At 37.6% G+C, this 1153433-nt stretch overlaps 3 protein-coding genes across 3 annotated transcripts; all 3 read left to right on the top strand.

Moving 5' to 3' along the window:
- Positions 1–377507: 377507 nt before the first annotated feature.
- Positions 377508–852094, top strand: LOC117063885 (netrin receptor DCC-like). The gene is made up of 3 exons (XM_033177697.1): positions 377508–378215; positions 809301–809621; positions 851823–852094. The coding sequence occupies exons 1-3, from the start codon at positions 378125–378127 to the stop codon at positions 851852–851854; spliced, it is 444 nt and encodes a 147-aa protein (XP_033033588.1). The 5' UTR covers positions 377508–378124; the 3' UTR covers positions 851855–852094.
- Positions 852095–956104: 104010 nt separating this feature from the next.
- LOC117064232 (netrin receptor DCC-like) lies at positions 956105–984902 on the top strand. The gene is made up of 5 exons (XM_033178498.1): positions 956105–956177; positions 964969–965253; positions 982209–982359; positions 983739–983875; positions 984811–984902. Exons 1-5 carry the CDS (start codon positions 956105–956107, stop codon positions 984900–984902), a joined length of 738 nt encoding a protein of 245 aa, XP_033034389.1.
- A 152214-nt stretch (positions 984903–1137116) lies between these two features.
- On the top strand, positions 1137117–1140553 carry LOC117063887 (netrin receptor DCC-like). Its single transcript, XM_033177699.1, has 2 exons — positions 1137117–1137384; positions 1140338–1140553. Exons 1-2 carry the CDS (start codon positions 1137181–1137183, stop codon positions 1140494–1140496), a joined length of 363 nt encoding a protein of 120 aa, XP_033033590.1. The 5' UTR covers positions 1137117–1137180; the 3' UTR covers positions 1140497–1140553.
- Positions 1140554–1153433: the final 12880 nt, after the last annotated feature.

The raw sequence follows: 1153433 nt of genomic DNA, 5'->3' as shown, positions 1-1153433 counted from the left end.
TAAGTGTACGGTTCAGTGGCATTAAGTACATTCACATTGATTTGCAACCATTACCACCATCCATCTCCAGAACGTTTTTATCATTTCTATGAAATTCTGTACCCATTAAATAGGAACTCCCTATTACCGCACTCCTCAATCCTTGGTAACATTTATTCTACTGTCTCTATGAATCTACATATTCTAGCTACTTCAAATGAAATCATATTATTTGTCCTTTTATGTGTGGTTTATTTCAGGTAGTGTAATGTTTTGAAGTTACATCCATGTTGTAGCATGTATCAGCATTGCACTCCGTATTAAAGTGGAATAATATTTCTTTTTTATTATTATTATACTTTAAGTTCTAGGGTACATGTGCATAACGTGCAGGTTTGTTACATATGTATACTTGTGCCATGTTGGTGTGCTGTACCCATCAACTCATCAGCACCCCTCAATTCATCATTTATATCATGTATAACTCCCAATGCAATCCCTCCCCCCTCCCCCCTCCCCATGATAGACCCCAGTGTGTGATGTTCCCCTTCCCGAGTCCAAGTGATCTCATTGTTCAGTTCCCACCTATGAGTGAGAACATGCGGTGTTTGGTTTTCTGTTCTTGTGATAGTTTGCTAAGAATGATGGTTTCTAGCTGCATCCATGTCCCTACAAAGGATGCAAACTCATCCTTTTTTATGGCTGCATAGTATTCCATGGTGTATATGTGCCACATTTTCTTAATCCAGTCTGTCACAGATGGACATTTGGGTTGATTCCAAGTCTTTGCTATTGTGAATAGTGCTGCAATAAACATACATATGCATGTGTCTTTATAGCAGCATGATTTATAATCCTTTGGGTATATACCCAGTAGTGGGATGGCTGGGTCATATGGTACATCTAGTTCTAGATCCTTGAGGAATCGCCATACAGTTTTCCATAATGGTTGAACTAGTTTACAATCCCACCAATGGTGTAAAAGTGTTCCTATTTCTCCACATCCTCTCCAGCACCTGTTGTTGCCTGACTTTTTAATGATTGCCATTCTAACTGGTGTGAGATGGTATCTCATTGTGGTTTTGATTCGCATTTCTCTGATGGCCAGTGATGATGAGCATTTTTTCATGTGTCTGTTGGCTGTATGAATGTCTTCTTTTGAGAAATGTCTGTTCATATCCTTTCCCCACTTTTTGATGGGGTTGTTTGATTTTTTCTTGTAAATTTGTTTGAGTTCTTTGTAGATTCTGAATATTAGCCCTTTGTCAGATGAGTAGATTGCAAAAATTTTCTCCCAATCTGTAGGTTGCCTGTTCACTCCGATGGTAGTTTCTTTTGCTGTGCAGAAGCTCTTTAGTTTAATTAGATCCCATTTGTCAATTTTGGCTTTTGCTGCCGTTGCTTTTGGTGTTTTAGATATGAAGTCCTTGCCCATGCCTATGTCCTGAATGGTACTACCTAGGTTTTCTTCTAGGGTTTTTATGGTATTAGGTCTAACATTTAAGTCTCTAATCCATCTTGAATTAATTTTCATATAAGGAGTAAGGAAAGGATCCAGTTTCAGCTTTCTACTTATGGCTAGCCAATTTTCCCAGCACCATTTATTAAATAGGGAGTCCTTTCCCCATTTCTTGTTTCTCTCAGGTTTGTGAAAGATCAGATGGCTGTAGATGTGTGGTATTATTTCTGAGGATTCTGTTCTGTTCCATTGGTCTATATCTCTGTTTTGGTACCAGTACCATGCTGTTTTGGTTACTGTGGACTTGTAGTATAGTTTGAAGTCAGGTAGCGTGATGCCTCCAGCTTTGTTCTTTTGACTTAGGATTGTCTTGGCAATGCGGGCTCTTTTTTGGTTCCATATGTACTTTAAAGCCATTTTTTCCAGTTCTGTGAAGAAACTCATTGGTAGCTTGATGGGGATGGCATTGAATCTATAAATAACCTTGGGCAGTATGGCCATTTTCACGATATTGATTCTTCCTATCCATGAGCATGGTATGTTCTTCCATTTGTTAGTGTCCTCTTTGATTTCACTGAGCAGTGGTTTGTAGTTCTCCTTGAAGAGGTCCTTGACATCCCTTGCAAGTTGGATTCCTAGGTATTTTATTCTCTTTGAAGCAATTGTGAATGGAAGTTCATTCCTGATTTGGCTCTCTGTTTGTCTGTTACTGGTGTATAATAATGCTTGTGATTTTTGCACATTGATTTTGTATCCTGAGACTTTGCTGAAGTTGATTATCAGCTTAAGGAGATTTTGGGCTGAGACAATGGGGTTTTCTAAATATACCATCATGTCATCTGCAAACAGGGACAATTTGACTTCTTCTTTTCCTAACTGGATACCCTTGATTTCTTTCTCTTGCCTGATTGCCCTAGCCAGAACTTCCAACACTATGTTGAATAGGAGTGGTGAGAGAGGGCATCCCTGTCTTGTGCCAGTTTTCAAAGGGAATTTTTCCAGTTTTTGCCCATTCAGTGTGATATTGGCTGTGGGTTTGTCATAAATAGCTCTTATTATTTTGAGGTACGTTCCATCAATACCGAATTTATTGAGTAGAATAATATTTCATTGTACATAGACCACATTTTGTTTATCCATTCAGTTGTTGGACATTGGGGTTGTTTCCACCTTTTGATGATTGTGGATAATGTTGCTCTGAACATGGATGTACAAATATTTTTTCAAATCCCTGCTTTTAATTCTTTTGGGTCACCTTTTGTGTTTAAACTAGGTTCTAGCACAATGATTATTTCAGTGATGTAGAAAAATGAAGGAATGATTTATTGAATAAATGATAAAGAAACCTTTTTCAAGCACCATATAATGTATATTTTTTCAAATTTCCATTTCTTCCCACATTTCTTTTTTGCCCTTTTCTAACCTCAAACCACCAACAAAAAAGATACACAATGTTGAAAATTTAGATTTTATGTAAATATAAATGTCATAGTTTTCTGTTCTAAATTTTTTCAGAAATTCATAATTTCTAATTAAAAGAAGGTGGGACATTCCTGGAATCTTCAGGAAGATGATTGTTCAGAGTGACTCAAAATAAGGAGAGGAGCCAGAGAATGTATGGAAGCTGCATCCCAACCAGAGATCCAGATTTCAGGAAGCCAAAAGAGTTGCTAGGTTCCACTTGTCTAGGGCCACAACAATGAAGCCAAGAACATAGAGAGTCAGGCATTTGTGATAACATGGTTTTGAGCAAGAGTCAACCATGAGGGAGAGCAAGAGAGTCCAAATAAACTGCAGTAAAAGGTACCATGTAAGCTGGGCGCAGAGGTGCATACCTGGAATCCCAGTACTTTGGGAGGCCGAGACCAGTGGATCACACAAGGTCAGGAGTTCAAGACCAGCTTGGCCAACAGTGTGAAACCCCATCTCTACTAAAAATACCAAAATTAGCTGGGCGTGGTGGCACAGGAGAATTTCTTGAACCTGGAAATGTGTCACCACTGCACTCCAGCCTGGAAGATGGTGCGAGACTCTGTCTCAAAAAAAAAAAAAAAAAAAAAAGTGCCATGTAGTTGGGTGCTGTGGCTAACCAAGTGCAAGCCTTGTGGTGGTCTATGGAATCTATATGCAGGATCCTTTCCTGTCTCCACTGTACAATCTGGCCATCTAAGAAAAAAGGCTGAGAAGGTAGAACAAGTCTATTGAGTTGTCTTAAAGCTGTGGCACTTTGCCAGGGCTCTTCCTGTCCTCCCTCTTCCTAGGGGACATTTGGGAATGCAGTTGCTATAATGGGGTTGGGGATTTCCATTAGCATAGTAGGTAGAGGCTACAGATGCTAAATATTTTTGAATGCACATAACAGCCCCCGAATCTAAAAACTAACTCAAAACATGAATAGTCCTGGGGTTGAGAAACCTTTTCTGAAAAAAGTTCCTCACTTTACAGAAAGATGAAGTGACTTATCCAAGACCCCACTGCCAGTCAGAACTACAGATGGCATACCTTGACCCCAAGCCAGGTGCTTTTGTCACTGATATTCCCAGTGTGGGCTTTGGAGCTTGATTATTCCCAAAGTACTTGTATGAACCTGAATAGAGTGAGCTACTTTTTTTTTTTTTTTTTTTTTTTAAAGAAGGTCAGCATATAGCACTTTCTCTGCTAAATATATAAACTATGCAACCCAATAATTGCTTTCTCTTCTACTTTCATAGGAAATTTTCTCAGAAATAATACGTTGATATTTGCCAAGTGCTTTGGGCTCCTTTTGAAAGAGGTGTTAAAAACTTCTCTAAATTATTTTTATCACCTCTATAAAATTTAAAAGCAAAGTATCATTCCTTGTCAAAAGCAGACTTTACCTTGATTTTCTTCAATTATAACCTCTGATTAGCTATTGAAACTCTCTGATTACAGGCTGACATTGTACAATCCTAGGCATCATACTAGTTAAATCTATGAAATAATTTATTGTTGCCTGACAAGACTGTGAACTATTCTTGTGGTTTGTAACGGAGCTTCAAAATCACGTAAAAGATTTTCTGCTAAAACTCTCCTTGTTTCAAATATGAGGTCAATGCTAAGGCTTTGTATATTGATTAATACTGTCAATTTGATTTATTAACTTCCTAATTACTAGGAAAGATTTCTAAGAGTTTAGCAGTCTTCATGAGAAACTATCACACTAGAAGGAAACTTGAGAAGTCTTCATCATTTCTATACCTGCTTTCAAGAAGGACCACAACGTGATGAAGTCCAATTTCTCCCACCATCACTCCCCTATGAATATCCTTTCACTTTTCTTGGATGATCCAATTTAACACACTTTTTAAGTGTCCTCCATCATGACAGTCCATTTTCCTCTCTAAATAGAAGAAGGGAGGAGCAAAATAAAGAACTGAGCTATCTTGGAAGTTAGTAACATTGGACCACAGGTGACCTTTGTCCTAATCTCTGGCCCAAAGGTGACTATATTACTGATAAGGGTTCAATTACAAGGCATCTGCATGCTCAGGCAATTTGATTTTAGAGGATCTCTGAGGAAAAAATGGTCAATAAGGCCATCTTACCTCTGTCAACTGTGAAGTGCACAGATCATTACCAGAGAGGAATTGCTTCTCCTTCTGAAGGCCCCTTGGGCCCACTTAGCCAGATTTGTACCTCAGTGTGCTCCTACTGCAGCTGCAGCTTCCCCAGGTATTAGGCCAACAGGAGCAGCAGACTCCAGGTTGTAAGGTTAGCACCCAGGGAATTTTTTTTTTTTTTTTTTAATTGCATTTACACAGGAAGCTAGCTTGGGGTTTTATTTAGATTGTGTGCTTATCAAGGAATGGCTTGGGAAGGCCACTGGTGATTATAGAGGGGCTAAGATCTTCCAAATCACTTTTTGATTCAGCTACTATTTGAATTTGCAACTGAGATCTGCTAAAATAGGAGAGAGAGCAGAGTCTGGACATCAGGGTTGGAGCGCTGCAGTATTAGAAGCTATTCTCACACTGGGGCCTATGATATAAATGATGAATTGATGGGTGCTGACGAGTTGATGGGTGCAGCACACCAACATGGCATAAGTATACATATGTAACAAACCTGCACGTTATGCACATGTACCCTAGAACTTAAAGTATAATAATAATAATAAAAAAAGAAGCTATTCTCATTGCAAGTTGTTATAAACCATAGATGATTAATCCAGGGCTATATTTATTATAATTCTCTGAGCTCTAAGCTTTCTGTTGGCCTTTTTTTCTTCTTCCCAATTCCTCAACTTGGACATTCCTTATGATCCTGGCTATCACTCTGCTGCATTCTTCTTACATTCACCCTTAGAGATGTCGTTCATTAGCTACAAAATCTCAGATCAGGTGACCCCAAATCTATATCCTTCCATCTGCCTACTTGCACAGCCCCAGCCTGGAGTTCCCAGTTGCCTGGTTGAGTACATCACCTGCATGCTGTCCTGACATCTGAACGTGTCTGAAGCCACAGTCATTGGCTTATTCTCCAAATCATCACTTTTTCTGGCTTTCCCCCTTTTTCCTCCCAGTAGGGGTCTCTATCTTCCACCCTCTGATCTGAAGCCTGAGGTGTCTTGTATTCTGTCATTTATTTGCTCCCTAAATCTAGTTTTATTGACTTTTTCCTTCCAGAACCCATTAATCTGATCCTTTCTCAATTCTACTCCCTCTCTCTGGCTCTTACTACTTGATACCATGTATGACTAGAGCTTCTGTGCCTGACTAGTCTCATGCTCTTTCTTCTCATTTAATCCACCTGAGAATGATGAAAATGTTTCTAAAATGCCACATCAGAGGATTTTTTTCTAGTAAATAGTCAACATATATTTATTGAGTGTCCTCTACATGCTAGCAGGCACCATGCTATATGCCTGTTATAGAATGATTTTAAAAAAGACAATGTTTCTGCCTTCATGGATTTTAGTGTATAAGGTAGAAGAACACAATTAAACTTAAAATAAGAAGAAACTTATCAGTAATAATTTTAATTTAGTAAGTGCTATAAGAAAATAAAAACACATTAGAATGGCAGAATAAATGGGACCTAAGGTGGTGGCAACTAAGGAAGGACCTAAAAGTTAAGGAGAGCCCAGTTGTGATCTAGAGCTTCATTTCTTTCCATAAAGTTGAGCTAAAATTTCCTATCTAAAATAAAGGCACTATTTTTTAGACTTTTTCATTGCTCCCTTTATAAACCCCATATGTCAATTCAAGTAGCCCATATGTTATTGCTGAATTCTGTTTTGCACATTCTTGTCTATATATCTTTATCATGAATTTCTTTTTGTGAATCTCTGTTGCCCGCCTCCATCTCTTTCTATTAAGATCATGCCTACATTTCAATGGAGAACTCAAATATACCTATTTCATAAAACATTTATTGGTAACCATAGCTGGAAACCATCTCTTCATTTTCTGGACTGCCATCAAATTATTAGTTTTGCATTTCCCTTGTAGCATTTATCTTATGCTCCAGTACACAGTAAATATTTGAATGTATGCTTTACTCCCCTGTGAAATTTTGCATAGATTACATTATATTTCTTTGTCCTCTGAGATTGTCTAGTGCAGTTTCTTAATCTACATAAGCATTCAATAATCATTCATTGAATTAATAAATAAACTATCTTTAAAGAGCATATCAATCAGAATCACATCCAGTGACTGGCACAGGAAAGGGATGTGTTCTACTGTTGCATACATTCCTAGCACTTTGCACATTGCCAAACAAATAAGAGGTGTTCAATACATGTTTGTCTAACTAATGGTCTAAAAGTCCTAGAATACACAGAATGTCAACAGCAAGGAGTAGACTGATCCTCGTGTTTGCTAATTCTTGGGTTCTCTTGAGTAGAGGCTGAGAGTTTGCCAACCACAGAACATCTCCAATAAATCCACTTATTTTTGGCCTGGCTATTTCCATAATGTTGGTATAAACTGGATGCTGCAAGTGTGTGGTGCCTTCCTTGTCATTGGTAATCACTTTGTCTGCTGAATACTACAAAACATTTGGGAGAGTATTTACCCTTTTGTGAAAATCACGCATGGAAACATAGTATCATCTCAATGCTTCAAAGTTTTGACTTAGTGACACAGCCAAACCCTTTCTTCCACAACTGTGTTCTTTCTTTTCTTCAAAGTCAAGCTGGATAAAATAAACCCCACAGATGCTGTTCTGAGTGTATGTTCATCAGCATAGACAGCATATGGGGGGAGCAAGAGAAAAAAATAGGCAGCATCACAACAGCCTGTTGGAGGGACTAACAACAACCAGTGGAAGTGTCTCCACAGGGCCGTGTCTCCATAGGGCTGTGTCTCCAAAGGACTGTGTCTCCAAAGGACTGTGTCTCCAAAGGACTGTGTCTCCAAAGGGCTGTATCTCCATAGGGCTCTATCTCAATAGGGCTGAAACGTGAGACCTTAAGACATGAAAAGGTTTAGTATAAAGTTAGTTCAGCAGGTGAAAAGTTATAGGAGCCAAAAATGCCCATTCCGCATTCCTGGGGAACAAACAACAAAAGCAACAGCAACAACTAAAGGATAGAAGGAAAGAAAGGGAGAAAGGAGAGAGGAAGGAAGGAAAGGAGGAAGGAAGGAAGGAAGAGAAGGAGGGAGGGAAGGAGGGAGGGAGGGGAGGAGGAAGGGAGAAAGAAAGGGTAAGAAAGAGGGAGGGAAAACGTCTTTTATTTGATTCTCATGTATAGTAACTAGAGCATGAAAGACACTCCCCAGTTAAATTAGCCAAGATTGTAGTCCTCATTATTATGGGAGAAAATTGAGCCATTAAAATAATTATTCTAAAATGCATATGTTGATGATAATAAGATATGTTTTATTGCCTCTCTCTTTCAGGTTATTGAAATCCCTTAAGAACCATTATCTTATTAAGTCTTATTATATGGTTATAAGGTTGGAGTTGGGAAAATTATTCCTTCTTTGCAGTCTAGCAGATAAGGAAAGAGAGTTGTGTGAGTTGTCCCAACCACTCAGCAACAAAAATTAACGGGAGAAATTGTACTGGGGTTCAAAGGTGTCCGTTCTTGAGCTAATAAATTTCCCCTTTGTAGTCTATCTTGATTTATGGGTAGCTATTGGCTGACATATTTGAATAAATACAAAGTGCCTCATTTAAGAGTTTTTGTAGCTTTGCTTATTTCTTTGTTTCTAAGAATTAAAACAATAACAAAACAAAGCTAAACAAAGGAATGACAACAACAACAACAAACCATTTTGTCTCAAATAAACCAAAATCTTGCATATAAAGGTATAAGCCAGGTAGATTATTACTCTTGAAAATCCTTATATTAGAGGCACAATTATTTCCCCCAAGGAGAAGGTTTCCCTTAAACCCCAAGAGGCAATGCATTCTGACTTGTAAGCATTTCTTCTCTTTGTCTATCATGATCCCTTTATTTTTCCCCATTGGGAGGACAGATGCTGACTGAATTTGGTGACTTGGACCATTGACATGTTCTGTGCCTTCATTTCACTTCCCTTTTCTTCATTATATTCCTGTAGACATAAAGCATTATGCTCTTTGTGGCTACCTCTTTCTCTTGGCCTTATTAGAAAACTCTTCCAGGGGTGTCGACTGCTTGAAGTAATTGAATTAATCAATTACACTCTGGTTCTACATTTTCAGGGTTAAAGACATGTTGATTTGACATCGAAAACTCTGAAAGCCTTTCCGTTCACATCAGAATCTCTTCTCTATCAAGTGAAATTTTTGCACTTGGGTTTCCTTCCTCACTTTTCCCTCTTGAGGCTATTAACACGTAGATAGTGTCTTTTGTAGATAAAATCACTCCTGACTATCACCGTCTCTTTCCCACCTGCAATCCTAATCTTTCATTTTTGATGTCACAACCATCTTCAAAGTAACAACCTGACATATTATAACCACTTGACATGCTTGAAAAAGATGGAATATATTTTTAGCTGCCTAATTTTATACAGTCTTTGGAGAAATAAGCCTGCTATGTAGATAGTTTATTTCTATTCTCAATTGATGATAGAAGAGTAAGGAAAAGACATTTTTCAAGTGGTTTCTCTTTAATGACTGTATAATTTTAGGACTTCAAAGTTTTTATGAAAATATATAATAGAATGGGTCCTCAAAATGCTAAAATTCTTAGGAAATACTAGAAGAAATGCTATAATAAAAGGCATGTTGGTAAGAGAGACAATGAAAGATGAAGCATTTGAGGTTGTTAGATGTGGAAGATATAATATTGTGCTTTCAGAGAATTGTCGTTCTTTTGAGCTCTCTTGTACTTTTTACAATTCAACTGTATCCACCTGCTATCCATGGCCTACAGACACCATTTCCTCTCTGCAACTTTCTGGGTTCCATATCCATGTTTCTAAGCAAACTGCTTTTTTGACACAGAGCCTCACTCTGTTGCCCAGGCTGGAGTACAGTGGTGCAATCCTAGCTCACTGCAACCTCTGTCTCCAGGGTTCAAGTGATTCTCATGCCTCAGCCTCCCAAGTAGCGGGCATTACAGGTGTGTGCCAGTACACCAGGCTAATTTTTTATACTTTTAGTAGGGATGGGATTTCACTATGTTGGCCAGGCTGGTCTTGAAATCCTGGCCTCAAGTGAATCACCCACCTCAGCTTCCCAGCAAACCCCTTTCTAACACCTTCCCTGGTCTTGTTCTTTCGGATCTCACTGTTTTCTCCTTTGTTGATGGTTTTTGTAAATCTTGGTCTAAAGTCACCTATCAATTCCCCACCACGCAGAGGCAGTGCCCTTTGAAACTCAATGTAGAGCCCTGTGGAACCACCTGTAAGAGGCTTCCCATGTAGAAGAGTAACCCATACCTTGTGGCTGGACCACCCTGTGTCTCTTAATCTCTTGTCCCGGCTTCTACTTCTCCCTAGTTATCAGTGCATTCCTCATCCAAAATGTCAGCAGAAACAGGAAAATTGTGAATCCTAAACTCATATTCATTTTAGATGTTTTCTTTATTCTTAAACAAATTTCACAAATGGGATTCTCTCTTTCCTTCTCCTGTTATTGTATTTATTTATTGATCTTATTGGAGACTTAAGGAATCAGTGTCTCGGTTTACATGTGACCATCCACATGGAGTCATTTAGAATCACTTTGGGGATCTCAGTCTGTGGGTCAGTAGGCTGTTACTATACCTCCAGTGAAGGCTGGAAGTATACTTCACCTGAGAGCAGGTTATCCAGGTGAAGACAAGAGGTCCAAAGTGAGAAAAGGTAACATAACCAAAGTTCAAGAGGCCTGTGGAAGTAGCCTGAGAATGTACCAGGTAATGAAGCAAAATATGCGCCTTAGAAACAGAGCATGAGCTTTCAAGTCAGAGAGACCTGTATTCAGGGCTTACTAACTGTGCTTGATGATTTACTACCTGTGCAGGTAACATAACATAGGGTCCCTGAATCCTACCTGTCCGAATCTTTTGGAAAACAAAACTTTTTTAACATAGATTTTAAGCCAAAGATCATAATCTCTAATATATGTGCTTTAAGTATAAAGTAAATAAAAAATATATTTTAATCAACTCTGGGTAATTCTAACAGTAAGCCCTACATTTGGATATGCATTTGGGGTATTCAGGGATATACATTTGGGAAGCACTAACTTTACCTCTCTAAGCTTTGTTTTTAAATGGACATAATATTCACCATACCATGGGAATATTATCACTATTAAATGACATAATGCATGTAAAGTGCTTTGCATAATGCCTCTAATATGAAAGATGCTATGAATGGTGGTTGGGATTGAAACCATCATTCACTGAGCATCTTTCATATTAGAGGCATTATGCAAAGACAAATAGGTCCTAAATAAAGGCCGATGCAACTGGTAGGCTGAGGCCAGAAAACATTCTTAGCTAGCAACTGATAGTTGTATTTTTGTTTCTGTTCTATTTTTATTCTGAAAGAATTTAAGCAAATCATTGTCCTTTGGGTCCATAAAAATCACATCCCTTTGTGTTTAAGGTTCATGTGTTCTCTGGTTAACTCCTTCCTGCCTTTAGTTCCCTCAGGCACCCACAGCTAAAAATTTTTAAAATTTCAGAGGTAACAAGTAATGTCACCCCTAGTCATCCCCCTACCCCAAGTAGCCTTTAGGTCTCAGCACCCCTTATGTCTACGGAAACCAAAATTCACTGCATTCTGCTTTGACCTTCACTTTATGGTCCTCCTGGTTATCCCATTTTCTTTTCAGGCTCAAACACACACACTTAACAGGACTTATAAAATCTGGAAGCAGAGCACATCACCAGAAAATGATCTGTTGATGACCAAAGTGTTATGTGTGTACATGTGATGTGATGTGTGTGTGTGTGTGTGTGTGTGTGTGTGTCTGCACATGCTGATTCAAGATCATTGCATTTCTGGCCATTTCTCAGGAGCATCTCATGAATGGAAAGGTTGAAAGGTTGTCTAGAAACTTGCTATATCCTCCCAACATGATGGACTGCCTGGCTAGTTGAGGCTGATTTCTGCGGTCCAAGTGGTGTCAGCAGTCTGTCACCATGAGCTAGATACTGCCTATATATTTTATATACATCTTTCCATTAATTAGTTAGTTGTTGGTTGATCTTAGTTTCCTGAGATTCAGTTTAAACAATACTTTGCTGCAAAAGAAAATCATTATGCATAGATCCTCATCCTGAATAGGCAGATGGCTGGAATTGGTTTCTGATGTTCTAAAATCACTTTGTTTTGAGTTACTTGGCCTATAAAAGTTTCTGTTTTTAATTTTATAACAGGATAGCATTTTCCCAAAGAATGTGTATTCTCCCTTGTTTTTCAGATCAGAAAATGTAAAAACAGTAGATGGGACAGTTTGGCTATATACAAATGAATTTGCTTTAAAATTAAAACTGAATACAGAGGATGATAATTGCATAATGGACTAAGTATGGCTTACTTAGTAAATTTATCTTTCCTTGGATTATGCAGAGTCATTAGATGCAGGGAAGATCATTTCAGTGGGACACAGATGGCAGTTACATATCTTTCTTGATTGGAAGGGGGACAGGAAAAAAATATTAGGAACAAACTACTTTGCATATACTACCAAAAAAACTTCCCAAAATGTTTTTTTATATCATACTGTATAAATTTCTTCAGTGGGCTGAGTCCAAACTCTAAACTGAGATACAATCTTCCACTCAAGTCTCAAATTCTATTGCAGCCAGTATGAACCATTTGACCCAGACCTGTGCACCCACCATGCCCTGAATACATGACACACCTTCTTTCCTCTGGAACTTTATTTCTTCTCAGTCTTTAGGGCTTATTCACAAATTACCCCCTATCCATAGCAATTTCTACCTATTTTGGGAGATTGGAGAGGGCAATTATCACTTTTTAATTATATGTTTCTTACACAATTGATTTTGCTACCTGGGATTGTCAGTTATGTGCTATAAGCTTTTTGAGGATAAAACTATTTTTGTCATCTTTGTATCTCTGATAGCATCTAATATATAGCACAATTCTCTACAAACAGTTGTTTGATTACTAGAACTCTCTATTAAAACAAAAGAGAAGACCTCCCCTGCTTCTGCCGATTAACCCCAGGTCACATTATTGTGGACCAAGTTTCCCACTATTAGACATTATAGCATGGTTTCCAAGAACATTTCTCTGCACTCCTGCAGTTATTTTGCAAAGCTATATTATCTCAACAAGGGAGTTGATCCAGTGGTTTTGGGCTACTATTTTAAACAGTCATTAATTGAAGAGTGAAGTATTCTGCTCACCTATGCTTGTATAGGGAACTATAAATATATGCACAGTTGTGTAATTATCTCCACCAACACTGTCTTTCAAAATGGCTAATTATCACAAACATATAAAATGCAAATTCTATCTCTAGATGCTATTCAAAAGGAACCATGCAGGTACTGTAATTCTATTGAAAATATCAACTGTGATTTCATTTGCTCAAAAGTATAGTGCCTGGCATGTTACTTTCCTAGGAACTTGTGATTCTAGCTTGAACTCCAAGACCCCAAAGATTAGACCTATAACTTTAATAATGAATTCCTGCTTTGAACATTAATTTCCAGTAGCTGAATTTCCTGACCAAGAACCCCAATCTTCCCATGAGTGTGTTCCCATTCCTATTACATTCATTGCTTCAGAGCATTGGATCTGACCACTAGTTGTGTGACATATGAAAAATTACTTACCCTCTGTTTCCTCTTCTGTAAAACAAGGATAATAGCAAATTCACATGGTTGTGGTGAGAATTAAATAATGTAATATGTGTAAGGCACATGTTATAGATGTTCAATAAATGTTCTCCTCCTGATTCCTATTTCTATTCTGCCTATTATTTAACCTATTGGGCTCGATATGCTAGACTCCCTTGCTGTCCTTTTACTCCTGCTTCTAGATCAAGTAGAAGGGTTAGAGGAAATCTTTCACTAAGCAAATGCAGCATATCATTTCAAATAGTGATGATTAGTTTTTCAATGATTGGTTAAGGAATTGTAATGCTTTCTTATGCAAAAGACCAACAAGGTCATTTTGAAAAGAAAGCACATCATTGTACCTAGAGCATAGAACCCAAGGTGTTGAGGAGATTATAAGGTAAGGCTGGAAAGCCAAACAAAAATCAGATTATTTGGAGTTTGGAGGACCATGCTAAGAAGCTGCATTTCTCAAGATTCTGTGACGGATTTATTTTCTTTTTTCTCTGTGGCCTTTCTTCTTTGGAGGATTTACTCTCTTGCAATATGTCAAATACTGTCTCCATGATATACAAGTTGAACCAAACTTACTAAGGAATTCCAGAGATGCATTTCCATCTGCTTCATGTATATGCCAAGAATTGGACTCCTTACCATCAACTCCTTCTCTAGGCTTTTCTGTTCTCCATCCTCCCAGTTGCTGAAGCCCTACCCTGAATCTTCCTATCGTTCAACATTTATTCTTTAAGAAAACTATTTATTTTCAATTTCTGCAGACATCGTACTGGAAATTCACAAAGGGACAGATAGTATAATTGCTGCCCTCATATGGCTTATGTTTTATTTGGAAAATTTTACAGAAAATCATACTTTATGGTTTTTCCTTTTTTTTTTTTTTTTTAATGCTCCTTCTCATCTTTGTTGCTTCTGTCTTATCTCTCCAACTTTTAAGTTTTGGAGTATCCTAGAACTTGGTTTATGGATCTCTTATCTGACTCTGAAATTTATGTGAGCAGCTTAGATCCCTGCTCTGAGTTCTAGACTAGCAAAAACAAGTTTCTCCTTGGAAGTCTCATGGGCATCTTGTTGATGATCACTTTTCTGAGGGTTTGAAAATGTGCCACACAGGCACTGACACTCATTCCCCAAAAGTGGAAATCCCTTTCCTTTAAAGTAGACCAAAGTTAGTGACTCACTTCTAATTAATATATTGCAGTGGAAGTAATGAATAGAAAAGGTAATAAGCTTAATAAGCTTTGACCTGGCTGTACCTTTCTTAGGACACATGTTGTAGAAGTCCTGAGTTGACGTGAAAGATGTCTGGCCACCATGAAGCTGCCACACTGTAGAGACTGTATGGAAAGACACACAGTTTTAGAGTGGTTTGCGACTTTTCAGCATCAACTGCCAGACATGTGAGCAAGACTTAGGTGACTCTAGCCCCCTGCCTTCAAGCCATTCTAGGTGATACTAAATGTGGCAGAGATAAATTAGTCCCCATGAGCCCTGTCCAAACCACAGATTCAAGCTCAATACCGATGGGATAATTGTTATAAGCCACTAACTTTTGAGGTGACTTTGCAATTTTCTTCTCTGAAACAATGTCCAAAATGAAGGTCCACCTTCATACCTGCTTATTGTGCTTTCTTTTCACCTCTATTAAAACTAAGTTTTTCCTCCCACACACTGACATCAAACATTTGTTAACCTTTATTTCTCTCATTCTTCCATACTCTACTTCTGGTCAGTCAAAATATTTTATTATCCTAAAGCTCCATAAATTGCCAGAATTCGACTACTTCTAACTACCCACACTGCCATGAAGACCTCATCATCTTTGATATGGATTATGAAGGTAGTTTTTTGGTAGATTTCTTATGTTAATAACCCCAATTATGTACCCTCCCCTGTCCCCATGTCCTTCACATGTGGCTTTTTGCTACTACTGTCTTCTAGAGGTGGTGTTCTCTTCTCTTTGATTTTGAGCTCAGTCATGTGTTGCTTTGACAAATGTGAGGCAAGTAGAGAAATCTTATCTATTTTTACTTGTCCTATTGCTTCTATGTAATTGCCTTAAGTGCAAGCTGGGGCTATCTTATTTTGCTGGAGAATTAAGATATGTGGTGTAAAGTCAAATCACTCTAGGTATCCAGATGGAGTTCATTCTCAATTAGCAGAGCTGCCTAGCAGACCTGCAGCTGACCACAGACGTGCATGAGCTTCGTCAAGACCAGGAGACCTGCTCAGCTGACTCACACGTTCATGAGCATTTGCTTACTGTTTTAAGCTGCTGTGTTTTGTGGTTGTTTGTTATGTGACATTTTGGTGGCAATGACTAACTTATGCAGACATTGATCCTAGGAATAAGCTGTTACCTTAACAGAAACATAAAATATGTGTCATTGGTTTCAACTCTGGAAATGGGCAGGAATCCGAAAAAATGTCAAGGAAACTGGAATAATTGGAGCCATTGCTATATAGTTGTGAAATATTTGAGAAAACAGTCTCCTGTGGTAACTTGGAAAATGGAAAATAAAATGAATGATCTTTTGGATTTGGACAAAGAGTTCTCCAGGCAAAATTAAAAGTGGGAGCTGGCTTTTACTAGCTATGAAAGATATATTGCTTTAAGGAAGAGATGAATTCTACAAAGACTGTCTAGGTTGAAAGCAGAATTCAAAGGGAATATCAACACCAAGTGCCTAGAATAGTGCTAGGCACTCAGCCAGTGCTCAATAAATATTTGTGGAAGAAATCAATTATTTACTTATAATTTCAATAAATTATAAGAAATATAGAGCTTCATGACAGTCTATAGGATAAAAGAAATCATCTCCTTAACCCACTCCCAGGGCCTAATTTAAATTCGCATGGGCCAGGCACAGTGGCTCACGCCTATAATCCCACTACTTCGAGAGGCTGAGGGGGGTGGATCACCTCATATCAGGAGTTCAAGACCATCCTGGCCAACATAGTGAAACCCTATCTCAAAAAAAAAAAAAAAAAAAAAAAAAAAAAAGCCAGGTGTGGTGGTGCACACCTGTGGTTCCAGCTACTCAGGAGGCTGAGGCTTGAGAATTGCTTGAACACAGGAGGCAGAGGTTGCAATGAACTGAAACTGTGCCACTGCACTCTAGGTGACAAAGAAAGCCTCCATCTCAAAAAACAAAAAACAAAAAATAAAAACAAAAAACAAAATTAGCATGGAGGTTGCTAGGAGCCTTAACTCATCCCCATTAGAACACAATGTTGCCCTGACATGAACCTTCATTGCAGACTTTTCAATTATTGTAAGGTTCGATCCTTTCCTGAAATTGTCTACATAATGCAGCTTTTAAAACTATATACATGATATTTTTTGCTCATATAGTTCCTTTTAGGTCATATTTGTCATTCACATCATCATATCTGATTTTTAAACATCTTTCCAAGCAGCCATTAGAACCCCCAAATAAAAAAAAGACCTCAAAATAATGACTGATGAGCTCTTGGTATAAATGAATAATTTTCATCTATTGTGTGTGATTCACAGAACGGAGTTTCTGGCTAGACACTGACCATCATAAACAGTTATTCACTTAGAGTTTGGCTATTATTTTTCCACATTTTAAGTTAGTCTCAGATTTTCCTTCCTTCTGTTTGTTTTCTTCTTCCTCTTTCCAATTTACTAACAATTTGAATTCTATTCTTGTTTCCAAAACATTGTTTCCTCCTTAACTGCTAGGTATCTTCTGTACTTTTGATGAGCCTGTCCTCTTGCAGAGGACATTAAGCAGCAGCACTGGGCCCAGGACTGACCCCTGCCAGCATTGGCTAATATGTCCCTCAGGTTGGTCATAATTTAACAGGGGATACTCTGAGTCTTCCCTGGGGCCAAAAGGTAACTGTGGAATGAGTATCTTCCTAGTTCTTCAAATACACATTTATTTAGGGAAGAACAATTTTAACAAGCTTGGTCCCTAGAGATGCTGTTTGAAAACTGCTTAATATGTGGATTTTACATTGGGCAGAAAGCTTTTGCAAGTGAACCTAATGCTAGTGGAAACCCACCTACTGAGAAGCCTTCCTGGTTTGCAAAAGAAACCCTTAGCTTCAAGGCATCTCTCTAATTTATACACAGTACTCCTACAGCTTCAATTGTGGGGGTTCACTCTCAGACTTGTCTCACAACATCAAATTTCTCTACCAGGTGAACCCATACATAAGATATACTTGTTACACTCTCAATCTATTTAAGAAAAATTCCCATGAGAACTGGAGTCAGAGGTCAGTAGGGAGCCCCTGAATTTAAGGTGTGGGGATATCATTATCTATCAAACTTTAACACACAAACAGAACAACATGGCAGAGGGCATAGTTCCCTTTAGCACAGCCACCATGGTAGACTTGATGCCTGTCCTGAGATTGATTTTATTTTAAATCTCTTTCTCTCTAGTATTTTCTTTTTAAATGTCAAAGGTGATACTTGCATATGGCAAAAATTTCACTGCATAATGAAAAGCAAATGTCTCTCTCACCTCCAACCTTCAGTTCCTTCTCCAGAGAAAAATGCTGTTGAGCTTCTTACATACCTTCCAGAAACTCTACATGAATATGCAAGCACATTGCCTATTTTAACAATCCAAAGGAGAGAAAACTATTCCCACAACTCTGAAACTTGCCTTTATCCTTCAAAATCTTGACATTATTTCCTTAATTAGACTGTAGAAATAAACTTTATACTCAATATTGGCTATCCAGTTGTTTCACTGGCTACATGTAACGCATTTTATGTAGCCGGGCTTCTACTGATGGACATAGACATTGTTCTAGTCTTTTGCCTCTAGAAGAAGAATGTTAAAGGAATCAGGCCATGTGTGTTGGCTCACACCTGAAATTCCAGCACTTTAGGAGGCTGAGGTGGGAGGATCACTGAGGCCAGGAGTTCCAGACCAGCCTGGGCAACAAAACAAGATCCTATCTCTCTAAACAAAATTAAAATTTAACCAGGCATGGTGGCACACAACTGTAGTCCCAGCTACTCAAGGTGCTGAGGTGGGACGATGGCTTGAACCCAACTCCAGGAGTTTGAGGCTGCAGTGAGCTGTGGTTGCACCATTGTACTCCGGCCTGGATGACAGAGGAAGATTCTCTTTCTAAGAGAAAATGAATAAAAGAAGGCTAGTATGGGATTAGCATAGACAGTGTTTGGAGTCGAAGCTGGATAAGAGGGCAGGCCAGGCCCAGTGGCTCACGTCTGTAATCCCAACACTTCGGGAGACCAAGGTGAGAGGAGATTCCTTGAGGAGTTCGAGACCACCCTGGGCAAAGTAACAAGACCTGTCTCTATTAAATAAATAAATAATAATTTAAAAATCTTTATACTTTCATATTTGCACACATATAATACTATATAGCTCTAAGAAATTCATATCAGAAATTCCCATGATATAAAATCACAAATGCATTTAATAAATTGCTAGGTGCTGTTGAGAGATTGCAGCAATAAATACTTTTCCCCAAATTTATGAAACTATGAGTCCTCATGGTTTCAGCAACACTATGTACTATTAGATTTTCTATATTTGCCAATATGATTGATGAAAATAGTATTTTAGCTTTATAGTTGATTAGTCAGTTTGAATAATCTAATTTTACCTATAATCATTAGATTTACGGTGAATGGGGATTTACAGGTAAATGAGGATGATAATAATACTAAGCTCAAAAGGTTTCTGTAAGGCTTAAATAAATTAATACAAATAAAGCATTTAAGTCAGTCCCTGCCACAGCATATGCAACTTGGAGGATAATGACTACTTATTGTTGTTACTTTGTTATATGCTTATACACAGTTCATTTTTTTTTCTGCATATGGCTAGTCTAATTGTAAACTTTGGTCATTTTTTCTATTAGGTTATTTTTATTTTTAATACTGACACTGTTTTAATAACTATGTATGAAGAAAATTAACACTTTGTTATTTTAATTTCAGATATTTTCCTCAGTCATGTATTTTCAACTATGTTTGTGATATTTTCTTATTCAAGCATTTTAAGTTTTTGTGTGGATAAATCCATTAATCTTTTCTTTACAGTTTCTGAGTTTTGTGTTTTCCTGAAAAGGCCAATCTTCTCTATGTTTGTAAAACTATTCTCCCAGATTTCATTTATGCATAGCAAATCTGATTTTTAGAAATAGCCAATGCTTAGTTACAGAACACACACACACACACACACACACATATATTCTGTATATATATATAAACCCACATTAACAATAGTCATCTATGGTACTACTGTATTATAGTATTGTATAATAACATAATAATATAAAGGTGAAATACTTAGAAATAAAGTCAACAATGTGTGTGCAAAGTTTATAAGAGTAAAACTTTAGCTACTCCTGAAAGGCACAAAAGTAGAATTAGACACTTAAAAAATTCTTATTCTTGGATAGGACTTACTCAGGATCATAAAAATATACATTCACCTTAAATTAATATATAAATTTAACATGAACCCAATAAAACACTATTCTTCCTTCTTTCTAGACAAGCTGATTCTAAAGTTCATTTGGAAAAATAAGTGCATCAGAATAGCTGGAGAAAGAACCCTGAACAAAGAGTTCCAGTGAGCTATTACCACATACTAGGAAGTCTACTAGAAAGTCTATTCTATAAAAACTAGTGTGATATTTGCCAATGATTAGAAAAAAGAACCAATGGACTAGAACACAAGGTCCAAAGCAAGTTAACAGCTTTCTGTAGAAATTTGCTCTGTGATAAATGTAGTACCAAATATCATTGGAGAAAAGGTTGGACCTTGAATAAATGGCACTAGAACAACAGGGTCACCATCTAAGTAAAAACATCACACTATATATCAAACTCCAAGTGGATCAGAGGTCTGAAAGTTAGAAAATGAAGATTAAAACTACTAGAAGAAAACATAAGTGAATGTATAAACTTTGGAGTGTTTCATGTTTCCAGCTATGATTCAAAATCCAGATGCAAAAAGAAAAATGATAAACTTTATTAAATAAAATTTCTTACCAAAAAGAGCCATAAGTTAAAAGAAAATGTATTCAATTTATATTGCAAATGTCCATAACTCTAATAAAGAACTGTCAAAAGTTAAGAAGAAAGAGACTAAACCCAATAGAATAATGAATAGAATACATAAATCAATAGTTCACAGAAAGTAAGAAAGGCAAATAGCTTTAAAAATATGAAAAAAATCAAATCTTTCTTATGAGAAAAGAAAAATCAGAACCACACAATGAGACATCATCAGACTGACTCAAATCAAACAGAAGATTGACAAAACAAACATTCCATTGGTACAGCTGTAGAGAAACAGGTACTCTCACACTTTGCTTGTAGAAATTCAAAATAGTACAATTACTAAAGAGGGAAATTTGGCACTATCTTACATAATTGCTTATGCCTTTACTCTTAAATGACTAAATCCCACTTCTTCAAATCCACCCTGTAGATATACCTGCATAAAAACAGGACAAAGCAATTACCACAGAAAACATGAACAAGGTTATTAATTGGAAAATTCTTTGTAATGTAAAGAGATTGATAATAAATATATATCAATGGAATTGGTTAAATAAAAAAATGTAGATCAAAGTACAGTTGAATACTATACAACCTTTAACAAGAGTGACAAACAGCTACCCCATGAGCTGATATAAAGAGGATTCTAAGTTATTTTATCAACTGAAGAAAGCAATATTATTGTTATTTTATATAAGAAAGAGGAGGAAATAATCATACATATTTCCAGGAAAGACAAAGGAGAAACTAATAAACACATTTACTAAAAAGAGAACAGAAGAGCTAGTGAGTTGAATTCACCATTTTATGTGGTTATGGGTTTTGAACAATGTAAATGTTCACAAATTTCAAACCAAAATAAAGGAAAAAATCCTAAGATTAAACCAAAGGACCTATTTATATAAAATTGATAACATAATCACTCAGAGAAAAGCATGTGTTATTCACAATAGTAAATACATGGCATCAACCTAAATGCTGATCAATGACAGACTGGAAAAAGAAAATGTGTTACATATACACCATGGAATACTATGCAGCCACAAAAATGAACGAGATCATGCCTTTTGTGGGAACATGGATGGAGCTGGAAGCTATTATCCTTTGCAAACTAAGCAGGAACAAAAAACCAAGTACCACAAGTTCTCACTTATAAGTGTGAGCTAAATGATAAGAACTTATGAATACAAAAAGGGAAACAACAGCTGAGATCTACTTGAGAGTGGAAGGTTGGAGAAGGGAGAAGAGCAGAAAAGATAACTATTGGATTCTGAGCTTAATACCTGGGTGATGAAATAATATGTACAGCGAACCCCTGTGACACGTGTTTACCTATGTAACAAACCCATTTACCCACAAAATTAAGATAAAAAAGAAAAAAGAGGGTTTAAGTGATTTTTGAACCCCAATCTCTGACTGTACATAATGGGGAATATTTGAACAGCACACAACAAGAATTGCATAGAAATCTTAAATTCACACAATAGTTTTATTATTAATAGTAATGTTAATAGTTCTGATTTAGTAATATTAATAGTGCTATTTTAAAAAATTAGGCTGTATCATTGTAGGATGAAGGAAATAGGTAAATATATTAGTGTTATTAGGAAGCAAGATTTTCAGTGCAAAAAAAATGTGATAATAAAATAAAAGTAATAACTCCTTTAATGATAAATTTAACTGGAAATATGAATGCAAATTCATAATTTTTCAGATATTATTTTCCCACTCTACCCCCGAAAAGGCCTGGAAGCAAAATACCCAGAATCAATGAGTGAATCAGCATCCTGACTTATTTCTAATACCATTGCCCACTTAAATAAAAGAGCTTTTTGGAAAATTGACTGATTTCAGATATTCTAGTTATCTACTGCTATGAAATAAACCACTCTAAAACTGAGTGGTTTACAAAACAAAAGCATCCATATTGCTTATGAATCTGTAACTTGGTCTGGACTTGGCAGGAACAATTCATTTCCACTCCAATCAATGTCATTGGGGGCAGCTCATCGCCTGGAAACGGGACTCACTTGAAGTCTCACTCATATGTCTGGCAACTGATTCTAAGAAGACCCAAATAGCTGGGGGTGGGAAGACCTGAGGTTTTCCTTATCTCCATGTGGTCTCTGCCCTTGGTGGTTTCAGGATAAGAAGGCTTCTTACATGTTGGCTCAGGACTCAAGACATATGTCTCAAGAAAGAGAAAGCCAGACATCAGCTGTATCTCCTTTTGTGATCAAGTTTTGGAAGTCACACAGCATTACTTCTGCAGCATTCTCTTTGTTAGAAGTGAGTCTCTAAGACCAACTATATTCCGTGGGAAGGGTAGTAGAATCCTCTTTTTGATGGCAGTAATGTCAAAGAATTTGTGGACATGTTTTTAAAACACAGGTCTATAGAAAACTACAATGTGAGCCGAGACCCCTAATTATACTGAAAATTAAGAAAGTTCTCAAAGATTAATGTAGATATGTAAAAAAAAAAAAGGCTCAAGAACATGCTTAAGTATGCTCCTATTGGTCAAATTCAGGACAACTTAAGCATCATAGTGAATAATCAGTATAATCATTTGTAACACATGGAGTTGACATGGTGGCTCATGCCTGTAATCCCAGCACTTTGGGATGCTGAGGCAGGTGGATGACTTGAGCTGAGGAGTTCGAGACCTGCAACGACAACGTGACAAGATCCCATCTCTACTAAAAACACAAAAATTAGCGAGGCATGGTGGCATGTGCCTGTAGTCTCGGCTGCTTGGGAAGCTGAGGTAGGAGGATGGCTTGAGCCCAGGAGGCAGAGGTTGCAGTGAGCCGAGGTTGCACCACTGCATTCCAGGATAAGTGACAGAGTGAGACACTGACTCAAAAAAAAAAAAAAGGAACACAGGAATAATAAACATTTGAGTAGGAGAGATTCAAAAGGTAAGGGAGGGGTAGCAAAAGCTCTCCTTTAGATTAACGGTGGTTAATACACTTAGAAAGAAACTAAACATCACAATTTTGGAAATTCCGATGTTAAGACTGGTTCAGGCAAGGGACAAACATGGATGCTGAACTATTAGTTGAAAGTTTGTTGGGAAGCAGCATTTTCACATTGTGCCAAAAAATGACACCCAAATATTATTTACTAATTGCAAAGGGAAGAATAGACCTTGACATAGAGATCTGATGGTTGCTATTTTAACTAGCTGATCACATTTGATATTGGCAATGGTAGGACACCTTGATCAACAACCTTTTAAGCCTCCTATTGTGATACCATATAATGTAGCAAGCATCTCCCATGACATATTCTTGTTTCCAATGATGAATCCAAATTCAATCAGGACTCTAGTTTTAATGTCTTGTTTACAGTAAAAGAAGACAGTAGAATAACAAATTTTTAAGAAAGCTAGAAGAAATAGACAAATCCTGAAGGTGGGACATCAATAACAAAACTGCCCTGGATTATTCAAAAGGTCAATATTGAAAAACAGGTGAGAGGCTATTGTTTAATCTATTGAAAATAATTAAAGAGCTATAAGCAAGTGAGATGCCTTAACACTGATAGAATTTTCGTTCAGGAAGAGAAGGTGAGAGAGAGAGAGGGAGTGACAACAAGCCATAATAGACATTATTAAAACAATTGGCAATATTTGCACATGAACAAAATGTTAAATTATACCATGAAATTATTAATTGTCTTGCATGATAATGGTAATATATTTTGAATAATACCTTTAGTCATAGGTGATTCAGGGAGAAATATTTAAGGAGAAGTGTGATATTTATAATTTGCTTTTGAATTACCCTAAGGACAAAATGTTTAATTCTCATTGAATATAGATGGAACCTATGTGGGTATTTGTTGCAAAACATTTGTATGAAAATATTTTATCAAAGAAAATTGAGGGATGATAATAATACACAATAGAGTTTAGGGAACAAAGTTACAACTTCTCCTTGATTAATCAAGGAGAAGTTGTAACTTTTCACAAAGGAATTCTATCAATTCTAAAATTCGTGGTCTGTTTTTTCTATAGGGGTTTCAAACTGCCCCTCGATGACCTGAAAGTGCCACAGAGGCATCCAAAGAAGCCAGGTGGGAGAATAACCAAGGGATTCATTGGCTTTCCATATCTTCTCTGTTTGTTTGCCTAAAACCATGTTTGAAAATCAATATATATTGGTACTGGTACCAAAACAGAGATATAGACCAATGGAACAGAACAGAGCCCTCAGAAATAATACCACACATTTACAACCATCTGATCTTTGACAAACCTGACAAAAACAAGAAATGGGGAAAGGATTCCCTATTTAATAAATGGTGCTGGGAAAACTGGCTAGCCATATGTAGAAAGCTGAAACTGGATCCCTTCCTTACACTTTATGCAAAAATTAATACAAGATGGATTAAAGACTTAAATGTTAGACCTAAAACCATAAAAACCCCTAAAACCATAAAGTACCATTCAGGACATAGGCATCGGCAAGGACTTCATGTCTAAAACACCAAAAGCAATGGCAACAAAAACCAAAATTGACAAATGGGATCTAATTAAACTAAAGAGCTTTTGCACAGCAAAAGAAACTACCATCAGAGTGAACAGGCAGCCTACAGAATGGGAGAAAATTTTTGCAATCTACTCATCTGACAAAGGGCTAATATCCAGAACCTACAAAGAACTCAAACAAATTTACAAGAAAAAACAAACAACCCCATCATAAAGTGGGCAAAGGATATGAACAGACATTTCTCAAAAGAAGACATTCATACAGCCAACAGACACATGAAAAAATGCTCATCATCACTGGCCATCAGAGAAATGCAAATCAAAACCACAATGAGATACCATCTCACACCAGTTAGAATGGCAATCATTAAAAAGTCAGGAAACAACAGGTGTTGGAGAGGATGTGGAGAAATAGGAACACTTTTACACTGTTGGTGGGACTGTAAACTAGTTCAACCATTGTGGAAGACAGTGTGTCGATTCCTCAAGGATCTAGAACTAGAAATACCGTTTGACCCAGCCATCCCGTTACTGGGTATATACTCAAAAGATTATAAATCATGCTGATATAAAGACACGTGCACACGTATGTTTATTGTGGCACTATTCACAATAGCAAAGACTTGGAATCAACCCCAATATCCATCAATGACAGACTGGATTAAGAAAATGTGGCACATATACACCATGGAATACTATGCAGCCATAAAATAGGATGAATTAATGTCCTTTGTAGGGACATGGATGCAGCTGGAAACCATCATTCTCAGCAAACTATCGCAAGAACAGAAAACCACATGTTCTCACTCATAGGTGGGAATTGAACAATGAGATCTCCTGGACACAGGAAGGGGAACATCACACACGGGGGCCGGTTGTGGGGTGGGGGGAGGGGGGAAGGATAGCATTAGGAGATATACCTAATGTAAATGACAAGTTAATGGGTGCAGCACACCAGCATGGCACATGTATACATATGTAACAAACCTGCACGTTGTGCACAGGTACCCTAGAACGTAAAGTATAATTAAAAAAAAAAAGAATATCAATGTATCAAACTCAATTAGATTTACAGGATTAATTAATCATATGACTTTCAAGTAGACTATAAAGTCTGTCCTCAAAGAAGAAAAACAAAAATGAGGCCGGGCGCGGTGGCTCAAGCCTGTAATCCCAGAACTTTGGGAGGCCGAGATGGGCGGATCACGAGGTCAGGAGATCGAGACCATCCTGGCTAACACAGTGAAACCCCGTGTCTAATAAAAACTATAAAAACCTAGCCGGGCGGGGTGGCAGGCGCCTGTAGTCCAGCTACTGGGGAGGCTGAGGCAGGAGAATGGCGTCAACCCGGGAGGCGGAGCTTGCAGTGAGCCGAGATGGCGCCACTGCACTCCAGCCTGGGCCACAGAGCGAGACTCCGTCTCAAAAAAAAAAACAACAAAAAAAAAGAAAAACAAAAATATATGGACAATACTTGCGTTATTGGGATAGCTGTAGTAGTTTAACAGGGTGAAAATTTTAGATATACCTATATAACTTAAACTACAATTAAAACTGTAAAACTGTGAGTATATATGTATATATACATATATATTTATAAAACACAGCAGAGTGATTTTTAAAAAAAAATTCATGATATTCATTAGTTACAATATACACTTGCAGAGACCATTTAAAAAGGGATGGAAATTGATTACTTCCAGGATGAGAGAAGGCTTTGGGGCTCTGGTGGTCTGAGATCATCAGTCCCTCCATTTGCTGCGCTTATATTCCTTTAAACAAATCCTGACTCTGAGTCAGTTCTATTCCAAGTAATAAAGAAAATAAATTTCAAATGGCACAAGATCAAAAGTACAAATTCATCCCAGGTGGTCTTTATTATATGCCAGGTCTCTGGCCAATAATGTGACTGCCAACATAAAGATGAATGAAACACAACTGACTGTTTCTTAGTCTCTTTTGATTTCAGACACTGGATCTCCCTGAGAGGAAATCAAATTATGTCTTTGGAAGTAATCTTTCTTTTAATATACATTTATCAATAGTTTCCTCTCTCACTTTCTGTCTTTTAAATGGTCATATTATATTGCATTTTTATATTAGATATGCAGGATTCATGTCTGAATTCAAAATCAGCATTACAGATAAAGATAATATTATTAAAAAGTGAGAATAATGATTGTGGTTTTGGTGGCAGAGGAGAAGGTCACATTGTTCAGAGAGGGGAAGAATAAAAAGTCTCATTAAGCCATCATTTTTGGGTAGAATTACCTTCCTGGATAGTGCAATGTATTTGTTTTCAAAAAACCTTTGATAATGGACATAAAGAACACACTTGAAAGTTAATGGATTCAATGACATAGTCCTACTACCTGTTCTATCCAACTTTTATTTGGGAAAAAATATGGATAGTTCAGCACAGATATGTTTTAATCTTTGTCCAATATGAGCTATTTTTTCTCAGGACTGTTCCATTTCCATAAGCTTCCTCAACTGTTCAAAGAAACTTTTGAGTTCACAAGGATTTTTTCCAACCCCAAATCCCTTAGCCAACTGGCAGAATTCAATCACAGTCTCTGTCTGTTCTAATGTTCTAGATGTCCTAGTTGATGTTAGCATTAGTAACATGAATAGCTATCATGTATACTGTGTTGCCAGTTTGTATTTTCCTATATAGCATCTTGTCTAGTTCTTACATTAAATTTGTAAGTTATAATATTGTTCTCTTTCCTACTTTGCAGATAATAAGGGAGACATTGTTGAAACAGAATTCTCTGCTTTTTACTTCACCAACTTTAGAACTTCCTATGATCTATTAACATTCCTTCTTGCAAAGCACTTGGAACCGTGCCTGACATAGAGTGCACTCCATGAATTCATATTGTTGATAAGTCTTTGCTTCTCAAATTGGGGGGCACACAACCTAGACCTAGGTGGGTACCCAGGGCACCCAATTCAGTGCATGTTATTGGATTATCAATTTCACTTCATATTAAATAATTCACGTATTATTTTTATTCATAAAATAGCTTTGAGTAAAACATAAGATTTTTATGAATTTAAAGATAACCTATGAGACATGAACAGACTTCCAGCCTTGCAGCATGCTAATTTGATCTACACCCCTGACTCTCTAAAGTATACAATCTGTTGGAGTCATTTTAGCAGGAAAATTGAAAAAAACCCACTGTAGGTGTTCTGCCATCTTATTCTAGGCTCTGGAGGACTCTGTTAAGCAGTGACTGGCATGGTCTGACTCAGCCAGCCATATCAGGCACCTTGACCTTGACCCAGTTCTTGAGAGATGCTGATGGGATAATGAAGGTATCTCAAGAAGTTCTCCTGTCTTTGAACATCTACCTCTTTAAAGAGCCTTACATTTTTTTACCATTAATTATACATTTTCAAAGCAAATTTCCAGGAACAAGTTATTTCAATTTGCTGATTTTATAGATTAGGAAGCCGAGAATCTAAGACGTAGAGATTTGCTCAAGGTCACATAAAAATATTAAAACAGAATCTCAGTGGATCTTCATTTCTTATTCCTGGCCCAGTGCTATTTCTTCTTTCTTTGTTTAATTGTCTGTCAGTAGAAAGCAATTATAGAATCTAGGAGGAAAACACCAAATACACTAAAAACCAAAGCAAAGAGAGGTCAAGATCAGAGCCATTAGAGTGGGATTATATAATGTCAATTTGGGGGAGTGAGACATGGAACACATGGAGATGTCCCAGTGAGAATTCCTTCCCTACCTCTGACAACCTCTGTCAACAGCTAGGGGGTCCAGCATTGCCAGAGGGGAGGTATTCCAGTGAATCTTGGGTATCAGTGACTATGATGATAAAGAAGGGTAATGCCAAGAGGAAGAGAGCCATCCAGAAAGGTGGAGAGGGAAAACCTAAACTTTCCACAACATTAACACAGGGTGGCAAACAACTTGTTCTCAAAGGAAAAAAAAAAAAAAAAAAAACCCCGCTACCCACCAACCCTACCTCTGTCTGTGAAGCTCTCCAGGACCTCAAACCCAATTCCTTCCTGGCTTCTTTGCAGAACTAAAGCAAACACAGCGAGCACAGTTTACCAGAAGCAGCCAATGATGCCCCAACGAGAAGTATCCCTGAACTTGCAATGCTGTCAGCAGAGAAAATGCTGATGTGATGTTTGAAACCAGAGTTCAGGAGAGAAAGCAATCAGGACAGAAAAGAAAAAAAAAAAAAAAATAGAAGTAGCAGTATTTCATGTGGATCCCTTTTAATGTCACCAAGCAAGGTCACTATGTTCCAGCATCAAACTGAGGTCAGTAATTAAAACTGACATCTAAGAATGACAATTTCCAAATCTCCCTAAAATGATTAAATAGTCCAAAGTGACCATCTATTCTATTCCTTGCTTCCAACTATCTGAAGTGAGTTGGTATGCTTTCATGGGAAGCCTACAGTCACAGGATCTATTACTAATAAAAGCAGCCATCTACAGTTTGCCCTGTGCCAGGCACTATTCTTGCACTTTTAATTATACTGTCTAGGTTAGTTGGGTTATTTGATCCTAACCACAAGCTTATAAGGTAGATGTTATTTCTAATATATAAACAAAAAGGTGAAGCTCAGGAAATATAAATATATCGCCCAAAGTTTTGTGGCTACTAAGTGGTGGGGCTGAGATTCCAGCTCCCAAGGTTGTGTTCTTAAATCTATACCCTGCAGGCAGAAGATTGGGCAACAGGGAATTTATGGGAACTAAACAGTTACATTCCCTGTCTTCACAGAGCTCACTGTTAAGCAACAAGGACAAGCAACTGACTACCTAGGTAAACCCAGTTCAGGTGGTAACTTCTTCGATGGGGGCATCAGGAGATCTAATGGGAACAACAGGCAAAGCCTTTACCCTGGGTAAGGGAGTCAGGGAAGGGTTCCTCTGCAGTAATGTTCGATTAGTCATCTGAGAGATGAACAAGAATTACTCAGTGATGAGGTGGGCTTCTACAGAGGAAACAGAAGGTACTACGACTTGCGGAGGAGAGAGACGAGCATTTTCAGGCAAATGAGGACATTTCAGTATGATAGGAGTGTGGAAGGTGAAAGGAAGGAGGAAAAATGCAAAACTGGGAAAGTACACAGGAAGCGAACCCCAAGGGGCTTTATGTTACTGTAACAAAGAGGAGCGGGAGGGGGTACTCTCTTTCCGGTTCTTTTTTTATTTTTATTTTTTATATAACAAATAGGCAGTGTTAGATGATTTTGCTTCCTTTTTTATCTAACATATGGAGATGCAATTGTTGACACATTTGTTCAGCATTGGTAAGCAATTTATCAGCTTATTGGCATTCTAGACTTTTGTTCTCATTCCAGTGTAGCCTTTGGAAAACTCTTGAAAGGGAAAAATGTTTTCTCTGGCCACATTGTTTCTCTTAATGATTATTTCTGCAGTATTAGGATCACCTCTTCCAGATTCTGCTTTAACCATAAGATCTCACAAAATAACTCGAATAGTTGCAATGGATTGATTTTCAAATTTGTAACCCAAGGAGGCAACACAGCTTGACGTGGGTAAGAGCAGAGTGCAGAAACAAACTGGATGTTCAGGTTATAACACTACCCAATGTCAAACCTTGTGCAAGTGGCTTAGCTCCTTTGTGCCTTAGTTTTATCGTCTATAAAATGAGGACTATAATAGCACCTACCTCTTAGGTATATAAAGATGACTGAAAGATTTATTATATATCAAGCACGTGAACAGTATCTGGCACATAACAAGTACTTAAAAAACTAGCTGTATTTTTCACAGCTAGACACGAGCTGCATTTGTCACAGATAGAGACTGTGATATAAGCAAAGTACTATGGGAATATAGAGAAAGGAGCAATTTATTGGGGGTAGAAAAGTGTTCAGGAAAAATATCACAGAAGATTTGAAATTTTACAAGTTTCTTTTGAAGAAAAGACAAAGATAATGCTATATTCTCTCACTCTAGCATTAAAGCAAGTAATTCTGTTTTTGGAGGAGCCATTTATTGCAACTGTCTTGAAAGATGATTGTATCATATAGGAGCGGTAACCTGGTCAACCTGTCACTAATGTAGCAAGCCTCAGGATAACATTTGTTTAAATCATGTCCTGAAAGTTGGTGAGTGCTCTCATTTTAAGAAAATATTATTTATAAAATCTAAACTTGAACAATAAGACACTGGCCACATTTTAGCAGAACTATTTACTTTATGAAATGATTTTTAGCAAGATTTTTTAAAATAACAAACTCTCCTTGAATATTAATTTACAACATCTGAATTTGTACCTTCCATTACACTGAAAAGACATGAATGTAAAATTTGAGATACTCAACAATGTGGCACTGAGCAACTGAATAACATTATTTCTTTCTTTCTTTTTTTTTGAGACAGAGTCTCGCTGTCACCCAGGTTGCAGTGCAGTAGCACAATCTTGGCTCACTGCAAGCTCCGCCTCCTGGATTCACACCATTCTCCTGCCTCAGCCTCCTGTGTAGCTGCGACTACAGGTGTGTGCCACCACGCCTGGCTAATTTTTTTGTATCATTAGTAGGGACAGGGTTTCACTGTGTTAGTCAGGATGGTCTCGATCTCCTGACCTCGTGGTCTGCCCACCTTGACCTCCCACAGTGAGGGGATTACAGGCGTGAGCCACCGTGCCCAGCCTTGAATAACATTATTTCTATTTTTTACAACAACTGTAAAATATATGATGTACATATTATTACCCATGTTTTACAGTTAAAGAAATAGAGACTCAGAGAAGTTGAGAAATTTGCCTTAGTTTACAAAACCAGTACACAAAAGAGCTTGGTTAAAGACTAGGTTCCAATGCCTATGCTCTTCCCTGCATTAGACAATGTTCAAACACATAGATTGAAACATTATCTAGTAGGAATTATCGTTTATTTGATTTCCTAATCTCTCCATTAAAAAAAAAAAAAAAAAAACCTTCAGGACATTAAATCAGAGGAGGTTTTCAGGTTCTAATTTGTTTTTGCCGAAGCCACCTTTCTACTTTTGGTTCTTCTCTTAGCTTTGGTTTCAACATAAAACCACCAGTTTAGCTTTCTGCCCTTAACCTAATTCAGCTTTCCACCTCACTTAACAAAACACCAGCTTGATGATAGAACAGTCTCCGCTTTCCAAAACATAAGCCAGTGAGTGGAAATTTTACTCAATAACCCAATCCCTTTAACTCTAATTAAGCCTATTTCAAGCCTCTGTCTAAATTTGGTACTGACAACTTAATTGGTTGTCCAAGGAAATAAGCGAGGAGAATGCTTTCCCTGACTAGGTTGCTCTAGGACTTCTTTCTACATTAGCAAGAAAGAAAAATCCCTGAAGTATAAACTATTCCTGGTGTAGTAGAAGTTTTCCACAATATTTTTAGTTTTTTTGAGGTCACTTTTGGAAATGAAATTTAGCTATTCTTAGGTTAATATCAATCATTTATTTTTCTTTATGGTTGATGTTGTTGCTGAACCTTTACCTTGAATTTATTTTACAAAGAATTATCTGAACTACTCCCCCAAAGAAATAATTCTCAAAATGTTGTCTAGTCATGTCACTTATTCCATATCAAGCTGTTCTCAGCCTGTTCAACTAAGATGGAATTACTCCACAGATTATCTAGAGTTGGATCCTGTCTTGCAAGTTTGATTAACGCGTTGCATGTTTCCTTTAGGAGGCAAACTACAGAAAAGCTGTGTGTGTGTGTGTATGTTTGTATGTAGGTGTGTGTGTGTGTGTATGTTTGTGTGTGTGTGTATGTTTGTGTGTGTATGTATGTTTGTGTGTGTGTGTGTGTGTGTGTATGTTTGTGTGTGTGTGTATGTTTGTGTGTGTATGTATGTTTGTGTGTGTGTGTGTGTGTGTGTGTGTGCGTGTGCATATATCTGTAATTTTTTTGGCCTCAGCCCAGGGGGTCAAGGGATCTATTTGGATCTCAGCAACACAAGTTTTCTAGGGAGGGATAAGGAGAATAATGGAGGCTGCAGAGAAAAGGCACCGCCTATATACCATTGGTGGGAATGCAAGTTAGTTCAGCCACTACAGAAAGCAGTTTGGAGATTCCTCAAAGAACTTAAAGCGGAATTACCATTTAACCCAGCAATACCATTACTGGGTTTATACCCAAAGGAAAACAAATCATTCTACCTAAAAGACACATGCACTTGTATGTTCAATACTGTGCTGTTTACAACAGCAAATATTGGATAAAGAAAATGTGATACATATATACCACAGAATACTATATGACTATAAAAAAGAATGAAATCATGATCTTTGCAGAAACATGGATGCAGTTGGAGGCCATAATCCTAAACAAATTAACACAGAATCAGAAAACCAAATACTGCATGCTCTCATTTATAAGTGAGAGCAAAACACTGAGCACACATAGACATAAATACAGGAACAATAGACACTGCAGACTACTAGATGGGGGAGGAAATAAGGGGAGTGTGGGTTGCAAAACTACCTATCAGGCACTGTGCTTATTATATGGGTGATGGGATCCATACCCAAAACCTCAGCATCATCCAGTATTCCCACATAACAAACCTCCACATGTACCTTCTGTATCTAGAATAAAAGTTGAAGTTAAAAAAGTAAAAATAATGAAACATCAGCTTCAGAACCTCTGCAAAGCTCCCAGGCTTGGTAAGTAATAACTATGAAATCCTTTGCCTCCTCCCTAAATTAGTCTTCCTAATGATGAAACTCATGGTGGGATCACTGACAAAGTTTAAAAGAAACGTTTCAGAACTAAAAGGGGCCTCAAAAATTACCTAATCCACTGGCCTACCTTTACTGATGAATTTACTTAGATGCAGGTAAAAGAATTGCCCAGGGTCATAGAGACAGTCAGAAAACCAGCTCTCTAACATTTAGTCTACTGCTGCACCACCAGAAGCTAGGTACCCTGCTGGTTTGTAATGGTCTATATGTGCTGTCAATTAGTATGCTGTTCTTCACTTCTTACAGTCAAGTATTGAGCCAGTGAGAGGTAAGAATTTATTTCATTTGGGAAAATGAAAGATTCTGCAAGGTAAGACAGTATCCTAGAGGTAGAATGCTCTCTTGCCTTTTAAACTTCCGATATGGTTGGGCATGGTGGCTCATACCTATAATTCCAGCACTTTGGAAAGTTGAGGCAGGAGGATCGCTTGAGACCAAGAGTTGGAGGCTGCAATGAGCAATGATCTTACCACTGCACTCCAGCCTGGGTGACACAGCAAGACCTTGTCTCAAAAGGAAAAATCCGAAACAAACAAAATAAAACATACACAAAAAATTCCAATATACTTACATTGAGTATTTAGTAGCTTTTACAATGTAATTTTATGAGGTTTTCATTTGAATGGAACATATAACACCTAAAAATGAGAACATTAATATGGTGGAGTAGAGATCAGGTTCTTTACATCCAGAAGCCTGCATGATAGGTCACAGGTAGCACCAAGATGTTTTCTTTCTGCTTGCTTCTGATTTGGAATCCATGTATCACATCCCATGCTTGAGAAATCTCTAGATTGTAAGTGATCTGTATTGTCTGGTTTAGGAGTTTAGGATTTCCCCCCTCATTTGGATCTGTGTTTCTTGCAGGAGAGCGATATTGGTATCATAGATACTGAACATGGCAGGCATGGAACAAGTGCAAGAGTCAGTGTTGGCTGTGGATCTTCCTAAGCAGGTTTCTCTGTCCTGTGAGTAGCTTGCACCTGTCAGTGCTGGGATCTTTATATTTGTTTTGTGCTGTCCCTGGTCAATTAAAAAATTGATCCAATATCCCAATTCCCCTTCCCATTGCTTCAGCCTGTCAGAGCTTCTAACATTTTTCTTTTTCTAAATTGCTGTGGCCAGGGGTTGGTTTTAACAAAACTATAATGTTGGACAACTCAGTCCTCACCTCTGTCTCCACCTTCTGTCTTCTTTCTCATGTCTGGCTCCCCCTGTCACATCTCTGCAGGAATGAGGTCTCCACTGAGATATAAGTTCATATCAGTGGACAAAGCATCATTTGTGCATTCAATTCGCATCCAACAAGTATTTGCTGAGCACTGTTCAAGACATTAGCTATTTGTCTAACAAATTCATAATTTCTGTCATAGGCTCATATTCTCTTATACAATTTCCACAATTTTTGCCAAGTCATCTAAAAAATAACCAACTTTGTATTTTTCATTGAAACTAATTTACTATTTACTTAAGTTAACATCAAAAATAGATTTTAGAATTTGTAATTTTCATCAAGAAGACAAACTAAGCACTGGCTGTTAACTCTGCTTCCACATCAAACCTAGGAAATGCTAGAAAATATATAGCTTGGGTGAATGTGGAGTTTCTCCTAACAAATGGTACAAAACTGTGAAAATACCTTAGGAGTCTTAAAGTCTCTGTGTGTCTTTTTAGGTGAAGGAAATAGCAACCTGGAGCAACCAACAGGGAGAGGATTGGAGTGGACGTTCCTAGGCACACTACTATGGTTTTGCTGTGACTCCACCCAAATCTCGAATTGTAGCTCCTGTAATTCCCATATGTCATAGGAGGGACACAGTAGGAGGTAATTGAATCATGGGGCTGGTATTTCCCATGCTGTTCTCATGATAGTGAATAAGTCTCATGAGATGTGATGGTTTTGTAAAGGGGAATTCCTCCGCACATGCTCTTTCTCTTGACTGCCACCATGCAAGATGTGTCTCTGCTTCTCATTTGCTTTCTGCCATTGTTATGAAGCCTCCTCAGCCATGTGGAACTGTGAGTCCCTTAAACCTCTTTCTCTTACAATTTACCCAGTCTCAGGTATGTCTTTATTGGTAGCATGAACAGACTAATACACACACCCTCACCTCCTTCTCTCAAGTTGTTCTAAGCAGCCCGGGCTAGAATACATGACCTGAGTGTAACTCCAGTACAGTAATGTAAAATTTGGTTGGCACTCAGCAAAACTTGAACTTCCCAGATCCCTAAAAAGAAAGAGATTAAAATGAACAACTACACACTGCCTTGAAGACCTACTCTGGTTTATTAGATTGGCCCCATCTGTAGTATGATTAGGAAGGCTATAATAAAAGCTAGACATAAATGAGTCTTGTCAAATCCAGCCAGAGCCCTGTTGGACTAGATAGCTGACTATTATGTTTATTCATCTAACAGATATTTACAGGATGGTTACTCGATAGCCAGGCATTGTTCTGAGTGCTGAAGATAGTATTAAACATCACAAAGTTCCCACCCACAGGACAAGTTAAAGCAGAAAAATAGCCAATAAATATGTAGTAATTGGATAACTTCCCGTGAGTGTTGTTCCCGACATTCTCCCCATATTCAAAAGAGAGCCTGGAATGATAGGACAATTGATATGACCAGAAGAAAGTGGAGGTGGCAAAGCAGATTATATCAGTAGGCAATCTACCTAGAGATATAGCTCCCCTTCCTCAAAATCACAGATATAACAAGCCTAGGGTTAGACTTCACGCTTCCCAGATTACAATAATTTAAGGGGGTTAACTCTGGAAAAGGAATACTGATATGGTAACAGTACACTTTTTTTAAGTCACTAAATATTTAATGAGTGTGACAACAATACAAGGCAACAACAACAAATATACTAGCGAAAGCAGAACTAACACAGCAGAAAGAATAGAAATTTTGAATAAGCATAACATATCCTTAGGGAAACATATTGCAAACGTGAACAAAGAACAGATGTTTATAAAAAGAAAACCAGTTGGAGATATTGGATGGGAAAAAATATAATTATTTAAATAAAGAATTCGACAGAGGAATGAAATAATAGAATAAATGCAAAGAGTTCGCTTATGGGTTGGAAAATCACGGAGATTTTCCCAACTAAGGAGATGTCATAAATAGGCAGAAATTTTTTTTAATGTAAGATGTATAGGAAATCAAATTAGAATGAACATTTTCATCTTATAGGAATCCTAGAAGGAAATACTTAAAAGACAGTGTAGGGGCCAGACGCAGTGGCTCACGCGTGTAATCCCAGCACTCTGGGAGGCCAAGGCAGGTGAATTATGAGGTCAGGAGATGGAGACCGTCCTGGCCAACATCCTGGCCCATCTCTACTGAAAATACAAAAGTTAGCTGGGCATGGAGGCGCACGCCTGTAGTCCCAGCTACTCAGGTGGCTGAGCTAGGAGAATTGCTTGAACCCAGGAGGTGGAGGTTGCAGTGAGCCGAGATAGCGCCATGGCACTCTAGCCTGGTGACAGAGGGAGATTCCATCTCAAAAGAAAAAAAAAAAAAAAAAGGCAGTGTAGGAAGATAATCTTTGAAGAAATAATGGATATTTTCCAGAACTAAAGAAAGCACATGACCTTAGATTGAAAACAGCTTCAGAGTGTAAAGCAGCTCACAATAAACAAACAAACAAATAAAAACACAAATCCAGATACACCAGAGTAAAATTTAACAATAAAGAACTTCCACAAAGAAAAAGCAAATAAAAGCCATTTCCCACAGTTGTGAGAAATGGCATCAAATTTCTCAAAAGCAGCAAGACAATGAGGTCATGCATTGTTGAGGTGCACTGGAAGGAACTGATTCTAGATAACTCAAAAAATATCTCATTTAAATCATACAGTGAAATAATTTTTTTTACCTTAACACCCATAGACCTCATCTGAATTATTTTTTAGAGTACATTGCTTGAAGAGAATATAAATTAGGCCACAAGGAAGCAATAATTATGGAAAACAGGAATAAATAAGGACACTAGTAAAGATTGTTTGTTTAAATAGTGATTAAAAGGAAATATACATCCACAATGCTTAATCTACAACTTAATGACCTATTAACACTGGTATGATGAATTGTAGTAGAGACCAAAGAGAAATAAAAGCCAAGGTTCTTAACATGTAAGAGAGGGAGACATAGGTATTAAATAAATTGAGACATTGCCCAGTAAAATAAAATTATATGCTTTAATAAGTGAATTATAGCCATCAGAGAAATGCAATGAAATACATAATTTTATACAAGCAATGGAAATAAAAGGAAAAGAGAGAGAGAGAGGAAGGAGGGAAGGAAAGAAAGAAAGAAAGAAGGAAGATTGATCCTATGTGTAAGAATTATACTTAGAAACAAATAAGGTAGTGGAAATAAATCCTAGTTTATTTTTATTATAATAAATAAAATGCATTAAAGTTACAGATTTTTAAAAACAGACTCATAAGATTTAAAAATCTAGCTTTCTTTTACTCTAAAGATAGAGAAAGGTTGAACATAAAGACTTGGAGAAAGAACTAGGAAGAAAATAAAGCTGGGATAGTTATACTTTTACTATCAAACAAAATCAAATAAAAAGTATACAAACAGATGTATATGTATGTGTACATATGTGTCAGAAATGTCATAGAACATAACTTAGTACATTGTATGTGATATAGAAGAGCTGGTTGTAATTATCTTTAATATTTTATTTAATATTAAAAGACAAATTATAGGCAAATTTCTTAGGTGTGTAACAGTCTACTGGATGATTTCAAATGATTTACTTAAACATTTTGCTATGAAGGAGGTGAAGCAAAACTCCTTACCTTTATGTATGGCCCACTCATGATGATTTTTTCCAGAGTACAGGATGGAAAATAAGAAAAAAATATAACTTTACAGTGGAGAATCCTGACAAACACTCTCAACCAGCTAATCCAGATTCCTATCAAAAGATGAAAATAGTACTCTACCCTTATGATCTTTTCCCTCCAAATCCATAATCCCAGTCCAATCATGAGAAAAACATCAAACAACTCCCAGCTGAGGAACATTCTACAAAATACCTGATTAGTACCTTTCAAAACTGTCAAGGTAATAAAAAATAATGAAAATCTAAGAAACCATCAAGCTGAGAGGAACCGGAGGGAACATGATGGCTAAACGTATGTGGTGTTCTGAAGAGAATTCTGGTACAGAAAATGGGACATTAGGTTAATTTTTTAAAAAAAGGAAATTTGAATAATGTATACACTTTAGTTAATAATGTGTCAATATTAGTTGATTAATTGTAACAAATGTACCATAGCACTTTAAGATGTTAACAATAGGGATACTGGTTGTAGGGTGTATTGGAACTCTGTATTATCTTCACAATGTTTCTATAAATCTAAACCATTCCTAATTTTTATTTTTTAAATGCTAGTTAACATATTTTTTTTTAAAAGAGTCATAGTTCTAAATGTATTAGCTAAATCTATAAAACTCAGAAGAAAACATACAAGTAAATCTTCATGGCCTTGGATTACACAATGATTTCTAGATGCAATGTCAAAAGTGCTAGTCACAAAAGAAAGCAAAAATCGATTAACCGCACCACAATTAAAGCTTGTATTACAACCAATGCATCAAGAAAGTGAAAATACAACTTACAGAATGGGAGAAAACATTGGCAAGTTTTACACCTGATAAGAGAATTACATCCAGAATATATATAGAGAACTTCTATAACTCGATAATAAAAAGATAAATAGCCCAATCAAAAAGTAGGCCAAGGATCTGATTAGACATTCCTTTAAAGAAGATATACAAAGGTCCAACATTTGTATCATTAGTCATTAGGAAAACACTTATCACAACCACAATGTGATAACTTGTCACACCCACTGAGTGGCTAAAATCAAATGTTCTCTAGGATGGGGAGAAATGAAAAAGAAAGTCTGTATGTTGTTGAAGGGATTGTAAATGGTACAGCTGCTTTGAAAACCAGTCTGGCAGTTCCTCAAAAGGTTAAACATAGAGTTACTATACGATCCAGCTATTCTATTCTTAAATGTATGCTCAAGAAAATGAAAACGCATGTTCACACAAAAATGTGGAAGGCTGGAAGCAGTGGCTCACACCTGTAATCCCAGCAATTTGGGAGGCCAAGGTGGGCAGATCACCTGAGGTCAGGAGTTCGAGACCAGCCTGGCCAACATGGTGAAATTCTGTCTCTACTAAAATTACAAAATGTAGCAAGGGATTGTCGTGTACACCTGTAATCCCAGCTACTCGGGAGGCTGAGGCAGGAGAATCACTGGAACCTGGGAGGCGGAGATTGCAGTGGGCAAGATCATGCCACTGCACTCCAGTCTGGGTGAGTGACCGAGACTCTGCTCAAAAAAAAAAAAAAAAAAAAGTGTACACAAAGGTTTCTAGCAGTATTATAGTATTATTCATGAGACCTAAAATACAGAAATAACCCAAATGTCCACCAGCTGATGAATGGATAAACAAAATGTGGCCATTACATAGAATGGTATATTGTTTGGCAATAAAAAGTGAAACACTGATTCATGCTGCAACATGGATGAACTTTGGAAACATTATCCTAAGTGGAATAAGTTACGCACAAAAGACCTCATATTGCATAATTCCATTTATATGAGTTGTCAAGAACTGGCAAATCCACAGATACTGAAAGCAGACTAGTGGTGGCCAAAGGCTAGAATTAGGAGGGATTGGGAAGTCACTGTTAAGGGGTATGAGTTGCTTTCTGGAGTAAAGAAAATATTCTAAGTTAAAGAATGCTGAGGTTTGCACAACTCTGTGAATAAATTGAAAACCACAGAACTGTATACTTTAAGGCATAAATATTAAGGTATGTAATTATATCCCCATTAAACCATTATTTATTTAATTTTTTAGAGAAAGCATTTAGAAAATTGAAGACCACACATATCATGTTTAATTGAGTAAACAGAGAACACATCTCTTCTTTGGCCCACATTAACCATTCTTCAAAACTAATTATGTATCAGGTTACAAAGGAATTTCAAGAAACTCAAAGAACACCACACACATTATGGTCTTTGACATAATGACACAAAATTAGAAATTAATAACAATAGAACACATGAACATTTCTATGCTTCTAAATATCCCATGGGCTGAAGAGAAAATCAAAAGTAGAATTGTAAACTATTACAGCTAAATAAAATAAAATAAAAGCTGTGTATTTTGAAATGTAGGATATGCTCCTAGAGGGTACCAAGAAGAAAATACATGTATAGCTTTGACCATAATTATCAGAAAACAAGAAAGGCTGGATATACATGAGGTAAATGTCCAGCTCATTACTCCAGAAAAATAGAAATAGGCCACATTTAAAAAGGCAAAAATAAATAAAAGAGTATAAATGAGGCCAGAAATCAATGAAGTAGAGAACAGAAATACAAGATAATTAAAAAGAAGTTTATTCTTTAACAAAACAAATAAACTTGTGTCTAAGCAGATCAAGATGAAAAGAAAAAAATATATAATAGGCAAATTAACAAAATGTGAAAATATGTATGTAAAATATAGCAAGTTGCATAAAGACACAAAATGTAGTGAACAATTATATGTTAACAGATTTGAAAACCTAATTAAAGAAATACATTTATAGCAAGACACAAAGTGTCAAAATTAGCATAAGAAGATAAAACATGAAAGAACAATGACCGTTCAAAAAATTGAAATGGTAATAAAGAATAAATGCACCCCTGACCTACACACACTTCTTCCTCATCCATCATACATTTTCTGGCTCAATTTTTGGCTACTACTTCTTCTCCTCCAGCCGACTTGCAGACTGCTGCTTGACTGCTCTCTTTAAATAGCAAATGAGATTGTGTCCTGCAAGCTTATGGTTCTGAACTGACTTCCTGTAGATTAATGGAAAAGTTCATAATATTTGATTTGCTGTTTGCCTCAATTGTTTTGAGGTATAGTTCTTTAATAGATCATGCTTTTTAACCTTTTCATGCCTTTTCCCATATTTTTCCTTTTCCCTGAAATAACTGTTTCAACCTTCTCGTCATCTCTCAAATTATTTCTTATCCCTTAGAACTCTTGCAATATACAACCCACCCCCAGTCTTATTGAGCTTCGCTCATTTTGCATTCTTGATGCAATCTACACATAAGTAAGTAGCATTTGCTCTCATAAATGTAAAACAGCATCGCTTGACATAAAGGGAAGGTAGGTGAAAAACTAGATATTTTTAACATTATATTTTAAACGGGTACTGTGGCTTGCTCTTGACTTTCCACTTGCTGTCTGTTCTCAGTTATTAAAACATATATTACCACAAGTGAGAGTGGTAAAAACTAGCACTAAACAGAGATTTTTCTCTTTGATATTATAGGAGGATAGAGAGAGAGAGAGTGAAAATTACAAATGGAATAATTTCCTGAATTTCACTGGAAATCATTTTATGTCCTATACATAGAAGCATAGAGATGTACCTAAGATATGGCTTCAACCTTCAGAGAGTTCATGCAAAATGCCACTTTTGCTATGACATTCTTCTTGTGTGGGACACTTCAGGATAAAACAAAACAAACAAAACAATGATATGAACCTACCCCCCCAAAAAATCCATCTACAATGGGAATATTTCAGCCTAGAAGGAACTAATTGAGGGAGAGAAAATAGGACTTTGTAGCTCCCTTTAATTTATACCCTGTAAACACGTAGTGGGATGCCTGCTCTTGAGTTTGGCAATGGCTGTTAATTCATGATCATGAATAGTGAGGCACCCTCTAAAGGCACCATGTGGGAATGAACTTGCTATAGTACGTTTAATCCTGGACAGAGATGAAAGAGGCTGATCTACCCAGGCAGGCATTGTTCTTATTTTCCTCCAGGACTTCATGCAAGTCTCTCTCAGGTTAAATACTTGCTGATTAGGGCTACCATGTCCAAAAATGGGGCTGTATTATTCTTTGATAGAAGAGAGAGATAATTTAAATATAAGCATGCAATACTTTTGAGATTCCCATGTTTCTTTTGATGATAAAATTAGATTTAAAGATATTGTTGAAATGCACATAATTTTCAGGTCAAAGCCCCTCCCAATGTTGTCATTTTTCAGGCATGATTATTCCCATTTTAAGTAATGGCAACTTTTGTGGAATGTCAGTTTTATAGAAATACCATACGTTAGTGAAATATAAATTTTTGGCAAAATAGTTCCTTGTAATTAAGTATCTCTTTAAAAGGAAATTTACTGAAACCTTTTATTTCTAAACAACCAAGGAATGAATGTAGGTAAGAAAACATTAAATCAGAGTTCCTGTCTTGGTAAATTATAAAATCTCAAAGTTAAAATAACCATAGAAGTCATGATACAGGAAGAAAGAGAAGGTGAATGACAATTGTAGAATAATTTCCATGGCCAAGCCCTTAAGCAGGATGAGGAAACAGAAGTCCAGAAAAAATTATTTAATGTCCAAGGTCAAGCAGATATATGTGGCAGAGCAGAATATAGGGTACAGATTTGCCTGTCTCCAATTATGTTTTCCAGTGCCACACTGCTAATTTCACCCAGGATGGTAACTTCTACTTTGGAATACAGTTTCTGTTCTCCCACTCACAAGCTGCATGGCCTTTGGATAAGTTTCCCACGTATATTTTACAAAATTCAGGTTTATTCAAGTATAATTTATAAGGTATCTAAAATATAATTCATCCATTCTAAGTTCAATGAATTCTGACACATTCATTCAGTCTTGTAATCACCACCACAAATCAGGTTATAGAATATTTCCATCTTTGCAAAGTGTTCACTCATGCTGCTTCAGTCCTGACAAGAGAGTAGAGTCCTATTCTTTCCTGCTATATACAAGTATTAATCCTGTAAGGGGCATAAGGAACAAATAAAGGGTGGTTAAAAAAATAGAAAGTGGTTTGGGACCTCAGGTCCACAGAAAGAACACAGCCCAGGGTATCCTGCCTTCCCTCACCCAGTGGAGCAAGGCTACCCAGACCCAGTGTTTTCCATCCCACAACCTAGCGAAAAGTATGTGGCTCAGGTAGGCATTATGTCTCCCCAGATTGAGCAAATCCACCTGACAGCATCAGAGGATAAGTAGAGAGAAGAAGAGAGGGGGGGGAGAGAAATGGAGGGAGAGAGAGAGAGAGGGAGACAGAAAGGCGGTGGAGGGGAGAGGTATGTGATCACACCAAGGAGCCCAAAATGGGAAGCCATTTGTCTCCATGGGTCAGAGATTCTACTCTGCCACCCCGAGGCAATGTAGCAAGAAAACAAAATGGAAAAAAGGGACTCCATCACATCAAACAGCTGATCTGAGATGTCCTTTTCTCTTTGTGGGTCCAAAGCTCTCCTAACCTGCTCAGACGATGGGCAGGTGATCAGAAACAAAAAGAGTCCTAGTCACAGCAAGTAGCACCAACAGGAGGCCTCTCTTCCCTGGGGAGCTGAGGCTCTTTCTCCTTTCAGTAGGTACCAGCAGAAGTACACAAGGGAACCAGCAATAGCCAGTGGCCTGGTCTGGAAGGCTTCTTTGCCCCCATGTGCAAGACTCTGCTCCTCTTTCCAGTGATACTACAGCAGCTACAGGGGCAATGGTAAAGAGATCCCACCACACCCATCTCCCACCAAGAGATACCTGGAGGTCTTACCTAGGGAAATCTGTTTTATCCCCTCAGGAAGCTCCAGCAATAACCAATGAGTCTTCCTATCAATACCAGATAGGCCAACGAGAACAAACCAATACTGCAAAGACTGTGAACATTAAACTGCCATAGGAATCATCACCCTCAAGATTAGGACAAGACCTCTATGCTCAAATTCAATATGGTTACTGTCTGCCAAAATAAAAGATTTAAATGAGACCCAAGTTCTCCTAACATAATAGACAAAATATCTAGGATGCAATAAATAATCACCAGTCCTACCAAGAACCAGGAATATGACAATTTAAATTTAAAAAGAAAATCAACTGATACCAAAACCAAGGTGAATCAGATGGTGGAAGCTTAATATGATTTTAAAGTAGGTGTCATAAGAAAACTTTAAAATTAATTATAAATTTTCTTGAAGCAAATGAAAAATAGGAAATCTCAGCAAAATAAAATTGAAGTTATAAAAAAATGGAAATGATAGAGCTGAGAAAATACAATAACAGAAATCATTACAGAAAACCCATGGATGGGATCAGTAGTAGTGGAGATGACAGGGGATAGAACTGTTGAACGTGAGGATGGATGAACAGAGACTTAGTGGCCTGTGTGACAATTGCATAAAATCCAACATTCATATTATTGGAGTCCGGAGAGGAGAGAGAGTGGTGCTGAGAGAATATTTAAAGAAATAATACCTGAAAATTTAAATGTTGTGAAAGACACAAACCTATAGATCTAAGAATCTGATAAAATCAAAGTAAGTCCAAAAAAATCCACACCAAATCAATTCTACCCTCACCTCATCCTTACACCTGTGTAAAGTCTTTTAGAATAGGGGGGTGATTACTAATAGATTAAAATGGTGGCTAACGACCTAGTGCTTGTTAGAAAAAACTCGAACATAGTATTTTCCTTTGCATAATGTTGATAGTTTTGCACCCCCTGCCTCCAGATAACCTTCCTGGCCTCATGAATAGCTACTCTACTCAACTGTATCTGTATCAGGTTTCCTTTCCTCTTACCTTCTTGCTGTTTTCTAAACTTCTCAAACGATTTCATGCTTTGATGCATCAGTATGTTTTATTGTTATGCTGTTTCCCTTTTTTGAACATCCTTCCTCACTTTTTACTTTATGGATCTCCACTTTATCTTTCAAAATTCAAATCTAGTCAACTTTCAGTATTTCTCTGTATCATTGCCCAATGCTGTTAAAGAGATTTATTTTTTCCTTGCTTTGTTGTGAAGTCACTTTCTGTGGGACTGTATTAAATCATTAGTAATTAGCCAGTTGCGGTATAGACATCTGCTTTGGAAGCAATACTCTTTTGCTTGAGTGTGAGTAGTTTCTCAAGAAATAAGACCTGTGTCTTATTTTTCTTTGTATTTCCTAAGACCTAATAATAACATTTTTTGTTGACCTGAATTTACCAAATGTGCATTTAATTGTTTTGCAATATCCAGAGATATTCTTTGAAATCTCAAACATACAATTATTTTCTTTATCACTTTAACACTTTATCAGTGTTGCAAGTTGTATGCTCTGGAAGCAGAGCAGATACTGAGAAGGCGTGTGCTGTGCAAAGTGTTTATTAGATCAATAACTTTGGAAGGAAGAGGGACGTGGAGCTGTGATGTAGTTCTAATAGAATCTTGGCTAGCCTCGTAGGGTTGCTTTTCAGAGCTTTCCCATGTGGGGCCGAAGACTCATGTTGAGTTGCTGGGTCTTTACACCCTCATCTCAGTCGGCATTTGGATGTGGGCTGTTTCCAGAGGGCATGACTTTGGATGAGGCAACTCTCTAAAGTAATTCATACAGTTGTTGACAGCTGGAAGCTATCTGTTATCAGTTAGGGTGACAATCTTACCTTGAAGGAAAGAGGGATCTGGATGGCACATCTTCAGGTCTACCACAACTAGAAACAGTAGCTAATATTTATTTTGTACCATGTACCAGAATACTGCAGAAAGATTTTATGTACATTATCTTATTAATTTTCAACTTCTCTTTTCAAAGAAGATATTATTATTATTCCCATTATACAGGTAGGACAGCAGATTAAGAGGAAATAATTGACTTGTCCGCAGTCATACAATGACTTTGTAGTATAGCTTAGATTTTTAACCCAGGCAGTCTTATTCGAAAGCCAAATACCATTTAACCACAATGGTATCCTGTGAGATCTACATTGTACACGACTACAACTCCTTGAAACTTTATAATCCACAAGCAGTGAAGAGTTTTCTATTAAAATAGAAAAAGAATGTCTATTTGCCTTCAAGTCTAAACATATGTGGACATATTTTGTTAAGCAGATACTTTTTGTTTGTTTGAGCCAGTGTGGTGTATTCTGATATGAGGAGAATTTCTTTTTTGGTCTTGGGCATATTCCATAGACTGACATGTCACTGGGCCAACATTTGAGGTGAGTCTTGAACTAGCCTTACCCGCCTACCATGTTTGTGTTAATGGAACGTACTGATTGAAGTTCTGAGAAGCTGTAGGAAGCCAGAGTGTGCCCATCAGCATTTGTAGGCTGTCCAATTTATAACCTTCTAGGGACTAAGATGAAAGTACAGTGGTCACAAAGTTGCTCTCAGCCAAAGAGCTTTTCAAGATTATAATTCACCTTTAGATTTCCATGCAGCTGTAGGTAACTGTCAATTAGCACTGATGAATTCAGTAGTGGACCTCATTTTCCCTCGGTTATCTTTTGACTGATTTATATTAAATGATCAAATAAACTTTGAACAGGTGTGATCTGAAAAAAAAACATCCTTTGCCTTCCCAATCTTATGTGTTTATGGACATGGTGATACTGTATATGTATGTTTTTTATTTTAGAGATTTTCAGTTTTTCTGTGCCTTATCTTTTCTCATGGATAGCTGGAATAAAATAGACTGTTCCAGTTATTATTAGAGGTGATAATTTGCAGTCTAAGTGTGTTGCTATGGATACCTAAGAACCCCCCCCACCCCCCGCAAAGATTCAGGCCTGGGAGTCAGGGCCTAATCCTGAGGTGCTTTTCAATAGCACCAGCTGTCCAGAGTCTGAAAGGCGTGGCAAATTACACCATTATTAGAGTGAAATGGTATGGCTAAGCTAATTATTTGTGGGCTTTAGACACAGGTGTTCATAAAAGGCTGAACGTGCACTCCTAATCAAGTCTGATTGGGCTAGAACAACAGCCCAGCATGGGACTATCAAAGAGTTGTTTATAGTGTCTTTCATTTAAATAATAAAAGAGGCCATTGTAGGCCTTCTGTTCAGCAGAGTTTTTAATGTTGCTCCGAGTTCCTCATTACAGGTAATCATATTTGGTGTCTCCCTTTGACTTCATCCAGTCATAGAAATCTGTTTTCTAATAATATTTTCCTTGATAGTCATACAACAATTTTAAATACATTAGCCATTCCATGACTATTTTTGGTTAATGCTACTTTTAGCAATGCAACATAACTTTACAGAATGGAAGATTAGAACTTTATCACAAAATCACAAATACTAAATCTGGGTACTACTCATCAATAAGACTTGTTAATTCCCCAAGTATTTCCATTTTATTATCAGTAACACTTTTTCAATAATTTTTGTGCTCATAATGCAGTAGCAAGTTTGGTTCAAAATATACCTTAAAATTTTTCTCTTGTTTAATAGTATTTGATTTATCTAATATTTGAATATCATCAGTTGCTAAAATGTACGTTTGATGAGAAACGTTACGTGGGTTCATTATGGTGTGATATTGTACTAAGAATGATTAAATACTCTTCTCAGCAAAGCAAATCTAAAGTTTTCAGTCTTTGCTTCTTTAAAAATAATGAATACTTTTTTTGATGTCCATACTTTATAAAGAAGTTTGCATTTAATAGTTACCAAACAACCATTAAACATCTAATATTTCATTTTCAAATAATAATGATGTAGTAGATTCATTACTCTGGCAATTTATAAGGAATTGACTTGTCTATTTTAGTTTTCCAAGTCTAATCCAGCCCATGAGTATTTTAGAAGTTGATATGATTGGTACTCCTATATAATAATGTTGAAATACCTGGTAGGTATTTTACTTTTTAAAAAATTCTACATCCTCATAAATGCCTGTAAATTTATAAAATGTGAAAACATGTTTCTTTAGAGAAGTAACCTCTGCTACCAGTATTGGATGAAGATATACTTACCCACTCTCTGTAGGGAGAGAGTGGTCTATTAAGAGAGACAGATGACCTCATAAATGTGTCTATGTACAGATCAATATGATGGCCTAATATGAGTGTAGATATACTCTTAGATGATTTTGGGAACTGAGTTTTGTCTCTGAGTCTATTCAGTCAAGGTATTCTTTCTCCTTGCAATTCTTCCATGTATGGGAGAAGGTAGTTTTCAGAGAATAATTATAAAGTTTTTAAGGACAGTAATTAGTAGCTTTTATCTTATGCAAAAGTATAAGACTTTCTAAATTATAGGTAGAAAGCAAATATGTTGCCTTCCTACCCAGATCTGTAAATATTGTGCACAGAAAAGAGGGCCCTCTGAAGTGACCTTGGCAATGAATACCTTGAAGCTGCAATAGTTGTGTGAATTAGCATTCAGTTAAATTTCAACAATTATCTACTGAACACCTACTGTGCTTGCAGGTCTGCCAGAGAAAGGACTGGAATTAGACACAGGTTGGTAGCCACCAATACTAGTGCTCTTTTCTTTTCTTCTAACAAAATATAATTTTGGCTGGTCATGGTGGGTCACACCTATAATCTCAACACTTTGGTAGGCTGAGGCGGGTGGATCACCTGAGGTCATGAGTTCGAGACCAGCCTGGCCAACATGGTGAAACCCCATCTCTAGTAAAAATACAAAAACAAAACAAAAAAATTTGGGCCAGGCATGGTGGCAGGCACCTGTAATCCCAGCTACTCAGGAGGCTGAGGCAGGAGAATCACTTGAACCCCCGGGAGGCAGAGGTTGCAGTGAGTCGAGATTGTGCCATTGTACTCCAGCCTGGGCGACAAGAGCAAAACCATCTCAAAAAATTTAAAAAATCTATAAAAATTATATATATATTTAGAACATAGATATTTATATATCTTATATATAACATAGGTATTTTTAACATATGTATATATTTTTTTCTGCTGCCATCTCTCATAACCCAGATATATAACTAGCCAATCATTTCTCGGGAACATAACCATATCTTGCCTTTTGTGATTCTGTGGTGGTGAAAAATGCCTGTTCATTTACTATGAAAGTAACATCTCTGGTGAAAAGAAATTCTAGATCTTTGATGATGATAGTGAGTTATTTGAGTATTGGTTAAGATTGGATAGGATATGCTGTGGTAGCAAACACTCCGAACTCTTAGGAGCTAAACATGGCCAGAGTTTATTTCTGCTTACCTTACATGTTATTTAAGGTGAGCAGGTGATTCTGCTCACTCTAGTCATAAGGGGCCTAGGCTGATAGATACTGCATCTTGACTCCTACTTCTATAATCTTTACAATAGAGGGAAACTAAATCATGGCTCTTAAAGTTTATGTCCTACTCACACAACTAATTTCTGCTCACATTTTATTAGCCCAGCACATCATATGGCCAAGCTTCAATCCAAAGGGCAGGATCAAGAAAGCAGAAAGCAGAGAAAATAGTTACTGAGCAGAAATAATGACAACTATGGCACCCTCTAAATCACTTTTTTTTTCTTTCTTTTTGGGACAGAGTCTCACTCAGTCACCCAGGCTGGAGTGCAGTGGCTCAATCTCAGCTCACTGCAGCCTCCGCCTCCCAGGTTCAAGCAATTCTCTTGCCTCAATCTCCTGAGTAGCTAAGACTATAGGCTCCCACCACCACGCCCAGCTAATTTATGTATTTTTAGTAGAGACGGGGTTTTGCCATGTTGGCCAGTCTGGTCAAGAGTGTAAAGAAAGTCGTGACCTCAAGTGATCCGCCCGTCTCAGCCTCCCAAAGTGCTGAGATTACAGGCATGAGCCACTGTGCCTGGCCCTGAATCACTTGTTGTAAGTGAACTCTTTACAAGCTAAACTGGCTCAAGGACTAGTTACCTAACTGGTACCTAATTAAAATGGAAACACATGAAAGTAATATAGGAGAAGAGATTGTATCAAGATATCAGACATGTATCTACCCTTTCTTCCATTTTGAAATCTCTCAGAATGACAGAAATATAGAAAAAAATATACTATATATGGAATGGGGGAAAGAGTCCCAAGAAAATTCTTAACATAAGTATTCATATTGGAAACAAAATGGTTTAAAATCAAGTGAGTTAAACTTTCAACTAAAGAAATAAGCAACTATGAAATACACAAAGAGCCTAAAGGAAAATAATTAGTAAAGGTGTTTAAATTAATAATAATGAAATAGAAAACATTAAATCAGTAAATTTGATCTGTTTAAAAAAATCTGGCCCATTTAATCATCAATAAAATAGAAAAATTACTAGTAAATTTGATCGTGTTACAAAGGAACACAAAACATGCAATATTAGATAAGAGAAAAAATATACACATAGTCATAAATACAGATATTGAGCAAATTTAAAGCTATGAGAAAATAATATGCACAACTCCATGCCTAAAAAATATTTACTTAAATTAATCTTGAAAAGTAGAAATATTAATGAGATAAACAACTATGGGAAAAAATGGAAAAGCTGTCAAAACCACCTAAAAAAAGTCACGAAGTCAAATTAGTTTTGTGGAAAAGTTGTGCCAAATTTCCATAATGAGAAAAATATCTTTGTTCTATGTACTATTGCAGAGCATAGAAAATGACTTAAAGCTACTAATTTTCCACAAGCCAGATGAGGAGCGTATACATCCACAGAGAGAAAAGAAACCTAAAACCAAATCTCATTTATTAAAAATGTGAAGTCAGGGACAATGACTCATGCCTGCAGTCTCAGCCACTCAGGAGGCTGAGATGGGAGAATCACCTGAGCCCTCAAAGTGGAAACCAGCCTGGGGAATATAGCAAGACCCTGTGTCAAAAACAGAAAAAAGAAAAATAAATCCAATGAAAAATATTAGCAAATGAATATTAGGATTGTATTAAAAGAGAATTACATTGGAATCAATTAGGGCTTAAGTAGAAATGCAAATTTGACTCACATCAAAAATAAATTGCTCACAAATGGGTTAAACAACAAATCTTGATAACATGCCAAATTAGAAAATTTGACATGTATATAGATTTTTAAAATGACTTAACATTGTAAGAGTATAAAAAAACTTTTTAAGGCTGATAAAGCAACTACCAATAAAACATAATAAACGTACTTAACGATGAAACAGTAATTTGACAAAAGTCATTAAGATGGTAACAGTGTCCACTGTCATTACTGTGAAACATGCTAAAGATTTGATTCAAGTAATAAAATGAGAAAATGAAATGGAATAATACAATGGAGATAGCCAGAAATAAATTATTTGTCTATTTGTCAATCCATCTACTTGATTAGAAAAACAATTTTAACCAAGGGAAAATTATACAAATTAACATTTGACAGGAAAGTAAAACATAAGAAAATTAAGAACAGAGGTGCTATATTAACTGAGGTCTTCCAGAGAAAATAGAATTAATAGGATCCTCTTTTTCTCTCATTTTAAGGAATTGGCTCACATGATTGTGGAAGCTGGTAAGTCCAAAATCTGCAAAGTATTTTGGCAGGCTAGAGACCCAGAGAGGAGCTTATGTTGAAGTTCAAGTCGAAGATAGTCTACTGGCAGAATTCTCTCTTCCTTAGGAAATGTCAGTCTTTTTCCATCAAGGCCTTCATCTGATTAGATGAGGCCCACCTATATATGGAGAGTAACTGAGCATTATTAAAATTTTGTGGGGGTTTTTCTTTTCCTAAGAAATTGAAAGAAGTTAAAATCTGGAAATTCGCTTAAGAAGGAAAAAGAAAACAACATACTTAACTTTACCTATAAGCAGAAATATAACAAACGAAACAGCGATTTGTTACTTTCTACCCATCAGAGTTGGCTAAATCTACAATTTTGATAATATTCAATGTAGACAATGATGTGAAGTTACTGGCACTCTCATCTACAGCTGGTTGGAGTAGAAATAAAGAATACACTTGGAGAGGGGATTTTACAATATCTATCATTTAAAGTATGCATACTTTCAGACCTAGCTATATCAAATTCTAAGGATTTAATCTGTACTGCAGAAGAAACTCTTGCCCATTTGTACCAGGACAGCCATTACTTCATCATTTGTAATAAGTAAAAATTGAAAGTGACCTAAACACCCACCAGTAGAAAAAGATACCTGTAAAAGTATATGTAATGAAAAAAGCAAATCACAGAAAAGTACACATAGTATACGTGGTATAAATATAGATGAATAATATCAAAGTACCCTGGGTTGTTGTTAAAATTTCATGCTTTATCTAGAAAGGGAAAATCGTGATTTGTACATGGTGGATCTTTAATACCCTCTTTATCTTCCCGGTCTTCAAATTCATCTTTGCCTCCGCTAAGTCAAGGCTTACACAGTTATAATTGCCTCATAACATTCCTCCTTGGGAAATTTTTATTGTAACAAGAAGGGATAGGAAAGGTATGTTCTCTACCAGTAGAATTTTAGAAATTAGCATTCAAGTGCAAGATGAAGGTAGGGGGAGGGTAAAGTAGGACCTTTCTTGATAACCCTGAAAACATATCCCCAGGCAGTAAACACTCCCGTACTTGGAAAGGTTAGTCCTGATTGAGGATGAGGGGCACAAGGTCAGAACCCATGGGGAACAGGAAACAGTTAAGAGAGGGTCTTTCTAACTAAGCTCAGCAGTGAAAATTTTAGCTGTTAGACACACACAGAGTAACTAGATAAAGAGTAGTTGAGGGGAGTCGTTATGGAGAATGGTAATTTTTCGGGTCTCGTAAGGGCATGAAGATAATAAGGACCTGGGTAAAAACAGCCAACACCTACATAGCAATGACTCTGAGTCAGATGCCAATCTGAGCACTCCACTTGTATTATTTCATTTAATCCTCACAAAAGTCTTCAACACAAGCACTGTTTATATAATCCCCATTTTACAAGTGAAGAAAGGGAAGTAATATCACTTAAATAAGTGTGTAACAGAGCAAGGACTTGAACCCACATATACTGGCTCCAAAGCATCTGCTCATTTAGCCACTGATGGAAATGGGAAGTCAGGAAACTTAGATGTGGTGTTAGTGGAATCTTTCAATATCTTTGCACTAAGGTTGTATGCTGATATGTGGGGGTAAAAAAAAAATACCTCTCAGGCGACAGGGATAGTCACTTGTGATTCCCTCAATATCCTACATCATTTCAGACCTCAGGACTTTTGCGGATGCTGGTTCTTCCTCCTTGCAAATACCTCCCCCTGTATTTTTTAACCCAATTAGAATATTCTTTTCTGTATGAAGCACTTTTGTTACCCAGTGTAATGCCTACATGACATAGATGCATTTCTACCTCACCTTAACTCTGCTTATCTTTAGGATACAGGATGCCTGAGGTCAAAATTTCCCACTTTTTGTGACTAAACTGGCTAGACTGGTGGGATCCAAGATGGTAGCTCAACCTCTGAAAAACCTCTAACTTCGTTATAATTTCCATGATAAATGACACTCCCACCAGCACCATGACAGTTGACACTCACCATGACAATGACCAGAAGAAACCGTAAAAAGACCAAAAGGAAAGCTGCACTCCAGTTTCAAGGAGTTCTCTGCCCATTACCAGAACAGACATGAATATTCCTCCCTTTGCTTTTAATGCCCAACCCCTTCATTAAAGCCCTATATCTGTGACTTCCTGGCTCTCACAAGCTGAGAAGTTGATTTGTGAGCCAAGCTCTTGCTTCCCAATTCCATGGCTATTGATTAAAGCCTATATTGCTTGACACTTCAGTTTTACATACTGTCTTCAGGGCACTAAATGGGGAAAGACCTCATTTTGGGTGACCTGCTTTAGCAGTAACACTTTCTCACTTTGCCTCTTCCTTTACAGACAATTATCCAAGCCCCATTGTATTACCAGCATACTTCCAGCCTGTGATTGATAAACAGTGCATTAATTCACTGCTGAGCCTGTCTTCCCACTGGGCTCCAATATCTGAGCTCCTTGAAGGCAGGAGGCTATACTGGTGAGTTAATCAGGCTCGTTCCCATAGTGAGAAGCAGAACCATACTATGCCTGGCTCAGATAATGGGGCTAATTACAAGAATACACAGAGCTGTAAGAAGAGAGAAAATACTCCCAGGAGCTTCCTATTGGCCATTTCACACTGGGCCAGTGTCTCCTCCCTGATGATAGTGCTTTACCAGTCTGACGATTCACTACCAGTCTGTCTCTCTTCTACTACACCTGATTTTTCTGATATTGACTCCCATTTTAAAATGCATATCACATGCAATTTTCCCAAGAGATTTAAATCAGTCACCATCCCGAACGATGAGCTATTGTTGACTATCATTCATGTACAATAACACCTCAGAGATCATTGGCCAGAGATCAGCTAGTCATGTTTATGTCAGACACTGATTCCTGTACCATCTGTGATGACCAAAGAAATGCAGTCATGTAATAATAACATGGTGGCTCATGGGTAATAGACCACCTGGATGAGTTCCACCAGAGGAAGGCTTAGCTATGGAAGCAATTAAGATCACCACGTCCTATGCAATTATTTAGTTATTTGTATGTTCATAGACTCTAACATAGTCCCTCTCAAACACCAGACACTAGATATACATTGATTGAATGTGAAAGAAAATGTTCTGAAATGACAAAAGAAATATCAAAGAGAGCAGAACACTAGTGGTCTTTCTGAATTATTTATTTATTCAATCATTTAGCAGTCATTTGTGAAATGTCTATTAGGTACAATAAATATCAGACAATGTGCTGGGTATGAGAGATGCAAAATTGAATAGGATGATATTTCAGACTTTGAGAATTTTAGTTTAATCAAAGAGACTGGAAAGCAAACCTACTATTGCAATGCAGTATTATAAAGTGATGTGGAGGATCGTCACTATATCCCAGCCTTGAGAAGTAGAGTCAGGAATAGTTTGCTCCCCCAAATCTCAAAAGGAATCAGGGTGAGGGAGTGGGAAGTGAAAATAATTTGAAAATATGCTTTAAGAGAGCTTATCACAGAAATCACTGAGTCAGGGAGCTGGAAGAGATTTTTAAAACATTTACATTAAACCAAATTACTTGTTTCTAATTACTCTCCCTTGAACAATGGCTATACATTAAGGAAACCTTCAAGTGAGCTGAAGCCAATCCAAGCACACTTATTGGAAAATGATCAAATAGCAGGATGTGAAGAATTAAGCTGTCTTTTCCCTCTCCCTTTTTTCAAGTTAGTTAACAGGACTTTGCTACTGATCTCCTCCTCTGCAGTTAGCGATCCATATGGTGTACACATACTGTAGACATTTAACCAAATTATCAGGTTGCTCTAGCTTTCTACCACTTTTATTTCATGGTTTCTAGATAGAAAGGCCTTGAGAAGGACATAGTATGTGCATCAGAGAAGCTTTAAATGAATAGGTTGTTTTTTCCATGCTTTATGTCTTCATATCACCTTCCTAGCTGAGAAGAATATTTTGAGTGGTTATTAGTAAATGGAGTTGATCTTCCTATGGCTGGGGCAAGATTCTCCTGTAGAAAGTTACTAAATGTTAGGGAAAAAAGGGGAATATGGAGATACCAAAGGCTTCTAAAATAGTGGGAAGATGGTGAGGTATTTGGAGCCATTTTCCATAACCAGAGAAAGTGCTAAGAATGTTTACCTCAGACAAGTTAAAGAGAGAAAGAGGTGGACGCATGCCTGAAGAACTAGAGCATACTGTGGGCTCCAAAACATAAATTGCCAGGGAGTGCTCAAGAAGGTAAAATGAGGACCAGGGGCAACAATTATAGCTATCTAATACTTGAATGATCTGCCCTTATAACAGTGGATTTCCTGTTTCTGGAATTATCAAGAAGACTCCAGAAAATTATAGGAGTAACTCTGAAATGCTGTAGGAGAGATTCCTGCATTGTCATGCATAAAGGCAGGTAAGAGTGAGGCTGGTGAGGTGGCCTGTTAGAGCCCCTTCCAAACACAAGATTCATCATTTGAGGTACAATTGAAAGCTTTGTCTTCCATGAGAATATCTCTCAGTATCTGGTCAAAATGCTTGAAATAGCCACATGTATTCATTTCGTTCGTGCAAATCCTGACTTGTTTCAAAAATTGTTTACTTCAGAAATTTCTATCCTTATTGAGTAGGGCATTACCGTCACTTCCTGAAGGTCTGGTTTAAAAGCAAACATGATTATAATATCTCTTTAATGATGTCATTTGACCCCTTACAATGACCTATGTGAAAGAAGTAGATGAGATATTATTCCTATTTTACAGATGAGGAAACTCATTTCAGAGAGACATTGCTACCTGGAGAAAGGAAATAGGGCCCATTAAGGTATCATGGCACATTAATATGAACACACGAATTTCCTCATCAGAGGAGCTGCAGGCTTGTGTTGGTCTATTGTGTTGGACAAACCACAAAATGGACTAACCCAAAAAAGCTGCTGGGATTGGACACAGGACCATCTTTATGGATATGAAAGATTGGAAGGCTTTGAAATCTAAGGTCTTGCTGAGGCAGCACAAGACCACTAAGTATTAATGATCAAAAACAAACATTACCTTCTTCCCAAATTTGTATAGGGAATTTTGAGAACTTACACAATAGGAGTATACTGTAATATTAATTTACATGCATTTTCTTATATATTAGGTTGATGCAAAACTAACTGAAGTAATTGTGTTTTTTGACAAATAACACTTAAAATAATCCTATGAGTATCATTATCTCCATTTGAAATGAAAACATTGGTTCATCAAGGGAAACCATTTTTAAAATAAAAGGACAAGCTACAAATTAGGAGAAGTTTGAAACCTATTGCTATACAGAGTATATAAGGATTCATAAATCAATTGGAAAAAGATAATACCTCCCTCCCCAAAAGTGTACATTTGAGATTCCTCCAGGAAAACTTGTTTATTAAGCAAATCTGAATGTATCAAACTTAAAGCTGCAAGGAAGAATGTCCCCTTTTCCAAGTCTTAGTGATCATTCAAAAGGAGGAAATTAGGAAAGGATGATTATAGGGTTCGATATCTGGGCTTAATGGTTTGGGTAAGTCTTTCAAAGCAAGAAAGTAGCTGGCATCAGGCAAAATTGATACAAAGTACTTTAGAACTGCTGAACATGATGGGCAAGGGTCTTAAGACAAGTTCTTTTAAGTAAACTATTGTCCTAATAAGAGAGCTATATTTTTTTCCATATAAGCAAACTGCTCAAGTAAATTGGTATGCAAGTAATATGGTTTGGGTGTGTATCCCTTTCAAATCTCATGTTGAAATGTGATTCCTGATGAATGCTGGAGATGGGGCCTGATGGGAGGTATTGGATCATGGGGGCAAATAGCTCACGAATAGCTTAGTGCCATCCTCTTGGTGATGAGTTTTTAGTTCGTTCACAAGAGATCTGGTTGTTTTAGCGTATGGGACTCATCTTCTCTCTTTCTTGCTCTCTTTCACCATGTGATACACTGGTTCTTCCTTCTCCTTTGGCCATGATTGGAAGCACCCTAAAGTCAGACCAGGAGCAGATGCTGGCATCTTGCATCTTGTACAGCCTGCAGAACTCTGAGGCAAAATAAACCTCTTTTTCAAATTAGTTACCTAGCCTCAGATATTCCTTTATAGCAACACAAAATGGACTAACAGCAAGAAATTCCCGATGCTAACAGTAAAATTATGGTGACCCAAGCCATCTCATTTTTTTATCTAAGAGCTATGTTGGGAGGTCTCAGGTTTAGTCCCCTTGTCACCACTCTTTGTAGTCATCTCCAACCTGAGCTCTCAGTTACTTGTTTTTCTATTATGCTTATTATTTTCCAGTTACTTTCAGTGGGGGAATCCATCATTATTGGGAACAGAAGTAAAACATTCATTATTTAATTTCCAGATATTTTGGGGTTTTTCCAGATATCAATTTCTACATTGATTTACTTGTGATTAAATAACAGAATTTATAGGACTATAGTCCTTTTAAATTTGTCGAGGTTAATGTTATGGTCCATGGACATGTTCCATGTATATTTGAAAAGATTGTTTATTCTGCTGTTGTTGAGTAGAATATAAATGAAATTAAATTGGTTTATAGTGTTGTTCAGATTTTCCATCTCTTTACTGATATTCTATCTATTGGTTCTGCCAATGATTGAGAGAGAAGTGTTGAAATTTTGTTATAATTGTGACATTTTATTTTATTTTATTTTTTTGAGACAGGGTCTTGCTCTGTTGCCCAAGCTAAAGTGCAGTGGCAAGATTTTGGCTTACTGAAACCTCCACCTTCCAGGCTCAACTGATCCTCCCACATCAGCTTCCCAAATAGGTGGGACCACAGGCACATGCCACCATGCCTGGTTAATTTTTGTATATTTTGTAGAGACGGAGTTTTGCCATGTTGCCTAGGCTGGTCTCAAATTCTTGAGCTCAAGTGATCCACCCACCTTGGTTTTCTGAAGTGCTGGGATTACAGATTTGAGCCACCCTGCCCAGTCATGATAATATACTTAGACTGCAATTAAAATATCCTATTTTGATTATAAATTATTTTATACAATTAATCGTTTACTTTTATGAGTTTTGCTTCATGTATTTTTAAGTTCTACTGCTAGATGCATACACATTTAATATTGTTGTGTCTTCTTGATAAATTAATCCCTTTGTGATTTTGTAATCATCCTACTCTCTGGTAATTAATATTCTTTGTTCTGAAGTTTACTTTGTCTTACATTAATTTAGCCATCTCTCTTCTGATTGTTTTCATATAATGCCTTTTTTCATGTTGATTTTAGCATTAACATATCCATTCTTTACAATAAAAGTTGGTATTTTATAGATGACAAATGGTTATGGTTTTTACCTTGCTTGACAATCTCTGTCTTTTACTTGCAGTATTTAAACAAGTTACATGTAATGTTATTTTTAGTATGATTGTATTTAAACCTACCATCTTGCTAGCTGTTTTATACTTGTCCCAAGTCTTCTTGGATCCTTTTCCTTCTTTTTCTGACTCTTGTGAATCAGTTATTTTTTCAGTGCTATCGTTCTGATAAGCTCACTGTATATACAGATGAGCAAATTCTTGTCCTTATAAAATCATTGTTTTTCCAAATTTGCAAGCTATTTGCCTGGATAAAGTAAAGGGCAAGAATTTTCTGAAGATAACAGTGAAGTTATTTATTTCAAGGAAGAATGTCCCTTTTCAGAGTCTGAGTAATAATTCAAAAGGAGGAAGTTAGGAAAGGATGATTATAGCGCTTTGATATCTGGGCTTGATGGTTTGGGTAGGTCTTTCAAAGCAAGAAAGTAGCTGGTATCAGGCAAAGTTTGATACATAGTCATTTAGAATTGCTAAACATGATGGACAAGGGTCTTGCAATCGTATCTTTCTTCATGAAGTTTACCCAGAGGAAACAATTACATTGTGTTGACACAGGTCATCTCAATTTTAGCCCCAATAACTAAGTATACTTTATCTACAGAGTAGGAAAAGAGATAAAGTATAGCATTACTACACACTTGAATATTATACAGTAACAAACATTAATATAGCAATATGAATTAACATGAAATTGATGAATCTGAAAAATAGTGAAGAGGGCGAGTTGTAAATGAATGCCTCCGGTATGAAATCACTCATTTACGAAAGCCTAAGTAGTAATACTACTAATGCAAACAGGAAAATGTTGAAAGCAAAATCCAGAAGAGTTCCGTGTCCCTTCTTTCACAAGGAAAAAGAGAAAGTTACGAACAGGGAGTGTTACCGTGAGAGCATCAATAGTGCTGTCCATTTATTAAGATCAGTGAGCTATTCATGGTTCTTCAATGTATATATGTTTAAATTCAATATACATTATATACTCTGATTTTTCAAAACACATTAAGAAGGCAAAAATGCTGACTTGTATAGTTCCCAAAACATAATCTGTCACCTTCTTTCCTTTTCTATTGAAGCATCAGCTGACATTCAATCATCAGGAGATCTGGGCATTTTCAAGTTGCCTCTATACTCCAGCCCTCAGTTTTATCTCTGCAAGATAAGAAGATAATGTTGTTAGGATCACTAAGGTATCTTACAGAAATAAAATCCTTTGATTTTTATTGGAACCTACTGAATGCATACTTCTTGGTTTCAATTAATTGCTGTGTTCTACTTACTTATTTGTGATCCTCAGACTTCAATTAAGTAGAATCTTAAATAGATTGGATATAATTTTCAGGTAGATGGTAGGAATAAAGGTCAAGAAACACCCCTTTGTTTAAGTAGGTAGGTGGAAATATGAACATGCTAACCTTTTATTCCAACAAAAAGCTGCCTGGATCTGAATATTTTGTATGTGTATAATTTTTGATATTCTTCATGGAAGATTTGCCTTCGTAAGGATTACAGGGTTCAAGATACTGGAAACTGGATTAACTCTCTTTTCTCTTTCAATTCAGGAATTAATTACACTTTGATTTCTCTCTGTGTGGTTAACATTAATAATTGACACTGGAGTGTTTTTCTATGATTTCCTATAAGCTAGCATTTGCCATCATGGAAGTATTAATACTATCACACCCACTAATCAAGGGCAGCCTGTGTGTTGTGTGAAATCATAAATACATAGCCGTGGGGACCTGGAAATAATTGCTAATGAACTTTAGTCCCTCTGACAGAGCACACAGCCTGGGACCTCTAGCCTGCCCCATTGTTTCCTTCATTCCCCTAATGTCAAACCCTAACCAAATACTCTGGAGTTTTCTCTCTTCCCGACCTTCTTTTCTGTTTGTTCCCCACCTCAGAATGCTCAGACTACAGCCACCAGACTGCTCCTTTCCTAAAGATTTGGATTTGCCAGCAAGGGAACTTAGAGGCGGGGATATTGCATCTGACTATAGCTTTAAGTCCCCAAAGAGGCAAGGTCCCCTGAGACACTCTTCAGATGCTAATATTCATACAAAGTGCACTGGCCCCAGCTGGCCTTCACCTGCAGCCCTGACAGGCAGGAGCCTTCAGAATGAGATCCTGGTTTCCATAAAAATAGGAAGGGCACACATGGTACATAACAGAGATCTAGCACAAGCTATAAAATTTATTTAAAGTCTGCTTCCAGACAGTTAAAACTAATTGCTATGAACACAAAGCTCAAGCAGGAGTGCCCCCTCCCCTTTATTTTTTGTAATTCACGTGTGATGGGGTGACTTGAATCTTCTGCTAATGGCTACACCTAAAATTAAACAATGCCGCTAAATTTAAGATGCCGCCATCGTTGTTAATATTCAAATATGTTTTAAGCACAGGAGAAAAGTGCTGCATGGTATGACAAATATTAATGGATCATTTAGAATTGTCCTTAGCTGTTTCCCTGGTTTTATGGGTGGTACCCAGTTGAAATGTAGCATTATCATTATGATTGCTAGTCTCCTGAATGCTTTTCTATTATTGCTGGCCATAGTTTGCAGCCTGTTCATCCTGTTTTTATAAAAGAAATTTGTAAGTGAAAAGCTACTTAATTCACCAACGTATTCCAGATTATAGTAAGCTAATACAAGCCAAGAGGACTCCCTCCTTCATCCTCATTTTTGGAACTAATTTAGAGATGAGCTATAAAATCCTTTTTATGTCCCTCCTTTCTTTTCATATGATATGGCATATAGGATATCAGTGAGGCAGGATATTAACTAAGCTCCCCTTAACCAGATCCGTTGTTTTAAGAATACAGTGATTTAAAGAAATGATTTCCATGCCTTTTTGATTTAGAGACTCTTGAAATTAAAAAAAAAAAGAAAGTATTCACTCAATATTTCAGATGCCTTTTTGTTCCCATTGTTTTATAATTTACACATGGATAATATAAATTCAGTAATATCTTAAAGTGAACATATATTTAGTTAATTGCAATTGCATCTTTATATATATTTGGGAATGATTATATGTATATGTGCAAGATGTTTATTAGGTCTCCAGATAGTGTTTGGTACATATGTGTATAGATTCCAGGATGCCTCTCAAAATCTTTATGGCCTTTTCAGGAGAATGGCGTAAACCCGGGAGGCGGAGCTTGCAGTGAGCTGAGATCCGGCCACTGCACTCCAGCCTGGGCGATAGAGCGAGACTCCACCTCAAAAAAAAAAAAAAAAAAAAAAATCTTTATGGCCTTTTTAGCAGGCCTCTCTCTCTTCTGATAAGGAACTGAGAATCTAGTGGGAGAAAACTCCATGTAAGAATTCAGCAGGCTGGGGTTTTGTCTGCTTTCAGTTGTTTGTGCCTTCTTGTCCTTCCATTCAACCTCTCCATACTTGTTTCTATGTTGTAAAATAAGGGTGACTTATATCTGCCATATTTACTGCATTGGTTATAGTGGAAATGATATTCAGTAATGAGAGCTAAATATATACTTGGAAAATATAAAACCACTATTCAGGATGCTGTGTCTACTTAATTAGTACTATACATTTTATACTTTGACAGAGATAAGATACTATGTATATTCTTATATTTAATTAGGTAAGAACAACTTTGAGATTCTTAAAAAAAAAAAAGAAAATATAATGTTAAAATCAGGAAGTGGATGAAATCTCAAAATGCCTTAGAAGTCGCAATGTTATTTTTTCCCCAAAATTAATCAGGCTTCACAATAAAGACAATTAGAACAAGAGGAGTTAAAACTTTTTTTCAATTTGCCAATATTGAAAATAAATATATTGTATATGTGCTTTTTACCGGGTGTAGCACTTGGTTCTCAGGACTGAGATAAACAGTTGCATGTTAAATCTGACTGTAAAATAGATAATCTGTATATCAAGTATTTCCTCTTCTTTTTTCTTTCTGTTCTTTTATTTTTCCTTCTTCTCATTTCTTCCAGGATTTTTCTTAGTGAACAGTTTGACATTTTCAAGAACATCTATAAAATTATAAGTATTAAATTTGGCTACCTACTGTTTGTACATCAAGATTTTATAAATTTCAAAATAATAATACTCTTGTTGATGTAGTTTAGGCTTGAGCTATTCATATTTTGGGGTTTTATATTATCATCATCTACTTGAAGGATGAATATGTGTGACTTTTCATGTGGAAATAAAATCATTCTCTTATTAACTTCAATTTTAGTAAGTAAATAGGGAAATAAATAAGAAAAGAGAAAATCCATATATTATAGTAAATTGGCTACAATGACTCTACTTTCTTAAATATCCCTTAAAATAATTTTGACATTAAAACTATCTTGAACCAAAAGTTCTATGTTTATGTACTTTCTTTATGTTATTTCTTATAGCAAATAGTCTACTGCAGAATACCACTATTAATCAGACTTCACTTTATGCAAAAAATAAGGGATTGTATAAGGATGTGGAAATAATTTTTAAAAATTTGTTGTTGGTAAATTAAAGGGCATTTCTCCATAGATTAAAATTGATCTTCAACAGCTCCTTGTCCTCGAAGCACTGTAGTTCTTCAGTGGGCAGTCTGCAACAGAAGGCAAACCACTATGCTTCTCTGTAATGTTAAAGTTGCCAACGATTTGGAGGAGAGATGAAAAAAAGTTAGAGGACTGAGTAGGTGGTGACTCAGCACTGGCATAAAGAAATGAATTTTGCTATGAATAAGTGTTAAATATCTGGTATCTATAGAAAATAATAATCTTTGCATAGAAGAAAGCGATAATAAGTTTTTTGGCATATTTTTCCAGAAGATAACACTTCTTCAGAAAATATATGGTTAAATTATAAAGATTACTTTCACTTCCAAGAATATAGAATAGACATTCTTTTCCATATTCCTCATGCTAAGTGCAATGAAAAATTCTGGACATTTTTACAGTGTAAGGCTGAAATTAAGATTCCATATTATCTGCCCTATTATATGAAACCAGGAAAGCAGTCCCCCTGTTCTCTCCAGATATGCCCCCATCCCCTCATGGGAAAGGCTCCTCACCCAGATAGTCTCCTTATCAGGAAGATCAGCTCTACCGCACCCAGTCCTCAAACTAATGGCCTTCACTCTCCTGCTGCCTGCAAACTTATTCTGACAAGCTAATCACATCTTCCCATGGGGACCACGGGGCACCTCAACTTCTTGCTACTACAAAGCCTGCCTTCCACAACCTTGGCTGGTTCACACTGTTCCCAAGCATGACTCCAGTGTGGCCCTGCATGCCATGTGGCACCCTACTACTCAGGGCGGCTGTGAGTGAGTATATGTGAGTCATGAATAGGTGTTGGTCTCAACTGTCAGGTGTCAAGTGTTTGGCCATCTCATACTATTTAGGATAAGGGATCCAAAGAGTGAATAGTGGGCAAGAAAAACATACACAGAAATTAAAAAAAAAAAAAAAAAAAGACCATCTAGGGAAGGTTGGAGTCAAGGAAAGATATGGTGAGATCCCTGTTTTGTTTTGTTTTTCTGCCTCATATAACTCAGAGTTAGAGCTGAGAAAGCCAGCAACTTGGGAATGCAATGGATGTTGACCAAAAAGCCCCAGCCACAGCCTTCTCTTTCTAGTCAAAGGACCAGGAAAGGGGCAGCCCAGTAAGAGGAAACAACATGTAGACAACAGATGGTCTAGTATGGCCAAGCGCTATAGGAAAATACTGTGGCACCACCCACACACATAGCAGTAAACTCTGAGTGGGGAGCCTAGACTTCCCCTCTCACCAGGTTGTAATGAAGTACACCAACTGGTCTGCCAGGGTGAGGGTAGAGGAGGCCAAGTGGAGAGCTGGGACTATCATTCCTGCTAGATGATAACAAGCCCCCACTCTTTTGGCAGTGTTGGGGAATTCAATGTGGTGATCCTGGATTTCACCCACCCCCATCCAGCAGTAAACAGGGAAATCTCCCCCTTCCAGACAGAGAGGTGGCAGTAGAGGCCTAAAGGAGAGGCAGAGCTGCAAACCCTACCCAATAGTACAAGAAACTTCTCCCACCCTAGGTGGCCAGTGGAGGCCCGGAGGGGAACCCAGACTTCTACTCACATCTGCCATCAGTGAGGAAGCAGCACTTCTTCCCTGCTGAAGTGATATCAGAGTAAACTTCTAAAACAGAAGTTTTAAATATGGAGTAGATTCTTATTTGCAAATTCAGGTTTCAATTTAAAAAACTTATTAAAACAACCAGAGAAACATCAACTTTAAAGAAAAATAACAATCAATAGATATCAATGCTGAGATGACAAGAGGTTGGCAAAGATTTTTATAGCAGCCATCATAAAATGCTCCATCAAGAACTCCATCATATTGAACATGCTCCATCATATTGAACATGCTGGAAACTAATGAAAAATAAAAAGGCTTGGCAGGCCGGGTGTGGTGATTCACTCCTGTAATCCCAGCACTTTGGGAGGCCGAGGCTGATGGGTTTGAGACTGATCTCCCATTCTCCTCAGCTGCAGAACCTGAATAATGGAGTTAAAGTAGAAATCAAAAGCCACAACAATATAACAAGAAAACTTCAAAGATTTAGAAAGTAAGCAACTCATCTAAATGATCCATGGGCCAAAAAGGAAGTCTTAAAAAATAGAAAATATATATTGAACTAAATTAAACTGCAACATCAATATTGTGAGGGCACAGATAAATCAGGGCTGAGATAAAAATATATAGCACTAAATGTCTACATAGGAAAGAGGGGAGGTTTCTAATAAAATAATCTGAGGATATACCCCAAAAACCTAAAATAAGGTGAATGAGGTAAATTCAAAGTAAGCAGAAGAAAGGAAAGAATAGGATAAGAGCAGAAATCAGTAAAATAAAAAAGCAGAAAGGCAATAGGGAAATTCACTGAAATAAAAGCTTGTTCTTTGAAAGATCAATAAAATTAGCAAACCTATAGCAGGACTGACAAAAATAAGAACAAAGAAACAAATTATCAGTATTAGAAATGAAACTGAGGATGTTTTCTATATACCTTGCAGACATCAAAAGGATAATAAGGAAATACTACAAACAACACTACACTACATATTTTGACAACTAAAGTAGGTCAATTTCTTGAAAAGCAAGCGCAAACTACCACCATTCATTTAATGTTACATAGAAAATTTGAATAGCACTACAAGTATTCAGGTAATTGAATTCATAATTAATAAATTTCCAAAAAATAAATCTGCAGTCCCAGATGTTTCCACTAGAAAATTGTACAAACCATTTAAAAAATCAACAGCAGTTCTACAAAATATCTACCAGAAAATGGAAGGAGAGTTACTTTCCAATTTATTTTATGAAGCTGATATTAAACTACATGAAGACAGTGCAAATAAAGAAAACTAGAGACCAGTATTTCTCATTGACTTGGAAAAACTCTCAACTAAATATTAGCAAACTGAATCCAACAGTATGGAAAAGTAATTATATGCCATGACCAAATAGGATTTATTCCAAGATGCAAGATTGGTTTAAGGTTTACAAATTAATATCATAATTCACCATATTACCAAACTAAAAAAGAAAATTCAATTAATTGATACAAACAAAAGGCATTTCAAAAAACTCAATACCCATTTTGATAAAAATTCTCATTAAACTAGAAACAGAGGGAAACTTCTTCAACCTGAAAGAAAACATCTACAAAAAACCTAAAGCTAACATGAAGAGTATCAAACATTAAGAGTAAATTTAAGAGTAAAAAATTGAATGCTTTTCTCTAAAACCAGGAATAAGGCAAAGTTGTCTGCTCTCATTACTTTCATTTAAAATAGTACTGGAAGTTCTAGCCATTGCAATAAGACAGGAAAAGAAAATCAAAATGATACAGGTTTGAAAGAAAAACAAAACAAAACAACTATCCTTATTGGCAAGTAACATGACGTTCTATATAGAAAATCCTAAGGTAAGCTTGTGTAACCCATTGCCTTCAGGCCAAATGTGGCCGAGGATGCCTTTGAATGTGGCCCAACACAAATTTGTAAACTTTATTAAAACATTATGAGATTTTTGTTGTGATATTTTGTTTTCTTTAGCTCATCAGTTATTGTTGGTGTCAGTGTATTTTATGTATGGCCCAAGACAATTCTTTTGCTTCAGATGTGGCCAAGGGAAGCCAAAAGGTTGAACATCCCTGTCCTAAGGAATCTAAATAGCAAAACAGCTAGGTGAGTACAGCAAGGTTACAGGATACAAGATAAAGGTACACAAATTAATCATATTTTCATATAACAGCAATGAGCATATACATACTAGAATTGAATATCATTTATAATCACTAAGAAATGACAAAAGAAAAGAAATACCCAGGTGTTCTTACAAAATATATATGGACATGTAAACTTAAAACTACAAATTGCTGATGAAAGAAGTCAAAGAAGAGTAAATAAATGGAGAGACATACTGTATTTATAGATTGGAAAATACAACATAGTAAAGCTGCCAGTTCTTCCCAAATTGACATGCAGGTTTTATATAATTGCTTTCAAAATCTCAGCAAGATTTTTGCATTATATAGAGAAAAATAAAATGTAGACGGAAAGCCAAGGAACTAAAATAGCTAAAATTATTTTGAAAAAGAAGAATCAAGTGAAATGAATCAGTCTCCATGATTTCAATACTTATGATACAACTAACTAATTAAGATAATTTGGTGGGATAGACAAATCATTGAAACAGAATATAGAATTCAGAAATAGACCCACACAAGTATTTCCAACTGATTTTTGACAAAGTTGCGAAAGCAATTTAGTGAAGGAAGGATAATGCATTTTCAATAAATGGCATTGGAACATTTAAACACTCATAAACAGATAAAGAATGACCTTAACATCCCACTAACCAAACACACAAAATGGATCACTAACTTTGAAATGACACTATAAAATTTCAAAACTATACATTAAAAAAATAGGAGAAAATCTTCAGAATCTAGAGCTAGGCAAAAAGTTCTTAGACTTGACACTGAAGGCACCACTCATAAAAAGAAAAATTGATAAATAGGACCAAATTAGCAACATTCGCTCTGAAAACATGCTATTCTAAACATGCAAAAAAGCTCAAGGCTGGAAGAAAATATTTTGCAAACTACTATCTAAAAAAAGAATGAATACTTGGATATATGAAGAAGTCTTAAATCTTGGTAGTAAAAGAACAACAACAATAACAAAAAATCAAATAATTCAACTAGAAAATGGACAAAATATGTGAAGAGACATATCATCAAAGAGGAAATACACATGACAAACAACCACAAAAAATGTATTTCATATATGTAACCATTAGGGAAATGCAAATTAAAACCACAATGAAACATCTATACATACTTATCAGAATGATGAAAATAAAAAATAGTAACAACTGACAATTTTAGTGAGAATGCAGAGAAACTGTATCACCCACCTACACATTGCTAGTGGGAATGTAAAATGATATAGCCACTCTAGAAAACAATTTTGCAGTTTCTTAATAAACTAAACATGCAATTACCATATGACCCAGTAAATACACCCCTGTATATTTATTCCAGAGACATACAAATCTGTGTTTATACACACACAGACCACACCTGAAAAAATATTCATAACTTTTTTTGTAATAGCCAGAAACTGGAAACAACTCAGTTGTCTGTCAATAAGTGAATGGCTAAACCACCTACTGCATATCCATACTATAAAATTCTACTCAACAACAAAAAGCAACACATTATTGATAAACACAATAACTTGGATGAATCTCCAGAAAATAATGATAAGCAAATCAGTCTCAAATAATTACATAAGGTATAATTCCATTTATATTAAATTTTTGAAGTGACAAAGTTATTGAAATGGAGGAGGTATCAGTGATTGCCAAGGATTAAAGACAGGGTGGAAGGGAGTAGAGCACAGAGAGGAGTGGATGTGACTGTAAAAGGGGAAGACAAAAGATCTTTCTTGTGATGGAAATGTTTTGTATCTGGACTACATTAATGTGGATATCCTGAATGTGATACTGTACTATACTTTTGTACTATAGTTTTGGAAGATGTTTATCATTGAGGGCAATATAGGAAAGGAGACTTGGGATCTCTCTATATGATTTCTTCCAACTACATATGAATATATGACTATCTCAAAATTAAAAGTTTATTATGAATATCTGACTGTATCCTCCCAGTTTGATCTACAATTTTTCCATAAGCTAATATGAGACTCCAAAAAGATTGATGTGAAAACTGTCAAAGGATCTTCATCATGTTATTTTCTAGGTGTGGGATTTTTTTTACAATCCATTTGTAGCTGTCTTGGTTAAATTTTTTAATTTTATGTTTATTTTGACACCTTAAAGTCAATGCTATCTTTCTCTTACACATAATATGTTCTTGATGAGTACAATGCTTCTATGAAATACTACATATTTGGAAAAAAACCAGCAGAGCTCCCACAGGCTGGGCAACCTTCACATTGGTATGATTCTCACTAGGAGGTAATGAGCTTCGTTTGAAACCATCCTGTAACACTATTAATAAACAGAAAGTTCAAAGGGATGGGACTTAAAACCCGTTCATCATATAAGTAAACAAAAATTGCATTTAAAACGGATCTATTTTTTGCCCATTAAGTGCACATAAGAGGTTCTGGTAGCTTTTGATTTATCACCTCACATTTTCAGACTTCCTTTTTCTTTAAATATATAGCAAGTTCAAATCCCAAATCGATATGCATGGTGGTGTACTAAATTTGAGGCGAGTGGCAAAAGGAAAAAATGTCATGAAATGCAATTTTATAATCTTTCATTGAATGGCAATCACACTAAAAGTCTTGAGATAACAAATACAAGGGTTTCTATCTTCTTTCTCCTCCAAAGCTTAGCACCGAGAGTTTCAAAGTCATTCACACAGGCAAGACCAGAAGCTTTCAGCACAGTTAACACCTCATGCCTCGATAATGTTGTTTATATTGGTTCGTTGGCCTGCATCTGACTAACTCAAACTTAACCTAATAATTCACCTCTTCCTCTAGGAAGTCTCCTTTAACTCTTCAAGAAGTAGATGCATTCTCTTTCTTTTGCTACTCCAGCATACATATGTCAGAGCATTTTATCATATTTAGTGAAAAATATCTCCAGTAGGCTATGCCTCTTACAAAGAGGAACTATTCTTTGTCCATTCCCCCTGTCCAACTGCTTTATACAGTGTGCTCAGTAAATGTGGTAGAATCAGGGCTATAGTGAAATTATTTCTCCAGTATAGTTTTCAGAAAAGTGAGAGCAGTTTATACAAGAAAAGTAAATAAGTTTATTTGAATGCTAGCATAGGGAATTCATTTTGAATTTAATGGACAGAAACAGATGTGGTTCACTGGATGGTTTTCGATGCCTGAACTTTCCTAACAGGGAGAGTGACTTTCACGTATTTATTACTATAAGATTGCAACTGCCTTGAGAAGAGAAGCACCACTGTTCCTGCGCATAGAATAAGCCCTCAAACAATGTATCTAGAATAAATGACTTACAAGGCCTGAAAAACACCACTGAAAGGTGACTCCCAGTGGGTGCAAGGCCACTCTCTAATCACATTTGTTCTGTCTCATCCTCTGTTGTGCTCTCTGTGAGTCAGGAACTGTGTAAACTACTTCATGTATATGAACATGTCAAATTCCCAAATAATTCTGTGAGACAGGTACTATTTTAAAGGTGATGAAACTGACACACAAAGAGGTTAGTAAATGAGTTCCAAGTCAAGGAAACTGTGAGTGGCAGAGTCACACCTGGAGCTCAGCAGCCTCATTCCATTGTCAGTGGTAGTAAATGTTACATTATGTAATCTAGGCCTAGTGATACAAAGAAAACTGGAGTCCCTGCATCAACTCCACTGGAGTTCCAGTCATTGGGGAAGAAATGAGCAGAAATAACAGAGAGAGAATAAGGGAAGTCTTCAGACTGTTATCTATGAAACTAGCAGGCTAACTTGATAGTTTGTAAATAGGGTAAATCTCACACCCTTCACAGTTCTTGACAAAGGGACCGCTTCCACTCATTCAGTTATTTATTCTTTACAAATAAAATAAAATCATGAGTGAAACACCATGGATTACACTACTGAGACTGTACAAGAAGGTACAAACACCATTTCTTAGTGTCATACTTAATAGCGACAGTAAGTCTACAAAGTAGATGATCAAAATGGCAACATAAGTTACCAATCCTGCAGGAACAAGATGAAAAGCCAATATAATAAAGCCATTTGCTTTCTTAGAAACAAACAAGCAAAAAACCAAAAATCAAACTATTCTGTTCTTTTCTATTAATCACAAAAATAAATTTTGAAAAATAGGGAATGGGACAACAAAAATGACTTTTAATCTCAGTACCTTGATAAAACCACTATTAACATTACAAAATATCTTTTGTGTGTGTGTGTGCGCTTATGGTGTATGTGTGTGTAAAGAGTTGATTAGAGAAATGGAATCACACTGAACATTTTTATCCTGCTTTTTCTATTTTGCAACTCATGGAAAAATATTTTACATATTTGTCTACAATATAATCTACCTACATAGTATTGTATCATATAGACGTATTTAGTTAACCAATTCTCTATTATTTAAAACTTTGATTATGTTTCTTCTCAATTATAACTAATGTAGGTTTTCTTAATTTTTAATTTTTGTGAGTACGTGGTAGGTATACATATTTATGGGATATATTAATGAGGTATTTTGACACAAAGTGCAAAATAATCACATCAGAGTAAATAGGGTATCCATCACCTCAAATATTTATCCTTTACGTTTCAAACAATACAATTTCATCTTTTTAGTTATTTAAATATGAACAATTAATTTTTTTACTATAGTCACCCTGTTCTGCTAGCAAATGCTAGGTCTTGTTTATCCTATTTTATTGTACCCATTAACCATTCCCTTCCCTCCACCTACTAACCCTTCCCAGCCTCCGGTAACCATCCTACTACTCTCCATCTCTATGAATTCAATTGTTTTAATTTTTAACTCCCACAGATATGTGAGAACATGCAATGTTTATTTTTCTGTGCCTCACTTATTTCACTTAACATAATGACTTTCAATTCCCTCCATACTGTTGCAAATGACAGAATTTCATTCCTTTTTATGGCTGAATGGTACTCCATTTTCTTTATCTATTCATCTGTTGAGAAACACTTAGGTTGCTTCCATATCTTGGCTGTCATGAATAGTGTTACAACAAACACAGGAGTGCAAATATCACTTTGATATTCTGATTTCCTTTCTTTTGGGTATACATCTAGTAATGGATTGCTGGATCATATGGTAGCTCTATTTTTAGTTTTTTGAGGAACCTCCAGACTGTTCTCCATAGTGGTTGTACTAATTTACGTTCCCACCAAAAGCATATGAGGGTCTCCTTTTCTCCACATCTTTGTCAACATTTGTTACTGCCTGTCTGTTGTATGACAGCCATTTTAACTGGGGTGGGATGATATTTCACTGTAGTTTTGATTTGCATTCCTCTGATGATCAATAATGTTGAATGCCTTTTTATATACCTCTTTTCCATTTGTATGTCTTCTTTTGAGAAATATCTCTTCAGATCTTTTGCCCATTTTAAAATCTGATTATTAGATTTTTTTTCCTATAGAGTTGTTTATCTTTCTCTGATTCTGTGAGTTGTCTTTTCACTTTGTTAATTGTTTCCTTTGCTGTGCAGAAGCTTTTTAACTTGGTGTGATTTCATTTGTCCATTTTTGTTTTGGGTGCCTATACCTATGGGGTATGTTTTCTTTTAGTGGTTTCATAGTTTGAGGTCTTAGCTTTAAGTCTTTAATCCATTTTGATTTTGTTTCTGTATACAGCAAGAGATAGGGGTCTGGTTTCATTCTTTTGCATATGTACATCCAGTTTTTCCAGCACAATTTATTGAAGAGACTGCTTTTTCCCCTGTGCATGTTCTTGGAACTTTTGTCAAAAATGAGTTCACTGTAGATGTATGTATTTGTTTATGGGTTATCTATTCTATGCCATTCATTTGTGTGTCTATTTTTACGCCAGTACCATGCTGTTTTGGTTGCTATAGCTCTGTAGAGTAATTTGCAGTCAGGTAATGTGATTTCTCAAGTTTTGTTACTTTTGCATAGGATGACTGTGGGTATTCTTGGTCTTTTCTGGTTCCATGTAAATGTTAAAATTGTATTTTCTACTTCTGTGAAGAATGTAATTGATATTTTGATAGGAATTGCATTAAATCTGTAACTTACTTTGGGAAGTATGGACATTTTAACAATATTGACTTTTCCAATTCATGAACATGAAGTATCTTTCCATTTTTTCGTCTCCTCTTCAATTTGTTGCATCAGTGTTTTATAGTTTTCATTGTAGAGATCTTTCATTTCTTTGGTTAATTCCCAGATATTTTATTTTATTTGTAGCTGTTATAAATGGGATTACTTTCTTGATTTCTCTTTTGGGTTGTTCACTGTTGGCAGGTGAAAATGCTACAGATTTTTGTATATCGATATTGTGTCCTACAACTGCACCGAATTTGTTATTCAGTTCGAATAGCTTTTTGGGGGAGTCTTTAGGTTTTTCCAACCATAAATCTTATCTGCCACCAAGGATAATTTGACTTTTTCCTTTACAATTTGGATGTCCTTTATTTCCTTCTCTTGTCAGGTTGCTCTAGCTAGGACTTCAGTAGTAAGTTGAGTAACAGTGGGGAAAGTGGCTTTCCTTGTCATGTACTAGATCTTAGAGAATTCAGCTTTCCATTTTTCCCTGTTCAGTATGATACTAGCTATGGGTCTGTCATGTATGACTTTTATTGTGTTGAGGTATGTTACTTCTATACAAAGCTTTTCCGTTTTTTTTTTTTTCATAAAGGAATGTTGAATTTTCTCAAATGCTTTTTCAGCAGCAGTTGAAAGTTCATATGATTTTTGTCCATCATTCTGTTGATATAATGTATCATATTGATTGATTTTGTATATGCTGGACCACTCTTGTATCCCTGGGATGAATCCCACTTGGTCATGATTAATGATTTTTTTAATGTGTTGTTGAATTTGGTTTGCTAGTATTAAGAATTTTTGCATCATTATTCATTGGTGATATTGGCCTAAGTTTACTTTTTTGATGTGTCTTTGTCTGGTTTTGGTAGCAGGGTAATACTGGCCTTGTAGAATGAGTTTGGAAGTATTTCCTCTACCTCTATATTTCAGAATACTTTGAGTAGGATTGATTTTTTAGTAGGATTGTTTTATAGAATTCAGCAGTGAAGCCATCAGGTCCTGGGCTTTTCTTTACTGGGAAAGTTTTAATTATAGCTTTTATTTTATTATTTATTATTAGTCTGTTTAGGTTTTGGATTTATCCATGGTTCAATCTTAGAGACTGCACATATCTAGAAATTTGTTTATTTTTTCTTAATTTTCCAGCTTACTGGTTATGTAGTTGCTTATAGTAGCCCACTAATGGGCTTTCAAATTTCTGCAAAACTAGTTATAATTTTTCACCTCTGATTTTATTAATTTTGGTCTTCTCTCCTTTTTATTAGTTTGGCTAAAGGTTTGCCAACTTTGTTAACTTTTCAGAAAACCAACTTTTTGTTTCATTGATCTTTTGTATTCTTTTCTTCATTTTAATTTCATTTCTTTCTGCTCTGATCTTTATTATTTCTTTTCTTCTACTAATATTGGATTTGATTTGATCTTACTTTTCTAGTTATTTAAGATACATCATCAGGTTGTTTATTTGAAGTATTTCTTCTCTTTTCATGAAGGCACTTACAGCTATAAACTTCCCTATTAGTACTACTTTTGCTATATCCCATAGAGTTTGGTATGTTGTGTGTCCATCATCGTCTGTTTCAATAAATTTTTTAACTTCCTTATTAATTTCTTTATTGACTCACTGGTCATTCAGGAGCATATTGTTTAATTTCTATGTATCTATGTATCATTTCCAAAATTCCTCTTGTTACTGATTTCTAGTTTTATTCCATTTTGGTAAGAGGAGGCACTTGATTTTTTAAAAATATTTTTGAATGTTTTAAGACTTGCTTTGTTACCTAACATATGGTATCTCCTTGAGAATGATCCATGTGCCGAGGAGAAGAATGTGCATTCTGCAGCTGTTGGATGAAATATTCTGAAAACATGTATTAGGTCTATTTGTTCCATAGCACAGATTAAATCTGATGTTTCTTTGTTGATTTTCTGTGTGAGAGATATGTACAATACTGAGAGTGGGATGTTGAGGTCTCCAGCTATTAATGTATTGGGGCCTATCTTGCTCTTTAGCTCTAATTTTTGCTTTAGATATCTGGGTGGTACAGTGCATATATATTTAACTTTTCAAAAAAATGCATATATGTTTACAATTGTTATATCCTTTTGCTGAATTGACCCCTTTTACCATTATATAGTGATCTTGACTCTTTTACAGTTTTTGTCTTGAAATCTATTTTGTCTGATGTAAGCATAGCTGCTAGTGTTCTTTTGTGGTTGCCATTAGCATGGTTTATCTTTTTCTATCCCTTTATTTTCAAACTATGTGTGCCTTTAGAGGGGAAGTATGTTTCTTGGAGGCAACAGTACAATGGATCTTATTTTTTTATTCACTCAGGCACTCTATGTCTTTTGATTGGAGAGTTTAGTTCATTTACATTCAATGTTATTATTGATAAGTAAGGAGTTCTGATTTTGTTGTTTTCTGGTTGTTTTGTTGTCTTCTTTTCCTTTTTTCCTTCCCTCCTGTCTTCTTTAGTAAAGGTGATTTTCTCTGGTGATGTGATTTAAGTACTTGCTTTTCATTTTCTGTGTATCCGCTGTATATTTTTTCATTTGAGGTTACCATGGGAATTGCAAATACTATCCTATAACCCATTATTCTAAGCTGATAACAATAGTTTGCATAAACAAACAAGTAAACAAGCAAAAAAAGAAAACTAATAAAAACTCTACATCTTAATTTTGTCTTCCTGCTTTTAAAATTTTGTTGTTTGTATTTATATCTTACTGTCCTGTCTATGTCTTGAAAAGTTGTTGTAGTTATTTTTTATTAGTTCACTGTTCAGTATTTCTATTTAAGAGTAGTTTACACACCACAGTTACAGTGTTATAATATTCTGTGTATTATTATAACTGTGTATTACACAGTTAAGTGTAATAATATTCTATTACCTGTGAATTTTGTACCTTCAGATGATTTCTTATTGGTCATTCTTTTCCTTCTGATTGAAGTGCTTCCTTTAGCATTTCTTGTAGGAAAGGTCTGATATTGATGAAATCCTTCAGCTTTTGTTTTACTTGGGAATCTTTATTCCTCCTTTATGCTTAAAGGATATTTTTACCAGATGTATATGTAAAAGTTTTCTTTTTAATGTAGACTTTAGTAATCTTACTTATGCTTTTGAAAATCAGTATTCTTTTTGATTGAAAACTTGTAGTTGTATATGTTCCTGCAGTACAATTTTATGTTTTGACACACACATATACCCCACACTCACATACACATACAATGTGGAATGATTAAATCAAATGAACTAACATATTCAGTACCTCACTTATTTTTGTGGAGAGATATTTTAAATTTGCTCTCTTAACTATTTTGAAATATACAATACATTATTTTTAACTAAGATCTCAAAAACTCATTCTTCCTGTTTAACTGAAACTTTGTACCTTTTGACCAACATCTCCCTATCCCCTCCTTCACCTGCTCCCTAGCCTCTGTTACCCACAATGTTACTCTCACATCTTTGCTCCTAGATTTGATTATTTCCCTAAAATAAATTACTGCAAATAAAACTGATGAGTCATAGATTATGCATATTGGATTTCCTTTATATATGCACAATTTAAATACCTTTTAGAAAGATTTTAAGAATTTGTACCTTATTCAACTTCATTTTCCTTATAAATGTTGGAATGTATTTTTAATGGGTGAAAATTGTAAAATCATTTTATTTGTGTTTAAGAAATATGGCTAAGAGGCTGTGAGCTTTATCTCTAAAGCAGGATAAATAATACTGCTCTTGTAGCAGTATTGGGGAAACATTCAAATAATGTATATAAGTTATAAACATGCCTAGCACAATGTATTTTCAAGTAAGTATTAGCTTTTGTTATTACAAGTATTAGTCTTTCATTACCAGTAAGATTGAGCATTTGACTATGTCTATTTAAAAACTTGTAGCTCTGCTTTAATTTTCTCTTTCTTATTGCATTGCAAAGTTTACCATTGTAACTTTAGTTACTTTAGCAAATCTTTCTGACACCTATATTTTGAGTATTTTTACCTGTTTTGTCCTCTGCCATTTAATGTTGTCTACAGTATTTTGCTTTTATATCCAGAAAGGTAGAAGTCAGTCTTGTTCTCCAAATATTTCCGGGTTTCTTTATTTTCCTGCCCCCTTTAAAGTTAAACACAGTTGTACCACTTGCTTTGATCAACATCCTGTGAGCAATAAAGACTGCGTCACTTCTGGGTAAATGCTTTAATGGCCAGTGCACAATATCCTGTCCTCTTCTGTACTGATCATGACAGCACGAATAGAGACTATGTTAGCCTAGTTCCCCAAGTGACTCAGATGAGTGGAGCCTTCCTACCCACAAAACAGGTAAACAAAATAAACTTCTCTTGTATTGAACTACTAAAATTTGAGGATTGTTTATTAGTGTAGCATAATGTACCATACCATTACTGATACAAGGATATTTTTGTTTGGCTTATTATTTTTTAATGTAGTCACATTTAGCCATCTTTCCCATAGAAGTACTGCTTTTGATGTTATGCTGAGAAAGTCCAGGAAGACAGTTCTGACCACTGGAGTGCCCAAACATGTGCTGCTGAATGGTCTTTTGAGATAGCAAATTATCTGTATATGAATGTTTTTAACCAGAAGTTATGACTGTATGTCAGGGATGCTGTGTAGTAATATATTTTATGTGTAATCAGAGTAGTTGACCTTTAAGTTTCCTTCTAGCTATTTGGATTTTACAATTAATATTGTAAAACATAGTTGCTACTCTCAGGGGAACTTGCAAGGTACCTCAATATTTGCAAAGACAAGGTGGAATCTGGGGAAAAGATTCTTCCATCTTTTTTCAAATAATCAATAATGAATATGTAGATAAAACAATGCCCAATTTGTACAATAGATGTAAATTTCCATGTATATTAAATCTCTGTGTATGTTAAAATTCTATGCTCTTCAGCATCTCTTCAATGATGTAATTTGGCCCAAAGGGTACAAAATGAAAAGTAATATATAAGTTGAACATATTTCCTATTGAGTCTACATTTTTGTTGTTGTTGATTGAGTTGTTCTGTACACCAAGCTAATAAGTGAAGACAGAGATGAGGGATGTGGAATCCTGCAGGATCCATGCAAGGGGATGATTCTTAAAACAGCATTAATTGGAGGGAGCAGTATTTCTCACCTGTTCTGACCAGGGTAGTGCTTTAAGAAGCTGGTGAAGGGAGTCGAGCAAGCTTTAAGCCTATGCACTGCCTCACATCAACGGTTTCCTTTATTCTCCATGCCGCCAAGTGACTCAAATATAGAGCAAGCTTTGCTATTCACATGGGTTCCCAGGATTTATTTCCACCTGTGCATCCCAGCCTCCTCCTTATATTTCCTATGGGTCTTGAATTTTTGGGGAGAAGACTCAATAGATGTAAAAGCAGAAAAAATAATTTGAAAACATATATTAAAATATTCTTCCAGGCCGGGCGCGGTGGCTCAAGCCTGTAATCCCACCACTTTGGGAGGCTGAGACGGGTGGATCATGAGGTCAGGAGATCGAGACCATCCTGGCTAACACGGTGAAACCCCATCTCTACTGAAAAATACAAAAAAATACTAGCTGGGCGTGGTGGTGGGCGCCTGTAGTCCCAGCTACTCGGGAGGCTGAGGCAGGAGAATGGCATAAACCTGGGAGGCGGAGCTTGCAGTGAGCTGAGATCCGGCCACAGTACTCCAGCCCGGGTGACAGAGCGAGACTCCACCTCAAAAAAAAAAAAAAAAAAAAAAAAAAAAAAAAAAAATATATATATATATATATATTCATCCAAACTGTGTATTTGGATTCTCTGAGGAAAACCACAAAATGATGAGCAATGAAGGAAACTATAACCTTATTAAATTTTGGTTGAGAAAATTTCTGCTACTGAGGATCTCACATATACTTTTGTAAATGATTTTTTTTTTCCTTCAGCATAGTAATGTTTTGTTCCCATCTCTATCAGATTTTTCACCCTTGGAACCCAAGTGTGTGTGTGTGTGTGTGAGTGTCTGTTGCTCAGAGAAGGTGTGTTGGGGCAGGAGAGAATTCCAGTATAATCCTATGGTACCACTGATATTGCAAGTATCTAAACTTGTTCTCAACAATGAAGATGAGTGGCTAATTTTATGTGTCCATTTCAAAATGCTAGGAGGAAACATCATGAAATAGATAACATTATTTTCTTCAACATCCACCTTGATTCCCTTCCCAGTGCAGTTTTTGAAGTTCAGGTATGCAGAAGGTCACTCACCTCTCCTCCCTCTCTCCTCCTCTCTTTTCATTATAGCCTCTCAACTGGGTTTAGCATTCCTCTACACAGAATTCCTTTGTTAATCTTCAGAAATTAAATCTCCTATGTTTTGTTGGTGTTTAGCCTTTAAATTCATCCTAACTTTTAGAGTAGCTGATGCCGTCCTTACTGCACAAAATAAATTGGATTGGTTATTGATTGGCTTTTTCCATTGTGGTCCAGAATTTGGCTTTCTGGGGTTGGTCTTAAATACATATTTCTACAGTATAGTTGTAGCAGTGTTTTATGAGGAGGAAATATTACATGTGGATTCAAACAGCCTCTTTCTCACAGAGGTTCTCTAGATTCTATTTTAATTGTGATTGATATATGGTTATGTAACCTTTAACTTTGAGACAATGGTGCTTGTTTTTCTACGTATTGTAGGGAATACATTTACTTGTCATATGCGTGCTATAGGAAATCAAATCTGAGTTCACATCAAACTTGCAAGTTAAATCAAGAGACTATAATTTCATTTCTTATTAACTCAACAGATGTAAAAACGAATCAGGTTCTCTTGAACTGAGGAAACAACACTTGTTTTCTCTCTTTCAAGTACAATAAAAGTTACTCTAAGTATCGATTCTAGCAATAACATTTTAAAAACTATAAGGAATCTTGACTTTGTCCTCAATGTAGTGGTTCATCTTCTAACTAACCTCCACTACTCATGGATTACAGTTTATTCTTCTTTGGAAGATGAAAGGGAAGGAAAATATTGAATTGTTTTCCTTGATAAATTTGTATTCTGATTTGGGAGATAATATTATGAAGTTTACATGTAATTGGGAATTAATTGGATGTGCAACAAATCAGAATAATAGCTTTTCATATATCTGTAATATCTATAGAACTAAGTTAATTTATATGTTCACTCATATTTTTTATGTCCTTGTTTTCATGGTTTAATTACTTAAGTTTAAAAGTGTACAAATTGTATTCGTTAAATATTTCCTTTAGATTGTAATCCTTTGAAATCAGCGATATCATTTTTTGCATTTTTTAATTTTCTTAAACAATTCTGTGACTATTCTAATACAGTGATAACAGAGGTACCAATTCTTATACATTTAATAAAGTTATGGCTACATTTTTATTACCTGGAGGCTATACAAAGACTAGGTAAAACATTGGATTATAAAAGGAGAAAAAACGCATCTAAGAGAAATAAACAAAAATAAATAAAACAATGTTTATTTAAATATATCTTTTATAAATCCAAAACCACTTGCTTTCATTTGCTTTTCTGAGAGGTAGTTGATGGCCTAACAATCTCCTTCTGATCCTTCCCCAGTATCCCAGCCTGTAAGAAATTTATACTCAAGCTGGAGACCTGGAAGTGCTGTGTTACACATGAAATAATACACTTATGTTGCTCATCATGGGCTCTACTTGAAAATGGCAAATTAGTTTTAAGAAATTTTTGTTTTAAAATAAATCATCTTACTTATTTCTTATGTTTTACAAGGTTTTGTTGTAGGTGCTTGAAGAATACAAAAATAAGGCACAGTCCATGTCATTAAGGATTAAAATTTAATTGAGAAACAAAATAGCCACAAATAATGATTTAACTAACAAAGTGCCAAATGAGGACTCTATGTGAGTTCATATGAAAAGATTATTAATGATACTGCTACTAATAAAGTTAACAAATATTTATATAGCACATATTATGTTTAAACACTATTCTGAATGCTTTACATGTGTTAATCCATACTAATTTTCACAGTAAATATACAAGGAAGGTACCTATTATGTTCGTTTAACAGTTGAGGAAATGGATACATGGAGAAGTTAAGTAACTTACACAAGGTAACACAGCTAGTAATATAGCTTGGAATTAAGACCAGAAAAGCAACATCGTAGAACATTAGAGAAGGGTATTCACAGAGTAAAGTGAATTGGAACACGAAGCATGTTAATCACCAGAAAGATATGGGATGAGATGCTCAAGTTTATGTGAATCAAAGTTTGAAAGTAAACATACGCAAAACTAGGAAGGGGCAGGAGCAAGACGGTGGAATAAAAGGCTCCATCAATCCTTCCCTCTCAAGGACACCAAATTAACAACTGCCTGCACAGACAAATCACCTTCGTAAGAATCAAAAATCAGGTGAGCGCGTATGCTACCTGGTTTTAACTTCATATTGCTGAGACATTGAAGAGATAGAAAAAACAGTCCAGAATTGCGAAGGCCACCTCTCCACACCCACAGCAGTGGCAGCGTGGTGTGAAGAGTGTCCCTGGGCACTGGGGAAGGAAGAAGAGTGTCCCAGGGCACTGGGGAAGGAAGAACACAGCAATTGTGAGGCATTGAACTCAGTGCTGTCCTGTTAGAGCAGGAAGAAAGACCAGACCAAACTCAGATGATGCCAACCCATGGAGGAAGCATTTTTTTTTTTTTTTTTTTTTTTTTTTTTTTTTTTTTTTTGAGACAGAGTCTCGCTCTGTCGCCCAGGCTGGAGTGCAGTGGCCAGATCTCAGCTCACTGCAAGCTCCGCCTCCCGGGTTCACGCCATTCTCCTGCCTCAGCCTCCCGAGTAGCTGGGACTACAGGCGCCCGCCATGTCGCCCGGCTAGTTTTTTGTATTTTTAGTAGAGACGGGGTTTCACCATGTTAGCCAGGATGGTCTCGATCTCCTGACCTCGTGATCCGCCCGTCTCGGCCTCCCAAAGTGCTGGGATTACAGGCTTGAGCCACCGCGCCCGGCCGGAGGAAGCATTTAAACAGCCCTAGCCAGAGGGGAACTGCTGATCCCTGGGGTTGGAACTTGAGTGCATGCAAACCTTACCACTGAGGACTACAGCGCTCTGTGTCTCCAAGTAAACTTGAACGGTAATCTAGGCCACAAGGACTGCAACTCTAAGGAGAGTCCTAGGGCTGAACTAGGCCCAGAGACAGTGCACTGGGTGGGCATGCACCATATTGAAACACCAGCTTGGACAGCCAAGGGAGTGCCAGCTTACCCCCACCCAAATCCCAGGCTGCACAGCTTGCAGCTCCAAAAGAGACCCCTTCCTTCCAGTTGAGAAAAGAAGAGGGAACAGTGAGGAGGACTTTGTCTTACATCTAGGATACCAGCTCAACCACAGTAGGATAGGACACTGGTCAGAGTCATGACCTGTTCCAGGCCCTAGCTCACATTTCTAGACACACCCTGGGCCGGAGGGATATGCAAAACTAGTTCAGATTTGCATGAGCTCAGATATTATATAAGGTGAACATTTAAGTAAGCATGAGGTGAATATATAATTTCTTTTCCAAACTGGGCCACTTTTAAGAGTGAAAGGAAGGGGCTGTTAACTGTGAGGCTTGGACAACAGGCACATCTGTGACTGTTCCATGCAAATGAGACCTGTGGTCACCCACATTATGTCCCTCACTCAGTCAGTAGAGGGACCCTCATAAATTGGTTCTGACAATGGAGATTATGTGATCAGGGCTAGCTTCCCCATATCAGGTTGTATGAAATGCAGGAGAGAAAAATAAACTTTAGTTCTGTACTCAGATTGGGCTCAATGTTTTCACTCCAGTGCAATTATCTTTGACACTATAACCTCCTGGACTTTGGATTTTGCCTTCTGAGAGCTGTTTTTCTTCCTTCACTTGTCTTGTATTAATGGACTTCTATGGACACAAACTGACCTGCTAGAACTTATGCAATTCGCATCGTCATTTGGGATATTTTAATGACTGCAGAACCTGACCTGTACTCTGTTTAACTTATGGAGCTTGTCAAGACTCTTCCGGCAGAGCCAAAATCCTGTCTTTTCTAGAATCCTAGCTACTCTTGCTAGATCTGGCTCTTTACCACCTATCAATGTGATGATCTTTCTTATACAGTGGAGTTATTGAACAAAAGTTGGAGTGGGTCCTGCATCAAGTAAGCATATTTTCTGCAGCTGGGGCATGGGGGTCAGAGAGAGGGTTATTAGTGGATTTTAAGAGGAAAAATGACGAGATGAAAATCAATGGAATTTCTCAGTAAATGTAAGTTAGACCACAATGAGAGACTGAGAACAGCAAAACCAGCCAGGAAGACTCATAATTATCTATAAATTAAGTAATAGATGTTTATTTCAAGGTGACAGCAGTGAGAATCCAAAGGAAAACACAGGTTGAAGAAGTATTGCAAAAGAAGAATCCTCGTGGTACAATAACTTTTCCAAACCTGAAATGTGACTTAGAGTTATTTGGATTCTGTGAATCAGTTAATAATCTTAATGTATTTTATGTTAGATTGGGCAAGGTAGAAAATGTTGTGTTTCTTCTTTGTCCTCTGACAGAGTACATATTATTATGTAATTTTCAATGTATTTCAACTATCTTTTATTCAGAAATACTTTCTCTAGAGCAAATAGTGCATTTGGCTTTTTATATGCAAGGTTTAGCTCGCTGGCTGGAACTGGCTGGCACAGGATGGTGTTAAGTGGTGACTTTGTGAGCATAGTTAGGTTGGAAGTATGTTTCCATGAATTTTCTTCTCTGTATGGCTTCAGGTTAGGATTAGCACAGGAGAGATTGGCGTCGTGATGTTTGGATGGTGGCAGTAAAGCAGCAGATACTTTTTATTCCTTGAAGACTGGCACATGAACAGTGGCAGCAATCACCTGTTAACAATCCGCTCGCCCACCTTGTAGTATGTGGCAGTTCGTGATAATCAGGTGCTGATGGAAGCGAGACTTTGAGGGTCCAAGAATATGGCATAGAATAACTTCGTGAAAGTAAGGAGTATTATAAGGCTAGTTGATTGCTCTCAAGTATGGTGCAGAACTTGTGGAAAGAAAATTTTAAGCCCAGAGCTTTGAATTCCCAGCTTAATATCTAGGAAGAATCCAGGAATCTCTAAGACTGCCCTAAAGGAAACCTTTATTTCTTATAACCTCATGGCTCAGATTGCTGAATGCTGAGTACAAAGTCTAAACCTGCACATAATAATTATTACACAAATTGAATTTTTAATTACACAGGATCTTTTATGTTAAAGTTAGGACATTTGTGTGGAAGGACTGGCATCCTAAAAACTGGATTCACATGTGAAGATTCTGATGAAGCTGATAGTCAGCTCCTAAATTGTACTGACCCTCTTTTACCAGTAGAAGCCACCTTTCTATTCCTGTCTGAAGAAATGAGCATTACCTTGCCTGAAGAACCAGAAATGGTCTTCCATTAGGTATGTTCCTTGCAAAGGACTGCTGTTCCTCTTCAAGTCCTGTATGTTGTAAACTGAAAAATAAAATTCCAAGGTCCCCCAACCCTCTGACAGGATCCCTCCTCTCGGCCAAGGGCATTTCTAAGTTAACCTGAAAAACTTGTTCAGGTCATGAGGTAAGGGGAGTTTGAACACGCCTCATTATACCTTCCTCCCTTTTGAAATTCAGAAAAAGCTGATTAGCATTAACATCAACACGGATCTTAAGTCTGGTAAGAAACATTTACAATCCATTCTCTCTGAAGCCTGCTACTTGGAGGCTTCATCTGCATGACAAAAGCTTATCATGACCCAGACATTTTTTCCTATTGATAATAGCTCATTCAACCAATTCCCAATCAGAAAAAAAATTAAATCTACCTATGACCAGGAAGCCCCTGCTTTGAGTTGTCCTGCCCTTCCAAGCTAAACCAATGTAAATCTTACATGTATTGATTGATGTATTATGTCTCCCTAAAAGATATAAAAGCAAGCTGTATCCTGACCACCTTGGGCACATGTCATCAGGATCTCCTGAGGCTATTTCATGGGTATGTCCTTAACCTTGGCAAAATAAGCTTTCTAAGTTGATTGAGACATTCTCAAATACTTTTGGGTTCATAATGTAAACCTTCCATTGCTTGTTGACTTATAACCAAATTCAAATCCTAGCAGTGCCTGAGAAGGTAAGACACAAAATGTGACCTATGAGTAGGTATAATATAGAGTAGAAGAATTGCAAAGTATTGCCAATGTATGTTGACAGCAGTCTGGGAGCAAGTACAGGAATGGATTCTAAGTGTGTTGGAGAAGGGTAGAAAGAGTAAAGCATTGTATTGGAATGAATTTGTTAATATGGCTTAACTAAGCAGTAATTCTAGGTTCAATGTTAGTTGAGTAACTAGGAGTCTCTCTAACAGTTTTCTCGGTGATTTGGTTGAAACCTGTATCCCAAAGCTTCCTATACAAAGTGAAGTTAAAATGCCAAAATGTTCTTGGCATATTTTAAAGGAAGACATTCAAAAGTTTAGGGAGCTCTGAAGGCTGTGATACATTTTGCAAGTCAGACTTACTTATCCATCCCTAATTACATTTCTGGAGGTCCAGAAGACAATTCTTAACAAAGCAATGATAGAAACATTTGTAAGGAGAGCATCTTTTAAGAGTTCTTTGATGGCTATTCTACATCAGCCAAGAATGACAGTGGGACCTGCTGCCATCAAACTGGCTCCCTGAATTAAATGGGGATGATAGATTGGGGGCTGGTGGTGGCCAAATGACAGGATATAATCATCAAAGACAAGGTGGATTTAGTAATGGTAACAGCCAGCAGACCCAAGAAGTAACCAGAATTGTCTGCCTACAGAGATCATTGTCATGGCTGAGTTGATCATAGTGTTTCTAGAACTGAAATAGATGAACAGCCTATTAGAGTTTTACTTGATTTATACAAATACAAAACTCTAACCCTGGAGAACACATGTCTAATATTATGTGTCATCTCAACAATGAATCCTGGGCTTTCAAAAAAAATTCTGGATTTAAGATGGGCCTGGTGGTTCCCACCTGTAATCCCAGCACTTTGGGAGGCCAAGGCGGGTGGATCACCTGAGGTCAGGAGTTTGAGACCAGCATGGTCAACATGGTGAAACCCCATCTCTACTAAAAATGCAAAAATTATCTGGGTGTGGTGGCAGGCATCTGTAATCCCAGCTACTCGGGAGGCTGAAAGCAGGAGAATTGCTTGAACTCAGGAGGCAGATGTTGCAGTAAGCTGACATCGCACCACTGCACTCCAACCTGGGCAAGAAAGTGAGACTCGGTCTCAAAAAAAATAATAATAATAAAATAAAAAATAAAATTGAATGATGGGGAGGTAAGGTTTCCTTAAGGAATGACCCTGCTAACAGTCCAAATTTAATCTTTAAATATACCTAGACTTCCTCAAAGGAACTTGAGGCCATTTATCAGTGGATTGTGCATCGACAAAGAGAAAATAAACAGCCTTTTTGGGGATAATGATATACATTTTTGGAACTGACACTTTCTTGGAGACCCAAAGTTTTAATGTGGTCCATAAATTAGAGAATAAAATTATGGTGTCCAGGAAATGGAGTTTTGAATTGAGTTCATTTCACAATGAGTCCAGTTGTTACTTCAAACACCTGCATTCATAGGCCTACTTTTGCAATGCATAGTTGAAATAAATATACTCAGAAAGTGGCAGAATCTATACAGTGTTTCCCTGACCCATGATATGAGGACAATTTTGGTAGTGTGTGGGCAGACATCGAAGGATTTTCCCCAAGACAACAATCACACCTGGTTATTCAATAAAATACTAATATAGGCATTGCCATGAATGGAATTTTTCAGATGAAATAACCATCCCAAATTAATTAACCTTAAGCGACAGAGAGAGTATTTGGGTGGGCCTCATTTAATTTCATGTCCCTTCAAAGCTGAGAGTTTCCTCCAGGTGATGGCAGAAGGTCAAGACAGAGAGATCTGAAGCAAGGAAGGAATTAGACACACCATTGCTGGTTTGAAGAATGAAGGGGAAACATGATGAATGAAGCAGGCAGGTTCTAGGAGGTAAAAGCAGCCGCTAGCTGACAGCCAACAAGGCAATGAGGACTTCAGTCCTACACCTATAGGATCTGAATTCTGTCAGTTACAAGAATGAGCCAGGAAGAGGACCCTGACCTCAAAATGAGAATGCAACACATTGATTTCACCACGAGCAGAGAACCCATCCATGCCATGCCAGACTAAAGAACTGGGAGCTAATAGTGTGTGCTGTTTTAAGCCACTAATCTTATGATAATTTGTTAAGCAGAATAAAAAATTAATATGGGTAGGAAAGTTCAAATGGAGGCCACTATAATTTTCTCTCTCTATCAGAATTATAAAATAATAATACTACAACATTCCTAAGGGAATTGTAGAATTGTCACCATCAAGGACTTGAACATTGCAAACGGTGATGATTCCTGAAACAACTTCATTCAATTAACTTTTTTGGCCTGTGATGAAAGCAGATGAATATTGAAGAAGGCCAGTAGACTATTATAAATTTAATGAGATAGCTCCAATTGTACCTGTTCATCCAGATGTGCTTTCATTGCTATGGCAGATGAACATAGCCCCTGGCCTCTGGTATGCAGCTATTTATCTGGCAAATGTTTTTATCCTCTGTACCTATTAGTCAAGACCATCAGAAGTAATTTTCTTTTCATTGGCAGAGCCAGCAATACACCTTTACTGTCTTCCTTCAGGGCTATATCAACTCTCTAATCCTATGTCAAAATAGAATCCACAAGGACCTTCCTCATCTCTGCAGACCACAAGATATCACAGGCTTCTCTTACATTGACTGTATCGTAAGTGTAACAAAATTTGTAGTTTTCTGATTGAGACGCTTAGAGAAAGGGAAATAAATTTCACAAAAATTCACTGCCACCTAGTATTCATTTCCTATTGTTGTTGTAACAAATTATGACAAACTTGGGGTCTCAAAACATAAATATGTTATCTCACTGTTCTGGAAGTCAGAAGTGCTACAATTAAGGTATTGTCAGGGCTGCATTTCTTTTGGAGGTTCTAGGGGAAAATATGTTTCTTTGTCTTTCCCAGCTTCAGGAAACTGACTGTGTTCGTTATCTCATGGTTTCTTCCTCCAGCTTCAAAGTCCACAGTACAGCATCTTCAAATACCTCTGTCTCTATCTCTCCCTGGCATTTGCTTCCATTATCATATCTCCTTCTCAGACTAGGACCCTTCTGTCTCGTTTTTAAAAGAATCCTTATGATTATATCAGGAACACCTGGATAATATAGTATAATGTCCCCACCTCAAGATAATAACATAATCATATCTGCAAAATTCTTTTCAACAGGTAAGGTAACATATTCACAGGTTTGGAGGACTAGAATGTGGACATCCTTGTGGGGGAGCATTAGTTTGTCTACCACGTACTTCAATACAATTTTTCAGGATCCTTTTATCTGAGGTAGTCTCCTTTCCAAAGTGAAAGGCAAGTTACTGCATCTGCCCTTTTCTACCAATAAGAAATATGCATAATAATTGATGGGCCTCTTTGTATTTTGGAGGAAACATGTATCTCATTTGTTCATTCTACTGCAACCATTTACTGAGAAATCTGAAAAGCCACCAGCTTTGAATTGAGTCCAGACAAGAAAAAGAAAGCTCTGTAATAGGTCCAGCCTGCCATGTAAGCTTCTCTGCTTCTTAGACTGTATGAGTCAACAGACCCAATGGCACTCGAAGTGTCAGATAGGGAAGGGAAGCCTTTGGAAGTCTCTTATATGGAAATCACATTGCAGATCCTCAGGATTTTGGGACACAACTATTCTAATCTCTACAGATAATGGTTATCATTTTGAGGAATTCCTTCTAGCTTTCAACTGGGCTCTTGGGATGACTGAACACTTGGCAATAGACCATAAAAATTCCATGTGACTTAAGATGTCCATTTTCAAATGGGTATTTTCTATACCACCATGCATAATGTAGGCATACGCAGAAGTACTTTATCACAAAATAGAAGAGGGATATACAATCTTGGGCTTAAGTAGATCCTGAAGGCACAGGTAAGCTGCATGAGTCAAGTGGAACAGATGCCCACATTTCATATTTATGCTGCATTTCCTCCTCCTCCTCTCAACATGCACCTATGGCCTCATGGGAATTTCTCTATGATGAATTGATTAAAGAAGAAAAAAGGACACTGGTGAGGCAAAATTCTTTCAGTAGGCATAACATCAAGCAGTGCACCTAAATTTTGCCTAGAATGAGACATTGCCAGAGGTATGAATCTACACTGATTCATACAACGTATCAAATTGGTTAGCTAGATGATCAGAGATTAAAAAGAAATTGAAATTGGAATTGGAATTGGTGACCAGAAAGCCTGAGTAACAGTTATGTTGATACACCTTTCCAAATTAGAATTTGTGAAGGTATTTGTGTCCTGTGTAAATGTTCACAAAAGAGCAGCTTCGGCAGAGGAGGATGTTTGTAATAACTGAGTAGAAAAGATAAGCTATTCTACGAACATAGTCAGTCTTTCTACCTAGCTTCCTCTGTCCTTACCTAATAGGCTCATGAACAAAATGGCCAACATGGCAGAGAAGATTATGCATGAGCTTTCATTTGTCTAAGCTGCTTTGGTTACAGTCTTTGCTGAGTGCTCAACCTGCCAACAACAGAGACCAACACTAGGCCCCTAATATGTTACCCTTCTCCTGGAGGCAGACAGATTACATTACACAATTTCCATAACCAAGAGGCAGTAATTTGTAATTACTAGAAAAGGCATTTACTCTGCATATAGATTTTTCTTCTGTTCCCTCAATGTTTCTGCCCAAACAATTCACAGATTTACAGAATGTCCCATTCATAAAATTGTATTCCAGAGTATTGCTTCTGATTAAGGAACTCATTTCGCATCACATGAAGTCCAACATGAAGAACCCATGCTTGCAGAATTCATCACTTACCATATTCTCCATTTCCCTGAAGCAGCAGGCCTAACAGAATGGTAGGAGGGTCTTCTGAAGACTCAGTTATGCTGCCGGTTGGTGAAAACACCATTCAGGGATGAAGTAACATCCTCCGGGATATAATTTTACTCTAAATCAGCATCTCATATATGGTCATGTTTCTCCCATAGTCAAAATTAATGGGTCTGGAACTAAGGGAAAGCAATAGCAGTGACTCCTCTCACTCTCATACCTTTGAATCAACAAGCATGTTTTCTTCTCTTCCCCACTGCATTGAGCTCTATTGGCATTAAAGTCTTAATTCCCAAAGGAGAAATGCATATAGCAAAAGGCACACAATGTCTCCAATAAACTGGAAGCTAAGAATATCACCTGGACACTTTGTTCTCCATATGCCAGTGAATCAACAACAAAGCAGGTTGCTATACTAGCTGTGGTGATTTATCTGAACATAAGGACAAATGTAATAATTACTACACAATAGTGATAATAAAGAACATGTCCAAATACAGGAAATTCTCTGCAATGTCTCTTAGTTCTCTCATACCCTCTAATCAAAGTCAATTAAAAATTACTACAATCCAATATAGGAAGGACTCCTAATAATCCAAGCCCTTAAGGAATGAGAGTTTCAATCACCCTACCGAGCAAGAAATTACAAGTGACTCAGGGCTGCTGAGGACAAAGGGAATATGAAATGAGTAGTAGAAGATCCTAAAAGCTGTACTTAACCATGTGCCCAGATACAGCAATGAGGATGAAAATATCTATGAGTATATCTTTCTTGTTTTGATATGAATATATTTTTATATTTCTATATTCTATATTTTTATATTCCTATAATCTGTATTTTGATATCTCCCTATTTTAGTTACAGCACATCAAAGGTGTGTAGGTGGTATGTCAGAATCAGACAAGGAATGAACATCACCTGCAAATGGACAAAGGGCTTTATATCCTCTTTTGGGGAAAGTAATGGCATATTTTCAGTTTTCTGAGGGATGGTTACAAAAAATTAGGTAAAGTATGATTTTCCTATTTTCTTTATTTGGAAGTTAAGTGTGATGAAAAGAGGAGCATGTGGATGCCAAGCTAATAAGGAGTGGATTCTTGTGGTTATGCATGCTTTCAAACTGGTTAATCTGGAACTACTTTTACATTTCCCTTCCTTGTCTGCTACTAGATTAGGTTTAGTCACAAGAGAAATGTGTTCAATATTTGCAAAGTGGACATGAAGCAGCAACCACTTTTGTGCCCTGAAGGCTGTTGTATGACACTGGGAGCAATGGCAACTCATGGGTTTTGCTACTAATCTGCTGGCTCACCTTATGTGTGTGCTGGATCACCCAGACTTGCAACTTGTCCAGCTCCTGGTATGTATCCTTCTTGAGCTCCTCAGAGTTCTGGGCTAGGTGTGTATGCGAACCCATAGTAAAAGGCATCAAGCTGTCCTGAAAATCATCCATTCATCCACATCACTACAGTGAGGGGCGGTGAGATATGGATATAAGTTCCAGGTGGTCCTCATGGATACGAGTTTGTCTGAACTGGTGAGTTCTTATTTAAGCTTCTTCTCCCCAACTTCCTTTCTCATTACTGACCTGGTTAGCCTATGGTGGCTTCAACCCAAAACTAAACTCAGAGGTGACAGGCTTGCATAGACTTCACCACTAACTCCCATTATAGCATAAAACATACTTTTTATAAGTCCTTTATATCATTCACAGAGTTTCTGCTTCTCTAATCAAACCCTGACTGCCACATTTTTATCAATGTTTAGTGAATGAATCAATAAAATATGACTGCAGAACTCCTAACCTGACTTTGAAGATAACACCTGTTATATTCCATCCAGAAAATGAAAACACAGGAAACGTACTGGGAAAGAGAATAAAGGTGTCAGTCAGAAACCACAGTGATTAGTCAGAACAAAGGGCCATACAGTGCATAAATGTGCACATGGAATTGAAACTTAGGAATGCTGAGATTCTCAGGGCCAATTGTAGGTCTGGAAAAAGAGTATCTTCGTCATTCCATGTTGAGTCAATGGGACTCAGAAGCAGGAAGAAGATACCACTGGCTACTAATGGGACACTTTGAGAAACAATAATGATGAAAACCTCAATAGATTAAGACATTTGAATATATTTAAATTCACAAGTACATGATAATACAGACAACAACAAGATATTGTTCACTACGGGAGAATGCTAGGAAACCAACTAATTACTTTGAAAATGTGATAAAAGGAAAATGGTTCAACATTTTAACCTGCCATTCCCATGTACTCTGTACTATTGGCTAACTAAATAACAGAATGGAAGGATAATTTTTTATGACAGTTTTTTGCTAATAAATGAAGAAAAAAATAATAGATTTAGAATATTACTTTTTTTAACCCCTAATGAATTAATACAAAGGCATTCGTGGTTAACAGCTGCTGACATTACAACAAGAGGGAACATCTTATTGAAACACACACCACCATTGATAAAATGTTCTAGCTAAAGGTAATTCATACCACTTTATGCCAACTACCAATAAAGAGTAAATAATTAGTAAGTGAATTAAAACTGCAGTGATTTTTATAAAATCTGTAAAAGTAAATTTATAAGAATTTATAAATTATAAATTTATTTTTAAAACTAATAGTGATTAAAAAACATAAAAATATATGGGAATGAACTCAGTAAAATAAAAAATCTAGAAAACTGTGTGGAACAAATGACCTAGTCAATTACTTCAACACATAAATTAAAAAAAAAAAAAGAAAAGGAAAGAAATTGAGCAATGAAGGGGAAACCTATAGATTAAAAGAGACAATGTAAAGTTACGAAAATCATTGATGGGTATACTTAAATCAGTAAATGTTATGGTGTGTTAATTGTACCTGTGTGTGTTTTTATAAAGAGAAACTTAGACATTATACTAATCAATGAATTGATCTTATTTTTATCTTGACCCAATCAAAAATTTGTTAGCCAAAATGGCTATTTAGGATACAATTAGAAATGTAAACATTTACAAGATATTTGATGTTATTAAGGAATTCTTAATTTTATTCTATGTGATAATAGTATTGTGGTCAGGTTAAAAAGAAAAATGAGGACTCCTTATCTTGTAGAGATGTGTATTGAAAAATGAAATGAAAACAAAAAATCTGATTTCTAAAATTTAAAGTCTATGTAGCTGTGTTTTGCAGCTCCAGAATATCATGGAGAAAGGGTGCAAAATGGCATTGATCTGTAAGAGGTTTCAGCAGGAAAGTTTCTTTTCTGGGGCTTAACAGGGGTGCTCAGATTTTTGCCTGAAATTTTACTAACACTCCAGTAGGAAAATGCAATTCTTGTTATGCTGGCTCAGTTTTGATGTCCCATGACCTCTGCCTGAAGGAACTAGTCCCACCTGGTAAATGCAAAGATCCACTGCAAGTTTTAAAAAGCATAATTTAAAAATATACACACATCACCCTAAATAGAGACATAGATCAAATATACATTAGGGAAAATAAATGTATGGTTCATTTAGAGTCATCTCATTTTCTCTTAGATACATTTTCCTAATTAGAATAATTGCTAGGCTATTTAGAGTCACTTAATTTTCACATTTTTTGAAATTTATTTTAAAAAGAATGCAAATTTTGTTAAGAGGCATTTATTCCCTAGAAGCTTAGAAAATGTATATATTTTAATGTACCTGGTGATGCATAATTGGAACTGCATAACTGACTGAATTTATATTAAAGAAGTAGGCAATTTTATAATCATTAATAATGGTTGTAGCTGTGCAGGCAAAGACAATGATATAGGTAATTGAATCTCATGCTTCAGAGCACAAAGTGATTGCTGTGAAGAAATCAGGGGAAAATGTCTTGCCCCATGTAGAGCATTATACATTTGAAGACTTAGGTAGAGAAGGATGAGGAAAGATCACCTTTTCCTGAGGTGTAAAGGATTTAGTGCAATGGAACATCTCATTGAGTAAAAGAATGGCATTGGTTCTACATTAAAATTCATCACAAGTTCCTTTCAATCTACACATTGTGTGGGACTATGGGTAAGGTCGTGTCAAACCTATGGTTATGTGAGTGAGTGACAGCTCTTTTCTGGCACATTGAACAGGAAAAAGGAACAGTGGTCTGAAAGGTACATTGAAAGAAAGGGAGGGAGGATAGGAGGTCAAGAAGTAGGGAAGGAAGAAAAAAGACCACCTTAGAAGTTACAGTACCAAACAAAACTAAGAAATAGGTTCTGAGCCAAAAGTGCTGGGATTGCCAAATAAAGAACCATTATTAGGCAAAACTTTGAATTTTCAAAGGAAGCTTTGACCTGTGGCAGCTCCTATGGAACCACACCTTGCCTTTGATTCCTTGCAGCAAGGCAGTTAATACATGCATTTCTAGAACATATGGCCATTCTTCCTTCTCAGAAAGCACAATAAATATACAAAGAGTTTACATGGATTTCATGCACTCAATGAACACTTTTGAAATGTACACTGATCCTGCATGCTGCAGGGTGGTAAAGTATGGAAAGATCACTCTCAGCTTCCCTCTGTGCCCTTGTTATTATTATTATTTTTTCCCATAGAAAGTGAGGAGCCTTTTTAGAAGTGTCTGTTCATATCCTTCACCCACTTTTTGATGGGGTTGTTTGTTTTTTTTCTTGTAAACTTGTTTAAGTTCCTTGTAGATTCTTGATATTAGCCCTTTGTTGGATGGATAGACTGCAAAATTTTTCTCCCATTCTGTAGGGTGCCTGTTCACTCTGATGATAGTTTCTTTTGCTGTGCAGAGGCTCTTTAGTTTAATTAGATCCCATTTGTCAATTTTGGCTTTTGTTGCCATTGCTTTGGTGTTTTAGTCATGAAGTCTTTGTCTATGTCCTGAATGGTATTGCCTAGATTTTCTTCTAGGGGTTTTATGGTTTTAGGTCTTATGTTTAAGTCTTTAATCCATCTTGAGTTAATTTTTGTACACGGTGTAAGGAAGGGGTCCAGTTTCTGTCTTCTGCATATGCAGACAACAAACATGAAAAAAAGCTCATCATCACTCTTCATTAGAGAAATGCAAATCAAAACCACAATGAGACACCATCTCACCAGTTAGAATGGCCATCATTAAAAAGTCAGGAAACAACAGATGCTGGAGAGGATGTGGAGAAATAGGAACACTTTTATACTGTTGGTCAGAGTGTAAATTAGTTCAAGCATTGTGGAAGACAGTGTGGCAGTTCCTCAAGTATCTAGAACCAGAAATACCATTTAACCCAGCAATCCCATTGCTGGGTATATACCCAAAGGATTATAAATCATTCTGCTATAAAGACACACGCACACGTATGTTTATTGCAGCACTGTTCACAATAGCAGAGACTTGGAACCAACCCAAACGCCCATCAATGATAGACTGGATAAAGAAAATGTGGCACATATACACCATGGAATACTAAACAGCCATAAAAACGATGAGTTCATGTCATTTGCAGGGACACGGATGAAACTGGAAACCATCATTCTCAGCAAACTAACAGAAGAACAGAAAACCAAACACCGCATGTTCGCACTCATAAGTGGGAGATGAACAATGAGAACACATAGACACAGGGAGGGGAACATCACACACTAAGGATTGTCGGGGGTGGGGGGCTAAGGGTGGCATAGCAATAGGTGAAATACCTAACGTAGATGATGCGTTGATGGGTGCAGCAAACCACCATGGCATGTGTATACCTATGTAACAAACCTGCACTTTCTGCACATGTATCCCAGAACTTAAAGTATAATATTAATACTAATAAAGTGAAGAGCCTTTCCAGTAGCAAGTCAACTTTAAACCACAAATCCAAAGCCAAGTTGTTACATCAGGTTTATTAATAATTATGCATTTTAATTCATCCACTTATCTGTGCCTTATTTCTTTTCATGGATTCTAACCTTGGGAGGGGAAAAAGGATACCCTAAATTCCCAATGTCTAGAAAAAATGATAATGATCAGTCTACTGTTCTCATTGAATCACTGTGCACCTCACAGTTTAGTTTTACAGACCATTCTTTGATCTCATAGCTCAGGCACCATACTCTCTGTGAAGTATGTTCTGGACCCCACACCTCACTTGGTTGGATTAAGGGGTTAAAACCTAAATTGAGTAAAAAACTTGAATTAGGTCTGAGATTCCTCTGGCTTCCTCTGTTTCTCTCTACTGCAGTACTTAGTGCATTCTATTAAAACTGACTGTTTACTTTTCTTATTTGTCACCCCTGCTAGAGAGTGAATTCCTTTCCAACAGAGACAAGTTTGCATATTTGTATTTTCAGCTTCTAATACAGTACTTGGCCTTCGGAGAGGATTTGCTGAATCAAAATGAATTTTTGAGGTCCGGCATGGTGGCTCACACCTGTAATCCCACCACTTTGGGAGGCCGAAGCAGGTGGATCACTTGAGGTCAGGAGTTCAGGACCACCCTGGATAACATGGTGAAACTCCATCTCTACTGAAAACACAAAAATTAGCCAGGCATGGTGGTGCGTGCTTATAGTCCCAGCTACTGGGGAGGCTGAGACAGAGGAATTGCTTGAACCCGGCAGGCAGAGGTTGCAGTGAGAAGAGATTACACCACTGCACTCCAGCCTGGGCAACAGAGGGAGACTCTGTCTCTAAATAAATAAATAAATAAAAGTTTTCATCTTAAACTTATTTGTCTAAAATCTGACTATCCACCATGTTTGATGTAATATCTGGATTTCATATGTTTGATGTTACATGCTGCTCACCAGAAAGAACTGCTAAATATGTTGTTCTTACCATATCAGAAAGCTGCAGAGGATATTCTCTCTTGTTTTTCTCTTTCTAAGAAAGAGGTTAAGGACACTTGGTGGCCCTAGAAGTCTCTGTGAGAATCATAATAATCTTAACCAGAAAGCTCCTTAGGCTTTGGTATTAATCGTCCGCCCGTGGGAATTCAGCCTTAGCCTCTGTTTGTCTTGGTCCCTTAGGCTGACGTCCTGGTGTAAGACGCTGGCTTATCATGATATCTTGTTAAAGGCATATTCTGTTCTTTTTCTTCTCCAAGGGGAGGGTAGTGGAAAGGGTCCTACATTATAAGGGGCATGCCTAACTAGATGTCAGATCAAATCCTTTAACTCTTGAGAATAGGATTATTCTTGAAGGGAATAAGATGCACTCTTTGATTCTTCATCTCTGAAATGATGGAGTTGAAACTAGAAATTGTTTACAGTTCCAAGATTTAAAAAATAAACAGTTTATTTCTCAGATGCCTTTCTTAACTTACTCAGTTCACATACGTCTCCTTTCTCTAAGTCCTAAAGCAGTTAATATTCCATACCCCACAATTTCTCAGTTGATTACATATATTGTTTGGTAATGCTCACTAATTGTCTCTTATATAAAAATCTTGTTACTGTAAATAGATTGTACAGTCTTTGAGTTTAGGAAAAACATCTTTTGTTTCCTCATATTCCCTACATATTAGTTCTTCCTTTTTCTCTTTTTCTCTGCACCTAAGTAACTGCCTAATCTCTTTGTTCTCTCCTCTAGATTTAACTGAGCAATGTTTAGAGTTCTTCATAGCTTACAAAACACTTTCTCCCATATTAGACATTTGGTTCTCATCTAAATCCTGGGAATTAAGCATTTAATTATCTTCATTTTTTTTTTTTAAGTTGAGAGTTTTTTCCCCTTATGTCTGTTTACCTTGTGAAATGATAGAGCTAGAACTGGAAGTAGAACTAGACTCTTTCCCTTTAAAGTTTTGTTCTTACTATTTATCTTGCTTTATGGTAAAAAGAAAAAGAAAAATAATATATAAGACATTGACATTCTTTACTATATATTAAAGTTTTGTGACTAAGTGGAAGTGGTGCTATAAAATCAGACAAGGGTTTTCATTGAAGACTTAAGCAATACTCAAGGAATGTATGATGCACTTAAGAGTATGGAGCAGAAGTTAGACACCATTCTCACCTTTAAGATGACACTCGTGGTACAGGACAATAGCACTTCAACCCACCACCAACATGATGTAAATGTGATCAGCTTTCCTTTATCTCAGGACTCCACTCTTTAGCACATAGTTGAGTAACATGGGAGAGGAGAAAAAGGCTTCTGAGCGACAAAAAATAACTTTCAAAAATTGCTGACCCTAAAGATCCTTTTTTTTTTCATAAAGTATTTTTTATGCCCTAACTCAGAGCCTACTTACTTACATTTAGCTTTGCCACACCTTTCATTACCTGGGGTTTCCTATCCCACAGCAGAATAGAAATAAGCGGGACAGTAAAACTATAGGAAGCACTGGTAGAAATCAGCATGGTGGTTAGTGGCAAGAATTGATTGCCTAACAGTAAAGAATAGGAGGAAAAAAATAAAGGTAATTTGTAACTCCCATAGTTCAGAATTTTTCACAAAATGCCAGCACTGTTAGAGCCCCATACATCTTTTATGGAGCTAAAGTTACTCACTCGTGCAATTCCGTATATATGAAGGTGGGCAATCCTATAGTTTCTGCTTCTATGGTGCTCACAATTTATTGTGGAGCAAAAAGTAAACAAATCAAGAATTACAAAAAAGTTAGGAAAAAATGGTTTTGTATAAGAAGAATGTAGTGTGATGAAGGCCCTGGGTGAATTTAACCCAGCTGGTGGAGAAGAGAGAAGGGAGGTGGGCAGGGAAATTGATAGCAGAGTGTGTTGTGAGGAAAGGAAACAATTAGGAGAAAGGTGGCAAAGGGGAGGCTCTAGCCAAACCATGATAGCAACAGCTTCTAATCTGTGTAAATAGCTAAGTAGGAATAAAAGGGGAAAGCAATGTAGGTGATACAACTCTTCTCAGTGTGTATCTCACTATTGTCTTCTAGAATTTGTCATTGTGGAATCTTTCAACCATGAGGAAGTAACTACATTAATAAACATTTGTATCATCTATAAAGACTCTGAAACAGAATAGGCCACCTGGGTAGTATAATTTTAAAAGTCTAATAGTAGTTTTGCCTGTCTGAAATATCAATGGTAATGCTTTCTTAAAACATTAAAAGTTTTTGTTCAGATTCATTATTATTTAGTAGGTTTAACATGTCCATCTAGAAATGGTAGTTAAGCCAAGCACTAAGGTGAAGAAATGGCTAGCAGGCAGGTGTTGGTTGGGATGTGTATGTGGGTGGCTGATGTTGTGGGGAAAGTTATCACTCAGGAAAGAAAAAGTGGTGATCCTTTATCAAGGATGTTACTAACTTCTCTTAGGACTTCTGACCAAATTAAGGACTTGGAGGTGGACCAGTAGGGAGCTAGGGGTGACAACAAAAAAGAAAGACCCAGAAAAGAGAAAAGTTGAAGGGTCAACATGAACCAGAACACATACAATAGGAGTATGTGTGCCTCTTTTGGGTGGGAATCCAGATGAATCCAAGGGACTGGAACTGAAACCACAGTCCATACCTCTTCCAGCACTTCACTATCACTGGTGAGAGTAAAGGGGCAGCCACAAGAACTAAAGAAAACAGTGAAGAGGGAGGCTTTGCAACCCTGTCCAACAAGTAGGTATTATCTCATTTATATGAGTTATTAGAAATGCCGGTCCTCTTGGTCATGTCTCATCGCCAAACTGTGCTCTCAGAAGGATCTGTGCATTCTGCCTTCCTGTGCTGCTTCTTCCTAACTTTTGAACTCCTTCCACTGTGCCTTCTGAAATTCAAAATCATAACTGGCAAAAATCCCACTCCCTCAGCCTCCTCTCTGAAATTTCTTTTACCCTAGTTTTCTAAGGAAGGGTTTCTCAACCTCAATGCTATTGACATTTTGGGTCAGATAATTCTTTGTTGTGGGTGGCTGTCCTGTGCTTTGTGGGATATTCCACAGTATCCCTGACCTATATCCACTAGATGCCAGTAGCTCTTCCACCCCAATTTGCCAAATGTCCTGGTAGAGGGAAGGCAGAGTGGTTTAAAATCACTCCCCACTGAAGACCGCTATACTAATAGCACTGGCCTGTGCCCAAGGACATATCTATTCTCAAAACCTTCTCAAGATATGACTGGTTTTGTTTCTTCTCTTGACTCTCCTACAATTGGGAATGAAATAGGGTAGGCAACCACTTTGCTACTTACTGTCACATCAGACCATTCTCCTTTCTTCTCTCCCTACTTCCCAAACATTTTAGCTTGAAATATCACGTCATCAGATTACATCATTCTCTACTTTTCATTTTGGTATTATCTTCTGATTTTATATTTTTCTCCCATCATTTTTTGATGTTTTTTCAGCTCCTGGATTCCTATATTAATTATTTTCAATTTTAGAACACATAAAAATGATTCTTCCAACACCCTGACCCTCAGTTTCTTGGATTCCTTTCCACCAATAAGCGTATCCCACATTCTACAGCAGCCTCTCTCTCCATGGACATATCCTAGACATTGTAGCTGTTAATACCTACAACTCCTCCCTCTGTGAGTTTAATTCCATGCTGCTTGTTCTAATCTTTCCAATCCATTCATTCAGCTTCACTGAATTAGTTCTGGCCCTCTGAGAAGCACACATAGAGATACAATTAGAAGTACAGGAGATCTACTTGGGAAAATGTCAATGAACAAAAACGGGAAGGAAAGTAGTTGATGTTGGGAGAACCTTCAGATGGCAGTGCAGGTCCTGTGGAGGAGAAAGGGAAGGACAAAAGCTAGGATAGGAGAAGTCTTTGATTGCAATGAAGTTTTAAGAAAGTTTTTGCAGATCTGATTGGGGATCCTTTAGCCAAAGTTGCCCATTGGAAACTCCTGCATCTTCCAGGAACGAGTCACCTTAATATCCCTCCTGCACTCAGTTATTGGTATGGACATAATTTTGGGACATTTGCCTTCACCAAAAACATAATGATAGATTTCAAAACTCACAGGCTGGCACCATTGGGTAACTATACTCCCTGTACTTGGAGATCTGAGGGGTGGCAGCTCATGGCCACCACAGATCCCTATACCAACAATCCTCATTATCCTTTTCTCCATCCCTACCTAGAAACTCTAATCCATTTGTCTACCCTCGTTAACTGTCTTTTGATGTTCCCTCTTCCTTCTAATCTAATTTAAATTACATGGTTAATAATTACACTACCTAGTTCTCAGCAAACTATTGCAAGAACAGAAAACCAAACACCACATGTTCTCACTCATAGGTGGGAATTGAACAATGAGATCACTTGGACACAGGAAGGAGAACATCACAACCAGGGCCTGTTGTGGAGTGGGTGGAGGGGGAAGGGGGGAAGGATAGCATTAGGGAATATACCTAATGTAAATGATGAGTTAATGGGTGCAGCACACCAACATGGCACATGTATACATATGTAACAAACCTGCACATTGTGCACATGTACCCTAGAACATAAAGTATAATTAAAAAAAAATAATTACACTAACTTCTTTGTATAACTCCCTTCTCCTCTCTATTCACTATTAAACTACAACTATAGTTAACACCAAATCTCTACCTATGTCTACTCCCATGCAATTGGATAAGGTTGGAGGAAAACACACACACACACACACACACACACACACACACAGAATTTCTCCTTCATCTTCACCTAGCTGATGACCTTGCTTCATATTTTCTTACTTTCCAAAGCAAATGGAAACACTCAGAAGAGAGCTTCTACAGACACCCACAACTATATCACTCCTTACCTACCTGTGTCATGTTCCTCTCTATCTTCAGCCCCTCTACTTGCTCTTTAATCTTCTCCTCTCTCTCCTGAAACACCATTTTTATCCTCTGCCCTGGAACATTCCCAACACCTTACAAAATTCTGTTATGTCTGTCTTTAAAAACCAAACAAAAATTATCTTTCATATCTACACAAATTCCCTTGATGATCTCGTCCAATCTCATGGCTTTATGTTTCATTGAAATACCACTGACTCCAAAACTTAAAGGTCTATTCCAGTCCTCTTCACTGCATTCCAGACTTGTTCAACCAGCAATTAGTTAATATCTCCACATGTGTGTCTAGTAGACATCTCACACTCAATAATGGCAGCAGTGAAGACTTCACCTGCTTTCCAGACACTTGCTCTCCTCCAGCTTAATTGATACAACCTTATCTTTCAAAGAAACCTGAGTTGTCTTTGAGTCTTCTTTACTCCCTATGTCTGAACTATCAGGAAATCCTTTTATCTCTATCTTCAAAATATCCACAATCCAACTACTTCTCAGCACCCTACTGAGACTACTCATGTTCCAACACCTCCATATATTATCCGGATTATTGCTGTAGCTTGCTAAATGGTCTGCCTGTTTCTATATTTGTTCATAGTCTATTCTCAACATGAAAATGTGATTTTTTTAAAAAAATTTAAATTTTATAACCTTCTCTTCAAACTATTGCAGTCACTTCTTAAGGCAGACAGAAAAAATCTAATGTCGTTGCAGGGGCCTACACTCCTTATATGACCTGCTGACCTCAAACACTCATTGCTTCCCTGGCCTCAAATCTCCCTTTTTATTCTACTGCAGCCATTTTGGTCTCTTTGTTATTCCTTGAACATGTCAAGGAATAATTTCCTCCTTAGGCCTTTGACTCTCCCAACTGCCTGATGCCTCATCTCTCAGATACCAACTTCCTTTAACTTTTTTTCTTTTTTGTTTTTTTGAGAGGGAGTTTCACTCTTGTTGCCCAGGCTGGAGTGCAGTGGCATGATCTCAGCTCACTGCAATCGCCATCTGCTGGGTTCAAGCGATTCTCCTGCCTCAGCCTCCCTAGTAGCTGGAATTACAGGCACCTGCCACCATGCCTGGCTGATTTTTGTATTTTTAGTAGAGACAGGGTTTCGCCATGTTGGCCAGGCTAGTCTTAAACTCCTGGCCTCAAGTGATCCGCCTGCCGTGGCCTCTCAAAGTGCTGGGATTACAGGTGTGAGCCACCACACCTGGCCCCCTCTTTCTTTAATTCATTGCTCAAATGTTACCTTTCGATGTAACCTACCAAGCCCCTCTTTTTAAAATTGTAGTCACCTCCTCCATCTGCCCAATTCTTCCTCATTTTGCTGTAGTTATTCTTTTTTTTCCTGTAGCACACATCACTATCTAATATGCTATATAACTTATTTATTATATTTATCATCTATTTTTTATCTCCTTCTAGCTAAAATGTAAACTCTATGCTAGTAGCCATCATCTTCACTGATATATCCCAAGCACTTTGAACATTACCCAGTAAAGAGTAGGATTTAATAAGTATTTGCTGAATTAACAATGAATGAATGAATGAATGATAAGCTGAATTTGGCAGACTTGTACATTTTGCCTCATTTCATGCCTCCCTCTGATGGTGGTGGCTGTAAATTAGGCATCTTTTATAGCTTGTCTTAAGGTTTTGTGAAAGCTTTAGTCATTCACATATTCATTGAGTATCAACTAAAGGTGTGGCATTGTTCTGATGAATATGAATAATTGAAAATAGAATAGTGCTAAGACTAAGCAAAACAAGCACATTTTTTTTCTCTATCTTCCCAGAGAAACAGTATCAACTCAGATGGCTAAAGAAGATAGATTTCTATCTGGAAGAAATTTGCTGATTTTAAACCACTCTTCATAGCTCTACAAATCTTTCACTTCATCATTCATTTGCTATTTATTGTAAGCCCACTATGGGCTAAGTATTTTGACTTTTGAGCAATCCTAACCTCAGGCTGCTGTTGGGATCAGGGCTAGAGACAGAGAGGAACAGATACATGATTTTCTCCTGGACATCCATATATGCCAGTGTGATTCATTCCACAACAAACAAAATTCATAGCACATGACAAAAAACCTATGTTCAACAGGCAAAAATACTCCTCTCCAAAAGACTATCTGGCAGGTACAAGCTTAAAGGTAAAAGAGCATAAGCCACATCTTTTGTCCAGATGCAATTTTGGGAGCTGCTCCCCTACCTTACGCCCCTGGAGGAAAACACTATAATATATCATCTGGTAATGATTTGGGTAGCCTGGTCCAACATTGTAAGTTATTTTGAAGTATGCTGTTTTAAGTTTGGTATGTTTGAAAGTGATTAGATAAGTTTAGTATATTGAGGTCAATGAATTATTAATTATACATTCTTTTTAAATGTTGTAAGAGCTATACCTACACCTTCACTCCCTCCACCCTACCTTCTCATACTCTTAAGTTGGTTGTTTAAAGTGTTACTTAATTGTTTGAAGTAATTGAAGTATAAAAATGCTCTTTATATTTTAAACTGATAAAAGCATTTTTGTCCTTTATAACCACTGGCTATAACTTTTCACTGAGGTTTTGCTTCACACCTAAATGTATAAATAAAAGAGGATTCCTTTGCTCCAAATAGAATGAGCCAGGGCAACTTTAGCAGATACACCAACTAAGGTTAACAATTCTGACTGATGTTCTAAGAAAAAATTCCTGCTGCTGTTGGTGTTAAATCAACTGGACATCAGTTTGCTGCCTGAAGGGTCAGGTGGCAGGAAACTGCACTTGTGTGAGTTGGCAAACCACAGGCAGCCAGGGGTCCCTGGGTCCAGCGTCAGGCCCTGGGCTATCAGTGGCAGGAGCTCTCTGGAAATTAAAACAAATAAACAAACTAAAACCTTCCTGGACACTTAACTACTGCAAAGAAGTCTTCCTCGTTTCTCTGCCCAACACACCAAGGGCTGTTTTCAATTTTTAGATTTGAATTTCAAAATCATGGGATAGAGAACAAGCATTGGCCAAAATGTACTTCTGTGTCAGGACCGTTTTTTGAGAACAGTCTCTGGCCTGGAGGCTAAGGAGAGCCACACAGGATCTTCTGGCACCTTTCTAAGCCTTGGCTTCCCAAGGCTCCTTCCCAAAACTCCTCCAAAGGATGCATACTGGTCAAGTGAAGCAATGAGTGCTGTGGTGTGCACTGAACATTAATATTTGTTTCCTGCTTGAAGAAAATGGTTGAAATTCTTCTAAAGCTAGTGGAAGGTAATCCTGAAAAAGGGTAGCATGAATTTACATTAAACAGTGGATGATTACATTTGCAAATAAGAGTGAAATGATCAGAGCTTTCATTGGGAATATGCCATAGGAGGTCAAAGGGCAATTACAAAGTTCTCTCTGAAGCTACAAAGAAGTCATTTCCCAGCTAGTTAGTCAACTAGTAGTCAAGAAGCAAGGAAAGAAAGAGAGCTAGTTGAGGCTTTGTTCCACATTTATTTTACTGCACAACCTGTTGTTGCTATTGACAACTTGGATCTGAAAGAAAATGGATGTGAAAGATTTGAACTTAGCTAGGAATGATCATGTTAATCCTCACTGCCCTAGAGAAACTGGCTTCACTGAATCTTGAATGTGTGGTCAGACCAAACTTCAGTTGTCATAGTAATGGAAACAGGATGATATATTGAAGACAACAACAGCTTTGGGGTTGAACTGCCCCAGGTTCATTTGTGGCTCCACTACTGTTGTCACCAAGTTCTTCTTTGAGCCTCAATCCTTAGCTGTACCATGGGTAATACAGTATCTGTTTTATAAATAATTGGAAGAATTAAATTTCTAAAAACATGGAAAACATGAAGAATAATGACTAGCAGTTGATAATCTCTCCAAAAAAGTAGCTTGTGGTGTTTTTAATATGGAGACAATGGTATAACTAATTCGAGCAATAAATAATGTTAAAAAAATTGTATTATTTTTTCACTGATATATTTCCCTTTGTCATTCTGAATTGGATCATAAAAATGGATTGATGATAGAAAGTAAAGGAATTATTTCCACATGGAGTAGTAGTTTTACACAGACACATGTAAAAGTACTCAATTCCCCCATATAATTGCCAATACTTGAGAGTATCAAACTTAAATTTTTCTATTTATTAGCCTTCAGGCATAAAAACAATACCTTATTGCTACAATTCATTCTAACTTGATAAGTAATGTGAAATAAGCCGCCCTTTTAAAGTGAAGGAAGAAAAAAATGACTCTGTTTAAATTAATCTGTGTTAATTAAAAGGAAACTCTGAAGTAAATTAGTTAAATTTAAGTATATTTTGCTGGTGAAGAATCTATGTTGTAAATTGCTTCTCTTTGGTGATAAGAAATGTCAAGGTTACAGACTATTTATGACTCAGAGAGCTAAACAGAGAATGTGCCTGATAAATAATGAGACCAAGAGAAAGTAAAACAGAAAAGTTGATTTTGTATAATTATAGTTGACAGATTTCTTGTGCGAGGGTTCTACTTTCAAACAATGTAAAGAGATAGAGTCTCTTGGTGTTCATGTTTTACTCTTTACGTGCTGTGAAACTTGTTTTTGAAAAGCTTTTTATGTTTCATGAAACATGCTTGAAAATTATGAAGTTATAAACTATAACTGGTATAAGCGCTAATACAATTTCATGAATGGGACTTCTTTAAAACTTTACCTATAACTAAAATTATAAAACTCAGTCACAATGTCTCCAAAGCTATGAAACATCAAAAGACTGCCTGTAGGCCATGTGTGATGGCTCATACCTGTTATCCCAGCACTTTGGGAGGCTGAGGCAGGCGGATCTTGAGGTCAGGAGTCCTGGCTAACACAGTGAAACCCCGTCTCGACTAAAAAATACAAAAAATCAGCTGGGCGTGGTGGCACTCGCCTGTAGTTTCACCTACTTGGGAGGCTGAGGCAGGACAATAGTTTGAACCCGGGAGGTGGAGGTTGCAGTGAGCCGAGATGGTACCACTGCACTCCAGCCTGGGTGACAGAGTGAGACTCCATCTCCAAAAAAAAAGCAACATAAAAAAACAGTGCCTGTAGTTTTAGATGACTTCCTTAATAAACCATCTTTCTTTTACGAAAATGTAATTATAAAGAAGATGCTTTCAAGAACATCAAAACTTAAACATAATATAAAATCTTGCCTAACTTTGAAACTAATGAGACTTAGCATCTTCTCAGGTCTTCATTGAATATCCCTCCTACGTAAAATTTTTGAATGTAGCCTTTACCTAAGTTGTCAGCTTTTTTCCTATTTGAATTGCATGAATTCTTTGTACTTTTCAATATTCATTATTTGTTGGCTGTATACATTGTAAATATCTTATTCCTCTATGTGACTCATTTTACTTTTGTTTACTATAACTTTCCTCAATCTAAAAGAGACCCTTTATAAAAACTTACAGCTACTGGCATATTTAATAGGAAAAAAATGCCCACTTTCCCTTTAAGATGGGAAAAAGGCAAAAATGTGTGCTCTCACCACTCTTAACATGTTTGAAATCCTAGTCAATGCAATAAATTAAGAAAAGTAATAAAAGATATATAGATTGAAATGAAATAAGTAAACTATCCCTATTCATAGACAACATGATTGTCTATATAAAATTACTATGGAAGCTACAAAAAATTATGGGATAAGTGATTATAGCAATGTTTCAGGATATAAGATCAACATACAAATATGAACTATATGTCTACATTATAGCAATAAACAGTTGGAAACTAAAACAAAAACAATTATACAATTCATAATAGCTTTAAAAATGTGAAATATTTAGGTAATAACAAAATATGTACATATTTTCATGCTGAAAATAACTAGATGATGCTGAAATAAATAAATAATAGCCTAGATAACTGGAGAGATATTTCACGTTCACACATTGGAAGTCTCAATATAGTAATGAGGTTATTTTTTTCCAAATTGATTTATAACTATAACAAAAGTTAAAATCAAACTCCCAGGAGTATATATTTTATAGAAAAATAATGCTGGTTCTAAATTTTATATGGAAAGTCAAATAAACTAGAATAAGCAAAAGGATTTTTACAAAGAATAAGATTGGAACTCACGCATACTCAGATATTAAGATTTATTATAAAGCTGTAGTGATAATCAATACAGGATTGCAGTGGTGAAAACACAGGCACACAGATAAATGGAACAGAAGAGAAAGTCCAGAAATAAACCTATGCATGCATGTTCAATTAGCTTTTGATAAAGGAACAAATGTAATTCAATGGAGAAAGTCATCTTTTCAATAAGCAGTGCTGGAATTATTGGACATCTATATGTAAAAAATAAATAACAAATTTCCATGTTATACAAAAATCAACTGAAAATGGATCATACACTGAAATGTAAAAATTCAACACTATACTGTTCTTAGAATAAAACTACGAGAAAGTTTTGGCAACCCTGAGCTAAGCAAAAAGTCCTTGGAAATAACACCAAAAGCATGGTCCGTTGAAAAATAGATGAATTATATTTTATCAAAATGAAAAACTTCTGCTCTGAAAAAGACACTGTTAAGATAATAAAAAGACACCCTGCAGACTGAGAGAAAATATTTGCAATTACATACCTGACCAAGAATTTGTATCCAATTTCAAATTTTCAAAACCCAACAGTAAGAAACCAAACAACCCAATACAAAGTTGAGCAAAAAATGTGAACAGACATTTCACCAAAGAAGATATTTAGAAGGCAAATAAACACAAGAAAACACAGTCTGTGTTATTAATGCTGTGGTGCACCTATACAAATGGATTTATTTTTAAGACAATACCAAGTGCTTACAAGGATGTAGAATAACTGGAACTTTCATACATTGCTGCTTTTAGGAATGCAAAATAGTACAGCTATTTTGGAAAATGGCTTAATAATTTCTTATAAAGCTAAGCATACACTTAGCCTATGATCCTACAATCCCATTCTTATTCACTCTAGAGGAATGGAAAATTTATCTTTAGTCAGAAAGGATACACAAAGCTTTGAGCAGCATCATTCAAAATCACCCAAAACTGGGAACAACCCAAATGTCCTACAGTGAAGGTTAACAGACTGTGGCTCAGCTGTATCATAGAATACTCTTCAGCATAAAAAGTCACGGGCTATAAATACATACAGCATGGATAATCTCAAAGGCATTATCTGGAGTGAAACAAGCAGTCCCAAACGTTTGCATATTGTATGATTCTACTTATATGACATTCTGGAAAAGAAAAACTTACAGAAGCATAGAAAAGATCATTGGTCACCAGGGGTTGAGGTGAGGAAGTATTTATGGCAAAGTGTATTAGGGTTCTCTAGAGGGACAGAACTAATAAGATAGATGTATATGAAGGGGAATTTATTAAGGAGTATTCACTCATGCAATCGCAAGGTGAAGTTCCATAATAGGCCATCTTCAAGCTGAGGAGCAAGGAAGCCAGTCCAAGTGTAAAAACATCAAAACTAGGGAAGCTGACTTCAGTCAGTGGCCAAAGGCTTGAGAGCCCCTGGCGGATCACTGGTGTTAAGCCCAAGAGTCCAAAAGCTGAAGAACTTGGAGTCTGATGTTCAAGGGCAGGAAGCATCCAGCATGGAAGAAAGATGAAGACCAGAAGACTCAGCAAGTCTAGTTCTTCCATGTTCTTCTGCCCACTTTGTTCTAGCTGCACTGGCAGCTGATTAGATGGTGTCCATCACACTGAAGGTGTATCTGCCTCTACCAGTCCACTGATTCAAATGTTAATCTCCTTTGGCAACACCCTCACAGACACAACCAGGAACAACACTTTGCATCCTTCAATCCAATCAAGTTGACACTCAGTATTAACCATCGCACAAAGGGACAGAAGGAGTACGATTTGGAGATTGATGAAATCATTCCATTCCTTATTGTGGTTGTATTTACTACATGAATATATCCATGTAGTAAAATTCTTAGAACTGTACATCCAAAGGAGTGAACGTTACTGTATGAAAATCTTAAAAATTTATTCAGTATTTCTTTTTTTTGAGACAGAGTCTCGCTCTGTTGCCCAGGCTGGAGTGCAGTGGCTGGATCTCAGCTCACTACAAGCTCCGCCTCTCAGGTTTACGCCATTCTCCTGCCTCAGCCTCCCAAGTAGCTGGGACTACAGGCGCCCGCCACCTCGCCCGGCTAGTTATTTGTACTTTTTTAGCAGAGACGGGGTTCCACCTTGTTAGCCAGAATGATCTCGATCTCCCGACCTCGTGATCCGCCCGTCTCGGCCTCCCAAAGTGCTGGGATTACAGGCTTGAGCCACCGCGCCTGGGCTTTATGTGTTTTCAGTAGTGAGACAAGCATTTCTTTGTGTTTTCAGTAGTGAGACAAGATCAGCATCAGGGAAATCCATCCTGTGGCATTAAGTCATGTTTTTATTGCTTTTGTAATAAGAAAATACTACACAATAAACGTTATTTTGTTTGTTTAAAAAGACAATTACATTGACAATACTTCGAGCTAAGAACCAAACATCCAGGTACAAAAGTGAGTTTGTATTGCTTAATAATTGCCAAACTTATAGGGACTAGCATACAGCTTGCAGAAAAGTTCTTAGTAAATACTCTTTATAACATTACTCAATAAATGTCAGTGTAAACACAGACCTACTGACAGTGGGAGAAGTGGGAAAAGCCAAAATCACAATGCAGAGCATACAGAATTTGCTTAAATAATCTATACCCATATAACAAGAGCAAACAAACAAACATCAAATCTCCTGCCTTTCATTTTTCTAATTCTCTTCTCTGAGTCAAAACCCTACTCACTGTTTAAGGGTCAGATCAGATTTTATTTCTTCCAAAAAAATCTTCCATACCCTCTCCACCTCACTTTGATTATTCTCTTATTTGAATGCTAACTTGCATTCTGACTTTGAAAGTAACCATATAGACCCTTGTAAAGCATACTCTGTCATGTATCTATGTCTTATCTCTCTAGAATAATTGAAAACCCATGGATGATAAAAATCTAATTGACTATGTTGTCATGGTTTTTCTGAATTCTTCTCAGTATCTACTTGTTACTAATGCACCTGGAGGGCATGACTGATGTCACCTCAGAGCTGACACTCTACAAAGGTACTCATGCCTCACTTGCAAGTTGTCAGGGAATGTGGCTTTGCTGAAACCAATGGGTTGGGTATATAAGAGGACAAAGTTGAGGTGGCCCCATGTTGGCCCTGAATCTCCCAGGATGGCATCAGGAACTTCTTAGGCAGCACCCAGGCCTCTAAAGTTTCATCATTAGTATAGCACAGGTACCCAGCATGGACACTTGCAGCATGAGAGAATGAGTACTTGCTCTTGTCATCCAGAATTTGTTCAGGAACCTCAGTTCATCCACAGAAAAACTCACTACTCGGACTCTACAGAATGAGAAAACAAAAAAAAGGAAGGCTTGTTTTACTCTAAATGAGAAAATGTTAGATTGCATTGGGTGCTTTCAAAAGAAATGTGTTAAGTCATTAATGGAGTTACTCATTTCCTTCAAGGAAAGAGTAACAGTGCAGTTTCCCTCTAAGTTTTGCTTTCTACTTCAGACAGCTCTCCTAATAAAAAGGCTTACTATCATCAAATTGATTTAATCAGTGGATTTAAATGGTGCTTGACATTGAACCTAGTGATTATGACTTTGGTGTATTTATGTGTTTAGCACATTTGCACGTGGTGCACTTATTAAACAGAGCAAATAATTTGCAACAGAGTCGGCTGAGTCTTTGCTAACTGAAAGAAGTATATAGCATTGTTTCCCCTCATCTGCTTTCTGAAGTGCGTTATTCTTTATAAGGCTTGGAGAATAAAGTTTTGCATTCATTTATGAGCTGAAGATAGGCTTGTTTCCATTAACTTCAAGCAACATTTCTTGTTCTTTCTTGTCATGAGAACTTTCGTTTTTGGAATTTTAAGATATTCCTGTTTCAGAAATGGACATGGCTCTGAACTCACTAAGGCTCCCATTAGGTAAAAAGAAAGAATGTGAGAGAGAGAGAGGGAGAGAGAAAGAGAAAGAGAGAGAGAGAGAAAAAGAGAGAGAGAGAGAGAAGTGGCTAGAACATAAGGTGCTCCTCTGATGCTATCTATAGTCACTCTTTAACTCCTACCTTTATAGGAAGCTATTCCTGGTCACACCAGCTTGAAATCACACACTATTAATGATCAGTGCCCTGCAATTTGATACTGCCTTATATTGCTTTATAGAGGTTGCTTTGAAATAGCTTTCAATGACTCAAATTTGGGTTTCTTTTTTCAAGGTTGAGGATATGCTGCTCACTTTTTCATGTGTCTCCCACAGACCCTGTTGCAGTGTAAGTCTTCAGTGGGTGCCCAGTAAATACTTAGGTTGCTAGCTTTTGAAAATGGCTTGTCAATTTTCCAACACTGGCACAAGCACAGATGGTAGTAGATGCTGAAAATACTAATTTCTCATCATTAGAAAATAAATATGGTGTTTTGTGCTTGACCAGGGAGGGGGGGCTGTCCTTTTGACCTATAGCATTTCACAGTTGTTTAAAATAGAACATAACTGCCACTTTTGACTCCATGAAATAGTGTACTTCCACTGACCTTATTGATTTTGCCTAGTTTTAAAGGTAATATAAGTAACTATGGAAGGTCCAATAATTTCTTCTCTTCCATAGCGTCAATATGTCTAATAGCTGCTTTCCTTAGCTGACTAGCACTGACTTCCCCAACACAACAAAGAGAGCAGAGATCTGTCTGAGAGGGTCCTGTTGGGAAGTGAACATCTGCAGAGGGTCTTGGCAGACCTCTGACAAGCATAAGACTTTACGTACTATCTGCCCCTTCTGCCTCTTCCTCTTGTTCTACCTCGTCATCTAGTAGCCATGTAACTGTGGCTTCTGCAAGTCCATCTTCAGCAGCAGCCCCTGTTCAGTGTTGCTTTCCTTGGAGGCGGCCTTTTCCTGCCTGGGCTGTAGTCTCATAAAATTTGGCACAGCACTGTAATCAGTTTGTCTTACCCTCTGAGGTAGTGCAGAGGTATCTCACTTTTCCTGAGGAAGTACTACTTATAAGTCCCTGAAGTCTCACAGTATTTAATGTAGGAGATGATGTAAAGGATTTAGTCTTATTTGAGAATCCTAATGATGGCAGGTGACCAGCTTTGGACTGTGCTGTGGACTAAATATTTGGGTCTCTTCCAAAATTCAGATGTTGAGGCCTTCAATCTCAATGTGGTGGGCTTTCAGTGGTCTGGCTTCTGAGGAATGAAGTTAAGGGGGGTAGAACCTCTATTATGGGATTGGTGTTCTTATAAAGCGATGAAGGAAGCAGGATTCTTTCTCTCTCCCATGTGAAGATACAGCAAGAAGGAAGCTATCTACAAACCAGGATGAGGGCTTTCACCAGGAAATGAATCAGCCAGCAACTTGATCTTGGTCTTCCCAGCCTCCAGAACTGTGAGAAATACATTTCATAATTTAAACTAGTCTATGGTATTTTTGTTATAGCAACCCAGAGTAACTGAGGCAGGCTACATTACTTTCTGGGACCCTTTAGGTATAGGAACTGATTATTTTGCTTAAAGTGTGGTTACCTATTAGTGATTTACTATCTACTGATAAAGTCACCCCTGCTGCTTTCTGCTCATCTTGGCCTTTCTATTTGAACAATGGTTTCCTAAACTGTTCTGTCTAAATATGATACCTGAAACTGGGGCAGCCATTGCGAGACCCTGATTACAGCCAGTCCTATGGCAATGCTGACACACAGAGCATGGCAGCATGAGATAATGTCCTAAAATATGAGAGAATTTGATGTCATCTTGTGCTGCAGTCAGCCAGCCTTGGAGCTCACCATACCTCTGGACTGCTTGATAGGTGAGAAAAGCAATTTTATATTGCTTATTCTATTTTTAATTGAGATATTGAGATATTCTATGACCTGAGGCTAAAAGCATCACTTACGCAGTTGCTTAAGTAAAGGCTGGTTATGAGAGCTTCTACATTTACCTACCACGAAGTGTTCTCATGAGAATCTGATGGAATTTGTTGATGGATAAATAGATATAGAAAATGTAGTATGTGTATGTACACACACTCACACACACACACATATGTTTTAGGCTGTCCTTGTGTTGCTATAAAGGAATACCTGAGGCTGGGTAATTTGTAAAGAAAAGAAGTTTAGCTCACAGTTTTATAGCCTGTATGAGCATGGTGCTAGCATCTGCTGGGCTTCTTGGGAGGCCTCAGGGAGATTTTACTCAAGGTGGAAGGCAAAGTGGGATCAGGGAGCAGGAATGTCACATGGCCAGAGCAGGAGCAAGAGGATGGAAGAGGTACCAAATACTATTTTTTTTTTTTTTTGAGACAGAGTCTCACTCTATCACCCAGGCTGGAGTGCAGTGGCGCAATCTCAGCTCACTGCAACCTCTGCCTTCCAGGTTCAAGCGAGTCTCCTGCCTCAGCCTCCTGAGTAGCTGGGATTACAGGCATGCAACACCACAAATTTTTGTATTTTTAGTAGAGACGGGGTTTCATCATGGTGTGCAGGCTGGTCTCAAACTCCTGACCTCAGGTGATCCACCTACCTCAGATTTCCAAAGTGCTGAGAATACAAGCATGAGCCACCATGCCCTGCTGGTACCAAATACTTTTAAAACAATCTGGTGAACTCACAGCAGAGGGCTCACTTATCACCAAAGGGACAGCCCAAGACATTCATGAGGGATCTGCCTCCATAATACAAACACCTCCCACCAGGACCCACCTCCAACACTGGAGACCATATTTCAATATGCTATTTTGAAGGGACACATATTCAAACCATATCATTTAAACACGCAGATATATACACACACAATGAAATATTGGTTAGCAATAATAGAAGAAGGAAATCTTTCCATTTGTGACAACATAGATAACTTTGGAGGACATTATTCTTAGTGAAATAAACCAGAAACAGAATGACAAATTTTGTATACTCTCACTTAAATATGGAATCTAAAAAAGCCAAATTCATAGCAGTAGAGAGTAGAATGGTGGTTGCCAGGGTCTATGAGAAGGGGAGAATGGGGAGATGTTGGTGAAAAGGCACAAAATTTCAGTCATGCAGGATATATAAGTCCTGGGGATACAGTAACAGTAATGTGACTATCACTAACAGAACTGTATTGTATACTTGAAATTTGCTACAATGGTAAATCTTAAGTGTTCTCACCACGAAAAGAGAAAATGATAACTATGTGAGGTGATGGACATGTTAATTCACTTGGTGATTATTTTACAATATATACGTATATCAAAATAGCAAATTGTGCGCATCACATATATACAAATTGTATTTGTTAATTATACCTCAATAAAACAAAAATATATATTCTTATAATTATTGGTCTGGACATGTGTGTGCTCAGGAATGGTACTAGGCAGTAGAGGTCCAATCTCTGCTCTAACCAAGTTTATAATCCCAGGGAAGAGACAATATTAAAGAAATAATTATGTGCATATTTTCTTTTAAATAATAACTACTTTGTAAACCTGCAGTGTAGACTGTTTGCATGATGGCATGAATACCTTCCAGCCTCAAAAAATAGATCTTGCTCTTGAAGGGCTTTGGGTTCCACATGTGACATAAAACATGTCCCGATGGTAAGCAGAAAGCTGGAGGGAACTTAGAAGGTTGGACCGAAAAAGGAGGCTTTACCTTGGGAAAGGGGGAGGGTCATGTTTATTTTGGAGATCCTTAGATATTCAGAACGTTTTAAAAAAATTTTGGGCCAAAATCTATCGCTGCATTTTTAGGTGCTGGCAGGTATCAAAAATGTAAAGTGATAGAATGTTAATTTTTAATAAATCCTCAGGAATAAATGTAATAGCTCATCTGTGAAGGATGACTGTGTTTCTTTCCCTTATGAAGAGACCTTGATAATATATTAATGAGCGGCATAATGCTTACCCTTCAAGGGTGACATGCTCCATATATATGCAAAAGCTACATCACCCCACACTGAACTTTGGATAATGTCCAAATGTCCTCCCCCTATCCTGGTGCTGTGTCTCTCATATCTGTTTGCTAGATACTTGCTCTGGCACTGCTTGGGCATAAATAATAACATCTGGAGGTTGAAGAATCTAACCATGTTCTGCTGATTGATCAATTAATCAATTTTTATTGATTACCAGAATGTTCTATTAATTCCATTATGATGTCTAAAGGAGAATCCATTGCAATTAAACAAAAAGACATTTGATAGTTTTTGTGGTAATTGAATTTGTAAATTTATTAGCTTTCAGTTGTTTACTTCCAATATAAATAATTAATATTTCATGTTACTCTTTTAAATGGGAAAATGCTTATGGGATCCTTTTAATTAAGGAGCAGGTATTGATTTGAAATGGAACTTCTAAAAGCCCTGAGTTTGTAATTGGATAATACCTGGGTTATCAAAGATGATGTATTCTGATTACTTTCATATTTCTCCAAAATCTCATTCCCTGACACAGAAGGCATAAGAATCTATGCTTAAATGTCAGCTGGGGAAGAATGCACTAATGTGCAAAGAAATCATTAAGTACCAGCTGAAATAATGTCCACTGCAGCAGTGAACATGAAATCTGCATTGTAGTCTCAAGACAGACAGGGATTCGCTAAGGTAAAGGCAGAGACAGTAAGAGAAGTCTTAGTGCTCAGGCAAAGAAGGAGGAAGGGGATGTTGAAGAGGCATGCAGAAAGGGAAAGCTGGTGTCCCTGTGCCTGGGCAGAGATTGCAGATATTGGAAGGCTTGGTTTGTTAACAATGGACAGAGGCTATTCTAACCTAAAGCAAGGAGAGGGCTAGGCCCAGACTTTAGAGGTCTTCTAATGTGGAACATGGAAGAAAATACTTCATCCTTCTATAATTTATGAGTGCCAATGACCCTAAGGTCATCACAGAATGGTGACAGGACTATGGGCCAAGTCGATCAGAACCCATTCATTTGGAAGAAACACGTGCAAGACCCAGAGAGTAGGGTCAGTCAATCAAGGAATGAGTGTCAGGGGCATGAGGCCAAGGCAAGAAAGGAAGGAAACTTCAGCACTGCACTTCAGTGGTAAGGAAATCAGGCAAGCAGCCATAGAAGGTTAACTCCTGGGCCAGGCACAGTGGCTCACGCCTGTAATTCCAGCCCTTTGAGAGGCTGAGGCAGGCAGATCACTGGAGGTCAAGAGTTCAAGATCAGTCTAGCCAACATGGTGAAATCCCATCTCTACTAAAAATACAAAACTTAGCTGGGCATGGTGGCAACTGCCTATAATCCCAGCTGCTAGGGAGGCTGAGACAGGAGAATCGCTTGAACCCAGGAGGCAGAGGTTGCAATGAGCCGAGATCTTTCCACTGCACTCCAGCCTGGGTGACAGAGCGAGACTCCATCTTAAAAAACAAAACAAAACAAAAAGCAACAACAAAAAGAAAACCAACAACAAAAAATAAAGTTAGTTCCTGAGGGGATGGACAGTACCAGAATTGTTAACTAAATATTCCCAGCACATAGAATAGTGCTTGATGTATTGCAAGTCCATGTGTTAATTTATGTGGATGAAGACCCCACTGAAGAAATAGGACATGGAGAGTGGGCAGAGGAGGGTATCCAAGTGAGTATACAGACAATACAACATGTAATGTGGCTTGTTTTTTGACTTTTCCACAATTATTATTATTTTTTTTGTACTGCTTAGAATCTGCCTTAAAGGACATTGCTTGATTTCTACCTGGATCATTCCATGAAATTCCATAACAAGAGAGAAAAGATTTAGGACACCTATGATGGTTTTACATATGCTATGGTATCTGATAATTTCTTATTTTAATAGTACATCAAGGGTGAGGGAAATGTACAGAATGAGAGAGGAGGAGAGCTTTGCGGTTTTGAAATGGCCACAATTACAGGGTGTGGGCTATGAATTAAGGAGAAATGCTGTTGCAGACTCTACCAGACTTTGTATGTTTGCTTTTAGGTCCAGCTCTATTTACCTTTAATATGAGGCCACATATGAAAACTATTTTAACATGTAGTTCAAGCACTACTTGTGATGTTTTTGTATTTTTATAAGGTAGTTTTATTCACAATAAAATGACCACTATTATAAGTCAGATTTTTTTTTGAGATGAGATCTTGCTCTGTTGTCCAGGCTGCAGTGCAGTGGCTCAATCACAGCTCACTGCAGGCTTGACCACCCAGGCCTAAGGGATTCTCCCATCTCAGCCTCCTAGGTAGCTGGGACCATAGGCACACACCACCACACCAGGCAACTTTTTAAATTACTGTTTGTAGAGATGAGGTCTTGCTATGTTGCTCAGGCTAGTCTTGAACTCCTGGGCTCAAGCAATCCTCCCACCTTGGCCTCCCAAATTGCTGAGATTACAGGCATAAGCCACTGTGCCTGGCCATTAAGTACATTCTTAAGCACAGTTCATTTTATTTTAAAATCCATCACTTACAGTACTTTCCTTTGGACAAGACAAAGTAAAATTCTTGTTAAGTTAAACTTCCTAGATTATGCAGATAATTGCTTTGATGTTTCAAGATCCTTCCAAACTTTAGAATTTGTCTTGTATATGTATAATTTTAGCAAATTGAAATGTAGTCATAAATCCCTTAATGACAGAGATATGTTCTAAGAAATGCATGCTTTAGTGATTTTGGCATTGTGTGCATATCACAGAGCACATAGATGGCAGAGCCTACTCCACACTGAGGCTATGTGGTGCACCCTGCTGCCCCCAGGCTACAAAACTATACAGCAACTCACCATACTGAATATTGCAGACAATGGTAACACAATGGTGAGCATCTGTGTATCTGAACATAGAAAAGGTACAGTACAAATACAGTATAATCAACTTAAAAAATGAAACACCTGTATAGTGCATTTACCATAAATGGAGCTTGCAAGATCGAAGGTTGTTCTGGGTGAAGAAGTGAGCACGTGGTGAGTGACTGTGAAAGTCTAACACATGACTGTATAGTACTGTAGACTATCAACACTGTACACTTAGGCTACACTAAACTTATTTTTTATTTATTTATTTATTTATTTATTTTTGAGACGGAGTCTTGCTCTGCCACCCAGGCTGGAGTGCAGTGGCCGGATCTCAGCTCACTGCAAGCTCCGCCTCCCGGGTTTACGCTATTCTCCTGCCTCAGCCTCCTGAGTAGCTGGGACTACAGGCGCCCGCCTCGTCGCCCAGCTAGTTTTTTGTATTTTTAAGTAGAGACAGGGTTTCACCGTATTGGCCAGGATGGTCTCGATTTCCTGACCTCGTGATCCGCCCATCTCGGCCTCCCAAAGTGCTGGGATTACAGGCTTGAGCCACCGCGCCCGGCCAACTAAACTTATTAAGTAATTGTGCTAAAACATTACAATGGCTACAAAGTCACTAGGTGATAGGAATTTTTCAGCTCCATTATAATCTTATGGGGCCACCATCATATATGTGATCCTTCATTGACTGAAATGTCATTTTGCCACTTGTGACTGTACTAAACACTAGAGAAGTAGTATAGAAAATTAGAACACACTGAAATGTCATGACTCCAGTTTTAGTCCTGTGTCATTAACTAGCTGGGTGATCTTGACCAGGAACTTCACCTTTCTGGGTCTTACTTTTATCACCAACTAAATTACAGAACTAAAGTAGATCATTTTTTAGATAATTTCCATCTCATTCTGACAGTCTACTGATAGCGTCTACAATAGCTTTGTCCAATAGAAAGACATTTGTGAGCCACACATACAACTTAAAATTACAAATGTACATGTAGCCATGTGAAAAAAAGTAAGAAGAAATAGGTGAAATTAATTTTAATAATACATTACTTAAATCAGTTTATCAAAAGTGCTATTTTTTCAACATTTGATTAATATAAAATTATGGAGTTATTTGACCTTTGTTTTATCATACTGAGTCTTTGAAATCAATGTATATTTTACACTTACAGCATATCTTAGTTCTACTTTTTCAGTACTCAGTAATCACCTGTGGCTAGTAGCTTTTGTATTGGACAACACAGAACTATAGTATTCAGCTAGAAAAAACTTCCATTAAATGGAAAGAAGACTTTCTTGGCAACATTTGTGACATATGAAAAGTTTTTTGTAGAGCAGAAGAGAAGCTACATTATCTATTAAAGTGATGAGTTTGGTTGAGTTGCCTGTTGCCTGGTGGCTTCAGCCATACCATAGAAGGAGCTAGAATTTACTCCCTTTGAGGTTATCTTTTGCTTATCTGTTGTCACCAGATCCCCAGCTATGGCTTGAGCTCTGCTATAGAGTTCTGTTTGCTTTTCTGTGGGTCTTTATCCAGACTATGGTCACCACTGTTCTAAAAGATTGCATGGCCTCAGCAGAGGAGTGTGCAGCAAGCAGGTGCTGACCCGCCCACCCTGGCCTCACCTCAAGGGTCTCTGCAGCTTATCCTTTTATTCTTAACTTATCCTCAGCAACACCAACATACGGCTGCTGTGTGTGTGTGTGTGCATTACACATCACTAATAGTGTGAACATGTCTTGAACAAATTAAACATAGTGGTGGGAAGTTGAAGGCAGAGGATACATAGGACTGTTTTCAAAATAAAAGAGGAAAGAAAACCAGGAATTTTCTCATGGTAGGGTTGCCAGATAAAGTGCAGAATGCTAAGTTAAGTGTGAATTTCAGACAAATAACGAACAATTTTTAGTGTAAACATGCCCCAAACATTGTGTTGGATATACTTACACTAAAAAATTTATTATTTATCTGAAATTCAAATTCAGCCAGGTATTCTTTTTTTCTTTTCTTTCTAAATCTGACAACCTTTCTTCATGGATCTCCTCAGTTCAGGTGTGATTGATTCTCAAAGTGACAGCCCTTCTTCTCAAACGTTCCACTGTTGATCTCATACCCTTCAGGAAAGCCTTTTTATGCTTTAGATCGGTCTTCTGCTCAGTCATTTCTTCCACTATTTTTTGGTGATAGCAATTCACTGCAGAACATTTTCTAGGGTCTAATATATTCACATAGAGGTCACAGGAGACCTCTAATGATACCTTTTATGGGCTTTGAAATTCAAAGTCCAATTGTGTTTGGGTGAGTACCTCTCCCAGTGTGAGTTCAATATATCACTGCTTCTTTCTGCCATCTTCCAGCCCCAAGACCTAATGTTCAGAGAGAAGTCTTTGAACAACACACACACACATGCATAACATACACACAAAGAACACTCCAAGCAGTAATTCTAAGATAATAAGAAAGGAAAAATGTGGCTTCCTAAATTAACATAGTCTGTAAAGATTTCACTTTCCAAATGAAGAAAGAACTTTTCTATTATTATGTGAAGCAGTTTTCACTTTTCTTTCTAAGCCACCAGCTTTCAAACTGCTCAGTGGTCAACTTGAATCAGAAAAAGAAGTCTGCCTACTGGTCTATCCGGACCAGGCCCCATAGGGTGCCTTCTCTAAAAACAGCATCTCCTTTCACGGCTGCTTCTTTCTCTCTCATCAGGACCTGCAACCACCTGCCTCAGACACACACATATACTGAGGAAGACAAAAAAGCTGCAGTTTTAAAGTAGCTCTTCTTTCTCTTTTTTGTCTTGGTACACAAGAAATTGTTGGTAATTTTGCTCCTAAGTAGAGGGTCTGAGTCAGGTTAGATTACCTTTGTATGAGATCCAGGACTAACTCTAGGCAAAACTGAGGAGTAAGGACAGCACTTTTTATCTCTCCTTTTAGACTCTTTTCATTCCTCTACATACTGACGCTACTTGCCTTCATGATTCTGGCCTCCCAGTACCCTCTGCTGTTCCATCACAACTAGTCTCTGATATGTTATTTACATACAGCCAAGTGTTACCAGATAAACATTCATAACAGGAGTTTGCAAACCTTATATCATGAATGCTTTTTGATAATCTGGTGAAGATGATCAACCTTTTTCCTAGAACCAGTGCCTACAGAAATGCGTGCACGTGTGTGTGTGTGTGTGTGTGTGTGTGTGTGTGTGTGGTGTAATGGAGTATTGTTATTTTTTCTTTTTAGAGATGGGGTCTTGCTCTGTTGCCCAGGGTGGAGTTTAGTGGCCTGATCATAGCTCACTGCAACCTCCAACTCCTGGACTCAAGCAATCCTCCTGCGGGGAGGATCCTCAAGCATCCCAAGTAGTTAGGATCACAGGCATGTGCCACCAAGCCCAGCTGATATTTATTTAATTAATTTATTTATTTGTAGTGACAAACTCTCATTATGTTGCCCAGGCTGGTCTTGAACTCCTGGCCTCAGGTGATCCTCATGCTTTAGCCTCCCAGTGTGCTGGGATTATAGGTGGAAGCTACTATTTGTGGCTATCAGGGATTATTGACATAGTATAATAATATTAAGAAATGGTAAGAACAAAAAATAGTAGATAAAGCAAGAGAATTACATTTTGCTCATTCCTGGCCTGTGCTTGAAAAGTGTGAGTTTCCCTGTAGAAGACCAAGGGGCTAAATCATACCATGAAACCCTGGTCTTATATGCATGTTTAAGCATGCCTTGCCTCACACATTCTGAGGCAGTTCAAGAAAAATCATTAAAGTTTGCTGGGCTTGTATGCATTACTGTATATATAACATTTCTGTTCTCTGTTCCTTACCACCAATTTGATTCTGGAGAAAAGCAAAATATAAAACGTCTATGAAGAAGAAAATAAGTTACCCCAAAGAAAGGCACCCCCACCAAGTTTTGGGAGGTGATAAAAACTTATAAAGGGAATAGTCTGTACATAGTAAATTGTACATATGTAATTTACATATGTAAATATACCTCAAATTAATTGTATACATGTAAATACACTTCTAAACCTCAGGTTGTATTTTGGTAGTATATGGTCAGGCCTTATTCTTTCTCTTTCAACATATTATTATAAAAAATGTCCAACCTATTGAAAAGTTTGTAGAATTTTAGAGTAAATGCCCATAAATTCACTACCTGTATCATTAACATTTTACTAGACTAATTGCATAGCTAACCATCTACTGATTCCTGTCTTTATACTTCCATTTATCTTAATTTTGATGTATTTTGAAGTTAGTTACAATTTAATACATTTCTTCTCAATTATATTACCATGAGTATCTTTATTGAAGTTTAATATTTATTTATTTTTTTTTCTTTTTAAAAGGATCCTTCTTTTGGTACATAGTTGGCATCAATCACTGACTCCCTGTTCATCCAAAAGTGTAGAGGCCAAGGTGATGTCAGCCATTCATGGCTCCGTGTGGACTTCTCTAGTGATAGACAATAACTCACTGACCATCAAACATTTGTTCCCCTTTCATTGATAGAGCTGTTGCTGGAAAGAAGTTGCCAAGTCAGAATCTACATTTCCCCTACCCTTTGCCTCCAGATGAGGCTATGTCACTAGATTTTGTCAATGGATTATAAACAAAAGAGTTGCATATCATTCCAGGCCTAGATGGTAAAGTAAGGAGTCTAGGGCACCCCAAACTCTCTTTTCATCATTTACTGACTGGAATTCAAGAGTCTCCAATATTTTGGCTTCCCTGGGCCATATTGTAAGAAGTAGAATTGTCTTGAGCAACACATAAAATACACTAATGATAGCCAATGAGCTTAAAATAAACACAAAAAAGTTTCAAAATGTTTTAAGAAAGTTTATGAATTTGTGTCGTACTGCATTCAAAGTCATCCTGGGTCACATGTGGCCCTGTGGGTCATGGGTTGGACAAGATTGGACTAGATGCTACCAGGGTGACCTTGAAGATGCTAGATTGTAGAAGACAAGACTTAGCTTGGGTTCTTGAGTCACTATTTGAAGCTGAGCCACCATTTGAAGATGAGACCGTGATTTAATTGAAAAATAAACTCTGTTTTGTTAGGCTGGAGAGATTAGGGGTGGATTGATATTGATGAAGTGCCAAACTGAAAGTAGTGTTTAGAATATGGCCCAGAATCAAGGCTAGTGTACTGGGAATGTGGACAGCTGAGCTGAGGTATTGGGTGGGTTAAGGGATATGGCATTAGGTAGAATATAATGGAGGAAGAATCATTTATTAAGTGTGCCTTTTTCTCTTTAACCTTCACATCCCCATGACTCCCTAACCTCTTTTCTCACTATTCTTCCTGACTCTATTCATCCTGATTGAAAAATCGTGTGACGTGTTTGACCTCCTGAAAGAGTAAGTTGCTAGTAGGTGACAGTCATGTTTCTTAAACCCATGATGGCATTCTTCCTCTTATGCTATGACTAACTCCTATCTCTGATTGTCACGGTTACAGTACCATGCCTATTTGGCATTCCTGCATCCTCATCCAAATGTTTGACAATGTGATATTCTGATCTAGCTTCCTGAGCTTCCATTTAGGTTTAGACATTATTGAAATATAGAGCTGTCCTTTTCCCCAATACTTCCTTCTCTGTGCGATATCTTTTCCCTGAAAGCTGGATATTTTCTCCTTCTATCATCATTTGTCAACAATCCTGCCAACTCTCAGTGGCATTCATGACCTTGTATGGATTTCACTGGGTTAAGTGCCTCAAGTTCATTTTGTTTATTACCCATACTTCTTTCATTGCTATAGTCACTCTGAAGATGTCAGATTTACCCTATGATTCTATTCTGTGTCATTTCCTTTTATAAATTACTTGGCATCTTCTCCATTGCTTCTTCCCCCCCCTCCTAATTTATACCTAATAACCTCCAAGGGCAGTATTTTATAGTGCAAGCTGGGCATTTCCCCCCTCTTCTCTCAATCTTCAATTGAAATCTCTCTTTATCCTGTTGGCAAGTCTCCTAGAAAATATAGTCTTCTCGGGTCCCATGAGATAAACTCTATTTCTTGCCAAGAGCATTTCATTTTTGGTGTCATAAGTCATGATCTAAAAAAGAAGAAAAAGCATATTATTTTCTTTGACACAGTTTCTATAGTCAGCTGTTCATGTCTCATAACCTCTAGTTGATTCTTAAGTCATGACCTTTAACTGGAAACAGAAATGGAAAGTTCGCCTTTAGCCTTAAGCAATTTTGGTTTTAGCATAATAATTTATGAAAACTAGAGAAACTTTTGACAACTTTTGATCCCACATAATTTATACAGGATACAGATATATGTTATAATTAGTTCAAAGAAATTATACCATGAATATATAGAAAGCATTTTACACAATGAATGACTATGAGGTATAGGTTCCAGTTGGATAAGAACTGAGGCTAGGATAGGCTGATTCGTGGAGTCAGTAAACTTCAATTTCTAGTAGTAGTCCACTTATGTATAGAGTTCCAGAACTCTCACTGAAAGATAATTTGAGCCTTATTAATATTTGGGCTTCAGATATGAACAACTAAGTTTAGTGAGCAAGAGGGAGTAGTGGTCATAAAAGCTAGATTGCAAGTGGATGATGTGTACAATTGACCCTCCATGAAGAAAAAGTCACCTGAACTAAGAAAGTTATTAGGTATGACAGTTCAGACTAAGCAACTAGGCTTGACTGTGGGAAGAGAACAGAAGGTAGTCACAAAACAATAGGTAGAACAGAAATTATTAGCTCACTTGTCTTAGAGGCACTTATGTGTCCAGGAGAGATGGGGACTTAAAGATAATACTAAAATAACCTTATTATTATGGGGCATACAAATTCCGTGGTTGTTTATAGAAGGGGATTTGCCTTTTGCATTACTATGTCAGCACCGAAGATCAAGGGATGGTGAAAATGTAGAGAGATCATAAATAGCAACAGCAAAACCAAAAACAGAACAACAACAAAAGCTATGTCAACCTCATTATGGGAACAAATAATTCTACTGCCATTAAATCTATAAGCAAAGGCGATGATGAACAATATCTGAGATGAATGGCAAAGAGCTCCCAGAGCAGAAGGAAAGCAGAGATTCTCATGTTTTAAAATGATTTGTTCTAATCAGGTACAGTAAGATGACAAACACAGAGATAACAGCCTTTGAAAGAAAAGCTTACTACTCACAGTTTCCAAGATGAGAAGATACATCATGCTACATAAGGCCATATGAGGAGGTACAGGCTTAGTCAGAGGGCATAAGGAGAAAGGGGGAAGCATGGGCGTGAGTCTTGATTACTATAGTGGTGAAAAATTGGTAGGTGGGGGTGTCTCCAACTGGGCAGAAAACAAAGCATAGATGTTGGGGTTTGTAGTTAGTAAAAAATGTAGTCTGTTAACATGGCCTTGTGACACTGTGTGCCAAAATGTCAATCACAGACTCCGAAAAATGATTATTATATGCACTAGTGATGCAGATTGTCTGACAAACCCTACTTTGGTGTCTTTGGAAAGAAATCAGAAAAGGAAGGAGCTGAGAAGATTTAGAAAAATCTTTCTTAGGGAAAACAGAGAGCCTCTTACTTTTAGGAAAGAGAACATTTTGCTTACACTTGGAAACGTGAATTAATGGAGATTTGATGAGGCTTCTCATTTAACAAAGACATTTTGCCAATCTTGGACTACTATTGGATCAGCTCCTACATTTTGAAAGTAGAAGCACCCTGGCACTAACTCAATAATATAAATGTTAAGGCATTTATCTTGAAAACACAGATGAAAGCAGGAAAAAAGAAAAGGATTTTCCTATAACTTGGTGAGCCTGCCAGAATATGCCAAAAGAGAAAGATGTTTTTTCCTTTCATCATGGGGTTAACCATTCTTGTAGGTGTCAATATTCTCTGAATATTCATAGATAGTTTAAATTAGTACAAATTGATACAAAATGAAGAATAATATATGAATAAAAATGTCCTGGGACTAGAAGAATAAACATCATAATAATGTCAAGTTAATGTAAAATGTTAACACAGTCAGGTTTTTTTAAATGGAGATAAGTTATTTATAAAGTTAAAATGGAATAATAAGCATCCAAGAGTAGTTATGGAAACAACAAAATAGAAAAATAATATGTAGATGCTAGCAATATCAAATATTAAAACATATTATAAAACCTCTATAATTAAAATGACATGATTTTAGCTTATGAACAGATGAAAAGCAAAGGGTACAGAATCAAAATTCTAGAAATAGACAAAATGTAAAATTTTTATGTCTAATAAATGTGACATCTCAAACCAATTGAGAAAATGTAGGCTTTTTAATACAAGATATTGGGAGAATTGGTAAGACATTTGAAAAAGATCTTTTTCTTACTTTATCCATACAGATAAGTTCCAAATGGCACAGTGATATTAATGTAAAAAAAGAATGAGGCTGGGTGCAGTGGCTCATGCCTGTAATCCCAGCACTTTGGGAGGCCAAGGTGGGCAGATCACAAGGTCAGGAGATCGAGATCATCCTGGCCAACATGGTGAAACCTCATTTCTATTAAAAATACAAAAATTAGCCTGGTGTGGTGGCACGTGCCTGTAGACCCAGCTACTCGGGAGGCTGAGGCAGGAGAATCACTTGAACCTGGGAGGCAGAGGTTGCAGTGAGCCAAGTTCGTGCCACTGTACTCTGGCGTGGCGACAGAGCAAGACTCTGTGTCAAAAAAAAAAAAAAAAAAAAAAAAAGAGAATGAAACCATACATGTCACCAGAAGAAAACATAGACCAATACCTTTATAAATTAGGAAATAGGAAGATTGGAAAAAGCCTAACCATGACTGTGAGAGCTACATTCTTGCTATAGGCCGTGTTCCCTGTCTTTTCCAGCTTTTTAGAAGCTGCTATGTTCCTTGGTTCATGCCATAAGCCTCTGAATTCTACTTCCCTGTTAACAAGTCCCATGGCTCTGACTTTTCCTGCTTTCATCTTATAAGGACCCTTGTGATTAAATTGAGCTCACCAGGATAACCTCCTCATTTCAATATCCTTAACTTATTCATATTGCAAAGTCCTTTTTGCTGTGTAAAGTAACTAACTCAAAAATTCTGAGACATGGGTGTCTTTAGGAGGTTACTATTCTGTCTACATAGTCTTTCCTCTGACTCCCAAAGATTCACAGCCATTCTGCATGTCAAATATTTTCATCCCATTCCAAGGTTCCCAAAAGTCTCTACCCATTAAAGCATGAACTCTACCCATTAAAGTATGAACATCAAAGTCCATACTTTCATCTAAATCTCATCATCTCAGAATCCCAGATCTCATGATCTCAATCAGGAAAGGGTGAAACTCTGGGTATGAGCTAGGGGCAAAATTTATCTTCCTCCGTAGACCTATATAAAACCAAAGAAGTTATCTGCTTCTAAAATACAATGGCAGAGGAAGGCAGGCATAGAGTAGCAGTTCCAGACATTTCCTTTCAAAAAGGGAGAAAATTGAAGGGAATAAGGAGACACTGTTCTTAGGTAATTTTGAAATATCACTGGGCAAACTCACATTAGGTTTCAAGGTCTTTGATTAATCCTCTGTGCTTTAACACTCTGCTCCCCGGGCTCAAAGCCCCACCCTTAGAGTCACTCCTTATTTTATATGAAGGGCAGCGTGTATTTTCCCCTGAGTTGTTTTATCAGCTTGTTTCCTGAATGTAGCAATTCCAGAAAGGGGGTTGACAGCCTTTTTTAATTGTGTCCTCTCTCTGTCCCTTTTGATCCAAGCTGGCAGTATTTCTGTTGGCATAAAATTCTCAAGTACTTTGTCTTCCACGTATGTCACAGGGGTTCACTTCATTAGAAGATAGGCTCCTCCATAGAGGTATCCTAGACAATCTCACCTGTATCGTGGCTTCTGTTGAGTTGACTTAGGGGTTCTGTGAGTAACAAGCCTAACTACAGATATATTCAACAAGATAGATGAATCTCAAATGCTTTATGGTGGGTGAAAGAAGCCAGGCTCATTTATATGACATCCTATAAAGGCAAAACTACAGGGATGGAGAACAGATTAGAGGTTGCCAAAGGCTGCAGTGGGGTGGAGGTGGGGAAGTTTGATTGAAAAAGGGAGCACAAGGTAATTTGCAGGGAACAGTGTTGATCATAAAGAACAACTGGGCTCCCAGCTAAATTCCACTCTCGAGCTTGGAATCTTGGCCCTAAGTGAAAGCAACTGACCCCATTTTTTCCACCCAAATGATTGCCTTTTTGGCTTACCCCACCCTGTATCCTGTCCCCATAAAAACAAGACCAGCTGGCAGAAAAAATAAGGAAGAAAAAAGAGCAACACAGCAAATCTGCTGAGCCTTGGGCTGAGCAGTGAGCAGAGAAGCAATTGAAGTTCAGGGTCCTTGTGTTTTCAGAGGGGAGCCCAGCTACAGACGGTTGGGCTTTAGAGAAAGAGCATCTTCTTCCTGCACCAACCCCTTTCCAGCTCCACTTCCACTGAGAGCCACTTTCACTGTTCAATAACTTCTTCTGAATTCATCAGTTTTCAAACAGTTTATGTGACCTGATTCTTTCTGGACTCCAAACAAGAACTCAGGTGTCAGAAAGGGCGGGTTCAGGAGGCTGACATCCTGACCCTTTATTGAGCTGTTAACACTTAGTCATCTACAGACTGCAAGCTGAGTAAAATGAGCCACTCCAGTTCCTGCCCAAAAAGGAGGTCAAGGTCAAGGGAGATATCCCATCTCATTCATGGAACTGTTTTGTATCTTGTCCTGGTGCTTATACAACTCTATGCATTTGTCAAAACTTATAGAGCAAGATCACAAAGAGTGATACTTACTTGATATAAATTAAAAATAAGTTATAAAACAATAGGAGACAGAAGAAGTAGAAGGGAAATGTAGACCTCATTAGATGACTTCACATTCTTGTGAAAGATCTAGAATGAAAGTGAATATAAGAGAAAAATAAGCTATTTCTCCCAGGAAAATACAATTTGTAATTACTCCTTTTCTTTCTCTACCTATTTCATGCTTTGTAAGGAAGGCAGATTCTATAGAGGAAGCCCAGCACCCATGTTAAAAGCATCCTATAATGAGCTCAGCTTTAAGGCTGAACTTTGATTTCTAATGCTTTAAAATAGAATTCAACAAAGGTAGGGTTTCACTCTCCATTTAAAGTGTACAGCATTTGCTGCCTTTTAATTCATTAATAATGGAATAATTTGGATACTACACTATAAGTTACTTGAGGATAGGATCTGGTTCTGCCTCACTTTGCTTTTCTCAAACTTCCTATCACAATCCCTTGCTAATACTGCAGGCCTTCCATAGAGCTACAGTGACTAAACACATCTGTCAACAAACATTCTCTCTTAGAAATGCAAATGCCCTACAGGCTTTGAGTTGTTTTGTCGTCGTTGTTAATACTGCCTTATATTTCTTATATTTTCTACAGTAAACATACATTACTTTTTTAATTAGAAAAAAGCAATAAAAATTATTTTGCAAATGCAAACACATCTGGGAGGGTTGCTTCAACCTTACTGCTTTTCTTGAAAGAATTGAGCTCTGCTGCACGGAGGGAGTGAATTTTGACTTGGAAAGGGTATAATAAGTCATTTGACAACAAGGACTACTTTTGGGATGGGGCTTAGAGAATCTGGAGAGCACCAGAGGTTTGATGGGAGGTGAGCAAAGATGCAGAAAGGGAGGTGGAGGGAACTGGTTAAGTCTGAAATACATGCAATATTGTCAAAGTTTTTTTTCTGATACCACGTTAATAATAATAGGAAGAAATAATTTTGCCTTTTTCTCTTTCATCCAGACTGACTTGATTCTTGAGAGCAGGAATCCAGAAAACCTCATATTTGCTAAATGTTTTTCACCCCAAAGTACAGAAGCTAATGTAGGTTGGTGGCAAAGTTCTTCAGATTAGCAGGGAAATTAGAAAAATAAAAACAGTGTAGACAGTTTTACATAGAGCTGTTTAGTCATTTAAAAATTTTTTGATATAATCTCCTCTCTAATTTTTATGTTAAAGTATTTTTTACTTTACAGAGAGATAATGATAGATGATCTCAATTATTCATTAAAGACTTTTCAAGTCCTTGAAATCTAAATCTGGGCTTTACTGCATTAGACTGTAAGCTCCATGATGGTAAAGAGTGAGTTTTAGTCTTTATCTCCTACTTTTATACCCTTGTGCCTTGCACTGTGTCCAGCACATAAAATGATATAAACCATTATATGTTGATTCTCTGACCATGGTAATTCAGCTACATTATGACCTGTTTGTATTTCTGAATTAGACTGGAATCTAATCCCATTGAATAACTCTTCAGGTTATGTATTCCAAGTTGACAGAAAGTTCCTAAACAATATGTTCTCTTGTTATAAATTCCAAACATAACTCTTTCATATCCCATTTGGTGTAATTCTGACAAAAATATACACTAGTTTGTTGACTTATTAGTAGTCTGACACCTTTCAACAAAATGGAAGCTTCTGTGAGTTTAATACAGAGCCTGGCACATAGAAAGTCTCAACTTTTTTTTGTTGAATGAATGAATGTGTTAACTCTATCATCTGCCCAGTGATGATGTCTTCGTTATATTATGCCCCATGGTGGTAGGCGCATCTGAAATTGTGTAATCACATTTTTAACCTTCCCTGCCACCATTCCATGTCATGTGCTACTGGGACATTAAACTGTCAGAGATGGTATCTGGGCTGAGTGTTAGAAAGATAGGTCTGAATTTTCCAGGAGTGAGTGTAAGGGATTGAAGGAGGAAGTATGGGAGGAAAAAGAAGGAACTGTGTACCAAATAGAACAGCACATTATTTCAGGCTCAGAATGACAGCATTTTTCTCTGTCTTGACATAGTCATACTTTTCCAGACACCCCTAAACAAAATAACTTACTGTGATTTCTTGTATTCATGTTGGCCTCTTAAGTGGACTAAATCCTTCAGGAGGTTGAAACCACTGTTATTTATCTTTGGTTTTATAGAATCTTACCCAAAGGGGTACCCAATGAATATTAATTAAATCAATGTCTAAGTGTAAAATCTTTCTAATAATAACAGTAAAGTATGTCTGTAGTACTTTATAGTTTACAAAGACTATTGTTAGATTCATAAAACTGTTGAGGTTGATAGAAGAGGTCCTTATCTCCATTTTTCTAGTAAGGAAACCGAAGTTCACAGAATTGAGCATAGTCCGAGATCATGAAACCAGTGTGATTAAGCTAAGACTTAAATCTAGGTCTCCTGATTTCAAAGCCAATGTTCTTGATACTCATCCATACATTCTTTTGTTCTTTCCTTCCATGAGTATTTATCAAATGGTACATTTTCCTTGATTCTTACATTTCCAAGCACAAGATAGGGTACACACAGAGAAGTTAAGAATTTTAATAGCTCTCAAAAGGACATACCAGGATGAGATCAGCAATGATATCCGGGGGTACCTGGAGCTAGTGAGGGGAACGAGCAGGCTGGGAAGTGAAAACTGTTAATAGCATAATTCTAAGTTGAGTAGGGAAGGTTTAGTCCCAGGGAAATCATTTTAGGCAAAGAAAAGGAGGAAAGAAAAGAATAGGGATAAATGCAATACACATTCTGGATACAATTTCTGAGTCCAATCTGTATGCACAGTCTGGATACAGATCTTTGTATGGAGGCAAGACTCAATACAAGGATGTGGACCATCTGGGGACAGAGCTGATCTTGAGCCAACAGTGAGTAGAAATGCTTTCTCAGAGCACCAGAGATCTTTCAGATGCGGTTGCAAACAGAGTCCTCATAAGGTTTTTTTCTTGCATGTATTTAGATATGCCATTGATTTGGGGATGACCTGTGTTTATTTCTACACTAAGTCTGCAAAGTAAATAATCAGTTTAGTTTGTGAAGGTTCTTGTAGCCCCTCTTTCCAAGAATCATGTATCAATAATGTCAGTGACAATATTCAGATTTTGTGCATCAAGTCAATGCGCCTAAATGCAGATTATTGAACAGCTTCTCCGTGTTGGCAATTCAGCAGGTATGCAGAGCGCCACACCCTGATGACCTGCTGCTAAAGTGTTTTCCATATTGAGAATTCAGCAGGAATACAGAGCACAACACCCTGAGGACCTGCTGCTAAAATGTTTATTGTTGTTTAGGTACAATTATTCCCCACATTCATAACATATTCTACTTTAAGGGCTGATTGTAAAATTCAATTTTAAGAACATATTAAATAAAAGTGTTACTCTTGGTTTTGCTTGAGTTTGAGGGAAAAAAACTAATATCAACACTAGACAAATGCCAGCATTGTGATATATAATTAAATTATGTATCACCCAAAGAGAAATCTGTTTTCTTTCCCTTTGACCCTCCAACTGAAATATGTGCAAATTTTGTTTTGTAGTTTCCATTCCATTTAGTGTCTGTAAATCTGTCCTAACCCATTTGCTTGCTCCCAAACTCCACACTCCATTTTCCTTTACTTGGGAGGAGGTCTCTTAATGACAGAATGGCAAACTGGGATCCCTAGACAATGTGTAATCAAGATGTGTGCTCAGCTCAGACTTCCACTATTTTTAACGCTATGTAAAGACATGTTCCTCTGATGAGTCAACATTATGATCCACTAATTGAAGCCTGAAAGCAGAATGAAATTAATGCCTTATAAGAACACAGTGTCAGGCCTGGACAGAGAGGGGTGTCACACAGTGTATGAATTTCATAATGCATCAGAGGGGCAAAAAATGACCAATTTCCATTAAAAAAAATCTCATCCCCTCAGAACTACAAAAACTGCCCTGACTAGACATCTTTTCCTTTCTAAATGCTTCATAAAACTGTGATGAAAAATGAAACATTTTTAGAAATCCCTAACCTCTGGAAAGACTAAGGTTGCCAAGCTTTTACCTAATAGCTTTGTCATTTTCAGCCTCTCCAGCTTCCTCTGCAAATGCATTTCCTTGTTGATGGAAAGCCTCCTGCCCTTGCCTATTAGTATTTATTTGGTTGATGTGGGATGGAAATTTCTATGACTGTTATCTTTTCCTAGATAGATCCTTAAACCCCATGTAATGGAAACTTTTAATAAAGCAGTGATTCTCTAGGTTTATTCATTCCTTCACTACCGCTGAGAATTCATTCTAGTGAATATTAATAATGGGTATATTTCATAATTATTAGGCTTGTTCAGTTAGAAAAAAGGCAATGAGAAGTACTGATTCAAATATAAAGGAGGAAACCGTTATATTTGAAGCAGTAGACTGGCTTGGTATAAAGGGTGTTTCAGGAAAAAACTCACTGATTTTTCTCTACTCTTACACCATAATGACAGTCAACACAGAAGACGTCTGTGACCCAATGTGAGGGATTTCTCCCACATAGCAAGTAGCAGACACCAGCTGGGTGTCCTCTAATTCAATTTCATCACTATCTACCTGAGGATAGCATCACATCTCACAAGGCGAGGGCTCAGTCCTCAAAACTGCCCCTGTCCCACATCAGTTCCAAGTCTCAGCCTCCACAACATCTGACTGACTGACTTCAAGTCGGGGTTCCTGTGATCCCCACTTGTGGTTTGACTAATTTGCTGGAGCAGTTCAAAGAATTCAGGAAACACTTACTTATGTTCACTTGGTTTATTATAAAGGATATTACAAATGATACAGATGAAGAACTCTCTAAGGTGAGGTATTAGAAAACAAGTGCAGGGCTTCCATGCCCTCCCTGGGTGCATCACCCTCCAGAAACCTCCACGTGTTTAGATATCCAGAAGCTCTCTGAACCCAGTTCTCCTGGGTTTTATGGAAGCTTCCTGACATCAGAAGACTCTCTCTGGAATGAGAATCTAAGATCCACAATTAGAAAGGTTGAGGAAGAATAGAATCCTGCCTTGGAGCAGGTAAGAGGAAGGAAGGAAAATGTCAGAGAGATTCTGTTTCCACTTCTAAGGCCTAACACAGCCAACTTTATAACAAAAGACTGTAACAAGGACTATGGGAGTTATAAGCCAAGAACCATGGACGAAACCAATACATGTACCATAGCACCACAAAGGGAAAAGGAAAAGTGAGACAAATGAAAGGAGACATTCAAGTCCTTCTGAGCACCTGCTGAAAGTATACTCTTTGAGGAGATGAGTACTTACCAGTACTAAAGGAGGTAGGCACATTGATGGGAAATGATTACAGAGCATGGTCAAGGTCTTTAAAAAACTTATGTAGCTGTTAGAATGATGAGAACAGAGAAAAATCAAAGATCCTGATTAGTTGTGTGTCTTGACCAGGTAGCCACACCCCTCAGTTCTCAGCTGTATACCAGATGATCTCTAAGAAGGTAACATTCTGACATTTTACTATGTTTTGTGAGTGTGCTGACTTCACATATATATAATTTTTTCCTGCTCCATTTGCTAAGTAAAATGGAAGTTACCTCTAGGTAAAACTGAAATGGCTGCTTTAGATCCTAAAAGACTATATGCTCCACTTAATTCAAATGAATAAGCACTTATTGAGTGTCTTCTATGCACCTGGCTAGTAGTATATTAAGGAGTCTAAGAGAATTCAGAAGAAAAATATAGCCCAATCTGTTTTGATTAAGAACTAACAATATAATTGTGATAAAACAGAAATAGTTGAAGAAGAGTGTGGGTTTCTAATAAGATTCTGAATTACATATTATGTAATCAAGCTACAATTAGTTCATCCACTGGAAATCTTTTTAGAGGTTCGTTGGCCATCCTTTAGGTTTATAGTAAAGGTGTTTCTTGACCACCATTTACTTAGCGAGTCAAAAGTGCTAAAACCTGAAGTCAAGGATCACAGGGAGAGTCATGGGTGGGCAAGACTGGGTTTCCCACAGTACCTAAAGTATTTTGAATACAGCCAATACATGTATTTATCTTATTGGTTAAACCCACTTTAACTTTCTTGTTTCATTTATCCTCAGTTCTGTGTCTGCCTCCCCTACCTCAGCCCCAGGTGAGGACATCTGTTAGAAATTCTACATTAAAACATAAGTAGTAACTTAATAACAGAAGTTCTGTCATTTAGCCTCAGATATATTCATCCAATTAGGGGTTCAACTTGTTCACACCATTGCTTGCATGTTATTTATAGAAACGATACTATTTGCAATACAAAAATTGCAAAGTAGAGAGGATGAGCTTGAATTTTTAAAGAGTGACTTATTTTTCTTAGAATTGCAATTGAATTAGTCCTTTAATTAATGTCAGAGATGCATAAGCATCTCCATGTGGAAAAAAATTGTGGAAATCTCTTTCAGAATGTAATTGGGGAAATCCTCAAGTCAGATGCTTAGGCTAAATCCTGGTTCTTAGAAAATGAACCAAAGAGGATGTAAAATTCTCTTTTTACCTGACACACTGAAAGTATCAGGTATGCTGGTGAGGGTGCGGGGGTGAGAGGGGATTAATACATATGATAACCTACTTCTGTCACTCTCCTATAAAACAAGACTGTCCTATGCCATGCAATAAAAATATCAGTGTGTGTGCAGAACACCCAAGAATTAAGAAAGGCTTCTCATACTAGCAATCGACACATCTCTTAGGAAATAGCCTATTCTAGTTGATCTGGAGTTGCCCGATGGGTTCTTCTTGCCTGCTGTACAGATAAAAACAATTCACAGAGACAGTAGTTTTGCAGTAGAGAAAGATTTTAATAATCATAGGGGAGTCAAGGAGAAGGTTGGAAGAAACTACTCAAATCAGCCTCCCTGAGAACTCAGAGGTTAGGGTTTCTATGGTTAATCTGCCAGGCAGGGAGCTAGGAAATGGGTGCTGATTTTTTGGGGTTAAAATCACAGGGGTATGAAAAACAGTCTTCACATGCTCAGTTAGCCTCTGGGTGGGGGGCCACAGGACTGACTGGTTCAATCATGAGTCATGGATCTGGGAGAAGTTAGTCTCTAGAATACAAAAGTCTGGTAAACATCTCAAAAAACCAATCTTAGATTTTATAATAGTGATATTAACTATAGGAGCAACTGCGGAAGTCACAAATCTTGTGATCTCTGGCCACATGACTCCTTAGCAGTAAGGGATTACAGAAAAGCAAGCTAAGGAACAAGAGCTGGTTATTGTTTAATATCTTAGCAGAATTCAGGTCTCTCCCATAATCCTAGTCTCCTGGCCTTTTGTGAGTCTTACAAAGATGATTTCAGTACCCAAAGAAGGAGGGTGTCAGTTTTAGGAAGGGGCTAGTATCATCCTTGATTCAAAGTTAAACTATAAACTAAATTCCTCCCATAGTTAGATTGCCCTACACCCACAAATGAAGGAAGCCAGCCAGCCTATGAGTCTAGAAGCAGGATGGAGTCAGCCATGCTCAGCTTCTCTTGCATCATAATCTTTGCAAAGGCAGCTTCAGAACTGGGGGAGCCACAAAGAAAGATTTTATAGATGAGTATTACAGGCAAGAGAGAGTAGTGACTGACCTGAGAGCAGTGTAACTGATTTGAGATACACTCTTATCCTCGCTGAATTTAGTTGGTCCTACTTGCTACCCTCAGCAGAGCAACTTTATGTGAATTTTTTTTCCACAAGAGATACTTTTAAGAAGACTAAGTCTATAAGTTGGACCAGACCATTGCAATTGTTTCTGGGCTGAATTTGAACTAAAAAACACAGAAAAAGTCATCAGTTATTCCTTAAACTAAAAGGACAATTAGATTCAGGGCTGGAGTCAACACCATTCCATGGAGATGCATGCAAGCATAAGTTTTGAGGGAGCAGGAAACACAGAAGTAGATGATGAACCTAATGTATACAGCAAGGGGCATATACACTAGTCAGTAACAAAGAACAAGAGTAAGAGATGGAGGGAGAGCACCCCTGACTCAGTTCCTAACTTTCTTGTTCTCAGTTTCAGGTCATGTGCAGCCTGGCTATACTTAAATTTGGGGTAATGTTGTCACTTGTTTTCAATAACCATATCCCATGACTTTGCTTTTGCTAGTCTGATTAGGTTATTGTCCTTGCAACCTAACTATTTGCCTAGAAAAAGACACAGTGAATTAGGAATAGGGTTAGAACTTAAAACTTCAACAAGGCCTCTACCCTCCAGGTCAGTGGGATGCCATTTTACCCATGGCATCCCACTGCCAGCTGACCAACCACAGTACCTAGGCTAATATTCTTTTATCCAAGGTTTTATTTGGTTGTTTCCTAGCACTTAGTAAATGCAATTTTGCAACGGAATTAAAAATCTCAAAACACACACACAAAAATGCAAAAAACAAACCCTGCAAAACCACACAAATTCCTAGAGGGCTTAAATGATTTCTATAAGAAGATAGTATCTGGACACTCATTTCCTCAAACATTAGGCTAATTTTTACTAGTTTCAAATCTTCTTAGGAGCAGTACTGCATTTTGTTACTCTGCTAAACTGCTGGGTGTGTTTTTTTAATCTATAAATTATTTAAACCTCTTATTATTGTTATTATTATTATTACTTGAGACACAGTCTCACTCTGTTGCCAGGCTGGAATACAGTGGCACGATCTCGAGTCACTTCAACCTCCACCTCCTGGGTTTAAGTGGTTCTCCTGCCTCAGACTCCCAAGTAGCTGGGACTACAGGCTCACACCATCACACCTGGATAATTTTTGTAGTTTTAGTAGAGACAGGGTTTCACCATGTTGGTCAAGCTGGTCTCAAACTCCTGGCCTCAAGTGACCCAACTGCCTCAGCCTCTCAAAATGCTGAGATTACAGGCATGAGCCACTGTGCCAGGCCAATAATTACTATTTTTTGGAAACACACTACTAAGTGAAAAAAAAAAAAAGCCCAGATTACAAGGAAGTATAGTATGTTCCCAAGTATCTTTTGTAGTTACCTTATTATCTTTACTGGTTCTCTTGTTTTATGTGTGTGTGTCTATTTGAATTACTACCAACGGTTACTAACTTTCAACCTGAAAAACTCCTTCAGTTTTTTTTTTTTTTTTTTTTGAAATGGAGTCTCTGTCACCCAGGCTGGAGTGCAATGGTGCAATCTAGACTCACTGTAACCTCTGCCTCCTGAGTTTAAGCAATTCTCCTGCCTCAGCCTCCAAAGTAGCTTGGATTAGAGGCGCCTGCCACCATGCCCAGCTAATTTCTGTATTTTTGAGTAGAGACAGAGTTTCATCACATTGTCAAGGCTGGTCTTGAACTCCTGATCTCAGGTGATCTGCCTGCCTCGGCCTCCCAAAGTGCTGGGATTACAGGTGTGAGCCACTTTACCCGGCCCAGTGTGTCTTATAAGGAAAGTCTGGTAAAAACAAAATGAAAAACAAACAAAAAAAAACTCTTCCCTCTGTGTATATTTATTTGACATGTCTTCATTTCACTATTATTTTTGAAAGATAGTTTTGCTGGATTAGTATTATTGGGTAAGAGGGTATTGTTTCGTTTTGTTTCTTTCGCCACCTAAATTGCTTCTAGCCTCCATTGTCTTCAGTGACAAATCAGTTGTTAAATATACTCAGATGCTTTTTATGGGAAAAATAGCTTTTTCTTGCAGCTTTCAATATTTTTCTCTTTGGCTTTCAGCATTTTATTATGATGTGTCGCAGAGTGGATCTGTTTGCATTTTGCTTACTTGGAGTTAAGCTTTTGGATGTGTAGATTAATTTCAGACTTTTTTTTTTGAAAATGTTTTCTACTCCTCTCTCTCTACCATCTCCTTCTAGTACTGCCAGTGCTTCTATGTTAGTGCACCAAATGGTGTTCCACATTTTTCTTAAGCTCCATTTCTTTTTCCTTTGTTCTATCTGTTCTTCAGATTGCATAATGTCTATCAATCTATCTTCAAGTTCTCAGTTATTTTCTTCTTCCAATTCAGATCTACTTCTTATCTATTTAACAATTATTTTTATTCAGTTACCGTACTTTTCAACTTAGAATTTCCATTTGGTTGTGTTTTATTTTTATAATTTTTATCTTTGTAGTGCTTTTTTCCATTTGGTGAAGAATTATCATACTTCTTTAAACATGTTTTCTTTTAGTTCATTGAGCATGTTGATTATAAATGCTTTAAAGTCCATGTCTGCTAAATTCATCATCTGGGCCCTCTTAAAGTCTGTTTTTATTGCCTATTTTTCCCCTGTGTATGGGTAACAGCTTAGTATTTCTCTAGAGTGAACATCACTCTGTGGTGTTGAAAACTCATTTTTGTTGAAAATTGGGCATTTTAGGTAATATTGTAACAACCTTAGATACTGATCCCTTTCTACTTGGAGTTTCTTTTTGTTTTTGTTCACTCATATTTTTGTGAGTTGACGGATATATTTTAGGGAAGTATATTTCCTACATTGCGTGAAGCCTCTGATGTCACCTTTTGGAAGGCATAGCCATGAGCATTCGGTCACCCTTGGATGATAGTTGTTTTAGCAGGTCTCTCTTTAACTGATACTTTCCATGATAATTCTCTTAATCCCTCTAACTCTATCAGTGTGACACCCTGCTATTAGGTTTCTGCTAATTTATGAACAGTTTTTCTATTGTCTTCAACAATGCTCTGTGTCATAAATTACTCCACAGTCTTATCCAGCTAAATTCAGAGGCCTTTTCAGGTCTGGGTTTTTAAAAAAATGCCAGTCTTTGAGATTTGTTCTGATCCCAGGAGGTCAGTTCTTAGCTGTCTCTTTCCCTGATTCTCTCTGGTAAACTGATCTATGCATTAGGTTATTGCTCTCATAAAGCTATCAACTTCTTAATTGTATACCACCAAAATCCAGCTTTTTTCTTGAGAGCATCCTTAGGTTTTAACTTCCCTATACCCTTTTCCAAATAAAGTCCATTTTTGGGGCAGAGACATTTACACCCCTCTTTATTCTCATGGACTTTTCTCCTGATCAAAATCTCTGAGCCACTCCTTAGATGGACGTAGGGACTGTGGCCTGCTTCTTGGGACACCCTGTTTTAGAAGGAGGGTGTTGGGTGGGGCCAGTAGCCTCTAGTCTGTTTTGTTTGCCTCTAATGGATGAAACTTCGACCCTATGAATGAACTAAAATGAGGCAATCAGGGCCTCAGTATTGTCTTCTGAGCCTGTTGTAATCCTTCTACTGTACGAATGAATGGTGGCTGGGTAGAAGAAGGGAGCCCCAACTTCTCAGCCACACTTGCCAGGAGCTTAGCTTCTGAAACTTGGAGGCAGTTGGAGGGGTGGTGAGAAATGTTGATTGTGTGCTTCTCCTAGGAGGCATTGTTTCGCTTGGTTAAAAGCTGAAGGGATCTGGAGCCTGATCTTCTGGGTCACACCAAACCAGAATGGAGCTTCTGTTATATTGAGCTGAAGAAGGAGAGTGGGTTTGCGACACAAGTATCACAGACACCACCTATTATTAGCAAAGATTTAATAGATTTTTGTCCATCAATGTTTACTTATTATCATAATTTACAGTCCAATTGTCATAACCAATTTATAATGATTTGTTCAAGAGTTTTTAAAATAATTTTTCACCTGTTATGGTTATTTTAATTGGGAGTGAGGTGCCAGGGCTCTTCACACTGCTATTCCAGAAGTAGGATTCCAGTGAGTTCCTTTTTAATATTTCACAGTTTCACATAATTTTCTATAATTTCTATCATGACTATGTATTACTTGCATTATCAGATACAATAAAGAAAAACAAGGTCAAATATTTCAGAAAAACATTAGTTTTCTAAAAATAGGGGAAAGTAATGTTTAGTAGATTTTCAGAGGTTATTTCTTTAATGAATAGAAAACAATCTTTTGTATTTGAAATTCCAATTGTTTTTCATACAAACAGGTGCATCCAATCAGCTTAAAGATGCATGAAAAGAATTGGTTCTCTTAAATATTCTCACTCTTCTTTTGCAATCAATTCTTATACCAAGACTTTGCAGCTTTGGGTCTTGCCCTTGTCTAACATAGAATGCAAGTTACTTTCTCCTTTCTATCTAGACTGAGAATTCTTGAGGTCTCCACAGTTTTCCTGCTCATGTTTGGACTTCATGGTATTCATCATACTGTTTACTTGAAATAATATTAATTTAGAATTGTTGTGTGCCAAAACTGTTAACATCCTGAGATTTTTACCCTATTTGTGAGCTAACAAGTTAGTGTGCCAAAGTTTCATACATACTTGTGGCAGAAGACACAAGACTCAGATGAAAGATAAAGAACATCTTACTACTCACAGCAATAGCTATAACCAGATTATTATCATTTTGCTTTGTTTCTCTGAGCCCCAGTTCCCACAGGGAAACACTGTGAGGCCAGGTGATTCTTATATGCCAATAGGTTGCATTATAGGAAAGGAACCCCGAGATTCTGGGAGTCAAGTCTTTCATAATGCACAATAATTCTGCCTAAACGTTGCACTAGAGAGAGATATTATAAACTGGACAGTAAATAAACCTGCTGTTTACTACTGAGGGAGAGTCTATCTCTGGCTACCAAAATTGTGTGCTATACAAACATCCTTAAAAAGGCAGTCCAGTACAAAGCTAGTCAGTAGTGCTTATACATGCAATATATACATAAATGTAAGAAACCAATGGAAAATTGCCTCCCAACAATGTTAATCGCTTAGGTCCAAAATTACCAAAATAACCTAGTTAGAAAGTAACAATGAGGAATGGAAATGTCATAAGAAAAAGTGTTTTATATAGGTGAAGTCTTCATATAACTGAAGCATATAGTTACAAATATCAAAAGTTGAAAAGATAAATATTTTTGATAAAACATGCCAAAAATATATAACAAATTCTTGTGTCATGTTAAACGCATGATGGAACCACTACAGACATTTATTAACATGCAGGCACAAAATAATAGTCATAACTTGTTCTGTAAGATCACTGTGCTCTGGGGAGATTATACTGGTAGTTGCAGAAAAGGCCCCCCTTCGAGCAAATGTGACAATGCTCTACAGTAGGAATTGGCTAACCATCTAGTCAGACACGGGTGATTAAATCCTCAGAGCCAGCAGGTGGATACACAATTATTTAGGAATCAAGCTCAGAACACTACTTCTAAGAGCAAAAGAATTCTAGGATCTTATACCCTGTTCATGGAGTGGTGGAAAGTATATTTTCAGTATGTCAGCCAATCTATATCTTAGCACTAATTTTAATAAAAGAAAATCAATGAATAACACCCATTAAGCTAAATACAATCAACTAATTTCACCATTGAAAAAACTATTTCTATCAATTAGCATGCTAAATAAAAAAACCTCCAGTGTGAATCAAAATAGTTTAAAAAGCATTGTAACTGCATCCTGTCATATTAAATGCTAGTAAGTGTATTCTTAATTAGGAAAAAAGTCTGCCTTAGGGTGTACAGTAATTATACTAGAAATGTATACTCACTGAGCTGGTATGCAGTATAAATTACAGGTCTCATCGTAACGGTTTACCATTGACCCATTTTTAGCTGAGATAAAGAGGCACAGAGAGGGTGGAAAATTTGCTTGGTCTCTCAAAGGTAGGAAATATCAGACCTAGTTCAGCATCCACTTTTGTTCGGTGCTAGGTTCTGCTGCATCTTTAAAATTTCCCTATATTCTGTCTCTACCAAGCAGTCGATTTTCATTCTTTACTTCTTTTATGGGTCTCCTTTCCCTGTTTCTATTAGTTAGCAAATTCAAATTTGCTGGGAGCTGAATATCTAGACAGATGTGTTCTTTGAACTGTTTGCTTTAAATTGCTGTCAATAAGACTGAATGAAAGAGTAGGGCCTGGGTTGGGTCTTGGGGGCTTGTGGTAGCTGCCTCTGGGATTCCTAAGGGCTGTGGAAATCTGTTCTCTCTGTAAGTGGGTTTGTGACTATGTTTAATTTTAAGGTTAACAAAAGGGAGAATGGGAGCAGGTGATGGTTGGGTTGTGCTTGATGACTCCAGCTCCATTCAGGAGCACGTTTCTGTGGTGACTGGCTGGTATTGTGTAAGGATGATTATTAATTCCAGCTATCAGCAGGGCTTGATTCAGATTAATCTCCATATGGCAGAGGGACACAAGAGATCTGAGCATAGCCCCCGATATACTTATCTGCACGCTGGCACAGAGCGTGTCAGTTTCTAATTCTTCTTTGGGAATATATCATTTGATTCATGTGTGAAAGATCAGTGAGGGAGGAGTATAAATCCCACTTTTGTTCGGCCTTCTGGGCAGTTCGAGCCTGCTAATTTCTGCAATATGCATGATGTACGGCAACCTCTCAGATTTACAGTCTCTCCTTCAGGTCAAAATTAAGCAGGCGACCATTTATTAACATTTCAAAGACAGACCCATGTTCTGGGTAGCACTACAAGTTTGGAGAATTTTCATGAGTGAAAAACCCTTCTGAATCTCTTTACCCAAGCTGTTGATTTGTGGGAATGCGTAAGCATACGTGATTGTTGAAGGATGTGTTTTTTTTGTCTGTCTCTCCTCGTATCTACATAGCTTATTATCTCTGGTCAAATGTTTCTTCATCTGACAGATATTCCCTGATCACACAGTATAAAATAGAAATCATTCTTATCCATGCACCTCTCTCTCACTTTCCTTTTATATTGTCTTTATATACTTTCACAGAATGTATTACCATCCCATATATACTTACATGCTGGTTAGCTGACTCCTTCACTTAGAATTTAAGTTCAGTGACAGCAAGAACTTTGTCTTGCTCCTGGCAACATCCTTACAGCCTAGAACAATTCCTGGCACACAGTAGGGATTCTATACATATTTGATAAAAGAAAATGAAATTAAATGTTTACAAAGTTACTTCTCCTGTCTCCAGTGACAATGGGGAAAATGTAGCTAATATCATTCAGCATTCAAAGTAAAGAACTTAAATGTGCACAATGCTGTTGGCAGAGAATATTTCATTTAACTGCCATTAGCCCTTGTCCTGGAATGACTTCATGCAATTGAATTGCAAATATTTCTGCCTTTACTTGGAAGAAACAGTAGAATTATGTGGTAGTAACTAAATGTTTTTTCTCCTGTTTTTTTTTTTTTTTTTTTAACATGCAATTACTATCTATAGAATAACTAGATTATTCTTTTTTTTTTTTTTTTTTTTTTTGAGACGGAGTCTCGCTCTGTCGCCCAGGCTGGAGTGCAGTGGCCGGATCTCAGCTCACTGCAAGCTCCGCCTCCCGGGTTTACGCCATTCTCTCGCCTCAGCCTCCCGAGTAGCTGGGACTACAGGCGCCCGCCATCTCGCCCGGCTAATTTTTTGTATATTTTAGTAGAGACGGGGTTTCACCGTGTTAGCCAGGATGGTCTCGATCTCCTGACCTCGTGATCCGCCCGTCTCGGCCTCCCAAAGTGCTGGGATTACAGGCTTGAGCCACCGCGCCCGGCCTAGATTATTCTTAATGACAAGACACAAATAATAAACATTTTGATTAAGACAAGTTGATGAAAGGCTAAAAGCTAATACAAAGTTGTTTTTTTTGTTGTTGTTGTTTTAGTTTTTGTTTTTGAGACGGAGTCTTGCTCTGTCACCCAGGCTGGAGTACAGTGGCGTGATTTTGGCTCACTGCAAACTCCGCCTCCCAGGTTCAAGCGATTGTCCTGCCTCAGCCTCCTAAGTAGCTGGGATTACAGGCACTTGCTCCCACACCTGGCTAATTTTTGTATTTTTAGTAGAGACTATGTTAGTCAGGCTGGTCTCGAACTCCTGACCTCATGATCCACCCACCTTGGCCTCCCAAAGTGCTGGGGTTATAGGAGTGAGCCACCACGCTTAGCCAAGTTTTTTTTAAAAAAAAACAAACATACATGGTTCCCTCAAATTAAGAAAATTGACTACATAACGAGAAAAAAAGCTTACTCAATGGCCCCCAAATGAAGCCTTATCAATGTTTATTAGTTGAAATCTGCCCACCCTAAAATTAATTATTCTATTATTTTTCTTTAAAGTTTAATTTAACTGGTAACCATAACGACACAACAAATCTTTCAGGGAAAAAGGTCATTATGAAAAAGACAGGTGAGGTTAACCCAGTAATGCTTAGAAATTGCTAATGTATATATTCAACAATATACTCCTTTCCAGAACCACCAGCCTTTATCGAGCAATTCCTTACACGTCTGCAGTAGAAGAGGAAACATTTTCACTTTCCAAAATTTTGGCACTGAATTCTAAAATCCAGCAAGACAATGGCTCCCAGGATTTCACATACTTCTTCATGATTTTCATCCATTCTGTGGTGAAGTGTGAAATGAGGTAAATATTTAGTCTGTCCACCAGACACCACTCTCAAAAGAGAGTATATACAACTTGGGCCACCCACACTTCAAAAGGCCATTATCAAAGGCTATTTCTGCACAGTCTTCTCAGCTGGTCATGTCTACCTATATCCCTTATGTATATTTTTGCTTTCAGTTGTAAAATTCTTGCCGCAGCTCTCATATCTCTTCCAATCTCCAACCTACCTATCTCTACCTCCCTTTTTATCTTTTTCCTTTTTTTAAAGAGATAAGGTCTCATTATGTTATCCAAGCTGATCTCGAACTCCTGGGCTCAAGTGATACTCTTTCCTCAACTTCTAGAGTATCTGGGACTAACTGTGCCCAGCTCCAATTCCCGTTTTTAAGGTCAAACTTAGTTCAGCCTCTTTTAGGAAACCCTGTCTGGCCACTTTAGCTGATGGGTCCAAGCCTTCACTGGCATATAAAACTATATGGTGATTATGATGATAATGATGATGGTGATGATAACAATAAACACTTATGAGACTCTTACAATGTGCCATAACAGCAGTTTAATTACATTATTTTACTTGACACTCCCATATCATATCAGGTAGATACTATCATTATTCATACTTTTGCAAATGAAGCTTAGAAGTATTTGTTAATGTTGGAAAACATCCACTAGATACAGGTGAAGACTATAGTCAAACCCAGTGAATTTACATAATGCAGAACTTCATTCCATGCTGCCTTACATAGGCATACCTCAGAGATATTGTTTGGTTCCAGGGTACCATAAAAGAGCAAATATTGCAATAAAGTAAGTGATATGGTTTGGCTGTGTTCCCACCCAAATCTCATCTTGAATTCCCATGTGTTGTGGGAGGGACCTGGTGGGAGGTAATTGAATCAGGAGGGCAGGTCTTTCCCATGCTGTTCTTGTGATGGTGAATACGTTTCATGAGATCTGATAGTTGTAAAAATGGGAGCCTCCCTGTACAAGCTCTCTTTGCCTGCTGTCATCCATGTAAGATGTGACTTGCTCCTCCTTGCCTTCCACCGTGATTATGAGGCCTCCCCAGCCACGTGGAAGTGTGAGTCCAGTTAAACCTCTTTCTTTTGTAAATTGCCCCATCTCGGGTATGTCTTTATCAGCAGCATGAAAACGGACGAATATAATAAGTCACAAAATTTTTTGGTTTCCTAGTATAAGTTACATGTATACTATATTACAGTCTATTAAGTATGCAATAGCACTTTATCTAAAAAAACCTGATGTATGTACCCTGATTTTAAAAAAGCTTTGTTACTAAAAAGTTTTAGCAATTGTCTGAGCCTTCAGCGAGTCATAATCTTTTTGCTGGTGAAGGCTCTTGCCTCAATGTTGATGGCTGCTGACTGATCAGGGCAGTGGTTGCTGAAGACTGGGGTGGCTGAGGTGACTTCTTAAAATAAGACAACAATGAATCTCGCTACATTGATTGACCCTTTCTTTCACAAAAAATTTGGCTGTAGCATACAATGGCTGTTTAATAGAATTTTATCCACAGTAGAACTTCTTTCGAAATTGGAATAAATTCTTTAAAGCCCTGCTTTATCATCTAAGTTTATACGATATTCTAAATCCTTTGTTGTCATTTCAGCAATGTTCACAGCATCTTCACCAGGAGTAGATTCTATCTCAAGAGACCACCTTTTTTTTTTTTTTTTGCTCATCCATAAGAAGCTACTCTTTATCCTTTCAAGCTTTATCATGAGATTGCAGCATTTCAGCCACATCTCCAGGTTCTACTTCTAATTGTAGTCTTACTATTTCTACCATATCTACAGTTACTTCCCCCACTTTTTTTTTTTTTTAATTATACTTTAAGTTCTGGGATACATGTGCAGAATGTGCAGGTTTGTTACATAAGTATACAAGTGCAATGGTGGTTTGCTGCACCCATCAACCCATCATCTACTTCAGGTATTTCTCCTAATGCCATCCCTCCCCTAGTCCCCTAACCCCTGACAGCCCCCAGTGTGTGATGTTCCCCTTCTTGTGTCCATGTGTTCTCCCACTTATGACAGAGAACATGTGGTGTTTGGTTTTCTGTTCTTGTGTTAGTTTGCTGAGAATGATGGTTTCTAGTTTCATCCATGTCTCTGCAAAGGACATGAACTCATCCTTCTTTATGGCTGCATAGTATTCCATGATGTATATGTGCCACATTTTCTTTATCCAGTCTATCATTGATGGGCATTTGGTTTGGTTCCAAGTCTTTGCTATTGTGAACAGTGCTGCAATAAACATACGTGTGCATGTATCTTTATAGTAGAATGGTTTATAATCCTTTGAGTATATACCCAGTAATGAGATTGCTGGGTCAAATGGTATTTCTAGTTCTAGATCCTTGAGGAATTGCCACACTGTCTTCCACAGTGGTTGAACTAATTTATACTCCCATCAACAGTGTAAAAGCGTTCCTTACACTCCACATCCTCTCCAGCATCAGTTGTTTCCTGACTTTTAATGATCACCATTCTAACTGGCGTGAGATAGTATCTCACTGAGGTTTTGATTTGCATTTCTCTAATGACCAGTGATGATAAACAACAAACATATGAAAATGTTTGTTGGCCACATGTCTTCTTTTGAGAAATGTCTGTTCATATCCTTTGCCCACTTTTTGACAGGGTTATTTTTTTCTTGTAAATTTGTTTCAGTTCTTTGTAGATTCTGGATATTAGCTCTTTGTCAGATGGATAGGTTGCAAAAAGTTTATCCCATTCTGTAGGTTGCCTGTTCACTCTGATGATAGTTTTTTTTTGCTGTGCAGAAGCTCTTTAGTTTAATTGTCAATTTCAGCTTTTGTTGCCATTGCTTTCAGTGTTTTAGTCATGAAGTCTTTGCCCATGCCTATGTCCTGAATGATATTGCCTAGGTTTTCTTCTGGGTTTTTATGGTTTTAGGTCTTACGTTTAAGTCTTTAATCCATCTTGAGTTAATTTTTGTATAAGGAGTAAGGAAGGGGTCCAGTTGCTGTTTTCTGCATATGGCTAGTCAGTTTTCCCAACATGATTTATTAAATAGAGAATCCTTTCCCCATTGCTTGTTTTTGTCAGATTTGTCAAAGATCACATGGTTGTAGATGTGTGGCATTATTTCTGAAGACTCTGTTCTGTTTCATTGGTCTCTGTATCTGTTTTGGTACCAGTACCATGTTGTTTTGGTTACTGTAGCCTTGTAGTATAGTTTGAGATCAGGTAGCATGATGCCTCCAGCTTTGTTCTTTTTGCTCAGGATTGTCTTGGCACTTAAGTCTTGAATCTCTCAAAGTCATCCATGAAGATTGGAATCAACTCCTGATAATGTTGACATTTTGACCTCTTCCCATGAATTTTGAGTGTTTTTAATGGCATCTAGAATGGTGAATTCTTTCCAGAAGATTTTCCATTTACTTTGCCCAGATCAATCAAATCAATTACTATCTATGGCAACTATAGCTACTATAGCTTTATGAAATGTATTTCTTTCTTTTTTTTTTTTTTTTTTTTGAGATGGAGTCTTGCTCTGTCGCCCAGGCTGGAGTGCAGTGGCCGGATCTCAGCTCACTGCAAGCTCCGCCTCCCGGGTTTACGCCATTCTCCTGCCTCAGCCTCCCAAGTAGCTGGGACTACAAGCGCCCGCCACCTCGCCCGGCTAGTTTTTTGTATTTTTTAGTAGAGACGGGGTTTCATGGTGTTAGCCAGGATGGTCTCGATCTCCTGACCTCGTGATCCGCCCGTCTCAGCCTCCCAAAGTGCTGGGATTACAGGCTTGAGCCACCGCGCCCGGCCCGAAATGTATTTCTTAAATAATAAAACTTGAAAATCAAAATTAGTCCCCAATCCATGGGCTACAAAATGGATGTTGTTTTATCAGGCATGAAAACATTAATCTCCTTGTACATCTGTATCACAGCTCTTAGGTGACTAGGTACATTGTCAGTGAAGGGTAACATTTTGAAAGGAATCTTTTTTTTTCAAGCAGTAGGTCTCAACAGTAGGCTTAAATATTCAGTAAACCATGCTGTAAACAGATGTGCTGCCATCTGGACTTTTTGTTCCATTTATAGAGCACAGGCAGAGGGCCCCAGGATCTTTGGAATGGTAAATGAGCATTGGTTTTAACTAAAACTCACCAGGAGCACTAGCCCCTAGCAAAAGAATTAGCTTGTCCATGGAAGCTTGGAAGCCAAGCATTGACTTCTCTTCTCTTGCAATGAAAGCCCTAGATAGCACCTGTTTCATGTATGTTGAAAATCTATTGTTTAGTGTAGCCACCTTTATCAATTATCTTAGCTAGATCTTCTGGATAACTTACTGCAGCTTCTACATCAGTGCTTCCTGCTTCACCTTGCACTTTTATATTATGGAGATCAAACCTCATGAATCAGCTTCTGCTAGCTTCAGACTTTCCTTCTTCCACTTGCTCACATCTCTACAGCTTCATAGAATTAAAGAGTGTTAGAGCCTAGATCTGGATTAGGCTTTGGCTTAAGGGAATGTTGGCTGGTTTGATCTGTTTAGACCACTAAAACTTTCTCCTTGTCAGCAATAAGGCTATCTTGCTTCCTTAACATTTGTGTGTTGATTGGAGTAGCACTTTTAATTTACTTCAAACACTTTTCCTTTGTATTCACAACTTGGCTAACTGTTTGGCTCAAGAGGCCAAGTTTTCAGCCTACTTTGGCTTCTGATGTGCCTTCCTCACTAAGCTTATTTAAAAAAAATAAGCATTTCTAGTTTTTGATTTAAAATGAGAGATGTATGAGTTCTCCTTTTGCTTGAACACTTAGAGGCCTTGTAGGCTTATTACTTGGCCTGGTTTCAATATTGTTATGTATTAATTGGTAGGCAGGCCAAAGGACAGGGAGAGAGATAGGGAAGGACTGGTGGTAGGGGCATTCAGAACACACACCTTTTTAAATTAAGTTTGACATCTTGTATGGGTGCAATTTGTGGTGCCTCGAAGCAGTTACGATAGTAATATCAAAGATCACTGATCACACATGAACATAACAGACATAGTAATAAGGAAAAGTTTGAAATATTGCAAACATTACCAAAATGTGACCCAGAGACATGAAGTGAGTACATGCTGTTGAAAAATGGCGTTGGTAAACTTGCTTAGCACAGGGTTACCGCAAACCTTCAATTATAAAAATCACAATATCTCTGAAGTACAACAAAGAAGCACAGTAAAACAATGTGTGCTTGTAGTTATTGTACCATGTGGTCATTTTGCCTGCCAAGCTAGATTGTAAGGACTTTTAAGGCAAGAGACTGATTATTTCTTTGCTATACTGCTCAAAGGTTTTGATGATCAAAAGTTTTGATGATCATCAAGTGGATTTTAGTAAATAGTTGACTAAATTGACACTGTGGTCTGAGACTATTATGTTTTTCAGAGTCCCAGAGGAAGAATAACTATCACATCTTGTTTCTCCTCTCCTTCTCTTTCTGTACTTGAGATTCTCTTGAGGCAGTTTCCTTATTAGCAGAAATGAGTGCTTGATTTACCCAAACCCAACATGAGACAGTGATTTCTCTTAGTGACTTAATGGTTAGGCTACATAATGCCTGTTCCTTTATCCATTTCTCATAAACACTATTTAAAAGAGGTTTGGTCTGCCATGAGGCTGATATGTATGCGATTGTCCATCAATCTCAGAATACTTGAGCTGAAAATGACTGACGGGAAAATCCAATTCATCCTCCACTTCTTACAGACAAGGAAACAGACTAGTTGGCCAAAGTAGCAACCACATTTCCCTATAATTGGTCCCTAACTCCTTCTTCTGCATTGTTCTTGAATCACTGCGAAAGACCAGGAGGGATACTGCCAGGGGCTTATCCTCTGACCCCCAAATGCAGAATCCTAAGCAAAACAAAATCAGCAAAGCAGGGTCATAGGTAACGCTCTTAGGTAACGGTCATAGGTAACTCTCTTGAGTTCAGAGAAGGCAGAAATCGCTTAATAGGATGGTCAGAAAAATCTTATTAGAAAAAGATATTATTGAAAGGCTTGGCATGATGGCTCATGCCTGTAATCCCAGCACTTTGGGAGGCTGAAGTGGGAGGACTGTTTGAGGCCAGGAATTGGACACCAGCCTGGGCAACATAGTGAGATCCTGTCTCTAAAAAAATAATACTAATACTTAAAGAAGATATAACTGAGTTGGAAATTGGAGTTGTGAAAGATTTTGACAAGGGTAATGATGGAACAGGGTTCCAGGCATGTGATGAACCCAAAGCTATGCTTAAGGAGCTATGAGATTATTTGGTTGGAGAGGACAACCTGTGGAGAGAGAAGAAAAACTCCCTATGTGGGAGAGCCATGCATCTAGAGAGCAAGCCTAAGGAACTTGGAAATGGAAGTTATGAAGGTTTTAAAGCATGAAGGTGGTACAAGAGGCATTTTGTGAAAATTAATCTAATTGTGGTTTGCAAGTTGGGCTTAAATGGGCAGAAACTGGAAGCAGGCCGAACAATTTAGAGGCTACTTCAGAGGCATGGTAGAGCCTGGTTACCTCAGAGTTCTCATATGTAATAATGAAATCAGTGATTATCTCATGACTCAGAGAAACAGAATTTAATTTCTGATCCATACCTTCTCTTCTGGGAAATGGAAAGAGGGATTTTTATGGGGGAGGTGTAGTAAACATGGAGATGCTTTGCTCAGATCCTGCTTCCAGGGAGGACTCATTGCTTACCTTGGGGAGTAAGTCCTCCAACTCTCAGCATGGTCAGGGCTGGCCTCAGAGACCCAGAGCTACTGTGCCTCAGGCCACAACTTCTTGTAAGACAGTGAGGCAGGGTATATGGCTTGGAAATCTCTGCCTGATGCCAATCATTCTGATGAACAACACATGCTCCAGGGCTCCCAGATGGAAGGGTTGACGCTTTCTAGAACCTGCCTTAAAGTTCAACTTTTCCCTATGCTCAATTCTGATTTTATCCCCTTCCATTCATAGCTGTTGATCTTTAACAAATATCTGCTCCACAATTCCATTATGGCGTCTGTTTCCAGAGACCTCAACTTCCAACAAGAGGGAAGGCAAGAACGAAGATTAGGAAAAGGCACTCCACAGCTGTGTGTGTGATATGAAGGTACATGTTCTCCTGCTTTCTACTTGCGAAGTATTTAGGGTTAACAAGCTGATTGGAAAGAGGGTTAAGGAAATTATTTCTGCTCTTCTCTAGCCCTTTTACAGAAATTATAAAACAATAATTTTCACATCAAAGAAGTGGTGGTGGGTGACAGGCTGTGCTGATAAATGTAAGAAAATGAGAGAGGGATGTATTAAAGCTTCTCCAAACCCTTGGCACTGCTGAGAACTTCTTTTCTGTCTTTCAGAATGCCAACATTTACTTTTTTTCCCAACTTTTATTTTAGAATCAGGGAGTATATGTGCAGGTTTATTACAAAGATACATCGTGTGATGCTGTGGTTTGGAGAATGACTGAACCTGTCACACAAGTAGTGAGCATTGTACTCAATAGGTAGTTTTTCAGCCTTCTCCCTCCTCCTTCTCTCCCCTATTAGTTCCTAATATCTATTATTCCCATGTTTATGTTAGTGTGTACCCCATGTGTAGCTCTCACTTATACATGAGAACATGAACTATTTACTTTCCTATTTCTGCATTAGTTAACTTAGGATAATGGCCTCTAGCTGTATCCATGTTGCAGCAAAGGACATGATTTCACTCATTTTTGTGGCTGCATGGTATTCCATGGGTGTATATGTACCACATTTTCTTTATCCTATCCATTGTATATGGACACTTGGTTGATTCCATGTTTTTGTTATTGTAAATAGTGCTGCAAGGAACATATGGGTGCATGTGCCCTTTTGGTAACATAATTTATTTTCCTTTGAGTATATACCCAGTAATGGGATTGCTGGGTGGAATGGTAGTTCAAGTCTTAGTTCTTAGAGGAATCAACATTTGCTTTTGTTATTATTTCCTGTAGAATAAGGATGGACTGGATTATGATGCTTCACATCAAACAATTCCCAAGTCCCAGTGATAAGAGTGATGGAAATTTACTTGTCTCATGTAACACAGGCTTATAGTTGGTATCCTTTGGAACTCTACTTTGCCCATGTTCTGCGACCTAGAATCTTGTACGGAAAACTTACAGTACCATTGGCTTCTTTACCTAGTCATTCTCTTTGCTGTCTCCCACGCTGGTGGCCATAGAGGAGGGAAAAAAGAGAGTTCCTGAAGGTCTCACATTCAAATTAAGTGTTTTAACTTGGAAATGGCACACATGACCTCTCACCAGTCAGAGGTCTCACGTGGCCTCACACAACTGCTTAGAAAGTACAGTCCTGGCCGGGCGCGGTGGCTTACACCTGTAATCCCAGCACTTTGGGAAGCTGAGGCAGGCAAATCACGAAGTCAGGATTCGAGACCAGCCTGGCCAACATGATGAAACCCATCTCTACTAAAAATACAAAAATTAGCCTGTTGTGGTGGTGGGAGCCTATAATCCCAGCTACTCAGGAGGCTGAGGCAGGAAAATTGCTTGAACCTGGGAGCAGAGGTTGCAGTGAGTCAGAATTGTGTCATTGCACTCCAGCCTGGGTGACAGAGCAAGACTCCGTCTTGGAAATAAACAAACAAAAAAGAAAGTACAGTCCTATTATAAGCCCAGAAAAGGAATGATCTAGAAATATTTGGTGAAGACCACAAATAACTAAAACAGTTTCATTTTATCTTTCTGTTTCTTTAATATCCTACTTCTGTTATTTTCCACTTGGCTACCTGAGCTGTAAGCCTGCCAGCACACTCACAGACACTGGGGAGGGCCTTTAAGACTTTCCAGAGATTGAAAATCATCGAGACTTCCTTCCCTGCCTATGACAGGGTTTTGTGTGTGGGACATTCTTTACAATATAAGATGGAGTTAAAGAAGACCATTTCCTTGCAGAATTGAGTTAGGCATTTGCATAGCAACACAAAATGGGAGGAGAGAGAGTGTTGTGGGGAGAAAAAGGTATAATGGAAATCCTATTTTGGTGTTCATTATAATGTCACTCCTACAGCAAAATTACCTTATATCCCTGACAGAGATTAAAGGTTTTACTCCTCCTGGTTATCAGTAACAACTCCTCTCATTAACTCTTCATCTCACCACCTACATAGCCATTTATCCAAATGTATATGTGAAATTAAAAATAAATAAAAGGACTAATCCATAAAGACTCACTGGAATAGGAAGGTAAGAGGATGGGATGGTAGAAATGCTAGACAAAATGAAAAATAATATTAAACCCATATTTCATGAGGCAAGGGAAAGAGATTTCTCATTAGTTCATCCATCTCATTATCTTCCCAGAAGAGATTTTAACGTTCACCTTCACAATGATGGTTTTTAAAGGCTCAGTTTTGTCTTGCTTAAATGTAGGTTCAAATATACAGAGAAAAATGCATGTTTTGTAGAAATGTTTACCTTTACCTGTGATGTTCATTCAAACTAGAGATTAGGGAAGTTTTTTCTTCAAAAACCAAAAATCTAATCTCCTTCATTATCACTGAGGGTAGAAAAATAGGGAAAATGCCTAAGTTGCAGTTAGAACGATCCAGGTTAGAGAAATGATGGCATTTCTCTTTTATTTTCTTTTGTTTTCATGGAGTTTCGCACGTTGCCCAGGCTGAAGTGCAATGGTGCGATCTTGGCTTACTGCAACTTCTGCCTCCCTGGTTCAATCAATTCTCCTGCCACAGCCTCCCGAGTAGTTGGGATTACAGGCATGTGCCACCATGATGGCTGGCTAATTTTGTCTATTTAGTAGAGACAGGGTTTCTCCATGTTGGTTAGGCTGATCTTGAACTCCCAATCTCAGGTGATCTACCTGCCTCGGCCTCCCAAAGTGCTGAGATTACAGGGATGAACCACAGCACCTGGCCTAAAATGAAGGCATTTTTTGAGTGAAAAGATTACTGTGCAATGAGTAGTTTATGATAACAGTAAGATAACTACCATTCATTGTGAGCTTCTGCTTACTATATTCCTAACACTGAGTTGAATACTTACACAAATTATTTATTTTTAAAATTTTTGTTTGTTTGTTTGAGACAGGGTCTGGCTCTGTCGCCCAGGCTGGAGTGCAGTGGTGTGATCTAGGCTTACTGCAACCTCTGCCTTCCAGGCTCAAGTGATTCTCCCATGTCAGATTCTCGAGTAGCTGGGACTTCAGGTGCACACCCCCACTTCAGGCTAATTTTTGTACATTTTTGTAGAGACAGATTTCACCATGTTGCCCAGACTGGTCTCAAACTCCTGAGTTCAAGCCTGCCTCAGCCTCCCAAAGTGCTAGGATTACAGGTGTGAGCCACTGCGCCTGGCATATAAAAATAATTTCTGATTTTCACAGTGACTCCAAAATTGGACATACATTAATATTCCAATGTCCAATAAAAAGACTCAGAAAAGTTGAGTAGCTTCTTCGAGCTACACAGACAAGAAAAGGCAGCAGAAACAAGATGTGATCCCAGGTCTGAGAAAATCTCAACCATCTATTGAAGCAGGTAGGATTTATTCTTTTTAATAGTGGTGATTATGATAATGATAGCAATAATAATGCCACTCAATAACAGTTATTAAGCATTTAATACATGCCAGTCTGTCTCATAAGCATTATTGAAGTATTAACTCAATAATCCTCAACAAATCCAGGGAGTGAGTGCTAATACACCATATCATAGATGTAGAACTTGATGAACAACTAAGAGAGGTTAAGGTAGTAGTGGGAATTGTTAGAAAGATAACCTGGGTTCACCTCAGTTAATCTTAACTACTGTCTGGGCACGCAGTGGCTCACGCCTGTAGCCCCTGCACTTTGGGAGGTCAAGGAGGGCAGATCATGAGGTCAGGAGATCGACACCATCCTGGCTAACACAGTGAAACCCCGTCTCTACTGAAAATACAAAAAATTAGCCCGGCGTGGTGGCACTCACCTGTAGTCCCAGCAACTTGGGAGTCTGAGGCAGGAGAATCACTTGAATGTGGGAGGCAGACGTTGCAGTGAACTGAGATCGTGCCACTGCACTCCAGCCTGGGTGACAGAGCAAGACTCTGTCTCAAAAGAAAAAAAAAAATCTGTACTGCATCAGAGGACATAAAATAAGGTGAGTTTATAGAATTACGATAGTCTCTACCCATTTTTTCCATACACTATCAATACTGTGACTTAAAGGACACCATGAAGAATGCTGGTTAGGCTTGTGAACTCTGGAGCTAGACTGTATTGAGTTCTAATCAGAGCTGAATAAACGTTAGGGAACATCCCTTTATTAGTTTTTTGTGTTTGCTTTAACAAATGACCACAAACTGAGTAGCTTAAAATAACAGAAATTTATTCTCTTGTCATTCTGGAGGCCCAAAGTTAAAAGTAAGAAGCCAGTAGGGCCATGCTCCTCCCTCTGAAGGTGCTTGAGAAGGATCTGTTCCAGGTCTTTCTTCCAGCTTCGGCTGGTTGCTCACAATCCTTAATGTTGCTTGGTTTGTAGACACATCACTTCAACCTCTGCCTCTGCCTTTACCTGGTGCTCTGTGTTTCTCCATTTCCAAATTTTCCCCTTTTTATAAGGACAGCAGTCCTGCTGGATTTAAGGCCACCATAATTAAGTATGACTTCATCTTAACTTGATTACGCCTGCAAAGACCCTACTTCCAAACAAAGTTACATTCACAGGTTCTGGGTGGATATGAATTTGGGAATTTGAGGAGGGGTACTACTCAACCCAATACAGTCTCTAAAGTTTTTGGTTTCTTTTTGAGACAGACTCTCATTCTGTTGCCCAGGCTGGAGTACAGTGGTGCGATCTCAGCTCACTGCAACCTCCACCTCTCGCTACCCACATTCAAGCGATTCTCCTGCCTCAGTCTCCCTGAGACTACAGGCATGTGCCACTACCCGCCTCAGCCTCCCAAAGTGTTGGGATTACAGGCATGAGCCACTACGCCTGGCCCCTAAAATTCTGTCTAACTTTTTGTCATGAGTAAAATGGAGAGAAAAATTACATATATGTCATTGGGTTGTTGTGAAATTTAACATGTACGGAGGACTAGGGCTCAGCACAGAGCAACTGTTATTCAAGTGTTAACTATTTTAATTGCATGACTAGTTTCTACTAGAAATTTGATAGGATCAGAAATTCTGTTAGGCTCGGTTCTATTAAAAGTAGGTATGTGCATTTTTTCCCCTAGCTATTGTATTTTCCTGTAAATTAATATCGCTGATGACTGAAACTTGTGTTTACAGAACTTGGTTTCATCACAGAAAGGCAGGCTTCAATCGTAATCAATGTAACAACAATTGTAAGATCAATGTACAAGTCATTCTTTATATGATGACATCAAAAATACTGAATTTTATTCTATGTCTTTTTGGAGGGAGTGTGTGCCCCCTTTCTTTTTCTTTATTTTATTGTCTTTCCTCTTTTCTCTGTGAAGATTTTGCACCTAGTGAGGTGGGTGCAAGATATCAAAGGGAACTATAGCTGCAGCCCAAGAACAATAAATTATCAGGCTCTAACAGCAAATGAGTGAATGCAGACAATTGTATCTGCTGCTATAAATGAAATAAGACTTCATTTTGGGGCTTGCTAGCCAGGCAGCCCTGAGACAAATTAATATAAGATTATTTGACAGTATGGAGGTTTATATGTTTTAAAAACAAATTCTGTAGTGAGCTAAGCTGCTGGTTCTGCTTAGTATTTCTTATTAAGCTTAATAAATGATATCACTTGATTGAATCAATGTTCAGTTTCAATTATAGCCTTTGAAACTTGAGAACTGGACGGTGTCTTAGAGTATGCAGGGCCACCCTCTTATTTTACCAATGAGGATATATTTATTCCTTGGGTTTGTAATGAGTTGTGACACATGAAATTCTTTCCTTCTTCCCAGGCCATCCCTCCTCAAACAATTCCATTCCATTCTTGAAGCTGCCAATTAGTGGTACCAAATATACATAGGTGTTTTTGAGAAAGCAAAAGTTTGGTTCAATAGAAAATGGAAGAGTCACAGAAAATGAAAACAACAAAAGACTTGCGCATTACTTATTGCCAGTGAAACCTGGAGAGAGTTTAAGGAAGCCAAACTCTATGGCACAGTGCAATTTCTGAGTGTTTAAGCGTAGCTAAACCTTGCTGAGCTGCAGTTCTTTTGGGTTTACATCAATTAGAATTTTCAAGATTAGAAAAATGGCTTTGCAAGCTCTAATTTTGCTCAAAGGTGACTTTATTTTCAATATTACTTTTGGCAGCACTTCGAAAAATACTTTTAAAGATTAATATTGCTTTGTGGTATTTGGGTTTTTAATAAATGCATATTTTGTTAGCATTCTCCTTAACTCTAGTCATGTGTGGGGAAGGTTTTGATTTGCTCATGAAGTTCTCACTAAGAATTTGCATTTACACTTGCATTCTACTTAGGCTCTGTCCTAAAAGAGATTATAATGCAGTTATGACAACTCAGGCTGACAGTCCTAGTAAAAATAATAGAGAATCATCATTTAGAGACTATAATAAAATGCTCTATCTTATTTCCCTCCTGAGGGCATGTGCTGTTTGCTTTTAGATGAGAAGATTGTGTTGGGCTATGGAACAGACACTCGGGTGTCAGTCACCATCTCAGTTGACCTCTGAGGTTCCTGCTGTCTTTATCCTTATCTCCCATGGGTCCATTAGGCTGCCGTTTCCTCACCTGTGAAATACAGAGCCTGGGCCCAGAGAACTTTGTCTCTTCTTGCTCTTATATTCAGAGTCCTTATCAGTTTCTGATGTAGGTGACCATAGCACAAATAGCTTGTGACACTCTGTGAGTCAGCTTCTTTGACTGAGCTAAAATCACTTCAAGCAAAACAAAGAAAAGAAGAAAAACAAACAAGTAAGTCTGCTTTGATGGAAGCAGCCTCATCTGGAGAGCCAGCTGCTGTGTGTCTCCCATTAGGGTGTATTACAAGGAAGAATTTACACTGTCTTTGCAATAAGCAGATCTGGATTAAATTTCTGGCTTTGCTACTTCCTGGGAGAGCCTCCTAATCTCTTTTGATTTCAGTTTCCTTAACTGTAAAATAGGAATAATATCTTCCCTACTATTTAGAAATTTTATGATGAGCTAGGGAGATTTGTCCTTGAAAGTTATTTGCAAGCTATATAGTGTTCTAAGCTATACTTTCTGCTGTAGAGATAGATATTCAGACCATGAAGATCCCATGTATCCTTTTAGGAAAGAACATCAAATTCCACTTGGCTCCATCCTCTTTGACACACAAAGTCTAGCTACCCTAGTATGCTACACAGCATTGAATACTACAAAATATCATAGGAAACCCTGAAAAGAAGAGGGACATTATGAACCTACACATCTGAAGTGCTCATGTGGCCTCTGGTCGCCCTCTAAGAAGTATTGTTCTTGACCATCTATAGTTGTTAGAAAGAAATTGTGGATCTTTCTCCTCCTGTTCTTGCTTATAAAGACTCTGGCACTTGTCTTTGCAGATACCTTTAGCTCTGGGATTTCATCTGGCTTAGGAGCTTTCCCTTAGCTCTTCTGTAAATGTCTGTAAAAATATCTATAACTTAATGTCTTACTCAATCATATAATAAAAACATTATTGAATGTAATTATGTTCTTGACATTATGTTTGTCTTGGGAGTACAGCTTTGAACTTGATAAACTCCTGGTCCCTGGGGATATTAAACATGTGAAAAAGCATCACTAGAAGTATCTAAGCTCTTCAGAACCTCTTGAGCCAGGTCTTAGCATATGTGAAAATAGATCATTCTTATTCCTTAAACGCACTTCTTAAACTCCTATTCTCTTGAAAAAAATGGAGGCTGGGGGCGGTGGCTCACGCCTGTAATCCCAGCACTTTGGGAGGCCAAGGCGGGCGGATCACGAGGTCAGGAGATCCAGACCATCCTGGCTAATACGGTGAAACCCTGTCTCTACTAAAAAATAGAAAAAAATTAACCTCTCTACTAAAAAATAGAAAAAAATTAGCTGGACGTGGTGGCGGGCGCCTGCAGTCCCAGCTACTCGGGAGACTGAGGCAGGAGAATGGCGTGAACCCGAGAGGTGGAGCTTGCAGTGAGCCGATATCGCACCACTGCACTCCAGCCTGGGCGGCAGAGCGAGACTCCGCCCCCCCCCCAAAAAAAAAAAAGGGAAAAATGGGGAAGTATAGCTTAGAACACTATATAGCTTGCAAATAACTTTCAAGGACAAATCTCCCTAGCTCATCATAAAATTTCTAAATAGTAGGGAAGATATTATTCCTATTTTACAGCTTGCTCTTTTATTCTACAGCAGGAAAATTTTTTAAATTTATTTATTCATTCATTCATTCATTCATTCATTCAATGGTAAAGTTCTTTTTTAATTATACTTTAAGTTCCAGGGTACTTGTAATGGGATGGCTGGGTCAAATGGTATTTCTAGTTCTAGATCCTTGAGGAATCACCACACTGTCTTCCACAATGGTTGAATTAGTTTACAGTCCCACCAATAGTGTAAAAGCGTTCCTATTTCTCCACATCCTCCCCAGCACCTGTTGTTTCCTGACTTTTTAATGATTGCCATTCTAACTGATGTGAGATGGTATCTCATTATGGTTTTGATTTGCATTTCTCTGATGGCCAGTGATGATGAGCATTTTTTCATGTGTCTGTTGGTTGCATAAATGTCTTCTTTTGAAAAGTGTCCGTTCATATCCTTTGCCCACTTTTTGATGGGGTTTTTTGATTTTTTTCTTGTAAATGTGTTTAAGTTCTTTGCCCTTTGTCAGATGGGTAGATTGTAAAAATTTTCTCCCATTCTGTAGGTTGCCTGTTCACTCTGATGGTAGTTTCTTTTGCTGTTCAGAAGCTCTTTACTTTAATTAGATCCCATTTGTCAATTTTGGCTTTTGTTGCCATTGCTTTTGGTGTTTTCGTCATGAAGTCTTTGCCCATGCCTAGGTCCTGAATGGTATTGCCTAGGTTTTCTTCTAAGGATTTTATGGTTTTAGGTCTAACATTTAAGTCTTTAATCCATCTTGAATTAATTTTTGCATAAGGTGTAAGGAAGGGATCCAGTTTCAGCTTTCTACATATGGCTAGTCAGTTTCCCCAGCACCATTTATTAAATAAAGAATCCTTTCTCCTTTTCTTGTTTTACCAGATTTGTCAAAGATCAGGTGTTTGTAGATGTGTGGTATTATTTCCGAGGGCTCTATTCTATTCCATTGGTCTATATCTCTGTTTTGGTACCAGTACCATGCTGTTTTGGTTACTGCAGCCTTCTAGTGTAGTTTGAAGTCAGGTAGCATGATGCCTCCAGCTTTGTTCTTTTGTCTTAGGATTTTCTTGGCAATGTGGGCTCTGTTTTGGTTCTACATGAACTTTAAAGTAGTTTTTTCCAATTCTGTGAAGAAAGTCATTGGTAGCTTGATAGGAATGGCATTGAATCTATAAATTGCCTTTGGCAGTATAGCCATTTTCACAATATTGATTCTTCCTATCCATGAGCATGGAATGTTCTTCCATTTGTTTGTGTCCTCTTTTATTTTGTTGAGAAGTAGTTTGTAGTTCTCCTTGAAGAGGTCCTTCACATTCCTTGTAAGTTGGATTCCTAGGTATTTTATTCTATTTGAAGCAATTGTGTACGGGAGTTTACTCATGATTTGGCTTTCTGTTTGTTTGTTATTGGTATATAGGAATGCTTGTGATTTTTGCACATTGATTTTGTATCCTACAGAAGGAACATTTTTTATGGAGACTCATAAAATAGCTATTTTTCAGAGATTGTGTAGCCAGCATAATTTAGAGACTTGGTTTACATTTATTCTCTTTGGAAATGATAAATTCAGGTGGCCCTAGAAGTGGTTAATTATAAAAACCAAAGAGAGGAAGCTGAGAAATAGAATTCTTTACATTCACCAGATAACATATGCTTAACTTGTTTCAATTTGTGAACATAACTTCTCTCTCTGTAGACTAACCTTGTCCAGGGATACTCTCTGGTGACCTTGTCCTATCCTTGGTTTTTAGGTGCCCCTGACAAATATTCTGTCAAAGTCAAGAGTGACACCTATAGAAAAGCTCTACTTCATAGCTGCAAATGAAATTAGAGCTACCCGCAACTTTGAGGAACAAAGTTGGGAGCTTAATGCAGTATAATTGCTGATTGTCAATGCTGATTAGCCTATTGGTGAGAGAATGAGTCAGCATCTGTCATACACTGCTAGCCTACAGGTGAGAAGACTATGAGTGCTGGCAGGAATGCTATGAATCTTATGTATCTGGATGGAATGGAAGTGACTCAGCCCAAATTAGGAAAGTAGCAGCCCAACACAGCTGCATTGCCTCAGCTAGCTGGACTCCTGAGTCAGCTCTAGTGTACTCAGTGTTAATTGGCATTGGAGGAACATCTTATTGAATCTGTGTCTCTCTTTCTCACTAGATTTATTAAAGCATAATGTACATACCATTAAATTCACATGTTTTAAGTGTACAATACAATGATTCTTAGCAAATTTACAGACTTTTACAACTGTCAACTCAAACCAGGTTAGAATGTTTTTATTACCCCAAGATCTCTTATGTTTGTTTTCAGTCAGTACTCAATCCCATCCCCAAGCTCAGAGAGCCACTAATCTACTCTCTATAGGTTTGCCTTATCTGAACATTTCATATAAATCGAATCACACATTATGTGTTTTTTTGTGTTTGACTTCTTTCACTTAGCATAATGTTTTTGAGGTCCACCTATTATGTGGCATATATTAGCAGCTTTTTACTTTTATATAAATGAATGGTATTCTACTGTATGGATTTATCACATTTGGTTTATTCATTTGTCCAGTGATAGACATTTACACTGTTTCTACTTTTGGATTATTAATGCTGTTGTTAATATTTGCATACATATTTCTGGCCCTACATTGTCAAATTAGAGTCTTCATAGTTGAGATTACTTTTGTGTTAGACACATTTTTTAGCTTTTAATGTCTAGAATTCATCCACATAAATGTATGTATTTGTGTATTATACATACATACATGAATCTACATAGATACTTGCACACCATATATACTTACTGTGTCTCTTTACTCTGAACTCATGAGCCATAAGTCCAGGGCACCTTACTTTGTTAATATCTATCTTTTCATTGCAGCTATTCTAGTGGATATAAAATGGTATCTCTATGCTTTGGGGTAGCAGGTGCCTGGTAACTAATGATATTAATGTGCTTATTAGCCATTTGTATATCTTCTTTGGAGAAATATCTACTAAAATTCATTGCCATTTCTTTTTAGTTCATCAGAGCTAACATTGCCAAATTTCAATAGAATTACTTTTCTTTTTATAATTGAGTTATAAGAGTTAAATATTCTAGATGTAAGTGCCTTATGAAATATATGATTTGCAAGTATTTTCTTTCATTCTGAGTTGTCTTTTCACTTTCTTGGTGGTATCCTTTTTATATTTTATTTTTCTGAGACAGTGTTTGGCTCTGTCAAACAGGCTGGAATACAATGGCACCATATCGGCTCACTGCAACCTCTGCTTCCCAGGTGCAAGAGATCCTCCCACCTCAGCCTCCCAAGTAACTGGCCCACAGGTGTGTGCCGCTATGCCTGGCCAATTTTTGTATTTTTGGTAGAGATGGGATTTTGCCATGTTTCACAAGCTGGTCTTGAACTCCTGGATTCAAGCAATCCTCCTGCCTCAGTCTCCCAAACTGTTGGTATTACAGGCATGAGCCACTGTGCCTGGCCTCTCTCAGTGGTATCTTTTGAGGCACAAAAATATTTAATACTGATGAAATCAAATTTATCTAACTTTTCTTTTGTTGTTTGTACTTTTGGTGTCATGTCTAGCAAACTATTGCCTAACCCATGGTTGTAAATATTCACTCCTGTATTTTCTCCTAAGAATTTTATATTTATAGCTTTTCTATAGGGTCTGTGAACCTTGAATTTATTTTTTTATATGGCATGAGGTGGGTAGTCAAATGTTTCAGATTTATGTTTTTGCATATGAATATTCAGTTGTACTGGCAACATTTGTTGATGAGACTATTCTTTTCCCATTAAATTACCTTGGTACCCTTATTAAAAATCAATGGACCATAAATGTAAAGGTTTATTTCTGAAATATTAATAATATCTCATTGAGTCATATGCCTATCATTTTGGCAGTACCACATTGTCTTGATTACTGTAGCATTATATAAGTTTTGAAACCAGAAAATGTGAGTTTTTCAACATTTTTTTAATAAAGTTTGCTTTGGCTATTCTTGGTGGCCCTTACATTGTTAAATGATATTTAAAAATCAACTTGTCAGTTTCCGCCAAAAAAAAATTCACCTCAGATAGGATTTTGGTAAGGATTGCATTGAATCTACAGATCAATTTGTGGAGTTTTGCCATCCTAACAATATTAAGTCCCTGATACATTAATATGTATATATTTCCATTTATTTAGGTCTTTATTAATTAATTTCAGTGATTACTTTATAGTTTTCAGAGTATAAGTTGGCAATTTCTTTGTTAAACTTATTTCTAAGTATTTTATTCTTTATGCTATTGTAAATAGAATTGGTTTCTTGTTTGTTTTTTTCTTTTTTGAGACAGAGTCTCCCTCTGTCACCCAGGCTGGAGTGCAGTGGTATGATCTCGGCTCACTGCAACCTCTGCCTCCTGGGCTTAAGCAATTGTCCTGCCTTAGCCTCCCAAGTAGCTGGGACTACAGGCATGTGCCACCATACTTGGCTCATTTTTGTGTTTTTAGTAGAGATGGGGTTTCACCATGTTGGCCAGCCTGGTCTCAAACTCCTGACCTCACATAGTCAGCCCCTGAAAGTGCTGGGATTACAAACGTGAGCCACCACACCCAGTCAAATTGTTTTCTTAATTATATTTTTAGATCATTCATTGCTGGATTGATCATTTAGATCGTTCATTACACAAATACATACAGTTATGTGGAAGAATTCTAGACATTAAAAGCTGAGGTTTGAGACCAGGAGTTTGGGACCAGCCTGGCCAACATGGCAAAACCCAGTTTCTAATAAAAGCACAAAAATTATCTGGGTGTGGTGCACATGTCTGTAGTCCAAGCTACTTGGGAGGTTGAGGCACAATACAATTAATTTTATATAGAAATACAGTTGATTTTGTATATTGAAATTGTACCCTGCAATTTTGGGGTAAAATGTTAATGATTGAAATGAATACCTAACCCTTTTAGCACTTTCAATATGTCATTCCGTTGCCTCCTGGCCTCCATTGTTTCTGGGGAGAAGTTAGCTGTTAATTTTATCAAGAATTTCCTTAGATGTGATGACTAATTTTTTTTCTTACTGCTTACAAAATATTTTCTTTGTCTTTTTCAGCATTTTTACTATAATGTGTCTAGATATAAATATCTTTGAATTTATTTTACTTGAAGTTTTTTTAACTTCAAATTTGGAATTTTTTCAGCTGTTATTTTATATATATACATTAATTTATATATATAATTATGTTATTTTATATATAAATTACTTTATATATATACACACACACATACACATATATGTATTTTAGGCTCTTTTCTCTCTCTTCTTTCTGGTTCTAACTTTATGTGTATGTTGATGTGCCTAATGATGTCCCACATTTCTCTGATGCTACATTTACTTTTCCTCATTTTTTCATTTCTATCTATTCTTCAGACTACATTATCTCTATCAATCTATTTCCAAGTTCTCTGATCCTTTTTTCTGCCACTTCAAATTTATTGTTTAGCCCATCTAGTCAATTTTTATTTCAGTTATTGTATTCTTTAACTCCAGGATGTTAATATTGTTTTCTTTTATATAAGTTCAATATCTTTATTGATAGTCTTTATTCAGTGAGACATTGTCGATTTACCTTCTTTTACCTATTGAAGCATGGTTTCCTCTAGTTCCTTGAAAATATTTATTATAGGCTAGGTGTGGTGGCTCACGCCTGTAATCCCAGCACTTTGGGAAGCCGAGGCTTGAGACCAGGAGTTTAGGACCAGCCTGGCCAACATGGCAAAACCCAGTTTCTAATAAAAGCACAAAAATTATCTGGGTGTGGTGTACATGTCTGTAGTCCAAGCTACTTAGGAGGCTGAGGCACAAGAATTGCTTGAATCCAGGAGCTGGAGGTTGCGGTGAGCTGATAGCATGGCACTGCACTCCAGCCTGGGTGACAGAGTGAGACTCTATCTCCAAAAAGAAAATAAGTATATAGCTGCTGTGAAGTCTTTGTATGTTAAGTAAATAATCTGAATTCTCTTAAAGGCCATTTCTGTTGTCTGCTTTTAATCCTGTGTATGGATCACACTTTCCCATTTCCACCAGAAATTGTAACTACATAGTTTTTTTCCTCCTATTCTTTTCCTCCTTCAAGGAAAAACAAACATACAAACAAACAAAAAACCTTAACTTTGTGAACATCACTTTAGTAAAGGTATGTGACAGAATATAGAACAAAAAAATCTAAAAGTCGGACTTATGTGTCCCAAAAGTTTTAATTTTTTTTTTAATTTAGAATATTTTGAATAAAATAGTTGGGAGCAGTGGAAGAAAGAAAGTGGTATTCCACGACTACTCCCAATCATTGTAGAAAAAGAATCACATGGGTGGAAAGGCAGAAGAGAGTAATGGTGGGAGTGATTAAAGAGAGAGAAATTGAGAACCTTTGAGAATGTGAGATCTGGGACCTGATTGCATAACAGGATGTTCATAAGGTGGTCTGAGGAGGAAGAACACCATCAGTGAGTGTAAAGAATGTGTTATCAGTGAAGGTGGACAGAGTCCTAGACAGTATGCAGAATTTTCTTTTCCCCAAGGTGGAGTAGAAGCTGCAGAAAGATACCTATGCTTCAGCCTGCCCTGGCCACAGCAGAGAGATGACAAGAGACTCGAAGGAGTTTTGTGGATAGGAACATGAACTATCTCAAAAGTGACCAGTGTATACCTATGGCTGAGGAATAAAAATGGGGAAATGTAGGTCTCAAAGTGTTCTTGCTTGTACAGATAACTCAAAGACAGAGGCACCACAGTATCCTATCCCTATATGAGCCCCTAAAACTTAGAAGCAACCATAGCATTCCTAAAGTATAAGGACTCTGAATAAAAATTAAGCTATAACATAGAACAATAACAGAAGAAAAAAAAATTGCACACGCAGCAGAACAATCAAGAAAACATGGAAAGGAAGAGTAATGAGAAGGGAAGAATTTTACCATAAATTAAAATGTGCTATAGCCCATATGTTAAAAACTGTGTAGTGTTGATAGAAGACTAGACAGACAAAACGATTGGATAAAAAAAGTCCAAAAAATAGATGTAATCACATATGGAAATCAAGTATGCAATAAGGCCAATCTCTGACTTGATAGATAAAATCATAGATTTTTGTAATAAGTGGTTTTGAGATAAGTGAACATTTATATTAAATACATCAAGATGGATCAATTTTTCATTTTAAACACTAGGATAAATTCCAAATGGATTAGGTATTTAAAGGTAAAAATATTAAACCATACAAGCAAAATGAGAAAACATGGTGTAATGGCTGAATTCTTTTATATACAGAGAAAGGCAAAATTCTTTTCTAATCATGAAAACAAAATACTCCATATACATAATAAAAAGAAAAATGACAAGATGGGGCATAGTATTTGTAATAGTATGGGCTGAAAGTTAACATCTTTAAAATATAAAGAACTATTAAAAATGAGAAAAATGTGCCAACAATTCAATTTTAAAAATAGGCAAAAATAGATCACACATATGTCACTGAAAATGAAATGAAAATTCTCTCACAAATGAAAATGTAACCAATCTCTCTCATAGTAATATAGAAATATAAATTTAGGATACAATAATTAATTTGTTTTTCTGATGAGGAATGCTGCCTCAGTATCTCATCACATTTTCAACACTCTTCTCATATAGCTCTTAACACAATATGACTTAGTGTTCACCAAGGTAGAGGTTTTAGAGAGGTTACTGCCACCACATACTCTCCACCATACCAAGAACCAGATTGTGTTTATTTGGTTTCACTCTAGTGCTCACCTGATTTGTGCCTTTAACTGATTAAAACCCCTATGTAAATGCTTAGTCTAATGATAAACATACACCCAGAAAAACAGCACCATTCCTTCTAGTGAAGGGATCCCATCACTAACTTTCTAGTGAGATACAGCAGAATATAGTGGGCAAACTCACATCTTTAGAGCGAGATCATTAAGGTTCACTTACTGGCTCTGCAATTTACAACTGCGCAACTTTGGGCAAGATATTTGTTCTCTCTGTGTTTCTATTTCCTTTAAATGATGATGTAAATGAAAATAGTAGCTTAGCTATAGGATTTTATGAAAACGAATGATTTATTAACATAAAATTCTTACAATAGTGCCAGCTTGTAGGTTTAAGTGCTAGATAAATATTTTACATTGTTATTAGTCAGGAAAATAGCACTTACTTTCAATCCAAAGAGACTGGGGAAAGATTGGGAAGATAATTAAAAATACATATATATTGGGTTTAGTGGAGGTAGATGTGGGGGCTCAATTTTTTCCATTTTTAACTGCTTGCCTCCCACGATAAGTTGTGCTGACAATATTTGTTGCATATTGAGGTAGCCAATCTTTTACTTTTCTTCTTGTCTAATGTCTCAACAACATTGATTTTCCCACAATATCCTTACTGATCTCATGAGCCTGGAATGACCAGTGAACATCAAGCCAGAGATTATCTTGAAAGACAGGCTTCCAGGCCTTCCAAAATTATGCAAATTTATACATCAAAGAAATTATTGAAGTGATTATGTTCAGCTTAGCATTTGCCACCTTGCTACAGAGCAATAGCTTCTGGACACCATATATTGACTGTATTTTAGGGGAAGATAGTGATCCTTATAGTCTACCAAGGAATGGCTGGAGGATGGGGCCTCAACTTCCCCAATCTTCCATCTCTTCAAATATGTTAATAATGGTAAGAATAATGACAATATCACTTGACATGAAAGACTAGTATTAATTTTACACAAAGTGTGAGTAAAGGTATACTCAGACTTTGTTATCTTTATTGATCTTCTATATAAAATATAAGCAAACTTAATCTGCTTCCTATGAAAACACAGTTTTAAGATGAATTTCCTGCCCTCTTACTGTCTCTGAGCCCCTTCTAGACTTGTCTTTACTGCAGAAAATCTGGAGTTGCCTACTGGCTGGACCCAGTGATGAATGAAAACTCTATAACAATTTGTTACAAGAGAAAGTTAAAAGTCTGTGGAAATTCTCTAGGACCTGGAATCCATCTCTATTCATATGTCTAACATTCCCACTGTATAAGTAACCTTTATTCCAGCATTACAAATATCAACTTGCCTTAAAGAAAAGGAATTAGTGTAATTCATTTTATTTTTAACAAATCCTAAAAGAAAACAGGAAGTAGCCCAGTTTGGAGGAAATGAAATAGTATTGAGATTTAGATCCATCTCGAACAACTGGGCTGAAAATGGATAGAGTTCCCTTAAAATATTTTATTAAATTAACAAAGAGGGCAATCTGAATCTAAATTCAAGGTTGTAGATTGCAAAAGCAGTACTAACACCACATGTCATGGAGGAAAGTCAGGCTGGACCATGTGTAGGGAACTGGCTAATCATAAAAGCGAATTTGGGCTGGGCGCAGTGGCTCACACCTGTAATTCCAACACTGGGAGGCCAAGGCGGGCGGATCACGAGGTCAAGAGATCGAGACCATCCTGGCCAACATGGTGGAACCCCGCCTCTACTAAAAATACAAAAATTAGCTGGGCATGGTGGCACATGCCTGTAGTCCCAGATACTTGGGAGGCTGAGACAGGAGAATCACTTGAACCCAGGAGGTGGAGGTTGCAGTGAACCAAGATCATGCCACTACACTCCAGCCTGGGAGGACAGAGCAAGACTCTGTCATAAAAAAAAAAAGAAAAGAAAAGAAAAAGAAAAAACCGATTTGGCGAAAGGAAACTCTTGTCCTTAGGAAATAGGACTCTGGGCAAGAATGCGCAGACTGATGATCGAGTGAGGAAACCAGTGACTGGAGAAACAGGAACCAACATTAGAGTGACCATGGCACTATGGAGAGGAGACTGAATCAGCCCTTTGTCACAAGGTGTCTGACTGAGAAAAGTTGACTCATTATCCATCAGGTAAACAACCAAAACGCTCTTTGCATTTCCCTTTCTAGGGACAAAATGGGACCCAGGGCCTGGAATACGAGGAATAGATTAAGTGAAGCTTATTTCTCAGTTTAGAGGTGTTAGAAGGATAGGAATCTATGCAGCCTTTACAGAAAGTCATTTCCCTAAACACCTGTGTTCCTCCCAGAGCTGCCTGAGAAGCAGTCCTGTGGAATGGAAAGTACCTGGCTCTGGAATGAGACACACCTGGGTCTGCATCCTGGTTCCGCCCTCTCTGCTTGTCCCATAGTATCCAGTTTCCTTCACCACTCAGTCACTGCATCATAGTCTAGGCGGTGCTGGTAATACAACTACTGTAGAGGATTATATTGGAAAATCTAAATGGAAAGTCTGGCACAACATAGGTTCTCAAAAATTAATAGCATTTATTTTGAACTCATTTGAAGGAAGTTCGATAATCTTTTTAAAATTTGTACTTCTCTTTTCCTTCAAGCAATTCAATAAGGTAAAATATGCCTTCATAATTTGGTAATCAATGCTTTAACAAAATGTAAAATGAATATATGTATTTATCTAATAATTTAGCCTTTAAGATTTTTTCCCCCAGAGATATGAGAAGATGTATGTACAAAAGTATTCTCTTCATCATTGTTTGTTACTGAAGAGAACTAGAACCAACTTAAATATTAGGGTTAAATTATGATATACTCATGAAATGAAACATCACAGTCTCTAAAATGAACAGAATAAGTCTTTATGAGCTGATTTTAAAACACAGCCAAGATATATGTATGATTCCATTTGTATAAAAAGAGCATATATGTATATGTTTGTATGTGTAACTATTTTATGGAATGCAAAATACATTTTATTTTAACTGCATTTAAATTTTAAATGTATTTAACATTTAGAGAATAGTATAAATATGTCAAAAGTTAGAAAGTGAGAAAATTTAATTTAAATACTTTGGTATTTGAATTATATTCTTGAATGTTCATTACTTCTATGATTTTAAAATAATGGTTAAAAATGGCTACCTAGGTTTTTTAATCCACAGATTTTTTAAATAAAGAGAAATTTGTGTTGGCTTGAGACATTAATGCAATAATATTTTTTTTACTGAATATTTCACTTTTTTATTTTCTTACATAACTGAAATATTTGAGGTGCACAAAAAAAGGGTGGGAAAAATACAATCCATGTACAACTTCAGGCCTAAAATTTGTAATCTTAACACTTGCCATCTTGGTTACAAACTCTCTTATTTATTTAAAATAAACAGAAAAACAAAGAAATAAAATAATATTACTATATTAGAGGCTCTACTTTTACTTTCTCCCCTTGCTATTTCCATTTCTCTTTTGGAATCGCTATCCTAAAGTGGTTTACTTCTTTCTCTTGCATGTGTTTTTGCCATTTAATCTTTAAGACAACACTTTAGCATAGGTATTATCATTACCACACTCAAGAAATATCCTATTTCCTTATATATGATTATTCTAGTGAGATGCAGAAGAGTATAGTGGGCAAACTCATAATATATACATAATATGTATGTACTTCCTTGTCTGTAATATATATGTATATATAAACTCTTCATATGTGGGTGCACATATAAGGAAATTGAGGCTTAGAAAGGTATAGTAATTGATACTACTCATGTGACTAGCAAATGATGAAGCTTGAATGCAAACCTAAGGCAATCCGGCTAAGGCTTCAAGTGTATCTCACTAAGAGTGATTACTTTTTAAATTGTGGGTAGATTTGTTTTATTCAGATCTTACTGTTATGAGTTAAATTGCATCCTTCAAAAGGGTATTCTTGAGTCTTTACACTCAGTACCTGTGAATATCACCTTACTTGGGAATGGAGTTTTCATAGATAAAATCAAATTAAGATGAGCTCATACTTTATTAGGATCAGCTCTAATTATGACTGGTGTCCTTATAAGAAAAGGAGAACAGACAGAGATAGACTAAGAAGGAAGAATGCCATGTGGAGATAGAGGCACTGATTGGAGTTATGCAGGCTCAAGGAAGAGATGTCAAGGCTTGCCAGCAAACACCAGACGCTAAAGGAAAGGCATGGAACAATTTCTTCCCTAGATCCTTCAGAAAGAACATGGCCTTGCCAACACCTGAATGTTGTGTTTCTAGCCTCCAGAACCGTGAGATAATATCTGTCTGTTGTTTTAAGACATCCAATTTGTGGTACTTTGTTATCACAGCCCTGGGTAACCAATCTATTGGTTTTGTTTTCACTCATTGAACAAATGTGTGTGGAGCAATTTAGGAAAACGGTTAAGTATATACCAAATATCTTATGTCTAGATCCTAAGACTTAGGGCAAGTTATTAACCTCTCTCTGCTTCAGCTTCCTCATTTCAAAATGACACTAATAATAGAACTCTCTTCATAGAATTTTTATGAGAATGGCATGAGTTATTATGTGTAAAGCATTTAGAACATGAACATAATATCATTAACATGTTGATGGTATACCAAGCACATATTAGGTGTTAAGGTCATCTTCATTAACATAAACTAATCTTTTATTAATAATCCATTTATTAAACAATTAAATATAATAATGCACAAGATGACTGTAAATTTTTTTGGATCAATTCTCTGCTCTAAATTTAAAGTGAAAGATTAAATACCAATAGAAGGAAAAAACTCAAAAGATATAGCTAGATATAGGAAAACAATATAAATATTTCTAATGCAAATAATGAATGAGGCTTAAATGAATATGAAATGGCATCTTCAAGTTTTGCTCCTGGAGACAAAGGGATCTAAGTGACAACATTTAAAATGAAATGAAAATGACTTTATGGGCTGGGCGCAGTTGCTCATGCCTGTAATCCCAGCACTTTGGGAGGCTGAGGCAGGCGAATCATGAGGTCAGGAGATCGAGACCATCCTGGCCAACATGGTGAAACACTGTCTCTACTAAAAATACAAAAATTAACTGGGCATGGTGGCACATGCCTGTAATCCCAGCTACTATGGAGGCTAAAGCAAGAGAATCACTTGAACCCGGGAGGTGGAGGTAGCAGTGAGCCGAAATCATGCCACTGCACTCCAGCCTGGCGACATAGCAAGACTCTGTACCCGCCCCCCCCAAAAAAAAGGGAAGAAAATATGACTTTATGACATATCAAAGGCAGTAATGAAACTGAAGAAAAACTTAGATTTAGATGTATAGCCTTAGTTATTTTTACTAAAAGAAATGTAAAAGACCGAAGATAAATAAGTAAAATCATTTATCTTACATTTCTTCAAAATAAACAAGATTGAAACAAGATATGGTTCAAAAGAAGCTGTACTAGCAAATAAACCCCAAAACACAATGGCTTGAGTAAGATAAGTGCTTATTTTTCTATCAAATCATAGTGATCTGGGTCAGGTAAGGCAGCTCTGCCATCTTTGCATTGGCTTTTATGTCTCAGTTCACAATGTCTGGCTGCCCCAGTTCTTGTCAATGCCTGATTAACAAGAGTGAAGAACAGGTCATGATTGACACATGCACTTTACTTTTGTATATATGATCTAATAGTACTCTTCATTATTTCTGCTCTGATGAACTGACCAGAACATAGTCACAAGACCTTACCAAGACTCAGGATTTTCTATTATTTGAAAAGGGAAGAATCGATGTTAAGGATGACTTGTAGTCTTTGTTTGAATCCAAAAAAGTGAAATGAATGAAATAATAAAAATAAAAGAATATTTTAGTGATATATAAAACAAGGAGACTGTAGAGATTATCAACAAAACAAAAAGATGGATGCTAAAAATAGATAAACTTAGCAAGAGTGATCAAAAGAGAAAAATATACAAAATATTAGAAAAGAGACACACATCTAAAAATCAGTGTAGTGTTTTTCAAATCCTAATGGAATTCTATTAGCAGTATTATACAAGTACATTAAAAATTTTTAAATAAAATTGAATATTTTCTTTTTTTTGTTTGTTTGAGACAGGGTCTTACTCTGTTGCCAGGCAACAGTGTCACGATCAAGGCTCAATGCAATCTTGAACTGCTAGACTCAAGTGATTGTCCCATTTCAATTTTCTGAGTAGCTAGGACAACAGGCACATGCCACCACGTGTGGCTAATTTTTAAAAACTTTTTGTAGAGACAGGGGTCTCGCTATGTTGCCTGGGCTGGTCTTGAAATCCTGGGCTCAAGCCATCTTCCTGTCTCAGCCTCAGAAAGTGCTGGGGTTACAGGTGTGAGCTACCATGCCCACTGAATGTTTTCTACTATATATTTAACTGATCTTAACCAAAGAAGAACATCAAAAAAACTAAATACACCAATAGCAATTAAAGGCATTGAATTAACAAATGATTTTTCTGAAAGACACTAGTCTAAGTTTAGACACTTCTATAAATTCATTTGCAAATCATTAAATAAAATTTCAGAATACAAGAACTTCTTAGAATAGCATTGACAATAAAATTTTCCAGCACAACTCAATCAACATATCTCATGCAATTTTATTTGAGCAGAGATGCAAAATTCTAACTAAAATACAAACAACTTGAATTAAATAGTGTGTAAATATCACCTAGTTGCCAAGGAAAGAATATGCCAGGAATGTCAGGATGGTTCAACATTAGAAAGTGTGTAACACAATATAAGCAATAATAGCTATCTTGAGCAAATCTAATGAGCATCTTTATAAATGAAGATATGACAAAATTCTTACACATAGATTTTTATTAATGTTGTATATCTTAAATGTGACTGAAAACATTGTGCTTAATAGCTAAATTTTTTTTTTGAAATGGTGTCTCTGTCACTCAGGCTGGAGTCCAGTGTCGTGATCTCGGCTCATGGGTTCAAGCGATTCTGCTACCTAAGCCTCCTGAGTTGCTAGGACTACAGGCATGCACCACTAAGCCCACCTAATTTTTGTATTTTTAGTAGAGATGGGGTTTCACCGTGTTGGCCAGGCTGGTCTCAAACTCCTGACCTCAAGTAATCCACCCACCTCGGCTTCCCAAAGTGCTGGGATTACAGGCGTTAGCCACCGCGCCCAGCCGTTAAAGCCTAAATTTTATTATCTTTTCTATAAAGGATGTACACATCTTTTATTAGCTTTGTTACCTTATCATGGTTATTGCTTATTCTGTATGGAATCTTATATTTCTTTACATTCTACACTTGATCTTAGCCAAAAGGCCGAGAAGCGATATTTCTTTGCATTCTCTAATAGTGTTATGGTGTGTGTGTGTGTGTGTACATATATAAACTCAACATTTTTAAGCAGTATTTATTTATTTATTTTTATTTAGTTTTTTTTTTTTTTTTTTAGAAATGGAGTCTTGCTATTAGATTGGTACAAAAGTAATGGCAAAACCACAATTACTTTTGCACCAACCTAATATGTTGGCCCAGGCTGGAGAGCACTGGTGATTTACAGGCACAATCATAGCATACTTATAGCCTTGAATTCCTGACCTTAGGTGATGCTCCCACCTAAGCCTCCTGGGTAGCTAGGATCACAGGTGCATGCCATCATGACAAGCTTACAGGTAAGCCTACTAGATTTTTATAGAGACAAAGAGATATTTAGTTCATTTTATAATTATTATACCTTTTATTTATTTTCCTTCTCTTATTGCATCAATTGGGTTTTTGAGAACAAGGGTTCTCACTATCCTCACTTTTACTCGACAATGTACTATGTAGCACTTCACAGAAAGCACACTTTGAATGACTGATGATCAAATAGAAGAATACTCTATTTCACTAATAATCAGGGTAATTCAAATTAAAGCCATAAAGAGATGCATTTACTTCCCATCAAACTGATGATAATTGAAAAATCTAACAATTCCAAGTGATGACAAAAGTGTAGAAAATCACAAATTGCTGACAGAGATATAAATTTGTACAGTCACTATTCTCAAAGTGTGGTCCCTGGACCATCAGAACCTGAGCACTTGTTAGAAATGCACATTCTCAGACTCCATCCTAGACCTACTAAATCAGAAACTCCTGGCACAGAGCCAGCGATCTGTGATTCCAAAGAATACTTAAGTGTGATAACTCTGACTTAAAGGAACACACTGATAAGCTATTTGACATTATCTGGCAAAGATGAAGTTATAACAATTTTACTTCTAAGTATAAACCCTAGAGAAACTCATATGCATCTATTAACAGAAACATGAAACAAATAATTCATGGCAGTATTATTTGTAGTAATATAAAGTTAGAAATTTGCAGCCGGGTGTGGTGGCTCACACCTGTAATTCCAGCACTTTGGGAGGCCGAGGTGGGCAGATCATCTGAGGTCTGGAGTTTGAGACTAGCCTGGCCAACATGATGAAATCCTATCTTTACTAAAAATACAAAAATTAGCCAGACATGGTGGCAGGTGCCTGTAATCCCAGCTACTCGGGAGGCTGAGGCAGGAGAATCGCTTGAACCTGGGAGGCGGATGTTGCAGCGAGTTGAGATCTGACCATTACACTCCAGCCTGGGCGACAAGAGCGAGACTTCATCTCAAAAAATTAATAAATAAATAATAAAGAAATAAAATCAGAAATTTGTTGTAAATGCCCTTCAATAGGAGAATTGAAGAATATTTCTGGTAAAAACATATCTCATTCTTCACCGCACAAAATCATTTGTTATTCCAAAAACAGACTTTGAAACATTTTAATTTATTTAGGAACCCAAATAAAACTCATGAAAGAACTTTGAAATCACTTAAATTAATAATCTGAGACATATTTAGTGAGAGAAATATATGCATGGAGAACCAGCAATAATTTTGTAAGTGATATCCTGAGGAAAGTCAATTATCTTTAAACATTCTCAGCATGAATATAACTAGAAAGTTTTACTTAAAAGGACAAGGACATCCTAAATCTATTTTACTCTTTGAAACTTAGTTTTAAAAAATTAAGAGTTTTATGTCTGTAGTAGTCAATAGAAGGGCAGTATCTATCTGGCTTAATTCATAGGAATATTAACCATCCTTAGAAAACTGTTTGGGGCAAATGATGATTCACTTTGTGTAGTTATTGGACAGGTCTGAACAGATTTCAGATTATCCATTATTAACCCTCACTAATAGAGGCCAAACTATTCCCACCTTCACATCTTCTGATCTTAAGCAACGTGTGTCCTGCCATCAGTCACAGTCGGAGGTAGACAGAGCAAGATGAACATCATCTGTTCTCTCTGCCATTTTCATCCATCACTGCCTTGGGGAATCCCATGGAGCCTAAGGAGGAGTTGTAAGTGGTGTAGAAAATGAACCCAGAATGAGAACTTAGGAAATATGTGTGCTTGCCCCAACTATGTTATAAAAATAATAGAATTTTAGAATGCTAGCATTAAAGGGACCTCATAGATCATGTTGTCCCATGCCATCACTTTAAAAATGAGATTCAGAGTGAGAAAGTGACTTGCCCAACACCATTCTCACACCATCAATTATTTATTAAGAAATAGATGGAATATAGTGACAAGTGTACTCAAATACAAATCCTAGACTCAGAATCTTGGCCACTCCACAGAGCAATGTGATTGTGTCTGGGGCCAACTAACAACCTCTTTCAGTTCACTCAGCTTTCAGCTCATTAAATGGGGATACTGTGTGTCCCTCCCTGCCCTTGTGATTATAGTGTGAGCAGAAAAACATATAGGAATTTGTCCACTTTTCCCTGCTTTGCTTTTGGTCATACCTTCTGTCACTTTGTCTTTTATTCCTCTGTTTCATTAATTTCATGTCTTAGAGAACTCTTATCATTGTCACCTTTTTAGAAGATCATAGGGAGCATTAAATCTAATTATAGATGACACCCTGTCCTATAAAATGTTAGACAAACATAAGAGGTAATGGGGAGTTTGTTTACCCACTGTTTGACGAACTGTTGCTTTCCCCACTAAGCCATTGTACCAAAATTGTGTGTGCATGTGTGTGTTTGTGTGTGTGCATGTGTGTGTGTATTGAAGGCAGACAAATCAGGGGCAGGTGAGGCATGCCTAAGATACATGAAGCACCCAGGCAAAGGCAATTTGAAAAACAACCTAACAAGAAGACAACAGAGAGGCTAGAGATGGAAGACAAACTTCCAATTCTGTAATTGGAACAAAAGTCACTTCTGACTAAACTGTTCTTAGATAAAAAACAAGCAAACAAAAATAGTACATAGATATGGATGATCCAGGCTACCTCTTTTACCCAACCCTAACTCCATTTAACATCTTCATGTATGATCCAGGAACAATTCACAGGCATCCTTCCTATGTCTTGATAGAATATTGTGGTTCTTGGAAACATAGCTGATGCAAGCCCTTACACATGCTGTGTACACAAATCACTTATCATTAATAGAAGTGGACTTCCAGTGAGCCTCTTTCATGGCCTCGCCACAGGTCTGCACTTCTCAGACTGGGATAGCACCTTTGGTGCTGAACTGGAATGTCAAAGCCACAGAATAAGTATTCATGAAGTGTTAATTTCATTTGAAAATTTAGGAAAGGGATATATTAAGTTATTTAACAATTTAAATTATTTGCATATAAAATGGACACATTCTAGTATAGAATGCAAAACCTATCTACTTTTGGGAAATGCAACTCCTGATCACACATTGCTGACTGACACAAAAATGTTGGTCGGGGGGTGGGAGTTCCTTTCAAAAGCCCCCATGTTGGCCTGAGTCATGATAGGAACTGTCAGCTCAGCACCAGCGAGGAACAGACTCCATCCAAAAGTGAGATGGCATCCCTAGCATGATTGTTGTTGCCACAATGATTTCTTGTCAAAATTAGTCACATCTACTGAAATTTGCTGAGTCATGAGAAAGGTACACAGAATTCTCTTTAATCATGGTGCTCTTAATTTCCCTTTCCATTTTACATTGAAATGTTTTACAAGAGTTCTGGGCTTATTTTGCTTACACAGTACACATGCCCACACATACACACACACAACTACAGAGAGAAACATTTCGATTTATTATTAAATATGTAAACCTCATGTAAGAAAACACTTCATGTATTTTTCTCATTTTCATATTTTAAAACTTTTAGGCCCTAGCTTATTTTACCTTGCTTTTTTACAATCATAATAACCTTTAAGATGAAAATTTCTGAATTCATGTTAATGCTCACAACTTCTAGGAAAAGTGCATATCTAGACACAGTCCAGTAAGTTTTTGATCAGTCCCATACAGTATGTTTGTATTTATTTGTTTTGGAGAGGGAGTCTTGCTCTGTTGCTCAGACTGGAGTACAATGGTGTGATCTTGGCTCAGTGCAACGTCCTCCTCCCAGATTTAAGCGATTCTCCTGCCTCAGCATTCTGAGTAGCTGGAATTACAGGTGCCTGCCACCATACCCGGGTCATTTTTTTTGTATTTTTAGTGGAGACGGGGTTTCACCATGTTGGCCTGACTGGTCTCGAACTCCTGACCTCAGGCAATCCACCTGCCTTGGCCTCTCAAAGTGCTGGGATTGCAGGTGTGAGCCACCGCGCCAGACCCCATACAATATTTTAAAAACAATTTTTAGGCTGGGTGCAGTGACTCACACCTGTAATCCCAGCACTTTGGGAGGCTGAGTCAGGTGAATCATTTGAGGTCAGGAGTTCAATACCAGCCTAGGCAACATAGTGAAACCCCATCTCTACAAAAAAATACAAAAATTAGATGGGGATGGTGGCACACAACTGTAATCCCAGCTACTCTGGAGGCTGAGGCAGGCTGAGAGAAGCGCCATTTCCATAGCTATTTCCACCTACGGTCTTCAAGGGTTGATGTGTGCATTAAATTCAGAAGCAAGGAAACACAGGAAAAAGCTTTTTCACAGACCACCAAATAAGCTTATTTTCCAAAATTACCATTTCCTTTTACTTCCTTTCTGCCTCTGCTCCCCCACTCAAATTATTTCCATTTCATAGTATCATGATTTATACTTAATGATTTAGATATTTGGGTGATAAAAGTCTTTCCTCTCTTTATGTATGTATTAACCTATGTAATATAATGGTAATAAAATTGATCGTGATAGAATTTATAATACAGTTTTCTTAGAGATAAAATTTCCCAGTCAAACAGTCTTATTTTCTTGGTTTTTTAGAAAAAGCTTTTTCACCAGTTTTCTTCCAGGAAAAAGAAAGGAAGAACATGTATATTAAAATGCCTAAAAAATATTGTGTAGAATCTTAGGTTTCTAAGTTAAAATAAATTGAGAATATATTCTTTTTAAAAATTTGTAAGGTTCAGAAACATAAAATTTAAAGAAGCATGAAAGTTTACTTGGGTGTGTATTCAGTTATAACTCAACTACCTGCTGCTAAATGCTGGTATAAATGCTTTCTTCATATAACTCTTTTCACTTTTATTTAACCTCACCCTCAACTCCAAGATTAATCCTTTCCCTTTTCCTTACCCACCTTAGAGGACTGGAGCAGCAAGAAAAGGGATAAAATTGGAGATACATGACAAAGCTAACGCAAATGATAAAATAATAAGAAAAATAAGAGCAGAGATAAAAAATGATAATGTACCATTAACTAAGAAGCAGAGAAAATTAACTTGTGTGTAGCTAAAGTCCAGAAGGAGAAAGGAAGCGGGAGTGGGTAAAAAGAAAAAAAAGAATGAGCCCTATGATAAGAACACAAAGAAAGGAAAGTTACTGCATTTGTTTGGATTTGATGTTACAGTGTCAAGCAGGTACAGAAATTAGTCATTTAGAAAGGCAACAGAAAAGAATAAACTTGGGAGGAAAAGCACATGAATATTCAAAAAGGTATTGAAAGTAATTTATTGCATGGGGTCTTGACTTTTATGCAATTCTCTTAATTTTCACTCAGAATTGTCAGTTTTTTTATTTTTAAATAATATTTATGAACTGAAAAACATTGTGTTTTATTTCTAATTTCTAGAGAGAAATAATTAATATTACTACCAGAATTCTCTTATTTATTGTTCTTTGAGGCCCAAGCAGAGGCAAAACCCTTTAAGGGCCTGCAACAGTTAGGAATTGCTGTGAAAGAATAAAAAAAAGAACAAACATTAAAAAACTTAGGGTCTGTGATGTTGTGTTTCTAGCATGTCAACTGAGCTGAGATTGAACTGTGTCTCCTCCTGCTGAAGAGGTGGAGGGGAGGTGAAGCCTGGTTCTTTCCGTGTTCTGAAGCTCGTGCAGAGCCTGTGGTGCTGTAACAGCACACCCATGTCATTGCTTATCTCCTGGCCTACCCTTGGTGGTACAGCAGCAGGACTGCAGCTCCTGTAGCTCACACTCTATCTCCTCCTCCAGCTCACAGTCTATTTCCTCCCCCAGCTTTCCTGATTCTGGGCCAGATAAGTGTTCAACATACCCCGGTCATCTAAGTTGGAGGCTTACGGAAGTAAGCAACCAAGGCAAGTTCCAGTTGGTCCTCACAGCTCACCTTCACAGGATCCAGTTTATCTTTGCTTTTTTCATTTTCATTTCATCTTCTCTCCCCAAGTGTGTGCTCTCTGGACGTTAGTCTCCAGCACCAGTTGCAGAAACCAAAACCTCACACAGAATGTACAATCAACTTTCACAACTGATTAAGGTCAGATTGCTAAAATACTCCTTCCTTCTTCCCTTCCCTTCCCTTCCCTTCCCTTCCCTTCCCTTCCCTTCCCTCCCTTCCCTTCCCTTCCCTTCCCTTCCCTTTTTCCTTTCTTCCTCCCATTCTATCTTCTATTTACTAAAATTTCTGCTGGTCTAACTGAATCCTAACTGATAAAGAATTTGGAAGTGGGAAGTTGTTACAGAGGAATGCTGATAACAAGAAGCTCTGAGAAAGATATATGTAGATAAACTAGGTAGGGAGAAAGTGTGCATTTATTTGCTTTCAAAGTGATTGCTCATGAAAGAGCAAGGAGGATCTTTGTAATCAATTGGGTAAGATGACTCATCCTGGCCAGGCGCGGTGGCTCATGCCTGTAATCCCAGCACTTTGGGAGGCCAAGGTGGGCGGATCAACTGAGGTTGAGAGTTCATGACCAGCCTGACCAATATAGAGAAACCGCATCTCTACTAAAAATATAAAATGAGCCAGGTCTGGTGGTGCACGCCTGTAGTCCCAGCTACTTGGGAGGCTGAGGCAGGAGAATCGCTTGAACCCAGGAGGCGGAGGTTGTAGTGAGCCAAGATTGCACCATTGCACTCCAGCCTGGGCAACAAGAGCAAAACTCTGTCTCAAAAAAAAAAAAAAAAAGGAAAAGGAAAAGAAAAAAGACTCATCCTATGAATATCAGTCAGCTTATTTGCCTAGTTACCTCATTCATTCCTTGGGCTTATGACAAAAATGGCAGCAGCAGTGGGGATAGAGGTTATGCATGGGCTCAGCAGCACAGAATTTCATTCACCAAGGCCAATCTGGCTGCATTCATTAAGTGTCCAATATGCCAATAGCAAATACCAACACAAAATAACTGTTCAGTGGCATTCTCTGGGTGGATTAACCAGCCACCTGGTGATGAGTTGATTATGTAGGACTACTTCCATCATGGAAAGGGCAGCATTTTATTCTCATTGACATAGACACTCTGGATATGAATTTTCCCTGTCTGCACATACTGCTTCTTCTAAAACCAACATCTCTGGACTTATGGAATACTTTATTTGCTGTGATGTTATTTTATACAGCATTGCTTCTGATCAGTGAACTCATTTAAAAGCCAATGAAGTCTGACAATGTACCATGCTCACATAAATCACTGGTCTCACCATGTGACTCATCACTCTGAAGCAGCCAGCCTTATAGAATGTTGGCATTGGGGTGGCTTGTTTCTTTTTTTCTTCTTTCTTTTCTTTTCTTTCTCTCTCTCTCTCTTTCTCTCTCTCTCTCTCTCTCTCTCTCTATTTCTTTCTTTCTTTCTTTTGACATAGTCTTACTCTGTTGCCCAGGCTGAAGTGCAGTGGTGCGATCTTGGCTCACTGCAACCTCCGCCTCCTGGGTTCAAGCCATTCTACTGCCTCAGCCTCCCGAATAGCTGGGACTATAGGGTCATGCCACCATGCCTGGCTAATTTTTTGTATTTTTAGTAGAGACAGGGTTTCACCGTGTTAGCCAGGATGGTCTCAATCTCCTAACCTCGTGACCCACCCACCTTGGCCTCCCAGAGTGCTGGGATTACAGGTGTGAGCCACCGCACCTGGCCAGGGTGGTTTTGGTCTCAGTAACAGTGCAAACTGAGATAGCAATATTTAGAAAGCCAGGAAATGCTATGTAAGGTATGTTACATGTTCTAAATCTGTGACCAATGTATAGTGCTATTTCTACCATAGACGAGATGGCTATGGCAATTGGGTCTTCTCACTATAATTCCCCTAGTGATAGATTAACAAACTTTTTGATTTCTTTCCCTGCAACCTTTGGCTCTGCTAGTCTAGAAAATAGTTCTCAAGTGAGGAATGCTTTTACCAAGATAAAACAATGGTTCATTTAAATAATGAAACTGGAAGTTGAAACTGTCCTCTGGACACTAGGCTCTTTGTATTAGTAATTAATAAGCAAAGAGGAGGGTTACTTATACTGGATGAGATAATTGATCCTGATTATCAAGGTGAAATTGGATTGCTACCTCACCATGAGGGTAAGCAGAACTGTAAAATACAAATGGTTTCCCTGGGGGGTGACTTTTACAATTACCCTGCCCTATGATTAAAGCTAATGGAAAACTAAACAACGCAATATGGTCACCAAGATTGCTAATCGTGCAGACTCTTCAGAAGGGTTTGGGTCACTTCACCACATAAGGTACCACAGCCAAATAAAATGCTTGTTTTAGGCAATGTGAATAAAAAATGAGTAGTGGAAGAAAGAACGTGGTAAAACATACAATGTATGACTATAGGATCAGTTTCATTTTATTATTTATTTATTTTTAATTTTTATTGATTGATTGGAACAAGAGTCTCATTCTCTTGCCCAGGCTGGAGTGCAGTGGCACAATCTCAGCTTACTGCAACCTTTGCTTCCTGGGTTCAAGCAATTCTCTTGCCTCAGCCTCCCGAGCAGTTGGGATTACAGGTGCCCGCCACCATGCCCGGCTAATTTTATATTTATTTTGTATTTTTAGCAGAGATGGAGTTTCACCATGTTGGCCAGGCTGGTCTCGAACTCCTGACCTCAGGCGATCTGCCCACCTTGGACTCCCATAGTGCTGGGATGACAGGCATGAGCCACCGTGCCTGGCCTTATTCAGAAGCAATTACCAATTTCAGAAACATGAGCAGTTTCTATGAAATTGGGTCGGGCTTGATTTTCCTTGGATGGGCTTGTTCATGCATCTGCGGTCAGTTGGAACCTGAGACTCTGCTCCATATGGTCATTCATCCTCTAGATGGCTAGTTCACCTTGTTCTCTTGGCAGTACCAAGATTCCAGGTTGAGTAAGAGAGGGACTGGAAAAATGCAGTGCTAAATTATGATTTCAGTCAGCACAAATTCGGAGCAGGTAGGGGATTACCCAGTTTCAAGACAAATGATGTGGATATACAGATGCCTGTCATGTCTGTTAATGCAGCTAGTCTACCACCAAACCCTCATGCTTTATAGAGTACCCTAGGATACTGACAAAAGGATAGCCCTAGCAGAAATTCTGAATGTTTTTAAGCCTTAATTCTTAAACCCCACCCTTCATCTACTTAGAACCTGCATCATTTTTCTTCCACTTTATTATTAGGGAGTCAATTTTTTGTGTCACCTGTACATTTCAAATTTCATGCACATTGTACACTTTATGATATCTGATACTTGGCTGCATTTTCCTGATGATTCCTGATGATGACAAGAGGAAGTTTAGAAAGTTTGGGGATACCCTATAATCTACATTAGTCTCCTCAAAGGCATTCTCCCATGCAATAAACGTATTATCTAAATAAATTTCGTGAGGATTCTAAGCAAATTTAGCTTCAAAGATGAATCCTATTTTTTCCCCATTTATCCAATTTGAATCATGTGAACTTGCCAACTTTCAATCTTTTCTCACCTACAAAAATGGCAATTTCATATAGTTCAACCCATAGATTATGAAAAAGTTTTGTTTTTTCCCTTTCAGCACAGTGTCCTGAAGATGTCTTCTGGCATTTACCACCACCTAAGGCCTCCTATCTTTACATATTTCTTTCAGAGGCAGGTCCCCTCCTGCCAGGCTTACTTAGTGGGCCACCTCTGACATTAGAAGGTTGAAACATTTCTATTAAATGAACGCTCAAAAGTAGGCAAGAGAAAGCTAGCAAGCAAAGAAAGCACTAAAGTCTCATTCTTTCTCCTGTGAAAATGTCAGTGCCTCCTAGAGGTCTACATTAATTTTATTTTTTAATTGGTGTTTGAACTATACTGAGATATTAATATTCTGATATTTAAGGCAATTTAACACGAAAATCTTCCTGTTGAGTAGTTTCTCTGTGTTGGTTAGCACCTTATGAACATCTTCCTTAATTTTTAAAATAGCATTTATAATTATGATTTGCCTAGCATTTCGGAAGTGGAATAGGTGAATGGGGATATGTGTGGAGGTATTATAAATTCCAGGAATGAGGTGGGCATAGTAGGAATGTGAAGTGTTACTTTTTCTTTTTGCCTCTCTCTCTCTCTCAGTTAAGAGAGGCTGAGATGTGGGATGTTATACTTGTATTGATGTGTAAAAACCAGTATATATTTTTAGTTCATCAGTATAAAAATAGTCATTGAATTATAATGTGTTTGAGCTGTGGAAGAATCTTCATGGTCTACCAGGTTGACTACCCAGGTTTACTGGAGTCTCCTTTCAACATCTTTCTGAGATGCGTACTCATTTAGCTGCATTTTGATTCTTCCCATGGTGGTTCCCACAACTCGAAGCAGTCCATTCTATTTGGGGCATATCTGATAATTAGTAGAATTCCTAAGTGAACCAAAATCTACTTCTCTGAAACTTTCATCCATTTATCTCATTTTTTTTTATTAGAACACTACTCAGAAAAATATTCAATTTCAGTTGCCTAACACAGAGTTAGGAATTGTGGGTTTTTTTGTAAGTGCCATCAGTTACAAAGCACTATAGGCAAATACGTGCTATTGATATTTCATATTTTATTTATTTATTTATTTATTTTATTTATTTATTTTTTTTTTGAGACGGAGTCTCGCTGTGTCACCCAGGCTGGAGTGCAGTGGCCGGATCTCAGCTCACTGCAAGTTCCACCTCCCGGGTTCATGCCATTCTCCTGCCTCAGCCTCCCCAGTAGCTGGGACTACAGGCGCCCGCCACCTCGCCCGGCTAGTTTTTTGCATTTTTTAGTAGAGACGGGGTTTCACTGTGTTAGCCAGGATGGTCTCGATTTCCTGACCTCATGATCCGCCCGTCTCGGCCTCCCAAAGTGCTGGGATTACAGGCTTGAGCCACCGCACCTGGCCGTTATTTCATATTTTAAAGTATTTGAAATCAGCTATTAGGTCAAGGGACTGAATAATTTGTTCAAAAATGACCTAAGCTTCTCCCTATAATTAAATAATTAGAGAAGCTTATCCAGATGTTAGTTATTCCTACTCAGTTGAAAGTAGATTTCTAGATTTCTTTTTCTAGAAGTGTAACTTATGTTTCACTTTTTCAAAGACAAATCAGGGGTGAATATGATTTTTACAATTAGGTCAATAAGTTTAGTTAAACATTAATCTAACCTTTGCATATTTTATATGATTTATCTTGCAAAAATATTATTTACATACAACTATTTATGATTTTTTATTAATAGAACTAGGTATACCTGTAACTAGATAATACTTTAGACGCTTCATTCTTTGTTATGACTAGCTTATTTACTTAGCAACCCATAGTTCTGTATGAGATAATATGCTAATCAATAAAGATTTGGATAAGGTAAGAATACATTGATTATATATATATATATGTATATATATATTCTTTCTGGGATGCATCTGAATATTAGTAGCTCTCATTCTGGGAGATCATTTCTTAATGTTTTATCTCATTTTCCATTATTTGTCCTCATAATCACATTCTAATGGTATTAGCCCCAAACTGCAGATCCAGAAATGGAGTGGCCTAGGAACAGAAAGACTAATTCATCAGCAGAAGCTCACAAAACCAGTGACTAGCTGCTGAGATCTGTTTGAGCCCATACCACTCTGCCTTCGGTCTTACTGGAAGTCAAAATGATCTGTATGACCTTGATCTTTCTGAGGTCATTCTGACAAAGTTCTTGTATTGCTGGTGTGCTCTCAGTTTTCTTGAAGCCCTTGAAGTCAAAGTGTTGCATTAACTTAGTTTATCCACAAGTGAAAGCCAGTGTTCCCATTTGTGGTATTTGGAAATAAGCCTCACTCCTTTGTGATGGCAGAAGACTGTCTAGAGCACTGACCTTGGCATCATGGTAGCATGGGCGGGTCTGTTGATGGAATGCTTGGAAGTCCCAGATACTGTTGGCCGCTTCAGGATGCTCAGTGTCCTCATGCCCCACCCCACCCCACCCCACAGCCTGCTCTGCGTCTCAAATATATTTCTCTCTTCACCCTCCTCTTGAGAAAAATACCTTGTGTCAATAAACACTTCTGGTGAATTGCTGTGGTTCCTATTAGTTCTTACTCAATCTGCTGCACTAATTCCCCTGATCTTATGCATTTCCAGAGTGATCTTTCAATGTCATTGCAGTGATCTTTAAAATAATCCAATCAGGCCACTTTCTGCTAAGGGAAAGGCTTTTCCCCCTTTCCATCCCCTAGAATTGGCTGTCTACAACTTACTAGACAAAATACAGATTCTTTATTTTTTTTATTTTTTTACTTTTTTATTATACTTTAAGTTCTAGGGTACATGTGCATAACGTTTATATCATGTATAACTCTCCAATGCAATCCCTCCCTCCTCCCCCCTCCCCATGATAGGCCCCAGTGTGTGATGTTCCCCTTCCCGAGTCCAAGTGATCTCATTGTTCATTCCCCCTATGAGTGAGAACATGCGGTGTTTGGTTTTCTCTCCTTGTGATAGTTTGCTAAGAATGATGGATTCCAGCTGCATCCATGTCCCTACAAAGGACGCAAACTCATCCTTTTTTATGGCTGCATAGTATTCCATGGTGTATATGTGCCACATTTTCTTAATCCATTCTGTCACAGATGGACATTTGGGTTGATTCCAAGTCTTTGCTATTGTGAATAGTGCCGCAATAAACATACGTGTGCATGTATCTTTGTAGTAGAGTAATTTATAATCCTTTGGGTATATACCCAGTAGTGGGATGGCTGGGTCATATGGTACATCTAGTTCTAGATCCTTGAGGAATCGCCATACTGTTTTCCATAATGGTTGAACTAGTTTACAATCCCACCAACAGTGTAAAAGTGTTCCTATTTCTCCACATCCTCTCCAACACCTGTTGTTTCCTGACTTCTTAATGATTGCCATTCTAACTGGTGTGAGATGGTATCTCATTGTGGTTTTGATTTGCATTTCCTGATGGCGAGTGATGATGAGCATTTTTTCATGTGTCTGTTGGCTGTATGGATGTCTTCTTTTGAGAAATGTCTGTTCATATCCTTTCCCCACTTTTGGATGGGGTTGTTTGTTTTTTTCTTGTATATTTTTTGAGTTCTTTGTAGATTCTGGATATTAGCCCTTTGTCAGATGAGTAGGTTGCAAAAATTTTCTCCCAATCTGTAGGTTGCCTGTTCACTCCGATGGTAGTTTCTTTCGCTGTGCAGAAGCTCTTTAGTTTAATGAGATCCCATTTGTCATTTTGGCTTTTGCTGCCATTGCTTTTGGTGTTTTAGACATAAGTCCTTGCCCATGCCTATGTCCTGAATGGTACTACCTAGATTTTCTTCTAGGGTTTTTATGGTAGTAGGTCTAACATTTAAGTCTCTAATCCATCTTGAATTAATCTTCGTATAAGGAGTAAGGAAAGGATCCAGTTTCAGCTTTCTACTTATGGCTAGCCAATTTTCCCAGCACCATTTATTAAATAGGGAATCCTTTCCCCATTTCTTGTTTTTGTCAGGTTTGTCAAAGATCAGATGGCTGTAGATGTGTGGTATTATTTCTGAGGACTCTGTTCTGTTCCATTGGTCTATATCTCTGTTGTGGTAAACAGTACCATGCTGTTTTGGTTACTGTAGCCTTGTAGTATAGTTTGAAGTCAGGTAGCGTGACGCCTCCAGCTTTGTCCTTTTGACTTAGGATTGTCTTGGCAATGCGGGCTCTTTTTGGTTCCATATGAACTTTAAAGCCGTTTTTTCCAATTCTGTGAAGAAACTCATTGGTAGCTTGATGGGGAGGCATTGAATCTATAAATAACCTTGGGCATATGGCCGTTTTCACGATATTGATTCTTCCTATCCATGAGCATGGTATGTTCTTCCATTTGTTAGTGTCCTCTTTGATTTCACTGAGCAGTGGTTTGTAGTTTTCCTTGAAGAGGTCCTTTACATCCCTTGTAAGCTGGATTCCTAGGTATTTTATTCTCTTTGAAGCAATTGTGAATGGAAGTTCATTCCTGATTTGGCTCTCTGCTTGTCTGTTACTGGTGTATAAGAATGCTTGTGATTTTTGCACATTAATTTTGTATCCTGACTTTGCTGAAGTTGCTTATCAGCTTAAGGAGATTTTGGGCTGAGACAATGGGGTTTTCTAATATACAATCATGTCATTTGCAAACAGGGACAATTTGACTTCTTCTTTTCCTAACTGGATACCCTTGATTTCTTTCTCTTGCCTGATTGCCCTAGCCAGAACTTCCAACACGATGTTGAATAGGAGTGGTGAGAGAGGGCATCCCTGTCTTGTGCCAGTTTTCAAAGGGAATTTTTCCAGTTTTTGCCCATTCAGTATGATATTAGCTGTGGTTTGTCATAAATAGCTCTTATTATTTTGAGGTACGTTCCATCAATACCGAATTTATTGAGCGTTTTTAGTATAAAGGGCTGTTGAATTTTGTCAAAAGCCTTTTCTGCATCTATTGAGGTAATCATGTGGTTCTTGTCTTTGGTTCTGTTTATATGCTGTTTTACGTTTATTGATTTGGGAATGTTGAACCAGCCTTGCATCCCAGGGATGAAGCCCACTTGATCATGGTGGATAAGCTTTTTGATGTGCTGCTGAATCCGGTTTGCCAGTATTTTATTGAGAATTTTTGCATCGATGTCATCAGGGATATTGGTCTAAAATTCTCTTTTTTTGTTGTGTCTCTGCCAGGCTTTGGTATCAGGATGATGTTGGCCTCATAAAATGAGTTAGGGAGGATTCCCTCTTTTTCTATGGATTGAATAGTTTCAGAAGGAATGGTACCAGCTCCTCCTTGTACCTCTGGTAGAATTCAGCTGTGAATCCATCTGGTCCTGGACTTTTTTTGGTGGGTAGGCTATTAATTGTTGCCTCAATTTCAGAGCCTGCTATTGGTCTATTCAGGGATTCAACTTCTTCCTGGTTTAGTCTTGGAGAGTGTAAGTGTCCAGGAAATTATCCATTTCTTCTAGATTTTCTAGTTGATTTGCGTAGAGGCATTTTTAGTATTCTCTGATGGTTGTTTGTATTTCTGTGGGGTCGGTGGTGATATCCCCTTTATCATTTTTATTGCGACTATTTGATTCCTCTCTCTTTTCTCTTTATTAGTCTTGCTAGCGGTCTGTCAATTTTGTTGGTCGTTTCAAAAAACCAGCTCCTGGATTCATTGATTTTTTGGAGGGTTTTTTGTGTCTCTATCTCCTTCAGTTCTGCTCTGATCTTAGTTATTTCTTGCCTTCTGCTAGCTTTTGAATGTGTTTCCTCTTGCTTCTCTAGTTCTATTAATTGTGATGTTAGAGTGTCAATTTTAGATCTCTCCTGCTTTCTCTTGTGGGCATTTAGTGCTATAAATTTCCCTCTACACACTGCTTTAAATGTGTCCCAGAGATTCTGGTATGTTGTATCTTTGTTCTCATTGGTTTCGAAGAACATCTTTATTTCTGCTTTCATTTCGTTATGTACCCAGTAGTCATTCAGGAGCAGGTTGTTCAGTTTCCATGTAGTTGAGAGGTTTTGATTGAGTTTCTTAGTCCTGAGTTCTAGTTTGATTGCACTGTGGTCTGAGAGACAGTTTGTTATAATTTCTGTTCTTTTACATTGCTGAGGAGTGCTTTACTTTCAATATGTGGTCAATTTTGGAGTAAGTGCGATGTGGTGCTGAGAAGAATGTATATTCTGTTGATTTGGGGTGGAGAGTTCTATAGATGTCTATTAGGTCTGCTTGGTGCAGAGATGATTCAATTCCTGGATATCCTTGTTAACTTTCTGTCTCGTTGATCTGTCTAATGTTGACAGTGGAGTGTTGAAGTCTCCCATTATTATTGTATGGGAGTCTAAGTCTCTTTGTAGGTCTCTAAGGACTTGCTTTATGAATCTGGGTGCTCCTGTATTGGGTGCATATATATTTAGGAGAGTTAGCTCTTCCTGTTGAATTGATCCCTTTACCATTATGTAATGGCCTTCTTTGTCTCTTTTGATCTTTGATGGTTTAAAGTCTGTTTTATCAGAGACTAGGATTGCAACCCCTGCTTTTTTTTGTTCTCCATTTGCTTGGTAGATCTTCCTCCATCCCTTTATTTTGAGCCTATGTATGTCTCTGCATGTGAGATGGGTCTCCTGAATACAGCAGACTGATGGGTCTTGACTCTTTATCCAGTTTGCCAGTCTGTGTCTTTTAATTGGAGCATTTAGTCCATTGACATTTAAGGTTAATATTGTTATGTGTGAACTTGATCCTGTCATTATGATATTAACTGGTTATTTTGCTCGTTAGTTGATGCAGTTTCTTCCTAGCCTCGATGGTCTTTACATTTTGGCATGTTTTTGCAATGGCTGGTACAGTTTTTCCTTTCCATGTTTAGGGCTTCCTTCAGGGTCTCTTGTAAGGCAGGCCTGGTGGTGACAAAATCTCTAAGCATTTGCTTATCTGTAAAGGATTTTATTTCTCCTTCACTGATGAACTTAGTTTGGCTGGATATGAAATTCTGGGTTGAAAATTCTTTTCTTTAGGAACGTTGAATATTGGCCCCCACTCTCTTCTGGCTTGTAAGTTTCTGCCGAGAGATCTGCTGTTAGTCTGATGGGCTTCCCTTTGTGGGTAACCCGACCTTTCTCTCTGGCTGCCCTTAAGATTTTTTCCTTCATTTCAACTTTGGTGAATCTGGCAATTATGTGTCTTGGAGTTGCTCTTCTCGAGGAGTATCTTTGTGGTGTCCTCTGTATTTTCTGAATTTGAATGTTGGCCTGCTCTACTAGGTTGGGAAAGTTCTCCTGGATGATATCCTGAAGAGTGTTTTCCAACTTGGTTCCATTTTCCCCCTCACTTTCAGGCACCCCAATCAGACGTAGATTTGGTCTTTTTACATAATCCCATACTTCTTGCAGGCTTTGTTCATTTCTTTTTCTTCTTTTCTCTTTTGGTTTCTCTTCTCGCTTCATTTCATTCATTTGATCCTCAATCGCTGATACTGTTTCTTCCAGTTGATCGAGTCGGTTACTGAAGCTTGTGCATTTGTCACGTATTTCTCGTGTCATGGTTTTCATCTCTGTCATTTCATTTATGATCTTCTCTGCATTAATTAGTCTAGCTGTCATTCTTCCACTTTTTTTTCAAGATTTTTAGTTTCTTTGCGCTGAGTACGTAATTCCTCCTTTAGCTCTGAGAAGTTTGATGGACTGAAGCCTTTTTCTCTCATCTCGTCAAAGTCATCTCTGACCAGCTTTCATCCATTGGTGGCGATGGACTGTGCTCCTTTGCAGGGGGAGATGCGCTCTTATTTTTTGAATTTCCAGCTTTTCTGCCCTGCTTCTTCCCCATCTTTGTGGTTTTATCTGTCTCTGGTCTTTGATGATGGTGAGGTACTGATGGGGTTTTGGTATAGGTGTCCTTCCTGTTTGATAGTTTTCCGTCTGACAGTCAGAAGGACTGTCTGTTGGTCTGTTGGAGATTGCTTGAGGTCCACTCCAGACCCTGTTTGCCTGGGTATCAGCAGCAGAGGTTGCCGAAGGTAGAATATTGCTGAACAGCAAGTGTACCTGTCTGATTCTTCCTTTGGAAGTTTCCTCTCAGGGATGACTCCACCCTGTGAAGTGTGGGGTGTCAGACTGCCCCTAGTGGGGGATGTCTCCCAGCTAGGCTACTCAGGGGTCAGGGACCCACCTGAGCAGGCAGTCTGTCCGTTCTCAGATCTCAACCTCCGCGTTGGGAGATCCGCGGCTCTCCCCAAAGCTGTCAGACAGAGTCATTCGCGTCTGCACCGGCCCCCGCTGCTTCCCCTATTGGACTTCAGCTGTGGGCTGTCCCCAGAGATGGAGTCTACAGAGACAGGCAGGCTTCCTTGAGCTGCTGTGAGCTCCACCCAGTTCGAGCTTCCCAGCGGCTTTGTTTACCTACTTAAGCCTCAGCAATGGCGGGCGCCCCTCCCCCAGCCTCGCTGCTGCCTTGCGTATAGATGGCTGCAGACGGCTGTGTTAGCAGTGAGGGAGGCTCCGTGGGCATGGGACCCTCCCGGCCAGGTATGGGATATATGCTCCTGGTGTGCCTGTTTCCTAAAAGCGCAGTATTGGGGTGGGAGTTACCCGATTTTCCAGGTGTTGTGTGTCTCAGTTCCCCTGGCTAGGAAAAGGGATTCCCTTCCCCCTTGCGCTTCCAGGTGAGGCGATGCCTCGCCCTGCTTCAGCTCACGCTGGTCAGGCTGCAGCAGCTGACCCGCACCGATTGTCCGGCACTCCCTAGAGAGATGACCCCAGTACCTCAGTTGAAAATGCAGAAATCACCGGTCTTCTGTGTCGCTCACGCTGGGAGTGGGAGACTGGAGCTGTTCCTATTTGGCCATCTTGCTCCGCCCCTTCGAGAGTCACAGATTCTTTATTTAGCACCACAAAGTTTTCAGTATTCTGACTTTAGCTCACCTTCTCAAGATTATCTTCTCTATAAAATCCTTTGATGTATCCTACACACCATCCACACTAAACTTGTCAAATCTCCTTTATTAGGTATTGTACTACTTTCCAAGGGCTGCTGTAACAATGCAGTATAAATCAGGCTACTTAAAACAACAGAAATCCAGAATCAGAATCACTGGGCTGAAATCAGGGTGTCAGAACGGCCACACTCTTTCTGGATGTGGGAATCTGTTCTTTGCCTCTTAAAGCCTCTGGTAGCTGCCAGCATTCTTTGGCTCATCACCTTATCACTCCTGTCTCTGCCTCAGTGGTCACAGTGCCTTTCATTTTGTCTGTATCAAATCTTCCTCTGCTTCCCTCTTATAAAGACATTTATGATTCCATTTATGGCCTACCTGAATACTCTGCCCATCTCAAATTCCCTAACTTAATCACATCTGCAGAGTCTTTGCCCTAGAAGAAAACACACATTCTGGAAATTAGGATGTGAACACATCTCTGGGGGCCATATTTAGCCTATCCACACTTACGTATTGCTCACTAGCCTGTTATCCCTAACATTAGCAGTTTAAAACAACAAACTATGTTATCCTGTGGGTCATGAATCTGAGTGTGTCTTAGTTGGGTCCTCTAGCTTGGAGTCTCTCCCATGGCCACAGTCCCGATAAGACTTGAGTAGAAAAGACTTACTTCCTGGTTCACTCCTGTGCTTTTTTCAGTGTTCAGTTCTGCATGGTTGTTGGACTGAGGTCCCAGGTCCTTACAAGCTGTTGGCTGGAAGCCTCTTGCAGCTCACTGCCACACAGATTGCTTCATTGAGCATCTCACATAATCGTGACTTGTTCATCAGCAAGTGAAGGGGCAAGAGAGAGTGCCAGCAGGACCGAAGTCACATCCATCACTTTTGCTTGCTCTATGTGTGAGAAGAAAGTCACTAGCTCCACCACACACTCAAGGACAGGGGATTACACAGAGACAACAAAATTGAAAAGCAAGCTCATTGACTCCATGTCAGGACATAGCTCCCCCAATATGTCATGCCCTTTTATGACTGCATGCCCATGCATAAGTTTTCTTTTTTTCTTTGAGATGGAGTCTCCGCTCTGTCGCCCAGGCTGGAGTGCAGTGGCGTGATCTTGGCTCACTGCAACCCCGCCTCCTCGGTTCAAGCAATTCTCCTGCCTCAGCCTCCTGAGTAGCTGGGAATACAGGCGCCCAACACCACCCCCAGATAATTTTTGTATTTTTAGTAGAGACGGGGTTTCACTGTGTTGGTCAGGCTGGTCTTGAAGCCCTGATCTCGTGATCCAGCCGCCTCGGTCTCCCAAAGTGCTGGGATTACAGGCGTGAGCCACCGCGCTTGGCCCCAAAACATATTTTATACCTTCGTGTCACCTGTAGGTGTTCACACATTTGACTCTCCCATTAAACTAGGGTTATTTGGGGCCAGGAGTTCTGTCATTTTCCTTCTGTGTTCTCAGTGCCTCTTGGACACAGCACTCTGCATACAGGAAATACTCAATAAGTGTTGTTCTGAATATTAGTTCTTTTTATAATTGCATAATTTGATGCTTATCTGATTGAAATGTGGTCATTGTACTTCATGTATTAACAGTGTGCCTTAAAGAATTTGACTTCATCTATTGTGCTCTGTTTATCTATTGTGCTCTAGCTGTGTTGCTTCAACTTCACTGTATGAATAAATCCCCTGGGGATTCATTTAAAATGTAAATTCTTATCCTCTAGGGCTGGGATGGAGCTCAAGATTAAAAATTTCTAGCATGTTCCAAGCTGGTGCCCATACTGTTTTTCCAGGGACTGCACTGAAAATAGTAAAACATAGAAAATAATGTAAAGGAAGGTATAGGAAGGGATAATTGAGATAACAATGAGAGGATTTTCTAATAGTAAGATATACATGAAAGGAGGATGGGGGTGTATGGGGGTGTGAGTTAATTAATGAGCTCTTTTTTTCTGGGCTAACTCATACATAGGCTGGGAGTCCAATTGTTAGGGATAATATAGACAGACTCAGGGGACACTTAGAATAAATTGGGATTTTTCCCATCAAAAAGTGGGCAAAGGATATGAACAGACACTTCGCAAAAGAAGACATTCATACAGCCAACAGACACATGAAAAAATGCTCATCATCACTAGCCATCAGAGAAATGCAAATCAAAACCACAATGAGATATCATCTCACACCAGTTAGAATGGCAATCATTAAAAAATCAGGAAACAACAGGTGCTGGAGAGGATGTGGAGAAATAGGAACAATTTTACACTATTGGTGGGACTGTAAACTAGTTCAACCATTGTGGAAAGCAGTGTGGCGATTCCTCAAGGATCTAGAACTAGAAATACCATTTGACCCAGCCATCCCATTACTGGGTATATACCCAAATGATTATAAATCATGCTGCTATAAAGACACATGCACACGTATGTTTATTGCGGCACTATTCACAATAGCAAAGACTTGGAATCAACCAAAATGTCTGTCAGTGACAGACTGGATTAAGAAAATATATACAAGAAAAAAACAAACAACCCCATCAAAAAGTGGGCAAAGGATATGAACAGACATTTCTCAAAAGAAGACATCCATACAGCCAACAGACACATGAAAAAATGCTCATCATCACTCGCCATCAGAGAAATGCAAATCAAAACCACAATGAGATACCATCTCACACCAGTTAGAATGGCAATCATTAAGAAGTCAGGAAACAACAGGTGTTGGAGAGGATGTGGAGAAATAGGAACACTTTTACACTGTTGGTGGGATTGTAAACTAGTTCAACCATTATGGAAAACAGTATGCCGATTCCTCAAGGATCTAGAACTAGATGTACCATATGACCCAGCCATCCCACTACTGGGTATATACCCAAAGGATTATAAATTACTCTACTACAAAGACACATGCACACGTATGTTTATTGCGGCACTATTCACAATAGCAAAGACTTGGAATCAACCCAAATGTCCATCTGTGACAGACTGGATTAAGAAAATGTGGCACATATACACCATGGAATACTATGCAGCCATAAAAAAGGATGAGTTTGCATCCTTTGTAGGGACATGGATGCAGCTGGAAACCATCATTCTTAGCAAACTATCACAAGAACAGAAAACCAAACACCGCATGTTCTCACTCATAGGTGGGAACTGAACAATAAGATCACTTGGACTCGGGAAGGGGAACATCACACGCTGGGGCCTATCATGGGGAGGGGGGAGGAGGGAGGGATTGCATTGGAGAGTTATACATGATATAAACGTTATGCACATGTACCCTAGAACTTAAAGTATAATAAAATAAAAAAAAAAAAAAGAAAATGTGGCACATATACACCATGGAATACTATGCAGCCATAAAAAAGGATGAGTTCATGTCCTTTGTAGGGACATGGATGCAGCTGGAAACCATCATTCTCAGCAAACTATCACAAGAATAGAAAACCAAACACTGCATGTTCTCACTCATAGGTGGGAATTGAACAATGAGATCACTTGGACACAGGAAGGGGAATATCACACATGAGGGCCTATTGTGGGGGAGGGGGAGGGATAGCATTAGGAGATATACTCGTGTAAATGACAAGTTAATGGGTGTAGCACACCAACATGGCACATGTAACAAACCTGCACATTGTGCACATGTACCCTAGAGCATGTATCTAGGGTACATGTATCATAATAATAAAAAAAAGAGAAAAAACAAAAGAATAAATTGTGATTTTCTCAACATGATCTATAGGGTGCTATGGTTTTATTCTAGTCCTTAGAACATCCATGAGCACCAAGGAAAACCTAAAATTTTAACTTCAGTTTTATATATTTTATCCCTCAAAACACCTTCAATTTTATATATTTTACCTATTGAAGTTCTGTGTAAGATTTAATTTTTTAAACAAATCCAGTTGCTTAAAAAAACGGGCGGATCACGAGGTCAGGAGATCGAGACCATCCTGGCTAACACGGTGAAACCCCGTCTCTACTAAAATATACAAAAAATTAGCCGGGCGAGATGGCGGGCGCCTGTAGTCCCAGCTACTCGGGAGGCTGAGGCGAGAGAATGGCGTAAACCCGGAGGCGGAGCTTGCAGTGAGCTGAGATCCGGCCACGGCACTCCAGCCTGGGCGACAGAGCGAGACTCCGTCTCAAAAAAAAAAAAAAAAAAAAAAAAAAAAAAAAAAAAAAAACACTCACAACACACACACCCAAAGTACAAATATGGCACTAGAAGAATTTCTCTGATTCTGTGAGCCCTGATCAGAGAACCATGGTCAAGTGGTAAAAAAAAAAAAAGATTCCTCAATGAACAACTTTTCAGTTTAACCTATGGAAGTTATTTTCAGTCTTCAAATTCTTGATTAAGTGCAGGGAAAACTCATGTTCCATTGTGTCCATTTGCAAAATGGCTCAATACCCTTCTGAGTAAGCAAACTGACTCACAGAGTCCCTGGACCATAGGACTATATCTTTATGTGTTTAGTTCGCAGGAGAAGTCTTCGGGGCTTCCTGCATCCCAACACCTGTTGGTTCTTATATTATAGACAACTTTAAAACCCAACCTGACACAGTGTCAGAAGGGCCACACTCTCTCTGGATGTGAGAATTTGTTCTTTGCCTCTTCAAGCCTCTGGTAAAGGAAAGGAACTGGAAGGTTTGAGTCCACAGATGTGGTTAAGGCTTAGCTCTACCAGAAATAACTCCATTAGTTTTGAGCATGTCCCTTGCCCTCTCTGGGCCTCAGTTTCCTCATGAGAGAATTGTTCTAGATCAAAAGTTGGCAAATGTTTTTGTTAAAGGGCAGGTAGTAAATATTTTAGTTTTTATGGACCATACAATCTCTACCACAAGTATTCAAGCCTGCCATAGCCACTATGTAACCAAAACCCATGTGGCTGCATTCCAATCAAAGTTTCTTTATAAAAACAGGTGGTTGGCTAGATTTAGTCTGTGGGTTATACTTTCTAAACTCTGTTCTACATGATCACTGGGCATCTGCCCAGCTCAGAAACTGTGATTTAAAATTAGATAGACTGTGGTAATTTTTCACTAAGTTATTAATAGGTTATACTGGCTTGAACTGCATTTGCTTTTGAATAAGGAACAGAATCTTAACTCAGGGGCTATGATTCTACAGAAGATTTTGAGACATCAGGGTCAGGCAGTAGCAGAGGTATTTTTTGATCCAGGGTCTTTGGAGGGCCTGACATTACGCCACAGTGGAAGTTACTTGCCCTGTCTATATGTAAGGCCAATCTGGTTACGCAGAGGGAGTCATTAGCATTTGGAAGTCTCTGATGAAGCCTTTCTGGGACTGCTCACTTGCCAGGACAGCTGAGAAACCACAATAGGAACAATGAATCCTGTTGTTGGGAACTGTAAATAATGAACTTACTGCAGTAGTTCTGCTTCATAGGGCCCAATACTGACTGCTATTCAATTGTAAATATCCCCTGTCTGCTGTTGTACTGGCGGACAGAGAGAGAGTCTGTGCTATATATTATGCTAAACATTCCCTGGAATCCAGCTGCAGGAAGAGAAGACAATGCAGGCAGCAAAACCATCCCATTAACTTACTGTACATCTGTTTCTGTCTCCTCATAATTCAAGGTGTTAAGACAGCCCACAACTTCCCTTTGAGATACATGAATATTTTTATAAGTATGGAACTCATATATGTGTGTACAAATGTATTGCTATTTGATTCTTTCAGTGGCACCTTCCTAGAGATGAAAGAGATTGACTTATGTCATTTATTTTTCCCTACAGTGTTGTTCCTTTTTCATTTGGTATTGTTTTTCTTTAACTGATACAAAGCCTTTCCCATGAAAAGCTATTAAATAGCTGGGGAGATATTTCAGGGAGCCTTAAATTAATACCCATTTTGCATCTGGTGCCTGGAGCTCTCACCAAGACCCTGGCTTGGGTTCTTGATCAAGTATAGGATTAATTATTTTCCTACATGTGATTTTTTATTTGCTAGTTTGCTAACTTGATTCCTGACCCACTTCTGCATTTTTTAACTTTGAGATTCTGAACTCTGAAGTGTGGTACTGTGGATACTGTCTGTTTCTGCCCTCATCCCTGAACTTAATTTTCAGGCACTTAGGATGTTTATTAAACTTTGATAACTTTTCTTGCTGGCCATCGGATAGAGCAGGAAAGTTGTTCAAAAAAGTACATTTACAGAGCTTCAAAGTTTAAAGGGCTCCTTGAAGTCATTAAGGATAATCCATTTTAATTTATAATGAAGGCTGTGGGTCCCAGAGACATTGCTCAATTGGCCAGAGCCATCCAGATGCCAACCAGATGTTAGTTTCCCTCCTGCTCCCAACCATCTTCCTTCCTGGGCAGTCCCCTCTGCTTCGAGTACATTTGGAGTAACAGTTTGTTTCCTTACATCCTGTCCTAACTCGGTTCCACCTTTAGATTATGAAATGGGAGGCTTTCCAAGATGCTGGGGTCCTTGGGGACTTTGTTAACATCATGCTCTCAACTGTTTAAAGTGCTATCAATTCAAGGAAGTGTTTGTGGCACTCTTTTCAATGTCCAGGTAAGGTATCAGTGACAACACTCATGCTATTAAAAAGCTTTTAGTCCTTCTGTCCGTGAATAATTTTTTATTGTCTTTTTTTGTTAATAAGCCTCAGTCTGAATACATATTGCTCAGGCATCTCTTATTTCAATTACCAAAAGTCCTTTTGAATCACCCCCTTTTAGGGCTTCTTCCAAATGCTCTTAGTTCACATTCATTCATGCAGAGCAATTGAGCTCTCATTTTGTTTTACCATACACTGAACAGCATGAATTTTTGTCCCAATAGTAGCCTATCAAACCATTTTGATAAAGCAGGCAATTCAATATGGAGAGAATTAGACAATTCTCTTACTATGTGAGGGAACTTGTGAGTCTAAGTATAGCATTATTTTCTCTCTCATTCTCTCATACCCAGAAAGCAGCCAGAGAATTTAGACTCAAATTTCAAACTTCCTTCATTTTTAACTCAATGTTTTGACTTGCTTGCTTGCTTTCACACTTTCCTTCCCTCTCTCCCTCCCTTCCTTCCTTCCATTTTTCTTTCTTTCTTCTTCCTTTCCTCCCTTCCTCCTTTCCTCCTCTCTTTCTCTCTCTCTCCTTCCTTCCTTCCTCCCTTCCATTTTTCTTTCTTTCTTCCTCCTTTCCTCCCTTCCTCCTTTCCTCCTCTCTTTCTCTCTCTCCTTCCTTCCTTCCTTCCTTCCTTCCTTTCCCTCCTCCTCCTCCCCCTCCCTCCTCCTCCTCCTCCTCCTCTCCTCCTCCTCCTCCTCCTCCTCCTCCTCCTCCTCCTCTCCTCCTCCTCCTTCTTCTTCTTCTTCTTCTTCCTCCTCTTTCTTTCTTTCTTTCTTTCTTTCTTTCTTTCTTTCTTTCTTTCTTTTTTGAGATCAGGGTCTCTTTCTTTTCTTTTCTTTTTGAGATGGTGGTCTTGCTTTGTTTCCCAGGCTGGTCTAAAACTCCTGGCCCCAGTCTATCCTCCTGCCTCAGCCACACAAAGTGCTGGGATTATAGGCAGGAGCCACGGCACCCAGCCTTGAATATTTTTAATAAATATAGACATTGGCTTTGGGGGACAGAAGGAAAATAATCTTTATTTCAGTTCTCTATAGTGCACGTATAGATTGTGTTAAATAATATATACTGAAGCATTCTTATGTTTTCTTCTCCTTAAGTGCTTCTCCAACTTATTCTGACCAAAAATCAAGTTACACAGAGGGCTCCTGAATCAGCTTAACCCCTTTTCACCAGCGGTTGCAGCAAAAATGACTTCTCAGGAGCTGTATTGCAGAGGTTATATTTAGTTGGATGCCAACCCCAGTTCTGCAAGCAACTTAGCTGCATGACTTTGGTTAAATCATTTTGCCTATTTGGATTGGAATTCAGTTTCTTGAAGGAGTACTTTGGTTGCAAGAAACAACAACAAAACAAAACAAAACAAAAACCAGAGCAACAGCAGTTTTATCAAATAAAGGTTATTCTTTCCTGTAGCAGGTTATCTGATCGTCAGCATCCTCAACTGTTGTTTCAGCGGCTCAATAGTGTGAGGACCAGCAACTCTGCAGTTCTTCTGGCCTCACCTTATTGTCTCAATACTCAAGCTATAGCTCCAGGCATTACGTCTGCATTTAGGGAAGGGGGAGAAGGTAGGGAAGCAGCTCTCTGCCTCTATCTCTTTCATCAGCAAAAGGAAAAGCCATCTCAGAAGCTCCCAGCAGACTTTCTCACTCATTTGACAGAATCACATCAATACCCCAATTGCAAGAGAGGCTGAGAAATTACATACTTAGCTGTTCTCATCTCTGTGGTAGAGGCAGGCAGAAGAAAGGGATTGTGATTAGGTTGAGTTAGTCAACCTACAGTGTCTAGCTTACCTTCCTCATATATAAAAGACAGAGGCTGTGCTAGGTGATCTTGTAGACCTTTCCCAGTTCCAAATGCATGTTAATCTCTGAATAGGGAGAAAACCTCAGTATGGAGTATCACTTTCATGTGTATGGCAATCCCTGGTTTCTATTCAAATCCTCTCCCCAGAAATACCTTCACTAATATTCTATGTACAGGTTGGAGAAAAGCTGATGCATTTCTCATATGGGTAGTACAATGTCATCCCAAGAAAAAAAACAGAGGGGGCCAGTATTCATAACATAATGCTGTTTTGACAGATCCAGGAAAAGAAAAACAAATATCAATTCACATGAAAATACTCCTAAGAGAGGTAACCCACATATTGATATTATATAATGTTTTTTGATTAAATTTGTATTGATGATTTCAGGTTTTAGAAAAAACTATAAAATCAAGATAAAAAGTATTTATTTTTAAAATTCCCTTTCAGTCCTCAGTCACATATAATTTTGCATGACTGCAATCTTACATGCAGACCATTCTGTGCCCTGAGTTTTCCACTTACCATTATCAGATTATTATTTTACAGAAAGTTGAGTCAGAGGAAATAGAAGGAGCAGGAATGATTGAAGAAAATCATCATAAAAGAGTGAACAGAGGGGGCAGGTGAATCCTGAGGTCTTAATGAGAAGCTTCACCCCTTCCTCAATGTGTCTCAGTTTGTGTGATTACAAAAATGGGGACATAAGAAGGCAAAATGAGCTATAGCTACATAGACTAGTAGGGTCTTCTTTAGCAATCCAAAATAGAGACTTGTGGTCCAATTACCTCTTGGATCTTCTTAAGCATTTGACGTAGGAAATAACGTCAACTCATTGAGCTCACTTCCATTTGGAGTCAGCAATTGCTTTTGTGAGAAATTGGTTTCATTGTATTCCTCCAGAAGGGCATGTTTGTTTATTGTAGACGTTAAGCACATCTCAAGGAGATGTGACTGTATGATTTAAGCACATCCCAAGAGCGCTCTGACAATCAATGTGTCCTCCAACACCAGCATCACACTCAAAAAGGCCTATGGGAACCAAGCAGAGAGCATGAATGTATGATTTTCTCAGTAGAAGACTAGAGAGTGGCAGAGTTAGTGTCAGCTGGAGTAATATGGTTTGGATTTGTGTCCTTGCCCAAATCTCATGTCGAATTGAAATCCCCAGTGTTGGAGGTGGGGCCTGGTGGGAGGTGATTGGATCATGGGGATGGTTTCTAATGGTTCAGCAACATCCCCCTAATGCTGTCTTGTGATAGAATTCTCACAAGATCTGGCTATTTAAAAGTGTGTGTCACCTCCCTCAACTCTTTCTTCCTCCTGCTCCTGCCATGTAAGATATGCTTGCTTCCCCTTTGCCTTCTGTCATGACTGTAAGTTCCCTGAGGCCTCCCCAGAAGCAAAAGTCTATACAACCCACAGAACTGTGAGGCGATTAAACCTCTTTTCCTTAAAAAGTACCCCAGTCTCAGGTATGTCTTTATAGCAGTGTGAGAATGGACTAACATAGAGAGAGTATCTAGGCCTTCTCAAATCTTGACTTCTTTAATATTGTTTGGATTTCTGCATCTTTGGGGCTCTCCTCAGTTTCACAAGAGTTGAAAACTTCAATTTTGAGTGTGTGACTTTCTTTATAAGCCATTGTGGTTTGCCTGGTTAGGTATATATTACACTGACAATTCTGATATTTTCTGTTTCCAGACAATGAACTGTGGGAAGTTAAGAAGTGGTAAGTTAAATATTTCAGGGATCAGTAATGCAATTTACTAAAGATATTTGGGTTTTCTTCCTTTTAAGCATATGATAATATTTTAATTTTTGGCTTCTTTGTGGTTGGTTGGGACAACATTATTCGTTTTGGTTTTTTTCTTTTCTAATGAGTTATAAGCCTATGTAATGAGTCTATGTTATGAGCCTATGTTATTTTCATGCTAAAGCATTTAGCTGTGGATTGTATATGTGAGAATTTTTAGAGCTCTCTTTTCTTCTGACACAAACAACCATCAATGTTCAAGGTGATCATTGCTCCATTAGTCTGTGTTAAAGAGTAACCACAAAGAATAGAACCCTTAGGGAAACTAATTAATAACATGCATGAGAAATATACTTTCACTACTAAGCCATCCAGTTTTGGGGAATATTTTTTACCATACCCAAACTTAGTCTATCTTCACTGATTAAAGCCTTCTTCTGAGATCTTTTTTCCTCAAGCCACAAAGAAAAAGTAAAATCGTGATTATCATGTGAGAAGTTCAAATATAGCATAGAAATATAGATTTACTCAAGAGAAAGGGAATTGAACTTGATCCTGCCTTCTCCCACTGGTAAGTTATGTGACCTGTGGCTTATTACTTAGTGTCCAAGGGTATCATCAATTTACAGAAGAAAGGCTAACAAGGGATAATGACACACCTTGCCTTTTATTTACCTGATTCTCAAGAAAATTAGTTCTCTGTCATCTTCAGAAGGTGATCAATTACCTTGATATTTAATTGATTTCAATTCTTATCCTTATTAAAAAGCTCAAATTGTCCCATGTAGAAGTCACTTCATATCAGCTCCTTGAAACTGTGTGCATCACCCTACTAGTGTCTTATATGTCCCATGCCCTCTGATGTCAAGATATTCTAGGCACAAGCCAGAAATCAGCTGTTTCTCTGTGAATCCTTAGTTTTCCTGTTGAGGAATGAATTTTAACACCAGAGTCCAGATTTGCTTTTCATACTGGCTTGGTCACATTTTTCTAAATTTTCAGTGGACAGAACTAGGTAAAAAATATGCATATATGATATATTGTGAGTTCATATGGGCATTTCCAATTCGAATTCAGAACTACAAGATTTTTACTTCTACGTTACTATTGGGAAATAATTCTCCATGGATCTCTCATGTTTCTGAAAATTTTGAATGCAGAGGTATTGACTATCTTTGTTCTATACTATTTTTTGAAGGATAGTTGTATAGTAAACAGACTTGAAAAATAAAGATAATATCTCCCTCTGGACAAAGGGTAGATTTGTTTACTCTTTGGTATAATAAACATATCTCTATCTAGGACAAGGGAAACTGTATTAGTCAGGGTTCTGCACAGAAAAATAGAATATATATAAAGGGATTCACTTTAAAGAATTGGCCCATGTGATTGAGGGATTGAGGGAATTGACTGAGGTCTAAAATGCATAGGGCAAGCCAGCAGTATGCTAGAAACTCAACAGGAGTTGATGTTGCAATCTTGAAGCAGAATTTCTCCTCCAGTTTTTATCTTAAGTTCTTTCATTGATTGAGTGGGGCCCATATACAATATAAAGCATAACCTCCTTTCCTGAAGGCCAGCTGATGACAGATGTTAATCATAGCTATAAAATACCTTCACAGCTCACTTAGATTACTGTTTGATTAAATCATCTGGTACTATATAGCCTAATCAAGATGACACATAAAACTAACCATTACAAGCAAGTTTGTTTGTAGCCTATTAGAAAAGATTCAGTTTCCCTAAACTCCAGGTTACTTAGCTGTGATGCAAACTCACAATTTAAGCTTCTCTGTATCACCCCTGTTGGTTTAGGGGGGCAAAGATGATGGATACAAACATAGTGCTCATGCTGTTTGCTGTGCATATGTAAAGTGTTAAATCCTTTTGTCTCTGACCCAGTAGTCTGTGTGTGCTGTCAGCATCCATGAAATTGCAGTAGGATCCTAGTATAGTAAATTTCCAGTAGGGTAAAATTGCAGAACTTTCACAGTTCTGGACAGTTACATCTATTTTTTTTCCTTCCATCCTGAGAATTTTAGTTCTCATATATAATAGATACATGAATTAGAATGTCCCCTAATTAATGATTTGCTTTATCCCAACTTGCACACTCAGAATAACAATACCAATGATACTACCCCTAATTGTAATTATGGAAAATAGTCACTTTTTAAGTATATCCTCATCCTCCTTTTGCATTTCTTATATTTCATTCTCTTCTTGTTTTCTTATGATTTTACTATATCTACTATGAAAAAAATAAAATAACTAAGGTGAAGCTTTCTAAGGTGGAGCCAGGAGATGGGGAGAAGTTGGCACTTACACCTGCTAATGGCCAGACCGCAGTGTGTCCCCATAGCCTTGGATAAACAACTGAAGTCAGTATCCATAGGCCTTCAACATTCCTCAACTGAAATACCCTCATTAACTAACCAATGAGAATGGCTGTGCAATGTAAGATCCCCATCTAGCCAATCAACTGCCCAAAAACAACTTTTTATGGAAATCCCCTCTACAAAATATCTCTTCTGTGCTTGCTTTTTCAGACACTATTCAGGGCTTCCCTGATTCAGTGTACCCAATATGCAATTGTTTGTTTCCCAAATAAATGCTATTTCCTTTGACCTCCATGTCATTGTTTTTTTTCAGTTAGCACTACATTTTCAGATCATATGGTAATTATATTATTTATTTAAACCTTGTTTAGCCTTAATATTAGGAGTAGCTATACATGCAATACTCACCACCAGTTTTTATATTGGTATTTCTAGGAATGTAGGGTGTCTGAAGTTTGTTCTCTGATGGATTCCTAGGAAGATCTTCTGGGGACAATAGGACAATGTTACATGAATTCTTGCATGCTAGTAACAGTCCTTTTATACTTGAATGGCAGTTTTTTTTATTACAAAATTCCTGTCTCAGATTTTCCTTCCTTGTATATCTAAAATACGATGTTCAATATTCTTCTGGCATAAAGCACCTGTAAAAATACCTGATGATAATCAAATATTGTTTGTCTTGTAGGTCACAAAACCTTTTTGTCTAGATGACAAGAAGATTTTTCTTTTTAAAGTTCAGGAATTTTATTAGGATATATCTTAGTTGGTAGTCTTAAGTATGTGGTGTGGTCTTTCAATGTTTTAAGTATTTTCTTACTTAATGGACAAGGACTTCATGTCTAAAACACCAAAAGTAATGGCGACAAAAGCAAAATTGACAAATGGGATCTAATTAAACTAAAGAGCTTCGCACAGCAAAAGGAACTATCATCAGAGTGAACAGGCAACCTACAGAATGGGAGAAAATTGTTGCAATCTACTCATCTGACAAAGGGCTAATATCCAGAATGTACAAAGAACTCAAACAAATTTACAAGAAAAAAACAACCCCATCAAAAAGTGGGTAAAGGATATGAACAGACGCTTCTCAAAAGAAGACATTTATGCAGTCAACAGACATGTGAAAAATGCTCATCATCACTAGCCATCAGAGAAATGCAAATCAAAACCACAATGAGATACCATCTCACACCAGTTAGAATGGAGATCATTAAAAAGTCAGGAAACAACAGGTGCTGGAGAGGATGTAGAGAAATAGGAACACTTTTACACTGTTGGTGGGACTGTAAACTAGTTCAACCATTGTGGAAGACAGTGTGGTGATTCCTCAAGGATCTAGAACCAGAAATACCATTTGACCCAGCCATCCCATTACTGATTATATGCCCAAAGGATAATAAATCATGCTGCTATAAAGACACATGCACACGTATGTTTACTGCACCACTATTCACAATAGCAAAGACCTGGAACCAACCCAAATGTGCATCAGTGACAGACTGGATTAAAAAAATTGGCACATATACACCATGGAATACTATGCAGACATAAGAAAGAGTGAGTTCCTGTCCTTTGTAGGGACATGGATGCATCTGGAAGCCATCATTCTCAGCAAACTATCACAACAACAGAAAACCAAACACCGCATATTCTCACTCATAGGTGGGAACTGAACAATGAGAACACTTGGACACAGGAAGGGGAACATCACACACCGGTGCCTGTTGTGTGGTGGGGGGAGCAGGAAGAGATAGCATTAGGAGATATACCTAATGTAAATGATGAGTTAATGGATGCAGCACACCAACATGGCACATGTATACATATGTAACAAACCTGCACGTTGTGCACATGTACCCTAGAACATAAAGTATAATTTAAAAAAAAAGAAAAAGAAAAAATATTGTTCTTGAACTATGGTTATTAATGTTTGTTGCTTTTTATTTTTGTTTTCTTCAGAAAACCCTATTATTTATAGGTTGGTTCTTTTTTGCTTATCTTTAATAATTGTCCATTTCTCTCAAATTCTTATTTTTTTATTTCTTCTTGATTTGTAAAATTTTCTTTCCTTTCATATTCTATGCCTCTAGGCATTATTTGTTGTTATTATTTTCTTTAGTGTTCCTTTTATTTTAGTCTTTCCTTCTATAATTTTTAAATCATGATTCTGTATTTATTTTGAATATTCTGATTCTGATTTGTGTTCTTTATGCTTTCTTTCATTTTTATATTACCCTAGCTAATACTCATTTTTTTTCTTTTACAGCTTTGACTCCCCTCCCCTCTGTGAGTATGTGTTTATGACATTGTTTTCTTGTCTTCAGGGATATTATTCTGTTCAATTTTCTCTCTCTCTTGTCTTCATAGAAACTTTGTAAAAAAACATTTTTTTTTATCCAAAAGTTTAAAATTTTTATTATTATTATTATTATACTTTAAGTTCTAGGGTACATGCACACAATGTGCAGGTTTGTTACATATGTATACATGTGCCATGTTGGTTTGCTGCACCCATTAACTCGTCATTTACATTAGGTATATCTCCTGATGCTATCCTTCCTCGCTCCCCTCCTCCCACAATAGGCCCCCGGTGTGTGATGTTCCCCTTCCTGTATCCAAGTGATCTCATTGTTCAGTTCCCACCTATGAGTGAGAACATGCGGTGTTGGTTTTCTCTTCTTGCAATAGTTTGCTGAGAATGATGGTTTCCAGCTGCATCCATGTCCCTACAAAGGACTCAAACTCATCTTTTTTTTATGGCTGCATAGTATTCCATGATATATATGTGCCATATTTTCTTTTTTTCTTTTTTTTTTTCAGTAAGTCATAGTTTTTATTAAATGCAAGTAAAATTTCTGATGGATGTACACATTACCATTGATTTCCATATATTTATTTATTTATTTATTGTTTATTATACTTTAAGTTCTAGGGTAACGTGCAGGTTTGTTACATATGTATACTTCTGCCATGTTGGTGTGCTGCACCCATCAACTCGTCAGCACCCATCAATTCATCATTTATATCAGGTATAACTCCCAATGCAATCCCTCCCCCCTGCCCCCTCCCCATGATAGGCCCCTGTGTGTGATGTTCCCGTTCCCCAGTCCAAGTGATGTCATTGTTCAGTTCCCACCTATGAGTGAGAACATGCGGTGTTTGGTTTTCTCTTCTTGTGATAGTTTGCTAAGAATGATGGTTTCCAGCTGCATCCATGTCCCTACAAAGGAAGCAAACTCATCCTTTTTTATGGCTGCATAGTATTCCATGGTGTATATGTGCCACATTTTCTTAATCCAGTCTGTCACAGATGGACATTTGGGTTGATTCCAAGTCTATGCTATCGTGAATAGTGCCTCAATAAACATACGTGTGCATGTGTCTTTATAGCAGCATGATTTATAATCCTTTGGGTATATACCCAGTAGTGGGATGGCTGGGTCATATGGTACATCTAGTTCTAGATCCTTGAGGAATCGCCATACTGTCTTCCACAATGGTTGAACTAGTTTACAATCCCACCAACAGTGTAAAAGTGTTCCTATTTCTCCACATCCTCTCCAGCACCTCTTGTTGCCTGACTTTTTAATGATTGCCATTCTAACTGGTGTGAGATGGTATCTCATTGTGGTTTTGATTTGCATTTCTTTGATGGCGAGTGATGATGAGCATTTTTTCATGTGTCTGTTGGCTGTATGAATGTCTTCTTTTGAGAAATGTCTGTTCATATCCTTTGCCCACTTTTTGATGGGGTTGTTTGTTTTTTTATTGTAAATTTGTTTGAGTTCTTTGTAGATTCTGGATATTAGCCAGATAAGTAGATTGCAACAATTTTCTCCCATTCTGTAGGTTGTCTGTTCACTCTGATGTTAGTTTCTTTTGCTGTGCAGAAGCTCTTTAGTTTAATTGGATCCCATTTGTCAATTTAGGCTTTTGCTGCCATTGCTTTTGGTGTTTTAGACATGAAGTCCTTGCCCATGCCTATGTCCTGAATGGTATTACCTAGGTTTTCTTCTAGGGTTTTTATGGTATTAGGTCTAACATTTAAGTCTCTAATCCATCTTGAATTAATTTCGTATAAGGAGCAAGGAAAGGATCCAGTTTCAGCTTTCTACTTATGGCTAGCCAATTTTCCCAGCACCATTTATTAAATAGGGAATCCTTTCCCCATTTCTTGTTTCTCTCAGGTTTGTCAAGATCAGATGGTAGTAGATGTGTGGTATTATTTCTGAGGACTCTGTTCTGTTCCATTGGTCTATATCTCTGTTTTGGTACCAGTACCATGCTGTTTTGGTTACTGTAGCCTTGAGTTCTAGTTTGATTGCCCTGTGGTCTGAGAGACAGTTTGTTATAATTTCTGTTCTTTTACATATGCTGAGGAGTGCTTTACTTCCAATTATGTGGTCAATTTTGGAATAAGTGCGATGTGGTGCTGAGAAGAATGTATATTCTGTTGATTTGGGGTGGAGAGTTCTATAGATGTCTATTAGGTCCGCTTGGTGCAGAGATGAGGTCAATTCCTGGATATCCTTGTTAACTTTCTGTCTCGTTGATCTGTCTAATGTTGACAGTGGAGTGTTGAAGTCTTCCATTATTATTGTATGGGAGTCTAAGTCTCTTTGTAAGTCTCTAAGGACTTGCTTTATGAATTTGGGTGCTCCTGTATTGGGTGCATATATATTTAGGAGAGTTAGCTCTTCCTGTTGAATTGATCCCTTTACCATTATGTAATGGCCTTCTTTGTCTCTTTTGATCTTTGATGGTTTAAAGTCTATTTTATCAGAGACTAGGATTGCAACCCCTGCTTTTTTTGTTCTCCATTTGCTTGGTAGATCTTCCTCCATCCCTTTATTTTGAGCCTATGTATGTCTCTGCATGTGAGATGGGTCTTCTGAATACAGCAGACTGATGGGTCTTGACTCTTTATCCAGTTTGCCAGTCTGTGTTTTTTAATTGGAGCATTTCTTCCATTAACATTTAAAGTTAATATTGTTATGTGTGAACTTGGTCCTGCCATTATGATCTTAACTGGTTATTTTGCTCGTTAGTTGATGCAGTTTCTTCCTAGCCTTGATGGTCTTTCCATTTTGGCATGTTTTTGCAATGGCTGGTACCGGTTGTTCCTTTCCATGTTTAGGGCTTCCTTCAGGGTCTCTTGTAAGGCAGGCCTGGTGGTGACAAAATCTCTAAGCATTTGCTTATCTGTAAAGGATTTTATTTCTCCTTCACTGATGAAACTTAGTTTGGCTGGATATGAAATTCTGGGTTGAAAATTCTTTTCTTTAAGAACGTTGAATATTGGCCCCCACTCTCTTCTGGCTTGTAGAGTTTCTGCCGAGAGGTCTGCTGTTAGTCTGATGGGCTTCCCTTTGTGGGTAACCCGACCATTCTCTCTGGCTGCCCTTAAGATTCTTTCCTTCATTTCAACTTTGGTGAATCTGGCAATTATGTGTCTTGGAGTTGCTCTTCTCGAGGAGTATCTTTGTGGCGTTCTCTGTATTTCCTGAATTTGAATGTTGGCCTGCCCTACTAGGTTGGGGAAATTCTCCTGGATGATATCCTGAAGAGTGTTTTCCAACTTGGTTCCATTTTCCCCTCACTTTCAGGCACCCCAATCAGACGTAGATTTGGTCTTTTTACATAATCCCATACTTCTTGCAGGCTTTGTTCATTGCTTTTTCTTCTTTTTTCTTTTGGTTTCTCTTCTTGCTTCATTTCATTCATTTGATCCTCAATCTCTCATACTCTTTCTTCCAGTTGATCGAGTCGGTTACTGAAACTTGTGGATTTGTCACGTATTTCTCGTGTCATGGTTTTCATCTCTGTCATTTCATTTATGACCTTCTCTGCATTAACTATTGTAGCTATCATTTCTTCCACTCTTTTTTCAAGATTTTTAGTTTCTTTGCACTGGGTACGTAATTCCTCCTTTAGCTCTGAGAAGTTTGATGGACTGAAGCCTTCTTCTCTCATCAAGTCAAAGTCATTCTCTGACTGCTTTGATCCATTGCTGGCGATGAGCTGCGCTCCTTTGCAGGGGGAGATGCACTCTTATTTTTTGAATTTCCAGCTTTTCTGCCCTGTTTCTTCCCCATCTTTGTGGTTTTATCTGCCTCTGGTCTTTGATGATGGTGACGTACTGATGGGGTTTTGGTATAGGTGTTCTTCCTGTTTCATAGTTTTCCTTCTAATAGTCAGGACCCTCAGCTGTAGGTCTGTTGGAGATTGCTTGAGGTCCACTCCAGACCCTGTTTGCCTGGGTATCAGCAGCAGAGGTTGCAGAAGATAGAATATTGCTGAACAGCAAGTGTACCTGTCTGATTCTTACTTTGGAAGCTTCCTCTAAGGGGTGTACTCCACCCTGTGAGGTGTGAGGTGTCAGACTGTCCCTAGTGAGGGATGTCTCCCAGTTAGGCTACTCAGGGGTCAGGGACCCACTTGAGCAGGCAGTCTGTCCATTCTCAGATCTCAACCTCCGTGTTGGGAGATCCACTGCTCTCTTCAAAGCTGTCAGACAGAGTTGTTCGGGTCTGCACAGGCCTCTGCTGCTTCCCCTTTTGTTGTTTAGCTGTGCCATGTCCCCAGAGGTGGAGTCTACAGAAACAGGCAAGTTTCCTTGAGCTGCTGTGAGGTCCACCCAGTTCGAGCCTCCCAGCGGCTTTGTTTACCTACTTAAGCCTCAGCAATGGCGGGCGCCCCTCCCCCAGCCTCGCTGCTGCCCTGCGTTTAATCGCAGACTGCTGTGCTAGCAATGAGGGAGTCTCCGTGGCTGTGGGACCCTCCCGGCCAGGTGTGAGTATAATCTCCTGGTGTGCTCGTTTGCTTAAAGCGCAGTATTGGGGTGGGAATTACCCGATTTTCCAGGTGTTGTGTGTCTCAGTTCCCCTGGCTAGGAAAAGGGATTCCCTTCCCCCTTGCGATTCCCAGGTGAGGCAATGCCTCGCCCTGCTTCAGCTCTCGCTGGTTGGGCTGCAGCAGCTGACCAGCACCAATTGTCCGGCACTCCCCAGTGAGATGACCCCAGTACCTCAGTTGAAAATGCAGAAATCACCGGTCTTCTGTGTCGCTCGCGCTGGGAGTTGGAGACCGGAGCTGTTCCTATTCGGCCATCTTGCTCCGCCCCTATCTAAAAAATTTGACCTGAAGACTTTTCTGATGTTCATCTTATTAACAGATTTTAGTTGTTCTAAAATTTAAGAAGTTCGATCAAGTCAGATAGCTCTTCTTCACAGAGCTTCTTCTATTGCTTTTGTGTAAAGTTTAAAGCTGTGTTTCTGAGATTTTCTGGTTCTGTTCTTTGCCTCCCCCTTCCCCTACACTTTTACTTGGATAGTCTCATGCCTCTCTATGCATTGGCCCAATCCTGCTCAATCTTTGTTCCTCTCACAGCAGTTATTTCTGAGTGCGTTGCAAGTTGGTTCCTTGAGCTCATTGTGCTCCAGCCTCTGTTCTTGCTGTGGACCTGTCTCATAGTTAATGCTATTGGAGTCCTTACATTTACCTGCCACACTTTTGAGTGAGGCCTGCTTCCTATTGGGGGTTCTCTTATTCTCAGGTTCATCACATAACCTGTTAGTTTCCTTGTTTTCTTCCACATCGATGCCAGTAGCATACAAAGCTTGTCCTATCAGCATTTTGTCCCCATATTGGCTTCATGCCCATACGGTGTCACCCAGCTTTGTTGAAAATGTTGGACATAGGGTTTTAGTTTTGCTCTCTAATTTGTCTGTTTTTATGTGGAGATTTAGGAAGACCGAAGACTGCACACCACAACTATCATCTTTCAGATTTCCCCATCTGTTTATTTTTCATTCAAACAGCTTTTTATTTATCAACTACCATTATATAAATGTCACAGATATAAAAGTGAATATGATGCTGTACCTTCTCTTAAGGAACTAGTGCAAGATTGAAAAAAAGCTTTGAATTCTGTAGCATTTTTTCTATAGTTTTAAAATTTAATTTCTTTTTGAGATGCAATATACATTTTGAAAAGTGCACATTTTGTAAGTGTACAGCTCAATGAATTCTCAAAAATCAAACAAACCCATATAGCCAATACCTATGTTAAGTAAGAGAATATTGTCAGTACTCTGTCTGCTTCCCTTTGCCCCTTCCTTTTCTCACCCCCCTATATGAGTAATCACTCAAAGCATAAATTAGCTTTGCTTTTTCTTTATATGTATGTAATCATACAATATGTACTTTGTGTCTTTCTTTACTCAACATAATATTTGTTTTTGTCATCATTATTGCTGTGTATAGCTATAGATTATTCTCATGCCCATACATTGTTCTCTTTGTGAATATATCACAATCTATCCATTTTACTGATTATTAGCATTTTCATATTCCAGCTTGGTGCTACTATGAATAGTGCTGCTATGAACATTCCAGTATACACATCTTTGTTGAGGATATTCCAATCCAAAGGTAGAACTGCTGAGTCAAAGTTAATGCATACATTCAGCTTCAATCAATGCTTTCAAATCCTTTTCAAAGAGCTTGTACTGCCAGTTGTATTTTCATTCAGTGCTGTGGAAGCAAGCAATGACCAAAACCGTCTTTGGGTAAAATTGTTCTGGGAATTTTTTTTTTTTTTTTTTGAGACGGAGTCTCGCTCTGTCGCCCAGGCTGGCGTGCAGTGGCGCGATCTCGGCTCACTGCAAGCTCCGCCTCCCGGGTTTACGCCATTCTCCTGCCTCAGCCTCCCAAGTAGCTGGGACTACAGGCACCCGCCACCTCACCCGGCTAGGTTTTTGTATTTTTTAGTAGAGACGGGGTTTCACCGTGTAGACCAGGATGGTCTCGATCTCCTGACCTCGTGATCCACCCGTCTCGGCCTCCCAAAGTGCTGGGATTACAGGCTTGAGCCACCGCGCCCGGCCTGTTCTGGGAATTTTTAAGAGTAGATTGGAAAAGAAAGACGTCAGAAATAAAGAGACTAGTCTGATCACTAAAGAAGAGAATTACAGATAAGAATAGATAAATGGATTAAAGGGAAAGGTGTGTATATGAGTCATTGTGTGATGGTATATTCTGCTAACTCCATAGGAAAGAGAAAAAATAATGACAGTTTGCATAAAAGTTTGATTGGGGTGAGGATGGTGAGTTCAGATAACTCCTATAAATACAGAGAGACCTCAGCCACTATTGAGATCTGAGAGTTGCAGCTCTATCTCTCTGCCTTATTTCCCATTTCTGCAAGTCCTGAACTGGTCCTACAGGCTTCCTGGAGCCATGTACATTGACAAATAAAGGATCACTTTTTTATATACATAACTCATAATGCAGTGATGCTAATAATACAGGGTCCCAATAATATAAAACACCCATTGAGAAGAATCTGCAATTACTGCTTTCAACTTCACACTACTGTATCATTTTTACTTTATGTCACACACAAAAGTTCTTTAAAGAAGTTAATCGAGATTGACAGCGCCTGGGATGCAGCTCTTCCCTCTGAGGCAAACAAGCGAACACCCACTTCTTTATGCCTAGGCAGTGCTACATCCGCCCAGATCCCTGCACTAAAAGACAACAGCTATAAATTGCAATGGCCTAGTTGCAGGACTTTTCCCCAGCCCACCCTCCTTTGTGACTAGGAAGGAAAGTATTCCCTGATGGCCTGAAGAAGGGCATATGACACCAGCAAACACTCTACATTATACAGAAGTCTCAATTGGGGGCTGAGCCTTCCTATTTTCTACAGTTTTCTTCAATCTTCTAGTACTGATGAAATTTGCATGTGAACAGACTCTTTGCCTCTTTTGGGCCCATCTGTTCCTGCTGTTAATTTTTCACCTGGAGTCCTAATTATAACTGACTCCAGACGGAAATGCCTGTGATGTCACCGTCAGGAGACTGGGGCTTCAGGTGGGAAATAAGGTGCTGGAGCAGATGGACATTGTCTGAGCAAAAGATCCTGATGTTTTGTAAATGTTCACTGCATAAGAATGAGAATGAGAGGAAATATTGAGAATGGAAGCAAGGAAAATAATTCCTAACTACACTGCTCCTTTTCTTCCCTCTTTTCAATCTTTCCACATGGTGCCAGTAGTACAGTTATAAGAGAGATTTGCCAGTATTAGAAGCATACATTTAGTAACCCTGGCTTCCCTAGGGTTCCATATAATGCAGTGGACACTCACTTGGCTTACAAGTTAACCGAGGAGTCTACTATGGCATTGGCATCCTAGGAGTAGCTAATGGAATATCTTGAAGACAGCTAATAGGAGGAAACTGTTACAAACTTTGTATAGTCCAAATCTCTCTCCACATTGTAAGCATGTCCATCATTCTTCTAGAGTCAGCCCTACTCTTATTGCATGATAAGTAATGGGATCATTGTCACAAGAGGCTGAATGGGAACATCTTCTCTTCCTCTAGTGGGTTTATATGACATGGAGTTTCAGCCAATCACCTCTCTAGAAAATTACCAGAAACATGCAGCTCCTGAAAATATGTGTGCTAAGAATAGACGAAATTCTTCATTGAAGATAAAACACATACCTAACAAATGCAGAAAAATGAAAAGAGTTTAGGATTAGATCCAAAATTTATAGCAAATATTGGAGGGAGATTAAGAATTCTAAACTAGTCACCAAACGGTAAAATCCCCAACTACCACTACTTAAGTCTTCCCTCTATACCTTCTTTTTTCTTTTCTATTTTTTCCCAACAAAATCTTGCTTGTATGACTACTTTGTTGACTCGATCAACTCACAAATCAATTACCTGACAGAGTAGGTCTGTCTAGGCCAGGAAAGACTAATTCAGGGCATCAAGTTAGTTTAAGCGGCCTTGTTTTCACTTTATTAAGGATCACATTTCCATTTCCAAGGGTAAAATTCTAAGCTGGGTTTTGTTTTCTTTTGTTTTTTACCTAAATGAGTGGGACTTGACACAGACACCCTGCCTCACAACAGCTGGGCTGTGCACAAGCAGGCATTACTGCCACCTCCTGCTCTCCAGAGATCCAGTGAGTGGAAACAACAAAGATCCTGTGTTTTTCTCTCCACTCCAGGCAGGGTTTGATGCTTACTCTGAAGGCAGGAAAAGCAAGCAAACATATTCAAACAACCTACAAGTTCTCAAGAAATCGGATCAAGTTTCTTGACCATCAGAGGAGAAATGGCCAATAATGGAATGGATCTCAACAAGTGAAAGTAAAGCAGCACTCACCAGATGAACAACCTTTGCCTTTGATTCTCCGGAAGGGTGGCCCTCAGGTCGTCCATCTTATGGGATCAGCTGGGCACAGGTCTGCTTCTTATTAAAGATGGTCAAAACCAGGGTAAGATTGCCTCTCACATGAAGAGTGAATGGTCATGTTAGGGCTTTGTTCTATCCTCCTGGACAGAGTATCCTTTTGAGACATATGCATAAAAGCCAGACACATTTCAAATATTGCATTGGAGTCTAAATTCAAATTGTCATGATGTTATCAAGTTACATTGGGCAGTTTTATATTTAAGAACTACTGGCTTCAACTACTAATAGGAAAAAACGGCATTTTCTTGTAAAATGACATTTGCTTCAGTGGCACCTAGACCCCAAGCAGCAGCTTATCTCAGGGATCTCTTACCAAGAAAATTCTGAAAAAAATGTGGATCTACAGGGAAAGGTTCAGAGTCCAGACAGGGATCAATAAACATAGGGAAGGAATCTTGAATGTAGGAGTAAAGAAGGAAAACCATCTTTGGATAAGAGATGAGGCAGCTTGTTTTTCATGGTGCATGGTGGCTAATGTCTTGCTTTCATAAGAGCTCTCAACTGACAAAGGGGAAAAAAAAAACTCTACGTATGTGGCCCAAGATTATATTTACACAAAATAGGAAGAAGACAGAAAATGAAATCCAGATAAGTTAATTTCAACATCAAGTTATTTTAACCAAGCCAGAGAGTAAAATCTTTACAAAGTTCCAGTAAACAGATATGTACCAATGAGATTCCTTTTCCACTGCCAATCTTGAGAGAATTGGATTTTCTTGCCAGTATATTTCCTTATATATATGACCACACCAATGATAGATTATTTTTTTCACATGATATCTCACCTCTCTTGCTCTTATGCCCCCTTTGAAGTATTAGAATGAAATAGTTTACATTTCAGGTTGAGAGTCAGAAAGAGAAGAGTAGTTTGGTTGAACTTAGACTGGCCTGAGACTTTATTTTTGCCAGAACTGCTTCTCAGAAAATGGGTACATTGGTTTCACTGTCTTGATTTGGAAGCCTTGACTTAGAGGAAACATTCCGATTTGTTTCATCTAAATTAGAGCAGGGGTTGGCCAGCCTCAGTCCACTGGCCAAATCAGCTGGTTGCCTGTTTTTAAGTAAAGTTTTATTGGAACACAGTCTTGCTTATTGTTTTTTATTACTATTATCTATGTTTGTTTTCATGCTACAATGGTAAAGTTCAGTAGTTGACCCATAGATCTTATTCTCTATATTTGTCCCTTTACAAAAAAGGTTTGCCAACCTAGAGGAGACTTCTTCAATATTTCATTAGAGAGTTGGTAAATTTTCCCATAAAGTCTCACCAAGGATCTAAAAAATGTCTAGCCATCTTTGAGTTTTCCTCTGTGACATGGCAGAAAAGATAAGTGTTTTGGGGGTTAGAAGATCTGAGTTCAAATGTCAGTTTCATCACTTACTGTTTTTATGATTATGACAAGTTTTAGGACTTCTCTCAGCTTCTCCTATATAACAGGTCTCAAAATGGTTGTTTCAAAACTCATTGTGAAGACCAAGGTCCTGACAAATTCTGGGCACTCAATATGTATTATTTCATCAGCCTTCCCATGTCACCATCCTTCGCCTGTCACCGTTTTCTTCCTGGACCACCTGAGGTGAAATTTTGGTAGACATTTGTTGCGGATTGTGTTATATAATTCTTCACTGAGGGAGCTGGAATAAATCCATTTGAAAGGGAATTTGCTCACCTTTGTTCTGGGGAGATCCCAGGGATTTAGGCAGACTGCTAATGCCTTTTACAAAGGATTCGCCTCAGTCATCATGTGCTAGATGTTGTCATAATTTCTTTTACAAAAGAACAAATCAATCTTGTTCCTCTCCATCCAGGGAAGGAAGGAAGGGGAAGGAAGGGGAAGGGGAAAGGGAAGGGGAAGGGAAGGGAAGGAACAGAGGGAGGAAGGAAGTAGAAAAGATAGAAAGAAAGAAAGAGACAAGGAAGGAAGGGAAAGAAGGAGAGAGAGAGAAAGAAGGAAAGAAGAGAGGGAGAAAGAAGAGTGTGGAAACGTCTGCATTAATCTGCTGATTGAAAAGAAGTATCAACACTATTTTGACCAAATTTGTCACCTCTTTTGGTGGGCATTTGAGTAGAAATCAGAGCAATGAATGTCTCTTAGATATCTGCATAATAATCCCAACCTAATGAATTTATTTCAGCAATTTTATATTTTGTAAATAACTGAGGATATTCTAGAAAGAGACACAAAACTGTTCACTTTATCCTGTATGATGGCCTTGAAGCATGTGCTGCAAGTGCTTCCATTTTCTTTTTGCAGAGGAGAAGGAGGAGCCAAAGCCTTATATGAATAAGTGAGGGAGCTGGTAAATTCATATAAGGGTGAAAGCTTGGGGAATAACGCCATCCTTATGTGGATAATCCTGACACACTATAGGACCTAAGATAATTTGCTTGTTCTCACTGAGTTTTGTCCTTTATTTTCTATTAGATTATCTCATTGACACTTTATACCACTTTCAGACATTTCTGTACTCCTGTAGAGTAAATCTCTATAGGAGTTTTTTGGCTGGGCGCAGTGGTTCACGCCTGTAATCCCAGCACTTTGGGAGGCCGAGATGGGTGGATCACGAGGTCGGGAGATCGAGAGCATCCTGCCTAACATGATGAAACCCCGTCTCTACTAAAAATACAAAAAATTAGCCAGGCGTGGTGGCGGGCGCCTGTAGTCTCAGCTACTCTGGAGGCTGAGGCAGGAGAATGGTATGAACCCTGGAGGTGGAGTTTGCAGTGAGCTGAGATCGTACCACTGCACTCCAGCCTGGGCTACAGAGCGAGATTATGTTTCAAAAAATAAATAAATAAACAAATAGATAAAAATAGGTAAATAAATCATTTTTGTTGTTGTTGTTGTTGTTTTGACAAAATCTTGCTGTGTTGCCCAGCCTGAAGAGCAGTTGTGCACTCTCAGCTCACTGTAACCTCTGCCTCCCAGGTTTAAGTGGGATAAATCAATTTTTAAAATGTGAAATGTGTAGTCCATTCACAACTGATGAGAGGGTCTAATTTATTTTGTGTTAAACTTGATTGTTAGGAATTCAAAATTTATTTTTCCACCATAAAATACTGTAAAGCATGGATAGGTTATTAACTTAAACCACCATTTTTATTTCTCTAGGGAATGCACATGAATATTAACATGTATTTAAAACTGTTTTCTCATGTATAAGGCTCTATTTCACTATCGGACACATCTAAGTTGCCCAGTTTCCATACTGTCAGTACTCAGCATAATTCCTGGCCTTTATACCAGGTGAGCAGAGGGAATAAGGGAAGTGGAGGTCACAGGGAGGCTGTGGTGGAAGTGGGGAGAGGAGGAGAGAAGGAGTCCTTCGCAACCACTGCTCAGGTGGGAGGGCTCAGATCCCATGTCTCATGCATCTTTTTCTCTGTGGGTGATGGAAAAGAGATTCTGAGCATCCCAAGTAAGAGTAGGAGGCATCCAGCAAACTCCGGCAATCTCTGTTGAGGTGAGGCTATGGAAGGGGAAGTGTCTGTCTGAAAGGAAGGTTGGTGAATTGTTCACTGAGCATCACGAGTCTTCTAATGATGTCTAAGTTCTGTGTCCTATTAATTGTTTTATCTTCAGCTCCTAACACAACGCCAAGAAAATAGTAAGCCTTTAATAAATGTTAAATTGTCTTGTGAGATTACCCTTGGAAGGTAAAAACAAGTCACTTTGGATAGGGTCTGGCTAAAATAATCCCACCCAAGTTTATATTTTACTTTCTCGAGGGCTGGAATCTTACAAATATTTACAGACCTTTACATACTGTGGTACACAAATAGCAGGAGTTGGAAGCATTGATGGAACAGAGCTGCGTTAGAACAGTTCACTGACAATAGACTAGAATAGAAACTGTGCTGCCCCAAACACTTTACTTATTAAAAACCACCATCCAAAAAGTAGTGGAACTGAGAAGAGCACACATTGTAGAATCCAAACAAACTAGACTTGAATTATGGCCCTGTGTGACGTGGCTAAGTTATTGTTTCCTCCAAGCCTCCATTCATTTATGTGTAAACATGGAAATACTTTTAGAAAGAGATTTAGTGCCACATTGGGTTGTGGTGAAGATTAAATGAGATAGAGGATGTAAAGTGCCTAATGCACAGTGAGAGCTGAATAAACGCTTATTTCCTATATCTCTCACTTTCGGAAAATGTTACGTGAAGGCAAAATGAAAGTATTTCCTCCAGACCCTGAGACCAGGAGACACCTGAGCGGGGAATCCATTTCAGAGCTCTTCTACCGTGTCTGAATGCCTCTGAAAGCTGATCAGAGTTATTACAGCTAATCAGGACAAGGGAGAGAGAGGCAAGGGAAGTGACAATCATGTGCCCCCCTGTGGGTCTGCGGCACCCACCGCGACTTCCACAGCCATTGTGTTTGTGCTCCAGGCGGTTCTATTATTAGTTTCTGCTGCTGTTTCTGCTCCAGCTGTGTGTCCATCAGGGTCCATTGCAGAATACCAATCTGTCCTCACATGGTACAAAAGCAGTGCAGCAGTCTTTACAAAATATTCCCAGAACCTGAGGCTCCAGAGAGCCTTGACCCTCAGCAGTCTCACTGCTTGGAAGACATTGTTCTGGAAGCTTCCAAGGTCTTCCTTATTATCTGCCTCTTATCAGTTGTACTTGCAGCTTGTCGCCCTGAACTAACTAGCCCCACAGCCAAACCTTTGACAAAACATTCTGGCTTTTGATGATATTATCTGTTTCCTCAGCAGAGAGAAGTCAGAGCCAGATATCTTTGACTTTGAGAGATTATGGTTTCATTCATCCTGGAAATACATACAAGGGTTATCTTTTATCCCCTGTCTTCAAGCCGTGGTCCTGAAGTCAGTATGTCATTACTTCGCCTGTCACCTGTGGCACAGTCTTTTTTATCAACTATGTAGTGTATGATGTCATGATATGCAACTGCCCTGTGCTTCTGATTTCTCTTCCCACATCTGAATTTCCTTTTTGCTAATCCACACCTCATGCAGTTTTGTGTTATTTTACCATCTTCACCCCCAACTTCCTTCTGTGGGAAATAGTTTGTGAACACCTGTTTGTGGTGTGTAGAGGGACTTGATGCTTTCAGGCTTTTTGCTATTCTAGAATATTTCATGTTCATAACATATAATCCTGGCCTGGATGGGGTGTGCACCCTTGTGGTTCTTAAATCACCAATGTGCTTGTGAGTTTCTCCTCCTCCTTCCTATCCTATAGTCACCTGAAAGAATTAGACAAAACACAGCTAATTAGCAAATATTAACTGACGATGTTCTGGTTGCTGGGAGTCAGCTGAACTGTGAGGAAACCAGAATAGAAGGAAAATATAAGGATGACAATTTTGTCTTCTCTATCAGACTAGAGCAAGATGGAGGAGAAAATATTCAAAGCAAATATGGGTACTGTTATATGCCAGGAACAGTCCTAAACTCCCTGTGCATGTGAACAGCTAAATCTTGCACTAACCGTTGAAGTCGGCAGATGAATGAGAGCACTGTAGCATTTTTTCACAAAGAGGATATACTTTGGAGACCAATGCCTGGATTCTAATACTGGCTCCTCTCCTAACTGTGAGGCCCTGAGAAATTTACTTAACCCCTCTGTGTCTAAGACTCCTCATTTACAAAATGAAGCAAATTATACCTACTTTGTATGTTTCCCTAAGAATTAAATGAGTTCATAAATATAAACTATGTAAAACAGATCCTAAGACATAATAAGCATTCATTAAGAATAAGCTATTAAAGTAGTTATGCATTAATAACTGTATTCTCACTCGCACAGCCTGGCCATGGCTATGGTATATTTCCCCAAGGACATGGCAGCCGGACTGTAGACCATCATAGTCCTATATCTATGTGTGCCTGGAGGTCACTGCCAGTTGCTTTCCTAGTGACTTCAAAAGAGCAGGTGACACTCCCACTTCTTGCCTTCATGCCTCAGTAACACTAATAGCATCTCACACTCTGTTCAGTGGCAAAGGTTTAGCACTTGTTTCAAGAGCATTTTGGCCTTTTGCATATTATTACTTTAAAGTCTTAAATCCCATCTGCTACTAGAAGCAAATTGAGAGCTAATTAAATGTAATTTTTCTGGAAAAAATCCGTTTGGTCTTTTCAGAGTGGGACAGATTGTATTTTATAAGTCTTTGCTGATAATTTCCCACTCCTCATTTATAGCTTTCACTAATTATTAACATAAGAAAAATACCCATGAAAGATCTCCTGAACAGATAAACACACCATGAAATAAAGTACATTTTCCAATTAGGAACATTATCTATCCTAGTGCTCACTGGGCAACAAACTTTAGAGGTAGTAAAAGAATGAGCCTGTCTCTGAATTTCTTGGCTGCTTGAATCATTAATAAACAAGTCAGTCATAACTTAATACATAATTGTTTGTGTTAAGATATCTTGTTCTTAATTGTAAGTTCATTGAAGTTATAGACCAAGCCATATATAGTTTCTCTCACCATGTCTGGCAAGCACTGGGGTAATCCTTTATCTGAAAAGCACATTATTTCCTCTTTAACCCCCATCTCAATAAGCAATTAATTAGAATTGTTCTGAAGACCCATATATTTGAACTGGCTCTACTAGGATGGCTAAGTGCCACCTCTTTATTCTTATTATACATGTTTCAGTTATATCAGCCTCCTCTCACTATCTTGAAAGCACTGGGAGTCCTTCTACCACAGGTCCTTGGAATTTACTATTCCCTCTGTCTCAATATTCTTACTTTATGCTTGCTCCTCTCATTTTTTTCATCTCCCCACTTAGCGCCTATGCATCCCTCCGATCCTTCCTTGACCCATTTGACCATGGCCTTTCACCCTCCTCATCTCCACCTCATCTAAGTCACAGTTCTTTGATATATACAATCACAGAATTGTCTTCAGTTCATTGAAGGTACTTTTCAGTGTTTGTAATTAAACTTTTATTAATGCAATTATTTAATTAATGACGTTCTCCTGAGTAAGGAAGAAACTCCATAAGAAGAGAAACTCTTTTTGCTCACCATTGCATCCTCGGCATTGGCACACAGGAGGGCTGCAATGTTGAATTAATTCTGAGTTAATTCTCAACAAACATTAGTTTTTTAGTGATTAAGGGTTTGTTTGTTATTAGATTTGCGAACTCAAAAAGTCTTCTAGAATAAGAACTGACTGTATAGTTTTACAATGGGGTATAAGTAGTTTCAGGCTGAAATGTTCGACATATGGATATGTCTGCTATGCAGTAGAGAGGCAAATAAAGAATAAGGGTAAGGTTGGAGGTTTCTCCCTGGTAGGTTATTCTGGTCCAGTGTACACATGAGCAGAAATATCAGGACTACTTGGTCTAGATAACAAACTAGGACTAGTATTGTGGAATACCCAGGGGTTGATCAGAGAAGAAATCCAGATGGTAGGAAAAATCTGGAATCTTGTTTAATGAACTCATTTATTTATTGTCAAAGTATTACGAGCTAGTCATCATACTAAAGACTGGAGATCAATAGACAAATGAATCCCTTCCTTAGAGTCCACAGGGTGGGAAGGTACAGTAGGAAGGTGAATATTTGTATCTTTTCAAAATTCATATGTTGAAATCCTAACCACCAAGATGGTATTTGGAGGTTGGGGTTTTTGAGAAATCATTTGGCCTTAAGGGTGGAACCCTCATGAATGAGTTCAGTGGCCTTAGAAAAGGGATGCCAGGGAGCTATTTTGCTCTCTTTCCACCAAGAGAGGATGCAGCAAGAAGTTCATAGTCTGCAGGTGGAAGCAGGCTTTCACCAGAACCCACCATGCTGGCATCCTCATCTCAGACTTTCAGCCTCTAGAATTGCAAGAAATAAGTTTCTATTATTTATAAGCTACCCAGTCTATGATACTTTGTTATAGCAGCCCAAACTGACTAACACAGGGGGGAAGAGAGAAAATAATTAATTAGAATGCAGTGTAGAAAATTGTGTGATGGAAATGCTATAGGAAAACAAAGTTTCACAGCCTGTAAGCTTTATAGAAGGCTTCTTTACGGAGATGACTCTGAGCTGATCCATGAGGCATCAGCAGGATTTAGGATCCAGGTGGTGGGCAGAGAGGAAGGACATTCCAAGTAATGAGCTGGGATATGAGGTCAAAGATTGAAAGTGCCCCATGTATTTGAGGAACTGGAAATCTCTTCTGGATGACAAAACTGCAGAGGGCAAAAAGCAAGGGGGAGAGGGCAGAACATATTAATAAGCAATAAGGCTTCAGTGAAGGACATGAACTTGATTGGGTAGGATTTAAGAAGTCATTGGGGGATGATCAATAGGTCTATCTGTGATCTAAGCTATGCTTAAAAAGTGGCTTTGTCATTAGAGTAGGTAATGGATAAACAAGGAGCTGAACTGACTTCACAAAGATTGTTTAAAAGGCGTAAATTATGAAAGTGACACATGGTCATGGTAGGACCTAGGAAAGTGCGTTTTAATTTCAGGAGAGGAGATGGACTTTAGGTATATTGAAGATGTAAAGTCAATATTGTTTGGCCATGCTAAATGTAGGAGGTAAAGAAAGAGGAGGGTTCTGAATTGGGCAATTTGGTAGATAGTAGTACCATTTACAAAGAGAGCAAGCAGCAGAAGAAAAGCAGATTTTGTTGTTTGGAAATAGATAAATTTATTTTAAATATGCTGAGGATTAATGAGGCTGTTTGCTGGCCGCATACACCCATTTCCTCCCAAATAAATGCCATGTTTTAGCTAGGCATGTCTCTGCTTGCTTGCAGCTGGATGTGACCATATAATTAGGTTCTGGCCAGTGGGATGCAAGAAGTTGAGTACTTCTCCAGCAGGTGTTCTTCTCCCTGTTTCTTATTTCCTAAATCTCATGGCCGGGAACATAGACAGGTTGGACAGACCTCTAATAACCATCTTAGACCATGAGGTAGAAGCTGCATATTGAGGATGGTGAAGCAATGAGAAAGTATCTTGGGCCCCTTTTCAGCCTTGGCATGCCCATGTGAAAAAAAAATAAACATTTATTTTATTTAAGCCTCTGAGAGTAAATTCAGTCATTTACAGCTGAATTTAATCCTGACTAATACTTTGGGTTTGAGGTGCCCAAGTCTGGACTCGAAGATGTCCAAAAGGCAGGTAGACATAGAAATCTGGAGCTCATGACAAAGGTCTGTGCTATTAATGAAAGTTTATACTCATCATCTTACTACCATCAGAGAGGTGAGGCCTTTCAAGGAGAGTGTGTAGGGTGAGAAGAGTGCTAAGGATGGAAACCTGGGGACCACAATAATTAAATCAATGAAGATAGGAAGAAGAACCTGTAAAGACAATTGAAAAAGAAATACCAAAGAGTTGGTGGGAAAACTAATTTAGAGTTAAGACAGTGATCTGGTTTGGCTGTGCCCCCATCAAAATCTCATCTTGAATTGTAGCTCCCACAATTCCCATGTGTCGTGGGAGGGACTCAGTGGGAGGTAAATGAATCAAGGAGGTGGGTCTTTCCTGTGCTGTTCTGGTGACAGTGAATAAGTCTCATGAGATCTGATGATTTTATAAGGAGGAATTTCCCTGCACAATCTCTCTCTCTCTCTCTCCTGCAGGTATGTAAGATGTTCCTTTTGCCTTCTGCCATAATTGTGAAACTTCCCTAGCCACGTAGAACTGTGAGTCTGTTAAACCTCTTTTTCTTTATGAATTACCCAGCCTCAGGTATATCTTTATCAGCAGCATGAAAGCAGATGAATACAGACAGGAATAACCAAGTTCTAAATGCTGCTGAGAAACTGGTGAAATAAACCAAGAACTTAAAAGTCCCAAGCAGTATAACATACTATTTGTATGTTATACTGTATTTGTATGTTATACTACAGTACAACAATGTACAGTATACTACAGTATAATGTACAATACACTCTGTTGCTTAGTTTGTGTAATAGGGATTAAAATATCTTCCTCGTATGGCTGCTATAAGATTTAAAGGAGAAAATGTGTGTAAGGTGCTTCGTATTGCACTTGGTACATAGTATGCCTTAGTAAATGATGTGTATTATTTTTCTAGAAGCCAAAATACTGTCATGTGAGGCTCTAAAACTTTTTGACTTTAAAAAGTTTATATCCCAAAAGGAAGTATCTTCAGTGATCTCTAGAACTTTTCTCTGCACAGTACAATCAATCCTCATGTATCCTTTTTTCTGTACCTGCAGGGTAAAGCTAATGTGTTTAATTCATCTGTGCTAATGATTGAATTTGTTTTCCCTCTCAAGTAACCTTTGCATTTTAACAGGGAGACCCTCAGTGCCTTAATAAAAATAAGTGACTAATGTAAGCATTGCAGCACCTGACAGGGCCAGAACCAGATGTGTCTGGGCAGGGGCCCCTCTCTCAGGTACTTTTACATCACTCCATACAGAAAGCCACTTAACCTACCTATAAATAAGGTTGACCTTGTTCTATGGAAGAATAAATCTGTGCAAATCAATACCAGCTCCTGTTGTTTTCATGCTTTACTCCCTGCCTTTTGGGTGGAGACACACAGTAGGCTCTATGCAAATGTTTGTAAAATGCATAGATTGAAGATGAAGGAGTGGGGAGGGGCGATTGAGAGGATCATTTCAAGAGGTCAAGAAAATGTCTGAGAAATGGCCATTCAAATTCAAAGATGGAGCGTGTAGCTAATTCAACACAATTTCCTGTCATTTTCTTTCATTTTGTCATTGTCCTACTGCATTTTAATTGACATTTGCTTTTTCTTAGTCTCTGACAAAGAACACAATGACTCCAACTAATCTTATCAGTTCAGAGTAAAAACAATAAGACAGCTTATCAATTAATATTGTGAATTAATACAGTGCCTGCTAGTGTGCTGATAGAATATCTGACCATGAAGTTAAAAATACTGTACAGTAGTATAAAATGAATTCTAGGTATGTAAGTTTTAAAAAGCCCTCCGATATCATCTAATTAGAAGGTATTTCTATATTTTAAAAACTCTCAGAGAATCTGAAAATTTGACTTAACCAGAAAAATGCACAGATGTACAAAATTCTACATATGGTTTTCAGGTGGTCATGGATTATTTGAATTGTATTAACAAACCTCCGAGAGGACCGCAGAGTCTCGTTTAATAACATTTCATCAAACCCAACCTCTTTATTTTATGGAAAAAGAACTGGGACCTAGAGAAGTTAAAGTCAGAAATCCAAAGTCACATATGACATGGAAGTCCTGGACTAGTACCCATGGCTCAAGACTTCCCTTCTATTAGCTCAAGTTCTTGGTAAATCCTAGTGAAGCTCACCATCTTATTAAACTAAGAGCAGTTTCTATTTAGTAAAATTCTGTGAAAGAAGATAACATACCATAGCTCCTAATCACTCAGGTAGGGATTGTAGAAAACAAACAATTCAGTTTCTGTTGTTTTCAAACTATTCTCCCCGTCTTTGAAGAGCACTGAATTTCTTCACCTCAAAGCATGCATTAAAATTTAATTTTGTCATCATTCTGCCCTCAAACAGGGTTCCAGTTCACCTTCCAATCACCATTAGTCGAGGTTATTCATTTTTCCAAAAGCGGAGAACAAGATTGCAGAAAACAACTTGATGTCCCATTTTAGGATCCAATAACCCTCACATTTGGAAATTTGATTACTACACTTTCAGAGGTATGTTTTACATTCAGAGTCGGACAACCCAACATGCTATGCAGTTTGAACTTAGTACGTTCTTCTCAAGCTTGTCTTGCATGCTTTAAACTTAGAAAAAGATTTTATTTTTACTGTTTCCCAAATTATATTGACTGGGAAAAGTTACATGTCATTTTATAGAGTTCTTAAAAGATGTTATTACCTTTTACTCAGTAATTTACTTTGTATTCACTATATTTGCGACATTGGAAAAATGTGGTACCCTGGAAAAATGTTTTGCAAACGTATCATGATTTGTGAGATACAAGTTTTGCTCTTCAATTCTGTGTAGTTGTTTTTGATGTGCTTAAACTAGTTCGTTTCTATTGAATAGATTTTTTTTCCCTATGACAATTGTAGATTTAATTTTTTTCTTGCTTTGTAGAGAATATTGCCCTGAGGTTTTGCACTTAGAAAATACGTATTGTGTGTGCCTACTATGTGCATAGCCCCATGCTGCACCAAGAACAAATTCTTGTTTCTGCACCTACTGCAATGATGAATGTACATCATTCAAGTGCACATTGGCTTTGAAAATACTACAAACATAAATATGCAAAAATCTGTGATAGTATATTTCAACTCAATAATGGCTTCTAGGAAGCTAAAAAATATAAATCTGTCTTGCCATGTCAGTAGAAAACCTATTTTCCCCCTGTTGACCCATGATTATCTCAAGAAGCTAAAGAGAGACCCATGGACCCCTCTCCCCACCACACACACACATACACTCTCTCTCTCTCTCTGTCTCTCTCTTTCTCTGTCTCACACACACACATAGTGGCTGCTAACTTGTCAACTCCATGGCATAGGAAACAACGTCACCCTGGAGAGCAGATAGTTTAAAAGAAAGCAAGATAAGACACTGGGAATCATGCAAAGATCACCTCTCAGCCATGAGTCTGACTGACCAGTGGCTATGGAGGCGCCATGTTGGGAGTGGAGGCTAAACACCAATATTCTACTGTAGGCTATGGGGAGCATGAATGGTGAGGAAAATGCACAAGAAAGTCTAGTTTGTGTTGTGCTGATGATGTACCAGGCATAAATGGATTCAGAGTTTGTATGGCCTGAAGCTTATATGATTACAGAGTCTATTTAAGGAAAAGAATACAAAACTGTTAATACAAGATTAAGTACAAAAGTGAATATTTATTTGGATGAGAAAAGAAATTACAACAAATTATAACCATATAAAAGCAAGTGCCACAAATATAAAAATCCAGAAAAATAACATAGTAACTTATTTTTCATGAATTTATTTAACTTCCAGCCTGTGTAGGGAAAACTCTTTCTAACCACGTTTTTCCTCTAGTCTCACACCACGACAATCAACACAGAACACTTCTGTGACCAAATATATGGGATTTTTTCCCCACATAGCAAGCAGCAGATACCAGCTAGTTGTCCTCTAATTCAGTTCTGACACTCACTACCCAGAGGTAGTTTCAAATCCCACAGGTTGAGGGCTCAGTCCCCTCCTATACACACGCCAGCCGCAAGTCCAGGCCTCCAGAGCTTCTGATTGACCAGCTACAAGTTGGGGTTCCTATGATCCCCTCTTTGGGTTTGATTAATTTGCTGGAGTGACTCATGGAACTCAGGGAAACACTTACCTTTACCAGTTTATTGTAAAGGTTATTGCCAAGGATACAGATGAAAAGCTGCATAGGGTGAGGTAATGGGGAAGGGGGTGGAGTTTCCATGCCCTCCCAGGGCCTGCCACCTTCCAGCAAATTCCAGGTGTTCAGCTATCAGGAAGCTCCCTGAACCTTGTCCTCTTGAGTTTTTATGGAAGTTTCAGGATGTCAGCATTCCTTTTCCCAGGGTACAGGGTGGGTCCCTCTCATGGGAGGGTCTTAAGGCCCACAATCAGAAAGACAGAAGAACATTAAAGTGAAAGGAGAGCAGAAGAAGCTTAGAGGCCTGCCCCTGAGGCCTAGCACATCCAACATTCTAACAAAAGACTGAGGGCTATGGAAGTTATAAGCCAGGAATCATGGAGGAAAACTAGTATATATATCAGAGCACCACATAGCCACACCTTTATAACCCTTTTTAAACTTATTTTTGTTGGCAGCATACTTTTCAGTCATACATATATATATATATATATATATACTTTAAGTTCTAGGGTACATGTGCACAACGTGCAGGTTTGTTATGTATGTATACATGTGCCATGTTGGTGTGCTACACCCATTAACTCGTCATTTACATTAGGTATATCTCCTAATGCTATCCCTCCCCACCCCCAAAATAGGACCAAGTGTGTGATGATCCACTTCCTGTGTCCAAGTGATCTCACTCTTCAATTTCCACCTATGAGTGAGAACATGAGGTATTTGGTTTTCTGTTCTTGCAATAGTTTGCTGAGAATGATGGTTTCCAGCTGCATCCATGTCCGTACAAAGGACACGAACCCATCCTTTTTTATGGCTGCATAGTATTCCATGGTGTACATGTACCACATTTTCTTAATCCAGTCTGTCACTGATGGACATTTGGGTTGATTCCAAGTCTTTGCTATTATGAATAGTGCCGCAATAAACATACGTGTGCATGTGTCTTTATAGGGGCATGACTTATAATCCTTTGGGTATATCCGCAGTAATGGGATGGCTGAATCAAATGGTATTTCTAGTTCTGGATCCTTGAGGAATCGCCACGCTGTTTTCCACAATGGTTGAACTAGTTTACAGTCCCACCAACAGTGTAAAAGTGTTCTTATTTTTCCACATCCTCTCCAGCACCTGTTGTTTCCTGATTTTTTTAATGATTGCCATTCTAACTGGTGTGAGATGGTATCTCATTGTGGTTTTGATTTGCATTTCTCTGATGGCGAGTGATGATGAGCATTTTTTCATGTGTCTGTTGGCTGTATGAATGTCTTCTTTTGCGAAGTGTCTGTTCATATCCTTTGCCCACTTTTTGATGGGGTTGTTTGTTTTTTTCTTGTAAATTTGATTGAGTTCTTTATAGGTTCTGGATATTAGCCCTTTGTCAGATGGGTAGATTGCAAAAATTTTCTTCCATTCTGTAGGTTGCGTGTTCATTCTGATGGTAGTTTCTTTTGCTGTGCAGAAGCTGTTTAGTTTAATTAGATCTCGTTTGTCAATTTTGGTTTTTGTTGTCATTGCTTTTGGTGTTTTAGACATGAAGTCCTTGCCCATGCCTATGTCCTGAATGGTATTATCTAGGTTTTCTTCAAGAGTTTTTATGGTTTTAGGTCTAATATTTTAGTCTCTAATCCATCTTGAATTAATTTTCATATAAGGTGTAAGGAAAGAATCCAGTTTCAACTTTCTACTTACAGCTAGCCAATTTTCCCAGCACCATTTATTAAATAGGGAATACTTTCCCCATTTCTTGGTTTTGTCAGGTTTGTCAAAGATCAGATGTCTGTAGATGTGTGGTATTATTTCTGAGGGCTCTGTTGTGTTCCATTGGTCTATATCTCTGTTTTGGTACCAGTACCATGCTGTTTTGGTTACTGTAGCCTTGTAGTATAGTTTGAAGTCAGGTAGCATGATGCCTCCAGCTTTGTTCTTTTGGCTTACAACTGTCTTGGCAATGCAGGCTCTTTTCTGGTTCCATATGAACTTTAAAGCAGTTTTTTCCAATTCTGGGAAGAAAGACATTGGTAGCTTAATTGGGATGGCATTGAATCTATAAATTACCTTGGGCAGTACGGCCATTTTCACAATATTGATTCTTCTTATCCATGAGTATGGTATGTTCTTCCATTTGTTAGTGTCCTCTTTTATTTCACTGATCAGTGGTTTGTAGTTCTCCTTGAAGAGGTCCTTTACATCCCTTGTAAGTTGGATTCCTAGGTATTTTATTCTCTCTGAAGCTATTGTGAATTGGAGTTCATTCATGATTTGGCTCTCTGTTTGTCTGTTACTGGTGTATAAGAATGCTTGTGATTTTTGCACATTGATTTTGTATCCTGAGACTTTGCTGAAGTTGCTTATCAGCTTAAGGAGATTTTGGGCTGAGACAATGGAGTTTTCCAAATATACAATCATGTCATCTGCAAACAGGGACAATTTGACTTCTTCTTTTCCTAACTGAATATCCTTTATACCTTTCCTTTGCCTGATTGCCCTAGCCAGAACTTCCAACACGATGTTGAATAGGAGTGGTGAGAGAGGGCATCCCTGTCTTGTGCCAGTTTTCAAAGGGAATGCTTCCAGTTTTTGCCCATTCAGTATGATATTGGCTGTGGGTTTGTCATAAATAGCTCTTATTATTTTGAGATATGTTCTGTTAATTGAGAGTTTTTAGCATGAAGGGCTGTTGAATTTTGTCAAAGGCCTTTTCTGCATCTATTGAGATAATCATGTGGTTTTTGTCTTTGGTTCTGTTTATATGTTGGATTACGTTTATTGATTTGTGTATGTTGAACCAGCCTTGCATCCCAGGGATGAAGCCCACTTGATCATGGTGGATAAGCTTTCTGATGTGCTGCTGGATTCAGTTTGCCAGTATTTTATTGAGGATTTTTGCATTGATGTTCATCAGGGATATTGGTCTAAAATTCTCTTTTTTTGTTGTGTCTCTGCCAGGCTTTGGTGTCAGGATGATGTTGGCCTCGTAAAATGAGTTAGGGAGGATTCCCTCTTTTTCTATTGATTGGAATAGTTTCAGAAAGAATGGCACCAGCTCCTCCTTGTACTTCTGGTAGAATTCAGCTGTGAATCTGTCTGGTCCTGGGCTTTTTTTTGGTTAGTAGGCTATTAATTATTGCCTTCATTTCAGAGCCTGCTATTGGTCTATTCAGGGATTCAACTTCTTTCTGGTTTAGTCTTGAGAAAGTGTTAAAGTGTCCAGGAAATTATCCATTTCTTCTAGGATTTCTAGTTTATTTGTGTAGAGGTGTTTATAGTATTCTCTGATGGTAGTTTGTATTTCTGTGGGGTCGGTGGTGATATCTCCTTTATCATTTTTTATTGTGTCAATTTGATTCTTCTCTCTTTGCTTCTTTATTAGTCTTGCTAGTGATCTATCAATTTTGTTGATCTTTTCAAAAAACAGCTCCAGGATTCATTGATTTTTTGTGTCTGTATCTCCTTCAGTTCTGCTCTGATGGTAGTTTGTGTTTCTGTGGGGTCGGTGGTGATATCCCCTTGATCATTTTTTATTGCGTCTATTTGATTCTTCTCTCTTTGCTTCTTTATTAGTCTTTCTGGCGGTCTGTCAATTTTGTTGATGTTTTCAAAAAACCAACTCCTGGATTCATTGATTTTTTGGAGGGTTTTTTGTGTCTCTATTCCCTTCAGTTCTGCTATGATCTTAGTTATTTCTTGCCTTCTGCTAGCTTTTGAATGTGTTTTCTCTTGTGTCTCTAGTTCTTTTAATTGTGATATTAGGGTGTCCATTTTAGATCTTTCCTGCTTTCTCTTGTGGGCATTTAGTGCTATAAATTTCCCTCTACACACTGCTTTAAATGTGTCCCAGAGATTCTGACATGCTGTATCTTTGTTCTCATTGGTTTCAAAGAACATCTTTATTTCTGCTTTCATTTCGTTATGTACCCAGTAGTCATTCAGGAGCAAGTTGTTCAGTTTCCATGTAGTTGAGCAGTTTTGATTGAGTTTCTTAGTCCTGAGTTCTAGTTTGATTGCACTGTGGTCTGAGAGACAGTTTGTTATAATTTCTGTTCTTTTACATTTGCTGAGGAGTGCTTTACTTCCAACTATGTAGTCAATTTTGGAATAAGTGCGATGTGGTGCTGAGAAGAATGTATATTCTGTTGATTTGGGGTGGAGAGTTCTGTAGATGTCTATTAGATCCACTTGTTGCAGAGTTGAGTTCAATTCCTGGATATCCTTGTTAACTTTCTGGCTCATTGATCTGTCTAATATTGACAGTGGGGTGTTAAAGTCTCCCATTATTATTGTATGGGAGTCTGAGTCTCTTTGTAAGTCTGTAAGGACTTGCTTTATGAATCTGGGTGCTCCTGTATTGGGTGCATATATATTTAGGAGAGTTAGCTCTTCCTGAGGAATTGATCCCTTTGCCATTATATAATGGCCTTCTTTGTCTCTTTTGATCTTTGATGGTTTTAAGTCTGTTTTATCAGAGACTAGGATTGCAACCCCTGCTTTCTTTTGTTTTCCATTTGCTTGGTAGATCTTCCTCCATCCCTTTATTTTGAGCCTATATGTGTCTCTGCATGTGAGATGGGTCTCCTGAATACAGCAGACTGATGGGTCTTGACTCTTTATCCAATTTGCCAGTCTATGTCTTTTAATTGTACCATTTAGTCCATTTATATTTAAGGTTAATATTGCTATGTGTTAATATTGCTAAGGTTAATATTGATCCCGTCATTATGATATTAGCTGGTTATTTTGCTTGCTAGTTGATGAAGTTTCTTCCTAGCATTGATGGACTTTATATTCTGACATGTTTTTGCAATGGCTGACACCTGTTTTTTCCTTCCATGTTTAGTGCTTCCTTCAGGATCTCTTGTAGGGCAGGCCTGGTGGTGACAAAATCTCTAAGCATTGCTTGTTTGTAAAGGATTTTATTTCTCCTTCACTTATGAAACTTAGTTTGGCTGGATATGAAATTTTGGGTTGAAAATTCTTTTCTTTAAGAATGTTGAATATTGGTCCCTACTCTCTTCTGGCTTGTAGAGTTTCTGCTGAGAGATCTGCTGTTAGTCTGATGGGCTTCCCTTTGTGGGTAACCTGACCTTTCTCTCTGGCTGCCCTTAACAGTTTTTCCTTCATTTCAACTTTGGTGAATCTGATAATTATGTGTCTTGGAGTTGCTCTTCTTGAGGAATATCTTTGTGGCATTCTCTGTATTTCCTGAATTTGAATGTTGGCCTGCCCTACTAGGTTGGGGAAGTTCTCCTGGATGATATCCTGAAGAGTGTTTTCCAACTTGGTTCCATCTTCCCCATCACTTTCAGGCACACCAATTGGACGTAGATTTGGTCTTTTCACATAATCACATATTTCTTGGAGGTTTCATTCATTTCTTTTTACTCTTTTCTCTACACTTCTCTTCTTGCTTCATTTCATTCATTTGATCTTCAATCGCTGATACTCTTTCTTCCAGTTGATTACTGAAGCTTGTGCATTTGTCGTGTAGTTCTTGTGTTCTAGTTTTCATCTCTATCAGTTCTTTTAAAGTCTTCTCTGCATTGATTATTCTAGTTATCCATTCATCCATTCTTTTTTCAAGGTTTAGTTTCTTTGCACTGGTTACATAGTTCCTTCTTTAGCTCTGAGAAGTTTGATCGACTGAAGCCTTCTTCTCTCAACTCGTCAAAGTTATTCTCCATCCAGCTTTGTTCATTGCTGGTGATGAGCTGCATTCCTTTGGAGGGGGAGATGCACTCTGATTTTTTGAATTTCCAGCTTTTCTGCACTGCTTTTTCCCCATCTTTGTGGTTTTATCTGCCTTTGGTCTTTGATGATGGTGATGTACTGTTGGGGTTTTGGTGTGGGTGTCCTGTCTGTTTGTTAGTTTTCCTTCTAACAGTCAGGACCCTCAGCTGTAGGTCTGTTGGAGTTTGTTTGAGGTCCACTCCAGACCCTGTTTGCCTGGGTATCAGCAGCGGAGGCTGCAGAAGATAGAACATTGCTGAACAGCGACTGTTGCTGTCTGATTCTTGCTCTGAAAGTTCATTTTGGGGTGTACCCCACCATGTGAGGTGTGAGGTGTTGGTCTGCACCTAGTGGGGGATGTCTCCCAGTTAGGCTACTCAAGGGTCAGGGACCCACTTGAGCAGGCAGTCTGTCTCTTCTCAGATCTCAACCTCCATGCTGGGAGATCCACTGCTCTCTTCAAAGCTGTCAGAGAGGGACGTTTACCTCTGCTGAGGTTTCTGCTGCTTTTTGTTCAGCTATGCCCTGTCCCCAGAGGAGGAGTCTGCAGAGGCAGGCAGGCCTCCTTGAGCTGTGGTGGGATCCACCCAATTTGAGCTTCCTGGTGGCTTTGTTTACCTACTTAAGCCTCAGCAATGGTGGGCGCCCCTCCCGCAGCCTCATTGCCACCTAGCAGTTAGATCTCAGACTGCTGTGCTAGCAATGAGGGAGGCTCCACGGGCATAGGACCCTCTGGGCCAGGTGTGGGATATAATCTCCTGGTGTGCCGTTTGCTAAGACCCTTGGTGAAACGCAGTATTAGGGTGAGAGTTACCTGATTTTCCAGGTTTCATGTGTTTCAATTTCCTCTGTCTAGGAAAAGGAATTCCCTTCCCTCTTGTGCTTCCCAGGTGAGGCAATGCCTCGCCCTGCTTCAGCTCTCGCTGGTTGGGCTGCACCTGTGGACCAGTGCCAACTGTCTGACATGCCCCAGGGAGATGAACCTGGTACCTCATTTGAAAATGCAGAAATCACCCATCTTCTGGGTCACTGATGCTGGGAGCTGGTGGCTGAAGCTGTTCCTATTCGACCATCTTGGGCACACCCTTGGCAGCATACTTTTCCATCACCTCTGCCTTTGAATGATTTTTCAGTATCAATTTCCATACATCATTCAGTAGAGTTTCACAAAGGAAACATAATTCAGTATTTCCTCAGTATTTTTTTCCTTACAATTTGTTTCTCATTAATAGTTTAGATTTTTTCCCCTCATTTTAATGACTTGTTATGAATTTAGGATTGTTGCCAAACTTGGGAAAGCCTCTGTCACATTTCCTTTAAAAATAAACTGTTATAGATAGACTTAGTGTTTATAGTGCTACTATCGGTTTGTAGAGCCTCAGAAATCCTAACAAATTCCATTCACACCAATTCCCATCAAAAAAAGAAACAAAGAAAAAAGAAAAAATCAGAAAGTCAGAAGTGTTTATAATTATGTGTTCTTTCTGTTTTCTGGTGTATTTCTAATAGAAGAGAACTTCTGTTTTGACTAGGTATCCATGGGAATTAAATCTTCCCATCACAATTTTATACAGCTGATGATTAGAAGAACTTTCCAGAAAAGCTTTTGGTCTCATAAATTTCAGGCTTTGTTTCTCCTTTATTCTGGTACTAGAACCTGTAAGACACCAGGACCTCTGGGCCTGCACCTTGGTGTCATGACCCCAGCTGAAGTGGCATTGTGGAAGTTAGAAATGTTCCTGGAAGCCATTCCCAGACGTGACAGATAGCAAATGCTTAATTATACATGGAAATGACCCTGAACCATATTAATAGACTTAACACACTTGAACCAAGTATATCCTCAACTTCTCTTAGATGTTCCAAAAAAATTGGAACCTCTGTCACAAGAGAAGTCCAATGTAAAGAAGAGAGGTTGGAGTAAAAAGGGACAGTGATCTTAATTGAGGTGTGATTAAAACATCTGACTTTTGCAAAATTTTAAAAGATATTACTGGGGCCCCTGCTCTAGCCCTGGAAAAGCCCAAGACTCAAGCCTCATCAGCTTCATAATTAAACTAGTTTTGATGTCAGAGGTTGTAATGTTTCAAATATTTTAGAATTCCAGCATCCTAGGGCTCAGACCTTCATCGTTTAAAAAAATTTTTTTTCATCATATTTATTCCCTCCTTTGATGATCTCCACCAAAATTTCTGGCTTTAAATGTATTTAAGATATATATATTAAGATGTTGTCCAAATTCTTTCTCACATTCTTTCTCCATTCCCTGGAGCTTGAGAATTAGATATTTAAGGGCTGGTTCAATCTCTCCCCTTAGAGTCTAAGAGACCTCTCTAACTCAACATCACCACAACTGAACTCCAGATCGTTCTTCTGAAATCTTCTCTTCTCACAGGATTCTCAGCTAGTGACAACTTTATCTTTTCCATTGTTCATACCAAAAATGTTAGAGTCCTCCTGCCTATCAGGAAATCTTGTGGCTTTAATTTCAAAATAAATATGAAACTTGATCATAGTTTACCCACACCGCTGCTACCACCTTGATTATAGACATCATCACCTCTCACTGACATCTCAACCAAAGTCTCCTAAAATGCCTGACCACTCCCACCTTTGGTGCTTTGTGGTGGTTTTCAACACAGTAGCTTTCACGCTGTAAATCAAGTCTTCTCACTCCTCTGCTCAAATCCGTTTCACTGTAGAAATCTGGGAGGGCACGGAAACTCCTACCCCTCCCCTGGTACCTCACCCTATGCAGCCTAGAAGGTGCTAGTGACCTGACCTCACACTGTCTGTCTGATGTCCTGTCACACCCTCTCCCCTTGCCAGAGCTGCAGCCACACTGGCTTCCAGGATGCTTGTCCAACACACCAGGTAGGACCTCAGGGCCCTTATCCCAGGATTTACTGGGCTTACTCCATTTCCTCCTTCAACTACTCCCTCACATCTCACCTTCTCAACAAGGAGGGCCAGGCTACCTACTAAATGCTACACTATGCCACCCACCCACCTAGCATTTGCATTACTTTTACCCTTCTTTACTTTACTGCACTCCTATGGCACTAGTCACTTGCTCATATACTATGTGTTTACTATGAATCATTTGATTGTTCACTGTCTTATCCCTGTCCTAGAATGCAAACAACGCAAGGACAGGGATCTTTGTGTTTTTCAATAGTGTGCCCCATGAGACTAGAAATTTATCTAATTCTAAAACACACAACAAAATAACCTGAAATAAAGAAAAGTGAAGCAGCATGAGAGGATCACAAAAGTAGTAGAGGTGGCATTTAAACCTAGATAGCCTCCAGAGCCTGCACCCATAGCCTGTGTGTAATATTGCCTCCTACTGCCTAGAGGGGAAAGGCAGCCAAGGGAGTGGAGAAGGGATATGGCCCTGGAGGCTGAATCGCCAGCTTCCCTGCATGCTCACTCTAGATTGCTAACCTCTGAGTTAAAGCCCAGTCAAACAGATAAATGTTTTGATATTAAGTTTGGTTTTAAATAAGTCACTTTACATATATGGAGTATGCTTATATTTTATAATCATTTTCCCAAAGAAATAATGATATTCTTCTCCTTTGTGGGGTAATTTTTTATACAGTAGTCACCCCTTATCCATGGTTTTGCTTTCTGGGGTTTCAGTTACCAGCAGTCAACTGCTACCAACTGTCCACAAATATTATATGGAAAATTCCAGAAATAACAGCTCATATGTTTTAAATTATGTGTTGTTCTGAGTAGCATGATAAAATCTCTCACTGTCCTACTCTGTACTTCCAGGGACATGAATCATCCCTTTATCTAGTGTGTCCATGTTATCTATACTACCCACCCTTTACTGTATAGGAAAAAACATAGTATATATAGGATTTGGTAGTATCTATACTTTCAAGCATCCACTGGGGGGCTTGGAACATACCCCTGAGGATAAGGGGGAGACTGTATTCCATTGGCCCCTTTGCAAGGCTTAACTAAGTTTACGACAATAAATATGATACACTGAGCTATCATTCTGTACTATCGAGAGACATGAAAATCACAACCATATTCCCAACCACATTATTAGAATAACATATGGTTTCAGAGGTCAAGATGGTTTGTATAATGAAAGAATTACCTGAACTCAGGTGGGGAATGCTACTGCTGAGGGAGATATTTTCTATCATCTGGGCATTGAAAGCTATTAAATATTTGTATAATGTGGCTCTTATATGTTTATTTAAGAAGTAAATTAAAATGTATAAAGATTATGACAATTCTTTGCCATGCCTTCATAATTTCTGAGCTTAGAGGCAGGCAACTATGTATTAATGGGGGAGAATTTTGCAGATGTGCAATGAGGCTGAGATGAGCCATTTCTTGAGCCTATAGCTTGGACAACCTACCTATCACTATACATGTGCACGCACACACACACACACACATATGCAAGAGTATATTTCTGACTCTTTCTAAAACCTTATATCTAACCTTCCTGCCTTCAGCTTTCCTTTACCCTCTCACTCTAACACATTGCCTTACTGTTATCTTCCAAGAGTCTGTACTGGAGCATGCCAGTTCTCTACTTAAAATTGTCCATAGCACCCCTTTACCTAGTATGGATCATCTTTTTCTATGGGGCAACCAAATTCAACCTGAGCAGACTTGATCTTTGCTCTGTCCCCCCCGTTACATTCTATTCCCTAATCACAATGCATTCCTCAAACACTCCATGCTTGGCCACACTTTTGTGTTATGGGTTCCTGCTGAAACTCCCTTTCATGTCTGCTCTGACTAGCCCAGTTACACCCAACTTTTACACTGAACGAGCTTTGGTGTTACTATTTCTGGGAAGCCTCTCTGGCCAAATCTCAGCCCCCACCAATTCCTGAAAACCTGCAAACACACACGCCCTTTGGAAATAATAGTTTTCTGTACTTTCACAGGACTTTTTTTATACAGGTGGTAAAATGTTTATTACATATGAACAATTAAGAGATTTGTGAATATATCTCCCTAGTGAATGCTAAAGTCTTTGAGTGCAGACTTCAGAATCTTTTCATTTTTCATGTGTTACACCAGCCAGCTTCCTGACCCACAGAAGCCATTTGATTCATTTAATTGTATTGAATTGCATCGGATGGAATTGGGTTACTGTGATGTGCTTGCCATGCTACTGCTCCGGTTAAAGGAGAGGTGAGCACTCAGTCATACTGACCTGATGGTATTTTGAGCCCTGAATTCAGATCTATATGTTACCACTTTCCAAAGGACATTAAGAAGATAATAAGGTTAGGAAAGTTTCAAATTCCTAGGGACAAAAAAGACAGCATCACTCTGAAAAAGAGAAGACGTTAGATGGTTTGAAGAAGTTGGATGCAATGCTGAGATGGGAAAAGGCAGAGAGAAGATGGGGGATATTACAAATGTGTATAATATAGAAAACTAATTAAATTGACTGCATATCTAAAGATTTGTGGAAGCAACTCTCATGTGGAAGCATGAGAAAGCAATATCCAAGTAATTTGTATCTTATTGTAAAAAATACATTTTAACATAACAGTTGCCTACAAAATAACAGGATTTCTCACAAAACTCTGAGTGCCCCATCTCTTCATATCGTCAATCTGAACTTGATAAAACATCAGTCCAGAGTTGCAGAAAAAATTATCATGCAAAGTGAATTGGATGACACTAAAATCCTCAAATAAAGAGTAATATACAAAAAAAAAAATGGTAAGAGTAGGGATTTTAGTACCTTTAAAGTTGTTTTGTTCTGTATTGTTGTTTTGTTGCTTTTAAAGTAGAGCAGGAAGTCTGCAGAGTTCTGGAGTTTAGAGAACTCTATTGCAGAGGCTTGCATTTTGGTAATTTCTCTATGTTCTGTCATGATTTGGAAAGTCTCCAAATGTCTCCAAGAACAGGAAAATCCCCTTTGGTATTTGTGGAGGTGAGTTAGCAGGTCTCTGTTTGTCTAGATTCCTCATAATAAAGATCAAAATCTGAATGTTGGTTTGGACACAGAAAATGTGAATGGAAAGTTCTCTAGGGTCCGTTTGTTCATTCACTCAGTTAGTTCGAGAAACATTCATGGAGCCCAGTTTTTGCCAAGCACTGGCTGAACGTTGGGGTACCAGAGTGTGCGCTGCAGACCCAGCACCTTCCTGCCTGAGCGTAATGGCCAGGGAGCAATTGTGCCAAAGCGAAGTATTTGCTAACCATAGCCATTCTGGGACTGCACGGCTAGTTCTCATGCTACAAGAAGAAAGGGTTGTGTTTCATTCATTTTTATATCACCTACATTGCTTTTAACCAACTGTCATTAGAATGATAATGGCACTTTTTACACATGGAGGTGTTTAATAAATAGCTGATGAAAGAGGAAAGGAGAGAGGGAGAAAGCAAGGTCTCTTGGTTATTACCTAAACCTCTAATCTGAATTGTAAAAAAAAAAAAAAAAAAAAAAATCACCATCTTCCCTACATGTTATATTCAAAAGTTTGTTACTGCAAACTCTAGGAATACTGAAACAAAAGCCAGTAGTAAGAAAAAAGAAAGTAAATAACAACAAAACAAAATAACTTCAAATCCCTGGCAAACTGCCTAAGCATGATTAGGCCATTAGAGCAGAGTACTCCCTGATGACGTAACCCCTCAACCTGTCTCCTCTACATAGACCTTTTCCTTAAATGACTTTGAAAGCACAGTCTCTTGGGTTTTGCATACCTAGAAGGCTTTAGGGATTAGATGAAGGTAAGCAGAATACATGTAACAGGACCATAATTATCTCTTTCCTTTATTCCCCCCTTCCCCCCATTCCTGTGGGGCTCTGGAAATGTCATTGTCCTTATTTACTGCAATGCAGTGAGTGTGGGATGAAGTCCCACCTGTGCCACGAAAATCCCTCAGCAGCTTGCAGCATTGGAGGATAGAGGATGGGAGGAAAGACTAAAAGACTTCTGTGGTATTGATTGATATAACAACTGCAACAACAAAACCCATGAGACCTTCCAACAAGTGCAGAAGGAGCAGCAAGGTGGGACTGATTCAGAAGGATTAGAGAAATGCAGGAGACCTGGTGCTTTGCTCTTCTCATTACAACCTGAATCACCCGGCACTTGGCAGAGAAAGCTCACCCCTCAGACTTATGCATCCAGTGTAGATGAGAAACTAGCATTTTCTTTACCCTTGTGTTTGTTTTTCTGTCAGATAACAATAGGGGTAGAAAAGAAGATTGTTGAGATTAGATGATTTTTTTTCTCACATATTTATTATCCTGTTCTGTCCCAATCATCTCAATATTCAAAAAGTAGACTTGGAGGAAGACTAGCATAAAGAAAAGAACAGCCAAGCTTCTGAGGGCTGTTGAATTTTTAATCCTCTAACATTTTTCTCCCCCTTCTGTATTTGTTGTCTATTTTCAAAGCCCTAAAGCAAAGGGATTGTCTAAACCCCATTGTTTGGCAGCCATTCAAAAAGCTTCATCTTGTAACATGACTGGGGAAAACCAGGAGTGAATTTTTAGACAAAAACTTAGGAGTCAGTAATGATATTTTTAAAAATCTCAATGTTTATCACTGAGGTGAGAAATTTAAGTGATAAAACTGATGGCTCAGTGATTAGAGCATCAGCAGCTCTGGGCTGGCGAATCCTGGTGCTCTTTATTCCTGTGGTCCTGTTCCAGTCCCCATGGCAGGAGATTGCTAATAATCTGGGCTTGGGATATACATCTGTGTCCCTCCAAGGTCGTGGTTCTCTTCTTTTAATCGGTTTCCTTCCTCAGCCTCAGAGTCTTCACCTGTGCTTTAATGCGACAGGATTTGCTGCTTTTCCTCAACTCGCTTAAGGCTCTTGTCCTCTGTAGGGGAGATGGCTTTAAGAAGGGGTCTGTGTCTTTCCAGCAAAGACTGCCCCTGTGCCATGACTGCTCCAGCAGGAAGCCTCCCCTCTTCTCATCTGCTGCTCCCAATCTTTCTCCTGAGCACCAGAAATTACCTTGAGAAGAAGTCTGAAAAGTAAGCGCAAATTCGTCATGAGTCAATTGCTATTAGGGCTCTACATTCTCACACTAGCCTACGTTTAGCCTTCAGCAACGTGTTTAAAACTGTGACCTATTGCTCCTTACCAGGGTGCATGGTGTCCAGAAGCATCTACTCCAGGTAAGAATGTGTTTGCATCTTATATCTTCATGGAGGCTTCTGCCTTGTCTTACATTTTGGGTGAGTTGGTTGCTCTGCAATCTCAGCTCTCTGATGGAATCAAGACAATTGCCCGTTTACAGATGGCCTTGTGTTTTGTTTTGTTTTTGGTTGTTAGTAAATGGGTCCATCAATCTTTTTTGCTTTCTACATTGTAAGTGGAAGACAGAAGTCAACTGATGTGTTTACTGAACTCAGTTTCAAGAGTTACATTTTAAAGACGTGCTTTCAAAATGCAGTTCATCCAGAGAAGAGAGATTAAGATTGTCCTGGAAGCCATGATAAAGATACTAGAAACATCTGAATTGAAGATGAGCAGTCTAAGGGGAGAACTCTCTTCAAATATTTTCAGGGCAGTTCTTCTTTGATGAGTTAATGGGTGCAGCACACCAACATGGCACAAGTATACATATGTAACAAACCTGCATGTTGTGCACATGTACCCTAGAACTTAAAGTATAATAATAATAATAATAATAATAAAACATTAAAGAAAAAAGATAAAGAATGTACAGCATAGTTTAGAGCCCTTAACCATTAAAGAGGGTTTGCTATGGTTTGAATGTGTCCCCAAAGCTCATGTGTTGAAAACTTAATCCGCATTGCAATGATGTTGAGATATAGAAACTTTAAGAGGTGATTACATCATGAGGACTCTGCCTTCATAAATAGATGAATGTCCTTTTGAGGGAGCGAGTTAGTTGTCATGGGCACAGGTTCTTGATAAAAGGATGAGTTAGGCCCCCTTCCTTTCTCTTTCTCTCTGGCACTGTCTTGCTCTTCCACCTTCTGCTATGAGATGACACAGCAAGAAGCTGCTCACCAGGTGTGTGCCCTTGATTTTGGACTGCTCCACTCACAGACCCATGAGACAAATAAATTTCTGTTCATTATAAATTACCCAGTTTGTGTTATTTTGTTATAGCCACACAAAACAGATTAAGATAAGGTTCCTTTTGGACAAAGTCCAAAAAGAACGTCGTAAATTATGGACAGTTAGTGTTAGAGATAGTTTCTGGCCAGACTGGAATCTTTATCATGATGCACAGAACTATACATTGAAATTGAAAATAAAGTAATAATGAATTACTCCAGCAAAAGTAATATAGACGTGTTGCCAAATAGTAACTTTAGTGATATTTTTAGAGTCCTAATTAAGAGATCCAAAAAGGCTAAAATCATTTGGTTCTGAGGACAGGAAAAGGAAGCATGCATCTTAGCTGAAGTAGGCCATGTGTGAATGTACACATAATGCTTTATGTATACATGTGAATGCATGCATAATGTGAGGTGAAGCACATGTGGGGCATATGGTTTTACACAGAAAAAATAAAAAAGCATTCTTTATTCTGCATTGTCTGTGGAAATCAGTGACTCCCAGTAAATAAGCTGGGGAGAAGGAGGCTATTTGGAGACAGGCCTCAAGGTGGAGAACTTCAGATGGTGGCAGAGCAGGGGTGAAGAGCACATCTTAGTGCTCTTAGTGACTTTTCTTAGTGACTGTGTTGTGTACTAACTCAAGGTTTCCCTGAAAAGAATGAAGTGATTCGCTGACATCTCTGTGTTTTCTATATGGAAATCACAGAGCCAGAAGCATAAATAGCATCAGGGATATCATACCTAGTCTTTGCCTCAGATATAATCTATGTTGCAAAATGAATTAATGAAAAAGACATTCCTTAAAATGTCATAAAGAAGACACTTTGAGCCAAATCAGTCTACACACAAAGGAACCTATGGCACAGGTGTGAAGTGAGCAACCCTTAGCACTAGGCCGCCTCATTTCCTATGGTTGCACCCTCTGTTTCCTTTTCTACATGTTCTCCCTTTTTCCTTTCTCTCCTCCATTATCTTCTTCTTGATAAAGGGCCAACCCTAACGTCTTATGTGGCTCCTGGCAATTCAATGCCTATCACTTGGGAATAATGTTGGGCTTACAAACAAATATTGATTTGGCAGATGTATTAGAGCTAAGAGAGGGTAAGTGACAGATCTTCTAGTGCAAGAGATTGTACCTTTTCAAAGCATGAGATTGATTCTGCTTGAAACAATGGATTTTAAAGTCTCTTGTGTTACATACTGTTTCAAGGCATAAAAATCAGCTAGGGTTAGCTAATGTGTACATTTTCCAGGCCTCTTGTTTCTCCTCCTGCTACTCTTATTTCCTGCATTTTGAGCAGTTCTCTGCTCTTCACATTTCCCCTAGGAGGGTCCCCAGAAGGTCCCCAAAATTGAAGCAGGGGAATGAAAGTGAAAATTGATCTAGTTTGCTACTTTTAGATCCTCTGGTAAGAATTTGACAGGAAAAAAATTCGAAGCTACCGATCAAAATCAGGTTACTGCAGTATAAGTAACACCAGTAGATTTTGTTTCTTATTTCCAAAACTTTCTTGAAAATGAATTGATCTTTACGACTACATTTTTTAGAAATAATATTTTTAAATTATTTTAAATCAACCTAGGTTTGAATTATAATTAATTTTTTTATCATTAATTCACTTAAAAGTATTTGTTGATTACCTAACATATGCCAAATACTACATTAAATTCTGGGACACATAGGAAAACAGTAAAATTCAATCTATGTTCTCATTTGGGCTCACTGTGAGAGGTAGTATGGAAACATTTTGCAGTGAGCCAAGATCGCACCACTGCACTCGAGCCTGGGCAACAGAGCGAGATTCCGTCTCAAACAAAAACAAACAAACAAACAAAGAGCTTAAGATATGATTCCTGCCTTCAAGAGGAAGTAGACTAGGAGAAGAGAGAGACTATATTGCAAAGAGAAAATAAGGGAGCTCTGGCCAAGAGCTGGAAATTATGTAACATCTTAGAAGTCCAGGAGATTAAGAAGGAGACTGAGTAAAATCTTACAGGATAAAAGAATATAGACAAGAGTAGAGGCAGAGTAAATGTTATTCTAGTGGATATGACAGCATATTTCTAATAAGTGCTGTGAACACACACACAATCAGAGGAAACTAAACTAGTACTGAGTATCTCTGATGTGATCAACACAAATTCAAAAGTTACAGGACATACATAAATACCTAAGTGATATGAGGCATAGTCATTTTCATGAAGTGCTTACCACTGTCGGCATTCCAAGAATAATATACATGAACCAATTAGAAAATAATTACATAATAGCAAGGGATTCGCTGCTACAGTATGGCCAGTTCTAATGTGCTATATGAATTACTGAGAGAGGGAGGTCAAGAAGGTTGGAGAAATTATAGAGGACTTCATAGAAGAGGTGAGACTTTAACGGGCACAGAAACTTTGGATGAAGCGTGGAGTGAAAGCATTTTGCATAAAGTCAAGAGCAGCAAACATATACCAATGAAGAGCAGTGTAAAATGACTCTGGGGCATTAGGCTGAGGACAGGCTATGGATGGCTTTGTGTGCCAGAAAGATCTGATGACACTGGGAAGATAGAACCTTTGAAAAGTGTTTGTTGGTGTAATTAATTGGATGGAAGGGATATTTTAGAATGACTTCCTCCTGTAAGTAGGACCACTGAAGAACCAGACAGACTTAAGGGGTTGAATCATCAAGGCCGCTGAGCTATAGGAATTACAAGGTTAGAATGATAGCAAGGGAGAAATACTTGTGGTCTAAAGGTGAGCAGTTGAAGTTTTGTGTGCCATGGAAATTATCCTATGCAGGGTCATTTCTGTCACTAACCATTTGAGTCAGTTATTGCCTGATTGAGCTAAGATATATTCTCCCCACTTATCTTGCAAATTCCAGCTAACAGAATCCTTTGCTGACTAGTTTCCATGCATTTTAGTCAATGTGAGAGATAGGTAGAGAACTGGCAAGAGGAAAAGGGAAAAGGGGAGAAACCAAGTTGTGTCTCATTCTTAGCTCTACGACAGAGGAAGGGAATTGCGTGCTCTCTATATATCTATATCACAAAATATCAAGGAATTGTTTTTTTTCTACCAATATCACTGTCTTCTTTGGTTTCTTTGGGTTCCTAGCTCCTGTAGGAAACCCAAACTGTGATTTGACATCTCCTCAGGTGGCTCTGGCTTCTTCTGGGTTCTGGAAACAACATTTCTCTCCTTTGGGTGATAGCAGCCTCTTGTTGTGGCCACTGCCTGGATTAATTAATAAGCTGTTTGCTTTCTCAGCTGTTTTTTACACCAGTGTGATCAAGTCCATATATGAATTTCCTGTTGTTTAAAATACATAGAGGTATCCTTATTTTCTGCAGTCTGATTGATATCCTATGTCACCATGGTTAAATAATTTAAAAATATTTCTGGCTCTGGTTTTTATATCATTAAAACTGAAGGCATTAACTAGTTGATTTGCAGTGTTTTTATAAATAATGGGAAACTCAGAATATAAGATGTCTATAAACTCAGAATATAACATATGTCTAACACTATCTCATATAAGTTTATCATTTTGTGATTTATTCATATAAAACCTTCTCATATGGTATGTGAAGCTGTTTTGAAAATTTGCGGGGGCGGAGCAAGATGGCCGAATAGGAACAGCTCCAGTCTCCAACTCCCAGCGCGAGCGACACAGAAGACTGGTGATTTCTGCATTTTCAACTGAGGTACTGGGGTCATCTCACTAGGGAGTGCCGGACAATCGGTGCTGGTCAGCTGCTGCAGCCTGACCAGCGAGAGCTGAAGCAGGGCGAGGCATCGCCTCACCTGGAAGCGCAAGGGGGAAGGAAATCCGTTTTCCTAGCCAGGGGAACTGAGACACACAACACCTGGAAAATCGGGTAACTACCACCCCAATACTGCGCTTTAAGGAAACAGGCACACCAGGAGAATATATCCCACACCTGGCCGGGAGGGTCCCACGCCCACGGAGCCTCCCTCACTGCTAACACAGCAGTCTGCGGCAATCTATCCACAAGGCAGCAGCGAGGCTGGGGGAGGGGCGCCCGCCATTGCTGAGGCTTAAGTAGGTAAACAAAGCCACTGGGAAGCTCGAACTGGGTGGAGCTCACAGCAGCTCAAGGAAGCCTGCCTGTCTCTGTAGACTCCATCTCTGGGGACAGCCCACAGCTGAAGTCCAATAGGGGAAGCAGTGGGGGCCGGTGCAGACACGAATGACTCTGTCTGACAGCTTTGGGGAGAGCCGCGGATCTCCCAACGCAGAGGTTGAGATCTGAGAACGGACAGACTGCCTGCTCAGGTGGGTCCCTGACCCCTGAGTAGCCTAGCTGGGAGACATCCCCCACTAGGGGCAGTCTGACACCCCATACCTCACAGGGTGGAGTCACCCCTGAGAGGAAACTTCCAAAGGAAGAATCAGACAGGTACACTCGCTGTTCAGCAATATTCTACCTTCAGCAACCTCTGCTGCTGATACCCAGGCAAACAGGGTCTGGAGTGGACCTCAAGCAATCTCCAACAGACCAACAGACAGTCCTTCTGACTGTCAGACGGAAAACTATCAAACAGGAAGGACAACTATACCAAAACCCCATCAGTACGTCACCATCATCAAAGACCAGAGACAGATAAAACCACAAAGATGGGGAAGAAGCAGGGCAGAAAAGCTGGAAATTCAAAAAATAAGAGCGCATCTCCCCCTGCAAAGGAGCACAGTCCATCGCCACCAATGGATGAAAGCTGGTCAGAGAATGACTTTGACGAGATGAGAGAAAAAGGCTTCAGTCCATCAAACTTCTCAGAGCTAAAGGAGGAATTACGTACTCAGCGCAAAGAAACTAAAAATCTTGAAAAAAAAGTGGAAGAATTGACAGCTAGACTAATTAATGCAGAGAAGATCATAAATGAAATGACAGAGATGAAAACCATGACACGAGAAACACGTGACAAATGCACAAGCTTCAGTAACCGACTCGATCAACTGGAAGAAAGAGTATCAGCGATTGAGGATCAAATGAATGAAATGAAGCGAGAAGAGAAACCAAAAGAGAAAAGAAGAAAAAGAAATGAACAAAGCCTGCAAGAAGTATGGGATTATGTAAAAAGACCAAATCTACGTCTGATTGGGGTGCCTGAAAGTGAGGGGGAAAATGGAACCAAGTTGGAAAACACTCTTCAGGATATCATCCAGGAGAACTTTCCCAACCTAGTAGGGCAGGCCAACATTCAAATTCAGGAAATACAGAGGACACCACAAAGATACTCCTCCAGAAGAGCAACTCCAAGACACATAATTGCCAGATTCACCAAAGTTGAAATGAAGGAAAAAATCTTAAGGGCAGCCAGAGAGAAAGGTCGGGTTACCCACAAAGGGAAGCCCATCAGACTAACAGCAGATCTCTCGGCAGAAACTTTACAAGCCAGAAGAGAGTGGGGCCAATATTCAACGTTCTTAAAGAAAAGAATTTTCAACCCAGAATTTCATATCCAGCCAAACTAAGTTTCATCAGTGAAGGAGAAATAAAATCCTTTACAGATAAGCAAATGCTTAGAGATTTTGTCACCACCAGGCCTGCCTTACAAGAGACCCTGAAGGAAGCCCTAAACATGGAAAGGAACAACTGTTACCAGCCATTGCAAAAACATGCCAAAATGTAAAGACCATCGAGGCTAGGAAGAAACTGCATCAACTAACGAGCAAAATAACCAGTTAATATCATAATGACAAGATCAAGTTCACACATAACAATATTAACCTTAAATGTCAATGGACTAAATGCTCCAATTAAAAGACACAGACTGGCAAACTGGATAAAGAGTCAAGACCCATCAGTCTGCTGTATTCAGGAGACCCATCTCACATGCAGAGACATACATAGGCTCAAAATAAAGGGATGGAGGAAGATCTACCAAGCAAATGGAGAACAAAAAAAAGCAGGGGTTGCAATCCTAGTCTCTGATAAAACAGACTTTAAACCATCAAAGATCAAAAGAGACAAAGAAGGCCATTACATAATGGTAAAGGGATCAATTCAACAGGAAGAGCTAACTCTCCTAAATATATATGCACCCAATACAGGAGCACCCAGATTCATAAAGCAAGTCCTTAGAGACCTACAAAGAGACTTAGACTCCCATACAATAATAATGGGAGACTTCAACACTCCACTGTCAACATTAGACAGATCAACGAGACAGAAAGTTAACAAAGATATCCAGGAATTGACCTCATCTCTGCACTAAGCGGACCTAATAGACATCTATAGAACTCTCCACCCCAAATCAACAGAATATACATTCTTCTCAGCACCACATCGCACTTATTCCAAAATTGACCACATAATTGAAAGTAAAGCACTCCTCAGCAAATGTAAAAGAACAGAAATTATAACAAACTGTCTCTCAGACCACAGTGCAATCAAACTAGAACTCAGGACTAAGAAACTCAATCAAAACCACTCAACTACGTGGAAACTGAACAACCTGCTCCTGAATGACTACTGGGTACATAACGAAATGAAAGCAGAAATAAAGATGTTCTTCGAAACCAATGAGAACAAAGATACAACATACCAGAATCTCTGGGACACATTTAAAGCAGTGTGTAGAGGGAAATTTATAGCACTAAATGCCCACAAGAGAAAGCAGGAGAGATCTAAAATGGACACTCTAACATCACAATTAAAAGAACTAGAGAGGCAAGAGCAAACGCATTCAAAAGCTAGCAGAAGGCAAGAAATAACTAAGATCAGAGCAGAACTGAAGGAGATAGAGACACAAAAAACCCTCCAAAAAATCAATGAATCCAGGAGTTGGTTTTTTGAAAAGATCAACAAAATTGACAGACTGCTAGCAAGACTAATAAAGAAGAAAAGAGAGAGGAATCAAATAGATGCAATAAAAAATGATAAAGGGGATATCACCACCGACCCCAAAGAAATACAAACAACCATGAGAGAATACTATAAATCCCTCTATGCAAATCAACTAGAAAATCTAGAAGAAATGGATAATTTCCTGGACACTTACACTCTCCCAAGACTAAACCAGGAAGAAGTTGAATCCCTGAATAGACCAATAGCAGGCTCTGAAATTGAGGCAACAATTAATAGCCTATCCACGAGAAAAAGTCCAGGACCAGATGGATTCACAGCTGAATTCTACCAGAGGTACAAGGAGGAGCTGGTACCATTCCTTCTGAAACTATTCCAATCAATAGAAAAAGAGGGAATCCTCCCTAACTCATTTTATGAGGCCAACATCATCCTGATACCAAAGCCTGGCAGAGACACAACAAAAAAAAGAGAATTTTAGACCAATATCCCTGATGAACATCGATGCAAAAATTCTCAATAAAATACTGGCAAACCGGATTCAGCAGCACATCAAAAAGCTTATCCATCATGATCAAGTGGGCTTCATCCCTGGGATGCAAGGCTGGTTCAACATTCGCAAATCAATAAACATAATCCAGCATATAAACAGAACCAAAGACAAGAACCACATGATTATCTCAATAGATGCAGAAAAGGCTTTTGACAAATTCAACAGCCCTTTATGCTAAAAACGCTCAATAAATTCGGTATTGATGGAACGTACCTCAAAATAATAAGAGCTATTTATGACAAACCTACAGCTAATATCATACTGAATGGGCAAAAACTGGAAAAATTCCCTTTGAAAACTGGCACAAGACAGGGATGCCCTCTCTCACCACTCCTATTCAACATAGTGTTGGAAGTTCTGGCTAGGGCAATCAGGCAAGAGAAAGAAATCAAGGGTATCCAGTTAGGAATAGAAGAAATCAAATTGTCCCTGTTTGCAGATGACATGATTGTATATTTAGAAAACCCCATCGTCTCAGCCCGAAATCTCCTTAAGCTGATAAGCAACTTCAGCGAAGTCTCAGGATACAAAATTAATGTGCAAAAATGACATGCATTCTTATACACCAGTAACAGACAAGCAGAGAGCCAAATCAGGAATGAACTTCCATTCACAATTGCTTCAAAGAGAATAAAATACCTAGGAATCCAGCTTACAAGGGATGTAAAGGACCTCTTCAAGGAGAACTACAAACCACTGCTCAGTGAAATAAAAGAGGACACAAACAAATGGAAGAACATACCATACTCATGGATAGGAAGAATCAATATCGTGAAAATGGCCATATTGCCCAAGGTTATTTACAGATTCAATGCCATCCCCATCAAGCTACCACTGAGTTTCTTCAGAGAATTGGAAAAAAACTGCTTTAAAGTTCATATGGAACCAAAAAGAGCCCACATTGCCAAGACAATCCTAAGTCAAAAGGACAAAGCTGGAGGCATCACGCTACCTGACTTCAAACTATACTACAAGGCTACAGTAACCAAAACAGCATGGTACTGGTACCAAAACAGAGATATAGATTAATGGAACAGAACAGAGTCCTCAGAAATAGTACCACACATCTACAGACATCTGATCTTTGACAAACCTGAGAGAAACAAGAAATGGGGAAAGGATTCCCTATTTAATAAATGGTGCTGGGAAAATTGGCTAGCCATAGGTAGAAAGCTGAAACTGGATCCTTTCCTTACCCCTTATACGAAGATCAATTCAAGATGGATTAGAGACTTAAATGTTAGACCTAATACCATAAAAACCCTAGAAGAAAATCTAGGTAGTACCATTCAGGACATAGGCATGGGCAAGGACTTCATGTCTAAAACACCAAAAGCAACAGCAGCAAAAGCCAAAATCGACAAATGGGATCTCATTAAACTAAAGAGCTTTTGCACAGCCAAAGAAACTACCATTAGAGTGAACAGGCAACCTACAGAATGGGAGAAAATTTTTGCAACCTACTCATCTGACAAAGGGCTAATATCCAGAATCTACAAAGAACTCAAACAAATATACAAGAAAAAAACAAACAACCCCATCAAAAAGTGGGAAAGGATATGAACAGACATTTCGCAAAAGAAGACATTCATACAGCCAACAGACACATGAAAAAATGCTCATCATCACTCGCCATTAGAGAAATGCAAATCAAAACCACAATGAGATACCATCTCACACCAGTTAGAATGGCAATCATTAAGAAGTCAGGAAACAACAGGTGTTGGAGAGGATGTGGAGAAATAGGAACACTTTTACACTGTTGGTGGGATTGTAAACTAGTTCAACCATTGTGGAAAACAGTATGGTAATTCCTCAAGGATCTAGAACTAGATGTACCATATGACCCAGCCATCCCACTACTGGGTATATACCTAAAGGATTATAAATTATTCTACTACAAAGACATATGCACACGTATGTTTATTGCGGCACTATTCACAATAGCAAAGACTTGGAATCAACCCAAATGTCCATCTGTGGCAGACTGGATTAAGAAAATGTGGCACATATACACCATGGAATACTATGCAGCCATAAAAAAGGATGAGTTCGCGTCCTTTGTAGGGACATGGATGCAGCTGGAAACCATCATTCTTAGCAAACTATCACAAGAAGAGAAAACCAAACACTGCATGTTCTCACTCATAGGTGGGAACTGAACAATGAGATCACTTGGACTCGGGAAAGGGAACATCACTCACTGGGGCCTATCATGGGGAGGGGGGAGGAGGGAGGGATTGCATTGGGGAGTTATACATGATATAAATGATGACTTGATGGGTGCTAACGAGTTGATGGGTGCAGCACACCAACATGGCATAAGTATACATATGTAACAAACCTGCACGTTATGCACATGTACCCTAGAACTTAAAGTATAATAAAAAATATAAAACTAAATAAAATAAAATAAAATAAAATGGAGAACAAAGAACAGGGAAGGTAAAAAAAAAAAAAAAAAAAAAAAACACACACACACACACACACACAAAAAAGAAAATTTGCAAAATTCAAGTTTTGAAAGAATCATCCAGTGCTTAAAGAACCTAAATGGTTGTGATTGACCCAACATAACTCAGTCCTTTTAAGGATCCAGACTGATAATCTGCTTGGAGATGCATGGAGAGTAAAGGAAGTGATAGAAGGGAGATTTCTCATGAGAAAGCCCAAAAGAGATCACAAGATGTGGCAATGCATTTAGCCCCAGAGACTGAGCATTGGGAGCAAAGAGGTCAACAAGCACAAAAAAGGAGAGGCGTCCTTTTACTTAGCACTTGCTAACACCCGCAGTGTCACATCCTTTATTTGAATTTCCATCTCTTTGGTGACTAAGTCACCCTATTACCTTGTAAGTATCTACTTCAATCCAAGACAGGCAATTTAGAATTTTTGTGATTTTCTAAGGATTAGCAGTGGAGTAGGCCTTGTTTGTTCCCAATTGAATGCTCAATTTTAGGGCCATAATTGGAAAGATTTCCAGTAATTTGTGGTAGTTGCATTTAGTAAAAGGAATGGAGGTGATTTTCGTTACTTTATTCTTTTGTTAGGCCTTTATAACCCACATTTGGCAGGAGTATGAGATAATCTCTGGCAGTATGCATCTTGAATAAGTTTGTTGTTTTTTTAATGTGATACAACTGCAGAGGAGGTTGAAAGTAGCCTGTCCTGCTACTTATTTATCCTCTTGGAATGATCAGTCATTACTGCTATTTATACTATAAGACAGAGACATTTTACTGTCAATGATGAATCAGTAAAAGTTAAATTTTGCTCAAAATGAACCAGTACATGTATATTTAAAGTCTGTGATTGAGTTAGGAAATAGTTGATGATTGGATCTGCTAAATCACCAAAAAAATGATGTCTTAAATGATTAATTTTTCCAAATATTGGGGTGTGCATGGTACAGATACTTGCAAAACCACAGCTTTTGCTTTCCATGGTTAAGATTAGAGACAGACATTTTGCTCCCATATAAAAAACAAAATGGGATAGAATTCTCAAAATCTACTAGATGATAATCAAAGTTGCATATGTGTCTATCTGCATAGACCTATGTATTATACAAACGGCCATCAAAAGTCTAGGTCAATGCAATGAAAAATTAATCTAGTTTAACACATAGATCAACTTTGATGTGACTAATATTCTAGGTTCTTCAGGAGATGCAAATAAAAAAGTGATTTATTTAATTTAATAAAAATTTTTAAAAAGTTTCTCCTGCTTCTTTCCCTAAGCATGCAGACCAATTGTTGATAGAAAAGTAACCAAATAAAAAGCTTAAAAAAAACTTTAGTTTTAGAAATAAACCATTGATTTTTGTTTGTTTGTTTGTTTGAGACAGCATCTTGCTCTGTTGCCTAGGCTGGAATGCAGTGGTACTCTCATGGCTCATTGCAGCCTCAACATCCTGGGTTCAGGTGATTCTTCCACTTCAACTTCCTGAGTAGCTGGGACCACAGCCACACTTTACCATACCTGGCTAATTTTTACAATTTTTTGCAGAGACAGGGTTTCGCCATGTTTTCTAGGCTGGTCTCAAACTCCTGGGCTCAAGCAATCTGCCCACCTCAGCTTAATTTTGAAGGAAATAAAAAACAAAGGCACCATCTAGTAACTTCTTATAGACACTATCTTTCTAAGTCAATGACACTAGAATCATGATGCCTAAATTATTGCCATGGCTGTGCTATTATGTGATAATAATTAATCTGACTTTTGTTTATCTATAAAATGTAAGAGTTGGATGAAGGTGGTGAAATACCTGGTATGTCAAGTTGCCAAAATCCTTCAGAATTGTGCATCTAAATTTTGATGAGTATGTGCATTTTCTTTTAATACAAATAATGGAAATTTGAGCTGGACAGGACATGTGACCCGCACAAAGTGGTACACAATGTACTGTGAGTAAAAGGCATGGTTTAATGTGAAGCCCAACATAGAATCTGTGTTTACTGAAACATGTGACTACTTTGCCTTTTTAACATTTCAAATTGCATGCTCAGGGTGGCAAACAACCTGATATAAATAGCTAACCAGTGATAAAGAGCAAGCAATAAATACAACTGTTGAAGATTTATTTCATTACTTTTTTCCCAAACGTGATTTTTAATATTTCTGTTCACTTTCCAATCCTTTCAAGCATATTTTCACAAATTCTAGAATTTCACCAGGGTAAAATGCCTTATACCCACTGTGCTAGGGGAATAGGAAGGTCTCTCTTAGTTTTTAAATTTGATGACAATATCTGAATCAAATACATATAAAATTTTCAACTTCTGTTCAGGATGCAAAAGAGTGCAAGACAGCATTGTTCCCATCCTAACAATGAGAAAAAGCTGAATAATGTCCTAAATCATGACTTTTTAAAAATCCATCATTGTCGAAATTGCAAAGCAGAAATTCCAAAGAGTAATATGCCCCTATAAAGATAAATGAGATAAAAGTCTTTTCTTTTTTCACCTGTGGCAGGGCAAATAAAGGAGATAGTTTTTATAAAATTATTTAAGTAGAAATTAACTAACATTTTTGTGAACTTTAAATGCTGAGACCAGGCTAGTGTATCAATTTAGAAATAGCTCTGACTTCCAGACACAAGGGAAATTTGCTTTCATTTGTAAGTTCTTATCTAGATTCTCCACCAGGTGCTCATGAGACAGATTTGGAGCCGACAAGGAAACTGGAGATATAGTGCAGGTGGCACACGTGTGCAGTCATTGACTGACTACAGCTGGGGACCAGACACAACATACTCCTGCTTCCCTGAACACATCTCTCATAGGGAAAAATGTCTTCACCAGTGAAGGAGGGAGATCAGACCCTGCAGCTCTGTGCTAAGGAAAAGATCTACTGCTTTTGCATAAAGGATAAAGGTACAGCCTCTGGAAGAAGAAAAGGAAAATCTCTCCAAGCCAAGTCCTGCACTCTTACAAAATAGAGGCCTCTATACAGAGAGAGATAGAAAATATTTCTTAGCTCCAGAGGTGCCAGAGAGACCAAGAAATACTGAGCAGAGCTTGGTGGACATGGGTGGAGGGAGGGGGTCAAGAAACAGTAACGCTGGGAAGTTTCCACTCCCTGAAGCCCAGACAGAGAATCTTTGCCTAAAACTTAAGCTTGACATGAGAACTGCCCCCTATGCTCACAATGGACCTAGGCCTCAGTAGCTATCAACAGAAGTATAAAAGCAGGAAAGGGAAAGAGCATAGAGAGAGACCTTCTTTAATGACACATGTATTCAGAGGTGGCTGAAACCAAGAGTGGAGGAGGAATGCTTATATACAATCTTCTGACACCCAAGACCTCCCATTAAGAAGTCGTTCACTGCAAGATGAATTTGAAAACTGTGGTGATCTGAAAGTAAGGATAGTGGCAATAAAACCTAAATGTAGCTCAGCTACTGGCTTACTTGACTTAGCTCCCAAAACTCATTAGCTAGTTAGGCCAGAGAGAAGATGTGTTCATTTTCAGAAAAGAAAAAAAAAAAGTTTACCTTGGTTTTTACTTTTCTTCTGCTCATGATGATAAGCAATCAATCAGGATTGTGACACACATATAAAACAAAGGAAAAAAGGAGTAACACAAGATGAGACAATAAATAATATCAGACTCACAGGTGACTTAGATGGTAGAACTGATATAAACTTTAGAATTGTTTTGATTACTATGTGAAATATCATTTAGTGGGAACATTGGATGACATATTTACACAAATAAGGAATATCAGAAAAGAAATGAAAGCTAAAAGAAATAGTAAAATGAGAGTTTTAGAATAATTTTGATATTGAACATAACAAAAATTTTAACAGACTTAGCACACTGAATAGATCATAAAAACAGATAACTTGAATACTGGGCTACATAGATTATCCAAAATGTGACAAAGAGAATAAAAGACAAAAAATTAAAACAAGAACAAAGCATCTGAGAGCTTTGGAACAATATTAAATAATTGGACATACATGTAATTGGAGTTTGAAAAGGAAAAGACAGAACCAAAGGGGCAGAAGAAACATTTAAATATATAATGACTAAGATTGTCCAAAATTAATTAAAGATAGAACACCATTCTTAGAAACTTAGAGAAAACACAAGTCAGATGTGTGCACATGTCCACACATATACACACATACACACAGTTCTAGAGTTATTATATTCAAACTGATAAAACCAAACTTAAAGATCTTGAAGGTGGCCAGAGGAGAAAAATAAAACAATGAGAAACAATGTAAGAATTACAACAGATTTTTTCATCTGAAACTATGGTAGCCAGAAGCTAATGGAGTAAAATCTTTAAAGTGCTAAAAGAAAAACAACCAAATCTGTCAACCTAGAATTCTATAACCATTGAAAATATTTTTCAATAGTTAACTCAAGTAAAAGAGACTTTCTCAGACCAATAAAACCTAAGAGATTTTATTTCCAACATTCTGCACTAAAATAAGTGTTAAAAGAGAATGCTCTTCAGAAAGAGACTATAATATCACATGGTAATTTGAATCTACACAAATAGCACAGAAAATGGTAGGAATGATAATTTTTATTTTTAATCTTTTCAAAAGTTAACTGTTTTAAAGCAGAAATGTGTAACATTGTGTTATGTGGTTATATGTTTAATACGTATGAATTCAACAGCACAAAATATGAAAGTATACTGTTATAATATTTTCATATATCTGAAGTTGTATAGTATTAATTGAAGATAGACTGTGATCAGTTTAAAATATATAATGTAAACCTTAGAACAAGTACAAAATTATGCTTCCAAAAGTAAAATTGTAAATAAACCGAAAGAAGGCAGGGAAAGAGGGAAAGGGAGACATACAGGACCATGAAAAAGCAACTAGCAAGAGCAAAGATTTAGATCCAAAAGTATCAACCATTGATTTAACTGCAAATAGTCAATCCCCACCAAAAAGGCAAAGATTGTCAGATTAGGCAGAAATGTAAGACCCCATTCTATTTCACAGACAAAAATTTTTTTGATGTAAAGACATAACTTGGTCCCCATAAAAGGATAGAAATAAGACATGCTTTGTAAACACTAAAGAGAAAAAGTGGAAGTATCTATTAATATTACACAAAGCAGCCTTAGAATAAGGACTATTATTAAAAATAAAGAAGAACAATATAAATAATAAATCCTATGGATAAATAATTAATATAAAATTATATCACAAAGATATCATTGTCATAAATATGTATGGACCCAACAAAAATGCTTCAAATACTTCAAAATACATAAGAAAAAAGCAACTAAAAAAATTGAGAAATATATAAGTATAGTTGGGAATTTCAGTTATGCAGTGACTGATAGAACAAATCGACAGAAAATCATTAAGAACATAAACAATCTGAACATGTTATGGAACAATTTTGATAGTTGGTATTTAAAAGACACTTTGCACAACAATGGCAGAATGTACATTCTTTTCAAATGCACAGGAAATATTCACCAAAATAGGCTATTTTCTGAGTCATAATTCAAATTTCATCAAGTAAAATGTAAATTTACATAGTGTTTTTTTTTTAAAAAAAAAAACACAAGGAAGGTGTTTTTTTTTAAAAAAGAAAAACACAATTAAGTTAAAGTATAAATAAGTAACAGAAAGATACTTATAAAGTCTCCACATATTTGAAAATTAAGCATTAAACTTCTACCTAGCCCATGGCTCAAAATAGAAATAAAATGTTGAATTGACTATATATAAAATACAGCATATGAAAATTTGTGGAATATAGTTTAAGCAATGCTTAGAGGAAAATTTTTATGCGTATTTAGAAATCTAGGAAAGTCTAAAATTGACAATGGGTAATATCCTAAGAAACTAAAAAAAAGTAAGGTAAATTCAAGGAAAGCAGAGAGAAAGAAAGAATAAAGATATTACCAGAAATCAATGAACTTTTAAACAGAATAAAAAGGTTTTTTTTTAAAAAAAATTTATTAAACCAAAATGCTGTTCTTTAAAAAGAATTTCTGAAGTTGATGAACCTGTAGCCAAACTGATCATGAAAAAAAGAGATACAATGTTACCAATATATGTAATAAAAGCAGAAACATTACACATTCTACAGATTAGTAACTACATATTAAAGAGATTTTGTGGAAATATTTATGTCATTGAATAAAATAAATATCATAACATAGATGAAAGTCAAATTACTTGAAAGGCACAAATTACCAAAGCTCAATCAAAAAGAAATATGTGGGCGGGCACGGTGGCCCACGCCTGTAATCCCAGCACTTTGCAAGGCCATGGCATGTGAATCACCTGAGGTCAGGAGTTTGAGATCAGCCTGGCTAACATGGTGAAACCCCATTTCTACTAAAAATGCAAAAATTTAGCCGGGCATGGTGGCGTGTACCTGTAACTCCAGCTCCTCGGAAGGCTGAGGCAGGAGAATCACTTGAACCCGGGAGGTGGAGGTTGCAGTGAGCTGAGATTGTGCCATTGCACTCCAGCTTGGGAAAAAATAGTTAAACTCCTTCTAAAAAAAAGAAAAAAATTGGTAACCTGAATCACTCTGGATCTATTATAAAAATATTTTTAAAACTCATCCACAAAAACAGATAAACATGCAAAAAAAAAAAAAAGTCCAGGCACAGATGGCTTCATAGGCAAATTCTAACAAACTTTTCAGAGAAAAGTCACATCATTTCTATACAAATTCTTCTGGAAGAGAAGGAAACATTCCTCAACTCTATATTTATGCTAGCATTATCCTGTTGTCAAAAAGTAAAAAATGTTATAAGAAAGAAAGTCTACAGACCAACATCCTTCATGAGCCTAGTTGCAAAGATCCTTTAAAAAATATTACCAATAAAATCCAGTAATATATAAAAAGATAATACACCTTGACCACATGGTGTTTATATACAAGGAATGCAAAATAGGTTCAAATTTTGAAAATCTGTCAATGAATTTCACCTGTATCAACAAAATAAACAAGAAAAAAGTAATCATCTTAATAGATGCATTTTAAAAATTGACAAAATTCAATAACACTTTACAACAATAGCTCTCAGCAACACACAAATAGAAAAGAATGTCTTCATTCCCTTAAAGGGTACCTTAAATGCCATATATGGCTAACATTCTATTATACAATAAAAGACTGAATGCTTTCCCTTTAAGATTGGGAACTAGGCAATGGTTCCTGCTATCTACACTTATATTCAACATTTGCTACAGGTTCTAGCTAGTGTGATAAGGCACCACCACCACCAACAACAAAAAGTCATGTGGAACAGCCAGAACCCTCATATATTGTGGTACAAGTATAAAATAGCCACTTTAGAAAATGTTTCAGTAGTTTAGTATGGATTTAATAAAGGCCAGGCATGGTGTCTCCAACCTGTAATTCCCAACAATTTGGGAGGCTGAGGCAGGAGGATTGCTTGAGCCCAGGAGTTTGAGGCCAGCTGGGCAACATAAGAAGACCCCATATCTACCACAAAAGAAAAAATTAAAAATTAGCTTGGCATGATGGCCTGTTCTTGGAGTCACAACTACTACAGAGGGTGAGGCAAAGAGGATCGCTTGAGCCCAGAAGTTCAAGGCTGCAGGGAGCTATGACTGCATCACTGTACTTCAACTGGGCAAGAGAGTGAGATTCCATCTCCTAAAAAAGAAACAAAAAGAATTTAATTATTTATTCAAAATCCAGCATTCCTACTCCTAGGTATTAATAAAAATAAAAAGTTACATGCATGTAAAGTCTATGCATGAATATCAGTAGCAGCTTTATCTATCAATACATACTACATATTTATTTACATTGTATATAATATAATTTACATTATTTATATAAAATACATATTATATTTTGTTATGTATAATGTAAATAAATATGTATTATGTATCGATAAAGTTGTATATTTATAGATATGTATAAAGCTGTAATTATCTTTATAAAGTTTTATCTATAGATATATATTATATATTAAGATATATTGTGTATAAAGGTGTAATGTATCTTTATAGGTAAAGCTTTATAGATACATAATATTTATTTATATATTACATATCTTATATATATATATATATAAATAATAAATATATAAACCCAAACCAGAAACAACTCAATTGTATTGCAGCCATACAATGGATTAAAAAGGAAAAAAATGAGTGAACTACTTACATATTTAACCTCATGGATTAATCTCAAATGTAGCCTGCTGAGTGATAAAAGCCAGAAACAAAAAGTGCTGATTATAGAATTTTTTTCCATGACAGTCCTACAAAGACAGTTTCATAAGGATGAATCAGTTGTTGCCGAGGTCTGGGGATAGGCTAAGAGGATTGTCTACAAAGAAGCAGGAACAAATTTTTTGGAAGATGAAAAATTCTACATCTTGACTTTGGTGGCTATCTCAATGCTGAATAAATGTGTGGAAACTCATTCTACTCTACACCTAAAATGAAAGAATTTTATAGTATTAAATTATTCTTCAATAAACCTGACTTTAAGAATATGTATTATGGATCATTTTATAAGAATATGTATTATGGATCATTTTAGTGAAAATGGCCATCCAAGGTAAAATATGACTACAGTTAAAGTATGCATAAATCATTTCATATGTACTCTGGGCAATAACTATCTATCTGTTGAATTTGGTTTGATAACCTGGTCGGGGGTTTGTGGGGGCAGGACAATAGCATTCTAGAGGCTCTGCCCAGGTACATTTTCCATGATGAAGGGTGCTTTGGTTATTTATTTGAGCATTAAATGATTGAAAGGTAAAATGTTATTCTGAGGCTTTGTGACTACGGTGCTAAATTGAACATGTGTGCTTATCTTTGCTCTCTTTCAAAACTCTAGTACCATGGTATTGAGTCATGAATTTTGTTTATTTTATTTTATTTTATTTATTTATTTAAAAAATCAAAAAGGAGAAACCCACCAAGACCAAGAAAATTATAGTGGGCAATAACAACATACTATAATAACCAGAAGGCAGACAACAAATTGTAACAGAAAACAGACATAAGGGAGCAGAAAACTAAGTGAATGGGGCAGAAACCCTAGAAGATGAATGCAGAAAGATTTAGGTGGCACAGGTACCTCTGACAGTGGTAAAGAAGAAGAAAAGCAAAACAGGAGGATGGGTGGAAAGTCTGCATAAGAAGTAGTTTAGTTTTCAAATCTCCTCTCTGATGCCCCACAGATGGGCACATGATTTTATCCAACATAGCAGAAGATTGAACATTTATTCCTTAGATAGAGTGAACCAGAGGACTGCTGAATATTAGACTGGGATAACATCCTGAAAATAGTGCATGCATACTCATCTTCCAGAATGCAAGCAGCCAGGATTATTTCCTTTCAGAAGGGGCAGTGCTCATTTTGTTCAACAGCAACACTGGTTGTTTGAATTGACACAAAGGAGACAGCTTTAAGAAGGTACACAGAAAAGAAGGCAACATATAGCAGAACAGCACTCTAGGGTAGTCCCATAACTTTTAGGCATGGCTTCAAAATTTCCTAGCCATTGCAGTCTTGGGAAATGCCTCCTCACAAAAAGACAAACTTGGGTAAGGCAAGGCCATCTCATCACAGGAAAACCATCAGTTCTTGGGTCCCTTCAGTTATCACATCTTATTAAGCGGTAGCTCCTTCAGGGCTACATGAGCAGTGCTCAGCTTCTGGTTCATCTGTAACTCATCATTCATTACCAGTTGTTACTCATTATAGTCCCAACAATAAGGCACTTGTGCTTGGTTTGATACATAGTTGTCTCAGCTGAATTCTCACCTATCCTGGGTAGAGTACATTGATAAATCCTTTAAGCTAGTATAACAAAATCTAAGCTCAAATCCTCGGTCATCCCTGAAGCTAGAAGAAGTGTCACAGTATTGTGAGACTGTTCTCCAAGGGTCAGGCTTCTACATGTTTCGTCAGTAGAGATATAGACTACTCCTCTGTCCAGATTATTGTTTCAAGGATAGTTAATAGTCTTTAAGCTAGTTATAGCGTCGCTCTCTTAAGCAAAAGGCAAACATTCTTTTGTTTTGTTTTTTCTTTCTTTTTTTTTTTAAATGGAGTTTCACTCTTGTTGCCCAGGCTGGAGTGCAATGGTGCAATATCTGTTCACTGTAACCTCTGCTTCCCGGTTTCAAGTGATTTTCCTGCCTCAGCCTCCAGAGTATCTGGGATTACAGGCATGCATCATCATGCCTAGCTAATTTTGTATTTTTAGTAGAGATGGGATTTCACCATGTTGGTCAGGCTGGTCTCAAACTCCTGACCTCAGGTGATCTGCCCACCTTGTGCCTGTAATTCTAGGCATTCTTTTTATCCAGTATAGCAAACATAATGTCTGCTTCTAGAGCAAAGGGTAGGCAAGCTTACCACATGCTATCAAGATTCTGGATTCCCTAAACTCAGAGCCCGTCTCCTATGACTCAACTCATAGTGTGTTCAAGCATCCATTTGATATAATCTCAACGACACTCAAAACTTCACTCTGTTTGGTGCTTAAACCTCAGAAACCATGCACCATAATCCTTTTGTTGTTATCTAGTGATAACAGTACAAGATCATTAAGCCAAATATTCATTCTGCTACTATTCTGAAATATTCATTCTGCCACTTTTCTCCTCTGATTCTTCCTGCCACTCCTGGCATCATTCATTTGAGTTTTTGGACCCATATTCAACTTTAAACAGATTCCTCCACTCTTCAAATTCCTTGTCTTAACGTACCTATCTTTTTCTCAAAGACCCTACTTCCCCTTTAGTATTCTGCAAAGATGACGCTTCATGTTCTTACGTCATATGTACTTTGAGTTTGGGGGATGGTCTTAGAATTTTGTAGCTACTTTCAGACCATAACTTTTCTAGAGTCATGCAATAATTTATTCCTCCCTTGTAACGTATGCCCCCCAGATATAGCATTGATTATCTGACTACCCGTTTGTCATTTGAAAGCCCCTTAGTTTAAAGCATTGAGAATTTTGGTTTGGGACCAGTTTTTCCTTTCATCCTCATCCCTGTTAGCATCAATGGCAGCACTAATACTCACATCACTCATGTAAACCCATCCAATAGTCTGACTGTACTCATTTGAGAATCTCCATCTATGCTATAGGTTAGTAGCCACTTCCATGGTCCAGTCCCATCCTGAATCTATCTCTGGAAAAATGCAACACACGTGGAATCATCTAAAAACATAACTACAATGTCTGGTGACAAAATTCTCCTGGATTTTTACTCTTTTATTTCTACTTCAATGTACACAGACTTTGTTGAGACCTCCCTTCCTATCCTCTATTTTCTTTCAGTTTCATTGTTCTCTCATGGTGTTACTTTGTTCCTCTTCCAATATATCCTCATGGTGCTTCAAATTATTGTTTGGATAGCATCTTCAGTGTCCTCTGGGCTACTGGACACAAGAGACTTTTTCCCCCTTTTGCCTTATAACATGCTACTATTATAATCATGGTAGTGTTTCACCATTTTTACCTGTTCCTTTGTCTTCTATAGGAAGCAAGCATCATGAGGCTTAGGGTTCTGTCCAATCTGGCTGTGAACACATATCCTCAGCACCTGGAACAGTTAAGAGTCCATATTAATGACTCAAGAAATACTTAGTAATCAAAGCAATGAAGCTGATTATAGAATGAAAGACCTTGGTTTATCCCAATAATTACTAGTCTGCAGACAGAGGTGCCAGAAGGAGGTTGATATGACTCAAAGAGCTATTCCTTCAGGATATAGATGATCCTCACAGAGAATTATAAACAGAAAGTGATCAGCTCTTAATTCAATATATCAATCATGAGCATGTGAATTTTTTTTTTTTTTTTTGTCCTTGGCTTCCTCCTTGGGAAAATCGAAGCAGTTAATTGAAGGTAAGTGGCATGATGAATTTCACCTGTCAGTTACAGATTAGAAACTTCAGTCTAGTTGTAAATTTATCGGCTAAAGTTTTTAGCCATACCACTGAACATTAAAATGTTTTCGTCCCCACTACCATAATATTCCAAATTTGGAAAAAATAAACAAAACATGCTTTTTTTTCTTAAATAGCATGTAAACCCTTTTTAAATTTTGACCTCAAATGCATATTCTTTACCAGTGGGTCAAGAACTAGAGAGGTGGGAGAAAGAGAGCTAGAAGTGAAATCAAAAGTTTTATCTCTTTCACTTTGTGTTGCTTTGGGCAAGTCTCTTTACCTCTCTCAATGTCAGTTGCCTAAATTATAAATAAAGACAAACCTTAACATGGTTTATAAATATCAGAAGATAACATGAGGCAAGAAATTTATAAACTGTAAACAAGTCATACAAAGATCAATTACATTTGTGAATTTAGCATTCAGTTAGCATTTCATTAGGGGGAAAAACAATGTATTACTGTAATATATTTGAATTACTGTGACATTACAGGAGACTCAGAAATGTTGACCTCTGTTGTCACAATAGACACAAATAGACATCTGTTAATTCAGATGTGGATTCCAAAAGATATATTCAAGGAAATAACAGCTTGTTTTCTCCCCTGAAATTTGTAAATTCCCTTCTATTTCATATTCTTCAAACCTTGCTATTATTATTTGATTGTGTTGAACATTTCTATGTACTTTCTTTCCTTTTTTATTCCAATGAATGTATAAATATTTTCTGGAAATCTAAACATTGTAACAAAAGTACAAATATATTGTTAACACCTTCTTACTCCTTGTCCCTATAAGTATATGACTAAAACTTTAAAAAGTTAGGCTTTTTTTTTTGTCTTTTTTTTTCTTCCTTTTTGTGAAGAACAGGGTCTCTTTATATTGTCCAGGCAGGTCTCAAATTCCTGGGCTCAAGCTATCCTCCCGCCTCTGCCTCCCTGAGAGCTGGGATTACAGCCACCGCGCTGTAGAGGTGAGCCACCGTGCCTGGCCTAAAAAGTTAAAGACAATTCAAATATTTAAATTCTACAGTTGATATGATTGATTTTAAAGAAAAATTATAAGTTTTGGATGGTTGAAGTAGCGTGAAGTTATGCTGAATCAAGAAGGATGAGTAAGAACCAGTTGGGATGTAGGCACTGAGTCTTAGTGTTTTTTTTTTTTATTTTGTAAAAGTTGGATCTTATGATTGCTTTTTTTCTTTCAACTCATATTATTTCTATGAATATCTTGTCTGGGAGAAAAGAGAAAATAAAATATTCCTGTAAGTGAAACAAAAGAAAAAAATCAAAGATGAGGTGGTGAGATTATACTTTCCATTATGGAGAAGATCTGGCTAAACTGAGGTGTTCTGTACAGGCACTGTGTGCTATATATTTCATACAACATGGTAGTTGACTATACCAATCCATTTTCCCCTTCTTCTTCATTAACAGAATTCTTGTTTTGCTGAGGGTAGCCATGTGCCCAGTTAAAACACTCCTCTCCTTATTAGACTCTGTTGAGGCCAGAAGTGGCCAAATGTCCTGGTGTGGCTAATAAAATATGAGGAAGTTACTAGGTTAGGCTTCCCAGGAAACGTTTAAAAAGATGGAGTCAGCAGATACGCACCTTCATCATTCCCTCTCTGTGATGTTTTGCTCTCCCCTCAATTTGGCAAAAGCGGTAAATCAGGACTGAGGTGAGACAACCATCTTGGCATCATGAGGACAGAAGTCAAAAAGAACAGTCATGCAAAACCCAGAAGGTACGTGAGCAAGGTAATATCCTGAATTATCTTACCAGCCCACACTGCCTGTCTCCATATGAGAGAAGAAAAAAATAAATAAATAAAAGCTTCTATGTTTCAAGCCACTGTATTAGGGTTTTCTATTGATTGTAGTTAACCATAATACTAACCAGAACACATATTTTACATCATTTAATAGTAGTAAAACATATGCTTTAAAGAGATTTCAAAGAACTTTTTTTATTATACTTTAAATTCTGGGATACATGTGCAGAACATGTAGGTTTGTCACATAGGCATACACGTGCCATGGTGGTTTGCTGCACCCATCAACCCGTCATCTACATTAATTATTTCTCCTAATGTTATCCCTCCCCTAGACCCCCACCCCCCAACAGGCCCCGGTGTGTGATGTTCCCCTGCCTGTGTCCATGTGTTCCCATTGTTCATCTCCCACTTATGAGTGAGAACATGTGGTGTTTGGTTTCCTGTTCCCGTGTTAGTTTGCTGAGTAGATGGTTTCCAGCTTCATCCATGTCCCTACAAAGGACATGAACTTATCCTTTTAAAATTGAAGTTCGGGGACGTTAAGTAGTTAATTAAGATCACATAGTTGGTAACGTAATAGAGTGGACCTTGAACTTCCAAATAGAGCTCATTGCCATTCATAGTACAGTAGACAGGTGAAGAGATAAAGATGGATGTTTAGAAAACACAGACAAGAAAGTCTCTTCCTTTTACTCAATGTTGTTTTAGAGATTCACAGCAACAGAGAAATTGGAGAATAACATTTTTTTCTCTTGATTCCTTTCCATGCCTGAAAAGACTGGCAGAAAAAATACTTCCCAGTTCTTATGTCCAAGAAAAAGGGAAGACTTGAACTCATCTGGCCTGGAAAACAGATATGGAAAGGTAAATACTCTTCTTCTGCCCTTCTCTTCCTCTTCTCCAGAAATTGGAGTGGATTGCAAAGACAAGCTAGCCTCAAATAGACAAAAAAAAAAAAAAAAAAAAAAAAAAAAGTATACTAGGTGCCTATGCAGAAATGAGTAAGGTTGAGGTTTGTGACTTTGCCACCAAGTCCTGAGAAAACGGGACTTAAAATTATACATAGAAATTCACCAGCAGTCTAAGACTTAGCACTTTAGCAAGTGATTCCATACCACATAATGGGGATAAACAAGATATTACCTGCACATGTGTGATAAACTTGAGTGCCTACAATTGATGAATTTCATATGTGAGCATCCGTGTGATCCCTGGTACACACCCTCTTGTGTATCTAGTTATCCGGGGATCTGAATAAACAAAGAACTACATTAGCTTTTGATTGTGCAATCAATCAGTTGAAGACATGGGAAAACATCCAGGGATGTTTGAAATCAAGGCTCTTTTCTTCCTCCTTTGGTTGCCTCTATGATTCTAATGTTTAATAAGAATTGAAGACTCCCTAAGGAAACAAACAGGAAGGTATTAACCTTCCTGTTAATGTACATGTGTACACATCTGTGACATGTGTCCAGATGATATTTTGCTATGCCAAACCCAGTTTTCTTTTTCTTCCTTTCATTTCCGTTTATTCAAGCAGGTATTATTGACCCAGGGTGGGGATATAGCACGAGGGAAAGTAGGGAGACTTTCAGGTTTTATTTTGAAAAGGCTAAGGCTGAAGGGTTTAACATTTCTGAATGTGGACAAAATATTTTGGCAAGAAGTGAGAGCAGAAAGATTTCCATGACAGTAGGTCCACTCCTTTGGGGTGTGGGGAGAGTAGAGTGATGGAAACAGAAAGGCCTGTGAGTCCTAGAGTGATAGAACAATACATCTTGATTACTGAGCAGAGTCAGGGGAAAAATCCCTAATTCCTGTATAATTCACTAAGGTAGAGAAACTTTGAAAAGGTCCCAGCAGAGAACTGGGTCAAGCTTTCCAATTGCATTAGAATTGCAATATCAGGCCGGGCGCGGTGGCTTGCGCCTGTAATCCCAGCACTTTGGGAGGCCGAGGCGGGCGGATCACGAGGTCAGGAGATCAAGACCATCCTGGCTAACATGGTGAAACCCCGTCTCTACTAAAAATACAAAAAATTAGCCGGGCATGGTGATGGGCACCTGTAGTCCCAGCTACTCGGGAGGCTGTGGCAGCAGAATGACATGAACCCAGGAGGCGGAGCTTGCAGTGAGCCGAGATCGCGCCACTGCACTCCAGCTTGGGCGACAGAGCGAGACTCCGTCTCAAAAAAAAAAAAAAAAAAAAAAAAAAAAAAAAAGAAGAAGAAGAAGAAGAAGAAGAAGAAGAAGAAGAAGAAGAAGAATTGCAATATCAGCATTCTCCACAACAAGTTACACTAACTGGAATTCTCTAGTCTCAGTAGCTATGTCTATGAACTAATGACAAGGAAACTGATTGGGTTCACTGTCCTTCCAGGAAATACTATGTATAGTTTCTAAAGATACAGGACAAACTGGGAAGCGAGGAAGACTCTACAAAAGATAGGAATTGTTTCTACACATCTTGGTAGGATGGAGATTGAAAATAGAAAATTTAAGTAGACATAGAGAAAAACGGAGTTATATACTTGAACCATTTGAGATGTAAACCCTGTTTTTATATTCCTATGGTTTCAGATGCCTATGATAGTCTGAGATAATTTTTAACATTCAGTTATTATTATGGAAGGATGTATATACAAGGCTATTGATGGTACCACTGTTAGTAAAAGCCAAAAACTAAAAATAACCCAAATGTTTACCAAGATGTGACTGATTGAATCAACGGTGGCATGTTCACTCAGTGAAATACTGTGCACCATAAAAAACACATGTACTGCTATGAATTGATCTTCAGAATATATTACTGAATGGAAAAGCAAAGGGAAGAAAGTATAGTGTGCTATCACTTACCCACTTACCCACACACACACACGCACACCTATATACTTATATTTGTTTATATTTTGAAAAAATTGATAAACCAAAATCACTTCTTGAGAAGGAAGAAAGAGGTTAAAGTGAATATTAATAAAATCAGGGTTCTCTGAATATGCTTGCTTTTTGTTGGTTCAACTTTTAAAATTATTTAAATATTTTATGTGACTTAAAAGCATAATTAATAAAATTTAAAAATATAAAGTAAAATAAAATAAATAAACCTATTTTTGTATCCAGTTGGTGCCAAACTGCAAAAAGAAACCAATCAAGGGATTTAAACATTTTGTAATTTGACTGTATTTCTAGTGTGGTATTTCCTGAGGACATATGAGAACTGGAAAAAATATCAAAGGCTTTTAAGTAATCATATTTTTGGTGATAGTGATATTTGTTGATATTTTCTATTGAAGGCTAGTGTCTAGGTATTGTGGGTAAAAACAAATGTGTGTTTGTGCTGATATAGGTAGTTTCCAGAATTTAAGTACCATAATAATACTTAATAAAATACATTGTATACCCCATCAGGATGATAAAGCACCAATTCATATTTTTTTGAAAACTGGTAGGAAAACCAAAACCAAAAACAACAACAAAAAAGGAAACCCTGTATTTAACCTATCTTTCTTTTACAAACTGTACATGAAGGTAATCAAATTCCTGATAAGCATTCTAGAAGTATTCTAGTCAATAAGCAAAGAAAGAATGATGGAATTGCAATATCAGCGTTCTACAACCTCCTGCTGAAAAAAATAGATCTAGAGAATGATCATCCACAGCTGCTGGTAGCACAAGGAGGTAACTAAATATTGTGTAACTCCAGATGGAAATATACAACAGTAACCTCTAAAAATTGCCAGCCAGCCAAAAAAGTCAATCCTGAATCAGAATAAGCCCCTAATTACTAACAATTTACAGACAATACAGAGAACAAAAAATATGTTAAATGACACCAAGATATTGCAATCAGTAAAACCTAAATTCTGAGAAACTAACAGGTTAAATGACCTGGTTTCTGGAAGAATAAATTAAAAGCCAAAAAAAAAAAAAAAAAAAAAAATGAAGAGGAGACCCTATGAAGTGAAAGAAACTGAAGGAACAAATCCAAGAAATAAAATGTACAGGACTTATTTGGATGCTAATTAGTAAAACTGTAAGAAACAGGTAACGAGACTATTGGAAGAAATTTTATAGTGGGCAATTGATTAATCCAAATAAGAAATTATTGCCATCTTTTTAGGTCGAGTAATGCCATTGAAGTAATGTTTAGAAACGCAGGAGTCCTTATATGACTGAGCTATATATTAAAATATTTATGACAAAATGATATAATATCATGGGCTGGATTCTAAATAATCTGATGTGGAAGGCCTGGGTAAAAAGTAGTACAGACACAGATTAATTATTTATCCACTGATATTACTGAAGGTAGATGATCAGATTCACTGTTAATTTATTCTCTTCCCTCCATTTTTTCAGGAATAATTTTACATGATTTAATGTTGGCAAGTTTAATCATTGCCATATTATACATTGTCACTCCTTCATTTGATACTATTTTTTTTTTTTTTTCACCTACATTCTGGTCTCTTTCTATTCACCCAAACACATACATATACACACAGACCAATACACCAAATACATCACTGATGTAGAAGAGTAGCTGGTAATGAATTTGATACCTTTAAAAGGGAAAATAAATTGTCTGGCAATCATAGCATTTACTTAATTCATTTATATTAAACTGTTACTTATACATTTTTTAAGTATAAGCTTCTAATATTATAGGTTTTATACAATAAACAAAACCAAATTGCCAAATGCGAACACAATTAAAAAGACATGAGCCTTAAAATTAATATATTTAACATAAATGTTTTTGAGGGGGCTAAACCAATTACTTCTCAGAACAGTATAGGTAATGCTAACTACAAAAACCTGGGTTTTGATTTCCAATTGCCTAGGCTACTACATACTCACAAAATGTGTTCATCTATAAACAAGTAAAACAATGTTTCATTTGTTTATTTAAACAAATAAAAGTTTACAGATGAACACATTTTGTGAATACACAGTAACCTAGGCAATTGGAGATCAAAACATTTGTAAAACTTTTATTTGTTCAGCACACTGTGAAATAATTTGGCCCTCACTTGGCTTAAGAGCATACTTTACATATCAAATGTGTTTCTGTGTTCTTCTCCTTAGTTTGTAATTATTAAAGGGTTTTTACCTGCTGCCAACCTGATGGTAAGGCTAAATGCAAATTAAAGCAATGGAATTATATGTTAATATTTGTTTAAGTGAATACACAAATGGTCGAGAATATGCTTACATCCACACACATTAAAATGAAAACACAAATTAAGAAATACATTAATATGAATTGTATGAACCCTTAAGGAGCTGCTTTACAGAATGCAGAACATCAAGATTGCAGATTGAGAATCAGTTGTGTGGGACTTGTAACTGGCAGTACCAATAATACCACCATGGAAGCAGGAAAAGAAAGAGGGAAAAGAGGTTGCACAAGAACACCATTTTTATTTCAAATATGCTGCTTTAATGTAGTCTCCACAGAACATCCACGTTTGACTTTTCCATGAAAAGTAAGTGGTAACCATGGGTGAAATTAATGGGGGAATGCATGAATGAATCTCCTAAGGACTTGTAGAACTTTATGAGTGATGAAGGTTGACAGGCATACAGCAAAGTGATCATATAGACCCATAATCCTGGTAAAATTTTTAATAGTTATCTCTTTTTATCTCCAGGTGTTCTACTTTCGACAATAAATAATATGATCAACTTTAAAATAAACATTCACACACAAATAATAAATTATTTTGAATTCCTGTTTTCAAAGCTATATGTGACATACATAGAGCCATACAGCCATCCCCTTGTTGCTAAATGCCAGGAGTTCTGCCAAAGTCCACCAGCTTGCTGCACAGAAAGCCAATCACTGTGACAAGTACCACCAGCTAAGAAAGGCTTTAATGCAAGTGACATCAGCAGGGAGACAGAGAGATAAGTCTCAAATCCATCTCCCAACTGACTAAAGTTAGGCATTTGTATAGTAGAGAAGGAAGGAAACTACATGCAGGAAAACAGGGATTAGGAAGGGGTAAGAAAGAAGAGTTGGTCAATAGGAAGCAGGTAGTTGGTTAGGCAATCATGATGGGTGAGGGGTCTGGTTTCCCAATTTTTGGATGCAATGATCTAGTAAGTTTCAGTTCTTTAATACTATCTGGGAGGCCTGATGGTCGGTTTCCTGAGAAAGGAACTCAGATAAGACAAATGTAAGTTTCTCAAGCTTTAAGACTGGGATGGTTGATTTCAACATTTATTGAAAAACCATAAACACCAGTTCTATGGGAAAATTGATGTGAAAATTTGACAGCTAGAGTTAATCATTCTCCCATAGAAAAGCTGACTGCTAGAGTTCATCAGTTAAGCTCTAAGGAATGTCCTTAACTGATGAACTTTAGCTGTCAGACTCAGAGCCCAGCTCATGTTTTGAAAAGCCAATGACAGAGCAAGGTGGTGGTGGCTGAAGCTGTAGTCTCCTCAGAGTCATCCCTGGGCCATAACCACTGGTTACTGGTGATTCAAGTTGGTGGTTCAAGAGCATAGCCATTTTACCCAGCCTGGGACTCCTCTGACAGAACTCATTCTCTCTGGCTGAATATGTCAGGTGTCCATCATACTCTGATCATTCCCCCTTTTCTAGTTCTCTCCCCTACCTAGGAAACTTTTTTGCACACCTAACTCTGTCTTAGGGAATGTTTCCCAGACAACGCAACCCCACAACCTGTAACACTTTCTTTTAAAAGTTATATTCATATATAAGCTGGAAATTTAGCAATATCAAACTATTTTAAATTTTCCCAGTTTACATCAAAAGCCAAGTTATAAAATGTGGCTTTCTTTAATGTTTCAATGGAATACGTTCCATGGGCATCTAGCCATGGACCAGAATGAAGGCACACAATAAAGGGAGCACATTCTCAAAGAGAAAAGGCCAATTAGAACTTGAAAACTCTCTGCTGAGAGAAACCTACCCTTGAAATCCATGTTGCTCCTGGGCAGACATGGACATGATCTTTGTCTCTTTTTCCTCTCTGCTTTGCTGCAAGAGAGAAAGGAAAGCATGGTCTTGAGCAGGGAATTTATAAGGGTAAATATAACCTTTGGTTTGATGCACAGTAAGCTGACAGTTAAAGGTGTATCATACTAGATAAATGTCAAAAGCCAAATAAAAGCTTTGATAATAAGCTGTCCAGAGGCTAAAATCCAGAACCCTTAAGCATGAGAGAAGGATTAGTCTTTTAACACAATTTTTAACCCTAACTGAAACTGTCCAAGGTGACTCAGAATGCTGTGATATTCTCAAACTCGGGGGTTGGAGGGTGGCAAGTGTGAAGAAAAGAGAGGGAAAACTGGAGTAGCTCAAGATAGAAAAGGTATCTAGTTGTACCAAGATTTTTATATTTATTTAGGTCTTCCTTTAAAATATAGTAAAGTGGGGCCAGTGACAGTGACTCATGCCTATAATTCCAACACTTTGGAAGGCTGAGGCCAGAGGATTTCTTCAGGTCAGGAGTTTGAGAAATCCTGGCAACATAGTGAGATACTGTTTCTACAAAAAATTTAAAAATTAACCAGGTGACAAGGAGTATGCTTGTGGTCCTCAGCTACCTGGAAGGCTGAGGCAGGAGAATCACTTTAGGGAGTTTGAGGCTGCGGTGAGCCATAATGGCATCACTTCACTCCAACCTGAGTGACAGAACAAGACCCTGTCTCTATGAAAAAAAGTCAGAAATCCGATACGTTTTCCTACAGACTGAACTTTGTCCCCCAGTAATACAAATGTTGAAATCTTAACACCCAGTTCCTCAGAATATGACTGTATTTGGAGATAGACTCTATCTATCCATTTGGAGATAGGTTCTTTAAAATGAGATCATTAGGGTGGGCTCTAACCCGTATGACTGATAGTTTTATAGAATTACAGAATTTTAGGCTGCAATAAGCATTGTTCATCAGTGAATTGCTTATTATGCAAAAACGATTAAAAACTGTTGATAAAATGTAAACATCGATCAATATAGGAATAGTTAAATAAATGATGGTAGATCCTTGCAGCAACATAATAAATGACAAAGCATATCTATATTCATGGGCTACATATATTCTATTTATAGTGTCTACAATAAATAAGATTTTGAAAACCCATGTAGGTCTACATTGCTAGCTCCAAGTTTGCTTTGTTGAATCTCCTTTTTCTGTTGTTTAGTAGGTACCTTAATAGGTTCTGGAGTGGATTCCAAAACTCCCTGACCTATTTTTATTATAAAAATCTCAGTCTAAAGCACATTAAAAACTCCAATCTCATGTCAGATTCAAAGAATCTCTCTTCTCTTTCAATAGCCAGACTGAAGGCTCTAGTGACCTGCAGTGGGGAGAGAATAGTGTTGGTTTCATTACTCCTCCCTTCCTCCCTCACCTTGAAGCCAAGAGTGGCCAGGGATCTGCTCTGGGAATCCTCCTCCTTTACTTTAGTTCTCTAGCTCCTTTGCAGTGTTGGACATGGGGCTAGGGAGGTCTCTACAGGGGAGTCTGGAGGCAGAAAGTCCAATGGAGAATATTTATTTCTAGCAAGAATAAATCATTTATTATATTGATGAAACTGAGGCAGAGGAGGGCGGAGTAGCATTCATGTGTTTATGCCACAAGTAAAAATCACACTCTGTTCTCTCTTCTACCCTCTGGTTTGTTCCCCTGATCACCTTTCACAGCACCTGACTTTGAAGATGCTTTAATAGTCTTAATGCTCATGATTAAAATTTATGAAGAAAAATTCAACTGTGGATATAAATATTTCCCACATACCAGCAACGGATAATTTTCTCCAAATGCTTATTTTGATTTCTGCTGGGTACAGTCCTCAGCTTATTCTTTTCATTGTTAGAATTAAATCTCTAAAGTAAAAACATTTTCTCTACTTGCAAATACTAGTAAGGGACTACCAGTCAGTCTGAAAAAAAAATCTACTTATATTTCAGGGTCATAGAATCTTGCAAGAAAAAAGGCTCTGTGGGTTTTGTTCATCCCAAAGAAGAAGGAAAACATGTGTTTAGTTTGCTCAGCGGGTCTTTGGATTACTAATCTGCCATGCTGTGCATTTGAGTAGGTAGACTTTGAGAGGGTAGGAACTCATTGAGAACTGACTAGAGTTTAAGAGCTCAACTCCTGCTGAATTAATCTTCGTATTGTGAGTTGTTTTCATCCTATTGGATTTGCTAGTGTCAGACTATGCAGCCCATTATTCAGACTAAACATCAACCAAATTTTTGTCTTGCCTCCTGAAGTCACCCACAGACATGACTTTGTGGGCAACTCCGCTGCTAAGATGATTGAATTATTAAAGGCAGTGTCTCGTGGATTTCAACTTGTCCCAGAAGTTATGTGCTCACAGAGTTATCCTAATGTGGGAAAGGCTTGCCCTACAATCCTATGACGTATCCTAATGTTTCTCAAGGACTTAGAGGGAAAAAAAAGCACGGGTTAGGTTGCATTGACCCACTCCCATGTGGCTTTGCTGGGCTTACAGAATGAATGCAAAAGAAAGGACTTTCAGAAATCGGAGTTTCTTCTGCATCTATGAAAGAACCCTATGGTCAAGAATAATGAAAGTTTAATATGTAATAGAGCTGAAAGCCTGGGCAGCCACTCCAGAGAATTACATAGACCCCTTATAAATCTGGAGACCTGAAATAATCAAGGGTTTCCTTTTGTGCCAGGAACATTCTTCCATTGTTTTCTTTCCTCACTGCCATCATCAGTAAGTTTAGGAAGCTCCCACTCTTCCAGTGAGTATTCTGGTCAGTCATCATTTTATCTATTTTTCAGGTGTGAGACTTTGAAAAGTAGCATATGACCTATACTACTACAGCCAAAGCAAGTCAGCGAATCAAACAAAGCATGTTTCTTGCTTGTCTTGATGGGTGTGCCTGTATGGGGAGACCCTAGATAAAGAGTACTAGGGGAGAGGATAGAAAAAGAGGCTAGCTTCTTATTATAAATATTTTATGCCCTAGTTCAGAGGTTCTGGACACTGATTACACATTCGTATCACCCAAAAAGTCTGATTCAATCATCTCCAGTGGAGTTTAAGCTTTGGTATTTTAAAATTATTTTCCAGGCCATTCTATATGCAACCAGAATTGAGAATGATTGGCAGCTGGAACAATCGAGTATAAGCTTGGAGTTGAGTGTGTGTGTATTTTAAAAATCACACATTAATTAATAATGGAACCTGCATAAACTTAACACATGTGTAGTAAGCTGACCAAAATAAAACAGTCCCTTTGTTTATAATTATATGGTGTTATTCTATTCACTCTTCTACAAAATAGAAGCTTGCTGAATTGTGAGCTCCTTGTTTTTATTATTCTCAATTTGAGTTATTCTTGGAAGCAGGATCTAGATCATTTAAAAGCACAGATCCTATCCTTAAATTTCTCAGAGTTAGACTCCCCCGTAAAATGTCTAAATATTTCAAAAGCTTTTCCCTGAAGGAGGTTTCAAGTTGAGTTTCTAAAGAAGTGAGAAACATAGATGGAATTGTAGGTTGAGGAAATTACATGTAAGTGGAACATTGGATACAGGAGAGTCAGGAGAAGAGAAAGTGGGGAGGAAAGGCAGAGCTAACATGCCACCCAGCTCTGTAAAGGAGTCTCAGCTCTTGGGAGGACACAGACAAGACCGAATGGTCTTTTTACTTTTAGAATGGATTTGAGATCATCAGTTTTAGAGCTGTCCACCTGTCCATTGTTTTGGGCACTCCTGTGACTCTACTCTACATAATGACTGTTTGGTTTGTCTAAATTTAGGCTTTAGGAAAATTCAGCAATATTTCTACAAAATTATTTCATGAAAGAATCATGAAATCCTTGCTGTTTCTTTAAATGAAATTATTAAAAACACTTTGTGTTCATCGTAACACATTAGGAAGGCATATAAATGTACAAAGAAGAAATTTAGTTATCTCAAACTCTACCACCCAAGATAATCATCATTAGTATTTTGTGTACTTTTTGGCCATGAGAAAGGCAAAAATCTTGCATTTTCCTTTTTCATTTACCATTTTTCTGATGGTAGCAGAGAGTTGGGGCACATGACTAACATCTTCTATGTATTGAATAAATGCAGTGAAGTTTTCTTCAATGACATCAGACCATTGACACCCACCAGGTAGCTTTCATCTCAATTTAACTTTTGTTTTCTTGCAGTATAGGCTTTGTATGTCTTCATTAGCAGTTTGGGCCATGAGGCTTTTCTTACTTTCTTAGATCAAAGAGGAAAAAGCAGATTTGCTCAGTTTTGCTCAAGTTCAAAAAAATGGAAAGAAATTTTAAATTAGACAAAAGAAAGATGCTAAATCCATCACACCAATGAGATTTGAATCTCCAGAGCAGCCAATGTGTGTGTGTGTGTGTGTGTAAAATTGTGGTGGTGGTGATAGCTAATAAAGTGTATTGTTAACCATAATCTCTAACTTTACAAAGCAATTATCATCAGCGTGGCATGATTTTCTTCCTCTTAACAACATGGAATTTCTGGACTTATTTAAGAATTGAAATTTATACTGAAAACATGAATGGATGTATTGATCTTGTGCCTGTGTTGCATTGATAGTTTGAGAAACAGGGCAAACATTCTATAAATCTAGATGCCTTCTGTTAATTTGAATGTCTGTAGGCAACGTTCTCAACTGTTTTCCCCCTTTTATGTCCTTCTCCGGTCTATCCTAACAAGTCTGCAATAATTCATGCTGCCTGTTAGATTGCAAGAACACGCAACACATTAATGGACCCTTCTTTTTCAGGGAAAAAAAGTCATACTTCTCAGAGACTGTCTCTGCCCCTAGTCCATGCTTTCTGACTTAGGCATTGTTTTTCAACCTACACACCATTGACATTTTGGTTGGAAACTTCTTTGCTGTGCAGGGCTGAGTAATGCATTTCAGGAGGTTTAGTGCCATCTCTGGCCCTCTATCCACTAGATACCAACAGCACTCGTCAAGTTGTGACAGCCAAGAATGTCTTCAGATGTTGCCAAATATCCCCAGGGAAACAAAACTTGCCCCCAGTTGAAAATGACTAACCTGATATTAGCACACACTGATTTTCTGTACCAATCCTCTCAGGTAACATATTTGCATTTGAGCTGATGATTGATTATTTGATTTCAAATCCTTAACATTAGGCTAGTGGTTCTTAGCATGGGAACTTTTGGAACCACAATCTGCATTTTAGAATCATAGACCTTCTAAAAACTAGTAGGGTCCAGTCCCATGTCCAGGAATTAGCTCTGGAATTGGGCCCAAGGAACATTTTTTTAACTCCCTAGGAAATTGTAAAGTGCAACAAGGGTGAACATGCTTCTTGAATGTATTACCAAGGATGTAGAGTTAAGCTAATGTTGCTCACATCACATAGTGGAAATAATCAGCCATTTTAAAAGCATCCTTAAGCAACTTTACTGATCTGACTAGTTCTTCTCTGGTGCTTTTATAAAGAGAGTATTATGCCATTTAATAGTCAACCTTGAGGTGTATTTTTAAAATATTCTTTATTTTCTGGCAACTAGCAAATGTCACATGGAATATCATTGGCTTACATTTTATTAGAGTACATAATAGGTTCTTCTAAGTAATGCTATTCTTACTTGATAAGAAAAACACTTTTAATACTTCAAACTAAAAACTTACAAAAATGTAATTATTAAGAAATATATTTTTAAATAAAATAAAATTTAAATTATACTGGTGTACATGTGGTATATGTGTGTGTGCCTATTGTTTCATAAATAGTAGCCATTAGTGATAAACAAATGTATACATCAAGCTACAGATGATACTTTCCCCTATGTAGTACTCTAAGAGGATTACACTTTAGAAAAGAAGACTAACCAAGGCCTGTGTATCTCTTTATGAACTCAAAAAACTACCATTGTTATACTGGGATATCTAATTAATATAGTGTATGTTCTGGGATTTTTGTCTGCGCAGCATATTTTTTCTTTTTTCTCTTGGAAATGATATGCAATTTTCTTTGAAACACATATTCCATTCTCCATGTTGCTGTGGATTGTCAAACACAGTGCTCTTTCCTCTCCTGCAGTAACAGGCATGGGTGTGGAACACAAGCTGAACTAATTGTAATAGGGAGTCACCTACAAAGAGATGTGTGATGAACCTACTAATCATAAAATGGAGCCAATTACAAGCCTCCCCTGGAATTTTCTGCAGTGGAAGATAAAATGTAGTTCTCAATTTCTCTTGGAACTTGAGCCAAAAATGCCTAAGTCTACAACTGTCAGCAACCACCTTTGCTGGTACATGGAGAGTGCCCACATGCATTAGACAGAATGGGACCAGCAGACATGGGATGTAAGAGTTAGTCATGGCATTTTCAAAGAAATATTTCAGAAAATAAACTGCCTCAAGAAGTGTGATTCAATGAAGGGAAACTGCTTTATCATAAATTTGCAGATTCCATGTATACAGATAGTATACCTGAATTTTAATCACAAGAAATGCCTATAGTCATTTTGGTTTCTGTTTTGTGGTTACTGTTTGTATGAAAGAAACGTAGTTCAGACCAAAGCTTCCTGAAATAAAATGAAGTTTTATTTTCGTTGTGAACAGTAAAGTAGGTGATAGCAATCTGTCTTTTCCTGTGATTTTGAATATGCTGTTATGGTGTGTCTACTTAAGTCAAAGGGGATCAGGCGTTTTGGATGTCACACTAACAAAGAATGGGTAGAGTTCCACTTTGTGTCATACCAGATTTAAAATAATTAGAATCATACTGTCATAGGACATTAGCAGTTTAAGGAAACTTGGAGAGCCTCTTGTGTTTTGAATCTAAACCTCATATGGGGTTGAGAAGGACACATGTCACTGTACAGAGATCAACTAAAGTAAATGGCATAGTGAATGACATGGTTTGGCTGTGTTGCCACCCAAATATCATCTTGAGTTGTAGTTCCCAATCTCATCTTGAATCTCATCTTGAATTGTAATCCCCATGTATTGTGGGAGGGACCTGGTGGAGGTAATTGAATCATAGGGGCGGTTTCCCCATGCTATTCTTGTGGTAGTGAGTAAGTTCTCATGAGATCTGATGGTTTCATAAGGGGCTTCCCCCTTCACTCAGTTCTCATTCTTCTCTCTTCTGCAGCTATGTGAAGAAGGACATATTTGCTTCCCTTGCTGCCATGACTGTAAGTTTCCTGAGGCCTCCCAGGCATGCGTAACTGTGAGTCATTGAAACCTTTCTCTATAAATTACCCAGTCTCGGATATGTCTTCATAGCAGTGTGAGAACGGACTAATACAGTGAAGTTTGCAATGACTTGATTAGTTTTTTTTTTTAATATACTAGAGTAGATTCAGAGTTAAAAGATCAACATTTTCATAACTGGTTGTCAGTTGATCCCACATCCCACATTCCTTACAAAGTGAGCACTTACCTGTTTACAAAGCAAATAGAAATATCTATCCCATCACAGAAACCCAGAAGAAAAATAAAATTCTCTTTGTAGACAGGGGAGCACAAATAACTACATTCCAGGCCAGTGTCTTCATAGCAATACATTTTGAGAGCTTAAGATGATTGGGTGATGAGCTCCTGGCTTGAAACACAAACTAGCCCCACTTAGATGCTCTCCCACTTCAGATGGTTCTTCTTCCAGAGCATCACTGTTCCTGACAATAAAATGCATTTAAAGGGAAATTTGTAGTTTTCTTTGCAATAGACCAGCTTTCTTCCCTTTCCTGCATTTAGATCTTATATAATTTCGATAACAGAAATCACGTTTTTTGGTATATACCACATAATTCTGAATGAAAGTTTTCACACAGTAAGCACTAATTATTTTGCTTGTTAACTTGAAAAAAGAAAATTACATCTAAACTATGTTAGCAATTAGAAAAAAAGATCAATGAAAAGAAGAATTTATAAATGTATCCAAACTTAACTCATTTGTCTTAAGTGATAAGGCAGAATGAAGATTCTCAATATTCTTGTTTAAAATCTTCTGAGTCTCAACAAGCAGTTGTGTGTAAACAAAATGAATGCTTCTCAACAATCAGTTGTGTGTAAATAAAATGAATGCTCCTTACTAGGAAGGGGAAAGCTTAGAGTGGGCAGTCAAGCTTATTAAAACGCATGGAAATGTGGTAAAAATGGTAAAATGGGACTTATAGGTGTAAAGTTTTTGCATTAATAGCTGTTTCAAATGTCACTAAACCAAATGATTTGTGTAAATATGATAACGTTCTTTCATAAATGGGAACCTCATTAAGACCAGCACAGCATCTTCTTAGCTGAGCTAAAACCACTTACCATCTACTTTATAAGTTGATTCAAATGATTTTCAACCTTTCAGGGAAATTGTTTTGCATCAGACAAATAAAAAGTCTGAAAACATGTCAATGAATCATTAGCAGTAGCATTTTCTTTTCAAAATATCAGACACATTTTCTATAAAAAAATATTTCCACAGCCAATTTATATATATGTATATAAGATAAAGCAATTGTATCTCATACATTTTACTTTATGTAGCTGTGTTCCTGAATCAGTGCTGTTTTAGTCAAATAGAATTAAATATCTTTTTCAAGGTTCGAAGACATCATGCCATCCAAATAGAGTAATCCTCTTTTTCCCAACCGAAACAAACTGTGTTGTAGAAATTTCACTCATGTTACACCCTTTTTTTTTGGGTCAGTGGGATAGGCCATCTGAAACTCAACTGAAAGCTTGGTGAATTTTCCTGTGGGGAGAGAGTAAAATATCATTGCACTGAACCTCTTCCAAACACATAGGAACTGTCACGCTATAGTAATGTGCTATAAAGGTCAGAAGAGAGCAATCACAAAATGAAGCACACAAGGATGGGGAAAAAATTGGTCTGGAAAGAGTCTTTCTTTTGCATAAGTGTGTTGCTTTTGGAGCGCAACAAAGACTAAAATCAAGACATTTTCTTTCACTCTGTATCTGGCTGGGTACGCTGTGGGGCCAGCACACAGTTTAAAAAAGAGAATTGACTAATGACAGCTATTGTGCCCACACCTGAATTGATTGATTGATTGAGAAGGAGTCTTACTCTGTCATGCTGGAGTGCCGTGGCATGATCTTGGCTCACTGCAGCCTCCACCTCCTGAGTTCAAGTGATTCTCCTGCTTCAGCCTCTAGAGTACCTGAGATTACAGGTGGACACCACCATGCCTTGCTAATTTTTGCCTTTTTATTAGAGATGGGGTTTCACCATGTTGACCAGACTGGTCTTGAACTTCTGACCTCAAGTAATCCTTCCACCTCGGCCTCCTAGAGTGCTGGGATTACAGGTGTGGGTCACCATGCCTGGCCCACACCTGACGTTTAGACTTCAGTACATGAATAGCCATCAGTCATCCATACTGGATACTGTTTGGTAATTGTTCATTACTTTTATTTAAAGCATATCTGGTATAAAGCATATCCCTGCTATACTAGAGAAGCTTATGGATTAAATCCCAAATTATGTAATCAAGTAGGTGTTTTTTAATTGTTTCATTTTATTTCATAAAAGCCAGGAGTTTGCAAATGCTAGGTGCACACAGCCTGTCTTGACCCACTCAACAGAGTCCATGGTCTCTTTCAGATTCCAGGGCATGAGCTCCAGAGACAGCATCCAGCCTGGGTCTACCATTTGTCTCTCCCATGTCCTGGCACGGGAGTTCACAGAATGAGGATTAGTATTGTAACTGTATCAGGACTGGAGTACACATTAAAGTGTATCATGTATATAAATCACTAAGCACTGTTTCTGATACATATTGAGCGCTCAAAAAACAATTCCTATAAATATGAGGATATTACAAAAGCACCTTCACTACTCACATTGCTGTTCACTCCCTGAAAGTTATCTGCATCCATTCCTGTCTACTTTGAGACCCATTAAAACTGGTGTTACATTCACCATTTGTAAGGGAAACAAAAAGACAGCAGGCTTTAGAGATAATGTGGAAATGCCTGAAAATATGTGAAGGTTAGTCTAATAATCAAGGAGTTTTTAAAGATTTTCCACTTTCTTTTCCCAGAAAATTCTGTAATCACAATATCTATATTTATAATTTAGTAATAGCTCCTGTATTGAATTATTGATGATATAACATTTTGACTTGTCATTTAAACTGAACACTTGAGACATGCGTGACATAGTGTAACTAGAAATTAATAGGACTGAAACTGAATTTGGACATCCCAATGCTGATTATCTTCCCTAAAGTGGTTGGGTTGGAAGTGCGGCAGAGACCCTCTAAAACTGCCACCAATAACTCATGTCCCCTCTCTCCATACTGCAGAGCTGTTACTTGTAACGGCTCAGGCAAGAACTGTTAGGTTGGTGCAGACGTAATTGCAGCTTTTGCCATTAAAAGTAATGACACTGACCTAATACTTTTCTCAGACTTTTTCACTTCTGAGTAGCAAGTTTCTCCAAATGGAGTGAGTGCAAGGAATGTGTATCAAATTCAGAACGAGGCTGAGAAGCAGCGAGTGGGTTATATACAGAGGACTGTGAGGTTCCAAGGATACCAGGGCTACAGGATGGAAGAAACTGTGTTCATGAATCACCCATGTGGAGAAGCCACCGGTTGACCAGAAATGCCTGCAGTAGTGTGTTGTGTAGCAATTAATAAACTTATTTTGTGTTGAGGCACTGAGATTTTGGAGTTTTGTTATGCCAGCTTATGCTTTTATAACTAATATAAAAAGTAATTCAGTTATCCCAATAATTTACTGTTTCAAATATTTTGAAACTCTTCTGGATTTGCTATCTGGGCTTTTCAAAGTCTCAGTGTAGAAAGTTTAAATGTAGAGGTTCTCAATGTATTATTAGAAATCAGTCTCATTAGGTAACCACACAGGTAATTCCAGAAAATGAAACCCTTAATAAAGTACAACATGGCTTCATGGTATCATGCTAGAAAATCTTATCATGTTGAACCACACTACTGCTCAGAAGACCTGATTTCTGATTCCAGTTCTGCTTCTTAACCTCTCTGAACCTTGCTACCCTCGTTGTGAAATGGAGATAAAAAATGTCTGCATTGATTACTCACCAGAATTGTTGTAAGATTCATATGAGGCAATGCATGAACAGTATTTACAAATTGGATAGGGCTATAGAACATAGTATAGCATTTAAGAGTCTTTGTAGTTAGATGAAATTGGCCCAATATCCAAGAGACTCTGTGAGTGGAACCCTGAAAGCAATGTACTTTGAGGTGCTAGTGACCTAGCACTGTGTCTGGCATGTGGTCACAGCTCATTGAACAGTAGCTACAATGACTATCATTTTGGCCTCCTAGGGTTAGGGCATCAACAGGAGTTACTAATTCAGATTAGAATCATACTGATCTAGATATCTACTCAGGTAGACAAACAGAGGAATCTTAGCCATTGACTGCAATGCAACTGCAGAAGGAAGCAGTGTGGGCAAACACAGGGAGAAATAATAAATTCTCCAGGAAGCTAATACAGTGTAGACTTGAAATAACCAAGAAGTTATGCTTAACTTATTTCAAAAATTAATAAGAGGGTGCTATTGTGAGCTTAGGATTTTCATTCCTGAATTTATGAAAGAAATATTAAGCATGAATCTTGAATTTCCTTTATTTCCCTTTATGAAAACTAGTAGTAATTTATGATTCAGTTGTATATAAACAACAGAATATGGCAGTGCACTTGTAAATTAGCCAATTAATTGGATCTTTGTAAACCACTGAGAATAATAATTTCAAGTTCACAACATTTGTTTCTGGCAAATATAAATATGTCCCTTGCACATAATGCAAATTTACTAATTGACTGATTATTTGGGGGTCCTGTCTTCAATGATCAAATTGTAAGTACTATTAATGTTTTTAGATCAAGGAACAGAATATTTGGGAAGACAATTTATAAAAATTGTAGCAGGAAGAAATGCAGGAGGCACAAGGCAGTGGTTCTCAGACCAGCAATGTGAGCATCACTGGGGAACTTACTAGAAATGCAAAACTTCAGACCTTTCTCCAGACCGGGTCTATGTATTTAACCAGAACGTTGAGTGGTTCTCATACAAACTAAAGTGAGAGAATTGCAGGCATGTGGATGGAGATGACTATAACTGGAGAAGAGACAGCTGGGAGTAGAGTGGTATAGGATGAGGTGGTAGAAATAGATTCAGATTTGAGGGGTGTGGGGCTTGAAGGTATTTCAAGCCAAATCAATATCCTAAGAGCAATGGGAAAACAGAATGGTTTAAGCATTAGGAATTTGAGTGTCACAGGAAGAAATTTGCATTTTAAAAAGATCATTCTAGTTATAGTATGAAGAGTGAATTAAAGGAGTCTAATGTAAATATTATAATGTCAGGAGTATAACAGGGTTGCACATTTATTTATACTGCAACTTGGAAGTGCAATGAAACCAAAGCTCCTTTATTTTACTTAAAATTGATCTGGTGGTCTTTGTGAAAATTTACCCACTTTGTAGCAGGGAGAAGAAAAATGTCAGCTAGTGATCATTTTACTACATTTTAACAATTTTTTTTTTTTTTTTTTTTGAGATGGAATCTCACTCTGTTGCCCAGGCTAGAGGGCAGTGGTGCATTCTCGGCTCACTGCAACCTCTGCCTCCCGGGTTCAAGCAATTCTCCCTGCCTCCGCTTCAGCCTCCTGAGTAGTTGGGATTACCAGCATCCGCCACCATGTCCAGCTAATTTTTGTACTTTTAGTAGAGACATGGTTTCACCATGTTGTTCAGGCTGTTCTGGAACTCCTGACCTCAGGTGATCCACCCACCTCAGCCATCCAAAGTGCTGGGATTACAGACGTGAAGCATTGCCCTGGCCTTACATTTTAATATTTGCCAGTTACTAAACCTTACAGTGTTTTAGAATTTACATCTTTAAAATGGGAAAAAGTTTATTTTTCTTCCTCACTGAAGTATTTTAATGATCCTATTAGATGAGAGATATAAACATGTTTTAGATCAAAATACTACTGTTATTTTATATTATTATTTCGTAAAAGAATACAAACCATTAATATTAATTCCTCTAATGTCCATATAACAGTAAATGCATTTTTTTATGTCTATGTTAATGTTATTCTCTATTTTAGGGTAAAAAATATAAGTTTTGATTTTACTTTAACTTACTTTTTAATCAAAGTTTTTAATTTTTATTTCCAAAAAGCAAGAAGATGACAAATTGTGGACATAGTATAGAAATATTTTTACAAAAGTCTTGGGTTTTTATGTTTTTTTTTTTTTTTAATGCCAGGCTACACTTTGAATGGTGAGTAAAATATCCATATGGCAATGTTAGCAAACATCCCTACTTGTTACAATGCATGATGGTATAATTTCCTAGTTACATTCAAATTCTTCTTTGTAAAAATAACTGTATTTAAAATTCTAAAACTACCTTTCAGTGAGCTACCTCATATAATCAGATGAATAATATGGAATATGGAATTGTATAATATTTATGTATCCTGCATGTTATCAGCAAATGAAGACAGCTGGAAGGCAAAAATTTAAAGAATTTCTGATATGGCGGAATTGGTCTCTGGAGCAGAAATGGCTTTCCGTAAAATTGTTAAGAGGGAAAATTTACATCTGGCTCCTCTCTTCAAATTTCTATTTTGCTGCTTCCTTCCCTGTGATTCTCCTCAGAACTGTCCCTCCCTTGAATATGTGGGAACTCATGTGTATACTTTCTCAGGACCTCTATCCATATTAACAATTTGATTTTTCAAAGGTTATGTTTATTCAAGATAACCTTGGAGCATCTTTTAGTACCAGCAAACAAAGAATTCCTCAAAAAAGAAAAAAAAAAAAGGTGATGGGAGTATGTCAAAAGGATACAGGAGCTGAAAGAGCTCCCAATGGACAAAATGAGAACAATTTGAGAAACAAAGTAAAGCGATACTGGATCATAACTCAAAGTTTAAAATAAATATTCATGATTCCAGGCCAATATAAATAAATGGTTAAATAAATAAATGTGGGAGAGTAAAGAAATTCCAATTGCAGAAGAATTCCTAATAGTTTATGTAGATACTCCACCCTTTAAAGGAGTGGAGCATGAGTCCCCACTCCTGAAGTGTGTGCTGGATATAGTGAGTTTCTTCCAGAGCATGGTACGCTATTGGGAGAAAAGATGAACTTTGCAGTGGAGGAATCTGACAAACAGTATCTCAACTGGGTGATCAAGATCAACATCAACAGCATTAAGTCATACTGATAGTAGGAATCTTTGATATGATCAGATGAGAATGGCGGTTTACCTCTGTGTTCTTCCTCTCAAAAGTCTATATCCCCAGTCTAATCATGACAAAAATGTTACACAAAGACAAACTTAGGGACATTCTACAAAATTCTTAACCAGTACTCCTCAAAGTTGTCAAGACTATAAAAACATAAGGAAAGTCTGAGAAATTGGCACAGTCAAGAGGGGGGTGTAAGGAGACATAATGACTAAATATTACACAGTATTTTGGATGAATCCTAGAACAGAAAATTCCCTTTTGGTGAAAGCCTAGAAAATCTTTATTTTATTTATTTATTTATTTTTGAGACAGAGTGTTGCTCTGTTGCCCAGACTGGAATGCAGTGGCACAGTCTTGGCTTACTACAACCTCTGCTTCCCAGGTTCAAATGATTCTCCTGCTTCAGCCTCCCAACTAGCTGGGACTACAGGCACGTGCCACCACACCTGGCTAATTTTTGTATTTTTAGTAGAGGCAGAGTTTCACCATGTTGGCCAGGCTGGTCTCAAATTCCTAGCCTCTAGTGATTCACCCACCTCCGTCTCCAAAGTTCTGGGGTTACAGGCTGTGAGGCACCACACCTAGCCGGGAAATCTTAAGGAAGTGTGGCTTTAGTAAACAATTATGTATCTATGCAAATCAATAAATGTAATCCAGCATATAAACAGAACCAAAGACAAAAACCACATGATTATCTCAATAGATGCAGAAAAGGCCTTTGACAAAATTCAACAGCCCTTCATGCTAAAATCTCTCAATAAATTCAGTGTTGATGGAACATATCTCAAAATAATAAGAGCTACTTATGACAAACCCACAGCCAATATCATATAGAATGGGCACAAACTGGAAGCATTCCCCTTGAAAACAGGAACAAGACAGGGATGCCCTCTCTCACCACTCCTATTCAACATAGTGTTGGAAGTTCTGGCCAGGACAATCAGGCAAGAGAAAGAAATAAAGGATATTCAATTAGGAAAAGGGGAAGTCAAATTGTCCCTGTTTGTAGATGACATGATTGTATATTTAGAAAACCCATTGTCTCAGCCCAAAATCTCCTTAAGCTGATAAGCAACTTCAGCAAAGTCTCAGGATACAAAATCAATGTGCAAAAATCACAAGCATTCTTATAGACCAATAACAGACAAACAGAGAGCCAAATCATGAGTGAATTCCCATTCACAATTGCTTCAAGGGAATAAAATACCTAGGAATCCAACTTACAAGGGATGTGAAGGACCTCTTCAAGGAGAACTACAAACCACTGCTCAATGAAATAAAAGAGGACACAAACAAATGGAAGAACATTCCATGCTCATGGGTAGGAAGAATCAATATCGTGAAAATAGCCATACTGCCCAAGGTAATTTACAGACTCAACGCCATCCCTATTAAGCTACCAATGACTTTCTTCACACAACTGGAAAAAGCTACTTTAAAGTTCATATGAAACCAAAACAGGGCCTGCATTGCCAAGACAGTCCTAAGGCAAAAGAACAAAGCTGGAGGCATCGTGCTACCTGACTTCAAACTATACTACAAGTCTACAGTAACCAGAACAGCATGGTACTGGTACTAAAACAGAGATATAGACCAATGGAACAGAACAGAGCCCTCAGAAATAATACCACACATCTACAACCATCTGATCTTTGACAAACCTGACAAAAACAAGAAATGGGGAAAGGATTCCCTATTTAATAAATGGTGCTGGGAAAATTGGCTAGCCCTAAGTAGAAAGCTGAGACTGGATCACTTCCTTACATCTTATACAAAAATTAATTCAAGATAGGGGCAGAGACTTAAATTTTAGCCCTAAAACCATAGAAACCCTAGAAGAAAACCTAGGCAATGCCATTCAGGATATAGGCATAGGCAAGTACTTGATGTCTAAAACACCAAAAGCAATGGCAACAAAAACCAAAGTTGACAAATAGGATCTAATTAAACTAAAGAGCTTCTGCACAGCAAAAGAAACTACCATCAGAGTGAACAGGCAACCTACAGAATGGGAGAAAATTGTTGCAATCTACTTATCTGACAAAAGGCTAATATCCAGAACCTACAAAGAACTCAAACAATTTTACAAGAAAAAACCCCACCAAAAAGTGGGCAAAGGATATGAACAGACACTTCTCAAAAGAATACATTTATGCAGCCAACAGACACAGGAAAAAATGCTCATCATCACTGGCCATCAGAGAAATGCAAATCAAAACCACAATGAGATACCATCTTACACCAGTTAGAATGGCAATCATTAAAAAGTCAGGAAACAACAGGTGCTGGAGAGGATGTGGGGAAATAGGAACACTTTTATACTGTTGGTGGGACTGTAAACTAGTTCAACCATTGTGGAAGACAGTGTGGTGATTCCTCAAGGATCTAGAACTAGAAATACCATTTGATCCAGCCATCCCATTACTGGGTATATACCCAAAGGATAATAAATCATGCTGCTATAAAGACACATGCACACGTATGTTTTTTTTTTTTTTTTTTTTGAGGCAGAGTCTGGCCTTGTCGCCCAGGCTGGAGTGCAGTGGCGCGATCTCGGCTCACTGCAAGCTCCGCCTCCCGGGTTCACGCCATTCTCCTGCCTCAGCCTCCTGAGTAGCCAGGACTACAGGCGCCCGCCACCGCGCCCGGCTAATTTTTTGTATTTTTGGTAGAGACGGGGTTTCACCATGGTCTCGATCACACGTATGTTTTTTGCAGCACTATTCACAATAGCAAAGACTCGGAACCAAGCCAAATGTCCGTCAATGACAGACTGAATTAAGAAAATGTGGCACATATACACCATGGAATATTATGCAGCCATCAAAAAGGTTGAGTTCGTGTCCTTTGTAGGGACATGGATGCAGCTGGAAACCATCATTCTCAGCAAACTATCACAAGAGCAGAAAACCAAACACTGTATGTTCTCACTCATAGGTGGGAATTGAACAATGAGATCACTCAGACACAGGAAGGGGAACATCACACACTGGGGCCTATTGTGGGGGGATAGGGGAGGGATAGCATTAGGAGATATACCTAAAGTAGATGACGTGTTAATGGGTGCAGCACACCAACATGGCACATATATACCTATGTAACAAACCTACACGTTGTGCACATCTACCCTAGAATATAAAGTATAAAAAAATTATGTATCAATATTGGTTCATTAATTGTAACAAATATACTAAAAATATAAGATGTTGATAATATGAGGCCGGGCGCGGTGGCTCAAGCCTGTAATCCCAGCACTTTGGGAGGCCGAGACGGGCGGATCACGAGGTCAGGAGATCGAGACCATCCTGGCTAACACGGTGAAACCCCGTCTCTACTTAAAAAAAAAAACTACAAAAAACTAGCTGGGCGAGGTGTCGGCGCCTGTAGTCCCAGCTACCCGGGAGGCTGAGGCAGGAGAATGGCGTAAACCCGGGAGGCGGAGCTTGCAGTGAGCTGAGATCCGGCCACAGCACTCCAGCCTGGGTGACAGAGCGAGACTCCGTCTCAAAAAAAAAAAAAAAAAAAAAAAGGATAATATGAAAAGTGGGTATGGGGTATAGGGGAGCTTTCTGTACTATCTTTACAATTTTTCTGTAACCCTCAAACTGTTCTAAACAGCACAGTTTACAAGTATTATTACAACATTCAAGAGCCTATATAAGGGAAGGATTCTTGATGATGACTTAAAACTGACATTGGCAAACCTTTTATTTCAAGGGTCTGATGGTAAATAATTTAGTCTTTGTGAGCAACATAAAGACATGTCTTCATTACAAATTGTTTATTTAGTTAGTTACAACCCTTTAGGAATGTAAAAAAATATTCCTAGCTATAGGGCCACACACAAACAAGCAGAGGCAGATGTATTAATAGCAAAAAGGCTATAGTTGCAGATCTCCCAATTTAAAATAACATGTAGAGAAGAGCTATTTACACATTACTTTATTATCCCTGCAGTGAACATGTAGATTTTCTTAGTGTCCAGCCACACTTTCTTCTTGTTCGGGTCCAAGAACTACTATTTTTTGTTAATCTTTTGTTTTTCTTGTTTTCTAAGACTTCTTATTTGCATTGGAGTTTTTTTTTTTTTTTTTTTGATTCACTCATATTCAACTAAACGATTTTTCTTATTTGTTTAATTTCAGCCATTGAAATACAGCCTTCTCTCACCTCTGCACTTAAATTCTTACTCTTGCCTCTTCTGGAAAGACCTCCCTTACATTTCTTTATTCAATCCATTCTTCAAGGCCAGACACTCCCCAAAATTTTTGTTTTCTTTTGCTTTCTAGCTTTACTGAGGTATGCTTGACAATTAAAAATTATATATATTTAATATATACAATATGATGTCTCAATATACCTACACATTTTGAAATTATTTCCATAATCAAACTAATTAGTCACATCAAATTAGCTTTTTTGTGTATAAGGAGAATACTTGTGATCTACTTTCTTACCAAATTTTAGTATATAATGCATTACTATTAATATAGTCACCATTTGGTACCTTAGGTCTCCAGAATACATTCATCTTATAACTAAAGTTTTGTACATTTAACCAACATCTATTTTTCCTCCCCACCAGCCCCTGGTAACTACCATCTTATTGTCTTTTTATAGGAATTTGACTTTTTTAGACTCCACGTGTAAGTGATATCATGCAGTATTTGTCTTTCTGTGTCTGGGTTATTTTACTTGGCAAAATGTTTTGCAGGTTAATCCCTGTTGTTGTAAATGGCAGAATTTCCTTCTTTTTAAAGGTTGAATAATATTCCATTGTGTGTATGTATATGTAGCACATTTCCTTTATGCATTTATCCATCCAGTGACACTTAGGTTGTTTAACATCTTGGCTACTGTGAATAGTGCTGCAATGAACCTGGGTGTGCTTTCTTCAGGATAGATACAAAGGAGAATTGGTGGATCATGTGATAGTTCTATTTTTCATTTCTGGAGGAACCTTCATATGGTTTTCCACAATAGCTATTCCAGTTTACATTCCCATCAATGGTGTATAAGGCTTCACTTTTTATGACATCCTCACCAACACTTGTTTTTTTTTTTTTTTTTTTTTTTTTTTTTTTTTTGAGACGGAGTCTTGCTCTGCCGCCCAGGCTGGAGTGCAGTGGCCGGGTCTCAGCTCACTGCAAGCTCCGCCTCCCGGGTTTACGCCATTCTCCTGCCTCAGCCTCCCAAGCAGCTGGGACTACAGGCGCCCGCCACGTCGCCCGGCTAGTTTTTTTTGTATTTTTTAGTAGAGACGGGGTTTCACCATGTTAGCCAGGATGGTCTCGATCTCCTGACCTCGTGATCCGCCCGTCTCGGCCTCCCAAAGTGCTGGGATTACAGGCTTGAGCCACCGCGCCCGGCCAACACTTGTTATCCTCTGGCTTTTTTGTGATAGCTATTATAACAGATGTGAGATGTTATCTCATTGTAGTTATAATTTGCATTTCCCTGATTATTAGTGATGCTGAGCACCTTTTCATATACCTGCTGGCCATGTGTATGTCTTCTTGGAAGAAGTATCTGTTCAGATTCTCAGCCCATTTTTAATTGGGTTATTTGTTTATTTCTGTTTTGCTATTGAGTTTTATGAGTTCCTAATATATATTTTGAATATTAACCTCTTCTTGGATATATGGTTTGTAAATATTTTTCCTAATTCGTAGGTTGCCTTTTCTTTTTGTTGTTTCCTTTGTTAAAGGTCCAATTTCATTCTTATTCATGTGGATATTCAGCTGTCCCAACAACATTTATTGAAGAGACATCTTTTCTCCATTGCATATTTTTAACACCTTTGTCAAAGACTAGTTGGTCATATATACGCAGGTTTATTTCTGGAATCCCTATTCTGTTTCATTGGACTATGTATCTGTTCTTCTTGCCAGAACTATACTATTTTGATTACTATAGCTTTGTAATATAATTTGAAATCAGGAAATCTCAAACTTTATTATTCTGTCTTAAGATTGCTTTAGCTATTTAGGGTCTTTTGTGGTCCCATATGAATTTTAAAATAGCTTTTTTCTCTGTTATTGAAAAATACCATTGGAATTTTGATAGAGATTATATTTAATCTGCAATCACTTTGGGAAGTATGAATATTTTAATAGTATTAGTTCTTCCAATCCATGAACACGAGGCATATTTCCATGCCTTTGTATCTTCTTCAATATCTTTCATCAGTGTTTTATAGTTTTGGTATACAGATCTCTCACCTCCTTGCTTAAATTTATTCCTGAGTTTTTTTATTTTTTAAATATTATTATAAATGTTATTGTTTTCTTATTTCTTTTTCAGATAGTCTGTTGTTAGTGTATAGAAGTAGAACTGGTTTTTATGTTGATTTTGGATTCTGCATATTTACTGAATTTGTTTATTCTAGTAAGTTTTTGTTTTGGTAGCATCTTTAAGGTTTTCTAAATCTATGTAAGGTCATATCTTCTGCAAATAGAGACAATTTAATTTATTTATAAGTTTGATGCATTTTTTCCTTGTCTAATTGCTCTGGATGAGACTTGCAGTGTAATATCAAATACGATTGGGAAGAGTGGCAAACAAATCAGCAAGAAAAAAACAAACAGTCCCATCAAAAAGTGGGCTAAGGACATGAATAGACAATTCTTAAAAGAAGATATACAAATGGCCAAGAAATATATGACAAAATGCTCAACATCACTAATGATCAGGGAAATGCCAATCAACCCCACGATGTGATACCGCCTCACTCCTGCAAGAATAGTCATAATCAAAACATCAAAAATGAGATGTTGGCATAGATGCAGTGATCAGGGAACACTTCTACATCTGGTGGAAATGTAAACTAGTACAACCACTATGGAAAACAGTGTGGAGATTCCTCAAAGAACTAAAAGTGCAACCTCCATTTGATCCAGGAATTCCGCTACTGGGCATCTACCTAGAGGAAAAGAAGTCATTATATAAAAAAATACTTGCACAGGCATGTTTATTGCAGCATAATTCACAATTGCAAAATCATGGAGCCAACCCAAATGCTCATCAATCAATGAGTGGATAAAGAAATTGTGATATATATACATATATATATACACATACACATATATATGCACACATACATATACAAATACACACACACACACACACACACACACACACACACAATGAAATACTATTCAGCCATGAAAATGAATGAATTAATGGCATTAGCAGTGACCTGGATGAAATTGGAGACTATTAGTCTAAGTGGCATAACTCAGGAATGGAAAACCAAACATTCTATGTTCTCACTGATATGTGGAAACTAAGCTGTGAGGGCACAAAGGCATAAAAAATCATATAGTCGGTTTTGGAGACTTGGGAGCAAGGATGGTAGTGGGGTGAGAGACAAAAGACTACAAATAGGGCTCCGTGTATACTGCTCAGGTGATGGGTGCACCAAAATCTCACAAATCACCACTAAAGAACATACTCATGTAACCAAACACCACCTGTTTCCCAATAACCTATGGAAAATTAAAAAAAAAAGAAGTGGCAAGAGTGGGCATTTTGGTCTTGTTTTTGATCTTAGAGGAAAAGCTTTCAGCTCTTCATGTTGAGTAGGACGTTTGCTCTCGGTTTGTCATATGTAATTTATTTTTTATTTTTATTTTTATTTATTTATTTATTTATTTATTTTTGAGGTAGAGTCTCGCTCTGTCGCCCGGACTGGAGTGCAGTGGCCAGATCTCAGCTCACTGCAAGCTCCGCCTCCCGGGTTTACGCCATTCTCCTGCCTCAGCCTCCCGAGTAGCTGGGACTACAGGCGCCCGCCACCTCGCCCGGCTAGTTTTTGTATTTTTAGTAGAGAGGGGGTTTCACCGTGTTAGCCAGGATGGTCTCGATCTCCTGACCTCGTGATCCACCCGTCTCGGCCTCCCAAAGTGCTGGGATTACAGGCTTGAGCCACCGCGCCCGGCCCATATGTAATTTTTATATTGTTGAGGTATATGATTTATTGAATGTTTGTATTATGAAAGCATGTTGAATTTTATCAAATGCTTTTTCTGCATCTATTGAAATGAATATATGATTTTTATCTTCATTCTGTTAGTGTGACATAATATAGTTATTGATTTCCATATATAGAACCATCCCTGCGTCCCAGGAATAAATTCCACTTGATCATCGTGTATGTCCTTTTAACATGCTATTGAATTTGTTTGCTAGTATTTTATTGAGGAGTGTTACATCTTCATCAGGGATATTATCATACTACCCTAAAATTTTCTTTTATTTTTGTAGTCTCCTTGTCTGGCCTTGGTGTCAGGGTCATGCTGGTCTCATAGAATGAGTTTGAAAGTGTTCCCTCCTCTTCAAATTGTTGGAATATTTTGAAAAATATTGGCGTTTCTTCTTTTAAAAATATTTTGTAGAAATAACCTGTGAATTAGCCGGGCGAGGTGGCGGGCGCCTGTAGTCCCAGCTACTTGGGAGGCTGAGGCAGGAGAATGGTGTGAACCCGGGAGGCGGAGCTTGCAGTGAGCTGAGATCCGGCCACTGCACTCCAGCCTGGGTGACAGAGCAAGACTCCGTCTCAAAAAAAAAAAAAGAAAAAAAGAAAAGAAATAACCTGTGAAGTCATTTGGTCCTAGGCTTTCTTGATTAGGTGATTCAATACCTTTACTAGTTATAAGTTTATTCAGATATTTTATTTCTTTGTACTGCCTCTCTTACACCCTACTTTTCAATTCAAGGGATATATAATGTCCCTATGCTAACCCTGGATTCCAGTCTCTCTCTAGTGATCCCCTTAGTTGTTCAGGAGTATATTTTAAGTTTCCACATATTTGTGAATTTTCCAACTTTCCTCCTCTTATTGGTTTCTAGTTTCACACAGTTATGTTGAGACAAGACACTTGATATGATCTCAATTTTCTGGAATTTGTTTAGACTTGTTTTGTGCCCTAAAATATCATCTATTATTTAACATCCAGCCCTGAATTATACCAGACAATTAAGAAATCATGTACTTGAAGTAAATGTTTTGCACCCTTCTTTTCTCAATCTCCAAAATCCTCTCCTTTGAGTTGCTTTTATTGACTTGTATTTTAATGTCTCACCATAAACGTAACTTTAGGGCAAGGGATCCAAGTTAAATTTGACACCATGTTATCTTGAAAGGGTTTAGTTAAGGGTGTTGTTAATCAAAATATACACTTGTATTAGAACTTAGAACAGTGGGGATAAAATCAAACTGTGTGTAGAGAAGAGCTCTAATTTTTCTGAATAACCGATTGGCTTTTATAAACAGAATATGGAGACCAATATGTGTATGTTTTCTTATTCACCACTAGAAAACTCATAGCCAGGTTTGCGACTCATCTCCAGAGACTGGTGTGTCCTAAACTGACTTGAGATTCTCTTATTTTTCCATCTTTATTTTCCTATTTCATTTTGCTTTTATTTAAATTTTATTTAATCTTCTTGTAATGTTGGTGTACTTGTAAGTCACCTAACATGTGTCTCAGACCAAGGCTGGCTATAAATAATTCAGAAGTCGTGACCAATGTGCTTAGAAAGATTTTATGTTGTTGTGGAGAGAGTGTGGGCTTTGGTATTACACATGTTAAATCAACTATTAGTTCTTTTTTTTTCTTTTTTTTTTTTTTTTTTTTTTGAGATGGAGTCTCACTCTGTCACCCAGGCTGGAGTGCAGTGGCGTGATCTCGGCTCAATGTATGCTCCGCCTCCCGGGTTCATGCCATTATCTCGCCTCAGCCTCCCGGGTAGCTAGGACCACAGGTGCCCACCACCATGCCCGGGTAATTTTGTGTATTTTTAGTAGAGATGGAGTTTCACCATGTTAGCCAGGATGGTCTTGATCTCCTGACCTCATGATCCGCCTGCCTCAGCCTCCCAAAGTGCTGGGATTACAGGCGTGAGCCACAGCGCCTGGCCTAGATCTTCTTCTTAGGAGTTCGGCGACCTCCTGCAGGTATCTTACCTTGATATGGAATCTTCAGAAGCGACATAACTGCTGATTAATCCCATTTTCTTTGTTTCTAATGCTATCTTTTTTGTAACTTTTGTGTGCATACAATATTTTCTAACACATCTGTCTATCCTTTCACTGGTAAAATAGTCTTGGACAACTTGCACTTGCAGATGAATATCAACAAGAGAAAAGATCAGGAGATCCAAATGAGATATATATATATATATGTTTTTGTTTTTTTAAATTTAACTTATTATTATTATTATTATTATTATTATTATTTTGAGATGGAGTCTTGCTCTTATTGCCCATGCTGGAGTGCAGTGGCACAGAATCGGCTCACTGCAACCTCCGCCTCCCGGGTTCAAGCGATTCTCCTGCCTCAGCTTCCCAAGTAGCTAGGATTACAGGCATGTGCCACCACACCTGGCTAATGTTGTATTTTTAGTAGAGACGGGGTTTCTCCATGCTGGTCAGACTGGTCTCGAACTCCTGACCTCAGGTGATCCGCCCGCCTTGGCCTCCCAAAGTGCTGGGATTACAAGCATGAGCCACCGGGCCCGGCTGAGAGCTGTATTTTCTAAGAAAACTAGGAATGAGCTTCAAAATTTTAAATTTGTATTGTGGTAAAGTATACATCTCTAAACCTTTAATTCCCTATTCCACATCAGCATTCATAACCTGCTCTGCTGCTTAATTTATAGTACTGATTTCACTGGTTTCCATCAGAAACATAAGGCAAAGCACTTAATATTTTGGCTGTCATCAACATTTTTCTCTATTAATACAAACAGGAGCACTCCTTATCAATGACTATAAATCAAAGAGATAGCGTCTGTCCTTACAAACAAACAAAGAAAAACTATCAGAGTTTAATAAGTCTCTTCTATCTAATGAATGAATTTACGATTTCAAAGAATAGTAAACCTGTCAGAGGGAATTAAATGATATGTTGCACCAGGAATAACTTCTGTGTCTGGCATTTGTGTTAGGCTGTTAGTAAGAGGAAAATAGAACATGTGGACCTTGATAATATACCTGTCTTTGATATTATTGTTAAGCTTGACTCTTCTGGTGATTAAAGTGGCAGGTAGTAAAATGTATCATGCAAACGTAAATGTGATATTTTTCTTCTATTTTAAGTTTCTCATAGAAAATGATTTTGTGATTTGTCTTTGAGCAGCACTTTATTTATAATCCTATTTGCAACTTGGAGAGATTTCACCTCAGAAAGCGAGTGAGCACACTGCTCTGGCTTTTGTGATTCTGAAAATGTCACTGCTGTCATTTGTCAAATATGCCTGAAATCTGCCGTTTCAATAATTGACATCTCCCACTCCTTTTGGATGAAACTTTTCACTCCCTTTTTTTTCTTTCAGAAGAAGAATTCTAAATAGAAAGCAGATATTTGACTCCTGATTTTACAACAGGAAGGAGAAATTAATTTCTTATGTAAAACTAAATAGTATTTATTTCAGTACAATACATTTGGGAAACTTTAGACTTAATTAATTTTAATTTTGCTTTGGGATGGAATGCCTTTTTTTGCATTCATAAAATGGATTATATTTCTTTATATTTGGCAGAAAATCTCATAGAGAAAGAGTTGTCTTCTCAAGCATATATATTTTTACCTGCTCCTCCATGGCTGATTCCTTCCTTTTCTTTTCATAAGCCTCATGAAAGGTTTTCCTTTTCTTTCTGCTTACTTGCTAAACTCCACAGGATCACAATTTTCTTTCCTGGGGCTGGGGATTTGCAAACCCTGCAGTCATGTCTTCAGATTTACAACCGACTGACCTGTCTGTCCTTTGGCTTCTGGCTTAATTCTCTGGTTCCAGGTTATACCACCTGAGAGATGTGGACAGCATCTCCTCACATTATGAGAGATGTGAGGATTAATTGATGTTTGCAGTACACATCAAAGCCCAGGGCTGCAAGATGCTTTATAAATTCGAAATACCCCTATTTGGATAGCAGGCTCTGTTACAAAAAACCTGCTAAACATAAGCCCTCCACTCTCTGGAGCTCCATGACCTTTCTCTCTAGCCTACTAAGTCCATAGCATCTCCCAGAGGGGTATTCTCTGCCTCTGCAGCCTGGATTTGCCTCTAACTTAATAAATGCAGCAACCCTGAAAAGCAAGTATAGAAAAAAAAAAGGGATTTATTTATTTAAGTAATGCTTGTTCACCTGGAACATAATAGCAGCTGGATTCCTGCTGAATCAAGAATCTATTTGTTCCAGCAGGTCACTCAATGTTGTTTATCAATTTTCATTCTCACTAACAGAACTAAGCTCCCAAACCATTTCAAATCAGTTTTCTCCCCTTCATTTTGGAGGCTTTCAATTGAAGGGATACATTTAGCATGGTCATAGCCTATTACTTACAAGAGGAATGGTGGCTTCTGCTTTGTCTGTGCCAAAGCTGAGCTTTCTAAGAGAGCATCTCCTACCCAAGATATCAACTATATCTTAGTGCAAAAACAGCTATTCCAAATGTACTTTTGGAAATGGCAGGTTTTAAATCAGGTATTTGCAGTTTCTGATATTAGAGTTACATGAATTATTTTGTATTGTTGTTAAATTTTTTTAAAGATGTCCTTGTTATGAACTATTTTAGTCTGGTGATTAAACCTAGATTTAAGATATGAAATCTTAATTATTTTTTGAAAAGTGTCTGTTCCTCAAATAAAGCCATTTGTTTTTACATTATTTCTCCAATAATGAATGTAGGTTCAACTTAACTCAAGCCTCATTTTTTGGCCTATTCTTCATAGGGCCACTGGCTCAGATAACTTACAATGTCATAACTAGCCTTGATTAACAGAGGTGCTCTCCTAACCAGAGATGGATAGTCTGGAGTTAACTTAGACTTAAAGGAAAAAAGAAAAGGTAGCCAGGTTTTCAATACTGAAGAATATTCTTTAAAAAAGCCTAGCCGGGCGCGGTGGCGGGCGCCTGTAGTCCCAGCTACTCGGAGGCTGAGGCGGGAGAATGGCGTGAACCCGGGAGGCGGAGCTTGTAGTGAGCTGAGATCCGGCCACTGCACTCCAGCCTGGGCGACAGAGCGAGACTCCGTCTCAAAAAAAAAAAATAAATAAAAATAAAAATAAAAATAAAAAAGCATGCAAGAGTTTGAATAAAACTGTGCTTCCAAAAGCCATGTAAGAGAGACAGTAGCTATGTGAATATTGGTGAAAATTCAGATAGAGTCGAACTCTGGAGGTTAGACAGATACTTAGCAGAGATGTGGGCCTGTAGACAGTACTGGGGATACCCAGAAACAAAAGTATCTGGTCCTATAATGACTATAACTACCATCTCTCTGTTCAACTATGTATAGAAAGCACCATGGTAAACACTATTGACATGTATTAACACATATCACATGTGATCAGTACCACATTTCTGTGAGGTGGGTGAAATTATTATCCTCATTACCCTGGCAAAAAAACAAAGCACAGAAAAGATATGTAATAATTTCAGGTTCACATATTAGTAAGTGGAGAGGAGAGGAGCCAACCCCAAGTAGTTCAATTCTAGAGCATTTCAAGCTCTTGAAGAAGCACAGGGTAGGGTGATTAACAGCATGTGCTGTGGAGTCACACAAAGTCTGTGTGACCTTGGGCAGGTTACTCAGCCTCTCTTTATCCACTTTTCTCATCTGTAAAATGGGATGATAATAGCACCCACTTCATAAGGTTATTGAGAGGATTAAATGAGATAACACCTACGAAACCTAAGAAGAGTTCTAAATCCATTGCAAGTGAGCAGCAAATGCTAGTTATTGCTAAATTGCAAGGAAAACAACAATACAGAAAAATCAAATACCAGTGGGCCAAAATAATTGAGCAGGAATATAAATCACTGAGGCATATGGAATAAGAGAAATGGGAGAGGACATCAGGAGCTATACTTTGTTGTTATTAATGTGTGTTTTGTACTCATAAAACCTGCCTACTTGAGTTCTTCCTGCTGGAGGTCATGCTGGAGTTCTGATAGTTTTACAGAGTTCAAAACAGAGTTTACACATTTATTAATTTTTCCTCCTGATGCCATACTAAAATGAGATTAAATTTCCAAAGGAGCTTAAATCCACAATAGTCATGAAAATAGAAGGGTGATAATCTGTGAATGAGAAATTTTATACAATTTCTGGAAGATTAAAAAATATGTGAAGTAATGATAATAGAATAAATAGAGGGGTTGGAGCCACAAGAAGAGACGTACTGTCCAAAATGGTAGTCACTCGTCACATGGGCCATTGAACTCCTGAAATGTGGCTGGTACAAATTGAGATGTACTTTAAGTAATTTAAAAAATACACATGAGATTTTAAAGGTTTAGTATTAAAATGTAAAATATCTCAATAGTTTTTATACTGATTGCACATTGAAATTATTTTTCAAATATTTTGGCAGAATAAAATATTATTAAAATCTATCTCAACTTATAAAACTTTTAAAATGCAGTTTCTAGAAAAAATTAAAATTATCCAAAAGGCTCTCATTTGTAGTATTTTCATTAGAGAATTATTCTCTTGTTTATATATGCAAAAAGGCTATCTAAGATCTCTCAGAGATTCTTGTGTGTGAGATACATGATCTAAAAGAGGAGAAAGGTGAGAAGGAGTTCATAATTGCGGATGTACTTAAAGTTTATCAAAGGAGAAGCTGGCCATTTTTCTCCATTTTCTATGCCTGAGATTAGGTTATCCAGAGCTAGCTTTGGATCCTGGGTGGATGGAGAAGCAGATATTCCTCTTCCAAAAAATGATGTTAGGGTGCAGAAGGCCAACTGATTAGAAAACAGGGCACCAAGATAAAGTTCTCTCTAACCTGGCATTTAGAGTTTTCCCAATATCATAGCTACTTCACAATGATTGTCCCCAATCAAAGTTGTCAATTGACTGGCCCTGCTGATGCACAGAGAGCCCTATTAGCTTTCCCATGCAATTGTTTAGTATAGAAATAAACAATCAAGGGCCACCAGATTTTTTAGGAAATTTGCTTAATGAAAGAGAATGATCAAGGCAGAGTAAAGTAACACTAGAGGAAGCAGACACATTGAAGATCAAAAGAAAGTAAATTAAAACAAAGCAATTCTACGTAGTCTCTTCAGGATGATTGAAGAATATATGACAGTCAAAAAGCAAGAAGATGCCTTTGTTAAAAGGCACAATTTGATGATGTACTATAGTTACATAAGACGTAACCAAAGGTAGAAACTAGGCAGGGGATACACAGGTGCCCCCTGTGCTGTCTTTGCCACTTCCTGTAACTCTATTGTGGTTTCAAAATAGTTAGAAGAAAAAAATCAGTTGGAAAAAAATAAGAAGCTCCTGGAAATTGAAAATAAGCATATTTAAAAAAAAATAAGTATATGAACCTTAGAAGATAAAAGTTGAGGAAATCTCTCAGGTCATAACATTGAATAAAAAAGGAGAAGTATAAATGTTTTTCATGGAGGAGGAGAATATTATTTTTTCAAACATTAAAATTATGTGTTTAGTCTCAATAGGGATAAGCATTGTTTTTGATTTTCAAGTTTTGGAGTTTACCTATAAAAAAATCACAAATTGGAAAGTATAATTTTCAGCCACAAGGGAGATAAAGTCATAGGGGCCACATTGATGACTTTGACTTCTCTTTACTTTTCTTCATGGAGTTTTACCAGCAGCTAGAGCTCTTATTTGGTTCTCTTATATTTCCTCTCTCTTTCTAGCTCGTGGTCTCTAGGTCTCTCCCTCCTCAGGTCTTCCTTGCATCCAAGTGTCAGCATGACCTGTAATTTTAGCTCTCTCTGAGAAGACCTAGAGTTGTTAGACTTGACCAGCTCTCTGTTGGGGCTTTGGGAGGTTGGGTGGCAGCATGGTCGATGGCATGGATGTATTTATTCTGGTTGTCTTTCTGGTTCAATTTTTTTTCTTTGATTGCATTATAAATATTTGCATCAAATCACACAAGACAAACTTGGGTAAGCAAATGGCCCAAGGACTCCTGACCAATCCACAACAGTTCTGCAATGATATTGATACAAGCAAATAATCAGGACTTGCTGTGCCTTTCTATATCTTTGTTTACTGGAAATTTGTTTTTTGTTTGTTTGTTTGTTTTGGCTAAAGTTAGAGTGGCTAGGTCATGATTAGAAATATCCATGATTATGGATATTTCTTGGTCCCTGACTCAATAAAATAATAAAATTTTTTGATAATATTCCAGTTTCCCTCAGCCCACTCTTATTTCTATCACCGGAGTAACTAATATCTGTAATTCCTGAATTAATACTTCTAGACCTACTATTGTTTATTGCCTCACCTACCCAGAGCTCTTTTTCTAACTCTATAACACCCTATATGATTGGAAAAAAAATATGTATGCATCAGTACTCACTTTTTATTCCATAGGTATAATATGAAGGTGATGCCAAGGGGGTCTAGATTTGGGGTAATCTAATGGACATGATGGTGATTTGCAAGTTATTTTATGATATTGTCAGAAGAACCCTCCTATCTGTCAAAGTCTGGGTTAGGGTTTTCAGACACCACCTTCCCGAGAAACGCAGCTTTCCTCTCAAGTCCTAATTCTAACCTGGTGGCTTTAAAAAGCCCAAGCAATATAACAGGGAAATGCATATATTCTTCTTTTTCATGAAATGTGGATGATTATGTAGTCTAATTGCCTCATTTCACAGACTAAAAACCTGAGGCCTAAAGAGAATAGGTGCTTTGCATTGGTTCCTGAGACCAGAATAGTAACTAGCATCTCAACCACATTCCTCTATACTCGATAACATATATAATTTCTTTTTTCACAGTGGCAATACATTTTGAATAAAAAAAAATAACTTAAACATTCATCCATTCCTCAAAAATTGGAAACGAGACTCTTTATTTCCAAAAACTGAATAAGGAAAACTCTAATCTTTTCTTTCTTTGTGTCACCAGATTAACCTGCCCAATATTCATCTCAATGGGAAAGTCTTCTTCGTTGACTTCTCTTTTCTCTGTAGACAAGAGATCTTGCCAGAGCCCACACTGTTTTCCCAACCTTCTTCTTTGTCTTAAACATGAAGCTTCCAAGAAATATTCTAAAAAATTACAATTCAAGAGGACGCCCCAAAGATTTTTAAAAAATCACGTATCACCAGACAATTCTGATACAAGAGGGTAGAGTATACTTTGAGCAATTTTGCAATAGACTCTGAGCTCTATCAAGGGCTAAATCTACTAAATCTTATTCACATAAGCACATAGGAATAAGCACAACATTTTTACAAGTAAAAATCAGTCATGTGACCAGGTAGGTGTTTTGACAATGGGACAGAATATTTTTTATCTGGAATGTATATTTTCATACATATAATAGACTCTCAATTAAAATTTATGGATTAAAAATTAGGCTAGGCTTTATCAACTAAATGGGAAGTAGCTTCTCTGTCCAGTTTCTGGGTAAATGAAGTCCAGATTTTGTGGGATTTGAAATACTGCCCCACTCCTAATTCTGAAACTCCTGATTCTGGTTTCTTTTCATCTATCAGGAAAGCACTCAGTTCTGAACGTTTACAACTACATTAACATTTTTCCTTTCTCTGGGAGATACAGAGTGGGAGAATGGGTGCTATGTCTGTTTTTCTTTTCACATATTTAACACAGAGTTTTCATTCAGAACCCCAAAGGGTTTGGAAAGGGGAGAGACATTGGAGCTAAAAAGACTAGGATATAAATTTCACTCCTTCCACATAGTGTGAACTTGGGAATCCCATATTCCTCTGTTAAAGTAATTCTATTCATCTTTGCAGTTGGCATAAGATGTAAGGAGATAAGATATTCTCTGGTACTCACAGAATGACATTTGCTCAAATAGATCAGTTTCATTCTCTTCTCTTCCTCCTGTTTCTCCATCATGTTGCTAAGTGTCCTCCATGAACTGTGAGTTATACTGACATTGTATGACAGATTAGATTTGTTTAACAAATGTAGATTATTTCTTCAATCATTGTTCATCTCTATAGTATTTGACCTTATGGAAAATGGAGTAAAAGTCCTAGTGAGTGGATATGGAAAGAAGGAAATATCTTTTGGAGGTAGAGATAATAGGTCTAAATGTTGGGGTTTGATATGTGACTTAGAGAAAAAGAAGAACCAAGAATTGCACCATGATTTTTGGATTAAGCAAGAAAGTAGGTATTGGAGCCACTTGGTGAGATGAGAAAACAGAAAGGGAAACAAAATTGAATCAAGGGTTATATTTTAGACATGCCAATTTTGAGATGCCCATTGTACAACAAAGTAAAGATCCCAAGTGGTGGTTAAATACATGCATTTTAAGTTCAAGGGGAGGGCACAGGGATAAACATATAAACTTGGCAACTGCAGACATAAAAACTATCTACAAAGCCACTGGATGGAATAAGATTACACTGGAATAAATAAAAATACAGAAAAAAAAAAGAAACCCTTTTATTCCAGTAGCAAACTCTGGTTATTCCAACAATTGACAGTAAAGTAATGGAAGAGGAATCAGCATAGAAGTGGATAAGGCAGATCAAGAGAGGTAGAAGGAAAACAAAGAGGGCATCAGGAATTCCCAATAATAAAATATTTCAAGAAGGAAAGAATTATCAAATATGTTGAGAGGATGTTGCATGTAGCAGCACAGAGCACAAGGATAACTGACAAAAACAATTTCCATTAAATTGTGGAAACAAAAAGACCACTGGGGTAAGTTGAAGAGAAAACGAGAATGTCATTGGTTACAGGATCTTTTGTCGGTGATGAGACCTCACAACATAAACACCAATTTGAGATGAAAGGATAGCCTTATTCTAGGCTTAATAATCTTTCTCAAACTTTGCTTCCTGTAAATGATGAAAAGGTTGTGTCACAGGTTATGAATGTCTGTGCCTTATATTTTCTGAAGACATTATCAAATAAATACAATCATCTGTTTTACCTTCTGCCTGATATCCATGTTTCACGATTCCAGCTTGATCTATAGAATACAAAGACTTGGCCAGCATTTCTGACATTCTGGTCAAAAGCCTTGAACTATGATGTTCCCTCTGGTGCTGGGAAAAATCTGACCACACTATTGCCACTACAGAAAGAAATTGAGAAGATGTGAAGTGAAAACCAATGCTGAACGACAAGTTAGGAAGAAGAGAGCCCAATTATATTTAAGCCTTCAGATCAGAGTCTTATTTCCGCAGAAAGAGAAAAGGAGATTGAATTTACACAAATCAACAAACTTTGAGTGGTCAAGAAATTGTCTCCTAACCTCAATGGTGGTCATCTCTGTTTTTACTTGTCTCTGTCTCTGATGCATGATTGGATTTTGTTTTATTACTATGAAAGAAGAGAGATGGAAAAGATACATTTTTCAGGCTATGATGGTTATTTATTTGTGGATTGAATTTTTCTTTTCAAGGAAATGAATAATTTATGGTTAAGACAGAATATAGAGCCTCTTGGATGTTTCTAATTCAAATGTTTAATATATTTCATACGCCCAAAACACAAAAGAAATGTATATCAAATAAGAACCAGAAAAAAGTTTATACCTTTTATATGTTCAGTCTTTCCTTGTTCTTGATTGGCTTGATATTTAGGAGAATCTCTTTCTACCTTTAGCATCAGTCACTTAGGACATTTCCCATTTTCCAAACATGTGTGACTGTCCTATCTTTAGCCGTCTGCTCATGTTGTCCTTATGGTGTAGCTTCTCCTTATCTCTTCTTCCTTTAAATTGTATTGAGACTTTATGGTTTTGCACATAATTTTTGAAAATATTCCAAATATGCCTGAAAATGATATATAATCTCCAGCTGTTGGGTACAATTTGAGGATATGTAAATGCACTATATATATATATGGTGTGTGTGTATGTACGTATATACACATACATAAATGTGTTGCTCAAATCTTCTATATTCTAACTTTGTTTACTTTATGGATTCTTGAGAGGGTTATTAAAATCTTCCACTAAAATGTTGGCTTTGACAATTTCTTCTCATAGTTATATCAATTTTTAATATATATGTTTTATGACTTTAGTACATGTATGGAAATTTTAAATTTTATACCTTATTTAGTTGAATGGAAGCTCTTATGAATATCCTGAGACCTTGTTTATTAGTAGTAATTTGTTTTGCTGGCAGGACAAATGTGATAGATGTTAATATAGCTGCACTAGACTTTTTGGGTGACATTTGCCTGGTATACATATTTTTAAAAATCTTGTTAGATGTCCCCTGTCCTTATGTTATAAATGACTTCAGTAATCTAACCTACCTGGAGAGATTAAACTTTTACCTTGTGGTTACTAATATATTTGGATTTATTTCTATGATCTAGAATACTCCTAAATACTCCTAAAGATGGGGATATTTCTCCTATTTTTCTTGTTTCTGAATGTATAACTTTTTTGTTATTTTTCTCCTTCCTTGTTTTATTCACACCACACTAGTCTATACAACAGATGCATCCCAAAAACTCAGTAGGTTAACACAATAGAAGTTTTTTGTTTGTTTTGCTTTTTAAATCACTCATGACAAGCCCCCAAAACAGATGCTCCTGGTTGGTAGACTATCTTCCAAGTGGTGATTTGGAGATTCTGCCTCCTTATATCTTTGATTCAAGGTTATCAGAGAAAGAAAAAAAGACAAAGATAATTGGGCATGGGAATAATTTATGAATCTAATCAGAAAGTAATCCATTACTTCCACATTGCATTGACCAAAGTAAAGCCCAGTGGCTACACTAAGTGTGAAAGAGCCTAGAAAATGTAATTTACCTGTGCATCTAGAAGTAATAATAAATACACTTGGTGAATATATAGCCAGTCTCAACCACACATGTCTCTCTCTTTTTTTTTTTTGTTAATTCCACCCCTCCCCTTATTCTAAATTTTCTTCTCTACTCATTTGAAAATCATATACTCTATTTCAACTATTTTACTTGTTATCCTAGTTTTTAACATACACATGTAGCTTCCCAACTCTTTAGGTGAACCAGTACATCCTCCCAAACAATACAATGATTTTAGAAGTTTTCAAACCCACTTACTTTTCATACCAATCACTGCTCAGTCAGGAAAAAGGAACCACCTGGTAATTTGAACAGAAAAAGTTTAATATAAGGAATAATTCACAGGAGACTGGAGTAAAGGGAATTAAATTGTAAGTATCAAGGAAGATTGTAAAGGATAAAGGAATTGGAGACATGTAGAACAGCCACTATCCCCAGGACTGGAAATAGAGCACCCAAGGAAATGTCCCCTCCCTCCCTGACTGAAACCTTGTAGGAGACAGTGTGGGGTAAGAAAAGTCACTGAGATGCCTCACTAGCAGGACTTGGGGAAGTCTGTCCTTTGGGGTGCTCTTCAGAGGGAGTTACCACATCTCAGAACTCCTTGCAAGTCACCCAGAGGGCTAAAGGGTATGCTGTGCCTAGGCAGGGCTACACTTCGGAACTCGCTACAAAGTCACCCCAGGGAGAGCTTCTGAAGGCAACTCATAGGTTGCTGCCTGGTGGTAGCATGCTATAGTGAGGTTATGGTGGTGCTGAGGGAAACAGGACAACACCAACCACCTCATGCAGAAGGAACCAGGATCTAGAGAAGCTACCTTTGTAGGAGCCAAGTGCTGAAGAAACTGCTCTGTTGATGCTGAGTGCAGGGGAAAACAGCAAACTGTAGAAAAATAGCAAGTAAGGCATACCAGAAAAAGGGAAAGTCCCTTTTTGTGTGTGTGTGTCCCTCCTGGCCTTTCTATTGACATGGCTTAACAGCATATCAGCTGGCAAAGCTCTTGTTCATTATCTTAGGACACACAAGAGTAAATTTGAATCAGAGAAGCAATATATCAATGACTGATACAAACCCATTCCTACTCGTATGTTATTTTTGCCCATTATTTTAATTCTCTTTAAGTCCACAAATTGAACAATTATGTTATGGTTGTGTAGGTCCTTTTTTTAGTTTTCCGAATGTTTTGGTATTTTTTTTAACCTGTATTTTTGGCTTTTCAGATCTTCTGGTGATAATTTTTCTTCTTCATAAAACATGTTATTTAAAATCTGTGAGGCTCTGCATCAATATATTGTTTTTATTTATCTAAAAAACTATTTCATGTTTATTCTTCAAATACTTATTTTTGTGTTCTCCCTTTTCTTCTGAGATTCTAATTACCATATATTACCCATATATTAAACCATAGATATTGTCAAACTGGGAGTTGTTTGCAAGAGAGGTTTTTTAATATTTCCCCCACCCTCAGTATCAGATTTTTCCTTTATGTACCTCACCTTAAGATCTCTGTCTTCTCTTGCCTCTTTCCCAGCAGTGAATTGCTGTGGCTTGTTATTCAACACTTGTTAAATTTGTGGTAGTAGTGGGTGGGGAAAGGTGAGCTTTGCTATTCTGATTCAGTCTTAGTGACTGTTTCAGCATGTATCCAGGTCTGGATGATGGGGACCCTCTTGGTGATGTTGCCCCATACTTAACTGTAACTCATCTCTAATGTTCTAGGAAGGGAAAAATCCTTTCCATATCCCAAGGGTAGAAGGTTTTCTGCTGCCCTGTCTGCAGTGGATCTTCACCTGCACCCTAAGAGAGAAAGTGTCTGTTGCCCTTTTCCAGTATCTTAAGGTATTTATTCCATGGAAAAAATAGAAAATGAGGATCTGGGTGGGGTTCCATGCCTTCTTCTCCCTTCCCACCACCACACTGGCTACTCTTTCCCTTCTCCAGGCTTGTACCATGAGCAAGGTTTTTCAGGGTGCCCCTAATCGTTCTGTTGAGTACTCAGTAAAGTCTGTGATCAGCCTATGAATATGTAAATTCCTTCCGGTCTCTGTAGCATCCAGGAATTCTGTATTCTCATGCTGGCCCACACTTGGCATTTACCAATTTACTTAAAATTTTTAACTGAACTCTTCTTACCAGGTTGAATAATATTCCAAGGCATCCAAATCAAGGAAGCAAGTCCTTGTGAAACAACCATTTCTCCTTGGAGGTACCTCTCTTTCCTTAGATGTTTGGTTAGCTGATTGTCCTGCAACACCTACTTTCTGGTAGCTTTGAGCAAAGTTGTGACTTTGCCATTGTCAGGTGAGTTTTATTAGTAGTGTACAAATGGGAGTGACATTCTTTTCCAGAATTCAACATAGTAAGTGGAAGACAAAAGTTCCAATTTCAGTCTTAAAAGATAGTTTTCTTGTGCATAGAATTTCAAGCTGAAATATTTTGATTTTAGTTATTTAAAGATATTATTCTATTGCTTATAGTTTCTAAGGTTATTGCTGAGAGGCTTGCTGTTAGTATAATTCTTATTATTTAAAGTGATCTTTCTTTTCCCTTTGATTGGTCCTTACAGTCTGATTTATGTCCCCCGAGTTATGTTGCAATCCTAAGTCCCAAGATGAAGGTAGGACCTTTAAGAGGTAGTCTAGGTCATGAGGGTGAAGGCTTATGGAATTAGTAACAAGGCCTGAGGGAGCTCCTTCTCCTTTTTCCACAACGTGAGGACATGACAAGAAGGAATTTTCTGTGAACCAGGAAGCAGGCCCTCACCAGACACCAAATCTGGACCATGGTCTTGGATTTCCCACCCTCAATAACTGTGAAAAGTAAACGTTTGTTGTTTATAGGCCACCCATTTTATGGTGTTTTGATTATAACCACCTGAATGGACTAAGATATCTCATAACCTTTTGCATTCTATAATTTTATTATCTGTCTACTTATGAATTAAATTTCATTTATCCTATGTGAGATATGTTGGGATTCCAGAATAATGTGTATTTGAAAAATTCCCATCCGTTATCTTTTTAAAATAAATATTATATGTTGCCTATTGTCTTTGCCTTGTAACTTATCTTTTATAAAATTTTTTTTTGTTGTTTTCATGTGTTTTCAGGGATTTTCATGTGTCTGTGGGGATTTCAGTAGATTTAACTTTCAGTTAAGTATTTTCTCTTTTGTTGCATCAGTTACTTGGTTGTTTAACCTATCCTACTAACTTGATACATAGAGACAGATAGAATTGTAGATATACAGGTAGTACTTGTACAGCCTGGATTGAAATTTCATTCCTCCTTGGTATAAGTTTGCATGTATCAGCCAATCCAGTCACCTGGGGGCCCTACTAACCCAGAATAAACTTAAACTAAATTTCCAGCTTCTAGTTTTAGGGGCCATTCAGAAAATGTGAATTCTAGCCCCAAGCTTGCTTGAAGGTAGGTTTGTAGCCGAGAATCCTTTTCCTGTTTCTTCTACTTTACTCAAAATCAAATAAAAAACACAAACATCCCAGTATTCCCTGAGGTATACCTTTTTTTCTGATTTTCATGCTGAGTGTGTTTTTCTGTAGGAAACCTACTTTATGCCAGTTATTTTTTAAGACAATCTTGCATCTTACTCGGCTCCAGGCTTGCGTGCCCTTCACTTTTCATTACTCAAGGCATCCTCAAGCATCATGGCACTAGGTCATCATTGATCACACAATAATGTCCACTTCAGCTTCACTGTCCTTTGTGTACTGATGCTTCCCTTGTTTTATGCTGTCATAGTATTCCTTTACTTTACCCCTAGTTCATCCATATATCAAAAAAATTTTTTTAAATATTTATTTGATGCTGAACTGAGAATGATTTCTCTAAACCTCTAGTTCCCCGAGACCAGTAAAAGAAGCCTTCTCCTTGCTGACTCAAAAAATTTTATTTATTGTTTCAGGGCCAGTTCAAATGCTACCACTTTTATGAATTTCACTCTGTCACCTCTGGTCAGAATTAGTTTTTCCTCAATCTGCCAAATGCTATATTTCTCCTAATTGTATCATTTGTAGTTTTTTTGCCTTATAGTAAAATCTGTGGTTGATATGTCAATATCCCCCTCTAAACAGACTGATTCTTAAAGTCAGGAAGCTGTGTTTCATCATCTTTCTTTTGACCTAGGGAATACCACACAATAAGTGGTTGATAAGTCTCAAATAAGTAAATGAATTAGTGGCGAAAATTGATTTAAAAACTTTCATAGATTTGGTATTAGCAGGTGAAACTCAAGGGATATTGAGCATCTAGTATACATGATGCATGTTGCCATGTGATAAGTAAAGAAATGATAGTACAGACCCCCTAATATTAGAAATTACCCTTTTATTCTCCAAGATGAAGTATGTGGAGTGGGGACATGTAAGATGTCCTTGTATAAGAAGAGGGTATAGAAAATATGGCTGTGATCAATAAAGCATGCATAATGGATTATAGAAGAAATAAGGATTCTGGGGGATCATCTCTCTATTATTGAGATTTATATAATCACACATATGATAATGTGTGCCAGGCATACCATTTCACCACACATTATTGACATAAGACTGGACTAGAAGATTTAAAGGTCATTCTTGTGTGTGAATATATGTGGGTTTGTGATTTTATAGGCCAATAAGTACTGTTACATTACTCTTATCTCAGCAATTAGAAAAAAATGTATAATAGAGAAAAGATAATTTTTGGCTTATAAGAGCTATATAGGAAATATATTTAATAGTGCATTATTAACAATGTGTATTAACATTGATCACATAGAGGCTAAACAGTACACTTACATATTATGAGGGTAGTGGGTAGTGAATCCAGGCATAGGCAGCGAAAATGTCCTCAATTATATTTTGCCTTTTACACACATTTCAATAATTTATTTCTAGAATTTCAAATATGTTCTTGTTTGTTATCTTCTTATTCATTGCTGAACAAACACTTGACTGGCATAAGCCCAGTGATTTTCTTGTTGATTTACCACTTTTGGCACTCAGAGTAATTTCCGTCCATGTCTCAACTATATTAGGTTTATGAGACCTACACTTCTTATATCAGCATTTTCATCTTCCATTTGTTTTTATAAAATAATGAAGACAGAAGGCAATAAAATATTCAAAACATACAGCATTGCTATACAAATATCCTGCCAAAAGTGTACTGCTGTTTGGCAGTCAGAAACTCTGTGTGTTACCTGAGCATTTCAGCTTATCAGCTATGTATGAAAGTACAAATTTACCATTTAAAACTTAGTTTGGGCTGTTGATATTATAATGTACAATTGAATGGATGGTATGAACGCAGGATGAATAAAAGTCAAGGACAATCTCTAGCTAAAACAATGTGCCTTAAGTCGTTTATTTGACTTGTGCATGAAGCAAAGACTGAGCCTCATATTTCTGGAACTACTAGTTTCTCTTTAGGAATATATCACATCTAAAGATTCTCTGGGCATCTAGGGAGGAAAGTACTCAAAACTACATGTCATGATTGACAAAATAATAATATTAGTTATAATAATGTATCAATAACATTGATACATGTGTTCATTTTATTATTTTTGTATATTTTACTATACTTATTTATTTATTTATTGTCTCCATTTTTAGGGGAGTATGTTGGAAATTTCCCATTTAAAAACATTAAAACATTGCAGCATTGCAAAACAGTAAGATTCTCCTCTTTACTTACAAAAGAAGTTTCTTCCCATTCTGCCTCAAGGATTTCTACCTAGGTAATGATTTCAGTCCATATATGTGTCCTTCTAAGCTTTTCTTTTCTTCCTGTGATCCCTTAGGTTTTCCATCTCTCAGGCTTTCACTGACTGAACCCAAGTCAACGTGACATTTTTGCATGGTAATTTTCTAGCTTTATTTCTAATTACCAAGTATTGAGGAATTTTCATTGTCAATAACCAATAGCAAAATTTTAAAAAATTACAAGTAGGCTTATTTGTGGATGTGAGGAGACTCCTGGTTCCTTGATTTTATAACAAATAAGTGACCACTGGACACCAGCAGTCAGAGAAACAGATGACCTTGGTCAGGTTTACTCTTTGCCCCTTTTGCCCTGGCCTTACATTTGACATGGTGAGGACTCTGTGACATAGCATGTATTTGTACTTATGGATACATTTATTTTTAGCCACTGCTCTACATAAATTATGCAGAGGAAATATGTGATCAGCTGAAGAGATCCTTAGACTATAAATAAAAGTAGTTGGGTTGTGGTTCCCGTTCTGTCATTAAACTGGTATGAGATTTGGGCAAGTTAAATTCTATCTTTGAATCTTAGTTTTCTCATCAGTAAAATAAGTATATAAGACTAAATCAGTGGTTTTTGATCTTGGAAGCATATTAGAATCCAGAGAGCTTAAAAATGTGAATACCTCTACAATTATCTCCATCCGATTTTTAATTTAAAAATTGGAAACATCTGAGGTTTACCCCACTAGGTATTCTGATTTCATTTGAGTGTGGTGGGTGTGGTCACCAATACTTTGGAAAAGCTCCCTTGATGATTCTAATATGCAGTCAACGCTGAGAACTGCTGTCAATGCTGAGAACTGCTGGACAATATGATTCCTAAGTCTTGTTCAGAAAGACAATGTAAGATAAATGTTTAAGAGAATAAACACTAGAATCACACTGAGGTAGGTTTGAATCCTAGCTCTCCCACCTCCAGGTTACCTAAGCGTGGGCAAATTTTAACTTCTTGAAGTCTCAGTTTCCTCATCTGTACAGTAAAGTTAATACTTTACTCAGTGGGTTGTTGTGAAGATTGAATACAATAATGGATATAAAGAAAATAGATCAGGACTTTGCCAATGGTAGGCATTCAATAAATGATGATGCCAAAGAGGATTCTTACTATGATGAAGCTAATAGAAAAATAAAAAAAATCCCTGAGTGTGGTTTTGGTCCAAGATTAGAAAGTAAAATAATAGAACAAAATAAAGAACCCGAAACAGCTGTCTGCATATCTTAAAACCCAGTCTATCCCATGTGTGCTTTCTGAATCACCAGCAACTATGCAGTAAATGGTGCTAGACCAAATGATTACCAAAAAGGAAAGAATAACAATAACAACAATGAAATTAAATTCCTATCTTCCGTGTTCATAAAAGTAGGTTTCAGAGATGAAAGACATAAATATGACAAAGCAACACTCAAAAACAAAAAAAAAAAACCACTTGAAAAAATAGGGACATATTGTTATGTCATTAGGACAGGAAGGAATCTATAAACATAGATAAATTATAAAGGACAAATTATAAGGGAAGGAATAAAAATACTGACTGCTATAAAATTCAACACTTCTATATTCCAAAAATACTACATAGCTGGAAGATAAGATGTTTATAATAGATAAGCAACAAAGATATAATAATCAGAATAAAAATCTACAAATCAAGAAAACAAATAATTTTAAAAATGGGCAAAGTTTAGGGATTCTTGGCCCATAAAAGTAGAAATAAGCAAATAAAAAGAGGTACAACCTTGCTATTTATCAGAGGATTGCAAATTAAAACAGAATGAGGTACAAATTCACATTCATTATATAGACAAATTTTAAAAATATACCAATTCTGGATATGGTTATGTCTACCTGTAGTCCCAGCTACCTGGGAGGCTGAGGTGTTAGGATCCCTTGAATCCAGAGTTTGAGAGTGCAGCGAGATAGGATGGCACCTCTGCACTCCAGCCTGGGCAACAGAGCGAGACCCAGTCTCTTCAAACAAACAAACAAACAAAAACAAAAAAAACCCTAGAAACTAACAATTCTATAAACTACAAATTGGAGATTCAAATTTCTATGACAACTTTATGAGAAACCCTAGCTTTTGTCTATAAGGGGACAAGATCAAGAATGATCCCAACAGTTTCTGAATAGACAAAAACTGGTACTAACTTCAATGTCATCAACAGGAGAATTGATGAATGAATTATGAGAACAATGCACAATAATGCTAATCAAGAATAAAAATTAATGGATATGGGTAAATTTTACAAATAATATTTTTAACAGAAAACATCATTCAGAAAGATATACATAGTATGTTACCAAAAATACTTTAAATAGTCCATTAATAACATATAAATTGTGGTCAAAAGAATACACACCAACTTCAGCTTAGTGGATAGCTGGGGGGAGAGGGAAAAAGGGATAGGTGAAGGTACACAGAAAGAATTTCAATTTCATTTTCTAATTTTTTTAAAGGCTCGAAGGACATGTAAAATATAAAGATGTGCTAATCTGGGATTGTGATCACAGGATTTTCAACTGTGTGTGTGTATATTTGGGTGTGTGTGTGTGTGTGTATGTATCTGTTTGTTCTTTCACCTTGCTGTCTTCATCTGCTATTGCTCAAAATCTTTGTATTGCTATTATTTTAAAATGTGATTGTTGTTTGCTCATACTGCCATAGACCCTGTGCTAAAACCTTTGCGTGTACCTTCTCATTTAGTTATCATGAGGAACTATCATTATCCCTTTAGACAAATGAAGAAAACAAAGCTCAGGGAAGTGATCACAGTGCTGTGACCGGTAGGTTGGCAGTAGGGCTCCGGAGCTCATATTATTAATCACCACATGTTGGAAAAGCTTGGAACTACCTGAGTGTGCAACCCAAATGTTTATCCTGTGAGCTCCCCTTCCTTTCTCAGTGGTGAGAAAAATGAAATAAATACTGTGAATGAGATGCACATGAGACTTTCATAGGAAGACTTAGATTTATCCTCAAGAGTAGAGAGAACAATGAAGCACAAAGGGCTTGAGACTTTCCAGGCAAGCTCCTGTCCTATTTTCCTTTACTCTTTATATCCTATGAATCCTACAAATATCCTATACTCTCTTTTCCAATTCCTCGCCTTCTTTCTCTCCATAAGAAGGTTTTCTTCACATATGGTAAAGGTTATGTTACAAGTGTTTGCAGAAGGGCAAGGAAACCGCTGTAGACCAAATCATGAAATTCTGTGTCTCATCTCAATGAGGTTGCACCATTAACAATTCAATCCATTAATCTGAGAAATACCATTTCTCCAGAAATGAAGATAAAATATAAGCAACTAAGTACCAAGAAAACTCACTTTCTATCCCTGGTATAAGAAGTGCAGGTCATGTATATGAGAAATATGATTAATTTTACTTTCTATTTCCAGTGACCACATTGTTCGTTTCAGTCCTAAATCAACAGATATTTGACTTTTGGATTTCAGGAACTCAGTAGTAATTGGCATTTTGGTCTGGTAAGACTGGAAATGTTTAACTACTTTGAATGATAGACATTTAAACTACCCAAAATGACATGTTCTAAAGAATAATCTCAGCTGGGCACAGTGGCTCATGCCTGTAATCCCAATGCTTCAGGAGGCCGAGGCAGGTGGATCACGAGGTCAGGCATTCGAGATCAGCCTGGCCAATATGGTGAAACCCTGTCTCTACTAAAAATACAAAATTTAGCTGGGTGTAGTAGCACGCACCTGTAGTCCCAGCTGCTGGGAAGGCTGAGGCAGGAGAATCACTTGAACCCGGGAGGCGGAGGTTGCAGTGAGCCGAGATCACATCATTACACTCCAACCTGGGGGACAGAGTGAGATTCCATCTTAAACAAACAAACAGACAAACAAAAGAATAATCTCAACTCCCGCCTTAGATTATACAAGTACTAGGTGTGAGATTAAAGAAAAGAAAGAAGAAAGGTTGGAACTTGAATTTCTTCTTCATTAACTAAGGCCCAAGGGACATTTTATGTCTTTTTCTTGGAAACTTTCCCTAAGCCTCAGTTCACAGTGGGGTCTTCCACAGTGGTGCCTTCCTGGCTGCTCTTCACCCTCCTATCCACTGTTCACCTTGGGATGGGCAGACACTTACATGAGCCATGGGCTTGGAAACAGAAACTTGGCTCAGAAAATAGCTGATTTCTTTCTTTCTTTCTTTCTTTTTTTTTTTTTTTTACCTTTTATTTTCAGTTTGGTGTACAAATACAGGTTTGTAACATAGGTAGATTTGTTGTGGGGATTTGTTGTGCAGATCGTTTTATCACCCAGATAGTAAGCCTGCTACCCATTAGTTATTTTCCCTGATTTCAAAACATACCCAGTTCAACCTTTCCTGTCTCTGTGTTTCAGAGCCAGCCTGTCCGGAAGACACATGGACATTAGTTTTGCCAGCCTGTCCAGAAGACACACAGACACTAATTTAGGAGGACCTACTTGTGTTAGAGAGGCCTGCCATTTTTCCAGGATTGTCTGTGACGATATGGTGAAGTCTGTCTAATTCAGTATGGGACTTTTAGCAACCAGAAACTATACTCTACAACCAGCTTTATCAGTAGTGAAGGTTGATATTTTCATCTCCATTTGTTTGTTTCTATTTTTTAAAATTTTCCAATTGGCTTGAAACTCAAGAGGAAAAGAAAGGGAGTAATTTATTGACCTCCCCCACCCCTTTTTGACATGCAATATAATGGGAGAGAAAAATAAGAAGGGACAAAAAGAAAAAGAGGGACAGTGAAAAATCTGCAGTACAGTCCTTCACTCAGTTCTGGAAGGAAGCTAAAAAGGAAAAGTTAAGGTAAAAAAAAAAAAAAATCTATGTTATTTTAAAACAGCTTATTGAAGGAAATAATAGTAACAGGAAGAATCAATAAAGTGCACAATGCAGAATAAAAAGCAATGAAGTCTGGGGTAAAGGCAAACACTATTGTATTCAACAGAAGGAATCATGGGACTAATAACAATTATGTACTTTTTATTACATGAACAAATAAAACGTTTCCAATTGAAGCCACTGATTTCAATACCTTGGAGTGCTTGAGAATCATAAAAAGCCTTCAGAATCTTTTTAAAAAGTCAATTCAATGCTTACAGTATATTATCAATATCAGTAAAGTATTACTTGCTGGAAAGTCACCCCAGAATTATAATATCAATTATGTCTTAGAAAGCATGTAAGCAGTATCCTCTCAGGAGCATTTCTGAAAGAATAATTTTTCTTTTTTAATTACTGGAGAGTCAGATCAGGACACTGGATGGAGCTCTTTTTACTCCCCACCTAATCCTAGGGCCAAAAGGGGAAGAACATTATTGAACTTCATCAACAATATCAACATGGTAGGAAAATACAAAGCAACTCTATGTATACAGAATAAATCTTAGCTTATTCCTCCTGCATCTAACCTGTAGTCCCCAAAGACCAGGATCTGGGAAGGCTAATGAGAAGAAACATTATTTGTTTATTTATTTTTTGAGACAGAGTTTCACTCTTGTTGCCGAGGCTAGAGTGCAATGGCACAATCTCGGCTCACCACAACCTCCACCTCCCAGGTTCAAGCGATTCTCCTGCCTCAGCCTCCAGAGTAGCTGGGATTACAGGTGTGGGCCACCACACCCAGCTAATTTTTTTTTAGTGCGACGTGATTTCTCCATGTTGGTCAGGCTGGTCTCGAACTCCTGACCTCAGGTGATTCTCCCACCTTGGTCTCCCAAAATGCTGGCATTGTAAGCGTGAGCCACCTCACCTGGCTGAGCCTGTATATGTTTATATTGCTTTTTGCTGACCAATTCTGCCTACAGCTACTTACTTCTTTTTTAAACTCCTTGTGAAAACTGTACATCTTCTGGGAACATGGCCCCCTACTATACATTTTTCTCTCCAATCTGTTTATCCTTATCACTTAATTGGCTTGAATCCCCTGACTGGGATTAGCTCTCACTTCCTATTTGTTTGTGTGGCAGCAGTTTGTTTACAGTGTCTTTACTCAGACAAGGCAAACGTTTAATGCAAGCAGGAACTTGTCCTGCCTTGGTTTTCTAGGTTGGAGTGTACCTCACTCCATCTGACCCCTGCAAAAATGCATTGTAATAAAGGGGTTCGAAAATTTGTCATTTGCCAATGTGTAGGAATCAAGGTCCAGAAGGAAAAACTGGTTTATGAGATGGTTGCCATTTTGTGAATATTATAAAAGACCATAGTATTTTATTGAAGGCAACAGAGCCTGGTAGCAGCAGAACATCAGGAAGGAGCGAGGAGATACCAGGAGGAGGGGAGAGTGCACTCAGAATTTTCTCTGCTTCATGTTTCCTGTGAGTAAAAGGATCCTTTTATTTATTTTTTTATCCCTGATGGATTCTTACTCATTCTCCAAGGCTCAGCTTAAACACCATCTCCTCTGTGGAGTTATTTTGTATGGACTCTTCCTCCTCTGCATTTCTTCTTTTTTCCCACCTCAGAAGAGGTCATGCCTTCATCCTCTAGCCTGTGGTAGTCACATGCACACCTCCCCCTGCTGGGAGCCTTGGAAGCAGAGATCATGCTTTATTTCTCTCTACTTTCCAAGATGATTGGGAACCCAGTAGATAGGCAATCCAGGCAGGAATGAACAAACTGATGAATGAGTAAGTGAGTGAAAAACACTAGCAAAATTTTGCCTTGGGTTGTTTGTGCACACACTGTCATCTAATTAAATGGTGCAGCAGGTAGTTCTTGCTAAATGATTTGCAGAAACTAGCCTTGGCAACTTTCTTCTTGCCCATCAAAACCTTGGAAATCACTTTATTCCCCTCTTGTTGATTCCATGCCTGAAATATTTCTCACCTCATTCCATTTCCCCTATACAAAGGTTTTCCATGCTCCTTCCTCATCCCTCTTCTTAGCATTCTACTTGGCAGCATGATTGTACCTGTTCATGATTCATTTCAGTTCCTTCTACCACCACCCTTCAAACAGCAGTTTTATACCAAGAGTAAAATGAATGTGTTTACAGAGATAACTTTACAATGCACTTGCTAACTGTTAGAGGCACATGATATATCACTATACGTTAAAATTATCTGAGATGTTAGGGATGTTAATAAAATAAATTGGAAAGAGATGTGCATGCAAGGCCCTTATCGTTCAAGATAACATCAGAAGCTCAAAAGCAGACTCCCCTGTGTAACTGAGGGGAACGTTTTACAAGATTAAAATGTTCCAAGCACTGTCGGCTCTGACAATGGCATTAAACAATTTTTCACAAGGGGTGGAAATAAAACCAGATCTAATAAGAAAGGTCCTTATGTGGCTGCATGATGAGAAGATGAAAGACGCAAGTATTGCAGGAAGGATGGCCCTGACAGGCAGGGGTGCCAGGCGATTCACAAAATCCTGCATGGGTGTAAGTTTCTGCCTGACACTTTAATAACAAAAATATCTCTTTTTAACTGGTGTTAGCTTATTTTTCCCTCTGGCCTTTGTGTTTCTATTTCTTACTGAAAGCAAATAACCCAATATCAACTCCTGATAATATGTGGTGGTTTTAACTTCAGCTCCTGAAGCTGAGTCTTGGGAACTAGTGAATAAGACATTTTTCTTCACGTTCTATTGTGAAAACATTCCTGGTATTTCTCTTATTTCCTGTGCCTTAGAAAACTCAGTAGGGTGCTGAATTTCAGTAGAGATACAAATGTACTTGCAAACTTGGCATTGATTCATCCTGATCTTTCCTGCAAAGAAAAGGAAAAATAGAGATTGTTTTTGCTCTACAGACTTCCCTAGAAGAGTTTGACTTCTAACACCTCTGATGGGTAGTCTAACTGGATTTAGAAGATTGTATGAATCTCTTTTGGAAACAATGAAAGGCACACAGAGGCCTAAGGGCAGTCACCACTTATTTATTTATAATACAGTTTATTTCAAAAAAATGTTAAGCCAATGCCTACTCCTGAGTCTACATCAATACTTTTGACACATTAAAAAAAAATAAGTCACAGATTTAATACATTCTCACTAAGTTTTCCTAATGATAAATTCAATGGTCTCATGCCTTCTTCCAAATTAAACAACCTAGTTTAGTCTCTTTTGTTTTCATGTATGATAATCTGCCTTGCGAATGCACCTGGTCCTTTAAATATCAATTTATATTTTTCCTGAAATGGAGGACACCTAATAATTATCTGGAATGAAATAGTGGATTGAATGGAAACTCTGCTCTCCACACCTTTGACAATTATACCATAGGCTCCTCATAAAGAAACCTCCAAATGTCAAAGCGTAGAAGAAAGAATGAGAACTTTCTTCAGTCCCTCATCTGTAATAAAGGAATATGATGGAATGCACAGAGAGAACGTCTGAATACAGCATTGGAAAGTGAAGAATTTGAATAGTATAGAGTAGATGACAGATGAGCATCTTTTTAAATTAACTGAATTAACCAAACTTAGTACAATATTAATAGCACTTTATGAGAAATAATTAAATATAGCAAAAATTGTGGTATTCCAATGAACTATTCTGAAAGACATACAAATGGAAAGCCTGAGTGTGAATATGCATACATGATAACTTGGAGAAAATGCCGAAGTTTGAGTTTTCCAATTCTTGACGTTGTTCTATTAACAATATTCATCAAAATATTGGTTTCACTCAGAGGAATTCAGACTGTGGCTTCAGAAGGAAACATTTCACCAGATATATATGCAACCAGTGGAAAGAAGAAAATATATTACTTCTCTTTCAATAACATGACATCTCTATTTTACCTTTCTACCTGGAGGGTGCAGATAGAGTCCAGAGGAAAATTATCTATTTCTGAATTTTTAGGAATGGTATTATCTAATTGTGAGCTACCTGGGGCTGGTGCTAGGGAGCACAGCGCCCACCTGCGGGCATGCGTGATTTGCCACTGCTCTGTGTGGGTGAATTTAATCAATACCTTTTACCTTCTCCCCAAAGACACTATCCCACTAAAATGTATGGGGTTGGGGAGGGGATGGTGGAGAAGGGTAGGAGAAGGGGTTCTGGATGTACACAAATCATTTGGAAAGGCAAACTATCTCTGTTTTGGAAAACAAAATTTTATGGACAGCTATGCCCATTTGTTTACATATTATCTGTGGCTGCTTTCACACAACAGGGTTGCATAGTTTTGACAGACAGTAGATTGCAGAAAAAAAACAAAGATATTCAATATGTGTCCCTTTACAGATAAAGTTTGCCAACCTCTGCTTTAAACTCATAGATTTACCTACAAGCCCATCTGGAGATTTTCAGAGATCCATTCAGCTAACCCTCCAGAATATCAGTGATGTTTCCTTTACACTTGTGATTGTACCTTCCTGCGTTTTCTAAAACTGAAGGGAATATTTATATTTTCAGTGTTATCAGAAGACACTAGAGTTTACATTTGTTAACTTGTGTATATAAACGGGTGAAAAATCAGAGAGGACCACAGGAAAGTTGCATTTTAAATAGCTTCCAATCGCTGAGCCATAGAGAGTGATACCATGATCCAGGCCAAAGAGTGAGTACTACTCCATAACAACCTCACCCCCAAACCAGGAGGTTTGAATCCAGGAACCATAGCCCCAGAGGCATTCTACTGCTGCCACTGCTGATAAACCCAGGTGTCACACCAAGAAGGATCACTTCCCAAATAGACAACAAAGACTTTGGTGGTACCTACCTGCAGAGGTTGGCAAAAGATACCACATGGGCCAGGTGTTCACAGCCTATCTTCTCCTCCATAAACAATGCAGGATGTTTTATGCTCACAGCAGAGTCATGACGCTAAGAGACTGAATGATTAAATGCCAGACTGCCAGCCAGAGTACATTTGTTTTCTGCTTGAAAAAGCCACTTTCATTTTGTATGACAGCTTTCTTAACTGCAACATAGCTCAGAAAATGACAGAGAGCGAATGAGAATAAGTGATTGTAAACTGGCAAACAACTATTTGCTACTATTTGAACTACCATTAAACTGTTCATTCAATTTCTACTCAGAAGCCATCAGTCAGCTGTGGAACCAGAATGTAAGCATTATTTATTTGGTGGCATTACAATGCCATCTAATCTTGGAGAAAATCGTTTAGACAAAAATCAGAGTATCCAAAAATTGCCTTGACTTTCAGTGTCAAAATACAATGCTTAACCATAGCTTCTTGCATTTCTGTATTCTTTCTCTCATTATTATTACTGAGATACTTGAATTCCATTCTCATTCCAATATCATGCCTTCAATAGTATCATTTTTCTCACTAGCTGCCTACGCAGGCCAGGAATTGTTAGCACAGAGCAAAGCTAAAGTTTGGTAAAATGTTCATGGGCTCCTCCTGGCTCCTATTTAGTATCATTCATTTCCTTTGGGAATATGCCCTTTCCTTTGGGAATATGCCCTTTATGTTTCCTAAGACAGCCTTGTTCTCCATTGAAGAACTAGAAAATGTAAAAATAGCGAGGTCAGCTACTAGGTTCTCTGCCTATTTTATTTAAACCACTTAATCTTAATGAGGTAGGTAGTCTGCCCTTGTTATAGACAAAAATGTTGAGGCTTATGTAGGTTAAGGGATTTGCCAAAAAGTTGGAGTTAGGCATCACGTCTGACTGACTCAAGTTCATCTTACCAAGTTGCTTCTCAAAGGAGGCTAGAGGTATTGCCTGTTCCATCAAAAGTAAAGAAATTTAAATACTCCAAAGGATTCAATATTTATTGTGTATATAGATATGAATTTGAAGTAATGAAATAAATCATTTTTCGGCAAATGTCAGAGTTAGAGTTCCATATGAGAGTGAATTCTTCATATGTGAATACTGGAAGATTATGTCCTTAGTCTAATGATATTGATCACATTGAAATCATGTTTTAGAACATTTTCTTTTTTTTTTTTTTTTTTTTTTTTGAGACGGAGTCTTGCTCTGCCACCCAGGCTGGAGTGCAGTGGCCGGATCTCAGCTCACTGCAAGCTCCGCCTCCCGGGTTTACGCCATTCTCCTGCCTCAGCCTCCCGAGTAGCTGGGACTACAGGCGCCCGCCTCGTCGCCCGGCTAGTTTTTTGTATTTTTAAGTGGAGACAGGGTTTCACCGTATTAGCCAGGATGGTCTCGATCTCCTGACCTCGTGATCCGCCCGTCTCGGCCTCCCAAAGTGCTGGGATTACAGGCTTGAGCCATTTTAGAACATTTTCTAAGACTGTCTTCACACGTAGAGTCACAGTTTTTTTGCTTTGGTTTTTGTCATTTGTTTGCTCATTTGTCTGCTTATTTTTAAAGTTAGCTATTTTTTTTTCTTAGCCTTTTATTCTCTCATAGTGAATTGGTGTTTGATAACAGCTGAATTAATTTGGAGTCAAGTTTAGTGTTAGTGAATAGATCAATTATTTAATATCAGTTTATGACTAAAAAGGGTTGATAATATGATGAATGGATATGAGTTAGTGCACCTCATAAAATGAAACATTTGAGTGTTTATAACACTGTCATAATGGATTCCCAAGGGTGTTAATTAGACAAAAAATAAACTTTCTGCAGGATATTCTGGCCATATGTATCAGGAATTTTACATGTTATACATGTTTTAGCACAACATTTCCATTTATAGAAACTTATGTTAAAGAAATAAAGATGTATGCTAAGATTTTTTTTAGGATATTCATCAGTACATTTTTTGAAAAGGTAAAAATAAAAATCAATATATCTAACAGGAGAATTAGTCAATTATTATACAACTATATAATAAAATATTATACCTTTATTTAAAACAATGTTATAATATGTAATGGTTCAATACATATACATAATATATTAAAATATTTTAAAAATTGAGTACAATATACTTCTTTTTTTATATCAATATTCTTTATGCATAAATACTATCCTTTAATATGTGAAGAGAAGTATGTATACCAAAAGGAAAAAATGATGTGTATGTGCCTTTTCTCTCCAAATTTTCTATAGCACATGTGTTAATTTTACAATACAAATATTTAAAAACCTATTTTAAAAACTTGATTTGGTCTATAGACATACTTTATAAATTTTACAGTGGTAGATTAACCACTTGCTTTAAATAATAGAAATACATCATAGCAGCTTTCAAAAATATAGCCTTCATAGACTGGAAGAAAATATTTGCAAAAGATACTTTTGATTAAAGACTATTACTCAACACACAAGAAGAACCCTTAAAACTCTACACTAAGAAAATAAACAACCTGTTGGAAAAAATGGTCAAAAGATCTGAATAGACAGACACCTCACCAGAGAAGATATACAGATGGCAAATAAGCATATAGAAAGATGTTCAACATCTCATATCATTAGGGAATTGCAAATTAAAACAATGGCAGAAATCTAAAACACTAACAACACCAAATGCTGGTGAAGATATGGAGCAACAGGAACTCTCATTGATAGCTGGTGGCAATGCAGAATGGTACAGCATTTGCAAGACATTTTGGAAGCATTTAGAATGCAGTTTAGCAGTTTGTTACAAAACTGAACTTTGCCCTATTCAATACAGCAATTGTTCTCCTTGATATTTACATAAGTGAATTGAAAACTATGTCCACACAAAAACCTACACATGAATGTTTATACTGTGCTGGCTTTATTCATAATTGTCAAAAGTTGGAAGCAAACAAGATGTCCTTCAGTAAGTTAATAAATAAACAAATTGTGATACATCCAGACAATGAAATACTATTCAGCACTAAAAAGAAATGAGCTATTAAGCCATGAAATGCAATGAAAAAAATTGACATGCATGTTACTAAATGAAAGAAGCCAATCTTGAAAGGCTATATACTATTAAATTTGTAATTCCAGCTGTATGACACTCTAAAACAGTCAAAACTTTGGAGATAGTAGAAAAGACCATTGGTTGCCAGGTGTTAAAAGAGCAGGAGGGATGAGTAGGCAGAGCACAGAGAACTTTTAGGCCAGTGAAAATGTTCTGTATGACATTGTAATCGAGCTAAATGAACTATGTTAGCAGTGGAAGTTATCAGAGTCATATGGCATCAAAATATGTTACCGGCAGTGAATCTGTATGGGTCTGCGGCAAGCCTCAATTCTTGCCACTTCAGAAGAATTTGAGGGGATTTAGGGAGAGGAGAGACCGAGGCAAGTTTTAGAGCAGGAGCAAAAGTTTATTAAAAAGCTTTTGAGCAGGAACAGAAGGAAGGAAAGTACACTTGGAAGAGGGCCAAGCAGGTGACTTGAAAGACAAGTGTGTGGTTTGACCTTTTGACTTGGGGTTTTATGTGTTGGCATAATTCCAGGGGTTTGCATCCCTTCTCCCCTCATTCTTCCCTGGAGTGGGCTGTCTGTAAGCATAGCGGGTTGCCAGCATTTTGGAGTGGCTGCATGCTGTGTGTTTACTGGAGCTGTACACATACTCATTTGAGGTGTTCTTCCTTTATCAGCTGAATGTCCCCAGAAGGTCATATACCAGTTAAACTCTGCCATTTTGCCTCTTAGTGTGCATGTGTGAGCCCACTCACCCCACTTCTGGGATAGCTTATTGGGAAGCTTCAGGTGTTTCTGTTTACTGGGAAACTGCCTTTCCCTGGCAGCAGTTGTGACCAATTATTATTTTAGTGAAACAACTAGCAACCGCCTGATCATCACCTGATAGTTACCTGACATTCCTGGTATGGGTGGGGTGAGAGGGTGGAGGAGCCCTCTTCTGCTCTGCTCATGTCTGACAGTTACCTCCTGTAACAATTATACATTTGTCAGACCCATAGATTATACAATACTAGTAGTAAATCCTTATTAAACCCTTATGTAAACTATAGTGTTTGGTTGATGATGTGTCAATGTAGGTTAATCACTTATAACAAATGTACCACTGTGGTTTGGGATGTCGATAGTGAGGGCAGCTATATATGTGTGGGAACAGGAAGCATATGGGAACGCTCTGTGCTTTTGCTTAATTTTACTGTAAATCTAAAGCTGCTCTTAAAAAAATCCAACTTCATTAATTTTTTAAACATAAACCCTAAACTGTTTATTTGCAGGAAGGTATAATCTCAAATGTAAAGAAAATGTTGCTGATATTCTGAAGCGTTAGCTGAATGGATCTCTGAAAATCTCCAGATGGGCTTGTAGGTAAATCTATGAGTTTAAAGCAGAGGTTGGCAAACTTTTTCTGTAAAGGGACACCCATTGAATATCTTTGTTTTTTTTGTTTGTTTGTTTGTTTTTTCTTTTTCTGCAATCTGCTGTCTCTCATAACTATGCAACTCTGTTTTGTGAAAGCAGCCATAGACAATATGTAAACAGGTGGGCATAGCTGTCCATAAAACTTTATTTTCCAAAACAGAGGTAGTTTGCAAATCACTGGTTGAAAGCCAGGGATGGGAATGCAGTATGGAAAGCATGAGTGAGTGTGTACCAAAGCTTTGAAAGGGGCGAGAGGAGTTCTGCTCACTGTGAGGCTGATGGGGAGCTGGAAGAAAAGATGGGTTCCTCGGGTCTCAAAAAAAGTTCTGTTAGGTTCTAGGAAATTTCAAAGAAGTCTTAGTTCTCTTGAATAATACCAACAGGTGTTCGATTTGTTTTCCAGGAACTGGAAATGAAATCCTTCAAAGAAAAATCAGAGGGTTGGGAAATGGTAAAAGGTAACTTAACCCTATTCTTGAACTTTCTCAGAGGGCAACTTGGAATAATAACGACAAGGAAAATACTGAATCACTAATTTCCCAGAATTCAGCTACCTCAAAATAGAATCTCCTATTGGTCTAATCATTGCCTAAATCAAAGCATTACTTTTTACCAAGGAGTTAGAGGAAATGAACCAGAGTCCTGCAGAAGTAGAAGAACATACTTAAAATGAAAAGTGAGATGTATTATGTGGCAGAAATACATAAGGTTTGCTGTTACTGGATGGAAGTTGACCTAATACTACCTCTCCAGTTTGTATAATACTTACTCAACTCTTTATAATTCTTTAAAAATGATTTGATAAAAATCCCATTCAGAGTATTATTACATTAGATGAGACATTAGTTTTCTTGTTAAACCTCAGAAATGTGCAACTAAATACCTTTAGGTATTTAGAACACTCTTAATTATATGTTTGAGATTTATTTTTTCAGTTTTATTACCAAACAAAAGTGTAAATTTAAAAAGATAAACTGGAACTATAAATATAGAAAAGATAAAACTCATACATGCTACATTCTCTACATGAGTAAATATCCTAGTTAAAAGTTAGATTCAATCACTATATATAAATCCAAAGATATCTACTGAAGCCAGAACTGGAATGACAATTAGAGATAAAGATTTGTCTAAATGTTCTGTCTTTAAATATTTTTATATTGTTGTGTATAATGGCCCTCTTATATTAATAAGAATCAAAATAGAATTCAACTCTTACCGGTAAGCCTGGTCAAATGTCCCCAGTCAAGGACATCTTCATGTCAGTACAAGCATGGATAAGATTCATTTTGTCCTTGCCCTGGCATAGCGTTTTTGATGAGTTCATGTTTCTTCAGGATCAGTGGGCTACAGTCGTGTAGTTATGACTATAACTCTGCTTGCCTAGCTAGCTAACTACTGTCATTTCTAAAATCAAAAGAGAAAGATGTCTATGTATGAGAATAGACTTGCCCTTCTGGATTTCAAGAATATGACAAATACGGGTTATTTAGTTAGCATTTTGAAAAGATTGTCAATATTCTACCTCATAATTAATGTAGATCTATGGTATATTAGTCCATTTTCACACTGCTGATAAATATATACCCGAGACTGGGAAGAAAAAGAGGTTTAATTGGACTTACAGTTCCACATGGCTGAGGAGGCTTCAGAATCATGGTGGGAGGTGAAAGGCACTTCTGATATGGCAGTGGCAAGATAAAATGAGAGAGATGCAAAGGCGGAAACCCCTGATAAACCCATCAGATCTCATGAGACTTATTCACTACCACGGGAGCAGTATAAGGGAAACCGTCCCCATGATTCAAATTATCTCCCACCAGGTCCTTCCCACAACACGTGGGAATTGTGGGAGTACAATTACGGATGAGATTTGGGTAGGGACACAGAGCCAAACTATATCATATGGCTCATATGGCCTCCCTATGGGACGTTATACAACTCTCTCATTACTCAATATTTACCAAGCATATACTATGTGCCAGACATTGTACTAGACATAATGTGACGAGCAAGACATGGTTTCCATTTCATGTGAGGCCTTTAAGACCCCCTGTGGAAACAGTAGTTCTGACCATTAGATAATCAGTGTCACTCTGCACAGCAAGAAGCAAGGGAGAAAATAATCCATTACTATACGCATTTAATTCTGAGAATCTGAGCTGTGGCATGATTTGGGCGCATTTCTGTAAGTAGATGGGATGCAACTGTTGAAAGAAGAATTTTAACTCCACAAAAATATTTCCATTCTACTATCTGCTTGATAATTTTTTAAAAAATAAAACAGGTACAATCAGAAAGGAGCCCATGTTTTAAAATAAAATGTATAACTCCATTAATATATTTGTGCATGTGTATGTGTGTATATGTATATGTGTACATCTATGTATATGTGTGTATATACACATTAGTCCACATAAACACACATATGAATATATATTTAGGGAATTATTAATGCTTTATATAATGGAAGAGATTAAAATATATGAATATATAAATAAAATGTATAAACAGAAAAATGAAAGAGTGGTCACAAAAATATTAATGATAATCTCAAAATTGTGGGATAGTATGTGACATTTTCTTTCATACTTTTATGTCGTTAGGATGTTTTACTATAAGCATGTGTTTATATATATATTATATATATTATATATAATATATATATATAATTAAACCTAAGTAAAACTGTTTATTGTGAAAAAAAGACCTGTGCAGCAATACTAACTACCTGGCTCTCACCATAAAATATAAACTCAAATTGACTGTCACTGAGATTTTTTTCAAGTATGCAGTGAAGAGAAACAGCATAATCGTTTGAAAAACATGCAATTTGTTCACTTCCAATGTCTTGTTTTAGCTCTGGACTCAACCAGACCACTCCAGAGCTGTGCACATGGGTTACCTTGCCTTATTTTTATCTTTCCCAGCCCCCAACTCTGACATTTTGACCTTATATTAAATGAAGCAAACAAAGAAAATTACTGAAAAACGTACACACCAAAGATTTGCAGCATAAAGGTGCATAAGGGAACCTTCTATTATACAAAATTAGGAAAAAAGCATTATTTCTCTTAGAATTTGGTATGCTTTATGAAGTATGTGAATTTTGACACTTGTGACATGTCCTATTTTGCTTTGACTGAAAGGAATCTTTTAGCACAGACATTTGTAATCTAAATCCAATTACAATATATCAGTATTTTTCAACCTTTCCCCCCCATTATTGCCTCCCTAGGGAGCCTTTTAAGGCATACTTTTCCTAGCCAATCATGGTTCCCCATGAAATTTTAATACTACAAATATACTATATATCTGTTTATGTATTGTATGTATATCTGTGCTCTATACATAAAGCATTAGATTTTTTGCACTCCCTCAAACATTAATTAACACCTCATCAAAAATACAAGCTATATAGTAATCGATGACTTACTGCCACTTATGTAGACATTTCTCTGTGTTAAGTTGCCATTCTATTTAATTTTCTCTGGTTCTCCATATGTATATCCATATACAGAAATGCACACAGAGATGTATAATCAAATATACTTGCTGAATACATTCTTGTAAAGAACTTCAAATTCACATAACCTGATATATCATTACATGTAAAATAAGGACATTAGCAAGATGGCAGAGTAGGAGATGTCAGCCTTCAATACCCCCCCAAAAAACAATCACACAGCTATCCATGAACAAAAAATATCCTTGGGTGGACTCAATAGTTCTTACAAAGGCACAAATAACATACATTCAAGGAAGAGCACCCTCTTCAATAGATGGTGCTGGAAAAATTGGGTATCCATATGCAGAATAATGAAACTGTACTGCTCTCTCTCACCATATTACATAATTAAGAGGAATTAAAGACTTAAATGTTAAACCCAAAACTATAAAACTATTAGAATAAAACATAAGAAAAACACTTTAGGACATTAGTCTACCCAAAGATCTTATGGGTAAGACCTCAAAAGCACAGACAAAAAAACCCAAAATAGACAAATGAGACTATATTAAACTAAAAAGTTTCTGCACAGCAAACGAAACAATCAGCAACCTGTTGAATGGGAGAAAATATCTGAAAGCTGTTCATCAGACAAAGAACTCATATCTATAATATACAAGAAACTCAAACAACTTGAGTAAAAAAATCAAATAGTCTGCCAGGCATAATGTCCCATGCCTATAATCCCAGCACTTTGGGAGGCTGAAGCAGGAGGATTGTTTGAGCCCAGGAGTTCAAGGTAAGCCTGGGCAATGTAGTGAAACCCTGTCTCTACAAACAAATAGAAAAAGTAGCCCATTGTGGTGCATGGCCTGGAGTCCCAGATATTCAGGAGGCTGAGGTGGAAGGGTCACTTGAGCCCAGCAGTTTGAGGATAGAGTGAGCTATGATGCTGCCGCTGTACTTCAACCATTTTAAGATACAGAGTGATATCCTGTATCTTTAATAATATTAATAATAATCATGACAAAACAATTCCACTAAAAAGCGGACAAAGGACATGAATAGACATTTCTCCAAAGAAAACATACAAATGGCCAACAGGTATGTGAATGAATACTCAACATCACTAATCATCAGAGAAATTCAAATCAAAGCCACAATGAGATATCATCATACCCCAGTTAGAATGGCAAGGAAGTAGAGAAAAGGAAACTCTTATACATTGTTGGTGTGAATATTGCTTTACTAGAGCCACTATGAAAAACAGTATGGAGATTTCTTTATAAACTAAAAATAGAACTGGTATATCCAGCAATCCCACTATTGGGTATTTACACAAAGGAAAAGAAACCAGTATATCAAAGGGGATACCTGCACTTCCATGTTTACTGCAGCACTATTTACAACAGCAACGAAATGGAATCAACCTAATATCCATTAACAAATGAATACATAGAGAAAATCTGGTATACATACAGCATAGAGTACTATTCAACCACATCAAGCGATGAAATCATGACATTTGCAGCAACATGGATGAAACCGAAGGTAATTATGTTAAGTGAAATAAGCCAGACACAGAAAGACAAATTTTGCATGTTCCCACTCATATGTGGGAGCCAAAATGTTGATCTCATGAAGGTGAGAGTAGAATGATAGATACCAATGGCTGGACAGAGTGTGTGGGCAGGAGGAGTGGATGAAGACAGGTTAGTCAATGGGCTATAAACATACAGTTACATAGAAGGTATAAATTCTAATGTCAATATCAGAGTAGGGTGACTATAGTTAGCAACAATGTAGTAATGTTAAATACTGGCCAGTTGCAATGGCTCATGCCTGTAATCCCAGCAGTTTGGGAGGCCAAGGTGGGAGGATCACTTGAGGCCAGGAGTTTGAGACCAACCAAGGCCAATGTAGTAAAACCCCATCTCTACCATCTCTACCAAAAAACAAAACAAAACAAAACAAAACAAAAAAAAAAACAGAAAAAAAAGGTAGCTGGGCATGATGGTGCATGCCTATGGTCCCAGCTACTCAGGAAGCTGAGGGAATTTGAGGGTGCAGTGAGCCATTATCATGCCACTGCAGTCCAGCCTGTATGACAGAGTGAGACCCTTTCTTTAAAACAAAAGAACAAAAGAAATGATAAACACCCAAGGTGATGTATAATTTGAAAACCCTGACTTGGCCGGGCGCGGTGGCTCAAGCCTGTAATCCCAGCACTTTGGGAGGCCGAGACGGGTGGATCACGAGGTCAGGAGATCGAGACCATCCTGGCTAACACAGTGAAACCCTGTCTCTACTAAAAATACAAAAAACTAGCCGGGCGAGGTGGCGGGCGCCTGTAGTCCCAGCTACTCCGGAGGCTGAGGCAGGAGAATGGCGTGAACCCGGGAGGCGGAGCTTGCAGTGAGCTGAGATCCGGCCACTGCACTCCAGCCCGGGCGACAGAGCAAGACTCCGTCTCAAAAAAAAAAAAGCCTGACTTGATCATTACACATTCTATGCACATAGCAAAATATCACATGTACTCCATAAATACGGAAAATATCATGTATCAATTAAATTTTAAAAATAATTTACAGAAACACAGAAGAGCAAAAAAGGAAGAGCACTTCACAGAGAGAATCACTGGGGAGACTTGTATACCTGCAATGTGTGTCAATGGCTAGGAACGTAAAAGAACAATAGAACTATATAAGCTATGGGGTGGGTGCCACTATGTGGTCTCCTGCAGCTACAGAGAACCCTGGGAGACTTTGACACTGAAGACTTCAATGGTTCCAGTGACAACCACTGCAGCATTCACAGAAGAGGACTCCATAGTGTTCGTTGACAATGACCACAGTGGACTCCTCTTTAGAGGTCAATGGCGCCAGTTGTCACTGAGGTAATCAACAGCCATCACCACCATAGGCCCCATGGAAATGGATTTGATGCTGCACACCCCTGCAGGACCTGCTATTGTATCACATCAGAACGCAAGCTACCACCTCCCCTGTGGCACAAGTCCACATGTACTCTGAACCCAGAGTCACAGCTGCTTTGAATGACCTTCATTCCAGAAACCAGCTCTGTAGCTACTCTACGTGTATACCTGTGCTTCATAACTTGCCTCTGAAAAACTCTGTGTATCTTAGTTTCTTCTCACGCTGCTATGAAGAAATACTGAGACTAGTTAATTTATAAAGGTAAGAGGTTTAATTGATTCACAGTTCTTCAGGGCTGGGGAGGCCTCAGGAAACTTATAATCATGGCAGAAGGGGAAACAAACACATCCTTCATCACATGGCAGCGGCAAGGAGAAGAATAATTGCCTGGCAAAGGGGAAAGCCCCTTATAAAAAGCATCAGATCTCATGAGAACTAACTTACTATCACAAGAAAAGGATAGAGGAAACCGCCATCCACCTGGTCCCTCCCACCACATGTCGGCATTATAGGAACTATCATTCAAGATGAAATTTGGGTGGGAACACAGCCAAACCATATCATCGTGCATACCTGCATCTCAGGCACTGAAGCAATCACCACTATAAGCTAGCTGGTGCCACAGAGAGCAAAGCAGCAGTCATTCTGAGTGCCTGTGCTTCAGACTCTAGTTTCTTGACTGTTTCATGAGTGCCTGTACATCAGACACCAGTGCCAAAACCACCAGAAGACTTTCTGCAAGCACCCAGCCACAAGAGGGATACCAAGGACCGTAACCTCCTCTGTGCAAGAAAGAGTGAAGAGGAGAATATTAAGAGCCTTAAGATTGGGGTCATAACTTAAGACCCCAACAGGTCTCACTGCTGCTGTGGTCATCTGCAGCCTAGGTCATGGAGGACCCTTGCAATCTTCACCAAAATTAATCTTAGCTGACATAACTACATGAAGACTATGCCATTGGGCCTTCCCAGGAGCTGGAACTACCACACCTCACCCAGCCAGTGCTTTCCTACTGATCCACAGATGTCCCCATCAAAACCAGTCCATGATTTCTGGAGCAGGTGACTCCTCCATCAAACATGCAGACATCAATCCAAATCTAAAAGACACACACACACACACACACACACACAAATCAAGAAAACATGACAAGAAAACATCAAGAAAAGTGAACCGCTCCTTCCCCAGTGCCTTGACTCAGGACTTCAGGAGACAAGAAGGTTGTAGAAACACAATGTGGTGGTGGACTATGCATAGCGTGTGGACTGGATGGGAGGAGAGGAAGTGAGAGGAGGCAGCTAAGAATAACTTCCACGTTCTTGCCCTGGGAGACTGGACAATGGGACTCCCATTTGCCATATCTGGAAATGTATACCAAGACCCCAGAGGTTGGGAGAGTGGGCATAAACATGAGCATTTTGTGTAACACACAGCTTGAGTTTGATTGTCCATAGAGCATTCAGAAAATATATTCAATTGACAGTAGGAAATAAGGATTTAGAGATCCAGGAGAGAGGTCTAGGTTGGTGAGGGGTATGTGAAAAATCATTCATTTGAAAGGTCTAAAATAAAGCAGTGGATGTTGAGGAACTCAGCTGATGAGATTCTGAATGCCAAGAAGGGTAATTGAATGGAATCCAGAGAATACCCAGTACTGAATGGGCAGAGGTGCCATGGATAAGGAGGAAAGCCTATGGTATTTTATCCTTTGCTCCTCTCCCACCCTTCCCACCAAGTCCCCAAAGCCCATTGTATCATTCTTATGCCTTTGCATCCTCATAGCTTAGTTCCCACATATCAGTGAGAACATCCAATGTTTGGTTTTCCATTCCTGAGTTACTTCACTTAGAATAATAGTCTCCAGTCTCATCCAGGTCACTGTGAATGCCATTAATTCATTTCCTTTTATGGCTGAGTAGCATTTCATTGTGTGTGTATATATATATACACATATATATATACACACACATATATATCCATTGTGTGTATATATATATATATATATATATATGCACACACACAATGGCACCAACCCAAATGTACATCAATCAAGTGAATAAACTGTGATATATATATACACAATGGATATATATATATGTCCATTATATATATATATACACACACACACAATTGATATGCATATATCCACTCTCTCTCTTTCTCTCTCTCTCTCTTCCTCTCTCTTTCTCTCTCTCTATATATAAATATCACAGTTGGATATATGGATATATATATATATATATATATATATATATATCCATTGTGTCATTATGTGTATATGTGTGTATATATATCCTGTGTGTGCGTGTGTGTGTGTGTGTGTGTGTGTGTATATATATATATATATATATATATAAAAATCACAGTTTCTTTATCCACTTGTTGATTGATGTACATTTAGATTGGTTCCACCATTTTATAGTTGTGAATTATGCTGCTAGAAGCATGCATGTGCAAGTATCTTTTTTGGATAATGACTTCTTTTCCTCTGGGTAGATATATACCCAGGTGTATAATGTATATCAGGTGTATAATGACTTCTTTTCCTCTGCGTAGATACGCAGTAGTGGAATTGCTGGATCAAATAGTAGTTCTACTTTTAACTCTACAGAATTTCCACACTGTTCTCCACAGTGGTTATACTAGTTTACATTTTTAAAAGGAGAACAGAAAGAGAAAAAAACAAAAAGCTTATTTAATAGAACAATGGCTAAAAATTTCCCAGAACTGGAGAGAGATATGGACATCCAGAAACTTAAAATGTGGTCACATACATAGATTCTGTCCACTTGAAAGAGGAAATTCACCAAGGGACATTAAAATAAAACTGTCAAAAATAAAAACAAACAATTGTGAAACAGAAGAGAAAAGAAGCTCTTCTCATACAAGAGAATACTGATTTCAGCAGATTTCTCAGCAGAAACCTTGCAGGCCAGGAGAGAGTGAGGTGACATATACAAGGTGCTGAAAGAAAAGAAACTGTCAACCAGGAATATTTTGCTCAAAATATCTGCTCTTCAGAAATGAAGGAGAGATAAAAACTTTCAGGCAAATAAAAACTGAGAGCACTCATCACCACTGGAATTGCCATAAAGAAATCCTAAAGGAATTTCTTCAAGCTGAAGCAAAATGATACAAATTAGTAACATGTAAACATATGAAAGTATAAAACTCACTGGTAAGGAAAATATATATTCAAATTCAGCATACCCTAATAATGTCTTGGTGATGTATAAATCACATAACTGTACTAAAAAGGCTAAAAACAAATTTATTGGAAAAACTATAGCTAAAATAATTACATAATAAATACACAATATAAAAATTGTAAATCGCAACATCAAAAACAGAAATGGGGGTAACGTAAAAGGATAGAGTTTTTATACATAATCAAAGTTATTTTATTAGCATAAAATAGACTGAAATATTTTTTGCAAGTCTCATGGTAACTATACAAAGCTGTAGTTATACACAGAAGATAAAGACAAAGGAATGAAAGCATACCAATATGGAAAAATATTCAAATCACAAAGAAAGATATAGCAAGAGATGAAGAAAAAAACCAAAATAACTACAAAGCAGCCAGAAAGCAATGAAGATAATGGAATTAGTAAGTTCTTACCTATCAGTCATTACTTTTAAAGTAAATTGATTAAATTCTCCAATCAAAGACAGAGTATCAGAATAGACAAAAACAAGACTCGACTATTTTCTGCCTACAAGAGAATTTCTTCAGCTTTAAAGACATGGATAGTCTGAAAGTGAAGGATGGAAGAAAGATATTCCTTGCCAATGGAAAGCAAAAGAGAACGGGGCAGCTACACTTATACTAAATATAATAGGCTTTAAGAAAAAAATATGAAAAGAAACAAAGAAGATTTATAATGTAAAGATTAAGGGTCCAATTCACCAAGAGAATATAACAATTTTAAATATATATGCACCTAAACTTGGAACATTTAAATATAATAAGCAAATATTAACAAATCTTAATGTAGAAATAGACACCAACACAATAACAGTAGGACACTTTAATATCTTACTTTCAGCAATAGATAGATTATCCAGATAGGAAATCAATAAGGAACCTTGGACTTGAATTACTTAATTACTTTAGACCAACACAACCTAATAAACATATATAGAACATTTAATCCAATGGCCGTAGAGTGCACATTTTTCTGAAGTGCATGCAGAAAATTCTCCAGGACTGATCATATGTTAGGTCACAAAACAAGTATTTAAAATTTTTAAACGTTAGAACATATCGAATATGTTTCCCAACCACAATGATATGAAACTAGAAGTCAATAATAGGAGGAAAGCTAGAAAATTTACAAGTAAGTGGAAATCAAACATCACACTCTTGAATAATTAATGGGTCAAAGAAGGAATCAAAAGACAAATTTAAAAAAATGTTGAGACACATGAAAATGGAAACACAACATATCAAAATATTTGGGATCTAGTCTTTATACTTCAAGGAACTAGAAAAATAAGAAAAAGCTAAGCCCAAAGCTAGCAGAAAAAATAAAATAACAAAGACCCAGAACAGAAGCAAAGGAAATACAGACATGAAAAGCAAGAGAAAAGATTAGCAAAACTAAGAGCTGGTTTTTTGAAAAGACGAACAAAATCTACAAAGCTTTAGACAGACTAAGAAAAAAAGAGAGAAAACTCAGATAAATCAAATCAGAGGAGACATTACAATTGATATTGCAGAAATAAAAATAATTATAAAAACTACTATTTGCAATTATAGCCAACAAATTGGATAATGTAGAAGAAATGAATAAATTCCTAAAAACACACACCCTGCCAAAATTGAATCAGGAAGAAATAGAAAATCTGAATAGACCTATAAGAATTCAGGAGATTGAATTAGTAATCAAATATCTTCCAACATAGAAAAGTCCAGGACTAGATCACTTCATGAGTAATTTCTCCAAATATTTAAAAAGAAATGCCAATCCTTCTCAAACTTTCCCAAAAAACTGAAGAAGAGGAAACACTTCCAAACTTATTTTACAAGGCCAATATTATCCTGACACCAAAAGCAGACAGGGGCACTATGAGAAAAAAAAAATTACAGGTCAATAATTCTACTGAATAGATGCAAACATCCTCAACAAAATATTAGCAAAACAAACTCAACAGCACATTAAGAGGATAATTCACCATAACCAGTGTGATACTTCCCTGATATGCAAGGATTTACCAGAACAATTAGGCAAAAAAAGAGAAAGAAAGAAAAGGTGTCCAAATGGGAAAATAAGTAAAATTGTCTCTGTTTGCAGATGACATGATTCTATATACAGAAAATACTAAAGCATCCACAAGAACATATTATCACAAATAAATTTAGTAAACTTGTAGGATACAAAATTAACATACAAAATGAGTTGCATTTCTATACATTAATAACCAAATATCTAAAAGAGAAATTAAGAAAGCAATACCATCTGCAGTAGCATCAAAAACAATAAAACGCTTAGGATAAATTTAACCAAGGAGGTGAAAGATCTGTATACTGAAAGTTGTAAGGCATTGATGAAAGAAGCTGAAGAAGACACAAATAAATGAAAACATATCGTTGTTTTGGGATTGATAGAAAAAAATATTTTAAAAATATCCATATTATCTGTGATGGTTAATACTGAATGTCAACTTGATTGGACTGAGGGATACAAAGTATTAATCCTGGGTGTGTCTGTGAGGGTGTTGCCAAAGGAGATTAACATTTGAATCAGTGGGCTGGGGAAGGTAGGCCCACCCTTAATCTGGTGGACACCATCGAATCAACTTCCAGTGAATATAAAGCAGGCAGACAAATGGGAAAAGGAGAGACTGGCCTAGTCTCCTAGCCTCCATCTTTCTCCATGCTGGATGCTTCCTGCCCTCGAACATCGGACTCTAGGTTCTTCAGTTTTGAGACTTGGTCTGGCTCTCCTTGCTCCTCAAGCTTGCAGACAGCCTATTGTGGGACCTTGTAACCATGTAAGTTAATAGTTAAGAAACTCGTATATATATATATATGTATATATATGTGTATATACATGTGTGTGTGTATATATATATATATATATATATGCGTGTGTATATATAGTTCTGTCCCTCTAGAGAACCCTAACTAATACACTGCCCAACGTGATCTACATATTCAATGCAGTCCCTATGAAAATTTCAATGCCAGTTTTCACAGAAATGAAAAGGAAATTTGGCCAGGCATGGTGGTTCACACCTGTAATCCCAGCACTTTGGGAGGCTGAGGTGGGAGTGTCACTTGAGGTACAGAGTTTGAGAAGAGCCTGGCCAACATGGTGAAACCCAATCTCTATTAAAAATATGAAAAATTAGTTGGGCGAGTTGTCACTCACCTGTAATCCCAGCTACTTGGGAGGCTGAGGTGGGAGAATCATTGAACCTGAGAGGTGGAGGTTGCAGTGAGCTGAGATCGTACCACCACACTCCAGTGTGAGCAACAGAATGAGACTCCATCTCAAAAAGAAAAAAAGAAAATTCTAAAATTCATATGGAACTACAAGACTCTATAAATACAAGCAATCTTGAGAAGAATAAAGCTGAAGGCATCATGCTTCATGCAACTGTATCACAAAGCTATAGTTATTAAAACAGGATCATGGCATAAAAATAGACATTTGAGCAATAGAACAGCATAGAGAGCACAGAAATCAAACTAAGAGTGCCAAGAATGCACAGTGACACAAGGATGGTCTCTTTAATAAATGGTGTTGGGAAAACTATACATCCACATGACAAAAAAGAAAAAGAAAAGAAACTGCACTCCTATATTATACCACATACAAAAATGAACCAGAAATAGATTGTAGACTTAAATGTAAGACCTAGTACTATAAAATGTGTAGAAGAAAACTTAGGGAAGACTCTTTAAGGTTGGTCTTGGCAGTGAATTTTTGGATATGACACCTGAAGCATGGCAATAAAAGTGAAGTAAACACTTGGGACAACTTCAAATGAAAAAGCTTCTGCCCAGCAAATGAAACTAGAGGACATTATGTTAAATGAAATAATCTGGATATTATTGTATTGTGTCACTTACACATGGAATCTTAAAAAAAAATAGTCGAACTCATAGAACCAGAGAGTAGAAAGGTGATTTCCAGGGACTGGGGGATGAAAGAATTGGGAAGATGTTGGTAAAAGGGTTAAAACTTTCAGTTATAAGATGAATATGTTCTGATGATCTAATGTACAGTCTGGTGACTACAGTTTATAACACTGTGTTAATTAGCTTGATATGTTTATGTGCCTATATAGTCATATATATATACTTTAAATGTATAAAATAATATTTGTCAATTTTACAATAGTACAGATTGAAGTCCCTCATTTTACTTTTTCAGCCAAAAGCTAAAGAAAAAAGTAAAATGAGAGACTATAATCAGTAGTATTCTTTACTGCAGACAAATTTTAGACAGGAACTAGAGAGATTCTTTAGGGATTAAGTTTTGATCATGCTGATTAAAGTAAAACTCTCCTAGAATGTGTTGATGTGAACTAGAGAAAAAAAGAAAAAGAACATGAAGACGGTTCATCTTGAGTATGCTTGTCCATTAGGAAATGTCTATCAACAATGAATGCCAGGAGGAAGAAAACATTATAAACCAGAGTATTACAAGCAGATTTTTCTGTCACAAGTGATTCTTTTTTTAATACATCTATTTATTCTAGTACATGTTGCTATTTTACCAAGATCCTCACTTTTTAAATTCCATTCTATTCCACCTCTCTAACAATTTTCACCACTCTTTTTCCAGACCTTTTGATGTCATCTATCTTGAAGGGATGCAGCCTAAAGCACATACAGTCCTCCAAAGAAAAAGTAATGCCATGTTACAAAACAAGTTTCCTATTTTGATGCACCTGGACACACAGAGGACTAAACTGTCTTTACGAGGGATGTGCACATTCATTTCAAGGCACAGGACACCACCATCAGACTTCCAGAAATTATTTAAAACCTAAGTTTTGGGTATGGACTGCTGTTGGAGCCGCATCTCTGAAAGACAATAAAAAATGAACTCCAGACACATGGACAGACCCAGAAGACTCCAAAGCAGGGACAATATTGCCTGATTCTAGCAAACAAACCCATAAAAATAAAACAGTGGGCACCAATTGTTTTAGAAAAGCCACCTATCTTCAAATGTGAGATTAAAAATGAGAATAAAAATTTGTTGAGAAGGATCTAATTCAGAATTTTCATGTTACATATTTGAACAACTTGAGTCTGATGCAACATCATGATGTAGGGAATGGGTGAGAAGTCATACTTGTGAAGTAGAAAGAAAAGAAAAACAAACAGAAAGTTGCACCAGAATTAGTGTGACAGTGGCTTTATTTCCTATCTGATTGTAAAGGAAAAATTAAGATATGCTAATTTATGATGCAGCCATATAACTTCGTAATGTAAAATTTAACAGAGTAAATGAGAGGAAATTGGAGAGCAACATTATAGGAGCAGTAAATACTTCTAAATAATCACAAATATTATAATGCTGTTGCATATTAGTTGGGAAAATTTAGGTGATTATTTAGGCTAAAACTGTATATATATATATATTTTAAATGTTATTTAACTGAGCCTCTTGTATGAGTTAAGTACTCTTCTAGATATTTCGGATACCTCAATTTCCAGTAAAAATATTCCTGTAGAAATCTTTAAATGTATATATTCTATAGGAATCTTTATATGGGAAATTGATGTATCCCAAGTTGCTGCTATAGAGTTTATATTTTAGTAATGGAAAAGGCAGACAGTAAATAATATGCAAAATAAAGTAGTGAAATTTAAAATATGCTAGAAGACTTTAAGTATTATTGAAAACAATGGAAAGATTGAATGGGGGCAAGAGGCATCAGTCCCTCTGGCTCAGCAGAGTTGGGGGACAATTTGCTATTTTCCGTAGAGTAATCAGTGTAGTCAGTAGTAATACTAGTGTTAGTCATCAGTAGGTCTCACTGATATGGGAAAATTTGAGCAAAAACTTTAAAGGAGATGAGGAAAAAAATTATGGAGATATTTGGGGAAATTGGATTTCTCAAGTAGAAGTTTTTACTAGTATGTGATCTCCTAAAATGGAGATATGCTGGGGTGTTCAAGGAGCAATTAGGGAGGGAGTGTGTCAATTGCAGAAGGAAGCAGGAGGAGATTCGTGGAGAGATTACATGGGGCTGGATCATGGTAGGTCTCACAAGCCAGGGAAAGGACCTTGGACTTTTCACATGACTGACAAGGGAGGCTATCTGGGGGCTTCGAGGAGGGAGTTTTATAATTTGATCTGTTTTGTCTGTGTTGAGACTATCAGGAGGTGGCAGAGTAGCTTAAAATATTAAGGAAATTAAATATTATCATCAGATTTGTTTCCTTGATCTGCTGCAACAAATTACCACTAACTGGGTATCTTCAAACAACATCAATTTATTCTTTCACAGTTCGGGAGGTCAGAAGTTGGAAATCAGGGTGCCACAGTGTTGATTCCTGCTGGAGGCTCTGAGGGAAACTGGTTCTATGCCTCCCTCCCACATTCTTGCGGCTGTAGGCAGCTCTTGGTATTTCCTGGCTTGCAGAAACATCACTCCACCTTCAGCTTCTGTTGTCACATGACCTTCCTTGTGTCTTCTCATGGTCTTCCCCACTGCATATGTCAAGTATCTCTCTCCTTTCTTTTATGGGGATGCCAGTTATTAAATGTAGGGCTCACTTTAAATCCAGGATGATCTCATTGCAAGACTTTTACTTTAATTACATCCGCAAAGACTCTATTTCCAAATAAGGTCACCTTCACAGGTACCTGGGGTTAGGATTTAGACCCATCTTTTTGAAGAATGCAACACTACATTCATATTTTATCCAGAAGGCTGACTTCTTAGTTTTGAGGCACAGTTATGTCATCTGGGACTCAGAATCTTTCTGCTTTTTTTTTTTTTTTTTCTTGTTGCCATCCTTAGTGTTCTGTTTCATCTTCAGTCTATCTTTGTAGCCTCAAGATGGCTGCAACTATTACTGATGTCTGATGCAGCTCTGCCAACATCCTTAAGAAAAAAAACAACTCTCCCTCCCTTGTGTTCTTCTTGATCCCATGAGGGCTGGAATTTGTTTGTGTCTTTTATTCACTGCAGTCTCCTCAGCACCCAGAGCAGTGGATGGTACTATCCACAGTGCTCAGCAAATATTAGTTGAATGAATTATTTTGCCAGGATTCTATAGCATGCCCATGCTTGCACCAAAGCAAAGTTTATGGGAATAGGTGTGAGGACTTTGAACAATCAATACTCCTAAGGCCTTAGCAACAAAGGGACAAAAGCTATGTTGTAGAGACAGAAAAAAAAAAAAAAAAAAAAAAAAAATCAGTCCAGTTAGAAAGGAAGAAATAGCAGTGGAAATGGTTATTGGATAACTTATTTCAATGTTTTACAAAAGAATGTGTCAAATAAGTTGTGGTATACAGAGAATTGATTATTTTCAGGTTTCTGATATGACTCAATGACACTTAAAAAGAAGTAAGTCATATGTAAATGTGATTCCTGACAGACTTTCAAGCATTCGTCACTGCCTACATTTCAGCGTGGACTCTCATCCTTCTTAATATCTTGTTTCGCATGAAATTCCTGCATAAATCCTCATGTCATGCCATCACCTTACATTGTACCTTTAGACAAAAACTATTTCCATAAAAGAACGATGTATTGACTTAATAAACTAGTTATAAACCATTAAATGATTTGGAAAAGATGACCAATTCTGTCAAAACCATGGGATCATCTTTTATGAGCAAAGATTGAAACCACAGTGATTTTTTCTGAAGTAATTCAGAAAAGTAATTAATCCCCTCAGTTTTTTTTCTAAGTGTTCTCCTATCAAGGATTACATAATATATTAATATCATGACATCATAACATCTATTTTCCAAATTAATGCCTCTGGGGTCCACACTATTTTCTTCAATATTCATGTCAAGATCAATCAACTACAAAGTAATTGCTATGAAATAGCTCTCAATATGAGTGTACCTTCCCATATGTGAATATAATTACAGTGTTTATTTTATATAATGCCTTATGTGCCTAGATGGATTTATTCAGACACTTGAAGACTTAATAACAACAAAAACTAACCATAGTCTATTGTATCAAAGGGCTGCAGAAGGAAATGAGGTGTAAAATAATATCTCTATGTGGTTAGCGAGTCACCCTTTCAGGATTATTGATTGTCCTGCTAAGTGGGCAATTAAAATGAAAACCAAAGAGCTAAATATCCTCATACAAACATACAGACACTTACTTGAAAATTTACAAAGCAAAGACATTAAAATACCTTCTATTCTTGAGCCTTGCCTTGAAGGTGAAATGGGATCCTGAAATTTGCTGTTTTTAGCTCATCAGAATTTATGGATGAATACTCACTACCCTGGGAGAGGAAAGCAATAGAGATTAGAAGCAATAAGATGAATATATTCAAATCCAAATCGTGCAGCCTAATGGCTTGCATCCCAGAGATTTTAAGGGATTGACTTCTTATTTCATTGCAACTATCACAGCTGAAGAATCGATGTTGGAATTGTGCAGTCCCTAAAGGCTGAAAAAATGGGAGTTTCTTAATTAAACAGTAGCCATGGAGGTGGGACTCATTAATATAGATCAGGAAATGATAGAAAATACCTGGAAAAGTAGTTGAGAAGGTCGAACAGAAATATCTAAATTTCTAAAAAGATTGTAAGTACCTGGGAATAGGCCATGCTGTTTTGTAAAGAACAGATGCTTCATATGAATCTGTGACAAGCTGGGGAAAACAGTAGATTTAAAAAGAAATTGTCATCCTGTTCTATATGACAAGTCATCTGTTTGGCGGGTATATAGCTCAGTGTCTGGACACATCCAGAGAGCAATCTTTCTGAAGGTGATCACACCTGTGAAAGAAGCTTCCTAGACTGAAAAATGTCATTAATTATATTGCTTTTGTTCTACCTGAATCACCACATCTTTTAGTAATGGCTTTTTTGTTTTTCTCAGAAGCACTAGTTTGATTATTTGGATGACAATGAGCCACCTGACTGAAACAATATTTACTGAATGAACCCTAGTCCTATGGAATGCTCTGATAAATGTTAGGGGAGGGATGAAGAAACACACCAACCTTCCTCAAGTCAGAGTTACTGAACTCTCACCATGCAAAAGCCTCTAAGCCAGATGCTGTGAGGAAAGGATGGCTTGGAATTATTAAAACAACATGGACTTTGGCCGCAATGTACACTTTAGAAGTTAAGATAACAAAGTTCTTTTCTTTAATAAACGATCGAACATCCACTCTGTGTCCCAAGGAATTCATGACCTGGCCATATGGTTTCTAACTATGAACAAAGACATGACTAGAATGTGCCAAGGAAAAATCTTAAAGAATAAGGTAGTAATTCAGTGGGTTATAAAAGAAGGGTGGAATTTCAACAGATTTAGGTAGGTGATTAGAGAATTCCAGGCAGCAGGAAAAGTATGAGCAGTGACTTAAAGGTGTTACTGTATAGGAAAAGCTAAGGGAACGAAGCCACAGACTTTGGCCAAAGACTAAGGAATGTGAAGGGGAATAAAAATGAGAAACTAAGAGATAAGCATATAAGTAATTTGAACTTAATTCTGGTAGCAAGAAGATACTTTTAAAAAATCAGAGAGGAGAGGCACAATCTTAGACATTGGAAATGCTAATCTAGTTTTTATGTTTAAAGTCCACTAAAAAGGAAGGCATTTTAGAAGCAAGATCAGTTTTAGGCCATTGATTCATGTTGAGCTAAGGAAAGAGTTTTGGTGGTGCCTGTAGAAATAACAGCAAAGAGATGAACAGCAGAGACTGTGAAAGTAATAACCAACAAAGAAGGGCTCGCTGCTAAATTATTTGACACTCACTTTAAGTGCAATAAGGTCTTGGAAAATTAATAAAAATAAGACAGTAGGACTGCTGTTTTTTTTTTAGCTTTTGTTTTATTTTATTTTATTTTTTATTATAGTTTGTAAGTTCTAGGGTACATGTGCACAACAGGAAGGTTTGTTACATAGGTATACATGTGCCATGTTGGTTTGCTGCACCCGTCAACTCATCATTTACATTAGGTATTTCTCCTACTGCTATCCCTCCCCCAGCCACTCACCCCCCAACAGGCCGTGTGTATGATGTTCCCTGCCCTGTGTCCAAGTGTTCTCATTGTTCAGCTCCCACCTATGAGTGAGAACATGTGGTGTTTGGTTTTCTGTCCTTGTGATAGTTTGCTTAGAATGATGATTTCCAGCTTCATCCATGTCCCTGCAAAGGACATGAACTCATCCTTTTGTGTGGCTGCATAGTATTCCATGGTGTACATGTGCCACATTTTCTTAATACAGTCTATCATTGATGGACATTTTGGTAGGTTCCAAGTCTTTGCTATTGTGAATAGTGCCACAATAAACATATGTGTGCGTGTGTCTTTATAGTAACATGATTTATAATCCTTTGGGTATATACCCAGTAATGAGATCACTGAGTCAAATGGTATTTCTAGTTCTAGATCCTTGAGGAATTGCCACACTGTCTTCCACAATGGTCGAACTAGTTTACACTCCCACCAACAGTGTAAAAGCATTCCTATTTCTCCACATCCTCTCTAGCATCTGTTGTTTCCTGACTTTTTAATGATTGCCGTTCTAACTGGCATGAGATGGTATTTCATTGTGGTTTTGACTTGCATTTCTCTGATGACCAGTGATGATGAGCATTTTTTCATAAGTTTCTTGGCTGCATAAATGTCTTTTGAGAAGTGCCTGTTTATATCCTTTGCCCACTTTTTGACAGGGTTGTTTGTTTATTTCTTGTAAATTTGTTTGAGTTCTTTGTAGGTTCTGGATATTAGCCCTTTGTCGGATGGGTAACTGCAAAGATTTTCTCCCATTCTGTAGATTGCCTGTTCACTCTGATGATAGTTTCTTTTGCTGTGCAGAAGCTCCTTAGTTTAATTAGATCCCATTTGTCTATTTTGGCTTTTGTTGCTGTTGCTTTTGGTGTTTTAGACATGAAGTCTTTGCCCATGCCTATGTCCTGAATGATATTATGTAGGTTTTCTTCTAGGGTTTTTATGGTGTTAGGTCTTACATTTAAGCCTTTAATCCATCTTGAGTTAATTTTGGTATAAGGTGTAAGGAAGGGATCCAGTTTCAGCTTTCTACATATGGCTAGCCAGTTTTCCCAGCACCATTTATTAAATAGGGAATCCTTTCCCCGTTGCTTGTTTTTGTCAGGTTTGTCAAAGATCAGATGGTTGTAGATGTGTGGTGTTATTTCTGAGGCCTCTGTTTTGTTTCATTGGTCTATATGTCTGTTTTGGTACCAGTACCATGCTGTTTTGGTTACTGTAGCCCTGTTGTATACTTTGAAGTCAGGTAGCATGATGCCTCCAGCTTTGACCGCTGTTATTTTTTAAAGCCCTTTTCACACTGACCTACAGTTTTATATCTTAAAGATTGAGTGTGAGAGTAGAACATTAATATAATGGTAGTAAGCATTATCCATTGACACAGCCCTGGTATATTCAGTTCAATTCCTCACATGTTACAGACGAATTGGTTTCTCCTCTATAACAGTTTTCTAGACGATTGAGATTCACATTGGTCTTACCAGTGTACCATGAGGTGCTTGAGGCTAGTGTCCTCAGAGTTGTCTGGCAAAAGAAGAGTCAAGTACTGTCAGGTTCCTGGCATTTTGCCTCCTTGCTAGTGGCTAATGAGTACACTAGGCCCTAGCAATGCAAGATCCTTTCATATAAAGAGCAATTGGTTGGCACAGATCATGGTTACAGCCCCAAAGCAGTTTTTAATAATATGAAGGTCAGTAAGTCAGCTAGTGTGGTCTGTATCCATCAGGTACCCTCCATGCCCTGGCCCACTCCATGACCACCTCCTTGATTGGAATCCCTGGAATTCACAGTTCTCTACATCCTTCTCCCATGCTCCCCAGCCTCACCACTTTTCCTATTCCCACGCCATATACTCCTGGTCTCAAAAGCCTAGGTCTCTCTGTCTCTCATATTGCCTCTCCTAGCACAAGGGAAAATCTCTCAGCTGGCCAATGGAGGCCAACTCATCCAGCAGTGAGAAATATATTAATAGCTTTCCTCAAGACTCAGTTTATAAAACCAAATAGCTTTTATTCTGTCCTGGTTGTGAGGATAATTCACCCTCTGTACCAGAATGTAAGAACGAGTCTAATGCAAAAATATAAAAGCAAAACAAGTTGAGTTTTGTACTAAAATAGTTTTAACTTCTTACCCTGTTACATTAGTGAGACTGTTTTCATAGAGATGTACAGATTGTAGAATGTTTTCATGCATGTTATCTCTCCTTTCATGCTTATAACAATCCTGAGTGCTATCATTCTCTTTTACCAGTTAAGAATCTGAGGCAGCAGGTATGACATGCTGGATATCACATAATTGGAAATGTATCAAAGTTAGCATGAGAACTTAAGGCTGATTTTCCAACTCTACTTGTTTAATATATTGCCTGTTGACAGGAGCACTGAAAAACATCTACAATGCCTTAGCTTACCTTTAATTTTATCATTCTATTTTTCTCATTGAGCAACAAAAGAAATTGGTAAAATGTGAGGAATTAATTACTTGAAGGATGTTTCCTTAATATCCATGTATTGTATATTTATGATGTTGCAGGCACTGTTTTTGATTCTATGGATACAAGGATCAAAAGGTCATAGTTCCTTCTTTTCTAGTACTAAATACCCAGAGAAGACAGCTGGTAACATCAATGATAAACTATCCCACAAAATACGTATTTAGTATCAGCCATTTAGAACAATGCTGGGTATTAAGCTCCTTTTCTTTCTATACTCCTTTCTTACAAATATTTGGTTCACTTGGGTGTTTTCTGTTTCTGTAGCCCATACCTCTCAACATGGTGGTTGTTATTATTTGACTAATTTCAATATTTTCACAAAATGTCTGTGGCCAGAGTCTTGCTACCTCTACACAACTGTATCTAAAGCAGAGGGGAGAATTTCCTTCCGATACGTCTAGCAGATTGCTTTTGATGTGTTGGGTCTTTGCCTGTGATCTGGCTGCAAGGGAAATAGGGGAAGCAAAGAACTTCCTCTATGAGCCCTTGCAGTGAAAGCAAGCCCTGCCAACCAGGACAAAGAGGGTGTGGTGAAGAATAAAGGCTACTGAGTAAATAACCGGTAGAGACTGCCACAGTCAATGACAGTAAAATTGCCATACTTAATTTTTGAATGTATTAATATAATTATTTTTATTGTTGGTGAGGTCTTGATATAATGTGATGAAAACTGAAAAGGGATACACCATTTATAGTACTCAGCTATCATGATGGTAGCTGATTATAATAAAATATATCTCTATTCTGCAAATAAAAAGTTATTACCTCTAATTCTTGGACCATGGACAATTCACATTTACTATTGTCATCACTGTGATCATCATCATTACTGTGAATCGTTCTCATCAAATAACATTCATTTAGTTCTCTGCTTACAAAAGATGCTGTATTATCTATGTTTCTCTTAAACATGTGGAAAATAATGCTTTTGGAGAAATTGGGATATTGGTAGGATAAATGAGCTTTTGCAGGTGTTTTCCATTGTATGCCATAGATGAGCTCCTGAAAAGTCAAGTATACATTGAAGGTTTGTAAATCAAATAAATTTTAAATGCACTAGAGAACTCAACATTTAAAAGAACATTGTAGTGAAGCTGTGTTGCAAGGACTCCATTTGAAACACAGGTATTCAGTCCCAGATTCAATAGTTTTGTAAACTTGTATTTTTCTAAGATAGGCTGTTCTTAAATTGATTATGTGCTTTATACTTTTTCAGGGGAAAGTCATTATCAATCCAAAATCGTCTTTATTAATGTGAATGTAATAACATCTAGTTATTTTCATTGCCACATTAGTAGAGAATTATTATTCTCATCATTATTCATTCTTTAAGAGAGATTTTATTTTTAAATCAGCCATTTTGGATAATTCAAATAATAAAATATAAAAAATGAGAAAATAAAAGCTCACACATCACATATATAGTGGTTTTGAAAAATATAGCTCAACAAATTTCATTTGTGCGAAACACACACATGTGTATACATGGAATTTCAGGACAAAAAAAATGGGAGGATAAAAGCAGGCCTGTTTCAGAGAAAGCAGATATGAGGGTCTTTTATTCTTCCAATAGCCCCTCTGATCTGCTGGGTTTCTTCCTGGGTTCTCTCTCTCCTGAGAGGGCATGTGTATGTCAGTTACTTCCAGAATTACTTACTGGAATACCTGATTCTGCCACCCATAAAGTAGGTAAACTTGGGTAACTACTTATCCTGTTTGTGCCTACATCTTCTTGTGAGATTGTAAATGGTGAATGATAATAGTCCCAACCTCAGAACATTGTAGAGGTTGAATAAATTAGTGCCTGTAGAGCACTTGGATCAGTGCCTAACCTGTCCTACCCTGTAGCAGCAGGCACCCAGGAAGCAGTATCCTCTATGGAGGCACCTTCATGGAATACCATGACATGGAAGTACATCTTATGACGTTCACTTAATCCCAAATCCTCGTTTTATCAATGGGTGGGCAGAGGCCCTAAGGGGAGAACAATTTTCCTGAGTGCAGGCAATGAGGAGGTAGCAGAAAGGATATATAGCTTTGGGCTCCGGAGGCCCACTAGAGAGAATTTCCCACTGGAGCCTGAGTTAACTCTAGAGGCCACGGATACTTTATTTCAGTGACCCAAAGGCAAGGGACACACTGAAGCTCCATTTAGAGCAGGATTTCTCAGTCACTGCACAGCTGACATTTTGGGCTAGATAATTTGTTGCTCTCCAGGGACTGTGATGTGTATTGGAGAATGCTTACCAGCACAGCTGGCCACTGGATGCCAATAGCACGAAAATGTCTTCGAATATTGTGGGATATCCCCTGGGGGACAAAATTGCCTGTATTTATAAATGCATTTTAGGAGTTTTAGCACAACAGAGCCAGAAAAGATGCTATCAGGAGTACACATGAGGGAATGGCCCCACAAGGAGGCTGAGGCCCCACAAAGAGTGGCCTCTGGGGACTTTGCCTAAGGTACAAATCTCACTCATGTTCTATACACAGACTTCCTCTGAGTCTGAACTAGAAGGGTCAAACTGTATTTAGTGTGCAAGCAACATATATATAAAATAACCGCTCATGAGAATAATGCAGACTTTCCCAAAATGGGTTTGAATTTCAGGCTCTGGATATTTAAAACAGGCACAACATTACTCATCAGAAGCATGGTATTATAGGTCATGTGAGTGAAAACCTTGGGATCTTCAGAATCAAACAAATGCAGTGCTCCTAATGTCTGTCTGCTGAGACATGACTAACTCCAGCTCTAGGAGTTCTGAGACTGCCAGAGATTGGCCCTCAGAAGGGAGGTTAATCCACACCTCCCTTCTCTTTTCATCCTTTTCCTGTCCCTTCATCATACCCAGAATCCTCTTGGTTAAACTCCATCTTGTGTTTTTAAAAGGAGTGGGGGAGCTTAAACTCAGTCCATGTAATATAACTATCAAAAAAAGGTGATAGATTATTTTCCATCAAATATTCTATTGTTAATACACTCCCATGTGTATATTTTCTTAATATTTTTAACAACACTCTTAATTTTGTGTAGCATATTTTAACTCACAAAGCCTCTTCACATATATTACTGCATTTGATTCTTACAACATATTTAAGGAAATGCAAATTCAAAGAGATTGAGTAATTTTACAAGATAACCCAACCAGTATAAATAGACATACTTCATTCCAGATTATTATAAGCAAAATTCACTTACTGTCCATATCATTATATTTCTTTTAAAATAATGGTCATGCGGGGGTTTATTTCAACTGTATTGCAGTTTTTTAGAACCACTTTGGAACTACCTTTGGAGACTGCCTGTAGAACTTAAAGCATGTTTTTTAAAATACCTTCAAAGGCTCTTATCTATCAAACTTTCAGGATGAATCCATTCTTTAAAAGAAAGTCAGGCTATTGATTAACTTAAATATAGCCTTAGAATGCTGAAATAATTTGTCTCTGAAAGCAATGGAGAAATAGGAACACTTTTACACTGTTGGTAGGACTGTAAACTAGTTCAACCATTGTGGAAAACAGTATGGCAATTCCTCAAGGATCTAGAACTAGAAATACCATTTGACCCAGCCATCCCATTACTGCGTATATACCCAAAGGATTATAAGTCATGCTGCTATAAAGACACATGCACATGTATGTTTATTACGGCACTATTCACAATAGCAAAGACTTAGAATCAACCCAAATGTCCATCAGTGACAGACTGTATTAAGAAAATGTGGCACATATACACAATGGAATACTACGTAGCCATAAAAAAGGATGAGTTTGTGTCCTTTGTAGGGACATGGATGCAGCCGGAAACCATCGTTCTCAGCAAACTATCGTAAGAACAGAAAACCAAACACCGCATGTTCTCACTCATAGGTGGGAACTGAACAATGAGATCACTTGGACTCAGGAAGGGAAACATCACACACCGGGAAGGGGGGAGATGGGAGGGATGGCACTGGGAGTTATATCTGATGTAAATGATGAGTTGATGGGTGCTGACGAGTTGATGGGTGCAGCACACCAACATGGCACAAGTACACATATGTAACAAACCTGCACGTTGTGCACACGTACCCTAAAACTTAAAGTATAATAAAAAAATTAAAAATATTTAGTAACATTTAGAACAGTCATTTTCAAACTATTTTAGTAGCAGTATAATTTATTTTCAGATAAAATCTTTAATGAATTACTAATATAAAGATAAGGAGGCCCCAGGTTTTGGGATTGATTTAAGATTAGTAAGGATCTATGCTCTGTCTCCAGATAGAGCTCCAATGATATGACAACCTTCAGAGTCAACATGCTGATACGAATACAGCAACAGGCTCAGAGACTCTAGGTTTGGCATCCTCTTGCTTTGGTACAACTGACTACTATACTGTGATGTGTGCATGTTCTGAGCCTTGCTTGGCATTTCACTGAGCAAAGCACTCTATGTTATAGTAGTTTTCCAGATTGTATAAGTTAAGCCAATTGAATTTGTGAAATTTAATTCAATGTGTTCATCATCAGGGATTTATTTACAAGTTCAAGTATGTATAAAGTGAAAGAAACGTTCTTCTGAAGTCTACAGAGAGATGCACAAGCTTGATAATACTAATCTGAAGTATGTAGTTTCAGTATTAATGTGTGATAACTAATATGTTTTAGTGTGTGTTTTGTGCAATATTTAAATTAAACTATCCCATCATTTTTAAAATCATAAATTTAAAAACTACTGAAGATTCTTCACAGAACTCTTAGGTTCCATAAATTAAATATTGCTGATTTAGTAAGACATAATTTAGGTGTGAAGTGGTAATGTGTTTATTTATTTATTTATTTTTAGTAAGTCACTTATTACTCTAGAGTCTCACCTTACCTCCTTTGCTTCTCTGGGATTTTTTCACCAGGGAAGCTCAAGGCTTTTGAAATACCTCAGTGAAGGTCTGATTAAGATCAGGTGCTTGTAAAACAAGGTATATCCTGACATTTCTTATTCAACTGGTAAATAGCACCTTAATTAGCCAACTGCAGCTACACTCTTTGCAGGGTAATAGGTGCATCTAAAATACATTAGCTGAACACTATTTTTGCAAGATACCAGCCTGGGAGCTACATAAGGGGGATGAGAACCATGTCTATCTCGCTAAGGCATTTATTCATCTAGTTGTGAAAGTCAAGGTTAATTTTCGGCATGTCTGGATTCCCTGTTTCAGAAATAATTACCATCTCAGGTGCTTTTTGATCAACCAGTAAACCAGTCCTTATTAAGCCTCCACTTAGGCACACTTACAAAAAATCATGAATGATTACAGAATCCGAAAAATGCAAAATTGCTAGAGATCATCTAATTCAGTTATTTCCAACCATTGACTAATGGCCCTGTAATAGGTTTCTTTTATAAAAGTACTGAGGAAGCTTGATGAAAGTATGGGTGCTCCGATGTCACCTCATGGACGTAATGATTCAGTTAAGTATGATAATATTCAGTAAGATAATGATTCAGTAAAGATGGGATAGAGCCCATGAATCTGCATTGTTAACATCTCCAGTGACTCTAATGGGCTACCCAGTTCTGAAATCACTGATAGAGTCTGTTCTCTTATTTTCTTTGTTTACCTTTAGTCATTATTTGGGGCCACCTTAGTATTCCTTTTTTAGGGCAGCCTTCCCAGATTTTCTGGAGTCCAGATAGCACACTCCTCTGTTTGGTTTCTTTGGTGCACCATACTGCCCATGTCTTAGGGCTTGTCATATTTAATTGCACTTGTGAGTACATTGGCTTTCCCCTCCACACGGAAAGTTCCGTAAAGTCCTGGAAGATCATGTTTAAGTTGTTGTGACATAGTAAGGGGGTCTTTTACCCCTGGTTCGTGGCACAGAACTTCTAAAACCCCTGTAACTCCTGAGTGATAGGGGTGACAGGAACATCTTTTGTTAAAATATTTCATCTGGATACCTTGTTCCCAACCTAAGAGCTTGTAAGACCCTTGGAGTCTCCAGAGTGAGAAGAGTGTCTTTTTCATGCAAATGAGATGGCTAATGGCTTCAGTTCTCTACAAAGCTTTACAATGAGGTCTGGTTACCAGAGGAACCAACCATGTGATTAGAGGGCTGGAACTTCAAACCACTCACCCCCTCAACCTCCAGGGAGATGAGGGTGGTTGAGATTGAGTCAATCACCAATGATCAATGATTTAATCAATCATGCCTACATCATGGAACCTGCATAAAACTCTTTAAAAGGGGATTTTGGAGAGCTCCTGGGATGCTGAACTTACGGCTGTGCTGGGAGGGTGATGCACCCCAACCCCATGAAGACAACGGTTCCTGCATTTAAGACCTTCGAAACTGTGCCCTAGGTACCTCTTCATCTGACTGTGCATCTGTATTCTTTTTAATAGCCTTGATCATCAATGGGTAAATATAAGTAAAGTGTTTTCGTGAGTTCTGTGAGCCTCATAGCAAATTATCAAATATGAGAAGGGATTGTGGGAAGCTCTGCTTTGTAGCCAAGTTGGCCAAAAATGTGGGTAATCTGGGGACCCACTATTTGAGATTGGCATCTGAAGTAGGGGGCAGTCTTGTGATACTGAGCCCTTAATCTGCAAGGTCTGCGTTAACTCTGGGTAGTTAATGTCAGAATTAAATTAAATTGTAGGACACCCAGTAGATGCTCACAGAAAATTGGAGAATTGCTTAGTGTGGAAAACTCACACATTTGTTGTCAGAACTGCTATGAATATACACACAGCATTTTTTTTTTAGCTGTTTGTAATCCTACCCCAAAATATTACATATGCCTCAAGCTAAGATGTCTTTTCCCTTAGAAGGTTATTTCTTATCCTGTATTTGGAGATACTAGGAGTCATTTATTCTATTACTTTATTATCAATAACAAAGCACCCTTCAGAAAAAAGTAGCTTTGTGTTGATCTCAATTCATAACAGTTATGTATGTTTACATGGGTCACCTAATGTAGTTTTATTTAAGATAAAAAAATTGGATGACTTTAGTAATTATTCTTCAGGATTATGACCCCAAGATTGCCAAGTATTTGAGGTCATCATAACAAGATTTTTAATGATCATTTTACAAAAATAGTACTGAAAGCAGTTAGGCTTTGAAAACACCAGTTCTACAACTATGGAAAGAATGGATAAATAAAATTGCCACATTTTGTGAAAATGGCAAGTTGTAGTTTGGAGTATAGATTCAAAATGGCTGTATCTCAATATAGTAGAAAGAGAAGGTGATGTATTCTGGAAAACTGTGGAACTCGTGACTAGGAAACAATTCCTGTGAAGAATGCAGATGCTGATGTTAAAAATGCATGTGTAACTGGCTGGGCGCGGTGTCTCATGCCTGTAATCCCAGCACTTTGGGAGGCTGAGGTGGGCAGATTACCTGAGGTCAGGAGTTTGAGACCAACCTGACCAACATAGAGAAACCCCATCTCTACTAAAAATACAAAATTAGCCGGGCGTGGTGGCGCATTCCTGTAATCCCAGCTACTCGGGAGGCTGAGACAGGAGAATCACTTGAACCCTGGAGGTGGAGGTTGCGGTGAGCCGAGATCATGCTATTGCACTCCAGCCTGGGCAACAAAGAGTGAAACTCTGCCTCAAAAAAATAAAAAAAAATAAATGCATGTGAAAATAGACACTAGGGACTACCAGAAGGAGGAGAGAGACTTGGGGATCTGGGCTGAAAATCACTTAAAACCTGGGTTTTATGTTCACTACCTGGGTGATGGGATTATTTGTATCCTAAACCTCAGTATCATACAATATTCCCACATAACAAACCTGCACATGTACCCCCTGAATTATAAAATAAAATAACGTTGGAGTGACAGTAAAAAAAATAATGCATGTGAAGAGGATAAGTACAACTGCTAAAACCTGAGAATAGAAAATAACTTTTCTAAATTAATATATTATGCGTACTTTATATGGTTTAAAATGTGCACATAAATCCAAATGAACCAATCATGTAAGTAGTATTTAACTATTCTATCAACATTCCTAAAAGTGATTTTCATATTCATATTAGCCAAAAAAAGTAGGGATTTTCTTATTGTAGAAATGCAGGATGGTATTATTTACAGAAATACCTTTTATTTAGGGGGTAAACACAGGTTGCTGTTTGTTGATGCAGTGAACTCTGCAACGACTGATACAGGATATGGGGCTGTAACATTGGCCCTCTGAGTGCTGTATTCAGACTGACTAATTCATCTCTCAGAACTGGGAAGATTGCCAAAAGACCCTTTGTGGTAAGTGGTAGTCAGAGTCCTAGCAGTTGTAAAGGCCTTCCTCATCCTGTGTGTATCCCATCTTGGTCACCATCACCCATGATATGAAAAAAAGAGGAACATTTCCCCATATCATGCATGATTCTATTGATTTCAAGAAGATCCAAATAAAATGGAATAAACAGAAAAGTTCTGGTAGCTCAAATAACTGAAAAGTCAAGGGAAATGATCACCTTCTGCCTCAACTTAATCAGAGGCTTGGAAAATGTTACTGAGACTCTTTCTATCTCTCTGTGATTTTCTCCCTCTATGTGAGACCCATTTTCAGACAGACTCTCTTCTCACATCGAAAGAAAGCGCAGCAGCTCTAGGCCTGAAATCTTCTCAGCTCAAATCCAAAAGGAACATCCTCATGCTCTGTTCAAGCATTCCAGCAAAATCTCAGTGCATCACACGGTTCCAGGTGGGTCATAGTCACATTCCTAACACACCTTCATGGCTGAGGAAACACCCAAAGAACATCCTGAGATGAGGAGGAAGAAGACTTGTTTCCACACTGAGAAATGAAAGTTCAGCAATCTGAAGAAGGATGAATGTATACAAGCAGTAAAAACAACAGATGCCACCACATTTTCATATTTTCCTGATTATCATAGTACTCCATGTTAATTATCATTCAGAAGAACAGGAAATAAACATAACACTCCTAGGTTCATTTCTCAGGAATATCCATGAGTACCATTTTGTCATTCTTTATCCTAATTTTTCTTTCTATTTGTGTTTTATACAATGGAAATCATAGTGTAAATGTAGATCTTGTATTTTCACTGATATTAAATAAGAATTTTAATATCACATGAATAATCTATTATAAACAATGTAAATGGCTGTATTCAAAAGCAATTTTTATGGTTAACTATTTATGTTATTTTTCAGATTCCTTAGTTTTACTGTTTACAGTCTAGATAGGGGACATGAAACACAGATGGAAGGTAAAAGTAGTCCAAGGGCAGAGATACAAACACTTGTGTTTATAATCTTCTTTACAGTCTGCAAGAATTGAGCCTTTAAGTATTTATTGAGAGAGGTTTTTTTTAAAAAACTTTTATTTAAGTTCAGGGGTACAAGTGCAGGTTTGTTACATAGGTAAACTTGTGTCACAGGGGTTTGTTGTACAGATTATTTCCTCACCCAGGTATTAAGCCTAGTATCCATTAGTTATTTTTCCTGATCCTCCCCTTCCTCCTAACCTCCATCCTCCAAAAGATCACACTGTGTGTGTTGTTCCCCTCTATGTGTTCATGTGTTCTCATCATTTGGCTCCCACTTAGAAGTGAGAACAAAAAGCATCATATTTTATGTAATCATTCCTATTTCTCTCTTGTGTGAGTCCCCCCGACCTATACCTAATCTCAGAAGTGGATTCCTATCTTCTGGTCCAGTCACATTCTCTTCCCAATATTTGGTGATGAGTGACCTCCACATATTGATTTGAACTGCACTGTGCCAAGTCTCAATGCCAAGACACAGCTTTGGCACAGGATGCTACACCAGAACTGTTCTTTCTGACTTGATCTATTCTTGGTTTATCAACTGTTTGCTGAGACAAGACTGAAAGACGGCTGGGCCACTGAATCACGGATCATAGGGCCTTCTCGTTCCAAAACTCCTGTGTGCAATGACAGTAGAGTCATTTCTTCAAAAAGTGTTAAAGAAAAACTTTAGCCAAATTAAATGTAAAGGAGTTTAATTGAGCAATGAATGATTTACGAGTCAGGCAGCCCCCAGAACCCCAGCAGATTCAGAGACTCCAGGGAGGCCTTGTGATCAGAACAAATTTATAGACAAAAAAAAAAAAAAGGGAGATAAGGAGTGGCACACTGAAATCAGAAGTGAGGTACAGAAACAACTGGATTGGTTCCAGCTCAGTGTTAGCCTTATTTGAAGACAATTTAAACACTCAGCAGTGTATGAGTGGTTGAAGTATGGCTGCTGGGATTGGCCAGGACTAGGCTATTGTTACAGATACATACTCCTAAACTGGATTTTCAATCTTATTCACCTGTTAAGTTAGGTTGCAATTCATCCACAAGGACTCAAATATAGAAGTATGGGGTCTTTCTCAGACCATATTTAGTTTGATTTAACAAGGTACATATTGAACTTCTATTACATGTCAATCATTATTACCACAGTTGGGAATATAATGGTGAGCAAAAAACCTATATTTTCATCATGTTCACACTCTAGTGAGAAAGACAGACATATAATTATGTAAAATTGCCATCTGTGATAAGTGCAATAAAGGAGAGGCACATGGAGATATAAGTGGTTATAATAGGGAATTTGATCTACAGTTTTTCTGAAGAACTAGCAAGTGAGTTGAGGTCTGAAGATGGGTTAGCAGTAACCAACAAAAGTGGTGGGGTAGATAAAAAAATTCAGGAACAGAAAATAATCCCTTGATTCCTTGACTCTCTTACTTAAGATTATACTTCTTTGGTACCTTCTGTAAGAAAAGAGGTTAGGAGAGGCTTACCTGAGAAAGTAATGTTTGAGCAAAGACCTAAAGAAGTTAAGAAGAAAGCCACTCTGCTCTTTGGCCAGGAATATTCCAGTGAGAAGAAATTTGTGCAAAGACCTTGAGGCGGGCAGGTCCCTGTGTGGCCAGGAACAACCAGAAGCCAGTGGCTGAAGGAGTGAACTGAGTGGGGACACATAGGAGTCAAATTCAGAGAGTGAAGGAGAGGGAGGAGCAGGTCTGTGGGTGTTTGTATTCATCATGGGGCACTGTAAAGAATTTTAGTTTTGAGTGAGATGAAATTGAACTTGAGGGAAATGAGTAAGATGTAGAACCACTGAAAGGTTTTGAGCAGAGTGATCTGATCTGGCTTACATTTAAAAAGAAATAGTCTGGCTATATTGAGAAGATATTGTATAGAGTACAAGTTGGAAGCACAGTGACTCTTGGAGCATATTTAAGTTCCCATTTTACAAAGGAAGAAATGGAGGCACAGAGATTTTAACTTGACTATAGTCATAAAGCACAGATAATTGATTTGAACTTAGGTTTAGCTGATCTTAAAGCCCCTGCCCTTTCTGCTATGTCAGAATTGACAGAATTGAGTGTGTGTGTGTGTGTGTGTGTGTATGTGTGCATGATATTAATTGGAAAAGTAGCATCATACAGTATATGATGCTTGAAATATTTTTCACTTTTTCATTTAAGATGTTATGAAGTCATGCCAACACATCCTTTTTCTATAGCACCATTTTTATGGCATACACCTTAGTCCATTGTATAGATGTTCAATCTTCAGATAACCTACCTCCTTTTGTTATTTTGAAATTATCATTAAAAATCTAAATAAATATTTGCATTGGGAATTCTTCCATCTTCTTCAGGAAAAAGGCCAAACATCCCAAGGAAAATATTTTAAAATGTATTTCCTGTTGATGAGAAGGTAATCTTTCATACATAAAAAAAAATGTAAACTCAATGACAGCATTGACCTTTTTATTTTAAAGTACTTAAAACAATTTCTAAAAGAATATATTTTCACACTTTGCGAAGTAAGCATGAAACTACACAAAATCACTAATTAATTAGATTTGGAGATGCAGTCAATATGTTCATGAGGAAAGGCAATATTTTGTGTAGAAACTAAAGTGCCTATATTTTAATATGTTAGTTTAAAAAATCAGTTGGCAAATGTTCTTGTTTCACCCTGTGGAACATTAGGTCTTAATGATTTTATTGGTTTGGTGATGACGATATTGTAAAGGTTTGAGTTCTCTCTTTTATAGAAGCCTGGGTGTTTCATTTCTTTCCGGGTGTCTTAGCTATTCCTTTTCCTATCCAATACAGTGCAGTCTTCTTGTCTAGGCTTTTCAAGTTTCCCTCGCCTCCTTTACTATCACACCTCAGAAAAATAGACTTGTCTCCTTATTTTTTCTTTTTTTTCATAAGTGTCTCAGTGCCATGGACTTGCGAGAACCCATGTTATATAAGAAAAAACATCACAAGTTTTCTTATGAATCAAAGCCAGCAGTTGGGCCTTCTGCAATGTTTCACATGGTAGAACTAGAAACAGGAAATTATTCAATTAAACCTCTGTGGTTCACCACTGTAGCAACAAATAGGCTATTTCAGAAGCAGTTTCCCAGCCTCAGAAGGAGAATTCCCCCAGTGCCGGGGAGTAGAGTGGTGCCAAAGTACCAATTTTCAAGAGTATTCAACTGCAAAAATGACACTTTTCTACTTGCAAAAGAACTTGCTTTGGCTGTTTTCTGAGACAGAAGGAAATCTCCTTTCCCATTTTGGAAATCAATAAGGCTTTTTTCTCCACTGCTATGGGTTATTATAAAAGAAACTACCCGTGTTTCTGGAGATAACTTTTAGAAGATGATTATTGAAACACTGCCAACTCTGTTCTCCTGTGGGCCAGGAGTTTGGGGACTGCTGGTTGGAAGGATGTGAAGACTATCCATTCAGGTTCCTAATGCTTGTATCTCCCAGACATTTCAACAAGTTTGCAATAGAGTATTTTGAGCGAACACCATCTAGAGCCCAGGATAAAGTTCCCTTACCATTTCTCATTGCAAGTCATTACCAGGACATTTTCAGGGCACTCTTGTTGAGTTGTTCATCTGGAATTTTTATAATAACTTATGACACAATTAAAGATACAGCCCATATCCAAGGAAGATATTGCTAGCTACAGAGAAGTGATGATGTCTCTCTGAGGAGCTGGTTCTCACGACAACCTCCCTTCCCTATATAAACTGGGGCAGCCTGACCAGCAGTGACAGGATTATAGTCATCTGTGGAGTAGTGCTTACTCAAGTATGAGCTCTTCTATTTTTTAAGTGTGTGATGTTGGACTGGCAATTTTAACTCTCTTAGTTTCAGGGTTCTCATCTGTGAATACAAATGAAAATACTTTACAAGGTTATTATGAGAATTAAAGAGATAACATATTTCAAGTGCCTGGCATACAGCCTGTTACATAATGGGCATATAAATGGTGGTAGCATGCTTCTCTTCTATTTTGTGTGAAATTCAGTCTATCCCCAGAGTGGTCACTAGGCATACATTCTCACCTCTTCTCTCTCCACTAACATGACCATAAAAAGCCATTTTCTTACTTTCTCTACTCAGGCCTACTTCCTCACAGAGTTGAGCTTTAACCACTTGCAATTATTTCCAAACCATTCAATATACATACAGATACACACACACACACACACAAACACACACACACACACACACACACACATAATATATATACACAGATACATGTATATTGAATGGTTTGGAAAGAGTTGCAAGTGGTTAAAGCAACTCTCTCTCTATACACACACACACACACACACACACATATACACATATATGTGCATCTGTATATGTCTCTATATGTACGCATTTATGTGTATATATGTCTCTCTATATAGAGAGATAGGTTTCTCTCTATAGAGAGAGAGGTTTCTGTATATACATAGAGAGAGGTCTGCATATTTAATGGTTTGGAAAGAGTTGCAAGTGGTTAAAGCAGCTCTCTCTATATTATATATAAAATCTATTATGATATAATAGACAGTGTTAGTGTACAATTAGTAACATGTAATATTAATACATTACATAATTAAATATATATTACATTGAACATGTACATTATATATTATATTTAATATAATATGTTACATTAAACTAAATAAATATATATAAGATACATTAATATATATTTACTAGGACTCATACTAATTTTAATTCTAAACTCAACCAGGAAGCACCCACATTTACAGGGCAATAAAGAAAGGAGAGGTAATTTAAAAAGCAAAGGGGGTGCATACAATTTTGAAATGAAGGCTCTCTCTGAGCAGGGAACCTCAGGGTATACTGTCTGGGGCAAAATAGAGAAGTATTTACCACCCTACCTTGGGTTCACCATCACCTCAAATGTGGCATAACATGATATTGGGTTTTTTTAGTGGATGCGACACATAAGTTTCTTCTATCAGATTTAAAGACAATCAAAATGTTCATGATTTTTCACACTCATTTAAAGTCAAACCTATTCTTTCCTAGTCCTTACTTGCTGAATTGGGATTTTTTTGTTCAGAATGGGTAGGTGTTTGGAGGAGTTACCTAGAATAGTCCTTTCCAAGTATTTTCATTCATTTAGAGATTTTAGATTAATTTCATCTCTCTATACTGATGAAATCTTTTTGAATTTTAATGGTGCTGACAAATATAATAGTTATTCCTTCTAGTTTTCTATCACTAACTAATTTATTCTGCATGTTAATATCTCCATGACAGATATCAATTTAAAAATATTTGCTGTGGGGTTGAGGGGAAGCAAAGCACTATGATACGTCACGGGAGAATAATCTTTTAACTGGGCATTAATTGACATTGACCAATTAATACACACTCTGGTAGTAGGGATTCACCATGCTTCATTATAGTTTGGATCATATTTAACTTAGGTATTTACAACAATACCATGAGTATATTACAAAACACTTGTAAAAATCCAGATATGATTTTTTTGTGTTAATTTTCAGTCATTTCAATCTGCAATAATTTATTCTAAGTCAACCCATGCTGGCTCCCAGTGGCCTTACATCCTTTCCTAAGTGTTTATAAATCATGTCTTAAATAATTAATTTTTATCTCCAGTCTGAGAGTGATTTCAAGCTCACTTGACTGTAGTTAGAAATAACTATGGTCTTCCCCTTAGGAAAAAAATCAAGGAAACTTGTCTACTTTTGAAAGGCACAAATGCCTCTCCTATTCTTAAAGATTAACAAAAGTGATTCAGTCATCTCTTTGGAAATACATATTTGAAGCAAGAAAGGTTGGGTATTTTTGGAATAAGCACTCTAGGACCCTTTTCTTGTTGGAGATTTTCCCCCTACCATGCCCTGCACAAATTACCCTCTTCTACATAGCTGATTTAATTTCAGACTCCAGAATTTTACATACCCATTATCACCTCAAACTCTGTGCTAGATTAATAGGCCCACGGAGTCTTACTATATTATCTCCAAGAGGTCATCCCTGAACACCTCATTCCCTGCTGTCTCTAAACTATTGCAGTATTTTGTTGTTGTTGCTGGGAGAGGCTATTACATAAATAGAGTTTTAAATCCTAGGTCAAAAGATATGCCTGTTGTCTTTGTTCAGATTGGAGGCTGCTTGAAAGGATGAACTCTTTCTTTTTCTTCCTTGCAACCATCATGTTCTCTTACATTGATAGTGGGCATTAAGAAAAACTTGCTGAGGAATGATAGTAATGAAGCCTTTCCTTCATAGTCATATGGCCACACACCCAGAATTGGATGTCCATTGACCAAAAATCAGTTGCAAAACTGGAATTGGACAAAATATCATAAATTTTAAAGTGGGAAAATGCACTTATTAAACAGAATCCTTGTTTTTAATTAGTTTAATTAGAATGCTTCATGTCATAAAATGCGAATATTCTGCTTAACCTGGATTAAATAATAAAATAATTAATTGACCCCTATAACTGAGAAATCCAAAGGCAGGGCTGGCTTTAGGTTAGATGGGTTATTCCAATGACCCAAACAATGTAACCAAAATCTCAGTTTCTTTCTGTTTCTTCACTTTGATTTTACAGTTTCAACTTCATTTTCAGGTTCTGCATTAGCTTTTTTGTTGCTGCTATAACAGATTACTACCAAATTTGTGGTTTAAAACAAACACAAATTTATTATCTTACAGTTCTGGAGATCAGAAGTCAGGAAATGGGTCTTTTACTTGTAAAATTGAAGTGTTCACAGGGCTGTGCTCCTTCTAGAGGGTCCAGGGGAGAGCCTGTTCCTCCAGCTTCTAGAAGCTGCTTGCATTCTGTGGCTTGTGGTCCCTCTTAAGCAATGGTATCACTCTGGCTTCTGCTCTCATTGTCATACATCCCTTTCTTCCTCTGCCTCTCTCTTTCATCTTTTAAGAATGCTTATGATTGTAATTCGTCTTCCCAGATAATCCAAGATAATCTCCCCATTGCAAACTCCATCTTTATCACATCACAAAGTCCCTTTTGCAATGTCAGGTGACGGTCTGGCCTAGTATTTTGATGTGGGCATTTTGGAGGGCTATTATCTTCCTTTCCACAGTCTTCCTTCTAGCCCTAAAAGATTTGCATTGATTTCCCATGAAAACTATTTTCATCCCTTCCCAGCTTCTCCAGAAGTTTCAATCCATCACAGCATCAACTCAGAGTCCAAAAAATCTCACATTGGCAGCTCAAGGGGCCAAATCACATCATCTAAATCATGTATGGGTAAGAATCTGGGTATGACCCATATTGGGGAAAAATTCCTCTTTTCTGTGGACCTGTGAAGCTAGAAAGCAAGTTATATGATCTCAAAATACAATGGTGTAACAGCATACAAAGCCAGCTACAAACCTTCCTCTCAAAAGGAAGAAAGCCAGAAGAAAATAAAAGGAATCCTTGGTCCCAAGAGATTTTGAAATCCAACTGGGCAAAAAATCATTAGTTTTCAAGTCTTGGGAACAATTATCTGTGGTTTATGTTTTCATCCTTTTGGCTTAGAGCTCTGCCCTCTGGGTTCATATTTCTGACCTTGTAATTATTTTTCTTTTATTCTTTTTCATAAGGGTAGTACATACTTGCAGCTGAGTACTCTTAGCCTTTTTCCTGCCTGTAGAATTTTCAAAATCTAGCAGCCTTCTTTCATTTTGTCCTCTTTGTCCCTTTGAGTCCAATCTGGCAGTGTTTCTGCTGATATAACAATCTCAGGAACCTTACTGTTGTCCCATGTATGTCTCTCCCAATCTAGCAGTGGTTCTGATGATATAACAATCTCAAGAACCTTGCTGGTCTTCCATGTATGTCTTGAGTATTTACTCTATTAGACAGGAGACTCTTCCATAGGCCTTTCCTGGACAACTTCTTCTTTACTCCTGGCTTCTGTTAAGACAGCTGAGAGGACCCGTGAGCCACATGCCTAATTTCCTCAAAAAACCCATTGCATGACTGAATATTCTGATCTTTTGAATTTTGTGAGGCATGAACAACACACTCTTTACTTTCTCTACAAAGTATGCATTCCTAACCACAAATTTCCTAATTTTAGTGTGATTTATAATCTGAATAGGCTGATAATTTCCCGAATCAAGTACTGGGTTTTTTGTTTTTTGTTTTTGTTTGTTTGTTTGTTTGTTTATAAGGAGTTTTTCCCTCAGTCTAACTCTTTATCATATTTTACTATAAGCAGCAAGGAGAAACCTGGTCACATCTTCAATACTTTGTTTGGAAATCTTAGCAAATATCCCAGTTTATCATTTGCAAGTTGTGCACTCCACATAGTAGTAAGAAATAATTGTGCTAATATTTTCGCCACTGTATAACAAGGACCTCATTTTGCATTTTTTTCTGAGACCTCATCATCAATGCCTTTAGTGTCCATGTTTTACCAACAGTCTATTCAAGGCAATCTAGGTTTTTTTCTGTTTCCCAATTCCAATGTCACCTGGACATTTTTAAATAGTGTTACAGCAGCATCTCACTCCAGGGTACCAAAATCAGTACTAGGTTTCTATTACTCTAGTAATCAACTGCCACAAATTTTATGACAGAAAACAACACAAACAACACAAATTTATTATCTTACAGTGAAATATTCAAATAAAGGTTTTGCAAAGTCGAAATCAATATATCAATAGGACTGTGTTCCTTATGCAAGCTCCAGTGAACGTCTTGTTTTTTCCCTTCTCCAGCTTTCAGAGGCTGCCTGCATTCCTTGGCTCATGAACCTTTCCAGTAATGGCATCACTCTGCCCTGACCTCTGCTTTTGCCCTCACATCCCTTCCTCCAACTCTGGCTTCCTGTCTCTCTCTTCCATTTTCTAAGGCCCCTGTGATTTCACTGGGCACATTGGGTCATCAAAGATATTCTCCTCATCTAGTGATCTTAACTTTATAACATCTGCAAATCCCATTTTTCATGTAAAGTCACACTTTCACAGGTTTTGGGGATTTGGATGTAGGTATTTTGGGGTAGGGGGTGGGTGGTATTTTTCTGCCTACCACAGGTTCTTCATGGGGATCTGATGGAAGCTGCACAATTTCTTTTAAATTAGTCCCTTCATTGAAACTCATACTCTGCCACAGTCTGATTGGCTGATGGGCTCAGTTTTGAATTGTTCATCATGAACAGAAAGACAGACTACTCTGCTTGACTAAAGTGACTCAGGATCCATTACCTCAATTTTGTAGTTGAGAAATGTGGAGCAGTGGTACCCTCAGAGCAAACTGTAAGACCTGTTATTACAATAAGTTAGAAGAGATTAGGAACAAGACAAGCAAGCAAATAAAAAACAAAAACAAGAAGCCCACAAATATCACCTAAAATATGCCACTTTACCCCACAATTGTAAATTAGCCCATATCAAATGACCACATCATATTTATATTTGTATAATCCATATAGCTAGCACACAGCCCAAAAGTCTAATACAATAATTGGCTTTCTTAAATGACTAAATGGTGAACTATTATATTGTCACATTCACGTGATTTGATCTGCAATGTAATAAAATTCATAGCTTTATAATACCTTTTGTCTAGATATTATTGTTTTTGCAAATATATTTCTCAAATATGTTTTAGAAAGTGTTGAAAGTCAGATCATGATATTGGGAGAACAAAAATAGATTCAGATAATTAATTTTCAGAATAAAAACAAGACAAGAATGCAGTTCCAAAATGAAGGTTCTGAAAGGAATTGTACACTTTTAATTTGTCTTATTTCCTTGGTCTAATCTCAGAAAATCAATGCTCCTGATACACCCCAACCCCTAATACACACATAACTAAGGGTATATGTGATTTGAAAAAAAAAAATGAAAGTATAGATTAATGGACCTTCTGAACTCAAAAGTGTGTCTGGACATCTGTATATTCTATCACCATATTAAATCTCAAAAGGGGTGTTTCAACATAAAACATCTTAAATACTATGTGAAGAGTATAACCTATGCTAAACTATTTCCCGTGGCCCCCATTTCTCTCCTGTTTCTGCTTGATCTTTTGATATTCTTTTTTTTTCCCCCTCCAGTAAGTGGCTATGTGGCAAGTGGGCCTGATACCTCTGAGAGTAGAGATGAGGAGACACAGTGTCTCTCAAGTATAAATCACTGAACGGCAAGTCAGAAAATATCAAAGCTGTTTCCAAGAGAATACTCTAAAATGAAACTGAGTCATCTAAGATGAAGGAAAGAGTATTGGGGAAGAGAGTACAAGCAACTTTCAGAAGCTAGCTGTGGAACCAAGTGAGTATCTAAGAGGAAGAGAAGTCAGTCAATGGTCTTTTGTAGAAGCTCATTGGTCAGTGGACTGATGGCTTGGACTACTTGGTACAGGGGTCAAGGGCCATAGTGAAGAGTAACTTGATCCCTAGAACTGCTATGTGAGGCTGAACAAGGTACCGTTAAGGAGATCTAAGTGGCATTTTATTTTCTGTTTCTGTATTAGTTTTCTGAGGATAATGCCTTCCATCTTCATCTGTATCCCTGCAAAGGACATGACTTCATTCCTTTTTATGGCTGCATAGTATTCTGTAGTGTTTATGTACCACATTTTCTTTATCTAGTCTATTATTGATGGGCATTTAGGATGATTCCATGTCTTTGCTATTATGAATAGTGCTGCAAAGAACATATGTGTGCATGTATCTTTATAATAGAATGATTTACATTCCCTTGGATATATGCCCAGTAATGAGATTGCTGGGTCAAATGGTATTTCTGCCTCTAAGTCTTTGAGGAATCACCACACTTTCTTCCACAATGTTCTCACTTATAAGTGGGAATTGAATGATGAGAACACATGGATATATGGCAAGGGAACAACACACACTGGGACCTGTCAGAGGGAGGGGTGGGGAGAGGGAAAACATCAAGAAGAATAGCTAATGGATGCTGAGCTTCATACCTAGGTGATGGGATGATCTGTGCAGCAAACCACCATGGCACACATTTACCCATGTAAAAAACCTGCATATCCTGCACATGTACCCATGAACTTAAAACAAATTTGAAGAAAAATCCAGATCTGAGCAGCACGGACCATTCTTGGGTTCCTGCCTTCCCCCCAACTTGTTGAGGACATCCTGTTACTGATGTGGGAAATACAGGACTTCATTCGTCTTAAGAAGAAGTTGCAACTCTTCCCTCATGCCTACTATCTTATGCAATGGTTCTTTACATCATTTTGGCAGGGAAGCAGGCTTGAACTCACCTTATACATCTACTGAAAGCTAAAGACTCCCTTCCCAGTAATAAAGAACGTGTTCACACAAGCCAATCATTTTTCATAAAATTTCAGGATATTCACAAACTTCCTGAATTTTGTTGGCAGAGACTTCCCTGGAAGATTAATGGACTGGGTTAAGAACCCTTGCTGTAGAACTCAGTCCTGAACCACCAGAGGCTTCACCTCAGCTAGCGGAAGTTTTGAGTGTTTCAAGAAATTTGGGGGTAACCAAAGAGTTTTATCCCACTTTAAAGAACCCATTCATGTAAGCTACTTTGGAAGGTTTTGCTTTAGTGATCACAGGCACTTCATATTTTAACTTTTCTGGGACAGGAAAGAATGGGCATGACTAGGGATCTAAAATACTGTTGTCCAGTTCCAGCATCATAGGAGTTTCCCTGATGATGATTTTATCCTGTATTTTTCATGCTTTCCCCCATGCCTGTCTTCTTAAATAGATATTCACATTCTCTCTGCTCACAGCCTGGGGAGCATGGGAGGGTAACAAGAACAGGTAGGGAACAATCTAGTGAGGAATGGTCTGAACCCGCCGCTGATCATCTCCTTAAACGATAGCACTTTTACCAGAATGACATTTCTATTCATTTTCCTTCCCGTCCAGATTCACTGGTTTGTAAGTTCACTTATTCAGCAAAAACGTATCAGCATGTGCAGAATTCCAAGTTCTATGCTAGCGTCTGTGAGGAGTTCAGAGATGGGTGGCATACAACCTCTTTCCTCTCAAAGGAGCTTAAGGTCCTGCAGTAGAGACAAGTTACACAAAGGAACTCAGCTTAAACAGTTTCCTGAAAGGGCTTTACTGTTCATCCTTCCTAAGTTTCCTGCTGTATGTGTGTGTGTGTGCGCGGCGCGCATGCCTGTGTATGGTTGCTTCACTTTATGTGCCAGGGACTGGAGAAATGTCTCTCTTGTTTTCCCAGAGCTCCCACTCCATTACGTGAACCATCATATTTGTCACCATACTTTATAATTATCCATTTAGCTTCTCTCCCAACGGATCACAAACCCCTTGAGGATACAGATTGAGTTTCACTAGATGTCCCAACTATTTCCTGGGAGCCAACAGAACACCTGGAACATGATAAGTGCTTTTAAATATGTTAAAGAAAACAAGAGAGAAGAGAGAACACAGACGACATTAAACGTCCTACAAAAGGAGGCCCCTGGCTATTATGTCAGGAAATAACTTCTGGCCTTTGTCCGCTGCGTGTTTCAGGATCTCGGTTTTCCACCCGTCCTAGAAGGGAGTTGGGTCAGGTGATCCTTTCCAAATGAAAAATTATATTTTAAATAATGCCAAGGGCAGAGAAGGAAGTAAACATCCTGGCCATCTGCTCCGCCTTAAACGCCCGCCTAGGTTTTACAGTCAAATACAAATAATTTCCTGAAGGCTGAGTGTCAAACACAGTCGCTGCAAAACCTCCAGACGCTCAGGATGTTCGCAGGCTCCATTGACAAAAGTGACTTCCCACGCTTTGCCCACAGAGGGCATCCCTGCGCATTGATACGTAGACCAGGCGAATGCAGCTGCTGGAAGCCTCCTGCGTCCGCTCTTTTTTCCCCAAGCCATAGTCTCTGTGCCCCCACCCTCTTCCCGTGGAATCTTTGCCTGATCCAGTTCGTTTCCCTCCGGTCTCCACATTTTCCCTTCCAGCCCTCCACTTCTCCGGATCAATGTGTAGTACGGTTCCAACTCCCAGCTCGCACACCGCTGGCGGACACCCCAGTAACAAGTGAGAGCGCTCCACCCCGCAGTCCCTCCACCCTGCCTCTCCTCCCTCGGTCCCCTCGGCTCTTGGAAGAAAAACCAGCAGCATCTCCAGCTCTCGCGTGGAATTGTCTCTTCAACTTTACCCAACCGACGACATGGAACCAGCCTCAACCTTTTAATGCACAGCCTGGCCACAGGATTGCCTTCCATCTCCTCTTGGTCCCTCCTGGATGTGGTTTATTGATGACTTGCGAGCCCCTCAAAGAGCTGTCTTCCCTCCTCTGGCTCCCTCCGTTTCCTTGAGTTAGTTTTCCAAGGTTTTGCCGGGGCTCGGGATCTCTTGGACCGAATGGAACTTTTTGCTGCCTGCTTTTGCTGCTGATTCTGTCAGTGGACAAGGAAAAAGGCTTCCAAGGCAGCAGAGGCACAGGGGAGGTGGAGAAAGAGGTGGAGGAAGAGGACGAGGAGGAGGAGGAGGAAGCCGAAGGGGCTCGGCGCGTGTGTGTGCATGTGTGCATGCGTGTGTGACTGCATGTGTGTGAGTGCTGTCGCTGCCCACGACCCCTGGCCTCGAAGGTGTTGGCTGAAATATGGAGAATAGTCTTGGATGTGTTTGGGTACCCAAGCTGGCTTTTGTACTCTTCGGAGCTTCCTTGCTCAGCGCGCATCTTCAAGTAACCGGTAAGTGATTCTTTCCTTTCTTCTCGTCGCACCCTCTTCCGTACCCCACTTCCTTTCTCATCTCATTTGGCGAGTAGTAGAATTGGGGTAGGGGATAGCAAGAGATTTGACGCTTGCGCTGCCCCCTCCTCCTGTTTCCTTACTGATAATAAAAGATAGAAGAGTTTTTTCTTCCCTGGGGGCGGATGATGGTGGGGGTGGGTGCTAGGGACGCCCCTTCGCTGTTTTAAAATCTGATGCTTCATACATTTTTGCTTCTGCAAATACTTGCGTTGGTTTGGAGAGCCGGCGGGCTGGGGCAGGTGGTGGGGATATCGTTGAAAAGAACTGGGTTGGATCCTTAAAGCCTCAGAAATCTACCAAGTGGGGAGGATTGGGGCAACAGAGGCAGGCGAGAAGGACGTGCAGGGGCTTTGAGGAAGTCTGCGCAGAATGTAGATGGTGGGGCTGAGTCGTTGGTGTGTGAATACATCTCCTTTTGGTTTGGATTTTTGGACTTGGTGATGGAGAATCGGGAAAGGGACAGCTAATATGTTTTGGTACTTCCAAGGAGGAGATCCTGGTACTGAAGGAGGCACAGAGTTGCCAAGGAGGAGGGGAGGCGTGTTTAATTTTGTTTTATTTTTTAACGGTGAATGTAGTTCGCAAGCTGAGTCTCCATATAGCTACAGGACACCTCCAAACTCCAAATGATTGATATTCCAGAGAACCGGCACCCTGGCCCTGGCACTTGCCAAGCTCAGTTTCTAATTAAAAATGGCAAAACTGTTTGGGGATTGGATCGGACTAGAGCAGGAGAAAGAGGGACCTGAAGGCTGATCAGGGCTGCTGTAATCTCCGAATACGGAGCTGGCGGCTTCGACGGCCAAAAGAATAGAGAAGAGCCAAATGACTCCTGATAAGGTCCACTTGTTTTGCGGGACCTCACCACAAGTGTCGATGGGCACTGGGGTACAGGGAGCGGGTCTGGCAAAGAAGGAGAGGAGAGCGGCTGGCAGAGCATTCAGATCCCTTCGGAAACGACCTTTTCCCAAATCTAAAGGAAAAAGAGGCTCAGGCAGAGACCGGGCGTTGAGTAGGAGCTCCCCAGTTCGTGCCTGGGAAATTAATAGGGAATGGCACAGAAATCGCGGCCAAGCCCCCAAGCTCCCCGGAGCCCGCAGCTCCGGCTTTCTTGTCTCTGCTAAGTGCTGCATGGCCAAGGGTTGCGAACGCGAGCGGAAAATGCGCCTCTCGCGGTCGCGAAGGATTCAGACAGTCAAGCGCCGAGGCAGCCCGAGGCTCCCCAAAGCCTGGCGCGGCCGCATGCAGGCAGGAATCTGCGCTTGCATTCGGACTCAGCTCCTCATCCTCCTTTGGCCCGAGACAGAGAGAGCAGGCAGGAGGGGTGTGTGTGTGTGTGTGTGTGTGTGCGCGCGCGCGCGCGCGCGCTCGTGTGATGAGCGCGTACCCGCATCCGCGCGCTTAGCCGCTGGTGCTCTCTCCCTCCCTCTAGGCTCTCGGGCACGGTCCCCTCCTTCCCGGGCTCTTCTCTCCCGGAGCTTTGTCCTCAACAATTACTCTCGCGAAAGGTGGGCGCGGGGGGGGGGGGGGGGGGGGGACGGGGAGCGCATCTCTGCAGTAATGAATAGATGTCTGTTTTAAATTCCCTCCTCGAGACCCTACAATGGTAGAGGCTGGTGCGAGGAGGACCCTCCTTCTGCCCAGAAGATTGACTTGGGCTTTCTATGGCAGTTTGGGAGACCGATGACGACGGGAAAGGGGAAGTTCAGGGGGCATCCCTCACTGGGTAGAAAGTCTGCCTAACAGCAGGACTGCTGGCCTGAAATGTGCTAGCTGAATGCACTGCATGAAGCAAGGTGTACAAAAATGAACAATGATGTCAATTACACGACAGTAGTTTAAAGCTATTTCTCAAGTGACTTTTGTCTGGCATAGGGTGGGGGTAGACTAATAGAGATAAATTTATGTACGTTTTATTAATGTCTAAGTTAATTAAATATTCTCTTTTCACTTGTTTATGTTTCTTGTCCAGAGAGTCAGGGCCATGTATTACTGCTTTATTTTAATTTCCTCCTCAACAGACAGATCTATGCTTGAAAAAGCAGATGTAAAGAAGGGATTCACACACACACACACACATACACATGGGTTATGTTGGTGGATAGGCTAATGGATCTAAATCTTTAAACTTATTTACACTTCTAAATCCGTACCTGTTATTTGCAAGTGAGTTGTGATGCAGTTTGCGCAGTTCGCAGGAAAGTGGATGGTGCACTTTTATGATATTGCCAATTCACATCACTCTGGCCTTTGCTCATTAATCTGAGTATCACTTCTTTCTCTTAGTAATAATTTCCCCTATTTAGGAACATGGTAGGAAACTTACAGTAAGAAAGCATAGTTCACTCTATAAAAGGACCAGTAGGAGGTGCCCTTAATAAGGCCAAGTGTCTAGTTCACTGGCGATGAGATTCCCATTCAGCAGGGTGTTTTAAAGACTGTTGATTGGTAACAAAGGATTATGGAGACTACCACAATAGCACTGGGCCCTTTCTCACTTTCTAGGTAAAGTCTGAAGCTGCTGTAGATTTGTATGAAACTGTGATGATTTAACAAAGGACAGCCCTGAACAGTGTCAGTGGAGAGTGAGGACTTGATGTTGGGGGAGGAGGATGGTGACTTTTTAGTTTACTTCTGTAAGATTTCATCTCCTTATATATTTGACATGAGCCACAGGCGCAGGAACCATATAAAGTCTCAGGGGATCTCAGGTAAGATAACAATTTTAGATGTTGGATGTTAATGAGTGAAAAATGAGGTATACATATTAATTAATTCTTCATCCATGTTTGGGTTCCATTGCATTGAAAAAAATCTGTGAGTGTTTATTGTAGTCTGGATATGCTGAAATCAGGCTGGTCCCTCTCCCTAGGCGACTTCTACTCATTCCCCCAACCAGAGCAGATCAGATGCCCCCATGTGGGTTTGCTTTTGAGTGGCGGGAGTATGGCAGAGCCTGAGGGCTCGGGGTAGGCTGGCCGTCCACTCCTTTTTGAGTGCCGCAGTATAAATCACCACTGACCTGTCAGTGTCCCTTTCCCCACACAGCAGCAGCTGCCCTCTGAGTTATAAAGTATGTGAAACGGCCACCATATATGTTATATGTGAATATATTAGGCTTAGGGCCTTTGCTTTAATGCTCTTAAAAGCTATCCTGGCTTGAGATGCTGATAGGCATTTATTTTTCTGGGAAGAGATTTATAACTTCTCAGTGTATATGACTTAAATTTATTCTCTGGCAAGTTAACCTGTCAGCAAACTTCTTTATTGTTTTCATTGAAGAGGAACAGCTTTAATCCTATCTAAATCCCTGAATGAAGCTCTGCTGAAAGTTTCTCCTGGAGTACAGAGTAGTTGCAGGCTGTAGTATGGTTTTCTAAACCAATGGGATGCTTGACAAGATATACGGGGAGGTGATTTTTTGGTGGGGAGGCGGGGATATTTTTATTTGTTTTTAGAGAGGGAAGTTGTGATACTGCATCTTCTAAAGGAATTCCAGCAACTCCGTTATCTCACAAGCATCTTTAATGAGAGGAAATGTTTCTCACTTCCAGTTTCATAAATCTAACGGCCTGGGATTCTTCAAATGCACGATATGCTCCTGGAATGTTTGCTGCTGCACATAGTAGGGTCATCTAGTATGATCACTGCCATTTGGAAATGAGCCCTGATTTAAATTTTGACTTCCAGACAAAACACTTTTCTGAACAGAATATTTCTTGGCATGGGGGACTGTGCCCTAAGATTACATTTTAAAGTAAGTGTTCTTACTATCTTTGGAGAAATTGCCATCCTAAACTTTGCATATGAAACTTCTTCTTCTTGATTCTACCAGTAAAGACAACTCTATTCAAAAAGAATGCAGTTGTTTTAGAGTATTTCTTTAAAATTAATATTCAATGTCCACATCCACACACAAAGAAGAAGGAGGATTTCTACCCCCTCATACCTCGTCCTTCAAATATATGACTTTGGTGTGAATTATGATAGCTCTAATCACATAAGGGCACTTGCGATTTCACTGGAGAATGAGTTCTTGCCTGATTACAGATCTTCCTACTTTCCATAGGAAGTTTCTGGCCCACACTGCTATCAGAAACTTGCACTAAATTGGGAACACATTGCTCTGTTTTGGTATTTGTTACCCAGTTGTATATTTTTGAAGGATTAATCTACCTGAGATAATAATCTCTTAGATGAACTATATACATAAATTTCAAGAAATCTTAGCTTTGTCTGAGGCCATAGAATAATGTCATAAACCCACGAAATTACTTCTTTAATTAACTAAAGATAAAAAGTCACTTGGTTCTGGAAAAGTACTGTACTCCTTAAGGAGGAATAGCAAATACTATGCACATTTACAATTCATAAAATGTAAACGTCAAGTCTTTTTCCCCCCTTTCCATTCCTTCCTTATAATGCTCTGGAGGAAAATTTAAGAGTTTCACGAGATGTCACAACAGTTATGTCTTAAGGAATCATAGCTTGGATTGACTGACTCATGACTGATAGACACTCAATTAAACATCAACACAATGTCCAGTGAATTTTTCGGCAGCCTGCTGTGGGCTGCTTGCTTCTTTCCAGCTTGTTTCTAAGGAATCGAAACTCTCATTTCTAAGAGGTGTGGCCTCAATACTGCCTCCCTTGATGCAGCCCAAGAAAGCCTTTCTCACTCTGAAACCAAGGCTGTGACCCACAGGCACCATGTTTAACATGCTGTGTTACACTTTGCAAGGTCACGGAGATTTGCCTTAAAAATAAATTTTTAAGTGTTCATGCATGCTGCTTTTGGTGGAGAGTTAAACTGTACTTTAAATACAGCTAAATAGTGTTGTTTTCTTAAGAGACTCTAACCTGTGGCCTCTCGGCCAATATTATTGAAGTTCTAGTGCTCACAATCTTTAAGAAGACACAGCAGTGAGCTCTACAAGATAATAGGTTATGCCAACCTAGTTATGCTATTTTTTCTCAAAATGGTGTTACCAGGTTAGAATAATAGAACTTTAACATTTTTCAAAGTTACTACTTTTCAGATTAAAATTTCTTAGTGGTATTGTAGTATCATAGTGTCAGTAGAATGGCACTGACCCAATGTATTTAAGATATTGCTCTTCAAAACAAGATCTCAAGGAAAGCCAATGTTAAACTTGTCAAAAAGAAAGGATGAGCAATCCAGATTATTTTCTCTGCAGGCCAATAAAAAATGTGCAAGATAGAATTACATGTTGCATATGCCAAATAGGTAATAGCAAAAAATAAAATGTAAATTATTATGCACCTTTATAATTGCAGCACTCAGGTAAATGAAACAAAATTTAGTACCACACTTTCTTTCTCTCATTCTAGAATGTTAATTCCTTATCTTATATTTCTCTGGTTTAACACCGTACTAACATGGAGAAATACAGGGTGCCTGACTGATGATCAAAATTATTGTAGTGCTCCAAAGTTATTTGACGAATTTTAGCCTGAGGTTTAACAACTAAACTCGTTTAATTCAACTATTAAATAAAAGTGTTTTCTTTGGTAGTTTAGAAATACCTGAGCTTTGTCCCAATGATGTGGTTTAGAAATACATAATAATGAGTAAGATTGAATATGTCTTCTTTTTCAATATCGATGGGAATTTGCCAGTGGTAATACCAATGCATATTGCTGTTTTATTAATAGTTCCAAACAACCATATTATTTGTAGCTTTTATTTCTTGGGGGAAAAAGTTCAAGTAGGAAACACACAAATCATTCCACATTTATTGATCATATTTTTAAAGCGATTCTTATGGCATGACTTGTGTAGGAATGTTTCTCTTTTCTAGTAAACTCCATGAGCCCAGTGCCTATAATCTACTTCTACTTCATGATATACTTTAGCTTAATTTCAATGATCCAAATTTTTTGACTTTTAGCTTGCTCATTCATTTCACCATTGCCCTTCAGGGAGGAAGCCCCTTTAAGACCATTTGTGATTATGATGAAACTTAACAGGAGTATTTATTGCAATTTGGAGATTTCTTCCTGGTTCATCCTTTAAATAGTAGTTCTTGCCTGAAGGTTACTCCTAAGAGTATCTAGGACAAACATGTTCCACTGAATTAACTGAATCTTCAGGATGTGATCTGATGAAAATACCAACTGGTTAGTGAGTTGTGTCCTGATAAGAGGGCTTGTCAAAACAACATTATTCTGGACCATCTACAATGTTCTTACATCTGCATTTACATTTTTATGAGAGAAAAAAGGAGTTAAGCAGTTAATATAAATGTTTTTAACTCAAATCACAACATTTTAAGATTTTACTTGTTTTTCTATGGTCTTTTAGAAATATTTCTCCACTCACTTAGCTGCCTCTTTAAAAGTATGTAGAACATAATTTAACCTGTTCTTAATAGATACATCACTATGACTTCATTATAGTATTATGTGATTTTATAGGGATAATTTTTGAAGGCATTGCATCATACAGAACTGTTTATTTTTCCCATCAATTGACCATGGACTATTACTCTTGTTGAGTTTCATCTCTGGGTATAAAATATATTTTGTCTACATCTTGTGTTCAGCTGAAACTCCTCCCTGTATAGAACTTCCTCAAAGCAATTCTCTCTTTTAGTTTTGATGCTAAGACATAGGGAATAAATTTTGTTGGGGTTGTGTTTAAAGTAGGAGAGGAGATTAGAAAACAGCAATTGAATCCTTCATTAGAGGAATATCTAATTAGTTTTAACTAATGATTCTGTAGCATCTGATATTAATTTGGATGTCATTTGTACTTTGTACAACGTATTTTTCCTTATTAAATGAGAATGTGGACTAGATCAATTCTAGTTACATTATTAGTTTCAACATTATATAATGTATTTAAATTATGAACTGTACTATATATATAGTGTTTGGTATAATTAATAATACAATTCATGAAAATGATAACAATAATCATAATGTAATCATAACAAATACCCATGTACCCACTAGCAGTTTTCTGATTTTTGTATTAATCCCTTGCCTTTTGTACAGTTTTTCCACATATGTATACATCTTTACAATGTTATTTTACTTTGGCTGTTCTTAACAGTAATAAAATAAATATCATGTATGTATTCTCTGACTTACATTTTTGCTGAAAGTTAAGTATTTGAGTTTCATCTATGTGGATTCATATTGCTGTATTTCAGTCACTTTCTCTGGTGTATAATACTTCATGATATTAATTAACCATAGCTTATCTAATCTACTCTTGATGGATTTTGAAATTCAGTTTTTTGCTATTGCTAGTAAAGTTGGCATGAACATTCTGGTGCAGGTCCACCAGCACAAATTTGCCACCATGTTTAGGGTGCATACCTAGGAGTGGAATTGCTGAGTCATAGAAGGATATCTTGACTTCCAGGAGGCAAACACATGCTGCAGTTATTGAAATCCCCACCAGGGGCAGATGAAAGCCTCTTTGCTTCATGCCTCTGCCAACACTTGGTATTTTCTGTGCTTAATTTGCCCTCATCTGGTAACTTCTCATTGTGGATTTAATTTGCATTTCCCTTTTTGCTTATAAGTCTGAACATTTTTTCCATTAATTTGTTAGCTATCTGTGATTTCAGCAAGACAGTTCTATGATTCTGTTTCTTCAACTGAGCAACCATTTGCTTTTAGACGTTAATATTATTGGTAGTTATTCTGTTTCTTCCACTAAGCAACCCTTTGCTTTTAGGCACAGATGTTATCAGTAGTCTAATATTCAGGAAGTCGTCACCTAATACTATACCATGTTGACTCTGGCCCAGGCTTTATTTAAGCACCTTCCCAAAATGTACACTGATTTTGAGTTGAAAAGAGATTCTTAGACACTGTAACATTATCGATTGCCCAGAGCAAGTCCTGCCATGTTAGTATCCTGCCTTATCCTTTTTATTGTGTCTTTATAGAGAATCATTTACAGGGAAGCAGGATGCTGGGATACCAGGCTTAATTTGAGGCTCATTATGAATCCCCTGAATGTAATGGAACTAAAGGATAACTGAATCACAGAGTAGCAATGGTAGATACCAAATCTGAGTAAAAAATCTTAATATGATCATTTGAATTTGAGTATATTTCCAACATGGTAAAATACATAGGCCCAATATCATTGTTACATTTATGGCATATATGACTGTGGGTTTCAAACAAACACATGTGCTTTGTGCACCAGCCCCCACCCCAATTTTAGTTTGGGTTTATAATTGTTTCGCCTGCTCCCATGAGACAGACTAATGAAGACCCCTGAATGAAATAAAGCCTCAGATGTACTTGCAGAGGCCTCTGTAGTGTATTGCCTTCTGTGCAGACTCATTAGAGATGTGAGCCAAGGCTGAGACATCTAAGCAAACCCTCTGCACCCAGAGTCCTCAATCTATTGTTCCTGCATCTTTTTTCAGCCTCATGGGATCCCAGAAGAATATAAATTAGAGAGAAAAATCTGCAAAGCTTTTCCTTTCATGTTTAATGTCTGGGCAGAGCTGTTCCCTGCAGGACAATTTCTGGTTATTTTCTCTTTCTGGTTTGAGGCATCTCCAGGGATGGTTTGGTGACTGTTTCCCTTGGGGAAGTTTTCAGCAGCATATCAGTTTTGCTGTTACAAATTTATTTTACAATTCATTTGAGATAGTCCTGTTCTAAATGTTCTTCCCATCACTCTTGTCATCTGGCTTTTGATTCCTGCGTACCCCTTTCAGTGACACTGCCTCTTTTGGGCTGAAATGTGTTAAATAATTCGAGCTATAAATCACTCTTGCCTCCCCATTTGGTCTTTACTTAACCAGACTATAAATATTTAGTTCATTTGATTTTTCCTCATACCTCTCCAGAAGCTTAATCATGTTTAGTCTTCTTACTTTAACTCCCTCTAGTTTGTTTATATCTTTCTTGTAATCAAGGGGCCTAACTCTAATGTGCTCTTCTAAGTAAGCTCTCCCAAGTCATACATTATAAAATATAAATTCAACATCATCTTTAGCTTATTGTACAGCCATAGACAAACACATGGTCTCTCAAAACTTGTGTTATCAGTTTTCAGATAGGACTATCAATGCCTGATAAAAGCATTGAGATATTAAAAGGACCAAATAAGATCACGTATTCATTGAAGATAATATAGTAGTTACTGAGCCTTTACCAAGGGTTACAAAGAGATGAATAAAAGGTTTAGATGTGTTTCTGCCCTGCAGGGGCTTTTCCTTCAGTGAAGGTGGCAGGCACACACAGAGATAGGTAGGATACAAGGCAGAACAAAGTACTCACTAAAAAGGGACACAAACAGTTCTGCTCTTCATGTGGTTCTTGTCATTGGTTCTGTTTATGTGATGGATTATGTTTATTGATTTGTATATGTTGAACCAGTCTTTCAGGGACATGGATAAAGCTGGAAACCATCATTCTCAGCAAACTAACACAGGAACAGAAAACCAAACATCGCATGTTCTCACTCATAAGTGGGAGCTGAACAGTGAGAATGCAGGGACACAGGGAGGGTAACATCATCACACACCGGAGCCTATCGGGGGGTGGGGGATAGAGGAGGGATAGCATTAGAAGAAATAAATGACAGGTTGATGGGTGCAGCAAAGCACCATGGCACAAATGTAACAAATCTGCACTTTCTGCACATGTATTCCAGAACTTAAATATAATTTTTAAAAACTCATAATATATTAATATAAATTAGCCAGATTGACTGACAGAGTCAATTCATTCATCCTTGTATCCTTAAATTGATTGGACCAAAAAAAAGGCAAGGGAGCTTAAAGAGTTGTCAATCATCTTAAACCAAAGTATTGGTATGGTAAGAATGAGGATATTACGGTTTTGCCTACAGATCTGGTAGCCTGTTGCTATGAAAACATCCCCAGACTCTCATGACCCTTTCTTCCCATTTTTCTTGAATGTTCCAGATGTTGTGTTAAGGTGATAATGGAGCTTAGAGCCCAGTGAGATAAACATGCTAATCAAATACTTATATTAACAAACCCACAATTCCAAATGAGATAAGACTTTAAGAAAGAAAATACTGTAGGGGAGGGCCTCAGACAGTAGATCAAAGACAGCTTCCATGAGAAAGTGTGACTGAGTTCACACCTGAAGAATGAGTTAAGAAGGGGATGTTTGAGAGGGGCAAAGGAGAGAATACCAAATGTTAAAAAGCGAGCTCAAAGACCCCACGGTGGGAGGAAAGATCGTGAATTCCAAGATAGGTGTACCCAGGTTCACGAGAGCTAAACATAAAAGTGGCTTAGCTAAGACTGGAGAAAACTTTGGGATTATCTCTCTCCAGTAGTAGCTACTTGTACTTTGGTAGATAATGGCTGAATAAATTCAAATGAGTTCTTATCAAGGTTCTTTCCTAATCTCAGTACAATGATTCAAAAATTTCAGCAAACTACATAGGCCACCTTTTCCTTGATTTTTCTATTAGATGTGAATTTATGAACCTATCTGTCCTATATGTTTAGAGATACTTTATGAGGTGTTACGGACATATGTATGCAACTGAGAGAGGGAGTTTGAAAAGTGTAGAGAGCTAGAAAAGTCGAAGGAATTATCATTTAACTTGGTAATAAGTCATTTCTCCTTTGAAAGCTATCACTGAACAGAGGGAAACAAAACTTCACCTTTTCTGTAAAAATAGAATTGCCATGGACATTTCTTGTTCCTGTGGCCTGCTTCAAAATGTGTGCCTGAATGTGTGTAGTAAACAAAAAAGAAAAACTGAACCTAATATTTTTTTGAATTTTTACAGATTATTTTCTCAATACGATCCTTTTCTATGCATTTTGTCTCCATTATTATTTCTTAAAAATGCGAATGAGTGTTCTCTTTGCTTTCAGTTACAGCTTGTTTAGAAGTCATTGAGCTTGCAACCTTTCTATGTCACCAGGCCTCGAACTACTGTACCACTTGAATCAACCTACGATCTGCCACTGGATGTTGCAAAGATTGTTGCTACACAGTCCTGTGGTCTTTGGTCTTGATAAGAGGAGGCATAGCCTAGGGGAAAAAGCATCCCAGCTATTGGGTTTGATTGAGATCCTTAAACTCACTGGACCTCGACTTTCCCACCTATAAAATGGACACAACATCAACCTCTGCTTCCCAATTCTAAATTGGAGATAAAAGTTACTCCAGTAATTAGCTATATAAAATATCTATTCCGATGCCTGACTTATAATAAGTATTTCATAAATGCTAGCTATTGTTAGTATTATCTTACTATGGGCTACATTTATTCTGAGATAATCCTTACAAATAGAAAATTTCACAGGCATAGGCCAGTCATTCTAGAACCCGCCTCAATTTTATTGTTGTGATTTTAAAGACTTAAAAATAAATTAAGATAGACTCCAATGGCAATTTTGAAATCAATCACGTCATGGTTTAGTGGGTCCTGGTCCCATGACTTTGCTTGATTTAGAGGCTCATAGGTCCAGCTAAGTTAGATCTGATACAGTGCAATACTGATCAAACTTGGCAGCCTATAACACACTTCCTGTGGATTCTCCATCCAAACCATCCTCCCCTATTAACTCTTCCCTGGTTGACCATCCATTTGCTACAGACCCATCATCTACTCAGTAGATGCACCTAGAAGCTAATACTTGCTTGGTTAACGTGTAGTACTAGATATAATTGATCCTGAGGGTCTTCTCTGGGGAGGAGTGGCTCTCATCTTAATTCTGTGTCAATGCCCAGCCCTTCTTCATACCAATTAATTTAGAGTCTTGGAGATGGGGCCCAGGCACATGTATTCTAAAATCTCCGATGGTGATTTCAGCATGCAGTCATGTTTGAGAATCAGTGTCCGAGGGTCTTTCTACTCAAAGTGTGCAGTCCAGGAATCAAGGCATTTGTATCACCTGGGAGCCTATAAGAAATGCAGAAACCTCAGGCCACACCCAGACATGCTCAATTAGAATCCCAAATGACTGAGGAACACTGCCTTAGATGATTGAAAGTGTCAGATAGGGAGGTGATCCTTGCCTCTATTCTTCACAATTGTAAGTAATCATCTAGTCACTGGGAAACTGCCCCTACCACACTAGTTTAGTCTTAGCTTGAAACATCTGTGGCATCCTTTGGCTTCAGGAGTTGGTCTTATAATGGCAAACTATGCCAACATCAAAGAGTCTTCTGGTTTGTGGTTTAGTGGCTAATATAATAAATGTGTCATGGAGACCATGACACATTTCATTTTCCTTGAGATTACAAGACCTTGAAAATGCTCTGTGTGTGTTCCATCTGCCTTTTCCCTTCTTTTCTCATCAATACTCAAGAAGGCACATTTTACAATGGTCTGCTGGTTTTCATTCTATATTTTCCCCTCCTTCAACTCTCTTTCCTTCTTAAAAATGCTTAGACCCAGGGAAAAAGAAAGACACTTGAAAGGGATATTGAGGCCCTGGGCCCTCCTTCTCCCTCTCTCCTCTGTGTCTCAAGTCTGTTGCTGAGAGCACACACACGCTCAAAGTGAGACCCTGATGGGGGTGACCCCATACTGAACCTTGCCTTTTGATTGGAAATGGTCTTCAGGGCATGAAACAGACCAAGTGCTCATTTGCCTGAGCCTCTGCAGCAGAGGAGAAGGGGTGTAACAGGGGTTTTTGAAGAAGAGCAAAGCTTTACAGGCAGAAAGCTCAGTTGAGGGTTTTGAAGCTTTTGCTCTGCACTGCCTGCTAACTGGCGTGCTCCAAATCAGAGTCTACAAGAAGAGAACATGGGGGCTCAGCTGCACAGATTGGATCAATTTGAATGAAAATCACTAGTGTTCCTCCTGGGGAGAGAAGTTTCTGCTTAGCTCGTGAACTGTAGGCCCTTCTCTGGTCCTGGTAGTAAATGAGTAGGGCTTTTGTGAAAGGTTACATGCTGCTGTTTTCTCTCCCTGCCTAGAGTAAAATTCTATTTATAGGGGGGTGAACTGCCTCTCAGCGAAACATGCATTTTATACACTATAGCTTAGGAAAGATAATTTAATAAATTTTTAAGACAAAATTAAGGGAAGAGAGAGAAGAAAATCCTAGGCAGAGAGAGTGGGACATACAGCAAGAAATAGGAGAAAGAGAAAGCGTCATTGCTCTGGACTTAGTTACTGAAGTAGCGATTGAGTGAGGGATCATTCTCATGTGCCTGGGACTGAGGAGTTTTACAGGAAGAAGGACTTTCAGTGCTAACAATAGGATAGTCTCAGGTAAACTGGAATGGTTCGTCACCCCTAATTTGGTACCTATCATGGGGAGGGGAGTAGAAAAAACCCTGAAAGATTTTCAGCAGGGAAATGGCATTTTAGATAACACACTGTTAGCCGTATGAAGAAACAATTAGAGAATGGTAGCAAGACCTATTATGAGGGAATGTTCTAATAGTCCAGGAAAGACGAGTATCTGATTGGAGGTTTAGAAGCAACTTGTATATTAGCCATGATATCTAGGTCATGGAGACCTTACTCTCTAATCTTTTGGCAAAGTCAAACTTGACATCCAAAACCAAAGGTTTTTTTAACCAACTCATTGGCCAAAGCACTGTCAGAGAACTCATTTTTGAATCAGTTTATCTTTTGGACATAATAGGATAATGTATTTATTGGAGAAGTCATGTCTAGTACTTCTGTGTTCCACTGTGTCTAGTACAGTGCTGAATACATATTAATTATTCAATACTTATTACCAAATTGTTTTTTATATAATGATTATTCTCAAATTTGCATGAAATCTGAAGTTTCTTTCTGCATGAGCTTCACAAAGTTCAGTTCAGCATATTATAAATTTCAGGGTTACTCAGTTTTTTACTTACCAAGAGGTTTATTCTGTTTTCTTTTTCTCTCTCCCCTTCTTTTGCCTGATTTTTCCTTTACATGCCATTATTAATAATTTTATTGGCAGCATTTCAGAGTGCTTGTGAGAAATTTAAAATTGAGGAAATTCTGGAAATAGCAAAATGTAAATGTATAAAGTCTATAGAATTTGCTATCTCTTTAAGCCCTGTTACAAATGCATATAGGGCATTTGTCAACTCGCATATATGAAAATGGAACAAGATAAAGTAGGTGAATAATTATTTCCTACATAATAATCCCAGGGATAGACTATGTTTGCCTTCAGAGAACCATTCCTAAAGACTTCGGTGAGTCAAAGCATTAAAGTGTTATTTTTGTAGAAGTCAGTAGAAGTCAAGACAAGATGATGGAGATTTTAAAAAAGCACATAGAATGAAAAGGACAAAATTTCTTGGGTTTCAAAGCACTAATCAGGCAGAAAAGGACCTCAGCAGGTGTTTGAGAAGACCCTTTTCTACTGATGAGGACTCGGGGGCCCAGAGAAGCTAGGTGAGTCTCTAAATCACAAATCTAAGAACAAGTTCCATGAAACATTATTATGCACACGTGGGTGCAAATCTTAGCTCTACCAAGATTTAGCTGTATGAATCTCGCTAAGATTCAGGGTCCTGATTTGTAAAATTTGGAAAGCCATTGCTGAATGGATGACATTTTTGAAAAACATTACACTCAAGGATTGTCACAGTCTTTGGCATATATCAAGCACTAAACTGTTTCTATTTTTATTTGTTCATTCAACAGATGTTTTTGAAGGTAATGTTTGATGTATCATATTTGTTAGCTCCTATGGTGTATTTAAACAGCGTATAAACACACTGCCTCTGTTATTAGTTAACAAAATGGTTGGAGGAATAAGACCTAGGCAGTTTAAATGTGTAAGAAAAAAAAAGATGAGGAGATCTGGCCACTGCACTCCAGCCCGGGCGACAGAGCAAGACTCCGTCTCAAAAAAAAAAAAAGAGTCTCCAACTCCCAGCGCGAGCGACACAGAAGACCGGTGATTTCTGCATTTTCAACTGAGGTACTGGGGTCATCTCTCTAGGGAGTGCCGGACAATCGGTGCTGGTCAGCTGCTGCAGCTTGACCAGCGTGAGCTGAAGCAGGGCGAGGCATCGCCTCACCTGGAAGTGCAAGGGGGAAGGGAATCCCTTTTCCTAGCCAGGGGAACTGAGACACACAACACCTGGAAAATTGGGTAACTCCCACCCCAATACTGCGCTTTAAGGAAACAGGCACACCAGGAGAATATATCCCACACCTGGCCAGGAGAGTCCCACGCCCACGGAGCCTCCCTCACTGCTAACACAGCCATCTGCGGTGATCTATCCGCAAGGCAGCAGCGAGGCTGGGGGAGGGGCGCCCGCCATTGCTGAGGCTTAAGTAGGTAAACAAAGCCGCTGGGAAGCTCGAACTGGGTGGAGCTCACAGCAGCTCAAGGAAGCCTGCCTGTCTCTGTAGACTCTACCTCTGCGGACAGCGCACAGCTGCAGTCCAGTAGGGGAAAGAGTGGGGGCCGGTGCAGACGCGAACGACTCTGTCTGACAGCTTTGGGGAGAGCCGTGGATCTCCTAACGCGGAGGTTGAGATCTGAGAATGGACAGACTGCCTGCTCAGGTGGGTCCCTGACCTCTGAGTAGCCTAGCTGGGAGACATCCCCACTAGGGGCAGTCTGACACCCCACACCTCACAGGGTGGAGTCACCCCTGAGAGGAAACTTCCAAAGAAAGAATCAGACAGGTACACTCGCTGTTCAGCAATATTCTATCTTCGACAACCTCTGCTGCTGATACCCAGGCAAACAGGGTCTGGAGTGGACCTCAAGCAATCTCCAACAGACCAACAGACAGTCCTTCTGACTGTCAGATGGAAAACTATCAAACAGGAAGGACACCTATACCAAAACCCCATCAGTACGTCACCAGCATCAAAGACCAGAGACAGATAAAACCACAAAGATGGGGAAGAAGCAGGGCAGAAAAGCTGGAAATTCAAAAAATAAGAGCGCATCTCCCCCTGCAAAGGAGCGCAGCCCATCGCCAGCAACGGATCAAAGCTGGTCAGAGAATGACTTTGACAAGATGAGAGAAGAAGGCTTCAGTCCATCAAACTTCTCAGAGCTAAAGGAGGAATTACGTACCCAGTGCAAAGAAACTAAAAATCTTGAAAAAAAAGTGGAAGAATTGACATCTAGACTAATTAATGCAGAGAAGATCATAAACGAAATGACAGAGATGAAAACCATGACACGAGAAATACGTGACAAATGCACAAGCTTCAGTAACCGACTCGATCAACTGGAAGAAAGAGTATCAGCGATTGAGGATCAAATGAATGAAATGAAGCGAGAAGAGAAACCAAAAGAAAAAAGAAGAAAAAGAAATGAACAAAGTCTGCAAGAAGTATGGGATTATGTAAAAAGACCCAATCTACGTCTGATTGGGGTGCCTGAAAGTGAGGGGGAAAATGGAACCAAGTTGGAAAACACTCTTCAGGATATCATCCAGGAGAACTTCCCCAACCTAGTAGGGCAGGCCAACATTCAAATTCAGGAAATACAGAGAACGCCACAAAGATACTCCTCCAGAAGAGCAACTCCAAGACACATAATTGCCAGATTCACCAAAGTTGAAATGAAGGAAAAAATCTTAAGGGCAGCCAGAGAGAAAGGTCGGGTTACCCACAAAGGGAAGCCCATCAGAATAACAGCAGACCTCTCGGCAGAAACTCTACAAGCCAGAAGAGAGTGGGGACCAATATTCAACGTTCTTAAAGAAAAGAATTTTAAACCCAGAATTTCATATCCAGCCAAACTAAGCTTCATCAGTGAAGGAGAAATAAAATCCTTTACAGATAAGCAAATGCTTAGAGATTTTGTCACCACCAGACCTGCCTTACAAGAGACCCCGAAGGAAGCCCTAAACATGGAAAGGAACAACCGGTACCAGCCATTGCAAAAACATGCCAAAATGTAAAGACCATCGAGGCTAGGAAGAAACTGCATCAACTAACGAGCAAAATAACCAGTTAATATCATAATGACAGGATCAAGTTCACACATAACAATATTAACCTTAAATGTCAATGGACTAAATGCTCCAATTAAAAGACACAGACTGGCAAACTGGATCAAGAGTCAAGACCCATCAGTCTGCTGTATTCAGGAGACCCATCTCACATGCAGAGACATACATAGGCTCAAAATAAAGGGATGGAGGAAGATCTACCAAGCAAATGGAGAACAAAAAAAAGCAGGGGTTGCAATCCTAGTCTCTGATAAAACAGACTTTAAACCATCAAAGATCAAAAGAGACAAAGAAGGCCATTACCTAATGGTAAAGGGATCAATTCAACAGGAAGAGCTAACTCTCCTAAATATATATGCACTCAATACAGGAGCACCCAGATTCATAAAGCAAGTCCTTAGAGACCTACAAAGAGACTTAGACTCCCATACAATAATAATGGGAGACTTCAACACTCCACTGTCAACATTAGACAGATCAACGAGACAGAAAGTTAACAAGGATATCCAGGAATTGAACTCAGCTCTGCACCAAGCGGACCTAATAGACATCTATAGAACTCTCCACCCCAAATCAACAGAATATACATTCTTCTCAGCACCACATCGCACTTATTCCAAAATTGACCACATAATTGGAAGTAAAGCACTCCTCAGCAAATGTACAAGAACAGAAATTATAGCAAACTGTCTCTCAGACCACAGTGCAATCAAACTAGAACTCAGGACTAAGAAACTCAATCCAAACCGCTCAACTACATGGAAACTGAACAACCTGCTCCTGAATGACTACTGGGTACATAACGAAATGAAAGCAGAAATAAAGATGTTCTTTGAAACCAATGAGAACAAAGATACAACATACCAGAATCTCTGGGACACATTTAAAGCAGTGTGTAGAGGGAAATTTATAGCACTAAATGCCCACAAGAGAAAGCAGGAGAGATCTAAAATTGACACTCTAACATCACAATTAAAAGAACTAGAGAGGCAAGAGCAAAAACATTCAAAAGCTAGCAGAAGGCAAGAAATAACTAAGATCAGAGAAGAACTGAAGGAGATAGAGACACAAAAAACCCTCCAAAAAATCAATGAATCCAGGAGTTGATTTTTTGAAAAGATCAACAAAATTGACAGACAGCTAGCTAGACTAATAAAGAAGAAAAGAGAGAGGAATCAAATAGACGCAATAAAAAATGATAAAGGGGATATCACCACCGACCCCACAGAAATACAAACAACCATCAGAGAATACTATAAATGCCTCTACGCAAATCAACTAGAAAATCTAGAAGAAATGGATAATTTCCTGGACACTTACACTCTCCCAAGACTAAACCAGGAAGAAGTTGAATCCCTGAATAGACCAATAGCAGGCTCTGAAATTGAGGCAACAATTAATAGCCTACCCACCAAAAAAAGTCCAGGACCAGATGGATTCACAGCTGAATTCTACCAGAGGTACAAGGAGGAGGTGGTACCATTCCTTCTGAAACTATTCCAATCAATAGAAAAAGAGGGAATCCTCCCTAACTCTTTTAATGAGGCCAACATCATCCTGATACCAAAGCCTGGCAGAGACACAACAAAAAAAGAGAATTTTAGACCAATATCCCTGATGAACATCGATGCAAAAATCCTCAATAAAATACTGGCAAACCGGATTCAGCAGCACATCAAAAAGCTTATCCACCATGATCAAGTGGGCTTCATCCCTGGGATGCAAGGCTGGTTCAACATTCGCAAATCAATAAACGTAATCCAGCATATAAACAGAACCAAAGACAAGAACCACATGATTATCTCAATAGATGCAGAAAAGGCTTTTGACAAAATTCAACAGCCCTTTATGCTAAAAACCCTCAATAAATTCTGTATTGATGGAACGTACCTCAAAATAATAAGAGCTATTTATGACAAACCCACAGCTAATATCATACTGAATGGGCAAAAACTGGAAAAATTCCCTTTGAAAACTGGCACAAGACAGGGATGCCCTCTCTCACCACTCCTATTCAACATCGTGTTGGAAGTTCTGGCTAGGGCAATCAGGCAAGAGAAAGAAATCAAGGGTATCCAGTTAGGAAAAGAAGAAGTCAAATTGTCCCTGTTTGCAGATGACATGATTGTATATTTAGAAAACCCCATTGTCTCAGCCCAAAATCTGCTTAAGCTGATAAGCAACTTCAGCGAAGTCTCAGGATACAAAATTAATGTGCAAAAATCACATGCATTCTTATACACCAGTAACAGACAAGCAGAGAGCCAAATCAGGAATGAACTTCCATTCACAATTGCTTCAAAGAGAATAAAATACCTAGGAATCCAGCTTACAAGGGATGTCAAGGACCTCTTCAAGGAGAACTACAAACCACTGCTCAGTGAAATCAAAGAGGACACAAAGAAATGGAAGAACATACCATGCTCATGGATAGGAAGAATCAATATCGTGAAAATGGCCATACTGCCCAAGGTTATTTATAGATTCAATGCCATCCCCATCAAGCTACCAATGAGTTTCTTCACAGAATTGGAAAAACGGCTTGAAAGTTCATATGGAACCAAAAAAGAGCCCGCATTGCCAAGACAATCCTAAGTCAAAAGGACAAAGCTGGAGGCGTCATGCTACCTGACTTCAAACTATACTACAAGGCTACAGTAACCAAAACAGCATGGTACTGGTACCACAACAGAGATATAGACCAATGGAACAGAACAGAGTCCTCAGAAATAATACCACACATCTACAGCCATCTGATCTTTGACAAACCTCAGAGAAACAAGAAATGGGGAAAGGATTCCCTATTTCATAAATGGTGCTGGGAAAATTGGCTAGCCATAAGTAGAAAGCTGAAACTGGATCCTTTCCTTACTCCTTATACGAAAATTAATTCAAGATGGATTAGAGACTTAAATGTTAGACCTAATACCATAAAAACCCTAGAAGAAAATCTAGGTAGTACCATTCAGGACATAGGCATGGGCAAGGACTTCATGTCTAAAACACCAAAAGCAACGGCAGCAAAAGCAAAAATTGACACATGGGATCTAATTAAACTAAAGAGCTTTTGCACAGCTAAAGAAACTACCATCAGAGTGAATAGGCAACCTACAGAATGGGAGAAAATTTTTGCAACCTACTCATCTGACAAAGGGCTAATATCCAGAATCTACAAAGAACTCAAACAAATATACAAGAAAAAAACAAACAACCCCATCAAAAAGTGGGGAAAGGATATGAACAGACATTTCTCAAAAGAAGACATCCATACAGCCAACAGATACATGAAAAAATGCTCATCATCACTCGCCATCAGAGAAATGCAAATCAAAACCACAATGAGATACCATCTCACACCAGTTAGAATGGCAATCATTAAGAAGTCAGGAAACAACAGGTGCTGGAGAAGATGTGGAGAAATAGGAACACTTTTACACTGTTGGTGGGATTGTAAACTAGTTCCACCATTATGGAAAACAGTATGACAATTCCTCAAGGATCTAGAACTGTCCATCTGTGACAGACTGGATTAAGAAAATGTGGCACATATACACCATGGAATACTATGCAGCCATAAAAGAGGATGAGTTTGCGTCCTTTGTAGGGACATGGATGCAGCTGGAAACCATCATTCTTAGCAAACTATCACAAGAAGAGAAAACCAAACACCGCATGTTCTCATTCATAGGTGGGAACTGGACAATGAGATCACTTGGACTCGGGAAGAGGAACATCACACACTGGGGCCTATCATGGGGAGGGGGGAGGAGGGAGGGATTGCATTGGGGAGTTATACATGATATAAACGTCATGCACATGTACCCTAGAACTTAAAGTATAATAAAAAAATAAATAAATAAATAAAATTAAAAAAAGAAAAAAAAAGATGAGTAGAATCACAAGGCAATATATTATTTGTATTATTAAGAACCAAATGAGTGAGAGGTGCAGTTAGAGGAGGGAAATAAAACATGATCAGAAAGCCTTCCAGAATGCAGAGGGATTGAGTCTGATAGGTAGGGTTATTGGAAGACCTTACCCGCATGGGACCTGACCCTGTGTGGACACTGTTCTTTACATGTTCAGGCTTTGGAAGACAAAGAAGAAGAAGAAATGATGGTGATACTTCACTGCATAGGGCTGTTCAGCCCAGGCAGCAGATCTCTTCACCAGCAATGACTTCCCTGGTCACTAGCATTTTCTCAAGCAGATTTATGATAAGGCTAGGAGAAAAAGGAAGAGAGATGTGACAAGGTCATCTGAGAAGTAACTTTGGTGGCATACATAATGTAATTTTAAAATAAAGAGGCTTTACCTGTAGGGCTTTTCCTAATAGTTTTAAGGAGGTCTCAGAAGCTCGGGGAAGGACAGATGCCATCACACACTGCATTTTGAACTTGGAAATCTAGTAGCTGAGAAAGCATATTTAGGCTCCTGCTCTACTGAAATAAGTCTGTGCTGGAAATTAATGTTTTCATCTTTTTTTCTTTCAGCCCAGCTTCAAAATGTATAGAAAACTTTGGTTCAGGATTCCAAAACCCTTTATTACTAATGCATAAACGGTATTAGCTAGTTCATCAAAGATCTTCTGTACATTTTGCGACCAAAAGGCAGGTAGCCCAGCTCAAAATTTTCAACTTAAATAGCTCTTCTTTTGTTCTTTCTTCCAAAGTACACAGTCATATGAGGTTATGATAATTAATAATTGATAAATTATTATGATGATATTGTTCCATGCTTATCTGAGACTTTCTCTCTTCCAATGGCTTTTGAATCTTTTATCTGTATTCATCTCTCAATGCCTCTATTAAGGGACAAAATGGTTAATTTATCTCATATGTGTTTTTTGTGAGGTTATGAGACTTATGGCCAGTTATTTGTTTAAGATCACACAGAAGTTACCTGTTCTGAATGGAAAACCTAAATCCTTTTTTTTTTTTTTTGAGTCAGAGTCTCATTCTGTCACTGAGGCTGGAGTGCAGTGATGTGATTTTAGCTTACTGCAACCTCTGCCCCCTGGATTCAAGCAATTCTCCTGCCTCAGCCTCCGGAGTAGCTGGGATTACAGGTGCCTCCCACCACATCTGGCTAATTTTTTGTATTTTTAGTAGAGACAGGGTTTCACCATGTTGGCCAGGCTGGTCTTGAACTCCTGATGTCAGGTGAAATGTCCACCTCGGCCTCCCAAAGTGCTGGGATTATACGTGTGAGCCACTGCTTCCGAATCTGGCTTAACCCTTGTACTCACCAGTACATATTGGACACTTTTCAAAAGCAGGACATTCTACTCTTTTGTCCCCCAAAATGCATGTACTAAAAAAATGCCACCTAGAGGCCGGGCGCGGTGGCTCAAGCCTGTAATCCCAGCACTTTGGGAGGCCGAGACGGGCGGATCACGAGGTCAGGAGATCGAGACCATCCTGGCTAACACAGTGAAACCCCGTCTCTACTAAAAATACAAAAACTAGCTGGGCAAGGTGGCGGGCGCCTGTAGTCCCAGCTACTCGGGAGGCTGAGGCAGGAGAATGGCGTAAACCCGGGAGGCGGAGCTTGCAGTGAGCTGAGATCCGGCCACTGCACTCCAGTCCGGGCGACAGAGCGAGACTCCGCCTCAAAAAAAAAAAAAAAAAAAAAAAAAAAATGCCACCTAGCACTCAGATCTTGATTCTAATACCGTTCTCCAATAAAAGAAACCAGAACTCCTCCGGGAAATAGCTTATGCAGAAAATATACAAGATAAAGCTGGAGCATCTTGGAATGCCAGAAAGGAAGAAATTTTTTAAAAAAATGAAAAACCCACAAGGATAGAGAATGTCAAAGGGACACAGAACCTAACTGAAAGAGCTCTCAATGGTCAAAGCTGCAACAATTTGAGCAAGAAAATCAATCAACTAGTTTCCTATTATAACCCAAAATATAAAATAAATATCCATGAGTACATACTGATATAAATAAATAATTGAATAAATAAAAGGAAGAGACTTAGATAAATCCCCTATGCAAAAGAATTCCGAATATATATACTACACTCTCAAAGAGTGGATAGAGTACAACCCATATCCTTTTAAGTGTCGGCTGTGCTTAGTGACTTCCTTCCGAAGAGTACAGTATATAAGGGGGAGAGGAGGAAGTTAACTACAGTAGAAAAAATCAGCTGAGGTAGGCGGATCACGAGGTCAGGAGATCGAGACCATCCTGGCTAACACAGTGAAACCCCGTCTCTACTAAAAATACAAAAAAAATTTAACTGGGCATGGTGGGGGGCACCTGTAGTCCCAGCTACTCGGGAGGCTGAGGCAGGAGAATGGCGTGAACCCAGGAGATGGAGCTTGCAGTGAGCCGAGATAGCACCACTGCACTCCAGCCTGGGCGATAGAGTGAGACTCCCTCTCAAAAAAAAAAAAAACAAAAAACAAAAAAAAACTGACAAACACTACCTCGACCAGGTGATCAAGGTCATCAGCAGCAGTGATAAGTCATGTTGATAGCATATACCCCCTGATATAATGTGATGAGGATGGCATTTTACCTCCGTGATCTTCCTTTTCCCGATCCATAACCCCAGTCTTACAATGAGAGAAAGAGTAGACAAATCCCGTTTGAGATTCTACAAACACCTGACCGTATTCCTCAAAATGATCTAAGTCTTCAAAAATAAAGAAAGTGTGTGAAACTGTCAGAAGGAAGAGGATACTAAGGAGGCTTAGGACAAACTGTGATGTGTTTACTTCAGTGGGATCCAGGAGCAGAAAAAGGACTTCAGGAAAAAATGAAATACATTCTAAAGTATGGACATTAGTTAATAATAATGTATCAATATTGATTCACTGATTTTTATAAATGTGCCATGTTAGTGTAAATTGTTAATAATGGGGAAACTTGGTGCGGGTTAAATCAGAACTTTGTATACTCTTCACCATGTATCTGTCAATCTAAAACAGCTCTAAAAAAAAAAAGTTTAACTGTAAAAAATATTCTCATGTTTGATAAGAGTGGGACACCAAGCAGAGCACTGATTCCACTAAACTTGTGTTTTCCTCTTTAAGGATCAGAATGGCACTCTTGTATGGTTATTCTGAGAATTACAGACGATGTTTCAGTAACCCTTAGTATCCCTGCATGTTTCTCAAAGTGTGATCACATCAACACCACTTGTGGGTGTTTTAAACTGCAAATATGCTGGCTTTGCCTCATACCTCCAGAATCAGAGTCCCTGGATGGACAATGAGGGGATAGGAAACAGCACTTTAACAAGCTCTCTAGGTGATTCTTATATACACTTCACTTGAAAACCACTTGGCTGTGCATTATCCCTAAAAATTAGTAATGGTGGCTCTCCACTTACTGAGATGGTCTTTGAGCTCAGGGGATGATCTGGACTCAGGTGAACTTGGGTTTAGATCCCAGGCCTACAACTTTCTAATTGACAGAACAAGGACAAGATATTCCGCCTCTTTTGTGCCTTTGTTTCTTCATCTGTAAAGTACGAAAACAACACTTAATTCAGAGAGTACTTATAAAATCATTTCAGAAAAGCATGTAAATTATTTACCATAGTACCATATTTACCATATCACCAATGCTCAACAGGCAGTGAGCAGTAGCATGACTCTACTGGTGTTCTATTAGCCTGGCTATACAAATCAACATGAACATAACCAAAATTACTCCTCATTGTTACTGATACTCTCCACCCTCTAAAACTGATCTTTGGCATCCTACGATGCTTTCCTTACATGTTTCTAGGAGTCCTAAGAGCTATGTCATAAACCAGTTATCATCTGCTAGGCACCTTCACATGTCTGGAAGTCTAGTATGCTTGCTGGCTTTCATGTCTCCAGGCAGCCATTGTCTCTTGCCAGCCATCCTGCTCCTCTGGTAGATTGCTGCTGCAGCATCAATGCTCTAGAACATTTCCAGTGCCCAAGCATCATTACTAAGTCTACTGACAAGAGTGTCCCAACGCTGATTCTCTCCCTGTTAAACTCTATCATACTGCTTGTGTCTTCTGTTTTATAAAATCCTCCATGACAACAATTCATTTAATTAGGACCTGTAACTTTTCTCTCCATAAGACTTAGATTCAGTAGGAGAAGGGCTGATCTGGGGACAGTTGTTGCATTTCCTATTCCCTGTCTTTAGCCTTTCTGTCTCCAAGCCACCAATGGAACTTCTTCCTTAAGTAGTATTTAAATCTCCCCTACATAAATGAGTTACTGCAGAGAGATGTCTATGTTTTTAGAACATACACCCTAGTCTGTTTCATTGGGATTGAGGTACACATGTGGTACAAAAATGTAAAATAATAATAATGGTTAATATTTGTGAAATTGTATGGTTTGAAGTGATATGGTAGATATTACTTATGAAATACTTATTACCCACCCATCTTTGTATTTAATACAGAAGAATATCCCATTTTAAGTAGCAATGTGCCAGCTCAAAGACTTGATTTATCAGACTCCCTTGCAGCTAGGGATAGTCAGGTGACAAGTTCTGGTGATTGGCATGGTAATCAGGACATTCCTGGGGATTTCAGAGTAAGCTTACTCTACTGTCCTAATCACCATCCCTTTCCTCCTTGTTGTTTCCTTTTTTCTCTGGAAGGTAGGAATGACGCCTGCAATTGAAGTAGTCATCCTGTGTTACATCATCTATTATGAACAATGAGAAGGAAATGAGGAGAAGCTTGAGTCCATGGTGACTTCCTTGGGGTGGCTATACTACCTTGGGGTTTTTTCTTTCTAGACTTCTTGTTATGCTACAAAGTAAACCTCTGTTTGATTTTAAAACACTGTAGTGGGGTTTCAGTCACAGGCAATACTCAGTTCAAACTGCTGTATGTTCCCATATTATTTTTTCCTCACAGTTAAACAGTGAGAGAGGAACTAATATTGTGTCCTTTTACAGATAGGAAAAGTGAGACACCAAAAAGTTGGCCAATTTTTCCATGCCTCCATGCTAGTAAATTGCAAACTTATGATTTAAATCCTACTCCATGGCACATGTCCTTAATTAAGTCTATTCTATAATTCCTAGACAAATAGATGTTGTAGCTATTACACTATTGTTGTTACTTTTATTGTTGTGAGTAATTATTACACTATTGCTTTTTATTTTTTTGCAAGTCATATTAACTCTTACAATGTTGTTTTATTTTTGTTATTGTTATTCTCCTCTCTAAATGAGGGATCTTTTTTTCTGTGAACCATTTATTAGACACTTCTAGATTATTGAGTATATAAATAAAAATTCAATTTTCTGTTAATCATTTTCAAATGTCACAGTTTTCACTAACAAGTTATAAGACAGCTTCATGCACTTTAATTTCCTCTGAAGAAGAAATCCACTGCCACCTTATAAAAGACTAACATTCCAAATACAGCTTTAGAATGCTAATGCCTTACCTTAACAAGCCAACTGAACTCTGTGATTCACATATGTGCTGCAATTTCTCTCCCATTGTAGTGTAAGGGAATTTCGCATAGTTTTGATGTATTGTGTAAATTAGGCCAACAAAGTGCTGTGCTATGTCTTCATTAAAATAGGAGATGGTAATAAAGCAACCATGTAGCATGGTCTTGCAGGCTTTGAGTTATGAACATTCAATAGTGTCTCCTTACTTGTGCTTAAGTTGGCATTTGTAAGCAGCATATAATCAATTAATCAATAACCCAATTTTCTCTTAAAGAGATGGTGCATCATTTAAAAATATCAGAAACTACTGTGTGATTTTATGAAAAGAGCCATTTCAGCAAAGAAACTTGTTTTAAAAACAGTGAAAGTCTTTTTTGGGGAGGACAATTTTGCTTAACTAAGCCAAAAGTGAAATTGGATACAAATGTTTAGTTCCTGAATCGTTTTATTGTTTGGCAATTATTGGAAAGGAAAGGACCAGTTTGGGATTGCTAGTAAGAATGCATTATTTTTACTCATGATTGGAGGTGTGTAAGTGGACCCATCTATGAATGCACAGTAAAAGTCAACTAATCCTCAAACTTCCAGTTTTAAACTCATCTATTCTATCCTATTACTTACCAGATTTAGAGTATACTAAGTTGCCTAATTTGTCTCACATGAGGTCACAGTAGCACCAAGTGATGCTTTCAGGGTGATGAAGCTGACAGTCATGTTGAGACAAAAACCTGGCCTTCTCAAACTTTAATATATATTTCTCTCCTTATCTTTATTGTAATATCTACCTAAAAAGACATATATGCTTATTATAAATATTCAAATATTACATAAATGTGTGAGTTTGAAAAGGAAATTGTTCCATAATCACATCACTTCATAGTAAACCATAATTTATTTGTTTTGTTCAGTCTTTTTTGTCTCTTTCTCTACCTGCCACACAATTACTGTGAAATTTGTGGAAAGTTAATGTTTTTTTTTTGTTGCATTAAGATACTGAGATGTGTTTTCTTTCTACCAAATAAGTAAAAAGGAATATCGTGGGGAAAAAAACCTCAAATATTTGCTTTGTTATTTAGACAACAAGACATAATTAAGATGAAAATGGTCTCTATAAAACAGATCACCTTTCACGAGAGGCACGTGCTAGGCACGCCTGTCTTCTAAAAACATTAGTTCCAATATCTCCAAAATGTTCAACTGCTCTCTTGAACCTTGCTTCTAAAGTGCAACCTGTGGGCCAGCCAACCTCCATATCACATGACAGCATATTAGAAATGCAGAAACTCAGGCTTCATCCTAAATTTACTGTATTCAAATCTACATTTTAACAAGATCCCCCGGTGATGGGTATGCAAGTCAAAGTTTGAGACATATCATTCTAGTAATAGCATGTTTCCTACTCAAATTGCTACCATATTCTAAGAGCTGTGAGTTACTCATGAATTAGCAATGATGTGCAGGGAAGGAACCAGTATCACCACAGCTCATTCACGTGGCTTCTAAATTTCCTCCAAAGGTGTGAGTGTTGTGCTCATTAAACAGTGTCAAGACCAGAATAACTGTCCAAGCGCTGGATTACATCTATTCTCTATGTTTAGGTCATGGCACACATTCTCATCCATACCTCTGAAGTCCCAAGGCACTAAAGACCACACTGATTGGAATAATTATGTGTTCTATTCGAGTAACTGGTTGTTAATTATGCATGACTTGATGTTATTTTGCTAATTCATATACACCAAATGAACCATGAGTTGCTTGAAGGAAAAGACCAGTCCCTGAGCTCCTTTCTTCAAGGATGGCAATCCTGTTTCCAGACATCTGGCCGTTCCCATGAATGAGTGAATGATGGTTATTAGGTATGTTAGCTCCATTTATCCAACCATTTGTGCTTTCCACAGATCCAGATTTGATGGTTATATCCCCCACCTGGAGCTGGGAAGTCATAGGACTTACTTGATAAATAGTCAACTTCTTTCTTGAATTTATGCCAAGACCTCATATATCTATCTCTTTGTGCCCTATGACCACCAGCATTGGTTGGTGGCCCAGTTAGAAACAAAAAGATCAGGGATAAGTGTAGGACCTATCCAATTTGCATCAAGTAATCTTTCATCAGTTCTTAAGGGGAAGATAAGGGAGCGTTATAAAATTGGAATGCTATAATAGATTTTATCTTGTAGCCTATAGGTTTATTTTTTTTTCCCTTAGCTTCTAAAATCTATGATTGAGTCTCTGTTTTGGGTTATTAGCTCCTCAAACCAAGAATATCAGAGGAACCTTAAAAAATAGAACTTTGGAATATTAAATATTGAAGAAGAAAAGCTGAATCATCCGCCTATAGGCAGGTTGAGAGTGGGAGCAGAATCAAACAAAACTCTTTGCTCTTTTAGCCACCTCCCCCGCTCCAACTCCCCTCCTCCTGCCATAAACCTAAAGAGCATTTACGTACTTGGGCTATAAACATCTTCCTTCCTTCCTTCCTTCCTTCCTTCCTTCCTTCCTTCCTTTTCTTTTTCTTTCTTTCATCTTTCTTTCTTTCTTTCTTTCTTTTCTTTCTTTCTTTCTTTCTGTCTCTCTCTCTCTCTCTTTCTTCTTTCTTTCTTCCTTCCTTCCTTCTTTCTTCCTTCCTTCTTCCTTCCTTCCTTCTTCCTTCCTTCTTCCTTCCTTCCTTCCTTCCTTCCTTCTTCCTTCCTTCCTTCTTCCTTCCTTCCTTCCTCCCTCCTCCTGCCCTCTTCCCCTCCCTTCCCTTCCCTCCCTTCCCTTCCCTTCCCTTCCCTTCCCTTCCCTTCCCTGCCCTTCCCTTCCCTGCCATTCCCTTTCCTTCCCTTCCCAATACAGACCTGAGCCACTGCATTCAGCCTATAAACACCCTTCTAGGGATATACTTTGTTGGTTTACCATCACATAAGAGACTCAGCTCTTCAAGAAGTCTGTATTCAGACCAGGTTCAGCTCAGACTAATTAATGAAATTATGTAATTGATTGGTTCTGTTTCTATTTCTAGGGCTCTTATATTTTGATATGAGAACATGGAAGTGCCAATCAGGTTCACGAGGTCACCCTTCAGAATCCCTCATTTCTCCTTTCTCTCCTATCATGTAGCTGATGAAGAATATAGCACACTTCCTTCCCCTAAGAGATTCACATTAGTTGTGTCTTGGACAAGAACCTCTCTTGCTCTTTGCTTCTGGTCACGTCTTCTTTGACTCAGAAGGCATTATCACTGGGGATGTATGTCAGGCAAAGATGCAGTTCTCAAAAAGTTTGAGAGCAAGGGATGCTATAGCCCATAAGGAAGGGTACAAGGCTCAAAAGGAGAACTAGGCTCTACTGGTCAATAAAAAAATATATATTTAAGCCATTTTCAGTGTTCAGCCAACAGGAAGCATTATGGATGTTCAAATTGCTGAAATATTAACATACTTACTCACTGGTTGGTAAATATTTGCTATCCAGGGTCTCTCTGCTTCCTCCATTCTGATTGGTGAGTAACTATGCCAATTAGCTCCTAAAAGTCCTTCTAAGATATCAACATTGGCTTTTTTTCTTAGTGACTTTGGAGGGCCAGATATACTCTCACCCAGTCCTGGGACACCCTGACACCCTTTAGCTCTTCAGTCTGCCATCTACACTGCACAACATGGCGCCCCATGGCCCAGGTGCCTTCTGTGCTTCTCTGGCTCCCTGAGACTGATGCCTAAGCAGGTTGGTGTTCCTTGAGTCACCCTCTCATGGCCATCAGTGAAAACTGCAGCTCCAAAAGAAGGCGAGATCAGGAGTCTCCACCACATTGATGCTTCAGTATGTTTGATATTTAAATACTATGCATCTTTTTTTTAACTCTGTTCTGTAGAGACAACACTAAATGTCTTTGTGACCTGAGAAATGTTCATAGAATAAATTGCGTATCATGTGATGATTGGTTCTATGATTCCTATAAAGATTTTTAAAACTTTTTTTTTTTTTGAGACTGAGTCTTGCTCTGTCGCCCAGGCTGGAGTGCAGTGGCCGGATCTCAGCTCACTGCAAGCTCCGCCTCCCGGGTTCACTCCATTCTCCTGCCTCAGCCTCCTGAGTAGCTGGGACTACAGGCGCCCGCCACCACGCCCGGCTAGTTTTTTGTACTTTTTAGTAGAGACGGGGTTTCACCGTGTTAGCCAGGATGGTCTCGATCTCCTGACCTCATGATCCGCCCGTCTCGGCCTCCCAAAGTGCTGGGATTACAGGCTTGAGCCACCGCGCCCGGCCGATTTTTAAAACTTTTATCATCTTATTTACCAAAGTAAATATGTTCAATGAAGAAAGCATTTAAACAGGTATGTAAAAAGTATAAATCACTCATCGTTACATGACTCAGAGTTAATTACTGTTAAAATTTTGATAAACATTGCATGTGTTTATTCTTAATAGCAAATAAATTATATTGCATATACTAGCATAACTTAAAAAACCTTAGCCATCTATTCGGAATGCAATTAAAAGGTAAAAGTTTTGTAAGAGTAGTTGGGAAGGAACTTAGAAATCTGCTAGATTCATCTTCTGGTGAGGAAAACATTTATTACATAAGAGTCCTCTGAAAGATCCTCTAGCTTCCTCCTTAATACCTCCAAGGGCAGGTTCCATGGCCTTATTATGCCTCTGCCTTAAATTATTTTTGCATTAATTATTCTTGAACTTTATGTTCTACTCTTCTCACCTGTTGCTTACTCATTGATCCTGGTTTTGCCCTTCTTAGTATGAGTGGAAGTGGGCCAGGAAGGGCAGGCTTAGAAGCAGTGAAGAGGTGGCATGGTGAAGTCAGTGGCCATTGTCTTTGATGAGCAAAACAGTCCTTGGTCATGAGACTGAATGAATGTTTTGGGTGATCCTTTTCACCTACTGCTCCCACTTTATTTTCTCTTCAGAGACTTATGTTGGGGGACTTACGCCTTTTTTGTCACACCAGAAAACTCTAAAGATGAATAAAGTTTTAAAGAAATAAATCACATTTACTAATGCCATGCTTTTGGCTGAACACAGTACATTTTATGAGACCAAACAAGGATGTGTTTGAAAATAGATTGAGTTGGAAAATATGTAGAGGTTTCTTCACTATCACATGGTATGTTTAAACTTGTCTCCTTGTCATCTTCCTTGCTCTCTGATCTTGAGAAGATTAATGAGATGGTGATGTTTAATGCTTGAATGTTTGGAAGAGGAGTGCTTTGCAAATGTCAAGGGTTAGTGTTATCCTTCGCAGCAGTGATTGACCATAAGACTGTTCTCGTTTTTGTATTTCATTAACTAATGCTCTCATTTATCAACTATGGAGGCAAGGGAGATATAGTAGTGCGCAACAGACAAGATCATTGATTACTGTTTAATGAAAAAGATAAACAACTAACACATGATTACTTATTAAAGGAATTAAAATTAAATTAAAATTGTGCTAATACCTCTGGAAAAAGGAATTCTCTTTTTCTCTATCTTAACACATCCAACAACGGGAATCTTGGGAGTACTAACACCAATTGCTTGGGTGGGGTTTATGGTCTGAGGTACGAGGGGAGAGTATGGCCGTGAAGGAAAGATTACTGAGCAAAGCTGAGTGGGGAGGAGGGATGCAGCAATGGGATGCTCAATTGGGTTGCAACTAAGTCCTCCTTCTCCACTGTAGTCAGATATTACTTACGCTGGGAGGACGTGCTAATTTTTCAACACTTACAGTATTGCTACAGATCAGTGATTAGCAGAATTATTCTATAAAGGGTCAGATAGTTAATATTTTAGGTTTCAAAGGTCACACAATCTCTGAGGCAGCTGCCCAACTTTACCATAGTAGCACAAAACAGCTATACATCAATAAATGAGTATGGCTTTGTTCCAATAAAGCATTATTTATAAAAATAGTCTGGTCTTAACCTGCAGTCCATAGTTTGCTGACCCCTGTTCTAGGCTCTTATCTCTTGATCACACACCTGTGTTTAGAACTTAAGGCATCACTTTATGGAATTGTTCTTAGAATATAGCTTCTTACAACTCTATATATTACTTAAATTTTATGCATTTTACAACCTTTGTAATGCTTATCATTTTTAGGTATATGAAGGAGAAGAGAGAGATTTTAGCATGTGCTTAATCTGTTTATGTTGACTCCTGACTTTCCTCCTATAAACGTCTATGTTTAAAATATTAATACTAATTATATAATAATGGGATCTCTGGGACACTGGGAGATTTTATCTAATCTCAACTTCTCTGAATATTTACTTTGAGTCCCTGTTGCCCGTGTCTTCCTGTTATTTATCGGCTTTTCTCAGCAGAACCAATCTTCTTTTTTTTTTTTTTTGAGACGGAGTCTTGCTCTGTCGCCCGAGCTGGAGTGCAGTGGCCAGATCTCAGCTCACTGCAAGCTCCACCTCCTGGGTTTACGCCATTCTCCTGCCTCAGCCTCCCAAGTAGCTGGGACAACAGGCGCCAGCCACCTCGCCCGGCTAGCTTTTTGTATTTTTTAGTAGAGACGGGGTTTCACTGTGTTAGCCAGGATGGTCTCGAACTTCTGACCTCGTGATCCGCCTGTCTCGGCCTCCCAAAATGCTGGGATTACAGGCTTGAGCCACCGCGCCCGGCCCCAATCTTCTTGTCTCAATACTGATGATGGTGTTTGTGTTCTGTCTTTGGCTGGTTTAGCTAATCTAGTCCCTAAGTATGGCTACTTCACCCAGTTAGCACAGGTTACCGCTAAGAACTTTGATGGGGTGCAGAGAATCTGAAGCAGTCCTTTGAGAACAAACAGGAAATTTGCTCTGAGGGAAGGAGTTGAAATTGGCTGTACATAGGCAAGTCTGCAAGTGTGATGCCGTACTGTGGGAATCATAGGTATTCTTTCTGCAACTGAGGCTCTTCCATGCTGCTCGGAGTCACAGAGGTATTGATCAGAAAGCCTTTGTACCTGCCTCCTTTTTGTTTGGAGGGGTTGTTCCAGTCCAGATAGTGACATCTGTGAACTCACTAATAAGCAAAGAGGCCATGGTAGTTGTGTGAACTTTGCAGGTTTTGGACCTTTTCCACTCAGAAAGACCCTGCTGTTTGAGACTGGGTTAAATCTGCTCTTTTCTAGAGGCATAGGAAAATAATTTATGATCACTTGTGCAGCTGTACACCCTGTGGCTAGAGTTGAATATACATATTTACCTTGAAGGAGTAATCATGAAGTGCAATCTGTTTCATTTCTAATGTGATGTTTTGAGTGTCTTGAACTATTTATCCCCATTTTTTTTTTTTTTTTCGTGAACATGTTCTTAATATTGTGGGGTCTGTGTTTCTTTATATTTCTTTTAGTATTGGTAAGTAGTTGTTTTGGGGGCTGGAGGCTATTTGGGATAAATGAATGGGGGACAAGAAGACAAATTAATTTTTAATCTCAAAGCATACCCTCTTGTGCTCTGGATGTTGCTCTTTCCACCCTGAGAAAAAAATAGCAGGTTTCAGTCTGTATTGTTAGCTCCCTATGCGTCATTCTGCAGGAAAAATGATGCTGTCACACTTAAGTGCCTCACATAGCGAGTACTGAGAAAGTACTATATTATCAAGTCGGAGTTTCTGAGACTTACAAGTGGTCCCTGACCAGTGCTGATGAGTGACTTTTCCTCACTGTTTTGGATATAATGACTGGGTTCTTAAGAATTAGACTACTTGCAAAGTGAAGAAGTTCTTTCTCCACAGCTCCCACCTCTTCACTGTCTGGAAGGCAGTATGAAAGGGCTGAAAAAACTCTAGTCTTTGTACAGGATCCTGGTACCTTCCTAGGTACCAGGGTTGCCCTGTGTTGCCCAGACATCATACCTTGCAAAATGAAGATAAGACTCCTAGTCCTGCTTATGTTCAAGGGAGGGCTGAGGATCAAATGAGATAATGTATGTATAAAGTGCTCAGAAAAGTATACATCATGATGCAAATAAAAGTTGTTGTTGATCCTCCACGTGGTGAGAAGGATCTGGCTCAGAGAGCACCAGTTCTGAGTGTGTTTCTACCTGTTGGAGCATCAGAGAGATTGAGAATGGCAAGTCTTTCTCTTAAGGTTACAAAGGTATTTCATGTGATTTCTTTGTACAAAAAACTGAGAAGAAAATTCCTTATCCCTTCAAGATTGAGTTTGGTGGTATCGATGAAGAGTCTTCTCAAAAACTAGAATAAAAACCCTAAGAATGTGTGCTAGGTGCTTCTAGATTCTGTTTAAATTTTACTTCTATAATTTTCTGTGGGTTTTTTTCTTTGCAAATGGGCTATTGCTCCCCATTTAAGTTCCTTCAATAGTTAGATTTTTATTTGCAAATTGGCTATTTCTCCCCACCTCAAGTCCTTCAATAGTGGGAATAATTTTTACAGAAACCTGACCATCAGTAATCTGGGGATGGCTGCACAGATTCAAAGAGAAGTGTCCATTTCTTACCATTTGTGTTGAGTGTACATGGGTGTAGGAGCAGATGGAAGAATGGGTGAATAATCGAAGAAGGCAGCCCCAGGGATCATTCTCATGATGTTACAATGATGTCACCGAACACTTTGCAAATGGAGGACATCACGGGGATTGGCCTTGAGACCTTTCTCTCTCTGCCTCTCTGCTTGTTACATTTATCTTTTTCTTTAATTGTCAGTACTGAAAAATATTATATAAACCAAATCTGTATTGAAATATCAGTGTGGTGTTTATAACTTAAAGGTGATGTTACTTTACTTGATCTTCATTGATGACACTATACAGAATTGGTCTGTAATCACGATACATCTCAGAGAAATTTGAATGCAATTATCAGAGTAAATGTAAAAAGTTTCTGCAATATACATGGGCAGGATTGCTACGTTTGAGTCAACCTGAATATGATTGGGAAAATGGATTCAAAGGATTGTGGCACTAACAGGGTCTGACTTAATTTCCCTCATCTTATCCAAATACATAGAGCTAATTGCAGAAAAGAAAATACTTCCAAATATGAAAATTCAGAAGTAATGGGTGATATTAAAACCAGTAATTAATTTACACTCCCACTAACAGTGTAAAAGCATTCCATTTTCTCTGCAACCTCAACAGCATCTGTTGTTTCTTGACTTTTTAATAACCACCATCCTGAATGGCATGAGATGGTATCTCATTGTAGAAGAGAGTCTGATGATTCCTCAAAGATCTAGAAAAAGAAATAACATTTGACTCAGCAATCCTGTTACTGGGTACGTACCCAAAGGAACATAAATCATTCTATTATAAAGATGCATACATGTGTATATTCATTGCAGAACTATTTACAATAACAAAGACATGGAATCAATGCAAATGTCCATCAATGATAGACTGGATGAAGGAAATGTGGTTCATATACACCATTGAATAAAAGGAACAAGATCTTGTATTTTTCAGGGACTAGGAAGGAGCTGGAAGTCATTATCCTCAGCAAAGTAATGCAGGAACAGAAAATCAAACACCACATGTTCTCACTTATAAGTGGGAACTGAATGATGAGAACACATGGACACATTGGGGGGAACAACACACACTCAGGCTTGTCAGCGGTGTGAGGGCAGGGAGAGCATCAGGAAGAACAGCTAATGGATGCTGGGCTTAATACCTAGGTGATGGGTTGATAGGTGCAGCACATCACCATGACACACATTTACCTATATAACAAACATGCACATTCTACACATGTACCCTGCAACTTCAAATAAAATTTGAAGAAAAAACAAGTAGGAATTAATTCAGAAAGCAATAATATTGAACAATAATTGAAGAAAAATCACCAAAGCATAAGATAAATTGTTAGATCATTTAAAAAATATTTTTTGATGGCGAAGAAAGGAATAAGATGGCAGAGTGTCTCAAGGAAATCATTGTATTTTTTTTTGAAATTTTTACACCAAATCACTTTTTGGACCAGCATTACCAGATGGAGAAAATGGAACACACTTCTGTAAATACAGAGAGCATCCTAGACATTGGTGGAAGTGGGAGTTCAGAAATCAATAGAACTTTGTCAAATGTGAACTCCATTACAAAGAGAACTCTTTGTCAGGGGACAGGCCACTTTCTCACTGGATGTCACTTTGTTAGGGGACTGGAGAGAACACTGGTAATGTTGAAAGGACCATCTTTTGACTGACTTAAAAAAAAAAAAAAACATACTAGTCTATCACTTCCTGAAACTGGTATTTTTATTTATATATTTTTATATCCCCAGCAGTTAGAGCAGTGCCTAGCTGCCACAAAATTTGTGTATGTTTTTGTAATATGAATGAATGAGTGGACACAATCTGGGAAATACCAAAGTGAAAATAGTGTTTCTGTCCAAATACTAAATTGGACAACTTTTATCAAATGCCTAAGCAGTAATTTGTATTTTGTGAGATATGTTTAAGTAAGGAAAAATCCTGGATACCTACTAAAATGTAATATTCTAGTTTTTTAGAGAGAGCGTTAGTGAATGTTTACTAAAAGGTTTGAGAATGAAAAGTGTTCGTTAGTTGTTTACTCTTTTAATTCCATTTTACCCTTTTTCACCTTCTTAAAGGCTTGAAGTTACTTAGCAGCCCCAGGAAGAAGGCTTTCTAACGAGACCTCCTTCCCCTCCTCCTTGCTTCTTTTCTGTGTGTGCAAAGCGATGAATGAAGTTCATTTGTCATGGAATCATGAAAAAATAGAATTGGTTTGGAAATGACCCTTTGAATGAATCTATCAGGTTTCTGTCTAGTTTATGCTAGTTTCCTCATAGCGTTACATTTTGGACCTAATGGAGTTTCAGGACTTAAGGAAGAATGCCTTCTTAAACTTTGCACCCTAGGTTCCTCTCTGGCCTCTGCCTAGTCCTGGCTGTGGGCGTTACCCAGGCAATACTTTGATAATAAAGAAGACCATGCTACAGAAGAAGGAGCTGTTTGACTGGAAAGTCCTCAACTGCGTTGTCTTACTTTCTGATCATGTCTTCCTTTTGATCAGCTAGTTTCTGTTCACCACATTGTGAACAAGGGAATGGAAAAATTACAGAATGTCAGAATATGTCAAACAAGTTCCCAAGTTCTGAGCCAGTGAGTACTGGGGTGAACAATGCTTTAGTTATACCCTCTCTTTTTGCTTCTGACTACAAAGGGCTGGATATCTAGCAAGCCACCAGAGAAATTTCTGAATGAGCCTTCTTTCTGTCCCAGAGTAGTAACCTCTGCATAATACTAGACCCTGTGTAGCTATAGTGCTGAAGAAATCCTCTGGGGATTGGCTGTGCAGTTGGAAAGTGTCAGTTTGGGGTTAGGGAGTTTATTCTCTCTTGCAAAACATATGTGCTGTGTTTGAGAGACCATGCATTGGATGCATTGGCTGGTTATGAGGGCAGTGTTCTAGGCTAACCTCTTCCACAAGGCACTCCCTGTATACTGGGAGTAGGGCTGGTTGAGTGTCTGTGATGACCTTTAGAGTTGACAGCAGCTATTACTTGTGGAGATTAGAGATATTTTCTAGTGATATATTATATAGTTGTATATACTACCTATTATATGGCAGTGACCCTGAATATATCTTTATGTATATACAGGTGTGCATGCAACAACACTTTTTGGCATTTAACATGAGTGTGAAACAATGTATTTGTATGATTTAGTTGTGAATAGATGTGAGCACAGATATTAATGTGCTTACTTCATCTGTTCCCTCACCAACTCTCTTTCTTACCTCCTAGCTTAGATATCAAAGTATTTTGATGATGCAAAGCCCAAGAAGCAATGTGGCTGATACACATGCACTGCATTTAATTTGTATAGTTTGGGGCAGCTTTGGGATCACTTAGAGGATGAAATAACAAAAACCTGAGATGATAAAAGAAGAGGCAACCATTGGAAACAATTTATTGTTTGGATGGAAAATGCAGTGCATTTTGCTAAAAACCTTTACTTAACACCATTATCTTGTTAGGGATGCAGGAGCCTCTATTCCCACACTAGGTTTGATTGTGTTGACAACACATCTGTGGCTTATAATCAATGACCTAGCTCTCAAGCGGTGAAGGTTTGTGTTTCAGAGAGAAAGATACAGTTTTTTTTTAAAAAAATGTAAACACATCCAGAAGAATAGTTTAATGGGAGAAGATGGTGAATTTAATAGAAGCATCAATCCCACTCACAAGGAGGAGTGAGGCAACTTAATGGCCATAAATTTTTTTTTCCAAAAAATGTGCATTTTCCCCCCATCCTCAAATATGACCCTTAATCTAATGTACCTTCTAGAGTGACCAACAATGAATCTGAGAGTGTGTGATGCAAGCCTCAAGGTCTCTATGTTCTATGCTGTTCGACTTTGAGGGGGCTTTCACAAATAAGTAGTGCCCACAAATCAGCAATTTTTCAGCTGCTTATTAAAAATAGTAGTGAGGCTGGAAACTATAGGTATGACTATATTCAGCATATCTACTTCTTCAGTGGAATAATTTTGCTATATATTTAAAATTGTGTAGTTCTTCTGTGACACGTATACCAGCAACTAGATTTTGCTTCATAACCCCACAAGGCTCTCCCCGTACATTGTGGGGGTGGGTGGGCATTCCCTTTTGACCTTTGGAGTTGATAATAGCCATTACATGTGAAGGTTAGAGCTCTCTCTCTCTCTCTTTCTTTTTCCTTTGCTTTTGAGGAAAGCTAACCACATTTGATTTCATCTTCTGAATAATGCTCTCAATGAATGTCCTCCTTCCATGTGGGCTTTTGTAGACTAAATGATACTAACACCTGAGTCATTGTTTACCTCAAACCTTATCCTCTGTTGCCCTGGATAGAACACAGGCTTTTGCAATAAGAAAACAATCACTTGGGATCAGTGAAGCATATTTGGTTGTATTATATGTATTTGTGTTTTGTTTTTTCTGAGATGGAGTCTCGCTCTGTCGCCCCGACTGGAGTGCAGTGGCACAATCTCGCCTCACTGCAAGCTCTGCCTCCCAGGTTCATGCCATTCTCCTGCCTCAGCCTCCCGAGTAGCTGGGACTACAGGTGTGTGCCACCACGCCTGGCTATTTTTTGTGTGTGTTTTTGTAGAGACAGGGTTTCACCGTATTAGCCAGGACGGTCTCAATCTCCCAACCTTATGATCCACCTGCCTCAGCCTCCCAAAGTGCTGGGATTACAGACATTGAGCCGCCTCACCCAGCCCATATTTTTTAATCTAGATTATCCTTTACAAACTTATAGAGTTCACTGAGTAGAACCTAAAGAGACTTAATACACTTTCTCAAATGGGTTTTTAGTTTTTACTGAGAATATCTATTACTGAGACTTTCTTATTTCCCTCACAATCCAAGCTGAAAGTTGTTGGACACTTTTATCTGAATTGTTTAAGTCAGAGCAACTCCTCCAGAATAGGCATGTCCAGTTCCAGTTTTAGCCCTTCAGTGCTTAGAAGTATTGGGAAGGAACTAGGTACTGATGTTGTGTACTTGAACTGAATATATACAGCTATAAATGCTACATATATATTCATGCATCTACACAAAGCGTTATTGATGAAAGGGCAAGACACAAGAGAGATCTAAGAACACAGATAGGGTCAACATTAGGATGGCTGGAATTGGTCTTTTGAAATCAAGGAAATGAGATAATTTGCCTGTAATGTAAACAAAAAACAGAAAACATACACTAACATAATATCAACTTTGAGCTGGCTATAATAAATTGTCTTTATTGAACAGCCTAAGACTCTACTGAACCCATTAGTCTTGAGTCAGAGCCAATCTTTTGATCTGGTCTAGAAAGATTAATACATGAAATGTCTTGTTACGTAAAATGTGTATTTCACACAGCAGATGAGGAATTTTGTATGAGAGAAGGGAAGTTGAAAGGTAGAAATAAATGTGTTATACTCTTTTTTTCTCTCCTCTTATTGATTTCTCAGCAATTGCTCTCTGTCCAATGGCATGTCACTGATGCAGGACACTGACTTGTCTACATGTCATTGCCATCCTTGGAATTAACAATCTGATACATGGCTGAAGGCTGAAGGAGCACGGTGGGACTTTTTTGATATTCTTGATCCCCCTTTGTGGTACATGGCTGCCTTTTGACCAAAGAATGTGTTAGGACTCTGATTAAAAATAAACCCAGAATTTAGTTATATATAGTCTTGAGTTCTATACACACAAAAAATTTGAAGTCAATGACTTTAGGATTGTGAATCTCCTTACTATGAAAGGAGTCAAGATATCAAAACTAATCAAGAAGAGGGCAAAAGTCTGAGTGGATGTGAACTTAAGAAAAGTGAAACTATAACACACACACACACACTCACATTAAAGATATGTGCAAGGTTAAAAGAATTAGCAAACCAAGTCTGCTCTATAATTTGTTATTAATAATATAATGAAATAATGAAATGCTAGTACTGGTTTAGCTCTTTGGAGACACTAATCATATCATACAGTTAATCTTTATTATTCATTATGAAATTTCAAATAACTCTTCAGAAACAAGATTGTAGGAACAATTCTTGACATGCTGCTCAGTGTTTAACACAGAAGTATCATGTCTCTGTGGGCCAACTATGGGAGTCTTGAACCTTCATTTGACATTCTTTTCCTGATTTGGAATGTGGCTTTGAGAAGTTTGTGCATGGAAGTCTTGTCTCACAATTTTAAATGGAAGTATAGTGGTCAGAAATCTAGTATCACAGCCTTTCCAGGATAATATTATACAAAGCAGTGTGAAGCACCCAATGGCTTAAATCAGGCAGTGTAGTTATGAGGCAGTGGAGACATCCTGTGAGTTCAGTGTTTCTGGGAAAACTAGGGAATACCTGGTCAGATCCTGACCCCAGCCTAGAAAAAGTTTATGCTATCAGGATAGTTGTTGGGATGCTAAAGTCACAGAGACAAATGGTAAAGACTGGTAGTGCTGTAGAATTTTAGAGAAACGTCAAGGTTTCCTAGCCCTTTAGAAGTAATCCGTGAGAAAATAACGCTACACGCTAGCCTGAAAGACCTAGATCCTGGAACCCACTAGGCTTTAATTCATGATTTGGGGCAAATTCTTCCCCTTCTTGTGCTTCCTTTCCGTTTTTTTTTTTTTTTTTTTTTTTTTGAGACGGAGTCTTGCTCTGCCACCCAGGCTGGAGTGCAGTGGCCGGATCTCAGCTCACTGCAAGCTCCGCCTCCCAGGTTTACGCCATTCTCCTGCCTCAGCCTCCCGGGTAGCTGGGACTACAGGCGCCCGCCTCGTCGCCCGGCTAGTTTTTTGTGTGTTTTTTTTTTAAGTAGAGACAGGGTTTCACCGTATTAGCCAGGATGGTCTCGATCTCCTGACCTCGTGATCCGCCCGTCTCGGCCTCCCAAAGTGCTGGGATTACAGGCTTGAGCCACCACGCCTGGCTGTTTCCTTTCCTTTATCTGTAAGAAGATGGCTTGGACTAAATCTATTCACTGTCATAGGGTGCTTTATATAAGATAACTCTGGATTGTAAGCCTTATCCTACATTTATATTTTGCTTAAAAAGAACATTGAGGTCCTCAATTGGAGGAACACTCTGTACAATGGCATGCCATACATACTCCAATTAGGAGGTGCAGAAAATAGCACTCTGGTGGCAAATATGAATAAATGAAGTAATCCTGACTCATGAAGAATGTTTGACTACCCAGTAAGTAGGCAAATTCTTCAGAATTTAATTGGAGGAGGAGGGAGGGTTTAGTTAATTTGTCTCTGAAGATTTCTGTTGTATAGTCAAGAATAGAAAGTATAGACTTGAATTTCTCAAAAATAATAGTATATTTCTATGTGTGTGTGTGTGTATGTGTGTGTACATGCACATGCACAAGTTTTCACTGACAACCTTCTTACAACAGAAGAAAGCATGCTCAAAACAAATAGAAATATCTTTAGTTTCTTAACATTCCAGGACTAACTCCCTGTCTCATCCTTTACACCGTGTATTTGTTTATTCGGGGATTTTTTCCACAATCATTTAGTGAATATCTACTGGGGCTAAAGATCCAGGCACTTTACATACATCATCTCTATTAATTATATATCTTGTCTCCTTCAGTACTTAGCACATACCTTGAATAGATAGATGCTCAGTTCATATTTATTAGAATAAATGAAGTAGTAGCAAAACAACATTCAAAGATGCAAATGTGTAAAAGCTGAGGAAGGGAAGAAGATGAGATGTAATGTGGTTAACATGAAGTCCATGCAAAGCCATCAGAACTGTGCCTGGAGTGCTCAGGTGGTCAGGTCAGCCCCTTCAGCAACAGCTACATCTGATGCCTGTCTCCCGTTGTTTCTATACAGGTATCATTAATAGAAGATAATCTCTTTCTTTAGGCATAAAACCCTTTTGAGAAAATCGCTGACTGTTCTTATTGCAATGCTCTTTGAGTGAGCAATTTCACTTAGAAAAATTGTATAAACAAGTGCTTGACTTCAACTTTTTTTTCTTATCTAATTGATCTAAATGTGAAGTTAAATTAGCTGCTGATGAATAGTTCCTATGCTGTTAAGATTTTGATTTTTCCAGAACAGAGGAACCAGCCTACATTACTATTCTGAGCACTTTTCATTTAAAACTTTAATGGATCACTTAGAAGCAAGGCCAGTTGGTCTTTTTCTAATGGTGACAAGTAAAGTGCACATCAGCTTGTTATCAGAGGAGTTCATTTACAAGGATTCTACAGGTTAATATTCCCTTAAGTAATTTTGCTCATGAATCTCCAAGAATGGCCATGTGCTGTCACATTGCTACTTTTTTCATTGTTAGTAAGCCCCTGAAAAAGCCAGAACAACCATGGTGATTTCACTGCTAGCATTTAGATATTGTTATCTTTCATCTTAAACTATGAGAATCTGACTTAAGTATTTCTCTTGTTTTAAATAATAGTGAAAACAGAGTCTTTGCCTCCCATTGCAACATTTATGTGTTTTTCTTATGGGAACTGAAAAAATAAAAAAAAAAACAACAGAAAAAAAACCCCAAACTATGAAGCCACCTTTTTTTTTTTTTTTTTTCTCTTCTTTTCTTGAGACAGAGTCTTACCCTGTTGCCCAGAATAAAGGAAAAAGTTCAGTGACACGATCTTGGCTCACTGCAGATTCTGCCTCCCGGGTTCAAGCAATTCTTGTCTCTCAGCCACCTGAGTTGCTGGGATTACATGCGTGCACCACCACTAATTTCTGTATTTTTAGTAGAGATAGGGTTTTGACATGTTGGCCAGACTGGTCTCACACTCCTGACCTCAAGTGATCTCCCTGCCTCGGTCTCCCAAAGTGCTAGGATTATAAGTGTGAGCCACCATGCCTGGCCAAGCCATTTCTCTTTTTTTTCTTGGTTTTCTGGGATTCCCCAAGACCTGATTTCAAGAATTCTGGAATCTGTATTTTCATGTAGCCTATTTGTGAAGGAACAATATTTGTTTAAAAAGGAATAGATTAACTATGGACTCCAGGTGAATTTAGGAGGATAGATCTAAGCTACTGGTGCTTATTTAAGAAAGTGAATGTCTTTACTTATTTTCGTAATTATCCCAATGGAAATAATTAACTGAATTTGGTTAGAAACTGAGAACACTACAAAGCAGGCGTCTAACTAATGGAGACAATCTCTAAAGAAAAAAAACTAGAATTTCACATTGAAAAGTGTGGGAAAATGACATAATGTCATAACGTAAGCATCCTTACATTGTAATCCAACAAGCCTTTGGTGAGCACCTTCTCTATATGCAGGAACTATAAGTAACATAAGACAAATATATACAGTGGACTTTACGCTTAAGGGAATATAATCTTGTTTGTGAGGCTAGATATATAGCCATAAACAACAGAATTATTTAAAATAGATATACTTTTTTTTGAGAGAGAGAGAGAAAATCTCATATTGTTGCACAGGCTGAAGTGCATTCGTACAATCATGGCTCACTGCAACCTCTACTTCCCAGGTTCAAGCGATCCCCTCACCTCAGCCTCCCAAGAAGCTGAGACTACAGATGCACACCACCACCATGCCCAGCTAACTTTTTGTATTTTTTGTAGATATGGGGTTTCGTCATGTAACCCAGGCTGTTCTGGAACTCCTGGGATCAAGCAGTCCTCCTGCCTCTCAGCCTCCCAAGGTGGTAGGATTACAGGTGTGAGCCACTGAGTCTGGCTTAAATATATATATACACTATTTTAATATAATCATGTTACTGTATGATTATTCTCTCAGCAATAGACTCCTTCTCCTCTTCAGAGAGAAAAATATTGAGTTTTGGTTTCTATGGCGAGAGTTTTGGGCACACGCTCTTGTTGTAGGAAAGGTACAGTATAGGTAAAAACCAGTTTATTTGGGAACAGAACAATGAATGAAATTTCTTAAAGCATCTTGTGCCTCATTATTAAAGCCATCAAATATTGCATAGCAAACCTTTCTCAGGTGCTATGGGAAATGTGATGTTTCATTTAAATGTTTCTTATTCCCAGACTCATTTAGCTTTATTTTCCCTCTGTCTCAGTTTTTCCTAGGCTGATTTGAGATGCAGTTGCTACAAATGATGTGACATTGCTACAAAAGCACAGATTTTTTTTTTTTTTTTTTTTTTTCCGAAAACAGGTTGGATACATGCCCATTACTTAGTGAGAAATCAAAGTATAGTAGAGAGAGTTGAGGCTTTGGCATCTAAAAGATCTGATTTTAAATCCAGGCTCTTCTGCTTATTAGCTCTGTGATCTTAGTATGGTTACTTAGCCTGGGGACTTTTGCCCAGTAAAATTATTTCCCTTGTAGAAAACACTTATACCGACGTATTTAATTTGTTCTGTTATTCAACAATCTCCTCTCCGCTGCCATGCTTGTTATGACTGTTTTCAGCTATAATTAATATTAGCAGTAATAGCCCTTTAATTCACTTTCCTAGCTGCAAAGAGTTTATTTAATATTTGTGCATCACTTAATGGCAGAAAGTCTTTCCAAAAATTTTTGTTATCTTTCTTCCACTGCTTGCAGTGTAGGGAATGAGCACTTACCAAAAGTTGAGAGTTATTTAGCTTCAGCTTAGTTATTAGGTACCTGGATAATTTAGGGACAGATTGAACAGTCTACAGCAACTTTGAAATCTGGTATTTTGCCTTGAAGTTCCGCCAGAAGTTAGGAATCTCTGTCTTGGACCCTCGACTTGAAACCTTCTTGAGGTCCTCACATTTATATAATGTCCCTGTCTTAATCTGTTTGTGCTGCTGTAACAGCATACCTGAGACTGGGTAATTTATAAGAATAGAAATTGATTTCTCATAGTTCTGGAGGCTGGGAAGTTCAAGAGCAAGGTACTGGTAGGTTTGATGACTGGTGAGGGTCTGGTCTGTTTGATTCCAAGAGGGTACCTTTTGCTGCATCCTCTGGAGGGGAGGAATATTGTTTCCACACATGGAAGAAGATGAAAAGGCAAAATGGACCTAAGCTAGTTCCCTCCAGCCCTTTCATAAGGCACTTATCCATTCATGATGGAGGATCCTTCATGACCTAGTCACTTCCCCAAAAGCCTTATCTCTTACTGTCACCACAATAAGGATTAAGTTTCAACATGTATTTTAGAGGAGCGACATTCAAACTATACCAGTCCTCTAGAATAAAGTTTCTACTCTGAGATAAATGAGGTATTATCCAAAACCATCTTGCAAATTAGCAAGATAATAAGATAATATATAATTAAATTTCCTTTTTGGTGATTCTTATTACACCATCTTGCCAGTTGAATCAAGTGTCTCTTCAGATTGAGCTTCTGGTACCCAAGCACCTACACAATTAGCAGGAAAAAAATTGCCAGATAGAACCCCCTTACAAGACAAATCTCTCCATTCTCCACATTTCTAAACTCCATTCTCCACTTTCTAAACATCAATGGTCATTTCAGATGGGCAGTTTGATTCAGTAGAAGAACACTGGATTTTGAGATTTAGCCATGAGTTTTATATCTGTCTCTGAATATCTTAGGTGATTTAAAAACTTTGTAGACTGTCCTTGGGCCTTAGTTCCCATACTTGTAAAATGAGGATGTTGAGTCGTGAAAACAGAAACAACTTGTAAGATCCATTCCAAATCTAAAACTGTATGAGTCAATTATGTATATAGTTTCTAGCACCCAATGTATTAAATAGTTCTGCTTGTTCTTTCTCACCTGACTGTATGGGGCTGGCCATTGTAGCATGGGGACTCTGCAGCAGAGAAGAAATGAAAGATTCTTCTTTAGTCTCTTTCAGCTAGGAGGAAATAATCTCTGTGCTTACCTAGACTTAAAGGAGCTGTTCTAAAGCTGCCATTAGGGAACATACTCAGATCAATTTTTTCAAAAAAAATTAACAAAGAACAACTTGACATTGTAACCTTTCTTAGCAGCTTGAATACAAGGTATTAATTAGACAAGGAAGAAAGGGGGCACTAATTATTTCTTTTTTTTTTTTTGAGACGGAGTCTCGCTCTGTCGCCCAGGCTGGAGTGCAGTGGCCGGATCTCAGCTCACTGCGAGCTCCGCCTCCCGGGTTTACGCCATTCTCCTGCCTCAGCCTCCCGAGTAGCTGGGACTACAGGCGCCCGCCACGTCGCCCGGCTAGTTTTTTGTATTTTTTAGTAGAGACGGGGTTTCACCGTGTTAGCCAGGATGGTCTCGATCTCCTGACCTCGTGATCCGCCCGTCTCGGCCTCCCAAAGTGCTGGGATTACAGGCTTGAGCCACCGCGCCCGGCCTAGGGGGCACTAATTATTTCTTAAGTGGAATAATTAGTGTTGCTGAATTTATAAATTAAAGGGCCTTATTAAGGAAAAAAAATCAAATCATGTTTGAACTATAGTGATATCACTGTGAAATTCTAAATTGATTTTTGAAGACAGTACTTTGATCCTATAGTAGATGAAAAATTCTGTTTTAAACCATCTGGATTTACTTAAGGGGCAGGTGATGTATGTAGTTGGTGCAGCATTTTAGAAAGAAAGGATAATTTTTTAGCGTCTAAGGTGCAATCTTGTTATGCTGAAAGAAAATCTTATCAAATAATACACTATTTCTAAGAATAGAGTATTTGGCCAGAAGGGTGATACATATTTCATTGGGCACAAGGTATGAATTCAACATCAAAGTAGTTCAAGTTGCAGAAGAGGAGCAGGAACAACATTGAGGAACCCAACCCAGCTAGACCTGGGCCTTCTATGCCTATGTTATGTACTCAATATAGCTATACCCTAGTCCTGCCCTTGACTCCATTACAGGGCTGACTTCACTTCCTGTGTCCCACCACTGAGGGGATTCAGACCTGGTTTGAGGTACCAGTGTCCCAACAAATTGGATCAATATTTGCAGATCCTCAACTCTGTATGTTCTGGCTTCAAGGTCTGCTTTCACTGGGGCTTCTGTTTCTTGTTCCTCTTCTCTTTTCTGCCCTAGCGAGCTCATTCTTAGGAGCTGCTGCTAATTATTGATCCTATTCTCATGTTATAAGACATTTTTAGCATATTCCACCCAAAATGCTAAAACATGACAGAATTGTACCTTGGAAATTTATAATAAGAATTTGGGGTTAAAGTTCAGAAATAAAATCATATTTGAAAGTCTTGGAAAAAAGCTATCTCCCTAGTCCATGCTTTGGAGAAACAAATAATGCTGCCTTTTAGTTCCTTAAGGAGTCACATGTCTTTGGATGAGGATCTAAGATTGACTCCCTAATAGCCAACCCAAAGAAGCTGCATGCTGCATGCATGTGTATTTTCATCTAACATACATTGAGTGGTGTTCTGTGCTAAGTGTACTTTCATATGTCTTAATATTCAGAGATGTAAAAATGAATAGGAAATATCTCTTGCTATTGTAGACCATGCAGTCAGTAGAGGAAACAGGCAAATAAAATCACAATAATTTATGTGCTATAATAAAATTATTTAGAAAACACCAAGAAACTCAGAATAGAACAGTGCCTTTCAAACTTCTTTTGACATATAATTGAAATAAAAGTTTTATAAAGCTATATTGACCGGAACTACATGCAGTGACTAATACTTTTTTATATTCTATTCTGTTTTTTATTTTAAAATAAAATAAATGCCTTAATGAGGAAAGTATTATAATCATATTTCCATTTTATAGAGAACATTTTTGTAAAACTTATAGGACAGGTTTTACTGAGATAAAACTGGAGTCAGAGAAACCATTTGTGGACTATTGAAAGTATTTGGGCTAGAAACTTTTGGAAGTGAACCAACATTCTGGTGTTGTAATGATGACATATTAGAGAGATATTTTGGAGACAGCCAACAATGACCAGTTTGACCTAGGAGATTATGGAAATTAAGAAATTGAGGATGATATCAGGGTTCTGCCTTGGGTCTGTGGGTAGATTGATGGTGACTTTAATGGAGATAGGAAACACAGGAGACAGAGTAAATTGAAGGGGAAGCAGATAGCTTGATTCCACTGTTACATAACTTGTACCTGTAATACTCAGGTGCCTGTGTAGGAGGCAATCCAGAGGTGCATATCACTTTGACTTCTAAGACTGTATTCTTCACTCTTATATTGTATGTCATTCATTATTTCATCAAAATAATATTACCATGTTTTAAAAATTATACACAAATAAAATTTAGATTATTCCATAGTATTCCATGATATAGGCATATTATAATTTATGTAATCATTTCTCTAGTTTTGCATTCATTTCAAATTCTTCACCATTACACATGATGCTAAGATGAATGTCTTTGTGCTAGATCCTTCTTACACCTGATACATCCCTTAAGATAGATTCTCAAAGACAAAATTCTTGAGTTAAGAGCATGAACGTACTAAAAGTTCGTGATAAATATCAGCAATCGTTTTCCAGAAATGCGGTACCAATGTTTACCGCTTAATCTAAATTTATAGGATTGTCCATCTTACCATATTTCATGCAAGAGAGAAGGTATTACGAGAAACAGACTGGTGAGAAATGTTATCATTTTTTAAATTGCATCTTTTATTATCAGAGGGATTAGTGTTTTATATTAATTATATTTTTATGTGATGGTTAGACAACTGTACTTCTGTGAATTATCTATTACATGATTTGCCAATCTTCCGTTTGTATCTTATTTATCTCATTGAATGTTATATGGTATAGCTTATTGTATATTATGTAGCATTTGTTTATATACATTAAGTATATTATTTTTGTTACATTAGTGTCAAATAGACTTTAGTCTTTTTTTGTTTTGAGACGGAGTCTCGTTCTGTCGCCCAGGCTGGAGTGCCGTGGTGCAATCTCGGCTCACCGCAAGCTCCTCCTCCCGGGTTCACGCCATTCTCCTGCCTCAGCCTCCCGTGCAGCTGGGACTACAGGCGCCCGCCACCACACCCAACTAATTTTTTTTTTGTATTTTTAGTAGAGACAGGGTTTCACCATGTTAGCCAGGATGGTCTCGATCTCCTGACCTTGTGATCCACCCGTCTCGGCCTCCCAAAGTGCTGGGATTACAGGCGTGAGCCACTGCGCCCGGCCGACTTTAGTCTTTTATGACTAGTCTTTTCTTTTTATTTATGTCATTTAAAAAATTTGGAGTTTTAATTTTTTATGAAGTAAACATCTATTACTTTATTATTTCTTTCATGAATTATTCAGATGTTATTTTTCTAAAACACCTTCCTTCATTTTCCTAGTTTCTGTGTGTTTCATACGATTATTGTAATTTTTCCTGTTTCTCTCTTCCATTTGGAGCTCCTGATGGTGTATGATATAACAGCATTTCAAAACCTCATCCTCCAAATCAGTCAATGGGCTTCTATACATTTACTACAGAAATTTTCATTGCATTGAATTTTTGTCTTGGCTTTTCTTTAGCTGGAACAGCACCAACTCATTCCTGTATCTGTATCTAAGCAAATTCATCTGTCAATTAGCACTTCCTCTAAGAATTACTTTTCTGATCACTTAAAATTCCCCTACCACAATCACTTATTTTCTTACTTAAAATTTTGTTTACATTATTTTTAATACATTAAAATATCATTTTAATTCTGTTTATTTCCTATGTGTCTTCTCAATTACATGTAAATTTCTTCTGACTAGAAACTGTATAGTCAACTTGTTTTTGAACTTCTCAATAGCAGCCCGACTCTGGGCACTCAAGGGAACATAGGATTCACTGAACTGAGGCTGAACGATGAATGTCACATAACCCCTGTAATCATTAGAGACCTCTGTGCACCAAGGAGTGACAGTTCATGCCGAACTTCCCTCAGAGGTGAGGGTGCAATCCTGGCATGCCTTTGCTAAAGCTCTTTGTGTGAATCATTTTTTTCCCCTTTATCTCAGCAGTAATTTAAATCTGCAGCAACACCTGAAACACATTCATGAATGAGTGATGTCAAACACGATGACATCGTCTCACCTGTAACCACATTCCTGTGGAGACCATTCTCTGCAGTGGGGAGGAAGAGTCCACAGTTCTCCAGGGGTAGTTAAAGATCACAAAAAAATTTCACAACAGAAATGAAGGTGACAAAAGCTTTTGTTGCTGTCCCTGGGGTGGCGTGGCAGGGTGAAGACCCTGTGTAGCAGGAGAGTTGACTGTTCAGAAAATACTCATAGGCTTGTTTTTAAAGTTACCAAGTCTTCTTTTTATGCCTACATTTGTATGCGTGATTCAGAAATGGACTTTGTTTCGTTTGGAAAGTTAGCAGAAATGCATGACAATTATAAACAAGACGAAAAGTGCATATTTGCATAGTCTACTCTGACAATTAAGCTATTTCATTGCATTCATATTTGACAAAGAGGCCTTTCACAATCCCCAAGGAAAAGAGTCCATTTTGGGGTAACATATACAAGCAGTAATAATGAAAAGAGAGATACAAACCAGTGTTTACAAAAACATGAAGAACTAATCTTAATTAACGGGTTCTTCAAATAATTAGTTTGTGGAATAGCTCTCTACATAATAATGAAACACATAACCAAAACTCAGAGTTCTTGAGAACCAGAAGTTTTTGTAGAAGCTCAGATGCCTTCTAGGATGATAAACAGTGCATAGAGCAAAGGAAAATTAAATGTGAATGGCTCATAACCATTGCATAAAATTCTCTGAAAAAGCAAATGTAGAGAATAAACAGGAATGCATTTGTCTGGGTGTTCCATTTTCTTATCTCGATAAAGTGGATGTGTTGTATGAAATAGCCAGCAAGTCTTCATTTTGAAATTACACACTTTTATTTTTATTTATTTATTTATTTTGGAGACAGAGTCTTGTTCTGTTACCCAGGCTGGAGTGCAGTGGCATGATCTCAGTTCACTGCAACCTCTGCCTCTGAGGTTTAAGCGATTCTCCTACCTCAGCCTCCCAAGTAGATGGGACTACAGGTTCCCACCGTGACATCCAGCTTATTTTTCTATGCCTGGGCCTCCCAAAGTGCTGGGGTTACAGGCGTGAGCTACTGCACCTGGCCTGAAATTACACATTTTTAGAGCAGCTATTTTATTCCTAGCTTCCAAATAAGATCCCATTCCAGGGGAACAGTTCCACAGTTTAAAAGCACTCAGAGGATGAAGTGATTCTATATAATCAATTGGTAGTGGTAGTAGTGTTAGCAGTAGTGTTAGCAGTAGTATCAGTAGTAGTAGTAGGAGTAGTAGGAGTAGTAGGAGTAGTAGTAGTAGTAATTAGTGGTATTTTTCAGGGAGGAATGTAAATTCCTTGAACTCGGAAAGTCAAATCTAAAGTCTAACCTAGCTAGACCGAATGAATGAATTATCTTTTTCTTTCAAGTAATTCCAGTCATCTGTAAAGTTTTTTTAAATGTAATTATTTTTGTGTAGTGCTTGGTTTAGTTGACAATTGTTTTCCTCTTTTAAAATTACCTCTTCACTTATTGCTTCTGCTAGCTATGATAGCCATCTTAGTAGTAGAAAAGAACATTTGTTTGGTGTATACTATGTCCCAGGAATCATGTGGAGCATGATATATAGATAACACACATGTGTATGCATATATATGTGTATGCTTATGCAGATATAGGTAGATTCTTATTCAATCCTCACCACAAACTTTTATGCTGTTTCTAGACATCTGGCATACAGTAAGAACTCAATATTAGCCAATATTAATAAAGTTATTTTCCCATTTCACAGGTGAGAAAACAGAGGCTCTGGGAGCCTACGTAACTTTTCCAGGGGGCAAAACAGCATCAATATCCAAATCTTTCTGAACCACTATTTCAGAACATTTCCCATCTGCCAGATTACTAAACAACAGTGATGGAGTTTTTAGAGTGTTCCCCCTATTCAAAAGACCTGTATTAAATTACAGTTTTAAGATCTTAACAAAGATATAGCTTTCATTTTTTGCCCTCAAACATGATTTTAAATTTAGACCTTGTGATGGAATGTCATTAGGGGATTTTGGTAATCCTCATATTAGTTTTTCAATCAGTAAATGATGTTTTTTCTTGAGTAATATTTCCCTAGTCATTTATTTTCATTCCTGTTCTGTTGGTCCAATAGGCCTTTTGTGAGTATAATGAGTTTTGAAAGAAATGGAGTGATATATTAATTAACCAAGCTAATTATCTTGCTGAGCCTTGATTTTTAAACTCCAAGGTGTGTACATTATTTCTGAAAATGTGTGTTGGGAGATCTTGGTTGAGATGGTTTAGGCAGAGGGAACGGCAGCCAAGTAATACACAGCAGGAGAAACAACTTTTGGTTTTAGAAATTGGGGAAAGAGATTGTTGGGAATTTAATTCCTGGTGCTGTTTTGTTTCCCATATATAATTTCTGATACATTACAACTGCACACATAGTTTGTACACATTACACAACATGTATCATGTATCAAAAATCACCTTTCACCATAAACTCAATGTCCTCATTGAAACTAACTCTCCAGTCTAGTACCTATCACAGATACCATTACAGAAGTAGCTCTGGTTTTTGATGCCATAAATTGTAGCTACTTAAAAGCCAGTAGTTTAACTCCAATTTGAAGAACAAAATGAAGCAGAAAGGGCAGAGTAGCTAAGGTGAGATGTATGATGTTTTATTTCATCAGTAGCAAATTACACCGAATTCAGCTGAAAATGTCTTTCTCATATTTTCTTAATAGCACTTTCAATTGAAATAGACATATAGAAGAAAGATTCTTAAATGGCAACAACTATTGATCATGTTCTTTGCTTCCTGTCTAATGTACTAAGCAGTGATTTAGTGCTTTGCAGGAGGTATGGCTCTGCCCTCCAGCAGCCTGTTTTCTATGAGACTTACTGAAGGTGTGCGAACACTGATGAGATCCTGGACATCAGGACCAAGTATGAATGGATCCTGTGGGAAGGGAGAGGAAAAAAAAAAAAAAAGGTAAATTACAGGAGACCAGAGAGGGAGTCTGGATGATGACATTTCCCAGCTCTTCAGTGCACAAGAATGGTACATTGTTTTCAGATGTATTGAAGCTGCAGCAGTCTCCTTCTGCAAGGCCTTGCGATGTGTTTGGACAGAGCTACCACCAGCAGCAGAGACATGAATTTCCTTTAAGATCTTTCCAATGCAAGGGAGGGCAAAGCCAAGCTGTTTTGTTTTGTTTTGTTTTTCCCTCCCTCCCTCTCTCCCTCTTGCCTCCCTCCCTCCCTCCCTCCCTTCTTTCCTTCCTTCCTTCCTTCCTTCCTTCCTTCCTTCCTTCCTTCCTTCCTTCCTTCCTTTCTTCCTTCCTTTCTTCCTTTCTTCCTTCTTTCCCTCTGTTCCTCCAGCTTTAATGAAGTATGATCTGAACAAACACTGTCTATATTTAAGAAGAAGAATGTGATGTTTCTATCTATAGTTTGTTCTGGCCTCATTCTTTGAGGCTTATTGCAATGCTCTCTACTCTTTCAAATATTCTGTTGCAATGAATGGGATTCTAATAGGTTACATCCAAAAGAACCCTTTTTCTCTTTACATTTTGTTTGCATATGAAAATAATACACATTTGTAAAAGTTTAGCCAATATCTAGTTTTGAAAGTGAAAAGTAAATGTTTTCCTTTGCTCCCCACCACCAATCATGTTCCACTGCCTAGAGTTGACCCTTGGCAACCCGGGAGGGTGTTCTTCAGGGGGCATTCAGTATGGCACACACATCTATGGGCATACCACTCATATCGTGGTCTATGTGAGGGGCTCTCCCTGGCACCAGGCAGGGCTCAGCCTGCATTGCTAGGCACGAAAGCCTAGAATAACATTAACATCTGTGGAGCCAGCAGGAGCTTTGGAGACTTCTGTCTTACTTCTGTCACCAACTTGCTTCATGATGTTATGTGTGCCATTTGACTTCCCTATTTTTTTCTGCTAATTGAGGCATTAGGAGAAGACAACTCTTCATGATTCTGAAGACATTGGAAAGGAAGATTTCTAAAGTCTTTCCAGGTCTAACATTCATAGATGTGCTGTGTATCTTTGTAGTAATTTGTTGCTTAGTAGCCACAGTCCATAAACCAGGCTGTTGACACATAGCTCTCCAGATTTCGTGATCTAACAAGAGAATTAATTTTTATTTATTATTTCAGTTCTTCCAAATTACTGTTTTCTGGTTACAAATTAAACTACTATTGCAGAAGCATTTTCCTTTATAAGTGTCACATGTTTTTTTTTTTTTTTTTTTTTTTTTTATGGAAATCTATACTGTAGTTTGCGTGGCTATTTCCAGTATTTATAGAATGTGTGGGTAAAAATCCCTTTAGTAAGAGTAGTTCAGCAAATATTTTATTTGAGCCATCAAGTTTCTGTCAGCTTTCTGCAGGTAAACTGGAGAGAGAAGGTGAGATGTATTCTCTGGACTTTTTTCCTTCCAGGGACTTCTCTTCTGCTTTCAGCAGCCTTCCCATGCACACGTGAAAATATGTAGGGAATGAGTGTATTTTGGAAATGAGTTATCCAGGCACGGTCAAGTCAAGCTGTGTGTTCTTAAGTGTATGATCCACATGGAAGTATAAATGATAGCTTCGGCTATAAATGTTCAAGTGCATTTGAGGCATTTTTGGGCAAAAGTGTCTCCACATAGTGGAAGCTTGGTAAGACCAATATGTATTAATAGCCAGAGATCGTTCAGGACTGAGGATAGCCATTCATCACAAACGATGTCATTTCCTGGGTGTTAGTTGTGTATTCTCTGCCCTGTGTGTATAGGGAAGAACGTGTGTATCCACCCTCCCTGGAACCACTCAGCTCTGGCTCTGTACACACAGGGTGAGCGCACCTGAAGAGTCACTCTGTACTTCCATTTCATCTTGTCGATGAGTTCATTTTTGTAGTGGCTTATAACCAGAAGCCAGTTTTGCACTCCCAGCATGTATTTGGCAATGTATGCAGACATTTTTGGTTGTCACACTGGGGAAGTCCTACCTGCCAAATAATATATAAGGTACACAATTAAATTTGAATTTTCAATAAACAGTAAATAATGTTTAGTATATCTCAACTATCACATGGGACATATTTCTACTAAGAAATAAGTCATAGTTTATCTAAAATTCAAATTTAGCTGGATGTCTTGGATTTTTATTGGCTCATTCTGACAATCCTATGTTAATAACGTGGTAGGTGGAGGCTATGGAGGTTGCTAAATGTTTTACAGAGCACAGGTCAATAAAGATTTATCTGACCCAACCTGTCAATAGTGATGAAGTTGAGAAATTCTGGATTATCGTAATACTTTATATGATAACACAGTGCATAGTCATGCAAAAAGCAATATGGATTTCTAGAGAAAACTGACGGCACTTATAAAAAAGGTACTTCTAAGGTAGGAGTTACATTTGCAACAAAGAAACAGAATAATTTAGCAGAAGCTAAATAATAAGTTAAAAGTCAATTATCTTGTTGGATCACTGAATCTTTGACGCTGTGTGCACCTCCCTGGGTCCTCCATCATTTGATTTATTTTATAAGGACAATGCGCCCCTTCCTTTCATGAAAGTCTGGCATACAGTGTATATCTAATTGATTATTGTGGATTGATTCAATGAATAAAAACAATTTCTTGGGTTGAGAAACTATTAAGTACCTTTCACACATATGGCTTCCAATTCAAACAAGGAGAGTCTTATGCCAATTTTTCATATAGGGAGACTGAGACTTACATTACAATATGCCAGAAATTATAGCACTAGTGCAGAGCAAAGGTGGGATTTGGTTAGAGGATGTTTCTTCCCTAAGGTTTCTATGCTTTCCCCACCAGAAACAGAAGGCCCAGGCAGCCAAAGATCTGTAATAGGGGAAATGTTGTTCTCTCTATGAGGATCGTGTGTCAGATCTTCAGGTTGTTGGCTCTCCCGCAGACATTTCTTCCATGACTATATTTCTGTTCTTTCCCCATTTCTCAGTAATGAAACAGTGACTACATATCCCTTTAGAGGTAGGTGGATCTATTTTCAAAGCTCTACCTACTGGAAGACATCCACTACCTTCTCATGCTGCTTCTGTCAATCATCTGGTGAGCACATCAGGATGGGCACAGAAGGGACAGCTGTGACAGTCTTGGGCTCCTGGGGAGCCTGGCAGAGGCTTACCCTGCCTACAGACACTCCAATTTAGTAGCAATCATTGGACATTTTTACCCTAATACATTTTAAAATAAAGAAGTTTGCACCGTTTATTTTAAATTTGTGGATAGGATTTCACACTCTAGTCATTTGCGTTTGCTGATGAGTGGAATAACTTCCACCTTTTATGCTGCTGTGCAATCTGAAGAAACCCAGGTTGGCAACTGCTCTTGTCACATGCAGGAGAGCACAGGGCTCCAAGGAGACTCATGGTCTCTTAGGATGAAGGAAAGAGAAGAAATGCAGCATCCTGAGTCCCGGGCAAGAGTTTTGTGGCCAAGCATCATGGTCACTTGTCACATTAGGCAAAATATTAGTTATTCCTCATATCCATCTTTTTTCGCAGCTCACCTAAGTCAGAAATTGTCTGTTATATTCATTATTACACTTCCCTCAGTATACTACACTGTCTTACACATAGCGAATATTGAGTGTATTCGCACTTGGAGTTTACACTGCGTATATTGCAGAAGTTTGTTCCTTCCATTACCAAAAGTCTTATCATCTTCTCACCTTTCACATCCATGTAAGAGTAGAACATCTTGTTACAGATTTTGTGTGTGCGTGTATGTGTGTATAATGTTATACACACTTTTAGACTTCTACATTCATGTATGCTATCATCTGGTTCTCAAACCAAAATTATAAAGTAATATTTCCATTTTGAAGATGAGGGAACAGAAACTCGGTATATAAACAGGCACATCCCCAAGCTGCAATAGTTTGTAAGTGGCAGGATCAACTTGGAATCTCTTGACTTTTTTCTAAGGGATTTTTCTTCTCTGCTTTGTAGGTCATGAACACTTAGAAGGACCCTCAAATGTTACTTCACCATTATGGATCTTAATATGTAAAACCAGAATGTATTTATTTATTTATTTATTTTTTTTTTTGAGGCAGTGTCTCGCTCGGTCGCCCGGACTGGAGTGCAGTGGCCGGATCTCAGCTCACTGCAAGCTCCGCCTCCCGGGTTCACGCCATTCTCCTGCCTCAGCCTCCCGAGCAGCTGGGACTACAGGCGCCCGCCACCTCGCCCAGCTAGTTTTTTGTATTTTTAGTAGAGACGGGGTTTCACCGTGTTAGCCAGGATGGTCTCGATCTCCTGACCTCGTGATCCGCCCGTCTCGGCCTCCCAAAGTGCTGGGATTACAGGCTTGAGCCACCGCGCCCGGCCGAATGTATGTTTTTTTAAGCCAACAAGCATATAGCTAGGCACAAAAGAGAGATCCAATTCTATTTTCCTCAAATTTCTGGTTTTGCATCCTCTAACTGAAACTTATAGTTTGAACAGATTCAAAGAAATTGTTTGACCAGAGGAAGGTGGTTTTAGCTTGAGAATAAGAGAACCAGAAGGAATTAAGAATTCATACTTGCTTTTCTTTCTGAGATGAAGACAGGCTACCTGGGTCTTTGTCCTGCTTTGAGCATTGATTGTCAGTGAATGTTATCATCCTGCCATATTCAGAGTGTCTCAAAGATTCAAAGACTGCCCTAGTTCAAGGGGACTTGGGGAAGGGAGCAGAATACTTGAGTTATTTACCAAGGACACTGGTCAAATTTTAATAGGAGTCATAATGCAACTGAACACCATATTATAATCAAGCAACTCTATTCTATTTGGGCATATCCCTGGATCTGTTGGGGGTAGAATGACTGAAAATATACTTAACCTACTTATGCCATCGTATGGATACGCTGCTTTTTCACCAAATCTTTGGAAGGTGTCTTGCAGATGCATGTCTGGGAGAAGTGTCACAGCCTGCACCACTGGGACAGCTAATGTCAGACACAAATCTGTGTATCAGCTTTAATGTGCCAATGTAGTGCTATGTGTCAACTATTCGACTCCCCAAATTCTTGGCATAAATGCCCATAAGTCAAAATCAAATCTGCTTTATGAGGCGCACAGATTGCCTGCCTGATAGAGCACACATGCTCATTCAGTTGCGTGTGAATAAGAACCCACTTGGTCTATTAATTACGCCTCAGAATCAACGTGAAGCTCGAGGTAAGTGGCTGGTAGAAGATGAATAGATGGCTCACAGAGTGAAGTATAGTAATTGTCTTGAGGTTCTTGATGGGCAATTTAGTAAACTGAAATATGGTATTGTTCAGCCTAATAACAGAAAATCCTCTATCTGTGCTGAAGGGTGGCAGTTGCATGAGTCACTCTCATGTTCAGTAAAACAAAAGGACAACTCAACCAATTAGAAAGCTTGGATGCTACATTGCCACATGCTAACGCTATTAATAGGATGACTGCACATAAGCTGTGACTGAAATTATATAGTCAAGTCTTCTAATGGCAGTTACCAATAGTGAGAAAGGGTAGTATATGTGTAATCTCAGTTCATATTTACTTGATGTACAATGCAAGTTGATGGAAGAAGAAACACCTATTTCTAATGGGCAGTGCATTTTATTTAAGGCACCATTATTCCTCGCTAATATCAGGGGTTTAAGAATGTGTGTGTAGGTGAGGGGAAACTTGTTGCAATCTCCTGCTGCTAATGCCTTTATCTGTGATCCCACACTCCACTTATGGGTGGTACATTATTTACTTTGGTGTGTTCCTGTCTACTCAAAAAATGTAATAAAGTTCATTTTGTTTTATAGAAAGAAAGACCAAGAAAATAAAATATGGAAAGACCATAAAGTTGACTTCCATCTTCCAATTTTTTTCAGGATTGGAATCAAACTATGCAATACCAATAGCATCCTTTTTCTGGCAAAAAGGAGGAAGAATATAATGTTATGTCCCTTTAGGATCTTCTTCCAATCTTACACGGATGTTATTTTTCTTTGCAAAGGAAGCTGTTTACCTTTCATTCATTTCTCTGTGGTGAAGCCAGGATCAGTACTAGGCTAAACTGAGAAGTGATGAAATTAGACTTTCCCCTCTGTTCTTCCTTGGAATGACCATCAGGGATTTCACTATGGGAATGAGATATGTGGCAGGCACTGACCACAGGTACACTCCCAATATCTGTGTAATCGAGGTTGAGTCATTTTCATTCTAAACCCCAATATCCTTAACTATGAAATGAAAGAATGACATGCCCATTCATAACAGAGGGTTATTGTATCAATGATTTCTGACTTGGACCATATGGAATCTCATGGAAAGCAGAGGGGATGATGCAGATGTAGTTTGAAGAAAGCGCATCAGATGGTTCTAACATGTACTTCCTCATCCTTGAATGACCTGTGTCAGTGGTTCTCGCAGTGTGGGACCAATGGGAGCTTGTAAAAATGCAAATCTTGAATCAGAAACTCTGAGGGTGAGACCTAGCAATCCCATATTTTAACCTCTGTATTATTTTTATTTTCATGAACAATCACAACAAAGTTTGAGGACCACTGGCCCAGATGTGGATCCAAGAATGTGGTCACCTAACCACCTGTGTCAGTATCACCAGGAGCTTGTTACAAATGAAAATTCCTGTACCCAAACCAAGTCCTACTAAATCATAATATCTGGAACTAAAGCCCAGGGATCAATGTTTTGACAAACTTCAGGAAATTCTAAAACCTGTTCATACTTACAACACGAAGTTAGTCTAGAACCACTGTTCTAGAAAAGTGGTTATTAAAACTAAGTGCACATTAAAATCACGTGTGGGAGTTTTTAAACAATACCAATGTCTGGGCCCCAACCATAGACCAATTACCTAGATTCTAATATCCAGTCTGGATTAAAAATTACTAGACTTGATTATCTTTAAGACCCCTTTCAGATTCAGATTCCATGATTTTCACAATTTTGTATTGTTTGCTAAATGCGTATTTTAATTCTCAATTCATAGCATGCTTTTCAATCCACACCATAGTTGATTTGTGTCACACAGTACCCTACCTACTGGTAAATTCATGATAGGCTGGTAAATTGTCATCGGCTGAATCCATCACCATTTACAATACTATAAGCTATAAACAACAGGTGCAGCCTGAGAAGCTCATCTCTAAAGCCGTACCTTCAGAAAACTTGGTCCAAATAGATCTTAACTCCTATACCCAAGGCATCCCCGTCTTTCTATTGCGGTGTTGAATGACACTAGCCTTCAGGTTTCACTTACTTCAATACTCTTTGCAACAGAATTAGGATGATAACGATGATGATTATTATTATCTTCGAGACAGAGTCTCACTCTGTTGCCCAGGCTGGAGTGCAGAAGTGCGATCAAAGCTCACTACAGCCTTGAACTCCTGGGCTCAAGGGATTCTCCCACCTTGGCCTCCAAGTAGCTAGGACTACATGTGTGCACTACCATACCTAGCTAATTTTTTAAAGTGTTTTTTTTTTTAGAGGTAAAGGTCTTGCTACAGTGCCCGGCCTGGTTCCCAACTCTTGGTCTCAAGTGATCCTCCTGCCTTGGCCTCCCAAATCATTGAGATTACAGGTGTGGGCCACCACACCCAACCTCAGATTTGTAATTATTTTCCTTGCTACTTCTAATTTTTTTAAAAGCATAAGTCAGTGGGCAGCAGGTTTTGGAGGTCAGACCCTTAGGAATTATTTCTTACAGCTTCCAGATCCCCGTCCTAATGATGAACACTTGTGCTTGGCTTAGTCAAATTGATACTGTTTCCCAGTAAACTCTGGTCTTCAAGGAAGCTGAAAGTAGAGGAGCTCTAGTAATACATGTTTTTAACCTGTGGTTTGGGCTTGAGCCAATGGCATCAAACACAGAGCAGTTAAAATGAGCTGTTGCAAGTGAAGGTTTATCTAAAAAATAGTTAATGAAAAACTTTGAGAGCTGCAGGGATGCGTGACAGATTGGCAACTCACTTTGAGAAACAGACTATTCCCCATTCCAAGTCCCAGACACACAGCCTGCGGGTAAGTCATCAGAAATAAGCGGGGAAACGGGACAGGGGAAAAACAGTACCCTGTAACATCTATCAACCATGCAAGCCAAAGCTACTGATGAAGTTAAATAGACAACAATCCTTAGTGTTTATTTTTTTTTTATTTTTTTTTTTAGCCTCCATTTTTATTTTTTTATTTTTTTATTTTTTTATTATACTTTAAGTTCTAGGGTACATGTGCATGACGTTTATATCATGTATAACTCCCCAATGCAATCCCTCCCTCCTCCCCCCTCCCCATGATAGGCCCCAGTGTGTGATGTTCCCGAGTGTTTATTTTCTGTTCAGTGAGATTGCCAACCTGAGCTTTCAGAGGACTAACACTACAATTAAAGGCAGGCAGGTTCAGGGGAACAGAGTGAAAGGTGGACCAAAACAGAGTATTTTGATGTTTAGATTGAAATCTACTATTGGCTAGGAAAGGGGTGTTTATTGTGTCTAAAGACAATAATACTATTATACATCCAGCAATTATGGTCACAGGGCCACTCAAACAAGTAGCGATTTGTTTTGGTTGGAGAGAAAGAACCAAGGTTTTGCTTGCAGTATTGCTGGGTATGTGGGTTTGGTTTTGTTGCAGTTTAGTGGGCTGTGGGCTTTTGCAGCCACCCTCAAAAGGATGAAGAAAATTTTAAACAGCATCATGGTTGGTAACAGGAGTCCTCTGATCCCTTCAGGAAAACCAAAGATACTCAGGCCAATAATTTAATCAGGAGAAGATTTATCAGTTTGAGTGACAGTTTTAAAGGCACAAATTCTCTGTGTGATTCTAAGCAGATATCGAGTCCAGTTGAGAAGCCAGTCAAACCGATAATTCTCGGGGTTCTCTGCCAGCTATTCTGAGTCTGAGATCTGCCTTCTTATTCTGGCAAATCAGAACCAATGTTATTCTCCCAGATTTGGGGCATCATATCTATTATGGGTCACGGCTCCCCCTGAAGTCAAAGGTCCTTCATTTCCATCATCTACCTGGATTCCTGCCTGGTTATCTACTCTTCTGTTGAATGCAACCTATTCTACAATCCAGAACTCAAACTATTCCACAACCCAGAGCTCTCTGGCCTCTCAGAGAATAGGTAAGATTTCTAAACCTTTCCACAGATTCACATAAGTCAGGATATACCTTTAGATAGAAAATGTTAAGCTTCAGGCCACCCTCCCTGCTGAGTTCTAATGAGAACTCAGAGGCCAGCTTTCAGTGCATTCTGAGGAAGGAAAACGGTTCTCCTCTGTTGGCCCAGGAAACACACTATCAAATGCAAGCACCAATACTGAGGCTGATGAGTTGTATGATTCCAGGCAAACTGTAAATCCTTCCTGGGGTTCTTTATGCATTTCCCTTTAAAGTAGAAAAGAAAATAAATGCCTCTCTATTCTGCATGCTATTTGGGCAATAAAGTGCTACTGATTTGTGAACTTCAATAATAATAAAATAACATTGGAAAAACCTGTACCACCACCCCCACCCCCGCCCTGAAAAGACTTCAAACATTTGATGAAGCTAGGGCTTCAAGCAAATTCGAGAAAAAAAAAAAATCAATAATTTGAGCTCCTCCCAATTTTCCTGACAATCAATTTTCTCATAGGATGCTTATTTCCAGCTTTACAATCTGCCAACTAGCTCCTCCAAACCTCATTTGTGACCCCTTTACAGGGGAAACCTAGAGGTTAATTAACAGATGATTGTTAGTTCCTGAAAGTCGCCCTATGATTTAGTCCCGAGGTGGCCTGAGCATGTCCATCCCTTGTTAGGAAAAGACTCTCTGGTTCAATATTAATTTCTGTAGCTTTCACAATTCTCATTGGGATTAACATTTAATCAACAGAGCAGTTTCCTTTTTATTTCATTATAGAAAAGCTTCAATAAAATAGAATGGTGCATTATGCTGTAATGAATGACAAACACTGGTAAATTTTCATTTAAAAATCAGTAAGTTGAAATAAGCAGTTGTTTCATAACGGTTGGGTCATCTCAATTTAATGAACAGTAACTAAAAACACATTAAATAAATGCCTGAAATGAAAAGGGAGGCATAGTTATTGTCCCACGAGGCTGTGTAATCCTCTAAGGGAGGGCCTATGTTGTGTTAATTTTTCCTTAGCTGATGCTTGAAGCAATACCAAGCATATAGTAGGTACTCAATAAATACTTGCCAGATTGAATACATTAATAAATGTTTCTGTGTATAGAAAGGTATTTTCCTTTAGAAAAAACATTACTTCATTTTGCTAATTGCGGCCACCTCTCAATGAATGGGGATGATCACAAGGGATTATATACACATCTTCTTTTCCTTTTATAAATGTTTATAGTAGCGACTCTCAAACTTGTGCTTGCATGAAAATTACGTGGGGAATGTGTAAAACAGTGATTTCTGGGCCCCACTACTGGAATTTCTGATTTAATATTCTGGGGAAGAGCTCCCAAAATACATACTTCTAAATTCCCAGGAGATCTGATGCTGCATTCTGGAGATCACACTGAGAATCACTGGCTTATAGCATCTATCTGTATGGCATTGGTGGCAATTTCCATTTATTCATGTACAGGTGAAATCTTCCCTAGAGCAGGTCCTCACACACAGAAAATACCTGGGGAACATTCGCTGACTGCACAGATAATTCCACCCTCATTGTGGGGAACGTAACACTATATTGCTGCTGTGTGCATAAATGGCTTTCATTCCTAGACTCCCATCAGCTATGAAAGAGAGCATAGCAGTTTTGCTGTTGGCCTTTTCTTTCATGTGATAAATTGCCATTAGAGTGCTACCCTAGGCATATATTAATTTCCTTGGGGATCTAACTTTGACTCTTCTGATGCCGCCCACAGTTGCTATAGCTGGGTGTATGACTCTTTGGCCCTTTCACACAGGGTGACTGTTACTGGAGTAATAATAGGAGCCATTGCCATTAGAGCCTGCCAGTGGTATGGACTCTGTGACTCTACCTTTGAAGTTGTATATTTTATTCCAATTAAACCTCTACATCTGTATTTGCTTTCATCTAGAAAACTGTTAATTGTAGGTGGCTCTGGATATATCTGATTGTGCTGGCCATGGAATATCTGTCCATCTCACGTAAAAAATGTGGGAAAATATTTTATTAGGAAAAGAATGGCCAAAATGGTTATGCGTTTTGATTGGGGTGTTTGATTTGTTTGCTTTTAAGTATTAGGGCTGGGCTTCAAGGCCTCATCAGCAGCTCTTCACCTTGTTTCCTTTCTGAGCAGTAGCATCAATTGCTATGTAACTCTTTAACTTAGGGATACATATGTTGGGGTAGTGCCTTAAATTTGAGGGTACGTATATTGGTAGTAGAATAGGATAGAGCTAATTTACTGATCCAGTTTTGTGGGTGGAGGATTTTACAACTTTGGTCCTATTACCAACATTTTCTTAGCAAATATTTTAAAGTTATGTTAAATAAGCCTGATATCTGGATATTTTCATTCAGATATCTTAGAGCTACGTACACCTACACATCTTTTCTCTCTTTTCAAATTTTGATGCATTCTTCAAGGAAAAGTTCATTCCACTCTCATTTGTAGGTTTTTTTCCCCAACATGAACTCTTAGGTGTTACTAACTCAATCATTCTTCTGGCACTCCATTACATACCATTTTGTGACATCCTTTGTATTGTAACTTTTTATGTGTATAAATTTTGTCTCCTCAATTAGATTGCACACTTTTTCAATCATCTCTCACTTTACTACATTATTATTCAACATCTACTATGTATAGTGCACCAAAATTGATGCTGGAAGAATACAGAGAGACAGCATATATGATCTTATATCTAGACTTTTCAATAATTTATGATTTAGCATTAAGGCCAAGCTGTGCACATACATACATGTACATAAAACAGCAACTTTCACTCACAACAGCACATGAGTTAGGAATGATATAAATAGGATCCATATAAGTCTGTTTTTCCACTGGGCTTACACATTGTTTTATAGACAAAGGCATGGAATGCCTATTTATTGTCTTCATATCTACATAAGGGATGTCCTTTTCTAATTAGGTTCGGTGTATATTGCTCAGGAGATGGGTGCACCAAAATCTCACAAATCACCACTAAAGAACTCAAGTAACCAAATACTACTCATTCCTCAAAAACCTACGGAAATAAATAAATAAATAAATAAATTGGCCGTTATGTCAAACCTCAGAAGTGCCATGAAAACATTAATTATTTTGACCTAATTTGAATATATTTAAATTTAAACACACTTGATACTGAAATCCATATTGATAAAAAATATAAACTGAGATAAGGCTCTTGACCAAGACAAGCATCTTTCATAGTAAGATGTCTTTAAATTAGCAATATCCTTTAATATTAGATTAAATACCCTTCACATATTTAAAATATGTAGTGTTTTTTGTTTCTTTTTTGGACAAAAGGAGGAGTTTGAGGAAAAAGTTGGTTATCAAGGACAGCTTTACTGATGACAATCTAACTTCCTCCTAACTCTAGTTGCCCCCAGATAAATTTCCAGCTTTGTCTAGTCAAGGCACTGTTTAATTTTTGTCTTTGTTCTACTGCCACCATTATAAGCAGAGAGGAAAATCTCCTTTTGTTATTTAAACAGGTTTCTATAATTTTCTATTGAAAGAGTGTAAAGGGGAGACTGATCATCATGAAGCCCAACATAATCTTCCCATTCCTTCTCCTTATTCTTCATCCTACCACATCCTTTACGATCCAGTGTTGCTGGTCTACTCATAACTCCCAAACACTGTATTTTTTTAGAGTCATGTCTGGCTCTTATTGCCTGTTGAATCTCTGCTTCATCCTCAAGGTGCACCTCAGCATCAAACTCTCTGAAAAGCCTTCCTAAATTTTTGAAACAGAGGTATTTGTTCTCACTTTTCTGTAATGTTATGATCACTTTATATGATTTCATTAATTATAGTGTTTTTCCATTATAAAGCAATTATTCACATGTCTGTTATGTTCATTGGACTGTAAGTTCCCTGAGAGTGAGAACCTGTTTTACTCTTATTAATATCGTTAGCATTTTCTAAGACAGTATCTCTTGCTCATAATTGGCTGGCCAACTATATATTTGTATAATTAATATATAAATGAATTTATCAAATAAATGAGTAGGTGCATGCCTAGCTCAAATGTAATAAGTTAGTGACTACCTCTTGGAAAATTGAATGGATAATAAATAAATACAATTATACCAAATGCCATTCTATGGAATTTCTTTTGATCATATTTTCATGTTGTGATAGAAATATGTTTGAAAGTAGCATATCCCATCAATAGCAATTCATAGCTCAACCTAAATGTGTGAAATTAATTTCAAAATATGTCTGCTTTTGTTCTGGCATTTTTCAAGCCGAATATGTAGCCAGTATGTTCATCCTGTCCAATTCATAAGGGTAGCAAAGAATATAAAATATGAAACTGCATTGTGCTATAAATGGTGATCTTGAAATCAATAGTATTGGCAGACACCAAAAAATGTGGATGATTTCTCTAGTACATTAAAATTTCCTAGACAAAACTTCCTATAAATAAAGTTGTATTTTAAAGAACCAGTTGAAAAGTCACAGTGTGTCATAAACTTATTAGTTAGAATGGCGATTATTAAAAAGTCGGGAAACAACAGATGCTGGAGAGGATGTGGAGAAATAGGAACACTTTTACACTGTTGGTGGGAGTGTAAATTAGTTCAACCATTTTGGAAGACAGTGTGGCAATTCCTCAAGGATCTAGAACCAGAAATACCATTTGACCCAGCAATCCCATTACTGGGTTTATACCCAAAGGATTATAAGTCATTCTACTATAAAGACATATGAACACATATGTTTATTGCAGCATTGTTCACAATAGCAAAGACTTGGAACCAACCCAAATGCCCATAAATGATAGACTAGATAAAGAAAATGTGGCACATATCCACCATGGAATACTATGAAGCCATAAAAAAGGATGAGTTCATGTCCTTTGCGGGGACATGGATGAAGCTGGAAAGCATCATTCTCAGTCAACTAACACAGGAACAGAAAACCAAACACCACATGTTCTCAATCATAAGTGGGAGTGAACAATGAGAACATATGGACACAGGGAGGGGAACATCACACACCAAGGCCTCTTCCAGCGGGGCGGGTACTAGGGGAGGGATGGCATTAGGAGAAATACCTAATGTAGATGATGTGTTAATAGGTGCAACAAATGACCATGGCATACTGTGTAAATGTGTATACCTATGTAACAAACCTGCGTGTTCCGCACATATATCTGAAAACTTAAATAATAATAATAATAATAATAATAATGCATGGAACTCAAAAGTGCATAAATTCTGCCGGCCCTTGAAACCCAGAAGAAAGGGTAACTATTTGGGACTGGTAAAGTTCATCAGAATGCCATCAATCATATGCTTTCCTAATGGGCATAACTCTGACCACACTCATCTAGGTATCACTATCTGAATTTGCATGGCATAGAACATAGCAGAATAACTTTCCATTTCTCCATCTCTACTGAGCTTTTATAGCATCCCACTAGTTACAACTTAACTTGGAACCTTGTAGTTTTATAATTGCCAGTATAAGGATAGAATAAAATTCATATTCTAACCATTTTCTGACACTAAACAAAATTGACCTTTAGAAAGTCAACAAGCAATGCAGAGAGACCACACCAAACTGTGACTTAAACATTTCTAGAAATTACTAACTTAATTGACTCAGTTACAGCTACGTTTAGAGCAAAGGATCAGTGAAAATGGCCCTGTCCTCGGCATTTGCCTTCTGTAGATTTTTCTCACGTGCATTCATTTATGTAGATTCAGTAATGGTAATTTGGTACTCTAATTCTGAATGCTGCTCTAAGTCCTAGAGCAGTGAATTATGTCTTTTCTTTCAAAAGTGAGATTTACTAGGAAAAGAACAAGCTTTTTTTCTGTTAGAAGTTCATTACATTCAATTTTAAGAAGGCTTAACAAAATGCTAAAGAGTTTTCCTAAAGTAATATTTCTGACATAGCTTTTCTGTCATAAATTTTTTGCCTATTTAATTCTCTACAAAAATGTAAAACTGTGTTTTTAATTATTTTCCTGATCAACTTTGTTACATTAATACAATGAACTGCCTTTTCTGGAAGAAAATTACAATTTATAACATACTTATAGCATGTAAAATTTCACTTAAGATGGTTGACTGTCTTAAGATGGTTGCAGCTGTCTTCTAGTAAGCAAGTGTATTACTTGTCAAGGGTTGCATGTACAATTCAGTGCCCATAGATATATCTAACTGATTGGGTTATACTTTAGAAATCCTTTTAGTTTTGAAGTTTTATTCTTTCATAGTAAGTGAAAGTAACTACCCGATATTAATGGTATATATGACAGAGTTAAACATTTACCTTGGTGGTAGTATAGTGTGACAACTCACTCTCTGATCAGTTTAAATGGATTTAAAACTGCATCTGGACTGGTTTGTTTTGTGTGATCAGAATATTTTACTCTATAAGCAAGAATGCATTTGAGTAAGTAATGTATAGATAAGGGCCTCTATCGCATGTTTTCAACTCCCTGAAGTCCACTATAATAGTTCATTTTACTCACTGTATTTATTCTCTTCATCTTCCTTTCTATTTTCTCCATCCTTTACGTGCCCCTGAAAAGTACCCATCAAGCTGTGACTTGAAAATGTCAAGGAATTATTATTCAACTCCTCTTCTAAAGATTGGCTTCACTTCCAAATCTCCCCACTAAAAGCTTTCTTTTTTTTATCTTCTCTCTGTCTGTCATTTATAAAATAAGTTGGTTTTTTAGATGTTGCATTTTAAATTTTGCAATGTGTAACTAATGAGACTATTTTCCTTATCTCCTTTAACACTCCTTTATATACTGTCCTTATGGACTAGAGTCATCATTAATTAGTTAACGTTTGTAGAATTTGTGGTAAAGAATTAGTGATAATAGGGAGAGTAGGGAAAACTTGAGTTGCTGGTTGGAGGAGGAATACTAATGAATGTTAATCCTGAATGCTCACATGGTGCCTTTTGTCTTCGATATAGTTGAAAGAGGCACTAATTAATTGTCATCCTATAGGATTATTATTAAAACAGTACCGTCAGTGTCCAAGTATGCCTGGAGCAAATACAGAAGCTTAGTCACTGTATAGACTAAGCTGAAGATGCATGTATTTTCTGTGCAGTGGGAATGACTAATACCAAATCATCAACTGGAAGGATTTGGCTAAGAAAACAGGTGCAATGGTAAAAGTTTTGAGGATGGGCAAAAAGCATTTGACTATTTTGAGAGTTTCAGGCAAAAGTTTTGCCTATAGTAAAGTTTTCTGTATGTTTTCTAGCAATTTTTAAGAAACATCTGTAAAAGTAAGCCTTCAAAAGAACGCTATGTGGTACCTACAAGATAGGCCAGATCTAGGTGACATATCTCAGATTGTCTTCTGTCTCCTTACAAAGGAAGCAGGGACAAGGGAAAGCTGAACAGCCCTTGATGCTCTCTAATTATTGTGGTGGTTCCAAGTCTTTCGCTGCCCATCATTCAGAAGGAGCCTACCCTGGGGCTTCTTGAGGGCCCAGACTCTTATTTAACACCCTGATTAACAGCCTAATTGTGTTTTGATTCATGGCTAGAGGGTTTACTAACATCCCTCCTACAGAGCCATTGGTCAGAAAACATGGGAATAAAAAATGCTGTTTCTTATCCATGAATCATCTCATATTCCCCACCATATTCTTTATATTGTTCACTAGATTCTGTGAAAGACTAATGCAGAGGAAATGAAAATGAAATTTCTTCAGGAAAGACCAACTAAGGAGGGAAGGAGGAGGCAATGCCTTAGGGCCTTTGTGTGTGTGTTCAAAGCATAACCATTCCCTAAATGATGCATTCGCTGCTAATTCAATAGCATATTTCACGCTTGAGAAGAGCCTCCTCAGCAGCACTTGATGCCAAAGCTAGTGCTCTTAAAAGCAGGCCTTCTTTAATGTATATTTGATGAGTGTATCATTCACTGAGAGATGAACAAATAATGATTTGGAATTCTCTGTGTCACTACACATTATGTAGAGCTTTAGTCATGGACAATTAGCAAGCATTAACCCTCCTGGTGATGTACATTGTATTTCATAGTTTCAAAATTGTCATTTTCTGGAAGAACAAAAGTATATTCCAACAGGTCATGTCTTTGGCTAGACAGAAGGTTCTGCCTGACTTTGAGGGGTAGGAGGTGGGATTCCTAAAGACAGCGGTACAATGATACATGGACTTATTAGGCAAAAAATATGGTGTCAGTTCATTATTAATATTTCCATGAACTCTAGAGACATCATTTATCATGTATTAAGGATGGAAATGATTATGTTCATAATGTAGAGCTTTAATGAATTGAAAATCTACAGACATCATTGAGCAACTCTTCCTTCCATAGGTCAGGCTGACTGTGCTTTTATCAAAGAGAATGTGTTAGTACCATGGAGAACAGTCATTCTTCTTAGCTGGCAAGCATCTGACACTCAACTTGAAAGACAACATAAAAGTAAAATGATGTATGCTGACTATGCGCCTTCCTCCTGCTGCATAGTGAACACTTCTGTAACATTAAACATGTTGAGTTTATGTTGCATAACTGAAGCTGGTAAAGAAAGAAATCTTTCCAAGAACACACAAGGTAAACCTGTATGCAGAAATAAGAAGAAAAGAGTGACTGGCCCTTATCCCTAGATTGGTAAAAATGGACAGATTTCTACTTTGCAGCCTGAAGTTACGAATGGAGTTTTCAGAGTAGGCCTACTAAGTCTATGACAGCATTATTGCTTACTTTGAACTCTGGATAATGGGCTCCAGATTCTTACATAGTCCAGGATTGATCCTCTGCAATCTCTGTGCCCTTCTGATTAAAATAAATATTCAAAGATGATTAAGGCCTAGCTAATCCTGTTACTTCTTACTGTCTCTCTGTTATAACTTGTATGCTTGTAAATTTTATGTGGAATCTTATAAAATTAAAACAAAACAAATGTTTTACAGTTTGGAGGGTACCCTAGAGGTTGATTCCTCAAAGCTCTTGAGATCATTAATAATAGTTATCCAGTGTAGAAATCCACGTAGGTAGATTTGCTATGATTTAAGACAGTCTGAATTAATGATTAATTGTTTTCCTTTTAATAAACCCATGTGTGAGTCTGTATGTATCTGTGTAGTTGCATTCTCTGCCATGTTTGTTTTGTATTTTCAACTGGATATTTTTGTTGAGATTCACACCGGTGCTTAAAAAATCATCATGTTGTTTTGTCTCTGAGTTCTACTAGATTTGTAAGTTTGATTACTGTAGTCTTTTCTAAATATCACTCTCCATAGTCTTTTACTGCAGGAACATTTGGTATCATAATTGTCACTCCTGCAACTAGGTGTTGGTTATTAACAACCACTTACTTTTGCTCCATGATTGCTGTCGTGTAAATTCCCAGGAAGTGGGGTCAGCCAATCCTGAGTCTATCCTACAGTCAGTGATGCTTATGGACAAGTATCAAGAGAAACTTTGTACCGTGGCATTGAAGGTGAAGAGCTCTTCTGAGGTAAATATGAGATAGTTTTACTAGAAACAATAAAACAAAAGATGAAAGATATGTTGAATAATATAAAACTAATACAAGATGAATGTGCATTTAGATATATTTTCAGTTGTCCAGGTCCAAAAGAGGTCTTGGTCTTCAAGACCCAACTCAAAATAAATTAATAACCCGGTCATATTCCAATTACTTCCTTGATATTGATTATCTGAATATCTCCAAACATTCACGCCCTTATATAAGGGCCTCTTAAAATTATTCTTTAATTGTTTCAACTTTGTATATTCTATTTCAATTAGATTTAAAAAAAAGCCAACTCTTTAGGATAGAAAATCCTTTTCTTCTGGTGTTCTTACATCTTCTTCCATCTATCTACACGATGCATCTTCAATATGAAGCTTGTTGAAGAAATGAATGAATGAATGAATGGTTAGGTTGGAAAGCAGAGATTTCAAAGTGTTCTCTAAAATCATAATACATTTATAGAAAAGTACATTCTCTATTTCTAATCTAGCAGTTTTTTTCTGTATACAGCTTCCCTCTTCAAATATTTTGTACCAAAATACCCATGGCCTACATTTCTGTGGAGGCCATATATGGAAAGCAATGAGATAAAAAAAAAAATTCCTTTAGTTATTTTGCCTCTTGCCTTACTCCATCTAATACTAGCCAGTTGATTTTCATTCTCTAAATTTAATTGGTTAATGTGGTTAAGACTTAAGTCTAACTGACTCAGGCAAATTTTTGTATCTACTTATAAATCTGTTGTTTTATGAGAAAATAAATGACAATAAGTCTTCTGTCTTATAAAAATATATTATTCATCCAATAAGCCTATGAAAAGTACAAAAACTTCTTAGGACTTATTATAAATCACATATCTATATGCCATATATGATATTCTAAAATAGTATATTAGTATGAGACTAGTTTAGAAAGTCTAGGTGTCAAAATCCAGATTTTTTTTTAGAATTGAAATGAGATTAGATTCAATGCCAGTTTTTTATATAAAAAAGTAGTTAGAAGACATTTTAATTTTTTTAAGTTTTTTTCATGGAGGAAAGTCTTTTTAAAATTTTTTATTAAACTTTCTTAAAGAATATCTACAATGACAAATGCTGAATTCAGGATGCATGAAGAATCATGAACAGAAATGATAAATTTTGAATTTCATTTTAGATATATGAGATATGTTTTTATGAGCCCCTATTGGCAATGACAATTCCTGATGTGGACTGTAAAACAACTGGGGCTTACAAATTAATTTATAAGTAATTACACCCCAGGTTTTTAGATATTTAATTCATATGCAAAAGTTTACTGCACATTGATGCAGTTTGGATGTACAGTTTGTTATTTTATATTCCTCTGAAGCATCAAGCATCTATAGCTCCAGAAAACTCTGGATTTACTAAGCATATGGTACTGGAAAAAATATAATTTTATGCCTTAAGCATTTTCAGCTTAACTCATCATTGTATTAACTACTAGATTTTATTTCATTTCTCAAATAGTTGTGCATTTTGTGATAGATTTGTAAACTATCATTAGGGAATCTTCACTGGAAACTTCTGAGTTATCTTTAAAGGGCAGACAAAATGATTTGTGGGGGTTTGGATAGTGCTATTTGTTTTTATTAGATTGAATTACAAGGCTCATGTTGTCCTTACGAGGTATATCTAAAAGCAGCTCACTTTTGTTCATTAAGGTCAAATGAACGTCTTGGGATATACCCCTACGGACAATCCTGAGTTCTCATCAGCACAAAGCACTTCTTGTTACAGAGAGAAATGTTTTGATTCATTATTTCAGGAAAGGATGCCAAGGAAAAAAGCAGCTGACTTACAACAGCAGTTTGCACATTTCCTGGGCTGTTGGAATGTATCATGTATTCCATTTACATTGCACCTACCTCAGGCACAGGATATCACTACATAAGAGCAAACAAACATGTTGGCAAGTAACAATATGGTGTATGTGGTTGTAGGTGAGGATGCTATCCAAAGGCAACTGATTCTGTTGTGATTCAGAGTAGACTGCAGACAATGCTAATCAGCCACAATTTATCATGATAACTTGTGTGTATCTAAACTCTTACCCATTGGTAGAGTGTCATATTGAACCATATGAAATTGCTGATATTCAACTGTTTTTTCTTAACTTATAAAACTGGAATTTTATGTAGTTTAATCGAATACTTTCACATTTATTATTCCCCTTCGGAAAGCTACCCTCCATGCTTGAAAGCACATTGGATTTAGAGCCAGTGGCCTGGGTCCATGTCCCAACTTACATGCCACTTACCTGCTGGGTGACCTTTACAAATCCATTAGAGATTGAACAGTGACATGTGAAAACAAAGAAAAATCTAATTCATGAACTATTTATCAGTTTTTTGACTAATAGTTACTGGATAGAGAGCCTTCTTCACAGGGGTGATATGAAGTTGCAGTACCATAATGTATTCAAAAAGGCTAACAATTCAAAGGTGAATAATTATTAACATCATGACATGTCATCAAGAGGAGATTGTCAGGTAGGAAGGGCAGGTATCATTATCCTTATTTTGCCATTGGAGAAACTGAAAGTAATAAAGGTGGCTGAGGTGACTCAGCAGGTCATCAATAGAATCTAAGACTTGTCACTGTTGCTCTTTTAAGGGTACCCTCTGATGGTGCTCTCAGTGTCACGTGAGTGTGAACACTGCTCTAACTGACCACAGCAGCATCACCAGGACATCCCCACCAGTGAAAATGCCCATCTCTGTAATGCCATATCACTGTTCTGCAAAGTCATGAAAATGTAGGATACCTGGCAATGAGTCTTTTCAAAATCTTTGTTTTTCCCCTTCAAAAACTGTACTAGGCCAGATGCTGTGACTCATGCCTGTCATTCCAGCACTTTGGGAGGCTGAGGCAGGAGGATTGCTTGAGTCTAGAAGTTTGAGACCACTCCGGGCAGCAAAATAAGATTCCATCTCTCTGAATAAATATATCAATAAAATAGTAGTTGGGCATGGCAGCACACACCTATAGTGCCAGCTACTTTGGAGGCTGAGGCAGTAAGAGGCCTTGAGCCCAGGAGTTTGAGGTCACAAGTGAACTATGATTGTGCCACTGCATTCCAGCCTGGGTTATAGAGAAAGACCTCATCTGTAAGGCAAAACAAAACAAAACAACAACAACAACAAAACTGTATGAAAAGTTTTGGTGTTTTTGTTCCCTCCACATAAAGAAAACCTTCACATTGCAACCGTGAGAGGCACCGTGTAGGGTGGTTGCTGTCATTCCTATTATATGACTGAGAAAACAGGCCCAGTGAAATCCAAAGTACCTGGTCTGAGATGTGGCAGGTAGGGATGAGCAGCTGTGAGGAAAGCTAGTTCCTTCCAGGTTGAAAGCCTGTACTTCTACTGCTAAAATGCTCTGTTCATTCACCTTGGGCCTGAAGCAGCTCACAACATAGTTAATTGGTTTGGGCAATGATGATGCCTATACATGAAACAAAACATTATTCAGTGGTAACATATGAAGCACATGGGCAAGATTAAAACTGAATACAGTGAGATCCAGAATATAATATTGGATGATAGAGCAAATACTCCCTTGGAGAAAGAATCCAGTGACTTTTTTATAGACACCTTTTAGAAAAATCTCACTACAGTATTAATCTGAGTCTACTTAAAGCACCTGACAACTATTTACAATGTAATATGACTGGTTCTAGGATAGTTTTTACCCGGGTAAAGTAAGTCATAAAGCCAGTTTACATTGGAATTCATATATAACATTCCACCTTGACCACCCACCCCCCTACTTCTTATCACTTTCCCTTTTTATTCTTAGCGGTAAACTTCCTGTATAAGATTTTGAAGTTACTACGGTTTGCATGCAGCATTCAAGGATTTCATATGAGGACTGCTTTAAGGCAGCTTGCTCGGATCTCTTCAGGATGACTTCCCAGTTAGTTCAGTTTCTCTCCCTGCACTCACACTGTGAACGAGCGTGGCATCTCTCAGGAAGACTCTGTAATGCTACCCCTTCTTCAGCTCTGAGTTGTTGGTCCTGGGTGAAGATCACTTGTTCCATTTTTGACCCAGATACAGGCTGTTGGAACCTGCATGGAAAGCTAAAGCAAGCTCTGCCGAAACCATCATTATCTGAGGCAACCAGAGCTTTCTGGACTCAAAAGTAAAACCTTGACTAACTTTGCTTTTCTGTTAATGAGAAAATTCTCCCAGCTACCTGGACATTTTCTTTCTCCTAAGATTTCATCTAGGGTGGGATCTGTCTTCTGGCCTGAGGCTACCTACTTCTGGCTAAGATAAGTAACTACTAGGAACTTTCCTCCTTTCATTTATTCATCATGAATAGTGAAGTACTTAAGATTGTGGATCGAGTGTCAGACTGCCTAGTTTTGAATCCAGGTTCTTCCACATATTAGTCAAGTGGCCTTAGGCAATTTTTTGGGCACAAGTGTCTCTGTCCACCAAATGGAGGTAATATCCTACCTACCTGATACAAATATAATGAGATGAAATAGATTGATAGATTAAAAATGCTTAAAACATTGGGCTTACCTGTCTCCAACCTCATTGTCAAGCCACAAACAATTCAACACTTATGCTGTGTCCATAACAGACCCCGGATATTCCATGCATCTTAGCCCATGTTCAAAGTGCCTCATTAGCTTGGAATTCCCTCTTACCACCTCCACTTATTAAAGTTTTATCCACATTTCAGGATTCTATTCAAATCCCACATCTTCCTTAAAGAACTTCCACCTTGTGCATACCTAACTGTTTTACCATTAATATAATAGCACTTATACTACAATGTATAATGACATTTATATATACCAAAATAAGTATACAAACATGTAATTATACTTAAAGGTACCTCAGTAAGTATTTATACATATGTGAGTGTATGTGTCTGTGTGTTTGTAAAGGCATGTATACACATGTATGTATGTATGTATGTACCTGTATATCTGTCTATATACCAATTGATTCGACAGTCATTCCTTACATGACTCTCATGGTTAATGTACCCTGTTACATGGAAGATATGAAGTAAATAAGACATATTTTCTGCCTATGAAGATTTAATATTATGGAAGGAAGATTTTTAGAAAAGCAATATATATTATACTATACTATAAAACTGACTTGAATGATATGCAAGAAATATCTAACATATACACACATATATACATATTTGTGTAGACATGTATTTATAAATGTGCAACTAAAATTTGATGAAACATCAGATTTCTAAGATAATTTCCAAAATTTCATTTTATTTCAGAACTGATAACTGCGATCAGTATTAAGTAACAAATTATTGCATTTCTACATATCCTAATTGAACCAAGGCTTGTGCCCCAAGATTGCTCAGACTTGCATACTCCAATGGTTCTAACTTTAAATTTAGAACTGTCTCCTTCTGATGGCATTGCCAGCTTTCTACTTCTAAGCTTTTCACATACCTTTGATAGACTTTGTTGACTGAAAATGTTCTTTGTAAACTTTGCCATGTGTGTCTACAGCAGAATCTTTTTTACTCTTTTGCATTTTACAGATAATAACTTCTTGTATCTTGGTCTGGGAACCATGTGGAATAAAAATTGTAACAAATAATTTTAGAAGACCTGATTCATCCAGGTTTAACTGAATAGGATTGTTACTATGCATTTATACACTGACAATTCAATTGATTAAGCTTACTTTTGATAAACTCTATAGGTTGACTTTAGATTGCATTATTTGACATTTATTAGCTCCATTGTTTTCAGTAGGTCTTAGCAAGGAAGTTGAGTTTGTTTAGAGTCATATATATATATTATATATATATATATTTACTGAAAGATCATTGCTTTGGTTTCTCTGTTTTAAAATAATATATCCACATTACCTAGATGATTAGTAAGAAAATTGGACGGAGTACATAGAAGTGTTTGTTAAATAGCTTACTCTAAAAAGTATGCAAACCTCATAGCTTTTAAGATGTTTTAAAAAAGTCTATACCAGAGAGAAAAAGGAAACAGCTAACAATTATTTCATTGCAAACTGGATCTTTTTTCTGTAGCTATGTCTAGATGATTCATACATTAATTAATAAAAATAGCATGTATAATATGATCATGTTTCATATGGTTACTTTTGCATCTATCTAATCTTTCTATGTTTCTATGTATCTATCAGCTATATAACCTCTCTTCTTCTGACTGTAAATATGTAGAGATAAATACTTGAAATTATTTTCACAAAATGATGATAAAAGTTATTTTGTGGTGGTTGAATATAGACCAATTATTTTTAACTCTATTAACCCTCTGTTCTGATAGTTTTTATTATTTGATATATAATAAACATGTTACATATTTTTATTATTTATTCTAAGAAAATTAGCATATTTATCTCTATGAGGTTTTTAATCCTTTTCAAAGGGGAAAAACAAGCAAACTTCTTTATAACATGCTAGTATTGAAGACAGAAATACTTTTGGGCTTGAGCATAAGTGAGCATCTAGTTTTGATGAGACTCTGAGAGAAATGTTTGTGAGTTTTGGTGTCTTTTCTCTTTAGAAAAATACTCCTTTATATAATAATTATGTACAAAGCACTGGGTACTTATGCATATGCATATATACTGTTTACTAGGAAGATGCTCTGCAAATAGAATGATTTGTCATTATGTACACGTGCATATCTATGCTTAAAAATAGCCATCTGTGTTTATCACACACCTTTCATCTATTAGATACATGAGGATATTGACAGTGTCTTTGATTTTAAGCCCTTTCCTTTACCTTGAAATGGAGTTGAAATGACTATTTATTTATTTATTTATTTATTGAGACAGAATTTAGCTCTTGTTGCCCAGGCTGGAGTGCAGTAGTGCTATCTTACCTCACTGCAACCTCCACCTCCTGAGTTCAAGCGATTCTCCTGCCTCAGCCCCCCAGGTAGCTGGGATTACAGGTGCCCACCACCATGCCTGGCTAATATATATATATGTATTGTGTTTTTACTAGAGATGGGGTTTCGCCATGTTGGACAGGCTGGTCTTGAACTCCTGACCTCGGGAGATCCACCCACCTCAGCCTCCCAAAGTACTGGGATTATAGGCATGAGGAAATGAGACTTTAATATGAATTCTCTTTTCCATGACTCAATGCTTTCTCTTGCTTTTAGCCCCTTCTGGTCCCCATCTGATTGACTTGCTATTAGTGAACATAGAACTGTTTCTGCATTCCAAGTCCTCAAATGGCCAGAGTAGATGGACCAGCTCTCTCTCTCTTTTATAATTTTCTCCTCTTATTATCGTTAGTGGGAGAACAGAGATGTGCATTAACTGCATAGGCAGCTGTGGAAAACAAGAAGAGGCCCAGTCCCCATGACATCTCCAATAAAGCCATGAGACTCATGCAAGGTGGAGAATATTTGTATGTTGTGGTCATAGGAACCTGAATGACTTATGAACAGTTGGGGAATTCTGTATTCATTTTTATTAACTTTAATTATAGGAGCACTACAAAATTTTCTCATTCTATATTGCGTGAAAAATGCAGAAGTTAATTGCTCCTGACATTTAATTGGTTTATGCTTCACTCTAAAACAATCTTGTACTGCAAGAGACAGGGAAAACTAGTTGGCATATTTCTGCAATTGCAGAGGATTATACACCAAGAAATTAGTCTTTTTGTTAGTTCTAGCAGTGAATTACAAATGCAGTTTCAGAAGTGTAGGGAGAGAAATAAAATCTGTGCGTCTACATTCTACATATGCTAAAAGACTGACAGGGGCTTCCCTGAATGCTTTGTATGACTTTGCCAGAGTGGCTGAGATTTTTTCATTATCATTGTACAATTGTACAGATTTAAAAGCAACATTTTTTTATACCTTTGTGAACATGTCAGGTTGTTTACCGTTTCTGTTACAAGCCATCTGGACCCTTCATAACCTTTTCACATATTTTTTCAAATATCATCTGGCATAAAAAGCATAAGGTACCTTGCTGTTACCAATTATAATACATGATGGAAGAAGTTGGATTTAGTGTAACATAGTGCCTCTGATTTCAAGAGTGGTGAGATGCTCTGGAAAGCATTCATCTCCTGTGATATGTTCTGAGCTTGAAGGGAGAAAATGATACATGAAGTACAAAAAGCCTATGCTAATTTCCATTTGATGCAATTATGGAGTAATGGTGCATATACAAACAGCAAGGCACTATGTAAGCATTATGGGATGAGTCATGATGAAGGTGGCAGGCACCTTGCCCTCAAGGAGTTTGTAATCTAGAGGAGGGAGGAGGCCTTACATGGTAACTAAATGCAAGGCTGGAAAGTGCATAAGGCTGAGAGAGTGCAGACGGAGAGAATTGCGAGAGCATGGAGAGGTGATTAGGGAGGCTGTACAATGCTGCCATATTATAAAAATAGAACTGAACTGGCAGTGGGGAACATCTTTTTGAAATGTGAAGCCTGACTTGAGAAGAAGCAGCAGGACCATAGTGCAGCTCCGTCTGTGTCATCTATCATTAATTCTTCCCTTTCAAGTTTTATAGGATCCCAGAAAATTGATTGAGGAAGATCTAAAAGAAAACAAATGGTCAAATTTTGTTATTTAGTTCAATTGCCCCAGGTCCTGAAAATTATTTTAAAACAAACAGATTGTCAAAGGCTAAGAACACTTATTAGAGCTATTTTTTTTTTTTTTTTTTTTTTTTTACTCATTAAAGACTTCAAAAGCTAGAAATCACAATTCTGCTAGGTTAAGGAAAAAGAGAAATCCTAATTTCCTCTGCCATTAGTTTTTTAATAAATCCAAAAATGCCTCTGATGTCTCTTGAGAATGTAACTCTTCTCCATTTTTACCTAGTAACAGTCATGTAATCTCATACATGAAATAAATAGATAAAATAATAAACACGAAAATGGCCTCTGTAGGCAAACAAGGTAGAGATCATTATACTAGTACAAGCAGTGTTTTTGAGGCTGGAGCAGGCAGGGTGGCTTTTCCCTCAGAAGTTACGTACATCCAAAAGGTTTGCAATGGCCAACTCAAATAAAAGGAAAGTTATGGTCAACTATCTGGGAAGGCATTTCCAAATGGTGCAAAGATGCCAGAAGCAGGAGGCAGGCCCAGGTTTTGGTTAGGGGAGATGGGGATAGAAGGTTGAGTCAAAGACCAAGGTGGTTTTCATCCTATATAGTCACAAGCAGTGGGTCTAACACATTCACAGGTGCAACCTCTTCCCTAGATCCTCCCCTGAGTTCAGAGTCACCCAATAGATCCTTGGAGCTGCTAGCCCATGTCATAAGCTCCAACACAAAAAGTCCTAGGATGACGACAATGTTGTATGTAGTAATTCTATTATTATCTAGTGAAAAATAGTATCCCAGATCCTGTTTCTTTTTTCTTTTTTTGTTTTCGAGATAGAGTCTCACCCTGTTACCCAGGCTGGAGTATAATGGCGCGATCTCGGCTCACTGCAACCTCTACCTCCTGGGTTCAAGTGATTCTCCTGCCTCAGCCTCCCCAGTAGCTGGGATTATAGGTGTGAGCCACCACACCAGGCTAATTTTTGTATTTTTAGTAGAGACAGGGTTTCACCATGTTGGCCAGACTGATCTCAAACTCCTGACCTCATGATCCACCCTCTTCAGCTTCCCAAAGTGCCGTGATGACAGGCGTGAGCCCCGGCGCCTGGTGGATTCTTCTTTGTGTTGCTTTTGCTGATCACTGGCCAGTCACATGCATAGAGGCAATGCTATTTGCCATCATGTTCAGGATGCAGCACAGGGTGTTGGAGTCCAGTGCATTTAGGAGCGTTCAGTTTCAGCTCTGCCACTTGAAGTTCATGGGGCTGAGTATGATGGCCCGCAAGATATTCAGAAAGCAGGTACTGGCAATGCACACACCTCTGCCCACTCTGTGAACATAGAAAACAAGTTTTCATCCAATGTCACTGAGGAAATATTTCAACTTCAAAGCAGCCATTGTCTGTAGGACTCCATTACGGAGTATAACCAAGGAATTGGCTACAGTCATGTGTTTGAGAATCAAATCTGTGGATCTTAATGTGCACCTGGTGAAATAAAGGAAACTAGAACATTAAAGAAGAAAGACATTTCCTAGGAATCCAACTATAATTTGAGATAAGAAGATCATTCCTATTGCCAAATACCTCAGGGCATTTGTCATTTTTCAATGACTTTTGTTTCCATTTAGAGTGAGAGAATCCTGCATAGAAACATGAAGTCTGCTTTAACCTGAAATTTGCTTGTCCAGTTATTGTTATTTCCAACTCCTTAATTTCTTATTAAAACCTATGTTTTCTTCCTCGGAATGTTTACTAGAAAAATAAAAATATATATGCGATTTATATTTTTTCATAAGAAAAACATATACATATCATATCAGAGTTTCATATATAACCATCCCATAAGTAACAATAATTTCATAAAGTAAGCAGTGTGTTATTCCCATTTTACAGGTGAGGAGAGCTTAGGTAAAGGAAGACTGAGTGACATTTCTAACGTCCCCTCCTTGGAAGAGGCAGAGCCAGGAGTTGACAATGTATTTAACCATTGTGTGTTTCAACTTCTGACAAAGTTGTATTTTTCCAAATATCCACATTATTGTTTGGTTTTGCATACCTTGTACATTTTTAAATAATGGTTGTGCATTTAGGAAAAACAAGACATCAAGATGAGGATATTGCATAGATTGGGGAATCGGGTCTCAAGGAAAGAGAGTCAAGAGGAATAGAGCAAGGCTCAGAGCTGGCACACAATTGAAGAAACTTGATCTCTAGACCCAAGGAAAGCCCTGTGATGTTGCTGTTCTGGAATGTCCAGACTGTGCTTACCAGGATGTAGTGGTTCCTTAGAAGCACAGTTCCAGGCAAGCCACGCCATCTTGATCTAACCAGTTGAGGATCTAGGAGAGCATTTTTTAAAGTATGGTCCACAGTCTCCTACACCAGAATACCGCAATGCTTGTTAAAAATGCCCATCTCCAGTCCTGACTGCACACCTTGGAATGGATTTCGGGGCACCTTCCTGGGGGTGACTCTTAATGATATGAAAGTTTGAGAAGCCCTCATTTAGATAATCAGAAGAAATGAACACATGGAAATCAATGACCCAGACAAGGCCAGAAATTTTACATGGGAAATCATGGGGCCAGATGGTAACAGTAGGAATTCAGGAGAAATAAAGATACATTTGAGCTAAGAGGTTGGAGCAGGTCTTGAAAGATATGAGAAATTTTACTCAGAGAAGAGGTAGGAACATTCTTGGTGGGAGAAAGGGCCTCAAATGAAGACCCTTGGAGGAAGTCAGCCTGGCATCATGGAAAAGGCCATGAGCGGAAATTAGGTTTAATGAGGATTGGGTTTAGAGGAGAGTGTTAGCATCTGGTGTGGGCAGAATAAATGTGATGGTGATGTTTAAAAGTGATTCAGGATTTAAAGACTTATTCAGATCAATTCACTTTCAGTGCTACAGGATTGCAAACCCAGAAATCAGTGAATTCAGGACCTTGGTATTGTTACTCTTGCTAAGTCATATTTTCACCTTATTGAATACATTCTCTTTAGTGCAACAGATACACATCTAATATTAGTGTTATGTAAAGTAGGGGGAAAACATAGAAAAGTTATTGAATTGTGCAGTTTCTGTGCCATGAATTTCATGTTCTTATGAACGCCTGTAACTTTTTAATTTAAATGCTAATGCAAATAGTCTGTAAAAGAGACAAGAGGAGAAAGCGCACATGCCTCTCAGAAACCACGTAGACAAGTAGACCGGGTGTCTGATGCGCAATTAAGATATGAAGGGCTGATGGTGGGTGACTGCCATTAGAGGTGTCAGGGATAAGGATGGCAGGTCCGACAACATTCCTAGTAACAGCTGCATATAGCTAACTATGAGGAGTGGCCCTTGTAGTGCCCTTCCTTTAGAAGCCCCTTATTCAAATGTGAGAACAACAGAGATTCCCAGAGTCCAAGGGCTGAAAGTTCCTTTTGTTTAATCCCTGTCCTGATCCCAGCCTTGCTGCTGCTGCTCCTGCCTGCCTCAGGCTCTTGGGGGATGGTGTCTTTCCAGCACAAGACGCCGCATCTGCTGCACTTTCTTGAAGCTCACTTCCACAGAGCACAGGGAATCAGGTGATCTTGGCACTTGAGCCTTCATTGAATTTGCTTTGAAAAGTTACCAAGTGGTTCTGGCATGAGAAACTTTCTTGACTAATTTCCCAGGTTGGTGGTCTCTTGTGTTTGCCAAGAACGGGAGAGAGAAAGAGGCCAACAGAATGGTTAATGTTTTGTTGTTGTTGTTTTGTGTTTGTTTGTTCTGTTTTGTTTTGTTAGTGATCTTTGTAGTATGTGTTTCTTTAGCTCTTACCTGCCCAATGGCCCCTGCAATCCTTATCTTGCCTTTATGTAAACCCCTAATGGCCCAAAGCCTCAATAGTGACCCCATGAGACCCTATCATTTCTAGTAGAGCCATGTGTTTCAGACCTTTCTGAAATATCTTCTTCTCATCACGTTTTAACAATGTTTTCCTAACACAAAATGTTTTCCTTTAAAGAAAACTGGAAAAGAGAGAAAAGCGAGAAAATGTTTACCAACATGTAGATAATATATTTGTTGTTTTAATCTTAATTTTTTTAAGGTTAAAAAAAGGGATTAACAAAAAGAAGAGTGAGTGAATTCATGAATAAATGAATGGACACAACTGACAAATAAATGTTTGATTTCGTCTCCTTAAGGCCCTGCTAAGTGATTGATTGGCAAATCTCAGAGAACAATTCACATCCAGATGTTTACAGCTAAAAATATCCTAATATATTTTCTCTGAGAGATACAGAAAGAATTCTTAGCCTTGTGATAATATTTGCAAGTCAGTGGAGTTCTTAGTCCCCTTAAAATCACATCAGGATTGTCCACTCTGTTTTATTGGCTTAAATGTCCATAACATGGCCCAGAGAAGAGCCCGTGACATTTATCTTCTGTATTCGATCCCACTTCATCTGCAAGATGGTAGTTGGGAAGACTGTAGATTTCCCCAGAGTAAGGAAGGCCGTACAAACTTGCAATGAATGTGCCTAGTAAGTTTTCTCACATTAATTCCTGGATGACACAAAAAAGGTTCATTACCAGATGTACAATGCACAGACAAGTGCTTTGTGAAGGTGGAAGAGAATAGCTAGGAGTCATGTAGAAGAAAAGAAGTGGCAATGGTGTGGGTTAAGAATTAGAGCAACATAGATATCCTATAAAATGGAATACATGAAGAAGGTGTAGGTGAACCCAAAGAAGGGTGCAAAGACACAAGAATGAGGAAGGTTGGTCAACAGCCACCTTTCTGCACTAACCTGTCTTCCAGTGCTTCTCTTCGCCACTGTTTGGAGGGCTTGCCCAGGTGGTGGCAAGACCTTCAATTTGAAGACCTGTGTTAGGTAGGACAGAATTGAGCCAAAGGATGAGCCACTTAGTGACATTAATTTATTCAACAAAGTGAGTCAGAAAATTGAAAGTTCATCTTGATCCTTTAACCTCCTTTCCTGGGACACATGGATTCATTCACTTATTTCATTAAATAATAAGTGTATGGTACTTACCATGTGCCATGTTCTGTATTAAAGCTTATGGGAAGAGCAAGGATAAATGTTGCTCTTCTGCCTGTAGGTGGCTAATAATCCTTCTTGAAAAAGGCAGAAATGCCCAAGAAACCTATGCAGGGCACTATTGGCTGTATACACAAGTGCAGAAAAACAATGATAGACAAGTCCTTCAGAGGTAGAGATATTTTCAAACTGGGGGATCTGCAAAGTCGTCAGAGTGGTGGGGTTTAAGCCTTGACTCTGGCAGTGGGAAGGAATTCTGACTGGGTCTGACCATTGGACCATGAAGTGTCTGAAGCACCTGCTTCCTATCCTCAAGAGGTGACTACCTCAGCTCAAGGCCTCTTGACTACACAGGCCTTCAAATCCCCACAGAAGAAGAAGTGGCTGAGACGAAGCCTGCTTTTCTCCTGTCAGAAAAAAAAAAAAAAAAAAAAAAAAAAAAGTTTCCATTCTGTCAGTAGGCATAGAAGGAATGAGAGAGCAAATTCTAGTCAAAAAAATGACAATTGGTTTCTGTTTACATATATGTACTGAGGGTTGTTTTCAAATGAAACTTCTGTAATCTATTCTCAGCTGTTGTGGTTTATGGTATTGATGAGTAAGAGCTTCTTTTAGAAGGAAAATAAATATAATGCACAGGAGGGATCTTGAAATGCATTTTGGGACTGAACCACTTTTCCTGAACATGTTTAACGTGTGACCTTTTCTAATCTTTAAAAGTAAGATAACTTTTTCAAGATTAATATGATGTGAGTTTAAAATAACTCTCTGGTAATGCTGTGTGCGAATGGCAGGAAATTTTTTCCAAGACCCTTTCCCTTCCATTTCAACAATGTTTGTAGCACCAAGAATTGTTTCTTGTTCATCTTTTCTACAGAAAGTCCAGGATATGGCTCAGTGGGTGGTGCGAGTTCAGTAGACTCTTGTTCTGGGCTCCTTTGTGGATATAGATGAACTTCTAAGTGTATGAAATTTGGTTTGCTTATTTTATCAATCTTCTAATTGGATTTGAGTTGCATTGGATCTCACTCTACAAATTTGCTTTAAAACTGAATATTATATTAAAACTTACCATGTATTAGGCACTCGTTGTGTGTCAGGTAGTATGCTAAGTATTGTATTGCTTAATTTCCACAATCACCCTTCGTGCTGGGAGTTATTAGTACCAGTTTGCAGATGATGCATTTGTCTGTTCCCCAGAGGAAGGGTCAGAACCAGCACCTTTCTAACTCTAAAGTTCAAGCTCACAACCAGTGAGCCATATTGCCTCACATACTCCTTCTCAGCCATATCCCTTCTTCCCTAAGGCACAAAGTTCATAGGGGAAGCAAAAGTACTAGAGGGGAAAAGCCATGGGTATTTTAGATATATTTAGTGCTTTTGTCAAAGAATGACTACACAGTGAAGTAGGGCATGGTTTTTCTCCCAATATTTCCTGAGTTAACTTATAGATGTTCTGAGCCACATAGAGCAATGCAGTGGTAGAGCTAAATCAGGCTTTGGCTTCTAATCCAGCCCTCCAACTAGGTAACAGGATCTGCCTAGATCCTAATTAAGAAACTGCCATATTTTTTCTAAATTGTGCAAAGCCCTTACTGAGTTACCTCTGCCAATTCACAATGGGAGAACTGATGGTTGGGGAAATTGGAAGTCCTGATACAGATTATCTGCATGGGATTCACACGAGGCCAGTCAGTGGGTAACTTCCTTCTATGTATCAAACCTAAGATTATTGCCAAAGTATCTTATTTATGTTATATTTCTTTCTATTTTTTCCCATTCATTTGTTATTATCTCTCCTGTTTTCCTTTTCCTTTTAATTTTATTTTTATTTATATAATTTCATGGGTGGGTACAAGTATAATTTTGTTGCATGCATAGATGGCATATTGGTCAAATCAGGGTTTTAGGGTATACATTGCGTGAATAATGTACATTGTACCTATTAAGTAATTTCTAATCATCCATTTTTTCCTACCATTTGACAGATAGTGCAGATAAGTCTAGATATTTGCTGTATTAGAAAGTTAAGAGGCTCCACTAGCTTAGACATAACATTTATAAACTATGTTACAAAATAATACATTGGCAAAACTCATGTAGTTCTGATGTTACTTGTCAATTTTCTAAGGAGATATTAATGAAACACATAGTTGGGTGTGGCTAAACTGGTGTCCCTCTTCCCTTTGTGCTTCTATCATCCTCAGATAGATCCCTGAGTGTCACGGGACTCTAAGTCTCATGATGATCCATGTCTCCTTGTGTTAGACTGATTCCCTACCTAAACCAGAGCTGATGCTCAACTTACAGAGTTTCAGTTGGTATCTGAGGTGATTTCAAGTTTGGTGCTATCATGCAGAGACATCTGGCCACAAGTATGCCATGTACTATCAGCAGGTTCTATGTCCCATTACACATGCATTTATACACTGGGAATGTTATAACTATACTGCACAGCCAGTAGAAAATTGGCAACCTCCATTGCCAATATCTGTAAAAATGCTTGCTTGTAACTCCAGTCAGCAGGGTTTTATAGACCTTCCTGAAGTTGAATAAGAGAAGAAAAGTAAAACATTTTGGGACTTGGAGGATTCTTCCAACCCTCATTCATTGGGATCCCAGGGAAAGAAAGCAAAGTCTTTGGAGGCAGACTGATTTTAAATTCCAACTCCACTCATAGCAATTATGTGACTTTGACTGTGGTGCATTAAATTCTCATACATAATAGGAAGATAATACCTACCTCCCATGGTTGTTGAAAGAATTGAATGAGTGTTTATTGCCTATGCACATACATTACAGTCAATAAATATAATATTCTCCATCATCTTTGTGTTTTCTAATTCCTGACATCAAATGTTACCCTGAACATTTGGCTCAAGATCTCACTCTTGTTATCTCAGTGAGGTTCTTCAACTCACAGAGAAGCACATAGCAATTCCTATTTCTAAGGCTCATCTTAGAGATCATTTAGGATTAGATTTGAGTTTATAGCTAAAATGTTGCAGTTTTGGAACAGCTTTCAACAAGCAGCCTGTACCAGCCTGATCAAAGCACTTGTGCATTATGATGGTGGTGAAAACTGTGTCCTCCACCCTATCATCTCCATGGCAATGAGAACATAATGAAGGTACCTGATTGTACATGAATCATTCCTTACTAAAGTCAGCTCTAGTGCCAGGATTTTTATTTATTTATTTTTTTGCATCATTTACTCCAACTTGACAGCTTGAGCTAAAGCTCTACCCCATTTGACATCTTTAAGAATCTTCCTTTTCCCATTGTAAACTTAAACATACGTGGTCATGCTGTAAGGACCCAGTGGGCACAAGAGTTATATCTAGAAAACTGTGTGATGACCAGTTTTACCTATACTGAAAAGGAGTCTATGTTTTCCCAGAAATAAACCCCCAAAGAAAGTGGACAGATTTTCAAACAAATCAATAACCACCCTAGCAACCACAAACAAAAAACCTACCAGGCAAATATCTGTTTAATAGGCCTGATATTGCCTAACACCCACTGAGAGTTCTGAGAAGAGAATTAATTCTGGTTGGTCTGCTTTATTTAGTCTTTGTAGAGGATACCTTGTTGCCAACATGTAAATAGGAGAGGATTTACAAACAGCATGGTCATTGGTCATTGTGTAATTTTATATTACTTTTTCAAATGGCATGTGGAATGTGGCATTATTTCTTTGTTATCAGAGACATTGAACTTGAAGATTAGTAACTATCTGTGATGATAATAACAAAAAAATCCATTTTGGTTAAAAGTAATAATAAAGATTCATTGAATACTTACAAGGTTTCAAGCAATATTCTTAATTCTTGGTATAGTTTATCTCCCAAATCCTTACAATATTTCTATGATGTAGGTGCTGTTTTTAATTTGCATTTTTATAGATAGGAAAACTGAGGTTTAAAACTTATATAACATGTTCAAGATCATAGAACAACTTAATGGTAAATGTTGTAATGTTAACTTACAACACACAGTGAAGTAAGTACTATAATCCAGATCCAATCTCCAAGTCTATATTCTTAGCCCTTTCACTAAGTATTTACTACTGGAAGGGAAATTAGAGATGACCTAATATCACCTCCTCATTGTAATGAAGAGAAAACTGAAGTCCAGAGAGCTGAAGTGACTTGTCCAAAGTCACACAGTTACCTAGTGCCAAATCCAGAATTAGAACTAAGATCTGCTAATGTTCATTAAGATCAATATATCCCTTTCCCCTACACTACATCCAGGGTTATTTCTCTCTGTTAACTCTCTGATCAGTTTTTGAGAATTCTTTTTAAATCTTTTAAGAGAAGGAAGCAAGAGAGGGAAAAAGGAGGATATGGAAGGACAGAAAGAGAAGAAAGAAAGTTGAAATTCAGATTTGGATCAGTTATAGCAAACAAAATGTCAGGTTTACACAGTGGAGGGTCTGAGCCTGAGCCCTTTGACACAGTCTCATGACAAAGCAGAGGGTGTGCGACTGCAGATATTGAAGACAAATACACTTCCAATCTAAAGGATCATCTGTTTTTAGGATGGTTCCTCTTGTAAGGAAAGATGTTGGCACTTATCAACTAGTACCTATAAGGCCCCCTGAAGGTGATTTTCTTACTCCCATCACAATAAATTCACTCTGTTTCAATCAGGGTGTGCAGGGTCCAAGGCCAAGTTCTTTTCCTCTTTTCAAAGTTCAGTGCCTTCTTCCTCATAGAAATCAGAGAATGAGGTAAACGTTTTCCTTCTTTTCTTTTTTTCTTTTCTTTTCTTCTTTTCTTTTCTTTTCTTTCCTTCCTTCCTTCCTTCCTTCTTTCTTTTCTTTTCTCCACTTTTCTCTTCCTTTCCTTTCCTTTCTTTTCTTCTTTTCTTTTCTTTCCTTTTCTTTTCTTTTCTTTTCTTTTCTTTTCTTTGGCACATCTTGTGAAACACTCAAAGTATTATCTCATGCAGCTGATCTGGAACCAAAATGCAAACACTCCACCAAAGTAGCTGTTGTTCAACAGTCACGTCTCTAGGACCAAATTGTCTTGGCTTCATGTCTTATGTCTTTATTCCACTTGGCCTGGCATTCTGAATGCTACTGTCCTTATCACTTTCTTTAAAAAATCTTCTTGCATTTCTGTTTTGTCTTCTCTCTCTGTAGTCCTTTCTTTCTCCTTTAGTTCTACGTCCACTAAAATTGCCTCTCTGCATGCACATCGATCAGCTTTCTAATTTCTTTCCCTGAGAATATGCATTGCTACCCTGCTTAATGGCAATTTGGTGAGCAGAATTATGTTTAATTCAAGCCATTTTCACCAACCTGTTCTTTGACTTCTTTACATGAAGCCTTCAGAGAGTGTGTCTACTCTGTTAGTACAAGAAAAGTAAAAAGACATGTCTGCCCTTGTGTCATAATAAGATTAAGTAAGAATGTAAAAAAGGCGTTTGTCCTAATTAAGAGGATACAACCTACATAGAAAGAAAGGTCTTAGGCAGACCTAAAGGGAGATGCATATGACTTGCAGAAGATTTGTGTTTTAATATGTGCCATCGAAACCCAGCAACAATAAATTGTACACCTGCTTTTAGAGTTTAATGGATAATTTAATGAAATGTGCTTTTAATTGAACCATTTACTGATATAAATTATTATTGTCATCATTAGCCGTATTGTTATCAAACTATTTCAGGATCTAAACTTGGTACTAGGCATTTTTTGTGAGACAGAGAAAACCATGAAAATTTATTATAATTTTTAAAATCTTTATTTCACTGAAATAAAGCACCAGACAAACAAACTAACAGGAGGCCCTGGCTCTTCAATCAGTAGGTATGTTATTAATCCAACTGTATTTTATCTAACCCCTGGAAACACTGGTGGGATGCAAAGCATATAATTAACACTGTGGCTAGTGAAGCTATTCATATGTATTTAATAGTAGTAATCGACTGCCTTTAAAATACCCAATGGCTGAACTTTTCATATTGCAGAACAGAAAAATATGCACATAGATGAATACTTTTATCCAGTCATTTCCTGCCGTCCCCAACTCCTACCCTCTCTTTGGCACTTTACTTCTGCTATCTAAACATCCCCATGCCTTTCTAAAACTTATGTACATTTATACAACACAAAAGTGACTAATTTTTACTGATATCCATAATTGTGTTTGAGGCCCATTTATTGAGTGTCTGTTAAGTACTAGGTACTGTGCTAAGCATTTTATGCACAGTATCTCATTTAGTCTATTCATCAACCTATATAGTACGTGTTACTATCACTAATTTACAATGAGAAAATTGAGGCTCAGGCAAGTTATATAAATTGCATTGAAGTACACAGCTGGTAGGTGACAAAGCTGAGATTCACACTGAGGCGTGTGTGAGTGTTTTGCTGCTAATAGATATTACCCTGGAATTTTCTGAAAAAAAAATATCTGCCACTTTTTACGATGCTAAAGCACTCTTTATGTTTGATGTTAGAATGATAAGAGCATATTAATGACTTTTCACCATCTAAGTTTTTTTTTTAACTTAATGTACTTGGCTGTGTGAACATTTTCTATGTAATCAAATGAATTTGTCATGGGCCCCTTTGAGTTTATTTGTTTCTGTATCTGAAAAACAAATAGCAACACAAGGCTCCTCCTACCTGTTTCAATCATCTAAGCCTAACCAAAAGCACAAAATGGCCATGTTCTCAAATCTCTCCTTTGAGAATATTCTCATTCCATCAAAATAACACTCATCCAAATGGAGCTCCATTATAACAAATCTTAATTTCTATCCAACTCAAAGCAACATTCCTTTACTACCAGTAACAGTCGTAGATATGTTGGAAATTCCAAAGTAATTAAAACCTGGCTCCTCCTTTTAAGAAGCTTATAGAGAAGGAAAAGCAGATTTTTCTCTAACAAGTCAAGAGGTGGGTAAGGTATTAGGGGTACAGAGGAATAATGGCTTTTGAGCTGGTCATGGGAGGATCAACAGGATTTGAGAGGTGGATAAGGTATAAGAATATTTAAAGTAGAAGAAATATACAGGCTGTACAGAACATAAAGCAGATTTTAGCAGAGAATAAAGTATGTGCAAAATATTTGTGGAAGAGAAGTTGTACTGAAAAGGTAAGCTAGGATCAAACTGAGCCTAAAGAGCTTTTAGAGTCCCCAAGAGACACCCAATCTACATTCTCTTGGTAGCAGAGAATCTAGGGAGGGTTTTAGACATGAGAGTAATAAGAATACATCTCTTAGAAGCATAACTCTGACAGCCAAGTGAAAGGCAAATGAAAATGAAGGGAAACTGAAGATGGCAGATTATCAGGAGGATGCTGCAATGGTTCAGGTAAATGAGGATGCATTTCTGGCCCAAAGCAACAGTGGTGAGGGAGAAAAAAGAGATGTGAATGTAACATACTTTTACAGTACAAGAAAAAATGCATTGGTTAATTGGATGTGAGGTGTAGAAATAAGGAAGAGTCAAGTATGACTCGGAGGTTCTTGCCTAAGGCAGCCAAGTAGCTGATGATTCTGTTTGATGGGGAAGAAAAAGTTTGGGATAGTGATGAGCCTGGTAGATGATGAATGTGCTTGGGTGTTTTGAGTTTGTAGTAGGAATCTATGGAGGATGATAGTAAAAATACCTATTAATTCCTATTTCTTACATATATGCAAATGACAAAGAGGAGCTGTGCAAAACCGCTGTGGAATAAGCCAGTTTATGTTTGTAGTGTCCTAGTTATATGGCATTTCCAGTAGGGAATTTCCAATTGAAGTGAAACACAGTTGTTTAGGAAGAAATAAATGCTGAAATACTGCACATAGTGAATTCATGGAAGGAGAAAACACTCTCAAATAATGTTTTTAACTAAGAAAATTCCAGGCAGCACCTAAAAACATGATTGCTTTCACTAGACACTTTAAATTACTTTCTATAAAACTTCTTGATCCTCTTTTAATGCCAAAATCTTTTGGAAGAATTTACAAACTTTATTTTTGGGTTCTCAGAATGAGTGGTTTAGGTTCACCCCACAAAACTGGAGGGATTAGCCCATCAAAAGATGAACACATATGGAAAGATACTTCCACTTGCCGTTAATACCCTTCACAGTGATCCTCAAAGTGCGATTCCTGGACCAGCAGTACCATCATCACCAGACAACTTGTTAGACATGTAAATTCTTGGACACTGACCCAAATATACTGAATCAAGAATGCTGGAGTTGGAACCCAGCAAGCTGCACTTTTACAAGTCCTCCAGGTGATTTGGAGGCTTGCTACATTTGTGAATCACTGCTCTAGTCCCGGAGGTAAAGATTTATGAAAAAAATATGAAAAGCAATAATAATAAAGAAAGGAAGAGAACTTTAAAAAAATCAGCATACACTTTCTTTTTGAACAAGTGAATGAACATTCATTCCTTGGGGGTGTAACAGTTATGCTCCTATCCCTTTCAATACAGCAGATATTTGTTGAGAATTCAATTAGTGCCAGGGACTATGCTGGGTGTAGCATATTCAAAAGGGGAAAAATTCTGTGGATTTTCTGTATTCTCAAAAGAAGAAGAAAAAATAAAGAAAAAATATTGTTCATCTTAAAGGTAAATAATACGTTGTGGTTTTGAAGAATTAGATGGGCTTGGCTGTTTATGGTTCCAATGCCAGATGAAATGCTCAGTGAACATCCCTGCAACAAGTACAGTGAAGGGTCATGGCTCCACTCAGCCTGGCCACACATCCTAAATTCCTAAGCCATAGATGTTCCAGAGACACCAGCTTTTTTTCACCAGGCATAGTCACCACTTATCAAGTGTCTCACCAATAAGCTTCATGGAACAGAAATGTCAAGTCCCATTTGATTCATCTTGCACTGCCCATTCTCTCTAAAGGGGATGGCTTTTAGGCCCTCCATCCATCTCGCCTGATGATCCCTTGGAGCTCAGCTGGAGAAATCATCCCTCAGACTCTGACACCTTTGAAACCCAAGAGCATTTTGGTAAAGCGTCAGAAATGTCAGAACTCCCTCTGCTGATTCTTATTCCTCCTATTTTATCTCTAGCACAGCACACCCTTTGCTGCACTGTTTGCCACTTTTATCTTCTCTTCCTGATGGCTTTTATATATTTTTTGGTCTTTTTCAAGCTTTGAAATCACTGCTGCTCCTTTTTGTCACCCCTCATCACTAGCTCCCTGAATTTCATTGACCATCACTTATCTCCACCGTGTTTCACGCATCTTGTTGGTTCTTTAATAATGCATGGTTCTCATGATCAGGAGTGGAGAGGCTCAGGTCTCAGGTTTGGCTACCAAAACTGGAGGTTTATCCTGCTGACTTGGGTCTTCTTTGATGTAAGAGGACATTTGCAGCTCAGCAGCAGATTGTTAGCTTCTTTGATGTGCTCTTCTTATTCTGATCTGATGTATGTTATGTTCCTTTTATGTTCAAGAGGGACCAAATAAAGGAATGTCCCTCCTGCTTCTCACATCTAATTTTTGCCTAAGCACCCTCTGTTGCTCTTCGTGCAAGGGAGTGGTTCTTTTGACAGTGTATAATATAATTTTATTAAAGAAAAACAAATAATATCAGACAGGATGAATGTCATCATTTATGAGGTCTTAGGCAGCTCTTTATCTCTCTCCTTTGCTTCATGTTGCATTTGCATAAATGGTTCTTTAATGCAAGGAGAATTGGCTGCAGATAAATACAAGTCAAACTTGAAAGGAATTTAATACTTGATAATCACTTGTGGACATTGTGATTAAATACACTATCACTCTTTAATGTTTAAGCTACATAGCCACAACTGAGTACTACGAGTGGATTTGTCTTGAAGCCTGCAGTGTGCAGGAGTTCCGCCTGAGCTCACCTGTGTCTTATACTGGTCCAGATATTGCCTTCTCTGGAGACTTGATAGAAGGAAATTGGCAAACGGTAATTCTGTCCTGTGCTTCCATCTTTCAGTTTCCCTCTGTACTCTAACATCTGGCCTTTCATGGGGACATAAGCAAATAAATAAAACAAAAAAGAATCTGAAGAGTGTCACAATTTTTTTTTATTTTTTACTAATCTTTATTAGAACATCAAATGAGATTATTCTTTTTAATGAAGTTTACAGATGATGTGAGCATTACGTTCATTTTTAATATCCCTGAAATTATTTAACCAGGTATTTGAGAGCTGTATATTTAGGAAACTAGAAAATCTATTAATTAGGGTTAATATGCAATCAGTAATATTTTAAAATTAAGCCCACTTGCGTTCATTGAAACCTTTGGGTAGAAGGAGTTCCAGTTTCAAAATCATGTTTGAATTTATTAATTTTTATTTGTTTATAGTACTCACATTGCTTTCATATCCTTCATTCATTTGAGTATCATTTGGGTGAGAAAGACAGGACAGTTATTATTAGTGCTATATTACAGATGAGGTAATGAAGGCTCAAAGATCAGTGTATTCTGGGACTACAGTTTTGACCTAATTCAATGCTCTTTATAGTACATTAAGTCCAATTTTGTACCTCTTGCAATACACAACAATTTGGCAAAAAATGAATTGTTTTTTATGTACAATAAAAATTGGTGAGTAATCATGACAAAAAAACATAATGGGAACCATGTATTAATTCTAACACATTAAGAGTATCTGTTTGTTGTAGTTGACAAAAAAACAAAGTTATAAAGATACTGTAGTATACATCAAGAGATTGTTGGTAATCTATTCTTTACATGTAACTCTGGATTTCCCTTTTTAAATCTGATTATTTCATTTTGACAATAATAATTAGCACTTTTATACATTGGCAGTCCTATTTTTGTCTTATTCAAAACTATGAATCAAGTAGGTTTCTTACTAATTTTAGGATTCATTGTTTAATAATGATTACATGCTGAGACTCAAGTGTTGTCTGGTTTCCCTGTGATATGAACCATAAGAGTTGAACCTAAGAATGGCAGTCTTAAGACCACAGTGGTTAAAAAAATCACACATATAGGGCCAGGGGACAAAAGTGCCATGAAAGCAGGAGTTCCTAATCAAATGTGTGGTGTAAAACCATTTCAATTATTGATTAGGAGACTTTCTTGCATAATCAGAGAATATTAAAAAATCCTTAGAAGGGGTTGAGTAGTTATATAATCCATATTCTGATCAATGTGTAAAAGTGTTTATTTCTCTAAAGCTGTAATCCTTGGATTTACCTATTAGTTAGCTGGCTATAATTAGATATACTTTACACGACTGGTTCTCAAAGGAGAAAAATGTTACTTTCCTGGGTACATTTGGCAATGTCTAGAGATATTTTTGGCCATCACAACTAGGGGTTGCCTCTGGCATATCATGGATAGAGGCGAAAGATGCTACTAAATATCCTACAACGCACATGGCAGCCCCCACACCTAAGGATTACCTGGCCCCAAATGTCAAGAGTGCCCAAAAATGTCAATAATGCCCACTTTGAGAAATATTGATTTAGATAAAATGTTAAATTGCTACAATTATCCACAAAATTCAACTTCCTACAAAACTATTTTGGAGAAAATATACTGATAAAACAGTGGTGATATGCTACATAAACTATTTTTGGTAATTAAATTTATTCTCTGTTTCACTTTTGCATATGTGTCAATGCTAATAAACCAGCAGTTTTTAATTTTTCTTTTTAAAAAAAAAAAAAAACAGAGACCCTTTGGAAATGCAAAATAATTTAGGGGACTTGGAACCATTTGGTTATTATTTGCTATTTCCTAGATATATCACTATAAATTTCTCTTTAAGATTATGCCCTTTTATTTATTAACACTGTACATACCAGACACCTAGTCACTGCCCCATACCTCCCCACATGCTTCCCTCTGGAGGCCTCCCTGATTCTGCAGTCTCGATAGCATTGTCTGTACCCCTAGACCATAGCATATATTCCTTATACCAGTAAATCTTTGTTGTACACATGTGTCCTGTAGATTGCAATGTTTGCTTTTAGTTTTACTTTTCTTGCCGGTAATCATAGTGCCTCACTAGGACTAGTGATTCGGTTATCTCATAGTTTTCCATTTGAATCTTAGGCTGTTTCCAGATTTGAGTTTGTCTCTCGCTCCTTCCCATGTGGGCCCTCACATTTTGGCCCCAAGAGGTCAGTAAAAGTGCTGATGCCTTTTCAATCCCTTCTCTAATCTGCTCACCTTCCTACCTGGATAACCTGTCAGGCCTTTGCCATTTATAATATTTATCCTTCAGCAGTTTTCCCCGCTCCCTTGTTGATTACTTTTCTGTACCAAGAAACTCCCAGTCCCTCTTGCCTCTGTGTGTGTGTGTGCACGTGTGCATGTGCTAAATAGATCTGTCTTCCTTCAACAGCTTCCCTTGTACCCCATTTAGCCTTTTTCTATTTCAGAATGGCCTTTTTCATGGGTGGGATATGTGGTAAGATCTCCAGATCTCCCCTCTGCCTGTCTGTGGCTACCTCCTCATCAGAGCCTCAGGTGGATGGGACCACATACACGCTAATGCTCTCTAATCTCTGCAGCTTTGTCACTTTCAGCACTGCTCAGATGCTCACCCAGCTCTGACTGGTTTCTCATCACTCTCTTGGAGGATTGGGCTGTCTTTCCCATTTATCACAACTGTGATAGTGACAGAAATCCACCTTCCTGGCCTTCCCTCCTGGGCCACCTGCTAGGCTGCAGCCACCCTTGAGATTGATATTTGCCATTTCTGCTGCCAGGTTTGTTCTGGCCTCTGTGGGCATGTTCACTAAGAGGCACATCAGTCTCGCTGCCCTGTGTTGGGGCAGGAAACTCCATTACAGACTCTCGGTTGATCACTCTTCTTTTGCCTCTTTCCTGCATCAGTTTCTCTCTGTGAATGACGGAGCACCTGCCCAGGGGGTGCTCTCAGGAAGTCCCATCTCCAATAAAACATACACAATCCTGCCCGCTGAACCAAACAGACCTTCTAAACGGTCAGATGACCCATGGCAACCATCTCCCCAACAGTACATTTTCTCTCTTCTTCCACTTCCCATTCAGCACAGAGTTCTCTGGAAACTCTGGGATGCCCATCACACACGGATCCCTCTGCCCCTCAGATCTTAGTTTTAATTCAGCCACTGATTCTCTCTTACCCACTCAGAGGGCTAGACCCGAAAAGAGAAAATACAAGCACTGTGTTTGAAATACCTGGGCATGAATGTCACAAAGTTCACCCAGACTAAGGAGAGAAGAAAAGAGCTAGGAGAAACCCCCAAGTAATATGTGTGACTAATATTTATAGTGGCTCTGGAAAGCCTGCTCCTATGTTTATTACTTAACTGAAAGAAATGATTCTGGTCATGTAGATTTTGAGACAGACATTAGTGGCAAACATTGTCATGGATGACTCCTGGATGCTAGGGAACAAAAGGGTCCTTTATGCAGTTGTTCTACACGACATTCTCCATTCTTGCCACTCAACATGCTGCTCATGCCTTGTGGCATTGGCATCACCCGGAGAGTTTGTTACATGTGCAATCCTGGGACCCACCTCACTGTCTCAGACCTACCAAGTTACCATCTACATTGTAACAAGATTTCCAGGGGCTTCCTATGTACATTAAAATATGGAATATTCTGCTCTTTCTTTTACTGCATTAAATTCTCAGAACTGGTTAGGCGTGGTGGCTCGCAACTGTAATTCCAGCACTTTAGGAGGCTGAAGTTTGTGGATCACTTGGGGCGAGGAGTTCGAGAACAGCCTGGCCAACATGATGAAACCCCGTCACTACTAAAAACTAAATATATATATATATATATATATATATATATATATATATATATATAAAATCATCTAGGCATGGTAGTACACACCAGTAGTCCCTGCTACTCGGGAGGCTGAGGAACAAGAATCACTTGAACCCAAGAGGCAGAGGTTGCAGTAAGCCAAGATCGTGCCACTGCAATCCAGCCTGGGTGATGGAGCAAGACTCTGTCTCAAAAAAACAAAAAAATTAAAATGAAATTATCAGAACAACCTTCTGAGAGAATTATTAAGTTTCCCATTTTACAGATGGAGAAACTGATCCTCTGAATGGTGAAGAAGTTTGCATAGTGTTACTGGAAATTGATCCCTCCTGTAAAGGCTAAATCATACTTTTCTTCTTTTAACTATGGACCACTACTGTATAGGTATTCACAATGAAGTAGGCATTACTTTTTAAAATATAATTTTAAACATTAGAAAGGAAAATGTTCCAGTCTCGTTAAGATGGCAAATTGCCAAATGGGAAAGACATCTCCTTGGGAGATAGGGCTCTGAAAGGTCCAGCTGAGCAGAGGCGTGAAGAGAGACTGCATCCTGCCTGACGTGGAGGGTTCAGGGTAGTTTATAGTCATGTGGCAGAAAGAGGACACACTGGGGCTCTCCACAGCCTGGCAGTCTTGACAATCCAAAGATGGTCACAGCAAGATAAATTATGTGTTAAGGAGATAATTACTATGGTCTTTCCTCTGAACAGCAGCTGGAAATAGGCTGGAACAGATGGAGCCAGAAATAGTGAAAAGGTTGAGGAGCAGCCTCAAAAGAGAGACAGATGTCCTCAAAGGACCAGTTTAAATAAGAAGAGCCTCTGGATGGTTAGAGGTAGAGGTGCATATTCTGCAAATAGGATTGTACAGGTCTTTTAATTCTACCTCTGACTAGAGTTTTATAGTTGTAAGAGGAAAGAAGAAAATGAATCAATGAGATTTATTTTAAAATTGTATTTTTGTTGACATATCACAAGGGATTGATTAACATGTTTTTTTATGCTTATCCCAATTGTCTCTTCCCAGGCAAAATTTAACCACTAGGTCTAGGCTATATTAAACAGGGACCACTGTCCATCTATATTCAAGAAGAGTTAAAATTTAGAACATCTTCTTCCTCTTTCCTTTACAGTGGCGGTAAATACTATAGTGCCTCCAGAAATCACTCAGCTTAAGAGCTTATCAGTTTGGATTTTCACCTGGTGAGCTTTGAATGGGTGTTTAGATGCCAAATTTTAAGCTTGACTATCCCTATTCACTCCTTTTCAAAAATATTAGTATTAAGAGCCAATGGAAAAATGAAGGCTTTCAGGTAGAGCAGCAACACAGATAGATTCACTGACTAGATGCCACTGTTATTGCTGCTAAACATCCTCAGTTTCAAAAAACAGATCCCAGCGGCCAGAGTTTCTTACTGATTTGTGGCTTGCTCCCCATCCTCCCATCCAATACACACAATTTTCACCACTCCACTGGGTTCTCAGCTGAGTTCTTGACACGTACAGTGTTGTTGATGGGCAATTGTAACTTTGAGATGTGCAAAAGTATTTTGAAAATCAAGGAATTCTGTCACTCTGGCTTTAATCAAGAACATCCTAAAGCACTGTTTCTCTATGTGATGTTTCAACAGATGTTATGTTGGGTTACTAAGAGTGCAGTAAAATGGAGAGTTTCAGTTCCATTGGCCCACCTGGAACCATGAAGGAGGTTTATTAATTTTTCACATTAACATAATATACTTAGCTCATCGACTATCTTCCCATTGGAAAAATCTGCAAAATTTCATCACTAATTGTTCCAAACAAAAGTTTTAAAATTACGTGAGAGTAGAATCTTTTAAAAGTTACATATGAACACTGATATAAACAAGAAACTCTTTAAAAAATCAATTCTCTATATAGATTGAGATATAAATTAAAATACATTTTTTCCACACCTAGAAAGAATGAGGCTACCATAATAAAGCAGTGCTATGTGTGTATTTGGCACTCAAGATTTTCAAGTGGCATCACTATTTCATTATTATCTTGCATACTCTACCAGGCACAGCAGACAATCTACTGCTAAAATTCCTTGAATTGTATTATGCAATAAGTGGGCTATGGGGTATATTTAGGTAAATTACTTATAGTCTTGACTGAATAGCAGAGAATGGAAGGGACCAGAAATTTCCACCTTTCTGAAGCTAGGAAGACTTGAAAAGATCAATCAAAGACGTGTGAATAGTGGCCAGACACTTTACATCTTCTTTTTAGCAAAGGGAATAATGAATTTTCTCTATACTTACTGAGTTCCTGTTTTTTTTTTTTTTTTTTTTTTTTTTTTTTTTTTTTTTTTTTTTTACCAGGTGGAGGAGCCAGATGGGAGAAAAAAGTTAAATTTGAAACTAATACACATTTTCCTCCAGGTTTGGTTTATGAAAGTGCAGCAGGAAAAAAGCACAGTTAACCTACCACTCTTAATATTTTGGAAGAAATGTAGTGTGTACATGTGTGTGTACTATGGTTTCCCTAATCACAGGAAAAATTACAGGTAATCTCTTAACTACAGTGATCTAGTAGTATGGGTTGAGAGTACATATCAATAAGAAAACTTAAGCTTAAAGTGAAGCATACTACCCAGACTGTGGGAACACATTAGCTGTATTTTAACTTTTGGCATGGAACCTGATTCCCTAATTTCGTATGGCTTCACACTCTAGTTTGTATATATATTAGGGTGAGAAATGGCCTTAGGGTGAGGCATATGAACCATTGCTGACCTTGCCTCTGTGCTCAGAGTTCCCTTATTAGTAACTCCAGAGATAAGATACTGAAGCGTCTTGCTAAAAAGTATGAAACGATTGACGTTGGGGGAGAGGCTTAGGTGTTGACATTTTAAGATAACAAGGTTTGTTGAAGTTTTGACATAGATTAATTCAACCTGTTAAATAGCAGACCTCTTAGGGACATGACTTAGGACAGGATCCTTTAACAGAGAGGGACATTTGTCATCTCTGTATCAGCAGAATCTAACAGAGCTATCAATAAATATTTACCTAGTGAATAAACATTTGTTTAGTTAATAAACAAACAGAGAGGATGGGCACTTCATTTACTATAATGTGGATATTATGCATTGCATGCCTGTATCAAGGTATCTTATGTACCTCATAAATATACACACCTACCATGTACCCACAAAAATTAAAAATAAAAAAAAATAAATTATGAAAAGGTATAAGGAAAGAAATGTGGCATAGCTGTTTTCCCAGGAAGGAAGGCACAACATGCAATGTCACCGGGACAAGTTTGCAGGTCAGGGCACGAGCAGTGTTGAGGAATCGGGGTTGGATTTAAGAGAGGAGAATGTGACAAAGAGGAGTAGAATAAGAACCAGAGTTTGCTCTTTCATGTGTGCTGTTTCCAGCCCTGCTAAGAGCAGAATTCTCAGTAGACCCCAATTTTAAGCACATACCCCTTACATCACAATGCCATTCATCAGGGCCAGTTACAAAGGATGGGATCTTCAAGAGAATTCCATCAGAGTAACCTGCCCTCTCACTTAAAAAAAAAGTCTCCTGAGAGAAAATTCGTGCTCACCTGCTTCAGAGTACAAATCCACAAGGATGGTTCTTAGAAGCCTGGAAAGACTCTCTTGAGTTTCTTTCTTTTTGTCATTTTTTTCTTTTTGTTTTTAATAAGTGAGTTCAATATTTATAGTACTTCCATAGCCATTTCTTTCAGGCGTGTGAAAGGGGCTGTTTGCCTGCCCACTGAGTGTGAATTATAGGGATGACATTTAATGGTTCAACTTCTTTTGCTCAGTGCCCTCAACAATTGAGAGATGAGTTGAAAGGGAGTGATATTGCATAGTAAACAGTAAATGCCTCACACAATGGGAACTCATCATTTTTATTTTATTTTATTTTTTAAACGTGAGGTTTGCAAAAATAGCATGTGGTCTATTGACATTATTCTAAATTGCACTGTTAGAAGAACATTAACTTTTTCATTTCACACTTTCTGATCCTTAAGCACCATTGCTGTATGGGGAAATCAGTCATTTTCTGATGATTCATGTGCAGATTTGTGCCAATCAGAATTGGCCATAATTATGCCAAGTCTCTTCTTGCAAGGAAGTTCATTGAGGGCGTAGAGAAAGGAAAGCAAAAGGAGAATCATCCTCTGTAAATGCTCTGTGTAAATTCACAAACCGTAAAGGTACAAGTAATTTCATAGTGCAATGGAAATCTATTTTGAATAGACTACATTGTTATAAACCACAGATACTGGTACAGCTATCTTGGGAATCACTTCATAGGGACTTAATGACAAACCTGTGGGTACATTTGTCTTTTACAAATTTGCCTTGAGGCTATGGACACAAGAAAATAGTCAATAATATCTTTCTGTGATTAATTTCCTATGAAAATCATTGAGAATTTGGAATCACTGATTTTTATCACAGATTCTAGAGTAGCTGAAGTTATGAGAGATGTTCATTTGTCTGAGACCATTTATTTTAAGAAACAGCAATTCTTCCAGCATGATATTGAATCAGGAATGAGAATAACAGGAGGCAGGAACTCCACAAAAATGGGATGAGTGGTTGAGATATTAGAAGTGAGAAACGTTTGTATTGATTTTTGCGTGAAAAAGAGTCCCGTGTCTGTTTTATTCTCCCCTGCTTCTCAAGGTTCCCTTTCCTCAAGGTCTATGAAGTGTTGTTATGGATTTGTTGTTATTTATTTTATTTTTACCTTATTTTTATTCTGAAGTACATTATTGTTTTAAATCCTATCACCATAAAAATAAAAGAGGCACACAATTATTTTCCTTTGAACATTCCTCTGCCTTTTCTCTCCTATTCAGAGAGCTTACTGCTGAATTTTTAAACACTAGCATTTTCATCTTCTTCAGCCCAACATAGTCATTTTGGGAAATCTGTGTCTATAGAGGTATTTTCTAGTGAGGTTTGATTTGATTACTGACCTTCTTTAACCGTAAAGGTACAAAAGAAAGTACTTCAAGCACCTAAGGGACTCTGCCAAGTAATGGCAAACAAAAGTTCAAGATGGGTCAGGTCCCACAAAGGAAATTAAATGTATTATTCTCACACAACAAGATTAGCAAATCATCCATAAACTCAGCCAGTCTTTTCTTCTTTTTATTCTAATGAGTTTAGTGTGCAATAATGATAGTACGGGCTTCATCAGAATTCTGCCAGTGAAGGGGAATTTGCAAACTCCGTTTGCAAATGAGATGTGCACCGTAAACCATAGTTATCCATCATAGAGAAGTAGCATGTGCCTGATAAAAGGCTGTTTGGGCTGAGTCAATCAAATGAGCATTATTAGAGCTTGGTATTATACTGTCCTTTAGATGACGGAGAAGGAATGTAATACAGTTATGGAATGTGATTTTTTTTATGCCTCTATCCCTTTTGGAAGACTAAACTCTATTCTAACATGAATATCTCAGAGTGACATTCATAATCTATGTTATAAAAAGAGACCTTCTCCAATTTCTCATCTGTCAAGAACAGTTAGAACTGTGTAGAGTTTTCATGATATAGCTAACACCATGAAGAAATGGTCCTCTAACTAAAATTACATCTCATACTTGTTGATTATTAATGAAAGGTGGACTGAGCACTTGTGTCAATTAAATGAAGACCAATGAAGATGATAACTTCTAATGTTCTTTGATCATGGTTAAAAATCATAATTATAACAATAAGATTTTGAGCTTACAGGTCATATAGACACCATCTGATTTAGTGGATTTCTAACTTTTATTTAGTATTGGAGCCCATTTTTCAACTAAATATCCTATGGCATCAGGAAATACAAAATGATCAAGGTGTAGGAGTTTTTCTTTAGAAAGAGGCAAAGGCTTTCTCACTCCTTCTTAGCTTTCCCCGGTTGCCCTCCTTGATGGACAACTCTGATATTTTGAAACATACTGATGTAACTCATTTTTCTAAAATTCACCGATTGAGAAAATAATAGGCAAAAACATTTGTAGATTTTAATAAGGCTGCAGGACTTACTAATTACAAAGCAAATATAAAGATCAAGACATCCTTACTTCTACACAGATACTTTCCCTACTGTTCAGAGCTCCAACATCATCTTGCTCTACATCAGGGGTCAGAAAGTCAATGTCTGCAGGGGCCAGGCAGTCATCAGGGCATCAGGGGTAAAGCAGGTGGTAAACTGCAAAGCTCATATACCCACATGAAGAGAACAGCTGTCAGAGTTTCAGGGGATGCTTCACATGAGGACAACAGGGTCCAAGATTCTGTCACTTTCTTTTTCTTTTCTTTTTCTTTTTTTTTTTAGCAAAAGTTGAAAAATCAGAACTTCAGTGTAACAATTATAATAATTAAATACTTTAAGTGACTAGTAATAACTACTATACTGATGAAACAAAACACATTTACAAGCCAAATTCAGCCAACACCACTAGTCACTATAAATACTGGTGTTGAGTTCAATATTATGATGTTGTTATAAGAAATATTAAAAACTCAGACACCCCTGTAATTAGATTCATTGGATGTGCCCAATAATTATTCTTATGAGCAATTCATAACAAGTCCTCATTAATTTTTTAAATAAATATTGAAGAGCCCCTAAGCACTAAGGCCTGCCATATAGAAAGGTCATATTCCCAGACCTTTGAGAACACATAATCTATTGAAGAGAGACAAGCACACAAGCGATATTTGCAAGAAGGTGAAATGAGCTAAAATAGAGGTGAAATTATGGTGTCATGGGATTACCAACAACAATAAAAAATATTTGCATAACTCTGCTCAGTAAAGACTTTCCTTGGGGAGTCATGAAGAATGCATAGGAATTTCCCAGACAGTTGAGAAAGGGGACATTCTAGACAGAAAGAACAACACACATATAAGAAAGGAGCAGAGGAAAAATCATGTCTTGATCAAGGAACTGCAAGTAATGAGGCATGGCTAGAGGGCATAGAGGATGGAGAGAAGGAAGAAGAGAGAGAGGCAGCTGGACATGTAGACAAAAGCTAGTCAATGAAATATAAAATATATGCTAACAAGTTAGGACTTCATTGTGTAGCTGTTGAGATGATATTTAAAGATTGTAAATGGGGTGAAGTCATCCCATTTTTATTCTAGAATGATGATTCAGATGACATGTATGAATTGGAGATAGAGAAGGGAGAAAGAACCAGTTATTGAAATAGCTAAGGTTATCCTTGATGAGGGCTGCAAAGGTATTGAGATTGGAGAAACGAAGGAGATACATTTGAGGCAGTAGAGTTTATAGAATCTAGCTGCTGACTGGCTGAAAGGAAAAAGAAAGTATTAAGGATAACAGATGCCCAGGATTTCTGTCTCGAGAACCTGGACTGACAGTGACCCGTTTAACCAAGAGGGAGACTGAGTGAAGTGGTAGGTGCTGGCTGCAGCCTAGAAAGGCTGTGGAGTAGGGCTACCTGCACCAGGTCTGGAAGGACTGTCAGAACAACTTGGTGTATCCAGTTCCCGGCCTGAGTAATTCACCTCTAAAATGAAGTGTTTCCCTAATTTCCTCTAGCACATTTCAAAAATAAACTAAAACATAATCTTGAAAATCCAGACATCTAAATTTGAGTGAAAAAAATACTAATCTTATTAGAAGTAGCCCACTCCTTGGAAGACTTCTATGCCAAGAATCTTAAAATCAGCTGGATTTTTTTTTTTTTAGCAAACACATTTAGTGATAAAAACAAACAATAGTAAAGCCAGTAAATGCCTGCCAAACATGACCGGTGTATTTCTCAGCTGGTTTAATGAGCACTGAGCTAGCAGGTCGAGACAAAAGCACACAAGAATCTCTTTTTCTCAATAATACAAATTTAACATATTTGGCATTTTATTTTGGATTTGAATATCGAATAGCTGACTTTAGTGTATAGCAGGAGGGAAAGGTTAAAAGATTTTTTTCCTCCTGCTTTGGCCTAGAGAAATATTAAACCACATTCTCCTGTGATCTATTGTTTAGAAATCTAATTGTTTTCTTCTCAAGAATGTATTAGGAGTAATCATCTCAAAATATCATTGAAACCCTTCAGGTAGGCCGTTAAACTCAGTGGCAGAGTGACCTGAGAGAGAGAGCACTTGACTGCCTATATTTTCAAATTAAAACAAATCCAAACCTCAAGTATGGTGAAAAGCAAATATAGTCATTCTGGTCAACAATTCAGCAATTACAGACACACAGTGGATCACTATATAATTCAAAAATCATGTGTCTCGGTGAGGTCTGTGGTTATTTTCTTTACCAGCTACTAATTTCTTTTAATTTACAAAAGCAATGCCTTTTTCGTTTTTAACAGTCTAATGGGTGTGGGACATGCAAGGTGGAAACAAATGCAGGAGCTGTTGAACATCCATAATAAGGGCATTATTAGGAAAATAAAAGGAGAGGGAAGAAAAAAATCAACCTGATAACTTTTAGTACAATCCCTGAATAGTAAATCCTTTTGAGAGAATTTACGGCTCTTGATAACTAGGAAGTGGCAGCACACTCCATTCAACATAAAAGTAATAGCAACTAATAATCATAATAATTTCCAATGAAAGCAGTGGTTACCATAGCCTCTGATTTAAAATGTAGGTTTTGGAACAGCAGGCATATTACCAGTGATATTCGATTTTCCAGAGGATTATCCATAAAGAATCCTGCAGCTGCACTTATTTACCTGTCTCTTCACAGTATCATTATGCAGACAGGGATACTGAGAAAAACACTGTAACAAAATTTAAGAGACTGCATAATTCTTTCTAAATACACCCACTTTATATATTCACATATATTGTGTGCTCTTCAAATGCAAATTTTAAATGTTGTTTATCTGTTACTTCTCTGCTTGGGTCTCTGTGTGTAGTTTTTCCTTAATGTAGTAATATATTCAGATGTTCAGTTTCTCTAACACAAGAACAGATTTTGAATATGTATGCTGGGGATTTTTCAATGAAATGAAAGGACAAAAGAGACCCAGACAAACTGATGCTTTCCTTGGGAATTAATTAGGATTCAGAGTAGCCCTCAAATATTTATACCAAACTCTTGAATTTTTAACAAGTGACCCCTGGTGTGGGACTCTAGCATTGCTGGTCTTTTGGGGGAAGGTAGCGTTCACAGATAGTAACTCTTGAATCTTCTAAATTTGAAGGATGGAGAAACCACAGCATGTAAACTCCTTACCAGCTTTTTAACTTCAAAATCTATTTTGCCTGTACCTGGCAGGTCATTGCTCATTTTAACCTCAATTAATAAGGAAAGAAGACAATAAATGTATAGGATGTTTGAAATTCTGTATATGCTTATCTACAAGCTACGTGATCCTCCAGGTCCAAAATGCCAAGCAAACTGTGAACACTGATAGAAGTATCACCATCTTTCTTCTTTTCCTGGCTTCAATAACTCCATCAGATTTTTCATTGACTTTGGCCTTGTGGATTTTGACCCTTCCATATAAATGCATTGGAATTGCTTTACTCTTCTGCAGATAATCCTAACAAATACTTTTATAGGGCTTCATCATGTGAGTGTGACATTACCATTCTACTTTGTGTTTGGGTTATTTGTATTCATGTATCATTGGTAATGTCATCTGGCATTCTCCTTCTAGCCACTACCTTTGGTATTGATGTTACTGTGACGATTTGCACATGAATGTCACAGAGTTATTTTGTGTGTGTATGTGTATTGCTGCCATTGAGATGAAGAGAGTGATGGAACCAACTCACCAGACCCTCTGAGACTCCTGGTCCTCTTAGTGGTTCCTTTTGAGGCAAGTTGAGCAGAACCTTGTCTCCAAATTTAAATCTTGGGTTTATATTAGATTTGGCATAATGCTCAGAGAGACATTTCGATTCAATTGATTGATTTTTATGCTACATTCTCAGGAGTACTGTTTGCCAGTTTTTATCCTCAGTCCTGTCTGAGCAGTTCTGAGAGAGTTATACTCTTCCACAGTAATATCCTCAGAGCAATTTTGAAACAATTCTCTTCTCCATATTCTTAGACATCAAAGACTTTAGTCCTCTTGTGAAAACACAATATTTATTACAGATAAAAGACATGAGGCACACCTTAGTCTGCCTAAGGGTTTCAAAAGAAGAAAATATGGCACCTTCATGATAAAGATAACCCCCATCTTAGTCGATAATACTCCCACTCTGCTAACCCTTTGATATTGTTATCAAACAATATCTTCAACAAGTAGCCAGTGCTAAAGATAGTGAGGTATCAGCAAGGTGTAAGATAGATTTTGCCTTCAATAAATCTTCAGCATTGTTAGGAAGACTGGGTATAAAATTTAAAATATTTCTGTAAATAAAGGTCAGCATGTGTTAAGCACCCACAGTGCAGTGGCAGATGACAGTTACTATACAGGTTGAGAAACATGGGACAGAAGTGCGACTGACCTTGGTAACTGGAACAGGCTTCACAGAGGGAGATGCTACTCTCTTGGATACCCAAGGATAGGCTGCCTCAACTTTACCAGAATGGAAATGTGTTAGTCTGTTCTCGAATTGCTGCAAAGCAACACCTGAGACTGGGTAATTTATAAAGTAAAGAGATTTAATAAGCTCACAGTTCTACAGGCTGTTCAGGAAGCATGATGGTATCAGCTCAGCTTCTGGGGAGGCCTCGGGAAGTTCACAATCATGGTGGAAGGCGAAGGGGGAGCAGGCATCTCACACAACCAGAGAAGCAGCGAGAGAGAGAGCGGGGAGGTGCCACACTCTTTTAAACAAGGAGATCTCATGAGAACTCACTCACTATTGAGAGGATAGTACCAGGGGGATTGCACTGAACCATTCATGAGAAATCCACCCCCATGATCCAATCAGCTCTCACAAGGCCCCAACTCCAACAATGGAGATTACATTCCAACATGAGATTTGGTGGGGACACAGAACCAAGCCATATCAGAAGAGTATTGGAGTCTGGAGAATGGTGAGATATTCTAGTCTAGGGGTCCACAATCCCAGGGCCACAAACTGGTACTGGTCTGTGGCCTGTTAGGAACTGGGCCACACAGCAGGAGGGGAGTGGCAGGTGAGTATTTCTGCCTGAGCTCCACCTCCTGTCAGATCAGCAGAGGCATTAGATTCTCATAGGAAAATGAACCCTATTGTGAACTGCACATGCGAGGGATCAAAGTTGCGTGCTCCTTATGAGAATCTAATTCCTGACAATATGAGGTGAAGCAGTTTCATCCCAAAAACATCCCCTGGCCCCTCCATGGAGAATTTGTCTTCCACGAATCTGGTCTCTCATGCCAAAAAGGTCAGAGACAGCTGCTCTAGTCCAACCTTGAAGATAGAATAATGTTTGTTTGGTGAATAGAACATACATTATGTTATTAGAGTAGAATGTTTATGAAAGGAAATAGTGGTAGATAAATTTATAGAGAATTTTTAATTACTGGCTAAGCACTTTGAATTTTTTCAGGGAAATGAGTGTCGTTGAAGACATTTAAAGACTTTTGAGAAGGGAAGTTTTCTAAGGTTTATCTGCCCAGAACTGATTAAAATGGTTAGGTAGGTGGGTGGTGGTGGAAGAGGGAGAGACAGATGGAAAAACACACTTTATTAGAGATTTACAAGTGAGATTCAAGTGCTCAGTTCAGTCTGGTAGCAGTAGAATTGAGCAGACATAATCTATATACAGTTTTTACTTAGTGGAGACCCAGGTCATTCTGAATGGAGTTAGTAACTCTTTGTGCTTTTACCTTCCCAGCTAATGGCCATACCTTTCACCCTATTTGTCCCCAGTGGCTTGCCAAATGTTTTAAAATGCATTTGGGAAATAGTTTCATGGGATGTAAGGTGAAGAAATTAACATTTGCTAGTTTCCTTCCTTAGAATAATAGTCTTAATATTAGAGCTTGTATTAGTTCATTCTCATGCTGCTGATAAAGACATACTCAAGACTGGGCAATTTACAAAAGAAAGAAATGTAATGGACTTACAGTTCCACCTGTCTGGGAAAGCCTCACAATCATGCCAGAAGGCAAGGAGGAGCAAGTCATACCTTACATGGATGACGACAGGCAAAAAAAGAGAGCCTGTGTCAGGAAGCTCTCCCTCATAAAACCATCAGATTTTGTGAGAATTATTCACTATCACGAGAACAGCACAGGAAAGACCTGCTCCCATGATTCAATTACCTCCCACTGTGTCCCTCCCACAACACATGGGAATTTAAGATGAGATTTGGGTGGAGACATAGAGAAAAACCATATCAGAGCCCTTTGCAAATCAGACAAAACTATGGAATCTCCCTTGGGGGAAAAAAATACACTTATAGACAAGATTGTGAATACAGTTTCAGGGATTTGCAGATACCCTGAAAGATGCATAGATGCAAACATGCTCCTTAGAGCAATGTTTGGTCCTTAATGATTTAGTGTAGGTGAATTCTGAGTTGCAGTTACAGTAAGTTCAGGTAGAAGTGATAACACTATAGCATTTGCTCATTCTGAGGAAAGGGAGATACCAATGAAAAGATGACACTTGGACTGGCAAAACTTTAAAGGAAGACCAGTTGGGAGTGAGGTTTTCTTTCCACTTAGTGACTTATTTGTCACTCTTGTACTTTGATATGGTTTGGGAGTGTGCCCACCCAAATCTTACCTTTAATTGTAGGCTCCATAATTCCCATGTTTCATGGGAGGGACACAGTGGGAGATAATTGAATCATGAGAGTGGGTCTTTTCTTGTGCTGTCCTCATGATAGTCAATAAGTCTCACGAGATCTGATGGTTTTATAAAGGGCAGTTCCCCTGCACATGCGCTCTTGCCTGCCACCATGTAAGACATCCCTTTGCTCCTCCTTCATCTTCTGCCATGATTGTGAGGCCTCCCCAGCAATGTGTAACTTTGAGTCCATTAAACCTCTTTTCTTTACAAATTACCCAGTCTTGGGTATGTCTTTATTAGCAGCATGAGAATAGACTAATACATACTCTGATATTAATCAAGTAAGAATTTAACTGAAGGGTTAGTTTACAATTGAGAAAATAAACTATTATGGAAGACAGAATAATTTCAGAAATAAGCCTGTCTCAAACAGAGACTTAAATGTAATGAAACTGCCTTTGGTCCATGTAATTTTCCTAAGTGATATTTCAGGAGTGTTCGCCAACAGCCACTTCATTTCATTATTTTTATGGTAACATAGGCAGGAAGTAACCAAGATTTGATTAAACTTGCTTATATGAATGGAAGAGAGGCTGAAAAGTTGGTCAGGGAATAATTGCTGCTTTCGTTAATAATTTAGTTGGATGGCTCCTTGATTCACACCTTTCCAGCTTATTCAGCAAATGCTTATTGAGCATCTACTATGTACCAGACTTTGACCCATAGACAAGGTAACCATCCATGTGGTTTGTTCTGGGAAGGTCCAGACTAATGGCTATTAATTCTATGCAATTATTCTTAGTATCATTTTTATTCTCAAAATTGTCCTGTTTTGAACAATAAATTATGTGGTTGTTCTAGCTTTAGGCTATTTGGAGAAATGCTATCTCTGCGAAAAGCTGTTTGGCCTGTCCAAACATTTTTTACTAAACAGTCCAAACTACATATGATTACCTGTAGTATTTGGAGTATAATACAAGCCTCAGGAAGATAGAACCTCATCCATTTTGTTCACCAAGATGTTTCCTGGGCCTACTTATTGTTCAAATGTAGTAGATACTCAATAAATACATTTTATAAATGGATGAACCATGTAAAACACTTCACTATTGGATAAAATGGCTACCACTATAGTTATCCAAGGGACTAAGAATGGACTATGCTCTGCAGGTCAAGCTTAACATGAAGAAAATTAACCCCCCAAAATCCAAAAGTCTATTAATAATTCAATAAAATTCTTTTATTATCTGATTGTATTTTAGAAATATTATTTGAATGTTTTATTTTGGTTTTGAAGTCAATTTCTTAAGTAAATGTAAAGATGTTAAAATGTTTGCCTTGGTTATTAAAGCTTAGGTTACCAGCTATTGTTGAAATAGCCATGTAGAACATTAGAATTTCACTGTGGGCATGTTGTGAGGCGGGGATTAAACATCCATAACTAAGCAAATTAGTGAGCACCAGACCCAAAGTACGTCTTTCATCCCTCCCTTCTTTCCATTTGCCAGGATGTTACAGTATATAGATATTATATTTTGCGGAGATGACCTAGGGTATATGAGCCGTATTCTTATTCTACACAGAAATCCATCAAGCTTGGTTATCTTGTTTCCCAGCCTCCAGAAGATTAGAAACAGAAAGTTAGAAAGAAAGCTGTTAGAGTCAAACAGATTTATGGTAATGGGAGAGATTACACAACCACCAAAAGGAGGCAAGGGATTCAAAAAGCATCATTTCTGAGGCCATTTGGGAAAGAGATAAAGAGCCTTGCAAGCCCAGTAGCCCAGAAAGTCTCACCGTGTTAAACCAGCTCACAGCAGTTGTCAGTAATGATGGCCTCAGGCAATCAGAAAAGGTTAAAGTAGGTTTATTGTGCTCTGTTCAATAAGAGGACATAGTTAATAATCCATTTCAGTGGAACTGGTGTTTTATTTAAGCTCTTTTGGTTGCAAGTAATAGGAAGACAAAAATACATCCTAAGAGAAGTGTGTGTGCATGTGTGTGTGTGTGTATGTGTGTGTGTACCTAAGGACTACAAATTGCAAGTAAACAGGTATAAGTGGTCAAGAACTAAGTCAGCCCGTAGGGCTGGATGCTGATTTTGTAGGTCCCTGGTGTCTTAGTTTACGTATCTCTGTTTCTTTCTGAGTCTGATTCCTTGTTGCAGCTAGGCATTACCTCTTTGGGCTCTTCTCTCTAGGCCTCTTTTTAGTTTGAACTTCTGCTTCTATCTTCTCTCTGGGTGATTCTGATAAAATTCCAAGAGAGAGAATGTAATATTTCCAGCTCATCTGTTCACGCTGGCAATGTCACGGCTTGTTGATTATCCTGTGTTTTACCTGCTCTGAATCAGTCCTTTCCCTGTCCCAGTTTGCAGATACAGGGAGCGAGTAGCTTTGGTTATCTGGCCTGATTCTGATAATCTACTAAGCAGAAGCTGCAGACAAGCTGTTTTCACAAGGACTCAACTAAAGGCATTGCAGATACATAAACAAATCCAAAAATAGATCAATGTTTTAAAGTTTTGAGATTTAGCTCAGTGAAGTTCAGTTATCTGAAAAATTTGCTTTAGGTAGAAATACATTCCATTATCATTCTACAAATAAAACCCTACTCTCTATACATTTCACATGAATTCAGAGTTCTAATAAAATATTAATAACTTTATTATGCATTATGTGTCTTTTTCCTCAAAATTATTCTGAAAGAACTTCTGTGTTCTTCCTATCCTATGTTACGCACCCATAAGCACATTTCCTTGATATCGTCCTTGATATTGGAGGGGTAGATGTAATTGATCCGTGGCCTCTACCATTTCTTCCTCTTCTCCTTATTCCCTGCCCAGACTTAGCCAAACAGTTGAAGATGCTTTTACATATGGAGAAGAGCATCACTGTTCCAACAATGGGTGAATGTGAGCTGCCATTGTTGCCAATACTGAGTTTTGCAATAAGTGCTCAGAACAGTGGTTCATGTAACAACATAGTACTTGCAGGCAATTATACTAGTGGTCCAGTACAATGAGGCTTAGCACATGTGTCACCCATTTACACACTTGGTTAAAGATATAGAATGAACTAAATAAATGTAGGTCAGAAATCTGTTTTCAAAAAAGAACCAGAAACAGAATGGCAATTCTTTTTTACCTCAAGAGTGAAGACTAGGCGGGACACACTTATAAAACATTAGTACAACTTGTACAGAGATCCTGATTGAGGCTACCAATTTAAGACATCTCAGGTAATTTTAATGACAAGACTAGATATAAAAACAGAACTAACATTTTGAAATAAACAACAATGGTGGCCCAATTTTGGGTCCAGCACTGGGCGTGCATGTGCACAGCAAATGTGCATGCGTTGGTGTGCATGTGTGCATAGGCACAGGCCACCCTCTCCTTGTCACAGTCATGCACAACCTCCCCTCTATCAGCAAAACATATAACTACCCCAAAATAAAAGAGCAGCTAAGCTTTTGTAGAACGTGACATATTATATCAGCATAGATTTCAGTATTTCAAATTATTCCCTGGAATTAATTCACTAAATAGCCCAGGCAGTCAAAGCACAGATCCATTAGGCTCAGTAGAACACATTCTTTAAATGTTAGTAACATACAATGAATATTTGATAAGTACATCATTAATAAACCTTGGAGTGACATAATTGATATGTGGATGTTTAATGACAATTCCAAATGATGTAGCACATGGCATCTACTCATCCCTCAATCATCACACAGGTTGCTCCTGTACCATGGGATGGGCACAATTGGAAAGGCAAAGTCTGATCTTCATTAGTGGCTACCCATAAAAGGTTTTCATTACAAGATAAATGATTATAACCTGGCTTTATTAATTAAGCATGCATTTCTGCAGACCAAAGTAATTGAATAAAATGGCCAGTAGCTTTAAACTACACAAAATCTTAACGACTCAAGAATAGATTCTACCTTGAGTCTGTGCCTTTAACCCTCTATTATTTGAGAATATATGGCAACTGAATTTAAAGTGCTGCCAAATACTGACTTAAATTTCACGTATAAGATTTGTTTTCCTCTAACATCTTGCTCTGTGACTGTCATGATAAACGGATTTGTCTTTCCTCTCATCTGATAACCTCAAATTCATCCTGCCCCTATTCTCAGCCTTGAGGAACATAACCCCAGAATATGTACAGGTTAACTGTAGAAGCATTTGGTGCTTGCAGAAATGAAATGACTTGCTGCATCCTGAAAGAGAATTAGTGGCTGAAGAACAGGTCACTAGAAATCCTTTATTCAGTTGTCACTGAATCACACCTAGGAAATGAACTAATCATCCATGCTCAAGTCCTTCTTTATTTTGGGGTCAGGAATGATGCTTCAAACATGATATATCCATGTGACAATTCCCTTTCTATCTCTGACTGCTTCAGTGAGAAAAATATGACTTCTTAGAATATCAATTTTAAAGTAAAAAAATACATACACCAGGGAAGACATTTTTTACTATAATATTTTTACATGTACAGTATTTTGGAACAAAAGAGCTCTAAAACAAATGCAATAAATTTTGCAAAATAATTATGTTTCTGATTGCTTGATACATAGGAGCTGGTGAAAGCAAAGATTAAAATTCATTTTTACTCAGTGAGAACACACATGACTTAGTGCCCACAAAAAAAAATCCCTCAGGATAACTTTTTCAAGTAGAGCAAAATGTATATGTATGATATGTTCTACCATGAAGTATCTACAATTAATTTTATAAGATCAGAGAATATTCTGCCACTGAGACAACTTTTTCTCCCCAATTCTGCTTTGAACTACTTTTTTTTGTATAATCACTACCAGAAATAATTACATTGTTAAATTAATTCCACTCCTATTGACTGTGGTCACTAAAGAGTCCATCAGCTCACTGTATTAACGTAAAATAGGAAGCTTGACCCTCACCTTGTCGAAAATACTTTTATTTGCAGTGTTTTTACTTGAATTTATTGGTAATTACTTTTATCCTTTATGAGTATGCTATTGATTCTTTTGCATGCCTTTCAGTGGAAGCATTAACAAACATTTAGCTTGGAAAGTGACATTTTAATTTCATTTCTAACATTTTTAAGGACCTTGACACTAACTCCCACCATAATATTTTCAATCCCATGAAGAATGAAACATTTCCATAGTTTATTGTCTACATTTCCATTGTAATGGCCAGGTGGCTGTTATTAGAGTAGCATGGCATACAACTTCTGTATGAACTAAGAATACACTATTCAAATGATTCATTTTGCATTAGTGCAATTGTTTCCAAGTGTGTTTCATCATGTTTTATTCATCCTAGTTTCTTCTTGTTGTAGCATTAATCCTTAAACTATATATTATGAATGTAATGTATATAGTAAAGTTAAAAATTACTTTTATGAAGTTATTAAATGTTGCCATAATTCTTATGTTTATTTTTAATCATTTTTAAACCTAAGATTACTAGCACAGATTTAGAGATAATTCTGATTTAATTTTATTTATTTATTTGTTTTGTTTTCAAATATGAGAACCTTCATCATCATGTTTCAATAAGTCTCCTGAAATAATAAATTCAAAGAGAATTTATTTTCTCTTATTTCAGCTGCGCTCTCTTTGCTACAGGTCTTTTATTTACATCATCTATTTTTCATCCCTGATTATTCAGAATCACCAGAGAACTGTCTTACTTCTGAACCATGAGGTTGTTATTCAAGACCTACTACTATGCGGAAGAATTCTTCTCTCTTCTTTGTCCCAACCAGATCCAACTCTGTCACTCACCAGCTACTTGACCTGGAACAATGGTTTCTGCATGTATAACATAGGAAAGCTTGTTGAGGACTCCATGATCCTCAGAGAATCAAATTTGGCCAGTGGCCTCTAATGCCATGTGTTATGGCAAGATTCAGGTACAAGTCAAAACCTTTAGAGGGGCAGTTAAGTCAGTTAAGCATGGCCTGGTTGGAATTCCAGTTTCTCTACTTAGTAGCACTTTGATCCTAGGCAACTTATTTAATTTCTATGTGCCAGTGTTTCCTCAACTGCAAAATGGGGTTATTAGTTATTATTCCATAGATTTTGTTATAAAAACCAAATATAGCAAGTACTGTATATCTGAGGTGCTAAAAACAGTGCTTGGTGCATGATAAGCATTCAATGAATGTTAGCAAAGGATTAAATGTCCCTAAGGAATAAAAAGATTATGGCACTCTCTATCCCTACCCTACATCTGTATGTAAGTCAAAATCAAAATTCTGATATTGCCATATGGTGACTTTTGGAAGCTTTAGTTGAAATATGAAACAAACAAACAAACAAACAAACAAAGGCTAACTTTTGGTTTTCCTGCCTTAGCTTTGCTGGTGCTCTAAGCCAGAACATCCTATAGCATGTGCTGCATTGTATCACGATATGAAAGAGAACTATCACTCCCTTCCTGGTCCTCTGTTGAAAACAGATTTCTGTTTTATATTTATTTAAATATATTATAGGTGTCCATTTATGAAAATAATATTATCTTAGGATGAAACTTTAAATATTTCTGGAAGTCTTATCCTTATGAATCAAGTTTCCATTTTACAGTAATTATTATTGCTACTGTTACTACTATAATTGTAGTTTCAAATAATAAATAGATATTATATTGCATTTGTCATCATATCACACAAACACGTATCCAGGTATATATTAATGAAATTCCCTCTTGCTTTCCTGAGTGTCTTGTTTTCTAGAGTAGTAATGATGGAAAGTAGCCTCTTTTCTGGCACACATTTAAGATGTAGTAAAGGTTATTCAAATGTCAGATATTTTAATGATAACTTTGTCAGTGTACCAATTTTATTATATGTTAGGTAACATGTTTATACAATATAGTTTAAATATATCTAATGATATTAAGGTTTAAAACAGAAATTTGACTTTCATATTTTATTTTTGGTAGGCCCAATGTATGACATGATTTTAAACCTATCCTTCTTTGAAGATATAAATATTTGGGCAAGTAAGAGGATATGGACGACAAATTGCTTAAAGCTAATGATGGTGTTTTGAATTACACATAGAATACCTGTGGAGAGACCCTAACTTGACTCAGGAGCTATCTGGTCTGACCCCTTATTTTGTAGCTAAGCCACTTCAAAAAATGTAAGTAATCGGCCACAAATCGCAAAGCTGGAAACGGAATTCCCTGTTTTTTGACAGCAAGTCTGAGGTCTTTCCAGTGTAAAGCACTGCTTCCCAAGGTACTATTTATCTAGGATTTTCATTTTTTGTACTTTTTTTTAAAAAATAGGATTTCCACTCTGATTTGTATTGAAGTGAATAGAATCCCTATTATACTTCACTTTATGGAAATGCAACACATGAAGAGCTTTTTGTACGAGCTTTTCATTTCTGGTTCTCTTTGTCACAAAAGGCTCTTCACTTTTGTAGCTGAAATCATTTGTAATTATGAATTGTGCTTTTAAAAAATTCATCAATGAAATCTTTGATTTTGAAATGAGGTGCCAGAAGAAAGGCAGAAGTGGGATGAGTGGAATTTAATGCAATATGATAGAGAAATAGAGAAATAACAAAGGAGAGGCATCTCACCTAGAGCAGTGTCTCATAAAGCAGCAGGAAAATGAAGATAATGCATTTGGTCATGTTTTGGAGTTTGCTATTCAGTGTTATTTGAGCTAGGAGTACACAGAAAATATCTTTATGTCACATATTATTTTTCATATATCAAATATATCTACTATACAAGATTTAGAGATAATGGGCACAGGGGGGGTCACCAACATAGTGATGGAAGACACACATTTTTTAAATACTTAGCTGTATTTAATTATTTTTTATTTTGTTGTCTTTAATTCTGACCTGCTATATGGGGTTTTATGTCAGTATCATAAATGTGCAAATATCTGTTAATAACATCCTTAAGGTATATGTTAGTAAACAGCCAAAGAAAGAGGACTGAATTAAGTATATGCTTAAGATGGTGAGAGTGAGAAGAAATTGAACAAATATTTTTAAATGTGGATTTCAATAAATGTACTTCCTTACACAATACCTGCAATTAATTACAACTAACATGACCTATTTCAGCAACTAACAGGTACATATGATCATATGCACTTGTTTAATATTACACTATCACTCAAATTCCCATTGACTTGGGAAATCCAAGTTATCCTCTCAAAGATCTAGCCCACCCCTGAGAGTCTCAACTAGTTAAAACAAACAAACAAACAAACAACAAACAGAAAAAACTCAGAGCAAAGTGGGTCTGTCCTGGCTCCAAAAGCTAATCTCTGAGAGTGCTGAAGTCTGATCTGTTCACTTCAACTACAGGCATGGGTGCAGCCACATGGTTTCACTGACTGAGACAAGCCCAGCATTGGCACACAGAAACCTATCCCTGATGTCCTTAGCGGTCCACATTTTGATCAAACCTCGGTACTCTCCACAGCAAGTCCCAGGGTTTTATTCTGCTTCATATCTCATGTTAGCAGAGATCCTAGTCCCAGTCACATGGCTGCAGGGGCTGCTCCTGGGGCATCTCCACCACCAGCCTGGTCCTGACAGCAGTTTCTCTCATGATCCTTCATCCTTTTGATTGAGCCAGGGTCACTGACCTCGTGTCTTTCATATACATTATTTCAGGAGACTCACTGTCCCCTCCTGACTGCGTTTCTTAGGGGTACCGGGTTCACTACTCTTATGTCGTTCAATCTTAAGCAGCAGAGGTTGGATTTCCTTCTTTACACAGCTATTAGGTTTTGTTATCAAAACATAACTTTCTTATCCCTTCTGAGCACTTTGAAAATCAAAGAAACAGAGAATGCTTATGAGTTCCTCTTTTACACCCTTTTTCTTTTTCTTCCCCCATCCTACTCCCAACAAGGGATTTCTTTTGACCCAAATTTGCGTAATTTAAGAATACAGCACCACAGATTCATTCAGAATAAAGAATATGTGCTTCGATGCAACAGCCTGACTATATTCCTTATCTAGAAGATGCTAGCATAAAAGTCTATATTACCTCTACTCAATGTTTAATATTTGCTGTAACAGCCATTGTGCTACATACAGTTTTTAAAAATTCTCTTTTAAGAAATAACAAAAAAACTCCTTTAGAGTTAGATAAGCCTAGTCAACTCTTATTTTTGAAAGTGAGGAGAGTTAAAAAATAAAAACATTGAATTGTCTTTTATTATTGGTTTTGACTAGAATAGTTATGTTGCTTGAGTCTTAAACATGGAAAGGGGAAGCTCAAACCTAACAATGTCTATACTGGGCCATGTGATTTGCACATCAATGAACTTGCTTTAAACTCTTAGCCCTGAAGCAGCCCATAAATTAGTTCTCTTTTTTGCCCTGTGGGTATGAAAGGTTCATAACATCAAAACCTTATGCCACCTTTTCTACCCACAAAATTCTCTGATAACTCTCACATTATCAACTTACCCTTCATACTAGATCGTTGTCATTTCTTTAGAATTTTTTTAACTTTTATTTTAGGTTCAGGGGTACATGTACAGGTTTGTCATATAAGTGAACTTGTTTCATGTGGGTTTGTTGTACAGATTATTTTGTCACCCAGGAACTAAGTCTAGTACCCAACAGTTACTTTTTTCTGATCCTCTTCCTCCTCCCACCTTCCACCCTCAAGTAGGTACCAGTGTCTGTTGTTTCCCTCTTTGTGTCCATATATTCTCATCATTTAGCTCCCATTTGTAAGTAAAAACATGCAGTATTCTTTTTGTTTGTTTGTTTGTTTGTTTTGAGACAAAGTCTCACTCTGTCGCCCAGGCTGGAGTGTAGTGGCCCGAACTCAGCTCACTGCAAGCTCCACCTCCCGGGTTTACATCATTCTCCTGCTTCAGCCTCCCAAGCAGCTGGGACTACTGGTGCCCACCACCACGCCCGGCTAATTTTTTTGTATTTTTTAGTAGAGATGGGGTTTCACCGTGTTAGCCAGGATTGTCTCGATCTCCTGATGTGATCCGCCCATCTCGGCCTCCCAAAGTGCTGGGATTACAGGCATGAGCCACGTCGCCTGTCCCAGTATTTGGTTTACTCTTCCTGCATTAGGTTGTTCACGATGACGGCCTCTAGCTCCATCCATGTTCCTGCAAAAGACATGATCTCATTCTTCTTTATGGCTGCATAATATTCATATATATGTGTGTGTGTGTTTGTGTGTATGTGTATATATGTATATATATGTATGTGTGTGTGTATATTTGTGTATATATACCACATTTTCTTTAGTCTACCATTGATGGACATTTAGGCCGATTCCATGTCTTTACTATTGTGAATAGTGCTGCAATGAACTTATGTGTGCATGTGTCTTTATGGTAGAACTTACTGTAGTTCTTTTACTTTATAAACTTTTTATTTTTTTAACTCTTTGTTTATAATAACACTTAGATTAAAGCACAAACACATTGTACAAAAGTATTTTTATTCCTTTGGATCTTTGTTCTATGAGCTTTTCTCTATTTTAAAAACTTTGTATTCCTTTATTTTTGTTTTTTTCTAGAAGAAGACACAAACACACACATTAGGCTAGGCCTACTCAAGGTCAGGGTCATTCATGCCCCTGTCTTTCACCTTCATATCTCTCCCCATTGGAAGGTCTTCAGGGTCAACAGTGGTCATGGAGCTGTCCTCTCCTGAGATAATAATATTATTTCTTTGGAAATACCTCCTGAAGGACTTACCTGAGGCTGTTTTCCAGTTAACTTTTCTTTCTTTTTTTTTTTTTTAACAAGTAGAAGGCGTGCACTCTAAAATAATGACAAAAGATATAATATAGTAAATATATAAACCAGTAATATAGTCATTTACTATCATTATCAAGTATTACATATTATACATAATTGTATGTGCTAGATTTTACATGACTGGAAGCACAATAGGTTTGTTTGCAACAGCATCACCACAAACACATGAGTAATACATTGTGCTATGACATTATGACAGCTACAACTTCACTAGGCCATAGGAATTTTTCAGTTCCACTATAACCTTGTGGGACCACTGTTGCATATGTCTGTGATTAGCTGAAATGTCATTATGCAAAGCATAGCTCAGGACTCAGCCTTGGACCTCTTCTCTACAAAGATTTATTATTGATGATCTCCTCCAGTATTGTGGCTTTAAATATACTTAAGATACTCTGATTTTTATCTCCAGCTCAGACCTCTCCCTCAAACTACTGTATTTTTTTCAACTGTGCACTGGAAAGTCTAATTGACATATCAAATGAAACCTGTCCAAAACCCAACACCTTATCTTCTTTCCTGGAACTGCTCCTCCTGCGACCTTCTCTGAGTTAGAGGAAACCCAATCCTTTCAATTGTTTCGGCCACAACTTTGGTACCATTCTTGACTCTTCTCTTTTTTTCACACTCTACATCTAATCCATTAGTAAATCCTTTGGCCACATCTTCAATTTATATCCAGAATTCAACTACTTGTCAGGATTTGTCCCACCAAGGCAGGAAATTATTGCCATAAGTACAGTAAGAGATGATGGTGTACTTACAGCAATAACCTCATATGTTGTCTCTTGGCTTCTACCTTTGGCTCACTACATCATACACAGCAGAGCGGACAGGGTTACCCTGTGAACCTTTATGCAAAGTCCCATCATTTCCTGGTTCAGAACCCTCCAATGACTTCCCACCTCAGTCAAAATAAACATCAAAGTCCTTCCAATGCCCTGAGGAAGTCATACAATCTATGCCCCCATTTTATCTCCCAGCCCACATCCTGTAATTCTCATCCTAGCTCATTCTGCTCATTTCACTGCCTCATTTCAGCCCCAGGACTAGGTACTTACTCTCTTTTTGCCCATAACGCCGCTTCCCCTCCTATTGCCTCACAGTGCAATATGCAACCTCTTTTAAGTCTTTGCTCAACTGTCACTTTCTCTGTGAGGCTGTCCCTGAGCTCCCTTTTCAAAACTATAATCCTCTCCCAGATACAATCTCTACCTTCCTTCCCTGATTTTTCTCCACAGGACTCACTACCATCTCATACATCGTCTGTTTGTTTATGTATTATTACTCCTTGCCTACTTCCCTACACTAAAATGTAAGCTCCATGACATAGGGATTTGTGTCAGTTTTGTTACTTGCTCCAGCCCAGGTGCCTGGAACAGTTGCTGGCACAGTGTGAGTACTCTGAATTATGTATTGAATGAACGAATGAATGAATTACAGAAATGTCCTCTCCAATTTCTCCTGGCCATTTCTGACAGTTCCTAACTGTAGCCCTGCAGAAGGCCCTGGGCTGCTTTTTCTTCTCTGCTGCCTGATAGTGGATCCATAGATTCTCAGGAAACCCAGGCCTGTCCACTGCGATGGCTGCCATGTTCTTTTATATGCTCAGCATGCAGTAATTGTAGGCATAGCATACTCACAGTAATAGCTGCATTTACTGGGTGTTAACTGTGCCCTAAGTGCTACATTAGGCTTTATATATATAATCTGTTTTAAATTGAGCCTCACAACCCAGGAACAAAAGTAGCAAGGTTTGGTTTCTTGCTCGTGTGATCCTTTCTTATTTTTGATTGTGACTTCATGAGTACCATATTATCGAGTAGCTTCCAGTTAAGCCACAGTGGCCTTTTCCTGCTGACTTTTTGAACTCTACCCTTCTCGACTGCACTGGACACCTCTCTGGAGTAGGTGATTGGGAACAATAAGACCAGAGATAAGGAGTCTAGAAGGATCATTTGGTCATGTTGGTTGATGCTGTGTTTAGGGACGTAACCATAATAATTGTAGGTATGTATTAAGCACATACTAAGAGTTAGAGGCTGTGCTAAGAACTGTATTATTTAATTATCTTATTTTTTATCTTTAATTTAATTATCTTATATTTAAATGCTATTCCTATCTCAGTGAAGGAAGTGAGGCTTAAGAAGGTAAAACAATTGGCTGAAGGACGTACAACTGACTAGTAAGTACTGCTTTTAGGATTTAGACCCTGGTCATTCAAACTCAGAGCCTTTGATCATAAGCACCATGGTCTTAGGTGGAAGTAACTGCGGGAGGATTAATTGGACTGGCATTTTTCAAATGCACACTCTGTTCCAGTCACTGTACTAGGTGCTAAGGATATAACAAAAACAGAGGAAGGACAGAGTCTTTTCTCATTAAGCCTGCTGTCTAGACCAGCTGGACAATATTCATTATGTAATCATAAGTAAAGATATAAACATTGATCACCTACATTTGTAAGTGTTTTAATATCTATAAATATGAGTCATCAGAAGCCTTGGGCATCTAATTTTGGAAGAGTGCCTTACAATCCTTCAGCATTATAGTCTTTATAGTGTCTCTTTACAATAGCTGATCAGGCTTGTGTGGTGGGTCATCTTCAGCACTCATACCTTTAATTTCTATTACATGATTAACATTTCATTGGTAACTTTGTATTTTTATGTGCATGTGTTTGGCTTGCTTCACCATACTGTATTATCAGCCTATTGAGTGCAAGGATGTTCTATTTATTTCCGTATTCCCCTAAGATTGTTAGTTCTTTTATCTTCAAATAGAATGTTCTCAGTATATGCTTACTAAATTCATCCTAGTTCAGGAAATACTTTCTTATATATACTCCTTTTGAATGGGAAGATGAAAATATCAGTGGGTAATTTATCAAAAGCCGTGTAGCTGGGGGTGGAATTAGAACACCCAAACATCAGTGCTTAGGATATAAAGTATGTGGTTTAGTTCCCTGCATCCTTAAGAAATATATTCAGATGTCAGCAGTAGATAAATGTTAATAGAATAGGTATATCTAAGCTCTCTGTATAAAGAGCTGTGTTTTAGAAAATTAGGCAAGCATATTCATTAGGTACTAAGGATTGGTGACTTGCCCATCAGATCTGCAGTGAGGATAGGGAGCAATGCAAAGTGGTGATTTTAAAATTTGCAATTATCTACTTTACACATTCAACAGGTGAAAATGTAGATTCCCCAGCATCACCAGGTGCTCAGAGCTGTACTGGCATTTCTGAAACTTTGAATGCAAAACATTCCTTTCAACTTCAGTTTGAAAGAGTAGGCAGCGAGAAATCACAGGAAGACTTTCTGCAGGCAGCTGGTACTACTTGTTATGTTTTGTTTTGTTTTGTTTTTTTCTCCCCCATGGGAAATTTCATTTATTATACTTACATTTGCCATGTAAAGCGACTTTTTCCAGGAGCAACAGAAAACCTGCCTGTGCCATAGCTGACATTTTTGGAGAGAACCATGGTAGAAGGAGAGTAATATCTGTACTGGTATCTCTCCTTCCTTCGTCAGTTCGGGTAGATATATAGAAATAGGTAGTTTTTTTTAAAAAGGCCAAACCAAAGATATTTGGTCTGAGCATTAATTTGTCAACAAGGTATTATTCTTTAGGGCTAGGGGGAACAATTGTCCCAGTTTTCCTAGGACAGAGAGGTGTTCTGGGACTGCCAGAGCTCTAAATTAACTACAGAAGTGATGGGTATGTCAGAAAAAGCTGGTCATGCTATTCAGGTAGCTCTTCTAAACTTTTAATAACTTCATTCTACTCATTAGGAGGGACCACCTGCCTAGTAAAGTACTAGAACTTGCTAATATTTAGAATTAATCTGCCTTTGAGGGGCAATGTATTCTCCAAAAGTTGGTGATGAGGTGGGGATTAACAAATATTGGGGAACTGGCATAAGTAACTCTCAGCCAAAGAATACATATTTATCTGTTGCTGAGTTTTTTTCTCCCCGTTTCTCTTGGGTAAATTTCCCCTTCAGGCATCAGAGCTGAAAGAACAGTGTCACAGCAAGTGTGCTCAGCTCACCATGGACCTTTATTTCCTGAGTCTCACAGTTATTATAGGCACAATAGCCACTTCATGCCATTGAATGCCTAAAGTTTTGTGGAGACTCCCTCAGGGACTTGGACTTGGGCTTCACAATAGATCCCCAAAGAGGCTTCAGCCCCTTGTCCTGACAAAGGAGCATCTGTTGAAGGCCTTTTGCCTGAAGTCATTCAATTCAGTGCTAGACCACTAGCTTGGCTCCTTTAAATAGCCATCTCCATTGTTCAAGGCATTTCTTGAAAGAGGAGTACACATGTTCTCTAACTTCCCTCCTTTAGTTAATGCTAAAAATGTCTGGCCTAGAGTCTGTCACTATAAGATGGGTCACAATTACAAGAGAAACCTTATCACTCTCTTAAATTTGTATAGCTCTTCCTGGCTTTCTCTGTACTTGCCACAAAAGTTATTTCTTCCAATTCTTATCCAGATATAGGGAAAACAGCTATGATTATACATCGTACTCATTGTATAAATGATAAAATGTGCTTATTTATCCAAGTCCATATGAGCTGGGTTATGATAAAAATTAGTTCAATGCTGGTTGATAAATTGGGTTATGATAAACTGGGTTATGATACAAATTAGTTCAATGCTGGTTAATAAATTACAAGAATGGATTATTGAATGGTGTTTTCTTACTATTTGATATTCAGGTGTTTTCATAGTTGAAGTGAATAAAAATAGTGCTTGAGAAGGCAGATGTGTGGCTTGTTGCAAGTCTCTCAGCTCCAAGCCTTTTATAGAACAATATTGCTTTATAGACCTTTTGTCTGGTCTAGTTCCATGCTCCTCAAAAAGGGATATGTGGCAGGGGACCATGAAGACACTGAAAAATATGTCGATGGTGGGTCTAACATAAAAAGAGTGGCGTTTCCTAATAACCGCATTATTGTTATGTTAAATCAACCAAGCACAGCTATGAAATAAAATGAAAGTTCACATAACATCGTAATGTAGCATGGGAAACTCAAAGAACATTTAGCCTTATAAGGGCCTCTCTGCTTACCCAGTCTACTTTCTCTCTTGTTTGGAGGTGGGGACTACTTCAGGGGAGATTTTTTTTAGGATACTTTAAAGGAACAGTTTAAGAATCATTGGTTCTAGTCTAATTCTGCCTCTTCCACTTGAATGCCACATTCTATACCTCTCAAAAGATGTCCTGATCTTGATTGAGCTCATAGTATTTATCTTGTCTGTAATAGCAATATTGGCTATTGGACCAAAATAAAATAATTCAGTGATGACTTTTCTTCTTTATAGCTTAGGGTGAAATGAGATTACATTTAATCTTCTGCAGGTTTCAAATTATAACACACTGTGTAGTTAACCTTCTGAGTTTCCATGATAAAAAGAAAATGTATCTAATGTTTACTGAATGTTCACTCTATGCCAAACACTTAGCTAAGCATTTCATATGCACTTGTTACAACTGCTATAATTTGCCTTTATTATTATCTAAATTTTGAAGATGAGCAAATCATAACCAACTTTCCCAGGATTACACAGGTAGTCAATGGCAGAACCGGGATTTCAAATCTAGGTAGCCTGAGTTTGAGCCCATGTTCCAAATCACTCTTTGTGTGGTTCTTCTTGCTGTAAAAGTTTATATATATGTATGTGTGTGTGTGTGTGTGTGTGTGTGTGTATGTGTGTATATATATATATATATATATATATATATATATACTTTAAGTTCTGGGATACATGTGCAGAATGTGCAGGTTTGTTACATAGGTACACATGTGCCCATGGTGGTTTGCTGCACCCATCAACCTGTCATCTACATTAGGTATTTATCCTAATGCTATCCCTCCCCTAGTCCCCCACCCCCAAACAGGCCCTGTTGTGAGATGTTCCCCTCCCTGTGTTCTCATTGTTCAGCTCCCACTTATGAGTGAGAAAATGGGCTGTTTGGTTTTCTATTCCTGTGTTAGTTTGTTGAGAATGAAGGTTTCCAGCTTCATCTATGTCCCTGCAAAGGACATGAACTCATCCTTTTTTTATGACTGCATAGTATTCCATGGTGTATGTGTGTCACAATTTCTTTATCCTGTCTATCCTTGATGGACATTTGGTTTGGTTCCAAGTCTTTGCTATGTTGAACAGTGCTGCAATAAACATATGTGTGCATGTGTCCTTATAGTAAAATGATTTATAATCCTTCGGGTATATACTCAATTATGAGATTACTGGATCATATGGTATTTCTGATTATAGATCCTTGAGTAATCACCATACTGTCTTCCACGATGGTTGAACTAATTTACACACCCACCAACAGTGTAAAAGCATTCCTCTCTCTCCACATTCTCTCCAGTATCTGTTGTTTCCTAACTTTTTAATAATCTTCATTCTAACTGGCATGAGATGGTATCTCACTCTGGTTTCGATTTGCATTTCTCTAATGACCAGTGATGATGAGCATTTTTTCATGTGTTCGTTGGCCATGTATATGTCTCTTTTGAGAAGTGTCTGTTCAGATCTTTTGTCCACTTTTTGATGGGATGTTTTCTTTTTTCTTGTAAACTTGTTTAAGTTCCTTGTAGATTCTGGATATTAGCCTTTGGCAAATGGATAGATTGCAACAGTTCCTATAGAGTGGTGTTTGACTGATGAGCCCTATTACTCTGATGGAAATTTTATGTGCATATACATTCACTGTAAATCAACTAAGTAACAGTTATGTTCATTCATTCAAGGGTTTTAGAACCCTAACTATGTGCCAGGTTGCAGGGGTACAGATATGAGGAAGAAAAGCTCTCTTAGAGCAGCTCATAGTCTAGTGGTACAAATGGACATATAAGCAAAGAATGAAACGATCAAATAATGTCAAGATAAAACAGAATACAGTGCAGGAATACTTTACCACGTGGACTTAGAATTTATATGGGGAATTGAGATGATGTAGTAACCACAAAAAATTGTCCATCAAAAGAGATTGATGTTGGTAGAGCACAAGGAGCAGAGATAAGGATGAAAGTAGCATAAGTCCCAAGTGAATCTTTCAAACTCACTAGATAATTTTACTGGGTTCTTTGGAAACATTTAATTGCTAATTCCTATTAGTTTCCCAAATCAATTTCATTGACCAACCTCATCCCATGCCTCCAAGCAAAACTTCAAGTTAACGGTAGCATTTGTTTCTCATTAATTTATTTGGTTTTCTTAATGGCCAATTTGAAGACTTATTAATAGTTAATATGTTTAGCAATGTAAACATTTGCATTAATAAAACAGATGCAAAATTACTGCCCCAGCCAACCACTGCCATGCTAAAGAGCCAGGAGACATAAACACTAGAAGAGTTGAATTGAGCTTATCCTCAGAGGACGAATAATGTCCTTCCAGATTGTCTGATTCTCACATGATTGCTGTCTACACATCTATTTCAAAACTCATAGGAGATGTTGCAACACTAAATTTGTTTTAATTTTTTTTTTCTTAAGATATAATTTTAAAACTGAAGTATGTTCTTGTTTAACTGCTCCTCCCCTTATTTCAGGAATAGACCTACAACCACAGGTAGTCTATGACTTTCTTATGTTTACCTTTGGACAACTGACATTTTTGTAAACTGGCAACAATAAGCTACCTAATATATGCTGAATTTAGACTTTTACTCATCATTGGAAAACCATTTATTTATTTATTTATTTGGAGACAGAGTCTCGCTCTATCATCTAGGCTGGAGTGCAGTGGCGCAAACTCAGCTCACTGTGAACTCTGCCTCCCAGGATCAGACAGTTCTCCTGCCTCAGCCTCCTGAGTGGCTGGGACTACAGGCATCTGTCAGCATGCATGATTAATTTTTTGTATTTTAGTAGAGATGATGTTTCACCATGTTACCCAGGGTAGTCTCAAAGTCCTGAGCTCAGGCCATCCGCTCACCTCAACGTCCTAAAATGCTAAGATTACAGCCAGGAACCACTGTGCCCTACTGGAAAACCATTTTCAAGCTGTCTCCTAATGGTGTTGCTATTAGCCAACAGTTTATTTTAGGCAGTATAACCCTCTTAGCCTATAGAAAGCCATTTATATATACTGTTTGAATATTTGAATATACTTATTTTATAAGAATGAGTGGAAAATGGGAGGCTAGTGCTTATACTAATGATAAAAAAGAAATGCAGTCTAATAAACATTGTTAATCACAGAAATAATTACATTTTACAAAAAAATTGTAAAATTTTAATTTTATTGGGTGCCCATCTGACTTAGGTTGGTATATTAATCAGGATATACTGTCGTAACAAATGCAATCTCAGTGAAGCTTTTTAATTGCTCAAGTTACAGTAAAATGTGAGTCAGTAAGTATCTCTCTTTGTTCCATCTAGTGATTCAGAGATCCAGGCATCTTTCTCCTAGTGGCCCTGCATTACTGGGGCCTCACAGTCCTCTAGCAAATCCCCTGCCTCCAGCTGCCAGATGAGTAAAACACCAGTTGGAGGAAGGAGAGCACACAGGAGATTTGAGGAGAAAGGCCTGGAAGTGGCCCACATCATTTTTGATTATATTCTTTGGACAGATTTTACTCACATGGCAGAAGTACATAGAAAGCGTAGCTTGGTCTTATGCTCAAGAGAGGTAATAAGAGGTAATACATGGAGTTTGTTGATTATAGGACATTGCCTCTGGCACAGTCAGTCAAATGTGTATTTGATTGTGAAGAAACAGATAAAAAGAATATTTAGAAATGTATAAAATGCTAGAAATAGATGGGAAAAATTATCTTTAAGAGGAGAATATAACCAGGGATTTAATGGACTTTGCCACTTTAGGAATAGTCCTGATTCTCCTCCCACTGCTCCCTGGCTCAGTTAGATGTAGGTTTATTATGAGCTTATGCAAATATGCATAAAAGAACATTTTTAGTAGGACAGGACTGTAAATGCCTCCCCTTTGGCAGAAATTGGGTTCCAGAGAATTTAAAGAAGAGATATACATTGTGAACATTTTCCCTGCAAGACCTAGAATGTACCTGACAGCATTCAGCTTTCTGGTTCAATATCCTAGATTATTCTGTGTGACTTTTAGATCTCTTGTAACGTTGAGGAAGGGATCTGAGTCTTTTCACTTAGTCTGTATACTCTGGGATCCATCAGATAAGTAGTCATGTCAGAGTAATGCCCACAGAGAGGCAGAAGTGGATTACAGAAGGATGACAGAAAACATTTTATTTGAGGGATTTCTAAGAATTCGGCCAATGGATGACTTTCAAATATGTAAGTTAGGAGACCCAGTGACTTCCTATACAAGTGTTCCCTTTTGTTTGCTAAATCTCCACACACAAAATAAACGTTCCCCAGTGGGAGACAAAGTATCACATTTTCTGAGAGGTTTAAAACAATATTAAGCTGTGAATCATCTGTTGATCTATTTAACACACTTAGTGTCCTAGAATTAAATGCTGAGGGCAGGGACTATAACCTTCAAATCAAATTTTGTATCACAAACACACTAAACATTAAAGAACTGCCCATTTGCAGTAACAGATAGGCGTAATCTGCTATAAGGCACTGATAAAGAAGAAACTCCACTAATGCTGACCTCGAAGTACTGAGGCAATCCTCAGTCTTCTTTTGGGGCAATAGATTATGTGAGTTCTAGTCTAACAACTATTCACACCCTGAGAATAGAATATCAACTCCTGGCTGGGCATGGTGGTTCATACCTGTAATGCCAGCACTTTGGGAGACTGAGGCAGAAGGATCACTTGAGGCAAGGAATTCAAGATTAGTCTAGGCAGCATAGCAAGGCCCCATCTCTACAAATAACAAAAATTTAGGAAGGCATGGTGATACACACCTGTAGTCTCAGTTGCTCAGGAGGCTGAGGTGGGAGGATTGCTTGAGCCCAGGAGGCCGAGGCTGCAGTGAATCTCCAGTCTGGGCAACAGAGCAAGACTGTTTCTCAAAAAAATATAAGTACATAAAACTCACTCGGCTGGCTGATTTCATCTTTGAAGTGCAAAAGAGAACACATGCAGACCTTCTTCATCAGTGTGTATCATTATGGAGGGTTATCATTTACGCTTCAGCATTTTGATTAGACTAAACAAATCATCTAAGAAAGATTACATTCTTTCAACCTAGGTAAATGTAAAGGAAAACAACAACAGAAATTACTCTTCTAAAGAAATTTATTTCAGCAGCACCTAACTCTGGGTTATGGCGATAACCTGAAATATATTTCTAAGCTGAAATCCCTGCATGAGGGACAAGAAATTATATAGAGCCAAAGGAAGCGAACCTGTAGTAAATATACATCAGAGTAATGACGAAGAATGCAGCTTTCACTCACAGGTACTTCTAAGTCCTGCAATCAGATAAGCCTTGCAGAGGCTTTTTTAATCATGGACAAGACTAATAAAGAATGGGCATTCTCAGTGGTTTTGGAATACTTTGTGTAACCTTGCTGAACCTTGAATTCTCATTATTGTTTCCCTCATAGAGAAATGTTTGGTATTCTGTCTTATGTGAAGGGTGGAAAACTGAAAAGGAGTCTCCAACACTGAAGTCAGTTTTCGCTGCTGAAGAATGACCTCATTGCTTCATGAGACTGCAAGAACGGAGGGCGGAATCTTTTCGAAGTCCTCCTGAAGTTGCACCGAGTGGCGTTACATAAAGTATCCTGGCATCTTTATTAACTATATTTTCATGCACACTATTTCCTAATTTCATGCTATGCTCCCTGGGTGCAACTTTGTACAAGAATGGATTTTGAGCAAGGTGTGATAGACTCACAGGGCTCTTCCAGTCCAGTGAAATGAGTCAGAAGTGAGCTTCCTTTTACCCTTAATAGACAAAACCTCCTACTGTCCTCTCCCCTTCCCCTTATGGTTTCTACTCCTGGGAGCCCCTGTCTCCCCCACAACCCAGCTTCCTTCCCTTTTCAGGCCCACCATCTGTGCTCACCTGACTTCTTTTATCCCATCAAAAGCAGTTAGTCTTAGCTCCTTTACTGTCAGTGATCTGCTTGACTGACCAAAGCTAATCTGATGGAGGAATATGCAGTGTTACTGTTGGAGTACATTTGTCTTTGCCATTTATTTCACTAATTCTTATTGCAGACTTACTCTGTGCTATTTTCAATGGGGTATCAAAATGAATAAGGAATAATTTATTTCCAAAATGCATTTTGTCCTCTAGAACTTAATATATGTTCTCTCTCTGTTAACACATTTGTATATCCAAGGCCCTTAAGGCCAGCAGCAGTGGCTCACGCCTGCTATCTCAGCTACTCCAGAGGCTGAGGCAGGATGATCACTTGAGACCAGGAGTTCAAGACCAGCTTGGACAACAAACGTAATTGTGTCTCTACAAAAACCATTTAAAAATTAGCTGGGTAAGGTGGCATGAGCCTATAGTCCCAGCTACTTGGGAGTCTATGAGGTGGGAGGATCACTTGAGCCAAGGAGTTAGAGGCTACAGTCACCTATGATTGTGCCACTATACTCCAGCCTGAGTGTCAGAGCAAGGCCTTGCCTCTAAAATAAAATAAAGACCCTTAATTTCATAGAGCCTTAAACAAAAGGAACAAAGAGTATTTCGAATTTCAGACAGAGCTAATATTTCTGAATTTTATTTAGGAAAGTTCATTACTGGTAGGCAAACAAGGGTTTGGAAAAACACAAAGTTTGTTTTCAAAATTACCTGTTGATTGAAATCCACTCAAGGTTTTTATTATTTTTGAAAGCTGATTTCTGCTTGCTCATGGTTTAGTGGAAAGGACACTGAACTAGGAGTCAAAACAGGCAGTCTCTGGTCTCTGCTGCCAAGTTTGTGGCTGCCAAAGCTCCCAGCCATTCATTCATTCTAAAACCTCACATCTTACAGGAAAAGCAGGACAAAGTGGCCTTCTATCTTGCTTCTCCAGTTAAAAATCTAGGATTCTAAACAATTGTTTGATGGCACTGGTCTCTCAAGTCAATTGGCATCTCCAATGATCTGTTACCTTCCTCCATTTCTAACTCAAGCTCACCATGTTAATCTGTTCTAGTGCTGCTAATAAAAACATACCAGAGACTGGGTAATTTACAAAGGAAAGAGGTTTAATTGACTCAAAGTTCTGCAGGACTGGGAAGGCCTCAGGAAACTTACAATCATAGTGGAAGGGGAAGCAAATACGTCCTTCTTCACATGGCAGGAAGAAGGAGCAGATTGAGTGCCCAGAGGGAAGCCCCTTATGAAACCATCAGATCTCGTAAGAACTAACTCACGATCATGAGAACAGGATAGGGGAAACTGCCCCCATGATTTGATTGTCTCCACCTGGTCCCTCCCATAACATGTGGGGATTATGGGAACTACAATTCAAGATGAGATTTGGGTTGGGACACAGCCAAAACATATTAGTCACTTTACTTTCACTCAAGACCTTTGTTTTATTCCTCAGCAGAGTCAATGATTGTGGTCCTAAACTCAATCCCTCCTATCAGTGACTCTTGAAATGGTGATAATGGAAACTTCACCAAAGCCCCTTCCACCTTCTTCTTCTGACATCCTCAGAAGCATCAGTGACCCTGAACTCCACTTATGGGTCACATTTTTTTTTTTTTTTTTACTGCTCCTTCTTCCAAGGCAAACTTTTTTTTTTTTTAATTAATCAAGTGATATAATGCTGCTGAAAACTGCAATGTCTGTAAGGTTTTTAAGGATAAATCATATTGAACCTTCAGAATGGCTGACAACTGAGCCCTACCTCAAGCTACAGGAACAACTTAAGCGGGAAAGAAATCTCTTCAGTTTTCCATACATAATTGTAATAGGCTTATCAGAGAGAGAGAGAGGGGGGAAGAAGAGGAAGAAGAAGAAGAGGAAGAAGAAGAAGAAGAGAAGAAGAAGAAGAAGAAGAAGAAGAAGAAGAAGAAGAAGAAGAAGAGGAGGAGGAGGAGGAGGAGGAGGAGGAGGAGGAGGAGGAGGAGGAGGAGGAGGAGAAAAGCAGTTCACACATGATTACCACACGGGTTTAAAGGTTGAGAGGAAGTGGGGGGGGAGAAGGAGACTGTCATTGGTGGCAGAGACATTAGAGGCCTTATAAGACTCATTAAAAGAGGGATAAAGGAAAAAAATCCAGGATTCCAAAATAGCCAACTTTTCATGCTTCCCCTCTGCCTTCTCCAAGTCTCATTTGCTGATTTCAAGCCTGTCAGAGGCATCAATTGAAGGCTTCAAGCTTGAAATTATAATGGATTTAAAATGGCAGGCCATGTAGTCTTTCTGCCTGATAATGAAAGCAGAAACTTCTGTCATGGACTGAACTCACTGAGGTTGTGACTTCATCTGTCCCTGCAACTGCAGGAGGCCACAGCCTCCATTCTGAACAGTGATTCCTGTAGAGTTGCAGGATTTTATAGGTGAGAAAATGGAGGACTAGAAAAGTAGAGAAAATTTTCCAAGATTATAGAACTTGTTAGAGACAGGCCCAGGAAAAGAATTCAGATCTCTTGCCCTCCATCTGGTTCCTTCTGTATCAGAATGGTTTTCTGTCTCAGAGAGCCCAGGGGAAAGACTTTCTCCTTTATGGAGAACAGTGAAATGGGTCCCCTAACACTGGTTATCTTTAGACCATTGTTTAGTGGACTTCACCATTTGATCTTTAAAATCTCATTCCCTAAATTGTCTAAAGTTTTGGAAAGTAAATCACTCCTCTGATAGTTTTTCTTTGGGGCTTCTTCAATTTGCGTAAGAAAACACAGATAAGTTATGTGAGCACTGATCATAATTTCAGTCATCATGATCTCAACTTCCTACCCCCACATTGACAAGTGAAGAGTCTGACATCTAATCATTGAAATTCTGAGTGGAAACCCAGGAAATGTTTCATCTATCTGCCTTTTACTTTCTTCATGTCTAGAGATAGATAATACTTAAGCAACTTTATAGGGATTTTTAAAGCTCTTTCTACTAACTTCCAGATGGAAAATAGAATGTTTTTTTATAAACACTCAAATTCAGTAGGCACTGTCAGAGTAAAGCTAATATGAAAATAACTACTTGTAAGAAAATAAACATGGAGCTCCAATAGTGGCAGAAAATAATGTGTACAATGTGGATAATAAATAATACCATTAAATTCTTGTATCATTCCCGCTTTCTGCCAAGATAAAAAATGTGATATTTATTGCTTGGCCCATAATTACTTTTATGCTTGAAACAGGAAGGAATGGAGTTGATGATACAGGAAGGTATTAGTCAAGTGTCTGTTTCTATGGGGATGGGGGATGGGGAGCATTTTTATTTAAAGGCAAAGTGAGTTCTTCTCATCAGCGTCTCCTTTCTACCAACCACCCAAGACAGAAAGGGTTTTTGCCATTTCAGCTATTAGAAGTGACTGATTCTCTGTCATACCTTTCTGAGCTGTGTGGTTGTGGTGAATATAAAAGAGGAAAGGGGGAAGGAGAGGGGGACCAATATTAAGGACAGGCATGAAGAACACGGGATAGATTATTAGCTTACAGTGATAACGATAAGTTTCTCAAAACAACGCTTTTTGCCTGGTTATATAGATTATTTGCTATTACCCCAGAAACTCAGATCTTGATTTCAATCAGGATTTCAAACTCCACCTGCTCCCATTCCAACTCTGCTCCATCTTCTTAACCTTATATGATTTGAAGAAAATCTTTTGGAATAATTTCACCAAGAAGATTAGTTCTTTTCCAGATAACAGCTGCATGCACTATTTTGGAAAGAACTTTGATACCATTTTCAAACATTTGAATCCTGAAACAACTGAAGCAAAGCTCCAGAGGTAGAAATAGCCAGCAGTCTCACTAAAATCAGCTTCTTTACCTACAGCACAGGCTCAATGAAAATCAAAATCTGTCCTCCGTGAATTTCAAGGCTAAAAATAAGGTACTTGTAGCTTCAGCACCTGAGGGCTTAAATCACATTTTATATTCCATAAATGTGGCCACATTGTCTCTTTTCCCTTTTGTTCTTTTTCATTTCTGACAGAAACCATTTTAAGTTTTATTTCAAATCACCTGGCTGTCGGCATAACGAACCTTAGATTTAGATTTGTGATTGTTTAGGGGCGTGTGTGTGTTTGTGTGGGCATTCGTGTGAGCGTTTAATTAAACGGATGTGAAATGCTGTCTGAGCCAAAGGCAGTAATTTTTCTTCTACTCATTTAATGTTGCGCAGATTATGGCAAGCTTTTTTTGTATAATCTGTCACATAATACCACTGCCTTTTAAGCATGCTGGTCTAGTCAAAGCATTCATTTAGATGGGAATAAAAGTTTAATTACTTTCTTTCACCTTTACACATTTGTTACAAATTAACGTGGTGTCTCTAAGACACTGCCTTGAATGAACAAGATTCCCATTCTAGTCTGGGGTCTGGTTCTAAGGAGCTGTGTATGACTGGATAAGACACTGTCTGCAATAGTCAGGATAGGCTAACTGCTACCAAAAAAAAATCTTGCAATTGGATTCTATTTCTTGTTCAAGTAAGACTTAAATTTGGATTGTGAGATGAGACACATACTACCTCTGACATAAGCAAGGAAATTTTGTTGGGCATCACTTATGAGTGCTTTGGTAAAACAATAGCGGAGTTAAGCTGAAAGTGTAGTATTAGAAGATTGGCTCCTCTATCTTAGTTGTATGCAACACAAATGCAATTTAATAGGGAGCTTATAAAGCAATGATATACAAGGCAGCTGGTGCAACACCAAGCCATGGGAAAGACCACCAGCATCTTGGCCTCAAAAACTGGAACCAGGCATTTGTGTGACATCAGGATTTTCATCCTCTGGCTGCTCCCTCTGCAGGACAGATTCATTTTCTCTCACTGTGGGTCAGCTTTTTCTACCATGTTATTATGTAGAGACATGGTAGTGATGGCTTGATTTATGTATCATCAATCTCCATCTTCTGGGAAAGAACGGACTTGAGTGTGGGAGCCGCCATTCCCTGCGTCATGCGAAGAGATTGGATTCTGATATGGTTGAGTGTGGTGCACCAAAGCCATCAACACTAGCCAAGACACAGCGTTGCCCTATAGTCACATAAGGGATGTTGTAGGAGGTATGTGAGTGGAAGGGAGGGTAGCATCGTTTTATTCTTTCCCATCTGAATTACCATCTTCCTGGCAGAATGCCAAAGGTAACCAGTGTGAAAATTGTCAGAATCAAAATGAAGTCACTTGTGTCAAACTCTGACAAAATAGGTTCAGAGAAGGCCATGAAGTGAGTGTTCTGCCTGGTAACAGGAACTTCTACAAGAAATGTTCCCAAACCATAGCTTTCTACAGAAGTCACACAAGGGCTGCAGGTCCCACAAGGACAGGCAGCTGCTTATGCAGAACACTCACTGGACACCCGGTCTCACAAATTCACTTCCAAACTGCAGGGTCCTAACCCTCACTCTAAGACCACAGGTTCTATTGAGCAACTCCTAATGCTCGACAATCACTACTCTCCAGCTCTTGCGAGACACTGTGAGCACCAATAAGTTTGATTTCAAAACAGCTTGCATAACCTCCTCTTTCCCCAATAAACCCTAATTTTTTACTTTGTTCTCCTGATATACCAGAGGCCATGCTAGTCTCTCTCTATATATGTATGTATATATGTGTATATGTGTGTGTGTGTGTGTGTATACATATATTTGAGACAGGGTCTTTCTCTGTCACCCAGGTGGGCAGTAGCACAAACGTGGCTCACTGCAGCCTCAAACTCCTGAGCTCAAGTGATCCTCCTGCCTCAGCTTCCTGTGTAGCTGGGACTACATGCATGCACCACCATACCCCACTAATTTTTTTATGTTTAGTAGAGATGAAGTCTCCTTTTATTACCCAGGCTGCTGTTGAACTTCTGGGCTCAAGCGATCCTCCTACCTTGGCCTCATAAAGTATTGGAATTACAAGAGTGAGCCACCATGCCCAGTCCCTGGTCTATATGTATGTCCTGGGTTACAGTCTTACTTTGTATATATTATTATTATTATTATTTTTTTTTTTTTTTTTTTTTTTTTGAGACGGAGTCTTGCTCTGTCACCCAGGCTGGAGTGCAGTGGCCGGATCTCAGCTCACTGCAAGCTTCGCCTCCCGGGTTCATGCCATTCTCCTGCCTCAGCCTCCCGAGTAGCTGGGACTACAGGCTTCCACCACCGCGCCTGGCTAATTTTTTGTATTTTTTAGTAGAGATGAGGTTTCACCGTGTTAGCCAGGATGGTCTCGATCCCCTGACCTCATGATCCGCCCGTCTCGGCCTCCCAAAGTGCTGGGATTACAGGTTTGAGCCACCGCGCCCGGCCTGTTATTTTTAAATGAAATGTTTTACTTAGAGATTCATTTTTATTTTTTATGTTGACACCAGTACCCTATGGTTGTGCCCTCAATAATTCCTCAATAGGAATTATCCTATACTATCAACATTACCTTTCTCTCTCTCTTATATCAAATGTGTCTTTTCTTTGACCTAGCTCCTCATATCTATGTTCTCTGCTAGGATAATCTGATAAATGAATCCCTGCTGAAGGGTTTATGAGTAGTTGTGATTTAAGGAGTTAATCTTCTCATGGGTGCATTTCACACAAGTCTCCAATGTCTTTAATTGTAAAGGAATGTTCAGTGTTTACTGGGCACTTATTACATGCAAAGATTAGGCTATTCTGTCATTTCTATAAGGAAATATCTGAGACTGGGTGAATTATAAAGAAAAAAGGCTTTATTGGCTCATGAGTCTGCAGGCTGTACAGGAAGCATGGTGTCAGCATCTGCTCAGCTTCTGGGGAAGCCTCAGGAAACTTACAATCCTGGCAGAAAGTCATGGGGGAGCAGGCACATACCATAGCCACAGCAGGAGCAGGAGATCTCATCAGGGGAGATGTCACACACTTTTAAATGACCAGATGTCAAGAAAACTCACTCATTATCATGAGGAGAGCATCAAAGGGATGGGGCTAAAACACTGATGAGAAATCCATCCCCATGATCCAGTCACTTCACACCAGGTCCCACCTCCAACATTGGGGATTACCATTCAACATGAGATTTGGGTGGGGACACAGATTCAAACCATATCAGGCATTGTGCTAGATGATAAGGGTAATACCATGTCAATTGAGAAATGGCTCTTCCGGCATGGGAATGAAACTTGTTGCCTCTGGCATTCAATTGCTAAAATGTTCACCTTTACCACCTGAGAGGTGTTATATTTGGACAAGTTAGTTACATATTTTAGAAAGGTGGGTATAATAGTAACTACCTCATAGAGTTGTTTGTGAAAGTTAAATGATATGTAGAGATATGTACAGTGCATATTAGTATAGCAACTGGCTCATTGTAAAGGGACATTGCTTCTTATCTTTTAAATACTTAAGCACATATAGATTTTCTCTTCTTAAAAGGATGAATTTAATCTATCTTTTTAAGCCATGTTTCTAAAGTGACCTTTTGTATTACTGCCTATTAGAAAAATCACTTACCTCCAAAGACACATTTCACTAGCTTGAAGAATTTAACTTAGCATTGTGGAAACATTTTGTTCATATTCCCTTGGTCTTTAATGTGAAATTTTCATCTGTAGCCTGTAGTTGGTTTATGAATGGTTTTGGGAATGTCTTTGGACAATTAAAGCCACTAGGACATCTATAAAATCTGTGTACCAGTGTCCCTGACTTCTCTCTCTCTCTCTTTCTCTCTCTCTCTCCCTCCCCCTCTTTCCCAATATCCCTTCCTCCATCCCTCCCTCCCTGTCTCCCTTCCTCTCACTTTCTAAGTTCTAAGTTCTATTTCAAGTGGTGCTCTTTTCCTTACACATTAATTCCAAAATTATGATTGTTAGCTAATCCATTCAAGTATAATTTGAGGACAAATGCAGACAACATTTTCTGTTAAATTTGATCTTTTCTGTACCAACATGGCTAGAATAAAAAGAAAATCAATAAGGAAAATGAAGACTTCCCACAGTAAATCTCAGAAGACAATTTATTTTTTTCTGTCTCTTGGGTTGTGAGCTCTGTTTTAACCATACTAAGAGAAGTATTTCACAGAGGACTTCTGCTCTCAGTCCCATGCTATTTTTTGATTGGTAGCAAACTATATCCTGACAGTGGACCCTCCTACTAGTCCTAAGTAAATGATAACATTTATAGAGCATCAATCCTATGTAACACCCTCTATATAGTTCTCTTCACAACACTGTCACATTTATTATTAACCCCTAAGATTCAGAATGATGAAGGAATTTGCACAAAGTTTCACAGTCAGTGAGTATAAGAACTGACATTTGGAACTGGGTTAGCTTAAATCTAAAGGACTTTCTCTTTCTCTTCTACCATTTTTACTATTCAAGATTATATTAGCCTAATATTCCAGAAAGAAAAAACAAACAAACTGCTAAATAATTCATTAAATAAGAACAGGGGATAGATCTACATACTTTGGTTATCTACTTATTTTTTACAATTTTTGACTTAAAGTGAAGATTATTTTCTTGTTTCTGGATGTTATTAAAGTGAGATAAGCAATAGAACTGTGAATGACCATGTATACCCCTTGAACATGCATTTTATTCAATGAGAAAGATCTTCTTATGAGGTCTGAGTTCTCACGTTTATAAGCAAACCTGTTCCTTAGAAGTGCGTTGGTAGAGAACCAGGGCGCTGGATCTATCAACACAGGTCTCCCATTGGGTTTCTCCCTGCCACTTTGTATAAAAACAGTGGTAAAATTAATAGCACCAATCTCATAAGCTTATAAGAAACAAATGAGTGAATGTATTTGCAGAGTAATTAGAACAGTACCTTGTTCCTAATAAATACTTATAAAATATTAACTGTTTCAATTATTAGAAATGCGAGAAAGGTGTCTTTGAGTTTTCTGGCTGAATTTGCCCTTTTGGTAGTCGTAGATCTAAAGGATCTATAGTTTTTGAAGCTGCAATAATTTAATGTTATTTGGATCTCTTCCCTGTCATCCAAATTAGCCAATTCACTATGGTATTTGAGATTTGAATGTACCCTCCCATTTTTTGTAAACAATCAAATTCTAAACTCTAGGCCTCTTTTTCATTTGCCTGTTTTGAGAAGTCCAAGTATTTAGGGACATCTCTTTAAAATTACTAAGAGTGATTTATTTCCCTTTCAAACATTTATTTCACAATGTACATCTTAGAGATTAAATGAAAAAATCTATTACTTTTAACAAAGATGTCCTTGAATACCTCATCTGCTCATTTCATTTATAATGGAGATAATTTTTATGTGTAAACTCAGGCACAACTAAAGAAAGCAAACATACTGAGGTTTAAATAGTTTACTTCATTTTTCATGCAAATTAATTTCTTCAAATTCTTAAACTTTCTTAGACTTAAACAGGTGTTGGTTCAACCCATGGGAGTGAAGTGTTGACACAAGAATGCAAATATTGTAGAGGTGCGTGCCAGCCTGGCACATGTGGCTGCAAGGCTGTATTCCTTTTCCTTTTGGGCTCACACAGTTGGCCACCTTCTGGCTGTCACCTGAAGTCCTGGGAGTGGTGCTTTCCACCTTACAACATTTGCTATTTAGTCTACCAAGGGTAGGTGAGACTGCAATTTTACCTGGCCAGGGAAACTTACATTCCCTCTATTGCTGTACTATCCGCCAACTCCCACCCTACTCACAGATTTACTCTGATTTTGAGGCAAAGACTCAACACCAAAAAATTGCATAGACACAACTTTCATCTTCTGATAGAGTATTTCCAGCAGATTTTTTTTTTTTAACCAAGGTTATGTGCATACATAAAGCATCTACTAGTTCTACAGGTTTGTTAAAACAGTCTGTCCAGATTCCCTTCCTGATGTTTTCTAAGAAATGCTGAGGCTAATGTTGGAACTCGAACAGTGATGACTTAGGTTCCAGATCTGGCTCTGACACTGTCTGTTGTGTACATTGCCTCAATGTCATCATCAGCAAAATGGGGATAATAACTCCCCATGAGATCGTTTTGAAGAAAAATAATGAGTAAATTATCAAAAAGATCTGAAATGTACTATCATGTATTACTAACATTATTTAACTTTAAATTTACATTTATTTTATTAAATATTAAATACATTATTAAATTATTAAAAAATATATTGTTACTTTCCAGAGGATCCATTTGATATTTCCTACCATATCACTAACATGCTTAGTGTTTTAGTCAACTTTCAGTGTTAGGGATTTAGTTTTATGAAAGAGGAGGCTTTTGCTCATTCCCCACTTTTGCCCTGCCATATCTACTCACCCACCCATATGCAACACATATTACCCACTCAGCTGCACACCACACAACCACTGGCACTTGCACACACACTCACTTCCACCCCTAATCCTCCTAATAGAGTTGTATCATAATTTTGATTAGAACAATACTCACTATTTACATTACTATGCCTCTGTACTAATATTTATTTACTTTTTCATTCTAAATTGTACTTGCTTAATTACCTATGTACCTCACCCCAAATTATCTGCCAGTTCCCTAAATCTCCTTTCGCAACATCAATTGTCACCAGGAAGGAGTCTATTAATGTCATAGTCTTAGCTCAGGCTAAAACAAATTACCAAATACTGTATGGTGTAAACAACAAACATGTACTTCTCTAAGTTCTCCTGTCTGGGAAGTCCAAGATCAAAGTGCTGGCAGATACAGTGTCTGATGAGGGCCGTTTCTGTTTTTGCAGATGGCCTTCTCCTTGTATCCTCACATGGTAGAAAGGGAGCAAGACTGCTCTCTGGGGTCCCTTTTATAAGGACACTAATTCCATTTATGAGCTTTCCACCTTCACAACTTAGTGACCTCTCAAAGGCTCTACCTCCTAATCCCATCACATTTGGGGTTAGAATTTCAATATATGAATTTTGGAACTACATAGATATTCAGTCCAAAACAGTCATCTTGAAGATTTATCTTCCAGAGCCAACTCCTAACTTACTGCAGTTATCATCTTGTGATCTCTCTTCACCTCCATCCGAATGATTCTCTTTACCCCTTTCCTATGTTGGATGTCTCATTTTCCATATCCCCTTGTATTAGGGCTACTGCCCTAGGGCTGCTGTAAGAGATTATGATAAGCTTGGTACTAAAAACCATTAAAATTTATTCATTTTCAGCCATGGAGACCAGCAGCCTCAAATGGAGGTGATAGCATGCTCTCCCCATGAAGGCTCTGGGGATAATCCTCATTTGCCTCTTCCAGCTTTTGGTGACTCCAGACATGCTGTGGCTTGCTGTTATATAACTCTAACTTCTGGCTCCCTCTTCCTATGATCTTCTCTCCTGTATCTCTGTGAAATCTGCCTCTGCCTTCCTCTAATGAGGACGTGTGTCATTGGATTTAGGGTAACCCCTAAATCCAGGATGACCTCATCGCAAGCCTCTTAATTACATATGCAATGACTCTTTTCCAAATAAGGTCACTTTCTCAGGTCTAGGGTGGACATAGCTGTTGGAGGGTCATGCAGCCCACTATATCTTTATCTTCTATTCTCGTTTTACATCTTCAGTTTGGTAGAACACTTTCTCCAGTAGCTGGAGAAAAATTTAGCTTCCACTTTTTTAATGAAAAAAATGCAAGGTAAATTTTCTGAAACATCACATGTCCAAAATGTCTTTATTCTGCTTATAAATATTATCAACAATTTATCTTGAAATAGACTTCTAGGTTAGAGATCATACTTCTTGAATGTTTTGAAGGCATTACATTCTTGTCTAGCTTAAACTAGTCTAAAGCAATTTTCATGTCATACCCTTCTTATGTTATCTTTTCCCTCTCTGGAGTCTTGTAAATTCTTTCTGCCTCAGTTCATCGGTGTTTTTAGAATCATGTAAGTGCTTTCAAACTAATTGTACTAAGCTTTTCCTGGGTTTCTCAATCTGGAAAATCATACTTTTCAGTTCTGTGAAATTTTTTTCAATTAATTTGTTGATGACTTTCTCTGTTGTTCTGGTCTCTCTTTCTGGAGCTCCTATGCTTCTAATATTGGGTTTTCTAGTATGGTTCTGCTTTTATAATCTTTTCTCATCTGTTTACTATTCTTTTATCTTTGTGAACTATTTTCTGAGAGATCTCTTAGGTTTGTTTTCTACCTATTTCTGCTACCATATGTTTTTAATATCTAAGAGCACTTTTTGTTCTCTGAATGTTCCATTTTTATAGCATTATGCTCTGGGAAAAAATAATACTGATTTTAATTTTATTTTGCTTTGACTTTTCTTCCCCACCTTAAACTTATGTGAATGGGCTAGGAAATAGGAATCAAAAAACCAACCTTGTGACCATGTACCTCCTGCAATGGGACAATTTCTTTTTGTTTAAAACTGCATTCTATTTTCACCATCCCGCTCAAAGGTGATTTATCAAGACCATCCTACTTAGTCTGCTCATTCTTGGAGTATGGTAGAACTTTGCCTGAGTCTCATTGAGTTTCAGGGCAGAGAGACATTTACTTTTGGTTTGTCATATCTCCTCTGGCCATGATTTTCCATTTTATTATATCTGTTTTGCCTGAAGGGAGAGGCGGAAACTGTCATAAGCCCCAATCCCTACTTCAGGAGGAACTCTATCATTCTTACTATTTTCCCATTCAGCATGCCTTGGTCAGCTTCTGATTTTGTACAGTTTAGTAGAAAAATCAATGAACTGTGAATCAGACACACGGAAATTGGTCAAATTCTGTTATTAATAATCTTTGAGGTTGGAGTGCAAGCTCCTCTAGGTCTCAGTTTTCCTCATCTGTAAGATGGAAGGAGTAGTACTAAACTGGAAGTGCCTGAGCTCAGCTAGGTACCAGTTCTTCTATAGAAGTGCCTAAACAGATTGCTACCAAGAGCAAAAAGAAATTGAGTGGCTTGCTGCACCTATCAAACCACCATGGCACAAGAATACCTATGTATCAAACCAGCATATGTCTCCCAGAACTTATAGTAAAATTTTTTAAAGAGGAAAAAAAAATAGAAATTGAGTGACTCTCACTTCCTTCTCTCTCCAGCCACAGAAGGACACTTTTATCCATTTCTACCTAAGGACCTAAAACCTTTGTTGTCTGATTGATACTTTTCTGGAGACCAGGCTTTCCTGTCCAAGAAAACTGTTTTAAAATTATCTGGTCTCAGTGGTTTCACTGTGCTGTCTCTAAATTCTGTGATTTGATATGATACTTTTGTCTTCTTGCCTTTAAGGCTTGGAGCATGAAGGACCCACATGATGACTGCTGATCCACAGCATTTATGAGTACACCAACAATCTCTTTCATAACATGACATGTGGTTTCTTCTGTAGTTCTGGAACTGGACTGTGTATGGTGCTGCAGAGTCTTGACAATCAGCTTAAATTAATAAAGAAATATGGTAACAGCCAGGAGGTCCCACACTGAAGGCTTCAAAAAGATTATAATGGTTCCAACAGCATAGAAATTGTTCTTAACTTCTTAAAAACCATAGTATACCTCAGCAGGCAGATACTTGCAGATTAATAATCACTTTATAGCACTGTTGGAGATCAGTTATCCATCATCGCAATATGGACTATATCGCTGGAGAGAATTTTAGGAGGTTTGAATGCAGAATGCACTGCAAATGCAGCACTAAGTTATTTCTTCCATCTTATGAAATGTATGTTTGTCTAGCAGATAAATTGTATCATTAGACATGTTTATGCACTGTCTGACTGTGTACTGGCATCAACAGCTTTTACCTACTCCCCACCCCAATTACAAAATACAGGAGAGCAAATAGCAACTCTTCTTGAGTACCAGGAGACCTGTTGTACAAGTATTATGACTGTTGCATTTGGCATATTTTATTATATTCCAGTGTAATTTCCAGAATAAATTAAGGTGTTAACAAATAACTAGAGTTCAAAGGGTAGAAAACATTGTTTCAATGACAGAAAGAGAATATAGTTAAACATGCAAAACAACGTCTTTTAAATTCAAAGAATAATTCAACAGTGGAATATGATCTGTGAAATAATAAAAAATAAAATAGATAATTTTTATTTGAAAAATTTTTTAGATTGTAAATGTCATATAATTTTATGATAAAAAGCAAGCATGCAAAAAGGAAAACAAAGACACTAGTATGTTGCTATCCTTTCCCAGCTGATATTTATTTATTTTATTTCATTTTATTTTTAGAGACAGGGTCTCATTCTGTCACCCAGGCTTGACAGCATTGGTGCAATCATAGCTCACTGTAACCTTGAACTCCTAGTCTCAAGAGAGTCTCCCACCACAGCCTCCTGAGTAGCGATATTTATTTTGTCACCTTATTTTTCAAGATGATAGATACAGTTTGGATCAGACTATTTTAAACTTTAGCAAGCATCAGTATCACCTGCAAGACTTACTAAAGCCAGATGAAGAGCATTTGGTGGTTCCTGATTCAGAACCCTGGCCAGGGTTTAGAATCAGGTCTTCAAGAGGGTCCAGTTTACAACATGATCCAGCTAATACCGTAATGTTTACTGACTAGTCATTTGAGTAGTAGGGATAGAGTTCAGGGATTTAGATTCCTGAATGGCTAGACCTGATAAACACCTTATATCCTCCAACTGATTTCACAAAATAGAAAGCAGCTTATTTATACCAACTAGTCAAATGAATTCATATTACTTGCTGTAACAGATTGTGTGATAGCAAAGAAACAAACGATCACTGAAGAGATTTGTTTCTCTTTTAATCAACAAAGATGGATAACCTATTATGCTGCCATACAAACCAGGAAGAACACTTATAGCCCAGGAAAATTTCTCCCTGGCTCATTTTCTTTCATCGCCATGTTTTACTCATCGTAAAGATAGAGTATGAACCATAAATCTGTGAGTCTTATATCTGTTAATTATTGACTAAGAGAAAGCTTTATGGCAAATGGTGGGTTTCAGCTTTAATAAATAATGGGGTTGATTCTGCCCAATGACAGATGTGTGTAATTCTCATTAAAATCAGTGGCAGCTACACAAGTGAATCAAAGCAAAATGGTGTCTTTTACAGAATGTTCTGATTTTGTAAATTATTCACTCTCTCTCAAACATATGAGACATATGCTATTGTTCTCTGTAGGGAATAAGAAAAAATCTTTTAGGCAGGATGTAGTTTCAAATTTTAGACTTAGAATGTGCAACTAAGAAAAGATATAAAATGTTTTTTACCCACAGTCTTTAAATAAAACTGAGTTAATAATCGTTTTTGAAGATGCTTCTAGATACTGTGGAATGGGAAGTGTTGAAAATGCTTCCAGTGCTGTGGACGGGGAGGATTGGCGGATGACTGTATAGATACCTGCTTGTCTCTGGATTTTCCAAATATCAGGTTAGTATAGCAGTCTTTGCCCAACTGTGGCAACAATCAATAGTATCACAACCAGTGACTAAGAAATATAAAGGACATCTCATTATTACAAAACACAGATGCAACCAGAAGGGCTCAAAGGTGTTAAAAATTAAGCAATGAGTTAGGAGACTGTTAAGCTGAACTCCGGTCTTTGTTCTGTCATTGAGATACTCAGTACCTAGAAGGGCTTCAGTTAACACATCTATAAAATAGAGAAAATACTATCTGCTCATTCTGCCTGCCTGGGATGCTGTAATTAACAATAATGAAAAACTGTTGAAATAATGAAAAGCGCTAAATTAATTAGAAGAATAAACATCAGAGGAAGTAGACTGGGCACGGTGGCTCATGTCTGTAATCCCAGCATTTTGGGAGGCTGAGGTGGGCAGACCACCTGAGGTCAGGAGTTCAAGACTAGCCTGGCCAACATGGTGAAACCCTCATCTCTACTAAATACAAAAATTAGCCAGGTGTGGTAGCTCATGGCCTGTAGTCCCAGCTACTGGGGAGGCTGAGGCACGAGAATCGCTTGAACCCAGGAGGCGGAGGTTGCAATGAGCTGAGATTGTGCCATTACACTCCAGCCTAGGCGATAGAGTGAGACTCCATCTCAAAAAAAAAAAAAAAAAAAATGTTGGAGGAAGCATGCTAATCCCCACTGCAGCAGCTCTTTGACAAATAAACCTGGACTCTCTGATTACCAGGATAATTGGAAAGTGTCTCCTTCAAGATATTCAATCTTTTGGTGCCTGAGATCTTTCCTAACCCACAGATTTAAGATGGCAAAGCATGTCATATGATCAATTGTCCCCATCCCAACCAAATGTTCCCCTAATTCTTGATCAGCAATGCAGCTGCATAGGTTTGGGAAGAAAGAGAAAGAAGCACTTTAAAAGGAAAGAAATGAAGGATGTTTTGTGTTTATTCTTGGTTGTTTCGTTCCACCACCATTTTGTTTTCCCAGAATTATTCCTCATTTTTTGCAGACTCTTCTTGATTAACTACGTTTCTTAAAATGCTCCAATAGTCTTTAATTATCTGCAGTTCCAAATATAAATTTTAACTGAAAATTGTTGATTAAATACAACTTAATAATTAAAAAAACTTTTTCAACTTTAATGAATTTATAGCACTTGAGAAGAATGTGGAAAAAAAGTAACTGGGTTTCTTCCTCCAATACTAATGTGCTTGGGTATACTATTAGGATACTGTCTGAGGTAGGAATGTATGATGAGGAAATAGAATATTCAGTGGCTTGAGCACTTGTGTTGGTGTAGGAAAACCTATAGGTAGAAAGGAGAGAGAAAATGCATAAATGAAACTGGATCTGACTGCTGCTTTGTCATTTCTCTAGAGATCTTCTTGTGAACATTGACTGCTGTTTAATCTGTAGGACCTTCCAAGCTTTTCTAAAATGCTGTAAAAGTCTCCCCCTGTAGACACCAATACCTGATTATTTAAATGCAACGTTTCAAGCTACATCGCAACCACCTGCCACATCTTGCTGTTTCTAGGCGGGAGGCATCTATAAGACAGTTTCATTAAAGCAAGAGACTTGGGATCAAATAAGTTCATTGTGTTCTCTGCATGACCTAAATGTGAAAAGAATATCCATCATAAATTTGATGTCAGAGATTTGGTTCCATATAGAGCAAATTTGGAAAAGAGGAGTTTTATAACATAACTTCAACAAACCACCTTTCCCTACCTCTTTCCCCTTCTTCTCTTTACTCATTTTCTTCATCAATTTTAGAGTTATGGTCCTTGTGGTATCATGATTAAAGTTTCCTGATACACACATAGATCTCCTCCTCTCTGTAAACTCTTTATTAAAATGTTTCTCAAACATTAATGTGAGCATGAATCCTCTATTCAGTGTGTACTGAATCTGAAATTGCAAATTCTGATTCAGTAGGTTTGAGGTGGGAAGAGAACCTGCATGCAAACTGGCTCCTAGATGATACTGGTGCTGCTGGTCCAGGAAAGTCAACTTTAGGAAAATTATAGATTTAGATTCCTACCAACTTTCTGTCTACATGATTGTCTCAAAAAGATCTGAAGTCAAAGATTCACATTCTAACCTGACATCAGTACAATTATGATTACACATTATGGAGGTTTTGCTGAATAATGAAGTATGATTTTGATAGTAAACCTAGAGGACTGAGAGATTGTTAAAGGCAAAGTGAAACCAAACACAGAGGGAGATAGAAATAAATGTTATATGCTGAGATCTCAAAAACGTGAGAAGTAAATCTTTCTGTTGAATTAGAAAGATTGATTCTCAATAGCCTGTGGCTTGGAGAGGGGAAGCAATAATTCCTGGCCTTGATTCTACTCTCTGCTGCCTGGGGACCTTTACTTTGTAGCTATTTTATCCACAGTGGACACATATTTTTGTTAAGTCCCCACACTATTTCAAATGCAAAAGAGGGTGCTTCCTACACGCTCCCCCAGGTGAAGATCAGATTCACCTGTCACCGTCCTAAACAAGACTCACAGAACATAGAAGCTGCACCTGGGAGTGAAATCTCTTTCATCTGAGTTTGCTAGGTTGACAAGTCTAAGACCCGACACCACTCATCACCCTGATCTGACTTCAGCTGAGCCCATTATCTTTAATTTTATATGCAGCTTCTACAGTAAATATGAAGTGGAATGTTCCTCTTTTTACAAACATTTATTGTGAGTAGCATAAACATTTTGACTCTGTATTTTTTGTAAGTTTTCTGATGCATACAATTAGTGTGGATATAAATCAAAATGATAGCAGTCCTTCTATGGTTTTTTGAAGTTCCCAGGAGAGCTGTTGGGGTCTTTAATTGCTTACTAATGTAAAAATATCATTGTTAGTAAAGCATAAATCACGGCAATTTTGCCCACTAGAGGCTAAAAGCAGCACAAGATGTGGTAATTAAGATATACTAATAGACCTGGCAATTTCTATAATAGGAGCTTTTAAGAAGGTATGAAAAGAATGTCATCTCTTATGCTACAGTTAGGCAACAAATAAAATAGGAAGTTTTCCTCTTGCAAAAGAGATCACCCTGCTTAAGAAACAATAGCCAGAAAGCAGGTAAGAAAGTGTTTTTTCTTTCTTATTCTCTTGTTTTCCTAGTCACATAGCAGCTTATGAGTATAACCTTAGTGTACGAATTCGCTTCATAAATTTTAAAGATGAGGAGGATCTTTGGAACCTAATTTATTTGTTTTCATGACTGGGAAACTGAGACTAAGACAAATAAAATAGCTGGTGTTAGCAAATTGGGAGCAGAGCTGGGACTAGACACCAGGCACTTGCTTCTCAGTGAAGGGCCCTCTCTGTTTTTTTAGTTTTGTATGTCACCAAAGACCTTCAAAAGTTTTCAAACCTTGAATATTATTTTTCCTAGTTTATACTCCCCTCCTTTTTCCGTGATGTTTGGTGTATCTCCTTTGAAGAATCCTTGAAGCTGGGCATCATTGGTAACATTTGGATTATATAGTAGGAAATTATTTGTTTTGGGGTACTAGGAACAGCAAAGACCCCACCTCTTTTGAGGGATAGGAAAAAGAATGTGTCTCCAGACCAAAGCTAAAGCTTACCTATGGCTTCTAAAGTGAAAGGAGAGTCTGTGTTAAATAAGGAGTTGTGCTTTTCAGACATGATGTTCAGGAGCTGTATGCAACAACAACAAAAACAATCGATTTCTTCTTTGACACAGGTTAAACCCAATTAGCATTAATTAGAATTAAATTCACACAGGAGGGGAGCCACATTGAAAAGGCAAGAAACTTCAATTCCATTTAACACCTCTTCACTCTTATATGGAGCCTTCCATCAAAGGCTCTCAAGATGTTTTCAGACCTAGAATGTTCTTTTCTTATTTTACTAAGTTTTTTCCTCTTTTCTCTCTATCTTACCCCATTTATTAATTGATCCATTAAGCTGGAACACCTGCAATATGTTGTATGTCATTCTCTGTACTAGGTAATAGGGATAGAAGACGTTCAAAACCTCTATTTTACCCTCCCTAATGGAATTTGCAGTCGAATGGAGGAGAAATACAGGAATCAAACATGCAAACAGGCACATACATAATTGCAAATTGTAGTGTGATACATAAAAGTAAGTCAGTTGCTTTATTTATGCAGTTACCTGGGCATAATATGTGAGCTAGGGAAGGATTATCTTAGGAGATAGAGAGAAGAGCATGTGAAAACATGTGAGTGATGAGCAAGGTCAGTGTGTTTATTTTATTTTTCAAAATAAAAATTTTTGAAAAATAGATTTCTCCAGATACTCCCAGAGAATGGATTATCATGGCGTGAGCTCAGAGATCATTGAAGAAGGTGTTTTAGTAGTGCTGGTGAAAGAGAGTAGTGGCCAGAATTTTGGTGGTGACAATGAAGACAGAAAAATGGATGGAGAGGAGATGTATTTTGTAGGTACAATTGATAGGACTTAGCTGAAACATTTGATGTATACAATATGGGAGAAGGGAAACTCAGGAATGCTTAGGAAGTTTACTTGAGTACCTGGTTAGTTTACAGTGTTGATGAGTATTAATTTAAGTATGGCCAGGGAAGAATGGGTTAGTGGAAACTGGGATGTTTGGGTTATACCTGAGTTACTTAGGTGATGATTCCTGTCTGGAGCACAGAGGAGTAGTCTTCTAGGGGTGCTGTGACATAAATTGAATAATAGACAGGATATGATGAGAGAAAAAAGATGTGTGCCTAATACCATGTCCTGGGGAAATCAGTGATTAGATGTTAGGGGAAGTATCAAGGGCCATGGACATAGCTTGAAGACCAGGAAAGAACTGTCGTTTACTTCAAGCGGGGGGAAGTAATTTCACAAATGAGAAGGTGGTGAAATATACAAATATTTCTGAGAGTTTAGCAACTCATCAGATTTAGCAACACAACATCTTGACTGCCTTGATAAGAAGCTTGGTGGGTAGTGGGGCTGGTGAACTTTTGCAAGAAAACATTAAGTAGATAATTCTTGAGAAGGAAACAGGGAAAGATAGTCACAACTGGAGATAGATGTAGAATTAAAATAGTTATTTTAAGAAAACCAGGGTACTTTACAATATTGATAGGAGTGGTCAATGAAGGCATGGGAGACATGATGGAGAGACAAGATCACTAAAGGAACAAGGTTCTTGCGAGAAAAAGATGACATGTGGAGTGAGTGACCTTAAATAGAAGCAGGGGTGGTTTCTTCATTGAGACAGGAGAGAGAAGAGGGATGTTTTTGCAGGTAGGTGTGAGTTTTGTTGGTAGGAAGATGAAATGATTTGAGTTTCATGATTTCTCCTCGTTGAAGTGTGAAAGGAGCTATAAGAAAAACAGGGAAGTGGATATGGGGAAAGTTTAACAGGAAGAAAAAACAGACATAATACTTTGACATAAGAACTGAGAAACTGAGACTTCCCCAACGAGAAAGTTGTGCTGCCACATAGTGTGTGTGATTTTCTCCAGAAATGTTCAGCTACTCAGGTGAGACTCATTGACGAAGGTACATGGTAGAGTATGTACACCCAGGATTTGGCTTTTGCCAAATGGATTTTTACATGGATTTCTGTAAAAGAAGAGAGGAACATGACAGTTGATGGTATTTGCAAAGTTGTCACTATCATAGCCAATGATACAATAGCAGACAGTCAGGGTTCACTTAAGACCATAACATGAAGGGGCATGTTGAGATAATGTTGAAGACATAGGCTCATTTGTTGCCTATCCAGTGGCAATTGCAGAGCACTCAGAAGAAGGGTATGAAAGGGGAAAAGAAAGGAGGGAGATATAGATAAATATATCAGATTAGAAGATAAACCAAACCGTAGCGGATGGGCAAGGAAAGTATGACTTCCAGCAAACGACTGAGATACACAAAAATCCTGATGGGTTTTTGGAGAAGGATGTGTACGTTTTCCAGAGTGTGATGGAAATTCCAGAAGGGCTGCTCCTCCCAGACTTCAGGGCTAGCATCTTATATTTACATGAGCTCACAGGAAAATTAGAGGATTGAATCTGGCAAGTATCATGACCATAGTCAAAGAAGTCTACAGGACGATTGTTTTGTAAACTCATCTTTTTTTCAATAAAAAGCACCAGTCCACAAAATACAAGAATTTTTTATTTTTTATTTTTTTTTGAGATGGAGTCTGGCTCTGTTGCCCAGGCTGGAGTGCAGTGGCCGGATCTCCGCTCACTGCAAGCTCCGCCTCCCGGGTTTACACCATTCTCCTGCCTCAGCCTCCTGAGTAGCTGGGACTACGGGCGCCCGCCACCTCGCCCGGCTAGTTTTTTGTATTTTTCAGTGGAGAAGGGGTTTCACCGTGTTAGCCAGGATGATCTCGATCTCCTGACCTCGTGATCCGCTCGTCTCAGCCTCCCAAAGTGCTAGGATTACAGGCTTGAGCCACCGCCCCCGGCTAAGAAAAATTTTAAAACTCAAAGAAACAATTGAATTCTCTTTTCTAGATTGACTTATATTCCTGGAAACTCTTCAAACAGAAAAGTGAAAGTTCTGATACTGTTATACTCATAATAGTTTATATTGGTGGTATTTGCATGGTAAATCATTTTCAACCCTCAAAATGCCCAAGTTTCTGTGTCCTTAATGCTTATTAAATCTGATAATATTCCGTTGGAATATTTGGTCAATTGGAATTTAATTATTGATATATTGGGGTTCATATATATTATTTTATTTGTTTTCTATTTGCCTCAATGATTTCGGTACTCCCATTTCATTTCATACCTTTTTAAAATTAATCATTTTATAACTTCAAGTTTTCTCCCTATTAACTTGTTAGTGACACATTCATTTATGATTTTTTTGTGGATACCTTAGAGATATCAACATGGGACTTTGATTTATTACAATCACATTCAAATTATTACTGTCAGTAATGGTAGAATCTGAGAATACTTTACTGCATTTACCCTTTTTTGTCCTCTGATATGTGTTATGTATTTTAATTCTAAATATACTTTAAAGGACATAAAACATTAATTTCCCTTGAAATATAATCACATATTTACTCTTTCTGTTTCTCATCATTCCATCTGGCATTTTCTTGTTTCCTTCTGCTTAAAGAACTGCTTTTAGAATTTCCTTCAGTGAGGTTTGTTAATAATATATTCTCTTGATTTCTGTTTTTGTTAAAATGGTTCATTTTGCCTTCACTTTTGATGGCTATTTTTGCTGGGTGTAGAATTCTAAGTTGGAACTTATTTTATTTGATTTTCCTCATTTCTGTTGAGAGGTCAACATTATTTCTCCTTTGAGAAAAATGCCTGTTTTCTCTGCTTTTAATATGGTTTTCTTGGTTTTTAGATTTTAGCAGTTTGACTATGATATGGTATGGTTTGTGATGTGTGTGTGTATGTGTGTGTGTGTCTGTGTGTGTGTGTGCATCTGTGCCTGTGTGCATAGGTGTGTGTTGGTGTTTATATTGCCTAGAGTTCACTTAGATTCTTGAATGTGAGAGTTGATGTCATTAATCAGTTTGGAAAGTCCTCAGCCATTGTGTCTTCAAATATTGCTTTTGCCGCATTTTCTTTCTCCTAATAGTATTCCAATTACCTGTATATTAGATATTTATACTGTATTCCAACATCTTTTTGGACTTTCTGATATTTTTCATTTTTAATTAATGACTGGGCTTTTTTATTGACTTCCTTCATTTTACTAATCCTGTTTTATGCAATGTCTAATTGTCTGATAAGCTTATATATTATGTTCTTAATGTTAGTTATTACATTTTAGAGCTCTAGCATTATCATTGGATTCTTTCTATAAGTTCCAGTTATCTGATGAAATTATTCATTCTTTGCATCTGTTTGCTCCAGCTTGCTTTTCTTGTATGTATTTGATAGACCCCTTGTCTTCTAATTAAAATACCCAGCTCACTGTGGATATGTCTGTGTGTGTGTTGTTTTTATTTTAAAAATTGCATGTTAGTCATATTATCCTGTGTCTTGTCATACCTAGTAATTTTTTTATTGAATTTATTTACTGTGTGTAAAAATTTAGATTATTGAGCATCCATTATCTTCCTTCACTCTTTTTCTCTGCTAGGAAGATAAAGTGGTAGCTCACCAACTTAACCCAATCAGGGACTGAGCTGAATCAAGGCTGGATTATACTTCTCTGATTTACCTTTGTTTCCAGGATGGAGTCCTCCATAGATGTCAACCAATAGCCTACTACATGATCAACTGGGCCCCCCGCTGTGATGGGTCTTGCACTTTAATCCTTGTGTCTGTCATCAAAGGATTGTCAGAAAACTCCGTTCTACTTCTCAGAGATTTTGTAATTAGCTTTTTATCCTCCATGTAGCTTGAGAATCTGGCATGTGTGTTGAGAAAACTGGCAGTGTTTTGGTTTTTGTTTCCCTCTTTTAAGTGGGATCCTGACAGCTCAAGTCTTTGTTTTTGTCTCTGTAGGGCCACACAAGTATTTCTTCCTGTTTCTCTATCCCCACCTGTAGTTTCTGCCCAAGTGAAGGTTGGATTGTTAAGTTCATTTCATGCACCAAGAATTGGCAAAGTCCCCGAGAGGAAAGCTTTTTTAGAATATCACCCCAGCTTTATGAAGTTGTTCCTTTCTCTGAAATCTTCACCCCTTAGTTCTCACTGCTTCAGCAAAAATCTGATTTCTTTAAACAAATTTTGGCGAGCATTTCGTGCTTTTCTAGTTCAACTTGGCAGAAACCATGGTTTGCTATCGGCTACTCCATCTTGCCCGAAACAGCAGAAATTTCCAACAATGTCATTTTATAAAGTAAATCATCCTAAGGGTGTTTCCCTTCAATTGAGTGAGCTTGAGAAACTGTAAAGTCTTTGAATTCCGGCTGCATTGATTGACTGCTTGATTGATTGATTGATTGATTGTAATTTGGAGTGTTGTGATGCATTGTTCTGAGACAATATTATTAGCAGCTAAGAATGCTGGGTTTGACATCAGGGAATTCTTTTTTTTTTTTTTTTTATACTTTAAGTTCTAGGGTACATGTGCATAACATGCAGGTTTGTTACATATGTATACTTGTGCCATGTTGGTGTACTGCACCCATCAACTCGTCAGCACCCCTCAATTCATCATTTATATCAGGTATAACTCCCAATGCAGTCCCTCCCCCCTCCTCCCTCCCCATGATAGGCCCCGGTGTGTGATGTTCCGCTTCCCGAGTCCAAGTGATCTCATTGTTCAGTTCCCACCTATGAGTGAGAACATGCGGTATTTGGTTTTCTGTTCTTGTGATAGTTTGCTAAGAATGATGGTTTCCAGCTGCATCCATGTCCCTACAAAGGATGCAAACTCATCCTTTTTTATGGCTGCATAATATTCCATGGTGTATATGTGCCACATTTTCTTAATCCAGTCTGTCACAGATGGACATTTGGATTGATTTCAAGTCTTTGCTATTGTGAATAGTGCCGCAATAAACATACATGTGCATGTGTCTTTACAGCAGCATGATTTATAATCCTTTGGGTATATACCCAGTAGTGGAATGGCTGGGTCATATGGTACATCTAGTTCTAGATCCTTGAGGAATCGTCATACTGTTTTCCATAATGGTTGAACTAGTTTACAATCCCACCAACAGTGTAAAAGTGTTCCTATTTCTCCACATCATCTCCAGCACCTGTTGTTGCCTGACTTTTTAATGATTGCCATTCCAACTGGTGTGAGATGGTATCTCATTGTGGTTTTGATTTGCATTTTTCTGATGGACAGTGATGATGAGCATTTTTTCATGTGTCTGTTGGCTGTATGAATGTCTTCTTTTGAGAAATGTCTGTTCATATCCTTTGCCCACTTTTTGATGGGGTTGTTTGTTTTTTTCTTGTAAATTTGTTTGAGTTCTTTGTAGATTCTGGATATTAGCCCTTTGTCAGATGACTAGATTGCAAAAATTATCTCCCATTCTGTAGGTTGCCTGTTCACTCTGATGGTAGTTTCTTTTGCTGTGCAGAAGCTCTTTAGTTTAGAGATCCCATTTGTCAATTTTGGCTTTTGCTGCCGTTGCTTTTGGTGTTTTAGACATGAAGTCCTTGCCCATGCCTATGTCCTGAATGGTACTACCTAGGTTTTCTTCTAGGGTTTTTATGGTATTAGGTCTAACATTTAAATCTCTAATCCATCTTGAATTAATTTTTGTATAAGGAGTAAAGAAAGGATCCAGTTTCAGCTTTCTACTTATGGCTAGCCAATTTTCCCAGCACCATTTATTAAATAGGGAATCCTTTCCCCATTTCTTGTTTCTCTCAGGTTTGTCAAGGTCAGATGGCTGTAGATGTGTGGTATTATTTCTGAGGACTCTGTTCTGTTCCATTGGTCTATATCTCTGTTTTGGTACCAGTACCATGCTGTTTTGGTTACTGTAGCCTTGTAGTATAGTTTGAAGTCAGGTAGCGTGATGCCTCCAGCTTTGTTCTTTTGACTTAGAATTGTCTTGGTAATGCGGGCTCTTTTTCGGTTCCATATGAACTTTAAAGCAGTTTTTTTCCAGTTCTGTGAAGAAACTCATTGGTAGCTTAATGAGGATGGCATTGAATCTATAAATAACCTTGGGCAGTATCGTCATTTTCACGATATTGATTCTTCCTATCCATGAGCACGGTATGTTCTTTCATTTGTTAGTGTCCTCTTTTATTTCACTGAGCAGTGGTTTGTAGTTCTCCTTGAAGAGGTCCTTTACATCCCTTGTAAGATGGATTCCTAGGTATTTTATTCTCTTTGAAGCAATTGTGAATGGAAGTTCATTCATGATTTGGCTCTCTGCTTGTCTGTTACTGGTATATAAGAATGCTTGTGATTTTTGCACATTAATTTTGTATCCTGAGACTTTGCTGAAGTTGCTTATCAGCTTAAGGAGATTTTGGGCTGATACAATGAGGTTTTCTAAATATACAATCATGTCATCTGCAAACAGGGACAATTTGACTTCTTCTTTTCCTAACTGGATACACTTGATTTCTTTCTCTTGCCTGATTGCCCTAGCCAGAACTTCCAACACTATGTTGAATAGGAGTGGTGAGAGAGGGCATCCCTGTCTTGTGCCAGTTTTCAAAGGGAATTTTTCCAGTTTTTGCCCATTCAGTATGGTACTGGCTGTGGGTTTGTCATAAATAGCTCTTATTATTTTGAGGTACATTCCATGAATACCGAATTTATTGAGCGTTTTTAGCATGAAGGGGTGTTGAATTTTTTCAAAAGCCTTTTCTGCATCTATTGAGATAATCATGTGTTTCCTGTCTTTGGTTCTGTTTATATGCTGGATTACGTTTATTGATTTGTGAATGTTGAACCAGCCTTGCATCCCAGGGATGAAGCCCACTTGATCATGGTGGATAAGCTTTTTGATGTGCTGCTGAATCCGGTTTGCCAGTATTTTACTGAGGATTTTTGCATCGATGTTCATCAGGGATATTGGTCTAAAATTTTCTTTTTTTGTTGTGTCTCTGCCATGCTTTGGTATCAGGATGATGTTGGCCTCATGAAAAGAGTTAGGGAGGATTCCCTCTTTTTCTATTGATTGGAATAGTTTCAGAAGGAATGGTACCAGCTCCTCTTTGTACCTCTGGTAGAATTCAGCTTTGAATCCATCTGGTCCTGGACTTTTTTTTGGTTGGTAGGCTATTAATTATTGCCTCAATTTCAGAGCCTGCTATTGGTCTATTCAGGGATTCAGCTTCTTCCTGGTTTAGTCTTGGAAGAGTGTAAGTGTCCAGGAAATTATCCATTTCTTCTAGATTTTCTAGTTGATTTGCATAGACGTGTTTATAGTATTCTCTGATGGTAGTTTGTATTTCTGTTGAGTCCGTGGTGATATCCCCTTTATCATTTTTTATTGCATCTATTTGATTCTTCTCTCTTTTCTTTTTTATTAGTCTTGCTAGCGGTCTGTCAATTTTGTTGATTTTTTCAAAAAACCAACTCCTGGATTCATTGATTTTTTGGAGGGTTTTTTGTGTCTCTATCTCCTTCAGTTCTGCTCTGATCTTAGTTATTTCTTGCCTTCTGCTAGCTTTTGAATGTGTTTGCTCTTGCTTCTCCAGTTCTTTTCATTGTGATGTTAGAGTGTCAATTTTAGATCTTTCCAGCTTTCTCTTGTGGGCATTTAGTGCTATAAATTTCCCTCTACACACTGCTTTAAATGTGTCCTAGAGATTCTGGTATGTTGTATCTTTGTTCTCATTGGTTTCAAAGAACATCTTTATTTCTGCCTTCATTTCATTATGTACCCAGTAGTCATTCAGGAGCAGGTTGTTCAGTTTCCATGTAGTTGAGCGGTTTTGATTGAGTTTCTTATTCCTGAGTTCTAGTTTGATTGCACTGTGGTCTGAGAGACAGTTTGTTATAATCTCTGTTCTTTTACATTTGCTGAGGAGTGCTTTACTTCCAATTATGTGGTCAATTTTGGAATAAGTGCGATGTGGTGCTGAGAAGAATGTATATTCTGTTGATTTGGGGTGGAGAGTTCCATAGATGTCTATTAGGTCCGCTTGGTGCAGAGCTGAGTTCAATTCCTGGATATCCTTGTTAACTTTCTGTCTCGTTGATCTGTCTAATGTTGACAGTGGAGTGTTGAAGTCTCCCATTATTATTGTATGGGAGTCTAAGTCTCTTTGTAAGTCTCTAAGGACTTGCTTTATGAATTTGGGTGCTCCTGTATTCGGTGCATATATATTTAGGATAGTTAGCTCTTCCTATTGAATTGATCCCTTTACCATTATGTAATGACCTTCTTTGTCTCTTTTGATCTTTGATGGTTTAAAGTCTATTTTATCAGAGACTAGGATTGCAACCCCTGCTTTTTTTTTGTTCTCCATTTGCTTGGTAGATCTTCCTCCATCCCTTTATTTTGAGCCTATGTATGTCTTTGCATGTGAGATGGGTCTCCTGAATACAGCAGACTGATGGGTCTTGACTCTTGATCCTGTTTGCCAGTCTGTGTCTTTTAATTGGAGCATTTAGTCCATTAACATTTAAGGTTAATATTGTTATGTGTGAACTTGATCCTGCCATTATGATATTAACTGGTTTTTTTGCTCATTAGTTGATGTAGTTTCTTCCTAGCCTTGATGGTATTTATATTTTGGCATGTTTTTGCAATGGCTGGTACCAGTTGTTCCTTTCCATGTTTAGGGCTTCCTTCAGGGTCTCTTGTAAGGCAGGCCTGGTGGTGACAAAATCTCTAAGCATTTGCTTATCTGTAAAGGATTTTATTTCTCCTTCACTGATGAAACTTAGTTTGGCTGGATATTAAATTCTGGGTTTAAAATTCTTTTCTTTAAGAATGTTGAATATTGGCCCCCACTCTCTTCTGGCTTGTAGAGTTTCTGCCAAGAGGTCTGCTGTTAGTCTGATGGGCTTCCCTTTGTGGGTAACCCGACCTTTCTCTCTGGCTACCCTTAAGATTTTTTCCTTCATTTCAACTTTGGTGAATCTGGCAATTATGTGTCTTGGAGTTGCTCTTCTCGAGGAGTATCTTTGTGGTGTTCTCTGTATTTCCTGAATTTGAATGTTGGCCTGCCCTACTAGGTTGGGGAAGTTCTCCTGGATGATATCCTGAAGAGTGTTTTCCAACTTGGTTCCATTTTCCCCCTCACTTTCAGGCACCCCAATCAGACGTAGATTTGGTCTTTTTTACATAATCCCATACTTCTTGCAGGCTTTGTTCATTTCTTTTTCTTCTTTTTGTCTTTTGGTTTCTCTTCTTGCTTCATTTCATTCATTTGATCCTCAATCGCTGATACTCTTTCTTCCAGTTGATCAAGTCAGTTACTGAAGCTTGTGGATTTGTCACATATTTCTCGTGTCATGGTTTTCATCTCTATCATTTCATTTATCACCTTCTCTGCATTAATTATTCTGGCTATCAATTCTTCCACTCTTTTTCCAAGATTTTTAGTTTCTTTGCGCTGGGTACGTAATTCCTCCTTTAGCTCTGAGAAGTTTGATGGACTGAAGCCTTCTTCTCTCATCTCATCAAAGTCATTCCCTGACCAGCTTTGATCCGTTGCTGGCGATGAGTTGCGCTCCTTTGCAGGGGGAGATGCACTCTTATTTTTTGAATTTCCAGCTTTTCTGCCCTGCTTCTTCCCCATCTTTGTGGTTTTATCTGCCTCTGGTCTTTGATGATGGTGACGTACTGATGGGATTTTGGTATAGGTGTTCTTCCTGTTTCATAGTTTTCCTTCTAATAGTCAGGACCCTCAGCTGTAGGTCTGTTGGAGATTGCTTGAGGTCCACTCCAGACCCTGTTTGCCTCGGTATCAGCAGCAGAGGTTGCAGAAGATAGAATATTGCTGAACAGCGAGTGTACCTGTCTGATTCTTACTTTGGGAGCTTCCTCTCAGGGGTGTACTCCACCCTGTGAGGTGTGGGGTGTCAGACTGCCCCTAGTGGGGGATGTCTCCCAGTTAGGCTACTCAGGGGTCAGGGACCCACTTGAGCAGGCAGTCTGTCCGTTCTCAGATCTCAACCTCCGTGTTGGGAGATCCACTGCTCTCTTCAAAGCTGTCAGACAGAGTTGTTCGGGTCTGCACAGGCCTCTGCTACTTTCCCTGTTGTTTTTTTAGATGCACCCTGTCCCCAGAGGTGGAGTCTACAGAGACAGGCAGGTTTCCTTGAGCTGCTGTGAGCTCCACCGAGTTCGAGCTTCCCAGCGGCTTTGTTTACCTACTTAAGCCTCAGCAATGGTGGGCGCCCCTCCCCCAGTCTCACTGCTGCCTTGTGGTTAGATTGCAGACTGCTGTGCTAGCAATGAGGGAGGCTCCGTGGCCGTGGGACCCTCCCGGCCAGGTGTAGGTATAATCTCCTGGTGTGCCCGTTTGCTTAAAGTGCAGTATTGGGGTGGGAATTACCCAATTTTCCAGGTGTTGTGTGTCTCAGTTCGCCTGGCTAGGAAAAGGGCTTCCCTTCCCCCTTGCGCTTCCCAGGTGAGGCAATGCCTCACCCTGCTTAGTCAACACATCAGAAAAGTTATTCAGGATAAAGCCTTAAAATGCCAGGTTTTACTTTTTGGTGAAAATGACATGTTGGACTGCTGCCTGATGAATTTAAACCTAGACAGTTGCACATGTATAGTTCACAAGTAGGGGAGCCTGTAGCTTGGGTCTCAGTTGCTCCTGGGGTGGTATTTGCACTTCATTTCGGGCCCTGTATATCTGATTTGACGACATCTGTTAAGGAGACAGTGGAGGGAAGACATGCATATGAAATCTCAGTGAATACAGCCTGCATTTCAATGATCTGAGGCTGCTGTTACCTTGTCATTTATTTTGTAGCCTTTGGGACTTTGACAGGCAATACCCAATCTGTTTCTCATCAGTTTAAATCTCAATATTTACTTTTATATGTTTTACTTTAAAATCTTTACAAAATAGAAGATTGTGCTTGTCCATATCATACAGAATTTGCTTCTTTCACCTAACAAAAAAAGATTTGAATAGAACATAATAAAGTAGAAAAGAGCCACTTTACATATAATGAAAAAAATTATGACCAGGCATGGTGTTTCACACCTGTAAATCACAGAACTTTGAGAAGTTAAGTCAGGAGGGTCCCTCAAGCCCAGAAGTTCACCACCAGCCTGGGCAACATGGCAATACCTCATCCCTTACAGAAAATTAAAAAAAAAAAATTAGCCAGGCCTGGTGGTGCACATCTGTAGTCCCAGATGCTCAGGAGGCTGAGGCAGGAGGAGCTCTTGAGCCCAGGAATTTGAGGCTGCAGGTAACTATGATGGTGCCACTGCTCTCCACCAGCCTGGGTGACAGAATGAGACCCTGTCTTTCTCTCTCTCTCTCTCTCTCTCTCTCTCTCTCTCCACACACACACAAACACACACACACACACACACACACACACATAAAGAGGAACAACATAAGTGTTTTTTTTTTTTTTAAAGAAAACAGAACTATTAACAAGCTATAAATGCTCAGTTTTGCTTGATACATTTTTCTTTCCACAGTGGTTTGCAACTGCCAACACCTAAACTGGAGGGTCTTTTTCTTTTTTATTCTAACAATCTCCTAACAAGCGATTTTTAAATTTTAGGGTGAATCCCAAGAGAATTACTATTAGTAGTAGGTGCTGCTTACGTAATTGACAAGATCATTAAGGCAGATATTCCTCTAAATGAAAGTCTAGATGTTATATAACATGGATCTTCAGACCTCCCTCATCAAGGGGTGGTCTATACACAGTAGCAGCAGCATCACGGGGAGCTTGATAGAAATGCACAGTCGAAAACTCCAACCCAGATATAAGGCAGCAGAATCTACATTGTAACAAGATCTCCAGGTGATCCATATGTGCATGAAGTTTTGAGAAGCTTACCAGTCTAGACCAGAGATTGACATATTTTTTGCTACAGAGGGTCAGATAGTAAACATTTTAGGTTTTATATGCTATTCAGCCTATCTTGCAATTACTCAGTTGTTATTGTGCAAATAGCACCAGAGACAATACAAAAAGGAATAAATGTGCTATGCTACAATAAAACTTTACTTATGGACATTGATATTTGAATTTTGTATATTTTTTACCTGTCACAAAATCTTCCTGTTTTCCTCAATTATTTAAAAATGTAAAAACCATTCTTAAAGGCCATACAAGAAGAGGTGGTGGACTAGATAGACCTAGTTTGCTGACTCCTAATCAAGATTCTATCATCTTCTTGACCTTGACCTTTCTTGGGTTGCTCCCTGCCCTTGGTGCCTGTCTTAGCCTGCTTGGGCTGCCACAAGAAAATGCCATAGACTCAGTGACTAAAATGATGAATATCAGCTGGGCATGGTGGCTCATGCCCGAAATCCCAGCACTTTGGGGGGGCCAAGGTGGGTGGATCACTTGAGGTCATGAATTTGAGACCAGCCTGGCCAACATGGTGAATACCTGTCTGTACTAAAAATACAAAAATTAGCCGTGCGTGGTGGCAGGAACCTGTAATCCCAGCTACTCAGGAGGCTGAGGTAGGAGAATCATTTGAGCCCAGGAGGCAGAAGTTGCAGTGAGCTGAGATCATGCCACTGCACTCCAGCCTGGGACACAGGGAGAAACACTGTCTCAAAAAAACAAAAAATAACATATAATAAAATAAAAAATGAATATCTATTTTCTCAGAGTTTTGGAGACCAGTAAGTCTCAGATTCAGGTGCCAGCATGGTCTGGTTCTGATTTCTTTTCCTGGCTTGAAAAGGTGGCCTTCTTGCTGTGTCCTCACAGGATATAGAGAGAAAACTCTGATGTCTCTTCCTCTTATAATAAGGCCACAAGATTTGTAGGATTGGAGACCCACTCTCGTGACCTGTTTAACCTTAATTACTTACATTACTTATGAAAGGACCTTATCTCCTGTTATCTTGAGAATTAGGGCTTTAACACGTGAGTTGGAGGGTGAGGAGGCCCAGCACAGTCCATAGCAGCGCTCACATCTTCTCTCTGACATCTTCTCTGACCATATCACCCGAAATCATTTTCCTGTCCATGATGTCCCATTGTCACTGTTAACTGCCTGTCATCTTTGCTGCTTAAATTTGGCCTTATATATTTATGACAGCACATTATTTTCCTTCACTGAAACTGCAAGCTCCCTGAGTGCAGAGGGTGCTGATCAAGGATCTAGGGATTCAAACAACTTCAAATGACTGGGTTGAGCTTAGAAGTTAGTGATTGACTGCTAGCATTGACACAGCCTGACTTTTTCTGCTCTTGAGTCTCCCAGTTGGCTGAATGATTACAGGTTCCTTACGCATCCTTTTGGGCTATTTTCTCATCTCTAAAATGGGGGGAAATGTGGATGTGAAGATACATCCAGCTTCTCTATGGAGGGATGAAAATTACTCATTAGAGGCCTGTTTTGAAGACCCAGTCCTCTGTAGAATCAGGCACTTGGAAGTGGTGGCCTTATCTTCACTGCTTCATCTACTTTTTTGATGCAATAATATCAACTACTCATTTCCTGATCTTCTGATGAAGTGTCCTTTCTTCCCTTCCATATGCTTTCTCCCATCATATTTCTATTTGGCAGCCATCATTAACATGAGGTCCTTGCTTAACAAAGATCTTTCAGTGCATTTTATTTACCTTTAATGTTTTAACATTATTCACTATCCATCTTAAATATTAGGTCACTGTGAGTTGATTCCCTAGAGAACCATTCTATTATTCCTCCCTTCTGTATATTTTCTAGTGTTTTTCCTAGCCCCTTTTTAATGACTACCCACATAGAGCTTCCTTCATTTGCTTTGGAAATGTTTGCATTAGTGACTCATGTTGCAAACAGATGGGGACTCGGGTAAGGTCCTCATAAATCATTCTCAAGGGTTATCTATGTCACAATCACAATTTAAAGCTTTAGGAGAGACTGAATGAATTAGGGATAAACCGTATATATCATCTCATATGCTTTGCAGGCCTTTGACTGAAGTCAGCATGGATTACCACCTTTCCCAGCCTCCATTCTTCGATACCCTTAATATGTTTAGTTGGGACCAGTGTCCTTGATTTCATTATAGTTTTAGACATACAGTGCTGTTCTGGAAACGTTATTTTCACTAGGCTTTTTTGCTCACACAAAGGAGAAGTGCAGGTGACAGGACACAAGTGTTCTTGATGTGTTGCAAACATTCGCCACAAAGTGGTTGCACCCTATATTTCCTGGTTGAGGTGAGCTCTTGTCAAATGCCTGCAAACAATGCACCTCAAGTCAGGGGAGCAAGGACATGTGTAAAGGATTCATGAATGGCAAATGAAGACTGAACAGAAACACTTTGAGCAGAGCTGTTTATTAGCATCCTGAAGGAGTGATCTCTTAGGAAGAAATTCACCTCTTGATATTTCATTCACTCTGGACTTATGTGGGGAAGCAGGCAGTCCTGTAGGATTTAATTTGGAATAAGTGAAAAAGAAACAATTAGAACCATTGTAATCCTTGTTGCAGGGAATGCCAAACAAGCTTCCTTTGTTGTACAATTATTTTGGCGCTGATAAGTATGTCTTTATGCCCTCTAGATTGTTGTCTTGGATATTTCTCTCCCTACCTTGTCTTTCCATGTGAAAACTTTAGATGAATACAATTTTCTATTAAAAATTAACTTGTGTCACTTGAAATTAGCATACATTAACATTTCCTTAAAACTAGAGCTCTGAAAAGCTTTTTCAAAATGTCTCTCTCATGAGTGTAAAATGATTTTTTAAATCCATTTTGACCTAGCCTTTTTGATTTTTAATTTCCTCAGCTGCAAAATGGGGATAAAATATTTACTCCCTAAGGTATTGAAATCCTTAAGCAATGTGTGCAAAGCATTTGCTCAAGTAATTGACACATGCACATATAAGATGGTCAATATTTTTTTCTTCATTATTATTTTGAATATTTGAAGTATGCACATTAAAATTATAGTAATGTCCACTGGTTATAAAATGCCACGGATTCCCTTAAATCACTGTGTAACATTGAGAGGAAGGAAAAAATCATCTCTTAGTGAGAGCATCTTTATTTGAAATCTTTGCACATTAGTAATTTTGTATTAGAGATTTTCCACATCAGTTTTTGTACAGCCAAGTGCATGGCTTTACACATTGTTATTGAAATGACAAGCAGCCGCCCTCTTATTCCTAAAGACTCTCAGCACACTTTTATTAAAGATGGCACAGGTATCTGGCACAGAATTGGAGTATAGTAAATCGTGCAAAAAATGGTATGCCAGAATCAATTTACTGCAGCCCCCCAATACAGTCACTTTCTCCTTACCGGTGTCCAGCATAAACCTCTATGCATGCCTTATATGCATGTACCACAAGTAACTAAATGCCTTTATGTTGTCTCTCTAAGCAGAAGTTTATGCCACAAAGGTAATGTGATAAATAGAGAATAACTAACAAGTTTCAGTCTTCCTGAATTGTATTCAGAAAAGGGGAAGAAGAGGGAATCACAGGATATCAGTGTTGGATCAGTGCTTGGTGATTGCTGTTGACTTTTCACCGATGAGGAAACTGAGTCACAGAGTATGGAAGTGGCATGTTGGAGAATGCTACCTGGTAATGAAAGAGTCAGAATTTAAGCCCATGTCTGTCACCTCTGAGGCCCCTTTCTCTTTTCTGTATAATAAATTGCTGTCAGAATTTCTGAGTGGATATTTTTTCTAATTAGTTGTTGCTTAAGGCACATATACTTTCTTCTCCTGTAGCACATGATAGAAAACAGACTAAGGTATCTTCATCTACTATGTGCCGTTTGCTTTGTATACAGTTTCTCATTATCTGTGGGCATTCCCTGGTATCCTGATTACATGGATAGTATAGTTACAAATTAAAAATGTTAATGCTGTCTCTCCAGGGCCCACAGTTCGTACATGAGAAGGGGACTTAAAACTTGTCTCAGATCCACTGATTCTTGGGGTAAAGTTAATGGATAAATAGAAGTTCTAAATATGAGAAGCTGTGAAATCCTGCCTTCCAGTTCTGCATTTTCATGCATAGTTAAAAGACATAGCACCTCAGAAACTTGAATTTATACTTCATAGTGTATATAAGTTGTATTATAGATATATATTCCAATGGAGAACTTCGTTCTAAGCCTTTTTGTTTTGGTAAATTAGAATTAAAGAAATTATAAACTGGAAAAGGAATAATAGAGTAAATAAAGAAAAAAATTCAATTAACCTCTGCAGAAACAAGAATATTGACTATATCTCAAAGATTATGAGTTATAAATAAGAATATCTTAACTATTTTTGTTTCCTTGGGATGGCTGTTCATTGCTACCACCCTTTCCCACAAACTATGCATCTTGAAATATCTTTGATTCTCAACATTATTTAGTATTTTTTCCAAATATGCACATTTTCAGGAAAGAGACGGGGTGATATCCTTTCCTGTTGGGTGGGACTCTATTTTAGATTTTCTGATTGTTATAATAAGATATACTGGGTCACTGAACATCTAGAATTGATCCTTCCATCCATTACACAGGAGTAAAGGATGCTTGCATCATGCCTATAGAAATAGCAGGGTTGCAAATAGCCAGTTCATTGCTGGTTCCAATTTGGAAGCTGACAAATACTTGCTTTATTGCCCTGCCACATGCGAAGTCTATCTTTCTGCCTACACAGCACAAGTCAGTAACCTACATAATTCTTCCAGGATATTCTAAAAGCCCTGAGGCGGGAGTTCATACTCTATATATTTGGTATTTGGAATCTCATATGGAAGTGCATTCAGTGATATCCTGGGAGAATTTCCAAATATACCAAAACTTTTTTTTTGCAGTTCTTCCAATTTGCATTATTTAACTTGTGCTGTCTTGCTAATATTTGCCTTTGTCATATATTTGTCATATTATACATTTGCAATTTAAAAATTTGATGCAGCAATACAAACGTATTTAAGCCGCTATGCTGCTCAGAGGGGCCTATTACATATCAGGAATCTGAAGAGTCAAATCAAATCACAGAGGATCTTCTTTTATACTCTTACTTATTTTACTGAGATTTTTCAACGTAAACAACCATAGCATCATCTTAAAGTCATATCTCTTTGATTCCAAAGTGAAAGACTCCATTGGTAAGACAATGAGGAGAAAAAGAGAATTAGAAGCTGATTGACTATACAAGTCATTGTTAAACTAGGACACTCTAGAGAGTAAAAGGGGGCTAGTAGTCATCACACTGCATGAGTTTTAGGCAAATTGGGACTCAGAGTCATCCTTGTTAGAGATGTGTTATGTTGCTGATCTGAACTGAGCTCTCAAAAAGAAGCCCAAGCAAAATAGTATATTTGTTGTGCTAAATCTAAGCCCCTCTCTACTCAAAAATCGTCAAAATACAATATATTTATACATAGATAAGTAAACATTTACCTATGAAAAAATACACAGTAGGAAAATCATGCAATTGTGCTCAGAGTTTATGTTCCTGAGTTCAGCATATTCCGTGTTCTCTGTAGTTCTGGTGACAGAATTCTCTCCTTGTTCCAGTCTGCTGAGATGACCATCAGTCCATCTCTTCTTGGCTTTGTCACTGCCCCATGGTAACATCCTCTGAGGTGGTCTTGTGCTCATCTGAATTTTAACTATCCAGTCCATTCCTCTTGATTGCAGGGTCCTCCATTATAACCAAGAGGACCCTCTTGGTTCCCCCAGGTTGGGTGTCTCATTTATGTCACTTATGGTCACTTGAAGAAGATATTTGGCTGCTTCCTGAGCCCTGATGGGATATTCAGTCTACTCAGGGAAACTATGTTAGATGTATCTACCTGACCATCCTACACAGGTGACTCTACTGCACCCTTCTCTGCCATGGGGAAATAGCTCTTTAGGGATATGTATGCCATAAATACTTCAAGTGGGAAGCAGAATAAAAACACCCTCTACTCTCAACATTATAAACATAAATGAAGCATTTCTGCCAGTAAGATCCCACCACTCCTTTCAGTCTTAGAGATACTAACCAGGATCTCACGGACTCTTCCTTGTTTCCCACTCCTCCCAACTTCCAGTTCAAAGAGGATGCATAAGGGAGGGGGGCTGGTGGGGATGATTGCTGGGTAGCCTGGATCATGTATTATCTTAATACTCTACCCTACATCTGTATCATAGCCTTCCCTCACCAATAAAAGTCAACAATTTGACAGATGTATTCTCTGTTTCTACTTTTAGCATCATGGAGGCCTCGAGTCTAGCAGTATCAATGGGAGAAGGTCACAGCAAAGTAAGAGAATGGGGATGGCAGGGAACATACTGGTAACTAGTGACTGGCTAGTACTTCCTGTCCTTCCACCCCTCTGAGTTTCTTGAGGGAGCAGGAAGCAAGTTCGTTCAGCTTTGAACGAAAGCTCGCAGCTCAGAAAAGACTGCACAGATTAGGGCCTCCTTAGACTGATGATAAACCATAGGTAAAGTACAGCGGCTCTGACGTCTTTCCTTTGAGTCATATTGGCTTGGTTAGGATCCCTGGACCCTGCCAGCTTGGGGTGACTGTATTTTATAGGTCAAAATTGATTGGAAGATAGAGCAAAATGAATTAAGTGATAGCCAGAAGTGGGATATCTCAAAACTATGAACAGTTTATCTGCTTGGGTGTTACCACACTCTCTCCTCCTGCTTCCCCCCCTCAACTTCGTCCCATTCTCTACCTTTGCACCCCCCGCAACCTCAGTGTAAAAGCCACCAACCTCAGCCTACTTCTCCAGCTCTCACAACTTAAATCCCATGCACTGTCCACAGCAATCTGACAATTCTTGTTTTGGAAAAACCATCAATGTCTATCTTGACATACAGTGAGTACCTATGAATAGCTACTGGATATCTCTCAAACTTTTTGTATATTTCAAAAAACATTTGAAATGATCCTAGAAATGCTCAGAATAAAGCACTCCTATTTGTTTTTCTTTCTAAAGACACAGCTGAAAGCCTCAAGAGTTTTAACAGAGCACCTATTAATAATTTCAGGGCAATTAGAAGGGAGGGGAAAGATCAGAGAATGTATCAACTTGCTGTAAGAGGCAAACATGAGCAAATTAAGTTTGTTGAAATTATCAGCAAACAGTTGGTTTCTGTCTGCCCCAACTGGATTTCAGCAGCATTTTACTCAGTTTCCACCTCATAATATTTTCATCTAATGCTCTATGCTTTTCAAATAATATTCATATATAATTTTATTTTTAGAAAATCCCGTGAGTTAAGGAAGATGATCCCTATTTCCACAATTTTACTCTCAAGGAAACTAAGACAGAGAGAGAAGGTAATAGAATTGCCCGGTTTACATGACTACAGAATAGTTAAGATTTCAATGCAGTTCTTCTCCTTTAGTCTCTGATTCTTCTCCAACACATTAATTTTTAGAAGAAAATATGTATTTAAAGAAAATATTGAATCTTCACTAAAGGGCACAAGAGAAGTTATATATATATACACACACACGTACATATATACATATATACATATATATACATATGCACAATAGCATGTATATATATACACACACAGTATCAGAGGAATTTAGATTATGTAATCACTTTCTAATTGCTAGAGCAATCAAAAAATTGTTGGCATCATAATTAAAGAAAACTGGTACAATCTGCCCTTTTCTTTAAGTCCACTCCATCTGAGAATTGAGTTAAAGCTGAAAAATGCCAAGACTTCTATTCTGCCTATCTTGTGGACATATTACATGCCATAGGAGGGGTTCACTTTGGAAATCAAAATTGTAAAAATAATAAAATGAAAATTAGAAGAATGGCTGCCCCTCATGGGCACATCTGATTCTATGAGAATATCATTGTTTTTATCAAAGAAATTCTGAAACAGCTGTAATATTTTTGAAATACTTGTTAGTGCATATCAGTTGTGCTACAAAAGGTCATTTATAAAAATCTGCAAATTTTATGGAAATATTTCCTTTGGTTGTGAGAAAACACATTTCCACATGTCACCATGTTCACAGAGCTGGCTGACAGGGTTAAGAAAAGTGTGAATGTATTAATGTGATCATAGCATCATCCTTTTATATTACCTATGCAATGCCATATTGCCTATGCAATGCCAAATTCCCATAGGAAAAGTATTAGGGTAATAGTTGTTTTCCTCTTTGTTTTACAGCTGGATATTTTAATTTTCTATAATTATAATTTGGTGGATAAATTATTTGCATAATTCCATACTATGTCATATATTTTTAAAAGGCTTATTGACAAAGCTAAAATTTGGAAATATTCAGCTGTAATAGAATACTTTTTTAATGTTCATGATTCAATATAAAATCCTTAATGTGATGCATAGGATTTAAAATCTATTAGATTTTTTAAAACTATTTAAGGTTGACCTGTGAAAACCCATATAAACACGAGTTATGATATAATAGGCTTTAGCTGGATGGAATTCAGTAATAAATAAAAGGTACAGAAACACCATTTAAAATGCATATCCATATAAATGGTTAGATTGTATTATTATATTGTCTTTGTAGATTCTGGTTGTATGTGCTCAGGACGAATAAAGCAGTATCTATTGTCTGATAAAAGAAAATTATTAAACCAAAGGTGTATGCCTATGTTACTTCAATATGAGTCACTATGATTAATGTTATATGATATTTTTCCTTAAAAATCTATTTTTATGTCTATAAATCCTCTCTTTCCTCACTCTGGAAATAGTGTCTTTCTACCAAGAAATAGATATTCAGCATTGCTATTAATGAAACTATGATTACTGATTATTGTTATTGTATCATCTCTACTGTCACTGCTGGTCATAGATATAATTATTTCTTCATTTCAGTAAAATGTTTGAAGAATGATTTTAACAATGTAGTATATGGAGAATTTAAAGTGACAGTTGTTATAGATATTATGTATTATCGATAGTGGTAAATTGATATTTTAAATAATCGCATTTAAAGTTCAAATTGGTGATGGATTCTATTGATTAAAGGGAGAAAGGTGGACCTTAAAAAGTTTCTAAAAAAGAGCTTTGGAATGAATCCAAAGATGACATATTGCAAAATGCAAAATGGGCACCAAATAGTTAAAAAAGGACTAAGAAAATGAGGCTGTTTGTTAACTCAAGATAAAATGCTAATCCTTCATAGTCTAATAGGAATCTCATATCCTTCACTATGAGTCTTATTCTCTGTTGAGCTTTAGTATTTGGTTCCCCCTTATTATTATTATTAATGTGAGCCAAACAGGTTGAACTAATTAATTTCTGTCAAATGAATCAAAGTCTGGTGAATAGGACTAAGATGTTATTTTTTCTAATCATTTCAAATTTCTCAGAGTCAAATATATTAACACGGTGCTTGTAAGTGTATTAGTATAAAACTGATTGCACTGAAGGTTGGTGTATAAAAAGCTTTGATCAGGAAGAGATGAATCATTTGCATTCTTAATATGTAAATCATAGATAAGAGATGGAATAGTATAATAGCTAAAACTAATCAGAAATAGTCCTGTAAGAAAACTTCCAACGAAACAGCAGTTTCTTTTGCTGAATTCAACAATTAACCTGTCCTTTGCCAAACTGTACATTTACATGAGAAGTAAAATATTGTATCTCCTGTGTTCCCAGAAAGGGCCACAAAAGTGAAACCAATCCAAGAAGTTTCTCTTTTGTCCGTTAATGTGTCCCCAGCTAGATCTTTTCTTTTGCTTTCTCAAATAGATCAAAATCTACCATTTCTAGAGTGATTGAATCCTTAGAGCATCTTTTGGTACCAAACTTTTTTTTTCTTTCCTGGTTTCCCACTGCTACTAGAAAAAAAATATAATAATTTCAGGCTGGGCACAGTGGCTTATGCCTGTAGTCCCAGCTCTTTGGGAGGCCGAGGCAGGTGGATCACCTGAGGTCAGGAGTTCAAGACTACCCTGACCAATATGGTGAAACCCCGTCTCAGGTAAAAATACAAAAATTAGCCGTGTGTGGTAGCAGGCAGCTGTGTTACCAGCTACTCTGGAGGCTGAGACAGGAGAATTGCTTGAACCCAGAAGCGGACATTGCAGTGAGCCGAGTTCACGCCACTGCACTCCAGTAGGGTAACAGAGCAAGACTCTGTCTCAAAAATATAATAACTATTACTATTATTTCACCCTAATCTATGAGAATCAGTATTTGTAAATGACCCTCCTCAATTAGAGAAGAAAGATGTCTGCTTTTCCGTTATGTCTAGTTCTGTTTAGGGCAGTGTTTCACCTGCTAACAGTTTGTGCTCAGTTGAGGATCTCCTTGTTTTAGTGTAGTTACAAATGTATTGGGTGGAGTAGAGAATCATCTTTATACATTTTATCATTAATACAAATGTACTTAATTCTCCACAAAAGCCGAGAAGATTCAGAGTTTGAATCTAAAGAAAGAAAACTAAATTCTTTCTATAGATACATATAATTTCAGATTACACAGCAAGCCTTTATATTAAATAGATGTTGAAGCACACCTATAATATTATTTTCAAATTTGTCACTGAGCCGCATAAAAGATATGAAAAAAGCTGGAGAAGTTTCAGAGAACAGTAACTCAATTGCCTGGGGCTGTAAAGTGATTCCACACGGCATTGACTTTAAAAGATTGGGGATTTATATTCAGGAAGTGTTCAGATTTAGAAATGATATAATTGAAAACTTTGAAAGCATTCCTAAAGAGGAAAAAAAGTTACTTAATCCTGGAATACTAGTGCAGGAAATTTCTTCTTAACATTTGAGAGAAGAAATATTCAAACAAATAAAATGCTACTTTACACATAAGTTATGAAAGAGACTTAACAAGGCAATGTTCTGATTTACACAATTTACAGATGAAAAAAAAGGCTAGAAGAGGGAAGAAGACAATGACAGAGTTCACATGTTGCTTGAGCAGAGATGCAGCCTATATTTGCACTGCCAAGCACGGTAGCCACTGGCCACGTCTGCCTGAAATGCAACTGGCGTGACTGAGAAGCGGGTCTTCAATTTTATTTCACTTTAATTAATTTTAATTTTATTTAAGAATTAACAGTTTAATTATTGGAAAGAAGTTTTTGAAGTAAGTTTGGAAGAACTTGAATATGTAAACCTATTTTTTCAACTGTAAATTTTATAAAATCTAAAAATAGATAAAATATTTCCAATGAAAATTTTGCATTCGAATTGAGAAGTGTTATAAATGTAAAAATATATAGTATGAACAACTAATTTATTTGTAATATGGTATTACTATTTTAGCTCATTGGTAAGTGTTTAATATTGATAGACTTTGAACTGATGCTATTTTGATAATTTAGGTTAAAATAAAACATTTTCAGTTAAAATAGATTAGTGAAAATATTTTCACTTGTTTCTCTTTACTTTTTTCATGTGGCAGCTCCAAAATTTAAAATTACTTCTGTGGCTGGTATTACATCTTATATTGCCACTGGACAGCACTGATCTGACCAGGAATTGATTTAAGTGATTACACCAATTAACAAAGTGTTTAGACAAGCCTATCCTAAGTTTACCCACAAAACTGAGGGAACATGCCCTTTTTGAGATGAATATCAGCCCACAGCCCACTGCCTTCTTTCATCTCTTCCAGAACCTCATGGCTACATAAACAAATGTCCTACAACAGCTGGTTCACTCCAATTTCTTCTCCTATCTGCATTGACTGTCACAGCCTGTACCCATTTACCTGAAGACAATTACTGTGATTTATGATCTAGTGGCCTTATGTTTCTCCAAATTACTTTGAAGGCAGCAAGACCTGAGATGCTACATCCCCACAGATTAACCAAGTTGCGCCTCTCTTGATTAAGTCTAGTCAGCATGAGCTGGGCACGGTGGCTCATGCCTGTAATCCCAGCACTTTGGAAGGCCGAGGCAGGTGGATCACCTGAGGTCAGGGGTTCGAAACCAGCCTGGCCAACATAGTGAAACCCTGTCTCTACTAAAAATACAAAAAAATTAGCTGGGCATGGTGGCAGACACCTGTTATCCCAGCTACTCTGGAGGCTGAGGCAGGAGAATCGCTTGAAACCAGGAAGCAGAGGTTGCAGTGAGCTGAGATCGCACCACTGCACCTGGGCAATGAGAGCGAAACTCTGTCCCCACTGCCGCCCCCAACACCAAAAAAAAAAAACAAACAAACAAAAAAAAGAAAACAAAAAAAAGTCTAGTTAGCATGACTGGGCTTCTGACTTAGGGCTACTCCTTGGTCCTTTCAGCTTAGCTTGTCTTGTAACTCAGGGCCCTTTGAAGACATAAACCCTTCTCTGAATGTGGCCTGTTGTCTAAAGTATGTGCATCATGTCATTCACTGGCTAGCACTCTCCCAATGGCTGGAAGTGGCCTTACTTCTCTGCATTCCAGCTGCGGGCTCAGGTCCTTATAGACATCAATGCCTGTAGGATCCGTGGCAGGCTGCGTGTCTCCTCTGCAGATTTGTGACCTTGGATTCCCCATGAAACTGCTTCCCTTGCCTGACTTAACTGATGCTGAAGACATTTGGGCTTAATAAACACTGGGTTGCCCCTTAGAGCTTGATGCTTTAATGCTCTGTTTTCCTGGAGAAAGCCTCCTTACCTATCACCCCACTCACTATGGTGCCCTTATTTCTACTCATTTCTAACTCTCATCCATCTTCCTTCTTGAGCCATAGAGAGTGAACTGAAGAAAACTCTAGTTAAGTCAGCTAATATCATGGATTGTTAACAATATACTTTTTGTGAAACATCTTTTTGTGTCCTTATCATAGGGAATGTACTCTACTAGAAATATCATCAGTCTTCCCTGGAATACTACTTCTGAGCGTGAAAGGGTCTTCCCAGAATATCTGAAGGTGCCCCACAGAGATAATCACTTACTGTATGTTTCTGTATGGTTAACTCAACTTCTCTCTTAAATGATCCCCGCGAGAGTTATCATTACAGTGTCCTGATTTACAAAACTTACAGATGAAAAAACGCTAGAAGAGGGAAGAAGACAGTGAAGGAGTTCACTTTCCTCACACAGCTGTAGGGTAAACTATAAACAACTAATTTGTCTCTTAAGTTTTTCAAGGTGAGTACAACAGACCAGGTCTTTAACAAGAGTCTAGAAGGATCAGGAGATCGAGACTATCCTGGCCAACATGGTGAAAGTCTGTCTCTACTAAAATACGACAAAATTAGCCACTTATGGTGGCGCATGCCTGTAGTCCCAGCTACTCAGAAAACTGAGGCAGGGGAATCACTTGAACTTGGGAGGCAGACATTGCAGTGAGTTGAGATCGCCCGACTGCACTCCAGCCTGGGTGACAGGGCAAGACTCCATCTCAAAAAACAAAACAAAACAAAAAACAAAAGCAAAAAACAGAAAAGTCTAGGAGACCTTAAAGCCTGGTTTGATATGGGAATTATGTAGATAAAAGCTCCAGAAAATAGTTTGAAAGAAGAGAAGAAAGACATTCTCTCATTTAGTATTAATGCATGCACCTCTTCCATGTGGAAAGGAAACAAGGTACACAAGTGTGCAGCAATGGCTTTCAAACTGGGGAGGGGTTGAGGTTGTACTCTCCAGGGACAGTTGGCTATTTCTACAGATATTTTTGAATAAGGACCTGGGGGACAGAGAAATCCTACTGGCATCTAATAGGTAGAGCAGAGAGTTACTGCTAAACCTCCTACAATGCACAGGACAGCCCCCATAATAAACAATCATCCAGCCCCAAATGTCAATAGCTCCAAGGCTAGGAATTCCCACGTTGAAGTTCACCTACATTTTAATCTCACAACATTTTAATCCCACATACAAATAGACTGAAGCTCACAGATATTAAATGATGTATTTAAAGTATTAGGACTAATTAGACATGCGATTGGACCAGAACACAGAGAGTTTTATTTTCAGGACTGGCTTTTTCATGCTAACATGCTGTCTCCTGTTATTCCCATGTTCTTCTGAATTTCTTAAGAACAGTTTCATGAAACTTTTCAAGTTTGATGGAGCTGTTGAAAGGGTGTGGCTGTGTTTATATGATGTGTAAAGCCTGCCTTTCCTGAAACTGAATAAATAACACAAAGACAGCTCCCATTTGACAATGCTGGCCATTAAGCAGGATACAGGAAGTCTAAGTTATTATTCTTACTTTACCTGAAAGAAGCTAATGATCTCAGTGAGCAGACAGAGTTCAGCATTATGAGAATGTGGGTAATAGATTAAGTACTTAGGACTCACCAACCCAACTATAAAAGAGTTGCACAATTGTATTGTTAGATTAGTTCATCTTAGCCTTGTGCAGTTGCCTCTACTATTCCTGTGGCCAAGTCCTCCATCTACATTTCCTCCTTAGCTGCTTTGTATCAAGAGAATTATTTAATCTTAGTGTAACTAACAAATTTGGCCATTACTTTATGCCTTCCTCTTCCACATAATCACATGATTACATCTTACTAGAAGGGCTGAGTTCAGTATCCTGGACAACTGCTTTTTAACTTCTCACCTACTGAAGTTCTTTCTTTTCTGGATTTAGCTAGCTTTTAGGCCATAAGAAAACATTTTTGGCTTTAAATTTTAATTAAATTTGATAATGGATGTTCTATTGGATTTTAATTTTTTCATGGTGACATGCACTCAAAATCCATTGTCATATTTCTTGAACACCTACTATGTGCCAGATAAAAATTATGAGCACTTAGTATTCAGTCATACATACCATAGGCAGAAGCCCTGTCTTGATGGAGCTTCCATTCTAGAGAAGGATACGGAGGATGAACTAGTAAATATATGGTAGAGCATCAAGGTATGATAAATGCTGGGGGAAAAAAGAAAGCAGTGTAAAGGGATAGGGATTGACAGTGGTTACTCTTTTGAATGAGATGGTCCACATCTCTTAGATGTGGTATCTGGAGGAAAAGTGCTAAGGATGATGAACAACAATATAAAAATCCCTGAAGCAGAATGTTTTTTATTCATTCAAGAAATATTAGGAAGAACTGTGTGGCCTCAGGGTGGAGTGAAGACATGAAGATGGCTTATACCACTGGAGAGGGAGCTAGGAGTAGAAAATACAGATCCCTATGGGCCTGTGATCCTGATCCTGTGATCCCTAAAAAGAACTGCTGTTGCTCCTCTGAGTTGCAAAACTACAGGTGGAACAAGTTGGGGGCAAAAAAACCAGTGAAGAGTCTGTTATGGTTCTCCTAGGAAGAAATGATAGTAGCTTGGAAAGAAGGGAAAGTAATAGACACTTTCCTTGTTTTATTTTTCTCTTTTCCTAAGGATGCTCATAATACAAACAACTTATATTTACCATTTGCTTTTGTATTTGGCAATGTACCATTCTAAACCATGAGACACAGCTTCCTGAGTTTCCATCCTGGATCCATCACTTGTTAGCAGCGTGATCTTAGATCTGTAAACTAACCTCTCTGCTTCTTTTCCTCCTCTGTAAAACGAAGTTAATACTGGTACCCACTTCAAAGGGCTGTGTGAGTTGAAATCTGTACAAAGCTCTTTGAATTATTATTGGCTTATGTTAAGCATTATGGTATTGTTATTATTATTATTACTATTATTATTATTATTATTATTCAAACAAATCTATGAGATTCGTATTTCTTTTCCTTCTGGAAAGCAGGTCAGTATTATTTAAAATAAATTTACTTTATAGATGAAGAAATTTAATCAACACCTAATAGATGGCTTACAATGCAAACCAAAGTCTTCTGGTACTAAAACTAGGTCCCTTTCCTCCATACTACATGGTGGTCAGGTTGTCAGATGCTACCCAAAGCTGTGTATGGGCCTGCACTCCTCAGTCTGCTGTTAAACATCTCAATCATGTTCAACAGGTGTCCACCAAAAGTTCTTTGAGGTTTGTTTCATTTCAATTAACAGAGAAGTGCTGCAGCAGGGATCAGGATGGTGAGAAGTAACCTAAAAGCCACAATTCCATCATACCATTTTTCCCCATTATTTTACCTTCACAATCTGTAGGTATCATCTGTTCCTATTGCTTTCTTTATTTTTGGCTGTCTCAGAGTAACTTATTACTTCCACAAGATAGTTTGGACTTTAAAAGCATTTTTAATCTTTAAAGAAATTTTTCTTAAGAGTTGCACTCTTGACAATATAGGGTAATCATTTAATTATTCTTTGATAAAATCCTCTCTCTATATATATATGTATGCATATATATAGTGCACATATGTATATATAGTGCATATATGTACACAAGTGCATATATGTGTATTCATGTATATGTGTGTATATGTATATGATATAGAGAGATATAAAGTTATATTTGGGAATTTACTGAAAGATTCAGGATTGCTGCTTAGACATGGTTTTTTTAACCTCAGGATTATTGGTATTTGAGGCCAGGTAATGCTTTCCTTTGAGGTGATATCTTGTGCATTGTAGGATGTTTAACAGCATCCCTGGCCTCTACCTTCTACTGGATACCAGTAACACAGATTCCCCCTCCCCCAATTCTCAAACAACCAAGAAATGTCTCCAGACATTGCCAAATATCCCCTATGGGGAATAAAAATTGCCTTCAGATGACAACCACTGGGTTAGAGACTTGAAAATGTGATTGGTTTTATTTGTATGCATGAGACTGTTGATTTGGCTCCTTAAAATGTGAGCTCTGTGCCTTTTTAAAAAAGTCTGTACTGCTTATTATCAAATGGGTATGTTATCAACTGAGTATAATTTTCCACATGCCTTTCAAATTTTCCAAGCATAAGAATAGAAATACAAATGTGATTGGCTCATTACCATTCAAATGGGAAATGAGAAGATCAAAGCTATATGAAATAAGTAGCTTGATCAAAAATAAGTGGAAATATTGCCATATTTAGATCTAAATTTTAGAGACATTGTACCCTATCAGTAAAAATGTTTGAACATGAACCCCTTATCTATGTATATTTATTAGAAAACAAATACTCAGTCTTTCCCAGCAATCAGAAGAGGAGAGAATATTCCCCAACTCATTCTATGAGGCTAGTATTGCCACCACACCAAATCCAGACAAATGCAGTAAATAAACACTACAGTTCAATATCTCTCATGGAATTATGTACAAAAATACTCAGTGAAGACAATGTGATATTAGCAGAAAGATAGGCATATGGAACAATGGAACAGAATGGGAGGCTCAGAAATAAACCCACATGAATATGCTCAACTAATTTTTGACAAAGGCTCAAAGCCAATTCAATGGAGAAAAGATAGCCTTTTCAACAAAGGGTGCTAGAGAGATTGTGTATACATAGCCAAATATGTAAGAAATAAAAAATTAACCTCCACCTATATCTTATACCTTATACAAAAATGAACATAAAAATAGACCATAGACCGCTGGGCACGGTGGCTCACGCCTGTAATCCCAGTACTTTAGGAGGCTGAGGTGGGTGGATCATGAGGTCAGGAGATCGAGACCATCCTGGCTAATACAGTGAAACCCCATCTCTACTAAAAACACAAAAAATTAGCTGGGCGTGGTGGTGGTCACCTGTAGTCCCAGCTACTCGTGAGGCTGAGGCAGGAGAATGGTGTGAACCCAGCAGGCAGAGCTTGCAGTAAGCCGACATCGCACCACTGCACTTTAGCCTGGGCGACAGAGCAAAACTCTGTCTCACACACACAAAAAAAGATCATAGACTTACAGGTAAAATGTAAAAGAATAAAAAGAAAAAAAATTTAGGATAAAGTCTCTGAGATCTAGGGCTAGGCCAAGAGTCCTCACACTCCAAAAGAACAATGCATAAAAGGAAAAATTGAGTCGCTGGATAACATCAAAATTAAAAACTGTTGCTTTGTAAAACACCCTTTGAAGAAGTTGAAAAGACAAGCTACAGACTGGGAGAAAATGTTTTCAAACCACATCTCTGATAGAGAATGAGTAGGTAGACTATATAAGGAACTCTCAAAACTAAGTAATAGAAAAAAAAATCCAGTTAGAAAATGGGCAAAAGAAATTAAGAGGATACCCAGATGGCAAGTCAACACATGAAAGATTTTTGGCATTATTAGTCATTGGGGAAATATGAATGGAAGTCACAATATAATGTCACTATACACCTAACAGAATAAAAAATAGTGATGACTCCAAATGCTTGTGAGGGTAAGGAAAAACTGGATCACCCCTACATTGCTGGTGGCATGTAAAATGGTACAGCCACTCTGGAAAACAGTTTGATAGGTTTTAAAAAAAAAAAAAAAAATTCAAATGTCATACAGCCTAGCAATTGTACTCCTGGGCATTTATTTCAGAGAAATGAAAACTCATATATATATATATATATATATATATATATATATATATATATATGTGTGTGTGTGTGTGTGTGTGTGTGTGTGTTTATATCAGTTTTATTTCTAACAGACAAATGTTTAAATAGGCTATGTGTTGTTCAGCAGGTAAGTGGTTAAGCAAATTGTGATTTGTATTGTGGAATACTACTCACCAATAAAAAGGAGAACTCTGAATATGATTGGTAGGCCATACCAAAGTCAATATTTGAGTGTGATACTTTATTATAGTTTGCCTAAATTTTACCGTTAAGAGAAACTGAACAAACTGTACTAGATCTTCTTTATAGTATTTCTTACAACTGCATGTGAATCTACAATTATTTAAACAAAAATACATTAAATAAAAATGAAAAAAGATAAGATAAAGGTGAAATAAACCATATTATGTAGTATTAATGATAATAGCTTAATACTGTCATATACTTCAAAGTCCATTAAATACCTGAAAAGGTCATTATTGCCGTATTAGATATAGCTTCATAGCTCAAATAGTCTTCTTAATAACCTTTATTTTTTTCCTGACTTCACATCAGATCTGATTATATTGTCATTTAAGAAGTTATCTTGTTAAGAATTCATTCTACAAAGATTGGAAATGTTATTCTTCTATGTTCCTATTTGCTTAGACCTGCATATTACAATAATTATTTTCCACCTGCCATTTATTTGCAGGAGTCTTTTTGAGGCACTTGTTCATTTTAAGAGGGATTTTTAACGTAAGATATTCTGTGTCTATGTAACCAGGCACATGTAAGCTACCAGACACTGCAGCATGCTGAAAACAGTAAACGAACCAGTAAGGGCTCCACTGGCTTCCCTTGGCATCTTAGGACTCTACACTCATTTCAGGAAGCTTTACATGTGGACCATAAGTGACACCCAACCTCTGACTTTCAATAGAGGAAGGGTGCCAGAAACCATCTGTGTTGTAAACATTAATAGAGTTAAGTGCCTTTCATATCTGTTCTAGATGAAATTATTATTAGAAAAAGAAGTTCAACATTTTCATCTTGAACACTAAATGATCTTTCTTGATAGCTCCAGTGGTATTTACCAGTTCAGAGACCACCAGTTTAAAGAATAAAGCCATGTGTGGATCAAAAAGACTTGATACACTGCATTGCAGGTAGAGAGGACCAGGCAGTGAGAAAACCAGCAAGGCGCTGAGTAGAATTTAGGTTAACTGGATACTACCAGCCTTCTGTATCTTGCTTACTATGACCCTTAAACCCAATTACTAGCTAATTGAGAAAGTCCTAGAAATGAAGACAGCATCACATCTAAACTCCCAAGTTTTGCCAGATAACAACTCCTTAGGTCCAATTTATCCTTTTCCTTTTTATTAAGTAAGTATTTTCTTAATGTATAACACACAGATGGAAAAGTGCATATGTCATAAATAAGCAGGTCAGTGAAATTACAGAAAGGAAAGCATTGGCATAAACGGTCCCCAGATCAAGATACAGAATGTTATTAGCACATGTAGGGCCCTCTTGTTCCTACTTTTCTAATTCTATTCTATGGAGAACCACTATCCTGACTTCCGATACCATAAATTAATGCTTATTTGGGGATTTTATTTTAAAGGGATTAGGAAATACATAGTGTTCTGGGTCTGGTTTTATCCATGCTGTTGATTATGCTTGTAGTTCATTCATTCTCATTGCTGCATATTATTCTTTTAAATTATTATACCACAATTGTTGATGAACATTTTTTCCTTGACTTTTGACTGTTACGATAGTGCTGTTAAGTACATTCTTACATTCTCCTCTATTCTTTTTTTTTTTTTTTTTTTTTTTTTTTTGAGACGGAGTCTCGCTCTGTCACCCACGTTGGAGTGCAGTGGCTGGATCTCAGCTCACTGCAAACTCTGCCTCCTGGGTTTAAGCCATTCTCCTGCCTCAGCCTCCCAGCATTCTCCTCTATTCTTATTCCAGATTGTGGCATTGTTTTCCTGTAAACTGTGGTACTAATCTCCCTAAAAATCTTTGATACCTTATATTGCGAAAAGAAAAAGCAATCCTCCTAGAAACAATTAGCTTTCTTTTCTATACAGTAATACAAATAATTCCTGACCATCTATAGAGTTTGAGTCCAAAGGCTATGACAGCAGGAGGCTGAGTAAACGTGGGATGTTGAATGAGCCCTCTAGGTCTGAGATTCCATAAGACAAAGTCATTGCCATGTGCTGGGAGGGGTCAGGGTAGAGTTTCGAAGGAAAGGTGGAACCGAGAGTTTGGACATTGCATATTGCAATATGTATTTACAAAGAAGAGTAGTGTGTTCAAAGCAAGGAAAAGGTAAAAAGGCATGCAATGAAAATATTATTGCTCAGGTTGAACAGATTAGAATAGGATAAACTATCAATTACTCCTTGTGTCTTTTCCTGTTTGATTCTCCAATTTACAGATAGGTAGTCATAGAATAACACTGAAATCCTTCTACCTTGGTGTATCTTGGAAAATAAAACAAAACTGTGCTAGTCTCCGAAAAGGGGCAGTGCAGAAAGTAGATCTGAATACACGTGAAATGAGCCGGCATGATGAATATTTGTCTGTTCTCACTTTCTCTTCTCTTGTTCTCGTGTGTATGTGCCCCCTTGCAAAGTAAACAGTGCTGGCAATTATTAAAACTATTCTTGGCCGGGCGCGGTGGCTCAAGCCTGTAATCCCAGCACTTTGGGAGGCTGAGACGCGCGGATCACGAGATCAGGAGATCGAGACCATCCTGGCTAACACGGTGAAACCCCGTCTCTACTAAAAATACAAAAAACTAGCCGGGCGAGGTGGCGGGCGCCTGTAGTCCCAGCTACTCGGGAGGCTGAGGCAGGAGAATGGCGTAAACCCGGAGGCGGAGCTTGCAGTGAGCTGAGATCTGGCCACTGCACTCCAGTCCGGGCGACAGAGCGAGACTCCGCCTCAAAAAAAAAAAAAAAAAAAAAAAAAAAAAAAAAAAAAAAAAAAAAAAAACTATTCTTTGCTCATAAACTGAGAATGTTTGAAAACAGAGGCAGAGAGACAGAAATGACTGGACCCCTATGGTGCATTTTTGTTTTATTTGCTTTTAAGAAAATATCTACCTGCCCCTACATACTGGGTTGAGGCTCCTTCTCTCCTTAGCTTTCTCTCAGACAGATTAATCACCTGTCTAAGCATTTGAGGTACTGATTAATTTGTGACCCTAAATGAAGGCCAGAGAATGCTAACCATGTCCCCTGAGTTGAAACAGTTTTCAGTAGGTGGATGAAAACCCATCTTGCTAATTATAGTTTTGGATAACAGATTAAAATATGTAGAAGGTTTCCTCCTTAGATGATTAGATCTTTCTGAATGACAACTTTTCTATTTATTAGCTCTGCATGCCTTAGAAAAAAATGTGCTTGTGTGGGAGAGCTCCAGAATGTACCTGCCAGATTGGGAGCAGACCTTGTATTCACTTGTGCCTTTCTGCAGCTCAGTTTACAGCTTTCTTAGGTTTCTGTGTTCTGTGCCTGGGTTTTGCTTATGAAGTAAGGTCTTGCATGCCTCAAGAAGTGGACTTTGTTAAGTGTGATCTGCTGTGCAGTGGGGACTTTTTTCTTTATATAAATTTTTAAAAAGAAACTGATGGGAGAAATAAGAGCCCCAGGGAACGGATGCTTATGTGCAGATTTTGCTGATATAGGAGAAGAAAAAATAACTGTGTTTTGAAAAGACATGTGCAATAGTTTAATCATTTCCACTAGCTTTGCTATTTAGGATAGCTGGATAAGTTGCAATGAGGGACAGGCAATGGTATGGGAGAAAGTAAGAGAGGGACAGGTAAAGCAAAGTTAAAAGAAAAGGATAGAAATGGAGAGAATTTGGTTATGTTTGCCTCTTTGTATTGAATCTTTTTGCTCTAAATCAGGGTTTTTGCACGTTTATAAAGTGGAGCCCAGGAGGGATCCACCTCAGCTGTTATCAGGCCATGACTATGAAATGTGAAACTGAGGATGGAAATAATAGGATGGCTGACATCTGGCTAATTGCCATTGCAATTGAAAGTTGACTGACAGTTGTGTGAAAATTGCTTGGAGATGAAGAACTTTCAATGAACCATGATGGACAGAAGTATCTGAGCAAAGAGATAGTGGGTGATGAAAGAGATGGCCTGGAGGACAGGGAGGAAACTGCCTGTCATATTCTCTCCTCTCTTGTATTCTCCTCCCATTGTATCTCAAGAGTAAAGCTTACTCAGTTAATGGCAAGTTATTTTCAAAGAGAAAACAGAAAACAGAGGTTTGCAAGTCTGGAGTTACATTAATTTCGCTAAATTTGCCTTCACCCAAAGACTACCGAAGCACCAGTCATCCAAGGGTCTCTTCCTAAACAAGTGCTTCCAAACTGCTCAGTACCCAAGCCCTCAAAACATGAGCCCCCAGTGCTGCCCTCCACAGTGACAACTCTGTGGTCCTCCTCCAAGCACCTAGTGCTGAGAAGTGACTTCGGAATTGTCAAGATATTTCCTGTGAATGGTCACTCCCAGAACAGGCTTGCTGAACCCTGTAGCACAAGTGGTTACTACTATAATCAATAAATCCAAGTTAACCTACCTAATCAACATTGTCTCCTTCATCTTTTACATTTTAATTTTGTATACATTTTAATTTTGGCTGTGTGGAAATCATTGGTGATCATTACATGGAGTAATATTAATGGTAGGGTTTTCTGGAGATGTCCAATATTGTGGATAATGGTCCTAAAGAAGAAATTTGCAGGGAGGCTTTGCTTTATGAAACCCTTCACACCACCCCTGACTTGTGAGGAGAGAAAAGCTGCCTACTGCCTGATCCAGTTCTTTTTATGTCCCTATAAATACAATCTTTCAGATTGGGTCTTAAATAATTTTTGTTATATTATGATGCATTTCTTTTAAGAATTTAGGCAATGATTTTTTTTTTAATTTAAAATTTCCTAATAATGTTAAGGGTCAGAGAATCAAACTATTCTTTCCATTTTATAACATTGGTTAAAAGTGCCTTACAATAACAGTTTGTGTTTTGCTGTTTTAGTTAGTGTTGTTTTCATGCATGAGTTACATTGCTGTGGTCAAAACTTGTAAAGAAACTTTTTGGCCTTATAAACAGTATTGGAAATTGTCGTATACTTTCCTAACAAGTAATTTTATTTTTTGTTTAATTATGCAAACTTAAGGGGACTGTTGAAGAAAAATAGTGTTTTTTTCGGGCCAAAAATATATATGGTGGTATATTTTAAGCCAAAAATTCTATTAAGGGAGTTCATTTTGTCTAGCAGACATTCTTATTCTTTTTCTTGCTTTGCACATGAACGTTCAGACTATGATGCTCAGGATTTGAAAAAACGCATACTTGAATTGTAAATTTTTTTGAGGTTTAACTAAGTTAATTTTTGTAATAAGAAGAAATTAATAAAATATTTTAGAAGAAACTTAAATTTATATGTCAACTTCTGGGTCAAAGAGATTCATTTGAGGTTCACATTAAAACTTCCATCATGTTCATTGAATAATTTTAAGGTTGTCTTAGTCATCTTGGGCTGCCATAACACAGCACCATGGACTGTTTGCTTTAAACCACAAAAATTTATTGTCTCAGTTCCAGAGGCTGGGAAGTCCAAGATCAAGACCTAGTACAGTTCAGTTTTCAGTGAGGGTTTTGTTTCTGGCTTGCAGATGGCCACCTTCTTACTGTGTGCCTACATGGCTCCATCACCAAATGCCATCGTTTTGGGAGTTAAGGGTTCAGTATATTTATGGCAGGGTGGGGCGGGGGATATCAACATTCGGTCCACAAAAAAGACCTTAGAACTCTGCTGATAAACTCTATATTTGTCTTCAGTTTGCGGAAGGCATACAGGAATCTGCGTTACACTAGTTCGAAGAGGTTATCACAATTTTAAAACTAAACTGGAAAATGTGAATGGTTTGCTCCATGGATTGTTTATTAATAAACAGCAACTTTCTCTTCTATATTGACTAAAGGTGACATAAAACTTAATAATGATTAGTAGCGGAGTTTCTATCCCTCATCCTACTACTGCCTCTCCAGCCAAAGCAAATTGCAGAGTTAAGATGGCACTCAATAAATATTTGTTGGAAGGATTAATGAATAAATGAATAATTTAGGCAAAATCTATCAAGTCTAAAAAAAAGTCCTCAATCTTATTCAGTAAATATTGTCTGCAAGCTGACTTTGAAAAAGAGCAAGAGAATAGAAATGCCCACATTTTAAAAAGGTGATGACTCAGTTGAAAACCTGAGAGATAGAATAACATGACTAAATAATCATATGGCAATAACAGATTAAGACATAGTTTTGGGTTACTCATGGATGATTACATGGTCTAGGGATAATCATCTATAGATACATCTATGGTAGTAGCTACATGTACATGGTTTTACCATTTCTATAGCATAATTTTTATTTGAATCAAAATAAAATAAAATTTTACAGATCTTTTGTCTAGATCTAGATTCCATGGAAATACTGGACATGCCCATCATTAGACACAATAACCATGTTGAGAGATGCCTCCTCTTGTTCTCTTCCAGGTGTAGTATCTTAGTGCTGTCCAAGGACTACACCAAATTCTCAATGAGACCCCCTGCTCCAGAACTGACAACAAAAATCTCTCCATTTTAGTTTTTCTAATTTCAGATTGCCAGATAAAATATAGGATACCCAGCTAAATTTTAGAAAACAAGTACTGCATATAGAATTATTTACTTATATCAAAAGTATCCTATTTTTATTTGCCAAATTGGCAACCTTTCTCTAAGCCTGTCCCAAGTGCTACTTTATCATTGCATTATAATTTTAACCACCCTTCAAAACACAGTCTATTTGAAAAAAAGGATTACACTCACATATAAATGTCTCATAGCTAGATTAATGTATAGTCATTAAACTAAGTATATTTATATATTTATATTTATCCAGAGGATCAGTCTTCTGGAGGTTAATTTTGAATAGAAATATTTTATAGTATTCCACCTCAACAGAGAATTGATACTTTCTTCTCAAGTTTGGATGGTTAAGAAGAGGTTGGGTGTGACATTCGTTGTGAATCTGTAAGAGTGGTAATTCTAGCACCACTGTTTCAGAACAGGACCTAGCTATAGAAAGCATGTGATAGTCATCGCCACAGGCTAAAATTATTCTGGTAACATTGGTATGAAATTATTGTTTGTTCTAATGGGCAGAAACATTTATCATTTTTATTTATTTACTGTCCTCTGAAATGTGGACAAAGAACACTGGGTTAGAAATAAGGAAACCTAGATCTTATTCCCAGATCTGCCATTGGTTTTTAGGTGGTCTCAAATGTACTGGGTCTGAGTTTCTCACTTAAAGATTCTACATGATTGCATCTCAACTTTATATAAGAAGCAGCTGAGGTGTCTAGGGGAACATGTAGATTTCTGGGTTTCCCATCAGACATTTTGATTCTGGCACCCTAGGAGTGGGCCAGGATGATGAATATTTTTAATAAGCACACAAGTTGATCAAATGCAAGTAGTTCTGTACCACAGGTTGGCAAACTTAGAGTAGGTGACCTCTCAGTCCCTTTCTATTTAGTTTTACAAATGTAGACATCTGTGATTCAAAGAAATAAACTTGTTTATCTAGAAGTGTATTCTCACTTTTTAGAAATAAATTGTTTATTTTAGAAAAATTCAAAAATATAGAAACATAAAAAAGCGTCCATTAGAAATTTAAATGTCTTATAACAATCCCACAAAATACACAAAAGCTAATTTCAAAAGCTGTATTAACTCTACATTGTGAATGCCTCTGGTTACTTGTTTATTGGGCAACTTAATCTAAAAAGGTTCTTTCATGAATTTTCATCAATTTTGCAACAAAGCCCTGTTGCAAATTGTGAATTATACATTAACATATGTTCATGTTAATTTATACACTGGTGACAGGTTTTTGGCATGGGATCAATAACTTACAATTATAATTTTTAAAGTTTGTTTATTAATACCATCAGGGACTTGGGATTATCATTTAGTTAATAATGTGTCATTTGAACCCAATTTTTTAAAAAGAGTAAGTTCTGCAGTTGTCTTAAGTCAGTATATTTGTCCAAGGAACAACAAATGAATCTGAAACTAACAAGATAAATGCTTCCTGCTCTTCTCAATTAATAACTTTTATAGCTCTGTAAGATTGCCTGATGTTGGTGTCTTGTCATCAGATGTAAATGCAGAGTGTTGTTACACCAAGTTTCTCTAGTATCTAAATAATTATAGGAAAGTCTATTTAGGTTACAATACTTAAAGATAAAAATTATAATTTCAACTAGCTGCTTCTGAAAATTTAATGTGATGCTTCATTTCTTTATGCATATTATTTAAGTTTAAGACAAAAAATTCCTAAAAAGAAATCAGAATAATCTTAAGAAGCTTCAATAGTATGTTTCTCTCTCTCTAGTATGCTTTTATTTAAGCACATTGGTTTGTAAATAAACCTTCTTTTGAAAAGCCCTGGTATACAAAAAATATTCTAACAAAACAAGTAAATTAGAAGTTGATTATTTGCAATGCTTCAAACATTTTCTACCTTAAAAATATGACTGTATGACTGCATTTCCCTTGAAGAAGCTCCTGTTTATTACACTGAAATGGGATTTGTCTCAAATAATTTTATGCCAACTTTTTGGAAGCATATTGTTATGTAAGTGGAAGTTCAGTTTTTCTATACACAGCAAGTATTTGATCAATCACTATTACTAATTTGTAGAGAGGTTTTAGCTGCCACATCTGATAATTATATTTCAATATTTATTTTGAAAAAATGAAGTTACTAAGAATAAATCAATTATAGGCTCACTTTATCCCTCTGGTGATGAACAGCGGAGCCAAAGGGAGAGCATGAGCTTTGAGTATGCCTGCTGTTCATCCTTATTAACATCTTCGCAGGTGCGCCTTGCTGGTGGTGGCAGAGGTAGGAAAGAAAAGAGCATATTTTTCTAATTAGCAGTTCTATATCAAATAGCATATGATGGAAGGCCAAGGGTAACTATTCCTATACCCACAATAGGAATTTTTAGGTTTTTAGATTTTTTAATTTATGATCATAGAAGGAATACAATTTTGAATAGCAAAGAGCTGATTTTAAATCTTGGTTCTCTCCATTGTTAATAGTGTCAAAGTATGCATCTTCTCTGAGATTTTGCTTCTTATCTTTAAAATAAACATGATAATGCTGTGTTTAGTGGGTTCTTATAAGGATAAACTAAAATTATCTTCATATATATATATATATATATATATATATTTACCCTTCTCTGGTATTTAGGAGGCAATTAATCAACATTTAAATGTGCATTTCCATCCACTCTGAAATAATGAAGCTGTCCCTGTGGTCCTGATTTGAAACCAAAGCTTTCTATGTCCCCTATAGCCACTAGGATATCTAGTTTATATAGTATCATTCTGCATCTGTTGGTAGGTTTCTTTACATTTGTTAGTAAACCTATGTGATCATCCAAACTAGTCTGGTAGAACCTTTAGCCCCTTTCATGCTCATCTTCCACCCTCTGCACCACCAGCCTCCCTACTCTACCCATCTGTAGCAGTCTGTCACAAGGATTGTCAAACTGTGACCTGTAGGCCAAATCCAGTCACTCACATGCTTTTGTAAATAAAAATTGATCTAGATATAGTCATTCCCATTCATTTACACCAAGTGGATGGCAGCTTTTGAACTGCAATGGTTGGGATGAGTAGTTGTAAGAAATCTGACCGCACAAAGCCTAAATTATTCACTATTTAGCCATTTGCAAAAAATGTCTGTAGACTCTGGTCTATTACCTAATAGAGTATAACTAGAGTTTTTAAATGTGGTTGATTAAAAATTAAATACTTGTTGACAATTAAGTGGAGAACAGAAAAATGCGAGCGTTCTTGTCATAAACATATCTTAACTCTCCTACTAAGAATGATGACAATAAGGACAGAAAAACAAAGTAATTTAAGAGAAATAATGGAAAGATGGAATCCAAAGATGATGAATCCTCCATTAAGTGCTATTGTACCTTATTTTAGTTATGTTATCTTTGTTAGCCTCAGTTTTCTTATCTGCCAAGTGAAAATAATAATTTCTGCTCGACCTAACACCCTAAGGTCCAAATGCACATTGCATAAACTAATGATATTCTTATGTTATGTAACCTTTATTTTCTTTATATAATTATAACTCCTAACCTAAATTTAGAATTCAAGATGCATTCATTCTTCTTTTCTAAAAGTATCTTAAAAAATGGTGGTTGTCCTTGTAGGAACAGCTAGGTGTGAGCTGAGTAAAGATAAAGAAGTATCTTTAGACAGTATTTTAGGATTTAGTAAACCTTATTTAACATGGAGCAAAATTTCTGGCAGGCCCAATGGACAGAAAGAAGGGAGAGTGTGTGTCAGAAAAAAAAGAAAGCAGAGCTTGGAGAAAGGGGAACTAAGGGGAGGAGACAGATGGCCAATGACCTTGCAATGAGAATATTGAGTATAGCAAATTATTAGCTGTTCAGTGTTTCCAACAAAATCAGTGACAGCAGCCCCTGATATATAGGCAATCAAAGGCAAGGTCTTCAGGCACTGCAAGGGGCTAGAAGACCTGGTAGCTGGTAAACAACAATTCAGAACATTTGATCTTTAAGAGACTTCTGAGGGCCGTGAAATGGGCACTGATCTAGAATGCAGAAGCCCTTAGATTTAAGGCCAGACATTTCTATCTCATGTCGTCATGAGTAAGTCTCAGTTTCTTCATTTGTAGATTTAGAATATCTTCCTTGTGTACTTCATGAGACTTCAAAGAATTTAATGAGGTAATTTGTGTAAACATGTTTTGAAAACTCTTCAATTATAGGCCCATATTATTATTTTATTGAGTATAATAGCTGAATAACCAGAGAAGGACATGGGCTTTTAGTCTATTTCTAGAAAAGTTGATAGATTTTCTGCCTGCACAGACACAGTTACACACACACATGTCCAGGCTTATTTCATAGATCCATCTGTTTAGGTGATATGGAAGTAGGGATATAGTAAAATACTCTCTCGGCAGGGCTTGGTGGCTCAAGCCTGTAATCCCAGCACTTTGGGAGGCCGAGACGGGCAGATCATGAAGTCAGGAGATTGAGACCATCCTCGCTAACACAGTGAAACCCTGTCTCTACTAAAAAAACACACACACACACATACACAAATTAGCCGGGTGTGGTGGTGGGCCCCTGTAGTCCCAGCTACTTTGGAGGCTGAGACAGGAGAATGGCGTGAACCTGGGAGGCAGAGCTTGCAGTGAGCAGAGATCGCGCCACTGCCCTCCAGCCTGGGTGACAGAGCAAGATTCTGTCTCAAAAAAAAAAAAAAAAAAAAAAAAAATGCTCTCTCTGTGTTAGTCTCATGGGTAGTTATTTTCCTCTCATCAGGTTACAGGTATCCACAGAAATCTTCAGAATACAATCTACAGGTGGTGTTTAAATATCCAAAGTCATATGCCAATGCTTTCTTATCCAGTGAGCAAAAAGAAAGCTCAACGGGAAGCTTTTTGTAAAACTGCTGCACAGGGATGACATTATTATTACAGGTGTGTAACCTAAAGCTTTTACTGGGTTCCATCTATCTGGATTAACAAAGAACCACATTACAAATGATTCTGTTCTCTCTGTGATAAAAGAAAAATTACTGAGAGGGGATATCACGTCATAAGACTAGAATACTAGGTTTAGAGCAATTTATTCTTCTTTTTTTCAACTATGAAGAAATGGTATCCACATACTGTATTCAGTCTATGGGCAATGTGATTAGAAAGAAACAAACATAGTCTTTTTTGAAACAAAGAGATGTTATGCATTAATACATGAAGTTGTGGTTCTTTTGCTATAATAAATGCATAGCTGGTGATTCCACCAATGAGCAATTGGTTGGAAATGTTTTATTGGTCATGATTTATGGATGACAAGGTCGAGTAATTGTTAAGCTTAATTGCACTTAAATGATGGATTTTTTCCTCAATTATTTATCTTTAGGGCATGGATCAAAGCAAATGTGTTAGAAAAATGCAGAGTTCAGTAGTTGCTAAATGAGCTTATTAATGTTTACATATGTAACAATTTAGGCCATTAATATGTATATGTTGGAATGAGATGACCATTGCATCTCTCAGTCTGCAGAAATTCCTGCACAAACTATCACAATTTTACTTTTGGATAAACACACAGCTGTTCTATTTCAATTACAAATTCAAGTTGTCCTGAGATTAATTTTGTTCTATTTGTGGCTGGTAAAAGTATTTTCAAGAAGAAAATGAAATTACTATACCTATTTGGCATGCACGAGGGCATTAGGTCAAGAGCATGTAGCCTCTGATGACTCTGGGGAGGGAGGGCAACTGGACAGATCCCCAAAGACTTGGCCTTATTTCCACAGAATGATTTTCTAGGCAGCCCATTTTACCTTTAATACAGTGGGTCAGCAAGGCAAATTTGCCTGCCTTTCCAAAGGCCAGAATGAAACACTGACTTTCTAAGCTTTAAAATATTCTTGTTGCCCTTTATTACAGCTAAATATGACATAGAATCTTGTTATGGACTTTACGGCTGAGGGCACACATGGTTTAAAATTCTCAGATAAGAATCCTTGTATAATGGATGGAGCATGAGTTAGGTTGACCTCCTGCAAAAAAAAAAAAAAAAAAAAAAAAACTTTCTTTTCCTTTCTTTTCTCTCATTTTCCCAATATCTCATTAGTTTTTCAATAAATACTTATTGCATGAGTTATAACATTCTTCAAAAACAAGGCTGATACATACGTACATATATATATTTTTTTTTCCAAGACATATTTTGAATATAATGTGTCAGATGCTTTTTGTTGCTAGGAACAGAAATTCACTCAGTTGAACTAAGAAATGAGAGATTTATTATAAATATACATATGAAAATAAGGAAGTAAGGAATTTTGACCATATTTCTGAGTTTTATAAAAGAGTGTAGAAAAATCTGCACTACTAGATTTCCAAGAAGAGCAGGTACACTGTTACTGCCAGGTTCTCAAAGACTGGAGCCTGGATTAAAAGCTGGACCTCAAGAACTGGGCAGACAGCCTTTTAAGATCCACCAGCCCTGGTGACCTGATTATCACATTACCCCTCAAGAGCAGGTCTTATCCTCACCCTAAGATTTCATCATTGGGGAGATAGCACAACTCTCCACACATCTGCTTGTCTGCTCTTATTGTAACTAACTTCTATGATGGGCATCTGTTGTCTGCTCCTACTGTAACTAACTTCTGTGATGGGGTTCTCCTGTCTTGTGGTTTCTGCTTTCTCACAGTTTTTGGTGCTTCATGGACTGTACTTACTGCATTAAGTCTACAACTGTTCAACTTTATGTTTCTGCACAAATTTCCTGAGATGAAAATATGACTGGTTTAGTTAGTCACCAATATTCCAGTTAGGCCACGAGTTATATAAATTTGCTACATTTGTGTTACATGCTCAATACTTATCAACTGACTGTCACCAAGTTGATACAAATGACAAACTGTATGCCCCCCTAGTGCTAATCTGTAGACAAGAGACTGGGGACATTCTAAGGCTCAACCTTTTGCTACAATGTGGTTTCTCAACTGACTGTGACAATTAGATGTAGGCCAGTATTCCAGTACTCATCTGTGTACCTGGTTTTCTAAGAGAAAAGAAGACATGGTTTCCTAAATGTTATTGCTATTCAATAGCAAAAAATAAGTATCTACAAAAATTAATTAGATATCGTGATTAGAACTGGTCTGTCATATTAAAGAAAGAGCAATCTCATTCCTATTGCTCCAGCATTTTAAGCAGCTGTTTACAGCAGTAATGAGCTGTTACTTCCTCAAGTTCTTCCAGGTTTTTCAAAATCCATTTAATTTTCCTTGGAGTTTTAGACTCTGTGCAATTATTACACTAACTCATGCCAAGGACTTGCAGATATAAGAATTATTCTTGATCATATAAGTCTTGCCCTTGAAGATGCATCCGCCTTGAGCTGCCTTCTTATCCACTTTCTTATCTCTCTTCTTCTGTGGATATGAAGATGATAATATCTGCTCCCGGAAGACATCTTATGATGTGATTCAAAGGAAGAAATGCATCTACTTCCTTTAACCCATTTGCATATCTGGAAAAAAGTGCCATGGTTAAGTCTTCTCTCCAATCAAATAGAATAGTCAAATCAAAAACCCTCAAAATTTTGAATGTAATTAAATGTTAATATATTTTGGTGAAATTATATGATATATATATGACATTATGAAATGTAAAAATAATGTAGTATATGTTTAGGCAATGGTAGTTTATATTTTCATGTGAATTGCTATGTTTCATTCTTGCCCCAACTCTGTTAAGTGGACAAGAGTCATCTCTCTTCAAGGAATGGTACATGTTTTACACACACACACACACACACACACACAAGATGAGGCATTTTTTGGATGTGGAGCTGTATGAGGCTGACAGCAGTTAAGTGATTTGTTCAAGTTCGTCACAAGAAAAACAGTAAGTTGCAGTGAAAGAACATAAGCTTTTGAGTGGGTCTGTCTGCGGGTTTAGCCCTACTTTTACGCTTTCAAGTTGCATAACTTTGTGATAGTTACTAAACATTTCTTAGGAAGTCTCAGTTTTCTAAGATGCAAAATGAGAATTGTTGCGGAGCTATAAGGAAAGCAGAGAATGCACATAAAACATACTTAGTAAAAGGTACATAGGAGGTGCTCGGTAGGTAAAACGAACTTTTGTCCTTTTCTTCAGTGTTCTTCCTACTCCATTGTACTTCAAGAATTAAAAATATCATTTTCTCAGGTAAAAGGAATGAGATTACCAAAAACTGCAGAAGATATGTCTTCATTATCTTTATCCCAAAGCATTTACTTGGCATCCAAAAACATATTCAGAACACTGTGCTAAGTAATGGGAAAGTCCTAAGACACCCAGAGATAGATGTTTCCTTACTCTCACAGTGGATGAAAAGTACTGAGTGGATGCCTATGTCAGCTTCTCACAGCATCAGTCTAAAGTATTTTAACAGGTTTTAGTGACCTCAAAATAGCAAGAAATACTTAAATATAAAAGTCCTAAATAGGTGATGGCAGATAGAGACAAACACTGAAATTTCAGCAAGAGATATTATAGATAAATAAGGACAACTTGGCCTCTAAACATCTTCTATTTACTGCACAGTTCCTATTAATTTCGGTATCGTTGGGGCACCCTTCTAGGCATTCACACATCTACTCTGAAGCAGGCATTGCTTATAAACAGCCTTCTGTCTGCTGAGCTGTTTCATGGGGAATTCCTTATCATCAGGGCTGCATTTCTACTGATGAGTCAAGCAAGCTACCTGGTGTATTATCAATTCCTTCAAACTTGCTCTGAGATGTGTGACACGTGTAGAAAATAAAAATCTAAGACATTGATCTACAAGGATGCTCTATTTGCTTGGCTCCAGAAGAAAAAGAATCCTCTAGAAATCCTAAAAAGCAGACTGGAAAAGGCTGAAGTTCTCTTCCACATTTGCCAAAACTTATTTAACACCATCTTTAACTAAAAGAAATATGATAGTCAAAAGACAAACCAATTTAAATATATTTGAAAGTAAGGCAATATATTCATTACAATATGGTTTGTATTTGACATTTAAAAATATCAAACTTCTTTGCCTAGAGAGATGTTTACTATTTCATAGTATCTTCCTTCTTAAAGTAGACAATTGAAATATGTTTCTCTCTCTCTCTCTCTCTCTCTCTCTCTCTCTCTGTGTGTGTGTGTGTGTGTGTGTGTGTGTGTGTGTGTGTGTCTGATCTATAGCCTGTCTGGCCTTCACAGTTTTAATGAGTTTTCCTTTATTTTTTTCTTAAACTCTTCTTGGCTGGTGAAAATTACTCAATACTGCTATCATAGACTATTTCAGCGACCTCCCTTGACATCCATGCTCCTACCTCCCTTTTGTAGTTTCTTCTGCTTCATTGTAACCTATTGCCATTACTTGCTCTGAGGCTGAGTATCTGTACTAATACCTCCTAACGTGTTCTGGAATAGTGAAGCATATTCTATATTCTATGTTCAAGCATATTTTTGACCTTAAAAACAAAAAAAGATAAAGAGAAGGAAATTGAATCTCCAGAACCAACCCACTATCTTATGCGACTATTGCCTTCTGTGAGCCAATCTCATTTCCATAACCACCTCCTCTCTTTCCTTTGCACAATGCAAAAGGTAGAGATTTCATGCAATTTTTATGACAGTGACTTAGCTCCCCTCACAGCCATCATCAAATCTATAGGTATATTGGAGTGGCTCCTGTGCTTTTGCATGCATTTTAAGGAATGTGTACAGAACTTAATCTAAATTCAAAAATGATGCTTATCCTTTAGATTCTTCTATTATAGGAATAAAATAGTTATGTTGGCACTTAGAGAAAAAAGTTCAATAAAAGCATCCTAGACATATACATTTTGCATGTGATTAATATGAGGACTTCTTATTAAAATTGTGTCTATTAAATCTCTCAAGAATTCCTTAATTTTGTTTATTTTTAATTTGTGGAAGCTGGATAGATCACATTTAAAATTTTACCAAAATAAGTTCAAGACTCAAGAACTCGATCCATTGTTGCCAATTATTCTGTGTATTATGTGTTCAAAATACAAACTAATATTAACACTAATTTGGATTCAAATGACCTTTCTACAAAAGGCAAATGACATTTTAAGACATATTCTGGGAGCTGGATCTTCTGTTTAGATGCTGCTAATAGGGAGACAACAGCTGAGAAATGTGCATCACCATTGACTGAAGGATATGTGTGTGGGAAGCCCTTTTTTCAAATGAGTAATTCATTGAAGTGTAAGGGAAGGAGGTTATTGTCCATAGAGTGGTACAAGAGAGAAGAGAGCTGTCTATAAACTATTTTTTTCTGAGGGCCTCTTGCTTTTTTTCTGAGGGCCACCTTCTCAAACATGATGACGAACTGACATGGGTGACTGAGATAAAATTCACATAAAATATATCCTTCTAAAGTAGACCATTCGGTGGTTTTTAGTGTATTCACCAAGTTTTGCAACCATCACTGCTATCTAATTGCAGAACATTTTCATCTCCCTCAAGAGAACACCATACGCATTAGTAGTCAGACTCATTCCCACCACCCCAGTCCCTCTTCTACTAATCTACTTTATGTCTTTACAGATTTGCCTATTCTGGACATTTTATGTGTGCAGGATTATAAAATATATGGCCTTTAAAATATTTGCTAGAAGTTTTTATTAAAATAATCATAGATTCAAATGTCACTGTAAAAATATTAGAGAGAGGTCATATGTACCCTTTACCCTGTTTCCCCCAATGGTATCATCTTATGTCACCATAGTACAATATTATAACCAGGATATTGACATTTGATACAACCTGTCAATCTTATTCAGATTTCCCCAGTTTTACTTGTACTTCTTTGTGTGTGTTGTGCAAGCCCATGAATTTAATTCTTTTTTTTTTTTTTTTTTTTGAGACGGAGTCTGGCTCTGTCACCCAGGCTGGAGTGCAGTGGCCGGATCTCATGAATTTAATTCTTAAGAACACTTACATGTGTAGGTTTGTGCATCCACCACTACAGTCAAGATATAGAAGAATTTCAACATCATAAAGATCCTAGTGTGTGGCCCTTTGATGTGCCTGCTTTCTACCATCCCTAGCCTCTTGCAACCACTAAACTGTTCTCCATTTCTAAACCTTTGTTTTTCAATGCTATATAAATGGAATCAAACATTATTTAATCTTACGGGATTAACTTTTTGTTTTTTTTTTTTTTTGCTTAGCATAATTTCCCAGAGACCATCAGGTGTTTACATGTATCAGTAGTTCATTCCTGTCTATTACTAAATAATAGTCTATGACAAATGCCACAGTTTGTTTAACTGGTCACCCACTGAACACATCTGGATGTTTTCAGATCTTTGGCTATTATGAATAAAGCTGCTGTGAGCATTTCCATACATTTGTGTGTGTGTGTGAATACAAGTTTTTATTTCTCTGGGATAAATGCCTAAGAATGCAATTACTGGGTGATTTGCTAATTGCATGTAAATTTCCTAAGAAATTACCACACTGTTTTCCAGGATGGCTATACCATTTTACATTCATATCAGCAGTATACAGGTGATCCAGTTCCTCTTCACCCTCACCAAGATTTCATGCTGTTACTTTTTTTTATTTTAGCTATTCTGATAAGTATGTAGTGAATATGTGGACTTTGTGACTGTCTTATTTCACCTAGCACAACATTTTCAAGGTTCAGCTATGTTGTTGTGTGCTTCAGTAGTTCGTTCCTTTTTGCCACCAAATAATGTCCTACTGTGTGGATATACCACATTTGGTTTACCTATTTGTGAATTAATGGAAAAATATGTTTAGTAGCAGGACAAATGTTTTCAATTTTTTTTGTATTAGAATATTATTTAAAGTCTAACTTCTATTATCAAAACTATGAGGCACTGTATTAGACATTTGATGTGTGTTTTCTGATAGAGGTTACATAACAACTCTAAGATCCAAGAATTGATGGGCAAACTGGAAACTCACATGTTAAATCAAGCTTTTGAAAAAATAATAAATTTATTAAGAATACTTATTTAACTTGACCAAGTCAATTTTGAAAACAATATTTGAATACCTCCATTTCCCTACAGACCCTAACATAAACTTCCTTACCTGTCATTAGATTAATTCACACATTTTGGCCATCTTGCCCTAATGAGAAATTTGCATTTCCCAGACCTGCCTTGTGGTCTAAGTCATCTTACAGATAAAGAAATTAAGATATATTCATTTATTGCACAGATATTTACTGAGAGACTAATGTACATTAGGCCTGAAGTAGGTGCTGTGATCCAGAAAGACTAACTTCGCTAAGGTCACAAATTTAGCAAAGCAATAATTTAATACTACATTGCAGATTGAGAGTAAAATTTTATTTTTAATACTTATTTTCTCTGGATCCTAATTAAAGCAATACAGGGAAATATTTTAAAGTACTTCATTAGGGATCTTTAATTTTTTTACATAAATGAACTATTAGGCATTATTTTGAAAACATAATTTCTACTTAGCTTGTCAAATGCATCCCATTATTTAATTTTAGAGGGAAAGAATCCAATAGCCAAACTACCTGGCATATTGGTTTCCCATTGTAAGTTTTGTCCAACCTTATTATGTATAGCTGGAATACAGATATTGAGCACAATGTATCATTAAGTCACTAATAAACTTCAGTTGCTCCTTTAACACTTTCCCCCATCCCCCACTGTCAATGAGTAATTTATCTCCAGCTGCAATATGCATAAGTTGTCTTTGAAAAGGAGGGACATGGCATTATCAGTCACTGCATGAACGAGTTATAGCCAGCTCCATCATGGAAAAGAGCAGATGATTACAATCAATAATCAATCAAAGAACCAGTGACAGTAATCGTACATCACTTTCCACTGTGGAATCTTCACTCAAAGCTTAGGAATGCAAAATCCACTTTCTGGGTATATTGGTACCTTGCCTTTGTACTGAATCTGCTCCTGGTTTGGAATAAGCCCGGAACATGGAGCACTTCTACTTGGACTTTCACCCTTTTGGAAAGGTTAGCAACAGTAGAGCCAAACTGAATGTGAGAGAAGAAAAGAACAGTTGTTCTAATCCTTGCCTGAGTCCTTATTACTCATTGTACCCCATTTTGTATACAGCTAAGTCTGCATTGGTTAAATCTTTGCAGAACTCTCTTGTTAATCAAGTGTATGCATTTTGTGAAACTTGTTGGCAGACATTTTATAACTAGACGTGGAAATCGTGTCCAGTAAAATATACTGTCCAATAAAAGGTATGATCTCCATAAAACCACAATTAATTTGGGAAAATTTTCTGGGAGGTTTATTGGAAAGCAAATGCTTTTGCAAAACACTAAAACAATTATTTAAGGGAAATAATATTTAAAAATACAAAAGCCATGCTATTTGAAATAAAAATAATATATTCTGAGGAAACGGATGCATGGGGATTTTCTAAACTCAGACATTCAACACCCATTTGCTTAGCACTCATTAAGCACTGGGAAAACATAGATCTCTGCCCTTAAGGAACAAAATATCTGTTATAAGAAAAAAGCCAATCACTGATTATATGGTGCAGAGTGCTCAAGGCTGTAAGAGAGTTTGTTCAAAGTGCTTTGGGAGCACAGAGGAGGAAATACAACAGCCTGATGGAGTCTGGAATATTCCATGAGAAGGTAGCTTTTACACTGAGAATGGAAGAAAAGCAGTGAAAGGTCAACAAAGTGTGTGGCTAGAAAGTAGAGGAAGGGTACGGGCTATTGGCAGGAGGAACAGTGGTATGTAGGGGAAAAGAGGAAATGGAAGCATGTGAGTATGTTGGAGCCAGATTATAAAAGGTCTTATATACCAGGCTCTCCTAGAGGGGAAGTGAATAGACCGACTTGGCACTTCAAGAACCACTTGATCCTGACCACAAACATGGAGAAAAGACAAAAATGGGAAGCTGCGGACAGATGGACTAAGTAGGCTGCTGCTCCTAAGTTAGGCATTTTGCTCAGTGTAACTTCCTAACTTCTTCCAATAAAAGGACTTCTAGAGATATGGGCTTCACTAGACATGTCTTTCCTCACAGATCCAAAGAAAAAATTACCAAATTGGGAGTAAGACACAGTTTTATCAGTATAAAAATTTTCAGTAAATCTAAATGTATCAATCATATGAGAACCTCAGTGTTTCTCAGGAAGAGGTGGCTTCCATCCCAGATCTCTAAACAGGGCTCTCAATCTTTAAGAGAGGCAAGGCAAAAGTTGCTATGTTTGATTTAATCACATACCTAAACCTTCCAAAATGAGTTTGGCAAAGCCCCAAATTCCATCCATCCCCTAGGACATGTCGCCCTTTTCTTCAAGCTAGCATGAATTTCCTTAAATTTTAATATTGAAGTTGCCCTTATTTGAAGGATCTTTTCAATGTTTTATGCAAGCAGCTTAATTCCTAAAAAGATTCTGATACATTTTTGCAAAGAAGTTTGGATCTTTTAAAATGATCTCTTTAAAGTTCTGTATTGTGGCCAAATATGTTCTTTTTGAGAACCAGTTTAGCTATTATTTTCTTCATGGAAGGTTTAGACTCAGTGCAGTGCCTTTCTGATTTTAATCATCCTTAAGGAAATAGAAGATGTTACTAAGAGGGTGCAGGGAGCTAGTGCTGTTAAAGTGGGGGGCTATTGGATTTGATTATTTTTGTACCGGAGGGTTTAATCGTGAACTCTGATTTTTCTTCACATGTTTGATGATGAAAATTATCTCTAGGCCGGGCACGGTGGCTCAAGCCTGTAATCTCAGCACTTTGGGAGGCCGAGACGGGCGGATCACGAGGTCAGAAGATCGAGACCATCCTGGCTAATACGGTGAAACCCTGTCTCTACTTAAAAATACAAAAAAAACTAGCCGGGCGACGAGGCGGGCGCCTGTGGTCCCAGCTACTCGGGAGGCTGAGGCAGGAGAATGACGTAAACCCGGGAGGCGGAGCTTGCCGTGAGCTGAGATCCGGCCACTGCACTCCAGCCTGGGTGGCAGAGCGAGACTCTGTCTCAAAAAAAAAAAACAAAAAAGAAAATTATCTCTAGGTCCTTATCTTATCATGGGAAAAACATCTCAAGTATAGAGGACAAACAGAAACTGAAAACAATAAGTTGCTGTGCTTTTGCTTCAGGAAATAAATAAATAAATGCAGTAATAAGTAAATAAATGGATAAAGTAATATTTAAAATCTTCTTTATGATATATTGAGACTTGGGCTGCAAAACATAAACAAGAAACTGTTGCAAAGAATTTTGAAATTATTAGCTTTCATAGGTTCTAAAATTAGGCTGTGGTGGGATGGGTTTTAGGAAATTAAGCTTTTTCAAAATGATGTTTTCCATTCAATGTTGGAAAGTAAACACAGCGCCTGTTGAGGCTGCTGCCTGGAGGCAAACACATAGTTAGCTGAAATCTTCCTGGATATAAATATCTCCTGGGATTTCTAACTTGGAGACTTACAATTACAGTCTAGGGGAGGCAGCTACAGTCCACAGCACGTACACATTTTTGGACCTCCTATAGCCAGCTTGTCTCAGATTCCAAGAGAAAATGGCATATGGCTTTTCACTGTCTGTCAATGCAGAGTATTTATCGACCATTGAGAGATTGTAATTATTTCTCATGCCACTTGTCTGAAGCCAGTCAATGATGTCCCCATGTTTTATATCTCCCTCATACCTTAAAGTCCTGTTTTGCCTCTCTGATCAAGTATAGCTGTTTTCCATGATTATTAGAATTTTCTGTCTTCTGCCCACACCTGCTGGATTATTTTTTCTTGCCTATAATTCAAATGTTACACTTTGTGTCTAGACTTTAGCTATGGCTACCTAACTGAACTTCCTACCCTGGATTCCACCTGTGCATAAACCATCACAAGGAGGATCTTTCTAAAACAGACCTAAACATTCCATTCCAGCACGTAAACAACTTTTGGATTTGGCACCTCATCCATCCTCAGCATGGCATCAGACCTCTACACCTGTATCCCAGTCTTCCTCCAAAGTCTCCCAGTAGTCTTGCCTGCTTACCTCCAACTACCATCGTACAACCTGGGGCTCTGAAATTTAATAACTTTCTGCTGCCTTTCTGCCTTCTTCACACTACTAAGTCAACCTCAACTTTCTAAAAAAATCCTTATCCTTTTAAAATCTATCTATTGTAACATTCTCTTTTCTCCTCCAACCCACTGCAATTTCTTATTTTTACTTCTCTGAACATCATAATATATTACTGTTACAATACGACAATACACGCACATAAACACACGAACACTTTCACTAATATCTATAAACTCTTTCCTGATGTAGCCTGTTCCAATTTTATTTCTGTCTTTTCTAGTCTGGCCACACTTTGTCTCTATTATTTAGTACATAATAAATCTTGCCTTATTATTTGGTAGGTTTTGTCTGTCTCCTTCCATTCCTCCTTGCCCCAGACTAGACACAGCTCAGAGTATCATGTTCCTTATCTTCCTATCTCCAGTAGCCCATTCACAGGGCCAGCCTTGCTATCCTAACACCTTTTTAGAGAGCTGCATCCCTACTACAGTGTCCTGCTTGTCTTAATATAATTTTCTCTCTAGGAGTTTCTTACAAACATGTTTTTTTCTTTTGATCTTGATTGCAAATTCTTTTGCAGCAGAAGTTATCTGTTCTCCTTTCGTATTTTCCCACAGAGCCATGCAAAATATCAGTCACAAAGTAGAATTTGAATACCGTGTATGAAATGAATGAAAAAGTGAATAATGTGTGGTGGATGACATGGCCTCAGTACTGAGGTTGGTTAGCTGATCTGAGGCTGATAGACATGTGAGTAAAAAAAATAAAATTAGCCTCTTGTTCTTTCCAGATGGAAAGGAGTCTGGTTGCAGCGATTGCATGTTAATCAGCAATTTGGGTTTGGATGTTTGTTAGAACATGAACTGGTGTTGGGATTTCATTCAGCCTTGTCTCTGAGTCAATGTATATTTTGAGTTTCTTCTTCAATTCAAGATTTTGTGGGGCTTAATTTAAACTGTAGTTAACTTGGAACCATAGAGAGATATTTTAAGATTTAATGAATTTCTAGGTAAAGTTCTCCAAGTTACTGAATGAAATACCCTCTGCCAAGATCTAAGAAGGAGTTCAAGGTAAATCTAGGAAAAAAAAAAATAAGCTTGATTCAAAATTTACAGGATATCTATTGTTCCGGGAGTCCTCAAACCCCCAGGCCATGGACCAGTATTGGTCCATGGCATGTTAACAACTGAGTCACACAGCAGAAGGTGAGCGCAGACCAGTGAACACTACCACCTGAGCTCCACCTCCTCTCAGATCAGTGGCAGTATTAGATTCTCATAGCAGTACAACCCCCATTGTGAATTGCACATGTGATGGATCCAGGTTGAGTGCATCTTATGAGAATCTAATGCCTGATGATCTGAAGTGGAACAGTTTCATCCTGAATCCATCCCCCCAACCCATCCCATGGAAAAATTGTCTTCCATGAAGCCAGTCCCTGGTACCAATTAGATATGGAACTGTGTGTTATACAACATGATGATGTAGTTAATAACAATGTATTCTGGAAAATTGCTTAGAGAGTAGACTTTAAGTATTCTCACCACAAAAACATGATGACTACACAAGATAATACATGTATGAGCTCAATTTAGCCATTCCACACATGCATACATATTTTAAAACATGTTGTACATTATAAATATGTATACATTTTATTTGTCAATTAAAAATAAACAGACCTGGCATGGTGGCTCATGCCTGTAATCCCAGCATGTTGGGAGGCCAAGGCAGGCAGATCATGAGGTCAGGAGATCGAGATCATCCTGGCTAACACAGTGAAACCCCATCTCTGCTAAAAATACAAAAAATTAGCCAGGCGTGGTGGTGGGCACCTGTAGTCCCAGCTACTTGGGAGACTGAGGCAGGAGAATGGCGTGAACCCCAGAGGAAGAGCTTGCAGTGAGCCGAGGTCATGCCACTGCACTCCAGCCTGGGCAACAGAGCGAGACTCCGTCTCAAAAATAAAATCAATCAATCAATCAGTCAATAAACAACCCCCACCCCCACCACACACACACAAAATTTAAGTATCCCTACGTAAAGGTCAGTGGGAAATCCTGCTAATTCCAGTAGAATTGGAATTCTGAAAGCTGTATTCATGTTTTTCTGGTTGTGCCATGTGATGTTCAGTGGCATTATCTTGATGCAGTAGAATGATTCCTAGATCATATCTCAATGTTGGATTTTTTTCATTTTCTTTAAATGTACCCTCTAGGGCGTTAATATCTCTCTGGATATTAAAACTTTATCATTGCTTGGCCTGGAGCAGTGTCTTATGCCCATAATACAAGCACCTTGGAAGACTAAGGCTAGATAATTGCTTAAGGCCAGGAATTAGAAACCATCCTAGGCAATATAGCAAGGCCTTATCTCTAAAAAAAAATTTTTAAATAATGATGTGCACCTGTAGTCCCAGCTACTTGGGAGACTAAGATGGGAGGATCACTTGAGCCCAAGAGTTTGAGGCTGCAGTGAGCTATGATAGCCCCAATGACAGAGTAAGACCCTGCCTCAAAAAAAAAAAAAAAAAAAAAATTTAAAAAAATTATTATTCCTTTTATTGATGTTGCTTTGTCTTTTGTTTAAACGTCATTAAGCATTTGGTCTTCAGTGTGGTTACTGTTCTTTCTCGAAAGAAATGCGTTATTCACAACAGGTATATTCAACTGCCTTTTATTAGATGGAAATAGATGTTCTGGGGCCTGAAACATGATATTGTATTACAATTAAATGGTGATAGCAAGAATATCAAGGATGAAAGCACTGTTTTATTGTCCTAAAAGTCTTTCCAAAGTCATGGTCCCATTTGATCCTCATAGCTATCCAGTAAGCTAAGTAAAACAGGTGACTGCCTCTACAGCTGAGAATAAGACGGCTCAGTCATTTCGCTTAACATACCCAGATAACATGGTATACAAGTGGATAAATCAAGAGGGGGAGCTGGAGCTTAATATTTCTAGTGCAGTGTTCCTCTTGCCATTCTTGGCCACCTCACTCATATTTTATCCTTGTTCAAGGACCAGATGGTCTTCTCCTTCTGCTCTATTGAGTAAAAGCAAGTGAGCTCAGAGCTGTGAAGACAATTTTAATTATATCTTCTCATTACCCTCAACACTGTTGATGATTCTCTTTAGTGCCAAAAAATAATAATAAACTTGAGTAGATTAAAATTTTTAACCTCTGTTTTCTATGATGAATGGAGATAGCATTCATAATTCTGAGAAGAGAAAAATCTCATTTCTACTTCCAGGTCCTCTGTGTCCTAGCACCATTACCTTTGGAAAGTCATTTTATTTCTTTGGGTGCTTATTCTTAGAACTGGAGTGTCAAAGGCATGCTCAGATTAGCACAAGCATCCTTTCTAATCTCAATATTTTATAAGGTTTGGGCATGAGTTTTGCCTTGTTCATGGAACAGAGTAGAGAACTTCCCCTGGCTTTAATCTTTCCTAAGAAGAAAGACTTGGCTTTTCATCCTTGATATTCTTGTTAAATGGTGTCAGTGGTTCTGAAGTTTATATGACCTGGTCCCTCTCCACTTTATAATGAATGAACCTATCGCTTTGGTCTTGTTTTGGGAAGGTCTTTATATGGCATCTAGACATGAGAAGAGTGCCTTAAAATAAAATATTTTATATATAAATATATAATCCTTTTAGAAGCAAAAGACTCAGACTATATAAAACATATAGACTATTATATAAAACATATAATATACATCTTAGCAATATGCTAACAGTATAATATATATAACAAATATATATTTATAATAGAGCTGTCCCTTTACATTTATGACACCATTACCTTTATACTTAAAATAAATCTATACCAGGACCTTTCTTGTTATATTCAATTAGCTCCTGAAGTAAAAATGCAACAAAATGTATGGTTTTTACTACAGAATAATCCACCTCTCATCTTGGATGCATTCTCTGAATTTGAAAATTTTAAAAAAATGTTTAATTCAATAGTAGCCACTCAAAAAATGTTGAAAAAAATAAATGAATGTAAATGTTCAACACAGGTGAGGTTGGAGTACATGACCATTTTAAGTTTGAATAAATTTTTAAAATGAAGTGTCAACAAAAGTAATTTAAATTAAGCCACAGAACCAAAATGTCTAGCTATACAGTTGGAGAATCATGTATGCTGTGATACCACAAATGCTATAGAATTTCTGTTTTTAAAAAACTATCAAACATTGTAATGAATTGAAGGAGTAAGGGGTAGTTCTTTGGAATTCTAGTCTAAAAGACCAAGTTGAAGAGCAGAGCTGGGTGCAGTGACTCACGCCTGTAATCCCAACACTTTGGAAGGCCTAGGTGGGCAGATCACTTGAGGTCAGGAGTTTGAAACCAGCCTGGCCAACATGGAGAAACCTTGTCTCTACTAAAACTACAAAAAAACTTAACTAGGTGTGGTTGTTGCACACCTGTAATCCCAGCTACTCGGGAGGCTGAGGCAGGAGAATCACTTGAACCGGGTAATAGGAGGTTGTAGTCAGCTGAGATAGCACCATTGCACTCTATCCTGGGTGACAAGGGTGAAATTCCATCTCAAAAAATAAAGCAACCAGGAACATGATTGCAGATTTTGTGTAGAAAGATGAGTTGAAGATGTTGTGAATGTTTATCCTGGAGAAGAAATAGAAAGATATGTTAAATGCTATTGAATATTTGAAGCTGTGCTTAACCTGCCCTTTAGTTCCATGAATTCAAACTAGAGGTTAAGATGAGAGATTTTTACCTCAGTATGAGAAGTAGTAGTTTCTCAGTCAGATCTATCAGGAGAGAGCCTGGGCTCCCTGCGGAGGCTGAGTTCCTTATCAAATAGAGGCTAGACAGAATGTTTAAGAGAAGTGCTGCCAAATAGAAAATAAGAATGTCAACAGAGAAAGATGTGTAGTTTTAAAATTTCTAATAACCATATTTAAAAGTAGAAGAAATAGATTATTTTAATTGCATTACTCTTCTATTCAACCCAATATATTTAAACTGTTATCATTTCAACATTAAATCAATATATAATTATTAATAGGAAGTTTTTACTTTTTTTATGCTAAGTCTTCAAAATTCAGGGTGTATCTTATACTTAACGGCTCATCTCAGTTTGGGCTAGCAATATTTCTAGTCCTCAATAGCTACTTGTGTCTGGTTCCTGCTGTACTGAGTACTGCAGTTTTAGAGTAAGCAAGAATAAAAACCAAACTTGAATTGCTGTAATTCAAGGAAGTATTCTTATTTGACTGTCACAGGGGAAGAATGAATATCCCTTTCCAAGTAAAGGCACTTTGTGGTCAAGAAACAGATTTGGGCTCATGGGATAGTTGTGAAACTCTTGGGGCTGTGGAGAAAAGGTGAAGACAAACCATCATAGATCATCTTTGTCCCATATACCACTCTTGTATGAAGTATAAAACAGAGGCCCCTCTGGACAGATAAAAACCAAAAAGGTGCTCCTGACCCTTCTCCCACACCAGGACAAAAACTTTAATGGAGAGCAGAGCTGGAATCCAGCCCCAGCCTTGCCCAATGAGCTGTGCGTCCTCTTGAGGCACTTCCTGGCATCTGTGTACCTGTGTACTATCAGAACCAGTTTCTGTAGCAGCTGCAAACTGCAGTCTTCAACAATGATAATTCAATTTTAATAGGTCACAGGTCTGTCTCAGAATGTGATAAATGCCATGAACCTCTTACAAAAGAAAAATTGTCAAAAATTCAAAAATCGTGAACACTTTGAAATCTACGGACCTGTGATTAACAAAACTGTCCACAATAGTAGCTGACTGTATTTTTTTGTAAAAGCTTTAATTTGACCCTGTTGTTTTGAGGGACAGGAGAACAGGAACAAAGAGAAAAATGTATGCTTATCTCTCCCATGCCTCAAATAGCTTCCATGAATGTGAATTGAATGATATTTGTTTTCCTTGCTTATTTTGCCAAGTCATTACTCCGTTTGAACTGTCTGATGATTTTTGTCCTGCTGTCATTGGCTCTTCCTGACATTCTCACCTTGTCATGCTGGGGGAAGAGCACCTGGTGATAACTAAATTGAAGCACTGAATATTTTGATACCAGTCAAGGAACAAGCCGGTCATTTGGTCTATTTTTAAAGTCATCCCCATTGGCATTTCCTCCCAGGTAGTTTTTTTGTTGTTTTTTGTTTTGTTTTGTTTTGTTTTTGTGGCACCACAAAACATTCCTTCCCTGCTGTCTGCCTCCTGCTGTGATCAGTGCTGATGATCACACAGGTTACATTTTATATCAAGAACAGTTGACTCAGTGTGCTGGGACTGTAGTTCACTCCTTCAGTTCTTGCTCTCCTCTGCTATTCCATGCATGTCAAGGCTTTAGAACAGTGAGCAGAAAGGAAACTTGGGGGATTTTAGCCACCTGTATAATAAGTCTACAGTATCATCTGGAAAACATAGATATAGGTAGATATAGATATAGATAGATAGATAGATAGATAGATAGATAGATATAGCTATTCTATGTTTTAAAAATACTCCCTTGGTTTGACTGAATGTTTTCTGGAAAAGTTAAGAGTTTGGCAACAGGTAGCAGGTTTCTCTTTCCACCTGAGTTATAACCATTATTCTCACCCATTAAACCTAATGAAGGTTAGATTATTGAGAGAAATACTGCACTGTATTATGCCTTTGTAATTGCCACTGCAGCTCAGCTTGGAGATGGAACAATTAAGAACGTTTTGAGAATGCTTAGAAGTTCAGAGGTGTGTGATAAATGAGTGAGAAGGAAAAAATATAGTTCTGAGAAACCAACAGCACATCCAATCTGCAGGGAAGATAAGATGCTCAATCAGATGGTGGAAGCAAGGACCTCTCTCATTCTGAGTCATTTTTATACCTTGGGGAAGAGTTGCTTTTGGGATTTAGTTTATCAGTGTATGTGAGATACTGGGTCAGACTTGACAGCTTCTCCCTGGGAATTGTGGGGAAGTACTGATCTGGAGGGCAATTCTTGAGATTACATCTGTGGAGGGATGCCTTCTTGTGTCAGGAAGTGCTGAGGAAAGCAGGTTTTTGCCTGCCCTGATGCTTTCCTGCAGTGCTCCCCAGAAGCTGGTAAGTGGAAAGATTCTCTTGGTTGGTCACTCCACAACTGTGAGCCAATAATAGTGTAACTTTTTTGAATGATGCTCACAGCCTCAAGCCAGTTCAGCTCTCTCAATGGTGGCTTCCCAGAACTTTTTTTATGGGAAAAACCAGGTGAAAGGTTCAGTATCACCATTAGGGAGATTGGTCCACTGGACAGTGTTTAATGAACATTGAAGAAAATAGTTCCCTTGTACCTGGGTAATAGCATAAATTTACATATACTGAGGCCCCAGAAAATTACCATAGGTTATTGTAATAAGGGTCGTCTTTGAAGAAGGGAATTTTTCTTAATTTACTTCTATAAACAGCTTCATGGGAAGATTATTCATATCTTGAGACCAGGGGTCATATATTTTCTCATTTTATATCTTAGCAGTAGACTGGCATGTGCCTTCTATAAGGGAGTGTTGAATTCAGGAATAGATAGTACTAACTGTTTGTTATTACTTACACATCCCTACCCATTTGGATACAGTTTCTTACTTCAATGGCCACTTGTTACACAACTTTTCCAATTTTATATTGGGTTAAATGTAGTCACAAGTGAAGAAATTAAATATGTACTACCAATGCCTGTCATTTAAATGTCAAATACATATTGCTTACTTAGCATGTCCATATATGGAATACTATATTAGGTCCTATGAAGAATTTCTAACAAAGCAAAACAAAATGATTCCTACCCTCATGCAGCTTGCACTGGATTCGAGGGGTGTCTTCCTATACATATATATGCATGGGTATGTGCGTACACACACACACACAGGAAATCCAGATAGCTGGAAAACTCTGAATTAATATAAAATAAGATCATGTTAGCAAAGTACACTGGAGATCTATAGTTGAAACAGAGAATAGGTGTGGTGTTGACAGGGATGTGTGGATGCCTGGGACTGTGTGGATCTGGAATCTGTAGAAGAGAACCCTATTGACAAAGAGAAGAGATCAAAGCCACGACAGTATACAGCAAAGAAGTAGAAACAAATAACATATTGTAGGGAGCAGCACAGCCTGGGTTGTCCAGAACTGATGAAGTAGATTTTTTTTGCCTCTCTCAGACAACACCTACTTGCCCCTGATAGTTCTTGATTAGAGAAGTTGATCAGAATGGGACTCACAGCCTAGCACGGTAACACGATGAAAGGATGTTACTGCTGGATAGAGCGTGGAAGGCATCTGGGCCTAGTCCCTCGTTTTGCAAACAGAAATGAAAGCCCAGAGAAGTTAAATAGAATGTGAACAATAATAAGGATAATAATCATCATCATCGTGCCTGGTAAATTGTAAAGCTGGTATTGGAACCCAGGTATCTTGAGACCTTGTAGTGAACTCTTTCTACCCTGTCATTCTATTTTTCAATTGGCACTTGGGTTGCTGCTTGGCCAATTCTCATGTTCTGTGAACCTATGAAGCAGATGGGAACTGCGTGTGGCTTGAGGAAAGAAAGCCAAAGAAAAATTGCTTCTACCAAATTGTGCACAATGGCTCCAATTTAGAAGTCTGTCAGAACATAGGCAGCTAATAGAGATATACTCAGAGGCTGTCTGGACCTTCCAAGTCACTGAAGGGAAAAGAACACACCGTCTGGAGTTAGGGGATTTGGTGTGAGATACTAACTAGTTGCCTTATGAGAATAATTTAAAGTTCCTCATCATTAAAATCATTAGGTAAACTTAGAATCCCTTTGAAATACTAATAAAATGTTGTTGAACTTACGCTGACGTGACTATAATCCTCAAGTCTTATCCAAGACATCTAATTGCAGGCGCAAGCTGATATTCTTGCCAAACTGGCAATCTGCTTTATGCACTTAACCATGTAGCATTATATTTTATTGGGACTTTTTAAAAAATTCTTGATCTCAAAAGTGAAAATGTTGTAAACTTGCCTTGATCATGGAACTATTGTAAATTGGGAGAAGGAGGAAAAGATGTTCATCAATTGTTGCTGGATATGCATTAATTTTAGTCAACTCATTCCACCCCCTCATTTATTTGAATGTGTACCTACATTCAATAGCTATTTAGTGAGTTTCTATTGGTAAAGATAAATTAGGCAGTGTGGGAGATAGATAGGTAAATTCTGCCCGCAGCATGTTCAAAGTTAAGGTGAACAAAGCCAGTTACATAAATAACTGTATACACCATGAGATGAGATGTTTAGACATTTGAAAGACTGGTGAACAAATACTCATAATTGAATGCTTTTTATAAGGCTTTATAGGGAAAATGAATGTTTAAAAGACCTGTTAGACATAGTAGGATTTCATTACACAAAAATAAAGGGGGAAGGGCATGTTAAGTTGAAGGAACAGCATGAGCAAAGGAACAAAGGCAGGGATATTAAAGGGGGGACCACAAATTACTAGGACAATTATTGGCACACATTTTTGGTAAAGGGCAGGATAGTAAATGTTATAGACTCTTCAGGTTATACCATCTCTCGAGTAACTACTCAACTTTGCCATGTAGCCCAAAAGCAACCATAGACAATCCATAAACAAAGATTCATGGCTATGTTCCAATTAATTACAAAACAGGCAGTAGGCTGGATTTGGCCCTCAGTCCAAAATTTGCTGATTTCTGTCCTCAGGTATGGAGAGAAAGAACAGGAGGAACAGGCTGGAAAGAAAGGCTGGATCAGAATATCTAAAACCTTCTATTAACCCTCCTAATTTTAACATCTTATTTGTTCACATAGCCTTTTCTTTACATTTTACAATGTTGGACTCAAATTTCCAATTAGTTGCCTTTTTAAAAAATAGGAATAGTTGCTTCATTGATTATACAGGCAACACTTTCTTAACCATCCTAAATGTAGGCCAATATTCCAAATAAGTTGTGAAAGGCACCCTGACTCAGGGGCTTGAATGTAAATAATTAATATGTGTTTCCCATCAAATATACCAGTGCTGGGGTAAACACCATCCTGCTTTTCCTGAGACTGTGGGGTTTTCCGGGAGAGAGGACTTCCAAGGCTAAAACAGGGACACTGCTGTGTAAACCAGTGTGCTTGGTCACCCTAATTAGTCAACATTAGCATCTCAAGTAGGCAGCAAGTGCCCACATCAGTTCTAGGCTGGTTGTATATCCAGTTAAAGTGGGCAATTGCTAAGCTAGCAATTGTTTCACAGAAATAACTTCTAGAAAGAGAGAGTGGATAAGCTATGTAAAGTGATTTTCAATTCAAAAACTGGGTTAGTGTAATGTAAGTCACAGCCAATACTGGCATCAGTGAAATCTCCCAGAACCCCAGCCTGGTCTTGGAAGATCCTGAGAAAGTGTTGGATGGCATTTCAGCAAAAATGTTTGCATTCAGATGGAATATTTGGGTCTCAAGTTCTGGAGTAATTTCCCATTTGTAGACAAAATGTAAATGATTTGATCAGTATTACCAATAAAGTATCTGCTTCGATATAATTACTCATTTCTATGAGATATTGAAGAAAATGTATGTTTAGACATTGAGATTCTAAAGAGTTTTGGGAAACATTCTTCACTGATTTGACTATACTTGGATCTAAATGTCCCTGCACTGCATTCTTCCTACACATATTTCCCTTTTTACTTTTAGAAGAAATCACTGCTGAGATACTGAAAAGTGATTAGAGGAAATGAAGATATTAAACACAATATGGGCAGGTTTCTGATATTGGACTCTGAATGCACTTTTCATGGTCTTTACAAATTTGAACCTTCAGTGATGGAAATTGACCTAGTATTTGATGCTCCTAATTGGATTTTGGAGAGAATATATAGATGAAAATTAATTCATGCCATGTTATACACTGTCAGTTCCTGCATTTAGCTTCTCATTCCTGATGGGATAACTAGAGACATCCTGTTTATACTGGAGATAGAGAAAATTCTGGCTTTGATACATTCCATTTAAAAAATTTTTCTCCCCTCTTCTAACCAGCTCCTTCTGTCACATGCAGTTGTTTTTCTCTTATCCCCATTTGTCTCCTGTCTGGGCACTTACCTTACAGGCACAGCCCAATTTTTTTGCTCATAAGCAGCTTTACTCCTCCGACTAATTTGTCTTTGTACCTCTTTCCTAAAGACCCAACAAAAGAAGTGCTCGTAACTTGTCCTCCACATAGTGAACCAATGTTTTTCTACCTTTTCCTGTAGCCTCATGCCTACCACCACTACTACAGTTAATAATAGAATACTCGAGTAATAAGGTAACCAACCGTGATCTAGGACATTCATTTTAGTTGTTAATTTCATCTTTGAGTAGTAGCATCTCCTATTTTATCAAACAGCCTTACTAACACAGAGTTTCATCTTTTGCCATATATGGCGTTATCTGATATTTAGAATATAAACTATGATTTTTATGGCTAACATTTATTTTATACTTTTTTTCTGTTCCAGGCACTGCTTTTTTTTTTCCTTTACAGAGATTATCTCATTTAATCTTTATAACTCTACATGTTATACAGAAGAATTTTAAATAATTTGCATAAGTACTCCCCTTTCTCAATGAGGTAGAGCATGACTCTGCACTCTTCAGTGTAGTGTTTACTTCCAAAGAGTAAACCTGTGGAAAGACCAAAAAAAAAAAAAAAAATAACTTTACAGTAGAGAGACAGGACACACATCACCTCAGCTAAGAGTTCAAGGTGGCTATTAATAGTAAAAGGTCATGTTGATACTATGTACCCTTAATAGGATGTGATGAGAATGACACTTTACCTCTGTGTTCTTTCTCTCTAAAAAAACATCGACCAAACATAATCATGAAAAAAATATCACAAAAACCCCGACTCAGAAACATTCTACAAAACACCTGACCAGTCCTCCTTAAAACTGTCAAGGTCATCACAAACCGGGAATGTCTGAGAAACTGTCACAGGCACAAGGCGCCTAAGGAAACATGGGGATTAAATGTAACGTGGTCTCCTGAAAAGAAAACAGATATTAAAAAAAATACTAAGGACATCTGAATAAAGTATGTTTTATTTTAAAACAATTTATCCATATTAGTTCTATATCTGTATGTGTTCTATTTGATGAGCGGTTTCTCATTTGGCATTCTTTGTTTTAGTGACTTATTTATCTAAGCCTATGGGCTTTGCTCTATAGAAGTCCAGGCAAAATCATTACTACCTTCTGTTTCTCTTACATGTATCAATACTGCCCCCTCCATACACGTACACCAAATCTATACAAGGCTCCAAGGTACATATCCTAATACAACAAGAGGAAAATATAAACTTTATCTGCAGCTTAAGCACTGGAATAGACAATACTGCTTAAGAGGATAGTTGAAATCCAGGATAGGCCACCAAAGCTGACTGTGCTGCCTCTTTCCATCTCTCTTCTATTAGGAATAGTAATTCATGCTGCAAAGTGTGTGACAGATGCACTATACTACTGTAAGATGTTACTAATGGGAGAAAATAGGTGTGGGGTATATGGGAACTCTGTACAATCTTCACAACTTTTCTGTACATCTAAAACTATTTTTAAATGTTTATTTTTTATTATTTTACTATTTTTAAAAGTTTATTTTTTGAAAAAGAATGATAATGATAACCTGGAATAAGAGGTACATGTGCAGAAGTTAGGGACAAATGTATTTGTATCTTTGTGAATAAAATGTTTCTACTTTTCAAATTCAGAAACAATCCTGCTGTCTACAGCATAAAAGAGGTCAAAGAAAAGAGTGTTTTAAAATTATACAACAAGCAGAGAATTTGGTCAGTGGCAAAAGTACTAGAACTGTGTGCCAATGATGGAGGTCATGGCAGAGTGGACATAATGGCCACTTGGCAGGCGTGTTCTCTTAATTGAAATGTCAGCCCTATTGGGTACGATCTATATAGGAGGGCTCAGAACAGAAAAGAAAAAGGTAGCAAGGTAGCATCATACTTCTGAAATATTAACAGTGGCAATGAACTTCAACTTGACAGTGAAATTGATAGTAAAGCATTTAGAAGAGGACACAACAAATGGAGAAGAACAAAGAAAACCTCGGTCATGCTCTACCATAGCTTGTTATAGTAATATGATTACCTTTGAAGGAATACTCACACTACAGGACATAAAGTTGTGCTAATAAAAATGGAAGAATCAACAAGATTAAAAGCATTTTCATTGATAAGACAATGATCCAGAAGTTCAAAAGAGGGAAAGATGTTCTACCTACATTTTTAGTAGTAACACTGCTAATTTTTATAAGCAGGCTTTGAATAATGAATGAGCTACTCAAATTCATGAAATGATAATACAGAATAACTTTTGAAAGGTCATGCATCCTCCCTTCTCATTATCACCCCTCACTCTCCTCTACACACACACACACACACACACACACACACACACACTTTGCAGCATGAATTATTTCTAGTCAGCTTTGGTGGCCTATCATGGATTTCAACTATCCCCATGAGCAACATTGTCTATCCCAATGGTTGAGCTGCAGATAAAGTTTATATCTTCCTCTTGTTGTATTGGAATATGTACACTGGAGTCTTGTGTGGATTTGGTGTGGGAGGTATTGATGCATGTAAGAGAAACAGAAGGTAGTAATGATTTTGCCTGGACTTTTAGATATCAAAGCCTACAGGCCTAGAGAAATAAATCATTGAAACAAAGAATTCCAAGTGAGAAACCACTCATCTAATAGTAGAACACATACAGATACAGGGCTTACAAAAAGTGGTGGATTGATAGGTAGGTACATGAAAACATGTACATGTGCTGAAAGTCAAAGGCAGGTAGATTCTACTTTTAACTTTACAAGAAGGAGACCCACAGGAATTAGGAGGATAAAGCAAAATGACCAGAGAAAGCATAGGCCATTTGAAGGACCTTGTTTCAAAGAAAAGGAATAGCTATCATGGGAAACCTTTTATGTGATTTTCGGTATCATTCAAAACTATTCTTGAGATATATGCATCCCAGGACCTGAGTTGAGGATATACTTTTTAAGGGAAGGTTGAATAGGGTGGAAACAATAAAAGTTTATTTGGATATGAGAAAAATGTGGCAGTAAATAAAGAACAATTTTTTTTAATGAAAAAGTTAAGCTGTTTATAAAGAAACATAATGGACAAGAAGTGTATATTTATCAAACTATAAGTCACAATTCATTTTTAAAAATTTGGGGACAGTAAAAGCATCTACCAAGATTCAGTGCAACTATTTGGATATTTACCTCATTGTCTACAAATTTTTTCTATGTGTTACTCATGCAATGAGTAATAAAGGCAGTTAATTAACTGGCTTAAGGCAAAAAAAAATTGTCTTCATTTATTTTAGTAATTAAGATAATTCTAGTTGACTTGAAATATCTAGAGAGTGATCTTAATTCTTTAATCTACACGCATAGATGTAGGCTACATGTAAAGAAATAAACAGGCTAAAGGAAAAAAGCAAAAGAGTGTTTCTCACACTTTTCACTAGTGATATATATAGAAGAAAGATAGCACATATACCAAAAAATATTTTCAACATAATGTCTATTTGTGCTTAAGCATTTAAGTGAAGAAAAACTATATGCAGTTTCACAAGATGCAGGTTACAGCATTATTGGGTTTAAAGGTTCAAAGGGAAATGTCTTTTTTAATTCAACATTAAGATTTTGACATATTTAGTTCATTCCAAAAGGGTGGAAATAATCTGATAGTAAAGTGTTAAATGTTCCAAATTTGAGTTTAGGTTTTTAAAATTCTCAGATCACTTCTGATTAGAGAAAAATGTGTGTGTATATATAGATGCACGTGTATGTGTGTGTATATATATATACTTATACAAATATATATACATATATATATACACACACACATACATATATGCTTTAAGCAGCTGATGGTGTAATACCAAGGGATGCCAGAGAGACAGCAGATTACTCACTTTTTCCTCTCTGCGTTTCCTCTCCAAGAACCAAAAGACTTTTTGACTTGAACATCATAGAACAAATATGTGTAAAGACATAGGCTAAGCAGGGACTGAAGCATTGGAGTGGGAGGGTGAAGTGGTATAAGTTTTGAAGCTGCCCTGAATGAGTTCAAGTCAGCTTGGCCAGGTGACACAAAGAGAATGGATCAATGAACCACTGCCAAACATGAATTCCTGTTCAACAAACATTTATTATGCACCTTCAAGAGGCAGGCACTGTGTGAATTTCTGAGAATACAAAGATGAATAAGTGAGGAACCCAGTCTTCCCAGTGTGAGTGCACACTCTGGGAAGGAAGCCAAAAATGATAGACAATAATGACAGTGTAAGGAGGGCAATTATAGAGCTCAGAGGGGGTATAGAGTAGGGTAGGGGAGGATTAATAGAAAGGATGCTGTTTGTGCTGGTTAAGGATGAATAGGAGTTTTCCATATGGACCAGATGTGAAAGCCATTTTGGAGGAAACAATATATGCAAAGTCATATAAAAACAGCACATGCAAAGGCATATAATGAAGACATAATGATATATGTCACACAGTGCCACATTACAAGTTGTCATGTGATAGTGACTTTAAGAAAGAGTACAGAGCCAGGAAGAAATAATGCTAGGTTCAATTCCCTCTCTGTAATACACCAGCTGTACCATTTGAAAAAGTTATTTACCTTCTAATTTTCAGTGTTCTTATCCATAAAATGGGGATAATAAGGGAGACTAGGTCAAAGATGGTTGTATTAAGTGAAACAAGTGCTCTGTAAATGTTAGCTGTTACTGTTATCAGGGTTAATTAGACATCGTTGGATCACAAAGTAGAGATGGCCTCAGGTTAAAGGAAAATGGCAGATATAAACTCTAAGGAAAGATAACTAGTGGGTTAGTAACTAAAGGAATGCCCAAAGGATGCAATTAATGAGACATTATCCATTTTCATGACATGCCACAGGTTTCCTGTTTATCTTGATTAACATTTCCATCAACCTGGGCGAATGCTTCTGAAATTCGTAGATGACATGAAGTTGCAGGGCTTTACTTGATTTGGAGTGACATTTTCCAGCTTCCAACTGATATTGATTGACTAGCTGAAAGAATTGTTGAAATCTGACAAGATGAGATTTAAATTTTAACATGAATAATACACAGTCCTGACTTTGACTTTACAAAAGATCAGTGACAGATCAGAAAAGGGCCTGTATTAGCAGAAATTGTGAAAAATAAATGATTGGGGATTTTGGTTGGTGCTGAACTTGGTGTTGTTCAACAATAACACAGAGCTAATGTGATTTAGATTATATTTAAAAAGGAAAGGCACACCTAGCATGATAGAGGCAATGATCTCATTTTTCTGTATTTTGGTCAGAAAACATCTTCCATGAAAGACTCTCAGAGACATTTACAGACCAATTAAACTAAATTCACAGGATCACTATCAGGATGGTAAAGGAACTTAATCCTCTCATTTAAGAAATGTGTATAAGATGTGAAAAGGAAGAGACTCAGGAGGACATAGTTTCTGCTCTTAAATACATGAAAAGTTGTCATGAAGAAAAGTAATTAACTAATTTGAATAGAATTGAAGGGTAGACTTAGGATGAATGAATGAAAGATAAAAGATAGAATTTAGGCTTGGCATAAGTGAATTTTAAGCTTACTTCTTTTGAGTTCAAAAGATTGAAGGTGGAAGGTGGGGGTTAGCTAATAAAGACTGGCAAGCATGGTCTCATTGTACCCGGTAAAAACTTTATGGAAGAAACTATTGTCAAGAGAGTATTGGGCTAGCTGGCTTTTAAAGTTTCCACCATACCTGAACATTTCTGAACCTGTGATAGTAGCTTTTGACAAAGAAAACTCACAGGCATAAGAGCAGTGTAGGTATTTTAAATATCATCTAAAAGTTAGTCCAAGAAAATTTGGACTAATATAAACCTGAAGGAAGACTAACAATGTGAAAATGATCATCCGTGGTTAAAACTTTTCTAGGGTCTTGTGCTGTGGAGAATTTCAGGCAAACGTTGAGTTCTAATTCAATTTGCTATGTATTAATGATTTGAAGAATGAATAGCATGGACATTAGAGTCAGTCGATGTTTCGAATACAGAATTATAAGAAGAAAGCAATGTACATTTTTTCTTTTGTTATACCAATAGAGCCCTATATGCTGAAAGAAAAATGAACTAGATAATCTATTCACTTCTGTTTTGCACATCTATATTTCTACAGTGGCAAAAGGAATATAGTGAAGACTAGAAGCATGGATATTTTGATATTGGCTATTAGCAATGCGCCCAGGAAGGAGAAGGACTCAGGTTTGCTTTTTAGTAGAGATATTGGTTTGGTAATTTCGTTCTAAGAAGACTGATTTTTTAAAATCTGTTATTATTTAATTATATCAAACTAAAGGATAGCATCTGATTTTGATTTATTTAACCTTAATGGAAAAGAACAAGTCATTACTTAAAGGATGTTATATAGCCTGTGTTATTTCTGGTATTTTTAGAAATCATTTATTCCTCTTCAAATTGATGTAATATAATTATTCATTAATAACTCTTCTTGATGTCTCTAGAGTTACCCATTACCCACAGTCATTATGCATCATTTTGTGAATGTTTGCTATAATACTGAGATATCTATAGTTCATTGAGTCATTACAATCATTGGTGTCTATCCTTTTAGTGAAGAATATACAATTATTTTGAATCAAATTGCATTGAAATACTTTCCAGGAACTATATAAGCTGCTCCTAAGTCCAGGGAGGAGAATAATACAGATATAGCCCCTAGATACCAATTCCTACACATTCTTCATAGAAATCACTACCTCGGCTGGAGTATACAATTCTTGTTGCTGAGGTGGTGCCCCAGAGGAGATTTGTTCATAACTTATGAGTCCAAAGTTGTAACACAAAACAACTTCCCATAGAATCATTACCATAACTATATTATACATTTAATGGTAGTTTATACTAGAACTCATTATAGATGGGTTCAGTAGCCATGAAAAGGTCTAAAAACCTAAAGACTACAAAGAATATGATTTCCTCTGGATAATGGTGAGGTAGGTTAGATAGAGTGGTCATAGCTTCCCTTAAAGTAGAACAAACTTGGTAAATAAATGGAGAGAACAAATCACATTCTGTACTCATGGTTAGAACATCCTGCAGCAAGGAGGTAGAAGAGCAGAAGGGACAATACCCAAATTCATGCAAGGTCAGAACTCATGATTAGTGTCCTTCATTTTCACAGTAAAAATCTCGCCCCTGGGTGGAAATTTGAGATGCTAATGAGACATGCAACGTATGTACGAGCATGTACAACAGTAGCACATGCACCCCCAGGAGAACACCCAGAACATGCTTAATGGCAACACTCCTTCCCTCCACCTCATGAATAACTGTGTAAGTTCCCATAAAGGGAGTTTCCCCAGTGTCAGTTGGTGCTGCCATCTCACCTTTGAGCAGCCTTCTCTGATCAGCCGTCAGAGTATATTTTCACTTAAAGAGAAATTATTTGTACTTTGGACTCACTCTCAAATCCTCTTGTGTGGCAGTCAAGAACCTGAACTGGCCCAATGACTATAACAACATTTTGAATATCAATCAACCACAGTGTATTTGTTAAAACAGGAATACAGACACTACTTCATAGATTGAAATATGCAGCATGATCAGGATAACTTTTTAAGTTAGAATCAGGTCAAACTTTTAAATCAATAGTTATTTTGTTTAAGTTAATCTAGTAAATTATACGCTGTGTAGATATTTACACATATTCACCCCATTTCTTAGAAAAACGCAAGTATAATCTTTCTTCAAGCATATCCAGTGTATGAAAAGAGTTTATAAAGTATGTTAGTGTATGGTTATTCATATCACAAGATGTTTTTAGTTACAAAAGGATAGAGCCTGGGATTTCTTTAAATGTTGCATCCCATTATGCATTTAAAACAGTACTTAGATTATCCAAACCTTCAGGAATAAATCTATTATGTAACGTAACAGATACATATATTACATTATTTGTGAAGTTTGGTGAAATTAGTTATTTGGTAGATGATTGACACAAGTCTGGCAGGAAACCAGCAGTGTGAAAACCAAGAATTTCTGATCCTTGGGGTTGTTATATAATAATCTGCTTCCATAAGAATACTTGTGATGAGTTATTTTTAATAATAATACTATTAATATACTACTTTCAAAATTAAAGTATAATTTTCTCAACTACATAGAAACTTCAGGAATAGTTTTTAAAAGTGAGAAGTCTGAATTCATTCATTCCACAAATTAAGTTTTCAAGACAAAATGTCCCTAATTCTTCTACCTAAAACCCATCTTTTTTTTTTTTTTTTTTTTTTTTTTTTTAATGTGAGACAGGGTCTCATTCTGTCACTCAGGCTGGAGTGCAGTGGTGTCATCCTGGTTCACTGCAATTTCTGCCTCCCAGATTGAAGCTATTCTCGTGCCTCAGCCCCCTGAGTAGCTGGGATTACAGGCACCCACCACCATGCCTGGCTAATTTTAGTATTTTTAGTAGAGACTGGTTTTAGCCATGTTGGCTAGACTTGTTTTGAACTCCTGGCCTCAAGTGATCCACCCTGCCTTGGCCTCCCAAAGTGCTGGGATTATAAGCATGAGCCACAGCAGAATTCAATATCAAATATTTTTATTCATTTTGTATTGCTTTATAAATAAGGTTGTGAGTATATTATATATAAATTTGTGTTCTTATGTTTTCCTTTAGAATTTTAATTAGTGAGCTTTTCATACTATATTAATACAAACTTTTAATAATTAGCATTTGAATAATCACACGATTTCTTCATGTAGACATGTGTTTAACAAAAATTTAATATTATTGAAAAATATTGGGAAAAACAATTTATTGAGAAAAAATAAAATTTTGTTAGTGTAAATAACACTTATTGATATTACTATTCATTATTATCATTTATGATAATACATTTGTTATTTGGAAAAATAATATTTTGCTACTATGAATAACACTATTTTAGCAGAGCTTTGTAGAACCATTAAGAATTTCTCTACACATATTGTCTAATTGCTTTACCTACTGTTTTCTACACGTACATATTATGTATTTATATGTTACATATGCACACATGTATTTTTCTTATTTACGAGTGAAAGATAGCTAGTATTCCTATCATTGGCAGTGAGATGAACATATTCCTCTCCAGATTGCATGTTTGCAGGATACTCTTTTCCTCTGTTTTGCAGTGTTCATATTGTGATTTAATACAAAATTCCTGGAAACATGGGGAGGTCAGTAGAATGGGTTTCATCACACCCATGTAGCAGGGTCTCCTATTATCCAAAGACAGGCATCAGGTCAGTGGAAGTGGGAGGAGAACCCAGGTCTCCTCAGTCCTGGTTTAGTTACATCTACCAGAATTTTAAATGAAAAATGAAAAGCAAAGAGTGCATTCATAAGCATCTGAGATGGAAAAGACATTTTCCAGTGATGAATAGGCTCATTATGTTCTCATAAATTAACTGGTGAACACATAGTTAGAAATATAGAATTTTAGAGCCAAAGGAAGCCTCAGCTAACCCAATCTCCCATCTGATAGACAAGGAAACTGGGGTTGGGACAGGTGATGTAGTTTGCTTACCGTCATCTCGTGAATAATTGGTGAATAATTGCAGAAGTAGGATTGTCTGGATTTCTAACTACTTGTTTTTCCACTACCCCAAACAAGCTACTGCTTTTGTTTTTCTTTCACCCAAATATTAATTTGCTTTATTATTTAGAGAGTTTTTGTTTTGTTTTGTTTTGTTGTTTTGAGACTGAATCTCACTCTATCATCCAGGCTGGAGGGCAATGGCACAACCTGGGCTCACTGCAACCTCCGCCTCCCAGGTTCCAGCAGCTCTCCTGCCTCAGCCTCCCGAGTAGCTAGGACTACAAACGTGTGCCACCACCCCTGGCTAAGTTTTTGTATTTTTAGTAGAGACTGGGTTTCACCATGTTAGCAAGGATGGTCTCGATCTCCTGACCTCATGATCTGCCCGCTTCGGCCTCCCAAAGTGCTGGGATTATGGGCATAAGCCACCATGCCTGGCCTAAAAGAGATTATTTTAAATATATCATTCCATCTCTATTAATTTATCTCCTGTTAAAAAGAGATTCTCTCTCCTTTTTCATGCCATAAATTATCCAGACAGCCACAAGGCTTAGCATGCAACACTGACATAATCAAAATCAAATTAGGTAATCAAAAATGAAAACCAAGGTACTGCAATATGAAATAATGTAAATCATGCACAGCAAACATATGTATAATAGAAATACCATGTTCCTGCCTGTTTCTCTAACCCACTACTTATTCAGTCACAAATAACTTATTCTTAGAAAACATGGAGGGCCCCAAATTTGATTTATTTTCCCATTCAAGTAAATTTTAAAAGGCTGCCAAAGCTTTCTACACGAATCTCAAATATCTTCCCATATTGTGGAGGAGAGAGAGAGAAAGAGAGAAAGGAGCTTATTATTTATGAAGCTAATCAGGCAGGCAGAGGAGGAGTTAGCTTTTAACTTTTTCATTTATTATTTCCTCAGAGTTAATATTTCATGGAAAAGCAAACTATAAACAATATATTTGGGAGCTTATACAGAAATGACTTACAGATTTTTTACATTGTAAATGAGTACCACTTATTGCATATATTCCATGTCCCACCATTCTTATTAGCAAGGTCGTTTAAATAACAAAGAAAAAGTTCCAACTCAGTAGTTATTTATTGGTTGAAGCCAAGGATCAGCAAACGTTTTCTATGAAAGGCAAGATAGTGAATTTTATATATTTCTGGCCATGGGAGCATGATCTCTGTTGCAACTACTCAGTCATGCCTCTGTCACAGGAAAGCAGCCATTAAAAGTATGTAAATAAATTGGTGTGGTTGTGTCACATTAAAACTTTATTTATGGACACTGAAATTTGGATTGTATATAATTCTGTGTATCATGAAACATTGTTTTTTCCATTTATTCAACTATTAAAATATGTAGTAAACCATTCTTATCTCACTGCTATACAGAAAGAGTCAGACTTGCCCTGGGGCCATAGTGTGCCGCTCTCTGGTTAAACTGAATACGCTCATTGCAAGGATTTTGGTATCTATGACTCCTCTCATAAACAAGTGAGCCTGTTTATGAACTAGTGAGCTCTCCTACATAGTCTCCCACTTCATCCTTCTGTAGAATAGAAAAACAAAAACTGAAGTAAAGCAAAAGACACCTCTTAAATACTCTTTGATCTTGATCCTTGTGGAGTAGTTATAGTTCCACCTAAAACCTATACACTAGTGCTTGATGCTTTCATCTTTTTAAGACAAACTGTTACTGTGCATGAACCCCGTTTGAAATGTATCATTTTCTGCCCTAGACATGTTTGTGTATATGTCTTTTATTTGGATGTGACAATGTGGTATGGTGTGTGAAATATGGCAATTACTGGATATGATATAAAGTATTTTCTTATTTTCTTAAACATAGTAATATAAACATTTTTTGAATTCAGATGCCTTAACAGAATGATTCAGATATTGCATTTTATATAATAAATTTTTGTATCACTTTTCTATACATTATAATTTTATCTATTCATGATGCTAGCCATTTGGATATTTGGAAGCATATGGAAGGTTGAATATTTCACTGTATATCCAGATGTTTGGTGTTATTCAAACCTATGATATATAGGAAAGAATATGCTGAGCTATCTTTATTCAAGATTTGTATTAATTTCTTTATTGCCCGTAAAAATGATGATTTACAAATGTATAGGTATTATAAAGGAGTTTGGTTAAATATATTTTATTGTTGTGAATGCTTAAATATGGTTTAGAATAAAATACCTATTCATATATTAGAAACATTGAATTTGTAATGCTAGAATTTTTATGATTTTATGTGTGTGTGTGTGTATGTGTATACAGGCAGGTATCAATATGTATATATGTGTGTGTATATATTTAACAGATATTTAAATACACACACATATATAAATATATATAGATCTTTACCTGCATGCACACACACATATATAGATTTATAAATCCATATAAATCTATATATGTGTGTGTATGTGTCTGTGCTATATATATATATATATATATGGCAGTTTTAGAATTGATCTCTGCCTGTTTCTTATTCATACTTTAGTTTATACATATTTTAAATATTATGAGTGTGCCCGAGAAAGCTAATGTGGAAACACTAAGTGAATGAAACTTTATTTTTTGAACTGGTAACCATTGTGAGGATCCCCTCACACGCTTACTCTAACAATCAATCCAGGGCTTTCTGCTCAAAAAAGAACTTCATCCTTAGAGCTATCATGAAATTGCATGGTGATATTCACTTCGTGGTGGGTTTCACATTAAATGAGAAAATGTGCGTGACCAGTACTTTGTAAATTGAAAAGTGCTATATGCCCATTAGCTGTTACGTATTCAACTTCACTGAAACTACTCAATCCATTTTTCTCCATCTTATTTCAGAAGCTATTTCTAAATCAGAGGATAAGTGTTTTTATCACTGGCTTTTCTTTTAGTAGCCCATGGATGCATTCAAATTTTATTCTTTCACAATTGTTAATTGAGAATGGTTTATTAAGTGTTTGCTGTCCTTAGCCCTACATTAAAGTGCTGTACAGAAGACAGAGACATAGCAAAGTAGAGATTCTCAGGAGACTGACATCTAGTTAGGGAAATAAAAACAATCTAGTTAGGGAAATAAACACATCAACAATGCATTGGTACAAAATGGGATGGTGTTGAGCACAAGTTCACTAAGCTCTCAGAGAGGGGATACTGAGTGTGGCAAAATCAGATTCACGGGTGAGTTAGGATTTTATCTTGGCCCTAAAGGAGGGGAAGAGTTTTGGAAAGTGTTATATGAATCGACATTCTTTAATTAATAATTTGGCACATTCTCCTGAAATGGTCTCTTGTTAAGGTAGCAAACATGAATTTTATATGCAGCTAAATGTCTAAGTCAGCCTTTCTGACAATCAACATTCATGGGTCCCAGATTCCTTATTTTATATATAAAGGGATTAGATGACTTGTATCAAACCACTGTTCTTACTTTATTTAGCCACACAGAGTTTAATTAAATGGAAAATACCAAATAGAAATGACCTTGCCAAGTTTCCAAGAAATGAAGAGTGGTCAATCATCATGTTAACTTTCAGTTTCCTTTTCACCTTTTTGTGAACAAAATAACAACATTCAGTTTTGCATCTCCAAACACTGTTGCCACATACTATGACTTGCATATTAGTATGATTGGGAGAAAATGAAGAGTTGAATATTTTCAGTTGTATGCAAAAATGGTGTAAGATTTATGTCTATCCGAACATATTAGAGAACAAAAAAAGAACAATTTTAATCATTTTCATTATTTTTTTATTTTTATTTTTTATTTTTGTAGGGACAGAGTCTTACCATCTTGCTTAGGCTGTTCTCAAACTCCTAGGCTTAAGCGATCCTTCGGCCTCATCCCTCAAAAGTGCTGGGATTACAGGTGTGAGCCACCGCGACTGGCGTTAATCATTTTATTGAAACAAAAGCAGAAAAATTGACTGCTGAAGTTAGCATCTGAAATGAATCCGTTAGAGATTTACATTAAACTTTAGGACAAAATTCTGATACTTGTTGACCAGCTCAAATATCAGTTCTTAAAAATGAAATTCATCATCTCTCAGGTAGAAGTAGTGATTTTCTTCACATCCTCAGTAACTGAAAAGTGTCTACACAATGGGAAAAGGAAGGAAGTCAAGATCGATTATCTAAAGCTGAGTCTATCTGGATAATCAAAGGTACACATAAATATTAGTTTTTTGATGGTGACTTTTACAATAAATATTAATTTCACTTTAATTACAGCCACACTGCTGTCAACTCATAAACATAGGTATTAGAAGAAATGAAACCCTCTTCAACTCTTGTCAGAATCTATAAGTATGAAAACATACACTGTGTTTTTTAAACACTAATTGACACCAGAGACAATTTGCCAAGTTCCTGCTCAGGCATTTCATTCAAATCTGAAGGAGGGAATGTGTCTAAATATTAGTATAAACTCTGCAGTGTCTTACATACTGCAGAGGAAACATTCCATCTTCAGCAGGCACACATAAGGATGGGAAAACTGACCTTTTGACATAAAGTTTTGGAATCTTCCAGGAACTTTAAGGTCAGTGATTTCCTAGTGACTATGCCTTGGTGACTATGCATTTTTGTGTTTGGATACAATTAAAAGGGCCACTTGTCATTAAATAGAGTATGCATGGCTTTTCTATATTGCTTCAAAAATTATTCAAGTAGATTTTTCTCTAGAACTATAGAACCCTATCTTTAAAATAGTCTCCTCAGGACTGTATTGTATTAGCACTTCCTATTTCCTGATGTCTTATTTAGTAGTTCCTATTTAGTACATCTAATTGACATCTGTTGTCTATCATTTTGCCAAAGCCAGGAATGCCCCTCAGTAGGGTTCTGTACCAGAATCTCTGAGTCTCACCCACTGTGCTCTAGTCAATTGACTTGCAAAGCAAAGCTTTGGGAATTCATGTAGAAAAGTAGATCACTGGTCCAACGCAGCATTCCTAATAGTAAAATGTATACAGAATCACGATGCTCGTTGTTACATTTCATGCCAATTTTCATCCAGTTCAAATTATGGCACTCATCTCTGTTTCTTGTGACCTGCTTTAAATTAAAGATGCTTACTAATGGTATAGATTCTATACCATTTTAAAGTTTTCTCCTTGGATTTTCTTGTTTTCCTCAAAGGATTCAGGGTTCCAAAAGTAAAAGATGACAAGAAATGTAGAAGAGGTCTATGAGAGAATAGATTCTCCATTTACATACATGTGCATATTATTTGCTTTATAGTTATTGTTCTAACTTTCAGAGAGATGAAATTATTTTGAAAGTAATTACTGGGCTGAGAATCCCTAGCTCTTCTTTAAGTTTGTTAAATGTGTGGTCCTCTTGTTCAGATTTAAAATTCTTAAACATGCATTAATAGTCTTCATGTTTTCCTCATGTTTTCAATTGTGACAGTAAAAAGTAATGTATACCTAATCTCTTGATTTTTGTCCTCTAGCTTTTGAAAGACATTTTGACAAATTATATGTGCATTTTAAATCGGTTTCTTCAAACAGAAATTTTAAGACTATGTAACTTCAGCAATAGAAGGAAACAACTCTTCCAAATTTATATGTCTCTTCTTTCATTGATCTTTGGGCCCAGGGTACAGGATACCTTATATTATAATATTTGGTGTGGGGGGGGGGTGGTAAAGTGCCTCTTTCAGCACTTGATGACAGTTGGAGAGTTGCTTAAGTAAAATTTACCTGTATACAAATACATAAAATTTCAAGGATTTCGTGGAACTCATGAAGACTATTCAAGACCGTGGAACCCAGTACGAGGAGCTCTTTGTAGTCTAGAGAGAATAAGAATCTCTGTACACGAGTGCAGATTGCTTAGGCAGCCTTATATGAAGATGGGTACCTAGAGTGTGCTGCTGGAGAGTAATACTGAGTTCAGTAGAAGCTAAGGAGCTGATGTCTCACACTGCTTGCAGAAGGGAAGCATGTTGAAATTAGAGGCAAATGTAAAATGTGTAAGGGACGAAGAAGGAGGTTTTGCTTGGGAAGAAGCTAGACCTAGTTGAACAAATTGTCTAGCTAGGTGGAGGAACTGCAGTATAAGACTTCTCTTCTAAGCTGGACCTCACTGGATTCTATGTACTTTTAAACATTTATGTTTTTTTCAAAAAAATAAAACCCTGTCTCTGTTCTATTTGAGAGTGGTTAAAAATGACAATGGGCCACATTTTCTTTATCCAGTCTATCACTGATGGGCATTTGGGTTGGTTCCAAATCTTTACTATTGTGAACAGTGCACAATAAACATATATGTGCATCTGTCTTTATAGTAGAATGATTTATAATCCTTCGGGTATATACCCAGTAATGGGATTGCTGAATCAAATGATATTTCTTGTTCTAGATCCTTGAGGAATTGCCACACTGTCTTCCACAATGGTTGGACTAATTTACACTCGCACCAACAGTGTAAAGGCCTTCCTATTTCTCAATATCCTCTCCAGCATCTGTTTTTTCCTGACTTTTTAATGATCACCATTCTAACTGGCGTGAGATGGTATCTCATTGTGGTTTTGATTTGCTTTTCTCTAATGACGAGTGATAATGAGCTCTTTTTCATATGTTTTTTGGCCACATAGATGTCTTCTTTTGAGAAGTGTCTGTTCATATCCTTCGCCCACTTTTTGATGGAGTTCTTTTTTTTTTTTTTTTCTTGTAAATTTGTTTAAGTTCTTTGTAGATTCTGGATATTAGTCCTTTGTCAGATGGATAGATTGCAAATATTTTCTCCCATTCTGTAGATTGCCTGTTCATTCTGATGATTGTTTCTTTTGTTATGAAGAAGCTCTTTAGTTTAATTAGATCCCATTTGTCAATTTTGGCTTTTGTTGCCATTGCTTTTGTTGTTTTAGTCATGAAGTCTTTGCCCATGCCTATGTCCTAAATGGTATTGCCTAGGTTTTCTTCTAGGGTTTGTATGGTTTTAGGTCTTATGTTTAAGTCTTAAATCCATCTTGAGTTAATATTTGTATAAGGTATAAGGAAAGGGTCCAGTTTCAGTTTTCTGCATATGGCTAGCCAGTTTTCCCAATACCTTTTATTAAATAGGGAATCCTTTCCCCATTGCTTGTTTTTTCAGGTTTGTCTAAGATCAGATGGTTGTAGATATGTGGCATTATACCATGGAATACTATGCAGCCGTGAAAAGGGATGAGTTCATATGCTTTGCAGGGACATGGATGAAGCTGGAAACCATAATTGTCAGCAAACTAGCAAAGGAACAGAAAACCAAACACCACATGTTCTCACTCATAAGTGGGAGTTGAACAATGAGAATACATGGACACAGAGAGGGGAACATCATCACATACCAGGGCCTATCTGAGGGTGGGAGGCTAGGGGAGGGATAGCATTAGGAGAAATACCTAATGTAGATGAGGGATTGGTGAGTGCAGCAAACCACCATGGCACATGTAGATCTATGTAACAAACCTGCACGTTCTGCATATGTATACCAGAACTTAAAGTATAATAAACAAAAGTTGAAATTTGGAGATTTAATGTAAACTGACCCAGGTCACATTGCAAGTCACAGATGGTGGTAGTTTTATACCAATTTTTATATAAACATATAATAAAAATTAAAATGTTAAATTTTAAAAAATGATATTGAGGCTACAGCAGCTTTTTGAGAAGCCTGGAGCTTCTCAAAAACAAACAAAGATCATGAGAAAACAAAATTCATGAGACTGAGGAAGGCCTAAAAAACAACCCCAGAGTCTTTGGGGTACAGCAAAGAAGGAGTTTGAAGCTATGAGCTCCCTGTGCAGGACAAAGTAAAATGGTTTATTTGGGCTTGCCATTAATACGTCGTAGAAATTTGGATTCAACCTAGCTTGGATACATTTGTCAGCTATGTGATGTACCATAAAAATGAATGATGTTATAAACAAGCCATATTATAAAACTTCGAGAATGCCTAAACCCATGTAATAGCATAGCAGCAAAGAGCAAGGACTTTTCATGCATTTGAATCCAGGAGCTACCTTTTATAGTGACATTAGGTTATTGTTAACTTTTATAAAATACCTAGGATGGTAATACTGAAATACTGATTGTTATTAAAATTATATTGGACCCTATGAAGCATTGATATCCAACTGTGTTTTAACACAAAATTATAATTTCATAAAGCTCAACTTAACATTCCTTGACAGAGCTAAGTTTTAATTATCATTCCAAACTTTATAGTTTGATATGGTAATTCAAATATTCATTAGATAGATAAATTTATTAAATTAATAGATACAAATTTTATCTCTTAATAAGACAGTTCTACCAAGTCACATCATCTTTAGTCATTATTATAAGTGCTGCCTTGTGTGAAAATGACCAGAATGGTAGAAAAATGTAGCATGGTGGGAACAGAATGGACCCTGGAGCCATACTGCCACGGCTCACATCCTGGCTCCATCATTTGCCAGCTGTATGACTTCAGGCTTAGCTTCTACTCAACTTCTCTGTGTCACAGGTTGCTCATCTTTAAAACAGATGTGAGGTCTCCAACTCCTGGTCTCTGAAATGGAAAGACAAATACCACAAGTTTTCACTTACAAATGGGAGTTAAATAATGTGTATGCATCAACACAGAGTATGGAATAATAGACAACAGAGACTCTAGAGCAGGGAAGAAAGGAGGATGGGTGATGAGAAATTACTTAGGTACAAATGTACATTATTTCCATGATGGGTACACTACAAGCCCAGACTTTACTACTAAGCAATATGACCATGCACTTGTACCCCTGAAGTGTATGCAAAATAAGCAGTATTGAGCTTAAAAAAAAAGAGAGAGAGAGAGGTGAGGGAATTCCTTTATCAGGATGGAGCAGTTCTGTATTTTGATTGTGATGATAGTTAATCAAATTCATACTTGGGATAAAATGTCACATAATTTTATATGCATGCACACACACACAGCACATACGAAACGGATGAAATCTGAGTAAAATCTGTAGTTTAGTTTGTCATATTGTGCAAATATCAATTTTTTGATTTTCATAATGGTTTGTTTGGCTAATGACAGTTCTTTAACTGGTTTAGTACTGGGAGTGCACTGAGTGACGGGTAGACAAGGTCTCACTGTATAGTTTTTCCAAGTTCTTTTGAGTTTGTATTTGAAAATAAAAAGTTAGAGAACTACACTTATCTTATGAGCCAGCAGTCCTACTCTTATTTTCCATAGAAAAATAAAAACATATGCTCTCACAGAAAAAGCTGCACAAATGTCTACAGCTGTTCTAATCATAATCACTCCAAACTAGAAACAACCAAGATATCTTTCAACAAATGAATGAGATGAATGGATAAACAAATGGATACATCCAATGTATTATTCTCATAAGCAACAACAACTAAAAAAAAAGATAAAAATGAAAAAATGACAACTCTTTACAGGGTTGTTAAATGAGTTTTTATATAGATATATGAAGTTCCTCTAATAGAGACCAACCTGCAATGTGTGCTTCATAAGTGCTTGCTATTATGATTTCTTCAAAAAAATAATTGATATTTCAGGATTCTAATAAATTTTTTTTATCCTAACTTGGACAAATTAAAGAGTATTTATAATTCTGTGAGTTTCATATGTTTACTATATGTCACTATATGTGTGAGCTTACATGCACACACCCACACTTCTCATTTAGATGTACCCATAGACAAAGCATAGGTGAGCTGCGAGAATTCAGCAGTGAACGTGCAAGATGTCGTCTCCGCAACTACAGAACTTTGACTCTAGAATGATATTTTTTTAAAATGCCTAAGTTTAAACTTTTCAAATTAGTGCTTAAAATTATTCCAATTCATTACGGTTTTTAAAAATTATGCTAATTATGGGATTGTCTTGTGCATTAGAAATACTATGATTTAAAAATATATTTGTTTGTATACATATCTCTCGTTGATTGAGATACAGGACTAACACCATACGTGCTTACTGCGCAAAGTCAGCTTTTATAATGGAGTTGTTATATTTTGAAGAACACGCTTTGAATCATTGATAAGTCTGTGTAATAAAAAGATATAACAGGATATACTGGACATTTGTTGCTAACTACATAGCCATCCAGCACTTTTCCATCAATCTGTACTGTGTGTGAAGTGCTGGGCTGGATAAAAGAGGAACACAAGGCATTTCAGCCCAAGCTATGGAGTAAGATACACCTGGGCCTATTTCCTGGTATTGTCACTTGCTAGGTGTATAGATTTGCACAAATTATTCAACTTGCACGCCCCTTCACTTCTTCCCTTATAAAGTGAGCACAGTATTAATGATCAACCTCACAGAGTTACCGTGAAGGAAAAACCTTGTCACGTGACCGGACACATCTAAGGTGCTCAATAAATGTTAGCTATCTTTATTGCTATGTATACTAAAATTACTTAAGGGAAACATGATTTAGAGATTTAATGATGAAGAAATAAAAAGTGGTGGAAATTACATACTCTCTACTCCTATATAGAAGCTTGTGTTGAAGGGAATCTCAGATATATTATAGGATACTTGCGTTAACTTCACAGGCAATATGGAGCTTCCTCAAGGGCTTCAAGTACCGTAAGGTTTCCGATGTTTACCTAGTGACTACTACAATTCCGGCATTATGCTAAAAGGGGAATAATATGAGAAAAATGTGTTGACTGAGTAAGGTGAGGTTGAGTTGATGTACCAGGGATAAGTAGATTAGCATTAACCATTTATGTTATAGCTAGAGAAAGAAATGTGAGCCATGAAAAACATAAAGGCAATGTGTATTACATATCACTGCTATGTGTATTTCCCAATATAAAGGGATTAAGTGCAACTTAAATTATATATATGTATACTCAAGATAAGTTAGCGAACACCCATTTGTTTATAATCTTAAAGTCAAAGTTGAATTCAAAGAAGAAAAATAAGAGGAAGAAAATAAACTGGATTAGGAGTCAAAATACTAGGATCCAATATGAGTAAACTAGTCGATCTCTTATTTAAGGTATCTAGCTCCCTCAGTTAAATATATAGACACATTGGACATTATTAATTCAATGTTATTTATTAAGCACATTTTACTTAAATAATTCAAACTGCAAGCTGCCTAGAGCTAGCAAATCTCTAATGGCCTGACAGATATTTTGAAGTAGCCATAATTAGACACATTCTACCTATTGGATTATCTGCTGTGGCTTGCTTGATGGCTTAAAAATGAACATTAAATGGCACTTAAATCAAAATTCCCAATGGCCTTCTTAGGTGGAAGCAGATGCTTCTCCCATTTATATAGAAATATTTAGACACAGGAAACAAAGGAGATGTATAATTTAAAATGTCAAGTTGATTTGACATGATTCTGGGTTTGTTGGTTTTGCAACAAATTTTAATGTTCAACAAGCTTTAAATAAATCATCTCTTGATATTTGAGGGAGGGAATGTACTATAAATGTATTGATTCCTTTTAGTAAAATGGTTTATGGGTTCATTAGCAATGATGCTGCAATAACAACAATTTTTAGGGAATGCCAAAAGTTAAAACAAACCTGTTAGCATAATTTTCACATTTGTAGAAACTGTTTTTGTGTCATATTATGATGTTTAGAATGGAATTAGAAACTTGAGCATAAGAAGCAGTGTGGTCTTATGATACTACATTCACTTTAATATGTGACATAAAATCGATGTTTTTAACAGATTTGGTAGACATGAGCTTGTGTTTTGGGGGCAATAATGATCATTATTTTGCTAAATTCCTTTCCTTTATTCTGTTTCTTTCTGTACTGTACAGTGCAGGAAGTCAGTCCTCAAAGGTTTGGTATCGTTTTATTATTTTTCTTTTTTCAGAGAATAAGACTAATTAGTTTTTCTAGTTGGCTGTGTTATGCTAGGAAGTTTTAGCTTCCTTTGGGGGTTATAATGTGGTCTATAGAATAAGGAAATCTATATGGATGAGTAATTTTGAAATGCACATTCTTTCCTTCTTTTGTTGATTTTTGACTTTGTTTTTATGCCACGATTAGTTATAAGGTGCACAAAACGTTTTTCTAGCTTGAGTAAAAAATGCATTTTATTTGAAAGGCACTAGAAAATCTGAGGAACATAAACCAGAGCTCTGCCAGGAACATGACTCAGCTCCCCAAACTCCAGTGTGTGGAGTCATAGTTGAAAATTCAAAATGTTCAGTTGGAGGAATCTGACAGAGAAAGAGAGAGAAGGAGTGGTGAGTATGAGGAGGGGTCAGAGAGTAGCCGTTATGGGTGGGGGAATCACCCTATATGTATTACAGGTAATTTCCAGAGAAAAGGGCAAGCATGGGTCATTGTTTCTATTGTTAATGGCCACCTGTTTTTATAGGCAGAAAACTATCCCAGTTGTCCCTCTTATTTCCCAGTATTCTTTCCCAGAGCAGCTTAAGAAAACTGATAGAACAAACCTTTTGACTAGTCTTACTCCTGAAAATGACATGTAACTTCACACTAGAATTCCATTGCAACACTGCAGCCTTCAATGGGCTTTGCACTACTTCCCAGTGTGCATGAGTCCTGATTCTGTGAGCCTCTTGTTCCCATTAGCGGTGCCCCCCTCATTACTACCTTACCTTTGTAGTCACAGGCACAAAACAGGTCAAGGCTGCTGAGATAGTGGAGGCTGGTGAGGTCTTGCTATCAGATTATATCAATACCAGAGACTCCGCTTCAACCCTGGGAGAGCATTCCATGTTGGAATCCCCTGGGAAAGTGGTTCGGTTCTGCTCTTTCAGTTGTTGGAAGCACTGACTTCAATATGTACATCAATCTTCCACAGTAGCAACATGCATGGCAACATACAAAGATTCCACAGGATTTTGGTATAATGATTAAGTGGCATGCGCTTATTGACTTTGCTGAGTGGTCAATCTAATGGCAAATCAAAACACGCATAGAATATATATATGGACATAGAACATATGCAACATATGTGTTGCGTGGAATATAATATGACTGAAGATAATAACAAAACTATTTTGGGAGGCCTTAACATTTTTAGCAGCATAAAAATAAATGTTTCGCCGGGCGCGGTGGCTCAAGCCTGTAATCCCAGCACTTTGGGAGGCCGAGACGGGCGGATCACGAGGTCAGGAGATCGAGACCATCCTGGCGAACACGGTGAAACTCTGTCTCTACTAAAAAATACAAAAAACTAGCCCGGCGAGGTGGCGGGCGCCTGTAGTCCCGGCTACCTGGGAGGCTGAGGCAGGAGAATGGCGTAAACCCGAGAGGCAGAGCTTGCAGTGAGCTGAGATCCGGCCACTGCACTCCAGCCTGGGCGACAGAGCGAGACTCCGCCTCAAAAAAAAAAAAAAAAAAAAAAAAGTAAATGTTTCGAACACCGAAGTCAAATCATATGTGTTCTGTGGAGAAAATTCCATAGAAATAATTCAGACTTTCTAGGCTTTTGCAGTCTAACTAGACACCCAGGGCCTGCTGGCAATAAACAGAGGCACTAAAGCAAAGCACAAGTGGGCAGCCGGATATAAATATCCCCTTGTCGACAGATACAGCGTGGGACATTGTGGACTATAGAATCAGGAAGCAGGGAAAGGAAAAATCGCTAGTCCTAAGTTTTTTTACTGCTCTGTCCCATTTTTTTTAAAAACCACTCTGTTTTTCCAACCCTGCCTAATCGAGATTTCAAGGCAGCTTGAGCCTGTCTTTCCCTGGTTCCTGAGGTCTGCACTGATGACAGCTGAAGCATGTTTCCTGACAGAATTCTGCCTCCTGGCACGGTAGACACAGACTCCGGGGACATACTGTGTCAGAGCTTCTAGAGCTCATGGAGTCCAGGCACCTGCAGTTGAGGGATGTGACTGTATTGTCGCCCATGGGCTTTGCTTTGAAGGCGTGCTAAGGGGGAGAGGGAGTGGGGACCTTCCCAGAGGCGCTGCCTCTGCTTCACCTCCCATTCTTGATGTGGGGATCTAGAGCATGGGCAGACCAAGACTCTTGTGTACCTTTCGAAAGGTCAGCGAGAAGAACAGGCTCTCTTCCTGGGAGTGATATAAGGTGGGGGAAGGGAGACTCCTTACATTAGGAATAATTGAATGTGGAGAATAATCCCTATTCCCTCAGGGTACATTTTAATAACGCAAGTGACTGATCCACTTAATGTCTGCCTGATTTGAACTGTACATTGCCTGGCTTTTCATTAATAATAAATCCACAGGTAAACAAATGCTTCATATTAAATGCCTCTTAAAAGTGTTTAGTGTCAACTGCCAGAAAACCTATTAAGCACCTTGGCCTAAGAAAGGCAAAATTGAACAGAAACTGTGCGTAATGTGATGGAAACACCTTTCCATTGTCTTGCAACAGGAAAGTTAGCATATACTCTTAGGATGCATTTTGGGAAAATTCCAAATAATGGCTTATTCTCTTAGTTATACAATAATAAAAATGTAATAAATCATGTATTTATTATAAATATATAAAACACTTGATTTATTATCAATAATGAAAATACATATTTAAATGTGTATTTAAACATACATTTAAAAATTATAAATGCATATGCTATATACTTCTCTATCCCATGGATATAATGAAGTTAGTGGGCAAGAAGGAGAGCTTTTATCCTTGTCTGTCCTCAGCCTTTAAGTTGCCTGAACTAAATTATCCTGCAGTTATTTCTTCTGCAGTAAAAAGAACCATGTAGACAGGTGTCAAGGATTTAACAATAAGTAAAATTTACTTAATGTATACATTTTTATTGTGTTCTCACACGAAATTAAAATGCAACTTTCCTTACCAGATGGCCTAAAAGTGTTCTAAAATCAGAAACTTAGATTTTAGTGTTCTTAGAATTTCATTTGTGGTATTTTCATTTCTGTTCATTCTCTTTTAATTACCAAGGGCTGAAATAACCTCTGGAGAGATCATCTGCTGTCTCTTTCTATTTCACTGGTTGAACAAGTCCACTGACTACATCTAAGATCAGATAATTTGCTGAATTTGGAAAGGACCATAAAGATTGTCTTGAGCCCTGCACCCTTTTTTAACTGGATGAAGAAATTAAGTAACTCTATTAAGTGACTTGTAGCAGATCAAGTTAGTATCAGTAGTTTCTAGATTATAGATGTCCAGATTCCCAGTCCCAGACTGTTCTCTCTTAGGATGACCACCTCTTATCATTTTTCCAGAGATTTTTCCCAGTTTCAGCACTGAAAGTTCCACATTCCAGGAAATCCCTTTGTCCCAGGCAAGCAAGACAATTGTTGCCCTGCCACCATACTTCCCATGGGTCCTACATGCTCTGCCTATTCTCCTTCTGCTTCTGATTTCTAAGTAGGCTATCCTGGTATTTAACCACATGCATAGCTAGAAAATTCATTCTTAAGTCTGACACACATCTGTATAATTGCCTCCACTTCATCTTTTGTAGTCTATAGCACGTCAATCATTCATGCATTTGTTCATTCAGCAAATATTTGAATTTCCAAAATGTTGTTTAACATTTTTAAATCATTTTGTTAAATCATTTAAAAAACGTAAAAGTATATTGATTATATGCTTCCCAGTTTTTGATCTCCTGTGAAATGTCAAGCCTTTCTTTTCAACTCATTGTTATTTTGGCTAACCATTTATGAGGAATAGATGAGTGTGGAAGCCTGTATTTATGAATGGGGGTGTGTATGAAATAAAAGTGCATACTTTGGCATTGAGGACAAAACAAAATTTGATATGAGAGAATTCATAACAGCTGTGAGAATTCTAAGTCATCATCAATAATAGCAATATCTCTTTCCAGCAACACACTTTTTCCTTAAGGCCACTGAAGCATAATATTATAACCTTCTTCATAAAGCTGGTAGATGGAGCTATGGAATAGTTCTTTAGGACTAAATGTAGAAAACTCCAGAATTTCGGAAGTGAATTATAAAGCCAGACTGATTTAAGTGTAAGAAGAAATTTCACTTGAATAAATTCTACTTGCTGAGTCATTGCAATCATAAATTTAATGTAGTTTGAAACCACAAAACTTTTACAGTTTTAGGCCATGAAAGTAAAGAATAAATTCCCCTAAACAACTTTGTTGCTTTCCTTCTTTCTGGTTATAGTCCACTGTTGAAGTTACTCTTTGTCCCTTTCTTTCAACATGGTATATGAATGTTTTTGTTGCCTCATACATCAACTAGTAATAAAGGTGAGCTCACTGTGAGAACAGGGTCCAATAACTTGTCATATGTGAATAGGCTTCCATACAAGTAAAACAAATTTAATACCTGTTTAGAAATGCAAAGTCATAGACCTTCTGGATGTAGGTGCACTGTATTTCAATGAATTTAGGTACACTGTACTTTAAATGAGTTTGAGCTACCTGTGAGCTTGAGCAAGTCATTGAAACTCTCTGAGGCTCAGATTTTTGGTCACTAGGATGAAAAACAGCATCTGCCTCATGGGATTATTATAAGGATTAAGAGTCATAGCTAATCATGACATCTGGAATTTAGCAGCCCATTTCTGTTACTTCTTTTTGTTGTTGCTGATGTCATTAAGATGTGAGTAGCTCAAGGCTTTACTGAGTTATATTTTTCTGGACCAATTGTATTTTATACCACATACCAGAACCATCTTCCCTGTGTATCCATTCTGTAGAAAACCCGAGAACTTCTTGAAAGCTTTGCGCATTTAAAATTAGTAAATTACTAAAATATACATACTCTATGCTTGTACTAAAGAGGCAAACCTAAGTGATACTGAGAGAAAGTGCTAATGGCTAGATGTGCATCATACTCAGAAAGAAGAGATGGTGTAGGATGTTTATTACTCACGTTATTCACTGCATTTATGTGGTCAGGAAGGTTCTAGAAATAAAATGTTCTATTTTGTACCCAATTCTTAATGTGTTAGTGTATCAGCTGGACAGAAATTTTCTTATTCTTTCTTAAGATCAGTTATAGGTCTGGAAGTCACTAAACATGATTTCCTACTGTTCTTTGACTATTTGAGTTAGTTTCTTAGTTGTTTTTTTCCTACACTATGAGTGTGATTTTTAGAAGGATAGTGATAATAATAGTAAGTACCTTTAAAAAAGGAAGGCAATTTATGTCTCCATAGTTATTTCATGTGATCATCACAACTGCTCCATAAAATAGAAATTTCATTGTAATTTATTGTTTTAGGTATAGCTTAGGAATATAAAAATAAAGCTGTATCTGCCCCATCTACTTGAGTCAATACACTCTTTGCCCTCAGTAAGTAAGTAACCTCATTGAGGAAAGGTGCTAATGTAGTGGAACAATTGCAGACAGAATGTTTCTAGCAATAAACACATGCCAAAACCAATAAAGCAGGCATCTGGGCTTTTCATTCAGATGGATAAGTGAAGGAAGATCTCTCCCCAGACTTCTTTATCCTGAAGAGGAGATTGTTACATTGTCTTCAGTTTACAAGTTTGACAACTGGGTCTTTCATGGTTCTTTAAGATTTTTGTGGCCTGTGGTTTTAAAATATCAGTCAGTTATCTTCATGGTAGGCAAATTTTGTGGAAAAGAAAAAATATACTGGAAAAAGAAATCAAGTTTCCTGTACTAGAAACCATTACAGAATGTTCCTACAGAGAAGAAATGGCAAGTGCATGGATGTCCGCAAACCAGCAACAAAGTGTGAAACTGGGAATAGCTCTGTACTAGAGTTAGCTATCTTCCAGTCTAGCAATTTCCATAGCCCTGCTGTAATTGACTAGGGGGATTATGGACAAACGAAGCTGCCTGGCCTTTTATTTTTTATTGTGACCAAGAGTATACATGTAGAATAATTATAAAGAGGGCACCTAGGCGGTCCATTCTGATCAGAAACGGGAATGTTGCCAGCTCTCAGAACTTAGTGTTTGCTTCCTCCAACCTCATGTTTTACTACCTCTGATTCATTCCTAAAGAAAATAAAGTAGTTTCATCTATTTTTGTAAGTGTGCTTTATGCATCCTTCCTTGTGCCTCCTTCAATGAGCGTTATATTTGTGAACTCTACACACATTTTCATGTGTAGTTTTATTTTATTTTTCTTATTGTATAATATTCCATTTTATAAGCATATTGTAATTTATCAACATATTCAATATTTGGGTGTTTTCAACTTATGGCTGTTACAAACAGTACAGCTCTGAACATTTTCTAGCATAAATCAAGATGCACTTAGACAGAATCAACTTCAGTTATACTTACGAGACACATTGCTGTTGTTCAGAATATGTGTATCTTCCTATTTATATTTCCACTAACAGCAAATGGCAATTCCTATTTCTGTACATCCTTGCAGTCACCTGCATTGTCAGACATTTTAATTTTTGCCAATCTGATGGAAGGGTAATGATATGTCAAGGTGACTTTTAATTTGCATTTACTAATCACTAATCAGCTTGATTACCTTTTCATATGCTTATCAATTACAGGGATTTCTGCTTTCCATGGTATCTTTTCAAGTATCATAGCTATCTTTCCATTGGATGAGCAGAATTACTTTTAAAAAATGAAATAAAATGCCACTTGAGTATTTCTGTGCTAACGTTTGCAATAGAAAGTTCAAGCAGAATCCCAAAGTTGAATTCTTAAGTTGATGGTTCAATAGTTATTTTTAACTGTCATATAATTGAAAACCTTTATTCCCTTCAAATTTCTTTTTCTTTTCTAGATAAAGTCTTGACAGTTCTTTTTTCTTATCTTCTTATTCATCCCCCTTCCCCACTTAGATGAAGTAATGCAAGGCTTGTAATTTAGAGCTTAGAGCAATCTCTAAGGAAAGAAAAATGCAGGAAGATTGCCCTTGGCCTTAGGCTTTAGAGAATCTTCCATTTTGCATTGGAAATAGGCATATTCTTGGCAGAGATTGCTATTGTTTCAACCTTTTCTGATGCCACCTAATGGGAGGCTAGGAAAGGGAACCTTCAAGAGATGCCAGGCTTAATATTAAAGACAAGTAGTTGGACAGCGATTGAGTGAGCATAAGGAACATAATGACAGGTAAGGAGAGAGGAGATGATTTCACCTACCCGTGCTAAAAATGGCTTTGGAATGATTTATATGCCATCAACTCATTACAGCCGTAACTATCACCAAGGATCACCAAGGCAACGAGGATTATTCTTCACACACATCCCTCAGGCTTTATCTCCATCTTCTAAAGCAATTTTGCTATTCCTTCCAACCTGATTATTTACACATGGATGGCAGTACTTAGATGGGGCAAAATGGATGTGCTATTGCCATCCACCCATGTCCAGATTTAACCTTAGACAGTCATACATCTCTTATGCAGACAACAAAAACTGTACTATTTTATGCTTATTTAGAGCTATTATGGCAGAAATACAGAAAATATGGTATTCCTTGAATTCAAACTTGGAGTCAGAGATTCAATTTTAATTCTTACCAGTTAAGTTCTTATATTTTGCCCGCATGTATCATGAGCAGAGGGAGTCAAACGTACCCTGCATGAGACAATTTCAGGAGCTGATGACACATTTTATGGATTTAAGTTTCCATAACCCTTGATAGACATTTAGGTGTTTTTAATTTGAAGTTTTTGTTGTTTGTGTGTACTTGTATGAAATTTTTGTCCTCTATAATTCTTAGTATCCATGATGTCCAGCATTACTTTTTGTTTTATTTTCTTTTTAGCATCCTTTGTTTTTTCACTTTCTTTATTTTTCAGAGGTCTAAGACACTTGCCTTATGGAACTATCTTCTGAAAGCACACTAAAAGAAAATTACTTAAAAGTATATTCCAAAACAAAATTAGAGGCCAGGCACGGTGGCTCACACTTATAACCCCAGCACTTCGGGAGGCCGAGGCAGGCGGATCACAAGGTTGAGATTGAGACCATTCTGGCCAACATGGTGAAACACCGTCTCTACTGAAAACACAAAAACAATTAGCCTGTAGTCCCAGCTCCTTTTGAGGCTGAGGCAGAAGAATGGCTTGAACCCGGGAAGTGGAGGTTGCAGTGAGCTGAGATCGTGCCACTGCACTCCAGTCTGGCAACAGAGCGAGACTCCGTCTCAAAAAATAACAAATAAAAAATAAATAGAAAAGAAATAAGGTTATCAAGCAACCGAACTTTAGGTAATTTAAGCAACCATTTATACATTTTCAAATTATCTTATAATATGTGATAAGATAAATTCACATATTTAAGGCCAACACTTCCTCTTAGTCTTTACTCACATCCTTAAAATAAGAATAAACTGATTTTTTGATAAAGTAGTTGTCATCATTATTTTGTAAGCTGAAATGAAATGTTCTCATTTACTGCCATGAGTATTTCCAGTTGGTTTCCCATTGTTTGAGTCATCATTTTTGCTTGGGAGATTTCTTTATAAAGATAAATATATACAAAGCGTTATAAGAAGGCTCCTTTGGAATATGGAACTAGAAAGTTACAGTGTATCATAGCTGGGATGGTCTTAGAATTCACCTTCTAACTCTTATTTCAAATATGATTTGCCCTGAATAGCATAGCATAATACGCAATAGGGCAAAGACTAGAACAGTCTTTTTTAAAATTCTTCCTCCTAGAATAGTAATAATAGTGATCAATCTTTTATTGTGTAGTTTATAAGTGTGTGTGTGTGCGCTTCTGCATTTGTAATCCCCACACCTCTGTTGGGTTAAGCTGAACAGATAAGAGCTGTATCTTATAAACCAAGAAACCAAGGATCAAGGTTAAGAACATAGTTTGAACTTGAATCTTCAATCTACATGCACTTCTGCACTGCCTTTGTGTGTTAATCTTATTTTAAGGAGTGTTAGGATGGACCTATCTGGAATTGTCATGAGTCAAAAATGTAAATTAAAAACCTGGAAGCAATTGAATTAAAAAGGTATAACTGATTTTAGAAAAGGCAAAAAGAGGAGGTTGCCAGTAGTTTCATTTGAAGAGAAATTATGTCAAAATCACTAACTCAGTACATAGAATCATTCTAGAAAATTGTACTGGATCAAGAAAGAATGGAAAGTTATGGAAAAATTTAAACACATCCCAGGAAAGAAGAATAGATTAATAAGAGCACATATGCTAATGTATTGAACATATGCTTTTACAACTGGGAAGTTGCTGTTCACCTTTCTTTCAGGGAGGGAATGCCAGGATAATTTTATTCTAGATAAATCATGACCCCCACTCTTAGCCTCTGTGCTGCAGGTTGGGCTCAATTTCCACTCAAGGGTGGACCATGTGACTGGTCTAAACTTATCACAATATCTTGTTTTCCTGACTCTATGATTGATTCAAGGATGACCTTAAGATCCAATCAGAATCAAAGACAAAATGAAACTTTTGTTTTGTTTTATTTTGTTTTGAGACAGAGTCTCACTGTCGCCCAGCCTGGAGTGCAGTGGCGCGATCTTGGCTCACTGCAGCCTTGACCTCACAATGAGACATTTTTCGAGACTTCTGGATAAGAGACTTATTACTGAAAGGAGATAATGCTGACATCTTGTGTCTCTGCAGAGAAGATCAGACTGGGAATGTTGCAGTTTCAGGTGAAGAGATAAGGAGCAAGAGAAACCTCACCACAGGCACCCAGTTTTACTCCCTGAATTAAGCCATAGCTGAAACCATCTCTACTGCAGTATTTATAAATTACACAGACAAATAAATTATTTTTTGCTTAAGGAAGTTTTCTGGGCACTTGGAAATGAAAGATTTATCATATCACATAGCTTAGAAAGACTACTGATGCCTGGAAGACAAAGACCAACATTGAGTTGGGTTGCGTACACCAGCTAGAGCAGCACTGTTATTGATGTTGTTGTCTAGCTAAGGTTTCGTTTTAAGTGACATGAGGAATATCTGTTTTCATTCTCTCAGCAACTCTGAGGCAAGTACAATGACTATCCCCATTTTTCAGACGAGGACACTAAGCCCTGCCTTTTAACCACTGTGGTATTCACACTAGAACCAGGTTTCCAAGATTAACTATCAGTAATCTTTTGAATTATATTCAGGGCTTTTTACATACTCCAGATTTTTCCTTCAAGTATCTTTTCAATGTGTTCAATTCTGTAGCTTCTATCAATTCAGCCACTGATCTGCTCTTCTGTGCCCTCTCCAGCTGAAAAGAGTATCTCTCTGTCCTCTAGACTCATTCAGCAATTTAGCCATCAATTATAACTTACATACAGATTTAGACATAAATATAAATAGATAAATACATGAATAAATATATAGTTATACACACATATCTATCTATCTATCTATCATCTATCTATCTAAATTTGTAGTTTCTCTTATGTTTTAAGAGTGAGTCTTGGTACCAGAAAACATAGATTGACATCACTGCTTCATAAAGTCTAGTTGTATGGCCTTAGGCAAACTATTTAAACTGTCGCATAAGAAATGCACTCAAAATAATACCCAAGCCACGATATTGCTGGGAAGATTAGATAATTTGAGAAAGAACTTTACAACCTGCAAAATTCTATATAAGAGATTACTATATTTATTTTTACTCCCCATAGCACTGAAGCTCTAGATGTAGTTAGAGTTCAATAAATATTTGTGGAATTGGATTCAATTCAGGAGTGAGTGACAGCCTATATAAGTAAGAAAAGAGATAAGAAACTCTTGTTGGCTCTAATGACGTCCCACCTTCCCATCTATACATGTCACTTTTTCTTTTTTGCTTCTTTCTTTCTACTGTTTACCCTTCATGCTCTATGTTATATACCTCTGATTTCTTCACCCCTTCATTTTTTAGCATGCTGGGGTGACTTTCTAGACTAACAGGCTAGTGATCTTGAGTTAAACTTTGCAAATTATTTATTCACGATCACAATATGCTCAAATTGTCTTTTGAAGTTGCACTAACCATTTTCTGATTGACAGGGTAGGTGCCTTTGCCAAGTACTCCAATGGCCAGAAATTAATCACCAGACTTAGGATGATGAACTAACTACTGGTGGTCATGAATGCAGTTAACATACACTAGAAAACAATATACAAACCAAGGGACTTCATTCCATTATCTTCTACCACATGCAACTTTTTACGATTCCTTTTACAGTCCATCAGAATAATGCAGTATAAATCGTCTGCTAGACAAGGCATCTACAAAGCTCTATTAATTCATCATAAATACACACATGTGATTAGGCACATAGCATGGTTATCATTTCTGAACTCTAAATATATTACGTTTAACTGTTGTTCTTCAGTCCAGTTCCCCCATGTACAAATTTGCATAGTCTTCCAAAGGTAGCTAATTAATGAAGGACAGTTTTAGTATTTGCCGAGTATTGCCATTTATGTATTGTCAGAAAATGTGCCCCTACCCCTGACTTCCCCTTTAATGGGGGAATGGTTTTCAGTTTGGCATGCACAATATCTCTCATGCTGATGTAGAAAGTAGATGAATTATGAGGCTTAATGGCATTTAGCATCTTTAATCTCCCTACTCACAGTTCTGCTGGTTATTTAGCTAGGGGAGTTCTTGTGGAAATATGCAGCATCTTGATTTATAGTAGCAAACCAATAAGCAAATGTACCTGTGTTTGAAGTGACGATGCCATTGAAGTTTTGGTCACCAGCTCTAAAGCTTCAAATCAGAGAAAAGGGTTGTGCTTGGAATATTACCTCTTTACATTTTTACTTTCTAATTCTCTATCACTTTGTGGGAACTAGATAAAAGATGACTAGGGACAGGGCCATTACTTTCTTTGATGGCTTTAATATATCAAAAGGGGGCGGGCTTTCGTGTAAAGCTCCTCAAATGGGGACATTCTCTTTTATAGCTAGCCACCAGCTGTGAAATTGACACTAGTCAGGACATCAGTGAAGAAGAGGAAATTTTAGGCGTGGCCCTGGGAAAAAAGGGAAAAGAAGAAAATGGCAACTTTTTTCCTGAGGTCTTTGACAATTTAATAACATCTCTTTCATGGTGAGACACATGAGCCATTTGTGCCATGGCTCCAGGAAAAATAGTCAAGTCCAATGTACATGTTTCTAAACACAAGCTTTGAGAATATAATCAACACGGCAATAATTATAGAGTACCTGAGAGACAGAAAATTCAAATAGGGACCTCTTGCTATATTGGCTTTCTCTAATATCATTTTTAAAATGATACTGAAGCAGTATCTTTGATAAATCAACAACTATAATAAGATCTGATATTTTGGTAAGCTCTATGAGGACATGATTTTTTTTTTTTTATCTATTTTGTTCTCTTTTGTCACTTCAGTGCCTATAAAAGCTAGCATAAGATAGGTACTCTGTAAATATTTATTTATCAATTTGCAATAAAAAATACGGGAGAGAAGTATTTCATTTCAACTCTTTCCTTCTGAAAAGCACAAAGGCTTTGGAGGAAAATACCCAGAAATAAATCTGTCTTTTTTATATCAAGAATTCTTCAAGAAGTTGTCACAAAGTATGAGAAATTAACTGAAATGAATTTTACTGAAATGCATTTTTATTTTTACTTTTATACTTTTCTTATAAAATGTAAAGAGTTATACAAACTTAGAAGACTATATCTTTCTGTTTATCTATATTATTTTAATATCCATCCTTCTCAAATGACAAATTGCATTATGACCTATTACTAAATATTTCCTGAATAATTACTTTTTTTTTTTTTTTTTGAGACGGAGTCTCGCTCTGCCGCCCAGGCTGGAGTGCAGTGGCCGGATCTCAGCTCACTGCAAGCTCCGCCTCCTGGGTTTAAGCCATTCTCCCCCCTCAGCCTCCCGAGCAGCTGGGACTACAGGCTCTCGCCACGTCGCCCGGCTAGTTTTTTGTATTTTTTGGTAGAGACGGGGTTTCACCGTGTTAGCCAGGATGGTCTCGATCTCCTGACCTCGTGATCCGCCCGTCTCGGCCTCCCAAAGTGCTGGGATTACAGGCTTGAGCCACCGCGCCTGGCCTAATTAGCTTTTCTTGGCAAAGTTTATTGCTGTTCAGTTTGATTTAACATGTATATTTCACTTTATACTTTAAATGATAATTTAGAATTATCATTGGGCAAGTTATTGGCTCAAGAGATATATCTGCCTCAGCCGCCTGAGGAGCTGGGACTACAGGCACGCAGCTCATGTGCCACCATGCCCAGATAGTTTTTTGTTTTTTGTTTTTTGTTTTTTTTGGAGAGACATGGTCTCACTTGTTGCCTAGACTGCTCTTGAGTTCCTGGCTTCAAGCGATCCTCCCACTTCAGCTTTCCAAAGTGTTAGGATTACCGACATGAGCCACTGCACCCAGCCTAAAACACTACTTTAGGCAGTAATCTGCCTCACTTAATCACCCAATGCTATGGCATAAACCTTGGGCATATGGCTCTAGTCACATTCCTTTAGGAATATTCTCAGTTGCACTTAGTACCAGAACACAATAATTACTAAACATTTAGAACTTCATTGGAGAGTAGGTATGTGCCTTTTCCAGAAAATGTCTTGAGTAGCTAACATATCACTAAGACGGTATTTTTTACAAAACACACGCTCAGTGGGAAGGTGTTCACTTTATTCTCGAATGCTTAAAGAATGCATTGAAACTCAGCTTTATAAATGTGGCTTAACTATGCACTTCTTGGAAACCAACATGGAAAACAAACTTGCCAGATGAGGAGTGTTTGCTTTGGGAAGACAGTGGAATGAGGAGTCAAGACTGTGGTGTAGCCATGCCCCGAAGCTAAACATTACATAGCCAGATAGAAAACATCTTTTCCTTCACTTTCAGAAACAAATTATCACCCATAACATTTTTGTAGAAAAAGAGAACTCACATACATAAGACAGATTTAGAAGCAAGTTGAAATAGTCAAAGGAAGCTTCTGTTCATAGCAGTAAAAATAATGAACAATTATACAAGTTAAACTTTTGTTTATATTTCCACTGGAATGGCTAATAGTTTCTTAGTTTAAAGGAAATCTTTAGATTGGTTTCGAGTCAGGAAAAGGCTGACCAAAGGTAAGCCCCCAACGTGAAATGTTAGACAAATTAATGTGAGCACTTCAGAATTCTTTATTTGGTGGACATAAATGTCAAAGTTGAAGGCAGTTCTTCCATTCTCCCTAACTCAATAATTAAAGTCAATAATAGATATGAAAGCAAACCTAATACAATTCCCTAAGTATCCTACTCTTCTTCAGAATTTACCAGCGTTAGGGTGGTTAAATTAGAATACCAACACTGTCACACCTGAATAATCCAACATTAACAATAATAATGTTTAACAAATTCAATCATTTTCTTCCAATTTTCACTTATAGTCTTGATTATAATGTTTTCATTTTGATATAAAAATATCTTAGTTTTATTATGATTTATATTTCTGTTCTCAGTAGAGGATGGCAATAAGCTTAAATTTCACATAGTTGCTCCTGTATTCCATGCATGCTCTGCTTTTCCTTACCACCCTTGTAGAGTAGTAGACTGATTTCATCTTGACAGACCAGGTCAATCACCTCACGCAACACTGCAATTCCCTTCTTAGTCTGTTGATTTAAAGGTAGGAGGAGCCCAAAGTGTCCAGATGGCAATCTTAACTTCCAGTTAAATGGAATCGTTGTTGTGTCTCCTGGTGGCAGCGTTCCTTCTGCTGGAACCTCTAGGCCAGCAGAAGGTAATGTTGCCGGAACAGGAAGCAAAAACTTTGCTAATGGAGCACTAGGGGTGATGGTGAGTGGTGCCACTTCTACTTCCACTCCTTGATTCCTTGACCCATGAATTCTGACTATGGCAGAAACAGTACCATATATTGGACTCTGATTCAGAGCATATATGGCCTTCTGGAGAACTTTTTCCCAGCTCTGCAAAGTATTGTCACATAGTTGGCATTGTAATTGTGACTTCAAAAGGCCATTCCAAAATTCTATCAATCCAGCTGCTTCAGGATGATGGGAAACATGGTAAGATCAGTGAATTCCATGAGCATGAGCCCACTGCTGCACTTCTTTAGCCGGAAAGTGAGTGCCTTGGTCAGAAGCAATGCTGTATGGAATACCATGAGAGTGGGTAAGGCATTCCTTGAATTCACGAATGGTCATCTTGGCAGAAGCACTGGGTGCAGGATAGGCAAACCCATATCCAGAATAAGTGTCTATTCCAGTGAGGACAAAGCTCTGCCTTTTCCATGATGAAAGAGGTCCAATATAATCAACCTGTTACCAGGTAGCTGGCTTATCAACCTGAGGAATGGTGCTACCTCGCAGGCTCAGTGTTGGTCTCTGCTGCTGGCAAACTGGGCACTCAGCAGTGACCATAGCCAGGTCAGCCTTAGTGAGTGGAAGTGTACGTTTCTGAGCCCATGTGTAACCTCCATCCCTACCACCATGGCCACTTTGTTCATACGCCCATTGGGCAATGACAGGGGTGGCTGTGGAAAGAGGCTGAGTGGTGTCCATAGAACAAGTCATCCTATCCACTTGATTATTAAAATCCTCTGCTGAGGTCACCCGTTGGTGAGCACTCACGTGATATACAAATATCTTCACAGTTTTTGACCACTCAGAGAAGTCCATCCACAGACCTCTTCCCCAAATTTCTTTGTCACCAATTTTCCTTTCGTGTTTCTTCCAAGTCCCTGACCTTCCAGCCAAGCCATTGGCTACAGCCCATGAATCACTATATAATCACACATCTGGCCATTTCTTCTTCCATGCAAAGTGCACAACCAGGTGCACTGCCCAAAGTTCTGCCCACGGGGAAGATATTCCTTTACCACTTTCCTTCAGGAATGTCCTAGAAAGGGGCTATAGCGCTACAGCTGTCCACTTTTGGGTGGTGCCTGCATGTCATGCAGAACCATCTGTGAACCAAGCCCTAGTCTTCTCTTCCTCTGTCAACTGATAATAGGGAACTCTGCCTGAGGCCACTGGTGCAGGCTGGTGATGAGAAGGCAGGGTGGCAGGAGTGGAGACCATGGGCATTTAAGCCACTTCCTCTTGTAACTTACTTGTGCCTTCAGGACCTGCTTGAGCCCGGGTATGTCTATACTACTTCCATTTGGTGATGGAATGCTGCTGTGAATGACCCACTTTATGTCTAGATGGATCAGAAAGCACCCAGTTCAAGACAGGCAGTTCAGGTTGCATGGTGACTTGATGACTCATAGTCAAACGTTCAGTTTCCACCAAAGCCTAGTAACAGGCCAAGAATTGTCTCTCAAAAGGAGAGTAGTTATCTGCAGAAGGTGGCAGGGTCTTGCTCCAAAATCCTAGAGGCCTCCTCTGTGATTCACTGTAGGGTCCTGCCAAAGGCTCTAAACCGCATTCCTACTACCACTGACACTTCAAGCACCATTGGATCTGCTGGGTCATATGGCCAAAGTGGCAGAGCATGTTGCACAGCAGCCTGCACCTGTTGCAAAGCCTTCTCCTGTTCTGGACCTCACTCAAAACTGGCAGCCTTTCGGGTCACTTGATAAATGGGCTGGAGTAAAACAAATGCTGTTCCCTGACTCTGGGATGATAGATTGTGATAGATACTGGGCTTACATTAGAGAGCAAAAAATAAAATTACTGCTTACTCTCACATTTCTTATAGACTGGTCAGGAAGACAAGGATTAAGGTCTTATAGACTAGTCAGGAAGACAAGGATTATTGCAGGAAAGAAAGGGACATATGAGAAGGGAACCAAATTTTTCTGAGGGTCAAAGAAATATTCTTCTTTAAGCTGAGACTTCAAGGACAGTTTTGGGGGAGGAAAGATGCCCATAAAGAAGGAGCAGACAGGAGGAATATGTCTGTACAAAGACCCAGTGGAAGCAGGCACAGGTGAAAGAAGACTAGAACACAAGTCTTAGACCATTTCCTAACTGAGTTTTCACCTTAAAAGCAGTGAGAAGCCATTAAAGGGCTTTATACCAATGATATGCACACAGTATCTTTTTACTGCTTTGGCCAATCAGAGACTCAAGTTTTTTAGTTATTTATTGCTTAAGTAATTCCAGGCAATATACAACATTTGCCTCATCTTTATGGTAATTTAACCCGGTAATACAACAATTTGTATACTGCATTTGTATTTTGAATTTGTACTTTGAAAAGTGGATGCCCATAGAGGGAATAGGACATAACTTACTGGGTTTTAGTTCAAATTATCTAGCTTTAAAATATGTCGAAAATAATGTGACTGATGAATCATATGTGGTCTGAGCTTCAAATACTTTTTTAGCAAATTGCAGAAAGGCTATTAAGATTTGGAGGGTCAATTAGACAGCTTGACAAAAGCAAATGTCTTGCAAATATATGTAGAATGATACTTCAGAGAAAATTTAGTCTACAGATACTTTTTATTTGATTCTGCTAAGAAAAAAAGAAATTCCAGAAATGAAATGGTCACAGAAATTTGTTTCTACTCTTACAAGATGAATGTAGTGTTCTATGACACAAATAACCTGAGTATATCCAAGAGTGCCAATCTTCTAAGCTTTTGGGTTCTTTTAATTTCCCTGAAGCCTTCATATATTATCAGGTGAGATAATCCATATGCAATATTTGAATGTGTTCTCAAGCTGTGTATGCATAGACCTTATTTATTTCTTGTCAGTCTGCAAAGCAGAGAGGGAGAGGCCAGCCTGGTGTTTAGTGATGCCTCTTCCATGGGTTTTGTACAATCCTCTTCTCTGTTCTGTCTAACAAAATGTAGCTAACATTTTACTTAATCTTAAAGCCAGCTCAGAAATAAAAGAACCATGTAAGCCTTTTTCTGTTTATAGTGTCAATCAATTAGAGCCTTCAAGCAATTATTGACTAATTAATAGCTGTCTTAGGGAAAACAGAGAACTTAGGAGGGACTTATATGTGGAATTAAAGCAAGTTGACTTGCATAATTATATTGCTGGTAGAGCCAACATAGATAAGTTCTGAAATATTGCAGTTTGTATAAATTATTTGAGAAACCCTTATAAGGAGGAAAGAGAGACTCACTGCTACATTTTTTGTTGATGATCTATTGATTTGATTTCAGGTTTACATTTCTGCATTTCATGGTAAAAGTCTATGTTTTTTAAAAGAAGATATACTTTCCATAATAAAACAGCATAGTGCTCTGAGAACATTTTAAAGCCCATGCTTTATTAAAGAAAAGTGAAATGTGGAATTTTGATCTAGGTTCTGTTTATTTTTGTACATGATTATCCACTGGTGTGCCTTGGTATAAATTGTGTGTGTGTGTGTGTGTGTGTGTGCAATTATTTTAAATTTGGATAAAAACTAAATTTGGTTCAATTTTTTTCAAGCTATATGTTAACATTATCCTACAGAATGAGATCTAAGGACATCCAGTGCATTAGCCTAACCAAAGCCAACGCTATGCAATGTCAATGTCTACAATTCTTTTTAAAATTAGCAAATTATCAGATGTTTTTGGCTACTGAATATATGTTCAGCCAAAAAGTAGACACATTAGGGAGTAAAAAAAGTATATGAATGTTTTCTGCCTCAAGAAGTTGTCAGTCTACATGAATAAATAATATGTTTTTCCATGCTGATCATAATCTGACATTTTAGGAGCCTCTCTGTTGTTGGCACAGATCTGCTTGTTTCATAAACGCTGATTTGTCTCTGTACACAGGGTGCAAGTGCTGAGAGTACGATGATGAGGTCTTGCAATTGTGATTCTTGGCATATTTAAGCAATAGTGCAGTGTGGGTACTGGTCCATCAGAATGTATGCGGTCATCAGCCATCCATGTGGTCATACCAGTGGCCTGATTCCCAGTGCCCCCATGGTAACACTGATTTCTGCGCTTAGCACAAAGTACTTGATAAATACTTGTGCTTATTAAGCTTATTAAGCTTTACGAAGTAAGATACACAGATAAGTCTTTACCATCTCTGGGTGAGCAAAAAGGAGTTTGTAATCTGAATGTTGCTTTTCTTTTTCCTAATTAAAAGACCATTAAGCTATTAGAGTAATGGATTATACACTGTCGATTACAAGTAAATGAACGTCTTCACATAGGTTTTTCCTTTAAAAATCAATACTGAATGCAATTCAGTCAGCATCAAAAATATTCTGCAGTTATATTTTCAAAAACATTGAAGTTTTAACCACACTGCCTAATAAACATTTTATCTTTTTATTCATGGAAAATGTCTACCATTGCTTAACATTTAATGCATTAAAAAGCATTGATTCTATCAGGAAGCAACACCTAGTTCATACCAAGTTGCTATGACCTGAGAGGGCTAATCCAGTATAGGAAAATTCTTCTGGACTTTGAGATTTTCATAATTTTTAAAAATTCTTTTTGGTATTCTTTTAAAAAGCATGCTAATTATGGAAAATAAAATAAGTAATCTTTACTACAATTAAAAATAATTTTTATTATAACAACAATTTCCTCAATTTAAAAAAGAATACAATTAAAATTAAACAAAATAATGTCACTTTACAAACTGCCTTTTTTCACTTAATACATTATTAACATTTCTCCCAAAACATCATTCTTATGGGTTGCATGAAAGTCAATTATAACATATATTTCTAAACTTTCCACTTTTAAATGTGAGGTCATTGTTTATGCCTTCCTACTTGTATAACCAGTTATTCCTTAATATAAGTTCATGAAAATGCAATGGTTTGGTCAAAATTGTATCTTTAAGGTCTTCAGTGCACATTGCCAAATTACACTGTTCAAATTATTATTATTATGTTTTGAGACAGGATGGTCATAGCTCACTGCAACCTCGATCTCCTGGGCTCCAGCGATCCTCTTGTTTCAGTCTTCTGAGTAGATGGAACTACATGCACTCATCACCATGCCTGGCTACTTTTTCTCTGCCCTTCCTTCCTTCCTTCTTCCTTCCTTCTTTCCTTCCTTCCTTCCTTCCTTCCTTCCTTCCTTCCTTCCTTCCTTCCTTCCTTCTTTCCTTCCTTCCTTCCTTCTTTTTTGTCTCTCTTTCTTTCTCTCTCTCTCTCTCTCTCTCTCTCTCTCTCTCTCTCTCTCTCTCTCTCTCTCTCTCTCTCTCCTCTCTCTCTCTCTCTTTCTCTCTTTCTTTAGCAATGGAATCTCACTATCTTATCCAGACTGGTCTCAAAATTCTGGCCTCAAGCAGTGGCCTTCCAAAGCTCTAGGATTACATGTCCCATCATGGCCTTCCAAAGGTCCAGGATTACAGGTGTAAGCTTCCATACCCAGCCTCCTTTCAAATTCTTAAGCATCTCATAGGCAGTTCTGTAGTCGCTGGATGAATTGGTAATAGTCTTATATTACTTGGAGAAAAAGAAACGGAAGTACCTTTTCATCTAGCTGAGTTCAAAAGTTAACATGCTTTAGTCTTTTATTTTTCTATTTTTACTTTGGCCATTATTTTAAACTACAGTGACAAAAGTAAAGAGTTTGTGATAAGACAAGAATTGAGCTCCCAATATTTTCAACTACTCGTTCCAGTTCACATCTGGAATTGTAACAATAATCACTAAAAATAGCCAGATCAACACTTCTCTAGGGCACTGCAGAAGAAACTTTTCTCAGAAGAAGGAAAGGAGCATTTCAGGAAGTCTCAGAATTTGATTGATATGATTATTCAGCTGTTTCCTCTTCTTTTCGTCAAGATCCTTGGTCAAAACTGGCTCAAAGAGGACACAAATATGTATCACCCAGGTGAACCATGCAGTAACTTGTGTGATAGAAGTCAGATGCTGCTAGTTAGGTTCTTGGTGGAATTCACTTTACAAAGGCTTACTCTAATAACTCCTTTCTCCCAGCAAAACTAGAGAAATACTGACTTTGTCGGTGACTTGAGTAGAATAGCCAAAGTAACTAGGTGATATGCAGAATTAAACCTCATCTTTGGGTTTCCTGGTGGAAATGAAATAAGAACATGGAAACAGGAAAGAGGGCTTTCTTGCTCTGTTGCCCAGGCTGGAGTGCAGTGGCGTGATCTCAACTCACTGCAACCTCCGCCTCCTGGATTCAAGCTATTCTCATGCCTCAGACTCCTGAGTAGCTGGGATTATAGGTGTATGCTTCCACGCCCATCTAATTGTGTGTGTGTGTGTGTGTGTGTGTGTGTGTGTTTAGTAGACATGGGGTTTTGCTATGTTGGCCAGGCTAGTCTCAAATTCCTGGCTTCAAGTGATACTCCCAACTTGGCCTCCCAAAGTGCTAGGATTACAGATGTGAGCTACCACACCCAGCCAAGATATTAAACGACTATTTTACTTCCACTCTCAAGGCTCGATTTACTCATCGTACGGGAAAGTTTTTGTCATATCTAGGATTTGCCCTTTACCATGCTCCTCAGGTAGCAGGTACCAACAAACAGGCTTATTCAATAGATCCATGGCTGGGTCTAAGACTAAGTTGTATGTATTTACATCATCTTATGGAATTTTTTTCTCTCTCCCTGCAGTGTGTTATCCAAAACATTCTTGAAGCTGAGAAGTTGGCTAAGCTTCTTCTCTGAACCATTTTCCAACTTACTGTGTTTTTCAGAAGCTAATGTCCTGCCAGTTTTCTAAAGGTCCAAGTCAGAATGTGGTAAACTACACAAATTGATTATTCACGTAGTGTGACCTGCATCCTCCCACTACATAAAACTCCCTCAAGCAGCAGGATCCCACTAGTATCCAAAACACAGATCATTCATGCCAAGACTTTGGGTTGAAGTCTTTTTATCAAGAAATTCTCTTTTAAAATGGAAATGGGAAGAAACGATTAACAGTTCATTTATCTATTCTCTGTGACGTGCTCATATTTTTATTTTTTGGTGCTTTCTGCTTTCCTTTATTTTTTTAAACCAAGATTAAATATTACTTTAATGGTTTTTAAAAATTAATGTGTATATGTGTAACCTAAGATCAATGCATTAATCTTAACACAAACTTTAATCACTTATGATAGAAGGTTCCTCAGCCTCACAACGATCGGTGTTTGGTGCTGGACAATGCTCTGTGATGTGTGGGAAAGGGGAAGGAGAGGGTTCTCTGTGCATTGTAGAGCTCTATCTGCTAGACAAAAGCAAGAATGCTCCTTTCCCATTTTGACAGCTGAGCATGCATCTAGACATTGACAATTGTCCCCTGAGGGGCAAAATCACCCCTCTCAGGTTGAAACCGCTTATCTATAGGTAGTAAGGCGCTGATTCATTCCTCCAATCTAGGTTGAGCTCCTGAGGGATATAAACACACAGAAGTTCCTGCTCTCAGGTACTGCAATTCCAGTGGATGTGAAAACCTCAGAAAGTCAAAGACCTACAAGGCCATGTGTTTCAATATAAGAGGGCAAAATAGGGAGTAGGCAGCTGGCTGGAAGGAGAACCCAAAGGGGCATTCTTTCTTCTATTCTTTTACTCGGGATTTGCCTCTTCAAAGAAAAGGCTATAATAAGTCAAAACTCTAGGAAAAATCTAAGGAAAAGGGCACCCCCCTGGATGGGTATTAGGCAGACCCTTGTGCCTTCTGGGTGCTTTAGATTAAGAATTGATCCACATATAGCTGGCTCTTTAAAATTCTCAGAATGTTCTAGATTTATTCCATCATTAAAATCATTCAGATCATCACCATAAGCTACAACTTACTCATTCTTGACTCACATTGTTTAGGCTATTTTTCCAAGCCCAGGATTCCTGAGTCTTCCTCTTAGTTTTGGCAATTCATGCCTCTCCTCTTCATGTCTGGGTGTATCTTAGTGAACTGCTGAATTTGACCTTACACTGCCTATTGGAGAGGAGACAGGAACTGAAACTTCATTGTTCCTTTTTTTTGTTACTGTCTTCATCTTAGCTTGACTTGATTCTTCAACAACCTATACTGCATGTGTTTGGCCATTCTTGTGTTGCCATAATAAATACCAGAGACTGGATAATTTATAAGAAAAGAGGTTTAATTGGCTCACAGCTCTGCAGGCTGTACAGGAAGTATGGTGCTGGCATCTGGTTCCGGGGAGGCCTCAGGAAGCTTTTACTTATGGCAGAAGGTGAAGTGGGAGCAGGCACATCACATGGCAAAAACAGGAGCAAGAGAGAGTGGCAAGGGAGATGCCACACGCTTCACCAGATCTTGTGAATACTCACCCACTATTGCAAGGACAGCACCAAGCCATGAGGAATCTGCCCCCATACCCAAAGCACCTTCTACCAGGCCCACCTCCAACATTGAGGATTACATTTCAACATGAGATTTGGGCAGTGACGAATATTCAAACTGTATCACTACACTAGCTAGTACTGGAGGTCTTCTATTTGTTTGACATTTTTCTTTTGTTAAGACTACCTGGGCCGGGCGCGGTGGCTCAAGCCTGTAATCCCAGCACTTTGGGAGGCCGAGACGGGCGGATCATGAGGTCAGGAGGTCGAGACCATCCTGGCTAACACGGTGAAACCCCGTCTCTACTAAAAAAAATACAAAAAACTAGTTGGGCGAGGTGGCGGGCGCCTGTAGTCCCAGCTGCTCGGGAGGCTGAGGCAGGAGAACGGCGTAAACCCTGGAGGTGGAGCTTGCGGTGAGCTGAGATCTGGCCACTGCACTCCAGCCTGGGCGACAGAGTGGGACTCCGTCTCAAAAAAAAAAAAAAAAAAAAAAAAAAGACTACCTGAAGGATCAAGGGAGAGAAGTTTTCTACTGTAAAGACTTTAGCTATGGAATGTATCACTTCTCTCTCCAGTTCTCATGCTGGGTCATCCTGCCAATGCCTTGTACATCACAAAAAAGGTATGGTCCATCTCCTGGAAGTATGAGCGATTTAAAGCACAAAAATTTGCAGGCACATTACTCAGATATTATTGACTAACAAGTTTTAGTTAAAAAAAAACAATTATATCTTTCTAGACCTTTATTTATTCCATCCCCAAAGAAGACTGACACCTCCCATCATTTCTTGACATTTCCGATGTTCTCTGGAAACGAATAGTGTATTAGTCTTTGGGTGTCAGAACTTTGCCTTGTCTTTAGGTGGGTAACACTCTGTTCTTCATTATAATAGTTTTCCTTGGATCTATATTAACAGCATCAAACCAAATTATTTTCTCTATTTCAGATATTAAATTTTCTTTTTAAACTGAACTTGCTCATTATAGACACAATTTATTATGCCTATCGCCCTAAGAAATTCATTCTTCCTTCATTCTAATCCACACCCTCATTCTAAACATGCCATTCTCTCCACTAACTACCCCTGTGTAACCCCTCACTTGGGGATTTAGCTTCCCTTAAATAAAAGTCCTCAGTCCATTCCACTCAATCATCACTCAGTGGGGTTTTCTTATAGTGTTTGCATTTTAACCACCTACAATCACATTTCATCGATTCTATCCCAGCTGGTGTATTATTTTTGTCAATCCACACGTTTGTGAAGCCATAGATTTCTAGGGTAGATCTCTGAAAGCACTGAACTTTACATACATGTAAATGTGCAGATGCCAGACCAAAGCTTCTGAGTTACAGAGCTCAGCCATGAGAAATCTCAGCCAAGACATGGTTTTTTCCTTTCATTCTTCTTTTGGATACTTCTCTTAAGGACAACATATTTAATACTAGCATTTGTATCCATATTCAGGCACTTTAAAAAGGTTACAATCTGTACAGACTAAAGCTTTTATGGAATGGTATATGTTTTACAACTATTGGCTCCTAATTTGGATTATTTAGCACTTATAATCTTTATAGAATAGATCTGGAAGATACCAGTCTCTTGTTCACTTCATTTATTGATAGTGTTCACCTAATAGTGACCTTCTTTCAGGACAACCTTCTACCTATAAGAATTTCCAAGTAATGGAAATGGATTCCAGACACACTCACACGGGAAACACAATTCAAATATAATGTGTCCAACTCAACCAATCTGTGTATTGCTACTTCAGATGGTGATCTAAATTAGACTACTTCACTGGTGCATTCAACAGTGTTCTCAGAGCAAACTGAATCTACAGAAATCTTAGAGATCATTTAACCCGGTAATTCTCAAAGTGTGATCACTGAACCTAGTGATCATTGAATCAGTATCACTAGGAGCTGGCTAGAAATGCTAATTTGAGGGCCCCACCCCACATCTACTAAATCAAGACTTTGGGATGGGTAATCTGTATTTTAACAAGCCCACCAGATAATTCTGATAGACATCTGAAACCAATGATCTAACTTGTTCTGTTTACAGTTGAGAAACTTAAACCCAGAGTAATAAAATGACCTGCTGAAAGATAGAATAGAACTAGTTGGTGACAGTATCAGAATGAAAACAAGTCCCAGTCCTCTACCATTTCTCCTACACTCAATGAGGTTGCCTGCTATACATATACAGGGTTAAAATCCTGTAAGTTTCAACAGCTAGAGCCAAATCCTTCCTACATGGCTGCTTTTCAGGCTCAGGTCAGCAATCTTGCCTGGCTTAAATTTGAATGTCTTGAGACATTCAGGAGTCTCCATGTTTGTTTTTTTCCCTGAGCTTCACTTTCCTTGCTTGGATATTTTGTAAGCATCTGACCAGTACATTCAGCCACTTTAAAAGAATCTCCCAGACCTTCCTTTGCATAGGGGTTTTGTGATTTTTTTTTTTCCTGTTTTGTTTCACCATATGTTCCTCTTTTGAATATGAGTCTCCACAAGCATCAAGAAACACTTGGTGAAATTCTTTCTATTTTTGCCAGAAAAGTCAAGCTAAATGCAATTCCATCTCCTAAAGTCAATTTTCGGAAGGTGTCTTTGAAACAGCCTATAAAATTGTGAGCAAATGAAGTTTCATCTTGCTGTTAACGAGGTTGCTTTGCCAAACCTGTCAGCACTGGATCTGATCCTTTTGTGTTATACTGTCTGCTCCAGCTGGTGCTATTGGCTGTTAATCAGAAGTGTTTACACTTTTTCATTCTCACTTGATTTCCACTAGCCTGCCCAACTTGGTATTCAGAGTGAGTTCATTACAAAGAATATTGTTGCAGCCCTGTCCTGACATTTCACTGTCAACTGGCAGTGATGGGTCAATATTGCTTTTGCTACTCTTCACAAAGTAGAAAATATGCGATCACACCAATTAGGTAGTTTAGGCAATTTTTTTCTGTTCAACATTCCTTTTTGCTGCCAAAACTGGTCTAGAATTTAAGGCAAAGACAAGGAATTATTAGAGAGCAAACCCTTGGCTTAGGGTGCCAAAAAGATTAGCCTGGTGAAATACCAACATCTTTAGGAGAACAAAGATCAAAGTCAGGAACCAGAGGAACCTGTGCACCCTCTCCTATAGGCACATTGGTGACAAATAGAATAATTGATCTAGTAAAAGCAGATTTCAGGAAGTCAAAGCATATTATTAATGATTTTCAAGTGAGACATTGAACAAAATGCTCTAGATTCCACTCAATAAGCTCTTTGTTTCATGGTTGCAAGCTCATTTGCAAGGTAGAGAACAATTAAGATATTCTAGAGTTGGTTTGGTTTCTAAGAGCACTGAATCATTTAAATGTCCTATTTATTAACTCAGCTCCTCTCTATTTTGTTTTGATTTATTGTTTTTCCTGAATTTTTACATCTGTCCCTAAACAGCCTTGTTAGTTGCATTTTAGGCAGTATAACATTGGAAAATTCATACACTTTGGAGTCAGCAAAAATTGGATTCAAATTCTAGCTTGTTCATTTTCATGACCTTGTGTGACCCTTAAGCAAGATATTATATTGCACTTAGACTATTTATATCTGTAAATTTGGAATAAAAAGGAAAATTGATAACATTCAGTTTTTATACTTTTGAAAACTATTTACCATTTGCAAAGGATTATACCAAATACTGAGGTTAAGAGAGTAAATAAGAGACACCCTTAGTAAGAGAGCTAAGGAAGCAAAGAGAAGGGCTACATATTTTTCATTTAAGACCCCGATAGGGTTTTCTGATGTAAGTGAGATATTAGCTGAGTCTCAAAAAAGGAATGAGGTAGGTGGGTAAATATGTTGAGGGAAAGTGTTTCTGGCAGAAAATAGTCTAAGAATTGCATGGAGGCCCAAGAATGCATGGAGTCTCAGATGAAAGGAGTGAATGCTTTTCTATAGACAGCAAAGCTATAACTATGGAGCACCAGGATGTGTGATGGGAGGAAACAGTTGCCAGGAATAAGCCTAGAGAGCCAGCTACAGGCCTCCTGTGCCTGTTGAGGAGCTCAGACTCTATTCTCCTGTGGATCATAGCTCACGTAGCACTTTAAATAAGGAATTTGATAGTCAAATGAAAAATTGCATTTGGATGGTGTCTTAGTCTGTTTTGTGCTGCAATAACAAAATACCTAAGACTAGGTAATTTATGAAGAACAGAAATTTATTTTTTTCATAGTTCTGTAGGCTGGAAGTCCAAGATCAAGGCTTCAGTATGTTTGGATGTCTGGGTGGGCTGTTCTCTGTTTCCAAGATGGTGCCTCAATGCTGCATTTTTCAGAAGGGAGAAATGTCGTGTCCTCCTATGGCAGAAGGACAAGAGAAACAAATTTCCTCTATCAAGCTCTTTTATAAGGATAGCTAATTTCATTCATGAGGGAGAAGCCCTCATAGCCTCATCACCTCTTAAAGTCTACATCTCTCAACCCTGTTGCATTGGGGATTAAGTTTCAACATAAATGTTGCAGAGGATGTAAACAGTCAAACCACAGATGGATCAATTGTGATTGGGGCATTAGAGGAGAGAAAGACTGGAGGCAGGGAGACTGTTTTACAGTAATCTATCTGGGAGATAGATTTTGATGCCTTCCTTAAATAAAGTCTGTATTAGAACTGATAGTCATTTTGAGAATGTTGTGAGTGGTATAAATAATACAGCAGAGCAGTTTCATCTAAAAACCAGGGGTCAACTAACTTTTTCTGTGCAGGATCATATAGTATATATTTTGAGCTTTGAGGACATGTGGTCTTTGTCATAACTATTCAACTCTGCCACTGTGGCATGAAAGTAGTCATAGACAATATAAAAGTGAGGAAATGTGGCTACATTCCAATAATCTAGATTTAAATTTCATGGATATTGTCAAGTAATATTATTCCTCTTTTGATTTGTTTGTAAATATTTTATTTGATTTGAGACAGAGTCTTGCTCTGTCACCCAGGCTGGAGTGCAATGGCGTGATCTCTGCTCACTGCAACCTCTGCCTCCTGGGTTCAAGTGTTTCTCCTGCCTCAGCCTCCTGAGTAGCTGGGTTTACAGGCACATGCCACAATGCCTGGCTAATTTTTGTATTTTTAGTGGAGATGGGGTTTCACTATGTTGGTCAGTCTGGTCTCAAACTCCTGACCTCAGGTGATCTGCCCGCCTAGACCTCCCAAAGTGCTGTGATTACAGGTGTGAGCCAATGCACCTGGACTGTTTATAAATATTTTAAAAAGCAAAAGAAAAATCTCAGCTTGATGACCGTATGAAAATAGGCAATGACTGCCTTTGTATTGTCTGCTGTTATTGCCTCTGTTCTAACCATTGTTCCTTTTTCCTGTTGTCTCTGAGAACCATGTCATCCCCTTTCTATGGTTCCTAAAGGCCAGTATTTATGTTGATAACAGTCATATATTCTCAGTCTTTTCAAATGAGTTTTGCTTTTTCTACTGCCTTGTTTATGAAATCCTTTTCTTTCAAATAGTCTTTAAACTATTTTACTGTAATTTATTATTTTCCTTGAAGTGTCAAAGTTTTGTTCTTCACATTGAGGCTGTCAGTCAACCTGGAATACAGTTTTGAATATAGTGTGAACTTTGAATTTGATTTGCTTCCCCCACACCTACACTGATAACTAGCATCCCCAGCTCTATTTATTGAAATGACCATGTTTTCCTCACAATTCCAAAATCATACTTCTGCACGTAGAAAATTTGCATGTACTTGTGAACCTGATTTTGGATGCTTTTTTCCTATCGCTTTGGTCATTTGCACCCTTTTGCTAGTAGCATGCTTTCTATATTATTGTAGCTTTATTATAAATCTTGATATTTGGGCAAGAAAACACCCCTAACTTATTTTTTTCAAAAAGGTTTTTGCCTTTTTAACATTTTGTTTTCATGGTATGCATACCAGAATCAGCTCATCAAGTTGCCACTAAAAACTGATTGGATTTTAATAGAATTGCTTTGACTTAATAACTCAATTTAAGTACATTAAACATCTTTATCATATTGACTCTTTTTATAGATAATGTTTGCAAGTTATTACTTTATTTCTTTGGATCTTCTTTAATCACTTTCAATAAAGCTTTGTAATTTTCTCCTAAAAATTTTCAAACATTTTTTTAATGATGTTGTTGTTAAACTGGGCAACTTGCTTTTTAGTTTTTTCTTTCATTAACATTTAGAAAATTACAAAATATAACTGTGTTCATGTTAGATTTCTGCCACTTACTAGCAATAATTTAAATTACATTTGTGGCTTGTAAAATATTCTTTCAGTTTCAATGTGTTAAAAGTCTCATCCCCAGTGAGTAAACTGGGATTTACTATATAACCCAAAGTTATATAGTACCAAGATTATGATACAAAAGATCTCACATAGATGAAAATTAATGCATGCAGTAAACATTTTCATTAAAAGGACTTTTACATGTGGGTCATAAACTGTTTCTGAGTCGAATTTCAAAAAAAAAAAAAAAAAAAAGCCCAGAAATCTCATTATCAATGGCAGAATTACCTAAATTGCTGTTTTCTAAGGAGGTAGACATCTGGCTGTATTAATTCAGTCATTTTTAATGAAACAGTCTCTTCCTTTCTATAAATTCAGAGAGTTTATTTATGTTTACTTAATGTTTATTTGCATGCCTACATACAATATATTATACATGTGTCTTTATTATCTAGTTCATGATCATATCATAAATTCAAATTTCTGTTATTTATTTATCTGAAATTTTGACTCAACTTTGTAGTTTACATCTTTTTTTTTTTTTTTTCCTGTTTAGAAGTGGTTATAGATTTTCTTGCTTACCTGCCTTTGTAAACATCTAATCTCTTGTTATCCTCCTCCCTTGGTCAGGCTGGCAATAATATAAACATACTCAGTTTTCCTCTATGTATCTTGACTTCTACTTCTGAAGCCTCTAATTATAAACTGAAGGAGTTTGCCATTTTATCTTTTTTCTTCCTCCTAATGCCACATAAATATGAACTTTTTTTCATTGAACGATGAGTCCCTTCTGAGGTTTTTAGTTAGCATGGATAGTTTACCAAAATTGCAGCCCTCCTTAGAAACTGCTGTAACCCTCTCTCCTACATATTACCAATCATCATTTTAAAACTTGTAGAATTATCATGATGTAAATATTGGTGTTCTTAGATCTTTTCGCATGCCTATATGATCATAAGTGTATATTGTTCTGGTCCAATTTTGCTTCCATCTTATGCAAGAGTAACTCTAAAACCTTTGTATTACAGAGCCAACTAAATATTTGAGTCCTGAATAGTCACTGGGCACTTTTCTCTGTAACTTTCATGCTTTTTTTGACTTATCTTCCAATACATTGATGACTTTATCACTTCTCTCATTCACTAAGCTCTTGCTCTTCTGGGAATTTCTCTGACTTGGGATCAGTAATTATTACTGCAATTTTTCAAAGAAATTAAAGGTAAGGGAACTTCACATATTAGATGAAGTAAGTATGTACATGTGAATCTATCCAACATATATTTCATTCTTCAAATGAAAATATTCACATATTTATAATCCTAAAGAGAGGTGTAATTTCTAATGAGCACAAATGTGTTTACTTGAATATATGATTATTTCCTGAAAGTCTTTTTGGTTACCAGGATGCTTTTGTAGGTATTATGAGTAAAATAGAAAGCCTTAATTTATTCAGGGGAATGAGGCATTCTTGTAAATGTGTATTTTTACACAACGTAGATAGCTGATCATATGGGGTCTTCTATCTTATCTCTTGTGATTGCTAATTTTCTCAGATGTTTGTGTGTGCTTCCCCTTAGTAGCAAAATGTGTGTGTGTGGTTCAACTTACAATATATTTCTTTTAAATGCTCATTTTTCCCTCTCAACATGCCAGCGGGATCAGTGACAACTGGTTCAGTATACACATTCTACCCGTCAAGAATAGCTCATATGTTTAATAAAACGTGTGCATAATATAAAAGTTAAACTCTTTAATAATATGCCTTTAGATATATTCAACAATAAGTTATCTCATTCCTATATTAATACTCAAAGGAATTACAGTGCAAATACAAAAGAAACTTTTTTTTTACAATTAAAAAGACTTTAGCAAACGAGATTTAACACAGGTTAATTTTTATGCCCTATTTTGCAGGATTGAGTTTATTTTCAATGTTACCACTTAACAAAGGAGTATAGTACCTTTTTTCCTTATGCCTTAGGTCTATTGGTTTAAAACAGCTTTGTACAATTAAAGGTGAAGCTTATTGTCACCGTTAACCTGGAATATTACCTAGAGTTGGAAATACTGCTGCCTGACATAATACGAACTATAGAGGATAGACTGGCTTTTCCTACCTCTTGATCACTACAAAAAGACTCATTTATGCTGACAAGAAAAGAGTATCTAATGGCCTTTCCTTGGATGAGTCAAAACACAGTGCTTTTCAACATGTAGTCCAGAGATCACTGCTTCAAGATCACACGAGAAGCACCTTTACAGTGTAATTTCAAGGACTAACTCCAGACCTGTTTGATAAAAATCTCTAGAAATGGAGACTGAAAAGCTGATATTTACAATAAGATGACTGTAGGGAAACCATGACTACTAAAATTTGAGGTAACTGTCTAACTGAAAAGAACATGTGTCACAGAATGGTTCTAGTCCCAAATCTAGCTGATGACAAAAAGGAACTTGGGCCATTCTATTTTGTAGCTTTGGGCCTCTGCTTTCTCATCCATTACACCAAGAATCTCTAAATCCCTTCTAGCTCTAAAATTTTGTAGATGTAGCACTTTTAAGGCAGTAGAGAAAAGGAGAATAGGACAACTATCAAGATGGGAAACCTAGGTAGAAAGTAAATTTCATAAAACCCATAAAGACTAAAGCAAAATAAAAGTTTAACTTAAAAAGTTGAGATTTTTTTTTAGAAAAGTAAACATATTTGAGAAACCCAAAAACATGACGTTAATACACACATGCACACACACACGCACGCACACACACACACACACACACACACAGTTTATTCTCTTAAAACAAAAATTGACAAAGCAAGGAATATATCACAGAAATCTACAGTTAAATAAAGAGAAAAGGAAAAACAGAAAGGAATGACACTGCAAACACTAGGCCTGAAGAGATAATTTTTTTGATCCAATAAGAGAAAACTTAAAAAAAAAAAAGAAGCTAAACTTTCTTTAGAGCATTTTACATTAAAGAGCATATGCTTTTCTTTCTTGATTTAATTTACATAGATTGTTCTATTTTTCATTTTTCCTCTCATTTTATGTATGTTTACTAAGAAATTTATAACTTGTTTTCTTCTGAATTTTGAAATTTGGCCATAATTTATGTCAAAATCTATATTTCCTTGTCAATAGATGCTAGGTTTGCAGTAGTGCTTGGGAATGTGTGAAAGGTGTTTTTTCTTTCTTTTTTTTTTTAAGTAAAGGTGGTATCTAAGATGATAAATAGAAAAGTTCTTAATTAACTAGCTTGACAATCCTTCTCACCCACCACTGCTAGATTAATTTTATTCAAATATGTTTTCTTTATGTAACTCTGCTGTTCAAGGACTAAGAGCCTCAACTTGGCATTTGATGCTCTGGGTATTCTGGCTTCATTTCATCAACCTGACCAAATGTCTCCTTCCTTATGAACTTCATTACCCCAATCCTGCCAGTCCCATCTCAGTAATCAGCTAGTCAGAGAGCTTCTCAAGGAACAGGGAACATCTGATAGCTTCTATGTGTATCAGTTATGGTTTCATTTTAGCCACCTATCAGAAACAGCAATAGATTAAACAATAGGTGGCTATTTTTCTTCCCTCCTAGTAATAAGTCTGAAGGAATGCAGTTGCTGTAATTTTATTTAAGCAATGACCTTTTCCTCATGTTTGAAAAGTAGCACTTCCCATTATTTCTGAGTTCAAAGTAGAAAGAACAGAGAAGGGAGGAAGGTTGCATCATCTGTGCCTGTCCCTTCTTTGCGAGGAAGGAAAAGGCTTTACCAGAAGTCCCCTCCCCAGATTTCCACTGACATCTCAGAGGCCAGAATCACACAGAGTATGTCCACTTCTAGCTGCAAGGGAAGCTTGGAAGTGAAGTGGTAGCTTCCCTGCTTTTATACTGCAAGGCAAAGGAGAAGGGTATGAGGGAATGGACAGGGGTCATCCATCTCATTGTCGTTTATTTGCTTGATTACATTTGATACAGATTATACTTGTGAGCTGATCTACACAGTCATCATATAAATTATCTCCTCAATGAATTTATATACTTTTCAAGAGCAGAGGATAGTATTCCCAGTTTGTATGCTTCAAAGTGATTAGCTAAAAGGTGGCTCTTGATAAATATTTCTTGGCATATATTTAATGCACACTCATCTGTTTGGGGCAGTATGGTTTACTATAAGGAGCTGAAGTTCTGGAATCCAAAAAATTGAATTTGAGTCATTAATTTCCTATTTAATAGCTATATCATGGTCACTGACTTGTCAGGTGACATCTCTTAGACTCATTTATTTTTCTGTTAAATGGATAAAGATACTTTATTAGGTTTGTTTGAGACATAAATGTGAAGATCTAGGTGGAAGCATACTATAAACAATTAAGCACTAGATTGGAAAAGTTAAGCACTGTTCTTAATATAATATTTCTAAAATTCTGGAAGAAAAATAGGCTAAGTGACAAATTTGCAAGAGGCAGTGGAAGTTATTCTCTTACTATTATATGACATTTCTTTTAAAGTGGTACAGCTAAATCAGAAAAGAGACAGCAATTACAACTAATAAGCTATTGCATTTGATTTGTTAGGCTTTCACAACTGCTTCTACAATCACTAAGATTAACTTGCCATTTGTTCTGATATTATTGCAGCAGCAAACAGCATACGAAGATGTGGTACTTTAGAAGAAATTTAGAACTCCAGAAAATATTGTCTAATCAGCAGTCCTGCTCAATAGGGGATAGTGAACACAGAGTGTAAAACATTTACAATTATATGTGGATAATAGCATTCAGCTATATATTGGTGTTCTGATTTAGATACTCAATAGAAAATGTACCCCACCTTGTCTGATTACAGTTGGATGGTATTGCTATCCTTACTCTTTTACTGAGCTACACTTAATGACTAGACTTGATTTGAGATATCAGAGTGTGAATATTACCTGAGTAAGGGCATTATTTATTAAGAATAATGGAAATAGTTATATTTGAATTCAGCACCCAATCCACAGTTGCTTCCTCTGAAACCAGTCAATAATCTCATGCTGCTTACTATGGTTTTGTGGTTGAGGCTAGGTGAGTAATCGTCATATTAATTAAATAAATTAAACAAAATTTTATAGCTTCTGTTACTCAGATAACTTATATTTTCATACTACAAAGAATGCAGTCTTTCAATCTGGGTTACCCTAAGTGTCACTATCCAGTGGAATGACAGGGAAAAGAGAAAACAGAGTGTCATAAGGGTGATTTTGATGATCCAGGCCTGGAAGTGACCCATAGTAAATTTTCTAGAACTCAGTGTGAAATTGCCACTTCTATCTTCAAGGAAGGCTGGAAAATATAGTTAGCTGTGTTCCCCAGAAGAAACAGAAATGCACTTTGGTGAACACAAAGCAATTACTACTACGCAGTGCTACCATTTACTATCTATGTATCGTTGGACAAGTTGCTTAAACTCATAGACCCAATTGTCTAGTCTATAAAAAAAAAAAAAGAAAAAAAAAAAAGAAACATAATACTTGCCCTATTGGATTTCGTGATGTCAGTAAGAATGTCACATTTAAAGACCTAATCCAATGGCTAGCACAAAGTAGATATTCTAAAACCATATTATTTATATTTATATTTAGTACTCTATGGAAAGAAAACACATAAACATACGTGATCCTTATTCTCAATGACTTGACAATCTAGTTGAAGAGCGCATTGTATGATGGCAGGAAACATGAAGGGATATTTGATGAATTCCAAAATATTTCCCAGAAGATAAAGATCACTATGAACTAGGATTCAATTAAGGAGATATTTGTAGTAGAGTTAAGATTTTAATTAGCCCCTGATGGAGGGGTGGAAAGAGAGTTTAGATATTTAATACTTGACATCAGTCATTAAAGAGATTATCTAGTTTGTTTCTTTATATCAGAATCTCTTTTGTAACTGGCTTGGGACTTTGCAGATAGATTATGGGAGTAAAATATGGGGAAGAGCAAAGTAAGTAAGTATACTGTATTAAGTCATTAAGTCAATGGAAATGTTTGAAAAACAAAGTTATGGCCAATCTATCAGAGCTGTGATGATTTCCTGATTAAGGTATTATTTATGACTTCCTTCTTTTTCAATTCCTTTTGAAACTTCTGGAAATTGGGGTAGTGAATAAGGGAAAAGAACTTTGTATGAATCTATACAATTTCATGCATGTTGAAATGCTAAAGGTGATTTTTTGCTATATTTGTCAGGATGGCCAGGAACAAACACCAAAATCTCAGTAGCTTAACACAACAAAGAGAGTATGCCCAATATGGAATATCAGGAAATTTGCTCTCTATTGTCACTAACAGAGGCTCTAGGATCATTTCATGCTGCCATCTCCACATCTCAACTCCATGGCCACTGTGGCAGGGAAAGAGATGACCACTCTGAGCTACCTCAGACTGGATATGGCATCCATCACTTTCGCTCTGGGGCCATTAATCAGCATTTTTCCCTTAACCCCTACATGAAAAGGGGGTGAACATGTCTTTCTTTGTGCCCAGGATGTTAGAAGACAGCCAGGTACAATAAGCACTTGAAGTACCTATAACATTGGGGTACCACTTAAAGACCAGATTTTTCAAGATCTAATTGGGCAAAATCTAAAGGTAATGAGCAGATTCAAAGTGAGCATAGAGCGTACTTTTTGGTAATAAAAAATGCTATCTATTTCACCATCTGTCTATAGTGCAAATCTGAACCAGTCAAATCCTTGGGGCAAGGAGCTGTCCCTTCCAGAGTCTTCTTTAGAGGAAGTTGCTCACATCTTCTCACCTTACAAAGTTTTTGATTTATTTGATTTTAGTGAAATCACTTACAGAATCCCTTCATTTTGCTTGGCATCATAAAGAATACAAAGAGAGTACAAAAATATCCATCTCCTAAGAAGTTTAAAATATTGCAACTAGAAAGGGTTTATATTCTATAACAATTGGATATCAATGCAATGTAAAACGCTGTGTGAAAATGATGCAAAAAGCATTAAAAATAAACAAAAGATGATTAGAGATCTGGATTTCAGAGGAACATGGAGGTTTTCAGGGAGAGGTATAACTTGAGTTGGGCCTTGAAATTGGATGAGCAGTGGGAAAGATAAATGATATTTTGGAAAGAGGCAAGCAATGTGTGTTGGGCATCAATATAGGAACGATAGTGACTTGCAACATGGAGGAACCTCTGGGTCCTATTTTCAAGGATTTTCTTTCCCTATATTTTGAGGGGAACTTCTTTATAAAGAAATGGCTTTTCTGATGCTCTATCTCCCTTCTTTTCTTTCTCCCCATCTCTGCCACCCTAACCTCTCAACTTCTGTATCTGTGTATCACTCACCATTCCCTTTACGAAATCAGGAGTCAGGATTTCTAATACTCTGTTTTAAGCAGCAGGAGTTCCATCCCACATATATTAATGAGCATGATGTATGTGCAAAGCAATGGAGATAAATACACAACAGACCTTGTTTTGAATACCTTATATTCAGGTTGAAATCTATACATATAAGCAATAGATGCTAATAGTGAAAAAGAAGCAGAGAGAGGAGAGTTTGGTATTTGAGACCACTGAGGACTTGGCCTTCCCAAAGAGGACAGAGAAGTGTTCTGGAGAAGACTCTCTCTGAAACGATTCCTAAAGAAAGAAGGAGATTTATCCACTTGGAAAGGAGAGGAGGGGACCTCTAGGCAGAGGGCATGGTGTGAGTAAGACATGGTGGTGTGAAAGAGATTGCTGAAAGTTAATTTCCCAGAGATTTGATATTACTTGTGGGTACATAAGAGCTACATAGGAGAAGTAGTTAAGAACCTGCTGTTAGGCACTCAGTGCCAACTTAAGGAACAAGAATTTTATAGGTAAGAAAGATGCCATTTCTGTCATTTCTAGAAAGCAGGCACTTTTGTCCTTAAATCTTGCACTATGAACTGGCCTATGTAAACATACATTCTCAAATTTGCCTGAGGGAGTGACAATTTCTAAAACTAGCAGAGTGGGATATAAAAACCAAACTTGGCTTTGTGTTGCCATCTGCCCTGAGATATGTGTACAACTCACACCATTTCCCTATGTCAAATTCTACCATCAGGCAATTGTTCCTATTTTCTCAGGAAAATGAATTCCTGTAGGTCTAGCAAGCCCCACAGACTCCAGTGAGTGTTTGAAGCAAGCATCCAGCTCAGCCTGAGAGTCAATGCAACATATTTCAGTAAAATGTGAATCCAGGCTCACACAGATTGAGACATATTACTTGTAAATGTAAATAAATATGAAGGTGTGCTTTTCTATTTTTTGACAGGAAGGAATATTTGATTCATATGTTTAATATGCTTTACCTCTTTTGCAGAGGTAGAACATTGGGAAATGCTATTCATCATACAGAGAAATTTCAGAAACAAATTTCTTAGAAATAGGAACAACAGATCAGAGAGTGAAAGGCAAAAGAAGTGAATACAATTTCTCTAAGGGGGAAATGTAGTCGTGTTGACAATTCTGTATGTTCAGGAGTTTGCAGGTGTTAGGACTGAGACAGAGGAACAGAGGTTTTGATCTTATTACAATATAGCAGCTAATATGCTGGGTGGCTCAAGCAACATTCACTCCCTTTGTAATTAACATGTATCAAGCATCCTGAGGCTTGGCTACAATGTTGCATTGGGTCTGGGGCAGGCAGTTTCTTGGTTGGATGGAGCCGGGTGTTAGCAGGGCCAAGATTATTTGCTTGGCACCCATAAGGACCAACTGTCATTAACGATATATTCTAGAATTTCTGGGGCTTCTTGATTTTAAACATTCCTCTCTGTTGTTACCTCCAACACAACTTTGTTGTAGAAGTTTCAATCTATTATATGCTGTGGAATTCTGATTACTTCTTATATCTGGACAGGACCTGAAAAAAAAAACTTTGTTAAATTACGTGTTCTGAATTTTGGTTTGGAAAATACAGGATAAAAATGCTAGAAGATATAGATGACTCAAATATCTTGAATTGAACTGAACTGAACTACCTTACAAGAAAAGCCCATAAAACAGGAGCTAAGTTCGTGGTATGTCAATGATATCACTGTATAAGGTAGGAGTGACAGCCTTATTGTCTGGGTTTTAAAGGATTTTTATCCTCAAAAGGGTAAAATAGGTTAAATGTACTGTTTTCTAAAAGAAGTATTCACAAATGTTTATTTTCTTTACTTTTAAAATACCATCTAAGGCTGGGCGCGGTGGCTCACGCCTGTAATCCCAGCACTTTTGAATGCTGAGGCAAGTGGATCACCTGAGGTTAGGAGTCGTAGACCAACCTGGCCAACATGGCGAAACCCCGTCTCTCATAAATATATATATATATAATATATATATATATATATATATACACACACACACATGTATATATGTGTGTGTGTGTGTGTGTGTGTGTGTGTGTGTGTGTATAAAATTAGCCAGATGTGGTTGCAGCTGCCTGTAATCCCAGCTACTTGGGAGGCTAAGGCAGGAAAATTACTTGAACTTGGGAAGTGGAGTTTGCAGTGAGCCAAAATGACACCATTGAACTCCAGACTGGGCAAGACAGTGAGACTCTGTCTCAACAAAAAAAAAAAAAAAAAAAAAAAGAAAAAGAAAAAAAAAAACACCTAAAATACCTTTGGAAATACTATTTTCTGTTGTGGGGAGTTGGTGTACACTGGGTAACACTGACCATAAAACCAAAGGTTTGGAGAGTATTAAGGGATTGAGTTCAAATTATTTCTTTTACTCGCAAGAACTGTATCTAAAATCTTGTGAATTCAAGGATAGACACATTCCTTTCCATAGAAAAATATACAGCAGAACAATCATTGAAATTGATGTGGACCCCACTATACAAGGGATTGGCAGCCTTTTTCCTACAGGATCAGAAGTAAATATTTTCGGCTTTGTGAGTCGTGCCACTTTGGTGACAGCCCTGCTATTATTTCCTGAAAGCATCTAGACAATATGTAAATGAATGGGTGTGGCTATGTTTCAATAAAATCTTATTATGGGCCCTTACATTTAGATTTCATATAATTTTTTATGTTACAGAATTTTCATTTGTTTTTTTTTCTACCCATTTACAAATGTAAAAACATTATCAGTGCACAGCTACACAAAAACAGGTTGTGGGCTAGATTTTCCCCACAGGTTATAGTTTGCTGTCTTTTAAGTAGTGTAAATTTTGGCTTTCTTTCTCATGTTCTTTCTGTTCAGTTTTAGAATTTTCCCCTTTTGACAGAGATTTAGGAATGTTTGTTGCCAAAGTGGTTAGACTAAATAGTAGTAAAATGTTGTAGGTATGTTTAATCAGTTATGTTTTGTTTTTAATTCTCACTTTTATTTTCTCCACCTATAAACCTTCAGTGACTCCCTTCCTGACAACCACATCTTGTATCAATCACTGTAAACTTCTGCTGATTTCAGCTCACAGGGTGCCTTTCCCAGGTGTGTGCCTGTACCGTGCACCTGGAAGAAAACTCCCTCCCTGCCATCTTTCCTCTGAGTGGTTCTTAGGAGGTCGTCAAGGTCCCATTCAGTTCTCAAGTCTAGTGGAAATCCTTATAGCCGCTGTTCCCTAATATACTGATAGGTAGAAACGTATAGTTTCATACCTGATTTTTTATACACTCGCACATATGTTTTTCAGTACTCTGAGAGGCAGATGGATTCTTTCATTAATACATTGGTTAATTTTTCAGTTGCCCCTTGATACAAAGCACGTGTCTGAGCAGGTGCTGGTTGGTAAAATGTCCTGACTGGCTAATGTATGCAGAGATAGTCCTGTTCCAAAAATTGTAAGTAAACTGTCTTTTAGATCTTCATGTTGGGTGTCTTCTGTTAGCTTTATTGAAGAATTATGAAGAGCAACAGACAATAAATAGTTCAGTAATTCCAAGCTACTTTAGAATTACCATTCTGACACTAACTATGATTTTAGAAAAGTTAACTCTTTCAGCCTCGATTTTCTCATCTGTATAACAGGATCACTGATTTCTACCTTGCAAATTGATAGAATAAATTACATGATATACTATATAGTTTATAATTGGTACTCAGAAATGGTAGCCATTATTAGCTTACTTCAGTGTGCTGTGGGGTAGTATGGGAATATGAAGAATATAAATGATTACATATGTGATTTAGAAACAGAAAAGCTTTGGCATGAAGTAGACAATAAACTAAAGGAGAAAACAGAGATAGGTTTTGGCATTGGATGTTTTAAAATAACTATTTTTTAAAATAACTTTTCCCTACAAGATTTTATTGGGAGTTGAGGCATTCAGCCACACATCTGTGGGTTGATGACTCTCCTGTTGATATAGTTACCCAGAATTTCACTCCAAACTGACATACCGCAATGCTTATTCAATTTCTCTTCAGATCTCTCAAAGTTAAACTGGTATAATTTGCTCTCATCTTTGCAACAAGCCCCTTCCTGCTCTAGTGTCTTTAGCTCAGTCAGGTAATGCCACCCTACACTCAGCTATTCAATCGAGAAATGTGGGGGTCTTGCCTCCTCCATCTTCCTCATTTCCTCTCCCCCCATCCACTGCCAACACGTCCAATTAATCACAAGGTTCCCCCATCAGTTCACCTCTTAACTATATTTCTTATCATTATTTGTGGTCATCACTCATATCTACTCTCGCCTTCTACAAAATTCACTGCTCCCACTATGGTCAGAGTGGCTTTGATTTTTTTTGTTGTTGTTTTTCGTTTTTAGTACAAACCTGGCCATATCACTCTCTGTTTAAAACCCTTCACTAAAGTTTCATGGCTCTTAGGATGGAGTGTAAATTCTCCAGTTTGACAAGCAGGCATTAACATGACTGAACCCCTGCCATCTCATCAGCCTCTTCTTATCTCATACTCTGTCTTGTTCCCTGGACTCCAGACACACTTGTCTTATTTTATTACTTGATGATTGTTCTAGAGCCTTGATGATTGTTCCCCTTGCATTACATGCTCTTCATTTACTTAAATGGGTTGATCTTGGAAATTGTTTTCCCTTTATAGAATGTATCTCGTAAGTATATGTTGGTACGTTAAGCATTTTGCCATTTTGCCTTATGTAATCTCTTGCACAGCACCTGTCTGAATGGTTGACCAGCTGATGACTGAGCACGTCTGTTGATGAGAAACTAAGAATCCTGCATGTAACATATTATGTTATTTTGGGGTGTTTCACATCAAATTACTCAAAGTTTGTAATTTGCTTTGTTGCTACTGCTGCATGTGCAGAGTATGAAACAAGGAAGTCTATATCTGTCAGGCATTTTGAGTGATAAGAAGCTGTTCTTCCTTCTCTACTCTGGATGTCACAGACAGGATGGACTTCATGCTGGCTGCCATATCTGTAGGCAAGCCTCCTCTGGAAAATGGTAGTGATAAGAATGCTTTGTTTGCCTGGTTTTTATTGTTTTCACCTAATGAATCTCGTGGGATGATCACAACAAATCTGTGATATACATGAAGGATGTTTTATTTTGTCTTGTTTTATTTTATGCGTAGGAAACTATTTACTTTAGAAACATGTGATGTGACCTGTAAGGTATCTTCATAGAGTTGGTATCTAGTAGACATCAATCTATGGATCAAGTATCCTGAGAGCTGGACTAACACTTAAACAGCTGTGCCCCTCATTCTTTCTTCTCTCTTCCCCATAAAAACCATGAGTTTCCTTTGTTATAGTGATGAACTTTATTGTGACATCCAGGTGGAGGAGATTCTGAGTATTGGCTGAGAGCAAACAAAAGGACACACTTTGGGTCCTATACTGGTGGTGTTATATCCAACACTGGGAAGGCTATTTCCTCATCATGCTGCTTTCACAGCACATGGAAACACTAAAAAATAATTATTAGAATAGAGTTAGAATTCCAATTAGGATAGAAATGTTGAGAAGCATGTTGGTGTTTGTGCCAGGATGTTAAGCTTAGGGCAGATGGATTCCAGACTGTTCCAGAATAGATTATTTGGTACCAACGCTTTCCAAATTGTTTTTTTTTTTTTTCTTGCTTCTCTGCCAGCCTTTTGGAATCAAACTAGAAGTTCTAGTAACATTTGCTCCTCTCACTGCCGAAGTCCCTGTTGGTTAAATAAATTCCCTATGTGTTAATGCATATAATTTAATGTTAAAAAAAATGATGAGTCTTCATTGCTTAGGTCGGCAAAGTGTACTAAACTGTAAGTTACTGATATTATAGGTCACTTTTGAAGGTGACTTCATCAGGGTGTGACCTTCAGTAGGAACTCTGGGTACTTCTTCCAAAAGAATTGAGTGTTATGCTCCAGAGATCTCAAAGAAAGATTGCATCGTGTCCATCAGCATCTTGCTTTTCTGACAATAAAGAAATACTTTGTAACCCCATCTTTTTAGTTGCACCAAAAAATATTACGTTAGTGCAAAAGTAATAGTATTTTTTGCCATTACTTTTAAAGTTGCTTGTGACAATGTTGACGGCTACACCAACAATTTGTCTAAGGTACGCATTTTGACATGTACCTTGAGGATAATACCCCAGCCTTACATTCCTTACCGAACTTGAAGTTGTGTCTCACTCTTTCTATAAATATGTCAAGGGAAAAAAATAGATAAAAAAGGAAAATTGGCAAGCATTTTGCCTGTCAATAATAAAAACAAGACCAGAAAAATAGTCTCTTGGTGAATAAAATCTTGAATATAAAGCATGTTATATCTGAAAAAAATCTCAAATTTCAACAGCATGATGGCATAAGTGTCTCTATAATGTATCCTCAGCTGATGGTATCAGGGGAACATGAGACATTTGAGAAAATAGTAACATAAAAACAAACACTGGGGCATGTCATCCAGAGTGGCTACTAAGCGAATACTGTTTGTGAGCAAGAAGCTTCCTCTCCCCCTTTTCACTCCATTTTTAACTCAGCATTGAATTAAAATGAAAGAAAGGGAAATAAATATATTTTTCCTTTCAGGAGAAAATGTCACGGAAATGTCAGAGTTCTAGGTGATTACATCTCTCTTAAAAGTCGATAGCTACAAATTATGGAATCCCTAACTACATTGGAAAATATTAATTTTGAGTAAAAGTATCATTTTCCCGAGATGTGGGCTGGCTCTGAAGCTTTGGAAAGGTGCTTCAAAATGGAGTGTAACCCAGAACCACTGAATTTTCCAAACAACCCTCAGGTTCTGATCAATTTATGTCAGTTGCAGACAGATTTATGTAACTCTTTCTGTCCCGACCTCAGGTCACATCCTTTGAGTGCTCTGCTCATTCCTAAGTGTCTCTGCCATTTAGATTTACTTGTATTAATAATTCTGTTTTCAAGATTAAAAGTGATGGAACAGCCCCATTTGAAAATGACATTCACAGATGTTACATGGAAAGAATGGGGGCACCTTCAGAAGCTTCTAAGTCTTTTTCCTGGCTTTTGGGAGAACTGGTCTTGTGTCATGCAGATCAGAATCTAGTCAGGCTTTAAAGATCCCTGTCAGTGTCTTGTTCTTTTTGTATAAGCCAGGGTCACATTACATTCCGTTTGTTATCAGAAAGTTTCTCTTCACTGCTGTTCCTCAGCTGCCAATTCACTTTCTATATGTAACAAGATGAGGAATAAGGCTCTTTTAATCATCAAGGAAGTTTGGTTAAGTACCCAAAATTGAGAACAATTAAAGACAAGTTCTTTGATGATGAATGAGACCCCTCCTGGGAGCCTGTAAAGATTACTGAAAGGGCAAAAGTGGCCAGAGCTGCAAGTGGGAGTAGGGTGGGGAGAAGCTTAGAAAAAGATGTAATATACTGGGTTTTTTAATTTACAAAAATTTATGCTTATAAATATGTATACATTTATATGCATATAAATATATGCTTATAATACAGAATAAAATGCATAAAGGTGAGATTTTATATGTATATATGAATGAATGAATAATTTCAAATTTATAAAACATTTGTAAAGGTAGAACAGAGGGTTTCTGTATACCCCTCACTGAACCCCCATATTACTAGCACCTTACATTATCATGTTATGTCTGTCAAAATTAAGAAACTGAAATTGACATTGGTATATTAGTAATAACTAAACACTAAGCATTATTTGGATTTCACTAGTTGTTCCTCTTTCTGTTTCAGAATTCGAACTAGGGTGACACTTTGCATTTAGTTGTCGTGGCATTCAGTCTCTGCTGGTCTCTGACAGTTGCTCTTTTTTTATTTTTATTTTTTGTGACTTTGAGGAATATTGGCTAAGTATGAGATCTCCGTTTTGGTTAGACTGGACTATTATATTTTAATACCTGAAAGTGAATTATGGTTGTTTATATAAATAAGATTGTTCTTACAATTCAAAGTGACTAGAAATTCATCTATGCCAGAGATGTCTTCAAGGAGAGATTGAGGGAAATATGACAGAGTATGTTAGAAGGCAATGTTTGAAGAAAAATAGAGTATTTTTCCTTCTGTAACCACATTGTGTTCGGCCCATTTGATCAGCCAATTACACTTGCATTTGAGAGGGGAAAAAAGAATGATAACTATTCCAAGTATCAATGAACAGGTATTTAGTGTATATTAAAACCATATACTAAGAGGCATTCAGAAACAGCTCATCCCTGGAGCAGTTTATAATCTAGTAGAGGATACAAAACATGTTCCCATGCAATTCAAATTACAAACAGATAGATGCTAAAGCAATTGGGAAAGAGGTGTTGTTTGCCCTAGAATCATGAAAATAGTTTGGGAAGTTAAAATACGGTGAAAAAGGACTCTAGACAGAAGTTGGGGGTATGGGAGGGAAGAAGAATGCGATTCTAAACATGGGAGCAACAGAACACTGGGCTTATTTTTGGAGGTAAGGACAATACTGCAGAATTAGATGCATAAAGGTAATTTGCAAGAGAGGAGACAAGGAAGGTAAATTGAGCAGAGGTTGAATTAAGGGCTCTAAATAATATGCTGGGCTGATTACTTTTTCAATTTGCAAAAATTGGCCTTAACAGAATTAGACTAGGTGAATATCATGGTCAAAGTATTATCCGACGAAGGTGTACTGTCTGACAGGAGGATGTAGTAAGGTTTGGCGAAACAGTTTAGAGGCTGGAGAGAAGACATTAAGAGGGACCCACACAATGTATACATGTATGAAAGTATCACACTGTACCCCATAAATGTATGTGATTATTACATGTCAATTAAAAACAAAATAAAACTTAAAAGGTGGGGAATGGGCAAAGAGATAGAGAGTAGTGGAGTTGAGGGCACTCATTTATTGAGGAGATGACATTATCTATAGAAAGAGGGAATGGGGAATATTGAACGCTTAATATTAATGGCTATGAGGAATGAGATAGGGCCTTCGTCATCCAGAACTTAAATGCACACACTACTGAATCACATTGAGAATTCATTTGAGATGAGGACACAGGATGTTTTAAGAGACCTAATCAATGCAGTTATTTGCCTCTCACTCTTTTCCAGTTTTTGATTCCCAAGGTGAACCTTGGTTCACATTCCCCTATGACCATATCTTGGAGAAAACTTTTTATATGTTTCTCTTCTCCTTACCCAGATTTGGGAGGGAAGAAGTGGATTGTTTGTTTTTATTGTCTTATCTTTGCTTTCTTACTGTTCTCTTATTTTTTTTTTTTTTAAGAAAATAACAGTACTGAGATGGTATCTCATTGTGGTTTTGATTTGCATTTCTCTGATGGCGAGTGATGATGAGCATTTTTTCATGTGTCTGTTGGCTGTATGGATGTCTTCTTTTGAGAAATGTCTGTTCATATCCTTTCCCCACTTTTTGATGGGGTTGTTTGTTTTTTTCTTGTATATTTGTTTGAGTTCTTTGTAGATTCTGGATATTAGCCCTTTGTCAGATCTCACACCAGTTAGAATGGCAATCATTAAGAAGTCAGGAAACAACAGGTGTTGGAGAGGATGTGGAGAAATAGGAACACTTTTACACTGTTGGTGGGATTGTAAACTAGTTCAACCATTATGGAAAACAGTATGGCGATTCCTCAAGGATCTAGAACTAGATGTACCATATGACTCAGCCATCCCACTACTGGGTATATACCCAAAGGATTATAAATTACTCTACTACAAAGACACATGCACACGTATGTTTATTGCGGCACTATTCACAATAGCAAAGACTTGGAATCAACCCAAATGTCCATCTGTGACAGACTGGATTAAGAAAATGTGGCACATATACACCATGGAATACTATGCAGCCATAAAAAAGGATGAGTTTGCGTCCTTTGTAGGGACATGGATGCAGCTGGAAACCATCATTCTTAGCAAACTATCACAAGAACAGAAAACCAAACACCGCATGATCTCACTCATAGGTGGGAACTGAACAATGAGATCACTTGGACTCGGGAAGGGGAACATCACACACTGGGGCCTATCATGGGGAGGGGGGAGGAGGGAGGGATTGCATTGGGGAGTTATACATGATATAAACGTCATGCACATGTACCCTAGAACTTAAAGTATAATAAATAAATAAATAAATAAATAAAAATAACAGTACTGAAAAATAAGAGTAAAATGTTTTTTAGAAAAGAAAATAAAGCAAAAGTAATGCTATGGTTTATCAGTGAAGCATGAAGAGAAGCTTATTTTGCTTACTATTTGAGGCAGTTCTGGCCATAGGATTTAATGGACTTCATTTTGAAAACCTGCCTGCCAGATTAAGCAACTTCTCATTCATTTGAGCAGTGTCTATATAGCCTAAGGCCTGGCTCAAAGGTATGACAGAAACCTAATATGAGAAATATAATTTTATTACAGTGAATCCATGCAGGGTGTTGGACAAGGAATTATACAGAAATAATTTCAATTGCTATGTTAAATTAGAAAGTTGTACAAATATTTTACATCAGAGACCCCTTAGTCATTAAAGTCACAAGCTTGCTATTACTATATATTTGTGAGCAAATATCATCACAGACCTGATTCACATTAAAAGGGAAATTTGCATCACCTCTGTTATCCTTTAGAATGGGGGAAAAAAAAACTTATTCATAAACTCATAAAAACAACAACAGAAGAAATTTTTTTTTGTTGTTTTTTGAAACGGAGTCTCGCTCTGTTGCCCAGGCTGGAGTGCAGTGGCCGGATCTTGGCTCACTGCAAGCTCCGCCTCCCGGGTGTACGCCATTCTCCTGCCTCAGTCTCCTGAGTAGCTGGGACTACAGGCGCCCGCCACCTCGCCTGGCTAGTTTTTTCTATTTTTTTAATGGAGACGGGGTTTCACCGTCTCTATTAAAGGAAACAGAAGACATTTTAAAAACCATGGAATATGACCTCCTGGCAAATCAATAAATCTTTTTTAAAAAACAAATCATGGTGACTGCCTTAATAATTATGCAGAATAAACTATTTGTTTATATATAGTCCCCTCCATGGTTGAAGACTATCATCTTTAGCAGCCTCTTTATTGTATTAACCAAAAAATATCTCTCTCTAACTTCAACCCATTCGTCCCAAGCTGTCTCTGGGATCTGTACAGATAAATATAATAATCATCCCTAAAACTACTCATCAAATGTTACAAAAGTGCTTTTATTCACTTACTGGATCATTTTTGCAAACCAAACACCATTTCCTTCAACATTACTCAAATGATATGGCTTTGTTTTTCTCACTCTCCTGGTTATCTTGCGTGAAACAATGTTTAATCTCTTAGGTTTCATGCAGGAATTTAATGCTCAAAAATGACATAATTCTTCAGCTGTATTCTAAAATATTTTGTACTATGGGCTGTATTTTATCAATACCACCTATTGTTTTACCTTCTTTTCAGAAGCCCCCTCAGACTTTTAGTTCAAACAGAGCTTTGGGTCAACAGATTTCTTAGATAGTTTTTATTTCAACTGCTGTCAAGATTCTCTTGATTATATCTGTCCTATTGACTTTTTTAACGCTAAGTTTTTAGACTTATCTCTGCTATATTTCATCTTTTTATTTTTTAATTGATACAGAGTTTGCCTTTGTCGCCCAGGCTGGAGTGCAATGGCACAATCTCGGTTCACTGCAACCTCTGCCTCCCAGGCTCAAGCAATTCTCGTGCCTCAACCTCATGAGTAGCTGGGATTACAGGCATGCATCACCATGCCCAGCTATTTTTTTGCATTTTTAGTAGCATTTTAGTCTGGTCACGATGTTGGCCAGACTGATCTCAAACTCCTGACCTCAAGTGATCCACCTGCCTCTGCTACACTTCAACTTCTTGCCATTGTTTAAATCTACTAAGAGATACTCTAGGCAATTCTGTTTTGTATAAATATGTTTGAAAATTTTGTTTAGAACAGATATCTAGCTAGTATCCCTGCTAGATATATTAGCTATACATCCCAGACTGTTTTTTCCCCACCCACTGATTTGATTGTGTTCCTTTTGAAAACATTAAAATTGAACGTGGCCAATGTCAGAGCTCTGTGCCACTGCAATAGACAACTGCTTCTGGATTGGTTTTTTGGTTTGTTGTTGTCTTTTATTTTTGTCCAGTGGCAATATTTAGAGTTCATGGTGTTTGAAAAGTTTTCCCTTGAGTATAGGTGATCCCAATAACCAATGTTCCTTGGATGCAGTTGTTCAACTTATAAATCCAACTAACTGTACTTATATTTTACCAATATTAGGCTACAAAATCAGACATTGTCAAAGACCTTTCAAGGTTCAAGATTTGTGGTCTTATTATGTGCAAAATGAATGAGTCATCATTTACTGTCATATTCAGAGTTTCCTGATCTAATCTTCTATAAAATTTTAACCTTACCTAGAATAAAGAATCCATGTCAAGAAAGCAAGAAATGGCACATGGATCAATTTTCCCCACACAAAATCCAGCCCTAGTCACCCTCTCTCTGATAAATTGAGTCCATTGGAAAAGGCAACTACCTCTCAGTGATAAGCACTAGTCATAATTTAATATCCAGGACTTGATTATTAAAATTACTACCTACTGTGTTGGAAGGAAAGATTCTAGAAACTTAATGGCTTAGATTAAATTGCCACTACCCACTAGACTTGAAGAAGCAACTGGAAGGGCCATGGAGGCCCCCCATAATTTATATGAAGGAACTGATAACCTCATTGGTTTTCAGATTTGCCAAATAATTAAATGACTCTGGCATGTCAGAAACTTTCTCCCAATTACTGATCAAATGCTCTTTTGGAAAAGCTTTGGATTTGGAGACTGAATTTACTTCTAGTTCTTATCTAACTTAGTTTTTTGATTTTGGGCAAAATTTTTCACCTCTCACACACTTTGTCCCCTTATCTGTGAAGGGAGGAGGTTAGATAGTTATGAACAAAACTTCTAGCTCCAACTTACTATTAATTGCAGGAGGCAGGAAGGGAGCTACACTAACTGGAGAGATTCACTAGTTGAAATTCTTGGTTTTGCTGCAGAGGATAGCCTACAATGAGGGCTTTGAGACTCTGGCTCCATAATTACCAAAGGATGATGTCTTAAACATGTTTAAATTAACCCATCTTCAGGGAGTTCAGTAATAGAATCTGAACAAAATAAATCTCTTCATAAGCCCATTTAAAGTTGCATATAGAACTGGCATAATTATTTGGTGAAAGTCTTTTTCTTCTCAAAATTTTTGTTCTTGAAGTGATTTGGTTTTTACTCTAATTTTAATTTTAGCTTTTTTCTTCATTGTAACCTTTTAAATTACTTTTTAGTTATAGCAAATTTAAATTGGAGTCATATTAAGTTGTTCCTGGTCCCTCTTTGCAGTTTTTCCCTCTGTCTCAAGTAGATGATGTCAGAGGAAAAAATAGGTAGCCATAATATGTGGTCTTATTATGTACAAAATGAATAAGCCATCATTTCCAGTACTATCATAAGGAGCTACATGGGAAATGTTATAGTCAAGGACTATACACAAGGATGGAATTTACACTGGCCTCTGTGTATATGCTGAAGGCTAGTTACTGATTTTAAATTTCAAGCTAACATCTTCTAACAAGGGAGACTTTCCCCAGAAGGGTTGCTTCTGTCTCCCAGCTCTTCATATTTGAGTTCTGGTCAGGAGAAGGCTGGATGAGGGGATGGAGAAATAGCCACTTTGAATGAAGTCTGCAGAGCCAACCTTCAGGACTGTTGTGTCTGTGAGTGAAATTTATATGGCATGGCTGCTAGCTGCCAAATCCACTGTCTCACAGTGTCAACATCAAATACCACTGCTTTTTATGTTTAACTTGGTTAATATGTGTAGATGCTGCTGGGGCCCAAATGCTGAAAATTCAGCAAACTGAATTAATCGATTTTTCTCTAACAGAATTGTCCTGTAGAAATAGATATTGCCACACCATACTGTGAGCTGCTTAACACACACAGCTGAAATAACTGCACTGGTGATGAACTTGAATTTGATAAAGGGATTAGAACTCTGTGTCTGAAGGCTGGGAAAGGAGGTAGGCTATGGCAAAGTTTGGGTCTCAGGAGGGCTCATTAGATGAAGATTAAGTGAAGAAGTCACTTACTCATTGCACCTCATTCCTTTCTACCTGGAGCTTACAACCTCACTCTGATGTGCTTTCTGTGCTTCAGGGTTTGGCCACTGGCAGAGCAGTTGAACAACTAGGAAAGGGACTGTACTTTTGCAAAAAGGAAATTATACTGCCCAACTCATCAGCTTGAAGGGAGAAAGGACGCTCACTGCTGCACATAAAGTTAGTAAACATATTGGGTCTCTAGGTATTCCTTGGCAATTGATTCCCATCTGAACACAACTCAGAGTGTGAACTGGAATGTTTACAAGTCTCTTTGCTTTTGGCCAGGGTTGTCTTGGAGCTGATAATTACGATACCTGAGGCTTCCTCACAACTTCCTTTTGAAGAGGTACTGATGCTTCATTTTAAGTTACTTGCTTTGCCATGAAGGAGAAAAACAGCTCATCCAGAACAGTTCACAACTCCAAACTTGCTAATTTTTGATTTAGAGTGAAATATACCTCACTTAGTGTAAATTTACTTTCCAAGTTCTGTTTTTATTTGCTAATAATAAGAATTTATTTGCATTCCACGAACACATTTACAGAGAAAAGAGAATGATTAAAAGAGGATCAGCAAGCATAAAAGAAAGAGGTCAAAAACTAGGCACACATGGATTTTAAAATTTGTCCTCAAGTATAAATAATCTGTAGTCAGGAATTCACATTAATAATTTAATTTCTGCCACCATTCTTCATTTTCTCCTACTAGGGACCAAAAATTCTCTATAGGAATGCCTACGGTTCTGGAAATGCAGTTATCCTATTTGAACACAAATACTCTATGGCTAAGAGGCATAGAAGTTTCTCTAGAATAGTACATTGTTCTACAATCTGAATGGATATTGGGGTCATCTGGAAGGCCTGTTAAAACACAGATTTCTGGCCCATACCCCACATATTTTAGTTTGGTAAACCTGACTGGGTCCCAAGAATGTACTTTGTCAGCAAGATCCCTCATGATACTCGTGCTACTGCTCCAGGTTCCGACTATGAGGACAACTATGCTGTTCATAGACTTATTGACATCGCTGGCACCAGCCCAGCGATTCATTCAGAAGCTTCTGTTTCTTTCCATCACTGCACCTATTCTAAACACTTCCTTCAACCCAAATATTTTGGTTCAGTAGGCCTGGGTGGGTCCCAAGAATTTACTCTGTCAGCAAGATCTCAGTTTATACTCATGTCACTTATCCAGCTTTCAACTATGAGGAAAACTATTATATTAATAGATGTTTACACATGGCTGGCACCAGCCCGGTGGTTCATTCAGAACTTACCCTTTCTTTCCGTCACTGTCCCTTACTCTAAATTCTTCCTTCACTGCCACACTTTTGATTTTAGGTGACAAAAAAAAAAAAAAAATCCTAGAAGGAATTTTTGTTCGTAATTACTCTCACTTTCATGAATCTAGCAACCTTAGTGACAGCTCCTTGTTATAAATTCACAAAGGACATGTAAAGAAGTTCAAACTAAAACATAGGGGCTTATTTTAGCTAAGATGCCTCAAACACGTGTTTCCAATTCTCTTATCCTCTAACCCAGGGATCTGTAAACTATAGCCCACAGGCCAGCTGTTTGTTTATGTAAATAAAGTTTTATTGGCACACAGTCACATTCATGCATTACTTGTTGCCTCTGGCTGCAGCGACAGGGTTAAGTAGTTGCAACCAAAAACGAAAATAAAAACTTTGAAGGGTGGGGAGGGGGGAGGGGGGAGAGATAGCATTGGGAGTTATACCTGATGTAAATGACGAGTTGATGGGTGCTGATGAGTTGACGGATGTAGCACACCAACATGGCACAAGTATACATATGTAACAAACCTGCACGTTATGCACATGTACCCTAGAACTTAAAGTATAATAATAATTTTTTAAAAAAGGAAAAAATAAAAATAAATAAATAAATAAAATAAAATTGACGTTGGAATAGTGGCATAGCACACTTAAGAAAAAAAAAAAAAAAACTTTGAAGAGTATGTTGGAGTTGGACATGAGGAAGAAATACTACAGGACAGTTAAATATTTTCGCCACATGTCATCTTAGGTACTAAGGGAAGAAACTCCGGACTAAGAGGGAATAGTCAGCAGAACGTACCTTTCCCTTTAAAATGGCCCCATTCTTTCATTATCATAAAGCGAGCATTAGGAACTGTATCATGAAAGCAGATGCATTCTCTTCAAAGATGTGCAGCTGGAAGAGGCAGGAGCTTGGCATTTACATTATCAGGAGATCTCTGTTCCTTTTTTGTTTCTAAAGGGTTGGGGGAGAGAGGCACGGATTATAATTGTCTATTTATTGCTTTCTTTGTTTTGTTCTTCCGACAAAGAGCAGACAACCATGTTTTCTTATGTGGTTTAATCTCATTACACAGTTTCTCTGTGACTAAAGCCTTAAGCTAACAGTTCATAACGGGATTACATAGATTGGCTTATTTTCCACAATTTTCTAAACAAGGTTATTCAAGGATAATGCCTTGCGTAGCGTTTTCCCCCTTATGTTGTATTTTCTTTTTCTATCTCTGCATCTCCCCCTTTCAACTTTTGCCTCACCTTCCTTTCCTTTTCCTCTAACCTTCATTTTAAGATCCCTTCTACAAGAAAAGGCAGTTCTCTGTCTCTCCCTTTCGCTCAGGATTGCTTTAAAGCTTATCATAATGTCAGCAAGGATTTGGGCATTAATCAACAATGCACATATGTGTATTGAATACACAGGGAAAGAGGTTTATGACAAGAAAGCCAAACAAGGTTTCTTTTGAATCTGCTTCTTTACCTAGAAATAGTAGGTTACAAGACAGCATTGGTTTCATCTCCCCAACCCATGCAATGGATTCAACTTCAAGGGCGTATAACAATTTTTTCTGTAATGAAAGGAACTTAACATACATCCAGACAGTAAATCACACAAATAAGATCCCTCAATAAAGCATTTTTTCAAAGTCACTCCATTAACCAAATGCATCCTCATAAATTGAAACAAAATTAAATTAATTACAGGCTTGCATCCTGTAATTAAAATTCCATATATAAATTAATTCAAATACAAATATCCAAATATCAATTAATTCTTCTCGTCTGCTTTTGCACCCACCTTCAAAGAGATTGTGAGTAAAATAGTACCTTTTTGTTACATAATTTTACTCTGAATGGAAAGACTCATTACCTTCTTTTTTTTTTTTTTTTTTGAGACGGAGTCTCGCTCTGTCGCCCGGGCTGGAGTGCAGTGGCCGGATTTCAGCTCACTGCAAGCTCCGCCTACCGGGTTTACGCCATTCTCCTGCCTCAGCCTCCCGAGTAGCTGGGACTACAGGCGCCCGCCACCTCGCCTGGCTAGTTTTTTCTATTTTTTAGTAGAGACGGGGTTCCACAGTGTTAGCCAAGATGGTCTCGATCTCCTGACCTCGTTATCCGCCCGTCTCGGCCTCCCAAAGTGCTGGGATTACAGGCTTGAGCCACCGCGCCCGGCAGACTCATTACCTTCTGAGCTTCAACAGTTTGAAGATAAAGGCTGTGGAAATTTAGTTGTGGGACAATATCTTAGTATCAGGTGGGAGTTTATTTTTCACACTGAAACTTCGGTGGGGTTTGTTCTCCAGAGTCCTTTTTTCTGTTGGAACAAGCTTGTGAGTAGTTTTCAAGAATCAGAAGCTAGTGGTTTCAGTGTTATGACAATCACATTTGTTGGTTTGGTGACCAAAATGCATGTTTACTAATCGGTTGCCTGAGTATCACAGAATATTAGAGCTAGAAGTAATACTGGTATTATTAATGGTATTGTAGGACAGGACCTTGGAAATCTGACTCAGTTAATCAATAAACATATATCGGTTGCACTTCTGCTACGCAATGATGACTCTGCTGAGAGGCACAGGGGTATAGGCAGGCTTTTCCGTCTCATTAAGGAGGTAAGACACTCGTGGTTTAAAAGCATAACTAGATGGAGAAAGAGATTCACGTGCAGTTGCATTTGGCTTACGCAGATAGTAAGCCATTCATAGAGTTGCCTATGAATGGGAATATGTTATGAGAAATGTGGCATTAGGTTATTTAGTTGTTGTGTAAACATCATAGACTGTCCTTTCACGAACCTGGATGGTACAGCCTGCTACACACCTAGACTATATGGTGTAGCCTATCGTTCCTAGGCTACAAACCTGTACTGCATGTTACTGTACTGAATACTGTAGGTAATTGTAACACAGTGGTTTTTGCATATCTAAACATATCTAAACATAGAAAAGGTATGGTAAAAATACAGTATAATAATCTTATGCAGACTCCATCATTTATGCAGTCTGTCATTGACCAAACTGTCATTTTGTAGCATGTAACTACATTATGTAAATTTAGAGAAGAGAGAAATGTGAGATAGGGAATCTTTTTGAATGGTGTAAAACTTGAGAGATTCTCTAAATTGTTAGGTTGTGGGAAAAAAGCATAATGTAACATCCATATTGATTCATTTATTTATTCATTTATTCACTCAACAACCATGAAATATCCTGTCCTTCTATTCTTTGTTTTCCTTCTGTTACAAGGAGATATGTGTTTTGCTACTATTGGGGTCAATCTTTCACTTGGGAACTATAGTCCTAGACCACCTTCATTGACTTTCCTCCTATAGTTCTCACTCCCTCTTTCCTATTTCATTAATTTTTCTCTCTCTACTTCATCATTATACTAACATGCTTTGGTGTTGTCCATCATAAAACAGACAAGCAGGCAAACAACCTCTTGGCTCTACCTGCCACCACAGACATCACCTTAATACCTGCTCCTATTCACAGCAAAGCATCTTCAAAGAGCTGAGCTGTGTTCACAGTCTCTATTTCTTCATTTCCCATTCACTCTGAGCCCCTCCAATCATATTTTCACCTCCATCACTTCATCGCCAATGACCTCTGCATGCTAAATGCCAATGTCAGTTCTCAGGTCCCACCTCATGTCTGAACATGTTTTAATGCAGGAGATTACATTCTCAGGGGAAACCTTTCTTTGGTGCTACCCTCCCGTCTCTCACCTCATCAGCAGCTCCTGTTCTATTTTCTTTGCTGGTTCCTTTCCCTACACCTAGCTCACTCTTCAATGTTTGCTGTAAACAGAGCTGGCTCCGGGTCCTCTTCTCAATGTACATACTCTCTAGATGATATTCATGACATTACATGTCATTTAGAAGCTCTAATAACAACCAGCATATTTCTCTCCAGTCCTGCTCTCGTCCCACATGTTTGAAGTTATCCAACTACCTACTTGCTATCTCTGCATGGATGCCTAGTAAACATCTCAAGCTCTATCCAGAGAACAATTCTTTATTTCTCCTCACAATTTTTTCTTCCTCCAGGTGCCATATAGATGGAAAACCAAAAACTTTTGCTTCCTCCTTGACTTGTGTCTTCCACACATTCAATTCATAAGCATATCCTCCCAGCCCTACTTCCAAAAGAGATCTCAGTCTAACTTTCTCCATTTTATGCCTAGCCTGATCCAAGCTCTTAATTGTTCTCCTGGAATATTGTAATAGCCTTGCCAGTTAGTCTCTCTGCTTTTTTTTTTTTTTTCCTACCCTACTCTAGTCACTCCTAATATACAAAAACCAGAGTGATCTTTCTAAAACCTCAATCAGGTTGTCCCCTTCTTAAAACTTTTCAGTCTCTCTCCACTGCAGATGACAGCTAAAGTCCTTGCCAAAGCCTCCAAGTCCCTATAGGATGTGGCACTCACCTTGCACCTTCCCAGAAAAATATAGTTAGCCCTCCATATCACAGGTTTCACATCCATAGATTTAACCAACAGTAAATTTAAAACAAAAAAATTCCAAAAAACAAATTTGAATTTCTCACATGCTGAGTACTATGTTGAGTCTGTGTGAATGAAGAAATGTGTAGTTCTTGTATTAGGTATTATATAATCTAGAGAGGATTTAAGGTATATGGGATAAAGTTTGTAGTGATGCATATATGATACTATTCTTTGTAAGGGCAAAAAATGTGAGCATCTGTGGATTTTGGTATCCATGGAGGGTCCCTTGGTATGGTGGAACCTCCAGAGATACTAAAGGACAGTTGTACTAGCCATTCATTTCTCAGGCCAACCCTCTCACACTAACTTCTTCTCTGTTCCTCTGACATATCAGGCTGTTTTACATTTCAGGGTTATTATCTTGTTGGGACCTCTTTTCATATGCTTCCCTGTATGTAAGTTCCTATTTTAAACCTTACTTCTGCAGAGAGGTATCCTCAAGTAGAGCCCCAGTTATTCTTTATTGCACAACCCTTTAGATCCTTCATAGCACTTTTTCCCCTTTGCAGTTACTTTGTATTTTTATTCGACTATTGATCATCTCCTCCCTTCAGAATTAAGGTCTACAAAGGTAAAGACTTGGTCTGTTTGGTCACTGCTGTATTCTGAGCCCCTATAATAATGCCTGAATGAGCTGAGTGGTCAGTTAATACTAGGGATGAGTAAGATTCCTATGCACTGTTAGGGATGTGGAGATTCTCAAGACATCAACACTGCCTTCAAGTTGCTGACAATCACATAGGGTTAAACAATTCTCCTTATGCCTCACGTTTCTTAAATGCAAAATGAGAATAGTGTGATTATATGATGCGTCACGTATAAAGAGAGGAAGCAACTACAATTATTTCATTGTATAGGACTAGGTTGTTCACTTGAGATTCCTTCCCCATGTTATCCCTGCAGAGAACAACTTCTTTCTTTCTGTAGAGAAAACAAAACAAACAAACAACAGCAACAACAACAACAACAAAAATCATTCCACTTCTTGAAGGACAGGGAGGAAAAGCAAGGGAGACAACTCTCACTCTAGAGTGAACAGAGGTGGTCTTCATAGGCAAGGGTGGTCTTCAAACACATTTCTACTTTTCTCGCTTGTAAGCCAGAGTTTAGAAGCATATTTGGTCATTTGCTTGGTGTTACCATTCCACATAATGCGCTTTCTCTCTCTCTCTCTCTAGTTTCATTTTGACTGATCAGTGTCTGCAAAGTCACTTCCTGCTTTTCCCCACATTTCGGTGGCCTTCCTGGTGTCCTTTATGTTCACGGTTCTTTCTAGCCCTCTCTTTTTCTTTCAGAAAACTCTGAGGTTCTGTAAAATTTGATGACTCTGACTTGTAAAGTATTTGATGTGTTTTTATGACTTTCTGGGAAAAAGTATTTTCCTTTGCCCTTTCCAATTCTCATTCTCTATTTCCACATTTGAGATGGCATCAACGTGAAAATAGTTCACATCTTCCCTTTTGCAGTGAATTATTCCTAAATTAGAGCATTTGATGACCTTGAAGACTTTTTTTTATCAAAGAGCAGAATCTTCAAAACTGTTTGCCTTTTTCTCATAGAAAATTTATCGTACTTGGAAACATTCTGTTATGATTAAATTTTCAAACATAATGATGACCATTGTCAGGAAAAGATTCTGCAAACCACTCACATACAAGAGACCTACAATCCAATGTGTCTTTCACTGTACACAAAGTGTTATTTTAAACATGTCATTGCTTTCCCTGGGTATATTCTGATATATAGTATTTGTTTTTCAATAAATTCGGCAGCTGGCTGCAAGTATGTGCCTGTTATAAACTTGCCTTCATCTGTGTGTACAACCATTCATCCAGTCATGTAATTCCACAGATTTTTGTTAATAACTCTGGGCTTGTAGGTCAATTATAGCCAGTGAATGTGGCTTTCTTCCAAGTTATAACCACTCCCTACCCACACCCCTACCTCCAATTCATAAATGGAAGCTCCAGACTCCTGGGAAAACAGACGCCTGCAAGGAAAGGAAGTGTCCTGGCAGTTTTGCAGGTAGCAGCATAAGCAGGGAGGCAACTCTATGCTATGGTTTAATGGACTCCTGTTGGTGTTATTCTTTGGAAGAGCTGGCCTGAACTAGAACCTCTGTCTCAGATTCAGTGTCACTTCACCACATCATGTCCCTGAAGCTGCAAGTGCTGTTAACATTAACTTAAGTTGGGCATCTGTGCAAACTTGTTGCCAGGTGCTTGTTGTGTACCGCTGATGACACATGAGCAATCTTTGACTACCCAAATGCTGGGAAAGGATTTGTTACACTCTCTGAAGCCATTTTCTTAAAGGTGCGTGGCTGAAATAGCAGATTTAAGTTGGTGTGGCCATGAGGATATTACTATGAGACAAAGGAGATCTAGGGGAATGTCTACTCAGTTTCAAAATTATTGTCTTTTCAACAACGGGAAGAAATTTGAATTAATCAGGCTTTTCAAGAATCTCACGGAAGAGCAATAAATAATCTGCCATTTGCCCATTCGTATGTTAGGTTCAGTGTTTTTATTTTCTTCTGGATCTTTTCTTATAATGATGAACTTTATATCTGTTGCATAATTCTTTAATACAAAAGACAAAAACTTCTACCCACCCACCTCCACCTCTTTTGGTTTGGCCAAACAAGTTTCTGACACTGCTGCTGATATTTTTTCAGTGTTTAAGCTGAGAAAACAATGACTAAATCCCTATAAAATGTGGGCATTACTAAGTCTTAGTCAGTTAGAACCTTACTCAGCTACTGGAGGGTGGATTAGGAGGAGCAATTAGCAAGTGTTGTGAGAGGAGACCACATGTAAAATATTTCTAATTTAACAAGTAAAAGAGGGCCGGGCATGGTGGCTCAAGCCTGTAATCGCAGAATTTTGGGAGGCTGAAGCAGGTAGATCACCGGAGGTCAGGAGTTTGAGACCAGACTGCCCAATATGGTGAAACCCTGTCTCTACTAAAAATACAAAAATTAGCCAAGCAAGATGGCAGGCACCTATAATCCCAGCTACTCAGGAGGTTGAGGCAGGAGAACCCAGGAAGTGGAGGTTGAGCTGAGATCATGCCACTGTACTCCAGCCTGGGTGACAGAGCAAGACTCCATCTAAAAGAAAAAAAAACTAAGAAAGGATACTTTAATAAAACTTTTGCAAGAATAAAAACAACATTCCTATCCAAATATAACTTTAGAAATGTGTCAGAAATGTGTCAGTCATGATTGAAAGAAGACATATAGTGAGTGTTTGGGAACTCCAGGGGTTCATCCTATAACATGCTTATACACGGAGATAGAGAAGGGCTATGAATTCTGGGGATCAAATTCCTTACAGCCTGAGTGATCTAAATGTGAGGTATTATAAAGAAAAAACTCAGTCATTTTAATTAGATTCTGAGCTATGCTATCTCAAGCACCTGACTTTATTTTACTAAGCCTCTGTTTCCTTATTTGTAAGTGGGAATAACAATAGTATTGATAGGAGATTTAGTTAAGATAATGCTTATAAATTTAAGAAGCATAATGCCTGGCACATAGTAAGATACATGGTAAATGCCAGAAATCCAAGAAATGAATGAAGTCCCATGCAAAGCTGCTTAGCCAAAACGAAGGTGATGTTTACTAGCTTCTGAACAGATCTTTGTGAAGGTGAGATTTCTTTTTTACAAATCTTGGAGAACACTTGCAATTTCACCTGCTTAGTTAATTCTTATATCTCTAAAAAGAAGCAATGAGAAGCTAAGACTTGGATCAGAAGATGATATTGCAGGAGATTACATTTAAACATTACTCCTTTGATTCATGTGGGCCTACTAGCTTGTATACAGCAAGTTATCAACATATGACTTTAAAAAGCTGTTGTTTATGTAGTGTTCCAGGTGCCCTTTGAGAGGAATCCTCTTACCAATATTCTAGAAACACACACCTTGGGTACTATGCCCTTAGTATGCCATGGCTAGCTGTCCATTTTCAATCAATCCCAGTGCTGCACCCTGGGGAAGAGGCTCTCACAGCAAAACTTTTCTCCTGGCATCTCTAGCATCTTAGGCCATCAGTTATCAGCACCTAGGTGGAGGCCTACTTTTCAACACAAGTTTTGGCCAGAGGGGAGCAAGTACGCATTATACTTTTTCTAATAAAATTCTTTAAAAATAAATCCATTCAGGTTTAGGACACTGTTTTCTAACTGTCATTTATGGTTGCTAATGTGTAGTTGTTATTTAGTTGCATGTTTATATTAAACGTTCCCCATACCAACATGATAGCCACAGGCTTGTCTAATAAAAAGAGAGGGAAAGAAAAAAAAAAAAAAAACAAAAACAAAAAAACAGAAAAAGCTTAGAGGGAAGATGCATGAATAAACGGAAATAAAATGGGATATTTTAATAAGAGGTCTCCAAAAGTGATAGTTTCTAGGAAAACACATCACCTTGCACTGCCAGTGGTTCTTTCTTAGCTTCCAACCAATTTACACTCTAGCAAGGTACTGACCTTTTATTTACCCAGCCTTGCTAATTTAAAGAATCTTAACTGAGAGAAAAATGCTAATTTATTGTGAGCCTACCTGTTTTCCTAATCTCAGTTTGATGTCTTCCTTGGAATTGGAGGGCTTCCCTCGAGCTTGGTGTGCTGGGCTTGTCTATGCTGTAGCTTTCAGCCTCAGGCCAGGTTTTATGAATTTTGTCGCATTGGTCTGGAAAAGACGTAGGGTGGTTGACTTGTTTTATAACTCAATGCAAGTTAATTTATGCTTTGAAATTTTCTGATCTTCTCACCTCAATTGGGAAAATGTCTGACTATACTGATTGGCCAAATGAAGGACTCAAGGAGGTCAAGTGCATTTTAGATGCTTCTTAAATTGTCCTAAATTATCCCACTTTGGAAAGCCCAGTCTTGTGACAGTGGCATTAAGGTAAAGAAAAACAGCCTCTGCTCCAGCTCTGATTAGGCCCTGTCTCCCTCTAGAGTCTTTCTCTCCAACCCAAAGCCTTTGCATGTACAATTTCCCCAGGAAAAATCTCCTTCACAAACCTCTTCCAAGTGACTCCCATTCATCTTTCTGATGTCAACTTCAGCATCATTCCTTCAGAGAACGTCCCCAAATTCCTAGTTTCTGCTAGGAATTACCAATCCTTGTTCTAGAGCTCTGTTTCTTGGAGAATAAATTACTCAATTGGTAAGTAAGTATCCATAAATATTGTGAATGAATTAGTTAGGAATGAAGTATAATAATGAATAATTCATTCCTATTTCCCCAACTGCAGCATAAATTCCAAGGAAATAGGGACTATGTCTATTTTTGCTCATTTTTCTATCCTCAGTTGTTAACACAATACTTGGCACATAGTAAGCAATTAACAAATCCATTGAATGAATGATCCCAATGTTCAACATGTACATAGCCCACTCGATAATTTAGTGAAATCTGACTTGCATGGGTAATAAAGCACCAGAGAGAATCTGGTCCCCACTGGGATACCAGCAAAATTTCTGTTTTGCCATTTGGGAAACACCTTGACATCCAACAATTCAACATCAAAATTATTGTTCCACACAGGTAGCTGAGTAAATGTAAAGTCAACTAAAACTGCACTCGTTAGTCATTTTATTCTTGGTTCCTCTCTTCTCCTGTTATCTTTCTTAATGGATATATCCTGCCTTCTCATGACTTTAAATTTCTGCATTCTGATCATGAACATTCCTGTGGTTTCACACTCCTATTTGTTCTTCTGCTAATGATCCTTATAACTGTGTTCTGCTTATTTTTATAGATTGCTTGATCTTCTTTACTCGGTTGTTTATATTTCTAAAAGCATCTGATTGATTGCACTTCTCCTTGCATCCCTGCTAAACTTAATGCTCTCTGTTGCCCTTTTCATTTCTAAAGTTTAACTGAGATGAATTCCAATTTCACTTTCAGGAACAGTTTGCAAACTGTGGAGTTTTCTTTATTTCTGACAAGGCTCTTCCCCAGGGATAATTTTAATTTTTCAAATAACTAGAAATGAGTAACTTTTCTGTCAGTATCAATAAATAAATAAACAAACAAACAAACAAACAAGTGAAAAGCATTCTGGACATAAAGACCTAAAATTTCATGTGGTCCTCATTTCTTTCGTTCTTTCTCTTTCTTCCTTTCCTTTCCATTCTTTCAATTGGTCTGTCTATCTAAACATGTTTTGTGAATGTATCTTATTTGGGGCCCATGAGCAGGATCCATTCATTCTGTTTGTCCTGAAAATCTAGATGATTTTCTGTTCTGGTCCTTTGCAGGAAAAACCAGCAACAATGGGCAAGAGGGCTGGTTGTGGCAGTAGGAGGTAGGCTGGCACCGAAAATGCCCAAGTTCTTTTTTCATTTCTTTCTACAGGAAAGCCAGTGCCATTGTTGACAGATCCTGGGCTGGAAATAAGGAGTTGTTACCTTACCTCTGCCCTAATTAGTTGTGTAGCCTTGGTCAAATCAATTCCCCTTTATGCACTTTAATTCTGCCCATCTATACAATGATGGAAGCTGAATTAAATTAATTCAAAGACCCCACAATGCCAAAGATTCCAAGAAAATTGATGAACTTGTGATTTTTAAAAAATCAAATGAACTTCAATTTGAAACAATATTCAGTTGTTTCACTGTCAAATTGTAGTTTCTAAAGAAGAAGAAGTCTAGGTTTAGTCCAACCTAGAGTTTGGCTCTTTTCCCACGTGACTCCTGAGAATGGAATAGCCCCTGACTCTCCTCCAAACACTGTAACAGAAACGGGAGTGCCAGATATGTTAGAAGGTATAAGCACAAAACAATAAGTCAATGACACTGAAAACATAAGGCACGAGGTAGCACCAAATTGAGAACAGGAGAGAGATAAGAGAGTGCTGTAACACCAGCACAATCCCTGATTCTCAAGAGGAATTGTCTGTGAAAGAACAGACTGAGCTATGGAGGGACACAGAGCAACCCTGCTCTTGGCAGGTGGATGGCATAGCAGTTCTTTGTCAGACATGACATTCAGGGAGATGCAATAGCAGTATATGGAGGAAATCTTTGTTTGGAGGAGTCATTCTCTCACCATTAAACATCTCATTAAGTGAATTCCTCAATTTCAGTGATGTCCAGAAGCTTTCAGAGATAATCTGAGCAGTCAGTGAACTGATGTGTCTGCCAAGGCATGAATAGCATAGATTATTCAGTGTTTGCCCTGGGTCTATCAGCAGTAATAAATTGTAATCGGTTAGGCACTTTTTAAGCATGCTACTCTTTGCCAAACACTATTTTTGGCAGGCATTTGTAACAAAGCCTAATGCATTAGGCATATTATTTCTACAGTATTTCATTGTATGTAGTATTTGTATGGAATTTTTGTAAATTCATTACCAAAGTATTATCACATTAATGATTCTGGTTTTAAAAGTATTAGGAAAAAAAAAATAGTCCTGGGGAGCATACATCATATCATGGGGAAGTGGGAATGATCTATTGTCATTTAAATTTTGGAAAAATATTAGCATGTATATGAGAAAAATAACTTATAAAAGTACACAGCAAGCGTGAAAGAAAAGTGAGTTATTAAATACTTTGGTGTTTCCTTAAAGACTGAATGCCCAAATTCAGAATTCTAATGACAATCATTATTACAGATTATACTGAGAGGCTGGTTTTATTTAACAGTATAACTTAGTGGTAGAGACCCATAAGACATATTTCATTTCTGTGTGTCGTATTTCTTCGGTATCCTGATCTGCTAAATCATACTCTTTTCCCCCTTCTGTTTCACTCTCTCACTCTTTTCCCCCTTCTGTTTCTGTCCATCTCTAAGGTGCAGAGGTCCTGGGTCTTTGAACTTTGTATAACTCTTTCTTCTTAAATCCCTAGTATAGGGAAACTATAACATAGTAAAATTATCTATCTTGGCTGGAAACTACTCCAGTAATTCAGTTCTCCACTGAAGTGTAAGATTTAGCTCTATTAAGTGTCTCTTAGTATCACTCTTACTATTCTTATAAGATAGGGCTATGAAAATTAGTAATAAATTATTTTATCTACCCTACTGGAGATTATATTATTTCCAGTGGTTTTTAGAACCTTGATTTGTCTTGTTCCTCCAAATTTGACAAATAATATCTAGGGCACTCTTCCCTTTAGAAACTATTTCATAACACAGTAGTTTATCACTATCAGGAAATATTATAGCTATTCTTCTTTTCACAGGTTTTGATTCAGATAACACCTCTTTCCAAGAAACTCAAAAATCTTTGCAAGTATTGCTTTCCATAGCTTCACAACAGCCCTTTGATGCAGGGCAATTCTTTCTCACTGCTACTATAAAAAGGAACAGCCCTTGCCCTACACAACACTGTGCTAGGCAACAAGTGACTGAAATAAATGCTCAATTTACCTTTTAGAAATATAAACCCAAAGGCATCATATTTGAATAGTCAGGAAAATAAAATGCACCTACTGTATTATATAGTATTAAAAAACGGACTTAATATTATTTGAATTACATGAAATTATATTATTTAAATTAGAAGAAAAAACTTATTTTTTTAAAGTAGAGACTTAATACATTTATCAGGATAATGACAATTTATAAGGTTAATGGCTATTACACTTATAAATTCAGTTATCCATATTCCATAGACCATAAGAATTGAGTCTTTATTTCATTCAATTCAGAGCTGCACAGCCAGTGCAAATTTTTCTTCAATATTTCTACATAAATCCTCCTTTCTGACTCATGTTCCATTCTGACTATGAAAAATCAATAAGACCCTGACCTTGTTGCTTTCATGTTTCATGTACTAATTCATAACTAGAATTAAACTTCCCACAAAAAAGTCAATCATGGTGAACGGAAGCCAGGACTAGATTGCACCTGCAGGCAGAGCAGTGGGCAGAGGCTCGCATTGTGAATTTTAGCTCCAGGTTGACTACAAGAGCAAACTAGCAATCCCAAGAGGACACACAGACCCTTTGACGGAAGCAGATTACTCCTGCAGGACCTAGGAGACATCCCAAATACTGTGAGCGCCCCAACTGGGGAAGTGGGAAAAGGAGATTCTCCTCTCCCGAACACACCTCCCAACTGGAGAAGCTAAAGTTCTGTTTGCGAGAGAAGTTTCTGACTTTACCTGGAGCTGAGTCTATTTGCAGAGCCAAGGGAAATACAGAGGTAGAGGAAGCAGCAGCAAGGCCCTGGGATCTTGCTGGGTTCCAGAGCAGGCCATTCCTGCTTCACACCATAGGGATCCAACAAGAGATGACCAGGGAGTAAAACTACACAGGGAGAAGCAAATCTCTAGATGAACTTTGTAACAGTTTGAACTGAGTGAGAAGCCTTCTGGTCAGAACTGGGGGAGGGCGCGAATCGGAGGTACAGACTCCACAGGCAGGGGAAGAACCAAGCCCTTTAGCAGCTGGGAGGCAGATAACCTGGGGCAGGTTTTCAAGCCCATATTGCTCTCCGCCTGGGAAAGGTCTGGGGGCTGTTGGGGCAGACACACCATGGAAGTGAGACCAGCCCTTTGGTTTGCGTTGGAGCTGGGTGAGGCCTATGACTGCTGGCTTTCCCCCACTTCCCTGACAACCTGCATGACTCAGCAGAGGCAGCCACAATCCTCCTAGGTACACAACTCCAGTGTACAACCCCCATCTCCCATAGCAGCGAGACCCACCCAGGAGCGTCTGAAATCAGACACACCTAGTTCCACCCTCATCTGATGATCCTTCCCTATCCACCCTAATAGCAGAAGACAAAGGGCATATAATCTTGGGAGTTCTCGGGCCCGGCCCAACGGCTGGTCCCTCTCCACACTACTTACAGCTGATGCTCTCTGGAAAGCACTACCCCCTGGAAGGAGGCCAACCAACACAAAACTAGAGCATTAAACCACCAAAGCTAAGAAATCTCACTGAGTCTTGCACCCTCTGTCACCTCCACCGGAACAGGCACTGGTTCCATGACTGAGAGACCCATAGACGGTTCACATCACAGCACTCTGTGCAGACAATCCCCAGTACCAGCCCGGGGCCAGGTAGACTTGCTGGGTGGCTAGACCCAGAAGAGAGACAACAGTCACTGCAGTTTGGCTCACAGGAAGCAGTTTGGCTCATAGGAAAAGGGGGAAAGTAATGCATCAAGGAAAGCCTCATGGGACAAAAGAATCTGAAAAACAGCCTTTAGCCCTAGACCTTCCCTCTGACAGAGCATACCCAAATCAGAAGGAACCAAAAACCCAACTCTGGTAACATGACAAAACAAGGCTCTTGTACACCACCAAAAAATCACACTAGTTCACCAGCAATGGGTCCAAACCAAGAAGAAATCCCTGATTGACTGACAGAGAATTCAAGAGGTTAGTTATTAAGCTAATCAGGGAGGGACCAGAGAAAGGCAAAGCCAAATGCAAGGAAATCCAAAATATGATACCAAAAGTGAAGGGAGAAATAGTCAAGGGAATAGATAGCTTAAAGAGAAAACAATCAAAAGTTAGGGAAACTTTGAAGACAGTTTTAGAAATGTGAAATGCTCTGGAAAGTCTCAGCAATAGAATTTTACAAGTAAAACATAGAAGTTCAGAGCTCGAAGACAAGATCTTTGAATTAACCCAATCGAACAAAGGCAAAGAAAAAAGAATACAAAAATATGAACAAAGCCTCCAAGAAGTCTGGGATTATGTAAAACAACCCAAAGTAAGAATAATCAGTGTTTCTGAGGGAGAAGAGAATTCTAAAAGCTTAAAAAACATATTTGGGGGAATAATAGAGGAAAACATCCTCAGCCTTGCTAGAAACCTAGAGATTCAAATACAAGAAGCACAAAGAACACCAGAGAAATTAACAACAAAAAGATATTTGCCTAGGCACATTGTCATTGGGTTATCCAAAGTTAAGATGAAGGAAAAACTCCTAAGAGCTGTGAGACAGAAGCACCAGGTAACCTATAAAGGAAAACATATCATATTAACAGCAGATTTCTCAGCAGAAACCCTACAAGCTAGAAGGCATTGGGGCCCTATCTTCAGCCTCCTCAAACAAAACAATTATCAGTCAAACATTTTGTATACAGTGAAACTAAGCATCATATATGAAGGAAAGATACAGTCTTTTTCAGACAAACAAATGCTGAGAGAATTTGCCATTACCAAACCACCACTACAAGAACTGTTAAAAGGAGTTCTAAATCATGGAACAAATATTGGAAACACATCCAAACAGAACCTCTTTAAAGCATAAATCACACAGGACCTATAAAACAAAAATACTAGTTAAAAAGCAGAAACAAAAAACAAAAAAAAACCAAAGCACATGGGCAACAAAGAGCATGATGAATGCAATGGTACCTCACATTTCAATACTAACATTGAATGTAAATAGCTTAAATGTTCCACTTAAAAGATACAGAACTGCAGAATAGTTAAGAACTCACAAACTAACTATCTGCTGCCTTCAGGAGACTCACCTAGCACATAAGGACTCACGTAAACTTAAAGGGATGGAAAAGGCATTTCGTGCAAATGAACACCAAAAGTGAGCTATTCTTATATCAGACAAAACAAACTTTAAAGCAAGAGCAGTTAAAAGAGACAACAAGGGACATTATATAATGGTAAAAGGTCTTGCCCAACAGGAAAATTTCACAATTCTAAGCATATATGCACCTAACACTAGAGCTCCCAAATTTATAAAACAATTACTAATCGACCTAAGAAATGAGATAGACAGCAACATAGTAATAGTTGGGGACATCAATACTCCACCGACCACACTAGACACTAGGTCATCAAGACAAAAAGTGAACAAAGAAACAAAGGATTTAAACTATACCTTGAAACAAATGAACTTAACAGATGTATACAGAACATTCATCCAACAACCACAGAATACACATTCTATTCAACAACGCATGGAGCAACTTTCTCCAAGATAGACCATATGATAGGCCATAAAACAAGCCTCAATAAATGTAAGAAAATTGAAATTATATCACTCTCTCAGACCACAGTAGAATAAAACTGAAAATCAACTCCAAAAGGAACCTTCAAAACCATGCAAATACATGGAAATTAAATAATCTGCTCGTGAATCAGCATTGGGTCAAAAACAAAATCCAGATAGAAACTTAAAAATTCTTCTAACTGAATAACAATAATGATACAACCTAACAAAATTTCTGTGATACAGCAAAGGCGATGCTAAGAGGAAATTCCAGAGCCCTAAACACCTACATCAAAAAGACTGAAAGAGCACAAACAGACAATCTAAGGTCTCACCTCAAGGAACTAGAAGAACAAGAACAAATCCAACCCAAATCCATCAGAAGAGGGGAAATAACCAAGATCAGAGCAAAACTAAATGAAATTGAAACAAACAAACAAAAAATAAATATAACAAAAAGCTGGTTCATTGAAAAGATAGGTAAAATGGATAAACCATTGGCAAGACTAACAAAGAAAAAAAGAGAGAAAATCCAAATAACCTCACTGAGAAACAAAACAGGAGATATTACAACTGACAACACTGAAATATAAAAGATCATTCAAGGCTGCTATGAACACCTTTATGCACATAAACTAGAAAACCTAGAAGAGATGGATAAATTCCTGGAAAAATATTACCCTCCTAGCTTAAACCAGGAAGAATTAGATACCCTGAATAGAACAATAACAAGCAGCAAGACTGAAATGATAATTTAAAAATTACCAACAAAAAAAGTTCAGGACCAGATGGATTCACAGCAGAATTCTACCAGACATTCAAAGAAGAATTGGTACCAATCCTTGTGACACCACTTCACAAGATAGAGAAAGAAGGAACCCTCCCTAATTCATTCTATGAAGCCAACATCACTCTCATACCAAAACCAGGAAAGGACATAACCAAAAAGGAAACTACAGACTGATATCTTTGATGAACATAGATGCTAAAATCCTTAACAAAATACTTGCTGACTGAATCCAACAACATATCAATAAGATAATCTGCCATGATAAAATGGGTTTCATGCCAGGGATGCAGGGATGGTTTAACATGCACAAGTCAATGTGATACACTCCATAAACATAAATAAAAACAAAAATAACATGATCATTTCAATAGATGCAGAAAAAGCATTTGACAAAATCCAGTACCCCTTTATGACTAAACTCTCAGCAAAATTGGCATACAAGGAACATAACTTAATGTAATAAAAGTCATCTATGACAAAGTCATAGTCAACATAATACTAAATAGGGAAAAGTTGAAAGCATTCTCTCTGAGAACTGGAACAAGACAAGGATGCCCACTCTCATGACCCCTCTTCAACATAGTACTGGAAGTCCTAGCCAGAGCAATCAGACAAGAGAAAGAAATGAAGGGCATCCAAATTGGTAAAGAGGAAGTTGAACTGTCACTGCTGATGATATGATTGTTTAAATTGAAAACCCAAGACCTCCTCCAGAAACCTCTTACTTAGAACCGATAAAAGAATTCAGCAAAGTTTCCAGATATAAGATTAATGTACACAAATCAGTATCTCTTCTATATACCAACAGCAACCAAGTGGAGAATCAAATCAAGAACTGAACCCCTTTTACAATAGCTGCAAAAGAAAAATTAAATACTTAGGAATATACCTAACCAAGGAGTTGAAAGACCTCTACAAGGAAAACTACAAAGTATTGCTGAAATAAATCATAGACCACACAAACAAATGGAAACACATCCCATGTTCATGGATGCGTAGAATCAATATGGTTAAAAAATGACCATACTGCCAAAAGGAATCTACAAATTCAATGCAATCCCCATCAATATACCACCATCATTCTTCACAGAATTAGAAAAAAAACAATTCTAAATTTCATATGGAAGCAAAAAGAGCCCACATAGCCAAAGCAACACTAAACAAAAAGAACAAATCTGGAGACATCACACTACCTGATTTCAAACTATACAATAAAGCCATAGACACAAAAACAGCATGGTACTGGCATAAAAATAGGCACATAGACCAATGGAACAGAATAGAAAGCCCAGAAATAAACCCAAATACTTACAGCCAACTGATCTTTGACAAAGCAAACAAAAACATGAAGTGGGGAAGGGACACCCTTTTCAACAAATGGTGCTGGGTTAATTGGCTAGCCACATGTAGGAGAATAAAGCTGGATCCTCATCTCTCACCTTATACAAAAATCAACTCAAGATGGATTAAGGACTTAAATCTAAGACCTGAAACTATAAACATTCTAGAAGATAACTTTGGAAAAACCCTTCTAGACATTAGCTTAGGCAAGGATTTCATAACCAAGAACCCAAAAGCAAATTCAATAAAAACAAAGATAAATAGCTGCGACCTAATTAAACTAAAGAGTTTTTGCACGGCAAAAGGAATAGTCAGCAGAATAAACAGACAACCCACAGAGTGGGAGAAAATCTTCACTACCTATACATCTGACAAAGGACTCGCATCCATAATCTACAATGAACTCAAAGAAATCAGTAAGAAAAACCAAACAATCTCATCAAAAAGTGGGTTAAGGACATGAATAGGTAATTTTCAAAAGAAGATATACAAATGGCTAACAAACATATGAAAAAAATGCTCAGCATCATTAATGATCAGGGAAATGCAAATTGAAACCACAATGCAATACCACGTTACTCTTGCAAGAGTGGCCATAATCAAAAAATTTAAAAAAAAACAGTAGATGCTGGTGTGGTTTGTGGTGAACAGGGAACACTTCTACACTGCCGGTGGGAATGTAAACTAGCACAGCTGCCATGGAAAAAAGCGTGGAGATTCCTTAAAGAACTAAAAGTAGAACTACCATTTGACCCAGCAATCCCACTACTGGGTATCTACCTAGAGGAAAAGGAGTCATTATTCGAAAAAGACACTTACACCTGCATGTTTATAGCAGCACAGTTCACAATTGCAAAATCGTGGAACCAACCCAAATGTCCATCCATCAACAAGTGGATAAAGAAACTGTGGTACGTATGATGGAATACTATGCAGCCATAAAAAGTAATGAATTAACAGCATTTTCAGTGACTGAGATGAGATTGGAGACTATTATTTTAAATGAAGTAACTCAGAAATGGAAAACTAAATATCACATATTCTCACTGATATGTGCGAGCTAGGCTATGAGGATACAAAGGCATAAGAATGATGCAATGGGCTATGGGGATTTGTGGGGAAGAGTGGGAGGGGGGCAAGGGATAGAAGACTACAGATATGGTGCAATGTATACTGCTCAGGTGATGGGTGCACCAAAATCTCACAAATCACCACTGAAGAACTTACTCATGTAACCAAACACCCCCTGTTCCTCAATAAACAATGGAAACAAAAAAGTTGTTTTTAAAAATTAAACTTCCTCTGGGCAAAGACAATTGCTGTCTTAAGATTTTTTTCCCAAAAACTCAAAACAATATGCTGGGTACAAATATGGCACTCAAGAAATATTTTTTACTCATGATGTTCTTAATTTTTTTTTTTTACTTGAAAAGGAAAAAAGTCTTGAATTTTAATTTTTAAAAATTTTAATTTTTTTTTAATTTTAGAAATAAAGTCTCACTGTGTTGCTCAGGCTGGAGTGCTATTGGCACAATCATGATTCACTGCAACCTCAATCTCCTGGGGTGAAGCAATCATCCTACCTCAGCCTCCCAACTAGTTGCGACTTCAGGCTTGGGCCATCACACCCAGGTAGTCTTCCAATATTCTGTAGAGATGAGGTATTGCTATGTTACCCAGTCTGGTCTTGAACTCCTGGTCTCAAGCCTTGATCTCCCCAAGTGCTGGGATTACAGGCATGAGATGTTGCGCCCAGCCCTAATAAGATTTTTGAGGAACAGCTTTCCTTAAACTATTTTCCTTTGAGGAAAGTTAGATCATTCAGTCAGAAATTGAAAATGGTTACCTAATCAAACCTGTCAAATTAGTGTGTTTTATAGACATCTGAAGGAAACTTTAATGCCAAGAGAAAAGAAGAATGTTCTGTAGTTAGAAAGATTCAAAAAAGGGGGAAAGAAATCAATGTCTCCAGACCATATGACGTCGTCTCAGTGTTTGGTTGTAATTTAAGAAGGATTGGATGCTTAAGCTCAGAAAGTTCAAACAGGAAGATTTTCTACCTGCCAAATTTTCAAGCTGTTGACCTAGTTTCCACAGGTGCACTGGGATGCTTCATCACTGACCATCACAAGGAAGTTTTCTTGGTTAAGTCAGAAAATACCATGCTTACATTCTCCCTGATTCTTTGAGGAAAGATGGATTGAAGAAATTAGGGAATATTTGGGAAATATGAAGTTGTTGGTAACTTGCCATCCTTCACGATGCTCATTAAAACCAACCTACATGATTTTTGTTCTAAATTTCTTTCCTTTCCTCCTGAAACTATATTTTCTAAAATCCTAATCATCAGCTAATGATGGTCCCAAGCTCCCAATCCCCCTACAGAAGAATGTCTGCTGCTTAGGAACTGATTGGTTATTTGGAGATAGAAGAAAATAGGAGTGAAAGGACCAGTCTGTGCCATGGCCCGCTTTCCACACTTTTTTCCTGCTTGTGAAGTTGAAACTGGATCTAACCATTTGGTAATTATTTACCTACCCTCTCTCCCATCAAGAGGGAGGCAGAAAAACAAATGCAACCATGAGTGCCAGTAACTTGGAGACAAAGAGGAAAAGAAGCCCTCCTTGCTAGGATAAAATGGCCAACATTTCCATCTTGTTTGTCCTGACAAGTACAGAGTACCTTACAATTTTTGGACCTTGCTGTGCCAAAACAGGGAAAATAATACAGAAGAAATTAATAGTAAAGAAAAGTATTTTTTTTCTTCTTCTTCAAAAAGTCTGTGTTTTTTTGACCATATCAGAGGAGAGGGGAGAAAATGGAAGGAGTCCATATGAAATCTATATAAAGAAATCATTCATAATGACATAGTGTATTGTGTGTTTCCCAGGAAGCCATTTGTTCACGGATTTATTAAGATTTATTGTGTCTGTTTGGGCTGTGGTATGGGGAAAATGTGTTATACAGCCAAAACAGGTATCACCAGACCCCCTTGGGCTGCATCAATATCAATTCCTGGAACTTGTATGTACAGTTAGAGGCGGTGAACTAGTTGAGTGGTCAAGCCCATTAAAAGTTAGTGTATAGAGGCCGGGGGTGGTGGCTCACGCCTGTAATCCCAGCATTCTGGGAGGCTGAGGCGGGCAGATCACGAAGTCAGGAGATCAAGACCTTCCTGGCTAACATGGTGAAACCCGTCTCTACTAAAAAATTCAAAAAATTAGATGGACCTTGTGGCGGGTGTCTGTAGTCCCAGCTACTCAGGAGGCTGAGGCAGGAGAATGGCATGAACCAGGGAGGCAGAGCTTGCAGTGAGCTGAGATCACACCACTGTGTTCCAGCCTGGGCGACAGAGCCAGACTCCGTCTCAAAAAAAAAAAAAAAAAAAAAAAAAAAAAGTGTTACTGTGTAGAATCAGATGTGGTGGCTCAAGCCTATAATTCCAGTTAGTTGGGAGACTGAGGTGGGAGGATCACTTGAGCCCAAGAGTTTGAGGCTGCAGTGAGCTATCATTGCACCACTGTATGACAGAGTGAGATCTCATTTAAGAAAGAAAGAGAGAAGGAGGGAAGGAGGGGAAGGGAGGAGAGGGAAGGGAAAGGAAGGGAAGGGAAGGGAAGGGAAGGGAAGGGAAGGGAAGGGAAGGGAAGGGAAGGGAAAGAAGGGGTTAGAGAGGAAGGGAGGGAGGGAAAGAAGGAGAAAAAATAGAAAAACAATGTGCTTGAGGAAGTTGCTTGATAGACTACTCTAAAAAGTAGTTCATTAGCATTGACCCCATATATAGCAGATTTAAATAGGAGACAGCTTTTTCTTTGAATACAAGTTTATCACTTCTATTTACGGGAGAAAAGCGGGAAGTGTGTTTTTGTTGCTGTTGTTTGTTCATTTGTTTTTGTAAGAAGCGGATTTACCCATTGATTTTGCATTTACATTGAGTTTTCTTGAGACATTGTATTTGAGTTTTGTTTTCCAGTGTCTATAGATGAGACCTGCTTTGATCAGCTTTTGACTAAGATTCAAGTGGGCACTGGTGTGAGGAAAAACAGAGTGCTGTAACCTTGAGTAGTTCATCGCCGCTAGGAAGACTGGAAAAGGCAAATGGCTTAGATTACACTGAGAAAATTCACAAAAGCTCTCAGCCTTAAAAAGAAATGGAAGGTTCTAAGGCCATTAAATTTTATACTTTCATTTACATAAACCACCTAACTAGCTGTTCTGCTTTCATGACACATTTTTGCTCTTCTAATGTTTGTATTATGTAAAAGGGTACTGTAAAATCTTTTAGTTATCTCTCAAAAATGGCATGAGATACCTGGCTATTATTACTAGATCTGAAAATATTAAAAAACAGCAAAGATATAAACAAAAGAAAGAGAAAGCCGTGGAATAAAAGCTTGTCCTCAGGAGATAACATTTTCACCTGGCATTATTTCAGAGGAAGTGAAAGGAATATCCCACATGCATTATGGGCATCAAAGAATAAACAAAAACTCATTGATGTGAATTTAAAAATAAATAAAAAAAATTCTTGACTTCTATCTTAAGTATATATCTACCATGCACCCCGTTCAGATGTGGCAGAGAGTTTGGTGAGTTCTAGACATGGAATGAGATCTAACAAGGAAAACTTACCTAAATTTATTAATCTTACCTGAAATAGCAACACTGTTTTCAAATATGAAAGACTTGGCTGTATCAGACTTTTTTTATATCTTAACTAGTTTAAGAGCTTCAACTTTCAGAGAGGTGTTATTCTCAAAGCTTTTGCGTCTGGAGATTAGGTGCTTACGGTTTTGGAATTACTTTCAGATTTTTGCAAGGTACAGAGGAAAAAAGGAAAGCATTACTTTAGAGCCATGATTTTGCTCTAGTTTGCATGATGACATAGTGGAGAGGAGGAAGGGGTTGGATTCAGACAGCCATTGGGTTGATCTGCCAGGGCTAACCTGTCTGGCCTTTGGTGAGTTGTTGATCTCTCTGGGCCAGTCAGGGCACACAGTAACCCTCCATGCACTGTTTTATCCCAAGACTGCAATCATAAATGCGCCTTCTAATCATCCTGAAGTCCCCTTTGAAGTTTTCATGAAATTATAAGCTTAATTTCTACATTTTACATGTATGCATTTTGTAAAAACATGCTTACAAGAGAACCTGCTTCTCTACTCCCAACACAATGTGTAGTGTTTTCTTCCCCACACCAAGCAATTCTACAATTCTCTGTGGACACCAATTAGGCATCCTACAATCCAATTCAATTCTGACACTAATACCTGGATTTAGCACAGATCCCACAGAAGGGTTTGGTCCCACAATACTGCCCATTATTTCAGATGCTAAGTCTAGGCCCCCTGTACTTCTAATCACCCAGCTATAGGTTGGGGGTTCCCATGACCCCTCTCCTAGGTTCAATAATTTGCCAGCACTGCTCACAAAACTTAGGGAAACATTTACTTATGTTTGCTGGTGTATGATAAACAACATTATAAAAGATAAAGATGAACATTCAGACACAGAGGTACATAAGACAGGGTCTGGAAGAGTCCCAAGCACAGGCGCTTCTGTTTCTGTGGAGAAGGGGTGCACCAGCCTCCAGTACATGGAGACATTCACTAACCAGGATACTCATCAAACCTAGTTATTCAAAAGTAACTAAAGAGCTTAACCTCCAGCTCCCTCTCTTTTCGTGGAATCATTGGGTGGGGCCTAAAGTTGCAACCTTGTAATCACTTGGTCTTTTTGATGACATCCTAAGTTTATTTAGGAGGCCCACTCCAAGTCACCTCGATAGCATGAAATCAGGTGTGAAGAAAACGGGCTTATAATGAATAACAAAATACATTCCTTTCACTCAGGAAATTCCACGGGTTTTAGGAGTTCTGTGCCAAGAACCAGGGACAAAGTCCAAATACATGTTTTTTAATACCACAGTGTTATTCTACATGTAGTCAATAGTAGCAACTCTCAGTATTGACCTTCTCATCTGAACATGCTAGACAGTAAAGGGGTTGTCATCTGTGGTAAGGCCAGACACTGTTTTCTGCTTTACATTTCTGCCTCTTGGGAATGTTGACTTTGGTCCTCACTCCTCCAGGCTTATAGCTCTCAGCTGCACTTTTCCAGCCCTTTGCACTGGACTAACACTTCTGTGTATTGGGTTTTCCTTCTTCCTACCCAACTTGAAGTCTGATTACTTCTGTTCAGTACAAAACGACAGTATGAAAGACAGGTAGTCCTGTCTTGCCATCTAGTGATAATGGAGGCTCACTGGTGTTACCGATCTGACCTACTGAAGGAGGTTCAGGTTTTACAGGCAGGCTCAATAAAGGAGAGGTGGACTGCCCTGAAATCCTTTAAGTAAGTCTGGAACCTGGTGCTAGGTGGGCCCCTTCCACTCCCATTCCATCATCAACACTTGCAATAGCCACTTGGAAACATCATAGGTCTGGTTCAAATTGCTTAGTAGTAAACTTTCTTCTGACTCATACAAAAATACTAAAAATATAAACATCAATTAAACACTCTCCTGTTTTTCAGGAGTTGTCAGTTCAGGGGGAAAGGTACTTCTTGATGATAAGACTTAGTAATGTTTTTAGTCACTAACTTATTCAGTGAAAATTGATCAAACTACTGCTGCGTTCGAGGGATCTTGCTATGTATTAGCAGGTAACCTGGGGAGTAGGGTCTGTGCTGGGAAAAGGGAGAATAGGGCAAACATGGCTAGTAAGAGCTAATAAATACAAGAAAAACTGGAATAAGTGTTAGAAATACGATAAAGAGAGAATTGATTTTGATGCAAAAGATTCTAAAAAATGTTTATGGATGTGCTGGCCCTTAGTGCTGAATCTTGAATTATGAGCAGGAATCAGATGTTCCAAGGGAAGAGAAAAGCATTCCAGCTTAAGTGAAATATGCAAGAAAAGCTTAAAAGCAGAACATCTGGAGAGTTACTCACATATTGTGGAAGCTAGTGGTGTATTGGAACCAGCTCCTATCAGTTCACAAGACTTAACTGTGCACCTATCTTCTGGCTTGACATTCAGTGACAGCACTTTGGTAACTTGAAAACAGACTTGGTGGAGTATTTACACCACAGAAAGTGCCAAATACTGCAAATCAGGGCTTCCTCTCAACTTGAGAACCAGTTGTTAAACACAAGCACAGGCTTGGCTAGACTGTCCTTTTCCCCAAAGAATCTCTTAGATAAGACTGTTCTTTCTGCCACTTATGAAATGGGGACACTGTGGTTTGGTTAGTATAGATGATTTGTAAAGTATCACATAAGTGTGGAAGCAGACTGAAAGCACATGTAAATAGCATTCTGTAGGACTTTAACGCCAAAGAGCTTTGTGATTCTGTGTATGTAACACTATTACAGGAGCCAGAGAAAAAGGGCATGAGTCCTAAGATTGTTAGTGGCTATGCCAAAATCTTTTCATCACAAGCATCTTTTCACACACATGCACTTGAGACTAGATTGTGTGCCCAATCTGAGGTCTATTATGACTTTTACTAGAGTTGAGGGAAAGGAGATGAGAAATAAAAAATAAACTTGAAAATTACAGCCTTAAGGGCAAAAATAAGGAAATTTTAAGAGAAAAAAAATTTGTGAAGATTAACTTCAAGACCATGATAAAAGAAAGAAACACCTTGGGCTCTGAGGGACCTTTATCATGCAATTTTGCCAGCATTTCTAGGTTCAATATTCTGAAAAGGAGTGGATATTTCAGCGGTTGCTCTGGAAGCATTATTTTCTGATTCTGTATCTTTGCTAAGGGTTTCATATGCAATCTCCCTTCCCCCGTGCAGAAAAGTGCACATTTCTATTTGTACAACAAATATCCATGTACTTTCTAGTGCATTAGAAATCTACTCCTTAAAATATGCGGAAGAACTGTGACTAAAGATTAACTTTATTCCAGATACTAGATTAATGAGATTATATCTGTTATTTTTTATTTGTATAAAGGTAAGGGATATAAATGTAGTTTTGTTACATGGATATATTGTATAGTGGTGGCTTTTAGTGTATGCATCAACCAAATAATGTACCTTGTACCCATTAGGTAATTTCTTATACCCCACCCCCTCTCACCCTCCTGAGTCTCTGATGTCTATTATTCCTCACTCTATGTCCATGTGTACACGTTATTTAGCTTCCACTTCTAAATGAGAAAATGTAGTATTGACTATCTGAGTTGTTTCAATTACAATAATGTCCTCCAATTCTATCCATGTTGCCACAAAAAGACATGATTTCACTTTTTTTTTATGACCAAATTGTATTCCAGTGAGTGACTTGAGGAAGAAAATGTGGTACACATATATTTTCTTTATGCAGTCATTCATTGATGGGTGCTTAGGTTTATTCCATGTCTTTGCTGCTGTGAAGAGTAGTGCTTTAAACATATGAGTGTAGGGATCTTCTTTATATAATTCTTTCTTTTCCTTTAAGTAGACACCCAGCAGTGGGATTTCTGAATCAGATGGTAGCTCTATTTTTTTTTTTTTTTTTTCCGTGAGACAGAGTTTTGCTCTTGTTGCCCAGGCTGGAGTGCAATGGCACAATCTCGGCTCACCACAATCTCTGCCTCCCGGGATTCAAGTGATTCTCCTGCTTCAGCCTCCCAAGTAGCAGGAATTACAGGCATGTGCCACCATGACTGGCTAATTTTTGTATTTTTAATAGAGATGGGGTTTCTCCATGTTGGTCAGGCAGATCTCGAATTCCCGACCGCAGGTGATCTGCCCGTATCAACCTCCCAAAGTACTGGGATTACAGGTGTGAGCCATTGCACCCGGCCTCTATTTTTATTTCTTTAGGAATTTTCCATATACATACAGTATGGAATAATCAGCACTGGAGACTCAGAAGGATAAGAGGATGAGGTGAAAGTAAGGTATGAGAAATTACTTAATGGGTACAATGTACATTATTTGGGTGATGGTTACACTAAAAGCCCAGACTTCACCACTACACGATAGATGGAAACAGTATGGAGATTCCATTTCCACCAACAGTATGTTAGCATGCCTTTTTTTTCTGCATCCTCACCAACATCTGTTATTTTTATTTTTGTCTTTTTAGTAATAGCCATTCTGACTGGTATAAGATGATATCTCATTGAAGGTTGATAAATATACAGGTTGACTGGTATATTTTTTTTATTTATTCAACAAAAATGTATTTGAGAGCCTAGTGTGTGGCAGATGTTGATTTAAAAACTGAAAATACAATGGCAAACAAAATTTCATGTAGCTGAAATTCTAGCAGAGACAAACAATAAACACATGTGACAGTGCCAGGGAGAAAGTACCATTGAACAGCAAAGTGACAAAATACTTGTTGTTTGTTTCATGTTTATGAAATAGAAGATATCTCTTATTCATTCAAACAAGAAATCTGTTTTTTTATTTTGACTTTAAAAATACAAGAAGTATAAAGAATAATATAACAGACAGCAATAGTCTTCCTATCCTAAATTATTAAAAGCATATTGCTTTCATTCTTTTTTTATGAGAAGAAAAAGAAAAAACTAAAATCCCCATGGAAGATCATCACCTCCTACTTTTTCCTCCCCTTACTTCAGGCAACCACTATCAATAATTTTCTGTACTTTTACATATATGTGTTTATTTGAAAGCTATGCATTTCTAAAAATTTGTATTTATATATTTATTTTTTCAGACTAGGTGTTGCTCTGTTGGCCAAGCTGGAGTCCAGTGGTACAAACATGGCTCACTCCATGTTTGGGCTTCAGCGATGCTCTTACCTCAGTCTCCTCAGTAGACCACAGACCTCAATCTCCTGGGGCCACAGACATGGGTCACCACACTTGGCTTAAAAAAAAAAAAATTGTAGAGACAGGGTCTCGCCATGTTGCCCAGGCTAGTCTCAAACACTTGGGCTCAAGCTTTCCTCCTGCCTCATCCTCTCAAAGTGCTGGAATTATAGATCTGAGCCACCACACTTAGCCTATGTGTTTTTATTTATTTATTTATTTATTTATTTATTTATTTATTTATTATACTTCAAGTTCTAGGGTACATGTGCATAACGTGCAGGTTTGTTACATATGTATACTTGTGCCATGTTGGTGTGCTGCACCCATCAACTCATCAGCACCCATCAATTCATCATTTATATCATGTATAACTCCCCAATGCAATCCCTTCCCCCTCCCCCCTCCCCATGATAGGCCCCAGTGTGTGATGTTCCCCTTCCCGAGTCCAAGAGATCTCATTGTTCAGTTCCCACCTATGAGTGAGAACATGCAGTGATTGGTTTTCTGTTCTTGTGATAGTTTGCTAAGAATGATGGTTTCCATCTGCATCCATGTCCCTACAAAGGACGCAAACTCATCCTTTTTTATGGCTGCATAGTATTCCATGGTGTATATGTGCCACATTTTCTTAATCCAGTCTGTCACAGATGGACATTTGGGTTGATTCCAAGTCTTTGCTATTGTGAATAGTGCCACAATAAACATACGTGTGAATGTGTCTTTGTAGTAGAATAATTTATAATCCTTTGGGTATATACCCAGTAGTGGGATGGCTGGGTCATATGGTACATCTAGTTCTAGATCCTTGAGGAATTGCCATACTGTTTTCCATAATGTTTGAACTAGTTTACAATCCCACCAACAGTGTAAAAGTGTACCTATTTCTCCACATCTTCTCCAGCACCTCTTGTTTCCTGATTTTTTGATGATTGCCATTCTAACTGGTGTGAGATGGTATCTCATTGTGGTTTTGATTTGCATTTCTCTGATGGCGAGTGATGATGAGCATTTTTTCATGTATCTGTTGGCTGTATGAATGTCTTCTTTTGAGAATGTCTGTTCATATCCTTTCCCCACTTTTTGATGGGGTTGTTTGTTTTTTTTTCTTGTATATTTGTTTGAGTTCTTTGTAGATTCTGGATATTAGCCCTTTGTCAGATGAGTAGGTTGCAAAAATTTTCTCCCATTCTGTAGGTTGCCTGTTCACTCTGATGGTAGTTTCTTTTGCTGTGCAGAAGCTCTTTAGTTTAATTAGATCCCATTTGTCAATTTTGGCTTTTGCTGCCGTTGCTTTTGGTGTTTTAGACATGAAGTCCTTGCCCATGCCTATGTCCTGAATGGTACTACCTAGATTGCCTATGTGTTTTTAAAATCTTTTTCTTTTTTTTACAGATGAGTAAATATCACATTATTTTATTCTACTACTTCTTAAATGTATGTCTTTGAAGTCTACTCCTTTTTATCTATTGTGTAATATTGTATCATATTATATAGTATATTATTAATCTACATCCTAAATAATAAGGTAAGTATAAATAAAATGAATATATTTTTAAAATATTTGAAATGAATATATTCATTTCAACAGCATTCCACAAGTGCTTATGGGAGTATCCTGTCACAGCCCCAGTCCTTAGGTGGCATGAGCTACAAGGAGTAGTTAGCCTCAGTAATGAACTTTAAGGACCAATATATATAAACACCAGCTACCATGTTATACAAGGCAGAAGGACTGAAAAGAAGTAAAGAAATTAACTGGTTTAGAATATGTAGAACATAAGTGGAAGGATATGTAAAGGCTTTTAAAGAAAGGAGTATAAAAAACAGTGCTGTAAGAAATTGGAAGAGAAAGTCACAGTATAAGCAAAGCTAGGTTGGAAAGTGCAATGCAACTTGAGGAAAGAGAAAGTTCCCATTGACTCAAGGAAAGAGACTTAGGCTACTTTTCAATCTGAAAGTGCAGATGAGACAAGAATGAGGCGGTCTTGACACACCAGGCTGACACTTCTATCTAATCCATTAGTCAATGGAGAATTTTTATCCTTGTGATAATATGCTTGTTGCCCAAGGAAGAAAAGCCATCAAAGGAAAGGAGGAGGGAGCTGATGGCATCTACACTGAGACACAATGGGACATACCCATGGGCAGCTTGGAGACTAGGTTGCCGTGTGCTGGCCGAGAGCAGATTTCTGACTTCGTCAAACACATACCTGTCATCTCCCTCCAAGGGCAAAGAAGAAAAATTTCAGCCACTCCTTGATCCTTTTCTTGCAAGAACCCAGCAAGAGTATTTTATTTCTATGGATTTTTTTCAATACAGTCATTGGAATTCCTTCAGTAACTTCAAGGAGTCAAACGAGTCATGCTCTTTTTAAGACAAGGTCACAGAAAGTTGAGCACGACTCTAATAACGTGGGACAGTAGAAGAAAGAGGTTTCCATGGCTCTGCCTGGCTTTCACATGGGCCCATTGGAATGTTCATCCTCAATGTGCTTTGGTCTCCCTGGCTGTGGCTATCTTGTTCCTCTTTTATCCGCTCCCATTAGTGAGCGACAGGGAATCAGAGTACATTACAACATGACTGCCATAAAGTGTGTGTGTGTGTGTGTGTGTGTGTGTGTGTGTGTGTGTGCATGCAGGAGAAGTGGTTTGATCAGAGGATGGAGTAAATATTTGTGGTGGGGAAATTCTTATTCGTTTCTTTCTTGCCTTCATCAGGGGACTGGTTATGGGGACATAGGCAGAGCTTTCGTGGGGTCTGGAATACACACGTGTAAAGAGCTTTCCCCCCTCCAGGAGCTTGCTTAGGTTCTGAGGACACAGAGAATAACAAAACAGGAAAATAATGATGCAGGGGAAAGAGTATGTCAAGTACTGTATTTCGTTACTTCTAAAACATACTTTTTTTTTCATATTTTACCATCTTTGAAAGTCACTGTTGGGTTGACAGAAGTTGTGACATAATTATCATTGCCTGCACAAAAGCACAAAACCTTGCTGATGGATTTCAGAGATTAGGAAGAAAATCCCAGATACAATAGGAAGTACTCTTTTAGAGGCATATTGTATCACAGATGTTTTTGATGGCATGAAAGGTAAAATTATGTGGGAAAATCACAGATATTTGTAACTCTGACTCAAAAAGTGACTAAAAGGAGTCAGAGTCTGAGTTTTAAAAGATTGGAAATAATTTACTTGTATTTTTGCTTGTATTATCCTGTTTATGTACCAAGTGATATGTGTAGGGGATTTATGTTTTTAAAAATCAAAGAGGCTTCTTTCCGTAGGAGTAACTAAAAATTTTATGTGGCAAGAAATAATTGCAACATGTTTGAATTATCTATCTTAGTAGTCCATCTTAAATCAATTCTTTAAATATAATTACATCAATGAGGAATTGCTACACAATCTGATAAATGCTGTAATTGAGGAATGCACAAAGGACTGTGGAAGTGTAGAGCTTCTGAGAGTTCAAAGTTTGCCAGAGGAGAGGACATAAAATCTAAGGAGTTGAAGCATGGGTAGGAGTTTTCTAGGTAGGAAAGAACACTCCAAACAGAGGTTGAAATTTTGACTTTCTGATCATTTAGTTTTTAACTTCTTTCCCCTCCGCCAGTTGTTCCGGGTCCTTCACCTCAACTCTTAATAGAAAAAGGGTGCTGATTATTAATTTATGCCTCTCAGCCTAACACTAAAGATTCTAAGTAGCTTTGCTTCACTTTTGTTGCCCAGTGGACCATATGCGGTAGTGAGTTTTAAACTTCTTGCATCTTAATTCATCTCCTTTAAGGTTTAGAGCTCCAAGCATTTGTGTTTATTCTTTCTTGGTGATCAAATCTAAACTGCATTTTTAAAGAGATGCATTTATGTCACCATTTTTCCTAGCTTATTTATACAGTACTCCTCCTGCTAGATGAATTATTCCTTCATTTTGTCAAAAGCTAAGGGAACATCCTTATTTGGAAACCTTAAAAGTAGTACCAGGTTGCACCATTAAGGTACCAAATTCCTCACATATTGTCAATAGAAAAGCACATTTTAATCCTTGCTAATGAAGCCCATGATAGGTATTGTGGCCTGGAGAAGCATACAGTTTGGTTATGGAGAAAATATCTAATTGCAAGAGCAGTAATGAAACAATACAGGTGGGAGGGTGGGGGTCTAATACAAGTACTTAGCTTAATGATGACTGGAACCACTATAAGACCATTACCACTGGACAAGATAATTGCAGCACAGGAATTGGAGGGGGGAGAATTGCCTTATACCTGTATTCATTTTCTAGGGCTGCCATAACTATACACAGATTGGGTGGCTTAAACAACAGATATTTATTGTCTTATAGCTCTGGAGGCTGACATCCAACATCAAGGTATCAGCAGGTTTAGTTTCTTCTGAGGCCTCTCTTTGGCTTATGGATGGCTACCTTCCTCACATGGCCTTTGTGTGTGTTCATATCTGTGTATCCAAATTTCCTCTTCTTCTAAAGACATTGGACAGATTGGATTAAGGCTCACCCCAAAAAGTTAAAGGCTTTGCTTTAACTTAATCATGACTTTAAAGATATTATATCCTAGGTATTGGGGGTTAGGACTTCAGTATATGGATTTTGGTGGGGGGACACACAATTAAGGCCTTAACATACCCCCTCTTCTCTGTATGGTTAAATTTGGAAACTGAGTTGTAGGAGACCCCAAGCTTGCACTCCAGGCATGATAGTTTCTGCAATAACTTGAACATGCTTCATATTGCTTCAAAATTAAGGACCTCTCTCTTCCACCTGCTTCACCCAACTGCTTTGATTGTTTATCTACTGCTGCTATAAGTATAAACCACCCAGCTTTAAATCCTCTGTGCATTACTACAAAAATAAATTTGTCCATGCTGAATTGTGGAACTGAAGTGTTTCCAAAGGTGAATGTACCAAATTGGATGGTTGAATCTGCACCTTTTTACATTAACCCATGAATTAATCACCTTCACCTTTAAACAGTCATGCTGCATATGTGTGTGTGTATATATATATATATTTTAAGAGAGGAGAGAGGAACAATATATACCCAGAACAGTAAATTAAAGTTCATTCAAGCACAGTTGTTGTTGATGAAAAACACAGTTCTGCTTGGTTGAAACAAGACACAAGGGGCTTGTTAAGCCTACTAGTCATAGGTGAACATTGAGAGTCAGGCAGTCCTAAGAGAAGGTGAAACCTTTCTTATTTAATGCTTTGATGAATTAATAATCGAGCTGTAGAGTTTCTTACCATCATTGAAAATGGCGGTCCCTAAGTGTAATCTTTGAAACAAAAAGAGATTAAGTCCTTTTGTGGCTGGCTCTTGTGACCTTGGACAAATGGACAAATAGCTTCTGCAGTTTAATTCAGTGTCTTCTCTGGGCCATGGAGGGAATGATATTGATATTGTTTTACTTTGCCTATTATTGAAAACCTTCAAGATAGAAAAATGCCCATTTTTATTTAATGTGGTGTTGAAAATGGCCTATAAAATCTACTTTTTATATGCAGATTAAATAAGTAATGATATTTTAAAGGACATAGGCACTTCTATTACAAATAAAAGCCATAAAATTTTTCTCCAATAAGAGCATAATAAAATTTTCTACATTCTACCTTGGAGGAAAATTTTTAAAATAGTTAATCCATTAAAAACAAACAAAACACAAATTTCTTCAAGAGGTTACCATAATGTGCTTAGTTCTTTGGATGCCAGTATAGTTAGACTGTATTCCTGAGATCCCTTGGATAACTAATCAATTTTCAAATGCTCAGCAGACATTACCCCTGCCTGCCTTCTTATATATATAGTGTATTGATGCTATGGTCTAAATGCTTGTATTCCACCAAAATTCATATGTTGAAATCTTAACCCCCAAAGCGATGGTGTTAGGAGATGGGACTTTTGAGATGTGATTAGGTCACTATGGGCCCAGTCTTCATGAATAGGATTCGTGCCCTTTTGCCACAGACCTCAGAGACCTCCCTCACTTCTCCAGCCATGTGACATGACAATGAATACATGACTGTCTATGAACTGGAAAATGGGCCCCCACCAGACATTCAATCTGTCACCACTTTGAACTTGGACTTCCCAGTTTCCAAACTGTAGGAAATAATTTTTTGTTGTTTATAAGCCACTCAGTCTATGGTATCTTGTTATAACTCAAATGGATTAAGACAATTGATAAATATATGTGAATATATTGCATTCTATTTACATGTCGCCCATCACATATTATGTGATATGTGAAGAAAAAGAGAAGTGGGAGGTGGTATCCCCTGCTACACTCTAACATGGCCAACAGTGAGACTTGCCACAGTGCTAGGCTTAAGGAACATGCTTGGTGGAATCTTTTGGATGAGATCATAGTGTAGAGTAGTCCAGGGCCTTGACTTTAATGGTCTATTGTTTTCTTTTTTTTTTTTAATTCTTGTTTTCAATTATAAGCACTACCAATAACTCCATGGGTTTCCCAGGAAGACTGTGTCTGAGAGTGGCATTCTAAATACAAATCTATCCTTACTGCTAGAAAAAATAAGTCAAAACATATGTCCCCACCCATGATGGGTCAGAAATGTCCCCTTCAGATCTCTTGGACAGCATGCTGTCCTATTGTGACTCTCTTCTGGGGCTACATTGAGAAACTCTTTATTCTGTGCCCATCTTGTTTAGAGAAGGGGAAATGTGATAACATTAGAGTTTATTGTTTTCCCTTATGTAGTGACAGAGACACAGCAATGTACAAGATTAAAGTGAGTAACCCAGTATTGTGCGGCATGATTGAGTCTGTGCTGAGACAAAAACCAAGCTGTTCTCTAAGATCCGCACTTTATTCATTGAGCCACACTTTCTCTGTGATGTTCCCCACAGTGTGTGTGAGTGAAGCAAGTGCCAAATGCAGTTTCTCAGTCTGCACCAATGCTCCAATGGGCTGTATCCCTTCCCTCCTGGCTGCTTTTGGTAGAGGATTGCTGATGGAAATTATGCTGCCGAGCTTCGCCACATGGCTGTGGCTACCTTTCACCAGTGTTAGCTGGAAGAATTTCCTGGGATTCTAAACTAGAAAGAATTTGCTGAGGGGTCCCCTAGGAGAGGGTCAAGGTTTCCTAAGTGCAGGTGATCACTGTATTATATTAATAGTCGAGATTTTATTTTAACCAGCAGGGCTCCAGCCTTTCTTGTGGATCCCTGCAATGTGCTTGAAGTGATGTTAAGTTTTTTTCTCACTGTAGTCTGCCTGTCTGCTTCAAACAGATCTGACTCACTTAGGGCCAAGTTTCAGGGTGTTAAAGACATATGGGTTGGTGTACATGACACTGAGAAGTCAAGAGATGCACATCCTAATCCCATGTTGTCTGGAGAGACTGCACTATAATTATATGTCTATACAACTATTTTTGCATAGGACTGTGAAAACCTCATAGGTGAGGACAGTGTTTTCTCCCTCTTTTTCCTTAGTGCTAGCATTTTACCAGGCTCATAAATATTATGTTTGATAAATTCGATTATGTTGGCTATAATCCTTTACATATTACTTAACCTCTCTAGATCTCAACTTTCATGGTAAAGGTGATACAGATGAACCTCGTTAATCACCACACTTCCAATGTTATCATCCCATAATTCTACACTTTTGATTCTCTTCGACTGGAAGATTTTCTGGTTTTGTTCTTAGCTAATTAAGAGACAAACCTAGATATTCCTCCCACTTAGTTGTTTTGTAAGGAGGCGTGTACTCACTCACCATTGACTTCCTATGTTTATGATGCGATTAGTTCGATTTTGGATTATCTATCACAAATGAAGGGAAAGCTGAGTAATTTTTAATGTCACAAAACATATTTATGGGTGAGGTGGAGAGTGTTAATCCAGTTGAGACACCAGTTATTGTATGTTCAGCCAACTGCAAGTCCTCTCTGGTAGGTAGAAAACATGACAAGTTTCATTTTTAGCATTTTGGTTTGAGTTCTGATTAGTTCTCAGAACATCCAAATCATAAAAGTCATTGGTTTATTTTTTAAAATAAATGATGAAATAGTCAGATTTTTATATAAAGGTCTTCTATCCTTACATAAAACTTGTAATCTAAATAACCCTGGGTACATTATGGGCCCCATTTACCTTCTTTGATTCAGAGACATAAATGATCACACTTAGAGGCAAAATATTTTCAGTTTGAGTCAGTGACCCAAAACTTGGCAGTAATCGTTTATTCTTCTTCTAGTTCTACACTATTCCAAAATGTTATTTCTAATGAATCTGAGAAATGTGATGCGATTAAAAGGTCGTCTCTCATCAATTTATTCTATACATCTCCTAGTAAGCACACTTCATTCCAAGACAAAAAACTGTAGCAGAGATTTTGTGTGTGTGCAAATGTTACAGCTTTTTCTGTATAGTAGTTGGGAATGGAAAATGTTAAAAAAAAAAGTCATCTGGATCATTCATTCTAGGAAAGACTAATAACTGCATCAGATTATATTCTGTTGATATTTAAATTTTCATGTGAAGTTTACAGTCTTGGAAATGACTTTCCTACAAAATGTTTTTACCAGATTCCTTTGATCCCAATAGAAGTTAAATCAGAATTTATCATTCAATATAATTCATTACCTGCCCTTCAACAGTAGGTGAGTGACTGCTGGTAAATTGAAAAATTACCTTGATAATAATTTTAAAACTAAAAGAAAGTTATCTAAAATGATGTTTTAGCCTGTGGCAACCATCCACTTTTGATAAATTTTCCATCATTTTACCTTTTGCCCAGACCAGATTTATCTACCTTTCTCTACCACTAGGATAAGAAGGTAAAGCAGAAACAGATGGAACTCAGTACAACATTCAGACAATAGTCAGATACTAGATTTATCCATGATGTAATTACAAATTAATGAATTGATATTCAAGGCTCAGAAATAAACCTCTCATTTGGGTAGGAAATGATAATCCAAAATACCATGGCACTATCCTCCAGGATCCTACATAAAGCAAAGAAAGGGGACCAAGTAACCTAAATATATTATTGCCTGGAGGAAGTTGCTGATTACCTTCCCTAAACCAGACCTTCCATCCAAGAACTTTAAGCTGAATCTCTTAACCCAGTGATAACGAGATCACTTGGATTCTCTAATACTCTGCTTTTATTTGTGTTTAGGCAATGCTTCACTGACTTAAGCTATTTAAATATTTAATCTAAAAAGTCATCCTGATAAAAACTCATATAGTCAGGAACAAAATGAACCAGGCCAAAACAAGAGCAACTGTTGAACATGTGCAGATGCCCTGAGCTCTGGAATGCATTAAATAATTTAGCTTCCCAATTATGTTTCACTTATGCTTTTACTACAGCCCAGCAAATGCTTTTGAACCACTGAATCCAATACATTTTTTTTATTGCTGTTTTAGAGTAAAATTTTAAATGTTAAGTTATAGTTAAGAAACTAAAATGGGAAGGGAGGTGATGGCCCAAGCCTTGCAACAATGCACATTCATAGCAACCACCATGACCATGGATAACAGGAGCAGATGAGGGAATGCCGATGTGAGGATTATAAAATTCATATAGAAAATTAATTGGGTATTTTGTGGCTTTTTATTCCCATCTTATTGATTAGACCACTGAAATCCAATGATTAAGTGATTTACCTGAGTCTAACCATTTGAGATTTTATGAGAGCTTGAAAATGATGCAGAATTTTTTGCCTTCTAATTCTTGACCTGCCAATTAATGGTAGAGAAAAATCAGAAATCGGTTCTCTAGATTCTCACTTCAATGTTCTTTCTACTGCATCATACCCTTCCTTTATTTGGTGTGTAAACATATTAGCAGGTTTGTGATTAAAAGGAGAGGTGAAGGAAAGTCTCACCAATTATTTTGCTCCATCTCTTCCCACTGTTGCTAAGTTAATAATTATTTGCCTGACAACAAAAGGACATTCCATAAGTAGATTGCTTTTGTGTGCATAGTTCCTACACACTCCCTCTTTTCCTTTTTCTGCAACTAGATGTTATGAAAGGGAGAATCCATGGACCAAACGATAATCAATTTAAGTCCAAACCACCACACAAGAAGATCAAACAGAAACACCTTTTAATTGCCTGGACGGGTATTGACTATCAAGTCACTTGTATGACTGCATTGCTCTGGTTCAAGTATACCATGCCTTGAAAGTCAATCTAAAAGAGAAGAATGAATCTGAGGGAGTCCCCTGGGGTCAAGGTGACAAAGCTGAGACTGCAGTCACAAACTAAAGGAGAAAAATTTCATTGTTGCCTATGAGCGTTTCTTAACTTCCAAATTACAGATTTGTGTTTCTGTAGCTTGTCATTCAATTTATAGCTTGTCACTTAAGCTGAAGGAGAAAAGTTCTCTCCTTTTTCCATGAGACAAATACAATTTTACAGACTTGTTGGCATATATAAGACTCAAGTTGTTCTGGGCTTCCTTTTCTTATCAAAATAAACATGGTTCCAGCTGAAAGCCAAGGTCCTTCTTCCCTAGCCTATCCCTATCATGCCAGCACTTCTAGAATACCAGTTCATCTCAACTGTGTGTTCAGGACCATGCACCACTGATGTTCCTCGGTTTAGCCAGGGCTTCTGGGTAATGTCATACCCTCAATATATAAGTTTACTTCTATACCCTCAATGCCAACAAGACAGAAAGAAATATGAATAGGTTAACCCCCAAGGACAGCAAGAATGAGAGTGTTGAGGATGGCAGGTGGCAAAACAAAATTTTGGAATTCTGAAAGGTGGTTGAGTAAATAGTAATGGAATTAAAACCCTGGTTTGGAACAAATAACTACAACTCACTGCTGAACAAGTCAGTGTGGGCTGTAGTACTCCATGACAACACAAGAATTGAGACAATGGGTCACTTTGATGGTAGGAGTGCAGAATAAGACAGAAAAGAGGTGAAAAGGGCAAAGGAACTTTAGACATTAGACCTACAGACTCTCCCTGGTCCCACAGAGCTGAGCAACTGGATATCCTTACTTCAGCAGAATAGAGAATGTTCTTTCTAGAGAGATTAAATCAGAGAGGAAGAGGATTTGGGGAGTCCAGAAACAGTTAAGAGTGGGGCGAAAAATTATACTGAAAATAGTGGCTAAGTGAAAGGCAGGCAAAGTGGGTGGTGAGATCCCATAGCTGTTGCTATCCTTTGGGCTCTTCTCATGCTGGAAAGTAGTCTGTTTCCCTGATACCTCCATACGAGATGGGAGAATTCCTCTCTGAAAAACTGGCCCAATAGGTGCTGGCCTTTGGGAGGTGTCCAGTAAACAGCAAGAGGGAAACCCAACCCCACTTGTGCACACAGACTTTTCAGTAGTTTTATTTTTCTTCACTTTCAAATAGATATGGACATTTAAATATTGCCAAATATTTATAAAATCTTCTAAAATAGAAGAAGTAAAACCAGCAAATAGGAATCCAAGAGAAATGGAGAAGTCTGCTGAAAGCAGAAAAACAATCTTGAATAAAACATAACTTTAATTAATATTTTGACAGAGATAAGAAAATATTAAGCAATCATAAAGTAAGAACAGGTAGCTATAAAATAAGGGAGAAACTTTCAAATAATAAGAAAAAGTGTTCAGAAATTAAAAATTGGGTTTCCTGATAGAAGGAATGAAAAACACAGTAGAATGATTGGAGGATAACATTGAAGAAATCTCTCACAATAGATAAGAAGACAAATACAGAATGTAGGAGAAAAGAAAAATTAGAAGATCAGTCTAGGACAATGATTCTCTAAATTTCTTTGCATCAGAATCAGCTGGAGGACTTGTTAACATGCAAATTGCAAGGCCTCACACCTAGAGTTTCTAATTCAGAAGATCTAGAATTCAACCCAGGAATACACATTTCTAACAAGTTCCCAGATGGATCCGATGCTACTGGTCTGTGAACAGGACTTTTAGAAATACTGTTCTAGGAGATTCAACATCTGAATCACAGTATTTCTTGATAGACAACCAGAAAGAAGAGAGGAGGAAATGATGACAGAAATAATCCAATAAGGACATGAATTTCCGGATGGAAAGGACCCAGATACTCTAGTTCCCAGCACAATGAATGCAAAAAAATTCATCCTAAGGGACATGATGACATTTCAGAACTTTAGGGAAAAATTCATCAGGGATACACACGCCAAGGAAGGAAGGAAGGAAGGAAGGAAGGGAGGCAGGGAGGAAAGGAGGGAGGGAGGGAGGGAGGGAGGGAGGGAAGGAGGAAGAAAGGAAGGAAGGAAGGAAGGAAGGAAGGAAGGAAAGAAGGAAAGAAGGAAGGAAGGAAGGAGGGAGGGAGGGAAGGAGGGAACAAAGGAAGGAAGAAGTAGGGAGGGAGGGAAGGAAAGAAAGAGAGAGAAAGAAAGAAAAAAAAGCAAGGAAGGAAGGAAGGAAGGAAGGGAAGAAGGAAGGAAGGAAGGAAGGAAGGAAGGAAGAAAGAAAGAAGAAAGAAGAAAGAAAGAAAGAAAGAAAGAAAGAAAGAAAGAAAGAAAGAAAGAAAGGAAAGAGAAAGAAAGAAAGAGAAAGAAAGGAGAAAGAGGGAGGGAGAGAAAGAAAGCGGGGGAGGGAAAGAGAGAGAAAGAATAAATAAAGAGAAAAAAGATAAAAGAAGAAAATGAAAGATGGAAGGAGGGAAAGAAGGAGAAAAGAAAGAAAAAGAAAAGAAAAGGAAAGAGAAAAAAGAAGAGAAGGAAGGGAGCAAATTAGCACATTCACATTCTCTGTCTTAGTCCATTTTGACAGCTACAACAAAACAGCATAAACTGAGTGGCTTACACCAAAATTTGTTTCTAGAGACTGGGAAGTTCAAAATTAAGGTGCCTACTTTCTGATTCATAGATGGCACCTTCTCGTTGTGTCCTCATATGGTGGAAATGACAATGCAACTCACTGTGTTTATTTTATAAGAGCATGATCCCACTCATGAGGGCTCCACCATGATGACCCAGTCACTCCCTAAACACCCTCGTGACTAGGAATTCAAAATATGAATTTTAGAGGAAAACAAACATTCAGACCATACCATTCCCATACAAAAAATAAAAGAATCAGAGTAGACTCACACTTCTTAATAGCGTGTTGCTATTTGATAAAACAAAGACAATTAAAGAATATATTTAATGTCTTAGGAGAAACAATTTTCAAAGTAGAATTCTGTGTGCAGCCAAGTTTCAAACAAATGTAAATTCTTTTTTCCAACATGAAGGTTTCAATAATTTTGCATCCTAAGTAGCATTTTTCAGGAAGCTACTTGAGAATGAGCTTCTATTAAAATGGGAAAGAACCAATAAAGAGGAAGACTGAGAACCGAGGAAAAGTAGATCCTCTTCAGGAAAGAAGCAAAAGGAAGTTCTCAGATGGTGCTAGAAGGGAAGATTCCAGATGGATGACAGCTGAGTGACAGTTTGCTGAGTTTGGAGTGGACGAGTAGCGGTTCCAGGAGGAATAGTGTACTGATAAGTGGTCCTAGATGTGTTCACCCTCATTGGGAAAAAGGTTGTGGTTCTGTAGGGACAGTTGGGGTAATAATTATTGATAAACAATTAGGCACATAAAAATATTCACCCTAGCTAAAATAAATATTTGTATAAGAAAGGATATGTCATCATTCTATGCTATGTGACTCTACAATGCAAACACTCATAGTAATGAATATATTATATTCATTATAATATTAGTTATATACTATATATAAATGCTACATCTATATTGACAGAAAGTAAAAGAAGCATGTTTTGAATAGAGACAGAAAACTACATTCTCACTTTCCATAGTAGAAAGTCATTTAAGAATATTAAAGTGGAAACATCACAAAATAAGAATATTATTTAGAAATAAGAGAAGAATTGATATGAATTGAGAGTGATCACTCCTAAAAGCCATAATTTTATCTAAGTAGAACTGTTTCAGGAGATAGTTCCTTAGTCATTATGGACTGGAGGTTTAATTTGACATTTACTGTGGACATGTAATACTTTGCTGCTAACAAAAATTCTTAAAAAAAGAAAGAAAGAGAACTTAATCTTGGGCATGAACAAATCAGAGAAAACTGAATTATTTTGAGAGGAAGGAATGGATGGAAGATCAATCTGGATTCCTTCCAGAGATGTTGTGGGCCTGAGAAGATTAAGTCTAGAGAGCTAGTCCAGATAGCTGTACCTATGTTCCCTCATCTAAGGAAGGAAACATTTGCTACACTTTTTTTAAATTCAAGCAAATCTGGGAAAAGGCATATTTTAAATTATGTCCAGAAATGCTCCATGAATCAGTTCAGTGGCCTCAAATATCTTAATACAAAAATCCTACTGATAACATCTTCCTGTTACATGATGCGGCCTTTAATTTAATTGAACCAAGGTCATGAAATGAGTCTATGTAGATGCAGTCCCCATTTGGGTGCTATACAAATGCCCTCCCTCCAACACTGAAGGCAGGACAGCCTCTCATATGCTGCCCTCCACAATCTCCTCACCAAATTTCTTTTTTTTTTCTTTTTTTTTTTTTTTTATTATACTTTAAGTTCTAGGGTACATGTGCATAACGTGCATGTTTGTTACATATGTATACTTGTGCCATGTTGGTGTGCTGCACCCATCAACTCATCAGCACCCATCAATTCATCATTTATATCATGTATAACTCCCCAATGCAATCCCTCCCCCCTCCCCCCTCCCCATGATAGGCTCCAGTGTGTGATGTTCCCCTTCCCGAGTCCAAGTGTTCTCATTGTTCAGTTCCCACCTATGAGTGAGAACATGCGGTGTTTGGTTTTCTGTTCTTGTGATAGTTTGCTGAGAATGATGGTTTCCAGCTGCATCCATGTCCCTACAAAGGACGCAAACTCATCCTTTTTTATGGCTGCATAGTATTCCATGGTGTATATGTGCCACATTTTCTTAATCCAGTCTGTCACAGATGGACATTTGGGTTGATTCCAAGTCTTTGCTATTGTGAATAGTGCCGCAATAAACATACGTGTGCATGTGTCTTTGTAGTAGAATAATTTATAATCCTTTGGGTATATACCCAGTAGTGGGATGCTGGGTCATATGGTACATCTAGTTCTAGATCCTTGAGGAATTGCCATACTGTTTTCCATAATGGTTGAACTAGTTTACAATCCCACCAACAGTGTAAAAGTGTTCCTATTTCTCCACATCCTCTCCAGCACCTGTTGTTTCCTGACTTCTTAATGATTGCCATTCTGACTGGTGTGAGATGGTATCTCATTGTGGTTTTGATTTGCATTTCTCTGATGGCGAGTGATGATGAGCATTTTTTCATGTATCTGTTGGCTGTATGAATGTCCTCTTTTGAGAAATGTCTGTTCATATCCTTTCCCCACTTTTTGATGGGGTTGTTTGTTTTTTTCTTGTATATTTGTTTGAGTTCTTTGTAGATTCTGGATATTAGCCCTTTGTCAGATGAGTAGGTTGCAAAAATTTTCTCCCATTCTGTAGGTTGCCTGTTCACTCTGATGGTAGTTTCTTTTGCTGTGCAGAAGCTCTTCAGTTTAATTAGATCCCATTTGTCAATTTTGGCTTTTGCTGCCGTTGCTTTTCATGTTTTAGACATGAAGTCCTTGCCCATGCCTATGTCCTGAATGGTACTACCTAGATTTTCTTCTAGGGTTTTTATGGTATTAGGTCTAACATTTAAGTCTCTAATCCATCTTGAATTAATCTTCGTATAAGGAGTAAGGAAAGGATCCAGTTTCAGCTTTCTACTTATGGCTAGCCAATTTTCCCAGCACCATTTATGAAATAGGGAATCCTTTCCCCATTTCTTGTTTCTCTGAGGTTTGTCAAAGATCAGATGGCTGTAGGTGTGTGGTATTATTTCTGAGAACTCTGTTCTGTTCTGATTCAAACAAGCAAGGCAGGTCAATAGACAGTTTTACTGGCCCTTTTGGGACATGACTGCAGAATGTTAGAACTTCTCTTTATGGGTCCCTCGGTAATTGACTGTGTTTGCAAAATTATGAGAAAAGCCATCTAGTAGTTGGACCTTCTTATCCCCTTTCCAATTTTCAGTAGGCTGAAGGCAAAGCCAGGACATTGAGATTGATGTGTGGTTTTGGCATGGCAGGACCTCTTGTTTCTAACACAATCAAAGAGCTGAGGGCTGATGGGTTAGAATATTTGGGTTTGCCCCACGATTAATCTACTCTAACAGGGACACTTCTGGGTATGACTTGCTACTATAGGAAGAGCTGTGCTATGCTTTGGAAATGCTATTTGTTGATGAAACACTAATTGTAAAATAGTTACCTCGGAGAACCCAAATGTAATTACATTAAGTTTAATTACATATAATTAATTATATAAAATATTTAAATTGTTATGTTGAATTGTGCTGCACTAGTTGCTGTACATTTTGCTGGTGTGTGGAGCAGATGTGCTTGAAGAGTTTGGATGTCATCCAGAAGTTAGGGAATTGTAACTGTTTAGATAATCAGAGCCTGATTTATACCATCTATTGAAAAACAATAGCTACATATTTTCAGTGATGAAACATTTTTGAGTATAGGGAGGAAGTAGCTTATGCCTAGGTGATATTTTGGTAATTATAGTTTACTACCAACTTTAAGTTTAATCAACCAAATATAAAGAAGTCAATGCCTAATTTCTCACGTGTATCAATAGCTGTGAACAGTAATTTTTATTTATATTGGGGAGAACAATTTTTATTTATATTGGGGAGAACAATTTTTTCTCTGCCTATGAAACTGACAATTTTTTTAGGATGCCTGAATTATCAAAGGAATCTAGAGTTCAATCATTTGCCTTGTTTCTCAGAGGTTCACTTACTCAAATTAATTCACCATCAATTTAAAAATGTTTCTAGACTTCACCTTCAAGCCTGTAATCCCAGCCCTTTGGGAGGCCGAGACGGGCGGATCACGAGGTCAGGAGATCGAGACCATCCTGGCTAACACGGTGAAACCCCGTCTCTACTAAAAAAAATACAAAAACTAGCCGGGCGAGATGGCGGGCGCCTGTAGTCCCAGCTACTCGGGAGGCTGAGGCAGGAGAATGGCGTAAACCCGGGAGGCGGAGCTTGCAGTGAGCTGAGATCCGGCCACTGCACTCCAGTCCGGGCAACAGAGCGAGACTCCGCCTCAAAAAAAAAAAAAAAAAAAATGTTTCTAGACTTCACTTATATCAAATTCTCTAATATGATTGAAAACATGGTGAAGTATCCATATAAGGAAAGTAAGAAATTCAGCCGTGTGCTGTGACTCATGCCTGTACTTTGAGAGGATGAGGCAGGCAGATCACCAGGTCAGGAGTTCGAGACCAGTCTGGCCAACATGGTAAAATCCTGTCTCTACTAAAAGAGAAATTACAAAAATTAGCCGGGTATGGTGGTGCGCACCTGTAATCCCAGCTACTCGGTGGGGCTGAGACAGGCAAATCACTTGAACCCAGGAGGCAGAGGTTGTGGTGAGCCAAGATCTTGCCATTGCACTCCAGCCTAGGCAACAGAGTGAGACTCCGTCACAAAAAAATAAAAAATAAAAATAAATAAAAAATTTAAAAAAAAGAAAGAAATTCACACAGACAAAGTAGATTTTTATTTTCTAATATGTGAATATAAAACCTACTATGTACTTAAGGGATCTGATACTAGAAAATGTAATGATTGATCTTAAGTTTTGGTAAACAAATAGCAGTACTGGAATTTTCTCTCTTAAATAATTTGCTTTCGTATTTACATCCATTTGGAGTAAAGCAAACCAGAGAACAGTCATTTAAAGAGGAATGCTACAGAGAGAAACATATTTATGATTCCTGTTTCTGCCAATCAAATAAATGGTACCATTTAAAATTTTAGTTTATTTTTGTCTATGCAGATATTATCTACTATTAACAGTACTTTGTCGCAATTCAGATTATTTTGACTAAATTTCTCAAAATTTGGAAAGCACAGAATCAATTTGTCTAAAGAAAATAACTTGTTAGTATGTCACCAGCCATAAATCATGACATGTCACTTCTACTACCTTTGAAGAAGACCTATTCTACAGAAGTTCATTTTTAGAATGACCTCTGCTTATAATTTGAAGAAAATACTTTTTTCCCCAGAAAATACTTTTTTCCCCCAGAAATACTCCCAGGTATTTTGATGAAAAATAATTAAAATTGTATCTCATATAATAGTACATATGTATGTATATGTGTTTGGTGGAATCATGGATCGGCTAATAAGAACAAGACTGAATTCTGTAAAAGTTGTGTTGAATATGCCAGAAGGTAAAATCTGTGAGTCAAAATTTGGAGGGCAAAGGGAGGGATTCCTGTTACAGTTACAAAGGAGGATATGGAATGGAGCCAGTATCTGTTGAAACTGAAGATAGGCCCAAATGAAGAGAGGTACTTTGGGCAGGCTTGTGTGCAGGAAGATTTGAGAAAGTTCAGTTCGTCACTTCAGTCTAGCAACCTTCCCAGGGCTGAAGGTAACTTTGGTGAAATTAGGAGTTGGTTTGCCCCAACCCCCAATTGGTTGTGGATGACATATGCCGGTGACAATGTCATCCTAGCATCCTAAGCATAAATACTGCAGGTGATTCATGAAACAAATATTATTATTGATATATGTCTTATCTATTTTGATTTGAAACTTGCCTTCCAACCATGACACGAGTTCTATTTTATTTCCTAAATCTTCATTATGAATTTGGCCTGTTGTAAGCCTGTTCCTGGCTCAGACCTTGCAGGCTCAGACCTTGCAGGAGACGTTAGGGCTTCTTTGTCCTCAAGGAGCAATAGGGGTGTCAAAGCTCGTCTTTGAATTCCACTCCTTTCCTATGACAGTTTCAGGAAATAAGAACAATTTATCCATGACAGCTTTAGAAACACGATCTACTAATTTATGCACTGCTTCTTCTTGAATAATTGGGATCCAGTCACGCTTGGCATAACAGCCCCTGGCTTTGGGAGGGTCCAGGCTTACCAACTGCTTCCCCTGGAGGGGGAAGAGCCGGAGGGTGAGCAGATTGTGCCTTCCCTAAGAAAAGAAAGGAAGAAAGAAAGTAAAAGAAATTAGGGGTGGTAAGGAGGTTAGAAGACAAAGGAGGAAGCATTTGATAGGTCATCTGTCAGTAGGCCTTGATAAAGGCTGGTAAGAGAACAATGGAAAACCACTTCAAAGTGAACAATGCCACACTGAGTATGTGCCAGTTTAAACAAAAAAGAAAGAAGACATGTCAGCTATTAAACACGTTCATTGAGGGGTGTCTTTTTAACCCCTTACTTTTTCCCACTATTTTTCTTTCCTTAATGAGTAGGGAAAAAAAAAAAAAAAAAAGCAGTGAGTCTGTCAAAGAAGGAGGGAAGCATGAGGTTGCCAGCTTTCCAGAAAGTCAGGCAGAGATATTTGCATTAATTGAGTATTAATTATCAGGATGGAGGTTGTGTAGACAATGGAAAACAGGTGACTTTTTAATGGTTTCAGGTAATCTCATGTGTTTGAGAATTTCAGAGAGTGCCTCCCACACTTGTTTTTTATTTTCAACGATATTTAAAATAAAGCAGGATTAAAAACTTAATTTGAAGATTGGGAGAATAAGCTAATAAGATTTTAGATTTTAAAGCTATAATTCATGGACAGGAGGTACAGAACAAAAAGGGCATTTTCACATCTACTCAGGCTACATTTTTGTGATAACCAGAAAAGACAAAATAGGCAAAAGAAAAATTTAATTAAGTGCTGTTAGTTCACAAGATGATCTCTCATCTTGAAAGTGTCTGATGTGCTAGTCTATGCTATGAATTTAGAGATGAAAGAATAAATATCAAAATGTAATGAGAACATAATACTATGGGAAATTCCATGTGGGTTTAGAACAGTGTGCTACTCAGTCCCCAAAGCTGTCTTTGATGGTACAGCAGAGTAATGGCTTTTTCTTTGTGAACTTCTCAAATAACGGAAGCCTTGGTTAAAACAAATATTTCCAACATCTGATCAATTGGAAAGAGGTTCCTACTGAAGTTTGATGTTTCTGTAAGTGCAGAACAGTTCATCTTTCTACCATTGTGGGTTGGCTTGGTTCAAATGAAATAAAAAGCTACAACAAATTATTTTGGTGCTCAACTCTTTTCTCTTCAGTTCAACATGCATGCCTTGTGGTCATGGTGTAACCACCCAGTGGGTTCACCCTGCCCACTGCCTATCGGAGCTGATTTATCAAGACACGGGAATTGCAATAGAGAAAGAGTAATTCACACAGAGCTGGCTGTCCTGGAGACCTGGAGTTTTGTTATTACTCAAATCAGTCTCCCGGAGCATTTGGGGGATCAGAGTTTTTAAGGACAACTTAGTGCGCAGGGGAAAACCAGTGAGCCAGGAGTGCTGATTGGTTAGGTAGGAGATGAAATCATAAGATGTTGAAGCTGTCCTCTTGCGCTGAGTCAGTTCCTGGGTGGGGGTCACAAGATTAGATGAGCCAGTTTATCCATCTTAGTGGTGCCAGCAGATCCATCAAGTGCAGAGTCTGCAAAATATCTAAAGCACTGATCTTAGGAGCAGTTTAGGGAGGGTCGGAATCTTGCAGCCTCCAGCTGCATGACCCCTAAACCATAATTTCTAACCTTGTGGCTAATTTGTTAGTCCTACAAAGGCAGTCTAGTCCCCAGTCAAGAAGGAGTTTTGTTTTGGGAAAGGACTGTTATCATCTTTGTTTTAAACTGTAAGTTCCTTGCAAAGTTAGTTCAGCCTATGCCCAGGAAGGAACAAGGACAGCTTAAAAGTTAGAACCAAGATGGAATTGGTTAGGTTAGATCTCTTTCACTGTATAAGTCACAGATGCCTGTGGGAAGAGGGTTTCCTCAGAGGAAAGAGCCAACAGTGAGTCTCTGAGGGAATTGTGCTTGGTATGTTCTTCAAATATCAAAGAGTCAGCATTCTTGAGCAAAATGGCCAAGATGACGCAACTCCTGTTACCCACCGTTGTCTTTTAAATTTTAGAAACTGGTTTGGGGCTACTTTCAGTAAGGTGTATTTTCATATAAAAGGTTGCACTCAGCCCTTCACTCTTACTTTCTAGTATCAATGTTACCTCTTCAAAGTCAAACTATTCCAGAGCTAGGGAATACAGGAAGGATGTGGATGGAAGACCAGGATGTGACCAGTGTTACCCCTGGAAATGAAGATGAACTTAAGTGACTAAGTCCTAAATGAAATCAGGATATGTCTAAGTAAAACGCTATCGCTTCTATTACGTTCAAATCCTTTAACTGTAAAGTTTAGGTGAAATCACAGTTGAGGCAATTATTAAATGTCCATTGTTAGGTCTCTTTCCTATAAAGATTCATAATATGCAAATAGGACAAGTTTATCTGTACATAATTCTAAAAGGTGGCCAGGTGCGATGGCTCGTGCCTGTAATCCCAACATTTTGGGAGGCCGAGGCAGGTGGATCACCTGAGGTCAGGAGTTCAAGACCAGCCTGGCCAACATGGCGAAACCCCATCTTTACTAAAAATACAAAAATTAGCTGAGCATGGTGGCGGGTGCCTGTAATTCCAGCTATTCAGGAAACCGAGGCAGGAGAATCATTGGAACCCAGGAGTCGGAGATTGCAGTGAGCCCAGATCGGGCCACTGCACTCTAGCCTGGGCAAAAGAAGCAAAACTCCATCTCAAAAAGAAAAAAAAAATTCTAAAAGCTAACAGGCTGTAGACTATTTCCCTCTCTGTAAACATTATGCTAAAAAGCAACTATTATATTTTGACTCTCTATGTAAAATATTGTCGTTATCACTGAGAAATATTTTGTGTTTTCTTCCAAAGCTTCCCCAGCAGGGTCTTTGACATCAGAGATTTTTCCCCTCACATTGTCATTGGAAGCAGCTATTAGAAGTCATAACAGAGCTTATATTTATCATTAACTTAGTGACCCCTGCTGGGGAGGCTTAACATAATCATCCTTAAATTCAAAGTTGGGGTTTCAACAAAATAGGCGCTTGGACCTCAAGCATGAGTTCTTCATAACCCAAGACAATGCATTTTGTGTTACTCACCAGTCCCACCACTGGAGGCTTCGAGGGACTCACGGTCACCAATTGAGAGAGAATAACCCTTGTCATGTGACTGATTCTAAAAGTGACACATTTGGCATTAGCACACTTCTCCTGGTTGTCTGCCTCTGCTCCCTCCCCTCGCTGGCTCTTTTTAATGTTATCTGTTATCTGCCAAGTGACACTTTTTGATCTCTTTCAAATATGCCTTAAAAATTATCAAAAGGCTCAGATGATGTTGTTTTCTATCAGAATCTTTTTTCCCCATCACAATTGCTCAGTATCTTATGCCAACCTTTTTTTCTTTTTTCTTTCTTTTTTTTTTTTTTTCTTTTTGTGATAAAGTCTCACTCTGTCACCTACCCAGACCGGAGCACAGTAGTGTGATCTTGGCTGACTGCAACCTCTGCCTCCCGTGTTCAAACCATTCTCGTGCCTCAGCCACCTGAGTAGCTGGGAACACAGGTGTGTGTCACCACACCTGGATAATTTTGTATTTTTAGTAGAGACAAGGTCTCATCATGTTGGCCAGGCTGGTCTCAAACTCCTGACCTCAAGTGATCTGCCTGCCTCAGTCTCCCAAAGTGCCGGGATTACAGGCATGAGTCAGCACGCCAGGCCTCATATGTCAAACTTTTTCCCATTACATTTGCAGAATGAAACTCTTGAAAAGGAAGTAAATACCCCATAAAGCAGAGACCTTATATTATTATTTTCATGAATAATTAAAAGCCAGATACACTTCTGTTGAAGTGTAAGCTTTTATCATGTAGACCCTTGCAAATTGTTAGATTCTCCCCATCTCCATCCCAGACCACTTTGGCATAACAAATCAGTTTAGGTAAACCAATATTAGTGTCCACTGCCTAATATTAACCTCTATGTACAAAAACAAAAACAAAACAACAGTACTTCAGTTTTGTTTATGCCTCAGAATAACAAATGTTAGTATACAACGTGGGTATTAGATGGTCTGTGATTTGTTAGAATTGTTCTAAGCATATTTAATAATACAATTTTTAAATGAATATTTGTTTTAAATAGTTCTATTAAAAGTAATATGTGTGTATACACTTTATAATTAGTTTAAGGCTATTCACTATAATATGCCAAGAGATAAACCTAAATTATCTAGAATCCAACTATCTGAATCTTTCCACTAATTCTACAGTAAGAGATTTTCTCAGTGTATTCAGTTTTTTATGGAAATGGTTAGAGAGAGAGAGATTGAACAGATGATACAAGCACAAAACAGTTAATTTTCTCCCCTTTCTTTCCTTACTTCCTCATTCCTTCCCCCTTCCTTTCTTTCTTCCTTCTAACCCTTTCTTCCTTCCAAATATCCCTCCCTCCCTTTCTTCTTCCTAATTCCCCTTCCTCCCTCCCTTCCTCCCTCCTTCCCTCCTTTCCTCTTTCTTCTCTTTCCTGCTTCCCTCTTGCACCTTCCCCTCTTCCCTCCTTCCTTCCTCCCTTGCAAAGAAAGGAGCTTCCTTCTTTCCTTTCCCTCTTTATCTTTTCTCTCTAGCTTTGATGAAGACCTGAGATTGAATGGAATTCTACTTGGCTGGATGCCAAGGCTCGTACCTATAATCCCAACACTTTGGGAGGCAAAGGCAAGAGGATCACGTTAAGCCAAGAGTTTAAGACAAGCCTGGGCACCATAGCAAGACCCCATCTCTAAAAAAAATTAAATTAGCTGAATATGGTGATGGTCACCTTAGTCCCAGCTACTTGGGAGGTTGAAGTTGGAAGATTGCTTGAGCCCAGGAGTTTGAGGCTGCAGTGAGCCATGATTGCTCCACTGCACACTCAGCCTGGAGACAGAGCGAGACCCTGTCTCTTAAAAAACTAATAATAATAATTTGACTTAATTTAATGTATTTTGTGTCTAGAGACATAATAAACTCTTGCTGTTTAAGAAAGAAATTCTCTGGGTTAGAAGGTAGAGACACTCGTTACATGATAAAAGTCCCTCCCATTTTTAAATTAAACTCCAGACTTTATATTTAGATTTCACCAGTCTTTTCACTAATGTCCACTTTCTGCTTCAAAATTGAATCCAGAATGTCACATTGTATTTAGTTGTCATGTTCCTTACTCTCCTTTGGTTAGTAATACTTTGTCCCTCTTTTCTTGTTTTTCATGACCTTTTGAGGAATACTGGTCAGGGACTTTGGAGAATGTCCCATAATTTGAGATTGTCTGATGTTTGTCTCATGTTTAGACTGAGGTTGTGTTTTTCGAGAGAGAATACTACAGAAAAGTGTTTTTCTTGTAACCTCATAACAGGAAATACATGATAGTCCCATGGTTTGTCACTAGTTTACTTGGATAAGACAGTGTTTGCCAAGTTTCTTCACAGAAAGATTTTCCCTCCTCTTTTCTTGGAAATGTGTCTCTAGGTTTAGCTTACCCTCAAAGAGGGGAGTAAATAAGGCCCTTTTTGAAACATGGACCCTGATGGTGTGAAGAAGAAAGGATAGATAAAAACCATTGCCAGGTTTAGATCACATTGCTAACATTCTTTCACTGAAGACTCAAGTCACAGAAGAGAGAATATTGTCCTCTTGAAAGTAAATAGACCATGATGGGGTAAACTCTTCTACCTTAAGGTTACTCATTTTTAATATTTGTAGTTGGTGCCTCCACTAGGTGCTTAGAAGTAGTAAGTTCTGGACTACATGGCTAAGGACTGAGCTTGACTGCAATAGCAATGGTAGGCCAGTTGGGCATATCTCACCTATGGTCTTTTATACTCAAAGAGGCTAGACTGGCTTTTCACATGGCTACCACAGCTGTCCCCAGTGTGCATGTCTTGCTTGTTTCACACTTATTATACCATTGACCAAAGCAAGTCGTGAATAAGTCCAGATTCAATGCAGGAGGCATTGTATTAATCAGCGTTCTCCAAGGAAAGAGAAACTTATAGTGAAGATATTTATTGTAAGGTTATTCGCTTGCACAATTGGCTTGAGAAGTTCCACAATTTTCCATTTGCAGGCTGGAGACTAGGAAAGCTGATGGTATAGATTCCAGTCCAGGTCTGAAGGCCTGAGAACCAGGAATGCTAAGGGCAGGAGAACGATGATGTTCCAGCTCAAGCAGGCAGGCAGAAAGAAAATTGAACCTTCTCTTTCCATTTGCTTCTATTGAAGCCCACAACAGATTGGATGGTATCTACCCATTTTTGGTAGGTCCATCTGCTTTACTTAGTCCACCAAGTCCAAAGTCCAATGTGAATCTCTTCCAGAAACAACTTCACAGACACATGTAGAAATAATACTCAATTAGATATCTGAAAATCTCATGGCCCAGACAAGTTGACACATAAAATTTACCATCATGAGGACAACATAGGTAGTGAATACCAAAAGATGTGATTCTCTAAGAAGCCTTCATGTAACAGTCTATACATTGGCACAGCGAATAACTGGTTACGTTGGGAGTAGAACCCAAATAAATCTTACTTTAGTACCATCTCCACTGTAGCGTGTTGAAGCAAAGTGTAAACCAAAAATAAAATTCTAAGGCTCCCCGGCCATCTGAATGGACTTTCTCCTCAGCCAGGCTCCTTTAAAATTTAACCTGAAAGACTGGTTCAGGTCAGGAAAGTGGGAGTCAGACATGCCTCATTTTACCTCTCTGGCATTAACATCAACACAGACTTTTCCGTCTGATAATTTTGGCCGGGCGCGGTGGCTCAAGCCTGTAATCCCAGCACTTTGGGAGGCCGAGACGGGCAGATCACGAGGTCAGGAGATCGAGACCATCCTGGCGAACACTGTGAAACCCCGTCTCTACTAAAAAATACAAAAAACTAGCCGGGCGAGGTGGCGGGCGTCTGTAGTCCCAGCTACTCGGGAGGCTGAGGCAGGAGAATGGCGTGAACCCGGGAGTCGGAGCTTGCAGTGAGCTGAGATCCGGCCACTGCACTCCAGCCCCGGCGACAGAGCAAGACTCCGTCTCAAAAAAAAAAAAAAAAAAAAAAAAAGAAACATTTTACAGCCTATTCTCTCCAAAGTCTGCTACCTGGAGGCTTCTTCTGCATGATAAAACTTTGGTCTCCACAAGCTCTTATCACAACCCAGACATTCCTTTCTTGATCCCAGATCTTTGTTTGTTTGTTTGTTTGTCTGTCTGTTTGTTTGTTTTGAGATGGAGTCTCCCTGTGTCTCCCAGGCTGGAGTGCAGTGGTGTGATCTCTGCTCACTGCAACTTCCGCCTCCCGGGTTCAAGTGATTCTCCTGCCTCAGCCTCCCTAGTAGCTGGGATTACAAGTGAGCACCACCACACCTAGCTACTTTTTGTATTTTTAGTAGCGACTAAAATTTCACCATGTTGGCCAGGCTTGAACTCCTGATCTCAAGTGATCCACCCACCTCAGCCTCCCAAAGTGCTGGGATTATAAGTGTGAGTCACTATGCCCAGCCTGATCCCAGGTCTTTGGATAAGCTCAACCAATTGTCAACTAGAAAATTTTAAAATCTACTCTTTAAGCTGGAAGCCCCCTACACCAATTTGAAGTTGTTCCACCTTCCTGGACCAAATCAACGTATTTCCTCAATATATTTGATTGAAGTCTCATGCATCCCTAAAATGTATAAAACCAAGCTATACCCTGACTACCTTGGGTACATATTCTCAGGACCTTCTGAGGACTGTGTCATGGTCCATATTCCCTCATATTTGGCTCAGGATAAACCTCTTCAAATATTTGACAGAGTTTGACTCTTCGTCGTCAAAAGAAAGATACTTTGTTTTTGTACTGTGTTTATTGAAGCAGGAGATCCTACTTTGGGATCACATATTTAAGACTTGCAAATTTTGGAAAGATTTTCGACAACAAGGGTTGACATAGAAAAAGATTTGTTTAGACTTTTACACAATTAGCAAATTCAGTGAACCATATTCTTTCTTGAGCGTTTTACTGTTTTAACATATTGAATAAGTAAAAGAGGACTGGAATAGGATTCATTGGCCTACCTCCCATTTCCAGCTCTTTGACTATGTGGATAGATAACCTTCAGTAAATGATTGATCTTTTCTTTGTGTTAATTATTTGTAACATGAGAATAGTTAATAGTTTTTTGTGATTATTCAACTCTAGGAAGTCCTGCGATATATTCTATTCTTAATTCACACCTTTTCCTTCATCAACTCTTGCTGTTCAGCAAAACAAGCTAGATATTTAAGTCTAGCTAGTTTCAACTATGGAACAGGAAACAGAGGAAGACTCCATAGAGGCAGAAATGGATTCAAATCCCAGGTCTCTCATCTAAGAATTTTGGAGCCTCAGGTTTCACCATTCTGAGTATATTTATTTGTTTGTAAGTGGTAATAGTGGTAGGTAGTACCTCATAGGGTTTTGAAAGAATTAACTTGAATTGGATGAAGTACGCAGGAAGGCATGCATCATTATAGTAAATTCCTAATAATGGTGTCTACCACTGTTTTTAGGATAACTACTATTGACAGTACTAACAAATCAGACAGATTAATGTTTTATATCATAATTTGTTAAATTGTATCCTCACATGTAAATGATATACATGACTTGTACCCAAAATATCTGACTTATATCTCAGAAATTTTTACAAACAAGTCCTAGCTCCTAAGATATGAGGTTATTTTACTTTTCAGGTGATTAAATTGAGGCCACGACTTGGGAAACATGATATATAATTATTTTCTTAACTTAGACATCTGTCTTCCTATGAGAGGTCATAGTTCCCAGTGGGTGCACAAGAAAAGGGTCAAGTTGGAACCAGACATCACCCTGCTCCAAGTGCAATGTAAGATCAGCAGGAGCTTGATTATTGATTTTTGTTTCCTTCTTCTCTTGGGTTTGCTTTCTTTTAGGAGTCAGTGGACCTTAATTCACATGGCTTAGGAGGTAAAGCCAGCGCTGCTTTACTTACCCAATGATCTTTTCCTAGAGGTCGTGTTCCTTTTGTCTTGAATTGAAGTCACTTGGGGGTTATAAATTTTATCTTTTTAACTAGATAGCAAATGCCTTAAGGGTAGAGCAGCATTTTTGATATCTTTGTTTTTTCCCCCCAAACTACTTCCTGTAGAAACTTGAACATAATAAATCCTCTAATAGTTTTTTAATGTAGCTCAAAGAGCTCTGAGAAATAGTGAAATTCAACAGTAAATCAATTAAGCCAGCATTTTGTAATAGATGTGACATAATGCATTTAAATTATGAAATGGGCCTTAATTCTTGTCTCTCAATGCCAAGGTTTTAAATTTCTATCTTTGAATGAATTCTTTAATCATAAATATTGTCCATTCTTTCATCCAGGTGGTATCATCAGAGCTAATCCAGAGTGAATTCATTAATGTTAAAACTAACTTCACTCTATAAATATGAGAAAGTAAGTGTGCATACATTATAAAAAAAAAAAAAGAAGAAGTGGTTAAATATTAAAATGCCTGTTCTAGAGCCTGTTGTGAGGCTTAAAAAACTTGAAAAAAATTTCAGGGTCCACACAGCAGTGAAAATGACTATAGCAGATTCTATGTTTCATTGTTCTGCCATCCCTGGTTCTGTGATGCTTCCTTTTTTATGTATATATTTTTATTATTATTGTTTCTATTGTTATTATTTTGGTTCAACCCATAAATACATTCATCCTGCTCAATTTTCACAAACTGGACTCATCTCTTACTGGTAAAGAAGGAAGAAATGCCTTTCTTTGGAGATGAAACTATTGGCAACTTCTCCTAAGACTTGAGGGCAGAATGAAATATCTATAACAGATTTTTTTTTTCCTGTTTCTTGCATTTGCTTTCTGACAAAAAAGAGAAGAAAAAAAAAAATGTCTTTCTGAAGAAACTGCCACACTCTGCTGTTTTTGATTTTCCACATGGAAGCATTCCATTTAGGCACAGGAGAGTCTAAAAAGGCTGGCTTCTTGTTGAGCAAGTATATTAATACTTTTTCTTCTACAACTTGTAGCCTGATCAACAGCAATTATTTCAGTAGCCATAATACACCACCATTCTGGAAAACAAATAAATCAAATGATTTTTAAAGTCAAGGGTAAGGCTAAATACAGAACAAAAAAAAGGAAGTACTTACGGCATGTACTACCTTCCAGTGGAAGTGCGTATAAACTACAAAGATGGGCATAGAAGGGTAACAATAATGTAGACACCATGTCAAGCCTTGAATGGATTGTATTCTTGACTATACTGATCAGCATTTGCCCTTTAGACTGACATCAAAAACTCTGCCCTCCCTCTCAGAGCCCTCAAACTGCCCCAGGCTGCTGGAGTCTGTGTGACAGCATGGCAAGATTAACGTTAAGAAACACACAAAAGGCAGAAAACAAATAGTGCTGCTGCCGTCTTATTGGTTGGCATACTCCTGGGATGATCTATCATCGTTTCTTCAGCTTAGAAATCAGCTTCACGCTCTTTGGAGTAGTATGAAAGCTCCCGACCCCTGTGGGCTTTGTCCCTTCTATTGTTTATACGCGTTCATTCATTTTGCCATTAATTTTAATAAGGATATAAGATTTGCTTTCTTTGTTGTTACCTTTAAATGTTGAAGAAAATAAAGCAGAACAATGAAAAGAGAACTCTAGCTCGTAAGATTTATTTGCAGGTCAGCTGTGTTAAAATTCTTTCCGCTCGACATGTAAGAAGCTTAAAAAAATAAATTACTGTCCTTTTTAAAAAATGCTTTAAAGCATTAGTGTAAAAAGGATGTTAGGAGAGAATCATTATCATCTCTGTGTGTTTACAAAGAACACGCATGAATATATGCACACACAGTTAGAAAAGTAGTTCTTTAAGAATTCCATGCCACGAAAGATTTAATTAACCTTTTCACTAGGAAACCAGTTCTGAGCACTGCTTTCATTATCCCCTCTTTCTGTTTCCACCCTAAGAATCTCACACTCTATTCCTTTCCTCTGCTTTTCTCGCCCCATCCTTTTTGCCCATTCTTTCCTCGGTGACTCTATTGTTAAATTTACCAGCTGGTGATAGATTCACATACTCCTCTTTATTTCCAATAGTAACCTCCTCACTTCCACACTTCAACTTTTGCTGTTACCTGCTTGATTGCATTCTCTTTACCTTCAAAAATTTTAATTGAAAAAAGCTATATTGACCTATGAGTGTAAGTAACGTCTTGAAACGGTTAGTAGTCTACAAGCTTTGAAATGTTATTTTTCCACAGGGTATAACAATTTCTTTTATATGAATATTATTTATGGTAATAAAAGCAAAGGAAATTCACTATAAAAATAACATTTAGTAAGTGGTGATATGAAGGAATGCATATTATAGTTATCATCATTATTTTACTGTTATTATTTTTTAAATTTCAGATATTAAAAGAGACTTAGGAACACAGGAAGTATGCTCCCCTGCAAGCACTGGGAGGCCATTGAAATCACATGCAGATCAGCTTTACATTTTTTGATAGTGTGTTCATTCTAAAACTAACTTTCAGAAGTTATTTTGTTGTTGATGATGGCGACTTATAGCTGTTTTTCCCATTTCATTTTCTCCTATCTATTGTTAATAGAAAATCAGTGTGTATATTCATATAGTCCCCATCTTTGTAATGCCTGGACATGCTGGTTGCTAGGTAGCAGGACACTATGAGGTAAGCAGGCCTATACTGTATATCTCTGATTGAGCAGACATGCAGAACCCTCCACAGGAGAAAAGTCCTCTGAATTTCCTTGCATTTTTGCTGAACCAAACAGAATTATTATTGCATGACAAAGTACCACTTAGCCTTATGGAACTTCCTGGCAGTTTCAGTTAAATCATTGCTATAAAGAATCTATAAGTCTTTCTTGGTTATTACCACAAAATTATGTAGCAGGTTTACTTCTCTAAATCAAAACTTTGTTCTCCAGGATCCTGTTCCCTTTTAATCTTTGTGGGTTATTAAAATTTATCACAGCAGTTACCTAAACTGAGGTGTTAGTATCTGATATCCTGTATTCTAATAGACTTTTAAAAAATCATATATATTGTATAAACAATGCTGTATCTAGAATAAAAAGTCAAATAATCAGATAAAATTGTATGGAATTTCACCACTGGGGGGAAATAAAAAGAAAAACTACTCGTCAAATATCTTGACTTTTAATTAAAATACATGTCTCAAAAATAAAATAAAATAAAATACATGTATTATGTGGAAGTATTAGGCATCACGTCAGGCTTAGAAAGAGGTGTAGATTCATTCATAAAACATTTCCTGGGTGCCCACTGTGTTCTTGGGACTGAGCAGTGATGTTACAGAAAGCAAGACAGCATCCTGGCCTTACCTGTGAGGAAAAAGTTATAAATAGACAATTACATTATGCCAAACTTTTAAGCAGAGCGTAGTGAGAGTGTTTAGGGGCACAGAGGAGGAAACAACCAACTAGACCTGGGGGAATTAAGAGACTTTCAGATGCTGTATCTCGAATTTCCCAGGACTTCAACTTTCCAGGAGAAGAAGGTTAGTGATCTTTGCTGGCTCTCCCAGCTAATCCTCCTTATCTATCATGCACTGTTCTGCAAGGAAGTCTTCCTGGATGTCTTACCCCAAATGAAATTCCTTTGTCCTATGTTCTCTCGGTTCCTTGCTCCCTTCCATCAGAGGTCTTATCTCAGTGTTTAATTATATATTAAACAATGTTATTTAATACCTGAATTGAGATTAGTATCTTCTCTACCATTATACTCAGTTCCATCAAGGAAGGAAAGTAGCAGGTGTTACTCACATTATCCCCATGGAACAACACAGTGAATTGCACACAGGACAAACCCAGTAAATGTTGAACGAATGAGTGAATAGACTTGCAAATCATGTCATTTAGGTGACTGCCTTCCCTGCCTTCATGATAGGGTGGCCAAGTTTATATTCCCTGTCTTAGATATTGTTAAAAGAGAAAATCTTTTCTTACACTGCCCTTCCCCATCTAAATTTACCATATATATTATATAGCTGTTGCCTTTGGCCTAAGATAGACAACATGATACAGAACACTTTTAGATGAATGCTTTGGTTGGTTAAAAGGCAGAAGAAAAATACTGCTTAGCTTTTACATAGGCCCAACTATAATGCCTGAAAACTATAGTGCCTGAAATCCGCTCAGAAACTGTTAGTGAATTACTATTGGTGGTGGGGTTGGCATTTATTAAGTGCTTACTCTATACCAGACTTTATGTTATCCCTTCAACTTATACTATCACATTTTAATTCTACCACAACAACATGACTTTGATATGCTATTAGTCCCGTTTCACAGAGAAGAATGCAGAAGTCTAGACAAGTCAAATGGTATTTTCTGAGCTCTCAGTTAGTGGGCGGCAGAACTGGATGTCTGTTCCAGGTTAGTCTCACCCCCAAAGCCATTTTTTTTCTCACTGTACCCAGTCCCCTATCCATCGTCCATTACTCTCTGAATCCTTATGACACATTTATCTACATATCAACTATTTTTGGAGTCCAAATTTGCCAGTTAATTTCCACGCTATCAGGGAGATGATGTGTCAGCTGCAAACACACACCAAAAATTTTAAGAATACTCATTTATTTGATTGACAAGAGTGAAATTTCTTATTCTAAATAGGGATAACATTAGGCAAAATTGTTCAAAAGTAGTGGAAATATTGTTTTTATGGATTACTTGGTTGGTTTGGGGAGAAATTATCCTTTGTTTACTCTGAAGCAGGGAGCATTTCTGATTAGTTCCCTTTGTCAATATATATTAAATATCAAGGAGCTGTTGCTAATTCTGACTCTGTTTTGGAACTGCCACAGATGGACCCACTGATCGGAGAGGGGTTTACTAGTAGCTCACTAATAGAGAATATAGTACTGGATTGAATTAGACTTAAGTCTTCCTTTCAGTCTGCTTGTTCACTAACATGAGTGCAGACAATGTGAGGACACCCTCTGCGCCATTCATAACATAAAGCAGGGAGAAGTGCCACTTTTGTGTAGCTTCCAACATGAAGATTGACTTTTACAGTTTCTAAATAGAGGTCTTCTCTTCTAAAAAAGTGCTACAATTATATTAAAATATTACAAGCCCAATTTTATCTCACCTAAATCTAGAGGGTTAATAAATGTTTTCAATGAGGTTTATTCTAGAAGCTTTGAGAATCTGGTCACATAATTAGCACTAAAAGCATTTAGCTTTGTGAAAGCCACACCAAACTTGCCATTATTAACTACATAAATAGAGAGGGCAATTTGCTAATAGGGCTCCATTTATGGCAGTTTATGGATTGCCTAACTTTGCCCAATTTACTCAGGCACTTCCAAATATGAACCAGTCAATGTAAAACACTGAATGGATTTTAATTCAATAGAAAAACACATTACCTAGTTGGATGTAAAGAAATAAGAACCTTACATCACAGTGCATTTACTCTACAGACCAGGTGCTAGTGATACAATGTGGGCAGAGCAACAACGAGAAAAATATCCTGCTGGGATAAAACATGCACTCCAGTGGGAGAAACAAGCATTAATTAGAAAAGGATTTGGAGGAAAATGCATTCCAGACTTAGGGACAATGGGATGGAAGGAAGCCTGTCACATTCCAGGGATATGAAGAAGAATAGTGGACCTGGAGAACCAAGAGCCACTAAATGCTTGTGAGATGAGACTGGAGAGGCAGGCAGGAACTAGATCATGCAGAGCATTACAGGGAAGTCATACATTCCTTTTATCAGTAAACACCAAGCATCTGCTATGAGGTGCTATTCTGGGATAAACAAGTGAACAAAGCCAGTGATGTCCTAGGAAGGCAGATAATTAACACAAAACAGACAAATGTAAAATATGTCAGGTAGTGATAAATGTCGTGAAGAAAACAAAACAAACAGAGTGAGGTGGATAATGACTGGGGGAAAGGTTACTAGTTTATAGAGAGTAGTTGGTAGGATAAGGTGACGTGTACATTAAAATCTAAGTGGGCCAGGTTTAAGGTTTTAGCCTTTCTTCCTAAGAGCAAGTGCTAAGTCATTGAAGAATTTTAAGTGTTGAGGTGACATGATCAGAATACCATCTGACTAGATCATTCAGGCTATAGGATACAAAAGAGATGAGACTAAGAAAGAGTAGAAACAGGAGACCAGTGAGGGAATTACTGCAGTTTTCTGGAAGGAGATGTGGTGGCTCAGACCACATAGGCTACGTGGCTAAATGTGAATAGATTTCATCACTGCAACTGGTTCTTTTTTCCATGTGGTTCTAAGTGCTGTTTTTGAAAGAAATCTCTAAACTAGGAGTAATGAGGGATGATTGCAAGTCTTTATCTGTTTCATCTCAAGCCACGTTTCTGCTTTATGCCTTCCCTATGAAAGTAGGTAATGGTTCTAGGGTTTTCTACTTCTTAAGGCTTTTGAAAAAACAGATATGTAAGAAAGACTTGAAATATGTAAAACTGCTACATCATATAAGGAGTGAGCAGTTGGCATTCTATAATAGAGAGGTTGAACACCACTAATCCTCTTTACCAGACTAGAGGACGTGCAGCTCTTTATTCTTCTGAATTTGTAGAGCAAACACAGGGACAATACGAAGGAACCCACAATTCAAATTATTTATTTTTCACTTTGGATATTATGTGAGTATGATTTAATATTAATTGCCATATTGATTGAACTCAACTGACAAAAAGTCTGTATTTTAATCATGTCCAAACCATGGCCTATTACCAAATGCTAAGTTTAGGTACAGAACTAAGTGTCCAGATCCATTCCCAGGTCTCAGGTTCTGAATCTCTTCATAACCCCAACAAGAGCTCCCTTTTGAGACTCTCAGAGAAGCTTCACTGACAGAAAGGGGAGGAAAGTGAATCTCCAGACTCCTTCCAATTCAGAATCCCAGTACCATCCTTTGCATAACCCATAGTTTGGAACATCTCCCAATGCTCAGTCAAGAACTTAAAAAAGTCTTATGTCTCATGCACATGTACAGTGAGTAAAAAACACGTATGTACTGTTGGTAAAACTACACAGCCCCAGACGAAGAAACAACCAATGGAATCCTTGTGTGTACATCATATGGATGCATTTGAATAAAATTGAACCATTATCTTAGGAACCTCTAGTTTCCAAGTTGATATGAAACATATATAATCCTCATCTGTACCATATTATTTTGCTTCTAATAGGAGTTTGCCATCCATGTGTTGATTTCAATGACTCTTAAAAACAATGAACAAAAACAGTTCATTTTTCTTTGTTTTGTCCATAGGTGTTCTTCCAACTACTTCTGCCCATTTATTAAAATATACATTTTGGACATGTTAGTTTATTCACTTTGTGGTGAGGTTATATTCCATGGATATCTGACCTTTGTTAATCATTGTGTGGCCAAATGAAATCAAACACATGCATTGAAGCAGTGAATAAGTTGTGAGGTTAGCGAGTTTGATGGAATCACAACCAGCAATTTTAAAATGTGACTGAATTCTTCTCACAATTAAAATCTTTCATTATGCTACTTCAAAGCTAATTTCTTTCTTGTTTTTTTTTGTTTTTTTTTCTGAATAGTGGCTTCCATTAATCTCACTCTAGGTAATGATGGTAATGATACAATTATATGTAATCATTTTCTGAATTCAATATGCAACACATCAGTCCCTTTGTGTGGTGATTGTACACTCTTTGCAATCCTGAGATTTGGAAAGTTTCCATCATGTTATGCCAAGATCAGATTCAAAAGTCCCTGACATTTTGCATAATATCAGTCAATCGGGTGTTCCAACTGTCCCTTTTAGTGACGGGGCAAACTCGTCCATCTGTCTGGTGCCAGTGGAAGCTAGGGATGAAGGCATGAACCAAGATAAGTCAGACTGGCCATTTACATAGTTTCCAAAGCACTTAAAATATTCAGAAAAAAAACTAAGAGCAAGATCTTTGTAAAAGGCCTTCAAGTGTACAGGTGGCTAATCTGCTTAAACTACTAATGACACAAATCATTATCTAAGTGAACTTATGTTTTATGCAAAGTTAATGTTTATTTTTAAAGTTTAAATCTATTTTTCTAATATTTATAGCTAATCTTACTAGTGGTTATCATTCAGGATGAATTTGTTCCTCAAAATCCTGATAGGTAGATATGTGCTTGCAATTCCTATTTTTTTAACACTATGCAGATGCAATTTTGATTGTTATGTTCCAAAGATAGATTTTGTTCCACACACTTGCTTATTCAAATTAGTTCAGTTAAGGAATGATACTGTCTGTATGTTCCAACACAATAGAATTGAACATGTTCATATCTTCTAAGAATTAAATAATAAACTATGCAGGTAGCATTAAGATACTAGCTTATCTACTATCTTATACTTAAGTTTTTTCCTTACCTTTCCCATTCTGTTTCCTTCTCAGAATAAATAGAAGGGCTTTCTTGGTCTCTGGTAAATATTTAAAATTCATAATTTTACCCTGCCCTGTTAATGTGATTTATTGATCATTTCTCTTTAAAGGACAATGTCAACACAAGAGTAAGACATGGGTTGCAGTGGGTGGAATGACAGTCATATCGAACCCTGCTATGGTTTGGATATGGTTTGTCCCCATCAAAACTCATGTTGAAATTTTGATTTCCAGTTATGACAATGTTGGGAGGTGGGGCCTAGTGGGAGGTGTTTGGGGGTGGTACCTCATGAAATGAGTAATGGCCTCTCTCAGGGGTGAGTACCTTCTCATTGCGGCAGAAATGGATGAGTTCTTGAGACAGCAGATTGTTAAAAAGAGTCTGACTTTGTCAGTTTCTCTGTCTTGCTTCCTCTCTGGCCATGGGAAGTAGCATAATAGTGTTTGTTTTCTCTACTCTCCCACCTCCCTCTCTTCCTTCCTCTGTTCTCCATTTCTTAAATATATACTGTTCAAGTAATATTATATTTTCAAGTCATGATCTGGTAAGGTGGAAGGAATTCAAGGTAAATTAGAAAAGCTCCCTATATTCACATTTGCAGAGACCCTTCTACTACTGGGAAGAGATAAGATGTGTACTTAGTCACTACGAAAAAGTAGAAAACAATGTATTATATTAGAAAAATGCTTATATGGGAGTAAACAAAATCCAAGCTTTCTCCTCATGGTCTAACTGGAAGTTCCTGTATCAACATCAATGTTCAAGAAAATTCTGCCTCAATGTAAAGGGGTAAGGCCAGTCCACTGTGACCTACACTCAGGCTGTCTTTGATGTCCACACTGCCAATGTTATTCAACCGAGTTATTCCTCAAATCTTAGGAATTTTACTTCTGAGGCTTCCTCTGGCACTCTCTTTCACTTCCTTCAGAATATGATGACAGTGCATGCTAATCTCATTTCCATCCTTCTTGATAGTCAGGCTACACTTAATGCTTACTCCTGTTAGGTTGTTCAGCCAACTGGCCACATATCATTGTGGCTACTTGGGCTGACATATAATAGGGAATTTTCACATAGCTCACCAGAATCTCTTTTAGGCCAGCCTACCTCTGTTCCAACAGAACTCTACATGACTGACTAAGCACTATAGCACATCAAGTCTGAGCTTTGAAAGGATTTTCCTATTTTGAGGGCACTGCTCAATTTCCCTTGGTTTACCAAAGAAACACAGTATCTGGCAGTGTTTGATTAGTCCACCTGTGGTTTTTGGAATTGAGGTAATGGTACCCCTACATTGTCAGCCCACACTTCCAAAAACAGTGTCTAAAACCCAAAAACACCTAATTAAGATCCCATCACATCCATAAGATTCAGAGCCCCATTAGATCCACAAATTATTATGGACAATTTCTATTTCTTGTGAACTCTGCAAAAGTTTCTTGAGGAGCACAAATCAATTGAGCATGATCCATGAGCTCCTTTGCATATCACCCTAAGAATGCCGTGAGCTTACGTGGGGTGGATTTAAGAGGGTTGGAGATAAATCAACTAGTATCCAGGGCTGAGGTCTTAACACTAATCCTCCTCACTGAGAGTTTGTCATGATCATATTTTTGCCAATCCTTCAGTCCTTCTCTACAATTTCCCCTTGACCCCTTGAAAGTATGGGCTGATCTGTATAATCTGACTCTATGTCATTCTTGTCACACCAGAACACAGATCATCTTTCCCCACTCTCTCATATCCTTCCAAGATCCTTTTTCATGGTAGTTCTACTCCTTAGGTTGACCATCATCTTCTTTCACTCTTCCTAACCCATAGAGTGTAATTAATCTAGTCACTTACTGGGACTCACATCTCCTGACCCTCACCCATAACATTTACTCTTTAAATGAATAAACTGCTGAAACCTATTTCAAAAATTGAGTGTAACAAAGACTTTAATTTAGTCTGATTTGCCCAAACAATATGGACACATCTTAAATTACTCTTTTGGAACATTAGCTAAAGATTTTTTAAAGGTTAGGCTAGTCATTAGCTAACTATATATATATATATATATTTTTTTTTTCTTTCTTTCTTTCTTTCTTTCTTTCTTTCTTTTTGAGACTAAGTCTTGCTCTTGTCCCCCAGGCTGGAGTGCGATGGCACAATCTCAGCTCACTGCAACCTCCATCTCCCAAGTTCAAGGAATTCTCCTGCCTCTGCCTCTGGAGTAGCTGGGATTACACACACCTGCCACCACACCCAGCTAATTTTTGTGTTTTCAGTAAAGACGAGGTTTCACCATGTTGGCCAGGCTGGTCTCAAACTCCTGACCTCAGGTGATCTGCCCACCTTGGCCTCCCAAAGTGCTCCCAAAGTGTAGCTAACTATTTTTAAAGTGTGTAGATATTTTTGCAAATAAATATAGTTAATGTATAGACATACAATTTAAACATGTATACTCAGACTATTTCTCAATATTATGGTCTGTTAGCAAGCAGAATTGTTTTAAAAATCAATTTTTAAAACTCAAAGCCAAATATTGTTACCAAAGTGTTTCATGGGAATTGGCAGTGGTACCTAGAATTGTAATGCCTTTACAAACCAAAAGTGTATAGTTATTGTGGATGGAACATGTGACTATTCAAGGGAAGCCTGACAAACCATACTAACAATGGATTATTGAACTCAATGAAAGACGGGAAACAGAAGAATCTAGAGAGCAGTGCTTTTATTTTCGTGACCCTTCAGTTGTCTTTGACTGTTCTTTCTTTTGGCTTTTCTGCTTTGTAAGTGTCTTTGATTCAAGGCTGTTTCATGATCCACTGAAATATAAGGAAGCCATGAGTCTAAACTGCCCACCATTTCCTTCAGTGCACTGTTAGGTATAGTCAGTCCTGGGAACTTGTTTGATAAAGAAGTTTTGAAAATGTTCAGGGATCTTTTTGTTTTTGTGTATTGGATAATTAACAATGAATTTTGCCTTGAGGTCAACATACTTCCAATATTTCCTAAAGAAATATTAACTGAAAAGTGTAGATGTGATGTAGGCACAGCTAGTGTGAACCAAGCCCTGGGCTAAATGACTTAGGCACATAATTGTAATTTTCCCAGTAACTCTGAAAAGCAAATAGCAATATCTTAATTTTATAGATGAGAAAATGGAATCTCAGAGTGATTGCAGTTTGCCATATATTTATGTTAGAATGTGTGACTCTAAATCCAAATTATTTTTAAGAACTTAAGCTCTTTCAGGTCTTGTATCTAAAAATGCTACAAAAAGAAGGAAATGGGGAGATGTAGATGAAGATTTAAAGTAGCAGATACATAGGATGAGCAAGTCTAGGTATGTAATGCACAACGTGAGGGCTATAGGTAATAACAATGCACTGTATATGAGATTCATGCTAAATGAGTAGATTTTAGCTGCCTTTGTCACAAAAACAAACAAGAAAGTGGATAACTATATTAAATGATGGATATGTTCATTTGTTTCACTATAGTAATATTTTTACTATTTTTATGTATTCTATATCATCATGTGTTATACCTTAAATATATACAATTAAAACTTATTTAAAATGTAAAAATAAAACATAAAGAATGTTGCAAATAATAGTAGCTCTTTTTTTTTGTAGTTATGAATAGGTATGGATATTTAACATTCCCATTGCTAATCTTTCACACTAAGCAACAGTAACTTATTAATCTTACCCAATAAATCCTAAGTACAGAAAAGATTAAGGCACTGTGCATTTATTTTGATTAAAATAATTTATGTAATTTTTAATTCAAATTAGGCTCAGCTTTAGGCACCTAGAATATTAATTCAGAAAGTAGCCTTATTAGATTAGCTTCAAATGTACAGGATTTTGGTCAAGGACATTGAAGTAAACATTTTATCTTTATTAGCCATCAATTGGCAACCATTTATTGAGTACTTTCTAAGCATTAGGGAGGAGCTTAGACCTGAAAGAAATTTCCATCTTTTGGAGCCATATGACTAAATCACACAAAACAACTTGAGAAAGAAGCAAGAAAGTTCATAATTAAGTGCTAATTTGCTATAGAAATTCAGAGAAGCAGTAGGTTATTGAAAGCATCAGGATTCAAGAGAAATGTCATGGAAGACATTTCATTTTGGGTAGCCTTCAAAAGATGTGGGGCAGCTTTGCGTAACTGGAGAAGCATGAAAAATACATAAGAAATAATAAGTAGAAAGACTTGTGTTGGTAAGTAATGAATGAGGTTGGATAAATGGACAGGTTCCAGAGAATACTTATAAATATGTTATTTGTCTGTTTTCCTGCATAGACTGTCAATTGAGCAAGATTAGGGACCCTATGCTTCTTCCTCACCTGTGTCTTCAAGCACAGTGCCTAGCATGGTATAGGAGCTTAATAAATACAGGCTAGCTCCTCAGTATAAAAAGGCAGATGAATCTAGATTTTGATATAGTAGGAAACAGAAAATGAGAATTAGAAAATATAAGTTAGAAAATACAGAAATAAATAGTTATCTGATTCAGTGAGCATAGTTGTTAATATTACTGGTATCATGTTGCTGAAAAGACTCTTAATTTGGGGTAAAATTTCCTTCAATCACTTACATATGCATAATAATGGCGGTGAGGAGATAATGGCCCATGTTTGGATAGTAGGAAAGCTACTTTCGGCCGGGCGCGGTGGCTCAAGCCTGTAATCCCAGCACTTTGGGAGGCCGAGACGGGCGGATCACGAGGTCAGGAGATCGAGACCATCCTGGCTAACATAGTGAAACCCCGTCTCTACTAAAAAATACAAAAAAAAAAAAAAAAAAAAAAAAAAATAGCCGGGAGAAGTGGCGGGCGCCTGTAGTCCCAGCTACTCGGGAGGCTGAGGCAGGAAAATGGCATAAACCCAGGAGGCAGAGCTTGCAGTGAGCCGGCCACTGCACTCCAGCCTGGGCGACAGAGCAAGACTCTGTCTCAAAAAAAAAAAAAAAAAAAAGGAAAGCTACTTTCACTTAGCTGCAGACTCACATAAATGCTAGTGATTTGTTTGCGTTTGCACTCCTGAGCAGACTTCAACAGAAGTGAAGTCGAATCTATTTTGACTAGATGAAGAACAAAAACCCTGAGTGGAAAGTGTATTAAAGATAAATGTGACACATTCATTCATTCAGTCAGCTGAAGTTGAGAAAAAGATCCACAAGCTCAGTCAAGCCTCCAAATGACTGTAGCCCACACCAACAGCTTGACGGCAGCCTCATGAGAAACCATGAGGGAGAAGTACTGGGCTAAGCTGTACTTAGATCCCTGGCCTTCATAAACTGTGAGCTAATACTTGTTTGCTGCTTTAAGTCAGTCAACACATCTGAGTGGATGGCGTTGAGTGCTCAATACTGTGGGGGTATAGAGAAAAGCCTTGGCTTCTGCCCTTAAGGAACTCAGCTGGGTGCAGAAAATGACACATATGTACAAACACATACTGTAAGAGGCAACAAGAAGAGGACTGAGGGCAGTAGAGGGTGCACAGCAGAGGTGACACTTGAGTTAGGTTTTGAAAGATGAGCATGCTTTGCACAGGTAAAGAGATTTGGGTATCCTGCATTAACTGTTCTACTTTGTTGAGGATATTGACAAAATTGCAGAAATGAAATAGTTTAAAAATCAGGCTAATAGTAATTATAACAACAATAATAAAGTACATTTATTTTATGGTTTGAACAGTATTTCCATATACATTAATTCGTTTGATCCACACAAGAACCAAAGGAGATGGGCTGAGCAGTCATTATTATACCCATTTTATCAGTAGGGAAGCTAAGGTTCAGAGGGACCCCGTGGCATGTCCAAAATAATGATTCTGCTTTGTGAAAACGAGTACAAGTATAAATCAATGTATAAAATGAAATGACCTTGATAAAAAACCATGCTAGAAGAGGTCAGAAGGAAGTGAAATCGCTTCTGTAGAAATTTTGAATAAAAACTGTGTATAGTGTGAATGATGCATTTGTCACACAGGCTGGGTTTTGTGTCTCAAGGGGCTTCTCAGGGAAGTGAATGCACTGGTGTCAAAAGTCAGGTGCTCAGCTTTGTAAGCTCTCAAACCTGACTTAGTCAGCATATACATAGGTCTGCCTCTCCAGGGAATAGTCATATTATTAATAGCAAAGTGCATAGATGGATTTATTAATTTGCAATGAGAAATAGCACTGCCATGTACTCCAGAATACTCTGTTGGCACAGCTAGCATACTCATTCCCTGCAGACAGATATTTGAGGGAAGCTCTATTTATAATGAAAGAGAAAGCTGTTGCTGCCCATAGACTAATACCTGAGAGTTGGCTAGATACATTTAAGAGGTGTTCCTTGGTTTAGAGGTGGGATGGGGAGATTCAACTTTTTCTTGAGTTTAGAGATCACTCTTCAGGAACATCAGTGCTCTGGCCAAGACTCACTTGTCCCCCAACATAAGTTTGCTTCTATGACCCTCTGTATTAGTTTCCTAGGGTAGCAAAATGCCAAAAACTAGGTGGCTTGAAACAGCAGGAATTTATTCTCTCACAGTTCTGGAAAGTAGAAATTTGAAATCAAGTTGTCGCTAGGGCCACACTCCTTCTGAAGGCTTCAGAGAAGAATCCTGTTTTGTCTCCTCCAGATTCTGGTGATTTTGGCAGTCTTTGTCATTCCTTGGCTTGTAGCTACATCACTCCAATCTCTGACTCAATCTCAGGAGGGTTTCTTCCCTCTGTGTGTGTCCTCTCTTCTTTCAAGGACACCACGCCATTGGGTTCAGTGCCCACTGTAATCCAGGAGGATCTAATTTTAACTTAATTACATTTGCAAAGACTCTGTTTCCAAATAAGGTTATATTCACAGGTACTGAATATTAGAATGTAGAAACACCGTTATACGGAGCACAGTTTAACTCACCACATGGTTTTTTCCCATGCTTCTATTATTGATCAACCTCACTCCCACCCTATCCTGGGTAGACCCATTCTGCACTCAAGTGTTAATTTGGCCTGAAAACCTCTTTGCTTATAACTGACCTGGCCTTTTATATCAATGACTTTAGGGAAAAAGAGAGTAACAGGAGTTAGAACAGTGTTCCCCAAAATAACTTGTTTTTTATTTATTTTTGTTTCCAAATGCCAAATCTTTCCTCAATTTCTAAACCCACAGATTGAAAATCTCTGCAATCACTACTCTATTAAGAATCCACTATTAGTGATGTGAGCTTGTGGGGATGGACAATAGCTTGAGAAGCAGCTTCAGAGTTGGGAGGAGGGAAACTTGGGAGGAAGACTTTGGTCCTCCTTCAACACACCCAAACTAAAAACAGTAATGCTATTCTTTGATAGAGTAATGCTGTTTTATTTCTCAATCTTCTGTAAAATGGAAACAAAAGGATCTTTGCCCATTATTTTACTTTTTATGTACAATATAAATTGCTAGAAATCAAACTTTAAGGGAAGCTTCCTAGCACTCCCTTCTCACCAGATTAGTACCTCCTAAACCTCTGTCCTATAGACATTCTGGCACCTTCTGTTCAATCACTGCATTCTGAACTGATTTGTAGTTTCTCTCTCTCTCTCTTTTTTTTTTTTTTTTTTGACACAGAGTCTCACTCTGTCACTCAGGTTGGAGTGCAGTGGTGCAGTCTCAGCTCATCGCAATCTCTGCCTCCAGGGTTTAAGCGATTCTCAGCTTCCTAAGTAGCTGGGATTACAGGTGTGCACCACCATGCCCAGTTAATTTTTTTGTATTTTAGTAGAGACAGAGTTTCACTATATTGACGAGGCTGGTCTTGAACTCCTGGCCTTAAGTAATCCACCTGCCTCCGTCTCCCGAAGAACTGGGATTAGCAGTGTGAGCTGCCACATCTAGCCAGCTTCTCTTTTAGAGGCTTTTTTTATTTGCCACATATCTAAATTCATGGTGGCAGGGTACCTGTAATTATACCATTTATTCAAGTGAGGAAATATTCATGTGAGGAAATCAGATACTGCCAAGCATAAAACAGTAATACAATTATAAAAAATGAAAGGCAAGACATAAGTATGGCTGAAGAAAAAGTACAGTCATTAGAAAGAGATGTACCCTTTAGAAACAGGTCCTCTGGTCTAGCAGCCAGGAGAGTTTGCTGCTCCTATAGGCTGTGGCCTTGTTCACATGACTTGACTTCTCTCCTCAACCTGCTTTTCTCTAAAAGGAGGGTATTAATAAGTAAATGGCTGATGGATGGTGAGAGTCGGATTTCTTACTGTTAGAGAGGGAAGTTACAGATAACTACGAGGCAACTCGAAAGAATCCTGGGGTATTGGATTTGAGTCAGAGACATTAGTATGAGCTTTTCATCAGTTTAATATAGATTCAGAAATAATTGTGCATGTGTGTACACATGGGCAGTTATACATATATAGATTTGTATGTGTATATGTATTTAATATATACACATTATATATTAAATATATAGTACAATATCTAAATACATACTCTAAATATTAAAATACATGTAGAATATATAACTATATTATCTATAAATATTATACATAATATATTTTATATAATATTTACATATAAAAATATATGGGATATATATTTTTATATCTATGTGTCTATATATATAATATAATATAACATATATCCCAGCTTTTCCATTGAGAGGGACTAGAAGCAGTGATGTTCCAGTAGCAATAAGTACATCTAATGCCTCAATTTTGGTTTTTAAATACTATTCTCTAGTAAAAGGGATATTGGCTCCTTGGAGAAATAACTGATTCTAAAACTGAGTTAGGGAAGTATGAGATGAGCCAAGAGCATCCTGTAGTCTCAGAGAGCAAGGGACTGCTCAAAACAAAAAAAATTTGCAAGGTACCTTGGAGACAGTATGAAAGAGCTCCCAATTGTCAGAGCTGAAACAAATTTGAGCAACAAAATAGTGTGGGATTGGATTACAATTCACAATACAAAATAAATATACCTGAGTACATGCCAATATAAATAAACAATTGAATAAAGAAACAAAAAATGGAGAAGGTATAAATCTTTCTTGTAGCAATGTTCCAAATAAGGTAAGTGTGCGCGAGACTTAGTGACTCATATCCAAACAATAGAGCATGGAAAGGGAATAAAACAGTAACGTTTCAGTGAGAACACCCCAGAAGCCACTGGCTTGATCAGTGATCAAAGTTAACATCACTAGTAGCAAGTCATGTAAATAGCATGTCCCCTGATATGGTATGATGAGGACACTTCACTTCTATGGAATTCTTGCCAAAAACCTGTATCTCCCGCCCGATCATGAGAAAAAGGTGAACAAATCCACACTGAGGGACATTTTGCAAAACACCTGGCCGGTACTCCTCCAAACTATCAAGGTGGTGAAAAAGAAAGCCTGAGAAACCATCACAGACCGGTGGAGACTAAAAAGATGATATGATGACTAGATGCAATGTGTAATTCCTGATTAGATCCTGAGGAAACAACAGGACATTAGTGTAAAAAACTGGTGGGAAAAAAAAAAAAAAAAAAAAAAAACCCTGCTGAAATCCAATAAAAATTTGATTTTCACTTAGTAGTAAAAACAAAATAATAATAATAAAGGAAGGCATTGGTCCAAATGACTCAGTCCCTTCCAGTATAAAATTCCGTACTGTTCTATAACTAAAGCAGAGTCTCAAAGAAGTGTTGAACGCAAGGACTCAGTGTTATTCTTTCTAATTTATTTTATATTTTTAAAATGCTTCTTTTTACATATACTTTTTTTACAATCTTAAAAATATAGGGAGTTGTAGCAGGCTTTGCTTCAGATAAAGGAACCCTGGACATGCTGCCACCAGTTTCAGCAAGAAAAAGAGACGGTAGAGCTGTGTAAGAGATGGTACTGGGTTGTGGCTCTCAGGAGAATCACATTCTAGTCCGGCCTGCCTATAGGCATGTGACCTTGGGCAAGTCACATTTCTATGCCTGAATTTATCTGTAAAGTAAAGAATTAGGTTAGTAATTATCTAAGTTTCTAATTGTAACACTGTATAATTCTACTGGTTCCTTGTATATACAAGTGGTAGAAGTCTTAAGAACAGAAGATACAATTTCTAGAGCAGGTAAAGGATGCTCTTTTGTACGCCACAGTGACACCTTCTGGGGAAATCAAGGGTTGCCTCCCTGAGTTGGGTAGCTTGGAAAATCAGGTTTTACGTGGGAGGAAACCATTTAAACTCCATTTTGACATTAGATGTAAACTTCGGTGAAGCAGGTTGAAAGGAATGAATTTTGCTGGTCTCTTTCTTGCCTCCCATTCTCTCCGGCATTATCTAGCATCGTTCTGACACTGACAAAAATTAACTGTGGCATCCTAAGCAACTTACTTAACCTCTATGGGCCTCAATTTCTTCAGTTATAAAATGGAGATTAAAAATAACTACTTTGCATTACTTTATGAGAATGACTCAAGCACACACAATTCCAATACTGCAATTTGTTATGTAAGTCTTTATTTGAGTGTTAGGACTTTTCCAGTCTCCTGATAGTCTTCAATTATTAATGACAGTAGTCCCTTCATGTTGGATGATAGAGAGGGCTGAAGAGCAGAATCTTGGCTGCTCATGTCTTTGAAAAACCCTGTATTATGTCAACAGGATAGATTTACTTTTTCCTAATATGAGAACTTAAAGGAATTTTGGATATAGTTATATTCATTTGTTGAACATGATTTATGTTTATGTTCATAAATCGGCAGCATTCAAGTCACTGGGAGTTTTTCTCCTGGGGGTGCCAAAGTGACAGCAGGAAAACACAGTTGTGGCTATGGCTGGCATTCAGTGGTAGCCCTAGTGGAAGATGGATAACTGGGGAGTATTTTGAACATGTGTGGATTTGTGTTAAATGAATTTTCAAGAATGGTTCTTCTCCAGCCAGGGCTTCACCTTAGCACATGGTCTTAGTTTATTGTAAACTATATTTTCAATTATAAACTGCCCAGTCTTCTCTCTGTACATCTGCCCTCCTTTTTTGGCCATGAGAAAGGAGGAATCCATTGCAAGCCACCACTGGGACCCAGGTGTCTAGCAGAACATCTGGTCCCAGGAAGGCTGTGGCTCCGTTTACACATTTAAAATCTATACAGTACTTTTAAACCCCATATTCAAAGTTTTTATTCTGAGCATTGAATGAATGTATTGTTAGCAGCTTAAAGATAATTTTGAAAAAAAATCAAACAAACAAGAAATGAAAAATGCTATTACATAAGTGCATACACTAAAGCATATTCACATATATAATTTAAAGTAATTTTCAGAATTTAATGAATATGGTCTTCAAAATGTGAAACATCCTTAAAGTTATATACATATATCTAATAAAGGACCAGAAAGTGGAATCATGTGTGACCTTGAAGCCTTTCTGTTCCCTGTCATCTGAACAAAGCAAGTGCCTGGAGAATTCCTTAATAAATATGAACTTTCCCTCTTCCTTCATTTCTCCATTTCAACCAAAAACTGGGCTAACAGAGCTCAAGCTCAACAGGACATCTGGAGAAGAGTGATAGGGCCAAATGGAGTCTATGATAACCCCAAACTCTGAGAGAAAGGAGGAACAGAAAGACTGATCAGTCTTCATAATAAAACAACCGCAGCTTTTGTGTTCTGAAGTTGTCCACACGATTAGATTCAGCCCTCTACAAACACTCACTGAGCACCAGGTGCCTGGTATGCCATTAGGAAATGAGTCTATATCTCTCTTGAGAGGAGATGCAGATAAGCAACTAGGGCTAAACTGGAGCCCAAAAATGTTCTAAGATGGTGAAGTAGGAATAATTAATTACAGTGGAAATCATTAGCCCCAAATTCATGAATGACAGGATATTTGACCTGGATCTTGAAACAAAAGTATTATTTTGGGAGATAAGATCAGGTACAATGACATCAAGTTATGAGAGCCTGGAATCGAAGGCCACGCTGGAGTCAGGCGAATGTCTTGGGACTGGATGGATCCACAGTTGAACACACATGGGCTCCTTGCATCAGAAATAAGATAAAAGTTAATAAAAGTTAGATTCTATAATTTTTAATGCTGTGAATGTGGGATGGGACCAAGTATCTGCTGCACAGTCAGATTTGGGAGCAACCCTACAGGGATAGGAGATATTTACCGAAAGTAACATTAAAACGGCACCTTGTACTTTTACAAGCTGAAGGATCTTGGTAGTCCAAGGAGTTTGGATTGTATTCTGCAGATAAAATAGAGATTTTTCTTTACTTGATTTAGTAGTATTTTTTGGTCAAGTTGGAATATTTCCACTTAGAAATATTTAAAGTACTCTTTTAAGATCCTCCTCATCAGGAACATTTAAATGCCAGTTTGTGAACTTAAGGATGAAAACTTCTGACTAAAAGGCAGCAAATACAAAGACACACACACACATACACACACACATAAACACACACATGCAACCAGGAAGTTTACTGTTATCCACAACAGTTAAAAGACTCTTCAGTACTAATGGATTTCCATCTGACAATGATGTGTTCATGGCAGCAATATGGGATGGGTTGTCTATCTTAGGACTGAAGGACCCTAGAGGTCTCTTATCTCTGTCACTGATAAGCAAATCAATTCTCTCTGCGCCTCAGTTTCCTCCTATGTGAGAACATCATAATTCTGCCTAATCAGTATCAAGTGACCCAGAAAATAGTCATTAGAAAGTATAAAAAGAACTTCAAAATCTAAAAATGGAATGTTTAAAACCCAATAGTACATACAGACGCATATCCAGACAAGTGTTTCAGGGAATAATTTGTGACTTTATAGTTTTAGGAAAATAATCACATTTTTAAATTCCTTTGCAAATATGTATAGACATAGATATAAGTGCATTGTTAAGTAGAGAAATTATAAATGCCATACTTCTAAACATAAAATTGAATATGAAATGTAATCATTGATCCAAGAGATTCCATTGTAGAACAGCTGTTTAAACCTTCTGGAAGACATTTTTGGAAATATGATTGAGAATCTATTTTGGATTTAACAGACATCTTCTTATATTTTTCTGTATTTTTCTTCATTATCATTAAAGGGTATCATCTGCTCTTGGTTTTGTGTTTTAATTTGAATTCACGCTCTTATAATAAGGTCACCTATCTTACTCAGCTCTGTGAAATTGAATATAATTTTAGAATAAATGAAGAAATCAAGGTGTAGGTAACACTCATAAAGTTTAAGAAGGCTTGTGTTGAACCGGGTATCTTGTGCTACTTGGATAAATGATTCCTTTTACTTAATGAAATATTTTAAGAAGTAATAAGAAATTTGAAATTAATGGCTAGTATTGGCTGAGAGGTAGGAAGTATTCCTCCACAACGTCAAGCCATGGACGACTTTTGAATAACCTGAAACACTCTCAGTGTTTGAAAAGACCTGACTTTTTTCCTTGAACTTCTTGAAAATGTTGTGCTTCTTAGAAATTGTTTGCTATGATTCTCTTTGATTCTTTAACTTTGGAAGGAATATTAATTTATTTCTGCCTCCTAAAGAATGTATCTGCTTCAGAGCTTACCCGTTGTAAAAACTAATACCAATTGCTTTCAGGGAAGGAGAGGTGAGGAGATTTTTCTCTCTTCTATTTTCCTTTTCTCATTTATTGAGATGATTGTCTACAGAGTTGGTCCTTTTTCCTACCCCACTGGCAACTCTTGCTCCCCATTGTTCTATCACGTTCCCCACTGTTCCTGAAAATACAGAATAGCAACTCTGTTAAAGAAGAGAGTCTTTTTTTTTTTCTTTTTCTTTTTTTCTTTTTTTTTTTTTTTTTTGAGACAGAGTCTCACTCTGTCGCCCAGACTGGAGTGCAGTGACACAATCACAATCTCCACTCACTGCAACCTCCGCCTCCCGGGTTCAAGTGATTCTCCTGCCTCAGCCTCCCGAGTAGCTGAGATTACAGGCTCCTGCCACCCTGCCCGGCTATTTGTTTTGTATTTTTTAGTTGAGACAGCGTTTCACTGTGTTGCCCAGGCTGGTCTCAAACTCTTGACCCCGTGATCCACCCACCTTGGCCTACCAAAATACTGGGATTACAGGTGTGGGCCACCACACCTGGCCAAGATGAGAGTCTTAAAAAGAAACCTTTCCATGGCATAGGAAAGGTAGTGGCATAACTATCTTTAGCATGGGACCAAGTCATGTGGTGTTTGTTATATGTGCTTAGATAAGTGAATAAACAAGTGTGCTTGGATAAATAAGTGAATAACTACATGAATATGTGTGCTCTTTCCCAAGGTTTGACTTTAAAAGGAAAATAAATTCATATAATTATAACAAGATATGAGGAAAATCTTCCACAAATATATAGGATCAGAAAATAACAGTTCCAAAGCTTGGAAGAGAGGACAGCATGCAAGATTTACAGGCTAACTTTATGACTGAGAGCCTCAGAGCTGTTAGAGCACAGGTGGGCTGGGACCATCCCCTGAGACCCTACTCCTCAACCAACTTGTGTTAGGGGTGGTCTCATGCTAAGAGCTCATGAGAGTTTGTCCTGTAATTTTCTCTGAAACAGCAGAGGAATAATATATCTGAATTATCCCCTATCCCCACCCAAGGTTTGACTGTGGTGGCAGCAAGAATAAGTCAGATGGTGTCATCATAATAACATAAACAACATTAACAGGAAGAATGTTAAAATCATCTTGACCATTCATGAATATGTTAATCACAATATGACTGGTTCAAGGGAAATGACAAATCAAAACCTTTTTGTTATTAAATTCTCCAAACCCTTTGATCAGACCCAATGTCCATGGCATGGATAATTGCATTTGGTGGATAAGAAAGATAGGCATTTGGAGGTTTAAGGCAGCAGAAAAGTTCATACCTTTTTAACTTTTGTTACTTTGTATCATAGTTCTATTAAGGCAGTTAGGATATTACTACTTTTTTTTTTCTCTGAATTGGATGTCAGCAGACATGAACTCTAGTCCCATATCCCCAATTCTGTCTTTTGTTTTCTTTGGCAACAATTTTATTAAAATATAATTCACTTACTGTACAATTCACCCATTTAACATGTACAATTCAATGGTCTTTAGTATATTCAGAGTTGTGTTCATTCTGACCATTAAAATGTAGGAATCACCTCAGATAAATCTGTGAATGAGTTTCCTCATGTGTAAATTAAGAATAGAGCAATGTACTCTTCATTCTCCCTTTCAGTGATCTGTTTATGTGAAAAAAAAACACTCATCAAATACAGTGAATGTTTGTAAGTTACCATTTTGGAAAATCTCTGCTCTCTCTTTCTCTCGTTTGCTCTCTCTCTCTCTCTCGCCACACACGCACACGCACATGTACATGCACACACGCACACACACATGCACATGTACACCCGCACACACATGCACACACATGCACACTCACACGCACACACAGGCACATGCACACACGTACACACAGCACATGCACACACTCAGGCATATCCACATACACACACGCACACACACGCACATGCACACACACATGCATATACACGTGTGCACACACACAAACACGCACACACACACAGAATATTCTTCCCTCCGTGATCTCCAATTGAATTTTCCCCTGTCATGCTACATCCAGTTAGTGTCAACCTCACTTTCTATCTAAAGTTGTCCCCCACAGGCTCCTTTTCATGAATGTCTGCTATATTCTTTCTATCATGAACAAAGATTATCTTATGAATATGGGCTAATATAGTTTTATAGACGTATTTTGTCTCTGAGCAAGAATATAAGCTTGCTTCTTTCTTTTTTTTTTTTTTTTGAGATGGAGTTTTGCTCTTGTTGCCCAGGCTGGAGTGCAACGGTGCGATCTCAGCTCACCGCAAACTCTGCCTACCAGGTTCAAGCGATTCTCCTGCCTCAGCCTCCCTAGTAGCTGGGATTACAGACATGTGCAACCATGCCCGGCTGATTTGGTATTTTTAGTAGAGATGGGGTTTCTGCATGTTGGTCAGGCTCGTCTGGAATTCCCGACCTCAGGTGATCCACCCTCCTCAGCCTCCCAAAGTTCTGGGATTACAGGGATGAGCCACCACACCCGGCCTAAGCTTGCTTCTTTCAATTGCCACTTGTACTCAAAAGATATTTGTTGAATCTCTTACATAAAATTTCTGAGAAATATATTTGCTGTCTTAAAATGAAGACAGGTTCTTCCTTTGCCAACTGACAGAGTCAGCTTATAAATGCTCAATATTTTCACAGTGAAAGCTCTTTAGGAATTACCAGAACAGAGAGTAATTGTTAAGGTGGTAGCTGTGTACCTTAAAACTCAGGCATTATTGCCCAGTAGCACATGATATTGGTTGACTAGCATTGCAAGTACAATATTTCCTATTGCTCTCCAATGGGAGTTAATAATTAAACCTGTACAAAGCTCTTTATAACAAACATATTGTCATGGTAAATTTCATTGGCCATGGTGGATTATATCTGTGATAGCCTCTGATCAGTGACTAATATTGTTTGGAAAATTTTCTAGTTAAGCAACATATGGTGACTTCTGATAAGGACTTATCTAATATAATAGATGGCAGAAATCCATTTTTCAATACAATCAGATACATCTATATTGTATTAAAAAATCTTTCCAAGTGTTTTTACCTTGACTTTGCTAATATAGTTAGAAATTTCTTTCTTCATTTTTATTGAACAAGGAATAGTGCTTCTTATTGATATCCTAGCTACAGTAGCCTAACCTGAAAGAAAGATAACTTCTTGGAAAATGCTTGTGTTATCATTGACTGATCTAAAAGACCACAGCTTGGGGCTTCTTTCCCTGTAAGCTCAATGGGAAAACAATCAGTATACGGAAATACAGACATAAGCTGTGGGAGTTTCCTTCCTCCCTACCCATAGACAGGATAATAAAAATGTAAATACTGTAGTAAACTATGATAAGACGAAATGCAATAACAAACATATTTTTCCTGTTCACACCAGGTTTCGTGTTTTCTCTTAGAAAGGATGAGATGAGGCTGATCCTCATAAATATTTCTGAGGCTTATGCCTTTTTAGACCTGTCGATTTGTATATGTGAAACAGTGCCCATATGAATGGTTGGTGTTCATGCTTCTATTCCTTAAGTACCATGAGGCACAGAATTCTTGTTTAATCTTTATTATGTTGGATCTTTCTCACCTCTTTCTGTCCTCTGTCTTCCCAGCCCAATGCATCGTACTTCTTTGATGCTCTCACCATTCTGCTGTACACCCTCTCACAAGGCTAAAGCAACTCCATCTTAGACGTTAATCCACTATGTTGGCTTCTGATTAACCCTAGTTACAGGAAGGACTCTAAAATTTCTAGTTATTATTGCTCCTTGCGTAAGAGCACATACTTAGCATAAATCCTGTCATTAGGTAAAAAACAACCTTGATGTTACCATTATTTAAATTGTCCTACACATCTCTTGTGAATCACATACACCCATTCCCTGTGGTATATAAGCCCTGGATCTGGGAGGTAATGGTGCAGGGATCCACCATCTTGTCTTGCTGCCATTCAAGACACAGACATGGCTTCTTTTCATGATATACAACTATGAAATGTTTCACACAAATATGAAGTGTTTCTTTCTGAGAAACTGGATTTTTCAGCCTCTTTTCTTTGGCCTCCCTGCTTCCTCAGACTTTGAAGGTAGGTTTGCATAGAGCTGTCCACAGCATAACACCCTCCAACCCTACTTGTTATAGTTGTCCACCAACCTCCTTGTCCGTCTCTCAAATCCACTGAGTATTGATAATACAGCCCATGCTCATCATATCATTTTGCCTCTTAACGCCTTTGTAAGCCACCCCAAAACTAGATTCATGACCAGGTTCCTTGAAGTGTACAAGTCCAGTGACATCTTTAATACAAGCTTGAGTATGGCTCTTATGCAACCCAGTTTTCTCTGGGTCACTCCTATTTATGCCTTCTTTCTTGACGTGATCAGTAACAGCACCCTTTTTCATTTGCAAATGTGTTATTTTATCATATTTCTGCTTGTTGACCTTATCGCTCCAAGAAAGCACTGGACTCCCTTCATTTGCTCAAAACTTAAGTATAATTTTCTTTCCATATAGTCTAGAACTGTTAGGGCCCCCTTAGGTCTCCATCTTACTCCCATCTTAAAAGTTCTAGCTCCTTTGGCCTTGTGAGGAGATCACATTGCAAACTGTCATCCTTCATTCAAACCAATTACCTACTTTTTAAGGCCTATATCTGGACTTCCAGAGATATTCATATGTTTATCTGGATTTTTGCTACTACAAATTTATGGTCTTCATCTTCTGTGGGCCTCCATATTAGAACATGCATTTACAAGACCTTGATCATTTTCTGCTCCTATTTCCCATAACAACTCTTATAAGATTTCAGATTAACTTTCTGACTATTTTGTAGTGAAAATAGAGGTTCTCTGTGTAAATATTTTACTTACCTAACTCCAGACACTCTGTACATCATCACCTGTCTTTACTTCCTTTTCTTCAGGATCATAGAGATTTTTTTCTCTAAATTAAGGCTGATCACTCTTAGTATAATCTTCTCTTTTCTGCAGTGTTTCATCAATTATTCTAATTTTTAAAGTCTTCTGAATTTTGAATTTCTCTCTCTTTCCCGACGGATTTTACATATGACACTCCCACTTGAAAACAAAATGAAAACCTCTCTTGGACCCAGCTTCCATTTTGTCTACTGTATCCTCTTCAATCTCTCTTCTTTCCTTCTTAGACAGAAAAAACTCCTTCGTCATCCTTTATATTTGGATGCCTTCATCGTCCCTCTGACTCTATTCTAGCAAATATCGTTAATGACCTTCCAGTTGTCAAATCTGATGTCCTCTTCTCAAACCTCATCATAAGATGAGGGCTAACTTTATGACATTTGACAACATGGCTTACTCATATTTATTTCCAGGATAAAAATGGCCTTTTTTTTTTTTTTTTAGCCCCTTAATTTTTCTTGAGACTCTACACAAATCAAAGCAAAGCCAGGTTTGAACAGCAAGGATAAGTAAATGATATAGGCTGGAGGGTGGTTGACGGAAATGGGTCTGTAAGCCTGGGTTGGATTTCACGGGTTTGAGCACCTTAATTTCACACTTCTTCATCTATTCTCTTTTTATCTTGTCAGGTCAATATGTTACCTTAAAATAATTGCAAAGAATTTTTTTTTTTGAAAATGTGCTCAGGTTACACGACTGTTGACTTAAAACTAAAGGAAATAAAGTTAAATGGAAAAAAGCTAACAGATAAAGGAATGAGCAGAGGTATCACTCACAATTTCCTATGCTTAGATTATGGATAGAGATGGAACATTACAACACAGGATCCAGGATCTGTGACTGAATCCAGGGTATCTGATTTTGTCTCCATTTCCCACTTCCTAATGAAAACTTGAAGTTGAGAAGCTATATGGATAGATTCATGTTCTTATGCTGGGTCTCAGGCTAAGTAGTTGTATATCACTAGCTAACTTTCTTATTATTTAAGGGATCCGTTATAACACTAACTTTCTATGATTCTATACAAGTAAATCTAAAGTAGTTTATAGGTATGAAAGAACTTTATAAATGTAATATATTATTATGAATCTCTGTCAACATACACATAAAACTTACAACCTTTGTACGTGATGAAATTCAAATGTAATAATTATTTGTCATCTAACACTGAAGGAAAATATTTTACTTTTACACAGAACAGCTTATTATCTGCTCTGTGCCCTTACAACACGGATAGTCCATTTTTTAAAGAAAAAAAAAAAAGGGAGAGAGATGGTGACAGCTGGTAATTCATTTATTTACAAATTGGGGTCCTGACTTAACAAATAAATATTTGCGGCTTTCAAAAGCAATCACTGTAATTTTTGCACACATAGTAATTTTTTAAAGAAAATTATATACAGACTGTTTTCAATTATATTCAAAATTTGTGAAAGATGTCCTCCTCCTATCTTGAAACTTGATATTTTATTAAAGATGGTGATTGAAGGCTTCCACTGAAGAGCATGAGATTTGTTTGAAGCACCGTTTTTCTGAAGCCCACATTGCTAATGAAATAAATGGTGTGCCCTCTTGTTATACAAACAACCACCGGCTATCAGCCATCAAGTCAGGATTGCAGTTGTATTAAACAGGCTGGCCTCTATCTTTCCTTTGTCACCCACTTAAAGTTCCCTCTTATTCTCTGGATTCAGATGGCTCCAGCGGGTGTGGCTTCTTGGTTTAACTGATGCCTTTTCAACCTTTCTATCTTTGTATGGGTGGAGGAGACGTTTGAGGATTTGCTTTCAATCCTTTTCGTTTAGCCTCCCTCATGTCATTTCTTTGAGCTGGAGGCTATGTTGCAGCCTGGCCATTTATGTTCTGGCCCTAATTTATGGCTAATCATGCCTCTGGTACCCTTCATGCATCTTAATATGAAGCTTTGGGGCACTTGGTTCCCAGTTGGTGAGATCATCCTGGGATTGTCTACAGCTGTGTCTCTGGCATTATCTCTTAGGATTCCCTTAAGGAAGTATGTTATACAAAGTGTGACTATAAAGTAACAAGTTTGGTTTTCATACACCGTACATAAATACTTGTCTCGCTGCTTTCTAAGCACATTTTATATATGCCTTTCTATTAGGGATAGTGGTGAACAATTATTGTCGATTGCTCCGATGAAGATGAGTCTTCTAATATGATTCCTAAAAATTCCTGGTTTTCAGATTGGTTAATTGAAGGTGGCAGCAACCCCAAACTAGATTTATGGGAAAATGGAGAAAGGAGGCTGGATGACTACACGAGTGTTAGAAATGTGGGCATTTTCAGAATATGGTGTCCAGAAGTCTGTGGTTGAAAGGAAGCCAACATGAGTAAAAAGAAATGTTACTGCTTGTGCAAAACTTCTGGCTATTAGATTTCTCTGTCAGCAGACACAGCGGACCATTTGATGCACATGCTGGTAGTCTTCACACAGAAAGAGTGGGGTTTCTGTCAAATGTTTGCAAGTAGATACTTGGTCTGAAAAAGAAAAATGGGGACTGGAGGAAGCACAGGGGTTCTTTGGACTGTGTCCAGTAGAAAAAGCAGTAGACTAGAAATCTAAGAATACAGATCTTGGTCTAGTTTTTATCATTCTGAGCTGTGTGTTTTTAATTACATCATTGAGGTGAGAGATCTGTGTAAGCCATGGCCTGGGACAAAGATAGGTAAAGCATCAAAAATAGGTACATTAGCTCTTAGAAGATACTTTAAAAACGTTTGTTGAATGATAAGTGAATTTCTAATTCATTAATTGTAGATCTGTCATGTGATTTGATGTCTAGATTCTGAAGTTTAAACTTCATTTCCATACCAGACATTTTATGTCTGTATGTTCACATTCATTATGATAACAAAGAACGTAGGGCACCTGGACAACTTGTAGATAGAGAGGATGCCCCATTAGCTGACTGCTAAATTTTAGGATGCTGAGAGCATTGCAGAAACATGTTGATCAGGCCACAATGGAAATCACGTCTGATCCCAGCAGCTGATGAGCCTCTGTGTTATTCAGAAATGTATAGAGGTTATAAAGTGAGGTTAATATCTAAACAATGACAATAAAAATACAAAGTGGATAGTTCTATTAAAAAAAAACTCATTGAACCTTTGAACTCTAGAAACAAAGATCAGGCTTAAGTAGTTCAGCACAGCCAGATATTTCTGGGTCCGTCCCTATAGCACTTAGATAACAGCTGTGGGTTGACAATTGTCCTCTAGTTTTTCTCAAAAGAGGAATCTCATAGACCAAGGCCTGAAATGATATTTATTATGAAAACCTAGGGCACGATGGTAATATTTTGGAATTTTATAACATATTTTGCAAGTGTAATTAGGTTTCTGTTATTGCTTAGTAGCTATTTGTGAACATTGTTTCCTTTGACATTTTAAGTTTCTGGGAGGCTATTTCTGAATCCTGTTCATTTATCTTCTCCTATTGCCAAATTCCACCCTAATCTTCACCTCAAAGCAGAGCATTTGTTACCAAGAACAATTCAAGAGGCTACTAGTCCAGTTCAAGCATTGCCTGAAAATGCTTTTTACTTATGTACATGGATTTGTTTGTTTACTCATCTATTCTCCACACAACACCACCAAGCCTGGAACCAGGTTCTATGCCATGTACTGGAAACGGAGAGATGAAACATGATAGGCACTGCCTTGAAGGTGCTCACATTTTACTACTTCACCCACTGTAAACAAACTCTAACACATGTTGAGAAATGTGCTATGATAAGAGCAAGGTGTCCTGAGCTTGAGGTGTCTACTTTCTGAGCATGGGGCAAGGGAGATGATCAGACACGGTCCAAAGGAGAGGTAATATCTAAGCTGAAATATAAAAGAGAAGGAGAGTTAACTAGGAGAGAAATGATGGAGAGGGAGGGAGGGGGAAGCTGGGGTTGGAGGGATTAGGGTCCAATGAACCACATGTGCAAAGGCACGAAAAAGGAAGTAATGCCCTTCAGTAAACTGGGTGTGGGAATAGTAGGTTAGGTATTTATTTCACTATGACTCAGGAAAGGAATGACAAAAATAAGGAGAGAAATACAATAATTACTAACTTTCCCCCATTTCTACTCTTTTCAATGTTAAACTTGTATATTTTATTATTATTATTGCATATTTGCTTGACTAGAGAGACAACAGCCCTGTATTTTGGTGCTAGCTTTGACCACTTCTAGGTGAGTTATACTAAATAAATTGGTAATATCTGGGCTTCTTTTTCATTATAACTTTCTAAGTTATTTTTGAATTGACAAACATATGTCATTTTGTGTGGAAAGTTTTTGTAGCTTCAGAATATTTGGAAAACTATATACAGACATTATGGAAAACAATATGGAGATTCCCCCAGAATTAAAGACAGAACTATCATATGATCCAACAATCTCACTACTGTGTATGTATCTTATATATCTAAAAGAAATGAAGTCAATATGTTGAAGAGGTATCTGCAGTTCTATGTTCATTTAAAGGCTATTCACAATAGTCAAGATACGGCATCAACCTAAGTGTCCATCAAAGGATGAATGTGATTAAAAACAAATGTATCTATACACAATGGAAAATGGTTCAGCCTTTTAAAATATAAAGAAATCTTGAAATTTGTGACATAGATGAACCTGGAAGACATTATACTAAGGGAGATAAGTCAGGGACAATAAGACAAGTACTACATAATCTCACTTTTATGTGGAATCAAAAAAGAAAAACTCATAGAAGCAGAGAATAAAATAGTGGCTTACTGCTAGGCTAAAACCCTAACCCAAAACCAGAACTCTGGTAGATAGGATCACATCCAATAGCAGAGGCTAAAGGCAAAAGATGGCGAAGCTCATTTGCATTGAAGTCCTGCAGGGCAACTGGGGATCTATCAACAAAGAGATGCTGTAGCAGTGGTGCACCTGTCCCTGTGAAAGGTTTTGAGAGATGCTGTAGCAGTGGTGCACCTGTCCCTGTGAAAGGCTCTGAGAGATGCTGTAGCAGTGGTGCACCTGTCCCTGTGAAAGGTTTTGACAAATGCTGTAGCAGTGGTGCACCTGTCCCTGTGAAAGGCTCTGAGAGATGCTGTAGCAGTGGGGCACCTGTCCCTGTGAAAGGCTCGGAGAGATGCTGTAGCAGTGGTGCACCTGTCCCTGTGAAAGGCTCTGAGAGATGCTGTAGCAGTGGGGCACCTGTCCCTGTGAAAGGCTCTGAGAGATGCTGTAGCAGTGGGGCACCTGTCCCTGTGAAAGGCTCGGAGAGATGCTGTAGCAGTGGTGCACCTGTCCCTGTGAAAGGCTCCGAGAGATGCTGTGGCAGTGGTGCACCTGTCCCTGTGGAAGGCTCCGAGAGATGCTGTGGCAGTGGTGCACCTGTCCCTGTGAAAGGCTCCGAGAGATGCTGTGGCAGTGGTGCACCTGTCCCTGTGAAAGGCTCTGAGAGATGCTGTAGCAGTGGTACACCTGTCCCTGTGAAAGGTTTTGAGAGATGCTGTAGCAGTGGTGCACCTGTCCCTGTGAAAGGCTCTGAGAGATGCTGTAGCAGTGGTGCACCTGTCCCTGTGAAAGGCTCTGAGAGATGCTGTAGCAGTGGTGCACCTGTCCCTGTGAAAGGCTCTGAGAGATGCTGTAGCAGTGGTGCACCTGTCCCTGTGAAAGGCTCTGAGAGATGCTGTAGCAGTGGTGCACCTGTCCCTGTGAAAGGTTTTGAGAGATGCTGTAGCGTTGGTGCACCTGTCCCTGTGAAAGGCTCCGAGAGATGCTGTGACAGTGGTGCACCTGTCCCTGTGAAAGGCTCCGAGAGATGCTGTGACAGTGGTGCACCTGTCCCTGTGAAAGGTTTTGAGAGATGCTGTAGCAGTGGTGCACCTGTCCCTGTGAAAGGCTCTGAGAGATGCTGTAGCAGTGGTGCACCTGTCCCTGTGAAAGGTTTTGAGAGATGCTGTAACAGTGGTGCACCTGTCCCTGTGAAAGGCTCCGAGAGATGCTCTAGCAGTGGTGCACCTGTCCCTGTGAAAGGCTCTGAGAGATGCTGTGGCAGTGGTGCACCTGTCCCTGTGAAAGGTTTTGAGAGATGCTGTAGCAGTGGTGCACCTGTCCCTGTGAAAGACTCTGAGAGATGCTGTGGCAGTGGTGCACCTGTCCCTGTGAAAGGTTTTGAGAGATGCTGTGACAGTGGTGCACCTGTCCCTGTGAAAGGCTCTGAGAGATGCTGTAGCAGTGGGGCACCTGTCCCTGTGAAAGGCTCTGAGAGATGCTGTGGCAGTGGTGCACCTGTCCCTGTGTAAGATTCTTAGTCTCAGCCATGAATAGTCTCCCACCACGAGGCCATGGTCACCAAATCTGAGGCTTTGAGTAGCTCAGTCCTTAGATGAGCTATGCAAAAATTAATAGGAAAGAAAAGTACAAGAGAAAAAGCAAATTTGATAAAATGCTATGTTGCAATAAAATTATACCAAACCTACAAAGTGATTAAGTTCTTGTTGAAGCTAAAGAAAAAAGATCCTGGGTTAAGTAGGCCAAGAACCCTGGCCTGGGAGCCCTTTCTGGTAGAATAAAAATCTGCGTAGCTTAGTTACCAAAGATGATCCCCTTGTCCACTGGTATTTATACTGTTAGGAAGTCAAGTACTGAACAATAACTAAGATACATTTCGAGTTCAGTTTATTTCTTGCAATCAGTTCTCTTCTTTTTCACTGTCTTCATCCCTATCTTTCACAATAACACCTGCAAGGTACTTTGCTGTTGTTAAACATGGAAGGACACCTGGATTGCAAGATACCTGTAATTATCTCCATTTTATAGGAGAGAAAACTCATCCTCAGAGAGTATAAATAATGAGTTCTAGGTGATATATGCTGGGACTATTAAAATGCAGGTAGATTGTATAATCCATATTTGATATCTGTTCAATTCCAAGCTCATGTTCTAACACATCATGCTACTTGTAGTATAGAAAGACTGATTGTCTAATTCCAAAATAACCATCTGGCTTTAAACATTTTGAAAAGGTTATATTAAAAATGAGAACATGTTAGGATAATAGAGTAGTATCAAGAAGCGGTCAATGGTAGAAAACAAGGGCCCATCACAGGGGCATGGCCCCAGATCTACAGGGTACAGAAGGGCCAAGAGGCTCATGTCAGTCAGCAGTGTCATCTCCCAGTGCTAGCTGGAAGGAACTTGACCTGTGTGTGCTAGCCTTGTGTGCTCTCCTTTGATTTCCAGTGATCGGGATCTTTGAATCTCCCAACACCAGATGCTTTCACAGAATGTATGCTATCTTATTTTGAAATATCTTATCAGTTAGTCAAATACATGTTAAAGATTAATACAACTACTAAGTAACTAGAAGAATCATTATGCAGCAAAATTACTATAAAGTGAATTCAAAATTGGATTTCAAAACCATTAGAAAAATTGGAAAATTATATGAATTTGACTATTAACAGGAAAGAAACTGTACAAATGGATAATATATAGTAAGAAATATTTTCAATGCAGTGAATAAGCACATCAATAAGATTTTTAATAGCAGTGAGATAGATTTTTCTAAACTGTTGGGATTACAGAATGAAAAAGGAACAATGCATTTGTTGACCTGAGAATGTGGAGGAATAGGCATTCTCAGATGCTGGTGGTGGGGTTGCCCACCAGCCAGATTTTTGGAAATCAATTTGGCAATTTTTTAAAGGCCTTAAAAGTGTTTGCTATCTTCCACCTTGATCCAGTGTTTCTCTAAGGAAATCTTTAGACATGTGTGTAAGAATATATTTACAAAGATGTTTATTGCAGCTGCATTTTTAACTGAAAAAATGGGAAATATCCTATACTGCCATCCATATGGAAATGGCTGATTAAAGTGCAGTATAATCGTACGACAGAATATCATGCAGTCATTAAAGTATCATCAAATAATTTTATTGTACATGAAAATATACTCATGATGAGCTGCAGTGAACTATGCCCATGTCACTGCTCTCCAGCTTGGGTGACAGAGTGAGATCTTGTCTCTAGAAAAAAAAAAAAATTAAAATAAGATAAAAATATATTAATGATGTAATGTGGTAGAAAATTTAGGATAAAAAAACAGAACGTACAGTGTGAACTTGTATGTGTGCTTGCAAGTGTGTGCATGCGTGCATGTTCCTGTTGATGTGTGCGTGTATATGTACGCATGTGCATGTGACATCCACCAAAACATGAAGGGAAGACACCAAAATGTTCATTATAGTCCTTCTGGTTGATGGGATTGTGATTTTAATTTTTAAACATTTCTTCATATTTTACTGTATTTTTCAAACTTTCTGTAATAGGCAAGTATTTCTCTTAGCAAACAAAAAAAGTGGTTAAAACGTATTTAATAATATAAATCCCAAAGGGAATTTTTGTAAGAGATTAAAAATTAGAATGGCTTAGATTAATAGAATGGTATAAAGAACAGGTCAAAGGTAGAAAACTAGGGCTCATCGCAGGGGCTACTTTAAGTGATCTTAGAAATAACTTTATTGTATTTCCAGAAACACTTTCCTTATTTTGCCTCTGACATACATATCAAGGGTGGAAGGAGAGGAGACAGGATGCTGATTGGGAATTAAGGCTTACAGAGGAGAGTTGGTCTCTAGGAGATTTTATGTGATAGGTTTGGAGATAATCTTTGGTTTCCAAAACAATAACTTTATCCTGCCAATGAGCACGTGAAAGTCAAAGACTTGATGACCATCTGTATGCCAGTCATTTTACACTGTGACTTTATATTCCTTTTCCACGATGGTTACTGTTACCCTACAGACCTATAAGGATATAAGGATGAGACCTATCTGTTTGTTTGTTTGTTTATTTATTTATTTTTGAGATGGAGTTTCACTCTTGTTGCCCAGCCTGGAGTGCAATGACACAATCTTGGCTCACCGCAACCTCTCCCTCCCAGGTTCAAGTGATTCTCCTGCCTCAGCCTCCTGAGTAGCTGGGATTACAGGCATCCACCACCACCCCCAGCTAATGAGGCCTTGTCTATGTAACTGCTATAAGCTCAATGCTGAGCACATGGCCTGACACACAGAAGGACCTCAATAAACTGTTTTTACATGATAAATGAGTTAACAATGAATTCGTTACAAATCTGTCATAGAGTTTGATCTCTAGTTTTTGAAGTTTGTTCTTGACTTGCCAAGGCTGTTGGTGTGCTCTCAGACTTTAAGTTGCCAAGACTTTAAGTTGCCAAGACTTAGATGCTGGGGAAGGAAATGAACCGCTCTTAAAACCATAGCACCTTTGATTTTGCTGCCATTATTTAGGAGAGGATGGAATTGCTACCACCCCACTACATTCTCACTTTGTTCTTCTGACCCAGTAAAAATAGGCATGGGGAAAGATGTCGTCTTGGGGGTTCCTTGTGTTAATGGCATGGCATGTGTCCCACCTGCTGACATTTTTTTGATACCTATTTGCTAACAATGCCTGACTTTTCTGTACAATCCCTGACTTTTCTGTATCTCCAACTAGCACAAACCATTTATATGTGTAAATTTAACTGCTCTGCTCAGTGGACTATAAAAGCATCAAGGTAAAATTCTTTCCCACTTACTGTTTTTTTTGTTGTTGTTGTTGAAATGGAGTCTTACTCTGTTGCCAGGCTGGAGTGCAGTGGCGTGACTTTGGCTCACTGCAACGTCTGCCTCCTGGGTTCAAGCAATTCTCCTGCCTCAGCCTCCTGAGTAGCTGGGACTCCAGGTGCATACCACCATGCTCAGCTAATTATTATATTTTTAGTAGAGACGGGGTTTCACCATGTTGGCCAGGATGGCCTTGATCTCTTGACCTTGTGATCCACCCACCGCAGGCTCCCAAAGTGCTAGGATTACAGTTGTGAGCCACCGCACCCAGCCTCCACTTACTTAATTTTTAAAATGAATCTGTTAGGTAACAATATTAAGCATACCACTATATGTGTGTAATATATTTTTATATTGTAATATATTATTTGACTTTTACTTGTAATTGTTAGCAACCATTTGTAAAATACCTAATTTGATGCTAGCACTATAGTAAGCAATTTACATGCATTACCTACTCAGTCTTTACCATAACACTATGAGATATATGTTGTACCATTTTACAGATGAGAAAAGTGAGTCTATTGTAACCCAGGTGTGACTGATCTCAAAGCCGATAGTATTCTCTCCATATTCCATACAAGAATCTTGAAATACTAAGTATCCTGAGTATTTCACAGTATTTCCAGCTAGAGCTGGAACTAGCATCAACAGTACATAGCAAATAGTCAAGTCACATTGAGAAGCTTGATTTTCTGAAACACTCATGTTGGCATTCTTAATTTTCATTATCTAACATTACATAGTTACCAGTGTTGCCTTTCATTCATACACCAATCAATATCCTAATTGGTCTGCCTCAAACTTGGAAGCTAATTGCCTGGCAAAGGCAGAGGGAGAACTGAAGATGGATATGTTTAAAAGGGCTGAGTGCATAGAGTTCCGTAGAGTGCGTAGAGTTGCTGAGCAAAGGAGAGCTTCGCCCGTGTGTCTCCTCCTTGTGTCTCACCTGAAGCTACATATTTCTGTTGCTGTTCTTCAGTCAGCCTCACTTGTCCTCTAAGGGAATCAGAGCTCACTCTATTCCATCTTTTTGACTTTTGAATTAATTTTCCTAATTGGTAGAGGGAGGCCATTTGGGATACAAAACCACTTTAGTGCCTAGCTGGGAAATTTCTGAAATCTCTGTCAATGGAAGGATTGTCGAGGGACTTGTCCAAGTTGATGTTCAATTCTTTCAGCTTCTCTAGGTCCGTTCTTTTCTCTCACATAGCATGTCTTTCATTTATTATATTCTGATGCCATTATAAACTAGCCAAGGGAAAAAGGACAATGTTTAACCTCCGCTTACATGGACTCACAATGCAGACTGTGCAAAACAAGTCTGCAGAGCTAATACCACAGCCACAGAGTTCAAGAAGCTCTGAAAACCATGGGAACCAGTGACCTGTTCAAAACTGAACTTCATTCTACAAGGAAGAGAGAGCAGAGGAGAGAGAACAAGAAAACCGAAAGCAAAAAGGACAAAGCTTCAAGAGACCACCCTGGCCACCTGGCACCACTTGGTGTCTGGGGTGCTTGATGGCCTCTTAATGTTTTGTAGCACAGCCAGCAGCATGAGGAAGGCATGAGATACACCCTAGGGCAGCCCACATGCATTTGGATCCTTTAGTTTCAGCTTCCAGCAGGGAAGTGCTTAATTGCATCCATGATTGAGATGATCATTTTTATTGTGTTCAGCCCAGAGCTAAGGAGAGGGAGCCTCTCCTTAGGCAAGTTTTGAATTTCAGGTTATTTGTCATCTCTTAGCCATTATCAATGCTGCTGTTACTGTCATCATCATTATCATCAGAAGGGAAGTGTTAAGCCTATAATTATATGTGGCACTGTGCTAAGTGCAATACAGGGAAGCACTTGGTTCTTGCCGGCCAGATGTGCATAATCAAAACACAACTCTGTGTCAGGGCAGACCAAAAGTACAAGTTTCACACAGAAAGGAAGATGAAAACACTGAGTAAATAAGCAGGTCTTATGAAGATATAATGGCCTGGGTTCTGTTTTAGGACTACAAACTATCATCCGGGGACTTATAGTCTATTTAAATACTACCTCTAAACTACTGCTATGTTCCTGGCACAGCCCTAAGTACTTTATATGAATCTTATTTAATCCTTGCAACAGCCTTATATGACAAATGCTATGACTATCTCTATCCTACTTACCAGGTGGCAATGTTAAGGACACACTACTAATAAGAGGCAGAACAAAGATGCCAAACCAGTCTATCTGACCACAGGGTCCGTGGCAATGATAGTTGCATTAAAATCCTCTCAGAGCTACTGCAAACATTCATAGCAAATATGGTTTCATAGCAAATACACTTTGGGGCCAGATTTTTAGTGCATTGCATTATTTGAAAGTTGCAATGAACATTGTGTTAATGATCATATAAAACTCAGCTAAACAGACAAAGCAACAATAGGAGCAAGAAAGAATGAAGCAATTTATTTAGGGTAGTAGAACTTTTGAAGTTAGCTCTGTAATACTTTTTAAATGCTATAATGTTATAAAAAGAAAGAAAATACAGAATATAGGTAGAAGGGCATACTGAACTGGGAAGGAACTGCTATATTGGGAGAAAGAACAACATTATCTGAAGGATGAGTGAGTGAATTGAGAGGCTGCAATAATTTGGATAAGCATCTCATCCATTTGAATTCTGATTATTTATAGGCATACTCATCCCTAATCCTAATGTTGGATTACTGACTATTAGGTTCTGATTACTCCATTAAAAGGATTCAATGATTGAATGTTAATTAAGGATTCTTCCAAGTTGATACTAACGTACTGATAATTCTATCCTCTCTCTCTCTCTCTGACAATTTTAGATTCCATTTATTTAAAAGAGAAATGTTATGGATATAAAAGATGTTGTCTTTGATAGTCAAAATGAACTTACTAATTTGTTTGTTTAGTTTTCTGTTAGTTTGCTTATTGGACAGTTCCAGCTTCTCTCCAAGGAGTATGTATCTTATCCACATTGAATTCCTTATTCCATCTAAGATATGACTACTACATAGGAGAAAGTGCTGGATAATGGAAGGATTATTGGACTAGCAGTTAGGAGTACTGGATTCTAGCCTCTCTTTGCTATATCTACAAAGGCAATTACAGAAAGTCACTCAATCTCCTTAGGTTTGTTTTGTTATTTCTAAAGAATCTAGTTGGGTTATACCAATGATTCTCTAACTTCACTGTGGATTAGAATTACTCAGAAAACATTTTTGTCATATTTTAGTCGGGGGACTGCCCCCCGTTTTACCTACTCTGAGGTGTGTCCCAGGCATCTACATTTTTAAAATGTTTCCCAGGCGATTCTAATGCACAGCCCAAGCAGAGAAGGACCATATTACAGGATGCCACATATTCCACCAGTACTTACACTTTAAAAGTAGTCTCTCTTGGGATTTCATCTTCTTTCATAGTTCCCAGTGCCAATTCTGGAATGCAAATGAGTTTGAATCACTCTCTTCAAAAATCAGATACACAGTTTAGCAAATAATTCCCAGTTGTTTGTAGCTGGCAAGAGTCCATTCCATGGCTGCATAGAAAGAATCAGACTGTTTACTGTGGGTGACTATGTTGGCCAAAGGGTCACAATTACTTTTGAGGGGTGAGAGAGTGGAAAGGGCAAGCAAGTCATTTAATGCCTTTACCTTCAATGTCCCTTTCTTAAGAATAATAACTATTTTTAGCATAAAAATTTCTGATTCTGCATTTTGCTACCTGCTATCAGGGAACAATCCTGCATGAAAAAGAAACAAACAAAAACACTACATTTTTTCTTTCTTTTTTTTTTTTTTTTTTTTTTTTGTGAGACCAAGTGTCACTTTATCGCCCAGGCTGCAGTGCAGTTGCATGATCTCGACTGCAACCTCCAACTTCTGGTGTCAAGTGATTCTTGTGCCTCAGCCTCTTGAGTACCTGGGATTACAGGCATGTGCCACCACACCCAGCTAATTTTTTTATATGTATTTTTAGTAGAGACAGGGTTTCACCATGTCGGCCGGGCTGGTCTCAAACTCCTGACCTCAAGTCATCTGCCCACCTCAGCCTCCCAAAGTGCTGAGTTTACAGGAGTGTGCCATCATGCCTGGCCAACACTACATTTTTTCTGAGGCTCACTTTTGAGGGCTGCTGGGAACCCCTGCAGTCCTTTATCCCCAACTAAAACAGCACTCCTAAAAGTGAATTGTGTTAGGCCGGTATGTTGGCTATGCTTAGGTTTCTTGCCCGTTCATATAGAGCCTTAATGTGTCATCAATCTACCATCCTCCTCCCACCCCAATCACCCACTGACATTCCATACTGATTCCTTCTTGAAGGAGCTGCCTTTTCTGGATTAGTTCATACATGCAGGAGAAGGAGTTCTGGCTTAGAATTCAGGCAATTTGAGTTCTCCTAGCCCTGGCCCTAACTAGGTCTGTGATCTCAGCGTACAACTTACCTTTCAGTGCCTCTGTTTCCTCATCTGTAAAAAGAAGGGGTCCTTTCTTGCTCTTCAACTCTATGATCCCTGCTCAGACCTAGGGAGCCACTTCAGTGTTCAGCTGCTCTCAGTTTACTGTTTTCTGACTCATTCCTCTGCAGGGGCCCTTGCAAGGCCCTGGCCTGCCTGCCCCATACCCACAGGCTATGTCTGACTGCTGCAGAGCAGGGAGATCCCTGGGGCTCCTCTTTTCTTTCATTCTTTGCATATGAAACAAGTAATCTGTCAGGATGGCAATCAGCAGCACCTTGTGAAGCCAGGGCTTCTCTGGGCAACACAATTCTGAAACTGTCCTCTTGCTCACTTGTCAACCCATGACGGACAGTAAGGGGAAGAGGAGGGCCTTTGACTTCATTGGTGGGCAGGGGAGGAAGCTCTTGGAGACATATAGGGATGTGACTGTGGCAACTGCTCTGCTTGTTGAAACCTCGGTATTCTTACATGTGGCTTGTGATTGAGATTCTGACTCTTGTACTTGGCATAGTCTTTTGTGTGATGGATGGTGAATATAAGTAAGTCTGATGCCTAATTAAGAACACCATACAATTACCCATGTCCATACAGATGACGTGGCTGTCAAGAAAAGTCTTCACCTGGAAGAGGGATGAAGATAGGATTTTATACTGGACTGTCATGGGAAAATATCAGCATCTTCCATTTGACTCCATGAGCCTCATAAAGACTATGTCCTAGCTCCCTGTAGCCCTCCTTGTTCATGCATACGATTTGACTTTCCTGCAGTTTCTCTGGAGCATTCTACTATTTCAGTGATAGGTAACCATTTATTCATCTTGAAACTGTTCTAAAATTTGCAGCTTTTTGATTGTTCTTTAAAGATGGCCCTGAGGCATTGAAAACAGGGAAAACGATGGGCTCATAGATGGGAGGCTAAATGGGATAACAAGTGATCGAGAACCAAAATATTATACCACTCCCCTCACCCCGTCTACCTGCCAAGTATGATCTGCCTATTCATCTGCGTCCAGTAAAGTTAACAAGTATCAGACCACATGAATGAATCCTCTCCCTGCTGAGAACTGACCGCAAGAGGGCTCCTGGGAACAGAAGTCAACTGAGCTTCTGCAGATTGACCAAGAGTTGTCTAGATTTGTAAACAGGATGAGGAAGAGACAATTCCACAACCTTTGGTGCAGAGGGAAATGTGATATTTAGTAGAACAAGGCCCATAAAGCTAAATAAAAATGTTTTATTTTAGGTCATTAAACTGTATGTCATATAACCTTTAAAACAGCATGCATTATAAATCAGCAGCTCAGGTTTATAGGGTAGCTTATCATTCGTTTAACAGGGACAATGATAGCGTTTGAGGCTCGGGTCACTCCTTACCTCTTTCTAAATTAAGAGAATTTCCAAATTTATTTTTCTTTCTTTTTTTTTTTTTTTTTTCAAAAAAAGGAAGCTCATTCTCTATGAGCTTCTACTACCCCCAGCCCAGTGTTCAGCCACGATGCTTCTCACTGTGGCGGCAGATACTAACATTCAGATGCTCAGAAAACACAAGCAGTGAACCGTCATCCAGAGAGTACAGTTGGTCTCTAAGGGTATACTTTGAGAGCCTCAAAACTACTTTTATGTGTAATGGACAAACATAATACATGTCTCCAGGGGACTTTTAACCCAGAATACCACCCATCTTAAGAGTTTCACATGTGTTGTTCTCCCACAGATAAAATACTTAAAAGACATATTTATTTAACTGTGTTTGCAGAAACATAAGATGATGTAAATGGTGCCAAATCAAAGAAGCAGTACTCAAAAGTACATTCTGCATGAGTCCACATACATCAAATTCAAAAACAGGCAGAAGTTTTAATGCCACTGAAAGATACATTTTAAAGTGGTTAAAATGGTAAATTTTATAGTATGTCTATTTTACCTCATACACAAAAACAAAAAAACCAAACCCCTAAAACCAAAACCTCAGCACAGTTAATCTAATGAATGACAGCTCAGGAGATTAGCTGCCATTGGGGTTATCAGTGACTGGAAGGAGGCATGAGCGGGTCTTCTGGATACACGGAAGTTTCTGTTTGTCATCTAAATGTTGGCCATACAGCTGACTCAGTTTGGCAAGATTTATTGAGGTGTACGCTATGGCAAGCTTACTTTTCTTGGTAAGTGTTTTGCTTCAGTGAGATATTTATCAGAAAGTAAGAAAGTGCTAAAAAAAAATCTAGTTGATTTGATTTAATTTGACTGGGGTATTGGTCACAAGTATGAAAATTAACTCTATTCAGTTGCCACAGGCATTTGGGCAGAGATAATTGAATAAAATTATGTCAGTGAATAGTATTTCTATTTTTTGTTCCTTGCAAAAATCAAATTTGGTTTAAGGATGACAGGGCAAGGTTTTATCTGCATTTAGACCACAGTACTGCCACCCTTTGAAGCTGCCTTACTTCTTTGAAACTCTGAAAGTACATGGTAGCTGTGACAATATAGAGAGGACTAGTCTAATGGTCTGCTCTGGGTTATATGGCATGTAGGCTGTTTTCCTTAAATGCCCTGCCTCTATGTGACTCTGTGGGATAGTGAGCTTCCTGTCATCTACTGGAGGCCAGAGAATAATCTAGAAGGGATGCTCTGCAGAGGCTGCTTATATTGCGGAGACGTTGAACAAAATTATATATAATGACCCCTTTAATTCCAAGATTCTGTTTCTATCATTCTCTAGGCATTCATAGAGAATGTTTATTAAATATGGACCCTCATCTTTGTGTCAGTTTCTTCTACAGTAACTTTGTAACAGCAAGTCCTAAAGGTTAAAGAAAAGTACCATTCATTTTATGACACTTATATTGGTCTTTTAAGGCATTTCACAAACTTGGTGGCTTAAAACAAGAGAAATTTATTCTCTCACAGCTGTGGAGACCTCAAGTGTGAAATCAAGATGTCAGCAGGTCCATTTTCTCTCTGAAAACTCAGGGGAGAATCCTTCCTTGTCCCTTACAGCTCCTGATGGACTCAGCCACCCGTAGGACTCGTTGGCTTGTAGCTGCATCACTCCAACCTCTGCCTCTGTGGCCTTCTTCCCTGCATGTCTGTGTGTCTCTGTGTCCTTTCTTCCTCCTGCAGGTACACCAGTCATTGGATTTAGGGCCTACCCTAAACACAGGATGATTTCATCTTGAGATACTTAATTATGTTTGTGAAGATCCTATGTCTAAATAAGATCACAATCTGAGGTTCCAAGAGGATGTAATTTGGGGGATGACAGTATTCAAACTATTGCTGACAACTTCTTGGAAAGAAAAGGAAAAAAAATCAACATTAAAAGCCTGCAGGGTATCCAATAAATGCAAAGTGAGTGTCTGCTACGTACTGAGTGTAGAGTAGTGAAATAAAGAAACAGACACCATCCTCATGGCACTTATGGTCCAGTGGGGGAGATCAATATTAATCTAAGGAACAAAAAATGATCACTGCAAATTATTAAAAAATACAGTGCCGCATATCATGAGAGAGAATTATATTGAGGGGAGGCTCAGCTTTTTTTTTTTTTTTTTTTTTTTTGAGACAGAGTCTCGCTCTGTCACCCAGGCTAGAGTGCAGTGGCATGGTCTCGGCTCACAGCAAACTCTGCCTCCCAGGTTCACGCCATTCTCCTGCCTCAGCCTCTAGAGTAGCTGGGACTATAGGCGCCCACCACCATGCCTGGCTAATTTTTTTTTGTATTTTCTTAGTAGAGACAGGGTTTCACCATGTTAACCAGGACAGTCTCAATCTCCTGAACTCGTGATCTGCTCGCCTCGGCCTCCCAAAGTACTGGGATTATAGGCATGAGCCACCTCGCCCTGCCTGAGGCCCGGTTTTTGATGTGGGGTCTGTCAGAAAAGTTTTCTCAGAGGAAATCATATTTAAGCTGAAACCAGAGGATGAGTAGAAGTTAGCCAGGTACCAACAGTAGAAGAACACTCCAGGTAGGCAGAGTGGTGAGTTCAAAGGCCGGAATGCAGGCCACTGTGGCTGGGATACAGTGAGCAAGGCCCAGCAGGGCATGGGATGAGGAGTGGGTGCCTGGAGTCTCATGAACCCCTGGCAGTTCACACTCAGGAATTGGTGGTCCCTGCAACAGCAAGACCCAGAAAGTTAGAATAAGAGGAATGACAAGTTCTGAATTCCATTTTAAGATGACTCACCCGCTTGATGTGGAGAAGAGAGGGACCAAAAAGTGACACCAGCAGGCTAGATATGATATGGTGGCGTAGGCAGCTGGAGCAGAGACCCTGGTGCCAGGATGCATTGGAAACATATTCCTGCTACTGCAGCCAGCCAGCTGGCCAGTGTATTTACTAGGCTGAGAGGCAAGCATGGCTCAATAGAGATCTGTACAGCTCCATTATCCATATGGAATTAACTTTCAAAATTATGAAACATAAATAATTTTCAAGTAGATCTTATCTAAAACTAACAAAGGGGGTTTTACATGAGTACTATGAGTATGCTTATTTGTTACTAAATTTTTGAAATTATTTTCCAATTTGGAATGTAGATCCAAAATTTGATATATGCGAATGAACATGTCCTACAATGGCCATCGTGTTAGTTAGTTAAGATCCGGAAGTGCTATCACACAGGATGGGAAGGGCCTTCCAGAGAAGTGAGAGTCTCTCACACCTAAAAATACTAGCACATGATACCTCTGAACCCATAAGAGTACCCAGTATACACCACCAGGAAGCTGTGTGGCACACTGTTTTTAAATCTCAGTTGAAGCAGTCTTTGACAACAACCTTCGTTTTCTATCTAGGGAGGATCTAGACTTTAGGTGAATGAAGGGGAGATGAAGGGTGAGAAATGTAAAGAAAGGTGCGTTCTAATTATGAAAATAATTTGTATGACTATTTAACTTGTGACACAGAGTTGTTCCTGTGTGGTTACCAACTCTGTACTTGCAGGTACAAGTCTATTTGATGTACTAGGTGCACATGGGACCCCTTCCTTGGGATTCCTTAACATGCTGCCATTTCCTACTCCTTGTGTCATTGGCTGGGAGAATGCTCACAACAGACTCTGGCAAATGAGTTCATCCTCCTGGCAGATAACCACCTTATAGATGAATCACATTGTCTTCCCAGCAGAAGCCCTCTTGTCTGAAGGATACCTAGTGTTATGTGTGTGTATACCATTCCAACCTCAGCTCCTTCCCATCCCCTTAAAAAGATGTGCAGAGTATAATCCCTACAGATAATGTAGGAAAAATCTGGGTGTGAGAGGTGGGCTGGGGCAGTGATGTCCTTGGCAGAGGGTCCCAGTGCCACTGCCCCATCTGCATAGTATTATCCACATGAGTAAGCTGTTTCCATTGAAATCAACAGGACCGTATGGCAATGTTTGAATCTCAAATTATTTCCAATGGATTCCTGTGTAGTTACAACTCTATACTTGCAATCTTTGTGATTTCAATTTGGAAAGTCATTCAAGTGAGTAATTTAATGTTGGGCTGTTCCTTCCGTTTTCCCTTCAAGCTGAAAAAATTGTCAAAATAATGATATTGTAAGCAAACTTTGACTGTGCCTAACAGGACAGTGAGGGGTTACAGTTCTGTTTGTTCCAAATATAAACTATCAGGTCAGATTTTACTTTATTAACTAGGCACTGAGTTTTATGAAGACAAATCCTACTGTGTGAAGCCAACTTTTAACTCCTAGATAATATCTTACCTAGAAAGAGATAATCTGATTTATCTTCCAATGTACAATGGGCCTTTTTCCTAAGGCACAGTGGGGAGGACTTCACTAAGGTACATATCACAATAATTAAGACCACAATATGTCTCCTCTTTCATGCCCCTTAAGACCCCTAATTTTTCTCTAAAGATGATGCTCTCCTGGTTTCAGAGGTACCCCAAATCACTTTTTTAAAGTAGGTAAATGGCCGGGCACAGTGGCTCACTCCTATAATCCAAACACTTTGGGAGGCTGAGGCGGGTGGATCACCAGAGGTCCGGAGTTCCAGCCCAGCCTGGCCAACATGGTGAAACCGCATCTCTATGAAAAATACAAAGATTAGCCAGTGGGCACCTGAATCCCAGCTACTCGAGAGGCTGAGGCAGGAGCACCACTTGAACCCAGGAGGTGGAGGCTGCAGTGAGCCGAGATCACACCATGGCATTCCGGGCTGGGCCACAGAGTAAGACTCTGTCTCAAAAATATAAATAAATAAGTAAACAAAATAAAGCAGGTAAAATGCACGCTGCATTCATGTCTATGACAGTTGTGGGTGCACATGGATTAAAGAGCTCTAGAATTCTAAAAGGCTTGCTACAAAACATCATTCCTTTGCTGCTCTACCTCCAGTCGACTCCCGTTCCCAAAAGGAACCACCTTGAATTTCAATACAAGATTCTTAGGGAATTGTGCTCTATATCTCTAAGGAACATGCTTATATTGTTCCTTTTTAAACTTTTTTCAGCTTAGGCTTTATCTGCTAACTTCCTTCTGTACCTTTCTCCATTCACCTCCACCCTCAATACTCCTTCTCATCCTCACACTCCCAATAAAGTTATATCTTAATTTGTTTAGATCAATATTCAGTGTTCTCACTACTGAGTTAGAACATACTATGGTTATTATTTATGTAGTATAATTTCCACTCTCCCAACCCCCACTCCAGAATTCATAATTATCTTGTGCTTTGTTTTCATAGCTTTAACATACTTAAGTCTTCATCATCTGCCTATTCGATTGGTAATTGGCAAAAGTAATTGTGGTTTTGCAATAATAAATATCCTCCCAATTATTAAGATGCATCTGTCCATTTCTTCTTTTTGAGGAACTCTCAGAGACTCCTGGTCTGCCCTCCTCTGGGTGGATTGGCTGCTACATTCTGAGCAGTGCAGTCACTAAGGGTCTCCTTTCACCACCATTTTGAGGATTTCCTGTACTTCGCTTTCTTACTGCTTTGCTAAGTTCCTGAATCTCCTGTCTGCTGTATTCCCTCCTTTTGATGGGTTATATAGCTTCTTGAGAAAGGATTCATGGGAGCTAAAATTCAAATTTTATGTGTTAGAAAATGTTTTAGTTCCATTTTCTCACTTTATTTGTCGTTTGGTTAGGTATGCAACTCTAAGTAAGGAAATGTTTTTTTCCAGCATTTGAGAGCATAGCTCTATTGTCCTCTAGCTTCCAAGGCTGCTTTTTAAAAAGTCTGATGAATTCTGTTAGCTAATCCTATTAGATTTCTCTCTCTTTACCCCTCCCTCCCTTTCTCTCACTCTCTGGAAATTTACAAGATGTTCTCTTTTGTCTGCAGTGATCTGAATTCTCATGATATTGTTTGTTTGTATTTTTGCTCTAATTCTTAAGCTATGTCTTTATATTCAAGTGCAATATTTCTATTGGCAGTAAATAATAATAAAAATATTCCAAAATGCAGCCGTAATGAATTAGACACAGAATTCAACACAAATACCATTCAGATGCATTAATGGTGATCATGCCATTAAGGATGACACAAACTCTGTCTGTTGTTGTCTAATAGGATAATTATTGTACATCAGTGAGGAGCCAGAACACCAAGGCATTGTAGAACGCCAACAGTAGGCTGGAAGGTAAAGGGGGAAAAACTAGAAAAGAGCACGTATGGCTTCAGCAGTCCCTCAGACCTAATTACCATTCCCAAAGGGACACGAACACCATATTTAAAGCATTCATCTGACTTACAGAGGGTGAGGCTTGGCTGTGGGAGGGCCCTGCAGCCAGCATACCTGAGGTTCAGTGTGTCCAGCACTGCCCCTTGAAGTCTCTGTTCTGTCTTTTTAGAATGGAAAAGATTAGAGAACAACAAGGTTGCTCAAAACTTCAAGTCCTTGCAAGAATGCCAATTAAGTTAGATGGTGACATAATACAATGATGTTCATTTGGCAATTCCTTATGGAATAATGATCCCAAATAACATCACCTATTGCTACAACCTGTGCCATGTGGGCTGCCACACATGAAGAAGCTGGCAGTGTGTGATAGGCAGTGGAAGAAGCTGAAGGTGTTACTAGGTGATGAGAAAGATGGTGTAAATACCATGTCTTGGTTTGTGCGGGAGGTGTTGCCTGTGGAGGAGATATGTGGCTCATGGGAGAGGGTGGTTTTATCTTACTAGGAGTAAAGACTCTTAATGTGTTTAATAAGGTCGATGGTTTTGACTAAGATGGCGTAGCCAATACATATTACAGAGGAAAAAAAGACTGGGTAAGGCAATCGAGATAGGAAATATACATTGGAAATGAAATCTATATCAGTATAGACTCAAAATACGTACATCAAATGTTCATGGTTTAGCCTGGCACTAGTAGGTCTTGATCCACTACCACATCTCTACATGCTCTTATGAACACGCTTACACTTTTCAAAATCTTCTTACATACACTATCTTATTTAATTAGGGGAAACAGGGTGAACTACTAATATCATTCCCATTTTAAAGATAAATAAATGGAAGGACAGAGAGATTAAACTAACTGCTCAAGGTCACACTGATAGCAAGTGATCACATTTCGACCAATATTGACCATGGTGAATGACCAAATGTTGAACACTTACTAAAGGTAACATGTTAATTCCCAATAGTCCTAGCAGATGAGTAGTGACATTATTCCTGTTTTGTAGAGAAGAATTATACATAGCTTGCTAATGTCACACAGCTGGCAATGGCAGAAATTAAGTTTAAATCTAGATATGCTTGCCTCCAGAGTCTGCGATCTTAACCACTATTCTTTGTCTCTGTAATCCAGAAATTCACCTCCTCCTGGAAGAATCTAGTGATTCTTGCATATTAATTGTGACTTTTCTATTAAACCCCATCTCTTTTCACCATGGTACCTTCATTTGAATTGATTTCACTATTTGTAGCATCATCTCACACTTTTTCTGTTAGTCACCTTTAAAAAGTATTGTCTTCCATATACCCCACCTGTCTGGTCTCACAGTGCACTGGATTCTCCAGCACTATTTATATACATCTCCCTTCCTTCTCTAGTTATTTGGAAATATTTTTGAGGCAGAAACAATTTTTAAATTTTATATTACATTTTATTGTTTTTGCATTGAAACCCAGGTCTCCCAACTCCAAATGTAATACTTTGATTAAAAGCACAGTCTCTGAAGTCAGGAAGACTCAAACAAGTTCATGTTCTGACTCTGCCACTAACTGGCTGGATGACAATGGCCAAATTATGTGATCTCTCTGACCCAAAAATTACTCATGTGTAAAATGGAGCTAGCCAAATCATAGATCAGATGTTAGGAATATTCTAGGTCATGTATAAGCTATTCTACATAGTGAGTAGCAGATTTAGAAATGACTCAATAGAAGCTGCTATTGGTGTTATCATCAGTATTAATTATGCTATGAAAAGAAAGCTGCTATCTTTGGAAAACTCCTAATGCTTTAAGTTTCTCTTGCTTAGGAAATCTCTGGGTGTTTTCTAAGAGTCTAATTAATAGCGATGTCTCACATATAAGTCAGATGGCTTGATAAAAGGCACTTTTTTTTTCCTTTTTTTTTTTTCCTTTATTATACTTTAAGTTCTATGGTACATGTGCATAACGTGCAGGTTTGTTACATATGTATACTTGTGTCATGTTGGTGTGCTGCACCCATCAACTCGTCAGCACCCATCAATTCATCATTTATATCAGGTATAACTCCCAATGCAATCCCTCGCCCCTCCCCCCTCCCCATGATAGGCCCCGGTGTGTGATGTTCCTGTTCCCGAGTCCAAGTGATGTCATTGTTCAGTTCCCATCTATGAGTGAGAACATGCGGTGTTTGGTTTTCTGTTCTTGTGATAGTTTGCTAAGAATGATGGTTTCCAGCTGCATCCATGTCCCTACAAAGGATGCAAACTCATCCTTTTTTATGGCTGCATAATATTCCATGGTGTATATGTGCCACATTTTCTTAATCCAGTCTGTCACAGATGGACATTTGGGTTGATTCCAAGTCTTTGCTATTGTGAATAGTGCCGCAATAAACATACGTGTGCATGTGTCTTTATAGCAGCATGATTTATAATCCTTTGGGTATATACCCAGTAGTGGGATGGTTGGGTCATATGGTACATCTAGTTCTAGATCCTTGAAGAATTGCCATACTGTTTTCCATAATGGTTGAACTAGTTTACAATCCCACCAACAGTGTAAAAGTGTTCCTATTTCTCCACATCCTCTCCAGCACCTGTTGTTTCCTGACTTTTTAATGATGGCCATTCTAACTGGTGTGAGATGCTATCTCATTGTGGTTTTGATTTACATTTCTCTGATGGCGAGTGATGATGAGCATTTTTTCATGTGTCTGTTGGCTGTATGAATGTCTTCTTTTGAGAAATGTCTGTTCATATCCTTTGCACACTTTTTGATGGGGTTGTTTATTTTTTTCTTGTATATTTGTTTGAGTTCTTTGTAGATTCTGGATATTAGCCCTTTGTCGGATGAGTAGATTGCAAAAATTTTCTCCCATTCTGTAGGTTGCCTGTTCACTCTGATGGTAGTTTCTTTTGCTGTGTAGAAGCTCTTTAGTTTAATTGGATCCCATTTGTCAATTTTGGCCTTTGCTGCCGTTGCTTTTGGTGTTTTAGACATGAAGTCCTTGCCCATGCCTATGTCCTGAATGGTATTACCTAGGTTTTCTTCTAGGGTTTTTATGGTATTGGGTCTAACATTTAAGTCTCTAATCCATCTTGAATTAATCTTCATGTAAGGAGTAAGGAAAGGATCCAGTTTCAGCTTTCTACTTATGGCTAGCCAATTTTCCCAGCACCATTTATTAAATAGGGAATCCTTTCCCCATTTCTTGTTTCTCTCAAGTTTGTCAAAGATCAGATGGCTGTAGATGTGTGGTACTATTTCTGAGGACTCTGTTCTGTTCCATTGGTCTATATCTCTGTTTTGGTACCGGTACCATGCTGTTTTGGTTACTGTAGCCTTGTAGTATAGTTTGAAGTCAGGTAGCGTGATGCCTCCAACTTTGTCCTTTTGACTTAGGATTATCTGGGCAATGCAGGCTCTTTTTTGGTTTCATATGAACTTTAAAGTAGTTTTTTTCCAATTCTGCGAAGAAACTCATTGGTAGCTTGATGGGGATGGCATTGAATCTATAAATAACCTTGGGCAGTATGGCCATTTTCACGATATTGATTCTTCCTATCCATGAGCATGGTATGTTCTTCCATTTGTTTGTGTCCTCTTTTATTTCACCGAGCAGTGGTTTGTAGTTCTCCTTGAAGAGGTCCTTGACATCCCTTGTAAGTTGGATTCCTAGGTATTTTATTCTCTTTGAAGCAATTGTGAATGGAAGTTCATTCCTGATTTGGCTCTCTGCTTGTCTGTTACTGGTGTATAAGAATGTTTGTGATTTTTGCACATTAATTTTGTATCCTGAGACTTTGCTGAAGTTGTTTATCAGCTTAAGGGTATTTGGGGCTGAGAAAATGGTGTTTTCTAAATATACAATCATGTCATCTGCAAGCAGGGACAATTTGACTTCTTCTTTTCCTAACTGAATACCCTTGATTTCTTTCTCTTGCCTGATTGCCCTAGCCAGAACTTCCAACACTATGTTGAATAGGAGCAGTGAGAGAGGGCATCCCTGTCTTGTGCCAGTTTTCAAAGGGAATTTTTCCAGTTTTTGCCCATTCAGTAATCATACTGTGATTAGCTGTGGGTTTGTCATAAATAGCTCTTATTATTTTGAGGTACGTTCCATCAATACCGAATTTATTGAGCGTTCTTAGCATGAAGGGCTGTTGAATTTTGTCAAAAGCCTTTTCTGCATCTATTGAGATAATCATGTGGTCCTTGTCTTTGGTTCTGTTTATATGCTGGATTACGTTTATTGATTTGCGAATGTTGAACCAGCCTTGCATCCCAGGGATGAAGCCCACTTGATCATGGTGGATAAGCTTTTTGATGTGCTGCTGAATCCGGTTTGCCAGTATTTTATTGAGGATTTTTGCATCGATGTTCGTCAGGGATATTGGTCTAAAATTATCTTTTTTGTGTGTGTCTCTGCCAGGCTTTGGTATCAGGATGATGTTGGCCTCATAAAATGAGTTAGGGAGGATTCCCTCTTTTGCTGTTGATTGGAATAGTTTCAGAAGGAATGGTACCAGCTCCTTCTTGTATCTCTGGTATAATTCGGCTGTGAATCCATCTGGTCCTGGACTTTTTTTGGTGGGTAGGCTATTAATTATTGCCTCAATTTCAGAGCCCGCTATTCATCTATTCAGGGATTCAACTTCTTCCTGGTTTAGTTTTGGAAGAGTGTAAGTGTCCAGGAAATTATCCATTTCTTCTAGATTTTCTAGTTGATTTGCGTAGAGATGTTTATAGTATTCTCTGATGGTAGTTTGTATTTCTGTGGGGTTGGTGGTGATATCCCTTTTATCACTTTTTATTGCATCTATTTGATTCCTCTCTCTTTTCTTCTTTATTAGTTTTGCTAGCGGTCTGTCAACTTTGTTGATCTTTTCAAAAAACCAACTCCTGGATTCATTGATTTTTTGGAGGGTTTTTTGTGTCTCTATCTCCTTCAGTTCTGCTCTGATCTTAGTTATTTCTTGCCTTCTGCTAGCTTTTGAATGTGTATGCTCTTGCCTCTCTAGTTCTTTTAATTGTGATATTAGAGTGTCAATTTTAGATCTTTCCTGCTTTCTCTTGTGGGCATTTAGTGCTATAAATTTCCCTCTACACACTGCTTTAAATGTGTCCCAGAGATTCTGGTATGTTGTGTCTTTGTTCTCATTAGTTTCAAAGAACATCTTTATTTCTGCCTTCATTTCGTTATGTACCCAGTAGTCATTCAGGAGCAGGTTGTTCAGTTTCCATGTAGTTGAGCGGTTTTGATTGAGTTTCTTAGTCCTGAGTTCTAGTTTGATTGCACTGTGGTCTGAGAGAGAGTTTGTTATAATTTCTGTTCTTTGACATTTGCTGAGGAGTGCTTTACTTCCAATTATGTGGTCAATTTTGGAATAAGTGCGATGTTGTGCTGAGAAGAATGTATATTCTGTTGATTTGGGGTGGAGAGTTCTATAGATGTCTATTAGGTCCACTTGGTGCAGAGATGAGTTCAATTCCTGGATATCCTTGTTAACTTTCTGTCTCGTTGGTCTGTCTAATGTTGACAGTGGAGTGTTGAAGTCTCCCATTATTATTGTATGGGTATCTAAGTCTCTTTGTAAGTCTCTAAGGACTTGCTTTATGAATCTGGCTGTTCCTGTATTAGGTGCATATATATTTAGGATAGTTAGCTCTTCCTGTTGAATTGATCCCTTTACCATTATGTAATGGCCTTCTTTGTCTCTTTTGATCTTTGATGGTTTAAAGTCTGTTTTATCAGAGACTAGGATTGCAACCCCTGCTTTTTTTTGTTCTCCATTTGCTTGGCAGATCTTCCTCCATCCCTTTATTTTGAGCCTATGTATGTCTCTGCATGTGAGATGGGTCTCCTGAATACAGCAGACTGATGGGTCTTGACTCTTTATCCAGTTTGCCAGTCTGTGTCTTTTAATTGGAGCATTTAGTCCATTAACATTTAAGGTTAATATTGTTATGTGTGGACTTGATCCTGCCATTATGATCTTAACTGGTTATTTTGCTCGTTAGTTGATGCAGTTTCTTCCTAGCCTCGATGGTCTTTACATTTTGGCATGTTTTTGCAATGGCTGGTAGCAGTTGTTCCTTTCCATGTTTAGGGCTTCCTTCAGGGTCTCTTGTAAGGCAGGCCTGGTGGTGACAAAATCTCTAAGCATTTGCTTATCTGTAAAGGATTTTATTTCTCCTTCACTGATGAAACTTAGTTTGGCTGGATTTGAAATTCTGGGTTGAAAATTCTTTTCTTTAAGAATGTTGAATATTGGCCCCCACTCTCTTCTGGCTTGTAGAGTTTCTGCCGAGAGGTCTGCTGTTAGTCTGATGGGCTTCCCTTTGTGGGTAACCCGATCTTTCTCTCTGGCTGCCCTTAAGATTCTTTCCTTCATTTCAACTTTGGTGAATCTGGCAATTATGTGTCTTGGAATTGCTCTTCTCGAGGAGTATCTTTGTGGCGTTCTCTGTATTTCCTGAATTTGAATGTTGGCCTGCCCTACTAGGTTGGGGAAGTTCTCCTGGATGATATCCTGAAGAGTGTTTTCCAACTTGGTTCCATTTTCCCCCTCACTTTCAGGCACCAATTCAGACGTAGATTTGGTCTTTTTACATAATCCCATACTTCTTGCAGGCTTTGTTCATTTCTTTTTCTTCTTTTTTCTTTTGGTTTCTCTTCTCGCTTCATTTCATTCATTTGATCCTCAATCGCTGATACTCTTTCTTCCAGTTGATCGAGTCGATTACTGAAGCTTGTGCGTTTGTCACGTAGTTCTCGTGTCATGGTTTTCATCTCTGTCATTTCGTTTATGACCTTCTCTGCATTAATTAGTCTAGCTGTCAATTCTTCCACTCTTTTTTCAAGATTTTTAGTTTCTTTGCACTGGGTACGTAATTCCTCCTTTAGCTCTGAGAAGTTTGATGTACTGAAGCCTTCTTCTCTCATCTCGTCAAAGTCATTCTCTGACCAGCTTCGATCCGTTGCTGGCGATGGGCTGCGCTCCTTTGCAGGGGGAGATGCGCTCTTATTTTTTGAATTTTCAGCTTTTCTGCCCTGCTTTTTCCCCATCTTTGTGGTTTTATCTGCCTCTGGTCTTTGATGATGGTGAGGTACGAATGGGGTGTTGGTATAGGTGTCCTTCCTGTTTGATAGTTTTCCTTCTAACAGTCAGGACCCTCAGCTGTTAATCTGTTGGAGATTGCTTGAGGTCCACTCCAGACCCTGTTTGCCTGGGTATCAGCAGCAGAGGTTGCAGAAGATAGAATATTGCTGAACAGCGAGTGTTCCTGTCTGATTCTTCCTTTGGAAGCTTCCTCTCAGGGGTGTACTCCACCCTGTGAGGTGTGGGGTGTCAGACTGCCCCTAGTGGGGGATGTCTCCCAGTTAGGCTACTCAGGGGTCAGGGACCCACTTGAGCAGGCAGTCTGTCCCTTCTCAGATCTCAATCTCCGTGTTGGGAGATCCACTCCTCTCTACAAAGCTGTCAGACAGAGTCGTTTGTGTCTGCAAAGGTTTCTGCTGCTTTTGTTGTTGTTGTTGTTTAGCTGTGTCCTGTCCCCAGAGGTGGAGTCTACAGAGACAGGCAGGTTTCCTTGAGCTGCTGTGAGCTCCACCCAGTTCCAGCTTCCCAGCGGCTTTGTTTACCTCCTTAAGCCTCAGCAATGGCGGGTGCCCCTCCCCCAGCCTCGCTGCTGCCTTGCTGTTAGATGGCAGACTGCTGTGTTAGCAATGAGGGAGTCTCCGTGGGTGTGGGACCCTCCCGGCCAGTTGTGGGATATATTCTCCTGGTGTGCCCATTTGCTTAAAGCGCAGTATTGGGATGGGAGTTACCCGATTTTCCAGGTGTTGTGTGTCTCAGTTCCCCTGGCTAGGAAAAGGGATTCCCTTCCTCCTTGCGCTTCCCAAGAGAGGCAATGCCTCGCCCTGCTTCAGCTCTTGCTGGTCGAGCTGCAGCAACTGAGCAGCACCGATTGTCCAGCACTCCCTAGTGAGATGACCCCAGTACCTCAGTTGAAAATGCAGAAATCACCGGTCTTCTGTGTCGCTCACGCTGGGAGTTGGAGACTGGAGCTCTTCCTATTCGGCCATCTTGCTCCACCCCGTCAAAAGGCACTTCTTGAATATGATGCTGGAGTCAGTGGATAGGTTGTCACAGCAATAATATAGATATATCACAGTCAATAGAAAACCATAAGAAATGGGAATCCAAAGTGATTGGTTCTGGAAATGAAAAATTACTTTTCCCTACCTTGCAAACAGATCATGTCTTTGAGCCATTTACGGTCATTGGATAATGAAAATAGTCCTATTTTTCTTAAAATAACTGTGACTGACCAATACTTTATTTGTAATATGTTCAATGGGAAATTTCTTATTTTTCTGAGACCATTCTGGGCTAATAAATTAGAAAGTTTCCAAGAGTTGGGATAAGGACTTCGAAATGTGATGACCTGTTTCAACATGAAGCTGACAGTGTAATGAATAACAGAGTTTCAGGGTCCTGCAACTTTGATTGCTTTTCCTTTTGCTATTTGCTTTGTTCATCTCAGAGAAGAAAATGATCCACATTTGCAATATCACCTTGTCCTGCAGTTAGACATTAAACATTTATTTTAAACATTAAAACTGCTGAGCTTGTGAGTTTATGACCCACAGTTACTTCTATTTATTTATTTTAAAATTTTAATTTATTTATGTTGAAATTGCAAAATCCAATGAATCGAAGGCAAATGATACCTGGAAGCTGTGACTTTTCATGGAGTGTAACCAAATAGAGCTAGTCAGGAGAGCATGAAGGGGGGATTTTGTTGGTAGTGCCGGCTGGAATGGCAGGGCTGAAATGTACACATTTGTTATTGGATGCTTTATGGTTTGGTTATGTTTGGATTATGGTTTTTAAAATATCTTTGGGTTTTGAAAACCCAGAACAATGTATTCATAATCCATGGTCCATCAGCTTTATTGTGGCTTTCATTTTATAGAGAAAGAGTGATTTTGCATTTGCAATGAATTAGCTGTTTATTTTCCCAACTCTCCCATTTCATTATAGTGATACAATTTATTCACCTAATGATAAACAATTTTTTTTTCCAATTCTTGGTCAGTGCTTGAATCACACTAAAGGAATTTTGTTTTCAGGGTGTTGATGTGTATCCATAAAACAATATAAATTTTGTATTTGTATTGATGAGGGAATTGCCTTTCCTGTCTAATTATGATTGTGGGCCCTGTCTCTGTCTCTCTCTCTCTCTCTCTCTCTCTCTCTTTCTTAATGAATAAAATAGAGAACTATTGTGAAGAGATAATAAGCTACTAAAAAGCATTCAGTAGTTGTTACTGTTATAAATTATTCACTCCCTGTGGCTTTAGAAATAAAGTTATTTATCTTTTCAGAGGCAGTTCAAGGGTAGAGGCATTTAGGAGATCTCTCGCCGAGTGGGCAGACTGAAGATTTCTCCCTGTACTGTTATTGCTTATGTGCTCCATCTCTTAGGGCAAAGTAGTTTGCCTTTCTTCTCCCAAGATTGTTATACATGAAAATATAAAGATCATTGTATTTTGATGTATCTTCCAGGAATGCTGAGAGGTAATGAAAAGAGACAAGTACAACCCATATGAGAGATCATTTCCTCAACTCTTTGTTAAGATAGATGCATTGTAAATGGGAACATACTGTGGTGTATTGGCAGGCAGGTCATCCGAGTCTCTGGATGTAGAAAATTACAATGTGCCTCTGTTATGTCATTTTATTTTGTACTCACATGAGCAATCGCAGGAATGCACAAGCTAACGTATCAGTTATGAAAGAGCCCAAATGAGGGCCTACGGATGAATGAGTCTCCATAGCCAATAGCTGACAGTGCTTAGAGTCCTGAAGGATGATTTCATTGACTTGTTGCATCTTTCATGCAAACAAGGATTTGACAGCTGTCAAAAGGGCAGATTGGTCTCTGGAATCTCCAGGGATCTACGTGAATAGTGTGTATTTGGAGAAGTGATTAGAAATATTAATGGGCTCTGAAAACAAATAAAAAAGCATGTGCCTCTAAGACCTGGCTCCCTATAGGGTCAAATTCAGGAAAATTGGATTTTAACAATTGAATTTGTTTTGGTTCTTTTTTAAAAATTTAAGCATAATCTCTATTTTGATTAAAACTGTTATAAGAGAGAAAAGCAAGCTTTACTGAAATAGGCAATAGGTGGGGCTGACTTTAGTATTCTGTTTTATTGTAGTTGTTTGTTATTCGCTTGCTTTGTGATCATGTCTAAATCTAGAAAGCCCAAACGAAGCATCATTCCCTTGACATTTGTCTTCTCTTTCCTTTTACTTTTATGTATTTATTTATTTGTGACAGAGAATCTTGCTCTATCACCCAGGCTGGAGTGCAGTGGCGCAATCTCGGCTCACTGCAACCTCTGCTTCCTGGGTTCAAGTGATTCTCCTGCCTCAGCTTCCTGAGTAGCTGGGATTACAGCTGCCCACCACTACACCTGGCTAATATTTGTATTTTTGGTAAAGATGGGGTTTCACCATGTTGACCAGGCTGGTCTCGAACTCCTGACCTCAAATGATCCACATGCCTTGGCCTCCCAAAGTGCTGGGATTACAGGCTTGAGCCACCATGCCCAGCCATTTGTCTTCTCTTTCAATGCACAAAAACAGGAACTATCTCTTTGCTGGATTATATATTCAAATTTTAACACACCGAATTATTTCTTCTTGTGGGATTAAAGTTTTAGATAATGCTATAGTCAGTGAAAGAAATATTTACTGTTTTCAGAGCAAGAGAGGTTGACTGGAGAGCTGTGGCCCACAGTGGACTGGATATTTAAGAAGCACATAGATGTTCCTGGTTAGAATGTTAATCCATATGAGGCAAATCTAAGGGTAGAACTACAGAACACTAGACGTGGAAGGATCTTAGAAATCACCTTATCCAAGCTATTTACTCTCAGAGGAAGAAAGAGACATGAAAAAGAGAGCATTGCCCAAGGCCACACAATCAGCATGAAATCATCAGGACTAGAATTTAGGTTTCTTGGCTTTCAGTGTTTTATAAAGATCTTGAAGTACTGACTTAAAAACTGAGTAAATCCACTTATTTCAAAGAATATTTAATAGCAAAATTTCTAAATAACTTAGTAATTACTTGCAGTTTGTTTCAATGATTTTTTTAAAATGAATATTACCTATGATTATATAAGAGTAGTGGTTCTCAACTGGGTATGACTTTGCCCCTCCCACACCAGAGAACACTGGCGATGTCCACAGATTTTTTGATTGTCACAACTGGAGAGGGAGAATGGAAAAGTATTGGGATCTAGTGAGTAAAGACCAGACTATACTAGACTTCCTATAATGCACAGGTCAGCTCCCCAAAACAAAGAATTATCCAGCCCATAATGTCAGCAGTGCTACCATTGAGAAACCATGGCCTAGGTGCATGACCTTTGAGGAATTCAACAGCCTACTTTGTTCTTCTCTTTTCTTTTTTTCTAATAGATCTATCATGGTTCTAAGAAGAAATACCTATATATCACCATGGTTGATATTTGCAAAACACTCTTGCAAAGTGTGTGAACTATTGCAGATGTCTATAAATTCTGGGTTCAAAACATGGAACCTTTGTGTGTTCATTTTCTAGAGTTAACGACTGGCACTGTTCAGTGACACTCAATCAGAGCTGATGCTGGCTATGAGCACAGTGCAGCCATGCAGGCTGACACTGGCTGAATTCAAATCTTAAGCAGGTGAACATTTATATGTGTGGAGAGACCTGGAAGAAAAACTGGAATCTAGAAGGGTTAGGATATTTGGCCAAGTCCTCACAGAGGGGCTATGTATGAGGCCTTGGAAGTTCACTGGTTCTGATGAACATTACAGTTTCTTGAGGGAAATCAGATAATGTAATAATGCACTTCACCCCAAGAATTAGGCATTTTCAGATTTCACTGGTTTTCTAGAGAAGTCTGCTTAATCATTATATCCTGTTGCAAACAAACTGCTAGACTGACAATACCACTCAATAAAAGAATAAAATTTGTCCATCCATCATTAAGATAATTGTTATTGATTAGTCTCCTTATAATTTTCTGCCTTTTGTTTTCAGATGTTGGCTATAAATCACAGCCACAACAGGCACCGAGCCTGTGTTTGTGTCTATTATGTGGTCCTGATAAGGCCGGGCAGCATTTTTCACCTTCCTGATGCGAGTTATTGAGATTGATTGAAGCACTTTGCTTGTCCTATCCTAGACACTGTGTAATTAATGTTTCATTATGTTAATACATGCAAATGTGAGAGTATGTGTTTGATTGGGAGGTGAGAGAACAAAAAGGATTAAAGAGTTCACTCCAAAGTACAAATTAATTTATTGCATTGCTAACTGGCCTCTGAGGAATGAGGGAGTAGGCTTCAAAATGAAAGGAAAAAAAAAATGCACAAAAAGAAAATGCTGTTGCAAGGCTGTCTTTCAGAGGTGATGTAGTTAATGGTTACAAAACAGATATTCAGTCATATGACAGAGACGTTGCCTATGCAGTGATTTCAGCATGTCTCCCTCCATAGTGAAAGGGTTTAGGACAGGGAAGCCAAAGAGTATTTTCTCTTTACATATACAAGCATTTATGCATAGACATAGTATATTAGAACCATACTATATTAATACAGTATAGTGATCTTTCATACATAAACAGTGATTGACTTCATGACATTATTTAAGGTATAGCAGGAAGGAAATTTTAACCTCCAAAAAACCCACCCACAGATCTACCACAATTATATGCATGTTACTGCATTTTCTTCCTTGTCTTCACAGTGACAATTTTGATTATTTCTTAATATATTAATATATGATGCTCTGTGATTTACTTATTTCCTAAATGTCAATCAATATGTTTCTATTTGTCTGGATTTGCTATGATAGCAAATATTTTAATGAGCACTGTTTTGTATATACAGTAATTTTTGTTCTATTGAATTATTTTGCTGAGATGGCTTCTTAGGAGTGGAATTACTAGAGCCTAAATCTTTTTATGGCTTTATATATGCATTGCTATTTTAGAAAAATTCCCGCTCCCAATATCTAGCAAAGAGATTCAATAAATGGGTGCTGAATTTAAGGAAGTCTAGACTTCCGCTAGACTATCTTAACTCTTGAAGTTGCTATATTAAGTTGTTTTAGCTAATCATTCCTTAATGTGGTTAAAAGCTACCGACTCCTCCGATACATACCCACCAAGTGATGTTATTCTGAATAGGTTTTAAAAATAAGAAGCAGAAGAAAAAGGTGTTTAGAATTTAAGACTCAGCCAGGAAGGGCAGGTTGGACTGGAGACAGAGTACTAACAGCTCTCTGAAGTCGCTGGATAACCAGAGAGAAGGGCTTTGAAAAAGTAAAAATTGCTAAAATAAACATGGATCGTGTCTTATCTAGGATTTATTCACTGGAGGTATTACAGAGCAATCATTATAAGATATTCACAACTATTAGTATGTTATGTAACTTCATTTACTGTTTATTTGCTTTCATTTCTGATGATTACTTTAGCTCAGGGGACAGGGTGGGAATATGTGGTCATGCCCGTTTCTTTTCCCACTGTCTATGGCTGCTTTCCTGCTACAATAATGAAGTGGAGTAGTTGGTCCATAAAGCTAAAAATAGTTTAATGGCCCTTTGCAGAAGGAAGTTTGCAGACCTCTGATACAGAGAAACAAATCTGACTGTCAGAAATGGAGGTCGAAGTCCAATACATTTCAAATTCATGCTTATTCTTTGGGCAAATTATAATTTGTCATGTCCTCAGCCTCAGTTTTCTCCTCTCTAAAATCAACATAACAATAATCAGGTAGTTGGAAATTAAATCATGTAATAGGTTAAAGTATTGGTTCATTTGTTCTTCCCTCTTCTGAAAGAAAATGCTCAAAAATGTAATCGGTGTTTATCTAGTAGTTACTTTCATGCTGTCATGATGTGTTCAGATGAAGATCCATTAGACGATGTAAATTTTTGAGAGATTTTGTATGAGTTAACAATTACCGTAAACAAAAATGCCAAGTCAATCTTCTGTAAATGTCCCCTGTTTATAGCTACAGCTATGCTTAACTGTAGGTTGTTGATGTCAGCATTGACTGGGAAGGTTGTCTGAACACATTTAACTGTATCAAAGCATCACACTCACCACTATTAAGCAAAATGGTGTAAAGTTGTGAGTTACTGAATGTGATGGAGAAGGGTTCTCTCCTGTGATCCTAACTCCTGTGCCTCATTCTGCCATTATTTTTCATGGTCAAGACCAGTGGAGTTAATAGTGTCTAAGTGTCTGCAGTCCTTTCTGATAGGATTCATGTATTATTTTTCACAGTCACTTTGCAGATTGACAAGAAAGTCAATACTTTGGTGATATTTGTTGGTTCACAGTTTCCTTCACTTAGACCCATCACATTTTTGATCATTTGGTCTCAGTTCATTTTCAGCTACATGCCAGTGTAACCAGCCTGCAGCTATCCCTTTCAAGTCAGTGTCAGGAGGTACACCAATAAACACTGCCTTTTTTTTGTTTTTTTGTTTGAGACAGGGTCTCCCTCTGCTGCCCAAGCTGGAGTGCAGTGGCATGATCATAACTCATTGCAGCCTCAGACTGCTGGGCTCAGTGATCCTCTCACCTCAGCCTCCCAAATAGTGAGGACTAGAGCTGTGCACCACCACAATTGGCTAATTTTTAAATGTGTTTGTAAAGACAGGTTCTCCTTATGTTACCTAGGGTGGTCTCAAACTCCTAGCCTCAAGCAGTCCTCCTGCCTTAGCCTCCCAAAGTGCTAGGATTACAGGTAAGAGCCACTGCATCTGACAGACATCGGCCTTTTTTCCATACCTAAAGAAGTTTCCACTAATGGGTAAACAACATTTAGATGAGAATGAGGCATGACTCTCTGTAATTCAAATTTAACTGAAAATCCAGAAGCATGAGAGTATATTATACATTTCAGAAATAGAAATGTATATACTATATTCCAATATAATTAATTCTGTTTCTAGTGCCTGACGAGATTTATCACTACCAGATAAAAAGAAATAGATTTCAAACTAGAGTGTAATTATGAACATCTGTATCATCTTTAAAAGAGTAATAAGTAGGTGACCACATATCTTAGGTTGCCTAGAACAATTCCAGTTTATAAACTTTAAAAAATAAATATTCTTTTTATTTTTTAAATTTCCATGGGTACATAGTAGGTGTATATATTTATGGGGTACATGAGATGTTTTACAGTTTATACCTGTTGTCCTGGCTTAATTATAAACTGAGTCTCCTTTCAGTCTCAAAAGTGTCTGAAATATATAGTAAATTATACGATTATCCCAGTGATCACTCTAGTGATTAGCTTGAAATTAGTCAAAAGTAAAATACACAATGTCATAATTAGCCTGTCCCTGTATTATACACGTTTTTTTTGTTAAATTATACTTTATTTGACATTGTTGGCAAAAAATGATTGGCATGCCGATGTTCAACAGCAATCTCATCTAAAAGCTACTTTAAAAACCTTGGCTGACTATGTTACTGACTCTATATATAGGAGATGTTATCTTGTATCCAGGTGGGTATCCATGAATGCTTTCAATCTGCAGAGTGGTTAGGAGTTTCTCTGGTCCTGCATGCCCATAAGTAAGGTTTGAGGCCTGCAGCTAGCAACTCAAGCTTTAGACCCAGTGGAAAGTAATTACTCAAGGAAGCAAAAAATGTTCACTCCTTTTCCTTTATCCCCTTTAGTTCATCAAGTATGTTAAAAATGGAAAGATATTCTCCCTACCTGAGACTAACACTGTTCGATACTTTAAAAAAAAATTACCATTATCTATTATGTATTCAACACTGCTAAACCCAAACAGGGAAAGGGATTTAAGCAGCATTGTAGTTATAGTTCTTAACTTTGAGAGTAGTAAATAAAATATAAATATATGTGGCAGATCAATACACATTTTCTGGGTGACATAAAAATTTGAAAGGCCTGATACTTATAAATTCTTATAAGAAAACGCCTTGTTTCTTCATAGATTCCATTATATGGAATAAATCCAGGCTTTTGATAAATCAGATATAGCCCTGAGGAGAAAATAAAGGTTCTCAAATCTTGTATTCCTCTCTAGCCTTCTGGGGACCTCCTTCTCCACCACCAGCTCCATCCATGTCAGACACTCAGGGTCTTCTGATTTGTTGCTGGAAGCACAGAGAAACTGTCTTCATGGAGACCCTCCCCAGGAATTCCCTTGACCACCCTGCCAACACTCACTGTGTTAACCCTAGGCTCATCCCTCCAGGGCTCACTGGTTGCCAAAATCGGTAGTATGATAAACCATTTTACACCAAGTTATTTGGGGGTATCATAGAATCACTTACTTTGTTCCTGTTCCCAGATTATATATTTACATGATGTATTAGGGTTCTCTAAAGAGACAGAACTAATGGGATAGATGAATATATGAAGGGGAATTTACCAGGAGAATTGACTCACATGACCACAAGGTGAAGACACACAATAGGCCATCTGCAGGCTGAGAAGCCAGGAAGCCAGTCTGAGTCCCAAAACCTCAAAAACTAGGGAAGCTAGTGGTGCAGCCTTCAGTCTGTGGCTGCAGGTTTGAGAGGCTCTGGCAAATCGCAGATGTAAATCTGAAAATTCAAAAGCTGAGGAACTTGGAGTCTGATATTCAGGGGCAGGAAGCATCTAGTGTGGGAGAAAGATAGAGGCTGGAAGATTCCATCTTTTTATGCTGGCAGCTGATTAGATGGTGCCCACCCAGATTGAGGGTGGGTCTGCCTCTCTCAATCCACTGATTCAAATATTAATCTCCTTTGGCAACAACCTTACAGATAAACCCAGGAACAATACTTTGCATCCTTCAATTCGATCAAGTTGACACTCAGTATTAACCATCACACATGACAAAGAGGTTTCAATACCAAACACTCCATGAGGATTTTGCAGAATCACAGTAGCTAAAAGGCGGTCTGTATCAAATATTTCAATGAATATTGTGTGTTTCTGTTTATTCCATCTCTGAGCTGGTTTGGCCCTACTTCTTTGCTTAAACAGTGTGAGAAAAAGAAATAATATATATAAGCAGAAAGGTGATCTAGAATTAATCCTACACGGGAATTCAGACACTGACATTTTCTTACTAGGTCCTCTTTTGAGCTGTGTGACCTTGGTCAGGACAGTTAACCTCTCTGGGTCTTTGTCCCTACCTGCAAAATAAAGTTAACAACCTTTCCCTGACCAACAGGATCAAAAGAGGCTGTTATCAATCACTCCTAATGTACTGTAAACATAAAAAAAAAAAAAATAGAAAAATCACCCAGTGTTTGTAATCTACAACACAAACCCTCAGCAAATCTTTGGGTAACCCTGGCCCATGATTTAAGATGGTCAGTAAGTCCTATCCCTACCACCGGACCATCTTTGCACACAAAAAAATGTGTCTTGCTGTGTATAAGTGACTTTGATAATTATCAGATTTTTAAAATGTCTACATTATTCATTCCTCTGGCCATGCAAGAGCGAGGGCACATTTTTCATACTTTTTTTTTTCAACTGCAGAGAAAAAAGATGAAAGGAAAGGAAAGAACATTTCACTTACTTGATTACATTAAAAGACAGTAATAGGGTTGGCTAATATTTTTATGTACACTAATTATGTAAAATGTACACTAATTATGGTTTTTAAAATTACAACTCTAGTACATATTATACAAATAAAAATGTTATATGACAAACAGTGGCTTTTTTATGTTCTCATGATAACTGGTAAGTCCCCAGCTTCTCTGACATTGATGTAATATGAGGTTAAAAGAGCTACAGGTATTAGGAGAGAACCCACAAGTGGAGCAGAACAAGAGAGGAAGCAGGTGGATGTCTGGGGTCACATGTTGATGAAAAGTCTCCAGCTGATGAATTATGGGGGAACACACATTTGAGATGGACATTTGTATATTATACTCAATAAACTCACAACACTTTCTGACCTTACTTTGGCTTTCTGTCTGAAAATTGTATATAAGTTTAGTTCCGAGTATTTTATGACAACACTTGAACCCCTCAATGGATTTATAGTCTCTATCATTCAAGGGGACTTAATGTTTATTATTTAGATAAATTTTAGGCTTTTACTGTTCCTCAGTGGTGCTCAGGAGATCATGTCTTTGCTTTGAGTCTTACTGATTTTTTTTTTTTATATTGGAGATGATGTGAAAGGAATTTGTTAAAGATCAACTAAAATAAATTAATGAAAAGCAGCTGGATAGAAGCACAACCAGGAATGGTAAAAAGTGGTTAAACAACTCCAAGACCCCACAAGGCACCACTGGTGATACATTGACATTTCCCTAGCTCTGCAGGACTTCCAGTTTCCCAGACATCTTTTTAAGCCAATGAAAGACTCTACTGTGCAACATCAGAGTGGGCTGGACTGTACTGCCTTTATTTCAAGAAGAAAACCAAAGAAATCTTCATCTTAAATATGTTTTTCATGGAAGATTAAGAACGCACTTAGTAAGACCATTTTCTCATCCTGTGGGAGCTTTTTAAGACAGGATGATATGAAAATGGCATGTGTTTTATGTTTCGTAGGTAATTGGAATATATTTGGTGAAGACCCTGGAATCGGTACAGCAGGGAGTAGTAGCCTTGGACACAGTGGGCATATCTAGAGGTGGTGAAGACAGGGACAAGGAGGGAGGAATGAAATAAAGATCTGTGGCTCTGGACTAGAGGACTGTTGGAGAGAATGAGGAAGCCAGAGAGCTAACAGACATTTAATAGGTGTTTGATAATAAGTGTGAATGAACGAATATGATGAAGAACTTCACCTGGATGCGCAGCCAATAGACCGATCTTTTAAGACTTGTAAATGCTAAATCTAATACCAAAAGGAATGGAGTGTTGAGGAAAGCTTAACATAAGATGGCAGCTCAGAGCTTTGATGTCCCTCGCTACGAATCAGCAGTATCACCTCAGAACAGGGTCATCAGACTACAGCTCAAAGGAGGGCCAACTTTGGCCCTCTGCCTATTTTTGTAAAAATGGTTTATCATTTTTAGATTGTTATCTTCTAAATGGCAACATAAGTATCCATATACTGTCCTCAATTTTGCCTCTTGGTCCACAAAGCCCCCCAAAATGTACTACCTGGCCTTGATAGAAAGTTTGCCTTACCACTGTCTCAGAACATGACCGAAAATGTTATCAGTATAGATACTGAAAAGCATGGTTTTTATTGGCAGTAACACAGGCACATCTTGCTTAATGATAGGAATCGTTCTGAGAAATGTATAGTTAGGTGATTTTGTCATTGTGTAAACATCAGAGAGTGTCCTCATACAAACTTTAGATGACAGAGCTGACTACACACCTAAGCTGCATGGTGTAGCCTATTGCTCATAGACTACAAACCTGTACAGCATGTTATTGTGCTAAATACTATAGGCAGTTACTGTAGGTAACATGATGGTATTTGTGTATCAAAACATATAAAAGCCACAGCAGATATTTTTACAAGAGATTAAAAATGATGCACTTGTATAAGGCACTTACCACGAATGGAGCTTGCAGGATGAGGAGTGAGTCAATGAGTGAGTGGCAATCAAATGCAAAGGCCTAGGAAGTTATGGTACTTACTGTAGACTTTATAAACACTGTATGCTTAGGCTACACTAAATTTATTTTAAAAATTATTTTCTTCCATAACAAATTCCTCTTAGCTTACTGTAACTTTTTTACTTTATAAACCTTTAATTTTCTGTCTGTCTGTCTTTCTTTCGATTTTTTTTTTTTGGAGACTAAGTCTCACTCTGTCACCCAGGCTGGAGGACAGTGGCACAAACGTGGCTGACTGCAGCCTCAACCGCCTGGGCTCAAGCAGTCTTCCTGCCTTAACGTGCTGTGATTGCAGGTGCACACTACCACACCTGGCTTTTTTTTTTTTTTTTTTAATGTTTTTGTAAAGATGGAGTCTTGCTGTGTTGCTCAGGCTCGTCTTAAACTCCTGACCTCAAGTGATCCTCTCACCTCAGCCTCCCTTATTGTATGTGCTAGACTTTTATACTACTGGTAGCACAGTAGGTTTGTTTATAGTAGCAACACCACAGACACATGAGTGATGTGTTGCACTACCACATTACAGTGGCTGTGATGTCACTAGGCAATAGGAATTTTTCAGCTCCAGTACAATCTTATAAGACCACTGTCGTACATGCAGGCCGTCATTAATCAAAACGTTATTATGCAGCTCATGACTGTACTGAGTAGTCTCAGTCATTTACAGTCAACCTAGCAGAATTAGGTTCATTTTTTAAAACGTATGTTATGATTTTCTTTCACTGATTAAAGAAATTTTTCCAAATTCTTTGTTTTTGTCTATCTATGTCTGGTTATTCAACAGATATTTGTTAAATTCCTCTGAAATAGGCAAGGGTTCCCAGGGGTTGTACGAAATAAACATATATGATTCAAGTTTGCTCCCTCGGAGTTTGCAACATAATAAGGTAGAAATTCTCAAAAATATGATCCGCAGCAGGAAGATCAGAGCCACAAGAGAGGTACAATAAAGGGCTATCACTTCTGAAAGCTGAGTCTGTCACTGCTATTCAGTGAAGACTTTCTATCTCTGCACAGGCCTGTGTCTACCGTTTTCATTTTGTAAAAGAGAAACCTGATGAGAATTTATGTTTACTATTTGGCTTAAAATGTATAACTACCTCTAAGGTACTACTGGAAATCACAACATGTCAGAGGCCATGTGAATGCCGTAGGCACTAGCCCCTGCCTGCTAGTTTGGTGGGTCCAAGGTACTAACCAAGAGCTTTCTTTTGCATTTGAGAGTACCTTCTTTTTTCATATACATTATACAAACTGCTCTATTAATCTACTTGGAATCATCTGGGGCTCTTTCTTTTTTGAACAACCCCCATAGAGTCCCTCAAAAACCCTACTGATGCTCTCTTTAAAATGGGTCTTGAATATGTATTCTAGGAAAGGCTGTAATTAGAATATTTTTAGAATTTGCAACAACCAATTCCTGCATGCAGTAAGCCCTTTTAAGTAGAGACATGCGTATTTCTTCATCGTTTAGTTTCCTTCAGGTAAAGACCCGTGAATAGATCCTTCATCCTTGAGGTTCACATTAGACTGTGAATAAGTTGCATATAGACGACGGAAATTCCCTTACAGTTCTGACCTTCAAGAGGGGCTTCATTGTTGCTCCCCAAGTCATCTCCCATGGAACTTAAATCACCATCTATAAAACAAGTTATTTGGGAAGTCCTTTAATAAATGCTGACCTCATGAGCAGTTTAAACCTCATTGGTGCTTAGTTCCAAAGCTGATGTTTCTGTTATCGCTGTGCGTTTTCCTTCTTGATACCACTCATGGACTAAGCAGAAAAATATCACCTTTCTGTTGAGACAAGATACAGTAAATATCATGACAAAATGAATGACAGCATTTTAATGAAAACCACTATGTGACCTCTATCTTGAGAAAATTGGACTTGTTATAATACAAATGTTTTATCACTGATGAGTCCCCACATCAGATGTTATGCCACAATGTCAACCATGAGGTTTGCTGAATTTGTAAGGTTTTCCCTGGACCTGTCAGACCTTTGTGGAATTAATCCTTCATATTTGTAATAGGAGTTTCCACAAGATGAATACTTCATTTCTCACGAATCATAATAAAGCAGCCCGCGCTTTGTCAGCAGAGTGACCTCTGCAGTCTTTTATCTTCAAGAGAAAAGATTAGACTCTCTATTTTATGGATAATGAGGTAGGTTGTTGGTCTCTCGGCACCTTCAGTAACTGCAGTCTTTGTATTCTTGTTTCAGCCTGTGATAAACTGATCAGAGTGTGATTATAGCAAATCTCTTAGTGTGACAAATTCCCTCCTAAATTTGAGGGTAATTTTTTTCTGTAAGTAGCAAAGTTAATAGGTGTGAATTCATAGACTTTTATAGTATTAGAGCTGAAGATGCCTCAAAGTGATCTAGTCCAGTCCCCTTATTTTATTAATGAGTGAATTGATTCCCAGTGGTGTAGCCCATACTTAGAAGGCTAATGAGGGGCAGATCAGACAAAGAACTCAGGTCTCCTGACCCCTGTGCTGGGAGCTTTCTTTTGCAATTGAAAGTGCCTTCTTTTTTCATATAAATTACATAAATCGCTCGGTTAATCTCCTTGGAGTCTTCTGGGGCTCTTTTCTTTTTTGAGCAACCCACATCTCATCCCTCAAAACCCTACTGACACTATCTTTAAAAATGGGTCCTGAATATGACCATTTCCCACCACCTCTACTGAAATACCTTAGGCCAAATCTCATCATTTCTCACCTGAACAATGGAAGTAGCCTCCAACCTAGTTTCTCCGTTTCTTCCAATGACCTCTATTCTCAAGATAGCAACCAGAATGATCCTTTAAAACAGGGTTTCTCAATCTCACCACTACTGATGTTTTGGGATGGGTGATTTGTTCTAGTGAGGGCCTGACCTGTAAATTATAAGGTGTCCTACATCCCTCTACACAGGGGATGTCAGTAGCACCCCTTTCAGTTGTGACAACCAGAAATACCTCCAGACATCACCAGAAATTTCCTAGGGGACAGCATTGCTCCTCCATTGACAACTACTACTTTAAAACGTAAATTGGACCTTTTTGCTCTCCTTATTGAAACTTTTCTGTAAATTTGACAGAGTTAAAGCAAAATTCTTTCACTTGCCTACGAGGTCCCATTCAATCTCACTGTGACCCCTCAGACCTTGCTTGGTGGAACTCTATCATTCACTCCAACCCAGCTATTCCTGGAATGGGCTCATCACACCTGCCTGGGTGCCTTAGCATCCTCTGCCTGTGGAGTTCTTCCCCTATGTATCTGCTCCATGTCTGTGATGAACTGAGGGTTTGCGTCCCCCAGAATTCATGTGTCAAAATCCTAACCCTCAATGTTATAGTATTAAGAGGTGGGACTTTGGGGAGATAATTAGGGTTATACAAGGTCATAAAGGTAAGGCCACCATGATAGGATTACATTTCCTATAAGAAGAAGAGACATCCAAGCTCTCTGTCTCCCCATGAACAAAGAAGAGGTCATGTGAGCGCACAGTGAGGTAGTGACCACCTACTAGCCAAGAAAAGAGGCCTGAGAATGAGACCTGCCTTGCTAACACCTCGATCCTGGACCTCCCAGCTTCTAAATCTGTGGGAAATAAATCTTTTTAAGCCACTCGTCACTCAGTCTATGTTATTTTGTTATGGCAGCTTAAGCAGACTATGACCATATCCTTCTTTACAATATTTACGTCTTTGCCTAACTCTTACCCTCCTCAATGAAACCTTCTCCAAATATCACAACTCCTCCCTTTCCCTCTTGATTTTCTTTTAGACCACTTAGTCTCTTCTGACATTGTACATATTTGCTCAGCTAGTTCTTTATTGTCTGTTCCTTCCTACTAGAGTATAAAACATAGAAGGATAGGAATTATTAGGCTGCTTATTAGGGATTATTCAAGACTGTTTGTTCCCAGCCTTGAATAATGCCTGATGCAGTAGGTGCTCAGTAAATATTAGATGGATGCAGGAATGGCATGAAGATGTTTTTAAGATCTTTTACACCACTGCTAAGCATTACAGTACAAACAAAATAATATTACAAAGTTTATGATTTCAGTTGCATTTTGTCAATGCAATATTTTTTCCTTTGGCCTTTAAAGCAAAATTTCAAACTTAATAGGCTTACTGACAAAGAGCTACAATAAATGTGCCACTAAAAAGCAAGCAATTTTCCAAGTAGGAGTGAAAACTATGACACGTAGTACAATTGAGTTCCCCTTTGAGAAAACCTAACCGAAAACAATCCAATTAAGAATGGGTATAGAAGGGTTCTTACAATAACAAGTATCAAATTTGAATATAAAATATGATCACAACCATGTGGATAATAAAGCAAATCATTATAAATTAAGAAATAAATAATTTCCTGGAAGGAAATGCACAGAAACTTTAACAGTTTCTGTTAAAGTGATCATTATTGGATAAGCAAGGTTATAGACAATTATTATGATATATAATTTTATGTCCATATTTTTGTATTGTGTACAGTAAATACGGGTAACTTGATAAGAGGTTTCTAAAAGTTGATCAGTCACTTCACAATAAATGGCATCTCTAAAGCTTGTCCACTGGCTGCCATCAAAATGGAGATGATCCCATGCACTGGGTATTCCTTAAATCACACTTTTTCTAAATACTCATGAGAACATTCCTTAGTGTTTTAATTGACAGTTCTGCATTTATAAAATGCCATCCCTCTCTCTACTTAGAGAAAGACTGATGAAAAACACGGCAGAGAAAGCTAGCTTATATTTTATCAAACTGAGAGGGAAGAAGGCTCAAACCCAGGGCAGATTAAGCAACACATCAAAGTTTCTCTTTTTAGTGTTAATTTTGTATGAGACCTGGGGAATGATAACCTACATGTCCGGAAGTGTTACTTGTTGGGCTGGAAAAGAAATTTCATTACAATTTGCCTGGTATCACACAGCAAAATCAAACTGCTGCTTAGAGAGTTAGCTCTTGGGGCAACAAAGGAATGAGGAAGTTACTCCCCAACTCCAATTTAGCCCTTATTATTGTTCTTTACCATTGGATTTAGCCAGAGGACACTCAGTCAGTTGCCTGGGGCACACACTTCTTGCCCTTTAAAAACCTCAGATCTCTGCAAAGCTTCTTCAGCTTTGCGGAAGATGCCATGTGCTCAGCATGTCAGAAGTGGAGCCTCTGTGTGGGCTCACTAAGAGATTTCAGCTGGGACAGTTGCTTTGTGAACTCCACATCTTACCTTTATATTTCCAAATTTAGTTCCTTGTAAAGGGAAGAGAAAAAGAAGAATCATGGTGACAAGAGCAAATCGGTTCAGCACCCTTTTGCTGAGAATATTTGGTGGTGTTGCACTTGGTGAACAAATGTTCTGACGCTAAAGTCACTTTTCCTGATTCAGTCATACTAGCTTTCCAAGAATTTACTCTTCTCTAGATATGTGACAACTGAGGAGCATAGTAGGAATTTATTTGCTAGTTGCTTACTTTAGCTATGGTCTTAAGAAGGAATTTTGTGGAGTATAGGTTTCCCAGATAAAATACAGGATGCTCTGTTATATTTGATTTTGAGGAAATAACAAATAATATTTTAGTATAAGTAGGTCTTATGCAATATTTATTTAGTATAAATATTTAGGACATGTTTATACTAAAATTTATACTAAATTTGCTCTTCATATGAAATTCCAATATAACTTGTGTCCTTAATTTTTGTTTCTAAATATGGCAAGTCTAATGAGGGAGGAACTTCAACTGTTCCTTTTAAATTTTCACTTAAATTTTCATCCATAGCTTCCCTATATTTTAATGATCCTTAATACATTCTCACAGTAAAATGCATGTTTTCTTTCCTCATCAGCCTTTTTTTACATTATTTAAGTTCAGGAATTAATTCCACATAACTGAATTCATTTCTGATTTGCATTTTTTAGTAATAAACATTTGTCTTAAATGGCTTTAAAGTGTTAGTCTCTGGCAACTGAGGAATGAACATAATCATTTAAAAATACGACCACGTGTTCTGAATTTTTTTAAATGTCTTATCAAAGTGCATAAAATGGCACCAGTACTTCACAGAAACCTCAATAGTTGTAGGTGCTGGTCCTTTGGTGAGTATACACTTTCTCTCTCTGGTCTAGTGGAAGTTAAAGTCTTCCATTAATGGGAAATACACAAAATTCACCCTCAGGTTACAGCACAGCTAAATGGCTATGGTGGTTTTCCCATCTAGACACTAAACTAGACTAAGGAGCAGATCAGCCAGGAGCCAGGGAAGTGTCTACAATTATACTGCGGAACTAAAATGGAACAAAAGAAAGGCAATGTGATAAAGACTACTGGATGAACCCGAACTTCTTTTGGAAGAGGATTGCAGCTATTATTGCTGTTTAGAAGAAATCCTCTTGTAGCCGTTTATGTGAAGAATCGAGAATATTCCAAGGAGTATTCTAAATGTCCAAATGACCATGGAAGTTTAATTTTGCTTAATGGGGTAAGGTCATTTGGGGCCCAAACAGTGTGCTGTTTGTAATAGAGGAAATATTAGATATTGTAAACAATAACCCTCTTTCTTGATCCTTTCTCCACTTCAGCCTTTCAAAGAGAAATATATAATAAATATTAATAAAACGTGTTGAAATAAGTGTTCAATTATTTGCCTTTCTAGATTATTCTTCTAAGTTCACCTACTTACTTAGAAAAATAGCCCAAATTACACAAATTCCTCAAATATGAAAAATCATAACAAGACAGTACAAGGGAGGCAAGAATCCCCTTGCTCCAGTCTAGGCCACCAGATGTTTTGGAGCAAAGTTCTTGAGCTTTAGTTAACGCAAGAATTCCTGGAAGACTTCTTCAAGTACAGATTGCTGGGCTCTGCTGACACAGTTTCTGATTGGGTAGGTATGGGGCAGGGTCTAGAATTGTGCATTTTTAAATTTTTTATTTTTAATTGGCACATAATAGTTGTACACATTTATAGGATACAGGCTGATACTTTCTTTTTTTTTTTTTTTTTTTTGAGACGGAGTCTGGCTCTGTCGCCCAGGCTGGAGTGCGGTGGCCGGATCTCAGCTCACTGCAAGCTCAGCCTCCCAGGTTCACGCCATTCTCCTGCCTCCGCCTCCCAAGTAGCTGGGACTACAGGCGCCCGCCTTGTCGCCCGGCTAGTTTTTTGTATTCTTTAGTAGAGACGGGGTTTCACCGTATTAGCCAGGATGGTCTCGATTTCCTGACTTTGTGATCCGCCCGTCTCGGCCTCCCAAAGTGCTGGGATTACAGGCTTGAGCCACCGCGCCCGGCCCAGGCTGATACTTTCTTACATGTATACAATGTTTGGTGATCAAATCAGTCTAATTAGCATATCTATCACCTCAAACAGTTATCATTTGTTTGGGTTGGGAACATTCAAAATCATCTCTTCCAGCTATTTGAAAAATTCACTAAATTATTGTTAAGTTTAGTCACCAGACAGTGCTATAGAGCATTAGATACTCCTCCTGTCTAACTGCAATTTTGTATTCCTTAAGCAACCTCTCTCTATCCCCTCCCCACCCTTCCCAACCTCTAGTAACCATTGTTCTACTTAACATTGTGCATTTTCAGCAGGTTCCCAGGAGGTGTTGCTGTTGCAAGTCTAGGGACTGTACTTTGAGAACCACTGTTTCAGAATTTATATTCTGATATACTAAACCCACTGAAGTTAACATATGCTTAGGGATTCTGTTAATTCATGTTTATTTGTTTTTGTTTTTTAAATTTCCTGCTCCATTGCATAGTCTCACAAGTATTATAATTTTTTTCCAGGGCTAAAGACCAGAGTTACAGTTGCACATGTTATTGATATTTGATAAATTGAAAGTAGATTATATTGCATCATCCATAGAATTATTTTTATTTCCTTCAGTGGAGGTCTCTTTATTTGTCTTAAGCAAAAGGAAGCAAATGTGGTAGCATCTATTTCTAAGAAGAGATGATGGTGGCATGGTTTTATGGGTTGATACGAAGATTCAGGCATCATCAGAAACTCTAAGCATCCCCCAATGAAAGTTTTTGTAATTTTAAGTGATAACATTAGGCATAGCAAGTTCTATGAGGATTTGTATGACATTTTATTTATTTATTTATTTATTTATTTTATTATACTTTAAGTTCTAGGGTACATGTGCATAACGTTTATATCATGTATAACTCCCCAATGCAATCCCTCCCTCCTTCCCCCTCCCCATGATAGGCCCCAGTGTGTGATGTTCCCCTTCCCGAGTCCAAGTGATCTCATTGTTCAGTTCCCACCTATGAGTGAGAACATGCGGTGTTTGGTTTTCTCTTCTTGTGATAGTTTGCTAAGAATGATGGTTTCCAGCTGCATCCATGTCCCTACAAAGGACGCAAACTCATCCTTTTTTATGGCTGCATAGTATTCCATGGTGTATATGTGCCACATTTTCTTAATCCAGTCTGTCACAGATGGACATTTGGGTTGATTCCAAGTCTTTGCTATTGTGAATAGTGCCGCAATAAACATACGTGTGCATGTGTCTTTGTAGTAGAGTAATTTATAATCCTTTGGGTATATACCCAGTAGTGGGATGGCTGGGTCATATGGTACATCTAAAATCTTGTAGGAGCTTTTTTTCCCCCACTTCCATGCTACCTTTCTAAATTTCATTTTGAGCTTCTATTGCCTTAACCACAAGCTTTTACATTTTGGACCTGGAAAGAGATTTCTGACTCCACAGATAATTATTTTTTACACTTAACAATGTTTGATATTGTAGATAAAATGTCATACCTTAAAAATCCCATTTTAAGTTAGTTTGCCTCTGCGACTGAATGGTCTTTGGAACTAAGAAGAACGTGACAGAGAGAGCAAGCACAAAGGGACTAAGCTTAGAGAAACATTTATACTATTTGACCATTTTGGTGAGTTTCTAAAATATATTAAGAATATTCTCTATGTATAGATAATTAATATAAACTTGAAATGTCTTTGGCAGTGTTATTGCTGATGCTTATTTATGTCTGAGAAAACTGAAACAAATAGATAATAAAAGTTCTCCCTTGGGTCATTCCTCAAGAGTAAGCCTTCTTTTATATCCTCATCAGGAAGCACAGAAGGTTTTGCTATCTTGTATCTGCTTACAAACTATCATTTTACAGAAAAAAATTAAAAAGGTTGAGAAGAAAGAAGAGGTGGAGAAGGAGGAAGTGTAAGAGGAGGAGGAGAAGGGGGAGAAGGCCCAATGATGATCTGACACTTAATTACTTTTCTTCAGACCAATATAGATAAGAAAAGCTAGCCAAGTGTTAAATACATATATGGCTTTATCCCTATATTTTAACCAAATGTTTAGAAATCTTCCCAAACCAACATTTGGAGTGTGAGAGAGAGATGGAAACAGTCATTTTTATGGTGAACTCTGCTGTCAGACTCTGTTGTGTAAGTTTCTTAATAGATGAGATTTTGGAACTTTCCAGTTTATTTCTCCAAAATATATTATAGTTGCCTTAAGTGATTTTATAGCATAGTTAAAAGGATTTCTTGGCCGGGCTCGGTGGCTCAAGCCTCTAATTCCAGGCTTTGGGAGGCTGAGACGGGCCGATCACAAGGTCAGGAGATCGAGACTATCTTGGCTAACACGGTCAAACCCCGTCTCTACTAAAAAATACAAAAATCTAGCTGGTAGAGGTGGCCGGCGCCTGTAGTCTCAGCTACTCTGGAGGCTGAGGCAGGAGAATAGCGTAAACGGGAGAGGCGGAGCTTGCAGTGAGCCGAGATCCGGCCACTGCACTCCAGCCTGGGCGACAGAGAGAGACTCTGTCTCAAAATAAATAAATAAATAAATAAATAAATAAATAAATAAATAAAGGATTTCTTTCTTTCTTTATGAAGCAAGGCTAGGGAATGGCCATTGGACATCTTAAAAGTAAAACCAAACAAAATAAACTTCTCCATTAGGTTTTCTCCTGGATAAAATCCTCACCGTTGCAATTCTAATGTAAAATTATCTGCAGTATTGTAAAATAGGAAGTTTAGTTTTGATTCTCAAAATGAGTTCTTCTGTTGTCTTCCCACGACCTCCTTTCATGTATTTTCCAAGAGGTCTACACTTTCATTGAACTCTGAGTATCTAATTCCAGACTACAACTTTTTGAGCCACAGGCTCCAAAGTTACTTCTACTTGTTGTCTTCTTCAGTTTTATCATCTCTGTCTTCCTCTCTTCATACATTAAATCAGCGTAGTTGCTTTAAGATTAATTATTGGATGAAGTCATTTTTTAAAATTATTTTATATTAAGAAATTATATACTGTTGGGCAAAATCTTTCCAAATGGAACCAGTACACTAAGAGAAAGAGTTCAGGGGGACCTAAATTGATGTCAATGTAATGTATTCGTGGGACATTTCTTAGGCCTGTGTGAAATACAAGGAAGTTGAAGGTAGCCTTGCCTAATGACGCAGGGTAGTTTTCTGTGCTGCTTCGCCCGCTGGAAATCTTCCGCAACACGCAGCACTCCTGCCTGGGCCTCACTGGGCTCTGAGCTGGCGGCTGAGCTGGTTCCGCCCACTCAGCCTGACAGGCTGCGCTCGGCTGGTGCCGCCACCCCTGATCCCACGCCCACTATGGGCTTGCCAGGCATGGAGCGGTGAGGCGTGTCTGAGTGAGTGAGTGCAGAGTCCAGCCACGGCACAGGGTCAGGTGCGCCAGCAGCTGCGGTGGGGCAGGCAGCTTTAGTTGCCGGCACAGGAGCCGGTTCCCTGTGAGACGGCAGCTGGACCAGGCATACTGCAAGCAAATTCTGCCTAGGATGCTGGTGTCTGGACCGGGGGAACGCGGTGACACCCACAAAACTTAGAGACGCCAGCAACCGCAGAGCCCCAAAAGGGTGTTACAGCACGTCACCGTTTGTTTGTTCCAGTTACCCAGCAAACAAGGGTGTGTCAGAGCTCTGGCTTAGGAAGTCCCAAGGTCTGCGCCTCCAGAAGGGTTGCAGCTCTTCTCTCCTTCCTGCCATATGCAGCACAGCGAACCGGGCAGGGGTTGGGCAGGAGTGTGTTTCGGCTCCTTAGTGTTACAGCTCATTCAGTCCTGCTGCCCCACTCTGGCCCACGGCTCTTGGGCCGACCCGGCCCCACTGCCGCTTCTTGTCGTCTTGGATGGCCCTCCAGGCAGCAGTGGAGGGCTGGAGGGCTACAGTGTTACAGCTCCTTTTGCACCTGCTGTTCAGTGGGTCCCGGGTTCTTGTCCTGCATCCCAGAAGAATGAGGTTATGTGGACAACTGGAGAGTGAGCAAGGCGGAGAAAAGTTTTATTGAGTAACAGAACATCTCTCGGCAGAGAGGTGATCTGCAGTGGGTCGTTCCCAGGTATGGCTGAGTCTGGAGTTTTTATAGGCTCAGAATGGGGGAGGTGCAGGCTGTAGGTAGTCTTGGAAAAGGCAACATTTGATTGGTTAAAAAGCATTATTCAGGCTGGGCCCATTGGCTCATGCCTGTAATCGAAGCACTTCGGGAGGCTGAGGCAGGCAGAACAACTGAGGTCAGGAGTCTGAGACCAGCCTGGCCAACCATGACCAACATGGCCGTTTCTACTAAAAATACAAAAATTAGCCAGGTTTGGTGGCGTGTGCCTGTAATCCCAGTTACTCAGGATGCTGAGGCAGGAGAGTCACCTGAGGCAGAGGTTGCCGTGAGCCAAGATCGCATCACTGCACTCCAGCCTAGGAGACAGAGCCAGACTCCATCGCCCCAAAAAAAGAAAAAAAAAAAAAAAAGAATTATTCAGAAAGAACCAATCAGGAAAGAACAGGCAAACAGGAACAGAAGTTCTCACTCTGGTCCCAGACTCCATTCAGAACCAGCAGCTCAGTTTTCAGGCTTTAGGCTGTTTTCAGCTTGAAGGTTGGGTTTCACTGGCGACCCACCCCTGTCTGCCTGGGAATTTGTCTGTCTCCTGCCACTGTCACTACCATGAACTGAAACTTAGAAAAGGAGACCAATAGAATCACATCTACTATTTCTCTATTAAACTTGATTCACCAGGATCCATCTTTTCTATAAAACTAATCACTAATGCAAGCTACTTAAAGCAGTGAGGTGCCTATATCCCAAAGCCATATATTCAAAATATAATTGTTATAAAGAGTACAAAAAGCTCAAATTGCCAGTGAACTGCAAGGGTAATTGTGTTAAAGAAAAGTTGATCTATGTACTCACAGCACTGAAAACTGTCATAACCTCCTTGTTTCAGACTAAGTGGATTATTTATGTGTGATAATGGGCACATATGCTCATTAACATGCTGTCATAAACAGCTGTGTTAAATGTATTATGTGTTCTGTGACATAAATAAGGTGCTCAACATGAGGTTGTGTTTAAAATATAGGCCCCAGGAAGAACAAAAAAGCAATAAATGCTTTCTAATATAGTTGCCTGGTCTTGAATTTCAAATTTATTTCTTCTTTATTAATGCTACTTGTATAGAAATTGTGGATATTACTCTAGCGAAATATCTTGGCATTCAAGGACATTAGAACTTCTTTCTGCTCTCTCATCTTTAGTGTTTCTCAGGCCAGGTTTGCTAGCTTGTGATTCTTTTCTGGTAGAGGAAGAGATAATGTACACATGGGAAAGGTATTTTCAGCAAAATCAGTCTGCATTGATTCAGCAAGCTTAGAGCAAGGCTCATTTGACAGATGCTCTCACCCAATCTTGTTCTAAAAGCCTCCACACTAGATGTGGAACTTAGAGATCATCTAGTTCAACTTCTTAATTTTTGCAGATGAGGGAACTGAGTTTCTGAGGACTTAAAAGACCTTTCTGAGTCATGAATTTTGAAGTGATAAAGCCAAGACCTAAGGCTAGATATCCAGACACCCCATTCAATGTACTTCCCACTAGAAGAACAGGATGTACTATAATTGGGTTGGCTGTGCCAAAAGGATCTGTGGGGAGAAGGAGCATATTTGAAAATAAAGACACGAGGCTGCTGTCATCTGGGATGTTCATCAATATCATCTATAGTAGAGTTATGTGCTCACCATTATTTTACAATTTATATTAATTCAAGCTAAGTTCCAGATGCTTTCAGAGTTAGTGGCCAAGGTGAAAGGAATGAATATATGACAGTGAGTGGCACAAGAAATCATTTGGCAAAATAACAGACTTCAGACATAAGTTTTACAAAAATTGAGTATGCAGGAATGAAGCAAATAAAACCAGGGAGAAACCTGTTCTGCCTTCTCTTCACTGGAAAATAGGGTGTACAAAGATAGAAATAGTTTCTGTCCATCAGAAGAGTATGAGCTAATCCCTGATGAGAATATGGATTACCTGCAATTTAGATGCGTGCCTTTTAAATGACAGAAGAATGGAATGATTTTACAAAGTACAACTAAAAGTGTTCCCATTACAGAAAAATTAAGGAAGCTAATGAAGTCGAGGTTGCTATGCTGAAAAAAAAAAGACTAAAACATAATTTACATGGTTTTTTTTAAGAAATGAAATGCTGTTTCAAACAAATAAAGAGATCTTAAAGAAAATGTCTACCTCTTCTGCATTTTCACACAAGGTGTTTCAGAAGAAAATGGGATTAAACATCAGCAAGAAAATTCAATTAGACCCTTAAAATGATTAAATATTGAAAACAAGATACCAAGGGACATTGTAGAATCTCTAGCCCCAAAGATTGTTCAAAATGAAATTGAAAGTAATTTGGCTTGAATGATTTAAGTATACACCTGTCTGCGCAAGTGGTGGAGCCAATGACCTCCTGAAACCTTGTCAAGGTCTTTGACTCATCATGCGAGTATTCTGTCAAATGCTATGCTGCCAGCTTCGATAAGAATATACTTTAACTAATTATGCTTGCTCCCTCCCCTCAAGATTCTTAAATGACTTTCTATTACCTCGTTGATCTTTATGTTCATTTATGTTTATGAAAAAATTTCAACTGTTATATTTATTTAGATTTCCAAGTCCATGAGAAACATTTGGATGAAAATTAAGACCCTTCAGGGATTTGTGATTTTTGGTAGTGGCTTTATTGACTTGCTTCTGCCAGTGGGATTTACCTATTTAAAAACCCACCTGAGCTTTGTCCTAAATAACTTTGCCCATGCTGTTCAGAGTTGACTTTTATTCTTATAGAACACTGTATCTGATTGGATTTTTTAAAAGTTTCAATGGATGCCATAATCAGACTGAAGAGATAGAAATAATCTCCCCCCAAATCTTAGCTACCACACTAGTAACTATTGCTACTTTAAAATATCTAGTTTTATTTGGAAAATATTAGTTTTTTCTGCTTAAATTTTCATGTACTGACTGATAGGTGGTAATAAGCATGCCAGGATTTATATGAATTTGCAATTTCTCATAATATTAACTTTTGGAACCAATTGTTTTTTTAATTGTGGTTACTTCGACTGGGTACTTTTTACTTATTTAACATAATATCCTTGATTTCAGTTTTTATTTATTTTTGGACATTTTTCAAAGCCCTCAGCTTTTGTGAAAAGCTTTGTAAAGAAAAGAAAGGGAATCTAAGCCTGAGATTTATTTGAATACATGAACATATTTCCCTGTGCTCTCTTGATCCAGGTTTTCAAATTAAAGCTTTCACAGCACTGCGCTTCCTCTCAGAACCTTCTGATGCCGTCACAATGCGGGGAGGAAATGTCCTCCTCGACTGCTCTGCAGAGTCTGACCGAGGAGTTCCAGTGATCAAGTGGAAGAAAGACGGCATCCATCTAGCCTTGGGAATGGACGAAAGGAAGCAGCAACTTTCAAATGGGTCTCTGTTGATACAAAACATACTTCATTCCAGACACCACAAGCCAGATGAGGGACTCTACCAATGTGAGGCATCTTTAGGAGATTCTGGCTCAATTATTAGTCGGACAGCAAAAGTTGCAGTAGCAGGTAAGTGAATTCTTCCTTCTCTTCCTCCTCCTCCTTCCTCTCTTCTTCTTATTCTTTTTTGGAGATAAGAAAATAATTTTTGTAGAAATAATGTATATTTTTTAAATGTTTTAAATTTTAAATTGACAAAAAATTATATATTTTTATGAGGTACAATGTCATGTTTTGATGTATGTATCCATCGTGGAGTGATTATATCAAGCTAATTAACATATCTGTCACCACATACTTACCTCTTTTCTGTGGTGAGAGCATTTTAAGTCTACTCTTTTAGCAATTTTGATGTATATTATGTTGTGCAATAGATATTAAAAGCTTATTTCTTCTCTCTAACTGAAACCTTGTGCCCTTTGAGAAACATCTTTCCATTCCTTACCACCTCCATCTTCCCAAGCCCTTGGTAACCATTCTGCTCTCTAGTTCTATGAGTCTGACTTTTTTTATAATAGATTCTACCTGTAAGTGAGATCATGCAGTATTTTTCTTTCAGTGCCTGGCATGTTTCCCTTAGCATAATATCCTCTAGGTTCATCTATGTTATCACAAATAACAGGATTTACTCTTTTTTTAAGGCTGAATAGTATTCCATTGTGTGTATGTATATATATATATCATACACACACACACACACACATATATATATATATATAATATTTTCTTTACCCATTCACCCATTCATGATTGATTCCATATCTTGGCTCTTGTGAATAATGCTGCAATTAAGATGGAGTATAGATATCTCTTATACACCCTCCTTTCAATTCCTTTGGATATAGACTCATAAGTGGGATTGGTGTATCATATGGTAATTCTAATTCTAGTTTTTTGAGAACGCTACACAACCATTTTTCGTAATGGCTGTCTAATTTACATTTTCACCAACAATGCACACTTTTAAGAAAAAGGAAAGATGAAAAAATTCATGTTTATTATCTCATGGTTTTGACTGACCTTTCTCCTTAAATTAGCTTAGAAAACAGTCATAGGACCTCAACTGGCTGCATAATGTTATGAGATTTTTTTTTAACAAAACTTTCAAGTTGACTTACTGCTTATATCTAAGGGAGGACTTCTCATTAATAGAAAAATATTAGAAAAATAATTTTCTAATCCTACTTTACAGCTTCATTAAATGCAAAACTTTTGCAGAGTCAATTTTTTCGTTGTTGGACCTTAAGAAGAGTAAATTTTATTTTAATTATAGTGGCATGGTCTACTACATATACATCTCAAGTGAGAAATAAAAATTGCTTCTAGTGCTTCCAAATTTCTTAATGCTTGGTAACATGTTGGCTCAACAGCTGAGTAATAAGATGAACAGTTTTTGTTTTCACCTGGATACACTGAAGTCATGTAGACTCTGAAAAAATGGTACTGACCGTTCTGGAATCCATGATATTGCCATTTCTGCCCCACTCTTCTGGTTAGAAGGCAGCTCATAATCATTTCTGTTGGACCCTGAAATGTTAGACCTGCAAAGAGAAGAATCAGTTTTTTCACTTGTTACTATAATGATTTCACCAAAACCTGGAATTTTTTTTTTTTTTTTTGACTTTTGTATTGACTATAAAGCAAGGCAAGCAGATCCAACTTGAAATAAATTTAAGTTATGAATGGGTAAGCAGATTTGAAGGGCTACTTTCAACGTAATCTTTAGTTCTCAGTAAAAACAAAATTGAATCATAGGCTGTTTAGTCATTTGTGGTGGGCTTTCTTTCCCAGGCCCTACTTAGTCTAGTCTCATCTTGGAAGACTGATCAGAATGATAACTCATTTTCATCAATAGCAGGACAGTTGGGCAGAACTACCACTCTCTCATGCACTCTCCTAGTGAGGGTTTGAGAAAGTTGAATCTGAAAGAGGTGATTTTGTCAGGCGGTGTGTAAAGAATTACATCTCATAGATATGTGGTTAATCCCCAAATCTAGCTTAAAACTACTCTTCTGTAGCTTCTTTTCTCTACTAAGAGCTCTGCAGACTGAATGTTTTGTCTCCCTAAAATGTGTATATTGAAATTCTAACCCCCAATGTGATCGTATTGGGAGGTGGAGACTTTGGGAGACAATTAGATCATGAGGGTGGAGTCCTCATGAATGTGATTAGTGCCCTTATAAAAGGAACCACAGAATACCCCTGCTCCTTTCACCGTGTAAGGATGCAATGAGATGTCTGTAATCTGCAACCCAGAAGAGGACCCTCGTCAGAAACCAATCATGCTGGCACCCTGATCTCAGGTTTCCAGCCTCCAGAACTTTGAAAAATCAATGTCTGTTGTTTACAGGCTACCCAGACCATGATACTTTGTGAAAGCCACCCAAACTGATGAAAGCAAAGTTTTCCATAGTCAGTTAAGCCAGATTTTACCTAGAGGTAGACTGGCTAGCCATTCTGCTTTTCTTTGGACTGACCTGGTTTTTGCACTTGAAAGTCCCGTATCCTGGGAAGTCACCTGAGTGCCAGGCAAAACCAGGACAGTGGGTCACTCTACTTCGAGGTGTCCCTGGTCTGCTTTAGCAATGACAGACTGAGGTGCAGATGCAGAAAACCCCCTCTACTCAGCAGACAGGCCAGGTGACATCCTGATCATGAAAATCAAGGCTATAAAGCAACTGGAACCTTGGAGTGATGGATGTCTGAAATTTGATTGATGAGCATAAAATGTAAAGAACTGAATGTTAACGTTAATTGTGATTGATTAGGAGTAACAAGTGGAATAAATGCTGCAGATATGGCAAAAGCAGCTTTCTCAGAATACTCCAAATAAAGTGGAAAGGGGACAATTTGACTTTCAGTCACTAGGGAATTTCTGCCCTCATAAATCCCACCCATCAGTTGTCCACAAGGTGAAAGAAGGTCTACTGATTTGAATGAAGCAGGCTAGTATTTGATACCTTATTACAAAGGGCAGCTGCCTATGCACTGTTAATGAAAATGGCCTTTCGTTAACTGCATTCATGTTGCGTTGCAGTTTCAGTCTTCAAGCACTCTATATTCACATTCACATGTTCTGTCTTTCAGTAGTGAAATGAAGAACAATTCCTTCTCTGTGAGATATTAATACACAGTGGCTTGATCTTTAGTATTCTGTACAAGGATAGGTGCACGGATTCAGTCACTGAGTTACAATCTCATATTAGATTGTATCATTTCAAGGCAATAAGGCTGTTCACAGCATTTTAAACCATGCTGTTTGGCAACACAGAATACATCAATGTTATGTCTGCTGAGGTTAAGATTGCCAAACCACTAGAATTCACAAGGGGCATATATCTTCCTAGTAATAAAGACCATGGACCTGATTTAATCTCATTTTTAAAGCATTAGCAGTCAATAAACCAGTCACTACTAAATGGTAACAGTAGGCTTTGCTTGGGTAAAACAACAACAAAAAAAAATGTTTTATACTCTCAGGTGCTGTATAGAGCCCATATTAAATAATGTCCCTCTTCCATTTTTGCTTTCTCAAAGTGTCTTTTGATACAAAGAAGTGTAGCAAATGAAATCTGTCTTTAATCAGTCAGCATATTTTACACAATGATCTTGCCATGCACCATTCATCCTATTTTCTAGGAGCTTTTCAAGTGCTCTTTAAGACTTGAGTGCACACTTGGCTGGAGAGGGAAGGAGAGTAGGAAAGATAAACGAAGAATTATCATTCCATCCAGCATTTTGTTAAAAATTGCACTGTAACAGGCTACTGACTATCAGTATTTCTACTCATTTTGAGTTCTATTAGTAAAGAATGCCTGGGCTATTAAATCTCCATTTGAAAGCAACTTCATCATACTGACTGAAATTTGGGAATTTTATTTTTATCCAATTAGCTCTAAACTAAAATGCTGCAGTGTTTCTGTGCCATGTATACTTCTATTTAGTCCTCTAGATTGAGAACAGCTGAAGAAGGGAAGCAGCACTGAACTTATCTATGAAGCTTTCCTACCATCCCCTCCACTGTGTGTCTAGCAAAGTATGTCATGTTAATAGGGGACATTTGCCTTACCAATGAAGACATGGGGCTTTATGCCATATAAAGAGAACTTTCTGCTGTTGCCATCCTCCTGTCTACCTCTTATTCTCTTGTCTCCCTTCTATTCCTCCTCCTGCTTCACTGGATTTCTGCAGATTAAACTCACCCATATATATGCATATATAAACATACTCTTGATAAACTGAGTTGGAATAATTTGCTTTATGTATCAATAATCTACAAATTAATTAACTATTGAAAACTTTGTGATTAGAAAATTGACTGTTTGGAAATATTCAAGTGCCACTTAAAAAGGAAAAAGCATGAGCATTTTTTCATTCCTTCCCTAACCCTTACCGTGAGAATGAACTTGCATCTGGCCAAGCACATCCTCCCTACCCTAGATGTTCCCAGCTATCTGAGCCTCTGGATTTTCTTCTGTTCAGCAGACATAGTAATAACCTACCTCCCAAGGCTATGGTAATTTTCAAACAACATGTAGGATGTAAAGCTCTAGTGCAGAGTAGATTCTTATTCAATGACAGCCATAGTATAAATAGACCTAACAATGATTATTATTGCGTTATTTTAGTAATTATTATTAGGAATGAACAACTTTCGATATTTCCATGTAATGATGCAAAATATGTTTTTTCAGGACGATGAAAAATAGGCAACAAATCCTGAGTCATACATATTGTAATCTTGGATCAGATGTCTGCCTTTGCAATCTGTGAACACAAACTGGCAAGCCTGAATTGAGTTTTCAAAAAGTTAAATCTATGAAGATATTTTGGCAAGTGGTGACCAAATCCCTCAGAATAAAAGATTCATTTTTGACCGGTGGATCTACTATTATGTTAATGTAATCAATACAGTTTGTACTGACCAGAGCAGGCGTTTGAGATTGAGCAACCTTGCAATCATTTCAGAAACAGGTGCAGGGCACTGCTCTCTACATTTTTAAATGACTTTCCAACTGAAAAAGATTCACTGAAGCTGGTTCATGGGAGTTCACTTGGTCTCGACTTGGAGTTTAACACAACTGGTACCCTCCTGGGGATGAGGGATTAATTCCAATATGTAAGAAGACTAGATAACAACAGATTTCCTATGAATAAGCATAAACATCCCATTTTATTTTGTTTTTTAATATAACCATGACCACCTGTCCACCCATCCCCACACCTACCCGCCCACACAACTCCTTGTCCACTGACTTGCCCTGCACACTCTGAGGAGCACAGTTGGAGCCTAACTGGTACTTCTGTTTGCATTTATACTTGTGGGGATGGCGCAGGACAGGCTCCTTCAAGGGTAAAGCAATGCTGACTGCTGGGTACATTATAGTGTATTTGTGTCCAGGTAGATTTGTCTTTGTTAATTTTTGAACATTTATATCTTAGTATTAAAACTACTGACTTGCTTTTTATAGCAGTTTCTGTTTCAGAAAGTGAATCTGTATACAGTACCTGGTAATGCTCAGAAACAGTCTGTGAGATAGGTACCCAAATTAACAGGTTAAGAACTTACTGGAAAAAGCTAAGAGCTCTATGGCCAGATACTGGGACTTAGTCTAAATCCAGATGCACACTTATTCCCTTATCACTTTGCTTCTCAATCTAAGGACTGTAATTCAGAACTCTGTAAAAAATTTCTTATGTAATCAGTCATTTATTTTTAATCAATGAAATTCTCCACAATACAAATTTAAAAAAATAACAATAATGGTAATAATGATAATAATAATGAAAATCGATTTATCCATTTAGTGCCTTGAAAATGTCAACCCCTTGTGGGAAACACTATGATTTAGATGTTTTCTTCTAAGATGAGAAGATTTTGCTATCATAGCTATACATTCAATAGTGACACATGACAAATCTGTGTCAGAAAAACAGACAGCATATAATTTTTAAAATAAGCTCATAAATAATGATCTTCTAGGAACACAATTTGGTAATCTTTTATCTTTCTATGTGGTTTTACAATTCAGGCCAAGTTTGCATATTTTTTTCCTGCTTCTTAAAAATCAAGAAAATAAAAGGCCAACTAAATTGCATTTACTTGAATTGTTATTTCATTCAGGGACATATTTTTTCTTTCCTATTACAATAGATGTTCAAGATGCAATTTTCACACTCTGCTTTTAATAACACCGGCATTATAATTAAAATTCCCCTGTGTTTTAAAAAAGTAATTAGTTACTTGAGGAGTTGTTTCAGTGAATTCTCTCCTGGAGTGCCTCCCGTTTAAATGAGTTATGAAATAATTAGTGAAAGTATATTATGGTTAGAGAAGCTAGAATGAAGCATTTTGTGAAATGATAACCTGACCTTTATGTTCTTACTTAAAATAAGCTGAAATAAACCTTAACTGAAGAGAAGGAAGAATAAACCACATTGCCTCAGGTCACTCAAATGTTATATAAAGGAAACAGCAAGAAAAATGTTCATATTCCTTCTCTCTACAGGAGTAAATATAAGAATTTTGCCTAGAAGGTCAACTTCATCCTGTGCAGCAGTTTGGAAAATGTATCCCAGGGCCCTTGAATATGCTCAGAATTCTATTTGGGAAGGTTCAGTTACAGCGCAGAGCTTTCCATTTTACATTTATAGAGATATTGTTTATTTCAAATGATAAGCAGAAAATTAAATTGCTCTGACTCCATAATTCTTAATGACTTAATGATCTTCATTTAGCTAAATGTTCCTATTGTTTTGTAGTTAAAGCATGAGAGAAAGAAAAAATAAGAAGTACATGTGGTCTTATAAGTAACTGCTGTATATTTCCTAATCTTATCATTTTTCTTTAATTTTATTGCTAAATCAAACTGAGATACAGTCATCACCAATATTTCCCCAATGCCTATTCCATCACACAGCCCACACACTTTCAACTTAAATAATTGCATTTTAAAGAGTAGGGTTTTAGTTGCCTTCTTCCTAAGTCAATTAACTTTTCAATAAAATTAAAATAGAAATATATTCCTGAAAAACATGCAGAGTGAAAAGACATCTACATTATAAAATTTACAATAGAGAGCTTGACAAGGCTTTTTGTAGTAGAAACATCAACAAAATAACCTAAAAAAATTCCAACCTTTCATTTCCTTTTTTTTGTTATGAATTCTAATTCATGTGACAATAGAAATAGCTAATTATTCATTCTAAATTTAATCAGTATCTTAAGAGCTCTGTTCTTTTATTCAACTCTTAAGCTATCTACAGTTTGATTTTTGCTGGTACTGTAATGAAAATGCACAAGAAACATCTAACACAACTCAGTAACCAAAAACTCTTTTGAATTTTAGAAAACGTTTTTGGAATATAAAAATTCAAATTTCTTGAAAAATGTCAAAATAAAAAAGATTCAAATCATAGTAATGTGAAAGAAAATAATGTAATATCTTTTCCTTTATATCACAAGGAAAATATATTACACTATGAATCTTGCTAATCTGTTTAACAAAACACAGATTTACAAGAAAAAAGCATAACAAATTTATTTAAACAAAGTTATACACAAGTAACTTGCAGAAATGAAGACCCAAAGACCTAGGGAAAGCTTTATATTTTTATGCTAAGTCTTATTAGAGAAGTGGAGAATTGTGGAAAAACATGATTGGACAGAGAGCATAGACAAATGGAAATAAACTGGGGGAAACCGAGTAAGGTCTGGTTATTCAAATAATTGTCTGTATCTCTGTAGGATATTCCTTCCTGTATTAGTGTGTTCTCACACTGCTATAAAGAACTGTCCAAGACTGGGTAGTTTATAAAGGAAAGAGGTTTAATTGATTCACAGTTCTGCAGGGCAGAGAAGCCTCAGGAAACTTACAGTCATGGTGGAAAGGGAAGCAAACATGTCCTTCTTCACATGACAGCAGGAAGGAGAAGAATGAGACAAGTGCAGAGTGAAGAGGGGGAAAGCCACTCACAAAACCATCAGATCTCATGAGAAGTTAGTATCATGGAACAGCATGGGGGAACGACCCCCATGGTTCAATCACCTCCCATGAGATCCCTCCCACAACACGTGGGGATTACAATTTGGGTTATAATTCAAGATGAGATTTGGATGGGGACACAGAACCAGACCATATCACTTCCCCTGGCTATGGGGCAGGACTCCTGTCACATGAGGGTTTCTGTTATGGACAGCTCTCACATAGAAAGGTGGGAGATAGTCAGAGAGTGACCTCCAAACCACCACATTTTGGTGTAGCATGTCCTGCACCCCATCATTAAGTAGAATAATTGTAGCATTACATTAGATAGCACAGTTGTACAATTCTGATGAAATAATGATGGATAATAACTTTAAGAACCTATTTCTGGTACTGATGTTTTTCCTATTATATTTTTATGTGTATGGTAAAATATATTATTTAAACCCAATAATTGTATACAAAAATATTTGAGTTAAGATATTAATATTAGATACAAAGTTTTTCTACAAAGTAAAGAGACATTATAAACTAGAATGTGTCCTGGAAGCCAAGTAAATTAATTAGAGGAAATCATGGAAAATCTCAGTGTATGGTACCTCAACCTTCTTAAACTTGTACTGTCATAAGCAGTATATATAGATGAAAGTAATGAATGCAGTTAGTAAACACAATTACTTATCTCCCTGTAAAAAGTTATTGTTAACAGTCTTTATATTTAAAATATATATCTATATACTCTATAATAAGCAGCCTAATACACTGGTCATTGTGTTAGTCCGTTTTCATACTGCTGATAAAGACATACCACAGACTGGGAAGAAAAAGAAGTTTAATACAGTTCTACATCTCTGGGGAGGCCTCACAATCATGGCGGAAGGAAAAGCAAGTCACATCTTACACAGATGGTGTCAGGCAAAGACAGAGCTTATGCAGGGTAACTCCCCTTTTTAAAACCATCAGATCTTGTGAGAGTTATTCACTATCATGAGAACAGTATGGGAAAGACCTGCCTTCATGATTCAATTACCTCCCACAGGGTCCTTCCCACAACACATGGGAATTCAAGATGAGATTTGGGTTAGGACACAGTCAAATCATATCAGTCATTACACATATCACTGCTAAATTTGCCTATTATTTGGCAGACGTAAGAGTTAGAATAAATCAGAAAGAGCCATTTGGATTCATGAAGGAGTGACATATTTTTGACCTAACAAATAAGTTGTTTTGGACCTTGAATCATGAAGTTAACATAAAACAATAATAAGAAAACAACAATGATAAATATTTTTGATAGAGATTCAATAACCAGAGTAGGTCCCAAATTTCCAAATTTATGTCTTCATTCTGTGTTATACTGGGAATGAACAAACACACACACACATGCAAACACACACACACCTGTGACTCTTAGTGCTCTAGCCTAGAGTTCTTTGGAAGTTTCCTGTTAAAAGACAGAGCCTTAGCCTCAAAGGTCAAAGCACTTCTGTTGAAAAGTCTTGTTTGAAAAATTCCCACAGCAACTGAGGAGCAGCTCTTAGGTACACAGAATTTATCACAGGTTCTCAACTAGCACTTATTGTGAAATGTAACTCAGGTATCTCTAATTGGACCAGATGGAGCTATGGGGTTCTAATTTCTGGAGCGGAGTTAAACCTCAAAGTTTGTTTTCTTAGAGTAGCACGTCTACCTTCAGAATCCCAGTGAGCATGTGTCAGAGAAAATTTACATTTAAATAGTTTGATAGGCTGGACATGGTGGCTCATGCCTGTAATCCCAACATTTGGGAGGCTGAGGTGGCAGGATTGCTTGAGCTCAGGAATTCAAGATCAGCGTGGGCAACATAGTGAGACCCCTGTCTCTATAAAAAAGTAAAAAATTACCTGGCTGTGGTGGTGCATGCCTATAGTCCCAGCTACTTGGGAGCCTGAGGCAGAAGGATCACTTGAGCCTAGGAGATCAAGGCTGCTATAAGCTGTGAGTGTGCTACTGCACTGCAGCCTGAGTGACAGAGTGAGACCCTATCTCAAAAAAAAATGTTTTTTTAAACAAAAATATTAAAAAATACTTTGATAGGTCTCAGTATATCTGGGGCTGGGAGTGGCGGTTCATGCCTGTAATCCCAACACTTTGGGAGGCTGAAGCAGGAGGATCACTTAAAGACAGGAGTTTGAGACCAGTCTGAGCAACATAGCAAGGTCCTGTCTCTACATAAGATTTAAAAATTAGCCAGATATGGTAGTACATGCCTGCAGTCCTAACTACTTAGGAGGTTGAAGTGGGAGGTTGCTTGAGCCCAGGAGTTCGAGGCTGCAATGATTTATGGTTGCACCACTACACTCCAGCCTGGGCAACACAGTGAGATCACAACTTTAAAAAAAGATAGTTATATACGTGGGATATAGTTTGTGTGAGAGGATCTGTATTCTATCGCATCTGCATATTTCCCATGATGATCTCTAAAGGAATGAATGTACACTATTTATATCCACTATTTATATTAACTCAGGTTACCAAGAGTTATTTAGAGATAAACACAGTACACAGACACATTCACACACCTTTCCATTTAGATGGCTCTTCCTAGATCAGCCTCTGTGTCTTCAGTCTACTGATGAACACCACGGTCATAAAATCTTGTTGATTTATAATCCTTGTTCTTTTTATACACATTTTTAAAAGCTGCTTTAAAAAATCAGTTTCACTGTAATCCTGAGGCTTTACCACCCTTAAAACAGGCTGCTCATCAGGTTCATTTACTAAGATTTTACCTGGAACACTTCACCAACTAGAAGCCTATTTAAGAAAGTGTGTTAAAGATTAATAAAGCCTATACAGCTTCAACATTAAATTTCAGTGCTGGTTGGTTTTATTGAATTGGATTTTTGTGGTCCCTTTTGCAAAGGAATTCATCTCCAAAGGCTGAAACATGACATAAAAGATAATTAGCATTTCTTTGATGCAGAAGGCACAGGTTCCAGGAGCATCCTTTGGGTCCCATAGTGCATTGGGCATTCCATGAGCCAAACTTGTGGCTATTTTTCTAAATTTCTTTTTTTTTTTTTTTTTTTTTTTTTTTTTGAGACGGAGTCTTGCTCTGTCACCCAGGCTAGAGTGCAGTGGCCGGATCTCAGCTCACTGCAAGCTCCACCTCCTGGGTTCACGCCATTCTCCTGCCTCAGCCTCCCGAGTAGCTGGGACTACAGGCGCCCACCACCTCGCCCGGCTAGTTTTGTGTATTTTTTAGTAGAGACGGGGTTTCACCGTGTTAGCCAGGATGGTCTCGATCTCCTGACCTTGTGATCCGCCCGTCTCGGCCTCCCAAAGTGCTGGGATTACAGGTTTGAGCCACCGCACCCGGCCTTATTTTTCTAAATTTCTTTCCAGTTATGTCCCAGTCCAGGAGTGGCCAGGTTTGGAATATGTAATTGCAGATAAAATAAATGTTCTCTTCCACCTCAGTATACACATTGTGAGTATCCGGGATTTGTTTATTTGTTTTTATTGGGAAATAGTTTATATACCATAACATTTACTCTTTAAAAGTATATAATCCAGTCACTATTAGAATATTCATAAAATTGTGCAACCATCACCACCAGCTAATTCCATAGCATTTTCATCACTCCTATTTCCCCTTCTCCCCCTGCTCTGGAAAACACTTACCTACTTTCTGTCTTTGCTATTTAACATAAATGAGATTATCTGATTATCCTTCGGCTTGTTTTTTCACTTAATGATATATCTTGGACATCTTTCTATATTTGTTCTTACAGATCAATCTCATGCTTTTTAATTCCTGCACAATATTTCATGATTTATGATTCATATATTGAAAGCTATTCTATTTGTTTCCAAATTTTTGCTTTTGCTAATAATACATGAATGAATATTCTTGTATTTAGTAAATGTTCTTCTGTACATACCTTTGACAAGTCTTCTTCTTACCTAGTGATGTAATCACTTAATCAAAGGGTATGAACATTTTGATAGAAACTGGTATATTCAAGAGCATTTTATTAGCCTGGACCTAAACATTGTAAGCCAGAATTCGTTTTACTGCTGTTGACTGAGCAAATAGAGCTGGCTTCTTCTTAACTTATAAATATCATTGAAGCCTACTTTCTACTCTGATAAGAGTAGTGATGAGTTGACACTGTTAATGAACAGCCATAAGCATTTGCCAGAGAGAACCTTATACATGGAAACCTGGAGGAATGCATCTCATCCATGTCCTGGGTTTTTGACTATGGTTTGGACATTCATGCCCTCCAAACCACATGTTGAAATTTGATCCACATGTTGAAGGTGGGGCCTAATGGGAGGTGTTTGTGTTATGACAGTGGATTTCTGTCATAATAAATGAGCTCTTGCTTTATTAGTTCCCAGGAGAGCTGGTTGTTAAAAAGAGCCTGGTGTCTCCTCCCTCTCCCTCTTGCTTCCTCTGTTATCATGTGATCTCTGTATATGCTGGCTTCCCTTCACCTTCTGCCACAAATGGAAGCAGCTTGAGGCCCTTATCAGAAGTAGATGTTGGCACCATGTTTCTTTCACAGCTTTCAAAACTGTAAGCCAAATGAACGTTTTTTTCTTTATAAGTTATCCAACCTCAGATATTGCTTTATAGTAATACAAATAGTCTAAGACAATTCTCCATATATGGATTTGTGTCTCTTCTGCTGTCCGTAAAAAGAAGTTTCTAGTAGATGTCACTCCATGAACTATCCTGGGATTCCTCTCAGGTCCAAAATAAAAACGTTTCAGGCTCTGTATATAATGTCAGATGCCATTGAGTTACATCAGCATACCATAGAAGAATGATAACTCTTTCCAGTGGCCTAAATGTCTTTTAGGATCTTAGTCCTGCCTGTACTTGTAGCCTCTTTTTTTTTTTTAATTTTTTTTTAATTTTTTATTTTTCTGAGTTGGAGTCTTGCTCATGTTGCCCAGGCTGGAGTGCAGTGGTGTGATCTCAGCTCACTGCAACCTCTGCCTCCTGGGTTCAAACCAAGCGATTCTCCTGCCTCGGCCACCCGAGTAGCTAGGATTACAGGCATGTGCTACGACGCCTGGCTAATTTTTTTTTTTTTTTTTTTTTTTGTATTTTTAGTAGAGACTAAAAGGGTCACCATATTGGCCAGGCTGGTTTTGAACTCCTGACCTCAAGTGATCCTCCTGCCTTGGTCTCCCAAAGTACTAGGATTACAGGCATAAGCCACTGCACCCAGACTCTAGCTTCATTTGTAGCCAAATCCATACTCATTTCTTCATGTTTTACAGCAGTTTGATAAATGTGCATTCTGGTGCCATGCCTTTGTACCCTTTATTCTATATGCCTTATTCTCTCATACATCATGCTAGCTCTTGCCTTTATTTCCCTCAGACTCAATTCTTGCAACCCACCTTCAGGAACCTTTAATTGGCCCCCTAGACTAGGTGAGGCTCCATCTTCTTTGTGCCCACCATAATCTATCCTTCCCTCTGTCATTGCATGGAGCATATTACACTGTATCCTTACAAGACTCCTAGACAAACAGGACTCCTCCCCTGGCCAAAGATCTCATAAAGACACAGACCGTGTTACATTTGTCTTAGCTTCCCTAGGCAGTGAGACTCCACAGAACCTTGTTAGTTATGTGGGTTAACACTGTGGTTAGGGGCACAGGCTTCAGAGCCAGTCAGCCTCAGAATCTATCTCTTGGTCATTCACTAGTTCTGTAAACTTGGGACAACTGTGGAAATATTCTGGGCCTAGTTTTTTCATGTATTAAATACAGCTATGAGATAGTGTCTACCTTCTAAGGTTATTGTGAAGATTACCAAATAATACTGAACAGAGGACCTAAAACATAGTGAAGCAGGACGTTTCCCTGACCCCTTCATGGGACTTGCAACAGGGATGCTTGCTTTACTCAGCCCACCGCTCTCAACTCCTTGTGGAGGGAGCACACAAGTGAACCAGTCAGGAACTGGACAGCACAAGGGCTGGAACCAGCCGGCCATTGTGGTGCCAGCAGGATCAAACTCCAATCACTCAGACCTGCTGCACACCCTTCACAGGAGGGAGTGCACAGGCAAGCAGGTACAGGAGCCAGAGCAAACACTTTTGGGTGCCAGCAGGACCGAACTCTGTGCAGGCCCCATGGCAGCATCCAGGTGGGGTGCCTGCGATTCCCGAAGCCCCAGAGGGCATGTTACAGTGCTTTTAGCTCTGCCATCTGCAGACAGCTTAAGTGTTAACAGCTCAGTGGGCCCATGGCTACCCTCTGCCAACAAGGGCAAAGAGCCAGTGTGACAGCCTTCTGTATCCGCACTCATGGCTCCCAAACTCTTGTCCAGCATCCAGGAAAAAAGAGGTTGCATGAATGAATTGAAGGATGGTAAATGTGGGGGATTTTATTGCCGATGAAAGTGACTCTCAGTGGGAAGAGAAGCTGAAAAGTGTACAGTGTGGGGGAAGGGTAGGAATCTTCCCTTGAAGTCTGGCTGTCTCTGGCTGGATTCTTTTTTGAAGTTATGCCATCAAGCTGTTCCTCTGAAGTCAAGCCACTTCTCTCCAATCATCCTGCTGCTTCTCCCCTCTACTGGCTGAGTCCGGGGTCTTCATAGGCACACAATGAGACAGGGTGGGGCCATGAGTGGTTTAGGAAAAGGCAACATTTGAGCAAGAAAACAGGGATGTAAGTTCCCATTTTAGGTGGTGATTTCAGGCTTTTCAGCTTGAGGGTGAGATTTTTTTCAGGGACCCTCCCTTTTCTGCCTAGAATTTCTCTGTTCCCTGTCCCCATCAATAGTAAAAGCTCAATAAATGAGGCTTTATGAAAAACAGAAAATCAGGGTAGTATTAAAGATTCCCTAGGTACCTTACAGCAAATAGGAAGGGAGAAGCCCCATGAAGAAGCCTTTTGCTATGTGGGGACACATATTCTGTGTCTTTGCTGCTCTATGAGTGTTGGCCTGTTTCCCATGCAGAGGTTTGTTCTTCCCAATCTAGGTGGACTCTATGCAAACGTGTGAGATGATATTTGTCTTTTTAAAGTTCTTAGCACCAATATTGTAAGATCAATACTTCTGCCTGAAGTAAACAGCATCAATAAAGTAATGACTGGGCTAGAAAATAGTTGGATAATACTCAGGGTTCATGATTTTAATATTTGATGATATTAAAACACATCTCCTTAACCTCACTCAGGAAAAGTCAGAAGTAAAGTTTGTCATGGCTTTGAAGAACTTTCTATGGGTTGGCAAACCTTGGGAGAATTTCATTATATTCTGGGAAGGCATGTAAACTACCTATTGGCCCGCTACCCCAGGCAGCCTTTAACATATCATGAAAGTAAATGGTTATTACAGATATAAAAATGATGGGGTTAAGAAACTCACATTTATGATGACTTGAATTAACAACTATGTTTTCATACAAATCTTCTTTATTTATAACTGGCTTAGAAAATTATCTCTCATTTTATGCTTGTTGGTTTCTTGTGTTCAAAAACTTCAAGCAGTTACTCTATTTTGCCCGAAGGTCTAAATTTGTTTCTTCCAACTCTAAGCCATTTTTCCCAAGTCTTATTTTTCCCTTGAATTTGTGTAGATACCTGTAGTACAAATGTTTCACTTTTAAAAAGGGCTTTTTAAAAGCCATTTTTCTAGGAAATATTTTAATAATCAGCATTATGTATGTTGCCTGTGTAGTTATGTAAATAATTTCAGCCTTTCCTCCACAAAACTCTTATAACTTAACATGCCTTCAGAAAACGTGAATAAGATTACCAGATAATGCCTCCCCAATAAGCATGTCAGTACTTTGGAAAGAAAATGTGAATGCTGAGTTGAGAATGTGTGTTAGGCACAATGACAATAACAAGGAGGTTTACAAGTGAAATAGCGTTACAATTGGCACCTCAGTTTGGAGGAGGAAAGCAATTTGGTGAAGTGAAAGATGTTAAATGTTTTAATTTTCTTCCATGCCAGTAAAATCTTGTGAAACAAGGTGACATACTAAATTTTCTATACTACAGTCGCTCCAAGAGCCTGTCAGCATTTTCATTATAAACTCTATTTTCAGAGCTTTATAACTCAGCTTTAAGAATTCACTCTGGCTTGACATTTACAGTGTAAGGTCTTACCTGGGGAACATGTGTTTCACATGTTTTAAAAATTATGAGTTTATCCATTTTTCAGTTTATAATGAGTAACCTTTTCACACTTTTTAACTTGTCTGCTGTGCCTCAGAAATTGGAGGGAGAAGGCTTACATATGGTAGATCGCCAATGGGGGAAGAATCTACAGATGAGGTCAACACAGGTCAGGGCTGCTGATTTTCATTACGGAAACTCACAAAGAGTTTCTGTAGAAAGCAAAGAGCTCTGCTATGCTGCCCTCAACATTTCAGACTAGAGTTTGTGCTATCCGAGGCATATACTATACCACGACAAGAACCTGATGGATTGCAGAATTCTTAGTCCCCAGTCTGCTTATTTCAATATTTGTATTATATTGTGGCTGGCATAAGACCTTTTTCTAAAGCGTCACAACATTCACTCTAATCTTGCTTGTTTGTTGTTAAGTCTTCTTTGCATGTGTTTCTGTGTGTGTGTGTGTGTGCGTGTGTGTGTGTGCGTGCATGTGGTTTATTTTCCACCTTTCTATCATTATTTAGCATAGGGAGGTTTTCAGTCAATATTATTCATTAATACAGCTACCCTCTTTACACCTTGAATATCTACAGTTAAATCTCCTGAAGAATTAGTTTTTAGAAAGTTAGAATCAGAAAAGAGTGAGGGAGAAATAAACAAGGAAGCAACAGAAGAGAAAAATATCTGTGGCCATTTGGTATCAGACCTTAAAATGTCTTGAGGACTGAGTAACTACTATGGCTTCCCAAAAGGATCATATATGGGTAATCTAGGAAAAAAATGGAATTCCCTCAATAAAAGGTATGGTAGCAAGTCTTCAGTTCTAGGTTATTTCAAGAGAATCCTAGAAAATCATCACTTCTTGATATGTATTGAGAATTATTTCACTCCCATCTAATTGCAGTGTATTTTTACATGGCTGACAAATTATCTTCCAAAGTGGATGTACCATTTTGCATTTCCACTAGCAATTAATGACAGTTCGCTGCTCCACATAATTTTCATTATTTGATGTCAGTGTTCTGGCTGTTGGTCATTCTAATAGATGCATGGTGGTATTTTACTGTTATTTTAATTTGTCACTTTCTAATGACATATGATATGGAGTATCTTTTCATATGCTTATTTGACACCTGTATGTCTTCTTTGGTCAGATATCTGTGCAGGTCTTTTACCCATTTTAAAATTGAATTATTCATTTTTTCTGAGTGTTAAGAATTTTTGTATATTTTGTTTGACAGTCCTTTATCAGATATGTCTTCTGTAAATATTTTCTTCTATTCTGGAGCTTGTGTCTTCAGTCTCTTGATGGCATCCTTCTTGGAGCTGACGTTTTTAATTTTAATGCAATTCAGTCTATCAATTATTTCTTTCAAGGATCATGCCTTTAAACATTGTTGTATCTCAAAAGTTGTCTAAAAGCCATCTCTATGCCCAAGATTATTTAGACTTTCTTCTATGTTTTCTTCTAGTAGTTTTATAGTTTCATATTTTACATTTACATCTGTGATTCATTTTGAGTTAAGTTTGTGAAATATGTAAGGTCTGTGTCTAGATTCTTCATTTTTCTTTTGCATGCTGATGTCCAGTTGTTTCAGCAACATTTGCTGAAAAAAACTGTCTTTCACCATAATACGGTCTCTGTTCCTTTATCATTAACCAGTTGGCTATATTTTCAAAACATTTTTAGTGTGTTTATTTGTTTCCATGTCTATTAACACCATCCAAACAGAAACTGCCATAATCTCTTGCCTGCTTCTCTTAAAACGGTCTATTAATTGGTTTACAATATATTTCATACACAGAGACCAGTTGTGTTTTCAACCATTTGAAGTTGGTGAATGATTTTCCACTGCTTTTAGGATCAAATATAAACCTTTCATGAAATGTAAAGCCCTATGTAATCTAGCTTCCTCCTGCCATCCCTTCTCTCTCTTTTCCTCTCTTTCCTCCCCAACCAACTTCATTTCTGCCAATTTCTTCACAATGCTCCAGCCATATTTTTTTTCACTTCCTTGAGCATGTCTCACTTCGTCCCACATCAAGTCTTGGACTATGGAGTAATTTCATGGAGATACTAAACTCAGCTGCCCTTGGTCTAGCTCATTGCTCTATTCATTCTTTAGAGCTGTTTTGCTGTTTCTTTCTCTGAGCTATCTGTTGAGTGTTTAGGTATCACTGCTAACTACTACCGCATACCATGCCCTCAATGTCCTTCATAACAATTGCCAATTATAATTTCATTATTATTTGTTTAGCACATGCCTTCCTCACTAGAGTGAAGCCTTCCTGAAAGCAGTCGGAATCGTAGCTGTCATCTTTGCTGTTGTATTCACAGAGGGCACAGTATTACAGTGTCTGAGTGTCCTACCAGGGTCATGGGCAGTGACTGAACTGGAATCATCAGAAATGCAGAGCCAAGGAGCTGAGGGTTAAACTCATGATTACTGGAGCCCAGGACTTCTCTGTTCATCTAGGAGTGAAGTAATCCAATGAAAAGTCAAAAGACTTTAGTTATCAGTGTACAGGGACAGCCTAGAGAGCAAGGACTTGGTGAGTCATGTCCCTGTGTGATATTACTTCCCTCCGAGTGTGAGGCAGACCACCTGTCAACTGATGGTCTTCAGGGGAGAAGGGAGGGGGAAGGTCAGAGACCTTTCTGCTTTGCTGTTTTCTCAATTTCCAAGCCGCCATACTTTGGAGTAGCATTTTTTGAACCCCATGAGAGGGAAGTATAAGGAGAGAAGTCTTAGGTGATGAAAAGATTGGGATTGTAGGAGTGGAAAGATGTGATTTCTTTCTTCCCTCATCATGAAGGTTATGTATGACACTTCTACACAAAAGACAGATTAATAAGAAAAAAAAGCATAACAAATTTATTTCATCAAAGTTTTTATTAAATAAAGACTTAAAGACCCAGGAAAAGTGTCTATTTTTATGTTCAGGTTGGATGAAGAATGCTCAGGCATGTAAAAATGCAACTGGACAAAAGGATCTGATCTAATGATAATATGTTGAGGGAGGAAACCTAGTAGAGCCTGGCTATTTGAATCCTTGTTGGTTTCATTGCATTGCATTCCTTCCCCACAACCCCCCACATGGAATAAAACCCCTCTGAATGAGGGTCTTGCAACTTCCTTGCAGGCAAAGGAAGTCGTAGAATTATTTTATGGCCAGTTACCACACAGAATAGTGAGGGAAGATCAGAGTGACCTTCCTTGTGAGCCTCTCCTAATCTCTTTTAGTTCAAAGTACTTTGGGATAGCATTCTCTGAGCTCCAACAGGATCCACCAAACTGCTATCTGAGCTTGATGAATACAAGTCATCATAGACAGTTGAATTTTATAGTCAACATGTATTGAATACTTCTATGCAGGTGTCATAGTGACCATGGAAAGGGAGTCCCTCACTTAGAGGAGCTAACATAGTATCAAGATGAGTAGAAAGAGTGCCTCTAACATTGTATTAGTATAGAAGTCACCAGTTTCATAGTCTACTATCCACTTTGTCCTCCAGGCTGATCAATAACAGAAGTTATTGATTATTTTTCAAAACAGCATGGGAATTTCATTTTATCTCTTATAAAGTTTAATAAACAGCTACAAAGGTCTTTATGAAGAGGACTTTGTCTCTTGAAGTACAGTATTTTCATCATAAAAGCATTACATTTTTAGATTTAAAAAAAAAATCCTCATCAATATAGGTGAGAAGAGCAAGGAAAGCTTATATTACTTTATTTTTTTATACTACCAGGGCATATTTTGAAGTTTGAATGTTTAAACATATCTGGTCAGTTGAAGAGAATGACTTTCTTCATTACTGATTGAATATTCAAGGAGAAATTTTAGCAAGAATGTATGACTTTTTTAAAGAAAATTATTTCTGAATGATTAAAAAGGACCATTTTCCCATAAAGACAGTCAAGGTAAAATGAGCAGAACTAAGAAAGGAAACAACCTCTTCAATTAGTGCATTTTCAGAGCTAAGGACAAAGGTGCTTCCTAAACAAAAGGATCTTGACAAATGAGGATGCTCTTTAGAGAGAATCTGTTCAAAGGAGCCCTATGTAGTTCAACAGGCTCCTTCAAATGCAGTGCATTTTAAAAGCTTAGAAAGTAATGATACGCCCTCTAGACTGCCAGGCAGGAGTTTTATTGTGAAGGTTTTGGTAACACAGGTCGGTTTGTAGCATCCGCTTTGAACTAGCCTTTCATGATTCTGAGACAGGTGCTTATAATAAGTATTTACAAGTCAGGAGATGAAATTTAAGTTTCTATTTTTATTTCCCCCATCCTCTCATCTCCTACATTTTATATATTGGGTCTATCCTAAGATTGCTTCTGACTCTGCGCACTCTAGTGCCCCAAATTTCTTCTTAAACTCTCTGCCTCTATCCTAACTTCTTGCATACATACTCACCCTTTCTGGCCAAGGACTTGCATTTTATCCCAAATATGCTGAGCCCTGGAATCTCAGCCTTTCTCCACGTGCATCTTTCTTCCTCCACGTGTATTCACTTGAGGACCTTTCATGCTTGTGACTGGCAGGACCTGAATCAATTGCTCTCCTCCTGCTTGGCTTTATTCCAACCTCTTGCTCCTCTCTAGGTTAGTGTACAAGAGAAATAAGCATATCCCCAATAATCTGTTAAGTGAGTTGTGAATTTGAGAAGTTAAGGAGAATGTATTCCCCATTATACTCTTTGTATAAACATTTTAACTTTAAAATCTGGCACTCTACCTAGAAGAAATGGGTGACAGATTTGCCTAGCAAGGTAAATCATCACTATCTTATTATGTAATACTGTTGAAAGGCCTAGATATCTTTGGACAGATGGTGCCCTATTAGAGTAAAGGAAACTAAAAAGAAGAGATCATACTGACTCCCAGGGTGTTAGATGTTTCTAAAACTATGTGTATGTCATAATGAAAAACAGACCTACACTACCAATACTTTCAGAGGAAGCATAGTCTTAGACTGTATTTATCATTTAAGTGAAGAATATTATACAAGAAATTCAATTTATGTAAGCTGTCAATTAGAATAAGTTGGACATTCCTACTTGTTCTTTTTACAGCAACTGCCCTTAAAAGTGGTTTAACACCTCTTTAAACTCCTTGAATACAATAAGCATATGTTTATCCAGAACTAAAAATAATTTATTTTTACACTACTTCTATTTTTTTTTTTTTTTTACAACACAAAGGAAGATGAAAGTACATAAAAATTCTATTGCTTTTCACAGGGCAGCATAGTTTTAATCTTGGTACCCACAGGCATGTAATGTGACTTGAGGCCTAACAACACCCTGTAATTCTTTCTGAATCCTTATAAAAATTATGTCCGTGACGTTGATAGTATTATATTTTCTGTAAAAGACACTGTAGTGTTTAAAACATATTTCTGATACAGTCCTTGCTCTCAAGCATTTGGTAAATAGTCTGACTTAACCAGAGTCCTCGTGTTTAATCCCTCTAAATACAGGCTTATACTTCATTGTATATACAAGTGCGTATGTGTATGTGTATACATAGTATATATGTTTGTGTGTTTATCTACACACTTGTAAATACAAGTAGGTACAAGTTGTGCCTTACAGGGCAATATATACTTCATAAATTGATGCATAATGCTTGTGCCTATTTATGGGGTGTATGTCATATTTTGATATGTTTATACAATGTGGTGGGATGATCAAATCGGGATATTTAGGATATCCATCACCTCAAATGTTTATCATTTCTTTGTGTTAGGAACATTTTTACTCTTCTAACTTTAATATAATCTCATGTATTTTTGAAATATACAATAAATTATTATATATTTACTACCAAACACTAGAATTTATTCCAACTGCATATTTGTACCTATTAACTAACCTCTCTCTTCATCCTCCTCCTCCACCCTTCCTAGACTCTAGTAACTGTCATTCTAGTGTATATGTGCATGAGATCAACTTTTTTTGCTCCCACATATGATTGAGATCATGCAGTATCTGTCTTTCTGTGCCTACCTTATTTGACTTAACATAGTGACTTCTAGTTCCATCTGTGTTGCTGCAAATAACAGAATTTCATTTTTTTATAGTGAATGATATTCTATTATGTATATATACCACATTTTCTTTATTCATTTACTTGTTGATGGGCACTTAGATTCCATATCTTGGCTATTATGAATAGTTCTGCAATAAACATAGGGGGTGAAGGTATCTCTTTGATGTACTGATTCCCTCTCCATTGGATAAATACCTAGTGGTGGGATTGTTGGATTGTATGGTATTTCTATTTTTAGCCTTTTAAGAAACTTCTGTACTGCTTTCCATAATGTCTGTACTGATTTGCATTCCTATCAACAGTATATAAGGATTTAGTTTTCTCTGCATATTTGCCAGCGGTTGTTATTTTTTGTCTTTTTGTTAATAACCATTCTGACTGAGGTGACAAGATAACTCATTGTGGTTTTCTTTTTTTTTTTTTTTTTGAGACGGAGTCTCGCTCTGTCGCCCAGGCTGGAGTGCAGTGGCCAGATCTCAGCTCACTGCAAGCTCCGCCTCCCGGGTTTACGCCATTCTCTCGCCTCAGCCTCCCGAGTAGCTGGGACTACAGGCGCCCGCCATCTCGCCCGGCTAATTTTTTGTATTTTTTTTTTTTTTTTAGTAGAGACGGGGTTTCACCGTGTTAGCCAGGATGGTCTCGATCTCCTGACCTCGTGATCCGCCCGTCTCGGCCTCCCAAAGTGCTGGGATTACAGGCTTGAGCCACCGCGCCCGGCCTCATTGTGGTTTTCATTGTGATGATTGGTGATATTGATGTTGAAAAATTTTTAAATATATTTTGGCCATTTGTATGTCTTTTGAGAAATGTCTATTCAGATCTTTTATCCATTTTTTAATAGTGAAATGGCTACATTGTGTGGGGTATGTACCCTGGAGTTCATTGTCTGATGCTAAGAAAGAATTCAAGCCCCAGACAAGTGGGAGGGTTAAGAAATAGAAAATTTAATAAAGGAGAGAGGAGAGCAGCTCAGAGAGAGAGAGACATGTCCAAAAATGTGGGGAGGAAGTTGACTGCAGCAGATTTTATAGGCAGGCTGGAGAAGGTGGTGTCTGATTTAAATTGGGCTCACAGATTGGTTGATCAGGTAAGTGGTTTACATAGTGCAAGGGGAAGGCTGGTCACCCCAACCTAATATTATGTAAATGGGCTTTCCAGTTAATTGGCACCATCTTGATTCCAGTTGATTGACACCAGTAAGATTGGCACCATCTGCTCTTTACTGTGTACACGGCTGACAAAAAGAAGGGAAGATAGAGCTGCTATCTTTAACATGTCTAGTCCCTAGTTCCTGCCGGCATTCACCTGTGCAAGCTCTCAGTTGCTTGTCTGCAGTTTGACTTTATAGGCTGCTCTTTGTTAGAAAATGATTTGGGACTGCTTTTCATTAAAGAGAAAAGCATTACCAAAGACTCCCATGCCCCTTACTATCTGTTTAAGTAATTTAAGTCCTGTATCATTCCATCCTCTGCAGTAGTAACCCCGACTGCTGTTAAGGAATAGTGGATGACAATGATTTTTCTGGTTACTTGAATCCTTGTGGCATCACCTCCATTGGACATTTTCTGTAGGATTAAGAGCTAAGGTGAGGGAGTGGGAAATTTGGAGATGGTGGAGAGGAAGAGCTGGTGGTGTGGTTGGAGCTGGCTCCAGATAATGGGGAATGAAAGAGCTGGGCTGCCAAATGGCTGCCTCAAACGATTCCTCCAGGAGTTGCTTGTCTAATTTTGGGGAATTCTCTTTGTGCCTGTCTGATATGATTGCTAAAAGAGCTGGGCTGATTTTGCAATGCTTGCAAAGATCTAGCAAAAAGACAACACCCTTGTGTAGAAGAAAACAAGCTGCTTTTTATTTAAAGTCTCAGGGTGAAAGGAGTTCCTGTGCTTCAGAATGCACTCCAGGGGAGTGCACACTGAAGATGGTACCCATCTAGAAAGAGAAGTGAGAAAAAGGCATCTGTTTAATCTCCTTCCTTTTAGTGTGACTTAGGCTGGACAGGAAGACAGTGGAGGCATTCCCCCTGCATTTTTTTTTTTTTTTTTTCTAAATGGCTCCTGGGTCCTGGCACTGCGAACCATGGTTACAGGTGTGACCCCCAGCCATAGAACCAGAGGAGCTAAGCTATTGGGGTTAGTCATGCTTACCCAAGTGGTTCTAGTCCTCTGCTTGTGATTTTGCTTTGACTTCCTGGACTTGTATGACCTACCTGACTCCTCGAAAACTGTATCTCAGGAGAGACTACATGACAATTGCATTTGGGCATCTGTTGCACTTTCCTCCTTGATGGAGGAAGTGTGCTGGTTTAAGCTCTATATCCTGCTAGTATGACTCATGTTAAAGCATCTACCCTTAGAGAATGGTTCCAGTTAACTTCCAAACTTAAAATCCCCTGACTAATTAAGTACTGTTCTAACTGGAGGCAGAATAGGTGCCTTAAAAGAAAGTAGGTATCAAATGGCCATTTTTCTGCTAATGAGACAGTATTGAGACTAAAATTTGGCTTTGGAGGATATTTTGCTCCTAATTGTTAAAGGTAGAGTTTTCCCATTTGCAGAAGCAACATAAAGCCTGGTCTCTAGAAGAGGTGTGCAATAAGGGAAAAGAATTGGGAAGCCAAGGTGTTTTGATAAAGTACTGACAATGTGCCTCTTGGAGAGAGTACCTATTCCACTAGTTGGTGCTGTTGACCTTGAAATGCCATGTGCTCTCCAGACCAAGGGCAGAGAGTGATGCTCACTATGGGGGGTGGGGCGGGGCTCTGTTCCTAGAAAATCCCAAAGATACCTACCCTTGAGCTATATCCACAGTTACTACAACATTCCCAGATCTTGCCAAACTAGGTTATTTCCCTGAACTGTAAAACTTCCTGTACATTGCATACATAGAGAGGTTGAAAGATATGATGGTCATGGACAGGAAAGGAGGAAATTATGATAACAAAGTTGGAGATCCTGTTGCCAACACCCCACCAGGGTGATCAGAGGCCGAGGTCAGTCCAGAAGCCTTTGGGTAACACTCAGGGGTAGCCTTGGCCAGAAGTCCTCAGTTGCCCCAGAACTTCTTCCAGCCCCCTACAATGCCTAAGTCTTCCATGAAAGGAGGCTGGTTGAAACATGGCCAATATGCCCAGGAACCTATGGGTATTGGGGGATTCTCCATGTTCTCTCCACTAGGTGTGACATCTGAGTCTTTAAGAATGGCAGGCATGCTAATAGTATTTTTAAATGTCTGGTAGATGCTTGCTATTGATTTAATTTGATTTTAAAATGGAGGCTGAGAGCCTTGGAATTAAAGGACAGATTTTGAGATTTTTTTCCATATTTACCACTCAGATGATTCTACCTTCTGTTCTGATCCTGATCCCTTTCTTTTAGAAAGAATTCAGGACACAGACACATGTGGGTGGGTTAAGGAGTGGAAAGTTTAATAGAAGAAAGGAGTGCAGCTCCTTGTATGTGTGTGAGAGACCTCTGAAAAAGAGGTGTGGTGGACTGCAGCAGATTTTATAGGCAGGTTGGAGAAGGTGGTGTCTGATTCACGTAGGACCCACAGATTGGTTTGATCAGGTATGAGGTTTACATAGTGCATGGGGAAGGATTGTTACCCCACCCTAATCTTATTATACAAATGGACTTTCCGGTTGATTGGCACCATCTTGTCTGCTCTTTACTGTACAAGTGGCTGACAAAGAGAAGGGAAGATGGAGCCACCACCTTGAACATGTCTAGTCCCTAGTTCCTGCTGGCATTCACTTCTGCAAGCTCCCAGCTTGCTTGCCTATATCCGCAGCTCAACTGTACAGGCTGCTATTTGTTAGAAAATGGTTTGGAGATGTGTTTTATTAAAGAGAAAAGCCTTACTGAGGACTTCCATACCCTTACTATCTACTTAAGTTATTTCTTCTTAACTCCTATATCAATAGTATTTGCTTTTTGGCTGTTGAGTTGTTTCAGTTCTTTGTATATTCTAGATATGAATCCCTAATCAGAGGAATATTTTACAAATATTTTCTCTCATTCTACATGTTGTGTCCTCACTCTGTTGATTGCTGCCTTTGCTGTGCAGAAGCTTTTTAGTTTAATGTAGTCTCATGTATCTATTTTGGTTTTGTTGCCTCCGTTATAAAATCTTGGCTATAAAATCTTTGCCTAGACCAATGTCCTGAAACATTTCTCACATTTTCTTCTAGTAGTTTTATGTTTTTGAGTCTTATGTTTAACTCTAACCATTTGGAGTTGATTTTTTTATGTGGCAAGAGATATGGGTGTAGTTTCATTCTTCTGCATGTGAACATTTAGTTTTCTCTGCACCATTATTGAAGAGGGTGTCTTTCTCCAAGGTATGCTCTTCATGCCTTTTTAAAAAAATCAGTTGATTGTAAATATGAGGATTAATTTCTGGGTTTTATATTCTATTAATCTATATTTATAGATTTACTGAAATATATATAATATAAAAATTATAATTATAGTAAATATATATTAATATAGATTAATCTGTATTTCTGGGTTTTATATTAATCTATATTTCTGGGTTTTATATTTTATTCCATTGGTCTGTGTTTTTTATTCCAATACCATACTATTTTGGTTATTATAGCTTTGGAGTATATGTTAGGTAGTAAGATGTTTCTAGCTTTTTCCATTTTGCTCAGGATTGCTTTGGCTATTCAGAATCTTTTGTGGTTACACACAAATTTTGTTTTTTTATATATATTTCTCTTAAGAACATCATTGATATTTTGACGGGGATTGAATTACATCTCTTGCATCTGTAATAGTATGGTGGCATTGGGTAGGATGACTATTTTAACAGTACTGATTCTTTCAATCTTTGAGCATGTGATGTGTTTACATTTGTTTGTGTCTTCAATTTCTTTCATCAGTTTTTTTTGTGGTTGAAGTCTTTCCCATCCTTGGTTAAATTTATTACTAGGTACTGTTTTTGTAGCCATTATAAATGAGATCACATCCTTGACTTTTAAAATCTAGTTTGTTACTGATATGCTGGAGTGTTGCTGATTTTTTTTTTTTTTATGTTGATTTTGTATACTACAAGTTTACTGAATTTATAAGTTTGGAGTTTTTTGGTGGAGTCTTTAGGTTTTTCTATACATAAGATAATGTCTGCAAAGAGGGACAATTGTACTTTCTCTTTTCCAATTTGGATGCCTTTTACTTATTTCTTTGATTGCTGTGGTAGGACTTGCAGTACTATGCTGAATAAATGTGACGAAAGTGGGCAATCTTGTCTTCTAGTTGTTAAAGGAAAAGCTTTAAACTTTTTTTTCCATTAAGTATGATGTTAGCTATCATGTGGGTTTGTCATATATATAGTCTTATTGTGAAATATCTTCTTTTTATGCTTAATTTGTTGGGAGTTTTTATGATGAAGAGTTATTGAATTTTCTTTTTGTGCCTATTGAGAAGATCATATGGTTTTTGTCTCTCTTCTCTTGATGTGATGTATCACATGTATTGATTTATGTACATTGAATCATCCTTGCATCCCTGAGACAAATCCACTAATCATGATGTATTATCTTTTCTAGGTGTTGTTGGATTAAGTTTTCTAACATTTTGTCAAGGATTTTTGCATGTGTATTCGTCAGAGAAAATGGCCTGTAGGTTTATATATATTTTTTTAATCTTTGTCTGATGTTGGTATCAGGGTAATTCTGGCCTTTGTAGAATGAGTTAGGAATAACTCTTTTTTTTTTTTTTTTTTTTTTTTTTTGAGACGTAGTCTCGCTCTGTCGCCCAGGCTGGAGTGCAGTGGCCGGATCTCAGGTCACTGCAAGCTCCGCCTCCTGGGTTTATGCCGTTCTCCCGCCTCAGCCTCCGGAGTAGCTGGGACTACAGGCGCCTGCCACCTCGCCCGGCTAGTTTTTTTTTTTTTTTTTGTATTTTTAGTAGAGACGGGGTTTCACCGTGTTAGACAGGATGGTCTTGATCTCCTGACGTCGTGATCTGCCCGTCTCGGCCTCCCAAAGTGCTGAGATTACAGGCTTGAGCCACCACGCCCGGCCAACTCCTTTTTAATTTTTGTAATAGTTTGAGAAGAATCTGTGTTACTTCTTCATACATTTGATAGAATGCAGGATTAAAGTCATTCAGTCCTGAACTTTTCTTTATTGGGAGGCACCTGATTACTGATTCAATCTTATTATTCATTATTTGTTAAGTTTTCTATTTCTTTCTGGATCAATTTTATTAGGTTGCGTGTGTTCAGGAATCTATTTCCTTTAGATTTTCTAATTTGTTGACATAGTTATAAATAGTCTCTAATGATCCTTTCTATTTCTGTTGTATCAGTTGTAAAGTCTTCTTTTTCATTTCTAACTTATGTAGGTCTTCTCTTTTTCTTCTTTAATCTAGCTAGCAGTTTAAAAATTTTATCTTTTCAGAAAAACAAGTTTTGGTTTTACTGGTTCTCGGCAATGTTTTTCATTTAGTCTGTTTTGTTCAGTTCTGCTCTAATTTTTGTTATTTTATTTCTTCTGCTAATTTTGTTTTCTTATTTTTTCTAGTTCCTTAAGGTGCATTGGTAGGTTGTGTATTTAAAATCTGTCTACTTTTATGATGTAATCATTTATTGCTATAAACTTCCTTCTAGCACTGCTTTTGCTGCATTCCATTGGTTTTGGCATACTGTTTTTCATTTTTATTTTTTTCAAGACATTTTATTTCCTTAATTTCTTCACTGATGCAATAGTTGTTCAGGACCACGTTTAATTTCCATGTAGTTGTACAGTTTTCAGTACTCTGTTAAGTAAAAATATTATTCAATAATGTTGAATCCATATAGAGTAAAACTTGCTTTATTCTATTGCTATATCCTCTTGCTAACTTGATTTATTTTTCAATATATTATGACCTTGTCTCTTTTCAGTTTTTCACTTAAATTCTGTTTTATATAGGTATAGCCACCTTTTTTTTTTTTTTTTTTTTTTTTTTTGCTTTTCGTTTCCATTTACATGGAATTTTTTTTAATCCCTTCACGGCAAATCTGTATCTGTCTTTATAGGTGGAGTTAGTTTTAAGAAAATAGGTGACATATAGTTGAGTCATTTTTAAAAATTCATTCATCTAGCCTACATCTCTTAAGTGGAGAATTTTGCTTACATTCAAGCTTATTAATAGGTGAGGACTTATTCTTGTTATTTTGTTAAAGTTTTCTGGGTGTTTTATATAGCATTTATCATTTTCTTATGGTTTATCATTATGGTTTGGTAATTTTCAGAAGGTAACACTTGATTACTTTCTATTTTACTTGTTTATCTGCTCTACCAGTGAGTTTTATACTTACATGTATTTCCATGATGGTAGATATTATCCTTTCACTTATGGATGTAGGACTATTTTAAACATTTTTTGTAGGACCAGTTTATGGTGACAAATTCCTTCAGCTTTTGCTTGTCTGGGAAAGACTTTATTTTTCCTTCATTCTTAAAAGATACCTTTGCTGGGTCTAGTATTTCTGGCTCAGTGGTTCTTATTTTATAAAGCATTTTGAAAATGTCATTACATTTTCTCCTGGCCTATGATTTCTGCTGAGAAGTCCGCTGTTAGTCTCCTGGAGCGTCCCTTTAATGTGACGTGATTCTTTCCTCTTGCTGTTTTTAGAATTCTGTTGTTGCCTCTGACAGTTTGACAATAATGTGCCTTGGAGAAGACCTTTTTGAATTGAACCTATTTGGGGATCTTTGAGCTTCCTCTATGTAGATGTCAGCATGTTTTGCAAGACTTGGGAAGTTTTTAGCTATTTTTATTAAATAGTTTTCTATGCCTTTGTTCATCTCTTCTCCTTTTGGAAATTCCAGAATTCAATTAAATTTTGGTCATTTTATGGCATCCCACTGGTCACATAGGCTTTCTTCATTTCTATTCTTTTTTTTTCTTCTGACTGCATTATTGGAAAAGAAATTTTTTCTTAGCCTACTGAAGCTTGTATTTTTTTTAATTATTAATATTTCTTTCATTGATTTCTTCAGTTCTAGGACTTCTGTTTGGTTCTCTCAAGATATCTATTTCTTTGGAATTTCTCATCTAGAATATAAATTGTTTTATTTGTACTATTGGTGTTTTCTTATATTTCACTGAGTTTCTCATTATCTTGAATTCCTTATTAGAAATTTTATAAAGTTCCTTTTTGGGGATCTGTTATTGAAGAATTATTTTGTTCTTTTGGAGGTATCATGCTTCCTTTTCTTGTGTCCTTATGTTGATATCTGCACATCTGGTATAACAGCTGCTTCTTCCAATTTTATTCATAGACTTTGGTAAGGAAAGATATTTTCCTACAGATGTATCACGGTATTAAGTAAGGTGCTTTGGCTTTTATTTTGGATGAGTGCAGCAATGTAGTCTTTGTATGACTTATTCAGTTATAATCAGTGTTGATGATATCTGTAAGTACCTATGTTGCTTAGACTACAATTGTTAGTGGAGGTTGTGGTAAGACTTTGATGGGGGTGGGAACATCAGCTGGGCTAGTTCTTGTGCACCAGTGTGGCAGCAGTACAAATGTTGGGTCTGACCTCTGGCCTCTGGAAGGTATGTGCACGCACCAGCAGTGACAGGTAGGTTGAATTTATACTCTGCCCCTGTACATTTGTATGGATGTTGGCAGCGGTGGTGATGGGTGGGATGGACCTCCCAGTGGTGTATGTAGCTGCTGGCTGTGATAGATGGGGCTAGGTCCTTCACAGTACATTCACATGCAGGTGGCAGTGGCCATGGGAAAGGCTGGCTGGTTCTCAAGCTGCATAAAACACATGTGGACAATAGCAGTTGCAGTGGTGTGTGAGGCAGGCCTGTCCTCAGGCACCACTGGTGGCAGTGGGTGCACTGGACCTGTTAGACCTCTAGGTGATACCTTTTGTGGGCAGGGGAGATTAATCCCCAGTAGCCAGATTACTTGCATGAAGATTACTTGCATGAATGCTACACACAGCAGCTTCTTCCTCGGGTACCTAATGTGATGTTGCATAGAGAAACCATCAGTGTCAGACGGGGTCTGTCAATACTCAGGCCTCTGAACAATGTGTGTGGCAAGGCAAGCTTTGCAATACATACTTTTTAAGTGACTTAATATGAGGCTATATCTTTTTTTTTTTTTTGGAGACAGTGTCTCACTCTGTCGCCCAGGCTGGAGTGCAGTGGCGCAATCTCGGCTCACTGCAAGCTCCGCCTCCTGGGTTCACACCATTCTCCTGCCTCAGCCTCCCAAGTAGCTGGGACTACAGGGGCCCGCCACCACGCCGGGCTGATTTTTTGCATTTTTACTAGAGACGGGGTTTCACTGTGTTAGCCAGGATCGTCTCGATCTCCTGACCTTGTGATCTGCCCGCCTCGGCCTCCCCAAGTGCTGGGATTACAGGTGTGAGCCACGGGGCCCAGCAGAGGCTATATCTTAATATTTATATGTCTTAAGACTAATAGAATAGAGAAAACAAAAACTTGGAAAACATTTCCTTACTGAGTGGTACAAGTTGCAGACTAGTCTTTGGCTGATCCAGGGAGACTGCAGAGGAAGTTTCTTTTCTTTACTTTTTAAAAAGGTTTTGAACACAGATTCTCACTTTGTTGCCCAGGCTGGCCTCTGACTCCTGACGTCAGGTGTTCTTCTTGCCTCAGCCTCCCAAAATGCCGGGATTACAGGCATGAGCCACTGCACCTGGCCCCCTGCAAAGGAATTTTCTAATAGAGTTGGAAGAGTTTTTCTTTTTTTTAAACAAATCCAAATACTTTGAGTGAAAGGAAGCTACTCTAATTGGTCAAAGATTATTTGTAATTGTGTCTGTGAGAGTAGTTAGGCTAGGGAAAAACCTGAAAAGGTGAGTAGGAAAAACAATAAGGCAAAGGAAAATGCAATGAGGTGGAAAAGCCATATTTAAAGCCTCAAACCATTGGTATGAAGTTCTGTGTGTCTTGTTTTGTTTTGTTTTTGAGGCAGAGTTTTTCTCTAGTTGCCCAGGCTGGAGTGCAACGGTGGGATCTCGACTCCTTGCAACCTCTGTCTCCCTGGTTCAAGTGATTCTCCTGCCTCAGCCTCCCGAGTAGTTGGGATTACAGGTACCTGCCACCACGCCCAGCTAATTTTTCATATTTATTTTTGGTAGAGATGGGGTTTCACTATGTTGGCCAGGCTGGTCTTGAACTCCTGACCTTAGGCAATCTATCCACCTCAGCTTCCCAAAGTGCTGGGATTACAGGCGTGAGCCACCACATCTGGCCTTATATGTGTTTTTTTAATGTTTGAAATGAACCAAATTATTACAAACTCACATGAAATGTTCTTGTGTTGTGGTGCTTAATATGGACATATTTCTAAAGATTTTCTTCTGAAATCAGAAGCCAACTAATCCATGGCTACTTGGCACTTTCATTAATTTATGCACATTCAGCAGAGCTCAGGTCCTCATTCTTACAATCCATGAAGTAGTTTATGTTGCCCTGCATTGAACTGCATCAGATTGCTATAGTTTGAAGTTTGGGAATTTGGGGAGTAATAAACTCCTTATTTTATAAAAAGGAAATAAGAAACTTGATCAAAAGTGAGAGAGCATTTTTGCTTTGTGGCATGATGCATTGTTGCTCATGGGTATAAATGTAACAAGCATGAAAATGAGAAGGCAAAGAAAAGGGATCTGTGACTTGCACACCTACTACTGGGCAAAATCAAAATTGGAAACCAGGTCAGTGGCATATCAAGTTACATGTTCATAATCATGATAGGCTCTATCCAGTAATTTCAGCAACTGCACTTAAATACCTAAAGTTAATTCCACTTTCAAAATACTTGTATGGAGCCCACCTGGCACCCATGAATCAGTATTTTAGAAGCTCTCTCAATTCCTTGGCATCCAAGTGTTACAATGGTTACTACAAAAAGCCCAGCCTAATTCATTCTGAACAATTGCCAGGAAACAAACTCCAAGCTATTGATGCAACTTGACTCCTGATACTTTGTTTTATCTCGGTTAATGACCAGCAATATAATATTAATAATGCCTATTATAATTGAATCAGTGATAGAAGTAATGTCATTTGGCTAGTTTGTTGTTGAGTGTGGATATTTTAAGTTCTAATTGTTCTTCAGTTACATCATTTTCTTTTTCCATTTAACAGGGAACTCTGTAAAGGTAGATGGTAGTTCTTCATTTGGAATCACTAATGGTTATCAAAAGTTTAGGACATACTAGTTGTCAACAAACACTTGCTGAACTAGTTTAAGTATTTTTTCTGGATTATACTTTTATTATGATAAATGGTAATAGTATTTACTTTCTTGTGGTGTTCAGTTAATTAATGAAATTAGTTACTGCAGAGTTACTAGTGAGAAAAGGCATCCATGGGTCCTACTTAATATGTACCTTCAGCAAAATCTGTTCTGAAAGTCAAAGTGTTCCCCAGCTAATACTGTGATCAAAATGCCTGCAGAATCAAATGCAATATGACATTTAATGTTTTAAATATGAGTCATTAAACAAAGAATATTCTAATATTGTGAATCTTTTGTGAAGTTTTTACAGGCAATGATGGAATAGAAAAGATAGTGTTCTATTTTTACAATGAGAAATACTAGGAGATGCACTACAAAATGACATTTCCACTGAGATTTGAGCAGCATCTTATCTTTGCAATGTGTTCTTTATTCATTGATTCAGGGTATCATTCTTAGGGTATATAGGTGAATATGACAATGATAGTATGTCTATCAGTACACAGATTGCTATCCTTCTCAGTTGAAAATGGTGTTGATGGTGTGGTTAGATGCAGATAGAAAATAATCTTTGTGTGATAGCATTTTCAACACCAAACAGATGTTGCGTACTTTTGTATGAGTGACTTCTCATAAGTAGTAAAATGTACACTGTGTTAACGTATCACCTTGTTTTCATAAGTACAATTTGTTCCTGAGAGGCTGCAGAGTATAGTAGAGTAAAAGCAAGAGAAGTTTTCTTTTTTCTCCCGGGCCAGCTGGACTGGTATCATTATGCACCTACTATAAGCTGGCATATTGGCAGGGTGCATCATTGACAATAGCCTTGTTAGAGAGATAGGAGTCTTTCCTCAGGTAGTCTCATCCTTTAGCAGGTTAGCTTGGAATTGTCTGCTTTGAAATCCCATGGAGATTGCAGGGTGCCAAGAGTGAGAGTCTAAGTGTGCAAGGTCTGTCTCTTGAGTGCTATGCTGGAACTCTCAATGTAGCTTCTGTTACATTCTACTGGTCAAAACCCATCTCAAACTCAGCCGAAGCTAAAGAATTATGGAAGCACAGTCTTCCCTATGAGAGTGGAAGAGGTTACTACCATTGTTAGAACTTGCCACAACTTATATTGTAATTGTCAAACCAACCTCTTCAAGAAGTCATGTCTTTTAGTGATAACCATAACCACAACTACAACAATAACAACAGCTCACACATATGGAGGACTTAATTGTACCAAAGCCTATTCTAATGTTTTATATGGACTAACTCAACTTTCACAATAACAATGAAAGATGGTTATTTTTTCTCTACTTTATGGGTAAAAAAAAATTGCCTCACAAAGGGGTTAGTCATTTCACAAAACAGTAAAAATTTCCCAAAGATTGCCTTAGTCATATAAATGCAGAAAATGCAAGATGAAATAATAATGAAAAGTCTGTGTTTCAATCTGTCTATCCATCCATCCATCCATCCATTTATCCTCTGGAACTTCTCAAAGTTTTAAATGCAGTAAAGTATATTTTGAATCTTATAGAAGGGAAAGAAGGTTAATAAGCCACATTCAAATTTGAAATCTAGGAACCCTTCTTTTTACAGAGTATCTGTTAACATCTTACGTGACAGTGGTATTCTATGGAACTGTTTGTAAAATGCTGTAATTAGGCTTTAAACTAGGTTCCAAATTGCCCTGATTTGTAGCACATGTATCTCTGTTACTGAGACTATAAAGAATATGAAACATGCAATATACCCCGTTTGTTATGTGCTCGTCTGTTCAAAAAATCAGCAACCCTTTAGACATGCAAAAGTTAAGCCAGGTATCTCTATGAATCACCTCAAGGGTTTTAAGCCAAGTTATTTTGCATTGCATTATTCTATTTTCTTTCTTTCTTTAACTATTCTCCTCTTTTTGTATCAACATCCGTCTGAGCAGTAACAGTGTTACTGCTCTAAGGGATGACAGTTGGCAAATAGTACTATAGCATGGCAATAAGATACAGAATGAAAATTATACCTGTGTCAAATTGCTTCTGAATCATTTACTTCAAGATAGTCAAATTAGGAAGACCACCCCTGAGCAATACAGATGAGGCAGTAGGTTGGAGAAAGTTATCTCTAGCTCTTTAGGGTATAGTATCCACATTTAATATTGTTATTTCCAGAGCTGCAATCTTGAGGAGAGTTTTAGAATCAAGATTAGGCTACAGAAGGAATTTAAGGTGTGCGTTTTTGTATAGTACGTAATTGAACCTTGAATAAAACAGGGTTAGCCATGCCAACCCCCACACAATCAAAAACTCACATATAATTTTTGACTCGCCAAAATCTTTTTTTAAAATTATTATTATTATTATTATTTGAGACAAGGTCTCATTCTCTTGTCCAGGCTGTGGGGCAGTGGCATGAACAGGGCTGATGGCAGCCTCAGCCTCCTGAGCTCAAGTGGTCCTCCTGTTTCAGCTTCCTGAGTAACTGGAAACACAGGTTCACACCACCACGTCAAGCTTCTTTTTTTTTTCTTTTAATGGAGACACAGGGTCTCACTATGTTGTCTGGACTGATCTTGAACTCCTGGGCTGAAGTCATCCTCTAGCCTCAGCCTCCCAAAATATGAAGATTACAGAGAGGAGCCACTGTGGCTCAGCTCTGAACATCTTAACTACTGATAGCCTACTGTTGACCAGAAACCCTGCTAATTACTAGCATAAACAGTCGATTAATACATACTTTGCATATTTGTTATATATTGCATTCTTACAATAGTGTAAGCCAGAAAAAAAAATGTTATAACGAAAACCATAAGGAAGAGAAAATATTAAACTTACAGTACTGATCAATACTGTAGGTTTACATCATGTGTTGACAAGATGAATCATCTTGTCTGAAGCGGTGGGCAATGCAGCTGCAGAGGTCAATGTGCAGTACGTATCAACCAATTCAGCCTTTTCTTGTAATGTCATGACTTTTCTCTGCCTCTTGAGAGCACTTTGAACATCACTAGTGGCACTTCGTATGGGTCCCATGGTGTTATTCAAGGTTTACGATATTGCACTAAACTACAAGAAAAATACACAAGAACTGCAAGAGATCACTTTTTCCATGATAAACAATTTATTGAAGAGATGAACTGCTCAGTGGAGATGATTAGCATCACACCGCATTTTTAGCGGATACTCACAACACTTGAGCTCATTGCAATAACAATGGGAGGTGGCTGTGAAATTATCACAGTAGTACAGTGTGTACTACAGTTAATTTTATGCATTTATTAATGCTGCATTCTTGTGTTTGTTTACATTTCTCTGTACTGTGAATGGTGCCATGTACTGTCTGTGTTTGTGCACATAAGTTTTGATAAATTTTAACTTTATAATTTGTGTGTATTTTATGGTAGTAAATGATAAAATAGACTGGTATCTACATGTATTTTATACGTTTAGGGTATAACCTAGTTATATTTTATATTTAGGCTACATGGTTTGTCTGCAAGGTTTTCAAATTACAAATCTCCAAAAGTTTCCAAAACGTCTATTGAAAAAAAATCTACATATAAGTGGACTCGCACAATTCACACCTAGGTTGCTCAAGAGTCAGTTGTTTATATAATTTGCCTTAAACAGCACATTCGTTCAATCCACACACTCATTGACCTCTCCAGGAGTTTGTAAAAGAATAGGTAATGACCTAATATTAACTAAGTAAATACCAGCATTTTATTTAATCATCAAAACAACACAGTGAAATAGATATTTTTAATCCTCATTGTTATAGATGTGATGTTTTGCTGGAGATGTGGCACTAGATGGGCCAATCCTTGGACATCAGCGTGGTGGTGGTGGTACGAAGCTTGCGCCTGGCCTCGGGCCTCTCGGTGATGTGTGTGGGTGCCAGTGGTGGCATATAGGGTGGACTGATAACCTGGCCCCCCTATACAATGTGTGTGAGCCACCTTGAAGAGGAGGAATGATAATTTTCACCTCCAATATTTTTTAAATGGCACCACTAAAACCAAATCATTAAATGTATTTATGTCTTACCATGTGTCAGATTCTGTTAAACACTTCATTCTTCATCTCATTTAGTGCATATAACTTTAGAAGTTAGTACTCTTTTTTTTTTTTAATACAGGAAGAAACAGGGCTTAGAGAGGTACACAGGTTGATCAATATCACACCATTTGTAAATAACAGATGGTCCATGATTTAAAGCCAGGCCACTCATGACCAAAATCTGTTGTTCTTCATTAAATAAAACTCCCACTTATGAAATACTTTCATGTACATTATCTCATTGAATCCTTACAACAGCTTGGCTGGGTCAGAAGTATAGATTTATAGACAAAAAAAAAAAGATGAGAATCAAAGAAATTTGGTAATTTCCCCCAAGGTCATACAGCTACAGGTTTCTTAATTGAGCCTAAAACCTTTTTTTTTTTTTTTTTTTTTTTTGAGATGGAGTCTTGCTCTGTTGCCAGGCTGAAGTGCAGTGGTGTAATCTCTTCTTACTGCAACCTCTGACTCCCTGGTTCAAGAGATTCTCCTGCCTCAGCCTCGCGAGTCACTGGGATTACAGGCATGTGACCCCATGCCCAGCTAATTTTTGTATTTTTAGTCAAGATGGGGTTTGACCATGTTGGCCAAGATGATCTCAACATCCTGACCTTGTGATCCACCCACCTTGGCCTCCCAAAGTGCTGGGATTACGGGTGTGAGCCACTACGCCCGGCCCTAAAACTTCATTTTAAAAAAATATCTGATGTTTCTTCTAGTTGTCCATATTTCTTCCTTATGACAACAGATAAAATATACAAACTTTATATTTTCATTGGGATAGATGTTTCTCAAGTCTAGCCTCTGCCACTAAATGAGTGTGTAATTTTAAGCAAATTTCTTAATCTCCATGAGCCTTTGCTTCTTCATCCCTCAATTAAGGATAGCAATTCTAGCTGCCTCACAGAGCTATTGCAAAGTTTACATGAAAATGCACACAGACATATCCAGACCAGTTTCTAGTGTATGGCAGAGACTCAGTGTATAATCTCTGGCTTTCCTTCTCTCCATCCCTTTCAACGCAAATGGAGTAGTTTCAGGATAAGTAATGCTCAACTTACATAACCAAGTAAGACGTATACTATCTTAAGAGCTGGCACCAAAAGTCATCTTAGGAAAGGAACTTTGTCAAAATATGTTCATAAGCCTTTGTGGAAGATGTGACTCTGACAGCAGAGGTGTCAACAGGAGACCAAGCTATAAAAAAGGAGAAGGTTAGATGGTCTAGATAAGAAAATTATAGGAATTTTTGTTTTGCTCCCAAAAAGGAAGGAAATAAGAGATGAATGGAGAAGGTAGGAAGGAGAGAGAAGAGCCAGAGAGGTAGGGTGAGGTGAGGATACTTGTGCTGGACAGCCAGGTAAAATTCTTCCACAGGTTAGAGAAGGGTATTTTAAAAATGGGACATACATTGTTAATTTAAAATTATTTACATTACCTTGATTTAAAGTCTACCAAAGAAACTAATTTCAGTAAAGTCTACCACAAATGAATACTAGAAATGAATGTTTCGTATCCTATCTGGATTACCATGAGGAAAACCAGAAATACATAACTGGAAGTAGAAGAGAATTCAAGCATGTAAGCCACCCTAGCATTCTCAGAAATCTGGGCAACTTGAGGGTCTCAGACCATTTTTCAGGGGATCTTGAGAGATTGGCAGTACCAGCTGACATGTGGATTGTGTTTGGTTGAAATATCCTCTTTTTAGTTGAAAGTCCACTTAAATTCACTGTACCAAGAAATCATTTCAATTTCAGCATGATTTAGATACATTTGAAGGGGACAAACTGAAGATATTACGATGTTTGAGGATTAAGGTGATGAAGGACTTTTAGGCATATTTGAAACATACCCCTTAACTGTTAAGGTTGACACCAGTGGTAAGAAGTTTCCTCCATTAGATAATACTGGCTTGAATAAACCAGAAGCTTGCTGTGATGGATCATTTCTGAATCTTATTTATGTTTAGTAGACATTATTTCTTAGAGCAGTTTTTGGTTCACTGTAAAACCGGGCAGAAATTAAAAGAGTTCTCATACACCCCAGTCCCCATACGTGTAAACCTCCCTCCCATCAACATCCCATGCTCCAGTAGTAATATTTTTGTTACAATTGACGAACGTACATTGTTACTTTGTTGTCACCCACATTCCATAGCTTACATTAGTGTTCACTGTTGCTGAATTTTTGTTTTTACCTACAACTTATTACGTTGATAGTGTTACCATCAAGCCAGCGCTCACCAGACTGGGGTCTTTACCTTTTTAGTGCCCTGAAACTAATATGCAAAACTGACAGTGAATGCTTAGGCTTTGTTTGATGGCCATGAAATTGAGAAGCGGAAGCTTGGATCACAAATAAACTTCTCAGTCTGTAAGAGCCAGAACTTCACAGATATAGGGCATCTTTAATGAAGGGGCTGGGCTTTTAAAAGAAAGGGGAGGAATATTTGTCTTTTCTGGGAATGGGCAGAGAACTTCTTGGAACCAGTTGCCACCTTTTTGTCACTTAATGGCTTCTTCCGGTTGTTGTCATGATTGTAAACTGTCATGGCAGTGGCGGGAGTGTCATTTAGTATGAATATTAGATTATAATGAAGTTAGAGTTTCTTCAGAGGTCAAGTGAGCCACCGTCTTGGAGCCTACCAGTCTTAGGCAGTTTGGTCATGAGGGGGAACTTTTGACCTCAGGCATCCTGTTTCCTAAAGATATGCAGAGTTGGCTGGGTGTGGTGACTCCCAGCACTTTGGGAGGTTGAGGCGGGTGAATCACGAGGTCAGGAGTTCAAGACCAGTCTGGCCAACACGGTGAAACCCTATCTACTGAAAAATAAAAAAGCTAGCTGGGCTTGATGGCACGTGCCTATAGTCCCAGCTATTCGGGAGGCTGAGGCAGGAGAATCACTTGAACCTGAGAGGCAGAGGTTGCAGTGAGCCGAGATGGCACCACTGCACTCCAGCCTGGCAACAGAGCAAGACTCTGTCTCAAAAAAAAAAAAAAAAGATACTGAGTTAAGGTAGGGGGGCATAATTTACCTAGATCACATAGGCATTACACTGGGTAATACTAGATTCACTGAGCCTCCTGCCTCTCTAGCATGGTGAGATACCCCATCTGAGCCTACACATGTAGCTAGGTTGCTGATGACTAAGTATAAAATACAACCATTTCCCAGACATGTGATCTGCATGGTTCACTGCAGAACTGATATGCTCCCTGTGATATTAATACACTCATTCATATTTCACACTTTGTCAGAGAGCTGCATATAGATAAATTCAAACATACATGTACTTGATTGTTTTAAAATAATGACAGCAGTATTGAAAGCACAGCTATTAGTTTAGTAACGAATCATAAAAAGAGGATGCTGGAGGCTTTAATGGAAGAGGAAACATTATTACAACTTTGTCCTCAGGATCTGGCTTTTCATTACAGATCAGTCTGAAATAAATATCAGTCTAAAACGAATCAATTCCATCATATTCTTCTCTTTTGCCTCTGGACAGGTTTTTACCAGATCCATATATAATACTTGATATTTTTTACCGACTCTACTGCAAACAGGTGTTTATCCTCTTTGCAAAATGCTCCTTTAACACAGGTGCAGATTTAAGAGTTTAATGTGATTTTATGTTTTCTTATTATGAGGGAGGGATCATCCAATTACACACCTCATCTCTCAATCTCCCCTGGATACATATGGGAAATATTTCATTCACTGGTCGTTTGGTCCAGGGAACAGAAACTCATCCCCTTTCATGTGTTAATTCGAACTGATACCACATTAAATGGCTCAGGGGCCTTGGCTCTGGGGTTGCTATGACCGCTAATGCTTTGCGTTGCTAAAATCCACACTTCAAACATGATGCCTTCGTTTTGCAGTTATTCCCTAGCAAGCTTCCCTTTATGAGATTTCACAAGCTTAGGTGCCTAATAAGAACTAGTAGAATCACATGCACACATATACACCATATAAAAGCTAGTGCCTAAACACAGAATCTCCTATCTACCTGAATCTATTACTGTGTCTAAAAGGTCTTGTTCTGGATTCTTGAATCATAATTATTAGTTTGATGTTGAGCCTTGTTCCTTCATGGTAGACTTTTGCCAAATGATTTGACATCTAAACCATCAGGAATCGCTTCATAGGTGACATACCAGTAGACAGCCTGTAATTCTGACAGTGACTCAATCAAGATTTGGTTTTTTCTTTCTCTTTTTCTTTTTCTTTCTTTCTTTCTTTCTTTTCTTTCTTTCTTTTTTTTTTTTCTACATCCTCCCACCTACAAAAGTCTCAATATCTTAGATTGAACTATAAATCTTGTCATGAAAAACAAAAGATAAAATAGAAAACAATTTTCTAAATGTAAAATGGATCAATATTAGAAAAGAAAAAAGAAAAATTGGCATGGTCAGGAAAATACAGAAATTGAAGCCCCCTATTTTGAAGGGATAATGATAGAGAACACTGTTCCAAAATACAGTGCATAAATCCGAAGGAGTTCTCCTGCCCCCTGCCAGTGGCAGGCAGAAGTTCCCCTGTTGTATGGACTCCTTGCTTTAATCATATTATGGAAATTCTTGTGGTGATTCTGCTGGGTAAATAAGAGTGTCCTTAAGTTTAACCCCATTGTCTGTACTCTTGTCAGTTTTCTTTATTCTTATTTTCCTCTCATGTTCTAAGTATTGGATGGTCTGGACACATGAGATTTTAGAGCTTCTCAATGACTTAATGACCAATTAAAGCTCTTTTTTAAACTGTAGATTTTTGGCATGGTGATCTTGACTAAAATGTTTCCATTTATTTTAACTCTAGGTTTATGTCTACAAAAGCGTATGCCTGGGTAATTCTGGCTTCCTGAGGATGCCATATGCTGAACAGCCAGTAATTGCATTTCTGTTGCTATCATTGACCAATTCCTTCATATCTTACAAGTTTGGGTGCAGCAGGAATCCAGAAGGAACTGCCAAAAATGACAGCTAGGAATTTGAGGGCATCTTTAGAACATTCGAAGTTTGGCATTTTAGTACAAATATTGTTATTGTTGCTAGTTTTAAATTTTGCCAAGGATGTACCCTAAAGTATGATTAAACAAGGAAAACTAGAATTACCACATATTATCATTTTGTTATGGGCAAGTCTTTGTTCTTAGAGCTCCCAAGATGGTGGCGGGCGCTCCCGAGATGGCGACAAGCCTTTTGTTTTCTGACCTGGAGTTCTTGGCCTCATGGATTCCAAAGAATGGAACCTTGGGCCATGTGGTGAGTGTTAATAGCTCTATTAGAAGCTGTGGGTCACAGAAGAGAACCATGGAACCCAGTGACTAGTGTTCAGCTTGATTAGGATGAACCTGGGCACTTAGCTGCACAGGAACAATGGTGAGTCTTGAGCCTGATCAGGAGTGGCAATGGGTGTCTTGCTGAATCAGGAGCACAGTGGCCACCCTGCTGGATCTGGAGGGGTGGAAATCAGCGGGCAGTCTGCGATGGCAGCAAACAGCAGTGGGGGGACAAGAAGCACAAAAGCTCAGCTAATGCTATAACAAACATGGACCAGAAGAGTGTGCAGTTGCAAGATTTCATAGAGTGAAAACAGAGCTCCCACACAATGAGCGAGGGGACCCAAAGGGGGTTGCCATTACCGGCTGGAAAGCCTGGGGTTTATATCCCAATCATTGTCTCTTCCTTGTGATCTCAGATGATTAGATGATTTGACTATTTCTTTACCTCCTGCTTTTAGCCTAGTTTGTATTTTAGTGAGCCCTCTCTACTACCTGATTGGTCGGGTGTGAGCTGAGTTACAAGCCCGGTGTTTAAAGGTAGGTGCGGTCACCTTCCCCAGCTAGGCTTAGGAATTCTTAGTTGGCCTGGGAAATCCAGCTAGTCCTGTCTCTCAATTTCATAAGAGAAAAGGCTTTCTAACAACCAAAAATGTAAAAAATATATTCTCAAAAAGTTTATTAATTAAAAGGAAACAAATTGGATATAGTTCACAAAAAGTCACCAAATTTTAATTAAGACAACAAGAGCTAATGAAAGCATCACCAATGACCCACTTCTAAAGACAAGAGGAGGAAGAGATAGATGGAATGCAGATAGAGACCTCTAAAGCAGGGAGGGGATCGAAACCAGCACAGAGATAAGAAATTCTGCTCATAAACGGGTGGTGAGTGAGAGTGATGCAAGCCAGGGACCCCCAGCTAGTGATGCCCCACCTGGGCCTTGCTCAGCCATGCTACTATGCCCCAGCTCACCTATGTTATAGCTTATACCCACATCTGGCAGTTCCTGAACTCTTATACCATGCCCAAGAAGAATAGGGATGTGCTGCATATTGAATGGTGAGGAGGGCAGAGAAGAATTCTATTGCATGATTAAACAGCTTTCAGTGGAGAGGGGACATGGGGATGATCCCCCTACCTGAAGGTGGGAAAGTTCCCCATATGGTTGGGTCTGAGGTCTTTTATGGACTCAATGGGGAGTGTACATTGATTGGTTTGTGAGTATGCAAAAATGGTTAAAGCAAAGACACCACTCAAAGGTGGGCATGACAGTGTAGAAAACCAATTAGGAAAGGGTAGGTATATTTGAAATAGGTGAAGGGTAGCGATCAATCAGAGAAAAGCACACCAAATGGAAGAGAAGTTCTCAATCTAGTCTGAGTATTTAACTTGTAACATGGCTTTCAGGCTTCAAACTGTCTTCAACTTGGAGGTAGTATTTCACTGGGAGCCCACCCCAATCTGTCTAGGCATTTGGCTGACTCTTGCCACTCTCAAGAGGGATGGCGGATGGTGCACAGATTGGCATGTTGTTTCAGCATCTGAAATATAAGGTGGGTGGGCAACTGGAAAGACAAAACAGAAGTGGCACGCACAGTGCTTAGCACAGAGGGGACAACACAAGTAGTTGATAAATTTTTAAAATGTGGGAAATCGGATGATTCAGAATGTAGTCTGCATTTGAAAAAATATGTTTGCTTAAAAAAAACAAAACAAACAAACAAACAAAACACACAAAATGACCCCTTCCCCACAAGGGATCAGCCTATATCACACACACACGTACATGCAAACTGGCAAATTGTCATTATCATCTTTCACAGGTTTTATGAATAAAAGTGACCCATGAATGTTTATATGATATCCTTTTTCCTTTTATCACTTTTGATGATATGTAATGAAAATACCAGCTCAAGTGTTGTTATGGGCAACATTCATTAATGTGTTGGGTTAACTATGAGGATGAGCTAATTACTTTTAAAATGTGCTGTCATCCAGTGAGTTAACAGAAAATGCCCATGCTTAATAGCATTAGCTTAAGAAACAAAAATGGGCAGATAACTTTTCTTATATAAATTAATGTTGGAAAATTATATTGAAGAAGGACTCATAACTTACTAAAATCACTAAAGAAAACTAATTTGGGTTGTGTATAAATTTATTTTCGTACATTAAATTGGTAACTGGTGAAAGTTTTATTTTTTTACAAAGAAGTAAACAATTGTAGTACTGCTGGCACAATTATAATCTTATTAAATATAAAAAAATTGATAATATAATTTACAAGAAGAGATCATGCTTTATAGTTTTTCATTATTATAGAAGTTCCAAATAGATGGATTTTCTTAAAAGATGTTTTTGCTTTGAACTTAGCTCTAATTCTCTTATATAATTGACATCAATCACACTCTCAATTATCTTTATCATATCAAATAAAGACATTTGGTAAATCTGAGGAAAGAAAAAGAATGAAATCCAGGCCAACAAAATTTCAATTTATTCTGTTACTTTTGAAATCTCAATTATGTTTTATATTTTGAAAAATAAAGCCAAATTTCTTTCAAAAGGCAACTTTTAAGAATTTGCTGTTTTTAATTTGGAATAGGATTGAGAGCAAGCATGATCCATGAAAGTGGCTTGAGAAGAAAAATAATCTGGTTGTCATAAGTAGAAGGCTTGTTGAGTTAGGAGAAAATCACTCAGTATTTTAGGAATTTATTGAAAATGATTGAATTTAGTTTGGAGCACTTTTTCTTTTCAATATGTAGGCTTACAAAATACAGAATTTATAATTCACCTCAGCTACCCTTCCTGATATTATTGTTATATATTTTATGTTTCAATTAAATATTTATAAGATCTTTCTTAGAAAGTTTCCTTTCCCATGATCAATGTCTGTGCCATGCTTCCAAAGACATATACCTATTTCTCTAAATTGAGGTTGACAAGTTAATTGTGATTTCAGGTAGGAGGGAAGACAAGTATCTTCAGTACAACCAATGATTCACTTTATTAATGTTTGTCTTCAAGGATAGCACAAAGGATGCATCAGAAAGGCAGAAACACACATATTGTGCTCATCAAACGGTCATTAAAGGCCAGAGAAGAGAACTTGGCAGGAAAGTTATCCAAGTTCAATTCTTTAATCTTAAAAAACATGATTTAGTGAGATAGCCAAAACCTGGGTAGAAATCAGAATAGATAGTTTATTTTCAAAGCCTAAGGGCATGTATTTTCAGAAAACTCAGTGGCTTAAATAGTGCTTAAGAATTTACATTTAATTAAACTGGATCCAGGTATTGGGGGTCTGGGTTTGGGCTATGGCACATTATGTACATGCTGCTCATTGTGCCCAAAGACAAAAAAGCTACATTAAAATTCAACAGCTCTTAACCGCTGAAAACTGTTGGGCTGAGAATTTGATAGTGTATCAGACTGGGAACTTATGCCTCTGGGTAAACATAGGCCAGAATTCTGCCAGTGTCAGCAATGATCACCAGCAATCAGCAGGCAGAACCCCTAGTCTCCCAAAACTGTAGAGTGGGGAGGGTATTCAGTGAGCTGATCCGCTTAGTGTTTACAGAAAAAGAAACACATGGCTTCTGAAACTCCAATGAAGACAACGCATGGGCTTAAGATAGCTATGTTTTTAAAGAAAATAAAATTATGTGAGCTTTTCTTGGTTCTCTGAAATAAAGAACTTAATGATCTCTAATCTTTCTCCATAAAATATCACAATTCCAGGAAAAATCTTGCTTCTTGAAAATTTTCTGATACAATTAGATACTGATCTCTAATCTTGGTGGTGGTTGTAGTTTACTAAAGACAGTGTTGTCTAAACTTAAAGAACTTTTAATGACACACGAATATGAATCCACATTTTTGTAAAGAATTTGCTAGAATTTGCAGATGTTATAGGTGAAAACATCAATTGGAGTATAAATGTATTAGGGTAAATAAAAGGCAAAAAGATGATAGTTTTTAGGGAAGGGGAACAGTGTAGAATGGCACAAGATGACTCTTGTCATTCTGTGTGCAAAATGGGTCTCATCTGGATTATCAGCTGTCATAAACCAGGGATTATGGTGGATTCCATAGTACCATACGGCATGGTTTAGGGATCTACTTCATAGGGGACAGTAGAAACTTAAAAGTTAGGTGTCAGGAAGAAAAGACAATGTGTGATAGTCAATCGTGTCAATTGACTGGTACACAGGGTGCCCAGATATTTGGCCAAACATCATTCTTGGTATATCTGTGAGGCTGTTTTTGGATGAGATTAACAGTTGAGTCAGTCAACTGAGTAAAGCAGATTGCCCTCCCTAGTGTGGGTGGGCTTCATCCAATCAGTTGAAAGCCTGAATAGAACAAAAAGGCTAAGTCAATGAAGACTCTGCCTGCCAAACTGAGCTGGATATTGGTCTTTTCTGGCCTTTAGACCAGACTGTCACAATGACTCATCTTCTGTCTTGAGGTTGCTGGATTTCAAATTGGAACTTTCACTATCATCTCTCCTGATATTCAGGCCTTCAGACTTGGACTGAAACTACACATAGACTCTCCTGGGTCTCCAGCTTGCCCACTGCAGATCTTGATACTTCATAACCATTATAATAGCATGAATGAATTCCTCATAAGAATAAATCCTATTGGAGCTGGTTCTCTGGAGAACCCTGACTAATACACCTGGGTGTACCCTGTTCTTTCATTCTCCTAGAGATGAGCCACAGCTAAGACATCGTGAGTTTGTGTTCCAGTGCAGGGATCCTGCCTGCCATACCTCTCCTGGCCCTGTGAGTCAAGCACAAGGTCAACGTTATCAGTGAAAGAACAAACAAAATATTGGGAGCCAGCGAGTCTGGAATGGGATAGGGCCTATACATAGAATTTTCTGAGGTATCAGTGGCCTGACTCCTGGAGACCTTGTGACCCATGATGAGTTTCCATCTTCACTGCTGTGGGGAGGAAGCCACAAGCAACTGAGCTTAGGTGCAGTCTCTCCTGTGGGAGAAAGAGACCTCTGACACCACCTCTTTCAGGCAACCCAAAGTGAGCACCAGGGTCTCTTCCATCCAGTCTTGACCCTTGCATCACAAATTGATGGACTAGACTGTGATCCATGAATAGCACCATGAAAAATGTAGTCTTGCATACAAGAAAAGGTCAAGATAGAAAATAAAGATTGCTAAATAATAGGCTTAAAAACACATTCAGTATTTGCTCAAATGTAATACCCTTCCTCCCAAAATTATAGTTTGTAAATTTGTGTTGAAAAGTAGTTGGAAATATAAACTATTTAATAGTTAGAATTCATAGACTTTGGAATATCAAAAAGTCTTAAACTCGGTTATGATGGAAAATGCATAGATTTTTCAGCAAATAATAAGATAGGATTATATTGGGAAGAGCAAATTATGCATGGTTCTCTGAAGGGAGGAAAACGGAAGCAAGATTAGTTAGGATGTTGGTACACTGAATGATTAGGACCCTCAAATGAGATGGTGATGGTTTGAAAAAAAATGAGGCGATATTTCTGAGTTGCATTGCTTCAAAGAAAATGTGGTAACTCATTATAAATGGATGGCAGAGAGGATTTGACCAACTTCAACATTTCAAAAATGGGCAACAAGAAAAAATAGGGTTAGGGACATCAAATGGGGTATCTATTGTAGATCAAATATAGTAAATGACTTTATGAGAGATACTATTTGAATAAAATGAAATATGGACTGATTAGCATTTGTTTAATGAGTGGAAAGTTAGGTAATTGATGTGAATTAAATTGTGTCCCCTCAAAATACATATGTTGAAGCTTTATCCCTCAGTGTGACTGTATTTGGAAATAGGGCCTATAAGGAGTTGATGAATGTTACATGAGGTCCCTATGTAACAGTGGATCCCTAATCTGATAGGTCCAGGGTCCTTATTAAAAGAGGAAGAGATAATGGAGTGCTCATATGCGCGTGTGCTCGCACGCTCTCTCTCTCTCACACACACACTCTTTCTCTCTGCGTCCCACCCCCCAAGCCCCACCCCCACCAACATGAGGACACTGTGAGAAGACAGGCACTTGCAAAGAGAATAGAGTCCTTACCAGGAACCAAATTTGCTGACATCTTCAACTTGGACTTCCAGAATTGTGAGAAATTAATTTCTGTTTTAGTCACTCAGTTGGTAGTATTTTGTTATGGCAGCCAGAGCTGATTAACACAGTAACTCTCATGTTTACAAAACAAAATAATTATGTTTCACTCTAATTATTGTATTTGAGGCACAAAACAAGCTAAAACATCAATAAATCACAAGTAATAATTTATTAGATAACTATGGTGTATCTACAGTGATATATGAGGACATGTTATATAAATATCTCGCAAAAGACATTGACAACTCCAGCTGGATTTACTTTAGAAAAGTTTAGTTTGGAATTACGTGGAGTGACAGAACATGTTCAAAGACCGCCAGTATGCACATTTACAACAGATAGCAACTTTATTAGACTACAGATAGTGACCTAATGTAAGAAAAAATAGATAAACCAATTAGTGAATAATAGATAATAGCAACAGATAATTATTGTGCCCTTGCATTGTGTCAGATATTTTCTAAGCACCTCACATGTATCATTTCAGAAACCTTTGTACTAGGGAGGTACTACTATTAATCCCATTTTTAAGATGAAAAACTAAGGCACAGTGAATCAGTAACTTGTTCACACTCACACAGCTGTGAAGGAAATGAGTAGTAGTGAATGACAAAGAATGCTGGCAATTCATAAGTCCAGTCATTGTTATGCAGGAAAAAGGCCAAATTTTTATGAACATTGGTTGAAAAGTTATACTGAACTGAAGGATACAAAGAAGTCATCTTTAAGGTGGCAGAGCACTGAATGTTACAGAATTTATCAGTATATTGAGTTCAGATCCTATCTATTACTTACGTATTTTTGTTATCCTGTTTTAAATATAACATTAAGAACCTACTGTTTTTTCCTCTGCAGAATCTGGCATTGACAACACTTTCTTATCAATCACACCACTGAGTGTAACCATTCCTATTTTACAGAGGGAAATGTGAGGCTGAGAAAGTTCAGACAACGTAGCCATGGCAGTTTATAACTCAAAGTTTATGGATGGATGACACACGCTAGAGAGAGTCAACAGTCGATGCATCTGTCCTCAGGCTCCAAACTCTACGTATATTCCTGGAACACTAGGGAAAAGCATCTTTTATTTTTATATGAGAGCCTAAAAGATTACTTTCATATTTTTAAAAATGAAAAGATTTAATTAAATTAAAAAATTTATTTCTATTATCTTAGAACTTTTGCTTCTCAACGTCAAATATTTTTGGTTACCTCAGTTACTTTTTGCAAGGTAGAGTTTTCAAATCTCATTTCACCCTGATTGTCCTTCCCTGAATTCTTTAAGTGTAATTTAGCTACACTTAAAGCACAGTATTTGCTAAAATTGGAAATAATGTTCCAGATGTTATATTACATTGATCATTATACCCCTTGATCCAAATTATTGTTGACAATTAAGATAATTAAGAATAAACTTCTCTACCAGAAATACCAGAAAATCAATATGTACTTATGTAATATAATTAGAATGGAAAAAGGAATAATATATGTACTATTCCATTGATCAGGCCAATCACTTTTTGTGTAATATTTCTTGATTCATTTTCTATGAATATTTTTATAATATCTGCATTATATATATTGATTTTTGGGAGTCCTGCTTTTCTTCCTTTGCTATAGCATCAAATTTTATAGTACTCATAAACTCTGAGAAAGATTTTAGTTTTATTTTATTTTATTTTATTTTTTTTTTATTATACTTAAGTTCTAGGGTACATGTGCATGACGTTTATATCATGTATAACTCCCCAATGCAATCCCTCCTCCTCCCCCTCCCCATGATAGGCCCAGTGTGTGATGTTCCCCTTCCCGAGTCAAGTGATCTCATTGTTCAGTTCCCACCTATGAGTGAGAAATGCGGTGTTTGGTTTTTCTTCTTGTGATAGTTTGCTAAGAATGATGGTTTCCAGCTGCATCCATGTCCCTACAAAGGACGCAAACATCCTTTTTGATGGCTGCATAGTATTCCTGGTGTATATGTGCCACATTTCTTAATCCAGTCTGTCACAGATGGACATTTGGGTTGATTCCAAGTCTTTGCTATTGTGAATAGTGCCGCAATAAACAAACGTGTGCATGTGTCTTTGTAGTAGAGTAATTATAATCCTTGGGTATATACCAGTAGTGGGATGGCTGGGTCATATGGTACATCTAGTTCTAGATCCTTGAGGAATCGCCATACTGTTTTCCATAATGGTTGAACTAGTTTACAATCCCACCAACAGTGTAAAAGTGTTCCTATTTCTCCACATCCTCTCCAACACCTGTTGTTTCCTGACTTCTTAATGATTGCCATTCTAACTGGTGAGATGGTATCTCATTGTGGTTTTGATTGCATTTCTTGATGGCCAGTGATGATGAGCATTTTTCATGTGTCTGTTGGCTGTATGGATGTCTTCTTTTGAGAAATGTCTGTTCATATCCTTTCCCCACTTTTTGATGGGGTTGTTTGTTTTTTCTTGTATATTTGTTTGAGTTCTTGTAGATTCTGGATATTAGCCCTTTGTCAGATGAGTAGGTTGCAAAAATTTTTTCCCATTCTGTAGGTTGCCTGTTCACTCTGATGGTAGTTTCTTTTGCTGTGCAAAAGCTCTTAGTTTAATTAGATCCCATTGTCAATTTTGCTTTTGCTGCCGTTGCTTTTGGTGTTTTAGACATGAAGTCCTTGCCCATGCCTATGTCCTGAATGGTACTACCTAGATTTTCTTCTAGGGTTTTTATGGTATTAGGTCTAACATTTAAGTCTCTAATCCATCTTGAATTAATTTTCGTATAAGGGGTAAGGAAAGGATCCAGTTTCAGCTTTCTACTTATGGCTAGCCAATTTTCCCAGCACCATTTATTAAATAGGGAATCCTTTCCCATTTCTTGTTTCTCTCAGGTTTGTCAAAGATCAGATGGCTGTAGATGTGTGGTATTATTTCTGAGGACTCTGTTCTGTTCCATTGGTCTATATCTCTGTTGTGTACCAGTACCATGCTGTTTTGGTTACTGTAGCCTTGTAGTATAGTTGAAGTCAGGTAGCGTGACGCCTCCAGCTTTGTCCTTTTGACTTAGGATTGTCTTGGCAATGCGGGCTCTTTTTGGTTCCATATGAACTTTAAAGCGTTTTTTCCAATTCTGTGAAGAAAGTCATTGGTAGCTTGATGGGGATGGCATTGAATCTATAAATCACTTGGGCAGTATGGCCATTTTCACGATATTGATTCTTCCTATCCATGAGCATGGTATGTTCTTCCATTTGTTTGTGTCCTCTTTGATTTCACTGAGCAGTGGTTTGTAGTTCTCCTTGAAGAGGTCCTTTACATCCTTGTAAGCTGGATTCCTAGGTATTTGATTCTCTTTGAAGCAATTGTGAATGGAAGTTCATCCTGATTTGGCTCTCTGCTTGTCTGTTACTGGTGTATAAGAATGCTTGTGATTTTTGCACATTAATTTTGTATCCTGAGACTTTGCTGAAGTTGCTTATCAGCTTAAGCAGATTTTGGGCTGAGACAATGGGGTTTTCTAAATATACAATCATGTCATCTGCAAACAGGGACAATTTGACTTCTTCTTTTCCTAACTGGATACCTTGATTTCTTTCTCTTGCCTGATTGCCCTAGCCAGAACTTCCAACACTATGTTGAATAGGAGTGGTGAGAGAGGGCATCCCTGTCTTGTGCCAGTTTTCAAAGGGAATTTTTCCAGTTTTTGCCCATTCAGTATGATATTAGCTGTGGGTTGTCATAAATAGCTCTTATTATTTTGAGGTACGTTCCATCAATACCAAATTATTGAGCGTTTTTAGCATAAAGGGCTGTTGAATTTTGTCAAAAGCCTTTTCTGCATCTATTGAGATAATCATGTGGTTCTTGTCTTTGGTTCTGTTTATATGCTGGATTACGTTTATTGATTTGCGAATGTTGAACCAGCCTTGCATCCCAGGGATGAAGCCCACTTGATCATGGTGGATAAGCTTTTTGATGTGCTGCTGAATCCGGTTTGCCAGTATTTTATTGAGGATTTTTGCATCGATGTTCATCAGGGATATTGGTCTAAAATTCTCTCTTTTTGTTGTGTCTCTGCCAGGCTTTGGTATCAGGATGATGTTGGCCTCATAAAAAGAGTTAGGGAGGATTCCTCTTTTTCTATTGATTGAAATAGTTTCAGAAGGAATGGTACCAGCTCCACCTTGTACCTCTGGTAGAATTCAGCTGTGAATCCATCTGGTCCTGGACTTTTTTTGGTGGGTAGGCTATTAATTGTTGCCTCAATTTCAGAGCCTGCTATTGGTCTATTCAGGGATTCAACTTCTTCCTGGTTAGTCTTGGGAGAGTGTAAGTGTCCAGGAAATTATCCATTTCTTCTAGATTTTCTAGTTGATTTGCGTAGAGGTTTATAGTATTCTCTGATGGTAGTTTGTATTTCTGTGGGGTCGGTGGTGATATCCCCTTTATCATTTTTTATTGCGTCTATTTGATTCCTCTCTCTTCTTCTTTATTAGTCTAGCTAGCGGTCTGTCAATTTTGTTGATCTTTTCAAAAAACCAACTCCTGGATCATTGATTTTTTGGAGGGTTTTTGTGTCTCTATCTCTTCAGTTCTTTTATTTCTTGATCTAGTTATTCTGCTTCTGCTAGCTTTTGAATGGTTTGCTCTTGCCTCTCTAGTTCTTTTAATTGTGATGTTAGAGTGTCATTTTAGATCTCTCTGCTTTCTCTTGTGGGCATTTAGTGCTATAAATTCCCTCTACACACTGCTTAAATGTGTCCCAGAGATTCTGGTATGTTGTATCTTTGTTCTCATTGGTTTCAAAGAACATCTTTATTTCTGCTTCATTTCGTTATGTACCCAGTAGTCATTCAGGAGCAGGTTGTTCAGTTTCCATGTAGTTGAGCGGTTTGGATTGAGTTTCTTAGTCCTGAGTTCTAGTTTGATTGCACTGTGGTCTGAGAGACAGTTTGTTATAATTTCTGTTCTTGTACATTTGCTGAGGAGTGCTTTACTTCCAATTATGTGGTCAATTTTGGAATAAGTGCGATGTGGTGCTGAGAAGAATGTATATTCTGTTGATTTGGGGTGGAGAGTTCTATAGATGTCTATTAGGTCCGCTTGGTGCAGAGATGAGTTCAATTCCTGGATATCCTTGTTAACTTTCTGTCTCGTTGATCTGTCTAATGTTGACAGTGGAGTTTGAAGTCTCCCATTATTATGTATGGGAGTCTAAGTCTCTTTGTAGGTCTCTAAGGACTTGCTTTATGAATCTGGGTGCTCCTGTATTGGGTGCATATATATTTAGGAGAGTTAGCTCTTCCTGTTGAATTGATCCCTTTACCATGATGTAATGGCCTTCTTTGTCTCTTTTGATCTTTGATGGTTTAAAGTCTGTTTTATCAGAGACTAGGATTGCAACCCCTGCTTTTTTTTGTTCTCCATTTGCTTGGTAGATCTTCCTCCATCCCTTTATTTTGAGCCTATGTATGTCTCTGCATGTGAGATGGGTCTCCTGAATACAGCAGACTGATGGGTCTTGACTCTTGATCCAGTTTGCCAGTCTGTGTCTTTTAATTGGAGCATTTAGTCCATTGACATTTAAGGTTAATATTGTTATGTGTGAACTTGATCCTGTCATTATGATATTAACTGGTTATTTTGCTCGTTAGTTGATGCAGTTCTTCCTAGCCTCGATGGTCTTTACATTTTGGCATGTTTTTGCAATGGCTGGTACCGCTGTTCCTTTCCATGTTTAGGGCTTCCTTCAGGGTCTCTCGTAAGGCAGGCCTGGTGGTGACAAAATCTCTAAGCATTTGCTTATCTGTAAAGGATTTTATTTCTCCTTCATGATGAAGCTTAGTTTGGCTGGATATGAAATTCTGGGTTGAAATTCTTTTCTTTAAGAACGTTGAATATTGGCCCCCACTCTCTTCTGGCTTGTAGAGTTTCTGCCGAGAGGTCTGCTGTTATTCTGATGGGCTTCCCTTTGTGGGTAACCGACCTTTCTCTCTGGCTGCCCTTAAGATTTTTTCCTTCATTTCAACTTGGTGAATCTGGCAATTATGTGTCTTGGAGTTGCTCTTCTGGAGGAGTATCTTTGTGGCGTTCTCTGTATTTCCTGAATTTGAATGTTGGCCTGCCCTACTAGGTTGGGGAAGTTCTCCTGGATGATATCCTGAAGAGTGTTTTCCAACTTGGTTCCATTTTCCCCCTCACTTTCAGGCACCCCAATCAGACGTAGATTTGGTCTTTTTACATAATCCCATACTTCTTGCAGGCTTTGTTCATTTCTTTTTCTTCTTTTTTTCTTTTGGTTTTCTCTTCTCGCTTCATTTCATCATTTGATCCTCAATCGCTGATACTCTTTCTTCAGTTGATCGAGTCGGTTACTGAAGCTTGTGCATTTGTCACGTATTTCTCGTGTCATGGTTTTCATCTCTGTCATTTCGTTTATGATCTTCTCTGCATTAATTAATCTAGCTGTCAATTCTTCCACTTTTTTTTCAAGATTTTTAGTTTCTTTGCGCTGGGTACGTAATTCCTCCTTTAGCTCTGAGAGGTTGATGGAGTGAAGCCTTCTTCTCTCATCTCGTCAAAGTCATTCTCTGACCAGCTTTGATCCGTTGCTGGCGATGGGCTGCGCTCCTTTGCAGGGGGAGATGCGCTTTTGTTTTGAATTTCCAGCTTTTCTGCCCTGCTTCTTCCCCATCTTGTGGTTTTATCTGTCTGGACTTTGATGATGGTGACGTACGGATGGGGTTTTGGTATAGGTGTCCTTCTGTTTGATAGTTTTCCGTCTGACAGTCAGAAGGACTGTCTGTTGGTCTGTTGGAGATTGCTTGAGGTCCACTCCAGACCCTGTTTGCCTGGGTATCAGCAGCAGAGGTTGCCGAAGATAGAATATTGCTGAACAGCGAGTGTACCTGTCTGATTCTTTCTTTGGAAGTTCTCAGGGGTGACGCCACCCTGTGAGGTGTGGGGTGTCAGACTGCCCCTAGTGGGGGATGTCTCCCAGCTAGGCTACTCAGGGGTCAGGGACCCACCTGAGCAGGCAGTCTGTCCGTTCTCGGATCTCAACCTCCGCGTTAGGAGATCCACGGCTCTCCCCAAGGCTGTCAGACAGAGTCGTTCGCGTCTGCACCGCCCCATCTTTCCCCTAATGGGCTGCAGCTGTGCGCTGTCCGCAGAGGTAGTGTCTACAGAGACAGGCAGGCTTCCTTGAGCTGCTGTGAGCTCCACCCAGTTCGAGCTTCCCAGCGGCTTTGTTTACCTACTTAAGCCTCAGCAATGGCGGGCGCCCCTCCCCCAGCCTCGCTGCTGCCTTGCGGATAGATCGCCGCAGACGGCTGTTGTAGCAGTGAGGGAGGCTCCGTGGGCGTGGGACCCTCCCGGCCAGGTGTGGGATATATTCTCCTGGTGTGCCTGTTTCCTTAAAGCGCAGTATTGGGGTGGAGTTACCCGTTTTCCAGGTGTTGTGTGTCTCAGTTCCCCTGGCTAGGAAAAAGGGATTCTTTCCCCCTTGCGCTTACAGGTGAGGCGATGCCTCGCCCTGCTTCAGCTCACGCTGGTCAGCTGCAGCAGCTGACCAGCACCGATTGTCCTGCACTCCCTAGCGAGATGACCCCAGTACCTCATTGAAAAACGCAGAAATCACCGGTCTTCTGTGTCGCTCGCGCTGGGAGTTGGAGACTTGGAGCTGCTCCTATTCGGCATCTTCTCCGCCCCCCGAGAAAGATTTTAATGCCAGTTCTTCAGTAGTCATCTTTATAGAAAATGCTAAGTTAATTATAAATGATTTGGTGATTAGTATCTTTGTAAATATTTTGCTGTCTTCTCATATTTTAAATTATTAGGTACACATTTTCAGTATTGAGATTTCTGGCTTGAAAAGTATTTGAGAATTATAAAATCTTTTAAGTCAGTCTCTTCCTCCTATATATATTTTCATCACCATAATGAGTGATAATGATTTTTTCCAAAAGAAAAAAATGAAAATGTATTTGCCTAATGTATATGTACATGCATGCATACACAGACACTCACATATTTAACACTGCATTTTTAGAAAATTTAAGCATGGATATTTTCTTTAGGAAGACTCCCAATCTGAAATATAAAATGTTTATATATATGTTATATATATATGTGTGTGTATATTTATAAATATCCATATATTTATATGTGTTCATATAAATTATACACACACGCACACATAATGAAATGTGGTACTCAAGGAGACCAAGAAGAGGATGAGGGTAAACCACCTTGTGGAATGCTTTGCATACTATGCTAAGTGGGTTGTTATGCCATTGATAAATTTTAAATGTCATGGATAAATATGAAATGCTACATGTCATTGTTTTGAAGAGGTAGTAATCATAGTTTCCTCACTCAGTTTAATTTTATGCTACTGGAGAAAACAGGATGATTAGAATTCTTATTTATGCCAATAGAAAAGCTGGACACAGTAGCTCATGCCTGTAATCCCAGCACTTTGGGAGGCCAAGGTAGAAGGATTGCTTGAGCCCAGGAGTTGGAGGCCCACCTGGGCAACATAGTGAGACCCTGTCTCAACAAAAAATTTAAAAATTAGCTAAGCGTGGTGGTGCATGCCTATGATCCCAGCTACTTAGGAGACTGAGAGAGGAGGATTGCTTGAGCCCAGGAAGTCAAGGCTGCAGTGAACTATGTCCATGCCACTGTACTCCAGCCTTGGCAACAGAAAGAGACCCTGTTTCAAAAAAAAAATTGAAAAGGAGAGAAGGTGGAAAGTAAATGTATCAAATAGGCAGCATTTTGGCAATTAGAGCCATTTGTAAAATGGGTGAATTGTGAATTATATTCATAGTTTTATGGTTATTGAGCTTATTGATGCAAATGGCTACTCTGGGATACAAAAAGATAAAATAATGAATGAAATAAGGAACCCAAAACTGGTGAAGGAGAAAGATTAGATCAATGGTCACCAAATGTTTTATTTAGATAGCATCTAAGATTCTACTGGATTATCTATACATTCCACTCTTCGTGTACTAAACACATACTTGGTCAACAGAACATTCAGGGAATAGCATGCTAGGAAATGCATAACACCGCTAAATTTAAAGAGTAATGGGCATCAAAGCCATTTGGTGCAATGAAGAATCATTACCTCTATGACAGTGGCTGGTTAGAGAACAGATACAAAAAGATAGAGACTTGAATCATTCTATCAATTACATCTAAGACTTGCATTCTTATTTTTTTGTATTTTAAGGTGATTCATGGAGAGAATTAGCTTGTGACTTACACTACAGAGTTAGGTAAATAAGCATTTAAGTGAATATAAAACAGGAGAGGTTACAAAAGAGATAGGAGATATAATCTCTACCCTTAGAGAAGTTTACAGTCTTTTTACAGGAATATTTTGCGTGTGGGTAACACCTAATTAACAAGTACTGTGTGGTATGGGTCAATGTGAGCTATAGTTTCAAAATAGAAATGAAGAAACCAACAAGACAAAAAAGAGTTAAAAACTCTCCTCTTCCCAAATTGATCTTCCTCATTGGTTCTAAAATATGCTTTCACTGGTAAAATCCAGCAATGTCATTTTCCCAGCTTGCAGGGAAAATATAAATAATTTTCTCAATTTTAAAGTTTGTGCCTAAAAGTTTTTCTTAATTTTGTTGTCTACAACTTCCTGACTAGATCAGAATCAAATGTAAGATATTACGTAATTAGCTGAAAATTATATATCAGGTTATTTTAAGTTTATTATATTTTTATTTCATGTCTGCAAAAACATAATGATTCATGTGGTCTCACACTTAAAGCTTAAATGGGACCGCTTTGTATGGTGCAGTTTAAGAGACCATGTGTTTTTGTCTTTAACAAACATGTCTTTATCTTTTTTCAATCTCTTATAATCCAGATGTCAGTTGTTAGTGAAGTGTATTGTCTTATTTAGTATGTTTTTTAGTAAACTTAATTCTCCTTTTTTATAGCATGATTAACTTGTGAACTTTCATATTATTTTTTCAGTGTGGGAGTGAGCATGACTGTTGAGTAAATAATTTCCTGTGGACATATTTGGTTCCATTCACCCCACTTGACATTCCATTGCTAAAATAGACTTAGATACAGCAGACCTCCCATGAATTTAATATATAGGAAAGTTAACAAGCAGAGTAAATGACCAAGTATTTGTGGTGATTGAAGTTGCCAGGTTCCAAGAATGCATAAGCCAGAAGCACCTTAATGAGGTAAAACTGATGATTTTCCTTAAAAAGAAAAAACAATGAAAATGTCTTTGCCTAATGTGTATGTACATGCATAGATATATAAAAACACCCCCACACACATTCCTAACACTGCATTTTTAGAAAATTTACACATGGATTTTTTTTTATTTAAAAAGACTCCAAATGTGAAATATAAAATGTTTTTAGTATTTTTGTAAACTAGTCACCTAGCCATACATTCATGTTTTTTTTTCTCAATTTCTAGAGCTCTTGGGTCCATCCAAAATTATACTGAATTATACTGTTTAATTTAGTCCATTCAGATAGGCTACAAAATTGAATAGGATAAACCAAGGCAGCAATATGATACATCCAACAGGGGGCTGACCAGAAATTCTGACCTCCAGATGCAGCATTAAGTTCAGGTAGAATCAGTAACCACATTAGGAGAGTCACCAAATAGAGAAGAGAGGTGACACATTCCAGAGTTAATTGTGAACATCTTAGCTCAGACATACAGAAATCAACTACTATCATTGTTCAAGTCTAGCCTCAGAGACACTAGCAATTAGAAGTTACAAATTCAGGGTAGAACACTGGAAAATGAAGAGCCTGGAACCTCCCTTCCAAAATCCTTTTGCTAGTGAACAGCCTGTTCTCCACCTTCCCTGTGTTGTCATCCGAACAGCTGAACTCACCTGCAGAAAAAAATCACAACATCTGGGACCCTTATCCCAAGGCAACCCTAAGAAGTGAGTTTACTGTTTCCCTGCTGAATTTGTTCTCTCATTTTGTGACGTTATTTCATAGTTTCTCTTCTCTTCTCTTCTCTAAACTCCTGATACTCTTTCTTCTTCCTTATCTACTATATTCATTTTCTAATTACCAAGGAAAGTGAAGGAATCAGAAAAAAGAATGCTGTCATTCTTTCAACATCAAACCTACCATCCTATCTGCATCTATGTCAATGGTTCCACTTCCCCCTTGTTACCTGAGTGGCACAACGTTATTCTGTCTATCCAAACTCTCAACACATCCCCTCCCCTCTTTCCAACCGAGGTATATTCCTCTCTTCTCCTCCTTCCTTCACTGTATATCAGATCGTTCTCAACAGCCTAAAAACATTGTAATAGCTTCCATTAAAATATATATGCTGGCAGTATATTCCTTTCAGGTATCATCTCATACCTGTACTTCTCTTTGTAGAAAAGTTTTTTGAAAGAGTGTTCTATTGTGTTGACTTCATTCCATTCTTGTCTCCCTTCATCATTCATTCTGGCCTTAGTCCCCTTCAATGAGGCTTTTCTCTAATCCCTCCATTAAGACCAATCTCATGAAAGTCAAAAGTGACCTGCATCTTGCCAAATCCAATGGTTTGTCTCAGTTCTTATTTAATTAAACTTCTCAGAAACTTTTAACCTAGCTGAGTACTTCTTTATTGGAATGCTGTACATATTTCTGTATGTACTTGTTTGCTTGTGTATTGCCCTTCCCCATCACTAAAATATAAGAGCAAGTTCTCTATTGTATACTCCTTGGTTGTGTACCTTGTTTTGTATTCCCAGTGTCTAAAACAGTACTTGGCATTGACTAGGTGCTCAAAAATCACTTACTGGATCATTTAAACAGCCATATATTTGAGTAACAGGCACATGAAGTTATAAACACAAACTTAATTTATCAATAAGACAAATATTTTGAAAGTCAGATGTTTCTTACCTTTACTCTGTCCAGAGCCAGTACAGTCTAAATTTAAATTGATAATTGGGCTTTAGAAGCTCTTCTTTCGCATTTGAAATGAACCCATCCAGTATTCCGCTGAGCTACATAGCTTAGAGTGAAGTCTCTCCAGTTGACTCAGGATAAGTAAGCATATTCACAGAAGCCATTAATATGGGTCTGTATCTCATGAAAACATAAGACCAAATCTTAACTGGTTTTGTAAAACTATGAGCAAAAAAGTGTAAGCCCTATATTCTCAGGCTATTCCAACAGGCAATACCTCTGAAATGCAGTGGCTCCTCCGTAAGCTAAGTGCCAACAAGGAGTGAAAAGTGCTAGATGCCCAATTAGTATCTCTACCCACTTTTCATTCCAAAGGTCTCCATCCAGCTATTGACCTAAATAATCCACCTATGTTTAGGACACAACCAAGAAGTCTATTTATAGCTCAGAGTAAACTAATAGCTGAGCTCAGAGGCCTTTTTCTTATTTGTAATTCTTCTTGCTTCTAGAATATAAGGAAACCAACATACCAGAAATACATGAAAATAATAAGCTCCTGCAACAGCTAAATTTCAGTTCTGCGTTTTCCCTCTAAACATAAAGGAAACGAAATGTTGAGAGAATGTCAAGCTGCTACCAGTCACATTCAGTATGTTTGGGATGCACAGTTTTAATGATATCATTTAGCCGTTCAACCACATGACACTTCTTTTTCTGCAGATGAAAATGCTGGTTATTAGTATTAAGGTTGTGAAATTAAGGGTGTCTTTAGGATTAAGGTTGTTGTGGATACATATTTTTTTCCTTAAGTTGTTTTCTTCAAGGAACTTCTCCACAAGAAGGTTAATTATGACATATGTTTATAGATGCCTAAGTGTAGGATTCGTTAAAACATTAATGAACCATCTAGGCCATTACAGAAAGATGTTGAGATGTTTAAGAAGTGGCATTTTTCAAGAAAGTAAGTCAAAACATGAGAAAATGAACTTAAATAACTAGAATTTGTAATCTTTTAAATCTGGGTCTGTGTCCCATGAAAACATGAGACTAAATCTTAACTGGTTTTGTAAAACTATGAGCAAAAAAGTGTAAGCCCTATATTCTCAGGCTATTCCAACAGGCAGTACCTCTGAGATGCAGTGGCCCCTCTCTACACTTTTGTTTATAATTACAGTCAACATTTATTGAAAATTTTTGGACTCAGGCAAGGCGTGGTGGCTCATGCCTATAAACCCAGTACTTTGGGAGGCTGAGATGGGAAGATTACTTGAGGCCAGGAGTTTGAGACCAGCCTGGTCAGCATAGACCCCGTTTCTTAAAAGAAAACATTTGGACTCTACTGAGTTCTCGGCGGATCTACTAGTGAATGCAATAGTCCTCACTCTTGAGGATGTTTTACTTCATATGATGAAAAGATATATTAGAAATATGTTTTTAAGTAATATGTTAATAATGTGATCTGTGATAAGAGGTATTTGGCCTAATTTCCTCTACTTTCTGAGCAGTTGTCATTGAACAGGAAAGATTTTCTTGAGTTGGAGAATACTTGGAGCGTCAAAGAGTCTGTCTTGAGGCTACCTGCTACTTTACTTATTAAGGTGGGAGATGTAGGGGATTCACTCATTTCATCAGGATTTATTTTTTGACAAGGACAAAGTAAAAATGAGCTTTTATAAATTGTGTTATAAGAAAATTCATGGATCAGAATCATAGCTCTGATTATACTTCATGACTGTAATATTTTCATACATGGTGTCTGTGTTTACTGAGAATGAGCCCAATAACTAGGAAAGAACTTTGTTAGTATCTTCAGGGGGTGTCCTGTACGGGATACATAATGGGGCACCTGAGCGAGATCAACAGAAAACTTTTATGTCCAGGGAACAACATGTATGACAAAGCAAAGGGAATCTAGGACTAGAGAAGGTGTCATGCCTGCAGGTTGTTTATACAGCTTGTACTATCTGGGCAGTGAGTGGAAAGCTTGGAGCAAAACGGAATAAGGAAGAATTCTTGCTAAAACTGAGCATGGAGGTGAGAAAAAATAGATTATCTTCTCAGAAAAGGTAAATTGCAACTCCGTGGCCAGTTGGTATCTTTCCATTTAAAAAGATCTCTGGTTGACTTGATTTATTCTCAAGATGGCTTTGACGCTCTGAAAAATGAGTCACTTCCTCATCTTGATGAGAAATACACTGGTTTTCAGTAAAGGGTTAAAGTGATGTTTTATTTCTTCAACTTAGTTCCAGCAGAAGTTCTAAAACAACCAGAAAGTTATTTTGTTTCTTTTACTATCCTCGTGTCTTGTGAATGATGGTAGGTTTATTTCAAAATTGTGAGAAAAGAGAAACAGTGGTTAGAAAACATGAAGTGGTCTGTTTATTTTGGCCATTGGTGAGAAATGTTCTGGAAAAGTTATCTAAACTGAATTCCATCCAGCTGCATATCACTGGATGCTGGCAGGATTCATTGGTGGAAAGTTATGGCAAACATTTTGATGGCTTTAAATCTGTATTTATAGCTAGTATCTTTTGTGTGATTGTATTTAAAATAATTAATTTTTTAAAAGTTAGAGAATTCCTCTAATGCTTGTGCATTGAAAGAGGAAGGAAGAAAAACTAGGTTAGTCTTTTGAACTGCTGTAGTTTTCAAGATGACAAAACCCTTCACCTCAGCAACGAGCAGTGGAAGATTAAAAATGTTAGACTTGGCCAGGCATGGTGGCTTACTCCTATAATCCCAGCACTTTGGGAGGCTGAGGCAGGCCGATCATCTGAGATCAGGAGTTCAAGACCAGCCTGGCCAACATAGCGAAACCCCGCCTCTACTAAAAGTACAAAAATTAGCCGGGCATGGTCACGGGCACCTGTAATCCCAGCTGCTTGGGAGGCTGAGGAAGGATAATCACTTGAACCCAGGACACAGAGGTTGCACTCAGCCAAGAGCACCGTTGCACTGTAGCCTGGACAACAGAGCGAGACTCCGTCTCAAAAAAAAAAAGATACACACACACACACACACACACACACACACACATATATATTAGACTTATCCCTTGTTTGTGGCACCCAGCTGGTGACTGAGCCATGACTCAGCCTCTTGACTAAGACCAGGGATATCTCCCTTCTGTTATATTGAAAGTCTACCTATTGAATAGTCAATACTGAAGATAAGCAAGATAAAGAATTAAGAACAGGAAACCACACCAAGCTCTCTTTCTCCATTTACTCCTTAGACAGATGTTTAAGATTTTTGAATGAGTAATTCATTATGGTAAATGTGATACATTTTATTAAATGAGTCTAACAATTACTCTGCAAAGGGAAAACTGGTAAGACAAAGAGAATGGATTCTAACCATCCTATGATCCAACTTTATCAGCTACGTGATGTTGGTCAGCTTACACTCCTTTATCTGTTGGCTTCCTCACTGTTAAAATGCACATGATTCTGCCTAACTAATAAGGTACTTACAAAGATTACATTAGAATATGCATATCATATCTTGATGTCTGAATAAAGCTGCCACAATATTAAAAATAAAATTAAGCAACTCATATTCCCCTTAAATTTCTATTTTATATCAACCTGCACCTGACATGTGGAAACTGAGAGAAATAGCTTCAGTTTTGTTTGCCTTTTTTGTTATGGTATTGATTTCTATTATAGTTATATAATTATAGTATATAATGGAAATTACCTATTTTTTGTCTAAATTAGTGACAATGGGTGCAAAAAGTACAACACTCCAAGGAAGTATCTCTGCCCTTGAAATTTCTGAGAAAGTTTCAACAACTACATTACAGACTCATGAAAAATATCATCATAATTATTGTGGTTTCTTTTAAAAAATCACCTTATGTTTAAAGAACCTTATGAACATGCCTCAAACTGTTCTGCTGTTCTACACACCTACAAGTGAAAATCAGTATTTCTTTCAAAAATTTCCATGTATGTCTCAGATAAAAGTTGCGCTGTGCTCACATTTTTCTTTCTTTTTTCTTTTTTTTTTTTTTTTTACCCATCAATTCGTCATTTATATCAGGTATAACTCCCAATGCAATCCCTCCCCGCCCCCCATGATAGGCCCCGATATGTGATGTTCCCCTTCCCGATTCCAAGTGATCTCATTGTTCAGTTCCCACCTATGAGTGACAATATGCAGTGTTTGGTTTTCTGTTCTTGTGATAGTTTGCTAAGAATGATGGTTTCCAGCTGCATCCATGTCCCTACAAAGGACGCAAACTCATCCTTTTTTATGGCTGCATAGTATTCCATGGTGTATATGTGCCACATTTTCTTAATCCAGTCTGCCACTGCTGTACATTTGGGTTGATTCCAACTCTTTGCTATTGTGAATAGTGCCGCAATAAACATACGTGTGCATGCCTTTTATAGCAGCATGATTTATAATCCTTTGGGTATATACCCAGTAGTGGGATGGCTGGGTCATATGGTACATCTAGTTCTAGATCCTTGAGGAATCGCCATACTGTTTTCCATAATGGTTGAACTAGTTTACAATCCCACCAACAGTGTAAAAGTGTTCCTATTTCTCCACATCCTCTCCAACACCTGTTGTTTCCTGATTTTTTAATGATTGCCATTCTAACTGGTGTGAGATGGTATCTCATTGTGGTTTTGATTTGCATTTCTCTGATGGCCAGTGATGATGAGCATTTTTTCATGTGTCTGTTGGCTGTATGAATGTCTTTTTTTTTTTTTTTATTTTTTATTTTTTATTTTTTATTATACTTTAAGTTCTAGGGTACATGTGCATAACGTTTATATCATGTATAACTCCCAATGCAATCCCTCCCTCCTCCCCCCTCCCCATGATAGGCCCCAGTGTGTGATGTTCCCCTTCCCGAGTCCAAGTGATCTCATTGTTCAGTTCCCACCTATGAGTGAAAACATGCGGTGTTTGGTTTTCTCTTCTTGTGATAGTTTGCTAAGAATGATGGTTTCCAGCTGCATCCATGTCCCTACAAAGGACGCAAACTCATCCTTTTTGATGGCTGCATAGTATTCCATGGTGTATATGTGCCACATTTTCTTAATCCAGTCTGTCACAGATGGACATTTGGGTTGATTCCAAGTCTTTGCTATTGTGAATAGTGCCGCAATAAACATACGTGTGCATGTGTCTTTGTAGTAGAGTAATTTATAATCCTTTGGGTATATACCCAGTAGTGGGATGGCTGGGTCATATGGTACATCTAGTTCTAGATCCTTGAGGAATCGCCATACTGTTTTCCATAATGGTTGAACTAGTTTAGAATCCCACCAACAGTGTAAAATGTTCCTATTTCTCCACATCCTCTCCAACATCTATTGTTTCCTGACTTCTTAATGATTGCCATTCTAACTGGTGTGAGATGGTATCTCATTGTGGTTTTGATTTGCATTTCTCTGATGGCGAGTGATGACGAGCATTTTTTCATGTGTCTGTTGGCTGTATGGATGTCTTCTTTTGAGAAATGTCTGTTCATATCCTTTCCCCACTTTTTGATGGGGTTGTTTGTTTTTTTCTTGTATATTTGTTTGAGTTCTTTGTAGATTCTGGATATTAGCCCTTTGTCAGATGAGTAGGTTGCAAAAATTTTCTCCCATTGTGTAGGTTGCCTGTTCACTCTGATGGTAGTTTCTTTTGCTGTGCAGAAGCTCTTTAGTTTAATGAGATCCCATTTGTCAATTTTGGCTTTTGCTGCCGTTGCTTTTGGTGTTTTAGACATGAAGTCCTTGCCCATGCCTATGTCCTGAATGGTATTACCTAGGTTTTCTTCTAGAGTTTTGATGGTATTAGGTCTAACCTTTAAGTCTCTAATCCATCTTGAATTAATTTTCGTATAAGGAGTAAGGAAAGGATCCAGTTTCAGCTTTCTACTTATGGCTAGCCAATTTTCCCAGCACCATTTATGAAATAGGGAATCCTTTCCCCATGTCTTGTTTCTCTGAGGTTTGTCAAAGATCAGATGGCTGTAGATGTGTGGTATTATTTCTGAGGACTCTGTTCTGTTCCATTGGTCTATATCTCTGTTTTGGTACCAGTACCATGCTGTTTTGGTTACTGTAGCCTTGTAGTATAGTTTGAAGTCAGATAGTGTGATGCCTCCAGCTTTGTTCTTTTGACTTAGGATTGTCTTGGCAATGCGGGCTCTTTTTTGGTTCCATATGAACTTTAAAGCAGTTTTTTCCAATTCTGTGAAGAAACTCATTGGTAGCTTGATGGGGATGGCAATGAATCTATAAATAACCTTGGGCAGTATGGCCATTTTCACAATATTGATTCTTCCTATCCAGGAGCATGGTATGTTCTTCCATTTGTTTGTGTCCTCTTTGATTTCACTGAGCAGTGGTTTGTAGTTCTCCTTGAAGAGGTCCTTGACATCCCTTGTAAGCTGGATTCCTAGGTATTTTATTCTCTTTGAAGCAATTGTGAATGGAAGTTCATTCATGATTTGGCTCTCTGTTTGTCTGTTAATGGTGTATAAGAATGCTTGTGATTTTTGCACATTAATTTTGTATCCTGAGACTTTGCTGAAGTTTCTTATCAGCTTAAGGAGATTTTGGGCTGAGACGATGGGGTTTTCTAAATATACAATCATGTCATCTGCAAACAGGGACAATTTGACTTCTTCTTTTCCTAACTGGATATCCTTTATTTCTTTCTCTTGCCTGATTGCCCTGGCCAGAACTTCCAAGACTATGTTAAATAGGAGTGGTGAGAGAGGGCATCCCTGTCTTGTGCCAGTTTTCAAAGGGAATTTTTCCAATTTTTGCCCATTCAGTATGATATTGGCTGTGGGTTTGTCAGAAATAGCTCTTATTATTTTAAGGCACGTTCCATGAATACCGAATTTATTGAGAGTTTTTAGCATGAAGGGCTGTTGAATTTTGTCAAAAGCCTTTTCTGCATCTATTGAGATAATCATGTGGTTCTTGTCTTTGGTTCTGTTTATATGCTGGATTACGTTTATTGATTTGCGAATGTTGAACAAGCCTTGCATCCCAGGGATGAAGCCCACTTGATCATGGTGGATAAGCTTTTTGATGTGCTGCTGAATACGTTTTGCCAGTATTTTATTGAAGATTTTTGCATTGATGTTCATCAGGGATATTGGTCTAAAATTTTCTTTTTTGTGTATGTCTCTGCCAAGCTTTGGTATCAGGATGATGTTGGCCTCATAAAATGAGTTAGGGAGGATTCCCTCTTTTTCTATTGATTGCATTAGTTTCAGAAGGAATGGTACAAGCTCCTCCTTGTACCTCTGGTAGAATTGAGCTGTGAATCCATCTGGTCCTGGACTTTTTTTGGTGGGTAGGCTATTAATTATTGCCTCAATTTCAGAGCCTGCTATTGGTCTATTCAGGGATTCAACTTTTTCCTGGTTTAGTCTTGGAAGAGTGTAAGTGTCCAGGAAATTATCCATTTCTTCTAGATTTTCTAGTTGATTTGCGCAGAGGTGTTTATAGTATTATCTGATGGTAGTTTGTATTTCTGTGGGGTTGGTGGTGATATCCCCTTTATCAATTTTTTTTGCATCTATTTGATTCTTCTCTCTTCTTTATTAGTCTTGCTAGTGGTCTGTCAATTTTGTTGATCTTTTCAAAAAACCAACTCCTGGATTCATTGATTTTTTGGAGGGTTTTTTGTGTCTCTATCTCCTTCAGTTCTGCTCTGATCTTAGTTATTTCTTGCCTTCTGCTAGCTTTTGAATGTGTTTGCTCTTGCTTCTCTAGTTCTTTTAATTGTGATGTTAGAGTGTCAATTTTAGATCTCTCCAGCTTTCTCTTTTGGGCATTTAGTGCTATAAATTTCCCTCTATACACTGCTTTAAATGTGTCCCAGAAATTCTGGTATGTTGTGTCTTTGTTCTCATTGGTTTCAAAGAACATCTTTATTTCTGTCTTCATTTCGTTATGTACCCAGTAGTCATTCAGGAGCAGGTTGTTCAGTTTCCATGTAGTTGAGTGGTTTTGATTGAGTTTCTTAGTCCTGAGTTCTAGTTTGATTGCACTATGGTCTGAGAGACAGTTTGTTATAATTTCTGTTCTTTTACATTTGCTAAGGAGTGCTTTACTTCCAATTATGTGGTCAATTGTTGAATAAGTGCGATGTGATGCTGAGAAGAATGTATATTCTGTTGATTTGGGGTGGAGAGTTCTATAGATGTCTATTAGGTCCGCTTGCTGCAGAGATGAGTTCAATTCCTGGATATCCTTGTTAACTTTCTGTCTCGTTGATCTGTCTAATGTTGACAGTGGAGTGTTGAAGTCTCCCATTATTATTGTATGGGAGTCTAAGTCTCTTTGTAAGTCTCTAAGGACTTGCTTTATGAATCTGGGTGCTCCTCTATTGGGTGCATATATATTTAGGAGAGTTAGCTCTTCCTGTTGAATTGATCCCTTTACCATTATTAATGGCCTTCTTTGTCTCTTTTGATCTTTGATGGTTTAAAGTCTGTTTTATCAGAGACTAGGATTGCAACCCCTGCTTTTTTTTGTTCTCCATTTGCTTGGTAAATCTTCCTCCATCCCTTTATTTTGAGCCTATGTATATCTCTGCATGTGAGATGCGTCTCCTGAATACAGCAGACTGATGGGTCTTGACTCTTTATCCAGTTTGCCAGTCTGTGTCTTTTAATTGGAGCATTTAGTCCATTAACATTTAAAGTTAATATTGTTATGTGTGGACTTGATCCTGCCATTATGATATTAACTGGTTATTTTGCTCGTTAGCTGATGCAGTTTCTTCCTAGCCTCGATGGTCTTTACATTTTGGCATGTTTTTGCAACGGCTGGTAGTGGTTGTTCCTTTCCATGTTTAGGGCTTCCTTCAGGGTCTCTTGTAAGGCAGGCCTGGTGGTGACAAAATCTCTAAGCATTTGCTTATCTGTAAAGGATTTTATTTCTCCTTCACTGATGAAGCTTAGTTTGGCTGGATATTAAATTCTGGGTTGAAAATTCTTTTCTTTAAGAATGTTGAATATTGGCCCCCACTCTCTTCTGGCTTGTAGAGTTTCTGACGAGAGGTCTGCTGTTATTCTGATGGGCTTCCCTTTGTGGGTAACCCGACCTTTCTCTCTGGCTGCCCTTAAGATTCTTTCCTTCATTTCAACTTTGGTGAATCTGGCAATTATGTGTCTTGGAATTGCTCTTCTTGAGGAGTATCTTTGTGGTGTTTTCTGTATTTCCTGAATTTGAATGTTGGCCTGCCCTACTAGGTTGGGGAAGTTCTCCTAGATGATATCTTGAAAAGTGTTTTCCAACTTGGTTCCATTTCCCCCCTCACTTTCAGGCACCAATTCAGACGTAGATTTGGTCTTTTTACATAATCCCATACTTCTTGCAGGCTTTGTTCATTTCTTTTTCTTCTTTTTTCTTTTGGTTTCTCTTCTCGCTTCATTTCATTCATTTGATCCTCAATCGCTGATACTCTTTCTTCCAGTTGATCGAGTCGGTTACTGAAGCTTGTGCATTTGTCACGTAGTTCTCCTGTCATGGTTTTCATCTCTGTCATTTCATTTATGACCTTCTCTGCATTAATTAGTCTAGCTATCAATTCTTCCACTCTTTTTTCAAGATTTTTAGTTTCTTTGCACTGGGTACATAATTCCTCCTTTAGCTCTGAGAAGTTTGATGGACTGAAGCCTTCTTCTCTCATCTCGTCAAAGTCATTCTCTGACCAGCTTTGATGCATTGCTGGCAATGAGCTGCGCTCTTTTGCAGGGGGAAATGTGCTCTTATTTCTTGAATTTCCAGCTTTTCTGCCCTGCTTTTTCCCCATCTTTGTGGTTTTATCTGCCTCTGCTCTTTGATGATGGTGAGGTACGAATGGGGTTTTGGTATAGGTGTCCTTCCTGTTTGATAGTTTTCCTTCTAACAGTCAGGACCCTCAGCTGTTAATCTGTTGGAGATTGCTTGAGGTCCACTCCAGACCCTGTTTGCCTGGGTATCAGCAGCAGAGGTTGCAGAAGATAGAATATTGCTGAACAGCGAGTGTACCTGTCTGATTCTTCCTTTGGAAGCTTCCTCTCAGGGTTGTACTTCACCCTGTGAGGTGTGGGGTGTCAGACTGCCCCTAGTGGGGGATGTCTCCCAGTTAGGCTACTCAGTGGTCAGGGACCCACTTGAGCAGACAGTCTGTCCGTTCTCAGATCTCAACCTCCGTGTTGGGAGATCCACTGCTTTCTTCAAAGCTGTCAGACAGAGTCATTTGCGTCTGCAAAGGTTTCTGCTGCTTTTGTTGTTGTTGTTGTTTAGCTGTGCCCTGTCCCCAGAGGTGGAGTCTACAGAGACAGGCAGGTTTCCTTGAGCTGCTGTGAGCTCCACCCAGTTCGAGCTTCCCAGCAGCTTTGTTTACCTACTTAAGCCTCAGCAATGGTGGGCGCCCCTCCCCCAGCCTCATTGCTGCCGTTTCCATTAGATTGCAGACTGCTGTGTTAGCAATGAGGGAGGCTCCGTGGCCGTGGGACCCTCCCGGCCAGGTGTGGGATACAATCTCCTGGTGTGCTCGTTTGCTTAAAGCGCAATATTGGGGTGGGAGTTACCCGATTTTCCAGGTATTGTGTGTTTCAGTTCCCCTGGCTAGGAAAAGGTATTCCCTTCCCCCTTGCGCTTCCCAGGTGAGGCAATGCCTCGCCCTGCTTCAGCTCTCACTGGTTGGGCTGCAGCAGCTGACCAGCTCCGATTGTCCGGCACTCCCTAGTGAGATGACCCCAGTACCTCCGTTGAAAATGCAGAAATCACCGGTGTTCTGTGTTGCTCGCGCTGGGAGTTGGAGACTGGAGCTGTTCCTATTCGGCCATCTTGCTCCGCCCCCCCAGTTGTAGTGCTCACATTTTTCTAATGTGACATACGGTTGGTTTCAAATGTATGTCCAGGAGCCAAAATACTGAAAAAACTGTTGACTTGTAGCTTAGAAGGTTTTCTCCTGAGGAGGGGGGAAAAACAGCAGATAATATTGTCACAGGAAATTCATAAGCCAAAAAGAAGTTTCAAATAACTCTTTCTCCCAAGTCTTTTACAAGCTGTCCTTAAATTTTTAAACAGCACTTGAATAATAAAATGTGTTGGTTATAGCCCCATTTTTCTTCATGACTATCCTCAAAACATTTACTAAAGATACTATTTTAAGCTGCCACTTCAACATTTTTACCACCGGTTTGTAGATGATTTGTATTCAGTTGTACAACACAATAGCATACAATAATCCCCCCATTCATTTTGACATGGATCATCTATTTTTCTGCCCAAACGATTGAAGTGACAATGGCAGTTGAAAGACATTTCAGGAACAGGGCAAGAAATAGGATTAGGTGTCCCTGTGTCTACACGGAGGAAAGTAAGTCCCACATCTCTACCAAAAAGAAAATTTAGCTTTACTCTGCTGCTAGATGACTTGGTGTTAGCCAGCCATAGTTTGAAACATTTTAGAGTCTTATTTTTGATGAAGAAGAGGGAATATTCTGAATTTCTTCCATTCTCTTTTGATTTTTTTTTTTTTTTTTTTTTTTTTTTTTTTTTTTTATGGGAATGAGTCTTTCCCCTTTGAAGGAACCTTTTTCAAAATGACTGGAGTGCTATAGTGGGATCTCAGCTCACTACAACCTACATCTCCCAGGCTCAAGCAACTCTCCCTCCTCAGCTTCCTGCATAGCTGGGATATGTGTGAACCACCACGCTCAGCTAATTTTTGTATTTTTAGTAGAGATAGGGTTTCACCATGTTGTCCAGGCTACTCTCAAACTCCTGACCTCAAATTACCTGCCCACCTAAGCCTCCCAAAGTGCTGGGATTACAGGCGTGAGCCACCACACCCAGCCAAAAATATGTTTATCATTTTACAGTCAGCCGCGGAGTTTCCACATCCATGGATTCAACCAAAACAGATAAAAAATATTCAGAAATATATTGCATCTGTACTGAACATGTAAAGACTTTTTCTTGCCAAGATTACCTAAACATTACCGTATAGTAACTATTTACATAGCATTTACATTATATTAGGTATTATGAGCAATTTAGGGATGATTTAGGGTATACGGCTGGGTGCACATACGTTATATACAAATACTGCACCATTTTATAGCCAGGACTTGAGCATCCCCAGATTTTGAGTAACTGAGGGAGAGATGACTTTATACATCAATGATCAGTCTAGTAAACCCAGCCAGGGCCTGGAGGGGGCACTACCCAGTCTTGGGCTGAGAAAAACCTATTGAGGTTAGGTAGATCCTTTAAGTTCATTGAACTCAAATAGTCTTTTAGTATTTAAATTCCTTCTAGATCAGAAGTTCCTAGTTGGAGAGGCTTTAGTAGCTACATCCTGAGCCTCACCTTTGAGGGGAGGGGCAGAAAACAGGATTTTAAAATGGCTCAGGTGATTTTGATGTAGCATAGCTAGCATTAATTTGTGAATTTGCAGTTGGGAAATAAATCCCTAGAGAATTCTTAAGCACCTTCTCTAGAGTTCTCTACCTTGATAATCCCACGTATGTTTGAATACCTCAGACTGCAAAACTATTATTTGCCTAGGCAGTCCGTGCTCTTTTCGGTGGACTTGACCGCATCAAAGGAAACAACATTAAATGAAAATGCACCTACATAATTTCTCTATCTATTGGTATTAATTCTATTACTTGGAGGCCATAGAAAATGTAATTCCTAATCCACACAATAGCTCTTCAGCTACGATTTGCAGACAATGACAGGCACTTCCATTTCAGTCATTTCTTCTCTAAAAAATATTTCCAGTTCATTTAGTCTTTATGTGACTCTATTTTAAAGTGTGTGTTTTCCCCTTGCTTTTCTTTGAATTTACCCCTGAGGTTTCTCAAGTGAGGGCTTCATCTGAACACAAGTCCCAATGGGGCTGGGTTCATAGGTGTGTGAGCTGCATAATCTCACAGGACCCTCCAACTCAGGTCTGTGCATGGTTTTTTGTTTTGCTGTCATTGACTTATAATAGTTTTTTTTTTTTTTTTCTTGCAAAAGCCTCCACATTTCCACTTTACACAGAGGTCATGCAAATTATGTAGCCTGCCCTGTGTCCCAGCTCTAGTATGATTTTGTACAAACAGTTCAATTCCCACATGCCCCATGCTAATGGAACATGAGTATACCTTATCTGTTTTAGTAGCCATGTTACTCTTCAGTTCATACTCTATATACTACGAGAGGCAACCCCAAGATTGTTTTCTTCTACACTGCCATGTCTTCTTCATGCTAGATTTTTGAGATTGTTGTGGGAAACAAATACAAGATGTTATTTTGATTCCAGTTAAGCATAATCTTCAAAGATTTAGCTTCTGGTTCCAGACCTATTGAGATCTGATTAAGTTCTGATGTGTCATCCATCATGTTTGTTGTCCCTCTTAACTGCATGCCACCAAAGAACCCCATCTTATAAAGTGATGAAAAATATAGTAGGGAGCATTTAAAGAAATATGAGGAATAATGGTTTTGATCATGTGATCTAATTGCTATTGTTTTCTTAAAGACACCAAATGTCTCCAGTTTCAGTAGCTGGGGGATAATCTTTATTCTTCTTGCCTAAAAATACTTCGATAGTCTTTGTTGTCATTGTGAACAGGAATATGAAAATACTTCAGTTGTAATAGGGGCTTCAGCCAACAGAAGACTCATTTCTGAAACTATGTGTTATAAAAAATCTCATGTCAGAGGAGTTGTAATTATTTAATGCAAATGTAGAAAATCTAGTGTTTCTGTCTACTTTGGCAATGAAGTCCTTTGGCTTGGATGCTTTGGGGAGCCAGTTCCTTTAGTAAGTGCTTTGGTGCTGTTATGAGAGAAGACATCCTCAAGTGAGAAAGGTACAAGAGATGTGTAAATGTTTTCCCACTTATAATAAGTGATTTCTGAATTATTTGCTTTTATTCCAAGTTAATCATGGAAAGTTTTAAGAAAAGTAAAATTGTTTATGTAGGATGATGACAGTTTTGATTTCAGCTACGCATATGGTCAGGTAATGAAATATGAATTTGTTTGCTTATATAATTAAAATACTATTTGGTCAAATTAAATACTAGCCTGGCTAGCTGTTATGTTGTTAATTAGAATTTCAAACAGTATTGGATACTTCAATCATTTCCCTATTTTATCTGAGTAATCATTCCCTCAGAAATACAGAAATGAACACCTCAGAAGCCCAGAAACATTACATTTGAGCTAACTTTTCTTTTCCCACATAAAGCTGCATTCATTAGTGAAGGCTGATGCTCAGTTTGTTGTCTGAGATTTCTCATTGTACTGTAACAGATTCAAGGGTGAACTTACAATAAGATCAGTGCGCTGGTAGAAACACCTTAGTCCTAGTTGCAGTGCTGGAAGAACTTGTTAATTTGCTTTACATCTATTATTTACCCATCATCTCTAAAGTAAAGGAGATATCATGGCACATCACTGAAGTCTTTTTAATCTCCAAGATTGTACACATCTGTAAATTTGTGAAATGCCTCTAGAGAGATAGGGCAGTATAAATGATTCATACTATTGATTCACTTGGCAAGTGGAAGGGCTGAGCTCGGAAATAAAAAGGCAATTCTATTACAGTTCAAGAGTCTGACAGGACCCCACTACTCAGACCTCAAGAAGTGCTTTGTAGCAATTAAAAATGATACTTTAAAAGCATATGTGAGATCTGTGTTCTCATGCATATATATTTATCTTTGTATTACTCACCAAAACTTACTGAGTGTATACTTTTTGCCAGGAACTGTTCTGGATGCTGGGGATATAGTAGAGAACACAACAGACAAAGACTCTGCCTTTATGGACTTTTATTATGTGGTAAAATATACCAGGTGTTTAATAAGATAATGAAGCAATTCTATTACATTAAAACTAGAGTGAAAGGCTAGGCAGCAAATGAATGGGAGGGATCTGCAAAAGAAAATTTCACTTTAAATATTGTGGTCAGGGAAGCATCCACTGAGAAGATGACATTTGAGTGAAGATCTGCAGGAAGTAAAGGTGCAAGCCATAAAGATTTCTGGAGGGATGATGCCCAGTCAGAGCCAGCAGGTACAAAGTCCTAGAGGAGGCAGCCTGCTAGCTGTGTTTGAGAAATAATAGACCAGCATGAAGGGAAGTAAGCAAGCCAGAAGAGAGGATGATGAGGTAGGGATATAATAGGAAGCCAAATAGTATAAAGGCAAGCTTGTCCAACTTGCCACGTGCAGCCCATGACGGGTTTGAATGTGGTCCAACACAAATTCACAAACTTTCTTAAAACATTGAGATGCTTTTTGCAATTGTGTTTTTTAGCTCATCAACTATCGTTATTGTATTTTATGTGTGTTCCAAGACAATTCTTCTTCCAGTATGGTCCAATGAAGCCAAAAGATTGGATACCCCTGGAAAGTCTTGTCAACTGTGTTAAGGTACTTTTCACTCAGAGTGAGGAAATGGGTGACTTACTATTTAATAGGATCTCTCTGGCTGCTGAGTTGAGAATAGTGTATGTGCAAGAGCAGAAGCAGCAGACATGTTAGGAGGCTACTGGATGAAATTCCACAGTCACACATCATCTTTTCCAATAGACTAATATCTATTACTAGGCTATCTGTAGCCTGATCTTCTACTCTTGAATTAGTCACTCATTTATACATATAATGGTTGACTGGTACAAAATGCTGTCATTGTTTTAGACTGAAGTTATGTAATTGTAACTGTTAAAGTGAATGCCCCCATTGGGACCCAAGAAACCTATTTTATCTACTTTCATAGACCTAGGAGAATCCAATTCCATTAAACGTAGGTTTATGGAACCCGTACTTTATAATCAGGCACTGTTCCAATACTTGGGATACATCAGTGAGCAAAGGAGACTAGTAGCCTTGTCCTTATGGAGTTGCATTTTAAAGGGAGAAGACAAAAATAACACAAAAATAATGGCTGCAATAAATAATTGATAGAGTTTATTAGATGGTTGAGTATAATGAAGAAAATACAATATAGATCTCACAGCATAGGGCAAGTCTTGGTATTAGTAGGACATTCTGATCAGGCTTTATTAGGAAAATGAGATTTAAATAAAACTTTAAGGAGGTCAGAAAGTTATCCATGGAGAAGAATATTTCAGGCAGAGAGGAAGCATAAGCAGTGGCAAGCAATCGACAGACCTCCAAGGCAGAAACATGACGGTCACTTCCAAAGCATTGCAAGATGATCAATATGTCTAGAGTGAAGTGAGAAATGGAGAGTTAGTAGGACATGAGCTGTGAGTAGAAATGAGAGCCAGATCATGTAGTTGCTTGGAGGCCAGTGTAAGGACTTTGGATTTTGCTTTGTATGAAATGAAAAGCCAAAGAAGGAGAAATACGATCTGATCAAGTACATAATTCTGGCTGCTGTGTTGTGCTGAAATATAGGAGGGGAAGGCATGAATGAAGGCAAACCAGTTAAGAAGCTGTTGCAACAATCCAGTTTAGAGAGGATGAAGGCTCAGAGAAGAGTGGTGGCAGCAGAAATGTTGAGATGTGGTAACAGTTACATTCTGGTTATATTCTGAGCTGAATCAAACAGAATTTGACTATAGATTAGACGTGGGGTCTGAGACAAAGAGAACTATTATGACAACAAGATTTTGGGGCCTGAGAAACTAGAGGGGTGGAACTGCTATCACCCAAGATGAGGAAGAGTATAGCAAAAGAGGATTTATTGATCTCTCCATAGTTTTGCCTTGGACAGGACAAGTTTCAACATTTAAGTGAAGATGTTGCCTTGGCAGATAATATACAAATCTGAAGTTAGGATGGAGAATTTGGGCTGAATATATAAACTAGGGAGTCATCCTAATGTGTTAGGATTATGGTTTACAGTGGTGTTTAAAGCTGTGGACAGCATGAGGTCTACAAAGGAGTATCTGAAGATAAAACAAAGGAGGCCAATGCCCTAGCCCTGCATACTCCCAAATGAAGTGATTTAAAAAGAATTTTTAAAAATCCCTAAAACACCTCAGAATTCAGCTTGGTACCTTCTTCTACATCAGTAAAGAGCTGCAATGGAAATAGTTTAAACTCATTGCAGACTGGGGGGTTATGTAACCATGCTTGTAGCATGATTGTTTGGGGAGGTACTCAAAGCATAGTGTTTCCCAAACAAAAAAGGAAATGGATTTTCCTTTACATGATGGCACCAGGCGCTTGGTAGTAACTGATTGGGATACTATGCTGCAGCAGATGTGGAGGTTGATGTGGGTTTCACAGGGGAAAGAGCCCCACAATGGCTTAGTGAGGCCTTCCAATGGAGCGAAATGGGCGAAGCCTGGTGCCATGGGTTTGTTTACAGTTTGCAAATCTTATCAATGAAAGCTCCATTGGGGGCCTCTGATTTTGGGGGTCAAACTCCTTTTAAAGAATTAGAAAGGATTATAAATAATACCTATCAAAACTCTGCATGTACCTGTGCACTCTCAAACAAAAACTCTGTGCACCCCAAAATGTATGCATATAATTTCAGAAAGACTTCTGGGCATCTTCCATGGACTTGTTTAAGAATTCCTGCTGTACTAACTCAAAAACAGTCTTAATAGCTTAACAAACATTCTTTCTAAATGTAGTCAGTTTCAATATTAAATTTGGTAGACTCTAGTATTTAACATAAGTAGCAAATAGACATGAGATAGTTATTCCACTATTATTGTTCTAATCACTTCATGGAGAAACTTGCCAAGAATAATTAAAAGTAATTTGCAACTTCATTGCCCTTTTATTGGCCATTGACTTTGCAAACAGAATGTAGCTATGGACCAAGTGGCACATGTTCATATAGTTTGCCAGTTTGGGGTATACTTACAAAATCTTTTCATTACTAATGTAATAAGCAAGGCTAACTGAATTGGTCCCCTGAAAGACAGATGGCAATTCCAGACATTACTAAATTTTTTTTTTCTAAAATTTAAAATGTACATATTAATGATGTGGAACTACTCTTAGATTAGCTGTATGCATAGCCCTCTGCCATAGCCAAATGAGAATATATAACCTCTTGTTTAGTAACAATAGGGTTTTGCCATCAAAGAGGATTAAATATATAGAGCATTCTGGCATTTAACTACTGCCAGAAAAGTGTATCTCAGCTTTAATTACACTGAAACAAAACTCACTGGCATATATCTTCCACATGCACCTAGTCCACATTAATTACCTCCACTTAGCAGGTCCAGTCCACCTGTCTGGGTGTTTGGGCCACATTTTCAAAACAAATTCTTTCAGCTATTACGCTGCTAATCCATGGTCCTCAAACCCAAAGATCCATGGGAAGGCTAATGCATCTCTTTTAGAGCCCTGGAGGTTGATTTGTAGCCAGCTGTTTTGAAAATTCCAACCCATAAACATTTCTGTCACACTTTATAGAGGCATTCTAAACACAAATGACCACTAGGGTGAGCCAATTACAAGTCCTGTGATAAATAGCAAGCCCATGCCCTGCCCAATGACATTGAATTTTTTTTCCTTTGAGACAGAGTCTCATCCTTTCACCTAGGCTGCAGTGTAGGCTGCATCCCATCCCAGAGTCTCTGATTTAGCAAATCTAAAGTAGAAACTTCTAGCAAGTTCCCAGATAATGTTAAGGTTTCTGGTCTGGAGCCACCATATTTTGAGAACCACCACTACAATCCTTATTAAATGTTATATGTTTCTGTTGGGCTATGAGGTGAATTGGACTTCAAACTGTTTCAAAAACTTTACTTTCCGGCAAGAGCTCACTGCAGCCTTAAACTCCTGGGCTCGAGCAGTCCTCCTGCCTCAACCTCTCAAGTAACTGAAACTACAGGTGCCTGGTACCATGCCTAGTTAATTTAAAAAAAAACTTTTTTGTAGAGATGGCAGCTTGCTATGTTGCCCAGGCTAGTCTTAACTCCTGGGCTCAAGCAATTCTCCGGCATCAGCCTCCCAAAGTAAAGTACTTGAGATTACACTGAAGACTGTTTTACCTCCTAGTAGAAATAAGGAGTTCAAGTCTGCCAAGGCCAGCACAGAACTCCCAGGGCCTATGTGCTTGGGTACATACATAGCAGCTTCTGCAGAAAGCAGGTCTCTTGCCTGTGGCTTAGCACTGTGTGGGGGAGGGCAGAGCTTCCACACAGGTGGGAACACATTGGGCTTGGCAATTTTTGTAACTGAATATTAGCCTCATGCCCTCTTTTCTTTATAGCAGATGGATCCATCTTCAATCAGCATCACAGAACACAAACTCTCCAGCTCTTGTCAGGAAGTAAAGTTTTTAAACAGTTTGAAGTCCAATTCACCTCATATCCCAACAGAAACATATAATGTTTAATAAGGGTTGTAGTGGTGGTTCTCAAAATGTGGTGGCTCCAGATCAGAAACCTTAGCATCATTTAGGAACTTGCCAGAAGTATCTACTTTAGATTTACTAAATCAGAGACTCTGGGATGGGACTCAGCAATCTGTTTTCACAAGTCCTCTGGGTGAGTCTGATACTCACTGAAACTTGAGAACCACTAATCCTAGGCAATGTTTCCGAACTTTTTGTGTGCCTAAGGATTGCATGGTGAGCTCATCTGGGGCGTTACTGAACATCTTAATTTCTGACACTTATAAAAGCACACAAGAAAATGTGCCTTCTACACCAAAATGCTTGTAAAAATATTTGAAAAATATATGACCTTATTTTACAAAACCATTTACTGTTTTGAATCAAAGCTTATCAAAATTATTTGAAAAATAAGAAAAATATGTTTTCTTAGGGACACCAATTTTTTAATTCTCTATGGTCTTCCTTGTGGTTAGATGAGTAATTTATAATTATCCAATGCATTTAATAGACTTCAGAAAGGCAAAAAAAAGATAAGTTTTTTGTTGGGAAAAAATGACTTATACAATTAACTACTATAGGTGTTTGTGTGTATAAACTATATATGTATGTATGTATATGTATATTGTACATATATGTATATATTTCATCTTTTCATATTACCGCTCAATATTAAACTATTTCTTCCTTTGTAGAAATTCTGTGAAGTTGAACAATTTGCATTGTTTCTTAAATGTCTTATTTTACATTTTTTCATAGGCAAACGGCTTTTTAAATGCACTTTAGTAATTCACTGTGTACATGATTGAATTTAGGTTATTTAACATCCCGTGGGTGTTTTGTAATTCATAAAGTGGGAGTAGTGTGTTATTTAACACAATACCATATATGGCCATGGATAAACTGGTTGTTTCCATAAATCCTGAAAGAAATTTCTGGGAGAAAACCAATTTATATTACAGTCCTCTTTGTTTTCCAAACAGAAGAATAACTCAATTTTAAAACACCACTGAAGATGCCCAACCATTTCAAAGTGATTTACTTTCTATTTTTTTCCCTTGACTTTCAAACTCATTTTTTATACAAATGTTAAAACATGAATTTTAAATAGGGAAAATATTGCTGATAGATATTTGTTTTGCTCAGGAGTCAAACTATTGCTGATTTCACTGCATTGAAAATATGTAAGGAAATATGACTGAATATTTTCAGGAGGCAGATTTTGTTTTGATTTTTGTTATATCATACGATCCTATTTCAGGTCTATAATTTTGACCATGAAACTAAAATTACAGCTTCAAAGAATCTTCACTTTAATAAATTGAAATGGCTTCAGAGTAAATTCACTAAAAATAACTATTTGTTTGTACGCATATATCTATATATCTATATATAATGTGTATTTTAAGATATATTTCCATTCTTTTAAATGAATTCAAAACTGATTTTTAATGAAAATGCTTCAAAAGTAACATTTATTGACAGAAACTTCTTTATGACATGCATTTTATTTCTAAAAAATCTTTTCATCTATGCATAATGTTTAAAAATATTTCAAGAAGATTCAGATGGCACCATGAGAAAAAATAAAATTCATTATAACTTTATTTAGTCCATTCTCATGATGCTGTGGAAAAATATCTGAGACTGAGTAATTTATAAAGGAAAAAGATTTAATTGACTCACAGGGGAGGCCTCAAGAAACTTACATGGCGGAATGGGAAGCAAACATGTCCTTCTTCATATGGCAGCAGGAAGGAGGCCAATGAGTGCCCAGTGAAGGTGGAAGCCCGTTATAAAGCCATCAGATCTCATGAGAACTTGTACACTATCATGAGAACAGGATGGGGGAAAATGCTCCCATGATTCAATTATCTCTACCTGGTCCCTTTCATGACGTGTGGGGATTATGGGAACTACAAGATGGGATTTGCATAGGAACATAGCCAAACCATATAATTCTTCCCCAGTCCCTCCCAAATTTCATGTCCTAACAATTCAAAACAAAATCATGCCCTTCCAACAGTCTCCCCAAAGTCTTAACTCATTCTAGCATTAACTCAAAAGTTCAAGTCCAAAGTCTCATCTGAGGTAAGGCAAGTCCCTTCCACCTATAAGCTTGCAAAATCAAAAGCAAGTTGGTTACTTTCTAGATACAATGTGGGTACAGGCGTTGGGTAAATACACCTGTTCCCAATGGGAGAAATTGGCCAAAACAAAGGAGCTATAGTCTCCATACAAGTCTGAAATCCAACAGTGCAGTCATTAAACCTTAAGGTTCCAGAATGATCTCCTTTGACTCCATGTCTCACATGCAGGTCTTGCTGATGCAAGAGGTGGGCTTCCATGGCCTTGGGCAGTTCTACTGCTATGGCTTTGCAGGGTATAGCCCCCTCCTGGCTGCTTTCATGCGCTGACATTGAGTGCCTGTGGCTTTTCCACGCACACATCATGGGGCCTGGAGGATGGTGGCCCTCTTCTCATGGTTCCACTAGACAGTACCCTAGTGGAGATTCTATGGGCAAGGTTCCAACTCCACATTTCCCTTCTATACTGCCATAGCAGAAGTTCTCCATAGGGCTCTGTCTTTGCAGGAAACTTCTACCTGAACATCTAGGTGTCTCCATACATCTTTGGAAATACAGGCAGAGCTTTCCAAACCTCAGTTCTTGACTTCTGTGCACCCACTGGCTCAACAACACATGGAAGCTGCCAAGGCTTGGGGCTTGCACACTCTGATGCCATGGCCCAAGCTCTACTGTAGCCCCTTTTAACCATGACTGGAGTGTCTGGGAAACAGGGCACCAAGTCCCTAGGTTGCACACAGCAGGAGCAGCCCTGGGTTGGGCCCAAGAAACCATATTTTCCTCCTAGGCCTCCAAGTCTGTGATAGCAGGATCTGCTGTGAAGTCTCTGATGTGCTCTGGAGACACTTTTTTCCCATTGTGTTGATGATTAACATTCAGCTCCTTATTAGTTAGGCAAATTTCCATGGTGGGCTTGAATTTCTCACCAGAAAATGGGTTGTTAATTTCTGTCACATTGGCAGGCTGCAAATTTTCCAAATTTTTATGCTCTGCTGTTCTTGAATGCTTTGCAACTTAGAAATTTCTTCTGCCAGATACCCTAAATCATCTCTCTCAAGTTCAAAGCTCCACAGGTCTCTAGGCCAGGGGCAAAATGCCACCAGTCTCTTTGCATAACAAGAGTGACCTTTACTCTAGTTCCCAATAAATTCTCCATCTCCATCTGAGACCACCTCAGCCTGGACTTCATTGGTCCCTATCACTATCAGCATTGTGGTCAAAGCCATTCAACAAGTCTCTAGGAAGTTCCAAACTTCCTCACATCTGTATTCTGAGCCCTCCAAGTCTCTATGAAGTTCCAAACTTTCCTACATTTTCCTATCTTCTGAGCCCTCTAAACTGTTCCAATCTCTGCCTCTTACCCAGTTCTGAGGTTACTACCAGATTTTTGGTATCATTATAATAGCAGCATCTTATTATTTATGGTATCAATTTACTGTGTTAGTCCATTCACATGCTTCTATAAAGAACTGCACGAGACTGGGTAATTTACAAAGGAAAGAGGTTTAATTGACTCACAGTTCTGCAGGACTGGGTAGGCTTCGAGAAACTTACAATTATGGTAGAAGGGGTAGCAAACACATTCTTCTTCACATGGTGTCATGAAGGAAAAGAATGAATACCCAGTGAAGTGGGAAGCCCCTTATGAAACCATCAGATCTCATGAGAGCTAACTCACTATCACAAGAGCAGGGTGGGGAAACCACCCCCATGATTCAATTATCTCCACCTGGTTCCTCCCATGACACATGGGGATTCTGGGAACTACAATTCAAAATAAGATTTGGGTGAGGACACAGCCAAACGATATCACTCTGTTTTTTAAATTGTTCATCTACAATTTTGAAGGAGCACTCTCTATTTGTCCCTAGTTTTAAATTTTATAAAATTTTTATTTGAGGCTTTAGGGGATATTATACTTTTAGATTAAGAATTTTTATTCCACCAAGAATATTTTATGTTGACTTTTTTAATTGAAATATATGGCTCTATTTTCTTGCCTTAGTAAGATATACTGAATATATTTGAATCACATTCTGATTTATAGAATTGTTCAGGATAATACTTGCATGTATTAGTAAGAAAAAAATTCTACAATTGTACACAATGTCAGTGATTGTATTGGCTGTGTCTTTCCCCTAGAAGATGCCGGGGTGCAGTGGGGGAGGGGAAGAAGAAAAAGAAAACTTAATTTTTATGATAAATTGATTATTATTCTATCCTAATTTTAAATCCTCAAGCAATAATAAGTATTAAACAATAATAAGTATTTACTCAATTCTTACTATTAACCAGGTATTCGGAACATGGGAATGAAGCATGAATCATGTTCTTTAAACTAAAGGAATTTAATACTTGGAGAATTGTTGCAACAGCATGTGATAATGCAAATTATTTTTGTTTTTTATATTATTTTGTTTTATTTTATTTTATTTTATTTATTTTTTTTTTTTTTTGAGACGGAGTCTCGCTCTATGGCCCAGGCTGGAGTGCAGTGGCTGGATCTCAGCTCACTGCAAGCTCCGCCTCCCGGGTTTACGCCATTCTCCTGCCTCAGCCTCCCGAGTAGCTGGGACTACAGGCGCCCGCCACCTCGCCCGGCTAGTTTTTTGTATTTTTTAGTAGAGACGGGGTTTCACGGTGTTAGCCAGGATGGTCTCGATCTCCTGACCTCGTGATCCGCCCGTCTCGGCCTCCCAAAGTGCTGGGATTACAGGCTTGAGCCACGGCACCCAGCCATTATTTTGTTTTATAAATGACCAACGAGCCAGGAAAGCAGTGAATTTCACAGGAGTTCGTAAAATGGAAACATGAACTAAAATAGTTTACCAACACTTTGGAAGAAAATGGAACTTGAGTTAGAATTTGAAGAGAATCTTAGAAGATAGATGATTTGGGGGAAGTGAAAAGAGGGGATTTAAGGTGGTTCTGGGAAAAGAAAATAGCCTGAGTAAAGATGGAAATCAATGTTATTTTTATTTAGTAGAAGATAACAAATTTACCTTGACTGGAGCAGAGGACATGTGGAGCAATCACAGGAAAAAAAAAAAAAAAAAAAAAAAAACTTTAGAGTTAGGCCACACTGTAGAGCTGAAAGGCAAAATAACTTGGACGTTCACTTAACCATATTACAATTCCTATTAAAAACCTTTTGCTTAATAGGAGAAATTATACAAATGAATCAACCTATTCAATAATACATGAAAATGTCTTTGTTTTTAATTGACACAGAAGTTCTCTATTAAGGAAATGAAGTGTTTGCACGTGTATGTGTGCATGATCAAGTATGTTTGTGTGCATGTGCGTGATAAAGTTGTCATTTATCACAATAAAAGGTTGCAGCTACCCACCTAATTAGGCATGAAGCAAGCAAAGACTGGATAAGGTGATCTTTGTCTCACTTTGCTCCTGAGACATCTTTGTCTCCAGTACTAATCAGCAGTGACGCGTCAAGTCATAGTGAGTGACAATTACAGCCTTCTCATTAGAGGAAATGATTGCACGACTAGGCAGATTGATGAGTGGATTGGTGTTCCCTAAGAAACTGAGCTCCTCCCCACCAGCCCTCTTCTTGACAACATTGCTGAATATTATCAAATACATATTTAAGGCAATTCAGGTAGAGCTTCTTCACTTGGCAAAACAGGTTATGATTGCTTAGAAATTTATTCTAAGAACAAAATTTAACATATCTTCCAGAATAGTATCTTCATTCTGAGAGTCTGTGCTTTTCTGGAGTGCTTTTTCACCTTCAGTTTGTTCAACAGTACCTGTGATGGCGTGGATCAGGTGTTACATTTTGTTTACACATGGAAAATAAAGTATGTAGACAAAGTATTTTGTTGAAGACTGGTTAGTTGAAAGCTGAGTGTCAGACTCATTTCATTTCATACTTGCACTTCCAGTTGCAGGCAACTTAAAATATAGTTCACTTCTTCCCACTACAGGCCGATGAATTGGCTCTAGCCCTAGAACAGTGGTTCTCAAACTTGAGTGAGCATAGGAGTCACCTGCCCTATATCCAAGTTTTCTCGTTCATTAGTTCTCCAGTGGGCCCCAGTTGTTTAACATTTCTAGAAAGCTCCCAGCGGGTGCAGATGTTGATGCTGAAGCTGGAGGTCTGGAGACCAAGAACCACTGAAGCCTGTCTAAAGGGATAACTTTTTATTGGTCACATTTCATTGCCCAAATGTTCAATTCCTTGATGTTCCCCAGAAGCTTTCTTGCATTCCAATCCTATATGATTTTGAATTCTTTCTGGACACAGTTTGCTCTGGTATCCGAACAAACATTTTATCTAATGCTGTCCTTTGATTTTTCTAATCATAGTCTCATGGTCTATTACCATGAGACAGGGATTGCTTCAACTAGAGAAATGATACCAATACTGTTTGCTTAGATTGATTTTCTGATTTACTAGCATTCAGGCATTAACACAATCACATGGTGCCTGCATTCTTAGTAACACCAATATTTGTAGAACCATTCTAAGTGTAATTTTGATCAAACTAATCAGCTTGGTCTTTTTTTTCATGGATGGTCCAGCTGTCAAAATACAGATGTATTCATTAACCTAATGAAACTGTCCCAGTATGAACTATGCTGATTACTTTGACTAAAGTCAAGAACAGATTGTTTCTTGGGATCCTTCTAGTCCAAACTGCCTATGCAGGGCTTAAAATAAAATGACTAAAAATCTGGTGTCTGGCTATTGCTAGTAGAACAATTGGAGGCTAAAAAGTAAAATATTCTTATTTCAACGTGTACATTGTTATTTTTTAAATTGTACTTTATGTTCTAGGGTACATGTGCACAACAGGAAGGTTTGTTACATATATATACATGTGCCATGTTGATGTGCTGCACCCATTAACTCATCATTTACGTTAGCTATATCTCCTAGTGCTATCCCTCCCACCTCCCCCGACCCCACAACAGGCCCCGGTGTGTGATGTTCCCCTTCCTGTGTCCAAATGTTCTCATTGTTCAATTCCCACCTATGAGTGAGAACATGTAGTGTTTGGTTTTCTATTCTTGTGATAGTTTGTTGAGAATGATGGTTTCCAGCTGCATCCATGTCCCTACAAAGGACACAAACTCATCCTTTTTTATGGCTGCATAGTATTCCATGGTGTATATGTGCCACATTTTCTTAATCCAGTCTATCATTGATGGACATTTGGGTTGGTTCCAAGTCTTTGCTATTGTGAATAGTGCCGCAATAAATATACGTGTGCATGTGTCTTTATAGCAGCATGATTTATAATCCTTTGGGTATATACCCAGCTAATGGGCTGACTGGGTCAAATGGTACATCTAGTTCTAGATCCTTGAGGAATCGCCACACTGTTTTCCACAATGGTTGAACTAGTTTACAGTCCCACCAACAGTGTAAAAGTGTTCCTATTTCTCCACATCCTGTCCAGCACCTGTTGTTTCCTGACTTTTTAATGATGGCCATTCTAACTGGTGTGAGATGGTATCTCATTGTGGTTTTGATTTGCATTTCTCTGATGGCCAGTGATGATGAGCATTTTTTCATGTGTCTGTTGGCTGTATAAATGTCTTGGGAAGTGTCTTTTCATATCCTTTGCTCACTAAAGATGTACATTATTAATATATTTATTGAAAGTACTTGTGCAACATCTATAGTGTGCCAAACACATTCTTTCAGGTGCAGGAGACACAGTAGTGAACTAAAAAGTGGTCTGAATTTGTAGAACTCATATTCTCAGAAAGGAGAAATGATAAACAGGGAAACATAAATAAACTTGCTAACTTCTGAAAGGTTAGACACTATGAAGAAAATAAAGCAGGAAAACGTGATACAATGACTGGGTGTGAAAGCTGTTTTAGGTAGAATGATCTCTGCAGGTTTCTGTGAAAAAGGCATTCAGTCAGAGACTTTAATGATGAGAAGTAATCATTTATCTTACTCAGAGTAGGAAAGATAATGGTAAGAGTTGGAGTGATGGTGGAGGAAGAGCTTTTAGGCAGAGGAAATAGAGTTGCAAATGCCTTGAGCCGGAAAATCTGGGACTTTGTGGGTTATGGAATCGTGGTTTGATTTTCTTCTAAGTACATGGAGAATCAAAGATGACAAAACCTGTTTTCTGCTTAAAAAAAAACAACAACACTCTGACTAATGCATGTAGAGTGCATTGTAGGAGAGTAAGACTAGACCAGTTATGAGGCTATTGTATCAGGTCTTTGTTTTAGACATTGACCTTGAAGTTGCAGCTCAACCTTTTTAAACTAAAATGTCACTAAGTTATTTCCACTTGCAGATCCTAAATTGAATACTAGGAATTTGGCTCCTGCTTTTAGATAAAACACTGTAATTGCCATCTGCTGAGAAGTGACAATGAACTGGGATGGTAGCAGTAGATGTAGTGAGAAGTAGTGAGATTCAGGACCTATTCTGGAATTATATTTGAAAAGGCTGTCTGAAAAAAAAAATAGCTTCATTGGGTATACTGGATGCTATTGGTGACCTGTCCAGACCCACTTTGCTGGCTGCAGCGTCATCCTGTAGTTGTTGTTGGGAGTGTTGGCTGCCAAAAGCTTACAGCTGCCTCTGTCAATCACTTGGTTACATCCAAACAACATTTTTGCAATTCCCCCTTCTTCCTATCCATTTTCTTTAATCCCCTTTCTCCATAAAGCAATGTTTCTGGAAGTGTGGTCCTGGAAAGAGTATCATCAATATCACCTAGTAACATGTTAGTACTATAACTGACAACTGGAATAAATGTGAGATATATCAAGCAGAAAAATACAAAGATTAAAGTTTCAGGATATTCCAGAAATGACAATATTTGCACAAATATATATGTGTATGAAACTATTTTAATGACCATAAAAAGTATTGCATTGTACAGAAAATTTATAGCTTTATACAATCAAATTATCAAAACTTATACTTGAATGTGTACAGTAACTGTTAATGCCTTAAATACCATTGCTTCCTTTCAAACATAACTTCTTATTTTTCCTTTAGTCATGAGTTTAGTAAGGGAAAGTAAATCTCACATGATTTTTTTAAGAAACATATATACTTAGTAGGAGAGCAGAGACAGAGCTTTACTATAAGGTATTGTTCACTTGATTATGGAGGCTGAGAAGTCCCATGACCCACTGTCTTCAAGTTGGAGACCTAGAAAGCTATTCATTTAGTCTGAAGACCTGAGAATCAGGAACACTGAGGTAAGAGATTGATGTACCAATTTGTCAGTCAGGTGGAAAGAATCTTCAACCTTCTTCCTCCTTTTTGTTCTATTATGGTCCTTAATGGATTAGATGACGCCAACACAATTGGGGAGGGTCATCTGCTTACTCTCTCCAATTCAAATGCTAAACGCTTCTGGAAACACCCTCATAGACACCCTGAAATAATGTTTAACCAAGTTTGTGCACATCACATGGCCTAGCTGAGTTCACACACAAAATTAACCACTCCTACTTAATCAAATTCTGGAGATGGGGTCCAGGGCTTTGTGTTCTAACAAGCCCTCCAGGTGATTTTGATGCATGCTCAAGTTGAGAACCATTGAAATAGAGCAGTCCCTAATAAGTTATTTGAATAAAAATCTCCTTTCATGCTTTCCTGACAGGGACATGCAACCTAGGATCAAGAATGAAGGATAAAAATAATTGAGGGTAATTCCTAGGTTTTTGTCTTAGCATCCGGCTAACTTAGTTTCACTAGCTAAGATGAGAAGAACTTGAAGAGAAGCAACTTTGGAGCAATCAATCACTCTATTTTGAACTTGGTTACAATTTAGGTGCTTTTTACATTTCCCAGTGGGAATGTCAAGTAGCTAATCAGATCAAGTCTGGTATTCGTGTATAAGGTCAGGATTTGAGTTATAAATATTAGAGCCTTCACTGTATGGATAGTAAGACTTAGGAAGAGGTCCTGGAGAAAGAAAAGTGTATAGCAAGAACTTCTTTTTTTTTGCATGTATTTGAAACAAATTATTAGCTAAATGTATTAAAAATACAACTATACTGTGTTTATGCAAAGGATTAACAAGATTTTGCTAATTACTAAATAATTCAAGGATGATTTAGCTTTAAGGGTGTATGAAATATATATTTACCTTTGTTACCTGCTAAGTAGAGAAGCCTTCTTACGGAAGATGACATCTATACCTACCTATACTTGGATGCTAGAGAAGCAGAACCTGGTGAAAGCTCAAGAAGGCAGGTCTGATCCTTGCATCAAGCAGGTAGAAATACAAAGATTGAAGTTTGAAGATATCCTAGAAATGACCATTTTTTGCACAAGCATATATAAAATGAAACTATTTTAATATGAAAAGTACTGCATTGTAAAGAAAAACATGATTTTACGCAAATTATTAAAACTCATAATTAAATGTGTGCAATAACTCTTAATGCCTTAAACCGTATTACTTCCTTTCAAACATAATTATGTATTTTTCCTTTATAAGGAAAAGTAAATCTCACATCATTATTTTTAAAAACATATATTGTATTCAGCATCTTTTCATCACTCACTGCCTATTAAAACCCCACTAACAAACACATGCTGGTCATAATTGTGTCAACTGCTTATGATGCCAAATTTAACCCAGTTGTCAGAGGCAGATTGCTAGAACATATATTAAATATTTTCCTATTTGAGGACTAGCACCAGAAAAGCAGAACAGGAAATATGTAGGGAAGATGACCCACTGTGGGCTCATTTTTCAGGGGGTGAGTTTTTATATACAACTTAATTCCTCTTTAGAAAATTATTAGCATGATATAGTATGATGCTTATAAACATGGTTTTTTGAAGTCAGATGTAATGACTTAGGTCTACCATCTATCTACCAATTTTATGACCCTAGGCAAGAGAATTGATCTCTCTTTGCCCAATATTCTTGTCAATAAAGTGAGCACCCCATAAGGTCATTGTGAGAATTAATCCATATAACAGACACAAAGTACATAGAATATTGCTTGGAATGTAGGACTTGTCAGATAACATCCTCACCTCCATATCTATGGTGCTCAATCTCTTCTGAGCTTCAGGAATGCCTAGTTAGGCAAATGCATCGTTAGATGAACCAGTGTCTGTTAAGAAGGACAATTGATTGATCGATTGATAGATACATATAGATGTGAGCTGGGCCCTGTGTAAGCACTCTTTAAGAGGGTTAGCCTCCATTTAGGAAAATCATCTTTACCTTGGTCTCATTAATACAGGTTCCTCTTGTATGTTTTCCACACACATAATAATTGGCCTTGTAACTCTAGCATTACTATGTGTTAAATTCCAAAGGAGTTTGCAACCATTTCCTCACAGTGACTCATCATTGTATTCATTTATCTAATATATACTGAGGTCATACCATATGCTGGAAATCGTGCTGGAATATGTAGATCAGTATTATCTGTGAGTTACAAAAAAGAAGTGACACAAATATATATTAACTAGTCCAAAGATAAATATGAGACATATGCAGAATTTAAAACTAAAATTCATTCTCTAAAGACTGACTCTATTGCTTCTTTTATTCATGACTAGTCTTGTGAACTTAGAGAAAGGTAGGGCTTCCTCTTTGATGTTTGTCACCCAGTGATGTCAATGAGTGAAGATCTGATTTTGACCATCAAAAGTCTCTGGACAACAAGTTCTGAATGAATGGCTCTGGATTTGTGCTTTATAGTCAGTATAGTCCATGAAAGAACTACAGGAAATATTCTTTGGTCAAGGAAGGAGAAGAATTTGCCATTAAAGATAGGCAGTTTTCTGCCTAACACAATGCAAAGACCTGTCCAAGAGGTATTCATCTGTGCTAACATCTGACCTCCATCTTGACAAGATGTCAGTGAAAAATGAACTCACTGAGATGCATTCCAGATCCCTTGGGAAAAGACAGAGAGAGGACAAAACATAAGGTTTAAAAGCAGCCCTTAGGGGAGATCTGAGAACAATTTCCAAGAATGTTTTCCCATGTGTTACCAGGAAAAGACAATACATCTTAAGACTGAGCTGCCCCATCAGCTTACTTCACTTCAGTGAACTCCTCCCTGAGACCCCTGTAGCTACTCTCAAAGCTTTATATTGACACAATTTTAAATGTGAGAGATTGTAAAAGTTAATGTAATTATCCCACTGGACGATCTCAGCAATTCTCGATCAAAGAGAAAAAGCCATCATAATGCAATGCCTAGCAATGGCTCAAAAGCGCAGCAATAGCCCCCCTCTGAGAGGACAATAATGATCCCAATAGCAATCTACCCAGATCTCCTAGGAAAAAGACCATGAAAAACTCTGGGGTAAACAATTAGAGGCTGCAAACCTGGCACCAGCATCAGGTAAGGCACAGCCTCCTGAAAACAGTGGGAGGCCTCAGGGATCATGCCCAAGTTCAAAGTACCATGTAAAATATTTCTCCTCCATCATAAGGCACAGAATAGAACCACCAACATTAACTCCTTAATAGAAGCATTACAAGAAAAACTTTAGGCAAGTTAAATTTAACAGCATTTATTTGAGTAAAGATCAAGTCATGGATCAGGGCACACTCAGAACCTGAACAAGGTTTAGAAAGCTCTGCTTCAGCAGCCTGAGAAGTCAAATACAGATATTACTTGATTAGCTACTGCTAGGTATTTACTTTATTTGTGTATGATCTGGAGGAAAGTCCCTCCGTAGAGGTTAGTTTGTTGTTTCTGATTGATTATACTTAAGTTTCATCTTACTGTGTACATGGAGCTTCAGTGTGCTTATGTAAGGATCCAAGGCACTGGAGTTGTCTCAGTCTAAGGTCCTTCCAGTTTTTTGTTTAACAGAAGCAACGGTAAATGGCATAGTTAACAACATCTATTTCAGTTGTCCTTTACAAGAATTTCATTGATTTCCAGCAATTAATACATTCCTCTACACCATGCGCTCCTCTCACAGGAAGCATGCACCAAAGAAAAGTACCATTAAATTTCTCCTTATGGGCTACAGTACTATGAAAGGGAAAGAGTTTAATGAAGAAGCTCTGAGCCTCAAGGAATTTAGCTTCATGGTGACACACGCCTGTAATCCCCGCATTTTGGGAGGCTGAGGCAGGAAGATTTCATGAGCTTGGGAGTTCTAGATGAGCCCGGGCAACATGGTGAATGCTGTCTCCACAAAAATACAGAAATTAGCCAGGCACGGTGGTGTCCAACTATAGTGTCAGCTACTGGGGAGGCTGAGGTAGGAGGATCGCTTGAGCCAGAAGGCTGAGGCCACAGTGAGCTGAAATTGAGTCACTACACTACAGCCTGGGCAAAAGATTGAGACCCTGTCTCAAAGAGAAAAAAAAAAAAAATCAGCTTTAACTGCTTCCTCCTCCTCTTCTATCTCCCCCTGCCCTGACACTCCAAACACACACACACACACACACACATATCCCTGGGGGGATACTTGTCTTGGTCTCTCACGCAGAAACTGGGGGCTTTCAGAAATGGTGTGTCAGGTCTGACCCTATTTTTAGTTGTTAGCTGAGAAGTAGGAGAATGCCGATGACTGAGCTTCAACTGGAAAAAGTAGTGGTGGAGAGAGACTCCCAACATGAGTTCAATAATCATGGCGATTTAGATATATGATGGATATTTACCAGAAATCTATGCAAGAAGCGGATGGTTCAGGCAGGGAGCAAGCACATGGAGCTGGGGCTGTCAAAGGGTGCACATATAGGGAATATTGCATGGATTCTGACTCACTGTGCAGTAAGAAGTCAGCCTGCCTGACTTCTTTAATACGTAAGTGTTATGTTGTGGAATCCTGACCTTACAGGTAGAATGAATCCATTTTTATATGGAACACTTTCTACTGAGATGGGCTTTCAATTTGGAACCCATTGTTATTTCTCTTTCCATCTGTTCCTTAAGTAAAATCCCTTCCTGTAACATATACCTAGAAATCTGTTTTATATTCTCAATTTAGACTTGGTTTGAAACTTTTGCTACTTAGCCATTTTCTTCTTGTATTAATCTCTGTGTTTCACACTTATCTTTGAATTTATATATCCAGAAGTTAAGGTCAAAATGTTGGACAATCTGTAAGGCATAAGCACTGATCCATCAGAATCAACATCAGCCGTTGCGGAAACCACCTTGACCCATTAGTTGCTGGATTTTCAAGTGGCCCATGGAGGGATGCATGTGCTTGAACATCACAACACTCAAGGGCTCAGAACTGTAGCTATCTGATCATCAGAACAAATATATCTCATTATTTTAGCAAGCAGCATAATCATAATGATGCACTAAGTTATTCAGTTGGAAATCATAAAGCCATCAAACTTTGCATCTGCTAGCCAAATGACGGTTTTATGAGTATACAAAAATCCTACCATCACTTCATCTCTGTAACCATGTTCCCTCCCTCCAAGACACATACTCCCAATTGGGTCAATTCTTCAATTGAGACTAAAAATACAAAAAAAAGCTTGATACATCCTGTGACTATTAGTTTCCTGGTTAGACCATTGGATCAAGGTTTATTACTCCAACTACAAAACAATTCCCTCCACTGGCTAGTGTGAGGCAATCTGAAACAACAGAAGTACCCTAGTTGAGTGACATAACTTAAGGATTTATTAGCCTTGTAACTTTGAGTAGGTAACTTACCAGTTTCTCTCATCTATAAAATATGAGTAGGATACAGTAATCTCTGCTTTCTCCAGTTTTGGTATTTTGAATCTAGTTGTATGAATTGACATCAGTTAGTGCCTGTGGATTATTTAAGTCTAATAAATTACCTGGACATAGTAAAACCAGGAAGGTGGCTTTTATTCTGTACTTTGGAGGAAAAACAGGAAAAGGTTCATTGATTTCACTTTTCTAATTTTTTTTTTTTTTTTTTGAGAAAGATTCTTACTCTGTTGCCCAGGCTGGAGTGCAGTGGTGCAATCTCGGCTCACTGCAGCCTCCACCTCCCAGGTTCAATAGATTCTCCTGCCCCAGCCTCTCGAGTGCTGAGATAACAGGCACCTGCCACCATGCCCAGCTAATTTGTGTGTGTGTGTGTGTGTGTGTATATGTGTGTGTGTGTATATATATGTGTGTGTATGTGTGTGTGTGTGTGTGTGTGTGTGTGTGTGTGTATTTATTTATTTATTTTTTGGTAGAGATGGGGTTTCACCATGTTGGCCAGGCTGGTCTCAAACTCCTAACCCCAGGTGATTTGCCCACTTCGGCCTCCCAAAGTGCTGGGATTACAGGTTTTTGCTACGATGCCTGGCTGACTTTTCTAATGTTGATTTTTAATTCTCATCACCAAATTAATTTATGTCAGTAAGTAGTTACTTTTGGGACAAAGGACACATATTTTGGTGATTTAAAATAATGCATATCAAACTTTTGTATTTTTTCCCGCAGAATTATTTGGATTTTTTACTTATATTTACTCAATTGACTTTAGCGTTTTGCATGTTTATTTACAGTTGTCTTCATATATTTTATCCATTGAAATTTATCCTGTTTTACTGATTGTAGTCAGGCTCTGCCTTTACTAGTATTTTTCCAGATAACTATCCAGTTGACCTAACAACATTTCTGGAATTATCCATCTTTCCCTAATGGTTTAAGATAAGACATATTTTTCCATTTATGTTAAGTGATTTTTGGACTTTTAATTTGGTTCCATTTATCTTTCTGTGTATTCATGCTCAAATACCTTGTGTGGCAACTTAGTGTAATCTCAGCACATTCAGCAACTTCTTTATGATTCAATTTTCTTATTTTTAAATAGGCAGCATTGACAGTATGTACCTCAGATGTTGCAAACATCAAATAAAATAATGCTCATCTAAACTCTCATAAAATCTTAGATATTACTGAGTCTAAAACACTATTATTATATTTTCTTCTTCCTGCTGCTGAATTCCTTTTATCAGTTTCAATCCACTCTGTGTGTGTGTGTGTGTTCTAACAGGTATGTAAACAGATTCACTAAGTTGAAAATCATATAGTTTGGAGAAGGCTTTCTCAGGTTTCTCTAATTCCCAGAATGAGTACTATCCAGCAGGAATCTTTATTCTACATAGTATCCTTTCTACTGGACTGCTGTTTCCATCTGCCCTAGGTCATGCCTGCCTCAGTTAATTACGTGTTGTTGTTTCCTCTTGAAAATCAGCAGGAATGCCTTTCCAGCTTAAAACAAAGACTGATTCCCTGCCAGTCTCTTTCACAAACCTTGCCAACAGTGGATGGAATTGGTCAGTTTTGTCTCTCCTCTAACTCTACAGGGAAAACTTTCCTCATAATCAAGGATGGGAATAGTGCCCCTAGCTGAGCAGCTGCGATTAAATCCAGCAACTGTTAACTTGGTATAGGGCAAGAAGAGAGTATTGGAAACAACAAAACACAAAAATTCACAGGCAATATAGCATCTTTTGTACCTATTTCCAAAACACAATCTCAATTTTTTTTAATAAAGCATCATTGGCAACAGAATATGCCCCGAGCACCAAAGTTCATAAAAAGTAGCCTTTATAACATGATTATTTATTAGAATGCTTTTTCATTTTTTAGCACAGAAAATCTAGCATACAATTTCATAACAGACAAAGGAGCCAAAGGGATATAGATTTCTTATATACTGAACTTTTGATTTCAGTGTTCACATTTAGGAGGCTTAGCAGAGAGAGCACATGGGCTTTTCCACTTTATTTGATTTTGGAGGTAAAAAAGAAAAACATCCAAGCCCAGAAATAATGTCTTATAAGCCACGACAACAATGCCCCAGGTCATGAGAGAAAACTATTGCTTTTGGGTAAAATAAAATTGGAAGCAAATAGAACTAGAGATTACAGCAGCTTGATAGTTTGTGGGGTTCCTATGATTTTGAGTCTTCAAATCAGTTTTGGATGGTCAATAATTATGTTTTATCATCCTGAAGTAAGAAGCGCTGTTAAGCTACAGATTTATTTCTGCATTTCTACTTATGCCCTATGAAAGTATCTCTAACATCATGTGCCCAAGGGCAGAGCTTAAAGGAATATTTTCTGTGGAAGTGGAGTTATCAGACAGTCAAAATTTGGAATCATTCCCAGTTCTTTGGAAGTAAAGTTAATTAATCTGGAAGCACATCACTTGTGTATAAGAAATTCAAGAGAAGCATAACGAGTTCAGCAATTAGCTTTAACTTTTCAGAAACATTATGCATTCAAAAATACATGCATTAAAATCTCTCCCCCAACTCTGTATTTTTAACTGGTGTATTACAGCTGATTTTTAAACATGCCATGCCATTGGTTGATCTTATCATAGAGGGAAAAATCCATTATTAGCTCTGCTTGTAAAGTTCTGCTTTATTATGTAATCTCATTTCTGACTTACTATTTGCTCTAAATGAGCATATGACTAGAATGTGTAATGAACATTGTCTAGCATCCTGAATAGACAAAGATTAATAATGCCTCCTTGACAGTTTTTTTTTTCCACTTATACCTTGGGAAACACCTGTTCTACTTGTCCTGTAACTGGAATTACACCTTCACCTGCCAGCATTTTTCATAATGATTTCACCAAAGAACTTGAACAAAAGTAGTTCAATAGATGAAACTGTAATACATATAAATTTTGAGTCCTATTGTGCTTTTCTAAGAAAATGTAAAATCATATTTAAGGTCAGATTTTATTTTATGTTCTTGAATGCATTATAAATCTAGAGGGCTGTTTAACCAGGTTCCATGAGGTAAATTAATTACCACAACTGTGTTTAATTTGTCTTTTTATCTTTTCTATATTAATAAAGTCACAGTGTTTTATAGCTTCAATGTTACCTTTTTGAAACTTATGTTTCTATTAATGAAAAATTAAACAGTATTTGTATTATTTCAAAATTGCTAAGAAGTCAGTTGATAATGATAATTAATAAAACATTCACAATCTACCAGTATCTTACAATGTATACTTGTCTTTTTCTTCAAAGTGAGGTGACCTCACCAAAATATTCATCACAGTGGGTTGAGAATGGAATTTGAAACTTACAATATTTTAACTCTTTTAAGATTATGTTGCTCTATTTTACCCTATTTTTATATCTCATTCATGGATCATTCTTGATGTTTATTCAATTTTAGTCAAATTTATTAAATATTATACACATTTTCTTTAAAATGTTCGACTTACCCCAGAAAATATTGTGTTTGTCATAAAGTGAAAGAGTTTTTCAGACAATAGAATTCCCAAACATCCTACTTAATTTTGTTTGTGAATGACTTGAGGCATCACATGAAAACTCCAATAAACCATAGTCTCCATCACTCCCTTCTCTTTCATACTGAGTTTGTAATCTCTGGCCTCCAGAAAAATACTTGGTTAAAAATCTAGTCAAAAAGTTTGTATTGTTGTTTCCCTTTAGGTTATTCTATTTATCGTTTCCTACAAACCAAAATTCCCTTGGCCCTCCTAGTCTGCTCTTCTTTTCCAAACAAATAGCAAATTGAGTTTAAGAAGGAGCCTGAAATGAACAATGTCAAGTCTAATTCTGAAGCTCAGCTGAAGCTAAATAGACATGCTAGAAGAGTAACATCCATCTGACATATAATTTTTGAGCACCTTTTCCATGCTAGACATTATTCTAGCTGCTGGATATTGAAAGAAATGCAAATTTCAAAATGATGGACAAGAATATAGGAACTGCTCTTTTTTTTTTTTTTTTTTTTTTTTTTTTTTTTTTTTTTTTTTTTTTTTGAGGCGGAGTCTCGCTCTGTCGCCCGGACTGGAGTGCAGTGGCCAGATCTCAGCTCACTGCAAGCTCCGCCTCCCGGGTTTACGCCATTCTCCTGCCTCAGCCTCCCGAGTAGCTGGGACTACAGGCGCCCGCCACCTCGCCCGGCTAGTTTTTGTATTTTTAGTAGAGACGGGGTTTCACCGTGTTAGCCAGGATGGTCTCGATCTCCTGACCTCGTGATCCGCCCGTCTCGGCCTCCCAAAGTGCTGGGATTACAGGCTTGAGCCACCGCGCCCGGCCGGAACTGCTCTTTAAACAACCTTCTTTACTGCAATTAAGATCTTACCGGTGGGTTTTGACCAGACACCAGATAATCATCTTGTAAGTTGAGACAGGTGATACTTTACTAACTTACTGTGGATAGAATAATTAGAACATTGAATATAGCTTTATGAATATAAAATATACATACCACACAAGCACACATCCTTCAGTTATTATATTCAAAGTAGATTTTATTTTTCCAAGTTTCAATAGCAATTATAGTATAATTGTAATACAACTTTAACTTAAAATTGGCATGCTATCTAAAAGAGGCTGAATTATACATGCCAAACGTCTTCAGTTTATTTTACTATGCTTACAGTCATATCAAGAGAAGATACTAAAATCAATGTATTTTGTATCTAGGATTGGCACTATTGACATAGGATATTGCATCAATGTACTCTCTAGCTATAATTTTTATTTTTGCATATTACTTTTTAAGGGTGGCTTATGAAAGCAACACAAGATTCCCAAATTACAGACTTAAACGTTTACTTTAAAAAGATGAGATGATTGTTATTTATCTTTCATCCATCTGTTTCTTTTTAAAAAAATGCATTTGCAGCAAATCAAGAGTACCAAGATTTTGAAAACTGAAACAAAATATCTGAGCAGCCAATATACTTTAGGATAATTTTCTAATGTTCTATGAAAATAGGCAAATCAATACAAGGTGAAAATGTTTTCTTTATTTCTAGAGATGTTGGTTATATATCAAACCCAGTTTGTCCATGAATGTTAAATAGACATTTGGTATCCACACAAATTTAAACAAAGAATTCAGGAGACATCAAGTTATTTTTATGTAGTTACGGTGCTTAGATGGGCATTTATTGAACACTGGAAACTTCTTATTCTGCAAGTCACATAACTGGCATATGAACATTCACATAACATTATGGATGATCGTTGCCATTATTGAAAAATCAACATTTACTCTTACTATGGAAATTGATGTTTAGTATCTAATTTTGTCTACACAGTTGCAGTATGAAGCAGGTACTATTAGTGTTTCCAGCTAATAAGTGATTATAGAAATGAGTAGAGGTTATATTACTGATTTTTCTATAGTTAAAATTTCTACCTCTTGAAATAATCCATTAATTTCCCCCCTAAAGTTTCTGCTTTGCTTTCCTCATTTTATAATATAATTTAGCTTGATTTTTATTTTAATCAATTCCACTCCTAAGATCAAATGATAGGGTGAGACAATGAGACACAGTGACAGGGAGTTTGAGTAGCGACAAAAGCCACTGGAAGGGAGAGTATTGAATTTGCAAATCTCATGTTGCTTTCACAGGCCACAAAGCAGATGGTCAGGTTCAGAAGTTTAGTGCCTGGCAGAGAGCCGGGCACAGGATAAATCTTCTGTAAGCCATTGCACATGAAGAAGTGAATAACCAAATAGAAGTCATAAGACCATCCAGTCTCAAAATAGTTGGAAAGCAGGCCGAAGGAGGCAACATTAGTTTCTGTTTATTGCCTATTTATTACAATACAAGTGTATTGATCGACTTTTCATACTATATTAAATTTCACAAACATTTTATGAAACAGTACACTTTCCAGGTGTGAAATTTGCAGAAAAGCCAGATGTTCTGATTTCATCAGGAAAACCAAATAGATGGATTTAATACACGGTAGAGGTGAGGTTGCAAGGTCTCTAGTGATGCTGTCACTATTTCTTTGTGCTCTGTTTACCTCTAGGAATTTGGATGATTGACATAGGAAACAAGTAATTTGCACACAATAGTAAGTTGCAGGACTCCTAGGTCCTGGGAGCAGAGTGTCTATCTAATGTTTCACTTCTTCAGGCTCTCACTGTTCCTACGTTAGAGACTAAGACCACAGGTTTTGTGAGCAGATAGGGTAGAGCTAACCCAACATGCAAAAATGATGATTTTGGCAACTGATGAGCAAGACAACACAGACAGATGAAGCCTGCCTGCCTAACTTCTGGGCAGGAGTCCCAGTCTTCAGGGTTTTGTGTAAATGAGGAGAGGCAGGAGTCATAGTTGATATTCAAAGCACTACCAGCAAAGAATTTTGGTCTCATATTCCCACTCTATGGATCATTAGCCACTCAGTTTTTGGCAAATGACTTTTCTTGACTTCAGTTTACTGGTTTCTTCAACTGTAAAGTAGGAGTGTTGAACGTTAGGCTATATGACAGAATGATTTTAATAGTTGTCATAAGTACAGATGAGGCTATTTGATCTGCTCAATGTCTGTAATGCCACATCCCAGACCCAGTGGAAAGCACAGTTAACACTGCAAATATACAAGCTGATTTGACTTCTTTTGATTCTATTTTGCATCATGACGGCAAACTATAATCTCTTATTTATTCATTGCCCATATATTATTTTATTCAGTGATTAGGTAAATGCAGATAGTTTCTAAAATGCCTTATTATTGGAGGAATTAGTTTGAAGGTTTGGATGGGTGTTTCTGTGAGATGAGATAGGGAAGATGGAATTAGAGGAATTAATGTTTCCCAGGTTTATTAAAAATTCTTAATGAAGAGTAAACTGACCTTAAAGTAAACCTACCAGGAATAAACCTACCATGAAGATTGTATGGAATTCCCTCTCTCCATGTTTTCCACGTAGGTAAAAAAAAATGTTGAAAAATAAGTGTCAAATCATTAAATAATTAACCAGGCATCTTTCATCTAAAACAGTTGATTTACTTGCTAGACTCACATGCACCCTAGACATGCCACAGGGAACTATTCTTTTCCTTTTTTAACTGACTGTGAGCTTGAGAAAATAGAATCGCCTTGTGAGCACTTGCTTTACTAAAGTTGTTCATTAGTTATCCATCACAGAAAGCCTGCCAGCAGGGTTTGGGGCTATATGTAATTCCAGAAAAGAAATCTTTGGCGTCTTCATATCCAAAGGTGTTTCCACTGACCCTTTAACGTTGGGCATGCCTTCAGAGAGGCCTCCCAGGGACTGAGTGTGTCTGTGTTTGTCAGAGAAGAGATAATTGGCCCCCACAGGAATGAGAGCCATGACCTGAGCTTCGTAAGTGTAACTGTCAGAAAGGCTTCCAGGGTCAGACCTACAGTCTAGGCAGCCTCTACACTCAGTTGCTGACAGTGGAATCAAGAGTTATTTTGCTAGCCCTTTGTCAGATGAGTAGGTTAAAGAACTCAAACAAATATACAAGAAAAAAACAAACAACCCCATCAAAAAGTGGGCAAAGGATATGAACAGACATTTCTCAAAAGAAGACATTCATACAGCCAACAGACACATGAAAAAATGCTCATCATCACTCGCCATCAGAGAAATGCAAATCAAAACCACAATGAGATACCATCTCACACCAGTTAGAATGGCAATCATTAAAAAATCAGGAAACAACAGGTGTTGGAGAGGATGTGGAGAAATAGGAACACTTTTACACTGTTGGTGGGATTGTAAACTAGTTCAACCATTATGGAAAAAAGTATGGTAATTCCTCAAGGATCTAGAACTAAATGTACCATATGACCCAGCCATCCCACTACTGGGTATATACCCAAAGGATTATAAATTATTCTACTACAAAGACACATGCACACGTATGTTTATTGCGGCACTATTCACAATAGCAAAGACTTGGAATCAACCCAAATGTCCATCTGTGACAGACTGGATTAAGAAAATGTGGCACATATACACCATGGAATACTATGCAGCCATAAAAAAGGATAAGTTTGCATCCTTTGTAGGGACATGGATGCAGCTGGAAACCATCATTCTTAGCAAACTATCACAAGAACAGAAAACCAAACACTGCATGTTCTATTTATGAAGACATCTATTTATGAAGATGTCTATTTATGAAGACATCTGTTTTAAGATGTTTATGGAACTTGAGATGATAGGATTACTCTTCATAGCTAATAGATGGGAACTGAACAATGAGATCACTTGGACTCGGGAAGGGGAACATCACACACTGGGGCCTATCATGGGGAGGGGGGAGGAGGGAGGGATTGCACTGGGGAATTATACATGATATAAATGATGAATTGATGGGTGCTGACGAGTTGATGGGTGCAGCACACCAACATGGCATAAGTATATATATGTAACAAACCTGCACGTTATGCACATGTACCCTAGAACTTAAAGTACAAAAAAAAAAAAAGTTATTTTGCATAGAGTCCTTGAAATCAGGCGAACCACATGGTGTCAAGTTCTGGGTGTCTTTGGCTTCTTGTAACACTATAGGGAGCTATCCTGTGAATAGCCTAACCATCCTCATCTGCTCTCAGTTCTCCTGTCTCCCAGGTTCCAGTGCTTTCCAGCCTCCTGATCAGTCCCCCTTTACTATTTCCAGTTTCTATTTACTTTTTCTCCTTATCCCAAGTTTTCATTTCTACTTAGAACATCTTCAGCAAAGTATGGCACTTCCAATAATTTGATCTGAATGAGGAGTAAGACTTAGGCTAAAAGAGTAGATCGTTTTGACATTACTTCTTTTCTCCCTCTATTTTCTATATTCACAGATGTAATAGTAAACAAAATGTCTTAGGTTTCTGTACAGCTTTATAAGGTTTTAAAATGCTTTTTTAATGAATAACATAATGCCATATTTTGTCAATAAGGACATGACCATGATGTGGTACAAAGACTACATACAAACTTTGGAAACAATAGTTGTAAGTTCAGTTCTAGCTTTATCAAGTATTTGGTACCAGAGAGAAAGGAAAAATGCTCATGATCCACTCTAGCTTCAGTGTTCTTATTTGTAAAATAGAAATAATGACTTGCACCTTGTAATAACCCTAAGTAATGTGATATTTTTAGAGGGGTATATACACAATCTGGCCAAATGGTCATGAGGATGGTTACTTAAAACATTAGGGTCTAAATTCTTTTTTTTTTTTCTTTTTTTTTTTTTTTGAGATGGAGTTTTGTTCTTGTTGCTCAGGCTGTAGTGCAATGGTACGATTTTGGCTCACTGCAACCTCTGCTTCCTGGATTCAAGTGATTCTCCTGCCTCAGCTTCCCAAGTAGCTGGGATTACAGGCATGTGCCATCATGCTTGGCTAATTTTGTATTTTTAGTAGAGACAGGATTTCACCATGTTGGCCAGGTTGGTTTTGAACCCCTGACCTCAGGTGATCCACCTGCCTCGGCCTCCCAAAGTGCTGGGATTACAGGTGTGAGCCACCGTGCCCGGCCATTAGAGTCTAAATTCTTATGGTGGCTTATTTAATAATGAATAAAGGTGATTATGATTCAATTCGAACAACACAACTCCTTAATTTAAGTCAACATTTGTTAGAAATTAAGTTGCATGCCTTAAATACATAGTTAATTTAAATATGTGTGTGTATATGTGTATATAGATAATTTGATTTCTTCTATTTATGAAGACATCTCTTTTAAGATGTTTATGGAACTTGAGATGATAGGATTACTCTTCATAGCTAATTAAGAAAACAAAATGGCAATGTATATTATGAATTCACTAAAACTTTTAGTTACAATTTTGTTAGTCGTAATGGAATCTTTATATTCTTGAAAAATGATCCAAAATGTATGTTCTTTGAAAAGCATGTTACTAGCTTTGTTACAATAGTCAGCATGCATATTGATTTAAGGACTCCTTTGCATGACTGTAAAACGTGCTCCACATACACTCCAGAGTTCCCTCCTTGGCCCACAAATTAGAAGTAACTGTTATACAACAAATTAGGTATGAATTATATGAAATTCCAGTGCTCCTTGACAATTCTCTCTCTCTAGGCTATGAGTGTGGGTCTTAGCTTTAAGCTGATGGGTTAAATTCTGTATGTATGAGCAGATCCACATCCTTTTCTTTTAGCTTTTCTGCCTCATAAGTATTTTGCTGTTTAACTGATCCATCACCATTACATGTGGTTTACTTTTCCATTTCGGAAAAACAATGGTAAAAAATAATATCATGTATATTCCTTCTTAAATAGATTCAATACTCCAGTAAAAACAAACACTAAGTAAATGCCTAATGGCGTGAATCTGAGAGGAGAGTGCTTTTAGTAAATTGAGGCTGTAGACATATTTGCGTAACATTCTGCTATCTTTGCTCTAAAGATACATGTTAATGGATGGGAAAGAGTAGCATTAATAAGCTCACTCCATTAAATTAGTTCTTTTTTTCTTGTTAAATATCCAAAAGAGAAAGATGGTCCACTTAACTAGGGAAAAAAAGTTTCATTTTAGTGCAGTAGAAGCATGATGCATATTTTCTTTCTAATTTAATTTCTAACCATTAAGATTCAATTGTACAAATGACCCACTGAAGCACTTGGAGAGATTAGAAAACTATAAACTGAATGTCGTTTGAATTTGGCTGTCTAGACACCATGATGTTATATAGGGTAATTCAAATTTACCATCATATTTTTATGAGGCCACCAAGAGAAACCCAGTGACTTCTGTGAATAATCACTAATGAGGCCCTCAAATGGAATGTGAGAATTCATCTCTTCTCTGGTTGTTGTTTTTGTTAAACACCATATTGGCCAACCCTTCCAATTGCTGTGATTTGAACTTTTGTTTAAATAGTCGAATTTTCTCTTGGAATCATAGAAAAAGGTCGCTGTCATTCGGTGGGCTGAGGAAAAAGGATTACAGCTCTAATGAGCCAAATCTGTGCAAATGAGAAAATAATAATCTCCTCATAATTAGAACTCCCTTTTTAAACTAAATGTTTGTCATGAGTTTTTCAAAAGAAGAAAAATCATTTCATTATTTGGTTAAAAGAATATTTGGGGCCGGGCGCGGTGGCTCAAGCTTGTAATCCCAGCACTTTGGGAGGCCGAGACGGGTGGATCCCGAGGTCAGGAGATCGAGACCATCCTGGCTAACACCGTGAAACCCTGTCTCTACTAAAAAATACAAAAAAAAAAAAAAAAAAAAAAAAACTAGATGGGCGAGATGGCGGGCGCCTGTAGTCCCAGCTACTCGGGAGGCTGAGGCAGGAGAATGGCGTAAACCCGGGAGGCGGAGCTTGCAGTGAGCTGAGATCCGGTCACTGCACTCCAGCCCGGGTGACAGAGCGAGACTCCGTCTCAAAAAAAAAAAAAAAAAAAAAAAAAAAATTGGAAATTAATGCCATGGGAAAGGGGGAATTAAAATGACTTCAGCTTGTTTACTGCAATACGTTATTTGCTGGAACCTCATCCTAATTTTCTAGTCAAAACAGTTGTTGTTTTCCATAAAGTTTAGATAGTAAGAAGCATGCATTGTCTGTTCATGCAGTAGTTAACATTTACTGCATAGAGCAATCACTTTCAGTCTTTCTGAAGACTGTCCTGCAGGAAGGAGGGCTAGCACTCCCATTTTACAGATGGAGAAATGGAGTATAGCTTGCTCAAGGCTCAATTTCTTGAAATGATACTAGAAATCAGGACTGTCAGCTCCCATGTTCAAATTGTAGATCATTGTAAGCAGTGGCAGCAGCAGCAGTTACAGCAGTGCTGGTAGAGTAAATCGAGAGGAGAAAACATTTCAACAATTCCAACAGTACTCAGTTTATGAGCAGATTTTATTTGGAACTCACAACACATAGAAGCATGTGTCTACTTAGTTGTGGGTGGGTGCTCAGGACTGCCCTAGGATATTATGACATGTTACTTAGTAGAGGCATACAATTCTCCCAGGCTGCCCTAGCTCCTTTTTTGACCTTCTCCTGGCACATAAGGGTCTTCTGGGTCCCCTGTGTATCTGAAACCTGTCCTTTCTGAGGCTTGAAACCAAGAGAGTTTAGAAGCCGATGGAATTAAATAGCCATATGGAAAACTGTGTTGGAAAAGGCAGCCCCATGAGGGAGTTCAAGCTGAGAGGTAAAACAGTGGAGGTAGAGGATGTGAGCCCTCTTCTGTGGAATGTCACATCATGGTAGAGGAGGATTCCAGCTGAAGAGTGGGTCATTTGTGTGGAGGTCCCTGGAATAGGGCAGCAATGTTTGCTTGTTTGTCCAGGGTTTCAGGGAAGCCAAAGTTCAAAAGCCAAGGATTTCCCATGATTAAAGTTCCAGTCTCAAGAAAGCACTGCTATGCATTATTGTCAATAAGTCACCATGACAAACCAGTAAAATAGGGCAAATATAATCTTATTTTTCATATACTAGTGATGTTAAAAAATGGCCCATTGGCTTAAGCCTGCCATCCCAGCACTTTGGGAGGGCAAGATGACAATTACTTGAACCCAAGAGTTTGAGAACAGCCTGGGCAACATAGTGAGATCCTGTCTCTGCAAAAAAATTAAAATTATAATTTAAAATAATGGCCCATAGGGGTGATGTGGCTGTCCCTAAGATCACAAAACTAGTTATGAGAGCTTGACTTGCTACTCCTGTTATTTGATGATGTGTTGAGAACTAATTGCGAATTGATCCTGTAGAGGCCAGCGGAAGACTTACTCTTCACCTTTTGAAGTTTCACTGAGAAATCAACTGACGAAAAGAAGATTCGCTGAAGAAAAGGCATACATATTTATTAACGTGCACATGGGGAGGACCACAGAGGGATTACCTCCATTCCCCAGTAGGATTCAGAAGCTTATATACAATCTTGAGGTTACTGAAAGAATGGGTGCTTGGATCGTGGCAAAATAGGCTATAGTGGTAAAACACTGGAGGGGACCAGGGAAGAGAGGCCTGGGTAGCAAAAGGTCTTATTTTGTAGATGAGATCAAAGAGATGGTGAGTGTTTCTTTTAGACCTTTAAAGGTGTCAGATATTAAGTTAATCTTTTCTAAATCTGGACAAGAGATAGCCTGGCTCCATCAATGCACATTTTCTCTACATATGCTCATCTGTCCCACAAAGACAATTTTCAGGGCTACTTCTGTTTGCAGGCCCTCTGAACAGCCATTTCAAAATATGTCAAAGTATATTTTGGGGTAAATTATTTTGGTTTCTTTCAGTTCCTATTTTGGAACTTCAAAAAGTTGCATATAAAAAAGGCAAATTGGTAGCTTTGGAGAGATTTGGGCTAGATGTTCTTAGATAAGATAGGAAAAGGGAAGACAAACTAGGATAAGCAAAATAAATGAATAAACACATTATTACATATCATCTTGAATCAGTTTTGCAGTCCAGAGAGTAGATCAGTTACAGCTGTTTTCCATACTAGGTGGTGTTTTACCAATGGACTAGACCTCTATACAGGATGTAGCAAATCCATCTGTAATAAGAGGCATTTCTATGGAAACTAAGGAAAACAAAGGTTAATATCTGGAATGGTCTGTAGATTTGTTTTTCTAGAGTCTCTAATGCATCTTCAGATGGCAGTGGCAATCTTTCTGGATTGTGGTTTTAATCAGGTGTTCAAGTAAACTTTACGAGTAGTTCATACATCAGCTTGCAAAAAAAGCTGCTTATATATAAGTTGCTCTGATGATTTCTCCCAACATTTATATCAAGTGTGCAGAGCTTCAAGAAAAGCACAGTTTTTAGTCTTAAGTGATTCCAAGGCAGAAAAATGGGAGAAAAATTTGAAAATATTAGTTTGGACACTTGTGGCCAGGAAGTAATTCAGGATCCAGTTCAAATTATAGACAAATAAAAAAACTCCAAAACACTGGTCAGGGCTGGAATCTAACAACATGTGTACCATGGTTTTCTTTTGAAACACAATTTGTCTCTCCGGTTCCCCTTTTCTACCAAAGACAAATCATGTGTACTAAGACCATTTGTTTGCAAAATAAATTTTAGTCTTAGAATACTCAGCCTTATTATTTGCATAGAGTGTAGCAAGAATAGTGATTGGCCACATAGGCTCTTTAAAAGTTGGCTTTGGTAGCTGGATGCTGTTGCTCACGCCTGTAATCCCAGCACTTTGGGAGGTTGAGGCAGGCAGATCACGAGGTCAGGAGATTGAGACCATCCTGGCTAACATGGTGGAACCCCATCTCTACTAAAAATACAAAAAATGAGTCAGGCGTGATGGCATGTGCCTGTAGTCCCAGCTGCTCAGGAGGCCCAGGCAGGAGAATTGCTAGAACCTGGGAGGTGGAGGTTGCAGTGAGCTGGGATCTCACCACTGCGCTCCAGCCTGTGTGACAAAGCAAGAATCCGTCTTAAAAAAAAAAAAAAAAAAAGTTGGCTTTGCTGTGACTTTTTCATAACGAATCTCAGGTTAGACTTTTAAAAGCCTCTGGAGGCTACAAAGCCAAGCTAAGTATTTGGCATCAGACCGTGCCTGTAACACTTATATGAATTGAGTGAATTTCTGTTTTCTAGAGGTTTCAAAATATCTTAAGGTTCCTGGGCCTTTCAGAAAGTGACATTCTTACTGCAAGATCAAGAAGAACCTTATATGGAAACAATGTAGACAAGGTACCAGGCCAGCCTTTCCAAGGGGCTTTTTATTGGCTCTATAAAGTCAGCTTCAGTTCCTCAAAGCAGTCTTGTCATATCTGAAAATAAGCCATTCCAGTCAAAGCCATTACCAGTCAAAGCCTTGATAAAATAACTAGTACCTACAAGTGTGTCTTCTTACAGAAGAAAATTATTCTTATTGAACCTATGTAAACAATGATATTACCATAAAATAGGAATATTCATGAATAGTTTTCAAATTTTGGAGAAATCATGTAGATAGAAAGGTAAATATTTCAATTTTGCCCACAAAAGTACAGAGTACCCAATTGTTGTAAGCTATAAAGAAATAATTATTGACTCTGGAAAACAAATATAAAAAAGAATCAATATTCCAAACAAAAATAATTTTTAAAAAGCATTTAAGTCCTATGTCAGTTCAGGACCACATAATTAACTTATTCTGCTTGCTGCTGGGTTAGCAATATTTATAATTATGTCGACTTTTAAAATAGAGCCCTGGAAGGTTTTACAAGGTCTAATGACAAGATCTAGAGATTAGATCAAGTTATCAGAAACCTGTATTCAAGAGTACTTTCAGAGTGCATTCTATAAAATTTATTGAAGAAACAAATTTTGGACTGTAGCTGATTGTAAATGGAATTTTGAGAAAAATTAAAGCAATAATTTTCTGTGAATGATAAAGACTTGGAATAGCCATGGGTAAAGATACAATGGACAAAGAAACTTTGTTATATCATGGCATACAACAATTTAACATAATCATAATTATGATGGATAAAATATCAGAATTTTAAGAATCTCATACAGTTTTAGAACACATTAATAACATGTTTATAGAAATATAACTTGAATAAAGTTAACTCCATATTTTGACAATGCTTTCCCTATGATTTTTACATACCAGATAACCTCATATGTCTTTCTTAGGCTTCCTTGAGTTATTTTTGGAATTTCCAAAAGTTAATTCAAGGTCAAAAAGATAATTTTAGAATTTGAAATTTAATTTTGGAAGTTTGTCAAATGTCAAAGGTTTAAAACACTTCATATCAAAATAATAAAAGTTTAAAATACTTGAAAATAGGATCACAGGTCACTGTAAAATAATAGTCAATCATTTAGCTAAAGTTATAATTAAAAATATATATATATATTCAGGCCAGGCATGATGACTCACACCTGTAATCCCAGAACATTGGGAGGCTGGGATAGGCGGATCATCTGAGGTCAAGAATTGGAGACCAGCCTGGGCAACATGCTGAAACCCCATGTCTACTAAAAATACAAAAATTAGCCGGGCATGGTGGCATGTGCCTGTAGTTCCAGCTACTTGGGAGGGTGAGCCAGGAGAATCGCTTAAACCCAGAAGAGGTAGGTTGCAGTGAGCTGAGATTGCACCACTGCACTTCAGCCTGGGCAACAGAGCAAGGCTCTTGTCTCCAAAAAAGAAAAATAAATACAAAATAATATATTCAAACATCAAAAGCACTTACTCTTTTACAGAGAGGAGAATCAGGTTTCCAAATAATCAAAAGATGGAATAAAGAAAATATGAGATCAACAGAATCTTTCCCTTGAGTCCTTCCCTCTCTGTTTTCTTTAGTTTACTTAAAAGATAGATAAAAATATTTTACTATGTCTTGTTAATGCTACACAAATAACTTGTTCCAAGGAGAAACCTAAATTCTACCTTTCCATCAGTATATTATTAATGCTAAAGCTAATTTTAATAAAATTGTGTTTCAGTTAGCTTTGACCAGAGAAGATAAGAGTTTTATAAACCTTTTATAACCTCTTACAATTTTTCCTGTTTTCTTTATTTCCCTAATTTTTATATTCATCCAGTTTCATCTATTCTTTATTCATTAAATAAAATTTAAAACAACTTTTAAACAACTTTTAAAAATCTTTAAATTAGACAAAATTACTATTCCCTTAATGAAAACCACATTCTCATGCTTTCTTATAACATTTCTTACTAAAAATACATCTCACTTTTCCTACACACTTTGCATACAGAATTGTTTCTCTTATATTTAGTAGTTTTAATCACACATATTAATCAGAGTGTTGACACCTGTAACCCTAATTTTCAGTGAAAACCTAGGAAATAAGTAATTTTAACTGTCAGTCATATACTAACAATTTATAAATACATATCCTATGTTTTAAAAGCATAAGCTTTCTATAGAATAATTTTTCTATATGGAACAGGACATTTACTAGCAGACCTACATAATTTTGTTTTTAAGAAATAAGCCAAAAGCATATGAGCTTAAACTCATATTTAGTAATTAATATCTTAGCATTATATCTTATTTGGAAGTGATCTAGACATTCAATGATTATTCATCATTTAATTTCGCTTAAACTCTACGTGCATAGTTACCAAAAATTTTTGAGAAATCTTTTTAAAATAAATATATGATAAAACTATTATTAAAAGTTTTGAATGTTTATCTCATTTGCAGCTATTTAATCTATTTTTAAAAACTATGTTTGGAAAATTTCATAAGACAAATCTAGCCATCATCTCAAGTTAAATTTTCTATTAATCATTTTTGTATGACCGTCTGTTAGGCAAGTATCATAAAAGCAAGGACCTTAAAGGACCTTAAAATTAAAAACATACATATTTCATTGAAAACTCAGCAGACTTACTTTTATTAAGCTAACGATATTAAACTAGTATTATTTACCAGAAGATTGCTAAAGTAATGCAAACTTGAAATGCGTTTAGGCTTATTTACTTAAAAAATTATGAGTGGTCATTTATAAGTCAATTTGGTACCGTGTAGACAATATACAAATAGACATGTATACACATGTATATACAAAAATACAGACATAAAGATCTTAGAGCTTTCATTTTTAGAATTTTAGTCATGAGTCAGGTAAAACTCACAAGTTTAAAAGGGCAGTTAGATTAAAACTGTATCTCTGTAACTGGAACAACTTAACATTTATTTCTTCCACATGGCCAAAGCCTTTACTAAGTTTCAGAGAAAACGGGGTAGCAAATTTACATCTGAAAGCACAGAAAGAATTGAAGCTTTTTCAAGAAGTCTGGGTGTGTTAGAGGAAGATTAAAAATGGATGCCAAGATTACATAAAATCATAAGAATTTATCACAGTATTTTACAAGGAAACATACAGATGAGCCTAGAGAAAGTTTAGAAAACTTCACAAAATAACAAGCTAAATGCAAGAAAGTCATATTTTGGAGACCAATCTAGTTTGATATGTGTCTTTTTAATACAGTTTCCATTTTTTTAATTTAATTTTTTTATTATACTTTAAGTTCTGGGATATATGTGCAGAACATGCAGGTTTGTTACACAGGTATACACGTGCCATGGTGGTTTGCTGCATCTATCAACCCATCATCTACATTAGGTATTTCTCCTAATGCTATCCCTCCCCTAGCCCCCACCCCCTGACAGGCCCCAGTGTGTGATGTTCCCCTCCCTGCGTCCATGTGTTTTCATCGTTCAGCTCCCACTTATGAGTGAGAATATGTGGTGTTTGGTTTTCTGTTCCATGTTAGTTTGCTGAGAACGATAGTTTCCAGCTGCACCCATGTGTCTGCAAAGGACAGGAACTCATCCTTTCTTATGGCTGCATAGTATTCCATGGTATACATGTGTCACATTTTCTTTATCCAGTCTATCATTGATGGGCATTTGGGTTGGTTCCAAGTCTTTGCTATTGTGAACAGTGCTGCAATAAACATATGTGCACATGTGTCTTTATAGCAGAATGATTTTTAATCCTTTGGGTATATACCCAGTAATGGGATGGCTGGGCCAAATTTTATTTCTGGTTCTAGATCCTTGAGGAATCACCACACTGTCTTTCACAATGGTTGAACTAATTTACACCCCCACCAACAGTGTGAAAGTGTTCCTATTTCTCCACATCCTCTCCAGCATCTGTTGTTCCTGACTTTTTAATGATCATCATTCTAACTGGTGTGAGATGGTGTCTCATTGTGGTTTTGATTTGCATTTCTCTAATGACCAGTGATGATGAGCTTTTTTTCATGTTTGTTAGCCGCATAAATGTTTTCTTTTGAGAAGTGTCTGTTCATATCCTTTGCCCACTTTTTGATGGGGTTGTTTTTTTCTTGCAAATTTATTTAAGTTCCTTGTAGATTCTGGTTATTAGCCCTTTGTCAGATGGACAGATTGCAAAATTTTTCTCCCATTCTGTAGGTTCCCTGTTCACTCTGATGATAGTTTTGGCTGTGCAGAATCTCTTTAGTTTAATTGGATTGAATTTGTCAATTTTGGCTTTTGCTGCTGTTGCTTTTGTATAAGGTGTAAGGAAATGGTCCAGTTCCAGTTTTCTGCATATGGCTAGCCGGTTTTCCCAATGCCATTTGTTAAACAAGGAATCCTTTCCCCATTGCTTGTTATTGTCAGGTTTCTTAAAGATCAGATGTGTGGTGTTATTTCTGAGGCCAATGTTCTGTTCCATTGGTCTATATATCTGTTTTGATGCCCGTACCATGCTGTTTTGGTTACTGTAGCCTAACAGTATAATTTAAGTCAGATAGCATGATGTCTCCAGCTTTGTTCTTTTTGCTTAGGATTGTCTTGGCTGTAGTGGCTCTTTTTTAGTTCCATATGAACTTTAAAGTAGTTAAAGTTCTTCTAATTCTTTGAAGAAAGTCAATGGCAGCTTGATGGGGATAGCATTGAATCTATAAATTACTTTGGGCAGAATGGCCATTTTCACAACACTGATTCTTCCTATCCATGAGCATGGAATGTTTTTCCATTTGTTTGTGTCCTCTCTTATTTCTTTGAGCAGTGGTTTATAGTCCTCCTTAAAGAAGTCCTTTACATCCCTTGTAAGTTGGATTCCTAGGTATTTTATTCTCTTTGAAGCAATTGTGAATGGAAGTTCATTCCTGATTTGGCTCTCTGTTTGTCTGTTACTGGTGTATAAGAATGCTTGTGATTTTTGCACATTAATTTTGTATCCTGAGACTTTGCTGAAGTTTCTTATCAGCTTAAGGAGATTTTGGGCTGAGACAATGGGGTTTTCTAAATATACAATCATGTCATCTGCACACAGAGACAATTTGACTTCCTCTCTTCCTATTTGAATACCCTTTTTTTTTTTCTCTTGCCTGATTGCCCTGGTCAGAACTTCCAATACTATGTTGAATAGGAGTTGTGAGAGAGGGCATTCTTGTCTTGTGCCAGTTTTCAAAAGGAATGCTTCCAGCTTTTGTCCATTCAGTGTGATATTGGCTGTGGGTTTGTCATAAATAGCTCTTATTATTTTGAGATATGTTCCATCAATACCTAGTTTTTGAGAGTTTTTAGCATGAAGGGGAGGGGAATTTTATCAAAGGCCTTTTCTGTATCTATTGAGATAATCATGTGGTTTTTGTCATTGGTTCTGTTTATGTGATGAATTATGTTTATTGATTTGCATATGTTGAACCAGCCTTGCATCCCAGGCATGAAGCTGACTTGATCCTAGTGGGTAGGCTTTTTGATGTGCTGCTGGATTTGGTTTACCAGTATTTTATTGAGGATTTTCATATCGATGTTCATCAGGGATATTGGCCTGAAATTTTCTTTTATTGTTGTGTCTCTGCCAGGTTTTGGTATCAGGATGATGCTGGCCTCATAAAATGAGTTAGAGAAGATTCCCTCTCTTTCAATTGTTTGGAATAGTTTTGGAAGAAATGGTACCAGCTCCTCTTTTTACCTCTGGTAGAATTTGGCTGTGAATCTGCCTCCTCTTGGGCTTTTCTTGGTTAGTAGGCTATAACTGCCTCAATTTCAGAACTTGTTATTGGTCTATTCAGGGATTCGTCTTCTTCCTAGTTTAGTCTTGGGAAGGCGTATGTGTCCAGGAATGTATCTGTTTCTTCTAGATTTTCTAGTTTATTTGCATAGGGGTGTTTATAATATTCTCTGATGGTAGTTTGTATTTCTGTGGGATCAGTGGTGATATCTTGACTATCAGCTTTTAATTAAGCTGACTTATGACGATACAGCTTTCTAAAATAAATTCTTTCAAATCTATTGCAATATGGAGAAGACTTTATTGTGAATCCTGCAGGGCATTCTAAGTAGGCTGTCTGAATATAGAAAGAATTTTCACTTTGTTTTTGGTCAGATTTTTGCTCTTTAACTTGGGCAAAAGAGTTTCTAAGGCTAACCATGACATTATTATATGTCTGCCTTTTAATTTGATCTTCCCAAAAATACAAATAAGGCAGTTGTTTTGAATGAGATTGTTAATATGTGTATGTATATATATGTGTGTGTGTGTGTATATTGGTATGTATATGTGTATATACATATTTTTAAATTTAGGTATATTTTTAATTTAACAGATTCACCTTTTGGTCACTGATGATTAGGAGTTTTACTGGTGTACTTGTTCTAATAGCAACCTAATAGCCTTTTCATGGAAAGTCCATGATGTAATTTTTCAGGTATAAAATAAGTTAAAAATGGGTTTAATGGAGAGGGCATAGAGGAGGGAATCCTAATGATTTTTCCTCCAAAAAAATTACTCCCAGAAATAGGCTAAGATTGCCAAAGACTTCTGTTGCCACAGACAGTTAAGTATGGCATTTGTATGCGTAGCATCTCTGATAACCTAAAATTGGTGGAGTGCTGCCAGTAATGAAACTGCTGTTGCAAAAGTATGACAGTAAGAGAAATTTGACATGGCTGACTCCATCTTGCTTCTAGCACAGCCTGGCTGTCTTTGCTCATTGCTGGGCATGGACCAAGCTAATCTGGGGAGAAATTTAGTTTACAGTTAAATAACAGTGTTATGGGATCTCTAGGGTGTCATTTTCATGGCTGTAAAGCTCTGCGGCCGGTGGCGCCTTTGCCCAAGTTTTGCTTAGGCCTGCTGGGCTCATTCTGCCCATTCAGCCTGGCAGTCGGTGCTTGGCTCACATTACTGGCCTGAATCCCATGCCTCCAAGGGAGACTATGAGTCAGGTGGGGAGCACAGAGGGGTGTGGGAATGATCATGGGGTCCAGCCACTGCGCACAGTCAGACACACCAGCTGCTGCTATGGTGCAGGAAGCTGCAGGTGCTAGCATGGGCACCAGTTCTCTGCAAGGCTGCAGCTGGACCAGGTGCACCACAAGCAACTTCCCAGCTGGCTGTGGTGAACATGGTGTTATCTAGAATACTGGAGATGCCAGGAACTGCAGTGCCCCAAAGAGGGAGACACAGCCCTGGCTCTTGAAACTCCCAGGTCTGGGATCCCTGAAGGGCCACAGCTGTTCTCTCCTTCCCTTTGCCTGAAATGTGGCAAGCAGGGGTCATATTTCAACTGTTTGTGTTATAGCTCTTTTAACCTCGCCATTTGTTGGCTTCCAAGTTCTTGTCCTGCAACCAGGAAAAGTAAGTTATGCAGACAAGTGGAGGCTGAGCAAGATGAAGAGGAGTTTTATTGACAATAGAACAGCTCAGAGGAGACCCACAGTAGACAGCTCCTCTTTGTAGCTGGGGTGTCCTGATAACTCTCAGCAGAGAGGGTAGCTCCTGTCTACAGCTGGTCATCCCGACAAGTGTTTAGCTATCAGCAGAGAGGGTAACTCCTCTCTGCAGCTGGTCATCCTGTTGTCTGCTCTGCTCTGGCTAAGCCCAGGGTTTTTATGATCCTCAGAGGGGACGAAGTGTGCCTGCATTGGTCCATGGGTGGCCATATTTGGGCCAGGAAAAGGCACCACAAGTTTCCACTCAGGTCACAGGACTGGCAGCCTGGCCTCCAGCCTTCAAGCCCTTCCTGGCTTGAAGGTGGGGCCTCACCGTGGACCCACCCCCTTCTGCCCAGGAACCTGTCTGCTTCCTGCTGCTGTCCATGGCACCCAAGCTGCTCACGCTGAGGGGCACCGGCAGGACAGCACCGAGCTGCCCTCAGTCGTCCCTTGGCTTCCCCTCATGCTCGTCAGCACGCAAAGTCTAGAGGGGGCTGAAGTCTGCTGGCGTGTAAGCACTGCCCTGAGTGTGCGCACTCCTGGCTGGGCTGTGACAGCCCAGGCTTGGCCCCGACCCTGCTTCAATATTGCAGTGGGTGCCAGGAGCTAGGAGAGGCCAGATGGAGGGAACAGACAGCCCCAAGCGTTGGGGGGTAAAGGGGACCTTCTCAGGCCCCCAAGGGTACAGAGTGCAGAGACATCTGTCCCGCACCAGGGAGGGCAGGGCTCCTGCCTGCTCCGTGGAATATGCAGGCATTCCCAGCCATGATTCCTCTCATCCTGGGGTGGGGACTCCAGGTCCTCGTTGGGCCCCGCTCTGTCCGCTCCTCCAAGCCCAACCACACTGTTCCCCTGCCAGTGGGGACTTGGCCTAGCCCCATCGCAGTAGCTCTCAGGGCTGGTGGCAGGCTCTTGGGGGTGGGGCTCCCACGGGCTCCGGGGAGTGCAGCACCACCTGCGGCCCAGGTCTGCCTCCTTCTTGCACCCTCCCTGCAGGTGGTGGGCAAGAGTGGTGACACAGGGACAGTCCGGTGTAGTGGAGGCTCCAGGCCTGGTAGCAGGCCCTGCGGGGGTGGGGGCTGTGCTGTCAGCTGCCTTGGGGACATGGGGCACAGGGGACCCACCAATGCCATTGCTACTCCTGCAGCTACTCCTGCCACCACCACTCGCACCTTCCCACATCAGCTGGAGCGATGGCAGCCACTGCTCTGGATTGCCCACCGCTGCCATCTACAGCCCTTCCCAAAAACTAAACTGTTCTTGTAAAACTGATGAAAGGACACTAAGTTAGAAGAGTGAGAGAGGCTTTAATTCTAAATAATACCAGCCATTATTCCAGAGTCCATAAGATTCACAACTTCCCCAATTACTCTTGAGGATAAGATCACTATTGTAGAATCTAAGATTGGCCCTTTGAGATATCTTTTCACATTTCTGCAGTTTTGACAACCAGACAGTCCCACCTTGACCTGCCAATCAGTCCTGTGCCCTGTCCCCCACCCAGCAACTGACTCAGCAAAATAGGACAGCTGGGTTCACTATGATTTCCTCTCTGACCCAAATAATCATCAGGCTCCCTACCCTAGCCCCCTACCCACCAAACTATCTTGGAAAAACTCCTAACCTCTGAGCCTTCAGGGAGATTGATTTGAGTAAAAACTTTGTCTCCCATGTTGCATAGCCAGCTTCACATCAATTATGCTCTTCACGGCAATGCCATAGTCTCAGTTAGTTGATTTTGTTTGTGCAGTGGACAGGAAGAACCTTTTGGGCAGTTACAGTCACAGATCTGTTAATCTGTGACATAGGATAGGCCTCCCCGGGATTGGACTTTTCCAGCACTAACCAGACAACAAAGGTTGACATGACAAAAGCCCCAAAGGGATGAGACTTCTTAAGATGAACACCTGCAAGAGGTTTACACATTCAGAACAAAAAGTGTTCTACTTAAAATCTTATATATCTTGGGTCCTCAACCGTTTTCAGACTGGCCACCTGGACATGACCTCAAAATCATGCTTCAAGCCCAGCCCCAAGCCCTCCATGGTAGAAACCAAGAGAGTGTGCTCCCACGTGGTCACCAGTCAATCTCTCAACGACGTAAAACAAGATGAGATGGAACGGTGTCTTTTTTTCTTTTTTTCTTTTGTCTGCCCACAGCAAAGTTTATAGATGCTGGTATGACCAGAACTGCAAAACTGAACAGTCTGTAGGACTGGTTTGAATAACAGACTTATGGGGGTTTTAGGCTCACATTCTACCCTGCGTTACCCCCTTTTTGTTTTTTCCTTTGGAGATAGAATCTCACTTTCGTTTTGCTGCCCAGGCTGGAGGGCAGTGACATGATCATAGCTCACTGACACCTTGAATTCCTAGGCTCAAGCAATCCTCCTACCTTCATAGCTGGAACTACAGGTGCACACCACTGTGCCTAGCTCATTTTTAAATGTTTTGTAGAGACAAGATCTTGCCATCTTGCCCAGGCTGGTCTTAAACTCCTGGGCTCAAGCAGTCATCCTACCTTGACCTCCCAAAGTGGTGCCCCTCTTTGTGACAAAACAACACAGAAAGACAAAGGACAAGACTATTTCTAGGATGAAGGAGACAAAAAAAGAGTATGAGCATTCATAGCAGAAAGTACACCAGAGTTGCTACACTCAATATAATCACAAAAGTTCTTTTCTCTCATTAATCAAGATTTTGCAGAAGAAAAACAGAGACATTTATTTTTTTCCTCTGCTTGACTGAATCTCTGTCTGCTGGTATGTCAGGTCCTGGGTTCCCTTAACTGTGGCTTCCAGAAAAGCAGAGCTTTGGTATCATGCTCATAGTCCCAAAACTGTAGGGCCAAGGGAAAAACTGATCCTTTGCCTCTGAAGTTTCATTGAAAATCAACTCATATAAGGCAGATTAATAAAACAAAAGGCATACATATTTATTTACAGGAACATGGGAGAGGACCACAGAGGGATTATCCCCACTCCCCAATTGAGTTCAGAAGCTTATATTCGATCTTGAGGTTACAGAAAGAATGGGGGCTTGGATGGTGGCAAAATAGGTTATGGGAGGCGAAGAAAAGGACACTTGGCTAGCAAAGGTGAGTGGTCTTATTATTTAGATGAAATCTCACAGGTACCAGCCTTCAGAGAGAATACACAATGGTGAATGTTTCTTTCAGAACTCTAAAGGTGTCAGAAGCTCAGTTAATCTTTTCTAAGTCTGGACAAGGGAAAACCTCAGAGAAAGCCCAGTTCTATCAGTGTAGGTTTTCTCTGCAGATGCCTATCTACCCCAGAGACAGTTTTCAGGGCTGCTTCTGTTTGCTGGCCCTCTGAACAGCCATTTCAAAATATGTCAATGTATATTTTGAGGTGAAATATTTTTGTTTCCTTCAATCTGATGCCAAACCACTTTATAAAAAGAACAGTAGACTCATCTCTGTCTTTGTTATTTTACATGGTCTGTGATAGACATTACTGATAAAGTTGAACGTGCCCAGGAAATGCGATAAAGTAAGAATCCTCATTGCAAAGACTTTGGTCATGCTGGCAGCTGTTTTGGTGCTAAGAAAACAATATTAATGCACTGATCTGCTGATTATATTTCATTATAAATAGGGGTTAGTGGCCCTAAAGAGAGGGCTTTGATCATTTGTAAGAGCTCAGTAATTATATAACACTTGAAAAAATCTTCACCACTTTTTTTATTTCTTTGGCCACCTCTGGTCACTTCAAGTTAGAAATACAAATTATAAAAAATAAGCTATTATGTTTTCATCGACAAACTAATGAAAAAAGGCTTTTAGAAAATCTTTAAATTATCCCAGATAAACAATGCTAAATCTACTGACGGACTATTTGTAATATAAGAATAATACTGTCAATCTGACAATTTGAAATCAGTGACAGGTTGATTTTTAAAAAATATGTTACAAAATATCCTTCAAAATATCTTCACCTTCCCACAAGTCTCATCCAAAGCCACTCCCAGATAAACTATAAGACAAGTCTCTCAGAGTTTATGGGTCAAATTTCCCTCCTAGTCTTTCTTCTTCAACATTTGCTAGATTTATCCTGCTGTCTACCTCCCAGTCAACAGTGCACAGAGGTCGGGACCGAAGCATCTCATTCATCCAACAGAGAGCTATGGAACCTCAGTCATATGCTCAGGCATTATCCCAGCCTTGGAAATAGAGCCAATATGTAGAAAATACAGACACATCAGTCAGCAGATATATACACCAGCTTGCCTGGTGTATATGAAATGAAATGGACTGTTTTTGGCTATTCCATCCCTCTTCCATTCAACTTGGATTATAGATTTAGCATTTAAAACCTTTTGGCCCTGTCAAACCATACGGACTTGAGTGGGTAGATAAACCACAAGAGGTTTGGTCATTTGTCAATAGTTTTATCAAAGTTAATATATTTAGTATCTATAGAACCCTATGATTCACCGAGGGGGTAAACAGATGTGTCAACATAGTGAATACAGCTGATTTGGCATGCCTTGTTCTTCCTAAACTACATTGCTGTCTTGTGGGTATATGACGATCAAAGCCAGTAACACAGAAGGTGGCATAAGTAGATTAGTACTTGCCAGATCGATGATATTGACATGAGTGATATGAGTATAGATGAGGGATGGAAGGGAAAGTTTTCCATGAGTAGAATATGAATATCTGCTAATGAGTGATTGTACCTCAGTTCAAAATCCTATGAAAGTAAGTTGTTAAGATGAAGATTTTTCTATCCAGGGTGTTTTAGAAAGGAAGGTGTAAGGATTTGATTTAAAATACTTTCCTTTTGTTCTCAACTCTCTTACCTAGACTTCATTCTACTTTTTCTTTTTTTCATGACCAAAAATCAATGAGTACAGTGCTTGTATTTTCATCCTTTGTTATATAAAAATCCATGTTTTTTTGAGAGATGAAGTTAAATTCCTTATGGCTATCCCTGGGATTAAAACATATATCATAAACTTAAACTGGCTAAAATGTTTTCAATATAACAGGAGGTAAATACACTCCTGTAAAACACTAGTAAGTGTTAGTAATATTTTGAAAAATGAGCCAAATCTTATAAGCCAATTACTCTTAATGACAGACAAAGAAGAACTGTCTTTATGACTTAAAAACATTACAAAGGCCCATTTAACTTTATAAAATGATTTTCAAAATGGCCAAATTTTAATTCTGCAAAATAATTAAGCTGTCATAGGGACTTCTTTATAATCAAAATTGACCATTGTCAATGTTACCATAAAAGTATTTAAATACAAAAATAAAATTGTTTTGAGTTGTAATCAATTTTTAGTTTATTATTCTTTATTCCCAGTCATTATACTTAGGAAATGTTGAATATCCTTTGACCAAAAGTTTTCAGGTTTAATTTTTCATCTAGTTCTCCATTTTGTCTACATCATGTCTCTTTTTTTATGGGTCTCTATTTTTATCACACATGTTCTTTAATTTTTAACAACAATGGTGTGTTTTTGTTTTGGATTTTGAAAATGTTTGGTATTTTGTTTAATGAAATGGCCATTGAGATGCAGCCAGAAGAGGAGACAGAGGAAAGGCTCAGGAATAAAACAAAGTTGATTATATTTGGAGGTCATAGAGAAAGAAGGCAGGCCACACTATGTAGGGCCACAGGGGAAGGAAACCAGATTGGTTAGGAAAGAGAAGACAGGAGTGAAGGGGAGGTTTAGTCTAGAACCTTTATTGGGTTTTTTTGGGAAAGGCAAGGCAGGGAAGAGTGAACAGTTTAGAATTGGCTAGGTATAATTTTGGTGGACTTTGGACTGTGGGGTGGTCCCTGATTGTTTGGCATCTGACTTTGGGATAACTAAGGCAGAGGAATATTGCCTTCCGGGGATGTTTGGGCCAGATAGAGGAAGTATGGCTTTAGATTGGTTGATCTGTATACATCAAATAAATGTTCCAGGCTAGGTCCTTTGCTCTCTCTGGAATTAACTAAACTCAAGGAGCAGTAATTTCTCACCACCCAGGAAGGCTTTTCAGGATGTCAAAACAATATAATAACCAAAGTTAAAACACACAACAACGAAAGTTTTTTTTTCTGAAAAAAAACGCTACTGGCTGTTATTTCTTGCCAGAATCAATAAAAATTCCTCCTAAAACATTTAAAAATTATCTTCTCTAATTTATTGCTGCAACCTGGTCATCAAACAGCACTAAATGTAACTTGTCTTAATTTTTACCAAAGAAAATTTGGTAGCATTACAATCTGTCTGTCTGACTTCGAGAGATAGAGATGTGAAATGCAAACATAGAACATAATGTTCTGTGTGAGCTCTAAAAACACTAAGAAATAGATGCAGGAAGTTACACAGAATGGTGGTCTCAAGAATCATCCCCGACTATTGATACAAACTAAACTTGCACTCAGGGATGCTATAGCATAAAATATTCATGTTGTTATTGGTGCTGAAGGCGACTGCTGATTTATTTGCAATTGGTAGTAAAGAATTCATAACAATGCTATGATGCTCAGCCCTCATAAACCCTGAGAAGCTTCTGTATTTTGCAGGCTTGCAGTTCTGTTGTCATTGCTGTAATTTTTTTAAGAAGAAATGAGCTAAGCCTTGTCAGAGGTGACTGCCCTATCTTTTGAAGCTTTTCTTCTCTCAATTGAAGATAAAGGCAAGGAAACTGGCCTGCCACACAGGTTCCTGGTTCCTGGACCTTCTGGGATCTCTCATTCCTGTCAGTTTGCTTTATCAGACCCCTGCCCAAGGATGAAGAAATCATAACTCATAATGACTTGTTTGAAATATTTTATTCCACATGGGTAAGAGGAACACACTTTATTATTATTATACTTTAAGTTCTAGGGTACATGTGCATAACGTGCAGGTTTGTTACATATGCATACTTGTGCCATGTTGGTGTGCTGCACCCATCAACTCGTCAGGACCCATCAACTCGTCATTTACATCAGGTATAACTCCCAATGCAATCCCTCCCCCCTCCCCCTCCCCATAATAGGCCCCGGTGTGTGATGTTCCCCTTCCCGAGTCCAAGTGATGTCATTGTTCAGTTCCCACCTATGAGTGAGAACATGCAGTGTTTGGTTTTCTGTTCTTGCTATAGTTTGCTGAGAATGATGGTTTCCAGCTGCGTCCATGTCCCTACAAAGGACACAAACTCATCCTTTGTTATGGCTGCATAGTATTCCATGGTGTATATGTGCCACATTTTCTTAATCCAGTCTGTCAAAGATGGACATTTGGGTTGATTCCAAGTCTTTGCTATTGTGAATAGCTCTGCAATAAACATACGTGTGCATGTGTCTTTATAGCAGCATGATTTATAATCCTTTGGGTATATACCCAGTAATGAGATTGCTGGGTCATATGGTACTTCTAGTTCTAGATCCTTGAGGAATCGCCATACTGTTTTCCAAAATGGTTGAACTAGTTTACAGTTCCACTAACAGTGTAAAAGTGTTCCTATTTCTCCACAACCTCTCCAGCACCTGTTGTTTCCTGATTTTTTAATGATTGCCATTCTAACTGGTGTGAGATGGTATCTCATTGTGGTTTTGATTTGCATTTCTCTGATGGCGAGTGATGATGAGCATTTTTTCATGTGTCTGTTGGCTGTATGAATGTCTTCTTTTGAGAAATGTCTGTTCATATCCTTTGCCTACTTTTTGATGGGGTTGTTTGTTTTTATCTTGTAAATTTGTTTGAGTTCTTTGTAGATTCTGGATATTAGCCCTTTGTCAGATGAGTAGATTGCAACAATTTTCTCCCATTCTGTAGGTTGCCTGTTCACTCTGATGGTAGTTTCTTTTGCTGTGCAGAAGCTCTTTAGTTTAATTAGATCCCATTTGTCAATTTTGGCTTTTGTTGCCATTGCTTTTGGTGTTTTAGACATGAAGTCCTTGCCCATGCCTATGTCCTGAATGGTACTACCTAGGTTTTCTTCTAGGGTTTTTATGGTATTAGGTCTAACATTTAAGTCTCTAATCCATCGTGAATTAATTTTCTTATAAGGAGTAAGGAAAGGATCCAGTTTCAGCTTTCTACTTATGGCTAGCCAATTTTCCCAGCACCATTTATGAAATAGGGAATCCTTTCCCCATTTCTTGGTTCTCTCAGGTTTGTCAAAGATCAGATGGCTGTAGATGTGTGGTATTATTTCCGAGGGCTCTGTTCTGTTCCATTGGTCTATATCTCTGTTTTGGTACCAGTACCATGCTGTTTTGGTTACTGTAGCCTTGTAGTCAGGTAGGGTGATGCCTCCAGCTTTGTCCTTTTGACTTAGGATTGCCTTGGCAATGCGGGCTCTTTTTTGGTTCCATATGAACTTTAAAGCAGTTGTTTACAATTCTGTGAAGAAAGTCATTGGTAGCTTGATGGGGATGGCACTGAATCTATAAATTATCTTGGGCAGTATGGCCATTTTCACAATATTGATTCTTCCTAACCATGAGCATGGTATGTTCTTCCATTTGTTTGTGTCCTCTTTGATTTCACTGAGCAGTGGTTTGTAGTTCTCCTTGAAGAGGTCCTTGACATCCCTTGTAAGTTGGATTCCTAGGTATTTTATTCTCTTTGAAGCAATTGTGAATGGAAGTTCATTCATGATTTGGCTCTCTGTTTGTCTGTTAGAGGTGTATAAGAATGCTTGTGATTTTTGCACATTAATTTTGTATCCTGAGACTTTGCTGAAGTTTCTTATCAGCTTAAGGAGATTTGGGCTGAGATGATGGGGTTTTCTAAATATACAATCATGTCATCTGCAAACAGGGACACTTTGACTTCTTCTTTTCCTAACTGGATACCCTTTATTTCTTTCTCTTGCCTGATTGCCCTGGCCAGAACTTCCAAGACTATGTTGAATAGGAGTGGTGAGAGAGGGCATCCCTGTCTTGTGCCAGTTTTCAAAGGGAATTTTTCCAATTTTTGCCCATTCAGTATGATATTGGCTCTGGGTTTGTCATAAATAGCTCTTATTATTTTGAGATACGGAGGAACACACTTTGAAATAAAAGAAATGTGTGGTCATCCTTCCTTACATTTCCCTTTCACATATGTCCTGCTGATCTAGTATTCTGATGTTCTTTAGTGAAACAGCATTTATCCAGGGAAATTCTAAGGATATAGGAATCCATCAACTCTAGATTTCTAAGCCAACAAGGAAACAATAGAGGGGAACTAAGTCAATCATTTGTCATAAATACAAATATCACTAATCCAAAGTTGATGGCCACTTTTCTGTTTTTACATCAGAGCCTGGAGAATCTATCATTTATTGATCTGATACTCTTGATAGCTTTTTCCAGATTCCACATTGGTGCTGATCTATATTCCTTTTCTCAGTGATAAATGCCATTTAGAGTTGTATTAATTATTAGGGTTTAATTTTGATAGTCAGTTTTACCAAATTTAGCCTATAAAAACATACACTCTTTACTTGATGGCTACATCATTCAACTATTAAATTAAGAAAGCCTTGTATTTACATTAGATGTCACAGTTTATTAAGAAAACATAGATGTATTTTCTCAAGCCACAGAACTGTGCTTTATAGTGACAATTTCCATATTACGGGCCCATAATGTTTAGGGTTAATTCTGCATTGTAGTGACTAACAGAAGGAATGGTCTGGATCAGTGCTTCTCAAATTGAAATGTACTTATGAAGCCCATAAAGATCTTTGTAAATGCAGACTCTGATTCAGTAGTCTAGGATGAAGTCTGAGAGTCAGTTTCAAGCATTCATCAAAAACATGAATATGGGAGCCCACATGCATTGTGCTCAGGAGCTGCCTTAGAGATTTTTGCCTCCCACATCTCCCCTTTAAAATTGCCTCTGATGTTTGCTTTTGGCCTGCCCCCTAAAATATCCACCTCCCAGTTTATCATCTCTTGTCGCAGACCTTCCATCTCCCTAGAATAGTGTTGCTAGATTTACCAAATAAAAACATAGAACACCAGCTAAATTTGAATTTCAGATAAATAATATGTTTTTAGTATAATTGTGTCTCAAATAGTGCATGGTAAACACTTATACTAAAAATGTATTCATTGTTTACCTGAAATTCAAATTTAACTGAATGACCTGTATTTTATATTGTAATCTTACTGTGGAAACAAATGCCTTGATGTGGATTGGTCTAGATCAATCTCAACACTGTTGTCTTGGGGTCCGGATACTTGTAGGTTGTGGTAGACCATCTTGTGCATTGTAGGGAGTCTAGCAGCATCTATGACTTCTACTTACCAAACACCTATTACAACCCCACCCCTTGTTGTCACAACTGAAAATGTCTCTAGACATTGGCAATGTCCCTGGGGGACAAAGAAAGCAGCCCCAGTTTCATACTACTGGTCTAGAGGAGGAGGCTGTGTGTGTGTGTGTGTGTGTGTTTCTAAATATGTAGGTTGAGAAAACAAAATATTAGTAAAGTTTTCGGCAAGTTGCAGTGGCTCACACTTGTAATCCTAGCACTTTGGGAGGCTGAGTTGGGTGGATCACTTCAGCCCAGGAGTTCGGGACCATCCTGGGCAACATGGTAAGATTATCTCTATAAAAAGTACAAAAATTAGCTAGGCATGGTGGTGTGCACCTTTAATCCAAGGTACTTTGGAGGTTGAGGTGGGAGGATCACCTGAGCCAGGGGAGGTTGAGGTTTCAGTGAGCCAAGATAGTACTGCTATACTATAGCCTGGGTGACAGAGTGAGACCATCTCAAAAAAAAATCCAAAAAAAGTAAAGTTTTGGTAACATGTCTTTCCTCATCAAATATGATAGGAGAGATGTAATGGGAGTTTCTAAGTTAGTTTCTGTGGAAATCAAGAGATTAAAATAATTACAGGCAAATATTTTGTCCTATTTTATCTACTTATGAATCGGTTTCACTATCCCCTATTCTCCCAACACATGCACCAATTAACATTTAAAGCTATATTAATGATAATGTAATGAGCACACTGTTTTCCTGAGTATTGTGTTGCATTTCTATACCCAAGAAGTGTACATATTTCCTGTGTGTCTCTGGGGTTAAATATAAATTCTCTTCCCCTGCATTCATGGTCTTTCAGTGGCTTCTTTCTCCCTCCCCAAAGCTCCCCTCCCCATTTTGGGGTTTCCTCCATGTTTCCTAACGTTCCTCTCTCACCTGCTTCATCAGGCCATGCAAACCAAACTGACACAGTTCACAGTTAACTGAGCATTCCAAGAAATTTCTGACCATGTGCTTTGGTGGTATTGTCCTCCATTCTCACGGCCTCATAGCCATCCTCAAACACATTCTATAACATCCGACTTTCAAGAAACCCTACTTTATTTCCCTAACCTATAAGAATCATTCTCTTTTCTGGCACCGTCCATAGCACAGCTCTTTCTCCCTTGGATTAGAAACAGTTACTAACAAGTTATCTCCCATACTCACCTGGGAAGACTTTAGAGTAGGTTTTGGGACTGCATTAATGTTACATTGTCCAAAGTACCATCTAGGAGCAGTCCCCAAGGTATCCTCATATTTAGCTTTTGCACATGCCTTTACTTCTGCTTGGAATGTTTTACTCCTATAGCCTTTTCTGACCTCCCCATTTAAAATGGTTATGACTCTGAGGCAACACACACTAAACCTTCTTTCCTAATTTATTCTTGCCCATGCAGTCATCATTTTCTCTCACATGTTATTTTTACTTATTTGTTTCTTATCTGATTCTCCTTAAGAGTATATAATTTTTACCAGGACAGGTTCCTTGTGTCTCCTTCCCGAGTGACTGGAGTAGTTTCTGGCACACAGTAGGTATTCAATAAACAATTGTTGAAAAAGTAATTAATGTGCTGGGATATCTGAAGGTATTTCAAAAGGTATTGATCTCAAATATATTTGATACTTGAGAATATCAGTAGAATAATTTTGAAGGGACAAAACTTTCATAGGTGTAGAACGTCTAAAACATACCCGGTCTCAAAGTTATCACTTTATAATCCTATCTTGATGTTATTTCACACAGAAGGCTTAGAGAGAAAAGGCTGAAAAGTTGTATTGATTGCAATTTTGGGGTAAGTGTACTAAAAAGACTCCCATGCTTAAACTGCTCTAATACCAGGTGCTGGAAATACCACAATTGCTGATATAAGAAATACTATATTACTTGTTACTAGCTGAGTAGCTTTAGAAATCAAATGGGACCTAAAGGAAAGTGGAAGAAAGCTCTTTCATAAACCTTTGCTTCTTTTTCCTTTCCCCTTTTTTATTGTCTTCATAAAAGTTTCATTTGAGGGAATAAAGTGCCCCCTGGGGCTGTGTCTACATGAAACCTTAAGGTATTAAGCATTCATTTTTGTGCAATTGATCACACGCCAAATTGGGAGGTTATTCTCCCAACCACATGAACCAATTATACATGAAATTTCCAGCCCATATGTTGTCTGTTCTTTTTGTTTGTTTGTTTTGTTTTATTTTGGAGATGGTGTTTCACTCTAGACCAGCCTGGAGTACCGTGGCACGATCTCTGCTCACTGAAACCTCCACCTCCTGGGTTCAAGTGATTCTTCTGCCTCAGCCTCCTGAGTAGCTGGCACTACAGGCATGTGCCATTATGCCCGGGTAATTTTTGTATTTTTAGTAAAGACGGGGTTTCACCATATTGGCCAGGCTGGTCTCGAACTCCTGACCTCATGGTCTGCCCACCTCAGCCTCCCAAAGTGTTGGGACTACAGGCTTGAACCACCATGCCCAGCCATGTTGTCTGCTCTTTGTCAGGACTACTGTCGCAGCACAAAAGCAGTCATAGACAATAGATAAACAAATGGACATAACCGTGTCCCAGTTAAACTTTGTTTTATGATATTGAAATTTAAATTTCATATAATCCACATCATGAAATATTTTAAATTTTAAGTTTCTGTGGGTACATAGTAGGTGTATATATTTAAGGGATACATGAGGTGTTTTGATACAGACATGCAGTATGTAATAATTATTTCATGGAAAATGGGGTATTCATCCCATCAAACATTTTTCATTTGTGTTACAAATAATCCAGTTATATATTTTTAGTTTTTAAAAAATGTACTATTAGATTATTATTGATTATAGTCACTCTGTTGTGTTATCAAACAATAGATCTTATTCATTCTTCTCTTTTTTTTCTTTCTTTTTTGAGACAGAGTTTCACTCTGTCGTCCAGGCTGGAGTGTGGTGGCACATTTCACCTTCAGCTCACTGCAACTTCTGCCTCCTGGGTTCGAGTAATTCTTGTGCCTCAGCCTCTGTAATAACTGGAATTACAGCCATTCACTACCACACCCAGCTATTTGTGTGTGTGTGTGTATTTTTAGTAGAGATGGGGTTTCACCACGTTGGCCAGGTTGGTCTGGAACTTCTGGCCTCGAATGTGTTTGCCTGCCTCAGCCTCCCGAAGTGTTAGGATTACAGGTGTTAGCCACCTTGCCCAGCCTTATTCATTCTTTCTAATTATTTTTGTATCCCTTAACCATCCCCACTCCCCCCTGAAACCTCTACTACCTTTCCCAGACTCTGGTAACCATCCTTCTACTTCTACCATCCTTGGTTGCCTATGCTTATGGGATGTTGCTCTCTATTTCCTGAGGTTGATCATTTTGATGTTTTAGCTCCTACAAATAAGTGAGAATATGTGAAGTTCGTATTTGTGTCTGAGTTATTTCACTTAACATAATGACCTCCAGCTCCATTGATGTTGTTGAAAATGACTGACTCTCATTCTTTTTCATGGCTGAATAGTACTCCATTGTGCATATGTACCACATTCTCTTCATTCATTCAACTGTTCTTGGACACTTACGTTGCTTCCAAATCTTGGCTATTGTGAACAGTGCTACAACAAACATGAGAGTGCAGACATCTCTTTGATATATTGATTTCCTTTTTTAGGTATCTATGCAGCAGTGGGATTATTGGATTATATGAGAGTTCTATTTTTAGTTTTTTGAGGAGCCCACACACTGTTCTCCATAGGGGCTGTCTGATTTACATTCCCACCAATACTGTGGAAGGGCTCACTTTCCTCCACATCCTCTCTAGCATTTTTATTGCCTGTCTTTGGGATAAAAGCCATTTTAATGGGTGTCATGATATCTCATTGTAGTTTTGATTTGCATTTTTCTGATGATCAATGATGTTGAGCACTTTTTCATATGTCTGTTTGCCATTTTAATGTCTTTTGAGAAATGTTTATTCAAATCTTTTGACCATTTAAAAAATTAGATTATTAGATTTTTTCCTATAAGATATTTAAGATCCTTCTATATTCTGGTTACTAGTCCCTTGTCAGATGGGTAGTTTGCAAATATTTTCTTCCATTCTGTGGATTTTCTTTTCATGTTGACTGTTCTTTGCCCAGCAGAAGCTTTTTAACTTGAAGTGATCCCGTTTATCCAATTTTGCTTTGGTTGCCTATGCTTACGGGATGTTACTCAAGAAATTTTTGCCCAGACCAAGGTTCTAGAGAGTTTCTCAAAATTTTTACTGTAGTAGTTTCATAGTTTGAAGTCTTACATTTAAGTATTTAATCCATTTTGATTTTCTTATATGGCAAGAGATAGGGGTCACATTTCATTCTTCTGCCTGTGAATATCCAGTTTCCCACCACTGTTTACTGTTGAAAATGATTTACTATAAGTATATGGATTTATTGCTGGGTTCTGTATTCTGTTCCATGTGTCTGGATTTATGCCAGTACCATGCTGTGTTGCTTACTGTAGCTCTACGGTATAATTTGAAGTCAGGTAATGTGATTATTTTAGTTTTTTTTCTTTTTGCTCAGGACAGCTTTGATTATTTGGGGTCTTTTGTGGTTCCATATAAATTTTAGGATTTTTTTAATATTTCTGTGAAGAATGCCATTTGTGCTTTGATAGGGATTACATTAAATCTGTAGCTTGCTTTGGATATTGTGGAAATTTTAAAAATACTGATCCTTCCAATCCATGAACATGAAATATCTTTCCATTTTTGTGTGTCTTTTAATTTCTTTCATCAGTTTTTAATAGTTTTCATTCTGAGGTCTTTTACTTCTTTGGTCAACTTCAAAGTATTTATTTTTAAGTGTGGTTATGGTAAATGGGATTACTTTTTGGTTTCTTTTTCAAAATGTTAGTGATTTGTATGTTGATTTTATATCCTGCAACTTTACTGAATGCGTTTATCAGTTCTAATAGTTGTTTTAGGGATCCTTTAGGTTTTTACAAATATAAGATCATTTCATCTGGAAACGATTTGGGGTTTGATTTGCACCTTCTTTTTTAGTTCTTTAAGATGCATTATTAGGTTATTTATTTGAAGTTTTCATTTCTTTTTGATGTAGACACTTATAACTATGAATTTCCCTCTTGGTAGTGCTTTTACTGTATCTCATAGGTTTTGGCATGTTGTGTTTCCATTACTGTTTGTTTCAACAGATTTTTAAATTTTCTTCTTGATTCAGGAGCATACTCTTTAATTTTCATGTGTTTGTATAGTTTCCAAAATGCCCCCTGTTATTGATTTCTAGTTTGATTCCACTGGGGTTAGAAAAGATGCTTGATATTAGTTCTATTTTTTGGAATGTTTTAAGACTTGTTTTGTGACCTAACCTATGATCTATCCTTGAGAATGGTTCATGTCCTGAGGAGTAGAATATGTATTCTGCAGCCATTGCATGAAGTGTTCTATAAATAGCTATTAGGCTTATTTTGTATCTAGCACAGATTAAATCTGATGTTTCTTTGTTGGTTTTCTGTCTAGAGGATCTGTCCAATGCTGAAAGTGGGGTGTTGTCCAGCTGTTATCATATTGGTGTCTATCTCTTCCTTTAGGGCTAACAATATTTGCTTTATATGTATGAGTGCTCCTGCATTAGATGTGCGTATATTTTCAATTGGTATATCTTCTGCTGAATTGACCCCTTATCATTATGTAATTGACTTGTTTCTCTCTTGCTACAGTTTTGGTCTTGAAATGGATTTTGTCTGATACAATATAGCTACTTCTGCTCTTTATTGGTTTTCATTGGCATGGAGTGTCTTTATCTTTTTTTTTCAGTCCATCTGCATCTTTACAGGTGAAATATGGTTCTTGTGGGCAACAGATCATTGGATCTTATGTTTTAATCCAATAAGACATTCTAAGTCTTTGGATTGGAGAGTTTAGACCATTTACATTCAAGGTTATGATTGATAAGTAAGGATTATTCCTGTCATTTTGTTATTTGTTTTCTGGTTTTTGTGTGTGTCTGTGTGTGGTCTTCTCTTCCTTCATTTCTTTCTGTCTTCCTTTTAGTGAAGGTGATTTTCTCTAGTAGTATATTTTAATTTCTTGCTTTTTATTTTTGTGTATCCACTGTATATTTTTCAATTTGAGGTTACTATGAGGCTTGCAAAAACTATCTTACAACTCATTATTTTAAATTGATGGCAACCTAATACTGATTGCATAAGCAAACAAGCAAAAAAGCTAACAAAACTCTAGTCTTTAGCTTTGTCCCCTTGCTTTTTAACTTTTCATTGTTTCTCTTTGTGACTTATTGTACTGTCTATGTCTTGAAAAGTTGTGGTATTTACTACTTTTAAGTGGTTCATTGTTTAGTCTTTCTACTTAAGAGTAGTTTATATATTACAATTGCAGTGTTATAACATCCTGTGTTTTTCTGTATGCTATTAGTGAGATTTGTACTTTCAGATCATTTCATATTGCTTATTAACATCTTCTTCTCTCAGATTGAAGAAATTCCTTTAGCATTTCTTATAGGACAGATCTGGTGTTGATGAAATCCTTAGCTTTTGTGTATCTAGGATGGTCTTTATTTCTCCTTCTTGCTTGAAAGATATTTTCACTGGATATATCATTCTAGGGTAAAAGTTATTTTCCTTCAGCACTTTAAATATGTCATGCCACTTTCTCCTGGTCTGTAAGGTTTCCACTGAAAAGTCTGCTGCCAGACATAATGGAGCTTCATTGTATGTTATTTGTTTCTTTTCTCTTGCTGCTTTTATGATCCTTTCTTTATCCTTGATCTTTGGGAGTTTGATTCCTTGAGGTAGTCTTCTTTGGGTTAAATCTGTTTGGTGCTCTATAAACCTTCTTGTATTTGAATGTTGATATCTTTGTCTAGGTTTGGGAAGTTCTCTGATATTATCCCTTTAAGTAAACTTTCTGTTCCTGTCTTTTTTTCTACTTCCACTTTAAGACCAATGAAAGATTTGCCATTTAAGTCTATTTTCTAGACCTTTTAAGTGTGCTTCATTGTTTTTTCTTCCTTTTTCTTTTATTTCCTCTGTGCATTTTCAAATAGCCTGCCTTCAAGCTCACCAATTCTTTCTTCTGTTTGATCCATTTTGCTATTAAGGGACTCCGATGCATTCTTCAATAGGTAAATTGCATTTTTTATTTCTAGAATTTCTGCTTGATTCTTTCTTGTTATTTTAATCTCTTTGTTAACTTTCTGATAGAATTCTGAATTTCTTTGCTGTATTATTTTTAATTTTGTTGCATTTCTTCAAAACAACTGTGGTTGAGCTGATATCCAAGATGCAAGACAAAGTCCTCTTTCCTCTACTCTCTCCTCTCCTCAAGCAGAAGGAAGGAGTCACTTTTGTTGCTGCAAGCTGCATTGCCTGGGGTTGGGGGAAGAGTGCTGCAAGCACTCTTTTAGCCTCCCCATCCGCTATCTCCCTAGGTCACATGCCATCTGAATCTACTGGCTCTAAGTCCAGCCCAGAACTAGGAATTGCCTAGGAATTGAAGTCTTTGTGTCCTAGAGTGCCTTTTGAGTTTACCTAGAACCCCAGAGCACTTTGGCCCGTGGTGGCAAGGCCTGCCAAGAAACTTGAGTTCTGACTGCTAGAATGGGTGATTCCCCTGGCTAGGTTGGTCCAAATGCTCTGTCCATGAATGGGCACCAGCTGAGCCCAGCAGGGCTTTGCTGTGCACTGTGACAGGGTAGCACTGTGTTCAATGTAAAGTCCCCCAGTCGCTGTGCTGTCTGTCCCACAAATGCACAGACTCTCTCTGTGTGCATCTTGCATTAGCTGGCAGGCTAAGAGTTCCCCTTCTAATGTAACTTGCCTAAGACAAGGTCCCATAGCTGTAGTATATTCCTTGTCTTTTTTCCTGTCTATTGGAGGAGGGGGGTCAGGCAAAACCTTGGTTTCTTCTGCTGGGGAAAGGGGGGAGGGTTGGTGTTGACGATTCAAGACTATTTCCTACCCTCTTCAGAGTCTCTTTAGCGAAATGAAGTTAAAACCATGCACTGTGAGTGCCCACCTGATTTTTGGTTCTTCTGATGGCGCTTTTTGGTGCATAGTTGGTTGTTAAAATTTCGTGTATGTTGGGGGGGATGGCAAATGTAGGCTTCTTTTAGTTTAGTTTTGTTTTTTAATACTTTAAGTTCTAGGGTACATGTGCACAACGTGCAGGTTTGTTACATATGTATACTTGTGCCATGTTGTTGTGCTGCACTCATTAACTCATCATTTACATTAGGTATATCTCCTAATGCTATCCCTCCCTACTACCCCCTGCCCACAATAGGACCCGATGTGTGATGCTCCCCTTCCTGTCTCCAAGTAGTCTCATTGTTCAATTCCCACCTATGAGTGAGAACATGTGGTGTTTGGTTTTCTGTTCTGGTGATAGTTTGCTGAGAATGATGGTTTCCAGCTGCATCCATGTCTCTACAAAGGACATGAACTCATCCTTTTTTATGGCTGCACAGTATTCCATGGTGTACATGTGCCACATTTTCTTTTTTTTTTTTTTTTTTATTATACTTTAAGTTCTAGGGTACATGTGCATGACTTCTTAATCCAGTCTGTCACTGATGGACATTTGGGTTGATTCCAAGTCTTTGCTATTTTGAATAGTGCTGCAATAAACATCCGTGTGCATGTGTCTTTATAACAGCATGATTTATAATCCTTTGGGTATATCCCCAGTAATGGGATGGCTGGGTCAAATAGTATTTCTAGTTCTAGATCCTTGAGGAATCGCCACACTGTTTTCCACAATGGTTGAACTAGTTTACAATCCCACCAACAGTGTAAAAGTGTTCCTATTTCTCCACATCCTCTCCAGCGCCTATTGTTTCCTGATTTTTTAATGATTGCCATTCTAAATGTAGGCTTCTATTCAGCCATCTTACTCTGCCTCCTCTTCTTCTTTTTAAAATTATTCTGTTTAGCTGTTCTTTGCTTGTAGGTCCCACAAAAACAGGCAGTGGGCTATATTTTGCCCTTTAGCTGTAGTTTGCTGCCTTCTGCCACAGACTGCTTCAAGATGATAGCAGTGCCCTCTAGGCTCTTCTAGGGTAATCTGAGCAGGAACAGATTGGAATGGAGTAGCCATGTGTGTGAGAACACGGGCATGTTAAATGAAAGGCAAGATTTCAAGTCAGACAGCAGTTTGAAGCAGTATTGCAAACTCAGTGCTGAATTTGATCCCTAATTAAGATCTTGTAGATTCTTTGTGCTTTTATCTAAATCCTGTTATTACTCTGCAATTTTTAGGACTAATTAATGCAGGCTCATCTATCCTTGTACTACCTCTTCTAGCATTTTAGAAAAAAATCATCATTTTTTAAAAAATTATCATCAACATGTATTTGCAGAAATGGACAACCATACATATTATTTTCTATCCTTTGTGCTGCCTAATGTTTTATATTAGGTTTATTCCGTCTGTGTCATCTTAGCTGCAAAAAGATAGTTCCAGCAAAAGGTGAAGGTGTTCAGAGTTTGATACTATGCAATTAAGACTTAAGGATACTAATCTTAAACTTTTATATTTAGATCTTGTCCACAATGATAGAATCCAGGGTCACTTCCCCTCTTATTTATTAACAAATGTTTTAAAAGTTGCTTACAAATTATATAAACTTTAACGCTTTTATAGTACAATCCCTGTGGATACCAGAGAATATCGTTTCCAAGTCACAAATTTAGGCAATTCTTTATCTCAACTTCTAGATTTTTTTTCCCTCAAAATGTCAAAATTTGGAATATCCAGTTTCATAGTATAGCTTACCTAACTCTTAATAGTAATTATTGATGTCATTATTTTTTAAATCCAATTTTTCTCAGAATTAGTTTGCAGCCTCTATATCAGACCAAACCATCTGCTCTTAGATGTGCTGGTGTTTCCAAGCAGGAGACCTTTCTTATGCTTTTCACTGAAGTAACACAGTACTTTCATTTTGGCAGGGGGAAACTGGGTTTAGCCTTTGAAAGAAAGTCTCTTAAGACACTGATAATGCACCTTCAATTAGTAAAATTAGCCTTTATCACTTAATAAATGAAAAGAGTCTCTCTATCCACTTTATATCACAAAGAATTAAAATCTCCTGTCCTTTGTTTTAATTGGTGATTGAAAATACGTTTTCATCTAAATGCATTAGCACTGAGTGTCCCCTCCCCTGTTGTGCTTCCTGTTTGAAAATCTAATTAAATGGTCTCATTGCTGATTGGCTGGAAGCCTATACAACTTCCTGGCTGCAGGCCATTAACACCCTGGCCAGAATTGCTGACAAAAAGATGAAGAGATTTACACCCTCTGATTTCTGTATTAACAACAAGGACAAAACAGTATGTGGTCTTGTCAGTAGATAATACAATTTAAAGATATGATTTCTTTTTCCACAGGTGCATTTGTCTCTGAAAATTAGCAGTTCAGCTTGGTGTGAATAATAAGGCACTTTCTCTGATGAGTTTGAATCACATGAAAAAATCTGTTATGGACAAGTTCAAGGTTTATAAGACTATTACCATTTCTCTAAATGATAGAACCCAAGTCAGCTTATTTCTAGATCTATGTTCTGATTACTTAAAAATAGTACTGGAAATAACAAGCATGAAAAGTGTTCTATAAGGGCAAAATACATACATATATATAAATATTGCAAAAAATAGTTTTCTTAATTATGTCAGTTATTAACATAAGATTACTTTTTAACAACAAGAAACAATGCACTATGATAAGATTGCTTTTCCCAATGAATTCACCACTGATTTTAATAATTTACCATATATTTTAGCAAGAAAACATGTGAAGCAAGTGTGTATGTCTGTATACAGAAGCCTACATAAAAACAGAGGGATATATGTAAGTATACATATACACATACCCCTCTTTACATAGATATCTGTATACACACACACATACACATATATATATAGAAGCACATGTATGAATATTAATCATGCACATAAATACACATATACACATATGTCACAATATAAGACATAATATAACCAATTTAATTGGCTTTTCAAACAGGAAGCTCAACAGGGGAGGGAATGTTGAGCACTAAATGCATTTAGATGGAAATGTGTTTTCAATCATCAATTAAAGATTAGATGTAGAGAACTTCTAATATATGAGATTTGGAACTAGGAATTGGAGATGGGGTAAAAAATCAGTTTTTCATATTCATTATAGATTCTTTCATAAAAGGAAATGATTGAATATATTTGATCACTAGGGCCCTTTCTAGATTTAAAGTGATAAATCTAAGATTTGTATATATTCAGATCCCTTTCATTAAACCACTAGGGAGTTCCAAAAATGATAGTAGATGAGTATGGAAGGATAGAAAGAAGTACAAATGAAATATCAGACTTTCAATAATTAATCAGTCACTACCCATTGACCACATACTACTCTAAAGGTGCTGTGCTAGGCTGAGACTGCAAAAGAACTAAGTCTCATTCTTACTTGTGAGAAGCTTATAGAATGATTTTTGGAGACATATGTAGCTATTGACATCAAAGCCATCAAGGTAAAGCAGGGATTGAGAAGTGGTGTAGAAAATTTATGGTTGGGTCCTACGTTTCAGAAACAGAAGTCACTTTACAAAATATAGAGTGTACTGTAAATCTTGTTTGCACAGTTAATTGGCTTACAAAACATTTTCTTATTAGTTGTTTCAAAGAGAATCAAACCCTTTAGGGTCAAAATTATTGTACGTTTTAAATTCTGAATTACCATAAAGAATTTTTCGGCCGGGCGCGGTGGCTCAAGCCTGTAATCCCAGCACTTTGGGAGGCCGAGACGGGCGGATCACAAGGTCAGGAGATCGAGACCATCCTGGCGAACATGGTGAAACCCCGTCTCTACTAAAAAAATACAAAAAACTAGCCGGGCGAGGTGGCGGGCGCCTGTAGTCCCAGCCACTCGGGAGGCTGAGGCAGGAGAATGGCGTGAAACCGCGAGGCGGAGCTTGCAGTGAGCTGAGATCCGGCCACTGCACTCCAGCCTGGGCGACAGAGCGAGACTCCGTCTCAAAAAAAAAAAAAAAAAAAAAAAAAAGAATTTTTCATAAATTGAGGCCATCACCAAAATATTCTGCAATAATAAGGATCAGTCATCAGAACTTTAAGATGAAGTCAATCAATTGAAGCAGAATATTTTAGAGTTTTCTAAATAGATAGTCCTTTGCCTGAATGAACAAAACAAAAATAATTCTTAATGTGATCAGACTTTAAAACAAGGAGAGTGTTATTTGGTGTTTTTACCACGTGTAAGACACTGAATATCCAAAGAAATATAGAGCACTATATCAGGCCTTGAGCAATCTAAAATTTAATTGGATGAAAATATGGTATCTGTAGCAATATGGAGCTGCTGATTTCCAAATGCGTGTCAGTGAGACTAAGATCTATGCAATATCAACAAAGAACATAGAAAAATAGATTCAATTTGGTTTTAGAAGTTTGAGTTGCATTCTGATATTTTAGCTGTGCATTCAACAAATATTTAGTGAGTGCCTACTGTGTACCAGGCAAAGAGGATGCAATGTTGAGCAATTCCAACCAAGGTTCAGCCCTCATGAGTTGGGAAAGAGCAAACTAATTGAACACAGGGTTGGAGGGCAGAGGGAGGCATAGCTAGTGAGGTATATAGGAAAGCATAAAGTCATGCTTAGGAGCTCAGTGAGAAGACTAGTGGGGATAGAACATATGGTTACTAATAAAGCAATATAGGAAACAAGAATTCCTAGTAAATGATTTCATAAAACCTCCTAAACCAGCTCACTGTGGTACATATCAGGTGAGTTATTTGGAAAATATTGATGTGTTAATGATATTCCCAGATTTAAGCTTTAAGTTAGGTTAACCCTTTGTAAATTTACTAGTGAGAAATTACCTTGAAGACACACCTCACATATCACATAGGTGGCCTCAGATTGATGAACTCTGTTGGTATCTTAGTAGATAGTTCTACATCTAAGACTCAGTTCAACAGCAATTTTCTAAAAGGACAAACTACAATTACAAAAACAAAATTGATATGTTTCTCAAATACTGTTCTGATGTAGAAGTATCTATACATCACTTTAAATATTGTCTCAAATCCCCAGATTCTGAGGCTAAGAGAAAAGTAAAATATATGAAAGAAGTTTGCGTTAAAGGATGCAGACTTTGATTCAAAGCAAAGTCATAGAACCTGGCAAAATTTGAGATAAATCCAGCTGTTTTAAATGTAGGTTCTTGATCTTTTCCTTGAAAAGCTGAACGACTTTTAAATAATAGCAATATTTAGACAACCTTTGGGAACCACAGTTCTATCTACAGAACCAATTAAATCAGTGTAAATGATGTAAAATTAATAAGGGTCAATAAATGACAAGATAGCTTAGTTATTATAAGCAAAGGAAATAATACTTTAATGTTCAAATTAATGTTCAAATTAACTTGAGTCGGTCAGTTTTTGCCAAATTGGGGTTTTTATTGACTCCTCTCTTGCCGTAAATCCCTACACTTGTTTTTAAGCTCCTCTATTAAGAACCCTGATGATAAATGTTGCCTGGTGAACTCTGCATTTTCTACCAGACAGGCAGTTCTCTTAGGGCAGTGATGGGGAATGTTTATAATTTGCTTCAGTAGCTTCAGTGTCTGGTGTGTCTATTACATTAGTTTTTAAATTATGTCCTGAATGATTGACATAAATTATGTCATGAATGAGCATGACATGGATGAATGTAAGGTCTGACCACATATTAGGTTGTTTAAACATAGAATCCCAAAGTAATGTATTTTTATAAATAATAGAAACCTTGGGGGTCAACCTCTGTAACCCTTTTCATTTTAGAGATTCAGAGATTGAAGTCGAGTAATTAACTTCTTACTCCTGTTTAATTTTTAACCATATCTCTTGCTCACATGTATTATTTTTTTTGCTGTCTTCCATACCACTGCATTTTTACACCCACATAACCTAAGCAAAATCACAACCTAAATATTTTACTTGGAAACTGAGGTTCGTTCTTGACCCATCCCTTTTTCTCATAAACCATACTAACGTTCAGTAGGTTCTGTTCATTCTATATCAAAATAGAGCTAGACTTTCTCCTTTCTTCCATCCCCACTGTTACTTTACTTGTCTATTTCCTTTTGCCTTGACGGCTAAGTTTCTCTCTGAGATTCCTGCTTCCACTCTTGTATTCACCACCGTCTTCTCAAACTATTCTCTATACAGCAGCGAGAATGATCTTCCAGATATGTGAATCTGATCACGTCATTTCCTTGCTTAAAACCCCTCAATAACATCTAAATGTGGTTGCAATAAAATGCAGACTTACTAAGGTGGTGGATGGCATCTGAATTATCAACCCTGCTTACAGCCCCAGGTTAATCTTTTGCCATGTTCCTCTTGGCCCACTGAGCTTCAAAGCCCATGTCCTATTGAATCACACATCTTTTTAAATAAATACTTATTGATACTTTAGTACTTCTTTTTAAGTTCGTAGATATTAACATCAGGAAAGGTCATAAACAAGCTTGGAAGCAATGTTGTTGCTGATTCTATAAAAACTGCCTAAGTACTCTGACACTTGAGTTTTAAAGCTGTTCTGAAGGGATAATTTACTGCCTACCACACATACCTGCAGCCAGATTGTGGCCCCCAAAGAAGCAGGGTAGAAATATATCTGACTTCCCAGGTGTGCCCTTTCCCCATCTTTCTTCTCAGACTAGGTGTCATGTGATATAACTGGACCCAGGAGAATGACTCCACAACTGAAAGAACTGAAAGATTTTTATGAAGGATAATTTACTATTCTCCAATGTACTGACATTTTTCTACAGCCCAGTGATTGCTGGGGTGTAAGTACAGAACAAAATGTGTTGAGATAAAAGATCATTTCAGGCTTTTGTGGTGAACTTTGATTCTGGTGAGTTTGAGACACATTTCAAACTATAAACTTTAGCGTCAAACATCGTCATTTCCCCTTCAAGTGGCTACTATATCTGGTTATTCTGGGTCAGGTTATCAAAAATTTGGTAATTCTTAAACAAGTTTTGATTTTCTCGGAGTCTCAGTAAAAAAGGTTGAAAATCACACAAGTTATGCAGTTAAGCAGAAATATTTTGGTTTTCCATTTTCATTGTGCAAAGGCATTTTATTAGCTACAATTTTCCCCCAGTAGGTACTTCTAAATGGAAATTAAAATTATATAGATTTACCAGAAGTCTTTAATCTAAATTATTATTTCTGTTGGGATTTCTGGGCTTCTCATCTTACAAAGTGGATTTTATGAGGAGGAAAAATATATTTAAATTATGAGAAGAAAAATTGACTCCTTTTGATATATTTGATGTGAATCTTAGCTATTACCAAATTAACTTTAATGAATTATATAATATGGAATAAAGGCTTTGAGCAGACACTACTCTCTCTACTGCCTCCTTGCAATGAAAACTTTTTTCGTTTAGGCTTCTCCCTTTTTTTGTCTCTGTCCACAGATTTTGAATATAGCACTCAGGCACATATGGTTGGCAGGAAAAGAAATCATTTATTTTGAGAAGAGGGTAGTCCTACCAAACAATGTAGAGTAAAAAGTATTGCCAGAGAATCTCAGCAGGGCCATCTACAGCCAAATAAAGACAAAACCTTATATTAAACCTAATACAGTGCCTGGTATGTAGTCAATGACTGCCACTGGTAAGAAGAAAAATAGGAACTTCAGCTACTAGATTGTCAGGTAGAAGATAATTTAATCCTTGGGTAATTTAATCATTTGGGTGACATGCTCAATTAAAAGTTTGAAACAATTATAACCCAATAAATTCTTGTTTCACTGACCTTTGAAATGAACAGAAAAATGTCTTGTCAAGTTTCTCTGTTTATGAAAATCCTTGTTGTTTGGGCTTTGTAACGTTTCATTCAGAAAATATGCCGGATGTGAATTCTGTATTCCTACCCAGGAATTCCAAAATCGAGAAGAGTGAATCATTTTCTGAACAGTAACTGGACTTACCTATAACATAGCACAACTTGTTACATAACATGATATAACATATTAATATAGCAGAAACATACGTTACTATTTGTTCATTAATTTGGGTATTAGTCAATGTTTATTGAGTGCTACTGTGTACGTAGGGAACAATACCAAAACACAGGAGTCATAGATTCCCCCCTACCCCATGAAGATCACAGTACTTCTGCAGTCAAAACACACAAGACTTACCATACAATTTTAAAAAACAGTATCAGCCTCTCTTATGAAGTAGAAAAAACATAAGTTTTTGAACTCCTCACTGCTTCCCATTATTTACTGACTTACTTGCCATCTCCAAAAACATGTGTGGTCTTTAGATTCACTGTTTTTTTTTTTTTTTTTTTTTTTTTTTTACACATGTTGCTTCTCTGTCTAGAATATCCTTTTGTATCTTGGGCACCTGGTGAACTCCCATTCTTTATTCAAGACCCAGCCATAGTCCCCCATTTTTGAAGTTCTTTTCTGATTATTGATTTCCCAGTAGGCATCACTGAGGATTATTCTATCTTTCCTCCACCAGTATCTTTCATTTTTATCACAGTGCACTTTGTTATATATTTGCCTTTCCTACTAGACTATGAATTCTTTGAGGAAAGAAACTGGTACTGTTCATCATTGTATTCCTCAGGCAATTAGGATGATCCCTGGCACATACTAGATGTCCAACAAATGCTGACTGACTCTATTACTCTGGGTTATCCAGAAACAGAACACACACGCACACACACACGCATAAACACAATATAAGTATGTATTTATATTTTATATATTATATACTATATATATATGATCTATCCATCTATTTAGAAAGATAAGTAGAGAAAGAGATTGATCACAAGGAATTGGCTCACATGATTCTGGAAGCTAAGAAGTCCTAGTATCTGTAATTGGCAAGCTCTGGAGACCCAGGAGACATAATGGTATAGTTCCAGTTAGAATCTGAAGGCCTCAGAACCAGGAGACTTAATGGTGAAAGTTCCAGTTCAAGTCTGAGTTCAAAGGCAAGAGAAGACTAATGCCCCAGCTCAAGCAGTCAGGCAGAAAATGAATTTTCTTTCATTCTGCTTTTTGTTCTATTCAGGCCTTTAACGGATTGGACAAAGCCCACTCACATTGGGGAAGACATTGTTTTGTTCAGTCTATTGCTTTAAATTTTAATTTTATCTAGAAACAACCTTATAGACATATCCAAAATAAGGTTTGGCCAAAAGGCTGGGTGCCTCATGGCCCAGTCAAGGTGACACATAGAATTAGTCACCACACTGACTGAGTGAATGAATGGGTGATCTGGGAATTCCCATTAAGTAATGCAGTCAGTGCAGGTAGGGGTGCATGGAAGGAGATCCTAGATAAAGTAGGGAAAGGGTGGTGACAGTGATGTGATGAAAAATAGAAATCATATCAACTTAGAGTTTGCTTTTCTGCTTTTGAAGGATTTGCTTGTCCTGAATTGTGCATACTTTCAAGTAGGCCCAACAAATATCAGCCATATTCACAATCAACTTTTACGAGTGTTGCAACCATTCATTAGCCATGTGTAATGAGATTTTTTGCTTAATAGAAAGACTCAGCCTTAATTCTGTCAAACTATTCATTACTATTGATTATAAACCAATCTCAGGTTTTTGTAATAAGAATTTTATCTGCATAAGAGAGAATTAAAATTATTGTCAAAGCTTGTGGAGGTAAACATGTCTTCATGAAATCAATATGCTTATGAAGAGTTGCTTACAAATTTCACTGAATGTAATGCACTGAATAGAGTATTAGAAACATTAGGAAAGTTTCCTTTTGTATTTTTAAAGATATGTGTGTTTTAGAAAAAAATGAGAAATGTAATTTTCACTCATTTAAAAAATGTCAACATAATTTTCTATGGATATATAATGTTATGTACAGTGAGTATACTATAATTTGCTTAACCAATTACCAATTGTGCAATTAGCCCATTTTATATTTTTACTAATTTAAATAACAATGTTAAATACATATGTAACTTTTTTCTTTGTATATTTATATGTGGATTCCTAGAAGAAAAATTATTGGGTTAAAATGTTTGTTTGTTTGTTTGTTTCGAGACAGAGTGTTGCTCTGTTGGCCAGGCTGGAGTACAGTGGCACAATCTTGGCTTTTGGCAATCTTGGCCTCCTGGGCTCAAGTGATCCTCATGCCTCAGCCTCCCGAGCAGCTTAGAATTACAGGTGCACACAACCACACGGCTCATTTTTGTATTTTTAGTTGAGTAGAGGTTTCACCTTGTTGGCCAGGCTTGTCTCAAACTCCTAACCTCAGGTGATTCGCCCACTTAGGCCTCTCAGAATGCTAGGATTACAGGTGTGAGCCACTGTACTCAAGGGTGGTTAAACTGTTCTGATGCAAATTTTCAAGTCACTTTACTAAGGTGGTGCATCAATTCACACTTTCAGAAGTATTGTTAATTACCATTTTAAGACGTTTGCACCACTGATAGGCTAAGGTCCTATCTCATTTTTATTATATTTTCAGTTTTGATTATTAGTGAATATTTGTCTACATTAGAAATTTAAAGAACTTCTATAGAAAATCTTCCATTAAAGTAAAACAAGCAAATAAACTCCTAACTGATGTACATATTAAGTATGAGTCTGCATTTGGCTTCATGCATACTCACAGTTAAACAACCTCTTTCAGTCACCAAAGATGCCAGCAGAGCTAAGATGAAAAGTAGTTGCCACTATACACTATTTGCTATCTAGTACCTTCTGTAAGAAGGATTTCATTCTAACGTTCACATAAAGAAATGGCATTGATGTTCAATATAATTTGATTAGATTTTAAGAAGAATCTAGAAAGACAATACCATATGAGTTTGAGGAAGAGATGGTAAAACTCTATTATTTAACCTTGTGCTGAGAGTAGATATTATAATATAGCTTGAATGGAGGAAATAAAGTTATTAAAATGCTACCTAGAACAATGCTTCCCAAAACTGCCTCTGTTGACCCTATAATTAATCAAAGACGTTGATGGGCCAAGCCATCTCATGCTTGTCTGATTGCTGATAATGAAATCAAGAAGAGAAGGGCTGTTAGGACATGTTGTAGTTCATGTCTGATCACCACCTCCAGGGGAAAGCTGGGTAGGGGCTGAAATCCAGTTCTGGATTTACTGGGTGATTCTGTGCAGTGCCTTTATAAAATTCATTCCCTCAGAGGCAGTGCCCTTCCCTAATTATTACAATGGCAAAGTATGAACCGCCAGAGATCCTGAGGATGTTACCAAGAAGGATGATTCCAGAGAATACTGAATTACTCCATGGCTTTGAAGTCCAGTTAAGTAATAAGCTAGCAATGCTCGTAGGTGAGATTATGATAGACCAGCCTTTAAACTGGCTCTTGGTCATAGGGATTATAGGGGTCCCCAAATGGCATCTGGTTCTAGGTCTCATGTATAGTCAGCCTTTCATTGCTTCAAGGATCTGGGACAGTACCAACACTACAGAGGATGTTATATTGGACAAACCCCAAAGATGATTCTGAGAAAGACTTAGTTGATGGCATTACTCCTTACCTATTTTTGGCCTAGGGCAATAGCTCATCATGCGCTGCTAAGCTTGCAGAGCTGGACAAACTGACTGGCTAATCTAGCTATACTGTTTTTCTTTCCCTTTGACATCCTTTAGAGGTTTAGTCATTTGGCCATGTGATTGCTTCTTATAAGATCACACACTGGGTGAACATGGCTGGCCCTTACCAGGCACGCTTACCAGAACTTCCTTTGCAATGTCCACCACAGAACAATTGCTCTTCAGCCAACCACCTGGGACTCCATAATTTTGCCAGTGAAAATGAAGCAAGAGTAAAAAGGAGTGGGAGAGAAAAAAGGGAAATGATAGCTCCCAGAGGGATGTGGCGAGTACAGGCCAAAATGAGCTTCTAGCAAATACCCTGCATATCCTTTATTGGCCTTCTGGCTGTTTTTTGAAAAGGACTAATTCTAGAGAACTTCACTTTGGATTGCCTCTATTCTCTGCCCTTTGGCTAATTTGAGAATTAAAAAGGGCAGAGGAGGTCTGGCTTTGAAGGGATGTAACCTTCAGGCTTTAATTTGGAGCAAACAACGCATTTACAGCAGCTCTCCTCTGGCAGTTGCAGAGTATTACCACACTGCTGAATATTTAAAAGCAAGGCCTGTTTCCAACCCCAAGGTCTGTCCCCCAATTGATAAGTCTCTTTTTATTAAATGAACTTTAATTACTTAATAATTAGACCTTCCACAGGAGAAGATGTGGATCCTGATAGTCTGCCAACCAGGCTAGAGGGCAAATCGGAAGAATGTGCTGTTTTCAGATTAGAATTTAAAAGAAGGAACAGGCCCATTCTGGGGGTGTGGGTGGAGGAGAGGCCTCCCTAGAGGCGGCAAATCTTGGCATAAACCCGGACTGTAAAATGCTTTATTTCCACTTTTGCTTGAAAACTAAAGTACTTTAGAATTAAATGAGAGTACACCTCAAAAATATTCAAACTTTCTGACTGTCTGGATCTGATGGAAAGATTTCTCGTCGTCTATGCAGTGTGTGTATGCTTGGGTGGAAGGGTAGGGAGAGACTATTGTTCTCCTTATTTTAATTCTGAGAGCTAACACTTCTGATGTCCCTACAGATTTAGCAGCTTTCCATTCATTGCCATGGTGATTTTTTACCTCATTTTTTTTTTTTAGCATCACAAAGGAAAAGCCCAAATGAAAAATGTTTGCAGCTTTTGCTATTAACATTTCTACTGCCTGGTGACAGCAAATATTTGGGTTGTGCCTAGCTTCTGAGGAAATATGTATTGGTCTGAGATTGATGGCCGCAGCCATTGCCCAGGCTGTCCCAGCTGTTTGGGGGCTGGCCCTGAGACCACTGATAACTTTGTTCCTGGGGACAGTGATGTGAAGGGAGGATGAGGAAATCCCATTCAAAATGTCTACTGATTTACAGCTGAACTGTATGTGGCTTAGATAATATTTTCACAAATGCCTTATGCATAGCCTGTCCACCCCTCACCACTGCCACCCCGACCCCAGTCTCTTCAAATGAAATGATTTATTAGTCTCAGCTCTTTTCTGCTTTCCTGAAAAAAATCACTGCTTTTCCCTTCTCTTATTATTTATTTATTTTTCAAAGACAGGGTCTTTCTCTGCCACCCAGGCTGGAGTGCAGATATGTGATCATAGCTTACTGCAGCAGCGAACTCCTGGGCTCAAGTGATCCTGCCACCTCAGCTTCCTGAGCAGCTGGGACTACAGGTGTGCACCTCCAGCGCTGGTTAATTAAAACAATTTTTTTTTTTAATTTTTTTTATTTTGAGACAGAGTTTCGTTCTTGTTGCCCAGGCTGGAGTGTAATGGCTCAAAGCAACCCCACCTCCTGGGTTCAAGTGATTCTCCTTCCTCAGCCTCCCAAGTAGCTGGGATTACAGGCATGCACCACCATGCCCATCTAATTTTTTGTATTTTTGGTGGAGACAGGGTTTCTCCATGTTGGTCAGGGTGGTCTCGAACTCCTGACCTCAGGTGATCTGCCTGTCTCAGCCTCCCAAAGTTCTGGGATTACAGGCGTGAGCCACCACCACCTGCCTTAAAACATTTTTTTTTTTTTTAATAGAGACAGACTCTCTCTATCTTGACCAAGTTGGTCTCAAACTCCTGTCCTTCAGTGATCCTCCCACCTTAGACTGCCAAAGTATTGGGATTACAGGCATAAGCCACCATTCCAAGGCTCCTCTAACTAACTCTTCATGCTTTCCTAGTTATTGCTAGTGTTTCCTAAACTTTCCAATGTTTAGGGTCTGGAATATTTGCTTAAACTGATTATCTTAACAATGATACATATTTTTCATTCAACATATATTTGATGGCCAACTATTTGCTATACACCATGCTAAGTGTTTACAGTCTAGAATAAAATAGACTTGGCTCTGGCCCGGCACGGTGGCTCATGCCTGTAATCCCAGCACTTTGGGAAGCCGAGGATAATAGGGTCAGGAGATCTAGACCATCTTAGCTAACATGGTGAAACCCCGTCTCTACTGAAAACAAAAAATTAGCCAGGCGTGGTGGTGGGCGCCTTTAGTCCCAGCTACTGGGGAGGCTGAGGCAGTGTGTGAACCCGGGAGGCAGAGCTTGCAGTGAGCCGAGATCGCACCACTGCACTCCAGCCTGTGCGACAGAGAGAGACTCCCTCAAAAAAAAAAAAAAAAGAAAAGAAAAAAAAAAGACTCGGCTCTGATTTTTGGAATTTACAGATTAGTCTAGATGATGGCTATCAAATAAGTACTGGAGATAAAACCTGTAGGACAACTGGTTCTATCCAGACTTGGGGGAATCTGCTATGAGAAAGTGAGAATTCTAATAGTCTCAGGTATTCAAACACTCTGTTACTGAAGAGCTGCAAATAGAGTAAAACCTTTACTCTTCCTTGCATGGATAGTTAATAAATGTTCTAGGAACAAATTGGGGTTACGGCTGTTCAACAGGCATTGATTAACACTTAACAAAGTAACATATAAGTAGACTCCTAATGAATCCGTTTAGTGTTAACATTAATATTGCGGAACAATGGAAGATCCTTTTCAGGACTCAAAATAACAAGGTAAGACCCATTTCTCTATGGCACTCTCATAATGACTCTATAGCTCTTGCTAATAGCACTCAATGCTTACTGTATAACTATAGTTAGAACTGTTGACATCAAAATTTTTGATGCTGAAGCCCAGGCACTTTTACTGTGTATTAATCACTTATAAAATTTGAATTAAAACTGTCTTTATCATTTCTAAGGAGATTAAACAGAGCTTCCATATGTGTCTGACTTTTCCATATGTAAACCAAAATGTTCCTTCCTTTTTATAGTTTCTCACTAATAAGTTCTGATCTTTGTTAATGTATGGAGATGCAGATAATATGGAAATCTGTAAGGTGGCTTGTGTGGGACACTTCCAGCAACACCATGTGTTCTGTATTTAAAACTGCTGTAACATCTTGGGCCAGGCTAGGTGTGAAGGTAGGAACTTTGAAATTCATTCTTGAAAACAACCTTTTCCTAGGCTAACAATGTAAGCCCCCCGAAATCACCAAAAATAGTTTGTGTGCTATTTTTAATAGTAAAGTACTTCAGGCTGAAATCTGTCTATGGGAATTCAACATACTAAACAAAAAAGTGTACTCAGTACAGTACTGCTACTTGAGGGTTGAGGAGTAAAGAGTATTGACATATAAAAGAAAGTCTTTTTGAAATAGTTTTGTTTATGTCAGGAAAATAAGGTATTTTAAGAAGTATAATAATTCAGTACTAAACCTTTAAAAATAACAATCATGAGCTGAGTACAGTGGCTCACGACTGTGATCCTGGCACTTTGGGATGTCAAGGTTGGTGGATTATTTGAAGTCAGGAGTTTGAGACCAGCCTGACCAACATGGTGAAACCCTGTCTCTACTGAAAATACAAAAATTAGCTGGGCATGGTGGCATGCACCTGTGGTCCTAGCTACTTGGGATACTAAGGCAGGAGAATTGCTTGAACTGAGAGACAGGTTGCTGTGAGCTGAGATTGTGCCACCGCACTCCATCCTGGGCAACAGAGTAAGACTCGTGCTCAAAAAACAAAAAGAAAAGAAAAAATAACCATACTATAAACATTTGAAATAGTTTGGTACCAGTTCCATCTAGAAAGTGGAGATAATAATACTTCCTTAAAGAGCCATTGCAAAGATTAAATAAGGTCATTTATAAAGGTGCTTAAAATGGCATAAATGATAAAACTGAATCTGTTCCCAAAGTCATCTAGCTTGTTAAATAATGAAGCAGAGAAGTGACTCTAGGTAATCTCATTATTCCAAACTGCTACAGAGTATGTTGGAAAGTGACAGATCCAAAGCTCAAATCCAACTTTCAAAATTTGGATATCTGCAATACTCTATTTAAACCTTTAGAGTCACATAGAACATCAGCCAGTATTTGTGTATTTTTTTCTTTCAGTAAATATTTGATATACTTCACAGAAATAAAATATAGAAAACATCCACACAAATGTAGAAATACTTTTAAGCTTTTATTTATACACTTGACTTTTTATAGTATCTGCAAATTGTGAGTACTATAAAAATTTTAAAGGTGGAGTGATGATTTCCAGTAACTAAGACTAGGAAAAAGGGAGAGATTTTTGACTGAGTGTCTAAAGCATGACTAGAGATTTGATAGGTAAATGTTAGGAAAGAGGATGTTCCTTTTTAGAGGAAGTTCCATGAGAAATACAGCCAAGAGGAAGACATGTTTAAGATGTCTAAAAGTTCAATAGATCTGAGAATTGTTTTGCAGAAGTTGTGGAAAATGAGCCTGAAAGGCACATTGTGCTAGATACATGCGCACATATTAAACAAAAAACCATTTGCCTGGTTTTGTGGCAAAAGACAATGCCAGCACATTTTGGGAACTTCAAGATTTCCAGAGTGGAGCAAAAACTTTAGTGATGTAGGAGCACTGATGTTTTGACTGTTTGGAGTGCATTTGAGTGAGAAAAACATAAAGATAGGAAGACCATTGCTGCTATGATTACAGTGGATCAGATGTGGCCTAATGAGTCTGCACGAGGCTTTTTCCATGAACGGGCTGTTGTTGAGCAAGTAAGTATTTTTCACAAGCATCTAGTCAAAATTATTCCTGTATCTTTCTCTGGATGAAGCTTGGGAATCGTTTGTATTGCATGAGAACATTAAATGACTTTTATGAAAATACAGTATTTCATACATATGAGTTATAGTGAGTTTATTGTCCATTACTAGATATTCATACACATGCCTTGAAACTATAGTACTAAGTTGATAGCCTATAACTTCTTCTTCTTTTAAGACTGTTGCTGGGCTGTTATATCACCATGAGATGTAAGTGCTAAAATTTAGCACAATATTGGGAGCGCTAAGTCAAGCCTTATAGAGCCTTATAAACTTAGAATTGCTTTTGAATGTGTAGAGTTTCCCATTTAGAGACAGAAAGAAAAGACTGCATCATGTTTGCAATTTCTCACTAGGACAAATAATCAACTATGTGAAATTTTCAAACACTGCATTGTTAACTTTTAAACAAGATGCAGTTCTGACCCTGGCTTGTTAAGATCTGAAATCATCACAGAGTGCATGTAATTCTATTAACCAATTCTATTAAGTCTAATTATATTAATATGCAATCCCAACCTTTGTATTAAATTCTTCCAGGTAGATGAAGTTTACATAGGAAACCAATTGTTGAATATCGGTTTGAATTACTATTTCATTTTACATATTCGAGGCTCTAAAACCTACTTGGAAATACATTTTTGAATGCAATAGACATTCGGTTGTAAAATAGATGTTTTATTTTCTATTTTAGTATTTCTTTTTTTGAGACAGGTTCTCACCCTCTTGCCCAGGCTACAGTGCAGTGGCACAGTCTTAGCTCACTGCAACTTCTGCCTCTGGGCTCAAGCGATCCTCCCACCTCAGCCTCCTGAGTAGCTGGAACCACAGGTGTGTGCCACCACACCTGGGTAATTTTTAAAAATTTATTGTAAAGACTGCGTTTCATCATGTTGCCCAGGCTGGTCTCAAACTCCTGGGCTCAAGTGATTCTCCTGCCTTTGCCTCCCAAAATGCTGGGATTACAGGTGTGAACCACCATGAATAAATGGTTCAAATGCTTTAAATTTATCCAATGTGTGTAACTTCAAAAGAACCATAAATCTGAATATATAAATGTCCAGATTGTTAAAATCAACTTAAAATTTTATTCTCACCTACATGTATTAAATATATAACTTGTGTGTATTGGAAAATTATTCCTGACTACATTTCCTTAACTGCAAAATAAAATACTAGGGATTACAACCAAGAAGAAAACTATTAAATAAAAATAAAATTTGTTTGAAACTCATTGCCCTACGTAAGCCTCACATCTATCACTACTAATTGCAGCTTTGGTTTGTGTGGTAGATACATATCATACTCTGTTTAAGTACATGCCTTAAATCCATACCTGAGCCAATCTGTAGTAGATTAACGTACTTCTTTGGAATAAACTAACAAGACTATCTAATGCAGACAGTCTGAAAACTGGATTTTGAGCAGTAAGCCTGGGTACCTGTTAACTAATTCTTTTTGTTCTTCACCCAGTGGTAGATGCAGCACAGACACAGATCAGTTCTTCTAACTGAAAAATAATAAAATTAGGCAAGTGGCTGGCGCCCCCTGTAGGTAAACTGTAGTGTTTATTCAGGTATCCCTGTGGATCCAGATTTCAGAGCCTTAGTTTAAGAATCAGCTGAATAATTTTATAATATATATGTGAGGGATAAATTAATATTTGCATCAATATTAAGGTTTTTGCATGGTATAGCATTAATTCTTACAAAGAACAATCTTAATATTGCAACTCTAGAATTGCAGGTCTATTTCTGTGGATATAGCTATAATGAGTGATATCCTTCAGCAGCTTGTACCTAATCCACATATAATTTTGGTATAATTTTATATTTCATAGATTCATTTATTCAGTGGCCCAAAAACTCTAATCCCTAAAAGAGACGTAAAATTTCACCTTCACTTAGGGAAGGAGAGTGAAATAGCATCTCTATAGCATTGCTTATTGTCTCTCATATTAAATTATGATTTGACTCAGGTCATTTTATGTTTACCCTTTTGGTCACAGCAAATTTTTTTATCAGGTTGTGAGGAAAATTAAGATCATGAAAATTAATAGATGCAAATTCAAACTAAGGGTAATTAAAACTGAACACAGTAGAATTTTGTTTACTAAAGATTAATGAGACAATCAGATTTCTTGATAAAATTTAAACCTAGACCTGGGGAATGTTGACTTAAATTTATAAAATAAAAATCACAGTAACATAAAATATGATTAGTAAAACTTGACATAAACCCCAGACTGATGAATGGATCAAAGTTTATTGTTATATGTCCATACAATTAAAACAATTCTAGAATGACTCAAATGAATATAGAAATATCAGAATTTAACTGGGATGAACAGCAAACATTAATAATAATTAAAATTTAGTTGAATTTTCTCTAAAAAATAAACTTGCCAGTGGTCTTTCAATGATGGCATAATTGATACCAATAGATTTATTTGTAATCATTTAAAAAAAAACAAGAATTTCATGGTCAAAATTTAGGATCACAAATAACCACTCATACATAAAAGGGAGTGCAAGATGGCAAGGTGAAAACATTTAGCTCTCTCATGTACAATGTCATGGCAGAGAAGGCTTATTTCTCACTATGCTTATGCTTGGTAATGGCCAGTTTCTTTTATTTTTTTCCTTATATTTACTTCATTCATATGAATGCATCATTTTCACATGTTATTTCATATGAATATTGAAATGACCATGTAAATTAGATATCCCATTTCATGGCCCAAAGAAACAAATTTCTAAAGTATTCATATAGAATAGGTGGCTCAACTAGTCTAGAAACACAAGCTATTCTAATTCCAGGTTTTAAATCTTTTTCACTACACCACAGCCATACCTGGCAAATGTGGATGAATATTTACCATAAGCAGTAAACCCTAAAAGACAGTCCTTTGTTACTATAATTGGTGGTTCCTGTCATCCCTCTTTCTTGAAGCTGCTGTAGGTATGCCATATGACCAGTCTTTCATGAATCTTCATGACTACATAACGCTTTGTCCAAAGTGGGGTAACAGGAATTCTGTCCATAGGACCAGGATTCAGAAGAACAAGTTTCTATATCTGTAGGACTGTCACCTAGAAACTGAATTCGAATGTGGAATTTCACTTATCTGAGCCTCAATTTCCTTATCTATAAAGTTAGGCTGCTCTTATCTACTTTGTTTATTTTACAGGGCTGTTTTATTTACTAATAAATAAGCTCTAGAGATGAATGGCAACGTCTTCATTACTTTTTAGCCTCTGAGCATACTGTAGTGCCAGACAGAAAATGTGGTAAAGTGTGAAGAGCAAATGAGATGATGTTTGAGAAAACAGCTTGTAAAATACAATTTTCTATAAAGAATACAAAGTGTGATTATTTTTACTGGCGATTATTGTGCCTTATTTGGAAGACTTACTCTTCCTTCTTTGTTTTTCTCCTAGGACCACTGAGGTTCCTTTCTCAGACAGAATCTGTCACAGCCTTCATGGGAGACACAGTGCTACTCAAGTGTGAAGTCACTGGGGAGCCCATGCCAACCATCCACTGGCAGAAGAACCAACAAGACCTGACTCCAATCCCAGGCGACTCTCGAGTGGTGGTCTTACCCTCTGGAGCACTGCAGATCAGCCGACTCCAACCAGGGGACATTGGAATTTACCGATGCTCAGCTCGAAATCCAGCCAGCTCAAGAACAGGAAATGAAGCAGAAGTCAGAATTTTATCAGGTATTGCAATGCTCTTTATTGCCTTCAGAATGATATTCTCTGCAGTAAGTTGAAAAACAATTTTTTCTTAACAGATATTTGTAATGGTCATAAGTTCTGTATTGTTCATTGTGTTTTGCTTTTTACTGTTACTTGCTTGCTTGCCAAAGCATTCAATGAGGTTGTGCCAAAAGCTGTTCTTTTTTTTTTTTTTTTTTATGTCTTGAAGTTTCTGGAAAAACAGGTATCTCTCCTTTATTCATTCACTTGTTCTATTACTATTAGTGAGTGTTTCTTTGTGCAAGCCCCACTGGTAAGCATTTCTCACTTATTTTTTCATTTTCCTCTGATAACAGTCTAAGAGGTAGTTTTTATTCATTTCAAAGGAGGAAGGTGAAAACTTGCAATGTTAAGAACATTCCCTAAGTTAATATTGAACTATACATATAGGATATATATCATATATAGTTCGATATTAATCATATATAGTTCAATATTAAAATTAGGCTGATCTTACCTACTTTGTTAATTTTACAGGGCTGTTTTGTTTGCCAATGAATAAGCTCTAGAGATGAATGGCAACGTCTTCATTACTTTTTAGCCTCTGATCATACTGTAGTGCCAGATAGAAAATGTGGTAAAGTGTGAAGAGTTCTCTTTTGTGTATTCTGTACTTCATTAGTCACAGGGATACTGACTTAAATGTATCAATAACCATTGGCAACACTTACATTTCATCTACCAGGCAATGACAGAAGCAAAGCTAGCATTTATTCCCTAGAATAAATTTCCTAGCTAGATACACATATATGCATCTATTTACATATCTATTACATACACAAAATTTTGAATATATATCATATGTGATATATATGTGATATATGTCATACATATAGTGTATATCATATTTACATGATATATAATATATAATTATCACATATTATATATGTGATATATATCATATATATGATATATAGCTATAATATATGTATATATGTATTTTAGACCAGGGTCTTACTCTGTTGCCCAGGCTGAATGCAGTGGTGTGATCACAGCTCACTGCTGCCTCAACTTCCCAGGTTCAGGTGCTCCTCCCACCTCAGTCTCAGTAGCTGGGACCACAGACTTGTGGCACCACACCCGGCTAATTTTTTGTATTTTTTTGTGAAGAAGAGGTTTCACCCCATTGCCCAAGCTGGTCTCAAACTCCTGGGCTCCAACAATCTGCCTGCCTAGGCCTCCCAAATTGCTGGGATTACAGACGTGAGCTGCTGCGCCCAGACTGAACGATCATTTACTTGTCCATTCACATGCTTATTTCTGAGAAGCACGGTGCTAAGTACAAGGAATATGGCAGTGACTAAAACTGTCCCAGAGCCTGGCTCATTAGAGTTCTGGGTGGATGCACACATGTAAGTAATTATAATAGGGTGTGATTGATATGATGGTAAAAAAAGTCATTTCTCTCCAACTCTTATTTTACTTTCTCTTCTCTGGCAAATCTCTAAGATACTGACCTCATTTTATGATTCTAAATAGTCAGGGTTGAATTGGATGTTCCCTAAGACCTCTTCTCTTCCAATAACCTCTACTGTAGTGTACTCATGTAATGTTCTCTTTTAGCCAAACTTGTAAGACTAACTTAGATGCTCTTCTGAGAATCCCAAAAAAGGCACACACTTGAGAAAGTGGAACTGACTACATCTCAAAGCATGAATGCTGGCTTCCGTCTCCATGCTCTTAACCGTGTATAGTTATCACAAGTACTTCAGCTATGCAGAGAGTAACATTCCTGTAATTCTAAAAGCAGATTGGCAATTCAATGGGAAGTTTCCAGGTGCTTTAATGAGGACATCTCTAAAACCTCTCTTTTGTATATTCTGTACTCCATTAGTCACAGGGATACTGACTTAAATGTTTCAATAAACATTGGCAACACTTACATTTCATCTGCTAGGCAATGACAGAAGCAAAACTAGCATTTATTCCCAAAACATACATGCATCTATTTATGTATCCATTACATACACAAAGTTTTAAATATTTATATTCACATATTATTAATAATGCATCTGTTGAGTATACCAGATAGGAAGCCAAGGTAAGCTGCATAGAAAATTGGCAAGAATATGTTTATCTTAATATGATAGGAAAGTCTGTCTTCCAGTGGTATTAAGGAATCAAGTTGAACTAATGAAATATTAAATTAGAAATGCAAAGTTTTAAAAGACACAGAGACATAATGAATCCCCATTTACCTTTCTTTGTTCACCTTGCAACAGCCATTTGCTTTGTAAACCATGGAGATTTATTTAAAGCCAAATTTTGCTTTGTTAATTTGCCTAAAATAGAGACTATGTTGTACTTTTGAGATGTGTGAGCATTTCTTAGCTGAATTGAAACTGATATTTTTGTAAATGCATCACATCAAATGAAGATTTTTATCTAAATTCTATGAATTCAAATATAAACTTTAGAAAAAATTATGAGTTAAGATAGTACATGAACGTGTGTGCACATGCATGCACACACACACACAAGTTATTGTTATACTTGGATAAGCCTGTCTCGTAGGCCAGCTGTCAAGTAAAGAACCTGCTAAAGGAGAATGCGTTTAACACATCCTCAAGTTTACAAGTTGGTGTAGAGGTCAAATTCACAGATGCACAATAAGTACGAGACTGAGAGCATGAATGAGTGAGTGAGCGAATGAATGGCAAATCTCTGCTTCTCTTAGTTGCCACTTAGGGTTCTCTCATTTTAAAAATCATGCTAATCCTTTCTGAATCAATTTCCACTCTCTCTAAGTACCGATGTGAGGCAGTAATAAATTACAGATATAATACATATGTGTGTATATGTGTGTATACATGTTAATACATACACGCACCTATACAAACATCATATTAGCGTGACTTAGGACTGTTAAACATGGTACCAGAATGGTTAGAACTTTTGAAAAGTATATTTTTTTTGGAGTCACTAAATTACCATATTGACTGATGAAGTAATTTATATCTTGCTTTAGTTTGAGACATAGATGTTAATGAAAAATTTGGCTACTTTCCCTAACATTCATTTTTACCATAGTTCATAAGAAGTGTTTGAATTTATGTGTATGTGGTTATAGTTATATAATTCTAAATAATATTTCATATACTTACTCAAGTCTGTGTGAAATTTATTTCAGGTTGCCTCTTTTATATATAAGGTGTCTTTTATCACCAAGTAACTGAGGTCTATTAAATTCAGAGTTTAACAAACAGTAGTTTTAAAGTGCTATCTTTCAGCAACCAGTTTCACTTTATTCATTAAATAAATACTTTATTCAATTAACTTTTGAATGAATCTTGTATACCTGACATCCTGCTGGTTGCTAGGAATGAAATGTTGGAATACCATGCCCTACAAAAGCTTATAGTCCAATGGGGGAAATAGACAAAGCAAGTAGGCTGTGTTGTGAAAGAATAAAACACAGAGCCACCACTACCATCAAAAGAGCCATACCAACAAGTACTAGCTAGGCAAAGAGAAGTATACACCATGGAAAAAGAGCAGCATGCACAAAGCATAAAGAAAATAGAGATCAAAACCTTTTCAGGCCAACTGTATACATTCTGACTGGCTCATAGGCAGGAAGCAATAAAGGGGAAGAAGCTGGAAGGAAGGGAATTAAATGGTAAGGAGGATGAGGTGGAAAGATCCAGAAATGATGTTTGATTTGGTCCTGGAAACATATCACAAGCGGCTTATGGGTGAGGGGATACAATCCAGGCTCTGATAAAAGCTGGTTATTAGAACTTTTCATTGAGACCGGAAGTAGGAGAGTAGTGTTATTGTGTTTAAAACAAATTACAGATTTTTTTAGAAGGTATTTTCCCATAAAGTTTTATCTCTTCCAGATTAAAATAATTATGTCATTAAAGGTATGAAAATTAGTACCTAGTTTCATTTGTTGGTTAATGTTTTAAGACAAATTAAATTTTGGCTTTTGGAAATTATACATGTGTAACATAATCAGTAATACATTGTTCTAAAGCATTTTTTAAAATATCAATAAGAAAACACTAAGTCAGAGTTGAGATGTTTTACAATGTCTGATTGTGTGTAATGGCGAACGTGTGATGAACGGAAGCAGCCATTGTGGTTGTCAAGTTCACTTTGTTCATGTCACATCATGTCTGAGTGCCAAGCAGGAGATTGAATTGCAGAATTATAAATCTGCTTTGGGCACTAGATTGACTACAATTACTGGCCTATACAATGGAATTCTTATTTTAGTTTGCTTAATGGCCTAATTGAATTTATCAATTGGTAATTCAATCTATTGTTTAACTACAATTAGATGACTCTGAGCCCTGTATAGACCTGAACTAAATATTTATCTAAATAGAGACATTGGCTTTTAAAGAAATGAATTAGACTAAAATATATATGATTTTTCTCTGTTTTTATTGAAATAAATATTAGCAGAAACCATTCTAAAATCCATCTTATTTGAAAGGAAAATCCTGTCTGAAAGGAAAACAAATAGTTTTAGATTTTTCTTCATCACTAAGAATTTATTCCTCAATGGTACATTAAACATTTTAGTTTTGCTAAATATTACTTATATTTCAAAACTAATCTATTTTCTATAAAATAGATTGTAGTTATAGAAAATAGATTCCATTTCTATGGAATAATGATCTGTATAACAAAGAGGACACTTTCTTTACTTTTAAAATTTATTATCAAGCCAGATGGTTAATTCATGTAGCCCTATGACTAACATAAGGCAGAGAAGGGCAAATTCAGGCACACAAATCTAGTTCCAAATGAACATAGACAAGGAACTAGTTGGGAAATTCAGAAGGTTTTTATAGATTATTATTTTATAGATCATAAGGGAAGAACTGTCTGTACAATGATTCCAGTAGATGATAAATCCAGAATGAGAAGTTGAGCTCACAGTATGGAGATCCTGGAACCTCATGCCTAGGAATTTAGAGTTGATTCAATTAACTTTGTTGATGATTGGGCATCACTGAAGGTTTTTGAGCAATGAATATACTGACATAAACATACACCCAAAAAACAAAAGGAAGTGAACAGCCCATTAGGTTAATGCATTACCTGATATTTTTGTCTCATATTTAACGTTTTTTATGCATTGTAGGATTTTCTCATAGTGTGTTTTCTTTATAAGAATCTAGTTTGAATAAAACTTTCTCCTATACCAGGGTATAAAAAGGGTGCACTTAGCCTTTCATAATTTAAGATGGATAAAATGGTTTCTCGTGCTCCTCTCATATATACCAGAAAAAAAATGAAGTATATGATCATATTGTATGTAAGCCAGGTGAAGTCCATGTTTTCTAGATATATCAGATTTAATTCAGATGGCATGAAAAGGTCTGCATATGGACACTCACAATCCATTTTCCATGGATTCTGCTCACATTGACTTAATATTGGCCAATTAATAAATACTAAAAATTCCCGACTTGAACTACTGTTATAGTAAGTGGTTAATATCATGGGGTCTGACACAGATTGATTAAGTACAAATCTTTGTTTCACCACCTGGTAATTGTACAATTTAGAGCATGTTACTTAATCTGAATCTTTATTTATTTATCTTATAAAATGTAGCAAGTAATATCACATATTTCATAGGGTGGTTGTGGGGCTTGAGTTTGACAAGGCAAGTACAATGCCTGGAACCTCAAAGTCCTCAGTAGCTTAGCATTTTAGAGTTTCCATTTTTAAATAAATCGATTTTCATGTCAAGATTATTTCTCTGGTAATAAATTACCTGATTTTGGATTCTAGGTCTCATAAGTATTAATTTGTCTACTGGTAGTTCATTACACATGCTTTAGGCTATTTATCTGTAATCCTGGTACATTTCTGCATTTTATTTTTACATCTAAGAGAAGTCAGAGTTTCCTGAAACTTCTTCTTCTCTAGTAACTTATTGCTACATGGTTTTACGTTTCTTTACCTCTCTAGTAGCATTATTTTCCTTTGCTATACAATGTGGTATAAGAGGAACTGGTTTAGAAATAGGAGTCAGGAGATAAATAAGCTTGATAGTATTTGATCTTCATTACCGGTGAACAATTCTAATCCTCTTAAACTGTTAGTTTCCTTGTCTGTTAAGAGAAGGAATCAGTCTTTTCAAATCTTTTCACTACAAAGGATCTAATTTATTATTTCATTCCATGTTCACCCTCAACTCTGCCTTTACAATCCTAGAGTTGAACAATTCGGGTCTGCAAGACGAAATCTAATCCTTAAAAGCCATAAGGCCATCCTATAACACAATAATTAATAAATAATAGTTTTAAGTCAGTTTATGCTGTCACACAAATCACACCAAAAGAAGACAGGATACCTTTTATTGTGTACAACTAAGTTCCACGTCATTCTGAGACCCTCTCCACACCGGATGATAACTTGAGCCTGCCCTGCTTGGTAACTAGTGGTAAGCAGAGCACAGGAGTAAGCTGACAATCATGTTGTAGTGGATTTAGTTATAGTAGGTCAGGTCAGTTAACCATTGTGCGATAACTAAGGTAACCAGTCTTTCACATGGAGCTGGTGACATTCCTTTCAGACGTAACAAAGCCTCCTCATATGTTGATAAGCCTAAACTGACTTACTGTGGATACATAGACCATTTCTGTTTGATTCTGAATTGAAACATAATTGTTCTTTCCCAGTGCTCTTTGGGTGGACATCAGCAAGGCTCAGGATTCCAAGCTGAACATTTAAAAACTTGGGGACTGATTACATTTTTCTAGTCATGTCTGTCATTCTAAAATTGTGATCTCCCCCTCAGCAAATCTACCAGGTTTTTTTTCTATTTTTATTATTGACCTTGAGTGATGTTAGATATGGGTTATATTATATTCTCTTAGCTACTATTTCCTGGTAAGTTACTATTTCCCATAAGTTCAAAAGCAAAAACAATGTATTTGAGATTGTCCTCCACGTAGAGGAATGAATATGTCTTAGAAAAGAGAGAACTTTTTTTTTTTTCCCCAAGAGTCTAATGAGGACAAAATATGGTCGTTTCTGCATTTACTTATGAATGTGACATTTAACAGCCCTAGGTGGGTCACCTTAAGGGTGAGGCAATCATCCGTGACTCTCACATGAACAAGAAAGCCTCCCTGAGGGTGTGTAGAAGCCAAACTTGTAACCCATGAAGCAAAAGTCACAAAAAAAAAAAAAAATAGTGAAAAGACCTGTAGAGCTTGCTTCCTTCTCTGGCCTCATTTGCCATCAATTTATTCCTGGAACATAAAAAAAGACAAATTTAGTCATAAATTATGGGCACACTTTTATTGATTCAACACTAGCAAAATGGGAAATAATCCAAATGCTTTGGTTCATGATCAAACAACAAGAGTCAAAATCACAAACCCACTGCTTTTCTGGAAAGTTTTTCATGCTGCTTTATCTATATGTTATGAAGATTTTTGGATTCTCCAAACTAACTTTGACACATCATAATGGCAACATTTGTTTTCTGGGATTCTACTGTCAGCTGCAAAATTAAAAAAAAAAAAAATCTAAAAAAAAAAAAAAAAATCACTTCCTTCAGACTTGCTACAAAATGAATCTGATATACTCAAAATTTGCTGTGAGACACAAGGGGTAGAAGCCATACGCCAGTGATAAGAATAGATGCTCTCCTTTCTTCCGCCAGACTCTAACTAGAAATAGCAATGTGTATGTGTACATGGAGAAAGAAAGAAGAAATATGAACAGATGTAGGAATATTTACAGAGAGGGAATGTCATTTTTAGCACTGAATTGGTGTAAATGAGGAAGGAAAATAACAGAATCCTAGAGTGGCGAATAACAGCTCCTGAGAAATGACTCCTTTCTCCCTCCATGTTCAAAGCTCCTTGGCTTACAGCCAGATGGAGGTTTTCATTTTTTTTATTAAATAAATTCTTATTCCTGTGATCAGTTTGGATTTGGCTGGCTTTTCAATAAAGAATATTCTAAATGCAGAGTTAGAAGGAGTTTCATGGAATTTTTCACTCAGAGCACATATTAGAGTACCTACTGGTGTTTGAAGGCTCACAGTACCTGCTGAATTTTCTAAAACAGAGCTAGATGGGGGATGGCGAAGCAGCCAGCAGGTGAACAGTAGGTTAGCTTGAAATTGAGGATGCAGACAGAGCAAACCAGCTCTCTGAAGTCAAATTAATTTGTAACTCTTATGCCTGGGAAGAAATCAAAGAGAATACACCACAGTAGCCTGCAGTGCCCTTTCATTTCCATTTGGAAATGTGTTTGATATTCCATGGAGGCAGGAATTTAATAAAGAAAACCAAGGAGCACACAATAAGGAAAAAAAGGCTTTTGCATTCAGAAAGCATAAAAATTAAAAGCAACTACTGGTTATTTTGAGGAAGACAGTTATTAAGTTGTGAAAACTGGTATTGTTTTTCTTGCCAACGCAGATCTCAGCAGTCCATAATTTAATTTCTCTATGTCTCAGTTATTCTTTAGATTCAGCGCCGTAAATTTGGTGTTGAAGTTCCTAAATAATTGTTTAGAGAAATGACCCTGTTAAAGGAAAGCTGTAGACATGAGCATAGCATTTATGCATGAGCATAAATTCTAGTTTACTCAGGATAGTTTTAATCATACCCAGTGTCCCAAGATAATTGTAAGGAGTGTTTTTTTAAGACTCTAAGAAGCGTCCCAGGTTGGATACTTCATATGACCAACCAAGTCATCTACCATGAGGGGAAGATAAAATTGTGTGGCCCCAAAGGCATTTGGGAAACTCTGTGAATATGGACAGTGAAATATGTCTCTCAGTAGGTCACACACACTCAAATAATTTGACCATTGTAATCTTTTAATCTTTTTAAAAAAATTATTTAAAAAGGATATATTCTCTTCCTTTAATACATCTTCCCTTCTTTAGGGCATGGGGCCTGATGATAGTTAACTTTTTGTTTCTGAATATATTAAGTGTAAATAAATGTGTCAGGTTATATGATCCATGATGCTATTGGACTTTTAACAAACTATTGCTGAAATATAGTAATTGAACTTATTTAATTTTGCACTACTAAAATGCAAAATAAGAGGGGCAGGAGAGGCAGAAAAGAGGAAGGAAGGAAAAGGGGACAGAAAGGGGGAAAAAGAAGAAATACATTTAATTTATCAATTTCCATTTGAAAAATATAAAACTATTTCTATGTTGAAGGAAAATGGGCTTCTTGAGTATTTCAGAAACATGATTAGTTTCATGAGACTGTGTCTGCATTTGTTCTCAAAGTATGATAGGTACCTAGAACTTTGGAATTTCTTGAGATGCTTTCAGGGGATCTGCAAGGTCAAAAATTATTTTAATAATAATAATAATATATCTTTTGAGTTTTTTTTTTTTTTTTTACCATGTTGGCTTAAGAATGTCCATGATAGAGCAGTGAAAATTATTAATTGTATTGTCTCGATCCTTAAAGTACACATCATTTTAGTATTCCAAATATCAAAATAAGAAAATACATACACAAAACTAAAAGTATAATAGGTTTTGCATGGTAAACACTTCTGAGATAATTTGAGTTTCAAGTTGAATTAGCTACCTTTTTCTTTCCCCCCTTTAGGAAACACCATTTTTACTTGAAAGGACAGGCAATAGAAAAACTTGCTATTGAGACTTGGGTACTTGTTACACATTTCTTAAAAATGAACAAAGTGAGCCAGCTACTTCAAGGAAAATTATATTTACTGCCAAGAATGAAATTCAAGTTTTTAAGTTAGAAATTTGCAAAACATGTATCTGCCACTGGGAGCTTGACAGCTTTCTAACATTCAAACACCTTTCTGATGGGATTGGTGGGGAGAGTAGCAAATGAAATTTTTTGCTACTCTATAAATGTGTCAACATTTGGAAGATGTGTCTAATACAATGTACCAATCCAAATAACCAGTGATTGATGTGACAAAATCATGCATGGGTAAAAGATCTATTCAAAATACCAGCTAGATCAGTAGATTTTTACATAACATAGGACAAAATGTTTATCAATATGGTGCCAGATTTCACATTACAACTAATTTTCAAGATGCTGCTTATTGAGTTTTGTTAAAGTGTTCAAGGATGTCTCTACAATTATGTGAAAAGGCTATCAAAATACACCTCCCTTTCCCAAGTACATATTTATTTGAGGCCAGATTGCTTCTATGTAATTCAACAAAAACAACAGAGCAATGTGAATGCAGAAAGTATTTTTAAATTAAACCAATAATTTTTAAGATTTATAAAAATGGAAAGAACTACCACTATACTCAATATTTTCATTTTGGCAAATATAGTTTTTTTAAAAAAATGTTATTTTTGATGGGATAAAAATAAATATTTAGTAGACTGGGCATAGCGGCTCATGCCTGGGCGTGGTGGCATGTGCCTGTAGTCCCAGCTATTCGGGAAACTGAGGTGGAAGATGGCTCGAGCCAGGGAGGTGGAGGTTGCAGCAAGCCGAGATCATGCCACTGAACTCCAGCCAGGGCAACAGAGCGAGATATACCCTGTTTCAAAAAGAATAAATATTTAATAAATATTTTAAAAGTCTGTTTTGATTTTTAGTATGGAACGTATTTTTTGCTATATCCTGTGTAACCAAAAGCTAAAGAGCTTCAAGTGGATAATAATGTTCAAAAGTACAAAAGTTCCTAAGACGCAACAGTTTGAGATTCACTGTCTGCATTGTTGTTCTTTGTTGTAGTGATAGTAAACTGATCATCCTCAACCTGGATAACAGATTAAGCTAAAGTAGGCCAATATTTCTATTTAGGAAAAAGTGAAGAGGAAAGAGAGAAAGGAAAGACTAGCAAAGGCAACATATTGCCATAGGGTGGTTCCACACTTCAATGCAATCTGTGTAGTCTGAGATCAGTATCACTGGAATGACTGTTTTCTCTTTCCTTATTTCCATACCACCCTCTTGCTGTCTGGGAGGATTAGCTGTACTGCCACCAGGATAACAAACAGACCAGTTCAAAGAATCAGGTTAATATTTTCTCCCCAATAGGAAAATGCTAAACTGGGCTTGAGTTCAAACAAAGCATTACTGCTTTTAATAAATTTAGAAAACTAGTTGCATAATTTTGTACATTTACATTCATGAGTGTCACATTAAAGAGGTATGCTTGTGTAGATTTTAATACCAAAATTTGACATTAGAAAAAATCCTTCCTTTCTGCTGGCTTGACTGTAAAGCTATTGTCAAATATGCTTTCTAGGACCCACACTTATATTTTTCTCTTAGTTTTATTTTAAAATATGTCATAGATACATACAAATAAATGAAATATATGTATACCTTAGAGAATAAAAAGGAAAATGACCACATATGGGTCAAGCAATTTATGAAATAGAACATTACAAATTTGTATTCTGATACCCTCTCCTGTAATTGAACTATGTTCATTAATTCACTGGAAAAGTCTTTATATTCTATTAGCTGCATAACTGCATTTGGATATGAATAGTGGTTCCCATATAATGAGAACACAAATGATTTTTAATCAGTAATTACTAATTTCATCATGGTTCCATTAAAATCGATTTAGTCAACAAGACTCACAACCTAGAATTTTAAGTTCACATCTCCCAGGACTTTTTAATCTATTCTTACAGAGCTTGGAGGAAAAACTTTCATTTACTCTTATATATGTGCCTTGAATGTTAGTCTTTAACTTTTATAATTGTTTGCTGCTGGTACAATTTCTCTACACTTTGCAATACTAGAGTTTAAGATAACTCTGTACTCTGAGAATACTACATGTTATTTAAAAACCTTTAGAAAATACATAAGAATCCAAAGATGAAAAAACCACCCATAATTCATCACACAATGTTAACCTTGAAAATTGCATCTTTAGCCTCTTCATTTAAAAATATAAATATACTTTCTTAATCCTACTCTCTAAAACTCATATTGTAAATAAAGGAAAAAATAAGGCAGATATCAAGTTTAATCATGTTTCTGTAGAACATTCCAGCAGTGCAAAAATAGAAACTAAAAATCAAACTGAAATAACAAAAACAGTTGCTTGGTATTTTAAGTTTCTGAGATCTTGTTTTGTTTTCATTTTTATGAATATACTTCAGTTATTTTTTGCAGCATAAGAAACTACAAAGTTTAGTGACTCAAAACAGTAATGATTTATGATTTCTTATGATTCTGTAGTTTATATGAACAGTTTCTCTGCCGGTTTCACTTTGCCTCACTTATGTGCATTTGGCTGAGAGAGAGGTTTCAAGATGGCCTCACTTACATGCCTGATAGCTAGTGCTAGCTGTTGACTGAGGGCCTCCGTTATGCTCCATGTGACTTTGTATCTTCCATTTGGCTAGACTAACATGGTAGTATCAAGAGAGAGCAATAGCAAAAGCTGTAAGGCCTTTTGAGACCTTGGCTGCAGAGCTCATGCAGTGTGGCTTTCACCACAATCTACAAGATACGAGGTCAGGCCTGACTTACAACAAGAGTAAAAAGCCTCCCTTCTGGATTAGAGAATATTAAAACATGTATTGATCATTCATCTAGCACAATGTTGTAAAATATATGAACTACTTACTATTTATGAAAAATTATATTACTTTTTGGGGGAACTTTCTTAGTGTTAGAACTTATTAAATGATACAAAGAAATATCTTGGGGAAATAAAATCATGTTTTTCTGTCAAAAGCTGACATTTTCGTGTAATGAATGTCACGAATTCCAATGCCTATGAAGCCACAATGGTAACAAACGTCACTGAAATGAGCCAAGTCAAGATTGGAGTAATCTGGACCATATATGCTCCACCTGAAAATGGAAAAGTAGGTGGTTCTTTTTTAGCTGTATAAGCCGAGTGATGCCTAGATCACTGATATTTTAAAACAAAGATTAAATATCGGTAAGTAATTTTCTTAATTTAAACAAAATGAATCTAAAAGTTTCATGCAAAGACAAAAGACCCAGAATTGTGAGCACAATACTGAATAAGAAGAACAAAGTTGGAGGGTGGATATTACCTGATTTCAAGACTTACTATAATGTTACAACAGTTGAGATAGTGTGATACTGGCAAAATAATAGATCAATGGAACAGGGGAGAGCTCCCCAGAATAGACCCAGTCAAATACGGCCAGCTGATCTTTGAGCAAAATCAAGTCAGTGGGAAAAAAAATTGCCGTTCAAACAAGTGGTGCTGGAACAATTGAATGTCCATATCAAAAAAAAAAAAAAAAAAAAAAGGAAGAGAAGAATCCAGACATACCTTTCACAAAGATTAACTCAAAATGAACCGTAAACCTAAGTACAAACACAAAACTATAAAACTTCTAGAAGATAATGTAGGAAAAATATAGGTAAGCAAATTTGGCAATGCATTTCTAGATATAACATCTAAATAATAACCGATGAAAGGAGAAGTTGATAAGTTGGACTTTATTAAAATTAAAAACTTATCTTCTACAAAAGACACTGTTAAAAGAACCCACAGACTGAAAAAACAACCCACAGATTGAAAAAAAAAAATTTGCAAAACACACTTCTGATCAAGGACTTCAATCCGACACAAACAACAAATTGTTAAAACTCAATGATAAAGAAAGAAATCAATTTAAAAATAGATAAAAGATCTGAACGGATACCTCACCAAGGAAGATATAAAAATGGAAAGTAAACATAAAAATATGTGTAACATCATATGTCCATTGGGGAACTGCAAGTTAAAACATCTATTATATGCCATTACACATGTATTGGATTGGCTAAAATTTAAAAAAAAAATGGCAATAGCAAATGCTGACAAGGATGTAGAACTCTTTTTGCTGGTGGCAATGAAAAATTGAACAGCCACTTTAGAGGGCAGTTTGGCAGTTTCTCACAAAGCTAAACAGTTTTACCATACAATCTAGCACTTGCACTCCAAGGTATTTACTCAATTGAGTTGAAAATTTGTGTCCTGATAAAAATGTACGCTTGAATGTTTATAGCAGGTTTGTTTATAATCACCAAAAACTTGAAGCCACCAAGGTGTATCCTTCAACAGATGAGTGGATAAACTCTGGTACATCTATACAATGGAATATTATCCAGCAATAAATATAAGCAACCTGTCAAGCCACAGAACACATGAAAGAATCTTAAATGTATATTGTTATGTGAAAAAAGCCAGTCTGAAAAGGCTTTGTACTTTATGATTCTAGTGATATGACATCGTGGAAAAGGTACAACTATAGAAATAGTAAAATGATCAGTGGTTGCCTGGAGTTTGCTAGGGATGGCAGAGATGGGATGAATAGGTGAAGCTCAGGGATTTTTAGGATGCTGAGATTATTCCAAATGATATGGTTATATATATATATGACATGCATTTGTCAAGCCCACAGAATTATGAAAAGTAAAGGGCGAACCAGAATGGTAGCTATGGACTTCAGTTAATGATAATGTATTAATATTGGTTCATGAATTGTAACAAATATAACACACTAGTGTAAGATGTTTATAATAGGAGAAACTGCATTGCAAGGGATGGGGACCTGATATACGGCAATTCTCTGAACTATCTATCTGTTCAACTGTTTGGTAAATAAAAATTTTTAAATAAAATATTAAATAGCCATTTTGTGTTGCATGATTTTATTTTCTGATAAAGTAAAATAGTTTGAGTAGAAAATGTCAGCTGGACATGGTGGCTCACACCTGTAATCCCAGCACTTTGGGAGGCCAAGGCGGGCAGATCACCTGACACAAGGAGTTTGAGACCAGCCTGGCCAACGTGGTGAAACTCTATCTCTACTAAAAATACGAAAGTGAGCCAGGTGTGGTGGAGCATGCCTGTAATCCCAGCTATTTGAGAGGCTGAGGCAGGAGAATCACTTGAACCCAGGAGATGGAGGTTGCAATGAGCTGAGATGGCACCACTGCACTCCAGCCTGGGTGACAGAGAGGCTCCATCTCAAAATAAATAAATAAATAAATAAGGAAAAAGTGTCTCTTCCATGGTTAATTAGTAGCATTGTTGATAGGTCCCAGGTAACTTTTATTTAAGCTAGAAGATTAAGTAGATCTTGATGTTTTTCACAGGGGATATTGTAAAACTATATTGTGTAGTATAAGTTGTAGAAACATTTCTACTGAGGAGCAGGTGGTGAAAGTAAAACATTAAAATTCATAGGCCTCTAATATCAAGACAACTATTTGTAAATACAAATTTTTGGAACTTTCCTGTTCAGGAAATTTATCGTTAAGCTATATTGTCTTTCAAACCATATTTGAGAGATTTGAAAAGTCACTTTGAAGAAAGGAAATGGAGCATACCATCAGCAATTTTCAAAAGTTGTGAGACATTTTTCTACAATATTGATATAATAAAGATGAACCTATTTGGAAAATGCTCTCAATATTTTCATTGTGAAGAGTATTTATTTTTGTTGCTGGAACAACCAGAAGCAAATGTGGGAAGACTGAGAAAGTGTGAAATTTTCTTTCTCCACACAAAGAATACTTTAGGTAACAATTACTGTCCCAACTACTAGCTTGAGAATAGGTGTCTTTTATTACCCTGTGATTCACCTTGTGATTCACTTGTGTGGAGTTGGGTCAGGCTGATGAAAACTAAGAATAATGTCGAATGTGTCCTAGGTCCCCTCCCACTTTATATCCTCTCTGATCACCAGCAGCTCATGCTATGACCCCATTGGGTCTATCCTCCCTCAGCGATTCTCCTCACCCCTATCCTATTCAAAAGATTTCATTGCCTCATTTTCTTTGCATCCAGATTTTGCTTTGATTCTGTAAAATGATAGATTACAGGATAATCCCACTGAATGAATTAGGTTGAAGATGGCTTCAATTAAGCCTTCCTCAGGAAATGTGGATTTTAATGGGTACTGGAAAACACAGTATCTTGTCTCAAATAAACATTGAGTGACATAATTTTAGTCCATAGATCTGGTCAGAGGATACTGCCATGGGTAGAATACCCTCCTCTAAGGAGTGGTGTTGGTGTGTCCCCAGGCATTATTAGTAGAGCTTATATAGAAGGGGAAATAGAAGCTCTTAACTTTCAGCAAGCCTACCTGAGCATTGCATTCTGGGCTTAGAACTTTGTGAATTTTTCCTTTATTCCGCCTGATACAATCTTAGCAACTTTGGATGAAATGTATTTAAGGATTTAATCAAAAGAGTTCCTAGGTTGCATAAACACTGTTTCAGTTATCTGCTAGTGAAAGTGAATAATGTTCCATATATAGAACTAGTAAATGCATCAGATGAAGTAGAAGGGTGCAGAGCCCTTCATTGATCCAGGGTCTCAGCTCTAGGGGCAAACTCTTTCAAATGTTGTGAAAATTAAAAATAAACAAGCCAGACAGTCAGATTAGTTATAAAATAAACCAACTTAAGTTATACAAATGTAACTTCCTTTTCTAAGAAAGCAGTTATTTTCTCAGCACCTGTGTATTCTAATCCTCAGTACCTGTATACTATTTAACACAATTTGAATATGTCAAATTCTAATCTGTTTGTTTCTCTTATTTTCCGAGCCACAGAAGCAATAAACAATGTAGAAGAAAGTAGAATAGATATTGGTGGTAGGCAAACTGAACATATAAAAAAGTTTTGGATAATAGCATTTAGAAAAGCTATTGACATTTTTCTGTTCTCCAATGCCGGCAAGTAAACAAGGCCTGCTTACTTATAGGTAACCTCAGATACATGAATAGCCTCAAGCTGATGCCCTATATCATGACATCATCTATAGCTAAGAATATTTCAATATCATAATCTTATAAACTTGGGATGAAAAAAACTGTTTTAAGAGTTTGCAAATTTCATTGACATCTTTCCATTTTTCTTTCTTCATCTTTTGTCTGGTTAGGAAAAAAAATCCAAGTATACCATTTATATTTGCAACGATTTTCATACATTATATGATACTGTGTTTTCCTCTCATAGATCCAGGACTGCACAGACAGCTGTATTTTCTGCAAAGACCATTCAATGTAGTAGCCAATGAAGGAAAAGATGCTGTCCTGGAATGTTGTGTTTCTGGCTATCCTCCGCCAAGTTTTACCTGGTTACGAGGCGAGGAAGTCATCCAACTCAGGTATTTCACATTTGAGACTTTTTTGGTACTGTGTACTTTTGTATTAGTATATGCTGCTATTTATATTTCACTAATTTGATATAAGTACCTACAGTATTAGGGTTTTTCATAATAATTGAATATTTTTCCACATTTCTTGGCGTGATACAGTATATGAAAGACATTTAGCCACTGGGATGAGAAGATGAGGAAAAGATCGAAATCCATGAGATCAATTCTGAAAGGAAACTGAGAAAGTCAGGGTTGCCTCTGAGATGGTCCTGCCCAAAGAGTCTTCAGCAGAGAAATTTTGGTGGATTCCATTATAAGAAAGTGGTATATAGTGAGGTTTGATCCTTAATATTCTATGTCACACACAAAAGATGACTACGTGAAGTGATGGATATGATCATCAGTTCAATTGTGATAATCATTTCACAATATATACATATTCCAAAACATTACAGTCTATACTGTTATTATATGCAATTTTTATTTGTCAATTTTTACTTCAATAAAACTAAGGGGAAAAATAAAACTAAATTTTTCTGAGTTCAAATATGTAGCATGTCTTTACAGAGTTTCAGCAATTTTTTTTGAACTTCAACTATATTGCTCATATTTCCAGCTCTAACAAATATTTAAGGGAAGAGAGGAGAACTTAGCTGGCTTTGAATTGCTGGAACATTAATATTAGGTACAGTTAGAAAGTAAACTCTCAATAGAATGGAATACTTAGTCCTTCTGATGAAATGGATCTTACTTAATTTCATTGATTTTTGAGGACTGGTATTCTCCTTTTTAACATACTTATTTCTAAAGAAAAGGTAAGTCCATCAATCATGAATTAATCTTTAAATTTCATTTACCTTAAATATTTAGATAACAACAAGGCATGGTGTTTGATATTACAATATTTTTGAGAACATTAGAATACACAGGAAATCCGGTTACAGTTTCAGCACATCAAGGTGTGTTCTCTGGGTGTAGCCAAGCACTCTTCGTGCAATATCAAATATAGTTTTGCACAAAGATTTGCAAATTGGATTTCAGGACACAGGAGATTGATTTTTCACTCCAGAGGACCACTTCTCTAGACCTTGAGGTTCTCAAATCCAGAATGAGAGATTAGGACTAGATTATCATTTTTTAGCACTAAAGCTACTTCCAAGTTTAATCTGCTTCATTTCTTTGATCACGACACACAATCTTCCAATGGGAGTAGTTTAGCTTGAGTGAATTTTTTGATAAATAAGTGAGACTTTAATCAAGCCCCTATGATACGGAGGCTCTTTCCAGTGTCTTCGTTTGAGCTTTGGTGGAGGTCATTTAAAGCTCTGAGTATCTTGCTTCATATATACATATGTTAATTTACTCTTTACCTACTCTATGTCTTGCAGGTCTAAAAAGTATTCTTTATTGGGTGGGAGCAACTTGCTTATCTCCAATGTGACAGATGATGACAGTGGAATGTATACCTGTGTTGTCACATATAAAAATGAGAATATTAGTGCCTCTGCAGAGCTCAGAGTCTTGGGTAAGTTAGTGGCTGGAGATGAGTTTATATTGTACCTTTCAAAATATATCACCGTGACATTTTAAATGCTCATCACTGAATTGATTCCTATGTTTATTAGTGTGAAATTGCAAAGTCCCAATACTCCACACACGTCCTTGCTCTGCTCTGATTAATTGCATAAGGGTTATATGCAATGTTTGAATATTTATTTAATTAAAATCCAGATATATTATGCTTTAATCTAATTATTCCAGTGATACAGCTGAAAAGTACCAAAAATTATTAATGGCAGATGTGTTGAATAATAAATATGGTATTCCAAAATATCTGGGAAAATAAATGAAGAAAAAAATGAGGGAAATTGTACAAAATATTTATTATTGAGGCAAAAAGGCAGATGTTATTTGAGATGACAAGGTTTCTGACATTAAATTCAGTATGTTGGTAAGACTGTTTTATTAACATGGGAATACTGTGAGTGTTATGTTGAAAGTGAACCATTAAAATCAAGTATATGTAAGGAAAGGCTGCATAGCGAGAATATAATTTAAAGAGATTTAAGGATCATTGAGGGGTTCATTATATTCCAAAAGGCAGGGTTACCCATGTGTCATTGCGAACGAATAATTTTTATACATGGTAGATATTCAAACAAACACTTACTTTTATCATTTACTCCAGATTTATTTTAACCAGTTTTATTTGAATTATGTAGTTTGGAGAAGGTGCCTTAACATTTGATTTAAGTTGCTTTTCTTCTGTAACAACAACCAAACATTGAGTCTTAGAAATTTTTCCTCTGGAATAAATCTTTTTGCCTTTTAAAGAATCTGAGAAAAATCATAGTTTATTTAAAAGTTATTAAGTAAAAATGAAAATATATCATATGCTAATTGTATCTGCTAACATATACTATGATATTATTCCATCCATTTTGCTTTTTGTCTTCAAAGGTTATTCAGAAAACACTTTAATATGTGGGAACGATAATAATGTATATCATGGGTTAGGTAATGAAGTTGCTTGTTCTTTGATCAAATCATAAACATTAAACTAGGAATGGGCAAAAGACTTAAACTCTGGATTTAGAGGTAGTATTATACTAACTAAAATATTAGCTGCCTTTAAAATGGCACAATTTAATTCAATCATATTTTATATTTTGGTGAAACAAAGAAAATAGAGAACTTTCACATTTATAGTGTCAAAATACAGTAACACAAAATGGTTATGGTGGAAATTGTATTACTGATCATAAGGCAGATTTGGTTATGGAATACGCTAGAATTTACACTCATCATAGGTAAACCTTTATTTGCAAAAGCATGAGGTCAAATTTTATTTCAAATTAATGCACATTATTTTGACATGTAATGCTTCATTGACATCTAAGATAAGCATATGCAAATACTGATTTCTGAGGATAAACTAAATTAGCCTAAACACACACACACACACACACACACACACACATACATATATATATGTATTGGCATACATGTGTGCACTCATACTGGCATTTTTTCTTTGTGAATTGTGTAAATTGCAAAACAATTAGATGCTGTTTGATACACAATCCAAAGATGTACAAGAAAATATTTAATAATTTTTTCCACTGCAGGCAGTGCATTTCTATACCTCTGAAGTGAATGTTTTTGGTCTCTTGGCATGTTTTATTCCATAAATTTTTCATGTTTCACTGGTGCACATATGCCCACATAAAGTTTGGTAGTGACATGACACTTGGAGGCTTCTTTGATTTTTCCTTAGGTCAGGTGATTAGTCTCTGTTACAATACCTCTAGTGAACCTTGACCAGTGTTATTATGTAAAATAATTTTCAATATAAAAATATTGAAAATAAGCATCCAAAAAATGCTCAACATTACTAATCATTGGAGAAATGCAAATGAAAACCAGAATGAGAACCACCGTCTCATACCAGTCAGAATGTCTATTACTAAAAGGTCAAAAAAATAACAGATATTGGCAAGGTTGTGGAGAAAAGAGAGAATGTTTTTACACTGCTTGTGGGAATGTGAGTTAGTTCAGCCATTGTGGAAGGCAGTGTGGTGATTCCTCAAAGAACTTAAAACAGAATTACTATTTTACCCAACAATCCTATTATTAGGTGTATACCCAACGAAATGTAAATCATTCTACCATAAAGATACATACATGCATATGTTCATTGCAGCACTATTCACAATAGCGAAGATATGGAATCAACCTAAATGTCAGTCAATGGTAGACAGAATAAAGAAAATGTGGCAAATATACGCCATGGAATACCATGTAGCTATATAAAATTACAAGATCATGGCCTTTACTGCAACATGGATTGAGCCATTATCTTAAGTAAACTAATAAAGGAGCAGAAGATCAAATATGGCATGTTCTTATTTATAAGTGAAAGCTAAACATTGAGTACACGTGGACACAAAGATGTAAAGTGTGTCTTTATGTACTTGATGTTTAGTTTTCAACATGGGACACTGGGGACTACTCAGAGTGGAGGGTGGGAGAAGGATGAGAATCAAAAAGCTGTCGAGCACTATCCTTATTACCTGGATGACAAAATAATCTGTACACCAAGCCCCAGTGAGATGCAACTTATCTATATAACAAACCTGTACTGATACCCCTGAATCTAAAATAAAAGTTAAAAAAATTGACAACATAAATTAAAGTAATATAATACGGTTAATATGCATCAGTAATATCTATTAGTAATATCTATTAGTAATATCATTAGTAATATATACACACATGTAAAACACGTACATATGCATGCATGTGTGTGCGTATTTATATGTGTATATATGTACATATATGTAGATATAGACATATTAGAAACAGCATTTACTGAGTTCAAACCATGTGAGACATTTATGTGTTACAGTATCCTCTGTGGGAGGTATGTAGGTGGAGCCCATTAAATAACAAAGCTCTTGCCTTCTGTACTTCTGTACTAAGTGAGAAACAAGAACAGCAGTAAGGCATAGGGTAAGTCAAACATCACCTTAATTTGTTGAAGAAGCTGCCATTGAGCATGTGGTTTGCATCTGCATGGGAGGCACATGCCCATCTGGACATGGGTAGTGTCTGTCTTGGCAGGATGTCACTCAGGTGTCAGCTTGTCCCACTGCCTGGTGGCTGGTAGCAATGGAGAGCACTTGCTCTCTTTGCTCGGGCCTGTTCCCAAGAGAGAATTGTAGGTGAAAGGAGCCTCTTCAAATTTCCAGGCTGGTTAATTTATCTGTCGTGTATCCTCATCCAGGCTCCCCTCAACCCGAGAAAAAGTGGGTATCGGGGAGTGGTGAGGCCACAAGTCATTCCCTCGAGGAGCTGCCTCTCTAGGGAAGAAAACATCAGTGTTGAGGAAGAGGTATTCAACACCCCAACCTTAGGTGTTACTTTCCCGTTTTACAAATGAGAGCATTTTAGCACAGAAAGGTAAGTAGCTATCCCAAGGGAAGATCCAGATTCAAATCCAGACATCTGACCAAAGAGTCTCAGGCATATGCTTTACTATCTGCCCTGTGCACTCCACATATTCTTCTTCATCTTTTTTATTTTTATTTTTAATTTTACTGAAACAGTTATAAAAAGAAGCAAGTTTATGTGATGTAAATGAGAACAATCTGAAATTTCAGTTTGGTTAATAATTATATAGTGACTTTACATAAAATAAAATATGTGACCATAATGTAATGATCTTGACAAAGCAGAAAGGCTGATAAGGGAGCAAGCAAGAAAGGAGTACAAGCTGTTCTTTGAGAGTGAGGTTAAAACAATTGCTATACTTAGAATCTGTAGACACAGAGGCAGGTGAAAAGTGTATTCAGTACAGTAGTGGGTATTGCTTTTTTTTTTTTTTTTTTTTTTTTACTGTGGCTTCTTGTTTATTCAAAGTGGTGTGCCATTTATGTAATCAGAAAAATAAATGTGGAGGTATAAAAGTTGACATTTTTATGGTTAAAAATGAGATAAATAAAAATGTTAAAACTCAGAAAATATTGAGATTATGCTCCCATACACATAACCCAAAGACCTGGACTTTGCAAACACACACACACTCACACGTACTCACACACACACACAGACACAGACACACAGACACACAGTCACACACATTTGTTTTCTCCATATACATGAAATATGTGCTATATTGTAACCTAATTTTCACTTGAGGATAAATCACGGCATCTTTCTTCGTGTGTGCCTGTGCACGTGTCTGTGTCCTCCGGTTCTAATTTGTTTCCTTTTTGAGACAGGGTCTTGTTCTGTTGTGGCCTTGAATTCGTGGGATCAAATGATCCTCCATCATCACCCTCCCAGGTATCTGGGACCAAACCTGGCTATTTCTTTTTTCTTTCTTTTCTTTTCCTTTTTTCTTCTTTTTTGTAGAGACGGGGTCTGGTTATATTGCCCAGGCTGATCTCAAACTCCTGGGCTAAAGTGATCCTCCCACCTTGGCCTCCCAAGGTGCTGGGATTACAGACATGAGCCATCACACCAAACCTCCAGTTTTATATTGTGGAACATTATCATATTTCTTAGTTTTAATTAAGCAAGGTGTGGTGGCTTACACCTATAGTCCCAGCTACTCAGGAATCTGAAGGAAAGGATCTCTGTTCGGAACATAGCAAGATCCTGTATCTACAAACACAAAAACAACCCACTAAATTGATTATTCTTAAGTATCTTTGTCATTTATTTGCTCATATCTGAAGGAAATGTATCCCAGAAATACTTATACCCTCACTGGCAGAGCAAAAATTTACCTCACTTAAGAGTGCATTTTCCCTACAATTTTGGATATCTAAACATTTTATAAAATGGAGGCTCCTTAGTATTTATATTCCTATTAAATTAAGATTTCATTTTATAGTTTTCTTGGACATTTGCATTTTACATTTTATGAATTTGCTATTTTCTTTGACCTTTATACATTTAATGAAACATCCTTATTTTATTGATTACAGGAACTCTTTATATGAGAATAATATTGACCACGTTGTGTATGCTTTGCATTTTTACATTTTGCATATGGTGCCAAATCCTTTTCTTCAGGGTTGCTAGCTTTGTCGTCATTAGACTTACATTTTTATTCTATGAACCATGCTGTCTCTAAAAATCTGAATATAGATTACATGTTGAATGTGTAAATTAGAAGCATGATTAATTTTCTAAAAAATAGTGATACGTTTATATTTTGAGTTTTGGTGGTCTTGGTGCTTTTTGTCTGTTTTAAAGGAATTGTTTTGGTAATGGGATATATTTTAAAGGTCTCTCATGGACTTTATATCATTTATAACTACTGTAGAAGGCATACTTTACTTCAGGATGTTTTAATTATTCTAAGAGGCTCCGAATATTTGTATAATGTTTGAAATAATCTTTGACTACTCTGATACAAAGTTAGGATTATCCTGCAGGACTGAGTTTATATGAAAAATTGAATTTATTGCCTTCTTAAAATTAATGATGAGAAGAAAAGAACTTTATTATCATTGTTATTTAAATGTACTTTTCATAATTTTTAAGAATTTAAGCATATTTGTATTCTTAAGATAAAATCCCACAAGAAATCCAAACTTCTGCTTATAAAACTTTAATCATGCATTTTATTAGACTCTTGTTTTGCCTTTCAACTTGCAGTCCTTTCCTGTACTTAACTGTCTGTGAATGTGAACCTTCATGAACTAACAGACTTTTCAAGTAGAATATCATTTTATGGACTAGATGAAGAGACATTTTGTTGCCCTCCTCAGTAATTTTAAAGAGTGAATATACATTAAATATAATTTGAAGCTTAGCATTTTGTTGCCTTCTTATAAGATAAAAATGGAAAATTCCATAATCATTAAGCTGTTTGTAGAGATCTTTATTAGACAAGATTAATGACAACCTAGTTTATAATAAAATATAAATAAATTTATAGATATTTTCTTTATCATAGCTATTTATGGTAGCATTTCTGACTTACAGTAACCATGGATAAAGTATTGGTAGATACCTTTTGGGTACAAGGATTGCACTAGGTTCTGGGAAGACTACAGAAACATCTGAAGCCTGGCTTCTGTGGGCTGTCATATAATCACAAATTCATAAAACCAGTTGGCCTAATACCATCTGAATAAGCTTTAAAAAAAAAACAAAAACAAAAACAAAAAACCATTATATGAAAACAGGGACTCTGGGAAGATGTGAAGAGTTGGTAGTCTCCACTCTCATAGAAGACAAAGCCTGAAGCAGCAGGGGTGGGAGGAGTTCTAAAGAAGAAAATGTGGAAGGAGGTTCTCTGAATATTGTGGTCAACTTTTTTATTTTATTTTAGCCATGACTACTTGTATTATTTATTTTAAAACCTACTTTTTAAAAAAGAAGTCAAAAGTGGTATTTTTCCATTCTTGTGTTCAATATGTCCAGCTTTCTGGCTCAAGGATTTTAATCTGACTGTAATTGTCCTTTTCTGTATCTGCCCATCCCCAACTTTTACACAGCTCCACACAGGAAGAAAGACAGCCCTCCATAAACGTTCTAGAGATTTGCCACTCTTTGGGTCTAGATTGATCCTATGTCTGAATCAGTGCAGAAATGCGTAATTCAAAAAGTGACTTGATTTTTAACAAAGTGCCAGGCTTTGGACAAACCTTGTGTACTGTCCTTACACACACAGTGGAGATGAGTGGGGACTTTCCTGAGGGTAGGCTCTTCAGTAGGTGCCGTTAAGTTGAACATCAGTGAGAAAATAAAAATATCTTTGAACTTTCCAGAAATGGTTCTAGAATTCCCTTTAAAGCAGTTGTGTAGCAACACAAACAATTTAGTATTAAAAGTTTACCCGTGCATGTAGATTTTCTCAATTATTTCCCTTACCAAAATTCCAGAGAAACATTGGCTAGGATTGGCACAAACTCATTTTATAGGACACACATATGTCTACTAGGTCAGCCCTTTACACTTCACAATTGAAAATTTTAAACCAATTCTAAGAGTTCTCCATTTCTTCCACTCCGTGAGTAACATGTATCATTTCACATGGTGCATGGGTTTAGACTTCTCCTCACGTGAAAACCCACTTGAGAAGAAGCTGCTCTTTGAGGCAGGTGTTGCTTCTACCTGAGTCGTCTTCTTAAGGAATAACAACTTATGATTGCCCTCTAGGAATGTGTTAAGTAGGGTTCTCTCTATAGAGCTGAACATGTCCACCTTACACAGAGGTGTTCAATAAGCCTGAAGACAACAGACTCAGAATATTTAGATATATAGATATACATACACATGTATATTTTTATGTGCATACATACACATACACATAGTACATACATATATATGCAATACATGCACTTATTCTCTAGTTCTAAAGTTTCCCTTTAAACTTACTATTTTCTTTCAAATGCATATGATTATCTCAACCATTAAATGAGGTTCTGATTCTGCAAACATATAATAGACTAAGCTATTCTGAAAGGTCTAGAAAAATCATCTTAAAAGTGATTTAAGAAGAAACCAGATAAAGACATATGGGGGAAATTAAACACCCCTTTTAAACATTATTGTTTTGTAAGATAGCTGGAAAAGTCCACCTTAATAGCTCACTACTGAAAATGCTTTGAAAATTTTAAAACATGACTGGATATACAGTGAGCTAATGAATATAGTTTCTAGTCCTAGACATGCAGCCGAACCACAATGTGAGTAGAAAACTGGCAACCAACTGTTGAATACCTCTTGTGTACTAAGCATTCTGCCAAGTAGTCTTTGGGCATAAGAAGGTGTGACACAGATCTAGGCCTCAAGGATAGGTAGGGAAAAAGACAAGAGGCAGGCAATTGCTAACAAGGCCAAAGAACTGTTGAGAAAGAGGAAGACAAGGGGCCCTGAATAAAGAATGCAACAAAGATGAGAGAATGTGGGGGGGAGTGTTGAGGGGAGAGTGTCTGACAGGAAGTAGTAAGTGTGCAAAGGTCTGGAAATAAGCAGGGGATGGGGACGGGGAAGTGAATTATGTGACTGAAGATTGTGGCTACAAAGGAATCTGATGCTGGATCGGAGAATCCATATAGGTCTCGAGTATTTTGCTAATGTGGTTAGATTTATCTTAAGGGCAGTGTAAACATATGGAAAGATTCCTGATTGTGGCTTGTGAGCTGTTTAATCTTAGCCAGCTACGTAAACCTCTAATCCTCAAATCCTTCATTGTTTTCATATTTGTAGAGCGTTAGGAGGTACAACTGCAGTTTTGTTACCTGGATATTTCCTGTAATGGTGAAGTCTGGGCTTTTAGTATAACATCACCTGGATAGTGTACTTTGTACTTATTAAATAATTTCTTATTTGTTTGTAAAACAGTGATAATTACTTTATCATAGGATTTGGTGTCTGTTTGGGTGTGAAAAGTAGAGGAGAGAGATTCCGGAATAACCAGGCATAGCTTTGGGTGTTCTCGGAAATAAAGTAACATAAGATGCCCTCCCAGCCTTCATGAAAAGCCTAAAGCCAGTTGGAAAGATTAAGCTAGCTAAACCAAGAAATCCCAGATGTCACAAATATTAAAATATTCTATGTACTTTTTCATACCCAATTTTCATTATCTATAAAACGTACATAACAGCAACTAGTTGCTACATAGTTCTCATGAATTTTGGTGGTATTGATGTAACAATAGTGATCAATATAATAATATCTAGCGATATGTTGAAATTTCTTTGGCAGTAGTCTCTAGAAACATAGACATCCCTGTGTGGGAAAAGGATGATGCCCATTTGTGATGTGTTTTATGTATTTCACTTTCTTTTGTGCTTCTACACCCTGCTGTTCGTAGTTTCTTCACAGTTAGGTAAGGAGAAACTTAGAAACAGAAGCCATGTCTTCTACATCTTGATCACTCAGACTCAGTTTTTTCCTCTATGTTATCTGAGTTTTAAGCATAAGAAATGCAATTGAATGTGCACAAAATATAAATTATCTAACTTTTCCTATCAAAGTGTTTTATAAGCTTTCCATTGAGATTCATTATTTTTTCATTGACCACTGGAATGGACAGAATTATGTCCTTTCAAAATTTATATGTTGAAATCCTAACCCCCAATGTGACTGTATTTGGAGAAAGGCCTTTCCTTAAGTGGGTAATTAAAGTTAAATGATGTCATAATGAGAGGATGCCTATCCAACAGGAATAATGCCCTTTTAAGAAGAAGAGTTACTGGAGCACTGTCTCCACCCTTGCACAGAGAGAAAAGGCCATGTGAGAACAGAGAGCGAAGGTGTCATCTGGAAGCCAGGGAGAGGAGCCTCACTAGAAGCCAGCTTTGCTAGCACCTTGATCTTGCGCTTCCTAGTCTTCAGAACTATGAGAAAGTGCATTTCTGTGTCTAAGCCACCCAGTCTTTGGTATTTTGTTATGGCAGTCCAAGAAGACTGACACAACCACAGAAAAAGTAGATGCTGAATGCATTATAGATCACTAAAAATAGAACAACTGCTAAAAAGATTCATTGGTGTCTTTTATTAAAAAATGAGCAACAGTGAAGACATATTATCAACATTGCTTACATATTGGTAGCACAAATAATCTTAGATTTCTAGGGGTGCAAAAAATTCCCATTTACAATAGCAATGGAACAAAAATTATTTCTCATTTACATAATAGATCTTGTATAGTTCTTAGATCCTTATAAATTTGATGTCCTTTCATCTTATTTTTGTTCACTATTATGATCTCTTTTTTTAGTAATTACTAAGTGTAATGTATGATTTATAGTTTAGGTCTCATATTTATAAATGACCTATATCAATTTTAATAGTAAATATATCATTAAACTATGATGAAATTGTATTCTTTTTTAAATCAATTCTCAGACATGCTCTATGAAGTCAATTTACCACAAACAAGCATGTATATCTTCACATACCATCAACTCATATTTATTTGGAAATGGAAGAAAATGTATACTTCAAAATTTATCTGACATTTTTCCTGTTATTTTTCACACAGGCTTTAATTTTATTTTTTACCGAATAATATGTGATATTAGCTGCTATTTTTTGAGCACGTACTATTGGCCAAATTGTGCCTATCCATTTGTTTGGAGTTAATGGCACAACTACCTCAGACTTGGGTGTTCAGTCTCTTCCTACTTTAGCTTGCTGGTAGATCAACCATAGTGAGTTTTAGGTTTAGGCTCTTTGCCATAAAGGGGAAGTAGTTATAATAAAATATGTTAAGATAATATTTATCTTTTTATTACAATGTGTAACTCTTATTTTGAATGGAGTTCTCTTGAATTTACAACATCATTGCCTCTGCCTAAGTAGCAGTCCTTAAATTTTACATATATCTATAATTGCCCTTATTAAAAGGACTCCTCAGTCATATACATTTAATGATAATAGTCATAAAAGAAGTGCCTTAGGTAAGTTTGTATTCATTATCCTCTACAATGTAGTTACCAAAGGAATCATACTGAAATGAGTTAAGAGAGTTTTTTGTATATAGGGTTTTGATCCTAAACATAGGATACAGATGTGTAATATAAGGCAGAATTAAAGAAAACTATTAAATCCCACCTATTAGGTGCTTCTTCCCATTACTATGCAGATTTCTTATCTTAGTTACTTTCCTCAGCTGAAACTCTGGTTGTCATAAGAGTATGCAAAATTATGTGCAAAATATGTTTAAAAGATTATGTGGAATATTTATAGGAATTAGAAGAAGAGACAATTTAAGTTCAGACTGTTTGTTGATAGCAAAATGATTCAGTATTTCAGTTGAGAGAACTGGTAATGGAAATACAAGTTGGATTGGTGGTAAAATAGGTTTATTTATTACACAAATATTTATTTGAGAGTCCACTGTGTGCTGGGCTCTCCCTCTCCTTTTCTCCCTTCCACTGGAGAAAATAATGTGAGCATTTATTATTGAGACAATTACGAGTCTAGTTTTTTCTTTCTTTGACAAATGAGGAAGTAGAGGCTCCCAAGGGAAAGACAAAGTCTATGTACTAATACAGACCATTAAAAAGGCAATCTAATAATATAATTTTAATTATTCCTAACAATCTAAGCAAGGTGAATTGACAATCTGTGGCTTACAAGGAGGAGAACTGCTAACAGTAGTGGAAAGTTGCCCAAGAGGGCATTTTATGCCAAAGTTGTCCTGAAGTAACAGAAGTAGACATCATCCCAGAAGGAGTTTGACTCTGTGATAAGACTCAAACCACATTAGACAGAAGTGTTTTAAGCAAAATCAGCAAGACTTAGGATCAGTTATGCTTGCCCATTTTCAAAGACTAGGGAGCAATGTATGCCATTTGTTTATACACTTTTAAACAAATGTTTTTCTGATTTATTATTCAGTATATCTTGGTGCAATCATTTCAGTAACTTTATGTAGTGAGGTATGGACTCATTTTTATTTTAAATCTAGTATATTTGAGCAGGGAATCACTAAAAGAGTAGAATTGCTGGATTACCAAACTCTGGTAATTTGAGGGGCTACCAGATGGTGTTTTAAAACAGTGACACAATTTTACATTCCACCTGTGGTGTATGAGTGTTTCTATTTCTCTGTATCTTTGCCAACACTTATTATTAGCTAATTTTTTTATTCTAGTCATCCTAATGTGTGCAAAGGAGCATCTCATCGTGGTTTTGACTTGCATTTCCCTGATGACTAATGATGTTGAGCATCTTTTCATGGGTTTATTTATTGACCATTTGTATATTGGTTTTGGAGAAAGGTCTATTCAGATCCTTTTCTCACTTTGTAGCTATTTATCTTTTTATTATGAGTTTTGATCACCATATATGCATAGGGTAAGGTATCTCTTTAGAGCAGCCTAAATGGAATGCCACGTAGAGGAACTAACTGCTAAAGACAATGAAAGGTCACTGGAACCTGCATTAAAAAGTTTTAGCTCACAAAGTCTGTTTTGTCATGATTTATTGTGCTCTTAAACTGACACTGTCTCATGGCACTGACCCTCTCCCTTCCTTTGCTTCCACAATTCCTTGTTAATTCCACTATTAACACACTGAGGAGGCAATTTCTATTAGTTGCTCAAGGGAAGGGTTATATCTTCGTCATTTTCATGTTCCCAGCATCTCGTATACTTGTTCACATAGATTAAGCACTTAAGAAATAAATGACCACCTGGTGGTCCTGGACTGCCATTCTCTGAAACTATGAGAAATAAGTTTATGTTCTTTATAAGTCATCCAGTTTATAGTATTTTGTTATAGCATCCCAGACTGTCAAAGATAGGCTAGGGTTTCTTTTTCTTGTGACTAAAAAATAGTCTTTGTACACAATCCTCAGATTCCAAGCTATCTTTCTCATTTCATCTATATTCTTGTTGTTCAGAAAAGCTGTTACTATGCATGGAGTTTCAATAGTGCTACAATTAAGGCATAACAAAATGTTCTGAACTGCAATAGAAATATTTGGTGTTATTCCCTGTAAAGCTCATTTGGGGTAAAAGTTTGGTGTGAATAAAATGGGCAAAGTTAAAGATGCAGCAACTATCCAATCAAAAAAGATATCTAGTAAAAATGGAGACTAAAAATTCTTGTTCACCCAAATTGCTTTTATTATTAGGTATTCCTAACAAAAGTGAAAAAAACAAAACAAGATGAAACAAATAGCATGCTGTGGTTACCCCAGTTTGAAAAATGCTTCATTGTCAAGTTAAACAGATCCATACTATAGGACTTCTCAGCATTTCTAACAGGCTTTTGTTTGAGAAATGTGTCTGCAATTAGCAGAGGCTCTGGAGTTAAACCTGTTTGTTTTTCTGTATTTGAAGACTGAAGGAGCGCTGTAGGTGAAGAATCTCCTAATATCAGCAGTAAAGTGACACAAATTTTGCTTATATGTAATTGCAACTTACTGTGTACATTTCTATGGAAACTGCCTACCTAATTAAAAGGGAATTTTTACCACAGTTAGTGGGTGTAGCCTTTTTTTTTGTTCTTGCAGTTCAGACCCATTACACATTCTGTAAGAAGCAACATGATGCCATTTTAATCACAGCACAGTGCTTCCCTCCTGCTAAGAAAAATAAATGTAATGTTTGTGAATTTGCATCCACCACTTCTTTAGAGGACCAACAAAGAAATAGTTAGCCCAAGTGATTAAATTATATACTTCAATTTTCCTTTGGTATATTCTTACTGACATTAAAAAAATAGTTACTCAATCTGACCGCCTAATGTTCAGTAATAATACTTTATTACTGATTTACAGTACATGAAAACAAAAGAAATTTTAAATGAGCTGGGGGATTGTGTGTGTGTGTGTGTGTGTGTGTGTTAAAGGATGGTTAACCAGAGAGAAGTGGGGATTGTGCAAATAACATCACATTTCTCCTTTAGAATAATTTAGCTTGCAAAACACGTTGGGAATTAAGATTACTCTGGGTCATTATATATATATATGTATATATATATATATATATGTATATATGTGCAGGGAGGTAGAATGCAAAGAGGGAAATTTTTCTTATTTTTAAAGCAATAAAATGTGACATTCTTGGCTCAGAAGAAGATATCAGTGAATGAGTTTTTCTCTTTCCTATTAGGTTTGTGTAAAAGTAATTGCGATTTTTGCCCTTAAAAGCAATGGCAAAAACACAATTATTTTTGTACCAACCTACTACCTCCTCATTCCCTTCCATGTAAATGGAGGAACAATTCAGTTCCATTTTCCACTGTAAACCTTTTGGTTTAATGGACAATTTATGCTTCTCAGTTATCTCCCCTAAAATCAAGAGCATTTGTATGATTGTGACTTTATTTTGTGAGACAAGGTCTCTGTCACCCAGGCAGGGGTGCAGTGGCGTGATCCCTGCTCACTGCTATTTCTGCCTCAGTCTCTGAAGCAGCTGGGGCTACAGGTGCACACCACTACACTTGGCTAATTTTTCAAAATTTTTTGTAGAGTTGAGGTCTCACTACATTGCCCAGGCTAGTCTCGAACCTCTGGAGTCAGTAATCCTTAGCCAGGACAAAGTGCTGGGATTACAGGCATGAGCTACCACACCCAGCCAATGTGGCTTTTGTCTTAAATTCTATCCATACTTCTTCCTTCTGCCACTTGTGACTCTTTCTACTCCTCCAACCTACTCCAGGGTACACTTGAGGGTGTTACTGGGTAAGTGGCCATCACACATCATTCAGACTCTAAACTTTTGTACAGTGAGCCAGTGACACCTAACCTGCAGAGTTGTTACCAAGATTAGACCCAGTGAAGTAGTTCATGTTCAAGGCATCCCCAACTCAGTGTCTAGATACACAAATACTTTATAAATGGCATCATTATCGTTGTTTTTTTAATACGTTTTATGACACACATTCTCCATGATTACTCAAACTCAGAATAGCAAGTCTCATTCAGATCATGTGTCATAAGTTTGATGCTTGTCTGAGGTCAATGACTCTTGATATCTGCTAATATTTTAGAAAACCTCAAAGTGGAGGAAAAAATCTGTGATAAAGATTCATAACATATGTATTGTAATTCTAAGGACGGGCATTAGAACTTAAGAAGACAATAAGATTTATCATAGCATATGGGATCATGAACCAAATTGTGGAAGTGGGAGTAGAGCGATAGTAGTGAGAGAAGGTGAATGATGTCTGGTAGTGTCAATAAGCTGTACAGCCTAGTTGTTTGGGTTTGAACCAGGGTCTGGAACATATGAAGCATTCTAGAAATATACACTATTATTATTTAAGAAAAATAATTTGAGCTAAAAATATTACTTTCTTGAGGGGATCTTAAGAATCATAGTATCATTATTTATACCTTGCCAAATACAAAGAATAATGTCAACATTGTAAGTTATTAAGAAAATAACCCAAAAAATAAGTATTCACAATTAAGTTAGCTTTGGATAAGAAGGAATATTAATCATTCACATATATAATACATATGAAAATTGTCAAAATAAGTAAATAGGATTTGGTTTAATGAATATGGCCTCAGTGTTGCAATATATTAAATCTAGTCATCAGCCTTAAACCCTCTTTCTCTTATACCTTACATTAAATCCATAACAGTTCAATCTCCAAAATATATTTCAAATCTATCCACTTGTCTTTATTCTGACTTCCCTCACCTTATCTATTCCCCCATCCAACTTCTCTTATTCATAACCTGGACCAGTCCTAAAACCTCCTAACTTGTCTGTCTTCCAGTCTTGCCTTTCTGTAACCCGTTCTTCTCTAGTACGAGCTTGTGAAGAGGTTAATCATGGGATGCACCTTTGTAGAAACTCTCAAGGGACTTCCATTTTTCTTAGACTGTGGGATTTGATTTGTCTTCACCTTTCTAACTTCATCACATTCTACCACTATTCACTAGGCTCTACCAATACTAGCTCCTGCTTTTTCCTTAAATGCACTACAATTCCCAGTCTCAGGATATTTGGGAAGCTCACCATATGACTAGAATCCTCTTAGCTCTTCTTGTGGCTGACTCTTCATCTGGATCATAGCCCAAATGCTGCCTTTTTATGGGGGTTGTCCTTGTCCATTGTGATTAAGACCATCTCTCATAGTTCTGCAGTTATTTTCCTTTGTATAATTTATCACAATCTGTTATTATCTACTTATTCATTAATTGTTGTTTTCCTGTCTCCCCAGTGAAATATGAACCCCACTGGAATGAAGTCCTTATTTTATGTACTATTACTATTTTACTTACTATGTCCCCCAAAACACCTAAATAAATTTTGAATGAATGATTTGTTGCCATCATCATCCACATTGATGTTCTCATAACAGGCATTTATTGGGTACCCATTATGTGGCAAGTACTTTGCACAATGCCTTGATTTATCTTTTCATAGTCTCAATGTATTATGGAGATGCTAATTTTAAAATTTATTTTTCTCTCCACTTTAAAGATGACGAAATTGAGGATCCTCATTATCATCATTTTCATTATTATCATCATCATGCCGGAAAGCAGAACTTGAATTGACATTGTTTTCCTTTCTCATACCATGGTCAGAGCAAAGAATAGGGGACCCTTGGGTGCAGAAAAGAATACCAAGATAACCCAAATGAGCTGGTCAAATAAGTAGATTATCAGGGATTCTTCTCTCAAACAAAAAGTAGAGCATTGTGAAATTTTGTGTAATCTTTGTGTAATGTTGTGCATTTCTCAATGTGTGGTCTTCAGACCAGCAGCATTGACATCATCCATGAGCCTCTTAGAAATGAAAATTCACTAGCCTCACCTCAGCCTGCTGAAACAGAATCTGTAGGGTTGGGGTCCGGAAAACTGTGCCTTAATAAGTCTTCCAAGTGATTCTTAAACACTGCTTTGAGAAAAGGAAGACCATCTGGTGGTAAGTAAAGGAAATGGAATATTAACAAGAGTAAGGCAAGACATTTATATTCAGAAACCAACAAAAGTAGGTTTAGTAGGCCTTGTGTAAAATGATAGATCTGTTATTAAAATTGGAGTATAATGGAGGGGCTTCATCATAAGGAAGAACAGTCGAGGCAGAGAACAGAGTAAGAAGTCAGAGTAGGGGTAGATAGCCTCCAGACAGACTTGACCTTCTTGTCTCAACCACTTTCACTCAAATTCTTGAGATATCCCTTGTGTACATAAGACTAGTAACAGAACATGAAATTGGACTAAGCCGAAAGTAGAATAAAAGTAGCTCCACCATGATTCTAGTTACACTGATTGGTAGAATGTGCTCCCCTGGAGGATGGGCCATTATGACTGCACTGAGACAGATCTTTAAGTTTGCAGATGACTCTAAAGCTGTTTTAGCTGGGGAGACAAGAATGTTTTATAAAACTGTGTGAATGGGCAAAATAATAGCAGATAAATTTCAGCTGTGGAAAGTGTAATGTAATAGGGAAATATATTCCAAACTATGCTGATATGATGTAGTACTCTTTCTGCTATCACTTATTTGTAGAAGAAAAGATATCTTAATTGATGTCAACTATCCCTTGAAGACAGTCCAATGGAATGTGGCGGTTCAAAATGTCAACCAAATGCCAGAGATCACCAGGATAAAACTGGAGAAAAGCAGAATTACAAGATGTTGTTATATGTTTGAACAGAGTAATATTTTAGTGCTTGGAGTAGAGTTCAAAGTTCTACTCAGTACATTCTGGTAAGGTCATAAGGCAGTTGGAAAGGCCTGAAAGGTTAACTGAAATGATCAAAGGAATGAAATATTATAGTAAGACCAGATGAGAAATTTTCAGCACAGAAAAATGATGGGTGAAAAGGGACACAATCAAATTCCTGACCATGAAGGATATTAGTAAGTGAAACATGGACTTGTTCAACAAATTCAAGAATACTATACCTAGGAGAACTCTCTTGAAGCTTGAAGGTAATTTTAGGACAAAGAAGAAAATGTTTAAGTCTTTTTGACATAGCCTATAGTAAATTTACTGATGCTGTTCCCTTCTAGAGGGTTCATGAACTGGAAAGATAATCAGGAACAAAAAAATATATATTTATGGAAGATGAGATTCAAAATGGTTTATAAAAGGGAAGCTGTAGATTATTATGAATATTTTAGTGTTTAATAAAGATACTACTCAGGACAATATGAAAAATTATGCATCTTTATAAAAAACAAAGCCCAGGAATTGATGGCCGATACCGTATTATAGTTTCTAAATATTCTTTAACATACATATATACACGATTGTGTGTACATATATATATACACATACATCTGTATGTGTATATGTAAAAATGCACTCACATATATACATACACATATAGGCATATACATGTATACATTTATATTTGCTTTCCTTTTAAAAGAAAATATTTTGTCATTATTAAGGAAACATGTAAGCATTATAGTTAAATTTGAAAATACAGAAAAGTAGACAAAAATTACATGTATCTTCATTCACCAAAGAGATTATTAATTTTTCACTGTACTACTTATGTGTAGTTTATTTCATATTATCTGATGTTTATTTATTTATTTTTTTTTCTTTTGCGATGGAGTCTTGCTCTTTCGCAAGAGGCAATCTCTGCCTCCCAGGCTCAAGCAATTCTCCTGCCTCAGCCCCCAAGTAGCTTGGATTACAGGCACCCACCACCATGCCCAGCTAATTTTTGTATTTTTAGTAGAGATGTGGTTTCACCGTGTTGGCCAGGGTAGTCTAGAACTTCTGACCTCAGGTGGTGCACCCACCTTGGCCTCCCAAAGTGCTGGGATTACAAGTGTAAGCCACTGTGCCTGGCCCATTTTCTGATTTTTAAAAGTAATTACTGCCTGCAGAATTTTGCCACTAATTATGTAGACTGTTGGTTTAAGATTTTTTTTTTTCAAAATAATGTGAAAATACTAATATAATGTGAAATTCAGTTTATCCATGTTTAAGGTTTTTTATATATTACAATTAGTCTGTACATCTTTTGATTTCTGGCTTAATCTGGTTTAATATTCAAGTTTGTTAAACTCATGAAGTAACCACTTTTCTAATACTATCTTATTTCTGTAATCCCATTTTATTTCTAATGAATTTTGTTTTATATTTTAATACTATTTAGTATGGAAAAACTGTTTTAGGTGTGTCTTTTAATAGCATGTGGGTGCCTCCTATGTTTGTTCATATCTAACTATATTAGTCCGTGTTCATGCTGCTGACAGAGACATACCTGGGACTGGGAAGAAAAAGAGGTTTAATTGGACTTATAGGTCCACATGGCTGGGAAGGCTCAGAATCATGGTGGGAGGTGAAAGGCACTTCTTACATGGTGGCAGCAAAAGAGAATGAGAGATGCAAAAGCGCAAACACTTGATAAAACCATCAGATCCTATAAGACTCGTTCACTACCATGAGAACAGTATGGGGGAACCTCCCCCATGATTCAAATTATCTCCCGCCAGGTTCCTCCCACAACACACAGGAATTATGGAAGTACAGTTCAACATGAGATCTGGGTGAGGACACAGAGCCAAACCATATCACCAACCAATTTGAAATACTTTGCCTTTTCCAAGGAGGGTTTGGCTTTTTCATATTTGTTGTCACATACAAAATAATTATGAGATATTTGAAGCAAACAGGGTCTGACTTTGAATATTCGTACTGTTTATTAGCTATTTACAAAGTTATATGAAGATTTAAATTTGATAGTAGATATTAAATACTTAATAAAATGCCTGCCACAGAGTATGCATTCAAATTATTATTTTGATTATTTCCTCTTTTAATACCATTTTGATGTTTGTTATATCTTTTACTATATAGTTTTTGTTTTAATTTTAGTGGTAACTCAGAAGATAGAAGCACTATTATAAATTTTACAAGCAATTAACTTTAGACTGATAGAGATAGGTATTTAAATGTATGAAAGACTGATTGAGAATTTAGAATGCCATTATTTCTGCTGCCTCTCTCTCTTTTGAATTTCATTAATAATAGTACTTTCATGCCAGGTAAATTTTCTATATGTAGAATTGTTTTTGAAATTTTCCTTTGATTTTTCATCCTATCTGCTATAATTACTGTGCATATTTAATCATGTCCATGTAAACATGTTAATTGTTCAGTGACAGAAGTAGAAGGTGACATTTCAAGAGAATGACTGTTTAGTGAATTATTTGAAGAGTACATCTGAGAGTTCAAGGGTACAAACAGTAAAAATGTTTTGCAATCTCTATATTTATATCACTGTGTTTTTTTAATTGATGCGTGAAAGCACTTTCTGTAGCATTTACACAACGACCATATGTATTTACAGTTAAAATTTAAATATTTTAAGACAAGAATGAATGTTTCACATTTATTTTTATTTTCTGGCATTTATAAAAACTGTAGAGGACATTCTGAGTTTATGTTGTAAGTTGTAATTTTCCAAAGGACTGGCAATTGATGTTTTTTTTTGTTTGTTTTGTTTTGTTTGAGATGGAGTCTCACTCTGTCACCCAGGCTGGAGTGCAGTGGTGTGATCTTGGCTCATTTCAGCTTCCGCCTCCTGGGTTCAAGTGATTCTCCTGCCTCAGCCTCTTGAGCAGATAGCAGGTGCCCGCCACCACATCTGGCTTTTTTTTTCTTGTATTTTTAGTAGAGGCAGAGTTTTGCCATGTTGGCCAAGTTGGTCTCTAACTCCTAACCTCAAGTGATCTGCATTCCTCAGCCTCTCAAAGTGCTAGGACTACAGGCATGAGCCACCACCTCTGGCCTGACAACTAGTGGTTAATGAAAATACCAAAGTTTGACAACTAACCTGGATTTTAAATGGTAAAATAAAAAATCATTCTAATAACATTTCTCTGTCTCACTTTACACAAGGAATAAGAAAATGATGAAAAAAAAAGGATGAGTTTGCGTCCTTTGTAGGGACATGGATGCAGCTGGAAACCATCATTCTTAGCAAACTATCACAAGAAGAGAAAACCAAACACCGCATGTTCTCACTCATAGGTGGGAATTGAACAATGAGATCACTTGGACTCGGGAAGGGGAACATCACACACTGGGGCCTATCATGGGGAGGGGGGAGGAAGGAGGGATTGCATTGGGGAGTTATACATGATATAAACGTCATGCACATGTACCCTAGAACTTAAAGTATAATAAAAAAAATTAAAAAAAAAAAAAAAAAAAAGAAGAGATGCTTCCCTGGTAATGTGATGTTTAAAATTCATGTTTGCCTATTATGATGAGAACAATATTTTGGAAATCTGAGAAGATAACTTAAGATGTTAGATCTGAGGGATTGTCTGTATTTTGTAGGAAATGATACTTTGAATTCCAGAGTTCAGTTAAGTCTGAAAGTTAAAGGCAGGATCACTCAGGACCCAGAACTGCAGCACCAGTTCTGCATCCAAAACTGGCTGTGCAGTTGCTGCAAATAAAATCTGAGCCTACAGGCACAATATTTGTCCAAAGAAGCCAGAGAAGTCCCAGTTTTTCTGTAAGAGTTTTACAAGCAAAAGCATATAGAAAGCCCTGATAAGTGACATGAGACGGAGTGGGAGGTAAAAAAATGTATTAAAAATAAAAAGTAAAAGAAGCACTGGAGCTTTAAGAGTCGTCTCCGGACCAGAAACAGGATCAACTGGGAATATGTTAGAAATGCAAAATTTTGGATATCTTCCCCTTCCACCCCAGAGCTACTGAAAATAAACTATACAGGAAGAGAATCAGCAATCTGTTTCCTCTGGGTGATTCTGATACAGGAGAACCACTGGGCTGTAGACTTGATGGAGGGTCATTTAGTGTGTGGATCAACAACCTCATCTCCCACTGAAGGCTCTGTTGTATTACATCATAAGCTGGTATATATGGTGATAAGAAAAGAGTATCCAAAGTTTGTTTATGAAGGCAGATAAATCATATCTCAAATAGCTTCTCATCAGCTTTCTTGGGGGCATTTGAAGTGGTAACCTTCCGTTGTCAAGTCCACTTGTGTTCTAAAATACTCAGTTTCTCCACAATACTGGATAAATGTCATGTTACCATATTGTGACATGCCATTGATAAATGAAGACCACTCACATATTCTTGCTAGATTTGACAATTATCCTCCCAACTAACCTCTAAAAATAGTTTGACAGTTATTCTCCCAACCTTCTGTCACTGGTGCTGTTGTTTCCTTTAAAAATATGAACTTAGGTTTTAACAAGAAAAAACACCTTTCTAAGATTTATATGAACAGTGCTTAAGATAGATGATTTTTATAGAAAGGCAAATGTGTTATGTTTTTTCTAAGTGTTTTTTTCTATACTACGCAAATTTATTAGTGAAAATATATGAACACAATCTGCTTTCTAAAAGAATATGATAAATTATTCCTAGACTGAAATTAGCATAGTTGTTAGAGGAAATAAATACGCTATCTGGCATATTAGAGAGGACATCTAAAATTACAGATAACTAGAAGTTCATTTCTAGGGCATTAGACATTTTCATTAAGTCTATTATTGCTTTATTGTTGTTGCTCTTAAGATATGAAATGAATTTTTAAAATGCCCCTAAATGCCTTTGATCAAATTGCAAAAAAGAGCACCCATTCTTCTGAGTTGATGCTCACTGCCAGTGTGCACTGGCTTAGAGAACTGAGCTGAAGGCTGGATGTCAGCTCCACTTGTCCCTGGGCAGAGACCTCTGTGCAGTGCACAAGCTGACATAGCCTCCCCCAGCTGTCTATTACTTGTCAACCACGGGTCAGAAACTGACAACCTAACATCCAAATGTGGCCTATAGGCTTTGTTTGTTTTGGCCTGTGCAGTAAGTAGAAACAGCTTCAATTCATGGCCAGTAGTTTTGAATTAGAAAATTTTGCAGAACCATCTGAATTCCTCTGGAAAACTAGAAGACATGGCAACCTGGAGCTTCCATTCCTGCCTAATAATTGGCTGGGGCTAAGGGTCAGCTTCCCTGCTAGAGGAACGTGTGCTCTTCGGGTCACAGTTCCCCCGCCTTCCTTTGTATTCATCTGGCATCTGTGAACATCGAGGTTTATAGTTTGGTATGACTCAATATAGCAATCACCTCTTCATTTTTCTCAGCTGCCTGAGGCATTTTCTTTCCATGGTGATAGCAGAAATTCAAGGGAGAAAGCCCCACAATGCAAACAGATTTCAGCTCTGCTTACATTCCATCTGCAAACATCCACCTTGGCCAAACCCAAAGTCCAGGGGGTGGAAAGTACCATTCACCCACCTTGAAAACTTAGCAGGAATGTTAATGCAGGCATATGAAGAATTGTGATTAATCATCTAATCCAAGCCACAATTAGGGTTAGGCAGGTGAGGTGCAAAATTTAAGAGGTGCCAACAATCTCATAATAAAGATACACATTTTAATACTTAATTTTTGAAAAGCAAAATTAATGCAAACATCCATAATAAACAAAATATACAAATATTAGATAATGACAGAATCTGACCACCCATCTGCATGGCTCACCTCATTCACTTCACCTGCCTCATTGCCCTGTTGGGTCTTATCCCAATATCAATCCTATCTAAAACACTCCTCTGAGTGGCAGTTAATGAACTGCTCTTGCTTGTATCTTGAGTCTCTGCATTGGTGTGAATATTTGTATTGAAACATTAAGAATTCAAGTTTCTGGTAGTTTTACTATATAATTAAGCTATCCGTAGAAAAGGTTTAAGGCAAGTAATTTTTAACACAAAACATATTTAATTTGTTAAAACTAAATTATGTAAAAATAACATATTCCCCTAGAAGCCTTTTAGAAAAGCTTGCATTTTTTCTTAATGCAAACTGACTACATATTTATACTAGTCAACTCCTTATATTGTCCAAATCCTGAATTTCATCATCTGAGCAAGACCACTTTGGCATCAGATTTAAACAAGATATCAATGACTACGAAATTCCCTATAGTTGGACTTGAGGGGTAGTAGCAGAGCTGATACAGCAAGAACTTTCCAGTCCACTTGAGGATGTTTCTATAAACTTTTTCAGCGTAACTGACCTAATTACACTCTGCGAAGGTATAACTACAAGTATCCCACTGCCTCTTGTGTCAGCCTGGCAAATGAGAAGCAGTCATATCACTCTTTAAATGTCTTATTACTTTCCAACTTGGACTTTGGGATGCGGGCTCCAGTCTGCCCCTAGGATACTTGTGGACTGCCTCTCATGGAAGGGGCCATTGCATGCCATGCATGCTGCCAGAGAGTTGTGCTACTCCTGGCTGACTGGGTTCCATGAAGTTCATTCCCAGTTCAGGACAACCTCACGGCAACATATTGATGTTGCATGTTCAAGAATCTTAAAGGATTCTTGCTGAATTTCAAACCTAGAGGGGAGGACACTGTGGTGATATCAGTAAGGATAGTTGGGACATATTTAAGAAGGACTGAGATGAAGTAAGACCTGAAAGACAAGCATCCACAATTTCTTCCTCTAAAAGGTAGAAAGGCATCTAACCATTTAAAAATACATTATTATGAACAAAATACAGAAAGATGTATATCTCTGTCGGTGTTCTAACTAAATAAAATAATATTAGCAGTATGAAAAATTTTTAAAGGGAGATAGTAACTGGAAGGGTCTAAAAGAACGTTGTTATTGATTCAGGATATATATTTTCAGTATACTATTCCATGTGATATGACTATTTTATTTTTGTATACAATACCTTCATAGAGACTCTGCAGAAGTTATTCCTGAGTCCTATCTTTTACCAATATCATTATATTTAATGAAATCATAAGTTAGTTTCTTATCCATAATTCTATCACAATTTTAGGGGGTGTGTATGTGTACGTATCTGTGTGTGTGTCTTATTTCCCAAAATTGGAAAATTTAATGAAACAGAGGCTTCTATCATTATGAATGATATTAAACAATGATATTGAGTAATGACCAATATCTTTCAAAACTATCGTTTATTGAACATTAGCTATATACCAGATACTGTGCAATATATTTCATGTGAATTTATGCTTCTCTTCATTACAACCCAGTATACATTCGTATCCCTATTTTACAAATTTGGACATTTAAATTGAGAAAGGGTTAAATGACTTGCCTGCATCACTGATAGATGTCCAAATTAGGATTCCTGTTCACCTTCTTCTCCCTCAAAGCTGAATCCCTATGGGTCACCCCTACTTTGGCATTCAGCCTTGAGACTATGTTTCAGCTGCTGTGTAGTTTCCCTTCTTATCACACTAATAAACACTACATTCATGAAGGGCTGTCTTATAGCACACTTTATTCCTAACATTTACACATATCATTTCCTTTAATCCTCATATGTTATATGTTATTGTTGTTCGCCATTCTACAGGTAAGAAAACTAAGGATCTGAGAACTTAAGTGTGTTGCCTTAGTCAGACAGCTAGGGAATGGCCAAATCAGGGTTCAAACCCAGATCAGTCCAACTCTAGATGTCATGCTCATAACCCTTATGCAAAGCTGTCTCCAGTCATGTCATGCTTCCTCTGTGATACGGTGGGAAACTCACTGAATTAATAGTCACAGATATCAGGTTTTTATCCCAGATGTGGCTATTGCCAAGTCCTGTTTCTTTATCTGTAAAACTGTGATTAATAGTCCCTGCCCTGCACAAGTCATATCATTGCTGTGAGACTTCAGCCAGAAACAAGGACAGGAAAGCTTGAACTGCAAGCTCTTGTTAAAGTACTGTCAGCAACTTGAGAGGCTGAGACTGCTGTAACGATTTGCTTTGTATCTCACATAAGCCTAGAAGAGTTCTTGACTCTGAAGCTTATCCTGATAGGACCCAGCTGGAAAGCAAATACACATAAACTGTGCTGGTAAAAGAAAAGTGAAGGACATTTCTTGGGAATGGGAAAAGGCTCCTCCTCCTTCTCTTCCTGCCCCTACTTAGGGGCAGTCCCAGCCCAAAATGTAATTAAGAACAGTTTGAATACTCAAGATTTTATCCTTCCTCATTAGTATGTTTTCCATTATTTGTATTTCTATTATTTGTTCAGTTCTATTTTTCCCCTAATTTGTTGCTTCTTGGAGTCAACAGTAAGTAGGAAATGCCAATGGTTGATGATTCTTCAAATAGCCCTGAAGATTTAATCTGAAGTTCTGATGATCTAAATATGTGTGGTAATGAGATGACTGCTTTCCTCTTGCCTTCAGAATGGTTTTCAGCAGTCCTGGTCTCAGCTCTCTTGAACCTGCAGGGCAGGCAGTCGCAATGCTCTTGTCAAGGAGCCAGAGTCTCAGATTCTAACATCTTGGTGATAATAGATTTTGCCTTTCTTTTTCCAAAGCACTTCATTTAAAGGTTTGGGAACATGTAAATAAATTTCTGGCTTTCCTTTTCTAAACTCCCTCCTCCTACCTCCTTAGTCCCAATCTGAGTTTATTTCCATCATAGAAAAAAGAATGTAGAAAACTAAAGCCCCATCAGTAATACAGTAGTCAGGCACATCTCACCTATTTGACAATTATTTCTTGAGGACCTACGTACACAGGCACTCTGCTAGGTACCAGGGGTGTGGTTGGCACTGGAGATATGGTTGGCTGTTTTCTGCCATTGAGAAGCTTAAACTTTCCATTTCTATATTGTTTGGAGGCTATGATTATCTTCCTGATAATCTACATGCTATTTTTATATTTCTCTCCATCAATATTTTTGTATCTCTCTCCTGATTCATCAAGTTATCCCCAGAATAGAGGCTTTTAGGGAAATTCCACAGAAACCTGAATTTCCTGCTCTCTTTTAATTGAAAACAAACTCTAAATTCTGGATTTACTCTCTCTGTGTCTATACAAACCAGTCCATGGCCATTTTCCCATCCTGGCCTGTGTCATGAAGCCAGGCTGACTCACCTTTCCTTGCAATAAATCAACTCTTTAAAAACCATCTCCGGCCGGGCGTGGTAGCTCAAGCCTGTAATCCCAGCACTTTGGGAGGCCAAGACGGGGGATCACGAGGTCAGGAGATCGAGACCATCCTGGCTAACACGGTGAAACCCCGTCTCTACTAAAAAAATACAAAAAAAAAAAAAATAAAATAAAAAAAAATAAAAACCATCTCCACAGTAGAACACATCTGAGTATCAGCTCTCTGACAATAGAATATAATTTGATAGCAGAAGGCTCTAAACAAATTCCTTTGGACAAGAGATATATAGATTATATAACTCACAACCCAAAGATGTTTAAGTCAAATCAATGTGGCCATGCCATTTAACTCACCAAGAGAGAAGGGTTACAATTGGTTACTTAAAAGCCTCCCTATCTTTTACCTTATGGATGTGGGCATAGTCTTTAGCTATGACCACCTTGAAATGGATAACCAGCATTTTCCCCTAAAATTCCAGATTTTTATTCCAAAGCATCTCCAGGGTTGTTGCTCATTCCTGCATCGCCAGCAAGCTAGAAGCCACTGTTCGGTAGTGTTTCAGTTGCGAATGCATGGGCCTTGAGGGTTAGTTTGCCCTCAATCACAGTGGGCAGGAGTGGCACTGAGATGAGAATCTCTATTTTCAGAGTTCTAGTCCAGAATTTCTCTTATACTAACCTGCCTTCATAGGGCATATGTACTTTACAAATCTTTATTTTTAACTTTAAAATCTGGAATACATGTGCAGAACGTGCAGGTTTGTTACATAGGTATACATGTGCCATGGTGGTTTGCTGCACCCATCAACCCATCATCTAGGTTTTAAGCCCTGCATGCATTAGGTATTTGTCCTAATGCTCTCCTTCCCCTTGCCTCCGACCCCACAACAGGCCCCAGTGTGTGATATTCCCCTCCCTGTATCCATGTGTTCTCATTGCTCAACTCTCACTTATGAGTGAGAACATGTGGTGTTTGGTTTTCTGTTCCTGTGTTAGTTTCTTCAGAATGATGGCTTCTAACTTCATCCATGTCCCTGCAAAAGGCGTGAACTCCTTCTATTTTATGACTGGATGCAAGTCTTTTCAAAATAAATTTATATTTGGAAAGCAGTATGTAAACTCCTAGGGGAAAAGTATCATTTCAAACTGATAGTAGTTAAGTATTCTGAACATGTTAATTAATGTTTTATTCTCCAGATATGTAGTTAGATTTCCAATAGTATTAGAGTCAATATTGTGCTGTTTTGCATAAATTGCAAACACATTACAATTTGTGTTGTTATTACTGATAGGCGGATAGACACCTATGCTTATTTCCATGATAAGGAGAATATAGGCAAGTGTAGAAATTTTCGGTGAATTGTTCAAGGATGCCTAACTAGTATGTATGATGTGGGGCAGTATTTTCAATGAAGATGTGCACATTTGCTGGGTCTATAGATGTAGATAAAATTATTTTGAGGATGTTTATCTGATCTTTTGTATTTGGCTAATCTAGCCTTGAAAAAGATCAATCTATATATTATGATCACTTCTGCTTACTTCTGCTTGAACCTGACACACACTGTTCGTAAAATGTCATCTTTCATATTCCAGATGAAATGCATTTTTTCTCTTTCTCTATGCCTTAAATTGTTTATATCCTTATTTTCCTTATTTTAATATTTTTTTTCTGAATATTCTCTCAGGTATTTTCAACTTGAAAAGGAGTATATAAATACTAAAAATAGCTTCAAACATTTCAGCAATATCTAAAATGAAATGTAAATATCCCCTCTACTAATGTCTTCCTCTCATTTTCACATCTTTAAGTGTTTCTCACAAATTTAACAATCTACACTGGAACCTACTTGATCAAGAAAAAATGTGTGGAGGGAAAAGACCCCAATTCAAAATTTGATTTTCCTACCATAACGCTAAGACAGTAATTAGATATCTTAGGAATCTCCTTTTTCAGTTGTGACATTGTTAGTAGTTTCTTATCTACTTATATTACAGGACTGTTGTGATGATCACATAAAATAGGGTATATAAAAGTGGTGAGGAAGTTAGAAAGGCCATACCAATTTAAGTTACTGCATTCGTTATGTGAAAAGCATTCTACTCAGCTCAGGTACCCCTTTTGGTCTGTATAGTTTTGGCCTTTGTAGTGTTTAGTATCATTTCCATAAACTGAGCTAATTTACGTGTTTATATGTTAACGGTCACTTTTAATTAACCAGAAATAATTTCTCACTTATGTAAATTCTATAATAGGCTGGGCATAGTGGTTCATGCCTATAACCCCAGTGCTTTGGGTGATCAAAGTGGGAAAGTCGCTTGAGGCCAGGAGTTCAAGACTATCCTCAGCAACATAGTAAGATCCTGGCTATACAAAAAATTTAAAAATTAGCTGAGCACGGTGGCATGTGCCTGTAGTGCCAGCTACTCAGGAGGCTGAGGTGGGAGAAATGATTGAGCCCTGGAAGTCAAGGCTGCAGTTGGCTATGATTACACTACTGCATTCCAGCCTGGGCGCCAGAGTAAGACTCTCCTGTATCAGGGAAAGAAAAAAAAAAAAGGAAAAAAAAAACCCAAGAACCCATAATATTGCCTTTAATACCTCTCTAATGTTCCTTATATCACCTTATGATATTTTTATCTGTTGTGAAGTCAAATATGTCTCTGGCTCAATCCCTCAGCAGTAACCAACGTTCCTTTCCAAAGAAGACATGCTTATCAAATATTTACGTTTTAAATGAATTAATAAATAAACAAATGAATGAGTTATAGAAATATTTCAAAGTCATTGTGAACTTTCATTCTCAGCGCTTAGATAACAAGTCTTCCCAAGAGATACAGAAGTGTCCATACATCCTCACCCCTCCTCTGTGGTTGCCCCACTGCTGTTAGAGCAGTCCCAAACATGAAACATCAATGCACAGCATCGACTAACGGCTTCCCCAGGGCTTTCCGCCTCTGTGACCCGGCCCAAATTCTCACACAGGATATATTGAGTGATTCCTGCTGAGTTCAACCTGTATCTGCCTGATCCATTTGCTAGTGGAGTCCTTTGGACCTTCCAGAACAGTGGCCTGTCCCTACCCACTGAGTCATTCTAATGCAGCACTAAGGCAAGAACATGCAGCTTATCCATTTGTATCACTGACTTTCAAAGCTGCCAGAACAAATGGTTCTGGCTGGATTTATTTCAAAGCATTGACTATGGCAGGCAGAAAGCTTCCTGCCAGGCGGTTATATTTACCACACAAATTTGTCAGCTTAACCAAACATTTCAGTGTGTTAGGAGCAGGAATTTGAATTGATTGATCTAAAGGGCTCAAACACTATGAAAGAGATGAAGGTGTGTCAGCTGACATAACAGTGTCTGCACGAGTCCAAAATGATCACTAAATAAATGTTACTTTTCAGAAAGACTGCTGTTATCTTATCTTCCTCCCATACTGGGTTTGCAAAAGCAATTGGAGTTTCATAAGTGTTGGAATGTTTAGGCTAAAACACCATGGTGATGATAGCAATTTTGAGGTGCCCTGATATGTTTAAATTATATAGCAAAAATACTATTATAAACTCTGAGCAAAATTGTGGGACACAGGGGCCTCTGAATTCTTACTACAGCTTTCACATCACCTCCATTTATATGTACCTGTGCTCAACTTCCTTTTCAGTAAAATAGGAATTACTCATTTTCATCGTATTGCTGGCACATTCTCTTCATAATCCAACCTTAGGCTTGCAATAAAAATCTTCACAACCCAAATGCCATGAGAGTACCTGTGGTTAAGCCTAGAAAATATTAACTGATCACTCAAGAATATATATAACAATTTTCAGTATACTGGAAGAATATCACTAGTTTTTTTCCAGTATTTTTTGGAGATGAAATAATACTGTTTGTAATTGTCTTAACTATTACCAGCTTTATGTAATTTGTCATTTTACTATATTATACATATGTATGCTAGTCTGATTTATTTTATTCTGTCATTAGTCACTTTGGGAAAAATTATAGTAGTAAGACAGAATTTTCTGAACATTTAAGATCACATTCAGGCAAGAAACAACATATTTTGCATATGGGTCTAAGTAATACCCTCAGAGAAGGGTAGGGAAATATTTGAGAAAGGTCTTATGGTTCTGCAAGGATCTTGGAATCTACAAGGCAGATTAATAGCCCAATTATTTCCAAAAAGCTATTGCCAAATTTCGTACAGCTGATTATTTAAGAAGCAATTTTTAAAAGCCACACTGTTTAAATTAATTGAATAACAATATAAATGGAGCAAATGGAGTTAATTTGTTCCTCAGTCTCGTACAAGGCTATTGTGGTAAATTCATTATAGAGAAGAGTTGTATAAATATTCTAATTTCAGTTTCTCTAAGTCATAACTGAATGCCAGTTTAAGTTACATCTGTATGTTTTAAATATTTTTTTAAGGTAATACACATTTTAAGAGTAGGTTTAGGTTCACAGCACAGTTGAGCAGAAGCTACAGAGTTCCCATAACATTCCCTATTTTCATACATGCACATCCTTCCTCACTATGAACATCCCACGCCTCAGTGGTGCATTTGTGATAATCAATAAACCTATATTGAGGCATGGTTAGAGAATGATGTCCATAATTTACACTAGGTTTCTTGGTGTTGTACATTTGTGTTACATGGGTTTTGGTAAAGATATAAGGACAAGTATCCATTAGTATAGCGTCATGCCTAGTAGTTTCATTGTCTAAAGAATCATTTGTGCTCTGCCTATTCATCCTTTCCTGCATGCTGTGCCCTGGCAACCACTCATCTTTTTACTCTCTCCATAATTTTACCTTTTTCAGAGTACCATATAGTTCAAATCATACAGTATGTAGCCTTTTAAGATTTACTTCTTTCACTTAGTAATATGCATTTAAGTTTCCATATGAGCTTAGTAGACTTTTTTTTTTTTTTTGCACCAAATAATTTTCTACCGTCAAGCTTTACCGGTTGATTTACCTATCAAGGGGCATCTTGTTTCCAATTTTTGTTTCCAATTTTTGACAATTGTGAATACAGTTTCTATAAACAACTGTGTGTAGATTTTTGTGGACATACATTGTCAAGTTGAGTAAATATCAAACAGCATAATTCCTGGATCATACGTGAAGAGTATGTTTGGTTTTGTAAAAATCTGCCAAACTGTACACCAAAGTGGTTGCACAATTTTGCATTCCCACCAACAATGAATGAGTTCCTGTTGCTCCACAACCTGGCAAGCATTTGATATTGTCAGTGTTTGGGATTGTGGCCATTCCAATAGGTATGTAGTGGTACCACATTTTTTGTTTTTATTTTTAATTCTCTAATATATGATATTGAATACATGTTATTAATGTATACTTGCTTGCCATCTGTATATTTACCTTCTGTGATAAGGTGTCTGTTTATGTCTGTTGCCCATTTTAAAAATCAGGTTGCTTGTTTTCTTGTAGTTTTTAAAAGATTTTTGCATATTTGGGCTATTATTTTTTTTTAAATCAGTTGTGTCTCTTACAAATGTTTTCTTACAGTCTGTAACTTGTCTTATAATTCTCTTTTTTTTTTTATTATACTTTAAGTTCTAGGGTACATGTGCATGACGTTTATATCATGTATAACTCCCCAATGCAATCCCTCCCTCCTCCCCCCTCCCCATGATAGGCCCCAGTGTGTGATGTTCCCCTTCCCGAGTCCAAGTGATCTCATTGTTCAGTTCCCACCTATGAGTGAGAACATGCGGTGTTTGGTTTTCTCTTCTTGTGATAGTTTGCTAAGAATGATGGTTTCCAGCTGCATCCATGTCCCTACAAAGGACGCAAACTCATCCTTTTTGATGGCTGCATAGTATTCCATGGTGTATATGTGCCACATTTTCTTAATCCAGTCTGTCACAGATGGACATTGGGTTGATTCCAAGTCTTTGCTATTGTGAATAGTGCCGCAATAAACAAACGTGTGCATGTGTCTTTGTAGTAGAGTAATTTATAATCCTTTGGGTATATACCCAGTAGTGGGATGGCTGGGTCATATGGTACATCTAGTTCTAGATCCTTGAGGAATCGACATACTGTTTTCCATAATGGTTGAACTAGTTTACAATCCCACCAACAGTGTAAAAGTGTTCCTATTTCTCCACATCCTCTCCAACACCTGTTGTTTCCTGACTTCTTAATGATTGCCATTCTAACTGGTGTGAGATGGTATCTCATTGTGGTTTTGATTTGCATTTCTCTGATGGCCAGTGATGATGAGCATTTTTTCATGTGTCTGTTGGCTGTATGGATGTCTTCTTTTGAGAAATGTCTGTTCATATCCTTTCCCCACTTTTTGATGGGGTTGTTTGCTTTTTCTTGTATATTTGTTTGAGTTCTTGGTAGATTCTGGATATTAGCCCTTTGTCAGATGAGTAGGTTGCAAAAATTTTTCCCATTCTGTAGGTTGCCTGTTCACTCTGATGGTAGTTTCTTTGGCTGTGCAAAAGCTCTTTAGTTTAATTAGATCCCATGTGTCAATTTTTGCTTTTGCTGCCGTTGCTTTTGGTGTTTTAGACATGAAGTCCTTGCCCATGCCTATGTCCTGAATGGTACTACCTAGATTTTCTTCTAGGGTTTTTATGGTATTAGGTCTAACATTTAAGTCTCTAATCCATCTTGAATTATTTTCGTATAAGGGGTAAGGAAAGGATCCAGTTTCAGCTTTCTACTTATGGCTAGCCAATTTTCCCAGCACCATTTATTAAATAGGGAATCCTTTCCCCATTTCTTGTTTCTCTCAGGTTTGTCAAAGATCAGATGGCTGTAGATGTGTGGTATTATTTCTGAGGACTCTGTTCTGTTCCATTGGTCTATATCTCTGTTGTGGTACCAGTACCATGCTGTTTTGGTTACTGTAGCCTTGTAGTATAGTTTGAAGTCAGGTAGCGTGACGCCTCCAGCTTTGTCCTTTTGACTTAGGATTGTCTTGGCAATGCGGGCTCTTTTTGGTTCCATATGAACTTTAAAGCCGTTTTTTCCAATTCTGTGAAGAAAGTCATTGGTAGCTTGATGGGGATGGCATTGAATCTATAAATCACCTTGGGCAGTATGGCCATTTTCACGATATTGATTCTTCCTATCCATGAGCATGGTATGTTCTTCCATTTGTTTGTGTCCTCTTTGATTTCACTGAGCAGTGGTTTGTAGTTCTCCTTGAAGAGGTCCTTTACATCCCTTGTAAGCTGGATTCCTAGGTATTTGATTCTCTTTGAAGCAATTGTGAATGGAAGTTCATTCCTGATTTGGCTCTCTGCTTGTCTGTTACTGGTGTATAAGAATGCTTGTGATTTTTGCACATTAATTTTGTATCCTGAGACTTTGCTGAAGTTGCTTATCAGCTTAAGCAGATTTTGGGCTGAGACAATGGGGTTTTCTAAATATACAATCATGTCATCTGCAAACAGGGACAATTTGACTTCTCTTCCTAACTGGATACCCTTGATTTCTTTCTCTTGCCTGATTGCCCTAGCCAGAACTTCCAACACTATGTTGAATAGGAGTGGTGAGAGAGGGCATCCCTGTCTTGTGCCAGTTTTCAAAGGGAATTTTTCCAGTTTTTGCCCATTCAGTATGATATTAGCTGTGGGTTTGTCATAAATAGCTTATTATTTTGAGGTACGTTCCATCAATACCAAATTATTGAGCGTTTTTAGCATAAAGCGCTGTTGAATTTTGTCAAAAGCCTTTTCTGCATCTATTGAGATAATCATGTGGTTCTTGTCTTTGGTTCTGTTTATATGCTGGATTACATTTATTGATTTGCGAATGTTGAACCAGCCTTGCATCCCAGGGATGAAGCCCACTTGATCATGGTGGATAAGCTTTTTGATGTGCTGCTGAATCCGGTTTGCCAGTATTTTATTGAGGATTTTTGCATCGATGTTCATCAGGGATATTGGTCTAAAATTCTCTCTTTTTGTTGTGTCTCTGCCAGGCTTTGGTATCAGGATGATGTTGGCCTCATAAAAGAGTTAGGGAGGATTCCCTCTTTTTCTATTGATTGAAATAGTTTCAGAAGGAATGGTACCAGCTCCACCTTGTACCTCTGGTAGAATTCAGCTGTGAATCCATCTGGTCCTGGACTTTTTTTGGTGGGTAGGCTATTAATTGTTGCCTCATTTCAGAGCCTGCTATTGGTCTATTCAGGGATTCAACTTCTTCTGGTTTAGTCTGGGAGAGTGTAAGTGTCCAGGAAATTATCCATTTCTTCTAGATTTTCTAGTTGATTTGCGTAGAGGTGTTTATAGTATTCTCTGATGGTAGTTTGTATTTCTGTGGGTCGTGGTGATATCCCCTTTATCTTTTATTGCGTCTATTTGATTTCTCTCTTTTTCTTTATTAGTCTGCTAGCGGTCTGTCAATTTTGTTGATCTTTTCAAAAAACCAACTCCTGGATTCATTGATTTTTTGGAGGTTTTTTTGTGTCTCTATCTCCTTCAGTTCTGCTCTGATCTTAGTTATTTCTTGCCTTCTGCTAGCTTTTGAATGTGTTTGCTCTTGCTCTCTAGTTCTTTTAATTGTGATGTTAGAGTGTCAATTTTAGATCTCTCCTGCTTTCTCTTGTGGGCATTTAGTGCTATAAATTTCCCTCTACACACTGCTTTAAATGTGTCCCAGAGATTCTGGTATGTTGTATCTTTGTTCTCATTGGTTTCAAAGAACATCTTTATTTCTGCTTTCATTTCGTTATGTACCCAGTAGTCATTCAGGAGCAGGTTGTTCAGTTTCCATGTAGTTGAGCGGTTTGGATTGAGTTTCTTAGTCCTGAGTTCTAGTTTGATTGCACTGTGGTCTGAGAGACAGTTTGTTATAATTTCTGTTCTTGTACATTTGCTGAGGAGTGCTTTACTTCCAATTATGTGGTCAATTTGGATAAGTGCGATGTGGTGCTGAGAAGAATGTATATTCTGTTGATTTGGGGTGGAGAGTTCTATAGATGTCTATTAGGTCCGCTTGGTGCAGAGATGAGTTCAATTCCTGGATATCCTTGTTAACTTTCTGTCTCGTTGATCTGTCTAATGTTGACAGTGGAGTGTTGAAGTCTCCCATTATTATTGTATGGGAGTCTAAGTCTCTTTGTAGGTCTCTAAGGACTTGCTTTATGAATCTGGGTGCTCCTGTATTGGGTGCATATATATTAGGAGAGTTAGCTCTTCCTGTTGAATTGATCCCTTTACCATGATGTAATGGCCTTCTTTGTCTCTTTTGATCTTTGATGGTTTAAAGTCTGTTTTATCAGAGACTAGGATTGCAACCCCTGCTTTTTTTTGTTCTCCATTTGCTTGGTAGATCTTCCTCCATCCCTTTATTTTGAGCCTATGTATGTCTCTGCATGTGAGATGGGTCTCCTGAATACAGCAGACTGATGGGTCTTGACTCTTTATCCAGTTTGCCAGTCTGTGTCTTTTAATTGGAGCATTTAGTCCATTGACATTTAAGGTTAATATTGTTATGTGTGAACTTGATCCTGTCATTATGATATTAACTGGTTATTTTGCTCGTTAGTTGATGCAGTTTCTTCCTAGCCTCGATGGTCTTTACATTTTGGCATGTTTTTGCAATGGCTGGTACCGGTTGTTCCTTTCCATGTTTAGGGCTTCCTTCAGGGTCTCTTGTAAGGCAGGCCTGGTGGTGACAAAATCTCTCAAGCATTTGCTTATCTGTAAAGGATTTTATTTCTCCTTCACTGATGAAGCTTAGTTTGGCTGGATATGAAATTCTGGGTTGAAAATTCTTTTCTTTAAGAACGTTGAATATTGGCCCCCACTCTCTTCTGGCTTGTAGAGTTTCTGCCGAGAGGTCTGCTGTTATTCTGATGGGCTTCCCTTGTGGGTAACCCGACCTTTCTCTCTGGCTGCCCTTAAGATTTTTTCCTTCATTTCAACTTTGGTGAATCTGGCAATTATGTGTCTTGGAGTTGCTCTTCTGGAGGAGTATCTTTGTGGCGTTCTCTGTATTTCCTGAATTTGAATGTTGGCCTGCCCTACTAGGTTGGGGAAGTTCTCCTGGATGATATCCTGAAGAGTGTTTTCCAACTTGGTTCCATTTTCCCCCTCACTTTCAGGCACCCCAATCAGACGTAGATTTGGTCTTTTTACATAATCCCATACTTCTTGCAGGCTTTGTTCATTTCTTTTTCTTCTTTTTTCTTTTGGTTTCTTTCTCGCTTCATTTCATTCATTTGATCCTCAATCGCTGATACTCTTTCTTCCAGTTGATCGATGTCGGTTACTGAAGCTTGTGCATTGTCACGTATTTCTCGTGTCATGGTTTTCATCTCTGTCATTTCGTTTATGATCTTCTCTGCATTAATTATCTAGCTGTCAATTCTTCCACTTTTTTTTCAAGATTTTTAGTTTCTTTGCGCTGGGTACGTAATTCCTCCTTTAGCTCTGAGAGTTTGATGGAGTGAAGCCTTCTTCTCTCATCTCGTCAAAGTCATTCTCTGACCAGCTTTGATCCGTTGCTGGCGATGGGCTGCGCTCCTTTGCAGGGGGAGATGCGCTCTTATTTTTTGAATTTCCAGCTTTTCTGCCCTGCTTCTTCCCCATCTTTGTGGTTTTATCTGTCTCTGGACTTTGATGATGGTGACGTACGGATGGGGTTTTGGTATAGGTGTCCTTCCTTGATAGTTTTCCGTTGACAGTCAGAAGGACTGTCTGTTGGTCTGTTGGAGATTGCTTGAGGTCCACTCCAGACCCTGTTTGCCTGGGTATCAGCAGCAGAGGTTGCCGAAGATAGAATATTGCTGAACAGCGAGTGTACCTGTCTGATTCTTTCTTTGGAAGTTTCTCTCAGGGGTGACGCCACCCTGTGAGGTGTGGGGTGTCAGACTGCCCCTAGTGGGGGATGTCTCCCAGCTAGGCTACTCAGGGGTCAGGGACCCACCTGAGCAGGCAGTCTGTCCGTTCTCAGATCTCAACCTCCGCGTTAGGAGATCCACGGCTCTCCCCAAAGCTGTCAGACAGAGTTGTTCGCGTCTGCACCGCCCCTGCTCTTCCCCTAATGGGCTGCAGCTGTGCGCTGTCCGCAGAGGTAGAGTCTACAGAGACAGGCAGGCTTCCTTGAGCTGCTGTGAGCTCCACCCAGTTCGAGCTTCCCAGCGGCTTTGTTTACCTACTTAAGCCTCAGCAATGGCGGGCGCCCCTCCCCCAGCCTCGCTGCTGCCTTGCGGATAGATCGCCGCAGACGGCTGTGTTAGCAGTGAGGGAGGCTCCGGGGCGTGGGACCCTCCCAGGTGTGGGATATATTCTCCTGGTGTGCCTGTTTCCTTAAAGCGCAGTATTGGGGTGGGAGTTACCCGATTTTCCAGGTGTTGTGTGTCTCAGTTCCCCTGGCTAGGAAAAGGGATTCCTTTCCCCCTTGCGCTTCCAGGTGAGGCGATGCCTCGCCCTGCTTCAGCTCACGCTGGTCAGGCTGCAGCAGCTGACCAGCACCGATTGTCCGGCACTCCCTAGCGAGATGACCCCAGTACCTCAGTTGAAAACGCAGAAATCACCGGTCTTCTGTGTCGCTCGCGCTGGGAGTTGGAGACTGGAGCTTCTCCTATTCGGCCATCTTGCTCCGCCCCTGTCTTATAATTCCCTAACCTTGTCTTTCACAGAACAGAGGTTTTTAATTTTAATGAAGTCCAACTTATCAATGATCTCTTTCATGGATTTTGCCTTTAGTGTTGTATCTAAAAAATCATCACCACACCTAAAGTCACGTAGGTTTTCTCCTGTGTTGTCTTCCAGGAGTTTTATAATTTAGCATTTTAAATTTAGATCTATGATCTATTTTGAGTTAATTCTTGGGAAGAGTGTAAGGTCTGTGTCTAGACTTTTTTTTTTTTTTTAACATGTAGATATCCAGTTGTTTCAGTATCATTTGTTGAAAAGACTGTCTTTGCTCCATTTTATTGCCTTTGCTAATTTGTCAATGATCAATTGACTACATTTATTAACTATATTTGGAAATACTTTCTATTTCTGAGCTTCCTATCCTGTTGCATTGATCTATTTATTTATTCTTTTACCAATACCATAATGTCTTGATTACTATAGCCTTATTTAGTTATAGATTTATTGTAGTAAATCTTGAAATTGAACAGTGTCAGGCCTCTAACTTTGTTCTTACCCTTCAATATTGGGTTTGCTATTCTGGGTCTTTCACTGTTCCATATAAACTTCAGAATAAGCTTGTTGATAGCCACAAAATAAGTTACTGGAATTTTGATTCTGATTCTCATGGACTCTATAGATCATGTTGGGGAGAACTGACATCTTCACACAATCAGTCATATCCATGACCATGACATAGTTCTCAATTTATTTAGTTTTTCTTTAATATCCTTCGTCAGATTTTAACTATATTTTCATGCTTAATGGATTAAAATTTGTAAACATGTTTTAATTAAGAAGAAATATTTTTCACTATAAGTCTTAAATTTGATTTTACAATGACCAAAGTTAGAATGGACTTCAGTGAAACAGGCAGGTAAACTTTTTCCTGTTGAGTTCAGTTTGTCAATAGCAAGGCAGAAAACAGCCATATTGCTTTGAATCTCTTGCAACTTCAATGCCTTAGGATTGATGTAAATACTTAATTATTTCTGAGGACAGCAGACAATTTTCTCAACACTACAGTAGACTATTTCCTGAAACTTTGACAGAACAATCAAATGGTGAAGATATGTAAAAGGATATGTTGTTCAAATCAGAAGGTTTACTATTTCAGTAAAATTGAAAAAAATGTAATATTTATGATCATTTATGATCTTTATGGAATCTTAATGACCTATCATTTGGTGGTTTCTAGCCATTAGTTCATACATTCATTCATTAGAAGTGTATTGAAAACTCACAAAATCCAATCAATATAGTAGATTATAACTTTGCTGGAAAAATAAACTTTTGTAAATAATTGTAATATGAGGAAACTGAAAGTAGAGCAATTGATATTTCAAAAACAAGTGACAGTTTTAGCTAGTCCTTAAAATATTAGTAGAATTTTTTTCAACAGATCAAAGGAACTAAAGAGATGCAAGAGAAGAGTGTTTTTGACAAATATTTGTAGAACATCTGCTAAATGCCATCCACACAATTAATATTAATGGGTCCATTATCTCCTGCATTTTATAGACATATTACCATTTGATCACATATCTCAGAATTAAATATTGTCAATGTGATTTTAAGAGAAGAGCATAAAGTATGTGTGAACAGAGGAAGGCTATCTCACTCTACTGTGGGTTTTCAGGAAGGACCATGAGAAATTAGTGTCCAATGCAAGATCTGTGGGAATAGCAAGAACAAAGGCCAGGAGGTATAGAGAGTACCTTGTGCTCCACATGCGAAGAACTCAATAGAATGTGAAAGGGGTAAATGATAAAAAATGAGGTTGAAGAGGCAAGCAAGAACACACCCAGAGAGCCTTGCGAACTACCTTAAGAACAACAAGATGCCATGGGTAGTTATTATCAAGGAAGTAATATGTTCAGATGAGCGTTTTACATGAGTGTGCCTGCTTTTGCACAGATTGGGAGAGGAGGCAATATTAGAAGCTGGAATACCAATAAGGCTGTTTCATTGATTCAAGACACCATAATTTCCTGAATTAGAACAATGGTATGGAAAATGGAGTGTAGCAGGAAAGCACATACAAAAAAATGTAATGGTACATGCTCTGGTGTGAGGACGCTTGCTTTATTTCTTTGTCAAATCAGCTTGTTCTTTTTTCATATTGTCCTTTCTTTTTAAATTATAGTTTCTATTTCTTCTTTCCTTTTATTATTTTGTAGCATCCTTTAGTTTTTTAATAATCTGCATTTTTGTGGTAGTAATCTATAAAAATAGATAATCTATCAAAAAATAGATTGGGTAATCTATCCAAAAATGTATTCAATACTTGTAACCTGTAATTATTTATAATATTGATCTGTGAATAGTGTAAGTTGGAAATTTGTACTTGGATATGGAGAGAAGCCTAAAGTGGGGAAATTATCCTCCTAAAGCAGAAAAAAATAGCTTTTAATAATTAAATCTATATTTTCAAAAGATAATTTTGAAGGGTAGTTAAGACACAGGTTGATATTAGGATACAAGAGACAGGATAAGAAGTGAGGAAATATTTCAAAACTCTAGGAATCAGCAGTTGATGACCTAAACTGGGGCAGGGACAATGAAAATGGAGAGATGGAAACACATCAGAGACAGAAAGAACAGGACTTGGTGGCCATAGGCATTTAGGGTAAAGAAGGATGTAAATTTAAAGATAACTCACTTGAGTGAAAGATGAGGAGGTGATATACTCGGCTGGAGAACATTGAAGAACAAGAGACATGTTGTCAGAAGGGGGCGGAAATGAGTTCATTTGCGGATACTCTGCTTGAAGTAGCTCAAGGAAACTCCGAAAGTGGTTGAAGCTAGAAGTAAGGATTTAGAGCAAGCTTGTGCAACCCACACCCCGTGGGCCATATGCGTTCCACAATGGCTCTGAATGTGGCCCAACACAAATTCATAAACATTCTTAAAACACTGAAATTTGTTTTTGTTTTTTGTTTTTTTTTAGCTCATCAGCTATCATTAGTGTTAGTGTATTTTATGTGTGGCTCAAAACAGTTCTTCCAATGTGGCCAAGGAAAGCCAAACGACTGGACACCCCTGATTTAGAGGTCATCAGTTTGGTTTAGTTTTTGTGAATAAATAACATTTCTGGGGCGGGGGGAGGGCGGGCAGAAACTATAATTGTTAATGAGTCAAGAATGGAATAGTGTGAATAAAAGACTAAAAACAGAGTTTTAAATGAGTTCAGTTGGCTGGATTTGCGCTGATAAAACATGAGGAAGTAACTAGGTAGAAGCTGGTTTGCTTTTCAGAGTATTCATGTTTAAGCCATTCCTAGAAAATTGTTCATGTTAACCCAAATTTGTAAGTGATGGAAGACTACTTAAACCAACTAATTTACTAGCTGTGTGCTCTTGGATGAGTTATTGAACCCTCTAAACTCAGGCATATACATTTCTGATTCAGGGGCTACATTTGTATGTCTGTTATGTGGATATATTGTGTGATGCTGAGGTTTGGGCTTCAATGGAACCTGTCACCCAAATAATGAACATTGCATTCAATAAGCAGTTTTTCAGCCTTTGCTCCCCTCCCTCCTTCCCCACTTTTTGAGTCCCCAGTGTCTATCGTTCCCAAACTTGAGTATATTTAACTTTTAAATATAGAAAATAAAATTTTGTCTATAATTTTATCAAGCACTAGATGCAATTTTTTAAATCATCACACTCACATGGAAGGCACACAATAAATAATATTTATTCATAATGGTTCCAATGATAAAATGATTGCCAAGCAGACTAAGATATATCTATTGTTTTTGCTATGCATCTGGTTTACAAAATAAATCAATATACTATTCAAAGATTTTCATGGGATACTAGTATGTTTTCAGAGACTGCTGGTTGAGCACTGAGTGACAGAAGGTTTAGCTGGGGGAATTAGGCAGTGATTCTCAATCATAATTGCAGCTCTGAACCTTCTTTGAAACTTTGATTTTTATGTGAATACATACTTGAGCCCTACTGACTTCATGCTAGATACTGAAATTACCAGAAAACAACAGCAAAATGAAAAGGTACAGTTTCTACTAACATGGACTTTAAGTAGGCTTGGAAATACACGCACACATACAATATAGCTACTCAAAATGTCCCTGGAGCTTGAAATTTCCCTAGGTTCCAAATCTATAGATTTAAAAAATATTTCTAGTTTTCGTATATACCACAATACTTGTAGTGTTAGAGAATGACAGATTAAGGAGGGAAAACTTTTATCAAGTGAATATCCCTGAGGCTTTTTCTTGTAATTAAAATTTTTTAACATTTGTAATAAATTACATAAATCACTACACATTACATTGCCAGCAGAAATCAGTTTAGACTTTTACAGCTTTCAACTTCTGGGTCTGTCACTCATTTCTTTTAATGTCTACATTTTTAACGTTGCTTTAGGCCTGCTGTCTCTACTTTACTAATTGGCATACTTTCTTTTTCTTTTTATTCTACTCGTTTGAGAAACTCATTTATTTGTCTTCAATCATCTTTAAAAAATTGACCGTGGTTCATCACAGTTTATTACCCAGTGACTCCAAAATCAAGATGACATATTCGATATGAATGTGATCATGTTCAGCCACCATTGCACAACATTCATAGAGGATCAAAGTGCACCCAACATTATGGTAGTTCCTTGTACTCTGCTGACTTCGTTAGCAAAGTGAGCCTTGTAATTTGGCTCCCTTGCCCTCTTTAATCCCTCCAACACGGTTACTCTCATAAAACATGTCAAATTCCCTTTCTGTGAGTTCCAAGGGATTGTTTAAAATCAAGAACTTATTGATGGATTGATGTTTGAAGTAAGTAAATAACAGGCTTAAAATATTTTTGCCATATAGTGACATTATTTTATATTTATATTTTTGTAGTAAGACTAAAAGTAGGTCACGCTGAATTTTGATGGCTCTTTAGAGGGCCATGCAATTTCATTGCTTCCTATAATCAGGACCAGTAGTACCCATAAACACATCCTTATGTTAATTGAGGGAACTTAAAGATTTTTAAAAAGTCTATGATACAGCATTACTAAATATTTGAAATTCTATGTTGTGTGCTAACAAGTTATTTCTAAAGGAAGGCCTGGTGTGAAAAATGTTTTCTAGGAGAATATTAAATTGATACATAAATATATATTATGTATACATTACCAAGTGAGCACATATTTCTTTAATGATAAATTATACTTTTTTTTAATGATGTTTTTTCTTTTTTTTAATCATTACACTTTAAGTTCAGGGTACATGTGCATAATGTGCAGGTTTGTTATATATGTATACTTGTGCCATGTTGGCGTGCTGCACCCATCAACTCGTCAGCACCCATCAACTCGTCATTTACATCAGATATAACTCCCAGTGCAATCCCTCCCCGCTTCCCCCTCCCCATGATAGGCCCTGGTGTGTGATGTTCCCCTTCCTGAGTCCAAGTGACCTCATTGATCAGTTCCCACCTATGAGTGAGAACATGCGGTGTTTGGTTTTCTGTTCTTGCCATAGTTTGCTGAGAATGATGGTTTCCAGCTGCATCCATGTCCCTACAAAGGACACAAACTCATCCTTTTTTATGGCTGCATAGTATTCCACGGTGTGTATATGCCACATTTTCTTAATCCAGTCTGTCACAGATGGACATTTGGGTTGATTCCAAGTCTTTGCTATTGTGAATAGTGCCCCAATAAACATACGTGTGCATGTGTCTTTATAGCAGCACGATACTTCTAAAGCAGAAAGCAAGACTGTGAAGCAAAGACCTGCAAATGGAGTGCAATTTAGTGAACAAAAGAGGGATGTGACTGCCTGAACATGCACAGCAGTCTGAAGTAGTCAGGTCTGGGGCATACTGAGCATACATCCTGGGAAATAGTGAAGCACGATGAAGGGGGAGGGCATTTTTGAGTGGGAAGGTGTTGTGGAGGCCAGGTTAAAGGGAAAGTATGGAAATGCACAGGGAAAAATACTCTCAATTCTTAACCGTTTGGCCCAAGGTAAACACTTGTTGCAAAGATAATTCTAACACTTCCAGGAATGTTTTAAACAATGATATTTTTGCTTTGGAGCAGTTACTTATATTATCTGGTATACACTGTTCAATATTCAAAGCTATTTCTGATTATCTTTAGTTTTTTTTTTTTTTTTTTTTTTTTTTTTTTTTTTTACAAACTCTCTGAGCATGATCAAGTGTATTATAATCTTAGCCTACATAAGAATTGGTAAGTTCACAAAACATTTTATTTAGTGTTTACCTTTCACAAGGCTTGGGAGATTTTTTAAAGGTGCATAAAGACAATTCCTAACCTTAAAACATTCATATTATAATCACTAGACTTTAATGAATACAGACAGCCTTGTAAGTAAATAATTCTCTTGATATGATATGGTAAGTACAATTAGAGACAGGCATATTCAGAGGCTACAGAGCATAGACAGAATAAATAGCCATTTTCATCAATAGTAAATTTCACCCTGTTCTTTTTAGGAGCTCACCTAAGGAGACTTGGAAAGAAGGAAAAAACTGTGTTTTAATCCACTATGATTGTAATTTAATTCAGAAAAATGCTCCTTCCAAAAAGGGAAATTCTGAAATCATTTACCAACGTTATAGTTCAGAAAAACACATTTAATGATGTTGAATCTAAAGACTAACTTTTTAAATTGTCCACTGGTATTTGTTAATAAAAAAACATGAAATGATATAAATTCCAAAAGAAAAGATAAGGCATTTTTATGAATTCATCCATGAGGGAGCCTGAGAGAAACTTTGTGATTGTGATTTTTTTAATCTCAATTTTTCTTTTTTAAAGAATCATGGATTAGGGCTGTAGTTGGGTTTATTGCCATATAAGTCAATAGATCATAATTGATTTAGTAGTGTTTGAGGGACTGTGGGTACTATTTTCTAGTTTGAAAAAGTCTCCTTAACTTTCTGTCATAGGATCTGAAATCACCAAAGATTTATTAAATCATTATAGGTTTATTTATTTGATTAAACTGAGATTTTTAGGTCTTTCCAGAAGGCCCTACTTAAAATATTCTTAGAATTTCTACTAGTTTCCTATTACTGCTGTTTAAAAAAAAAAAAAAACACCACAAACGTAGTGGCCGGAACAATGTAAATGTATTATTTCACAGTTCCGGGGGCCAGAAGTTGGAAATCAGTTTCAACTAGTGGAAATCAGCATGTTGGCAAGGCTGTACTTTTCTAGATGCTCTAGGGAAAAATCTATTTCTTACTTTTTCCAGTTTCCAGAGGCTGCCTAAATTCCTTGGCTAATGGCTTATTATGCTATTTTCCAGGCCAACAGCCTATAGCATCTTCTTTCCTTTCTGACTCTTGCTTCTGTTTCTACTTCTTCACTCTCTGATCTTACCCTCCTGCATCTCTCTTTTGTCTTTACATTGGGGCCACCCAGATAATCCAGGATAATCTACTCATGTCAAGATCCTTAACTTCACATCTACAAAGTTCCTTTCCCCAGGTAAGGTAATATATGTGCAGGTTCCAGGGACTAAGGTGAGGATATCTTTTGAGGGCCATTATTCAGGCTATCATGAAAGGTAATACTTTAAATGTTGCTGTGATCCATAAATATTATCTTAGAGAAGACTGTAAGGACAAGGTTCTTGAAGAAACAGACTAAGTACTAGAAGTCAAGGCTAGATTGAGAAAATGGACTAGAAAGGACGTGCTTGAATTTTCTTTTTTTTTTTCTTAAAAGGAAAACTACCACAAAAGGGTAAAAGGAAGACTCCTCCTCCTCCAAACTATACTGTATAATTTTTTCAAGCACAAAGTTCTAAGCAACGAGAAGGTCAAAATTTTATCCACATTTCTTTAGCTGATGCTGTTGCCATGTACCTTGTATATTTAATGACCTTGCAAATGTGAATTCCAAAAACAGATTTAAAACTGTGGCCAGAGAAAAGTAATAATATTTTTTTTTCTTTCTGCATTGCTTATTCTTCAGAAAGGTATTTGGTTGTTTGAATAAATGACTTTAGAATTTAGAGCTTAATTTTTTAAAAGTTATTCTGTAAAGGACACTGGAAATAAACTATCCCACATGCATACTTTTACTGAGAAAGCACAGTGTGTCATAAGTAATTTATATCTGGGGTCTAAGATCATACTTGGTGGCAAACCCAAACCTGGTACCCAGGTTTCCTGTCTTCCAAATGAGTTCTCTTTCCACTGGATCCATTAGCTCAATGATTTGCACTTGAGTTATTAGATCTCAGTGCAATATACAAACTACCCAGGAGCATCTTCCTTTCATAAACCCATTAATATGAGAGCCAGGAAACATTTTCTCAGTACATTCAGTAAACTCCACTGATGTACTTGGCTCTGTGGGGAGCCATAAAGGAATATCGTGCTTATCTTCCAGAAGTGCTTCTCTCCATTGCTAAGAACTTGAAAATACCTGAGATAGACTGCTAGGAAGTCTTCCCAAAAAATCCATAGATCATTTCCCATAGTAAACAAGCAATCCTGTCTAAACTCTTTCCCTTGCTATTTTGAAGTCAAGATTTACCCTGAAGCAAAGAGTTGTTTGAGCAGGGGGTTATTGCATGGTCATGAATAAAGAGACATTGCTTATAAACTCTGCCAACTTGAATGATTCGCTTTCCTAAAATGAGCAGCATAAGGAGAGTACTTATTTATTTATGCTTTATAATACCCAAGAGAACAAAAATAATTTTTGTACTGTTTTTGAATTGCTTAGGCATTCCATACACTTTTGAGAGCTGGCTAATATCCTGAACAAGCTCATTTTTTTTTCTTTTTACCTCCCACCCCTAAATCCTACTTTTTCCATCTCTGCTGTGCAATGTCCCCCAGGAAACTGACACAGGCTCTTGGGACAGCTGACTTCTGGTGGATTGCCCAATCGGAGGCACCAGCAGGAGAAAACAGACAGGACAGTGAAAGGCAAGGGTTCTTGGGGTTTTTCTCCATTCCCTATTGGCCTGTACCCTCCTTGAATACAGCTATGTTAGGCGACACCTCTTCCATGGCTCCTACTGTTTGTGATCTCACGATGTTCCGGAATCACTATTTCTCCTTTTGCCCCTCCAGGCCTATCAGTTGTCATAACTTTCTCTGCTGCAAATCTCTGGGTGTGTCCCTTAATCCAGCCCACTGATCTGTAGCCAGTCTGTTTCTTAAGCTTTGCCTTAATAAATTCGAACCACTTGAATTGAATTTTGCTTTGTAATAGGCTTAAGTCATTTACATGCACCTTTCCTCCTATGTAAGAGGAAACTCAACAGCGATTTGAACATCTTTGGAGCCCCTGTGCTCTGTTATCTGCCTGTTGTACTGCTCCCTCTGGTTGGCTCACCCTACAGTAATGGAGAGGCAGGGAAAGGTGCTCAGAAGCAGCATGCTTAAATCCCTCTGAAATGAGTTGACACACTTCCTTTTCCCAGTCCAGGATCCCACATTTCTGTGGGTCTTAATCTCTGGTAAGTGGAATAGCCCAGAAAATGTGGATAAGAAACCACACAATTTATTACTTTGGCTGTTTAGAGATGTGTCAGCAGTCCTGGCCTTGTTTTAACCATTTGTATATAAATCCTATTATTTTACTTTATGGCCTCATCCTTTTTTATGGAGCAAATCCAACCCAAACTTCTCTGTAGATCTTCTGCCAAGGTAGAGTTAACTGAGTATGGTTGGCCCTGCCTAGCAATACCATTTATTTGTTTTGCAGGTGGCTTTCTTAATGACAATGTAATTACTCAAATATCAAAAGTTCTCTGCCAAGGCAACCAAGTGTGTACTATATAGTTTTGACAAGGATCTTGAATTCAAGTGGGTCATTTTATTTCTGTATTCTTGGTAATAATGCTCGTGCTAATAGCAATTTACACCATTCTAAGACTTTGCCTTTTGAAATTTTTCTTTACTGTTCCGTGTCTCTCTTTTTACAATGTCTGACTCTGTCTTCAAGTTCTGAATCTATCCTTTCTTCTAGATTTATCACCTTAATTTTCTGTTGCTTTCTCCTCTTTGGATATATTAGATATCTCTCTAGATGAGCTTTCACATTCAATATGTTTACCTCCTGATAACTTCAAAAATATATTCAGTGTATTTATGTAGGGAAAATAAAGATGTAACCCTTATATAACAACAGAAAATGAAATACAGGGACAGGATATTTTGGCAATATAATTGAGACACTTTTCTATACTTTATGCAAGTAAAAATTTGATAATGTTGTATGGATAATGGATGATGTAATATATGCCTATGTAGTTATTTAATCCATCTAAACTTGAGGTTTTAGATGCGTTAAAATAGACACATTTCATTTTGCTCATTGGTCATTACTTGAAATTTATCTGTTTGTAGTTGTTAGAGCCAACAGAATAAAGGGATCTTGAAAAGGTGGATATTATTCTTCTAGCATTTATTAACCATCTACACTAGTCTAAGAATTAGACTAGATTTTGGTATTACAAAATTTAATAACACAAAGTTCCATCCTTCAGCTATCTCTGAGGAGTCAGAAATACGTAATGGATCGCAAGACAGAGTTTACAGCATCTTGGTAGACGTTGCTAGGATAACAGAGGGAAAGAGTTAATAACTCTGAGGAGGGCGACCAGGAACATTTTCTACAAATAGTGAGGGTGTTGAGGGGTGAGTTGCAATGCATCAGGCAGGAACTAAAGAAAAGGATTATATAGAGGAGAGCTCCTTGTGTGACAAGACGTACAGACAGGAAGGAGGCTTGTCACAGGGAATTTACCTCTTAACTATCCGCTCATCAGAAATGGAAACTAGACTTAAACCAGTAAAATTATTCTGTAAATGTGGCTAATAAAGATTGCGCTTACAGAAGCAGTGGAATCTTTTTAATTCTCATGTGATTTAGCTAGGGATACCAGATAAATACAAAATAATTTTCATCTTAAATGGTAAATTTAAATTTAATTAGTAAAATCTAAATTTCTGATAAAATAGTGTAAGCAGTTTTTGTGATATACTAAATATTATTTGCTGTTTATCTGAAATTCTAATTTAGTTAGGAGTCCTGTATTTTTCTGCATTAAATCTGACAACCCTAAATTTCCCCTGTCAGATGAGACTCTGTGAATCTCTCACATTCTCTCTCTCATTGTTCTCCTGGTCTCACTTTTCCTCTTCCTCTAGCAGCCCATCTGTAGTTATTCTTGTTCTCCAGGGCTCTGCTCTTTGTTCATTCCTTTATGCCAACGTGCTTTTCCTAGACAATTTAATTCCCTTTCTTGGTTTTTACTACTATTCACATATGACTTCCAAATCTCTCCTACCATCCAAGATCTCGTCTTTGACTTCCAGACCTGTCCATCCAGTGCCTACTGGACATTTTCCTTTGGTTGTCCTATAGGCATCTGAAGTACCGCATAGCTGAAATGAACAAATAATCTTTGTCTCCAAATTGCCTCTTCCTGGAATTCCTCATTTCAACAAATAATACCACTATCAACCAAATTACCGAAGTAGAATCCTGGGTAACATCTCAGTGTCATTCTTTCCCCTCACTTCCATTGCCCATTGCCTCAATCAGCCAACAATGATTCTTTATAGTCCTCCTTTACAAAATGCTATAGATTCCCTAGAACCTACTTAGTTGACTTACTTATCTCAACCAGATTAGCCTCTAATGCAATTTCCTTATGCCCCCGCCCCCTCCCTGGTGTGGGTGTGTGTGTGTATGTGTGTGTGTGTGTCTTTCTCATCAGTCATCTCCAACATTTCTAAAGCTTCAAATTTGAATATATTTCTTAATTGCTTAATGTTTTCATGAAGTATATATTTTCAGGATAGGCTGAAAAGTTTAAATTAGATGAATTATATTCTCCACAATCAGATCCCTGCTAGCCTTCCTAGCCTTATCTCTAAGGATTAAAGAAGACATATGACTGGTTTCATTGTTTCTTGCCTTGTGTGTCGTAGCTTTTCAATAAGTATCTGTTGTATGAATGAGAGAATGATAGGGATCATTTTTACAGAGTGAAAGCTGTTTGCAATGTTGTCAGAGAAGAGAACAAAGTACAATGATAAGAGTTCTTACATTTGGAAGACTTGAATTGACACATATTTTAAAAATTACATAATAATTATGATTTTATGGGATTTCTGTATGAATGTCATACATAGAAATACTTAAATACATGTAAATCTTAAATTCTCCTAGGAAGATATATATTTACGTAACTACTTAAATACACTGAATCTGTTTTACTATTAGGAGTAGCCAATAGATATTGACATTCTGATTGTTTAAATGTTCTGAATAATCACCATTTTTCTAACATTTAGAATACATTAAAATACAATCCACACTGTAATTACATGTGGCATAATTAAACCTTTGTCACGTGTAAAGGTAGGTCAGAAGACTGTAGCATTTAATTTATCTGTTAAAATCATTTTAATTTATGAGAAAATGGAGAAGCCTATTTTCAGATGATATGTATTTTTCAGTTTTCCAAAACTCAAAAAAATCACAAAATATATAAAATGATTTCTAAGTATGTGTGTGTGTGTGTGTGTGTGTGTGTGTGTGTGTATCAACATTACTCTCTGGTAGTTTTAAATAATGGAGATTTTTCTAAGTGTAAACCTGAAGACATATTGTTTAGAATATGGTATAAATAAATGTGTCTTTTAAAGTTTAAAGACTACTCAAAGCAGTGTTACCTACTAAACAAGTGTAGCAAATTTAATTTAACCTACCAGATAATGTGTGTGAATGTAAGGAAATTATAAATGTAGCATGGGGTGGGGAGGTACTTGCCATTCATAAAATAATTCCCTTTGGTGTGCAATAGCCTAAGCATTGGGAGAATTCATGATTAATAACACAATTCCATTTGCAGTCTCTGTAGAATTATTTCTATGTAGTTAGTAACAAGTGGAGCTTGGGGTATTATTAGCCAAAATTACAACGGCAGCACACCGCTGTGCAGAGAAAGATCAGGGCATTTCGTCTAAGCAGCATCTTCATAACTCTGGCTCCTAAAACTAATGTTGTGAAGCTTCAGTTCTTTTGAATTGAAACTCTGGGGAATAAGAGAGGGTCATAATTATTAGCTAGGAATTGATGCTAAATGTGTTTATTCACTGATTTTTTTCCACCACTTTCTATAGTATGTAAATGAGATTTTTACTTAGAGAGAACATTCTGACTCTGAGACAGATGACAGCTGTTCAACCCCAGGGGGAGAAAAAAAACGCAGCTTTTTCCTTGGCCTTTTCTTTTTCTTTAGTGCAGCTTCTGGAGCCTCACTGAATTTTCCCAGAATTCCCTGTGCAGGAGCTTTCAAATTCTGATTGATTAGTCATCATATCAGAGCTTAGAACTTTGTAGCTCCCCTGCTACCAATTGAACGTTATGAACAGGGCCCAGAAAATTAGCTTGCTCATCACCATTGGGATTGTGGCCTGTTTAGCAATGGATGTGTAATTCCCTATGACTCTAGTTAGTAGAATTGGCATCAGAGTGGTATGAATAGAATATCTTCAGAAAGGAGTCTGAACATCTTTTCCAAGTTTACAATATTGCCTTGAGATATAGGGAGAGACGCGTGTGACACACACACACACACACACACACACATATCTTCCCAGACCTCTTGGCAGAGGAGATTATAGACTGAAGTAGGGAATGAGAGAAGCAAGAAAAAGAAGCTCATTCTGGTGGGAGATGGGGGAGAGGTGGTTTTCGATGGTTAACTTTTCTATCTCTACCACCTGTAGCCTGTTACAGTCTGCAATATCCCCTTGGAAATGACTCCGTGATCACATTCTTGGATCTCACTCTTGTGAAAACCTCCTTAGGCAGAGAGAAGTCAAGTTTTGCAGAAAGCTATCACCTGGCAGTGATGATTGATCTTAGGTGTAACATTTTGTTTCTCTTTTCTTATCCCTGGATCTCTTTCCTGCTTTGTAGTCTCCATACACAACAAACTTCAACATCACATTTAGGCATGAATTCCTCAAGTATCCTGTGCTCCCTGAGGGCATCAGAACACCACTGCCCCCTGTATCCTGATACTGAGCTCAGAAATTAACTCACAATAAGGTACTGATGGCTAATTTGAAGTTAATATGTAACCTCTCGCAAAATGATGTGGATTTAAAGCAGAGCTGTGAAGAGAAAGGCAATACATGAACAGGAAAGACACAAATCACCTCCATTGATCATATATCCTGGTAGATGTCTGGAGACAAACTGCAGGGCAGAGGACGTATTTACATTTCCTTCAAATTCTAAACATAGGCTGGTCCTAGTGAGAGTAAACAAAAGCACATTTATCATACTTACCAATTGAGTTATTATTTTAAAATATGCCTTCCACAAATAAGTTGCCTTGGGTGGATTTGTGTAACATGCCACTAATTAAAAATACCATGAAATAAACATAAATAAGCTAAAATTGTATTAGCCTTAAATTGCTGCTCTATTTTAGAACAATATGGGAAGATAAGCTCCACAGCCTCCAAATCAGGAAGTAGATGTGTTAACAGCTGTTTTTAAAATATTTTTATGCTAAGGGAAATACACATGTATACATGAAAATTTCTTGCCTTTTTTTTTTTTTTTAGTCTCGCTATAGGTTTTACTACATGTAAATATCAAGATGGATATGTTTATGTAATAAAATATGTCATATATTTACATATATGAATACATGTATACTAGGCCAAAAGCAAAGTAAAACTCCGAAACTGAGGAAGTAAAGTCTGCCTTATCTATACTTTCCTCTTCTTTGCTATGTTAGCACAAAGGTACTTCTCATTTGAGGGCACATGGTAGAGCAGCTGCCATCCCATCTTAAAGGTACTTAATGATGCCATTGAAGAAAACACATACTATTTATTTGGTGCTCAGCATTTAGCTTTCTTGATATCCGTCACTGCTTTACATTACCCTCAGAGACATATCACTAAATACAGTTTTGAGTGGTTCCATGCTATGCATGATTTTTATGTGGGTGCACTGAGCTGTGCAGTCTGTAGCCACTGCATTCCAAATGAAAGCAGTAATCATCTAGACACAGAGAAATGGGTTCACTGCCAACATGGAACAGGAAAGATTCAACATTCATGTTTTGATTGGCTACTTAGCCAGTGTTTTCCTGATAACACGATGCTAGAACCTAGTAGATATTCAATCAATGTTTGTTGAATGGGTAAATGAGTGATTGAATAGATGCATTAGGTGTCTTCAATCAGGTCTTTCTTTATCTAGATCTTTAATATAATGCAGTCTACAGAAGATGGGGTTACAGCAATGTATTTTTAAATTGACAAGTAATCATGTTTAATAACTTGAGTTAAAGGAATGATAAAATTCTCAAATTTATACAAATGATAAAGTTTTTTTAACTTATACCTAGTGTGAATTTTTAAATCACTTAATAAAGTGTTAATGTTTATTAAGTTGTCCTAAATAATACGATACTCATTTTATAGATTTTTCAAATTGCGGCATGTAAAAATACTGGTTACATAACTTGCCTACCCACTGGCCAAGTAGGTTTTTGCTCTCCCTTTCTCTTATTTCTGCTCCCTAAGTAAAATGTTACATCCTTGCATCTTTCATTTCTAGAGCCCCAACTCTCTGCCTCCTTATTTCTGATAAGACTAGCATGAGATTTCCTTTTTTCTCACATTTTGTGTTCCACGCATTCATTCACAGAGAGACAGGTCTTAGCACCTGAAGAGACCTTAGTGATCTGCAGACTGGCTTGCTTCTTGTGGTGAGAAAGGTACCGTCTTTACTATGTTACAGAAGAAATTCCCAGGAGACCTAGAGTGTGTAGGATTCACAAAGTGGTTTGAATGGAGGAGAAGAGGATGCAAGACTTTCAGGACATCTTTTTCTTCTTTTCTTAACCAACACATTTTCATTTGAGGCTTATTTATCTTTCGTTTCTAAAGGAGTGATAAAACTGAATGTTTTACAATTTCATTCAGTAGATCAAAGAAGATTCATTGAATGTTTTCTCCTAGGCTTAGTTTGGGCACACTCATGTCCTGTTGTATGTGTGGCGGAGGTGTGTGTGTTTAAATAACAGATGACCCTTTATAATGGGTACATAAGATAGATAAAAATGGTTAGTGTATTATTACTTTTTATGTCAATGCTTATTTTTAATCGAAAAATACCCTATATAGTGAAGAATGTATTATACACGTATGTAATACTGATTTTATTTTTATTTTTATGATAAAGCAAGAAATTTAGGTACTAAGCTGTGTTCAGTTAAGGACAGGCCAGATACAAATTTTCCTGCAGCTTGAAAATCTGGTCTACATATCCTAAGAAAGTATCTTCTAATGTTGTTCACGTAGGTAGTATAATGTTCTGAAAGTCAAGATGTCTGGGTCTTTTATCGATGCTAGTATTGTTGGGTGGGAGATAGAGGCATGAAATAGGTCGTCATTAAGGTCCATTCCAGCTTTAACAAGCTTTTAATGAAATGTTGATTGTCAAACAGAAAATGTGCATTTTGTTGGTTGAGGGAGCCACATTTGCATAAGGCTGCCCCAAACCACTCTGAATGTTAATAAATGACAGAGGACTTGCAGCAAATCAAAACACAAGTGCTGCTAAAATGAATTTATAAAAAAAAAATGATTATTTTGCTTGAAAAGCCACAGGGTGGCCTGTAGAATCTAATGCAGGGAGGCTCTGAGAATATATGAGAATAAACAGTAACAGTGTTATCTGAGCCCACGTTGTAAGGAGAATCTAAATGATCCAGTATATTTCCCTGTCATTTTCCACTTGCAATGTAGACAACTAATTTTTATTTTTCAGTTTTCATTTTAAAACAAAACCAAGAAATGATGACTGCAGTGTAAGACTGACTTTCCTGTTGGGAGGAAATTGCACTGTGGGCATGATGTCTTTAACTTTAGTCTTTAAAAGGTATAATTGACTTGTAGTAATTTTAGGTTAAATTATATTGCGCTATGAGTTAGGTCACATACAAAACACTCCAGATATTTATTATGGAAATGTGAAAAGTTTGTTAGATTTTATTTCCAAAGGATTTCATTTAACAGATTTCTACTCTATATTACACTCGATCTCCTGAACGATATTAGAAACAGAGGATGGACCTTGTTTCTCTTTTGAATTTCCTGCTTCCTTCAAGCCATCATTGTTGACCCTAAAGAAAAAAGTCCACTTTATATTAGACTTCTTGGGCTACCACAACAGACATCACAAACTCAGTGGCTTTCGATCACAGATAATTTTTTTTTTTACAGTTCTGTAGGATAGAGATCCAAGATCAAGGTGCCAGCAAGGTTGCTCTTGGTGAAGGTTTTCTTCTTGGCTTGCAGATGGCTGCCTTTTCATTGTGTCTTCACAGGGAGGAGAGAGAGCTCTGGTGTTCTCTCTTTTCTTATAAAGACACCAATCCTGTTGAATTAGGACCCCACTCTTTTTTTAACTTTTATTTTAAGTTCAGGGATACTCATTCAGGTTTGTTCCATAGGTAAACTTGTGTCATGAGGGTTTGTTGTACTGATTATTTCATCACAGCTATTAAGCCTGGTACCCATTAGTTGTTTTTCCTGATCCCCTCCCTCCTCCCACCTTCCACCCTCTGTTAGGCCCTAGTGTGTGTTTTCCCTTTGATGTGTCCATGTGTTCTCATCATTTACCTCCCATTTATAGGTGAGAACATGTGGTATTTGGTTTTCTGTTCCTGTGTCAGTTTGCTAAGGATAATGACTTCCAATTCCATCCACGTTCCTGCAAAGGATATGATCTCATTATTTTTATGGCTGCATAGCATTCTGTGTTATATATGTACCACCTTTTTTTTATTATTATACTTTAAGTTCTAGGGTACATGTGCACAAGATTGAGGTTTATTTATATCTATATCTATGTATCTATATATCAGCCATGCTGGTGTGCTGTACCTGTTAACTCGACATTTACATTAGGTATATCTCCTAATGCTATTCCTCCCCCCTCCCCCCACCCCACAACAGGCCCTGGTGTGTGATGTTCCCTACCCTGTGTCCATGTGTTCTCTTTGTTCAGTTCCCACCTATGAGTGAGAACATGCTGTGTTTGTTTTTCTGTCCTTCAGATAGTTTGCTCAGAAAGGTGGTTTCCAGCTTCATCCATGTCCCTACAAAGGATATGAACTCATCCTTTTTTTATGGCTGCATAGTATTCCATGGTGTATATGTAACACATTTTCTTAATCCAGTCTATCATTGATGGACATTTGGGTTGGTTCCAAGTCTTTACTATTGTGAATAGTGCCGCAATAAACATACACGTGCATGTGTCTTTATAGCAGCATGATTTATAATCCTTTGGGTATATACCCAGTAATGGGATGGCTGGGTCAAATGGTATTTCTAGTTCTAGATCCTTGAGGAATCGCCACACTGTCTTCCACAATGGTTGAACTAGTTTACAGTTTCCACCAACAGTGTGAAAGTCTTCCTATTTCTCCACATCCTCTCCAGCACCTGTTGTTTCCTGACTTTTTAATGATGGCCATTCTAACTTGTATGAGATGGTATCTCATTGTGGTTTTGATTTGCATTTCTCTGATGGCGAGTGATGATGAGAACTTTTTCCTGTGTCTGTTGGCTCTATAAATGTCTTTTTTGAGAATTGTCTGTTCATATCCTTGCCCACTTTTTGATGGGGTTGTTTGATTTTTTCTTGTCAATTTGTTTAAGTTCTTTGTAGATTCTGGATATTAGCCCTTTCTCAAATGGGCAGATTGTAAAAATGTTCTCTCTTTCTGTAGTTTGCCTGTTCACTCTGATGGTAGTTTCTTTTGCTGTGCAGAAGCTCTTTAGTTTAATTAGATCCCATTTATCTATTTTGGCTTTTGTTGCCATTGCTTTTGGTGTTTTAGTCATGGAGTACTTGCCCATGCCTGTGTCCCAAATGGTACTGCCTAAGTTTTCTTCTAGGGTTTTTATGGTTTTAGGTCTAATATTTAAGTCTTTAATCCATCTTAAATTAATTTTTGTATAAGGTATAAGGAAGGGATTCAGTTTCAACTTTCTACATATGGGTAGCCAGTTTTCCCAGCACCACTTATTAAATAGGGAATCCTTTCCCCATTTCTTGTTTCTCTCAGGTTTGTCAAAGATCAGATAGTTGTAGATGTGTGGTATTATTTCTGAGGACTCTGTACTGGTCCATTGGTCTATACTTCTGTTTTGGTACCAGTACCATGCTGTTTTGGTTACTATAGCCTTGTAGTATAGTTTGAAGTCAGGTAGCGTGATGCCTCCAGCTTTGTTCTTTTGGCTTAGTATTGTCTTGGCAATGCGGGCTCTTTTTTGGTTCTGTATGAACTTTAAAGTAGTTTTTTCCAATTCTGTGAAGAAAGTCATTGGTAGCTTGATGGGGATGGCAATGAATCTATAAATTACCTTTGGCAGTATGGCCATTTTCATGATATTGATTCTTCCTATCCATGAGCATGGTATGTTCTTCCATTTGTTTGTGTCCTCTTTTATTTCATTGAGCAGTGGTTTTTAGTTCTCCTTGAAGAGGTCCTTCACATCTCTTGTAAGTTGGATTCCTAGGTATTTTATTCTCTTCGAAGCATTTGTGAATGGGAGTTCATTCCTGATTTGGCTCTCTGTTTGGCTGTTATTGGTGTATAGGAATGCTTGTGATTTTTGCACATGGATTTGTATCCTGAGACTTTGCAAAAGTTTTTTATCAGCTTAAGGAGATTCTGGGCTAAGACGATGGGGTTTTCTAAATATACAATCATGTCATCTGCAAACAGGGGCAATTTGACTTCCTCTTTTCCTAATTGAATACTCTTTATTTCTTTCTCCTGCCTTATTTCCCTGGCCAAAATTTCCAACATTATGTTGAATAGGAGTGATGAGAGAGGGCATCCCTGTCTTATGCCAGTTTTCAAAGGGAATTTTTCCAGTTTTTGCCCATTCAGTATGATATTGGCTGTGGGTTTGTCATAAATAGCTCTTATTATTTTGAGATACGTCCCATCAATACCTAGTTTATTGAGAGTTTTTAGCATGAAGGGCTGTTGAATTTTGTCAAAGGCCTTTTCTGCATCTATTGAGATAATCATGTGATTTTTGTCTTTGGTTCTGTTTATGTGATGGATTACATTTATTGATTTGTGTATATCGAACCAGTGTTGCATCCCAGGGATGAAGCCAACTTGATCGTGTTGAATAAGCTTTTTGATCTGCTGCTGAATTCGGTCTGCCACTATTTTACCACATTTTCTTTATCCAGTCTATCATTGATGGACATTTAGGTTGATTCCATGTCTTTGCTATTATGAATAGTGCTGCAGTGAACACATTTGTGCATGTGTCTTTATAATAGGATGATTTTTATTTCTTTGGTTATATATGCAGTAATAGGATTGCTGGGTCAAATGGTATTTCTGCTCTTGGGTCTTTAAGGAATCACCACACTGTCCTTCACAATGACTGAACTAATTTACATGCCCACCAACAGTGTATAAACATTCCTTTTTCTCTACAACCTTGCCAGCACCTTTTATTTTTTGCCTTTTTTTTTTTTTTTTTTTTGAGACGGAGTCTCGCTCTGTCGCCCAGGCTGGAGTGCAGTGGCCGGATCTCAGCTCACTGCAAGCTCCGCCTCCCGGGTTCCCGCCATTCTCCTGCCTCAGCCTCCCAAGTAGCTGGGACTACAGGCGCCCGCCAACGCGCCCGGCTAGTTTTTTGTATTTTTTTAGTAGAGACGGGGTTTCACCGTATTAGCCAGGATGGTCTCGATCTCCTGACCTCGTGATCCGCCCGTCTCAGCCTCCCAAAGTGCTGGGATTACAGGCTTGAGCCACCGCGCCCGGCCCGACTTTTTAATAGTAACCATTCTGATTGATATTAAATGGTATATCATGGTTGTTTTGATTTCCATTTCTCTAATGATCAGTGATGAGCCTTTTTTCATATGACTGTTGGCTGCATGTATGTTTTCTTTTGAAAAGTGTTCATGTCCTTTGCCCACATTTTTATAGGGTCATTTTTTTTTCTTGTAATTTTTTTTTTCTTTATAGATGCTGGATATTAGACCTCTGTCAGATGCTTTCTTTGCACAAGTTTTCTCCCATTTTGTAGGTTGTCTGTTTGCTCTGTTGATAGTTTCTTTTGCTGTGTAGAAGCTCTTTAGTTTAATTTGATCCCACTTGTCAATTTTTGCTTTTGTTGCAATTGTTTTTGGTGTCTTTGTCATTAAATATTTTCCTGTATCTGTGTCTGGAATGCTATTGCCTAGGTTGTAGGACCCCACTCATTATCTTTCATTTACCCTTAACTAGCTCCTGAAAGGCTCTATCCACAAATGCAGTCATATATGGGGTTAAGACTTCAATATATGAACTTGGCAATTCCATCCATAACAACATTTAAAGCTAATTTACAAATATAATCTCTCCCTTTCACAAATACCTTAATTCAAAAGCTGAAGATAACTTCACGTTTTATTTTCCAATCTGACTCCAGTTGTAAAATAAAACATTAGCCCAATGGTTTTTTTCCCCCCCGAGGATATTCTATTCTGATATCTAACTTTTAAATGTATGTTCACTTCTTAAAGTAGAGAGATAATAGCCACCATCTGTTTTCACTGTCTTACATATGCAAACACAGAGAGCTTAACTCTGCATCTATTTGTGAAGGGTACACAGTTCTTCAAATGAAACCTATAAAATGAGATACAATGTTTTACATTATTCTGGAATGTCCTGTTAAGGTTGTGAACTTTAACTCATTACTTCATGCTGACAAATTGTTAATAAACACCTACTATGTGTCAATCACTATTCTAGGCATTGGTGTGACAATAGAGAACAAAGTTTCTCCCTGCAAGGTACTCAAAATTTCCTAGTCTAGGTAATAAAATATATGGTCACCCTTCTCGTGCAGAAAAAAAATCCTTTTCTGCGTTTGCCTTTTGGTTATTGTTTTATGTCTTTTTTTTTTTTTTTTTTTCCTTAGCCCTCATTACTAAGCTCAGTCCATTTTGCTGGGAAAAAATATTGAAAGGAAAATGAAATGAAGTGTCTTATGATGTGCTCATCTGTACACTGTGTTAACTGATGGATAGACTGTAACAGTGGTCTTCAGTACTAGCTATCTATTAGAATTATCTGAGGAGCTCTAAAAATATACCCTACCTGGGCCCCAGGGATTCTGATTTATTTGATCTGTGACATGTCCTGCCCATGAGGATGTTTAAAAAGATCCCAGGATGATGCCAATGCACAGCCTGAATTGAGACACGGAACGAGGTGATCACCAAGATTCCTTATTGATCTCAGTGTGTGAATTCTTTGGTTATCTGCCCAGATATAAAATTATGTTCTAGAATAAGTTTGAAAACTTATTCTTGTTCCTCTGTATGTGTGTATCCTAGGGGCTTTCAGTGATGCTTTCAAGAAAAGCATATCTGGGCCGGACTCGATGGCCCATGCCTGTAATCCCAGCACTTTGGGAGGCCGAGGTGGATGGATCGCGAGGTCAGGAGATTGAGAACATCCTGGTTAACACGGTGAAACCCTGTCTCTACTAAAAGTACAAAAAATTAGCCAGGTGTGATGGTGGGTGCCTGTAGTTCCAGCTACTCGAGAGGCTGAGGCAGGAGAATGGCGTGTACCCGGGAGGCAGAGGTTGCAATGAGCTGAGATCATGCACCACTGCACTCCAGCCTGGGCGACAGAGCAAGACTCAGTCTCAAAAAAAAAAAAAAAAAAAAAGATTATATCTGTTTGGCTCTAATTTAGGACAACTCTTTTGTCTTTTGATTTAAATAAAAATCATAAAGATCAAATTAACTTTGTATAAAAGTCAAGTAGTTTACAGGTAGCATGAAGTGAGGGGAGTGCAGAGAAGGGTAGGGTGACATGATACTGAACTGGACAGCTAAGGAGGCACTTGTATTTCACTCTAAGTGCTTCCAAGTTTATCTTAATGATGATGGTTTTGCCATTGAAAAAGTATTAAGAAGTGGAAAACATAAAGAGATCTGTGTTTTAGAAATATTGGATGAGAAAGAGAGTGAAAAATTGCTGGAAGAGTGGCAAAACCAAAGACAATTAGAGTTCAGGAGAGAGGCATGGCTAGAGCCTTAGTTTAAGGAAAGTAAAGAAAAAAAAAATAAAAAAGCAAACAGAATTGAGCAACACCTTGAACAAACTGACACTCTGCAGGTCAATGGAGAAGAGAATTTCAACAAGAAAGAGGTGGTCGGCAGTGTCAAACTGCAAAGAAGCCGCGTCAAAATTGCTACATATGTTGAGTACTGAACAATTTTGTAATTGCTTTGTGTGTTTTAAGTCACTTAATTTTTATAAGAACTCTGGAAGGTAGCTATTATTATCAACTCATTTCACACAGGAGGAAACCAAAGTATGGGTAGTATTGTGCCAAAGACCACGCAGTTTGTAAATAGCACAGTGAGAGTGTGTATCTGCAGGACTCGATTCCAGAAGCCATGCCCTTAATGACCTGTGAAATGCCCGTTAGGACAAAGAACAAGGATTATATCCACCCTTCCCGCTTTACAGTCTCCAGTATCCATTGTATCACTCTGTATGCCTTTGCATACCCATGGCTTATTTCTCAAAATGAGAACATACAGTATTTGGTTTTCCATTTTTGAGTTATTTCACTTAGAGTAATGACTTCCAGCTCTATGCAAGTTGCTGCAAAAGACATTTCTTTCTTTTTTATGGCTGAATAGTTTTCTATGGTGTCTATGTACCACATTTTTTAAATCCACTCCATGGGTTGATAGACATTTAGGTTGGTTCTATATCTTTGCAATTGTGCTGTGATAACATGCAGGTGCCTTTTGGTTATGACTTCTAGAAATGTGCTTTTTAAAATATCTCATGCGTGAAGGAAGGGTACACGATAAGGTGGTACTTGAGAGTGACTTAGCATAAAAGTATAATTATATTTGAAGTTGTAAGAGGTGGAACACCCTTATAGTCTGTTAAAAATAGCCAAGAGGAATGCAAAAGATGGAGATACAGGAGATAAGTCATTAAGGTAGTTTCCTATGAAGATGAAGGAGAGAAGAAGGAATCAGTTTGACTATCTCTTCCTGGGAGATAGGAGGAAAGGAGGGGAGGTGGGAAGTGACAGCATTTAGGAGTCAGAAAGTTGTGAAGGAGCGTTTACCCAAAGACCACTTTTATTGCTCCCTATGAAATGAGAGGTGCAGGGCCAGACCAGAGGATGTGTAACCTTTCAATCATACATATGACACTGATCTACCTTTCTCAACAGGCATGGATGTTGCTAACTCACTCAGGTTGCAGCTGTCTTTCTCAGTCAGAATATTCTTCAAGTTGTATTTGTCGAATTCAGTTAATATTCCTTCTCCCAAGGAAGGAGAAAGTAGGTTTCAAGCAAAAACACCCCTCAATCAAAGAATAGCAAATGGCCGGCTTTTGCATAGTTTGTGTTCAGAGTTACCCATGAGGAGTCTGAGATTGATTTGCCATTCACTGCTACCTCTCAGCGTACTGAATTAGAAGACTACCAAATGGGTAACATATCCAGTCAGATTGGCAATGCTCAGCCCATCTGTGGAAAGGATGTGAACTGAATTAATAATACTTCGAACTGAAGCAGAAACAACTCTCGAGGGAAGATGTCTTCAAATGAAATCCCAAGTGTACACTTTCTCCACCTCTCACTTAACAGGCGGAGTGGTTGCAAAGGGCAACTTCAACACCTTTCCACAGCAGCCCAGTCACTGTCAGTGTGACTTGAAAAGGAAAGGGAATGTGAGTTCTACAGACAGCACTCATCCCCTGAGACATAGGCACGGCTTTCGTGTTCAATCACTGTGTTTAATTCAATTATCTGCCCCCGCCACCCCCAACTGTCTGCCTTACAGGGGAGGTTGGAAGGAGAGTGATGCTTGATGCTTCTGCAAGTCCCAAAAGATATGCATTCTTTATTAGGGAATTCAATGAAGGATGAGCTCTTACTCACCCACCTGCTTCCTCTGGGAAGTCATCATGCAGCTCCAGCTGCCTACAGCAGGAGGATGACATGGTCTATGCAGTACATTGAATAAATATATATTTTTTAGATTGAATTCAGTTAGTTGTTTGTTTGTTTTAAAGAGAGTTCATTTTAATTCATCTTTTAAAATCATATTTTTGAAGGTGAAAACCATCACAAAGTCCTATTCACCTCTAGAAATTGCAGGGTCCAGTAATCTAGATAGTTATAGTCAGGTCTAATCATTTTCCCTCTTTCCTTTCTTTGTTTTATCTGTTCACTTGTTGATTCATTTCAAGGAATGATTAAGACTACTTCTGTACAACAATTGAGGTAGAGGAGAAACAGATTACAGTTCAACCAACTGTTTTCATTTTATTTTTAGCGATAATTATAAAATGCAATTTTTAAAATTGTGCCGTTTTTATATTTTATAACATAAAATAAGTACTAAAGATTATGAAAACTTATATTTTCTTAGACTAATAAATGCTCACCCTGTCAATAAATGAATCATTCAGTGGTTAAAGTTCTCTTAACTAAATTAATCAAAACTGATTGGTTGGTGAAGAAAATTATCTAATTTATTTCAAGAAATAGTTAAGTCATAAAGTGAAAGGAAAGAAGAAATAGGCCGTATGAGGGAGGTTGAAGAAGTCTAGACTAATCTGGTTTTTTCATCAATAAGTCACAAACCTTCTAATTGTTTCAGAAAACAAACATACTGCTATTTTTTTTTTTAACTCAATAGAATAATAATGCCAGGAAGATATATTATAAGCTGGTATTTTTCTAAATTTGAGCCTATGCATTTTTCTTTAAGAAATTCCCAGACCCGGCCGGGCGCGGTGGCTCAAGCCTGTAATCCCAGCACTTTGGGAGGCCGAGACGGGCGGATCACGAGGTCAGGAGATCGAGACCATCCTGGCTAACACGGTGAAACCCCGTCTCTACTAAAAAATACAAAAAACTAGCCGGGCGAGGTGGCGGGCGCTTGTAGTCCCAGCTACTCCGGAGGCTGAGGCAGGAGAATGGCGTGAAACCGGGAGGCGGAGCTTGCAGTGAGCTGAGATCCGGCCACAGCACTCCAGCCTGGGCAGCAGAGCGAGACTCCGTCTCAAAAAAAAAAAAAAAAAAAAAAAAAAAATTCCCAGACCCAGTAATATGCACTCTCTGGATTTTGAGAAACACTGGCTAAGACTTTTAAGCATTCCTTGAAAATATCTTTTAGCTTCAGATAATCACAACAAAATATAAAATTTATCTTTATATGGTCAAAATGGTTTTATATTCCAAATATATTCTTGGTAAAAGCTAAGAAGTAAAACAACCAAAACCTGTAGAACTTGTGGACCTATGAGTTTATACCCGTAGACTCACATTGAAAAACACTACTTGATGGCTATTTAACCAACACTAGAAACTTTTTGACAGTTCTTTTCCTTTTCATACATATGTTAAATTGCCTCTCTCTGAGCCTTATATTTAATTCAGTTCCTGAATCCTGCTCTCAAGTTTTCTTCACCATTGTAGAATCTGAACAATAATGAAAGGATTGATGACAGTGAGTATCTTCTGAAACTTTTTACCTAAGGGATTGACAGGCCTGTTTTCTTTTCTTTTCCATTCTGATTGGAAAAAAAAAAAAAAAAAAAAAAAAAAAAAAAAAATTGTCCTTTGAAAACTGGTCTCATTAGGAGCTTCTTTAAGCACAGGTATGTCTCTATAGGTGTTGCCAACAATATGTATTTATTGAACATCAGTTAAATGTGAGACTGGTACAATTAATGTTCTACCCAATTAATAATATTTTTTGATTAGAAATAGTATACATCTTTATGTATAACTCACCATAAGTTTACTGAAGAGGACATTTAGAAAATGTAAATTTACATTTTTCTTGGCATGAGTATGTTGATGGAAAGATTAGGATGGTTCACATCCAAAGATAATGATCAATACAAGTAAATGAGTAATGAAAAATAAACAGTTATAGATGAATAATGGAGAGAAGAGTTTAGAGAAATGAAATTTAAGCAGGATCTTGAAAGAAAAATAGAATTGGGATAGAAGAAATGGAGGCAAGAAGGTATTCCAGGCAGGAAACACAAAGAGTTAGAGATGGGAAATTTTATTTGGAGGACAGAGGTTAGAACAAAAGGCTGAAGCCAGATGATTACATAAAGAGCTTTCTAAGATAGCTCCAAAGACACTGATGGCTAAGGACTTTGGACTCAATTGCTGGAGGTGTTGAGCAGGGGACCAAAATGAAGAAAGCAGTGCTTCTAGATGATTAAATTTACAGGAGAGTAGAGGGGCGGGATTTTAAAAAGGAAGGAACTTGAAAACTTAATTCAGGATATTGCTTATTTTTGTTGTCGACAGTGGTATACTCAGAAGAGGGTATAGACAGAGTTGTTTTTCATTTCTAGCCATTTCCCCAGTGACAAGTAATGAGGGCAATGCAGGAGATGACAAATTGAGGATGGTTATGACACTAAGAGTTTCTCTTCTAAGACCTGCTTCTCCCACAGGACTGCATAGTTGAGACAGGGAAGCTGAACACTGCATATCTTCTCTGCCTTTGTTCACTGCCCTTCTTGCCTGCTCCTCATATCTCCTGCTTAGGGCAGCATTTCTCAGACTCAGCAATAGTAACATTTGGGCCTGGATAATTCTTTGTTCTGGGAGGTTGTAGTGTGCATGGGAGTATTTTTAGAAGCATCCCTGCCTCTACCCACTAGATGCCACTAGCATCCTCCTTACCTTCCCAGGTTGTAACAGCCAGACATGTTTTCAGATATTGCCAGATGTCCCCAAGAGCACCAAATCACCCTCTGTAGAGAACCACTAGGTTCAAGAAACATAGTGGTTCTCTACAGAAACATATCCTGTTGAATGTTAAGTATTTGTGATAGAAGACGGATTATTTCCCTTCTTGATGGTAGGATTCTGGTTTGCCTGGGAGAGTGCTGGTTTACATCTGTTTTCCCCATTTCTATCTCGTTAGTAGCTCCTTTTACTCTGTAAAGTGGCTGAGATTGGATGGTAAATTATATGATGATTCTAATATGGGAAGTTACTAGCATCATGAGAGGGCAACCAGTGAATACTAGGAAAGTAAGAGGTAAAGGGACAATGTGCCCTCTAGCTTCCCCGGGTAATTTTCCCTAGATGAGATACCAGAGTTAAGACTTGAAAGAACATTAGGAGTTAACCAGGAAAAGGGGCAAAGACATTTACAAGACAAAGGGAGCATTGGATGCTTTGCAGGGTGAGACATAGAAATGGACAAATTGAAGAGGCAGACCAACATGCTAATATAAAAATCTAAAAGCTGCTTTTGCAAACTTGACTTCAGTTTTTAATCTACCTATCAAATTTTTATCCTATCTGGGAAAATGGGCAGTGGCATTTTTAGGCTATAAATTCTAAATGTGAATAACATTTATCTTTCATAAAAGAAATAGGATTGATTACTATAAGTTGTCCAAAAGGAGAGGAGAGTCAGTTCCCTAGCTTTGGGTTTGTGTATATGGTGATATTGAAATGCACCCATCACCTTCTTTTCCTTTTATCTGAATGTTTGTAATCAAGATGTAACTAGAGAAGATCCAGCATACCATTACACATATAGATTTCAAAGACATGGGAAGAAATCTTATTTCAGCATCTGTAGTTGGTTTTATTAAAAGCAGTTTAAATTCCCCTGCCTAGAGCAGTCTGGAATTATAGAGATGGGCTGCAGAAATTTACATTTTAATTGAGGCAGAAGACAAAATAGGGCATGGTGCAGCATTCACACATTACAAGGAAGACTAAATAAGATATGTATCAGCTGGGAGAAAAAAATGACTAGTCGTTTTTCATTGCCTCCTGCACTTAATTTTTTCATATGGCACCGAGCTGAGTTGGGCCTGCTAAGCAAAAACCATTTTTCCAGTCAAAATGTTTACTATTTCAGAAAGTTCTTGCGTTAAAATATTTTCACACTATGGAGCAAATACACAAATACTCAAATAGGCCTGCATTTCGGTGTGCAAGTATGTATGGCAGTGTTTATAATGTCTCAAGTGTCTATAAATATAAATAACATATCCCAATGAGCTATACAGAAAATGATTTAAAATATGAGGTGTAACTGAGAATGATTGATAGACATAATCTGTTAAACACTGTAATTTGAGCTATTTTATAGTTTCATAGAAATAGAATACAACTTTATAGAAATAGAATTTTTCTCCATGGATAAATTTCATCCTTCGATTAGTGTGGAAGTCCCTCCAAAGAGTGGGAAGGACTTAGGTTTTCAAACTTGAGAATTTACCTGTGTTTGGCAATCACCTTGAGAAAATACCCACTGGATTTTTTGTTTCTATTTTTTGTTATATGTTTGGTCATTCATAGGAAACTAAGTTGAGAATTCATTTCCTCATAAGTGAAAAATAATATACATAAAAGGTGTATCATGATAATGGCTTTTGAAAGTAAGTCTTTCTATTAGTGTAAAAATGTTTTGTAGAAATCCACTGTAATTAAGTATGTTTATCTATTTGCTTAAGCCTTCAACTTTTATTATATCTTCTCTCAGCTGTACATGTATTTTTACATTCATACATGCTCTTTGCCAACCATAATTATTTTGTTAGATTAATTATAGAATTTAAAACCAATAAACAACACATTACTATAGTATGATTATCTCATTATGATTCCCTGCAGAGCTAAGTACTATAATTGGACCCATAGTAAGAAAATGTAATTCTTTTTCCCTAAGTATGTGCCTCTCAAGCATGACGGTCAACTAGATTATCTACTTTTAGTCACCAAAACTTATCTTTATTTTCTTTATTACTTGACTATAACTTTCCATTTTGCTTTTCCTAGAATTTTAAAATGACATTTTATTGTCTTTAAAAATAATAACATGCCTTTACCTTATCACTAAGATTACATATTTCTTAATCATTTATGTCCTATTATTAAAATGAAAATACATTTTTCTTAAATGTCATTTTTTTCCTTGGAGCTCTCTGGATAACTGTTCGAATTTGTGTTGATGATTGTTCGACTCTACCATGTAACTGTCATTTCAGGATATTTTTCCTTTTTATTCCTAGTCCATTCTTGTTAAGTTATGCTTATTGTTTTTATCTCTGCTTCCTCCATGCTCGGGCTTCCTTTTTGTTTTTTGTCTTTCATCTTTGATATTCATAAGCAATGCTTCAGAAAAGTAATTGGAAAAATATTTGAGTCCTTGTAAATATCAAGTGTCATTATTTTCATCATACTTACTTAATAGTACAGCTGAAAGTTCAAAATAATTTTCCCTCAGAACTCTGAAGGCATTGCTTTATTGTCATACAGCATTCAATATTGCTGATGAGAAAGATAATGACAATTTAATTCTCCTTCCCTTGTAGATAGGCAGTGTTTCATTTTGGAAGCTTTTACAATATTCTAGGAATCTTTGGAGACCTGATATTATCAGTAGGTACGGGTCTTACTGGCCACTTAACCACATAACAACCACTGTATTCTAATGAGCGCTGTCGATTTTTCAGTCACAGGTATTTTTTAATCTATTTTTTCTTTTATTTTTTTCAGCCATCTTATTTACTATGTCTTTTTTTCCCTTAAAACCATTATTAGATAGACGTTAGCATCCTGGATTAATTCTCTATGTCTGTTAATCTTTTTCTTATTGTTTCTATTTATTCATCTTTTGGTTCAAAGCAAAATAAGGTTCTTCAACTTTTTAAGCTTTTCTACTAGTTTCTTACTGATTTTTAAGCTTCAAGAACCCTTTCTTCTTGAACTTCTCCCTAAAACTCTACTCTGGTTTATAGTTATAGCAATTTCTTAAATCATCAATGGGACTATTTTAAGCTTCTTTCCTGTTTCTTGCATTATCTTAATGCCTTTTAGGATTGGCTGTTCTCTTGGCTTACTTTAGTTCCTTTGGGCTGTGTTATTTTCTCAAGGCTTTTGGTAATCATTGATAGTTCATTCATATGTATGAAATCAATCGGATGTTGAGTAATGTCTCCGTCACCATGGAAAATTTTATCCCCAAATGTTTCTCTGCTCCAAAGTGGGGCTCACCAACTAGGTTGGTGACCTGGCTGGTTTCACTATAGAGTGCTAGAATGATTAGCAGTATGTTGGAAGCTTACAGAATGAGAATGAATGACTTAAGTTTCATTCCTACCTGTGAAAATCATTAAATTTATTTAGAGAGTAGTTTCATAATTTTAGGAATTAGGAGAAATCTTATTGGTAATGATGCTTCAATGGGGACCAGAGATTAGTGGGCGGCAAATGACCCAGATGTTTCTTAGACAAACTTTCCTCATTTTCCTGCCTCACTTTCTATATTTCCTCTACATCTCTGAGTCTTTGTCATAAAGAGCAGCTCCCACGTCCTTAAAGGCTTTGTCCTCTGAATGTTTTAAGTTTTTGTTTTGCTTGCTTTGTTTAAAACAGAAATAAGTTCTTCTTCTTCTCTCTTCCATATATCTACCCAAAAAGTTGCTCCATTGAGGCTGTGTTATCTTAACCCAGTCTTTTTTTCAGAACTGTTATAAGTTATTGATTTTTATTTTTCTCTTGTAATTTCAGTAGAATTTTTAGAATAAGGCAAAAAAAGAATCCTATCTGATATTTTGTACCAGAAGCTATATACACACACACACACACACACACGTATGTATACACATGTATGTATATACATGTATATATATGTGTGTATATATGTATGTATATACGTATGTGTATATACATCTACACACATATACACACATACGTGTAGTATACACACACATACACACACACACACTCATATATATATGCAGTGGTGTCATCTCGGCTCACTGCAACCCCTGCCTCCCAGGCACAAGTGATTCTCCTGCCTCAGCCTCCCAGGTAGCTGGGATTACAGGCACACACCACTACCACCTGGCTATTTTTTGTATTTTTAGTAGAGACAGGGTTTCACCATATTGGCCAGGCTGGTCTTGAACTCCTGAACTCAAATGATCCACCCGCCTCGGCCTCCCAAAATGCTGGGATTACACGTGTGAGATACCGTGCCCAGCCCGGAAACAATATTTTTAAGACTAAAATCAAAATCCAAATATGGTTTGCTCCCCCTTTCTATCTACACTCACACTCTGGGTAAGAAGCAGTAAAAGCAATCAGGTTTTCACCAGACAAGGAGCTCTATGATTCTCAGTTCTGTCTCATGCACAATGGCTACCAAAAATAAAACAAACAAAAAAGCAATAACAACAAAAAATGCCAAAATGAAAAGCACTGTAGATTTCCAAGAAACTCTTTGGTTTGCAGGCCTAGTACAAGCAAATTGTTTTACAACCTAAGACCATCCCCTTGTGACTTCATTATTTGTTGTCCACACAACTGCTGCCAAACCCTAACTCAAATATTCTCCAAGGTAAAACTTAGAAAAATACTTGGGTTTTGGTCCATGATTAATTTCATCCATTCTTCATCCATTTCTGTATAGGTTATCTCATTATATCACCATTAATATTAAGCAAGTGGGTTACATATCTGAGGAAATGGGCAGGGGACCCAAATGGTTTAGTTCCAATAGAGCCCTCCACTGTAGTTGATTCACTTCATCTGTGTATGTAGCTTACCACATTCCTGGGACCACAAGCATGGAAACTCTGAGCAATCATCATCGACTTTTTTTCTCCCCTATTATTCTCAGTGTTGCTCCTGAGTTCTCTGGCTTACCACACTGTGTTTCAATTCACATAACATGAAAATTATTTCCAAACGGTCTGAACAAATGTATTTCATATACTTATTCGTTAACCTAATGCATTTCATTCTACTGAAATAATAGTTTTCCCTTCTTATCAATATTGCCCAGCAAGAAACTCAAGCTATTTAAACAGCAAAGCTGCCAATATTTACAGCCTTTTAAGTCAGTAGAGGAATTTAGGTAATTTGTTTTTTAGTGTTTACTGGTTGGTTAATGAATATTGTGCTTGGGATTTTATTTATACAGCACCTCATTCCAAAAATAAATAATCTGAAGTGTCTTGGATATTACAGAATATAGTATGAAAGGAATTAGAATCTGAGTATTGTATAATAAAAGCACATTTTTAGCAAATTAGCTTGCCAAATTGGGAAACGTCAGAGGTTTATCTGATGCATGCACATTTTAAATTTCTGGGCGTTTCTGTAGAAAAAAAAATCAGTCTTTCCTCTTACTTTATACAATTATGAAAGAGAGAGAAAACAAAGTTCGTGTACTGCAGACCTATCTATTTTATACTGAAACATCCAAATGATTGACAGATTTTAAAATTCTATTTATGAAAGGATTGCTCCTCTGCAGACATAAGAAAAATCACTTCAAAGAGAGAGGCTGTGTAAGAGAAATTCTTACATATTTAAAAAGTGAAAGACTCCTCTATTATGTACCTTAATCTGGTTCTTATTCAGTTTTCTATTGTTATACATTCTGTTATAAAATCTTTAATAAATTAAGACTCCATTGTTTCAAAAAAACATGGTAATATAAGCATTGTAGATAATAAGGCATTTTGTTCTCAAATGTTTGTTTCTATTAGCTTGTTTAACTTCTGTTTATGTATTGTGCATATAAAACTTTAATCTTTCTATTAGCAAGGAGAAAGATGTGAATTATGTATGATGAAATTTGCAGTAACATTTATATATGTTCTTGAAACACCCTTGGTTGAAAAAAATCACACACGTAATTTTTTGTGGGCCATGCACCATCCTTATACATACTAAATATTGCATTGCACTATTTACTATTAGCTATTAATTGACTTGTAAATGGCAAACACTCCAGGTTTTTTACATGGTGTTATCTTGAAAAATCCAAACGATATCCCATTACCATTACTACGATGTTCTAACTTTGACAACCAAGAAAATATTTTTTTTTTTCAAAAGATACATAACAGAGAACATCCCTTCTATTTGAAATCTATTTAAATGTTGTGATTTTAAATTCTTATATTTTTCATTAATTACAGTGAGTGGAGGGATAGAGAGAATAGTTTAATTCATACAATATCCCCCTCTCAAAATAATAATACATGAGATTATAGTTTTTTAATCTTCAGAATTTTGAGTACAATTTTATTTATTAAAAAAATATATCTTATAAGATTGTTTCTTTGGCTGGGCATGGCGGCTCACACCTGTAATACCAGCACTTTGGGAGGCCGAGGCGGGTGGTTCACCTGAGGTCAGGAGTTCAAGACCAACCTGGTCAACATAGTGAAACCCTGTCTCTACTAAAAATACAAAAATTAGCCAGGCGTGGTAGCAGGTGCCTTTAATCCTAGCTACCCAGGAGATGGAAACAGGAGAATCATCACTTGAACCTGGGAGGTGGTGGCTGCAGTAAGCCAAGATCACACCATTGCACTACAGCCTGGGAGACAAGAGGAAGATTCCGTTTCAAAGAAAAAAAAAATGTTTTCTCGCTGTGATTTTGGTGAAGTTAGTCACTGAACATTGGAAATAAATTGCACCTTGCCTCTTTTTCTTTTACTGAAAATAGAATATAGATAAGACATGAATCTAGGGAACACACACATGTACTCACACAACAACACAACATTTCTCCCTTCCCTGGCAAGTCAGGTTTCTTTTGCAGGAATGGTAAAAGTTATAATGACATCATGGTAATTCTCCATCAGCTAATACATTAGATGATGAAACTAATTCTACTACTACGACTGAATGAAACTAATTCTAACTACTACTATGACTGGAGTAGCAGAAAACGATTTCAATCTATCAAAGCCATGTAGGGACCAGAGATGGAGACTATGGCTACAGCCCCAGTTCCCACGTGTCCACTCCCTGTACAGGCAGAGACAGACGTCTGCAGCCACTTGTCTACATCAGGCAGCATCTGAGGTGTAAAAATATACTGCCTAGATTTTGGTTAATACCACTTTGGAATATGAAATAATCACTAGATCTCCAGCTCATGTCTTTTGGGTAAGAAGGAAAGACACTATATTCTCTCATTTTACAGTGAGAAAATTAAAGCTGATATGTTACCTTATTCTTTCAAGGAACCACAGTAAGTTAATGGTAGATGCCAGAATAGAACCCAGAGATGTTAATTCCTAAGCAGTGATCTTTTCTCAATACTAGATTATTCTCTTGTATCCTACATAAGATAATTAACATTTGAAAAATATATAAAGCGGCCGGGCGCAGTGGCTCACGCCTTTAATCCCAGCACTTTGGGAGGCTGAGGCAGGCAGATCACCTGAGGTCAGGAGTTCGAGAGCAGCCTGACCAACATGGAGAAACCCTGTCTCTACTAAAAATACAAAATTAACTGAGTGTGGTGGTGCATGCCTGTAATCCCAGTTACTCAGGAGGCTGAGGCAGGAGAATCGCTCTAACCCAGGAGGCGAAGGTTGTGGTGAGCCGACAGCACACCTTTGCACTACAGCCTGGGCAACAAGAGCGAAACTCCATCACACACACACACACACACACACACACACACTATAAAATACAAACAAAGCTCCTCTTTTGCCACAATTACAAAAATGATCAGAGATTGTATAAATAAATAAAATTATCAGTTTTTTTCTTGCACACATTTCTCTTACATGCAATACCCAGTTTCTGTGCAATCCACCTAAGCATGTATTGATATTTTGAAGATCATAATTGGAAGAAGAGATTATTTGTGTTAAATTGTGTAAAAGAAACAATTTTCACAAAAGTACACATAGAATAAACATGAAACAGACCACAACATGCCTGATTCATACCAAAATATTATTTTAAGCCAATAGAAGAAATAATAGTAAGTTTAACATCTTTACATATTTCAATGTGCTATGCATGAGCCGATCAATTTAATCCTTATGACAATTCTGATAGGTATTATTAACTTTCCTAGTTTACTGATGAGGGCATTGAGCCAAGACAGGTTACATAAATCGCCTACGTTCACATAGCTAGTAAGCACAGGAGACACACTTCAAGCCCAAGGATTTACATTGGTGAAGATAAAATTTGTCAAATCATGGCTCAATTGTGGACCCATCTCATTCATAACACTTTATCAGTGTATCAGATCCACACTATTCTGTTGTTTCTATTGCAATCGTAGAACCTGTGACATATAGCAGCACAGTTTAAACTAACAATCATGCAATTTGGCTACCATAGTCTAATTTTTTTAATTTATCTTTTTTTTGTTTTAAGTAAGTGTTGTCTATTTAGGAGTCTTCAAACTTTTCAGAAGTATAGATCTTAATTTTTCTTTGATATATCATAAAATCCCAATTATGTTGGACAGAGAATAGACATTACTACATACTTATTGGCAGATCGAAGGGCATATTAGGAGAGTAAATAAAGTGTGAGTAATAGCAGATTTGGTTGAATAAGGCTCTACGTTCTGGCTTTCTCTCTAAGTGGTTTATTCCACCAGCCCCAACGCCTAGTATTGTCTCAGCTCTTAGGTTGAACTTCTGCTCTTTCCTCTGTGAATTCCTCTTCAGTTTCTCTCCCTACATGATTCCCTCTTTATGAAAACTTCTAAAACTTCTCATCCCATCTTATTCCCTCATTGACCCCCTGGATTAGTACACAGGATGCTTCCTGCTTAAACTGATCATATCTAAAGTGAACTAGTTATTTTATCTTTATGGTTAACAGTCCTACTTCTAATCTACAATGATATTCAGTCTAATATCACCATTTGTGAGAATCCTGGATGCGTGGTCATTTGGATTCAGCAGATCTTTATGAACATTTATGGTATGCCAGGAACTGTAGTAAGTCTTCAGTACAAAAGGGATAATATGTTACCATTTATTCTGTAGCTAGCAGCTAAACAAATCACTTATTTTAACACAAGGTGGGATATTTTGCCATAGAAGTCTGCAAGAGATGCTGTGAAAATTAGTATTTGCAGTTGTGCAGCTCTCACAATTTAAGCAATTTTGAATGCAAGTTTAATCTTCAATACAATGTCATGAGGTATTGTTATTATAGTCTACAGGTTCTGGAAACCAACTGACTTGCCTAAGTGCTCCCCGCCTTGTGCGCCCCTTATATGAATGGTGGAAGCATAATGCTTAGTCATTCTCTGTTTCCTTCCCCATGGGAGAAGAAGAAAGCATGTTTTCAGATGTCCTTGAATCCCACCACCCTACTCAGTATAGGGCTGAATGCACAGGAGCTCCCTCAAGTTTTTGCTATTTGATAAGCAGAATTAAATGCAATGTGTTGTGAAGACAGATTGCAGCTCACTGTAAGTGAGAATTTTCAGCTAGCCTATTTACAATAGAGTGGATTTGCCTCATCCTCTAGAAGTGCTCAAGCAGTTTCTGTATGAACCGTTTGGGGGAGATGAACAGGTTTTATACGTATGATAGGATATTTGAATAGTGACCCCTGAGTCTCCTTCCAACTCCATGTTTCTCTGATGAATTTGTTTATCCAGGTCTACTCCTATAGACTGAGAGTTTATCTTTCCTTAAAAGATGCCAGATACCACCTCCTTAGGCCACTGATTCTTAATAGATAAAGAGTTGCTATTTATGACAATTGTGTAAACTCATAATCAGTACAATACAAGGTACATGATTTTCTTGAACCCTCCCTCTGATGACTTAAGACATCTGTGGCTCACACCTCTAATCCCAGCACTTAGGGAAGCCAAGGTGAGTGGATTGCTTGAGGCCAGGAGTTTGAGACCACCCTGGCCAACATAGCGAAATCTCATCTCTACCAAAATTACAAAATTAGCTGGGCATGGTGATACATGCCTGTAATCACAGCTACATCAGGAGACCAAGGCAGGAGAATTGCTTGAACCTGGGTGTCAGAGGTTGCAGTGAGCCAAGATCGCACCACTGCACTCCAGTCTGGGTGACACAGTGAGACTCTGTCTCAAATTAAAAAAAAAAAAAAAAAAAAAGGAAGATATCTTGTGTGAAATGAGTTGATTACAATCTTCAGCATGGTGCAATATCTAGTTAGAGGACTGAATCCAGTAATCAGTCTTTTCTTTCTAAATGATTGTTCTAGTTGCCATAAAGCTAAGTTAAATAAAGTTCAAGTTAAAAAATAACTCTGACAAGAAAAATACAATTATTTTGTAACATCTATTGAGACCCATAAAACTTGTTGAAAAGTGGCTGTAAGGCATGATGAGTTAGTCAAATGCAGAAGGATAAGAAAAGTTCTTAACTGGTTATAGCTGGTTTCATTTTGTGTAGAGACTTTTAAGAAGGATCTAACTCCAACGTACAAGAATTTTTGGCAAAGGTACAATAATGTGCTTGGCAGTGGAAGAAAGTATAAGAGGAGCACATTATAACTCTAGAATATTCTAACTCCTGTACAAAACACAATGAAAATATTCCCTCTCACAACACCACACTGGTCACCTCTAATATTAATGGAATATCTCTTACCATGAACATTTAAATGAAAGACTCGGGTTCTATTATTGCCTCATGTGGTCATGAGTATTGGCTAAAGAGACTGTATTGTCCAAGGAAATTTGGGATAGAAAAGGGTGTAGAGTTATGATCTTGCATGGTTCAAGTTCAGAGTTGGACAGAGACAAAAAGATGAATTAGGTGAGGTTTTTGAATTCCCAGGAAGTAATATGGATTGGGGGCACATAGTTCTATTTTCCTGGGTGCATATTTCTGCTGTTTCAGTGGTAGAATTAAAACTTCTACCTTGCAGGAATAAGTAACTAATAGTTCTCATTTTTATAAGTTCTGAGAATTTTCTATGATTTTTTTTTCACTTTACATATCTGAAGGACATCCTCTCCACTCTCTCTCTCTAATGTGAATTAGGATAAGTAAGGAGTTTTCTTAGAATTAGGGCAAGTTTTTAAACACCATAGCTTATTTTGCCTTGATTGATCAGGCATTGTACTGTGAGACCTTATCATAGATATAGCTAAGTTGAGAGTTGCCCACACTGACAAAACTATTCAGCTCAGTTATGTTAACAAAAAAAGGAATCTCAACTTAGGTAAGGGTAGCCACTATGTCTCAGGAATAGTCATATTGCTTAACTCACTTACAAAATGCTAAAATTAACATTGCCCATAAGATTTTCTATAAAAAGCAGCCATTTAGATCCTTTGAGTTTCATTGCTTTTTCTCCTTACCAGTTGAATTTATTGACAGAATATTATTTTTAAAGACCATCCTTGAGAGTGAATTAAATAACAGATTCTTGGCAAATCTTTCTCAAAATTTCCACCAATTTAGGAATGTGAGGGAAGTGGGAGGGGGGCGGGGAGTAAAGAGGCATTTTTTTTTATTCCAATTACTTGCTTTTCCTGAGAATAGAAAGCTGCCTTAAATAAGGAAGATAATTTCCTTATTTAAGTTCCTTAAAATAAGGAAGATAAAAACCCATGCATCAAATAAATTGACGAATTCACTTCATACCAGGCTTATATTTTACGCTTAGTTTCTGGTAGGATACGAACTTACAATTCTCAAACTTCAGTGGGTCAGTGTATTATGTAAACATGACCTTAGTGGCAATTACTATTATAAAATTGGTGATAGATATAGCTTTTGCTTTACAGACTGCAAATTAAATTTAGTTGGAAAGATAATTCTAGTTAAATGTTTTAATTAACAACCTTTTTTGACTATTCTATTTAATAACCAAGATACTTCTGGTAGCCCAGTATGCCAAATTTATTTTAAGAACTCTTATCATGGATCAAATTTCACTTTGCAAATAAATCTGACAAACCTGATTGTCCCATGATGTTTTAATTTTTTTGGACATTCATAAGAAAGTAAGTTTCTTCTTGGAGAGTGGTCATATGTATGGTTAAAGACATCTTGAGACTGATTTTTTTTGCTCAATTTGTCATTTATTCAGTAATAGTCATGCCAATAGCAAATAATAACAAATATTCTCATAACAAATGCTAACTTCTCTAACAAACATAATTCTCAATTGTGTTTTAAAGAAACTAAGAGCATTTTAAGATATTAAAGTCCTCTATGCAAAGAGATGTTTAAGTGGTGCCTAAATTAACATGAATTTAATAGGTTATCTTTCATAATATTTAAGAAAACAAATGCCTCTGTTTTCAGCTATTTATTGCTTGGTCAACATCTAATATGGACCTAAAACTATATAAATGACTCTAAAGCCGAAAATTCCTCGGTATTTTGTGGCACATGTCAGGCTCCTTCTTATGCAAAGGTTAAGCCAGCAGATTTAAAGTCAGCAGCAAGAAGTAAACTCGGACCTGACTTTTATGCCAAATCAGCTACTTACTAGCAGTTCCATAATCTAGAGAAGTAACTTCACTTTGAGGCAGTTTGGTTTTCTCTTTTCTAAAGTTTTGAAAGTAGTATTTACTATGCATGATTGCAGAGAAGAAAGGTTTTTTTTTTTTTTTTTTTTTTTTTGTTTGTTTGTTTGTTTGTTTTTTCCTGGGCCCCTAACACAGTGATTGTATTTGGTTAATATTTCTTCCACTTTCTGGCTCTTCCCCTTCCATTCCCTTTCCTTACTACCTTGTGAAGATCAGAAGAAGACGTGGGTGAACAGAGCATACTTTCTGGCAGCTCAAGGCTGCGGCCCTAGAATGATGTTTCCAGCTTCCTTAAGTTCTCACTTGGAAAAGCTTAAAGCTGCCAGAGGTATTTACTATCCTGAATTCCAGCTAACATCTGAACATAAGGCACCTTTCTCTCCGTCTCTGTGGGAGGGGAGGAGCCTAACTTCAGTAAGTATCAGTTAGCAAAACCAAATGGCCTAGTCACCTGGACTGAACTCCCTTTTTGCCCTTGAGTGTCTTTTCCCTAGCACTCCTCAACTTTTTGTTTCTGTCTCCTGCTTTCCTTTTTTTTCAGTGAAGTTGCATTCGGTTCAAGCGTACTCTTTCCTCTATTTTTCAATAGTTATTGCTGAGTAACGACTTCATACCACTTTAGTGTCTGTCCAGTTTTGTTTATCTTTGACACCATTCAGAGGTATTTCCATATTGTCCTCACGTTAAATGGGAGCTGGCTGCGGCAGGGAGATGGACAAGAAGACTACATCATTAGGAGAGCATGTTTACTACTGTATAGCGATGTGTAATATTGTAAAATTATGAAGTGCATATACCATACAATGCCACTCACCCTTAGTATTTTAAATCTTCACTTTAAGAAGTTTTATTTTATACAATTAGATATTTTTCTCTAGTTATATTATTGTTTAAAAAAATGATTCTAACAACTCTCACCGTAATTGCATGTCTGAGGAAAAGCTGCATTAATCTTTTGGGGCTTTCTATTTTGGTTTAGGGGAATTATGATTGCTTTCCAAGTAGGATAACAATCTTTTAGGGGACTGGTTTTTGGGTAGATTTATCAGCACAGCCTAACTTCACATTCATTAAATATTTTTTGAGAGATTGTATGCAAGCAGTATTCTTCACTGATAATTTATTTCAAATTCCAGAAAATTTTCACCCTAAATCTACCATTATTTTTCTCAATACTTTTATGTTGTTTTGTATTGCAGTCACTAATGATTGCTATCAGAACCATGTATACATTGATTAAATATTGTAAGAGTAAAATATTTAAAAAGTAAAACAAAATGTTTCTAATAATCATGCTTTGAAAAAATAAGTCCACTCCGCCCTGCCACACTCTCTACTTGGTTTATTTCTCTTCTCAAACACATCACTTTTTTCTCTCTCTGAAGTTAGAAACACACACCCCTCCCTGTCTCCCTCTTTCTCTATCTCTTTCCCTACCTTGCTGAAATCTAATTTGACTAATGATGTCCTAAGCTGTGTGAACATTTTATTAGATAGCTATTTTGATAAAGACACACAGCAATCAAGTATTAAGTGTTCAGTCAATTTATAATTATAATAATTCATAATTATAATTATAATTTATAATCAATAATCTTGATACAAGTCTCAGACTCAAGAAAAGGAGCTAATGCTCATCCTTATATGTTTGTATCCCTTCTGCCTAGTTAGAAAACAAAAGCAAAAGCCAAACCATTAAGATAATATTTGTTTTGCTGAATGAAACAAATGTACAATGTGTCCACTGAGTAAACCGTGAAGGTACCGACGACATGTGCAGCTGGATAAGGAAACTGAGGAATCTCAGTCCTGGTGACCCACCTTGATCTTCCCCTGGAAGCTGTCCCTGACAGACACCTACAAGCCTCCATCCCTTCCTATTCTACTTAGAATTTTGTCCTTTAACACAGAAGTGTACAAATTTTTGGACTTCTAAATATGTGCATAGCATAAATCTGGGTAAAAAAATTTGTCCAAGGAAGACGTATTCAACATTTTCAAAGATCTTAGAAGGCTAAAATATGATTTGAAATTTTCTAGATGAAGTGTAATAGACACATAAAAACCTACACCTCCGTTCAGGATTCACACTTGCCAAAATAAGACAGACTTGACTTATTAGCAGTTAGTGTGAGAAACTGAAGAATTCTTTTAATTAAATGTAAATTTTAGATGAGCCATTTTCTGCCATGATTGTGGATTTGAATCTAAAATGTACATTGCGCAGTACAGTACTCCAGGTAAGAAATAGTCTCATATTGTTTTTTCTACAGGTAAAACAAAATGTGAACATAGATGTTCCTTGAAAACTAATTTTACGAAGGTCAGAACAATGGCATTTATACTCAATGCCTCACAGCCAGATTTTGTGTCCAAACGAGTATTTGCAGTTTTTTGTTTTCAATAGATTCATTTGCTCCTGTGTGTCTTTATGATATTCTTTCTAGAACCCTTTCTCCCCTTTGTTACCTGGCAAATTTCAACATCAAGACACCCAGCTCAGACATCACCTCCTCAGAGCAACTGTCTGTAACCTCAGAGCCACTCAGCCATAACCTAATCTCTCAGGTTCAACCCTTCTGTGCTGGAAACTCCATATTTATTATTCTATTTATCACCATACAGGTCTGTCTATTCCATCAGACCCATGCTATCCAATGCAGTAGCCGTTATCTACATATGGCAATTTAAATTAAAATTAAATGTTGAATTTTTCACTTAGCTTGCCACATTTCATATGCTCAGTAGCCACATGTGGCTAGTGGCTATCATAATGGGCAGTGCAGGAATAGAATATTTCCATCACTGTAGAAAGTTCTATTAGCCAGGATTGTGCTCTACTGAGATCCATACAAAAGACTTTCTCTCCCTGATCTCTCCATCTTCATCATCTAGGGTAGTTGCTAGCATATGGAAGACAGCAAGTAACTAACTACTGAACACAACAGAACTAAGAAATAGTGGGCATGCTTATATGGAAACAGCATCAGACTCAGTATGCATCGCCCTAGACGTGAGCATAAAATTTTTGATTCATTAAGTTAGATTTCTCTTACTAGACTTACTGGGAAATAAAACAGGCTTCTTTATTAGATACTGAGCTCAAGCCCCAAAATCTTTCCTTTAAAGCCAAGTGATCACCTGTCAAGACTCCAGTATAGCAGATCTCTTCATGGAGTTGAAAATTGCAACTAGAAGAGAATAATTGAGATTCAGTCATTCTCCTGAGCAATGTTTGAGCAACTTTTATGAAGTTCTTGAGAAAATTTTGACTACTTGTCACATGTCAACCCCTGACTGTCAACAATGATCCTTGCTTTGCTGAGAATATCTCGAATGTATACATTTTTTTTTTTTCCCTAGGATCACTTTTACTGAAACGAATGTAGCTCTAAAATTTTATATTCGTTTTTAGGTTTTTGGTTTGTCTGTTTGTTTTACAATAAAACTTGTCTGGAGTACAAAACTGAATTAGCAATTAAATGGTTGTCAGGAAGCAAGTACTAGCCTTAATAAACAAAGTATAATTGAGAAAACAATGTCATATCAGATTTTGGCATCATTGACTAAAAGGGAGTGTGGACAAATCATACTAATTTTTCAGACGTCTGCCTTTCCAATAATTGAACTCAACTGTATTTGGGGCTTTGGACACAGTGAGTATTCAACAGCTATCAAATGCAAAGGGACTGAATGTAAATAGGTCTGCTTTTTAAACCCCTTCTGCTTTGTGCAGTGAAAGCCCTAAAGAACTATTGGGCCAATTAAAGAATTTGTTTTTTCTTTTGGGGGCAACAATGTATTTTTTTAAATTTTTATCTCTATGTCCAATGACAGCATGCTTCTAACTGTAAAACAGCACAAGCTCTACAGACATTAAAAAGTAGCTCAGAAATGGGTGTTTTTGTAGAATGCAGAGCTGTTTTTGTAACGGAAGACATCAGGCAAAAATGCTCTTTTTAATACATGAAGTTAAATAACCCTTGGGGTAGAGTGTTTTACTTCATTTGTGGAGGGATTTGTGCACCCTCTCCTGTTTAGAAGGGGACTTCTGTGCAGATGGATCATGCCCAGAGGAGGCTCATAGCAAAGCCTGAGAAAGGGCTTCAGTGAGTAAGAAAAATGAAAACCCTTGCCTTATATCTGACAAAATCTGTTGCTAAACTAGATGATTTGGGCAATTTTTTTTTTCTATAAGTGAGAGAGCTTCTAGCTGTGTTAAATAGGAAAATAAGTATTTTCCCTTTCAAAACCATAAGATAAATAATGATATTGACCAAACAATTCTATTTTGGAGATAGACTTCATACACTGTACCAAATATTATCATTCATAATTTATGAAATTATTGGCTTAACACCTGTTATTTTTTGAACTATGTTATCTGAAAAGATATGTTGAAGTCCTGACACCTAGTGGTTCTGTGACCTTAGTTGGACATGGGGTTCTTACAGATTTAGTTAGTTAAGGTAATACTGGAGTCGGATAGGCCTTTAATACCGGTGTCTTTATAAAGGGATACACAGACACACAGGGAGAAGGCCATGCGATGAAAGAAGCAGAGACTGAAGTGATACAACTACAGGCCAAGGAACGCCAAACATCAACAACCACCAATTAAAAGCTAGGAAGAGGCAAGAGAGGATTCTACCCAGGGTCTCAGAGCAAGTGTAGCCCTCCTGACATCTTGTTTTCAGACTTCTGGTCTCTAGAACGGAGACAACAAGTCTACTATTTTAAGCCGCCCAGTTTGTGGTACTTTGCAATGGCAGGCCTAAAATAATACCTGAGAAGGTTAACCACTTCAGGTTCTTATTTCTAGGTAAGATATTTGATAAATCAAATGAACGGAAATTGATTTTGTAGGATCATATAGTGAGTGGTGCCCCTTGATGATGATGCTTTAGCCCCCTTCACATTATCCTTTATTGACTACATCAACCTTCCCTCATTACTTGCCTTGTAAGGAGGGGCTGGGAAACAACTCCCTGCAATTATATATAAAACTTGATGTCTGCATATGTACAATTTTCTGAGGCCAAAGTTCTCTAGGTTTTTTCAGTCTCTCCAAAGAAAGTCTAAGACCTAGGAATGGTCCTCTTTTTAATACTGAGGGGTTACCATGTTTAGGATAATCAGCTTACATTCTTTTTTTTTTTCATATCCAGAATCCACCAGGCCAACAAGTCAGGGACAGGAACTCAGTCAGAGCCAGTAATGTGTCACAGCCAGATGATAACAGCTCATAAAAACCCATTGGTAAATGATCACGATTTTTCAAGCTGGTAGTTAAGCACAGCCAGTATTAAAATTAAATTATATAAACTTACACTTGAATGCATTATATTAAAAACAAGGTAAGAAATGCTTATTACTCATCACTTCCTAATAACTTTTAGTACTTTTCTCTTACCTATATTCTGAAGGGTTTTGTCCATCGATTGCATCTGCGTGATAGGCATACAGATGTGTTACTGTGCATCTCTTCCCAACATAAATTTATGTTCAGTGACATCAAGTTGGTAGCTTGAAATCAATTGTGGGAAATCAAGTCACAAAGGCAATTTGCAAAACGACTCCCGCCAACCCCTAATCAAGATAGTTCATAGTTACTTTCAGGCTACCACTGATTCAGACTTGACTGATTGTTCACTCTTATATCTCTGGGATTTCTATAATTTTGGATATTACATAAGAATGTTGGACTAGACTTAAAAGACGGCCATTGAATAACGTTAAATAGGGCCTTCTCTTATAGTAGAGTTCACAAATTTGTCTTAACAGTGCTTTATGTCTAGATCTGAATATAAAGAAGTTGTCAGTCCCCCAGTTACAAAATGTTCAGGGAATAAGGTACCATCATCTTTCTCATAACTTAGCATGACCAATTATTACTTTAAAATGAATCTAAATAAAAATGTCCATAACCTCATCAAGACCTTTTCGGTATCCCAGATTTTGCATGATTGAGTAGCAATTTATGAGAACAGTAAATCACTTTTGCATTTGAAAATAAAATCTTTTCTCTTGGGTAACTTTCTGAAAAGTTTCAGTATTATCTATAAACTGCAAGACAGTGTTTCCTGTTTGATTACCTTAAATTGATAAATTTCTCTGTTATTTGAAATAAATCATTCACATGGTTTTGGTTATGTTTTCTTTATTCCCTTTCTTTTTTCTCTTAGAAGCAATAATGAATTTTATCTAGATGAGATATGAGAAAAGCCCCCCTTTAATCTTAATTTTTCTTTGGTTATATTTTCTCGGATTGGCCATGTGAGTGTGACCACATGATGAGAAACTTATCCTGGTCACCTAATGCAAATGTTTCTGAAATTTTTCTGTAGTTTCATCAACCTCCATTGTATAAAAACTGTGTTTACAACCTGAGCAAATTACTGGAGTAGTAAAAGAACATTGCTAGCCTTTACCCCATGAGAAGCACAGTAAAAAAAAAAAAAAAAAAAAAAAATGCTTATTTTCATGGTTCTGTAACTCAAATAGAAAATGAGATGAGAAAATTTTTCCAAAATGCAATTACTTTATTGTTAACACTTACTGTCTAGAGTTGGAAGAAGTAAGTAATGACACTAATATTGTTCATCTAGCCACAAGTAAATGTGCTTTAGTTTCCCAGCTTATGCACATCTTAACATTATGTTTGTGCTTAAGCCTTTTGCATTATAAAATACAGCAAAAAGTTTTCCGGGCAGTGTGAATGAGAGCTACCACATGATAGACTGGATCAAATGATATTGTCTTCTCTGGGAGGGAAAAAGCAATCCTCATCATCACGAAATATCAAATTTCAAAATAAAATACTTTTGATACATAGTCACCTGATAATACAGAAATTATCAATTCCTCCTTTAGAAAATTCAGCTTGCCGCCTCTTGTGGTTAAGGTGACATTGCTGTACCACCTTTGTTTATCATAGGGAAAGTGACACAGAATATCAAGGATGGTCAGATAATTCACAATAGACTGATAACTACTATTTGACATTTTGTAGATTCAAAATCAACTCATTTCTGATTAAACAACACAACTCTGTGCATGATTCCTTTTATTTTTCTCTCAGAATTTCGATAATAAGCACAAGACGTATTTAAAGGAAACATTTATTTTTGAAGGAGGGTTAGCCTTGAAAAGACAAATGGGAGAAGTTGGAATGATGGAAAGATGGATTTGCACCTGATATATTCATAGGCAAGGCTAAATCACTCTCCAGTGAGGAGCTGTATCAGCACAGGGTCTTTATAAAAGCTGGGACCAAAGTGGCAAGTTCCTTTTTGTTTCTTTTTATGATCCCAACGTATTAGGAGGCTGCCTGTCAATATTTCTTGAAAAATAAAGGAACCTCTACCCTTAGGACATATACTGTGTTTTGTGGGAGTCAAGGGTACATAGCTTTAGGGGGAAAAAGTTGGTAATGTGCTAAAAACAAACTTTTATAACCAGAGTCTAACTAAGCAGAAGGAATGCTGTCAGGGGTGTGGATGCGGAAAGTGACGTGACCTCTTCTCCACTGTCTCCTCTTCCGTTTCCTCAGCAACTTGGCTTCTCAATGGTCAGACCTTGGGTGACTAATTAAAATGCTGGAAGAAATCACTATTCTTTAATTAATGGATTACTGAAGGCAAACCATTCAATACATAATTGAAAATGCTGTTGAACTAAGAAGTCCCTTCCTTTTGGATCTGTAATACACATTAACCTAGTAATACGGCCCTGGGGTCAGTGGCAGAGCCTGTGTGGATCTAAGGGGAGAGATTTTGTTTGGGACCACACAGATGTGGTAAAATAGGTCAAATGCTCCCTCTCTCTCATTCTCTGTGTGCCCTCTTTGTAATTTCTCAGTAGTGGTCATGGGTTTTAGATGTTATTAATCACGAAAGTTGTAAAGTTCTTGGAGATGGCACCTACCCCCTCCCCTTTGTTATTTTAGAAAAAGAGAGAGTGGCTGTCCAAAGACTTTCTATCCCTATCTCAGCACCTATTGTAGAGATAGGAGCCTCAGACTCCAATTTATGGTGGAGGTTTTAGGGAGGAAAAGGAGTTTTTCTCCTCCCTTTTTTCATGCATGGCTTAGGAAAGCTGGAAGAGATGAATCACAAAAATAATTTTTTCATAATACCACAGACATACCATATACAGAGATGCACCTCTTTAATATTCACCTCGTGCTGAGGCACTCATGAGTGTTCGTATTTAACCCATTCCATGTCTGGCTTCATTCCAATGTTTGTGACAATCAAAGGTCTACAAGGTGTATTGGGCTTTTAAATTTTTTGTATATACATGCTACATACGTATGTTTTATGTACAACTCTCATCAATATTTCACTCAGTTATTCACCACTACTTGGAAATGTCACTTAACCTCATTGAATGCCAGTTTTCTCATTAATAAAATGGGACAAATCATTTATTATGTTGTATAAAAATGAAATTATTTGACATGAAGTGTTCAGAAATGTGTTTGGTTCCTTTTCAGTGCTGGTTTTAAGGGATCTTTCTCATGGTTTAGGGAGTCTGTGAAGTCCCTGAAAATGTATGAATGATTTTCTATGTATGTCCGAAACTACTTTTTATATGGAGCTTTTATCAGACTTTGAAAGGACCTTGGCCCTCTATAATTTCACATATCAGTTACCATTTGAAAGTAATCCATTTTCAGATGTGAAACATCTGCATGTTTATCTTTCTATATAAATTAATCTCTCTTTGCGTATGTGTATGTGTATATGTTTTCCTCAAAGCAGCTTTTGAATTGGTAAGGAATTATTTATTCAGTTTATCACAGTTATCCTGTGTAAAACATTTCTTTGGGGGCAGAATAATTTCTTAAGCATCGTCTTTTGTGTGTGATTATGAAATATTTCAAAAATGCAAGAATATACAGAATCAGAGATCTCAGTGTACTCTCCACATAACAATAATACCCCCTGATTAAGAAATGGGGTGAGGTAAGATGGTTTGTGTTGCAGATGAACTTTTATAGCTTGGCTTCTCAAAGTTGTTCCTCAAGATCTCCTTTTTTTTTTCTTCCTTGCCTTCCTTCCATTAAGTGTGATTCCCTGTGCTAGTGCCCAGAGATGCCTGTGTGTTCAGGATCTGGTTATTCCTCCTTGGTTCAAATGAGAAGAAACACACTTCAGAGAAGTTTCTATTTTATCGTTGCTGTGGTTTCAATGCACTCCCCAAAGTTCATCTGTTGGAAACTTAATCGCCAATGCACCAGTGTTGACAGGTGGGGTCTATATAAGAGTGATTAGGTCATGAGCGTTCTGCCCTGACGAATGGATAAGTGTTGTCCTCATGAGACTAGGTTTATCATAACAGTGACTTTAGCCTCTTCTTGCTCTCTTGCTTTTGTGCTCTCTTGCCCTTCCACTTTTCACCATAGTATGACATAGCATGAAGGCCCTAGCCAAATGGGGGCCCTTCACTCTTGGACTTCCCAGTCTCTAGAACTGTAAGAAATAAGCCTTTGTTTTGCATAAGTTATCCAGTCTCAGGTATTCTGTTATAGTAGCACAAAACAAACTAACACAATAGTAAAAAATAATTGAAGCAGTTATCTATTTCACTGAATAATTCAATTCTGTTGACACTGGAATACTTTAGGAATGACTCATCCCCACTTCCATCTTTTTCACTTTAAATTATAGGTAAGTAGGCCAACTGTCTCCAAATTTTCCTATCTGGATGTTACATCAGGTAGGCTTATAATAAACACCCTGATAAACACACAAAGACTGTGAAATGCCAACTTATAAAGAATCTTATCACTTAGCATGGTGCCTTACACCCATAATCCCAACACTTTGGGAGGCCAAGTTGGGCAGATTCTTGAGGTTAGGAGTTTGAGACCAGCCTGGCCAACATGGTGAAACCTCATCTCTACTACTACTAAAAAAAAAAAAAAAAAATTAGCCTGGCATGGTAGCATGTGCCTATAGTTCCAGCTACTCAGGAGGCTGAGTCAGGAGAATTGATTGAACCCCAGAAGCGGAGGTTTCAGTGAGCTGAGGTCATGCCACTGCACTCCAGCCTGAGTGACAGAGTGAGACTCTGTCTCAAAAAGAAAAAAAAAAAAAACAGATTCTTTACTCAATATGTATTATAGTTGTTTGTTGGTTATTTTTCACCCCTATCATCATTTGGGTGTGATGAATATAAATATAGATGTAATATACCTTTGCTTCACTTATTTTTTCTCTCTGATCTTCCCTCATGAACAAAGCCCTGTGTACCTACAATGTTGGAACTTGAGTTGGAACTATGGGATCAATGGGATTCCTATAGTATCTTCTTCTGTGCTGGCAGTTCATTAAAGAAGAGTCAGGGATTGCTGGATGAGACAATGACAAAATAAGGCAAGAGCACTCAGATAGGATTATCTCTGCGGTTGCTATTTTAGCATTTTTGCAGTCCACATATATGTGTGTCTTCAGTCATTATGCTTTCATGTTCATTTCTTTATGTTAATACATGAACATAAAAATACTTTTGCTGACATAAAGATCACAGAAAATTCAAACTGGCTTTGTGTCTCATGACAAACAAATTGAATTTATCTTCTGAACCTGCTAAAGTGAGATTTGTAAATGATATGAGCCATAACTAAAGCATCCAGTCAGGTGCCTCCTACATAAATTGATTAGAGCAATTATTCTTAAGCATGACAATGCTCATCTCAAATCCATTCCCCTACTCTGAGTCAATGATAAGTATAAGACAAGGGTATACATTCTTAACTAGTGAAAATGCAACCTAATAAAATAAAAAATGATGGCAAAAATGGAAGAACTAGCAAAAGAGAAACTAGAGATGGGTTTCGTGATAGGAATATTTCCTGGGAAAATGTAAACTTGAGGTAAATATACATATTCAGCCCTAACACAGAAATATGGAACTGAAGAATCCCATATGAATGCTAAACTGTAAATAAGGTTGATAACAGTCTGATAAAATGAAACTATTGCATGTTATACTATTAGTTTTGACTTATATAATGAAGTTGGTCATTCATATAAGCTAGTCAGGAAGCAAAGGCAGATGTCAAACCATCATGTAAGCACAACTGTTTAAATTAGTTCCATCATTACCTGTGAACTGCTCTGACCCTGTCAGTTCTGGTGAGTGGAGTACTTAAGTTCTGAGTCCTGTCAATAAATACTTGGCTGCTGATCCACTTCCAACAGGGCATGACAAGGTCATAATATTTTGCAGGCTCCCTTTTCTACAAATGGTAATGACCATGGATTCCAAAGAGATTGCTTTATAGCATGTGTTGTACCATCAAAAATGGTATTTTCAACAGAAGCTTAGTAATCACTATAGGTTGATTTGAAGTAGATGATGAACCAAGTCTGTAAGAATGCCATAAAGATTTAAAAAACAAATGAGCAAACAAAAAGCAGAAAACAAAACTGTAAAACCCCTGTCTGAAGTTGTTTGTATATACTCCAAGCTTCATACATAGAACAAAATTATTTGCATCTGGCCTTATTGGACTTAAATATCTAGTCTTTGTTGGAAAAATATTGAGGTTGAATTATAATGGCTATAATACTTTAGAATTATGTGGTCGGTTACTTGTAGCAAAACCCAAGATGACAATGATAAATTTTATAGTAAATTTATGGTAAGTTTAGATGTGGATGTTAGCCAATTAAATGAGCAATCAAACTACAAATAGAATTAGTTTCCTTTGAAATGCCAGCTCCATGGAGAGCCCCATTACTTGGCAAAAACAGACAACTTACAGAAGACATCCATCAAAATATATTGTCTGGAACTAAATAAGAGCTGAGGTAGCAACTGTGTTTATTAAGAAGAGAACCCTAATTTGGAATCACAATGAACAATTAAATTTTAAATAAAATATACTGAGAGTCAGTGACAAGTTACAGACTTGAGAATAAAAACTAAACTTCCTATAATGTTTTTCTCTGTGTGTATATATACACACACATACATATAAAATAATATATAATCACACACACACACACACACACACATATTTATTTGTTCCAAAATGGGAACCAACACTTGGGAAATTTATGTTCCCAAAATTTCCATTCAGTAGCTACAAGCTCAGAGGCTTCAGGACCAGAAATTAACATGAACATTAACATGAAATGTTTAGTGTTATAAAATATAGTAGCAAATGATGCGTGCTATGGCCAACTGGGAGCTCAAGACATTTAAAGTCATTCCCATTCAACTTTGTGACCTAAAAACCTCCTTTTGGCTCATTCAAATGCTGGTGATTTGACCAGCCGACTTTCAGATTTGTGAACTCAGAGTAAGACAATTAAATAATTCCTTGAGCCAAATTCACCTGCGAATATACTCTGTAAGGATGAGAGAAGATTTTACTATTCCAAGATTGAAAATATGAACACCATAAATTGTCCATAATATTACTAAATAATGCATCTGAATCACATATATAGAAATATTTTTAGGAATCTCTCCTAAGAAATCTGACTATAATAAGAAAATATCTTTCTGTGATTTGTTTTGAATATCCGTTGAAATTGCTCTGCTAATGAATTTCATTCAATAGACTTAGATCACACTTTCATGTTTATTGATAGCACTTTGCTTAGCTATTTCGCTGACTTGTGGACCATTTTTTACCATTGATCATTAGTATCTATTCTACTTAATTATACTTCTGTTGGTATCTCAGTAATTTCCATTTAATTTGCTTCCATGGAAGTGGCTGGAAACTGAAACCTTTAACCATTTCCATTACTCCAGGATATGTTTCTGTCTGGTAGAATTTATCTATTTTCAAAAAAGAATTTATTCTCTGGAGAAAATAATTAGAAACCTTTTGTGTTCTACCTAACAGGTACTTGCAATGTAAAACTTTAGTTGTAAGTGAATTATCAGGATTTCAAATATATCCATATTAAATATTACCGAAGTGTAAAATGTCTTAAACTGTGTAACTTTTTTTGAAATTAGCCATTTTAGTACCATTGGCCACATTTCTAAAGTATGTCATTATTACTCAAAATCTATTTGTAAATAAATGAATGGATGAATACACTATACATACAGCCATTAATAGAAATTGTAAAATATACATTTAGAAAAAATTCTCAATACATACTCCATCAGTACTGAAAAAATGGTACTAATTTTGATTTATGCAGAAAGCAAAAGCAATAGTAAGTAACACTGGTGTTTAAACAGATTACAGATGAATTTCTTCTTGCATCAATAATGTCAGAAGCACTAATTAAAATAGTGTATATTAAAACTCACAACCCATATTCCTAACCTGAGAAGTTTAGCTTATATTAAAGAAGGAAACATACCTTTCAACCTAACTGTAAAAGGTAGACCTGAACACTTAGATTAAGATGATGAGAGCAGAATACTCTAATCATCATCGTTAATCACCCACTTGCCGCTCTGTGGATACCTCACCTAACAATACCACAATATCCTGATTTTACAATATTTGTGAGTGCTGAGAGGAATTTTATATATCTGAATTGACCATATGTTGAGCCTATATATTGAAGCATATCTTTCTTATTTATTTAAAACTCTGCTGAACAATATAAGATGATATCCTATAAATGTATTTATACGTTTTTTATTATCTTCTGATGCTTGAAACCCATTGTTTCAATAAAAGATGGATATAACATAATAAAAATCAGGAATGTTCCTCAAAGTCCAGAATCTTCAGTCACTATATTAAATTTTCCCTGGCATTACCATTGGAAGCCTGGGATTTACTATACATATGATGGTATCAATAAGACACCACAACCGTGTATCTAATAAGTTGATTATGCTGAAACAGTGTTGGTGGTTCCAGATTTAGGGTAAAAGCACAAAAGAGAGAAAGTGAAGGCAAGAAATTATTAAAACTCTGAATTCAGGTTTGGAAATTAGGTGACTTATTTTTAGGACATATGTTGGAGTTTTGTACCAATGCATGTTTCTCTATCTGTATAGGTGGTGACATAAGTTTGTCTGTTCTTCATATATGTTAGTAACAAGACAACATTTTTAGCATTTAGTGGTTGTGTTAAAATTTCACAATTAGATATGTTGTACATTTTAAAACAGCAATCACATTTTCAGATACTCTGAACCAGTTGCTCAACATTAGAAGTCTTAACTTCCCCATATGCTTCACCTGCAGGCTAACTCACTGGAAAACATCTTCCCTATTCATTCTCCAAGACAGTGGCATTGTCACTGGTCTAATCATGTCTTGAACTATATTGTTGAATACCCAGAGTGATTTCTCTAGGTAGATGCGATGAAGCAGCAGGAGTAACTCTGGGAAATGCATGTGACAGATGTTTTTAAAATCAAATCCATCAAATATTACTACTTTAAATTCACTCAAAATTGATTAGACCCACTCCTGTGATCTTGCCTCATACTGGTTTTGTTTAGTTTAGTTAATGTTGCAATTAATCTTTGCAAAAATCTACTTCATCCCCAAGCTTATTTTGTGCCATGATCTGTTTGTGCAAATCTTCTGAAGCAAAATACCCTGTGTAATTTGATCTGTTGTCATGATTGAAAATACTAAGTTGATATTTCTTTGTTTCTACACTGATATAATTAAGATGCCCATGCTTTTCTAATTAATCTAAAATTGCTTTGGCTATTAGATATCCTAATAGAATATAATGTATTGTTTTTTCTTATCTCTGTCATTAGTCAAGATAATTAATTTTGCCAAGTTTGAAACACACCCAATATTTATTTGCATATTTAGATTTCAATCTAAGCCAGACTTCTTTGTCAAATATTATCCATTACTTACTAAATAGAATTACTCTAAAGAGCCATGTTAACATTCAAAGTAGAATATATAATAAGTAATGTGTTATTTGCACACATACAGTTTATTTATATTTAATATATGTACATAAGTATACATATTCAATTTAATATATTTAGAGTTAGGCATAATATAATGACTATAATATATTTGATACAAGATATTAAGTAAGACATGTTATATATAATACTATATTTAGATATATACCTAATATTTTTATATACCCAAATAATTATTTGTAGTGTTTATGATATAGTTTCTGTTATATTTCAGTAAACAAATTAAATACTCTTTACATTACCTACTGTAAGTAAAAAACATTAAACAAGTAAATAAGCACTTAAAAAAGAGAAATTCAGTAAATGTCCAGTCCATTTTGGATATATTAATTGTCATTATGGTTAATGTTTAGTTTTTAGAAATAAGAAATGTGAATATTTTATAATTATTTCAGGGTATAAGAATATAAACAAAGTAGTGGATACTCTTCATTTTAATTGCTTATTTTCAAAAATGATATTAAATAGTGGCACTTACATTACAAATGTAAATTTAAATGGCATATTAAATTCATGCAAGTTATTAAATATGCTGATGAAGCTGCTCTTTAAAAACATCCCTAAACTCATTTACAAATACTCTGACTGAAAGCATAAACAAGAGTATGTAAATAATAATAAACTCGATAATGTCAGTTGGTTGTAAGATATTTTGATAAATTGTGTTTAAGTGTAATTGAAAGCAGCTAATAGTATACTCAAAGATATCTGCATCTCACAAAAATCTTTAAAAAATATTCTATTTGGAAAAATAATTCCATTTTTAATTACTTCATTGAAGATTTTATAATGCATTTTATTATTTAAAACGTTCTTTTTGAAATATATAACCTCCATATTTTTTAGCTTTGACTATATTTGCCTCCTTATATTTAAATTCAATACTTTAATTTTATTTTTCAAAGGGATGTTTTTATTGATTTGGCAAAGAAGCTTACAACTTTAGTTCAGAAATATGCCTTGTGTAGCTTAAGGACTTAAAAAGTCAATTTATTCCAAAAACCATTTTTAATGAAATTTTTATTGATAATAAAATAAATGAATGGAAAGATTTATAACATTGAGATAAAATTGCTATATAAAAAACATTTTTGATGGAGAAATTCATTTCATATTTGCATGTTTAGAGAAACATGCAATTTAATTTGAATTCATGGGGATTCTGCCAGTAAACAACAATTAGGTTTCTACTTATTAAGTTCATGGGCCCTACCTCAATTTTTTTTTCTACCAAGGTATTCCATCTCCTTCCCATATTTTTCATATTAACCTGTATGGCACAGGTTTATCCAGTCCTTCATCCTGTCACATATTCATATTATAATGATTATATAAGCTATAACTTTATAAATAAGTTACAAAGTGTGGATTGTTTTGATGTAGTGATTAAGAAGACACATTATATGGAAAACCACTCAGTATCGCCAAGCATCATGGAAATGCAAATTAAACAATGCTGAAATACCCTTAGGCACCCACCAGATTACTTAAATTAAAAAGACTAACAATGCAAAGTGTTGTCTAGGATATGGAACAGCTAGTGTACACATATGTTATTGGTGGAATGTAAAGATGAAGTTATCACTTTGGAAAACTATTTGATAATTTCCAATGTATATATGTCTTCCTTATAACCCAGCAATTCTAGTTATAGATATATATCTGAGAGATACAAGTGCATAGGTGTATAAAATTACCAAAAGCTCATAGGAGCTTTATTCATAGTAGCAAAAAACTGGAAACAACCCAACTGTACATCAACAATAAAATAAACAATTTTGATAGAGTCAACAATAGAATGCTAAACAGTAATTAATACACGAATTGATGTACACTACAATATGACTAAATCTTAAAAACTTTCTGAGGGAACAAAATTAAAATAATTCCTACTCTAAAAATATATTTAAGTGATGCTCAAGAAAAGGCAAACCTATCCATTATGATAGAACTCAGAATTGAGGTTTCTTCCAGTGGGAAGATTTTAACCATAATGGGGCACAAAAGTTTAGCAGAGATGGAAATGTTTTATCTCTTGATTTTCTTGGTGTAGACATATACATAAATATACACCTACATACACACATGAATATTAGTCATGTGATACAGTTAAGATTTATAGATTTAGCCAAATGTAAATTATATCAATAAATAAAAGAAATAAAGTGAGTTGTTTTGCTAATTAAAACTAGAGTGTTTTTATCAGCATTGATGAGACTAAAACATAAAATACATAAAGACCTTAAAATCATGGGCAACCTACTGAATGGGAGAAAATTATTGCAATCTCTCCATCTGACATAGGTCTAATATCCAGAATCTACAAGGAACTTAAACAAATTTACAAGAAAAAAATGCCCCATCAAAAAGCGGGTGAAACACATGAACAGAAGGTTCTCAAAATAAGACTTTTGCAGCCAATAAATATGTGAAAAATACCTCATCATCACTGGTCATTAGAGAAATGCAAATCAAAACCACAATAAGATACCATTTCATACACATTAGAATGGCGATCATTAAAAAGTCTGTAAATAAGAGATGCTGGCAAGGACACAGAAATAGGAACACATTAACAGTGTTTGTGGGAGTGTAAATTAGTTCAACCATTGTGAAAGACAGTGTGGGGATTCCTCAAGGATCTAGAACCAGAAATAACATTTGACCCAGCAATCCCATTACTGGAGATATAACCAAAGGATTATAAATCATTCTACTATAAAGACACATGCACACATATGTTTACTGCAGCACTGTTTACAATAGCAAAGACTTGGAACCAACCTAAATGCCCATCAATGATAAACTAGATAAAGAAAATGTGGCACAGATACACCATGGGATACTACACAGTAATAAAAAATAATGAGTTCATGTCCTTTGCAGAGACATGGGTGAAGCTAGAAACCATCATCCTCAGAAAACTAACACAGAAACAGAAAACCAAACACCACATGTTCTCCCTCATAACTGGGAGTTGAACGATGAGAACACATGGACAAAGGGGAACATCACACACCAGGGCATATCGGAGGGTCGGGAGTGAGGGGAGGGAGGGAGAGCCTTAGGACAACTACCTAATGCATGTGGGGCTTAAAACCTAGATGATGGGTTGATGGATGCAGCAAACCACCATGGCACGTTTATACCTGTGTAACAAACTTGCACATTCTGCACATGCATCCCAGAATTTAAAAACATCCGAGTCCAATTCCTCTTCAGCCTGACTACCCTTGCTTTTCTCAAGAAATATATCATATAGCACACTTCCAATCAACACTCAAAAACTCTTATTTCCTTGGGAATAAAGAAGCATATTTCAAATGATAAATTATTGTGCACAGTGTCTACCTCTAAAACTGAGTTACTGTATTTGAAGACTGGTGAAAGTTTCAATGAACACAACAATAACCATAGATAGATACTTAAACATGGTGAAGACTGTATCATTACATGGACTATTTCACTGCTCCTCATGACAATATTAATGAAATGGATACTATTTTGTAACCATAGTGAGGCATCCAGCTGTACCTCAAACCCAATCACACTGCCTTTAGAAGACCTGTCCTTAACAATATATTATTTTTGTGCTAGATATTCTGATTGTAATGATCATATGACCAAAACAGTTGGCCCATTTTGAATCAATCTACATTTAGATCATTGTAAGTAAATAGATGAATCACTTGTTTATTGGCAGGTCAGCTATTGCAATTTCTTAAGCATATGTTTGAAGTTAAACTGTTCTTTAGAACATGTGGGTAATTATTTATGTTATTCCAATGTAGGTACTTAAAGTAGAATGTTTCTCTACTTTAAAATGAAATGTATTAGCTTTATGAAATTTAAAGAGAAGATGCAGGAAGGCATCTATGAGAAGGCTCATGTGTTCAAGTCTGAAGTAAAGATCATTGATTTTAAGTTTAGAATCCCTAAGTTATCTTTAAAGAGAATGGCTGAATTGCTGCATAAATATCTGCAGCTGGCAAGAGGAAACTTGGAAGAACAAAATGAGGCCACCCCTGAAACCTACTTTATGATGATATCTGTGTGATAGAGTAATGTAGAGGAATTGACATCTCCATTTGATTAAATTCCCAAGGAAGTTCAAGAAAATTCTTTATGTCTCTTATTTAATATGTGTTCTTCACAATTAAAATTAGAATGCAACTAAGACTCTACTAGGGGAAGGAAAATACAAATGTAAAATGACCATTCTTTCAATTCCCTTAGAGGTTTGATAAGTGAGAGAAGGAATGTCAACAATTATGCTCAGATTCTAGACTACCACTAGATTTTGCCTCTCGAAAATTTTGCTTCCTGGGAAAATAATTGCTAATAAGCCATTTAACAAAGATAATCCCTATCTGACTTTAATTCATTCAAAAATTATATATAGCAAGTTAAAATATGAAAAGAACTGAAACCTTTCTGATCTGATCAGCTGGCTAAAATCCTAGAACAGAGAGTTTTGGAATGGACATAAGCTTTATGCATTAGCCGAATTAAACATTATTTAACTTGCACGACTCTGATTAATCATAGTCACTCTTAAATACAAATCCAATTTTAGATTTCCTCTAGCTCAAGTTTATTGAACACTTTATTTCTGATATATACTAACGTTCATTTGGTTGTGTTTAGTTGCTAGCGGCTTTAGATGTCCCTTATGTGACAGTAATATTTAGAGGGTAAATGTATGTGAAGGGAAAACCTTAATATTTATATTCTACCATAAGGAAATCTATTTTTTTCTGCAACTTAGAAGAGGTTATACCCTTATATACAAAAATTATGTTTACAATGTTTTTTAAATAAAATGGTGTTTTTTTTTTTTTTTTTTTTTTTTTTTTTTTTTACCGTGTATAATATTGTTTATTTGTTTTTTTTTTTTTTTTTTTTTTTTTTTTTTTATTATACTTTAAGTTCTAGGGTACATGTGCATGACGTTTATATCATGTATAACTCCCCAATGCAATCTCCCTCCTCCCCCCTCCCCATGATAGGCCCCAGTGTGTGATGTTCCCCTTCCCGAGTCCAAGTGATCTCATTGTTCAGTTCCCACCTATGAGTGAGAACATGCGGTGTTTGGTTTTCTCTTCTTGTGATAGTTTGCTAAGAATGATGGATTCCAGCTGCATCCATGTCCCTACAAAGGACGCAAACTCATCCTTTTTGATGGCTGCATAGTATTCCATGGTGTATATATGCCACATTTTCTTAATCCAGTCTGTCACAGATGGACATTTGGGTTGATTCCAAGTCTTTGCTATTGTGAATAGTGCCGCAATAAACATACGTGTGCATGTGTCTTTGTAGTAGAGTAATTTATAATCCTTTGGGTATATACCAGTAGTGGGATGGCTGGGTCATATGGTACATCTAGTTCTAGATCCTTGAGGAATCGCCATACTGTTTTCATAATGGTTGAATTAGTTTACAATCCCACCAACAGTGTAAAAGTGTTCCTATTTCTCCACATCCTCTCCAACACCTGTTGTTTCCTGACTTCTTAATGATTGCCATTCTAACTGGTGTGAGATGGTATCTCATTGTGGTTTTGATTTGCATTTCTCTGATGGCGAGTGATGATGAGCATTTTTTCATGTGTCTGTTGGCTGTATGAATGTCTTCTTTTGAGAAATGTCTGTTCATATCCTTTCCCCACTTTTTGATGGGGTTGTTTGTTTTTTTCTTGTATATTTGTTTGAGTTCTTTGTAGATTCTGGATATTAGCCCTTTGTCAGATGAGTGGGTTGCAAAAATTTTCTCCCATTCTGTAGGTTGCCTGTTCACTCTGATGGTAGTTTCTTTAGCTGTGCAAAAGCTCTTTAATTTAATTAGATCCCATGTGTCAATTTTTGCTTTTGCTGCATGTTTTTTTTTTTTTTTTTACTGCAATTCTTCATCTACAATAGAGGTCCACAGACTGACTTTACCATATGATGAACAAAACCTTAAAAATATTACTTGTGAATTTATCACAAGTTTAAACAAACAAACTCACTGAACTGAATTTTGAGCAAACTTATGCATAGCCGAGGATTAAGAAAATTCCATTACAGTCCATAGATGAAGCTAGTACTACCATTAATGTATTTTTCAAAAACTTATGCATTACCAAGTTCATGTCTCTTTAACCAAAATATATAAAAAGTATGGTGAATATTTTGTCAAAACATGTGGAATTAATTAAGTATAAGAATCCATAGAATCAAGTTTAATACTATTTAATTTTAATCCACAGCTGAATAATGAAAGTAAATGAACAGGGCCAAAAACATGTCACTTTTGAGAATACATATGTCCTCCAAGTAAACTACATTTATTTGTATTATTCTTTGTCTCTCCATCTTCTCAAGCTCCATTAAAAATATATATATATATGGAAGTGGGTGAGACCTTGAGGATCAAATGTGTAGCTGCAAGTACATTCTTAATTCAGAACTTACAAATTTCTAGGTAGTGTTTAAACCTATTCAACTAGAAAGGGAAACATTTCGCTAAAATCATTGATAAAAAAATTGTATGACGGTTATGTTCAAAGGCATGTCCTATTTTGCTCTCAGAGCAAAATAGCAAAATAGGACATGCCTTTGAAAATAAGCACCATGCATTTAGCTGAAATAAACAATGCATTTGCAAATTTTTGCCTTGGCCTTCACTATAACTTTAAATGATATATGACCTTGAGAATTATGGTCAAATTTTAAATATAAAAACTGAAAATATTTGTTATGTGAGTTTCTGTTTCATTATTCACTAGAAATAATGAGACTAAAATGTTACCTAACGTATTTGAAACTCATGACATGCCAAATTAAAGCTAAATATATAGTAAAATTTTAATTATTTTGTTTATTTAATTTTATAATGGAAGTGAGAGTATTTGAGACTAGAGAAATATATAAGAGGAAATGCTACAGAATCAAACATTTTTGCATATGTGTCAAGTTATAGAAGAAATTAGCAAAGAATATCTAACTAAATTTGTTTTCAAAAGATTTTTTACATCTGCCCTTTAATGTTTAGAGCTTATCAGCAACTAGAAAACTGAGTCAAGCATTTATGGTAAATTGTTTTTACTGAAGTGTGTTTGCTGGTTGATAAAGATGTCCTCCGTGAGAAGACAGAAGTAGCTAGTTATCTTCAGCCAGAGGAACATTTTATATTAATGTGTAGCAGATTACTTTGAAAAGTGGTTTATTGAAGTTCTTACTCAGTTTAGTTTTGTAAAAGGCAATGTGACATTAGTCATGATATGTTCCATTTTTTTTTTAAAGTTGGGTGAAGGGTTGACAAATGTTAATTTTCTTATGCTTCATAACATGCAAATACACTTTTACTTATGTATGATTTTTTGCATAACAACTTTTAGTGAAAATTAAAATTAATATGCCACTAGTCGTTCCAAAGGAACATATAATTTGAGCAAGACATGTCTTTCTTTTCAGTCTTTATTAAAGTGGGTTATTTTTAGTGGTTTCTATCTCTAGGTATCTAATTGTCATTTTAGTTATTGATAGTTTATGAACAGGTATGTCCAGTCTTAGAAGTTTGTCAATTTCTTCAGTAACCATACCAAATCTTAAGTCTGTAGTTACTGGTTACAGTATGCAATCTTAAACTGGGATTTATATTCATGATATTCAAGGGTTATTCTTAGGAACAATGGTCCATAAACTTATGGGGAAATGATAAAACTAGGAATTATCACTCCTCCTAGAAAAATGTATACATGCTCATAGATGTAATTTTTTAAGATAAAATCTAATATAATAGTCTCAGATCTCCAAAAATTCATCCATTGCTAGCAGCAGTAACTTCATTTACTTTTAGTATGCCAAAAATTGGTAGTATTTTCTTTTTATACATACTACTGCAGGTTCCCTACAGTTGTTTCTAAGGTAGATTTAGACTGAGTTGCCCCATGTCAGTTTCTGCATGGTGGCAATGTTTCAGTTTTCATTGCCTGTTCTTAATTCCTGAGAGAACATTTGGGTTGCAACAGCATTTATCAATGCAGCAACACAATCTTCATTCCACTGACATGTACATAATCATGTCTTGATCTTTGATGTTAAATGTGACTTTGACATGTTAATACAATTGCTTAAGAAATTTCTTGATGGGTACACCAAACCACCATGGCACGTGTGTACCTATGTAACAAGCATGCACGTTCTGCACAGGTACCCCAGAATTTAAAGTATAGTAATAATAAAGAAATTCCAAAAGATGGGAAGCTAGCATCACATTATTTCTACTTGGGCAAGATGACACCAACTCTTGTATAAACAACAAATTTGTAGAAATGAATATTGACATTATAGAGTGGTGTATTCTACAGCATCAAGCTTTCAACTGCATTGATTTTACCTAAATTCTGAATATAAGAATTTCCCCAGTTGTTCCCAAACTGGCTTTAAGGAAGACACGTTCTTCACTAACCTCGTTGCCTACGTGTCCTCTCTTTTTGTGCAAAAGTGTTTACATATTCCATTCTCTTTATCAGAAATACTTATGCCCTACTAACTATACTTTTGATTGTATTGCTTCAATTTATTTTTGATACTTCAATTTAAATATCTCTTTCTCAGGGATGCTTTCTCTATACATGTCCTTTCTCTATCAAAGCATGTAATTCATTTTGTTTTCTGAAATTAAAAAGACCAGGGTTTATTATGATACATAGAATATTGTATGTGGTTAAGGAGAATTTCTTGTTGAAAATTAAATGTACAAATGAATGGATAAAATAACAAATTAATGCTATAACATAGTGCATACTGAAGATACACCTGTTTGATGAATAAGACATGCTCTTTGCCTTCAGTTTTAAAGATGCTCATGGCAAAAACTGAAATAATTGAATTTGAACTTTCCTACATATACTATCTTTATGTAAAATCTTATTTTATACCAAAATCATGATTCTCTATTTTTCATACAATGTTTTTTCAATATCTTTTCTTCATGCAGTCTCCTACATTCCTTTAGAGCATTAAAAGACTAGATTTCAAAACCAAGGAGAGTTCCACGTTGATGTCAACCAACAAAAAACTTGGTGCCTGAATTTTGTAGGGGAAAACTAGTAATGTACTTTAATCAGTGGTTAAAATTGGCCACTGACTGGGGCCAATGCTGTCTAGCACAATTACTTTAACAATTATCATTTTTACAAACGAGCTAGCTGAGAGCTTTCACATAATTCAATAGCTGACTTTAAAAATTCAGAATCATTTTTCACAACTAGCTGTTACTTCATCACTTGAACCTATGGGTCTGATAATTGATATCAAGGCTAAATTTCTCTTTTTTTGCCTATATGGTTGATAGACATTCAAAAAGTCAACACCTTTTATTTTTACAGAAGACATTGGAACTACCCCTGTCACTTGTGAAAAGTTTTGAGATAGGAAATTACACTTTCAAAATGAAGAACAGCTTAAGCATCGGCTGTCATGAGCTACTTTTCCTAGGATTGGTACCTTAAGAAAACTCACTGGTACTCATATCCCTAATCCAGGCAAACTTTTTATTTCCAAGATATACATACTCTTAATAGTTCATCCCACCAGCCTCATCCTAGATTCTGCCACCTCACTTATCCTGAAGTCTTCCCCCTTCCTTTTCATAAAATATTAAACCTATAAATGAAAATTCCAGGATAATGTATCACATTATCTTTTGCTGTGATATATTCCAGTTTATCTGATTTTTTTTAGACTGGGAATTGACAAATTAAGGACTATGAATCAAATTCAGCTGACCACTCATTTTTTTTTAAATAAAGTTTTATTGAATTACAGCTAGAGCCATTTGTTTACTTATTATGTATGGTTGCTTTTGTGCTGCAGTATGAAAGCAGACAGCACGTAATCTACAAAACCTAATATATTTATTGTCTGTCCCTTTACAAAAAGGACCTTCATTGACTCCTGGATGTAGACATTAGGAATTATAAATGTGGTTGTAAGTAACATATTAGAGAAAATGACATTTCCTGGAGTCATAAACTAAAGTGATTGTAGCCACATGCAGATAAACTAAAAGTGATCAGACTTGGTACAAGAAATGGGAAGTGATGGATACTGGGAACTTCGAAGGAGCATGCTTAGTTTCAAAACTGCATCTACAACCCAGCCCCAGGTAAATTTCCCTTACTAGATTGTAGACCATGTATTGCTAATCCTTCCACCTTTTAAAGAAAAAACAGATATTTATATTCTAATGTGAAACTTTCAAATTAAAAAAAAAAAAAGACCCAAATGTTTTAGCACGATTTATACCCAAAACATACTTTTGGCTTGATTTGGCCATAGATCATCTTGTTATAATCCCAGCTTTTATTAAAAATAGTTCTTTTCATAAGAATTTAAAATTGTAACATATTGCAGAGCCAAGGAGAGATCAACAAATTATAATACTTTTTTAGGTTTCTATGAAAATATTCATAATAGAATTCCTAACACCTATATCAACATGTTCACAAAAATGTCACTGTTCAAGTCAATGAGAGTTTTGTTCAAAATTGAACCTGCACCAAAAGTTATTTGGAACCAGCAATAATCAAAAAGAAAAAGGTCTCATACTATATTTTCTAACAATGTGGCATGTTTCACACTGGTTAGTTCCTAGCCCTTGTGTACGTGTTAAAGTCATCTAATTAGCCTTGGATGAACAATATCTATTGAGGCAGAGTAAACTGTAACTAATATTATAATTGCATCTTCTTGTATATTTGTTTTAAAATACCTCTCAGGTCAACGTATTACCCATTTAGAAGGGTGTGATATCTGTAGGGGATGGTGGGTAAGTCAGAGTCCCTGTCCCTCTTAGCTAGGGAATTGGGTAGAATTTAATAAAGCAGCTTGTTTTTAAAGAAGGGGGAAAATTTAGGGAACAAGAGAGAGTGCAGAGCCTGTGGATTAATGATAGTTCCAAAGCAGCTCATTACCATCTCTAGACCAATAGAAGAAAAGCAGTTTCCCCATTATGAAACCTGGAGTGAGAGAAGCTAGTGGCTACCTGATAAGACCTTTTACTGGACTGATGCAACCAATCAGCTGTGGCTTAGAGGCCAGGAAGCAGAGAGGAAAATATCCTGACCATCCTCCCACCATCGACTGGTTTCTCCCATTGTTGAACCCACTGACACCCTGAGGGAAAGGGCACTTGCTGAGACAGTCCACAAAGGTCGCCTTCCTTACACACACAGCAGGGTATGGCGAAGACAGAGGTTGGCTCTGAAGGGGCAAAGACAGAATACCTGGTCCTATGTTCATTCTTTCTTGTGGCTTGAAGTGTTCTAACCTCTGAAATCTGTATGATTTTTTGAAGCTGAAAACATAGTAATGTAGAGCATGAATTGGAAGATTTTTCTATAAAGCAATTGAAGTGAATGAGCTGTGAGTGAATACTTGAGCAGAGAGTATCAGATGTGTCTGTTAATGACTATTATTATATCATGTTCTATTATGTGTCTGGCAAGCTGAGAAGTCAAGTGAGGGTGACAGGCACAGTGGAAACTGAAATACCATACATCTTTTAGCATCCTCTGAGAGGAAGTGTTGAACAGAGAATTGTTATTCTACATAAACTTACGTGTGTGTACGTGTATGTGTGTGTGTATCTAGAAGGAAGAAGAAAAGGATACGTTGTACAGTTATATATTGGAGTATTACCCAGTACTGAACTCAACTATTTAATTTTGAAGTTCAATTGATTGATGTAATCAGACCATGCTCTTGCGGACGTCCTGTAACAGAGAGAAAGAAAGCACATCACTGTTAATTCCAGCTGTAGGCTGGCCTGATAAGAAAAATGTCTTGGATGACTTGATGGATGTTGCACAGTTCTGGAAAACCTTAATTAATGTTTTGGGAAAAGCAAGCAGTTGGATAATGGCTACGTTTGGTTTTATCTGGACTTTATTCAAAAGTGCTCGTTTCACCAACAAATAACTACATCAAATGTTGCTTTCTGGGTTAAAATTTGCAAAATTGATTTTGAAAATTTAGTTGCAATTAAAATATTGGGAAATCTATATTTTGTCAGCTGTTTCCAGGTTATGTTAATATTCTGTTTCTTCATGTTTACATAACTTATGTCAGCATATTAATTGATGTAAATGCTTTTTAGTGCAAAATCTCTATTAAGTGCATATGTTTGAAAATATCTTTTCAGGAAAATAAATGCAACTAAATATTCAGAATTTAGCATAAATATAAATTTGTAATAACCTATTTTAAAAACAGTTAACCTCAAATTAGATATTCTTATTGTAAGATGCGTTGAGAACATATGCTTTAGGGTCATAATATGTGGGCTTGATCCCACAACTACCATGTATTATGCCATGTATTATCTCTGTGGATTTGGACAGATTGTGTTACCTTTCTGTGTCACTTTTCATACCAGTAAAATGTGGATAATATTACTATCTTATGAGACAATTGGAAGCACTAAGGGTTAATTGCAAAGTAGATAAAACAATGGCAGGAACATAGCACTTATTAAATCTTAATTATTATGTGTTCACTAAAAAAGGATATATACATATGTTCAGTGATTTATATTTATGTATGTATATATATGTTCAGTGTTTTATATATATGTGTGTGTGTGTGTGTGTGTGTGTGTGTGTATATCTAAGAGAAAAACATGGGAAAACTAGGAACTCTAAATTTATTTAAAATTATTACCATATTGAGATGGGTGAAAAGATTATAATGTGTCACTAGTATGCAGATTATTTTTCTCCTTCCTGTTGGTAGAACTACTAACTATATGATTTAGAGAACTGTCAAAAGCATCAGTACACTGGATACTTCTTGATAAGCGTTTCTTTTCTGGACAACTTAGTTTCTGAAATTTAAATGTGATGACTGTAAAAAAATCCTGAAAATGAGAAAAAAATCAAACAATAAGTTTTGTATTATTGGCTTTTTCCAGTTCATGAGAGTTCATCGTTCAGGTCTTTTCCTAAGTCTGTGTCAATGACATCCCCTTGAAAGTTTGAAGTAGGCAATGTAGGGAGTATTTGTAACATACAAATATGTTAACACTATAAATCTTGACTTTTTGGAGAGCTGGTTGTTAAAAACTTATCAACATGCTGCTATGTAATCCCTACATTTGAAGAGTCCAATTGAATTCTCCTGTGCTTTGATGCACTTTTTCTAGTTTTGTAATAATAAATGTACCATATTAATTAGTACTACTTAACAGTATAGAAGTATTCACTAGTCTGTAATAAAACTGTTTATATAACCACAACAATTGTTTAAGAAATGATTTCAAGATTATTCTAAGAATATACAGTTTTGTGACAAGGCTATTGTTTCTACAGAAATGTTTTCTTATAAGATTCTGCTTATGCAGCCCAGATTTTGGTAGGATGTCTTCAATGTTAAAAATCTGGACACTGTGATGAAATAATTTATGCACCAAACCCCAGCACCACACAATTTATCCATTTTACAAACCTGCACATGGACCTCCTGAACCTAAAATAAAAGCTGGAGGAAAAAAAAATCTGGACCCTGGCACCAGGCAAAACTATATTTGAGAGATGCTTCATCATATACTAGCTAAGTGATTTTCAGCAACTTATTTGTCCTTTATGATACTGTAATCTTTTTTTTTTTTTTTTTTTTTTTTTGAGACGGAGTCTGGCTCTGTCGCCCAGGCTGGAGTGCAGTGGCCGGATCTCAGCTCACTGCAAGCTCCGCCTCCCAGGTTTATGCCATTCTCCTGCCTCAGCCTCCCGAGTAGCTGGGACTACAGGCGCCCGCCACCTCACCCGGCTAGTTTTTTTGTATTTTTTAGTAGAGACGGGGTTTCACCATATTAGCCAGGATGGTCTCGATCTCCTGACCTCGTGATCCGCCCGTCTCGGCCTCCCAAAGTGCTGGGATTACAGGCTTGAGCCACCGCGCCCGGCCGATACTGTAATCTTTAAAATGGATGTTTATAACAATAATATAGAGTTTTTAGAGGCTATAAACAATGAGTGTGGAATTCAACACAGTGCCTCACTTCAAAGCCTCACTTATGTGTGGATTGATTTGACAACTGCTATATGATCTGCTTTCCAGGATTGTACATGGAAAGCATGCTATCCTGCCTGCAGATGCCCCAAATTCCACTTGATCATCTTGTTAGTGGAATTATTTTATTTCTATTAACTGGAAAATTTAGTCTAAAATGTGTATCTATATGTTATGGTTCAGATGAATAAATTTCAAGGGATGCTTTGCCTATTAGGTGGGTAGATTCAACAACTCTATAACTTGAGTGTGGAGAAGATAGACAATGGGTAAAAATGTGTTTAGAATGGAGAAAATTGACTTGAAGAAAATATCCTAGGAGTAAAATATATCATATTTGCCTTGAGCTCGGGGTATTTAATAACTTTTAATGAGAAACAGACTAAATTTTCTCTTAAAATAGTTTACTCTGAAGTGTTTGATAAAAGATATGATATAAAACACATATAAAAGACAAGAATCAACATAGGGACAAAACTTTTGGGAACAGGGACAATGGACCTGATGTTCTTTTGAGTATAATCTTAGGCAGGCCAATTCTCCACTCAGGACTTTTGTTTGCCTCCCTTGCAACCTCTAAAATTTTACAGGATCCTCCTCTGAGCTTAATTTGTGAGGTCACTGTTAATATGTTACATTTGCATAGCTCTGAACAGTATTCAAATGCTTTTTACACTCATTAACCAAGGGAAACTTCCCATGAGCCAAAGAGCCCATCAAAGCAATGAAGGAAGAACAGAGGTTTCATCCACTGAATCACAGCAAATGGGAAACAGAAATGTAGCTCCACAAAGGAGTCCCAATAGTTCCTAGCAAGGAAGCTGGGGACTATTCTCTGATGACTGGTTTCTTGTGGAGTTCTAGTCCTTTGATCTACTTTTAAGTAATAGCAACATTCTAATTACCAATTCAATTTAAAATTCCTAAGCCTTGCAAAATAGGTAAGCATTAGCAAATGTTAAATTTTTATGAGCAATGGGCAAAGGGATTGTAGTTGTTTCTTAATAGATATAAATTATATCTTTTACAGTTAATAACCCTAACAATTTACTGTAGCTGAGTATAAAAATAAAACACTCTACCTGTGTATACCTCTTTGACCTACCATCTTCATAGAAACAGGAGAAAAATTATCATTGTAAATTTTCCCCTGTCACAATGCATTTTTATTTACATAAATAATATATGAACACATGCAACTTGTATTAACAATTAAAATATAACGGAGAAGGCTGATTCTTGAAAATGCTTGAATTTCACAAAATATGAAAAGCTTTAATCTATGACCCATGAGCTCGCCCTTAAATGTGGTTAAAAATTTTGGAAAGTTATAAGCAATCAAATGATGTATGAAGATTTACTGATAAGTCACCAGAAGCAGATGAGGATTCGTGAAAAACAGCTATTTAAAACCAGTATCCTGCCCTTTAAAAAATGATATTACTAAGCTGGAAGATCAAAGAGATTCGGTAAGAATAAAAAAATAAATTTTTGCTATCCTTAAGGAAAATGTTACGGACTGTAGGTTGATGGGGCAGATTTCTAGTGATGCAGGAGTATACCTAAAATGGAAGAGAGATGAATGGGTATCAGTTAATAGGATTGTTTGCTTTAGGGTTCGTACCTTGGCCCTTCCCTGTTCATTATATTTGTTAAAGGCTGATGTGATGTGACTCGAGGTGCAGCCCACTAGTAAACATAAGATTGAACTGTGATATGGAAGTGTAGCTCCCCACAGCAGTTTAATGCCAATCTTCATTATAGCATGACTATTCCAGAATAAGACTCTAATATCTGACTCTGATGCCACATTTTATGATGTTTTATCCAAAACTTGTATTTATCATGCTTTGCCTAGCATGTTGGATGGAAATGAAAACCATACTACTTGAGGGACAGTTAAAGTAACTGAAGTTGTTTAGACTGGAGAATATAAGATTAAATGGGCAGAGAATGGCAGATTTAATGGGCAAAAACTATGAGATACACACACACACACACACACACACACACACACACACACAGAACTTCCATATCTGAGGGTATTAAACTATAAAATATATCTTGGTGGAATAAATTAAGATGTGGTGTAAAGTAAATATGATTTATTTTTTATTTAAGAAAAAATCTTTATACGGTTTATAGATTTTCATAATCAGAATAATTCCCGGTGAAGGAATAGCTTTCTCAATACAGAAAATGTTCCAGTTCAGCTTGGAGGATGACTTCAGGGTAATCGATCATGGGATTCATGTGAGTTAATAAAATAATGTCCAAGAACATTTAAAAACTGAAGTCCTCCCCTACTCCATAAGTCTATGGAGAATTTTTATTAGTATAATTTTTGGAAGATATTGATATTTAATTATCTTTATTTTAATGTGTACTTATTAAACTTAATTTAGAAAATTGGATGAAAAAAGAAAATGCTCTATTATATCAGTACAACGTTGTTTCTTTTATGATATATAATGACCTCTCTTCATTCGTCTTTTATATCTTATCTATGTTCCCTCTGAGTCTTTTTAGCCATCACTTAAAAGTTATGTTATAGAGAAGCATTGTCAACTTTTCAACTTTTTACTAGGAAACAATCATTTTTTGATTCAACATTCTAATGGCGGGCCTTCCCTCATTGAATTTTCTGCTTTCATTTTAGAAAATGTAGTCTGAATTAATAACTCACACCTAGGAAATCCTCGTTACTTGCTACCACAACCTGTCTTTAAATTTTATTATTTTATTTTATAGACAGGGTATCTCTCTGTTACCTAGGTTGAAGTACAGTGGTGAAATCATAGCTCATTACATCCTTGAACTTCTGAGCTCAAGTAAGCCTCCTTCCTCTGCCTCCCAAGTAGCTGGAACTACAGGTGCATGCCACCTTACCTGACTAAAATTTTTATTTTTATTTTTAATTCATAGAAACAGTCTTACTACATTGTCCCGGCTGGCCTTGAACTCCTGACCTCAAGAGATCCTCCTGCCTTGACCTCTCAAAGTGCTAGGATTACAAGCATAGCCACTATGCCTGGCCTGACCCCCTCTTTCTTTAAAAACGAAATGTGGAGAAGTCTATGAAGATCTGGAAGGGTATTTCCAATTTCTGTCTAAGGACATTCCACCTTTGAAAGAATTTGTCTCATCTTTCTCAGTCATCATAGATCATCCAAAAGATTATTTGTAATTATTGAGTCCCTTTTGTTACTCAAAAAATACAACGTAAATGCTCATTTCCTGGGCATTGTTAAGCTGACAGGTGCTGTATTTCTTTCTCATATCTCTTATTCCTCACCATAACAGCCTGGAAAAGCATACCCTCCTTAGGACAATTGAGTTTTCGCCTTCTTCTACACTGTTTACAAGAGTAAGTGGAGCGATGCTGCTACTTGCCTTGGAGCAATAGAGATATCTGGTTCCTGTTTTATAGGGATACTGGAGTAAAATCCACTGTTTATGATGAATGTAAAGGCTTGATACAGCTCAGCAATGAATAGGCCTCAGAGCATCCATCCTTATGAGAGATACATAGAGGCCAATCTAGTCAAATAACAACATTCATATTAGTATCAACAAACATTAATATAGTTCATCAGAGTTTATAAAGAGCTCTAAATGCATTGAGTAATGTCATTTTGAGAACCAACCTGAAATTGTATATAACTATGAATAATTTTCAGGCAGAGAAGCTGATGTTCAGGAAATGTCAGTGCTCTGACTAAAGTGGAGCTTCAGGTCCTCTCTAGGAGAAAACCCAGGTAAATCAATGTTTGCAAAACATTTAGGTATGTCTACACTTGGACACATCTGAGATGTCACTCATAGCACCAATCATTTTCATTTTCCTCTTTTCTCTCTTCTCTGTCAACTTTTCTCCTCTCTGCTCCTGTCCTTTCTTTTCCTTTCCCTCACTTCCAGCCTCCAACTTCTTTTCCAGCTTTACTTTCCTTTCCTACTGATGTTAGCAATAACTCACATACAGTTTTGACGCATATCAAGAGCAGTTACTTTTTTTTTTCCTGTTCTAATCTCCCCTGAGAATCTGGCCAAGCAGGGACAGTGGCATTATAAAGGGAGAGGAAGTACTGGATTCACATGAACAAGTAAGGTGGTCTTAGAGCAAAGAAGTGAAGGCATGTTAGCATGAATAAAGGTAACCATGGCGACCTGAACAGTGATATATGTAAGAATACTGACAAAGAAATATTAAGGAACATTTAGCAGTAGTCACATAATGACAGTGAGGCATATGGACATTTTTATTAAAGCCCGGGTAGTCAGTCCGAAATATACTGTGTCCAAGCTAATAGCGTTGCAGAAAACATACTGCTCATGTTGCCTACATGTGCACCTTCAGCTCAGACAAATAATGCTGTCAATGGTAATTGGAAGTGCTATTATCCATATCTGAATGTGCCTCAGGTACCATTAACAGCAGCACTCTTTTTTGTTTTGTTTTGATTTTTGCTTTCTCAACTGTAAAATTCACATTATTTTTATTAAAATTAGTCTTGCATTAAAAATTGTATTTAATAATCACATATTTCTCTTAGTCAATTAATGCAGCTCCTGTCCCCCCAGCTAAACAGACTTGCCTCTTTTCACCACATAATTTCTAAAAGTGAAGAAAAATTACATAAATAGCTTTCTAACTGTACAAAATTATGTATGCATAATATTCAAAGTCTTTTACCAGAAATGATATAGTTATACCATTATCAGTCATATTAGGTAGTTGTTAAAATCCGTAAATTACTATTCTAATTCAGGCTAGTTTAAATCTTTTATAACTTCTTAATCTAATAATTCTTTTATTAATTATTTGCAAAATTAACTTTTTAACCATTTCTCATTGCAGTTTAATATGAAAACTCTGAACAAGGATAATAGTCTCAATGTTAAACAATAGCCTCTACAGTAATTCCACTGGACTTTTTATGACATGCAAATATGCCAAATGTCCCACCCAACCAGTGTTACTACAGCTATGATTGCAATGTATGACCATGAAGGAAAGTTAGTATACCGCAAGTAAATTCAAAAATGATTCTCATTATATTCAGTTTATATTCAGCTATATGGCAGAGAATTCTTGGAATGAAGAAAATTACTTTCTTAGAAAGTTTCACATTTTTTTCTTTTTCCATTGGAGCTATAGTTTTAAGAGGGAGAAATGCATATGAGCCATACTTTGTCTTTACAATTAATTCACAAAGAACTGAACTAAAAATACCCAAATGTGGATTCATATGAGTCATATTTTGTCTTTGTAATTAATTCACAAAGAAGTAAACTAAAAATTACCCAAATGTGGATTCATATGTGCTGTGTTTTGTCTTTACAATTAATTCACAAAGAAGTGAACTAAAAATTACCCAAATGTGGATTTTTAGCCAGTTGTAATTCATTAGAAAATATTAGTACTTGGTTGTGCAAGAAAACACAGATATATGGGGGATTAATAATTTAGCTACGTGGGTTAAGAATAGCCTGAAATAAACTTCTATTGTTGCTTCATTAGAACAGAGTCACCTGTTCATAACATCCTGAAATGTACTTGAATGTAATGCAATGGCATACAATAAATGTTTATTATTTGCCTATCATACGTAAGTTATTCTACTGGGACTTTTCCAAGGTACATTTAGGGTAGAAATAATCACTAGGCAGAGTCCACTATACCTCCTCCATGATCCCACAGCAAATTGGAAATGCCTGGTTTGTAGCCTTTACCATACTTCATGGAAATTATCTGCTTCTATATTAATTGCTGTCACTAGATTTTTGAATAACTTGAAGGCATATTCTATGCGTCTTTTTCATCTTTGTATAGCTAAACAAACTCGGAGGGGCATCACATATCATATTGTTTTATTTGTTTTTTAGATCACAGTAACCACAAAACCCTATCCTATCATTTTGAGGGGCGATTCAGCCTATGCCCCTCCTCCACTTACTTAACAGTCCCATGTGGCTTGGTAAGGCTGAGTGTTCAGAGAGAGCCCATTTGTCTTAGATCAGTCCTCATCGCCATCGGTCCTCATCTAAGCTTGCCTGGTCTCTTAAAGATAGAAGTCGAGTTAATGGGACATGTATACATATATAACAAACCCACACCAACATGGCACATGTATACATATGTAACAAACCTGCACGTTGTGCACATGTTCCCTAGAACCTAAAGTATAATTTTTAAAAAAAGAAAAAAGATAGATGACTGCATTGTTTTTTTGCTGAGTTTGAGTACTGGGGTATTTGTTGAGGTTGGGAGCCCTGAACTCTGGAATCTAGCCTACCTAGATATTTTATGCAGCCATTCACTTCTCCGATTCTACCATCTTCTCAGAGCACAAAAGGTATTCTTTCTGGTATAGATGTTAAGTCCTTCCCCTAGTTTAACCTTTTAAGAACTTCCTTTTCTTCCTCAACCCTCCTGGAATGCCTAGCACAATCCACTTTGTTTTAGGTTATAAAACAAAAGACAAGAATGGAGATGGTCCCCAGGAAACTTAGACTTTCAGCCAATTATTATCCCCCTATTCCACCCTAGAAAAGTAGGACCACTAACTTCTGTCCACCTTGCTAGAATAAGAGAGTACAAATACAGGAGGTATATATACATATTGACATCTCAGTACATTTTCTAGCTATATTTATATATCTAGTACAGAGAAGATTCTGCCACATAATAGATACTCAATAAAGTGTGTGGAATGACTGAATAAATGAATGGGACTCTTCAACATAAAGAACAGGGTCTATTCTGTTTTCATTTCCATTTCAGTATTCTATCCAGTATTCAGTATTAGCATTATACATGACAGGAAGCACTCTTCTTTAAGCTGGAAATATGTTCCCTACTAATATATGAAAACTTAACTGTTCTTGGACCTGTTGCTATAGATCTCTGTGCTATCTTGAGTAATAACCAGAGGCTATGCTGTAACAAGTGCCCTCAAATTAGTATGTGCCTTTGCTTTTTAGATGAGGATTAGTGGACACCACATTCTAACTCAAAGGAGAGAGGTTTCTGATTGAAATTTTGGGCATCATCCTGGTAGGAGAATTTTAGAACAGAGCACAGTGTTAGTTGTATTCCCTCCTCACTTCACTGGGGCCTACACCTACCAACAATAACTCTGTTGAAATGCATTCTTAGGAGAAACAGCAAAATGAAATTTATATACTGCATACTAGAAGGCAGGTGACCTGGATTTTTATCTATCACCCTCTTGAGCAGTGACGTCCACATCCACAAATGGGGCCACATTACCTGTGTATTAGACTATGAATCTCTCCTGAAATATTTTTCTGGCTGGGTGTGGTGGCTCATGCCTGTAATCCCAGCACTTTGAGAGGCCAAGGCAGGTGGATCGTGTGAGATCAAGAGTTCGAGACCAGCTGGTTGACATGACGAGACCCCTTCTCTACTAAAAATACAAAAATTAGCCAGGTGCTGTGGTAGTCACCTGTAATCCCAGCTACTTGGAAGGCTGAGGCAGGAGAATCGCATGAAGCTGGGAGGCAGAGGTTACAATGAGCCGAGATTGCACCACTACATTCCAGCCTAGGCAACAGAGCAAGACTGTCTCTCAATAAAATAAAATAAAATAATAAAATAAAATAAATTATTTTCTGTCTTGTGATCACTTAGAATCTTGATAAAATTACTTCGTAGACTAGATATATTGCAATCTTGTTACACTGTAAATTAGAGTTCCTCATCTTTTCTGATTAAAATAAACTTTTTTTCACTCTAGAATATTATGTGGGCAGTTGGAAGTTGCTAAAAGTACAGATCTTTAGAGTACTTGAGATGAGGGTCCAATTCTTTTCTGTTGTAAGAGTGATAACTGATTTGGATTAGACAGGAATAACTTTGCTCCATATCTGAAGGACTTAGTTATTTGGCTTATGCAGATTTTGAATACAAAATAAAATTTGAGTTGAGAAAAAAAGGAAAGGAAGATTAGCAGAATAAGTAAATTAAAAAAAAAGATTTTCAAGGAAACAGACAAAAATAAATATAATATCAGGGTTCGTCAAAATTATATACTTTGGATATCAATCTAAAATTATGTTTAAATAACTTCTTCAGTTGGTTAAAGCATTTCAATGATTCTTTCTTGGGAAGGACTCCTAAGGTTTTGTACCATACTCTTTGTAGCATATGTTTTTCTTTATATTGAAAATTAAAAATCAGTATATAGATGTGGGAATGTGTATATGTGTGTGTGTGTGCATTGTATGTATGCAAGTTGAACTAATTGTAATTTTCTGTTAATGCATTTTTCAAAAAGAGGCATTTTGATGTTCTTGATTGAACTAGTTCAGCAATATAAGAATGTGATATTTTAGTAAATATGCAAGCTGACTGGCAGATGGTGTGATTTTGTGAAATATGTATATTATGCTCAGGAGGTCAACCACAGATTTTCCTGTTGTTTGGGTACAGAAGACAATGTCATCACCTAGAAATAATACAAAACATACTTTCATCTTTTTGAATCAATTTATTTTTCATGCCATGAAGATTTAGAATCTCCCCAAATCAAAAAATACAAAGCTTGTCTAGTAGAACATGAGAAAGACAGAGGATTGATTCTAATTTTCTCTATATAAATTCTTGGGAGGAAAAAGAAGAAAAAACATATTAAAAGCCCTTTTCCTTGAAAGAAAGATAATTTTCTGGAAAATAGGTAGACCAAGTGTATATATTTTTCATTTGATTTCTTTGTTGTCAGCTCTTTGCATGGAATACAGAAGCTTATTGAGATAACCTTTTTCTTGTGATATATGAGGTTGCCTGTGTTTTGACAAACATATTTTGCATGCATGGCATGAATTTTGAATAAAAGTCTAACTTTAGGTGCATTGTCTTTCATGTAAAAATTATTTTAGGAGTTAGGAATCTTTGGTCCTATGCATTGTATCTGTGGATTCACTACCTATTGTCATAGTTTCTAAAATAAGAAAATCTCAAGTTTCCACACTTAATATGTTTGCATTTATATGGAAAAATGAATAAGAAAAACGCACACATGGTCACCCCTTGGAGATAAAGAGCTGGTGTACTATGGGCTACTGTGAGAGCTTTAGGGTGCAGAGTGTATGAGCACATAGGGATTATTTTCTGAGAAGAGTTTGGAGCACTGTAGCTGACTGCTGGAGAAATTAGTTTCTAATAAAAAGAAAAACCTGCAGTTCAAGTCAGACTAGCACTTGAGGTGGAAATGGTGACTCTCCCAGAAAACTCCCTTTGGATTTAAGTCTGAGTTTTCTCAGGAACCCACATAAAATCTTTAAAAATATAATGACATACCTAGTTGTTCACATAAAGACTCTTAATGAGTTGAGAATTATCTGTTTTAGTATGCTTTACATTCAAGTTAAATAGAAAGTTAGCACTCATTCTGTGGCAAGTGACTGAAGACACCTAAACAGGCTAAAGTCAAAAGAGAATACAATGACTTATAGAAATAAGAATGTTGTGGGTGAGGCAGACTTCAGTTGGAGTGTAATGAAGGAACTCAACCATGCCATGGTTAGCTCTGATTTTTACTAACTCTGCACCTAGACTCCTGAAGCCAAACATGGGTGGAAGACAACCCAGGACCTTGCTGGCTGGTCTCTCTAAATTATGTTGATTCCCAGTGAGACTTAATGGTTTTTGGCGATCCAACACCACTCAATTTCCCAAGCACTGTGAGATGGGTGACTCTTTCGCAATGTTGCCTTTTTCCTTATTCCTTCACTGCATCTTGCATATGTTGCTCTCAATTGATGACTTTGCTTTCCATTTCCCTGAGGAAGTAGAAGTCATCAGAAGAGAACGTCCATGTATTCTAAATATATCCAATCAGTGTTTGCATGCTGCATGCTTCCTAAGCCTTTCCATCAATGCACTGGTTCTCGTTCCTCCTTGAGAGGCTAACAGCATTGTTGCAGCATCTGTCTTCTCTCTCTCCTGCATCATCTGTTTTTCCCTCTGTGCTAGATCATTCTCAACCACATACAAATATGCCATAATATCCTCCTATCTTAAATGAATGCACTTTTTGAACCCCCTTTCCCTTTAGATATGACCGTATTCTTTTTTTTCTCTTTTCATTTTTTTATTATTTTTATTTTTTTATTAGACTTTAAGTTCTAGGGTACATGTGCACAACATGCAGGTTTGTTACATATGTATACATGTGCCATGTTGGTGTGCTGCACCCATTAACTTGTCCTTTACATTAGGTATATCTCCTAATGCTATCTCTTCCCCCTACCCGCTCCCCACAATAGGACCCGGTGTGTGATGTTCCCCTTCCTGTGTCCAGGTGATCTCATTGTTCAATTCCCACCTATGAGTGAGAACATGCGGTATTTGGTTTTCTGTTCTTGCGATAGTTTGCTGAGAATACTATGCAGCTGTAAAAAATGATGAGTTCATGTCCTTTGCAGGGACATGGATGCAGCTGGAAATCACCTTATTCTTTTTGTTGCTTTTACTACAAAACTTCTCTATAATGTAGTCTTATACTGTTTGTCTTCACTTTCTTTTCTAACAATCCAACAACTTTCCTTGTTAAGGTCTCCAATGACCTGTATGGTTATTTCTCAGGCCCTAACTGACTTATTAGCAATATTTGGCATAGTTGCCATACCCTCCTTCATGAAACCCAATCTTCATTTTTCTTTTGGGACACCTCTGTCCACTCCTTTCAGTCTCATGTGCTAGTTTTATCTCATTCTCCTGATGCCAAATGTTGGATTTTTCTCACCTCTTAGTTCTCACTTCTCTTCTCTCTTTTTGAGAGAAGATGATATACTTCAGTCTCTTAGCTTTAAATACTCTCTGTGTTGATAGCTTTCAAATTGTTTATTTATATTCCAGAATTCTACTTCGAGCTTTAGAGTCATATACACTCTCCTTAGATATCTAGTAGATATCTTACGTTAACATGATGTGTATTCATACATTCATGTATGTTCTATACACATTTGCATAGTTGTTTCCAAATTTCTCATTTCCCTTCACAGCCTCCTTATATCATCATACCTCTCCAGAAACCTTTCCCATCTTAGTATTACATCAAATGCATTATTTCTTTGTTCAGGCCCAAACAAAATAAAACAAAGTCCCTTTCAACATCTTTCTCCTCTCTCACAATTTACCTCTAGTCCATCTACAGATCCCATTGACTCTAATTTCAAAATATAATCAAAATACAGAACCTTCCTACTACCATGTCATGCTGGCTCAGACTACCATTATCTCTCCCCTAGTCTGTAGCAGTAACCTCTCAAATGATCTCCTTATTTTTATCCCTGTTCTTCTACATTCTGTCCTTGACACAAGCAACCAGAGTGACGCTGATCAATCTGTCATTTAAGTCACTTATCTGCTCCAACCTTTTTATGGTTTACTCTATCAGAATAGAGGTCAAAGCTCTTGAAATAGTCCAGAAGGCCTGAAAGATCTGGCATTGGTGTGCTCATCTGCTCTTCTCCCTCTTGCTCTTGCTGCACCAGCCATGCTGGCCACCTTTTCTGTTGCTTGGACATTTCAAACACATTCCTGGCTTGTGATTTGCTGTTCTCCCTGCCTCAGATGTTCTTACCCTCTAAATAGCCCATCCCCACTAACCTAGCTAGTCCTTCCTACTTTCCTACACAGTTCTTCACATCCTGTCTTCTCCTTTGTTTACTTTTTTGCATCACTTATTATCACTTATTGTTTTAAAATTTTATTTTTATGTAATAGTTGTACATATTTTGAGGATACATGTGGTATTTTGATACATATATGTAATGATCAAGTCAGGGTAATTGGGATATCCATCACCTCAAACATTTTTCTCTCTCTCTCTCTCACCTTGTGTGTGTGCGTGTGTGTGTGTGTGTGTGAATTTTGGGAACATTACAGATCTTCTGTTTAAGACACTTTGAAGTATATAATAAATTAGCCTATGGCCATACCATCCTAAATGCACATGATCTCATCTTACTATTTTCTATCTCACTCAAGTACAAAATGTGCTCCCAGAGAATGGGAATTTCTTTTATTTTCTGTTGAATCCTCAGTGCCTAGAACAGTGCTGAAAGCAAAGTTTTAAGAACAAGATTTTAGATATGGTCTAAAGATTCTGGATTTCACTGTCTGCAGTATTACCTGGTCAAACTGATATAATTAGACTTCCCAGTGCTATGCGGAAAATGAAATAAAGTGCATTTTATAAAATTTCAATTTAATTGTTATTTGAGAAGAATATAAAAGTTAATGTGAAAAGTTAATAATGTTTGTCTCTCAAATATCATGAGCGTATTTCTCAAAGCCTCTTGCTTAAGAAGGAACATTATAGCAGCATAGGGAAAACTTGGAAGCAGCCTAAATGAACCCAGCAGGGGCTGGCTCCATTCTTTGGTATGGTTGTGTAATGGGGTAGTTGGCAGCCTTTATAGACTGCACTATCATTTTTATTGGCTTCATATTTATCTATAATTAGTTTAAATAAACCAGTCATTGTAGTGTATATTTGATCCAGTTTTTCTTCTTTAGAAACAGTAATGGAAATCCTTATACACACTTCCATACAGATTTGAATACTTGTTGCCATATTATTCTTACAGCATGTAGTATTTCACTATTACAAATAATACTTCAGTGAATACCCATGTTCATTAGTCACTGTCACCAACTCTACTCATTTTTATAGGCTATATTCCTAGATGTTGGACACTTGGTAAGAGGGAATACACATTTTGAGGGCTCTTTATACATCTTACAGAATTGCTTTACAGAGTATCAATTTATCTTTCTTTTGGATTTATATTACAGTACCTGATTCATTTCAAGTTTAAAAACACTTGGTATTAGGTCTACAAAAAAATTTAAGAATATATTAAGGATTCTAAAAATCTTTTTCCAAATAGATTAGGATGTGTACCTACACAATTTAGGAAGTCTACCTACACAATTTATAGTATAGTCAGTTCTACTATAATGCTTGTTTGGAAAACTTGGACTTATTCCAAGATTGAGCTATTAGGTCACAATTTGAGTATCATGGAGAATTTGCATTTTCTTATATGCAATTTTATCTGCAAGCAACACTAGATGAATAGAGAAAACTGCACCCAGCTGAACCGACCAGTGAAGGAATACAAAATTCAAGTATCTGCCAGTTACGTTAATTCACCACTTGTTTATGAGCCACATTCCTATATATACATATACCTATATACATCTAATTTTGCAACTTTTTGTCTGATTTCAGGTAGCGTTCCATTATGTCACTGTAGCATTGAGATGTTTTGGAACATGTGCATCTCAATATAGCAAAACTGACTTTGTATGATTTCAACATGTATTATAGGTTATGTCTACACTGGGTATTATTTGTGTGCATTTGTTAACAGCTTAGATAGGTAGCATGGGTAGGTGAATACGTTATTCAGTATGCTCCCCTAACCCTATCTGCTTTTTACTTGTGTGTGGATAAGGCAAATGAGACAGCAGAAGTTGAAATGGAAAAGGAAGTGTTCAGAGTAGTTGGAGTAAGCAATATTGGAACACATCTGTTTGCAAAACATGCTTTACAGGCTTGGAGATGTATTCTTTCAGGCATTGCTTTCCATCCTGGGTACAACTGAATCCTTCAGCTCCTTAGAAAGATAAAGATTAGTCTGAAGCAGTCATGTATTTTCAAGGTAGCAGGGACATGAGCATTTTTCAAGCAGGTGGTAGAGAAGGATCCATATCAATCCTTAAAACTTTGCAAACATAGAATTATTTTCTTCGGTTTCAAGCAAGAGAGCTGACCTTCTCTTTACAGAGTAAACTATTACAGGGACATCAGGAAAGGCCCTTTCCTCAAAGAGGCATTGTCAACTCAGTCAATGATGCCTAAAGAGTTCCATTCTACAGCTAGAGATTAAACTGCAAATGAAGCCATCCTGGGTTTCATTTCTTTGCGTTCTAATTTAGATTCAGGTGCAAATGGCATCAAGTCCACCTAGGAAAATTTGGAGGATAAATGAACTGGCAATGTGTAGTTGAAGAAGATAGCTTAAAAGGAAACAACCAGAAGTAAACATAGTCACAGAATATGACATATATTGCCTACTTAACAGGAAGACAGTTGTCTGACTTCTTAACGAGGCACAATGTCTACAGGTGAGGATAGACACGGAAAGAAACGAACCTGAGATGATTTTATTGTTCATGATCATTTGTACAGCCTTGCTCTGTTATCCATTTGAGTCTTTGCCTCTTGGTCCCATAAGAGCTTTTCTCATAAACCTTGAGTAGAAGATCATAAAAAAATGTTACTTAAAAAAATTGAAGTCCTAAAATTTACCTGCTCTGGAGGAATACACCATACTGATATAGAAAGTTCAATGAATAAGAAGCAACAGAAATAAGCTTTGATAAGCTAAGAAAACCACATCATGCTATCTGAAAGCCTGGCCTTTGAAATCAGGTAGACTTGGCCGCATTCTCACATTCCATGTATGGGTTCACAATGTGGAGGAGGTCACTCAGCTGTCAAGATCCTCACTTGCTTCTTCTGTAAAAGCACAACTGATGAAAACACTTGAGAGGATTTGTTTAAATATTGAATGAGATAAAATACTGTGAAAATGTTCTATAATGTTTGACATTGGAAAGGGTAGGAAATGAAGATTAACAGAAGAGTAAAAGTAAGCAAATGAAAAACATAAGAACATCATGTGAAAGCTCTACCTTTGGAAATAGATCTCACCCTAGAGATGGCCAGATGATACAGTCTCAATTGCAAAACCGACAGGTACATTTGAGATTATTACCAACATTTAGCTCTGTTATCTTTTGATTTATTCATATATTCATTTACCCCTCAACAAATACTGAGTAACTATTTATAAGACATTAAGTTAGGTTCCTGAGATAAAGCAACAGACCAGTCCCTGAACTTGCTTGTACAGTAAATTAGAATCAGGTAAACAGCTAGTTCTGTTTGACATTTGATACCTTAGAATTCTGACTATTACTGGCAATAATAATATGTATGTAATAATTACTATTATGTTAGATTGGGCTGCTGTAACGAAATATCATAAACTGAGTGGCTTAAGCAACAGACATTTATTTCCCAGAGAGAGCGCTATTCTTGTCATCACCTACCTAATGTAAACCTACCTATCTCACAAAAGGCATACCTCCAAATGCCATCACTTTGGAAGTTAGGGCTTCAACATACAAAGTTTGGGAGGACACATTCAGCCCATAACACCTATACACTATCATTAAGGTAGAAGCTCCACAGGACTTTCTCTCATCCTCAAAATCATCTCCTTTAGATAGCCATTAGTATCCTGACTTTACAGATGAAAGCTGAGACTCAGAATAGGTGAATTAATTGCCCCCAAACTCCATAACCACTAAGTGTTTATAAATCAGAATGAATTAATTGGCCAAAAATTCCATAGCCACTAAGTGGCAGGAGCAGATACTGAGACGCAGGCTTGTCTGTGATTACTCAGCCTGGGCTCTTTTAACACTGTGCCTTTTAATACCATTAGAGTAGTACTCACAGAACATCATTCAGATGTGATGACAGAGGATGGTCAATTGGTGAAGCCAGGACTATTCCTTGGATCAGTAGAAACACATTTTTAAAAAACTCAAACATGTAAAGGAAAGACACTTGATATTAGAATAGATGAAATTTCTGGAGACAAAATTGTTTGTCACCTAATCAGCCGTCACATCAGGGAAAAATATCTTGAAGAAATGTTGAGGTCAGTAAACCCAGGGAGCTTTATAACTGATTCGTTTCATCTCGCACGCATCCCAATAGTTTTAGAAGCTTCTGGATAGATTTATTACAGAAAGTCTGTGTCCCTAGCTTTCAGCAATGTGGGATTTCTTTTTCTCAGAGCCCGTTGATCAAACCCTACATTCACACTTTTACAGATGTGTCATATTTTAACATCCAGGTCTCTGCACAATGCCAAGATTATGCAATTCTATGGAGTTAACTTAGAAATTTTGTCCTCACACAGTATTCTGTAGTTGTTAATTTTCCATGCAAATGAAAACATTTATATAATTTCTGCCATCCTTTTTATGTGGTCTCGTAAAATGCATGTTACAAAACTCTATCTTTGAATTTCCTGTGCTGCTCCACTTTCATTCTCTGTAAGGAATATTTGCCAGAGGAAGGTCTATGTTGTACTCTTCTAGCCAACTAGAATGTTAGAAGGATTGGAGAGGACATTTACTGCATATTTGTGATTATTGTTTTTTTGGGAGTGAGCTGAGGTCCCAAACCACCTATTCCAAGCCCACGCTGTGATAGAGGTTGGAAAGAGGCTTCATGACTCTACTTGTCCTCTAGCCAAGAGGGAGGACTAGCATGACCCTTAGGCCTCACCTCCACATATCTCTGTCTCTGGCATAGGTTATTGGTCATTATGTCACCTCTTTCTCGGTAGGACCCCAGAGAATTTCACATGCTAATCACGAGGGCTATAAAAACTGTCAAGTTCTATGGATCGTTTTCACTTTTCCTTCGTGTTCTAATGTACTTGTTCCTCTTCTGTAATAGCAATGATCATACCATGTAGGTATTAAAAATATATTCCTTCTTTTTCCTACTGGAACGGCCATTCCTTGAGGGCATATCTATTGTCTGTGCAGCTGCAGTGCCCAACACAATGCCTAACATGTGGGTGCTCAGTGGGTGTTTGCTAAATAAGTTAAACTATATTGCCCTTAGTAATGGCAGTAGGAGTAGAGACAGCAAAATAAATAGCAGGTATTACAGAGGCTGAATGTCAAAGCTTGACACTAATTAAATGCAGGGTGTCAAAAAAAGAAAAAGTCAGTGAGAAAAATATAGATAACAAACTGAGTGACATGGATAAAATGCAGAAATACGTCTGATAAAATACAAATAGTAGCTAAAATTTATTGAACAGTTACTATGTGCTAGGCACTGTGCTATGTGCTTTGCATGTATTCTCTCTTTAAATCCCGACCCAATAACCTGTTTTACTAATGAGAGACTAATCAAAATGCCAAGTAATTGATAAGGTCAGGATTTGGAGTAAGCCCTATTTCTCTGTATTCTATAAAACTAGAATTTCTCAAAGTGTGATCTAAGAGCATACGGAAGTGGTGGTTAAAATGTGTATTCCTGAGTTTCACCACACACCTGTCACGGAATCAGAAGCTCTGGGTGTGAATCTAAGGATTCTGCAGGTTTAAAGCATGCCAAGCAAATCTGGTGTCAGCTAAAGCTTTAGAAGTAGTGTATTTAATTAGATTTAGTAAACTTTTAAGAAGCTTACTACAAGATTGCAGAATTTGGCCCAGGCATGAGAGTTATAGGAATATGTATAATTTCTCTCCCCAATAACTATTGGGCTAATAGGAGGAAAAAACAAACCATCATCACACACTGTAATAAATGCTTGAGTAGCTTTGAGCTCTGGCAAACTAATCGAGGAACTAGTAACTCTGGCCAAGAGTGAGTTTGAAGTGAGAAAGGAGACAGAGTCTGAAAAACTCACCAGGGAGCTGTAAATGTGGAACTCCTGAGACAGGTCAGGATTGAATATAATGATCATCCTTGTAGAGATAAAAGTTGAAAGGCAGGCAGCAAGAATGCCAAGGATGAGATTTAAGAACAAGAGGATCAATGGATTGCAAAAAAATTATCCCATTGTGTACATTGCCTATTCACTCTGATTATAGATTCTTTTGCTGTGCAGAAGCTCTTTAGTTTAATTAGATCCCATTTGTTAATCTTGGCTTTTGTTGCGATTGCTTTTGGTGTTTTAGTCATAAAGTCTTTGCCCACGCCTGTGTCCTGAATGGTATTGCCTGGGTTTTCTTTTAGAGTTTTTATTGTTTTAGGTCTTACATTTAAGTCTTTAATCCATCTTGCATTAATTTTTGTATAAGATGTAAGGAAGGGGTCCAGTTTCAGTTTTCTGCATATGGCCAGCCATTTTTCTCAAAACCATTTATTAAATAGGGAATAATTTCCCCATTGCTTGCTTTTGTCAGGTTTGTCAAAGATCAGATGGCTGTAGAGGTGTGATGTTATTTCTGAGGCCTCTGTTTTGTTCCATTGGTCTATATATCTGTTTTAGTACCAGTACTATGCTGTTTTGGTTATTGTAGCCTTGTTGTATAGTTTGAAGTCAGGTAGCTTGATGCCTCCAGCTTTGTTCTTTTTTCTTAGGATTGTCTTGGCTATCCAGACTCTTTTTTGGTTCCATAAGAAATTTAAAGTAGTTTTTTTTCTAAGTCTTTGAAGAAAGTCAATGGTAGATTGATGGGAATAGTATTAAATCTGTAAATTACTTTGGGTAATACGACCATTTTTATGATATTGAGTCTTTATCCATGAGCATGGACTGTTTTTTCCATTTGTTAATGTCTGCTCTTATTTCCTTGAGCAGTGGTTTGTAGTTCTTCTTGAAGAGGTCCTTTACATCCTTTGTAAGTTGTATTCCTAGTTGTATTTTATTCTCTTTGTAGCAATTGTGGATGGGAGTTTGCTCATGATTTGGCTCTCTGTTTATCCATTATAGGTGTATAGGGATGCTTGTGATTTTTCCACATTAATTTTATATCCTAAGATTTTCCTGAAGTTGCTTATCAGCTTTAGGAGTTTTTGGGCTGAGAAGGGATTTTCTAAACATGTAATCATGTCATCTGCAAACAGAGATAATTTGACTCCTCTCTTCCTACTTCGATACCCTTTATTTCTTTCTTTTGCCAGATTGCTCTGGCCAGAACTTCCAATACTATGTTGAATGGGAGTGGTGAGAGAGGGCATCCTTGTCTTGTGCTGGTTTTCAAAGGGAATGCTTCCAGCTTTTGCCCATTCAGTATAATATTGACTGTGGGTTTCTCATAAATAGTTCTTATTATTTTGAGATATGTTCCATCAATACCTAGTTTATTGAGTGTTTGTAGCATGAAGGGGTGTTGAATTTTATCAAAGGCCTTTTCTGCATCTAATTGAGATAATCATGTGGCTTTTTTGTCATTGGTTCTGTTTATGTGATGGATTACATTTATTGATTTGTGTATGTTGAAGAAGCCTTGCATCCCAGGTATGAAGCTGACTTGGTCATGATGGATAAACTTTTTGATGTGCTGCTGGTTTTGGTTTGTCCGTATTTTACTGAAGATTTTTGCATTGATGTTCGTCGGGGATATTGGCCTGAAATTTTCTTTTTCTGTTGTATCTCCACCAGGTTTTGGTAGCAGGATGATGCTGGCCTCATAAAATGAGTTAGGGAGGAGTCCCTCTTTTTCTATTGTTTGGAATAGTTTCATAGGGCTAATATCCAGAATCTAAAAAGAAATTGAACAAATTTACAAGAAAAAAACAACCGTCACAAAAAGTGGGCAAAGTATATGAACAGACACTTATCAAAATAAGACATTTATGCGGCCAACAAACATATGAAAAAAAGACCATCATCACTGGTCATTAGAGAAATGAAAATCAAAACTAAAATGATATACTATCTCAAGCCAGTTAGAATGGTGATCATTTAAAAGCCAAGAAACAACAGATGATGGAGAGGATGTGGAGAAATAGGAACACTTTTACACTGTTGGTAGTAGTGTAAATTAGTTCAACCATTGTTGAAGACAGTGTGGGGATTCCTCAAGAATCTAGAATTAGAAACACCATTTGACCCAGCAACCAGGCAATTCCATTACTGGGTATATACCCAAAGGATTATAAATCATTCTATAAAGACACATGCACACATATGTTTACTGCATCAGTATTCACAATAGCCAAGACTTAGAACCAACCCAAATGCCCATCAACGTTAAACTGGATAAAGAAAATGTGGCGACGTTGGGGGGCGGAGCAAGATGGCCAAATAGGAACAGCTCCAGTCTCCAACTCCCAGCACGAGCGACGAAGAAGACCGGTGATTTCTGCATTTTCAACTGAGGTACTGGGGTCATCTCATTGGGGAGTGCTGGACAATCGGTGCTGGACAGCTGCTGCAGCCCGACCAGTGAGAGCTGAAGCAGAGCGAGGCATCGCCTTACCTGGGAAGCGCAAGGGGGAAGGGAATCCCTTTTCCTAGCCAGGGGAACGGAGACACACAACACCTGGAAAATCGGGTAATCCCCACCCCAATACTGCGCTTTAAGCAAACGGACACACCAGGAGATTATACCCACACCTGGCCGGGAGGGTCCCACGGCCATGGAGCCTCCCTCACTGCTAGGACAGCAGTCTGTGATCTAACCACAAAACAGCAGCGAGGCTGGGGGAGGGGCGCCTGCCATTGCTGAGGCTTAAGTAGGTAAACAAAGCTGCTGGGAAGCTCAAACTGGGTGGAGCTCAGAGCAGCTCAAGGAAACCTGCCTGTCTCTGTAGACTCCACCTCTGGGGACAGGGCACAGCTAAACAACAACAGGGGAAGCAGCAGAACCTCTGCAGATGCAAACGACTCTGTCTGACTGCTTTGAAGAGAGCAGTGGATCTCCCAACACGGAGGCTGAGATCTGAGAAGGGACAGACTGCCTGCTCAAGTGGGTCCCTGACAACTGAGTAGCCTAACTGGGAGACATCCCCCACTAGGGGCAGTCTGACACCCCACACCTCACAGGGTGGAGTACACCCCTGAGCGGAAGCTTCCAAAGTAAGAATCAGACAGGTACACTCGCTGTTCAGCAATATTCTATCTTCTGCAACCTCTGCTGCTGATACCCAGGCAAACAGGGTCTGGAGTGGACCTCAAGCAATCTCCAACAGACCTACAGCTGAGGGTCCTGACTATTAGAAGGAAAACTATCAAACAGGAACAACACCTATACCAAAACCCCATCAGTACGTCACCATCATCAAAAACCAGAGGCAGATAAAACCACAAACATAGGGAAGAAGCAGGGCAGAAAAGCTGGGAATTCAAAAAATAAGAGTGCAGCCCATCGCCAGCAATGGATCGAAGCTGGTCAGAGAATGACTTTGACGAGATGAGAGAAGAAGGCTTCAGTCCATCAAACTTCTGAGAGCTAAAGGAGGAATTACGTACCTAGCGCAAAGAAACTAAAAATCTTGAAAAAAGAGTGGAAGAATTGATAGTTAGAATAATTAATGCAGAGAAGGTTATAAATGAAATGACAGAGATGAAAGCCATGACACGAGATATATGTGACAAATCCACAAGCTTCAGTAACCGACTTGATCAACTGGAAGAAAGAGTATCAGCGATTGAAGATCAAATGAATGAAATGAAGCGAGAAGAGAAACCAAAAGAAAAAAGAAGAAAAATAAATGAACAAAGCCTGCAAGAAGTATGGGATTATGTAAACAGACCAAATCTACGTCTGATTGGGGTGCCTGAAAGTGAGGGGGAAAATGGAACCAAGTTGGAAAACACACTTCAGGATATAATCCAAGAGAACTTCACCAACCTAGTAGGGCAGGCCAACATTCAAATTCAGGAAATACAGAGAACACCACAGAGATACTCCTCGAGAAGAGCAACTCCAAGACACATAATTGCCAGATTCACCAAAGTTGAAATGAAGGAAGAAAACTTAAGGGTAGCCAGAGAGAAAGGTCGGGTTACCCACAAAGGGAAGTGCATCAGACTAACAGCAGACCTCTCGGCAGAAACTCTCCAAGCCAGAAGAGAGTGGGGGCCAATATTCAACATTCTCAAAGAAAAGAATTTTCAACCCAGAATTTCATATCCAGCCAAACTAAGTTTCATAAGTGAAGGAGAAATAAAATCCTTTACAGATAAGCAAATGCTTAGAGATTTTGTCACCACCAGGCCTGCCTTACAAGAGACCCTGAAGGAAGCCCTAAACATGGAAAGGAACAACCGGTATCAGCCATTGCAAAAACATGCCAAAATGTAAAGACCATCGAGGCTAGGAAGAAACTGCATCGACTAATGAGCAAAATAACCAGTTAATATCATAATGGCAGGATCAAGTCCACACATAACAATATTAACCTTAAATGTTAATGGACTAAATGCTCCAATTAAAAGACACAGACTGGCAAACTGGATAAAGGATTAAGACCCATCAGTCCGCTGTATTCAGGAGACCCATCTCACATGCAGAGACATACATAGGCTCAAAATAAAGGGATGGAGGAAGATCTACCAAGCAAATGGAGAACAAAAAAAAGCAGGGGTTGCAATCTTAGTCTCTGATAAAATAGACCTTAAACCATCAAAGATCAAAAGAGACAAAGAAGGCCATTACATCATGGTAAAGGGATCAATTCAACAGGAAGAGCTAACTCTCCTAAATATATATGCACCCAATACAGGAGCACCCAAATTCATAAAGCAAGTCCTTAGAGACTTACAAAGAGACTTAGACTCCCATACAATAATAATGAGAGATTTCAACACTCCACTGTCAACATTAGACAGATCAACGAGACAGAAAGTTAACAAGGATATCCAGGAATTGAACTCATCTCTGCACCAAGCGGACCAAATAGACATCTACAGAACTCTCCACCCCAAATCAACAGAATATACATTCTTCTCAGCACCACATCGCACTTATTCCAAAATTGACCACATAATTGGAAGTAAAGCACTCCTCAGCAAATGTCAAAGAACAGAAATTATAACAAACTCTCTCTCAGACCACAGTGCAATCAAACTAGAACTCAGGACTAAGAAACTCAATCAAAACCGCTCAACTACATGGAAACTGAACAGCCTGCTCCTGAATGACTACTGGGTACATAACAAAATAAAGGCAGAAATAAAGATGTTCTTTGAAACAAAGATACAACATACTAGAATCTCTGGGACACATTTAAAGCAGTGTGTAGAGGGAAATTTATAGCACTAAATGCCCACAAGAGAAAGCTGGAAAGATCTAAAATTGACACTCTAACATCACAATTGAAAGAACTGAAGAAGCAAGAGCAAACACATTCAAAAGCTAGCAGAAGGCAAGAAATAACTAAGATCAGAGCAGAACTAAAGGAGATAGAGACACAAAAACCCTCCAAAAAATCAATGAATCCAGGAGTTGGTTTTTGAAAAGATCAACAAAATTGACAGACCGCTAGCAAGACTAATAAAGAAGAAAAGAGAGAAGAATCAAATAGATGCAATAAAAATGATAAAGGGGATATCACCACCGACCCACAGAAATACAAACTACCATCAGAGAATACTATAAACACCTCCTATGCAAATCAACTAGAAAATCTAGAAGAAATGGATAATTTCCTGGACACTTAAACTCTCCCAAGACTAAACCAGGAAGAAGTTGAATCCCTAAATAGACCAATAGCAGGCTCTGAAATTGAGGCAATATTTAATAGCCTACCAACCAAAAAGTCCAGGGCCAGATGGATTCACAGCTGAATTATACCAGAGTTACAAAGGGGAGCTGGTACCATTCCTTCTGAAATTATTCCACTCAATAGAAAAAGAGGGAATCCTCCCTAACTTATTTTATGAGGCCAACATCATCCTGATACCAAAGCCTGGCAGAGACACAACAAAAAATAGAGAATTTTAGACGAATATCCCTGATGAACGTCGATGCAAAAATCCTCAATAAAATACTGGCAAACCGGATTCAGCAGCACATCAAAAAGCTTATCCACCATGATCAAGTGGGCTTCATCCCTGGGATGCAAGGCTGGTTCAACATTCGCAAATCAATAAATGTAATCCAGCATATAAACAGAACCAAAGACAAGAACTACATGATTATCTCAATAGATGCAGAAAAGGCTTTTGACAAAATTCAACAGCCCCTCATGCTAAAAACTCTCAATAAATTCGGTTTGATGGAATGTACCTCAAAATAATAAGAGCTATTTATGACAAACCCACAGCCAATATCATACTGAATGGGCAAAAACTGGAAAAATTCCCTTTGAAAACTGGCACAAGACAGGGATGCCCTCTCTCACCACTCCTATTCAACATAGTGTTGGAAGTTCTGGCTAGGGCAATCAGGCAAGAGAAAGAAATCAAGGGGAATCAGTTAGGAAAAGAAGAAGTCAAATTGTCCCTGTTTGCAGATGACATGATTGTATATTTAGAAAACCCCATTGTCTCAGCCCAATATCTCCTTAAACTGATAAGCAATTTCAGCAAAGCCTCAGGATACAAAATCAATGTGCAAAAATCACAAGCATTCTTTTACACCAGTAACAGACAAACAGAGAGCCAAATCAGGAATGAACTTCCATTCACAATTGCTTCAAAGAGAATAAAATACCTAAGAATCCAACTTACAAGGGATGTAAAGGACCTCTTCAAGGAGAACTACAAACCACTGCTCAGTGAAATAAAAGAGGACACAAACAAATGGAAGAACATACCATGCTCATGGATAGGAAGAATCAATATCGTGAAAATGGCCATACTGCCCAAGGTGATTTATAGATTCAATGCCATCCCCATCAAGCTACCAATGAGTTTCTTCACAGAAGTGGAAAAAATGGCTTTAAAGTTCATATGGAACCAAAAAAGAGCCTGCATTGCCAAGACAATCCTAAGTCAAAAGGACAAAGCTGGAGGCATCACACTACCTGACTTCAAACTATACTACAAGGCTATAGTAACCAAAACAGCATGGTACTGGTACCAAAACAGAGATATAGACCAATGGAACAGAACAGAGTCCTCAGAAATAATACCACACATCTACAGCCATCTGATCTTTGACAAACCTGAGAGAAACAAGAAATGGGGAAAGGATTCCCTATTTCATAAATGGTGCTGGGAAAATTGGCTAGCCATAAGTAGAAAGCTGAAACTGGATCCTTTCCTTACTCCTTGTATGAAAATTAATTCAAGATGGATTAGAGACTTAAATGTTAGACCTAATACTATAAAAACGCTAGAAGAAAACCTAGGTAGTACCATTCACGACATAGGCATGGGCAAGGACTTCATGTCTAAAACACCAAAAGCAACGGCAGCAAAAGCCAAAATTTACAAATGGGATCTCATTAAACTAAAGAGCTTCTGCACAGCAAAAGAAACTACTATCAGAGTGAACAGGTAACCTACAGAATGGGAGAAAATTTTTGCAATCTACTCATCTGACAAAGGGCTAATATCCAGAATCCACAAAGAACTCAAACAAATTTACAAGAAAAACAAACAACCCCATCAAAAAGTGGGCAAAGGATATGAACAGATATTTCTCCAAAGAAGACATTCATACAGCCAACAGACACATGAAAAAATGCTCATCATCACTCGCCATCAGAGAAATGCAAATCAAAACCACAATGAGATACCATCTCACACCAGTTAGAATGGCAATCATTAAAAAGTCAGGAAACAACAGGTGTTGGAGAGGGTGTGGAGAAATAGGAACACTTTTACACTGTTGGTGGGATTGTAAACTAGTTCAACCATTATGGAAAACAGTATGGCGATTCCTCAAGTATCTAGAACTAGATGTACCATATGATCCAGCCATCCCACTACTGGGTATATACCCAAAGGATTATAAATCATGCTGCTATAAAGACACATGCACACGTATGTTTATTGTGGCACTATTCACAATAGCAAAGACAGGGAAGCGTCTTCAAAATATGAAAGAAGGGAATTTGGAGTTGGTGCCATTTTACCTTCCATGTTTGCTTGACGTATAAAGCAAAGGCAAGATAGTCTCATTTTTAGTTGGAAAAAAGAAAAATGAATATCTCCTTGTTCAGGAATCATGAAGTGACTGCATAGGCCATAGAAATACTTTGATAACTTGCATAATATGTATTTTTTAAATGTAGTTTGGTAGAAGAAAAATACACTGATTGAAATTCAGGAAGCTTGAGTTCTAATATTGCTGCTGATATTTATGAACTGTGTGATGCCATAGAAATAAGCCATTTACCCTTAACTTTTTAGTACATGAAATATAAGGCATGGACTAGATATCTAAGACTCTTTATAGCTCCCAGTTGATCAATCAAATTAGCATTTACTCAAGACTCATTACTTTAGGATATAAAATAATAAATAATTAACTAGAGCTCTCTTCTCAAAGTACTTACAGCCTACATTTCTGCCCCACCTGAAGTTCAGGCTTACCAAGAAATAAAAAATAACCAAAGAAAGAAAACAACTCCTTAGGTAACTCATAACTTGACATCTAACTTAATAGATTTTTTTTCTTTTACAATGCAGAAAATTTTTACCAGCTTTAAAAATATGCATGCAATAGTAGAAAGAGCATTCATATTTCAGGTTACATTTTTGGTAAAGGCACGTCAATGAGTGCAAAAACATTCAAGGGCATAAGTATGGCTATAGAATATAGATATTTGTAGATGTATATATGTATGCATGATTCACAAAGTCTTGCATTGATTAATGTAACTGCTTATGTTTGACATGTGAACAGCAATAAAATGTATATACAGAAACAAACAAGGTAAATATGAATAAGTATGAAAATATATATGAAAATATATCAGGGATATTTTAGAAGCTTCTGAGAAGCACTTGTTTTTAAATCAGAATCAATGGATGGATTATAAGCTTTCTAACAAGCTTTCCTTTAATTGATGAATAATATGGTAAGTACAATTATGCAAATGCTTTAGAGAATGAGAAGGTATAAAAAATATTCTGTAAAACTGGAAGAATTACATAAAGCATTTCCTTGAGCTTTTCTTTCCAACCCTTTTCAATGAGATTTTAAGAGTAAGAGGATTTCAGTCTGAAATACTAGGACAAAAATGTAAGATTATAGCAATTCTTAGTTAGCCTTACATTTGGCCCTTGTAGTTCATGGATATAGAGAAGGAGATGAAGAAGTGTTTCCTTGAGGCTTGAAGAGTATTAGTCGTGGGAGAAGATGTTTAGGCTTACAAATTATTTTGTGTCAGTGCTGACTGTCTTATCCTAAATGACAAAGGTGGCCGTCTATAGCTTAATACACATGTGCACATACAGGCACACACATACATATGCTGCATACGTTTATTTATAATATGCAAGGTCCTCCAAAGTGCAAGACTGATGGCAGGGATTTAAGAGTAGAAATCTTAATAGTCAATGAAAATCCCTAGACTTCTTTTGATTTTGCACTGCTGTAAACATGTACTAGATTTCGCTATTTGTAAAAGTTTAATGTGTGCCTTTGTCATTTCCCATTAATACATTTCATTTTAAAGTTTGATGAGAGTTCTTCACGACTAAAATAAACTTTATGAAATACAAATGTTTTATTCCGATTTACCACTATGAATTACACATGAATTTTATAATCATTCCTCCTTGGCTTTTAAATATTTGGCAAATGGTCAAAAACTGTTTTCATCGACTGTGCAGGAAACCATTCAAGTTTATAGATGACTCATGTGGTGAGATTTTATAAATCTAACCTGTCTCTTTCACACACGCAAATGCTTTTTCCATGATTTCTGAAATCCTCACTTATAAAGCAGTGAAATTACTCTGAAGTCTCATGTTATCTTCAGGTAGATAACTAAACACTCTTTGGGCTAAAATATAGGAATGAAAAAGGCAAATAGGGTCTCAAAGCTGGAATATAATCAGTGCTGGAATTACACTTTCACCAAGTAATCCTAAAAATACATCATAGTAAGTGTTGATTTGAAAGGAATACTGTCATTTCTTAATAAAGTGTTGAACTAATTACCCTTAAACTGCCTTTGAGTCACTTTTTGTGATTTTCATAAGATGGTAATGTTGGTATATATTGTTTTAAGCTATGCATTAATGCTTGCCAAATATTCAGTGGAAGAATAAAAAGCAAAGTGAAAATTTTATCTGTTCTTTCTTTTCAAGATCAACCTTATGTAAATGTTTCAAGCTGAATCGCATTGAACTAGCCATACATACTTCCACGTTAGACTCAGAATTTTAAAACTGGAAAAATAAAAAAGCCTGCAGAAAATTTACTTTGTTTTAGCAGCAGAAAATGTTCTGATAGAACTCTACATTAATATGGAAGTTTAGTATATAGAAGAGATCAACATAAAACTAATTTGTTGGAAGGTGTTAAAATGTTGAGAAAGGCAATACAAGAACCACGCCACCCACAGTAGCACTTGTAGGAATTCCACATAACTTGAAAACACAGACTACAGTTCAAACTTCTTAATTTACAAAGTAAATGTTGAGAAAGGCAATACAAGAACCACGCCACCCACAGTAGCACTTGTAGGAATTCCACATAACTTGAAAACACAGACTACAGTTCAAACTTCTTAATTTACAAAGTAAGAAACTGAAGTCAAGAAAAGTTCAGTGATGTGACACACTAATGTTTTGAGTTTGCAAACAAGAGAAGTTACAGAAGGTATTCTGTACCTTCTAGATCTTCAAAATAGGAAACCAAAATCCAGGAGAGTTCAGTGACTTGCTCTAAGTCCGTGACTCTCTCTACAACACAGCCAGAGCTGGGAGTCAGAGCTCCTGTCTTTCATTTTTTAATGCAGTGGCTTTTCCCAGGTCTTCCTGTGTTTATTCTCCTTTCACCAAATTTGGGGTAGAAAAACATTTTGTTGTTCTTTTCTCCACATGATCTCCCTGAAGGGTTTATATGCTTGTCACCAGCAACTACAGTTTCTCTGAATTGCTTTCAAGCCCCAGTGGACAAGTATGATAAAAGAAAAAGGAAAGAAAGGTAAATATGTTTATCTACTATAACTCATGTGCTCTTTACACAAGCTCTTACAATTTCCAATGAATTCTTCTACTCCTTAAGGCTATCCTGGTGAGCCTTCCCTGCAGGTAGATTTTATATATATATTTTATATAATATGTACAATATGTTATATATTTACATTATATATATTTTATATAATATGTACAATATGTTATATATTTACATTATATATATTTTACATGTTTTGTATATTTTACATATTTATATATATACACACTTTTTTCTATAGAGGAATCTTTTTGTTGTTGTTGAACTAAGATGTCATATATACTTGCATGTCTGGAAATACATCTATAATAACTGACGATACCCTTCATTACCTTCACTTATAAAATCATATTTGTTAATGGATTTCACTTTGCAGGTCTCAAGATTTTACTTAGACATACTGCTTTTTTCAACACATCACAAAGCCTGTAGAGATAGGAACCTACTGCTTTAATTACAGCAGAGAGATAATCTTTACTTCTCTGAGGCATAGTCCAGGTAACAGACGCCTGGAGTCTGCTTACCACTAAAGACTTTGTGACCTTGGGCAATGTACTTAACCTCTCTACGCCTTATTTTTCTCCTGTGAAAAATGAACATGGGACTAATGCCTAATTGAATACATGAATAGATAGATCTGTTTTATTTTGCTTTTTCCTTCGAGAGGTGTGTGTGTGCATGCGTGTGTGTATACATAGTTTATGTATTTAAAATTGTTTTTAATGTTATAATAATATGCCACTCTTAGCTTGCTCATTTATAATTAGGAAAACGCCATTTCCACACACTATTAAAGGCATATTTTAAAAATCTTTGTTTAAATAGCCTTTTTCTTTTGAGTTATGTTTTGAGAATACTGAGTCTCTTTTTGTTAATTTTTTAAGCCCTTATTTTAGGTCCAGGGTATATATTCTTTTGGGTATATACTCAATAATGAGATTACTAGGTCAAACGGCAATTTTCTTTTTAGCTCTTTGAGGAATCTTCACAATGGCTGAATGTGCAGGTTTGTTATATAGGTAAACTGCATCACACGAGTTTTTTTACAGGTTATTTCATCACCCAGGTTATAAGCACAGTACCCAATAGGTGTTTTTTTCTGATTTTCTCCCTCCTCCCACCCTCCACTCAGAAAAAAGCTCCAGTGTCTCTGGTTCCTTTCCTTCTGTCCATGTGTTCTTGTTGTTTAGCTCCCACTTATAAGTGAGAACATGTGGTATTTGCTTCTCTGTTTCTGCATTAGTTTGCTAAGGATGATGGCCTCCAGCTCCATCCACGTTGCTTTAGAGGACATAATCTCATTATTTTATGGCTGTGTAATACTCCATGATATGTATGTATGTATGTATGCATGTATGTCTATGTGTGTGTGTATGTATGTGTATATAGATATTACATTTTCTTTATCCATTCTACTATTGATGGGCATTTAGGTTGACTCTATACCTTTGCTATTGTGAATAGTGCTGCAATGAAAACATACATGTGCATGTGTCTTTATGGCAGAATAATTTATATTCTTTTGGGTATATAGTCAACGAGATTGCTAGGTCAAATGGCAATTCTCTTTTCAGCTCTTTGAGGAATCTTCACAATGGCTGAACTAATTTACATTTCCAACGGCAGTGTATGAGGATTTTCTTCTCTCCACAACCTCACCAGCACCTGTTATTTTTTGACTTTTTAATAATAGTCATTCTGATTAGTGTAAGATGGTATCTCATTGTGGTTTTGATTTGCATTTCTGTAATGATTAGTGATATTGAGCATTTTTTCATATTATTGTTGACTATATTGTTTGGACAAACGGAGGCAAGATGGAGCACTTCCGGGTTCTTCATCACTAACTTTTCCGTGTGCAGGAAAATGTAGCTGGTGCCTGGGAAGGTGCAGATCAACTGGGCATGCGCCAGGTGACGTCAATCTGAAGAGACCAAGATTTACCTGGCTGCACCTACGGAACGCCCCCGACACGCCCGTGTCCCGCCTATTGCCCTCCCACCCCTAGAAAAGCTGCTCCTGGCAGGCGCCGACGGGCACTTCCTCAGCCCCCACTCCTCTCGGGACTGCAGGAACTCCGCCCTAGAGCTCCACCGGGCAACTCTCTCGGCCTCCTTTGCCGGAAGCCGACAGACCTCACCCTCCACACCTTCTTCCCTGAAGCTAGGTGATCAAAAAATAAATTTGCAGTTTTGCTCCTAGACTTGCCTACTCGCTGGTTCTTTTGTGATTGCTCTGGTGGTCTTAGAAAAACAAATCATATATGTTTTCTTTTGAAAAGTGTGTGTTCGAGTCCTTTGCCCACTTTTTAATGGGGTTGTTTTGTATTTTTCTTGTGAATTTGTTTAAGTTCCTTATAGATTCCAGATATTATGCCTTTGTCAGATAATTATGCCTTTGTCAAATATTTTATCCCATTCTGTAGGTTGTCTGTTTACTCTGCTGATAGTTTCTTTTCATGCAGAAGCTCTTTAGTTTAATTAGGTTCCATTTGTCAATTTTTTTTTCTGTTGCAATTGTTTTTGGCTTCTTCATCCTGAAATCGTTGCCAGGTCCTATGTTTAGAGTGGTATTTCCTAGGTTATCTTTCAAGGTTTTTTTTTTTTTTTTTTATAGTTTTAGGTTTAACATTGAAGTCTTTAATACATCTTGAGTTGATTTTTGTATATCGTTTCAGGAAGGAGTCCCGTTTCTATCGTCTGCATATGGCTAGGCAGTTATCCCAGGACTATTTATTAAATAGGGAGTCCTTTCCCCTTTGCTTCTGTTGCTTATGTTGTTTTGTAGTAGCAGTAGATGGTGGTAAGTATGCAGCATTATTTCTGGGCTCTCTATTCTATTTTATTGGTCTAAGTGTCTGCTTTTATACCAATACCATGCTGCTGTGGTTACTGTAGCCTTGTAGTAGAGTGAGAAATTGGGTAATGTGATGCCTCCAGCTTTTTTCTGTGTACTTAGGGTTGCCTTGGCTATTTAGGCTCTTTTTCTTTTTTGGTTCCATGTAAATTTTAAAATAGTTTTGTTTTCTAAGTCTGTGAAAAATCTGATTAGTAGTTTCATAGAAATAACACTGAGTCTGTAAATTGCTTTGTGCAATGTATTAGGGTTCTCTAGAGGGACAAAACGAATAGGTCAGATGTATATATGAAAGGGAGTTTATTAAGAATAACTGACCCACACAATCACCAGGTGAAGTCCTGCAACAGGCCATCTGCAAATTGAGGAGCAAGGAAACCAGCAGTAGCTCAGTCTGAGTCCAGAAACGTCAAAAGTAGGGAAACCAACTTTGCAGCCTTCAGTCTGTGGCCAAAGGCTCAAGAGCCCCTGGCAAACTACTGGTGTAAGTTCAAGAGCACAAAAGCCGAAAAATGTAGAGTCTGATGTTCAAGGGCAGGAAACATCCAGTACAGAAGAAAGATGAAGGCCAGAAGACTCAGCAAATCAGCTTCTTCCACCTTCTTCTGCCTGCTTTGTCTAGCCATGCTGGCAGCAGAGTGGATGGTGCCCACCCACATTATGGGTGGGTCTTCCTGAGGATGGGTCTTCCTCTCCCAGTACTTGACTCAAATGTTAATTTCTTCTGGCAACACCCAGAAATACCCAGATACACCTGGAAACAATATTTTGCATCCTTCAGTCTAATCAAGTTGGCACTTATCCATCTCAGGCAATATGGCCATTTTAATGATATTAATTCTTTCTATCCATGACCATGGAATGTTATCCATTTTTTATGTCGTATTTAATTTATTTCAGCAGTGTTTTGTAATTCTTGTTGTAGAGATCTTTCACCTTCCTGGTTAGGTGTATTCCTAGGAATTTTATTCTTTTTATGGCAATTGTGAATGGTGTTGTGTTCCTGATTTGACTCTCGACCTGGATGTTGTTGGTATATAGTAATACTACTTATTTTTGTAGATTGATTTTGTATCTTGAAACTTTGCTGAAGTTGTTTCTCAGATGAAGGAGCTTTTAAGCAGAGACTATGGTGTTCTCTAAATATAGAATCATGTTATTTGCAAACAGGAATAGCTTGACTTCTTCTCTTCCTATTTGGATACATTTCATTTTATACTTCTACCCGATTGCCCTGGCCAGGACATCCAGTACTATGTTGAATAGGAATGGCTTGGAAATTTTTTTAATGCAAAAAAGAAAAGAGATATATCTGTACTTGCATAACTATTGAACACTTTCACCTTGGCATGTTTACTTCCAGAGACAGTTTTCCAAAAAAAACAAAAACAAAAACAAAAACTTTCAGGCCAGGTATAGTGGCTTATGCCTGTAATTTCAGCAATTTGGGAGGCTGAGGCAGCAGGATTACTTGGCCCAATTAGGCAAACATAGTGAGACCCCATCTCTAAAACAAAATAAAGAAATTAGCCAAGCATGGTGGCATGCGCCTGTAATCTCAACTACTCAGGAGAGTGACACGGGAGGATCACTTGAGCCTGGGAGGTCAAGGCTGTGGTGAGCCATGATTATACCATTGCACTCCAGCCTGGGCAACAGAGAGACATTGTCTCTAAATAAATAAATACATAAATAAATAAATGAAAGTTCATGTTTTTATTCAAGGGCATAATTGATGAAGTCCCTGCTGAAAAAGGTAAGAATGATTAGAACATCTCTCATAGCAGTTTTGCCTTCTCATTCCTCCTCTCATTTTCCCACCTTTGGGTCTATAGTAGCTAAAATACTTGTTTCACCCTGTTCAGGTTTATAACAATGGAATTTTTTTTCAATAACCATTATTTCCATTGTGTTTACTTTTATTTCTATATATAACCATATTCAAAATATACCAACAATTATTTTACTACAATGTCTAACTATTTGGGTGGCTGATGCTCTTAATTGCTTGGATTTTGTTGTTCGATTTATTCTAGAAAGTGCTATATTTCCTGAGCACTTTTCATAGTTGACAAAGTGGATTTGTATATAAAAGATCCTGTATAATATTCGGTAACATTGCTCCATTGTCTTCTGATATTGGATATTAACATATGGAAGTCTGATTCCCTTTCACTTCTTGTGTTTTGATTTTGGTTTTTCTCTCTGGTTGTTCAAATAATTGACTCTTCATCTTATATCTTATATATCTTCACTCCTCGTCTTATAAATAAGATATATCTCTATCTTTTGAGATCAATGTACTGAGTTTCCCAGAAACACAGTCTTTCAATCTGAAAATTTAAATTTATTTTCCTGGAAAAGTATCCTGTTATCTAACTTTGAATATATATTCTGTCCCATTTGTGGACTCATGGCATCAGGAATGCCAGTTATTTTAATACTACATTATCGTTCTTTGTACTACTCTTTTTGGTACAAACTTGGCCCTAATTACTTTAATTCCTTCACCCTTCTCATTTACATTCACTCTGATGATATCGAGTCTGATATATGTTGGTAATTTGATTTTTGGTGGCATCTATTATGAGACTTGTACTTTCTAATTTATGTATTAGTTATCTAATGATGTTGTTTTGGTCCTTGATTCATTTCCTTAGGTCCACTAACTCCCGTTTCATTTAATTCTGTTGTTTTATCCTCTAGCCTTTGACCTCTAGCTTTATTGAATTTATTTTCATTTTAAATGAATCCATTGTGTGAAGTAACTTGAAAAGTTTCTTTCCTTCTCTACCCTATATTTTCTTCTGGATTAAGTGCTTTGTTTCTTACATTAAATCTCTCTATTCTCTTCCTCGCTCCCCACACCTCTTTTTCTCTCACTCTTTTGCATTACTGTCAGGTGTATTATATTTATCTATTTATTATGCCTGTCTTTTATCTTGATCACGTGGGAGTGGCACTGTCCAGACATTCTACTTACTCTAATGTAGTATAGGTTACTTCTAGACTTATTTGCCATCGTTCTTGGGATCCCTTAAGCTCCAGTTTGAAGGCTAGGTGTTTCACGTTTTGTGCATTTTTAAATAACCAGCAGGTATGGCAGGGGAATGAGTTTAGTTGAAGCAGCATTCAAACTCATTTAGGACACATAGCTTTGCTGGCTGGTACTGTCTCCTACTCTTGTTTGTGGGAGAAGGGGCTGTTCTCAGGTTAAATTAGATCTTCATTTCATTGGTGGTCCACAAGCCTTACCTTTACTTAAAGCCACCTCCATCTCCTGTGTGTCTCCTCAACAGTAATCGCAACTTCTTCTCAATCAGAAAAGGAAATGCCAGGCACGATGGCTCATGCCTAATCCTAGCACTTTGGGAGGCTAAGATGGTAAGATCCCTTGAGGTCAGGAGTGAGAAAACAGTGTGCCCAACACGGTGAAACCCTGTCTCCACTAAAAATACAAAAATTAGTAGAGCATGGTGGTGTGCACCTGTAATCCCAGCTACTCAGGAGACTGAGGCAGGAGAACCACTTGAACCTGGGAGGCGGAGGTTGTAGTGAGCCGAGATTGCACCACTGCACTCTAGCCTGGGCAACAGAGCAAGACTCTATCTCAAACACACACATACAAACACAAGAGAAACTTGAGGCTACTAATAATTTTGCATTGATTGAGGCTCAAATGTGTTAGTGAGAATTCTTAGGCTTTTCCTCAAATTTCAGGACAATTTCTGGGGTTTAAGGTAGATAAGAAAGTAAATGCTCCTTTTTCTATTCTACTCCAGAAACACTTGTTTTGATTTTGTTGTTGTTATTTGCTATTGCTATGCTTTCTTTTCATTCTTTGACTGCTGTGGGTGATTTTTATGTGTCAATGTATATACTAGGATTTACTCTTTATTTCATTAGGAATTAAGAGAGGGAAATTCAGTTACGTGTTATAATCTAGAATTCCCTCATAGAAAATCTACTAATAAGAAATGCGAAAAACAAATTTTCTATTATGTTTTAGTGTATTTCTTCAATGCAGTTAAAAATTCAGAGAAATAGTTTTCTTGCATGACAGAAACATTTATTCTACACTTTTAGAATAGCCACATCTTTTCCTCTCAAATACTAACAGGGAATACTATAAAATATTTGACTGAGGAAAAATAATAGCTTTCAAATTTCTGTCAGTATGCATTGTTAGGAAATGGATAATTTATATTGGATATTTATTTGTGGCATCAAACAACACATGTGATTTAACATTTACATCTTGTTTTCCTTAACATGGTCTCATTTAGTTCATAGCTAAAATAGAAAATTGGACAGAGAAAGAGGTTTATCAATTGTATATGTATGGATATATATTTATGTGAGTCTATATGTGCACAGGGCACTTTATTCTATGTGATCATATATTTTATATAGAAGAAGAGTGATCCCTTAGTATTTGTAGGGGACAGGATCTAGGTCTAGGATCTCCCACACATACCATAATCTGTGAATGCTCAAATTCCTGATATATGATGTTGTAATATTTGCATATAACCTACATAAATCTTCCCATATATTTTAAATCATCTCTAGATTACTTAACTTAATGCAGTGTAAGTGCTGTGTAAATGGTTGTTAAACCACATTTGCATATTTTATTTTTTATAGTTGTGTTGTTATTTTTTCATCTGCAGTCAGTTGAATCCTTGACTGTAGAACCCACAGATATGAAGGACCAACTATATAAAATCTTAATTCTCATCAGAGAATACATACAATTATCTCATATGAGAATATGTATAAATATAAATATGTGTGTATATGTATGCTTACACACACATACGCAAGCTTAATTGTTGGAGAGTTGCCAATATCTATCAAAGGTCATCAATAGCACATAAATTATTTCCAGCCACTATATTAACAAAAGCATAGCAATAATGTCAGTAAGTATATAGAATTAGGACCCAAAGATAAACCTCCTATTATTATTGTCAGTTGTTTGAGTCTCACAAAATTGTGCTCTCAGTTTGATCCTAGGCTCCACAATTAGAGGGATGGAAAGCTTAGTCTGGATGTAGAGAGAAGCAACTCTGATTACAGAAAGAACTGGAACTAAGGAAGGGTAATGGGATTATTTGTCTGACTGAAGAAAATTGTGTGGAGAGATCTAGAATCGTTTCCTAGCATATATGAAGGACACTAAATGTTCTTCATTCCCACAGTACATATGGCAGAATTTTTAGATGGCAGCAAGCATTTCTCAGCAAATTTGCTCACAGTAAGTATACTATTAGGGTGTGAAAATAAAGTTCAAAGGTCTAACATTTTATTTCTCTAAGATTATTAAAACACTGTCATTGCCAATGATAGCAGAATAGTTTACTATTTGTTCTAGTATTCTATAGATGCAATTGGTATTAACTTTAGAATAAAAGAATCCCCTTATATCTTAAATGTTGTTCCCCGCTTAGATTTTCCAAAGCGATTACTCATCTGCAGCCAGAAGCTGACTGAATCCAAAGGGTTTGCCTATGAGGACTGAACTACACTTATGCCTGGTCATCTACAAATATTTATTAAGCACCTATCCCATGCTTGGCCTTGGGGACACAAATATAAATAAGACAATCCATGTTCTTAAGGCGTTAGTAGCTTAGTGAATTCATATCCAGATTGATTTCACAATGGGATGAATTGCTGTAGAATCAACTGCTTTTCTGTCATGTAGTTTTCAGTAATCATGTATTTACTTTCATTTGAAAAAACGTATAAAATTAAATATTCCCACTTGGTGTTACACCTGTGTCAGGAAAAAGTTAAAGCATATTCCAGAAGTTGTCAGAGCACCCAAGCACATTCACCTCATCATGAAAATAATCACTGTCAGATGACACTGAAACATCTTTTGGAATAGAAAATATTTAGAATAAAATCCATACCTCGAAATCCATTTTTTCAAGTACAGTAGAAGTGCCAATCATTATTAATAGAATGTAACTTAAGTATGCTTTTGTTTCCAATGTGTAATACATTCTACTCTCTTAAGGCTAGAAACCAACTTAACCTAAATTTTTAGACAGTATAGTCAGGTATGTGTGAGAGACATTCATATGGAGAATCAAATGTAAATCTCAACAACCAATCCTATCAGAGAATACAGATACGTAGGTAGGAGAAAGTAAACTAGAGAGAAATATTAAGCAGACTTCAAGTCACTTGTCACGTAAGAAAAAGCCAGGAGAGAAGCGCTGAATAGGACAGAAGATGCATCATCACAGCACCTTCCTTAAAAAGGAGGAAGGAAGGAGTATGCATTTAAAGATCAAGTTAGCTGAATACAGTTACTTTGGCAACAAAAATTGGTGCAGGTAGAATAGAAACTATGGAGTTGCTTTTCTCATCTAAAAATTGAAAAGTCTCTTACAAACACTATTGCCTAGAATGAGGATTTTGTTAAGATATGTTTAACATGGAAGCTTGTATTTATAAAGAATATTTTTCCTCTTACATGTATTAGTCCATTCTCACACTGCTATAAAGATACTACCTGAGACTGAGTAATTTATAAAGAAAATAGGTTTAATCGACTCAGTTCCACATGGCTGGGGAAGCCTTTGGAAACTTACAATCATGGTGGAAGGTGAAGAGGAAGTGAGACACATGTCTTCACAAAGCGACAGGAAAGAGAAAGTGCCACACTTTAAAACCATCAGCTCTCCTGAGAACTCACTATCATGAGAACAGCACGGGGGAACCTGCCCCTATGATCTAGTCACCTCCCACCAGATCCCTCTCTCAATACATGGGGATTACAATTAGAGATGAGATTTGGGTGGGCACACAGAGCTAAACCATACCAATATGTTATCTCCAAACCTACATTCAATGTCAGATGGCTTTCTTCATAGTAATCTGAATGTGGTTACATGTGAAACAATGGCTCCTTAAAGTGAAATTATCTGTTTATACTACTTTGATACTGCACTTGAAATAACCCATTTGTTTTGGATATAGAGGTAGCCCAATTTGGCAGCAAACTCATCCTAGACATTTGGTGCGATTAGTCTTTTCAGATATATTCATTCCAGAGAAGATTAATGGGCTTATTATGTTCAGTATTTCAACAAAAATGAGCAAATAAAGTCCAAAGGCACATGGCTCCAGGGAAACTAGCTGGCTTTCCACTGTTCTGAGGGCAGAATCACAGTCACTCAAAGATTATGCTTATTTTTATTTTTCTCGTAATAAAATCTGCTCATCAATCTGTTTTTTTTAATTCAGTTCATGTTGTTCAGTCACCAGAGTGGTTTGTGCTGCCTATTGTTAATTTAAACCAACTGCATGGTTTTAAAAATGCATTCCTTGTCATTTAAAAGAGCTGTGATAATTCTTTGGAATATCATGTTTTCAAATATCTGTATCATGTCTTCAAAGTTCAGATAATGCAGAGAATACTATATGTATTACAGTGATATTTTAAAATTCACCCATGTATATTACATATAAGTAACTGGAAAAGAATAGGTAAGTAACATCTAAAACTTAAAAAAAAAAAAAAAAAAAAAAAAAAAAAAAGCAAGTCTTCACCAATACAGGGTGTTGCTAAAAATACTTATGGGCGTTTATTATGTGAAATAAAACCCATAATACTATTTAAACTGTCGATGATGACTTTATTTGGAGCTCAGATCATGGAATAAATTTCATTGTACAGAATTCAAATGAGTAGTCATAGCATAGAAACTTTTAAAAAGAAAAACAGATAAATTTAAATAAAACTTTTACCCAAATTTAAAGTTTGCCTGTACAACTCCTACAGTTGCAGTCTGGAGGTCTCTCTTGTGTATTAGACATTTCTAAATATGACTAAACACTTTTAAAAACAGAATTATATTTTTTTCTGCATTTCTATCACTTATTAGTCAGTTTTGGTTGGGATTCCTTGTTTCAGCCCCACATAAAAGTCATTATTTATGTATATACTAGAAGTACTTGCAAAGGTCCTAGGAAACCCAGATCTGACGGAAATGTGGACAATTTATTTCTGGCCATGGATTTTATTTTATCCCAGAGAAGGAAAGTATAACTGAAATCAATATCTTGCCTGAAATTCTTGAAACATTGTACATGTGTACGAAGCTTTTATCTGAAATGGACTAATACTATGTAAATGGAACAATTTGATAAACTTAAAAATTCATGGTACTTTTATTAGTCATTAGGAAATTGTTGCCCACCAAAAAGCCTAAAGTAGTGAAATGAATCCTTCCACAGAAGTGGGAGAAAGCAGGGAACTATGTAATATGCAAAGAGATTTAAAAAACAAACAAACATATGCTTCAGGCTCCATCTTTAAGAACCTTAATCTGGTGGGTAAGTGGTGATATATGTGAAAGATAACTTATATAATAAGTAATGCAAAAATTGGGCACAGAGATAGACCACTGCAAGAAGGAGAAAACTACTCTCAGCTTCATGGAACGTTATGGAAAAGGGAGATGTGAGTTGCTTCTTGGAGAATACATAGAACATATAACATCTGATGAATGCAATTCCAGACAGGAATCCATGACCAGAAATATTCTGAAGAAATATATCCATGGTCATTAATGAATCATATTCACTCTTCAGTCAGTTTTTCTATCTGTAAAATAAAGCAATTATATTAAATCATCCTAAAGAGCCATTTTAACTATTTTACCAGGTTTTAATAGCAGGTAGAATTGGTTTAAGTAGATTAGATGATTTCTACAGAAAAGGAATGAGAAGTAAGATTTGAGCAGGTAAGTTTTTAACCTCTGAGTTATTAAATATAAAGTTACAAGCTTGGTCTTTATTCTGTGAACACTGAAAGCTCAATGACAACATTTTGAGAACAGAAGTGGTATAATGAAAGTTTTTTCATAATAAAAAAAATGGTACTTCCCATTACCCTTTAATTAGAGGTGACTTTATCAATTTTTGTTGAGAATATAGGACTCCAGAGCTGTGAATGGTATAACATGATTATACCCTGATCCTAAATTCTAGGAAGAAATCCTAAAATGGGACAAATAGATCACAGATCCTAGTCTGCTCATGACTGAAAAAAAAAAAAAAAAAAGCAGAGATCAAAAAAGAAGGGAAAATTGCGTAAATTTTATTTGTTCACTGCCTTGCAGAATAGTGTAATCATCAAAAATATATTAAGTTACATACTGATTTCATGTTACCATGATAGAACCACTTCCACTGAGAAGTCACATACTAGTGTCAAGATAAAGCTCATGCACAAATAAGTACAGTGCAGAAGAAACCAAGTAAAATTCCATAAATCAATTAAAATAAATACCACAGAGTTTCCAAAAGGAAAGAAATTTTTTCAAGAAAAAATCAGGACATCCTTCTTGGAGAAGTAGCCTCATGAAGGATAGGTAGGGTGTCTGTATTAGTCCGTTCTCATGCTGCTGATAAATACACACCTGAGACTGGGTAATTTATAAAGGAAAGAGGTTTAATTGACTCACAGTTCAGCATGGCTGGGGAGCCCTCAGGAAACTTACAGCCATGGTGGAAGGGGAAGCAAACATGTCTTTCTTCACATGTCAGCAGCAAGGAGAAGTGCCAAGTCAAAGGGGGAAAAGTCTCTTATAAATCCATCAGATCTTGTAAGAACTCACTCACTGTCATGAGAATAGCATGAGGGTAACTATCTCCATGAGTAAATTACCTCCTACTGGGTCCCTCCTATGACATGTGAAGATTACGGGAACTATAATTCAAGATGAGATTTGGGTGGAAACACAGCCAAACTATATCAGTGTATATATTATAGAGTGAAATAGTAAACATTTCAGGATGAGAAAATAGAATTTACAAAGACTTAGCATTAGAAAAGGGTCATTTGTTTCATTGAGCCATGGGGTATATGTAAGTCATGTGTGGATGATAAGTGTAAGAAGTAAGTAGCAATTTGGTGATATATTATTTAAAAGAAAGGTTGAACAGCTTTAACCTAATTCCTAATCCAACCCAAGCCTGTATGTTTAGACCTTTTTAAGACCCTCTCCCATGTTATGTAAGTATTTTAATTACTTTTGCTCAGCGAACTTGGAAGATATGCTTTAATAATATTTCTGAAAAGTTTTCTAAAACCTGTTATTTTCTCTAAACAGCCATGGTTCCTCATTCTTCACTCTTTATTTTTTCTTATCAATCACTGACTTTTTTATGACAAGAAAATAACATTATTTTATACATATATCATTTCCATGGCATTATTCGAACTCGTTCTACTCATCTTCTACCAATATTGCCACAGCAAAGGATGAAAATATGCATTTTGTTGCTTGAGTTATTTATTAGCATCAGTAACAAATCTTTGTTGAGCATGTACTAAGGATGAGGCATTGTACTAGGCATTGAGATATGGAGAAAAATCATTAGCCCTTGTCTTTATGATATAGTCTACTGATGACTGATAACACTGCCCAATAACAGTATATTTCAGAAAACATGAGACTTAGACTTTTTTCTTTTTGAGACAGAGTCTTGCTCTGTCACCCAGGCTGGAGTGCAGTGGCACAATCTCGGCTCACTGCAAACTCTGCCACCCAGGTTCAAGGGATTCTCATGCGTCAGCCTCTTAAGTACCTGGAATTATAGGCATGTGCCACCATGCCTGGCTAATTTTTTGTGTGTGTGTGTGTGTGTAGGGATGGTGTTTCACTATGTTGGTCAAGCTGGTCTTGAACTCCTGGCCTCAGGTGATCTGCCCATCTCTGCCTCCCAAAGTGCTGGGATTAGAGGCTGAGTCACAGTACCTGGTTAGACTTAGACTCGTTTTTTTTTTTTTTTAATTCAAGTTCTAGGGTACATGTGCATAACGTGCAGGTTTTTACATATGTATACTTGTGCCATGTTGGTGTGCTGCACCCATCAACTCGTCAGCACCCATCAACTCATCATTTACATCAGGTATAACTCCCAATGCAATCCCTCCTCACCCCCCGCCATAATAGGCCCCGGTGTGTGATGGTCCCCTTCCAGAATCCAAGTGATCTCATTGTTCAGTTCCCACCTATGAGTGAGAACATGCGGTGTTTGGTTTTCTGTTCTTGTGATAGTTTGCTGAGAATGATGGTTTCCAGCTGCATCCATGTCCCTACAAAGGACACAAACTCATCCTTTTTTATGGCTGCATAATATTCCATGGTGTATATGTGCCATATTTTCTTAATCCAGTCTGTCACATCAGAGAAATGCAAATCAAAACCACAATGAGATACCATCTCACACCAGTTAGAATGGCAATCATTAAAAAGTCAGGAAACAACAGGTGCTGGAGAGGATGTGGAGAAATAGGAACACTTTTACACTGTTGGTGGGATTGTAAACTAGTTCAACCATCATGGAAAACAGTATGGCGATTCCTCAAGGATCTAGAACTAGAAGTACCATATGACCCAGCTATCCCACTACTGGGTATATACCCAAAGGATTATAAATCATGCTGCTATAAAGACACATGCACACGTATGTTCACTGCAGCACTATTCACAATAGCAAAGACCTGGAATCAACCCAAAGGTCCATCAGTGACTTAGACTCATTTCTGATTCACAGTATTGCTGTTTGATACTTCAACTCCCCATGTAAGTGAGAAAATTATTTTTTCCCTTGAGTGCTGTCTGATATACTGTGAAATTTTAGAGAATCTGAGTAGAAATAAAGATATCAAGATAGCCAGAGAAGACAAGGTGTCCAGTGTAATGCTGGAAACCTAAGAAATATCAGAAAATTACAAAACGTAGATTAGAACTCATATACACATTTGTAATCAGGAAATAATTGTTGAGGCATCCCTGTAGCACTAAACAGTATTACAACTATAATTTTATGGTTAAATCAGATTATTTTCCCCTTGGTTAATCAGAAATCACTCTATTTTATTAATATAAGAGAAGGTTTTAGGGATTCACTATGTGATCAGCTTTGCTTTGTTTAGTTCCATTGAGAGAAAATAAACGAAAATGAGTCCTACAAACCCAAGTTGGAGAAACAGTGGATCTGCGTGAAACTATTAGAATACAGCAATCACTTAAACTCAATCATTTGTTCTTTGAGAAATTCTATTATGTAAAGCACACTATTTTTGACATTGAGATTATAGAAAACTACTCTAATTGGAGAATCAGGAAATAACAAAATTGAAAAAAAGCAAGAGGCTACACACACACACACACACACACACGTAGACATACCATATATATTTATGTATTTGTGTATACTTATATACAATAATTATGTTTGCTACCAGTGATGTACTCTTATATATTTTTGCATTTATTTATCATGCAATTATGCACTGTTATTTACAAACATTAACTGTCATTATTATGAATTCTTCAAGTTATAGATGAGGATAGTAACAGGCACTTGTAGTTAGAGAAGGACTTGAGATTTAAACCCAGCCCAATCTGGCTCCATTATTTGGGCTCTTGAAACTCTCTTTTTTTTCTTCAATATAAACTTGGTGTTCTCTTCTCTCCCTTTCTATTTTCCCTCTATATTCCTAATCCTTTCTATCTTACTCTCTCTCTCTCTGTGTATACATATACATAAATGTATATATTTAAATTTTAGTCTCAACCCAGTCAATTAATTTCAAGTTCTAATGGATGTGACCCAAATTTTGAAAAACTCTAATGTAGACATAATGATTTCAGAAACACTAAGGATGGATAGATTCAGGTAGGTTTTATGGCACCAAGAAAGAAGAACTTAAAGGGGGAAGAGGGTTAGAAACGTGTTTTTATTTAATGATTCTAATTGCTTATCACAATTATCTCTGATACTTTAGAAATATTATTGCATTATCTTTCTACCAGAATTTTCAAGTGGCAAAAGAGACAATTATAGCCAATCAGTTTAGTACATAAGCAGGGAATCAGACTGTCTGCCTTCACAATTTACAAGATGTATAATTTTGGGAAAGTTATTTAAACACCTTGTACTTCAATTTCTCCATTTGTAAAATGGAACTAGTAGAACTTGCTTCAGGTAGTGGAAGTGAGAATAATCAATATAAAGGACTTAGGCCAATAAATTGTGCATTGTCAGCTCTCAGTAAATGTTGGGCATTGGGTAGTAAATGAACCCTTGACCAAAGTCTTTGGAAAAACAGACAGCAGAATGAACTGTTCCATATATTCAACTAATATATCTGCTCAGAGGCATTCAAGTATTATTTCTGATATCTTTTGGTTTATTGTCAGTGAATTTGGCTAAGGAATCAAAAAAGCCTTATACTAAAAATGTCATCAATAATTAATAAATAATTTTAGCCAAGTTGTTTAGTGCTAGAGGTCCAAATATTATTTAGTTACTAATCAGGGAAATAAGAAGGAGAGAGCGATCATTTAGCAGGAAAAATCAGGACTTAAATCCTGGGAGTTTTTACCAGCTCTTTTATTTTTCTGGGAGGCAATGACCATCAAAGATTGAACGTTAACTTTGGTGTCAGGAGAAAGTTTGCTGATGGCTGTTAGAAAGAGCAAAATACAACAGCTACTTGGGCAAAAAATTAGCACTCATCACTCATTGAGCATGACAAAAATGACATGAGATTAGAACTCATACACATTTCTATATGAGTCTACCTTTGATGGCTACTAAAAATACATATCCATTTTCTATGTGAAACAAGATCATGGGTGCTACTTCACTGTGAATTTAATCTGGCTTCTCAGTCAATATGAATATTTAAATCTGAGGTCACTCTAAGTTTCCCCATGGAAGAGAATAAACGTTACTTTTCAAAATTTCTTTCTCCTAGGCAAGGTTTTGAGGGACTAAGACTGAGTGATTCATTACTAAAGATGTGTTATATTTGTAATTTTCATTCAATTGCAAATTTCCATCATAGAGTAACTAGTGTTATGATAATTAAGAAATGGAATTAAATTAGTATATCACATATCATGCTGAGAAAAGAATAATACAGTATAATTAATATACTACAATAGGTAATTGCTAAGACAATAAGAATGTGGCCATAGTAAAGGTGATATAGGCTTTGTGTAGTTCCCTATTGCTATAGCCAGTTTCAACAGAATATGAGTCCGTCACATTAACTCAATCCTAATGAAACTAGAATTACAGGACAACTGAGCTTTCTCATCTTATACTCTGGGTTGTCTCAGTTCTACCAGCTTCCCTTTCTTTACTTCATCGGAATAGTTTCCAAAGACTTATGTACTTTTCAGCATGTAAGTCAATTGGATACATAACACATGGCTGTTCAGAATGTTTATTATGTATGTTTTTTTTTTTTTTTCCTCGAATAGTGTTTCCTTTTTTCTTTCCTTGTGGCATTTGGGGGAACAAAAGACTTGTTTTATAATAGTTCCTGTATAATAAGCTAAGGGCTTAGGGAATTATTTGAATTACAAATATTTTCTATCCCAGAGCAGTGTTTTAAACTCAGTAAAGACCTCAGCAGCATGCAAGTTCACATCCTCACCCACTCACTTTTTGTTTCTGTCTTTGCAGTTCCGCCATGGTTTTTAAATCATCCTTCCAACCTCTATGCCTATGAAAGCATGGATATTGAGTTTGAATGTACAGTCTCTGGAAAGCCTGTGCCCACTGTGAATTGGATGAAGAATGGAGATGTGGTCATTCCTAGTGATTATTTTCAGATAGTGGTAATTATTTTGTTTCATATTTGTTTTGTAATCCCATTCATTGTTTTCTATTTTTTTCCATTTGCTTTTATTTCCTGAAAAAAAAAAAATGGTTCCGTTGGAGATATTTTGTGATGTAAGAAAATTATTCAAATAAAGCAAATTATTTTCTAGACGTAATAATTTTTGAACTCAAAAAGAGTGATCAAAGAGTTCAGCCCCCTGGTTTTACAGACAAGACTTTAAAACATACAAACAAACAAAAATAAATGAAATACAGACAGCCTAAGAATTTCTGAGTAGTTTCACAGTTTCACTGCTGGTTTATCAAAGAGAGTTTAGAATCTAGTTCTAGATTTAAGCCAAGAATCCCTTACTTCTTTGACTTTTACCCGTTTTAATACAGTTTTATAAGACATGTTACTTATGATTATGGAAGTCTTCACTTGGTAAGACAGACAGCTTTTGTCTTCCTACCCTGCCCTGTAGGACCAGCTTATCCTTCATGAACAGTTGAGAAGGGCAGTGGTGATGTGGTCATAAGGACAGTGGGTGCTGGTGGCATTGGTGGCTGCAGTGATAGAGAGGCCATGAAGAACCACAGTACACATTGCTTTGTAATTTTGAATACTTGAATGAATTGAAGCTAAGAGGAATAACTTTTATAGTTTCCTATAAGGTTTAGTTCATTTTCTATCCCTATTGTGGGAGATAATATGGACAGTGGTACTGTATTTACTGAGTTGTTGCCCTGGTACACAGGGAGTGCTTAATAACTTCCATTATTGTAGATTTTGCTGTTACTGGCTGAATGCTTGTCTCATTTTCAAACGCTCTATGAAAACTCACTTATAGGTATAGGTTAGCACTGGAGGTTCTGACTAGGTATATGAATATATGAGAATGACAAAAAGTTCTTTTCAAACAGCAAAGAAATTGCATCTTCCTAGCACTTTAGGAGGCCGAGGTGGGCGGATCACAAGGTCAGGAGATCGAGACCATCCTGGCTAACACGGTGAAACCCAGTCTCTACTAAAAATACAAAAAAAATTAGCCGGGCATGGTGGCAGGTGCCTGTAGTCCCACCTACTCAGGAGGCTGAGGCAGGAGAATGGCATGAACCCGGGAGGCAGAGTTTGCAGTGAGCCGAGATTGCGCCACTGCAGTCCAGCCTGGGCGACAGAGTGAGACTCCATCTCAAAAAAATTAATTAATTAGTTAGTTAATTAAATATAAAAAATAAAAGAACTTGCAGCTAAAGAAGAGGGTTTTAGGTCTACTTATGTTTCAGATGCAGACATGACACTTTCAAAGAGTTTGAGATGCAGACATGACACTTTCAAAGAGCTGTAATCTAAGCCAGATCTCCCGGGCAGAATGAGATTAGAGCATAGTCATCCTATGAGTCCAGACACAAGCTTTCTCCATCATATTGCAATGGTCTTTGTTGCAAAGTGTCTCTTCCACAATCAGTCGACTTTCAGAAACTTTCATAATATCTATGTGCATGCGTGTTGGCCTACTATAAAGGTTCTTAAGGAATAAATCCATAAAGGACATTTTATCACTTTTATCACCACTTATTATTTTTCACTTTTAGGTGCATTTGTTTAATTGGTTAGAAATAGAGTAAGAAAGATAAAATTTTAACTTTTAAATACCAGAGTGATCCATTATTTCCTTTAAAGGTGATGCTATTTCCACTACCACTGAATTAAAAATGATCTGCCAATGGGAACCTTAAAAAGTGTTGTATATGCCTAAGAGATACGCTACTTACACTTAAAGGACATTTTTCAGTGCCCTTAAGAACACATTGTAAAAGGCAACATTTATTTTTTTCTACATTTTGAATGTAATCTTTCTCCCAGCATGACTCATTACAGTCAACCTATTTAAATTCTTTTATAAGTGAAATAAAATGTAAGATATTGCTCTATTTGCATTAAATTGTGCTTAAAAATATTTCCTCAACAGCTCCAGAAATTTGAGAGCCATTGTCTGTCACACACATAACACTGAGCACAAATAGTAAGTTATATGAAAATTCTTAATTAGAAGTTAGCCAGCTTTGTCAAAGAATTTTACATCAGCTAGGAATTGACTACAAGACACTAAAAACAATTAAGAATTCCCCATGAGGTAATATTTATCTCTTAATGACTTCAGGGGAGCTAATTTAACACGTTTCACTTACTTAACTAATTCTTACACTAATATTGAAGATAAACTGAGTTAGTATAATTAAATGCTATCTCTGGATCATTTTATCACCATCCTTGAAAACTATGATGGCTCAATTTCTAAATAAAAGGAGTTAATGTCACTGCATTTAATCTATAAAGATGAAACATTTCAGCCATACAACAAGAACCACATGGGTATAAAATATCCACCATATTCCCCTCTCCAAACCCCAAAAGGGTATATGTCGAAGCCATTTCAATTTTTAAAGAATTTTTAGACATTTTTCTTACACTAATATTTTAAGGAACACTTAAGCAAACACTTCCAGAAAATATTCAACTTTGATTTGTTGTCCTTTAGCATTCACAGATATCAGTATTTATAGCCTTCTTTTTTTTCCTCAGCAGCTACTAAACCTGAACTTCCTTCAATAACAAGTAAAAGAGTGAGATTTCTTTTCATGCTAATCTTTGTTTCCTCTATACTTAAAAAAAGACTTGTCTGTTGACTGCTCATTTAGGTATTGAGGATGATGCATATTTTTGTCAGCATATTTTTTAACGTAGCTCTTGGTTAAACTGATGCCTGTGAATTCAAAAAAGAAAATTGGGAATGTGTGACATTTCCCAGGTGGCATAGAGCATGTCTGCAAAGCTGAGACACCTCAGGGCCTCTCCTCTTGTTTCTTCTGTGGTGGTTTACTAAACTTTGGTCTCATCTAAGTTCATTTTGTCACCTTTAGTTTTTTGCTTTCTAAAGTATTTCACTTGCTTTTTCTTTTCCCTAGGGAGGAAGCAACTTACGGATACTTGGGGTGGTGAAGTCAGACGAAGGCTTTTATCAATGTGTGGCTGAAAATGAGGCTGGAAATGCCCAGACCAGTGCACAGCTCATTGTTCCTAAGCCTGGTAAGACGATGGGAATTTTGCTTTGGTACCTGGAATGAAAATTATGCATAGTCTGTTTATAAAATCCATACTGTTTTCCCTACCCCTCAGAGGCAATATGGCAATATGAAATTATTTAATTAATTAAGGTGTATACTTGTGTATTGATGACATATTCCTTCTAGAAAATCATGTGCATATGTATATGTGTATATATTTATGTATATAAATACACATAAATATATATATACACATATATATATATATATATAAAATCTCCAATGAGATATAGTCATCATGAATAATAGGGCCTCTGGTTTTCAAGGCAATAACCACTAAATCATTACCTTCTCCCTCTTTTATGGTCTGCCTTTCTTCCCAGCATTCCATTTAAATATAAAAGATACAATATATACCTTGCATATATGTTATGTGTATATTTTAGTTATATATGTGAATATATACATACACACATATCTATAAATACATATACATAAGGGCTATACATATTTTCTTATATGTAATCTTGAATCAATGATTATTATGTAATCTTGAATCAATGGAAGTTGGCAGAAAAATAGATATAACCACTTGAAAGTAAGGCCCTCTTTCTCTTATCTTCTTTTAATTAGTGTATTAGTCTGTTCCCGTACTGCTGTAGAGAAATATCTGATACTGGGTAATTTATAAAGAGAAGAGGTTTAATTGGCTCATGGTTCTGCAGGCTGTATAGGAAGCATGATGCTGGCCATCTGCTGGGCTTCGGGGAGGCCTCAGGAAACTTGAGATCAAGACAGAAGGCGAAGGGGAAGCAAGCACATCTTATGTGGTTGGTGCAGGAGAAAGGTGTGTGTGTGGGGGAAGTGCTACATACTTTTAAGCAACCAGATCTCATGAGAACTCAGTCACTATCAGGAGAACAGTACCAGCAGGGAAATCTGCCCCTGTGATCTAATCACCCCCTCATCAGGCCCCACCTCCAACACTGGGGATTACAATTTGACATGAGATTTCGGTTGGGACACAGATTCAGACCATATCAAGTAGATCTTGAAAAATTACTCTTTTTAATTATAATTGTAAAAAGTGTCATTTTGTTTTATAGTCCTTTGGAAGTTTAATATAGTGCTGAATTATAGAATTCTAGAATAATTCCGGGCACAGTGGCTCATGCCTATAATTCCAGCTCTTTGGGATGCCAAGGGGTGAGGATGGCCTGAGACCTGGAATTTGAGACCAATCTGGACAACATGGCAAGACTTTGTCTGTACTGAAAATTAAAAAATAATAAATAAATAAAAACTAGCTGGGCATGGTGGCAGCCACCTGTAGCCCAGCTACTTGGGAGGCTGAAGCAGGACAATCGTTTGAGCCCAGGGTGTTGAAGCTGTAGTAAGCTATGATCACACTACTGCACTACAACCCAAGCAACAGAGCAAGACTCTGTCTCCAAAAGGAAAACAAAACAAAAACTAGAATAAATTGATATTAGATCCATTATGTAATAGCTCTAAAACAACACAATTTCTTGGGAGGAGAGACAAAAATAAAAACAAAAGAACCATCCTGCTGCTCTGAAATGATTAACACTAAAGAAGGTTAAAACAGGGACAAGATAGTTGTTTATGCACATCCAAATACTTCCAAATATTAATATCTCTCATAAAAAATTATCTGTCATGTTACATATATTTCAACTCTTTTGGACCAATTTTCTTCCTTTTGACATGGCTCACTTTTGTGTTAATCTTTTCCTGAAGTAAGTTTAATAGAAAGTAGGAAAAACATATAAGACATAGTCTTTCTTTGGCTTTTATCATTTAAAATATGCCTATTAAGTCTTTATATTTTATGCACCCCAGCCAGTTATCTGAAGATTCATAGCAATGCTCACAAGGATGACTTTCTCCTTCTTCCTTGATTGAAATAAAAATAAAAGAACTATAGAGCAACAATGCCAAATGAGTAAAGAAGCCAAAGGAACTATGTAGGAATTAAAAGGGGGCAATTAACTCTTGCTCGAGATATGAGTTTCTCTGACGGACTTCTTTTCCCTTCATCTGATGTGCTTACGTGTCAGTGTAGCTTCATTTGTGTGACTAAGTATATTATTTTCTGCTGAACTAGTAATGGATAAGTAGGAGAAAAGGAACCTTTAAAATCAGGGTCTCTAATGTGAGTCACACTTTAAAAACTGTACCATATCATTAGTGACAAAAGTATGGACGCCTTTAAGCTGATCCTGGCTGCTACACAAGTCACAGAACAAGAGAATTGTAGATAAGTTTGATTTTTCAGCTAAAGCCACAGAGCTGAGGACAGTGCGAGATACGTGATTTCATATTTCTAAAGGAGGTGTAAGATGTATCCTCCTAGCACTTGGCACTGACCAAAGAAGCCCAGTGAGCATCCCTGCAACTATTCACAGGGAAGGGAGCATTCTTCGAAGTGCTAGAATTCATGGGATGAGAGGTTGTCATGGTATTTTCTCTCCTGTACAAGCCAAGTTATACAGACTCCAAGAAAACCTTTTAGACAGAGTGTGTGTGTTTGTTGCTGGGGACTAATTGCAAAAATGGGACATGGTCAACTTTATTCTGCTGTTTCATGGTCTCTACAAACCTGCCCCCAATGTCTGAGGAAGCTGAGAGACCAAAGAAAGAGGCTGACAAATCCAGAAAACACTGATGATGGAAGTACAGTTACACCAAAGTTTTCTGACCTAATGGCAGGATTTATGGTAAGTACCTGCTGTTACACAAGGAACAATAGATAAACAGGAAATCTTATAGGCTTCCCAGAAGAGGGGTTAATCAGAAGCCAACAAACCTGGTGGATTAGCTTCCAAGATGGAGTTACTTTAGCCTCCACACTGGCTGGAAACCACCTGGAGCTGTCCACAATGCAGGGAAGAGAAAGGAGAGGACAGCATTGGGAAGGAGCTCTATTTCCACCCTTGAGAAGAACAAGGGTGTCAGTTCTACTTAAAGAAGGCAAGGCTGCAGGTTTCTTGAAAGGACTTTGCCCAAGAGGTCATGTCTGCTGAGGCTGTCCCAACCAAGACACTAGAGTGATGCTGCCTGGATGGAGCTGAGCTAGGAGGGTGGTGCAGGTCAGCCAGAGAGTGCTTTGCCAACTTCAGCAGGGGTCCAGTGACTGCATTTCTAAGGTGAGAATTTTCTGAAGAACTCATAGAACTGCTCCACAAAAAAAGCATGCAGAAACCTTCCATGAGTGTGGACTTTTGAAAGGGCAAGCTGAGAAAAACAGTCTTTGTCTCTTTATTCCAAATTCATCCTCCCCTCTCTGACCCTGAGGAAGCCCTACATAGAAGGGAGAAGTGAACTGAGAGACTCAAACACAGATGATAGGCAGTCTTACTGCCCCCTTCCCTATTTACAATCTATGCCTGCTTGGAGAGATGGAAAGAAATTTTAAACTATTAGTTGAATGTTTTGATTTAGATCTCACTGAGGTGTTTGTGTGTTTTGGGATGGGGGGGTTCTGTTTATTTTGTTTTTGAATACCTGAAGATAAAGCTTTTTTAAAAATTTATTTATTTATTTATTTATTTATTTATTTATTTATTTTTTGAGACAGAGTCTCACTCTGTGGCCCAGGCTGGAGTGCAATGGCATAATCCCAGCTCACTGCAACCTTGGCCTCCCAGGTTCAAGTGATTCTCCTGTCTCAGCCTCCCGAGTAGCTGGAATTACAGGTTCCCACCACCAAGCCCAGCTAATTTTTTTTTTTTTTTTTTTTTAAATAGAGACAGCATTTCACCAGGTTAGCCAGGCTGGTCTTGAACTCCTGACCTCAGGTGATCCACATGCCTCTGCCTCCCAAAGTGCTGGGATTACAGGCATGAGCCACCACGCCCGACCAATAAGGCTTTTTAAATACTTACCTCACCCCAGGACCAGAGGATGGACCCAAGTTACAATCAGGGTTGAGAGGACAGAGCTGACTGTGTGTTTGAAGATGGATTACAGCAGAAAAATAGAAAGCTATTTCCTACTAATTTCCAATATTTCAGCTTATTCAATCAACGTGTTATCAATGTTCAATTTCACTTATAACAGGAACTCTACAGGAGGCCTTTAATTCATGGTATCTTGCATTCCACTTGGGTCTGATTTGTTTAGGTCTATGTGACCATAAAGTGTCAAGGCTCCCTTCAGCAGAAATGACATTTAACTCCTCACTAGAGCACAGGAAAATCTCGATAATTCGTTTATTTTCCATCTAGATGGTAGAGTGTTGTCAGTGGCTTCTACAGTCTTGGTCGTTGTTTATTGTATTTGGCATTGGATTCAAAAGAAAGTAAAAGAAAATGAAGATAAAAATCTGAAAGTGTGACAGGACACCGTTGTGACTGTCTTACATTTCCCTCTTACACATGATGGATTGCTTTTTCCTAGCTATTTAATCAGGTCTTCAAAGAATGCCACTCCAATTCCTCAGAGATGCAGCACAGGCCGTGTGCACAGATGGTAGAGAGACCAGCTATAAATATAAATTAAACAATGAGGCTGACCATGGCGGGAAGAACATAGCCCTCTCTGTTTAAGTTTCGACAATAAATGGTCACTATATATTTTGAAGTACCTTGTGGACCTGCATTACCCAGCTGTTCATCTTTAGCCTGTCCACAGGCTTGTGGCCAAGAGTTACTCTTGGCAACCATAACAATCTGCTTCTCACTGAAGTACAGACAATGACCTATTTGAGCCAGTGTCTGTAGTTGTTGGATATTTACATAAGCCTAATGAAGTTTCAACATAGTCTTTTATATATAGTTACCTATTCCCTCTTTAGCAATTAGTGACTTAGGAAATGAAATGAACATAGTCTGCTAAACTAAATTGAGTTAATGACTTGTTTTTCTCGCCAGAAAATGCTAGGGACAATTATTTGAAATGTATGCATTTTCAAATGTGAAATATATACGTAGTTTCCTCTAGATAAAGATCAAGATAAAAATCAAGAAGATGAATGGTGTTTTAAAAAATCATTATAGGAGATTCTATCAATAATGGTACATAAGTAACATAGCGCCAGACACACAGTCCTATCTATTTATGCAATTATTTATTTTCTGTCTCTCTCTATAGAACATGCACACACACATGCACAAGTAGAGGATGGCTTCCTGCATACATGACACTTTGCACATATTACATTAAAAATATGGGGCCATATTGTGTAAGCATTGGTGATGGCAAGTTAATTCAGTTTAGTTGATTTATATGATGTGATTGTCTATTAATCTCTCCTTAGATCTGGGGACAGAGTTTTATTGTTGTTTGTTTTAATTTTTGACAGGGAGGGCAGGATGTTGGCTAAGAAGTCTCCTTTCTAAATAAGATATTATTGCCGCAAGTATACTATTCAGTGAATAGTCTAGCAAAAATGTGTTAAGAGTCAATGTGTTGGGGCCAGATGTGATGGCTCATGCCTGTAATCCCAGCTCTTTGGGAGGACGAGGTGGGCAGATCACCTAAGGTCAGGAGTTTGAGACCAGCCCGGCTAACATGGCGAAACCCCGTCTCTACTAAAAATACAGAATTAGTTGGGCATGGTGGCCCATGCCTGTAATCCCAACTACTTGGGAGGCTGAGGCAGGAGAATCAGTTGAATCTGGGAGATGGAGATTACAGTGAGCCAAGATCAAACTACTGCACTCCAGCCTGGGCAGCAGAGCAAGACTCCATCTCAAGAGAAGAAAAAAAGAGTCAATGTATTAGGTGTTACAAGAATAAGAAGTTTCCGTAGCCAGAGTTGCGAACAGGTAAGCAATAAGTTAAGATCCCATTGGCATACTGGGTGGTGATAAATCAATTACTCCCATGTTACCATCCAGTAAATTGTAGTGCAGGTAGGTAGTAATTAAATTAAGGACACTATTTGGTAGCCTAGAAGTTAGCAATTGTCTGGAGCTGTGCAGCGGGAGATGGGGAGCAAGGCAGGAACAAATAATAAGATGAATTTAATATGTTAATTACCTCTGAGTTTCTTATCGTGGTTCTAGCTGTTGTGTGGCATTCCATTTTCTGACAGTGTCTGCAGTGGAAGGTTGTTGCAAGTAACTGACTGCTGAGCAGGGAAGTGGAAGGCCATGGAACTGGAAATGCACCTACGATAGGGGCGTATATAGCCTGGGATGTGTTTAATATAGTGGCATAAATGAGTGAAGACAGAATAAAGTTGCCATGGGAAGAAATAATGTATTCATTATATTCTACCAGGCACAAAAAGGCTGTGGGAAAAATCCATATAATCATAACAAGAATAAATGCTATTATAGATATTTCCCAAAATGTAGATTTGCTTGGGCAAGATGTAGAGTCTGTGTCTCAGTTAATATTGCATATTTGGCTGTGTGATAGAATAGACAGAGCATAGACTTTGGAGTCAATTTAAGTGGAAATCACAGCTCTATCACATATTAGCTGTGTGACATTAGGCCAGACACTTAACTCTAAGCCTCAATATTATATCCTGCAAAATGTGGATAGTACTATCTATGCCATCAGTTTGATGGGAGAATTAAATCAGAATAATGTAAGCAAGACACATATCACATCTACCACATAGTAACTGCTCAGTAAATGTAATCTGCACATTTGATCTTCTTTCATCTAAGATATATGCCTACTTTTAAGCAATCATGGGTTCTTTTATTCATTCATTTGTCAAATATTTTTGTAGGCCTACTATCTGCTAAATGCTCTGTTAACTATTGGGGAAGTAAATTGAAAATAAAAAAAGAGATACATTTCCCACTTTAAAAGAATCACATTTTTATTGGAAGAGGAAGACAAATAAAAAAATAAATAAACATTGGTTTTATTTTTTCCCTCTAACATTGGTTAAAAAAATAGTTCCACTGTAGTAGGGGAAATATATTGGTTAGACATTTAGAAAAATGAGAAGCATTATCAATTATCTGTCCTCCCCTGGAAAAGGTTACTGATTACAAATGATGTTGAATTTAAAACATTTTATTAAGGCAGTGTATCATATAGCTTGGAATTCACAAGGGTCAATCATGAACATCAAGGCATAAAACCAGAAGTATTTTATATCTGTTTTCATGAGTTGTATCTTATCAGTATGATAAGAATACCTAGAAATTCAAATGGACAAAAGGAATATACTAATAAAATTGTATATATATTACAATATAATTACATTATAATTATAGTGTTTCCTACTACATATTGATTCTGACCAAGTAACTACTGGGATTCAGTGTGAAGCAATGAACATTGAATAATTAGTTCAATTATTAAGATCTGTTAGAATTTATTTTTTCAGTGTAATAGTGCCTAAGAAACGATATATGAGTGATTGAATCTAAAGGGCTGTACTTCTTACTTTGATATTAGTTGCTGTTGGAGAATTAAGATAAACTTTGTCTCTTAGTATGAGAAAAGTTACTATGATTTAAATGCCTAATTGTGTTTAGTGTAGGGTCAAATTGTTCCTGGAGTTCTGTAACTAATTTAGAAGAGTCAATTCCATGTGCCATACTACAATGTTAATGGAACCAAGCAGGTAAATGGGTCCTTATAGTTTCCTCACACAAGCAGAGATGCTCGTTAACACTACAGAATTTCTCTTTAAAGTTCCATCATTGGTCCAAATGCATAAAAGTGCAACTTAATATTTTTGAAACATATTGCAGTGATATTATAGTGCATAAGCTTCCCTGGAACATTTTCCTTTATAAGCCTTGGTAATTAATTGTAGCTAAGAAGATACAGAGCCAAGTTTTTTCAAAGTGGCTGTGTTAACTTCAGCGCATCTGACTATAAATTTATTCAATAAATTGTACAATTATTTTGGCTTCTGAAGTTAAAAATAAGAGGAAAGTAATGTTTGTTTTTTTTTTTTTTTTTTTTTTTTTTCTACTTCAAAGTCTCCCTCCCATTAGAGAAATGTTGACACCCATGCTAACATTTTCCTTGAGTGAGTCATTGATAGTCTAAGTTTGGCATAAAGCAGTCATTTGATCTTTGACCGTATAATACTCACTTAGTGTATGAGATATGTCCACATCTCCTTTCTGCACTCTTATCCAGTTTAGTTGTAGAGATTTAAAAATGTATTGGAATATAGTGTATATTTATGAAGAAATTCTTAGGCAATATTGCCTAACCTTTCCAACTTTCTATTTCTTTAGCTGTAAAATTCAGTAGATAATTGTCTCAAAGATTTAGTGCAATAAATGCATGTAAAAGGGATTTGTGGGCTGTAAATTGCCACACAAATGTTAGCTATTATGAAGTCTTTTGTTGGTTTTGTTTAGTCTCAAGAAAAATAACAGGCATTTATTGGGATAAATAAAATGATAGCTTTCTTCTAGCATATTTTTCTACCCTACAAGAAAATAATTAGTAAACACATATTTTAATGACAATGTCCATTCAAAATTTAGGTTTTTAGCTTAGTGGATAAGGTTAAGGGAAAAGTCCTGTTTCAAAATGACTGCTAGTGGAAAGATTTGCAGCACGGTTTGCAGTATCAGTTTAATAATGACTTCCTCATGCCAGTTTTATGTAGGCAGAGGTTTCTCAGCAAATAAAGCCTTGTCATTCACCTTGTCTCCTTCATTCAGCATGTGCTTCAGGTAGGAAGCCAGCTCAGTGCTAATCAAGAGGATATGGCTGTATGGCAGACTTTGAAATTAGAAATGAATTCTACAATAATATGAATGTCCTGAGACCAGTGATAAGTATAAATCCATATAATATGGAAAATTTGATAGATTCATACATATTGATCATATCATACTTCAGTGGTAAAGTGGTAAATATACCAAAGAGTGTTATCCCGTATCTTTTTTTTTTTTTTGCGCTCTACAGTAGAAAAAGCAGAAGAAAAGAATACTGGTTTTTATATTGAATTCAAATGATTTTGACTTTGAACTTGTTATATTTTTATCTTTCACCTGTATATCACCATTTGATGAAAGATGTGTGAGTACACACAAAACACACATACATATAGATTATATATTATGTAGATGCTGTGCGTGTGTGTATACACAGAAAGAGATATATATTCCTTTTGATTAGAGAAGTCTTATTTCCTGGGGAAAAGAAGAAGGTTAATGAGATGAACTATAACCCCCATCAATGCACCTACAACTGGTTTCAAGGTGGTTGCAATTGGTACTATTTCCCTCCTGCTACCCACTATAAATTCCTCTTACCCTCAGTTAGCATTTCTGCTATTTTCTGTAGCTTACCTGGTAGGTAGACCCAAACTCCTGTCCCTTTATTGGTCATATATACTGTACTAGCCAATACATCATCAAAATTGGGGAAGGGAGTATTAAGAGGTACTCCAGTAGATCGTCAGAATGCCAATCATATTTTCCCTCTTTCCCAACTCCTCTGAATGACCTGGGTAATTATTTTTGCTAGGATAGTATCCTGCCTTGCCTGCTGGTATTTTGGCACAAGAAGTCTGATACGACAAGCAGCAGCAATAGCTCAAATTTCAATGATAGAAGCATTCCTCCTTTTTGAATTAAGACTTCTAAGTCTACAAGCCTAGAGTCATAGGGGTGGTAAACACAGATTCTTCAAATGGGTCACTGGGAGTCATGGTAAGCAGTTCTATGCCTACTTTAATCTCTTGTGTTTGTTTAGTCTACCTATTGAGGACATGGTACCATATACTGGCCATTGATCTAGACTTTCTAGAAGAAAGTATGCCTTTTGCTTAGGGTATGATCTCCAGCCTGGCTCCTTAATTGCACCTCTGAAGGCTTTACTTTGGCTGTATCAAGTCAGCAGCTGTTGTTGATATGTGATAGGATTAGCAGATCCCATGGCAATACATTTATGCCTATACCTCTTTTTCCATAGAGTAAGTTGTTTGATCGTTTTCAGTATAATGAGGGATTACTTGTTGGTCTCAAATACTTTGAGTTCTGAGATAGTGGTTCAGGTAGAAGCCCTGAGAATAGGAAAAGCAACACATTCCCAGAATATGTTTTTATTTAAGTCAAGATGAATTTCCAACCTTTCCAGAGTAGAAGAAGTGCAAGTAAACATGTCACCCAGAGGCTGGTTGGTTTTCTTAAGGAACAGTGTTTTGTTGGGAGCTCAGCATTTGTCTCTGTTGCTAGGAGATTGGGCATACAGTAGTGGTGGCAGCTTCTGGTGAGTAGCAACAACCGTGTAGGATTAGAGCCTATGTCAGTGAGCAGTGCATAGGTTCCATTCCTGCCTCTGTAGCCTTATCATTCGTGCACTTTTATGCTACCATTAGAGGCTGGCTAATGTCATCTGGCTGAATTGTTACATCTACATAATTACTTAGTGACTCTTCCATAAATTATACAGTCTGGTGTTTACAGGGGATTCGAAGATTTTTTTTTTTTTTTTCTTTTTTACTTGGTGTTCACTCCTGTGGGCCTATCCACATGCCTTTTCCCCAAACCTTTTTGCTTCTGATCTTTCCATCACTGGCCAATCAGCCAAGCTATTTGACCTTGTTCATAAGTCTATATATGCAGTACTACCTGGAGCCATTTGTATTTTCATATAAAGTAGGTAATGTGGTGTACTCAATATTCTACCTGGGGAAAGTTCTCTTTACCACTTTCTTTTGGGGCTATCCCTCACTGAGCTTCAGTGTAGCAGCCATCCAATTTGGGGTATACCCACATACCCACAGACCAAGCTGACCACCTGGTCATAAGTGTGAGCTGAAGGGGAAGATTTTTGTGCAATAGTGATTGAAAACATGGCGGTCTGGGCCCCTGCTGTTATGTCCTCTGGTCCCGTTTTTCCCTGATGCCAAATGTGATTCATTCCATGAACTGATGATGGTTCTGTCTGGCCTTATAACTTGGTGCATCTCAGAGAACCCAGCTTATGATGAGCAGTTCTGGTCAGTGGACTCTCCGATGGTTATTTTTCTCTTACTTTGTGAATAAGGAAACTACTGCACAGAAGAGTTAACTAACTTGTCCAAGATCACACAGCTAGCAAAACATCTGACATTTCAGCCTACTTTCTCAGCCATTATGTTATAATGGGTCTGTCTACTCAGGCTTTGTCCACACATGGAGGCTTCTCAGAAAAATGGGTGATATTTCAGATTTATTTGAGTCTAGTCAGACTAGTTTTAGAATTTCTAATAAAGGTAAAAGCCTGGAAATTAATTTTAAAAGTCTAGGATTCTGCCACTCAAATGATCTCTGTTCAACTTTCAAATATGCTAGAGCCCATTGCTAAGTGTGGGTTAAATGTGTGAACTGTTTTGAGTCTTAAAGGTGAATATCACGTGATTCTTGCTATCTAGAAATCTATAGTTTAACAAAGAGTAAATTCAGTATAACTAATCTTAATTATCAAATGCAATTAAAGCATAATGATTTGCAATGCTATATTAATTATTCAATATTTATCAAATACTCGGAAATATATAAAGAATCATAAATTAGGGTGTTGTGATATGCACCTGCAGTCCCAGCTACTTGGGAGATTGAGATGGGAGGAGCACTTGATCCCAGAAGATTGAGACTGCAGTGAAGTATGATGAGGTCACTGCACTCCAGCCTGGGCAACAGAGCAAGACCCTATCTCATAAGTCAGTAAATAAATAAATTTTACCTAGATACTGATTTTTTAACAAAGAATCACAAATTAGAGATTTTAGATACAATTCAAAGAAATTTTAAATCTTTAAAGTTAGTGTTGTTACTCCTCAAACATAACACAGCCAGTGACTGACATACAATTTTTTGGTTATGACCCTATCTTACGAGGATGGTAGTGTCATTTGCCACACAAAATGACAAAGCTTCTATTGTATTGAAAAGCTCTTTACTTACTGTTCTATTTTGTTTAAGTGAAAAGCTCTAGGTTACAATCTAGGTTAAAAAAAGAGATTTTTGGCAGGTGGAGCAAGGTGGCCGAATAGGAACAGCTCCTGTCTCCAACTCCCAGCGCGAGTGACACAGAAGACCGGTGATTTCTGCATTTTCAACTGAGGTACTGGGGTCATTTCACTAGGGAGTGCTGGACAATCGGTGCTGGTCAGTTGCTGCAGCCCGACCAGCAAGAGCTGAAGCAGGGCGAGGCATCGCCTCACCTGGGAAGCGCAAGGGGGAAGAGAATCCCTTTCCTAGCCAGGAGAACTGAGACACACAACACCTGGAAAATCGGGTAACTCCCACCCCAATACTGTGCTTTAAGCAAACGGGCACATTGGGAGAATATATCCCACACCTGGCCGAGAGGGTCCCACACGCCCGGAGCCTCCCTCAATGCTAACACAGCAGTCTGTGATCTAACCGCAAGGCAGCAGCGAGGCTGGGGGAGGGGCGCCCACCATTGCTGAGGCTTAAGTAGGTAAACAAAGCTGCTGGGAAGCTGGAACTGGGTGGAGCTCACAGCAGCTCAAGGAAACCTTCCTGTCTCTGTAGACTCCACCTCTGGGGAAAGGGCACAGCTAAACAACAACAACAAAAAAGCAGCAGAACCTCTGCAGATGCAAACGACTCTGTCTGACTGCATTGAAGAGAGCAGTGGATCTCCCAACACGGAGGTTGAGATCTGAGAAGGGACAGACTGCCTGCTCAAGTGGGTCCCTGACCCCTGAGTAGCCTAACTGGGAGACATTCCCCACTAGGGGCAGTCTAACACCCCACACCTCACAGGCTGGAGTACACCCCTGAGAGGAAGCTTCCAAAGTAAGAATCAGACAGGTACACTCGCTGTTCAGCAATATTTTATCTTCTGCAACCTCTGCTGCTGATACCCAGGCAAACAGGGTCTGGAGTGGACTTCAAGCAATCTCCAACAGACCTACAGCTGAGGGTCCTGACTGTTAGAAGGAAAACTATCAAACAGGAAGGACACCTATACCAAAACCCCATCAGTACGTCACCATCATCAAAGACCGGAGACAGATAAAACCACAAAGATGGGGAAAAAGCAGGGCAGAAAAGCTGGAAATTCAAAAAATAAG

The sequence above is a fragment of the Trachypithecus francoisi genome, unplaced genomic scaffold, assembly GCF_009764315.1.
Source record: "Trachypithecus francoisi isolate TF-2019V2 unplaced genomic scaffold, Tfra_2.0 Lachesis_group19, whole genome shotgun sequence".
Lineage (NCBI taxonomy): Eukaryota > Metazoa > Chordata > Mammalia > Primates > Cercopithecidae > Trachypithecus > Trachypithecus francoisi.
The sequence above is the reverse complement of the archived record's forward strand: the minus strand, read 5'-3'. Positions and strand labels throughout refer to the sequence as shown.

What these genes read in the sequence shown, in the direction of transcription:
- LOC117063885 (XM_033177697.1), top strand. Translation starts at nt 378,125, where the DNA reads ATGGAGAATAGTCTTGGATGTGTTTGGGTACCCAAGCTGGCTTTTGTA. An exon ending in CGCGCATCTTCAAGTAACCG is followed by an intron (nt 378,216 to 809,300) that starts GTAAGTGATTCT and finishes CTCTTGATCCAG; the next exon opens with GTTTTCAAATTAAAGCTTTC. An exon ending in AGCAAAAGTTGCAGTAGCAG is followed by an intron (nt 809,622 to 851,822) that starts GTAAGTGAATTC and finishes TTTTAACTCTAG; the next exon opens with GTTTATGTCTACAAAAGCGT.
- LOC117064232 (XM_033178498.1), top strand. Translation starts at nt 956,105, where the DNA reads ATGATTCCAGAGAATACTGAATTACTCCATGGCTTTGAAGTCCAGTTA. An exon ending in GAGGAAGTCATCCAACTCAG is followed by an intron (nt 982,360 to 983,738) that starts GTATTTCACATT and finishes TATGTCTTGCAG; the next exon opens with GTCTAAAAAGTATTCTTTAT. An exon ending in TGCAGAGCTCAGAGTCTTGG is followed by an intron (nt 983,876 to 984,810) that starts GTAAGTTAGTGG and finishes TTGTCTTCAAAG; the next exon opens with GTTATTCAGAAAACACTTTA.
- LOC117063887 (XM_033177699.1), top strand. Translation starts at nt 1,137,181, where the DNA reads ATGCAAGTTCACATCCTCACCCACTCACTTTTTGTTTCTGTCTTTGCA. An exon ending in GTGATTATTTTCAGATAGTG is followed by an intron (nt 1,137,385 to 1,140,337) that starts GTAATTATTTTG and finishes TCTTTTCCCTAG; the next exon opens with GGAGGAAGCAACTTACGGAT.